Here is an 835,406-nt window from a genome sequence, read left to right on the forward strand (position 1 = left end):
CAGCCACCCTCGACTTGCCAAGCCTACCAGCAAGCTCTTTAGTCTCCCCCTGTAACTCAGACAGTTTGATACAGCTTGAATTCAGCTTTCTTCCCCACAGCTGACATGAAACATGTAACATCTTTTCACAAAGTATTGCCAGTCTTTGCAGCGGATGAAGTCTCTCCCCAGATGACCATTTTTCATACAGGCAATTTGCTTTTTATACGACCAGATCACACTGATGGTTTGGGGTCACACTGTGAGTGACTAACACAGGCAACTCCTTCTCTTTGTCTGTCATTTACAGTCCATAATAAAAATGCTTTTTATAAATGTCTAAGTGCATGACCTTATCTTTTCCATTATTGAATTTCGTCTCATTTCTGTTATTCCAGTTCTCAAGATTATGTAGTCATCTCTGTAAGATGTTCTGAACCTCCTTTGTATTGACAGTCCTGCCCAGCTCTTTGTGACCAGAGCGCACCAGCTTTCACGCTGACGAAAATACATGCACATGTAAAGTATGGGTCCCAGAACAAACTTTAAGAAACAGCAGGAATAACTTCTCCCACTTTACATGTTCCCTTCCAGGGCAGTCATTTGCAGCGAGTTCCCAACTGAATTTGCAGCGTCGTTTGGGTTCCCTAGCTCTTTCAGCTTAACTAGGCAATCCCTATGTGGCATCACATGAAAGCTTTTAGCAAGTCCAGATAGATTGTAAGTAAATCTAATGGGGTTTGGGGTTGCTTTTATTTTTTTTTTTTTTTTTTCCTGGCTCCTGGAATAAAAGACATGCTTTTTTTTTTTTTTTTTGCTTTTTTTTTTTTTTTTTTTTTTTAAGCTAGGAAAGACATGTCTGAGTGTCTGAGTTGTGCTATCTGTCTGGAGGCACCTCTAGCTAGTCTTAAGTGAGTGCTACAGTCATGCTTGATTGGCAAATTCACACTGTGCCAGCTGGGTACTCATCCTGTTCTCTGGTATATATTAAAAAAAAAAAAAGGTTAAAAAAAAAAAAAAAAAGAAACACTTTCCTGCCAGCCAAAGAAGCAAAAGAACTCTAGAAGAGTTTGAACAAGCTGCTCCCGCAATACAAATTGTTACAGGCTGAGGCAATGCCACACTGAAGAAATGACAGATCTGAGATCTATCTCTTTGAGATCATGCTAAATCCTGTCACATTTGGTACCTTCCATCTTTGGCAAGTGAATATGACTTTATTGCAATTATACAGTAATTTCACTTCTGCTCACCTCCAACTGTGAAAGTAGGAAGCTCCACAGATTGTCTAAAATTGTAATCCTCTGCAAGCTCTTGAACACAAACAGCAGTTTTTCAGCCTGCTGCTGGTGCACATACCATTTCTGTTCTCCCTTATTTTTCTCCAGTAATTGTAAGAAGGAAGATGCGCAACCAAAGGGAACCAGGGAATATGCAAGAGCAGGGAGAAGCTGCCAGACTGGCAAGGGAGATTTCATTTGCCAGAGATCTGGAAAAAAAATATATATATATATATATATATATTTGTGAAAGCACTGTTTTATTTCATCTTAGATTACAAAATGGAGAACGGAGATCTCTAATTTAGTGAAATCATTAAACGGTTGTCTGGAGCCCCATGTACCCGCATGCACGAGGCATTAGGATCATGCCCTTACCATTATATATATATATCTTTTTTTTTTTTTCTAGATAATTGTACTTGTAAATCTCAACTTTAATTCTTAACAAAAATAAATAAATTCCAATTCCTGTGCTTATGAAGAAGACATCAAAAATGTTAGCAGAGTGCAAACTGGAACAGTGTTCACAGACTCGCAGCACAGCTGAGGCTGGCAGGGCCCTCTGGAGGCCGCCTGGTCCCAGCCCTGCTCCAGCAGGGACACCCAGAGCAGGGTGCCCAGGGCCACATCCTGGGCAGGCTTCTGGAGATCTCCAAGGAGGAGACCCCACAGCCTCTCTGGGCAGCCTGTGCCAGTGCTCAGTCACCAACACTGTGAAAAAGTGTCTCCTGATGTTCAGAGGGCACCTCCTGTGTTTTGGTTTGTGTTCCTCGCCTCCGGTCCTGAACCAAAGACCTTGCTGTCTAACCAAATCTAGAGTCAGCCTCAACAAAAGCCTCAGGATCTCTCCTACAAACTATTTAATTTTTGTTCTTTTCATCAAAAATACTCTGTTTGTCCAACAGTTGAACTCATTTCTCTGTCCCCATTTTTTTCTGCTTCTCCTCACTGCCCCAAATCTCATCTGACACCCACCGAAATCTGCCACCTTCATCATTTACAACTTGAAAAATACAAATAAGGATCTTCAGAATACGATCCCGCTGCATTTTGTTAATATAAAATGAGTGCACAATCAAAACAGTCAGTAAAGGACCAGGTGGTAATGGTTATGTCATTTAGTTCCATATGTAGTTAATTAGCTATTAAATTTCGTATTTAATTGATTCACATTAAAATTATTTTTCAGCACCACAGAATTTCTTCTGTGTTATTCCCGCACACTTCAGCTCCCCAGTGCGTGGCCCAGGACTTAGGGCACGTCCAACTCTCGGTGCAGAAGCTTGGTGAAGCGATTCAACACCTCACAAAGCCACCCCCCATAAACTGATCACGGCTCTGGGACAAGCAACACTGGCAGTGGGACAGCAGCCATTTTGTGGCTTCCCCAGCACCCTAATGTCCTTTCCCAACTCTCAAAGCCGCCCCAATGACCCACCAGTTTTGGAGGCAGCAACATCTCCAGGGCGGTTTTTCAAACATTTACCTACATCTTCTTTCTTTCCTAATTTTCTGCTTTTCACTTTTTCCATTCGCTACGGTGCCGGATCTGTTTCTCTTCTTGCAGTTGTTTTGCCTTTCCTTTTCCAGAATATCTTTCTTCAGCTGAAGGACTTGACCAAAAACCCATTTGACTCAACAAGATGATTTTTAAGAACCAGGATAGAGATACATTTATTCTTATGTCTTAACAATCTTAGCTCATCTCTCCACTAATATAATAAATCCTTGTCCCCACGCTAGCCTGCTGGACCATACATGTTCTTGAATTTGGTGTCACAACATCTACAGGAATCAAGAAATATCACTGAGCCCATTTTGGAGCTGAGAAAATTGAGGCATGAAGTGATTGCTGTTCTTTTAGGGGTGATGTGCTTTTTTTGTTTGTTTGTTTGTTGTTTTGTTTTGTTTCAGTGATAGCCATGGGTCACAAATGGTTCTTTCTGTAGCCATTTCAGAGCAAAACACTTGTCTTTTAAAACGCAGTTCCAAATGCATGTTTCTTCCTTGCTATTCAATTCTGCTTCCTCCCAGCACTAAAACCTGTCTTGGCTTTTATTCTTAGTGGTGGCAGGAACAGTGGTAGAATCTGCATAAAAATTTCATGGCACAAATATGCTTACCTGTTAGGTGTGCCCATCTTGCATTGCCATTGCATATGTATTCTTGGATCTTACTAATCTATCCCAAACATTTTTTCTCCTTCTTTGGTTTGTATAATAAAGTATGACCTGTCATTTAGTGACTTTACATATTCAGGTCTTTTAATCTTTCCTCCTTAACCAATTCTTCAGCACATTAATCATTTTGTTACCATTTTCTCAGTTTCTTCTCATTTGTTGACATCTTTCTCTTACTAAGAAATACTGCCAGCCTCTAACGACTGATCAGTAAAAAGGATTTCCAGATGTTGATAAATGTTTTTGTCTCTTATTAATTGAACTGTTTCAATTCTTAGTTAACGTGGACACCAGTGAATCATATCTAGACTGCAGCTAATTCACAACATAGTAACCTGTGTGCTCCAAGGGATACCAGGAAGGTCACACGTTATTCAATTCTGCAGTTCTTTCACTATCTCCATAAAATAAAGCAGATTTGAAATTCTTCTTTTAGCTTTTGGCATCCTCAAAGGCAAAAATATAGTATATTTCACTGAACCTGAGCTGTACTGCCCCAACAGATTTCTGTCTTCTGAATCAGATGGGTATTTAGTTTAAGTATAATCTTCAGTTAATGACTACTAGGGATCTTGCCAATTATGCCCCTTGCTTTGAGAATACCCTTCACGTTGCTATCTGCAATTCTTAATCAAAACATAAAAGCAGATTAAAGAATGACATGCTTTATGCTGCATTTAATTGTCCCCAATGACTGGTTTTAGTAGTACATTATATAGTAAAATATTCTCGAACATTTTTGTCAAGGGGCTCTGTAATTTCAATTTTATTTTGTTTTAATTTTTGTAACAGAAGCACACAAGTGAATGCAGCATACTACTTGTCAGCCCACTAAAGACATACAGAAAGGGAATATTACCTCCCTGTGCTGTGACAGTGTGTAATTCAGAATTGCATAAGCTTTTCTTTATTGCTATATTGCATTGCATTTCCCAGCCTAATTTTCTCCGGCCTTCTGCTCTTTTTGCACTCTAGTTTTGCATAACTTTTTAAAGTTTATTAACTATTTCCGTGATGCTGCAAGTTGATTTCTATCATTATACAGCTAGCTAGCCTTCTCAAGCATAGCCAGATGCGTTCGTATCAATGGCTATATTTCTTATGCTTGTATTATCACCAAACTGTCCAACCTTCATTTTCCTAGCTATTTTAATGATGTTTTACACAAAAGAGGCAGATTACATTTTTCTTGCTCCACATTATACGTAATGCTTATATTCACAAAAAGCAATTACATTATCTTTATGTTAATATGAAACTATACACTTAGAAAAAAAAAACTGCCAAAGACAATGAGAAACAGAAAAGTTGTGTATTTTTTTAACATGCCCAGCGATTGCAGCATATAAAATAAGAATTAGGCAAGTTGCCAACTCTAACTTCATGCATTTTCAGGTTAATGAGAGATTAGGGTCTGGAATAATGACATTCTTAAATGATAACATACTCTTATCTTGTTTCTCCACAAAAATTCAGAAAGAATTTCCAAATCTCGTGGAAGCCCAGTGTGTGTCCATTAACATAGTAATATGCTTTTTCCAGTGGAGCACATCACTAAGTATTTGCAAGCCATGACTTATAAATGGAGGTTTATTGGATTTCCAGAACCTCGTGAAATCTCCTTTGGTGGATAATAAAGGCAAATGAATAAATTTCCATAGGAACTTGTCTAATATTATTACATTTGTATCCAGAAATATGAGATTATTAAGGACTTAAGCTGGCCAGAGCATTGTTTCTCCTGCTCCATGCATTTCTTTCTGTCTGCTGGAAGTTTTCAAGATAAGAACAAGGCCCGTGGTGGGAACCATCGTGCCATCTGACGAGAGGCAGCTGATGCACCTTGGTGAGGGCACACCTGGAAATATGGCGCTTTTGGCAGAATCCTAATTGAGGTGTTGTAGTGAATTAGGAAGATTTAACAATGGCTTGCCTGTTCAAAATATATATATATATATATAATAATAATAAAAGCTAGCTGAACGAAGCATTTCCTACCATTCGGTTATGCAATAGTAATAGCGGTCTGAATCCAGCTTCAATCTTTTTGACAAAGTGATTTAATAAGTAGTCCCTTAATATCAATGGTGAAATTTCTACTTGCCAAGATAGGAGATGAATATAGCTTTTTGCAGGTAGCACCGATCTCTTGATTTGCTGCAGTCACATGATTTGATTGCCTGTAATCATGCCTCCTGCCCCAGTTCCCCCTCGAGAAATTTTACTTCTTTTCCGCTAGAAAGATATATTGCCCAAATTTCCTCAAAGACCACCTGCTTCTGACAGATTAAAAGTACTTTCTGTCTGAGATCCTTTTGCAGGATATTCCCTGGGCAGCGGGGCTGGGGTTTGGTGGTGGGGCTCTGCAAACCAGGCTTCCCTGGCCACCAGCAGGCTGCAGGGTTCTTCTCCTCCTTCTGCCTGCTCTGCCACCCTGTGTGGGCACAGGCTTGGAGTCTTGGAGGTCCCCGTTGCCTCCTAACATTTCACAATATCTCAAAGACTTGCCTGGAGTGGGGGGGCCCACCTCCTCCTTTTCAGAGGCACATGGCTGGTGGAAACACATTAAACCTGCAGCATTTGCGTATGCTCTTGAAGCAGCACCCTCTATATTTAATGGTCGGCGTTCCTTTGTAGATAATACAGGCAGCAGTAGGATGCAGATTCAGTAGGTTTTGGAGGATAGTATCAATTACAGGCTATTTTCCCATCTGGAACTTTCGCCTGTATCACAAATGCTTCTAAAGTTGCAAGGTTCAAAGTACTTCTCCCTGCCCTGGGATATGGGTTTTGTGTAGGGAAGTGGCACTAATTGCTTTTAAGTGGAGAACAGGCTAAATTGGCTGATACATATCAATCAATATAAAAGCACTGACTAAAACTGTTAAGTGAGATGCACTGCATCTCACATAGAGGGAAATGCAGATACTATATGATTATTGTGCAGTCCTAAGAGATGCAATTAAATGTTATTTTAATTGTATTATTTCTCCTGTCCCTGAGAGACCTGATTTTGTGGATACCGACATATGTCATAGTTAAATTTCAGAGTATCATTAATCCCTTTGTTCTTCATCAGGTCATGCATCCTATTGATGCTTGTGAGCATGAAATGGGTATTTCTTCACAAGACCCTGAACTTACTGTGCTCCTTGCTTTTACAAAGAGAGAAATGGATTTGCATCAGAGTCTCAAAAACTGCAGACTGTGCTAAAACCACATATTCTACCAAAGCGCTTTCTATGCCTAGCTAGTAGCATAATATGTAGTGGACTTATTGTTGACACAGCTCTGGATATTTATATTCCTTCTGGAATAGCACAACATGATTTTGAATGTCATGTGGAGATTGACAATGGGATTGCTACTGAAGGAAAGAGAACTCGTTCTGGACTGTGTTCTGAATTTCAATTCTGCACAAAATGAACTTTCATGTGAAGACTGAGGGAAAGCAAGAAAATCATTGCTTTTATTAAGTTAAATTTTATGGAGCATTTTTAATCTCTCATTGATTAGTGACCAGTATCATTGAGATAACTAATTTTTAAAAGAACATTTGTATGACTCTGCAGGAATGATGATAAGATGTAACCCACTTTCAAGGCTCTATTATTGGGATGAGAAATGTTTTTGTTTATTCAGCATTATGCTTTAAATTGAGCTAGAGGTTATATCACACTTTTTAAATTCTATTTTTATCTCTCTCGTGGTGTTTGAAATGTGCAACATCTGTATTACTTACATACATTACTTTGAAATAAATTTTAGTGTGCAGGAAAATATGTTTTTCAGATAGATGTATTGGTTCCAGTACCCCAGATATGCATCTGGCTTGCACCAGCTGTGGGTAAGAAAGCTAATGCTTGAAAGTTTCCGCAGAAGTGCCTTCATCTTCCTGTACATACAGATTTTTTTTAGCAAAAGTCAGTTCCTGGGTACAAGTGGTGGAAGGGCTGTCCAAGTCTCTTTGTGCTGTTCCTCTAGCATAGCTGCCATTGGGATGAGCTCAGGGCCAAGTACAGTCAGTGTAATTGAGGAGAAAACGTTTAAGCTGTTCTTACACTAAGAAACAAGGTGCTTTTAATTTGACCTCCAGTGTGCATATGCACTCATTTATAGCCTCCTCATACATGAGGCACCCACCCCACCAGGATGTCCTCCCTTTTTTTCATCCCAGTCTGCACATCCTCTTCCAGGATAAGACCCATATGTTGAGGTCGTGCTGCTCCACACGCTTGCAAATGTGAAGAGGATAGGCTTGCTACCCAGAGAACCAAAAAGAACAAATCAACGGATGTGTCTCAGAGGTGGATTTGGTGTTCCTCTCCTCTCACTGTGCACCACCAGGTGGGATGAAAACCCAACTTCTATTTGCCTTCTGGGAACCTGCAGTACTCAGAGCTGTCAAAGCCGGATCTTCCATCGCCTTTCTTAAAACCCCCTCTGCAAGGCAGATGGTGGACTAGGAAGGAAGAGGAAACTTCATCTGCCACACAGGCCTTCGTTTTTGGCATCGGGCAGAGTTAGAAAGCTCCTCAATGCGTGGCTTGACAGACCTCCCCGCTTTGTTGAGATGCCGGCCACAGCAAGGCTGGCACAGCAAGAAGCACCACAGCTGGCACTTGCCGGAGCCTCCGGTTCTGACAAGTCAGGAGGCAAATGGATTTGTCACGTCCCTGATTTATTTCAGTTTAAGACTGAAATGAAAGACACTGAACTGTGAGGAACTTTGTAGTCATAGTGATGATGAAAAGCACAAGTGCATGTGAGCATGTATTGCTGTATACTTTAGTCATTTGCTGACTGATTCCTGTTGGTGATAACCACTCTTGTAAAATATCGCTGTCTTGCTGGCAGGTCTTTTCTGCATTATTTTATTTTTCTACATTATTTCGATTTTCAGAATCTGACCCTGACAAACAGTAATGTGGACTTAGCATTATGTTTCTCAAAAAGATGATACAACTACCCACTTGAAAAAATCTCTATTTCCCTTAAGTATTTAGAAGCTGAGTTGAAAAGCAGCTTACAGATACCCGAGATACATAACTAACAGTCTTATCTAATTCTATCATATGCACTTGGACACCTGAGAAGAAAACAATGCAGTTGATTTGCTTCCATTGTTCTAAAGATTACTGGGAGAGAAATAGAAAAAGGCTTTCACTGATTTGCGCTATCTGGAAGGAATGATGTGTGAGACGTCTTCACAAGAAAAGATTAGAACTGAGATAAATTATTAATAAATTAATTTTTAATTTTGGTTCCAAAAGTTCATATTTTTATGACTAGACAAATGTACATAAATTACTAACGTTGGAAAGGCATTTTTCCATTAGGGGAGAGAAATAAAATACAGCACTACAATAGCACAATGTTGCTATTTCTAATGTCTTATTAACAATTTGAGCTACCTGACTAATGAGATACAGAGAGAGCATTGTTAGGGAATAGATAATCTTTTTTATATTACAAAAATGTAATTAGACAAAGGAAATTTAATATGAAATTAAGTGAAGGGTAATATGAAGATATAAAAATAGATACTTGTTATTTGTAGACTCTAAGATGTATTTAAAAATTTGTTAACTTGTAAGATGCAAAAGGCCAGTATTATCTAGAAAATAAACTGATGCATTTAGAGATACCATGCTACCCCCATCAATATCGTAGCTAGATCCAAACCAGAGAGGGTTTTAAGAAAGGCAGTGGCAGATCTGCCTTTGACAGCTCTGGGTACTAACTACTGCCTGCATAGGCAACCACTCTATACATTGTGCATACTAATACACAGACTGCTTCAGAAAAGCTGATCATAGAAGAGTAGGCACAAGAAAATGTAGAAGAGAATGACATCTGGGAGTTTAGTTAAGTCCTCAGGCTAGAACTATGTTTGGCAATATTTTATTAACGCTTCCAAAGGCTCAGAAACCCAGTGGACCTTCATGCTCCAAAGAGCCTGGTGCCCTGAAGTTTCCAGATCTGGGCTCGGTGGAAAACCTGTCCAGCTATTTTGATGTCTAAACGTTGATGGCTTGCTGAACTCTTCTGAAAAATCCAGTGCTTAGAGTCTGCTTCATTTATCATCTATTTAAAATAAAAGTTGTGACATAGACCGTTCTAACTAGAAGAGAATTGCAACTTCTATTACAGCATCTTCCCACCACCTTTCAATTGTTCCTAACTCTGGTATATTAATTTATTCTGGGTAGTAATGTTCCAATTATGCTTTCAGCACAGCAGCATTTCTTTTGAAGTGAATCAGCAAGCTCTGTTGTATTATTTTTAAACTCTGCATGGTAAGGGAAGAAGTGGTGAGACCTGTATTTAAGATAACCAGAATTTTCCATTATAAAATGTCTTGCAGCAGTTTTTTAAAGAACTGTTATTTCTCCATGATTTACAGTCTGGTGCCAGAGCTGGCCTTGAAACAAAAAGCCAGGTTCCTTTTTTTGGACTTTATAAAAATCAGAAAAGGGCAAGTTACTAACATCCAGGCCCTGGCATTTTCCGTGTATTTGTTTTGTCCAACCTGAAACACTGGCAAAAACCCTTAAAATGCCCCAAAAAAGCCCTACCCTTATGCAGCTTCAAAAGGAATCAAATTCCAGTGTTCAGGGACCCCTCTGTAATGTGAATGGTCATTAAGGATGACTGGGAAAAGCACTCTGGGACTGCACTCCCAATTCAGACTGAAGTAATAACGTAGATGCACTCAAAACAGCAAACAGCCGTGTTTTCTGTGTCTGAAAGGCATTCTTTCTCTCCAGGGAGCTTTGCTGTGCTTTCCTCCACAGGGAGCTGTTCTTCCAGGAGGAAGATGATGAAAATGCAATGCTGGGTAAAGAACTAAGGCAGAGTATTGCTGCTATTCCCTAGTTGAACCAAAGAGCCCAGGAGCTGTGGAGGAAAAGAAGAGAACTGGAGAGAAGAGCTACTGGTGCTTACAAGGCAATGTTACATCACCGAGGATACCAATCTGAACATTTGCTTTATTTATTGAACATTTATTAGTAACACAGTGCATGAACCCACAGGAAGCAAATGGCATTGCTGCTGAGCTTTGCTCCGTTTTTGAGGAAATAATAGGAAAGGGACGGAACGCTGCTACGAGTTTACAAAGCACTGTTAAGCCACACACCCTTATTAACCATCTTATAATTTAGAATTGAGTAGCATAATCTTATTGATTTATCGTCTAAAAAGATGTTCTATTAGGCCTGATCATCGTGTTTCTGTTAAAATCAAAGCCCAGTTGATGGAAGTGTCCAGTAGTTGGCAGCAGTAGCCAAATCTTTCTTTGAATTTGAACCAACTATTCCATCTCTGAGCCTGAGCTCTGGCCTAAAAGAAGTCATGCAGACTCAATCCTGACAGAAAGTGAATGATTTTTTCTGCTAATTATGAAAATGCCTATGTGTTTTACTTACAAGTAGATTACAGAAACATTAGTAGATACATTCTCAAAAGATTTGCTTGTACAGGGTCTTGATGACAGCAAAACATCCACACACACTCTATATAAAAATATATTTTTCCATTTGCCTGCATAATATCTTCTTGGATTACAGGTGCCTCTCTCTGCATTTTAACTTTTTCAGTTGCCCTTGTTGGGCTCAGATGCTAGCATCTATCCTTTATTTACCTTATCATGATACTTTGCAAAAGGAGGGAGACAGAGAACCACCATCTTTCATTTCAGCACTTGAAAAATGATGGAAAAATATTTCAGGCAGAAACTGACGGCTTTTTTTTTTTTTTTTTTTTTACCACTTTTGGGGTGTTTTGCCCTTTCAGGGTTTCTGAAGAACTTTGCCTGCAATAGCCATTATAGTGTAGCAGCTCTCCCTTCATGGTGGCAGTATCATATTTGAGCCAGGTTTTTCTCTGCCTAATTTTTCAGGTAGTACAGTACCACACAGACACAAAAAAAAAATCTATTCTCAGTTTTGACAAAACACCTGTAGGATGACAAAGCCCTGCTGATGTATGGAGTGATCCATCTTTTTCCCCACATATTGACTATTTTTTCAAACATGTGTAAAGCTATTACATAAATGTAAACATTTCTCTTCTACCAGCTTCTCCCAAAGCTTTTAAGGTTTGACTTTTCTGTGCAGTTCTAAATTGAACTAGAATTGTATATAGGTATTGTATATGTTATTTAACACCTATTTAAAGATAACTTATCTTGAATTTTGCTTATCAGCTTCAGATAACTTTGAAGTTTGCTTATCAATCATTGGATACCTGAGCTATAATTGCCAAGTAAAAATACAGCATGACCAAAGCATTTGAAACTCCAGTGTGTGGGTGCAGGTGCCTGCAGGATGTGGGGCTGCTCCATGAGGTGAGGCCGGGGCTGCCCCATGCTGGCGCCATCTGGCTCCAGCCAGCCCCTGTGGCCCCACCACTGGGCATGGGTAGGCTGCATATCCAAGATGGCAGTGCCACATGGAAAGAGTGGGGAAAAAACAGCAAAACGTTGCCTGGCAGCCATTAAAAAAGGTGAGAAATAGCACTGCAGGACACCAAGCTGAGAGAAGAAAGAGGAAAGGAAGTGCTGCAGGCACCAGAACAGAGATTCCCTTGTAGCTGCTGTAGGACACCATGGTGGAGCAGATATCCACGCTGCAGCCCATGGAGGGCCCCATGACAGTGCAGGTAGTTATTTCCCCAAGGAACTGGAGCCCATGGAGAGCCCATGCTGGAGCAGGTCTATCCTGGTGGACTGTGGCCCTGGCCCACACTGGAGGGAGGGAAAAGTATGAGGAGCAAGGAGAAGCCGAGAAGACCCATTACGGGCTGACCACAGCCCTCATTCCCCACCATCCCTGCACTACTCATGGGGAGGGAGCTAGGGGAGCTGGCAAAGAAGGACAGAAGCTGAGCCTGGAATGAAGGGAGCAGTAAGGGGAAGGTGTTTCATCTTTTGTCTTTGTTTCTCACCATCCACATTTATTTTAATTGTCAATAAATTAATCCCCCCCAAGTTGCCCATGGCAGTAATTGGTACATGATCTCCCTGTCTTTGTCTCTACACAAACTATTTTCAACCTGTTTTCTCAGGACAGAGCTGCTGTTTGGGTGTCTGGCAGCTGTGGGCGCTACAACCAGAGAGCATCCCTGTCTTACTAGAAGAGGGTAACCAGAAAATTTGAACTGAATCACATGCTATCTTGCAGTCTGATGACTTCAATGAGTTGGAGTTGGATGCTGCCTTGAGCATCCAACTTGATGCCTTGACCATTGACTGGAAATAAAGGCACTCTATAATCCAAGATCTGATAGCTGCAGAGCACCTGATGTATTTCATTGTGAAATAAATAATATTTTGTAGTTTACCAACTGAGGCTCAATCAAATGGTTTAGTGTTTGCTATTGATGACAGTATTAACAAAGGCTAAATAAACATTTTTAAAAATCTTAGAAAACCTAGGGGAATAAAAGCTTGCCAAAGCTTTTGGTGGGATCAGTCACTTTCCAGACAAAATGAACTTTAGGCAGGCTATTTCCATTCATCTATGACACGAGAGCTCAATTGTGGTTGACGAGCTGTTTGTGACTTTGTGAAAAATTCAAGAGCAATTCCTATGCCAGGACTGCATGGACGTGACTGGCAGCTGGCTGAGCTGGAGCAGGGGTTGCTCACTAAATGCTCAACAGCATGAGGAAGCAAGTTGACAAGCACCAGGCACCTCCAACATCCAGCTGCACACCCAGCCAACCCCTATCTCTCAACAGATCAGTAGGACCCCAGGGAAGCCACTGGTTGTCTTCTCTTTGTGAACTACATGTGGCTTTTCCGCATCTCACGGTTCCCCAAGTAAGAAGCATGCAGCCTTCAATTGCTGCCCTGGTTCCAATGCCTCATAAGACTCAGACTCTGATTTTGTTTACCACGTGCACAAAATGTGTTTGCATTTGTTTGCTTACTCCGTACTTGACAGTGTTGCAGCTATGCTGGAAATCCAACTTTTATGTTGGTTGGATACTTCTGAATCTTCAATGCTGAGTGTGAAAAATTACAGTGCTTATGCATGAGTCATCATCAGTTTTACCACTTTAGATCAAAGAAAGCAAAACCATCTGGATTTTGTGTCTTATGTGACTTTCAAAATTATAATAAATCTGCAGTCAGTTCATGCATATACTTTAAGAAAGTTATATAGGCTTCTGAGGGCTTTAGGTCATATAAGGTAAGATTTTCTATAGCTATTTCCATCCTCATCTTTCAGAAACTGATATTTGCGTATAATTCTACTTAGATTGGTATGCCTTTTTCACTATATATGGAATGTCAATCATCTCTGCTTTCAGTGCAGGTAAACAGTTATGAATTTTTCTGTGGACTGACACATAATACATTGTACAAACAATCTCTTTCTTGTCTTGTCTAAAACAAGCCATTTATTCTGAGAGTATGGATATATATAGTGCTTTCTGCGAACTGAGACATAACACTGCAAAAGTATTCTATATTCAGGAAGATAATAAAGTAGTCATAGCCACATGCATGCAGTACATTATTGTGCAGCTACTGCTTGCAGACTAAGATGCCGTCCATCTTACTAAACAGGAATGCAATCCAAAACCAGCAAAAGGTATGAAACGATTATTGATATCTGAGGCTAAATTTTGTTTGTAGCCAGTTGCTCAACAGTAACAGGGGCCATTTCACATACTTCCTAAATGAAATCCTGTTAAGCAGGCAAGATCTAATGAAGAATATGAAAAATTTCCAGTTTCTATTGTTGATATATAAGTGATCAGCATCAATAGTTGGTGCCAGAATATAATGCTAGCAAGAATTGTTCTCTAATGGATTTCACTCTTAAGAGAAGTTTCATAAACATTTTTGGATTTTTTTCTTTATAGTTATGAAATTCAGAATTTAAATGCAGGATATTTTATCACATAGGTGCACAAGTTGTTACTGACTGCCATTTCAGCTGCATATGTCAAAAATCTAGTTTCTCAAAGCTCAGATGGTAATTAGTACCAGAGTTACATTTAGTGTACAGCTACACTGGTAATTTGGATCGATCTTGCAAACTGTTTCACACGCTGTTAAGCTATTTCTTTTCCATGTCACTCCTTAGTGGTAATCCACATCATTCTTCTGGCTGTTGGACCAGAAAATTGTTTTCATTTCTGCGAATTGCTCTAGTTTCTCCTTTCAACCCCATCCCTGGTAATCGTCAAAAGAGAGGAAGTGGGGTGCTAAGATCAAGTATGGTACCTGATTTTACCACTCATGTGATGCGTGATAATTTGGTTTGACAACAAAGCAAGCTGTGTGCACACATAAAGAAATCTTATCCTGGTAACTGCCCAGGGATACATTCCTACCCCACAGTAAATGTGATACACTTTCACTAAGAGATAAACCACCTCCTGTTTTCTGTGAGGTAATAGTGTGACCAAGTGTCATTGTCATGGAGCAGTTGTTGCCTGATAGTTTCTTATTGTTGCCTGATAATTTCTTACTGTTGTCTGATAATTTCTTGTCCTTCAGTAAGTCATTTCTGAGTTTGTAATCTCCCTTCCTAAGTGCTGTAGCCTGTGTAGCAATTGCATCCATCCTGCCTCCAGCACTTCTGCATGAGTCAGTGGGGCAGAAGGCTTGAGAGATGAAGAAGACAGGGTTGGCGGTATATGGGAGGAAGGTGGAAATGATAAAGAAATGGGAGTTTGGGGTTGGTGGGATAGGACAGAGGGTGTGGAAAATGGAAGAGGAGGCTAAGAAGGCAGGGGTATGCAGTAGAGAGGGATAAACATGTACTTGAGGATTGGAAATGTTGAAGTGGTTGCATACAGTTGGAAAATAGGTTATGGAGGTTGGACAGCTGAGGGGTGAGGACTGGACTGGCTTCCAACAGCCAGAGGGATTGGAAAGAGATATGAGAGGCTCAGAGTTGGGATCAGAGCAGATGGTGTTGTCAAACACCTATGTAGGGGACTAAACAGCTGGACATAACAGTAACTCAAAATTAGTCTAGTGATCTCCACACACATTGCTTTCAGAAAACAGATCCCACAACTCCAGACAAAAATGGAGCAAGGCGGATCTGTCATGGTAGCTGGACTTGCTATCCTATGCAGTGTAGCTGTGCCTCCCTGCTGTGAACTGCTCTGGGATGGGACTTTCTTGCTCCCATGTATCTGTCCTTCTTGCTGTTTAACTTTGCATAGAACAGTCAGATGTCTACCGGGCATAAGAGATTGTTCTCTTTGTGGAGAAATAACGTACATGCTGTCAGCTAGAGCAGGGAACGTGACTCTGGCCTTCCAGCTCTCTTCTGCATACTAGAAAATTTATGGTGTCCTCTGAGGTTTTGAATAAAAGAGGATGAACAGCACCTTCCTTTTACAGCACTTTGAAGTAAAAGGGTATTCTACACCTTTGTTGGGGGGATTTTTTGTTGTTACTGATTTGGTTTGTGTTTTATTTGTTTGTTTTTATGTATATAGAAGGAGCTTAGGCACTTTAAAAAAGGTTAAAATATTTCAGGCCAATGGATAAAACCCTACAGTCCAGAGTTAAGTGGCTAAATGCTACGGATGGTGATATTTAAGAGAACTCTGTGTTTCGTATTAGCTGGAGGAAGTGACTCTGTAAGAGTGCAGGTTTTTGAGCATCCTGGTCTTGCATACCCGTATCTCTTGAAGGAAAGAAAATACTATATGTGGAAGTGAGGATCTTAGAAATTTTTATACCTGGGACTGAGGTATTTTTCTGTCTGGGACTGAATTACCTAATGAACATCAGCTAGTGCAATGAGTGGATGCTTAAGTTTTAAACTGATAGCCTATGGAGGATACATCCTTATGTTAGACACTGAGTTCTGACCTCAGGTGTCTTCCAGAATGGACTGCCTCTTCTGCAGGCGATATTCCTTTCAGCCTCCTTAACTGCAGTTGTATGAAAAATAACACCAATATTTCAGATTTATGGATATGGTGATGGCAAATAGGAAATATCAGATCTTTTTCTTTAGTAATGAAAAAGAATACTGTTTTATTTATTTTGCTTCATTTTTTGTTTGTTTGTTTGTTTTACCTTAACTTACATGCAAATCCATGGTCTTCTGTAGTAATGTAGGCTTCAGTCTGCGATCTAACACCAAATGTCTCATTTAGGATACGAAAAAAAAATGAATCTAATTTCTAAGAAGATGTCAATTAAACAGCACATTTATTTCTATGACTTTATGACTTGTAGCCCTTCTTTGAGCTTCCTTTTGTCTTTAAAAGTAAGGCCAGACCTTGGTATATTTCCTCCCCAAGGATATTGTATATGAAGATTTAAAAGTGCCTTGTCTTGCACTTCATTTCAGTTAATATGACAATAAATGTAATAATCTTTTCTGGAGGCAACGGGATGGGATGGTGCTTGTCTGTACAGTGGTGAGAAAATTCTGAGAGCATTGCTGAGCTCTCATTTGCCAGTAGTTTCACACAACTCTAATTTCTCTGAGACTTAAGTGCACAGTGTAGCAGTAGAATAAATCTAACGTAGGCAAGCAAGAAAACACAATGTTTTTTTCTCTAATGACACTATTAATCATTACGCGGTCTTTGTTACATTGACAACTGCAGCATAAAACTCATTTCTTGAAGAAACTTTTCAGCATTCCAGCTATCTCTTAGCACAAGCTAACATGTTCTTAGAGATTTTTTCTTGATTAGTCTGGTGTTCTTGCAGGCTGCATGTTTTAAATTGGGGCCAAAGATTATCTTTGGCTCAAATGACACAGCATGCTTTGTCTCCAGATGACTCTTCCCTCTCCTCCCCAGCCCCCAAAATAGAGTGGCTTTGTCTGCACCATCTTAGGAGGAATGTCCCCTTGTACTTCTGTCCCTCAGTGTCCAGGCATTACCTGGAGGAGAGCTGGTTGGCAGAGACCAAAAATATGCAAGCAGCACATGAGAAACAGTACAGATAATCTCAGGCCAGTGCTCAAGCCTCTACTCTGGCATTCGTTAGCTAGTGTAGATGTGGCTGTAGTGATTACTGAGAGGAAAGTCCTTCCAAATCTTGAATATTAGCATATATTTATGTCTTTTCACCTAATTTTTGAATAAATTTCTATTGAAGTGAAAGAACTTGGATCAGACTATGATGAAATTGTGTATTTTCTTGTTTCTTTTGGTAGTGTAGTCATCCTGAGTCAGACTTGCCTGGTACTGCAAGGTATCATGTGTTATACAGCAAAGAACCTGGGTTGAACACACATGGCCCTCTTCATCTGCAGTCCATTCATACTCCGAAAATGTCAGCAGCGAGAAATCATGTAGGAGCTTGAACTTTTCCATTACACTGCATATTGGCCAATACTTGAGCCTGGGCCCAAGTATGTTTTCTAAGATCTGGACAGCAGTGAAGTAGGGACTTAAATGCTGGCTACGTCTCAGGTTTAAGTATGTCCTTACAAAGATACGTGAGGACACTGAAGAAGAATTCATTTGAATGTGCTCATAGATTGCGAGAATTGTTTGGTTCATAGGTCCTTCGGTAGTAGCTAAGGTTTAACTGCTTTTTACTCTCTCAGTAGTAACACAGGGTTGTGTCCAAGTCTGGGTAAACCCAAACTGGTGTTTCCACAGCATGTGGCATTTTGGTTATCATTGGGCTGCTACAACAACTTTTGGGAGGTTTTTGCAACCAAGCATTAATTAGACAAGCTATTAGGGGCAAGAGTAGCATAAGCCATTCCCTTATGTCTGCACTAACTGATCCCAAGCATCCTGAAGTCACTGAAAATCTTTTTATTGATTTTCAGTGAACTTTGTATTAGACCTTGGGTATTGCTCAGTTACAGCAGACAGTAAGGACGTTACATTCTTGTGACGTTGTAGTATTATTCATGAAGTATTGTAGACATGGTGAATTAGTAATGGATACTGTTCTACACCTTCCTCCCGACCAAATGACGTATATGACAAACATTGAATGTGATTCATCCTGCTTTTCTTCATTTCTGTAATATTTCTATTTCATAATAACAAAAATGTAATTCCCATTCAAAACCTGCTGGACTTTCTGACTCAATGACATTTATCAGTAACAGTGTTTGTGTTGGCTGCAATATATCCTTTATCAATTTTAAATATTCTACTTTCACATTTTGCATTCTGTTATTTTCTTAGTGTTTACCAAGTCTGCTTACTTTACAATAATCAATATATAGACCTTGCATGATTTTCCTTTTTTTTTTTTTAAAAAAAAAAGCAAACTCTTCTTATTATATACAAATTCTCTCCTCTCCCACATATAGCCTTTTGATTTTCATCACTGCTGTCAAACTTGTCAAGAAGAATAATCAAATATGAACCAAGGATTCAGGCTGCAGATATGCTGTAGCAGTAAAGCAAATCATGCTTTACATACATTTTTGTAGGTAGAGTCATGCCCACTGTTTACCCTGTAATGCCAAAGGGATTTTGATCTGCTTATCAGGCTTGACATTACATATGTACCACATGGTTGTGGCAGAGCACTGCTATATGCTGCTGCCGTAGTAAGGGAGAACAAAGATTACTGTTGAAAAAGTAGGTATGCTATGACCCCAAATATTCTGATGCTTAGTTTGCTCACCAGCTCCACTAAAGGATGTTCGGGAGATGCTTCCTTTCCACTACCTCAGCTGGGAAGACCTCAGATTCTCTCTTTCCTATGCTGCTGCTCTCAGTGGAAGAGAGAAAAAAAATGCAATTGACTTTTCCTGTTGCCTCTGCTGTTGCTCTTAGAGGGAAATGTCTGTGCAAAGTGATGCAAGAGAAAGTGTGTAGGAAAGAAGACAGAATGTGTGTAAGGTTTAAGATGAGTTCATCTTTGGCTTAAACCTTTAACATCTTCTCCACTTCTGTTCTTTGAAAACAAGTTGCAGATGACTCCATGAAGAGTCCATTCCTGCACTGAACTTCTCCATCACTTTCTGTTCAGCGCCTCAGTGTGTGTTATATCCTTGAAGAAAAGAGGGCTAAAATGGGCAGATGTAGAAGACTGGATGCTGGGCATGTGAGTGATGGGAGAGAAGCAGATGGACAAAGGAGAGAGAAGACTAAAATACAACCACTGTTTCCTGTAATCATTGCCAAAAGCTCCAGAAGCAGTGGAGGAAGACTGCCTGGTTGTGAAACATGGAAGTGACAAGAAATTAATTTGCAAAAGGAAATCATCTGTTTCAAAACTTCATGAATATACAATTCATAGTTACTCAATGATGCACTAAATCCTTCCAGAATCTCAAATGCATCTATGTTCCAACTTCTGATAACAGAAAATGTGAGGTAGGAAACAACATACCCAACACAACCGTCTCCTAACCCTGTGAACAATGCCAGAACAAGTCAAAAGCAGGAACTGTCCTTTTTGCTTTTCTGTTAAACAGGGTGTGAGGAACGGAACATGTTGTGTCCCAGCTTTCCTTCAGCTCCGGCACAGCTGAGGTGCCACTTACAACTCACAGGCTCAGACACTGACTGTACTTGACTGTACTCAGACACCGAGGCTGCTCCCAATAAATCAAACTGTATTTCTAGAAGTTACCACTGTTAATATCTTCTTTAAAAAGTTTATTAAAACATCACCCTCATTAATCTCTTAGTGAACTCCCCTGGACATTTTCTAATAGAACATATATCTTCTTCTTTGGGAACTTATCTCTGACCCAGTGTACAGCGAGGGGCAGTTACTATACCTCAGTTTTCTTCTGCCCTAAAAATATTATGCTCCACTTTACTTGAACTTTACTTTTCTTACTTGCTTCATTCTGATACATTTTGATTTATTTTTAAATGTATATTTTCAAAGAATAGAAATAACAGTTATATAATTCAGATATTTTCAAGCTACATTTGTTTATTCCTCTTTCAGAGTCCACCTATTATTTCAGCAAGTCTGTGAATAAAAACTATATTCCTCAAATTCCATTATAGCTATTGTATTGCATAAAATATTACAGAATAGTAGGCTCATTTCTGTAAAATGACTTAATTCAAGTTTGTTTTTTTTTTTTTTTTTTTTACAAAGCTGTGTTTGGAGGGTACAATTAAATACATAAATTTCCCTTTCTGTGCTACAAGATTATTCAATTTTTGCTCAACTACTTGAAATGCAAAACTCTCTTCAGTGAATACTCAGGAATTAGCTGGCACTTTTGTTGCACCCTCTCTGCATCTGCCATTCCTCACTTCAGATAATCTGTCAGAACAGACGGGGTAAAATCAGCTGTTCTTCAGCAACACCATTTTTTCCTGCTTAGAAACAGAGAATGTGGGTATCTTGAAAGAATATAATGAACATGCAACTATTTTTTTCTCAGTAATTGTGGGCCATGTATTTAAGCCAAATCCTTACCCATTATAACAGCAGCCCATTGACAGGTGCTAACGGGCAGTATATTATCTTATGCAGGGATAATTGTGTTTAACAATATTAATGGCTAAGCGATAATTAATTTGAAGATTGGCATAAGGTATACATTTTTAGCAATGCCAATCTTTAGTCTGTCAGGAAAAAGAAAGAAAAAGTTGAACTATAGCACTGGACTGTTGCCCTGATGAAGCCATAAATTACTCCAGAAGGGAAATCAAGGAGACTTGGCTTCCATTGGCTCATGGAAAGAAATCAAACCACTTCACCCAGAGAAAGAAACACCATGTTCTGCAGCATATTTCTTCCATGGAGACAGAGAGGATAGAGATCAGCTGCAAATGATCCCTGGTCAAGCTTCCAGGTGTGTTGGGAAAGCTTTCTGCTTAACCATGGCCATGAGTCAGTCTGTCTTAAGCTGACAGGTTTATTAGGCTCATAACTAGAGAAAATAAAAATGCTCATGTACAAAGATAGTGAATATTTGTTTCAGATTTATGATTTTTTTTTTCAGTAAAGGAGAAAAAAATACAATATTCTTATCTGAAAAGACACTTGTCAATTCTCAGAAGTAAAATGGGCTTGTTCACTTGTGCATTGTGGATTATTTAACTGCTGTTTTGTTCTACATGAGCATGTATATATATTATACATAAACGTCTGTGCTATTTATATGGGCGGCATTCCAGGTGTAGCTAAAGAAGTTTTCTACAGAGCAAAAAAGGGAACAAAGATTAGTCTGAGATTTCTTTGAAATAAAAGAAAGAAGCACATTGGACACTGAATATTCCAAATGGTTGGGTAAAAGTGTTATTTTTGTAGCAACTTTCCAAACATCTTATTAATGATATATGCTAGGAGTTGTTTTAAATATTACTATTACTTAAATTTTTCAATGTCCTACTTTTTCAGACATATCACAACTGTGTGTGATATGACCTACCAGTAGTAACTACTGTTGTGATTGCTTTTCAAGCAATGTTTTTGAAACTATGGTTGCATTTCTGCCATTTTAGCTTCCAAATTTTTGTTATATCAGTTCCAGAAAGCTTATATGCTTTTTATGGATATTTATGTACTGAACACCCAACCTTATGCTAAATTGTCAGTGATTTGGTGAATAAACGCGATTAACACATTAAAATTTTCAAATAAAGTGATGGTGACTTGTGAATTTATGCTTAAATTTATTGTACTTTGTTCATCAGTCACTGATATAAGACAAGAACAAATTTAATACAGTCCTTGCAGAAAATTCACTTTTAGTCAAGGAATATAGTGGATTATATTAAATAGAATTTAGAAAAAAAAATGGAGATTTTAAAGAAAACCTGTTAATGTTAAGGTACTCTACAGTAAATAGTGAAAAATAAGTGGGAACATTAAAAATATTCAGTGGTATAGTCACAGAGAAAAAGAGAAAAAGAGAGATTATAATGTGTTTTTAATACAACTTTATATAGATATTTCCAATACCTGGCCAAATGACCGGTATAGCTAAGATGCAGGACACTAAAAACAAAACAAAACAAACAAAACCACAATTTCTACTTTCATTTAACACCTCTCTTAGCCCAGATAAATACTTGAAGCTTTTAGACACATCATTTTAGGTTGTAACTGGACAATAATATGAAATATGTCATTTAGTTTGTATTTCATTTGGTCATGAACTTCATCTGTAAAATAATAATGATTTTGACTATTGCTAATCAGGAATAGTGTAATAATGCTTTGCTTCTTTCTCAAGTATTTCAGCAAAAAGCTTTACTTTTAAAGGTATGGAATTACAAATGTTGAACTTATGGCTGAATCCAGTCTATTTGATGAGTTTATATGACCCATTTTACTTTTTCATGTCCTGAAAAATGTGGTGTTTTAGAACAAAGTGATCCACATTGCAATGAAAAAGAAATGCATACCTCAGAAATGTATTATTATTGAACAGCATCTGCTATCAGGACGATACAATGCATTTATAAATAATGCATGAAATCACCTCATTTGAACAATTTCCAGATCTCTCGTGGTGTCAGAGTCCAACAGTCTCTGGCCAAGTTCCTTTAGATATTCTACACAAGGAGAGTTTAATGCTTTTGATTTAAAAGAGTGAGACAGCAAGATGCTGAAATCACAAGACAAGCATAATACAGTAATTGCAATACTCAGTTAAACCACATTTCAGATGGCTTGCCCATTGCCAGCCTCTGTGTGCTCTGCTGTCATGATGTTGGGAAGGAAATAACATGGCCAGCAGCCAGGTCAAGCCTCTTGCTCTCTTCACAGCTCACTTAGTTGGCTGCTCGCTTTTGATCCTCTGCCTTGGGCTAAGCCATGCAGACATTACTCCTGTGCTGGTCTGGCTGGCTCAGGAAGACATTTGCTCCTTTTTGATCATCTCAGGGATGGCCATTTACACAAGCAAATGATCCACCCAACCGCTACAACTGTGTCTCTAAATTTGTTTCAGAGGCCAACCTCTGTTCCCCCTTGTGTTCAGAGAAGTGCAATTTTCTTTACAACATCTGTGGCCACTTGCTACATTCTTCCCTGAGCTTCACGAGCACATCATCTGGGCCCATCTCCTCTGAGCCTTTGTCCACTGAGGGGGTATGTTGACTGGTCAATTAATTCAATATTTCATTCATTTGCATGGTTCAGCCACACGTGGGCAGTGTCTGTTCTTCATGATCATTGCACATTTGATCAGTAGCTATCATCTTCCTAAATTTGCCTATCTTGGCTGACAGACATCAGATTGTATAAATATTAATATAATCCTGCTGCAATATATTAAATCATGGCATGGTGTATTTTCTATAAAGATCTTATAAGGAAGTCACTCCCTACAAAATTATCCCTGCATTTTGCTTATTAACTACTAGTTATTTAAAATAATGAATGATTCTGATCAGTTTTCATCATCCAAAAGTAGTTGTTTTGTGCCTATTAGCTGATCTAAAGCTAAATTACAGTACTACTAGCTAGTCTGCAATGGACTAAAATATCAGGAGTTCAACCCTAAACAGTCACTAAAAAATGCAGGCAAAATGGTACCACATAACAGAAGGTATAATGTTTTTAGTTTTTTTTTTTTTTTCTAACAATGAACCTCCTGTCAAAACCAAGTCTGCTGTAAGATAAAGCACGTGAGATTTATTGACACAGGTTTGGAGATGCATCCCTTTTTGCTGTTCTCAGAGCTCTGTGAGGGTAGCAAAAACCTGAAGCCTGTGTTGAGTTTGGGTTAGTGAGTTCACTGCTCACATATTCTTTCCTGGCTTTGGGTACCTAGGTTTGTGCTTTAATTGTAAATTCTATAACCAAAAGCCTTCTAGAATTTGCTTAGATCCTTAAATTAGAACCCCCCAATTCCCAAGCAGCTCCCCCAAAATCTCATCCAAGATATAAGACCTCAAGGTGATATGTTATTTAATTATGAGACAGTATTAAATTTAGCACATGATATACCAAAGATCTTAAACATGACTTTGAAATAACCATTGTTCTTAAAAGATAAACCACAAGAAAGTAGAGCTCATTTTCAATGCCATACATATCTCGAGCATTATCTAGACTCATACTTTGAGCTTGACTGGCGATTTCTGTGTTCCAGGAGGATGAGATTCTCCTGCTATCTTATCAAACTCTCTGCTGCTTCCCTTGCTTTGAGCTAGTAAAAATAGTCCCCTAAATAAAGCACCTCTAATCCTTTGAAGTGTTCAATGGCCTTTGTCATGAGACCTCTTGACCTTTCCTTACAGGTCGTGGTAAACATTCTTCTTAAGCTATGACTCGGAACTCTACTATAGATGAAACACTTTGACCATAATACAGTATCTGAGACATATGAAATTGGTAGGATATTTTTTTCAGAGATGGTTTCTGTTTTTGTTTTGTTTTGTTTTGTTTTTTTTTTAAGCTCAGAGTCTCTTTGTCTTATACAAGGGGCTCTGTGCAACTTGTAGCTTAGAGAGGAGTAGCATGAAGAGCAGAAAGCAAGCAATAAACTGAAGACATTTAGGTGGAAGGCACAGGGCACAGAACATCCTAGAAGTGATTGGTAAAGTTATTCTTTGGAGTTTTGGTTATAAGAAGTACTTGCTAACATAGAAGATTATATGAAATTGTTAGAAGTACTAGACTAAATGTATAAAACCAAAAAGCGTTGAAAGAATACTCATGAAGTTGAAATCAAGTAAAGCAAAACAGGGACAGATAATCAAATCCCAATAAAAGAATAGTAGCATTTGTAATAATAATAATAATAAAAAATCTCATTTCACTAGACAACACCATTCCATTCTCCAGGCATCAGGTGTGAAAAATCTATGCTAAAAAAAATCTATATCTAAGTATTCAAAGATCATGTGGAAAATCCTTTGTAATCAACTTGATATAAGTGTTAAAAGTCTCTGAAAATTGAAAGAAATGTGGTAAGAACAAATAAAGTAAAGTGTAGGAAAAAAAGCGCATTAGATTAACGACTTCAATGATTTTAACTGTGAGGCTTTGGGAGAGCACGTGGTCCCCAGTCATTAGCTTGAGGGCTCACCTGTGCCCTGCAAGCCTTAGAAAGCAATCCAACACGCCATACTGCGTCATTTCTACAGAGATGATAATTTATGTCAGATTTTCTGGGAAATTTCACTATAATTTCCATACAAACACCTGACCACATTAGTCTATATTTTTCTCTCCTCTGTCTCCTCAGTACCAGTGAGGAGACTCAGAAAATCAGACTCAGAAAAGAGAAAGATCCTGAACCTTTTTTTTCTTTTTTTTTCTGTCTTTAGCAGTTCCATGCAATGTCAATATAATCTTCCTTACTAAAATTTCTCAGAGTCCTGTACATTTCCATGAAACATTCTGGCTTTAATAATAACCCATTGCTGTAAATGTAGCATGGCTTTTCTTCACTAATTCCCTATCAGATACAAAGGTTTATAATGTTTTCATCTTTATTTTCAATTGAAATAATGGGTCAGTCCCCAGCTATATTAGTCACAGAAATGGCTGTACTCCTCTGCCACTATGGCATGTCACAAAGCCAAGATCAAAGCTGTGCAAGATCCAGAAACAGGGCAATAACTGTTCCATAAATAGTCCACTAAGGACTATTGATTCTGCACTGAAGATGTCTCCCATACTTAATGGCAGTACAGCCTCTAAGTGACAAAAAAAAAAAAAAAAAAAGATTTGTATCCTTGCAAAGCCAATGCTACAGGTGCTGTGACTGGGTTGATTCTTGTAAGTGGATACAGGACAGAAAAAAGGGGATCCCCCCAAAAGAGCTTTTTTAGGGTTCTCTGTAGCAGTTTATACATATCCCTCAACTTGAACCTACTTGTCTGGGGCAGGTTTCAAAGTTTGTTTGTATTCTTGTTGAATCTACATTATAGCAGGTATGGTACAAACACGAAGAAGCATGCCTGCTTCAAAGAGTTTACACTCTAGTCTTTAGAAAATTTAATAACCCTCATAAACTCAAAGGAAGTTTGAATCAAATAGACTGCTGTGAAAATAATGTAGGACATCACTCTTTCTAAATAACAGACAGAAATGCATCTCATCTTTGCCCTTAAAGCATTCTCCATGAGTGTATCTTGCTGGTTCCTATACTGATCACAGCAGGTGAAGGGCATTCTGCCTCAGCCCTTCTCTCTGACCTGGGATAATCTTGCCTGAAATGTTTAGTTAAAGAAAATTGATGCATGGGTATTTTCTTCAAATTAATATTATTAAAAAATTAATTGGAGATGTTAGTGCTGTTTTTTCCCTTTAATTAACAATGTATAATGCAACTTTAACTGCAAGTTAATTACATTATAAAGGCAGAAGGTATCTTCTGAAGGCTTTTGAAGTTTTTTTTCTCTCGCTCTTGGGGAATTAATCCCATTAGTATTAATAGATTATCTGCTTAAATTCCTCATATATTATTATGAGAACTGAGCTCAAAGTTTAGCTATTCTAAAAAATGTAATGCTTGTAAATTAAACATGTTCTACTAGATCTTAGAGCCATTGAAAAGAAAAGATGTATGGAATTTCAATGTGATTTTGGCTAAACACGTTAGAAAAACTGCTGCATTGATGAAGACGATCAAACTGAAAATAATTAGTGTGATATTCACAGGAAAGATTTTGACATTGACAGGGGACACCTCTTTTCTGCCCAAAAAGGAAGGTGTGAAAGCATTCCCATTCCCATTGCCATTCCTACACTTCTCAAGAGAAAAAGTTGACTCTTCTCCCCTTGGTTGCAACAAGAGACTTCTTTTCTCCTTAGCTCCTTGGTGTTTAGGTTAAGCTAGCCATCTGCACAGCATTCTCTTAAAGAACAGGCTTCAGAGAAGTGGCTTTTGGTTCTGGCAACTCATTGACATGAATGATGCAATCCAAATTCCAAAACAGCTGGTTCAGGCTATCATCCAGTTCCAGCAGATAAATTTCTTTGGTTATACATAGGCCATAGTTCTAATTAACCTATGAGTTAGCAATTCACCTTACAGAAAAGAAAAAAAGAAAAAAAGAAAAAAAGAAAAAAAAAAAAGAAAAAAAGAGAAAAGAAAAAAAGAAAAAAAGAGAAAAGAAAAAAAGAAAAGAAAGAGAAAAGAAAAAAAGAAAAAAAGAAAAAAAAGAAAAAAAGAAAAAAGAAAAAAGAAAAAAAGAAAAAAGAAAAAAAGAAAAAAAGAAAAAAGAAAAAAAAAAAGAAAAAAAGAGAAAAGAAAAAAAGAAAAAAAGAAAAAAAGAAAAAAAGAAAAAAAAAAGAAAAAGAAAAAAAGAAAAAAAAGAAAAAAAGAAAAAAGAGAGAAAGAGAGAAAGAGAGAAAAAGTCATCTCCCCAAATCTTCATATTCTTATGCATCCATCTAAATTTCAAAAACAGGTAAAGAACAACAGATCCCAAACTTCATTTTGTCCTAACCAGCAGAGGAAACCCAGACACCCATAACAGGCCACAAGCATGTCATAAGAAAATCCATTACACCCCCTCAGGGGGGAAATCTTAGAATGACCACCAGAGGCAAAAGACTGGCAACATATTGATCAGAGTTGCAAATGCCATGTTTCCTTTAAATGTACCATGTGCAACTGTCTCTTTTTAATGTGAATATTATGTGTATTTCGAATTGACAAGTTCAAGCACAAAGGTTGAGTTGCAGAAGCAGAGAAGTGGAGAAATAATACTTAAATTTTCTTGGACAAGCACTGTGAAGTAAGCCTACCTCAGATTCCCTAGCTGAGATAAGCTAATCTTAAGAGGAAACAGGTTGAGCTGAACACACTCTCACCTTGACTACTGGAACTAGAAGATCCTGATGCATTTTATTGAGGATAGCAATGCAAATGAGTGAGTTTCTACAAGAGTTTCTGAAAAGCACTTCCTATGTAAGAAGCTGAAAGAGCTCCGTTCTTTGTGTATGCAAAGGGAAAAATATTTTTACAGAGGCGTTTATCCAGATAAACAAGCTTTCCCTCAGTTTCTCTAGACACACTTGAAGAGCAGTTGCAACAAATATGAAATTGTATTTGATGGAACAGTAGGCTCTGAGAGAGGTTCAGAAATAAGGACAGATCTTTTTCCACCGAGTCAGGATTCCCTCTAAATTTCTGATTCCACTTCTGAGGAGCTTCTCTGAAAAATAATGCTGGAAGGTGAAGCAAGAGATCTGAGTAAACTCTGATGATGCCATGTCTACTGAGCACCTCAGTAAAACTGAATCACTATGGATTAGGTGGAAAGTATCCTCCATAGGAGAGGGAGGAGGCCAGCAAAGAGACGTGTGGACAACTATGACTTTCTATGTCCTTGTAGAGTTTCAGTCTCCTTATAAAATGGAAGTTCTTAAAAAGTTCTTAAAGTAATGATGTCAACCTTCCCCACAACTCTGGGTGGAGAAACCCATCCTAGGTGTTTTTCAACAGAATACTCAGACCAACCAACCCCTTGTGAATCTGCAACTATGACATGCAGACAGATTATGGTAATGTCAGGATTTCAATTGCTGTTGGACAGACAGCTCATTCAGAGTAGTCTGTGAGTTGTGTTTTCTGAGAGTCATTCTGAATAATGCTAGCTTCTGGATACCTAGGGTAGACCCTAAGTAGATTTTACCTTCCTCTCTATAATTTCTTTGAGACCTCTGGGGAGACTCCACAAGGCAGTTTACAATTTTTCCTGCTATGACTATTTTTTCCTATGACTGCTTTGGAAATGCTGCCGCACACATCTAGGCAGACTGCTGGCTAAAATGGCTTTGAACAACTCACAGTTTGGTGATGTGCATTTTGCTGAAAAATGTCTTAAGCTAATTCAACTTTGTCAGCTTTGAATGTTTCTAATTTAACACCTACATCACTATCCTATGAGCAATAAGATGAAAAATGCTATGTGGATGGAATTTATAAACTAAGGTATTACAGTAATTCCCATCAATAAATAGTGGAAAAAACTTTACTAGGTGTATTCAAAGCTATAGTGAAGGAAAAAGGCAAAGGATTAATTTCACAGGCATACAGAGTTGATCCATTTCCAATTTTTGTATAATTTGATTTATATATATTTCCTTGTTTTATCTTACATATTGTAAAAGATTTTTTATACTTATTATTCTGCATGTGTTTGTATGTAATCAAGGCCATAACTATCCACAAGGGGTCTCTAAATAATTAGGGTGAATAGTTAAAGCTTCAGTGAATCCAATACAACTGAAACCTAGAGTAACTGATCTGCAATTTGATTGCTTTAAAAACTATACAATGTGTATATAAATGAGGTAGTTTACCAGATGAATCAATTTCTTCTAAATTATGGTAGCATAAAATTAAAATCTTGACTCTAAACTTAATGCTGATGATTTATATATAGTTGTGATGAAAAGACAAAATAAGGAGCTAACTAAAATGTCAGCTGGGTACAGTAACAGTTACAGATGACACTACAATCATAGTAAATATGCAGAAATTTTATCTGGTGAGGGCAAAGACCAGAACAAAAGAAATTCTAGGAACATGAATGCAGTTTAAGATTATTGTCCTCATTTTAAATATCAGACATATATCATCTGAGATTCAAAGGGTAAAACATGGAAAAAACTATGATAGACTAAAAAAAGCGAAAGCAGAAACAGCAATGAAAACAATCAAGTGGACTTCATTTTAATTAAATACCAGCAGAAAAAATAATGAAGTTCCTGTTCATTTGTGAGTGACACATGCTCAGGTAATATTTCTGGATTCTATAATTATCTTGTTGAGCAAAATCCAGCCAAAAAAAAAAAAATAGAATAAATATATATGTGGACAAACTGTCAGTGGCAATGATGGATTCAAGTGATAAATGTGGAAACTGACTTATACACGTTACTGAGCTGCATGAAAGAATTACTAAATTAACACCAGTTTTTACTTGGATTTTCTGAATACTTCTTGGTATTTCTATTACAATAGCCCATTTATCACTTGCTTTCCCCACACTGCTTGTAAACTCTTATTTCTGCATTTATCTGTGTTCCCAAGCTACATTCCCATTTACTATTAAGGTTATTTGAAGATATCACTTCTACTCTTTAATCTTTGAAAAAAAACCTTCACCAGATCATCTGCATTCCTCAACAGGGATTCATAATCCCCTTGCCTTATTGAAATGAGATAAAGCGAAGGCAGACAATATTGATTTTCTAGATATTTGGATATTGAACGAAGTACAGAACCAGATTCACAGGAGAACTAATGCTTCAAATTTTTATTTAGAAGCTTTATTTCCTAAACAACCAAGGAGATGATGGTGTTAAACGAGAGGCAGGTACATAAACACCCATGAGCATTGAAGACTATAAAGAATGTAGGTTATGAAATCTGGGCCACCTCTTCAGATCTCCTACTTATACTGATTTTTCCCATTTAACACTGAAATGAATTACTTTTACTTTTGTCTTAAAAGTGTTTTGTGTACAATTAAGGTATGATTATGTCCTGTCTCTACTGCCACTTTACAAAAGCAATATGACTATGTAATCTGCTTCAGTGCCTATCTTTTCACCTTCCCAATCCAGGTTTAATGAAAGCAGCATGTTTCTAAACATTTAGCATTTTTGTACTGAAAAGCACTACTAAACTTTTTTCTTGTATTGACTAAAAGCATCCCTTGCCTTCACCCATTATTTAACAGAACCTCAAATACATGTGCAGTTTCCTTTCCAGTTTAACCTTTTGAGAATGTCGAAAGAGAGAATAATTTCTATTTCTCCTTGAGATATGTTTCAGAAACTAGCTTTTGAAAACAGTTCACTGAAGCAACTAGTTCTTATGTTTCAGAGAAAAATAACACATCTTTTTCTGTCATCTGGGAAGTTCAGACTTCAGTGCTCTGAGGGCTCCCTTGGTCTCTTATTTTTTTAGCTTCAGTCAAAGCTAAACAGAGACAGTCAATCAAATCCTGGCTTAAGTTTTACAATAAAGGCAAAAATAAAAGATGAAAGGTCCCGAGTACTTCAAGTTCTGGATCCTGAGGCAACAAAAATACTGGGAAAATGTCAACTGGATTTTGAATGTAGTGAATGAGATAAAGTTAAGCACATTATAGTGAACAATGAACATCAAGAGACATTTCCAAGTAACAAAATCTATTAAAATGTGTATTTTCTTCTGGGCAGAAAGGGAGTTTCAACACTGTAATTAAACCTTGACTAAAGTAGATAGAGTGATATCTGTAGATGCAGAAGGATAATGCCACTTCCTCATTCTCCTATGTGAATTAATTTCTGTACTTCAAGAATGTTTTAAAAATACAAATACATACAGCCTGCAAAACCCATACATGAAGAAGTGTGAGGAAAATAACATGAAGTTAGTTATGGGTTGATATTTTTCTGGCTGTTATTTCTATCAAAACTACTGCAAAGTCTGTGCTGATACACTAGTGGTAAAGATAAATTGATCATTATTTAAATAAAATTGCTAGAAATAAACTTAATTGTTGTAGTGTCTTACAAAATTAGTCAAGAAGATGAAGTGGGTAAAGAACAAGCTTTTAAAAAATTTCCAAGGAAATTCTGATTTTTGGATTTTAATATAGCTTTTAACAGTATCTATTGTATAACCATGAGAAAGATAATAAAAATTAAGAATTAATAGCAATGAAAGTTGCTCTCCTATACAAAAAAACAGCTCTGAATTTCTGGAGAAGCATGAACACATCACAGAATGGGATATCTGAAGACCTACCACTATCTCCCAAAGAGTTATGAACTGGTAAAAAGATGCCAGTAGTTGTTTCACCTAAGCTCGTAAATATTTTTGAAACTTTAAACCTAAAGAGGTAGGAAAAGGTTTTCAGGACTGGAAAGGTTTTCTGGACTTTCAGATGCACCTCGGTGTGTTATATGCATCACTCACATTGAAATCTACAAATTGTGTCCATAGTGCTCGAACACTTGAAAAATGATTTAGTGCACCTCTCTGAATCTTTCTGTGTCTAAATGTAACTGGCAATTTGTCCCTTATTAATTCCGCAGGCCAGAGCACATACTTACAAACGAGAATTATAATATTCAATTAAATAAAATTGAAACTGATTTGGTGACCTCAGATGGGACACTCCAGGGAAGAAAAATGTGTTAAACTTATCAGGCAATAAAGCAACAGTACAGAAGACAAAACAACCCAGATGAAGAAACATCACAAGATATGTCTTTTCAGATGTGCCACCATAAATAACAAATTAGTCAAAGAAAGGATTTCTCAGTGAGTGAATTTTTGGCCACAAGTTAATTTTTTTTATAATAGTCAACAGAAAACTATTCTAGCTCATTCATATTAGTTTCCAGGAATTTGTGTGTCTTCCTCAACACAATGAATCTACTTAAGTAAGGCTTTACACTAATTTAAATCTGCTTTGGTTTGAAAATAGTGTGTTCATTTAGATATGAATGGTATTCTAAGTATGCAGTACATATCATAAACAATATAATCTGAAACAAAAGTTTTTTTTTATCTGTTCATACTTCAGATAACTTCTTGTAATCATTTGCTATTCTTTAATGTACTAGCTACTTCTGGGACTCAAAACACTACACAAATGTAGCTTATGTTTCAAATTATCTTAGTCACGTTTTTAACACTCTTATCTTGCAGAACTACGTTTACTGCATTTATTGTGTTTATTTCTGTATTATATTATTTCACAGGTGTTGGATTGGTAACTAGCAGCTAGACATTTGATTGCTGTCTTATCACAGCCCTAGTACTAATGCTTTCTTCCCAAGTGTTCCAAGAATCACTGATTTAACATAAAATATATGTAAAGCAGAACATCCACTGTGAGGTAAAACACCACCACGAATGTTCAGAGGATTTGTTAGGTACAAAAGTGTTTTCCTGAGGAATGCCATGCCGTCCTCATGGCAGTTGTCTATGGGCATGCCGAAAACAGGTAGTGGGGTCTGCCTACAAGTCATCTCATCTCTTGTTGCAACTCTGGGCTGATGTATTCACATCAGTCACATTTACAGAACTCCCCTGCCTACTTCATGCCAGTGAGTTTCGGTTATTTCTCAGTGATCCTCTCCATTATATGGGTACGATATATAGCAGCTCTACAGCTTCTTGACACCTTCATGACAATTATGAAAATCAAATCCTGACATTCAGGAAATCCACTCTGTATTCAAGTTATTGTTATTGTGATTTTATTGACCAAAATCTTGTCATGCTATCAGACAGAAATTGCTCATTGTGATGCATGGACTGACTAGCGTATCTCAGATTTGTCTAAATGTCAAGATTGATTTATAACAGCCTGCTATCTCTTTAATCTTTTTTTTTTTCTTCTTCTTCTTCTTCTTTTTTTTTTTCCTCAGAACTTTTCCAGTCAGAAACTCTCTTATCAGTAGCATCTTGGTGTTAGAAGAATAAATATTAGTGTAACATACACTGGGAAATTTGAAGAGGTTTTTGATGACATTAGTTTAAGACAGGAGATTAAATTGTTTTTCAGTCTAATTGAGTTCCACAACAATTAGGTATTACAGAATCACAGAATCAGAGAATGATTTGGATTGGAAGGGATCTTAAAGCCATCCAGTTCCAGCTCCCCTGCCATGGGCAGGGACACCTCCCACCAGACCGGGTTGCCCAAAGCCCCATCCAGCCTGGCCTTGAGCACCTCCAGGGATGGGGCATCCACAGCTTCTCTGGGCAGCCTGTGCCAGTGCCTCACCACTCTCTGAGTGAAGATTTTCCTCCTAACATCTCATCTAAATCTGTCCTCTTTTAGTTTAAAACCATTACACCTTGTCATATCACTACACTCCCTGACAAATAAACCCTTGCCAGCTTTCCCGTAGGCCCCTTTTGGGTACAGGAAGGCAGCTATGCATTTGTGCTTGGGACTGACCGAGCCCAGATGCAGGACCTTGCACTTGACCTTGTTGAACTTCATGAGGTTCGCATGGACCCACCTCTCAAGCCTGTCCAGATCCTTCTGGATGGCATCCCTTCCCTCCAGTATGTCTACCGCACCACACAGCTGTTTTATTCACAGGTATAAAGAGGCTTTTTAAAGTCTCGTTTATGCATTACAAACCTTGTTTTAGTGGGCTAAACAAGCAATAATCTTTAAGAATGCATTCTTAGTATAACTTCATGGGTGGTTTGTGTATCCACCCTAGATGTCTTCACTTTCCAGCCTGTGCATATCCTTTGTGAAGAGCATTGTTTATTAATAGGGAGAGAAAAGGGTAGAGATCACAGTGAGGATAAGAAATAAGGTACAGAATGAATATGTTACTTGACCCATTCTTATTCTTTTTTAAACTTTTTAAAGAGGAGAAGAGGAAGATTCATTTTGCCCATGGTCCTTTCAGACCTTGAATTCTGTATAAAATGAAGACCCACGATACCTTCTTGATGTACACACAGTGCTATCAAGTATCAAGGGTTTGGGCAGGAAGTGAAAAACCTGAACAACGTATAATATACAGAGAAAATTATCATTCGTTTACAATTCTGCCAATGATGTAGATTTTCTTTATAATGGCAATAAAGGCACCTATCTAACCCAAAGACTCTTTTGCCAAGCTTCCGAAATGTGCAGCTAATCCTGAAGGAACTGGAGTTGCTGAAGATCTAACCATTTTCCTTATTTCAGAAAGCAGTAAAACTGGGTTAGAGGCTGCAATTCCTTCTGTCAGAATGCCTATATAGTAATGAAGTAATTATGCCAGACAATCACTTTCCAAAAGAAATATCCTTGAAAATTTTGAATATATGGTCCATTTGAATATATGGAAAAGTTACCAAAGATTTACAAGCCTTTGATTCACTTCCCGCCCCCAAAAAATCTTTTACAGACATAAAGTTCCCATTCACATCAGTTTACCAGAACATTTAATTTTAGCAAAATTTTCCACAGAAAATATTTCTCACAGCCAAAACAAAAAACTAACAACAACAACAACAAAGGATAGGTTTCAAATTAAACAGTAAATGGTGCCATGAGACACCAAAGCTGCAATTTATAAAAAAATATACAGAGAGAAAATGACAAAAGAATTTAGAATCACAGATTTGCCTCAACACACAATGCAAGACAGTAAAACTGTCTTGGTAGCAAACATCTCCCTTTTAGAGAACGAAGTCTGAAGTGTTATAAACATCCAACCTTCTAGATGGTGATGTCAAAAATTATATATTCACATGAGTACCAAAGGAAAGGATGTCTTTAGGAGAAAGAATTGTTTGCTGGTTTTTGTTTGTTTGTTTGTTTGTTTGTTTTTCTATGATAGTAGAGAAGAAACTTTCAGTTAAAATAACTATTTCGGATTTGTTTAAGAACACCACAGATCTTTTGGAAGATTTAAAGAAAACTGAATTTTAGACATTAATTCAGTAAAAGATACTAAGGTTTCTGCAAGAAAACTGTATTCAAAATATTAAGGTTTCACAGCAGCTTTTTTTCTTCTCTTTGGTAGGCAATAAGTAATTCTTTTCCTTATTTGGAAACATATCTTCAGGTCTGAAGAATTTAGTATCCTTTTTTGAATTTCCACTCAAATTTTGAATTACTGTTTTTGAAGTTTTAAAACAAAGCAACTTTTTAAAGCTGCTCTTCGGCTTTTGCCTTTGATTACTTTTTATGTGTTTTCAAGGAAGATGGTAGACTTGATAAACTCTCTGCTTCTCAGTTCATAATTATAAGCTTTTGCCTTGTTAAAATGCTTGTATACATGTTCTCATAAGCATTCACTTAATTCAAAATTATATTTTTTTTCCACAAAAAGCCTCTAAATATAAAAATATTGTGTCCAGAAACTCTAAAATTTAGTTTTTGAACATAATGTTCAAAACATTGTGTGGATAGACACAAGGAATATAGAGAGCTTAAAATATTGTATTCTAAAAAGAAAAAGACCTTGCCAATAATGAATACTAACAGTATATACTGAATGATATGACAATTTTGCAGCTGCATTCTCAGCTGCCCATAATTAGAATGAACAGTACATATACATATAGTACAATAATGATTGAGAATCTGTCCCAGAATTGTGCCTCAGCTTCAAATGAACAGCATCCTATGTGGACTTAGTTGTAGCGTATGCATCCAACCACAAAGTTATCATCATAGAAAAAGATGATTAAAGTGTGAGTTACCTCACGATTTGCAATGTTATTTACAGTAAAATTTGGGAAGCTAAGTTATTACCTAAATGGCACTATATTCTAAATTTGGTTTTCTGTATTCCATTGGCAACAGAGTTTTCCATCTCTTCCACTTGTAGCACTGTTGTATGTTACCTCACTTTAGTAAGTGCAGGAAAGACTGATGTCCACAGCTGCTGGTATGCAGGTAGGCAACCAAAGAACTGAGTTAACTGAGTAGCTACCATGGAGAAAAAAAGATGTACACCTATTTACAAAAGGCTTGATCAAAAGCCTGCTGGACAAAGCTGTGTAGAGCCCAGGGATGCTGTCAGACTTCAGTAGCCAGGTTAATATCAGTTTATCCACCTAATTCTTTTATGTGTGTTCAGAGTTAATGGTCTGATTCATCTCTATGGCTACTTTGCCAACATAGCATTAGTGCTACTTCACAAGCAACAAGCTGTTGGCTAGTTTTGTAAAATTGTTACAATCACCCTTCCCTACCACTCAATTTGATTCTTGGATAAGGCACAAGATGAATTTCAGTTGCTAGAAAGCACAAAATCAAACACTGGGGCTTCCATTATTTTGGTGCTACAACAGATTTCCAGTAACATCTACCCTGTGGTTAACCCCTCTCTTGCAGCTGGCAGTAAGATATGACCTGTAATCAAGAGGGTACATTCAACTTAAGTCATACCTTTACATCTTCAACAAATTATTCTAAGCATTTCAGGAACACATTTTATGCATATGTATGTTTATGTATGTATTTATGTAGGCTTATACTCACGTACATGTGCTTATACATTCCACTACGTAAGTTCAATTAGCTTCAGCCCCCAAACCTACTTAGCATACTTAGCATTATGTGAGATGGCTTGTCCACAGAGAAGAGTTTATCTTTGTGCAACGTTGCAGGCAGATGCAGGTTTTGCCTGGGCTCTTGGCGAACTGCGCTATACAGCACCAAATCCCCCCTAGTTGCTTTGAGAGACTGGATACATGAGCTCTGACTCGGTGACTTGCTAAGGGGGTCTCAGGCTTTTGGACGAGAGCAGGTTCATAAGCTGCTTCCTCAGAGTGCAAGAGAGCATGTCCATACCTGCCATCAGTGCAACACTGCAGCTGTGCTTTACAAAGCTACCTGTGCTTTACCACCTGTATTTACAAAGCTACCTGCAAAGTAATTAAGCATTACTAACATGCCTTTTGGTACCTCTCTTTTATCCTTCCCTTCTCTCCTGCCCAAAGGAAAGAAGGCAGTTGCATGTACGATGGAATATTTTGGGTATTTTTAAGTATGTAAAGCCTGTTCTTTCCTTTTCTCCTCCCAAATAGAAAAAATGGCAGTTGCATGTGCAAGGAATATTTTTGTTGTGTTCAGGCATGTTAACTGCATTAAAAAACTCAGATGAAGAAACGCCTTTCTTAAGGAGCAGAAAGTAGTTAGAAAAGAAGATCAGCATATGCAGGTCATCGGACAAAGTTATAAGAGAAGCATTTGCAGGAAATCATACAGCAACCATTACCTTAAATGCAGTATTAGATTTTTCTGCCCTTTATTTCTTTCTATAGGAGCCTCCTCTGGCTTAGGACTATAGCACTAGCAATTGTGGAGGTTTTATCACGAGCCCAGAAATACATGACAAAGTGTGAAATACAGTCCAGAAATACCCAGTGTTCAGCTTTTTGAGTTATTTGAAAAAGTCTATTTTGAGTTTCTGGGACCATGGTTGTAAAAGAAACTGAAAACAGACATGTATCTCTGACATCAGAAGATAACTTTTATTATTATTTTCTTCTTAAAAGAGTACAGACTTTCAGCCATACAGGCTTGCTTTCAGCATTTGGCTCATTGTTTTTAATACTTATGATTAGTGAATTAGTGATCCTTGGCCTTCTATTTTCTTTGCTCATTTCTGAAGTAACAAGGTGCATGTGGATCAAATTTTCTTTTTTCTTTTTTTTTTTTTCCTTTTTTTCCACTGCAACTGCAAGAGGTAGAAATGTATTTTAAAGACACAAACACTGAAATTCTCTTTCAAAGACATGATTAAATAAACTGTACTTTAGGGCTTTAAAATAACCTTTAGAAAGCAAAATTAAATATGGAGTCATGAATACACAACGGGTATTTATTAAGTCCCCTCTACCAAATACATTTCATGAAAATTCTTACATCTCTCCACTCTCCTCTTTATGATCTAATCTGAAACTGCTCAGGAGACAGAGCACAGAGAATACCTGAAGGCTTTTCTGAATCCACAAAATTTGAGTTAGTGGTGTGAGACACAAGATGATGAAAAAATACCTTTATCCTTTTCCCAACGCTATATTTTTAGTTAAAACACTATCCCTGGAGGACAGGACTTCTCTCACTTCAGTTTTCACAGGACTTCTCTCACTTCAGGTTTCACTTTTGTTCCATCCTTTCACCAACCTGCAATAATGAGTCAAAGTTAATCCTTGGGCACTGGGTCAATGGCTTCAAGTAAAACTTTAAGGATATATGCCAGTGGAAAGCCAGACTTACTAGAGCTTTGCTACACTGTGTTAGCACATTTTCCTCAAGTCAGGACACTTTCCTGCGGTTGGTTGGAGCAGATGGTTTAGGCAATGGTTTCGTCCACCTGTAGATCTCTGAGACTGGGGGACTGGAGGCGCCATCCTTTCTCAGGGCACCGCTTACAAAAGGAGCTGCTTATCAGCAAGAGGCTCAGAGACTACAACTGACTGGTGTAACCTCTACATCATTTTTTCTTCCCTGTTAAAAATATTCTGGTGACCCTCTGAGGAAAATAAACTCTTCTAAGTTTTGGAGGGTGGGGAAGAGATGTGGCGATCAGGTCAATGATCTTTGGATGGTTGGACCAGATGATCTTGGAGGTCTTTTCCAACCTTAGTGATTCTACGATTCTATGTAATGCTCATTTTCTGGATACTCTTGTGTAACCTGACTTACAGATATGCTGAGAACCTGTCATGGGACCATTAACCATAAGTGCAAGTTCTACTTTCTAACAAGCAATCAGAAAGCGTAGTCTGAAAATATATACATATATAAACAACAACAAAACACAAACTGGATGCCTAAACTTGACTATTACACATTTTATTTATTTATTTGTTTATTTTGATTGCTATCAGTGCAGCATCTCTGCAACATTTCTCAGTGTTGATTGTATTTTGTATTGTCAAGCAAAACCAGTGGAGCAATGCTGCACAGGAAAAAAAAAAAAGGAAAAAAAAAAAAAAGGGAAAATTTTGACCTGAAATACATATATAATAGGAGAGTTCTTTTGCTGTCACTCGTGCTCTACTTCCAGTTCTGTGTCTCTCTCTTACTTCCGTACAGACATCTTGACAGCATAAATGGTTGGGTAAATAGCATTTGTTATCCGTATGGAGAGATTAACTATTTTTTGGATGCAAAAGCATTAACATGTTCTTAGTAACTTTGTGCTGATTGACTCAGAATTGTGAGTAGCAACTTCCCATTTTACTGTAGCAACTGGGTTACTCTGGAATTTTGAAAAGTGTTTTGCTCTCTGGGTAAAGAAAGGAAGCCAGGTGATTGTCTTATAAGAAGAAAGTTCAAAACTGAGTAAGGTGAGGAATAAGAGAATTTCTACATAGTTTGAATCAGAAAATCCTCTGATGTCCACAACAGAAGAAAGCATTGAACTCGTCGTGATTGACACCAGAATGAGAAGTGAAAGACTGAACAGAATCCAGATGACTAAGCCCAGGAAAATGATGACATGTTAAGCAATTCACCAGCACTCATTTTCACGGGGTTAGAGAACAATCATTCAGTTTACTAAAGGACAGATTGCTGTTTCTTCTAGAAGGAACTGTTAAGAACTAAAACCGCAAGCGACAGCTGAAAGCAAAGAAAGAACTACAGAATTTGACAGTTATGACATTAAAAGTACCTGTGTACTTATGTGCCTGAGGCAAATCATATTGCACCTTAAAAGGTTAAGTCAGAAGAGCAAGTTTTAGCTATAGCTCTCAGGCCTTCAGATCACCTGAAACAAGTCAGAATGGAAAAAATCGGCGCAGCCCAGCATTTAGTGTGCTGTCAGTGCCCAATAGCAGATATGCTACCTACTGAGCTGTGGTTTTGTTGTCATTGTCTGGCAGCGAGAACATTTGTTTTAATGACCTTCTGCCATCATGTGAAAGCAATAGCTCTTTTGATTGGACATGCAGTAAAATTAAAGGCTAATTGGTATTCCACTGACAATAAACAGTAGGTACCTCATTGTGCTGCTGACAAGATCTGATTGATGCTGCTTCTAGAACATACAGGTTTAAAGGAAATTAATTTGATAGGAAAAAAATTGCAGTGCCAAATTTTCAAGTTATCTACTAGTGTTCCATTTCACAAGAGATATTATACAATCCAAATTTAATACATACCAGGCAGAAGAAACCACAATGACAATAATCCTAAACATTATTGTGGCATCTGTCATATGCTGTATGAGGTTATCACATCTTTGAAACAAGTGCACCTGAACACAGCAATAGTTTAACAAGAGTGAAGACTTCTGAGTGCCAATTTATCAAAACAGGCAAGTCTTGAGGCCAACAGCAGGTCTCCTACCCACATATCCCTTTTTCCTACTAGAAATGTTATAGGAGTTCCTGAATATTAGTGCTGGGCTGATAGACATCTAGAAACCCAGCATATGCCAAGTAGTTCTATGTTGTATTTGCAGTAGCGTAGTGTATCTGTAGTGTTAGAAGTGGTATACACAACTTAGAGTTCATCTAGTTAAGCACAATTAATATAACACATTTTGGACAGTCTATTCTGCTGAACACAAACAAGTAGTTGGGGCATGCCTCTAGACCTACCTCACACACGCACTCCTGTTTCATTCCAGAAAGCTCCAGAGAGAAACGTGGCAACTGTTTTAATGCACATAATACACGGTAAACGCTTGCTTCTGTGATCTAACCCTCGTGTCAGAACAAGTTTGCTTCAAGTATTAGTCATAAGAGCTTAATTCATTAAAATTTAAGCTTACATTATTCACTAAAGACAACATTTTAAAATGCAGAATTTGTCAAAGGGAAAGGTGGCCAGCCATAAATCCAATACTATCTTCGGCACAAATGGAAGAACCACAACAGAGGTCACCCTGGGGCAACATCCCTTTCACAGGACCCTGCACCTAAAACTGGAAAGAATATGCTACTATCATAAACTCCATTCTTCACCATGAATTTTCTCACTGTGGGTGAATCTTGTCTTATTAGCTCAGGTAAAGAAGTGAAGGCAATGGGTGTCATAAAACCCAACGCTATCCCAGCAAGATTTGCAGCCCCCATCCATGCCAACCGGGCCAGGCCATTTGAGATTCAGGTTTCTGTTTACACACTCAAGTGAGCAAAGTGTAGGAAAAAAACTTTTTTTTTTTTTTTTTCTAATTAACAAGAAGTTACTTGATGAAAGAATTGCTACCTCTGTGTGTTTTAGGCACATATAAAATGTACATGTTCCGTGATGCAGAATTTCTTTGGCAGCTTTCTGAAGTAAATAAAAGCTCTAGGCTCCAGATGATAAACAATACTCAGACACTTTAACTAGTATAGTCCTAAGGCACAAAGGAATAGACTCTCCATCCTGGAATACCTTGTAATTATGTTGTAGATTCCCCTGTGAAGATATATAATAACTTATGCTACTTAAAAGCATGACATACATGAATAAATGCTCTTATTCTCTTGCTTCAGCATCTTCCAGTCAATAGCATACAATAATTTTTAAAATTATTGCATATTATTGTATGCTATATAGTAAATCTTCATATATACATTATATATAAAAGTGAATATTCTACAGTTCTGAATAGGTCTTTCTGAAGTCTTTATTTTTCTCCTTATTCCTCTTCTCCATGTTCTTTTCTGATATACTTTTCTGGTGCTTATCCTCTTTTCCTTCTTGAAAAAACAGCCTCTCTTTCTAGATCTGCTACCACCAGAATGCCCAAACAACAATAATTACTGTGGTTTACTGAATCTTGTTGGCCAGTGGAGGTGAGGCTGCCACTTCCCTAGGTCCAGCGAGTAGCAAGGCTGAGCGTGTATTGTCAGTAGGTGCACAGTACACGTGGCTGGCCATGCAGATCAACCCAGACAGAAAACACAGCACTCACAATCACAAACAGCACCAACAGCCGCATCCTGTTTCCCTGTCAGGCTGATTAGGATGAAAGCCGGTTAGCAGGAACATATACATCTATACAACATAGATCCCTCCAGTAGCTTCTCCCAGGCACTCAGTCTATCCAGTAAGCTGGACTCTGGGTCCTCTGGTCCCTCCATTTGCTGGCACCTGGATGTGTAAGCCCCCAAGGCCACAGCCCCACACCAACTGCTGGTACTCAGACCCTCTATGCATGTTTGCACACAGGGGCACACACCCTGTGAATCTCTCTGGTAACTGGCCTTAGATGGGCTCTCTAGTACCTGCCTCCTGCATCCCCGGGTCTTCTAGTTGCCTCATACACAAACACACATGCAAACAAGCTCTCTTAGAGCCCTGATCCCATGGGTCATTCCATAAGATGCCTTGGACCTCCTGGTTCCTTCCATAGCCAACACTCAGTGTGCTCTGGTCTCTCCAGTATCTAGGCCAGGCTGATGTCTATTCCAGTAGTTGGCTCCCAAGCCTCACATCCTACTATCCTGCTAGTAGAGCTTGATGTCCATTAACAATTGCACACACCGACGTACACATCAACACAGTATTCATGCACTCCAGTCTCTCCAGTTGCTACCACTCCAGACACCTACAGCCCTTGTCCCTCTTTCCAGTTGCTGGCCTGTAAACCTCCACACCCTCCTGTCATTTCAGCTGTTGGCATCACAGAAGCATGGGCCCCTGTGACTCACGGTCCCCTCTTCAGCCACTGGGACTTAGATGCCCATGCACAAAGAACAGAGAGCCCCTCACCCAGGAAAATAGTTAGAAATGGAGTTTAGCAGGAAGAGAGGACAGGCTGCAGTGATCACATACAGGGCATGAAAAGTGCACTGAACAGCAGCCTTGCAACTGGCTCCTTTTGTTCCTTTTTCCCCATCTTTTCACATTTGTTACTCCTTAAATCACTTTGATCTTCCTTTTCCCCAGCTTTCCCCATCCTTACTCTAAACATTTCATAATAAACTTTGCATAATCCCAAGTTCCTTTACACCTGCATTCCATAATGATTCCGATGTCCCTGACAGGGTGAGCCAAAGCCCCACTAACTCATCTGCTGAGTTTCATACCTGGACAAGGGGTTGATCCTCCTCCTTTTATAGACCCAGGTCCAGGTGTTTTCCCTGACTTGGTGACTGGAGTTTCACCACCTGTCACTGCTCCTCTGTGTTCATGGAGATGAGCCTCTAATCACATAACTTGTCACATACACCTTACACTACAGTACTTTTTTGTTAGTGTCATATCATCAAGAAAAAATTAACAATTTAGAATTTACTCTCTCTCTCTGCCTGCTGGTGTGATTTTAGTACAGCAAATCATTTGCGTTTTTCCTGTGACTGACTCACACAAAAATTTGGGCTTTTCTGCTGTGAAATCCAGGAGTTTTCATCTGGATTCAATACTGATATTCTAGATACATCATAAGCATTAACGAACACAGAAGCAAAACTACTGAAAGCAAGAATTTCTCCAGACCCAAACTGTGAACTTCTTGGTTTATAAATACCTCGTGATGACATGCTCAAATCACTAGGAGCTTTTCCACTGACTTCAATAGCTGACGGATCAAGTTAAAGGTAAAAGATGTTCTGTGGGAAAAAATAGCATAACTTTAACATTTTATTTCCATTCTTAAATATTTTAATCATTTCAAGGCTTACTCTTTCAAAGTGATTTGTAAACAGGTCTAAAATGAAATGCAGCAACCGTAACCAAAGATTTGCAAGAAAATGATACAAGTCAAAGCCCTACCCTGGCAGTTAGTTCTTCCCCAGGCTTTTGTGCATCTATGCACAACACAAAATGATTTAATGCTCTTGCTGTCCAACTTCCACATAATTGTTTCTTTTGTTAAAACCTCTTTTCTTATGAGAGGAAAAAGGAAAAGAATTTGTTGAAATTAGAATGAGCCATTACAGAGAGACAGGAGCACAGCAGAAGGTCCTTGTAATTCTTACATACGGAAACCACTTGCATGCTGCTTGTTTCCATCTCTATTGAAGGACGTATGCTTATTTATGTTTTATTATTGCTGTGCACATATGTTAATAAAACCCACCAAAACTCAGCTTGCAGGTTGCTGAACATTTGCAGCCATATGGCAGCCATAACTAGTAATATCATTTTTTTTTCCAGATATAATTCTAAGTATTTTGAAAACCAAAACAGAACACACATGAATAAAACTAAGGATAATGCTATATTAAAAGGTATCCTTGGGACTTAAAATATAGTACCATCAAGTATGCAATTGCTAACTAGTTTTTTTGGACAGAGGAGCCTTTTGCAACAATAACAGAAGGAATTGTTTAGGGGATTTCTTTACAATTGTGAAATTCTATTAATAAAATAGAAGGATTACTGGAGATTTTTAAGAAATCAAATGGAGTTTTGTCTGGGGACAAACATACCCAGAAGTTGTGTGATAACAGGTCTGTAGTTTAAAACAAATATGTTTTGTAACTTTCAGAGTTTTCATTTATTTTATACATTTAATATTTCTATTTGCATAGCTGTTCTTGTTGAAAGATTAAGAGGCAAGGAAATATCAAACTTTCCAAATTTTAAGAAACTTTCAGAGGTAGAAGCTGTAAGATATTTTCTTAGAGAAACAGCATCATTCACAGGAGCACTTCCCTGCCCACTTACTTATCATCACTTCCATTAGGTGTGTAAAACTGGGCTCATACAACACATTTCTGATGAAATGTTGCAATAGCTAGAAATGGCAAGAAAGAAAGAGATGTGGCTGCCAGCCAGCTCACACAGAACTGGTCTTCAATGCTTAAATGCTATCTTTTTCTTTTTTATTATTATTATTTTAATTTGAGTAGTTAAAATATATCAGCTAGGAAAAAAAAGAAAAAAAAAAAAGGCCAGTAAATTTTAAAATCCTTTTAAAAAAAAAAAACTTATTTGCAGTAAAACTTGAGACCAGATCTGTTTTACCATACCTGAACTAATCTCAGTAAGTTTACCTCATGGCAAATTTAAAACTGCCGAGTTTTAAAGCATTTGCCCTGACACACACTCAGCAGAGCAATCAAGAAATTTGGGGGTGACATTAGTGCCAACAGTGCAGCAGGCGATATTATGTCATAAACCTATCTACTCTAAATTCAGACCGGCTGGGAAACCAGTTGCAATATTTGCTAGACTGGCTGGGAACAAAACTTGGGGGGGCAGTGCAGCTGGCTGAGGACTTAGGTCCCCTAATTCACTACCGGTCCATGGAACACTTTCTCCATTAGCACTTCCTTGGATCCATCTCACACATTCCTGCCCCCACTTAACACACACTGTTAGTACCTCTCACTACAACTAATTAGTTCGTTACACTGTCTGTGAGTCGATTAACATTTTTGCTCGTATTGACTTCTGAAACTCCCAACTGTGTGACATTAAACCTAAGTTAAGAGACTAAAGACCAGGTGAGGCCTGACAAGTCCCAAGGTCTAATATGGCCAGTGTGGTTTGTGTAACTCAAGGCCTGTTGTATAAAACCACCATACTCTATCTCAATTATAGGCAGTTAATGACTGTCCCGACTTTGTCCAGAACAGCATCTTAGGTCCATGACTACTACAGCTTAATTATAAAGGACATAATTATTCATGGAAGGTAAGTTTGCTTTAAGCCTGCTGTACTGTCAGTTAGCAGCCCTAGTGCTTGCAAGAGCAAATCATTGCTCCTTTCACGTGCTCCACAGCAATCACTGTACACATCCATCAGATCCCTCCTCATTCACCTCTTTTCCAAGCTGAAAAGGCCACCACCTCCTGAAAGCCTTATTGAACAGAGCAACAAACAAAAATCGCAGTGAGGATGGGCCCTGTAAGTGCCATTACACTGTCCTTGAAAGAGGCCTGGAGCTGCAGGCTGCGGTTAAGGCACAGTCACAAGATGGATCCAGACAGCAGCCGAGCCGCCTCCTGCCTTGCTCTCTGCTCTCTACATAACGCTGCCTGTTTGCCCATGCTTTGTATGGTCACTGAACTATCCACTAGGGACACGAGGACCCCTATTTTATGTGGTCACAGCTCTGATTTATAGAGCTATGTGTGGTCCGGACCTCACGGCTGAGCAGGTATTCAGAGCAAGGCACTGGGTAGCAGAGCAAAGACAACCGAAGCGCTTTAATTTTATCATGAGGCAAACTTACTTAGATTAGTTCAGGTATGGTAAAACAGGTCTGACCTCAAGTTTTACTGCAAAGAAGTTTTTTAAAAGGATTGTATTTACTAGCTTATTTATTTATTTATTTATTTATTTTTGGCCTAGCCGATGTGTATTCACTACTCAAATGAAAGGAATAATAAAAAAGAAAAAGATAGCATTTTAGCATTGAAGATCAGTTCTCTGTAACCTAAGCTCTGACACTTAAATCTGTAAATGACCTTGACAAGATGTGAGAGGAGAGGGCAGATTTGACACAATGAAACAGCAGGAGACAGCAGATACATTCAAGAGGCTAGAAAAACAGACTCTGCCATTTGCCATCTGTATTTGGAAGTAATAAAATTAAATATATATCTATATATCTATATATATATAACAATCAAATGCTTAACATTAGCAGCTTAGGCATAAATGTTGTGTTACTGAAACATAATAAAGGCATCTGGTCAACAGTATTCATGCAAAATGAATTAGCATTTAAGCACAGCCCTCCTGCATTTTACATCCTCATGCTCACCCTCTAGGGGAAAAGAAATGGATAAGGTTGAGGGACACAGCATTTTCTCAATATTTCAAAAGCTAGTACGTGGAATAAATCCGTAAGCGGCTATCTGTTGCTCTCTGTTTCCAGAACTGTTCAACCCCCTATCTCTGTCCTATCCTCCAGTCATCCAACTCCCTGAACAAACAGGTTTAATTCAGCTGGAGACTTGGTGTACAAAGAAGCTCCATGACCTCTGCATCATCTCTCTACAGGTACCTTGAAGGAGGCTGTAGCGAGGTGGGGGTTGGTCTATTCTCCCACGTGCCTAGTGACAGGACAAAGGGAAATGGGCTAAAGTTGTGCCAGGGGAGGTTTAGGTTGGGTATTAGGAAAAACTTCTTTACTGAAAGGGTTGTTAGGCATTGGAATAGGCCGCCCAGGGAAGTGGTTGAGTCACCATCCCTGGAGGTTTTTAAAAGACGTTTAGATGTAGAGCTTAGTGATATGGTTTAGTAGAGGACTTGTTAGTGCTAGGTCAGAGGTTGGACTAGGTGATCTTGGAGGTCTCTTCCAACCTAGATGATTCTGTGATCTCCTGGCAAGCAAGGTGGCTCTGCCTGTAGCAGCAGGCAACAGAAGGAGACCAAGGGTTGAGCACAGAGTGAACATTAGGTTCAAGCCGCTGGCAGCCAACAAGGAGCCATGGGGAAAGCCATATTCTAGGGCAGGTGCCTTCATGCTCCAGTGAGCCTTAAGACTTTGGCACGGGTCACAGGGGACAGGCCCAATTCCAGAGCCAGCGAGGGTGCATGAGCAGCATGGGGTGGCGGCGGCATTAAGTGACATGGCAGCAGCAGGCAAAATGTTGGGAGCTGTGAAAGGGGGAATAGGTAATACAACGGAGCCTGTGCTGGGGATGTAGAAACACACAGGGCTGGGGTCTGTGAAAGGACGAACACCACCACAAAGTTAAAAAAACCACTATATTTATTTAGTTTTCAGCAAGCTCTAAGCCCTTCCTTGGCCCTCTCTGCCCTTCCCTGCTTTCTCTCGGCTCTCCCGTGCCTCAGGCCCTCCACCACCCCTCGCCCCCCGCCCAAGCCGCGCCCTCGCAGCACCGCCCGCGGCCTCGCTTCCAGCGCCGGGCCCCCGCCGCTGCGCGAAATCCCGCCGCAGGGCCACGCCGCTGAGGGGCCGCGACTTTTCTCGCGCGGCACCTTCCGCCCCGCCGCGCTTCCCCATTGGCCGCCGCGCACCGGAAGGGGGGGGGGGGGGGGAGCGCTTGGAGCGCGTGCGTGCGCTGAGGGGAGGCAGGCGGCCGGGCTCGGCGGCGGAGCAGCGGCCGTAACGGATGCAACGGTCGGAACGGTTCCAGCGGTTTTAACGGCCCTAACGGCGGCCGCAGCAGCCTTCTTCTCCTCCTCTTCCTCCGGCGGCGGCCGGGCTGCCGGGTAGGCGCGTGCTCGCCTTGCGGCGGGGGCGACCGGGGCGCTGAGGTGGGGCCGAGGCGTGGCGTGGCTGGGTCTGGGTCTGTGCCGCCTGTGTGTGCGTGTGTGCGTGTTCCTTATGGAGGGTGTAGGGGGCCCCGCTGAATTTATAACAGTTAGTCCTTGGTGATACATGGTTGAAGACTGAAATTATAAGGCTTATTTCAAGCACGAGAAGAGCCTAACGTAGAACTCAAGTGGTGCAGTTGTGAGGATGCTATCATCATTTTATCTTGCGTTAGAAAACTGAGTCAGGCCAAGCAAAACAAAGGTAAGGCTACGCCTGGGCGAGAGCTTCAGGCCAGTGACTTTGCTATGGTATGCAGCTTCATCCTGTGTTGCCTGAGGCTGCACATCTGGGAAAAATGCTGTGTGTGTAAGAAATGTAATTGGCTTTTCTCATACTGTGTAGATAGCTTGAGCAGGGCATTTCAGCTAACTGTGGAAATACATTGCAGAGGAAGACATGATCACTGTTTGCACTGCATGAAAATAGTAAAACTTCTCTTTTTTCTTTCATTTTCCCAGAGTCTTTAACTCCTAATAGGAAACTGGAATGGAGAGCACAGTATCGGTCACATTCCTTGTGTTGTTTTCCATACTATTGTGTGAAAGTTATCATCATGGAGTGGAGACGGGCACAGTTGTGCAGACATTGGAGAGAACTTTTCCGGAAAAGGCAGCCAGCGTTAACGTTGACTTGGCAGGACTAATACAGAAACTCCACCTTCAAGAACTTTTTCGTCGTTATGGGGAAAATAACTCTCTGACGATTGAAGGATTTAGAAAACTGCTCCAGAACATAGGTATAGATAAGATGAAAAGGGTTAAAATAGACCATAGTCACGACCATGATCATCATCTTCATCATAACCACGTTTCACTGAGTAAAAACGCGGAGAAGACTGTTTGTCCAAACCACGAATCTGATGCTGGCAAAGACCCCCGGAACACTCATTCGAAAGAACCTCATAAAGCGGAGAATGTAGATCATCAGCAGAACTTGGTACGCAGCAAGAACACTGTTAATGAAATAGTGGTGTCTATCAACACTACCCCCACAGATGGCAATCCTGAGCTGCAGAGTCTGGATCCTGGAGAAGGCAAGTCGGTTGCTCGGTTAGGTCTGACTAGCTCTAACGCCATTAACATCACAGATGGCAGCAATACCAGTTGGCTTGCTAACAGCAAAGCAAATGAATCTCTTGCTTCTCCGAAGGAATCAGAAAGAGGAAGTTACCTGTATTCTAAACTTAAAAACCAAAATACCCAAGAGGTGAGATTGACTCTTTTGTGTTCTGGGAATCCAGGTCCACTGGCGGTATTGTTACGGCTTTATTTGCTGGGTGCTTTACGCTTAGCTTGGTCCAAGCTTTGTTGTTTAACGAAGCAAAATGCATGCAAGCAGCTTTCCTCGAATCTTAACCCTTTGCTTTGAAGGAATGTTACGGTCATGCGCTCAGGAAAATATGCTATCCAGTTAATATAATTTTCTTTTCTTAAAAGGCAATATATATTTATATTAACAATATTGACGTGTTTTTAAATATATACTAAAAATGAAGAACACAAAACTCAGGCAAGTATAAAAAGTTTGCATACTCCACGGAAAAACTCTTCATGTAAAAACTGCAAGGAAGGATCAGGTATTCAAGGTACTTTGAAATGAATGGTACTTCTTTTTTTCCAAAATGAATTTCTTGCTTTGTAAGTGCAGCCAAACAGCCATGCAAGTATATGGCGGTTGTTGAGCTTGTTTTTAGAGCTTGTATTTTTCTGCTTGTGGGCAGGAAATGAGTAATATGCTCCCCCGAGTTAGAAATAACTGAGGGCTGATGGAATTTTAGACTAACTATATTACCTATTTGCTTCTCATTTCAGATATATGTAAATCAACGTTAAATTCTTAGTAAAATGTAGCGAATGGAAGGGTAAATTCTTTTAAATCTTACTGACTTCTTTTTGGTTCAGCTTGTTTTTTCTGCCGTAAAGTCAGAATCTGTATCGTTTTCCAAGTAACGTGGTGAAAGAGGAAAAGAAAATACGGCTAAAATAGTGTTATTCTTATGAGAGCTGCCTCACAGGCATAAGATAATCAGGTAGGCAGGGCAGAATTATAGGGAGTTGACAGGTACACGCATTCTCTTTTTTTCCACTTATATCTTCACATTTTTCTTTTAAGATTGTGTCTGAGGACCAACTGTAAAATCATAAGAAGAAAAAATATTGCTGCAAAATGATATCTATTACTTTAAGATAGTAAAAATGAGTGCTGATAAAGCCTATAATTTTGCTGTAGACAGTTCTGTTACACAATCGTACCTTTCTCCATGAAAGGTTTTTAAAACTAAGTGTCTCTCTGGAGTCTTAATGGATGCAGTCGTCCTAGATAACTCCGGGCGGGTATCTGCAGCATTCGATTTGTGGGTGCTGGTTACGAGGTACTCTGCTTTCTGCACAATCAGACCAGGAGTGCTATGATGGGGGGACTCGGGGGGGGGGGGGCGCTACTGAACGCTGTGTGACTGTAGGTCGTGTAGTGGAGGAAATGTGGGGTAGAATATGCTCTGTCTGAGACTTCCCATAGTAATGACCCATACAAAAAGGTCTTCAACCATGTTGCTGCTTCCTTGCGTGGCCTCCAAAACAGCCTCAAAAGTGTTAGGCTTTTTTCTAACCTCAGAACAAAGCATCTGGCACCCACCTTTGAGCTGAGAACGTGTACTGATTGCACGTCATCTATCAGTGCTACCCAGCCAGCCTCTGGGCCCGAAGAGGGGATGAAGGTATGGTTCTTCCAGAATGGGCTCATTACCAGTTTTTAATTACTGCTGTTACACCGGTTTTCATGCAGGGTTACTGTATTCACTTCAATTAAAATGAGATGTGCCGTCGTTTCAATATATGGTATTTTGGCTCTGCTTCACCTTTAACAAATGTCTTTCCACAGTGCTCCAGTGCATCCAAGCTGATGCAGTCCCACGGAATAGGCACTCAGGCTCTGTTGACTGCTACGGAATTTAGCTATCTTTGTCCAGCTCTTATTAATCAGATTGATGGCAAGTGCTGCATAGTCCATGCAAGTACTGAAAAAACTGAAACTCCTCCAAAAGGTTACTCTTTGCAAATAGGTAGGTTCCCTTTTTTAATATGGAATAAGAGCCTATTGGAAACTCGTTTATGTTATACGTTTCAGAAACATATTTCAGAGTTGAAAGAAGCTTATGATTTTCTTCTGGCACTTCTCCTTACCATGTGTAGAGAGAAATCTTTGTGGCCTACCATTTGTTAGCATCTAATTAATCAGATGATCAGGAGTATTTGACAACAGGAATGTTAAGCAAACAATCTCACACAGCAGTTGTTTATTCTAATTGCTTTTTCTCTTTTTTTTGTTTACCAGCTTGGATTGGTGGCTTCATATCCATCTCTGTCATCAGTTTTCTTTCCTTATTGGGTGTTATATTGGTACCTCTGATGAATCGTGTATTTTTCAAATTTCTTCTAAGTTTCCTTGTGGCATTGGCTGTGGGGACTTTAAGTGGAGATGCCTTCTTACATCTCCTTCCGCATGTAAGTATTAATTACCATTTTGTTAATTATCTCAAAACAGAAACACTGACAGCTGCCAGTACCTATTAGTGGTAGTTTAGATATGTATTAATACCTACATGGTGGATAATTTCTCAACCTTGTAGGGTAGATTATTTGATAGAAATAATTTTGCTTCTACTAATAAGCACCTATCTGGAGCTGTATGTACTATTCCTCAGTCTTTATCGTGTAAGAACTTCACACCATGTTCCCTCAATCTATTTCCTGTTTTCAGTCATGAGTGCTGCCAAATCACTCATAGTTCCTTGCACCAAGAACTTTGGGTAAATATTTTTTTAGTCTCTTATTGCAGTGCCATGTCTAATCCTAAAGCCAAAACACAGCACCATACAAGGAAGAAGATTAACTACCCCAGCCAAAACCATGACAAAGGTGGAATAGAAAATCTTGTATTTTCTATTACCAGTCACTTGTGTCGATTGCTTATCCATTGTAATGTTTTTGTCAGAATCTAGCATTTCTGAAGTCCTAGGAAAATATTACTCGATAGGCTTTGAAATGAACTGCTACTGTTATGTAATCTGGACAAAGAGATGGGAATATGATTGAAAAACTTCTGAATTTCTTGAAACTCTTAAAAATATTTATGGATCCAGCATTCAGGTAAGATGCACTAAACCACAGATCCTGTGCTGGTTTCAAAGCCTTGGCCTTAGGGTTCTTCCTTTTCCTTTTCAGTTAATCTTGAACTTGTCATGTGAGGTCACTGCAAATCTAAATGTGTGTGTGAACGTATGTGCATCTGTGGATTATACCCAAAAGATTTTTCAAGAATGCCAGATTTGCTTGAAAGAGGGAAATTACTGTTAAGTGCTTTGTAGAAAAAGGTGTTTGATGTCAGGTAGCTGTTTTAGGTGGGAAAATAATTGTTGTTCTGTCTTTGATTACTACTTAAAATGTGGTTTCCGTGTCTTGTATTCAGCAGAATGCAATTAATTTTGGTGAGGGAAGGAATACCAGTCCTGCTCTCAGTGTTTTCCTATCAACAATTTGTCCTTGTAATTGTTTGAGTTTGTATCCAGAGCATTTATCCCATTACAAGCGCTAAGTCTGGACTCCAGAGTTGAGGAAAAGAATGTGAAGAAAGCTTTGTGTGTTTCTCTTGTTATCAGTTCATGTTATGTATATAATGATTTTGCCTGTTTGGTTCTCCCCTTAGTCTCATGGAAACCACCACCATCACCACGAAAAGCCTCCCCTTGAACAAAACAAAGGTCCTCTGTTCAAACATCTTGTTTTTCAAAGTACAGAGGAGAGTGCTTACCTGGATTCTACGTGGAAGGGACTTACAGCACTTGGCGGCTTGTATTTCATGTTTCTAGTGGAGCATTTGATCACTTTAATAAAGCAGTTCAAAGACAAGAAGAAAAAGGTATAACTACTATTTTGAAGCTGTGTTATATTGCATGAGGATTTTTGAATACGCTTCTGTGAAAACATAAGTATCATGTATATTATGCTGATAGGATTTGCTAGCAGTTGCTGACTTGGTTAGTGCTTTAATTTATATTAGCAACATCTACACTTACAAACTAGGCGGTAACGTTTTTTGTGGTCATCTTCAGGAAGACCTCTGAGTTATTTCCTTAACGAGACAAGTAGCACAGGGTTAACATGGTGAATTTTTTTTAATAAGCAAACACCTGATTACAGCCTTTGTTTTAAGTTATTTAAGGGCATTGCTTATTAGTGACTTCTTTCTGACCTCTCAAGGAGATTATGCAACTGATTTTCTTATTGTTGTTTTAAATCTCCTACTGGCTGAAGTAAGATGACCTCTTGCAGTTATTGCACTACTGCTGAGGGGGCACTTCCCCAAAACGGGTGAGGGTGACAGTCACTCCTTAGACAAATAAGCATCTGACTATGCTGTAGAAGGTGACCTTGTTAGATAGTATTCAGTTTGAAAATATCAGCTGCCAAGTTCCTCTTCTTTCCCTTCTCTCTCTGCAAAGAGGAGAGCAATACAGCCTTTGTGTTACAATGCTGTGTTTTATGTGGAAGGTGTAAATAATTGATTTGGGTGGGTTGTAAACATTGGTTCAGCAGACTTGGTGCTGTGTGCTCTTTGAATTGGGTCACAGCAGGTTGTGTTGGTGTGGTTGGTGCTGGAGTAAGCTAAATTAACTGTGAGTGACAGGATCACTTTCCCAATCTATTATTAAGTGTATTCATCAAGAGATGACTTGAGTTCCAAGCAAAGCAATTATTTTCTGTGTCCTTATCTCTTAGCTGCGGAGAATGGATTTTCTGTTAGGCTAATTGTGCCTTTCTAGATACTGAGTCACTGATCATAATTTTTTGTGATGCCGACACTAGTGAGCGATGATTTTATTTGGCTTTCTTTCAATACATTAGGAAAAAGCATCACACTGACATTATACTGGAAGAGAACTAGTGGAGTAGCTCTTGTTCAGCATTTGCTGCACTTTACTTACTGAATGACCCCCTCTGTTTAGTCCTTTCACAGAAGTACATGGTATTTATGCAAGTTCATTTTTTCCCCCCCTTTTGGAGCCTGAGGAACTTCAGTCTCTTTATTGTACTTAGAGGTTTCTAATGTTCCTCTTCTGCATTCTTTATATGGCTTCCATGTTGTCCTCTTTCTGTGCAGGCTGCGTAAATGTTGTGAATATTATGTTGCTCATGTATATCCTGAAAAATAAGTAAAATATTCATAACTACAGTATTTTCTTTTGGAATAAGAAAAAAAATGAAGATGATGGAGAAAGTAAGAAGTTTTCAGCGAATGAAGAAAAGTTAGATACAGATGATCGTAAGTCTCAGTAATATTATTGAACAGTTGTTGTTGTGCAAAAGCACAGCAGCACAGTTTAAAAAACCAAACAACTGATTGATGGCAGCTCATAGATTTGATTCTTACTGTAGGTTGGATCACTGCCTACTTAAATTCTCTCTGAAACAAACCTGAATGTGCACTGATCTGTAGAGCAGTAGCTTTGTTTGCTACTTCCATTTAAAAAGGATTGATAGGTTGGAAGTAGTGGATTCAGTTTAGAAACAAATGTGTTAATTCTGGATTGACCAGTGGAAGTAATTTTGAGAAGCTCTTCTGGCTATGCCTGTTGCATATGTAGCCATACCTAATGGCTTCTACACTTCTTGTATTAGACTGTTGGATGCCATTTACAAAAATCTAAATAATAGACCATGCGTATCTGAAATCCAGACTTGAGTACTTAATTATTTTTAAGGTTGATAATCTAAAATCCAAGGTGCTGAAGTATTTGGACTGCAAATAATCAGGTGTCCTCAATGCTGTGTTGTGAGCAAAGCCACACCTAACTAGATACTTGTTAGCTCTTGTAGCTAAGGGAGGCTTCCAGTTTTTTCAGAAAGTAGTTGTCAGCCATGCAGGATAAAAACACGCATTTTTTTTCATTCAACAGAAGGGAAAGAACTTAAGAAGTTTGGGGTTTGTCAGTTAAAATCACTAACATTATTGTGCTCTTAATGTTTCTGTGAGGGCACTTCAGTCTGTTGAAATTTTTGAGTATATTTTTCAGGTGTTCAAGCTTAAGAACTTGTATATAATCAATTACTTCCATATGAAATACAGGAAGTTTGCCAAGATTATCTGTAATGTAGTCCTGCTCTTTTGCATTCCTACTCTGTAGCCCTAAGATGAATAAATGGCATATGCATGTCAGGCTTTTCCCTTCAGAAGCAGTTCAACTAACAGCCTTTGTGCTGTGAAATTGAGATGCAGAGCCTTATGCTCTTGTACTTAAATTGCACTGGGTCTTAGATGAAAAGCTTTATTTTTTTATTTTTTTTTTAAGAAGGCATTTGTGGCCATATTGTATGGGGCTGCTTTAGTGTTAGGGGACAAAATAAAATGTATTTATTGTTTTGGAATAACAGGAATTTTCCCAGAAATCTGATTGAATGATAAATAGCTCGTGGAGGCACTTGGTACAAGGAGCTGGGTTATCAGCCTCAACTTTCAGACTTGCTAGTTGTTTCTTTACTGTATCATTTATTCAGCTTGTTTATTGTATCTTTGCTTCCTGAGTGACTCTAAAAATGTATAATATTATACTCTGGGTTTTTGTAACAGGGTCTGAGGGCTATCTAGGGACAGACTCACAAGATCCATCGCCCTTCATTTCTCAGCAGCCAGCCATGCAAGAAGAAGAAGAAGTCATGATAGCTCATTCTCATCACGAGGAGGTTGACAATGAATATGTGTCCAGGGGCTGTAGAAACAAATGTCATTCTCACTTACACGATACTCTGGGACAGACGGATCATCTCAGCCACCACCACCATGATTACCACCACATTCTGCATCATCATCATCATCAGAACCATCATCCACACAGTCACAGCCAGCGCTACTCGCGTGAGGAGCTGAAGGATGCTGGAATAGCAACTCTGGCCTGGATGGTGATCATGGGAGACGGACTGCACAACTTCAGCGACGGCCTAGCAATTGGTAAGTGTTAGTATGAATGCTGCAGCTTTGTCGTGTGTGATTATAGCAAGGTCTTGCTGTCACTTATCTTTTTGTTAGGAGTATAACTAATTAGTTTTTCAAAAACCCATACTGCTAAACTTTTATCTTACAGCAGCTCTCAATGAATGATAAAATTCTCCAGTTTAACAACCTGCAGACCAGTGACAAGTAAAGCAGAAATTTTGTGCTTACAGGTGCATTTCTTTAGGAAATCTGTAATTTTTGCTCTAATTCCCACTCTTAGGATAAAAGTAGGACAAAAAGAACAGATTGAAGGTTTGTGTTTTGGGCTTCTGGATTTGAGGTCAGATCTGGGGGTCACCTTCTTTCTAGAAGGAAAGCTAGATGGTGAAAGTAAGTTATAAAGCGAAGTGAAATCAGTAATCCGTAGTCCTTCTGCTAGTCTTTCGTGATCTTGACTTCAGTAATAAAGACTAATCTCTGGTTTTATCGCTATTGGCTTCATTTCCAGCTTGTTATAGCATACTGGGGGCAGTTCAGCAGTAACAGTCTGTAAATTTTCTTGTATAAACAAGTTCATTCTTGTTTGAGGAGGAAGCCCCATAGTTACTATCTTCTCACAGCAGTATTTGCAGTTGTTCAGGTTCAGTCAATTCAAAGAATAATGTGAAAAGAGACCGTCTGATTTAATCTCTTTTTTATGAAAGTAGAAGCGTGGAATGTAAATTTCCTAGCAGATCAGTACTGAAAATGTGGTAGAAGGAGGATTTGCATACAAATTACATGCAGAATCAATTATCTGTTAGCATTAGGGAGATTTGGGAAGGAGCTGTGATTTGATAGTTATGAAAGGAAAAATATGAGAGGTTAATAAAAGCTTATTGAACAAGTGAGAGTAATAGCTTTTAGAAGTCCTGCTGTGTGGCTTGTTCAGACTAATGGAAATGTGGCTTTCCGTCAGTTCTGGGTATGCTTGAAAATATTATGGAAAACACTGATGCTCTGGAAATGCCAATACTACTTGTATAATATTTATACATATTTAAATGAAGGCGTGAATGTTTCTGTGAAGATAGGTGTAGCCAAGAATAACCCTTCACTTAAGTTTGTTTATTTCTTGAGATTGCTATTGATAACTTCTATCAGTTTTTCTCCTCAAAGCTGTTGTGGTAAGTATGTAGGAATTAGGTTTAAGTGCTTATATTTCTGTTAAAGCATGCAACAGTTGCATCTGACTAACTTGTTTAAAATGATCTGTGATCTGAACTCTGTGTAGGTTCAACTAAATAACTAAAATGCAGAAAACTGTTTATTTCCATACTAATCTATATTTTTTTTCTTTATTGGGGGGAAAAGTGATGTCTTAAGTATATTTTAAAATGCCATAGCACTATTAATTCAGTTTCTTGAGAGGGCATGCTATCAATCGGGTAGGTTAATGTTGTCTTCAGTTTGAGTATTAATGTTTTAAGAGCTATTTTTAGCAGTGAAAAATAAAAACAGATATTCCTGTTCATATTTAAGGTCCTGCTTTAGTGAATCTGGACAGTATTCAGCCATATCAGCCACCTAGGAACTTTGTAACACTGTCAGATTTTGTTCGGCTTGCCTTCGTGGTCCCCAACTCAGACTTACTTTCTGTGATTTAGCTGGATTCTTGTATTTTCCCTTTTATTCTAATAAGCTCTAAGACTGGGAAAACATTGTATAAAGGCAATAATTTAGAAGAACTGGTAGATTATTGAGGATGCAGACGTGGGAGAAGGTAATTACCTTCCGCCTTCCTTTCCTTATCTAGTCTCTTCAGGATCTGAAGCCCAGTTAATGCTGTTGAGTTCTTCTGTCTTAGGAGATAACTGCAGCTGTTCTCTCTCAAAAATCTGACTCAAAAACTATAAAGCAATGTTTGGAAGAAAACAGACTGCCTAGGAAAGATTGATAGTGTTCACTAATACTAGCTCTTGCTAGTCAAGTAGCATTAACTCGTCACTTACATATTAATTGCTGTGTGGACTGCTATGACAAAGTGTGCTGGAGTGCAGTGTGAAATACTCCTGTTGAGGTCTTAAATCAAAATAACTTTAGTCTTGCACACTGCACCTCCCTGAATTGGACTTCATAACTAGAACCATAAAAATGGATGTTTCCTAGAGGTTATCTGGTCAAACCTTCTGCACCCCAAAGTGGGTTCTCTTATCCTGGGAACAGCCTCCCCAGCATGAGGAGTATTATGTGAGGCCTTTTTTAAGGCCCTGGGGACTTGGATAGCTGTGACTTTCCATCAGCACCCTTGGGTGAATCTCATCCCGTGCATCTGAGTACTTTGTTTTTTTCTAAATAATCTCTAAATTATTGCTGCTTTGCTGTGGGCTGTCCATTTCTTCCTGGAATGGTGCTGATACCTGCTGGTAGATTCCAAGTCCTAATTTTACTGCTTCCCTTCCCAGCTTTCTTCTCTATCCTCAGCTCAGTTACCTTGTGCTCATTGGAGCACAATCTGACCGTTTTTGCTCTATTTTCCATCAGTTCTCATGTTCCTGGCGTTACTCTGATCTTGATTAAGAGACGATCAATAGGCACAAAGAACTGCATTCATACTTGGTTTTGTACTGGAGCTCTGTACAGCCAAGAAAACCCTTTCATGTAAACCTTTTCAGGCAAAAAAATAAAAAGAGGGGTAATGTTTGCATTCTGTCCTCAAGCAGCCTGTACCTGTTTGTGGCAGATCAGATGAGTTTTGGTGGATCTCCACACCACCACCAAGGTGGGTTCTGCGCAGTGGACATCCCTGGGCAATAGACCTTATCAGCAGGTCTGCCTCTGTCATCTGCCTTGTGTGTGAGGGAGTTGCCTAACACTAAAATTCTTTCTTTTTATGGTGCTGGCGCTAATCAGATCATCTGAAGTGGTGGGTGAATGTTCTGGGCTGGGCAGAACTCATTTCTCCTCTAACTGCTGCCAAGATCACAACCATGGTCTTTAGATCAGCTGCTGCATATGGAGGTGGGAGAGTTCCTCCTGTTGCAAGGCACTGCTGCTCTCCAGTTTTACTCATCTGGAAGTTCACGTTGGCTTGCTGGTCCCGTGCTCCTTTGGTCCTACCTTCCTCTTCACCCTGAGGAGCCTTGGGCTTTTGCTTCTCTAGAATCTCTTCTGAAGACCTTCTCGATCTCCTCCTCATTAAACCAGGTCCAGAGATGCCTGCATGTTTTTTTGCACCTCCTTCACTAGGTGCAACAGTGGCAGGTAAAGCTGTTGTCGCTGCTCCTGCAGGGGAGAGCGCTGATCACCTCCTGCGGCCAGGTACTTGGGTGGCAGTGTCCACCCCCAGGAGCTTTGTCTGGGTGGAGGTTGCTGGAGTACTGGTGGTGGCTGCCCTGGTGGAGAGAGAGGATGGTCTCCTGCGTTCACCACCATAGCTCTCCCTCTGAGCCGTGCTCCTGGGACCCCCGTGTGCTAGCTGGTGCAACGTGACCTCGTGCCTTTTTCGGCCCTTGGTGGCTGCACCCTGTTTGCTGCACACTTGGGGAATCAGCTGGAGAAGAAGCTGGATGTGGTTCTGCAGCACCCATTGGTGAGACTTGGGGAGAAAGGTGGCTGCTAGACTGATCTGAGGAGCTGTGTGCTTGTTTTTTCCCTATTTAAAGTAGGGTGGTTCACTGTACATACAAGCTGTCCAGAATTGCCTAATCTTTCACTGCTGGCTTCATGTGGCTGCGTGGCATCACGTGTCATTGAATGTGCCTTTTTCTAGTGCCTGACTCGGAGAGGCAGTTGAGATGAAATCTTCCCTTTATGTCTTTTGAAAACCAGTGTCCTTTCTAATGGTATCTGCATATGTTGTGGGTTTTTTTTGTGAGTTGTGTTGTTGAACAGTAGTGGGCTTAGTTCAGAAATTAGATGGTGAAACTTGGTTTGCTGTAGAGGATTAGAGGATTTCATCTCGCTTTGGATTGACTTTTCTGAATCTTAAACAAGAACTTTCAGTGACACTTTAAATGCTTGTGGAAGCATAACAAAATTCGAGTGAGACTAACCGTATGTCCTGACCGAATATGAGCATGTGCACCAATGCTTCTGCACTTGATGACTGAATGTGAAGTAACGCCTCTTGTTTTTTTCTTTTCATAGGAGCAGCCTTTACTGAAGGGTTATCAAGTGGTTTAAGCACTTCTGTGGCTGTATTTTGCCATGAATTACCTCATGAACTAGGTAAGACCCAAATAATTTGCTATGCTGCAGCTACCTAGGTACTTATAAGTGCCCTCTGGAGAATTAAAGGTTATTTTATTATGCAGCACAGTAAAATTTCTTGATTAGAAAGCCTCAGCCATATCAGACTGTCTATTCAATAATACCCTTTATGTATTTAAAAGAACGTTTTATTTATGAACTAATTTTCCTTTTAAAACCCCAAACACCCCTGCTGCTAATTCTAAAGCTCATTGTCTTTTGCAATTATTTACAACTTGTTCTGTGCGGTTCATCCCTAGTTCATATTCTTTATAACATAGATTCAGGAGAATACATGTCAGAATTTGTTTAGTCACATCTCTGCCTAATTTTATTGTTTGTGCTGTTGAAATGACTCCTTTGTGCATAGCATGTGCTACTTTTCCTGTTAAGTCTTACAAAGAAGCAGTAGCTATAAATTAAGCTTGGCACTATTCAGAAATCTTTCCTGGAAATACTTTGTCTCTTTGAAGCTCGAGTGATTTAAATTCATGACGGTAATTTTTTAAAGGAATGCATGTGTTGTAAGTTCGGTATTGTGCCCTTTTGCAGTGAAGCTCCTGAGAACAGGACTTGGCTGTTTGGTTGAACTCAGAATGATTTTCTTTCCAGTTGTTGAAGCATTTTGAACATGTAACTGGTATGTCTGTCTTAGCAGCCGTGGTCACATCTGGTATACAGAATGAGGAAAGAACAGTTTGCTTACACATTTTAAGGTTTAATCTTCTAGAAAGTGGACTGTTCAATTCCATTTAACAGAGCTTGTAAGCCAGCGTGTGTATGTATCAAACCATTTATTAAACAATTAGATGTACTTGGCTGTCGGTACAATCATGTTGTACAGAAATAAATTACTTTCTCTGGAGAATGTACCTGGTTTTACAGCACGAGGGGAATTGAGCCTTGTTCATCTTAATCTAAATTCCGTGGAAGTCGTGGAACTTGTATTAACTACGTGTACTAATGACATTCAGTACAAGTATACAAAATAAATTCATGTTACAAGTCTGACACTTTGGATTCAAATGTCCTGTTTACCTTCAAGCAAGAAAAGTATGAAACTTAAATCATGCTTTTTTTAACCAACACAGAAAACTTGATGCAAATACCTTCTTTAACAGAGAATGTGAAATGGCATAGGAATACTAAGACAAATTGGACTGGTTAAAGTTAACTAGGGAAGAAGTTGGATTGTTCTGTTGTTAGTGCTGAGCACCGTTGATAAGATTATACCAGTTCATCTTAATTGTAACCTCTTGTGGGATAAGCTGTTGTAACAAATTTCTCAACTCAGCTTTGAAAACTGCCTTTATTTAAACTGGAGAGAAGTTACATTTTCTACGTAGAATCAATTTCATTTCCAAATAATAAGCTTGTATTACTTTACTCTTTGTTTAAATACATTATACTGATCTTAAAACAGATTTCTGCTCTGAATGATGAAAAAAATCTGGTAATCTACCATTCTTTCAAATAAAATTAAGACATTATGGTTGCTTATGGAATTTAATTATGACTTTCTAAATTTAAGCAAGCTAGACTTAAAGTAAAAAGCAAAGTTACAGGATAATAAATGAATTCATCTTGGTACCATTGTTCTCTGCAGTTAAGTGGGAATACTTGGTTTTAGGAACTGACTTGAAGTGTTCATACATGTCAAGGACTGCAATGTGTTGGTTTAAATACGAGCTACACTAGAAGCTGCTGCTTCCAAAAATCAGGGAACTTTAAGGCTGTAAACTTACCACAGTAGTGTTGTTCTTCATGTGTGCTTTTTAACTTTTTGTCCCACTGTTTTCTAATTTTGTGAAGAAAAATGTAAGGCAGATAACAGCATAAAAACTTCCTATTAATCTTGTAAGAAAGAACAGAGATCGTGAATACTGCAGTAATTACCTGAGGGTGTAAACACCTGCTTTGTTTTACCCTGCTGTAGGAGATTTTGCTGTACTTCTGAAAGCTGGTATGACTGTCAAGCAAGCCGTGCTTTACAATGCGCTGTCAGCGATGTTGGCCTATCTTGGAATGGCAACGGGGATCCTGATCGGTCATTATGCCGACAACGTTTCCATGTGGATATTTGCACTTACTGCTGGCTTGTTCATGTACGTGGCTCTTGTGGATATGGTAAGTGGCTATGTTTTACATAACATAGTTTAAAAATGAATGCCAGTTGCATTTTGATCATAAATTCTTCACCTGTTCTCCCTTGATACGTTTTGGTACCTGAAGGTACAGAGGAGTGTTCAGTTAAATGTTCAGGTGCAAGATTACTTAAAGGTTACTGTTGGTGCAGAGATTACTTCTGCTGTTAAGCATCTGATTTAAAAACCAAGGCAGAAACAAAGTAAAACACTTGCTCTGACAGTAGCTACTGTAGCAGGTAGTGCACAACTTGCAGTCTTAGGGGCTGTCTGCAGCACCAAATGTGCTTCGGCTTTTGCAGCAAATCGTTAGTGCTTCTTGTGATGAAGCCCGAATTGTGTTAAAATCCACACTGTACCTCAAATGTACAACAAAGTACTTAATGGATGCTCGCGGAAGTTTAACCATCGTCTTAGAATAAAATTCTTGGTGTGGCTTGATTAAATCAATTGGTAAATAAGCCAGCTATTTACTCAGAGTATAATTAAGACATCAGCATAATTATCATGAAAACAGTAATTATACCATTACAGACTCTGTCTCTAGCTTATGTGAAAGTAGACTGATAATGTTATTTACCTTGAGTGACACCTAACTCAAGGAGTAGTGTGAATGCAGGCAACAGGAGAGTCTCAAGGAGTGAGGCCCAACCACTGCATGCTTTGTGGCTGAAGCACTGGGTTCTAAATAACTATTTATTTTGAAGGCGTTTAACCCTTTCTTTTTTGTTTAGGTGCCCGAAATGCTTCACAACGATGCTAGTGACCATGGATGTAGCCGCTGGGGATACTTCCTCTTACAGAATGCTGGGATTCTGCTGGGTTTTGGGATCATGTTGCTTATCTCTGTGTTTGAACATAAAATTGTATTCAGCATAAACCTGTAACCTTTGCTGCTGGGAACAGAGCTTGGCATTACGTTGAAAACAACAGGTAGCTGTTTTTTCTATTCCGTAACAGAGGGGTACGCATGATAGAAGCTAGATATTTTTATTGGTGTATGTATTGCGTCACTTTTCCCCCCACGCAGATCTTTTTCCCTCCTGTAGAAATGAAACTAAGTGTTTTTCACTCAGAATTTAGTTCTGCATATGGTACTGTGGGAAGGCATACTTAGGAAATCATCGTTAAAGTGCCAAACCTATGAACGCGTTATCACCCGTGGTGACGGTGGGGATCTAGTTTTTTTTTGTGAGTTTATTTACTGTAAGTAATTACGTGTAACATTGGTGTTTTTTTTACTTTGGTATTTGTTTTTACCACATTTATTTCTTTATACCAATAAAACATGTCAGTGGTTCTTATTTTAGCACAATCAAAACCAGTGAGTAGAAAGCACCATGAGCAGCGTAAAACAAAGGCAGGCAGTGTGTAGCGTGTGCTTATAGTGGTAGAAACTGGTCTCTTCTGCGTCCACCTGGTTTACATGGTGTGGCAGATGAGCCCACTCCATCCTTTTCGCAGTGGTTCTGCTTTTGGATTCTGTTTCCTATTCCAGCTGCTTTCTACTCCAAATGGTTTCATGTGAAATCCCGTTTCAGTTGTTTGCAACAAGTGTGTTTTACCTGCTTCATCCCTTCTGATGAGTGTTACTCTTCACTGATTACTCAAATCAGCAACAACGGTACAGCTATTATGTCGTAAAAGCATAGCTGTGTCTATAATACACTTGAATTCCATTAAAAAGACTTAAAGCAGTGCTTTATCACATTTATGCTGCCTGGAGCAGCGAAGTTGTATTACATAGTTTGATATCAAGGGGAGTAGTGTTACAGGCTGAGACAAACAGTCATTTACTGCGACAGCTTTCCAAATCTTGATTTATTTTGGGAAATGAACTAGTCAGCTCTCCCACTCAGCTCTAGTTCTGTGTGATTACACACAATAAACCTGTGCTTGCTCAACAGTTACATTCTTTGCAACAACTAAACCTGAAAGATCCAAAAAGCAAAAGTTCTTTGATAGCACGTATAGGGAAGCAGCATATTAAGAATAATAACCAGTGTAGGTATAAGTATGTAGTTTGAGCTTACTGTCTTATGGTCTTAATATTTTAACCACCCTGAAAGTAACCAGGAAGGAAAGAGACAACTGTCACAAAAAAAGAACAAGACACACCCCAGCAACCAGAATCCTGCATTTGTAGGAAATATGAACGTTAAATTGTCGTGTCTCAACTTTTATGTAAGAACAAGAAGATAGGCTATCTTAACTAGCTAGGTTAACGGAGGGGAAAAAAGCCCCATAAACATTAGAACTTTTTTCTGATTCAACTTTACTGCTCTTTCAAATCACCAGCTGAATAGAAAACTTGAACAGAGAGGACCTATTTGATCATACAAGTCCAAAAAATCTGGCATACGTTGCTCTGTCATAGAGTAGCATTGGCTTTCATTTTATCACATCAGAAATAGATGCTTGGAAGGAATCGAAAGATTTTTATTTTAACTAGTTGAGAAATGGGGCCTGCAGGAGTTTGTGCAGGCAGTGGACTATTATCTTTTCTTCCTCCTTAAGTCTTTACTCAGGTTAACAAGGCAAATTCATTTAAACTTCTTTCCACAGTGATGAAATACTGTTTTATCAGTGTTCTCTGAGCAAGCTGAAATAATCAGCATAAATCTGTTAAGGTTTTAATGCCAGTGTCAGAGCTCATATTAAGAATTTACATAAGAATAGATTTTTTTCTGAGTTTTCTCTGGTGAATTGTTACCTTTTTTTAATGTAGAATAAGCAATGTCTTGAACTTCATTTTTGTGCTTTCTTTAAAGGTCAAATGATATCAATCTCTCCATAATAGTAGAAAATTATGGAAGGGAAAAAAATAGTGTGCTCCAATAAAACATATATGGCATCTAAACTGTGAGCAAAAGAAAAAGGAGCAAATAAAGCTCACTTCTGTCCTGCAAGAGATTATGTCTTAAGGCTGGGAGACATCCGCTGGCAGCTCCCTTGTAACCTTTTCTCTTGGGAAGCAGTGTGTGTGGAGCAGGAGCCAGCAGAGCTCCCTGTCATTCTTTAGACTGCCTGATCCGCATCGGGGGACCTCAGCCTCAAAGGAAACTCTCACTCCTTGCATCCTCCTGTATTCAGTACTTGGCCAATGCATTTGAGACAGGATTTGTCTTGTTTTCTTTTGAGTCAGGAGGCAGAGAAAGGCAGCCTTCTTCAGCTTGTCCTCAAGCTGAGGCATCCTGAGGGGAGTGCTTAGGTGTGGTGGGGTCTTACCAGTTCCCCCAAATCTTCATGTGTATGAACCTGTTTTTGTTGTGTCTTTTTTTTGGTTTGGTCAGTAGTTGTTTGGAGAGAATAGACTTGTGTTTTAGAACTCTCCATTCCATCATTCCATCTCTGAGAAGAATACTAACAAAATACAGGTACATCCTTTCCTTTCATCAAGCACTCTGCATTTTGTTTTTCTTTTCTACTGTTTTCTATTCTACACTTTTGAGTTCTGGTTAGGCCTCTGTACTTTGCTCAGAAGCACACCTCTAAAGAAACAGCATATGCACTCTGCCAGGAGGAATGCTGCAGCTCGTGGTGCAGAGGAGTCATGCCACGGTACAATAGCCATCTGCTATGTCTTTGTAGCATCTCTTTGGTCTGCTGTTCTGTGCTACCTGTCTTTATAGCAGTCCTATTCCAGTGTTTCCAAGATTGTTACTCCTAATTCAGTCTAAATTCTAGAATTTGTCATAACTGAGCCCTAAAGGCCAGCTGCTGATCGTATTCTTTCCTTCACTACCCCTAGCGCTTCAATGCCATCAGCTCTGGCTTACGGAGAACTGGTCAGTTTCTGGCATGTGCACATTGCTGCTTTCTTCTTCAGAAAAACAAATGCATGAGTCTAAAACAATGCCCCTATGTACCTTCCCATGCCTAAACTGAAGCTTTTCATACCTTGACTAGTGTTTTCTCCTCTAATGCCCTTCCGTCTACGGTCCCAGTCATGGGACAGAGCTCTCAGAGCATGGCGGCTCTTTCTCCTCTGGAAGTCTTTCTGATGTTTATTGCAGTTGGACGCGTCCCCTCTAGAGCTGCTTCCCGGGAGTTCTTGGCTGGCTTGCAATGTAATAAATTGACATTAAAATACCTGCATATCAAACGTGCTGCTGATGTAGCAATGTGAAAAGTAAATCCCCCTGTGGAATGCGGGGGAAGAAGAACGAGGTAAACTGGCCACGGGCGTTTCAGACTGGCTCACTGCTCCGGTACTTTTGTCTTCGGTGGGACGTTGAGCAAACTGAGGGCTGAAACTTGCTGCAGGTTTGTGCCAGTGAGCTGACAAAAGTGGCTTACATTTCTGTTGCCAGCCTGTAGTGGAAGCAGATCTTCTGTGTCTTAACTGTAGTTGCACTGAAATTTCTCACAGTTTGGCAAATGAATGGGGCTGAGCCTCTAAGAGCATTTTGCTGTTACACATGTACGTTTCTGCAGCAGCTTGTGGTGATGTGCATGACAGCTGTGACTGATCAACAGCAGCACCTTTTTGTCTGTCTCCCTGTGTGCTAGCTATGGTACAGATCTTAATTTTATGTGCAGCTGGAGTGCCTGTGCTAGGCTGGTGTATACAGAATAGGCAAATAAGGATGGATTCCAAGTGATTTTCTTTGTAATGTATTTATTCTTCTCAGATTTTTGCCTGGGTTTGTATATAAAAACTGTCAGGTGAAGTTCCTGTGCACAGGGAGAGTTAAAATCAGCCCATGGCAATGCTCATCAAGTGCAAGGCCTGGGGGGCTCAGAGCGGGAGGGTGTCTCTCATGCCAAGAGCCACATCACAGGTCTTGCAAGGGTTACAAGGACTGGATTTATTTAAAATTCATTCAAGGCTAAAATGCGGGAGTGGCTCTTCTGCTGTGCCTGAAGGTAGGGTCACGTGTAGTTAAAACTTCTGTGAAAAGCTGGGTTGCTCTGCTTGCCACAGAGGGGCTGAAAAGCTGTTTTCGTGAAGTGTATTTTTACTTAAAGTACGGTTTTAGTGCATATGATAATCGTTACAGACTATTGTATTGCTGTGTGCTAAAACGAATAAACCACTGAACAAAATGCTCTTTTCTCAGTGTTTTCATGGAGAACAGCGTGGGTTGGAAGGGATCTTAAAGATGGTGTAGTTCCTACCGCCTGCGGTGGGCAGGGACACCTCCCACCAGTCTGGTTGCCCAAAGGCCCATCCAGCCTGGCCCTGAACACCCCGAGGGCTGGGGCACTCCCAGCCTCCCCGTGCAGCCCGTGCCCGCGCCTCTCCCCCTCACGGTGCGGGATTTCCCCCGCTCCGCTCCCGCCCTGCCCTGGTTTCGGGGCGGGGCCGCCCCCACGCCTGCGCCCGGCGGGCTGCGAGATGGCGGCGGGGCGGGCGGGCGGCGGCGGGGCGGCGCGGTACTTCACCCGCTGGTACAAGCCAGGTGCGGGGCGGCCGGGGAGGGAGGGATGCAGGGAAGGGGCCGGGGCGGCGGGCCCGCGGCCTCACCCGTGTTTGTGGCCTTTTGCAGACGTGAAGGGGCGGCCGTGCGAGGACTTCTGCGTGCTGCAGCACTCCAACAGGCGAGTGGCGGCGGGCCTGGGCTCCCCCTAAGCAGCAGCAGGCTGTGGGGGCCCGGCTTCCCCGGGGGCACCCCGCGTCCTGTCCTGCGCCTCTCCGGTCACTGCTCCCCAGGAGCACCGCGTGTGGGCGCCCTGCTCCGCCCGCCGTGCTCAGCCTCAGCGGCTGCGGCGCTGCCCTCCAGTCCCTGCAGCCTCCCCTGCTGCAAGGGCTCTCCTAAATGAGAGGCGGTTCAGAGCCTTCTCCACGGTGATATTTGGAAGCAGTCTGCTTCACTTGGATTCCAGGAAATCAGTTGGCTCAATTCAGATTCAGCCCTTTCTGTTTGGCACTACGCACTCGCTTTTAACTGTGCGTTCACAGAGAGGTAGGCAGCGAGCACGAGATAGGAACCAGAGATGTGTGCATTGCTTCTCCCTTGTGCAGTGGCATGGTCTGTATGCAACGTGCCCAGCTCCTTGTGTGTGCCAGGCGTCTGTGGTGTGGCTCAGTTGTTGCGGGATGAGCAGAACTTGCCTGCTGTCTGCTGCAGAAAAAGGCAGCCTTCATCTTCCCAGCTTCAAATTTCTCATCTTTTGAGGAGAGGTGAGGTGGAGACGCGTGTCTGTTGTTCCCAGTGGGTTGCCCACTGCTCTTACGAGCTCAAAATCAAGCAAGAGCTTGACACCAGCTAAACCATGATGCTGACGTTTCCTACAGTACCTCTGGCTGGGTGCTCAGTAAAATAACCTCTTTGCCCTTATAATGGGTGGGGCCGTGGCTTGGTTTGGTGCCATTTAGGATCACAAAAATCCTTTTTGAATTGCACTGCGAGGCCTCAGCTCTAATGGCTAGGTGGCAGCTCCCAGATCCTCCTGCTCTTCGCAGGAAGCCGGGGTCAAAGAGAAGCGGCTTTTCTGGTTCCTCTGAGCTGCTGCAAAGCTTCCCGGTAATGCCGGGGCATACAGCCCGTGTTCACCGGGATCCAGCTCCCTCTTGTGGGGAGCGGCTTGCCCAGACCCTGCAGAGCTTCGGCGCTGCAGTGGCATCAGGGTGCCGGCTGTGGGCTTTGTGCATTAAGTGCAGGTCTAAAATAGGGGTGAAGTTAGGTCTCAGCTCTACAGCTGGGTTTGTCTTGAGCACTCCGGTTTTGTGACAAGAAATTCTCCACCCTTAGAAAAAGATGGGATGCAAGCAGCAGGTTAGCTAAAACCCAATTCACAGGTAGACCACTGACAGCCCCCAGCTTCACCTTTGGCTAGTCCGAGAACTGTTGCCCTCTGCTGCAACATCGTCCTTCAAAAGCAAACCATGCTTTACTTCATCTTGAAGCAGCTACTTCAGCGGTCCCAACACAAGTAAATTAAATACGCGCATGTGGAGTGCAACACTGGATAAAAGCTCTGGTTCTGTGTAATTACCAAGTTTACTGTTTTTTGATGACAGCCTAGTGTCTCAAAATGAAGCGTCTTCTCTGTGGGTTGCTTTAGATCAGAGTTCAATTTCCATCCAGTTTGGTAGAGCTCACTTCAAGTAAGATGCCGTGAAGAAAGTGAGTCCAGTTTCATCCAGTAGCTGACATTTGTCTAAGTAGGAAGCTAAATTTCTGTCTCATCCACAGGCAATAATCACCGTAATTTCTTCATCATTAGCTCAGGTAAATAGCTTTCTGCGTTACCCTGCTCAACCCCCGTGCTGCCTCTGGGCCTGCTGAGTGACCCAGCTGCAATAAGCTGAACTGTCAGCTGAACTTTCCTGCTAAACTGTAGAGGGACTAAACTTCCACTGTATACTATGGAAGATCAAGTATCCGATGGAGAAAGTCTTGCTAGCATTTCAAACTAGAAGCCCAAGTGAAGTCCCAGTCTCAGTTTTAAATCCCACCAGTACTGGCAGAGAAGGTGGTGGAGCTTGCTTAGGGTACGTAAAGGCATGGCTTTTCACAACTACAGCATAATAATTATAACTCTTGTTGCAGAATCTGCGTCATCACCTTGGCAGAAGCCCACCCTCTTCTTCAAAATGGAAAAACAATTAAAAGTATTAATTACCAAATCAGCCCCAACTGTAGCAGACTTCAGAATAAGGTCTCTGGGAAGTCAAAAAGGGTATGTCTTTGATTTGGTTAGCTTTCACTGTAGTCTCTCAAACTGCCTGAAACTTTCTGTCCTTTCTAGAATTGAAACTTAGCAAGTTACCTTTGTGTTTTATTTTAAGCCGCTCCCTAGTTAAATAATTATGACTCGAGAGAGAGAGAGAGAGAGCATCCCAACCAGGGTGTTACAGGGATCGTACAGCTCTGGTGGTTTCCAGTGTTGCTCAAACCAATGTTAATAGTCTCATAAGTCATTTTGTTGTGGTATACAGAGGGACTTAAACATCCCGTAATAGATTAAAAAAAAAAAACAAAAAACTGTTTTCACCAAAATGCCAAGGATTTGGAAACTACTGTTTTTGTCAAATAGACCTAGACAGCAGATGGCCTAGTTCAGTTTTTCCTGGTGGGTTTTCAAACGTGTAGTTAAAACTGCTTATGCTAAAGTTAACTAAGCTATGTTTTTCTCCTCCTTTTGCTTATTCTAATTTCATTAAACTACAAATCTGTTATTCCACAACAACCAGTTATAAGTAAATTTATAAGCTTTTACAAGCTTCTGTTTGTGCACACAGTTGTCATCTCTTCAGTAGAAGAGCATAAATACATAACTTGCAATGACCTGTAACTATCCCACTTCCTTGCTTTGTTCTGCAGCTTACAAACTTATATTGCTGATGATATCTTAGAAGACCTGTGCAATTAAAAGTGTGTGTGTGTGTGTGTGTGTATATATATATGTGTTATTTTTTTCAAATGCAGGGAGCTCAGTTTTTAACAGAACTTGCCCCACTGTGCAGGATATCCTCAACAGATGGAGAAGAGTACACTATTTATAGGTAAGGATATTTTCCTCCTTTTGCCCCCTACAGCCTGACATACCGTGCACGTTTACTGAATCTAACTACTTTCACAGTTGTATACGAGGGCGACTGATAGAAGTGAATGAAAACATTCTTAGCAATCCAGCTATTTTGCAAGAAAAGGTGAGAAACTTTCTTGCTTTTTATTTTCTAACCTTTATTTTACTACTAACTTCAGTCTTGCTTTTTAGCCATCAACTGAGGGATACATTGCAGTGGTTCTACCCAAATTTGAAGAGAGCAAGAGTATAACTCAGGGACTTCTGACGCAGGAGGAATACGAGGAGGTTTTGTTGAAACGTCATAATAATTCTGCATGAAGTTAATTATACAGGCATCATCTGTATTTGATATTTAATAAGTTTCTTGGACACTGTAACTTTCATAGGATTGAAAGGCCTGTGTGTCTGTTTTTAAACGTGGAACTTAAAACGCTGGTTTCGCGCAAGAATAAAACAGTCCATTTTGTATATGAAAATCTGCTTTCTTTTTTTTTTCCTCAATTCTAGTGCCACAACAAGCTTTTAAATAAGCACAGATTGATATTTTGGAGAATATTTGTGTTCCACAGGCTTCTTTGCTTCTGCTTAGTGCAAGCATAATACAGAAGAATCACATAATTTAGTTGTCATGTAATTTAGCTAAACTAATACAACATGGAGTTTGACAAATGCAAATTAAAAATAAAATGCAACATGAGCCTGTATACAAAGAGCAGATAAACTTGAAAAAGAGTATTTCACACCAGGCTACGTTTTCCTAGCATCCTGAAGTCAAATAATGCCCTTTCTACGGAAGTTTGTCATAATCAGTATCTATTTACTTCAATTTGAAATGCTATAAAGTCTACATAATACTTCAGTGGTTCCACATGCAATTCAGATTCTGCTCAATAAGTTTTAATCAGAAAGGAAGCAACAACAGCTATCTACAAATAAAGATAGTAAAAGAAAAGGGTATTGAGACAGGAGTACTAATGAGATAGAAGTATAATTTGGGAAGAATGAATCATGCCAACAAAATTAAGATTCTTTGTTCAGCTATTGCAGGAGTGTTTTTTCCTAGGACTATACTTCATTGCAGGTATAACTCAAAACTAAGGTAACATTTCAGTGCTTTAGGCCACAGCCTTTCAGACTATATTCCTGATTGGGCTTTATAAATTCATAGACTGAAGCAGGCCAGAGATGAGTTTACAGACTTCAGCAGTAGTGTTACATATCGCATATTGAGCACAAGGTTCTTTACGTGAAACGTCTATTAGCAGCATCTTTGGGTTGGAACATCCATTAAGACATTCAGAAGCATTAACTACAAAACCAGTATCGATAGCGAGCGTAGGAAATTCATTCACATTATAAAAATATATAACGATTACACTAGTTGGTGCTGTAATTGTTAAGTAATGGGACATCTATTAGATGTGACAAAGGTCAAGGGTTTTAATTCAAATTAACCTGGTTTGACTTTCCACAAATGAAAGCAAAATTGAAACTTCAGCAAGTGTTATTCTCTGGTGGAGTTCCTGCATTTCTAAGTGCTATAGTTACTTGCTCTCTAAAAACGTCATGTTTGTTACATGATTTTCCAAAGACTTGATGCCAAATGTCTCAGCTCTCCTTTCTGGGGCGTGTGCATTTGTGCCGGTTCGTATTCTGTCTTCTCTCCATGGTGGAGCAGGTTTAAGATAGCCATTTCCTGCTTTATTCTGTATAAAATGAAGATTTATTAAAAAAAATAAGCAAACTAACAAAAAGCAAACAAGAAAAAACTAAAATACTGCAGATGAATCAAGTACCTTTCTCATTAATTTGCTGCAAAGTGGAAGAAGTTGACATAACAGAGTCATCACGTTCTTTGTTTTCTGAATGCATGCATCAACCTAAACAAGATAAGTACAGTAGAGTAAGATCGCTGATTAGTTTTGTCAGGCAACTATTTAGTACATGAGATGATAATCTATTTTGAGCTCGAATGGATAACATTTGTCCTTCGTAAATATCTCATCTAATCAGAAAGTTTTACCTAGCTGTTTTGAATTTCTCTAGTGTTCATAAAACAACAGCATCCCTTCTGTTAAAGGGAGACTTGGGCTGGGAAACAGAAGAGAACAATACACAGCTCAGGAGAAGGAACTAAAATAATATAGTATTAGAGAGTAATATTATGTTTCACTATTTTTCTTCCTTTTTTTTTTTTTCTTTTGTCAATGTCCTGTCAGCAAGATTTAGAAAGCAGTGTGACATATAAGCCTTACCTTGATATGAGTTACACTAAAGGTTAACTAAATCTTGAAGCATTTGAATTTAAGCTGTATGTATAACACTCAGCAGAGGTCACAAGTTCGGGCTGTTCAGAAACATCGTTTTGATAGCCTTTCAGCACTACCTAACTATAAAAGAGACTGGAGTTCCCATTTAGTTTAGCTAGCGAGTGTAAAACAAACCAAGCAGTAGCTCTCAGGTGCTGACTTTGGTTTTGATTAGCTTGGATGGTTTAGCCCCTTTCAGAACTCAGCTGTCCCTCCCACGAAACTGAAACATCTCCCACATAGCTAATTGGAAACAAACACCCAACTGCACAGAAAAACAGATCCTACTACTGCTCCTTAACAAGCCTGACCTCCATTCACCACTCAGGTTTGTAGACCTACTTATGGTAACAATGCAGAAACATTTATGGCAGCTATGTATAAGTTTACATATAACGAAATGAGCAATAGCAGAATAAAGTAGGCGGTGTAGGGTAGACTTTTTACTTTCTGAGAAGCAAGCATGTACTTCACGAATAGAGTCTTTGGGGTTTGGAATTTATGTTTAGGTAAAGTATCAATAACAAGAGAATAACAATAATTATTACAGTGGTGGTAATACAAATTGCCTTAGTTAATGCTTTGAGCACTTCTTAGCGAGCTACACTTAACTATGGTTCATATAAATAAAGTTCTGTGGCTTACAGTAAGATAAATACCATCTCATATTATTCAGCTGAGAATTCTCAGTTTCACCATGATAAAATTCCAGTACCTCTGTTTATGTAGTGGGTAAAAGTTGAGGGAGATGTTGACAAGTTCCTTGAAAAATGTTCTCAGCAGTAAAAAGCAATGTAGTGGAAGTCTGTGAACAACTTTCCTTTTTTTTTTTTTTTTTTGGACAACATCGTTGTCTTGGGAAACTCTTTACTAGCAGTGAAATCCAAAAGCCAAATGGTAATTTCACTATTTTTAACAATAATAAGGAAAAAAATGTCTTATTTGTTGTACACTCTATAAGTTGATAAGTTACTGGTAAGGAAACTGTTCAGTAAAACATTAATATTAATGATAAATCTGGGCCAGTTAGACAAAATTTGGATATCCATGCTCCTTTAAGAAAATAGTCATATAAGCCTGGGAGTAGTAATGTTCAAACTATCCACCTGCAGGCTTCCATATATGCAGGGTGCCAGTGTATCGTATTTTGCCTCCTTTCAAACTCTCAGCATGAATGAAGGGGTCAGGATAAACTTCACTGAAGCCCTGCTCTGCTACTGGGGGAAAACAAAAGTCCAGAAAAAGTTGCACCTGTGCTGAAGAACATCCTTTCCTAACACAGGATACTGCAGTAAATGGCTTCGGCTACAGTGACCAGTGAGACAGTAGACGAAACATTTTCATCAAGAGGAACAGTTCTTACTGTTCTTCCTCTATACTTTGCACATCAGCTTCTCAAACCATGTTAAGTGCAAAATAGTTTACTTCAAGTTGAAGTAAATTCCTCTTCTACATAAGGAACGGCAACAACGATATATTGCATAGCAGAAAAATGCTTTTGCAACATAAGATTTTGTACTTGTTACTTTTTATGGACCTCTGTCAGTCGAAGAAATTCAGCTGTTATTAACTGTTTCATGTTTTATCAGGAGCATAAATTAGTAAAATACCATATTTTAAAACAAGTTAGGTTTTATTTTCAGGGATGTATATAATTTTTTACTTTACCTTTGTAAATATGGCACTTTTACCCTGAACAGAAGCTTTTGCTGTTACTTGGAGCTGCTTGCACATAGGGATCAGTTTTTCAGCTTCCAGCAGAAGCAAAGGTTTGTCGTCATCGTGTATCTGCAGTATGTTTTAAGAAGACAAAACCACTCTGTGTTAGACTCCAATATTAAGTTAATGGAGAAGACAAAACAACCAGCCTTTACGTAGTATCATTAAAATCATAAGCTGAATGGCTTTTCAGTTGTCATACGTCACCTGATCAGAAAAGGCTTGAAAAGCCGAAGCAAGCTTCATGCCCTCTGTTGCAAAAATCTGAAAGTGGAAAAAAACACGTTAAAAAAAAAAAAAAAAAAAAGGTGAAGCAAATGAACCGCCACTCCTTGTACCTTTTGTTTTAATACATAGTGTACTCTAAAAGGGTAACAGGAAATATTTGCGCAAGTTGCATACATTTATAATTAACAAGTTTGCAGTGACTTCTGAAGTAAAAACCTACACTAACGCATTGCCATTCTCCCACATAAGCAAAGTTTTAAAAGTTTTTCCCTTTACATGTGAAAAAACATGTTTTGAATTGGAGCAGCTTACAAAAATTTTGTGGTTAGATGATACCCTGCCATGTTTGCTTACTGTCTTAATGCAGGTAAGCAGTCTCCTGTTAAACATACATACCGTAGAAATGTCACATTATAGTCCCTCATTTGGTCCCTTGTCTTTTGTCTGTATTATTCATATTTTTGCATCTTCTTCCTTTCCTAATAGAATACTGCTGCTCAGATTAGGATAAGTATCTGTAAACACCATCAGGGACTAAACTAAGTGACTCAATGAAGAATACTATTGCACTGAAGGCCACTATTTCCCATTCCTAACTGGAATCTCAGTTTAAGTAATGTCTTAAATAAGGTCCCACCAGAGCCCTGGAATGTTAGCTTTCAGAAAGTACCAGAGTTATGCTGTTTAAGAACTACAGTTGCCAGTCAATTTCTGATACTCTGTACTCATGTATAAGGAATCAAAGAGTTAAAGTTGCATTTTGTTCTTCATTCAGAATCCCTAACTCCCAGTTCATTATAAATGTATTACCTCTGCTTGATGAAATAAATCTTGAGTAGTTTTCAGAAGTCCTTCTCCTCTGTGGAAACAATGAAAACGGAATATATGCCATGTATAGACCGCAGAATATTTTGCTGGCTGCCTGTACAATTTATTTTCTCTGTCTCTCACACAAACATACCAGGTGTGGGGGAAATGGGGACACATCTATAATACCAAAAGGCAGGATGTGATCCCTACATCCTTGTCGGATGGTTTGTACTATTACCTATCTTCTTGATACATCTCTTAATGCCTACTCTCTTAACATGCTCCATGTAACTATTATAAATAAATAAATACTTGGCATCATAAATGTAACAAAGCATCTCTGCCTAGGTATTTAAAAAGCAACAGTCAGAGCTCTTTCATTAACACAAACCTGCATGCTGCAGTAGCAACACGTTTTCAGTAGCTAGCATTCTAACGGTTTCCTCCCATTCTATTTGAAAAGAAGGGTACACTGATATACTCTTTGAAGTGTAGGCTCTAGAAAGGAGTCTTATTTCATTTATCGACTAGAAAAGAGGTTGTGTGCTCCCCTCCCCCTGTGCCAGTAACTAAGCCTCTGTTCTTTTCTAGAGTGAAGTATTTCTGCAAAACACAGAAGGACCTGAAAATTACAAGAATGAAAAAGGGCATGCTAAAATCTTATCAAACGCAGAATATATTTAGCTATTTAAAGTAGAAAATCTACCAGTAAAGACAGTGAAGTACTAATACTTAGTGTCTCATAGCTAAGAAAAGGGACTAAGTTGTATTTGAATGGTGACAGCATGATGCTTAAAAACGAACACACGAGGGCGCAGAATGAATAGTGGACCACAGAGAATTAAGCTATAAAGCTAGATAACACCGAAAGAGCTTTTGCAAAGAAAAAAAAAAATCAGTTACTGCTTAAAATGTTTTACCTATCTATTAAAGCACTCTATCCCAGAAAGTCTTAGGTGTTCCACTTATGTAAGCATTAACACCACTGAACTGTAAAATTCCACTCTTTTGGAAGATGTTTCACAGAACTTATTACAGAAGCCCCATTTCACAGTATTACATAAATACTTCAGTGACTAGAGCACTGCTGGGAAATTAGACAGAAGTTGCTCAGTCCTCATCAGCTGAGCAAGGACAGAAATCTGGGTCTCTGGCATACTGAATAATACTGGAATACTAGGTGAGATTAATCTCTAATTTTTCAGCAAAAAATCCTAAATTATTCAAAGAGGCTGGCATTGTGCAGACAAATTTCAGAACACCCTTCAGTACAGCAAAGATCAGTAACTCTGATCTGCAGTAATATAACTGTGCATTATTTCCCTTAGTTTTGAAAATATTTAGGACCATCCATCTTAAAATATTTCCCTACACGACAGATATTTAATTAGTTGTTATGCAACAAAACAGATGTTTAGCACTTAAAAAACAAAACAAAACACTAGTTTATTACTAAACAGTTTAGAAATTACAATTTATAAAATACAAGGATAGAAATTGAAGCTGCTTTCTGACTGTCCCCCAATACTTATACTCTGAAAATAAATTTGCCTTATTTCTTATAAATGCTTCGAATTCTATTCTCCCCATTGAAACATACTGCATACAGCATAATTACCTGGTAAATAAATACATGGAATAAGCCATACTTGACATGCCTTGCCCATGTTGCACAATCTCATTCTCCTGATCCTCCCATTTCTCTGTCTCAGAGTCCACATCAGATGTGAGCAGGTGCAGTTCTAATCCAAGTTTTGCAATTTTTGCCTGTTCCTATAAATGGTGACAATATTCATAACACATGAAAATACGTTATTCAGACATGAGGATTTTTTTATATTTTTTAAAAATGATGGTGTCTTACCTCAGTATCTAGTTTGACTGGCTTTAATGCTTTCAGATTTGCATTATGCTTCTGTTTCAAACAAAAAAATAACATTTATTAAATAAAAAGAACTGGTAATATTTTTTACAAACAAATTAAAAAGAGATGGCTGTATACTCAGACTGTGCAGGAAAGTTCCAGCATTTTGGACAAACTTCTCAATAGAAGCTAAGAATTTGTTCCGATTTGACTGTTCTTCTGAAATGGCAAGTGCAGACAGGGTCTGTGCCTGCAGACACAGTAAAGTTTCAAGGAGAAGACCTCTTCCATAGTTCTCATGCTCATGTCTCTTCTCTACTTCCTCACACTGTACCATCTTTTCCCCTTATCTTCAAAATCCTGATTAACAGGTATTGCTAAATAGTCATAATCAAGTACAACTGTGCTGATTTTCCCTACAAATATGACACTGCTGTGACAGTGACTTGGTACTAGCTGAACCAACTTCCAAGCTGATCTAGGGTACAACCCACGTAAATGCTGGCGTGACAACATAGCTGATCATTCTGTCATTCTGTGTCAGTTCGCTGAAGTAGATGGAAACAAATATTGAAATTCTGAAGTTTTTTTTCTTTCCATCTCCTATTTAAGCCACAAACTATCTAAAATATGTTTGACTGCAAGCCAAATATTGTCTCAGATTAAACAATTAGTGGTACCGATGTGAGTGGAATACTTGATAAGACAGAGCTTGCAAACTGCATAACGGATGTACACAGTAATACATGATTTGTTGTAAATTAATTTGCATGTAGAGAGCAGCAGTTTCAGGCTTTAGCTTCATGTGCTAATGCTGTCACTGTGAAAAGACAGCAGAAACTAATAAATATGGGAGCCAGAGTCCACACTGAGAAACTGCACTGGAGTGCAGGGAAATGAAAAGAGCAAAGCTAGTGTTGTAGCTTGGAGAGGTAAGTGTCAGCCACTAGAGGAGGTTGGATGACAAAGAGTGCAGGATTGAGAACCTTGCCTGAGAATCTAAAAAGAGCTGCTATTAATTAGTAGGAATACTCAGGCAAATTAAGCTAAGGAATCCCTGCCAGAGAGTGAAGAGGGGGAGCACTACTCATTATGAATAGCATCATAAATAAGCCCCAGGTGTGGTCTCCATCTCTGACTTGAGGAATCTGAGCAAAAATAAAACAGTACTGTTAACTTCCTACTGCAATTTGCTGCTCTGAGTTTAGCTGTCATGTCATTTCTCTTTCCCATCCCCAAATTTTTAAACATTCTGGATCTTAATGTCTACCCAGACTACATGCTGTAATTCTGCCTACGTATTACAGATAGGACAAGCTGATCTCATAGCAAAAGATTTAGAAAAAAAAAGTATGAATTGATGCTCCTACTTGTCATTTAAGTTTGACTACACTGTATATATCGCTGTTCAAGAAATATTAGTTTTAAGGCAGAGTCTTAAAAGAAGAAACAAATACAAAGCCAAACTAGATTCCTATTTACATACAAACTTTGGGCTACAAGATACGGCAAAAATTTAAGCTGCTGAGTGAAGGGTATTCAAGAAAACCAGCACATATTTCTTTACAGTATCACAGATTTCTAGGTTGGAAGAGACCTCAAGATCATCGAGTCCAACCTCCGACCTAACACTAAGTACTCCACTAAACCATATCACTAAGCTCTACATCTAAACGTCTTTTAAAGACCTCCAGGGATGGTGACTCCACCACCTCCCTGGGCAGCCCGTTCCAATGCTTAATAACCCTTTTGGTAAAGAAGTACTTCCTAACATCCAACCTAAACCTCCCCTGGCGCAACTTTCGCCCATTCCCCCTCGTCCTGTCACCAGGCACGTGGGAGAACAGACCAACCCCCACCTCTTTACAGCCTCCTTTAAGGTAACTGTAGAGAGCGATAAGGTCGCCCCTGAGCCTCCTCTTCTCCAGGCTGAACAAGCCCAGCTCCCTCAGCCACTCCCCGTAAGACTTGTTCTCCAGACCCCTCACCAGCTTGGTCACCCTTCTCTGGACTCGCTCGAGCACCTCCATGTCCTTCCTGTAGCGAGGGGCCCAAAACTGAACACAGTACTCGAGGTGCAGCCTCGAGTGGCCTTTATCCACAAATAACTAAAGAAACCTCAAAGTGTTTGTCAACTTCGTAGTTTTCTCCATTCTAGTGTTCACTCACACTATTTGAATAGGAAAATTGGTAAAAAAATAAATAAATAAAAAGCACATGAGCAGTTACCACTCAGCTTTTAAAACATGATTTGACATCTAATACTACAGAGGAAAATAAAGCTGTGCATTAAGCGCACGTGAATCATCACCATTGCTCTGTGCTCAACTAGGAAACCATGGTCTAGCATGCCATTCACACCAACAAGCAGCACTGTTGCAATTAAAGGTGGAACAAAAAGGTAAACTAATTAGATCTCCAGGAACAGTGTGGCTTTGTGGAGGGACAGCTTTGGCATTAGCCACGGACAGCAGACCAGCTCCCCCAAACCTATGCATCTTGCAAAATTCAAAAGACAAAATTCCAGAAAAGAGCAAAGTAGAACTATTTAAATCTTGGGAAGAAAAAAAAAAAAAAGTATTTTTAAAAGGCATACAAACCACTATGTGGGAATATCACTTAAAATGTTTCTTCAAATGTTGGCTGAAGCTCAGAAGCTATGTAGCTTAGTCAAACCGGAACAATCTGACAGGGACAAAAACCCTACCAGGTCACCAAAGCAGTCTGTTTTCCAGTGCCAGTATTTTGTGCCACAGCTGTGAAATTCACCTGTGGCAGGTGGGCTCTGCTCCTGTTCTTGGCATAAGTCTTGCTGAGGCTTGTGAGCCACAACAGGCCTCAATGCGATCGCTCCTTGAACTGGGCAGCAACAGGGCCCCAGGCAGAGCTCATTCCCATGAAATCTCTTGTGGGCAAGTAATGAAGGAACCTGAGTTTGACTACAAATCAATCACTTTATCTAATAAATACTGAGCCTCATCTCTTTCTTCTCCATAACCAAAGGAGAAGTCATCCTGACACAATCCGTCTTATCTATGGAGCGTGGTGAAGCCTGACTTTTGCCTCACTCCTTTAAGGCCTGTTGTTTATACGACACAGGCCTCGGATGGTCGGGGCTCCCCTCCGATCGCATCGGGGCCCTGTGGTGTGACTAACTGACAGGGGCACAACTAAGTGTTAAGGGGAGGGGGGCTGTACAACCTGATTCCTATCCAATTTGGCCGATCTGAATTCTGGAAAATTACTGACCAAATGACAGTGGCCTCGCAATCCTACAAACAGTGATCCCAAACAAGAACTCTTAGAGGTCTCCAGGGTCCACAGCAGGCTGCACCCTCAGTTTTCCCCAGTGCTGACATGCCTCTCAGGGTACCCTGAGGAGAAGAGCGCCTCAGGGCTGACTCCTCAAGGAACAAACTCATCCGCAGACAAATGCCAGCAAGGGAGAAGGGTGAGTAATTCACTCTAGGGAGGTATTTCGGAAGCACGCAACTGGATTTAGAAACACTGCTTCCCCCCCAGTACCCTGCAAGTAAGTCTCAAGAGAACCTTGCCATTCAGAAATCTTCAACTAAGTCACTGTTCCTATTGTAGCAAATTTCTTTAGATCATTGTGTTAATTAACTAATACTTAGATACTGAACAAGTGCTGATAAAATCACATAATCTAACTTTATCTGCTCTAAAGGTATATAATAAATCCTTAACTGTTGCTACATTACAGTTGTGTAAATCTAATTCCACAACATCACCCATGCTCACCCAGCCTACAATTATATTCTATTTAAATCTGCAGGTTGGATTTATAACGGATGACCTTTTCTCTTACCCGTTTCTCATTAAGGGTCAGAAGTATAATATTGTGTTTCAAGTCAAAGAATTGCACAACAGAAGACATGGAGATAGGTGATTATTTCACACCCAAATTCCTCAACACTACTGGTTAAAGAGAGAAAGCAAGGAGAGAAAGAAACAACCCAGAGCTTACTGTAACTTCTGAGATCATTCTTCCCCTTCCTCCTCCCAGTGAAGGGATTCAGTACGTATCAAGGAAGTTAAATGACTGATTACAAGGTTTAGGGTGTTTCCTAACGTAGAAACACTCTCAGAAAAAGTAATGTCAATTATTCAGGTAAGGGTATTAATTACCTCACAACCAAACCTGGACATTTGGTGTTGCTTTTTTTTTTTTTTTCCTGCATTATAAACCTTTAAGGTCAAATAAGGAAATGAGAACCCATTACTTGAAGAACCTATGATATGTTTAACCATGTCCATTTCTTCAAAATAGGTTAATTCAGAGAACAATACCAAAACGAAAAGTCAGGAGTACCAAGACTTATTTTACAGTATGTTGAGTTTATTCTTAGTATTTTAATAGTGACCAGGCATTTATTATTACACAGCATAGGAGTCAAGTATGTGGTACAAAATGTCACATTAAAAAACAGAAATTAAAGGTCACCTACAAATTTAGTTATTAAAACATATTACATGACTAGTTACCCTAGTTTTGAGTATGTTTATTATTCAGTTAATACATGTACAAAGTTTGGTATTTTACTGACAGTCATCCAGTCAAGATGCATGTTAGAGCTTAGTGATATGGTTTAGTGGAGGACTTGTTAGTGTTAGGTCAGAGGTTGGACTAGGTGATCTTGGAGACCTCTTCCAACCTAGATGATTCTGTGATTCTGTATTACTAAGATATTGCTATATCCTCATTAAATGCAATATGGAAAGAAGTCAGTCAGTTAACAGAGTGTATAATGTATATAAAACAGTCCCAAGAGCAACTTACCCCTGGTCTGGGCAGTGACAGGTAGACACGCTTCTCTCCTAGGAAGAACACACATTTACACCAAAATTTGTATGCAGATTTTAATCATCAGACCACATGCCTTACTTCGTCCTTCCTCAAGTTGCAGTACTACATATAAAAGTGAATTACTTACCTGTAATTTGAATATTGCAGAGGAATAGCACTCTATCTTGTGTTTTCAGAGAGAGACAAGCTAAGAACTTCTGTTTAGATTTTAGCTCTCAGTAACTGGCACCTAAGTATCTGAACAGCTTTACTCCTTAAGATTTCTAGTCCCCAGCGTGCAGTCACACATAAGAAACTCTCTCCGGTGACTAGTAGCTATCCACTACATGCACTCATGTTATTGTTGCCAAATACAGAACATACTGTTGTAGTTACATGTATGGCTTTTCTTGGCCTTGGATGGTATAAAATTTGGAGTAGGCAAAGTCAATAGTGAGAGAGATATAAGAAAGCTATGGAGTTTTTTTTTTTTTTAAAGTAACAACAATAAAACACCTATGTTGTACTGTACTATATGTATCCCATGTGCTCTGTATTTTATGAAGAAAAGAAGTTCTGTACCATTTTACACATTTACTAAATTATTTCTTATATCCCCAGGACTCTCAGTTATTCCAAGTCCAAGCAAAACAAGTTGGAAAAAAAAAAAAAAAAATTTTACAGGTATTAACTGAAAGTGGATAAGAAGAATTTATTGGCAGGTAGAAACAAAGACAGGGCTAATAGCCTACTATTAGAGCTCCAGTTACCAGACAATGTAAATATCAATAAAGACTTACATTTATTACAACAGATTCAGGAGAGGAAAGTCTGCTAAATAAAAATAAGTAAATAAATAAAATCCTCAGAGTTAGTGAAAAATAGGTGTGTCCTGAAGAAACGAAGGACTGAGATAACGGATATCGGTAACATATTTGCATGGAGATAATGCACCTGGACAACCAATAAGCAAGCAACAAAAAAACCCTATCATTGTTATTTCCTCCTCTTGTATCAGCTCCTAAAGAAATTCCACTTTGAGTGCTCAGAGGACAACTCTGTTATACACTTAGGATTTTTTGAAAGGATGCTCTTTATCTCCTGGCACCACAGAAAGATCATGAGCTCCATGTTTAGGCAACGGACTTTTAAAAAACAAATTTCAGCAAATTGACAAGTATCCCACAACCCACTTGATAAGTATGGGAAATTGAATTCTTCTTTTCTGCGATCACCTCTGTCTTCTCTAGCCAGTTTTACAAAAGGGTAAACTATCAGGGCATAAGTGGCCTAACTATTTTTCTAAGAATGCAGAGTTATTTAGATATTAGTTGCCTACACATGCATCCAAGCACACCAGATTTCTAAATAAAGACTGACAAAAATTATGCGAACCACTTTACCACGTCCCCTGTATCAAAACATCAGCTAAACGGGATGCAAGAAATCATGTAAGAAGTACCAAGAACAAAAGCTAAATGCTGTAACGTAAAAAAATCTCCTTAACCTTATGTAAAAACATGTTGCACCCTGTTAAAATGAAAAAGAGTTCAAAAGCCCAGAAAGGTTTGACATAGATGGAAAAGAAATACGTATTGAGAAGACATAAACGCAAAAGAGGTGAGCGTTCAGAATTATGCCAACTGAATTGAAAGTAGTACTAAACAGATATAATAATTAAAAAAATACTTTTGCTCATCTACCAATTCCCATTATTTGCCTTTGGAAGGTTGAATTACCATATTCAGAAAGAGGAAGGATCTGCCTATTTCTTGGAATGTTAATTAAAACCCACCCCCACTCTGAGTGGACCCACAGGCATCATTCCTTTCAGAAGCACAGATAACTCAAGCCAGAGATAATCCTCCTTCATCAGAAAATACATCTACAACAGTATAAGCACAGAATTTATATTTGATTTCATTAACAGAATACTTTTTTTTTTCAGGTATTTAATTTTCATATTTTGGAAGTCAGATCTAGGCTAAAATACTAAATGGCTTTCTGCTATATTATGATCTTCCTTTCACTTATGCCAGTCTGTCTTTGTTTTCCCTAATGGGCTTTCTGTAATGTAGTTTTCCTTATTTTTTTTTTAAATAATTTTATTTCAACCTCCTTACCTTGCAATCTTCCACTTTCTAGTGTTCTTGTGTTTCTAGTAGTTCTAGCCCATGTTTTTCCTTCCAAATTTTTGAAATTTTAACTTCTAAATCTTGCTTTTGACCTCATGTCTTACCTGTGAATAGAATAGCTACGTCCCTACTTCACCTGTCTATTCTTAGAACTCTAATTTCTAAATTCTAAAATTAGGATCTGTATCCCCTATTCATCAGCTATGGCCTTCCTGAATCCTAACGGTCATCACTCCTCTCAAATCAAGTGAGCAAAACGAAAGGAGGGCAGAAAAGGAAGTTATCTCATAAATCATTCTCACACTTAATGGCCAGGTTACAAGGAAACAATCAGGGGATTGTTTGTATTCATTTTCAACACGTTGAAACCAAAATTTATAAGGGGGAAAAACTGACTGGAACACTGGCTGACACCCAACAGATTGGATGCTTTCTTTAGGTGATTCACCTCAAAGAGCAAGAACCTGAGATTTAAGTATAGCCTGAACTAGGTATTGCCAGCTTTCTGCATAGTCATTGGAGAGAAAACGATCACCTCCACTGGCTGAGCCAAATCACCCATTTTTTGTGATCCTCCCTGTAGAGGTGCCCATCACACAGGCTGCCCTTAGCTCAGACTAGGTAACGCTAACACTACGCAGAACAGGTCTCCTCACCATTGGATTATATGAGGTTTTAGGATTAACAAAGAAGGTCCAGCTCTACCTTACTTGACAGTTCTACACAGCATAGAGAGATTTGCAAAATGTACTTGAAAGTGCAGCGCTCCCCCCTTCGTACCCCCCAAATGTGCCCACTTCTATTTAGGCATTTTTGGTGCGATTCCATTTCAACTGAATAAAAACTAGACTTCATTTCCAACCTAAATTTTGCTCTCTATCCATACGAATTTTGAACCTCGTTATCAGAAATACCTAGTGTGCTGGTATGATGAAAGAAACACCGGATAAAGAGTTATGCAATTGCTTGTTAAAAAAAAACAAAAGTTTAAACAATGAGAATCTCCCATAATCATAAAAATGCTTATTTTATTAGATGTGTCCAGCACATTTAGTCACCATTCAGTTTCTTGCCTCTTATACTGTACTCTGTACTCTCTTACAAAGCCAAACATTTACATTAGTGGTACAAAAATACAAGTTTTTAAACGAAGGAGAAAAAATATATATATACACCTTCTTACTGTAATGCTATCTTTTGTTAACACACAATCACAATTCTACTAGGAATAAAGCACTTGTTACATTGTAGTGTAAAATGAAGGTACTTTTTACCAACCTCAACATTAAGACAAGTAGCATGAGTTACAAGAAGAGTAAGTAAAATCTTATAAAATATTGTGAAACTCCATTGTGTTTGGAGCAAGAATGGCATTCACATACTTTTATAATCTCTTAGCAAACAAATATTTTAGTCTAATTTATTAACTGGGTTATCTGCAATGTTTTCTAGAAGAAAAAATGTTGAAAGTGGTGAGGTAACTTTAGGGTATTTTTTGAAAGCAAAGAGGTGAGGGTAATTTGGGTGGGACTTTTCTTCTTTCAAGAGTCGCCCTGAAGTCCAACAACAGAAAACAAGCAAAGAAAAAAAAATTGTCACAACACAGAGGAAAACTGTAGAAAACCAGTGGATATAGGAGAACAAAATTAATTCCAAGGAGATAACTGACAGTTAATATGAAACCATCCAGATTCACTGAGAGAAATCCCTTACTACAGAGAAATCCCTTACTAGGCTGGGCCATGGAACAAGCAAAATGGAGACAAGATTTCTTCAGCATCTTTTAAGACCTTTTAAGACCCAATGCACCTAAGGAAATACAAAGTATACAAGGTATGCTCATTATCTTACCAGAGGTGGTATCAGAGCACTTAATGCTGAAGACCGGGGAAACAAGAAATACTAACTGACACAGACTCATCTACCTACGCCAACCAGGAAAAACAGTCTTCACTGCACTCAGGCCCCCATACCCTATACACTTTGCCATGCTCAGCAACAGCTACCCATCTTCTTCTGTCTCCTACAAGCAACAAAGTTGGAGAAGCTTTGTGAAACGATGCTTTAACGAAATTGGAAAACATGCATTTATGGAAAACGTCTGTTATCTGCTGACAACATCCACAAGAGGAGAGAAAGTTACTGACTAAAGGAGGTGCTGGGAATATGCCATAACACTTCAAGAACTATTTGTTTTGAGAGCCAAGTGTATGCTTTACTGTGGCTGCATGGTTCTTGTCCTAATATCTTTAATTACATTAATATTTGTACGTATAGACACACACACACACACAGATATAGAAGGGTTATCACTCAACTCTGCTAGACCATTGCATGAATATGAAAAAAATCAACTGCATAATCAGCCCTGCAAATTTCAAATTTATTGCTATTAGAGCAATACTGTGTTTTTAATTGTATTATATAAAATTTAATGCTATGTTTAGGGAAAGTTAATACGTCCTTGGCTCTCAAAACTAAAGAAAAAAGACACTGAAAGTTAAAAGGCCCATAAATAGGATCTCTGATCTAATAGATTGCTACACATCTTCATATAGCATTCCAGACTAAGGTGGAAGAACAAATAAGATAACAATCACATATTTCTCACATTCCTAATAAAGTGTGCTACCCACAATTATTGCAAACCCATTCAGAATTTCACTACGTTTTCCTTTCACAAGTCTTCAGGCCAATACACACATCCATCTAGCAACCAGCAGCAACAATTTAAGATATCACTGCCCTGTGGTTGCTTACTTACTGTCCTCACAACAAATTGGCAGAAAAGAAGTATTTGCATGAAAACGCAATCAAATATAGAAAATTAAACTTCCAAATTAAACTCTAATAATGAAAAAAAAGTCTCATGTTAATAGCAAGATGAAGTACTGTATCATTGATAAAGTGTCATCTAACCTGAATAAGGAGTTACTTTTTTCTGTATCTTAGGTACAAAAAATCGAAGTCCCTGTATTTAACTAAATCTGAACTTTTTAACCTGAGCAATATTCTTAGAAATACAAGACATTCAGTATTATTATATATTACATTCTATGTGTATGCAATTATACTTTAAAGACTGAAACAAACACACAGCCACAAGAAGTATAACATCAGGCTACAATAAACACATAATCTGAAAAAAAATTACGTTAAATAAAAATGAAAAATAAAAGGTTTTTTTTTTTTTTTAAGATAACCTATGCTAAAAGTAAACACAGATCTGTCTCGTCGTTCTCTTCTACATGTTGTACAAATACCAATAAACTTACCAACCAAAGAAAATATCCCAAGATTGTGCAGAGTCATCAGAGATTCCATCCAGGAGAAAGGACAGCAGTTTAAAAATCAAATAACTACATTCACTACATTATGAAGTAAATACAATGCAAGAATGCAAGCTGACAGTACAGAATATATTTGTATATATGTTATCCAGAAATATAGGAAATGAATTAAACATGCCACACAATTAAGTTATACCTTGATTGTCATGAATTAACATGTCCTATTCAAATCAAAAGGCAGGATGAAAGCCTTAATTCACTAACATTTGGGCACCACTGGCAAAGAGTGGTGTCAAATACTTTTGAGTACTTTGAAAAGTTCCATTCAATTTTGCTGAAAGTAATCACCATGCAGGAAGTTAAACATTCTTAATTTTACACAAATGAGGCCTTTAAATTTCTGGCTATGTTTTTCCTTGAAAAACATACCCTAATTCGACATCTCTACAAAGTGAAGAAGATATTTGTATATTACCGCCCAGATTTGACATTGCTGTATGGGATATGGGACAGTGTATTTTGCTCTTGTCTTAAGAAAGCAATGTTTCTTAAATCACAGCTAAAATTCTTAGCCTTCATTTGTTTTGGGAACTTAATTTTTCTATTTGTACATAGCATTCTTACCTCTTCTTCCTTCAAACACATCATTGATTTCTCTCAACAGCATAGACATGTCACTCAGCTGAGACTCCCAGGCCTCACAGAACACCTCCAGATTTTCTTTTGCAATCTTGCTAGATGGATGTAATGCCAATGTTTCTACAGCAGAAATTATCTGGACAGAGAACAAAATATTTGCTATTGGAAGACATCCTGATAAACAGTGTTGCACATGAATTCACAAATGCCTCCACAGGCAAACCACAAAATTTAAACCGTTACTATTTTATGTTTATAGTGTATTCATCTGACACTTGCAGGTTTGATGATCTTCCTTGCGCATTATTTTAGCCAACACCCAACACTGAATTGTAACTCTTTCTCAGAGCTGCTTTGAACAGTTTAACGTGACATCTCCAAAGAATTCATGCAAGTAATTTTTATTTACGTCCAGTTGAAGTGGCTAGATAAAAGCTAAGCATACCTGTGGGCCAGTGACCTGAAAAGTATCTTCTGCATGTATGCATGTAATCTCAAGGGGCTCTGTTCCAGAAACATGCCTCAACAGGCGACACATCTAAATATATATATATTTTAAAGAGAAAAAAATGGTAAAAATATGGTTTCATTAGTAATGAGAAAAGGCACACACACACAAAATTACTGACAGTCCTGTCAGAAACTTACTGGGGACTGTACAACTTGGTGTTTCTCAGGGAGCATTTACAATAAAGAAAAAAAATCCTGGCTTGAAAGGTGCAGAAGAGTCACCAGGAGAAAGAAAATTCTTTAAAAAAATCATTCCAACAACAATTTCACTCATAAATATACCTATGACTTAATAAATCTGAAAGTAATCAGACATCTACAGAACCTGGAAACATTTTGTAGCATAAATGACATCAGCAAAACAGGCTTATTCAGCAATCATCAACTATGTGGAAAATTTAGGCTTTTATCATCCAGAGGACTGAATTTGAGCAAAACAGTGCCATATTCACGTAGGGAAGAAATATTGTTTACTTCCACAGTAGGCAAAAGGTAGCCACCTATCTTTTTGTAGTAAGATTAAGAGTGAACTTTGGGCTGAGGATGAACACTGAAGATTTCAGATCAAAAGAAGAATTTATAAGACAGATATAGCACATACTAAACTAACTGCACCTTGTCCATTACCAGAAATGCTCTAAGGCCTAGCTACAAATACTATTTTACCTCGCAATAATGCCTGGAAAAAATCAGCATCTCACTAAAAGAGGAACACTAATTAGTCACAGAAGAAGGGGACATTAAAGCTGAAATCAAAAATGACCAGAGTTGATTTGTTAGTCCCTGAAGTTCAAGCATGTTGCTTCTGCATAGTCACTATACTGGGATGAATTCTCAAGCCCCATATTGAATCAGAAATTTTTAGAAATTGAGTACTAGGTGTCACATAAGTATAGCTACCAGCGTCGCCACGTTCCAGATCAAAATAATACATATCTTTTTGTATCTCCTGCTGGTGCAGTTACTTCTGCTCCACCTTAAGACCATAGCATGTGACAGAATTTGTAAAAGTGAAGCAAAACCACGTATGCACACTCTTATTTTATTTTTAAATAGTTGGAATTATTCAAAAGGTTTTCTAGCTTACTATGGAGAAAGATAAGGGAATTAGGAAGTTCAATTTAAATAGATACTACAATCTGTCCTCTGACAAATTCAACACACTAAAAAGTGCATAAATGCTAAAATTCCAGAAACAGTCCTAAATATTCCTGGCACAGGAAGCTCAAGTCTCCCTCAGTCTATCTCAGTGCTCCAACACTATCTTAGCAAGCCTTGCTTTCAAACCACTTGCTTCTTCATGCAACTCAATACATCTACTTAACACCACACATCACAAATGTGGCAGGCAGAAAGGCAATCTTCATCACCTTAGAAAGGAACAACAACAACAAAAATAGGCCTTACTCTGTTGTTCACATGTATGAGTACTGACATACAAAACTGTGGATGCAATAGAACCTGCAGTATATAAACATTGCTTTTCACAAAGAAGACAAGATTTTCTGTGATCCTCTGACTGACAAAAAAAAAAATCTTCAGAACAGTGAAGTTCATTGGACTGAGGAACTTAATCTTAGGTTCTCAGCATTCTTAAAATAAATCTTTGGGTTCAGCTCTTGCTGGATAGCCGCTGCTTGAAGAAAAGGCTATAATCTCTACTTGGATCTAGAATCCTACTTTTTTATGAATACTTTAGCCCCAAAAGATACATACAGATACGAACAAGTCAAACAATGAATTTAACCGCAGACCTGACCCAGGAGGAGAATTGGTAAGACTGTAAAATGTACGCTCCCCTTCTAAACAGCCATATTCCACAATTATACACCTGGCTCAGACCATACCAAGAACACCATAAAATTCAACAGTATGCTAGGAAAAAAAATAGTAATAATAATAAACAAAAAAACAAACCATAGCCTTCCTAAAAAATAGATTAAGACAAATCCAGCCACTCATTTGCTATGTGTCTTATAAAATCAAAGCAACCGTGAACTCACCTCGACAAGTTGTTCTTTCTGCTCTGATAGCTTGCAAGTATATTCTGCTACAGCTTCTAGATTTCCTTCTACTCCTGTTATTTTTAATGCTTTGAGAACCATATGATCTGTATGGTATTTTAGAAGATCTGCTGCCAAAGATGTTGCTGCACCGTGGACCTTGAATAGCATTAAAAAAAGGAGAGATAAACCTTGGAAGGAAAGAAATGCACCCAGTATCAAACTGAATCAACTTAAAGATCAAGTGATTTTTTCAAGAAGCAAAAAAATTTACTGCTATGAAAGCTCATAGACAGCCTGGGGCTTTAATTCTTCAATTATTATTCAAAGTACAAAGATATATAATCCACTGCACTCAAAAACAACCCAACCAAACATGAAGAGAAACAAAAGAGCAGCTGGGTAGAATCAGGACATGAGATTATCACACAGCTGCTTTCTGATGATGTTACAGCTGGAAAAAAACAGGTGCCTGAACTCGTGGGGCACCAAGTTCAGCATAAGCATGGCACAGTGACCACTCCTCATGAAGAACACGTATTAACAGAACCAGAACACAGCTACAGCAACTGAATTTATAATACATTAGAAATTAAGTTTCCATCAATAAATTGCCAGTGATGAGAAAAAAAAAAAAAGGCTTGAAAATAATCCATTGGCTTGTGACACAGCTTTAGAAAAGTAAAAAGCTCCTTTTCTGCAAGGAGCTCCTCCTTGAAATGCATCCTTAAATCCAGACACTTTCAGACCCACGGATCTGCTCAAATTGTGTTGTTGAGGACTCTGCTTGACAAGAGCTATCAGCAACAGCTGCTGCAAGTTCTAGTGCCTAGTCATACTGGCTTTACCTATGCCCTGTAACCAGCCCCATTTTAAAAACGTGAGTAGAACAAACACAGCATCCTGTTTTAGAAATAGCAGAGCATTCTTTTGACTGCTGAGTCTTGTAATATTCACTTTACTGGATTGCATTGAATATACAACACACTTGGCTGTTCCAGAAGGTTATTTTTCAAGTTCTTATGAATACAAAGACCTTGATAATGTGATGGTGGTGAGCCTTGGCTGTGGATAGAACAGAATGTTTTCTTGAATTATATGTATTTTTTTTCTCCTTTGGACTCTACCTGTTTTCCTCCCTTCCCCTACGTAGTACTATGCAGCATCATAGAGTCATTTAGTTTGGAAAAGACCTCTAAGATCATGTAGTCCAATACTCAACATAGCACTGCCAAGTTCACCATTAAACCATGTCCTTAAGCTCTACATCTACAAGGTTTTTGAAGATCTCCAGGGACGGTGACTCAACTTCTTCTCTGGGCAGTCCATTCCAATACTTTACAACCCTTCCAGTGAAGAAATTTCTCCTAATGTCCAACCTAAACCTCCCCTGGCACGACTTAAGGCCATTTCCTCTTGTCTTACCACTTGGTGCTTGAGAGAAGAGACCAGTCCCCACCTCACTATAGCCTCCTTTAAGGTAACTGTAGAGTGCGATAAGGGCTCCCCTGAGTACTTCCTATGCAGTCCAAAATTAAGAGGTTATGTTTGATTCTCTCTTTTTTTTTTTCTTTTTCTTTTTAATTTAATTCAAGAAACCTGAATTGCTTCCTTAAAACCTTCTACTACTTTTGAACAGAAAGAAATAATGCTATGACAACGTATTATGAACTTTTTATATGGTATTGCTTCCATGCCATTAAAAATTATCATAAACTACTAATCTCAGAAATGAAGTCAGCTCTGAAGAAAGGATATCTGCAATTTATAACGTTGAAGTAGGAGCTGGCAATTCTCATTTATATATAGACTACACTGTGATTACCTTTTCATTAGAGATTCTTTTCATCATGATCTAAAAAAGAAATTTACTTATATTAATGCTGTCTCAGAGCATTGAGCAGGAAAATGGTCTCAGGGAAGGAATGTACCTCTAGTTTCTTTCATAAAGTGACAAGAGATGGGAAAATGCTATTATAACAAGGTTGTATTGTGTTCTCAGCAACCCAGGCTGTTAGAACATTCTAATTAGTGTCACAGTATTTAATTTCATCAACAGAGAGCCTGTTTACTGACTGATACGCTGTGGCACCAGAAGTCAAAGACTGGCAGGACAGTCCTCAACCAAACACTCTGGCTACTCTGGGATAAGATACAAATCCAATCACTGCATAGGGAACAAGATAAATGACATACTACTCTAAATTTGTTTCTACTGATTATCATTAATCTTGCACATTTTAACTAAGAAAGCTCTTGTACTTTACAGGTCACAAAATCAAGGCATACAAAACTAAGGGTTGTTAGTTTAAAAATTCAAACTCACTCAGATTGTTCCAGAATTTCTAGAATAGCTTCATACACTTTCACTTGCATAATATGGGACTAAATCACAGGGCATAGGTAACCCACTATTTTATATTTTATGCCACCTCTGTTAGCCAGCTTACAGAGGGTAATTTTCTTTTATTGTCACCTGAAAAAGTTCTTTAACATAAGTGTAATGAGTATGTAGTATTTGTCGCATGACGTTTTCACAAATAGAAGTCTGTGGGCAGGATAGTATGGTAAGATCTACATTTATGGAGCTAAAAAAAATCCACAATATTTGTAATTTTTTCTACATACTACATGACAACTCCGTTAGCTTTATGGTCTCTGTAATTACATAGTTTCATATTATTTTTACTGGGAATCCTTCCTTCTCATTCAGTACACAGGAATGATGTCACCCAAAAAGGACACTCTTACAGGGGAATGTCACTCTGAAAAGCTCTGCTACTGATTTACTACATAACAATGACCAAAGCAAGAAATATTAGTCAAAGAGCACAGATTACGTGCTCTCTGTTTCCTGGGGGCCTGACACACTGCCTAGCAGCAGAAGTGCAAAGAGCTTAACAGTACCTGAAATAGATTTGAAACACAGTTCAAATCTTCAGGGCAGCTGTAGGAATTATTATAATCCACAGGTTCAAATTTCTCATTTTGCCTCTATTAAAAAATGTACAGCATGATCTTTGAGCACAGAAAGTTAGTATGTGACAGGTAACAAAACTAGATGAAAGTGGTTTGTTAGCCAAGTATTTTCATTTAAAGCAGCTCGGAACACAGTCTGAGCAAGTTAACTGAGTCTCTCTAACATCTTTGTACTGTTCTGTAGGCTTGTATAGAAACCATCACTGTCCTTAACGTTCGTTTTGCAATCTGTTTAATGGAATAATAATAGGGAGGACTTTAAAAGATATTTGAATGCTTTTTAAACATTTCAGAAGCTGCCAGCTGCCGGTAATTCTTTATTTGGCTCACGTCTGTGGAACAGATAAGGCACCAATGCTATCCATAAAGTGAAAGGGAGGTGGGGGGGGAAGGTAGGGCCCTGATCAATAAGCACAATCCATCCCAGGTGCTAAATGAGGCAGCTATCTCATATTGTATGTAAGGATGGGTGACATTTGGCATGCTTGCATTTAGGAAAAGAATGATTACAACGAGCACATACACAGCTGCCAACTATCCAGAAAAATACCTCAGTATAATGCATAGTCATAACACATTTCTGCTTTAGAATTCAATAGAGGAGGTCACATACAAATGAACAACTAATGAACAACTAACTTATTCATTTAAGCATATACTAACAAGAAAAAGCATTAAAAACACAGTTGCATGCATACGCAAGCAGAATTTAGCTGGTACATTCAAAGTAACAATTACATACATGGTACTTTCTACCAAACACATTTTTATTTGATTCTTGTCAGAGTCAGCAAACCAACAGATTTCTAATCAGTGATAAGAAATGAAACAGAAGGTGATTGCATACTAGCTTGCTTATGTAATTCTGATTTGGCTACTCTTATCTATAAATAGATACTAGTGTTTTCAGGTCCAGGATCCTATTTTACAACTTTGTATCTGAAAAGTAAAAAATGCAAGGTTTTCTTCAGTTTTTTCAGTTTTTTTTTTGTTTAAACTGGACTTACCTCTCTTTTAAGTTCATTCATGCACTGGCATGTTTTTAAAATGGCTACTTCCAAGTCTTCCATAAGATCCTTGGTCTTCTGGTTTTGCTACAAGCCGAAGAAAGAAAGCAGACAATAAATTACATGCACACACACACAAAAAAACCCACACAGCAAATCCCACCTTCACACATTACTTCAAGTTTCCTTAGAAGACAGTTATTTAGTTCTAGATGTAATGTTTTCATTTGCATATCCCGTGTACATTTTACTTGAAGAATTCCTTTACAGAGTTATTTATCACTAAATCAAATCTAAAATTAATCGTGATGAAAGCTAATTGACTGTTTTAGTTCAACAGAAATTTATTTCTGAATCTTACTGATCTCTTTTCAGCAAAAGCGTTTCATTAAGATTTAGAGCTTCCAAAAATCTACTTTAGAATGTTTAGACAGAAAAGTAACCTTTTTTTTCCCTATTTAATATCAACAAACATCTTTTGCAAATAAAGTATGACCTAAAAAAATATATTAAATGTTTTATATTGAATTAAAAAAAGGCAGCATCCTTTTAAGACTTTAGCTCATTGTCTAATTTAAACAACTATGGTAGCTACTTTTTGTTGAGTTAGCTTCAAGACAGAGCTCCAACTTCTGCAAAAAAATACCCATCTGTGGAACAAAACAAATGTCAAAACACATACAGAGGGAAAAGAGTCAAGTAGCAGTGAGTTTGCATCCACATCCATAAGATATTGGAAACAATTATCCAAGGTGGGACCTTTAACAAGGGCACAGCTGCAAAGCCACTAGCCCCTCAGAGTATAATTTACATAAACATAAACACAAAATGTATGTAGATAAAGACATACACACTCTCACTTATTTTAAAGGAAAAAAAATATCCCCCCAAGCTACTATCATCATTTCTTCAGGTATTCTTATCTGTTCCAAGTCTCAAAGCTACCTGCCCCTTAAATATAATGCAATGTTACCAAAATTACTTAAAGAAAAGTAACATCACAAAATCATTTTTTTAACACAAGGATCATAATATTTTATATTCACTATAGTGTCCTTTTTTATTCTTTTATGTATTTATTTAATGCGCACAATTTATCTCCTTTTATGTGCAACTTTTTTTTTTTTTTTCTTTTCAATAAACACAACTGAAAGAATTTTCCAGTCCAAATAAGCTTACAGGAAAACCTAAGCCAGGACACTATCTTCCAATTTTACAAGCTCAAACATATACAGCAAGGATTTCAGAAACATTTAACATTCAATCAATAGCATTAGATTCTCTGGTACGTTTCAGCCAGTTTGCATTCACACAGAAGAACACAAACAAGCAGGCCAGTGATGCCAGTCTATAATTTAAAATTGATCTACATTACAAGACACTTCTGCTTTAAAATCCACTCTTCACTGAAGACTCACGGTTACTCTGCCTACTGAAAGGAAGTACAATGAGTGAAAATGGAGATAATTGGGCACTCTAAGAGCTCTACATATCACTCAGTTCATGTATCCCAAGGCATGAAAGTATTTTGATTGTCAACAATTCCATGTGAATTCCATTAAGCCCCTCAGAAAATATTCCCCCTCTGACAAAGCTGCTGAGCTAAAACTGAAAGGCCGCTTCAGTGAGCTGATACTGTTTTAACTGCGGAGTCCTCATTCATAGCTAGACCAGATTATTTATTAATGTAAATATTTAATGCATAAGCACACATGTGCACACTCAAACATTTTCACGGACCATATATATATGCATAGTTTTGTACTAGGTTCTCATTTCTATCACCTGAATTGTAGCATGTAAATGATCTAGAGGTGATGAGTTTCCACCAGTAACACAGCTTAGAACTACCCAAGCTAAACAGTTTTAGTTTCTTATAGTTATTGTATTCTATGCAATAAGCATTCTAGATATGTCTTCTTTTTAATAACAACACTCTGTATTATCAAAAAGATTTATATGCTCTTCAAACTGCACTACTGCATTAAGAACAGCTGATTCAAAGAGGAGAAAAGGAAGAAAAATGCCTTCTCAGAAGTAGAAGAATTTAATACATTCAGTATTAAATGTATCCTATGCTAGTACACATCTGCCATATTTCAGACTGTTAAGATTTTGTGCTATACATTTCCTTAGGAACAAGATTGAAAGGAAGTCAGTACTAGGAACAGAAACTGCATTTTCCATCTCCGTTTTTCCTCACCCTTTTGCATGTATATTCTACTATCTTCAAGGAACAACGTATGACAAATGACAGAGAGAAGCCTAATGTGCTGCTTCTCTAAAAAGCAAAATTACCATCATTGAACCTTTTTGAAAAGGATGAACAAAAATACCATGTAGTCATAGCATCTTTTCTCTCTCTTCACTCCTTCTCTCCACAAGGAAAAGAAAAAAAAAGTCAAGTTTTAGAATATTTCACTTTTCAATAGTTTAAGTATTTCCAATATTCTGTTGAAGAACAGAAATACAAATGGTGGTCATTGTCATGGGATTAAGACAATTGAAGTCTCTGAAGAACCTCATCAAAAGACCTAGTTGTTTAAGACTGTGCATTGACATTTCTATTAGCCTTCTTGTTTCCACTTACAGCTTCATGAAAATTAGGCGATCATCAGGGTAGCCTAATTTAGGTGTTAATGAATCAGTAAAGCAATATCACTGGGGCAGAGGGAAGACAGTATTGAACTTGCAGAAGCATAGAACAAACTCTGACTTCCTTGATTAGCTAACTTACTCTGAAGGATGCAATCAATTCTCTCTTCCTAAACCAGAGGAAGCATGGCATTAAAAAGTTCTTTCAAAAGTAGAGGTGAAAAGATTTACTTTGCTAAAAAGCTCTTACAGCTTGCATCCATACTGAAACCAGCTGCTCTAGTTCCATTTTAGCCTGCTTAGACAGCTCCAAAATGTGTTCTCTGTGCTCATGACTGGTATAGGCAGAATCCGTGAAGTCCTCTGTATGTTCCAGGATAACCTCCAGCATTGTTGAAAGGTTCTCTTTTGAGAGAAAATACAGATTCTCACGAAGACCCTCCACCTTATTCTGAAAAAAAAAAAATCCTTGAGAATTTGTGTGGTTATACTGTTGTGATGGAAATACAGAAAGCAGATGCATCAATTTACATTTTATTTTTCTTCTCAGTGCTTTTTAGTATTCACATATTTTCAAAATAATCCAATAACTTTCTTTTATCAGACGTCCAGTTTAGGGTGGTGGGTATTTTGTTTGTTTGTTTGTTTTTAAACAAAATTCCTGACCACTCATCAGATCTAACAGCACTGTTGTCCTGCAGTCAATAAGATGCTTTTCAGTTCAGCAAGTTTCAGAAACGAGTTGTGTATTCAGTTTGTTTGATCTTTACAAGATTTTCCACACCCATATCATCAATTTTAAGTATTTTTCTAAATATTTACATATAGTATATTGAATACTTTGAGAGTACGTCTCAAAAATTCCAACCAAATTCTAAAGAGGGGAGGGAAAAAAATAAACAAAGTACTTTATAGACTCTGAAGAAATACGACACAGTTGTTCATTAACTCTTCTTAGCTGAATATGAAATTTAGATGAGCCTTTATCAGGAAAAATACACTGAGCTACAAGATACAATTTCAATTCATAACATTTCCTTTGAATGACAGTATGCTCTTCCAAATATTTGGATGAGTATCTGAGTATCTGTGGGCATAGTTTTCAAAATGTTACCAATTATGAAGAAAAGATTCTTCAACAATTTTAACAACAATTTTAAACAACATTTTTAATGAAGTTCTGATATCCTGATACTTATGTTTATTCAACATTAAAAGCATCACCTCAAAAAAAAAAAAAAACCACCAAAAACATTAGAGTTTTGAATGTATTCTGACCCAGGAGGAAATGGCAAATATCAAAAGGTATATTTTGGCCACATCAGTGAACTTATCATCACCTTTTGTCAGGTTCTCTTACATTTTGAGACACTTATTTAAATTACATTGCTAAAAAGATGTAACTCCACCATTTATAACTAAAAACAAAATGAAATAAAGAAAAAATCAAGATTCTGGTTTTGGCGTAATTTTTTAAGCTATATAAAACAATACTCTTTCTATTCTTACCTTGAATTCTTTGATGCCAGAATATATACTGATGGGTGCCATTTCATTTTCTCCATTTGGTCTAGAGTCAGTTACAATTTCTATTACCTGTTCCAAAGCTAGTCTCATCCGATGAAAAACACCATCTTTGTTTATACGAGCAGATTCGCAGTCTGGATGCCTAAGACAAGTCTTTTAAAGAAAACAAAGTTATATGAAAGAGTAGCAAAATGAATGCTTCCTGCTAAGACAAATCTAAAGAATGTGTTAGAATACAACAATTTCTTTCTGTTAAAGTGCTATCGTGTTAAGCAGAATTCATAGAATTATCAGAATATAAAGATATTCCTCTACATGTTTTTTACTCTTATACCTTTGAGTATGAAATTTAAAGTAAGCCTGAGAAAGAACAGTCAGCTCTCCTGCCAGGTGCCATACACAGTGATTTATCTAAGTTGTGTAAGACTGTGAATACTCACTCACCTTTGAAGCAGTTAGGAGCATCATGGTGCACTTCTCAAGAACAGCTCTAGAGGCTGCCATTCTAGCCTTTTTCTTCTCATCCTTCAAATCCTAAACACCAAAAGAAAAATGATTTGAATATTGCATATTTTGTTTACCACTTATGAGACCGGAAAAAAGAGACTCTCTTGAAGATGGACGGGTTGTGAAGAAGCTTCTTTATGACGTCTGACAACAGCTATTTTGAGCCTAGCTCATGATCTAGAACTTGCCTTTTAGACGGATTTTAATTTATGCATTTATTCTGGGCTCATTTCAATTCAGATTTCAAAGAAGGAAGATCTCAGAGATACAGAGCATACTACATAAACTGTCACTAATTTCTCTATCCTTATCTTAGAGCATTATTTATAAAACAGGAAAGGAAGCAATAAAAAAGACTAAAAATATTGTCTGAAATGGCAGGGAGGGAAAGACAGAGAAAAACAGATTTTTGTTATAATGAGAGAAGGAAATAGAAAATGTATCTTTTATCTGCTTAAATATTATATTTACCATAAACCAACTAATAAAAAATGTTTTAACAGGCTTAAAAAACAATTCCTGTATAGAAAGTACTGAGCAAAGGAACTTTCCAAGAACTCTCCGGCAAAGATAGCCAACTGCTTTTTGAGTGCTAATAAATGGACATCTGAATGCGACTTCCAATGAAACCATGCCTAGTTCTTTCGTACGCCAGCTACACGTGTCATACGATAGTTTTCATAAGCCGATTAAGTTTTTTCTTAAAACTAGCAACTTTTTAGATCTTGTTGCTACTAGAACGTCTAAGCTCCTCATCACAGCAAAGTTTAGAAAACTTAATTCCTAACCTAAGTGCATGCATTTGCTGTCTATAATTCTGTTTCTACAAAAATAGTGACGTGCATTTTGCATCAAGACTCTTATTATTCATCTCAAAATACATACTGTAGAATGGACAAAGTTGTTAACGGCTGAAAAGGGAACAGTCTACAGGATGGAATTAATCCTAGATTTACTCTAGATCAACAAAAAATAAAGTGTTTTGTTTTGTTTTTAAAAAAGCTTATTTCAGAAATTCTTGCATTACGTGATGATAAATCTGACCAGACTCAAGAATTTCAGGCATACTTACTACAATTATATTAAAGAAAAACACCTAAAACTAACAGCACCACACAGCAGCCTACACACTGCAAAGTGAGCATATCAAGCATGTCCTGACAGCATTTAAAAAAAAAATACTAATGAAATACTATTTCCAAAAGAGTCAAGTAGAAAAGAAAGCGAGAGCCAAAGCCAAGATAATATTGAAAAACAAAAATAGATGAAAAGAGTATCATTACTAGCAATGCATCCTTCTCTTTCCGAGGAACATGAATATTTGAACAAAAAATTTAAAAACAGCTCATTTCCAAGCAGGGATTTCCTTTAATTACATGTAACATTTCCAGACCACATTATTTGATACTGAGCATGTTCTTCACAGGTTCAGGACACAAGAAGTGTGATATGGTTTTAGCAAACTACTCCAATGTTTATATGAAGGATGCTGTGCCATGTCACAGAAAACTACTTCCATATGCATGAGGATGGCCAATTTGTTCATACAAATTTAATTTGAATTTTGCTGTGTATTAGGGAATGTGTATATCTATATCAGACCCTGGTCCAGTTCTGAATGGGGGATTTGATTGCCAAGGGGAAGCAAGTAGAGCTCCAAGCAGAGTTCTAAAGCTTCAGCAAATTTTATTAACATGGAAAGTATCAGTAAACAGAAAGGACCATTTCCCTGATGAACTGAACAACATAGATGAGTAGAGTCCCTCTGTAAATGATGAAAAAAGGCTTTGACCTAAACCTAGAAAGGTATTTCAGAATAATGAAAAAATACAAGCAGGTTTAATTAGCTTTAATTAGATGTAAAGATTTCAAGTTTTGAGTTTCCTAAATTAATTCTTCTGTTTTCAAAGCCTTTTATTATGTGCAAACATCAATTGTTTCTGTCAAGTAACAGCAAACAAATTCTCTACCACAGTAACAAGCCAGAAATGCTAGAGCCAAGGATAACAAATGAAGCTAAAGCGCATATCAGATGACATGCATCTAGGCTTCTGGAAGATACACACAGCAAACACCCCAGGCTAAGCTTTAAAACCAAAGGAGGTACTTCGGGTGGAGCAAGGAGAAAAATTTGGGTTTCAGAGACAGAACACCAACATTGTTTTGCTTTTTAATAGTTAATAATCACAGAAGAACACAAATCTTCAAGTGAATCAGGTGAAAAGTGATACTTATAACATTTCTCATAGCTTTTTATTAATACTTACATTCTGCCGGTCTCCAGTTAAATGGGCAAACTCAACCATTTCATTTCCAAACTGGCTGAATATTTGTACAAACTCTTGGAAGCTACTGACTTTTTCTAGCTGTTCCATTGTTGCAAGAACCTGAAAGAGAAGGGAAAAATACTGTGGATTATCAAGATACTAAATAAAAACCATTACTACTAAATTAGGAATTTTATTATTTATCTCTAAATCATGTTACTTAAAACGTACATATTTTGTTACAATTGAAGTATTAATAACCCAAAAGCTGGAAATCAAAGCCTAAATTAATAATCATGCTTCAGTCAAATGAGTCACTTATTCTGAACCCTCAAAAACATTTTCTTCACTCTTCCCAATATCAAGAGAAATATTATTACGGGATTCAGTTTCCATATTTAGGAAAAATGTTATTGTCATATTAAATTTATAAACACAAGTACTTAAAAATAGTATACTGTTAATATCATGTGTGGAATTCTCAATTTCAAAGTTCAATATCAGATGCATAATTTTCAAAGTCTAAAGCTGCAGCTGAACAGTCAGTCCAACAGGTGTTTGGTGACTGGCAGTGTGAATAAGAAATTAATTCACAAAAGAAAATTTTAAAAAGTTAGAAATGCGTTAATATAATTTTATGCTTCCTATAACAACTTATTCTAACTCTGAAGATAAAAATGGATTTGAAATATTTTTTATTATTTCTATATGAAGCAAAGTACTAAATGAACCCAAGCTATATCAAGCTCTTAGTCAAGATACATAAGAACACATGAAATCAGCATTTTGTAAAAATTCAGTAAAAACTATCACATAGCTTATAAATTACTGAAGCTATACTGCTGAGTGCAGTGAAGTATGGTTTCCACCAGAGGTTAACATTAGGGTTTTTCAGGTTAGATGTACAGTATCACCTAAGTGATTTTTCAAATCCACTTTCAGAAGGGAAGACAGCTAAAGCAGATCTTTGATGTGTTTCAGACTGGAGAACTAACAAACTGTACTTAAAAGAGAGAAACTTCAACTCAGTTTTTCTTTACTGTGCCAAAAAAAAACATTTCTCTCAAGTAAAAAAGCAGCCTGCATAACTGATTATGATAATTTCCCCCTCCCTGCAACCTAGGAAAGCACTCATAGAAGCAGCCATTCTTTGTAAAAGGGTAACTCTTCAGTCTCATAGTTACAATCTTAGAGGTTTGACTAGGTTGATCTTAGAGGTCTTTTCCAACCTGAATGATTCTATGATTCTACAGCAAGCATTCCACTAAATCCTGAGCAATGTGAAACTGAATGCCTTGCTGTGCAATACTAGACCACAGTATCAGTCTGTTTTGTTATGTAGCCACTTCCACAAATGCTGCAGAAACAAGAACTTTAGTGATTCAGGTGTTTAATCCCTGTCTGAGCCTGGCTGGGGCATAAAGGACTTGAAAGGAAATCGTACAACAATGAAGATAGGAAAACAGCGGTGTATGTGTGTAAGAAGCAAAGAACCACAGGACTGGGAAAGTGAGGATGTAGAAAACAATGTAGGGAAAGGAGAAAACATACAAGACCCAACTTTCTTTTCCAATGATGAAAAAAAAGTAGAGTAAATATGCTTAATCATTTTTGGTTTAAGCAAGTAGAGTACTTCATGTGTATGGTCTCGATTGCAAGAAACCTCTGTTACAGTTACCCTAGAGCAAGTGTTCCTGTCATGACAAATGTCATCAAGTAAAAATTTCAGTGAGAGCACACACATTTCTATTACAGCTAGTGATTCTAGATGTTCCAGCCTAACTGACATTCTAAGGAACTACTTACAGAAACAGTATAGCCAACCCTAAATCATCTAAAGCTTATTCAATAAGCTTCTAAAATGCAAAGTATCTGTGGTGTCTCTTTTTTTTTTTTTTTTTAATTTTAAGCTTTCAACGTGAAACATAAACACTAATTAAAATGTACATTTTTAAAATTCAAGGTTAAAATATATATAGAAAAGACTAAGTTTCTATTAATACCTTATTTAGAACTTACTATTACACAGCTACTGCTGCACTATGAATGCCACTTTTCAGACTGCAGTCTTAGGCTGGCATCACTTCAGGGCGTGTCCATATTTTGATTCATTCTGCACAGGATAGCAATACCCCAGCTATCTGTCACTTCTCTATTCATTGTTCTGGTGCTCCTAACCTGATTGATGACAGTAAGCGGAGCAAGATGTAAACCTACTAGGTATGATGGAGAATGAAACAAATTTTGAAAGGTAGGAAAGATGTGGGCATGGACTTAAGATGTACAAAATCTAAAAACACAGAGGTGCTGAGGATACAGAGGCAGGAACAGAATCATTAGGATCATCAAGCAGAGATTGCTTTTCTGCAGTAGATCACCATTCCAGAAGATCTCAATCACTTCATCAGTCTATGAAGTTGAATGTCTTACCATTATGGCATTTTTCTATCCTTCACCCTTGGTTGACTTAACTACTCTTGATTCGTATGTGGAAGATGATCATGACAATGAAAATGAAACTATTCATAAAGAGGCTGCAAGAAAATTGGCACTAAGAGTTTGACATTGGGCATTCAGTCTCTAAGATGAAAATACAGGTGAGATGTTCTGGAAAAGTAACACGATCCATAAAGTCAGCATCTGTTACAGTTGACATAAATGATGATCTCACTTCTGCCTTTCCATCCTCTATGCCATACTATACTACACTGTCCCTGAGTATTTGTATGCACTGCTCAAGTCCCTGCCTACATCATCCCTCTATCACAGTATTTCTCAAAGGAAGAACTGCTTTGCCATCCATCATACCACTACCTGACACACTTTTCAGTGTACTCTCGCAGAGTGTGCCTGTATAAGACACCATCATTTGTTTGACTTGGTCCTAGATACGTGAATTGCTCTACTGATTCCATAAACAGAAGCAGACATTCTCAAACACATGTAATACATGTGGAAAGGAGACTGAAGTGAAACTCAAAAGACCACAAAGACTAAGTGACTACAGCAATCACAGTGAGACACACTTACTTTGGAATATAAGACTTCATTTTATATATTGTAATACTTTCCAAATTAAAACTAATTTCTGCACCTATGATTATTGTACTCATAGCACCATAACACTCAGACATTAGTTGTCTGAATGGCTGCAGACAAAAAAGAAAAGCTCAAGAAAGGCAGCAGAAGTTATCAAATGTGCCACTCTGGTTTCTGCTACAAGAAAAGACCAAATTGCAAGTAACAACAGGAAATTAATATGATGAAACTGATGCTACCTTCCCCAACCACTGGGAGAAGAAAAGACCACTAAAACAGCAAATCAGTGTCGCTAAGCCTCTGAGCCAGATTGAAGCAGGTAATACATGCAACATGGTTTCTAAATCTTGACGCTCAGTTAAGTGCCTTGAATCTCAAAGCTGCTTAATAAAGAACAGCCTGTCTAGAAAGCAAACTGGGAGAAAATAAGAGAGATATGAAGCATGAGGAGTCAAAAGAAGAAAGAAAGGCTCTGGATTATGAGTTGAAAGTTAATGGGGGAAAAAAAAAAAGAGAGAGAAGCCTTCTGAAGCTCTCATTTTTCAAAGTTTTTTTTCTATTTTTATCTTAGAACACTTTTTTGTGGGGGGGAGGGAGATATTCTGCAGTCAAGACAGTGCAGTACTTGAAATAGATTACACTCGAAGTTAAATGGCCTTCATGCACTATTTAAATCAACTAAGTTTCAAGCCATAAGCTAAACTGCACAAAAATCTTTTAATCTGTAAGGCTCACTGCACTAGCACATACTTTCATCAGCATTCCTCACAGCTTTTTGCCTTAGATACATGCTGAATGGTCTCCTTGTCTTGTTCCTGACAGTAGAAAGATCCTGTCTTTTAGTAGCTTTTATTGGCCTTTTTACTGACAGACACTCTTCCCATCTCACAGAAAACTTACACATTTCTTCTCCAGCATGCTAAGTCAATAGTGCAATATGGATCACACAAAACATAACAAGTCATTGAAAATTTTATTCCTCTTGACTTTATAGTCATCCCATTTCAGATATTTGGTAGGTGGACATAATATAAGGCATTCATTTTTACCTCTTTATTTTGCACTTCCCCTAGAGATACAATGAAAATACCCCTTCATGTAGCACCATTCTTTTGCATTGACTGCAGATAGCAGTTAAAAACTAAAAAGAAGTTAAAACAAAAAATAAGCTCCAAATACCTTGTTTCTGGAAGTTATTATTTGCTTAATAACAATTCTGTCTGCTAACACCAGCACCTTTGTGACTGAAGAAAGCAACAGCCTTGCAGCTTTTACCACTCCCGTTTTGTCTGTAAAGATTGTTATGTGGCTATCAGATTCCGGATGATCCAAGCTTGCTACATCCGTAAGTTGTGCAATTGTTTCACCTATAAGGAAAAATGTAAACAGTTACCATTTCATACTAAGAAAAAAGACACTGGGGTATTCTTAACTTTCACTTTTGAGATATTTCAGAGCAATCCACAACTACTCTTTCCTTCATTTCACTTCCTCTGGCTGACTGTTGGTGGCACCCTCTCCAAATTTAAATTTAGATGACTCAGTACTGCCTCGTACAACCATCTGTAAGCAACACTAATTTTCTTACAGGAGTATACTGATATTTAAGTGGAAGGTCTTTCTCCAATTTTAATAGCAAAAATCAAATAAATATCAACTCTTGCAGCACCATCACACTGAAGGAGTAGGATGCAGCAAGTAAATAAATACAAATTCCCCTCCATCTTCCAAATTCCAGTTAGTATTCCCATAATTTATGGATTTCATATTCCCGTGGATGTTTTCTGGCATGAAGTATAAAGAGATTCCAAAAAATAACATCCTAATTTATAGGACTGAAGCACGACTGTGAGGCTATTGCACTTTTTATATAAAACACCATCAAACACTACATTGTCAGAAACACAAGAGAAAAACAACAGCGAAGCACTGATTTTTGGTTCATGAACATCTTTTAGTCAACTAGCATTTAATATAGCAACAGTTAAATAGGGCTATTTGACAACTTTTATTTTTAATGTGGTTAGAAAGTTCACGGTCCAATGCAGTCAATGAATCTTCTCCTTGTTTGAGAAAATCACAGGACCCTGCCCTGTTAAATAACAGATAGTCCTAAATAATAGTCCAATACAGGAAAGGCACAGAGCAGTTTCCTTACTCCACAACTGCAGAAGGACTGCTGAGAGACCAAACACAAGCAAGCTCTGAAATAAGGCATACTTTTTATTAGCACCCAAGGCAAGATGACCAAACCACAGCTAACCTGCAGATCATCCTTGAAGATAGTGTCTAGGACATTTGATTGAGTGGATTCATGTCCAAGGATTCATGTCCAAAACCACGACTAAGATAATTCACCTAAGCATCCAAGATAATCACTTCAAAAATCTGGTAAAGCCAGGGCTCTCATATGAAGAACCTGGGCCTGCATTATTAATCTGGAAATGACACATACAAACTCTATGGAAAAAGGAAGGCCTGACAGTCCTTCAAAAGACAGCTCCACACTTCATACTATTTACACATAATTTTTCTCCTCTGATAATTATAATCCCTTGAGCTCTCAAGTTGCCTGAACATATATTTCACTACGGTAAGAGACTTGCAGTCCTTTGCCAGGACCACATCAGGTCATAAAAGTAATGCCAGAAATAATCAGAAGGTTTCTCTGTTAGAAGTATGCAAATGTGATAATGTTGTGGTTTAACCCGGCTGGCAGCTAAACACCACACAGCCGTTCGCTCACCCTCCCCCCTCCCTCTCTGGGATGGGGGAGAGAAACGGGAAAGTGAAGCCTGTGAGTTGAGATAAAGACAGTTTATTAAGACAGGAATATAATAATAACAATAATAATAATAGTGATAATGATAATAGTATTAATAATAATAATGTGTAAGAAACAAGTGATGCACAACGCAATTGCTCACCACCCGCTGACCGATGCCCAGCCTATTCCCGAGCAGCCGGCCCCCCACCCCGGCCAGCCACCCCGATATATTGTTTAGCATGACGTCAGATGGTATGGAATACCCCTTTGGCCAGTTTGGGTCAGCTGTCCTGGGTCTGTCCCCTCCCAGCTCCTGCTGCACCCCCAGCCTGCTCGCTGGCAGGACAGAGCGAGAAGCCGAAAAGTCCTTGGCCTGGTGTAAGCACTGCTCTGCAACAATTAAAACATCAGCATGTTATCAGCGCTCTTCTCATCCTAATCCAAAACATAGCACCCTACCAGCTACTAGGAGGGAAAATTAACTCTGTCCTAACTGGAACCAGGACAGATAAACAGAGTACACTCTGAGAAGGTTGACAAAATGAATTCCACAGCTGAAAGGCCTGTTTTGGCCTCCCAGTACAAGAAAAACATTGACATTCTGAAGCATGTGACAGTCGAGTTTGAAGGAAGCAGGTTTGTTCTCCCTCAAGAAGAGAAGGCTAATGGCAAAGCTTACTGCTGTCTATGACCATCTAGTGGGCAGGGATAGAGACAAGAGGGACGGACTGCCCCCAGTGGTGATAGGACAAGGAACAATGGACAGGATATAAAAGGCTTTTATGAATATAAGAGTTGTCAAACACTGCAAGAGGTATACAAGTGAAATTGTAGTGTCTCCATTCTTGAAGATAAACGTCCTTACCAACCTTAGTTATCTTGCGATTCTACGTATCCATTTTAAATTGCTGCTTGTCAGACTTTTTAGTTTATTCCTTCTCTGTACTAAAAGACAAGACAAAAGTAGGAGAGAGCTGTCACTCCCATTTTACTCCATGTCTTCCTTTAGGGCTATGTAGTCAACTGGCAGAGAATACTGAAAATGTTATGACACTAACCCATTCTTGACATGTGTTTTTTCTTTTAAATTAACCAGTCTTTCCTTAGTTTTGGGAAAAAAATATCACAGATGGGCATCTAAACATGTGATTCTTTGAGTTACATTCCACTACTATACTGTCACTGTAAACACTGACACAGTGCAAGAATAGTGTTAGGCAAAATCTGCTACATGACCCTCTGCAGTGTTTGATGATTCTTTTCCGAGTCAATCAAATTACAAGGCTTATTGCAAGGAAATAGTCATAACAAGTCTGAAACACTTCAGATCACTGATTATACCCTTCACAAGAGTCAGATACTACATCTGTCATCCTTCAAAGCCTCTGCAGGATGTGAAATTGATCTGAAGACTCGCTACTTTTCTCAGCAATTCAGACCCTTAACGTTCTAAATCTTTTAGGCTTGAGATCTATTTTCTATGGCTAACAAATCTTCCCTTTAATTTTTGGAGCCTCATCTAATTTATTGGCTTAAAAGGAAGTTTAAACAGCTCCACAACATCCTGTCCTAATCACCGAGGACTTTCTGCTGCCCATGCCATCAGAACATGGGACCTCAAAGTTTCAAAATCCAGCACACAGACATGAAAAACATATGCTTTAGCTGCATGCAAATCTGCATTACAGAAATTTTGTTTCCGTTAGAGTAAAAATGTTCAAAAGTGAAGAGCTAAGCTATTACTACTTCACATGTGATATCACAAACTTCACTCTACTGCTACTCCTTAACACTTCATTAATGTACATATAATTTTACAACATAGAACATTTTCTTAAGTGACAGAAAGCTCATTCAGGTCAATTTCTAAATTTTTTGCTTCCTTAATATGCATGTGCAATTAGAAACAAAGGAAACTTGGTGACAAGAATGATCTCAGTCAACAAGAAGCAGTTACGACTTACACTGAGGATATCTTAAAGGCTTCTTCTCCCACTTTTCCCTTCATTTTACCTTTGCAGAGATAAAAACAAAGGAAGTTCACACCTTCCTCACAGAACTCAGTAACTGAGGCAAACTACAGCTTCCCATAAGAAGAGTCGATGCATGGTTGGCTGAATTTGTTGTGGGAACTCCACTCCATATAAAGCTTTATGCTTGTCATGCGTACTGTAATGCATAAATCCAGTATTTAATGTTGCCATCTCCAGTATTGAAGAGTGGTTGATACAAAAGCAGAACAATGAGCTGGCAGTTTGGGCTTTTCAAACTAGTCACATTAGCTGACATCTATCAGTGACAAACAATGTTTACATGCTGATTCTTTTATGGTCAATATTCTTAGATATAATTTGCCAGGAGATTTTATTGGCTTGCTTAGAAACACCAGAGCTGTTCAAAATGGCACTTGGGCTACTGTGTTCTGAGACTGAATTCAGAAGACAGCTATCCTTAAAAATGTCTCTGCACAAAGGGCTCTCTTGCCTTGTCCAACACTTAGCAGTCCACAGAGGTAACATGAACGCAAAAACAAACTACAACACAAAAATGGGAACAAACACATATGATATACTGAATTTTCCATGCAGGTCTTCAGTTAGATCTGAAATACGTAGGTCTGAAAAAATAACTGACCTGTGCCATGGTAAATTTAAGTCTTGAAAGAAAAATAAACAACCCATATCCTCCCTCCTCTATATTGAGGAAATAAAACTTAGAACGTAGAGGAAGTATAACCATTTGGTGAGATAAAATAGGGCAGCCAGACTATTTTTAGATTCTCAGCTCCTCCTGGAGACACTGATGGAGAGCGGGGGGAGAAGCACTTGGCCACAAAACAACTGCCAAGTCAAGAAACAGAGATTCACACTACACTGGTCTTTTAGCAGCTGAGATTATCAATGGGAGTTTTTGGCTTGTCAGCATTTTACTTGGATCTCTGGAGAGAAAAGACATGCCTTACATAACAAATGGAATGTTTTCAAATTAGGACATTTCTGTTTGCAGCCAAGCTTAGTGAAGCAGCCATGAATCTTCAGCCTCAAGTTTATCTAGAAGAGTTTTTCAAGTAACAAAAACAGTCCTTTACCACCAGTGTGTTTTGTTGCTACTCATTGATGAGGAATTTTCAGAGGATTTCTTACATTACCGTGCCTAATCCGTAAGCTTTTTTTTTTTTTTTTTTAAAGCACAAAACCAGTATTAACTGCACATGCTGAATGTACTAAACATGCATCCCCAAAGTTTGAGGCCAGCAAGGGAATTTAGCAACAAATACACCAGTTAGGACACCAATAGGCAAGTTCCTCAAGGCTTCTGCAGCTACTAAAAGGGTAACAAACAAACTAATAAATAAACAAAAATAAATCACACAAACACCCACGAGTCCACTGTTTATCTTAACAGATCAATTATAGTAATTCATGTCTTAGAGTGGAGAATGGCTCCTTCCTGCAGACAAGACATCAGTGTTGAAGGAAGGGTCATTTATTTGCCATCACATCTGGAAACTTAAGACAGACTTAATGCTTCCTGTGGCTTCAGGGAGACAATCTGTCATGCCAGGAGGTACTTCTGCCTGCTTAAAAAGGAAGAACTTCAAGCAGAACTTCCCATTATCTAAAAGTATTTGAAAGAAAACTAACAAACCCCACACCCAACCACCACAAACAACAAAAGGAGCATTATTCTAGCTCTGATCTTTTTGAAGGCTGCACTGCAGTTGTAAGAATATTCATCTATGAATAGTCACTAAAACATCATTCAAGGGACATATCCGGGAAGATGGTTTCTAACATGACACTGACATTCTCTTACAGTATCAGAGAATGTAACCTACTGTTTGCCTAGAGAGGGCCTTCTGAAGGGAGAAGGGTGACAAAGGCAACTCAATCAATTTTACATACTTCAAATTCAAACCATACACCCAGTAAGTCTGCAACAAAAACTGAATCCAGCAAAAAGACAATCATGGTATGATTTTCATTTTACTGAGGGAAGTCATAAGATGACTGATGTGAGTCATCTTATTGACTCTTGATGAAATATGGGTTGACACTGACCTTCATTCACACATTCAGATTTAGAACGATCTCATATTACTTTATACACTCCACTGTTTTAGCTTGAGAGCAACTCTAAGCTTATTTTCTCAACATTCTGCTCTCTGTCTCTAGTTACATCTTACTATAAACATCAGGTAATTCCTTGTGGCAAAAGATCAAAGCCAACATACAACTCCATCCACCTCTCATAAAATGACAGCAGTTTAAGCAAGCGACAAAAATGAGTGACAGATCAGGCCTTGAATGAACCAGCAGAGGTTTAAACAATTACATAACACATTAAAGTTCTTGCATTATTCCTGACACTAAAAATGCTGTGCCAAAACTGGCACATGCACAAAAGGTTACAAATTTTGTGAGTAACTACATACCTGCTCTCCTTGCCTCGATGCAAGCAACACTCATTTCTTCTTTCAGTTCATGGTTTTCGTTGGCTATAGCTTCACCTACTGTAACAAATCTTCCAACTGCCAGGTTAACTGCTTGGCCCACTCGCTGGATTGCTTGCAGAGTCTTGTCTGAACGCTTTGGTTTATCTTTATGATTAATAAGAGTAGTTATCTGTGAACAAGTAAGAGTTAATTTTTAGAACTGTGTACAAGATGAGTTTTTAATATTATAGACAAGTTTTGAGCTGTTACTGAACTCAGTAACAGATTTTAGGATACTAATAAAGTAAGCGTGGGGTCATGAGTTATTTAACTTCTTAGAGAAGGAAAAAAAATGGAGCATAAGTTTGCTCATCTGCTGTGATCTCAGCTTATCTCAGATCTGAAATGAATTGATTTTTTTTCCTCCTACTTGCAATATTAAAATAAACTGCCCTAGGTCTCAACAGGCTTTCACATTAAGGACAGACTAGAAGTTGAGGAGTCCAGCTGTAGGCATATCAACACTGTTTGGGGTTTGCCAGCATTAGAAATCCTATAAAGTATTTGTGCTGCCAGGTAACTAAACTCTCTCATCTACTAGGATTTAGGATCTTTGGCTCCTTTAACTGAAATAAGCCATTCTAAAAGATGTTTGATCCAATTGAATAAGGCAGGCTTTAAGAAAGAACAAGCAGTAACACAGTCTTTACACAAAAAGAAAGACCATTTACCTTTTAGAAACCACCTGAAGCATCCTATTCTGGCCTATCCAAAAATCCTAAACCAGCATAAAAGCCATTAATATTGCCAAAAAAGTTAGTCCTGCTTATCCTTGCCTCCCCTCCCCCCTCCCCCCCATTTTTGCAATGAATTTATCTGATGTGGGCTAAAATTGAGCTGTGGAGAAGGTGATGTTTATTAGTTTAGTTTTATTCATAATCAGTTGCCCATAATCAGTTTTTGGCAGCAAAAGAGAAAATGTACAGACTAGAAAGATGGCAGAGGTGCTTCTTTCAGTAGCAGTGCGGTTTAAAATGCATTGCAGTACTAGCCACATCCTTAGGAGTTCAAAGAAGTCTACTAAAAGAATCACAGAATTACATGAATCAAGTGCTTAAACACCTCGGCTGTATCAGCTATCAAGCTGATAGATGTCTGTCTGTTCCTCAAAAAAACATGAATCACCATTCATTCATACATTCTCCTAGAAGCTGTATCCGTAATGCTCACATCACATCCAAGGAAAGAGCCGGAAGCAGTGTAAGAACTGTTCTGCTTCGTAATTTGATCAATGCCGAAGATTTTTGTGTTATTCTTTCTCCACCTTTTTCCCAAACCAGAAGTTCCAAAGGAATGCCACTTTCTACAGTTCATACAACAAATTTGTCCCTATAAGAGGCCCACACCACAGTTCACCAACCTCCATTCCCAAAGCCCAAAAACCCTTGATGTCTCTCCAGCAAAAAGACCAGTTTAGGATGAAAACAGTCCTATTAAAGAGTAATCCAAGCATATATGTCAACACTTCCAAGTTCATTCTAGAGATGGAATGATATTCCCAAAATGGATACCCCTCCCAATTACCATCACTTCTGTGGAAATTCAGCTTATGTTAAAAGCAGATGTTAAAAACGCCTGCAATGTGCAGCTCTCCAAATTCCAGCATTGTGGACGCTTTGGGTACACCAAACCACCAAATACCTGCAGCTAACCTAACAAGCCCAGCTGGCTAACTCCTGACTAGCCATGGACAGTAAGCGTAATAAGAGCATCAGCCCAAATGCTGCAGAAAACCAATTTGACAGAGGGGCACAACTTTCTTTCCTCAACTTACATTCAAGCAAACAGGAACCCAATGTTATGCAAACAAAGGACTAATATAAACCCGTTGAGTTACTGACTTTTCAAAATTATATAGAATAACAAATAGAATACAAGTTGGATGCACGTCCTGGCTGCAAGTTTGCCTCCCACAGCATTTTATAATAGCAGAAGTTTAAACATGTTCAGCGTAACCCTGAAAAAATGCATACAGAACTAACACTGCAGAATGAAAGGAATCCCACGGTCTGTTACAAATCATCGAGGGCATTTTAATCCCATATGTTACTGTAAAGGTACACAAATGACAAAAATCACTAAGATGTCAGTTATGTCAGTTTAAGTTGCTTTAATAAAAGTGCTACAAAACGTTTTTAGAAACACTTTCATTTGAGATATGGGAGAACTTCACGATTCTACCACTTTAGCACTCTCTTTATAGGGGTCATAGGTATTGCACGATTTCAGAAATAGCCACCTCTTATTCTCTGCCACGTAAGGTGAAGCAAGAAGCAGCAACTGTTTTGGCAGGTACCACCACCAGTGTCATCTAGTCTGTAACACCCACTGAAGGAGTTTCTAAATGCAGATTAAGTTTAGTATGGACACCTATGTTTACACATGGCAGACGATGCTTTTCAGATATTTCCTGGAATAATGAAGTCCTAGCTGGGTAATATAATTTCTTTGGGACTAGCTGCTTTAAGGCCACTAGAGGAACTCTCTCAACGTTAGAAAGGAAGGAAACTAGTTCCAACAGAAGCTGGTCAAGAAGTTTGAAACGTACCAAGACATAAACAGCTTCACGCCTATTCAAGTGTGATCAACATTATAACATTAGATGTGACACGTGCAGCCTGTGCTGATACAGTAAATTTTGTGTAGGATGCTTATTAAAAAAAAAAAAAAAAGGTAAAGTAGCAAGCAGCCCTGAAATAGGAGTAGGTAGTTCCTAATAAAAGAATGAGGTAGACAAATGTGTGAAATATAGATCAACTAAAGGAATAAAGGCTCTTTGGTTCTAGAACCATGAGTTAGATATTCCAAACAAAAAAAGCTTAATGATGTCAAAGAAATGACAGTTCAAAAGTCTTCAGATATAGATGGGCTGCTCATAACCTGTCACCTGCAGAAAGCATTGCTGTGCAAGCAAGAAGAATGTGTAATTCTGAGAAATACCTCTTTCTTTCATGAAATGTTAAATGCGACAGGATATACTCAGATATATCCTCTGTTTAAATTTATGAAAAAGCAGAGGCACAGATCTATTGGAGGAAATTAATTTTAATACTGTATTTCAAGCCAATAGCCACTGCAGTTTCAGACTTTTTCGGTGAAGAATTAATCAAGCTTAAAACAAACAATCAAGGGCTACTGAGATGGTGAAGGGCCTAGAGGGGAAGACGTACAAGGAGCAGCTGAGGTCACTTGGCCTGTTCAGCTTGGAAAAGAGGAGGCTGAGGGGAGACCTCATCGCGGCCTACAGCTTCTTCATGAAGGGAGTGGAGGGGCAGACGCTGATCTATTCTCTTTAGTGACCAGCGATAGGACCCATGGGAATGGTGTCAGGCTGAGGCAGGGGAGGTTCAGGCTGGATATCAGGAAGAGGTTCTTCACCGAGAGGATTGTTGCGCACTGGAACAGGCTCCCCAGGGCCGTAGTCACAGCACCAAGCCTGTCAGAGTTTAAAAGTGTTTGGACTGTGCTCTCAGTCATATGGTCTGAATTTTTGGGTAGACCCCTGTGGTGCCAGGAGTTGGACTCGATGATCTTCATGGGTCCTTTCCAACTCAGGATATTCTATGATTCTATGAATCTAGTGTTTAAGGATGTTTTTAGATTATAAAAAATTACTTTTTCCCTCTATACGGCTGTGACTCACAGCCCATCCCGTGGCAATCAGGCCAGAACTGTTACTGCTGTGTTTCTTTCTTGTTTTTTATTTTTGAATAAAATCCCCTATGACTCCAAGAACATTATCTAAGCTCTGCTTTAAACTTAAGACCTCCCAGATATTTAATTTGCTGTATACTGATCACGCATCACCCAGTCACTAACATTTGTGGTATTTGGGCAGGAGTTTAGAACTGAAGAGATTACCTGCAAGCCTCTTTGAACAAGAGCATTATACTACATGCTGTTTACTTAAGAATTTACCAGTCAGGTGCTAGAAAGGAAGCAGTCCTTTTGATAATACTTATATTCTGTTGAATAAGGACTCATACTTTTTCCATGGAAAGCTTGGATGAGACTGAGATGATCAGCTGAAGGATTGTGCTTTCTCAAAAAATTGCCAGTTACAACCTTCAGTCACTTGCTATGAGCAGCCCCCAGAAAGCTGTCTTTTCCCACAACTTTACTGAAACTAACACACAGTCATAATAGATCAAGATGTACTTGATATTTAAGGAAACAAGTTCAACCGTGGCACTTTTCAAGCAGCTGTTTTCAAAGCTTTTGGAGAGCCTTCAGATAGCGATATTTAAGTTGTTATATGCTTCATGAACAGGAAGCATCATGACAGCATGCTTAGCTAAAAATATTCTAATGTCTATTTATTATCGGTGTAATTAAGTCTTGCATGACAGAATAAAGTGATATTTAAGAGATTGGGTTTCAGGAAGTATTTATAGACTACTATATATAACACCAGCGGAAACGTAGCTATTTCACAGCCACTCCCACAAACAGAAGTTAAATTGGGAAATCAAGTTGGAAGGTACCCTACACACCTCCTTACACACAGTGTACGTAGGATGATTTATACTTGCATGAGTAATATTTGTTATTGCCTCACACTAATCAGTTTTCCTACTAGAGCAAATATTTAAGGTATTTTCTCTATGCAGTGAGGATTAGCTATTGCCCTGTAGCATCATTAGTGTAACAGCTCCTCTTACATTCTGTGTATTTTCACATTTGTATCTTCCATTAAGTTCATGTAGGTTAGAAATCCATTTTTGAGGGAAGTATAATAGCAGCAATCGAAAGCCTTTGCTAAGAAAATGCAATAGTACTACATGCTAGGCAAGAAGTTATAAACCCCTACAACATAAGTGTACTGTAAAGCAAATTTAGTTGCAGTTGATGGGACATGTAAAAATCTTGATCATGACAGACTTTCCAGCATGGTTCATGCTTTTGTTAGCTCGTATCAAGTTGGGGGAGGGCAGGGAATGACTTCTAATACTACTTTTAGGTACGGCATCTCATTCGGTCTTGTGTAACTACCCAAGGACAAACAGACAGGTCTTCTGACTCATTTAGCAGGTCAGCCACACACATTGCTCTAACATCCACATCTGCTACAGAATGCAACCTCACTTGAGAGCGCGCAGAAGCAGCAGCTGGCATTCGACATCCAGCGCATCCAGACTACCAGCAGAACTGCCAGGGAGGCTTCCCATCACACAGGACAAGCCTCAGGGAACTTGAGAAGTTGACAAGGACTACCTGCTTACTCACCCTAGAAATCAGAAGTGTTAAAATTAAATGCACATCTAGGCATTACTGAAAGTCTTACTAACCATTTTCTATAATTTTAAGCACTTATATGTGTGTGTATATATATATTTTAGAAGTCTGGCTAACATGCAGATCTTTTATTATTTATTTAAGATTTGGAAGGCCTTATCTTTCTACTCAGTTTTTCTTTGTAAGAATTCATCTTTGAAAGATTTTTTTTTTCAAATGCTGGAAAAGATCAACCAAAAAGAAATTTTATATGCAATTAGAAAGTATGCAAAGGAGGGCTATAAAGATGATGAGGGGTCTGGAGGACAAGGCATGTGAGGAGCAACTGACGGTCCCTGGGTTTGTTCATCCCAGAGCAGAGCAGGCTGAGGGGAGGCCTCATGGCGGCCTGCAGCTCCCTCACGAGGGGAGCGGAGGGGCAGGCGCTGAGCTCTGCTCTCTGGGGACAGCGACAGGACCCGAGGGAACGGCATGGAGCTGGGACAGGGGAGGGTCAGGCTGGGTGTTAGGGAAAGGTTCTGCACCCAGAGGTGGTCAGGCACTGGGACAGGCTCCCCAGGGCAGTGGTCACAGCACCGAGCTGCCGGAGTTCAAGAAATGTTTGGACAACGCTCTCAGACATAGGGTTTAGTTTTTGGGTGGTCCTGTGTGGAGCCAGGATCCAGATTCAGTGATCCTTGTAGGTCCCTTCTCACTCAGGATATTCTAAGATCCTACGAAATGCAAGTGCATTAACTGCTAGTGCACTAATTAACTGTATACACCCATATTCTATTTATCCTGAAAACAGTATTTGAGACCACTGCCTCTGCTTTATGAACACTTGAAACAGAAGTTTCTTCCACACATTACTGAGCGGTAACCAACCCTTCCTTGCAGAAGTTGCACAGACCTCAACACATCATTCAGGACCTCACGTCACGGCTTCTGTAAAAGAACAGCTTCCAAGTGGTATGATCCCATTACCCATATTTATGTATTTTCCTCATACTGCCTGCAGGAAGTATGCAAAGGACAGTACAAATATGCTGCATGTCCAAGACTACTGAGTTCTGTTAGACTTATAGTATTGGGACTGTTGTAGTCACATCTTTACCTGAAGGCTTTCCAAAAGCATCTTCTCACTGCTTCGGTACACGCCTTTCATTAAAGTCTTCAGGGAAGCTAATGAAATAAACCACTTTAACAACCTAAGTTGGTTCACTTATCTGCAGGGAAATGCTTGGAGGAGCCTCTGGCAATCTTTCACACCTAGTGCCTAACAAGCTGATAAGCTACCTCTGGAGAGGAAGAAGAAAAAACAAAGGGCAGGCAGTGACAAGCAGAAGCTGACAAGCAACAAAAGAGCCCTACCAACTCAGATTATTGATCTGCCTAACCGATTACCTCCAACAAGGGCTAAGCAAGGGTGTCTAGGAGGGAAAAAAAAGAAAAAGAGGTAAATGAGGTACTAGCTAATTACACTTGTATCCAGAGTTTTGGTTAACTGCAAATCATACTTTTAATTAAAAATATTTGTGTACTTCTCATGCATAACAGCTTCAACACACAACATCATCTGGAAGGGGTCGGAACAGCCCTCTTCAGCTCTTTCAGATCTAGGCTTCAAAATGTACTTCAGACCTCTCTTTGTAAAGTTTGCCAAGAAAGGCAAGGGTACACAACTTCTAATTTGAATACACACCTCGGATTATTAGCATCATTACTATTCACTTGTTACACATTCTTGGAATTGTTTAGAGAACAAAAGAAAGGACTGAATTCATAGCATGGCCGTACTATAGTAGTGAATGCCCTTTCTTTGTGCCGAATGCATTCTTAGAAATCCAAGGGTCCTTTAAACTTCAAGATACAAACCAAACGCCAACAAAATGATTATCTAAAAAGTGAAGATACAGATGACCTTGTTCAATTGACTTTTATGACACTAATTTATTTCCTCCAGCCTGTTTGGTTTGTTCCCACCCCCCACCACCACCCCCCCCCGGAAGGGTGTGAGGGGTATTTGGATTTTCCCTCCCCCCTAGAGTAATGAAAACTCAATATTTTTTTTTTTTGCAGTGTGATTAAGTTATTTTGAACTTTTTTTTTTTGGAAGTTGCAGGAGCTCTAGAGAAGCAAGAGAAAGAATAAACACAACTCACACTAGTATAAGACATTATGTAGAATTTATAAATACTTTAATAGTACTACTAAAATGACACTGTTGTAAAGGAGAAATACACTTGCTTTTTTAACATTCACTTTTCAGACTCCTTTAAAACCAGGGAACACCAGTGATCCACAGATACAAGGCAGAAAAGTAAGTGAAAACTGATGTGCACTCCTGCCATTCCCCCCCCGCACCTCCCCCCAGAACAGCAGCAGAAAAGAATCCCTGAAGAATGTTCAGCAATGCTTGACCACTGATCAAACAAAGCTAACTTTTTTTTTACTCTTACATGCCTTACAAGTCAGAGGACTGCCTTATCTTCCCCCAACAAAAGGTGTCTTCAGAATTTCTATAGAAATGAGTGACAGTGGCAAAGATCTTCATTTTCAAACAATCCAAGTTCCAGTTTCCTTCTCTTTTCAAAAAGATGTGTGGAAGTTTACAGACTGAAATTTGCACTTTTGAGCAACTTGACACTTATAAGTTAGCAAAAAAAAAATTTGAAAATCCAATTTAACCTCTTCAGATTTTATATGTGCATCAAGTACACTGATCACAGAATGAGTTTACCTGTCCTGAAACACATCCAAGGATAAAACAGCCTTTCATGCCCTTTTCTTTGTAAATTGGCCTTCTAACAACCACCATCTTGAAGTTTTGCTGAAGTGCACGACTGCCTCACTAGAAAAGTGAGCTTGAGCTAACAAACAACTGGTCTTAAGGGTGTGCGAGCCTGCAAAAGTGCATTTTCCTCCCCTCCTGTTGTTCAATATCTTCTAACGTAAATGGGTGGATTTCATAAACAAAGCTATTACCTTTTTTTCATTTTGCACCTAGAAATCCTGGGCATGAGCACATCTAAGAAAACAAAACCCACTCAGACGGGAGCTCATTGTTTAAAGTGTACTTTCAGACGTGGTCAAAACAAATGCAGACACGTTTTCAGCACCAGAGAGATGCAAGTCTCAAAAATAACTCAATTTACTAATACCATCAGGTAAACCTAAAACCAGAGACCCAATGTCAAATAATTATTTAATTATTGTGGCTTTCCTGTCAAACTTTAACTTGCCTTTGTTAGCATACTTAAACCTCTATTGCTTGTGCAAACAATGCCCGAGACAACTCTGAACTTCTCGTTTAGAAAAAGTCACTGTTGTGGAACTAAAAATTCAGATATTGTAATGTTGGACGTAGCAGGAACAACACTGATACTGCCTGCAGTTGAGAACTCTTTCATTTCAAGTCGGGACTGGCTCCTGTAGATGTGCAAAAAGTTGTTAGCCCCATAGGCAGCTTCACTGGTATGAATACCAGCCATTCACTGCGGGCTGCAGACAGGATGGTTCTTCGGGCCTTTTTTAGAGAAAGCTTCCTTAGCAGCTTTTGGCATACCACTTCAATTCAGAGAAACACCTGGCATTTCATCTTGAAAAGCACATACTTGCCTAGGGATTAACAGAGAAGTATACTGTACACTGGAAAATGCTTTGCATGTGCAACTATTATCCATTTAGATGAGTGTAAAAAAAACCAACAACAAAACAAAAACTTGCATATAATTCAGGAACCATTACATGAAGGGCAACAAAAATTCATTCAGTTGTGAAATTTAAGGAAATTTAAATGCAACACCAAAATTCAATAACAAACTCTGATAATAAAAAGGAACATCCATACACCGGTTTAACTCCTACATTTAATTATGTGTAACTTTGGACAATATTTCCTTTCTAAACAATTTTGACACCTGTGTATTTTTTTTTGAATAACCCCCCACACACACACTTACAACATTAAGTTTCTAGAACTCGTTTTCAACTTCATTCTTATTTGAAAAAAATATAATAATTTATGTGTTTATAAGTGGTTATATTGATTCTGCTTAATACAAAAAGTCAATATGAAAGTCATCTTCTAGGACAAAGGCAACTGCATAATACTTTATTTTTCTGTATACCTCTGAAAGTACTGTAGTATTTGCTCATAAATGGTGTTTGATTATTCATTTTATGTATAAAACAAAGAAATCATCCCATTCGTTGTTTAGAGCAAATTAACAGTTACAGTTGGGTCCAGACTCTGTATTACTACTCAGTTACCCCACTAGCTTTAAGCAAGGCTATTGATGGAATAGAGTACAATTCAGTGAGTAGAAATGATTGTTTAAGGCTCTGGCTAGTAAGGGTTATGTTTTGCCAATGAATTCATAAACAGAAAATAATCCATGCTAAAAGCAATAGGCTCATGTTACCATACAGCAATTTTATTAAACTATAATCAGAGTTGTTTGCAATCATTAATTCATAATTCATCCTTTGGGGATTTCCGTACCTAATCTGTCTAAAACCATCTGTTCACAATGCTGAATAGCAAGAAAGCCGCTCTCATTCTTTTTGTGCTGTATCGTTGTGTGGCAGTTTTGATTTAAAATTCATTCTGCTGGAGAACTCAAAAAAAAATGTTTAATCTACAAGAAAGCCGTTAATCTGATCTCCTAAATGTAAAAGATAAGCTTCCACTGAAAAACAGTTGATTTTCAACTATGTCTGTACAAAGAACCTTACTTCAGCTACTTAACATGCTACTCTTACTCAATTGTATCAAAGCCTAAGGTACTGAACATCATACCAGAGGTGTGAAGCTTAACTCAAAGCCAATTTCACCATTCAAGGGTTCATGGAATGGAACGAAAACCACAGGTTTTTCCATGCCTGTGTTGTTGCTGATGTTGTAAGTTTTCAAATGTAATTTTTCTTGTGAAGTAGATTATCATTAGTGATACCAATTATCATCAGTAATTAGCATAACAAAAAAAGAATATTCTGGACGGGTAAACAAAGTATAAGGTATTCCTGCAGTCCCCAGCATACCTTAAAAACCACAACCGTAACTGACCAGCTATGTCCCTTTCACTGTTTCCTAACAACCTAGCTTCAAATCACTAAACAGCTGCCAATTAAAACTAGCCTCTGTAAAGAGAAACCTGCAACTACATCAGCCCAGAGACCCAACTGCGGGTGTTCTGCGACTGAAGGAATCACGGGATCTACAGTCAGGTGACAAACTCGTATGGTTAACTTTCCTGCAGAAATCCCAGACAAAGAAGCAGGCTCCTTAAGGGGCATAGGGTACCTCGTGTACACTGAGTAACAGCAGAACTGCTGCAAGCTTTGTTGTTTGCATAGGGTAGAAGAGTAGTAATACAGAATACACACAAAACTTAATCCACAACACCTGTGGAGCCAAAGGGAGGAGAAGAGTCAATGAGCTAGTCGCTAATTGAAACTAATGAGGTACAACCCTGTAAACAAGCAGCATACCACATGCTTCCGACTCAGCAGCAGAGTTAACACATATGACTGTTTCCACGGTAGTTTCTCTACAGCACTAAAACAGGAGGTTTTCTTCACTCAGTACAAGTAACAATGCAAGCCTCTACACAACAATTCATAATTTCATTAGACTTGGCACTACTGTTAAGTAAAGTCTCTACCAAATTAATTCACACAGAAGAAAATCCTGGAAAAGGGGAGAAGCAGCTGCTTGTGAGTTAGTGGAATTTTTAAAGTACTGAAGGAGAAAGACTAGTACCCAAGAAGCATTTAAAGAGAGGAGCACTCTGTTTTCTTTCCTCAGATACACTGAAGAAAGCAGTAGGTTTAAGACAAATATGGATTACCCTACTTTTTCCAAAAAGGAAGTTTCCTAAGAGTACCATGAGGAACAAATCCCAAGCCTTGGCACCATCTTGGAACAAGAACAGCCCGCAACATAAAAAACCTTTAGAACACTGCAGGTGGCCTAGAGGTACCAAAAATGCCTAGTGAAACAAGACAGGCACAGGACTTGCTGGGACAAATCTCTCCGTGTGTCTGCTACATGGGAAATGCAAATACGTTGAAATGGGTAAGAGCTTGGACTGAATGCTGAAGTTCAGGAATGAGAGTACACTTATTCTTAAAATTAAGAATATTGTCCAGAGAATGTATGAGAAATGTTTTGACAGTCTCTAAATGAAGAAGAGAGAATTATTTGATTTGCAAAAAGCTCAAAAGTATGTATGTAACTGAGCCTGTAGTTCAACACAATGGTACAGCTACAGACGTTCAAACACCAGGACATACACAAGACTAACACATGATGCAGATGAAAAGCAAGAAAACTTTTCCAGTTTTTGCAGGCTTCCAAGAATAAAAAACTAGTGATAGCAAGTTGAAAGTCTGAGTGCTCTTAAGATACCACTCCGTGTTTTAAAGTTGTTAGTGAAAGTCCATTAAGGCAAATCCATGACTGAATGATCTCCAAGATGACTAGTTTTGCAACTGTTAAGTTTAGAAGAAACAAACACTTATAGGAAGATATTATATGTATCTTTTCACCTATGTGATGCAACAATCTTTCATAGATGTTTTGGCCAGTGTCGGCACCATACATGCATACGTTCCCAGAAAGCTCTCATGAAGCTCCTTAGCTAAATCCAGAAAAAAAAAAAAGTCCCTCATTAAAGACACGTACTAGCCTCCATATCCACAAGCGTTGTGGATCTACCTGAAGGTGAACTGCTGTTCCCAGTTTTGCTGCTACTGGGTACATCAGGAGCAACCTAGCAGTTTCCAGGCACCTGAGGACTTTTTAAGCCAATGAGACCACAAAACAGCTTTCCCAAACACAGTGTTAGCCCACAGATAGCATTCAAAGACCAGTGTCACGGAACAGTGGCATACTGAACTCAGTGTCTACAGTTTAACATAGCTCTGTTAAAAGTCTTCAATAGACTGTGTTTGTTTAGTTGCATGAAGAGTAACAGCAGTTCCACTACAAGTAACTTACCGGCTCTTACCTTCCATTTCTTCAGGAGGCTAAGTCTGATATACTTGGTTACATCCTCAACACAGCTTTGCCTCAACCCTTTGACAGAAGATGAGAACAGAGCAGAGCAGCTACTCATACTTGTGCTCAGCTATGACAGAAAGTGAGGAAATCCCTACACCAGAAGGCATCTTTGTGATCTGCTCAGAGAATCTCTGTGGAATCAAAGTGACGGTAGAAGCGGCCATGAAAATGTTAGATACAATGAACTGGTACAACTTGCCAACGTTAGATGTCATTCACTAATATTTCAAGGAACTCAAAGATGCCACAGATGATACCAACTTTCTCACGCCACTTAAAACTAGATTGATAGTTGAGGTATGGATGTCGCCTGACACATTGACACAGAAAATGAGGAAGAACAGAAGTAGCGGACACCTGAATAAATATGATGTGCTGGGAAAAACTCATGGTGTTTGTTAAGGGAAATCCTGCCTCACAAAACAACCAGAGCTCTCTGTAGAGATCAGGGATTACATGGATAAGGATAGACTCTGCTGAAAGAGAACTAGGAATCAAAGTTCATACCAAAAGTTTCAAAGAAAACCAAGCGATTCTGAACAAAAAAAAAGATCCTCTGCACAAATATTTAACTAATTAAGAGACGGAACGAGAAGAAGGAAGATGGAGTAGGAAGGCAGAAAGTAAATGATTGCTTATTGTAATAGAGGGAGATCACCAATGGAGTTTCACAGAAACCTGTGCTGGGACATGGATTATTCTGTGTTATCACAGGGAGGGGAGATAAGCTGGTAATAAAACAATTCACAGTTCACACACCCTTGCTGAACAAGCTAGCCCATCATCGCAACTTTCAGATCATCAGTAAAAACATTAAAGCTTAAGAACAAAACAAAAATGTTAAGTTGGGCCCTGTAACAGTCCGTGTTGGACGCCACTGGTAACAGAATGCCAGCTGGGGTTTGTACTAGTGATCACCACCCTTTGAGCCTGACACTACAACCAAGTTTGACCTACTCTATCACAACACCTTTTCAGTATATATTGCATTGAATTATTTGCAAGGGTACTAGGATGATGAGGATACTACTGACATCAGATATACACTCAGCAGCTGTTCTTACGAATTATTAGGAAAGAAACAGAGACCACTATGCTTCTGTTTATTGACTTCATCCACATCGTAATACTGTATGAGTTCTAGTTCCTGCTCTCCACCTTGACCACAGAAAACAAACAAACAAAAGATACAGCAGAAACTTCAAAAAAGGCCAAAGAAGGATGATTAAGTATTAAACAAATGTAAGTAACAGTTTACATAAGGAATATCTCCAAGTAACCTTAGACTAACCCTTAAAAATGTGATTGAAAGTGGGATGACAGAAGTTTAGGAAAATTTTATACCACTGAAGAAAATTGATAAAGATCAAGTGGGCAACGTCTCTTCCAATGATGTATCAGAGAGCAAGTAATATAGGTGGTAGGAGCAAGATTCAAAAGCAGAAGAAAAAGCATCTGATAAGGACAACAAGACAGAGAAAAGATCGCTGATTCTGTGCCGATCTGTAGCTTGATCCAGTGTGGTCATTCTAAAGTCATGCCTTCAATCTGAAAACTACATCAGTGAGCTTTTCACATACATGGGAAAGCTTCATTTGTTGGCTCTTCCTGGGGCTCTAACACAACTCCAGACAATTCTGGAAAAAACAGGACACTGGCAGAACACTACATACATTATATAATTATATAATATTTACTGAAATGGGAATTATTTTAGCTTGCTTCAGAGAAACAATGCCATAATAAAGAACAGACTTGTTTTTTAGCTTCTCAAGGCACATACCATTGTAATTTATTCAGAATCCAAGACTGACGGGAACAAAAGTCAGCAACATTGGTATCATGGACTTCCCCCCCCCCCCTTTTTTTTTTTTTTTTTTTTAAGTTATTTAGGCTTTGAATGTGTTGGCCAAACAAGTTCCAAAACCTCTAGTGGTATCTTCCATAACAAGGAAGTTGGAAAAACATGTTCAGTAACATGGGGGCACACAATCTTTTTCCAAAGTGCCTGTGACAAATGGGCTTTGTGAATATTGAGTAGCTAGCTGTGATCCCACAGGCCTACACACAGGCAGACAGGTTACCTTCAACTTTGAAAAGTGACTTTCTTCTTTCATGAATGCAGGCAAAGCTCAAAGTTTCATCTCTGAACTTTTTCAAGTGCCTTAGCGCGAAGACTTACAGAAAGCTATTCTGCCATTTCTCAGAACACTTCCCTGGAACAGATCCACCCAGACAGGCTCCTCTCCAGCTGTGAAGGTACCCAATTACTACTAGGCTAGCGAGCAGGTACATAATGGCAGCTGAGGAAGTCACTGGTGGAGCCACATCCTGGAAAGTGCTTTTCCCCTCGTCTTTGCCTTTCCTCAACTGTTTAAATGACTTGTTATTAAGTGAGTCAGCACAGACCACGTTAAACACCCTTCCTGACTTGTGTTGCCAAAAACTTTCCATAAAAAAAAAAACTTAACATAATTAAACTGGAAACGGTAGCAGCAGTGAAGGGCTAAGGAGACGTGAATGGTACAGTGTTCAAGTGAAACACAGAACTAAAGGCACCTACCCAGAAAAAGAGAATTATTTTTTTTCCCAAACAAAGTGGGTTTTGACCCATAAAACCATGTTTTCTGAACTGCATGCCAAATAGTTTGCACAATACTGTAGAATAATTCTCTCCACAGTACAGATAAGTGGATAGCTAAAAAGAAGTGTTAGCAAATACACTTAATACTGTGGCTTAAGTCTGCAGTTTTCTTTTGTCAGTTGTGGCACAATCAAAAAAGGGAAGCATGAAGCTATGAATAGATCTACATAAAATGAAGATCTGGTTCAATTCTGTGATTTTTTTTTTTTTTAAATTAAAGTTAACTAATAAGCATATCCAGTACTGACTCTAAGGGTAGTTTCTCCTACCAGGAAAACAAGAATCTCTTATCGCTGCTGGTAGTAAATATACTCCGATAGCATATAGTCTGTAAGTAAAGCAAGCAAGAAAGTGCAATTTTATTTATTTTTTTTAATTGCTAAGTAAAAACAAGTGGTCAAATATGCATTTGCAGTATTGCATGAATTAAAAATAAGAATTAATGCAGTTTTTTGTTGTTGTTTGCTTAAAAAAGGAAAAGATTTAGCTAAACAAGGGGGATTGAAAGCAAATTTCTCAGGGCAGCCTGTAATTTCTTCTTTGCTTAAAAGCAGTAGTGAAAAGCAGTAGCAACATTCTGACTACTTTTTTTCAGTGGTAAACAAGTATCACATGGCACTTCCCAGCTTTTTACCAAATGGTCAGCTATGAAGTTAACTTCACAACAAGAACAAAAGTTCCCTTTGCAACTGTACTTCGTACAAGCACAGGCAAAAGTCCTGCAGTTACTGTGGATACACAGCTTATGCAGAACACATTTCAGGAGATCGAGTAACCTACAAACATCATTTCTGCAAAAATACTCAAAGAAAGCAAGCTAGTGAGATCCCTACTTAAAAAATCTCCATGAAACAGTAAAGGAGGAGCAGGTAAACCTGTACAGTAAGTAGGGCATGCTACCTGGCAAGTTTAGCGAACTGCTGCTGACACCATCAGCAAACAGAGCTCAGCACTCACGCTTCGAGGGAACAAGCTTGTTTGAAGTTTGGAGCACTTTAGCAGGAAAACAGTAAGCTTGAAGTATTCAGAAATGCTCAGACACTTTATATGGCATGTAGTGGAAGTGAAAGATGCACTTCTAGAAAATGTAGTCATGGGTTTTGTGGTCATTAACAAAATCATACATGGCATATTACACGTGCAGGGAATCTACAGAGGAACAAGACAGCCTCTCTCAAGCAGTATTGCTGGAAAATAAGGATGCAGAAGTCTGCTTATGTTAAATTCTTACTGTTAACAATTAAGTCTGTCAAGCCTTTGCAATTGGAAAGGTTTTTGTTTGCTCCTAAGCTTCCTGAAAGGGGTCACCTTATTTTACCTCTCTCCATTGTTTCAGGGGCAGAAAGCTGATTGAACTCTATCATTAATTTCACTTTGCCTTGGAACAAATGATTGAACCCCTGAGATGGGGTTCTCTGAACTGACTGGGATTTCTTTGGAGGAAGACGAATTGCCATTGGGTAAGTGCAGAACCCCAAAAGCCCATCACGAGCCTCTCCTGCAGCCTGCCTGCACGAACGCAGGACGAGGCTTACGACAGTTTGCTTCCAGACAGCCAGGACAGTACGAAGACAACTCGGTATCACCAGGACGAATGCTTTTTGTGTCGCTGTTACACATCCTTTAAGCGTTCTGTGCAGATATGGAGACAGGTTTCGACTTACTTTTATGATCAGTTTTCAAAAACGCTACAGAGTAAACACTGCATGTTATTTTCACTCATTGTTTTTCAAGACGGAGCGGTTGTACCGGGTACTTCAAACTCCAGTTTTATAAGCAAGAGACCAAGGAGAACTAACAAACAAACAGACCCCAGAGTGGCTTCCACACAACTACCCAGCAGACCGCCAAAAAGCCAAACTTTTCCCTTTTTAACCTCGCTCAGGGCGGCGTGGGACCTGCTGAGAGGCCCCTAAGGCTGCTTTTGCGTATTATTTAACTTTTAAAATTCACCTATTTCCTTGGGAGGGGGGGGAGCCCCCCTCACCTCAGAGCCCCCCGCACCCCACAGCCCCATCCCGGGGCTCCAACCGCCCCCCGGCGGCCGTTACGCAACGGCCCCGCGACCTTGCGGGGAACTTCGGCTCCCCCGAGGTTTTTTTTGTTTGTTTGTTTGTTTGCTTTTTAATTTTTAATTCTATTTTTTTCCCCTCTCGGGTTGCAGAAGCATCCCCTCGGACAGACGGGCAGACACACGGACGGACCGCAGCGAGCGGATTGCTACCTGCGACACCAACGGCACCAGCGTCTGCTCCACGGAGCGCGTGCGGATCTCCAGCCCCGCGTCCGCCCCCAGCCCCGACGAGGACGACGAGGAGACGCCGCTGCTGCTGCACGGGGACGTGGCCATGGCGAGCAGCCCGCCGAGACGACCCCTGCCACCGCCTTCCTCCTCCTCCTCCTCCTCCTCGCCCCTCCAACTCCGCTGCCGCCCCGCCCCCCGCTGCCTTGCGCGGGCTCAGCCCTCAGCTCCCCCCCTCCCGCCCCTCGGGACGGGATTTAAAGCGGCAGCGCCGCTCCTCATTCCCCGATCCCCATCCCCTCGCACCGCCCCTGGACCCGGCTCGCCCCGACCCGGCTCAGGGTTCCCGGCCCGGGGGTCCCGGCCCGGCTGTGGAGACCTCCGGGGGAACGGGAGCCGGCCTGCCGTGGGTCTCTGGTTGGGCCCGGCCTTGGTGCCGGGGCACGTCGTCTGTGGCTGAATAAATAAAAAGTACTCGAAGAGGAATAAAAGTTGTTATCCATTTATTTATTTCGTGTTCTGGTTTTGGAATGGGCTGAACGTGCTCCCCAGCATCAGCTTGTAAGCTGTATTTGAGCTTGCTCCCTAACGCATCGTCCCGTGAAGGCTTCCCATTCCAATTCAGCTCCGTTTGGTCCCACCAAGGCACGTCCACACCAACCTGTGGTATCAGGACCAAGCTCCTGGGGCTGTGGGCCACTGAGGTGCAAAGCAGTTCCCATCCAGAAATGAGAGAACCTAGCTCAGCACCATATGCATGCCCACATGCACTGCCCAGCGTCGAGGCGAGCAAACCACACTACCACCACACACCATAGCTCCCCAGCCAGGGCCCAGGACCTGTGTCTGGTTTCTCAGTGTTCAAACACTGCAGCCCTAAAGACGTGTATCTGGCTCTCTTATGTTGTATCATTCTGTGTCTTCGGAAATATTTCTGACCTGTTCTGCACAAAACATCCTTCGCACGGTTTTGAAACCTAGATATAAGATGAAGGACAGCGTTTGTTGTCCCACGGAGTTATCTATATTTATTGAAAAAAGAAAATTGCCAGGATTGCAAGTATAACCCTAGATAAAGATATGACCCTACTCCTAGCTCTTCAGGAAATTGGTTTCCAGCACCGTCTCATATTTTCTAAAATGACATCTTATATAACATCGAGTGCTACATGAGAGAGAGGAAGATGTAAATCTACCATGGTACAAGAACATCTAAACGATGGCATAGACTTGAAATAAATGCTAGTCGTGTTTGATCAAAGTGGTTTAGAGCACAATCGAGATTTCTTGTTTTTTTCTCCTAAATTTTATGCATTTTCTTACAATCTATTTTGTTCTTTTCCAGGTCATTTGATTTCCCTTTACGTCTTTCTCAATACCTAGATTCTAAGCCTTTGGAAACAATTGTTATTTTCTGATATGTTTTGGTAGAGTGCTTAGGACAGCTGTGGCTGCAGCCTCCCCAAACCTGCACACTGACCGGTACAGGAGACTGCTGGATCATATGAGTAAAGACATACACTACACAAAGTGTCAGTAACAAAAGAGAAAAGTACCTTCCTTTGTCCTCTTCCCTCCCTACGCCCTTCTATTTCGTCCTTCAGAATTGTTAATTCCCATTCATTGACTGTTTTCTAAATATTATCATAATATAAATCACATTGACATGTACAGATATGAATCTGTGATTCATATTAGAAATGAACCAGAAGCACACGCACACTTGGATGTATAATTTGGTGTGGTCAGCTAAGTTCGTGTCACTTAATTTCAAAGACTGCCATCTGTCTTCTTCAATACAGTAAAGAGATCGGACATCAAGGGTCTGATAAACATTTTTTTATTCAAAGCCGAGTTATTAGCAGAGGTTAACAGTGAATTTTACAAATTTTGACTTCACGTTGAAAAGGAAAACAAGTTGGGTATGAAAAATATGGTAGCAAAATAGCAGTTCAAAAATCATTTTCTACCCAGTTTGGATGAATGATAGAAACATTACAATGACTTTCTGCAGACAGAAGTCCTGTTCCCAATCTGCCACTCTCTATTTCTGCTTTCAAGTTGCTTTCACTAGAGAAGCAACATTAGTGGGCCATGCTAGTGACAAGAAGGTTTCATTCTCCCACTTCTCTTCATGTGCTTTCAGTACAGACATGGAAACCACACGCTCTGCTTCTGGGTCCTGTGTTGGGCAAGCAGAATGCATGCTGTGATGGTTTAATTTAATACATTTGAAAAGCTCTAGCATGCTGCAGACTAACATGTTTGAAGACTTCTTGAGGAGATCTTCAAAAATGATAGCCTGGAGCCTAATTGTGTTTTTTTTAATTATGTTGAGACAGTTTGAATAAGCCAGTGTGATAGATTACAACCACACCTTTGGCATGCCAACACATACTTCTGAGGGAGCACTCTGAATTTGCAATGCACAACACCGGAATGCTTTGCATATGAATATTTTCATGTGATGGATCCAGGAAAGCAGCAGTCCCTCACCCCAAAAAGAATGCCCCTCACTCCTGCAATGCAGGAGGTGTACTATCGGCCAGTTTCTGGACAGCTACTACCATTTAGCTCTGCTTTTCATATGAAAGGCTTTTGAAGTACAAGGATAGAGGACAAAAGTAACACCTACTAGACTATACTTCTAACTTCATAAATTTGTCAGTGATCAAAGGGAAGGAAGTGATTCATACCTTCATAGCATTATGATCGTGGCAATCTGTTCCTCCTCATTCTGTTTCCAGGCTTCACTCAGGGATGTGACACCTTCTGCTCCTCTATCCATGATCTCCCACAAGCTTGGGTTCCCACACAACAGGTAAAATAGCTTTCTCTAATCTAGCTCTTCACCTTTTTTTTTTTTTTTCCTATCTGAAGCAAGTTTTTTTAAGAGGAAAGATTAATATCCAATACAGTGTTGAGCCAAAACACTATCTTTTCTCTGAATTAATATCCCCCACACCTTGACAGTGACAACACTCTTGAGAAGGAAGGCTGTTTTGAGCTTTTGTTCATAGTTAGGCTTCTGACCATGAATGTTGGTGTCTTAGCTTTGGTGGGACTGATATGAAATGTACTAATGAGCAGGCTTTTGTTCTGTCTGCACCGTGGTTTGTCTACAGAGGCTGTCAGCCAGCCTCACTTTGGTGATCTAGCACCTGCTTTTACCTTCCAGCTAAGAGATGTGTGTTCCCTGGTCTGTTTAAAGCAAAATGAGATGTATAACACTGAAAGTGTTTTTGCTAATGTGGCCATTTTGACTGGCATAAGGTCAGTGGCCAGGGTTGAAACCTTTTCCACTGGGAGAAACCTTGTGTCTAACCCTTAGGAAACAGATTGTTATACTTGTGACACGCGTGCTGTCAAGGCAGAGGCAGTAATACAGATGCCATTGAACCAGTCAAGACAGGTTTGAACTTGTGTTTTGTGAAGAGGAGCCTAAAAGTTTCTGGCCACAGAGAGCAGTTGGTCTAGGAAACACAAACTGCAGGGAAAACAAGGAAATACTGGTAAAGACCAGCTGATGGGATCAAAGGGCTTCTCAGTAAGTTTTGATAATGAGCATTTTTCCATGCATACTTATAAGTAATCAGATAAGATGTATAAATTATCTAAATTAGTAACACTTTGAGGGTGAATTCCAAAAGCAGGTAATTGTTCTTTATCCTCCCATGGAGAACATCCCAAATATCCAGGGGTGAGAGGAAGTAGTGCCACCGTTGCTTCCTTATCTCACAGCTGCAGTCTGGAAAGCAGAGCTGCGTGGGCTGTGTCAGATTGCTCACCTTCAGCTCCTTTTCTCTTTCCTCCAGGTGAGAATAAAGCAAGAGGAGTGTGGGAGGGGAAAGCACTTCAATCATCTTTCCAGATGAAATTTAGAAATCGACTCTAAAATTAAACTTTTCCCATGATTACCTCCAGTTGCCTCTATCACTTGACAAAGTAATATTTCTTTTTTGTTTCGGTGTGGATGCTTTAGAGTGAACTCATGAAATCAGTCATTTTAAAGATGACTAAAACTTTTAGGCTTTTCAGAAATGTCAAAAGATGGGAGACAAACATTGCTTGAAATGTCTAATCCTGATTATTAATGGTTATTAACTCCAAAGTACATTACTTTTCTTTATAAAGCCAAAAACTCTCTTATGTTTACTTCTTACCCTGTAGTAAAATACTTCACTTCACAAAAAAATAGCATTTTAAAAAATGGAGAGTATTTTATGTGACTATGTATTTACTATATATGTTTGTCATTTTCTGAATTACTAGTTTTGCTACATGACTGTAACATTTATTACAGGGACTATTAAGAAGAAAGGGATGTAAAAATAATGCATAGAAATATTCCAAGGACTACAGCTAGTGTCAATTTTTACTCTGAACGTTTATTCAGGATGCCTGTGTGCCTATACAGCCAGAGGATGGTTTCAGACCGTGTCTCTGAGTTTACAAGGTTGTAACTGCCAAAATCTTCAGCAAGCAGCAGCTATTTGGCCGTGCTACCAAATGTAGTACCCCTCCGGAACACTTCTGTTTGCTATGGCTATCAGAAATAAAATAAGGAACCTTGTTTGAATGGTCGGATATTGATAACCCATCATGGATTGACTACCTCTTTTACAGAGCACCCAAGAATACAGTTCCCCCTGATAGTTCTTAGAGAAGTCTAGGGACTCAACGTGGTTCATAACTCCTAACACCATCAAAAGACTTCTGCAATCAGTAGCTCATTTTTGAGAATTGGTATACAGTGTAAATTACCTGTCACTTGCTGACTGTGAAGAGCGCAGAAGTTTCAGTTAACTGACCAGAATTATAGAAAAATAGTTAAAATCAGGGTCTGGAGAATAAATCCCACCTTCTCACTGAAGTTTCTTATCCAAAGTACTTAAAGTCATAGCAGAAGTATGTCTGAGGTAAAAAAGAGCAAAGGAAAAATTTTCAATCCTACAACATGTTTTTTGTTTAATGTTACTATGAGACTTTATTGGCAAGGAAAGGTCGACACAAGTGAAGACTGCTAAAGTTGCCCAAGACTTTCTCCTGTAAAACCCATGCTTTCGGTTTTATATGAATACACTAAAATTCAAACCTTCGGTGTGGTTATCTGACAGGTGTTTGTCTCAAAAATTATTTGTTCATTTAATTTTCAGAAGAAATTACATAGGTTGTTTTTGTTTTTGTTTTTGTTTTTAAGTGAGGTTAGCGAAAAAAATGCATTTGCCAAAACTGAATGATTCTTACCCTTGTTTTGTGGAGGAGATCCAGGCTGATTCAAGAAGGTAAAATTTAGTGACATGGATGTAAACAGGATGAAACAGTCAGAGAAATGCCTTTTGTCATCTCTTAATGAACAATTTGCCTAGATTTAGATGAAAAATAGTTTTCTGAAAACTCTTTTTTTGGAGACATTTTTGAGAATTTGCTTAGAGGTTAACAACTAAATTTTCTGAAACCTCCACGTAGTTTAAGCAAGACTATTTTTTTGAGAGCTTAATAAACAAGACAAATATGATGAGTTGGAATAAATGAAAAAAATGACAAGCTGAAGGAGGGCACAGCAAATGATGTGAGAACAAGGGCCAGAGTATGAAGGGACTTTGTAAGAGGAAGTAACTGTGCTGGATTTCAACATTCTCCAGCTGCAGGAATTACCTTCAAAAGACTCCTCTGTGAGACAACCAGGGACTTCTGTCTCTTCCACAGGTACGAGATACTGCAGAAGAAGTTGAAACTGTTCTGTAATCAAATATGGTATTTTTTTTTTCCTTTATTTTTAGTTTCCCTGCATTGTCCTTTAAAAGTATTACTGGTATAGGGACATGAGTCTAGCATTCACTGAGAGTGGTGTGACAGCTTTTAGAGGTGAAACGCCTCTTTAGTTTAGTGTCACCTGTGAATTTGGCCTTTATTCAAAAGGACGTCTGAAAAGTACATTTTCATCTTGAAATGTGAGTAGGAATTACAGTGCATTTTTATAAAATCATATCCTAGGAATGGTGGAGTACGAGACCTTTTTGAGACTAACACTATATAGATTTAGCAATGAGTTAATGTACTTTTCAAAACTCTCAATGCTGCTGTAACATATCAGGCAAAATCAGTTCTTGGATGGTCTGTTCCTGGATGATAAGCAATAATTTAGGCTTGTTTTCTTTGCAGTCTATGAAATTCTTCTTTCATACATTTTTATTTTTCACAGGACTGCGGCTGTGGCTTGTTACTTCTAGGATCCTGTTCTAAACAATAGCTGAGAAACTAGTTTTAGGAAAAGGTATGAGCAGCCTCACAATGCAGGATGATCATCCCTTTGGAAAGTCTTAAACAGGCCTGTAGTTAGGGATTAGATTAATCTTTGATGCAAAATGTTTTCTTTCTTTCAAATCTTTTATTATCCTAGTACTGAGCATTTTATTTTAACCATTCCTGTAGGCTATAAAATATATATGGAGGATTAAAGGTTTGAAGAAATCTCTAGCCTGCAAAATCTCTAAGAGCATTTGCCACCTAGCAACAGCCAGGACCATGTGTGTGCTTAGAACAATCAGGAATTGGGTGATTCACAAGAAACCTCCACGCTGCTTTTAAGCACGACTGTAACTTCTGGAGGAAGGAAAAACATAGCAAAAGATTTGGGTTACATCACTGACAAAGGGATTTCATTACCATAAGAAGTCCCTAACAGGGTGACAAATAATCAAGATGAAAAAGAATGTGTGAGAGCAGCAGAAAGGGAAACAATGACGTTCCTATTACAGCAGTGGCCTTTACAATAAATGATATGTCAGCTTTTTCATTTTGAATTGTGCTGAATAAGTTGGTCATTTCAATTCATCAGCAAATGAATACTTAGATTAGAAGCTATTTTCTTTTCAAATTTGCATTTACTAGCTTAGTCATGCAATAAATACCACATTCCTTGAGAAACTGGAATTATCTGCATATTATTTTTAAATGTGCTGTTTGCAAATGTTAACGATTCAAAAATACAGGTACTCTGTTAGTTTGCATGGGGATATGCAGGGAAAGTATGGGAATATTATGAGAGGGAGTGTAATTGCAACATGCATGAGCTGGCTATCCAAATCCCATTGGTCTGCATTTTGTGATGCTAATGAATACGTAGGAAAAATTACACAGCTGCTAAGGCACAAGAATTCTTCTTAGCCTACTCTTCTGCATAAGCTTTTGCAACATCTATGAATGTGTTTCATTGTATATCAGTTATCCCATTTGCTCTGTTTTCCTGCTTTTTTTTTTTTTTTTTTCTTTCTTTCTTTCTTAGAGGAAAGAAACAAGGGATATCCAAGGACACTGTGTCTTTCATGCCTCCCAGACCTCTGAACTGTTGATACTTGTTAAGGAATTTTACCCATGTGACATTGTTAAATTAACCTGGATCTGTTGTGAAAAAAAATAAATAAAATAGAAAAAAATAAAAATAAAGGCAGCTTCTAGACTTGTGATCGTATTATTTAAACTTCCCTATTAGCAGGGTACTAAAAAATACTTTATTTCAATACATGGTATTTTTAGAACACAGGCTATAGTGTCTCAGTTAACAAACCAACGCCAACCCAACAAATACATGATTAATATGCATTGCTAACAAACTACTTTTAATGCTTGAAGATGGTGCATTGTTCCTAAATTAGACTACTTTACTGTTTGGAGAAATCATTAGCCTAGCCCCTTACAGGCAGCTGGTAGGATTCAGTTCTCTTTCTGGCAGCAGGAGAGTACACGCTGGAGTATCAGAATTGGAGCAGAAAATTGTAAGTGCAGCTGAAATGGAAAGGGAAGCAGCAAGCTATTGCCAAGGGAACACAGGGATTTTTGTAATAAGTGCGTACGCTGAGTTTATAACAAATATAAAAAGCTCTGGAAAAGATCATGTAAATAATGGAAAATTTAGTACTAAAAGTGTTTCATAAAGCTTGACATTCGCACTGAATTGCCAGTGCTGCATGAAACGTCGTAATATAGGCAGGCCCTAATAGGCAAAAGTTTTCAAAGCTGAACAAGGTGTTTAAGTGTAAAGAGCATGTTGACAGATTGTTTTTGTGTTGTACTCACTAGCAGTAGCCCCTACTCGGCAACATGCCTACTGATGTAGGTTGGTGCATTGCCAGACAAGGACTGCATGTTCAGATATGCTCAGGACGCTGTAGATGTTCCTCCGAAAAGAGCAAGTTTGCAAAACACAGAAGGAAGTCGCTTCAGAGTCCAAGCTTTCCTGCTTCACTGTTAGTCTCTTCCAGCAATTAATCAGGATGTGAAGTCTAGTTGTGTTTTGGTTAAGAAGAAAATAATTTTATAGTCATACGTTTCTTTGATTCTGTTTATTAATGAGGAGTGGTAAAAGTCCTGCTTCTCTGAAGACAACAGAAACCAAGCAATAGGAAACGGTTTGTGCTTTCAGAACTTCAGGTTTCTTATCAGCTGCTATTTAGCCCACAAGTGGCTTCGGGACCTCATCCAGTGTTTTAACCTAAATGTGTATCCATTTTGATTTCTTATAATACCTAGTGTCATAGTAGAGCAGCATAATTAGAAAAATATTCTTAAAATGGCACATTTTTGGAAATGTAAAATATTACAGGGCAATATATACTGATGGTTACATGGTGATGGATTGACCTCTGTCATGCTCAAGTACTGATCTGCATTCAAGCAGGGAATCTCAGCCCTTTCAGCAGGAACTGTGCAACAGCTGTGTTTTATCTGCTTCTCTGGCCTTCTCAAAAGTGAGGATTGAGGGAATACAGCAAACAAGATAATGTTTCTATTAGCTCTAGCAGAGCTTGTCCTTGATGTTGAAAGAGAACGGGTTAGGATTCATATTTTTTAAAGAAACGGGCAAAGCAGAGACAAGAAGGAAAGTGAAAGAAATTCACATTGACCAGTGTAGTCTTATGTCCGGGTCACATACGTAGCTCATCCAGTTTCAGATCAGACTCTTGAAAACAGACTCTCTCTTCCCATGTGAGTGCTCAGCTGTGGATGTTTCAGGGTGGTGGCCTTTTTTCAAAGAAGTCTGAGACAGGTTTTGACTCCATCCTGGTACAAGACACAGCTTTGTTCCCTTACAAATCTTACCTAACCCTAGAAAAAATAATAGATGCAATAACAAATTGAATAATAATAATAATAGACAATAATAAAATTTCAGTATTGACATTTTACCAGTATACTTATGATTTATGCTCTTTTCACTTGAAAATAGAACTGGAATTAAAACATGTGATGTGGAACAGTTCATAATATGTTGAGCAATATTTCATCCTAAATAAATGGTGCTACATTCCACATAAGGATTTAAGCATAAATGCTTATTTTTTTCATTCCTAATATTCTCTTCAATGTCTGAAGATACTTTAAGATACCTCTTCCCCTTTAAACACCTTCTTAGTGAAAATTGAATGTATACTCTTGACTTCTAAATCATACAACATTTTGATTCCTTCCCTTAAAACTTTCCCCCAGGTAAGTCATATTTGAAATACGAGTTTCAGAAAAACTTCAGCATTCCAAGAGTACCTTAAAAAAGGCATGAGCACTGTTCTTCTGCCAGGGATTTTGTGTATCTGGGCAGATTACAATGGACTTAATGTGCATGATGAAATTGTATTATAGCCATGCAGTTTGCATTATATTGTTACTTATATATCTCCCATCACTTCTTCATCCCAGTTAACATTCTCCTCATTTACACCTCGAGACTGTTATCCCTCAGGAGATTATTTTCCCGTTTTTACAGAGCAACATGTTCAAATGATTAGAATCACCAGTTTTTCATACTCTTCATTTTTAATAGAGAAACCCTAGAGTTGGTTCTGTTATACTTGGCTGCAACCCTCTAGCAAAAAAAAGAGTAAAAACCAATTAACTCTTTCAGTACCTTACACCTACCCCATTAGGATTCCACTGAATGAAAGTCTTTGGCAAGAGCTAAAGACTTGGAAGTCAGCTCTCACTTCCTCGGTGCTCTGGGAACAGGCATAGGCCAACAAAAGGCACTTTTGTTAATCCCTGAATCCTATCACCCATCTTCTTGTAATCTCAAACTCTCCTGCAGAGACTTGGCTGTATTCTGGCTTCCTACCATCCGATAACTTTTCGTGTGTATCAAGGTATTCTCTGTTTAGCACTATTGAGGCTCTTGTTTTTTTGGCAGCTTAGTGTGAAGGAATTGTTAGAAGGAATTAGGTGCAGGGAACCTTCTGAACCTTACAATATGTACAGTCGTTGTGACTCTACTTTTGTCCTGTGCTACTACTGTTGATAATGAGAGACATTTCATTCCTACTTACTCAGCTTTCTTACATTTATTTCCTTTGTCATGAGAGGGATGCACACTGGGGGTTGTGGGGCAGGGGAGGTGAGGGATCCTTTCCCTGTTATCTGCTGGCTGTGCGCTGCAGCTGCTCACCCTGGGTAGGGCTGAGCACCCAGTACCCCAGGGATGGACTTCACCTCCTAATGATGAGTACCACTGATGGAGTTGCTTTGCAGAGGCACAGACTCTTCAAGTCAAACATCAGTAGCAACCTCGCAGAGAGGGGAAGTAGATTTGTTTCCAGTAAGGAGACAACTTCTTCTTCTTGTCCTGTCTTGGGAGTTTTGCTTCAGAAGAATTGGTTGCAGATTTTCTGGGAAGGGTTTTGGTTTTTGTTTTGTTTTGATTTGGTTTGGTTGGTTTGGTTTAAAGAGTGTTTTCCTTGTTCCTAAAACTGTACTGATAGATCATCCAACCAAAGTTAGCGTTTCCTTCTGTGGATCATTTATGTGAGGCTACTGGGAGAATTGATGTTAAAAGCTGGAATTAAATTCTCTGGCTTTTACTTTCTGTAGATCCCACCCTTAGAGAGCATCCTAGGACAGAATAGGTCACACATAACCCTATACTATTCCAAGAAAGAAAGGAAATGCATGATTCAGATGAGTAAGTGCTTTAATGATTTCTGGTTGAGACATGCTGTTGTGCATAGTTTTTTCATCTTCCAAGGGATAATAAACAAGTTTTTGAAACTGGCAATTGAAGGGAAACTTAGAAGAGCTTTTAGCTGAGAAGGTAAGACTGCATTAAGTTCAGCCTTGGTAGAAGACAATACAGGGAACTATGATCAAGTATAGAAAAGCTAAATTTAGCCCATTCCCTTCAAATTTTTATCTGAGATCAAGGTCTTATTGTTAATCGTTGCCTTTCTTTGTGCTAAGTCTTGCAGTTTAGGTTATGTTCTTCCATTTAGAAAGAAGGAATGGAAGAAGAAAGATGGAAATGTTCAGTGCTTTTACAAACACGTATAAAATATAAGCAAAGAGAGATAGTTGAGTCTCTGTTCCACAGCACTAAAGCAAAGAGAACATACAATACAGGCATCCTGAGCAGGTTTTTAGCACACAAATCTTTCTTTTTAGAAAGATTTCTCTAAGATGTTTTGTTAAGTTATTGATTGAATATATATGGAGCTTGTTGCTCCAGTATAACACATAGAAAGGAAATTTCAGCTATCACCACTTCTGGCCTAGGAGGTAAATACTTGTAGAGGGCTGTGAATCACTACATTTGATTCCAACAGGAATCCTATGACAAGCTGCGTTCCCATATAGTACATGAATATGGATCTTAATGTTTATATGTATGCAATGCCTTAGTTCAACATAATAAAGAGATATTGGGTTAAGTTTCTGTATCTAGTACTAAGTTACAAAGGTCCTAAAGTTGCCTAAAATGCCTCTGCATCCAAAAGTCTCAGGAACTATGTAAAAGTTGTGACAAGGAAAACCTGAACTAACCTGTTACATAAAAAGAGAAGTGCCTTTGTGCAGCTGCATCTACTTATGTACCAGTAACACGGCAGAGAAACCTGTGAAAATTTAGGGAAGACTATGAAGAACGTTAGTTTTGTTTGCTGACAAGGTGTCAACGGATACAATGACTATCACTTCTTTCTTTCTTTCTTTCTTTTTTTTTAAATTAATTAATTAATTACTTTTTATTTTTTATTTTTTCCCAGTGTAGCCTTTACTGGAAAATGTTAAAAAAGGCTTCCTTGAATTCCTCGTCCTCTGCTATTTGGAAGCTCAGAATTAACCTGACTTCGCTGCTTATAGATTCCCTGCTCATCCCTTTTCCTTGGTTGAACGTAGAGCTTTTATCACATTACTACAGAGAATATTTTCCAAAGTCAATTCAGGGTTGCTTTCAACAAATATTTAATTGTGTCACTGAAATTCATTTTATGCAAACATCACAGATGGTGCTATTCAAATGAATAGGTATAGAATGTAATGTAAAAACTGATGTATTAAATTAACTTAAATTTAAATATCTATGGGGAAAAATGTATTATCCATCCAATGCTCTTTTCTACAGATTTTGTATTCTCTCATAAAAATTAGCAAATCCCACCAACTTTTATGACAAGGGATTGGAGTGATTTTGTTAAAGAAATATGTCTTTACATCACTAAGTATAGACCCGCAACTCCTAAGCTTTCCTTCTCTATTAATTTCTCCCACAAATATTTTTGAAAGCTCATAACCTGTGTTTCTTCTCTGTAATTATTTTCTGTACGTGGAAACTTCATTGCAGGGCAATATGAATGATTCAGATATGTAGACTCTATTTTGTTATAATTTTAATGCCATTAATTTGATATTTTCTGTATTACTTTCAATACAGCTATACGGATCCAGATATTCAATAATGCAGTCTGAAATCACTGAAAGCTTGCTGAAGTTAGGGAACTGGAAGAAACTTACCTGTAAAGGGCTACTGCACACGCATCACATCAAACTGATCCCAGTGCTCACGCTCTTCCAGGCATGGCTTTCAACTTCCATGTCTGTTTTTAATAAAAGCTTTGCTCAAGTTCTACACACTTCCAGCTGATGTAAATTGTAACTGTTTAAGAACAGGTTTATGTTCTTATGTTTATTTATTATTGTTGCCAAGTTGCAATAGATGCTTGTTTATTTACTGTAAGAAAATTGAGATGGCTTTTGTATATTTTAAGTAGGTAAAGGTCATGAGTGTTTGTAAATGATACACCATCCTGTACTTTTCAGCCAAACACCACTCGATAACATTTCAGTCTTTACACAATTCAACTTTTCATTTACCTTTCATGTCCTGATTCTGCCAAAGTAATGCCTTTTTTTTAATTCGCATGTGAGAAAAATGCATAACTTTCAGTTTTAGCCAGATTTTTTTTTTAACCAAAATAACACAGTCTGCCATTCCTTCCAAATGAATTTCTCAGGCTGCAAGGTGATCTGCAGAGTTAAAATGTGGAAATAAAACAGTCTTATAAATTCATGTACAAGATGTTCCAAGAATGTAGTCAGAGCTCAGAAGAGAAGGAGACAAAGAGGACTGGTGAAGGATAAAAAACTGTGCAGACTCATTTGCAGTTCTACAGTGAACGCCACGCCTTTATATGCCTGGTGCCTTTCCACTCCTTCTCAAAAGTGTAAGACTTCCAGGAGAGAGTGAACTTGAAATTATTTTTGGCTTTTCTTACAAGGAGAAAGTTACTAGTAGCTACAGCAAAAAGAACTAGTGATTTAAAACTAATTTCAAAATACTCGCTTTTCCTTTAACTCCTTAAAAGCAAGACTTTTGTTTTACAAATAACTAGATATTTATTTTTGTCTCTGGTTTACAGACTGGATTACAGGAACATAAAGAATTCAATTTGCTAAGACTTCCACAACAAATCTGTAGCCAAGGCAGAAACAGAAGCCTGGGTTCTTCAGGCCACTGCTCTAACAATTAGATTTGCTGTGTGTTTTTGCTGATATATATGTGATAGCTCATGGTTTTTGAACAGATAACATTCTGGATAGTTAGAAAGCAGCCCAAGTAGAAGCTTAGTCATTGCTAGGTTATATTTTTAACTGATGTCATCATCTCACCATTCACTCTACCCAGCGTCAGTTTGGCTGTACATTTCTCTTGTAGGCCATCCATTTTCTTCTACTCTATTATTGTCAGAGAGGATTTCTAAGCTGGTCCGCAGTATCCTTCTCTACTGAATGCAAATCTCTCGTGATATTCTAACACACCACTTAGGAGAAACTGGCAACCTAAGAGCAACATAAGAGGCAGTTAGAAATCATTTACAACTAAAATACAATTCTGACTGTAGAGGCAAAATATTCCAAAGATAATATATGTACAGTAGATGGCTCCTTGGCTCCTTAATAGGCATGTTGATAGTACGGTCCAAAGATGCTTCAGGCTTACTTTCATGCTGACTGTTATTACCATTAATGCAGTGGGAAACTATACCTGCCATAAAAAGGGGATGTTACCAGTTCCAAAACATTTAATGAAGTTTCATAATGAAAGAATACAAGGATCACAACAAAGACAGATAATGCCAGTGAAAGCAGAGAGACTGAACAGAATGGCAGGGTTTTCTAGTTGTCGAGCATGTATGAATGTTGACTAATATAACTGTATGTTGCAGCACAGTGCTAAATGGAAAAACACCCTTCAGACACAGGTGTTGAATCTCATAGGGGACCACTCCAATCCTTGCATAATGAAATGAAGAAACTTTACTGCACTAAACCAAGAACAGATACTTTTAGCAAAATGATTTAATGTTTTTTTTTAAAAAAAACAAACAAACAAAGAAACAAACAAACAAAAAAAACCAACAACCAACCAAGAAACCAACCAACCAACCAAACCAAACAAAAACAGCCAGAACACTGTCTTTTCGCCAAGCAATTCAACATACAAAAAGGGGAATTGTAGCTACACCGCCCTAGGAACTCTGACTCACAGTGTCACACGTCCTCCTTGTTCCAGAGGGGAAACAGTTTGCACCACCCTTTTTCCTGGCACAGCTTGCTTCCTCCTCTCCAGCTCTGAATGCAGCCCAGCCCACTGACCCATGAGACCACAGCTCTCTAGTTTCTTTGCCCACTTCAGGAAGAGGATGGATCCATCCACCAACATCCCCTTGCTGTCTCATACAGAACAGCAGGTAGTCCTTGCTCTTCTGTGCAGGCATTCAAAAGGGCTCACAAAAGGATTTCACATATTTGTGCAAATGTTGACATTCTGGATGATGTTTTAGCTTCTTAAAATAAATCAAAATGTTACTGATTCGACCAGTTCTTTAGTGAGTTTACTGTTACCTCTTGACACATTTTCAGCAATTTCAACACAGTGAAAACTTCTGTTGTTCATCTTATCTCAAAAATACTGTTAAGGTTGCCAGAAAAGGTGTACTTACCACTTAAATGCATCAAGTATGGTGGATGACTCTGAATGTACAGACAAGGCTTTATGCTAGCCCTCCCAAAGCTAACCATCAGTTCTGATTTACTGGTTTCTTCTCCTGTCCATTCATGGAATGGATTAAATTGAAGGGTGCACTCTTAGTAGTTATGCTGTAATTAATTTTTAAGGTCTAGTAAAGCATCAGGAGTTCAGCTACTGATGTGGTACTGGTCCTTTGTGACACTAAATATCACTGGATCTTGGTTACCTATGATGTTATTAAATGCACCCCAATCATGTAAGTAGCCCCATAGTTTCAATGACACCACTTCCATGAAGAGGCAATACTAAAAAACATTGGTTAATTCCTTCCTGAAATAACACAGTACTAATTGTTTATATAGATACCTCCTTCTATATAGGATACTGCTAATTTGCTCATGGATCTGGGAAAGAACGAAAACAGGACTGTTATGAGGCAGACTTGTTTCCTGAGACATTCAAGACACCTACTCTGAATGACAGGCCCCTGCATATTCTGCCTCCTCAGATTACTTTTAATTCACTTCTCTCTTTTGTGCAGTGCTTATAAGAACACTGTTTTTAATGCACAGATAACTAAATATTCTGTTGTGGCTGGATGTAGGAGGGACAAGGGTAACATCTTCTTCTGCTATTGAAGCAGTTACATGAGATGCAAGACAAAGATGTGACATGTTGAAGAAAAAAAATTACTTCAGACTGGTGGACTGCAAGGGGAACTAATAAAGACTTGGGTATAGACTAAGATGTAATGTTGTTTTGGTTAGGAATACACACAGCAGAAGAGTTAGCACAGCATGTGTATCCATCACCTGAAATAGCTTGTGGGATAAAAGAGAACATCACAAAGAAAGTTAGAAGATGCTGTCGTCACTAACACTAAGACAGAGGAACGTGTATCATGGTAATTTGACTAGTAGTTTTACTGTTCCTGTTACCATCTTAAGAAAACTTGCAAGTGGCTAAATAGCAGAGCCTTCTTGAGATCCTGAAGAATTCTGTATCTGTGAAGTGTGAGCTAGATGCTTTTGGGGAAAAAAATGCAGGAAGTAAACTTGGCAGGCAAACATGCTTTAAGAGTGGAAAGAAGCTGTGATTGAGAAGGGATAGGTTCTCTGTATGTGACAAGAGAGCAACTTGTTTCTCCAAAGAGGCAACTGAATTTGTTGGAGGAAGTAATGTTCAGGGGAAAAAAAAAAAAAAGTAAAAAAAAAAAAAGTAAAAAAAAAAAAAAAGTAAAGTAAACGGGCTACTTATATATGCAAACCCAGGAAAAAAACATATTCTGGATCTTGACAATGTTACTTGGAAATTTCCCTTTCCGTTGTGGTTGGGGCACCATAGTGCCCCCTTCACTTCTATCTAGTCACCTAACAGAGTACGACCCAGGTCTGCAACAGATTTCTTCATCTGGTCCCTAATTCTGTAAGTTGGACCTCAACCTCTACAAGTTTTATCAGTCTCTTCTTGTTCTCCTCATACTCAAAGCACTGGAAAAAGTACTGCAATTCGAGCCAGATCCCATGCTTCTGGAATGGCACTCTCTGTCCAAAACTAGTTTCAAACAGCATCCTCCACTTTCTTGGAGGAAAGAATCCACTCCACTGCCTTTTTCTCCTACCCCACTCCTTCATGAGTCCTCCTGAGATCTCTCTTCCCTCCTCCAATCTGCTGGTTTATGTAGTGAGTCAAACTGGGGACAGATCAGATGCATATGGTGCTCCCCTTCAGCAAATATACACACATTGCCTCTGTACCTCAGAGCTAGACTGCTGCAACAACGCAGTTGTAACTGTTTCCAGTCCACTCGGAGGCTGAGGTTGTTACAAGATGTACCACTTCATTGAGCAGGATATTTTACTGTGAGTGAGAGAGCTAGTACTCTCTGTTCTGCAAAAGCTGGTTGAGGATTATAGCTGGAGATTCAGAAGTATTGCTTTAAATACATGAATCTCTAGCTCGCCCATGACTAATTTTCATGAGGCTGTTTTCTCCTGTGTTGTGTGACCTTGCAGCTGTCAACTTCAAGTCAGAGACTTTTAGCTGAAAGACTTTGATACATCATGAAGTATCAAAAGAGACAACGAAAAAAAAAAATGAATTAATTCACAGAATGGTTTGGGTTGGAAGGGACCTTAAAGCCCACCCAGTTCCACCCCCCCTGCCATGGGCAGGGACACCTCCCACCAGACCAGGTTGCCCAAGCCCCATCCAGCCTGGCCTTGAGCACCTCCAGGGATGGGGCATCCACAGCTTCTCTGGGCAGCCTGTGCCAGTGCCTCACCACTCCCTTAGTGAAGAATGTCTTCCTTATATTTAATCTAAACCTACCCTCTTTTTGTTTAAAAGTGCTACCTCTTGTTCTGTCAAACCATTCTCATTTGCCCGCTTGATGCTCATGGTGTGCTTTACTTATGAAGTACTAAAGCTATCACATAGCACAACTGCAATCCAAAAGTTTAAAAAACACATGGTTTATCCTGATACATATTTATCCATATATATAATTCCTTTATCAATGTAATATTAAAGGGGACTTATCAGAGTGAAATATTTGCATGTTTCAGAGCCCTGCTAAGGGCTTTCACTGAGACAGCTTCATGAAGTCGATAAAGTTGAAAGTATTTAATGGGATGACTAACTTTTGACATTCACTTCTATTACTCTTTTATATCCTAACCTTATCAGTTTCAACCCCCCACCCCACCCCCCAAGAGACTTTCTGCATGATTTGGGTGGGTGAAGAGTCAAGTACTACAGCCATATATGTTTAGCACGTACTTCATTAAGTTCTTTACCATATCCAGGTGTGTTAACTTTAATATTCATTTAATATTCATTTTACACATAATGAAGCAAAAGGTTTCACTCCGAGCGTGGTGGCCTTCAAGATTCTGTTCTGCTACTGAAACAGGGCCACCCTGGCACTGCAAGACTTTCTCCTTTGGCAGCCTCTCATACCAAGCTTGCAGATCCCCACCCACAAAGTTTGTTTAAGAGATAAGGAGGAGCACGCTGCTCAGCTCCCCTTTGCCCAAGGCCGGTGCTTATCAGTGACACCAAGCCTGCCTATTCTCCACAAGCAATATTCCATTGCTGTTATCTTTGCAGGGAGTTGATATCAATGACGCTCTCCAAATCTCAGAATCTTATTTCTGTTGTTTCCTCGGAAGGGGAAAAGCTCCTAAATTTTTTAAAAACCTTTTCCTTCCAGCTTATATATCCTGTTGGATGATCACTAAAATATACCATGGGTATGGCAATGACTTCACAGTCACTGCTTCCCAGGTTAAACAGTAAAATTTTTGACATGCTCCATAAAAATGTCTTGTAAGTTTTTCTTGTACTGCTTATTTTCATAATAAATTGCTTTGTAATTTCGTCATGAACATAAAAGGAAAAATCAAAGGAAAAACTGTGCACAATATAAGCTGTACTTGGCAGCTGCACTGGGTAATATACATGACAGAAAAATGGAAACAGAAAAATGAATAGGCAGTGGATATGAACATGAACTATGTCAGAGTTGTTCTAAATCAGTAACATTCGACAAAAGATTTCTTCTTCTCTTTAACTTTCAAATTATTGGGTATCCATCATGATAGTATAAATTATTATTCTTTTGCATATCTTTTTGAAAGAGAATGTAGAGATTAAGGGAAAATTATCAGATTTTACTTATTCACAGACCAAATTACTTCCCAGTTAAGCTCCAATAGTAAAACACATCTAGAAAAACATTTCTTTCTCAATGTAGGTCAGGCTAGCCCAAAAATTCACTTGATTTATTTTATTAATAAAAATTATCTAGGCAAAAAGAAAAAAAAATCATTAGGAGATTTAACATGTGGTTGACTTGAATTGAGACAGCTTGTCTTGAAATGTTTTTATTTCTTAGTTCAAATTAGTCTCAGTTAGGCAGTCTCCCTTCTCATTAAGCTGATATAATGCACTGCAGGAGCCATGGGCAACTGCAAAGGCAATCTGAGTGGGGAGCTCAGGCTGTTGAGAAGAACAGGAATACCACTCGCACCTCAGGTACCAAAGTAAGGCCAAGGGACAAGTTAATTTCAAGCCAAGACAGATTTATGTGTTTTTACATTTCTAAACCAAAAATGTCTAATTGAAAATGAATAAATCAGTATTTTGGCTTTGGGGTATTCAAGATGAAATCATCCATTTTTCAAGAGTGGAATTCCCAGAACCTACAAATTCTCATTTATAATATACTATAAACTAAAATATGCAGTGGACCTCTTAAATACCTTTTACAGGAACAGTTAACTAAGAACAATGTCTCATTTAGACTTCAGCTCTACAGGTCACAGGGGCACAAACGTAATAGGTTTACAAATTAATCAAATGCTAGTGCTGATTCAGAGGATTTATTTCAGATCTGTGAAAGTTCTGGGTCATGAGCAGCTGGGCTGTCATACCAGTACTCTGTCAGTACTGTGGAGATCGGGGTGACATGAGTGCGTGGGCTGAGATAAAACAACAGGTCATGGTGTAAAGCAGTGGAGTAGGACACAGGGAGCCTGGATTCCAGTTTTGCCTTCCTAGGCTTGGCTGTTTGCTGGATTCTTCAGCTCATATTTCATTTATAGAAAGAGAAATTTCATATCCAAGACGGTGACAGTCAGCATGCCTTGTTTGTCGGAAGAAGCTAGCAGTACTCCATGTACAGCAGATTGCAGGGGGTCCCAGAGTATTTAGGAACAGTGCATCAGCAAAGAATTTCTCTCATTGCTACAGACAAAAGAATCCCATCAAAATAATTTTCATGGTTTAGAGTATATTCCTTCAGAATTTAGCCCTACAGGTTGCTTCACTTTCTCCAACGAGAGAGGAGAGGAGAGGAGAGGAGAGGAGAGGAGAGGAGAGGAGAGGAGAGGAGAGGAGAGGAGAGGAGAGGAGAGGAGAGGAGAGGAGAGGAGAGGAGAGGAGAGGAGAGGAGAGGAGAGGAGAGGAGAGGAGAGGAGAGGAGAGGAGAGGAGAGGAGAGGAGAGGAGAGGAGAGGAGAGGAGAGGAGAGGAGAGGAGAGGATTTTTTTGCATTTTCGCAGCAGTCCCCGTGGGCAGTTTCCCCCAGCTCCACTGACTTAGGGCAGCACTACAGGCCCAAGCTGCAAGGTATGGCAGCTCACCTGAAAAGATGCTGGAGCTGATCCAAGAGCAGCAGGACTGCTGAGGCTCTCACATTCCCCAGTGTGATACAGGGGATACCAGCACCACGAGGGAGGAGGAGGATGGATCAGCACTCTTGGCTGGGGAATGTCTTGCCCCCAAGCACAGGAATGTGAATTTGTGGATTAGTGTGATAATGAGGTAGTGAATTAGTTAGGCTAGTCCATTAAAAGCAGATTTGTCCTCGTTTGAATTTCACCTAATGAGCACATGAACTCAAATTTGATTCATGGAGTACGTTTTTCTGGCAATGTGAGAGGTCCAAACTGTGCCATTAGGAACTGGCACAGTGTGGTGGAAGGAGACAGGCTGCCTTTGTTTTCTTGTTGGGGGATGTTCTCATTGGTTGACTGGTTTGACTTTGCATTCACTGTTCTTGCCATTTTTATGTTTTTGTTTGTTTGTTTGTTTTTCCTAGTGTCCAGCAGCATTTTTGCTAGGTATTTTGGACTTTGTCACTTCACTACATTAAGTTTATCGGTGTTTTATATGAACATAATTTACTACTGGCAGGTCATTCTGCACAAGCCTAGTGAACAAATTCCACGCATTCCCCATGCTCTCATTCTCCTTTACTCACACCATGTAATTGTTTTTATGGATTTAAATGGGACTTCTTCAGAAAAAGGGAGAACACAGCATGGGAAGATGTAATAGGAAATAATGTGACCTTACAGTGATTGGGGTACTGTGTTATTTTTTTTTTTTTCAAATATATTTCTTGTTGCTGTATTTCTGGGGTTCTGGATATGATACCAGATACTTCAAATTTCCAGGGAATGATTACTGTAGAGTACATACTTATTTTTGACATTTCTGAAATTAACTTTGCCTAGTCAGAGGACTAAGGCTTTTGTAAAGGGTCCTGACATTTTACTTTGATGAATACTTTAACCAGTGCTGTATTCTCATTTACATTAAAACACAAACATCTTGAACTATTTATACCTCAGAGATTAAAGAGTAAATAAACTACCGAAAGATAAGATACTTAACATTGCTCTGACAGAGAAAGGAAACAAACACAGGTCTCTGGGCTCTTTGGGGATAAGGCACTGGGACACTGAGGAGAGGCATGAGTACTTTCCAAGCACCCACTAATTTATGCATCCAGATAATTATCCCTATTTTTTTTTTCATATTAAGTCTCAAACTGTCATTCCTTCGTATTCTTGTCCCCCTCTGAAAATCCTTACAGTAGGGTAAATCTTCTAAATAGCATTTTGGGGCAAGGCTTGTCTCATCAATGATGATTTTTAAGATTGTTTAATGTATTTTGATATGATTCCAACATACTTCCTCCTACCATTTAATAATTAATCTTAAACCTAAGTTAAAGATAAATGACATCTCAGACAATAAGTGGCAATTTTAAAGCAGCATTTGAGTGTCTGTTTTAACAGTACTGTTCCAGTCTAAGTGCTGTTCTTTAGAATCCCAGATTTTTTCCTTAAAGGCCTTTCTGCTAATTTCCTGTTGTGTCATATTGTCATCTTTCTTGTTCTACAGAAATAAATCATCTTCATATAACTGGCTTCTGACAGGACACTGACAATATTTAAGAAGGATCTCCAGGTCGGAGCATTACTATTTATCATTGTCTCTTGCCTTGATGACTGATACAGCTGATTAGTTGAATGGATGGCATAACTATTCAAAGCACCAGGAATAGTAAATGCGAAATCACTCATCACCCAGGAGACATGCAGAGACTGATCTTCTTTCAAACTGATACAGCCAAGATATGTGAAGTTAGGATTTCTGCAGGTGGTGCCCAGCTAAGACAGTTTCAGTAGTCCTCTACTCTGCTTTAGTTGCTGCTGAATGGTATTTAGATGTTTCCCAGTCTGCTAGAGATAATTGCCCCTAAATCCTGCCTATTTAACTTTTGTTTTCATGGCTCCTGAACCTGGATGAAGGGTGGTTTTTTTTCTGTGTGGTTTTTTTTTTTTTTTTCATCTTGCATAACTCATTAGAGGAGAACAAAGTGAGCAGCTACAGTGACTAAACCAGGCCAGTAACAGAGCAGCTCTGCAGACAGAGTGGAGCAGCTAGAGGCAGCAACCTCTTGATGTGAATACTCAGCAGCAGTGACAGTCTGCTTATGCCTGTGGGGCCATCCTGCTACTCTACCATTAACGGTTTCTAACAACTCCTGTTGCTTGCATAAAAGAAACTGTTTGCTAGGAGATAACTTACAATTCTTGTTGTGTGGTCAGACTGAGGTCATTACAGTGAAGTATAAGAGAGTAGGAAAAGATGTAGCTCTTGGATCCTGGAGTCCAGACTCTGACCTAAACTCGAGTTGTCTGAAGGCATGCTATCCGTCAGAATATGAAAAGTGCAATGTTTATGTCACAGCTGAGCAGTTTTAGCTGCACTTATTTTTCTTGTACTTCAAGCGCATAATAATGCAAGCACAACTGAGGACAAGTCAGACACAAGCTTTATGATCATGGTGAGAGCACATGTGGACAGCATCTCCCCCTCTGCTTCCCGTCACTGCCCAGTGAAGGCAGAGCCCTGACCCATACACTGTTTTGGAAAAAAAGAAAGTGGTGAGGAAAACCAACCATCCCAATGTTAACAAGGCCAGGTACCCATCCCTGGCAGGGGAGGACTCCTGCAGTGGCTTGCTAAGTGCCACAGCTCTGGGAAGACACCGAGCAGTGGCTACACAGCAGCGTGGGGAGATGGCTTGCTGCCACTCGTGGCAGTGGCACACCCTGTGTTAGCTCAGACGTGGTGAGTGGTAGCAGTCATGGACTGCTAGCTTTTGGTTGAAAGAGATTTTAGTTTGGATAAACTTCTCAGCCAGGCCTCCCAAAGCTTAAATATTGCTAATTTTATTACCACAGCCTCTTGTCCTCGCTGACCTGGGTTATACAGCAGCAGTTTTGCTGAACTTCAAGCACTGCTCTCTCAGTGGCAAATTCCAGGTGATTTTAGAGAGCCTTCTCAGGGTTTAGGAGGTTGTGGGTTAAATGCCCCAGAAGCTGGTGCTGTTCTCTTCTGAAATTGGAATTAAAAATGAAATTGCCATTTTCTCATAGGGTAAAACAGCTTCTCTTGAAGATGTTGGAAATCTGCCACAAGGTCTATGCAGCAGCTGTTGTGAAGTAGGGGAAAATGGTAGAGAGATGGAAATTGAGACCAACAGCTGCATAATTATTTTTTTTTTACAGCTGTCTCATGCCTTTTTTCTTTGATACACATCTTTTTTTTTTTTTTTATTTTTGTGATATTTATGAACTCCTTCTCATGACAATGCGTCACTTCTGGGTCTGGGGCATGGGGTGAGCACTCATGAGTGACAAGAAGATTGCCTGCTCTTTTGTGATGAGCTGCCTGGTGAGCAGTTCCACTGGGTTGAAAGAGAACAGTGACTTTGCTTTGGAAAACGAGTGCAAGAAATAGTAATTGCACTTTTGGAAGACCCCTGGTAGTTGATACTACTGCAGAAGACTCAGGAGGGTGCAAAGGGAGGGAGGACTGAGCCAGGCTCCTTTCAGTGGTGCCCAGTGCCAGGACAAGAGGCAGTGGCCACAAACTGGGACACAGGAGGTGCTGTCTGAACACCAGTCAGCCCTCCTGTGCTGTGCGGGTGACAGAGCACTGGCACAGGCTGCCCAGAGAGGCTGTGGGGTCTCCTCCTTGGAGATCTCCAAAATCTGCCTGGACGTGGCCCTGGGCGACCTGCTCTGGGTGTCCCTGGTGGAGCAGGGCTGGGACCAGGCGGCCTCCAGAGGGCCCTGCCAGCCTCAGCTGTGCTGTGATCCTGTGATTCTGTGACTTCCCAGTGAGAAATGAAGTGCAGCCACCCCCTATCCTACATCTGAAAAGGTACACCATTCGATGAGATCCTAATGAAAAGCTACTAACTCCTGAACTCGAAAGTAAAGTTCTCATCCTCACCTCCCAAGTATCACTCGATTAAAGTAACCCTCATGCCATGACAGAAGTATTCAGATCACTCCGATCTCCAAGTATTGAAGCCCATATGTCTTTTCTATGTGTAACCTCTCTCTCTCCTCCCATGTTGGTAGAATTGTCAGGCAAGATTAAAGAAGACTGGTCTTTGTAAGAGCAATTGGAATGCCGTGATCACCTCTGGAAGGGAGGAAAGAGGATAACTATGCAAAAAATGTCAGAAAATGTTTTAAGCTGGAACTCTGTAAGCTTTAGGTGTATGTTCACAGTTCCCTCAGATTTATAATCCTCTACTGAATCTTTCAGTGTGTATTATTTTTATACATATTATTATAAAACAAAGCAATGCCAGCCTTCTGTCACTCTTCAGCCCTTCAATCATACTTATGGCATGCTGAAAATTGATATTTTTTCCACAGGAGGTGGCTGGAAATTCGTTTACTGATACCGACTTGTGAAGTCAGGTCTCTGAGAGCTGAGGTGTGTTATTGAATTAATCCCTTCTCACACCTTGTGCTTTGTTCTGATGTGTTTTCAGATAAGAGTTACCATTATGACAAAAGAATCTGTCATCAGTTCTTTGCCATAACACCATCTGCAGAGAACGCGTCACTTCAGAAACCTCGGCATGTAAAATGAAGCTGCTCAAGGGTTACACAATAATAAAAAAAGATTTTAACACGCTGTAAAAGAAATAAAAGTCGTGTTCAGTTACCAATGGCAGTTTGCCATCATCCATACCTTCATCATCTTTAAACAATTCAAAGGTTGCATTTGAGAAATCCTCACCTAACATAGAGAAGAAAGTTATAGAAACTGGAAAACAGGTAGAAGTTGGAAAAGCTTTCAGATTCTTTTCAATGGCATGGCACAAAGACAAACTTTTTTGGTGAATAAGACTCAGAATATTTGTGTATTCTGCTGACAAGGTGATACATATCCTGAAATTCCTGAACTTTTTGGTCTCTGAGAGATTTTTATGTAACTTTCAAATCAAGAGTTATCAGTAACATTCTTTGTTGTATCACACAGCATATAATCTGAGCAGGCAGATGGGAGCAAGTATGTTTCAATTTATTCACACTGATACTAGAATATTCCCCTTGTTAACCTATATTAAACATGACTATAATAACTACGTTCATTCCAATTATCTAAAGTATCAAAGGCCACTGAGAAAAGCATGTCCTTTTCATCGAAGTCTTTAATTATTTTCTCCTTTTATTCAAAGATTCAAAGATCCTAAGATTCAAAGCCTGCACACATCTCACACCCTCCAAGTTATAGGTAAAAGAGTCACCCACTTCAGATTGAATACTCCACTGCCATAATATTGCCTTCTTTGGTTGGCATACTTTGATTGCTTCTGTAGCAGTCACTTCTGCCTTTGCTCTTTCTTACCAACAAAATAAGCTGTTTATCAGTAGAAATGTTGGGACAGATTTTATGATTTTCTCTTTTAACTTGCTATCTGATGTCTGACAATCCAGCATGAAAAATTTGAAAACTCTTGTCTTTTTTGATCTATGTAGAATTATTCTACAGTGAAAAGGTGTCTTTTATTTTGCTAATGAGAAGTCTCAATCATTTTTAAAGTCATGGCCATCATGAATAGAGGCATATAGTTTATCAAAACATAAATATATGAGTGATGCAGCCAACCCTAACTCATCTCTTTGGTGCCTGTATATCTGTCCATTAAATAGGTAGGTGTCACATATAGCTGTATATGAGATTTTAAACAGGTAGCATAGCATACTCTTTATAGGGAGTGATTTTAGCTTTACATACTGAGAGTAGAGCTTTTTCTGGATGACACATAATGCATCTTAAATTTCAGCAGCAGGTGAAATCCTTTCCATGTGAAGTTTACAAACTTATGAAATCTGGGGTTCAGGATTTAGTTCAATTACAAGTCTCTGTAGGAGTGAACATTTATCATATACCTCTCAGCTACTCCTAGTCTTTGGAAAAGAGGAGCGATTTCCATTTCAGGGTTTTTGGAAGATGTGTTGTCTCTGGATCTCACATGTGGCCTATACTGGGCTCAGAGGGATCCCAGATCTCTTTCCAATTCCCTCAAAAGACCATAGCTCTTCTTTGTGCAGTGTGTGCGGCAGAATATATCAATGCCAAAGCAAACCCCTCAGTGATTGAAGTTCTCCTTTATTTATAGGATGCTGAACCTGTTATGAAACTTCCATAAAGCTTTGGTAAAGTCATAACTTAAATTATAGAAACCAGAGGGGATGGTTTGTTTCTGCCTTCCCCACAGTATTCACTGCACATTAGCAATAAAACATATAAGACTTCAAATAACATAAGTATTTTCCTTTCATGTAGCCTGCATGAAGCGTTTGAAAGATTTCTTTCTTGCATGCCATTTCCCTCACTGGGTTACAGATGCAGAAATAAAAGTGTGGGAGAGCATCTGTCTTTAATTGGCAATGGCTCAGATTGATACACCACCACAACCATCACCTTATATTTCAAGTCTGCAGTTCAGGATAGCCACAGGAAAAAAAAAATAGAAAAGGTTATTTTTTTCCTAGGCTTTGTCTTCAGATATTTTTACAAGATTTCATTCCCTCAGGCTAAACTCCAGCCTGAAACAAGGTTTAGTCAGCAATTAGATTGGCTGGTATTTTTTTGGCAAAGCTCATCCCAGTAGCATTTGACTGAGTGTTTCATTTTTTTTCCATGGCCTTCTGACAAGTAAATGAAAAAACAAAAATAAAAACAAAAACAAAAGCAGAAAAGAGATGTACCTTAAAATTAAGGATAGAGTGTACCCACGGTGAAAAAGTTCTTCTGCCAGGAGGGAGTGATGACACTTGTAGGTCTCATCGGCCTTTACAAATTTGAGTGCATCAGTTTGCCCTTTTTTTGACATTGTCCTTTAAACCTACCTCTGCTTTCCTAAGCCCAGACAGGTGCAGTGTCACTCCAAATGTGTTGTCATTAGTGCTATAATCCAGATCAGAACTATGCTTTTGAGGTGATTCTCCTGATTGGGTCCACTTACTTCACTTTGGTCTGCATCACAGACATGACTTGGAGTACATGAACTAGGTCTTCCTAAGGTTCTTGAAACTTCCTTTTGGATGAAATTAAACCAAACATGTGCTTTAGGACCACATTAAATGTGCTCTAGCCACTTCTCATTCCAGATTCCCAGGCAGAGCAAATTTTATAATTGAGGAGGGAATGTGATGGGACACAGGTATTTAGCAAAAAACAGTGCAGCATCCTTTTGTCCCCACTGGTGTTGAGGTCATCTCTGGTAAAACAAAGTGACAGCTGGATATGTGCATCAGATATTTTTGGCTTCTGGATCTCTCTGCTTGGAGAGTTCGCAGAGCCCGCAACGAGAGCTGGGACCTCCAGCCAAGCCACGGTTTCTCACTGCAATCCCTTCCCAGAACTGGTGATAAGGAGGAGATTGAACTTGCAGTTTGATCCTACCTCTGGCTCCTAGAGGCTTTGCAAGGGAGTCTGAAGATGATCACTTATAAGAGCTGGGAAATTGAAGCTAGCTTCACCTCTTTCAAAATACGGAGTCACTGCTCTGGTTATGGGGGATGTGAGACCAGCCTGGTTACAGGAAAAGAGGGATGATAAGAGCTCACTTGGACTTAATCCAGTCCAGCAACAGAGAGATGATGAAATCGAGCATTTCAAAACAAAATTATGCACAAGACAGCAAGCTGCGCCAAATGAACAAATTCTGCACCAAAATTTCAAACTCTGCTTGATTATGTGCATGCAGGAACAATTCTACATCAAAACAAATTTTTTTTATTTTTTTTTTTGGTGACTGAGTCAGAAGGCAATAGGATTTTCTCTGCAGAGATCTGTACTGCTTTTTTCTTCTCTAAAGAGAGAGGCAAGGTCTCACAAAGATGGCATTTAGTGGAAATCAGGAGAGCTGCTGGATCAAGAGATGCAAGAAGTGGGATTTCTTGCCCAGATAAGCCCGAATGTGTTAAAACCTATCATGAGGCTGTAGCAGAGCAGTGGGCTAAAAAGCAAATTACCCTTTACAGCTTTTACAGGGCTACATCAGGTAGTTCCTACACTGATGCAGTGAAATGAAACAGCAAGTTTCAGCCCCCAGTGCCACAGACAGGTTTTGTGGTACAGGGCTGCATTTCTCAAAACCTCATTTGTTCCCTTTGAATGCATGAGGCTGGCACCTCCAGGCTATTAAGAGCTGAGGACTGTGTCTCAAATTTAATATGACTTCAAGGAGTTTGAGAAATCTCTATCTGCCCATTCCTTGAGCAGGCATATCCACTACTCCGTCTAGGTGCTTAATAAGTAACAGCCTCCTTATCGGGCTTACTTTCCTGAAACAAATTTTTGAAGGCAGACTCGTCTCTTCTGCTAATCTGCGCTGCCCTGTTCACAGGCCTGGAGGGTTACCAACCCTCTCTGATCATATGTTAATGAGTCATTAGTAGTGACTGTCTGTTAACGTGAATAAATCACCCCTTCTTAGTCACTCTCTGTCCAAATAAAGAAATCTGCTCTGATAACAAAAACGTTACAACTAGCCAAGAACCAACGTGATAAAATTAGAACAGTTCTTTCTCAGGCCTGCCACAAAAACAACGCTTAGCTTGTTCTGACTGATCTTCCCTACAGCCTTTTTGTTTTTTTTCTCCTTGTTTCATTTAAGTATACCTATTCAATTCCCAACACTTTATGTCTAAGACTGCATAATTGCATTTCGGTAAGGTTTTAATGTACGTGGATGGCTAGGAACAAAAGGTCGACACTTGTTAGCTGCGTAGCTTTACAGTACTGTGACTTTCCACCAGAAAACTGGCACACGTTGTTTTAAATTTATTTTATTTATTTATTTATTTATTTTTACAGTTTCATTAGCAAGGGGGAATTACCTCCACTTCTGGGCAAGGTTAAATAGCTGACAACAGCTACAGGTTAAATATTAAGCTGTTGGTCCTTCATTTCAAGTAAGAAATTGTCGTTGTTTTCAAAACCACTTGAAACTTCAGGCAGCATCTTGGCACCAGTGCAAGGAAAGACCACTTTTAATCAGCACGGGGGACCGTACATGTCTTGAGCCAGACCCTACTTTCTTGCACCTTCACATAACCTTGCAAGAGTAGGAAAGGCAGCTTTCTGCCTGCCATATATTGTGGTCTGAAAACTCAGCATAATTTTTTACCAGTGTTTGTGTGTGTTACATTCAGCAGGACTAACAATGCAACCACATGAGATGACTGAGCTGACTTCACAGTCTGTTATTGCTAAAAAAATAGGTCTTTTTCTTTTTTGTAAGTTAATTTCTGTCATTTCCATACATTCAGCTATCTCTTTAAAGGTCATATATTGCCACGTTTGCTCAGGGAAGATATTGGGACCATTGGGGTGAGATGGAGGGCATCAGTGACAAAAAAAGAGGAGGAGGAGAGGAAGAAGTACTGCTCCTTTCATTATCCTTGAGCTGTGGGATCAGCATAGTCTGTATGATCAGCCTGGACCCTTGGTGCTCTCCACTTGATTGACAACAGACCAAAGTATCCATAGCTAAGACATTTAGACCCAGACTTACAAAACATGTGAGCTCCTGTTATTTTATTAAACTTTTAACTTCCTGCTGATTTAATTGCTTTTTGGAGTTTGGTAATGGTTAGGATCTACACCTTATTGATTGCTGTTATGGTGGTAACCTTGACGATATGAACCAAGTTTATGTCACCCATTTGCTTCCAGCTTGCAATAATAGATACCATAGGGGGGTAAAAAAGTCATCTGCATTTCAAACAGGAACTATGCACTTCTGGAGTGCATGATTTTGACTTATTTATTTATTTATTTATTTATTCTAAGATAATACTGAACTCAGTATTTGTACCCTAAAACCCACCAGTTTGTTGCATTTGGCCACCAGCCATTTCTCACCCCTTTGTGTATCCAGGACGTGCTTGCAGCTGAGTTTCCCTTCCTGGTTTTCCTCACATGGCATTTCGGGCTGCCTGAATTACAGCACATGACTCCTGAACTGCTAAACCTTTACCTGAGTGAAAGCACGTGCCCTAATTGACTGCCCAGCCACACCACCAGCCCTGGACTGTAGCTCGCTCTGGCTTAGCTCTTGAAATGCCCTTGGGGATACGGTCCAGAGCAGAGGCAAGAGACGCAGCCAGCATTTCTACAGGTGGCCACGAACCACATTCTGCATGCTGCGTGGCTGGAATGAGCAAGTCATGCAAGCATGGAGGCTACAAAGCCGTGGTCAGTAGCTGTGAAGAGTGAGGGGATTTTTTTTTTTTTTTTAACTGCACTGAACTCATGAAAGCTCCTAATTCACATCAGCTCAAAGTTGCATACATTACCTTACTACAGTTGTGTTCAATTTTACCTTCTAAAGGACTGGAAAAGTTTAAGTGGCCTGGGGAGGCCAAGAGGAAATTTAAGAAGACGAAACGCCTCAGCTCATTTACACGGCCTCCCAAAACAAATGTGATATGGACAGTGTAAGTCCTTCTAGTGTCTTTTAGCTCGAACTGAAAAAGATGCTTTCCACACACGCGCTTCAAACTTGTGCTGAGAAGAAGAGAGAACTTCCAAGAGATGTGGTGACTGTGCAAAGACAGTTCGCAAGCTTTCCCCACTGGCACATCCCATGTTAGTGGTGTTGGCTGAGGAGTACCTGCCTGCACGTTGATGTGGCTGGAGCATTGTGGTGAGGCAGCACATGGGGAGAAGCTCTGGTCCAGACCTGTCCAGTGCTGCTGCAGACTTCGTGTAGTGGGGAAAAAAACACTGAAAATTCATTCTTGTAATGTTTTATAAAAAACATCCACCGTAGCTTTGATTTTGGTAGCAGGTCCTTGGATATTAATGTTAAATTCCTATTGAGGCCTCCCTTATACTGTGTTTTATAGACTCCAGCGCAAGTCTGATGAACCATGAGAGATGAGGATGCACTTCTTTCCAAACTGTGAGGTACCTGTAACGTTTGCCAGCTGCATCAGCCTAGGTTCTGGGGTGGCGATCACAGCTATGTGGCTGCTTTTTACTAAGTAATACTCTAATTCATTTAATAATGCAAATGCAGTCCCAGCAGTGCAGCTTTATTGCATAATGACTAATCTCTGCTACAGCAGGGTGCCGAGAATGAGTTTCTCTGGGAAGCTGTGGGTATGCATAATGAGCAGCTATCCCCAGTAAAGTCTTTTTTAATCAGGAGTCCTTCTCAGATCAATTCAGTTAAATGAGTTTGCACTTTGTAAACACAACGGTTCAAGTCTTTGACTTGGGTAAAACACCACGTATACTCTCAAGTCAGTCAACATTGAAACAAGATGACATCCTGGCCCTAAGAGTTAACTTTTCTCCTCATATGCTTGACAAGGAAGCCCGTATAAATCTAAAGTGCCCCCTGTTAATGTACTTAGAATATGTGGTATTGCTTCATGTCTGTTTCATTTTCCCTATAGCAACTTCTGAACACAAGTCACAGCCACGGTCAACATATCTGTATGGATATTTCAACCAAATTTGAAAAAGCAAAAAGACAAATGTTTCAGAGAGGTGTGTTTCCTACAGGTTTGAAGAAATCAGGTGAGAAAGGAGAGAGGCTGTATATACGGAGAGCATTCTGAGCGCACTTTTGAAGAAAATTTCCCAGTTGCCCGCTCTTGCTGTGTGCCATTTCATGTCATGGAGTGGTCTCTGTGTACGAACAGGATTCCTCTCAGATGCAACTCAACTGGGAGATGCTCTCCAGAATGGTTTTTAATGCACTTCAGTCTCATATGGGCATATAGTCTGTGGGACTAGGCAAGCCATGCTCAAAGCTCCCTGAAATGTTGATAGCAGAGACTGTGATATCCTGTTGCTCTCTACAGACCCAGCACTATTTGTCTGCAGTTCCTTGCTAATACAGACATGGTCATCAGTGCCCCCACCTTATTAGATGCTGGGGAATCTAGCCTGCTGCCAGTGTGTCTTTGAAAACTGCACCTCAGCGGGGAGATCAGATGGCTCCCAGTGCAAATTCAGGCAAAAACATTGGTCAGACCAACAACTGTTCACAGGACTATGTGTTTAATAGAAACAGATCCGCTTCCAATGTTGTATTTATATAAGTACTACTGCTAGAACACTCTGGCCTAGGAGAATGGACTTTTGCAGTTGTTCTTATGCATTAAAAGTCAATTCAGCAATATATTTTTGTGTTTGGGAGCCTATATTCCCTCAGGGATTTGCAATTGATTGTTGTAGCATTATAATTAGACATGTAAATCAGTAAGTAAAAATGACAAATTTGCCTTTGAAGGCCATCCTGAATGTCAAGACCCATCCCATAACCTTTTAGAAATACAGGTTTAATTCAGGTATAATAGACTAATCTTTTATTCATAAGATCCAAGGAAATAAATTTATGTATCCTAATATGGCCCACTGACTTGACAAGATTTTGCAGGCTTATCCTGCATGTAGGTGTATCTTTTTCTTATTTTTCTTGTTAAGGACAAGGTAAGTTTCCAGCAAGAATAATCATCTAAATTCCGAGTACAGACAGACATGGGAGAGTAAGGTATTTTTTTCCTTGACTGTTTCTATGTAGGTTATAGAGGTCAGAGCAGCCAGTCACAAAAATTTGGATACTATTGTGGTTAAAGTCACTTTGTAAAAGAGGCTGGTGGCATCTTCTCACATTTTTTACCTTTTTTTTTTAAAAAAAACCTGCATATTTAATGAAGTAAAAAAGATAAACTATTTTTATGCCAAAGATGCAAAGTAGATAAGCAGAATCTGCTAATAATTTCTGCCTACTTCTAGCACCATTTGCAAATACTGTCTCCCTAGAATTTCATACCAAACAGGTTTTGTAAAAATCTAAGTCTCTAAATCTCATCTCTTCATTTTTTTATCAAATGCTATGTGTCTGGGAGAGGGAAACCCCACAGTGGAATATCACACAGGTTGTGCAGTTCTACTGTACATGCACAGATCCCACTTTGGTGTGGAAACATTCCAATCTTGTCATGAAAATCAAGCATAGAAAATTTAATTATTCTGTTAAAAGCATTTTTTTTTTGCCTTTATGTTATGGCTATAACGATGTTATTCATTTTTTCTCACATACCAGTCCAGTTAAAATTTTAATTATCATAAAACCATATCTGGGTCCCCTGGCCCTGGAGTTCCATAGAGCAAGTCACCACTAGGATGGGAAAAATAAGATGGTCTGTTGAAGAGGTAATAAAAAGTTGCCTAAATTTTGTAACACACAAATTCATAAAAGAAAAACAAAGGGAACCCTCCTGGTTTACCTTCTGGATTTCTTCTTCTGATGCTTGGTGGCAAACAGAAACCTGGGGACTGTTTCAGAAGGCCAGACCTTTTTGCCTGAAGTTTTGACCAAGCCATCTGGAACTAGACTTCCTTCCTGTCATGTTAAATGAGAATGTATATGAGAACCACAGTGATGCGTCACTAAATATAATGTGGTGTCAGTGGGCAGCAAGAAAATCTGTGAGGGACTACAGGATAATACTAAGAGAAGAATTAACCATAGATTATAAACCCTTTTTTTTTTTTGGCTTACTATAAAATCAAACGTGGTATATTCACGATAGGGAAAATTAGCTCATGAATAGCATTAGTTTTTGTATCTAAGAAAAACTGTTATCCATTTATTTAAATGTGGAAAAAAATATGAGAGAGAGATAAAGGGAAATTATTTCTAGTTTCCTCATTCAATCTTTCCGCCTACCTAATCTGAGAGACCTTCAAGGGAAAATAGACTTAAAATTGCTATTCTGTGAATGTGATAATTGATAAACTGGTCTCAATTTAATAACCATTCTTAGCTATCTGAAAATGAAATAGGGTGTAAGGGATATTTCTCATAAAGAGATCACATGAATTTTGCCACTGGAGTTAAGAGAGCTAAATTAATTTGTTTGGAAAAGTGTCAGCCAGTGCAGAATCATTTGTAAGTTGCTATTTTTCTGTTCACAAACCTATACAAACCTACCATCCATGTAGCTTAAATCGTCACTGCAGCATAAATCAAAGGCATTAGTATATTTCTGCTGAGGGTAGTGTATATGTCAAATGTCTCTGCTCAAGCACATTTGGGCTTTTTCATCTTCCAGGGCCTATCTCTTCTGCAGGTTCTCTAAAATAATCTCTTTTACGTAATTTGTTCTCTAAAGTGATCTGAAAACCATTGGCCAAAGGCTGTATAAAGAAGACAGCACAAGCACAGTAGTCCTGCACATCGATTAGTAAAATGAGAAAAGAGACCTACATTGTTAAAGCGTTCACATTATTTTAAAAATTGTCCCCAAAGTACATTAATCTCAAGAATTATAACATGGCTGTTCCATTTAACCCTAAACTACCATGAAGTAGTACCATACCCGACCCACCTGTATCACGTGTCTCTCCATTATGGACACAGAAATGTGAATATTTTCAAATTGCCACACCCCAACAAAGTGAACACAGTCTGTCTTAACTTTTATCAAATCCCAGGAATAGCATGTGTTTGCTGCATGCAATAGAGTCCTAGGTTTTAAATTAAATGTACCCACTATGTGACAGAACGCATAACAACGGGCAATAGTTCTAGGTGGGAAATGGTGTTTGCCTTTGAAATACTCCAGACTTGGTATAGCTTTTTCAAATTCTATCACGAAAGCAAATAAATGTTAGCACTCTAAAATAGCTTCACTGTTTTACTGCCATAACTCATTCTTACCGTATTCTTTTTTGTTGGATACGAATTGTATGTTTTATATAGAAAGCCATGCTCCTCAGGAGAGGAAGCAATTTCCAATTACATATTTCTCATAAGGAAAACATTAGAGTGATAATGGTTCCTGTGTTTAAACTGTCAAGTAATTTTCACTGTGAGATTAAAAAAAAAAAAATGAAACTGTCTGTAAAACTGGGGGGATGCTAATACTTGACACTGACCTCAGGCTGGGATGTGTAAGACTTCGCTTAAGAAGAAGGGCTAGTGATGAACTTGAATATGTGTGCTCTTTGTTTCCAGTTCTCTCCATGTTGTAGAGGATTGAGTGTTTGGAGTGGCACTCTCCCTTTTTTATACAGTTGCACCCAAAACGTTCTGCAAAGTCTGCAAAGCTTAACACTTTGAAAACTCAGTTCATCTCACATGTCGTGGGCAGTGAGTGAGTTACATGCTACAGGCTCAACTACAACCACACACTCCTGTGTCTCTATAGAGCTGATTTGGCCACTCTGTTCCTCATCAGGGAAGGACTTGGCAAGAGCATTGTACTGTTTCTTACAAATGGGAAACCAGACAAATCTTACAAAAATAATGGGAGATTTATTTCAGGTAATAATATTAGGAATGGATAAAGATAAAGCGTTTGAAGTTCTTCTGGTTTTCCACGTGTTTATAGTAGCAGATGGTGTAAATCAATTTGCCATTAATTTACTTTCATGTCAAACACTCAACATAATTAAGCAAAGTGTCATCTAAACTCTGATTACTTACTTTCAAATTAAAATTATGTGTAAAACAGACTCCTAATTATCATGCTAATACCTGTGAAATTCTGTTTTCGGTTTCAAAGCTTCACAGCCTTTATAGTATCAGACTTCAAAGGCTCCTGACAGGAATTATGGGTAGGAAGGTTAGGACTTAAATCTAGATTTGTTTAATATTATTCCTCATGTGGGAGCACTTGTTTCAGTTGTTAATGCCCTTTTCTAAATTTCACGTGTGCAATGAAGCATGACTATCAATGTTATACCCAAGGGTACCATTTGTTCCACCTGCACCCATAAATAAAAAGTGGTATTCTCCCTAACACTAAAAGAAATTGTCCAGATGAATCATTGACATGATTTAAAACCTCAGTCCAGTATACATCTTTGGTTTTATTCTGAAACAAAACAAAGCAACAACACCACAAACCAAAAAATCCAACACCTATTTGTGTTAGTATTAATTACAGGCAAATTAGAACAGAAGAACAAATCTGACTGAGGAAAACACAATGCATGCCACTTGCTTTGTAACTGTGCCCACACCTAATTGCCCTTCCATAGGTGTGAGACATCAGAAAGGACTTTCAAGCCATTTTGTTTATTACCTGCATTGCCACAACATTCTTCCTCTATAAGCTATTGCATCCAACCTTGTTTTCAACATTTCAAGCCACTGGTAAGCTTTTGTTGTTGTTGTTGTTATTTTTGTTTTCCTGGAGAAAATGTTGTTTAATCTTTTACAGATGTTGTGGTTTTACCCAGCTGGGCAGCTGAGCTCCACCACAACCGCTCTCTCACTCCCCTGCCTCAAAGGGAACTGGGGGGGAGGAAAATACGATGGAAAGGGCTCAAGGGTTGAAATGAAGACAGGAAGATCACTCAACAATTATTGTCCCAGGCTCAGCATAGGGAGATTAATGTAATTTATTACCTATTACTAACAAGCTAGAGCAATGAGAAACTAAAAGCAAACTAAAAGCACCTGCCTCCCTTCCACCCTCATCCGCCTCCTCCCCCTGAGCATTGCAGGGGAACAGGGAATGGGGGCTGTGGTCAGTCTCTAGCGCTTCGTCTCCACCGCTCCTTCACAGTCACTCCCTGCCCCTGCTCCACGTGGGGTCCCTCCCACAGGATGCCGTCTGTCCCAAACTGATCCGGCATGGGCTTCCCACAGGCAGCAGCTCTTCAAGGACTGCTCCCACATGGCTCTGTACCACAGGTTCCATCCCCCAGGAGCAAACTGCTCCAGCACGGGTCCCCCATGGGCAGCAGCTCCCCCCAGACCCCTGCTCCTGCGTGGGCTCCTCTCCACGGGCTGCAGCTCCGGCCCGGGGCCTGCTCCTGCGGGGGCTCTCCATGGGCCGCAGCCTCCTCCAGGCCACATCCACCTGCTCCACCGGGGGCTCCTCCACGGGCTGCAGCGTGGAGATCTGCTCCGTGTGGGACCCGTGGGCTGCAGGGGGACAGCCTGCTCCACCAGGGGCCTCTCTCCACAGGCCGCAGGGGAACTGCTGCTGCGTGCCTGGAGCACCTCCTGCCCTCCTGCTGCACTGACCTGGGGGGCTGCAGGGCTGTTCTCACTCCCCTCTCCCAGCTGCTGTTGTGCAGCAGTTTTGTTTGTTTGTTTGTTTGTTTTGTTTTTCCCCTTTCTTAAATCAGCTCTCACAGAGGCATAAACGGCATTGCTTATTGCCTTGGCTCTGGCCAGCAGCAGGTCCCTTTTGGAGCCGGCTGGAGCTGGCTCTGATCTGACATGGGGCAGCTGCTGGGCGCTGCTCACAGAGGCCACCCCTGCAGCCTCCTGCTACCTAAACCTTGCCGTGTAAACCCAATACAACAGACTGACCAAGAAAAGGTTTCCTGATACACGCACAGCCTTTTAAATCTGAGTCATCCAACCACTCCTGTTTCTGCTGCTGGACTTCAAAGTACTGACCTCAGAGTCTCATTTGTGGCTTACTGACTGCAAGCTGGACATAGGATTAGTCATTTTAGCTTGATCCCACCTGATAAACTGGGAAAAAACAGCAGTATGAGAAGATAAGATTTTCCAGGTAATATTGTTTCCATGTAAGTAATGTCTCTTTAGAAATACTGGTGCCTCAAATAACAGGAGAAAATGGTAACAACCACTGTGAGTGGGAGGGAGGATAAGCCATGCAAAAATTCTTTCTCATTAAATTTTTTTTCAAACGATTTGAAAATCCTTGCCTCAGCTGAAGACTAAGGAAGAAAATCAAGGAGTAGTGCAAAGAACAGCAAGGCTATCATACTTCATTAGCAGAAAATGTGTGCCTTTGTAGCACAGCAAAAAGCAACCACCAGGCTCAGCTTAAGGCTCATCACCAGGCTCATCACCACCAGAAGCTCATCTTAATGGGAATAAATAAGGAGATCCACATGCCAAATTTTAAGAAAATTGCCCACATAGGGTTTTGACCAGCCTGTCAGTGGGAGGCCAAAGACAGCCTGTGTAGACCGTACAGAAGAAGCTCTGGAAAGTTTCTAGAATGTGTCATAGAGAGTTGGGTGATCTGCATTTTATGTAGCTGACAACACTGAGGACTGGCTCTGCAATTCCTGAAACCCCAACTTTTAAACAAGTGAAAGGATTTAGGTTCTACTTTGGAGACTAAATGCAGTTAAGCTTTGCCATTAGCAAAGTTACAACCTCAGTATACTACCATGCTGAAGGCTACGCAACTAGTGCCATACACACAAGGTATATAGTGTAGCTTACACAGTGGCCATACCCCCAGATGTAGGGCTCAATGTATAACACATTCAGATATCTTTATTGCCTCCTTCCAGGCCTGTATAAATGATGCTCAGCTAAACAAACCAAATGTATTTTAAACCAAACTACATATATAAAACCTGCACTTCTTAGGTGCTACCAATACGATTTGTATCATTGACAGTGTTTTTTATTAGAGATGCAAATGTTAAATGTAAAAATATTTGCTGGACCCTGGAATGGGACCAAAATACTTTCATGTCGGAGCAGTAGGTGTCCAGGTAATGCAGATCAGAACTGTATCTTTCACTTGCATTTTTGTAGGAGGGCAGTTGCTCAAACAGATCAAACATCTCAGTACTTAAAATAGAGGAGAACATTGGTGTCACAGTTATTACCTAAATGACGCAGAATGACAGAAATCAACCACTGCTTGAAAACAAGTGATGTTGAAAGGATGGAGCTACTTTTGAGAGTTAGGCATGCTGGTGCAAATGTGTGTTACGTGTGAGAAGCTACATAGACTCTGAGACACAGGGGCCCTGCAGTACCATTCTGTGAGTAGTACTCAAATACCTGGACCACTGAATGCAAACCAGACCAAAAATACATTATATCTTCTTCACTTCCAACAATGAAAACAAATGTATGATGTTGTGCTTTAATGGAAAACATAACTACATCTTGCCTCAGAGGAACTCTGTTACTTACGTCTTGCTTACTAGATGTAGGAATAGCACAATAATTCATGATAAAAGATGCCAGTTCTGAAACTCTGGATCTTATTATGAGGCTGCTGAAGAAGAAAACAATACAAAACATAACAACATTTCTGACAGATAAGAAGCTTCCTCATTTAAGAATCTTGTGGCTTGGCCTGATTCTTATATTAGCTTTTGGGGCTTAGGGGATTGATCAAAAAAATCAGGCAAAACTTTCTGCAGCAATTTAAGAAATAACAAAATGTACCAACCCGCTGTACAGCTACAGGCAACAGTTCTCACATGCAGAGCTGACAGGGAAGAAATGTTTGCTCAGAAATTTGGTGCAAAGCCTGCCATCTTAAGCTGCATTTAAGTTATAAGACTTCAGGTCACTTTCAGACTCATGGGTTAGTGTGCATATCCCTGACTACACATCAGGACAGCCTTGTAGAAGTGGGCGAGGCAGAAGGCAGAAATGTATTATCTTCCATTGTGATCCCAGTGCTACAGAAAGGAAATTTGTATGTGCAAGTAATACGGCAGGGATGGGGCATCTACAGCTTCTCTGGGCAACCTCTTCCAGTGCCTCAGCATCCTCATAGGAAAGAATTTCTTCCTTGTATCTAATCTAAATCTGTCCTCTTTTATTTTAAAAAAGGAACATTAAGACCTTTTAAGGGTTAAAAATGTTGGTTTCTCAGAAAAACAAAATGGAGAACCCCAGTTTCACTGGTAAGAGCTGGAGGCTATCCGAAGAAGGTAGATCTGATTAATGCTGCCACCATGAGATGCTGGGGTGTTAAGCAGCACACAGTTCGGTGGAGTATTCCTTGCTTTCAAAATACTTTAGAGTGAGCTTTTGTTTTCTTGCTAACTACAAGATGTAGTTTAGGTTAAGAATGCTGATGGTCACCAACTTGTCACTGACACCATAAGAGAAGGACTGCAAATGACCAAACTCAATCAGATTTACAGGATGGAGAGCATTTGTCATGGATTGACACAGGCAAGTGCTTAATCAAGTATTTGCTTAGACAAAAAAGTATGATAGTCTGGAATAAATAATTGTCTGTAAAGAAGTCAAAATGGAAAATCTTTTTATAGAAAGAGAATAATGTAAATCTCTACATAGGATATGTGAGGGGGAAATAAATAATACACCATGGAAAAAAAATTGAGATTATGGGAGGACAGACTATGAAGTCATGGTTATGTTTTACTATGGTCATGGTTATATTTTACTTGCTGGCTTGACTTTTAAAATTCTGCATGGAATTTAAAATGATATATAAGGATACCGAGAGTTTTGCTGAAAGATTTTAAGGAGAAGAGAGGTTTGGGGTCAAAAATTGAGGGAAGAGAATCCAGTGAGAGAATGGATGAGCAGAGAAGACATGCCACACGTAATACAGAGCAAAGAGAACAAGACATGAGGATTTTTGTGGGACAGCGTGATGAAGAAATTGTCCTGAAGAGCACAAGGCTCCAACACCTGAGTAGAAACATCTTATGTCCACACAGGCTAGGAGTTAGCACCTTTACAAGGGAGGTCACCTCTGTTTTATGGGGATTAACTTGGATTTGGAGCCCAGCTTCACCCTCCAAAGATGCAAAAACTTAAATGTCTTTAACCTGCCTGTCCTATACCTCAAAAAGACAGTTTATCTTCAGACAGAGACCTTCTTGTCAAGAGAAACATAAACCAACAACCAACAACCGAGCAATGCACAAAGTGTAAATCCTAAAACAGATTAACTCAGACTTGAAGATCCAAGAGGACTGTTGAGTTAAAATGTGATTCTCCTTTTATGACTAAATGATTGCCATATTACTCAATTATGTAGGTTAATATATTTTGTAACGGTGCATATGATTTGGTTTGCCACTAGATGTTATTTAGAATTCAGTCATACTCAGAATGAAGCAGATTGTCAGTAAAGCAAAATGCACATTAACATATTTAATCCCCTTAGACACAAAAGTAATTTATAAAGTTTTGAAATGCCAAAGTATACACAAGCTAAAAGCAAAGGATATTCATGTACTGAAAAATAAAATATTCACATGAAAAAGTGCTTATAAGAATCAAGGTAGGACATAAAATAGCTAGAAAGAAACTACTATATAAGAAAATATGGACAAAAACACAAATATTAACCCTACTCTGCTTATTTGAACAAGCCAATAGGCTGTTCGTACAAATAACTTCCATAATATTTTCACTTGGAAGATAACAGTGATATGAAATAATGGTAAAAGCCCTGTTAGTCATCTTTTATTTACTAAAGCTTCTTCCAACATATTGTCAAATTGTATCTGATAATCCCTCTTGAAATAAAGAAGAATGTTCTGGACAAAAGCAAATAGCAGTATCTAGAATAATATTGATGCAGAAAGCAGGAAAAAAACAAGTATTTTACACAGATACATGAAGATGAGATATTTTAAGTATTTAGAAAGATTTGGATGCAATTATTTGTCACAAAATAGGTAAGGCAGATCCTGTTTTTATGTCTTAAAAAAATATGATTAAAAAACCCAAACCAAAAAAAGCACACACACACACATTAAAAAAATTAAAAAATCAGCCAGTAATAGAAAGGAAAAACACAGCCCACGAGGCCTCTGATCCATTTTTCCTACTTCATGAACACCCACCTAAAATATATGTCAATATGCCAATTGTTTTTAAACTGCAGCACTGAAAATGGTAGCTCATACTCCCAGAACTCATTAGATGTTTTTATAATATAATCTGGCTACAGAAAGATATCAAAACTGGATGATGTCATATTTTACCAGGAATACCGAACACTTACTAAAACTAAGAATACAATGCCATTTTCTTTTCATGGTTCTAGAGGCAAGCCCTCAGAAGATGTATGCAATTAAAGATTTGCTCCAATGGAAGTATAACAATTTATATCAACTCTTATATGCCTTGCATGTCTAGAGAGAGATTAGGTTTATTTTAGGAATTCTCTGAGTCATGAATTGATTGAATAAGGGAAAATAACATTTTCCCATATGTGATGGAAACAGCGAGAAAGAAAACATATTCTCTTCACAGATCTCAGAAAAAAAAAATATTTAAAACATTCTTTGGCATTTTCTAGAACATCTCTCGTATGGTACGAGAAAATCTGTTTGCTTCCTATCAGAAGTTACGTATTTAAAAGGGAATCAGCAAGCACTGTTTAGATACAATGTTTGATATAGGAACTGGCAAACATAAAAAACAGAGATCACAATGACTCTTATCTATGCTAATCACCACCTCACACCATAATTTTTTATTCACACTGATGCCTTTTATCAGGAAAACTTGGGGCAGGTTATGATAACCATTCCATTGGTATAAATGTGGACAAAAAAAACTAAGCATGACAGAATGATGACAGATTATGTCATTCAAACACAATGAGAATCTGGCTCTATGGTTTTATAAATTACCTGCTAGTATTTTAGTTGTTTTTATACCATATTACAAAGTAAGTTTGTTGTATTTTTTTATAATTATATTAGTCATTCCTTTTACTAAAAGCTCGATAAAGATGACTAATCTTTGATGCAGTTGAATGCAAGCTGTAATAAAGTCCAAGTAAATAACACAAAATGTTTTTTGGCTCCAGTAAGAATGTGCCTGTTCCTTTTTCACTTTCCCTTGAGGCTAAAGTTTTATCCTTTATTGCTCTCCTTGGTATTATGCCCCGGTGTTCACAAGGCAGAATTGTGCTACAGGTGACAAGACAGTCTATTAAGCCCACAGTGTGTGCAGACTGTTACAGACTACCCAAGGGGCTGTGCTTTTCCTTTTTCCCAATATGCTGCCATACCTCGGTGACCTTGGGTTCCCCTCAGTCCTGCAGAGCATTCCTTTGCTGAAGAGCTGTGGTTAAATAAATAAATAAATAAAATCCTCATTAAGAATAAGGTTTTACCATCTGTTGCAAGTCTTGTGGAAACAGCTGAACTAAAATGCCTTGGCTTCCTGGGGTTCTGAATGCTTCCAATACAAGTCAGGTAATGACTAATGACAGGCAAAAAATTAGGCAAAAGGCCTTTGGAAGCAGAAGAATGTAAAGCCATTCTCACAAAGTGCAAAAAAAAGAAGCAGAAAAGAGGGCGGATAAAAGTAATCTCAGCAGCTCCCTTTTGTTTCTTGCTTTATATATGCTTTGGGGTGACTTGACATCATTTATCAAGCACATGTACTACTCCTAGTCTGGGAAAAATATACAGCTCCCCAGCTCAGTATAGCTGATATTTGTGTGAAGAACCCATGCAACTTGTCAGCTCAGATCTCCCAACTTCTGTAAGTTTTTTTTTTTTTTCTCCCTCCAGTATAAATACTACTAATTCACAGCATTTTGGGAAGATGGTACTATCTGAGAAATGTAAATGCAACGAATGCTTCTTGAAGTGGGTCATGGGCTCTTTCAGCCCATGGTTCGTAGGTCAATTCCATGCTGGGTCATGAGCAGCTTTACAGTCTGCACTAGCTCTTTGGGCTGTGGCATGGAGCCTGAACTAAGTATGTGTAAATGTGGAGGGCTGAGAAGGCAGGGCTGAGGAATCTGTCATTTGGGATGAGGAAAACAGAGGAGGCTGTTCTGCACCAGGATAGAAGAGATAGATGTAGATGAAGAGGGATGGAGAAGGGCTTTTCCTGAATGTCTGTGAGAAAGGCCCAACAATAAACGGATTAATAAAAAAGCTGTTTTAGGAAAATAGAGTAAGAAGAAGCATATAGACTGTGAGTAAATCTTCTGGGGAGAACCCCTTATTCATGCAGCAACAGATAGAGCCTGGATGGATTTACCCACTGCAAGCTGTTCAGATCCCATCCATGGAGAAATCCTCCTTTTTGGTCATTTGAACTATTATGTGTTGTTCTTACAACACAAAAGCTCTGTTCATCATTTCTAACATCAGACAGAAAGGACGTGCATGTGGGAACTCCTTGCTATGTTGTCAGATAAAGGCAAGGCCACGCAGGTGGCATCACCACCAACACTGCATGGGAGCTGCCTGCAGGCTCCCCTGTTAGGAGAGCTGGCTGAGGTGGTTCTGTGGTCCTGGGGCTTGGACCTGCAGCACTGCACAGACCTGTGCCAGCACAGCTTAACCATGATATGGTCACTGCATCCTCAATGTGCAACAACCTCCCGGTCAGTATCCACCCCTGCATTCACACAGTTTATCTATCTCAAAATTACTATAAGTTACTCATTATATTGGTTGGCTGTTCAGCTACCAGAAAGTTTCCTGGCAGGTTGGGAGGTTATCTCGGTGTTAACACCCACTGGCACAGCTCCAGCAGCGTGGGGCAGCAGGTTCCCATACAGCAGCTCTCATGCCTGAATGCAGGCTGCAGAATATAGGCTGCTCAAGCCCCAAGTACGAGGCCCAGTGGAGCAGACATGCTCAAGATCACTAGATCCTTGTATAGGCCATCTTCTGTGAGGCTCCCAGTACAGAGGCAATGGGGAAGGAAACGAATGTGAGAAGGAAAAAATGACTGTAGAAGGTAAAGACAGACTAGAACTAGTAAGATATAACCACAGGGAGAAGGTGGCAGAGAAGAGATGAATAGACTTAGGATTTAATGGCTGTAGAAAATACAATTGGCTGATAAGACAGCTATGAGAAGCATACAATGGCTTAGGCTGGATGGGATCTTTGGGGGTCACCTGATTCAACTGCTGCTATTACAAGAGGGCCTACTGGAAGAGAGGATAAATTATACAGTCAGGAAAACACTGTATGAAGGAGGTGACAGAAGCATCAAAGAGATGCAGCAGTTTGTGCAGAAGGGGCCAGCAATTCTGAACAGCACCCATCTCCTCAGCTATGGTGGTGGTGCACAGAACAAGGTTCCCAGCAGACACTGGAACAATTTCCCTGTAATGTCAGAGGCCTTGACCCAGACAGAGCTGTAGGAGGATGCAGCTGTCCATGTCTTGGGATGCAGGGAAAGCCTAGGGCCTGCTGAGGAGGCTGGTGCAACAGAAGACGGTCTTCTAGCCTACTGAAGATGTGTGCTCATGTTACCAAGTCAAGGGACTGCAGAAGATCAGCAGGTGTTCAGTATCAGAGGTGATGAGAAAAAGATAGACTGGATGTTCTCTGATATCCTGCAGCTTCAAGTCAACTCACATCTATACCAAAGGAGGAACAGACAGAGTCTACCTATCAGATCACCAAGTGGAGACTTGAAGACTCCCCTCGTGGTGAAGGCCAGAAGCTGTTGATTTCTGGCACCATGAGGGAGACTCCCTCTCCATCTGAAGATCTGTAGCTGCAGAGTAGTTTCATTGCCATCATAGCTGATGAGGAGCTATGTCTGCTGAAGCATCTGTGCTGGCTTGGTCTGAGCCACATTACAAGTTAGTGACAAGTGTTAGCAGTGGGAGACTCCTTGCTGTGGGTGATGGAGGCACCTGTTTGCTGACCTGACCTCTTGTCCAAGTCGGTGGACCCAGGACTTTGACAGACTGCTGAAGCTTGCCCCTTAGGCTGTTATCCCCTGCTGTGCTTCTCCACGGGCACCAGCAATACTTGCAGGGGAGCCCTGGAGCATATCAATCATGACTACAGGGTTCTGGGGGTGATAGTCAAGGACATGGGGCCAGGTGGTCTTCTCTTTTATCCTCCCAGTGAGGGGGAAGAGCTTGAAGAGAACTGAGAAGGTCCTGTGGGTCAATAATTGTTTGTACAGCTGTTGTTGGCAGGGTTTTGTTTTCTATGACCCTGCATCCCTCTTTGAAGATGAAGAATTGCTTGGAAGAGATGGGACTCAACTGGTAAGTTGAACACAAGAGTATTTGTTATTAGGCTGGCCAAACTGGCAAGAAGATCTTTAAATTAGGGATGATGAGAGAGAGTGAGGATAACAATCAAGTGAAAAAGTAGAGGACTCGGTTGGCAGATAAAGGTTTGTAGGGTGATTTGATCAGAAAGGGCTGAAGTGGGTTCACCCCAAGCACGTGCTTATAAATGAGGAACTGTCTAAGGACAGCATTATGGGGAATGCTCTCATATCCATTATGAGAAACCAGTACAGCAGGATGCACAATGGGACGGCAGGTGACCACAGAAAAATACAGGCACGTTGTCCAAGTATGCAGAGGTAAGGTTAGGAAAGTCAAAGATCACCTACAGTTGAATCTGGAGAGGGATATGAGGGGCGATAAGAAGGACTCCTACAGGTCCATCAGCAGCAAAAGGAGGGGAAGTGTGGGCCTGCAGCTGAATGGGGCAGGGGGCTGGCACTGTTTTGGCATCTTCTCTTTCTCCAAAGCCAACCTGGCCAAAAAACTGGGTTAATAATACTCTTCTGGTGAGCTGAATTGACTGTCATGTTGAGATTAATCCAAAGCTGGTCCAAGTAAGAAGCTGGAGCAGAGGTGGTGGATGCAGGTTTCCACATCCAGAGAAGGTGGTCTGAAGCAAAAGAAAAGTTTTGCTGTTGCTGTTTGCAGGGGAGATGGACTTTTTGGATGGAGGAACCGAGGAAAGATCTATGAAGAATGCTGCAATCCAATTTGCCAGTATTACTCTGTGAAATGACAATTTTTCATGTACTCAAAATGAGGTAAAAATTCACTCTAGCCTTGCCTAAGTTTGGTTATGTTGCAGCATGAAAGGTAAATATCTACTCCTTATGTACTATTACTGCTGACTGTGCAAAATTTTACCTCACATTGCTTCTCGTGAGTGAATTTCAGTGTGCGCTGCAGGCTGTATTTGGCATATGCTGCTTCTGCTTGGTTCTTTAATAAAAAGCTACTTGCAAAATGCCTGGTAAGGTTTGCTAGTGCAGAGATTGCTTTTGTCCTCATTTTCTAGACACTCCTGCTTCACTGTTCTATTTCTTTGTATTTGCCACTGAAAATGTAAAGAAATATGAAACAAAATAATTTGCTTCAAAATGCATTAGCATATGAGAGTTAAAGCTCTCATACCTGGAAATGCCAGCCTGAGTTATGTTGTAGGAAATTGTCTAAATGATTAACCTGCTACTTCTTTCACTGTTTCTATAAAATGTTTTTTCACAGTTTCTCCATTTCATGGTGTTTTCCTGATGCAAACTCACTTTTTTTTCCCCTGTTTCATCTGGTAATTCAAAATAACTATGTCACTTGCAGATTAAGCTAAACAAGGCAGGCATGGATCCTCAGAAGCATTTAGGAAATTGAATAGAAATTAGGTTCCTAACTTAGTTTGGTGATTTGGAACTTGGTCACAACAGTTCTCTTCACATCTTCAGCAGTTACTTGGACAAATCAGGCAGCTTTCATCTCTTGGTGGAAACAGAATGAGATGCCTAGTTTGTGGCTTTCTCCATTTAGGAGGTGGAAAACAATAATAAAATAATGAAACGTCTTTGTTCAATAATTATGTCTGATTTGCAGTGTACTGTCTGGCTGCTTGTTGTTTAAAGTTATTTTACCTGTATATTTTCACATGTGAAAAATACCTGCATTTTCATAGACAAAGTAGTCTTATATAAAGAAAGGAAGAACATAGATTTGAAATTTATTGATTGATGTCTTATTATTTTAACTATTAAAACATTTAATCAGTGTTCAAAGGCTATGTTTTTTAGAACTTTTAAGCCTAAGAGGGAGGCTAAATTCCAGCTTTGGGTGCAAAGCAGAACTTACTACCTTAAATCTGAACATATATCAAGAACTTCTATTCAGTACACTGAAGTTTCCTGTATCTGGAGTAGTTTGATTTACAGTTGGGATTTTTTTTCCTCATGTTCAGTCGATATTTGTCATTTCTAAATTTTTTTCTCAACAACTATTACTATTCGGTCTCAAGTTTTTGTAAGAAATAATGCTTTTCTTGTTAGTGTTTTCTACAAACTGGTGTGGCATGAAGTCTGCTTTTGAGCTGCTTATTTAATCTGGGCCGTATTAAATGGAAAACACTTCCCAGCTCTGCTTCAAAACGTAATTCCTGAACCCAGGAACCATTTCATAGCCACCATTTATACCCAGTTTCTCAACCTCCTCCTGGCACTGAGCTGCCTAGCATTGAATGAAGTGCAGTCTCAGTTTATCGGTATATAAAAAAGGAGTCATTATGTCGCTGTTCAGTAACACAGTGTCTCTGAGTGAAGCCCCCGGCCTCTTTGTGCCAACAGATTGCATTACAGATGTTGCCAAGTCCAGACCACTTGGCTGCAGGCAGGCTATGCCAGGAACTGCTGCGGCCGGTCTTTTGGATAATAGCGTGGATGGTACTGCCAGCTAGGAGGGGGGAATGTAGCCTAGATAGATGCAACGTGATGACAGGGAGGAAATAAGACCAGGTACCTGCAATTCATGCTCTTACTTTAATGGTTATGGTCATTTTGTGACCTCTGTGCGGGACAGACTCGGACACTCCTTACAACCTCACTTATAATAGGTGGTAAATCAGTCCAAGAAATTCTACAAATAAACTACTGCCTACTACAGAGACATTGTATGTTAATATTCCAATGGCAAAAGAAAAAAAGTCATTTTTAAAAAGAAAACTGTATTTTGACAGAAAATGGGGAATTTCTCCATTACCTTTTTTGGGAAATGAAGATTTACCTAACAAAGGCAGGCTGTTCTGTGACAGGTCAATATCCTGTACAGTATTCTTCTTTCCCCTGTAGCTCTGGGGTTCATTAAACATTTGTCTTTCTGCACTTAGCACAGGCAACTGGGCTTTTCTAATACAACTCCATCATGCTGTTTGCATTTCCCCCTAACTAAAATCTGTGAAAGATCCAGACTTGCAGGCTGGAAGTGTACTACTTTCCATACCTGTATTTACTAAGTTACTGTAAAACAGCAACAAGTAGCAAGGAAATTTGAAATTATACAGATACATTAGGCTGCCAGCATCTAATGTCAGTAAGCGGGTGCCCGACTTACAGCTTGATCAAATAATGGACATCTCTTTGACCATTGAAGGCTTTGGATCAGGCTCATTCTTCTGGAGTTTATTATATATCACATAATTTGCGCAATGATCCTACTTGATCAAAGCCATCATAAATACACATAGAGTGGATGTGGTTGCATGCATGCGTGTGTACAGATAAAACCCCCGTATTAACAGGGTTTTTTGATGCCTTTTTTTTTTTTTCTTTCTTTTTAATGAGCATGAAGGGATGTGTCAGGAAAATATTATATATATATATATTTGCAAGATGTCCTTTTATAGAGTGGAACAATAACCTATCCAAGTCATACAAAAACTGCTGCTAATACAGAATTTAAGTGTAAAATAGGATTTTAGCTACTAAAGATTGCCTGATTTTTTTTTTATTTTTTTTTTTTACATGCCCTCTGGAATGCATGCTTATTATCACATCTTCTTTTAGACCTTCTGCTTCAAAAACATAATGTATAATCAGTTTGATTGTGTGACAAGCTGTTTCATCCTTTTTTCTGTTTTTCTTTCTTTCTTTCTTTTTTTTTTTTTCTTTCCCAAGTAATTTTCTAGGTCATGTTTGCATCACATCTTCCTTTAAAAAAAAAAAAAATCTGAGATATTTTCTGTGGAATTTCTTTCCGCAAGCAATTACATTCATTGTTAGGAGAGCTAATTTTCATGATATTTCTAAATAATTAGTTTCCTTTTTCCTCAGAAAATCAGAAATACATTTAAGCAGTCGGAATGTGAGGCATTCATAGAATATTTAAAATACATTCTGAAAAAAAAATGGAAATAGCTATAGTTAACATTTGTTCAGTTCAACATTTTTCACCAGCATCATTAAACTTACAGTCTTCAATAAGATGAATTAAAGGAGAAATTGGGTCTAAAACTTATTCTAAACATTTTTCATGAACTCTATTCAAGCAATAATATCTGCTTTTTTTTTTTTTTTTTAATCTTGAGACATGAATTTGAAAAGGATGCCACAGGCTTATATTATGCTCAAGATACTGCAGCATTCTTAACTTTTATTGAATGTAGGACCAACAACTCCAGAATCAACCAATGGCAGTTAAAAATCAGTCTTAGAAAAATGAAATCTGACACTGAATTTTAATGGACCCAGACAGCAATGTTGCGAATTACGTTTGTCCTTGATCATCTCTTCTGGCAGTGAATCTGGTAGCTGTAGGTTCAAGGGAAAGAAATTCCTTCAGAAGCACATCACGTAGCTGGAAAAAAGGGAAAGGCTGAGACATCTATGGCAGTGGAGTTGTTATCATAGAATCATTAAGGTTGGAAAAGACCTCCAAGATCATCTGGTCCAACTGTCCCCCTACAACCAATGTCACCCACTAAAGCACGTCCCTAAGCACCACGTCCAACCTTTCCTTGAACACCCCCAGGGAAAGTGACTCCACCACCTTCCTGGGCAACCTGTTCCAATGTCTGACTACTTTTTCCAAGAAGAAATGTCTCCTAATTTCCAACCTAAACCTCCCCTGGCACAACAAGAGGTTATTCCCTCTTGTTATTTGCTGTTGTATAGGTATCCTATGTGAAGATGCCAAATAATTTAAATTCATCTTTATGTTTTTGGTCACTGCTGTTTCTCATTTATTTTCGCAGCCCTTCCAGCGCTGATCCCTCAGGTGAAATCCTGGCCCTGCAGAAGCCATGAAAAGTGTGCCAGCTGTGGGATCTGTTTTCCAAGTTTTGAACACTTGCAATCACAGCCAAAGCTGAGGGGTGCTGGGTTCCCCTAACCTTTCTGTGAAAACCATTCTGTGTCTTCCACATTGGGCACTCATCACTGAGTAACTATTGGGCTTTTGTTAGTAATTCTAGTCCTAGGAAGAAATTGTAGCTCAGAAAAGGAATATAATAATACCCCTTTGCCTAACAGTTATATTATATAGAAAAATATAGTTCACACAGTTTTTCTGAGACATTCAGGCTCTGCAGTAGCAGAAATCACACAAATAATAATAATAATAAAAGTCTATGAGGGAAAGGATAATTCTTTTTTGTCTACAAATGATGTATAGAAAATTAGGCCTAGGGCCACAATATAATTAATGAGGAGAAATTGAAATATTGAATAGCTGCCTCATTCGCCAGGCACTATTCATCCAGGTTGCTATTGGAGGCAAGCAAACTACAGTAAAAATAGCAGGCAGTAATTTGAGTACGAGGTAACTTCATTAATGATTACTTCATAAGGCATGTATACCATGAAGACAGGTTAACACAGGTTAAACACAGACAGGTTAAGTTCAACAGCTACAGGAACAACTAGGCTGCTAACTTTAAAGTACTTGGCTTTGCTAGTGTAACAACATTTGAACATTTTTTTTTCTATAGAAGTAGACTGGATATAATTAAACTTTAAACCTAACATACAATTGTTGCTTTTCACAGTATCATGCAGAATGATCTGTTAATACATAAGCCTTTGCACCAACAAAACTCCACACGATAAAAGCACAGAACTTTGATTTAATCTACTGAAGATCAGATTTCTTCTCAACACACATTCAATTAACAATGCGTATAATATATACCCAACACTGTTTTCCTCATAAGACACGAAAATAAAGATGAGGCTAAATATGCTGTTTAATAGGTTGGAATGAATTCTGCAGGAAGTGAAAACATATTTAGACAGAAAAATGTTTATATTCACGCTATTCCTCAGTTTTTGATGAATTGTATTTTCTTGATCTCTGTATAAAAGCTAAAAACAAGTTAATCTAGTGTAACTGGTGAATTTGTTTTAAGCTAAAAAAAATCCTCTTTTTTTTTTTTTTTTTGGTGTAAGCAGTAACTCCCTTGTTGGGATTTGTCACTATAACCCCTGTAACCCCATTGGCAGAACTAAACCAGGACATGTAAAACATGTAAAGAAGGCTATAGAGTGACTTCTAAAGTCTGCTTAGGCATCACAACCTTTTCTGATATTTGGTGAATCAAATTCTTCCTGTACCAGAAAATTTACACCAAAGAGGGAAAAAAAAAGAAAAAATATTTTTACATATACTTCTGAAAAATGAAGAAGTTATTTTCTAGGAAGGAAAATAGCAAGGACCAATTTGGATTCAGTAGGGACACTAGATATGAATGAAGATCGGCAGTTGGTGACTAGCCCGTAATATGACCTCTTCCACCGTTGTACTGACCACCAGCAGTACTTTCTTACAATGCATATGTTCTTAAAAAGTGTATTGGCTCTGCTGTAGTTATCTGTTCTTCTAAATTTCTCATATACTATTCCATAGAGTAAAGTTCATATGTCACAGAGGAGCCCCCAGCCCAAATCTGTCTTGAAGAACATCATGCTTATGCCCACTGTTGCACTCAGATCCAGATTCATTCCCACAACAACAAACAAAACTCCGACAACGTGCCCCAGCTCTTTGGCAGCACCAGGCCTCCTCCTGCTGGAGCCCTGACTCTGGCCTTGGCAGGGCACGCTGAGAAGGGATGCTGCAGCACAGCCATCCTCTGGACAGCATTTGTCAACTACAGCACTTCGATGACTGTGTCCATGCATTTTTGTTCAAGGAGCCATTTCTTCTCTTAGCAGCTAACGTTTCCAGCCGTAGATTGTATGTGATCAGGCACAGATTCCTTCCTCTTGCACCCACTGGCAAAAGCTGTGCCCAGCTGCAACAGTGTTCTGTCAGGTTACAGCTGACAGCCAGTATTCATGAACATGCAGGCACACGGGGAGGTAAAAGCCACGCAGGGGTGGTTTAGGGTCCAAAGTATTCAGTGTGCAAAGCAGAGGCTGCCTCCCCTGCATGCCTGCTTCTTTGCCTTCTGCTGCTTCTCTTCCCACCCATCCCTGTTCTCTGCACAGCCATGGAGAGCTGTCTTTTCCCTCTGCCATGGGCTTTCCAGCTTTTCCAGTTCAGAGCAGCTTCACTTATTTCAGGATGTGGCAGGTACTCTTTGGGGACAGAGGCCAAGAACACCTTTAGGCAGTCGCATCTGTATTTCATATCCCTTTTCTCACTTTCTGTCTCAGTGTAGTTCATTTATACTCTGCTCCAATGATTCCATTTTTTTAAGCCAAACACTGTACAAAGAAAACTATAATACTAAGGCAGTATATATATATATATATATATATAAAATATGTATATACATATTTTGGATGTCACTTGATTAGGTTTCAATGTCTTGGGCAGGGAGGGCAATAAATGTAAATAAATCAAGAAATAAAAATGTAATGGATGGAATTCTCTAATCTACTATGATCTCATCTTTTTTCTTGAAAAATAGGTGTACTCGGACATATTCAGATCACTCTGTTGTACGTCTGCTGTTGCTTAGTTGCAACTTCCTGTGATTTCTATGGCAGTTATTCCAGGACATCATAATAAACTGCAATATTAAACACGGTCTGTACCCAGTGACTTAATTTGGTAATCCTTTCTTGGAGGGATGCTTCACAAGTGACAGGTTTGATCTGTAATGTGTTAATGTACATCTGCAAGGACAAACAGGCCTGGAACACTTTAGAAGCAGGAAATCACAGAATCACAGAATGGTTTGGATTGGAAGGGACCTTAAAGCCCACCCAGTTCCAACCCCACTGCCATGGGCAGGGACACCTCCCACCAGACCAAGTTGCTCAAAGCCCCATCCAGCCTGGCCTTGAGCACCTCCAGGGATGGGGCATCCACAGCTTCTCTGGGCAGTCTGTGCCAGTGCCTCACCACCCTCTGAGTAAAGAATTTCTTCCTAATATCTCATTTAAACCTACCCTCTTTTAGTTTAAAGCCATTACCCTTTGTCCTATCCTTACACTCCCTAACAAAGAGTCCCTCCCCAGCTTTCCTGTAGGCCCCCTTTAGATACTGGAAGGCCGCTATAAGGTGTCCCTTGAGCCTTCTCTTCTCCAGGCTGAACAAACCCAACTCCCTCAGCCTGTCTTCATAGGAGAGGTGCTCCAGCCCCTTGATTGTATTTGTGGCCCATGATTTCCAGTGTCCAAAATATGAAATACTGGGAAAAGGATACTTCACCAAAATATCTGAAATAGTTCTGAGAAGGAAAATGAGAAAAAGAGATGGTAAGCTATTAAGCAGTCTGCCAACTGAAAAAAAAAAAGAAAAGAAAAAAAAAAGGATAATAACCACAGGAATATGATTTCAGATATTCAATTTAGGTCTTTCCTAGCACACATGGCATTAATTTATATGCACAAGATATCCAGTTAATCTGGCCCACTGCTGGCACTTTGTATACCACTCGTGGATCTGGTAGTCTGGTAGACTCCAACTTCTGCCCCTCTTGCACCCATTTCTTCTTCAATTGATGTAATTTATTTCTGTTGGCATAAAAAATGACTTTACAGAATGAAAACTTTCAATCCTAGTCAATCCTTTGTACCTATTTATGTACCCATTTTGGCCATCTGATGGTGTGCAGGCAGCCACAGTGATACCGAACCAAAAGGACATACAGTTCCCCCCTTTTTGATAGAGCAAAATTTGAAATGCTTTATGAGCAGATAGATCTAACCTTTGCTATGTTTAGTTAGACAGAAGGAAGTTTAGAAACTTTCTATTACCTTGCCAGCTTTGTCTGTAAGAAAATACAGACTTGTATCTCTAAGTGAGAGCAAGAGGACCCAGCCCTGGAGGATGTGTCATGCTGTGCATATGTCCTTGGATGTGTAACCAGCTAAGCTCAGTATGCATGCCTAAGTAGAAACAATAAGACAAGAAAGAATGAGATGGCTTGAGCATGCACAAGAACTGGGTTCAACCAGCGAACACAGTGTGGAAGACTATCGATGGCCACCAGAAGACCCCCAAAGACCACCAGTAGAAACAAATGCACATGCCCCAGGGACATTTGCATATTTTAATGAGTTATGGGAAACAATATGAATATGTCAATTATTCCTTGGAAATCTAACGAGTATGTATGTTTTGATTGCATATAACCTTTGCAGTTGAGCAACTCATTACGTACACTAGGTGGAGTGATCCCCTGTGCATCTGGCACTGCAGTTAACTAATGCCTTCTTTATAATACTCCAAACTGAGTCTTGGAGAGTTTCTTTGACCAACTTTTATGGTATGAACAGCTCCCGGCCGTGACGTTAGGCGAGGAGCCAGGCAGTTATTTGAAACAAACGAATGAACACACAGAAACAAACCCAGAAAAGTTTTAACCTTTCACAACTCCGCAGTAACGCGCGGGCTTTTAATGAAAAGCGTAATAAAGGCTACAAGAAAGAGCAATAGTTTTTATTTTCAAGCGGTGCCCGGCTGAGGGGAGGGGGGAGAGCGGAGGCCACCACAACATGGCGGCCCCCTGGCGGCGCGGGGTCGTTGCTATGGGAACTGCGTGCGGCCGCGCACGTGGCCGGCGGGGCAAGATGGCGGCGCCCGTGTCGGTGTGCCATGTCGCCTGCTGCGCCAACCGGGCGGGCGGCGGGGCCGTCTCCTGGGGGCGGCGGGGGCTGCTCGCCTTCGGCAGCTGCCGAGACGTCGTCCTCTACCAGCCGGCGGTGAGCGGCCGGGGCCGGGGGGAGGCGGTGTGTGGTCGGGCGGGTGGTAACAACAACACCGACAACGGCACCGGCGCTATGGCGAGCTGATGCTCGGTGCTTTCTTCCCCCCCGCAGGCGAGGCGGACGGTCGCCGCCCTCCGCGGGCACACCGGCAGGGTGAACTGCGTGCGCTGGGTCCGCCGGCGGGACGGAGGTGAGTGGCCCAGGGTCTCCGGGAGCGGCTGCTTTGAGCTTCCTGTTGCCTGAAAATAATACCTCTGCTCTTGAGGTGTCGTGTATAACGCAACTCGTATTGGTCACGCTTTATTTTAATGGAAACTTTGTTTACAATTCATGGGTGTGATGCTGTGCAAGCGGTAACCGATGTCACTGGTATGTGGTGTTGGCTTCTGTTACAAAGTTCACAAAACTAACACGGATGCATATTTCTAGCAACTGAAACGGAGTTGGTTTCTGGTGGATCTGATAAACAGCTCATTCTTTGGGAATGGAGTGGGACAGGAGTGTGGAATGATCAGGTAAGTAGAGATAGCATCCTTTTAAAACTTTTTTCCCCCGTCTTGTTTCTCATGTACCAAAAACTATCTGTGAAATGAAAGTATTTATTTTATCTGTACTTCCTATTCGTGCCTCTCATTGTACCATGACTGTTGAGTCCAATGTGTATTTACTCCAGATTGTTGTCTTGCCATGTTTTAATCTAAAATGTTTTTTATTCTTGTGTAGTTTATCTTTTAAAATCAGACTTCAGTAAGATACTAACTAACCAGTCATCATCTGATTTGTCTACCATGTCTAAAGGAACCTCTTTTGAGTCTTCAACTTTCTGATCTCATGTAACACTTTTCTTTAAATGGCCTTGAAATCCTGATACTATGAAGTTCATTTTTGGTATATATTTCCTTAGTTCTTCCTCATTTCTTTATATACATGTCTAGTGATTTCTGGTCAATCTACATAACAGTATAGTGTTTACATATAGGCAGTCTACAGGGATGGAATACAAGTTGGAGTAGGTATTTAAAAGTACATGTGCAACAGTTGAGTTCTGTCAGAAAAATTGAGACAAGCGACTTACCTAACTTATTACTCATACTGTAGAAATAAATAAAAGGGAAAAGATGCCGTATGGCATAAGAATCTTCAGAATAAACTGAAATTTAGAAAGAAAAAGATGCTTTATATAATTATCTAGTTTTTAAAATATTGATTATTAGGTATTAGCTTGTGAATGGCTGTGTAGGTAATCCATTTTACAGGCTATCTCAAACTAGCGTAGACTGAGTTTTCAAATGTGCAAGAGCAGAAATGTACTAGGGAAAAGCGCACATACCATAATCATCAGGCTTGTTTGATGAAGGAATGTTCTTTGAAACAAAAAGTTCCTGTCCTGTTTTAAATCTTTGCATACTTATTTAAAATTACTTACGTATTTCTTTTTTAATTTTTTCCACTAACATGGTACACAGCCTCATAGCAGTCTTTGAAAAAGGATGTGACTAAACGTTTATACTTTAATGACGCTTCTATACTAGCTTATATACTTAAACAGGCTAAGTTCTGCATTGGACCAATTGGAAAATGGCAGTGGGGCTTACGAGGGCTTTGTTTTGTTTTCTTTTTTGAAAGAGATGTCAAGTGCATTTAGGACAAAATCTGGATAAATGCTAGGCATCTTTTAGCCAGAGAATTAAGATCTTGTTTTGTTGTTTGTATTTATGACAAACAGATTACAAAGTGAATCACCTGTATTCATTCACTGAGAAACTTAAGTTTAAGTTTAGAGGTTTTAGGTTTTGTGTCAGTATTTTAAAAGACAAAAAGGTGTTCTTGCAAATTAAAATATACTAAACAGAGCTGCTATAGTTGCCATTTATTCCATTGTGTTCTGCTCAATCTCCTTCACTAAGGTTCTCCAAACTTTTATGAGATGTTCCTTAGGGTTAGGGGCAAGAGAAGGAGAGAAAGGAAGGAAAACTACTCTTCCTAACCTCAGTACTGTTTCCAGCTTTCCTCAAGGAATTTGTATAGTGTACACAGGAGCATTTAATTCTGTTCAGCTTTGATTCAGTCCTGTCAAGTTAATGCTTACTACTGCTGTACCCCTTCTCTGCACTTTCTGGAATGTGCTTTAGATTAAGCGTAGTTTGACAGAAGCACCACTACCACAAACATACAACTTGTTTTCAGTACTAAGTGTTTTTTTCCCCTTTCCTTAAAATGTCTTTAAACTCCATTAACTTTTCTGAGAGAATTTTCAATTTTGTTAGTTTTTATGACTTTGTAAAACTTTCTGATGTGTTCAGCTTGTGAAAAGCATTACTCTCGAAGGTCATACTGAAGCTGTTTGTGCAGTGGATGCTGTCTACCAGTCAGATGAACCTGATTTAGATGTGTTAATAGCTTCTGCAGCGTCTGACTCTACTGTGAGAATCTGGTCTCGGCATGGTTCAGAAGGTAATTTTTTTTTGAATGTAGCAACAACATACTGGCTTAATAAAAATGATATATTTAATAGCTTTGGGTCAGATTTGTTCCTCAGAATATTTTATCTTTATTTCTTGTCAGTGATATGTTGGCTGAAATTACCAGTTTCTTTTTAATGTGTTCAGAATCTGGTACTCTGAACCACTGTTTGTCCTTGGTAACTGGGAAGAAACTAGTTCTGGGTCTGCTTGTGTAAAGTGTGGGATAATAGATCTTGACCTTCTGTTGAGCTAGTCCCTTGTATGGACACATCGGAGAATTGCTCTTTGAAATACATAAGAAATAATTAGGACAGATAATCTAGGTTTAAAGTGTTATTCTAGTAGTTGATAGTTGAGTTGTACTGACTACATCTCTCATGCTACTTTTTGTTATCTGTTGTACTTGAGGATTTCCCCTTGCCCTACCTAAGTGAGATTAATAGATGTGAGTTGTCAGTCTTCACCTCCATGTTCTAGAAGGCATTTCTTATGCTCCCAGAGAAGTTGTCCTTTCCTTTCCATTTTTTTGTTTTAATTCTACTTCTGTAGGAAGGTTGTTCAGCCATCTTGCTTGTTACTCTGATCTTGATGTGTCACCAGTTTAATTACTTCTAGGGTCTCAAGGGTGTTAAGAGGAGGTCTGTTTTTTGCTTCTATCTCTGTCTGCTCTTGTAGCCAGTCCAGTTTTAGCTTTCTGTGTAGTGAATGCTGTTTGCCACAGGATGTAATTTGCAATACTCATTACTTCACCAGAGTGAAACTGTACAACTTTAATATTCAGTGAAGAATAGTGACTTATCTTGTAACTCAGCTAACTGTGGATGGATTGCCATGACCCCTTAAAAGATAACACTATTATTGAGGGTTATTTTCTCTCTAAAAATCAATGGATTCTGAAAAAATGTAGAAGTTTTGCAGCTTCTTAAAATAAAATTGAACGGGGAATTCTAACTGGATGATGTAGAAGGAGATGACAATGTAACAGTAATATGATGAACAAGTTCAACACTGTCTGTTCTCATTTTCAGCTAAATGCATTGAAATTCTGCAATTTGGAAATGGATTTGTTATGGATGTCTCCTTATCCTTCTTGCCTGGCAGCAGTGGTAAGTACAGCTGCATATCTTGAATATCAATGCAGGAAAAATAAAATCTAAGAAATCTTCCAACTGTGTAACAGGATTTTCATTTAACCAACTCCAGACCCTTGTGTCATATGTTTTGTTTTTTAGGGAATTAGCCTAAGTTGGTGCCTGTATTTAAATATTTCACGTGAACGTTTCATAGGAATTAGAAAACTACTGGCTGATTGTAGCATTTTGAAAATGCTGATCAAAGTTCTTTAGTTGAACTATAAGACAGCACAAAAACGGGGTAACAGAGATAGAAGTGAATGGGATAGGCTGATACAGATGGTTTCACTCATTGCTTGTGGTGCTGCACCTTACATTTTTTGTTGTTTGGGTTGAAGGGCAAGATACGTAAAAAGAATCTGTAGGGCTGCATTAGAAATTACATGTTAATGAGCAGTGTTAAGCATGTATCCAGTCTTAAACATGAAAAAACGGTGCTGGACAAGTTTAACCTGACTTTTCAGTATGGCTTACAGAGTTTTCTGCTAATGTAAATGTTCAGAACTGAATCTCTTTTTTTTTTTTTTCTCCTGATAGTGAAGCTGCGTTCATGTCCTACCAGAGACATATTCTTCTGTTGGAAATCTGTAGAAGTCTTTTTTTTTTTTTTTAAACTAAGTGTATCCTCTAGCAAAATGCAAGCCAAATATTTATGTTCAGTTAGGTTTGTGTTTAAATGTCATTAGAGCCCCTCATTTGGATGGAGGAGCGAAAGGCTCCTAAGAGGAAAGACATTGAAACTTCTTACAGTTTCTGGAGTTCCATCTACTTGCTGCATGTGTTCCACACTGATGTGTTTTCAGATTGCATGCCTCCAAGGCAGTTACAGAAGCTTATTTTATTCTTTGGCTTGAGATAATTCTGGGAGATACGAAAGCTGTTTCATGATGTGTTGTCCCATTTGGAAATACTTATCAGGCATGCTCTGGAAGCAGATATATCAAAAACAGTGTCTACACTGGTGGTGTCTACACTTCAAACCTCTCTCTCTTATTTTTCTTGTAAATATGCTAGTAAGTGTTTGCTGAGATGATGTTAAAAGGCTTAGGTTAAATCATACTAACTCTAGTGTGAATTTTCCTTAGAAGTGAGGTGTCTGTGGTACCAGTTTAATGAGGATAAAATTCATACTGTGAAGTATTAGATTATTTCTTCACTTACTGTACTGAATCTTCTTGAAATGGTGGAATAGCAAACACTTTGCTTCACTGTGGAAAATCTACTGGAGTCCCCAAAGCCCAGTTTTGCCTAAAGTTGCGTTCAAAGCAGGGCAATCCTTTATTATGGCCTCTTTCCCATCCTGACTTAAATTAGTTATCCAAATAGCACAATGCTCATAACCTGAAAAAGAGTACTTTACTTTTCTGAAGAGATGGAACTAGTTTTAAATCACAAACTCTTAACTTACTTTCTATAAGGAAAATTAACAAAACATTAAACAAAACAAAAAGCCTCTGTATTTCTTTTGAATACCAGTTTCAGTACAAATGATTTGCGTTGCTAAGATTGTCCAGAAACAGTTTAAATTTTGAACTGTAAATATATATTTAGAAATATTTCCCCAGAAAAGAAACTTAATAGAGCATAATCGTATTCTGTACTTTACCGCCTCCCCCAAAAAGTCTGTGCAATTGAACTGGTTCAAAGGATTGTTATGTATGATTATGTATGAAATTAAATAAAATAGCTTAAAACATTAAAAATCTAATTGCTGATCATTTAGTCAAACATTAATATATAGTGGCAATTCAGAAGTTTAATGAGTTTCAGGAAAAAATGATGTATGATAACTTTTGGAGTTGCTCTGAAATCTTTATGAAAGCTATGCTGACACCTGTATTAAGATTTAGAGAAGCTTTCATGTTGAGGGCAACCTGCAGCTCTGAAGTCACGAATTAAACAAAGAATTAATTTTCTGAAAGTCAGAGGCTACACTCCTGATCTAGAAGCGTTTACAGGAAACTGATTTCACCAATCAAAGAAATTTAAAGCTCACATTGAAAATTGATTCATATGTAATGGATGCTTTAACTTTCAGAAGACATTGAAGTTCATGATGCCTAGTATTTTAACTGACTGTTGCTGAAATATATTTAAAAAAAAATGTTGAGAACCATTCATCTCTTCAGAATTGAATTGTAACCGGTGAAAAAGAGAGCAAACTTGAAAAAGCATTGCAAATCGTCTTGTCTCCACTACAATTGGACCTCAGTTTCCAACTATTATTTTTTCATTTTCTTTTGCAGGACTTCATTTCATTCAATGCAAATTACATTACTGTAGAGCATTTTTGCGAAAAATGTATAATAGGCCATTTTTGCCAGTTATATACTTCTTGATAAGTCTTGATAGAACTTTCTGAACGAGTACATTTGCATTTGTCTGATACAGCGACTAGATCACAATTCTCGTTTTTTTTTACTCAAACTTTTATTCAGTAAGTATGTAATTACTTTAATGGCCAATAAAATGTATTCCTCAGGAAAGCAGGATACAGGCTTCAAGAACATGTATTGTGTTATGTGGAAAGAAAACTCACTGTTGCTGAATTTCTGTGGACCTGAAACCAGGTCTTCTTTCAGAACAGTTTATTACCTCTAGTTCAATGTTTTCAACCTTGTGTAAAGGCAAGGGCTCCATAGCCTTTGTGTGAACAGGGAGCTGTGTTTACTTATATGCCAAAATAACTTTTGAGTTTTGTGTTCCTGAAATACTAGTTTATTTTAAAAAATATAAGGTGTGTGTCTGAGAAAACAGTTTTTAAAAAGTGATATCATTCCTTCCTATAAATTTATATTATTGTATTTGTTTTTTATCTATGTAGTTTTTCATATCCTAGAACATCAGATTTTGTAACTTCAGTAATGGACTTTTTTTTTTCCATTTCAGTACCAATACTGGCTTGTGGTGGTGATGACTGCAAAATACATTTGTTTATACAGCAGAATAGTCAGGTAATCGCAGCTTTCGTGTCTTGCTCAGAACGTTACACAGTTCTGCTTCTTTTCTTTTCGTATGTGCTGCTGATTTTTTTGAAGTTCTTTAATAGCTACTGTCTCCAGATAATCATCGCACCATACCCCTGTTCAAATAGTTCATTCATTTCCTTGATAATGCTGAAATGCTTGTACAGAATGCTGAAGTGTATTCTGTTCGTAAAAGTGTTATTTTTCCTTATTTTTTCCCTACTTGAAGATACCCTGTGTTTCTATCCCCACTGACATGAAATAACTATGACTCTGTCTTTATTCAGTATCCATGCACTGAGTGTTTCACATGGAAATGTTATTTTCAGTCTATAAATTGTTACAGAAAAACTGGTATGATTTTTATTTATTGAACTGTATTTTTGTTAACTACGCCGTTTGTGCTGAATGCTTCTGAATGTCCAAACAAATACTTGAAATAGTATCTGATCTTCTATAGCCATACACATTTTTCATGTATTATTTGGAAGCTGACAATCTTTAGTTTTTCATACAGTTAAATGTTCCTGTGGTGCACTACAAAGAAGTTCTGCTCTCTCTTGCAGCTGTTCTTTTGTTAGACTCTAAGGAAGGTGTTGCATGACTTGTCTTCCAAAACAGAAGTCAATGTCTCTTATCAGTCCCTTTAAAAAACAAACGAACAGGGATTCCACCCTTCCCCTCAACAATGCACAAATGAGCTTACCAACCAAAAACCCCTACTGAACTAACATGTGTAGGAACCAATTATTTTTCTGAGTTTTCTGAGATTTTGAAAAATAGGTGTTCCTTTTTGCTTGTTGAGACAAATGAATGCCTCTTACAGATTATTTTGCTTGTTCAGGCTGTCATGTACATAATAAGACGTTTTTTGTTGATTAAAAAAAATGCCTCATCCTATTATCTCCTATGTCAGCGATATCTCGACCGCTAAGCAGAAAGGGAGGGTTGGTTTCTTAGCTTTATTTTTTCCTATGAAGGAAAAAAGGAAGCTCATGAGTTAAATCATTTTAATGACATTCTCTAAGAGCTAGCAGTGGCAGAATCCCTCTCATGATTCGTAGTGTGCAGTGGTGCTGAAGAAAGACTTCTATCTCTGCCAATGTGCAGCTGATTTTCCAGATTCAAAATCTGGAACTTGTTTACTTCTGTGGTCCAGACCAAACTTTCAGTTTGGTTCTCCTGTTTAGTCAGGTTCTATCAGATCTGTTGACACCTTTTGTGGCTTCTGTAGCTCTACTTTTAGAGGTATTTGAAGAAATTAACATTGTCCTGCCACTTCTCAGTAAAACATGATGTAGGAGAGTGACTAGAACCAGAACTTTTGCCTTCTTCCCTCTGTGGTAAGGTTCCATAGCTCTGTCCTGTTAACTCTTGGAAATCTCTTCCTTTAGTTCATGATCAAAGACTGTAGGAATGCAAAGGTACAATGTGAGTTTGTGGGAAATACAATGCTGTCTGAATTTCATTAGTTATACTTAGAGGAAGGATGAGGTATTTTCGGGTTTCTTTCACTAACTGATTCAGGCTGCCTTTTGGGTAATCTCATGAATCTTACAGATGAAATATATTTATTCATAAAAATGGTTTTGAAATTCAGAGGGCAAACTTCACATCCGTAAAGATAATTTATTTGAAGATCCCTTAAAGCATTTAGTAGAGAGAAAAATTGTTTCTCTCTTTACTTTTCTGCATTCTTGAAAGAGGGTATTGATTTATAAAAGCACTCCGGGAAAAATCTTCAAAAACCATTCCGTCTTCCTGCTAGAGATATTATGGCCCTGTGAAAGGGAAGCAAAGCAAACCAGACTGTCAAAATATAGCTTTAAAACAACATCTGTATGTTGAGCTTGGCTTATGTAAGAAGATTTTGCTGCGTATGTTTGAGTATGTCTTCCCTGAAATAATTCAGTCTAGTTGAAAAGTGAAGTAAGAGAGTCAGGAAAATTTGGGCTTTTTCTGATTCCACAAAGATTGTTAGCTGTATGGAGGAGGGAGCTCACATCTAGTGCCTGGCAGAGAAAAGCAGTAAGACTTGGACCTCTGCTACCTATTGTCCTGTCACTGGACACCACTGAAAAGAGCCTCTCTCCATCCTCTCTGCACCCTCCTTTCAGATACTTGTATATATTGATGAAATTCCCACAAGTTTCCTTTTTGACTGAACAGATGTCTCAGACTTTCTTCATAGGAGAGGTGCTCCAGTCCCTTTGTCATTTTTGTGACCATTGGACTCTCCAGTAGCTCCATGTCTCTGTTGTACTGAGGAGCCCAGAACTGGTCACAGTACTCTACATGTGGCCTTACCAGCTCTGAGTAGAAGGGATGGATCACTTCCTTCAACCTGCTGGCTATACTTTTTGCCTAATACAGCCCAGAATGCCGTTAGCCTTCTTAGCAGCAAGGGCAAACCGAATCACATTCAACTTGGCATCCACCAGGGCCCCCATCTCCTTCTTTCAAGCTGGGTGGCCCTGAGCTTGTGCTGATACCTGGAGTTGTTCCTCCCCAGGTGCGAGACTTTACACTTCCCCTTGTTGAACTTCATGAGGTACATGTCAGCCCTGTTTTCCAGTCTGTAAAATGGTAGTATTACAAATGTTACAAATGAAAACATACTACTAATGAAATTTCTCAAAAGAGAACCTGGACTGTGTGTGTTCCTGTGTTCATACAGAGGTTTCCATCTGCAGATACAGTTCTTCATGTATAACACCCTTTGAAACTTAGTAATAAATTTAAGAAGCACAGGGAATATTTCTAGTCTCATAAGTTGTAATTCTTAACAGCATCATATTAAAAAATAATTATGGAAATAAATTAAGGTACATCTAGCCTTTTATGCTTGATTTTTACCTGTATTCATTCTTCACATCTACAGTAGCATCTGCTTTGTCTAATACAAATTATTTACCGTGTTGTATTTGAATTATGTTATTCTTTGCATACCACTGTCAGCATGAAAAAGCTAAAATAAAATACATTCAGCTCCTTAAATTCTTATGCTTTCCTGCTCATATGTAGGAAGTGCCATAACGTAACATGTTTACACAATCGTGACAAAACCAGAAAGGCCTATTTAGAACCTATCATTACATTACAATCTTTTGTAACAGGTTATTTTTCCAATTTCAAATAATAAAAGCTGTAAATATAGAAGACCTCAAAATCCAAAGCTAATTGACCCTATGTGCATGGTAACTAAGTCTATTTCTATGATCTAACAGGAAGTTTTATTCAGTTTCAGAAAACATTAATCCTCCCTGGCCATGAAGATTGGATAAGAGGCATTGAATGGGCAGTGTGTGGTCAGTATGAAAGATAAATAAAGTGGAATACTGGTTTAACAACATTACTGATATTTTACCACTCCAGCAGATGTTTTTGATGCACTGTAGCTTCTAAGCTCTTGTGATTGAGCATTTATTTTTTTTTGAGTTGGTGATATAAATATTAAAAATCAAGGTAGAACTTTGTGACTTCTTAAAAACAGGAATTGTTGAACCTATACTGCAACCATTTTTCAGTTCTCAAAATTACCACTACAGTAAGATTGAAACAGAAACACTCGTGTTTGCATTCCTCATTTTATTTTGCTTGCTTCAAATGTATTTACATAACTGCTGCCTAATGCAAACAAATAGGATTTTTAGCAACTTGTCTTTCTCAGTATGGCACGTGTCTATATCTGAATGAGGAATACTTTGCTGCTTCTTCAAAGGGGTAAAAATAGAGTGAAAGTATTTTTCTTCTTCCCCCCCATGCATGTTTTTTTTTTTGTAGGAATAGGAGATTAAGAAGAGAACCTATTCAGACATTAACTAATCAAATATTTATTGCAATGGCAAAAATAAAATAGAGAGCATTAGAGGATGTTACAGTCCCAAAGAAAGAAATGGATTAAAGTTCTTATCAGTATTAGGTTACTCGTTGTGGATGTTGGAATTGGGAGAGCGAAGGCCATAAGTAACAGGGAAGCTCATGTATAGTGTTACCATGAGACATCTTTCTATCTAATAGGCAGAGAAATGTCTATAGTCAGTATATTCTAAACAAGTGTAGAGTTTGAAATGGTAGAATAAGTTGATGTTGAAATAAAATAGAAGTATTTATAATATGTGTAAAATGGGGAAAATGAGGATAATGCTGTAGTGAAAGTTTGGAAAGATAGTAGTTTAGTCATGGCATTGGTTGCAATGAAAATACGGGTCTTTAATTATTATCATGTTTTTAACCAAATAGATGAAGACCTATTCTTAGCAAGCTGTGCTCAGGATTGTTTGATAAGAATTTGGAAAGTGTGTATGAAATCGAAGGAATCTTCAGAAACTGAAGATTATTCCATAAGACTAAAAGAGAATGTTTTTACTGTTAAAGGTAGGTATCAGCTGTAAAATTCTCATATATGGCTTCTTGTGTATCTGTTAGTGGTTTCAGGGGGGCTTTCAAGCTGGTTACCATCTAATTTGTTTTGTTTCTTGTTTTAAAAGAATCAGAGACCAGTTTGACTGTATTATTTTGTTCAGCTGTTAGAAAAAATAGAGTTACTGTTGTAAAGCAATGATTGTGTAAAGTTAACAATGTGTTACAAAAATGGTAAAGCAGTGAGAGAGCTTAATATCAACCTGTACTGTTACACATATTCCAAATGCAGTACGTAGCCAGGAGATATATTTTTCTATGGGAGGTATGCTGTTAGGCAGCTCTCCTCCAGTTTAATAACATACTTCTTGCTTTCTTTTAAATTCAACGCATTAAGAGGTACCACTGTTACTTAAACCTTTGGAAAGGATTGGAGGCAACAGATAAGTATGTGCAGACTTACTTTGTGGTTATTTAACATACTATATGAGCACTGTAATGTTAGGGCGTCGCAATTTTGACATAGTGAGGTAAGTTACTAGACAACTTAGGTAATATAATGAGATTTGTATGATGCGTGTAATAAGTGCTCATGTTACTTTCTCCAAATTCTAATGGATCATTGTTTTTACAGTTGTTTGGAGATGTAAATATGTCTAAGAATATGGGCAGAGATGATGTCAGAGAGTTTACTTCAAAATTCCTTGAGAGCTCTACAGGAGTTCTGTGATACCACTTTGAGGCAATAGGTGACCTGTTGGTGTCAACATGGTATGCAGGGCTTGCAGCAAAGTACGTTTTCAAGGACCTGTTCAATGTCAATAGGCTATTGAAATACTGATAGATGATGAAAGTAGTTGCTTTCATCACTGAAGATATCAGAAATGGTCTGTTTTTTCTTGGCTTTTAGAAAGAAATGTGCTTTTCTCTGATTTCTGGTAGATACTGGTACAACATATGCAGTTACTTTGGAGTCTGTGTTGGCTGGTCACGAAAACTGGGTGTATGCAGTCCACTGGCAACCTTCCTTTTCCAAAGGTAAACCGATGCTAACCACCGTAGCAGTTATATTAAACATTGTACGCATGACTAAAGTCATGTGTCTTTTCCTTGCGTTTGCATGTTCACTTGTCACTGTGGACTATGAAAATGTTTAAATTCTGCAAATAACATTTTATAAGAAAGTGGATTATTTTGGCTGAACGTGCCAGTAGCACATCTGCTGTTCATGCTGCACAGGCTCAGTCTGTTGCAAGGTGCTGTATTCTGCTTGCTTCATTGTAATTGATTTATTACAGGATAAAAAAAATAAATCAATTTATAACTATGAATTAATAGCTGCAATATGTTCTCGTGATATATGTATTTGAAATGTATGCTTTTTGGAAGGTCATTATTAACTCAAGAGCACTCCTTTTTCTTGGACTACAAAGGAACAAATAGCAACATTCGGAAGATTAATCTCCAGTCTTCCATGCATTAATTTAACATGCCAGGAATTCCTTGAGTATCAGTTTTCTCTAGCTAGCGTGTAGCTTTAAGGCATTAACACAGAATCTTATTGAAAAATTATTTAGTTACTTTAATTTTGCATCTTGATCTAGTCTTTATTTTTCTTTTTAAATCCTTAAATTCTGACAGCCTTGTTTGCAGTACTGATTTGCTGGTGCATGTCTGCCTGGTGTGAAAGGGATTGAAATTCTTGACTTGATACGCTTGCATCATCAAAAGGCCCCTGTGTATTGTTATTGGCAAAGCTGCCTCTTTTTTTTTTTTTTTTGAGATGTCTTAGTTGCTGGTGGCAGGTGGCTTAACCAGTACAAAGCACAGCTTTGACAGTATGTATACAGCACTTGAACAGTAGAGTGCAGTTAGGATGGTTAAATATCTGTAGTGAAAGACATGGCACTTGCTTTAGAAATGCTGCCTTAGTCTGTTTTCCCTACCCCACCTTTTTTTTTTTTTTTTTTGTGGGAGGGGACAGCGGGGACACCAGTCAATACAATACAATATCAGTCAAGACAATACAAGGTTTTGCCTCGTAAGTCAAGGTTTAGGCAAAATACAGGCGTGCAAATCTTGCATTGCAATCCAAAAACCTTTGTCATTTTAGGTGATGAAGCTTTCCAGGTATCTTACACTGCACTTGTATGTACATACAGCTGCTTGTGTTCTGTGGTCCTACCCAACCTTGCATTCCCCAAAATAGATTTTCTTGTTCAATAGAGGCAGGCTGAGTGGAGAGACAGATCCAGGGCATTGCTTACGACTTCTCAATGCAGCAGCTAGGAGATCTGGTGCTGACAATAGATACTGCCTCAGGAGATGCCCACCAACGTCTCTGTTCTGAAGGGCTCCTCAACAGTTGTCCTAGGTGTTTCCCCAATGCATGGTGAACCACCTAGCTCCCTGGGGAGCTTCACTGACTTCTGGGAGCTGTCCTTACTGCTGTATTTATTGCAAGGTGCTATAGTCAACTGAAATCCGTTAGTGAATCTAACACTGAATTTGAAAAAAACAGTGAATATTGGCATAGAGATTGTTTTAAACTGGAAATCTCCTGGTAAGAACTTATGTGAAGAAAAGAACCGAGGACTTCTATGTGGTCTCTCTGTGAAGCTCTAGCTTTTCTTCTGAATAAGTTTTTTCAATATCTGTTGATGATGGAGTGAATAAACAGTAGAATATGGTTGTTCTCATGTATGTATTTTACACTTCATTTGGGAGATTATGGTTTTAAAAAATGCAATACCTTCTAATGAAGGCCTATAAAGAGTGGCATTTAAGTGCTGCATTGCACGTCCCCACTACTGAACTAATTTCTTAGCTTGTTTGCATTTCAGTATGAGCAAATTCTTTTAGAAAGCATTCTCATGGTGTAGGGTAATCTTTTTCCTTGTACTGTAGGTGGCAGCATACAACAACCAATGAGGATATTGTCTGCTTCAATGGACAAAACTGTGATCCTTTGGGAACCTGATAAGGAATCTGGAGTTTGGCTAGAACAGGCAAGTGCCAGTCTTCCTCACAATATATAGTGTATTAAAAGTGGCTTTTCAGCGTTGTATGTATACAGGAAGAAACATAAACTCTGTACAGTGCTGGGAGAGAAGGCAACAACTTTTTTTTTGAGGAATACTCATTCTGACACTGTGTTGCAAGTAAAACTATGTTTATCAAAAATGATGTGGTGCAGTATAATTTTTATCACTTGCTTATTACAACAGTGGGGAGTTTCTGACAACAGTTTGCGCTCAACTGTCATTCACAGAATAGGAAGTCAGGTGCTATATGGTAACGCACACTGTGTACTCAGACAGAAGAGGAAGAAATCACCCTGAAATATTTATAGGTAATCCTTGTGGGAACATGCATGGAAGCAGTTTCTCCAGAGCAGCTGACACAGAATTCACAATCCGTGTTTTATTCACAGTAACTTGTTCATGGGTTGTGACATGAGGTTTTTCTTCCATTTGAGCTGGGTGCTCGTGTTTCACTGTATTATTTTGAATGCTGTTCTAATGTGGATCATCTTAAATAAACAAGTAGTACAACCAGATTGATTTAATGCTTTGGTAGATGCCTTTGGAAAAGCAGATTAACTAAAAACATATAGCAGTGTTTCAGCTGAGTTTGTTTGTGTTGGATTATGCCAACCATTGTTTATGACTTCCGGTCACAAAGAAAGTTTTAATACTCTCTCGAGGGAAAGAAGAGAATTAGAGGAGTGGATGTATTTTTTCCCCTGTTCCATTGAAAAGTCCATGTGCCTTTCTACTTGAAGTATAAGTTAGTTCATAATAGAGTGATTATACAGAGACTCTATTTGTTGTCTGTGTTTGTGCCTAAATTTACAAGCTTCTAAAAAGCAGTTGTGCTGTAAAGCTTGTGAGTCGTTACTTTCTTTTTAGATTCCATTTGCATTGATTAGACCTCAGACTGAGCAAGATCCCCCTCCTGAGATGTTTATGAAGGGAGACCGCGTGCAGCAGTGGCATGCAGCTTTAATTCCCATGATATTTTAGTGCTCAACTTTACAGTTACACAAAATACGCTTGAAGAATATTGTATAATGTAAACTCTTGCCTATAACTAAATTTGCATCTCAAGAGATTAGGATGAGTTTATATGAACAGAAGGCAATTTTCATGGATATCTCACTTCTGTTCATTAATTCAGGTGCGGGTAGGTGAAGTGGGGGGCAATACCCTTGGATTTTTTGACTGCCAGTTTAGTCCAGATGGTTCAATGATCATTGCTCATGCTTTTCATGGAGCATTTCACCTTTGGAAACAGTCTTCAGTTAATAAGGTACGTTATTTATTTATTATTATGAATGCTTAAAAAATTACATTTGTCACTTCAGTTGAGTTGTATTGTTAACAGAAAATATCAAATGTAACAGTGCAGCTTAAAATTAACAATAGAAAAGTGCACCCTCTGAATACAGCATTCTGCAGGAGCCTCACTCCTGCATAGAAGGGAAGTCGGAATTACCCAAACTGTAAATCTTATGCCTTCTTGCAGCAACCACTAAGTTGGTGGAGTAAACTGAGTACATCCGTAGTTTTGCTTTGCTAATAGCATCTAAACCAATAACACTAATTTATTCTAAATTGGAGCAATGAATCGGCATATGTGTCCTTGTAGGCACTCTGAGTTCTATTACAACTGTTTGCTGTTTTCATTCGTCCTGTTTATTTCTTTCCCAATAAGGTCTTTGTTACTTCTTTTGGTTAGAATATGCTAATCAGTCAACTGAAAACTTTTTGCTTCTTTGGTGACTCTAATTTTTATAGAAAGAATGGACTCCAGATGTTGTGATTTCAGGACATTTTAACAGTGCAGAGGATGTAAAGTGGGATCCAGAAGGAGAATTTATCATCAGTGTTGGATCTGATCAAACTACTAGACTATTTGCTCCATGGAGGAGAGAACATGAGACAGAGGTATGGTCTTCAAAGACTTCATGGGGTTGTTATAGAAGTCTTGCCTGTCCTGAGTTTGGAGCAAGTATAACTCTTACCTCAAATTTCCCTAAACCTTCTCTTCAAAACTGCTTGTGTAAATGTTTGGTTTGGTCATTCAGTATGTGTTTTCACTTTAAAAATACTAGTGACAAGTTTTAGTTTCAAATGACTTGACTGCTGTTTAATTCTGAGTTCACCTCTGGGTTACCTTCAGTTAGTGTTCTTGTAGGCTCTTAAAAACCAGCCTCTGCGATAAGGCAGGAGGAGGAATACCTGCCTGATTCTAGTAACCATTTATTGCCCTCACTTAACATTTGGTTTAGCACTGTGGCAGGGAATTATAAAGATACTTCTTTTTTCTCCCCCTACCCACATGCTTAATCTAACCAAACCTCTCACTGTATTTTTTTTACAGTATTTTGTTTATGAATGTGACTGTTTTATCAGAATTATTACCTGCCACTGAACTGCATTTGGCACTTATGTATGCAACTTTTCAGGAACAGCTATTCCTAAACAACTTTGTTACAAAAGAAGTCTGAAGTTTGATGTGGGAAACCCTGTCTGGGAATGCAGAACTTTCTGTTTCTGGTTGGTCATGCATTTTGGTAGTCTACAAGTATGTTTTTTTTTTTTTTTTTTTTCTGGCAAGATTGTACTAATGTTCCATTTAGGCAACTGCCAGAAACTAGAGTGGTTGAAGTCACTGTGCAAGCTGTGCTATTAGCTGGGGAAGGTAAAGGGTAGCTGTTAAAACTGTCTTAGCAAAGCTTCTGTAGTGTAGACCAGCACAGGGTGTCTTATGTTTCAGGGAAGAGTGAATTTGGCACCAGTTCCTTGATTTACTTCCAGACCACACATAAGTGGTAGCAATCCCAGCTCAAGTTCTAAGCTTTGCATTGTGTTTGTAGGAAGGGCATCTTAATTTCCTTCCCTGCCTCTTCCCCTAATCTCCAAGCTGGAGGGTGCAACACCTCTGTGGAAAAGATAGTATGTTGGATTTGACATACGGAAGCCAAGTCCAGGGCTAGCACGTTATGTAAGTTGGCAGCGTTCAAAAGAGTTACTGATAGCACATCCTCTGTGACCTACTAAAGTACCACTTTTCATTATGTGTACTGTTTGATAAATTTTTATCGGGAAGATCTGAGGTTTATATGATTTACTTGTGCAGCTGTTCCTGCTGTCCCTGATTTTTTAAAATTAATCAACTAATGTAGCAGAGTGATGGTAGTCTTCATACCTAAGTGGTCTGAATTATTTTACTTCCCCTTCCTGTTCTGACAAAGAGCAGCCTTCTGGCTGGATGAACCACATGAAAAGCCAGGTAGTGCCAACACTTTGTGTCATAGGGTCTGGGAAAAAAACTGTAGTATCTTGTAGGTGGAGTGAGGTGAAGGGTTGAGGTAGAAATGGGTCATTTGAAGGGGAATGGAGTTGACGTAAGCTTTTAAAATGCCTGCCTTTCTTTACCATACAGAGTTTAGCATTTGAAAAATTGCAATAGGTAACACCTGATGTTTGTCTTAAGATACAATGGTTCAGATATCTATGAGAAGTTAGTAATAAAGCTCAGTATTCAGGATTTTTTTTTTTTTAAGAGTGCTTAGAGTTAAATGAGAATTATCCCTTCTTAAAATTCCAGTTCTGATACTGTACTGGGTTCACATACCAGAAATAAGGCATAACAGCTAGCTTCAATTTGTCATGAAAACTTGTACCAGGGTTTTTCTGGATGAAGTTTATTGTACAACTTAGGCAACCCTCCCTTAGTTTTGGTGTCTTTTTTCTTTTTTTTTTCCTGTTTGTTTCATTCCTATTGTGTTCTGTGTTCTAAAGTATGTGAAGATGCATGTAATGAAGGGGAAGAAGGGTTATTGTACTCTTATTTTTTTTAATCAAATGAAAAAATCTTGTGAAAAATGAGGTTTTTGTAGGTTTTCTCAAATACTACATTCATGTGGCATGGAAGTTTAAAAATGAAACTCAAATGAATTTTTAGTGTGGTATAGGCAGTTTACTGTAAACATAATGCCTTTTCTTATGTTTGTATATTTAGTATAACGTAAATTTATTGCATTGTATTTATTGCAGTTTTTCAAACTTTAATTCTGAAGTAATATAAAGTAATTCAATTTAAATAACTAGCAGAACTAGAATTAACTCAGAAATGCACACTGTATTGTTCCAACTGAAATACCGCATATAAGTAGCAGCAAGTAACACTTCCTAAAAATCTTTTCATGAAGAATCATTTTTTTCATGTGTAGAATAAACTATTTACATCATTTTTTTTCTAAAAATCTAATACTCTTGCTTGGTTTTCAGTAAGAAAGGTAAGCAAATGCCTTGGAGCACCTGGGCACGGACACCATTTACTAATTATAAGAATTGTTTAATGGAAGAATGAGATTTAACTGATGTATGTGTGCATACATCAGTAGAAGGTTGTTATTAACTTTACTTGCTGATTTTATCAACGTAAAGAGAAGTATTAGTACTTTTTGCAACTCAAAATCTTGCTGCTTCTCTGGTTAAAAATTGTACTTTAACTGCATTTTTGTTTGTTTAGGTAACCTGGCATGAAATTGCAAGGCCTCAAGTACATGGGTATGACATGCGTTGTCTGGCAATGATTGGCCGGTTCCAGTTCGTATCAGGAGCAGATGAAAAAGTGCTTCGAGTTTTTCGTGCTCCCAAGAATTTTATAGAAAATTTCAGTAATATCACTGGTATTCCAATGGAGAAGCTGTACTCCCAGGTAAGAGTTTTACAGCAATACAAAACGAAGGCAAGCCTCTTCCATGTAGATAAAAATCAATGCTTTAGAAAATATCAGATTGCACTAAATTCCATAAAAATGCTTTTAATGGTTCTGAAACTTAACTTTATTTCTCTTTTCCCTTCTATTGGCTTCCTTGTATGTTATTTCAAATGTATTTTTATGGTGCTGTCTTATAAAACAGGTTGTCTTTGAAACAAAGCAAGGCCTGATGTCTAAAGATTGTAAAGACCATTGGTAATTTAAAAAAAAAAAAAAATCAGCCCAAGTAGACTACTGTATGCAACTGGTGATTTGAAAACAAATAATAAAGCCTGGAAATGTACTTCTCCTTAATTTAAGGGTGTAGTAGACTTGTCTAGATGTAATTATTATTGTGTGGTTATGTGTTGTTGTTTTTTATTTCCAAGCATCTGATTAAAAAAAGCATAAAGCTTTCAGCACTGTTTTTTGTTGCTATATATATAAATATTTATAAATATGTACTTGTTCATGCTTTATTTCCTCTTGGCTGTGGAAATTTTCTTGTGAGTCCTTTAGATTTCAGTTCTTAGGCCTATAGCTGTTTGTAGATAAATATGCTTTTCTACTTTGTGGAAAGATAAGACTGCAGCATTGCCATCCTTTGTTTGCTACCCATTCACTTTAAGGTCTAATTTTGGTTTTCTCTGAGTTTTGTAGAGCAACCCTCATTCAGGGTAGCTACCCCTGTACAGTGCCTTGTGTGCTCTTTACAATTCTGTCTCAAAAGCAAATGTTTTCTGTGTAGCTGCTTGTTGGTGGATTAGCCCTTCCATTTCATTTAACAATTGAAATATCTGGGAAAGAAATCTCTTCATTTCTGATAGCAAGAAGTTACATAAGTAGCTATTTATTGCTTTAATTCCGTAAGTCTTTGTAAGCATTTGTGTTAATGACGTGCAAATAACGTTGTTCTATTATAATGCTGGCAGCTGTCATTATTTTGCTTCTATGTAGACTTTCCTTATCAGCTCTTCCTCTGACTGCTATTTTTTGATCCATGATATCACAAAGTGTTTCACATGGACTTCGTTTAAAGAGGAAGGCTTCACGAGCTCTAATGATATAGATACTCTTAAATACAGGCACCAAGCCCGTCTGAATTTAAGAAGCGATTGGACTGTGCACTTAGTCACGTGGTCTAAACTTTTGGGCAGACCTGTGTGGTGCCAGGAGTTGGACTTGATGATCCTTATGGGTCCCTTCCAACTCGGGATATTCTATGATTCCATAGCTTTATTGAAATAATTTTATGTGAATGCTTTTTTTGTTAGTGCGTAAGCTTTTTCTTAATTTAGCTCATGTGCATTCTCCCCCCAAAATTTACTTAAAACCAAAAAAGCCAAGTTTATATTCAAAAGGAGATGAATAGGATTTTATTCAGCTTAAATCCATGGACTGGCATTATACCTTGGGTTGTTATGAAGAAGCACTTTTGTTTTAGAAGCCTCAAACTGGTATGTTTGTATCACACGTTGTCTCATCAAATTATGAACATTTAAATTAATAACATTGTTTTTCCTAATCTGACACTTAAATTATAAAAGCAGTTATGTAAAACAGTCTTTAAACTTTCCAGACTCTTGAACAAAGAGGGTTTATAGCTGTTAGATCAAACCCTTTTCCATCTCTACACAAAGGGCCTCAATCTTATTTACCCTTTCTGATTTTGGGCTTTTCTACCACATCTTTATGGAAATATTTTCTGATTATTTGTCTTTCCTATTGGCTCCTCTAAATGGGCACGTATTCCAGCCACATCTGTTATGTGCTGGATTGTGTTATTGTGTTTGAAGTTATGAGCAGAAACACTCACCCTCTGTGCACGTTTCCAAAATGCTTCCTTCTTATTTCACCTCAGAACAGACTGTGCCCAATCTTACTGCATTTAAAACTGCAGTGCTCTCAGTTGAGCGCTTATCATGTGCATTCTAGGATAAATTAAATTGTGGTAGAAAACCTTTAAGTAGGAATGAAGATGCATGCTTGATGGCAAAACTCTTGTGCTGATGCCTTAGAGAAATCTTTTTTTTTTTTTTTTGTGTGGAGTAGCATTCTTCATTTTGTCTGGGGTGTGCTCTGGATGAGTTGGGAGTGTTTCAAAGTGCCTCCCCTTTACTTCTCTTTAGAAAAGTCTGTTGTTATCACAGGGATTCATTAACCTGTGCCCTTTAAAACTTGATCCTACATGACAATCTGTGAAACCTCTCTCTTTTTTTTTTTTTATTCAGCAATCGTCTGACCTTCCAGAAGGTGCGACTGTGCCAGCTTTGGGTTTATCCAACAAAGCTGTTTTTGAAGGTATGGTTAATGAGAAATAATGGTGATGGTGCTTCATGTGTAAAGTTTTTTAAATAATTGCTTTAGTGTTTGTCTTTTTTGTTAGGTCTATCATTGTGGGCTTGACTGCAAGTTTAGAAGCTAGAAGTGAAGTTGTGCAATGTGCTTGTTTGTCTGGCTGCGCCTAAATCTGGTGCTTAACAAAAATAGCACAAGTGAGAATCCTTCCTTGAATCGTCCCTTTATCTACTTTTCGTTCCTCCCCTAAACATCCCATAATAAGCCTTGTGCAAACCCCAAATGTTCATTCCCTGCCTTCAGTACTAGGACCCATACCCTAGAGGAAGTAACCCCACTCAGTCTGTGCAGTGCTCCCAAGAGCTTCTCCTTGTCAATTGATCTGGATGGGTTTCATACCCAGGCGCTGGGGCTCGTTGCCTTCCTGAGATGGACTTGGAAGTGTCTGGGGCAGGCTATTATTTGTATTCCCCCATCTGCTGTTCTGTTTCTTTCCATGCTTCTCCGTATCCCCTAGATGAGAAGTGGCTTTGTTGTACGTGAAGTAATTCATAAAACGTAATTTGGCAAAACCTGTCTTTTTTTGCTCTTTCACCTCTTTCAATCCTTCCACTGACAGAAGGAAATAAGTTCCATCTTCTAGAGCATCTTCATGCATACAATAACTAATTGCAACTGATTTCATGTGGCACATCCAGCAGTAGCACTATAAATAGAAAAACTGTCAAATTTTCCCTTATTGTCTGTTATTGTCAACCAAATGCTGTCAGCATTGATGGCTTAGGTTAAAGTGCCTTATAACTTTGTTCCTGCTTACCCTGCAGAGGAATCTTAATGGTGAACGATGATCTCAAATTAGATAAATGCTGGTATATTATTTTTTTTCAAGTGGAGAAGGCAGGATGGATAAGGTGATCTCTCCTCTGCTGAATTCTCTGTACTTTATTTTTTTTTAAATGCTGTATTTAAAATGTGCTTTTGGCAAAAAGGCACTATTCCACGCCTTTGTATCTTTTTCTTAAATAATACCTTCAAAGTGAAGGATGGAGATGAATTTTAACATAACTGAGTAATTTCAGTTACTTTTAGTACTTTTGCCTAAAGCTAAAGGCTAAGCTCTTGGCAGTTTTGCTGAAGTTTGCACACTGTCGATAGACTTCTACAAGTATGGCTTTTCATGTAAGTGTCTACATCAAATCTGGAAGTTCTTCACTTGTGTCTGAGATTTTTGCTTAAAATTTTCCAGTGCAGAAGGAAAATGTTTTAACTTTGGGAAGCACAGTTTCAGAGCTCTAAGTGACTGATTCTTTCAGATATATCAAAATCTCTTCAGGAATCTCTAAAAGAGACTGTGCCAATGGAGAGGTCAGTACCATACTCGAATTGGTCCAAAGGGTGTTATTTTAACATAAATTTTTTTTTGTCTTAGTCTCATGTCCATTAAAATAACTAGATTCTAATATTTGTATTATTGTAGCTCTGGAAGTGGAGAAGCCTAATTTCAAATTTTAGAAACGTATTTAGATTTTAGAAATAATAGAGGGTTTTCACTTGTATAACATGTGCTCATGTTTTCCACTGTGCCAAGTATGTTCTCTATAGCTAATAAAGTCCTTGTTTTGAATAGGAGATATGCCTGTTCAACCAGCTGAGGATGAAGAAACTTTTAATACCATTTCTAATCAGTATCCTGAGATTTATTTTCAACCTTTGATCCTTACAGGTATGAGATTAATTTAGATTTTATGAAGTAGAGAATGAGATTCATTGGATATTAACTTTGAAGCATTATTTAGCTGATTTTAGATTATCTAGTACCAAATTTTGAACGTGTTGTACAAATGTCTTTTAGAACCTCCCCCAGAGGATCACTTGCTGCAGAATACTTTGTGGCCTGAAATTCAGAAGTTGTAAGTTTTCTTTCTTCTTTAATTTACTTTTTTTTTTTTTCTAGAAAACTATTGTAACATTGATTTGATTTGATCTGGTCTGATCTTACAACTCTGCCTGACTTACTACCTGATTTGACTTCATGCAGTGTACACCTTGTTAAATAAATACATGCATCAAAAAGTTAAGAAATTGAAGAAAATGGCAGTTAGGACTTGTGTGTCTTAAAACTGTGTTTCACTAGTTGTACACGTCAGTTTTTTCATGTTTTAGCACAAAGCTATTCTTCTGAATTTGTAATGATCAGACTTGTCCCTTTGGGTTTTTGTCTTTTGGAGGTCTGCGTAGGGCACAGATCCCTGTTTTTCCCTCCTTGTACCAAGAAAATAGTAACTTCTCTAGTCTGCTGTAGGGAGCTATTGCTCTGGAATATGATACGCTCTTTGCATGCTTTAACCTTGGTTTATGTCTGTCTGCTCAGTGCATCTACTTAAAACGTTGCCCATACTGAAGGTCTCACAGTGTAAGGAATTTTCTGCTTCTTTCTGCTTCATGGCAGACTTTGCAGATCAAGTCTGTCTTTCTGGTGTGGATGTAGTGCCACTGCTAAAGGTTGAAGTATCAAATAAGGAGCTTTCCCCTAAAGGCTAACAAAGTTATAAGATGCAATAGGTGGAAACAGAGCTGAAACAGGTTGTGGCTAGTGGTGGAGCAAAGTGATGAATGTTGAGTAAGATGTTTACAGACCCAGTTTGGGTGTTGAATGCTGACAGGGTAGGTTATGGATTGCAAAGATAATAGGTCCTGCCAATAATTGTTTTGAGGTGGCATGGTTTTACAATTCTTCTACAGTTTTTTGTTTCTTCTATTCTGAGATTCACCTTAAGTAGTGATTTCATAACAATTTGCAAATGAAGATTTGTAACCTGTTTGTTCATTCAGGGTCTCAGTAACATGAATTGCAGTCTTCAAAGTTCTCGTACTTGCAGGCCTCACCCAGAAGAGCTGGTCTTAGCTATGTGTTGCTGCCTCTAACCTTTGCCAGCTTAATCAAATTTTTTTTCTTGTCTGGCTCTTGCTCATATCAGTTCTTTGAACCTCTCAGTGCGGTTGCAAATGGCAGCGCTAGGGAGTTGAGAGGAACTGGAGGGGATAATGCAAAAAGGTTTTTCAACTGCAGCTTTTGCAAGACTGTTTTAAGAGAGTTTAGTTAGCAATGCTGCTCTGGAAGCAGAGACGTGAATAGGAAACTGAATATTTATATGTATTGGGCAGCATTCGTATTTCTGATCTTGATTCTACAGCACAAAAGCATGAATCATTTCAAGCTCTTACAGGTTTACTTATGCGAATCTCCTGAAACAGTGGTCCTGAGCAGAAACAAAAATGTTGAGCCTTTGCTGATAACTACATTTACCTTTGTGCATTTTTTTAAAAAAACTTCTAGCAGTTTTATGACTTTATTTGGAAGGGAAATAAAAAAAAAAGGGGGGGGGGGAACGGGATGAGAGCCTGCAAGTTGCTTTCATTTGACTGAATAGGAGGTTTTGTAGGAGGTCAGCTTTACCTTCAACTGGGCATTTAATCTTCTTTGAATACTTTTAAACACTTCTACTGCCAGGGAAGCTGGCCAAAATTAGACTGTATCTGTACATTTTGTAATTACCAATTGTTCTGTTAAATGTCTCTCCTGTGCATGCTGTGGCCGCTAATGTGGCCGCTTACATAAGTAGTGAAAAGGGGACAAGGCAAAAATTTTTCTTCATTTGCCTTTGACAGTTCTCAACATCTAATACGGTGTTAATCCTTGATACTCTGTTACAGGAATACTGGCTATCAACTCTTCTATTCTCCATTCAGTAAAATATCCTATATTTTATGATTGTCTTCAGGTGACTGATTTGAACAGTTTTTCCTCTGTTTTTAGAGAAACTGCTAATGATAGCAATTCCTTTGTGCAAAGGCAACAAGATGTAGAATGTCTATAGACTTTCAATTTTTTTTTCCTCAGGATAATCTTGAAAGAAGTAACACGAAATCACATAATGCAGATTTCAGGTTGCCATAGCAGCAGAAAAACAGCATGAGGAACTGACTTGCTAAAAATAGCTTGTTTGTTATTGACATTTGTGTATTCCCAGCTATAACTCAACACCAGATTTTGAAGGATTAGTGTTTGGTGTTGATAACTGGTTGAGTGGGTTTTAGTATGAAGAACTTGATGAATTTTTTACATAATCTGATAACTTTAAAATAAAAATATGATAAATCCTCTGAGAGTATGCTAATCTTTATCCGCTTGGAAAATTACCATAGAGTGTTTATATGCAGTATGTACCCCTCGTATAATACACTGGGAAGTCTTGAGAGATCCTTTTCAACAGTAGAAAATTACTGTAATCATTTGTCTGGAAACTTTGAATGTCCAGTCAACTTACCTGTGCATAAAAAACGTTATGAATTACACATTGCTAAGGCAAAATCGCTTGTGGCTGGAAATGTCACATCATTATTCATTCATGCAGTTGCTTCTCTCTCCATTCTGAAGCTTTTTTGTGCTGTGTTACATAAGGGAGAGATCAGATTGAATGTGTGGGGGCGGAGGATGGGGCTGTACTGGGGCTTCTGTACTTGCAATCTTCATCTTTAATGAAGTCACACTTCAGCGATCTCTCAAGTGAGCCCCTGCTTTTAGAGATGCATGTTATAGTTCAGTTTGTTATTTACGTATTTACTTGGGGGTGGGGGTTGTATCACCTTCAGCCTTCTAGGGATTGCGTGAAACTAAATGGCGCAAACTGTCACTTGTTCACAGCGTTGCTGTAAGCTTTGGGGATTGGTTTGGGGGAGTGAAGCTGTGGCTGATGGTGTCCAACCATCGTAGCAGTGGGAGGCTCCTTCCTCTCTTCTCTTCCTTTTCATCCCTTCCCCCGGTTTGCAGGGTTCTGCCCTCGAGGCTTAGGAGACAACTCTGTTCTGATTTAGCTCTACAGAGGTGGACAGTTCTCAGAATGACTTCCTTGGTCAGCAGCGTTGCAAAGACGTCGCTACATGGGATTGATGTTCATGGGATTTTACTTGCAGCCAAAACAGCCATCTGTTTAAATGACAAATTACTGTCTGTATCTGTTGAACGGAGTCCAGAAGAGTAGCTGCTGGATATATCCCACAGACAGACTCCCACACTCGTGTCTGAAGTTTGGGCATGCGCTGCCTTTTTATGAAGAGTAACCGTGCCCAGACTGTCTGGGGGGAGAGGGACGGGTGGCTGTGCTTAATTGGAATGTTAATTTGCTAATCTGATCGTGTCTTATAATGATGAAGTTACGTGCTTCTTCCTCTCGCCCTGCTACCAGTAGGAGTTTTATCATAATGCTTACCTTTAAGGCAGATTTCTGGAGGCTACTGTGTATTGAAAACGATTAAAAGTCTGGTTCCTTGAACAGAAAAAAAAACATTTCTTCCATGAAAAGTATACTTTCAATGAAATTCAGTGAAGGAAAAATAACCTGTGGAATAACTTGTGAAACAAGTCTTCAGTTGCTTTGCTTTTATCTCATGTAATGTAGTACTGCAGAGCATTTACCAGTAACATTTTGAGCTTCTGCACACCGCTTTGCTCTTGTTAAATAGAGGCATTAAAATCTAATCTTTCTCCTTAAAAGAAAATAAGACCTAAGATAACATCTTTTTGCAAAGTCACACGGTCAGGACTATCATAGGTCAGACCGAGAGCCTATATAGATCAGTGTTATCTCCAGTGAAGACAGTGGCAGTAGGAGATGCTGTTTGCAGGGGTGTAGGAGCACTATTTACGCTGCCTTCCGAAGAAGGAGAGGACAGCTGCACGTAAGCAGGCACCCAAACGAAAGTTGTTCTCTGGAGTGTTCTCCCAGCTTAGCTGTTTTCAGTCCAGGAGCTTCTCAAGCTGAATATGCATTTTTGTCTTGTTTCAACAACACTCACTTGTTTTCTCTTCCATACACTTTTGTAGGCCTGCTTGAATCAATGTAAAATTGCAACTCTCTTGATACCCTACCTCACAGAGGTCAGCAAGTGTGAAGAATCCTCCTAGCTATTTTTGGTAGTAGAAAAACCAACAAAAACTTGGTTTCCCATCCAACCCTTGTGTTTTTTGCAGATCAGCTTTGTTACCCCTGTCATATTCTCCAGGCAGAGGAAGTCTAGCCTACTTGATTGCTGCCTGTGCAGAAGTAACAATCTCTGAGTATAAGGCCATGAGGAGAAATAACCAGATTCTGGTGCCTCTGTACTTGATGACACTGAAAACAGTGTCCTTACGTCATCTTTGTTCAAGAAGGATGCTGGAAAAGCTAGAAAAGAGGGAGGAGACTCCATGTGAGACTGACCACGTACAAAGGTCATTTACCTCTTGTTAACAGGGATTTCTGTATTATTCCTTGCATATTTGTGTAGGCAAGTTGCATGGTCTAGATTTTATCCTATAATTGTTATACCTTTGCTCAGAACAGAAAGGGAAATGCTTCCATAGGTGCTAGAAAGCAAAACCTCTCTGCAGGAACTAGTATTTAGCTGATATTTTTCTACTGTTTCTAGATGTTCGTAATTTTATTCTGCTTCCAGCCTGTTTTGTGACTAATTGCAATTTTTGTTAGCCTGTGTTGTTTTTCTGTTTATTAGTTAAACCCCATTCTAAGAGAATTTGTGTAAAGATCTTTGTGAAGCTTTTTTTTTTTTTTAGTTTTCTTCTTCTGATGTGATTCTTGTCCTCTAACTCAGAAATCTTTCAGTATTTCACAGAGCAGGCATCCTTTAGCTGAGTGTTTGCGGTGTATTTATTTTGTGATCTTCAAATACGTGGCTTCTGATTTTTATCAGTAATGTTAAAATTGCTCTACAAGAAAATAAGAATGCATTAAATGCTGTCTTTGTCTGATTTGTTAATCACTGCAGTAGTGTCTGCATTGTTGGCGCTTTAGGACTGTGGAATAGGCTGGAGAGATTGTTCTGTAGACAGTTCCTAAGCATGAAAGAATTTATGCAGATGTTTAAATTGAATGCAGAGCATTATTAGGAATTATTTCGGATGCAGTACAGAAAGTGGTGGGATGCTCCTGGTTTGTACCTTTCTTTTTTGCAAAGGGATTGAAATTAACATAAAAGCCTTGATGCATATTACAAACATGACTGTGATGTGTTAAATATCTTTTCACATTTATTTCAGATATGGACATGGATATGAAATTTTCTGTGTTGCTTGCAATAATTCAAACACTCTAATTGCCTCAGCATGTAAGGTAAGAAAAGATTCTAGCACCATCTAGTGAAAAATGCTGTCATATTTCTCAGGCTGACAGAGCAGGTGTCAGAATTCAGTTTGAGCTGAATCTGCTCTGAATGTGAAAGATTTTGTATAAGTAACAGTTGCCTTGCAAAGGTGAGAGCGAATACAGAAATTGTATTATTCATAAATGATATGTAGTTCATTCGGAGATATTAGTAAGATGAATTCTAAAAAATACAGGTATAAAACATTTTATTGATACGTTGTCAACTCTGATAGAAAGTAGTGAAACAAAATTTTGCAGAGACAACATTCCAACTCCGTTGTAAGCCTTAAAGTAAGCCCCTTAATATTTTAGTATATTGAGACGTGTGATTCTTATATTTGCTTTCTTTAATTCTCACTGATATTTTTTCAAAGGCTTCTAAAAAAGAACATGCAGCAATTATTTTGTGGAGCACTACTTCTTGGAAGAAACTACAGAGTTTGTCATTTCACAATCTGACTGTTACTCAGCTGGCATTTTCTCCTAATGACCAATTTTTATTAGCAGTTTCCAGAGACAGGAATTGGTCACTGTGGAGGAAACAGGACTCAGAGTCAGGTAAGTTATGTGAAATGGATATATTCATTTGAGAATTCTAAGATTTGTTCAACATTTTTGGCTTAAAATATTTGAAAGAGACTTGGTTAAAAATAAATAAATAAATGGACGTTTTCCTTACAACTTTTAAGAATTAATAGTGGTATAAGTTCCTGTGGTTTTAGGAACAGCAATTAATGGTGTGTAGAAACGCTAGAAAAGGTAGAAAAGGATATAATCAGGCAGTAAATGACATTTAATTGATGGACATAATGAGGTCTGCTGCTTGTCCTCCAGCCTTCTGCTTGTGAGTGTGCACTTCTGAAATCATGTATACGTGCCAGAGCGTAATGTCTGAATTTCAAACTGGTATTCTGCCATGCAAAACCTTTGCCTTGGTGTTCTGTGCAGGCTAGGCTAGAAGGTTCATAATTATACTGGTGTCCCACATAGTACTGTCTTATCCCTTTTTGCAGGGCATGACTCTTTGACACTCTTGACAGGATTAATTTCTATCTTTGGTGTGGGTTTCTCATAATCCTACACAATTGATTAATTTGACTAGGGCTGGCTCTGTCTGTAAAATAGAGCAGACAGTAAAGATTCCATTTACTTTGTCATTAGGACTTTCAGCCTTGTAAAATCATGAGGAGGTTGCTATTGAACACTTCGATGGATTCCTTGAACAGATGCTTGTGCTTAAACGATTATCATTGCATTGTTGACTTAGTAGCGCATAAACACTACTGGGCTCTTATAAGGTTACTGAGCTCTGTAGATTTTTTCTAGACTTGGCAATGAGTTTTGGCCCCATCAGACTGTGTCTGGTTGTGTTCTGGCTTGAGATTTCTGTTCTATTCATGCTTCTATTCTAAAGCCTGGCATATTGTTCACAGTAGTTACACAATGTTTTGGGTTAAGTAGTACAAATTCATGTAAGAAGTAAGTAGAGGAAACCCTCTTTTCATCTGTTCATCGATAACTTTTCTGTCTACAAAGAACATTGTTATAAGTATAAAGCAAAACTGCTTCTATTGTCATCCCAACAAGTGGTTATTCAACGTCTGTGTTCCAAAATGACAGTACTTCCTGCTTAGGAAAAGCTTTCCTATTTAGTGATCTGCTAATCAGATTTATTGCCTGATTGTATGTATAGTGAAATGGCAGCCAGTCTCTTTGGGAGCAGATTAGGATTGGATCATTATGATTTGAGTTCTCGGGGTTTTACTGGTAAATAGTAACTGTAATGAGATTGTTGGTGTGTATGTGTACACACAGTAAAAGTTACTCTATACTAAGGCTTTTGAAGTCAGTGTTATTAAAATCGTCCAAAGAACCTCGATGTCTTATGCTTGGAATTAATTTCTTTTGAAATAGCTAAGTGTGTAAAAGATACTGTTCCCACTGTTTTCATGCTGTAAGGGCTGAGTGGTGTGGTCTTAAACCAGTAGTAATTATGGTTGTGTGATTAACGTATTCCCAATTACTTTAAAGATGAGTGGAATAATGTCCAGCTATTCCTTCAATTCTCACTATAATAAGTGAGGGTAACAGTTATTTGTAATAAGCAAAGTAGTTGAAGCAAGGGTTTTTTCCTCTCTGTGCTTTATTCCAGGCCCAGTTTTCAGTTGCTGTGCATACACAGACAAAAATACAGCTGTTCACAGTCGAATCATTTGGTCCTGTGATTGGACACCAGATAGCAAGTATTTTGTTACTGGCAGTCGAGACAAAAAGGTAATTAATATAAAAGAAATGTTAAAAGCCCAGAATTATTTATATATAAATATATATATAAATATATATATAAAAATATATTTTAGGTTAGCAAATACTATGTTCTCATGGGCCCATAATTTATAAAAACAAAAAGCTTGTAGTGTGTGTTACCACAAAGATCATGGAGATTTTCATATGCTAAATAAAGTGCTTGAATATGTATGTACAAAACAATGGGCTGTCAGTTGGACTTTCTCCCATCTGAACTTCACACAGTAAGATAAGCATATGTCACATAACTCTTATGGGACTCTACTTAAGGTTTTCTTTTTTTTGTAATAGAATGTTTGTTATTAGTATATTTAATACAATCAAGCAGACTTTCTAAAAGTTGAATTTTCGTAAACATAAATTTGTGACTGTTTTAGTAGTCATCCCCTTTTTTCTGTGCTCTGAGAGCATTTAACTACATAATTACTTAATTCCTTTGTGAATACATTTACAAAAAGAATGAGGTGAAACTTCCTAGATGATTCTCTTTCTAACAGGTCATTATCTGGGGCCAGTGCGATTTATCTATGACAGCTGAAGGGAATATGCTGGATTCAATCAAGCCTTGTTCAACAGTACTGGATGCCAGGGATTCTGTTACTGCCGTTAGTATCAGCCGTGTGCTAACTCCTGATGGAAGGTATTGCTGTTTTCTATAATGCCATTTTACATTTAACTTGAAATTAGTATTCATGTTTTTTTTCCCTTTAGTCAATTTTCTGTGACTAAACAGCTCCTAAAATTTAACTGTCAAATATTTTGACCATTCTTTTGGATTAATTAACTTTCCTTTCTTCTTTCCCAGCCTTTTCCAGGTACACAGTAATTTCTTCAAACAGTGTAACAAGAAAGGGAGGGGAGGGCAAGAGGGAAGGGCTAATGCATCTGAAACACATTCATTCTTCTACAATATTGACTGGTCTGATGCTGTAATGACCTCATTATGACTGTTGTTTTTTTTTTTATTATTCTAACCAAATATATTTTGCAGGTTTCTGCTTTGTTCATTTTTATGAAGAAGCTCTGATTTAAACTTTTTTTTTTTCATGAGAAACTATGTATTGAATTGAAGGGCAAGGTGCAACACACCATCTTTGAGTGCTAGGTCTTTCTGGCTTGCATTAGAGCAAGCTTTGCTGAACTGCCTACTATAGTCTCTTAGAAATAATGTGTTTGTTCTCTCGATAGGTATATTGTTGCAGTAGGCTTAGAGAATGGGAATATTATCTTGTACACATGGAAGCAGAGTGGGCAAGAACCAGCACTAGCTGATTGGACTAAATGCGCTGAGATGGATAACAGGTATGTCTTTTGAAGTAACTTAGCAGCAAGGAAGTGTTCCTATTGAGACTGGTAGTGCTGGAGTTCTGTTCTTATATCATAAAATGATATGAAACTGCTTTACTTTTATATCAGAATTTGTTATCCTTCTAGGAAAAGGCTGATCTCTGAAAGCCTACAGGTGTTTTTATCAAAACCCAGAAAAAAAAATAAACAAACATGAAACACACAAGGGGGGAGGTTAAACTCCAGAATACTTTGTGCTGTGTAAACGGTCTGAGAAATATTACCCCTTCATTGGCTTAAAGCTCCATTTAAAAAAAAAAAATGTTGTTAACCATAAAATAAGATGATAGAAAACACTGAAGGGGGAAGAAAGATTCACTGTCTATGTACGTCAGTAAAGCATTTTGGAGTGGATGACAGAAAGTTTTCTTTAGCAGTTTCTAGCAGAAACCAAAGGAATGTTAAGCTGTATGTGGTGCTGCTATGGTGACAGAGAAAATCTCTGCGGAGAGACTTTGAATATTTCATTTGGAGCATTTTCCTAGATTCTTTGTGGCATCTGGCATTGATAGTACCAGAAATGAAAGTTGATGGTGACTTTGGCCTGTGTGTACTTGAAGTGAATTCAAAAGAGACACCAAATGACAGGAAGTTGCAGACGAAAAGCCAGAAATCTGTCATATCTCAATAAATGAGATGCTAGACCTGCAGCTTAATGTGGTGAAACTTGAAATCAATAGCTGTTTAAATTATTGATGAGTGAGAGGATAAAATGTCACTGGTACTCGAGGCCCTACTTATTTTAAGAACTTAATACCTGCTGGTTGTCACAAGTCAGTTTTTTCTCAGTTGGTAGTGTTAAGAGTACTAATTATATAAATGTTGATGTTTACAGTCACATACCCAACTGTGCTTGACATTTTGCAGTTATGTATGGATTTCTTTTTGTTGCAGCCAAAGTCATGCTCTTGCTGTGAAACGTTTGTGTTGGAGACATCATGAGGGCAGAGCTGGACATAATGATCACAAAAACAGCGAATGGTTGCAGCTTGCAAGTTGTGGAGCTGATCACTGTGTTAAAATATTCAACGTCAACAGATTTGCTCTTTAGAAAAAACAGCAGGCCTGTCTGTGCAAAATGGGTTCACAACATTTTATTTCAACTTTGTTTAACCATATTGATTTTTGAATTCTGTTTTCTGCTGTGGAGAGTGAAACATCTGAAATGTAACTTATTAAAGCATTTTTCATGGTTGTTTAAAACGCCAAATATTTTTCTAATTTTGTAGTTCCAGGAACGTGAAGTATTTGATATAGTTTGGTTGGTAAATATCTTGGAACTCAGAGAGAGAAGGTGGGCTAGGGCACAGAAGAACAATAATGAGATGGCTTTGTTCACTGTGACTCTGGGGTTGATGGGAAGTTGCTAGTGCTTGGGTTCTTCTGTGCTTGAGGTTATAAGTGGAGTACTGAATTGTTCTGAGCACCTTATTCCTATTAAATGCACCTGTTGGTTGGCCTGCCAGTGCTGACACTGTGTGTTTAAACATCTGTAGTTAACTAGAGATAAGAGTTATGCAGCTTTCTTCAATGGCCTTCTTTTTCACTGTTTACTACAGTGCTGGTCCAACTCTTAGTCTAGCCTACTCCTACTTTAGAAGGAGTAGATTGTCTTTATGCTTGGAGTGGTCTGCTTGTTTGTTTTTCCTATCAAGTGGGGCTTAAAGCCTAACTTGCAGGCAACTTAAATCTTCTTCTATCTCCTCTGTGTACCTGTGAACCTTTCCCATGCAGACGGCTATAGAAGAGCCACCTCTTTCGTTGCTTCCTCTACAATTTGGGCTGGAAAAGCTTACAAATATTAGTAGGCAGGAGCTGAAAGGTGGCAACTGTTCCCTTATATTACCTTCTACTAACTCTTCCTGGCTCTTCTACTGACTCTTCCTGGCTTTTGAGAGTTCTGTTGAGAGGCTGAGCGGGTTAACTTAACAGCCTAATTGTACTGTAATTAGCATAGAATGATGGTAGATGGTGAGTACTTCAAAAAGGATGCCTTTGCCCTCAGCATGTCTGTCTCTGATTCCAAAGTCTAATTAGAAATTAGTTAAACTTTGGGGTTGAAATGATTTTTGTTCTAGAACCAATTGCTACCCAAACTGGTAGTGCAGAAATAAATTGGAATTGTGTTTTACTGTGTTGCATCCTTAGCTAAAGAATACAGTGTGGGCCAAACTCTTTTCAGAATAATTATAATTTATGTTTTAAAGGGGTTTTATATTTTATCTTTTTATTTTCAATTCTATTTTTCAGCATTTAACAAAAAAAGCAATTCTTTAAAATGTCTTAGGTGCATTAAAGCCCTACACCTTAATAAAGATGCTTTGCTATATTCATTTTATTTGTGGTACCCAGTGCTTACCTCACATGCGTATTTTAAACACTTTATTAAAGTATCTTGTCCAAGAATTCTTAAACCCAGACTGTATCCTGACAAAAGCAAGATATAACTTACTATTCATGAGGCTTCATAATGTTGCCAAAAATGGAACTTTATGTCACAATCGTAATTCAGTATCTTACACTTGGTACTTGAATTTGATGATAATACTAGATAATAATTTTCAATACTTGTTATGTCTTGCCATGAGGCTTCTCTTGCCTACAGGGAAAAGCGAATCATAATATAATTGTCCCTCACTTGTATTTTGTGCTGTCATTAAGCAAACTGTTTTTACCTATACCAATGTTGTTGTTAAACAAGCATCAGCTATTACATGATTTAGTAAACCATTCCATTATACCTGGGATTTTTGTGGCTCAGTCGTATGGAAGAGTATACCTCATTTTTCCAACTTTAAATATATCAGATCAGACTTCATCTCCACAGTTTAACTGTTTGTAACAGACACTTTTTATTTTCAGTTGTTAGAGGTTATCAGGAGAGTTGCACATGATATTTTTTTTAAAAGTACAGCTTTCTTTGTTTACATTATAACTTTCCTGTGCATTTAGTTGGCCTGACTTTTATGTATGCCTTTATCTTCTCAGCAAATCAACTGTAGTCTTCTTAAACCAGCATGTAAATCAGCACCTGGTTCAGATACTGATTTCATTATCTCAGCTCATATCAGAAAACTATTTGGATCAACATAAGCGTGATACAAAGGAAAAGTCAGTGTAATTTTAGAGGTCATTTTGGGGATAACATTGGGCTGCCTAATGAAGAATAGGGTTCTTTATGAAGAATAGGGTTCTTTAAACAGCAAAGTAGTACACTTTATAATAATGTCCCTAAAGAATTTCTGGTTTGCTTGGTTTCTTTATTTAAAAAAAAAAAAAGAGAACAGCAAGCATTTTCCAGACACTGACTGTAGTCACTCTATTTCATTATTCTTGTTTTATTGATTTTGTAAATACTGCTGGAATAAAGTGCCTTCTTGCTATATTTCCTTCTTGTTGCAAAAACTCAATTATTTTGGAAGAATCTACTGTTGGTTTTTGTCCACTTGAGTGGCTGTTGCTTTTATTTGCTATATTTTTCCATTTATATGTTTTTTCCTTTTTCTATTCTTGCTGAGAGACATTTTCATACGTTAAAATAGTACATACAGTCATGAATAATTTCATACACTTTAAAAAAAAAGTTATGGCTTTAGTCATATTTACCTTACTCACCTGATCATAGTCTCGTTTACCTACCAACATCTCCAACCAGTATATGTATCCATTTTTATTTCTGCATTTTCTTCACTGTTGCCCTGGTCACTGCTGTTCCTCTGTTGTGAGGTGCCATGCCTCTTTCCATTCCTACACATCCTTTTTTCTTAAAATTCATTTATGGCTCATGGCTTTCCTTAAATGAAAGCTCTTGTTGGTCTCAGGTGTTCTTTTGGAAGATGGAGTTAGCCTCTATACTTTTGCAAGTTGCTTGTATCTCTTTATAGCAGATAGTTTGATGTCATACAATAAAATAAGAAGTAAATTTGATCTTCTTTCTTTCAATTTACCTTCAAGACTGTCATATAGGCTCTGCCAATTCTAATCTTAGGAGGCTCCAACTTTTCATGACACAGCCTCCCTTATTTCATTTGTTTTCCCTTAACAATGTGACTGTGTGCAGTGGTCAGAGGTAAAAACTTGTTGTCTGGAATTCATGGTGCTCCCCATCTTTGCATTACTTGTTCCTGCCAGCACTTAAATAAGGCTTAGTGACACTGTTGCGGTGATGAAAAGCCAGAGGCAAATGGTACGTGACAAAATGCAGCCATCTATAGCAGCCTAATCCTCCATATGAATTTTCTAACTCTGGTTACAACTTCTGAGTTTCTGTTTTCATTTCTGTTATCAGACTGGACAAGGGCAGTGTGCTTATTTTAAATCCCAGTGGTCTAGCAGCATACAAAGCTAATGTGACATCCCTTATAAACTGAGGCTTTCCACAGTACTACTTATAATTTATTGTCTTTTTTTTTAACCAACCCTCGCATCTGAAATGTGCAGAACTGGGTCTGTGCAGGTTTAGAAAGCTAAGCTGCTTAGTGCCTCTGCAGTGTTGAAATGGTAACTTCCTGAAGTACTGTGGGCTGACTGATGTGTAGCTTACCATTAAATAATACATGTTTAATTAAATGTTGCCGTAAACACTAAGGCAGATGAGGCCTTGTTTCCCCCAGATTTGGGTTCTCAGCTAATTGTGAGTTTTCATTAGTTTTCTTATGATTAGTTACTTAGGACAGCTTTATGTGTGGATTTTCGCCTCCAGCATGACCTTAAGGTGCTGATTCTTGTCTAGACACTGAATTTGTTCTCTTCTGTCTCAAGCCTATAAAATTGGTGTATTTTTACCTTTAAACTTTACATGTTTAAGACAGACTGGGGTTGAATTGATCCAGTAGATTAAAACAACTTATAAGAATATATGCACATGTGTAAACCATGAAAAAAGATTGGTGTACTCTTAAAAGGCCAGGGTAATCTTAAACCCATCTACAAAAATGTAAATGCACTTCTGACAAAATGTCAACACTTGCCTCATTTTTGTCCCTTTGTAATTAATGCTTCTTTTCCTTTCCTTTTCCCTGTGGTATGGCTTGCATTGGACCAAGAAAGCAAACCAGCTTACTGGTTTGTTCATATGGGTGCTGTTGAAAAATACCTCAATAGCAGTATCAGCTTTTAGCCCAAAATCTCAATTCTGGGAAGCAAATTGCTTCCTGCATTGAAGTTGGTGGGTAAGTTTCCAAATATGTGGCTTTTTTCATTATTATTATTATTATTTATTTTAAAGTATGGGTTGTTGCATCTTTCTGCATCAACTAAAGCCATAAATATATTTCAAAAGTCTGTAATAGTCTGAATCTCTGTGGCATCTGCTTTCAAATGCTACGTACCCTAGTGCTTCTTATCCACTTATGCCACTCAAATTTGAGTTGCAAAGTTAGACTGCTGCGTTGTCTCCTACCTGATTCAAAGCCACAAGGAAATGTAGCTAAGATGGTGCCATTCACTTCTCCAAGGTATCCCATTAAGGAACACCTGGAAAACAAGTCATTAAAAATGAGAGCGGCATGTTTTGCAGTGGGAAATCTCGATTCTGCTGTCTTCATGTGGATGGAAAATAATTGTGTGTTTATCACAGAGCAATAATCTATGAAGTCTTTAAACTTATAAATTAAGAGTTAGTGTACAGGAAAGACAAAAGGAGAAAGCCATTTGTAGTTTCTTGAAGGCCTTTATTTTTGTGACCGTGTAATAGCCCTTACGTACATTATACAATATGCTCATTGTACAGTGCCATTGAGAATAGAGTTGTAAAAACTGATGGCATGAGCTAAAATTTATAGAGAATATTCTAATACCTTTTGATATACTTGAACTAAAGCCATCCCATTAATATTTTGGACGAACGCTGTCAAAAGAACTTTACTAGCTTCATGCTTGTTCTGAGGAGACTACAGGGCCAAGGATGTGAACAAGCTATTTTATGAAGTTAGAGTTAAAGAAGTAGGATTGTCTTAAGACAGTCATCTGTGGGGAAAAAAAAAAAAAAAAAGGCAAGAAAAAGTGTGGATCTTGTTTATAATCTGAGGTCTATAGACAACATCAAGTGGTTACTGAGAATATCCAAAGCCATCTTAAGTCTCTCAGTCCAAAATAAAGGCATCCTCTGGTCAGTTTTGAACTGAAAAGATGTGGTATCCCTGACTCATGGGGAGGGTGCTGCACCAAGACATGGAGAAAATGAGCTTGTGTAAAATGGAAAGACGAGAGGTGCTGATGTTCAACCTGAGGAGCACCTGCCTGGGCTCCCCATGGCAGGCTTGCTAAACAGTGTTGCCAATGGCGAGCTATCGATTGTGCCCATTTTTCAGTTATGAAGTGGGAAGGAAAGAACAGGTCTCACACTAAACTAAGCCTTTTTTTTCTTAAAAAAAAAAAAAAAAAAAAAGGAAAAATGTGTATATTCTTCTGTTGTCATTTGTCTTGTGGGCTGGAACTTCAGAAGCAACTAGAAACTGGTGAAAATTTCAAGGAAGTCACTTACTGAGCTCTCAGCTATTGAAAATATCACTTTGGCAACTGTGAGTAATCTCTGTTTTCCCAAATATTTAACGGGAAGAGATGAGGATGCTCGGAGGCTCGCTGCCGATTGCAGCTATTGCGGAGATGAGGGAAGAGGAGGAAACAGCTGTGTCCTCATTTAGACTCGAATCTCACTTTAAGGAAGAAGTGACTGTTGCAAATAAGAAAACTTCAAAATAACCGAGATGGGCAGCAAAAAAATATTGCTTGCTCTGTTTTGAGGAGCATCTGGAGCTGTACAAAGGATGAGACAAAATCTCTGACAGTACAAAAATCAGAAGTTGCCTTCAGTACACTAGGAAGCTGTTGGAGGTGGGAGCTGTTGAGCACAGTTTAGTGGTGCTCCACTACTGCTTTTTTACCAACAGCAATTTATTGGGATCTACAGCAGCTCTGAGCAGTAGTTTTGAGGTGGCTGGGGAGGGTGTTTACCCAATTGCTTTCACAGCCCTTGAGCCTCTGACCATTCCCACTTCTGCCCTGTGTACTGCTACGTCTTTGGATGATTGCAGGACCTTCAGCCGCTCTTCTTTACCCACTTTGATGCCTGTGCCAACCCCCAGCTTTCCCTTACCCTGCTTCTACCTTTTCTTACACATTTCACAACTCCATCCCCTTCAAAGATCACAGGATCAATGCTGTGCCACAGTCACCTGAGCTGCCTCCCTGCTGCTTGTCACCTGTGGTGAACTTGGCCCTGGGGAGAAGAGCAGAGCCAGGATGTCCCAGTAACACCTCCAGGTACTTGCACCACCCTATGGCTGGAGAACTCAAGACCTAGGCCGCAAATATCCCACTTGGATTGGAACTTTGCACCCTGCAGCACTACCTCCAGGAGAGTATCAGACCAAACCCTTGGAGACCAGCTTTCTTCCTGTAGTGGCCTATAGGCTGCCTTTGCAGTTCCCTGATATTCACAGGGAATACACGTTCCAGTACATCGTGCTCTCTCTCACCCTGTGTGATGAATTCTGGTGACTGCATTTGAACGGTTTGTGTTGAGTGGCGTTTTCAAACTTTGCCAGCACCGTCATTTTATTTTCTGCAGTAATTCATCAATGCTGTAATGCGGAGGTGAAACTAAAAATGGTCTCTCACTCTCCATGGAAGGAATTTAGAGTGGATCGTATGACAAAACACAATGCCTCAACATAGTGGCAGGGCTGGCCCCAGTACCCCAGGGTAGCTGTATACCAACTAGGCATGCCCTGGACTTGAAGTCCTCTAAGAAATCTGCTCCGTGTAATTGGTGCACGTGTGATTCAGCCAACTTTCATGCTGTACAGATGAGAAGAGAGAAGGTGTTATACCTGAGGCAATTGCCAAGTTACGATAGTGTCACCATTATACAGACTCCAGTTGATCCAAACTGAAATAACAAAGGACTCAGCAATCAATTTTCTCTGCAGAGGAGCTCTTTCCTTTTGAATCAATTGCTTGTGCAAACAAGGATTCCTGCTCTTGTGTTTTTTCCTAAACCTCTCCTCTCTTTACTCACCAACTCTTCTTTTAAGAAGGTGTTTTGCCTTCTCAGTCCCTTCTCCTTTCTTGCAGGCTCTAAATCCCCATACAATCCATCCTTCTTTTCTCTACATCCTCTTCTCTCTTTATTGTTCTTGTAAGATAATCCTCTGGTTTTTAATACAAAATCCTAAGGGAATGCGTATATATCAAGTATAACATTCTCTTGGTATTTTATCTTCTGCCTTCTATGCCTCTGTGTAAGATTCCTTCTCTGCTGGGTTTTTGGCTTTTGGTATTTACACAGGCTGTCCAGCCTCGTTACCTTCTTTTTCCCTGACAGCAAATTGGAAGCTGTGTATGTGCAAGCAGCATACCTTCCTCTCTTCCTAAAGCATAAGCTGTCTGCCTGCCACTGGGGGGAATTCTTCCCCTCAACAGAAGTGAATTGACTGCAGTCTCTCCAAGGGAAGCTCTCCTAGCACTTCTCAAGATAAAACAATTGTTATGTTTGCCTTTTCATTTCATAATCTTGGAGAGCCTCTATCCGAGGAGTTTTCATATAAAGATGTACATCTTTGAGAGAATATCAGTACTCTGCAGACACTCTTTTTGGAGCTTAGGAGCTTTCTACCAGTCAAACCCTTTGCTTTGACTTGGCAGGCAGACCTATATGGGCCTGTCACGTATCAATTCACTACCAGACGCTACTAGACTTCACTGCTGTCTGCAGAGGGCACTGAACTGTGGCACATATTTCTCTCTCTCTGTGCAGAAGAGGTTGAGCAGAGATGTTCCTTTCTGCAGGGAAGAGCCTGAGACTCCTGTGGGTTGATCCGTGTGGGTTTCAGGGTGAGGGTCTCAACTACGCAGGCCCTGAAGGTGTGATGTTCCTGCTGGTGGTAGAAACCTACCATGCATTGCTCAAGCTTCTGCTTCTTCGGTGTGCGCAGGTGGTGTCCCTCTATCTCAGATGTTGCTGTGCCTTCAGGAACAGTCCCAGTTCACCAAGCCCACTGGGATTGCCCGAGGCGGGAGCCCCTCTCCACCTGGTGAGTATTGATTCAGGCTGGCAGACTGCCACTATAGTTATAGCTACACAGTAAAATGGGAAATGAAATGTAATCTGGTAATTGTGTAAAGCCAATAAAAAGGTGTAAAAGCTGTTTTCAGTTGGCTGCTACTAGGAAAAGCACAACTTCAACTTTTTGTACCCATCAAAAAGAATTTGGCTGTGTTTTACAATGTAAGAATTATTTTCATAGCTCAAAACAGGTGTTAAATCTGGGACGTGCAATTCTGCAATTCCCATTGATTGCTAAAAAATACATTTCCATAAGTTGATAGTAATGAAAATTGTTAGCACAATGTTTTTATTAATAACTGAAATAAAATATGGACTGCACAGTTCTGTTATACTATTGCTGTAAGAACTACAATTTGGAAAGGAGCTCAGGTCGTCTCTAGTCCAAACTTGTGCTCCAAGTAGGGTCAGCTATGAGATCAGACCAGGCTGCCCAGGGCTTTACCCAGTATGGTCTTGAAAATCTCAAAAGATAGACACTGCACAGCCTCTCTGGACAATCTGTTTCATTGCTGACTGTCCTTGTGGAGAAGTAGTTTCTTCCTACATTGGCTCTGAACCTCTCTTGTTTCAGCTTACACCTGTTGGCTCATCTTCCCACAATGAAGATCTGGGCTCCCTCCATCTTCTTCATGGCCTCCTCCTGGGTATCAGGAGGCTGCTGTCAGGTGCTCCGAAAGCCCTCTCTTCCCCTATTGAGCCAGCCCTGTCCCTCTGTCTCCCTTCACAGGGTGACTGCTCCAGATCCCTCACCACCTTGGTGGCCCTCCATTGAACATGCTTCAGCTTAACAACATCTTTCCTGTATAGTGAGCCCAAAAACTGGACACAGCCTGCACACGATCTGTTACAAGAGACCTTTCTGGTCCTGTTGCTCAATTTCCACCCCCAAGAGGCCAGTCCTGTGAAGTCCAAGTCTATAATTCGTCTTTAATGCTCTCTTCACTGTGGCAATGCTGCTTCTGGGGACAAAAGACACCCCCCCCTCCATTCTATCTAAGTGTCCCTGTGCCATGTACCAAGTTCAGGAGCTGGACTTGATGATCCTTGTGGATCCCACTGCTCCAGCCCAGGAGGGGTCCAGGCCCCGTAGCAGAGCTGCAAGCCCCATTAACCATTTCCCTATAATCTGGGGTGTGCAGCGCAGTCGTTTATTGAGACAGCCAGGAGCGGACTGCGCTAAGACAGGAGATGGCACGCTAGTAGTGAAATCAAACAGCCCCTCACAAGTGCTATATTAAAAATACACTTGTCGTCTGTCTCAGAGGAAAATAAATGGATGCTATTTAAAATGTTTATACATGGCCATTTCACTGAAAAATTAGTGATTTATTACTTCAGTATGCCTAGGACCACCAGGGGGCAATATAAGAAAAAGGATAAATACACAGCTCCAGAACCTGCCATGTACACATGAAAAATCAGAATAAATTACAAATATATTCAGAGACAGGTATTTGGTCTGCTCTGCATTGTTTAAATGCAGTGTTTCAGTGATAATCATTTCTCATCATGAAATGCTGATTTGAAAACATTTTTTTTCCTGTTTTCGTCCTGTAGATGGGAAACCATCCATACAGCTTCAGAAAATAATGTGCAACTCCTAATCACAATGTCTTATCATCAATTATAGGTATTCTTTCTCACCCCAACATCTCCATTTGAAGAGGATATAAAAATTATATTTTTCTTACTTTGTTGAAATGCAAAAAAGGACTTTCCTGCCTTCGTTTTGCTGCCTCATCACAGAATCTGTTTTTTTTTTGTTGTTGTTTTTGTTTTTTTGTTTTTTTGGGTTTTTTTTGAAACATTGTCTAACCATGCTGATGTCCCAGAGAGGGCTTAGGCTTGTGAAGTCCTGTGCAACTCCTGAAAGCAGCTGTGATTTGTAAATGAGCAGTGACCAAATTGGACCATGTGGTGAAGCTCTCCCAAACTCCAGTGATTTATGGTTCAGACCTGTCTTAAACCATAGGAAGCATCTGTGTGCTTATTAGCTGTTAATGGATTTCTTCTTCCTCTCATGGGTTTTTCCATGGAGAAGAATTCCCCAGGTTAAGCCTGTGCCATATGAAGAAACAGCTCTTGGTTGTTTTGGACATTCAATGCCTGTTTGTTCTTGTATTAGAAAAGACAAAGCATTAGTTGTTTTCCACTGCCTCCATGTCATCCCTGGTTTTATAGACCCTCCCAACCCATGGATTTCTCTTCCAGACTGAAAAGACCTACTGTAGTTAAGAATCCCTCTTATGGTGGCTGTACTCTTCCTTTCAACAGCCTTACTGCTTCTTCCCCCACACTCCAATATTTCTACCAATAAAGAAGCATTTACTATTCTTTTTGAACCTTTCAATTTATAAATATTTGTCTGGAGGGGCCTAGTAAACCAAACTGCTTATTTAAAGTACTGGCAAATGTGTTTGTTATTTTGTTTTGAAACAAATCAAAACTTTATTTGAAGCAGTTAAGATGCATGATGTGAATGTAATTCTGTTTTTTGGGTATCTGTGGGACAGAGTGCAGCTGCTTCTTGCCTTCAGACTGCTTTTTTCTTTCCTCATCTAAGTCATAAATTGATTTTTCTAATATCATCCTGGACTGCAGCGGGAACTTGTCGGGGCCTCTGAATGATTGCATGGTGTGGAATAATTAGCCCTAGGTGTCAAAGGATAAACCTAGCACTAAAATAACAGGGTAACCTTGGATGGAGCTACTGGCAGTGCATGTCTGGGAGGTCTGCATGCCTGGTGTTGTGCCTCCGATGCCTTTGCAACTCTGTCAGAGAATCAGTCACAGCGGTGGGGATTTCCTTCGTTGGCCCAGCAGAAACAGAGGAGGCTGGCAAGTGACTTCTGTGGGTGGGTGGGTGAAAGCCTTGCCAGCCATGCCAGAAGAAAGGCTTTCTGGCTACCTGCAAGGCCTCCCAAAAGGCGTGGTGGACACCAGAAGCCATTTCCAGTTGACCTTGCCAATGAAAGTAGCGGAGAGGAAAAGCCTCCATAGGATTTTACAGATTTAAAAACAAAAACATCATTGATTTTGAAGTCCAGAGGAAAGTGCTGTAGCTGCTTAGTTTGTCCTTTTGCATAATATAGAAAGAAATTATTGTACCCTGCTGAGTTTGTGAGCAATGCAGTGACTATTTTTTTTTTCCCCATGGCATCACTGTTAACCAGGAAGATCTTTTAAAAGGCAAATGAAGTGCGAAACATCTCCTTGCTCCTCTGCAGCTTGCCCACTATAATGTGGCTGAAAGAGGTCCTCTGAAAGCAAGGAAGGGCTTGCAGGACTGCTGATTTTGGAGAGTTGTGCTATTGCAAAGTTGGGGTGGACTGGCCATCTGTAAGACATCAAAACATGGTCTAATTACTGTTTAGGGAAGTAATGTAAAAATGCAGTACCTACTTGTCTCCATGTGTCTCAGGGAAGCAAATGAATGTGTGGTTTTGATTTTTTTCTAAAAGGAAACAAACGTTGGGAAAACGTGGTTGACTGTTTGGCTAAGAGTAAGAACTAGTGTCTCAGGCACAGGTGAAGAGCCAGTCCAAACCAGACAGAAGTGCTGGATTTCAGCCCAAAAGTGTGTGGCAGAATCACATCAGATGAAGATACCATGGAGTTCAGAGATGGACTGGAGGTGGCTGCACAGCACCAGCCCTGCCTGGGAGCAGCCTGCACACTCTGCTGTTCCTGTGACAGGCACCTTGTGTTTCTGTGTAGGTGTGGGAGAAAGGTGAACATATGTTTTTGCAGAAGCTCTCGTGTCCCTGTTCTGTTCCAGCAGTGCCATATGCGCTCTCTGAGTCACTGGGAGGAGGGAAGCTCTCCCCTTGCAAAATCCTGTCGCATCCTGCATGAGGCTGCCCTTGCACAGGTAAAGATTTTCGTGCTTATATAAAATCCCGTCTGAGATGCTCTGGAGAATAATGTGTTTGCTTTTCTTTTAGGGGCTGCAGAGATAAGGCTGCTCCAGCAGGGAGGTGAGCCTATCTTCTTGATGTGGGCTTGGGGTCATTCTTCTGTGAGGTCTTTTCCTTGCAGACATCTCCCCATCCTGTACTGCAGGTGTGCATTCACATTTCTGACCAGGGGCAACCCTGACTTTAGGCAAGTGCAATCTTTTGTTATCCGTGTGGCACTTGAAACCAGCCAGAGTTATGACTTTGACTGTGACATCGTCCCCGTCCTTGGATCTAGAAGGAGTTTGTCGTGTCTTGTGGCAGTGAGTCTGCAGACAACCAAATCACCTCAGCTCCTGAAAGCACGCTATGTCCCAGCCAGACGTTCTCTTTTTTTTTTTTTTGTCATCAGCTGTTGGCCAATATAAACAACATTCACTTCCCAAGTGGCACAGATATGCAAATCAACCTTTCATAGGATAATGGCCATATGAAGCTTTGCTAGCAGGCATTCATGACATGTGGAGGCATGTTGATGCCAGATGCTTGCAGGGTTTTGGCTGTGCTCTTCTCATTTCCAGGAGGATAGTCAGTACCAGGGTATTTTGAGAGACCCACTGCAGGCCCAGATCAATGACTAGTGCTTCTTTCAAAGCAGCAGGCAGTGGCACTCTCCAGGTTGTGACAGGATCAGCTGGTCCCTGCGCAGTGTCACGCTGTTGCCTAAAGCTCCTGGCCTCTCTAGCTGCTCTAGTCTTCCTCAAACACTGAACCAATGTCGTGTTGTGACATCTCTGAGACGTGATGGTCTTCCACGACACAAACAGAATGATGTATTGCTCTCAGTGAAACCGTCTGGGGAATCACGTTGTGAAAGGATGAGCAAAGCTGTAGCAAAATCATTGGTTTCTTTGGTCTTTTCAAACTAGGGTAAAAACCCATGTCACTGTAAGTAGTGTTGTATAATGGGATGAAAGCAAGTCTTACTGGTACACATGGAGCTGCACAGTTTTTGCTTCCTTATTTGTCAGTCTAAAAGACTGCCTGATATACTGAGGTCTGTTGCCTTATCAGGTACAGGAAAACATCAATCTGCTTTCCCTTCTTCTCCTCTGAGGCTGAAAGTTCACCTAAGTTAGCTGAATCCACTTGTTGGCTTGGCTCACAACGGCTGCACAAATGAAATGGCTGTGGGATTGGTGACCAAGCCAAACTCAAAGTCCCTGCTTGCATTCAGGTCACTTCAAAAACTGGCAAGGTCTCGCCCTAAACCACGGGAATCCGGCACTCCCACTCCCACCCACCCACCGCACACTGCAGGGCAGTAGCTATGGCAGGATGAGCCAACTCACAGCCTTGGGAGCCCAGAAACCAGAATCAAATCCAAGTGCCCACTGCACAGAAGACCTTCCCGTAATGCCCTAGGAGGTAAAAATTGGAGCTATTGCAGTGCAGTGGGGTCTATGGACTCCCCTGGAGGGGGGTCACCTCCTCACATTTCTGACTTGCAGCAGGCTTACCATCAGGAGGACAGGTGTGGCCCTGCTCAGGAAGTGTTTTCCTGTTCCAGTGGCCAAAAATGAGTTGTCTGGGGTCCCACCTTGGCGTTGTGCTCTGAGCAAACTGGAATTTAAAGAGGCAACAGAGACAGCTGGAGAGATAAAATGCATCATGGACAGCACAGGAGCTTTCAGCATCCAAAGCTATCTGGATTCAGACTTTTCTTTATTCTGCTTACTGCAGAGCTAAGGCCTTTAGGCTAGAGCTGACTTTTTTTTTTTTTTTTTTTTTTTTTGGACTTAGAGATCTGTGCTACCTCACCCTCTTGCTGGAAAGAGTCCTGTCCTCACACCTCTGCCTGTAGAGCTGGAGGAACTGCCTTTTATGTGGGATTGCTATGGGCAAAGACCCTGGCTGGTCTTCCCCGGCTCTAATCCACCTGCACGCCCTGCTGTTGGGCAGCCAGCCTGCTGCGGTTTCTAAGTGGTCAAGGTCTTCACGAGTATGCTGCTAATCCCAGCTTTTATTTTGTGATTGATCTCGCCCATTTGTGCCTCACAGTGCTGCTTTTCACTAGAAAGCATTTACTCCACGGACTTCTATTTTAAATAGACAAGGGTTGACTTAAGGTAGCCAGGGCACTGGAAGGGCCTTTGCTGGCATTTCTGACAATGTGTGCAATTATTCCAACACCAGTATGGCTGTTTTGTTTGCCAAATGCTGATCTAATTTATATCTATATTAGACTGAAAAGTGGTTTAGCTAATGACAGTCAGCTCCAACATCTCTTCATGATTGCCTATTATTGTCCTGAACCAGATTCATTTTCTATTTTCTTTGTTCAAAAAATGTAGGAAGGGAAGAAGAGGTCATTTCAGCGATCAATATTAGATTGTTGAGAATAGCCAGAATTTGATCTGCCACCAGGAAGAGAGAGCTACAGTCTTGGGTTTGGGTAGTGACTCAGTACATAAATTAAGCAGGATGGTCCCCAAGGCTTAGACGTTTCATGCACTCTGCATCATGTTAGAAACATTAAAATATTAACAAACTTTGATCCCAGTGCAGCTGAATGCTCACTCATCTCTGTTTTCAAGCTAGAGTGCATTCAGTCTTTTGAGTCTGTAGTAAACTTCAGAAAACTTGACCTGAAAGCCGGAGCACCACCATTCAGCAGCATCTAAACTCCTTGTTCAATTATTTAAAAGCCATTCTGAGAGCCTCTTTGGCATCACGTTACTGATATTTGTTGGCTTTATGTTTTTGAATATTTTTGAGACAATACATCTCTCTGGCCCTCGCCGTTTCTTGTGAATGAGATCAGCATTGCTGCCATGCAGCAATCCCATTGCCTCTTTCTCTTTAGTACCTCGAAGCTGTCAATGTCCTACCCATATTTATGCCAGCAGGATGCAACCCTAAATATCTTAAATGGATTATGAGGTAGTGGGTGATCCTCACAGATCATGCTAGGATCGTCTTTCAGGAAATGAGAGAGAAGAGACGGATGTAGGAATACACCTTATTCTGTCCCTGGATATTTCAGCAGGAGCATTAGGCACTGGCCAGCTAACAAAAAACTCTCTCTTTCTCCCTCCCAGCCCTTCTTGCAGGGGCTCAGTGGTGGCTGCAGCAAAGTGCCTGTGTGAGGAAGACAAATTGAATCCCTGTCAGCCCTGCCCACTGCACCAGGCACTCGGGGTGCTGCAGTTTGCTTGCATGAGGCTGGAGAAAATCGCCTGCTTGCAATAACAGCCATCCCAGTGTCTCTGGGGTCTGGCAAGTGGGAAGGGAAAATCTAGGAAGCAAAGGGAGGGGTACTGACCTCTGTTCCTTTATTTATTTTTAATCCCCAACCCCCCCCCCCCCCCCCCCCAATCTCCCCACTCAGGGCTGATTTGGCTGTGCCTAAGGAAGTTTGGAGTGTTTCTGAAACTTCCTTCATTTTCAAAAGGTCTCCTGAAAAATTTCCACTAGTTATGGCTGTGTGAAGTCACACGTCAGAAAGAGCTCCAGTGCTGCAGAGTGACATGCCCATCATCGTTACATTTCTCTCCCTGAATATCTTCCAGCGTTCCTCCCTTCCACTGCAGCTACTCCCTCGCTCAGTTTTAATTGTTGCTTCTCATTGATCTTTGCACAGCAAATATTTTTCAGACAGTTTTACCGGAGGAACCCAAAATATCTGTTAAGGTTGACAGAGAAGAGGCTGGGGAATGAGGCACATCTGTGACAAGCACCTGAGAGGAAAGAGCTTCTGCTGGTGCTTGGGGGCCCTCAAATGACCAGGAGCTCTAGGCGTGTGCTTCCCACTGTGTGGCAGCTATCCTCATTCTCCGGTGTGGGTTTTCGGACTGCCAAGCAAATAGAAAGAAGCCCTTCTCACTATGGAATGGCTGTGAATTGCCTGGCAATGAAACCATAATTAAAAGAGGCAATTCGGAGCCTTTTGCTGTCACTGGCAATCAGGTTGCTAACGAGGGACTTGGGTGACCCCACTACTGAGAGCCACTGAGGCTGGCGAGGCAATTAGTGAATGAGGTGGATGGAGTGGGGCACGTATGCAGACCTCCAGTGGGCTGAGCTGAATACCGATTGTAACTTTGCTTTATTGGGCTTCTTTTCCATCCAAAATTTTTGGTGTGTCACTAAAAGTCTGTTCCTCAGTTTCCCCCGATAATATCACTGCTCCTCCATCCAGTTTCTGTTTCAGCGGGGAGACTAATTGATCACAGTTCCTAAATGCTTTACGCATTTATTTTCTAAGTGACTACAAAGTGCTTTATTTAAAAACTATGACTTCCTTGCTGTTGATCTTACAAGCAGCCTTGCTTTTAATTACAAAGCACACCTCCTACCCACAGAGTGATGAACAAGCAAGTTAAACTGCCTGAACAAATCAAGTAACATTAATTAAAATATAAAGCAGACCACAGCAATTAGACCTGAAAAAGCACCTGAAATAAGATATTTTTTTTCAGGTTAAGCAACTAGTCTCCATTCAATTCCCAGCTGTGTGAAGATTTTTTTTTTTTTCCCAGCCTAGTTTGATTTTATTAGTAACTACAGTCTAAGGGTGATCATAGAAACATATGCAACAGCATCATGTTCCTGCCATAGGCTGATTAATGTTAATGGCAGCAGATTAATGAAAACAAAGGGAGTGTAGTTCACCTGGCAGAACAGCTTGCTATAGACAGGACATCATTTGCTGACAAGGTTGCTTGAGGCATGGGTATCTCCAGAAGCAGACAGGTGCACGTGCCAAATGTATGTGCACTGTGTCAGATATTGAAATGCAGAATCAAACTGGTGGGGAAACGTGTAAATCACACAGTCTCAGAATCACAGCTTGGCTGAGGCCGGAAGAGACCTTTGGAGGTCATAGAATCATATCACAGAATGGTTTGGGCTGGAAGGGACCTTAACGACCAGCCAGTTCCAACCCCCTGCCATGGGCAGGGACGCCTCCCACCACACCAGGTTGCCCAAAACCCCATCCAGCCTGGCCTTGAGCACCTCCAGGGATGGGGCATCCACAGCTTCTCTGGGCAACCTGTGCCAGTGCCTCACCACTCTCAGAGTAGAGTTTCTTACTTTTATCTAATCTAAATCTATCATCTTCCAGTTTAAAAACATTACTCCTTGTCATATCATTACTCCATGAATAAAAAGTCACTCTACATCTGGTCACCTGCTCCAACCCCCTGCTCCAGCAGGGACACCCAGAGCAGGCCACCCAGGGCCACGTCCAGGTGGCTTTTGGTGATCTATCTCCAAGGAGGAGACCCCACAGCCTCTCTGGGCAGCCTGTGTCAGTGCTCTGTCACCCACACGGCACAGAAGTATTTCCTGATGTTCAGAGGGCACCTCCTGTGTCCCAGTTTGTGCCCATTGCCTCTGGTCCTGGGCACCACTGAGAAGAGCCTGGCTCTGTCTTCTTTGCACCCTCTACCCGGGTATTTATAGACATTGATGAGATCCCCTCTGAGTCAAAAAGCTTCAAAAGATGTGATGCAGAAGGTGCATAAGTGAAGTCATGGCCAAGGTGCTTGGGAGTTTCACTGCTGGGATGCCGGGCACCACTTGTCCACATTCCAGTCCTGGTATAAGACAAAATGCCTGCCTGCCATTGTACCTAAAAGAAGGAAACCCGAGGATGAGCCCAGTAGTGAGCTGAAGTCAGGCTGGCAGGTCTGATGATCCCTGGCTGTGGGAGAAGCAGACCCCAGAGGCTAGAGAGCAGATGTAACTACTGAGAAACCTATCACCTGGCTTCAGCATCTCACCCAGGCGCCGCTTCTCAGCGTGTTTTCCCCACAGGGCCTCTCTCTACAGCAGCGATGAGTTGCTTGTGCTCCCCGGGAGATGGCAAGCAGCGAGTTAATGGGTTGCACCTGCCACCAAAATGAAGCTGTAAATATCCTGCATTTTTATACAGAGCTGGGTTACCTGGTTGTGGGGTGGCTGTGGGGGTATTGCTGTCCTGGGGTGGGGGCTGCTGCTGCAGCAGGCTGTGAAAAACAAAATGCCTTTTTTGTGCACAGGGTACACAGCAGTTACACAGCTCGGTGTTTACTGGGGATACAGCACGGGTGCAGGGTACTCCTGCTAATGGCTTTCCATGCCAAAGTGTTGACTTGAAAGTCACTTGAGCCACTAAGAAACCTGACAGATACTTTGAAATGGGATTTTGCAAAGAATCATGGCAATGAATTTGGGCAGTTCAGTGATTTTGAGAATGACTTAAGGACTGACAGAACCAAGACACCTTGATGCTTTAGGATAATTGATGAATTAAAATAATTGCTTAGAGTCACTTTCTAATACAGGGGGACAGACAGCAAAGATAACAGGCATCAGTATCAGAGTGCATTAGCAAATAATTTGAAAACCAATATAGAGTACCTTTCCAAAGCATCTTTCATAAAAACAATGGCCTGAGTTGTTTTAAAAAAATCAATATAACCTCAAAATTAAGTGACAAGGGAAGTTTGCTGCTAGGAGAGCATCCTGCTTTTGCCCTAAAAGTTGCTGCTGCTGTGTAAATGTTTAAGTTGTCCTTCAGACACAGCAGATGAATGAGTGTCTCTGGAAACAATTTTAACTAACTGAGGAAAGAAGCTCGAAATTGAGGTTAGGAAGCAATTGATGTTGTAGGAAAGTACAAAAGTGTTTCCATTTGGAGGATTAAACAATGCTGTGTTTTACTGTTGGCTGATCCTGGGGACGACGGCAGCATCTCTCCGCTTCACTGCACATCCTATTGCCCTAGCACATGGCTAAGCAAAAGCCTGGATGCAACGTGGAGCTGCTGTGCTATTAGCAATTTCTCCCTGCTCAGCAGTGCTTCTTGGCAGTGAAATTGTCTTGCTCTGTGACAACAAAATCAATCAGCAGCCTCCTCTGGGGTCTCATCGCCACCTTGCTGCTTACACTACATAAACTAATTTAATATTCTTCCTTATTCTGTTTTGCTGCACTACTAGTAACAGTTCTGCGTAGTATTAAAAATGAAAAAGTGAGGAAGCGAGGTGTTTTTACAGACCAGCTAGACAGCTACAGTGTCACCTGTGAGCCTGCTCCCCCCCCCCCCCCCCCCCCCCCCCCGATCAGCTATGCCACAGTAAAAGCCCTTGATGATGTGTGAAATTGCATCAGGTTCATCACAAAGGCAGCAAACCTATGTCCATTTAGGCTGAAACAAGTGTTTTCCTGAAAGATTGTAGAAATGCAGGTTAGAATCCTTTATCTGAATCATTCTACAACACATTCTTTTTTTTTTTTTCTTTTTTTTCTTTTTTTTTTAATTTGTAGTCAGGGCTTGGAGCTGGCAATGGCTGTGCCTTTGCTGTGAGCGAGTGAGGGACGCACTAGTTACATTTTATTTGGGTCACTTGTAACATTTCATTTTCACAGCTAGTTTGGTTGGCAGAATATTTGATTATATATTTTTTGTATAATGAAGCAATGGAAATCCATAGCAGTTCTCCCTGATAACAGGCAGCAGGATGATGCATATTTAAAAAACCTGCATGGGCTTTCCTGTAAGCCTCAGGCTCAGGCAGGGAGCCTTCTTCTCCCATCCAAGGCTGAAGTGAAGCTTTTTCGAAACCATAACAGCCCTCTAAGGAAGAGAAGAAATTTAAGTTACATGACATGAGAGAGGTGGAAAAAATAAAGCAACAACCTTAAGATGTAAGTGTGTAAGGGCATGCGAGATCCAGTCCTCTGAAGCAGATACCAGGAAGAATCCACCCTCCTTTGCCGGGGGGACAAAAATGTCTTGAAATTCAATTTGTGTGCTCTTCCAGGATAGGAATCAGATCCAACCAAAGGCCTCTTCTGCACTACAGAGGAAGTCGCAGGTCTTTAAGTCCCATTGAGGTTTCACTGTTTGGTATTGCTGTGGTACTACCAGCCCGTAGTCCAGTCTGCCCCAGCTGTGCAGTGCTGGAGTGATGCAGGATCTGGCCCCCGGCCACCTCTGCAGCTTACAGGGCAGCTGAAAACTCTCTCGCTTGGCTGGCTGAGCCTTCGGGGATGGGGGAAGCCGAGAGCAAGCAGGTTGCATAAATTTACAACAAAAATGAGCATGCTGAAATTGCCACGCTTCTATTTCTTCCTCCTTAGTGTGGGCATGAGAGATACATTTCCAGTAGGCAGAGAGTGGGTGTGTGAGAGAGCTGAGTGTCTGCTCCCCGTTCCCACCATCTGGAGAAGGGTGGACATTTCGGGGGAAAGGATCCTGACAGCAGAGTTCATCTTAGATTAGCAAATCATAGAAAACCCACCCATTCTGTTACCTTATCTTCAGTGACTGCAGAAGAGATTAGGGAAAGAATACAAAATAATATTATTGGATCACCAGGACCAGGAGTTGGTGGCAGGGCTGATGTGAGGGTGCAGCTAGTAAAGGAAAGGTGTGAGTGGTAGAGAGTGGAGAGGAAGGCAGAGTGGGGGGCAGGCACAGAGCAGGAATAATCCAAGAAAAAAGAGCAGGGAAGGAATCTGGGGCAGGGAAAACTAGATGCGGGGAGGCAGCTGAGCTCTGGCTTTTTTTTTTTTCTTTGGTTTTTTTTTTTTTTCATAATTAAGAGAAGCTAAAAATGAAAGTGGGAAGTAAGAGCAGGGCTAAGAGGCACTCAAGAGATTCTGCTGAGGGCCATGTGCAGGTGACACACTGTAGGACATGGCCCCGTGCAGCCACTAAAGCAAGTGCCCTTGGCACAGCAGAGGCTTAATTCAAAGTGAGCTCCTGGGGGAGGATGATGGTTCCCAGGGGAAGGATGAGAGGCAATGAGCACAAACTGAAATACAGGAAATTCCATTTATACATCAGAAAAATCTTTTTGGTGAAAGTGGTCAAACACGAGAACAGGTTTCCCAGATAGGTTCTGGAGTCTCAGCCTTTGGAGATATTCAAAGCCATCTGAACATGGTCCTGGGCAACCTGCTCTAGGTGACCCTGACTGATGCAGGACATTGGATCAAGTGATCTCCAGAGACTCCTTCTGACCTCAGCCGTTCTGTGAAGAGAAAGATGGGACTATTATTTTGTTGCGGAGGAGCAATGGGAAGAAGAGACCAATGGCAAGGATAGGACCCTAATTTTTCTGCATCTGTCAAAGTCATTTTTAGGGAGTAGGACAGAGAAAGTATGGGCAGCAAGTAGTACGCTTGCTGTAGGCGTGAGCAAGTTTCACTGCAGTAAGGCCCATGGAGTTCTTTGCTTCACCATGTCTGCAGTTTAATGATGACTGAAGGAAGAGGTTGGGTTCCAGGGCTGTTTTAGTCAATGACAGACACTTGCCTGCCTGGAAGAAGAAGCTGCAGAAGAGTGGCTGTTTTAATCTTTGAGAACAACCTGCTTGCCTGGAAGAGGCTGCAGAAGGGTGTTTGCATTCAGTGTCTCTGTGGCTGTCAGTAAGCACTGAACCATCCATTGAAGGAGACAGCTGGGATCTCTGTCAGTGGCAGCCCAGCAAGAGAGAGCAACACAAGTAGCAGGGGAGAAAGATTTGTAGCACAAGTACTTAATAACAATAATACATAGGATCAAAGTAGGCCTAGCTAGTGATGGACAGACGGGTCAGCCATCAAGATTAGCAGCCTGGAGCATCAACTCTGATAAGGCTAGGTGGGAAAGGCAATATTTCCCACCTTACCTAGGTGGGAAATGTGATATTTCCTCTGGGACAACAGATTAATTTGTGCCTTATGTGGATTTCTTTGTGCTTAGGCATCGACGTGATGCAACCAGGAGATGGGCTGAAAGAGGACATGGTCAAGGGTCTCACTGCTGTCCTCTTAGATGTGAATATCGTACTTGGTAGGCTTGATTCACTTTTTCCATCTTGGCATGTTGTCTCCCCTGTTTTCCCTTTTTGATTATTTAAAGGCCATTTATATAATTCCACTTCTGCATTCAGCTTGTTCTTTAGCCCCCAGAAAATACAGTTAAACTTCCAGATTTCTAGGTGGAAGCTTTTAGTGACCTCTTAGAATTGAACCAGACCTATTTCTGCCAATCAGTACTCAATACAAGAGATTTAGTCTTTCTAAAAGTTATTAGTTGACTCTTCAAGCGCACTGTTTTTCTTGTGTGAATGTTCCTGTCAGTGAAATTGTGACTAACCCCATGTTCTGCATTACAAAATGAACCCGAGTTCATTTCTTGTTGCAAATTGAAGTACTCCAGAAGGCAGTTAAAGTTCTCAAATACCTTAAAGACCAACCTTCTCTTGAGTCATTTGGCGACAACTGCAGTTGCCTGAAGCATTAAGGCAGACATCTCACAGCTTAGCCAAAGCAGGCTGAGACACAGTATTTTCAACAGAAGAGGCCTTGACTTTAGAAATAACTTTTAAGCTCACCTTCCAGGGACTGTACCTGTGCATCTGAAGGTTTTGCTGCAAAATTTCCAAGGTGTGAAGAGTTGGATAGATCAAGAGTAAAATTTAGTGGGGTTTGTGAATGGCTGATCATGGTTGACGGTGGTGCATGTATTGATACTTTCTTGTTTCATATTTTCCCTGGGCAAAATACATTTTCTTCTAAGCCCGGAGGTTTGGATGATTTATTAAACACCTATCTTATCTGTAGATTAAACAGCAGATTACTTTGTCAGTTAACCATTTAACTAGAAACTTTCTTTAATTTCCTAGTTTGCCATTTGATGTCTTGTTAGGAAGCCTAAACTGAGAAGATAAGAGCTAGCTAGGACTGCCAACAACTTAGTATAAAGAGAACTTATTCCTTAAACTAGATAACTGTCAAGAGAGAGTACCTTGTCTCTTTCTTGAGGGGGAGACCTCTTGCCTTATGTTTTCAGTAATGGTTGTTGATTTTTAGATATCTGTTTTGCATGTTTGATTACAGACTACTCTTAGGGTCAAGTGTTTTTGAAAACTCAAATCCCTTAAATACTTTTCAAGCAGTCAACCCCTTCAACTGCTTTTCTCATATCTATTATCTTTTGTCTTGTGCTGAATAAGTCTCTCTAGGTACATGTCCCATCCTTTGTTGCTAATTCTGTCTAAATTTTTACTGGGAGATAGGGGAGTATTACTTTTTTTTTTTTTTTTTTTGGCCACAGGTTTGACAAAGAAGCCAAAATAAAGAAAAGCCCTTTTGATTTGCAAAAGCTAGCCTGCTACCTCCAGAAAACTGCCTTTCTAAAAAATCAAGAAAGCTCAAGAAATTTATTATACAGTCACCAATGAAACAACAGTGCAGGCACCTTCAAATAGTAGCGTTAGGAACTTCAAGGCCTGGTTGCCCATCCTTCTGCTTATGGAGCTTCTTGATTTGAGGATGCCTAGCACTACTAAAACAGCCTAGTTCATACATGCTTCAGCAGTGTTGCAGTTAAACTAAGAAAGTGTTGGCTGTGAAGTCATCACCTGAGCATCTCCTGATAGTCAATGCTTCTTGATTTGAAGGTGTGTTAGGCTGGGGAAAAATGTTCTGAAAAACAAAAATTATGAGCCACTTATTGCCCTTTGAATCCGTCTCCTTTTTGGTGTTCCCCCTTCATTAGTTTCACAGACTGTTCCTCATCGTCCCTAACAAATTAGCTGGAATCAGTACGCTCTTCACCAAGAACTGTTGAAGAAATTAGATGCATATGCTGTTACAGACGTAGTACAAGATCTTTTCAAATACAACTGGAGAAAACATCTGGGCTCATGTATCATGAATGGATGTTTAAGGAAAATCTACTTCAGTAATTCATTCAGCTTTCTCTGTGCAGTCAGCCTGTTTGGCGGGGTATGCCACCATGCAGAGCCCTCCCATCTAGCTTCTCCTGTGGTGTAGACTTCTGCTCTGTTCTGTCGATTTGGCCTCTCTAAATATCTGTAGTGACAGAACCTAAAATTGGTATTTTCGTGTAATTTAGAAGTCTTCCAGCTGTCTGACAGACTGTTACAGAGGTGAGGATATGTTATAGACCTATAAATAAATATACAGTACTCTTGTAAGAACAACAGAAAACCAATGTCAATTTTCTTCTCCCATTTGGCAATACTACAAGCATCTGCTGTCTAAGAAAATCAACTTTTTGTAGCAAATTATTACACTGAAACAGCGTAGGTCAACTTTTCTTATTCCCTTAGTGACTGGAAAAGAAAAAACAGAAAAATTTCTATCAGCCAATGAAAGATAATGAGAACTAGGAGGTCAGATTAATGTTTCTTATAACATGCCTCAGGCAGTAATACAGACAAGACATTAGATTTTATTAAAAACAACAACAACAATACCTGTTTTTCCCTCCCTTAAAGTAAGTGAAAACTGGGACAGGCAATGAACAGACTATCCATCCAGCATGTTGGGACCAGTTACTTTGCTGGATTATCCATTCTCACCAGAGAAATTTGTTGTACTTGGCAGGTTTTGAGACTAGAAAGGTCTTGTGCTTCAAGGAAGGACAGATTTAAAACTCTTTGGGCAGATCTAGCCATAGTCATCGTCTAATCACCTGGTCTCTGGTCCTGAGGTTACCTCTGCTTAATGCTGTCTCCCCAAATTTTTACTAATGCTGAAAACCAGGAGGGGATCAGTGTCTCACAGCTGAGATAAGGAGGAAAAGGAAAAGAAGAACATAATTTGTGTGAATTCTCCATGTGGTATCAGCTAAGTGGTAAGGACAAAGAGTACTGAACCGTGGCTAATTGTTTGAGTGGTGCCTTTTGGGGACAGCAGCTGAGGCCAGTGACCTAGGTGAACACCCAGCTTCAGAGAGCAGAGAGTAACCACAGACATAAGTCTTGTTGCTTCTACCTGGGCATGCAAGCAGCAGAATAAACTATCTGCTGGACTAACAGTTGGTCTCTCTGGGGACTCTGGCCTTCCAGTGGCAGCGAGATGCCCTGTTAACATTTCGTTCAGGAAATGTTTCCCTGTTCTGTGTGATAAGGATGAAAGTACATTAGTGGAAAACGTACATACATATACAATAAGGACCCTGCAGGAATCTGGTCTGAGACACACGGTCTGTCCACACACACACATGCGTAGTGGTCTCTTCAGTTGCTGGCATCACAGACACAGGCACTGTGAGTGATGGTCCCCCACCCCTGTTTCTGTCACTTGGACCTCCATGCACACAGATCAGAGAGACCCTCACCCAGGACAATAGCTAGAAGTGGAGCTGATTGAGAAGACAGGACAGGCTGCAACAATAAGGCACAGGGCATGGACAGAGATGTGTACTGAGCAGCCACCTGTTTACACACAATCAGTCACTTTTATCCTTTTTCCATTCCGCCCCCCCACCCCCATGCTTATTCCTCCCAAACCACCTTGATCCCTCACAGTCCCTGCCTGGTCCTCCATCTAAACATCCTGTAGTGAATCTTGCACAATCCCCAAATGCTCCTCCCTTGCACCCCAGGCTGAGTCATGCATCCCTTAAGGCAGTTACCCCCCTCAGGCTGCAAGGCAATCTGGAGAGCCTCTCCTGCAGAACCTCAACTCAAAGCCTTTCACACCAGTACAGTGGTCTGAGCATCCCCCAGTGATGGGCCTGGAAATAGCCAGGTAAGGGCGATTAATTCTGGGGGCTGCCTGTCAGATTTGCGTGTCAGGAGATGGACCTTCACTGAGCTCGTTGCTCTCTTGTGATGCCTGGGCAGCAGTGATGTCAGGGTGCTCTGTTTCTCTTGCTGGGTTGTTGGGATTTCCCTGCTTCTGGTAAATCAGCTGAAAAGATGAGTTTAGGTAACAAGCAACAAGCAAGAAAGAAAGCAAGATAACACAACTTGCAGAACTTTACTTTTGTAGGAAGGCTGAACATCCACAGCTGTCCTTGCAGTCAAGGGGAGGTGAAGCTAATTAAAATTGCTCAGGGTTATTGCCAGCAAAATTATACGGAAATACTGTATTCATTATTTAGTAAGCTTTGTACTCTAAACTTTACCACATAACCTCACTGTTATAAATCGCAGTACATTCAAAGAACAGCTAAAATAGCTTGGCTTTTGGCATACGCTCATTTCTCATTCATTTAATTCTTGACTCACAAAGCTATTTTTGTTTTACACTCTTAAATTAAAAATTAATTGGCCCAAGGATGTCAATTTGAACTTAATGGTTAAAAAAACAAACAAATGAAAAACCCCACCACCAACAACAAAACAACACAACAAAAGACAGAATAAAGAAAACGTATAAAGGCAGGGCAATGAAAGCTATTGACAAAGTTAGCTATAAATCTTAGCATGCTGTGTAGTAATAACAGAGAAAATCATAAATACTTGCTGGCATCATCCACCCCACATTTCTGCTCTACCAAAATAGTAAAAAATTATTAAAAAAAAAAAAAAAGAGCCCAGAACATTCTTTCAAAACTTCCTTAAAAATAAATCAACATAATATTTATGCAATATTTGTTATCTGCTCATGCATATAGGGTTGTATTAACCCTGCAAATAGGGCTCCAACATTCCTAATTTTGCAGCAAGGAGGTTTAATTCTTCGGTATAAAATTGTTGTGCTTGAACCTATGCAACTTGTCACTACATCCAGACAGCAACTTCTGATGTAGAGCTTTGGCTGGAAAAGAGTGAATCTTATTCTGTATTCCTTAATCATTTTCTGGAAGACTAACTGATTTTCTAAAACTGTGTTTAATATTTACAGCCATACATATGTTTTCCCCCTTCTCCAGACTCTGTTTTGTGTTGTAATATACCCCTGCCCCAGCTTTATGGTTTTCCATCTGGGAAAGCATATGAAATAACCATAGTTCAATATTGAACAATTTGCAACTAATATTTTCTGCCCAATGACTGGTTGTACCAGCATAAAAACTGAGGAGCAGGGGTGAAAAAATCATGGAAAAATTCACTGTAGCTACCTTTTTTTTTTTTTAATATAGTTTTGTTTTATTTTTACTGTTTTATTTTTACTGGTTTTGGGGAGTTGTTCAGGTGGATCTAAAAATTGAGTATAAAAATGTTTTCTCCCAAGGAGAAAGGGGAAAACATTCTTCTCCCTTCTTCATTTATTCCTTACTTCTCATTTATTTTCTTTGGTTTATAGATACGTGACTATGTTTAAAGTGTTGATTACAAAATGATCATAAGACAACAGTCTGTGCTGTCCCTTATAGAGTAAAACTTGTTTCATTAACGTAAAACTTAAATGATACAAAGTAGAAGATATATTAGGAATTATGGTGACTGTTGAGGCAGAAACAGGAAAATACATCTCACTGTTTTCAGCATTTTTTAATGAAGATTTCAGCAAGCATTGAATCACTCAGTTTATGAAACTGAGGATGTAGACTTGTTTGACGAGAGAATACTTTTCATCTCCCACTGTTGGTGAAGTCCATGCTGTATTGATCTCTGGTGCTGATGCTAGGGAATGGAGAAAAGCAACAGATGCACGTTTCTCAGGGGACTGATTGACCTGAGATAAATGAAATGTCGCTGGTTTTTTTGTTGCATCAGACCCCATGCAATTTTTGTGGGCCTAAATGAACAGTTTTTAAACAGGAAATTATCATTAATGCAATTAGTATATTAGCAGAATCAAAATACAAGAAAGGCATATGAATAATGCAGTTACCATGACACACATGTAGTCCAAGTTACTTAATTTTTGCTAATTCCTAGTCAGTTAAAACTGTCATGCACAGATTTTCTAGTTTCTGTCTCTTTCTTTGTGATGTTATGCTCACTTTTCTTGAGTCCCAATAGCAGAGTCATCATGCAGTTAATGCATATTACATAGCCCACCACTAGCAATAGCAACACTGCATTTACTGGTTTACATCTTCAATAGTTTTTGTTCTTGGGATTCGTGCCATTTCACCCAGCAAAGAAGAGCTCAGGCATTAGTCTAACAAACCATTAGGTGGCCAGATGCTCTTGGCAGTTGTGAGGAAGTTTTGGCCACTAAAGAAATAAAAAGAGATGAAAATGAATAGTCAGAGAAAAGCCTAGGAGAATTCTTAGGGTTTGAAGCTACATACTCTCAAAAACAAGACTGAAGAAAAAATAGGTGGGAACTAGGTAGGGCAAGAAAGAATATTGTAATTTATGGGTAGCCAAATGACTGCCTGACAGGTGCAAAAGCAAGTTAGCAGAGTGTGGGATGTTTTTATGCAGAAAGGTCTGTCTTCGGGGAAGAGCAGTTCTGCACACAGCGATGGAGCCTGGAGCTGTGCCACAGCCCAGGCATCTGATGTACAGAACTGTTATTGGCAAAGAGGGATCCACTGCACGCTAAGCATGTTAAATATAAAGTAAACTACAGTTCACAAAACAGTGTGTTGCATGATGTACCACAAAGATCCAAATAAATCTTTTCCAGTTGCACAAATACATCCCTGAAAGGCGTGTGATAGGCTACCCTCCTCAACTCATGGGATAATGTGACCTTTTTGGGACATAAAAGCAGACAGAAAGTTTCTCTGTTGTAGGCGCAGGACCAGATTTCTTGTCTTAGACCACCACTGTTTACACTGTGTAGCTTATAACATCCCTTTCAGTGGAGAAATCTGCAAGTAAATTCCAAAGAGTAGGGGAATGTCCACAATGAATAAGATCCCTTTGGCCAAGGGATTCATTCAGCAAGGGGACTCTGAAAGTTGCCACAACTGTAACATCTCACCTTGCCAGCTATACCAGGAAAGAAGAGAACAATCTCATCTTGTGTAGCAGAGAAACTTTGTGCCAGAATTCAAGTGAGACGGTGGAGTTGGAGGAAAGTACTTTTGAAATAATAAGGTGGTGACTGGGATTAGTAAAGCTAAAAGATGACCTAAAGCTTTGGGATGAGGATCACTGATGACTGTTTCGTGTGATGAACTACCCACCCCATGGAGAAGGTGATGCTTTCCAAAGGGCCAGTTCAAAACTAGGATGGACTTTTGGAGGAATTCATTATCTCCACAAATCACCTTCTCTTTGTTATGATGTTAAACATATATATGAACTTCCACTATAAACATGAATTTGTACTGTAAAAAGAAACACAAAAAAGCAAGTCCTTTCCTCACCCCAACTTAGTTTTAAGTTATATAATTGCAAAACTGTATACTGTAAACACTGTTCCCCTACAGGAATAGAAAAGGGAAGAATAAGATGAAGATGCATGATTAGCATCACTAGTGTAGTGCCAGTAATATAATGTTAATATAATGAAGTAAATATAACGTCTATAAAGGATAGATTATAAGAATGAATGAAAGGAAAGCCTTATTCTGAAAGAGAGAAATTAATGAGAAAAAATTTTCATTCATTTCGAATATACCTTATTGAAATACTCTGAGCAAGGTTGTCTAAATTCTGATATGTTTATAAATGTTTTTACACATGCCAAGCTGAACTAAGTCCTGATAAAGGAGAAGTGTCTTCCCGGGCATTTTCTGTATATGCAGCCAGAACAACAGAGTATTCATCAAAGCATAGACAAAGTACATAAGCATGGATATAATTCCTGAAGCTGCATCTGGCTACAAAACTTTCAGAACCATGTGGAGAAGGTCTTCTTTATGCAGACCGTCTTACTGTAGCTTCAGAATATTATGTACTAAATTAATTCAAGGAACTCATTATTGCTTGAAGCTTGCCTATGACAAGGGCTGGGACTGAGTTTTCTTTTTGGAGCATGGATTTTAATCTATGTTAATATTCACATCAGCAGGGTAAGTTAATGAGGCCCAAGCTCATTTTATTATCTTTTATCTGACTGCAGCTCTAAGCTCCTACCCGCGCAGCCCCGGATACGCACTCTGCATGCTGGATGAAGAGAAGCAGTTTGTACTCGAGCATTTGCACTGCACAGACGTGAGCACTCTGTGGTTGGTGTTCTCCATATGGGAAAGTTCATTTTGTTTCTGTCTTGCTTGAAAACAAACAAACAATAAATCAGCAACAAGGCCATAAAAAAAAAAAAAGAAAAAAAAAAAGCAGCAAATAAGGGGTATGAAAAAAAGATGCAAGCATGCCTGCTAGGTTTGAAGCAGAGCTGAGTGTGCACTTTTTTCTTTTTAGAAGACAATGAGTGGTTGCTGATTGCTGACGTAGCCTGGGAAAAAATAGAGACCTTATTTAGAGGAGGCAGTATTAAAATAGAAACTTTTTAATGCTTGAAGCTATTTTGGTCACATTTGGGTCTCCTGAAGGGAGTGTTTGCTCCTGATGATATCTCAAGTAAGGTATGACAGCCTTTTCAGAAGGATTTGAGCATATCTGATGTTCAAGCACTGGTAACAGCTACCCGAAGAACAATGGAAGTGGGACATGGAGTCAAGCTGGTAAAACAGCAGAAAAGGAAAAAAAAAAAATGGAATGCAAAACTGCAGCCTTTCTGCACATTTCATTGCAAGGTGATGCTGTTTGGAGAGGGTCTGTCTGGCTTCCAGTGTTCTGGCTGTTCCGCCTGCCTGCAAATGCACAGGGTGCGGTAATCTGGGCAAGTTCAGGAAGATGAAGGAGAAGTTTCACCTCAGAATATTTAAAATGACTCAGACAGGAGTATTCATTCAAGACAGGAAGCAGAGAGGAGGTAGTGAGTCTTGCCATCCTGGGATAACTTAGAATAATACATTGAGGAAATTTGTGCTGGGAGGAACCCATGAGCATTGCTGCCACTGTTCCCATCCAGCGACCCAGCAAATAATCTAACTTTAAACCAGAGTATTTGCCTTCATATTATCATAGAATCATAGAATCACAGAATCACCAAGGTTGGAAAAGACCTCCAAGATCATCTGGTCCAACCGTCCCCCTACTACCAATGTCATCCGCTAAACCATGTCCCTAAGCACCATGTCCAACCTTTCCTTGAACACCCCCAGGGATGGTGACTCCACCACTTCCCTGGGCAACCCCTTCCAATGCCTGACTGCTCTTTCTGAGAAGAAATGTCTCCTAATTTCTAACCTAAACCTCCCCTGGCACAACTTGAGGCCATTCCTTCTAGTCCTATCACTGGTTACCTGTGAGATGAGGACAACCCCCAGTTCCCCACACCTTCCTTTCAGGTAGTTGTAGGAGCAATAAGGTCTCCCCTGAGCCTCCTCTTCTCTAGACTAAACAACCCCAGGTCCCTCAGCCACCCCTCACAGAACTTGTGTTTCAGGCCCTTCACCAGCTTTGTAGCCCTTCTCCGGGCATGCTCCAGGGCCTTGATGTTCTTCTTGTAGTGAGGGGCCCAAAACTGAACGCAGGACTCGAGGTACGTCCTCACCAGAGCAGAGTGCAGGGGAACAATCACCTCCCTGGTCCTGCTGTCTACACTATTCCTGATATGAGCCAGGATGCCGTTGGCCTTCTTGGCCACCTGGTCACACTGCCGGCTCATGTTCAGGCGAGCATCGATTAACACCCCCAGATCCTTATTCATCAATTTACCATTCCTAATACTGGAATGCTTTGCCACAATGCAATTAAATGAATAGCTTTATATGTCTTTCCACCATTGTTACAATTTCAAGTTAATTTTACATCGAATGGCAGTATTGAATTCCACAGTTTGCCATTGAGAACTCATCAGGCAGATGTTGCAGAGATGCAGGCGGCAGTAATGCACAGCAAGTGAGGGGCCCTGGCGGGTGGAGCAGGGCTTGAACCAGCCTCTCATGGTAATGCAGCACTGGCTTTGCTCCACAGCTGTGCAGTCAATTAAGCCTGTGTTACAACAGTTTGAGTTTTTTTTTTTTTGTTTTTTTTTTTTTTTTTTTTAATTATTTTCATTTGTCTTGGTAAAATACCTGTGGGAGTTTTGTAGCAAGTACTATTCTTATTTGTACACATGGATTATGCTTGAACAACTCATGCATTTTTTCCACTTTGCTGGGCTTCGTTCTCATCATAAATAGCTTATTTAAGTCCAAATGTCAGTTAATTCTTATGTGAAGGAATTCTTGAGCTTCTAAACTAAAACAAAGCAGTAAGTATAGAATATTAGCTGGCGGGGATGGAGAAGTCTGAAAAGCCCTCAAAGAATGAGAGCACATATTACAGAACAAGGACACATATTTTGTTGCTATTCCTCATATGGCAGCATTTCAGCTGTACACTTTCAGCTTGAAGTTGGAGCATATATAATCTCAAAGAGAAATTCTGTTAAGACCTCTGAAAACAGTAAAATATCTATATGTAGGGAGAATAATGAAATATGCCCTCTCCCCACATCCTGGCAGTCCAGTTATAAAAACAGGTTTTTATGTGTGCAGAACCCATTTCTGTCAGATTTTCATAAGGATTGGTAATTTGCAAACTTCACGCCCCTCCAGCCACCCAGTAATACCGAAAGCCTGGAAATAGCCTAGGCTATTCAAGTATTGCATTGAATTTCAAACTTTGAGCCTACTAGAAGATGAGGTCAAAATTTGGAGGAAGGTCACTCCCATTTTAGTTACTAGCAACACCAATGCAGTTAGTGATGGCATTGGCTTTGGTTCTGACAATTTTAGCAGCTTCCTGTGTACAGCTAACTTTGTGGGATGACAGTGACTATCTTCTGCTAGTGGTGCCTGTGTCTGGTGCTGACATTGATATTCCTTCCTCAGAAGTGACTGCAGCTGAGCACCTTGTTCATTTGCATCTTTATGACTGTCAAGCCATATTCTTGTATTTTGTTTGTTTGTTTGTTTGTTTTTCCCCCCCTTTTTCCCCCATGAACTCTGTTACTTTGTTGGAATAGTTTCTTCCAGAGACCTAAGTATGGGCCAAGCCAAGACCATGAGGATTTATTTCCAACGTTGAGAGTCAGGAGTGTTAGGGCCTAAAGCCTTTAGCCCCAAGGACTATGCTATTCCTCAGAGTGTTTTGGTAGCTTTTCCAAACTAGTAAGGTCAATCAACACATGCTTTGATCTTTCCTTAATAACCTTTGCATGTTTTTCTTTTCTGCCCTCCTTCCTGCTCAATGAGAATTCTTCCTCAAGCTGTTTTACTAAAATGGCCCTGTCCCTGCCTCTGCACCACAGCCAAGCATGTGGCTCTGGTGTGCAGGGACATTACAGGAAGCCTTTGTTTGGCTCTTCGGTGAGTGGCTCCATGCTTTGCTCTCTGGGTGCCCTCAGTTTTACCTTCATCTCATCACCCTCTCCCCGCAACTCTGGTGTGAATCTGCTGTCCTTGCCCCTCCTGCTCTGGTTCTTTCCTTGCTGCTCTGCTGCCCTCCCTCCACTCATCACAGGGAGAGTCAATGTCTTTGGAAATGTGAAGGCCTTTAGGATAATCTAGTAAGACTTCACTTCCTTTTACCTTTCTTGAGGAGAAGCTGATCTATAGTCAGCAATTTGCCCTTCTACAGCAGGTCTTTCAGTGGCGCCTACATCTTCAGGTGCCCCTCAGAGCATGATGGGCCGGTAGTCCTAGCACTGCTGCCTCCCTCTGCTTTACCTCCCGAGCCAGCCAAGAGTTAACTTTCATCATTGCTTTTTTTTTTTTTTTTTCCTTTGGCTCTTTTCTGCAGAGGCATCAGCTGTTGGACACAGCTTTGCTGTGGATAAACTGAAGGGTTTCACAGGATGGACAAACAGCATTGTACTCTGGAGATGCAAGAGCCATAGTGGTGCTGTCGTACAGCTGTGTCCAAAGCAGTAGGAACACAAGGTTTCCTGAAGAGAGATGTCCACACACAGGAGAGGAACACTGGCTTATTACAAGGACTGTGCTGGTTTGCATCACCAGTTGATAGACTACTTAATAATATGAACTAGCTATTACATCAGCTAGCTTATTTGGTGACTTTCCTCCCTCCTTTAGAACAGGTTTGTCCATCCCCCTGTCCACTGCGATGGTTCCCTGGTGTTTGGAAGTACTGGAGTGCCCACAAATAGAGGAGAGTAGGAGCCACTTGGGGTAGGAGCAGGTCAGCAGAGCACTTTATGAGTACAAAGGCATGTACGTATTTCATGCCAGCTCTTTTTCACAGTCTTTAGTTTCTGCTTCATGTTCCTTTTTCTGTAGTCCTGGACAAACAGAGGATGCTGAGTTGTGCAGGCTTGTGTTTTTGCACTGTATGTCAGAGTGGGCCAGAGCCAAGGAGAGGAGTTACTGAGCTGGGAATGGTTAGCGTGCCTGTGTCCTTAGGATGGGTTTTGCGTTTTTGTTTTTGGCAAAATCCTAAAATGATAGGTAGCATGGATGTGTCATGCAGGGTCTCATAGTGTTTTCCAGGCCACTAACACTGGGCTGCTTTCATTTGCACAGTGTCTCACCAGCACTCTGCTGCAATGCACACGCTATTTCCCAGTCAAAATGACTTGCCAGAATGGGTTACTTCAAACCTGTGGGGTGGTTTGCTGACAGTGGCAGCTCCCCTGCTGAAGCAGGCCTCCCACATTGCTGACTGCAACAGTCGGTGGGTGGGTGATGTGGTCTCTGAAGTGGTTAGAACTGTAGGTTGTAAATTTATTCGCTCCTTTTCTTGGCTTAAATTGCACCCTTTGCAGGTGGGTACAGGGCTGCTGCTGCTGCATAGAGATAAAGAAATCCTCTGTACTAGTGTTCTGTGTTTGCCAGCTCATGAAGGTGTCTGTCCTTTCTTCTGAAGCTCAAGGTCCTCTGAGCCTCTTTCTGCTATGTTTTTTTCTATTGAGCCAAGCCAGAGGCTGCTTGCTGCCTGGTACCTACAACTTGCACTCCCACCTCCTGCTCCTGTCCTCACATCCATTGTAACTTGACTACATTTAGCCTCTACAATCCAGTAATTTGTTTAAATGCTTGTGCTATGCGTGGCTCTGATGGAGTCAGTGGTGACCACCTTCTTGGGGGTGGTGAAAGACATGCTCAGAGATAGAAGATGACCTTCTCTCCTTTCTCCACTTGCCTACCCATCACTCTTTCCCTTTATTTAGCCCATTTCAGCACCTCATCACCAGGAGAGGGGGTCTAAAGAAGTTGCAATTTGCCAAGCTGTTGGTTTAAAATGCCTGAAGGCAAGGGAGGTCAGTGGCAGCACTGATGTAGCGGTACTGGCACCCCAAGTTGCCTTTGCCAGCTACCAAACAAATAGGGCTGCTTGAAATGCAGCCCTAGACCTGCAACGTCCCTTAGTGAGCGCAGACCAGTGCTAAGTATAGCCGTGTACCAGCAGGATCCTGATGGGCTCAAGAGGCAGACTGCTCTTGGAAGTGCACTTGAGAATAATATTCATGTATATTAAAGTAATGGACATAAGTGCCATTCACCATCTCGACAGATGGAAAAGGCAGTCAGTAAATATGAGAACTGAACTCAAATAAAAATCACGATGTTTAAAGCACTGTAATAAACCTGTCAGTCTCCTCGGGCAGTGAGAAGCAAATCCCGATTAAACAAGCCAGTGGCAGCGAGAGTCAGCCCACCAAGGGGCAGACTGGCTCATCCTTCGGGCTGTGATCTGAGCGCATTGCAGACCCCTGCCGATAGCAGCAGGGTGCTGTGGAAGGAAAGGACAGGTCCTCCTGGGCTGCCTTCCAGAACCTAGGCAAGGCTGAGCAGAAAGAGCCAGAAGCACTAATCCAGCCTCGGGGAGAACAGGCACGCTGTATCAGGATTTGTGATGAACAAGCATGTCTGAAAAGAACAGAGAAGATTTGATTATAAAACTTCAAGAAAAGGTATTATACGTTTCAAAAGAAAGAGAAGACTGAAAAAGTGCATTTCTTGCTCTTCCCTTACCATCCTTAATGTTATTAATTATTTGAAAGAGGTTCTGCAGAATTGCTCATCTTCCACGGATTCAATGGTGCTTTTGTGATTTTATGGAAAGTGTAGTTGCTGTGACTATAGAAACTCAGCTGTTTGAGTAAACTTACTCCCCTGACATCTCCCTCTTACTTTCCTTGACCTCTCAGAGCAATGGTTTTTTTTGTTCTTGTTTCCTATCATTCTTGAGCAACTCTAAGTCGCTCACAGCCTCCCACAATTTCTGGCTGAATATAGGCTTCACAATAGAGTTGTTCTAGACATTTTTTTCTTTCTTTCTTTCTTGAATGAGCTTTGATGTATCTGCGTGAGTGTCTCCTGCCATCTGGTATTCTGTATCGAGATCCACGATCCATGCTGCTGGCTCCTCACTCATATTTTCTCCTTAGCATGTGTTCTGCGCGACTCTTAAGTTGCATCAGAAATCTACATGAAACACATTTGCCATGGCTCTCATGGATTTTATGTCATTTTATGCTGGCTTGAGGTTTTTTGTGTTGAAAAACAAGCGACTAAAAGTGCTCTTTCCTCCACCTCACTCAATATACTCCCACCCTCCTCATGTGCTGCCAAGCAGAAGAGACTTGTTTAGAAGACAAAACCTGTGCAAAACTGCATGGGTAGGTTTAATGTTTTCCTTCATGAAACAATTCGTGATCATTCTCATAGATTTTATTCTCTGAAGCAGAGGTCTGTGTATATGGCTAGAAGATTGCCTTGCCTTTAGTAACTTATGTGAAATGTTCAGATCTTCCTCTTTCTCCTGAACTCACAGTTGCTATGGTGCAAGAGAGAATAGTGTATGCATTTAGTTAGGTTTGGATGTAAATATTTAGAATATGTTTGATATATGTTATTTTCCCATTTAAAAAAGGTCTGAGTTTCACTTAGAAACACTACAACAATTGTATTACAGGACAGAAACTCATTTGTCTTTTTTCTTTATATGTGAACCCTTGAACAACTTGGATTTGTATTTTGACTTTTTATTACACTGTGGTGTTATAATAGGATTTCTCCTTCTCCAGGGAAGACTTTTATGTATAGATGTGTATTACACATAAAGAATGGTTTTGTTGTAGGGGAAGAGGACACTGAATCCAAAAAGCTAGATTTTCTATATTTTATTCATAAAAACAGATTTGCAACAATTTATTAAAAATTGATCTCATGCAGTATAAGGTTATACAAGAAATTCTTCATTTACATTTTATTCTGGCAGTTCCAGTCTAGTTTAAAGCATTTGTGCACTAACATCATTGGAAAATGCCATTGGGGCACAGCCTCTTCATAAATTTACAGTACATTTTTGCTGCAGTATAAAAGAACAGAAACATTAAATAGCTATATTCACTTGGTTGGTCTTGTTATCCGCAGTAAAGTAAAAAAAAAAAAAAAGTTATGGGAGAAACTACAGTATCATTGAGACAAAGAATGTACTGCATGGTTTAAACCTAATAAACGTCACACAGTCAGTATTCACGAAGTTACAGACACACACACACACTCACCTCCAATGGTCCGATACTTCTGATTTTTTTTTTCCTGCTAAATTGGAATAATATTTCTACAGAGATCTTTGTGTATACATTATATACAATATTGTAATTTTTCTCTTTTTTAAAAATTAACATTCCTTTTAAAATAAACCAGGCCCTGATGATATTAATAAAGCAAGAGAATACTGTCAACACACATTGAGTGACAACGTCAGTGTTTAGTGCTTAAACAGAGTAATGAGTTCTATTTTACCTGTGTTTATACTTACATGTTTTTGTTCTAAAAGCTACAGATATTTCCATAACCTCTCTTACTGTATGTGCCAAGTGAAATATTTTGTGATGCTCCTGATTGTAAGATTCAGATATATATTCATGTTGGTTTTGGCCACTATGAGGTGTGTTTTATTTTTTAATGGAGATTTATGCTAGCTTGTCAAAGCCGCAGTTAAGTCCCTCAGCTAATGAACCTCTTCAGCTGTGCTTCAGTCATTGCTAATTTGTAAACCTTTGTAGAAACGTCGTTCCCAGGTCTGAGCTGAGGTGCACAGGCATTGGTCAAAGAAGACTGAGAGCCCAGTGGGTGCTTCATGTATTTTTTTTTCCCTGCTCCCAGTAAACAGCCTTGGCAGGGAGATGCCACATTTCCAGTCCCTTGGAAAAAGAAGCTGCATGTGTATCTCACCTGTGCCGGAGGGTTTGGCTCCAGAGCTGGTCCAGATGGTGTGCCACTATCATTCCTCCTAATTACTTCTGCTCAGGGGAGGGAGCTAAAGTGTAAAACCCATTGTTATTGTTGTTGTTTCACAGTCCTTTTAGGATTAAAATAAAATATTCTGTTGGTAAATTTGATCTGTCCTGTCTATTGTCCGCTACAACTGTCACACACGCAGGTACAAAGCAAACATAGTGTATATTAACATCTATGTGCTCTGCAGGCAAAGCCTGCAGCCGCAAAGTGCTGTGCCCTAACCCCTTCCCACCCCCCCGAGTCCGCTAAATTAATTTTATTGTAATTATGTGTGACAAAATTCAAACAAACTATGAAAAACAATCCACCCTGTGACATTAAGACTTTACTACCCAGTTGTCCCCAGCTTCTTGAGTTATCAGCCCTAGGACTTTTCCAGACAGTGTAGTACGTTACGCTTGGTGGTGTTTACTCTGAAATAGATGCCAAAACTTTGCTAAAATGAAGCTGCAGGTGGTCAGCACTCACTACCACCATCCCTGGAGAAGGGTAAAGTGCTCTGACCCCAACCAGCAGCTCTCCAGCTGGTAGCGATGTGGAGCTGTAGCTTCAGCCTCTGCTTGGGCTTCGCGTACCGTCGCTAGTTAGAGGTGACCCTGCTCGCAGCGCTGCGGAGTCTCAATGACACCCGAGGAACCATTTCTCACAATCCATCTTTCCTACCGAACATCATCCCTGAAATGAAAACAAGCAAGACTAACCAGTGCAGAATGTTTCCAGCAATTTAACACAACTCTTGTAAAAATGAGTGTATCTATTTCAATAAATATGTTATAGCTCAACCGCTGTATTTTTCCGTACATGGATACAGTATAGGATTGCATGTTCTCAGCAGCCACGTAAAGCTCAGTGACATTTGAGTGGTTTTTTTTTTTTTGTTTTGTTTTGTTTTTTTCCTAGTGTCTTTTTTGCAAGATCCGTATTTCCCAGCCTCCTTGTTGCTTGTAGAAATTTGGGAAGAAATGTTTCCAGTGACTTCTTTGTGAAGAAATAAAAACTCCATGAATAAGGCTACAGATCAAGCTCCTTGCGTCCTTCTCCTTTGCCTTCCCACATGAGCTACCCTGGCACTCCTGTGGCGGTGGCCTCAGCAGTAGTTCCTCTGTGGTCAGAGCCAATGTTATGTGTTTGTAGCTGAGTTCTATGTCAGATGTTTAGTCCAGTCATCGAGTACTTAAAAGCAGTTCAGGAAGCACTGATCTCCCTTTCCTACAGCCCAGAAACCATCACTCGAAAGGACGGCGGCACGTGTCTGTGCCGGGGGCTGGCGCTGGGGCTTACGCAGGGACTGGCACAGCTAGCGTCGACTCCTCCTATGGACGGCAAGTAGGCGTGATGAAGGATGGGCAGCTGCAAAGACAGCCGACGCTGTATGCTAGGAGGGAGACAGAGAGAGAGAAGCATTAGCCAAGAGGAAAATGTCATACATTACATGCTTGGTATGTCTGCAGGTTGCTGTGAGGAGATTTCCAGTGCCTGCTGCTGTGATGGAGAGAGTTAATGCCAAGAGCATCACACTTGCTGCTGTTGAGCTCTGCCACCTCGGTGTTATTTCCCTTTGGGAAATTTTTCTGACAGGCTAGACATGACAAAAGAATCTAATGGTGCATTCTCAGCATCTCACAACCTCCTGAAATTCCCGGGCACTTTCAGATTAATTGTTACACTGCTGATACTCAAAAAAAGGAAAGCCTTACGTTTGCAAGGAGGGCATGTGGGCATAGAGCAATCCTCCGCTCCTTGCAAAGTGATCTACTGCATGCAGAGCAGTGGCTAACTGTATGGACATTCATGAGGTCACCGACTCAGTTTTAAGCCATGCATCACTTAGCACAAGGATCCTGGAATTAAGGATGGCATTTTTGCAACTCCAGCTGAGGCGCATACAGGTGCACGGAGAGAGGGAATTCAGACTGCTGACATTTCCAAGTAGTTCATCTTTGCAGTTTAGGTCTGCGCTTTTAAGGTGCTGACTGCTCTCTGGTTCCCACACTCAGCACCATGGGACCGCGAAGTCGGCACTCGAAAAGCAGTCTGTCCTCCCACCCACACCAAAATTCAGCGTTTAGGAACCCAGCATCCTCCATCCAATTTCCATAGAAGATTGACATCATCATCAATGAAAGGGCTTTGTTTTGATTGTTTTTAAAAGGGATGCTAAGCCATGATCACAGCTAGCCCACTCTCCTCTCCATGGAGAGGACAGTGCCACAAGACAGTGCTCTGCTCCCCCCATGCTCTGGATATACTAGCACTTTCCACAAAAGCCAAATCCAGTTGAGGTTTGTTAGTGCACGAGATGGTTTTGGTGATTAGGATGGTATCATACTAGGATTGTGCCTGCATTTGGACACATTTGCTCTTGAAACAAGGAGAGATTTTCTTTAAGAGGGGACACATGTTAAAGTGACAGAGCTGAAATGAAGGCCAGGTCTTTAATTACAGGAGAAAAATATCCATATGTGACATTGGATCAGTTCAATGGAGTTTTCAATTTATATTTCCCTGCCATGTTCACTGTATACAGACCCTTATAAAAAGTGTATGTTTGGAAGTTTCCCTTTTGACTGCCTTTCTGATTCAAACATTTCATTTCTTTTTGCTTTGTGTTAGCAAGTGGAGACAGCTAGAAATGCATCTGTTGCACTGCTCAGGGACCAAACAGCATAGCTATCAAATTAAAACAGAAAGAAATGAAATGATATTTCTCTTTAGCTTCTCCACTATGGCACTAAGGCTTGTTATATACAGGGATGGGGTGGAAAATGGTTGCAGCCTGCCTAGCCAGGAAGCTCTTCCTCATTCTTTTTCCATCACAAACCCTCTCTAAAAGTTTAGAGCGATATTAATCCACAGTATTTATGATCGTACTGCTGGCCATGTGTCTTTGGGAGAAAAGCAAATCCACTCATTTTGCCACTGTTTCTGACTCTTTTTGGTGGTATCAATGAACTCGTTCCTGGTTCCCAAGGAGTGCAGAGGTGGCATGGTTTGCTGCCTCCATGCGCTGCATCCTTATTAGCCTGACACTGCAGATTGTAATTCTGCCTCTCATTGCAGGGTCAGACACAGAACTGCCTGTGCTTATTTTCCCACCGGTGGAAATGCTTACTTTGTTCAACTGTTACAGACTTCTCATTAAAGAGGGCTTTGGAAGCTATTTCAAGGGAATCCAGTTGCATAATCAAGTGAATGGTGTTGTGTTTTTTTTTTTTTTCACCCATTTAAATGTTAGCCATACCATGGACAAAGAATGTTTATTTGGCTATGCACATGGTGGCTGCAGTGGGTGGCAAATTTTGCTTTAACTGTACTTAAAGTTTACTTTCACTTGAAAACTTGGTTCCTGGAATCGAGGGAGAGGAAGATAGCCTGGAGACTAGTCCACAATTAAGAACTTAGGCAACACTCATAGGGAGGAAAAACAAAATAAAAAAAGTAACAAAATCCAAACAAAAGTGCCATTTTCTCCTCAAGTGAAAGTAGATCTTTAACCTTGCTTCACTCTTCATGTTCTGTTTTTTCTTTTTTCTTTTTTCTTTTTTCTTTTTCTTTTTCTTTTTCTTTTTCTTTTTCTTTTTTCTTCCCTTCCCTTCCCTTCCCTTCCCTTCCCTTCCCTTCCCTTCCCTTCCCTTCCCTTCCCTTTCCCTTCCCTTTCCCTTCCCTTTCCCTTCCCTTTCCCTTCCCTTTCCCTTCCCTTTCCCTTCCCTTTCCCTTCCCTTTCCCTTTTCTTCTTTTCTTTTCTCCAACATCAGTGCTTCACCCCCTCCTCCACCCTGCCACATTTTGTCAATGCTTTTCAGGCTGGTGGCAGGCATTTTTTTTCAAGTTGGCCGTACGATATAGATATGTCAGAGCGTATGGTCAAGTAGGTGGGGGTGGGAAGTGGCTTTCAAGAACTGCTCCAGGAGACTGAAAGGAAAGGTGGTGCCACGCACAGAGCATTCACTCATCAGGGTGTTAGGATAGGGTGTATATGCTCAGCTCTACAGAAATGTAATTTATTAGGAATAAATAGATTCAAGTAAAAGCTTGACTTCCAGTGCCATTGCACATAGGAGCACAGTGCGATGCAGATGGGAACTGTGTGCATGATGCTTCAAAGAGGGCAGAGGCATCTGAAAAATATTTTGCTTCCGCTATACAAAAACACTGATGAGATCCATTTGGTAAGTGTGGGGAGTGAAACAACTGCGGCTGCAGTCAAACCTCTTAAGATCTGTGGGAGTGTGTAAACTGTGCCTAAGTGCTCAGAGATCATTTCAATCGATTCTTCAGCCCATTAATGTTGATTTTTAGCAGCTGCTGGGAAGCTAGGGAAGTTCTAAAAGGCTACAGTAAAGCAAGATATTGTACTAGCAAGTAAACTAACCATTCTCAGTGCACCTTATTTTAACAACAGCCTTGAGTAGGATAGGCAAATATGAAGCACCATCAGTAGATAAAGGAGGTATTTCATGCCAAGGCATATGGCTGCACTGCAATAATCCAGTCATAACTGACTTTTTGGATAAGAATTTTCAGTTACTAAAATTGACATAACTAGCCCCAACAGGGTATTTGACTGTCTTTTAAATGCTGATAAAAGCAGAGCTTTAGCTCAAAAAATATCAAGGTGGTTTCTACTATACGAGTTACACAGTGACTAGCTTCTTTGGAGGTTACAAAAATGAGCACATATAGGAAACAGTCTACAGAAGTACCAGCTTTTAGTGGAGTCTGGCAGAAATCTAACATTATTTTTACTCAAAGATCTGCAAGGCTGCTACATGCTTTTGGCACTGTTAAAATGAGCACTGTGTAAATTTTAACAGTGCCGAAAACTAATTCACTGAATTCACCACTGGTGAGATGGGACAACATGCGGGAATGAAGGTGCACAGAAAAATATCTTTAGAGGTTACAGACAATATCCCATTGAATTTATGTGTGTGGCCACAGTGCAGATAAGCTGACTGATGTGATCTTTAGATAAGCAAGCACTGTCAGGCTGGAATACAAATAATATCCTGATTAATATCGCAGCATGCTGTACTGATAATATAGGTACCAAAGTGCCACGTGCAGCTCAGGTACACCAATCTTCCCCAGCAGATCACACACCCAGGGAAAATGAAAAAATCAAAGAAACAGCAAATTTTACATGGCACTATGAATGACCTACCAGGTCCTGCCCAGCAGGAAAGGGAGTAAGAGGCAAAGGAAATTGTTAATTGCCTACTGTCACGTGCTAAGGCTTCACTACAATCATGTAGACAGAATTTTCTATAGGTGCATGGATCAAAGTCTTAGCTATGTGCAAAACAAATGTTTTTCATAATATGATTGAGATGATATAAACTACATCCTGCAAGCAAGTACGAAACAACCTCTGGCATTACTGGGCTTGAAAAGTATGGCTGTGCCTGCACTATGGACATAGCTGTATGGTAAGGAATCACAGTCACATTATTCAAATGTAGCACTAATAGTGAGAAAGAATGAAAAAAAAACTCCGAAACCAAATCTTTTCTTCTCTCTACAAGAACTTTTATACTGATGTGCATGAATGAGTAAGGGTACTCTTGCAGAGCACAAAGTTTGGCAAGAGATAATCTCTTGTTGAAGAGAGAGAATCATAAAACCCTAGTCCCAAAGACTGCTATGCTTCTTTCTGGAGGATCCATTGGGCCTGGGCTGTGCAGCTCTGGTAGCCAAACGGTATCCTTAGGGAAGACACTGACCCATGGCACATGCACAGCTGTGCAAGGGCTGAACGATGCTGTTCTGATTTAGCAGGACTGTATTGATTGCTTTCCAGAAATGTCAGTGGCTGTTCAGATTTGTGCTGACCTGACTCTTAAGACCTTTAGGAAATCTCAGTCTTCTCATCAGTCACTGCTAGCCCAGAGGAACTTCTGTCTTCACCAGAAGTTTTTTATTTTCTTGACCAAACATTTTTTTTTGTAATAATCTGTATCAAGAGAAGACTTGATGATCCTTGTTGGTCCCTTCTAACTCAGATATTCTATGATTCTATGATCTGCGTTTTTCTTAGTATCTCTCTTACGTCAAGGGGACCACATGTAGATGAGCGCATTTATCTGTTCATACTACATTATGTCTCACAAATGGTGCTGGAAAAAGATGCACATCTAATAGCTATGCATTAAAGCACTCTGCTGACCTCATCAAGTCACAAGAGCTTGCTCAGTGAGGGCCCTGTTTTTGTGAAATAATCAAGAGATTTCAACTAATAAGGGCTTTCTTTGTGTGTGCATGTGCATTAAGGTTAGCTCCTGCACAAGTTTGTTTTTTTTTTTTTTTTTTTTTTTCCAGTGAGGACAGAGATAGAACTCCTTGTATTTTCCTGCACCATGTAATACAAGGCAGTTAACTGCTATCTGAAATCAGGTTTGCTGTCACTGATGTAACATGTGACTGAGTCTGGTAATTTATTTAATTTATTCTGTTTAATAAGCTTTTAAGTTGCCCAAGTACCAAACAGGAGTCTGACAGCTATTAGTTCAGATGTTCATAAAGTGGTGCCAATGTAATTAGGCTACCTTAGGGACATGACTTATTCTAGGGACAAATAAGCACGATGCTTCCCTGAGCTTTGGGCCACAGCAAGCCCTGCTGAGCTGTTAGAGGGTATTATGTGAATTTATTATATAGGTTCCTGGAAAGCAAGGCTGATACCATAAGTTCCTATCTTCTCCATGAATCTAACCAGTGCTTTGTGCCATCAATCACGGAATTCTGTGATTCTGTGATCCTCTCCTTGAGGACGCAGCATTGTTTCTAAGGAAATGCTTTTCTATGTCCCACTCAGCTCCAGCTGCTATGGTAACATTGAGCCCTAAAACTGCTTTTATTTTTCTAGCTTAAGACCAAAATGGAGTAAAATGACTATGCACACCATGAACCCCTCTGGCTTTTGTGTAGAAAGACCTGGACTGTTGATAATGGTCATAAAGTGTGTGTGTTCCCATGTACATCCTCATCGCTCCTTTATGTTGGCGGCTGAGCACAACTTGTCCTGTAACTCTCTATAGAAACTTTAGACATCACACTATGGGTATTTCTGTCAAGAGAAAAAAAAAAAACGTTTGTTTTGGGGCACTTTAGGGTCCAGTGGGCCTAATACCCTCTAAATTTGGTGATGATGGTGAGCTATGGGCAGGGAGGCATCGTGGGTGCTTCAGGAGTTGCCACTCACATCTTCTCTTGCTGATGTTCCAGCTGTCCCTTATGTTTTACACAGTAGAAAGTGTGAGCACACAAGCACATGCATACATAAGAGAGCAGGGTGTGCCTTTCTCTACCAGTATATAATGGTATACTACTTACTGTTCTGGAGAGTTGATGTCTTCTATAGGATCTTTGCTTGTTCTGGAAGGGTCTGATGTGCCCCACTGTGCTGGTGGATTTTGATCAAGATGATTTTTCAAAATTGCTTTCTCGCCATCTAGATGGACAACACAGTCAATTTTATTTTACTGTTATCAAGTGATCTTTCTAAAATTCTTTCATTGTAAAAGTTTATACAGGTATACATGGTGCCACAAAATAAACTCTTTCTGCCCATATTGCAATACAAGCTCAGGTTTCCCCATGCGTCTTTGGTACTCGTACATTTTTGGTGATGTGGTCCTTCGTGAGAACTACCAGGAAGAAACAGAAAAGTGAAAAAAAACTCTGTTGTCCTTTTTTTTTGTTTTCTCCCTCCCTGCCTCCCTCTCCCTCTCTCTTAAATATTTTCTTTCATGCCTTTATATGCCTTATCATACACCTTTCCCTAGTCTTGAGCTGTGTAAAAAAATATAGTATCATCATATTGTCTTGAACTCAAACATTACTTTTCTATATGAAAAAAAAAAACCAACAAAACCTGTTTAAATATTTTCCCAGAAAAATTATGATCTCATTGATTTATGAAACCTTGGTACTCTTTATCTCACATAAGCAGTTGAGTGCTATCATTCAACCAACTATCTGCTATGATTTAGCACAGAAATATCATTCATATCAGATGCACTGGCCCACAGGTTGTCTACAGAAAGGGCAGCTAATGATTTCATAAAGCTTTCTTCTGCAGTTCTCTCTTCTGTGTAATGATAACATATTTTCTCTGCAGGTAGCATCACTTAATTCCCACGGGAGACGCAGGAGTCAGGGGCTAGCTGTGCTGAGGTCTGTGGCATGCATCAGTCCCCCTACAAAAAGCAGAATGCAGCCATTTAAAGAAGGCTGTCTTAACTGGAGAATCTTTCTGTCCCTGCCTGCTTTTCCAAAGTTTCCTGCTGTGTTAAGCCAAGCAAAGTCACATGGAAAACATCTGAGTAATGAGGACAGTGCAGAGTTTTCATAAATAATTACAGAGCAGCTCCAAATCCATCACAGGCAGTTGTTTGCTACACACGCAGAAACAGTGACTGCTGCAGGCACTAAGGCAACATGGAGGAGGACTCAAAGGTAGAAGCTGGAAAAGGATCTTGCAGGATTAGAATGCAAAAGTGGGCAGGAGTGAGACAAGCAGGAGAACATCTGAGAGAAATGAAAATAGCCTGAAAAATCCAGCACACATTGAAGGCTTAAGATGCTTTTCTCTACCACTAACAGCTAGGAGCCCCAAAGGACATTCAGGTCCTAGCATGCTAGGAGCATCCATGCTACCAATGAACATGGTAAAGTGCTCCTATACGTATGTCTACCCTCCCATTGTGGCCATAACTGGCCCTAATTTGTAGGATTTGCTTTCCTCTGTGCAGGTCTAACAAGCAACTTGGAAAAGAATTGCTATGGCTCAGAAGAGCAAGAAAGATTCTTCACTTATGTTGCATGGAAGACAAAGGGCTGGGTGAGAAAGGAGGCAACCGGAACACACGAAGCTGCTGCTGTTGAGGCAACACAATGTCAGTAAAAGAAAGCTAAGGGATCCAGCTGTAGGAAGAGAGAGGTGCTTTAAAGGGAGGGGACACAATAGGATTCGGTGATGGCTTAGATGTGAAGCAAGGACAGTAAGGAGTCAAATCTGACAGTGGCTAAGATAAGGAGCAGTGAAACCTATCATCTCAGGGCAGTCTGAAGTTTGCTCTTGTGGCACTTGCTGTCACAAGAGTTCAGTTTTTATTTTCCATATATCACATTTCTATGTATATCGAGCTTGACATTTGCATAAGAGCCGTGTGATGTCTATAAACAGACACATAGAAAAAAACCTCTTTATTTCCATGATTAAAAACAATGTCAATGCTGAGCTGATCTAAGCTGACAATGAAAAATGCTGACTTTATGACACAGACCAAAGTTAAAATTCATTTCATCCTTGTAATTAGGGATAGAAAAGACCTATTATTTAACTGCTCTAGGGCCCCAAATCCTTTGGCAAAGATAAGCAATTTGCAAAACCACTGAAAATACAATTCTACACCAAATGACTGGAATATGCAACTGCCAGACTTTGGGACTGCATGATTTCAGAGAATAATCTGTGTTGTATGCCCTGGAGAGATTTTTTGTGCTTTTAGTTTTGCTCTGGGGAGGGAGGAGAGGAAGGAGGTGGTCCCTGTCAAAAAGGTGGGGGATCTAGTTTAAAGTAGAGCACAAATCATATATTCTGTGCCTACTCATTCCTTAACACCAACTGCCCATATATCACTCTGGGTGTTATTCTTAATAGACCCTCTTCTACCACTCTTGCAGATGACTCTCTCTTAATACACTGCATGTATTTCTGTATACAAGGTGACTGAACATGAGTTTTAATATCCCAGGTTAAAAAAGTGCAGACAGAAGCCACATAGGACTGCCAGAACATCGAGACTTTTTTTCCCCCGTTTCTCTCTCTGTCTCTCTTAAAAAATAGAAAACAGTTGGGTAATTCTTATTTGTTGCCTAGGGCTTTAAACTTTTTGGGAGAGGAGTTTTTAGATTTTTATTCTGCAGCTATGGAAACTAGAATCTTTTCACCTTCCCTTCCCTTCCCTTCCCTTCCCTTTCCCTTTCCCTTTCACGTAAATAATGAAGATCAAGATTCTCACTTAGTCATACACTTTCAAGAGCTGGAGCTTAAAGAAGAAACTCTATCACCATATGCACTTAAACAACTTAAGGATGGAGGAAATTGATTTTGTATAGGTGAACAGCTGAAAGAAAATGAATTAAAGCTAACGGTAAACTTTTCCTGATTTCTCTGAAGTTTAGGACTGGCTTTAGTATTTCCCTATCTTTTCTTCCTCTGTCCATTAAGTATGCCACCTGAAAAAATGTCCTTCATTCTCAGAGTACTGTCTGCCACTGCAGATGCTACTGAATAAGTTGCACTGGAATGGTCTGACTGCCTTCAAAATTGAATTTACATTAGCCAGAAGCAGTTTCTAAGTAATTTTCACCTCCTTAGACCTCAAACAGGAACTCAGAAGTCTGAATAAGTGTTGCCTGAGCACTTTCCATTCAGAAAACCACGGAGAAAAAAAAGACAAATAGATCTCAAGTGCCTCGCACAGCCCTCACTGATTGGTTTATTAGAAAACAAAAGCAGCTACCCGGTTGTCGGTGAGAGCCAGGAGGGGTTAGCTCAGGACCTTTGCCCACCTGCAGCAGAGAAATGACTTCCAATTACAGAGCTCTAAGCTGCAGGAGGACATTCAGTTGCTGCTGCAGAGAGGCTCAGTGAGGAGGTCACTGCTGCCAGCTGCTTGCCTTTCTCTCTGCCAGAGGTGACTCCTTCCTCACACCTCCCATACCTGTAACCACTTCACAACCTGCCTCCCTCAAAATTACCTGGATAGGCTTAAAAGATTCATACATTTTAGCAAACGTTGTTCAGCTGCAGGCAGAAAGTACCACATGACTGCCACTGCTGCCTTTTTTTTTTTTTTTCAGGATTCTAGAAACTGTGTTTTTTCACCTAGGAGTTTGTTGGCACTTGCACACCATAGCTTTATTGAGTATCTTCATCATTACGCTTTAGTGGCAATATTCCTCCAATTTCTTACAACTTGGTGTCAGGACTGCTGTTCACCCTGCATTTTTCAAGTCCGCTCTTGTCTCCTCTTTGTTAGAAAACATATTTTATGCTCCACAAAGAAGTAAATGTGGTTTAATAATGACTTACAAGAGCTGGCAGAGATACTCTAGTCAATTTACTGAAGAGCTCTGAAAACTTTAAACGTAAGGGTAGATCTTAAAAATCTACTGCTATTTTCCACACTTCTGTTGTTGGGACTGTGAAACAAGACTAGTCACTTTCGGCTTTGTATGTGAGCAGGGTGGAAAGAAAATAAAACCAAAAAGCAAATTAAAATGATCACATCAACTGCTGGTTATACGTGAAAAAGTTCTCCTGAACAAAGTTCACAGCACCAGGAAGTCTAAGTCATGCCTTCTCATAGTTACATTTGGAGAGGAAGACTTTTTTTTTTTTTTTTTTTAAAAAAAGAAAGCTAGTAAGATTCTCTTTTGATTTATACTACTGTGAATCAGAAGAAAGTCCCTTTACTACAGATTGATTTCCATGCAAGCAAAAGCAAGAACTGAACCTCTGGCAGATTGGTCTCTCTGCAGAAATAGAAACAAGCTCCAGTTTCAAGATTGGAATACATTTGCTAGGCTTCACAGAAACTAGAATCTCTCTCTCTCAGGATATAATGAACTATATCTTTTCTTTAAACCAACATTCCTTAAAGCCTTGTACACCTGTTTTTGAAAACCTTTCCTTTGAATCTGTGGTTTTAATCTCAAGCTTAATGCTTGAATAAAACCAACTTCATAGAAGTAATGTTTTCCCCTCTGTCGCAGATGAACTCTGTTTTGCTTTGCATTTACTAGCAACATGCCTTTGAAATCTGTTTTTTTTTTTTTTTCTTTTTCTTTTTCTTTGTGCTGCTTTTACATGGGGAAAAACTAACACTAGGAAACATTGGAGTGGGGTGACAACTGACAGAATGTGGGCATATCTCACATGCAAATGAATGCTCCCAGTCCATTTACAGCAATGAGTAAAGACTGTTTTCTGGCTCAAAACAGAAAAGACTTTCCGAGCAAGCTGGGGTGCCTGCAGAGAGAGAACTTGCTAATGTGACTAGGAAAAAGAGATTGCTCATAAGTGGGGACTATTGATTCTGTGGCTGTCGTTCATTATTTTTTTTCTAATACGCTACCTTGAAATGTACAGGCAAAGGTAGCAATAAATGAAGATATTACTGTATGTTTTTTTTTTCAGCTTGGCTTTAGGTGAAACTCTCACTATCTATCAATCATTCATGTAGAAATAATTTCATTAAAAAATGTCAGAAGTCAAATAGAATAAGACTGTAGGATTCTAAGCATAACGAAATTAGCCAATCCAAAAAAAAACCCACAGTGTATTACTGATGCATTTTTCTTGCAGAACCAAGTTCAGTCCTGATATGCATGCTCTTTTCACTTACCTATAGCTGTCAGAGAACAGAATTTGTCCCTTGAAGAACAGAAAGGGAGAAGAGTTCAGGAACTGATGAAAATGGGTAGTAAAAGCTAAAAAGAAACCTTTTTATAGCAGTTTCTTCCATTAGTTTATTGACAATGCCTGCTATAAATGTTGTGGAAAAGTTAATCTTAAAACTGCAGCCTTCTGTTATTGCGTGCATGGGCTCCTCTGGAATTATGGTGGTGGTTGATAGATACCCTGTGCTGCAGCTCCTGCAGGGACAACCCCAGGTGACACAGCCCAGGTTGTGCTGCCTCTGAAGTGGCTCCAGGTATAAATCCAAATAACACCAAGAGTGTTCTAGTCTATGGCAGCTTCTAGGGATGTGTGGTAAAAGCCTCAGTAACTTTTATCTTTGCAGTCACTTGCGTGGTAGAAATAAATTCTGCCTTCACAAGGTCTTCCCTTCTTCTGATGCACTGGTGGCAGGGGTGCAGGGAGCCCATTTGGGAAGCTCTGGTTGGTGTCCGTGCTGGGGTATTTCTTCCCTAGAATTGTGCAGCACAACCTCACTCTTAACATAGCACCACAGCTATAAGCAGGTGTCCTCCTTTTTCCAAACATCAGCCTGGAAAACTCATCCACATCTCCAAGCCTCAATCTTGGCCTTTGCTGAGTGTCACCACCAGTTACAAGAACTGCCCGAGCCAAAAACAGTACTGACCTACAGCCATATCCCTATCTTACACCCAGGCTGTGATGCAGCTCTGCTGCTCAGGCAAGGTGACCAGATCCAGCAAAGAGCAAGCTGGGAGAGAAGCTCATGTTGTGCTGTGCACAGAGCTGAGGTAGCTAGCAGACACCGTGATTCAAAATGATCTGAGGAAGGTATCAAGTGAAGTTAAGGGGATGTCCTGTATGTATATTTTATATCGAACTGGGGAAGCCATCTGAGGTCCCAGAGCCACAGTCCGTGGAGCACATGGAGAACTGCCTGATCAGACAAAGCTAGCTAGCAGTGCAGAAAAAAACCTGTCTTAAAAAAAAAAAAAAAATCTATATATATATATGTATATATAGATATATATAAATTAAACCATAAACTACAAACCACATTTTCCTTATTGCTTTTCTTACATGGCCAATTGCTGTAGATGTCTCAGGGATGATATGGGTTTCTGAACAAAAGATGAGCATCTTGGATAATATCTCTCCTTAAAGGAGACCTACTGAATTAAAATGTGCTATAAAGAAGGAGTCGCCATGCCAGCAAAGAGTGGGCTATGCTAGGAGCTGTTCCTGTTAATAACTAACCATGAACTCCCAAAGCTATGAGGCTTTGCTCAAGATCAGGCAGTTATAGGAGTGCTCAGCTGTGTCTGTCTTTTCTGTCTAAATAGGCTTTAGACACCTAAATTTAATGTTTGGCTCCTAAATCCATGTTTGAGGTAAATGGCAGGGGTGGAGAGGGATGGGAAAAATCAGATAACATCTTTTGGCACTCAGCTATAGGCTGGGTGTTTTGACTCTGAACAATTTTTACAGATCATAAATCTACTGAAGTGTGCTATGACATTAAAGTTTCATTAGGCCTTGTTTGAGATGCATTGCATAAATCCCGTGTTATTATCTGTCCTCTGAAGTGCAGAGCTCTGGAGTTGTGCAAGCGATAGCAACAGGGACGCAGTACATCACGTGCACTACATCATCTATGTGAACTCTTGCAGAACAGCATGATGTTTTGCAAAGAATATTGACACAGGATTCAGCCATGTCCACAAGAGCGGTGGCAAATGATCAGCTACGATTTTTAGCTCCAAGTCAGCTGTTTATTTTAGCATTTCTCTTCACTGTATTACTCCCTCTCTCTCAGCTCACAGTTTTTACAAGGTCCAAGCTAGGCAAAAGCCTTGTCGTTAACTGAAAAGCAACATTGGACTGGCTTTCCCAGTTGCAGGGTGGAGATGATACACATGGCCACTTCTAGGTCATGCTAATAAAATATTTACATCTTCTGAAGCTTGGCTGAAGTACCATCAGAGATGCATAATTTCAAGGTTCTGTATTTTAATTTACAGAAAACAATATGAAATGCATAGCTACAGAAAGCATAGTTATGTCAGTCAGAGTTAGCTTTCCTGTGGCTGTAAGGGCCAGAATTTTTTTAAGTACCATTTAAGTGATGTCTGTTTGTATCTGTACAGAAGCAGCAGTGACTCAGCAGCATGAATTCTCCAAAGCCTTATTATTTTTATTGGAATGACAAATTTAAATTAAGCACATAGGTTGACTGTTGGGATGTGATGCAGTGAGAGAAATACAGATGAGATTCAGACATCAAGCTAAGGGGAGGGAAACAGGGAAAGAGAGAAAACAAGGAGCAGAAGACAGAAATGGAGGGACAAAAAAAGGCTGTCAAGGGTTGTTTAACAAGGTGTCTCAAAGCCTGGAGGTATGAATATCTGATGTCACTTGAGACAGGATCAAGATACTCTGTCATACTCATATTTGGGGCGTTCATCTTCAAGTGTGTGACCAAGCTTTGAGCACCTGATGGAAATTGATATCCAGGTCCTCCTTACTCCCAGGTCAATGCTCTAACCTATTTAATATAAACAAGGCCAGGAAAAAAAACATCCTTCCTTCTCTTCTCTTCCTTGAGCTATAGATGGTTGGTCTATTCAGAAAACTGTGTCCAGAAACTGCAGTATGCAGAAGAATATTTATCCTGTATGTTTAAATAGTACATAATTCAAAGCTTCTCAGTACATTAAGGCTCAGTGCATAAAGATGGTTTTAAATATGTACCCAGCAGCAGAAATGTAGAAGTTAAGGTACCATACTGGGCTAAACTTGGGAATGCAGAGAATCTTGGATGCTGGTGTTTAAAACAGCAGTAAAGCATCGATGTCTTCTGTAGATATAGCCACAAGTAAGTGAAGAAAGGTTGTATTTTCTCCTTGATTTCTTTGCCAGCATCCTACTGCTAATGGAGTGCAACCTGCTGTGGGAAGCATCCAGTCCTAAATTTATACCCAACGTATCTCTTGAGAATCATTTTTGTTTCTCATACCCAAACTCAGATGGCCATTTGGCACAATGTAATGTATCTTTTTCTGCTTGAAATATTATTCATGATTTATCATTTTTCCTGGAGCATCTGACATGAGTGGAACATTCTATGTGTTCCTTTCAAACACTTGGTAAAACTGCTTCATCCCACTCACTGATGTTAGTTCTTGTTGCTGATCTCAGCCCAATAATCACACGCCTCCAGCAGCTATTTACGTTTTCCTTTTCCTCCTTTCCCCCCTTCTGTTTTTTAATTTTAAAAAGGACACTGGGAACGCTATGGAGCTCTTCCTTTTTTTTTTTTTTTGGCCAAAAGTTACACAACCAAGTGTTTACCCAGGCTAAAACAAAGAACCCCATGAGAAAGTAACCTTATCCAACCAAGATTACAATTATTACAATATGCTTCAAAAGCATATATGAACAATTGCTATTATTTTAAAATAATTCTTCAACAATTACATTTTTTACTCTGCCACACACAGCAATAGGAAACCTGAGCCTAGCATTGCAACAAACATGCACCTCTACAACTTCCCAATACATGGCAATTAGTTTTTTTTTAGTTTTTACTTAAGGTAATAATATTCAGCTGTATGAAGTCACTGACCAAAATTCACAAAGTAGATCTATTCTAGAGTCAGAAATGTAAGCTGGGTGTCCTGGCTTCCACTTTATTGCACTATGCAATATTGCTTCCCAAAAGTGAAATTCTTTTGCATATATTTCTTTGGAGAGCTGTGCAAGAAACATTGTAGGAACAACTTAGGAATATTACAGTAGTCATGAAATCCCTTTCTATCCGTTCCTAGGGAAGAATTTTCATATATAAGTGCCTTCAATTCTACATTTAGAGTCCAAATCAGCACTGAAATATTTACATGTTTCTCTTCTATGTGCTTGATACCAGTGTCCAAAAGCAGGATTTAAGTATTCTATTCAGAACAGCACATATGAAACTGGGCTTCCTACTGTTGAAGGCTGGCACAATTAACTCTCACAACTGAAGCATTCTATGACTTCTCTCCCTCCATACAGTACAGAAAACTTGGCTTCTGAACACAAATTAGTTTTTAAAAGTTTCCTACTTTACCATGTCTATTACACACGTAAGGCATACAGTAAAAGAAGAGATATACAGAGAAATAACTACTTAGTGGGTACTGTATAAGCTTATGATGCGACTTGACATGCTTTCCGTAACGTAACCAAAACATGTAAAGCTCTATCTTACCAAGATCTGAGTGCTCTGGAACTAGACCAATAGGACTTGTATTCTGGTGTTCAAAACCTTGGTGGGTTACACTGCTTATAGATTTCACTAACTCTCACCTTTGCTGTCTGTGAAGTTCCGTATACTGAGAATGTCATTAAGATCCTGATAGTGGTTCTGCTTAATGTATGTTGTTTTCTCAGGAGTGTCCTGAAGCTGCATTGTGACCTCTTCTAGGTCTTTGTCCAGCTGCAAAACAGAAAGGGCATGAATTGCTAAAAGTTCAAGGATCATTGCTTCAGGTATCTGCAGTAACTACATAGCTATCTATAATGAGACCAGGAGGCAGGTGGTCATGCAATGGCCACACAGCACCAAATACAGTGTTCTTATGGCACTACTACAATGACACTAAAAATCATGCTACAGATAGCAAATAGCATTCAACTGTGATATAGCATATAGAAGAATAAGCTTCAGTATTTAAGGGTTAAATAATTCCAGATGCACTGCCGAATAAGAAAGAAATGGGCATAAGAATGCCCGGTCTGAAAACCTTTCAACTAATTATTATTTATGCAGACCAATATGCTTCAAGTGTCCTGAAACTACCTTTTTGAACCCACAGGGTCTGGGTATTTAATTTAATTTGTTGAAGCAAAGTCTAAAAATCGTATCAGGGCCCTGTGTGCACTAACACAGCACAACTGCCCTGACCAGCCTTACCTGTGTCATTGTCATGAGCCTTGCAAGGCACAGACTGAGATCTTGTGAGTTAGGAGGCTTCATAGGAAATATACATCAGGATATAGAAACGAAAATAGTGAATAGCCAGCAGAGCCTTTATCAAAAATTGCAAGGCTGTCACACAAAAGGTACCTGGCCAAGCTGAAGAACTACATTTCTTTAAAAAGGCAGGGATAACTTTTGCTTTTGAAGTCATCGGTTGTCTGAGTAAACACCTTTCTGTTACCTAGGCAATTGTCATTACTTAAGATCTAGACAAAGAAGTAATGGTTTAAATAAAATACCCTTCTTCAAGGTATAACAATAGTTCACAATATAGGCAAGAAAATAATAATTTTTATAAGATTATGGATATTTTGTCTCACAAAATGGGCAGTCTTCAGAGTTGATTGGCCATTGTTTGAAGCCTGTCTCCTGAGCAAGGATGGACATAATGGAAAATACCCATGTTATAGCTCGGATAGGATTCATGTATTTTATGTGCTTAGTCCTCCTCAGTACAGACTAAAAAAACTTCATGGCCTTTGTTCTGTAAAAGGTCAGCTTACACAATCATAAAGGTCCTTTCTACTTTACGAAATATGTAATACTGTTTCATAGGCAGATGGAAGACCTGTCTAGCAAATTTTTGAGTGAATTCTCAGAGAGGTCAAGAAATAACAGCAACAGAAGTCTCTGAACTCAACCACAAACAGAAACAAAGACAGCTCTTAACTGCCCTTGGGGTTGCAGGTCTCTGTTACACTTGCATGGAAAAGTTGCCCTTCTACAGCTATTGCTGTATGGTGCTCAGCATGGCCATGTGAAGCAGCAGGGTGATTTGCCTGATACAAAGGAATAGAGGAAGTTTCACTTTAATTTGCTAAGGCACAATCTAAATTCATCACATCTGCTAAGTATTCACTGTATTAATTAGCTATTCATATAAATCATCTGTTTCCTATTATTTCAATATTTTGCTAAGGGCCTACACCAATTTTTTCCTCTAAAAAGTAGTCAACATTTAAGCAGACTTCAGAATTGCATACACAATTGAAAATAAATTGCTTAGGCAGTACGGATAAAATAAACAATACCTCTGTAATTTTCATTCTCAAGCGGTGGTTCTCTGACTGCAATCCTTCTAGCCGAGATGTGCTGGCCTGATTGACGCTGGTGACTGATGTTGATGTTTTTGAGTCTTCTTTCTTTTGGTTTTGAGTAAACTGAAATCTTCTGTTCTGTGTGGCTGCATCTGGATTTGTTCTCAGTGTGATGAGCTGAAAGGTTTAAAAGCTTTAAGAAATCCTGTAGATGGTTTTATTTTTGCAGTTCTTCCTTTTGTATCCCCAAATATTCAAAGGTAAACCAACAGTTCCTTTCTGACTTTCAAGTACAAAATTCTGGAAAGTGAGCTTTGCTTGCCATATGTAGTACTTAAGGCAATTTCTGAATAACTTTACAGAATAGTTTGGATCAAAATGTTTTTGCAAAAGGAACTGTTCCAAAAATTAGGAAAAACCCATTTAAAATATATTAAATTGGATTTTAATTACATTAAAGATATATTTTAATATTTCATCAAACATCTATTTCTCTTTCATCGACATCTTTATACTTTCAAAGGATATATTCTTTCTTCAAGGAAAAAAAAACCAACGCAACCCACCAAGCCCTTCACTCCCCAAACACAATGTCACATGAAATTTCTTCTTTCCTACTGTTACAAGTAACACTCAAGCAGAGAAAGGCATGAAGTAGGAGTATTAACAGAAAGAACCCTTGGGAGGTTGCACTCTGGAGATAACAGAAACTTAATTAGGTTTTAGGGACCCAAAATAAAACAAATCTGTTCAAATATGTTAAGCCACTTAAAAAAAAAAAAAAAAGGTTAAACTTTCTTATATTTGTTTAAATTAAATATGTTTAAGATTTAACACTCAGTGACAATGTGAAAATATCGCCTTGACATGAGGAGAAAAAACTACTAGCTGTTTGGCAAGGGGGAGAGAGATTCTTGGAGTACTCTGGAGAGCACAGAATTTGCGATTACTTGTCAAGCGTCATACATATATATTTGTATACTGACGCAGCTGAAGGAGCTCCCTGTCCTGAGAACATAGTTATGGTATCATAAATCCGAAGCTGTTGAGTCGCTTGAAAAGACAGAAGGGGGGAGTTATTTTGTAAGCACAGTGCCGTCAGACTTTGTGGCATAGCTGTATTTTGTAACTGGTTCACCTTGACCTTCTCTAAGCGTGGCTGTTCTGCAGCTGTGGTGGCACGAGGTAAAGACCTAGCTTCTGACAGAGAGAGACATGACATTTTGGGCCCCTTGCTACAAGAAGGACATCGAGGTGCTTGAGCAAGTCCAGAGAAGGGCAACGAAGCTGGTGAGGGGTCTGGAGAATAAGTCTTACAAGGAGTGGCTGAGGGAGCTGGGATTGTTCAGTCTGGAAAAGAGGAGGCTCAGGGGCGACCTTATTGCACTCTATAGGTACATTAAAGGAGGCTGTAGCGAGGTGGGGGTTGGTCTGTTCTCCCATGTGCCTGGTGACAGGACAAGGGGGAATGGGCTAAAGTTGCGCCAGGGGAGGTTTAGGTTGGATATTAGGAAGAACTTCTTTACTGAAAGGGTTGTTAGGCACTGGAATAGGCTGCCCGGGGAAGTGGTGGAGTCACCATCCCTGGAGGTCTTTAAAAGACATTTAGATGTAGAGCTTAGTGATATGGTTTAGTGGAGGACTTGTTAGTGTTAGGTCAGAGGTTGGACTCGGTGATCCTGGAGGTCTCTTCCAACCTAGATGATTCTGTGATTCTATGACTGACCAGGCACCAAAGTACTTCTTCCCTGACATGGATTTACAGACAAACCTGCAGATTGGGATGGTGAACTGTGTTTGAAGACAATAAATTGCATTTCTTTAGGTGATAAAGGACATGGAGAAGGCTCAGGTACTCAGTACCTGCTTCACCTCAGCCTTTACTGATAATACTTGCTTTCAGGAATCCCAAACACCTGAGATCCCCCAGCTAACTGAACATAAATTCATGCAGCCTGACAAGGTGCATTCTCAAGGACTGACAGTGCTGATGTTGCCATGAGGCCACTCTCAATTATCTTTGGAAGGTGATGCTGACCAGGAGAGGTTCCTGAGCACTGGGAGAAAGGAAATATCCCACCTGTGTTCAAGAAAGTTGAGAAGGAAGATTTGGGGAACTACTGGCCAGTCACCTTTACCTCAGTCTATGAAAGGTGGTGTAGCGCATCGCCCTGGGATCCTTTTCCAAACATATTAAGAACAAAAATGTGATTGGAAGCAGTCATCTGATTTATGAAGGGGAAATCCTGCCTGATCAATCTGATAGCTTTCTTAAGTGAGATGACAGGGCTGGTAGATAAGGGGAGAGAGATATGTTTCTTGACGTATGCAAGGGTTTCCAAACCATCTCCCATAACATCCTCACAGACAAACTGTTGAAGTAGGGACTAGGTATGTGGACTGTGAGGTGCACTGAAAATTTGTTAACCTTCCAGGCTCAAAGGATCGTGAAAGCCAGTCACTATTGCTGTACCCCAGGGTTCATACTAGGATGCCTACCACATAACACATTATTAATGACCTAGATGATGGGACAGAGCACACCCTTGGCAAGTTTGCAGATGATCAGCAAAGGAATAGTAGATACCGCATATGGTTACACTGTCATTCGGTGGTACGTCAAGAGGCTGGAGAACAGGGCTGACAGGGATCTCCTGAAACTGAGCACAGGGAAATGCTAAGTCCTACACCTGGAGAGGAAGAAACTCCACTCCTATTCCTGAAGCCTGGGGGCACACCAGCTGGAAAGCAGCTTTGCAAAAAAGGCTCTGAGGATTATGGTGGACACCAAGTGGAACATGAGCCACCAGTGTGCTCTTGTGGCAAAGGTGGCCAGCAGTACCCTGGGACAATGGAGGTGATCCTTTCTCTGTACTCTGGTGAGAGCACACCTACAGCACAGCGTCCAAATCTGGGCTCCCCAGTACAAGAGGGGTACAGGCATGGTGAATAAAGCCCAGTGAAGAGCCACAAAGATGCTGAAGGGATTGGAGTCTCTATGATACAAGCAGAGGGTTGTTTAGCCTTGAGATGGCAAGGCTCAAGGGAGATTTTATTAATGTGTGTAACGCACAATAACAAAGAGTAAATGAAAGGACAGAAACCACTAACTGAAAAACAGGTTATTTCACTTAAACATCAGAAGAAACTTTACTGTGAGGGTGGTCAAACAATGGAATAGGTGCTCAGAGAGGTTGGGGAGTATCCTTCTCTGGAGTTATTCAAGACCCAACTGGTCAAGGCCTTGAGCAACTTGCTCTGTCTGAATTTTCCTAGAGCTCCCAGTCTCTCCCTTCCCCCAGTTCTATGATTCTAATTAGGCTGGTTATAATGACTGGTGTATCTAACTCCCAGCCCAAAAACTCTATTAAATTGAAGTTAAAGGTGAAGAACAGTAATTACAAGGCTTCTTAAATTATTAGGCAAAAGAGTGTTACAAGATAAAAGCTCTGCAATTTGATGTGGTCTAAGTTCAAACTGAATATAAGACAGAAGTATAACTTTCCATTAGTTGACTCAGCTTTATTTTGGAGTTTATAGCTAAAGAAGGGATGTTTTGCCACAAGGATGTATGCTGTAATGAATTCATTCACATAATGTAGATTTGATGGAGAAGTCCGTGGGTGATATTGTTTCACAGTGTACAAGGCATGAAGTTAGATGAGCATTTGTTTTTTTCTGACCAGAAAATCAGTGGAACTTGTGAGGTTTTTTTTTGCCTTGCATCTATGTGGTTCCAATTTCTACAAAGAGTCAAAGCTTGATATCTACAAAGAGTCAATACCAAATAGACAAAAAATGTTATCAATACACAAAAATAGTGTTTTATTCCTGATCCCTGGAACTGATTTTGCCTTGCTGCTCTACTGGAAACTGGATGTGAATTAACATGTTATGCCATTGCAGTGGAGGATGGTATGCACTCAGTGGATGACTACAAGTGAACATAATGTTCTATTTCAAAAAGGATGGAGCAGAAAAAATATGAGGACAAGGAAGTTTAATAGATATGGATAAACATGGGAAAATTACTTCATGAAGAGAAAATACGTTTTAGGATTGCTTCTCTTAAAGAAGCTTGTGGTTGTGTTGTGTTGGGGTTGTGTAGTTGTGTTGAAAAATATTACATCCCTCTTCTCCATTAAAAAGATAATTAGGCATAATAGTTAATTTCCAATAGGAAAAATATACATAATATTTTCTGGAATTTTACAGATTGTTTCTACAAGATATTATTGTACCCAGAAATATATAGTATTTTTAAAAATGATTGAATTATTATTATTTTTTTTTATTTGATAACAAGAACATCCATGGTTATTGTAAGTAGGGTGCAGTATAAATGGATATCAACATTTGTATTTAAGGACACCTTTAAATGGAGAGAGGAATGAACAATTTTTCCCTGATCTAATTCTACTATGAGATTTTCCTCACGTTTTTCTTAGGTACCTGGTGCTTAACAAAATGGCAGAGGAAGAGGTGGGCCTTTAACTGGAGCAGTACTGTAATTGCCACAGTATACGTAAATAGGACTAATAGAACTGACAGGTAGTAATGGAAAAATGTCATGTTTCTTTCTCTAGTTTGCCTACATAATTGAGTATTTGCCTGTTCAGATCCATAAAGAGATTGTGGAGAAAAAAAAAAAAAAGAATTCTATCACTGTAGGACCTAGAGACAGCTGAGGATTAGTTAAAAAGAATGTGTTTTACTTTGTATTGGAGAGAAACAGAAGTACTCACGTGGCCCAAAAGCATAGTTTATTGTTTGCATTTGTCTGACCATGGTTATTTAAATAAAAAAGTGCAAGCTTCCAAGTCTTCAGTATCTTCTCCTGTTCTTGATGAGCCACAGGCTTTAGAATTTAATCAACAGTCTTCCTATGTCACCAAAACTGTACTAATTGATTACAACTATTAATTATAATTACAATTGATTACAGTTAGGGGAGAGATTTGGTGCCTGTCTCACACTGAATTCTTACCTAAATGTACCACCTGGTTGTTCCTGGATCTAATATTCCGTGGGGTCCAGGCAGGCAATCATGAAATCTAAGCTGGAGAAGGTTGCAGGAGAGAGTGCTTGCCAGCTGTCCTGCTGCAACTGTGGCAAAGCACAGCAAGAAGAAATGTAGGGCAAAATATATACTTGTGAGAAGAAAAACTGTCCAGCTGTGGAAGTACTCATATGGACATGGGAGGTGCTGCATTCCGGCTCCTACTTTGACCTTTTTTTATGTACCTTACCCAACGACCATTTATGATGCAAAATAGCTAAGCATTTGGAAACCTGAGAATACATGGAGTGGGATAAAATACTTTTTGCTAGGAGGCTAGGGTTCATGTTTGCATTTTGAGTAGAGAGAACTGAGAGGAAAAATGAAGGCAGGGTAGTTGCGGGTTAAAAGAAGAGCAAATGAAGGGGTTAAAAGAGGAAACAGAAAAGTCATTTCAGAGCCTGCAGCAGCAGAATAGAAGGATGGGCAAAGGAGCATGAAAGCAAAGGGTCAGAAGAGCATGTCACAGCATTAATAATATTTTCTCTTTGAAGAGACTTCTGAAATTCTATGGATGTAGAGCTTTAATATGGCAGCAGAGCTTTAATATGCATTTTCATACAGCTCACACATTTAAATCTTGCAGTATTTTATATACCATTCTTGCTGTGTTTGTGAATTTTCCTTAATTTAGGAAGAAGTTGTGATTTTTAGAAAGTTTTTTAGAAAAGATTTTAGAAAGATTTTTTTTAGAAAGATTTTAGAAGTTGTGATTTTTCCTTAGGATCCAGAAGAAGAATATGACTATTTATGTCTGTGCAGCTTTTAATTTTTAAGAAGTGAATTGCAAAACTTATAAAAACATCCGGGTTGTAAAAACAGTCCTAGAGAATGAATTGCTCTGCTTTGCTGCATATCGGAAGTCAGCTTCTGTTGCTTGTCTGTGTCCCTTATTTCTCTCAGAGGGAACACATTGAGATAAATTCTCCCTCCTAGAACCATCACTAGGGATGCCAGTTAACACCAACACGTGCTCACTATAATTTGCTCAATTCATTCACAAATATTTTATCACTACTCAACTGAAAAGCTTAAAAACTGAGATTCTAGAGGTACATGGACCTGCATTGTGCATCTTGCCTTGCAAATGTTCCAGACGTCCAACTGCATATACATCTGATTTGGGGTGATATGCTAGGTTTATGCAAGTCATTTAAAATGACCACAATTATATATTTTTCCACAAAATATCACATGCATTCTCAAGAACTTTTGTTTTAGCTAAGGCAATCTTATGTAGAAATCAGCTTTCTCTTCATTCAAGGTCTCTTATACTTGTGTCTAAAGCTTAATTCTGAAGTAAAATGACCAAGTTCCAGCACTCTGTGGGTATCTTAGTTCTTCTAACAACATGTAATACACATATCCTCGGAGCCAAAAGGAGCAAAAAGAGATGAGAATATATGCCTTAAAGTTCATGCCTCACTTAGTCCTCTAAAATATTGGTTATTAAAAATATCTTTAGTGTTGGCATCTGCAATGTATGTACAGATGGTTTTTTTGTTAGTTTGTTTGTTTTTCTGAAGTGCTGATAAATCATATTTTACTACCTTACTTGTATACCCTTAGAGGTTTCAGCATAGTTAACCTTACAACATGCCATTAACTCCAAAGGTCTTACTGTTTTGTAAGAATTGAAGAAAATGTCCAGATTAACTTGCTTAGGGCACATAAGAAACATGTGGCAGAATAGACAACTGGACCTGTCCCTCCTGAATCTCCACAAAGCAACCTCTCCAAAAAGTTTCTATTCCACTGAAACTACAGAAAGCAACCTTTGTTTTCCCAGTCACACATTCGGGAAAGGTGTAGCCATTTGAAATGCATGTCTTCATATTGCTGTAACTTTTTATTTTCCACTTTCTCTAAAATCTCACGAAGCTTTGTTCTTCATCTCAGAATACAGAGATAAGAGATTATAGACAGGCTTGGCTTAGAATTCACACATCCTGTGTGCTGGAAAAGGTAACGAACTTTTACATATTAAATCACAATTATAAAACAGAAGAAAAAAAAATCCAGACCCATGCTAAACAAATTCACCTACCTTAGGTACAAACACAAGGCAGAGAGTAATGGTGCTGCAGAATATTATGACTAAAGCAACGATACAGAACTGCACGTTGGGTTGGTCCCGAGTAAGGAATGAAACAGCAGCACCAATTATGCACATTATGCCCACGTTGTATACACTCATTCCGATGTATTTGCTATCGTTCAAAGCAGGAATGCTGACATTTCGTGTCTCCCAGGCTAAGAAACAGCCGAATAACTGAAATGGTAGAGGAAAAAAAAAAAGATGACAATTATAAGAAGAATTGGTTAACATCCAGGAAAAAAAAATAATTTAACTGATATGTTTTCTAACTTGATAAATATAGGCAATATTACAGTACAGAGATATACACCTACCTTTTATATGATATCTAATTACCTTTTTGATTTATTTTGCTCAGCAGGACAGATTCCTGCTTTCACAAGAAAAATGTGAAACTTGGAAGTAGTGGTAGTAGTAGTAGTGATGGGAACAAATTTCTCTAAATGTTATGGACATTTTCATTTTATACTTTTTGTTATTTTTGAAGATAGTTCTTCCTGTTTATTTTCAAGGATTCCAGTAAAGATCTAAGACATGTTATTCTTTTAGCTATTGTTAGCAGCTGTTTTCAGTATACTCTTATCAATCCAGTTATTCATTGTATATCACCTACATTAATAAGCAGCAGTGCCAAGATGTGTCCCACAACAGATGAATATCCAATATATAAAGTGTCACCGTAGTTGCTCAGACTGCAAATATAATGTCTTTTATTGTAGTGGGATTGGTAATGGCCTTTCAATTGAAGTTGTCTGAAGATTTCTGGCATAAAGCATTCTGGTGGCAATTTTTTATTTGCTTATTTCTTTGGCATATTTTAAAGTTCTAGCCCCATTTTTATTTGCAATATGCCTTTGAAAATAAGCAGGGTAAAGTCTTTAGTATAAGGAGATCTTCTCCATCTCTTGAAAGTTAATTGTATTTTTCTACAACATGAATGACTGCAAAAGATTATTTTCTTTCAGTTGTGTTTCTCAGGGAAATTCTGGCAACACAGGAAAGTCATAAATGAAGTCAAGGCATTGTAAATAGGTAGCCCAGCCTACAGCCTATGCAAAGCCCAGTAAATGTGTATGGTGCCCTGGGAAGAACAGTAAAGAGCAGATGGTGTCAGAAGGAAGGGAAGGACAGAGAGAGGAACCATCACCAAGACCCAAGACATGGTGCCTCTATTATTTAGCTTTTTCTGACAACAGTGAATAGACAAACAGGAAGGGAAAAGTAAAAAAGATGCACTCCCACTGATTTTGCTACACTTCTAGACCACCACATTTATCCACTGCTATTTCACAGGGATAATCTTTTATCTTAAACAACTGCAACCCATGTGGTAATCCAGAAAAGTAGAGGTCTGTGATGATGCCTCTTGGGGATTAATTACAGTTGCCTAGTAAAAACTTAACATCTGCTTTTTACCTGTGGGGGAAAAAAAAAAAAAAAACAAAAAAACAACAACCTTTTAAAATTTCAAAGGCAAATAACCTGGACTAGAAGAACATTGTCTGATTGGAAAGACAAGCACAGGAGAGTTAGGAATTGACAGATTTATGTTTGCTTTGCAAACTCAGTTTTGCCCTTACATGTTTCAACTCTGGTAATGACCAGACATTAATAATTGCACGTTTCCTTCATAATATGCTTTTTTTTTTTTTTTTAAACTCGGCTAACAACAGTAACAAACCCAACTGTTTGTGACTCATCTGCTTTGCACTCCCACAGAAAGTAGCAGGCTGCAGCCACCTACCTCCTTACCCAGACTCTTCAATCCTGGACTTACTGCTGAACTGCCACCCTTGTCCTCCCATCACTGAGGTTTACTGATAGTTTATTTAACTCTCTTGCCTACAGCACATGTCACCATGCCACATATTCCTGAGAAGACCTGGCTGAAATGCTCTGGCAGATTATGCATCTAGTCTCAGCCTATAGAGTGTGGCAGGCTGGAAGTACTGCCTTTATAGTGCAGGCAAGCCTCTTGCTCATCCACTTTCCACTGCTACTGTCACTGCCACAACCTGAGTCAACACTTGTAGAAAGAGGTGGCCCTCCAGCAGCAACAGCAGCAGCAGTTGCCTTTGAAATCCTTATTGAAACCTTCTTTGGCACCATTCCCACCTTTCCCTCCCCTCATGCTCCTGCAGAATATGGTATTCTCCGAGTCCTTGGCTCCTTGCCATAGGACTACCTCTTTTGTTTTACCCATCTCCTCTTGTAGGACCAAAGTCCACACCTGCTCTTGAGGGGTCAAGGTAAATATAGATGGCACCTGGAGGATAGAGGTGTCTCAGAGTCCTTTTGTTAGGACTTAGGCGGGGAAGCTGTGTATTGAGCTGGGTAGCCTTGAGCAGCAGCTCATCCCCTAATGGATTTTCTAGATCCCATCAGGTAACCAAAGTGAAGCTTCTAATAAGGAAGGATGTAGGCACTATTTCTCCAAATTTTGAGTCTGGCACTGTGCACAAATGGAGCAGAAAACCTACAGACTTCTCTACAGGCTTTTGTTTTACAAAAGCAAATTGTCAACTGTATTGACCTGGTTGCACTGGGGACCAACACTGGCAATGCCTTTTTCTCAGGCTACAAACGTATCCCTCCCAGAGATTCCACCAAATCAGCAGACGACTATTCTGCATTCCCTGCACTCTTGCTGCTGTGCAGCTCAGCTGTGTTGCAGATTTATGCTTCGTCAGTGTCTGAATTGACAAACAGGCTGGACTGGGCTGAGCTTTTTGAGGGATAGGAACGACATTGGTCTGTGTGTGTCTATAATATGTTTAAAAGGGATGAAACCCTGAGTAACTATTTTAGTTCTAACCCAGACGCCTCTAACCATAGTGACAATGTTTATGGGCCAGTGTATACTTGGCAGAATTTCTGTTTTCTGCTACAATCATTAATGAGATTTTTAGGGTTGTGGGTCATCCCTTGCTCTCCCCCCACTTCTTCCAGTATGAACAGACTCTTTTCCAAAAGCATTATTCTGGGAACACAGCCAACATACTTAAATGAGGCCAGCACTTATTACAAATAATGGGCATGAATTTATAGCTAAGGCAGTTAGAAAGCTATCTAAAATATCAATTATAATGGAAAAAGATCATTTGAACAGTGTTGTGGGTGTTAAGGTTTGACCCATTCTCATTTATAATTAAAAACAGCATGGAAAATGGTTAAGTATCTTCCAGCTGAAAGGAAGATTTTTATTTACTTGATAACTAAAGAAAGAAAGAGGCTCTTGCAGCAAGTGGGTTTCCTCTGAATGATGCACTATAAATTTGAGAGCATTGTTTTTAATTTTTATTGGCATTTTGGATAAAATATTTGCCTCAGGAACAGAACTGTGCTTTTCTAAAAGTCACAGCTCATCTTTGAGACTCATACATGGATAAAAACAGAGATTTTTCCACAGCCTGCTGCCAGGACAGTGGTGATCACAAAGATGCTCCTTGTTTGCCTGTTAGGAGTTTGAAGGGCTCCACAGAGCTGATGAGATTCCTCCTCTGAGACAGAGCCTTCCAGAGAGAACATGACACTTCATTTTCCCTCCATTTGCCCTTCTCATGTTCTCCCTTCGTGAGGCTCAATCAATCTGCAGAAAGATTCACTTTTTTGACTTCAAAAAGCCTGAAACTCCCTAAAATGTCTTTGTTAAGGAATGGGATGCACATTGTCAGTGAAAGGTCCAGATTTCTATAGTTCTCCGATATAGTTTTGAATATGAAATGTATGAGCTCCAGTTAAAAACACAGCCTCTCAGCAGCCCAGTTCAGCTGCTCTCTGCTCCTGGTATCTAAACTTTAAACATTAATCTTCCCCAGCTATATAAATCAACCTCCTCATTATGCTTGGGGGCACCTAAGTCTTGAGATTGCTGAGGAATTTAAGGACTATTTGATATTTAAAGCCTGCTGGGATTAGCAAAGCAGCTGCTTCTTCTCCTATTGCTCCTGGAGGGCTCAAGCTGGTAAGGCTTCTCAGAGCACATCTGCCAGCTTGGCCTCCGCACAAAACGCAGCATCAGCCATCTTCGCTCAAGACAATGATGCTGGTGATGATCAGTACATTGCTTGGACACCACGGCACCGTTCTTAATTTTGGCTGAAATGTGCTCCCTAACCCCAGATTAGAGGTTGTTTTCAGAAGGAGCTCTCAAACTTTTTTTTTCTTTTTTTTTTTTTTTTTTTTCAGAGTTGTCAGATTTTATGTAATGAGAGACTGGCTGTCTTAATTACTTGGGCACTTGCGTGGGATGTTAGCTCTAATCTCTGCTGAGGATTTTGATTAAACTGTCTTTAGAGAAGGCGTGCATAAACACACCGGGATGAAGGGAGGCAGCTGTTAGTAGTGCTAATGTGCAAGATTCACAGAGGGACAGGACACATCTGTCCCCACTGTTTTATACCAGCTAGCTTAGGCAGCTCCTGGCTGACAGTTAAAAATCCCTTCCTGAGGCTCCTGATGGATCCTGTGCATCACAGAAGGAGTTTGAACAACTCAGGGCAATGGATTCTCCTATAGAAAGCAGTTATCTAAAGGTTAAGCAGCACAATAGTCTACTATTGAGCCTAATTGTCTAATTTAAGTCCCTTTGGGTATCTCAACCAAAGATACGTTGAGAATGCAACTAGAAAGGCTTACTGCATCGTTAGAGTCATTAACTTTTAAAAAATGCCTTTTCCCATTTTGGTCTACTAAATACACATCTCGTTGATGTAGAAAATGTCATAAAATGTTGTTCTGAGCTTTTTCTGAAGGTATGGGCCGTACAGGAAAGATTCGTTTGTTTGTGGGTACGCAGCTTCGATTTGGCACCACATTGATTGAGATCATTACCTTTGCAGCAGTCGACATGGTGGTTTTTAGGCTGTGTTGTCAGTGTACCTAAAAAGGCAGTGAGAGGACTGTTGTATAAATTTGGGGAAAACAGTGTCCAAAGAAAATGGAATTATACCACTGTAAATAATGATGGAATTTCGGTCACTTCATATACTGAAGTCTTAAAGGAATAACAGGACTATGGAGACTATGGTAGTTGTGTTCATAGATTTTAACAGGCAAACTTTAATTTTTAATTATCTTTTACCAACTAAATAGTGATAGCAGGGAATAGAGTAAAAGTGTTTGTAGCTGAAGTATGGGAAAACATTTAGCACTGTTTTAAGAACCTGACTAGCTAGTTCATGTTAAATCTTGTTCAAGAGAATTACTGCTAAACACATTGATGATTGCTTACTGATCCACAGCATACATTAATACAATCAAAAGTCTAATTTGCTATTGGACTACATAGACTGGCAGATGACAGGCAGGAGATTACTTCTCTTCCTGTCTTCCTTCTTGCCCTGTACTTACCATAAACCAGTTTGCCTATATGTTTCATTTCAAAGTCATGTTTGCTTATACTCTGAACAAGGGTGAAGATGAAGAAGGAAAATTATAGCAAGGATATCAGATAAAAGCAGAGAAATAACAGAGAAAATCAGAGAAAATCACAATCATGCTTGCCAATAACTAGAGGTTATGGTTTTGGAAAGATAATATATTGGATTAGTCTGCAGCTTTGCAGCTAATTACTGTATCGTAGTAGCACTTACTGAGCTCAGTTGCGGATCATAGCTCTGCTGTGCCACATAAAAGCAAGCTTTTACTTCAAAGATCTTACAGCTATTTTTATATCCAGCTAGGGTGCTGGGAGATTTCCCCTCCCGCTGCCCCTTGAAATAAAGGCAGTTCTGGACTCTGGACATCTCTCAGTCTGAAGTAATCGTAAAGTTGGAGTTGTGGGTTTCCAGATTCATGTTCATTCAATTTACATCATCACAGACATAAGCATTTCAGTGAAATGGCTGCATATTTTTCCAATGAGAATTTTCAAAACTGAAAAAAAAGCATTTTAAGTTTTTTACTGGAGAATCAGGCAATGAAGAATACAGAGCAGTTTTCAGGAAAATTTATAGAAGAGTGATCTATCTTTTTTTCCTATTTGCCAGCACACCAAGTCAAGTTGGCAAACTGAACAACAAACTACACCCTTACAGGTCTCCTACCTACACAGCACAATCTGACTTTAAAACACCATGCACTCCCCTGATCAGGTAGGAGTCAGCATTTATTTTATTTTTTTTTTACAAATTCGTTTTCACAGAGCTGCTCTAGATAGAAAGTACTAAAGGGAAGCTTAATATTTCTACTGAGCATTAAGACAACAGCTAAACACTTTTTGAATTGCAAGAGGAGATATTCAGCTATTCAGCTGAAGAGCTTTTTCCTTAAAGGTCACGGTAAAGTCCCTCAAGCTGCAGGTCATTTAGTAGGGTCCTGCACAGACCAAGGTGGAACAGCAGCTGCACAAAGCTGTGGACGCTAACATGCATCCAGATAAAAATTTTCATTTTATGTTCCAACCTTTCAAATAAACAGGTTAATAACATCTTCTGCCTTCTTTCTGTTCTGGTGTTATTTGATTTTCCTCCATGTAAACTCTACTTAGTCATGAAACACATTATAGTAACAGTTATTAGCAAATATCCATTTGGAATAGCTTTATATGGTCTCTGGCAAAAGATCACCACAATCACACTTTTAAATGATCAAACATCTCTGATAAAAACAAGGGTGTGTTACAATTTAAATCTATTTCTGTTCTATAAAAGTGATGCAAAGAGACACATAAGGGAATATGCAATATCTGCAGTATTTCAAAAACAAATTTGAAATTTCTTTATGGTCACAGTAGGGAAAAATTATCCTATGAAACCATATGGTAACTTATGTTTAGGACACTAAAATACTGTCAATGTTTAATTAAAGATATATAAAAATCTCTGGTACCACTATAAACTACCTTCCTCCACCGTAAAACTTAACTACCTTCCTCTCTAATGCTTATAAGATGGGACAGATGTGTTGATGTTAAACATGCCATAAATGAGTTGAAACCATGCAGTTTAACTGAGGAAGCAGTCCCTTCTCCTGAGTACTCTTTTTGATCATGAAGAGAATTAATAAAGAATGCAAGCAAATGTGTTAAAAGTTACAGATGTTTTGAGATATAATTAGGAATTTTCACAGAGTTTTGAGACTATTCATTTATATATTTTTTTTCTCCACAGAACATGTATTAATTTGATGAGGAGATTAATTAAGAATATACAAATTATTCATATAGAACCGTAAGACTGGGAGGGACTTCAGGAAATAGAATCACAGAATCACAGAATGGTCTGGGTTGGAAGGGACCTTAAAGACCACCCAGTTCCAACCCCTGCCATGGGCAGGGACGTCACCTACCAGACGAGGTTGCCCAAAGCCCCATCCAACCTGGCTTTAAGTCATCAAGTGCAACTTTCTGCTCAAAAAGCAGGCTCAGCTAGGAGACCAGACCAGGCTGACCATGACATTATCCAGCCTGGTGATAAAAATAGTAAAGGGTGGAGACTGATCAACCTCTCTGTGTAACCTGCTCCACTGCTTGATTTTCCTCATAGAGAAAATAAATAAATAAATATATCTTTATATCCAATCTATACTGAGTGAATACAGAAAAAAAAAAGAGTAAAAACAGAAAAAATGAGCAGTGCAGATTGCAAATCACAGCTGCAGTGTTCATAGGCTAGATGTACAGTGAGGGTTTAAAGCACCTGATGCGACAGTGAGATGCTCCATCCCCCCAGTGCAGGAGCACGAGGTGCTGACTGTGCAACTGGACACTGCAGCCTAAACTCTAAAACATGATATTAATGACTTCTTGCAAATCTACTCCCAAATGTGTGGAACCATTAGAAAAATAATATGAATAGATTGCTCTATTAACTATCAAAGTGAAGGAAGGGTAGCTGAGAAAGAGGGGGAACAGGGGAAGTGAGCGGAATGTTTACAAACAGCAACAGAAAGATGCTTGGGTATGTGCTGTAAACTGCCTGCCCTAAACTTCATAAATGTAAAAAAGCTTTCCTCAGCTTAAAAAATGTTTTGGTTGTTGTGGAATTTGGAACAAACAAGCAATAAAATTGGCAGAAGAATAGACAGAATGTATCAAAACTTAAAAAGAGGAAATTCATCCTAGCGATTATGAATTAAGGTTCTAAAATGGAAATAGTGTATTTTTATACACTACAAAAGTGTATACAAAGTTAAATTCATAATAGAAGATGAATGGCTAACAGCATTAAGAGTATTAATTAACATTTCTTTAACAGGTGTGAGAAAAAAAAGATTCCTGACTGATTCATTCCTTGGAAGTTGACAAATTCAATAGTAAAGATGCATGATAAGATATTCTTCATTAATATTTTTGTCCTATATTTATAAAGAGATGGAACAATGCATCCATGTCTTGCCAAAACAGTGAAACCCAGTATATTGCAGCAGTTAGAGAGCTCTTGAACACACTGTCAAGACTAGCTGTTGTCATCAGAGATACCTGGTAGTTTGCAGGCAGTAGCTTTAGGAATTGATTTAGAAACTCTCTGGACTGCTGGACTTAATTGTTGATATTTATTGGAATTCTGGCAAAGCTCCACTTAAGATATAAAGGGGTTGTATGGGAAAAGAGAAAATGGAACAACTTCAGCGATTACAGAGCCATTGCTGTAATTTATATCTTAAACAAATTAATGAAATGGCTGATACCTGAACTCAGGCAATAAATTGAAAAAAAAAAAAGCCTTATAATTCAACATGCTACTAGTTTTTCAGTGAGATTGTAAGACTTAACAAAGATAGTCAGATTTATGCAGCTTGCTTGGATTTATCAGTAGTGTTTGTTTTAATATAGTATGGTGATTTTAAAATAATATGTAAAAAAATCCATATAACAAATTTAAACTGATTGAAATCTAAGTGATAGATCTAGACATGTATGAATGAGAAGGCAATGAAAATGGATAGGTTTACAAAAACTCCTAACCTAATGCTATCCCACATTTACTTCTGACTTGAAGTAGACTATAACAGAATTGCTAAGAATGATACAGAGGAAGCAAAGGTGGAGAAGGGTAAACAATTAATAGATGTCATTTTCATAACACAGTAAGATTTTTAGAAAAGTCACAGAAATTTGGCCACACTCAGGGTAGTTTGTTTAGCAATAAACATATCAGGTTATTTTATAGAAAGAGGGATAATAGATAAGCAGGACCCACCAAGATTTGTTTAGCCAGAGCTAGACAAAATTCTGCCTATTGATTAGAGATCCTCAGGAAGTACAGGGATTCTTTCAAACTTGAAATTAAGATTGAATATTTATCACAAAGATATATTTTAGTTGAATTAATAGTTTTTTTAGCATCATAAATCAATTACAGAGTCATGCTGTGCAACGTGTCAACCATAGTGACCAAAACAGAACACTGGAATGTGAATCACGAGAAGGAATTTGACTTCTTGTTCTTATCAGTCCTCTTAGTGACCTCTACCAAGTCCCATCATGTATATGCATCAGTTTTTCATTTCTCCACCATGATATTTTTGTCCTTAGCAAGGTAAACTAAGGACCATACATTAAAAACTGTGTATCAGAAGTGGTCAGTAATAATAGTTACAGCTCTAAAAAATATGTTAATGTTTACATGGCAAAAGTAGGATTTGATATGCACAGCAATGGCCAAGTTGAAAATATACCTTGACCTTGAGATTGTGTTTCTCAGTAATATGTGATATTACATCAGCAAAAAATTAAACTTCCAACATATGAACACCTTAAATCTAATGATAATTAAATGCATTAGCAGAAAGAGGGGAATCAAACTGTAGACAAATCCAGTGTCTATGATTAATATACAAAGTACCCTAGAGGAGTCTAATCCATCCATAATCTGGTATTGTTCTTTCTGAGATTGGAAAATAAATTCATACTGCCCAGAACAATGCGAGTAATGCAGCACTGGCAAGATCGAGATGATGTGATTTCTATCATCCTTTGGAATATGCAAAATAAAGGTAGTTTTCAACTGTGTCTACACCATCAGAAATTAAAATTAGACATGCTGCAACTGATGGTCGCCATGTAATCACAGAGGGGCCTTGAGCCTGCACGTAGCCTTTTAGGAGCTGAACCTGAGATGTGAAAAAACTGCATCCAGTACAGGATGGGGGTTGGCCAAGGTCACTAAAAAGACTAATGCAATGACAAAGGCAAGATTCAGGGTTGTCATCTTTCTATTATCCTCTGGTCACCCGTCCTGAAGAATTTGAAGCCAAAAACTGAGAGGCTTTCATGCAGTTAGTAAGCATGACTTTAAAGGAAATTGAAGAACTATGAATCTGATTTCTAATGCTTGCTTACTTTCATACAGAAGAAACTTGTTCCTCCTGGCAACTAATGGCTTCCTTTGTCTTCCCTTGCCCTGCCTCCCCTGCCCTATCCTGCCCTTCTCTGCTCTGCCCTATCCTGAATGATTTATTTACTGTATTAGTGCATTTAGGTCACAAGCATGAACAGTGTTTGTCTATATGTTCAAACCATAGTGGAAAAGTACTTTTCTAGGTTAACTTAATTTCTGTTTTCTCAATTTGAGACAAGAATTCACCATACATAATTTTGGCCCAAGGAAATCAATAAGTCATTTTACCTTAAATATTGCACTGTGCTGTAGTTGCCAATACTAGCTCTTACTATAAAGTATGTGAATAAATAAATAAATAAATATCTTATTATTACAAACTGCTGAGATTCATATTAGATAAAGCATTATAAAATAATACAGTAATGTGAGAAGTTCTGTTATTTGTTTGTTTTGGTTTTGATTTTGTTTTGTTTTGCTTTGTTTTGTTTTGTTTTACTATTCCAAAAGGAAGCTATATCTGGTGTAAAAAAGTCTGAAACATGGTGATGAGATTAAAAGTATCAATCCTGTTCTCCTGATATAACACAGTTGTATGCATTACAGAAGAGTGGGACACCATAGCAATTATTTGATCAATTCATTACAGTGCCTTTCTTTTTCATATATAGAGATTTATGTGATAAATGGCATTGGAATAATAAAAGTATATATTTCACTGGTGGTTATGAAACACTGTGTGCCTGAAATAATTATAATGACTAATACCAAATGGCATTTGCAAACTTAAACAAACTGAGTCACATATCTTGTAGAATACAGTAAAATGACATGACGACAAACCAATCTAGTGCAATGATCCAGTGAGAACCAGTGCAGTTTAACTACTGTCCAGAACAAACTTAATACAAATAAACATTTCAAAGAAAATTACCTCTTTTTAATTTTTTAAAAATATTTAACATTATTTTTCCTGTCTCTACTAACAAATGGCATTTTTCATTGAAAATATTACTAAAGTTATTTTTACAAAAAAAAAAAATTAAATAACCCTGCAGTGTTTTATTTAATGGATTTTAATTTCATTTGTTCATTTACACTGCCCTATACAAAACAAACTTATTTACATGTTGCTTTTTGAACAGAACAGCAGGGAAAAAATGTCTTTAGCCATTGTATAGGGAACACTGACAACTTCTACCTGGGAAAATGTGAAATGAACTGTTTGAAATTTCTGTACAAAGAGGTTGGAAAGCAGTAAAAGTATGGAAAACCAGTTATTCTTTTTAACATATTACCTAAAAAACTCTTGCAAAATTAAGTATTTAAAGGGAAAAATACTCTAAGAGGAGAAATTTACTGACAAATACATCCAAATAGTAATCAAGGAATATGCTAGAAAAGAGACGATAAGGTTAAATACCTTGTCAGCAATTGGGTACTAAAGCTGACATCTTAGTTAGCTATCTTACTGTCAAACTGTGGCCTCAGTGCTGGTCAGTGTCACCGCTCCTAACTTCTGGCAGTCTTGCCCTCAAACCAAAGGTCTCTTGATGCCGTCCTGCATGCTGTGGTTGCCATGAATCCAGAGCTACATTCAGCTACCCAGTAAGAAATGCTGAGATGTGGAATGTCTCCTAAATCCTGATCCCTGTGGGGTGATCATGTATGTCCTATAACTCTTGGTTTCACAGCCTGCTTGGACACCCTCCTAAAAATAGGCGTCTACAGCTAGTCATATTTTTGTATTTAATTTTTAAATGGGAAGGTAGGAAGGCTTTCTTCTGGTGAGTAGCTCCAGGATCAGAGCCGAGGAAGTGGAGGGGCTCAGTGCAACCCCCTTCTCTGCCTGAAGATACCCCCCAGCAGACCAGCATGACCACAAAGCAACTGAGTGTTTGGAATAAATAGAAAAAGCTCTCGTCCCTTCCTGTGAACTTTGTGTTGCGTATTTAAAGATCTTTCAGCCTGCAAAAAGCAGTGTGAAAACAAGCAGGACCCTGCAGCCTGGTAGAGCAGCCATTTGCTGTAGAGCAGTGAGATGTGCTTTCCAGGCACTAGCATCTTGCTCTCCCTGGCTTCCCAAAGGCAGCAGCACCAGCAGTGCTGAGTGGCAGCAGCTGACCCAGTCTTGCATGGGTGTCCCAGTGAGCAGGCATGCTACAAATGCACAGAACAGATTGAACCCTTCAGGCAGTGTAAGCAAATGTTTATCTAGTCTTAGGATCCAGATGGGGCTTAGCTCAAGGTAGGTGTTCAGCTGGTCAGTGCTGTCAAAAATCAGATATTTTAAAAGCCTTCAGGCTTAGGTTCTCAGGAGCTTTTAATCATGAATGGTCACTTTTACTTTTTTTTTTTTTTTAAAATCTATCAAGGTTTGAGATTGCTGGTTCTTGAATTTCATTTTTATTAACAAAACTTTTGTTTTTTTTTTTTTTTTTTTTTTTTTTTCTTAGAGATGGGTCTCAGTGAAAACAGGGCTATTTTGACTCTGACTTCAAATTCATCTCACATATCCTGTGACAATTCCTGAAGGACATTTCCAACTCAGAGGCAAACTTTTAGAATAAGCTAGCCCCACCCTTTTGGAGAACGTAAAGGAATTCAGATGATCAGCCTGCTGAGTTTACTAAGTCGTCTCATTCATAGACCCATCTTTTCACTATTTAATTTCTTGGTTTGTGGTGTATTTATAGCATTCAGTTTTAAAGCTATTAGTGTTCTATTAGTTTTATGTATTCTTATATCCACATATTACCACTTAATAAACTTCAGAGGAGGCCCAATTACGAAAGATGCATTCAAGAAAGTTTTAACTCACTCTCAGCCATCAGGAAAGCAAATATAATTCCATTCATGCCTACCAGTAAATAGCAGCTTGAAAGCAGAATTATGCAGAACAAACTATGCTTACCATCAGCAGCCCTTTATATGCATAGACAATCCCAAGCCAAATTGTCATGTGCGTGTTCTCGCAGTGCTCCAGGATCGGTCGGATGGAGATGTCTCTGCCCGCAGGGTCCGGCTATAAAAATAAAGGTTGAAATATTTGAATTCAGATTTCATCTCTATTCACAGATTCAAAGGTAGTTAAGTCTATTCTCAGTAGACTGAGGATGTGTAGGATACGCATTAACAACTTAAAAGAAACCTGTGATGGCTGCAGTCCCAAGAACCTGCAAAGGAATGTAGTAAAAAGCAAAGATCAGAGGAAACAACTGCATGATAGTTACCAGTGGATGAGGTCACCTTTATTGCAAAACAGAAAGAAAATGTCTGAAATCACTCTCTTTAACAGTGTCAGTCACATTTATCAGCTTTAGGATTTTTTATTTTTTTTACAAGGCAGAAAGCTTGAATATACAGCCATGAAAATAAATGTACTTGAAGTCATCCTTCCTTTCACCTGCAGTTCTTGTGTCACTGGCAAATGGCTGATAAACAATGTATGAAACACTGCTGTGTTTTAGATGTTTTCTCAATGATAACTATGAGCTAAATCAAAGACCATTTACTATGGAAACTGCAGCAGTAGCTTAGAAGGGAGTATAAATCATCAAAAAACTGGAGCAAACCTGTGCAAAATTTAATATGGCTGGAAGTTTTGTAGCATTGTTGAAAGCAGAGTGTATAAAAGCACAGAATCAAAAGGACTTGCAGACTCCCACGACTGTTTGAATGAGGGAGAAGTTATAGTTAATGCTCAGAGAAACCTGCAAGAACCTCTCATTTTTTAAATCAAAAACAAAAAACAAACACCCCCAAACAAACAAACAAATAATAAAATAATAATAGTAAATCAAACGGCACAAAGAGCAAACAGGTACTAGATACTATGCTGCCTACAATTAGGGTATGGACTAGGTTATGGTGAAACTGCTTTTTAATGGTGTACATCATTTAAGAACACAAGGTGCTTCTTATATGTGTTTCTAAGAGATGCTGTTTTTGTTAGGTACCAGAGAATGTTCCTTTTGGCTATTCAGAGCTGTGTGTGCTGTTATTCAGTGTTGCTTTACAGAATACTCTGAAATCCTGAAAGCTATTTTTGCTTTCTGCTTTGAAACACTGGATCTGATCTTCAGCTAAAGTGAGATCAACCCAAACATAGAATCATAGAATCATAGAATATCCTGAGTTGGAAGGGACCCTTAAGGATCATCAAGTCCAACTCTTGATACCGCACAGGTCTACCCAACATAACTTTCTGTACCTGGTTGTCCCTGTAGGCTCTGCAATTTCCCTTTGTGACAAAAAACGTGAGTAAAATGTCTCATGCAGGAGAATAATGATTATTACATAAGCTAAGGAAAAAATCACATTTCCACCAACTGAAACACAGAATTGTAGGTGAAGGACTTTAGAGAGGTCTAAGTAATTTGCTAGAGCTTATGCTTGCTGCTTTTGATGCTAGTGTGAATTTTGCTATAGATTTTAGTGGTAACAATATTAATGCTCAGTTGTTTCCTCCATCAAACTTTTTGGATGTGAGGCATTGTTCCTGGACTCATATAGTGTAAAAATAAATAAATAAAAATGTAACAAATAAAGAGATAGACATGGGGATAAAAGAAGAACAAACAGCCTTGTGCTGTGCACTGCACAGTCCCAGGATTTGTAACTTTCCTTGCAAATCCTGCAGTAGGCAACACAATAACATTTAAAACCAATTCTTATTCTGGACTTCTGTAGAAACCCTGAACACAAGAATAAAGATCTTTGTAAAAAATATCTCCTAAAATAAAATAGAAATCAGGAAGGCAATATTTACTGTCCCTGAGAGCTCCACCCTGACAGCTGCTGATGGAAAGCAGATAATCATTGACCACAGAACTCAAATGAGTGACAACATGAAGTAGCAGTACAACATTTTGGATGCTACAAATGTTGGTCTAGGGATCAGTACAGCTACCCAATTCTCCTTGATCAATGATAAAAGTCCAGTCCTAAAATTTCTGTTACAACCTCCTATGTTCAACATCATTTTTGACTACTATGAAAAGAAGTCTGCGTGATAAGTTGATCAAATATAGCTCTAAATATGTAATTTACATGTGAACAGGACTGCATTACAGACACATTTTTTTCTGAAATTCTAAATTATGCCTGAGATTAATATAAAGTTTTAGTTTTTTTGTTGTTGTTGTTTTTAATCTTTATGTTACAGTATGCCAATCCTCATGGTCTGGAATTATGGAAATTACATAAAATTTAAGGTGAATCATGGTCATCAGAATGACTTTTTCTTCACACTGCGGAGTTGCCACAGGACTGTCCCTTCAGTTCCCCAGCTCTGCATTCTTTCTATCGCGTATTTCCAGTTTCATACTTTTATGAAGAGGTTTACAAACAATGTAAGCTTCCACTGGGTGCAGTGCTTTGTTTCCCTTGTTCTTGGATTGAAACCTCCCCTCATGCTTTGACTGAAGCATCCCACCACTTTTAACCAAGTACAAGTAATTGGAATTATTCCTTATTTTGAAAAGTATTACTGAAATGTTGAACTCCTGTTTGGTCAGTTGCAGATAACCTTTTTATTTCTACTATGTAGTTATTCTCTAATGCAAATTTGCTTCAAAATTGTAAAGCATATGTCCATTCATTACTCAAAACTGAAAAACTCAGGCAGAAAAATGATGAACTGGAAAACACAACTTGTTTTGAAATCCTATTAGAGAGAACGGATTCACATCATTTCCCTAATAGGAAGATAGCCAGATTTTACAAGGCCATGATAACTTAAAAAATGTTGATTAAATAATGCAGTGTATCCACATCTTCCATGTGAGATAAGAAAGTCTTGTGAAGTGCTCCAGAGGGAGCAGGAAAACGGAGAATACTGTCTGCAGCATCAGCAGTTTTGTGCACAGGACAGCACTTCTTTCCAGATCTGCAAGGTGGTAGCATATTAAACAAATTTTGTTGAGCATTTGTGCATTTGGAGTTAAGTGTTGGAAGGTAGCAGTAATTCTAGAGTGAACTTATTTTGCTGATTACTTATCACTAGTGCAAAATGACATTCCTGGTTTACTGCTTTTAATTTGCCATTCTGTTTCTTTACTGATTTTACATGAATTAACTAATCATAGCAAAAAGCTGAGTTAAAAAAACATGATATTTTCTGATGTCAAAAGAATTTTTAAAAACTCCACAATTACAGCTGAATGGAGCACTTCACTGACCTCTCTAATCATCCGCCATTTGTGCACTTTTTTACTGCTTTAGAGAGGATGACAACATAAATGCTACCAGTGATTATATATGTACTGGAAATTTGCCCTTTCCTTTTATAGAAAACAATCTAAATGCCCTTCAGATGTCATTCTCAAAAGCCTGAAGACCTCCTATCTTATGATTAGACTGAAGCTTTCCTACCTCCTCTGAAACCTAATAAGGTTTCTGACATTGACATCAATTTCTGGAATGTTTTCAGCAGTTGAACATAAACAGTTTAATCCGTTCACTTCATACAGGAGTTGTGTATCATTTCCAGTAAAATGCTTGTTTTACATTGGATCTGCTAGGTCTAGGGAGCAACTCAAGCCAGTGAACAGATAAACCTACAAAACGATTATAAAGGCTTTCCATGCATGTTCAAATTGTTACTTGTCACCTCTGTAGTTTGGTTGCCTTTTTATTTTCTTTGCTCTTCAGTCTGTTGGTGGTCTGGCAGATCTTCTTCATGATAGGTGAGAAAGGACTTAAGTGGTTACTGCCAGATGGAGGAGTAAAGATTAAAACCATCTGGAAACAGCAGGAAAATTTGCAAGAGACCAGGGCAGGGGCAATGACAGAAACTGCTGAGTGCCTCGCATATTTCCATACCACATCAAAATCAATCAATCAGTCAATCAAACAAACAAACGAAAAAAAACAGTCACAATGAGAATCAAGTGAAAGTGCAGTTTCAATGGCAGAAACGTCAGTGGTGTGGTGGCCAGCTCTCCTTGTCTTGGGTTGAGGTGTGGAAAGAAAGGGCAAACCACCCTGAGGCACCTGTACCACCTAGGCATGATGTTAGTTGATCTATATAAAGACTGTCTATGTCTCCCTTTTTCATCTAGAACTACTATTTATTTTTCACTGTAGGGGCTATTGTACTAGCCAAAATCCATTTGGAACAGAACCTGCAAAATGGGAAGATATTTGTATGACGACAAATATATTATTGACAGATTTTGAATCTTTAATGCCAGTTTTTCTCTATAGGACTTAAGGGAGTCTCATAAGACTTAAAAGGAGAAAGGGTCTGTACTCCTTGAGGCATTTCATCCAGTGAAAAGGTTTCCTTTCACACTGTGCCACCACACAGTACCCAAAAATTCTTGACCTTCTGAGGGCACTTCTAGGCGGACATATCGCCAGATCATGTTGCAAGGATAGCAGATAAACCTTATTTACACAGTTCTGGTGCTGCAGCATAGCACAACTCATGGGGTGGAGGATCTCACCAAGCTTTCTAAGAAAATACGTTGCAGATTTCCAGTATATTTTTTCTTTTCTACAGCTGTAGTTTCATCAGTAAGAAAATTAGAACATTGGGCCTCAGCCTTTCTGAAGATGGATATGAAACATAAGGTAAATAGTTCCAGCTTCTGTTTACTAGGTTTAAAATAAACTGTGCAGTTCCCATCATATAGGAAAATACGGGATCATACTCTTTTGTCACACCGTCAAAATGGTCTTCATACGCCATCCCACAGTCTGTTTTATCTTCCCTTTAAATGGTCTCCATCTAACTGGCATAATGACTGTATACTATGTGTATATTGTTCTGCACCATGAATTAGACATCTCTGGCATTTTAAATTTGGCACTCGTATCAGTCATATGGAGACCAAATGTGATTCCTTATCTAAAAATCCAGACTCTGCTAAATTAGAAGATTGCCCTTACTTCTTTTTTAAATTCACATTTTTGCAAGGATAATTATAGTTAGTTTTTACTATAAATGCTGTAAAAAATTACATTTACTTGCACATTGTAACAGACCTTCCTCTCTGCTAAACTGCATATCCATATGGAAAGGTGTTTCAGAAAAGAATTTAAGCAGGTTTTATATGCAGTATATTTTATCCAGGCTCTCAATTACTGATGAAAAGAGAAAAAGAAGAAACAGAGACTGTCTACTTTTCAATTACTTAATTATTTGAGGATATTTTTAGGCCAAAACAACTTGGATATGAAAAAGAGATTGGCCAGGAAATTGATCTTCTTTGTTTTCTATATTTTTTTACTTGGTGAAGTCATAGCTTCCATGAATGCAAAATAGCAAATGCAATACTATGCTAGGGTAGCTCACCTAGACTCTTCCAACTAAAAATTTGGTAATCAACCTAACACAAAAGCATACTTTTCTTTGTCTGTAGCTGACTGTATTCAGATACACTGTTAAACACTTTATATGTTACCTAGTAGCTCAGCTGACTAAAAATCTGTTACTGGATTCTTGCAGTTCAGTGACCAATTTCATTTCTCCTCAAGATTAATTGAGAATGTCAGTCATTTCTGTAACTGTCTACTGATCCAAAACACTGATTTAAAGACTTTTTCTTCATGTATTTTTATTTATTTTAGAGTCTTGGGACAACTAGGGATACTAAAATAGAAAATCAGAGAATGATGGAATCACCAAGGTTGGAAGAGACCTTCAAGATCATCTGGTCCAACCATCACCCTATCACCACTGTTACCCACTAAACCATGTCCCTAAGCACCACGTCCAACCTTTCCTTGAACACCCCCAAGGACAGTGACTCCACCACTTCCCTGGGCAACCCGTTCCAATGTCTAACTACTCTTTCTGAGAAGAAACGTCTCCTAATTTCCAACCTAAATCTCCCCTGGAGCAACTTGAGGTCATTCCCTCTAGTCCTGTCATTGGTTATCTGTGAGAAGAGGCCGACCCCCAGTTCCCGACACCTTCCTTTCAGGTAGTTGTAGGGAGCAATAAGGTCTCCCCTGAGACTCCTCTTCTCCAGAGAAGGGGGGCCCCGAGCAAAGGTGGGGCAGTGGTGGCCACTGTGACCTCAGCAATCCTCTGTGATGCCCAGTGTGAGTGGCCCATGCGTGGCCCAAGGCAGCTGTGTTGGAAGCTGCCTAGAAGATGCCCTCCTGTGGAAGAAGGAGGAGGGTCAGGACAGCTGAGGGCCCCTTTTCTGGGGCTGGCTCCCCAAAGCCTTTTGGCTTGCCAGAGAGAAAGACTGCCCCTTGGCCACAGGGACTGCCCTCCACCTCCCATCCTGTGCCCTGGGTTTATTTTTAACACTGCTTTTGAGGTAATTTCAATCTATTCTTTATGGAAAAGAACAGAAGCAAGATGCATCTTCAGCCCTAATTCCCATGTACGCTTTGCACACGTGCTTTCTGGTGTAAGCAGGTAGGTGCACACAGAAGTTACCACGTACCAAAATGGCTGTTTTGCAATATAAATAATAATAATAAAGAATAGGATGGTACCTACCACACAGTGCTACTTGTAATAACAGAAAATTACTCAGATACAGCAACTCAGTCCTAATATAAGCAATTAGCCATCTGTAATCGTTTACACACTACTATTTTGAATCATCATAGAATCATAGAATCGTTAAGGTTGGAAGAAACCTTCAAGATCATCTGGTCCAACCATCACTCTACTACCAATGTCACCCACTAAAACATGTCCCTAAGCGCCAGGTCTGACCTTTCCTTGGACACCCCCAGGGATGGTGACGCCACCACTTCCCTGGGCAACCCCTTCCTATACCTGACTGCCCTTTCTGAGAAGAAATGTCTCCTAATTTCTAACCTAAACCTCCCCTGGCACAACCATTCCATCTAGCCCTATCACTGGTTGTCTATGAGAAGAGGCCAACCCCCAGCTCCCCACAACTTCCTTTCAGGTAGTTGTAGAGAGCAACAAGGTCTCCCCTGAGCCTCCTCTTCTCCAGACTAAACAGCCCCAGTTTCCTCAGCCAATCCTGATAGGACTTGTGTTCCAGGCCCTGCACCAGCTTTGTAGCCCTTCTCTGGACATGTTCCAAGGCCAATGTCCTCCTTGTAGTGAGGGGCCTAAAGCTGAATACTGTACTTGGGGTGCGGCCTCACCAGAGCAGAGTACAGGGGGACAATCACCTCCCTGGTCCTGCTGGCTGCACTGTTCCTGATACGAGCCAGGATGCTGTTGGCCTTCTTGGCCACCTGGGCACTAATGTTCGGGCGAGTATCAATCAGCACCCCCAGATCCTTTTCCTCTGCACAGCTTTTGAGCCGCTCTTCCCCAAGCCTGTAGCGTTGCATGGGGTTGTTGTGGCCAAAGTTCAGGATCCAGCACTTAGCCATGTTGAACCTCATCCCATTGGCCTCTGCCCATCGATCCAACCTGTCCAGGTCCCTCTGCAGGGCCTTCCTACTCTCCGACATATCAACACTTTCCCCCCAGCATGGGGTTGTCTGCAAACCTACATAGCGTGTACCGTACTCAATTCCCTCATGCAAGTCGTCAATAAAGATTTTAGAGTATGGGCCCCAACACCAACCCCTGGGGAACACCACTGGTGACCAGTCGCCAACTGGATTTTACTCCGTTTACCACCACTCTCTGGGCCCAGCCGTCCAGCCAGTTTTTAACCCAGTAAAGAGTGTACCTGTCCAAGCCATGGGCTGCCAGCTTCTCCAGGATAATACTGTTGGAGACCGTGTCAAAGGCCTTGCTGAAGTCTAGGTAGACTACGTCAACAGGCTTTCCCTCATCCACCAGGTGGATCACCCAGTCATAGAGGGAGATGAAGTTGGTCAGGCAGGACTTGCCTTTTATGAAGCCATGCTGACTGGGCCTGATCCCCCGGTGGTCCTACATACATTGCATGATTGCACTCAAGATGACCTGTTCCATCACCTTTCCTGGCACCGAGGTCAGTCTGACAGGCCTGTAGTTCCCTGGCTCGTCCTTACGACCTTTCTTATAGATGGCCGTCACACTGGCAAGTCTCCAGTCATCTGGAACCTCTCTGGATGACCATGACCACCGATAGATGATGGAAAGCAGATTGGCAATCACCTCCGCCAGCTCCTTCAGTACCCTTGGGTGGATCCCATTTGGCCCCACGGACTTGTGAGTCCAGGTGGAGCAGCAGGTCTCTCCTGGGGGGGGGGTGCTTCCACTCCTCATCCTAGACTTCTAGATTGGCAGGATGAGTACCCTGAGGATAAGTGGTCTGGCTAGTGAAGACAGGTGCAAAGAAGGCATTAAGAACCTCAGACTTTTTTTTATCCTCTGTAGTCATATTCCACCCTGCATCCAGTAAAGAATGGAGATTCTCTTTGGCCCTCCTCTTTCCATTAATATATTTATAAAAACATTTTTTGTTATCCTTGACCATAGCGGCCAGGTTGAGCTCGTGCTGGGCTTTGGCCTTCCTGATTTTTTCTCTTCATATCCTGGCAACTTCCTTGTAATCTCCCCGAGTTGCCTGCCCCTTCTCCCTCCGGTCATAAACTCTCTCATTCTCTCGAATACACAGCGAAAGTTCCCCGTTCAGCCATGCCGATCTTCTTCCCAGACGGCTCGTCTTATGGCATGCAGGGACAGCCTGCTCCTGAGCCTTTAAGACTTCCTTCTTGAGGAGTGTCCAGCCTTCCTGGACACCTCTGCCCTTCAGGACTGACTCCCAAGGGACCCTCCCTAGCAGTGTCCTGAACAGTTCAAAGTCTGCCCTCTGGAAGTCCAAGGTAGCAGTTTTACTGACAACCCTTCTGACTTCACCAAGAATAGAGAACGCTACCATGCCATGGTCACTCTGCCCAAGACAGCTTCCTGCCACAACATCTCCCACCAGTCCTTCTCTGATCGTGAACAGCAAACAGGTCCAGCAGACAAGCAAACAACTCTTTGATGTAGTAAGATTGTTTTCCAGTATAGGAATACAGTTTTCTATCCATAAAATCACTCTCTAGACTAAATAACTGTCCTTATGCCTAGAGACTCCATGACTCATGTGTGAGAAATGTGAAACATAAAGAATCTGACCTCAGGAGAAGGTGAGGACAAGGTTCTGAACAACCACAATGGACACTGCATCCGATGTGCATACTAGATGCTCACTCATGCAGGCCCCAAGGAGAAACTGCTTTTAGACTTGGATTTGTATTTGTTTTTCTTTTTCATAGTGTTTAAATTTTATAAGCTTACTATCAGGTAGTTCTTTATATTTGTCTAAAAATGTTTACAGCTGATGATTATGAATACAGCTTCAACAAGACAGCATGCATTATCAGTCCCCACCTGAATAGAAAACCTCATAAGGATCAAAAATTTAGGAACGCTGCTTCTGAAGTGAACAATAATAATAATAGAAAAAAAAATCATGAAATAGTTACAACTACTCTAGCTGCCAATCTGTGAATTTACTCACTTTGTACCAGAACAATGAAGTACTGCTCAGGGCACTATCAGAAAGGGAGATGTTACCTCATTTCTGTAGCAGAAGACAGAGAGTGATATGAAGGTTAAGCAAATTGCCTAGGAAAGCTGAGAAGAACACAGCTTATTGTGTCTTACTTCTTTAAGTTAAAGAAAACATCTTTCTATCAGTTTTCTGAAACTTGAAAAAGGTGTACCATAAAAACCAAGGAAAAAAGTCCTAACACATTTTGTGGTTTAAAGGATATTAATGTAGTTATTTTACACCACTCAACTTGCCACAAATACAGAACTCAGGTCTGACTTTACAAGTGGATGGGGATGAAGAAAGAAAGGCAGACAGACAGAAAATAATAAAAAGCATGTTAGGGATATCCACTGTAATTACTACTACCACAAAACAATAAGGTCTGGTATTGCAGTTGCAATGATAGCCACGCTGTACTATCTTTAAAACAAATCTACTTTCTAGTTCCCCATCTGCCTCTTGTACAAATAATTCCTTAAAACAGCAATCATATATTCTCTATGTTAGTGTGATTGAAAGTTAATAACATACCAGAAAAGCTATTTAAAAGCTCTTCCATTGTGAATGTGTCTGTGCATTTACTTGTAAAGAAAAATCTCCCAGCAGCATTTTTTTATAACATCACTTTACTTAATGATTTTTATTTTAGTGTTGCGGTATTTCATTTTTTTATAAAGAAAACTGATTGGATTAGGGGATGATATTAATAAAAATACCAAGAAACATCCGGGAACCTCTGGGCTCTCAAAAAGCAATTTCATTTGTATTAAGGTAAAATACAAAATAATAAAGTGGACCTAGTAAAGAACCACCACCACCAACACCACCGATAACCCACTACAATACCTGCAAACAAATACAGACTGACAATGAAAGGGAAAAGACAAAATTCTCTTGTATTATGGAATGTTTCAAAGAACTATGACTAAGACTTCCTACTCTGCACTCAGAGATCTACTCAATATAAATTTTACATCGTATTATTTCCTCAGAGAATGTTGCCCCAATTATATATCTAGGGACTGGATAATGAAGTGTGTCGGAGTATGTACAGTGGGATGTGCTAGAAAGACTTCATAAAACATTCTCAGCAGTAGAACATGTGTTTTTCTTTGAAGGGAGGGCAAAAGGCCAAGGTTTGGAAAAGAAGTAGTTTAGAGGAATGAAGACCTTTGCTACTACCTAGACCCTCCTGAGCTGCACAGACTCCTCCAGAGATATGCACTTTGTGGTATCAGCTTCGCAAACTAAGGAAGAATATTATTCCCTCCCTTTCTGTGAAGCTGTCCAGCACTGTGGGTGGCAAGCTGAATTTGCATGTTCTTTTAAGAATTTTCCATTCCTAACTAGATTTCCTGCTCTGCTGATACCATGCCAGCCACCCTTTGTGGCGGCTGGAGTCATTCATTACCTCCTTGCTTACAGTAACGGAAACAGATAGCGTTAATGTGAAAGTATGGAAAATGCAGAAAGAAGAACAGGAAAACAAATATGCAGAGGACAGCCAAACTGTTACGGTGGTCCTAAAAACAACCAAGGCACAGTCTCTTTTTTTTTGCTGAGGATTTGCTAGCAGGAAGGCTTTCAGCTGTATGTGGGGATGTGGCTTACAGTTTTATTGTGACACTTAGAGAAATAGGGCTTAGCACTTTTCCTGTAAATAAGCTGGATAAGCACCCAGAAGCTAAGAATCTATCAGCAGGGTGTTCCTCCCAGCAAGAACAATTCTGAGGTTCTCGAATGTGACCAGCTATTTAGGCCAAGGAGGACAACAATAGTGCCTCTATAATCATATTACATTTTCTTTTTAGTGCTTTATTTCTTTGATTTATATATTTTGCTAATATTTATTACCATGCTTATTTGCATTGCAGTGCCAATGACAACAAATGGATGTTGTCTCATGCAGGAAGTGAAAATCCCTTTCTTAAGAGCATTTAAAACATACATAGAAGGTGTGGGAGAAGAGATAATCATAAAGTAAAGTCGTATGACATTTTCAGAAGCAAATATCAGTTGACACCACTGTCACTCTATGCAAGCACTGATAAATATTTATTTTCTGGGCTGTGGCAAATACAAGGGATTATTTCTCACCAGGAAAGAAGTTTGAATTTCTTCACCTGTTCTTTTATACTCTCCAAAACAGTTAGATGACAGCCCATCAACCCACTACTGGAGGATTTTGCTGCAATTCTTATGACTGTACTAAGTAATAATTCAGAAACTGTTGTATTAAGTGGAGGCTTTTCCTTTGTTTTACAATACACAAGCACACGAAGTGTACCTTGATTTTAAGGGGAGGCCTGTTTCTGCTGTGAATGACATGGCCCAGAGCAAGGTGAAATTACTCTTGGAATCTTACTTAAACAGATGCTTTTCCTGCCTTAAAAAGGGAATCTGAAGGGAGTCTTACAGAATTCCATGCTTATATCAGCATTGCAGTTAAATGAGATCATTTTGATAACTGTCTCATCTTCAACAAAACACTGGATGTAGATTTCCCTTGCATTAACTTCTGTTTGAAGTAAAACACCTCTGAAAGACAAAACCAACCAACCAATGAAACAAAAACATGAACATTTAGTGGTGGCAAACCCACCCTTTCTATGTTGTCCTAATGTCAATTCTTTTGACTGCAAAAAAATTGGCCATCATTTTGCCCCTGACTTCTAAAATGAATTTAGTGTCAGGTTCTCTGAGTTCTTACTATATTTTGTCTACTAAATTGAAGTGGTATGTAAAACATATTATTCCTACATAGGTATTTACAAATTTTGGCCTAGTAAACTATTAATGTAGTCCTTGATAAGCCAAATATTGAGGTCCTACTTTTTTTTTTTTTTTTTTACTTTTTTTTTTTTTCCCCCACTACAGACATATTCTACCATTCCTTGACAAGTCTTATGTCTCTTCTTTGGACCACCTCCAATTTGCCACTATGCTTCCTTAATTCTGAAGAGTGGGACTGAGCACACTGTGCTGGTCGTGCTTGCCCTGGTGCCTTATCCATATGGTGGATACCACCATAACCTCCAAGGTCAAGTTTACACTGCTTAAGCATTCAGACATCACATTAGCTCTACTTACAACAGCTTCAAACCAGGAAATAATTTTTGGCAAGTTAGACAAAACTATATATATGAAACCAAAAATGCCATAAAATTTATCTTTTCACCTATGTAAAGTTATTAAACAAATAGAGAGAAGTTAAGGTAATTTAAAACATATGAGAAAGATAACAGACAATCCCCAAATCTTATTTACCAAGTATTTCTCCTGATTTGATAGGAGTAGTTGACATGCGTAAGAACCATCAATAGTTACACTAAACTAGCTTGAAAGTTACATGCTCCCAAAACACAAAAAGAATAGCAGTTATGGAGATTTTTGATTTTTCCATTACGTCTTTCTTCTACGAATAGCTATTTCAGTGTTGCCACTTCTGTTGACGTTATCCAGAGCAAAGCAGGTAGTCCTGGGAATTTTTCCTTTCTCTTTCTCTCAGTAAAACATTTATGCAACATTTTTCTTAAATAATTTATCTTCTTTCAGCAGCTGTCAAACCAGATTTCATATAACACAAGTCTACCAAGCACTCTAAATGTTGCAGGTCCTTTGCTCTGGTATACGACAGAAGAATTTCAGTTGGTAAGGAAGCAAGACAATCTGGAACAAAACCCAGAAACCATAAAATCAATTTTATATTTCCATAGAATTGTTTTTTACATTGTTAGGATCTATATCATGTGGTTGATTTTCCTTAGCTTTTGAAGCATGTTTGATATATATCTAGTACAAGCAGATAACTCAGAACTTATTCTACCGTTATGTAGTGCAATTCCTATATCTTCTTGACAAAAGTAGTTCATCTGCTTATTCATAAGATTATGCTTCATTGACTCCTTGTATTAGAAGATCCAGTCAAGACAAAATGGCTTATTTTCAGTTCTCTGATGTGTTTTTAGACATTTTTTCTATAGCTAAATGTACAGTGTATATCTCTAGCTATACATTTTGCCTCTTGTCATGCGAACTCTAAGTTGTCTTGGTAGATCCAGATTATCTTACCTAAAAGCACCTTCCTACTACAGATGTGCCAAAAGCCAGTTTAAAAGACTGTTTCAGGATCCAGTATTGGCGGCAAAGCCTGCAATCTTGACAAGTCTTGAAGAATTCATTGAGGTGATTATTTCTGAGATAAAGTGCTCCCACCATCCTCTGTCCATACTTTTTTAATAAGCTGTATTTAGAAAATTTATCATTTCTCCATTAATGTTTTAGGAATGCCTATTACATTTTAGCAGATGAACAAGTATAATTCTTCTGGAACCCTTCTAGAGCTGACATCAAAGCACTCAAAAAATTTTGCACAGCACAGCCTCTGACAGCTTACATTTGCACCTAAGTTTCCATTTTTGAGACCAAGGCACTGAAAAGAAACAGTGAGTGGATCAGTGTCTTTGTTCTTCCATACAGTTTCTTACTGCTCATTGAAAGACAGGCAAAGGACTAGATAAGCACAGACAGATAGGCAATATCAGCACTAGGGCAGAAATGCTTCCGTTCAGAAAAAGCCGCAGATTTCTAAAGGGTGACAGCTGGTGTCAGCTAGGTTTATCTGAGTAGCATTCACCTCTTTTGCAGTTTCCACCTAGTGCCAGTAGCCTGTCACACATTTCAGGACAAACCTCTTCTATTTGAGCTACCTGAGCCATTATTATGCTGTCACTGCATCGCCTCTAAGGTAACAAGAATTTAGGAAAGGCAGGATTTGCAACTTTTTGGTACTTTGTACTGGCCTGCAGTGCTAGAGGGCTTCCTTGGAGCAGAACCAGCCTGACTAGCTTGGTAAGATTAAACAGGACCTGCATGGCCTTGGGAAATCTCAGTTTTACCGATGTGCATCAAGAAGCTAAGGAAAATGCCGAATGGTCCACTACAGGGCTCTTAGCTGATCTTCCCCAGACTAAGCCTATACTGGGGATATATGGAGCAGCCCCAGCAAAAACCAAATGATCACACTTGGCAAAGTGAGACATTTTAGCTGTTCTCCTAGAAGATGCTTTCATTACCAAACAGAAACTGAAGCTTGAGCTTGCATTCACAACTTATCTGAGGCTTGAAGTGTCAGTTATGAGAATTCTTGATCACTTGATCCTCTGTTCAGTGAAACAAACACTCTGTAAATTGGTCAGAAGATGAAAGAGGAGCCATCAAAGATGGAAATAAACCTTGGGAGAAATGCTGAGATCTCACAGAGCATCAGGATGTAATTAAATTTTTCAATTTCTAAAAAATTTTAAACCTCAAGGACTGAAACATCAGAGTACTTTCATTCAGGAAGAGAGTGGAGAAGGGAAATGGTGGTGAGAATATTCCCTCTTGCCTTTCATAACTAAGCAGAAAGAGAGGAGGGGATAAAGCAGAAAGAGGCCAGCTTCACATGCCACATGCTCCTTCTAAATAGCATCTCCTTCTGCCACTGTCTGCAGCAACTAGTGGGGTATGAAATGACTATGCAACAATCCTATACATGGTCCCCCAGTTTACATTTATAATCGAAAAATAGAGAATAATTATTTCTGTCACCCAATCACTATTTTTCTATCTGACAGAACAGGATTTTACTCTAACTGTATTAACAAATGCATTTTGTCTTTTGAAGAATGTTTTTAAAGTGATTTTTCTTTCTGAGATGTGTTTGTGTAGGTAAATGTGTACTTCCATGGCAACAAGCCCTGATGTTCCCATAATCACCTTGACATTATTTTATGAACACATCAGGCATTCAATATAACACATTAAACAATAGCAATTGCTGGTTTGAAATGAAAAAAAAAAAAAGAAAAAAACAAAAACACACAAAACACATTCTTAGAAGATGGTTGATGGCTACAAAATTCACCTCTACAAGAATCAGAAACCATATCACTCTTTTAGAAACAGGAAATCCTATCTAGGCAAAATATATTGTCTTGATGTTGACTTAAGAAAAACACCATCAGCTGAAAATAAATAAATAAATCCAACAGCTTGAAAAAAAAAACCTATCCAGTGTTCCTATCCAGGGAAGAATGACAGCTATGCATAGACTTATCTTCCACTGAGCAGGGCTGGGATATCACTGGGATGAACAAATGTTAAAAAAAAAAAAAAAAAAGTAGATTTTGATTTAGCTAACATGTTAAAACTCCAAGAATTACATATTGCATAGAGTGAAAACCTGGCATAGTTTGTTTGCATACAATTGCACTTTATTTTTTTCCATGAATTCTTATTTTATATTTCTGGAATATTATATGTTTTCATGTTTTTACCAGGACTGGTTAGAGTTAAAAGTTACATGAACACATTCCTTACATACAGCTTATGTGATAACCTTCCTCAGTTAAATAGGACCCTATTCCACAAATAATTCTCACTGTAGTAATTAGGGCAACATGTGGAAAAAAGTGTGACCAAAAATTAATGTGGATATCTGAATCTAGTGTTTCAAAAGCAGATAGTCTGCATTACCTGATTTGCATGTTAAATAGTACCTTAGTGCTATATGAACAAACTGTCACAATCTGGCCCCGTGTATTTAAATGTTTATGCAGGCATATTAACTTCTTATTGTTCTTTAAATACTTCTTTTTCCCAAAAGAATAAAGTCTGTGGCATTTTGATTATTCTGTCTTCTAATTATGACTAAATCAAAGGTTTTCATTTACAATGTAGTATAAATATACACTGCTTTCATGTACAGTACCACATATAATAGTCACAGTATGCAATTTGGATTGAATCACGTATCTGTGAATCTAAACATTCAGACAGGAATTGTTCACACGTGAATCAAATCAAACCTGAAGACCACAGCCTCTTGTGATAAGCAATAAGAGATGCCTCCAATACACTCTCATCCATATTGACTGTGCAAATATGTTCTTTTTAATTAAAAAAAAATATATTCTCATAATGCAGATGCTATAGTTTAATTTCTATTCCCAACACATTTTCACAAATGTGATTTCTGATTCTCTCTTTAATAGGGTCTATGTTTGCCAAAACAGTCTCAAAAGAATCTAGTAATGTTTAGTTCTATAGTTAAAATCATTTGCCAATGCCATGGGTTCATGAAGATATAGCATGTAGCGTATAGACAGAAATCAAATCCACCAAGAACCATTTGTTTCTTCTGGGTTTCTTGCCAGAATACTTTACATGGTGAAGAATGAATATAAATATATACGTGAAATTCTCTGATCAAACTTGTCTATATAGACATAGCAGCGTCTTTCTACAAGTAGAAATAATAAATGCACAGATGAAGGGCATGACAATACACTTTTCTATATATATCATCAGCATATCACTTATCAACAGATGATAAGGACACATCTGTACAACATAGTGTTTAAAAATGGCTTTAAAGGACAGGCAGGTGCAGGCTGTGTTAGCAGATAAATTACTTTTGTGCGTATGGACAACCACAAACAAGCAGGCTATGATGTTATTAAAGCTATGCATTAATGCGACTGTCCAGCGGGGTTAATGGTCTTTACTAGAGGGTGAAAAGGGGTGTCTTTTTCTAGCTCCACAGATAAGTACAATTCAGAGTACATTATGACTTTGGAGCCAGTGGCAGTATCTAAAAATCGATTGCTGTAGTTCATTCCTGTCATCCAGCTGCCAAGGCAGGGAGAGTACCTACTCAGGGTATAATATGCCTTCACCAAAGTGGATGGGAATATTATTCTTCACTTTAGGGGAGTCAGGATTATACCTCTGATCTTTCATGTTTTCAAGCTTGATAGCATTCCTACAAGTGCAACTTCTTTGAATTAACACCTATATCACATTCTGGTTTGGGTATAGCTATTGAAATGAAGTCCTGTGGGCTGAGCACCCATTAGTGGATGGAACACATTGGGTGCAGTTTTGAAACACATCTTCCAAATCAGTTTCACTGAAAGTGAGACAACCTCTTGTCTTCATCTCTGAGAACCATTCCACAAGAGCATTCCCAAACTAAAACTCTGATGCAGACAGACACAAAGTTCCCTGGGGAGGGAAGCCAGTTCCTACGATAAGTCAGAAACTAGATTAAACCAAATAGGTTGCATTATTACATGTACATGTGTGTATGTGTGGCTTTGGCATTTTTTTTAAGAGGAAATTAACATTTCACAAGCTTCAGGTTGAAAATTCAAAGTTTCTCTTTTAATTTGCATTACAATGCTGAGCTTTAATTTAACAACAAGATCAAAACAGAAAACCTAACCACCCAAAAAAAGCTGTCTTTCAAGCAGGTAGAGAATCAAAATGTTTCTGTAAATCGCAGTCTTCAGACTGGTTAGACATTTGCCATGGTAGCACCACCACAGACAGAAACCTGGAAGATTTTTTTAACTATACCATTAGGCTAGATCTTAATTATTAAATTTATGTTAACTAATGGCAGCATAGGATCTTGTATGGTAAGCCTGATTTGTGACCGCAGCTCCTACGTACCTATGTCCTGTAATACAAAACACCAGTCATTCTTTGTAGTTCCTTGGAGCTGTTGCATACAACCACTTACTTATGATACTGTAGTATGTAAAGGTACGTCTGTACATGTGCAACAAGTCCAGGTCTTACTGAAGATGATCAGTAGAGAAGCCACAGTGCTGCATCTTCTCCTTCAAATGCTACACCTTACACAGCTACCACCAACAAGAAAATCCTAATACTTTCCTTTACTAACACCCAGTAAAAATCATGGGCCCACGAAATTTATTGTTACATCCAAAAGAATGTCTCTTAATGTAACTGGCAATTTTTGGAGTAATATGCAAAGCGCAACTTTATATCTACATCTTCTGAAGGACACCCGTAGCTCAGTCGAAAGACTGTTGGAAGGGCAACATGACATTCCTATCAGGAATTCAGGACATTCCCACCCAAAGATAGCCCATCATCAGAGAGTCATGGAATAGATGAGGTTGAAGGGTACCTCTGGGAGTCATTTTGTCCCCTCTGCTCCACATAGGTTCAACTAGGGTCAACCGCATACCAATATTTTCTGTAGTGGTATGCAGGGTCTTTCTAGAGGGGACTCCACAGTCAGATTGTTGACCAAGCTGCTTCTTTGCTCTATCTTCTTCAAGGGAAGATAAAATAGTTGGTGGTACAAGTAGCTCATGCCCAAGTCTCTGGCTTGTCCTGAAGTTTACATAAAAATACTTTGGTCTTCAAGTGTGGGCTTTGGTCTGCATTCAAAATGAATTTTAGATATGCCAGTGAAATATTCCATGCACAGGTTTGCACTAAAAATGCCATGTCTTGTCTTCTGCTTAGTGTTCATGTATATGGCTTTTCCCCTAACATATGTCCCCAACTCCCCAAGTGCTGGGTATATTGAAAATTTATGCATGCTTTACATTTAATTTAAGCATTTCCATAGCAACTGCTAGATTTCAGGATGTTTTACTTTTCTCCCAAGATACAGAATATATTCTAGTCAGAACAATTTCCCAGGTTGTGTTTAGCCACATTCATATGACTTTCTATAATTCAATTTTCAATGAAAATTACCATATCATCTTCCAGAAGTAAGAGTTTTAACAAACAGATTGACTTTTATGATTTATTTCATCTCACTGTGTTTAAAGAAGCAATTCTGCACCAAATGGAGCTAATGGAGCCTGATTGCTTAGAATCAGTGGTTTTGATTGATAGATGCAGGGGTTTAATAAGGTCCAAGTCCCAGCTGTTCTTCAGTATTCTTCACTGTTCCAATGTTCTTCATTTTTTTAATAGATCAGATATGTGTCTCCCTCTCTTATGTCTCTTCCCCTCTTTTTCCCTCTCTTTTACACAGATGCTCTACTGTTGGGAAAGCCTAAAGGATGAATATGGTTACAGGAAGAAGCCTAATATCCAACCAGTGTTCATAATGACATGAAGATAGGTAAAACAGACATAAGACTGCCTGTATGCTGAAGGCTAAAACAAAATTAAAGGGACTAGAGTTGATGCATGGTACACCTAGTAGTTATGAATTGATGACCCATAATTCTGTTACACCAGAAAGATGGGCATCTTTGGAAAACTTTTAAAAAACAAGAGATTCAAGTAGGATTTAAAACTGCAGGATGGGTAAAAAAGGAAACATATACACAAATAAAGATGATGATCTTCCTTGCAGATTTTCACTCCTTTCTCACCTGCATTTTGCCTTTCTAAATGTCACTCCTGAAACGGACACCACAATTGCAAGCTATTTTTCCTGCCCTATGCAGTCACAACAGCAAACTTTGTCTGCTAACCTGTTGTCTGCTTCCTGTTCCAGGAGCACAGCTGGTACAGCATGCACCTTTTATACTGGTATACCTCTATGAACAGACAGCATAAAACACAAATTTAAGGGAGAATAGGTGAATGAAAAATTCAAATTTACCATCAGCTTACGCACATATTACCTTCATTTTGTGGAAGCCGTAATGCCTAAGCCAGGTGGTGAACAATCAGGCTTCCTATCCTGTCAGGCAGCAACCTGACGCTTTACTTGCCTGATATGTCACACAAACCTGAGCTGCTATGTAAACAGCAATAAATAACAGAGAAGTGGGTGGCAGCACATTTGCATTTGCAACTTGCACATTTCTTTCAGTCCCATCGCTTTCATCCCAGGAAGCAAGCAACGCAGTAGAGAGGTACTCCCAGGATCCTGGCAGGTTCCAGGATATAACCATCAAATAAATCAATTAACTTAACCCTAATGTAATTATGTGCTTTAGATGAAGGGTGATTTTAGCTTGCTGAATTTGTTTATAAGATCAAATAGTTATACTAATAAGTTTATACTGTTTTCAAGATGATACTGTTCTCAGCAGCCCTGATACAACTCCGGTGGCTTGAGTGGAGCTACTACACACTTACATAAATGAGAGCAGCTTTCAGTCAGGCAACAAAAATTTGATTTCCAATTAAAAAATAAGTCTTCAAAAATAAATTCTATAATTACAATTAAACTCTTGTGGGACCTTCAGTGAGTATGTACCTGTAGCATTGAAAGTATGCTCAATTTATGGAGAGAAATTTCAATAACAGATTTAAAATCAAAGCCATTTCCTCTGTTTTCCATGCTCAATCTGTCATAAATTGCAATGTCCTTGGGAGGAGGGACTATGGGTGATGTTCACAGAAAGGACCTCGTATGTTAATTATTAGAACCTAAAGATCTGATGCTTATTTTGTCTATGAACAGTGCAGTGAAGGAGAACACTGCCAGGTAAGATTCATAAAAACTGAGCACTTGGTTAAAGAGAATTCCATGATGTGGTATTTTCAGCTCCTGTTCATACAAGCAGAAAGGCCAGGGTATTCTTGCAAGAAATGAGATATAAGGCAGAAGAAAAATTTATAATTGTGTATCTTATATTCCCACAGAATATTATAGTAAGGAGACTACCACTGTTGTTATCTCTGTTTTGAGTCGTCTGATTCAGACAATGCGATCCAAGAGTGAAAACAGAAGATGAAGGAGTGCCGCTTAGGTTGTGAACCCTGGCAGAGGTGGAGAAGCTCATAGCTTATGCTGTTCACCACTAGAAATGGCAGTTGGGCACCTGGAAAGTGTAACAACTAGGATTTCAGAAGTTCTGCAAGGAGAAGTGGAAACTATACCGGAGGTTGTGAGAATGTTAATTTGCACTTAGGTGCCTATGAGGCATCTAAGCAGTTAAAAATTCAGATTATTTTGTGTTCTCGCAGTGTTTTGGTTATTGCTGGCCTTCCATGAACAGAACTGCCATGCAACAAATACTGCTAACTCACAACCAATGCCTCTGTTGCCGCTATCTCCTCTCCTGGTACCCTGGCCACTCTCCATCTTCTGTCCAAAGGAGCTTGTTCCAAAGTAGATACTTGTTCCTAAGTGGCTGATTAATTTAGTTCCTTGCATCCTTGGAATTTGCCTCCCTGGTACTGGTAGGAACATTCCCTGTTTATGATTTTCTTACTCTCTGTTTGTGGAGGTGAGAACTGAACAGCCAGGTTGCGACAATGCTGAGAAAACCTGAGTGCTAGAGAGGCAGTATCACCTGTGCACTGTGGGAGGCTGAGCAACAGGCAATACTTTACTTGTGGTGTGTGGGAAAGGTAAATAAATGTCTGAGAGAAGACTGCAATAGTAAGACTACAGAAAACTGGTAATAATTGCTTACAAGCACCCAGGGCTCCCCAAGCCAAACAAGCTAAGACTGTTTAACTTCACAACTCCCTAAACTATGTGTGCGTTCAACCCATCTGAAACACAGCTTGGCAGGGTATAATGATGGACTTCAAATCATAAAAAGACAACTGAACGTATAATACCGAAGGGGATAAATGTTAACTGAAGCTAATAAACTGTTAGTAATGTACTATTTCAGCCATCCACCCGTAAACTGGTCAAATGTCATATGGGGACAAAGTTTAAGGAAGAAAGTTCTTTACAAATTAAAATGACTGCCTCAAGCAAGAGCTAGATTTTAGTACTGAGAAGAAGGCATGAATCCCAGCTAAAAACTGACTTTCGCTAAAAAGAATTTGGACATTATTATTCTGAAGCTATAAAGGCTGCACAGATTAACGGTAAAATAATCAAAGGTAGTAATTGTTTTAATTATTTCAGTTCATGTTTATTTGCAGCTCAGTTCTCAGTCCTAAAGCTAGAAGCAGAAGTTCATTTTAGCAGTAACTGGGGTTGAACCTTAAATAATAATTAAAGGCAATTTCCTTGGAGGAGAATAGATAAGAATACAAAGCAAATCCTATTTATATCTATCATGAAAATTCAAACCCATCTCAAACACAGCCATTAGAAAATGAAGAGGAAATGGGTATATAGACATGGGAATAAATAGCAGGCAATTCTTTTAAATGTGTTAGATAGAGGACATTTTATGAGACTATGCTCACCAGGACCAAAGACAACAAAATGGAACAATTAAGGCAGAGAAAACTCACAAAGATGCCCAAGGCTGCAATTACAAAGGGGACAGGAGTGCCGGGTTTCAGGGATGCATGTCCATCATTTTGGTATCACTGGTATCTGTTTCTAGACATCAGATCCCTGTGAAACATCAGTTTCCTCCTGCAAAAATTTCCAGTACACACCACTACTTCTGCAGCTACTTCGCATGGCATCTCAGGACACTCATTTATGTGTAATCTGTCTTATGATCAGCCTTATCATAAAATGGATCCCAGTTGGCTCATTTGTTAGGCCTGATCTGGTAAAGTTGCTTAGGCAGCACCTGTCCCTCTGTAAAACACGTCTTAGGGATAGGAAAGGGAGGAGTCCTTTTCGTCTTCCCTCCTCCCATCTTACCTATCAAGGTGTTGCAGAGATGAGTTCCAAACTCTCTTCCACCTCATCAAACTTGAACCATCTTCCACCTGAGTACCCTAAACTGCTGGAGCACAGCAGTGTTCAAAACTTTTTTACCTAACGTGGTAAAAGAGTGCATGACAGAAACTGCCACCTCCTTCCGTACCCTACAACTTGATGCGTAGCTGTAAACTGGAAGAGAAGAGACGGAAAAATAAGGAACTTCAACACCTGTTTTGGACCTGTAAATTCTATTGAACTGCATGTGCACTTAAAAATGGACCTATTCCTCCGTGTGGCTGACCACTGGTGAATGAAATGGGAGGAAGAAAGAAGACTAATCAATGGTGGGGAATGCAGATCGGTAAGGAAGGTGAGAAATTTTGAGATGGTGTACTGGAATACAGAATGGCTGGCCATTAACTGCTTCACTCCTCTTCTACTTTTGGTCTAGCATTTTCATTACATGTGGCATAGAAATCAATCCTGCCAGCTGTTTCGCTGGCTTTAGGGAAAAGAAAAACAAGTTCAAAGTGTGGTAGAATTCAATCCTCATGTGACTGAAATAACCAAGAAACAATAAAATAAAGAGGCAGCACAGTCATCAACACTGTGAACTACAGTCAACAGATCTCTTCATTCTTTTTAAATAATCTCCAGTGCCTGCTTGTGCACTGTAAGCAAATAATTTAATCTAAATAGGAGTAGTGCTGTCATACATTCATAGGCTAGTCAGTTTCTGAAAAGATGGTGAGAGGAAGATGTATGTGTATTATCTATGCTGACTTTTTGACATCTTTATTTCAACCAACAGTTGCTGTCTTTGTTTCCTGAGGATGAAGACAGCTTCTACAGCTAATCCTGACTTGAAATGCTAAATATTATAATCCTTCCCAAGTATGGACAATGCTTGATCAGAGGCAAGCTGCATTTTATAGTATCAGGAATTGCTCTATTATCTGTATCATCATTCAGTTGACTGACAAAACAAATAAATAAAATTAAATTAAAAGGACAAAATCCTGCACTTTTGATAGGAGTTTTATAAATATGAAAAGAATTATCACAAGACATTTTAGTGTTCATCTTGTTAAAAACTAGTGAAAATAATACCTTTTAACACCTCCCCTGCCCCCAGAGAATGCAGAAATGTTTTATCTACTTTAGGATATCATCTATCTATACATATATAAAATATATCTTTTATTGAAACTTTCTCACTCCCAAGCCAAATAGAGTACCTCCAATGTATATTGACTAAAGCATGATTGTTGCATTTAGGGGGTGCTGAACTGAGAAAGTGAAAGATTAAATGGATTGTCCAAATTTTCAGATCATTATGCCAATCTTGGTATTAATAGTTTTAATTGCTCTTTGTACTAATAAACATAAAATCCCATTGGTAACTTGCTCCAAAAACTTTTTCATGGTATAAATAGCAATTATTCAATTATCAAAGACAAACCTGTTAGGAAGTAAATTTTCAACCTTATGCATTGATATCTAAAGTGCTTCTGAGATCTGGAGGAAAAAAGGTATGACCTACCCATACAAGCAGCATAAACTTCTGCTATGGTAGATGAGTTGCTTCATTTATGAAAAGAATTGATTTATTGTTGCTAGTAAAGAGCATTTCATTTCATTTAAGTGGACTTTAAATAGAACACTACAGAAAGTCAGGTCTTCTGTATTGCTATTGCTCTTTCGAAGTAGTGCTCAGCTTTCACAATGACAGGTGTGAATCTGCACTCAAAGACATAATTTCTGTTAAAGTTTTTTTTTTTTTTTTTTTGGGACTAATTAATATATCACCATTGTACCACAGCAAGGACAAAGGAACTGTCACTGTAGATAAAGCCAATAGCCCAGTTAGCTGGAATCTTGCTTCCAGAGGCACTTAGCAAAGCGTATGAGAGCTTGCTGGCCAACCCTATTCCAGGAAAAAAAAAAAAAAAATCCTTCCCTCAAGCAGCTGAAAATTTTGTTTCTCTCAGAAGGAGTGGGAAAATCTTTATTATTTGTATAAAGGTTAGACTCTTTATTATTTATTACTACTGCACTTTTTTCTTCAGTATTTCTTACAGAAGTGAGTTCAACAGGTTAATTATGCACAGTCTGCAAAGTACACCCTTTTATCTTTTGAAAATGTGTTGCTAAAATTAAGGCTTCTGCTGTCAGTTTGCTTATGTCACATAAAAAAAGAATAAATACTCACAGTGGTTGGCCTTTCTGGCCATTAATTATTTTATATACTGCTGTCATATTACCTCTTATGATTTCTTTTTGTTTTGTTTTCTGAGCTTTTAGAAAGCATCTGAACTAAACTCTAATGATTTTTGTTGTCCTATTATTTTAAATTTCTCTTTCATCTCTCTGTGGGTTGTTGCCTTCCTATATTTTCCACTTTCATCACTGCATGCCACAAACATCTACCATTGCTATTGGTTATAAAATTGCACTTCAAAATGAAAACACTTAAACTGTGCTTCTCTTTTCTGCCCTTTCTTCAGTCCTTTTATATTTTCTCACAACTCTTCTATATTTAACTGGAATGATTAGCTAGTGGTCAGTTGTGTATTTTTTGCCTGAATAGTCAGAACTACTTTTATGTAAACTTGCTGAGTAACTGTGATCCTCATACTGATTTTGAGACAGTTTATTATTAGATTAAATCGGTATTTTTTTTTCTATTTATTTTTAACCAGTACGTGAATGAAGGCAGCCTCTTCTGAACTATTAGCTACCCTTTGAACTAAAGTAGCAAAACAAAAGCAGCATCCTCTGACTTTCATTAATAAAATGCAATTCAATAATTCCATAATACATCTTTGGTAACAGAGCAATGGTTAACTGGATCACTGCTTTTTATAACACATATAAGTTCTATTCTACTTGTGATATACTTACTACTTTGTGACTTGTGGCTAGAGACAGATACTGTAACAAAATCTTTTGAAAATATAGGTAATTGCTCAAGTCTGTATATATTCAAGTTTTGCTGCTATTCACATTTTTTTTCAGGCATTCTTGAAATGAGAGTATTTAAGTGTAATGTACGTATGCACAAAGTGCTTTAGAGAAAATATAAGGGATAGTAACACTTTGGTTTTGTGATGCCTTAAAGGAAAAGTAATCTCTTACTCTTTCAAGACACCTAAAACGTATTCAAAGGCAGGCCATTTTGCCTTCTGCTGTACTTGAAAAGTGAAACTCCGGAGGTATCCTCATGGAGTACCAGACATTTTATTAGAATTGCATTTCTCTCTAGGCTTCATATTTGAAAGTGGGAGGTTTGTCCTACAAAAATGTTTGAAAGTTTCTACCTCTTCATGTATGCCTATTAGAGCATGTAGGATATATTTAGTTTCTGTTTTTCACAACTGGATGTAATGACTCACACTTTGTGGTTGTTCCCTACATTTTCAAAGTAATTGTTGTCAGCTAACTATTTCTTATATGCCTGAAGAGAACTTCTACCTTTGTAGAAACCCTTCACTTGACAATTTGCTGGAATCTATGCTAGTGTTATATTTCATTTAATATTTCAACATGAATTTTGATCATTTTTGCTCATAGATGTTAAATTAATGACATGATAAATCCAGAACTAAATTCATCCTTGACAGAAGCACAGATTTAATACCTTAAAGCACATCTCTGTTTATTCACAAGAATAATGTGAAGAACAAGAGGAAACCTTCAGGGAGCACTTTGTTAAAATGAACTTCTCTGTACTGAGTAGTTAAAGTATACAGAAATGGGAATTTTAGAGCTTGTTTTGCAGTCATCACAAATAACCTGTATTTTAAATATGAATTCAATAGTAAATGAAATCTGTAAACATGTCTCGTGTAGGATTTTATCTTGCTGTCTGTGGAAGAAGTGAAAACTGACAGCCACAGCAAGTTGCCTTGGAGAACACTTTCAGACTGAGCGCAAACAGCTACTCGTAACAAGAATCTTACATCTAAATAACATGTAAATAACTCCATAAAAAGTACGGAAATCTTACAAAAACACACTATGAACCTTAAAAAAGAATCAGCAAGTTTATTACTACAGGCTTTAAACAGAAGGGTGGAATCAGAAACAATACATTGAATGTAGTTTGCGTTCCACAAGGATGAGATGCTTCACATTTCCTCATGTTAGATCTTTCTGGGACTGTAATACTTCCCTCCCCGTGTCAACATTTTTGTAGATATTTCCATACTTATGACAAGGAAAGGAAAGAAACTTTTCCTGCTGCTTTAGGGAATGTTAGTTGGTAAAGCTCCTTTATCAGAACAAATCCAGTTTAGCATGACATTGTTGGAATACTCTTGAGATGAATTAAACCTTAAAGATTTTCTCATGTAGCTCTTATTGTGTCAATATTAGGTCTAAGTGTATTTCTGAATATTTTGACGCATAGCTGTTAGACAGCTTTCCTTTAAACCACACATCATGGGTTCACAGGAAAATTCTGGTTGAAAAGAACCTCAGGAGGTTTAACCCGTTGTTCAAAATGGGGTCAGCTATGAAATGAGGTGAGGCTATTCAGACAATCTGATCTTAAGATAGACAGAGACTGCATAACCTAACTGGGCAACCTGTTTCAGTGCAGGACTGTTGTTATAATGAAAAACTTTATCTTAATATGTAGTCTGAACCACTCATTTCCATTTGAGCCCATTGCTTCTCATCCTCCCACTGCATACCACTCTTTGTAGGCATTGAAAGGCGATATCAAGTCACCCAGAAGTTTCCTCTTGAGGTTGAACAAGCCCTGTTCCCTCTGCCTCTCTCAGGGCAAGTGCTCCAGCCACCAACCATGCTGCTGGCCCTCTGCCAAACTTGCTTCAGTAACAAGCTAGTTGATAGTGCTTTGCTTTGTTTCCTGCACTAGTACAATTCACTGTAAGTTAAAAAAAAAAAAAAAGACTCCAAATAAAACCGCAATTTTTTTTTGAATCTCTAGTGATGTGGGAGGTGTGCCAACTGACACTGTAATCGTGCACACTCTAGACATACTTATTAACAGCAGGAATTTTAGGACCACAAACTGGCTTTGTCCTATTTTTTTTTTTTGCTTCAGCAGACTTAAGATCACGTGACCTAGCTCTAAAAAGAATGTTAATTTTGCAATCTCCATTTAATATGAGTTATCGTTTTGACAGATGGATGTGTATGTTTGTAAAATCAGCAAATTACATGAATGCTCACAGCAAGTAGCTGATTCTGTAAGACAGAGCTGCTACAGAAGGCTTTTACATGCAACAAACCAGGTGAAAAGTGCAAACTAGTTAAAGTTTATTCTGAAGCATCTACTATGGTTTATACTTTATCTGAGATCAAGATTTTAAAAGTGATTTCCAACATGAGAAATGATCTATTTTATGTTAGTAAAACATGTGTTTTGTTGTTGTTGTTGTTTTCAATTTAACTCAGAAATTCAGTTGAGAAGTACAATGAAAACAGTTAACGACAAGGTTACTTAACCATTCTCCAAAGGGCGTGGTGAATTTTCTACCAGTTTCTTTTTTCCTGTGACGAGCTTTCTGAAAGACATTGTTGACAAAAGCTCACATAGTAAGTAGAACTACACTACAGTCCCTGTTATTCTGACACAGATTAAAAATTCCTCTGACATAAAGCACAATAATCTGAGAATGCATAAAAAAAAAAAAAAAAAAAAGAGGACAAAAACTACAAAAGAATTGTGTTAAATGTATTTTAAAACAGGAGGAATTTGAAGAGGGTGGAAGTTAACTCTGGACTGATTTTTGTTCTAAAAGAGGCATGCTTAGCCCATCCTACTAAGTCTCTGTGCATCCTACCAGGACCATAGCCTACAGCCCACAGCCTACCCCTACCTGCTCCTGAGACCAATGAAGAAATGGACTCCAGGCAGAAAATGTATATTAGCTCTTTATGGTGAATAACAAGTAATTTTAGGCCAGCTGGATGTGTGCAATACAGCTGATCTGAGGATATGCAGTCACCTGACTCTTCAGAAAAGCAGTGGGTATATTATGCAAGTCCAGACTGAGTTTAATGCAATTGTACAGTAAAGAAGGGGATGACATGGGAGAGGATGTAGTGAATGGATGTAGTGTATAGGATGTAGTCTCCCTGGCACTGCAAGAAAGGTGGGATGCCCTGCAGAATGATCAGAATAAGAGGTTCTTCAACCTCTCTTCCAAGAAAACAGCTACAATAACTAGCACGCTCAATCCTCTCATAACAGTTCTGCACTGTTCAGTTCATTAATCGTATACAGGTAATTCAAGACAACAACAACAAAAAAAATCAAAAAAAAACCAAAAAAAAACCCAAAAAAAACAGAATAGCTATACTTATCATTGCTCCTTGCAAAGAGATAAAACTTTGCAGATATTTCTTAGGCTAAAGCGTGCTCAGAATTCTCATAGAAGCTTCTGTTTGTTTTCAAGACTTCATAGCTCACTGCCTGAATTTCCAACATTGTTTCTTTAAACTCTAAAGCAAAGTATATGTGGAGAACTTTCTGAACACTTTTTGAAATGTCAGTAGGAATATGAATACTTAATAAATTATCCCTCGCTTGGAGTTAAAGCTGTAAGATTTTTATTTTACTTTTTTTTAATCTTAGCTGATCCAAACAAAATTTGCATCAAACATCCAAATCTGATCTGGATCAAATAGATTTTTCCCACTTTTTCTCCTACCATGACTAATAAAAGTTATTTTATGTTAAATAAAACATTTCATTTGCCCTTAGAAAATAAACATTGTTTCAGAAACTTGTTAAAAATCAGTTCTAAAGAAAGCCTGGGCTCCCCAAGCCAAGAAGAAAGGATGGGTTCATTCAGCCATTCAGGGAACCAATGCCTCTGGAGCCCCAGGCTCAGCTGTCCTCTTTGCTTGAGTGGATCTGAATTCCCAGTTCCTACCTCCACAGAAAGTGTCTTACCTTACTACCATAATGGGCAATGTGCTTTGCACTGCACCTATAGATACTCTTTCACTGTATCGTTGCATACTAAGAACAGATACTAACACATATGAGCTCTCAGGCATGAGCTGCCTACCCAGCCAATGTCCCAGCCACAAGACAGGAGAGTCAGGTTCAGACTCTACTCTCTTTTTTAGTAACTTTCAGTATTTGATATATAGCAAAACCACCTCAACAGGGAAGACTGAGGAAGCCTTTGTTTAAGATGTTGTATAATCTGAATATCGGTACCTCCTCCTCAACCTACATAAACATTTTAATGTTGCAAAGGGTGGGTTTTAACAGAACTGAGTCAAGTCCCTTCCAGTCTACCAGAGCTCTAACTTATGAGGCAGCAGTCAGAGAGATACCAATTTCCCTTCTCTAGCTCATGTATACATCTGGCTGATCATTCTTTGCATTGATCATTTTGGTGAATTGTGGCTACATCTGTAAGATATTTCAGAGCAAGTGAAATTGCACTTCAGAGTGATTCCCTTTTCTTACTAAAACTGTTTGTCCATCTCTTTCATAACAATGGGCCTCGTCAGTGAATACTGTTTAGTAAAGAATAACTGCAATTGCATGCCTAGAAAACTAAACACAAAAACAAAACAAAGCAAAAACAGTAAAAAATTAGGAGGCAATGAAAATTTTGCAAACAGAACTCCTAAGAATAATAACAAAAACGACTCTTTAGGATTCTGCACATGAACATAGCAAAGCACTGCTGTTGACACCCACCAGATGGCTCTCCATGCTGGAACATAGCAGACTGTAAAAGTCCCTTTTCAGAAGAGAATGTGGCTTGTGCATATCCAAAATTATTCAGATTTTCTTTTGAATCTAAATATCCACCTCAGCTGCTGAACAGATGCTCAGCCTAGGAGAGAGTGTGAAAGCTTCACGCTCAATTCTTGTGTTTATTTTGAGGCTGTTATTTTTGAATTATTGTTCTGGATCTGGAAGAACTGTAACCCCATGTTTACCCAACTCTGTTTCCCTCAGTATCTGGGAACTGGATGTATGTCTGAGTTTGCTGTATGCTTGCCTACCATAAGAAATACTACAGCTAAGGTCTTGTGTACGACTAATATTCCAATTAAAGGATCATGTGATCTAACCTTTAAGCTGTGTTTGTTTACTGGCTGGAACTTGTATTTCTTCTAAAATCTTTTCTCCCCCTCCCCATGACTGCTTAACCTATTTCCATGATTGCTCTGAAATGAAGCTCCCAGTCCTTAATCACGGAATACATTGTCACTTGATTGTGGTGGCAGGCATTTGTAAGATGTTGTTTTCTTCCCCACCTCTCCATACCTGAGATAACAATGATTATCGAAGTCATCATGCTAAAGCGAGATGTTATTGCTGGGTTAGAGTCTGAAAAGGGTGCAGCAGAGAAAATTATCATTATGTAGGCCCAAATCCTGCTTTAATCGAAGCGCAGAGCAGGATGTCTCACATATCGTCAACTTTAAATTATCATGGTTTCTTTCACTATTTTGGAGGAAGACAGAATTTTAAACTCTGAGTGCTTCAATGTTTTCCTGCCTCAGAGCATTACTTCACCTCTGCCTCTTTAACAAGACTTTATCATTGGGAAACAAACTTCATCTGAGAGCAACAGCAGTAAAGACACCTTTAAGTTTGTTTTCTTTCTCATCTTAATTTTTCTTTTTGTATTGATTCTTCTTAATGCTGGCACCTGGACAAAGAAAGAGCACTTCACAGCCTGGCATTGACTCTTTGTGAGATTATCACATTTTCCTCATTTCAATCTTTACAGAATAACTGTTCATGATATAAAATTTTATCACCAAAGCAAGCTAACAAAAAGAGATTAATTTACTGAGAAATCAAAGCTATTTTTACAAAAATAGGAATATTTACTGAGTTTGTGAGGTTGCTCTGAAATAAACTGAAGTGGTGAGTATATGAGGAGATAATACAAGAACCAACTTACAGGTGCTACTGCTTTCTCTCAAAATTGGAACCCAAATTTCATAATCCAGGGAAACCTGAATCAAAAGTAACCTACCCCCTATATATAAGGTATTATATAATAACTATGTATATATGGAGTAATAACTATGTATATATGGAATATGTATACATACAATACAATCATACATACAATACAATCATACATACAATACAATATGGAGTATGTATACACACAATACATCTCTTTGTTTTATTTATTTATTTATTTAAGTAAGAAGGCTTCCAAATTCAATGTTTAAATGAGGAGTACAAACTGGCTGCAGCTGAAGACCAGGTTGTGGTTTGCTGGGTTCTATCGCTAAAGACTTATTAACTTGCTGTGTTATACCAGGTGCCTCACCAAGAACCATGATGCTGGCATGCTGATATTGCACACAAGGAAGTGGAAAGCACACAGACAATCTCCTGGGGAAGCAACATGATAGCACTCTTCTCCACTCAAGGATGCTCTGAGAGACAATGTGGCCATAGCAACAGCAAAGGGATGGGGCCTGCCTCCTAGGAAATACAGAGAAATCCCTTTGCCAAATAGCACATATGTCGCAGATGGTGGTAGCATGGGCGACCCAAGAATGCTTTCTGCCAGCAGCAAGTGTGTTTCCACACATACACTCGGGCCCACTCCATGGAGTTACAGTTGACAGGATTTTAAAGAAATAGAAGACTTCTCTCCCAATACTGCCTTGGAGTACATGGGCCAAAGAAAAAGTAGTAGTTAAAAACTTCATTTATGACCTTAGTTCATCTCTACTTTAAACTTATGTATCTGTAAAATATATACGGTATTGACTTCACATGTGCTTAAATAAATGTTTATTTAATTTATTTATTTATTTTGAGACAGAAGGTTACATAAGTCCTAAGGTGACAATGAACAATGCAGCAGTCCCACATTTTTTAAAATATGAAATAAAGAACAGACTGTGTAATGTCAGGAATGAGTTCACTTCTAATTTCAAAGAAGTATGGCCACGACCGATATGTAAATCATGAGAGGTATCCTGTTGAAATTAATAAGACAAATAAACCAGTTTAAAAAAAAAACAATCAGGAGTGGCAATAAGACAGCCAAGAAAACCATGACAAGCATGAAGCTCATGATAATATCATGAAAACTGCAAAGCAGTAAGCTGATTTTTCTTATTTTCTATGACAAATATCCAGTTGGACTTACAGATACCTACCTGCCAATTTATATATTACTTATCATTATTTCTGATGACAGAGTATTATTTCCTCATTTTGGGCTTTGTTTGGGTTTTGTGCTTTTAATTTTTGATATGGATGCACTAACATAGCTTTTGCACTTTTTTTTTTTTTTCTTGTAGCTTTGCATTGCCATGAGGAAAAACAGGATAAGAAAAAACTTTCTGCAATTCTAATGGTTACCAACTCAACAGCCCATGGGACTGTTTCTCACAAAAACTCTGGATGTGGGTCAAGTTCAGACTTGTCTTTTTTTGCCTTGAGGCATTTCTCTGCAAGGCTAATTCTATAGGGCAGAGACACATAATAGTACAGTGAGATAGACAGAATTTTTGTGTGGTTAAAGACAGATTTATTTATTTTTAAAAATGAAAGCTTATAATTTGCATAATAATTGTGCTATGAAGCAAATATTACATAGATACGTTGATTTTGCTGAAATGGCATCTTTTTCATGACTGCACTTGTCTTCTGTCCTTGACAGTGACAGCATATTTATTTATTTTTGCAGAGATTCTGGAGGGTCTGCAGCACAGCCCCTGTTTTATTCACATAAAACAATTCCAGCAGCAGCCTGATTCTTTTCACAATCAGGTCAAACACAAAGAATGCAATATTTTAATAGTGGGAAAGGACAATCCTGTAGGAAGCACTGTTTTGTAATGTAAGCAGTATAAGGCAGCAAACATTATAGCAAATTACCACAAAAAATGAACAATGCTGGGTTTTGAGCACTGATCAAATGTCTCCTTCCAATCCCTTCCATTCATTATATCTCCGCGAGATGCTCTTACAACAACAACAAATAATAATAATAAAGGGAGAGAGAGATGGAGAATTTCACATCTCCAGCCAATAGAGGAATATCAGAGGCTGATATCTGTCAATAAAACTGATATTTACAGCAGAAGCAAACATGATAAAAACAGGGTTACAGATGTGTGCAAATTACCCTTTGTATCCCAAAGAAGGCAAGAGAAAGCAGAACCCTCCTAACAGACAAGATTTGCCGGCTGATCCAGGAAGATAAGCATTTGAAAAGAGGCCATCGAAAGCCTCTCATGAGCAGTCCTTTCTTCCAAAGCAATTTTCCTTGAGGATACAGGAAATCAAGTGTTCATTGATAATGTTTACTTTGTAAAAGAGTCATGTGGGCCAGATTATCAGATCCGCTTCACTTACTTTTCACAATTCAGCCAGTAGCAAGGATTTAAAAACTAGACACATTTTGCCAGCTAGGGATTCTTTTGGTGCAAGACAGTTCATTATCATCACAAATACAGTGGTATCCCACTATTCCTAGCAAAGGAGGTATGCTAGCTGTAGTTTTCCTGCATTTTGCTTAGCTTGGCAAACAAATCCTTTACGCAGTTGCTAATTAGCAGTCTTCAGAATAGCACTAAATTCTGCTAATGCTATAACTGATGCAGAGCCAGCCCGAGAACCAGGAACCAGGCTGTCTGAGCCATGATCATAATGAATGTGAAAACAGGATTGTTCCAAAAAGTCATTAAAACTAGATATTTTAATTTTTATGAAAATGCAGAACAAATACAAATGTTAAAATATCTTAATTTTATTCAAGACAGTTTTTTCCCCACAGCTTCAACAGACAGCCACAGCAGTGCCTTGCTTAATAAAGCTGTTTAATTCTTACTCTTAAATAACAAAGGTGTTTTTTTGTTGTTGTTGTTTATAACTTATTGATTATGCACAGACACAGAATTTTGGAGGGTGCCTTATCTGTACCTTACTTAATTATCGATTTAAAACAAATTATATTGAGAATATGGATTTGTCCCCTCCACGTGTCTGACATTGTGTAGCAGTTTTGGTCATAATAAATGGCAGACTGGTAATCATTCATATTTTCAATGCTATTGAAAGTCATTGTCAGACACCTCTGAACACACTCTTGAAAAAATTATGCTGTCACCCAGAACAATTATGAGTGATTGTTAGTTTTTCCTGTCATTCAGACTATATTCACCATTTCCCTTTAGTTTTCTCTCCTTGCTGGATGGAAGGATGAAAATTACTCATACTCTCAATTAATACTCTTACTGTGCAAATGAAGCTTCCTGAAAATTGTTCCCTTAAAAATGCATTAATTACTTCTGCAACTACAATCTGTCTGCACCCAGATCATCTCGTCTTCACTCTCTCCCACAAATATCTACTAGACACAGATGGATCCACTTAGCTGTTATCCCCAGATATGGTGTTAGGATGATCATGCTGACATGGGTTAGTTCACGCTAAGTGGGTATATTGTTGGAAGTCTGATCCCTATCACAAAGTAGGAACATGCTTTTTGGAAAATAATGTTAGGCTGTGTGGAGCCCCACCAGCATTCAGGAGATACTAAAAAGTTGTTGTCTGCTTGTTTCTGAGACATAAAACAGTAAGTGACACATGATTAGCAATATCATTGAGCTGAATAGAGTCTAAACTTTGTGGGTATATCATCTCTGTGCTCTATCCTAAAACGTATATTTTGCACTTTCCTACAAAAGATTGGAAATTGCCTGAGACACAATATAAATACAACACTTAAAAGGTAGTGTCCTTCACAAAAATTTTGAATAATGGCTCAAGTTGCTACTCTGAACATTAGCAATATCTAATGTTGGTAATCCTTCTACATACTGCCTAGGATATTTCAAAATGAAGGAATCTTTTCACACGCAAGAAACTTTCCAAAATGAAGAAAAGAGTAACGCAGAAAAGAAAGAAAAATCATCCCAAATATTTTAATTTCCCTTCTAGAACAATATCCAAACACCTACCCAGCCAAAAACATTGCCACCAGTCTATGACAGTCTGATTTTGATTTGAAAAATTAGAATGACAGAACGGATGAGGATGGAAAGGACCTCGAGATCCTATTGGCCAAACCCTCTTCTAAAAGCAGAGTCAACTACAGCAGGCTACTCAGGGACTTTTCAAGGCACATTCCAAATATCTCTGAGGATGGAGACTTCACAGTTTCTCCAGGCAACACAGAATCATAGAATCATTAAGGTTGGAAAAGACCTCCAATATCATCTGGTCCAACCATCACCCTACCACCAATGTTACCCACTAAACCATCTCCCTAAGCACCACGTCAATCTTTTCCTTAAACACCCCCAGGGACATTGATGCCACCACCTCCCTGGCAAACTGTTACAATGTCTGACTACTCTTTCTGAGAAGAAATGTCTCCTAATTTCCAAACTAAACCTCCCCTCTCGCAACCATTCCCTCTAGTCCTATCACTAGTTATCTGTGAGAAGAGGCTGCCCACACTTCTATACAAAACACACAGCTCCCCACAACTTCCTTTCAGGAATGTTTCTATGTTTCTATGTTTGACAACTATGTTTGACAACCCTTGCCATAAGAAAGATTCTTCTAATGTTTGAATGGAATTTCCTGTATTTCAGTTTGCACCCATTCTTTCTAATTTGTTGCCATCTCCTAGGCATCACTGAGAAGACTATCTCCACATTCTTTACGCTCTCCCATCATGTTTTGTACATAAGGATAAGATCTGTCCTGAGCCTTCCAATCTCAAGGCAAAATGATGACTGCTCCACTTCTCTATCAGCCTCTCTTCATATGTCTGAGGCTTCTTCAGAGTTTTTGCTGACTTTTTCCACTATGTCCATGTCTCTCTTGTACTGGGCATAGCACTCCAGATGTGCTTTCTGGGCCAAGTAGAGTAGAAAAATCACCTCCCTCGACCTAGTAGCAACACCCCTCCTAATGCAGCCCAGGTGCTGATGCAGCTTTGTTGAGGGAGGTATGGAGGGTGGAACCCTTCTCACTTTCCTGGCCTGTCCTTCTTGAAGTGCCTGTATCAATCCAGTGCAGCACTCAACCTGTGGGATCCTTCACACTACATCTCCCTGATCCCTATCAGGCTGTAACCCTGCAGCTGCACACACAGTTATGATTCCTACTGGTTTTGTCCTATGCTGCATGCATCCATTAGTGTAAAGGCATTTCTGAGAGGTGCTCCAGAGTGCTGACTTTCCAGAAGGTATGAGAGCTTCCCTCAAAACACTTGATGTGGGCCATCTTCACCCCATTTTGTCATTCTCAGGCTCAGTCTTGTCCGCCATATCCTTCTTGCTAACAAAGACCACCACTTCCTCAACGGACAGTGGGTCATCATATCCCTTCCACACCTCATTCTTAGTTTAAGTCTCCCCAGCTTTGCCACCAGTCTGTTGGCAGAGATTCTTTTTCCTGAATCCATCCAAGAACTATTTTCTAGAAACTGTCTAAGTAATAATTTCAAACATTTTCATTACTAAGTAGAAATCACACAAAGCTAGACTGAAAGAAACCTCTGGGACAGGATGAAGTGCACCAAGCTCACTGTTGATTGCATATTCATCTAACGCGTCCTTAGAAATCTCCAGTGAAGGAGAATGCACAATTAGTATGTTCCAGTGCAATCTGTCTCTACACTTTTTCCTAGCATCTAACTTAACAACTCTCTCTTGAGTAAATTCAGCAAACTACCTTTGTCCTATCCTCAGTGGGTAGGAGGAAATTCTGATTTCTCATCGTTACAATAATCTTTTCATATTTCACTGTTCTTTTTTAAGACAATCTTTCTCATTTGCTTAGTTTAGAACAAAGAAGGCACAACAAATTAGCAAATCCTCAAACCTTCCTTACAAGCCATTTTCTAAATTTTTATACCTCTTCTAACTTTCACCTGGACTGTAGGCAATTTGTTTTGCTTTTCCTGAAATCCAAGCATCAGACACACTGCTCTAGTTAAATTGTCATGTGTAAAATAAAATACCTCCTATCTCCCATTCTCTAGATACAAGCATTCCAATTCCTCTGCTCCATTTTTTTTTTTTAGTATTAAACTGTAGAATCATGTTTTGCACCACAGTCTCCTGCCTCTTTGTACAGTATTATCATACTTATTATGAATTTTCTGTTTCAGCATTTTATTCTTCTTTGTAATTGCAACACTTCTTTCATCTTTATTGAATGTTATTTTATTGATTTCAAACCACTTCTTCAAACAACCATGACTTCTGAATTTAAATCCTGTCCTTCAAAATATTCCCTTCTTATCTGTAGGAAAAAAAAAAATCACAACATGTTGAAGAGTGTTTTCTGGTTATTAATGAAACTAGACCTAAGCAGAGGAAAAGTATTCAAGGCATGTTATATAAAAGATTTTCGCAATCTGACAGTGAACTACCCACAGCTAATTTTTAGTACACTGCAACAAGTGGGTGCACCCACCAGGTGGCAATTTCATACAGAACATTTCCCTAAGTTGCTCATGAGAATATATCTGATACTATGCCAAAAGCCTTATTAAAGTCCAACTATAACACATTCACAGCTTCCTTTGTATCCACTAGGCCAGTTATGCTGTTAAAAAGGAAAACAGATTTGATTTGATTTGTTCTTGACAAATTGATGTTGGTTGTTCATATGATTTTATTTTATTATCTATGTGCTTACAAACTGATTATTTAACAATTTGTTTCAGTTAACATTTTGCAACTGAAGGCAAGGGTGACTGTTCTACAATTTAGAGAGTGGCAGCATTTTACAAAATAATGATGATGTTGATGATTTCTATTGTAGTCAAAGCATTCTTGAATGCCTAAGTTGGAAGTCAGCAATTTGTAATATAATTGTAAATAATATATACTCTTTTAACTAAATTACAAATTTTGCATATTCTAACAAGAACTTGTGTTCCCTGACCCTGCTCTTGTGATTGGGTTTTGTCTTTTGTTACTTTTGCTATTACAATTGTGCTCCAAGCCTTGTCTGTCTTTACTCTGTAGGAGTACAGAGAACTCTTGAGGACTGCAGAGAGGCATTTCTTATTTCCTCTGAATTAGGCCACAAATTCTTTTTCTTATCCTCCTCCAAAGATTTCCTCAGGAAGGTCTTTCTTCATGATCCTTAAGCAGAATTAGCCAAACAAAAGTAGTTTGCTATGGGCTTGTCTGCACACAACAATTAGCAAAACAAAAACTCTGATTGTATGTTTTAGCATTCATTTGCCAATTCTTTTCACATCACAAGTGTTTAGGAATTCAAACCCTCTCACTGTTTGGACACTGTGGCCTGACATGACTGAACAAGAAATCCAGTGGGCTCTAGCTATAGCAATCTCAGTTACAGATCTACTATTACTTCAAAACTTTTTTTTTTTCATTTCATGTTCAGCCTGACTAAATAAAAGCAGAACAAGGAATCTATAACTTCTGAAAGACAACAGTTTTAATTAGCTCATAGTACAATGCAGTGCAGCAAAGGATTTTGAGAAATAATAAGCTAGATAGTGCTTCAGCCTCGAGACAATATTGTTTACAAGTGTCATTCTCAAAAAACAAAACAAAACAAAAACTTCAGGAACAAAATACTTTAAGGTTGCTATAAAAAGTCTTGGTGCTTTGAATGTATAATGTCGTATAGTGTCTGGTCTTAACCATTATTCAGAATGGTGTGCCTTTATTATATGACTCCCTGTACTGCTCTGGATGGATGACGGAAGGCAAGATGTTTCCTGTGGTACACGGTCCTACCACTTCATCATGGAATCACAGAATCATTTAGGTTGGAAAAGACCTTCACCAAGCCCAACCATCAATTTGACCTACCAAGTCCCATCACTAAAACGCATCCCTTAGTGCCATGTACCACACAGCTCTTACCTCCAGGGATGGGGACTCCACCACTTCCCTGGGCAGCCCATTCCAATGCTCGTCCAACTTCTCTATGAAGAACTTTTTTCTAATATACGATCTAAACCTCCCCTAGTACAACTGGAGGCCATTTCTTTGTGTCCTATTGCTTGTCACCTGAGAAAACAGACCAACACCGTCCTCACTGCAACCTCCTTTCACGTAGTTGTAGTGAGCAATGAGGTATCACCTCAGATTCTTCTACTCTAGAATAAACAACCCCAATTTCCTCAGTTTTTGTCTCAATTTTCTTTTCTTGCCCCTTCACAAGCTTTGTGGACCTTCTCTGTACATGCTTGAGCAACTCGCTATCCTTCATGTAGTGAGGGGCCTAAAATGAACACAATATTTAAGGTGTGGTCTCACTGGTGTTGCATACAAGGGCACAATCACTTCCCTAGTCCTGCTGTCTGCACTACTTCGCATGCAGACCAGAATGCTATTGGCCTTCTTGGCCATGTGGGCACACTGCTGGCTTGTGTTCAGCTGGCTGTCAACCAGTACACCCAGGCCCTTTTTGGCCAGGCAACTTTCTGGCCACTCTTCCCAAGCCTATATCACTGCATGGGGTTGTTATGACCCAAGTGCAGGACCTGGCACTTGCCCTTATTGAACATCACGAAAATGATATGCATCATGTTCGAAGCTTCTGCACTAGTAGAATATTCATCCAATATCTGTTCCATATCTAAGTTCTTAGCACTTAAGTGCTACACGGTTAGCCAAATCAGAGAAAATGTCACTCCAATTTATATCAGCCACTTATTTTAAAAAGAAGTAACTTCTCCTTATAACGCAAAGCCTTCGTTCCGTTGGTCAGGCTGCTTCCACACTCTAACACAAAGACCAATCCGCTCTCCCTGTGCTACTTCTACACTTCCTTCCACTACAGGATTTGCCAAAATAAGATTGCTGCAACACACTTTCCAGAAAGACCCTGACTTTGATGTCCGAGATACTGAAATCTGGTTAAATGGAAGGATGGGTAGGAGTTAAGCCCATTATGCTAGTACACTCAGCACTGAACTGGACTCCAGTGAGCTTCTGGGTGGAAGTTAAAGGGGTAACTTAAACCTATAAAACCCTAAATAGTCATACAAGGATCTAAATAACAGCAGCAAATTCCATGACCAAATCATTATTCCTTGCTGCAGTCTCTGAGGGTATAAGAGAATTATAGTCTCTACAGAAGATGTGACAGGCTGCTAGCTTTTTGCCCCAAGAGATCTTCAGTTTTACTCTCTTCATCCATGACATTTGCTAACTTTTAGCATGCTGTGACAACCAGTATTCTTCTTGTATTTCAGAGGAAAAGGCAAGCTCAAAGTTCAAGAAAGTGGGGAAATATTTTTGTAAGTATTCAACAGAGCACAGAATTATGCTTTACAGCTTATACAATCAGAGCTCAGGCATATGTGGGCACCTACAACTGTTGTATCAAATCGATGTGTTCACAATTTCTCAATATCCATGAAAACTATCTATCTAAATTTACAGATAACAATGTGCCAAATTTAACCAAAATGCATTCAAACAAGTTAAATCACATTAACGACAGCTGACAAGCATTTCCTCAGTCATGTTTCTTTGGCTTCAGATCTCAGACAAGTGATACGAAAACAAGACAGTTGATCAAAGTAAAATTTAACTGCCTGTGGCTGAGATTAGGTGGAAAAAAAAGAGTAATAATTGCCAGATGAGAAAAGGCAATTCCCTGTTAACAGACATACAAAAAATTTAGGTCTGTATTTGAAATACTGTGGACTTCACAAGTTGGGAGAAGGCTCACCTTAAATTAACTGTGTGCTGCTTGGCAGAAGAAGGGGACAGAAAAGCAGCAACAATTAAGTGTTCAAATTTTTTTTTTTTTTTTTCATTTTTTGTCCCACAGCAAGGAGAAAGTTGGGGCTGGAGGGTGTGGAAGAAGAATAGGAGGCTTGGCCCATGAAAACTGATGAAAGAGAGAGCTGAAAATTATTCTTTGAATGTTAGTTGAATGTTTGTAGAAGAAAATATTATTTAATTTCCTTTTCTACTACTTCTAGATGAACAAGCGAGGGCTGGGCCAATATAAAGTCGTGACAGTAATGTCAGTGTTTCTGAATGGAGGGGGAACAGCCTCTTATCTCCTCAGGATTATACTGTTGCTCTTCAGACTGAACATTGGTGAAGGAGAATTTACAACTAATTAAGGCAAGTGAGATGCCTGAATTAGGAGCATAGGGCTCAGATACTCCCTTAACAGCTCATAAGAACTCTTCAGGTATGGAAACTCAGATGGTGGCTTTTGTTCTTTTCAGACTTGCAGGTGTGAGGTTCACTGTGAATTAACACAAACTCAGGACATAATCCTAAATCCCTTGCTATTTATACCATGGTTCTTTGTTCATTTGATGATTAACAATGGATTTCCATGCAACTTGTACTTTTCTTGAGTGTTTTGTTACAATTAAGATTGCATTCTTTTTTTAAAAAACAAGAATTCTGTTAGCTTAAAATTGAAGAATTCAACTTGTTAAAAGAGAATAATATTTTGGAGGATTGATATTACCATTGTACATAATACAGATTTGGCAGGTAGATTTCTTCCCAGGGCTTGAGATCTTTATTTATTTATTTATTTAGATTATTATTTCACACTGACTTGTTAACTTGAAACTAATCAGACTATCAGTTCTGCTTACTGATCACTATAAATTTAACATTTACAGGCATTTTTTTCTGCAGCTGGGCAATGCAATGCATCAATCTGAAACCCATGTTATATCAAGTCTTTTGGTATTTCCCTATCTTCTAAACAGAAGCCACAAAAATAAATTGAAATATTAGGATCTCGGGAATGATTTTAATGGTGTGGTAGGTTACTTAAAGCAGCATTCACAAACGCATGCAGCTTGTCTAGTATATCTTCCCTTTACAGGGATCTGATAAGATAGGAAGTTTAATGATGTATGGAGCTCTGAAATGAAACAGTCATTCCACTTCTGGAGCACATATTTTTAACCTGATTTACCTCTGCAAAAATTAACTGCATTTTCTTTTATTAATTCTCTGAGGTGTGTTCTTTCATGTGGAAACTGTACTATATAGCAGTTCTATTGTCTGCATGTGTAAACACACACACAACACATGTAAGAAAATATATGCCTGTGTATATATATAAACCAAAGCATAGATGAAGTGTATTGCATGACAATACGTTAGAACACAAGTACACTGATAATCACTAAAGCCAATAAAGTTCAGTTAGAATGATAATATCAATGAAGAAAAGATCTGCAGCCTCATCTGTAGATGGTATATTGTGCCAAACACTACTCAGAACCTGTCCATCAATGCTCTGCTGAACCACTGGATGGCATCAACCTATAATGCAATCAGTTGCTGCTGCTTTTATCTTTTTACGTTTATACTGATTATTCTGCCATGTGCAACTGCTTTATACAGTCTGTGAACTCTTCATCTAAAACTCCAGTCCTGTGAGTCTATCCCTCTGGGGAAAAGTTAATTATCCTAATAGAGATACTAACTCTGACCTTATCACCATTTCAATAACTGTTTTTAATTATACCACAATATACAACACCAGCTGCACAAAACTGGAATAGATTCTTTTTTTGTTCTCATCTACACAGATCATTGAATATAACACGTTTTTAAAGACTCACAATCCTTTATGCTCAACAGACTTTTAAGTAAAAATATAGCTTTAGAGTATGAAAGCATGTACTGTCACAGAAATATCTTGTTTTATATCTGGCAGTATCTGTTGGTAAACTTGAAGAACAACATATCCATATATATTTAACATAGAAGAAATACTTTTTTTTTTCTTTTAATTTATGAAATTCAAATGTGAGAGCTTTTACTGAACACTCATTTTTAATAGCTGAGAAAAGCCATGCAACTTGAGTTCAAAAAACTTTCCTCTCATCAAAGGTATTGATTTTGCAAAACCGTACATCTGGCTATAAATTTAATCCTGTCAATGGGAATCTTTGTAGGATGATTTATTTACATGCACATCACATTTTGCAGGAATGGGGCCTTTATGGACTCAATTCTGCCTTCAAGTATATCTGAACAACTCCATTTTAAGCCAATGCAAATTAGAAAGCAGGACTGAGTGCTGTTTGTATAGTTTGGCATCACTGATAGTCTTCTTCTAAGAAGAGGAAAAGTGCTTGACTGGAATGCCCAGATTGTTATAGATAAATGTTGAAATTCATTGGCTTAGCTGTAATGCAATACTGTCAAATCTGTACATACCATTCCAGCTATGCTGTGTACACCTGGCATGTGGTATTTACATGGATGGCCATTGCAAAAAAAAGTCCTAAATAGAGCTGACAGCATGTCCTACCTACCCCCTGTAGAAATTACAAGCTTTTTCACTGCCCATACAAAGTCTAGTAACCATGACCTATTGGTAGAAGCCTCATAGTTCCATTTCATGTTATAATATGTAGTTTCATGCCCATCAATATTTATGCCCTCATGCTGTTTCTGCTTCACTTGAGGGCAAGAGTCAGCTTCATTTATCTCTGAAATACACAACAATGAGCATCCAGTAACAGTCCCTATAATTCATTTTGGTCTGTCTTAATTAAAATGAGATTTATTAGAGAAAAAGAATCAAATTAAACTTTAAGCAGAGTAGAAACATAGTCAGATTAATGTCATGATAAATTTAACTCTCTAGGCCAGACTCTTTCTCTTTTCTAAGGTTGCTATTTATTAGATAGATAAGTAGGAATTTAAAAACAAAAACAAAAACAAAAAAAACCACCTGCATTTCATAAAGTTAATTTGCCTAACAGCAATGCACTCTCAAGGCTAGATCTAATAAACGATGATCCCAAAAGTCAGGGCTGGGCTGGGATATCTGGCTTCACAGGTTTGGTGCCTAGATCAGATATGTGGGTATTGATAGACATCCTCAAATGGGAACCAAACTAATTAGTATCATGAGGGGAAAGCTGCCTAGAATTTGACAATAGGACAGTAGGATTTTTAAATCTCGCCTCTCAGGCACATCATATAGATTCTTCTGTTTCTCTTCATCCCCCCACCCCTGCCCCCAACCTGAAATCCACTCCTGAAATACACCTCTGAGTTTTTCTTTTTAAAACAAAGCTAAAGAAACGGCCTTCTGTTTTCATGTAAAAATTGGTATCTTAGAGCACTACTCAGGGAGAGAAAGGAACTGCCTCCTTATTCATTGAATAAAATGCAAAAAATAACCTTGAGATCAGTGATCAATCACCTACAAAGACAGTTAGTTTGTGTCTCCAATCCAATAATGCAAAGTGACATAATTTTCCAGGAGACAGAGAAATGTTCATACAAAGAAGAGTCAATGCCTGGTGATTAGGGCATTGATCTATGAATTGGGACTTTAAATGCTGAGGAGGGAATCGAAGCTGGTGTCCCAGTTCTTGGGCAAACAGACTCACCATCATCTTGTGCTATATGAATGGTTATGTTTTACAAGAAGGGGGCAGCTGTCACAAAGATTTTTTTGGAAGTCTAAATTTGCCAGAGTCAGTTAAACTTACTGATGTCTGGACTAAGCTGCTCACGTTTAATAAGACAAGTGACACTTTCCTTCCAAGTCCTGCGGTAAAACAAGGTATAAGTTTGCACCATTCTGTCAAGAGCAGAGGCAATTCATCATGTGTGTTATCATTCTCAAGGATTTTAAAGCAACAAATGAAGTACTACTGGCTTAGATGACAGCTGCATGGGAGTCTTCAGCAGTGTAGGATTTAATTACATAATTCTGCTCAAGTCCCAGTTAAGGTGCTTGAACTTTTTTCTTTAATTTCGGTTTTTAATTGGTCTGTTGACCTTCTAGCCTTTTTTCTTCATATTGCAGATCAGCTGAGAACTGCAAAACAGAGCACTAAAGAAGGCAATCAGTAATGTTATTCGGTAGGCCCAAATTTCTCCCACAGAGCCTCAAGTCTTAAAAGAAAACTTACTCAGCGCTAATATAACTCAGTTTCTATCTATGAATTCAGTTGGGCTAATATTTATGCACAAGAATCCAAGATATTTACACTCAGCATCAGAGCTGCTTAGCTTGTTTAGTACTGTTTGATGCAGACATTGGAAGAAAGAGGCAGTCTTTCTGTCCCCAGAGATTGCTGATGTGGAGGGACAGAATCTCAGCTTCAGTTTCCTATTACTTTATCCCAAAAGGTCCCTTTTTCCTTCAAAAGTCAGGATAATGTTTTTCTCCACACAGTAAGGAACTCCTCTCTTCCAGTTCTCCTCACTAGGATAGAGGATGAGCAACAGTTTTAGAAAGTGGCCTCAGAATCTGAGCATTCAATTTTTAGGCTGGATTTGAGACCATTAAGGAATTATGGCCTTGTATTTTCATCTCAGCTATACAATCTTTCTCCTATATTATTTATATTGGGTAAGGGAACACAGATTAAAAACAGATTTATACAGAATAGACAGAGACCAGATTAAAATAGCCTTTCTGAATATTTTATCTAGTCTGACTCTCTGGAAGGCTCATCTAGATTGGTTTAGTTATATTGAATAAAAAATTACTTTTCTAAGAAAGCACTTTCTGCTTTTCCCCCTTTGACCCCTTCAATCTCTCATGCTGTCAGTTACTTCTGTATTAAATCCACTTTACTCCTCAAATCCCAGTCCAGTAAGTCTGTGTCATTTGCTTGTAAAAAACTGACAGAATTCATCATCCTATCAGAGAAACTGATTGTAACTCTATCACCACTTCAGTGATACAATGTCTGATCGGGTGCTCCAGCTGAAGTGAAGAATATCCATCCTGGTAGATTAGCCACGTCTCTCATTTCTGATGACATACACATCTAGCTCTACTTATACTTCCCAGTCCCATCAAAATTTAATATTTCAAGTGCACCTGTCATACGATTGCTATGTTACTTAGCGAAACAGGTCAAGGTGTACGGATCTTGGATGACATTTCAATTATTCTTGCCTGAAGACAAATCACACATTTTGTCTCTGTACCTTAAAAAAGGGGGGGGGCATAACTCCTAGATTTCTGCCAGTTATGTACTCTTCTCTTTATTAAATATGAATTATTTATAAACTTCATATGTTTTAATCTGTCACAGTGTTAAGCAGTTTAATGTAAAATATTCCATTCCAACATTGGCTGAACAAATCCAGATAAACGCTAGAACCACACACACACACACAAAACAATAACAACAACAAAAAAGCACCACCACCACCACCAAAAAAACAAACACAAAAAAAACAACCTGAGAATAAATAGTAAGACACCTATCAAAACAACAAAGAATTAGTGTTTTCTGATTTATCATCTATCACATGAGTATTGTCTCAATTTTCTGTATGGACAATTAGTACTTTTCAAAAAGGAGAATAAATCGTGAACAATCACTGTGTTGAAGAAACAAACAAACAACAACAACATTTTTTTTTCCATGAATACATATTAATTTCCCATACAGTTCACAATGCTTTTAGATTTGAGAATAATTTTCCTAGGTATTTAAATCTAAACCCAGAAAAAAAAAGAGGGCCTGACAATTCATAGAAATGTATTTATCTTGTCAGAGAAGGATTTGCTAACTAATACAATAGCTAACCTGTTATACTCATTATAAGAACGTTAACAGTATAAAAGTCTCTCTAGCAGTGGTATAGATTAAAAGGAGAGACACCAAAATTTGTAAAGAGAATATTCAGATTTGTACACATACTGACTCTAGAAGAGGGAGGGGACTTAAAAAAGAAATTAAGTAGTCCAGATTATTTCTATATAACCCCTCCTCCAACAAAGCAATGCAGCTGACATATTAATCTGTTCACTGAATTTGCTATAACCAATTTTCTGAAGTATTTGTCTCTATGCATTCCTCATACAGAACTCTGGCTGGTGAGTACATCCAAGGACTTCAAATGTCTCATCTTAGACATTATTAGAAGCTTTTATTTCATCTATCACTCTAAGTCACCCTAGAAGCACAGTGAGGTGATGGTGCAGACAGAAAGAAAAATAGATAATAGGGTCCACCTGGACAAAACATTTGAATAACTGTCATTACTTTAAAGTAAATAAGCTTGGACTCATGTAATAAATGTGTTTTTTTGTTTTTTTGTTTTTTTTTTTTTATAAGGATGCCAAAGGGCACCTCACAGAGGGCCTGCATTGTGGCCTCTTACGGCACAGAACGATACATTTTCCACTCATTACTCATGCTCCTTCTTTTACTGTCTTGATTAACCTTTCACACTACCTAGCAGCATGGGGATTGTTGACTGTTTAAAATAACCTGGTGGGTGGTTGTTTACACCTGGTAACTGCTTTGCTGTGCAAGTTATTCCTGTTGAATTTATAAGACTGAAAACTGCTCCCTTACACAGTGAATATGACCCATCTAACAAGCACAGTGCAGCTTGTCAGGATGTGAAGTGTGGCATCTTTTTTAGGAAAAGGAAATCATTGCAGACAAATTGGATCATCTGAGTTTCAATACATTTCCAGGAAGAGTGGACTACGGAGGGTCCATATGCCTTCTGCTTGCATGTGCTGAGGCATCTGTTAAGACCATACATTTGAAGGGAAGGAAATACAACACTGAGACTGTGTATGTTCAGCATCACTGTGTGAAGACAGTGCTACAGAAGTGATACTATAAGTGCCCATATGGTGCTTCGGACTGGCAGCCAGCTCTGAAATAGCCTCAGGTGAAATCTTGCAACTGAAGCTATGTGGGGTAATTATAATAATCACACTGTGATACAAGGATTTATAATGACCACATTGATGACAGTGACCTGAAACCTTCCTGAAACTGGTCAGGATCCCAGGGTTGCTCCTATGGAACCAAGAACTGAACTGAACTGAAGAGCTGCAGAGAAGTCCTGAGATCCTAATGAGCATGAGCAAGGCTGATGTCACCAACCTGAACTGATGGGGAACTAACAGAGCTGGACTGGTTATATCCTCCCATTTTCTCTTGGATGTTCAGTAGGAAGCAATACAGCTAGCAACAGAAAGTTCCGCAGCTCTGAGATCAAAGTGAGATATGGCATTTCCTTAAGAGGAATTGGTATACAAAACCTATTTGCAAATCATTTCAGATGCTGGAGAAGGAGAAATGGCAACTGCAAAATGTGGGAAGCAAGAGGTAGGGTTCTTATTAACCTGGCTAAACATGCTGCTTTTTTCTTATGAAGAGATGAGATGTCTTGTATTTTGCCTAGTTTGCAGGATGCTCTTTTGTTAGGACAGCCATTATTGGTTTGTATCAAAATAGGTTTCTTTTATCTGTTCCCTTAACCAAAGTACAGGCTTGAAATCTATCAAAGAATAGATGGTTAGCTTTCACAAAGAGTTGTGAACATTTCAGTGGGATCTTCTGTCATTAACTGCAATGCCTTCAAGAACTTCTGTGTATGAACCATGATACCTTACACCACGATCACAGACCCAGAAAGATGCATGCACAAGTCTGTAAATATTTTTTCCCATTATTTTCAAAAAGATTTCTTTAAAATGTAGGGGGAGTCAGTGTGACTGAGCAATGTCAGAATAAAGCACTGAGGTACAAGGACAGAGACATTAAACACAGGAAAGCACTCCATAATGAAAGTAATGTGAAAAAAAACAATCCTGAGTCTAGAGAGATGTGAACAATAGAACTGATAGTAAATATCAACATTTTCAATGCTTAATCCATTTTCTTTCTCTACTTGTCTGATCTGTAAGGTGTTTTCCATGAAAAACATCTCTGTTTAATCAAAGTAGGATTCTTGTAAGTCAGAAAAAAAAAAATAAAATCCTACCCTACAGTTGGCATTATCCTTCTACACAGTCTGGGTACAGTGAGACGTAGAAAGAGGGGAGTCCTGATAACTGAATTGCTATATTGAAGGCAATTTTAATGGTAAATCAGAATATGTCTTTCACAGAGATTGAACTCTCTGAGGAGGAAGTTACAGAGCAATTAGAGACGCAATTACAGTAAGTCATCACGACCAGATGGCATTTCATTCAAGGACTGAAAGGAATAGAGTGAAAGAATGTACTGAAGAGGATATTTATTCTGCAGCTTACAAAGAGTCAGGCTTCACTCTCTTAGCAGAGTGAACAGCGTGCTGAATAGTCACTGACAGTTGTCCACTGAGTCTCTGGTGACAGAATCAAAAGCTCTGGTCTATGGGTCCTTGCTACTCCATGAGAAAAGAAATGAATCTTATGTTGTAACTTTGAAAATCATCACATTTGAACTCCGGAGAAAATTTGACTTTCACAGTCAGTGATTACTACTGAGAAGAGAGGTCTCAAGAGGTCAAGATGAAACTCACCAAGGTTACCACAACCTCAGATAGCAGAATTAGAAGAAATGCAGAAGGTATTAAATTTGTTCCTTCTTGAAATAGATAAGCCATCTGGCTCAAGCTGGATTGGTTGTATCTATGAAGTAAATATAAAACTCTGGCAAGACTGGCAAAGGGCCAAACTGTGGCCAATGTATAAAGTGAAAACAGGTGCAATGCAACTCTTATGTCAAGGGTATGGCATGGTGTTATTACACAAAGGAATACTGGAGTAAGGTAATTCTTCTGAGATAAAACTACTTCTTCCCTGTGAAAAGTTCCTGAATCTCCCTTTGATTCTTTTAAGTGTCACATGTTTTATGGCTGTTGACCATAAAGAATTTTGCCTCATACGATCTGGAAGTTGGTCTATTTTTGTGCATTTCTTTTTTTAGCTGCCCAAAATTTAGCATAAGCCTCTTGTCTGCAATGGTGAAGCAGAAAACTTCAGCTGAACATAAAGGAAATATAAATAAATGCATAAATGTATAAAGATATTATAAATGTTTTAATTTATAGCAGTATGCCACTATGACACAATATTCTGGTATTCAATACTCAAATGCTCAAAAAGTTCACTGGATAGAAGATAGAATAAATGAGATTGATATTAATATCTGATGTTCAGACCTTCAAGATTGGTAACAAATATTTCAGTAGGTAGAATAATAGGATTTTACATGGAGTGTGCATTTATTTCAACGATGCTAGGCTGGCTAATAACAACTAGTAAAATATTGAAGATGAAAACACCCCCTAACATTTAAGAGGTAGAAAGCACATTTTCTTTCTTCTTTTCTGGGCACTTCTGCATGTAACAAGCTCTACCATATATCCAGAAAACACTTTGCATAATCCAATGCAATTAAACCTACTGTTTATGCAAGTTATTCTTAAAAACAGAAACTGTTTCTAAAGATAGCAGAGCTGCTCTGAAAAAGGCAATCTTAGAATCACAGCCAGGGAAACTGTCTGTGAATCTAGTTGATAAGTTAGTAAAACACTGATAGATACAATTTGAGATGATTAAATTTAGCATGATCTATCAAACAAAACCACAAAACCCACAAGCTTCAGCTCATTTTGTCATTCATCAAGGGTGCCAGTACCTAGGAGTTTTGTCTTGTGTGCAAATTCTCTGCAGTAATTCCCAGCAGTCTCTACCAGAAAAGCAAATCCCATTCCTGGGTGTACAAAGTATGGCTGATAAATCAGTAGTGTGGCAATGAGTCTAGCTTTATACTGGGCTAGAACACCCAGTAGCACAAAACTCTGCCATTTTCACACCATTCAGCAGGGCGAGAGGTTCAAAACATTACAGCTTTCAGAATTAATACAAGCTATACTTACATTATATGTTCATATAAAGAAAGAACCGTAGAGTACATTTCTAAAGTTTGCTGATTGTACTAAATATTTCAGGCATTAAAATACTACAAAGGACTTAAACTGTAGAAGGATTTACACAAATTGGGGGGATTGGACTATCTTATACCAGATGTTACAGAAATGAGCGCTTTGCCTTCTGAAAGCACTATGCCAACATTAACTAAATCTCTGGAAAAACTTATTTTGGCTTGGGCTGTGCAGGACTATGAATAAATAACTTTTATGACACAGGTGGGAAAACTGAGACAAAAGCTTATGCCAGCTAATAGTATGCCAGCTTTTTGATTCCAGTAGTTTCAGGGCATCCATCTGTAGCCCTCAAGAGCTCTGTCTATATACAGACAGTTATAATTCTAAATAAACAGTTAAAAGTAAAAGATGGAGCTGTAAGGTGCACATAATTTCTATAAACATTTCTAAATTTTATTAATGTGACCAAAATCTGTCGCCTGTTAAAAGAGAAATAAAACTTTGAAGTGTTTTGGGCAATACATAGTTCACCAGCCATTTAAATTATGAAGTCAAATTAAAAATTGTACACTATTTTTATTCTATTGAAAATCCTTCCCAGCCCCTCAGAAAAAAATGCTAAATATAGTTGGACAATTTTCAGAGCATATAGGATGGAGATGCTATTTAAAAATTAGTATATGTAACCCTTTTTCATTTAACAATTTACCTATACTTACCTATATGATTTTAGACTCACTGTTAGGGCTTCAGAGAAAAGCAGCTAGGATACAAGTGCTTTGATGGTTAATTGGGATGAATGTTTTTCTTTTTCCAATATGTGGATAGCAGACACTGGCTCTGCCACTCTTTTTTCCAGGCCTGTGACATACATAGCGGTTTCAAATTGCATCTGATGGAGCCTGAGTGTGGTTAGTACATCTGTTCTCTGGCTTAGTCCTCCTCTATCTTTGTTCAGCTCTCCCATTTTTTTTTTTTTTTTGGGGGGGGGGGTGTGGCTAGTGGGATGGCCTTCAGTTCTTTAGGAGAGCTGGTTTATGGATAGTTTGCTATGCTCTAACCTTATTTCAGGTAAAATTACTGTCTCCACTGGTTTGAAACTATGGTTCTTCAGTTGCCATCCACACTGTTTGTTCAGCTCACTCACCAGATAAATGAAATATCACCAGTAGTTGGATTAGACAAAGTTATTTGGAAGAGTTTTTCCTGAGACAAGAGACAATTCCACAGAAAATACTGCAGGGAAAAGGCCATGAAATGACCATCCCAGGAAACATTTTCTGCAATATTAGTACATCTAAAGGAAAGATTATAATCTTACCACAGAGTATTGTTGCTGAAATGGAGATTTTATATTGTTGACTCACAGTGAGGATTAGCGTAGGATGTTTGAAGCTGTTATATGCCTATGCCAAAAAATGGTTGAATCACATGTGAAACAATTCCTAAACTCCTGCCTAACAGCCTAACTAAGCCTAACAGTGACTGCAATTTTTTCCATCTTCTAGATTGCAAACTTCACATGAGGTTCAGCCACCCCTGCTTTGGAAGAGGCAACAGCTGGGGCTAGAGGTGGGAAAACAGATGAAGGGAGCAAGCACTTCTATCACATCCGTTAATTCAACCTGTGTTAACTCAACTGGACTAAAACAGCAGTGGAGAAAGGTAATCAGTGTACCAACCTGGATGAGTAGCTACACATGGTTTCTCCATAGCGTGAATTTGAATGCTTCAGGCTAGTTCATCACACTATGAGTTGGTAGAAGCACATCATGTACATCCAGGTTTTGCCAGCTCTCTACTCTCTTGCACAACAGAGTGTAGCTTGTGATCTTCTAGTGCAGTCAGCACTGAAACAGGTCCATAAGGTGTTTTTCTTTTTAACTGAAAACTAATACCATGTAAAGATGATCAGCAGCATCTTGTTTTAACAGACAGTAATGTAAATCTTCTGTTTGTAACTTACTAACAAAAACTGATAATACCTTTCTGTCCTACCCCAAAGCACAAAAAACACTGAAAACTTAACAGTTCTAAAAACCTTGCATCCAGGGGTGCTGTGGTTTGGCAGAGGATGATGCTAGTCAGTGTGAAGCTATTTAATCTAGTCCTCATATTAAGTTTCAGGGCCACACTCAACACAGGTGCAGAAATATAGCATCATAGAAGTCATTGTAGTAATGAGAGTAAATTTTTAGCCACAATAACATTAAAATGGCTACTGTAAAGTAAGCTGTGAGTAACTTCCAGATTTTGGATTTTCATGTGTGCCTCTGGCTTAAAAAGAAACAATATTATTGCTTATCTTCCAGGGTTACTGGGAAACAAATAAAATGATTGTAATTCTTCTTGATTTTTTTTCCATAAGTCAAAAGTTAATTACTTCACAGATGGCAGAATGGCAAATGGAATGAATGCAGTCAGCTTGCCTAGAAAACTGGATCCGAGAACATATGCAGTGAAATGAGACAGAAAAAAGGGGCTGACAAACAATAAATATCTATTTCCTGTTTGCTTTAAATAGACCAACAGGTCAAGAGAAATATAGGACTGATATTTATCCAAGTAAATAACAATTACATTACTAGGTATATTGGTCCACAAGCAATTGCAAAAAGAGGGATGAGCATGAAATTGGCTAGTAAAAAAATAGCCCTCCAATGTAGGTTATCTCTTTCATATTCTTTAATCAGAATAGATTGAGATAAGTAGTTCTAAGGTTCACTGAAATTCTGCCTTATTGCTAACTGAGATAGAGATGAAGTTTCTATTACATGTTTAAGGGATATAAAAAAATATTTTCATGTTTTTTACGTATACTTATGTAGGAACATTATAGACTGTAATTTGCTGCAATTATGGTCTGCACATGTGAAATATTTAGTACCCATGTTGAAAGATTCTTTTGTATCCCTGTGTGGTGAAGTTTATCTACCTCAATAAATAGTGATTTAACATTGATGCTGTAATAGTAAGCTACACTAATAAAAAGAATGGCTAGAGCATCCCAGAATGAGCTAGGCTAAAATATTAGAAAGCTAATTAATGAGACAAGACTAGACCTACAAAAGCAATGTGTCAGTTTCGCCTAAATTCATCAGACATGTCTACATGACTGCACTGAAAACAATGGATGCAAGCGAGTGCTGGATTTTTCTTAGAGCTTAATTAATTTTGCTAGGCTTAATTATTTAAAATATTATTATTTTATATTGTATGAGTTTGTGCCATGGCTATCAGAGCCTTCCCACAGAGGCCAATCCCCTCCCTCACACTTTGCCTGAGGTTAGGGAGAGAGTGTATTTAAAATCAGCTGTGTTCAAATAGCCAGTACACAGTTGGTGTGCAAGATGAATGAAACATGCATTTACTACCTGAATTACAATTCAACCTCAATTATTTGTTTTAACTTTGTTCATGACTGTGTTAGAATTCTTCAATAAGCACTGGTAACGAGTCTTAGTTCTGAACCACTATTGTATGAATTTGGATAGGCCAAGTCTTCCAATAAAATTTTGCAATGAGATTTTGTTAGTCAATATAAGTGAAATATTTTTCACATTCATTTTTCAAAAGTGACAGCAATTAAATAGCTAGTCATGGATCCCTTAGAGTTATAATGGAATAGTATGATTGACTATAAAGGATTTTTATTTTTATGTGATATTTTGACATCTGATATTATGTGATTTGCACTCATTTCTAAGAGTAAATTTTTCATATATGATAAAACTTCCATTGGACTCCAAAGTGTTTTCTGTGATTCTGTTGAATTCAACAGATCATCAGGATGAAATAAGCTGTTGATGCAGTAATTGAAACCTACACACGATTCATTGAGTATGACACACTTCTCCCTTGCTGAACTCCCAGGTACTTTCAGCATCTGTGAAAATCTAATGTCAGGAGGTGACATGGTGAACAGTACAGAGATAAAAACAGTGTATTCCTGAAGGGATTCTGGGTGCTCAGCTTAGAATTCATGCTCTACAATCAGCCACTCTTCAGGAAACACCTTTTTAAAAGGCAAATAACAGTTTAAGTCATAGTCACCCTCAGTACAATAATTTATACCCTAATATGAAGCCTTTGTCCTGCTGGAATTTCACTGTGTAGGTAAGATTTGAAGAGTCTGAGATATTTAAGTGTCTGATTTCCTTAACTACTAACTGGTTCATGTCAGTGGTTAATTTCCTCCGCATCCCTTAAATACAGTAGTATGGGGGAGAAAAGAGTCTGTTTTGGAAACAAATGTACTTACAAAGCAGTTATAAAAATGCAGCCCTATTTAAGCACAACCACAGTTATGCCTGTATTTTTAAAAACTCTAGGGCTTGATTTTGGCAATTTTAGGCCAATAAATCTCACATCTAAACCTGGCAAATGGGTTGAAATGATAAATTAAGCAGAATAAAAAGAGACCTGAGAGACCAGGCCTGCTGGCATGATCTAATTGGCAAGGATTCTGCAAAGGAATTATCTTTGACTGTAAATAAAATAGCAGCTATGGGAGAGTAAGTTAATATATTTCATTTAAAAATTTCTACAGCCAATGTTACTGCAGAACCATGAAGTGATGGGCAAAATACATGTAAAACCTATGAACTGAATAAATATAACACTAATATGTACATGACACAAGGGGCTGATTCCAAACATCTGCCTTAGAATGCCACTGTAGGTGTGGTCCATTTGTTGTTTATTATTATTATTATTATTTTAGTTATTTCAAAGACAGAGTGAGTTGAAGTACCTAAGTATCAAAGTAGCTAAGTTAGACATCAAAATTCCCAGTGCAGTCAGTGAGGGATTTACAATTTCTCTGCAGTCTCTGGGAATTCATGCAGAGATGATTTAAGAGGTCACCAATCCCAGCTGCTTACCTCTGGCACAGGTTATTGCCACTGGAGCAGACATGGCAGAATGGATGATATACTTGCTGCAATTCAATGCTCACACCTTAACTTAAAATCACTGCTGACTTTCTTTTACAGGAATAACTTCAGTGGTACACTGTGGCAGCCAAAATGTCATTCTGTCACTTCTGTCAGAGAACTGGAGAGCCCCAGTAGATAAAATGGGCTTGGACATTTGGTGGCAGCAAATTGCCCGGGGACCTGCTGCTAGAGCTCATCTGAAGCCAACCAAGGTGCTTCCAAAGGGCATTTCAATGTTTTACCACAGGGGAAACTATCCTGTAAGAAATGCTAGCTGTGCCTGATTCCTCCCAGGTGCTTCAGCTGGTGAACAAGGGCTGCCTGGTAGGCACTTTGGTCTGCTCAGATCCAGAACTAAGAATCCTCTTCTGCAGCTATATGCCACTCTTTTCCAACAGGAGAAAGACTGCATGTATAGTAGGCAACGGGAGTGAGTAACAGCAAACTCACCAGAAAAGATGAATTCCTAGTATTCTTCCTGCTGATGTGGACCTGTCTTCATATAAATGCCAAAGACAGTAAAATGCCACTGATTTGCTAAATTCCAAGAGGGAGAGAGCACAGCTGGATTTTGACCCTGTGCACAGGGATATCTCTGCTTTTTATCACAAAAACGGCCAATATAAAATCTAAAAAAAAAATCTGATTTCATTAATGCATTATGCCAAATAGATTATCTTGGCTAACATTATCTCAATCATCTGCTACAATTACATATATAGAACACGTATGAAAGCAGCAAACAGTAATACTTCTGAATTTAGGTCCCTCAAAGTTAGTGACTCAAGTGAACATAGAAAATCCCAGTGCTATGTTCAGACCTGAACTGAAATTGTTTGCAGAGCTATACAAAGTTTCACATCTGAAATAGAGGATAGGACACTATCTTCTTTAATATCTAAGCAACAAAACTTTGGTTACTATACCAAAACCTAACATTACGCTGTTGGTCTTCATAGAATTCAAATAGATAAGCTGTGTAAAGCATTAGTGCAACTATTCATCCAGCTTTACAGTTACATAGTGAATACTACTTTGTTTGTGGTTGTATAGGATCAGCTTTTCCTCTAAACTCATATACATATATAGAAAGGAATCCTGCAAAGTATAGCTTCAGGGGACATAGGCAGAAAATGTGGAAACACATCAAGTGTCCTGCTCTTCCACACATTGGAATAACAGCAGTTTTGTTATATTCAAAGTCTTCCAGTATGGTTTGAGATCCAAATCTGGAAAAAAAAACAACTCTTAACCATACGCTTCTTTTTAAGCATGAGTCACCTGTTGACTTCAGTGTATTACCCATATGCTGAAGGTGCATAATATTTTTACTTTTTTTTTTTTTGAACCAAAGTTAGAAACAAGATATATCCTTCTTCTAGAGACATGAAATTGACTGAAGTTCACAATGTGAAAAATTTACTGATTTTATCAAGATAAATGAAAAAGAGAAAAGAATTATCAGCATAATTGGGATATATTCTGTTTTAACTAGAAGAAGGATATTAATTCATGGTAATATAAAATTGGATCATGATGTCTTTTGTGGTTTGAATGCTACAAAGCACTTTAATTTCAAATTCCTTACCTTTTGCCCTTATTAAATAATTCTCTGAGACTGAAGACTCACCACAATGAATGGTTTTGGCTGACGAACATGGAAATTCAAGGTTATAATGGTATCCCTCAGTGTTAATCCCTGATGAGTACCCAAACTGCCCAACCCCAAACCCCAGGCCAATCCCTTCAAGCTAAATTAGTAGTACATAGTTTGGAAAGTGAAGAAGCACAAGTTAAGACATATCACATAATTTCTGGAGTACTACTTCAGCTCTTTCACACTGGTCATTTGGGATGAAGAGTCTTTTAGGGGAAATATAACTGAATCACAGTGCAAGCTCGTAGCAGTAATGAATTACAGTGGTGAGGGTTTAAAGGTAGAAGCTTTCATTCCCAATTTATTCTAAGATTGGGGAGACATATCAGATTAACTTTATTATTGTGAACTCTTATTAGCAATGAAGTAGTTCACAAAATCAGTAGATATGAAAAGTATTCTATGTAAGGCATTATGAGATAATATACAAAATGATTTTAGTAACTAACATGCAATATAGTATTAGGTCAATTACTGGAATATCAGTTGTGTTTTATGAGGAAGACCAGAGTAAAACACTTAGAGTTGCTTAACTAAGATTAGTATTTTACAACATTTAGTTTTACAAAGAACTGTCAAATTCTTGTTTTTCTAGAAATCATATCCACATAGGCATTCATCTTCAGCGTTAGTTACATAAATTTTCAACTGTCTCATCATAATAATGAACATACCAGGCAAATTCTGTGTAAAAATCAGCACTTCTCATAAGTAAACTCTGTTATTGGGTTGATGAATGCTATGTTGATGCTCAAAGAACAGAAGCCATGGGTTATCAGTCCAAAAGACATATTTAGAGTTAAATAATCTCTCCTGCTGTATCAGTGAAAGATCTTTTATCCATTAATACCTTCACAGAAAGCTTTTTCTCCAATGCCAATGAAAATTATCTGCCCTAGAGTACATTTTGGAGAAAGCTATCTAGTTTTGAATTGAGGATTCCAAAGAGAGAGAGGAATTTGCCACATGAGCAGGATGGTCTAATGGCTAATTACTGCCATATTAAAAATGTTCGTTTTTCCTTCTTAATGTGGACAGTGCTAATTTTGATTTTCACTCAGTAAATCATATTCTTGCTGTTTGCCAGATCAAAAAGCTAGCTAACTTTTATCTTTCCATTGTGTATAGGTACTTCTGAATTTGCCTTCACAAATGCAACGTGTGTTTGAAAAAAAGCAACCCAGATTGCAATAACTGGCACAGAAGTTAGATAAGGCTCTGAAAAGCTCAAAAACAGTTGGCAATGCAAGACAGCAGTATTATGAATTCTATGTATTCGGACATTTGAAAATTGTACTTGATACCTTTTCCAAAAGCTATTTATAGCTCAGGGGAATATTCACTGAGCTGTGCAGTCCCAGCTCTCCCACTTACTTATGCTAATATTTCTGAACATTCATATTCCTTAGCACCAGTTAAAGCCTCTTAGTGTTTCTGTTCAGGAGTAAGAACATACCACGTATTTTACTCATGAGGTTATTTAAGGATATTTTAGCCAGAGCTGAACATAAACCACAAGTCTTTAATGAAACAACTACAGATATTTTCCCTTGCAACACTGCACTGCAGAACAAATTTTCTAAAAGATATGTAATATTAGTGTTCTAGCCCTATAAAAAAGCAGGTTTCCTAGGAGGAGGTGATATGTTTTGTTAGATTAACTGAAAAAAGCAGATATACCTATGGATTTATGAGCTCTTCATCAGGTGTGAAAAGGAAGCAAAAATTTCAAAGCAGCAAGAGAAAAAATGTTCTGAGTTAAACTTAATTATTTTATGTACTTAGTACAACTTGAGACAAATGGATAGTTAGCACTCATGGCTAACAAAAATGTTTTCGTTGCTTGCCTGTTGCTGGATTGAGGAAGACAAATCAGGCATCAAATATCTAATTTACAGTCTCAGTATTGTTGATGATTGTACATCTTTCTAGGAGCTGTGCTATGGTTCTTCTTGCAGCACATAAGGAAGATATTCTTTTTGAAGATCAGAGAGATCCAAAAGAGGAACAAACTATTATGACTCTGGACATTAGACACACAAATGCAATATTGACCTAAGCCCCTGGTGGAGCAGGTGGATGTGGCCTGGAGGAGGCTGCGGCCCATGGAGAGCCCCCGCAGGAGCAGGCCCCGGGCCGGAGCTGCAGCCCGTGGAGAGGAGCCCACGCAGGAGCAGGGGGTCTGGGGGGAGCTGCCGCCCACCCGTGGGGGACCCGTGCTGGAGCAGTTTGCTCCTGGGGGATGGACCCCGTGGTACGGAGCCATGTGGGAGCAGTTCCTGAAGAGCTGCTGCCTGTGGGCAGCCCCCACAGGATCAGATTGGGAGGGACCCCAAGTGGAGCACGGGCAGAGAGTGATCATGAAGGAGTGGCAGAGATGAAGCAACAGGGACTGAACACAGCCCCCATTCCCTGGTCCCCAGTGCCACTCGGGGGGGAGGAGGTGGAAGAGGGTGGATGGGGGGGAAGGTGTTTTTAGTTTTTTTTTGTAGTTGTTTCTTATTGCTCTAGCTTGTTCTTAATTTTATTAATCTCCCTACTGTGAGTCTGTTTTGCCTTGATGATAATTTTTGAGTGATCTCCCTGTCATTATCTCAACACTTGAGCCCTTTTCATCGTATTTTCTACCCCTTTTCCTTTCAGTGGTTTTGACAGAGCTTGGCTGCCCAGCTGGGTAAAACCTGCACACTGGCAGATTCAGCTTCCCTGTCCATCAGCGTGGTCTGCACACTTACTGGAAAACCAAAGCTGCAGAGATCATTGTGATTCGAATGCCTGTTACCTACAGAAGTTGTTCCTTCTCCCTCCTAGCATTAGTTTGCCAGCAGACACAGTGGGATAGATATTTGCCTTAACCCCAATCTGTAGATATAAAGCTTCATACACCCAAACTACCAAGTACTTTTTCATCAGTACTAAAACGATATGAAAGAAGGTAATCTTCAGAGAATTCTGCATATTTTAAAAATATATGTAAATATATGCAATTTATATATGTAATACGTATATAAATATATGTAATGTATGTAAAAGAGTTCCTGGTTAATGCATAATGCTGGTCACAATCATGGATAATAGGAAGAGCTGCTTTCATCACCTTAGGGTTCTGCACTATAAAGAACCTCATACTTCCCCACCTATACTTTCAGAGCACCTCTGTGCTACTCCATCACATATCTGGAAAATATCCAAATCTCTGAAGAACTCAAGTTTCTTGCCTTCCTCTCTGGTTTCCCCACTAAACTAGATTATTCAATGTGGTTATATTGGCTGCATAAACTTGACTGCCTTTCTCTCCTCAGTGCAGGAAGTAACCACAATGAAGATATAAAATCAGCCTATTATGAAATACTCCTCTCCTCTCCTCTCCTCTCCTCTCCTCTCCTCTCCTCTCCTCTCCTCTCCTCTCCTCTCCTCTCCTCTCCTCTCCTCTCCTCTCCTCTCCTCTCCTCTCCTCTCCTCTCCTCTCCTCTCCTCTCCTCTCCTCTCCTCTCCTCTCCTCTCCTCTCCTCTCCTCTCCTCTCCTCTCCTCTCCTCTCCTCTCCTCTCCTCTCCTCTCCTCTCCTCTCCCCTCCCCTCCTCTCCCCTCCTCTCCTCTCCCTTTCCTCTCCTCTCCCTTTCCTCTCCCTTTCCTCTCCCTTTCCTCTCTCTCCTCTCCTCTCCTCTCCTCTCCTCTCCTCTCCTCTCCTCTCCTCTCCTCTCCTCTCCTCTCCTCTCCTCTCCTCTCCTCTCCTCTCCTCTCCTCTCCTCTCCTCTCCTCTCCTCTCCTCTCCTCTCCTCTCCTCTCCCCTCCCCTCCCCTCCCCTCCCCTCCCCTCCCCTCCCCTCCCCTCCCCTCCCCTCCCCTCCCCTCCCCTCCCCTCCCCTCCCCTCCCCTCCCCTCCCCTCCCCTCCCCTCCCCTCCCTCTCCCCTCCCCTCCCCTCCTCTCCTCTCCTCTCCTCTCCTCTCCTCTCCTCTCCTCTCCTCTCCTCTCCTCTCCTCTCCTCTCCTCTCCTCTCCTCTCCTCTCCTCTCCTGTTGTTCCCTATTACCCAACGACAACTTGTTCACTCTCAGGAATGATGAACTTACTTATATCCAGGCTTACTCAGAAACTGCTGTAAGTATGTTTGGTGAAGTAGAACTTCTCCTTTATTGGAAACAGCCCCGATGATTTCTTTACATCCATACTGCTCTAACAGACATTCTAAACTTTCGAAAGCTATAGACCTCAAAAAAGCAGTTTTGAGAAGACTAATTAACTAGTCCTATGATTTAAAGTTTGTGTTTTCTTAGTATATAATCAATTTTAATTAACCATGAAATGGAATGCTAATTACTGTTGTCATTTCATTTTAGACACTCAAATCAGTTTCAGAATGGACTTCAGTGGATGTTATTGAAAAAACATTTCAGAATCAAACATGTGACAAATTAAGGTGTTTTAAATAAGCAAGCATTCAAATTCTAGTCTGCAAGTAGGTGGGAAAATAATTTTGGTCTGCAGCCTAGACCCTGGATGTCATGTCACTGTAATAAAAAACCTCTGTGGCAAGGAAATTAACATGCACAGTGCTTTAATTTTCCACTTAACCAGAATTTTTGCAGTAGACAAGGGCTGCAGAGACACAGACTGGAAAAGCAAGAAGAGGGGCATTTCTAGACAGAAAGCCTCCCTCAAGAATTTTGAAATATTTTCTTGTACTAGCACATGCATTTTCTTATCTGCACTTTGCAGCCATCTAGTAGACACTAATGAGAGATTTCATGTTCATACCAATTACTTGAAATATTTAACATCCTTCTTAAGGTGCATTTACACATCAAAGAAATGACTCAGTCCAGGCATTCCACAATGCTGCAGAGGAAAAAAACATGCCCCTGCTTTGTACTGTAATAGAAATGCCTTTGAATTCTGCTGTAGCTAAGGCTATGTCATCAGGTTTCTTTTAGACCTTCATTTTTGGGGGCTGATAACCCAGTGCAAAGCACTGTACCCAGATGATTCTGGATATTTAGTATACCAGGTTAATACCAAAGCCTTACCCTCCTTAGCCAGTTAGAGACATTTTTAAGTGGACAGCAGGCAGGATACCCTCAAAATTTGACAAAACAGTGAAAGTTGTAGTATGTACTTTCTGGATTTCCTGGATCCAACTGGATTTCCAGAGCAAAATAACCCACCCTATGTTAAGGAACTAGGGCGCTGGATATTAATTTTTAAGGTCTGGGGCAAATCATTAAACTTCTCTGCCTGTAAATACATCCTTCTGGAAATAATAAATCACCTTTTTCCATCAGTTTTGTCAGAACTCAAGAGATAGCATTCATAAAACATTTCTGTGAAGAGCACTGTCTGGGTGTTAATTAACCTTTGAGTATTTAAGAAAAAAAAATTCTGAAACAACAGGTTTCAATAGGTGAGACATCTATAAAGCATGTAGCTTAGGTTGTTAGTTACATGTTGCAGTGACAGCGGCTGATAACTTTGGTAGCGAGTCTCAAATTTTTGCTGTTTTTTTGTAAACCTGCTACAAAGTATATCCGGTCATCTCTACAATAACCTACATGAAACCAAAGAAAGCTGGGTGTGTTAAGTAAAAGGATCTGCTTAATTGCAAAACAATCTCATTTTACATACTGCCTTATCCATTAATATTATTATTCAAAAATTCTGATGGTGCAGCTCAGAGTGGCTGGTTACATGTCACCATTGCCTACATGTACATTAGCCTGCTCCTGCCAAAGACTGTCGACAACTACAGTATTGCTAGTTGGTGAGAAGAGATGTGATCCATACAGAAGGCAGCAGATTAACTGGATGGTAGGTGGTGAGCCCAGAAGCATCTGTGTGAAGCACCCTTCACTGCACCATGAGGCTATCACTGTTTTGCCAATTTCCATCTGAAGAAATTGCTGTTATTGTCATAGATAGTTGCTTGCAAAGACATCTTACCCTCAGTACATAAACATTATCTGAATTTAGTCTTGTGTCCTTTAAAGTCTTATTAGATCTGCTTCTAGTGTGGAAACTTCTTTAGCTGTTAAGTCAAATAACATTTTCCTAGCTTACATATTTCAATGTCTGAGTTTGATTCACATTCTGTTGCTTCAGTCTAATATACTTCAGCCTTAAAAAATAAACAAAAACAAAAACAAAAAAACAAACAAAAAAACAATTCAGCATTGGAAATAATGCAATAATATTAATCCTTAAAATTCCTGGAATCGTAATTATTTTTGTTTAGACAACTAATAACAATCAGATATGAAGTGTATTTCCCATATGAACAGAATGCATATAAATAATATTAAGATTTTAAAATCTCTAATCGTTTCACCATTTTAATCATTTTGAAGAGAATTTAAAATCTTAAACCTATTGAAATTAAAAATGAAGGTGTTAGTCTTTGAAACACAATATAGTTCGAAGTATAACAAAAAATGGCTGCATTTGTTTTGACTGGAAACAGTTAATATTCAAAATATCCTATGTTTATCTGCTTTACACTAAAACTGACAATTCTTGCTGTAGTAAAATTCATACTTGTCATTCCATTTGAAAGCATTAGTTGCTGAATTTGGAAGAAGAAACTGTTATACAGGTAGGCAGTCTTTGTGTGATCTGTAGATCAGATACAAAAAATGGTCCATTTGAATTTTCTTCAGGTTGTACCTGAAACCATTACTTTTTGTGGCTTCTCATTTATAGAAAAAATGGCTATTGGTATTTAATCTCCTTTTAAATGGCCTTTATTTACTTTCTTGTGGTGAAATACAGCTGAAATGATTCAGCGGTGTGCTTTAACTTTTGTTACTGTGTGCTCAGTAGAATTCCAGGCACAGAATAAAGAACTTCAGTAAACTTCCCAGAAAATACTTGTGGTGTCTTCATTTAGAACCCAGATATTACATTTTCAAAATGACATTAATTTTTTTTTTTTTTCAGAAAAGTGCAGCTGCAGATGGAAACTATATAATGATGTTTACAATTTCACAAACAGTTTGGGGGCTAGAGGAGGAAAAAAATCTACAAATGTACCAAAGGAGGATTCTGAAATGACAAAATCATGGTATTTTGAAGGATCTCACAGAATCAGGAACACAACTGTCACTGGTTTTCAATAAGGCCTGAGAATTAAATACTTTCAGGCATTCCCTTTGCAAGTTCAGCTACGATGGACACGGGACATATTACAGGACATGATACAACCATAAATCAGCCACAGACCGCTGTGGCAAATAAATGATCTTTCTGTAAAAGCATACTAAAACATGATTTTTTTGTGTGTGTGTACAAAACTTTTACACCACCATGAGGCATGAGGCATTGCCCGTAACAGAAAACTATAATGGATCACTTTACTAATGTATTTCTTAATAGTATTACAGGAAAATATATGTAATATATAAAATTATATTTTATGTATTTCACATAAAATATTTATATATATCTAATGTATACAAGATTGTGAAGTGTTGTTATACCCACCAAAGGACAGAGAAAGCAGACTTAAGGCACTTGCAGAGGGTGATCAGGGGCATAAAATACAAGGGGATAAAAAGGTAAAACTACCCTCAGGATTACTATAACATTGATACCAACAAAAAGTCTGCAGGCCAACAGCCCATAGTATTAAGAGAGAAACTGTGGAGAGAGCAAGTGGATAAAGTTTTTAGTGAAATCTAGAAAAATCTGTATCCCTTAATTTGGTTGTAATGGGGACAACACAGCTTTCTAAAAGGGCCGGGAAGAGATCATCAGCATATAGTTCTCCCTGTCCACAAACAGAGCAGCTGATAAAAGTAGCATAATAAAAAGAGAAATGATAATAAGATTGACAGCACTTCAGTATTTAATTTAAAAATAAATATAATTAGCATAGTTATATGATGAACCAGTGTGTCCTGGATGCCTAAAGTTTAGTCCCTTATTAGCAAATTGCTGGCTTTACTGTCATTTTGAACCAGATAATTGTGCTGCTGGTTTCCATTTTTTACTCTACCTTTCCTATTTATCCCTAAAACTGGTGGTCTGATGTCTGCTACCATATCCTGAACCTGTAACTTGATAGGGTTGCCTTTAGCTGCTACACACTGAAATGGACAGAATGAAGATATTTAGTGTGAAGAGCACTCCTGTCATACACAATAGATGAAAGAGATGACTCAAGGATGGTCTTTCAGTGTTTGGTTTCTGTCTGTCTCAGATTAAAAATGTAAAGGTGAGTTATGCAAAAGGACGCAGACACAGTGTGAGATCCGGCATCACAGTGCCTAACTTTGAAGTGGTTGGCTTCTGCTTCTGAAGTGCAACCCACAGCTGCCTAAACTCTCTCCAGAGCTCTTCTGAATGAGGTTCAAAGCAGTAGCACACTGAGCAGTGAGCCACAAACACTGCTCCTAGGAAAAGCTAACAAGAGAGGTGTGTCTTAAACCCCAGCCTCTTTCAGTTTTGGGCTCCCTGAAGAGGATTAGCTGTGCTAGGAAGTCACACACTGGAGCCTTTCCTGGTAGAGTTTACCATCTGCCTGTCTTCATACAAAATCCGCGGAGATTTTACTACAACCTTTTTTGGACTGGGACACCCAGACAGTGCAGCTGTACTAATCACCACTCGTATAATACACCTCTTATTGAGGACACCAGGAGCTGTAGCTGTTCCTTCCTCTACGCGAAACGTTTCAAACTCTGACCTCCTGTGTTTTAGAAAAGAATCTGAACCACCAGAACAATTCTAGTCCCATCAACAAAAATTGCTGTCGTTCTTAGCAAAAACCATCCCGGACACATTGAGCTACAAAGAGAAAGAAAAAGGTAGAAGAGAAAAGGTAGACTGATGGGACCCGCTTGATCTTGGTTAGGGCACATGAACCAAGAACAGTTTCTGTACTTTTATAAACAAAAGCATCTGACACTGATGTATTTTCGGTGCACTTTATTCTACAGTAGATTGAATACTTAAAGAGACATTTGTAGAAAAAGGCCTGAGGTACAACATGGGTGGTGAACTTCCACTAAGTGTACATGCAGATGCAGAATTTAAGGCATGAAGGGACTAACTGGTTAAATTTAGTTGTCTGAAAACAAAGGGAAAGGGATTTCTAAGTGAAGCACAAATACTGCTGAAAGTCCTGAGAATGAGTCCAAGTCTTTTTGCCCTTTTAGAAGCTGAAACTGAAAAATGAGAAAGAACAGAACTGAAGGAAATGCCCAAAAGAAAAAGATTTTTTTTTTTTTTTAATAGCAGAGGTACAAGCTATGGAGCAACTTACATATGAAGTGATGAAGTGTGAATTATTCAGACATATTAGCTGCACTGACTAAATGACTACATATAGGTCACCAGAACCTGATCTCAAAGGCTGCAAAGCAAATAAAATAACTTCAAACAGAGCAAGACATAACGGGAAAAGAAGTGATTGCAAACCCATAAAATAAAGTAATGGAAAAAGATTACCACTATTTTAGTTATGATAGCACGTTAGAAGTTGATACAGGATCATATGTCACCATGAAGAGTGCTGCACACGTGGACAGAATATTTTCTTGCATTCTAACAGTTTATAAGCCTATCAAGAACCCTAAGTCATAAACTAATACATACTAATTTTTCTAAATGTAAGAATTTCTGAGTTATAGATCTCATTCTTTCACATTTGCTAGTTATCAAAGCCAAGCATTCCTGCATTTCATTGTTTCTGTTCTTCCTAATTCTTACTTGCATGCTCCTGACTGCTTTTCTTCTTGTGCGAAGAGAAAAACAGTTGTGCACCAACACCCAGGAAGACACTGTCCTTCTCATAGTATTCCAGAGTCTTAACAACACAATAAAAATAAAAAGCTCAGAAAAAGAATTCATTTTATGGGCAAAATGACAAAGGGAATGATTGGCAGATTCTACTTTAGGGCATGCTTACAATGCTACATACTCCTTATGTACAAAAAATCCCTTGCATTATAAAAGGTCAGTAAAGTTGCGAAGTAGTGTTTAAGGATAGGACCTTTATCTTTGTGAAAGATTACAGTGTGATTTGTACAGCTTGAATATTGTAGCAAATCTTTCTAGTTTCGGTAATGCTGGGCTGAGTTGAAAAGTCATGACTCAAAAACGTAAACCCGAGCATTACTCACAACTCCACTACAGAAATCAGGTGGATGCTTGATAATTAATGGGTTCATACAACCAAGACATTTGCGGGCAGAAGGGACTAAACAAATGCACTAGAAGAATGAAAGAGAGGACTACTAACAAACCCAGTGACATCTGCAACTACTGGTGACAGGTACCTTCCCTAACCAGTTAGACTACAAGGTCAGCAATTGTCACTGTCTTTGGCTAGAGACTTTTTGCCTTAGGCTACCAAATAATGTGGACAAATTCTGACCTTGCCTCTGACTAATTCTGGTCATTAACTGTGTTCACCACCAGCACTTTCGCTTTAAGCTACTTTCTCTGACCCATTTCTTCCTGGCTTCTTACTCTGACTTGGCTCAGGATTCCTCTTTGCCAGGATGAAGCTTCAGTGTCAAGTTTTCCCAAACGTGTTTTTCGTTCAATCTATGACCTGACCTGCATGGCTAACGGGAACAGGCTCAGCAGTCTGTCAGGTCTGACAGTTCCCCCAAGCTGGAGAAGCAGACATGGTTCTTTCAAAACATATTAGAGTGCCAAAAAGACTATTAAGAAAGGAAAAATAAGAACCAAAATCAGCCCACTGGGTCCTACTTTCTGAGCATGCTGTGTAGGATAAAATGATTTGTGTCCTAAGTTTGGGAGACCAAACAGAAAAGCAAGCTCTCTATGGGAAAATAGAAATGTAGGTTTTCTTGCATTCATAGTTACAGAGCCATTATCCAGGTAGTTCAGCTTTTTACAATATACTTTTTATTTAACCAAATTATCTGTGTGTTTCTCAAGTCATTTATTTGATTATTAGGTGCAGTTGTGCAAAATTTCATACTGAAGAGAGTGAATGTGAAATTTGAATGTGATTTGATCAGGTTGGTAGATGCATGGTAGATGCATGGAAAATATGCAGGGGTCGGGGAGGAAACCTAAATAAAGGGAAAAAGATAAATGCCATAAAATATCATACCTTAAAAATATGGCTGTTTCAGAAATTTCACTATAGTTAGGATGAGCTGATAACAGCGAGCAGCAGAAATTTTATATTTCACGGAAGGATAAATAGGCTTATGGTTATTTTTCCCTAAGTGTCAGTCAGCCATTTGGACTCTAATAATAAGTATGCATAGGTTAATGGAAAGGATATAGCCAAAACTGTTAAAGATGGCTGGCTCTTCAAGTTATATATAATCTGTGTGTCACCTCCAGGACCAGGATACTTCTTGGAGCACGAACTAGTCTTCCGCGCCTCTCTGGAGAGGCTTGCCAATAAAGAGTCTTAAGTGAATTATGATGTTCTTCCATTCAGCAATGAGGACGAAATCAATACCCCATTGTTCACTGTTAATAATAATCTTTATATAACAGCAATTCAAAAAAAATGACAAGAATATTTATGAAAAAAATCTGATTTATAGCACATTGAGAATATGCTTTGCCTGCAGCAGCCATCTGTCTATGCACTTCACAGCTCTGTTTTCTGTAGGAGACAGGCTGTCATATGAAACATTTCTTTCTGCTGTTTATTTTGGGGGTCTCAGTTTGAAGGAGATCAAGTATTTTGTACATTTTTTTTCCAGCACCAGAAGACATATTGGAAGGCTGACACATAAATCAAAGATCTAGGGAAAGTGTTAAGCTTGTATAAAAGTTTAAGTGGAAGTGAAGATTGGGTCAGATGACTGTCAGTAGCTGGAAAAGCTTTCACACAAAGTACCTTACAGAAGGCTAATACTAGTGGTTGAATCTGAATGAACCAGTGTACTGAGCAGAACAGTTTGGGAAAATAAGTACATTGTTTACTCCAAAAACAATAAAACTCTCTTAACTTCTAACAGTGCAGTTATGGCAAAAGGGTACTTCTTGTAACTCCATTCAAACAAGCATTGTTTGTATGTATGAAAATTTATGGAGATTAAGAATGCCTCTTGTTAATTGTATATAGCTGAATTCCTTTATTTAGCTTTTTATTTCTATTTATTTTACTGTTAAGATTCTGTATTTTTATGGAACACTGTCTTCCCAGCTGTAGGCGCACATCTGTATGCTTCATTGTTAGCTATATCTACATACATATGAGAAGCGAACCTCTGGGAAAAAAGAAAAAAAAAAAGAAAGAAAAAAAAATATGGTTTCAGAGGTTGATAAAGACCTGATCACTGGATTTGGATGTTTAAGGGAGAAAAATAGGGGTGCACTTTCCAGCTGTTTTTCCAGTAACGTGGTCAACTTCAAACTTGTAGCAACAACAACAAAACAACAACAAAAAACAATACCAGAACAGTATGATGTCAGCTGCTGAAAAATGCTGATTGTAGCAGTGACCCTAACATATAATTTTTTTTTTTTTCATGTAGAAGCACACTATGGAACAGTCAGCTGGGCAAAATCCATGCATCCTCTTTAGATACAGAGGTAAGGTACAGAAGAGGAAGTATCCTACTTAATCAAACACAGATATGTTCTCAACAGAGAAGAGAAAGACAAACATTTGTCCTTGAATGAGGAGTAAATGCAAGCTCTCAATGGCAAAAGGTAAGATAAGAGATGTAGTAGGTTAAAAGTGAATGAATAAAGAGGAAGAGAGTAATCAGGAAAAGAGGTAACTGAAAGAATGATAGAGAAAATGCAAAATATATAATTTTAATAACGTCTCTGAAAGAGACAGAGAGAAGAGGAAAACAAGGAATGAGTGGGAGGAGGCAAGAAGAGCATTTCAATACATATATAGATGAGTCCAAACCCACTAATTTAAGTAATACCTTTTCACTAATTTCAACAGGAATTGACTCAGGGTAACAACTTGAATTTATTTTCCTATTAGATATACAATTGTGTGCAGCAAATGGAATAAAATTTGCAGGATCTGGTTGTTTTAAGATAAACAGGAATGTTGGGCTGACAAGTCCAGGGGAAAATAATCCAGCCCAAATAAGCAACAAAAGAGCTCAGAGCTTATTCTTGGTTCATGTCTGTTTCACATAGGTTCAGCCGGAAAGACTGTATGTGCTGATGCGGTGAATACACACCTCACCACTCCTCTGGTGGTTGTGTTTTTTTTTGGAATAGAAGTCCATTTAGGACAAGTTGTACTTGGGAGGGATGCAAAAAATAGAAGACATTTCTGGTACAACGAATGTCAAATATTTGCAACATCAAAGGAGCACATTTATGCTGAGATGCAAATGCATGCTACAAGTGTTATAAAATGAAGAAGAGCTTGGAAACAAACTTTTCATCAGGCCTTAGATACATAAAATCCTTATTTTTTTCAGGTTAGCAACCTCTATATATACATATACATACATACATATATATATATATATTCTGCTCGAAGGCAGAAACAAATTCTAAGCATCCTGAGGTCAGGCAAGAAAGTCTCTGATTCCACCTTCCTGCAAATCAGATAATCAACCAGAGGTCCAAATACCTTTTTCTTAGAAGTGAGGAGACTCATTCAGTTGGTTCACCAAAGGCCACAACTTCAGAGAACATAATTGGGGAGCTGATGTAGCTTACAGTGAGAGTGACAGAGTCAAACTTCATAACAGTCAGCAGGGCGCTTCTCCCCATGTTCCACTATCCATAAAATGGATCCCACCTCTCTGCTCCTTCCTCCTATCCTCTTTCTATCTGTGCAACAAGCCTGGGGATAAGGTGTCTATGAGGAAAGCAGGGAAAAGAGATGGCAGTCTTCACAGGAGACATCTGATCTGGAGGTTGCCAGGGTGTATAATTAATTGCTGGACTGGTAACTCAAAGAAAGAGTGTGGGAAGAGCACAAGCAAGCTAGAATCAGCAATCTATTTTGGCTTTGGGGGAGCTACAGAACATGGCCTAGCAACTGCTGGAAAAAGCTTTGACCAGACTGAGCTCCTGCACTGAATGCTGCTGTATTTTCTCTACATTAAGGAAACAATTCAGCAGATATACCTGCAATCAGAGAAATTCTGAAGAAGTCATGTTGTCCAAACACCCATTATATTTTACAGCTAGGTAATATGCGGTAGCTACTTTAAGTTAGCAAGTCCTTACATATCAATCATCTTAGTACCCCAACCAGGACACCAACAGGTATTGCCATAATGATAAATCAAAAGGAAAAATATGTAATTTTTCATGCCAAAAGATAAATACGTGTCAAATACTTTTCAGAATTTTAAAAAGTCAAAATAAATAGAAATGTATTTTCGTGTTTTAAGTATTGCTGGATATTGGGAAGAAGTCCTGGTAATAGACATCTGCTACATTAAAATTACGAGCAAGAAAATAAAAAAAGATGGATTTGTAGTTTGCCTAAACAAAACTCTCTGTTCACTTCTACTGCTCACAGCTCATTCTCTTAGCAAGTAACATCACTTGTTGCCATAGCCCTTATTCCATCAGAATTACCCCTGAGGCAAATACTGAAGCCTATAGATAGCCTGATAAATGGTGATCTCGGCACATTGAACACTTTTATTTTGCAGAACTAACAAGGAAGGTGATCAATCAGAGCATCTGCAGCTGTTCATCTGTAACAGCCTAAACTGAAAAATAGGTCATGTGAGGAGCTACCACTCTTCAGTAGCTTGAAGGCCTTGTAGATTTTGTCTTGCATTAATCCACTCTCACTAGTGGAATGAAGTGAACTCTATTCACTCAAATTTCATATAGGTCTGTAATGAATCAACAGAAGACTGTTTTTTTTGTTTGTTTGTTTTTTCATGGTCTATAATCTGTATTTGATGATCTATGTAATTTCCCGTGACTGTGGTTCTTAGTGTTTTCTGAGTTCCTGACATTTTTGATTATTAGAAATTAGTTAGAAAAAATGAATAAGTAATAGAAAATAATTCAGACTTCTTGAACAATTCCTTACGCATTTCCTTGTAACACATTACAATTGTTGGTAAATAGCCTTTCACTGGTGTTCTCCTGGTAGTTATTGACTACAACATCCCACTCGTCATGTTTTTGCTTTCCTTAGCTGTACTTCTTCCTTGGAACCCTAAAGCAGTACTCACTCACCTTGACTGTCTCATGTGAATATTTATTTTCTTTGCAGAAGAGCAATACAAGTAATTAAAACAAAACAAAACAAAACAAACAAAACACTTTCCCTGAGTCATCTTAAATTTCTTAACAGAATCTACTGTAAAAGGAATGCTGCAGGAAGCCATGTGTTTATAAAAGCCACAGTTCAGCTGCTGAGCACATGCTGGTGGCTGTGCAGAATAGCTTGCAGAGTCAGGGCTTGAATCAGCAGTATAATTGGGAAGAAAAAAAGACTGAAACCAAAATCCTACAGCATATGTTCTGAGGAGCTGCCTTATGAGACACAAACCACAAAATGCCTTTCTGTACTCTGGGTGTTAAGAAAAGGAATTTCTATCAGTAGTTGTCATACACATTTTTATCTTTTTTCAAATACTGAATATTATGTACAATAAACTTCACAGTTTGCTCTGGCCACAATACTTTATTTAGTTTTATAATGTTCTTCTTCCTAGTCTTCAGGAAAAAGTACTTTTGAACCACAAATGCTTTCTGGTTAAAACATAAGCAAAAAATGACAGTGAAGTTCAGTGACATATAGGAGAGCCATCTAAGCCTAAGTATGCTCTTAAAGCAAATTCTAAGTTGTGGATAGTTTCATAGGTCTTATTTATATCCTCTGTGCACACAACTGATTTCAGAAAACATTAAGCTGTGTTATTGTGTAAAAATGATACCAGTAATAAATCTAAGATAATAGAGAGAGATTACAGGTATTCAGAAACAATGTAAAATATTAATCCAGAGTGTTTTGCATTTAAATACATGCTTTTGTTATTTTCCCAAGTCTTCAGAGAAGTGAGCAATAGTTTTTATTTATTATCAATTTACCCTATTCAGTTCCTCATTCCCTTGAGAAACTTCTTGTAGGCTTCATTACTTGATTTCTTCTGCTCCTCTGCCTTTGGCTCCATAGCAACCAAGGTAAAATTAGTAGCAGAGAGGAAATCCCAAGCAGCCCTGAGTCAAAATCTTAAGAAAGTCACCTTTTTGTTTAAAAAGGAGGATGGTAAATCAACTGTGTAATTTGATGAGATAACTAGTTCTGCATTAGGGTTTATGTGGAGTTAAAATTGCTAGTATACCTGTATATAACAGACACTCCTTAAATACCACAGTGCTTGGAGGCCCACTGAAACTAGTGGAGTATCATACAGCTTCGGGCCAGTAATAGCTGAAAGCACTTGGACAGCACTCACTTGAAGAACAGCAACAAAAAAAAAACTAAACTAAAGAAGCAAGGCTGGAAGGAATAGAATTGTCACCATTTAAACAGGTTAATATGGAAAATACATTTTAATCCAAAAATATCTCGAAGTAGTTAAGTCTGTTTGAACTTCTGTCTGGCACATGAAGCCACAGTGAAAAGCTTTGTTGTTGTCACAATAGTCACTGCCATAAGACAAAACAAGATAAATACTTTTAAACATGCAATTGCAGGGAACAGTTTGAAATTTCTGTCCTTTTCATTTATCAGGCCATAAGCTAATTAGTTGGAATAAGTAAGAAAACTTCCCTCATGGCATATTAATTCACAATGCATATTCATGGGGGCTCCTAGTCATCCTCTCAAGCATCCCAGACCGTCTACTGAGAGGCAGCACGGTTTGCCCTCCAGTAGTGCCCTGCAGAAAAGTGGGTATAACACCACTTACTGTGTTTTGAAGTCTAATTAGCTGTTTGCAAAGAGAATTGAGGCTGGCAGATGAAAAGTGCTTCAGAAATGCAAAATATTATTATTACTATTAATAATAATAAAGAACATGTACCAATTAATTAACATAGCAAAACAGACTGACAGTTTCATAAGATTCATGAACTGTATGAAATGCGTGTTAAAGAGAAGTTAGGAAAATACCTTCATTTCCTTCAACAAAACCACTTAGATATCATCATTCTTGGATTTTAATAAATTCTGTTAATACAACTGGCATTAAATGATATGCATAAGTTAGGTGACTTCTCTAAATATAGAAAATAATATGACAAATGTTATCAAAACAAGTCCATATTAGATTAAAAAATACTGAATGCTAATCAGGAGGTTTTCCATATTTGCAAGCACTGAATTGGCTGGTCTCTGGAAAAACATGACCTATTTTTAAACACTGATCTTCAAAATGCTCTACTTACAGTCTTATGTTCAAAGTATTAGGCTGAAAGGTTTGGAACAATCTAAATAATTGATGATCTCCTAATCAAAAGGGACATACATCAAAGAGAAAAAGTTACAATTCTGTTCATTGAAAGACTTAAGCAAACACAGAAAAAAAGAAAAAGGGGAGTAGTGACCAAAAAATGTGGGCAAAAGCAGAATTAAATCATTATTGAACATTTTTTTACAGACCACTCCTATTGTAAATCCCACAAATTGTTTATGATGAATAATTCAGTTGACAATACCAACAAGAAAAAAATTCCAAAGCAAAGTAGATTTTCACTTGATATTCTTAAGCCATACTTTCTATCCCTTTGTACACAGACCAATAATAGCCCCATATCCAAGTCTTCAAATATCTAATATTTCCAGACAGAGAGCTGGACAAGAGACATGATTCTAATCGTTCAACTTATTTCACCTAGAATGAATGTGCCTTCGTGACAGGCAACTTGCTAGTTTTGAAATTCTTGACTTCCTTACATAAAAAACACCAATGAACTAATTTAAATCAGTTACACATATTCCAGTTAAACTGGTGAAAAAAAAATGCAGAATTAGAAAGAGTGCACTGGCAAGAGTTCTGATGTGAATTAAATGGCTATGAATCAGGTCAAAATCAACACAGAGATGTCATAAAATATGTCCACTTTAGAATATACCTTTACTTAACCTGTCAAAACATCATATGTAAATCACTTCTAAGGATACAGAGACATCTTAAATCTTTCAGTACCGATGGAAGTAAATTTTCATGGATTCTAAATTTAGAATGTAGGTGAAGAGGATTCCTGATATAGTCCAGGAAAATATTCACATCAGTTCACCTTGAAGTTTTCTGGATAGATCTTTTAAGGCAAGAGTCTTTCTTTTTTTTTTTTTTTTTTTTAACTAATGCTTGCTAACTGTGCTAAAACAGCCTAAGTTCCAAAACACACTCCAGAAACTGTAATTTTAATGGCTTAACCTCATTAACCTTTTAAAAAGAAAACGTTCCATTACTACTTTCCAATTTATGTATAAAAGAATAAAAGAATTATCTTGGTATTTTTTTATAGCTGTATTTTAGGTATGTCCAGCACAGTCATTTTCACTGGTAGCCATGTGTGTTTGCTTTGTTTTCTTTGCTGACATCTGAGACTCTGATCTAAAAGAGGAACAGTCTTCTGCTCCTCTTATCTTTTTTTATTAAGTCATTTTTACCTCCCCTCCCTTTTCTCATGTTTTTGCTTGAGTAACATCAACTGAGAACTTCTCATATTTTCTCATATCTGTAATGTATATAGGCAGCCTTATCATTCAGAAAAGTTTTAAAGATCATGAGACATCCTCACATTAAATTATTTTAAAAGATTAATATCTAGTTTTTAATCAGTGTTATGGTTTAGCTCTACCCTTATAATGATTTTTTTTGCTGTTGTTCTTTCTGGAGCTTTTCTGCAGAGCTTGAATAAGCCTGTGTTCTCAGTGAACTAAACATTGTTCAAAAATATGATGGAGAGTGTATGACATGGGATGCAGGACTTCAACCAAACAAGTTTGTTTTGTATGAACTAGGCACCTGGTGAGGTACATCCAGGCCAGAGAAAACGGAGGCTTACTAGCACAATTGCTACACCCTAAGGCAACCTTAATTAGTAATATGACAAGTTGGAAAACAAATTTATTTTGAGGAAAAATAAGATGAAATTTTATTTTGTTCATTATAGGATACACATAATTTCTCCTACTATCTACAGGTAAAATTTCCTGCAAGTCTTCTGCAACTTCCACAAAAAATAAAATAAAATAAAATTGTCTTCTAAGTAGATATTTTTACAGGATGAAAAAAAAAAATCAGCACTTACACTTGTCACTTTCAGTGATACACACATATATGTTTTTTTCCTTTATTCCTCTAAGTCACCCTCAGGATCTGAATAACACCAAAATGGGCACTTCCTTTAGCTGCCACCCCTTTCAAAACTGGAAAATAAAGGAAGATAGCACAAAAATGACTAACGAGTTGCTAAGCTATTTTAGAATACGGGCTGAGTGTCAGATCTAAGATCAGTTTTTATTCTCAGGCTTAAAAAAGTAAAGGTCCTAGAAATAGTTACAGAGCAGACAGCCTAATAGATGGGTATTTTGCGCCCAAAGACTGAAATTAAAAGCTCTGCCTGGAAAAGAACAAGAGTGTAAAGATCTACAGATTTTCCTTTTATTAAATTCTCAAACCTTCAAAATAATTTATTGAAGGAAAAGTCAGAGCTGGTCTACATTTAGAAAAGGCAAACAACTTTGACTCTTCTCAAGATAAATGATAATTGGATGTCTTAAATGACTTATTGGAGTTCTGTTGGCCTCCAAAGCCAAATACAGAGGGGCCTCCTTAAACTGTAAAAATTTCTTTCACTTCAGGGTGTCAGCATGACACTGAAGTTAACAGTGAGGACAGCTGGAAATGCAGAAATGCAAGATTTAAGCGGAGGATGTTCACTTACAACTCAGTCTCTTGGCTTGAAGCTCAGTCCATATCCCATTAGATCTCAAGGTAGGCAATATGTCTCTTTTCTTCACTACCTGCTCCAAAACATGGAAGATAATTGCTTTGTAACAAAAGCAATTAGCTTAAAAATGATGCCATTTTCTAAAAATTTGACAGTCATAAGAAGTTGTAGCAATATTTGTTGGTCAACATTGGATTCATTCAACAATGTACTTACTAGTTTGCTTCAAACACAATTGCTAAGGAGAAACTAAAAATGTTTTCCTTCAGCCCCTTCTCATGATTCATGGATGAAGTTTCTGATGCAAATTAGAGTACTCTGCTCTGTTAAAGGGTGGCAGTTTCTTGCGGAAGGACTGTTTGTCACTATTAAACACTTCGGTCACACAGTTGGAAGTCATATAATTCTAAGTTTAGATGAACATGCCCCTCTTTCATCAAAGGTTAAACGAAACTTGGAGAACAGTTTGTTGCAAGCATTGACACAAGTCTGACATATTTTAAGCCATATATTTTTGTAATTTGCCTTGTCTAGCTTTTCCTATTAGTTTCAACAACTTGATAGATTCAAAGCCCTTACAGTAACTCACAGAGCCTTCCTATATAAAATGAAAATAATTATTTTAATTAGTTGAAATATATTTGCACACATATATAAAGAGGTTTTGAGGTTTCCAGATGTGAATTAGTCTGTGCTGGGCTACAGAAAAATAGCTGTGATCTGAAAGAGACTTTATTTTACCATGCTTTTATTTCTTTGTATTTTGTACAGCCTTTTGCTTTCCTAGTCAGCAGCATGCCACCTGCTCTTTCATTTCCTCAAAGTAGGTCAGCAGTCAGCCATCAATCTTTCATCTTCATTACAGCTAAATCCTAAAGCCTGAGGCAAATGAACCATTTTAACGGAGATGCAGTGATAGCTGTAGTATTCTCTCTCTTGTGTTAGCCATTTATGGCTGAAAAACATCACAAAATCCAGATGAAGGTAGCCAGGCTTTAACTGGAAAATAGTAGGAATGCAAACAGTTTTCACAAGTTCTTCATACTAATCTAGTGCTCAGTTCATAAACATAGAAACATGGGTCTAGTCTCCACATCAGACAGTCTTCTTCACATACTTATTAAATTCTGAATTTCAAATGTGCAGGGTCCCATTATTACCCCATACAAGAAGACAATTCTAGATCCTCAAATAATCTAGTGTCTTCCAGCTTCCAATTACTCAGGATAAATTCTTAACTATTTTTGCATGTGTCAGCTCAGACAAACAGTTTGAATACTTCTTCCCCCTTCCTGGTTTTTATTATCCCATGACATGTAGAGATAGTAATCATATTACCTCCTAGCATTCATTCCACAAATTTAAGTAAAATGTACATTTTTTTAGACATCTTTAATAGGAGAGGTTTTCCATTTTTCTGATTAATCCAATATTGCTTGCATGTACCCATTCTTTTATGAGTTCTTTTCTGATCTGAGGTGACCAGATTTAAATAGAATATCATTACTCAAAATTTCTGAACAAAGTTTGTGGAAATTAGATTTTTTTTTTTTTGTCTAATAATTCTACATATTTATCCTGAACCTTGAAAGTCTTCTGAAACAATGGTTCTGTTTCTGTAAATCAATGAAGTGCATTGAATATAAACACTGGACAGTTTTCAGAAATATAGGAATCTGACAACTTTAACCAGTACAGGCAATAAATCACCTCACTTTTATTCTTGAACAGCAAAAGACTAGGCAGGGTGAGGTAAGCAAGAAAGAGCTAGAAAAAACAAACAAACAAACAAACAAACAAACAAACAAAATGCAATGGAAGGAAGCCCATATAAAGAGTACATATGCAAATGCCTGGTCCAACAGGAATCTCCTGAAGTTGAGCAAAGGGAAATGCAAAGTCCTGCCCTTGGCGAAGAAGAAAACTCAGGCACCCAGAGGTGTACAGGCTGGGGGGTGTTTGGCTGGAAAGCAGCTTTTCAGGAAAGGCCCTGAGGGTCCTGACATAAACCAAGTGGAATATGAGCCAGCAATGTACCCTTGCATGAGGAAGAATGTTACCAGCAGATTGAAGGAGGCTCTTCTTCTCTACTCAGCCCTAGTAAGACCGTGTTTGGAGTACTATGTCCAGGTCTGGCCTTCCTAGTACAAGGGATACGTGGAAAACTGTATTGCATCCAGAAAGGGGACAATAGGATGCTAAGGGCATTGGAGCATCTGACACATGAGAAGTTGAGAGCAAGGATTTTACCTTAAGATAAGAAGGCTTGGGAGAATGTTATTCATGTGAATAAATACATAATGGGAGGAAATAAAGAAGATGAGATGAGACTTTTGTGTGTTATATCCATTGAAAGAACAAAAGGCACAAACTGAAATACAGAAAATGTCATTTAAACATCAGAAAAAAAGCGCTTTTTTTTTTTTTTTTCATTATGAGAGTGATCGAGCACTGGGACATGTTACTGAGAGAGATTGCGGAGAATTCATCTTTGAAAATATTCAAAACACAACTGGACTTGGTCCTGAACAACCTATTCTAAGTAATTCTGCTTTGAGCAGGGGTCTTGAATTAGAAAATCTTCAAATCTTCCAGCCTCAATACACCTATAATTTTATATTTCAATTCTTGACTCTGAGTTGTCTTTAACTAAACTAAAATGAGTAAACAGTGGAGGCTTCTTCCTCCTTAAGACAGATTAGATGAATGTGGTTTCCCACTGAAGCACAACTACCAACTACTATAAAAATACAATATCATGATATACTAGGAAAACAATGCAAGTCACGTGTTGCTGAGAATTACTTTCTAAACATTCTTCCATCAGTGTTCAGAAGTGCTATCTGTAGTTTGTCAAAACACATCACTCTATTCTATGAAAACATTATAATGAATAGAAATAAAGCTAAAAGCAAAGAGAATCAAAAAATGACAGGTGCATTCTCCCTCCACATAGCTGATTAGTGTAATAACTGTTGTACTTGCTGACAAAGGTCTTTCTAGCCCAGTATCTGTCTCAGACAGGTGAGTGACTTATGGAAGTAGCTTGTCAATTTTCATCATTTTAACAACGTAAATAACTACTATGATAATTTCTGACATGATTCTATCATTTTGGATTAATTAAATTTTTATGAATTTAAACAAACAAGCAAACACACTGGTAAAATTGGAAAAATACCCGAACTATCATACTTCTACCCAAACTATCACACTTCTTCAAACGATCACACCCCCAGCGATCATTTCCATCTTGCTCCAGTCTAATTCCTTTGTAATGCCATTTCCTATAATGCTGTTTGATGATCTGCCATCAAATATACATTTCTATCCTGAATGTGTCTCCACAGTGCTTTAACCGGCTGTTCTTTCTTCTATATTAGTATATGCAAATTAAGAATATGAAAAATAATACTTTGCTTTAAAACTTTGCTCACAGCATTATTGTAAGATTAGACCCCAATGAAAACATTAAAGATATGTGCCTTCAACCTATATAACAAGAGCTGAAGAAACAGAAAATTCCATAGTAAATTGCTTTCTATAATTAGCTCTATAAATTTTTGATGTAGGTGTTCTGTTCCACTTTTATTTTCTGTTCCCCCAAATGAAAAGGGAATAATCAAAGCTGTTAGACAAAAGTTCTTTTCTACCGAGAAGTAACCAGCACACAGAAATATATAACAGGGGGGATATCCAGGAATATAATCACAATCATAACCACAGTTTGTTTCAATTACATTTGGGTCCTATATGATTCCATAAGAGATTCTTGAAATCCACATGAGCTAGGAGCTCACATGTTCAAGATTGCCAGAAAGCAAGGGAGACTCCTCACTCCGTAGCTGTTGGAAAAATACATGTATTTCAAATTTTAGAAAAAGTCAAAAATAAAAATAAAAATAATTCTTTAATTGGACATTTAGCCATGTCTGCTATCCCTGACCAGGGATATCAATGGCCAAAATTTTAAACATATGTGTATATATGTATATATAAAAACACCCACACATGCATACATATATATATTATACATATACATCTATATTCTATATGCAACATATTGAAACTAAATGTTTAGAGAAGTTTTTTTTTGTTTTGTTTTTGTTTTTTTTTCCACAAATATGCGCCTTCTGGCATATCTAATTCCGTAGCAAACATCAGAAGAGATTCTCCCAAACTGCTAAGTATTACGCAATATTTTATTTGTTAATGAGGAATTATGCCAAAGGCTGGCATAATGGTTTTAAAATGTAAGAAGGGTATTCCGTAGGATGAGGATGAGCCTTATAAACCCTAATCTGATATAATAATAAAGGAACTCTCAACTGCTTTAGAAAGATTCTCCAGTCTCTAAAATTCTAACTTGGGTTACAGATACTTCATGAGGAAGCATAAAAATATCTCAGAATGAATGGAAGCTCTTGAATAAAAAGGCAATACTAAAGACACCAGCACACCAAGAAACTTAAAACCAAAATGTTATTTGGGATAACCAGAGATCCCTTATAATATCCTCATAATACAGAAGTTAATACAAAATATGTATATATTTGAGAAGTAATGATATGAGAACAAGTTAGGATGGCTAATACAGGTTTTCAGAAGCAAGTAGCTGAAAGAGAACACTGAGTTACTTTAATGCACCTGAAAATCAAGCAACCGGGTTCACAACATTGCTGGAGTTAAGAAATGAATATGACAGAAGAATGAAGACTCAGCATTTTCTGGTGAGGAGAATATTGACAAAATTCCAAAAATCAGGTGTGTTCTTTTCAAGTAACAGAAATTAAACAATCCACAGAGATTCAGAAGATTTGGAATAAAGTGATATATTAAGTACTATGTATGCTAAGGGGTAGTACTGCTTCTTAATTGATTCTGTCCACAGGCACATCAACACCAGCACAGTGGAACCTAAATCAGGGCCACCTGCACAAAAGCATTACTGGAAAGTGGAGGAGCATTTAAAAAACTCATGCACTTTTCAGGGCACAGATGCAGTTCTGGAGGCATAAGAACAAAGGCAGCTTTCAAAATAGACTTTAGGGTGACTCATACCATTGTAAAGCAAAAAGTACCCAGTTTTAAAGCTTTTTTTCTTTACCATGATTGTGGTCAAGCACTGGAACAGGCTTCCTAGAAAGGTGATTGATGGCCCATGCCTGTCAGTGTTCAACAGGCCCTTTTTTCATTTTTGGATAATGCCCATAGTAATGTGCTTTAACTTTTGATTAGTGCTGAAGTGGTCAGGCACTTGGATTTGATGATGTTTGAAGGTCCCTTGCAACTGAACTATTCTAATATATGTCACTGTAGCATTGCTAATGCTTATTGATCCCAATAACAATATGGTAACAGCTATTGTGTGTTCTCTTTTCTCCAGGGAGAGAATTTACATCAGGATGTTCTGAAATACTAAGCCATATTTGTAAACACATTTTGTCAGATAGTTATGCTGGAGAAGACTAATAGAGAAACAAACCTTGCTTTTGAAAGAGTGAGTAGATTTGTAATAATCTGCAGCTTTTGTAGAAGAGCTCATTCTAGTGTTTGGCAGATCCCACAAAAAAAGCTTTTACTTACTTACATACATAAAATGTATCTGATTTTTTTAGAGTATGCTATTCAGAGAAGAAACAAATGTCCCTTCTGAAACTGTAAACAATTTTTACATACACAAGATATAGGCAGCCAAAGGCCTTGACTTAATACTATATGAGAAATCCATGCAGAGAAGGCCTAAGGCACTTGCAGTAAATATTCTGTGCTTCTACTGTTTTATTTATTTTTTATAGTTTTCAAAATATCTGTATTTTCATAGACATTCTATTGGTGTTTTGTATATTATAAGGTATAAATAACTAATACTGCTTCGCTTTCCAGGGTGAGACTAGGTCTTCAAGGTTTGGATACCAATACGGCATAGTATTACTGTACACGGGTGCTGCTCTGTAAGAGTGCCCAGCAAAGTCAGTTATCCCGGAGAACTAAACGCAGAAGTGAAATGACCTATAAAGCATAGACAGAGATGGCTTAGTTCTTGGAAGTTTTTCTTCAGGGCCTCTCCCAGCCAGCACAAAGTCTCTTTTCCATAGGCTAAGTTTCCAGCACTCTGTGCCATCTGCTTATTGCCTGTGCGTGTGCCCATGCCATCTAGCTAGCTCACCAAGTGTCTCCCTGAGTATGCTAGAAATAGAAGTGCTCCACGTGGCACTTCGCCTCCATAGTAAAACTGCATCACTACCTATCAGGTTCGAGAAGCACTGAGGTGGTTTTAGTGCAAAGCCAGGGCATCTCTTTTAGATGAAAGAGCATTACTTCAAGCGCTGCATAAAGACCTGTGACTAGATGGCTTACCTCTCCCTACTGATGGCATCACTTACCCATCACTGACATAAATGTGTTTCAGTATAATGTGTTGTTCAGGATATTCTGAGTGAAAGACACTGACTATAATCAGATATGCTGGAGGCTGGCCTTGTCCATAAGCTTGCTCAGTGAATAAAGGTATGGTTTTAAAGGAGTACCAGAATACCCACAGTGTGTCTTTCAGTGTCAGCCTATTAAACACTTGAAAGAACACAGGAATATTCATCCCACAAAGAAGCATTAATTACATTAGACAATTTATCTTAAATAGCTATTTTAGAATGGACCTTTATGTCTTCAGAGAAGTCTGGTAGAAGGATTTTATTGGTCTCTATTGCATCCTCAGCAAATTCTTGGAATAATTCACTATGCTTCGTTTAATCTGTGTCAGCATATGTTTCCTGACATAAGCACTAAAATCTGTGCTTCTCTATACAGTGGTGCATGTTTACAGAAAAAAGAAAAAAAAAAAGGAGAGGAGAGGAGAACAAAAACAAAGAGATGTTATAGGGCTAGAAAGGGCTGAACACTGAATGTACAGGATGGAATGCCAAAAGGAAGATTAATCAGTTCCTTGATTCTGTTTTCTGGGAGTTTTTCTTAATCAGGCTTTGGAGTTGGAGGGAGGAAGAGTTTTCCTGTCCGTTTTGCTTCTGATATTAAGAACAACTCAAATAACTGACAAAACAGCAAAACATGTTCCTGTCTGGATTATAATGTCTCTAAATCTTGACACTTAATATGCAGTTCAAATAAAATTATGTCCAGAGATTCCTGAGAGATTTATCTCTGAAGGAACAAGGAAAGCATGTGACGAGACAAGCTTCTAAGCCCTTGCAAGTGTGGCATTGCTCAATGAATGCTGAAATATCCTAAAGCTGGGCTGCTGCTATTTGGTAGTCTAGAGATGACTACCAAAAAGCATCAGTGTGGTCCTTTAGTAAATCTGTAGTAGTTTGCAGCTTTCTTAAGGGAGCATAAAGGCAATATTATGTTTGGCTCTGGGTTCAGACTTCAGAAGAATAAATCTGAATGAATGTATCCTATGTATTCTATGTTTAAAGTGAAGAAATGCCACCAGGTCTACCATATACTACCATATACTCAGTGAATGAACAAAACTATCACAGTGCCTTCTGCATGAACCAGTCAGGTATCACTGATACATGATATGTTTCATGCTCTTCATGCTGAATAGGTTAGGAATCATTTACTGACAGTCTAACACTATACATAGCAATTTCAGTAGTGCTGCGACCAAAAGCAGTAAATGACTGCTTTTAATCCATATTTACTTAATGACTGTACTAGGGTTAGATAGTTGCCATCTGATTTCCTTTCCTCAGATAGTCTTTTCTCTTAGGATTGAACACTATACCTTTAAATCCCAAGAGAGGAACAATAGTTTGGACTGCCAAATACAGTGGAAAGGATGGGTCCTATTGGGTACCTTTGGTAGTTGAATTCTGATAACAAGAGGAGCTAGAGCAAAGTGTTCCTGAAGCAGAAGAGATATACCAGAAGTGTGACTGCGTAACAACAACACAAGTAACAATTGTACACAAATGAACCCAGTGTCATGCTTCCACATTCCAGAGTAACATTTCCATTCTATGAACCATAATTTTATACTAAAATCAGATTACTCAACAGCACAAGCAGGAAAATATGCAGACAAACCTTGAGGTTAATTGAGTGTAAAGATTTATGAGGAAAGTAGCTAAGGTGAGTGGGAAATATGATGACAAATATAATTCAATTTCAGTAACTGTAAAGCCATTTTCACTTAAAAACAATGGAACAACTTATTCATTTTCTAGGGGTCTTAATTAATGTATGGAAATGATCTAGGAATCATTTTGACAGTAAAACCCCAACTTCTGTTTAATAATGTATGACAGTGAAAAAGAATATATAAAACATAAGGAACAGGATGAATAATAGAGAAAACTATTATTACACAGATCTTCTGAAATATGCAATATTAGTCATTTTAGCCAAAAAGGATGCTTTAGACTTTCTATGTCATAGGAAAAAAAGCTTAATAAAAGTAGAACTGTCTACCAAAGAAAGAAGAGAAAAATAAGGACGTGTAGTGAACACACATGAAATAATGAAGGGTACTGCAAAAATAGATGAGGATGATACAATTTTTTTTTGCCTAGAAGAAAAATAAGGCATATTCAGTAGACTTAAAAGCAACATTTTCAAAACTGAAAAAGGAAGTTTTTTACACAGCACATAATTAGCAATTGCAATGAATTGCAAAAAGTTAGCAAGAGTTAAAAAAAAATGGAAATTTATAGGATTAGCAAAAGCATTCAAATAGTGAGTGTGTACAGCATTGTTGTGAGATATATACAACCGCACATTTGAAGCCCCAACTTATTAGGAACCATGGGAAAAAGTTTAAGCAGGACAGATAAACTCTCATTTGTGCACTGTGCATTTCTAGCAACCACCTTTGAAAGTATTTGTGCCAGCCACTGCTGCAAACAAACCACTGAACCAGCTGGATTACAAATCTGGTCCATGATAGTGGATCCTATGTCCCTAAGGTTGGAAAGTAGCATTTATTGGGAAGTGAATAATGGAGCCAGAACTACAACTGGAATTGCTTACTATAGAGGAATAAACACCAGCAAGCCTCACTTTATTAAGTAGCTGAAGCAGCAGCCATTCATCCTGTCATTTTGGAACTGACCCTGCCCTATTTCTTTATTTTTGCCAATTTGATATCTGTTTCCATGGAAACAGAAGTAGAACTAGCCACCAGCTGAGTCAATCTCAGCTGCTGGCTCCCAGTCCTCACGTTTTGTTCCGTTTCCTTGGAAACTGATGTCAAATCAGAAAGACAAGTAAAACAGCTTTTGCTCTTTAATATTTACTCTTTCTTTGGACCTGCTCTAGATCCTCTGGGCCAGCGGAAGGTTTACAGCTGACTTCCATGGCCATTCATTTTTGTCCTCTCTGGTATGGCTGCCAGCCACCAGTGGGCCCCAGCAGATGCAAGTAAGAGTTCTCAGTTTCAGCTACTGCTGGCGGGCCGCCTGCTGTGAGCTACAATGGTAGGGTTTGAAAGCAGGCTACAGATTTAGGAGACATTTGGCTCCCACTGTCTGTAATATTTCAAATTGGAAGGGAAGAAATTAAATTTATTTAAAAAATAGTAGGGGAAACAGATGGGCGTAATGATATTTAGAGAACAAATTGACTAACGAGCTCTGACCTGCATTAGGCTGAACACCCCCAGAACCTACTTCAGCCAATTATATACTTCATTTCATAATGTACATTTGACAAAGTTCTCCCTAATCCAGCTGTTAGCTGACTGAATAGCCCAATAGCACAATGTAAACAACACCCCTAAACACATCTGTTTATGAATATGTACATATGTGGAAAGAGAAAAGACCATGATCTGATTGTCTCAAATCAGTGAAGAATCTGCATAATTCTACTTGACTACACAAATTAGAACCAGATATCTTTACCAATACTCCCACGTTTTCCTCTTGTGTATACAGACACACACATGCTCTCCTCTGTATATACTTTCAGGGCAGAGTATTTTCCAGTTCTTTCAGTAGCAGTGCTCATGACTAAAGACAATTATTAAAAGGAAAAAAAGAGATCATAAAGAAATGCAAAAATAATTAAAAAAATAATATTAAAGGATATGAAAAAAATAGAAAAGCATTCAGGTTACTAATCTAGACTTAAGTACAACTTTGTATGGAAATGGTATTTGATATACATCTGTGTAGTTGAATCCCAATTTTCACATATATATTTTTTTGTTTGTTTAGAAGCACACAAGCAAATTAATTCCACAGGACAAAAGACTGTCCTAAAGAAAGTTTTTACATTTGGTGGTCTCTGCTCTTAGTTAACTGGTCTATTAGCATACATCGTCATGCTCTCCTTAAACATGCTTTTACCCTTTCTTTCCTTTCACACCTAGTGTAGGAACTCCTTTTTGAGTTTCCTTTACATCACATCTTAGTTACGTCCACACAACTCTCACTGAGAAGCAGCCTAGCATTACTGCCTTGAATAACTTCTAGAATCGTATGTTTAGTTGAATTCACCTACAGTTCAAATAATATTTTTGGAATTTTCATTTCTTCAGGTACTATACTTGGAGAAATCTCACAGAAAAGACTACAACACTCAGGCACATTTATTCCTCCAGTCTAGTTGCACTTGTATCCATCTATCAAGAAAATATTCAACAACATCTTTGTGCACCTGCAGAACTGTCAGTCAGCTAACATTGTGATTTTGTTCTGGATTAGTTATTTGAAAGAAAACTGCAGGCAATATTAGTTGTTTTAAGTCAAGCTTATTCTGTCTGAGTCAGAAATGTAGAATGAACTGAATTTACCTAATCTGTGTGTTTCCTCTATCTGAACTTTAAATCAAAATCTAAAATGCCATCTTCCACTATATCAGTAAGACTTTGCATAGCAAATGAGATAATAATCTCTAGGTTTGCTGCTGAAGTTATAATCAGAAAAGGCTATTTTGCCTTATGAGCTTAACTCTCAGAAGCACAGGTTTGGGCAGTGGTAACTTATCCAATGAAGCATCAGCCATGCTACTTCATGTCAAAAGCACATATGGCACTTGCTGCAACTGATGGATAAGTCCTGACAAACCAATGCTAACTGGTTTAAGGGCATGAAAAGGTTCTTCAAAAAGACATACTAGGTGTGGTGGATTGACACCAGCTAGCAACCAAGCACCCATGCATCCACTCCCAATCCTAGTGGGACAGGAGAGAAAACGGGAAGAGCAAAAGCAAGACAACACATGAATAAAAATCGAGGCAGTTTAGTAAATGAAGGAAAGAAGGAAAACAAACAAACAAGAAAAATAGTGATACAAAGGCAATCTCCCAACTCCTCCCACAAGAAGACTAATGCATAGCTAGTCTCTGAGCAATGACTCTTTGGAATACAACCCCTGCACCCCTTCTTCCTCTACCCCAGCTTCCATTGCTGAGCATGAGTTACTGCTGAGCATGAGTTGCTTGGACTACTGTTGAGCATATGGTGAGGAACATCTCTTTGGCCAATTTGAGTCAGCTGTGCAGGCTGTCCCTTCTCAATCTCTTGCCCAGCCCCCAGCCTACTCACTGTGTGTGCAGAGTGGTAAAAAGAAAACTTTGGGGCTGTAAAAGCACTGCCCAGTATTACCCCGAATATTGGTGTGTTATCACCACTATTAGCCACAAGTCCAAAACACAGCACTTCTATGAAGAATGTTAACTTCATCCCAGACAGACCCAGCACACAAGATCACACAGAAAATATTTTCTCTGCTGTGTTCTATGACTCTTTCCAAATACTCCCTAGCATGTCCTAGCACTCTATGTTTTGATTGCTACTCTGCATATTTTCATGGAATTTTATAACACCAGTGCCTTGTTCCCACATATCACTGAAGAACTCAGAATGTAACATTTTTTATCCAAACTCAGGACTATTTTACTTCATATGCATCACCTAAAGGCTCACTACATATATTTTTTTCTCCTGTTTTAATATTCAAAACCAAAGTTTTGCAATGCCCCTCCAGAATTCTTCACAATCAGCCCACATTTTTACTATCTGGAATACTTTACTATTACCACTAACATTTTGTCAGCTCATCATTCGCTTTCTCTTCCACTGGAGAACACAAGTCCCAGCACAGATCCCTGAAGAACTCTACCAGCTATGTCACTTCTTTCTCAAATATAACTTTTAGTAATTCCTTAGCTCTGTTTCCTTGTTGGAATGGATAAAGTTTTATATCCGTTTGAGGGCTTCTATTTTTCCATGGCTAGTTAATGGCTCTCCATGAAAGCCTTTGGTGAAAGAAATTGTCAAGTCCTTTTTGGAGACCTAGCAGGTTGTCATTTTCTGTTCACATGCTTGCTGTATTCTTCAAAAGACTTCACTGAGGTTTTGAATCATATGTTTCTCCACAAGTGCCATGTCAACTCTTCTTCAGTGTAGCATATTTATCTCTAATTCCACTCTTGATTACAATTTTTATCAATTGGCCTGCTACGGGCATTAGCTTAAAACTTTGAGGTTTCTACTCTGCCTTGAAAACATCACAGGACACTTGCAAATTTTCTTTCAGATATCAAAGCAGTTCTGAGCTAATAATTATGTATGTTTCACTACTGCTTCCTTGAATTGCTTTAAAAAGCTTGGGAGAATATAATCTGGTTCTAGTGATTTATTTGTGAATAGTTTGTCTATTCCTACCAGAAACTCCAGTCCCTCTTCAGTGAGTTCATCACAAGGGTTCTAGCATAGGAATCTCCACAAGCTCTTCAACAAATACTTTTGCTGAAAAAAGCAGCAAAACAGTCATTTAATCATTCTATATGGCCTGTTTTCTGCAAGTAATGCTATTATATTCTGATCAAATATTATCCCTAAAGATTCTCTGGCAAGCTTACTGCTCCCAATATGTACAGAAAGATTTATTATTCATTTTTGTGCCTTTTGCAGGTTGGTTTTAGCCTGCTTTATTGTGTTCTACATTTAACCTACCAGAATTTATGATCCTTTCTATTTTCCTCATTTGGATACAACTTTGTTTTTTTGAAGGATGCCTTCCTGCTGTTTAGTCATGCTGAGTTTCTTCTTTTTCAAGTCTTACTTGATGTGTGGCATGCATTTACTCTGTATCTCCAGTATGATATTCTTAATAATGTCTAGGCCACCTGCAAAGATTTAACTCTCTAGGGTGTCCTCTTTAGTGTCTCTTTAAGAGGCTTCATCAGTTTTACGTTGTTCCCCTTTCTGAAGTTGAGTACCACTCTGCTGATTTTTTTTTGGCTGTTGTTGCTTCTTCAAAGCTATTGAAGCTAAGCAGGCTTTATTTGTAGCTACAGAATAGCCCTTCAAATATCAACACTTCGCAACAGATTCTGTATGCTATTCAGAATGAAATCAAGGGTTAATTCTCTCTTCATGGGTACTCCAATTTGTTGAAGTGTGAAGCAGTCGCTGCTCCTAAATAAGTTAGTCTGAGTAGCACATTCTGATGTGACACTTGTCCAGTTTACATATGCATTTTTTTGCTCTTGCAATATTTTTGATTCCGTCGGTATATCAATCAAAGCTGATCTTCTGACTTAGTGGTTAGCAGCATGTGGTTGATAACATAGTTAAACATTTGAAAGGTATAGGAATTCCACCTCACTCGCTAATTGATTAACCTGTTAATCTGATTTTACTCCAAGTTTTATTTAACAGACAACACTACTCTGCCACTGCCATGGCCTACTCAATCTTTCCTGCTTATTGATATCTTTATTATAGTAATGTCCTTATATAAAGTTAGACATTCTCAGATGGACATTCTTAGTTTCCACATTTAATCTCTATATCAATGCTAGAAGCCCATACTGAATGTGTCTCATTGATCTGGTTTTCTCGTCTGTATCTTCTAAAAGGGCACTTTTTTTTTTCTTTTTTTTTTTTTTCTCTGTTGCTTGTTTATTACCATAACAGGACAATTCAGTGTGAAACCTTAAATACTTGAAACATTACAGAAGATATCAGAATGAATTTTTAAATATTTTAAATATAAAAAATATATAAAAATATAAAAACATAAATATTGTTATATTTGTAAATATTGACAATGTTACCACATGGTTGCATAAGAGGAAATATCTCATGATAACTATACAATTAGTACTAAGCTATCAAGGAATGCAAATGTTGCTATAAACAGATAAACAGACTTTAAAATTTTGCAAGAAATGTTGTCATCTTTTCTTGAGTCTAACACTAAAACCTTTTTACCCTTGGGAACTATAAAATCTTATCTATCTCCCCTAGTACACAAGTTTGTGTTTGTGAAACGTTATTAGTGGTTACCTTCTAAGGCCACAGTCATTCAGTTTGTGCCAGTGTTACAGATATTTGTGCTGGGAGAAGACAGGCCAGTTGCAAAAGCTCAAGCTAAACTGTAGAATTACTATAGCATTATGTTATAAGAGAGAAGTGTGTGTGATTGCATGTCTACACAAAGACTTACTGAACTGTATTAAGCATATAATTGGATTATGACATGGCTGTTGCACAGGGAGAAGTGATTCTGCTTTGTAAAAGATTTTGTGATTTCAGACTTGTGGTTTCATTCCACAGCAGGTGTATCCACGAGCAACTGAAATGAGAGTGAACTGGTTTCCTACGTATTTTCAACTTTTGACTATATTCTCCAAGTCTAATTAACTATGAAGAGCCTCTGCAGCAAGGTATTTATGATGTTTGTCTTTGGAAAGAGGAGTAAACTCTCACTGAAACCCTCCTCTTAATGGAGATGCTACCAGAACCTCTCCTCCATACAGTTGACTGTTTTCATGAAATCTGTAGCAATGCTAAGGCCTTAAGAGCTGTACCAGCTCTGTCAAATTTATCTGAAATTGGTTGCTTCAAAATGTAATAGGTAATAGGAATAAACAGGTACACACAGAGTACCCTTGCATATAGACATTGCTTTCTTAAGAAACCCGGAAAAATCCAAGATGCTTTGAAGAAGGAAGTAAACCCCTGCCAGTGGGGCAAAACTCTTCCACAGCCAGCCGCATACATAGAAGAACTGGAATTCCTGGTGGCTTTCAAGCCCAAGAACGTGGCAGGTGAGACAAGGAAGAAAGCCTTCTAGCTCATAATCCTGGAGTGAGCTGGTCTGACAGAAACATTCAAAATCTGATCTTAACTTTGGAAGCAATTCCAAATTCCAAATTCAGCCTAGGAAGAAACTAATGAGAAAAATGGCTGTTGATCTCTTCAGTGGTCTGTAACATCAGCAAAAGAAAAGTTATTACAGAGGATGCAACAAGAAGTCTTACGAGGAGTGGCTGAGGGAGCTGGGGTTGTTCAGCCTGGAGAAGAGAAGGCTCAGGGGCAACCTTATCGCTCTCTATAGGTACCTTAAAGGAAGCTGTAGCAAGGTGGGGGTTGGTCTATTCTCCCATGTGCCCAGTGATAGGACAAGGGGGAATGGGCTAAAGTTGCGCCAGGGGAGGTTTAGGTTGGATATTAGGAAGAACTTCTTTACTGAAAGGGTTGTTAGGCATTGGAACGGGCTGCCCAGGGAAGTGGTTGAGTCACCATCCCTGGAAGTCTTTAAAAGACGTTTAGATGTAGAGCTTAGCGATATGGTTTAGTGGAGGACTTAGTGTTAGGTCAGAGGCTGGACTAGGTGATCTTGGAGGTCTCTTCCAACCTAGATGATTCTGTGTGTGTGATTCTGTGTGAAGAAAAACAGATGAATAGAAGTAGCATTATAATTTTTCTCAGTGCTGTTTGAAAATGAGAAGCATTTTGTGTCAGAAAATGCTTTCGCAATATGTGAGAATCAAGCCTACAGTACTCTATACAAAGAGTATGTAGGAGGAACCTTACAGTTCTTTTGTAGGAGATTGGAGTACAGCTACAGAACTTTTAAACCTGTCTCTGCCTTTATCCATAGCCTGTTTGTTTTTATACAACAATTTTGTTGTCTATATATCAGTTACTGAATAACTGTCCTACTAATGGTTGGAGGGACTGGATGCTTAGGATTCAGTAACTGTTAACTTGGTCTAGCTTTTGGTCCAGCTTTTGTAGATGTGCATTTCACAAGGAAAACTGATGTTCAGGGTCAGGATTGCAGAGACCAATCTGAAAGATGACAGACCAAACATCCCAGTTGTTTTCTTGCCTCTATCAGGGGCATAGAGCCTTCATTTCAACAGAAGTCCTTTCACTTTCTTTTGTATTTTTAGATATAGACTGCCTATCCTCAGCTTTAAGACCAGGATAGATTGACTTTACAAATTAACCATTTTGTGAGTAGTTCCAAACAACAAATGATACAGTTTTTAGGTTCCTCATTTTGGTTATTTTGACTGACATGTTTATGAAGACATAATTAATAGAAGACCACCTGAAAGTCAAATTTTCACAGGCCAAATGCATAACTTTCTCACAGGGAGCCGATGAGTATTCATAGTTAAAACCTCTCTCAAAGTACATGGATGCACAGAAATGGGTGATAACTAAAATAAGTGATAGCATTCAGATCTTTGGAGCCTACGTTTTGTTTAGTGTCTATCACTTGGATCTACTCTAACTGAGAAAAAGTGCTCAATTAAAATTAAAATTATTTCTTAGAAGCATGTGGGACAAGAAATATATGTGACATATTTTCATTCCAGAAGTAAAACAGGAATACTACTAGAATAGTGTGTACTCTGTGATAGGTATTTTCCAAACACAAAACCCAATACCTGCTGAGGTAAGCTCAACTAAAGAATTCACCATTGCAGAATCCATTAAAAAAAAAAAAAAAAAAAAAAAGTGAATACAATTGTCTTTTTTTTTTTGTATTAAGGAGTTTCTGGGATCTGAAAAGGCCAGCTTCAGGAAAGCAAATTGCAGTTCAGCTAATTGCTTATATAAGATAAAAACATATGTACAATATTATAATTTGCTTCGTAATATTTTTATTTTCTTACCTCCCCAAGTCCATTACCTTAAGAAAACATTCTGACTAATTTACATAGCAAACAACTCTAACACTAAGTTTTGGTCAATTCCATGCTGAGTATTCAAAATATTGTATGTTTTTATGTATGCATTCAGTGAATGTGAGTTTTTAAAATTTTGAATGGGCTTACACAGTTCCCAGGGAGTTCCAGTTCTAATAAAAAGTTCAGGCAACTAGTGTGCAGCCCTGTGGTCTAGACAGCACCAAACGTGGAGAAAACACACCATATTTTTAGCACTATACAATTCACATTCAGATGTAAACTGTAATCTTTGAAACTGCAATTAACATTATTTTTCAAATATATTGTATTTATGGTTTGATAACTTCACAGTTGCTGGAGCTGTCTACGAAAATTTCAATCTAGTGATTCTGCTAAGGTCAGATATCAAGTCCATCAGTTTTGTCTTCTCTCTGTTCAGAGGAAAAAAGAGTTCTAACCCACCAACACACTGAAATGAGCATTATTTCAGTTGGATTTTGTGATTACTCGTAATACTATGTTTAGTTTTATATGGGCAGTGAAACAGTTAACAACACTGACAATTGAAATTTCATCAATTGCAATGCAGTTGGAGGTAATGAAGTAAACAGGGTTATTGGCAGAGCTTGAAACAAGCTCTGCAAATGTAGGGCAGAAGTGTCTGCACAAGACAAATTTCAGTTACGTTTTCCATTTTTATTGACAATCAGAATGACTGGGGAGTCTTCAAAAACAAGTTCAAACTCTAGGGAATGATTGTGAGAGCTCTTTTCAGACTATAAAATGATTTCTTGAAAGGCTTCCCTTGCAGTTTAAGAGACATCATTTCAAAAGTTATATTCCAATAAAAAGTAAAATCTTCTCCTAATAAAATTCCAGAACTACACTGCGAAGTAGGAACAAAGGAAAACCAGTGGAACAAAGTATCATACTTCCAAACATTAACATCACAAGAGAAAAAAATATATATTTTTTTCCCACTGCTGTCAAGTATTGGAGAATAGAATATCACTCCTAGATTATCCTCATATAATCTACTTTTCAGATGTCGCCAGTTTCCATGTTGGAGGTTATAAACTCTCAAACTCTGCCAATCTGCATAGAGACAGAATGCATTTTTATTTCTTTTTTTCTGGTTCTGTATTGTTACTGCCATGTTTCTTGCTGAGAAATCCTCCATGTCCAGAAATTCAATTATTTTCTATTCTATTCTATCCTATCCTATCCTATTCTGTTCTGTTCTGTTCCGTCCTGTTCTGTTCTGTTCCATTCTGTTCCATTCCAAACCTTTACTAGAAACTTACCAGAATGCTGGAAAATGTGTACAGGTGGCATTAAGCTATTTACTCCTTCCTAACAAAATCTCTAGCATGACCTTTCTGGGAATGACATTAAAATAGGAACAATCAGTATGTGTGTTTGCACATGCTATTACTGAAAATAAATATAGCAGTAGGAAACATAAATCCTGAGCATCTCCACAAAGAATGCCATCTAAGCAGTGACCTCTCCTTCACTTATCTTGTATGAGCTCTTACTGAAATCTGCTAATGGGTTCTGATAATCTATTATTTATTGCAACAGACTCTAATAGAGAGTCTTAGCAGAGAAGTCTCCTGTGCTTACAACACTTTCATATAAAATCTCTCAGAAGTGCAGAGAAATGTGGCACCTTCAACTACAGATAGGATTTCTTTTGGTTTGCATTTGTTCCATTTCTATGTACTTTTAAAAATTGAACCTTTCTTCCCCTCAAAGATGCAACTTGACCTGCTTTCATATAAACTAATGTATATAGCCAGGTCCTATAGAAAGCTGTAGATACGCAACCATGAGTATTAGTTGGGCATGAGGACATACCTCCATGTTATACTTTTCCACTGTCCTTCTCAAAGGATCCACAACCTGCCAGCAAATCAGGATGCAAAGATCAATCAGTAGCATCCCTCCAACTATCACCAGTAGCTTCTGGTCTTTAATGATCTGGAGAGACAAAAAAAAAAAAAAAAAAAAAAAAAAAGGAGAAAAAAAAAAAGGAAATTCCCATGAGCCATAGATAGATCCCTGTACAGCTTTACTCCTATATAGGGAGAAAAACACAAGTTGCTAACAAAAAAGTATTTTAACAATGAATGCAGAAAAGTTTCAGAAATATCAAAAGATGAAAGCAAGAAGACACAATTATTTTAGTTTGTTTCATGGCTGTTAGAAATATCAAAAGTACATTCAGACTTCTAAAGAGAAACTAAAGTTTTCTTAAATATCAATATTGAAGTCCAGGGTTAATATTAACTCTTAGAAAAAAAAAAAAGTATATTTTAGAGATCTACTATTATGTTTATTTATGCAAATGTGGAAAAATATTTGTAACATCTCTCAGAACACCAGGAGTTGAGCAAGAACTTAGTCTTCACAAAGATTTATAGTGTTCACTTTTTCATAGCCTTCTTCGATCTGGAAAACATGTTTGCAAGATATTTAAAGTTAAGTTGGTTTTGGAGGTGAGGGTTTTCCTGTATGTATATAACTCTTTCCTCTTTTATCTAGGGAATGGAAAAGGATGATGTATTTTTTCTATACTACAATAGTGAGAGGCTTTTATGCAGATACTACTTAAAACATGTTTTTAATTTTGCATGAATTTTAGATTCAATAAGAAAAAAAATGCTAATAAGAACAAGCCAAACTATATGTTGCAGTCTTGTATAGCTGTATGCAATCCCTATGTTATTTCTACTCTTCCACAAATAGCAACAGAGATAAAATACACTATAAGTGCATTATTTCATTTGCAAAGTTGTAAGCATGTTCAAAATACCAGGCTTAAATGAACTTTATGTCAGTCTTCTTGTGCTTATGTTTCTGTTTTTTAAATGAACGTGTACTTCCGTTCCTAATGAACACTCATCCAATATTCAAAAGATATTACCAAATTGTTTTAACATGAACAAATCCACATACTTTTCCGTACTTTTCTTAGAAAGAGTTGGTTTAATCTGAATGAAATATTCAAAAATATTAAGTCTGAGAGGCTTAAAAAAATGTGATTATTTCAGTTCAATTTGATAAACTTGTTAAGATTTTGAAAATGCTTTACAAAGCCAGAAGTGTCAGCTAATCTTAATATAGGCAAGGCTGCTATTCCTGCCTAGCATAAAACTGTATTTGCATTGAACTCCTATCAAGCTTAAGGAAAGAATAAAAATAAATATAATTTGAAATAATGTAAGAGGAACTTTAAAAGTTTGTTTTTCATATTATATAGTGAGATGCATTCTTGATTTTGAAAGAAGTTTCTGCAGTACTGTACACCACTCTATTGAACTGCTAGTTTATTTTGTAAAACATTTGGAGTAAATCAAGTGTAAAAATAATGCAAAAAAAAAAAAAAGCAATCAGAATGATTTAAAGGACTTGAGGCATTATTTTCATTTTGTGAGACCAGGTATTTAAATCCATGTAGCCAACATCATCAGAAAGGACCAGAAAACAATACTTTTCAATATGTTTGCACAGGTAATGAAGCAGCATGTCCATCATGCTGCCCTCATCAGAGAGGGAGGGTGAAGGAAAAAGATTCAGCTTTCATTGTGTTTTTTCTCACTGCTGAACAGTTTGGTAAAGAGAACTTTGCAAGGAAAAGGTGTCTTGGTGGAGAGGTGGCTAGGAGGTTGTTGCAATGTATTTTCTCATTAAACTAAAAGGAAAGCAGGTATTAAAACAAGATTCTCTGTATCTGGTCTTCTTTGGGAAACCACAATTATGCCTAACCTTTAAGTTGTTTACAAAGTTACAATCAAAGCTGAAAAAAGGCTGATAATCACTGAGATTACCCTCTGCAAAAAATTCCCATTCATTGTTCATCTTTTATCCGATGCCTCTAAACAGGACTTAGGTGAAATATACCTAAGTGCTGCTCCTGGTAAGAGCAGAGACATAAGTTAGAAAACCACGGGAAGTCATTTCCTAATAGAATTTGGATTTAGATGAGATTTGGACACTTCTGTCCATATCTGTGATCCTGAAAACAGCTTTCTAATAAAGTTAGAAGTGTTTTTTACCAGACAAGCTGTCCAGTAGAAAGTACTATAGAAGACCTATGAGCAGGAGAAGCCAGTCCTCCCTCAGCCACTACTCCATCAGGGTCCCTTTGGGAGTGTGCTCTCTGTCCCCAGTCCCTTCCCAGTCATCTCTGGAACCTTCGGTGCTTTTGTTGGGACACAATACTTTGCTGGATTCAAAGGAGTGCTGGAGATGGTCCTTCCTATGTTCTTGCCCAGAAATCAGGGTAAGTGTTAACTCTCAGGCTATGATTTGCAAAGGAACCCATATTATAGACAGAGAGAGAGGCAGCCCATTGTCCTCCACTGGATAGATTTTAAGAGACAACCACTTTGAAAGCAAGAATGTGCCATTCACAGGAGGAGTCATTCATTGCATCTAAAGCCTTTCCCTCCACCTGCCCTAAGATCCAGTGGACTGTACAATTCCAGAATTACCCCTCACAGTCTCACTGTTTGCTAACTCACCAAGCCAAGTGCATCGAATCTTACGTACTCTTGTGAACAACATGAAAGGATTATAAAATCATAATCTCTTTTCAAATTGCACTCAGAGGGTCATATTATACCAACTAGAAGTTAACTAACGTAGCAGCTACCCTTGATTCATACTGAATCCATGCATAATTCACCCATTTTACAGTATTTTATATTTTTCCTAGGATCTTGGTCTCATTGAGGATCTGTTCAGAAAATATACATGCAACTATATTTATGTGTATATGCGTGTATGGAAGATTTTCACATTTATCAGAAACATTATTCTTTAAGAATTAACATTTTAATTAAGGTATTTCTTACTTTCAGGTAATGCTATTTTTCCATTATAATGAATAGATAGACTCTAAAGAACTTTCATTACCTGTTTCTGAAACATCTGAAAAAAATCACATGGGAATTCTTGTTCTACAAACTTTCCAATGTACCAGATTTTAAAATTGCTTTTCCTCACTCTTAAATGGCTAGCTAATTAATTTTATTGGCATATATTGGTAGGTCTTTCTTTGTAATTGATGGTATCTATTTTATTGAAGTTGGCTGTTTAACCATTAGGTGTCTGGCCTTGTCTTCCAAAGGAGAATCCAGCCCACCTACCTCAGGTACAATTTCAGATCAGAGAAATGAGTGCTCTGAAATGTGTCCCTTCCTTTCTACTCATCCCTTGCCATAAGTGTGTGAAGACCATTAACTTCAGCTAAAGATATACATTTGAGAAACTTAAGCTATTTGGAAAGAATTCCCTCTGCTCTACTGACCCAGAGAAGTCCCTTGTAAAACAAACAAAGAAACAAAACCAAACCAAACCAAAACAAAAAAACATAAGCAACATAAGCAAAACCCAAATCAGTAAGGACACCTTATATTTCCAATTAAAATAGTAAACGTTTCTATTAGGAGAACTAGAACAGGTAAAATAAGAGGTATCTAACCCACTGCCTTCCCAATTTATACTGACTATATTGATATTGAAACTAGTGTTGCATCAGATGCAGATTTACCAAGACCTAACAATGTTAATCAAAGTAGTACATCAATATCAGAAGCAAAAGAGTGAAAGGAGACTATTAAAATCAGCAATACTGATAAACCACTGATAAGCATGGTCAAAAGGAATTGCTATATCTGACATTATCACTTCCTATTCAGGATCATATTGCTAAGCGCCCTTTCTTGATCATGCTCATCTTTTATTTGCATCTGACCTCACACTACTGCAGATCTGATAATTCTTAGCCTTCATTTTTTCTCTCTTTTTCTTTTCTTTTCTTTTTTTTTTTTTCTTCCAGATAATATTTCCTTGTTAGAGAAAATAGAAGCAGTAATACAGCAAACAAAAGAGCTTTTTCTTGGACATCTCTTGGAGCATTTTTTTTCCCGCATTTCATTGTGAATGGCCATTTTCTATACAGAAGGGGAAAGGTACATAACAGCAGCTGTCCAAAGCACCAGGTGTTATTCATCCTTTACTTGTGCCAGACAGCAAACTGCCAGGATGAAGGCAAGGAAAAGAAAGTCTATAAGACAACCTGAGCAAGTGATCTGTAATGAGTGCTGTAAAACACTGCACTGCCAATGCTGCATTCAGGGTAAACGGGCTGAAAGCAGGCCTCCTGAAGCCACCTCACACACACAGTCTGATCCAGCTTTGTACTTTGCAAAACTGTTGCGGTAATGCAGCTCTTGAGCAGAACTCTTCACCAAAACACTACATTTTCAGAATCAGACATTGAGCTTCAATTATTTTTTAAATTGGAGGCCAAATCAATGGGTGTTGAGAGCACTGAATTCTAACAGTGTTACCTTTACTGGGAGAAAAGGGGTAACCCAATTTGTCTCTCACGTTATGTTAGGATTGCCCAATATATATATATATATATATATATATTGTCTTTTCATGCTTAACATCTACGTCAGTGAAATTATTTTAGACTGCAGGAAGGAAAAAAAAATCTTAATATCTTTGTATGTGAACACTGTTGGGGAGAAAACATAAATGCTAACCTATGTTGGAGCTTCTTTTTCCCCCAGCTATTTAAAGAGCTTTACTTCTGCAGATGATTAGCAATTTTATCCTCACATACATTTACTCTGCCATTGCCACTGGCATATCACTAGCAGCAATTCCAAATGGTCTGCTGATCCCCCCACTTGACCTGCAGGAAGCCCAGCTTTCCTTAGCTCTAGCCATTACTCACACCCACTAGTGCTCCTTAAGTTCAGTACATTCACTCCTTGCGAAACACCAGATGTACTGAAGGAGTCTTGACTCAGATCTTGTGAATCCAACAGAATTTCTATTGACTGACAAAAGAAAGTCATGAGCAACTGAGGTTCCTTACCATCAGATATATCATCCTTCTTTCAGAGGAACATTCTGATTTTTTTCCCCCTTTTCACCCTCCTCCTAGCATACAGAAATTCAGTCTTGGGAAAAATGCATAGTAGCTAAAAAAATCCATTTTTAGGAGAGCTCCTGACTCCTTGCTGAAGCCAAGCTCTCATACAGCAGCATCCGTGAATAATATTTTCTACCATCTGTGATTGGATAGGTGAATCTGTCTCATCCTGGCAGATCTGCCCACTGTTGTAAATGCCATTGCTACCAGTCTGGACTATACATCTGGATATAAAGCTATCTGTCTTCAAAATAAATTCACTCAGAACAGAAACTGGTAGGCCATTTTCTCTTCAGCAATATTACTATATGAGCAAATGAAACTCTTCTTCTTTTCTGAAAACTGCTGGCTTAGTGACCATGAAGGCAAGTTCAAGATCAAAGTCCTTATCTGCCCTGGACTCAGTGGTCTGATCACAGAAGATGTGAAATCTGTCTAAGGCTCTGGGATGAAGTTTCTGCTCATGAAACTCAGGGATTTTCTCGAAATATCACAGGATGTACTACCTGCCACGGCAACTTTAAATGCCGATTTTTTTTTTTCCACAGAACCTATGTTGTTTTTGTTGTTGCTGTGTTGTTGTTTGTTTTCTAAAGCACATCCATTGTGCTTTGCAGGACCCTATCCTCAACCAGTGTATGGAATCAACAGGTAATTTGGCAAACAACGACAAGAAATAATTAGACTTGCTTTTTGTGGTTAAGGCTAAGGCAAACTTTATTTTGTTATTTCTTAACTCATTAGAAACTGACTTCATATGTAAATGTAGTCTTTTCATTTATGACATGGACATTAAAGCCAAAATATGTTCAAAACCAAGAACAAAGATATGTGAAGAAGACTTCTCCAGAATGCAACGTAAGGTTTGTAACCTCTGAGTTTCACAAATAGCTTTCCAACGTGGATTCAATACTTCATTTCCTCCTGGGTGTTTTGTTGTTGTTGTTGTTTGTTTGTTTGTTTTTATTAGAGTTACTTTGTTACCAGGAACTTCACCTCCTTTTTATCAGAATAAAGTATCTTTGAATTTAAAGGAAGATCTATGAGCTCTTTATTATTTATTTATTTGTTGAATTCATAGAAACATAGTTTCTATGGGAATATTTTTGTATCTATTTACAGGCTATAACATAAATATTTTTTTTCTTTTTCCTTAAAGAAATTGATTTTTGCCTGCTTAGAAGGTATTTCTGCTTTCTTTCATGCTTTTTATTCACCCTTTCTAGTTTAGCTGATAGATCTGTCCCTTGTCTTCTGGAACTTAGTTGGATGAACACTTAATGCAATTCAGTAACTTTTTTTTAGCTGTCCCCTCCCTAAACTCCTGGGAAGGAATATGGAGGGAAAACATGTTTAAAAGATCCCTCTGTGAAGCTTGCTAGACTTTATTCAATGAAATGAATAGCAATTAATGAAGTTCTTGCAAATCTGAAACCCAATGTTCCTCTCCCTGGTACATTCAGACTGAGCAGAAATCATGCCAGTAAGATCCCTACCTCTGAACTGGAGAGAGAAAAAATAACAGAGTTTGTGGGAAAAAAAAATAAAGCCTACAAGGCTGGAAAAAAATGGACCTTTGCCTTTAGGATATTCTGTCACATAAATTACCCTTTAATTTCTCCCAGTATGATTAACAGACACCTTAGGGTGGCTCCCTTCATTCAGTGGGTCAGCACAGATGGAATGGTGCCACAAAAATTATGATGGAGAGTCAATGGTAGGTGAGCTTTGTTATATACGGGCAAAGGGCCATCTATCTTTCAGTTATTACAGCCATTAATATTTTAAAGAACTAGTCTGTAATACATTCTTAATTTCTATTGTGTAATGGAATGAGGAAAAGAGGACTATTGAAAACACATCATGCACTTGTTCCTAATAACTCCACAACACTTTTTCAACAGCTATTAACATATTTCCTATTATAGGTTCTATGATTAGTATTGGGAACACTTTTCACATTGCAATTATAGTTTTAATGAGTGAATGCTAACATTTTAAAGAACATACTTTATACCAGCAAGCTTTTTTGACCAACAAGTCACTGGTAATAAAAGTGGAGCTTAAGAAATTTTACTCTCTTAGAGGTACCTCAATTAATTTAATGAAAATTTTGCATATCTACTTTTAAAAAATACATATATATATATTTGTTTTCTGTGATGATATATTTTGACCCCTTCAGTTTGAGAACTTTGAGTTTTACTGCTTTCCAGGGTAATGGAGTGCCTGGTACTACTGATAGTAATGGACAATTGGATACGACCAAAAAGCTTGCTATTCAGAATTTAGTACCTGCAGCCACCATCCTGTTAAAGCACACATTTCTAGAACATTTCTTCTTTCCTGTGTTGTGCTCAGAATAATTTCAAAGCATCTTTGAGCAGTTTCACCTTCTCAGTCAATGCACTGCAAATATATTACGTTTTGACCCCACGCATTGCTGCCAAGTGAAAGTATCCAGTTAGATGATGCCTTATTGCTTTTCTATCATACAAAAGATAACAGGAACAAGCATGGGGAGCAGAAGATACAAATTTTATGGAAGGTAGAGAAGGAGAGGGATTCAATGCCAACTTTAAAAAGTTGAATCTTTGAACCTCAATTATTGCCACAATGCACTGGAGAATCCAAGAGATGATTATTATACTAACATTGCTAATTTAATCATAGAGGGCACACAGTGATATAATATAGCTACTTTCATAAAACTCTCTTTGAAAGATAAAAATGAAAAACACTGTAGTATTAAAAAAAAAAAGTGCTAAAGAAATCCAATTTGACACTATTAGAATCAAACCACTCTTGCTATATAATCTTTCAGAGAAGAGCCTTAGAAATGGACATTATCATTGTGGTTACTTCTGTATGCTGCCATAAGTAGGGCTAGACAGGCGGCTTTCTTGAGAAAGCTCCACATCCTGTCCATATAGCAGATTAAATTTACCTTTGAGAGAAATGCATCTGCTGAGCTGAAGATTGCATGGGCCCTTAGTATGGAGGAATTTCTACCAGGGATGTGAATCCTCATTAGTGCTAAAAGGGATTCCAATCTTTAGGAAAAAAGTACACAAAGGATTTGAATGGTCTAGAAGAAATGTTCTGATTTTGTTTGAGATAACATTAAAATATCTAGACTTTAATATTTTCCTTAATGAACAATTCTGTGGGAAAGCATACTACATCGTTACCAAATAGCTGGGGACATCAATGCACTTGATTACATTTACAATCCAATTTCAAGCTATTCAGGAATAAATTACCTCAGACTGTATAGCGACATGTTCTTTACTTCTCTGTCATCCATTAGTCTCATAATACATAGAAATTATAGTTGTAGCACCATTTATGAGCACTTATGTTTCATACAGAGTTTTCATTGTTTTCATTGCTACTGAGGTTTAGCCTTATCAAATTGTACCATGCAGAAATTTACATACATAAATTATTTCAAAAGCAGATTTTTCTTCTAGATGTATAGTTCATTAGCTCAACTTTTTATTTTTTTTTCTGTGACAGGAGCTTGAGATTTAGCTCCCCAGTCCAGATTTATATGAATGTAAATTTTAGAAATGTGATTCCTATTGTTCCCTGGCTGACATTTCGGCTGATCAGTTCCTACAAAAATAAGGATGTTTATTTTACATCTAAATATGGGTTCTAGGATTTGGAATCTTTGGACTTAAAATTTATTGTTATTGCTATGGGGGGAGTAATAAAATAATTTAGTTTCCACTTGTATCGCTTTATAAAGCACTATATCTGTATATGAATAACTCAGGAAGCTATACTTAAATAATTTACATGGCACTGTAAGTATCATGGATAATTTGGTCCAGTGGCAAGTATTTACAATGGAAAAACAAACAAACAAAAAACCACAAACATAAGCAGATTTCAAACTGCTGTCTCCTTTCTTACTCTCAAAGAATGACCGATAACATTGAACTTTTCTTTAGGTACCCATATGCTGTTTCATTTTCAGCAGATGGCCTGTAATAGATTGTTGTACTGTTGGTATGGTTACACAAAGCAACTTACTGAATCCTGACACATTTCCTTTTCAGACTTATGATCTCTCATATATACCTACTGAAATACATCTATCTATCCTAAGGGAAACCCAACACATAGCTTTTTGTTATACACACAAAAAGCTCTAGCTAGATTAAAAAAAAAAAAAAAGCTTTAGGAAAGTATAAATATTTAAAGTCTGAAAATTGACCTGGAGGAATATTTTATAGTAGTAGTTACAAAAAGAACTGATTAGGTAATATGGTCTACACTCACACTAGTAAGAAAGAGTCACGTTTACAAATGCATTAAATAAGATGTAGCCTGTGAGGTTCTTACCTAAACAATATAATCTGGAAAGTCTGCTTTTTCTATTTTTAAGTGACCAAGATAATGAGTGTTGTTAAAAACCTTTAGGGGCCTTTGTGAGAAAGACTATAGGTTGCAATAAATTATAAATTCCACAGATGGCTTGAAAAAACTATAGAAAAGTTTATAACTAGAGATTACACTTATCCTATAAACTTTTTTTTTTTCCAAAGGTTTTCAAGTGAGAGATGGGGATAGTAATAAACGGAGACAAGTTGTGAGGAGAAGGTAGCAGCAAATCCTCTTGTAAGCATGTGGTTTCCAGCTGCTCTCTTCTCTCTGTTTTCTCCCGCAGGGATGCTATGTGCAGCTGCAGCTCCTGACAGTTTCAGTGTAGCTGGTACCATGGGGTGACAGCACACAGCCAGCTGCTGCCCACTCTGGCTGGAGGAGATGCTCAGAACAACCCATGTGGTCTGTTCTTCACAGAGGACGTGGATGGTCTCTTGCCCCTTCTATTCTACCATGCTTCTTCATTTATGGACAATTAAGGATATGAATTGGGGAAGAGGGGTGGCTAAATTTGGGTTAAAAACAGAGTGGGAAGGCAATGACCTAAAAAATTTGAGAAACACCGCTCTGCTCAACTCAAATAATGAATTTACCTCTGAAAAACAAGGAATCCTACAAGTGCTATCTTCCTCTGAAAACTTCCTCTGAAATGCTAAAGCATAACAAATCATTCTGGTAAAAACAGAAATTAATCTTTTTCACCAAGTTAGCACATAACTGTTGTATACGTGAGACCAGCTTTCTCAGAACTCCTTTTCATTATGTATTTTTTTCTATTCTAAGTGAAAAAGACTTCAGCAGAAAGCTCTCTCTTTCATTATACATGTGCATGCCCAGAGCAGGCTCACTGTGTACGCTCAGTAACACTGGCATCCTGCAGAAAACTAAGGCTGCACTTATGTCCTATAATGCACATGGGAGAACAAATGTACACTGTAGAGATCTCAGTATTAGCAAGCTGTAGGTTTTCAATGATTGACTTTTTAGCCACAGTATCAGCCTTTTGACATTTTCATGAGTCCATTCTTTTTAAAGAAATTGAAGAGAAAGAGAATTCAATTATATGTAGAACTGCATGCATCAGCAAAATGAACTTTTAGAACTTTGCACACCTCATCAGCTTGAGCAAAAAGAGTAACTAGCAGCTATCACAAGCTATACAACAGCATAGCAGGAAGACAAGGCACATATTTTGCCTGTAGGTTTTATGGATACATAATAATAGATAAAAAGAAGGGTGAAACTCTAAAACGTTGTTCAGTCTTTATGCTCTGAGAAGAAGCCTACAATTCTGTGCAACCATTGGAGTTAGTCCTATTTTTTTTTTTCCTTCTTATTCCTTTCTAAATCCTATGATCCTTTTCCCTTCTGGTCTTCAAAATGCACCTAATCTTCAGATCTGCCATCCTGCCTCTAAATTTCAATGTTAATTTGTTTCCAAACCAGGTCTGGTCCCTTCGCTAGAGTTTGCTGCCTGATTCCCAAACTCAAGCTCCATGGTCCACCATACTCAGCTTTCTTGACCACCTCTTAGAGTGTCACCCACCCACACCACATTCAACTCTTTGCTATCTCTCAATCGTTCTTTAACTCTTGGGGAATTCTTATCCAAATTCAGTATCCTTCATTTGCCCATCAACTCCTTTTCCCAGCCAATAATCCCAAGCTTTTCTTTATTCTTTTTATCTGGACAAGATCTGGTTCTTTCTGAAGCCCTTAGTAGAAAACCTAATTTCTCATTCTCAGCCCCTTCCCTGCGCCATATCTCGCAGCCCTGCAGTTCTCCTGCACTGCCAGGCTCACTTCTCCAAGCTGCCATCAACAGAATAGTCTGTACAAGCTCCTATCCATCTTTGCAATGCATGAACACCACAACCCTCTTCAGAGGTCTTTTAAGGACCTAGTAGGTTGAATGTAAGATTTTAAGTTTGCCACAGCCTAGCTGCAGACTGACAGGCATAGGTAAGTCAAGCCGGACCTGTAAGCTATTTTTCTCTCCTGCAGTTGTTTGTAGCTTTCTAACACTGAGAGAGTGCCCATATCTTGTTCTCCATGCTTGTTATTCTTTTAACCCTTTCTCATCTGCGAGAAATGTAAAAAGAGAGTAAATATAAGAATAGAGAAAAACTTACAAGATATCATCAAAGAGCAGGATTATGTTGGCTAAATTGTAGCAGCAGAAGTCTTAGAAAAGATGCTGTTATACATCTCCTCGTGCAATTATATTCTGCATTTACCTTGTAACAACATTGTCAATATAAAGACATATGTCACCAGAATTCTACAGGGGTATTAACAACTGAGCACATTTACAGTATTTTGAGTGGAAATTAAACAGAAAATATCCCTCCCTTGATGTCACATTTAAAGGATTGAGTACAAATAGACAAAGCTACAATGTACTGTTATAGGGAAGACAAGCTTACCATAGCAACATCAACAGAGAAGTATTGTGCTTTCAAATACAAAATGCACCAAGCAACATTGTGGCCCAGATCATAATGCTTTATTGTATTCACCTACAAATGGAAAATACTTGTCTTTGTAGGCAAAGAAGATATAAAACTTATGGAGCCTTTAAAAAACACTGGCTTGAATTTGTTACTGTTCTGATATTTTCCAGAAGTGAATGGTCTTTATTTGGCATGCTGGAGCTGTGCCATGCAGACACTATGCAGGACTGCTTTAAAGAGCCCTGAGACCTGCCATTCTAGGGACTGTGCAGCTCCCATCAAAAAAGATAACTTCAGAACTTTCTAAATTTCACCAGAAGGGCTGGCTTCTTCAGATGGCTCAGATGGCTTCACCAGAACACCACGAGCACTCCCACCACTGATAATCTCCACACTCTCAGCCACAGCCAGTCCTCCTCTGCTGGTGAGCATAAGAGCAATCCCCACCTCCCAATGAGCAGTAGATATTCTGCTGTCAAAACCAACAAAAAACGGATTTACAGAAAACAGAATTGTATCTCCTTTATGAATGTTACAGTTATTTTTAATTCATTCTACTTTCCATTATCTCTACTAAGCTGTTTAAAAATAAAACTAATTTATTTTCCCCTACTGCTTTTCTTATTTTCATTTAACAAAAAATTTGATTCCCTTGCACCCCTCTGTTTCAGATCAAATTAATAAAAGCTAAAATTAATACATTTTTAATTTGCTTCCTTTGAGCCCTAGCAAGATCATAGATGGTAACAGTACATTGGGAATCTTGAAAAATTTGTCAGTTAGCAGCCTGATAGAAGAAGGAGTGTATTCTGAATTTTATTTTATTTTTTTGATAACATACAAGTAGATTTATAAACGGGTGAAAATAAAAGAAATTCTGAGAGATAAATACAGAGAAGTTAATAAATATCTTCACCTAATTCAAGACATCGTAAATCATTTAGTTTCGCTCTCCACTGCACTAAAATGGTGCAATAGTATTAAAACGGTGTAACAGTGGAATTATTTAACATTTATTATTTAACAGGTCCAACCTTTCCTTGAATGCCCACAGGGATGCTGATGCCACCACTTCCCTGGGCAACCTGTTCCAATGCCTGACTACTCTTTCTGAGAAGAAATGTCTCCTATATTCTTCTTTGCCTTACTTAATACCCAGTTCCATGAAATGAATGAATATTTTCAAGTGTAACAATGAGATACTTCCCCACTATTAAAAAAAGAAAAAAAAATCAGTTTGCAAATTTTCCTGATGAAAATATACAGGACAACAGGCAAAAGTGGTATACCTAAGTGTAGGATTTTACTAACATACTTGTAGGTGGAAACTGAACTGACCACAAATGAATAGGAGCCACAGTGTTTAAATAATTTTGGAACTTTGTACTCCTTGTATTGAAATGCCAGTCTGCTCTGACATGGCACAGCTAATTCAAAAAGCATTAATGTGGTGTTTGTTTTTTCCCCACACAGAACTACCATTGTGTTTTTTTTTTTTTTGTCAGTTTAGATACTGTTTGTGAAAATTTATATTGTCTATGCTTCAATAGATACAAAATGCTTTGTCTGTAAACTACGTCTACTGAAAATAGAAATGTCCCTGCTGTAATATATAAGAAAAGAATGCCATGGGTTTGAATCAGCTCTTAAATACACTTTTATCTATCCTGGGAAATCAAAACCAGAAAATGTATCATTAGTAAGCATTTATTGGGGATAGCTAATTTGTTTTGATTTTTCTTTCAAGAAAGCTGTTTTGTAAGATTCATGCCTGTGTTCTAGAACAATATATAAAAAATTGCAAACCAAGATTATTCTGTGGAACAGCCATTCTTCATAATTTACAGAACCAAGTGCATTATTTACTTAATCTCAGTATATTTAATAACACATTCTAACACCCTTGTTTTATTTGAGTTTTTTTACTTTGAGTTTGACCAACTCATTGCTCAGCACCCTGACTGGAAATTTATCATTCTTACACTGTCTAGCGTCGTTTTGACTGATCATGAACCCTTTTTAACTTACAGCTGTGAAAAAAATATTTGCAGTTTGCAATTGCTGATGGGCTTGTTGAGGAACAGGCACTATATAGAATTTGAGGATGATGTTTAATTAACAGACAATGAGTATTAATATTGAGTAGCAACGTGAAGCTCTAAAATGAAAAGTTTTCTTAAAAAAAAATAAAGCAAATACTTAGTGACAGTCAATTGAAGTAACTGTTCATTCCTTTTTGGAAGAGCATGTATTGTAGAAGTGATAAAATTCTCAAGATAATAAAGGTTATTAAGTAAATGCTTTGATGTTACATTGGCAGTATTTTGTGTAACCACTGATTTACAAGGATTTGTACCGATATAGCTAAAGGCATCTTTACAATATAATATATTGTAAATATATATACAATATATATTTCAATTTACAATATAAATTTTCATTTTTCAAGAATGGCCTGGGTGAAAAGTCTTTAATACAGGAAGTCTAAGATTGTTAATATATGTATATATATATAGGACCGTGGTAGCTTAAACTGGTATATTATAGTGGGCTCTTTGCACAGGTGCACAAAGGGCAATCTCCGCTTTCATCCATCCAGGGTATCCTCATTTTGGTACAGACATTACTTATAATTTTAATTAATTTTAAGATATTAGTTATTTATCCTTCTTTATTTTATACATTGATGTATATTTAGTATTTAATTAACAAATATTTAAATAGACCTGATCTAAGATAACAGTAGGGGGAAGGACCTGGTGGTTGTATGTTAATGTGCCATGGCACTTACTTCCTTAATAACCTGAGGCATAATAAATCGTCTCAGAAACCGAGATAACTCTCTCTCTATTTACCTCAGGCCAAAATCTTTTTAGGTCAAAAGGTGTATCCCATAGAGACAGTGACCCAACATGTATCAGCTATAGAAACATTATCATAGGCAATAACAACATACAGTTCTTCCGTCACCACACATTGAGCAGAGAAATCTGAATAACTTTTGGAATATTATTTTACTTAGTTTTGGTATAAATGCCTCTTTACTACTTATTAGAGAAAATATATTCAGCTGCATATAGGAACTGTGTTTGGCACTATTTTTTACTCTACAGTAATATTTATGTTATTCTCTCTCTCTCTTTTTTTTTTTTTACACATTAATGTGATTTCTATTCATCAGTTTTCACATTTCTAGAAGAAACTATGTGATCAAAAGTGCTTCACATGCAAAAAGAAGCTCCATGGGAAAAATATAAAATGAACACTATAGAACCGTTGTACTATAGGTAAGCCTGGCTTAGCTGTTCACAGAAAATACTATGTATCAAAAATGCCTTAGATAACTTCTGTGTTTTATTTTTTATCAATTTGAGAGAAAGCTTATGCAATTTCAGTCAAAATTAGAAATAGAGACCTACATAAGCCTCACTTTCTCTTGCCTCCTCCTACCAACCCATGAGAAACTTGTGTGTAATACCTATATCCTAAAGAGACGTATACAAAAAGCTTTTCGTAACTGCTATGAATGTAGCAGAAACAGAATTCTGGATGTTGAAACCACATAGTAAATAAGAATGAGGACAGAATGCAATTCAAAAGGTTAGAACTGCCTCCACTGTCCACCTCTTTATATGGAATGAAAGGCTGTGGCTTGATTCCAACTCTCAGACTAAAAAAGACCAAGAAAGCCCCAATACCAAACTATTCAGGATATTTGGATGTGACACATGAACAGAGTCAGCACAAGTATTGCAATCCTGGAAACACAGCAAAACTGTTAGAAAATGGTATTAACAGATCAATGAAAAAAGAGTTTACTTCCCCTCACCTTTTTCTTCATTTTTACATTTTTGAAAATTGCGTGAACTCTCCACGTTTTTGCAAACATTGCTCCAAAGGCAGTTGTATATCCCACTGTAAGAATCCATGTTCGGACCTAAAAAAATACATATATAAAAAAAGACAAAGCCATTTTATTTTCAGTAGGTAATGTGGATATCATCGTTTGAGCCAATTTCTTCTTGACAGTTGAAAAATACTCAAAGAACTTAATAAAAATGTTGACATTTCAAAATTGTCTCATTTATTGCTTTCTCTCTTTTCTTCTTCCTCCATCCCCTTTCCAAGTGTAACAAATCTAGATGCTGAATTCACAATCTCTTCCATATATAACAACACAACTCAGTTACAATATCGTCCTTTTTTTTTTTTTCCCACTTTTATTGTGTTCTGTGCAGGCAGAGGAAGGAACCAGTGGAGGAAAACAAGAGACAGAGACTATAAAAACTACCCGGGGAGCTAATATTAGCAGCAACATTTTGAACAGAATGGAACAGAGAAGTAAAGATGTCATTCAGACTAAATAAGAGGAAATTGTACTATGTGTGGTATGTAACACTGAAAGCAGATCCCTAGCATACGGGAAAGATATGAAAAACTGACCTTAAAGTTATTCTGTCGGTAAAAGAGGAAAGACAAAGCAACAAAGCCTAGGTGGGCAAGCCTCAGGGGCAGGACCTGAATCAAAGACAATATATGCAATATGGGTCTAAGAAAAAGGAGATGTTGAGCTCACATAGAATGATAAATTGACGGGACCCTAAGGTCATTACAGGTTTGAGATAGACCTATCTAGTTATTTTCCTTACAGTGAGTTTCCCAAGGAAATCCAGAAGATCAAAAAAAAAAAAAAAAAACTATCAAAAAAACCCACTAACTTTCAGAGTTGTAGCAAGCTCTGCAAAGCCTACTCTAGTTCCTTGGAAGTTTCTATTTTCATTGCCCTGGAGGTCTGGCTGTTTAAAAGTTTTTCTGCCCTGAACAGACCTCTTTTCCTTCCCAAAGAAGGACCAGAGACTACACAGTGTAGCAGGTGGAAGATCACGCAAGAGGCACAGCAACAAGCTGAAAACGTACAACTGAATCTGGGTGCCTGAAAAATTACCGGAAGAATAATCTCCTCCTTCCTCTGGAGACTGCACCTGGGACAGCTGTCATGATGGAGCACTGCACAAATGTGAATCAAGGAGTAAGAGTAAAATGTACTGTACAATGCAAATGGAAAAACTGTGGGAGAGACAATGGCTAAAGAGAGGGAATGCAAACCTAAAAAAGGGGAAAGCAAGCCTTGTTTTGGCCATGTTAACCATGCATCCTTGGCCATCTGAGCTGGTTTTTTTGATTTAAAAAATCTGATTTGTTGAAAAAAGGACAGTCATAAATATATATATATATGACTGATATATATATATATTTATATATATATAAATATTTGGGTGAATTAGAGGCAAATTTTTAATTGGAAACCAACTTAATTTTACATCTGAGTTCTGAAGAATTTGAGATTTTCAATTTGCAACTTCAGGACCTGCTTGTTGATGACAAACTATGTGCTGCAGGAAGATCCAGAACTTGGGATCTAAGATAAATATTAAGAATAATGTAAATGTTTAACTTCTAAGTACATATCATCTATTTTTGCCTTTCCAGAGATCATCAGCATTTCCATTCTTGTATTAAAAACTGTTTCTTTTGTCCCCCAAATTTTCTGTGGAATAGAAATTCTGATTTCTAGTAAGCATTGGTGATTGGATATCAAGACAGAAAAGATAGAAAAGACATGGACCCACTCAAAAATTTTGATAGAGCAATAAGAGTCATAAAATAACTACAGTTCCTTAAAATAAATAAATAAATACATTCAATTAATTACATATGGTCAGCAATAGTGAATTAGGGAGAGGAAAGTACACGTAAAACAAGTGTCTTGGATTTTGGCAAAGAGGTATATATGTGTGTGGACACCCAAAACTGAGAAGGCATATACCACCAAGCTGATTACACAAAAGAGCACGTCAACCATTGGTGGGATTAAACAGTCATGAAGGAATTACCAACGAAGTTTGGAAACAAAGGAGGAGTCATACACATTTATAACAGTGGGAAGAAAGAGGATAGTACCAAAGCAGCAGTCCTGAGAGACCCAGGGCCAGAAGATGCCTGCATCCAGCAGAAGTGAATGTGTGGAGTGCGCTGCACAGGGACAGACATCTCTGATATGCAGATGTGAATTCAAGGCGTGCTTCCTCACTGCCATGTGCACTAGCAGGTTGTAGATATGCACACAAAGATAGAGAGCTCACATCTCCTACAGGATGCATCTGCATGTGGGAAACTGCATTCCCAGAAGAAAGGGTGCGCTGCTAAACCATATGTCCTGTGCGCTGTCTGCATGTTACTCAGAGGGTATGCGTCCTGGTTGTGGCTGGGGTAGTGACAATTTTCTTCATAGTAGCTGGTAAAGTGCCATGTTTATTAGAAAATGTTGGGATACTTGTAGAAGACTGTTTAGGCATTTGTATGTATATATTAAAATTTTATAGGCAACTGATGTTGTGGTTTATCTGTTACATTGCTGATATTGACTCTGACCATACAGTGATTGCTGGTTAATCATGCCATTACTAAAATCAGTAAACGAACACCAATCAAACCCAAGCCACATGAGTTTTCCCACCTAATGACATTCTTCACTGCAGTACTGTAAAAGAATTTCAAAACAAACAAACAAAAAAATGGGAACAGATATTTAGGTTGGCAACATATTATTTTTAATTTAAATATTTTTTCAAGTCTTTGCTCATTATCCGTCATCATACATTATGCTAATAACTTCAGCAAAGCCACAATCAGACCAACTTTGAGTGATTTAAAAAACACATTTCTTATCAACATGTTCTTATTAGCCAGTTATGTCTTTTTTTAACTTCACATCAACTGAGCTGTGATAACCATACTTAGCATTCAATCTTTTTGCTGCTATTAATAAGTATTCAGCTCTTTTGTGTACAGTTTAGTGATATATTTGGCAAACAGATACATGGTATTTTCATGTCTCTAATAAGATCTGTTTTGTTCTCCCCGAAAGAGTAATTGCCTCTTGGGAATAGTAATAAATTCAATTATGCTCATAATATGTTTCTAACTGGATATTCAGAAAAAAAAAAGCGTTAAAGTGTTATTTTTATCATGTTCAGTTCAAAAGTTTTATGTATTCCTGATCTGGATTATGCAAATTAGGATAATATAACTATTGGTTACATTAGAAATGTTCTGACTTAAAGATATCAGGAAATTTTATCAAAGTGAGATCACTGTTGCTAAGAATGAGACAATAAGTTTCAGATGAAAATAGATTTTTAATTTTGAAGAAAATGACCTTGAATTTGTCTGCTATAATTCATTTATACAGACAGAAAAATGAAAAATTTGGAAAATATCAAAAGCCACTGAAATATATATATTGGCCCTAATGTTTTTCTGAATTTAAAATAAACTAGTACACTATGCACATAAGAATCACATTATATATATATATGTATAATACATTTCAGAATATATATATATATTATATTATGTATGTCTCTCTCTATATATATATATTCTGAAATGTAATACTTCCAATTGCCACTCACCTGAAAGGACACAATAAAACTGACACCAATAATTGGATAATACCACTTGAGCCTACACTGAATGCCATCACTGTGATGTTATAGAATTGATCAGTAACTCTGTCATGCTGGAACTTCTTAATTACGTATTTGAACAGAAGAGAGAGAAAGATCACGCTCTCCCCAGCAACTCATAAATAAGCAGGAATTGTAATTTGTGCTTTTTATACATTGCTTAATAGGAGCTCTTATAAGCACATTCCTAGTGATAGCTGGAAAAGCTAAAAATCTTTTACTTGGTGGACAACCCATCTGAACACCACCAAACACTGACAGTGTCTCCACAAGGAAACAGACCATTCTTGTTCATTTTCCAGTCTGTGGCTAAGAAAAAACCAACATGATGTTTGCTTAAAGCAACAAAAAATCCATCTCTGTCAAATATTAATGTTTAAACAAAATTTGTAAGGTTTAATTAAAGTCACTGCATTTATGAACAAGCGGTCTGTGTTTTGTAAAAGCGTGAGCTATAGCAATTCTTTTCAATTTTCCTTTGCAACAAAAAGTTTCCATCCAAGCTTTCCCATAAGAGGTGTTAAAAGACCTTTTATTTATTTTTTTTAAGTGTAAGTATTCTTCCACAATGTAATAAGCCTTGATAGCTTAACACCCTAATATAAAGTTACTTCCATGTAAATTGTATTTCCTCTCAACCTTGAGCTTTCACTGGGTAGCCTATGTTTTGAATGCTACAATTCGATATCTTCACAGAAATCAATGTATCCATGTAAAAACTCCACAAACTTATTTGATGTCGTAACTTGTTACCTTGGAAAATGGATTGAATTGATGAAATGTATAAAGTGTCACTATTAAAGAAGTTCTATTATTTTCCCATATTTGACCACCACTGCACATGTATTCAGAAAATCTCACAGTTGTGAACTGAAGAATGCCCATGAAGCTGTTGAGCTTATTAAAGCAATAACAAGAATTTCAAATGCAGCTTATTAAGAAAGTGATGTATTTTATTCCTCTATTAAGTTGAAAGTAAAAAAAATAAATATTGAAACTGAATGAAATATAGCAACCCATTGAACTGCCTATACCATATCTTTCTTTTTGTGCTGCAGCTTCAGATTTGCTATATTAATCCAGTTTGCCAATATCATGCAACCAAGAAGATAGGAGCAGAGAAACAGAATGAATAATTTAAATAAACATCAGGAAGAAGAATTTCAATATGTGTTGCATAAAAAGCTAAAAACACCACCACTTCAGAGATACTTGATTTAAAAAAAAAAAAAAAAGTATTTGAATAGCGAACCAGCTTGGTTCTTTAAACAATTTCTTCAGTTAGCAAAATGTTTAGCTTTTGTTCCCGCAGAGGAATCACTCAGCTTTAAGATTCTTGAAAGCATCATTTATACTACCTGAAGACCATTATTTTAATGGTTTCATTTAAATAGAAACATTCATGCATTTCTTTCATAGGACTAGACACTCCCAATACCTTCTAATTTAGTTTATGAAATTCAGTCTGATTCATTTGGGCAATATCAGTAATTAGCAGTTTTACACATGCATAGGGTTGGAAGTTGCAGCACCAACTGGGTCAGGCTTTAGCTGAACATTAGTGCTGAGCTGCTTGGTGGCATCTTGGTACTAGATTTAGGCACTTAAAAGTGACAAACAGGAGAATAAACCATACTGTGGGTTTAGCCCTGAAGAGCACAATTATCTTTAAGTAGGCAATTCTGTTGATTTTTGTGGACTATTCATGGGCTTAAAATTAAGCACCTTCTATTATTCTTTGCAGACTGGGGACATAAAGGATAATTATGATGAACAGAAGTGTGCCATCTCAACACGTTTTCCCTGAGGGCTTGATCCTGCTTCTATTAGCAATGGCAAAATTCCCAGTGTGAGCATAGGCAGGCCCAAAGAATGAGTTCATCCATTTGAACTATACTTTTCTCATTTATCTCAAACATTTTATGACACATGTTTAGGTCTTTTAACTCACGCTTTAGAATTTGTGTGGCACCAGCACAATTCTTACTAAAAGTATGTGGCAATAACATTACAGAATTGAATCCTGCTGTTTTCACATAAATTAAGTACAGTGGCTCTTTACATGCTGTGAAATCTCCTGTAGTGATTTCTTAATATATTTCAGACCATTTTTGAGAGTCAATCCAAGGGTAGTGTAAAAGATATTATAATTGCCCACAATTCTATAAGGGGGCTTTAAAATCTAGCTATTGTCCTACTCAAAGAGAGGTAAAATGTTTTAAAAATGCTACCTAAATAAATTGCTGGCAAAGTTGTGGTGTATTTGCTTCAGCATATGAACGATTCTGTTTCAGGGATCTATTCAGCTTTGTAAATTTTCCCTCTATATTTTTTTCCCCAAAAAAATGTCATTTACTAAAATAGAAGCTGATCAGGCTCATGTTAAACTCAGTAACAGAATTGCCTTTGAATGTAATAGGAGTGAGATCAGTCTCGGACTGAACGATGGTTAAGACAATTATGGAATTGATTATACAGAAAAGGGAGATTAAAATTAACAGCTAGACAATCAAGAAGGAAATAAACTAATGAACACACACAAAATGAAAAAGGCCAGACTAAAAATACAAACAAAGGCTATGGTTTTCAAAGACAAAGAAATAGATTAGGGGTCCAAATTGCTTTGCCGTTCAGTATGAGCTGAGCTGAGTGTCTGTTTTTGTTTTTTTTTTTTTAATTCCTAGCCAAGAATAAACGATTTGAATAAAAGAATTAGTCAAGTATACAGTCCAAAGGGAGGGGTGCGAGGAAATGGGGGGAACCCAAAACCTATGGCAATGTCTGAAAAGTATAAAGGAAGGCAATGGGGAATACATCATCAACTACTTAACAAACAGCAAAGCTAGATGTCAGTTAGTAGCCCAGGGTCAAGTGCAAGTGGCTCTTGCCCATAGTACACCAAGACAGCCATAAATTTGGGGGGCCCTGCCCAACATTTTTAATTTTTGTCAGTTGCCTCCAAAAATTGGTAAACAGAGAAACCTCAAAGTGCTGAGGGAAGACAAAGCAGAAATAAAGAGACAAAAGGTTGATACATCCGCTTCTTCTCCCTGCTTTATCCTTAAAGACCAGCCCCTGCTTCCAGAGCTGCTGTCAGGCAACTCTATGACTTTCAGAGTTTTACAGAATTTCTCAGCATACCCTTCATGCTGCAGTCTACCCTCTTCCCTAGGAAACCATTCTACAACCCCTCACACCTGACTTCCTCCATGCTCCTTGCTGTAATCTCTGAGTCTGTGTTTGATGAGCATGTTTTAGGATGTCTCTCCACTTTCATACCACCTTATAATCCTGACCTTGCACAGACACAGGATTTCCCAAGAAAAAGTGGAACCAATATGGACCACGGAGTTCCACCTCACCTAGCTACTTTCTCAGTGGAACATAGATATGACTATGGAAAATCAGTGAAAAAGCATAAAAGCTTGCCTTTCACTTTGCTACATGATACAGAGTCAGATTTCAAATATTCATCACCCATAATTAAGAACAAAATTAGTAGACAAACCCTAAGTGCTTCTGAAGATCTGGATACATTTAAAGGTAAATAGTCAAATTTTAAGTACATCTTTGAGAAGATAAGGTTTCTAACATCTACTGTTATCATGAATGCACCTGTTCTCAGGTTGTCTGAATGAGAACAACACAAAGTCCAGACAGTCTCACTCTGCAGTGGGTAGCTGTATTTTACCAGCAGATATCTCCATTTCTTCCTTCTCTCTCTCTGTCTCTCCACCTCACCCCACCTCATTGCTTGGCTCTCTTTCTATGCAGAGTCTGTTTTCAAATGCCTGCATCACAGCTGAGAGCACCTGACTGAAATCTGAAAGCCTGAGAACAACCTGCGACAGATGAAAGCACCGTTGAACACCACATGCATACAAAAACCTTAATGCACTCTGTTTACTTTGCTTTTTGTTAAGGCAAAACACTGACAAGACCCAGTGAGATCACCAGGAATCACAGGATATCTGCCTGGTTTTGGCAATTCATATAAATTATGCTAATTAATGAGTACAAAACAAAGCATGCTTAATTTTAGTGACAGTGTAATCTGCAACATTTCCGTCCTTTTACCTTTGATGGAACACCTTTGCAGAACTCCAGAGTGCAAACGAGACTGAAAGACAATCAGTGTCTCCAGAACAGATATCTCCTGGAACGGTATGAATTCTATCGTGACCTGTTCCAAATAGATCACTTGCTCCTTCCCTATCAGTCCAGTCACCCATGGAGTATATACTCTCTTGGACAAAGTGCTGATACACATTGGGACCACCAGGATTGAGAATAAGCTGAAATGTTCAGTTTACTACTACCTAGTACACAACACCTTTCCAGGTAGAGACTATCGGCATTTACAGCTACCTGAGGTGCTCAAAAAAAAAAACTTTCATTCAGCCACATCCTAATCAGTTTTATAATAAATAAATAAATAAAATAAATAACATCTGTTTTAATCTGTTTTAGCTATCTAGTTGAGGGAGACACATAACAAAGGAGACTATGGTTCTCCTGAGGCTCACAGACTCGCAGCACAGCTGAGGCTGGTAGGGCCCCTTGGAGGCCACCTGGTCCCAGCCCTGCTCCAGCAGGGACACCCAGAGCAGGCTGCCTAGGGCCACGTCCAGGCGGCTTTTGGAGATCTCCAGGGAGGAGACCCCACAGCTTCTCTGGGCAGCCTGTGCCCATGCTCCGTCACCCGCACGGCACAGAAGTGCTGCCTGGTGTTTACACGGAACCTCTTGTGCTCCATTTTGTGACCATCGCCTCTTATTAGCCTTTCATCCCACAGCGGATCCAACTTGCAGAGACATCACTAGTCTTAAATGTAAAGTGTGAAATCCTCAGTAGAATATATTACAGAAGTCTAAACATTATGATCATATTTAATATTCTCTCTATTTTAAGTATGCCTGTTTAGTATGTCAGCTTAAAATCTATTCATAAGGTATGTCACTGGCATTGCTAATTTCGAGTCTCTCTCTTCCATATAATGAATGCTTTCAATTATTTTTCCACTTGCTTGCATTTTTCCAGTTGGCATCACATCTTGTTTCACACCTTTACTTCTAACTTCTCTTTTTCTATGGTACCATGGTAATTCTGAGATTGAAAACAAAGATAGATCAGATCATCCTCATTCTCTCTCCCTCCCGCATACCTGAAGCAGTTTCTAGTTTTGAATATATATACATGTAATGAACTACTGTATTACTTTTTCTGTACAACCAACGTAGTTGCAATTGACAGTTGTAAGACATCTAACTGTCCCATACTGCACTGACCACTTTCTGAGAATTCACTGCTTCAGATAGTTTTAATTTCATGCAGCTGGAGTTTTACAATATGACACCTACTCTCTAATTCAGATATGGAATGAAATAATACTATGTTTGGTATTAGGAATCCCTACCATAAGTAATAAATTACTATTTAAATATATTTGATTTTTTTCCGTAGAAAATGGGCATACCAAGATAAAAATGAGTTATTTTGAAACCAATTACCTACTCTAGCACACAGTCAACAATACAGAAGTTCAAAAACATAATATCCCTGTTTATCAAATTATTTGCCCATATGTTTAAAGTACTTTGCTGACTCTCAAATACATTTAACGGTTGGTTCTGTATTTCAACAGATTGATTTATATACCACATCCTCCTACAGTCAGTGCCTTGCAGAGTTGAGAATGGTGGTACAATTTAACAAAGAAATTCTTTCAAATTTTTTATCGTGGTTCAGTGTCCTTGGAATATTACAGAATAAAACATATGCCATAGGTAGATGCACATTGTAGAAAAGTCAGAAAAGACCAGAGATTCTAAGCACTTCACCCTTCAAACAATGCTATAAACACTGTGCCATGGAGAAAGTGCACACAATAGATTTGGGATGTAATACTTAAAATTTGGAAACCATTTTTCCTGAATTTAGTTGGTAGATTCAGGTGTATTTAAGGACCTTCCACGAGTCTTAGCAGAAAGTTATCAGAAAATTACACTAAGACAGAATAATCACAGTAACCACATATATCTTGTATCTAGTTTTAAAAAACTTGCTATTATGTGTACACTGCTACTCTCATGAGGTCTAATCATTTTTTAAATATGGAAGACAAAGAGGGTGATTACTTGGCTTAGAGAGGGGATAGCACTAATAACAGCCTTTCAGTTTTGCATGTGCTTATAAAAGCTGAATTAAAATTTTAACTTCCCTACCAAAAAAACAAAACAAAACAAAAAACAAAACAAAACAAAAAAAAACACCACAAAACAAAACAAAAAAACCCTCTGCCTCCATCATTGATGTGGTTCTTCTCTGTGCCTAAAATGTAGTTATTCCAGCTGTACCCACATATTTTTGGTTCAATGGCTTTTTATGATCACCCTCTATTGTAGCTTGTTCTTTTAAAGAGTAACAATCTCTCATAAAATGGGAATTTTAAACTAATTTCTAATATGTTTAGAATGTATAATCCAAATCATGCATTACCAGGGAAACGAATGATAAGAGAGATTTGTGCCAGCCTGATCCTATAAGAACCGGTATCTGTAAGTAGGCCTTATGAAACCAATAAGCTTGCTGCCCATATGGAGAGATGGATGTTCGTTACATGGTGCCAAACGTACACTCTGTACCCAGCACTTAGTGGGAGTTTTGGGGTGGAACGGAGGAGAGACAGAAGAGTTACTGAACAGAAAAGTGGGTTTGTCTCCCATATTTATGAACTCAACATTAATTTAGTGTTTCCTAGATACAGAGAAAGTGCTTAGGCAGGGTGGATGGTGGCTATGGAAAGATGATTTTTTTTAAAAAAAGAAAGGAAGAGAATTGTTCATTGAAAGCTATCAGCTATTCCACAAGAAAAATAATAACCGGAGGAGGGAAATTTTAAAAGAATTGTTTAATGAGCTGAAGGTTGGAAAAAAAAAAAAAAACTCCTGATAGGTTGCTTCTGGAGGTTTTCTTGCATCTATGCTGCTAACACTAACCACTGACAGAGCTGGGATTCATAAGATAAATCAGCAGTCATGTACAGGAAATCACAATCAGAAATGCTTCCATACTGGACTGAAAACCAGGAAAGCCAAGCCTGGTGTGAAATCTCACAGTCTCTGCTCTGTTGATGTAAAATCTCTGTTTAAAGCCTGTGGCAATATTTCTTAATCAAAATTTGGCACTGAGAACACAACATTCTCCCCTACCCCTTTCTCTTGCAGTTCAGTTAGGTAAAGCAGTTATCTTATTCAAGTGCCTGTACAGACCTTTCCCTCTATGACAGACCTCATGTTGGTAAGTGCCTCTGCTTCTCATTTTCTTTCATTCTATTCTGCAAAGCATGGCTGCTTCAAGAGGAGGGTTGTAGGCAGCCTAGTCATACAGTGTCCTACAGCCTGGCAATAAGATCAGAAGATTTGAATGTAAGCCCTTCATGGTTGAGTAGACATCAGGATGTATAATTTGCACTTTCTGCCACAAGCTTTTTCTGCAAAGGATGGTGAAAAAAGAATGGGGATTGATATCAATAACTAGCTTCTTAATGTCACTTCTGGTCCATTGGAAACTGGTTCACACACACAAAAAAGAAAGCATATTTGCTGGATAATGAATGCTAGTCCCTATGCATTCAGAGTTATATACTTAGCTTGGGAGAGGTGAACAGGATTTTCCTTTTGAAGTCTTTGAGGAACATCTTTCTGCTAGTTATATAGAGAATTTTTGTTCTAGTTCTAGAAAAATTGAATATTCTGTCCCTCTTCTTCCTTTGCCTGCTGAGGTGTAGGTGTCTAAAACACAGATGTGTCCTAAGGAAGCTAGGATTTTGCACAACAAATCCTGCATGTTCACATGTACTATTATATCTTGTAGTATGTCTTAACATGTACTGACGATAACTCCAGTGTTCTGAAATGATATCACTGAACAAGTCACGATATTTCATTTCTATAACAGTTTTAGTCAGTATGGGAATTTCAACTGAAATATTGGGATTTAACTAAATTGTCTAGCTTTAGGCATGCAACTTTCAGACTTTGAATTTTTCTCTGTAAATAAAAACTTTCTTGCTAACTTCCAATACACAATTTGATTTCAGAATTGTTTATTTTGATTTAACTAGGATATATGCTACATGGATTTAGGCTTGTTTGAGTTTCAAGTCTAGCTTAAAAATAGCAGTAGAAGCCTTTCAAGATTCAGTAAAAAATACTAAGTAGAAACGTCTGGGAAAGCAGCAGTCATGAAGTATAAAATAATATGGAATCTATAAAGAAAATGTAGCTTCAAATATATTACTAGGTGTAATTCCACAAACATTGCATTTAATACATCTTCATATGTGTAATTTCAAAACAAGAAGATACATCAACAGTTTCAGTCTGAGGCAAATTCCTAATACACCTGAAGGTTTCACCAATAATAATAAAGCTTTATGCATGTTTCAGAATTTGGTCCCAGAAAATACCCCAGAAAAGAAGTAAATCAGTTATTAAAAGGAAGGAGACATCCAACTAGTGAACATTGTTCACTGTTTGTACATCTTGCAGAGCTTTCTGCAAGACATTCTTAAACCAGAATATGTGGAATTACTTACTGTGCAAAGTGTCTCAAATGTCTTTTCAGAGACAAAGGATCCATCAAGACCAAAAAGAAAAATAGATGCATAAGAAAGCATCCCTCCAAGGATAATAAGGTTGTTCATGTAGGGACTGGACATCTTTATTAGTCTATGGACAAAAGGTGATAGAGCATTAAAGAAGAGAGATTACTGAGCAATAGAGCAAATGAGAAGAGTTTTTTTGTAACCAGGCAAACTTATAAACCTTCTGTAGAACTCCATAAAATATATAAGCATACACACTGTTTTATAAAGTCTACTATTGTGTTAGGTTTTTGTATGTTTAGTAAAAAGGTCTCCTATTTTACTGATGGATTAATTAGTGAAGACTAATGTCAATAGCACACAGTCAAACATTAAATTAAAAAAGAAAAAATCATACTTTCCAAACAGTATAAAAGAACTCATCCTAACAGACAGTTTGTTTCATTTTGTATATATAATACAGTAATTCTATCTGAATAGTTCTAAAATATCATCTTTCCACAGTTTAAATATTTTCTTTACATAAATATTAATAATACACTCTACGAAGCTGGCATTTAAATGGAAAACAGATTGAAATAGAAGTAACATGTATGTCTTACTTCTGATTTCTGTTTTTGATATTAAAAAAGAGGAAAGCACTGGCCATTATCATTCCTAAGATGGTGAGGGCTGAAAGGATGCTGTAGAGAGGCAGAGAGATCTTGCGTAGCTCCTCTTGTATAATTGTTTTGTCCTTTGGAGGCTCAAGTCCTAGAATAACAAGAAAAAAAAAAAGGCTAAAGTCCAGCCAAATGTAGAATTTGTGTAAGAAAATATGCCTCTCCTTACTACTATACCTAGATTTAGCAACTGTAAACCACATGTGTAGCTGATGAAATTATTGACTTTGATAGACATATTTTGGTCACATTGATTGACAAGAAGGTTTGCATTTCTGGAGCAGATGAAAAAAAAAAATCTCAACAAAATCCAAATGCAGAACCCCGTAAAATGTACGCTATCTTCATTTTAAAATGTAAATAACACCAAAATGACTGTAAAGTTTACCAAAAGGTTATGCTTTTCTGAAACAAATGACAGAAACATGAGTAGAAAACAGAGGACATCATTTCTCAGCATATTTTCATTATCATCAGGGCAAACACAAATGGCCTACCTCACCTGCAACTAACTGAGAGAAAGCTAAGACTGACACAGAGCTGTGGGGATCTGGAGCCTGGCCCTTCTGCAGCCTCATTGGGGCAGAGGTTGACGGCCCCAGGGATTGACATGGGGGCCGGGGCCATGGGCAGGGTGGGAGAGCCCTGGGGGTGGGCAGGGCTGTTAGTGCCCTCAGAGCCCTACAGAAGGGAGCAGTGTGGGAGAAAGAAAAGCCAGGATTTTATAGGGACAGACTCACTCTTCAGTTCTCTGCAGGCATGGATTTGAATGTCTGAACTTAAAAAAAAAACAAACAAGTTTAAAGCCATATACCAGATTGACCGTCAGCTCCTGCTAATTAAAGGTTTCTTGGTATAATGAGAATAATTACTTCCTGACAGCTAAAATGAAGCTCTTCATTCCCTACTTCACACACTCTACTTGCTTACTAAAATATCCGAATACATGTAGAGAGAAATTTATCCACAGCAGTTATGCTGAAACAATTCTGACATGGGAAGATCCTTATGCTTTGGTCTTTATTTTCAACGTTTCCAAATAAAAAATTCCTTTCACATGGTGATCACACTAAAGTGATCGGTCAAGGGACCATTTGCTGAATTGAAATTAGAAAAAAGTACCTCAGGTTTTCCCTTTTTGCTCTTCCTACCTGAGAGCATGCATTTACAGGTTATTTATTTGCATAACCCTTCAAGAAATTAAGCAACAAATAACAAACCAAAAATATAATAAAGCATGTGCCCAAATGAAAGGAACTGATATTAAAGAAAAAAATTCACCCTGCTGCATCTAAAATAGAGTATATTGATGATGCGTTAAACAACCAGTGATTCCATAAAATATATTTTCTTATTTGTAGGATGACCACTCAATTTTGTTGCTTTTAATATTGTGAATAACTGTTCTCCTGTGTGTAATTTTATGCAATGGTTTAAACAGTTATATTTACTACTCTTCATCTGAAATGCCTCAAGTTACTGTTTTTCATACTGCTTGACAGATGCAGCAGTTTTGTCCTCCACACCGTATACATGACTACCTCCACAAAAAGCCAAGGTGAGTACAATGGGAGGGTTCACTGCCACTTGGGTCACACATCTTAAGACAGACATAAGGCAGACCATGGGTGAAAGGAATGCCAGATGCAGCCAGGCCAAGAAGTAGGAGTCTGGTCCTGCGAAAAGCCTGAACAGTTTTTCGCATCCTTTATTGTCCAAAAAGGCATGGAGATATATGGAATGATAACTGTCTCCTGTTACTTGATTCATCCTGCATATATTTTCTGGAAATTAATAGTATTGAATCAATATTCAACTGCATCATCGGTTCTGTTTTCCATCAAAAATAAGCAGCTGGGTCCCAAACTTTGGCAACTGGGACAGATTTTGCACTCTTGATTTTCAAAGCCTCGTTCTTCTGATATATGTGAGCTGGGCATGGAGCTGTGTTCTATTGAGTCCATTGAAGGATACCAGAAGGAAATGTAGAAAGCTCCAGCAAATGGACAAACAGTCATGCGTTAGGTCACTGCAGTGAAATTCCAGTCATGTCCATGTACACAGGCTACATGCCTGCTGTGGACCTTGGAAGCACTGCTGGACTGAACGCTCTCTAGCCTTGTTTCTCAAATGATGTTTTAAACAAAGCTAGCCCTGTTATTTTGAAATCATATTTTCCAACTACCTAACAGACACCTCCTAAAGAAAAACAATAATTTCCTTCTCATCTGCAAACACAGCACACGAGCAACCTTCAGGTGGGTGGGAAATGGAGAAGAAATTAGAATATTATTGGTTGGTGGAGATGAAATAGAAGACATCTGTAGCTTGTTGAAATAAGAAAGAACATTGTGTACACATGTCAATATAAATTTATCTCAGTTATTGGAATGAAAAACAATCATACAATATCAAAATGTTATAAATTTCTGGTCAGAATTCTCGTAATTTTCTTTTTAAGAAGAGCTCAGTTCCATTTCTCTTTATACAATTTCCCACCTTTCTGATATTAAAAATCCTAACACAGGTCTCTAAACAGCATGCAGTGTTACAAACTACATACAGCTACCCATGTAATGCCTGTACCGCTTTCCAGTTTCCCATCCTACCTTGGAACCTGATGCTGTTGTTGATTATTTCCAGTGTGTCAGCTACAGCATTATACTCTCCCACCTTCACTTCCTTTCTTTCTGCGGAGAAACAAACAAGAGTGATTGTTTATGGCAGTCCACATGTTCTCAATTATTTAACTGATTTTCCCTTCTTTTTGACAGTGTGTCAAAAGGAAAAGAAATATGCTTGAAGTGCATGGATTATTAAAGCAGAATGCCAGACAGCTAACATCATTGAAAGAAATATTTCTGATTTTTTAAAGAAATGCCAAAGATTTTTAAGAACTCATTTACATAATCAGGAAATTGTTGTTACTGGGCACAGACATCTCCAGCTTGAAGATCACACACTTACTTACTGGCTCATACTGAGTAAGACACTTTGTTGGGAGAACAGACATGGCTAAATCATGTGTTCCACTCCCATTTAAACAACTAAGACATCTTGCTTTAGTGAAATATTTGCCAGGGGAGTCACAGTTGCAGGCTCCAGCCTGTATGGAGTAGACTGGCTAGTTAATAGATATGCTGGGAATCTAATCTCTTACTCTGACTAGGAATTAGCAACTCATCAGTGTACTGACTGCAAAACATGTTGTGTTATATAATTAAAGCTAACTTACACTTGAGCTAAAATATTTACTGGTACTCTCATCTGCAGTTTTGGGATTAGCATCACCTATATGACCTTCTTGTACCTAACATAGATACAGAAACTTAGTATGTTCAGCTACTGCCTTGGACACAGTAGCTGGAACTCCGGCACGTATTAGTCCCAGCCTCCTGATGACATCTGGCACCAATTAATTTCTGCCCCTTTTTTTTTTTTTTTTGGTATTACTTAGAAGTGCGGGAACTTACTAAATTATAATTTATATAGTAAAACTTATAACTTTTGATCAGAGACAAAAAAGAAAAAATCAGCGACAACACAGACACATTGGCTACAGTGTTCTTTGATGAGCTGGCTCAGCAGAGCCAAAAAATTTCATTTCAGGCCTCCATTTCTGGGAATGCACAACCCAATTTGCATGTAAATTCTGAGCTCATGACCCTATTTGTGACACTGATTCGGGGAGCTGATGATCTTGAACTAGATGCCCAATTTGAAAAGACTGTATTTTACCCAACAGCTCCACATTAACCTTTCCTCCTTTCTCACTCAAAGCAATTGTGCACTGTTCAGCTCTGCTGAATGGAGCAGCTAGCTCCATTTTAGTAAATTCTGCAGGCTGATTAATACTAATCTGAGAGCTTACAGCAGGCAAAAGTTTTCCTTACATAAACTACACTACCTTTTGTTAAAATTGTTTATGCAGAATTGTACACTGTGCTGCAAATCTGGCAGAGAAACCTAGGCATTTGCTATATCTAGATCAAAAGCTAGAGTTTGCAGTTCTATAAACTGATTCACTTTTTACTTGAATATCATCTATTATGAGGTCCTAAGACAAGTTTGACATAAAAGTGTAATATACTGGTTTCCAGCAGCAGTTTCACCAGGCCCGTCCACTAAAACAAACAAACAAACAAACAAACAAACAAAAAAAACCTCTTCTTTTGCAATCAGCATTACATACTCTTAGGGAGTAAACAAAAGTTGGTGCTTCCTGGCACCAGGCATTTGCTATACCCAGATCAAAAGCTAGAGTCCCAACAATAATATCTGCACAGTCATCAGCTAAATGCTAAAATGATCATTGGGAAACACTGAACCATTTCACTGTCTTCTTTATTGGAAGCATGAGAATTTTAATCTGTAGATTTAAAACACACCAAAAAAAAAAAACCACAAAACAAAACTAGAGAGAAGAGAGACAAACCCCAGAATGTGTATCTATATGCAATTTGAACATCTGATGCCATATAGCCCACAGCTTCTACTTATACCAAATGGGAAGGAGATGATGGGGAGGAGATGCACACAATGACATTCCTTTTCAATGTTTACAAATTCTTACACAGCTTCCTTCACAGATGAAAGCAACACTGAGGACATGCCTACAATGGTAATTGTAACACAGTGTAACACACTTGAAATAGGCTCAAATTATCTAGTTCAGGTAGTAGGAGCTAGCCCTCATAGGAATGGGGCTCGGTAGAAGTATTTATTTGGAGAAGTGATGGTGGACTGAGCCTTTCAAGATTTAGAAGCCCAAGATGGTGGAAAATGTGCAACATGTTTAGTACCTGTGAAGCACATTAGCAGTGCCTGGTCCCTTACAAATGGAAAAGGACAGTTCATAGAGACCCTGACAGGTTTTACTGAAGTTAAGAAATGCCATGAAGATATTTGATATCTTAAAGTACTTGCATTTGTGAAAAGTAGTCTATGAGGGAAATAAACCATATTATATTAGCAGGAAGGATATAGTATCAATATCAGAATATAATTACATCAGTGCTGAGGGGGAAGACACGGTCTTTGTGCTCTTTTGTATCCCAAAAGACAACAGCTGTTGAGTTATCCTTCCTCAAGCACAAGTGCTGACCAGTGACAAAGCCACCTCCAAATAGCAATTAAAGGAAGCAGGGAGGCAGCAGGATGGCTCTCTGTTCTCTTGCATAGGCCAACATAGCCAAGGGTGGATATGCAAGCTCTCCTTTTCTATATGCCTCTTTCTCATGTTCCCTTTAGAAATTCTGAATTATTCAAGTCAATATACTGATTGTTTAATGCAGTGCATATCTGTCAAAATCTCTGTGTTCCACAACAACTGGCCAGGAGGAAGTGAAATTCTTTCAAATAAATACACCAGCTATTGTTGCTTCTACAACAATAGTCAAAAAACAATGTTGTCTTATTTCTTTAGTACTTTGATTATTTTTAACTTGATCTTTCCATACTCACAATAGAGAGATTGTATTGAACACTCCACCCCCTGCCCCAGATTAAAATGAAAAGAAAAATATGAAGGAAAATATCTGTGTTTTGTGAGATAATACTTGTCAATACTGTAACAGTAGTGGTGTGATATTACAATTTGAATCTGCAGCTGTTCTTTCACACAAGAACAGAAAACAAACAACTAACCAACCCAAAGAAAACTGGCCCAGAAATAAGTCACTGAAAATTATGCTTAAAAGAATTATTAGCCACTAATCCTTGTTATTAAATACCTGTCAAAAATAGATTAATTTTATTACCAACATGAAAGTCTTCTGACAACAAAGAACTGAACTGCTCTTAAAGGTGGATTAAGATGTTTTCCTTGGTATGTTTTATTATGGAATTTTATATCCCATTTTAGGTAACTGTGGACAAATCGACACACTACTAAATTAATTGGGCCACATTTCATAAAGATAATACAACAGATATTCAACTGTGTATCAGGTAATTAAATGTTTTTGTTGAATAAAAGCAAATATAATTCTGCAATGGACATCAACTGAGTAACATAAACTTATCAAAACACACGACAGTATCATGATTGCTGGTATGACTGATATTCACTTACATTGAAAATTTCTAGATGGGACCATGTTTACTTTCAGTTCCTTCCACTTCATGTCATAATGTATATCTAAAGCATGTTGCAAGTATGTCAGTCTGACTGATATGCTGCAAATAACTCTAGCGGTGATGCAGTTAAATCAATATGAAAATGCTTGCATCATTATAATCACCAGTATAATTTATGTCGATGACAATAAGGGCACTCTGAAATAAAGGGGGAGTTAAAAGGATGTGTATATTGCTATGTGAATGAATTAATAAACTCCTACATGTCTAGTTGATTATACCAAAGTAAAAACTTTGCTTAGCCCACCAGAAGAAAGATGGATTAACCAGCCCTAACATTACTGTGGTTCCCAAACTGCATGTCTGTAAAAGAAGATTAAGGACCTCAAAGTCTACCATCAGCTGACATTGCCTGTGTTTTCCTCTGTCATTGCAGCATGTTATACAGTTAGAACCCCATGCAAACTGCAAAGGCAAACACGTACAAGTGATGAGTATTCACTTTCCAAAAAATAAAAATTACATTTTAAAGTTAATTTAATAAAGTTACTATGGAAACTTCTCCAGATAAGCTAAGGGTAACTGAAGGTTCTCCTTTAAAGGCCACTTAAGCTGTTCTCAACTTAGAAAAGGCAGAAAAAAATACTACTTATGTCTGAAAGAGTACAAAATTCTAGGTCTTGGTTTGTCCTCTATCCCTTGATAAAGGGATCTTTATAAGGTGATGCCTCTATGTCTCCTCCTATAGAAGTTTTTCCAATTATTTTTTATATAGTTCCTTCTGCTTCTCCACTCAGGAAATGATTACTGTACCCCCATGAAAACCTTCTTCTGACATCATTTTGTTTAGCAGTCCCTTCTCCAATTCTTGCTCAGAAGAATTTTGGAAAATGCCCAAGCGACAGCCAACAGGCAAAACTGAGCATGGATCATACATATCTGAAATGCTTAAAGATAGTTAGGGAGAGAATGATACTTGTGTACTCTTAACATTTGGAAAGATTTTCATTTCAAGTTTCAAATCGATTTTCTACATATGAATTGAAAATCATACAACTATACAAATACCAAGAAGTACTCACACTTCTGCCTTACTTTTATCTCAGTCATTTTGAAAACTCTAACGAAATAACCATCTACGACAAAAGCTGGGCATGATGTTTTAAATGCCTTTACATTAGTGAGTTAAACCAAGCGCTATGAAAGCTAATTTGCTTTAGAAGAAATACAGAAATATGTCGTGTTGAGGATCCTGTAGAAACTATTAGCAAATTAATGTAATCTTAACTTTCATAATATATCCTTGTCAAACAAGATCAGGAAGTTTTTTAGTTATCCTTATCACATATATCCATATCATTTATCAGCAATAATAAATACACATTGAAAGTTTCTAGTTTAAAAAAAACACAAGGGAAGCTTATAAATAATGAATGAGTAAAGCCTTTTCCTTGAATTTCTATCCACTTGTAGGCAACTATTTCTTTGTTTGAAGACAGAGGTTCTGAGATTAAGAATCACAGTTCAAATAAGGAGGAAAATGTCAGGTCAGATAAAAGATTGTTCTCCAGCAGAAGTCATTTCAAAAGAAAGAATAAAGGAAAAAAATATATGTTACTTTTGCAAGGATTTAAATTACCCCAGTTTTTACATTTGTAATTGGAGGTAAAAATTGTCTTTGCTAAAGAAAATATTGCCTTCATCATTTACTGCTGCATAACTATTTCCTACAATTCCTGTCTTTGTTTTGTTTTGTTTGTTTTTGTTCTGTAATCCTGGATACCAGTTCGTACAACATACAGGAAATCTTGAGTTATGAAAAGGGTATAGTATGTGCTAATAACTATTCATTGCTACTTCTGAAGTCCTACCTTGCATTCATCCATAAAGCAAAACAGACAAAAAAGGTTAAACTGGTCAAAGGCCAAAGTGTCAAAGGCCTTAGAGTCAGGACAAAAGCTAAGAAGTCTTAACCTTGGACTTACTTCACTACATTAGCAATGGTATTTAACCAACAGAAAACAGTAAGTATGTAAGCAAGCAAGCTCATAAAGTGACATTAAGTACCCTGAACTCAACAAAAATTGAGCCCAGTTTTATAGCCCATGAAGATTTTTCCATAAAAAGTTCAACCATCTGCACTTTTAAAAGCTTATTAAAATTAAATTTACTGATTCTTTTTAAACATTGTTTTTACCTTCCAGATTTTACGTCTCCAATTTTCTTGTTAGACTGACTTCTAGCTTTGCTCAGAAATTTAGTAATACAGTTCATGTGTATTTAAATTTATCTTAGGTATTTAAATATTATGAGCTACATAATGAAATAAAGAAAGTAATGACTTCGAGTTTAAAACAATTACTTCTTAAAACCTGAATTACTAACACCATAATCATAACTTTCATTCAGGACACTAGAAAAGTAAACAAATACACAGTAGTGAAGGCAGACTGTTGATGAAGTAGAATGACTTCTTAATTGTGAATCATATTCTTTTAACAACTGAAACATACGTCAGTAATTTAAGCTACCTTTAACTCCATTAAGGAAGTTAACAAACACAAACCTATATTCAAAGAATAGGTATGGTACGATTCTATTTTAGGAAACATGTATGTAATAACTGCAACCCCTCAATCTAGCTAAGGATTTTTCTCCTCTCATGTACATTCTCTTTTATGATTAGATTAACTTTTCATAGTCTGTATAACTTTATCATTGTGAGGGTTTATTTACCAAAATGAATGATCTTTGAAGTCATACAGTAACCTAAAGGTTTTTACTAAAGGTAATATGATTTTAAAATAGGAATTTGTCCCTATCAATATATTTATTTCATTTACAATTGGAATCAACTTCTTCCTAGCAAAGTCCAACATCAGCATGCTTTTCCCAACTCAGAATTTACGGTGGGAAACGTGTAAAACTACAGGCTTGTAGTAGAACTACCAGCAGCCAGTCCTAGCACCATGAGAAGGAAATTTTCTCAAGTATTAAATTATAACACAACTTTATTAATTGTTGTGTGCCTTTAAGCACCTTTGCTCACACACGCTGGTCCATTGTCTACAGCGGGTGTGCCATGCAATCGAACTGTTGGCACATGCAGGCTGGGGCTGGCTTCCCACCACATCTCCCAGGAGGTTCCAGGGTTTGAAGGCCCATCCAGGCAGTGACAGGTCTGGATGCGGATACCACTGATCTGAAGAGAAGTCCCCGCTGGCAGCAGCCCAGGCCAGCAGTAGCTCCATCTGTCAGAGTCTCTCCAGGAGAGGGACACTGAAGCCAGGACTGCGCGGGAGGCTGGAGGTGCCAGCGAGAGAGGCTGTGCCCACATTTTGTTGCCTCTTCAGCTCCGTTTCGGGGTGCTGAAGCATCAGACATTGTGAGGCTCAGTTCAAGATATAATGTGAAACTGCACTAATTCAAAGATAAGAGACGGCAAACCACAGCAAGGCAGCGTATCCATTTTGGCAATCAATGAGACTTCCAAAGAGACCCAAGATGATGAAGCAGCAGTGTTTCTGGATCTCTAAATAATAGGGAATAAACACAATTATGCTCCCTTTGGTGCCCTGGAAAATGAGTCTGAGTATGCACAGCACGTGTGATCAGGAAAGTGTAGAAAAATCAAGATTTGAATCATTATCAAATGACCAGAGAATGTTTTTATAGCTTTTTTTATCTAAACCAAAAGTCACTCATGAATTCATGTCAAATTCACCAGGCAGTGATGTTTATCTAGGGAAGAAAAGACTGGGAATAGAGCTGCTGTCAGTCTCTTCTGTCCCAGCAGATCACAGTTTGCCTGCAACTCAGAAATGCAAGCCATCCAAGAGAGTAGCCTAATCCAGGTTTCCATCATTTGTATCTGCTGGCTCAGCATTTAAACCTTTCATAACAACTGACAGAGGAAGTGACTGGCCACCACCAGAGGATGGCCTGACAGGAAAGGTAGCCCCGAGGACCTGGAAAACCTTGACTCCAGCCTAGATACTCACTCTGGCTAAAGCAGAGAGATCAGGGAGAACTTTTCCTTCTCCTGTACATTTAATACTCTAGCATTTCATTAGATTTTTGTCATGGATGCCCAAAAGAAGGGTTTCATCTCATTTACCTAAACATATTTCTTGTCAAACTGAAATTTTAATATCAATTCTATAGGAAGTATTGCTTATTTCTTGCGGTTGAGAAGATGAATTAATAATAATAAGTACTCATTTCTTAGAAAGTCTTGGATGGTTGTCTCTTTCCCCAGAGATGCTTTTCTCATCAGTCCAGTGATGCACAACACGACCGGTGACAGTAGCCCCAGCCTGCACAGATTCAGCTGTCGTGAACAACACAGCGAAATCTCTGCCACTGTGTTTTCGATGGCTGCTCAAGCATACAGAAAAGTCCTCGTTTTGAGGGTTTGGTGTCCCTTCCTGATTTAGAGAATAACCAAACACACAAGCATAACATGACCCAAACAAAAATGTCCCCTACTATGGAAATGATGTGTGCTTAGCCAGAGGATGGGGCAGAGCAGCGTGTCAGCTCTCCCACACATGCAGTGAAGTGACCGAGTGCCTCATAACAAGGTTGCTTTCCCTTCACTTAGCAAAGCATGCCTGCTTTCTGGTAATCTCAGACAAAGAAGGGAGGAAACAAAGGCTCTGTTATCTCGCATCACACATTTGGATGCATACCTCTGATTGTATGATTAGGGCATTCCCTCACCATCTGCCACTGTTGTGCTTCCCCTCCCATAGGAGGGGAGGGCTCAGCACATGCTGAGCAACTTCACAGTAAGCTGTGTGTGATCTACTCCAGCTGAGAGGTCAGAACATGAGGTGCTCTGGCTTCTTTCCTACGCAATGCATTTTTAAAACTTTTTTATTTCAGAGTAAAGAGCACATTATTTAGAGGTTGGAGTTGCACAGTTATCATGCCTGAGATGGGAGGAGAGCAGCAGCTGGTGTGAATATTACGACTGTTGGATCTCAGCAGCTCTCTATGTCCTTGTATATCTACTTGCCCTTAGTCCAGGTGGCCTGTGAAAATGCTATAGCACATAAAGAGTTTTCTTAATGTCTTCTTTGACATTCAGGGTCAAACTGAAAGGCAGGATTCCACTACCCATGTCCAAAGATTCAAAATAAGATAGCTGAGGCAGTGTTGAACGCATTTATACAAAACTGTGAAATCTATGCTATTTTCTGTCTTGTAATTTGTATGGTAGCTGCCAGTTTTCTATTTGTTTGTTTTTTTTCCCCTGTATGGGAAAGGCAGTTTTGACGCAGCAAGGCTGGTTTATTCCAGATACTTTATTCAGAAAGAGCAGGGGAAGCTTTTCAGAAAAAAAAATATATATATATATATATATATAAAAGCAACCAAGATCCCACTTGTGTAATAACTTGCATCTCCAAGTGACCCCTTGCCAAGATATAGGGAAGACTATAAAGGCACACAAACAGGGATACGCCTTGAGAGTACTCCTTCAGCTTCCAGTGATTAAATGAATGAAAGCCATCAGCAAAAGACCCATCAAATTCCATAAACACCAAGCCTTTCAACCTCTAGCTCTCCCATGACAATCAGCTCCCCATGTAGAAGCCTGCCTCTGGGCTTAGAGCCAAATGGAGTCACAAGTTGTATTTCCCCTTCCTTAGGGAGCAATGCTCTCCTTAAGGGATAGGCTACATTTACACTGCTACACTTAGGGGTAGCTCACTAGGAAGTGAAGAAAATGTTACACAAACCCAGGACACCCATCAAACCCAAGAATCGCATGAATCATAGGGTGAGAAAAGTGTGTTCAGGAGTGCTACTTTGAATGCTTTTACAAGCAGATGTGGCTGCTGGGAAAATCCCCGTTAAGTTCTGTGTTTCATACCTGTCTTTTTGGTCCTTAAGATGCTAAATGAGATGTTTTGAGAAGTCTGAGGCATCCACCACGTACAGAGTTGTGAGAACATATGGACACATGTAAAGAACCTCAAGCCTGGAACACTGGTCTGAGGAATTAAGGTAATGGGGTTGTGCAGCCTCATGCACCAAGGCACTAGAAGACATGAAATCTCCATGTGAAATATTGGCAGCTAGAAAAAATGACCATGCTCTACTCAGTTCTCATAAGCTTTAAGAGATGAATCCAGGAACTGGATCCAGTCACAGGAGACAGGTGATCTACAAAAGAAATGGTGGGTTTGAAAAAACAGCATTTGAAATGTTCTGTGTACAGCCCAGTGCAATAGTCCCCTACAGTGATATTTCTCACTTTATGAATTTCCATTTGACACCCTTTTTTGGATGTAAGCATGTGTGATTTTTATGTCAAGATGAGGCCAAAACAGTTTTGAAAAATAAGATGTTAGCAACAGCCAAATTAGAATTAACTCACTCAGATACACTTTTTTCCATGTTGTTAGAGCTGTTTGGCTTCCTCCAGTTACAACTTAGCAACTGAAGGAAGTAACTTAGTAACTTAGCTATCCATTTTAGTAGGATGCATTTTAGTCTTGAACTTCAAAATTTATCACTGTTACTATTTTTATTTTTATTTTTAAATTCTAATGGTGCTAAAACTTACGTGAGGAAAGAGGATAGTATTTGCAAAAGACAGCTCATTCAGGAAATGATATTGTTTTGGCTACACATATATATATACATATATATATATATTTTTAATGTATAAGATGATTTTGTATTCAAGAGGGGTGAAACACACTCCAGCAGGAAGTTGTTAAAAGTCAGAGTTTCAGAGGAAGTAACTCAATTTTCCTTCTGTTTCAGTGTACCTCCACTTGCTTTAACCTCTGTTTCCAGCAATCTCTTTTTATTACTAATCCACTGAACAAAACAGAAAGGAGGAAAATGAGCCAACAGTAATCTCCTCTCAGTACTAATTTGGAACAATATATATATTTTACTAAGAACAGAAGGAAGTGGTTTAGAAGAGTGATTAGGTTATAAAGAAGAGTTTTGAAGTGATAGCCCCTGATTTTATCTTTAATGATTGCTTCAACATTTTCCTAAAATGGCAAGCCTCATTTCTATGCTGTTTAATTTCAAATTCTGACTTATTTTTCCTTTTACTTCTTCTGGAGTTTGAATAACTACAGAAAATAGGCCTGTATTAAGAGAAAATTCTCCCATGGAAAACTACAGATATTAAATTATAATTACTCTAAATAATAAAGGATTAAATAATTAATATAGAGCAGTTACATAATGCACCTGACAGCTCTGGAATAAAGTTGCTTGGCAAAGCACAGAGAGATCACATGGGCATTTATACATAAGCATAACTTTAATTTTGTGCATAAAATTAAATATACTCATGGAAGAGTTTCAAGAATCAGGGTTGATATTATAGGTACTGAGTAAAAACAATTTGACAAAACATGCATAGTTTGAAAGAATCTATTCTGCCCAGAAAATTGATAGCATAAAGCAACGATGATTTTATTTTGAACATTAGCTTGTTACAAGAGGACAGGATTTATGCCTGTAGGAATGACATATAATATAAGGCAAAAATCCTTGAAAAGCTGATTAAAACTAGAAAAGCAGAAGTAGGCATTTTTCTCACTTATCACTGTATTGCAGTATGACAGTGAAGAACAGCAGAGACTTTGCAATCACATGGGCATAAAAGACTACATTAAATAACCCCTGTAGATGCACAAAACTGAGTCAAACATAAAACTAGTATACAAAAGTAATGTTATCAGTCTTTCATTACAACTACAATCAAAACCTGAAAATTTCTAATATTTCAAAAGTGAGGTATATACATGTCCCTGTTTTATCACATAATCTTTTGCCCTTTTTTGAAGATAATATTAAAAATGCAGATGTATGATGGCTAAAGAAAGCTGAGTTTTGTTTAGAGTATGAGAGCAAGACAAATTTTGGAAACAGAAAATAGTTCCAAGAAAAATGTATTTCAAAAGCTCCCTGAAACTGTTGACGTAATCTAAGCTGGCTACCGAAGTCCTGAAAACATAGTTGTGACAAGCTTTGAAATCAAACCCAAACCATTAAATTATGAGAGTGGGGTTTAAATCTTACTTGAAGATATATCTCAGTGCATGTGTATCTTTCAATTAGGTAGGTAGAAATTTCAACCTTGCTAGTTACAGTATTCAACAGAAAATTAAATTACGGAATGTTTCAGGAATGGAAAAAAAAAAAAAAAAAAAAGACTGAACCGAGGGGAACCGTAATCTATGCCACTTGTTTTATATATTTATCAAAATTTAGAAAAGCAAGTACTTTACCTATTTGACCACAAATCTTTGACCCTCAAATTTTAAGTGCAAAAAATTATTAAATTCACATACGGATTTTCTCTCTGTGCCTTTTTCTAAACAATTGCTTCTTATGCAGTAGCCTTTACAAATTAGTGAGAGCTAGCAATACAAGTCATATGCTCTTATTAACTGCATTTCTATGTAAGATATAAAACTGCTGTTTTGTTTTACTGTGTTTTGGATGGGTACAGAAAAATCTAGCATGAATCACATGCTTCTGTAACTTTGACTTAAACAAGAACAATGGGCTGTAATGTAAAGAAATCAGCCAGAAACATATGAAAGATAGCCCAGGAAAGCAGTCACTGTCCTTCTGTGACTACTGTGCTTGGACCCATACTCCCATATTTGGAAACCAAGGGCCCCCTTGATTCCAGATGTAGTCCTTTCCTCAATACTCACACCCTCCTCACCTCCACAGAGCTACTTGCTCTGCATCTAGCACCTCCTCACTTCCCTGCAGGACCAGGAAATAGAAGGGACAACAAAGGCACCGGGATTTAAACCACCTGTAGCATGGTAAGACATGGAATGCCTGTGCCAAAAGCCCACCACACTGAAATCACTTTCTTAGTCAACTAAACCACATTTCTCCTCACTGCATCATCAGCACGTGCAAACATTGGGCAAAACAACACTGGTGTGGCATCTTCCTCTGCTCTGCCTGTGCTGCAGGAGGAGTTGATGGCTCCTTTTCAACCATGTCACGCATTGGAGAGCACTGCTGCTGGGCAGCACCACTGTTTCACATGTACAGCGCCAACACTGAACTTCAGCTTGCTTTGCCTTGCTCTGCTGAACAGCTTCTGGCACACAGCAGCCAATACATTCCTAGAAATGCAGGTTTATTACTTACACGGAAAATATTCTATAACTTAAATGGCTTAATCCAGGAGACAGACTGTTTCTGCAGATGTTTTCATACCTGAGCTGTAGAGGATACCAGTGCTGCAATTCATACAACTGTGGTGAAAGTGATTTCCACTTGTGCAACTGGTATAGAGGTGATGTCAACCTGCTGCATGAGGCAGACCAGGTCAGGGGCCAGTCAGGGGCTATTTCTTCCGTGTGTAGCATGCCCCCAGTCATTCTGGCAGATTCTGTAGCTGTTGTTTTATTCAAGGATAGCATATCAGGGGATTTCTGATGTTTTTTGTCTGTGTGTATGGAAGGTCAACGGAGAGTCCATGAACGTTTTATGGACTTTTCTGGACTAGCCATTAACAACATAGTTCAGTTCATGCTCCCATCCTCGAAATATTGAATCCCTTCGCTGTTTTGACTGCCCTCCCTTCCCCCAGTTATACGAAACCTATCCTGTTTATATGACAATATACCTCAACTGTCACTAATAAACCAAGGAAAAACCTTCATTTGTGCCAAAATTTCAGTTTTTGTTTTTAAATTTCAGCAGGCTATAGGGCTGAAAAATATTTTGTGAGACCAGGAGGACTGAGATAGAGATGAGGGGAGCAGATACCAAATGTACAGCTGCAGAACAGAGCTCACTGGTCAGGTAGGGGAGCAGTGTTAAGCACAGCGACCAGAAGGCACTGGGAATTGCAGAGGGGTGGTGGAAAGACAAGGACAATGCCTCACCATGCTTTGTTACCGAAAGTTACACCAGCTAACCCTGGAGAGACTAAAGCCCTCGAAAACTGCCATTTAGATCCATAATCCATCAAAAAGAAATATAATTTAGAGGACTTTTTACCTATCATTAAATCCTTAATCTTTTCATCTTTGGAGAATTTATGTTCCTCAAAATTACTCAACAGTTTGGGGCATATCACTACCATTTTGGAGTTTTCCGTAAAAGGTCCAAAGAATTACAGGCCTTATTTGTCTGGGTCCCTTTCCAATACAGCTATTCACCAACCAGAACTCATTTTGTGATTTTGTCTATAAATCTGTCCTATTGAGTTGTCTAATTTTGCGTTAAATAGATGGAAAATATAAATTGATACTCTAATTTTTATTTATTTATTTATTTATTTAAACTCAGAGCACGGTGTTCTCAGATTTATGATTTCCATTTCCTTCAATGGGTCTTTCCAGACATTATAAGCTTTTACAGAAAATGCTGTAAAACCTATAATACTGAAAGATAGCTGCATTCAAATGAAAGCAAACAAACAAATAAAACCCTAAACTAAACTGAATACATTTTGTGATCTAGTTTGTACATTCTATGCTACCTTCGGTACTTTATCCTGGTTTTGTGAAAGCTTGCCCACTGATTTTGGTAAGAGAAATTGTGTAAGTCTGTTTTGAAGATATCCAATTTCCAGCTTCTCTTTTCTTAATAGAAGCTTCCTTCTATACACCCCACCCAATCCTTTCATTGATTTTAAATACAAAATTACCTGCTATCTGAAACTCAATAATATGCTTAATTATCTAATTCCCATTCACTTCAAACAAATGATAATCATTTATTCTATACCTTGACCTAGAACACAGTGTAATTTAATAATCAAGAGAGCACTATACACATAATTTGGTGAAAAATCCATTTGAAGAATCTTGAATTTCTCTGCTTCTTGCATGAGACATTTTCTTAGAGGAATCTGTGTATGACTAATTTAGTTCTACATAGGAAAGAAAACAAACCTCTTGAAGATTATATCACACAGAGTTATCACAACTAATCTTTGCTAAGGGCATGTCAGGTTAGATGATATTTTTCTGAAGTGATATTACTACAACTTGCATAGCAATCACAAATAAGAGAAAGAGGTTTAAATCCAGGTTTAAAAGGACTATTTCCAAATCAAGTTATAGTTTTCTCAAAATATTTGGCTTTGGGTGAAAATAATACATGAATTAATGAAATCAACTTACAGTTCTAATTACTGTATAATTTTTTTTTCTTTTCTTGTTAAAAATAAATTAATCTTGCAACCTTATTTGATTTCCAAGTAAAAGCAAAAAGTGCAAAATAACTTACATGTTTAGACCTCTTTCTCAGGTATTAGACAGTATTATGACATTTAGTAAAATTTAGTAATTTTTTACAAAAGTATTAGAAAAGAAAAATTATACTGCAGAAGATTTAAAATTATATATTCACAGACAGAGTGTAGTATTTTTCACTGTAGAGTTGTGATTGACAGAATACTCTGTATTGGTTACAAATTCGATGAGAATGCTCTAAAATGAACTAAATCTTAATTTAATCTTAATTGTCCTTAGTAGAAAAATGTATCTTGGGTTTTCTCAGCAAGGATGCTTGGTTTTCATATTTACAGATTTCATTTTTTTTGACTTCAGCAGTAGCAAAGTATTTCTATGAGATCTAAAGCCAATGCATAATACATGGCTGAAATTGGTGATTTAAACTTTATTATATGAGAAATCACCATAGTTTTCAAACATACAGAACAACAAACTGAACTGTATTTTATATAGCTCGTTAATTTTATTGTAATTAATTCTTCCCTTTCATAGCTACTACACTGTTTCTTAGTTAGAAGACTTGATGGGATTCAACTCTTTAATCTTACATGAGTACACTGCAGATTTCCATCTCTCAGCTAAATTGTCCAAGCTCGTTTTCAAGATATTGGAGAAAACAAGGACTTTTAGAGCATAATTTGTGTTGAATACTGTAGACACATAGTAAAGTAGAATAAATAGTAGAATTCATAGTAGAAATTTATGAATAGTGAATTTCATTCTGTAAGTGTCTGTATCTCTCTTTACGGTGGACCAAGGCAACTTGCTCAGACGTAAATATCTGATCTTGGACAAATGAATCCCACATGCTGTGACAAAATGCATTTCAAGAAGTTTTTAAATGTTTCTGGAAAAGGTGGGGAACCTTTAATCTTATTTTTAATAAAACGGTTAACTTTCATCCCTAAAAGATGACTGATTTTTTTCTCTATTGGTTATATTTTGGATTTGACTTTTTATGGGTGTCAGGAGTGAGTGATTTCATCTTCTTTTCTTTCAAAAGAAAGATGAATGAAAATAAACATAGATCTCATAAATTATTCCCTTCTTACACAGAGATTTACCATTCATAGTAGCAGAGTTTTGAAAAGACTTAAAGAACAAATGTTTGGAACAAATATTTGTAAAAAGGCCACAAAAGAAAGCAATAACTGCTTAAAAAATAATAAAAATAGTAATAATAAAACAGTACTGTCAGTTACACCTATACTAATAGATCTGAGCACACAAACAACAGAAACGATGTTTAGCCAAAGATGACTGCTTTTGCATAGAAATTTTTGGTCTTATTTCTTAAAATTTCCTAACACTTTTGCTAGCTTATTGGTTCTCTTTTCCTGGTAATGGAGCACTTAAAAGGCCAAAACTTGAAATACAAGTTAGGGAATTTCCACTTCTGTTTCCAGTTCTGTTGACCAGGAAATATAATGATGCGTTTTATCAAAAACCTAGGCACAAAGGTCAGACACAAATATGGGCAATTAACAGTGAAAATATATCCTAGAGCTAACCTAGTACTTTTCTGTGACAAGTAAGAGGAATTCTTGCTAACCCCATTCAGCCCCCTAGCTCAGTCACAGGAGCACTCTGACATACAGCAAAAAAGAGTTTAAATTCCTCCAGAACAATGAGGGATCAAAATTAATCTCTCCCACACTGCAGATGAATGCCCCAGCTCCTGGACTGTCATTTTGTGCTTTCTTTGTGGTAAATTAATTACTTAGCTATTTATAAATAGAAAAAGAAAAAAAGAAAAAAAAAAAAAAAGAAAAGCTCCAGGATGAAAGACTTAAAGAGATTTGCCCCAGAACTATCAGGAGCAGTTCAGTAACTTCAGAATAAAGAAAGACCTTGATGCCAATCCCTGCTCCACATGAAGTAGAAGATGGAACCAAATCTGAATTATGCACCATCCATATAGGTGCTCTGCCTGCACACGTCTTGAACAAAGCCTCGCCTTACCAGACACCTCCTTGGAGCTGAAGCCACCCAGGAATGTGAGAAATCACCTAATCTGTCCTGAGGTACTAGGTCTTAGTGTGCCCTATTGTAGCTGAGTCGGGAGCTGCACATCTAGCAGACAAACACTGCTGTAAATATGGGCACACTGGGAATTTAGGATCAGGCAAGCATCTGAGGAACAGCCCTAAGGTTCTACTTTCTAAAACCAATATAACAGGTAAAACAATTAAAATCTTTTCAGTGGACTCCGTAATATTGAGTTACTGAATAAAACAAATTTATTGTCCAAACTCAGAATATAATTTTCACCTGGCAAGCACAGACAGTTTGGGCACGTGTCAAAACAAACAGATGAACAAAACATTCAAAATGAGATATGATTTACTGTACAGGCCCTTCTGTAAACACTAAACTCTATACATACATATCTTTTTCATTTGTACCTCTGTGAGCAGGCATTGCAGCAGACTTTCATATGCTTGATGTATCTGCATTTCTTCAAGGAAATTAGGATTTGTATTTCATATGCCTTAAGAGCATATTTTCTGTAATTGGGTACTTATTATTAAAAATAGTTCAAGGTTTTGATTGTATACAACGAGATCAAAGCAGGTTGCAAAACAATATCTTAAAAGTTAAAAATAGCTATAGCCTCAGATGAATATTTAAGTCGTGCAAAATTAGGTCTCTCATGTTGTCTGTCAGTATAGGGCTGATTGTACGAGGTGCTAGAAGTCGTGAATGCCTAATCAATTTAGTATTCCAGGATCTACTCAGAAGTTTGCTGGATCAGGCTCAGAGTTTACAACAGTACAACTAGACCGTCTTCATAAAACACTGCTTAATTAAAGTATTTGTATATACAGCAGTAATTCATCACACCATAAGCTACGGCTGATTAAAACCAGTAAGCTGGTTTTACATTGTGCTCTCATTAAAATCAACAGTAGGGCAGGGTTCCTAAAGGCTTGACCCACTTCCAATGCAATTTGACCCAATTCTATGTAATGCAGTTCCATTTATAGTTTATCTGTTTGGGTTTTGTCCATCTAACAGATCAGCTATTGATTTCTACACAACAGCACAATTTACAGAATCATTCCAGATGAAAAGGGGAAACATCTATTGTTCATCTTTGTTTGTCCTTGGCCACCCCAACAGGATTAATTGTCTGACATCATCTTTAGTAGATAAAAGGCTAGTTTGCTCTGAAAAAAAATGCGATGTGGATGGAATAACCTTCTTGGCAGGTTGTTCTACTGCCTGACTATCATGTAGAGTTACCCAATGATTTTGTTGACATTTAATCTAAATATTCCCATACATCTTTATCTAAACTCATAATTATGGACTAGAGGGAAAAATCCTATCCTTGAGAATGGCAGCTAAATTGTAGTATGGGAAGAGAAACCTACTGTGTGTACAGAGCAGGAAGCTCTCCTCATGTTTTAAGCCTCTAAGGGGCACCCACATCTTTTTGTTTAGGTAATCAGTGGTAATTTCTTGAATAGCAATACACAAATCTCAGATGTGGCAATTCTCAGAAAACTTTTAACATCTGAGAAAACGTAATACATGGGAAAATATTCTGGTCAAAGCAGAAAGGAGTTTACCAATATTTCAGGGACTCTGATTACTACTGGCCTTCTACAGAGACTGGAAAATGCAATTTGCATAATGGCAACAGAAGGCATGCTGTATGTTGTTGATGCTGGGTCTGTGACAAGTGTATATGTACATCACTATTTTAAATACAAATTTAACCAATTGCAAAGTTAATATTAGATTAAATTAGCATTAACTAATGCTAATTAATAGAAAGAATGTAACCTATTTTTCAAGGTGTTTCTTTTTGTTGTTTTTTTGCAGTCCCACAGAGCTCTATTCTGGGAGGATACCAACAAAGATAAATACGAAAGAATTGATGGAGAGAAAACTCAGAGGAATCTGTAGTTTGTGTTTCCTCTCTTCCCATTCTGTGCAGCCTTCCTGTTTCCATACTAATCAAGAAACTATTTATAAATGCTAAGTGGCAAACCATTTGAATGAATTAGAGTAACATTACGAAACATTTCAGCTCTGTGTTTCTGTCTCCATTCTGAGCAATGTGGCTCAGGAACAGAAGTTCACTTCCTTAATACAAAGTGACTAAAAGCCACTCTCATGACCTAATCTTTCACCTAGTCAAAATTGGGTCTGTCAGCATAGAGTATTCCAGTCTTTTTATCTGGATCCTGAATAAGCTTACTTCAGCTACTTGTAACTTTAAACTGCTAGAGATTTTCAACATTAGTCATTCTATAATTTTAAGAATAGAAGGGAAAATTATTTCTGAGATTTAACCTTTAATCCTGTAATTGTTGACTTCTAAGTGCTTGGTGTACGGCATGCAAACGTCACTTTTCTCTCTTTTGCTCTCCTCCTTTTTTTTTCTTCTTTTTTTTTCCTTTTTTTTTTCCTTTTTTTTTTTCCTTTTTTTTTTCTTGTTTTTAATACTGCTTGCAAAGCCAAGAAGATGAAAGGAAAGCAAGCGAATGGAATATACCTACTCTTAAATAAAGAATTTCATAATATTTCACCCTAAATTCATTCCAAATGATGAGAATATAAATGCCATCTGGAATGAATACTGCTTGAATGAGGGTAAATTACAGACAGTCATGAAATTAATTATACAGCAATAAAGGATGCTGCTGAGCCACTTTGACACCTGTTCTTTTAGTCTCCACATTAGTGAGCTGGTGAAAGTGAGAAGCAACAAGTACTGCTAAGGCTTAGAAATCAGCTTTTCTCTTAACATTCTTTACATCAGTAATTTGCAGTTATCTGGGGCTCAGGAAAAGCACTGCAAATTCAGGGGCTAAAATAAGCATAATTTTAATGCATGCCAAGAGTGCATGGATGGCAGAATCTGCTGGAAAGGTGCAGCACACATTTCTTCTGGTGTTTGCTGCCCAGCACAAGGAAGTATGCATGTAGATTGTGAAAGCTGAAGTTATCCTTCCAATAATTCTGCCTGTGCTCATATGGGATATGAAGTCATGCCAGGGATACTAGCTGAACTGCAAAAACTTTTTTTCTTCCTATTTCTCTGTCCATGCAGGAGCAGCCAAGATTTTGCTAAATGGGAGAGCCTGAGGCCAATAACCACAAATAAATTGAACCTGGCAGATCATTTAACATAAACTTTTATTCCTTTTAGGATCTCACACTAAGAAAGTCTCAACACAAAATTCCATTAGGCAGAGGTGGGGAACTTTGCAATGCTCCTACCTAGACAATTTTTCTTTTTTAATTCAGTAAAAGAGAAAAATAAAAAAATAAAAAAAAATACCATTATTCTGGCAAGAAGATCTCCTTTGTCAGTCACAGCAAATTAAGGGGAGAACAACTTGGAAAACCGCTTAGATGTTCAAGTTTTCAGTTACAAAGCTGAGGGAGACACTTTTTCTCCTGGCAATTCATCTTACAAATAATTAGGGTTAGGATTTGCTCCATCTGGGGAGAATCCACTTTGGGTAGCATTTTCAAAATGCTGAACTGATTTAGAAATATGTGTCTTATGACTTACTTGGCTTTCCCCTTCAAATGTTATCTTGGATATTTCTTACATTTAGTCAGGCTCTTCCTTAAATGTAGCTAGATCTGAGACATCTAAAAAACCACCCTAGAACTCTGGTTAAAAAATTACTAAAATATAAATCAATAAGGGAAAACAAGAGCATAAGTCCAATTTGAGCCGAGAGGAGGGATGGAATATTTACCTGCTGATCCAGGGCATCAGCAGGGCACTCTGTGTCCATAGGGTACATGTACATGTTTTTGTTACATACAAGCTCGGATTCCTTCCCAGACCACGTGCTTCTATAAGCACTACTGATTTCAGAGCCGGCCCAGAGTTGGAGTTACCTGCACCAGTAATTTTAACCATCACAGTACATCATCAATTGGCCTAAAGCTGCAAGAGTCTTGGGAGGTTTTCAGTGATTAAAACAGGCCCACAGTGCTGAAAAATGAACCTGTAACACACAGGCAACAATCTAGCATCTGGCTGCAGGTTATCACTTGGAATGTCAGCTGAATTTATCAAACCTGGGATATGAGCAGTTAAACAGCTTCTGGTGATCTATAGCTTCTGTATATAATTGCAAACTTAAATCCAACTTAACATTTTCCAGGTGTGAAAATTCATGAATGATTTTTCAAAAATTTCGCTCTCTTCTCTAAATTCAAAAAGCCCTTCATGTATTTACTGACCTTTGTGATTCATACTTTAGGGGCCTTTCACAGTCTTTCTCTTTTGAGTGGGAAGCATAGACTAAATATGTGAACAACTTCCTCCTTTTTATCAGGCCCCATGCCATTTACTAATACAGCACAACATTTGCCTGCTGTCACATCATACTGCCACAACCATGCTCCAAATGTCACATTAGCAAAGTCAGGTTAAAATCACTTTGTGTTATAACATTTTCCGCACTGACCTTTTGAAGGGCCAGAGTGAGAGGAAGGCTTAGCTCCTATTGCTCTGAGTGGGAAGCCTCTGCTTCTTTTCTCTTCTAAATGCAAGAACCACATGCTTTGTATTCAAGAACCTGTTGTAATTGTCACATCCTCACAATCCACCCAACTTTCTGGGTGGATTCTTCAAGCACTCTTGTAAAAAAAAAAAAAAAAAGTGAAATTGATTGCTCAAGGATTTGGGTCCTTTTGTACATAAGACATCTTGTTCTTTCCAATATGCGGGTCAAAGAGCACAAATGGAAACAGCTCAGAAATCTGCTTCTCCTGATGCTGTCAGCTTTCCATTTTAACACAGCTCAGGATAGAATGTGGAGCTATTTGCCTCATAAGGCTTACAAATTACCTGACCTTTTTAGATGAGAGCAGGGGATCTGTATTACTAATTTGGGAACTATAGCATACTTTTAAATGAGGCAAGGATCCACCATGACTTTATGATAGGTAGGAATATATGTTTCCTTGTCCATAGGGACAAGCTATCCAGCCTGTTCAGTGTAAAATATGTTGTGCAGCTGTGCAGGATCATTTTAGGGGACACCCTTTCAGAAAGGTATTTCTTATTTCTTTCTTCTTCAAACTAGCCCTTATTCATAGCCCTAAGATGTTCCAGCCATGGACAGGGAGGCTGTGACAGAGTCTTCCATGTCAAGGGGGGTTCTGAGCCCCCCTACTGAGACCAGACAAGTGCCATATCTAGTACAATACAAGGAAAATGTTTATTATACATATACATTCCTACACAAGGGATTAACCATCAAAGATTGCATATGGTCTTTCAAAGTGAAACATGGCCTGAATTCGATGTGCAGAAAGCAGCTTAAGGAGGAAACCTGTGTCCACTGCATGGACATTAAAGAAAGCAGAGAGGACTATGCTGGTGAGATAGTGAGGTAACAAACAGCTTTGTGTCAGTAGTCAAGGATCATATAAAGTAGCATTTAGCTCTAAATCACAGTTCCCTATTCCTGCCTGACACTGTTTCTTACGTACATGGTATTAATTTGATACATTTTTCATTCTGGCAGTAGTTTAACAAACTGACTGTTAAATTTTCTGTGGTGAAATCAGTTTTTTAAAGGTTGATGTGCTAGATATATCTAATGAATTAGTTTACTTACGAAAAGCTCATCTCCTGCCCGCCATAGTCATTTAAGGGAAAATAATACATGTACTCCAGCTGAAGATAAAAAATACCAAGATGGCTGGAATTGTAAGAAAATATTTTTCTTAACAACCCACACTCACGTTCTCCTTTTGGTTTCAGTTTTTGAATCAATAACTCAAGAGTAAGATAACTATGACTCAGCCCCTTCCTCTCTGGGGACAAGGGGAAGTTTGAGTCCACGGTAGGATTTTTTTAGGGTTTTTCCTAAATCCTAAATGTCTATGTTTTTTTGACTCCCAGAGTCTGCAAGGGGGAATTTTGAAAAATGAGCTTACTCTGTGAGCTTACAGTGATTACAAAGGGTCTATACTGCCACTGGGAATAAAGAAATTGAAAGCTACTATTTCCTGAACTGGCATCCCACTTAGTTTCTTTTGAAAGGGTGTATGTGTAATAAATTTCTGTTCAAACAAGCCAGCAAAATTCACTGAATAAAGAGATGCTTATCAGGGAAGTAAAACAAATTTAATATAACAATTTTAAGTAATGTGATTCAAGTTAGAAAATGACACCTATCCCATTGCAGAGTATTATTTGAGGTTGGACATTTAGAAACAAAAGGGTAGAGAAGCTTGTCTCCTCCTAAATCTATTGATTACATATGCTCATTTTCTAGTACCATGTTTACAGAATCAGTCTTTAATTCCTCTACTAGATTCCAGTGATGATGTACGCAAACAGATTGTTTTTAAAGAAACTAGAAAATGTCAGCTTAGAGAACAAGGGGCCGATACAATGACTGCATGACCAGCTATACTTGGAACTGAATTAGTACATACAATGACAGAACAAAAATGAAGAATGATGAGTTTGCAGAAAGGGGGACTAGTAAATTTAAAATGGAATTTAGTCTTTTCACGCCCTTTATACAAAGCTAATGTCTGGATTAATAGTGTTCCTGTGCTGTCAGTGTTTTAGTATCAATGACTTTATGACTTCTGTATGATTCACAACTGTTTTTGATCACCTACACAGAGAACAAACCAATCTTCACTGTTTTTTAAAGTGTTTCTTGTTCGTCTTGTTTATCTGTAATAGGTTTAACTCTCACAGTGATCTTTGTTTTCTCCTAGCACTATGATAATATTGCCTACAATCCCAGAACTAGCTCTCCAAAATAAATTTTTGTCAAAAATTCTCTGTTATAGAGTTCCGTTAACTCGGAGAACCTGTCAGATGTTATAAACTTATCTCAGTATGTCTAGCCTACAACTGCACAAACCTTTACATGCTGGGGTGATATATTATTAAATAATGTTTTGCTTTTGTTTGTTCAGATGCTGTAATGTCAAATAATAAATCTATGCACTTTTAGTGACCCAGATAAATTTTATTTTCTTCTCTTCTATTCATTAATTATTAAAGTTGTTCTATCTCATGGGTTAGTATCTGTTGGGGGAATATTTGAACTACAGGTATGGTGTCATTGATGGTGTCATTGCAACAGACCACATTCTCTATTAATTATATCAAATGAAAGATTTTCCCGCATTATATACCAGGGTCTGATGGATTTCTCAGAAATCTTCTGGTGTTTTTTATCCCCTGTAGAAATTTTATTACAACTGTTTCCAGAAAAAGTGCATCTCTCCAAGATGCCAACAGGAGAGAGGTTAGGAGTCTGAATACTGATTGGAATAAAAAAAAAAAAGTTACAATACAATTAGGAGAGCTCTGAAAGAGACATTTGACAATTCTTTCAGGTCTTTTTCATCTGCTGTTTCTTTACAGTTTGATAATTTCTGGTCACTTTTTGGAGCTGGATATGTTAAACTTTTATAGAGATCAGTTACTGTAAAATTCTTTCCTGTTGCTTTCCAGCCTTTTTTTTTCTTTGCTGATGAAGGTTTTGAAATGTAGTCCTTTTCATTGTTATTTAAGAAAGTGCCCGAGACACTTTTGTAGAAAATAGGGAGAGAGACTCATCAGTCCCTATGAAACAGTTTGTGCCTCAGACTATACCAGATGAATCGACGTGGAATCCTATGAAAACTACAGCTATTTCTATAATGCCTGTACTTGTCACAATAATAATTACTTGCACAGTCCAAGTCATCTCTCAGGGGATGAACTGCTCCATAAAATCTTGTACAGGCACACACACACACAGATAAATAGGTCTCCCCTGCTTCTCACACAGGCCTTCCTCTCTTGCCTGGGGGCAAAAAATTAAACCAATTCTTTCCAACTACTCTGTGCTGGTTACTACAACTTTGGGTTCAGAAGCACCCAGCTACTGTTAAACTTGCTCACACAAATGCTGATAGCTGCAAAGCTGTGGTCCCCCAGAGCTCTGTTCCCAAATGAAACGTTAGCTGCCAAATTGCTTGTTTTGCTCCTTGGTATATCTCTAGCTCATAGCCGTGTTGTTGCTGCACTGATAGCAGCACCCAAGCTTCCTAGCTTAAAAACTAGCTCAGGTAAAACCAAATAAGCTGCTGTGACAACCAGTGGCTGCAGTATTGGCATATCCTTTCTGTATATCCTCTCTGGCCCTGGAATTTGTATCCACGCAATATGATTTGTTTCAAATGAGGCAACTCTGGCAACTCCACACACTTAATCCCTTTAATCTTTCTTTATGCCCTAAGACCCCAAACAATTTCTGTAGCTCTTATCTGTCTTTTCTCCAGTTTGACAGTTCTCCTGCAGAATTTGGATACATGAATCTCAATATAATATTCCATGTTTACATATAAAAATTAAAATAAGTAAACAAATAAATAAATAAAAGTAAATTATTCCAAAAGAATAGGTTACAAGAGGAACAACTAGAACAAGGGAAAAACATTTCTGATAGTATTTAGGGAAGAAAAAGATAAAATAGGAAATGTGTCCAAAAAACCATAGGTCTGATAAAAAACAGCTAGAAACAATCTCTTTTATGTTGTCATAGAGTCAAGAGAGGAGTGGTACAAAGGTGAGGCAGTCCTGATAATAAAATTACAGATGAAGTTCAGTGCTAGTAAGATACAGAGTAACATATAAGAGAAAAGTAATGGCAGGTATATATACAAAGTGGTTGATACTGATAAGTAACGAATGAATAGCACCCGGGATGAGACCTTAGGCTTACTGTAGCTGGTACTTTGAAAACATCACTGCTGTGCTCACTGGTGGCCAAAGAGGCAAGGAGAGGTTGAATGTGGCAGAACAGAATATTGGGAAAATAGTTAAAAATAACATGGAAAGGTCATTCTGTGGTTTGATGTATGGTGATGGATATTTCAATGTTATATGTGGCTTTCATTATGCGATCACAAAAACGGTATAAGAGTATCAAAAGAGGTATGGGATTATTAGAATTATAGAGCAGCTTTTTTGTAAGGAAAAAACTAAGTGAGTAACAAGAGCTTTCCTTTCTAAATGAGAGTTATTGATGAGAAGGATCTGTAAGACATGAATGGTATGGAAAAAGTGAATAATGCACAATTATTCACCACTTCTCACACAACGAGACCAGGGTATGCCCAATGAATCATGAGATAGATGGTCTGAAACAAACAAACAAACAAAGAAACAGATGGAAGAGCTTTAATCATTCCATGCATAATTATTTTTGTGAAGCTCATTGCAACTGGTTGTGTTGAAGGCCAAATTTATAAACATATTCATGAAAGATAAGACAAATTGGTAGAGGATAAATCCACGAGGAACCATTAAACTAGATATTCAAAAGACACCCTCCAATTCAAAAAGTCATGAAGATGCTGGCCTTTGGAAACTGGGAGGATATAAATGACAAAAAATTATTCTATATATGCTTGTTTTTATGCATATGCCCATAACTGAATACACAATATCCTTCACTCCTGGGCACTGTCAAGTGGATACTGACCTAGACAGAGCTTGTCATCTGACCCAATACTGCAATGCTTCATGAACCAGACATACGATTAATTTTCCAAACAGAGAATCAAGTACTACAGCATTAGGCAATCGAAACACCAAAATATCTGCACTTCAAATTCCACACCTACAGACATGGGAAGAGTTGCATTTTCTATTGGGGGTTGTCAGAGGGTAAATGGTCTCTTATGATAGATTACTTAATTATCAGTGTCTTTTTTTTTTTTTTTAAAGTATGTGCTTGTGGGGGAAACACCTTTCAAGAACTTACTGAAAGTCACTTCTTTAAATGCTTCAACAGAAGAGGAGACACAACACTTCCCTTTCCTAGTAGCTATTTAAATAAATGGTTAGAAGAGACATCATGCTTGGGAAATCCCATGTTTAATTCATGTTCTGCATGAGTGGACTGAAATGTTTACCTCTTTCTATTCATGTCTGGGTTATCCATTTGTCTAGGTATTGACTCTCACTTTTTGTTCTGCTAAAAATATTGCAGCAAAAAGTTCACGACTGATGGACCAGAAAACAAAGGGACAGAAGGCCTAACACTACATTAATGATTATATTTATGATCCTCACTTGGATGAGGGATCCTCACCTCTTCTCCAGCCCTGGCCCCAAAGATTACTTGAGAATTTTACATTCAAATAATACATCGGATCCAAACAAAACAAAACATAAAACAGATGCTAGAAGAGGAACAAAATCTGTTTTCTCCTCACAAATCACCTAAACAGTCTACAGTTTCATGCTTATCCTGTCTTTTACTAGAAACTATTCAAAGAAATACAACAACTGGTATTAGTAGTAGACAGGTATTTGTAAATAGATGGGTATTTGTAAATTGAATGCCAGAATCACATAGCATACACTGCAATAGCTCAAAATTAAATACAGTAGTTCTAGCAGGGGACTCAAGATGTATAAAAAGTCAGTTGATTGTCACCAGGCACAATGAAAACACCTATGACACTTTAGAGGTCTGTTCGATTTGTTCTTCAAAGGTTTCAATGGTAGTGGTATTATGATCCCTTCAGAGTTTAAATATCCTTTTCATTAGAGTCTTTCCTAATTTGTGGCTTAAATATCCACTGATACTATTTAAATCCCTTGCTTCTCAGCCAGACGATGATGGTAGGACAAGGCAATTTTTTCTGTTTTTAGCAGAACTGTCATATGTTTTGACCATCGTGTCTCCTCTTCTCTATGCAACCTAGATATTTTGCTTTTTCTGATGAGGTATGTTTTTAATCCTGTCATCTTTATACATTTTCTTTAAATCAGTCCTGGACACAGTAGGTAGCTGTAGACTTTTGGCACTGGCTAGAGTAAAAGTACACCATTATTTATACATCCCAGTACAAGATTTTTCTTTTTATTTATTTATTTTTTTTCTACATGGTTTTGCTTATTCATATTCAGCCTGTGGCCCACTGTAACCCCTGGCTCCTCTTACATATAACTATGGCCTGATGAGCGTTCCCCATTTTTTATTTACCCAGCAGATTATTCCCAATGTAGCACCAGGCATTTGACCTAAATAAACAGAATTCTGTTTTTTCCTGATTATTTCTTCAATTTGTTAACAAGTTTTTGAATGCTTGTCTAGTCCCCCTGGAGCTTGCTGGCTCGCCCAGGGACCATTGTACATTTGATAACTACACATTGTAGTTCATCTTCCTAATCAGTAAAGACAATATTCAGTGACTACAGATTTAAGGCACATCCTTTCAGGACTCTCCTTGCTATATCTCTCCATTTCAGGAAGCTATTCTTTTCAGGAAAATGAGACTCAGTTTTGTGGACACCCTCTAGCTTCACATAGACTGTACTCTCCTAAATTGCTTAAGAAAGTGTCACTGGTAGCAAAAGAGGGAAGTTGTACTGCACAGAGGCAGTGTGACTGAAGCACGATACCTAAAATTTTTGAATCATCCTGCTAAATGACCAGATTTAAGACGAGAGCACCAACATGGTTTTGTATACCACAGTTCTACCAGGATGAACTGGTATTGAAACATTTGACAGTACGTTGAAAACTATTTTTAAGGAGGATTTCAATTGGAAGGGACCTATTAAAAGTTTCCACGTTGTCACAACTAATAGCCTTGGAGCTGAAAAAAGTTACTGTCTATGCATTTGCATGTGGTGTTCTAGAAAATTGCTACTACTCATGCTGTTACTGTTTATTAGTCTTCAACAGGATGTACTGATCACTAATATAAAAAATTAGTAGTCAGGAAAACACGAATGGCCACAATCTAACTACACTGCTTCTGATATGCAGATACATTGGAGTTGATACTCCATTTCTTAGGTACACCTAAGATTTAGTTCACCAAACTAAGTTTTTTGATTGCAAGTAAAGCACTCCAGTAAGGATGTCAGAAGCAAATTTTCCCAAATCCTTAATTTATTCCCTTTTTGCATGCAAAATGATTCTTTAAGGATAGAATTATCTTTTCCATAAGAATCCAGCTATATTTACTACCCAGGATAAACAAAACTCAATTTGTTTTACGTCCTTATTGTTACATGAAACTAGTGAGTCTTTATATTTCACTATCCACATTCTGCTCAGCAAGCAAAATTCTGTATTCCTTTATTTACTTTTCCCCAAAGTTCATATCTGACTATTCAAAGGTGATCCTTAATCTTGGGGGGGGAGTGGGGGGGGAGGGGGGGAGGGAGTGGGGCACAGCCATTGTTAAGGATTTTATTCTCATTTTGTACGTATGCTGCTGAGGTAGAAAAATCTGAATCCACTGATTCTGGATGTTTACCACCACAGACTCTGGATATTTGACATGATACATTTCAAACTTGATTTTTCAGAGTTTTAACTGAATATTTTGTGTCTGTTGGATTATACTCTTTCAACGTTATTCACAGAAAGAAAATCACAAACTGGTTCTGCAGGATATATATTGGACAGTATACCATAAATATAAGAAATATTGAAAGGCAGTTAGTCTCATTATTTATATGAATCCTTACGAGAGCAGGAACCCAAAGTAGTTTGACTCTGATGAACTGTATTTAAAATAATAGAAGAAAACTTTTCCAGGGTTGAATAGATGCCCCTGGAGAACAAGATGTTGTATCTGTAGGTGATTCTGGAGAATTGCTAATGTCTCCTTCATTGAAATGGTTGTGGACACCAGACAAGTCAGAACTGAGTAGATGAACACAGATCACATGAAAGCAATCCTGGAATCTCGTGTACCTTGTTCTTGACCACAAAATAGACATTTGTTTATTTGTATCTGTTGAATAAGGAATACCTAGGGCTTTTACTGTAGAAAATCAGTAACGGCTTTTCTAAGAAAACCAATGGTCTTAAAAACATAGCCTACTTCCTAGCCAACTGCCTGGGTTTTGAGTTGAAACTCTTGAATTCTTTGACCTTTTCTTCCCAAAAGGACACAGCAGGTAACCATCCCTCTGTCTTCAAGTTTTCCCAATATGAAGTACCACAAACTTTTCCTCCTACCTACAAGAAGCATGATTTATGTACATTTCAATGCTGTTTGTTTACAGTTCAGCTTTACTTTTCCTTTCCAATCTATTCTAGCACCAAAGTCTTTTAGGTTTTCTCTAATGCCTGACAGAAATAGGAAAATGTCTGAAAGCAAGGTGCTTTTTAGGCTCCAGTCAGAAGAATCAGCAATGATCTACCACAGTGAAGCACCCTGAAGAATGGATATGTATCTGTCCTTGCAGCTTCCTGTATCACTGCAATTTTCAGTCCCAGTTTTGCAGCTTCCTTCCCTGTTTCCTGACATGCACACAACAGTTGCCAGGATCCTCTCTCAGCTTACAGTTGCCAGGATCCTCTTTCAGCTTCCACTAGCCAAAAGATTTTGGCCCATCTATTCCAACTACACGTTTGACAATGACAATAGTCCTTTAATGGCACCAGTGGAAAAATTGCTTCATTCAGAAAGATGCCAACTTTCAAAAATTACATGGATATTTGAGCTAGACAGGCAGACTGATCTTTATTTGTCTGTAAGGTAGGAGAACAAAATGCTGTTACATGTGCTTTGTGTTCTCTGCTGAATACTAAATCATTCCTGAGTGATATTCACAATCTATACATCAGTAAGTAGTTTGGTCACAGCTATCCCTGGCACCATCTGTTTGACCACTTGCAAAACTAAAAGAAGCTGAAAAAAGGGAAATGACTAGCATGAGTTTGGGAAAAATTACATCTACCTCCAAAATTAAGGCAGCTATTCAAAATCTCATCACAGTGTACTGCAGTTACCCTCTGAACCCTCATGGGCTGTTTTCCCATGCCTCTGGCAGATGTCATTGTCTACTTTTCCAAAGCCAAAATGTTTGCAGATAATCTCATTAACACAAAGGTTTCCAGCAAAGATTTTGTGTTAAGGACACCTGGACAACTTTCTCTTTTCAACAGTTTGTCAAGCAGTTTGCAACATGGAGGCTTTCTTTTTCCAGGGAAACATCAAATTGTTTGAGTTTGAGCACTGCCCTTTGAACGTGGGAAAAATGTCTTGCTCACTGCCTGCCTTCTCAGTTTTGTACCATTCTGCCTTTTAAGCTCTTGCTAGAGTTGTTAGGCACAGTCTGTCCAATACTGCAGGAAACAGAAATTGAAGCTCCTGAGTCCACCATAGACTGCGTTGTTTTTCTGCTCAGGCAAATGAGAAATAGAGTTTCTGGCCAAGAAATCCTACTTCTCATATATGATTACCTACTTGTTTTATTTTTCTGCATTGATTTGCTGGTGATAATTGTGTGTTTTCATTCAAGCTATTAATAAAACTATAAACCATTGCAGACGAAGAAATGACTGTGGAAGTGCAGAACACTGATACTGATGATTCCCAGTTACATTTGGATAATAAGCTACTAATGCGTTTAATATATGTTATACACTGTTAACTCTAATCTCATTTAAAAAAAATAATAAAAAGACATCTTTGATGTTGTCTTTTCTTTTCCTAGAAATCATGATGATTTGTATCATAGTTCATAAAAAAATGTTAATGAATTAGATATATATCTATCTCAAGCCTGATAGCACCTAACAGCTATAATTGCAAAGGAAAAGCCCATTTATTAAGTACTGGATTTAATTAGCTTCTTTCCATTATTTGGATCTGCTCCAATAGTCCAAGATTTATTAAAAGTTAATGTGAATGTTTTGGAAAGCTTTCCAACCAATGTTTTAAAGATTCTTTTTTTAAAAATTAACATTTTCTACAGGTTTTTTCTACAACTATGCCACAGGTATAAAAGCCATGTATTAAAACAGTAACAATGAAAGAGGAAAAGAAAAAGTAATCTGTTAATAGCTGGAATAGCATTTCTAGTTAAAAAAAAAAAAAGTGTTGTTTTTCCCTATTGTTTGTTTCTTATTGTGAATATCATTTCTTATTTCAATTTCTTATATTTTTTGTACATTGTTTTCATTTCCCAAGTTAGTGACAACAAAATTTAAAACAGAATTCAGATGTGTTGATGGACTGTTGCTTGTGTGAGAGATAATCCAGCCCTTCTTCTGCATTTCTCCATAGGATGCATGGGTTACAATGAAAACAAGTAGGCTTTTTTTCCTGTAGGTTGATGGGAAACATTTGGTTGATTATCAAAATCATGGGTATGGGCCTGAAGCAGTTCTGAAACAGCCATTATGAAATGGCAAGGAATTAACAAATGGGCAGCTGTTGCCTCTGTTCTTATTGACCCAACAGTACTTCAACTGATAGTAAAGCCATTGGTGTTAAATAGCATCTGTTGCAAAACTGGAGGACATTATAAAGAAACTCAAATTTCAAAGGTTGGCAATAGAAGTTTGTCTAAAATTAGCTATCCAGGTCTTCAGCTGCTCCTCTAGATTAGTTCAGAAGATGCATGTCTCACCTCCCCATGATCCCCTATCACATCATTAATACACAGAGGGAATGTGCCAAACTTCCTCCTCACTTGGATGCTCTAGCAGGGTGCAGTTGCCTTGGGCAGAATGCACAGGGCCTCCTTCAGACTTCTGAGGAATAAACACCTTTTGTAAAATCCACTTGTAATATTTACTGATGATTCTTTCATGTTGCTGTAAATGTTGCTACTATGAAAAAATGGGAGGAAGGAGAGAAGCAGAGGAAGCAATAAATATTTATCATTAGTGTTGAGCAATAATTTCTAAATTATATTATGAGATGGCGTCTGCAAAATTTTAGTGGGTAGAAATGCTTCAGGGAACATCAGTTAATAGCATCAGTTGTAGATGTGAAGACAAGAACAATCCTTAAGATTGCTTTTGTAAATTAGAATGAGTAACAAATCCCCTCAAGTGCATTGCTGTTCATTAATAATAATGCCCGTACAGCAGACAATTTCTGCTCAAAGGATGAGCCTGTGAAACTTGGTCAGCAAGATTATGTTTAAAGTGATCCCCTAAAGAGAAAGAGTGAAAGCCTCTTTCTTGTGCACTGCCCGAGAAGGATTTGCCATCTCCATTTCTCACAACTGCTCTCACAAGACCACACAAATGTAATTATTTCCAGCTTTATCTCAGTCTCAGACTAGGAATAAAAACATTATTTGTGTTCTATGAGCTTAGAAACAACTGTGACGCGTCTTCTGTGAATTACCATTTCAGCAGAAAACTTTATCAATAAACACCTTGTCCCGGCTGCAAACAACCCTTGACAAATCCTAGTGTCTGCAAGGAGGGGCTCCATCTGTGGTCTCCTCTGCTGCTGAGACCATTCCCTTCAGAAGAAGCTCAGGCTGAGGGGATGCAGCAGTCTTGGTGAGTCACATTGCAGGAGACTGTTGCCTCTAAGGGATGGGGTTGGCAGTTTGTGTTCTTTACATGCTGAGGGTCTGCCTCCAGAAGCAACTTTTGGCAACCAGTTACTAAACATCAAAAGCCTTCAGAGAGCACAAATGCTAACTTGAAAGAGCTTAAGAGAAAAAAAAAAAACAAAAAAAAAAAACACACAAAAAAAAACACAAAACACACACACAAACAAAAAATAATAATAATAAAAAACACCTCTCCAAGACACTCTTCAGATTCAATTTCCAGAAATGACTGTACTAAGGACTGGGTACTAAGTGGATCGGTGCAGTTTTTCCGACAGCTGTTGACTGCTGCTATAGATCTATAGTTTCTATGTTTATGTGGATTTTCTTCTAGGAAAATACTTGGAAATATTTCAGAACACTATGTGTACAAAACACAGTACAAAAAACAGGTAATAAAACTCATATTTTTTTCTAAGTACCTTGCTGCATCTTCCAAGCACTTTCTTTTAAAAGTAACTGCACATATTTAAAACATTATGAAACAAATACAACCGATACATAAGTTTGAAACTGCATACATAATTGTAATGAAAATAAAATCGTTTGTAACCTACCTTGGAACTGCGTAAACTTGATGGTTCCCATCCTCTCTCCATTTCTGAAAACAACTTGACCCTAAATAAAATAAATAAATAACTTTTAAAAGTTTTATAAATCTCTCCTAATATAGTTTCATTAGAACTGCAGTTATTTTTCATTCATTATTAAAATACCCAAGTAAAGTTTAAACACTGAAGATAGTAGATTCAGCCAAGATTGAAATAACTCAGTTAACATCTCCTTAAAGATTTCTTCCACATACTTCAAATGGCCTTAGAAAGTCGATCAGTGTCATCACCCACAGTTCGAGTGTGAAAATGGAGGTACAATAAAGCCAACAACTTGCTGAATCCCAGATGACTGTTTTTATCTAGGATATGAAAGTTATTAAAAGTCATGCAAGAAATGGTTCTACATTTCATTCATCATATGGTTCTCCAAATGGCTCTTTAATCTACTTATATCAATGAGTAAGGATACCAGAAGCTTTTATGGTGTGTTTTTGTACTATATCAGCATCTATTTCCAGGCGTTATTTTTTAAATGTGATCCCTGTAAGACAGGGCTACCCTTTGTTATGTTACATGTTGTTACACTTTAAAATAAGGTCACCTCATCACCTATCCCTGAGGCTGAATCTCCTCACATATCCCTAGCAAATTACTCCCATCTTTCATCCCATCTTTCTGAGTTAAATTAAGAATACATCTTTTTAATTTTCTCCTTACTTCAGCTATTTTATGATGGAGTGTGAAAGAACAGGTTTTCATTCATTTATGCTAAGTAGTATTTTTAATATTTTGAACTTACAGTGGAATGCTGAATGCTGTCAATATAGATGGCTGTTTTACTCCACCCCCAGTTTGGATAATTATTATCATCCATCCCCATTAATCTTTGTTTTAGCAGATATTAGGATAAGAGAAAACAAAAAAGCATGTAAGGCTACATACATTTCTTTGTGTGTAAGTCCCATTATGGATAACCTTTCTGGTCACAAAGGATGCAAAACACAGTCATATTCCGTTTACAGAACAATGCAAGAAAAAAAACTTAACTTTTACACTTGCTATAAAATCTAATCTTGTATAAATTGATTATACTATTGTACTGATATGCTGTCAATCGGAATTTTAAGAGCAGAAAGAGGCTGACTCACTGAAATCAGCTGGAACCATACCAAGGGTGTGCAGTGCTCTTGGGCCTACAAAACACTCACCCCATGTTTCCTGCAAAGCTACAGAATACCATTCCCCTTTGGTAAATACAAGAAGACACATTTCAACAAGTGTAAGCTACCATGTGATAAGGATTAGAAACCAAAAAGTCCAATTTGTGACAAAAAAGAGAGCAAGAGAAATGAACAGTGGTAATAACACAGATTCTCTCGACAGCTACAGAAGTGCACAGGAACTGCTCCTGTCGAAGCCCAGCTGGAAATAAATCTAATTCAGTGGCTACTACCAGAGCTCAGGGAGACAACATAAAACATTAGCAGGCAGATTTATTCGTGCGCCTTAGCAACTTTCATCTAGATCTCCCTTAGTTTGGAGTAGTATTTAATATCCCTTAATTTGTTTGAACATAATCATAAAACAATTGCCTACTTCATTTAAATAAAAAAATGTAGAAAACATTAAAGAAAAGACTTGTGAAAGGTGCTGTGCAAGTATCACTTAATGCAGATATATAGCAGCACAAGGTCAATGCAGTCATAAATTTTGGCAAAATTCTCGGTTCTGTGGCCTGTGACAAAGAATTCTATAGTTAAATTTTTAACAGTGTGGATAAATTACTTTTTGATTTGCTTTTAAATTTCTTGCCTTTTACTTTAACTCTGTCTCCTCTTATTCTTTCATTACAAGATAATAGTATTGCAAGTTGTAGTTTACTGGAGTGCTGGAGATAAGCATACAGCAAGAATCATTGCTATCATCTATGATGGCAGTCATCTATGACTACCATCTATTATTGACAGTATAATATACCAACTCATGAATTTTTCTGGATTCCCAGTGCAATTGGTTTGCAATATTATCATTGCCTCTTGTAATATCACCGTACGTTTTCATCATTCAATAGGACAGACATATACCATATGCATCTGCTGACTAGAGATAAATATATACAAACTCATTGACATGTTATGAAACTATCAATTGAACGTAGATGAGATCTGAATGTTCTGAATAAATGTAAAAAAAATGGATAAATACATATGAGGAAAAATATTATCTATATTTGTATATAAATTGAGTTACAGAAATATTTGTTTTTAACAACTCTTTGCTAAGATTTATTGCTTAGGCTCATCTAACCAGTAGAAAAATAAAGATATGGATGATGATGAGGAAAGAATTATAGAATAACTCATGTGAAAATGTCCTTGTTATCTACAAAATTATTCAATCACAGTATTTTACCTTCAAAAAAGCTTACTGAATAATGTTAAAAAGTAAAATGGGTTATTAAAAGGAATAAAAAATTTCTGAATACAATTTGATGAGTCCTGACATTGTCTTGGGTATTTCTGACAAACTACAGCCGTTATTTTATAAAACACAAGACTATTACATTTGGGGTAAAAAGGCTAAACAAACATACAATATTTTTTTAATATTCTACTTTGTAAACTGATATTATGGCTATTAAGACTGCTGTTATGGCTATTAACCAGTCAGTCTTTCAGAAATCTGTTTTGTAGAAACAATGGGCTTATGGATAGAAACCATGGATTTATGGCATGAGAAGTGAGTTAAAATCTGATGGTGTTCTATGGCCCATATCAAGTCATTTGTTTGTTATCAATATATCATACCATAAGATTTAGCTAGAGAGTTATTTTCTTTATAGTTGAGATCCATAAATTATTATAACTATGTCCTGGTTCCAGTTAGGACAGAGTTAAGTAGCTCATAGTAGCTGGTAGGGTGCTATGTTTTGGATTAGGATGAGAAGAGCGCTGATAACATGCTGATGTTTTAATCGTTGCAGAGCAGTGCTTACACCAGGCCAAGGACTTTTCGGCTTCTCGCTCTGTCCTGCCAGCGAGCAGGCTGGGGGTGCAGCAGGAGCTGGGAGGGGACAGACCCAGGACAGCTGACCCAAACTGGCCAAAGGGGTATTCCATACCATCTGACGTCATGCTAAACAATATATCGGGGTGGCTGGCCGGGGTAGGGGGCCGGCTGCTTGGGGATAGGCTGGGCATCGGTCAGCGGGTGGTGAGCAATTGCATTGTGCATCACTTGTTTTCTTACACATTATTATTGTTAATACTATTACCATTATCACTATTATTATTATTATTGTTATTATTATTTTCCTGTCTTAATAAACTGTCTTTATCTCAACTCACCGGCTTCACTTTCCCGTTTCTCTCCCCCATCCCAGAGAGGGAGGGGGGAGGGTGAGTGAACGGCTGTGTGGTGTTTAGCTGCCAGCCGGGTTAAACCACAACAAACTATTTTTTTTTTCTTTATTTAAATAGTGTCCAGCACATGTGCGAGGACAGACTGGAGTTTATGGTGTGACCCACGGTAAGGACAAGATCTGATGAAATCCATGTGGATATAACAACAGGCAAAATCCTCACTGTGTTTTGGTGACAATAGGCATAGTTAGATACTGATTAGCAAAGGGAACAGTGATTATACAGACGAGAAGTACTTTTCAAAAGAAAAGTAATAGAAGTAATGTCAATACTGACTTCAGAACATGATTCTTGGATTCAAACAGTATTTCCCAGTCATGTAATTATTTTACTTCAAGAGATGCAAAATATGGTCTCTTCCCTTAACAAACATTTCAATCACCTAGAAAGTGAATTAAGTTCACTTAGATCAAACCACATATTTTATTATACATTAAAAAAGTTAATCAGAAAGAGATTTCTTCTTAACACACATCATCCCAATGGATACCAATAGAAATCACACAGAAATCATAGCGCCTCTTTTATTTGCTTCGATCTACAATCTACAGACTTTTTTTTCTTTCTTTTAAAGTCATTTTCTTCACCTGTTGCAAAAGTGATGCTACAGTAAATACCAATTCTACAACAGATCTGCCCAACTCTGCGCTGTGGACAAGCACCTTTGCACTGGCAATTATTCTTGAAAAGTTGGTGGGAAGAAAATAGTAAATGTGTGACTTGGAGACTGATACACAGCAATGTGAACAGAAGGTGAAAGAGAAGCTGAATAAGCTCAGTCTGGCACAGAGTTCTTGAAATATATTTCATTATTGCTAAAAGCTGTAGAAGTTCATGTTGTGGGTTTTTTTCTTTTGCTTATTTGTTTTGTTTTGATTTAGTGATATCTCCAAGTCCAGCTACTTTTCTTGTAATTGTTTGGCCTTTTTTTTTTTTTTTTTTTTCCTAAAAAACCACAGTTTTTTAACGTGTATTTAAAATGATGAAAACCAGAACTGGACTAAACATTTCAATGTTAGTCTCACAACTGCCACATACAAGAACATGACCTCCATGTTTCTTCTGCACACTGCCTTCTTCTATGTGCTCCATTTTTTATAAACCTAGCATTGTTTTTGTCCTACTTGCAGACACTTGGTTATACAGCATAACTGCATTTCATCTCATTACTAAAAAGACAGTTTCCCCTTGGAAATGTACAATCTCCCTAGATGTACAATCTTCATCTTCTTTTCTTGAATTTATGTCATTTTAAGTCATCCGTCCTTTATTTGTGGTGAGAGTAAGAAGTTCACAACAATCATCCATTCATACTCATAAAATATTAGCCAACATTAGTTTTAGTTTAGACACACAGGACTTCCCCTGTCATCATAGCATTGTTAGTCATTTGTCTACCCGTGGAAGCAGCTGTTTCGTATATTTTATTTTTTTCTTGGTTGATATTAAGTAGTTAACTTTGCTCTATTATGAACATATTAAGTTCTTTTCTAGCTATGGAGCTATCGAGCACTAGTATTTATTAGAATTTTCTTTGCATTATCACTGACAGTTTTATTATTCTGCTCTGGACATAGGCCCATGCCAATATTAAAATTCTTTCATTTCTCATACACTGAAATGCACAGCCAACACATTTTTTCATTCATGTCTTTCACTTCCTTCATCACTCTATAAAAGGCGAGTTCAGAGCATTTCTAACTGCTCTGTCAGGGACAGGTCTACACTTCAACTATCACTTCATTTACTTTATTTCTGCAGTGTCTCAAGTATGTTAATCAGATAAATAAACAGCATTTATTTCATGATTTTCCATACCATGCCTACAAAAAAAGTCTGCTTTAGTCCATGCATTTTCCAATGTGCCAATACTTTTCAAGGGTTCCTCCTGAGTTCCACTCCACTGGCCAGCAATCTGCGATACTGTGCCCTACGGGCAGGTCATCTCCCCATATAACAGTGCTTATCCCTGGTGGGTTTCCCTGAAATGCCCACAGCCTTCATAGTCACACTAGTTCCAAAAATGACTGTCAGTAGTTTTTCCAAAAATAAACTATCTCGGTCACTTTGGGGGTTCTTCAGTTATATATGCGAGATAACGTAAACCATTTAAATAAAGGGCTGCAGAAATACCTGAAAAAGAGTGGGATCACTAAGGCAGTTGAAGTTGTGTTTTTATTGATAGAACAGTTGTCTTATTGCGAAAGAATATAAAGTATTGGCAGACCTGTAATTAAACCATCCCTTTAAGCTTCATAATATCTGCTGAAATGAAGATGTTCTTCTGATCCTTTAGTGTCCAGTCCAATAAACATAGGAGACAAGGAGGGTGAAGCATCAGAGGACAGCAAACCTGAGAGCTTGCCAACACCCAAAAGGCAGGTACTGCTCTGCCATGTGGCTCCCAGCTGCACAGCCCTACACCTTCCTCCTGGCAGCTCAACACTCATTGGGCCCCTAAGTGGGCTACTTCAGCCTGTTAAACCAGCAAGATGTATTCAGCTATTTTTGGTTTGGTTTGCCGGGGCCGGGGGGGGGGGGGGGGGGGGAGGGGGAGGTGGAATGTTGTTTCTGAATTACTTTTCAGTGCCAGACCCCAAACTAGCACAAAGGAGCAGCTAGCAGGAAGAAGCATGGCACCCTTTGTTAGTCCCAGAAGCCTTTTGGTGTTATCAGGCAATCTGCACAGCCTGCTACACGTCATACACACTGACATAGATTTACTCATGCAGGACTCTTTATCTATAGCCATGCCTTCCTGGCCATGCACAGAGCAAGCTGGATCTTGGCTCCACAATGCCTAGATGATGAAGAGCTACAGGCTGTGAACCATAACCTCTTCCACCCTCCAAACATAACCTTTAAGACAACAGTAACCCAACAATTTTTCATCAGTGTAAGTCTAATCTCACTTTTGAAACAAATAGCAAACTTTCAGCCTGCACAGAACTCTTCTGGTTTCGACCTAGTTATGTCACTCGACTAGCTGGAGACAAAGTAGTCCTTGAGCATAGGTGGAGAGAGGATATGAGACAGGCAGCAATAACATTGTCACCCCCCTAAGGACAAAGAAGTAGTCATCACCTCTGGAACAGGGCGAGGTGAACAAATGCAGGGGGTGAGGAAAATTATAACGGTTTGTAAAACCAACAATGCTCCTGAATCCTGAGAATTTTATATCTGTGAATAAAACGTTTTTAGAACATGTGATTAAAGCAGATCCAGATACTGCAGTTTTTCAAGACTCAAGACTATTTTCAGTAAAGATGTTTCCGTCAAAATTTTCAAAACGGAACATTTAAATTTGAAATGTTTTATGATCCAACAGGATTTTTTTTCCCTGCCTGTTTTCTCTCACATGACTTTTTCTAAGAGAAAGGGGTAACTGAACACTGGTGTCTGGAGAGCAGCAGAAGCAGAGCAGCTTAAAGAACAGGTGTGAAGAATCTGGTCTTGGTTAACATCTTCTAAATGAAGCATTACCATTGTTCTCAACTAAATATGTACTTGTGTTCTAGCTATGACAGAGTAGGCTTTAGAAAAAAAAAAAAAAGGAAAAAATGAACATACTTACTTCTAAGTATTAAATATTTTCCTGCTCCACAGGAATAATGCTTGAAAAAAAATATTTGCAAATGAGTAAGTTTCCCAAACATGAATACATGGGTTTTGGAGAAAGAAGGTGGGAAAGAAAGATTAATTGACAGAATAGATGAAATACACAGATGTTGCTACAGAGGTAGAGTGTGCAGAAAAATAAAAATAAATAAATAAATAAATAAATAAATAAATAAAAACAACAGGTAATTATGATGGTGATGGAAAAGGAAAATGGAGAACTGGTGATCATCAAATCCTGTAATATTATAACCAGGAGATGTTCATCAAAATTATTAGGACATTGGTCTATAACACAAAAAATCAGTAGCATTTTTCATTTTGTTTCTTTGCACAGCAGGCAGCAAACTTATGAAACTTGCATTGAGTGTGGATTGCATGTTTATTTTGTTTAGAAACGGGTCTGGGAGGTGGACCGCTCTACTGACCTCATGGGACATTTCATACGTTCCTATGTAGCTGCTTCTGTGATCTCTTTGTAGACAGAAGAGTAAATGGGAAAACAGCTTTATCTCAGCATTCAGGAAACATTCATAACCTTTTAAATAGGTTACAGAAAATGCTTCAACATGAGTGACGTACAGGATAAGCAGATGTACAGGTTCGCATCAGAGGCCATTTGGAAATATTTGGAAATGAACACGAGAGAGACATACAAAAGTGTCACTTTTTTTTTACTTTTTTTTTTCTTTTTTTTTTTTTTTTTCCCCAGAGCCAAACTGTTTCGGAAAAAAATATCCAGCAACTTTCATTTTAAAATACGGGCTTGGTGCCTTATATTTGACAAGAGAACATCTCTGTTAACAACAGCTTGTATAAGTAAACTGCAGCACTGGCCATTTGTGCTCTGTGCTTCGGCATACATCTCCCTTAACAGCCTATAAGCCTATAGAATAAATGACAGTCTCTAGAAACTGAAGTTATATATATATATATATATATATACTCACATATATACATATTCAGTAGGACCTATTTTTTATCTGTGATAATACCAGAGAATGGCATAATGCAGTAAGAGAGATTGCATAGTTCCTTTAGTATGAACCATCTTGAATTACATGTCCTTCCCAAAAAACAAGATTCCTCAAAAAATACTACACTTTACATCCCCTAATATCTCTCCAAAACATGACAGGAATGACAGAGAGCCCAGCTTCCACAGCCGGGGTGGAAGAAATGGTAACTGAGGACCAGCACCTCGTCTCAAATTTAAGGTTTGAAACCTTAAGGTTTCCTTAGGGATAAAACAATCAATTCTAACAACTTTGTGTGTCTATCATGCCATACATAAGTGCAAATATACAGTACTATAAGCCTTACCATGCTTATCAAGCTTCCACTAAGCTCTTTCTAAAATGAAGGGTTCCAGTCTCTTCAACCTCTCCTTTATAGAAGAGGGGATTTTTTTTCCCTAACTCCAGCCTTTACACCCCTTTTTCAATTTTCTTATTCATTTCCTGAGGAAGGCTATCTATAACTGAAACACAGGATATCTTTTGAGAGGATGGTCTTGCTGTGTACAAGGGTGCCTCTATTTCTACCTAATATTTTGCTACCTGAACTTTACCACATTTGGGGCAGACATGCATCTCCATTTCCAGGGAAGTGCAGGAATCAGACAAGGAATGGACAGAATTTCTTTGGATGGAGTTTCTTCTCAGCTCAGGGGAGAAGATGATGTCCTCAGTCATCAGTTGTCCTTGCATAAAAGTGTGCTGTGGCCAGCACATTGTCATGAGATAAACCCAGACTAAGCTGTTCCATTAGATTAGCATTTAGATGTATACATACAATTTTACACAGCTATGCTGAAGTGAGACAGCAGAATCATAGCTTTTTTGTTTAGCACAGCAAGCTGAAGTAGTGAACATCTGAGCACTCTGTTTTACACACAGAGGCAAGTCTAAGGGAATGTTGTTCCTGACAAGACAGCAGCAATTCTTAAGCGGGTGGAGATACGGAAAAAAAGAGTATATTAACCAGAAAATCATGCAGAAAATCAAACAGTATCACACATACTGGCCAGTGCAGATGAAGTAAGAATAAATCTAGTACCTTTATGCTTTGTCACTCATACTAGAATGTGCTTGTACACATTCAGCTAGGTTTATGACTTTTTTCACAAGTATTTCTGAATACTGTGGGAACAAACTAACAGACACTGAAGTTGTTTGCAACAAGTACTTCCATGTCTGGTGGTATAACTGACTACTAACATTTAGCCAGTTTCCTGATCTGTTGCTTGTGAAGCACAAGCCAAAAAATGCCTTCACTCTTGATGCAATCCCTTTGAGATGTGTGTACAAACATTGAATGTAAATAACCTGTCTTTCAGGGTGGCAAGAGAAGAGGAGGAAGAAATAGTCTGTAGCACTGGGACTAGAAATTCAAACCCTTTTCAGTGTGTATTAAAAAAAGTAAATTTGAACTGCAGAGGTGATGTTGAGAATTGTTCTTTTGAGGTTGAGTCCCTGATGATTTCAGTTTCTTGCTCTGTGTGTCTGTAGAAACAGCATAACAGCATATTATATTCCACCACCAATGTGTGTGTGGTTGGTTTTTTTTACTGTTTTTGTAAGAATGAATCAGAAGAGATGGTATAAAGCCTTTTAAGGACACCGTACTAAGCAGCAGTGTTATCTGTTCAACAGTGCAATTTCATATGATGTTCTGAAGTAATTTCTTCCATTCTCTTCAAACTCCATTAATCCCAGTGGAGAGAACAGCACAGGCTGCATTTCATTTGTTCTGATGATGACCCAAAAGACAGTAGGAGCCACTACCTACCCTCTGCATACTTCTTCCTGCCCCATCTCTGTCACATCTGCTGAACACAGTACATTGCTTTGTTTACCACACTTTATCCACTAAAAAGCCAGCCTATGTTATTAACAAGGTCTTTGCATCCAAAGCAGAGCACACTGGTATTATTCACGTGCATGTGATCTCACCACAGAGATCTTTTGACTATTATTGTTCTAAGTGACCAAACTTTTATTCAAAATTGCCTTAATGAGGAAGAAAAAGAAAAAAAGGCATGCAGACCAACCAGTTTTACAAATTAGTATTTCAAGTATGAATACCTGCTAGCCTTGGATGATTCTTACTACTGGCTATAGAAAAGACTACGATAGGAGACTCATTTTCAGTCTTTCATGGCTACTCTACATCTGAAAACTCCCCTGCAGGCAGAAATGTGAGCTGACACCTATCAGGAAAGACATTTGGAAATAGATAGAAGTCTGTTGTTTTAGTGCACCCATGTCTAGAACAAAAACACTGAGCTTCCCTCCTTACCCAACACTAGCTCTCACACAGGAACTCAAATATTTCTATTCAATATGCTTGAAATGTCTCTAGTGACTGAAGGATTTTAAACCTTTCTATGGCAAATCAATTAAGGCAATTCAAAGCATAGGAACTATCCAGGTCATTAATTTTCTAATATATAGTTCACGGTGGCAGTCACTAAAAGGCTGATTTTCCATTTCATAATGGAACAAAGATAATATCTCATCTAAACTTAGAGCAAGTTTCTAACAGCTGTTTATTTTAACCCAGTTGTAGTTTTGGCTTTTCTTGACAACTTTCAGAATTATTATAGCAATTAAGATGGCTTTTTCTATAAAGCTAAAGAGCCCAGACTAAACTATTTCTAATCTTAGGGCCTTTAGAATCACCTTTCTTTAAAATTTCAGATTTTGTTTATATTGCTTTCCATATCAGCAAGCGCTCTTGAAGACAGCTATGTTTGATGATAATGAAGTAGATGTTTCATCGTCTTCTGCTTCCTTAGTGCTACATCCCTTCAGGTGATACTTTCATGAGCATCAAATTCTGACCAAAAGCTGCAGAGAATAGTATTAGTGGCACTGGGCAGGGACATTTTAACAGACTTGCCGGTGGCAGGAATGAGGTTTAGCCAACAGATTTTTTTATAAAATCAAATTAAGCCCTTTTTGTTGTCCATTTTAATCCTTCAGGGTGTTCTAACCTGTGCCAACAGCCTGCAGAGTATCAATGAGATATAATTGGAATATTTTTGAAACTTTATAGATTCTCAGTTTATATCCCTGCAGCAGTTTCAGTGAGAAAAGACTTCTTTTTCCATGTTCTTCAGAAAACAGTCAGATCCAGAGACCCTGGAAGATGCTCAGTTCAGCCCCTGCGTTGTGAGAGATCAGCATCACATGTCATTAGATCCTACACAGTGTAAGAGCTTTCCAGGTGGTATATATCAGAGCTCTCAAAGGTGTAGCTCTCTTCAGATGCCATAAAGTGATGCTTAGAGTAATGGGACTACTTTGGGTTCACTTTTCCCACATTTTCAGAACACTGCTGTGAAGGCTTACTGATATTTAAACATCTTTCTACTGTGATGGATTCATTATTTTTTTTTTAAGAAATACTTTATTGATTCAAATACATCCTTGCCTAAAATTAATTTTAAGTCAATGTTACACTAAAAAATTGAAACATATATAGAATGCACACTCATTTAAAAGAAAAAATGTATTAAAAAAAAAAAAAGATATTTGTAAACCCTTCATGATTCCTATAGACATGATGATGGGGATAAAAACAGGGCAACATATTGTATTTCATTGTCAACCCTTAAGTAAAACTAGATAATTTGCAGAAATAAGGAAAAATTCCAGTTATTGGTAAATTGAGTCCACTTTTTGCATTTTTTCTAACTCAAGGTCTTGTGTAAAGTCCAGTTAATCACATGGAATAGCTAAGGGCTGGACATCTCTTTATTTTTTTTTTTTCCCTCCAATGTTCTTGTAGCCAAGATGGTATCTACACTGTGTCATGCAGACTAATTCAGATGCACCCAAGCAAGTGAACTGGTAAATCTACATAGGAAAACATGATCAGTTTGAGTCTGAAAGTACACTCAGATTCCCAGGGTGCCAAGCTTGGTCTAGTGAATCTCTTTTCTCAGCTCTGACATAATTAAAACAGCTTCTGGACACAAAGTGATATGCACAGATCTTTAAAGTACTGCTCTCAGTTCTAACTTCAAGAGGAGCACAGGCAGAAGGAGAATCAGTAAATTTGTACCAGGATAGAGTTACTACCCATCCATGCATTTGCAGGGGGCTGTTTTCACGTCTAAGCCCTTGGAATTATAGAACTCCGCATGGTGAGTTTTTAGCTTCCATCGTTCCCATCCGGAGACCGTGTATGAACCTTGACATTTTAAGTTTTCTTCCACATGCTTTTTTCTTTTTTAAGTCTTACAGTACAATTTGAAATAAACAGCTCTTTCCCCTATGTTTGTCAGCTGATATTTACATAGAGAACAAGTAGTTCTCCTCTTGGTATACCAGGTATTCTCTCAGCCATCACAGGCTAAGTTAAAAACAGCTGAGTTATCTTTCCACTGGAAAAAAAAAAAGAAAAAAGAAAAAAAAGATATTATATAGGAGATCGGCTTTAACCTACCCTGTCCAAAATAGCTCTCTTGCATATAAGACACTATGTTCCAGAACAGCAGCAGGGTTTTAATGTCAGCATACTGATGGTGAGACTGGGGAAGAACCCTCCAAACTACTGCTGCCTGAATCTTGGACAACTACATTATGTTTAAATGGTTCTGGTGTGTCTAAAGCAGCCAGCTGCCTCACTGCATACCCTTGCATTTTTCACTCCTGAATCTCCTCCAGTCTCTCTTACCGTAATCCTTCAGGTCCTTCAGTTCTGCCCATGTGATATTTTAGTTGTTCTCTATCTTAAGAGTGCCTTTCAACTCCATGTTATCAACAAGTTGCATCAATAACTCTTCCTTTTATTGCTAAGCATAAATTAAAATATCTGGTAACATGAGTTCGAGAGCTGACGTTGGCATTTTGGGGAAACTCTGCTAGGAAAGTTCCTAGCCCTTTCAGTCCAGCCTGGGACCACCTCTACCAACACAGCTATATTCCAGCTGCCTTTATTAGTCATTTTTTCTTGTGGCAGTACATCAAACAATCACATTAAACCCAGACAGATTCCCTCTGTTCCATTTGCCATGCAGTCAGAGAGGTCAGCAGCTCATGAGGTAGAGCTGACAAATGTATTGGGCATAGTCCAAAGAATGGACAACCTGAGCTTAAAGTCCTGGCTTTGGTTTGGTACATTCTACTAACATGTAGTGTAAATGATGTCCGCATGTGGGCATTACTAATTAAGCTGTGCAGTGCAAGTTTGTGTCTTGTCACCTGTTCATCAAGTGATGAAAGCTGACCTCTGGCAATTTGGCATATAACACACACCTGCTATTTAATAATTAAGAGACTGTTTGATACTGGCTATGCCCCTTGCTTTTACTTACTGGCATAAAAAAAAATGGAAAAGGAATACATTTTAAAAGAAATACAATAAGAAAATCCCGGAAAACAAAAGAAACCTAAAATTTTATCACATGGAATAAGGGCTTAAAATCTATTTTCAGATTTTTGAATATTTCATTTGAAAGGGAATGTTGAAAGTTTTCTTTTGAAAATGTAAAAACAATTATCTATACATTTTTGAGAATATTTCAAAAGATATTTAAATATCTGAAAGAAAAAAGTATTTGTGTATCTGATTTGTGTGAATCAGAAGACTGATTCATGGTGGCACTATCTGGAGAATTTCACTCAAAAGCACAAATATTTTTGATTGACTCATAATTGCACTTCTTAGAGAATAAAATATACAGTTGTAAAATTGCCCATCCATTTCCCTAACTTTTCAGAAAGGTCTGTACTTACTTGAATACAAGGATAGGTTTTCTGTTCCCCCAAATTAATATCCTAACAGCAGTGCCCCTGCCCTACACCCCTGAATCATACTAAGCTGGACTGAATTACTGTAAGAGCCCCAGCAGTGTGCTCCAGCAATCAAGAAAGGTGATGCCAATACAAACCTGCTGGGCCCAGTGCTGGCAGCACTTCAGCTCTTGCTGAAGCAAGTCCTTGAAGCTCTTTTCTGCTGAGGATGCTAAGCTGAATCATTCAGGGCAAGATCTTTGAAGGCAAGTTCAGTGGCACTGCCCTTACTAAGCCCATTTTCCTCTTCTCAAGGAAAGAGGAGGGTGCATTATACTCAAGATCCTTCTGGGTCGATGTCAGTATAGAAACCTCATATCTTAGCAATTTGGCTTCTTTCTTCAGCCTTGCTTGAAAGATAGAATCATAAAATCATTCAGGTTGGAAAAGACTTCTTAGATCATCTAGTCTACCTTAGATCAGACCTTCAAGGTCTGAAAAGCATTTTACTTTGAATAGAACTCCATGGAAACAAATAAAACTTTTAAAAAATAATAAAAAAATCTTTAAAAAAAAATTTAAACATGCAGCATTCTTGATCTTTCCAGAAAACATCCAACACTACAAGTTCTAAATAAGTACAATGAGTTGAAGTTCAATCTGACAACTTTCTAATTACAGCACTCCTGCATGATGCTTCTGGCTTCCCAGGGAGGGCTACATGGAGAAAGACAGCAATAATATCTAGACAGCTTGAAGGAAGACAAATGACAGATTCCATTATTTTCTCCAGCTATCTCCTGTATCGTGACCTTTTCCTTATCTCGGTCAACACACTCACACTGAATAAAATGGAACTAAATTTCTTTTTAATATTTTGACAAACTGCACTGCTCTGAACAATGGCAGCAAACCTAGTATTCAAAGCTGTCCCTAAAAATCAGTGACTTTTATTTTTTGATACTTGTCATCAATCATATATGGTAATTGACCAAGTGTAAGGCATTCCTAGAGTGTATTAAGTTTTCCAAAGTAACTAACGAGAAGCCTTTTATTTCATCTGTCTCAAGTGAAAGTGTTATTAGAATAAAAAAGTATTTCCTTCTCTGCCACTGGCAATGAAATGAATATTTATGATGTTTTTGCACTATATTGCAGTGATCTGACAATGCTGAATTCCAGCTAGAACGAGGATACAGCACTTAAAAGGAGATCCTTCTCTCTTCCTTTCCATCACTCATAAAAGGAATTAATAATTGCAAAACAGCTAACCCAAACAATTGCTTCTCAAATTAGATCATATTTTATCTTCATATTCTAAGCTGGAAAAGGAGCCTCTTAATTTGCAGCAAAACCGTCTTTAAAACACTAATAATATGAACCCATCTATTAAATATTTGTAAAGCTATTTTATGCACAGTACTAATGCTGAATAATCAAAGTGTACATAATTAATGGACTCAAGAAAGAATCATTGCAATAATGGAAATCCTATTAGCATATAAATTATCTTGTATTTAAGGACTTAGAACAACTGTATACAGAGGATACTCCTTGTATCACATTGTTTTTCTGAAGCCATTAGACCAAGTCAACTTCCTTGGAAGCCCATATTACTATGTCTCCTGCTAACAGAAGAAAAAAATATCCCTTGACAGGAACTCATAGGAAGTGGTTAGGAATCTTCAGTTCAGATCTGGGTACCAGGTGGTACTGTTGGGCTATGTTACTGTCCAACTAGATAGAGGAATTTAAGCAGCACTATTTTTCAATCTTATTTCTCTCTCTTCTATTACTACCCATCAGATAATGTGCATTGGTAACCCCTGGAGACAGAGAGGGCTTTATTTCTCAGGCTTTTCTTTTTTTTTTTCTTTTTTTTTTTTTTTCTTCAAAATCTTCCCTCTGCAATGTGGCAGGGTGACCATACAGCAATATAAGAGGTGAGACATTTGCTGATGAGGATGTGACTTTTTTGACTCAATGTATTCAGGAGAAGGAATTTTACTTACTAAATCCTGACAATAATTTCTGTGGCTTGAAGCCAGGAACAATTTCCAGTGCTCTCTGATTTGTCTTCCAGGGTGGATACAGTCTGTACTACAGATGAAGACATAATGTTTGTAGTCTTGCCAGGGTTACATTTTGAAGATAGAACTTTATTTTGGTCCCTGTACAGTGGTGCTTACATAGCAAGTAGTGGATCTGGTGATGGAGTTGCTCCTCGTTGCAAACCTTTTTATATATAACCCCCAAGAGATTATCACAATCCTACTTAAAGGGGAAAAAGGGGAAAACTTTCATGTTTCCAGCCATTCTAATTTGTACTTGAACAACAGTAGGACAGAAAATATCTGAAGCCTTTTTTATACAAATTTCTGTTCTAGGACAGCATTAATTTTTTTTTTTTTTTTTCCTCTCAAAATGAATCCAAATAATGACTATTTTTACCTTTGGTCTTATTAGCAAAGAATATGAGTTGAAGGGTTTCTGAGCCTCTGAACCTCTGTAAGATTCATTCCTAGAGGAAGCTGAACCATTACTCACTCCACCAAGATTTTACTCCTGGAAGTATTCTCATGGAAAATAACGTTTGAAATATTCTAGATCACACCTAAGCAAGAGAAACTTTCTGATTATCTTCTCTCAGTGAGAAGAATGAGCCTTTATATTTTGTATGTGGACTGCCACAGGCCATTGTAACCTCTTTGTCCAAACAAAATGCATTTTACTGAAGTTATAGCAGAAGTCAGTTACTGTCCTTATTCAACAGCGAGTGAAAATGATGGTCAGGTGTATATAAAATCTTCCCATTTTAAAAATGTAGAAGATGTGAAAGTGTATATAAAAATTAATGTCACACATTACAAAGATACTGAGTATTACATACAGGAGATGAATAGGGGAAATGGTGCACAAAGTATTTCCCATTTTCATTGCTTCTATTTAATGAAATTATTGTAAAATCTGTGTTAAGATAGTCTATCAGTCCAGCACATAAAAAAAAAAAATCTAGCAACTAGTATGCTATTTTAGTATTTCAGAGTTTTCACTAAAATCTTCCTTTGATCAGAAACAGTTTCTTAAAAAAGTACCTCCACTTATAGCTTGAGATGAGGCATCTTTAATTCCAAATTTATTCACATTCTATGGTAGGGAAAGCAAGTCAGCTTCAAATGCATGACCTTCTATTGGAGCTTTATTTTAAATTTTACTGTACATGAAATGCTAAAACCACTTGCCAATAGATAATAGTTATAATACAATTATACATTTTGTTTCTATGTGTATTAAGACAAATCAAGATTATCTGATCACTGTATACAGTCATCAAATTTGGTGTATCTCAGAGGGGTGCTAATCAGGGAGATATGCTCTCCGTCCACAACTTTAGCCCATCCTGTAATGAACTAAATGTACTGTTGTAGTACACTCTTCATGATTCTTTGGGCATTTTGCTTCTTTCCTATTACTCAACTCTTTTACCCAGTGATGTAAAAAGAAAATCAACCAAACAAAACAAAAAAGATTGTAGCTCAACAACTGAAAAAGCAGCATATTTTCTGCAAACAAGATACATTCAGCAGAGAGAGTGTCTTGGGTTCGTTCTCTACTCCTTTCCCATCTCACCCACAACCACTGCAGAACTTCAACAAGCATCAGATCCAGCAAGATGTTTGAAGTTTTCCTAAATCTGGCTGCTCATTTGAATGTGCCACAAATGCAAGAAAAGTTTTTCATGCTAACACACTGCACAAAAAAAAAATAATGCATTAAACCAGAAAGATCACACAGACAGTTGTTATAAGGGTATGTATTAAAATTTAAGTTTTGTCGGCTGCTGGTTACATTTCTAACATACTCTACAGTACTAGGGGCTGATTCGTGCATCTGGCCTCAGAAACCAAATGACCTCAGCATTCAACAGGTAAATTAACAGGTAAATCCCCTCAGGTAGGGCTGGAAATGGTACCTAAGTTGGAGCAGGCTCGACACAAGCACTGCCTACACAGGGACCCAGTACTGTGATTCACATTTGCCAGTCTAAGGTTTATTATAACCCAGCTCCTCAGTTATTTTACTTGCACTCTGAGCAACAACCCCTCAAGGAAGCACTTTTTTTCATACTCGGTTTACTGTCCAGCATGGGGGGTTTGCTGATATCACAAGAGTCAAAAAGAACGAGTAAGACAAAATGGAGGGAGAGAGGAAGAGCAAGCCTGAAACAGGAGCACAAGACACTTTTCTTTAAGATAAATGATTGTTTTTGTTTCATATCCCAGATCACTAATCTGAAGAGAACTGTGGCCTCTTCCATTCAAGAAAACAGTGCCATCTGGTTTCTAAGAAGTTTTTTTTTTTTTAATTTTCACCTTTTTAGTAGGCCATATGGGGACTAATGCCCTTTGAAAAACTGATGGTTTGAAAGTTAAATCATCTTTAAACTTATACTTAATCATTGTTTAAAAGAGAAATCAGGTCAGATCAGGTTTTTGTTTTTTTTTTTTTTTTTTTTTTTTTTTGTCAAGTAGGGAGACTTTAAAAACAGTATTCCCCAACAACTTCCCCAAGTAGCATACAATATAGAGTTTTCCTACAGAAGCAATAGGAAAAAGCCTCTGTGTTAGACTCGTTGTGTTGTGTTAACTCTTCATAACATATTTTGAGGTTTGGAGGTTTTTATTTTTTATTTGTGTGTGTGTGTGTGTTTTTTATTTCTTCTTTTTGTTTTTTTCCCCACTTACACAGACTCCAAATAAGGATACCTTACAGTTTGTTTTGTTTTTTCAGACAAAAGTAGAGCATAAAAATAGCATTGTCAGTGATTTTGGGGTGAATTTTGTCACATCCAAGATTTGAAGAAATAGTTAATATTTTTTAATGTTAAACATCTGCAGTTAGTGAGTACAAACACATGCTACTTACTGCACATTTTAAATGTACTACATAGCAAATATCGTTGCCAAAAATACCTTGCCTTGCCTTTGTCAACCTTAAGAGATTTACTGAACAAACTCTATCAGTAATGGCATCACAGACATTGTAACCTTGTCTGCCAGGAGACTGCACAAAGGGATGCAGGGGAGGGTGCCAGATCTTCCTGCCTAGATCATTTCTACCCTCCTGCAGTTAATTATAAGATCAAACTAACAAAACATCCAGGCTTCAGGAATCTGGACAGGAGAAGCAATCAGTGTTTACAATAAAATATGGTAGATCTAAACAAACTGATGTACAGTCTAGAGGCAACAAGATAAAATGTTGAAGAGTGGATGTGAAAGTGCCTGTGTCTGTTTGGAATAACCTTTGAGATATCTTACATTGAGAAAGCTCCGATCACTCACAAACACTGCCATTCCAGAAAGATATGAATTAATGAATGGAAATTCAGGAAGCCACAGCACAAAAGCAGCTTTTGCCAACATAATGCACGTCAAGTACTATTCTTCTCTCTCAGATCACACATTTAAATCAACGGTCTGCTCACTGCCACTTCTTAACATATGCATTGGTAGAAGAATTTAAATCATATTAAAGTAATAGTGATTAATTTCCTGGGGAGGATTAAGATCTTTCCATCTATACAGAATGGCTGAATAGCAAATAAAAACATATCTCACCACAAATAATTGAAGGAGGCAATCAGCAAAGAAAAATGTTGCAAAGATAGTCAAAGGAGAACTACAGCAGAAGGAGCAGATTAGATCTACAGTGCAAAGAAGGCTAGGAGAGAGAAATATGTCTTTAATATAGACGTCAAGCTTTGGTCGTGACCAGCAGGAGTCTGTTGCAAGTACAGAGAAACGAGCAAAAGAAAGTGCCAACACGGAGCGGAAGAGAGATGGTGGTAAAGAAAAAAACACAGGTACAGGACTTCAAGAATGTGTACCACTGTCTGCAAAGCAAACCAAACACATTTGATTAACTAAAACCAGTGTTTAAGTCAAACAGATAGTGTACTCTGACTTATGAATGTAATCTGTGCCTTATATTGGCTGCCAATTATCAAAGGTTAAAGGGACATGAACTTAAATTTGTATTTACCTAAAAGTTTCTAGTTACTACAAGGAACTTTTCTCATTACTAGAACTGAAAGACAATTGAAACAACAATAACAGAACCTTGTGAATGTAACAGACAATAAATATTTTATTCTTATGATTTTTTTTTTTGTATGGATGAATTTTAGTACTTTAGAAAAAGTACTGTGGCAGAAAAAAATAGCTATCCCTTTTTTTCCCATCATAAAATCTCATTAACGCATGAAAGAATTGCTGTGTTTCTGATTTTTTTCACTTGTTCCCCTTTCTATATGCAACCCACTGCTGAATGAGATTACACTGGTGACTCACAGGGCATTGGACCAGATTCTTTCCTGGCTACTATCTCCTGTGTAGTGCCAGGCATGACTGAATGCTGTGGAAGGCAGTCTGAGATGTAGCTAGATGTAGCTGGAAAGATGCAAGAGAAAATAATGTTGTTATATTGTATTGGGATTGCATCACATGCAGTTGCATTTTTACTGACGTATTTTTCCATGACGTATACATCTTAAAAAGCATTCGGAGAACTCAAAGAATAAAGCTAACCTAACACTCAAGTTATTATTTTAATTTTATTATCTCTATTTGATACTTTTATAACAGTAAGATCACAAAATACATGCAGTCTGCAAAAGCATAACACACAATATCTCTGCTAACATTGTAGTTTGGGCTGTAGCGCTGCATCACATGTCGCTCAGAGAAGTGAAAAGCATGTCACAAACTAGATTTTCAGCTCTGACAAACCCCTTGGGCTGTGGCATGCCTTTACTGAAAAGCCCAAATCTGACATGCCTTTAATTTCACTGAGATGCACATTAAAAATTGTATAATACATTTTGTATAACAAGTTTATTCTCTCTTAGTGTTAGCATTCGTGATATTGTAAAACAGTTCCACATAGAGAGGTTACTAAACATTAAGTCTCTATAGGAAATGTTTCTTTTACTTGGACACAGCCTATCTTGAAAAACAAAGAACTTACTCTTTTAAGACTTGATTCAATACAGCCCTTTACCAGCCCGTTTGGAATACACACGCTTAATATTCAGTGTGCTCTTAGGCACTTCACTTAATCACAGCCTAAGAGAAAGAGCAGTATAAACAGTCTGAAAGCATTGGGGAAAATATTTTACAGAAGTAAAATATGAAATTCAACGATTCTGCCCCCAAGATTTTAAAGTATCTATATTAAGAAGTAGAGAAAGAATATACTACATTTTTTTAACATTTGGCTACATATCCCATGTTCACTTGATTTACAATGGAGAAATAATGCTGTTTTACATTTGAAAATAGGCAACAGGTAGGATCTTCCACATTTATTTTAATGTTTATATGGAATTCTTTCTAATATCACCCCTTTTTAGAACTCATCACTGGGCAAGCCTTTGACCTATTTATCAGTTTGTCATAATGCTTATTTAAAATACCCTGAATGTATAGAGCAGATGATTTGATAATCAGGATATACATCAAATGCATCCTATCCCCTTTCCTCTCTATATATTTATTTCAATTAGAAATCCAGTACAGTATGCATATGTTTAAATACATACTGGATGATAGGTTTTCCAAGAAAATCAATATTCTAGATGCTTAGCTGCATCTTTACTTGCCTGAACATTTTTAACAGCTGACATTTACTCACTGATGCACCATACAAATATAGCAATCGAAATCACCCAGATCTTTAAAGCCCCAAATGCCCAAATATAAAAAAAAACAGATCTGAAAAGAAATAATTAGAGAGGTGGTTATAATGTTTTCCTTCTTTTCTTCCTTCCTTCCATGTACATTCTATCTGCAGTAACAGCTACAGAAATTTGAGCCCAGTGACTCAGATGCCACTAGCTAGGTTTTAGAAGAAAGTGTGCTTAATGTTCATGATCCACAACACTTACTTATCCAGTTGTTTTCTGAACCACATCTACTGGGCCTTTTACCCACTCTGCTCCAGCTTTTCCAGTAGCCCAGGAGCAGCTCGGATTCACGTAAGAAGTACTGTGGACCAGGCTGCATCGCCTCCCTTGCAGCTATGGGTCGACTCTAAGTGGGGAAACGGCTGCTGCTGTGTCCCTTGGGACTTAACAGCTGTGTTATGGGAAATACACCTTAAGCAGAGGAGAAGCTTAATTTGGTCTACTGCAGTGACTACCTCAGAGAGTACAAGGTCCTCACAGAAGCTGTGTGATGCTGCTGAGGTCTATGTTTAGCTCACAGCTATCAGTACATTACCAGTACATTACATTTAATACTGAGTTAGTTGGTTTTGCACTCATCTGAAGGGACCAGCGAACAATCCCTAGCTGTACATACTTAGCTGTACATACAGCTTTACTGGTTTACTCCTAGATGCAATTTACCCAATGTATTCTCCGAGTTACCCGAGATAACTTTTTGGTGTCACAATGTCATAACTGGATTGGTTTTTTTTTGTTTTTGTTTTTGTTTTTTGTTTTTGTTTTTTTTTTTCATTGCTGCTATGTCAATGAAACTGGTACAATGGAGAGGAAATTGTGTAACAAGCCACCAGGAAAAGGTTCACATAAAAAGAAGAAGAAAAAAAAAAAAAAGAAATAATTAACTGGCAAGACATTTCAGGTTTCAAACATCAAGTTTCAGGGTCATTCATAATAAAAGCACCAGTATCAAAATTTCTGAGATGTGCTTGTGATCTTACAAAACTCAATGTTAAGAAAATCTAACACTTCCAGTTAGGAAATATCATTGCGGCCTCTTTTGGAGAAGCTCACATACTACTCTGGTATGCAGCAAACACCTGAATTCAGCTGAATAAGAGCCTCCAGGCTACAGAAGTTTACCTCCATCTCACAGAACTCACATTCAGCCGGAACATGCACTTTTGATCAATGTAACTGCACTCCTTTGTAACTCCTGAGGAACTTTTTAACCGAAGTAACTCAGTGTGAGCATGCTGAGGCTGTAGCCTCACAGTCACCAGGCAGATGCAGCAGCACCACAGCACTGCATCAGAAAGCAATTTGAGCACTAGCACTGCCACACAAGACTAGAAAGCTGGGTGAGGTGAGGCCTTGGCCTTTCAAGCCATGCCAGAGAAAGCTGTAAGAAATCTGGTGTCCAGATGCAAATGGAGCCCTAGCACCCAGCATTGCAGTCCTTTGTCTTGGCAAGGAGAGCTTGAGGGAAGCTGAGAGCTGAACTTCAGTTCCTGAGCCCCCACCAAAGACTCACCAAGCTGTTTCCTCCTAGAGGCTCTCCATGGAGCAGGATCCTGCTGGCATCCTGGGCTGCATCAACAGAGTGGCCAGCAGGTCAAAGGATGTGATTGTTCCCTTCTGTTCTGCCCTTGTGAGGCCCCACTTGGAGTGCTGCGTGCAGGTCGGAGGTCCCAGAACAAGAAGTATGTGGGGCTGTTAGAGTGGGTCCAGAAGAGGGACATGAAGATGGTCAGAGGGCTGGAGCACCTCTCCTATGAAGAAAGGCTGAGAGAGCTGGCGATGTACAGCCTGAAGAAGAGAAGGCTTCAGGGAGACCTCATTGCAGCTTTTCAGTGCTTAAGTGGGGCTTATAAAAAAGATGGAGAACAACGTGTTGCTTGTGCAGATACTGATAGGATAAGGGGGAATGGTTTTAAACTAAAAGAGAGGAGATTTAGATTAGAGGTTAGGAGGAAAATCTTCACTCAGAGGATGGTGAGGCACTGGAACAGGTTGCCCAGAGAAGCTGTGGATGCCCCATGCCTGGAGGTGTTCAAGGCCAGGCTGGATGGGACTTTGGCAACCCACTCTAGTGGGAGATGTCCCTGCCCATGGCAGGGGGGTTAGAACTGGGTGGCTTTAAGGTCCCTTCCAATCTAAACCATTCTGTGATTCTCTGATAAGGCTTGGCTCTTATACATCTGATTTACATCTACTGATAATAAATTTGACATGAAACATATGTCAATCTATCATAGATGGAAAAATATTGCATTTTTTGTTGATTTTGAAATGCAGTATATGGCCAACTCTTTCCTCAAATCGTTCTCTATAATCTCTTGATTTGTGTTGATTTACTCTGGAAAATTCTTCGGTTTGTCAGTATTATGGTGGCACTCAGAGTTTTACATGGCACCCTGCAGTGAGCAGACCGTTCTCTTCTCCGTAGTGAAGAGGAAACATCAACTGTGGCCAGCTTTATTTACATAATTCACAATATTGTTTAACCATAAATTCACTCTTTGGGTTTGAGTTATGCTGTTTTAGTTGGAGTTGGGTTGTTTTCATCTATGTGATCTGTTACTACACTGATACCACATGAGTGGAATAACACAGAAACTGTGCAGGTTATGCACAGGGTCATTCAGTCAAAAAGTCTTGATTACACATAAACAATACCATAGACTTTACTGAAGTGAAAGTTCTACTGTGCATTGTGAAATCTTAAAATAGAATACTCTTAACGCCACTTTAGCAGGTGCTAGATAATTCAAAAATTCTCCTCATCACCAGCAAGGCTTGAGACAACAAACTGCCAAAAGACAATGGTGGGGAGAAGAAGGTAACAAATACAGAAGTCTTAAAAACTAATACGAAAAATACTGGAAAAGTGTTTGAAGATGTACTATGTACATATCCAGAATAAATGTCATTATAATACTTTAATTTTCTTGTATTTCAACTAAAATGCTTGCAGGCTCCAAGAATCCTATTTACAACTAGAGGACCTCTCAACAGAGGAAAACTAGTTCATTGTAGAAACCATGACTGCCAGAAAAGAGGAGCAGTGGCGTATGAAAATATAATCTATTGAACATCAAACCTGACAACTGCAGAGCCTCTCCTGACTAAGTCAGCTAATAACACCATTTTTAATATTACAGGTAGTTTCATAATACTCAGCAAAATTCTATATTCAAGGAATATTTTTGCCTTGAGCTGTCATAAAGATTAACAACAGCAGAGAGTATGTTAATTGGTGAAGCCAAAATCTCAGAAGTACTGTAGTATGAACACAGAATTAAAATACAGTTTTAAATGTTTAATTTTTTTGCTGGCCAGAAAGTAAAAATTTCACACTGCAAAAAATTACCCAAGGGAAAATTTTGCTCTTAGGTGCACAAAAAAAATCCTATCAGGCTAAATTCCAGTTCTTCACACATCAGTGTGGGTCTCTTTCAATAAAGCCAGAAAAAGATTACTTTTTATAAAGTTTTTACATTGCCCATTGATAGAGTAACCTAGATCAAAACAAAATATAAATTAAAAAGACAGTCATGCAACTATTCAGCAACAGAGAGAAATAGTCCAATTAATATAAATCAACCAATCATTGTATATATAACACAAAAATTATCATAAGCATTAATTTTATTTCTTTTCCCAGAGCATCCAAAGCAGTAATGTAAAGCACAAAAAAGAATGGAAGTTAGAACTACTTTTATATGTTGTCATTTCTTTTCTTTAAGAAAGATGTTTTAAGATTTGGACATATTTAGAAATATATTTCTCATTTACATGTTTTAATCATTCTTTACACTCTCAATACTTATAACAAAGCCAAACTGATGTTGAGATTTTAAAGTAGTATGATAACAGCTCTACGAACAGTAAAAAAAAAACTTATTCTGAAGATTTTCACAAACTGGTATATGAATAGTCTTCCTATTGCTTCAACCTTCATGATACTCTCTATATGCTCTGAGGTTTCTTATTTTCCATATTACTATTTCAGATACTCAAATATCTGATACACAGTTAAGAATTACAGTGTTGTGCCAAAAGAATATATATAATGAGTGCAATTGATCACTAAAATATTCAGCATTTTTATGATTTACAAAATCCACACAAGAAGTTGCAGCCTTTTATAGGCATCTGTAGATGTTACTTTGTAAATTGCTATACTCCACCACATTATTTCCATCGCTCATAGTTATTTGACATCTGAGTTATGTAATTCCACATAGCACACTATCTAGAGGCATTCTCCAAGTGTGCTTTAACAAGCTCTTGTGTCTAATCATTCATTACTAACTTACAGCACTACAACAGATCAGCACTCTTAAAATGTATTCATTAATTCTAGAAAGCATTTCAGAAGCATTTTAAAACAAATTCTGTAAGTGAAAAGGATTTTAGAATAATATTTTGAGTTATGTTCACAAGTTAGTTATTTAAGCAGTTTGCTAGGTAAGGACCTCCTCCTGCTCACAATGAAGTTAAAAGAGATTTGCCACTGACTGCAACAGGAACAGGATAAAACCAGTAAAATCTTACTATATTTTGCCTTTACATGGAAATAATAATAAAATATGATGTCTAATAAAAGAAGTGAGAGCAATAATACTAAAATACTATTTTGCATCTTTATAGCATTATCCCAAAAGAGTCCTGGTATAAAGCTAGTAAATAATAACTTCCTTATCCACCTGAAATCTCAGCGAGAGTTTTAGGTACACAGAATGGAATTACCAGAGCTGGAACAATCCCAAGGCAGCAGGGCTAACATCTGTTCCAGTGGAAAACACAACAAGAATTGCAACCTCCTCAAGCACTCAGGAATTCAGTTTTATACCACTTCTAAAATATGTTCTTTCTACAATCATAGTGGTTTTTAACTGAGATGGTTTTTAACCATCATAGTGGTTTTTAACTGAGCAAATTCAGGTACGTATGCAATGATCTTTTCTAGGAGGGGGCAAGATAAACCAGAGGCAGGTAAAGGAGTTTGCAGACTGAGGCCAATGCAGGATAACTAAAACTAATATTGCTGTTTCAGCCATTAAGCATACCGACAGAATAAGTTGCAACTGAAGGCTGCACAATGTTTGGTGAATTTCATCCCCAAACCACTGGGCAGCTGAGGGCTTGAGAAAATCTATGGAAGATGTCATTGTTTGTCATTTTAAATGAAACTGCAGCAGACAGAAGCAGTAGCATTCCTAAATTCACCATGTATCTTTATTTCTTCTCTTAGCAACACTAAATGCAGGAATACCTATACCACTGGATACCACTGTTACCCTGGAAGGTCGTTAATTCATAGATCTCTGCCTAAATGTCATTGCATCATCTGCAAAAATCTCACCTGGAAACACAGTTCAGCTGTGCCTGCGCCAGCCCAGACCTGTTTGATTCATACACCATCTGCCAGCTAACCATAAAAGAGCTTTGTTGGCTCTTCAGGACCATCAAGCTCCATCTAATAAACACTTACATGGCCCATCTAGTAAACACACAGCCCATACAGATATGTCTATATCTGGACATATTTCCTTGGAACGAATGTACTCCGTTAATGATTTGCTCTCAACAAGGACAGTAAAATCATCTTCAAGAGAAGCACAGTCAGGTGAGATGATGCTCATTAAACTCTATGCGCTATTAAACAAAGCAGAACAAGGTACACTAGAGAATGGAAACTCAGAACTGCTCAGTGATGCAGATTATATAAAAGCCTTCCAGGAAATTTCTTCCTTTCCCATTATATTATCCCCAATACACCTTCTCCTGTAGTCTTCTATTCCAGACTTGTTAAAATTTAAAAAAAAAAAAAAATAGAGAAAAAAAAAGAAAAGGTGTGTATGTGAGAGGAGGTGGGGGGACATAGCTATGGATCTAATCTGTAGCTACCCTCTCTCAGGGTCTCCCCATCCAGGTCGCACTCGCTCCATTCCCTCTGCACTCAAGATGTACATCTCTTGGGGAAGGCACAGTATTCCTCCCCTCCCGGGCCCAAGGTACAGCAACCTGGCTCTGCTTCTCCTTGCTCCCAAGGTTCACAACTCCACCTTCACACAGACTGCAGTATCCAGTATTTCTAAAGCCATACACACCACCTTTGGTGTATTTCATCCCATGATGAACAATTCTTCCATGTGTGGCAGGAGGTTGCAGCTTCTTCATCAGGGTCAGTATTGCCTTTGCAGGCAATACTTGAAAGGGGCTTGACATAATTTTTACTTGGCATATTATGTGCTACCACAGATACCAAGAACTGCATCAGGTCCCTGGGCAATTAAAGCATCTGGGACTTTCTCTTTTCCATCAACCCTCACCTTCCTTCTGCACCTCCCTTAACAGCAGTGTCCTAGTGCATTCTCGAGAGCTTACAGACACAGTTTCACTTAAAGAAATGGCTATATTTCACAACCTCTGGTTGTTAGAAACTGTCAACATTGTCAAAATTTTACACCATATTTTCCATTTGGGATTATAATTGCAGCAGAGACTTTCAGAGACCAAAACAGTTCTTACAGCATATATTGCAAACCATTAACTCTTTTCTGCTCTCTTGGACATGGACCACAGAGAGATGCTGTGTATATTCTTTTGCTGATATGAGATCAGCTCCAGAGATGCACACTGACTTGTCAGCTGACTTTGATCATAAGTTACTGGCAAGGTTTGAAGTCACAGTATAGGTAGACAGAGCTACTCAGGGTTTTGTATTAATTTTCAGAGATGATATTTCATTGATACACTTACTGCAAGAGGGTCACTTCTCCGTAAGTGTTTATTATTATTAATTTTTTTTAAATCCTGTCACCCTTTTTTAAAAGGTACCTGAACAGTATTTACTATTTCTTCTAACGACCTGTGTAGGACACAGAAGCTGTGTAACATTTTTCCTTTGTTTTCCACCATATGCTGGAGGGGGTGGCAAAAGAACACCTTACTTATTTAGTACTTCTGTCTAAATGGAGTGCAAGAGGTCATTTAACTATCAGGAAAAACAATCTCCTACTTATGCAAGTAATACCAGAACTCATAGTTCCTATGTTGGTTGTGCAGGATGTATATCTTTCCACTCTTTCTATATATATATATATTATAAGTATATTATAAATATATTATATATATTATATCATAAATATATAGATTATATATATACAATATATTATAAACATATGTATATATATTATATATATTATATCATATATATATATATAGATTATATATATACAATATATTATAAATATATGTATATATTTAATGGTCCTCTATACCAACCTCAGATAAAACCAACTGGAAGACATTATTTTGAAAACTGTTTTTAAAAGTGCTGACACCTTCTCACACCTTAACTGCTGACCTGGAGAGCTTCCAAATTTCATAAATTTAATCTTTTCTTCAATCTCTCATCATTCAACTTTAAACAATATAGAACAGAAAAACAGTAAAAAAAAAATAAAAGAAAAATCAAGGTGGATTGCAAGCAGGCAGGTACAAATCAAAGCACACTTCAGTAAAAACAGTGTGTTGAAAGTACTGAAATGTACTTTATTTTTTTTTCAGAAGCCTGAAGAAGCACAAACACAATTACTTTCACTAGGGCGTTTTTTCTTTATTATTATTTGTAGGGATTTCTGTTAGTTGCATCCATAGTAGCAACAAAACAGGTTTCAGGGCATATTTTGTGTTATGTTAAACACTGTCTAGATTAAGACAAAACTAAATATAGGAGAAAGGAAGCTAAGATCCATCTTAGAAAACGTTTTACTAGCTTTTCTGTAAATGTATGTTGTTCATTTATTTTCATCAAATATCCACCTATTAGAGTGACAGATGCAGTAATAAGTGTTCTACAACTTCAGAATAAAGCTTTTTTTATTTGCCATCTACTATACCTATTAAATCATCAACTGCTTGTTAGCTTGAGGGCTAATCTTGAAATGTCACAGTTAATCTCAGTTTTCACTTTAGAAGTTTGGATTTCCTTCTGTATGCAGTTTTACATTGTTGACAGATGAAAACATTTGCACTGAATTTTCCTAATGAGCCAGCATTATTTATGACCCCATGCAAGCTTGCTGATGGCTTACTTTAGCAGCTCTCTATTTGGAGGAGTCTCCTATAAACAAATTGGCTGTATCGAGAGTAAATTATTCCCTCAACCTTTTATAGCACTCTCAGTTGTTCATCTGAGTTGGATAATGCAGTGGAAGTCAGGAGGGAGTAAGGAAGAAGGAGATTCACCACATTTATCTCCACTGCACTGAGGGAAGCTCAGATTTAAGGTTCAGGAAAGCCACAAAGAGATATAGGAGGTCTTTTATGCAGCCAGACCCCATGTATTTTTCTTTCTTGTGCTACACAAGAAAGCTTGTCACAGAAGGCAAGTTCTGAAAAATCAAAAGGAAACACAAGGCATTAAGTTCAGAGTGGTTCACGCTTATAACCCATGGTGTCAGGTGTGAACAAAACTGAGATCTGCCAATAGTTGGAAAGGGTTATAAGCATATGCAAGTGTATGTATACGAGTATATATGCACCTATAGTTGCCAAATCACATTTTGTTATCTTATTTAAGTCCCTCAAATCACCCAGTTATGGATAATGGCCAAATGTAAATTTTCAAGTGCTGAAAATTAAGACAAAGTCAAATTTGAAGGAACATGAAAAAGAATGCTATGAGAAACATGAACACTGAGAGCTATTTCTATAGACTTAGGTATTACATTGCACACTAGACCCTCTCCTCCCGCCTTTTATGAAATTATATGTACTTTGAAAGCAGAATCCTAGGGTAACAAGGAGCTAGCTCCTCATCCAACTTTTTTACTATCTGCCTTGCCTTAGCCATGTCAAAGAAAGAAGGAAGGAAGGCAGGAAGGCAGGAAGGCAGGAAGGCAGGAGGGCAGGAGGGCAGGAGGGAAGGGAGGAAATTTAGACTCCAGGTATAAAAGGTATAAATAATTATAAAGGCTTGATACTGAACTATTCAAGCAAAATTAATTACAGTGATCAATGTCACTACAGAAATGTTTGTTAGACTCCCCTATTAAGCATAAGCTCACTTGGCTAAAGTCCTAATTGATTTCATCTGATTCTCTGCCATGGATCCAGGCATTTCTCAATTTCATAGGCCTAGGGAACGTTGTTTTTTCCAGGATGCCATGAAATAAATACATTCTCACTGTTGCTATTCTGATGCTAATACCTCCTATATTTCTGAGATGTCTGGACAACACAATAGCTGCTGAAGCCTGGAAAGTGGAGGCGGACTGCTAAAATCAATCTTCAGAAATAATCAGCATCAAAACACGAAATGAACTTCATATCAATAAACATTTCCAGTTCTGAATCATGACTGGATCCATCTGAATGCGGGATGCCAGAGACAGGCATGAAAGCTATTTCATGGCAGTGGTTTCAATTGTTCAGCAGCTACTGTGATGGAATTTTATCCTACTGTGCTACAGAGACTCTGGCTGATGTAAAAGGAAATACAACACTGTATTTAATTTTCTCTCTCCTCCACTGTAATTCTTTTTCCATTACACACAAATAATAGAAGGCCACAAGGATGAGAAATAAATTAATAATTCTGAAGCCTGATTTATAATCACAGATAGCAGCAATAAACTCAAGCAGCAGAATACCCTACCACAACGACTACAGGGAACAAATGCCAAAGGTGAAGTGATTATACAAGTAAAAAAAAAAAAAATAAATCTTTAAAAGGCATTTTTTAAGAATAATTCACCACCTGGCTACCCCACAGAACCCCTACAAACATTTACCATTCTGAAAACAAAATGGTATTTAATCTTTCCAAGAATAAAAAACATTTTTTTCCAAACAAATATCATCATTTCTGTAGTTCTAAGGTTACTGTGTAAACGTCCATAGCCTTTAAAAAGGGGAAAAAGAAAAAAAAAAAAAGACTGAAATAAATCCTTCCACCTTCTAGATGGATTTTGATTCAGTATGCACTAAATATGACTCAGTATCCACAAAAGCCCTCATGAAAGACAGCTCAAATTCTTCACTAATTATCATGCTTCCAAGTTACAGTATGTAAATATCACACAGAATAAAGTTAGTCTTGATAGACTTTTTTTTTTTTAATTCTTTAGAAAAAGGATGTCGCTTTAGAACTATTCTAGCTCCATGGAAAATACTTTTTATTTTTCACACGTTTGATGGGCATGTTATTGGAAGTATGCTATTAACCGCTGTATGATTGGTATATAAATATATAGATATCACAGATAAAAATTTTGTTTCTTATCACTTTGTCTTTCTGCACTGCTTCAAACCAGTAACATTTCAACAGAGACCTCAGCAAATTCTCCAGCTCTAAATAACCTCTAGTGGATCTACTAATTATAGAAGGCTGTTCCTCAGACATCTACAATGGGTCAAAATAAATTGTGTGAATACTTTTTTTCTCTCATTTTCTGTCACTTAGGTTACCAGAAAGAATGTGTATTATTTGAGAAGAGGATAGGGATAAATTTAGCAAGCTAACAGACATCCGGTGGTTTATAAATCATGCAGGTGGCAGGGTTGCATTCAGCTTACATAGTTTTATCTTGACTAAGAAAAGTAGGGAAAAAATATCCAAAATCCTTTCAGAGGATTCTTTTTGTTATAATAACTCTCCAAAGTAAGTGTTCTGGTAGGTAAGGAATTAGAAAAAATTAAACCTAGTGCTGTATCAAAAGGACACCTATCCTGGAAGTTGGTAGTTGCAGTTGGACCGCTCTAACCCCACAATGCCTTACGCAGTTTGAAAAGGCCTGACCTCAGTGGATCTGTGTGCAGAATTAGGATATACAGACTAACAGTATTATAGGAACATCCTCTGCAGGTCTTTTGTTTGTTCATATTGCATTTCTCATCACAAAGTTCTTTTGTACCTTTACAATAGTATCCAACTTAGCCTTTAAAAAAATAGCAGCAGATAACTATAGTACTGTTTCCTGATAAAACACCAAATAATACTTGTTTCCTTGGTCTATATTCCAAATACACTACAACATTGTATGGTAATGTCTTTAACTACAAGTTAGATAATCACAGTGGAAAAATAAGAAAAGGAACCATTTTTCTAAGAGAAAAGAAAAACAAATGTGGAGAATGAGCAGAATTTTCATCGATGTTTAAGGAATACCTATAATTTTCTTTCCCACCAAGATTTCTAATAGTAAAACAGCACAAGTAACATCTAGGTACGGAACTTCTGGTGCTCAAAAGAAGGATTAGTTCTGTCAAGCCTTTGGGCAGTAACCTAAACTGTTTTCTAAATCCTGTCTCCATGAAAAAAAACAAAAATAAAAAAAAAAGATTAGATAAAAGAACAGAAAACTGGGGGAAAAAAAAAAAAAAAAAGACATTCTCTATAATCAGGAACTTACACGCTTCACTCCTAACAAAAATTTTCAAAATTGTTATCAAAATAAATCAAAAATAAACAATCAACAACAACACCACAAAACCCACTACTCAACAATGATTATATTTATTGTGTTTTACTGTATATAATTTCAAAGAAAATTAATATTGGATGAAAGGATTTATTTTTTATGATGTGACTGTTTCTGATATATGGACAGAAAAGATAATGAAAGTTGAATCTTTTTATTAAGACTTTGCATTTTTAGATTCTTGTCTACAGCTTCTTTACCTTCTTTTCTTACTTAATCATTAACAACATATTTTACTGTATCATTGGATGAGGTGTTAAAGATTGATCATATTTAGCCCCTCCTCCTACTTCTTCTTTCAGAAACTCATTTTATATTTGGCATAGATGATTCTCTAGAACAAATGAATATTCTTTTCCTGTTTAGGATAAGTTATTAAAAACAAATTGTAAAAATTTCACTCAAAAATATTTTTCTGGAAAAATATTAAAATGCAGTTTGGCACTCCCAGACCTAAAGATTCCGTTCCCATGAAGTTTTAAAGTAGGTCAAAAATGACAGCAATTTATTAGACTGAGTAATATAAAGTCTAAAAATATTTCTGGTAGGATTCAATCTGTTCCTTCAACTTTCTGAACATTGCAATGCAGAACTGTAAGGTCTGCTATGAAACTCTTTTTCACACGTTCTAGAAAAGCCTTAAGTATTGTTTGATCTAATTAAAACCCAAGAAAGTGTAGCTGGTATAGATTTTATTCTCTCCTTAACTTTTTGATTAATATGTTTTTTTTTTAGAACGTGTTATAGGGACAAGAAGTATGACCCTTTACAGATTAGAAAACAGAAAGTGAATTTAATATTGCTCAAAAAAAAACCACAAATATAATCTATGTTTATCAATATCAATATCACTGATATATATTTAGTCTGTGCATTGTCACAGTGACTTGGTGAACCAATCTTTAAAATAAACATTTTATTAAGTTCCTCAGACAAGTACTAATCACACTGAATAATCCTGCAGTAACTGCTTTAGAAAACATTATACCTGAAGAAATAAAGTTTATCAATGTGATTGAATGTGTTTGGCAAAACTTTGATTCATTCCCTCTGTAAAAAGAGACAGTTCATATTTGTTTTTTTGCTGGTGTCTCTAAAAGTAATAAAAAAGACCCATCTACATCTTAGAGGTGTTTTGTGTGGGTTTGTGTGCATGTGTGTTTTACTGGGGTTGTTGTTTGTTTTTTCCCCTCTGGGGTGGAAAGAGGCTGGGCGAAGGGTAGGGGTTTAGTCATAAGATGGTAATTAAGCAGTGCTAATGAGATTTATCACTTTACCATAATGGGCTGTCAGGACAAAAACAACAGGCAAAAAGGTTACAAGGGGAAAAAAAAAAAAAAAAGCTAAAGGAGCTACATGGCCGCTCTACAGTTTGACAGATACTGTGCCTGGAGTAAGTCAGGACTCACGTTTGAGTCCCTGTATTGTCTGGTTTACAGCTGCCACTGACTGACAGAATTATCAAAGATCCGGTCCTGCTATGGATGCAACAGGATACCCCAGAACTGCACAATTCTTTTACTGAAGCCTTCAGCCAAACGCAGTGTAAAAAAAAAGAAAAAAAAAAAAAAAAAAAGTATATTGTACAGGCAACTAGATTCTAGTATTGCCTTGCCATATGATTGTTTGTTATTTACATATCTTAAATTAGTTTCAGTCACATTGTGATACATAGCAGCATAGCAGTCATCTTTAGCAATTAATACAGACACCAAAAAGTTGAGCCTGCTTCATTGTTCATAACTATACTTTGACATTTCCTCCTTGAAACCATTTGTGACATGTATGACAACCTTAGTTCTGCCGCTTCAACATGTTTTGAGGTTTACTGATATCCAAGACAATTTAAATTAACTCAGGGACAGAATGTGACAAGCTACTGCACAGTGGCAGAAATGATGCCAATTCTCTGCATGCTCTTGCTGCAGAGACGTTCCTAAAAGCATTACTTGCATGCACCACTGAGTTACACTTTTCTTCGAAACTCCTTATTTCCTTATCTAACTATGTAGCAGGCCATGAATGTGGCATAACAAAATGGGTTCTAGGAGCTTCTCTCATTTACTATTTACTACATATATTACGTTATTGGAAAGCGTGAAGACCTTTCTCCCTGAAATGAAGTCTGCTCAGCTCTCTTGGTGATGGAGTACGGCTCTGCAGACTCTCTTCAACATGTTTGTTCCTTTAACTTCTGACTGATGTCTCAAATACATTTAAGCAATTAAGAAGTTTTAGGGCTACACTCCTTATTGCCTCTTATACTCTGCTAAAAAAAATAGAAGCAATGCAAAAAAAAAAAAAACAAAAAATAACCTTACTATGAATTTGCAATGGTGCAATTGAAAACAGAATGAGATTATTACTACATGTGACCAACTTTTCAGTCATAGTCATGCTTTGTACTTGACTGTGAAAGAATACAAATTTTAAATACAGGCAAATGGTTACTGAAATTTGTTGGAGGATTTTTTAGGATTTACAGCACTGGAGTTGGAGACATTAGTGTACTATTACTGAAACCTATTACTGAAAATAAAAGATGGGGGAAATAGGTATTTTCAGAACACACCCCAGCTACTCCTCAGCTGTGAAAACAGTCACCTAAAAATGTTACTGCAGCTTGCAATACTAGTGGTTTCCTTAAGACAGATCTGCGTTGTTAATTCAGATCACATCCATGCTTAAAAATCTGATAACTGAGTAATGGAACAGTGTCATCTCTCGGCACCACAAGGTGGTAATGAACAAGAGTCTTAAGGCATCCACATTAATTGTGAAGATAAAGTAGAACTGAGGAATCTCTGAAGATAAAGGAAATACAGAGCTATCTTTTTTTTTTTTTTTTTTGAGTATTTAAAATGTAATGTTTGCTTCAGCTACTGACTTAAAGCCACAAGTTCCTTCCACCACATAAATACCTATAAATACCTGTTTTGGACTTACCGTTACTCCAAAGAAGTTGGTTTCATTCATAGCATCCAGAAAAATTTTGCCAAGTTTGTGATTTGTATAGTTAAAATCTTCAATTTTTTGGTGTTTGTTAGTGGCATTGAGATACTTCATTGCCCGCTGCAGAGTCTTGGCAATCACCCATATTCCGTCATAGGCGTAACCATGAAATTTGCTGGATTGCCCATCACCTCGTTTAGCATTGTATTCCCTTTCATATTGCTGTGGAGTCTGCAGAGGAGAAAAATTTCAGTCTTACTTCAAAACATATCATTTTACAGATTTGGGTCCAAATCTACACCATGAACTGCATGCTCCAATTTAGATGTTTGCATGACTAATATAGAAAAGGCAACCAAAGAAAGAAGCAAAAAAATCCAAAAATATGTGCTGCTTGAGTTACAGACTGATGGTGGGACCAGAAGGGTTGATATAGGATACAAAAAGACTGAAATGCAGTTGTTCTGCTTCTCTGTATGAAGAACAACTTTGTTTGTTTTGCTTTCATACAGAAAGTTTTAGTTCAACCAAAGCTGTCAGCCTAGGGTGCACATTGGTGAGCCATAATACCAGAACATACTAAGTCTGTATCCCTGCAAATTATTGCTCTGATTACATTCTATAGGGTAATGCAAATCAATTAATTTTTACTTAAGCAACTATTTGCTTAATATGCAATTATTTAAGCGGCAATTTGTGTACATTTTACACTTTTACTATGCTCTTTATGGTGTGCTCTGTTATGATGAGTTGCCTTTTTGTAAAGATCCCTTTCGTGCTCAGTCAGCAAGGCATGAAAGACAACAGATGAAAAAAGATGAAAAGCAGCAAAATCAGGCATGTTTATTCATTGGCTAGAGTTTGCATGCATTTGTTCTATGATAAAATATTATGTACTTTATGGAAATGCCACATATTTACATGCTTAAAGCAAGCCCCACCCCTAGCCCCCCGTTCTGAGTTACATATCACCAATGAAATTAGATATTTGCAGGATTAGGGACAAACATAAGAGTTTTCTATTTCTGTGCTCAGTTATATTAATTTGCCACGATACAGCATGTAATATTGCAGACTCTAATTCAAGCTTTATTGTATACTTAGCTGTAAGATGCATAGAGGGGATGCATAAGATGCATTGGAATTGACTTCTAAATATTTTGAAATTGCAAATCAATGGAAAGAAGAGAATAACTATGATGAACACCAACTCTGCAGAAGCACCTTGTAACTTGACCTTTTTCCTCCATGCTTTATTGTGCCATGATGTTGTGAGACTACTGACTGTATAAAAATATAGCTAGAGGAAAAAAACTAACCCTTCCTGATATGGTCTTTATCATTTTTGAACTGAGAGGCTCAAAATCCACTCCAATATAACCTTCCATGGCTGCAAGAAGATTTTTGCTGAGACACTGTGAGGAATTAATCCAGGATTCCCACCAAAGGTTTTCATACCACCCTGGAATAATCCACTGATATTTGCTGCCATACATTTCTTCGTCATAAGCCTACAATGAAAGAAAAATAGAAAAGTTAATAGATATTTTAATAGACATATTAAACATAAAGAATATTGTTTATTGTGTTTTTCATCATTAATGAAGTAATGGCCTGACTTTACAGCAGTAGAAGGAGGAAACTATGGGAATGCAAAGAGGAAATATTAGTCACTCAGAGCATAACTGTTTTGAAAAGTATCCCAAAGATCTTCCCCAAAGCCTATCAGATATATAAAGATGAATAGCAAGAAATACAACATAGGAAAACCTCCTAAATACATTAATACTAAAATTAAAAGTGGGCTTGAAATCTGTTATAATGGTGCCAACTCAGTTCAGAAATGCATTATGCACAAAGCAATTTTGTTTGGCCCCTGGTTGCAAGAGCTGATGTTCAGCCAAAATCAAATTTCATGCATTTGTATACAGTGCTGCTCGAAAGTGCTCCTGGTCTGAAACCCAGTGTTTGCCATCTCATATGTTATTATACAATCCACATAAATTACTTGTCTTTCTCTCTCTCTTTAATTCTATCCTTCCAGAAATACATCTGTTTTTGTTTTCCTGCCCATCTCCGCTCTTTCTACTGATACAGTGACACTGCATCCCATGTCCAGCTTTGAGGAAAATAGCAATTCCATCCTGCAATACGTTTTGATGTCCAAACAAGTTTCTGCTACACAATGAGGTGATTCAAGGCCTTTCAGTGATATAGTGTCTTTTATTTGTCAGTTTTCAAATCACCGAGGACACAAATTAACACTGAATGGTACTTTTAGAGAAGGGCAAGATTTGACAGCTTCCTCTGCTCTATACAGATTGAAGTATCAAACCATATGTTGCAGGGCATTATTAGCTATGAAGTATCCTGAACCTGGAGCTATTGGAATTATTCTGTTTGCATGAGCACTTGAGTCTGTCTTCTAAATAATCTGTAAATGTCCTGGGATATTGTGTAAAAATTAAGTTTCCAAATGGCCAGAAATTCTGTCCTGGAAAATGAGGGATCATGCCCAACAAGGCTGCAGTGAAACTTTTTCTGGCAGCTATTCCTTTGAGATCTGGTGGAATGACAGAGTTGGAAGAGTGATCTGAGGAAGCCAAAAGGAAGAGGAACAAAATTAATTCCCTTAAAGCTGAGCACCGTGTCACTTTTCCAGTGATAGCACAACTAGTGCTTAGGCTTAAAGAAGACTTATATTTCAACACATCGGTTGGTTGGTTGGTTGGTTGGTTGGTTGGTTGGCTGATTGGTTTGTTTGTTTTGGTTGTTTTCCCCACAGTTTCCTCCCTGCTGATTCTGCTGCATGGAGATGATTCTGATGCTTAGGAGATGCACTTCCTTGACATAAAACATACGGATCTTTCTTGAGCTGTTTGAATGCATACAGATCACCTCTTACAGGTTTTAGATTCTATAAGGAAGATTAATTGGCACACAACAGCAGGGTAAAGAAGGTTTACAAATGCTATCAGAACAGTGTAAAGTAGTTACAGTGTCTTCCCCAATCCTTCCTGTATGCCCTATGCAGGCTACAGAACCCTGATTACAGCCAAGCATCTAGGGAAATATCCTCAGTATTTTCTGCCCTTGTGAGACTGAATTTGGTATCCTTTTTAAAAACTTTAAATTCTTGTTTGAATCCATAAAGAGATACTTATTTAGAACAAAAAAAATATTTTGGAATTGCAAAATGCTTGGTGAGGTAGAAGCTCTCGCTCAGCACTTTACACACCTATTTTGTCACTGTCCCTTCTCTCAAAAACTCACATTAACAAACAGAGCTGCTGCCCAGAAATTAGCCAAAGATGAGATGATCAATTAAACATTTTTTTTGCTCTTATAAATGGCCATACTTAAAGGTTAGCTGACTATTTAAATGAGTTTTAAAATGTAAGCTTAACTGAGCCTTATAGGAATTAGATACAAACAGGTTTTAATAATATGCCAAAATTAAATCTAATTTCTAAAGTGTATTATGCTGGAGATTTTGATTAATTATGACTATAGAGCAAGTTTGAAGAAATTGTTTTATTCTATTAAGGGCATAAAGAAATCAGGACAAAAGACAAGCAGGCACCATGCACTTGTTAAAGAGACCCTTGCTATTAATTAGTTTTAGAATAAGCTAATTAACAGAATTACTTATAAGTTATGAAATGATTAATTTATTAATCAGACTGTAAGGGATGTAAGGTTGGAGAGGATATACTATATTATTTGTGCATGGCAGAGAACTTTATTTTTAACTGCGAAGTGTTTCTCAGTGTGTCAGCAGGGATGTTGATTCTTCCCTTTGATTGTTTTGTACAATGGGCTTGCATTACTCAAAACAGGAGCAACACATTCATAAAAAGCTACAAGTTATCTTTGCTGGTGCTGAATCTGCATTCATATGCAAATGAAAGTCTGCTCCAGTTGTTTAAAAGAAAACAGCAGCAACAACAAAACACACTTAATTCTGTAAGGAACCATTTTTACATCCTTCAAAAACAAGACTTCGCTCTTAGTGAGCTTTTGCCTTTGCTAATGGAACCATTACACTGAATATCATTAGGATTTTATCTGCAAGCTATTTTATGGATGCTGCCTTATTTCAAATTTCATGATATCTAAAACAGAGCATAACACATTTGGTGTTCATTTAAAATACACATCTTCAACACATATATGGAATGCTATTAGAGACAGACTGGTAGGAAATATGTAATAAGGAAGCCTCAAAAATTTTGTGAGATATAACAATGCCTCTTAGTAGTCAGAGAAAGCCAGTTTTGCTTTCAACATAGCAGATCTGAGATCTGGAATCAAGTGTAAATCAAAAAGCTGAATCACCTCAGCCTCTGTAAAAAAGCTTTCTGCGTGTAGGAAACAAATACTGGTATACTGTGCAAAAGTGGCTGCAAAACCTCACCCCCATTGTCTTTCCATCCTGTTTCCGTCATGTCAGCATGGACACATCTTACATCCCACCTCTACAAAATGCCTGTAGACTTCTGCATTGCCATGAACCTCCATCTGTTTCTCATTAAAAATCAATGGTGCCTTTAATTCCAAAGCCGAGACTCAGCAGTAAAATTCTATGAGCTCAAGGAGAGTAGAATCCAGTCCTTCTGTATCAACAGGGCTGATTAAACCTTGCTTTAGTTATTATTAAATGTTTACTATAAGAGACACGCAAAGCTCATGCAGTGACATATGTGTAATATTCACCTTCTTTAACTGTCTTCAGACAGATAATTGTATCAGCTAGGCTGACTTGATGTGCATCCCTATGGCTTAAAGATATGTGGAAAAATTTCCACTAACTTTTTTAGACAAATTTTCTGCAGAATTTGAAGTTTTCTTTGGGAAGATAGTGCAGTTGCATGTCAATCCAATTTCAAATGAAAAACAAAACAAAAGAAAACTTCACAACAGTCCAACATAGCTGAACAGTTTGGCTGTTGAATCGTTAGGTTTTGAGCAAAATACCCTTATTTCTATCCCATGAAAAAATATCACAGTCATCCCACTGAGGTGAAAACAATGGAAAGCTAGGATTTCCCACAGAACTACAATTGCTAACTGCTTTTGACACTCATGTTAAATGAATAGCTAAGATTATGTAAACCATCATAGGAAACACCTGCTAACATTCACTTAGGCTTGATTTAGTCCTGTCATGTTTTTAAAGTTTCCCACTGGATTAGGCTACCTTTTAGTCCATTTATCATTGAGTTATGTGCAATGCTTCCTTTGTGTGTATATGCATGTGTGTGCAAAGAATATCCAGGTAAAATGAAAACGAGCATATAAACTCTAATGGAGGTCCTGAGGAAACTTCACAGTGTATGACTGTTGACTCCAGACAGAAAACCAAGGTATACTTTAAAGACTTTCCCACCTACATAAATCATTAACAAATAGTATTCCTGTTATAACCATTATCAGAAATGCATATATATATTTTCCACCGGTACAACAGCACCTCTCTCTAACAAACCCAAAGCTCTGTTATATTCTTCAAAATATAACAGGGAATCACAAACACAACCTGTCTGAAGTTACACCTGAGGAAGGGGGTTAAAAAACTTGACATAACTAAGTTATTGTGCTCTTAGATACATAGCTGTAGGAGTGCATGAGTCAACAATATATTTTATGACTAATAACAAGCTTACTGACACATTGTAGTGTATTAATATATAAATGACCTACTTTGAACTGCCCTCTCCTGCATTCAGTCTCCTGCTGAAACTCTCATATTAATATATTTATTAAAGCATAAATACATAATCTCCTCGTTTTCTCCAGGCTCCAGAAAAAAAAAAATCCACCTTATTATTTTTGACACTAATGTACTTTAGAAGAAGCCGTCACTCTTGAAACTTGAATTACGCATGCTTTCTGTGTTAGTACCAAACTGTTCCAGTAGAAAGCTGCACCAAGTTTTTGTGTTCAAGAGACAGTCCCTGCCATAAGTCCTTCAGACTCTTCAATCCTCAGTATGGACAAGAAGACACCTTGCCCATGAGGATTTCTAGGATTTCTTCAGCGTCCTCATGGATACACAAACATGGAACAGAACTGTAGAGGAAAGCAACAACATACTAAGGGAAGTGGCCTTAGTAAGGTCAAAAACTTGCCAAGTACTGGGTTGGCAGACAGCTGTGATTAGGACACCTCGGCTGGGCAAATGAAGCCCAGTCACCAGAGATCTGTAGAGGATGTGAGCCATGGAAAGAACCTTCTTTCTTGCAGGAATGGAAAAATTGAAGATTATCTTTGTCAATCCAATTTAAATTCTGGAACAAAAAGATCTATATATAAAGACCAATCGGAGCTGAGAAGAATGAAGAACCAAATAATGCTTTCCATTTCCTTTTAGATGCAAACAGATTTTGCTCCTTCCAAACATATTCTGCAATAGCTCCTTTCCAAATTTTGCCAGCAACTAGGACAGATGCTGAATAAGAGCCAACATATGTCTGAGGCACATGTAGCACTCAGATTTTGAACATTTGCCTTTCCTTTCTTTGCTTGGATAGGCAACTTTGTTTCTCTAAGTGAACATCGAAAGACACCCTCTGAAGTTTAAGTGCCATCATTATTGCTTTTCCACTATATTCTTTGTATTATTGGCTCATACTGGATTAATCTGGTTATTTAGACTAATAATTCAATACTAGTACAAAACAAGGCCCACTAAAATCTGCCTATTTGGGGTTCATTTATTTATTGATCAGATACAAAAAAAAATCCACATTTTACTCCTGCTTCTTTCAATGGCAATTAGACTGTTTGCAGCACATTCAAATACATACAAACAAATGGTGAAGATACATTCAGTGAAATTATATATGCTGGTCTTACTACATTTCTTTTAATTCAAATTCCGTATACTTTTACAAAGTAATATTTTCTTTCAGTAAGAATATGTCAAAGGTACAGTAAGTGGGAAGTGAATGGTGACTATACAATTAATAACATTTTGGGTAGCAGAAATAATTAGAGTTGTTTGGTTAACCTCTAGAGGAACCGTTTGAATTTTTTAATTCTTCCAGAGCAAAACATGCAAAAATACGTACATGCAGACCTAATGACCAGAGCACAGCTCTTTGACATGATGCAAATCTGCCAGTTCTCTGCATCTGTAGCTACATATACAACTACATAAACAAGTGTTTCCTATGACCTGACATGAAGTTCAATCTGGCATTTAATTCCAAAACAGGAAAGCAGAAATAAAATCTAACCATGAAGGCTGTGCCTAAATTCCACTAAAATCAAGTGCAAAGTATTTTACTGAAACAGAAATGGAGCAAAGCATATGTAACTGTTTATAGTCAAATATATTTTTATTCAAATGTACCACATCTTTATTCAGATATGCAATTACATATATTTACTTACACAGCAGAAAACTTTCACAGCCATTTCCTCATCAAACTGGCCAAGGATTATCCGAACGTCATTACCCTGTAGATTAAATAAGATGCAAGGAAGTTAAATACAGTCACAGCCTTTCCAGAATCAACTTCAGCTGGCCGTTCAAATCATGTGGAGAGTTGGAACAGATTACAGCTGCAGACAGCAAAATTCATTCAGAACTATTCCACGTTGTACAAGTTCAAGATCTTGAAACAATGCAAGAGGGGGCAGCTGAAGTGTGAAAAAAATGGTTACGCAATTGCACTTATGAGAAAAAAAAAAAAATGTAATGTTTATCTTGTGAAATATTATTACTCAAAAACACTAAATTACCAAATATTCATTTGATGACTTGCAAGATTTTTTCTTTTAATATTAATTTTGTATATTAAAACATGAAAATGTTTTGAAAACATGTACTTTTTGCTGTTTATACAAACTAATCACGTGAAGATGAGACAATGAAGATTTGTGAGATAAAATGTGTTCATATTATGCCCTTTTTGGTAATTTTAAAAGGTCTTATTCATACAACATCTCCTCTGCAGTCACTATAACACATTTTCAATCCCTCTTTCCTTCCCACATCCAAACAGAAAAAAAAAAAAAAAAAAAGAATCATACTGAGAATGTATGACTGACTTAAAAAGAAATCATTTTACTTTCATACTTAGAAGTATATTAACAAAATATCCCTAAATATTCCTAAATTCAGGAGCACATACAGTTAAGTATTCCTTGCGAAACTGGTCTGGCATTCTTTCATGCGAAAAATTATGGTTAACTTCTATAAAACAAAAAACAGACAGTTTTTTATAACTTAATATTACCTTTTATTTCACACAAAAGCTGGGTTCTCAGTAATAGGTTGAGCAAATATGATTTTTCATTTCTTTTATAAAAGACTGGATTAGAATTACTAATAGCTCTTTCCCTCTCCAAGGAAAAAAGAAACAGATGATTCAGTGTGAATTTCAGTGGTGAAAAACATTCCGGTTTTAATTAAATCAATTTATCAAAGATTTTCAGTTTAGGTAATTTCTATGTTTATTTCCTGTTCAGTATAAAATACCATTATGGACAGTGAAGAAAAATACTATAATGCCTCTGCAGTTCAATGCATGAAATTTATCTTCGCATGGTCAAAATGGTAAAATACATAATATGCTTTGCTCATTCTGAACCTGTGCATTTTCAATAAGCCTACTTATCTTTATTTTTATAGTTAGCCACAGGTTGATAAAGCAATATAAATCTTATTGAAACAGATTAGATTCTTTTTAAACAAATCTAGCAAGGTCATGTGAAACTAAACAAACATATTATGCTCACTGTCAGCAATAGTATTACATTCTTTGTAAGGACAAAAAGTAGATTTAGGAATTAAGTGGCAAAAAAGCTCATCCATGTTTTCTAGTTTTCACGTTTTAGCAATCATTTTGGTCACTCTTGGAACTCCAAATTGCTTGACTTCTCTGAACATAAAAACACATATTTAATATTTGAAAAATAGTAGGTTGGTTGAAAAAAAACAAGTGACACAGCACTGAATTATTAAACTTAAAATTGAATAAATTCCTTTTCATTTTATAACATGATGAGAACCAATAATAATAATAATAATAAAAATAACACCACCACCACCAAAGAAACAAAAAAAAAACACAGGACATGTGCTGTCTCATAGATTAGGAGTGCCAGAGGCTGTAGGCAAGATGTACAGGGTAAGAATGCATGTGCAGCATCACTGCTCACTGGCTGTAGACAACTTTCATACTGAAGGTATAGTAGCGCCTGTGGTACCATGCCCTAAGACATTACTTCCAACTGATTATCACATAAGCCACAACACATTTCCCACAGTAAATATGCTTTTATAGTAAAGCACTATGAAAAGTGTACGGTCCAACCTATTTTTTTTTCCCCAGAAATATCTTTTCAATATTCTTACTGGCTGCTGGGATTGTCTTGTACTAACATCATTGTGCAACCAGTTTGGCAATAGCACTCAGACCCAAATCTTGGACATCCAGACACACAGAATCATAGAATCATAGAGTATCCTGAGTTGGAAGTGACCCACAAGGATCACTGAGCCCAACTCCTGGCTCCACACAGGACCACCCAAAAAAGAAATCCTATGTCTGAAAGTGCTGTCCAAATATTTCATCCAGCAGGCTCGGTGCTATGACCCTGGGGAGCCTATCCCAGTGCCTGACCACCCTCTGGGAGCAGAACCTTTCCCTAACCCCCAGCCTGACCCTCCCCTGTCCCAGCCCCATGCCGTTCCCTCGGGTCCTGTCGCTGTCCCCAGAGAGCAGAGCTCAGCGCCTGCCCCTCCGCTCCCCTCATCAGGGAGCTGAAGGCCACCATGAGGCCTCCCCTCAGCCTGCTCTGCTCTGGGATGAACAAACCAAGGGAGCTCAGCTGCTCCTCAAACATCTTGTCCTCTAGACCCTTCACTACCTTTGTAGCCCTCCTTTGGACACTCTCTAATAGTCTTAGGTCCTTCTTATACTGTGGTACCCAAAACTGCACACCAGTGCAGAGCAGAGCAAGACAATCCCTTCCCTCGACTGGCTTGCAATACTGTGCTTGATGCACCCCATGACACGGTGTAGTGAGTTTACGTGGAAAGGTTTTGGTAGCAGGGGGCCATAGGTGTGGCTTCTGTGAGAAGGATCTAGAAGCTGCCCCATGTTTGGTAAGGGCCCCACTGCTGACCAGAGCTGAGCCAGTAAGTGATGTTGTTTTGCGCCTCTGTGAGACCATATTTAAGACAGGAAAAAAAAAACGGCCTGTGGTGAGGACCATGGTGAAGCAGGCTGTCCCCCTGCAGCCCATGGAGTACCACGGTGGAGCAGGGTTCCATGCTGCAGCCCGTGGAGGAGACCACGGTGGAGCAGGTGGACCTGCACTGACGGAGGCTGCGGCCTGTGGAAGACCCCTGCCAGAGCAGATTCCGGGCCGGACCTGTAGCCCGTGGAGAGGAGACCACGCAGGAGCAGCTGACCTGGTAGGAGCTGCTGCCCGTGGGGGATCCAGGTTGGAGCAGTTTGCTCCTGAGGGATGGACCCCGTGGTACAGACCCATATCTGGAGCAGTTCTTGAAGAGCTGCTGCCTGTGGGAAGCCCACGCCGGATCAGTTCAGCAAGGACTGCATCCCCTGGGAGGGACACCACAGCACAGGGGACAAGAGTGACCGAGAAGGAGCGGCAGAGAAGAAGCACTATAGACTGACCATAACCCCCATTCCCCTGTTCCCCTGCGCCGCTCGGGGGGAGGAGGTGGAAGAGGGTGGATGGGGGGGAAGGTGCTTTTGGTTTCTTTCCTTTGTTTCTCAGTTCTCTAGCTTGTTAGTAATAGGTAATAAACCTTACTATCTCCCTACGCTGAGTCTGTTTTGCCCGTCACGATAATTACTGTGAGATCTCCTCATCCTTATCTCAACCCTTGAGCCCTTTTCATCGTATTTTCTCCCCGTTCCTCTTTGAGGAGGGGAAGTAAGAGGGCGGTTGTGGTGGAGCTCGGCCACCCACCCGAGTAAAACCATCACACACGGTTGGCCCTTTTGGCTACCAGGGCACAACGCTGACTCGTGTTTAACTTGCCATTGACCAGAATGCCCAGGTCACTTTCCACAGGGTTGCTCTCCAGCCTCCCATTCCCAGTCTGTACATACATCCAGGATTTCTCCATGCTGGGTGCAGAATCTGGCACTTGCTCTTGTTGACAAATAGTTCTTGGAACAGTTAGGGCAACCGCAATCTCAGAAAGCAAGCTTTTCTCAGAAGAAAATGGAAGAACAATCTAGGCAAAGGTGCTCTGAGGGAGACAAATCAGAGAAGCAGAATGTCGCTCTGGGTAAGAAAGGTACTTTGGGATGAATACTCAGAATGAGTCAAGGATGTTGCTAGGTTAAATGGAGGGTATGGGATTGCAGGGTCAAGCTGCCAGTGAATATCTGGCTAACTATCTTTTTCTTTGTCCAGTTTCATATTCTATTATTTTAGTTGATTAGCTTTGGAAGGGAAATGACAAGAGATTCCTCCTGTTTATAAACTATGCAGATATCAATACAATGCCATAAAATGCAGTGTAGGGGGGTTTATGGATTACAGTTTAAAAAGAGTGAATAATAATTTAGTATGCAAACATTTAACTAAGAATTGTATGTCAGAACTTACGTAGAAGGAAGTCATTCAGGTAAGTCTGTACAATAGCTCTTCATCTTCCTTGCATAACATCTTTCTCTGTGCAATGACATGCTCCTCAGCAAGCCTGTTTCTCTCCAACTCTGCTTTTTGCATTTCCATTCACATTTTTCCCAGATTTGTCTCTAAAGAATTGCATTCAGTATGGTAAACAAGCCTAGTTCCATTTGAAGCCAGAACTGGGACTGTTGACTGTCCTGTAAAACAGACCCTGAAGCTACAAATTCATGTGTCTGGGCATAATTCAAATCCCATGCATAGACTTTATCTGCTCTGCAGTTTACCTGAACTGGGTTCATTTCACTGCTCATGTACTAGGACATATGTCCACGTTATAGTCTTATGCAAAGAAATATATCAGACACTTTCTGGCACATATTTTTTTCCCTCCTTAGGTCACACTGGTAAATCAACCAGTATGATTTCCTGGCATAAATACACTATTCTCCCACACCAACTCTCATAGGATTGATGCAAATTAACACAGCACAACTCTCTTATAGGATTCAAAGAGGCCATCCACTGGATCCTAGCAAGTGCTAAGTATTCTTTCTTTTTCATAGAGTTGTACATTGGTTGTATGGAACTGAAGCATATTTGACAGAACAAGTTTTAATTCATGGAACTAGGCAGGTATCTATGAGAAGATTAAAAACATCCCATGGGGAAGGCAACTCACTAAACTATACTTACAAAAAAAAAAAAAAAAAAAAAAAAGACCAGAGTTTAGACCATTTGCCTGTGAGCTGTCATAGTTACACTTCTCAGAGATTAGAGCAGCAATATCAGCATTTAAGCTTTGCCCCTCAGTAAGCAATACATATGTTCTTACCCTTTGAACTAAAGTTCAGACAAGAAAACTACGAACAGTTACATTTCATTTACCCACAGTTATGTTTGACTTTCCATAAAAACATGTTTTATAAGTGAAGACTACCACACAACCTTAAAAGTGAATGACTCTCCTGTTCCCTTCTTTCTTTCTTATAGGAGAGGATATTATTCATTCACTAAATATAAAGTGTATTTGGCGTTGGGTAGTACACTGTATTGGCAGCTGGGTAGTATAAACCCTGAAGCCAATGAAGGTCAAAACATCTAAGATGCTCTAAGGAGAAAGGAAGAACTTGTCTTCCACTGCCATTTCTGGTATCCCGGATATGAGGCACTCTTTAGCCTCTTCAGTTTCTAAGCACTGTACATTATGCTGGAATAGGCAGCTATTATTTTTTTTTTCAGCCTGCAGAGCTGTGATCAGATTTTAATCTGTCTCATTTCTAATGAATAACAGCACAATGTTGTATTACACAGCTTTCCAGAGAAGGATTGCTGCAATATCTCATCTGCCAGGAAGAGTCAATGTCTTGGCAGGCTCTTTATGAAATATCTAAATTGAACTGCTCAGATACTCTGTCATATTCTCTACCATGTATCTGACAGTCAAGATGTTATCAATAAATCTACTCGTAGCTGGGTAGCTTTGTCAATACAGGTATCCACATGTCCTGCCTCCAAAATGCCTGGATGTCCATTTGCAGGGCTACAGGTGAGCGTCTAACCTAAGCTATGGAATTACTGGTGGAGAAGGTGAACTAGAGGATTTCAGCTCCCACCTCCACCACCATGTTATCTATGTTAGCACGTATGTCACTTGCTTAAATTGAGGCCACATCCAAACCTGTCCTTGGCCCCCAAATTTTAAAATTTAATTAACTTGACTGTTAGAATGAGATCATGTTCAGTCAGCAATCTAAACATCTATTGTATTTGGGACATCAGATGGAAACTGTTTCGTTCAATTGGAATTCATATATTGCATTTTTTTTTTGTCCTACATGCAAGATACAAGGTGGTTGAAAGCAGAAGTGTTATTACTCATGCAGTTTGTGCATGCTTAGAATTTTTAAGCATATTTAAGTTGATGTACAAATGCATATCCTCCAACATCCCTTTCTTTGAGCTACAATTTAAAAACGAGATTTAAAGATATCCTTAACCCTAAATTTACTTTCCAATTGTGATTCAAAGAGGCTGGAGTCAATATGTAGTAAAACTTAAGGTATTGCCAGGGAAAATATAGAACATATATTTCTGCAAATCATACTAGATATTTCTATTTTGCATTGCAAAATTCTATATTGCATTGAAATTAATTTAATTAATTTAAATTGTGTTTACTAAAATAAAAGGTATTTTTTGTCTATTTTCATCACAATTACAGTAAACAGACACCAGTTTACCAATCTTATGTTTACATCTCCTTGACAAGAATGAACATTTTCAGAATTGAACAGGTAAGTTATGTACCTAACGACAAGTGACCATATATTTCTATAAAGAATAAGTGATTGTCTAGATATATGTTTATTTGTTGCTGTAGTAATTCATTTTGCAGAGGAAATCAAGAGATAACTTTAAAATATTGTTTCATAGACTCGTCTGGTCTTTCCTATAAAACAAACAATATGTTGTTGACATATGGGAAGGCTGGAATCTCACTGCTTTTTCTAACCTCCTGCCTAAACACACTTGCTTATATGCATCTGTTCTTGTTCTAACATCATTTATGGGTTTAAAAATCTGGCTTCAGAGTTCTTAGTTTTCTGATACCATGGGTTAAACACCTGGCCAAAAATGTGGAATTCACCGATAACATATACTGGAGTCTTTTCAACCACAGACGGAAAATACAAACTGGCTTAAACTGGACACATATATGGTTCCATATATACATGATCTTATACTTTAAGTGTTCAAGCTTGCATCTGTAGTATGTAGGAATAATGCACACCTATTTTACCATGCTTCAGACCTTTTCCAGTTAGTTTCTGTAGTGGCCTAAACTTATATAGGTTGACATCCTTGTTTAAATTTCAGTATTTCAATAGTGTTCAGTCTATTATTATTTTTTTCCTGTTTTACACATATTTAAGCATTTGCAGGATTGTGGCTTTGATTATGTATTTGATGTATTTGATGCCATCAGCACCATTTAAAAAAGCTTCCTGTTGCTGCTCAATCATTTTTTCATGTTCATATGCAATATAAGATTCATAACTCCTATGTCTAGTTTATTGTTGGTTGCACTTCATAGTATTGCTAAAATATAGTTTTAATTTTAGCAGATGCCAAGAACCAAAAAAATCATTATAATAAGAGAGATATGTTAAATTATTCTGTCAAATTTCTATTTTTTTCTACTATTCATACGAAATAATGCAAATCATTATAAGCAAATAATTCAATCTAGAATGTTATGAAGCTAATGGAAGGATGCTCAGTGTTTCACTACATGATAATCTACCTTAAAAGGGCTCTGAGTCCAAAACTCAAGAGTTTTTTCATATATATGACTAAGACTGATGCTTTAGGCATGAATATTAAGCCAGCAACAACTTGCTTTGCTTTATGTCCTTATCAGTAACTATAAAAACTTTATGATATGCATGGGCATATGAGGGTCTACAGGAAACCTGGGGAGGGACATTTTATCAGGGAGTGTAGCTATAGGATAAGGAGTAATGGCTTTAAACTAAAAGAGGGTAAATTTAGATTAGATACAAGGAATAAATTCTTCACTCTTAGGGTGGCAAGGCAACGGACCAAGTTGCCCAGAGAAGCTGTGGATGCCCCATCTCTTGAAATGTTCAAGGCCAGGTTGGATGGAGCTTTGAGCAACCTGGTCTGGTGGGAGGTGACCCTGCCCATATCAGAGGGGTTGGAACTAGTTGATCTTTAAGGTCCCTTCCAACCCAACCCATTCTTTGATTCTATGATGACATTCATTGACTTAAGCAGGACTAGGTCCTCAAAATGCCATTTGTTAACCTTATTATGCAGTGGCATGCTGTAGCCACTTATACTGTAGTCATTCTTATGCAAATTTTATTAGCCTTCTTCAGAGGAAAAAAAAATCAAATATCACAACATAGTCACCACCTTCTCTTTATTCCACAAAGAGTATCACATACCTTAAGCTTCTTTACACTTGTGCACGGATCATTGGAGAAACTCTCAGTGTCTGAAATTTCAATATCTTCACCATACAGGACACCAGTCAGATCATTCCTCACCTGTCAAAAGTTGAGAAAAAGGCAAACTAGTGAACTGAGACTCAGTGAGGCAGAAGAAAATGGTCTATGTTTATCCCTGCAATGACAAGCAATGGTCTCAACGGTGGTAATATGCACCCACATTTTTTTTCCATTTCATCTAAAAATTGATCAAGGCAAATTCTTTTACCACCATAACCTACTATCAACCGATCTACCATGTCAAGAGCATTTATTACATGTGATGAAAAGTTCATAGTGGACTCCCACTTTGCAACGCTAGACTGGACGATTCTTGTGAATTTCTAGTGCTTCTAAGACCAAAAACTTTCTTGTAGCCAAAGCAATGTTTGAGACCATATAAAGGTGAAAGACTTGTCGGAAAATTCTCTAAGATTGTGAATTCCAGCAACTGACTTGAAATCACTATCAGCCCTAGCATGAATCAGCAGAGCTTAGCTTATGTCACTTAGGGTTGATAAAGCTTAATGAACTGCTCTGTGCCTCCCCCTTTCCTATGGCATGCATCTTTTCATGGGGCAGCAAGTGTTTAAGCAAGATTTGCTTAAAGGTGACACAAGTAGCCATGTTATCAACAGATTTTCTCATCTGAATTTATGGCAAGCTAGTTGAGCTGCCTAAGAGCACAAAGGTGCCAGATAACATACAAAACAATCTGGTGGACAGTTGTAGGGTGTTTGCTCTTGTTCGTTTGTTTTCCTTTTTCCATATAACTACTTCAAGGTTTTCTGTCTTAATCACTGCTGTTTTTCCTCCAGTCATATGACTGCAAAAACAGAGCTTCACATTACTGTTTCTAATACACGAGCAAAAATAATTTTAGATGGAGATAACATGGTTACAGATTGAAGTGAAGAGAAAGGCACTCTGATTTTAATTTAATAAAACTATGATCACACTCATTTCACTGATTACCTTTTTTGTTTGTAACAATATCAGAAACAGGAGAAACAAATCACAGTGTAAAAGAAATAAAAACAGACATTGCATACAAACACAGGAAATACAATGCATATGTGACATTATATACAAAAATTTAGAAATACGTAAATCATTTGCAGATACTTTCCAATGACCCTCTTAATGGGTCAGTGGAATTACAGATTTTAAATCTCCCTCCTAACTGTCCTTTTCCTTAACCTCCTTAGCACAGTCCATTCTAAACAATTAGAAAATATTTGCTATACAGTGACATGGCCAAGAAAAGAACAGGAAGTGTTATCAGTCCTTCAACAGTGAAACTTCTTCATTTGAATTTAGGTAACTGTAAAATTTATTTTATGAGAAGACAATTTAGCCATCCAAAGACCTAGGTATTGATATATTTCCTCTGCTGAAAGCCTGTCACACTCATGCCTAAAAATGCAGTAAAAGCTAGAGGGTGCAATGGGACATGAAATGTCACAGGTGAGACATCTCAGTTCAACTGGCAGCTTTACAGATAAACTCATCTCTCCAAAATCCTTCTGCCTTTCTTTAATTTATGTTTGTGAGTGTCTCCTAGATCTACGCATGTAAGTGGTTCTGTTGGGTGTATTTCATGTTTTTATGTTATTGACAAAATACTATGCAACTATTTTTGGTATGCTGCTTAACTGTTAGATAAAGACGTGTTTGGGGGTAAAAAATAAGGACGTCTTTGTACTTTGATTTTAGCTGGAATAGAGTTAATTTTCTTTGTAGAGGCTTGTATGATGCTACATTTGGGATTTTTGATGAAAATAGTGTGGATAACACACTGATGGTTTTGGTTGTCGCAGAGCAGTGCTTACACAGAGCCAAGGACTTTCGGCTTCTTGTCCTGCCCTGCGAGCGAGGAGGCTGGGGGAGCACCAGGAGCTGGGAGGGGACACAGAATGACAGCTGGCCCAGGCTGGCCAAAGAGATATTCCATGCCACTTGGCAACACGCTCAGTAATAAAAGCTGGGGAAATAAGGAGAAAAGGGAAGATGTTCAGAGTGATGGTGTTTGTCTTTGCAAGAAACCATTACATGTGATGAGCCCTGCTTTCCTGGAAGTGGCTGACCACCTGCCTGATGATTTGAAGTAGTGAATTAATTCCTTGTTTTGCTTGACTTGTGTGCACAGCTTTTGCTTTAACTTGTAAATTGTCTTTATCTCAACCCATGATTTCTCACACTTTTACATTTCTGATTTTCTCCCCCAACCTACCTGGGGAGAGTGAGTGAGAGGTTGTGTGGTGCTGAGCTATCTACTGGGCTTACACTAGAACCGTCCTTTTTGCAAATTTCCCTTTAAGCTGGTTATGCCATGTTTCTTGGTTTCTTGCCATGTTGACCAACGAAGTACTTCCTGAAGATCATTATTACACTGATTGTCTTTATTGCTTCTTTCATGGCCTCTGCTTCATCCTAACACTTTTAGTCATACTCTCAAATTACTGAGCCATATTGTTACATTATTATTAGGCCTTTTACAAGGCTTAAAACAAGTGGACACATAGACAATTATTTTATTAAAAAATAATCAGTTTTACAGAAGTAACAATCAGAATGTGCCCACCAAGATTTGGGTTATATCCTTCATTCTTTTGTGATGTTATAGTTACTTTTTAAGGACATTCTATGAAAGTGTATTCACAGACACAAAAAAAAAAAAAAAAGCCAACAAAACAGTAAATAGTTGTTTTTCTCCAAGTATACTTGAGAAGTGGAGGACTGATATTTTAGCCCCAGCAATCCCATTAGCTGCTCCTTATGATACAGGTCTTTCATGATACAAAGTAAAATTCCCTTTCTGAAATAGACCATCAGTAATATCAAAAGAAAATAGACCTCTCTTGATCATAGTTTAGCTAATGTTCAAAATCCTTCTCCTTAGTATTAAAGTTCACTAAAACTATCATATGATGCTTAGAAAAAGCAAATTTTCTCTTAGCTAACAGAACTGTACTTTCCAAAGTTGTCATATGTTTCTAAACCATAGTGTCCTACCTTCTTCTATAAAACAAAACTTTTTTTTTTTTCCCCCCAGGTTTGCATTTCTGATATTTTCTTCAGTTTTTCTTTTCCTGGAACAGTTTTAGTAGTTTCTGCAATCTCAGGAAGACTAGATCAACATAACTCAGCTGATGTGAGCAGAGAACAGCTGATTCACGCCAGGTACCTTCTTGTCAAATTAGACCATGGGAAAATGATAAAAATTAAATACTCAAAATAGACTAGCCTCAGTGCTAGCTAAAATAGGACTCAGTGGAGTGCACTTGATTAGAATTATCCATTCAGACCAGCTACTGCCTTGCTGTGCTTAGAACTTGTTCATAAACTTTGCATTTGAGGTGTTCCTTTCTCTTAAGAAACAGGCTTAAGAACCATAATGAATCTTTTTCTGAACAACACATTTAAATTCAGCCACTGAGAAATCTCTTTTCATTCCACCCCACCTGCTAGAAGCCCAATACTCTGAAGTTTTCATAGCTCTTGGACTTTCCATTGAACTATTTCTTAATCTCCCCAAAGTCACATTTTATTTGATTTGGTGCCAGAGAAGTTGAAAACCTTTCTCTGCACTGCCACAATCAGATTTTGGCTGTTTTGCAGATGCATCTGTTGTGGAGATTTTGCCAAAAGGAAGGTGTTTCTATTTCTATTATCACAACTAGATATTAGAAACTTTATCAGAATTTACAGCATCACCATTGTTGTTTTTTTTTTTTTCCCCAATCAAATCAAGTAAAATTTTTCCCCAATTTGTCAGACAACTCATCTGACAAATCTTATCTTAGCCTTGGTCTTGGGGTATTTTCACGACATTTTTCCATCTTTGCTTTCTATTTGCATAATATTGGCGCCCTGCTCAGGTTCTTTTCTTTCTAAATATTCTAAATATCTGTTGACACAGTATTGAGACTTGTGTTTCTCTGTCTTCTTACAGAAGTCCTTCACTTTTTCAAATAATTTAACTATGGATTCCTCTGATTTGGATTTGGGTCTGACATTAGAATTTGCAAAGCTTGGCCTCCAGTTTCTACAGCAGCCAATTCTTGAAAATATTGCAATTTTGGACTGCATTTGTGAAACTCAGAATACAAAATGCTGCACATTTTGCTTAAGCAGGTACTGGAATGTGTACCACCAGCAGTACAAGCAGTTTGAGAGCTCAGCAGTAATTGCTTTATTCCACCAACTCTGAGTAAAGAAAATTGTAAAAAAAACAACCAACCAACCAAACAAACAATCAAATAAACAAAACCCACTACACTTCTGCTCATTGTGTAGCATGGGATAACTTCAAGTGGAGGAAACAGATGTACAAAGTCGTAATAAAACTGCATTAAGCTCTGGTGGTGATCTGAAGTTTCTAAGTAAATTTTGCATTGATTTATAAAACAGAGGTATTATAATTCCATGTGATATAGTCCATTGTTAAAAAATTAATGAAGCTTGTAGGTATATGCCTGTTTACAATTTTATACATTTTAAAGAAACTAATATTTCATTTTCCCCAAACCAGGATTATCAGACTTGATCATCAATAAAGCTGCTGACAGACCCTCGTCCTTCACTCACAGCAAAAAAAGAGTGCTTTACACAGCTCTTCATACAAAGCTGGATGAAACTGGGATTTCACCTTACTACATATTTAATAGATCTATATATAGTCATCTTCAAAAATTACTAGAGGACAAATATGCTTACCTAGCAACAAGCTAAAAAAAAAAAGAGGGTTTTATATCATATGTAAGGAACCCAGTTAAAGGAAGAAAAGGATGGCCCTTATGCTTGAGGCAATGGATGGAACACAAGGGAACTGTTTTTTATTCCACATCCTACCAGAGCTGCTCTGTGATATAGCTCATATGACCTAAATAAGATTTTAAAGTTTGCTACCAATTCTGTCTGCATCTCTTTTTCTGTGATGTGGATGGTAGCAATACTTGCCTACCTCATAGCTGCTGTATCAAATTCAGTGGTGTTTGAGAGCCAAACAACAAAGTCCCTGACCCTGCACCTGTGAAGGAAGAAATACACGGATTTTGAGGAGCCAAGAACTCACATTGAAAAGAAAGAAATGAGTTTCTTTAATCTCTAACAAACTGAGAGAATAGAGAGAATGACTAAATGAGCTGGGAAAAAAAAAAAAAAAGTCTAGATGAGACCAAACTACAGCATTCCTGTGGTCTGTATCAGGAAATATAGGTTTAACAAAAGTAAATGAATGTTGGGAAACTATGGGCAGGCTGCTCCTTAAGGAATAGGGAAGTGAGTGCAATTACACATTAACTGGACAAGGGCCCTTCCCTGCTAGATCTCCATCTCACACTGCCCCAGTGAGGGGATCAGGACAGGTCTGGATATTACCAGTTTCAGCCATGAGTCTAGATCATCAGCCAAATTCACAGTGATAAGGTCCAAGGTAAAGAAGGCTACAAGTCAATCCCTGAGTCAGGGAAAGGGTCAGATCCAGTGAGAGGAATTAGTGTCATGCACACTTGGTGACTGCAGGGCACCGACATGACAGGTCTGAGGACAAGCTGGGAGATAAGGTCTGTGGGTCCGAACCAACTAGATCCATGCCATGCACAGCTGTGATGGAGATAGGGACCAGCACTCCTACAGCATCATTTGGGCAGGGACTGACGGCCCTGGGCCGAGCTGAAATGGGGTCCTATGTGGTGGGCAAAGTTTGGGGAGCCCTGGGGTGCTGGTCAGGGGCAGAGAGGGCTACTGGTGTTCTCGAGGCCCTGACACTGAATTTCCATTGTTGGCATGTTGTTGACTTCCTGTATCTGACATATGATGACTTCCTGACATCTCCATATTATGATTCTATCTGCACAAAGTACAAATGACACCCTACTTCACAATGATACAAAAGTGACATGTGTATTGATTTTATTTCAGGTGAACAGATATTACTAACTTCAGTGGGACTATTCACATAAGCATCTTCTCACCAAGAGTAAATTACCAGTATCCATTTTATCTCAGTACTTCGTTTTTATTTTATTCCCTTTTTTCCCAAAAAATAGTAAAGAAAGGAGATGTTCCTGATGAATTGTCAATCTAGGTAGGGATGGTGGTTTGGATTCAATCGTCTCCACTATTTAATATTTCAAACTCTGTTTCAGATGATACATTTAAAGGCATAGTTTGCTCATTTAATCCTAACTCTGCTGGTTACAAAATACATTTAATAATTTTTAGATTAATCATACTACTTTGCTTTTAACAGATATTTCCAATGATATTTTGGTTCACTAAAGCTGCATGTAAGTACTGCAAGCTAAATCCTTGTTGTTAAGGGCAGTCTAATCCTACCAGATGTTGATCATAAGAGACTCCTAATGAATGAGAACCGGTCAGACCAGAGAGATTACAGTCAGATATTTTACTAAGATTTCCTGCTAATCTAAGATTTATACTGTGTACTTTAAAATGTATTGTCAGAGTTTCAGTATAGATATATAAATATATGAGTACAAAATAAATACATAAATTAAAAGAAAAAAAAGACATTTCCTCATTGCATGGACCAAACATAAATTGTTAGTAATTGCAATGGATAGATTATGGTTTCTGGGGTTAGTAGAGATAGAAGCATCTCACCATATATGATGTGTTACAAGCAAGCATAATTATCCCTATTTTCATTCCTCACATTTAGAGGCTTAAGAGCACTAAGTGAAATTTACTTACAAGAAATAATGTATCTGGAGAAGAGAGATTTGGAAATGCTAATACTTGTCATTTGCCTTAAATATAGGAGAAAACTGAGGTACACTTATATAGATACACACAACATTTGGGATTATAAAAATGAAAGAGCAGGTAGGACCTTATTTTGAACAAAAAGACAACACCAAACAAAAGCATGGATGAACCAAAAGGAAACAGTAAAATATAATCTCAGGTATTAAAAATAGAATACCACTTCCTAATAAATAAATAAATAAATTAATTAATTAATTAAAAATACTTTTTGTGTGTGTGTAAAGGAGAAAGAAAAACAGAGATGTGCTGGACTTCCATTTTTTCTGGTAAATGTGGTTTCACGTAAAGCTTACACATGCATGATTACCTCACAGCTCATGCTTATTCAAGCATAAGTTTTTATAAAGTTAGGATAAAATGCTCTAACTTTCCCCCAAATTCTCCAAAGCAGATTTTTCTTTTTCTTATGCTTTTTGGTCATAGAAACTAACAGTAATCATGAACTCTCATGTTATTCCTAACAGCTGTGGGTAAAAAGAATTAATCGGAATTTAGGGTTGTTGTAGAGGGATGTCTATATTTATTTATTTATTTATTTATTTATTTAAAGTTGGCTTACAGTTAGAAGTTGATTTCTCTGTAACAAAAAAAGAAAATCAATCTCATCATGAGGTCACTTGCTACCAAATGCCAGGATACTACAGTGACATTAAAATTTAACAAGGAAAAAGAATCGGATCCACACAATGAGATACATAAAAAGCTTATATTCTGCTTACTCTACAAGTATATAAGGATCTACACAATAGGTTAAGCAGGGCTTTGAAGAGTTCAGTGAAACAAACTCTCCTCAATAAAGACTGTCTGTTAAGAAAGCACACAACTCTGCAGTAGAGGACGGAGGGAAAAGGCATGGTGCATTCCTTTTAGGAAAAAAATGTGTAAGGCATTGCAAAACCAGAAAGGATCCCAAAGATGGTGTAGATCAGCTATAACAGCAGTTCCCATGCAGATTTCAGGAACACTGATGAACAGACGTGAAGAAACAAATATACACAAAACATACTTCTGGTTCCTTGAATGTGATGTATTTTCTAGAACACTGAGGGCCACATGGTTTGGATGGCTTCTAGATATTTTGCCTTCTGTATTTTTCTACAAGTTTATCAGACTTAATATGCTTCGTTGGGTTAGAAACTGGCTGGGTAGCCAGGCCCAAAGAGTCGTGGTGAATGGAGTTAAATCCTGTTGGAGGCTGGTCACTAGTGGAGTCCCCCAGGGCTCAGTACTGGGGCCAGTTCTCTTTAATATCTTTATCGATGATCTGGATGAGGGGATTGAGTGCACCCTCAGTAAGTTTGCAGATGACACCAAGTCAGGTGCGTGTGTCGATCTGCTCGAGGGTAGGAAGGCTCTGCAGGAGGATCTGAATAGGCTGGACCGATGGGCTGAGGCCATCTGTATGAGGTTCAACAAGGCCAAGTGCCGGGTCCTGCATCTGGGGCATAACAACCCCAAGCAGCGCTACAGGCTGGGAGAGGAGTGGTTGGAAAGCTGCCTGGCAGAGAAGGACCTGGGAGTACTGGTTGATAGTCGGCTGAATATGAGCCAGTAGTGTGCTCAGGTGGCCAAGAAGGCCAACAGCATCCTGGCTTGTATAACAAACAGTGTGGCCAGCAGGGCTAGGGAGATGATTGTCCCCCTGTACTCGGCTCTGGTGAGGCCGCACCTCGAGTACTGTGTTCAGTTTTGGGCCCCTTGCTACAAGAAGGACATGGAGGTGCTCGAGAGAGTCCAGAGAAGGGCAGCGAAGCTGGTGAGGGGTCTGGAGAACAAGGCTTATGAGGAGCGGCTGAGGGAGCTGGGATTGTTCAGCCTGGAGAAGAGGAGGCTCAGGGGTGACCTTATCGCTCTCTATAGGTACCTTAAAGGAGGCTGTAGAGAGGTGGGGGTTGGTCTATTCTCTCACGTGCCTGGTGACAGGACGAGGGGGAATGAGCTTAAGCTGCGCCAGGGGAGGTTTAGGTTGGATATTAGGAAGAACTTCTTTACTGAAAGAGTTGTTAGGCATTGGAATAGGCTGCCCTGGGAAGTGGTTGAGTCACCATCCCTGGAGGTCTTTAAAAGACATTTAGATTTAGAGCTTAGTGATATGGTTTAGTGGAGGACTTGTTAGTGTTAGGTCAGAGGTTGGACTAGGTTTATCTTGGAGGTTTCTTCCAACCTAGATGATTCTGTGATTCTGTGAATTCCTACAGATAGCAGAATAAAAGCAAAGGGTCTGAAGTGTGTAGCATTATATAACAATAAGTTTCATGCCAAGTACTATAAATGTAAGTAGTGGCCATACTAAGAATAGATTATTTAATAATTTGAAAATCAATGCCAGAACTAATTAATCAAGAAATCAGAAATGTTTATTAAAGCAAATTAATGTAATAGGAGTACTGAAAGTTGGTGCAAGCAGTCACATAAGGAGGAGTGTTAAAATCCTTGGAGGTAATACAGAGGTAGACAAATAAAGGTACTCTATAATATTATCTGTGGCAAGTAATTAACAACATACAATGAAAAATATACAATATGTCTTCTGACAAAAAAAAAATCACAAGCTTTAGGGTATGTGCTTTGATAACAAGAGCTACTTAAAAAAAAAAACTTTTAAAAATATTTAGAATGCATATTAAATCTGCTTTACATTGGAGAATTTGATCAAGATTAGGAAATATGGATGGAATAAGATGTAAAGTATGAAATAAATAAAAAAATCATAGTTTAGAAAAGTACCATGTATTTCGTTTGAAGCATAAGCTATTATATCACCCTCAAAAAGACTTCTATAGTATTTTTCTCATGGCACAGGAAATGTGTGAATAATGAACTAAAAGTTAGGGACTCTCAACACCAAATTACATTACTACAGGTGGACAATATATAGAATTTATTAGTAACTCTTATGTACACACATTTCAGACTACTTAGAAAGAGCCCATTTACTAAAACAATTCTAAACAGAATTCATTAGGGGTGGATAATTCAAACAGAGCAACTTGAACAATAATTATTAAGAAAAGGTTATCAGTATCAGAAGGGATATTATTACAATTATAAGGAATTATAATTACAAAAAAAAAGTGTTTTTATGTAAAATCCTTCTTGATGAAGCAGAATGAAAGCAAGAATAACATTTATGCATTCACAGTCTCTCCATCTGTGATAGATGAAATATTGTTTATTCCAACACTAAGAAAGGCATTACACAGAAATTGCTGAAGTTAAGATAAATGGGCATTTCTAAGGAATGACTCATCTCATTCATAAATTGATATCTGAAATAGGTGAGATTAATTGCACCCTGGAAGCACCTCCCTCTTTTTTCCATTAACTATAAATGGAGCTTAGATGACTCTCCCAGGCACAGAAACAGCTGAACTGCAGGTGAATCCCAGGTCTCAAAACCTAACCCTGTCTAAAAATGTTGTTCCACTACCAGTAATATTCACTGAAACTTAGAAACCCCGGAGATCCCTTACCTTCACATTTCTTCTTTAGGAAAAGGTCAGAGGAGAGGATTGTTTTCTTGCATCCTTTCTCAGTCTGACCAATCAACTGCTGAGGGAGAACACACAAGTTGTTCATCTCCTTGGCTTGTAGAGGAGATTTGTAAAAATTAAAGTTTTTCTGAAAAAAATTGGAAGTTTTATCAACCTGGGATTTTATTTTTTTTTCCCTCCAGAAAACCTAGGCTGAGTTCAAATACTATGCATTCAGTTGCTGTAGTTATTTGCTGTATTGGGTTTACGCAGCAAGGGTTTGGTAGCAAGGGTCTACCTTGCAAGGGTAGCCTCTGTGAGAAGAGCTGCCTCACGTTAGATAAGGGCCAGTTTCAGCTGGCTCCAAAGGGACCGAACGCTGGCCAGAGCCAAGGCAATAAGCAATATTTGTGCCTCTGGGAGAGGAGATTTAAGAAAGGAGAAAACTCTTTTCCTACAGCAGCTGAGAGAGGAGTGAGAACCAGCCCTGCGGGCACCAAGGTCAGTGCAGCAGGAGGGCAGGAGGTGCTCCAGGCACGCAGCAGCAGTTCCCCTGCGGCCTGTGCAGAGGCCCCTGGTGGAGCAGGCTGTCCCCCTGCAGCCCACGGGTCCCACACGGAGCAGATCTCCACGCTGCAGCCCGTGGAGGAGCCCCCGGTGGAGCAGGTGGATGTGGCCTGGAGGAGGCTGCGGCCCATGGAGAGCCCCCGCAGGAGCAGGCCCCGGGCCGGAGCTGCAGCCCGTGGAGAGGAGCCCACGCAGGAGCAGGGGGTCTGGGGGGAGCTGCCGCCCGTGGGGGACCCGTGCTGGAGCAGTTTGCTCCTGGGGGATGGACCCCATGGTACAGAGCCATGTGGGAGCAGTTCTTGAGGAGCTGCTGCCTGTGGGCAGCCCCCACAGGCTCAGAGGGACCCCACGTGGAGTAGAGGCAGAGAGGGACCATGAGGGAGCAGCGGAGACGAAGCGTCAGGGACTGACCACAGCCCCTGTGCCATGGTCCCCTGTGCTGCTCCGGGGGAGGAGGTGGAAGAGGATGGATGTGGGGGAAGGTGTTTTTTTGGTTTGCTTTTGGTTTCTCACTGCTTTAGTCTGTTACCAATAGGCAATAAATTATATTAATCTTCCTTATACTTAGTCAGTTTTGTCCATGACAGTAATGGGTGAGTGATTCCCTTGCCCTTATCTCAACACATGAGTTTTTTTCATAATATTTTCACACCCCTGTCATTTTGAAGAGGGGGAATTAGAGAGCTATGTGGTGGTGTAGCTACCTACCAGTGTGAAACCACCACATTTGCTTAATTACATCAAAATCAGGGGACTGTCAATATTTATGAAAACCTCTGTATCCAGGAATAAGCATTGTATTAACTGAAAACTATGAGTAGAACCTTCAGTGGGAAATTAAAAAAAAAAGAAATGTTTACCTAACACAAAAAGCAGATGTCATTTTGATGAAAGGGGGATTACAGAAATCATACCTGTGAGAATACAGACAATAGGAAATTATAACTATTTCAATAATCCTTCAAAATAGCAAACCACATTCCTCAGTCTTCCTAAATGTAGAAAGGTCAACAATATCACACTAAGCTTTAATTCTATATTCTGTCTGAACTATGGGAGTATTTGTCCTCCTCGCAATACACCGGGGTATTTGGGCTTTAGGCTTTTCAGGAGCGGAGGGGCAGACTTGGCTGAGTTATCAAAATAAAAAATTTCAGTAACTTACTTTGCACTTGGCAATATACTGCTCCATACAGGTTTGTTTAGATCAACTTTGTAAAAAGATCTGTTTAAACTTCATAAGTCTGTCTATAATTTTCTCCCAGGTGAAAAGGCGAATACAGATGCTACTTCGGGGATGTAAGATTTTCACAGGACAATGTTGAATCAAATGATAATGCTAATATAAATAATCATGAAAATTTTACCATATGAATGGTACTCCCACCCCATGTTCCTTCCAGCTAGGAAACAGTGAGAAGTTTGCTTCTCTCTTCTGAGCCAGAAAATTTCTGCTACATTCAAGAACTAAATTAGATGCTGACTGGAGTGATGTTACTTAGCAAAGAGAAGCAATCAGGAGGTTCAAATAATAGTTTCCTCTTTTCCTCCATTGTGTGTTATTTACATACAAAGAATTTTTCTCACTTGCACCTGTCTCTTAAATAGTGCCATTTTTTTTTCTTTTCATAAGATTGAATTTTCGTAGTGGGTGTTACTTAAGACTAAAACTTTAATCCACTTGGAAACAAAGTTAGAAGAAATCAAACTGAAGATGTATGACATGAAAGTAGGGGTGCATTTCTTGCACTGGTATTTACTGAAGCTTCATATTAATGTTTAACTATCAAAAATAATTTACAAACCTTCTGGAATCTTTAAAGGAAGAAGCATAACATACTGATTAACTTTATTTTGTCACTGGGACACTGACCCTCTGAGGGAACAACTAATTTACAGATCTAAATGTCCCCTTTCTGGACTTGTAAGCACTGCTGATATGATCATTCTGTCAAAACCTTTCACCATACACTCTCTGTGACAGATACCTTCACTATATTGCTATTTATAATGCAGGGAAACAAGCTAATTTCACAAATATTTCTGAAGCACAATCTCTTTTTGGATCCTCTCTATTTGTGAGACCATGCAAATCAACTGCAGCTCAGATCTTCCAAAGAAGGAATGTGAATCTGGCTATAAGTACTGTAATCAAGAGTTTGCACTCATTCATCTATACAGCAGAAACCAAGGAGTTATGAGACCATAAGGAACTGAGACACTATCAATGCTGCAAGACAATCTCTTTCCTTCTCGCTTTCAAGTCCACAATTCAGAAGAAGGTTAAAAAACCAAATTTTCAGTAGTGACAGTCTTCAAAATAGGGACCAAATTCCTCCCTCTGGGTCTCCTCAGACTATTCTATATTCTAATTAATACAAATAATATCTTCCAAGCTAGCTGCATAGATACATAACCTGGGGAATGTGGGAAGATCTTCCCCAGACACCCTATCATGGTTTCATATACAAAAAAATACTTCTGTAAATACTATCTTTAAAATCCCAAATAGTACTTGCTAGAGAAAACAAAAAATAATTTGTATTACGTCTGTAGCTGCACTTAGCTTTTACTACATCCTGATCTATATATTTTACATTGTGCAATGTGCTGTAAAATTTCTGGTAAGAATACTTGATAAGTTAAATTTTATTGTCATTTGACACTATAAAAAGGTACAAATAAACAAATACAACTAGTATTTTTTCTATTTGAGAAATTCATTACTCAGTGCAGTAACCTGTGACTCCTGAGTATAGTGTCATGAATGTCCACAGAAACTCCTGCAGTATTAATTCATGTAAAATTTTGAAAAGACCCTGCATTAAAAGCTTAATTCTACAGTAAGCAATTAAAACCTTTGTGTAATACAGTTAGTCCAGTTTTAATTGTATGAAAAATAAATCCCCTAAGAAGTATTTTCATCAATGGTGGAACAGACAACATTGAGAAGACACACTGCATTAAAAAATAAAAAATAAAAAAATTGGGTTCTTGATAAATTGACCCTACCAAACAATGCACATGATGGAGTACACAGTGCCACTTGAGACTACCATACTTCCTTGAAGATGGTTCTTAGATAACGACACAGATTTGTTAAGAAATTAGAGCTGCCAACCAGGTCATGATACTTATCAAACTTCTGACACTTATCAAACAGCTGATATTAAACTACAGAACACTAAGAACGAATTTGAGAAAGGGGAGAAATTAATTTATCATGAAGAGCCACATTATATTTTGTACTTGTCAGTAGAAATGCCTATCACCTGCATCACCTTTTGAGGAAGCTTTACAAGGAATGCAACTTTTAGATTAAATAGGGTAAGGCACTTTAATTCTCTATGAATGTTGAGTCTGTCCTCTAAAAGTGTACTGTTAGAGAGTGCTTAAGAGTAATTCTGTGTAAGAGTACATGCATTACCTAAAGAGAAGTTTCACTAGCTTCTAAATCATAGACACTGCATAGACATTTCACTCGAGTCACTTTTTTTCCTAATAAAGCAAATCCCAAATGTGTATTTTCATCCTGTTTCTCAGAACGCAGACTAATCCATTAGACATTGTGTGGAAATAGCATGCACTGATTCCACAAGACTACCAAAGGGCCATTACAGCCTAAATATGTAATTCCAGAGAAAACAGAAACTTAACAATCTTTTGATATCTAGGTCAAGACTCTACTGGCCAAAGATGAAGATCCTGTGGTGGTGGTATAATTCAAGTAGAATGTGGGATGCCACCTGTGGTATACTATTGATGTACAAGGTACTTTCTATAACAATTCAAAGGGCGTTTTTAGAACCACTTCAGAAACACAGGCCTGAAATGTAGTTTCATAAGGGCTATAGCACATGTCAATGACTCACTGGTATGTTCAGGTGGAAAATATCCACATTATAAAATAATGCACAAGATTCCTTTTTTTTTAAAATCAAGAAATAGATTATGCATTGCTATTTTGTAGCATAAGAATATGCAGGCAGATAACAGTCAAACCAAAGTTATTCCTAATGTAGAAACATACAGGACTACAGATTTTCAAACACTTTCAACAGCTCCAAACTCTTCTGTTTCTTAAGGCAGCATAGTCATATGAAGGTTTTTTTTATGCCAGACCAAGCAGGCTGGGGAAAAAAAAAAAAAAAAAAAAGAGTCCTGGAAACAAAAGTAGTAATCTCAGTGCACTTCATATAGGCTTAAAGCATGCTACAACATAAGATTTGCCCTAAGCAAGAGCTAAAGGTCCAGATACCAAGATGATCTAGATAAAGTAAAAGTAACTAGCACAACTCATATCATGCTGTCGTTCTTTTTTGGGCCTTATGTGTACACAACAATATCAACAAAGGTTTTAAATAAATTAGCAGTGTATCTTCAACACAATTTTCCCTTCATCTCATCCATGAATCAAAATCCAGAGATTGCTGAATTGCTCACCTCTTTGAGGATGAGACATTAACCTTAAAAAGACTGAAGCACTGATTTCTGTGAAAGTCATTCCAGCAGAAGGAAGCAGCAGCCATGTAAGAGCTGTATGGGGGCTATGCACCCACCTTCAACTGCTGCCACCAGATAAGGTGAGCAGTGGCTGTGATCATTCTACAGGGAATCATTCCTGCTAGGAAACCTCACCTCAGTATGCCTATCACTGAATGCTTCCTGAAGAAATGTTTTGATGTTACTGTTCTGTTTCCAAACCCGAAGAAGGAAAGGCAGTCCTAGGAAATGTCAGAAAGGCACATGAAGTGGAATAGGATTACATGTGCAAAATTAATGACATCTAACATTTAATTAGCATGATAATGCCACCCATTGCCTGAGGAAAAAGGATAAAATTAAAAATAAAGATGAGAAATTCAAGACTAATAAAAGACATCCAGGCATATAATATCAACTCTTTACTACTAAAATGTATTTTCAAAAGGTGTCATGCACTTGAGACAAAGTCAAATTATGCTTTTCAGGGAAGCCCCAAAAGTTCTCCCCATCTGTCATGTGTCAGAGTTGAAGTTCAAGGCTGCTTAAAGGAATGAGAGAAAGTCGCTATAAATCTGTAACAGAAAAAAATACTTAATGTTTAAAATAATTCAGTTAATATATGCTATGCTAACTTTAAACAACATCAATTTTTCAATCCAAGTTAAAGTAAAGCAAGACAAAGTAGTGGCTCTACTAGACCATTTTCATCTTTCTTTATAGGACTACTACATGATTAAATGTTGTTTCATAGTTTGGGGATTGTCCCTTGCTCCTCCAACTTTAAAGAGACCACTGAAGCTATATTAACAGTCTTTTGAATATCGAAGAAAAACTTGCAACAACATTTTCTGCAATGGCGTATGGCTGCTATTTCACACTTTATTTACTTCAGAATCCTCAGAAGGATGCCATATGGTGGTGATAATTTACTGTACTTGAGCTTCTCAGTTTGGTTCACGTAATTCCTCCACTGAGATTTCAATTGTCAGCTAAAGCTGGACTCCAGTTACCTGTGAAAAGTCCTTCTAGACAAGAAAATTCCCCCTGGCTCTTGTATGCATCTTTTTTGAACACTTTAATGCTTTCATTAATTGCACTTGCTTTTTCTCTGCTCTGACAGACTTCTACATTCTGAAATTTCTTCCTTCTAGTACTTTTCCTTAAGCTCTTTAAATCACAGCAATTCTTGGCATATCTGATAATCAACTCCTTTACAAATAAATTCTGCACATCATTTTATATTACTTTGAATGGGATACTGAACAGGCGTTATCCTGCATCTTAGCATATTGTCCTAAGTTTGGTCTCTTTTACAGCAATGTAGTTAAAAATACCATGGTGGCATCTTTTCATTTCATTGGCTTTATGGTCTCTTTTCTTACAGAAGAATCCTCCAGGGTTACATTAATACAACTATTTGGTTTAAGAAAGTAAAGTCAATTTTATCCATGACTTTAAAGGAAGAAGTTTTCTTTCCTTGTTTAACAAGGAATAAGTTAAAGGGAAAATGATACAAAAATACAAGTAGTTTATCAGGACTATCTGAGATAAAATCCCTAATTCAGTATGGAAGCCAGAAGACAAAATCTTCTAGGCTGCCTGAGAATTACTTGATGTGTTTTATGCTATAAAGAAGCAGGAAGTTTCATTCGTAGTCTTTGGGCAACTCGTTGGCAACCTTGCATGGTGAAAATTAAGTCTGTCTGTTATGAACTGGCAGTCATCTCCTTGACCATGTGTGCTAATACTTTCTACTGTCACTGTCCTTTCCATTTCAGCATTACAGTTTGTGCTTGGAATTCACAGATCACCTGGAATCAGACTTCACCCTTCTGTATCCCCACAAGCACTAACAACAATCTGGCATAAAAAAAATGTTCTGTACCTTCATAGGCATATGTAATGCTTTATTTTAGCTCTCTGAAAACAGGGAGGAGAAAATACACATGGCATCATTAAAGGTTATGCATTTAATTTCACCAGAATTGAACAATCCCCTTTAAAATATATTTTTTGAGTTTTAGATAAATTCCAGACCATTTATTACATGTTCTTAGTTCATCTGAAGGATAATTTCCACTTAGTATTTTTTAAATATCTGTAGTTTCTATTCTAAAGTTAATTGCCAGCCCAACTCACTAACGTAGAAGATTCAGAAAAACTTCAAAGCATACTAGATTGGATTTAGGGAAAAATCTGATTCTTTTGAAATCATCCAGCACTTGCACCTAAGCAGCACAATAATTATAACAAAAGCATCCACTACTTCTTCTGGATCACCACTTTTCCTCATATACCAAGAAAATTTCAAGTTTTAGAAAAATTCATCCTGACAATGACTAAAATAAGTTTAATTAAAAAGATAATGACATAACCATCTTCCCTGTTAGCTGCATGCAAACTGACCATTATGAATATCTGAAAATGGCCATATACAACATTGTCAAATATCTATCCAATTGTATAACACCTTCAATTTTCCAGTGTATATTCTGGTTCCTCCACAGTCCACATACTGCACTGAACTCAGTAAGCACATCACTCCTTTACACATGAATGGGACCTTTACAGATGAATCAGAAGGACAGGGAAGAGAAACCCAGTAGCCCATACAAGCAGAGTCCTGTCAAGAAGCAGCTATATTGGACTAGGATTTAGGAGAAAGGCATTTGTTTTATATTGATGATCTTTTTTTTCCCTAAACAGAAGATTCCTGTTAAAGCTGTGCAGACATTTAAATTTAGAATGTTTCAACCTGCAATCTGAAGAATTCTGTAAGGTTTCATCTATTTGTTAATTCCAGAGCTCAGAGAATTTGGTGGATAATTTCTGGAGAAGCTTGTTTCCATAAAACTGGTGGCACTCCAAAATGCCAGAAGTATAGATGGTATGATAGCTCTTCAGAAATCGTAATGATATCTCTACAGAAGACATTTCACCATTTTTTCATTAGTGACCATTTGTCACTAATTTGCATGAATATCAATGCATTGACGTGGGATCAGATTCTCCTCCACATTATATGAACACACCAAATTAAGGGGAACAGAAACGTTATCACTGACACCTGGATCTAAAAAGGTGTAATGGGGAAAGAAAAGGAGAGGAATTCCCCCCCACACACACTCCTTTAGAAATTCTCTAGATCACCAGCTATTTTCCTCCTCAGTTTCTCCTAAAGGAGAAGAGAAATGAAAAAAAGTGAGAGTATCTTACAATACTGTGCTTCTCCTAGTTTCCTATCCTTTATCTAGACTGTTATATAATAGAGGTTAATAGATTAATTTTCAGCTTTACAAGGGAAAGTGACATCTAAGTGTCTTCATACAGCGTCTATGTCATGGTGTGAAATGAGCCTACGGGAACTGAATGGAGCTATTTACTAAGGTTATTCATCTTTGACAGAACTGCAATATCCAGAAGCAGAGCAACTATCCCTACAGAAGCTATGCTGGATTGAACGGGTATTTGGATTGTGTAAAGGGTGGAGCCCTTCCCATTAAACTCTGTAAACTTCATGATGCATAAACATAGTTGCTCATGCCAGAGCTCTGACAAAAAAAAAAAAGGGGGTTAATTCATCTTCTTGGTTTTATTAATAGTGGTCATTGAATAAAAGTAAAGTGGCAGCAGTAACCTTATATATTTATAAGATAGACAAAAAGCACTGTGCTAGAGTTTCTGGACTACTGCAGGAATTTCCAAGGTATTTTTCAGCCAACTACACATGAGCTTTGCCTATTCTTTTAGGCAACCAGCAGGAACTTAAACATATGTAACTACAGTGAGATGCAGTGAAGAATTAAACTGCGATAAACTGCAATACATTGCAACATATTGAAAGCATATGAATTAATTGAGGGTACCACTGTCAACTCCTCCACATTGTGGAGTACCCACTCTTCCCTACAGGCACTTTGTGAACTGTATGTGACCATCTAACGTAAGGACCGAGTAAGGACGCCAGCGTCAATCCATGTATTAAATATTAGCAAAGCTTAACTTCTTCCTTATATTTTTTAAGATTAACAAAAAAATAAAAATAAAAAAAAGAACAACAAACACTTGGACACAACTGCTCAATGGCATCCTTAGCTCTGCTCACAGCTAGTTGGGCATAGTTCAGAGTTTGCTAGCATCTATCTGGATTGCAATGTGGATTGAAGGCAATTTGTGCCTACTTGCAAAAAGACATACTCTTCAAGACATACACTTATAAAAAAAGACATATGCTTAAAGTACCTAGAGTCCCTATACACTCCTCTCCCAAGACTGGAGATAGCCAATTCTATCCAGTTTTTCCACTAAAAGTAATGCCAAGAAAAAGTGAAAATTTAGAAGAAAACCATAAGATTGATTTGCAATTTGGAAATAGACTTTACAATAAGAGACTAAATGAGCTCCAAGATGGATTAAGACAGAACTGAATCATGATGATACAGTCTGCACATGATAAACTACCTACTTAAGGAGAATTTCTAACTCTGGTCTCTTTAATCTAGCAGAAAAAAGTACATAAAATACAGTGACTGGAAGCTACAGATGAAATAAGTTGCATTTTTTAAAGTATATCACTAGCCACCTTCTGATGCTCTTGAGCATGAGTATATGACAAACAACAAAAATATACATATATGAGTTAGACCTTGCAGCATTTTTCTTAAAAAAAAAAAAAAAAAGCATCTGGTTTTGATTGTGGAACAATGATTTCGTGTCAGAGCTATAACCAAGTCTTCATATTCTGAATTTCTTACTGACATTATGTCTGACCATCATCCAAAAAAACAAGACACCCTACATTGATTTGTACCTCAGCATCTACATTGCCAAAATGAGAATAAACACCTCTAGATAACAAAAATATCAAGTTCCTTTTAACTATTAAAGATCTACAAATGAAAAATATTCATGACATCTGTTTCACTGATAGGAACCTAAGCACAAAGCAGAAATGCAATTTACTGGGTCTGGCTGAGATGAAGCTATGAAGTTAACTTATTTCATAGCAGCCTGTGTCATGCTGTGCTTTGCATTTGTGACTTAAACAGTGATGATAATACACCAGTGCTTTGGATGTTGCTGACCAGTGCTTGCACAGTGTTAGAGCTTTCTCCCTCCTCCCAGCCCCTGAAAGTCGGTAGGCTGGGGATGAGCAAGACATTGGCAGGGGACATAGGTAAGACAGTTGACCCAAACAAATCAAAGGGATATTCCAGACTATATGATGTATTCAGCAATAAAATCTCAGTGAAATATGTTTACATTATGCTGCACACAACATTCTATTAATATAGACTGGTATGTAACACACTTTCTTGGAGAAGAACTCCAAGATCTAAATGGCGGAAGGAAATATATCTGTTGTTCAGTCTGAGCTCCTGCAAAATAGAGGGCATAATACTTTATTCGGAAACTACTGCTTCAAAATCATGTACAGGAAGGATGACAGAACCTAAGCCCTAATAAATAAATTCCTTTTGGAAAGTCCTTTCTATCCTGGAGACAGGTGAGAACTTTTACTTTTTAATAGAGACATATTCTTAGAATTACACTTGCAATCTCAGGTCCCACAGAGTTTGTTTATCAAGTAATTTCATTTAGCTTTAAAAGTCTGCAGAGAGGACTGACTACAGCTGAGAATGTTTCTCCTTGCATTGCTGACCAAAATGCAAGCATCCATACTGTGTACATCTGAAAATATTTTTTTTCCTTGCCTTTCATTCATCCTTACATTAAATGTTATAAGGACAAGGTCTACCATACTGAAAAGGTACGTGTATTCAGTACTAGTCAACATTTTGATTTTAAAACGACATAAAATTCCTACTGTTGTATCAAAGGATCTGGGAGCTTTGTTTAATGTCACTTGGACTTCTAGTAAATGTAAATCACTTTGTTATGAATTATCACAGACTGGTAAACAGTCATTTAGCAGAACTGATACTTCTACACAAGAAATAAAAAATATAAATATATATAAACTCATTTAATTGTATTTAACACATTTCTTCCTATGAAAATATATAGAGCCAGTATTCAAATTCAAGCATGTTCCATATTTATGTCAGAACTGTCTGATTTGATGATTATTGTCCCTAAACTCACATTAGGTTTACATGGCAAGGTAGCAGGGATGCTGCAGGGGTGGCCTCTGTGAGCAGAGTCCAGCAGCTGCCCCATGTCAGATCAGAGCCAGCTCCAGACGGCTCCAAAAGGGACCTGCTGCTGGCCAGAGCTGAGACAGGGAGCGACAGTGGTTGGGCCTCTGGGAGAGCAGATTTAAGAAAGGGAAATTGTGCAGAAGCAGCTGGAAGAGAGAAATGAGAAAATGTAGGGAGGAACAATTTTTTAGACACCAAGGTTAGTGAAGAAGGTGGGTTCTGGAGCAGCAGTTCCCCTGCGGGCTGTGGAGAGGCCCCTGGTGGAGCAGGCTGTCCCCCTGCAGCCCATGGGTCCCACACGGAGCAGATCTCCACGCTGCAGCCCGTGGAGGAGCCCCCGGTGGAGCAGGTGGATGTGGCCTGGAGGAGGCTGCGGCCCATGGAGAGCCCCCGCAGGAGCAGGCCCCGGGCCGGAGCTGCAGCCCGTGGAGAGGAGCCCACGCAGGAGCAGGGGGCCTGCGGGGAGCTGCCGCCCATGGTACAGACCCATACTGGCACAGTTCTTGAAGAAGAATGAATGGAAAAAAGTCTGTTTTACCAAACTTACCCAGAATCAATTTTAACTGAGTTTTGCAGTTAAAAATGTAAAGGTATTAGTCCACAATATACAGGAATTCTGCCTGGGAAAGAAAGGCTCAATCGGAAGTAAATTTAATAAATTGATGGGAAGTATTTTCTATGAAAAAAAAAAGGGCAAAAAAAAAGCAAAGTATGTAAAATATTTAAAGAACATGGCTTAAGCTAAATAAGGCAGTCAAGGCTGCATGGATTTCTTTAGTTTTGTATTTGTAGGGCTGCACAAATTAAAAAAATAATTCCAAAGAGAACAGAAAAGTTGAAAACAACTAGTTACCAGCTGAAAGGGTATTGATTGATAAGTTGTTTTTTGGTCTTTGACAAGCATTTGTCTCAAAGTGTCTACTATTCATATAAACAAAAGCAATCATGAAACCATGGGTGATGGAATCCATCACAGAAACCTACAGAGCAAATACCATTGCTTTCCATTTCAGCAAACTGGACAAGCAAAACAAAGCTAGTCTGAGGACAGGCCTTAAGACTGATTGCAGAAGACTGACAAGGGTAACACAGAGCACTTGTCTGTTCCACCAGTTCAAGAGCAAACACTTTTGCAATCATTAGACCTGACAGAGGCAAAAAAAAAAAAAAAAAAAGAAAAGACATTTTACTAAGCTGTAGGCAAATTAGCTTGCTAGTACATCAGAACATCACAAGCTGAAATTAAACAAATAAAGCTAAAGTGAGGAAAACGACTGGAAAGCAAAAGAGCTGAGGGCTACATACTATACTGCAGCATATCATAATCAAAAGATAATTCATATATTCCTTTCCTCTCCATCTTCAGGGCATACCATTTCAATGGGGTGTAGAGAGCCCTGCAGTCTCTGGAACTACAAGGAGTACAATTTTTCAGTATAGCCAAAGAACCAAAGAACGATAACAGAGCTGGGAACTGTGCAAGAAACACACTGCATGAGCATGGCAGTTTGGATCTGTGCTAGCCTAGGGGTCTCTGAACTCTTAAGAATTTTTACTGTGATTGTCAGGACTAAATGCAAAACCTTGGAACTGTGGAGAAGAAGGAGGTTTGTCTTACAGAGGAAACCTTGCTTCTATAGGAAGCCATGGTTCCAGCAACCATCATGCAAAGCGCCCCTCCTGATAACTGCAAAGCCATAGCCTCACCCTTCCCACACACATACTTTGAGCAATGTATTTTTCTACATACTCTTTATTTATGTATTTATTAGGAATGGGGACTGCATCTTAGAGATATGCATCTGAGATGGTACAACAGCTTCCCCCAGTCCTTGATACCAGTTTGTTCTTTCTGGCAAGTTGTACTTGATCACACACAATTGTTAAGGGAGCTTTGCCCTGCCCATTAGTACCTACTAATGCCGTACATCATCTTGACTCTCTTGGTGCTGCTTCAGTTTGTCTTGGCAACACCTATTTAAGAATGGGAATGCAAACTGCGTGAGAAAAGCCTCCACTATGTCTGTATGCTATAAACAAAGTCACAGTAAAGACGCTCCTGCACATGCCATGTTACTAACTGTGCATATCTGAAGAATGACTAGAGAAAGACCAACATCTGCTCATTTCATATCATGCAAACAACTGCCAGCTCAATGTCCATATATGGGCTGAACCTGAAAAAGTTTTGTAAGTGAAATGTTCTCTATAATGCTACCTAATTCTGTTCTGTAATCCTCCTCCCTCTAGTACATGTGTAATTTGCAGAATGAAGTACGGGAATTCACCACCCACCTTCCTCCCTCAGAGTAGTGCAGAGCAAATACAAGCATTTCTTGTTACACATCTGTTTAAGAGTATCTGGACAGATTCCTTGTTTTCCACCACCTACACCATACCCTTCTGGAATGGGCTGCACTCCCATTTATTACTGTTGTGAAAGTACTTGGAGTTACTGCCAGAAAAAATGCAGATGTCTGCTGTTCTACTGATTAGGGCTCAGTCCTGGTGGTGGGCTGATGTGAGTATGATTTCCTTTTGAAGGATTCAAGGAGAAGGGAACAGAAAACAGAATTTCCACTTCCTTGGTGAGTTCTTGAAAGAGCAGCTAAGGTGAAGATATCATCATCTGCAGAAGCAGTGTTCTGGGAGAAAGAACTGGCCTCCGTTATCTATGGACTGCAGCACTCTGTGGTCCAGAAAACGATTCAGGGATGTGAATCTTGCACATTCAGAAGCACATCTCTATAGCCTTAGAGGAATGTTTTAGACTCTGTCGAAAGGACCAGTATCTAAAATACACAGGAAACATAGTGTTGTCTCTTGGATACCTTTGCTAGTTCTTGGCCTGCATTTCTGTCGTTTCTGAATCTGACTTTGGGAATGCATCCAAAAAAGATGTATCCACTACTCCATCAGTCACATAAGGAAGAACAATCAAACTCCACAGCTCTTGGATCTAGGGGCAAGGAGCCTAAACGCATTTACAGATCTAGCTTTATGAGCCTACCTAAAGGATCCTCTAGTGTCAAAGCAATTACAAAGAGCTCTGGAAACTAAGCCGAGAGACACTGCAATAACATTTCTAATGAATTTAACTCCTATTTACAGCTTCCCTCTATTAGTTTCAACAAGTATACAATTTAGCTTTTGACATTTACAGAAAGAGTTGTCTCAAGTCCTCTTTAACTGTATTGATTGTGGCAGAAGTTTAGAAACATGTGTGCTAGATGTACTGATGCATCCATTTCAGCCAGGAAATACTAATACAATCTCCAAGTAGCTTGTCTGATCTGGACTAAGAAACTAAGCTAAAACACAAGCCAGAAATCTGGCAAAAATGGTATCTAATGAACTTTTAACATCTTGAAGTGAATAATGATAGCATGATTATGACGATATTTTCCAACAAAAATAAATACATGCTCATATGAAATAATTTCTCTACAAGTCATGGAACATTACTCTGCTTACAGAAATTGAAAATCCCACTTGCAGAAGTGGTTCAAGGTTAAAAATCAATTTGATTAGATCTAGGAAAGGAGGGAAAGGAGATTCTTGTTAAGAATGTGTGTATATGAAAACCACAAGAACTTAAAACTGAGAGGTCTCTTCAAATAATGTAGGCCATACAGCGCTTTACAAAAGCAAAACTTCAGTCTGTAATAAAACATTAAAAGCTACAGTTATAATGTTTCAAAGGAAGGATCTGTAGAGGGAAGAAAATTTGAAAGCATGACCCATATCTAGGTTCCTGCAATAGCTGGGATCTGTGAAAGTCCTGGAAAATCTAGGCACCATGTGTTCTGTTCTACACTTCTTTTTCTGACTCCGATTAACAAGATCATACAGATTTTCCTTTTTGGTGATGTTTCTTCATGTTATTGCTATTTCTCCATTCCATGTGTCATCTACAAATTTCACAAGTTCATACTTTGTTCTCCCCCAAGTTATGAGTTGATACACTGAAAACAATTGGTTGAAAGGCTATGCCCCTGCTTCCTCCCCCCCTACTTTAAATATGCCATTATGAATTTCTTTATGCTGAGAAGTGTTCTTATAATACTATTTGCAGCAGTTTTGCCTCTAGCTGAGCTCCTGCCTGCCTTAGAATTTCCTGCACTCATTCTAACATCTCCATTCCACTCCGCTCCTACAGGGCACTGTACCAACCAATTTAGATTTAAGTTAAGCATTTAAATCCACTCTAATAGTTATATAAAAACAAAAACAAACCACCAACAACAATTATCTTACCATCTCCAACATGATCTTCTGCCGATAAAACTGTATTGTGATTTATCATCTGCCTCCCTGTTTATTCTTTCCTTCAAAGCTTTCCTATTCCTGCATCCTATTCAAATACATCAGTCTCTGGGATCTGCTTTGGGAGCTTGAGAGGCCAAGGCCCAGCATCACCAGGGAACTCCTGAGAACCCTCTGAGAAACTTGAGGGTGCCGGTTACTGCCAGGTAAAGATGAAGTAAGGAGAGCCATGAGGATGCATGTATGAAGAAGCTCTTGTAACTTCTGATGAGTCTGATCAGCTGCCTTAGTCCAAGGTGACTGAAGCCTTTGTTATAGCTTCCCCCTAATTAGGGCCTGTCAAGCACTCTTTTAGCCAGGGAGATCCCTATATAAGACAGGGCTAGAGCAGAGTTCCGAGGGTGCAACCAACAAACACAGCAGTTTATGCAGAGGGGGTGCAAAGAAGAAGGTATAGTTTATGTGTTCAAACCAGCATAAATAGTCTCAGGTAAGACAGTGCAGAGCAGTGCCCCAGCAGATTTTAAATGAAGTCGATCCTGCAAAGCAGAGGCTTCAACCCAGATGGAGCTTTGGGTGGTGGGTACAGGCCTCCGCATCCTAGGCTGCTGGAAGTGGCTTCTCTCTCTCAAGAGGAGAGAGGAAGGAATGGATGGAAATACTTACCAACAGCTGTAGGAGGGACAAGTGAACAGGGCTGATGAGCAAAGGGCCTGGAATGACGTGACAGAAAGGTATCACAGAATTAGCAAAACAGAGCTTATGCAGTGTCACTTTAAGCATTTGCACATAAGCAAGAAAGTGCCTACAAGGCACCATTATGGGTCAATCCCCAAAACCCTTTCTGGGAAACCAGCATGCTGCAGAGCCTCTCTATAGTCCCTATACGCTAATGCATTCACACAGTGTGGGAAATAAGCCTAAATTGGAGATTTGTTTGCTGTCTGTGATGTGAGATTACAGAGATGTGGTGGAACAGCTCATCTGACTGCAGTGCTCAAATGGGGGGATACAGGGTTTTTAGGAAGGGTGCACCAGGAAGATGAGGATGTGCAGTTCTCCTTTATGTGAAAACAGCTGGAGCACATGGAGCTCTGCTTAGGAATGGATGTTGAGCCAGCTGAGAGCTTATGGGTGAGGACTGAAGAGCAGACCAATATGGGTGATATTTAGTAGGTGTCTGCTATAGCCTACCTGATCAGGAAGAACAAGTATATGAGGCCTGCTACAAACAGGTTGATTTTATCAGCCACAATTTGGAACCCTTTTCCAAGCTATGAAAGAGATTAGAAATTAATTTTCATGCAAACCATTAGTTTAGTGCCAGTCACTGGGAACAAAAAAGCTCAGAATATGACTGTGTCAAATAAAAATCCTTAAGAAAAAAAGTGGGAATGAAGAATGCCATTAAATTTACTAAGTCACGTCACTCAAAGACATGTTCTCATTGAGATAAGATATTCAATTTAACAATGCAGGATACTTCTCACCTACAAATGCCCGTACTTTTTAGTTGAGCATGCACAGACTGTTTTCTATAAATGGGGACAAACCTAGGATAAGGTCCCCTCTCAGATTTCTCACTGATATGTTATAATTATGTAACTTTCCCATAATCTCATGGTTTTTGAATATTTACCAGAATCCTGAAGAAACACAACAAATCTAGTACTTTAGTAGTGTTCAAAATTTCTAGAAGTCACAATGTAACTTTGACTTAAGGAATGACCCCAGGCTGACACATGCTTAACTTCAAACAGTTTAACAGATTTTACATTCTTGACTCAAGTGCTTGGAGATTACCCTTCAAAGACAATGGATTCAGGGAGGGGGCGGGGAGATGATGATTGCTAGGTAAATTCCTGTTTAAAATTGTATTTCATCTTTGTATTCTCATTTTGAAAAAAAAAATAAAACAAAACAAAACCAAAAACAAATAAATAAACAAACAAAAACCATCACCACCAATGAAAACACCAAAACACAGCAAAACCTAAAAAAGAACTAGGACAATGCAGCAGTATAAGCAATACTCAATTTCAATATGTCATAACAAGCATTGTCTTGGAACATGTTTTCAACCAAATCTAAATGGATTTATTTTGTTTAAGTCTAGATTAGTCTTGGTTTCAGATAGAGTGATGATTTTTATATATTTTTATATATTTTTATATGCATTGGGAAACATCTATATGGAATTTCTCAACCATGAGCTATTAGAGGTGTTCAAGCTCAGGTGAAGGTACTGATCATTCCATTGCTTCATGTGATATTGCAAATACCAGCCTGTCACATATGCACAAGATAAAGTTTAAACATGAAGGAGTGGTGAGCAGTTCTCTAAAAAAAAATATCGTAAGTTTGATTTGTTTTTATTCAAGACACCCGATGTTTGATAAGGACATGTTCGTGGGAATCCTGTGGCCTCTTATGCTGATAGTTGACTGTGAATCTTCAATTCAAGATATAACACAACTATAATGATTTTTTTCCTTTACCATTTTTTTGATGATTTTTTTTTCTTTTATCATTGCATAGCTGCAATTCTTTGTCAGGTGATGTTCTATCCTCTTGGTTTTTTGCTTGTTTTTGGAAGTTAACAAAAATAAGTAATGGGAAACAGAAGAAAAGGTGAAAATCATTGGATAAAATGCTAGTGCCAAAAAAAAAAAAAAAAGAAGTTTCTTAGCATGGATGACATTTGCACAAAAGGCCAAAAATATCAGAAAATTCCAGCAAGTGACAACTTGTATTTTATATGCCTAAATGTCTTCCTTTCAGATTCTGAACTTTCTTACTGAAATGAATGTCTTGGTCTCTCTATATTTCTTCATCATTTTAAATTCCTGCAACAACTCCTACCAATTAGAAACAAATAAGCAAAGATGCACTTTCACATTTATATGGATGGTGTCCTATGATATTAGAAGCCACTTTTATAGGCTGCCTGTGAAGATCTTAATGTATCAAATTGAATTATAGGAAAGCGTAATTACAAGACAGAACAGGGAAATTCATTCTTCTTTACAAGCTGAAGAGAACTTGAAGTAAGTTGTTCCTGAGATTTTGCCCTAGCAATCAGGCAAGAATCTGGAACAGAATGATGTAAAAGAATGTCTCAGGAACATTTGTGCCTGTACCTCTGCCTAGCAGAACAATTTAGAAACCATAGAGGACAGAATCTCCATATTTTTATTTATCATACTCACTGGCACTATTTGGGGGAAAAGAAGATTTTGGCTTTTGGGATCAGGAACCTGAAGTATTTTGCAAAGGAAAAAAAAGCAAACATACAAAGTGAATAAAGGCAGATTAAATACAGACCTTGTTTCACTAGCATTTTTACAGCAATAATTCACAGTTTTCAAGGCATACATCCCAGTTTGGTGAAAATTTGCTTTTGTTTTCCTTTTAAACCAGTGATAGAAAAGTCAAAAAAAAAAATTTGATAAAATATATATTTCAACAAATGTTTGAAGAATACTTAAAGCATGTCAAGCACCCTTCAAACACAGAAAGAATAGACTATGTCAACAACTGTCCAATAACAATGAGGAAAATAACAACTTTTGCCTAAAATACTTTACAATAAAGAAACTCTATAATAAAGGTCAACACTTATTTTATTTCCAGTTGGCTTTATAAATAGTACTGAACACTGGGCAGAAGTTATTTGTTTATTTTGTCCCAACTGTAGCAATCTGCGTTGAGTAAATTAATCCTTCCCTGAAGACAGCTGAACACATGGAGATGGGAGAAATTCCTGGATGGCACCAGGAAAGGAACACAACAGGCTGAGATCTTTTAGTTTTCCTTAGGAGTGAAAATATGAACCAGTAAAAGGAATCTGAAAGACTTTGTGGAAAGAATGAAAGAATGAAATGAAGCAGAAAACAAAGAGATGGGTAGAATATATAAGGAAGACATGGCAGGTTAAAAAAAAAAAAAGTAATATTAGGAAGAGATAGTTTGAAAAAGTTCTACAGTTAAACAGTAACATTTGTAATGTCTCAGTTGGCCTGCTCTCACTCTTTTCCCTCCATTTCATTTCCGATATTTTTCTTTGACTGTCTTCTGTCTCACATCTCTTGAATTCTGTCTGTCTTTTCTAGTTTTCTACCCTCAAAGGTGAAAGTACAGTGTTCTTCCAAGAATTAAATCAATGGGTACTGTTTGGAGATTCCAGATTCAACATCGCTGGTAACTGGTAAATTTAATGCTTCCAAGCTCATTCTTGTAGAAAAAGTAATATTTTTCTTGCTATCCTAACACCTCTTGGTACCTGAGATAGAGACTGGATGAATGTCTCTGCTCTTCTGTCTTTCCAAAGAAGCCAAACCCAACAAGTCAGACAATACAATCAAACCTTGAACTCTGCACAGTTTTTAACTACAGACACCACAAACTGATGTTTAGGTTTCTTTTCTGGCTCAAGTTTGAAAGGTGCCCGGATATCTCATTTCTTTTCCCTGCCTAATCCATTTCAGCCCCTCAGTAACTGTCACTGTATGTAACTCCTTGTATCTACTTATCCAATCAACTTTTACTAATTCAGATCTTAGTTTGCAGACTCCACTGTGAGAGAGCAATACTGCAGTAAATATACTTCTAGATTAACAAGACCTCTGTCCTGTTTTCTCTACAGAAATAGACATATACTACTTTGAGAAAGATTTTTTACTAGCAGTTTTTTTTTTAGACAGTTTTCTTTCCCACAGTATTACATATTCTGGAATGAGAATTTGTATTTATAGGTGTTAAAAGATTTCAATTTAGGTAAAATGGACTCTGATAAACCACTAATTTTTGAAGTATATGTCACCATACGAAATACAGAACAACAGGAAATCCTAAGAATGTTAATCATGTCAGCCAAAGAAAGTAGCATTGTCCACTTAAAATGGAAGTCTGGTTTTAGTATTTGTAGGTCATTAAACTCAATGAAGATGGTGATAGAATCATGAGGCAATCTTTTATTTTTCATATTGTTAATCTGTTTCATTAGCTTACAGCACACTTCTCATTTCTTCTGTCTTTTTGAAATGCCACCTACACTGATAGAATTACATTAGGAGTTCTCAATATTTCCAGGAAGAAGCAGAGAAATCACACAAAGAGATGACTATTAAGAAGTACAGAAAAACAGAGTCGCTTGAGACGATCAAAATTTAACTTGTTTTAAAAACAATCCCAGACATGATACTCGGTGGGAGGGAAATATATATTTAAAAGAATCTAGAAATATCATGAACATGCTACCAAAAGAAAAGCTAAAATGCAATTTCACTTAATTTTAACGTGACAGAGGAGCAAAAAGAAACAGACAGCTTAGAATAAGTGTCCTTCTCAATTCCAGAGTCCCTTTTAGTGTATCAGTCCAAGTGACAACTTTCAGTTTGAAACATTCTATGAACCTAAACATGAATAAACAAAATGGTCAATGTGTAGGAAGGAACAGTAAAATACTAAGGCACACTAGAATTACTTATTAGCAAATACAGCTTTACCTGAAAATCAATACATCATTACACACTTTTCTGTTTCACAGTCATATTCTGAAGCCTTTATATTTTCTCAATACTGGTGGCTCCCAACAGTTGTGGGTTATTGATAGCTAAATATGACTTCATTCTCATGACTCTTCACACCAAACCATGAAACGGAGCAAGCACAAACCACAGGAATATCGCTTGGTTTGTCTAATTCAAAATACAATCCCAAACAGGTAGTTCCAAACAGCAGCAGAATTAGAGGCACCAGTTCCTGCAGAATCTCCAGTCAGCCAAAAGCTCACCTCGGAACTGGAAACTGGACATAGTCAGGACTTTTCTGAGAACTGTGTTTGCAACAGCCATAATTCTTCAGTGGTGATAAACATTAAAGCTAGCTTTGCTTTGAGCAAGAGATTGGACCAGGCAACCTCCTGAGGTCTCTTTGAACCTGAATTATCCCATGATACTGTGCCATAGCAAACACTTAAAGCTGAAAACCCTGAAAAAATATTTTATAACCTCATTTATAAACCTTTGCCATAGAATTATTAACTTTTGAAATAGAATCTTCTCCCAAAGGATGAGAACAGGGCTGCAATCCAAAAAATCTAGGACATATGCACAATGGGTATGAACTTGCCCTAGTTAAAAAACAGGAACTGATGAAGTTAGTATATCACCCTTGTACCATGAGGACTTACACAACTGAAACATTAATCCAATGGAAGAGACCTTTCTGGTTGTACAACTAGATGTAAAGAACTTACAGAGGATACTACTAGTGAGCTGTGCTATTGGGAACCACAGAATTCAGGTCACATTAAAAATCATGATCCTTAGGTTCTGAGCAGTGTCAAAAAATGGAGCCTCAAGTCACACTACCAGTATCAGATATACAGATATTGCCTATGTATATGCTTCAAGAATTCTCTGTTCTACCTACTTCTGATTGATCTATGATACCTAGAGATAAAGGAAGATGTAATGTTTGTTTACAAGAGGAGTTTTTCTACCAAGAAAGAGGAAGTGGGTGATAATGTATAGTGTCTGCAGGAAGTGTTCCAAGGGAAACAAGTGAAAATTACAGTCCTCTGTAATTTTGGCTTCCAGAGATATATTGAGTAAGATTGATACTCTAAGCAATTTAGACAACTGCTTCATTACAAGACAAGGTAAACCAACAAACAGTTTTATGACTTTCAGGGCAGCTAACAATGTGGAGAAGTTAAGTAAACTTTTTTTCATCAGGATATAAGATTGCAGTACAAATTGCAAAGACAGGAGACAGTGATCCAACTAAAGAAAAGAGTCAACAACCACAAAAACTGAAATTAGATGGCTGTGATTGAGAGGCAGACAGATTTCCTGTTGTCTAAACTAAAAGGATACAAAGCCTTTCCTGTGTAACATGAACAAGAAAGCAATTTGTATCCCCATATAGGGGTTGGAGGAACAACTGGAGGAAATTCAGACATATGCTTATTATTCTATATAAATTATTCTAGAAAAGGAAAATTTTCAAACAGGTACAGACTTTCTGGGAGATGGAAAAAATGGGAGAGAGCAGGAGATTACATGCAGAACAAATTGCTCTAAAGCCACCTGAGTTACTACACAGGCTCCCTCAAAGACCCCATTAATTTTTGCTTATTTTATTTTATATGAGAGTAAACAGAAATGACATTCAGCTACTTTCTGCCTAGTGGCATACAATATCTTTTTAGCATAGAAAAGAAGAACCACATCCCGAAGTTACTGGGATTTTACAACAAAGATATGTTTAAGATACTACTCCACAATTTTTTCATTTTCAATAAAACATTAGGAAAGTTAATAATTTAAGCATTACTTAGAATGATAGTTTTGGCTGATGTTCCTTTAGAGGAAAGATTATGGTTTCAGAGTGGATGTATAGACTTGTATCAGCAACCAGAAGTCACCCTTAAAGGTCTTTCACCAGGGGTCTCCACTCACATCGACCCCAGAGGTCCCATTTAGGCTTAGTCCTGTGCCTTCAACCTCTGCCATAGATCTTCTCAGGAATCACTAAACCTAACCTGACCTACAGATAGGTTTCCCAGCTGTGCCTCAGACCTGACTCATTGCCATGGACTTGCCTGATGATCTGTGTCCTTGGCTGAACCTGGCCCCATCCTCTGGGCCTGCTCTGTTCCATTGCAGTGGAGCAGGGTGCCCAGCCACTGGGTGCTATCCCCCTCTGCTGCCCACGGATCCTATTCCTCACTGCTCCTGGTCAGTTATTTCCAGCAATTTTTCCTGTGCTTTCACTATCTACAGAAGAATACAGAGGGAGTAGAGAAACTGCATGGAGCTGAAAAAGAAAAGATGCAGCCCTAATTATTTCAGGAGCCTCAGGACTCACTATGGTCTATGAAGTCACTTGAATTGAAGGAAGTGTTAACCGGATCTTTCATTACCTGAACGCTTTAATGAATCACACTAAATTGAGTTTGCAGTCTGACACAGAAGGGTGTCACCTTTCTAGAGGAATGGAAAGACCTTGAACTCAAGTTTAACACTCTAGCAAACCCTAGAAAGCAGCAGTTTTGAACATTTTTAAATGATCAGGACAGACATGAAGTCCATTCCTCTAGCCCAATGGAAGACCAAGAATACCCACGTTGTGTTTGCCTAGTCTTATCTTAACAAACCCTCTACAACAGAGGTTCAATAACCTACCAACTCTATTTCACTGTTTCCCACTTTTAATCTTTCTTGGAACACATGTTTCTAGACTTCTTAACTTTTTAAGAGACCTCTCTGATCTGTTTCCCTTTGAAGATGGTCCTTTAGACCTGATGTTCTAACTTCCATCTAATTAGCGCTAAGTAGTGTTGAAGCTTACTCTGTGTGTCTTAAATCTCAATAATGCATTACATTGGGATTGTTGAAATGGAAGCTGTTTGCTACTTCTCTACTTTTTACAGTTTACTTTTTACTTTTGATTTTACTCAGTTGGTAATTCTTGTAGTGCTTCCCCTATCTTTCTGTGGAGATCTGCTGTCTAGATAGCCATTCTTCATTAAAATAGTTGATTAGTGTAGTCTAGTATTTTGTACTTTTTCACTTACATTATATTTATTTTAAACCTTTCTCTACTTGTCAAGATTACTCTGAAACCTAATCCTGTCCCCTGCAAAAGTGCTTGGAGATCTTCCCAAGTAGGTATCAACTGCATATTTAATAAACATTCTCTCTATCTAGAAAACCACTTGACAGAATCCCATCCTTCTTGTTTGACAGTGAGCCACTGATAACTACTCTTTGAAATCATAATTCCAAGCCAGTGAAGGATAAAGCATACATACTTTTCGACAACTTTTCTTCAGCACTCATTTTAAAAACAGTCAGCTGATCTGATGTCGATTAACCTTGTGGTGGCAAGAATATTTGTCAGAGACTGCTTGCTCTTACAGTATCTTCCTCATGATCAAGTTTCCCTAGTTTTCTTTAGGAATAGCTTTAACATTTTTATAAGCCATAAAACGTCACATTTATCATTTACTCCATCTTCTTGAGACCTGTTATCTTGTCATAGAAGGAAATTAGCTTGCTTTACATGATTTATTCTAGACAAACCCACTTTGGCCATTGTTTAGCACTTTTTTTTTTTTTTCCCCTTCTGGGTAATTCTAAACAGATTATCTGTTCAAGTATCTTTCCAGGAATTTATTTTAGGCTGAGTGGTTTATAATTCCCTGGGTCTTTGTGTGCTTTTTGGAAAGACAAGCACACTGATCTCTCCCTCCCCCTGCAATACTCTTACTTGTTATCTTTGAATTCTCAAAGATCATAAGGGAAGACTCTAAGATTTATTAAGTACTCCATTGTGACAGAGAATTTGAAAATATCTGACTCATCCAAGCAGACGCTAACCTGTTCTTACCCCTCTTCACTGGTTTTAATTATATTAGTCTTCAGATCACAGTCAGCCTTTTTTAATGAATGATGAGGAAGGTAAAAACAACCATGAAACTGGCATCCATCTATTAGTTTTGCCTGTCAGTTAATTGGCCAACTCATTCCCTTGTCTTGCTCTAATGAATTACTTATAGGATGTTTTCTTTTAACTGTTCTGTTGTTAATGCCATGCTTAAGGCAATTGTCCCATACTTTCTTTCAATTTCTATGAGCAAAATGTTGCTCAGGGTGAAACTCAGAGGATTTAGAGAGTGCATAATACTTGATCTTATCAGTTCTGGGGGCTGCGGTCATTTCTGTCACGGTAAGCTCCTACAACTCTTTCAACCATACGTTTAGCAGATTTTGCCCCTCAGTATTTCACACTGACACTTGCAGTAAATCAGAGCGTGAGAAGAAAAGCAAGATGAAATTAGATTTAGTCTCTCTTTTAACTCAACCAATGTCAAGATACAAACCTCCTTCAAAATCACACACTTAGGCAAGTCAAAGCATATACAGAATCCTTCACTACAAAACAAATATTATTTTTTGCATTTGGGTGCAATGATCTTGGTGTAAAAAAAGTCAAGGGAAAGCATGAGTAGTTTTTAACCATAGCTAGTCAAAAAAGCCCCAGAAGGGAAGTAAGTTTATTTGGTACAGCAAATACAGCCTAGTAAGACAAAACCAAACAAGACTGAAACAGTTCATCTGTTTCTTTTTATTTAATTGCTATTAATGGAGGAATTAGCTCCTTGGAAGTCTGATATTAATAGTTCTCTTTGTGGAAGTCTGATATTAATAGTTCTCTTTGTGCACTGGAAATTATGCAAATCTTACCTCAGAGAACCTTTGTACGTCCTGGGTCAAAGTTCCTACTCTCTTCCACTGATAATACTTGAGTAACTTCAAAATTGCTGGATTTACTGCATTATCAGATGGCACTGTCCGGAAGAAATAAGGATATTTTTTCTTATCAGCCAACTCTGGGGTTGTTGCTGCAAATGAAAGCTGAAAAACAGAACAAAACAAAACAAAAATGACAACAAAGAAATGAAAGTCACCATGAGTCATCTAGCAGCCAGAAGAAAAATTTTGCTCTACTCAGTGCAATAAGACAGAATCCTCTAGAAGCACCCCTTTCTATCATCAGGTAATAAAACAGCCCCAGGTACCAGAAACAAAGGGAATAATTATGACAGCCAAGACTGCAGCACAGAAGTTTGCCTGGCTCCCATTTTCCTTCAGTGAAGAAGCCTCCTGTGACCTGAGTAATCAAAAGGGGCCCAGTGGCTAATTCTATGTATCTGAAAACACCAGGATTGGAATGTAGTTGGAGAATGTTCATACTAAAAGAAAAGAGGAAACCTGTCAACACACATACACACAAAAAAATAAAAATAAAACAACAACAACAACAACAAAAAAAAATACTTCAGTGAATTCCCAATTGTTTTGGACACTGAATGCCCCAGTTAAAGGTAGCATTTATATATATATATATATTTTTTTTTTTTTGTGAATGATTTTCAGGCAGTGATGGAATACCTGAATATTCACTTTCTGAAAATGCTCTAATTCCAAAGATACTTATGGTTATTTCCTCCAATGTTTTTAAAGCTACTAGAATTGTGTTTCTCAAGCTTTTTTTCAGTCATGCATAACAGTTGAGGGTTTTTTAAAGTACCAATTTAACGCAAATTGGTTTGACTGCAGAAAAATATGATCCCTAATACAGTTATGTTAAATCTTTCAAACTCAATAAAGAGTAAAAAGTGGAGGTGAATTTAAGCCTATGTAAGTACATCCAACCACAGTATTAAGTTTATACATTCTTCAGTCAAGATTTTGGTATATTTGTGCTAGAAACCCTCTTCTGAAATTCAGAATAGGCAGATTTGCTTTGAAATAACAGAGCTGTTTCTTCATGTTTGTAAAATCTGGATTTTGGCTGGAAGGGGAGGAGTCTATTCTCTGATTTTACACTGACAAAGAACTTGTTGCATTGCTATAAGCTCTTAAGCCTGAATATAATTTATTTTCCTAATTACAAACCCTGAAATCCAAACAAGTTAAAGTGTGCATAACTTTAAAGTTCACACTCTACTCACAAAGACCAGATGCTTTCTCTTCAACTGTCAGCAGCTAGAGGAGACTTTTAAGACCTTCTACTGCCATGCAAGTCTAATGTAAAATACGTTTAATGTAGCAATTGCTCTTTTGTTAGATTTCATGAAGAAAGTACACTATGAGGTATTGTCATATTGTGGTCTTGATTTTTCAAACCTGTACTGGTTGGCTCACTCAGCACTTCATAACATCTAGTAATCAGCAACGAGTTTGCAAAGAGCTAATTTCAAGTGAAAAAGAATGAAGGTCTGCTAGGTGGAACCAGCCAGCTTTTGTGTCTAGCCTTGTAGTGCTGAACATCATGTAGACACTGCATAATGAAAGTGGAAAAAGGGAAAACTGTGACTTAAAAAGAGATAAATAAAAGAGAAAATTTGACTAGAAATCCAGCATGAAGAGGAATGCTTCTCAGCAGCCTGGCTGCTTTCAACCCGGTGACTGCAAAGGACTTGCTTTTCAAGTTATTGTGGTTTTGGATTGAATGTAATTTGATTGATCTTTAAGGAAAAGAAGTAGAAAACAAGGCTGAAATCACAGTAGTGACAAGCAACATAGGCAAGGTTCACAGATGGAACAGTAAATTTTCTGATCAAAAGTACAGAAAGCCTTAGTAATGAGGAGTATCTCCATAGCTGTGAGCTGGCTTTAGGGGAAAGATCTGTGAAACAGGCAAGCAAAATCAGAACCATCCTTTTACATTCTAGTGACTCAAATAAAATGCCTAAATTACAATCCTAATTGTCCAAATTACCTTAGGAAACAATTAAGTGAAACATTACCTCTTGTCATTGACTAAAGAAAGATGAAGATTCAAAACTTAGATTTCTCAGCTTTGTAAAGCTATGTGAGGTGAATCCAGGTTTATGTGTAATACTACTGACATTTAAATTACAAGAAATTCACCTTTTCATTTTCTTTTTGATGACAGGTTTTATTAAAATGTAAAATAGGAAAATTTCATGCTTAAATAAGTCTTGGAACATTGGATATGTTCAGAGGCCTTTCTTTCACGCATCCCATATGCTATGGTTGGTCACATTCTGCATCACTTTGCCATTTTAATAAGACATCTATTAGAGATGGACAAATAACCTGAAACAGTTATGTCAGTCCATATTTTTTCCCTTTCTCACAGAAAGTAAGTCAGTGAAAATATTTAACTTCTCACAAAATCATCCCTCTGAGAGTTTGGGAACATGCAGTGAACTTAACCCAGCAGTCTCCAGAACTTAATGGTCTGCATTGAAAAGGACAAAGAAGGAAAAAGAAGAAACAAAATCACTGTATGTTTTTAAAAGTTGTAATGAAAAGCTCATGTTTATAAATAAATTGACACAAAACAGACTTACTGGAAAAGCATGTGATATAGTGTAGCTATATAGAAATATTGACAAAAAATTAAATCTATGTGATATAACACAAATAAGACCACAACACAGTCCATCCATATGCATTGTGATGGCACAAGCCTTGCTTACTGAACATAAATCCTCTGTATTTTAGGGTTAAATTTGTTTATTCATGAGTGATTAAAAATTGAACCTATTGAAAGGCAACCTTTTCAGTTTCTTTACTTCTTCATTCTACAGGACAGAAAGCCATACAAATCTAATTCTGTTTTTTGTTACTGGAATTTCTTTTTACAACCTTTAGTTATTTACCCAAAAGTCTGGGTAAATAGCAATCCTTCTGCTCGTATAACTTTTTGCAAATCACAAAGGTACTATTTTTCACATTCCTGTATTTTCAGAGTACACAAAAAAAAATGTTACAGATGTTACGTAGCTGCTCCTCTACATAGAAGAAAAGTGGGAATCAAAAAACTTATATGCAGGATTATAACGCAGCAATAAATATCTGTGGGGTGTATGATGTCTGATTTCACAGAGGATTGTTTTATATAAGCTGCTAAAGATGTTGGCCAAAAGGCAAATTTCAAGAAGGGGTGAAAGGCTGAAGAAAACTTTTTTTTTTTTTTTCAAATTTCAAATGCAGGACACACTATATATACCAGGTGATATATCAAAACTGAGTGTATGTGAATATGCAAAGAGGCTCTTTGCATATGTAGATATATAGAAAAAAACTATAATGTAAGTACTTAATATATATCAGTTTGAATATTATTAGAAAAACTGAAGCTACTTTTCAGTCATCTATGGGAAACCTTTCTTTACAAAATCTGCTTACAGTTTGAAACAAGTTTGCAAGCAACTGCTTGAGAATATAAAATGAAGGGAAATGAAGTGTATGAAGGGAAACATATACCCTATGACTCAGAGTGAGATTTCAGAGATGAAACAGTTTAAAACTTTTAAATGGAAAAAATGATAACATTTACCATTCAACTAAGGATATTAACTATAGTTCAAACTGAGAAGCAAATAGACCAAGATATTGAAAAATAAATGTTTATTTCTTTATAAAAAAAACCAACATAATTTAGTAAAAGTTTTGCTGCCTTAATTTAGTCTACGTAAATTCTCAAATGAAGGACTTTATTAACATCTGCAATGCACTATTTCTGACTCTTTTAAATGATTCATACTGCTTGTGGATTCACTATATGAGCAGATTATAGTTAGCAGAACTTCCTCAGAATGCATTTTGACTGTAAATGTTAAAACATAAACATAGAAACAAACAAAAAAAAATGTTAATACCCTAGAAATCATTCAAATTGGGAATAAGTATGAAAGGAATCAGCACAAAATGACTTTCAAGTCTGTCATCTGAAGTTGATGTACTAGTACAATGCTTTGCTTTCTGTGGTATTCTCCCTGTAATGTACCACACGGACGACAGGGGAGCAAAAGACCAGCTAACTAGAGAGGTACATACGGGGTGACTGCAAATCAGTATTTCAGATGAAGTCTCAATCTCACTGAAGTCAGTGCCAAAACTTTCACCAAATTCCTTTAAATCCAATTTTCAGGTCTCTGAATACCTGAAAATCAGGTTTACTTAGTGTGATTTAGCAATACTGATGTAATTGTAACTTTTTGATTTATTGATCCTGTCATATTACAGTTGCCTACACTCAGATCTGAGGCAATGCAGATTCTTCTGTTTGAAAAATAAATACACAGCTGGCCCAAGAGTGAGCTGAGCAGTTGTGCTTCATTACTAACAGTGGAGAAACAGAGCAGAAAGACAGGCTAATAGCTTTATCTCACTCAGTTAATAGAAAGGAAGCAGTGAATAACAGTTCTGGAATGAGTTCAAAGCAAAAGAATTCAGGAATCAGTGTGAAATAGAAAAGGAACAAAACATTAAAGGTGACGCAGAAAGGACCCGTTAGCACTGTGTGAGCATCTTACAATAATGAGTTTTGAGGCCATAAAATGTAGGATTCTTTTATATTTAAAAAAAAAAATCTTGGAAATCATCCAAAATTGAAAAACCCCATAAGACAAACTCTGCTTTCACAGAATATATATATATATATATATAATTAATATAATTATTCCACAGAATTCAAGGGAATTTCTTTGGCTTCTTGCTGCAGGTGAAAGTAGGATTTGATAATGGCGACAATAGGAGAGGATACAATGTGGTACCAAATTATGAGAAAAGCTTCAGCCTAATATGACAGATGGCTAGGTTAAGGAATTTGATCTGGGGGACTTTGCTGAAAAACTGAAAATTATATCAAGTATTTTATTAAGAAGGTGCTGGGATCAGGCATATGTTTTGGTAAATTAATTTTTCTCCAGAAAGATGGTACTTTCTGGAACAGGAAATATTATTTTATTTGAAAATCCATACAGTTTCACGGAAGAGTTTTGGCCAACGGTAGATACAGTGAGATGGGGAAAAAAAGTTAAAACTAAGTGTAGAAAGGAACAATTCTGCACTAGAGGAGTACAAGCTAGCTTTGTAACCCTTTATCCATCTGAAATGAAGCATGGTGGATTAAGTCAAGAACATCAATCTAAAGCACTATCAAGTTAAAGCAAGCATGTTCCTATTCTGGGGAAGAAGGTATTCCCTTAAGGAAAGTCAACACGCAAGCAGGAATGTTAAGAGGATAAGCTCTAGAATTCATTTAAGAAAATGGGATGCAACACTAATGAAGTCAATGGGAAATACCGGGAGTTATGTAAGACAGGAGGGATATTAAAGAGCTGAAACAAAATTAGAAAAGAAAACAGCACTATATACAGAGTGTATATATTATTTATAGAAGTCTGGACACTGGAAACTGGAAGACTGAAGCAACCCTGCAGTCCCAAGAATTCTAGAGGGAAAGGAAGATGCCAGATAAGGGAAGCTATTTTCTGATGTTTGGCTGCTTTACAATCTCAGGGAAGCATTTATGCTAAAATTTTGTCACTATACTAGTGTATAGATGTCTGGGAAAAATAAGAGTGCAAAACTAGCCCACGCTCTGCACTTTTAGGGTTAACAGTCACTCTAACCTAAGGCAAAAGGTCCGTTAAGTAACAAATTTATTTACAAGGGCTGTATTACCTAAAGGAAATCAATAGCAAAAACCCTTAGCAAAGATATTGTTTGTACATAAAGGCAGAACACAAAACTTCACTCTCTTAAAGCAAAGAGGGGCCAGCAGAGCAGAGTGGCTAAACAAACAGCAGCACCTCCCATCACAAATTCCCCAGCTGCTCGATGGAGACCCCTGCCTTCTGGCAAGGCTTGCCAGAAAGTCTGGTTTTGACAATCCTAAACTGAGAACAAGGTGTCACTCTGACCACTTACCTCTCCAAAGGAGAAGGCTCTGAAACATCTGAAACATAACTACATATTGAATGCATGGAGTACAGTATACTAGAAAAAAAAATGCCCTAGGTAACAGGGCGATCTCCCGTTAATAAAACATCATCTGCTAAGACAACTGATTCATACTTACATTTAGAAAATTGGGTTATTGAGCACCAGAGAGATTAGCTTAATTTTGCTAGGATTCTGCACTGTGGCTTATACAAGTGTTTTATTAATGATCCCTAGAAATTTAAATTTGCCCCTGTTGCTGCAAAACAAGTCTTGATGGAGAGTTTTATATATGCACATACATATACAAACATTTAAGTGGCAGATACTGCCTGTATTATGCTGATAAATCAACATTGCCAAACAGGATAAGTACTGTTGATTCAATCGGTCAGTGATAGCATTTATTATCACCATAACTAAAGATTGCATGTCATATTTGCCTAGTTAAGAAGCAATATTCTCTGTGAATGTGGAAAACAAATATTTCCAAAAAGAAGACAGAATGTTAGAAAGCTCCACAGAAAATATTAATGCAATGGTATAGGCTTGCACATACAGCATCTTGTCATAAGAAAGTAATGTGGTCAAAACTTAGGAAGGCAATAATTTGCAGCAATGCCTAATTGTGACACCATATACCACTGTGTGCCTTGCCAGGAGCTCTAAAGCTGTGACAAACCTGTGCCAGCAATAATAGTACTTGAGTGTGGGCATGTGATGACTTGATGGTCCCAGGAGCTAGAAGGACCTGAATGGAAGTTAATGAAGAATTAAAAGATTTGCCTGCTGCAACTCTTGAGACAGTATTAGGTGATGTCACATCAAGAATGAAACAATATGCTCTTAACTCAGAACCAGAGAATGGATTGAAGCCTAACCATTAAAACGCATTTTTATTGAACAGTAACTGGTGAGTTAGTTATGTTTTGCAATAACTACTGAAAGACACAGAATATAAAGATCTAGGTTAAAAGTTAATTTAGTATTTAGAGATTAACAGTAAGCCTACTATATAAGCCACCTTGCTCAGAAGTGCAGTCTCACTACTACCAAACGATCTTACTACTAGTCAAGTTACGTATAAAGTTTTAATACAACAACAGTACTTGGAATAAGAAAACAGAGATATATAATCAAAAGATAATCCTAAAAGTTACATGATACCATGCAGAAAATGCACCAGCTAATCAATTTTGATGAATGATTTGGAAGAAAGATATGTAGAAATAACACTGCAAAGTCACAGACATATTTGGAGAATATTCCAACATAGGCTAAGTGCAGTGACTTCATTGACTGAGGCATTGCACAAATCTTCAAAGCTGATGAAAGCAACACACAGTAACAAAGATGAAGAAACAACGATAATGTGTCTTGGCAATTTGCCTGCACAGCCACTGGTGATGGGTGTCTACGTACAGAGAGTAAAGGAGCTGGTTCTTAACTGAACCTAAGAATCAAAGTGACAATCTTCCCTACTAGCTATACTGAAATCCTGATCCCCAATAGCACAGGTGATGCACTAACATAAGCAAAAAGAAGAAAGAAGGAAAATAAAATATATATATAATAAGAAGTGGTGCTTTATAGCAGCTACAATTTTATCTGTTTTAAGTACTCTTAAGTTTTTACCAGAATGAAGCTCTTGAGTCTCCATTGTACTTACATCCAGAAGGTTTCATGAGATTGTCATGAGACAAACTTCAGTGCTATAATGAATGCAACTAATGAACATTAAAAAATGTTCTGTTAACTCTGTAAAGGCTTTCATTATGACCTTTGCAAAAGCAAACTAGAAGCCTAAGAGAACCTCTATGATGGATCACTAGCTGGTAAATGAGAAGGATGCCCCATCTAAATGGGAACATAAAATCACACATGGTATTAAACGCACTGGACAAGAATGGATCTTGTGGATGAACATCTTTTCATCATCCATAACATATTACCCATCTGATTAGCGCTCCTGTTCCTTTTAAAGTCAGATGTTTTGCCAAACACTCCTGCCCAGTATCATCCGCTGTTACCTTCATTAATTCTGTGGCTGAAATTGCTTCCACTGACTGCCTCCTGGCACCTGGGAGTCTCCAGAAAAAGAAGCTCCAGCTGGTCTCAAGGTTGGAAGGCACCCGCCTGCATGCTGGTGACATTCCAGTGAACTAATCCAATCACAGTAAAATTGACATTCAGCTGCATGCTGCTCTGGAGATGTTTCAGGAAGCAATTCTGGCTACTGAATGAATCAATATTTTTGAGGATAGAAACTGGTTTAGATAAAATATATATATATGCAAAATCCATGTGACAAGTAGTTCAAATGAAATACATGTACTCATAGGTTTATGGGAAAGAACCATTCAGTCATGTTTACTTCCAGCTTGTGTAGCCCGACATACTCCCGGAATGACATGGTAGGAGCTGATAACGTCTGAATGCAGAAAATCAGACCAGACAAAGAAGTTTTGTCTTTTGGTATTAAGATTTGCTACTCCCATAAGTTTATAGATTATATTAAAGTACAGCGATACAACTGAACCTCAAGTGAGGTGTGTTTTTTTTTTCGTTGTTTGTTTGTTTGCTTCTTTTTTTTTCTTTGCTTATTTTTAGTGGTCTTCAAGTAATGGAGAGGCTGAACAAAAGCTGAAAACTGTAGCAGATCTGCCCCCTCCCCTCCCAGAAAAGAATGAAGAAAACGGTCTAGACATTAACATTGGTGCTTCACCTGCTTCTTAGATTGGAATATTAAAATTTCCCCCACCTGTTCACACCAGCCAGTGCCTACATTTAAAAACTTCATAGAAGAACTAAGTTAAAGGAATTCCATGAACAACATTTCAGATGAACAGAAAGTAATAGAGCTATTCAAAGAAGAATAAAGTTACAGATCAAAGCCAAGTCCAAGTAATGGGATCCATTTTAAGTTCCAATAAATGCTACTTAATAAACCTAATAAATTCACTTCTGAGACACTTGCTTCTGAGACATGCCAAGAAAGTACCTCATGGAGTTATGGAGAGTGTCCTTCAATTCAATGGTTAACAGTGCAACCAGTCAAGTTGAAAGCGACTTTGTCATTTAAACACTGTTTCAGTAGGTAGCTAGCTGAACACGAAGCAGAATAATCATCTCAAACAGATTACCACATCCAGCATTAGCCTAACTTGATTCTTTCACTATTAATGGAAAATAAACAACTTTTACACCTTTCATTGCACATTTCTTCTGACCATTCACTTGAAATAATCTAGCACAGTTTGAAGCAGATCTCAGAAAAAGGAATAAATCTGGCAATTATGGATTGCTTTTTCTCTGGAGAATATTTTCAGATCTACAGTAGGCACAAATCATTTACAGATAACACAGATGTTTTGTGTACTGCTGGAGGTTGATCAGAGCATTGAAATCAAATGTCAGATCTACAGAGATTGCTGCAAAAATTCTTTAATTTCCAAACAGAATAAGAGACAAAATCTTTTAAGCATTTTCATAAATGGAACTGCATTGTGAGACAGGGTTGTATCTTTGTCTGTCACACTCAGTTGCTTAGCATTTGGCTGCTGGCCTGGATTATACCAGAATTCCGCTTCAAATCCCTGCTCTGCTTCAATCACAGAATTATTATTTATCCCAAATCATGCAAAGTCTCCTACACTCATACTCTATCTACCCAGCTTTCTTGTCTCCTATCTACAAGTCATTATCCTCAAAATTTAGTGCAGAACAACAACTTTGTAAGATATGTCACCTTTGACTAAACAGGCTATGCTGCAATAATACATTAAAAATAAAAATAAAACAAATGAACAAGCAAGCACACACACACACAAAAAGATCCAGACCTATTCACAACAGTTTGTTCCTGGATGGCTGCCCAAAACTATTATCATTCTATTAGTATTGTTTGTTTGGCAGACTTCATCCAGCTAACACATGTTAAAACTACATCTGTTCTGTCTACATTTGGACTTCAGATAAGATATTTGTTTTATAATTTTCCTCCTCTAAATGACGAAAAGTAGGGAAAAGCTTCCCCAGTTCAAAGATATCTTAATTGTGCAGTATGGGATGTCTGGATGTCTTTTCATGTAAACAAATGAACACTGCATTCTGTTAGAATCAGGGAGATGGACCATTGGTGAGATTTAAGACGAGAACTCCTAATTTCTTCTGGGGGTCAGACACCTTAACACACTCCCAGTTCTGTTTTTTTCTATTTTTTACTTCTGTTGCTGCAAATATGGCATCTGAAGAAATCTGAAGAACTTGAAGAAATGTGAATCTGAAGAACACAATATTAATTCATGATTTACTGAAATCCCTACAAATATCCTTTTTGCATAGCCCTAAGTCATGAATTAGCAATTTGTTTATTCCTTCATTCTCTTGCTTCAAATCTAAGCAAAATATCCCAGACTTTTCAAGCCAAAACAGGCAACATCCTCACTGTACAAAGTAGAGATAAATATGCTGTTTACTCTGTGTGGAGCAGCACAGCTCAGAGATACCTTATCAGGTCCTGGAAGCAATACCATAACAGTAATTCTGCACTCTGCTTGGACTAATTTGCCTTTTTTTTCAGGTCTTTAACTTTTCTGATGTCTCAGCACTGCATGGTGCAGTCACAATCCACTAGAAATGCTCAGAGAAAAGTCCCACATTGTTTGCTTGGAAATGTACCTTCTCTAATTACGGATGAAGAGGGGTTAACTCAAAGAGTTTGCTGGAGGTGTTGAAGCATAGACTGGTAAAAAATGAGGGAACTTTATTTGCCAACAGCCATTGCCAGCAAAATTAGTACTGTTGCCAAGGAAAACGTTTCTTCCATGCCCAGCAGCAAGGTCATCCTGGCTTACATTGTCAGTATAAACCTTCAGCAGAAATGCCAATCACAATTATGATTATACTATATTTTGCATAAAAATGCCAAATGTACATTTGATCCCATTCTAAGTAATAACTAAGATTACACACTTGGTAATTTTTTTTATTTGCAGTGAATAGAGATTTTATCAAGATGTTTTAGACAGAAAACTACACATACGACGCTTTCTAGTAACGTATGCAGAAAGGAAAAGTTCATGCAGATCTTTTCAGACAATCTAAATTACAAAACTATTTGTCAACTCAAAGCTATATTCTGCGGTTTCTAATCTTGAAGTAAGAATGGCTATAAAAATTTTTATGAGGCATTATATTCTATTTCTAAAAAAAAAAAAAGGCAAACTGGCAAACTGTCTTGGTCTAAGTATGGTCACAAAACAAAAATTCCTTCTGAATGTCACTGGCAACAGTGGAACAAAGCAAATGCATTTCCTCCCTGTACCACTGCCTCCAGGACATCAGCTAATTGTTGCCTGAGTAACCCTCAATGTGTTTCTCTCAATACCTATGCCTTGCAGGTCACTTCAGCGGTTACTATTAATTTAATAAGTGTTTCTTTATGTCTGCATTTGATTTTAAGTACAGTACTTGCCCCTGGTCTTAGAATGCATTCTGGGTACAAAGCATTAACATTATCTACACCATTTAAGATCATGTATACTTCAATTAGATCTCTCAACCATTTTTCCTTAGATCTTGCCATCATCCTCATTTCTGCTGACCAACAACTGAATGTTTTCTCTAGACCTTTTTACCTTCTTTTGCCACTTACTCCATAAAACTGTTCACTACAATCCCATCTGTTCCTGAAAATAGCCCTTATCGATCTGCTCTTTTTACGGTATTTGCCATAACTTTGATCCATCCATCCATCCATGTTAGATAAAAACTGAACTGGATCACTCCACAATCATATGTAATACTAAACCTAATGTAGCCTAAATTTTTTCACTCATAAGGAATATCTTTGTGCTTGATCTTGGCATGGAGTCAGGAAAGTGCTTAAGGATATCACTTAATTTTAAATATTTCAAGAGTTATATTGATTTGAGAGAAGGCACTCACATATGAAAACTCACTATGTGCATTAGAGTTTGGTAGTGCTTATTAGTTTTGGAAGGCTGGTTTACATATCATCTTTCCTAATTCAATCTCATGTATTTCATTATTTATTACTCACTTCTCATGTGTGGTGATTAAGTAGTAATTTTCAAAGTCAATTGCCTCTTCTCATTATTTTTTTAGTGATGTAGTTTTCTAAATTACCTTTTATTTTTATACATTTTTACTAAATTGTCGTTTTATCTTGTGTCTTTTTTTTTATTTTAAACTATATATCTTATATATATCATGGCTTTGTCTACTTGGTCTTGACAGTTTATGGACTTTGACTTCTGTTATTTTGGCTACCGCTGAGTTCTCTTCGACTTTTTACAAATGCCACTCTTGGACATATTCCTGCCAAGTGTGAGCGTCTACTGTTTTTACTGTCTGTACACAAGACAAACATGATGGGGCAAACACTTTGTGGTAAAAACAAGAGGGCAAATGGAAAACATCTTTGACAAAGGTTATCATTACGATTCCAGATCAGAAAATATAAATCATGAATATTCAGCTAAAGATTTCAGAAATTAAATGGGTGATCTGGATTTTTTTTTTCCTAAAGAATTAGACTTTACTACATGCTAACATACATCCACTATTAATTTTGAAGTATGCCCCTCAGGTAAAAATGCTGTCAGCTTTATCAATAATATATATCAAGGGATGCACTAACAACGTGTACTAATGTATTGTGCATCTGGGTGAAAAATGAAATATTATTAACTATATTCATTACCTTTTCTACAAACAGATTATTCTGAAATCCTCTGACTTTGTATAGTTAAGTCTGTTAACTGAAGAACAACAGTTTCCTACTAAAGAAAACCATGTCTTTGAGATTTGAGACTCCTGGTGTATTTGATCATTAGCTAATAACAAAAGAGAGGGCAAATCTTTGCAGCAAGTTCACAGAAAGACCTAGAAATTAATATGGCTTTTTTTTTTCTTTCTTTTTTTTTTTTTCTCCCTTCTTTTCCTTAATTTGGTTATCAGTTTCATCCACTCCGTTATCTATAAGATACCGGAATTTCCAGACTACATTTCTACTGTACTAATAGTTTATTCATTTTCCAGCTTCCTGGAGTCCTGATTTTCCTCTTGTAGAGAGATTCTGATTAGTTTGAGCCATAAAGCACCTCCTAGAGCACAGATAAGGAGTTCTCAGTTGGCAGCCAGCTTGAATACTGCCTCCTGACCCATTCCAAAACAGGGCTATGAAGATAAGAAGAAGCAGGGAGGAAATTCAGGCAGGAAATAAGTAACAGCACAAGAACAGGATAAGAGATTGTGAGATAGATGGACAAATGACAAGAGAGAACCAAGGAGGCACTATTCAGAGCACATGACAAGACACGCTGTAGGAAGGAAAAAAAAAAAAAAAAAGAGATGAACAGAGAAAAACAAAACACAGGTGCAGTGGACAGATGCAGTGAACGTGCTAATAGTTATGTTTCCAGAAGGAATCTTGACCTCATTTGTATTATGCTGAAAGCTGGGCTTTGTGAATACTTGAGCTGATATATGTAAAGAGAGGCATCTAGCCAGCTGCATGGTTACACATCCCTGTGTTCAATTAAGGAACTTCAGAGGTCTGCAGCCACTGAAAAACCTGGCTCACCTGCACCACAGGTAGCAGTAAGTAGAGGACAGCATGTGCTTTCTAAGACTTTCCTTAAGTCTACACAAGGAATTTTACCTCCCAGTACATTTACAGCAGAGTAAAGCTTCAAGTTTGATGTGATTTATATTGGTTCATCATACCTTGTATTGACTTGCCTCGGATAAACTTTAAGGTGAAATGAATCACTCCCTAGAAGCATCTACTTCTCACCACTGTAGGCACTGATGGGAGACAACAGTGACTATATCAGATGCAGCCCCCTACACTACACTTGGTCAAATGAATCCTGTACAAATTATCAGATCTATATAGATATTTAAGCATGTGATTTAAGCAGTGAGGCACCCAGAAGGCACTTTGGCCTCCTAGACCCTCAGGATTTTCAGGTAATTGATCTCTTTAACTAAATGGTTAGTAAAATTGATGATGCCTAAATTCTTCAAAAATCATATTAAAAATAAATGCAGATGTTACAAAATGTTCAAGTGGATTTATATCTTCACTGTCCAGAAAAATTCTTACTATAAGTGCTAAAGTTTAAGGTAACTGAATTTTCACTGTAATTTATCTCAATCTTAAAATTGTTGAAGATTCAGGTTGGGTGTCTCAAAACAGTCTTAACCCTGTCCTTGTCACATCTTTCATAACAGCATAATACTTTCACTTCTACATAGACAACTCAGAGCTATTCGTGATGCAATGGTTTACTTTGTTGAATATGGCTTGCCATTTCAACCAGTGATTTTTGCAGTGTCTTTGAGCATGGTCTCACCTCCATATAGTATCCCTCTATGACCAGCAAGCTCATTTACTTTAAATCTCAAGCAACAGCCAAACAAATAAATGCCCATACACTTGCATCTGCTCCTTTTAAGCTGTTTTACTTAAGTTCATGTGGCTAAGGCCACAGACAGACCTGTGGTACACACAAGCCCAGCTGAAGTCTGCTGCTGAACTTCCGCTGAAATCACCTGTCTTGTGATTATGCCACATGGGATCCTTGGCACATGCATGGGGTCCCACTTCCAATACCATCCAACTGCTGCATGATACTTCAGCTATTGTAAACTGCCTTGGAGTTGAGTACACAGTCTTGCCGTCAGTTTTCTGCAGTCTCTGCTTTACCAAAATACAAGTGCAACACAGCTGAAATATGACATGAAATGTATTTTAAAGGACTAAATTGAAGACTAGGGACTACAATTTTAACCCACACTTTTCTCCACTAACCTGCTTTGCTTTGCAGCAAAAGTGTGGTATAATTGCAGGGAAGAGAATACTGGACAAATACTACAGCCAAACCCAATCCATTTCTGATTTGGGGAGCCAGACACAATTAACCCCTATGACATCCAACTAAAGATGAAAGAGAGGCAGATGGGTCAAGGATTTTTCACTGTTCTTAGCAGAAAATGGTGCATTACAGGCATAAAGTTTCCCTGGAGATAATAGGAGACACAAACAAAAGGCAAAACACAGTAAAACCTCAAAAACACAGAGTCTGGAAATGTTTTGAACTAGTGGATAAAGAAAAAAAAAAAAAAGGAAAAATATTTGGAAATATTACACTCTCCTTCCCTGCTTTTGCTGCAATACAAGTTGATGGGTCTGGACATCATTCAAATCATACTTGTTTCAAGTCATTTTGTGTTAAAGTGATGCCTACTTCCAAGTTAGTGATCAAATGAAAATGGAATGACCCCATTGCTGATGAAAAGTGTTTTTTCTGTATTCACTCAAAGTAGTAATTCTGAAATTTGAACACCACTACTTATTGATGTTATTGAGAACTCATAAGCTATACATAATGGTTAATACACATAATTTCTTGCATTGACAGCCTGTATGTCTCACTGCCAGCAGAACCGATCATCCATTCAAGTTGTGAGCCTGCAAGACTCAATCCAGTGCTGTGACCTGAGGAGAGTTGGTCAGGAGGTGAAAGAGGAGAATGACTCCAAAATGAATATTACTATTTCTGTGTTCTTGTTTTGGGAAGGTACAGGACTGTTTTGTAACAGCTGTCAAAGAGTGAGAGGCCATTGCAATTTTTGGAGGGTGATGTTGGGAATAGATATGCATGTGCTCCTCACCCATACGTCTTCCTACCTCTCTCTTTTCTCCTGCCAGGCCATTAGCCTTCTTGAGACCCACAATACAAATGCACACTCCTGTCCCCCAAACAGCCATCCTTCTATCCCTGGTATAACCTCAACTCACCTCCTCTTAAACTGCTTAGAAGAGACAAGAACTGGGAGCTGTTCTCCGAAGAGGTGGAATAGAAAGCTGAGGCTTGAACAAGCAGCCAAGCAACTCTAAAGGTTGGAGGTAAACCAGAACAATCCCTCTCCCTATCTTCCATCCCACTGGCTGGGTAAGAAGCAGATAACAGGACAGCCTACCCCTGCATCGTGACACAGAGAAGAGTTGGTCAGCCACCTACAGCAACACTGCTCTTTGCTGGTTACATCCAAACTCAGCACTAATGGCACACGAAGGCTGCTGCTGTTGAAAAAGACTGGGATGTATTAAATAACAGCTAGTATTAACTAGCCTGTTAACTAGCCTGCTGCAAGTGGCTTCATATAGCCGATTCCTATTTTTGAATCATAGAAAAAAAATGTTGTTTATAATGCCAATTATTGCCTTTATTCTTATAAAATGGAATTAGAAGGAAATCCCTAAAGATTTTATACATTTTAAGACATATGTACATATTTATACACGAGATCTCCTGAGTCTTCTAATTTAGCCAATGTTCTCAGCTCTCTCAGGTTCTCTTCATATGACAGATGCCCCGATCCCTTCCCCAGCACAGTGACCCTTTGATAGACCTCCCCCAGTGTTCCAGTGTCTGGGAAAGTCTATCGAAGGGCCACTGTCCTGGGGAGCTGAGACCACGACAAAGTACTCCAGGTGTGCTCTTGCCAGGGTCACGCAGAGAAGAATCACCCTCAACCTGCTGGTGAAGCTTTTCGTAATGCAGCACAGATGCTGCTGGCCACCTTTGCATCAAGGGCACATTGCTGGTTCATTTTCCATTTCCTGTCCACCAGGAATCCTGGAGCCTTTTCTGCAAAGCTGCTTTCCAGCCAAACACTCCCCAGCCTGTATGGGTGAGTGCCCAAGGTTTCTTCCTCCCCAAGTGCAGGACTTGGCATTTCTCTTTGCTCAGCTTCAGGAGAAACCAGATCCCCAGCCTCTCAACATCCCACTGAATGGCAGTGCAACCACTCAGTATATCAACCACCGTCCTATTTTTGTATCATCTGCAAATCTGCTGAGGATGTGCTTCATCCCATCCATCATTCAGACCATTAATGAAGATGTTAAGTAGTATTGGCCCCAGTATCGACCTCTGTAGTCTAAATATTAAATAATATCTTCTTTTTACTGCCTGTATGTGTACTTAAATTCTGCACTTGTCATCTTCTCAGAATGTTTTCAATAAAAAATAAATTAAAACAGAAGAATAAAGCCAGCAAAATAAAACAGTCATAAAGATGACTTCTAAAAATCATTAAGGTGCAGTTCAGAGTTAAAGCTCTAAAGCAGGATAATAGGTATGGTGTATTCCTCTATTTCACCATTTGCCAACAAATTGATCATAGAGCAAATACATTACTCCGTAAGAATGATGCCCCCTAGCCCTACTATTCATATGCAGTTTTACAGAAAATATCTTCACTAAATCTAACCTGACAGCATTCAACCTCAATCCCTTGTATTGTTTCTGTATATGCAGTTACTGTACAGTACTGTTTCAGGCTCAGGCATCCAGCTTAGTGTCTCATTATTTAGATGGCTGCCATTGAAAAAACACCATTATTTGAGTCACATAATTCCAATACATGATTTCATGAATGCAAAAGCACAAATCCCACAAATGCAGTTAACTCATTACTTCTGAACTCAGAAACTACCATCCATCTAATAACTACAGATAAGACTAACTTTAGGTGTTACCTAAAACACACAACCATGGATTTATTATCACTTCACTCATCTTCATGAAGCCTGAAAGCTAGCAGTCTGAGGAGGTGAATGGGAAAAATCCACACAACTTTCAATGTTATTCCATCAGATTTTTCACAAAAGCAGACAAATGCCTGTGCTATGGTCCACTGTGCCTGAGCTACATGCTTTGATTCAAAGAAAATTTAAGAACTTATCAGAGGCCATACAAGGTCAAAGCAAAAATCTGCACAGATGTTTTCTTCACCTAAGTACCTGCTCTTAGCCATTGTTAGAGACATTTCCAAAGAAAATTCTCATTCTACAGAAATTTGGGGCACAATGATTTGCTTGTATCTTTCTAACCTCTTTGCGTTTACTATCTCTCATGCTTTTTTTTTTTCTTTTTTTCTTTTTCTTCCATGAGTTTATCTAATTCAGTTGCTTTCTGAAGTTGTAGTTTTTGGCATACGCTATAACTCACAGCAAAGAGATCTGTAACTTAACCATACATTAAACGAGGAACTATCTTTTCTACTTTGTCCTGAGCTTGTTTCTTCTTCATGTGCCATAGTTCTTGTTTAGAGAAGAGAGTAAACAAACATCAATCTGGAACATAATTCAGTGAAGACAGAGCAGAAAAAAAAATACACTTATATCCCTTCTAAGAATCTGTGATTATGATCTTCATACAGTGATTGGTAAATAAATTTAACCCCATCTGTTTTTACTAAACATTGTAATTCTCTTATAGAAATACAGGTAGGAGAACCATCTACTTCAGCAATACAGTGTGCTTATTATCATACTAAACAATATGTATATTTATTGCAAAGGATGGGAATACAAAATCTGAGTACAGTTGCTTGGCAGTCCAAAAACTGATAAACGTGATTGTAGCAGAGACAGTGGAAATATTTTTTATTACTAAAGAAGTAGATGTTCATGAGAAAATACTATTATAATCATAGATTAATCGGTAATTTTGTTTATCCCATTGGTAACGTTAACAATGTTAGTATTATTTGCATGACTTAAAACTTAATGCCTTTATAGCAACATCACGTGTTAAGTATTGTAGGACAACTGGCCTACCGATGTTTTTGAAGGTTTATGTTTTATTACTAGCTCTTCCAATACTCACTGCAGTTCCCCATATAGACAACAAGCAGAGGGTGAGAGCTGCTGGCACAATGCTGCAATTCTGGCAATTCTTAGTTGGAAACTAAATCTCTAATCCTCAGTCTGCTTTCAATTACACTGAGATAGGAAATAGCATGGAACTGCTCCCAGGATAAGAATTTTATAAGTGGCTCTGTAAAAACGTATCCTCACCCCCTAGCAATGAATAGAAAGTAAAGTCACACTGAGAATCCAGCCCCCTTCTTGAAATTGCAAGGGCAGCTGCAAGTTGTAAAAACAAATGTAATATTTTCATGGAATTAAATTTATCAGCTGGATTAACAGCAAAAATAATTCCACAGACTTTCTAAAATTCCTCAGGTTTTACCTTGGCAATTAGATTTCACTAGAGCTAAGTGAAGATGGACAAAAGCGAAGATGTTGTGAATTGTGTGTGTCAGGGCTTGTAGCTGTTACACGCATTGCTTGAAAGTCAGCACTGCTTGCAGCCATCAGAAGCCCCATGGTTCAGCGTTCAAGGGTGGTACACGGCCTGTCAGGCAGCCGGCAATGCTTCGAGCTGACATTAATCACCTGCTTTGGGGTTCACAGCTGTTGCAAGCAGCTTCAGCAAGTTGGCGGTGCTACTACCAATTTATTTCACTTAGCAACAAACACTGGCATACGGGTGTTGCTTATCATTTCTAAGGAGCTTTTTGCCAATGCTTTTAGCTTTCACAGTCAGCTGGGGCTACAGTAAGGGGAGATTTAAGATGTTTTAAGAACATTTCTAATGGTGATGCCTAACAACAAAGAGTACCTTTGGCTATAGAAACTGCATACAAACATTGCTAATATGCTGGCAACTTCCCTAATAATAACCAAATGCCTGATACTACCTACAGCTGTGGAAGCATTAGTCACTGCTTCAAAACACTGCTGCTATGTCAACAACATGTATAGAGTTTAACGAGTAATTCTTATAATATCAGGAGATACTCTGCCAGGACTCCGTGCAGCAGCTAAGTCCCTCAGCAGGGTATATTAGCTCAGGCTCAGCACTGTGCTAATAAAGTCACACAGATTTTGAGCAACGTGAAAATATTGAAAGCTACACTGCTGGGAACACAGACAGAGGCTCTGCTTCTGAATACTGAAAAAAGGCCTTTAACACAGATGAGAGATGGTCAGAAAAAAATAATTCAGACATCACTGCCATTACTCATGAATATGTCAGACTTTTTTTATTATGATTTTAAATCTCAGTTGAAAACAAAAAATGGAAATGCTCAGTGCCTGATAAACGAGATGGAACAATCCCACACCACATCTCGAAAAAGAGATGGTCAAGGAAATGTTAAAGTGAAATTATTCTCAAAATCAACATAATATGAAAGTTATATTGCAATTCAACCTCTGAATCCTGTAACATAGAAGCATGTTTTAACATCATTCTACAAAAGAGCAGGAAAAAAACTGCCAAATCCTCGATTAACCTCAAGTTTTATCATGTCTGCAAAGTCGACAGGAGAGCTTTAGAAAATTTTTCTTGTTTTTATTGGCAGGAGACAAACTTGAACAATGGTAAATGAGAGAAATGGTCTTGAAAAAATAGGATGAAATTTAGTAAGAAGAAATGAAAAACCTCTATAAGCTTTAGGAACAATTAAATTCACACACCCCCTCACAAAAAAAAAAAAAAAAATAAAAAGCACTACAAGTACCAGAGGAGGAGAAGCCAAACATTTCTTTCATATTTCTTTCCAGAAGTTATTCATAAAACCAACCCAGAAGCTCCAAGTGATGAACAATGCAACTACTGACTTGAAAAGCAATAGTTATCAGCTGGTAGCATATAGTCATTATGATCTGCCTACTGCAATATAAAACTAGATCTTGGTTTTTTAATCCAGTTTCAGCAATTGTAGTAAGAGTCTAGACAGCATGTGCTACGGTAACCCCAAACCACAAAATATTCCCTACATGCTTTATTAAACTTAAAACTTGCAATAAGAAACAAAGGGGTCCAGGCTCCTCAGGCACAGGTACACACATGCAAAGGGTTTCTCAGCCAATCTCCTGGCCTCACGGTCTCTCCCATCACTGGTTTTGGCTTTCTGGTCCCTCCAGGAGCCAGCCCTTAGACCTTCTGGGCTCTCTGCCAACCATTCCAGACTTCTGGCTGCTGCAATAGCTCCTCACCAGCAAGCCAAGCCTGACGTTCCTCGTGACCACACACAGACATACGTAATCACACTAGCTTATGTTTGTGGCACCCCAGACACATGGGCCCTGTGAGTCACAGTCCCCACTCCAGCTGCTGGCACTCAAACCTCCATACACACAATTTTGCACAGAAAAATAGTTAGAAATGGAGTTTAATGAGAAGAAAGGACAAATGATGCTGGGCAGGTGGAGATGCACAGCCTCTTCACACACAACCAACCTCTTTTATTCCCTTTCCCATGTTAGTTCCTCCCCAAATCACCTTGATTCCTCATTTTTCCTGCCTCTGGATCTTCCCTAAACAACCCTTAACAGGTCTTACACAATCCCAAGACACTCTTCCCCTGCCCATAATTCTCACATCCATGACTTTGTGTTATGAATCCTTTTTTATCACTTCTGTTGCTCCTTTTAAAGGGGCATGTCTTTCCTTTGGAATTAAGCAAGAAAGCTCTCTTCAGTAATGGCAAAATCTCCCAATTTTGTATCACCTGCAAATTTTACATGAACATATTGACTTAATTCTCCTAGGTCACAAAAAATATACCAAAAAAAAAAAAAAAAGAGCATTGCCAAAATCCCCTATGCAGATTGAATTAACTCTGGACAAAAGAAGGGAAAGTATAATGGTAAGGACAATCTATCTTGTAGTGTGCATTAGAGGAAGAAGATTCAAGTTTCAGTCTTCAAGACTGTATTTTATTCCATACTGCACAGTCAGTGGAAACAATAAGTATTAGTTTTTTGTTTGTTTTTTTTCAGCAGGTTATCAGCCTGAAATCCAAGGCAACTCACAACCCTTTCCCAGTACAGATGCTAGTATATGTAGCTGGTGAGCCAAAATATTTTTTATTTCTTTTCCAGTGTGATGAGTCCTTAATGTCAGCTTTGACAAGAGGATATGTAACTTCCCTCAAAGTCTTAAACAGCCAGCACCCTGGTGGTTTGGGGGTCTTTCTGAGAAGGTGATACATATGGGTTTGAAATCCTTCAGATGAAGGACAGTGATTTTACTTTTTTTTTTTTTAATTGTTGGATTTGTTTTTAATCTTTTTGATTTATTTTACTTTCAAAGTCTTTCTAACTTGAGTGTTAATAATTTCCTGCAGCAATATAATCATCAGCAGTAGTCAGTGAAGACAACAGAAGGTACAACAGAGACAAAGATGCATTATTTTTGATATTAATTACAAATGACCAGTTATAGGATCCATTGATTTAATTTTGTGGAACCAAATCAAATGGTCCATGTGTAAAACTGGAAGAGTGTTTCTTGCATGGGCATGAATAAAGCCATGCCTCAGGGTATAATTTGTTAGCTTCGCACATACATGGCCTGGTGAGGATAAAGAGAATTCTGTCTAGAATTCAATGGCAAGATCTATCCCAAATTTGCCTAATTGTTTCATAAGTCCTATTGAGACAGGAAATGTAGCTGCTACTGCAGTTGTAAAATGAAAGGAAAATGGTTATTGATTCTATTTTTAAGTATGAAAAATGCGCTTGTGTAGTACAATGATACAGATATTCAGACATACCAGAAAGGGAATAGGAATAGTATAGTAAAAGAGCAGGCTTGTATTACATTGTAAGATAATGACAACTGCCCTAGACCTACGCAATATAAAAACACAATGGCTGAATAGCTTGCAAGGTTTTAAGGTTAGTAGAAGTATCCTGCCAATAATGTGCAAAATAAGCTTCTGAGAATTTTATGTTACATTACTGTTTAAGAACCAGAGGACTACTGTCCCGTGAGTTCACATAACTTAAAGGCTGTCAGTAGTTGCCTGAGGTCCCTTTGGCTGGAGCAACATAACTTACTCTATGGATAGCAATCCTTCTAAAAAAAAGTGTGCATGTGATTTTTATTTTAGGTCCTGTTTTAGTGATGGGGGGGGGGGAGGGTGGAATAAAAGAAACAAAAACAAAACCACAACTCCTTCAAGAGCCAGGTAGCTTCAGAAGGGACAACATACCTTTTTTCATTACTCACAAAGGAGAAAAATCACTGTAACCTACACCAGGCTGTGGCAAAAGAGTTGCACATCAGAAGTCGTGAAACACCCAGCTACAACAACAGAAGTGACCGATGAACTTCATCACAGAGCTGTGCCCTTCCTGAATGAACAGGACATGGCACTGACACAGCATAATGGCACTGAAGCCTTTCCAAACACAGTTCAGAGGAACTTTTAAACAAAGAGAAGCTGTCTACTGAAAACAGAGCACGATCTCCACAAGGCTGTAGCAAAATGCTTCTGAGTGTTTTATCTGGAATGAATCTTCAGTGTAAGACACTGAAGAAACAGGTATTTATTATTAACAGAAGTGTTATCTAAAATAATCCATTTTAGCAGTTAGCCTATTACAACTTGTCTACCCCTGTTGATGGAGACAGATTAACAAAACAAACCCTCAGCACTTTTTACAGTACTACCAAAATCAAGTATTTAAAACAAACAAACAAACAAACACACACACTTGTTGACTTCCTCAAGTAAAGTAAAATTAAAAAGAAACCACGGTGACCTTCTCATATTTTCCCTCCATTCATTCTAAAAGGTTCATATTTCAAGCCTAGTCACTTGGGAAAAGGAAGTAGAGAGTATAGAGATCCTTGCATAAAAACAGCAAGTCAGGAACTGAGGTCTTAAAAAACACTGAATATCACACGTGCTGCAGTTGAATCTTGAGGCCTGACAGCTCTGTTCAGTCCATACAGCCAGTGGCAGCTGACAAGCAGGGGCTGAAAATGAGGGAGTTTGTGTACAAATGATATGTACCCACTGACTAGCTGGTGGGTGATGACTCAACTAAGGTTGTTAATCACTTACTAAGAATAAGGCCCTAATTAACAAGTTAGTGTAAATGTGGGTTTATGGCTTTGGAGCAGTCACCAAATTACAAACTTTATGTCTGAATAAAAAACTCCTTAAAAATAATAAAAAATAAATAAAATAAAAGTTTTTCCCCCTTTTTTTCCCTAAATAATGAAATTCCACTGCAAGTTAGCCCTTATATTCCTAAATTACTTAACTAGATTTTAAAGAGGTATCTTAAAATTAGAACACCCCCATTAGTGGATGGTTATCTTATTTGTGAGATCACCAAACCAACAGGTTCAACCCTGCAGGACTGGCAAGTGAAGAGTCTGCTTTCTTCATACCTCCCCCAGATCTTGGACCTGTCAATAGCTCTTGCAGATTCAACCACAAAGTTGAATCATTTCAAAGTGATTCTATCAGTCCTCAAGGCTCTGCTGTGGTAGTTAGAAATCACAACGAAGTGGAAGACCTTCAGAACCCATTCACTGCTTCTCCTCATTTGCAGTGTCATCAGGAGAGTTGGCTTCCCTGGCACAACTTGAGGTCATTCCCTCTAGTCCTATCACTAGTTACCTGTGAGAAGGGGCTGACCCCCAGTTCCCCACACCTTCCTTTCAGGTAGCTGTAGACAGCAATAAGGTCTCCCCTGAGCCTCCTCTTCTCCAGACTCTTGTTACACCTTAGAGGAAATTGTGGTAACCACTGAGTTTCATGAGAGACCTGACCACACAGCACACTTTCACAGCATGACTTTTGGTCACTGCTGTCAGAAGATTTATGAAAAAATTAGGCATAAGCAAGAATCAGGTGTTACACCACTCAGATTACAGAAGTTCAGCCGCATGTACGAGTAGAGGTGTTGGTGCTGGCAGAGTATTAAGTTACACTAGGACATGCCGACTAACTGTAGGCAGAGATTTTGTGAAAATTTGGCTTCTACAGCTTTTGTGTTAGGTGGTCAAAGCATTCCTACATCTGACAACAGATGGGTGAACTACCTCGTATTTGAACAATCCCGTAAAGTTTTTATAACAACTTGTTTCATATCATAAATGGGTTTCTCTTGCTTTGGGGGAGTTGATCAGTTGACTAGCTACACTGAGAGCAGACTGAGGTTTGGCCATTTACCAGATAACATCACCTGAAAAATATGTCTAGCGAGAAGCACACAATTTCCACCTATTGGAGGAAGAATATGTACTAAGTGACACACAGGAGGAAGCAATTAAATGTTAACCCAAGAACCAGGATAGTACAAGGAGAATATAAGGTATTTTTATAAATGCCATAAAAGGGTATAGATGGAGTAAAGACCCTCTTGTTCTGAAAATATAAATTTATTTGTAGTCTCCAGCTGTGAATGGGAATTTGAAGCACAGAAAACAGAAATGGTTTAGGAAATAGAAAAATGACTTTCTGAAAAACATTAGTCAGTGGTTGCAAGCTTTCTGTTAAATAAGGCTAGAAGTTTAAAAAGTATTTTTCCATGATGAAGAAAAATAATCATTAAGTAGCTACATATACAGAAGAAAAGAAGCTGAGGAAAAGCCTTTAAACATGCAAGAATGACCCTGGGTATGAAGTCAGGTATGAGAGGGTGGCATAACAGAAGTCAAGTCAGACAATCCCACAGTGGGCTGGAAAAGGCTTTAACCGTTTTGGCAGACAGAGTACCCCATTTGCCTAAATGATGTGACAAACACATATTAAAAGTAGAAAGTTGTTTCTGAAATCTGAGCTGAATCTTTCACAGTACAGTGAAGGAAAGGTCCTGCCTCTGTCCTCTTCCTTCTTGCAGTCACCTCCTTCATGCTTTAAACTTGTTATCATTCTTTCTTCCCATCCTTCCTGCATAACTTCAATTCCTTTGGTCTTTTTCTTTGGAAGTCAAGTTTTCTGGACTAATAATTGTTCTCATTGCTCACCTCTGAGCACACAACCTTCAAGTGTCATGCTCAGAGATAGCTTATCCTTTCCCTGTTTCATATTTCCCCTTGTACTTCTGCTGGTCAGAGAGCTGAACAAATTCTTTGGGCTTTATTATGTTGTTTCCCTTAGGAAAGTAATGGCGGGGTCAAGAGTCAGACAGCCCTTGATGGCTGGAGTTGTACTAACTACCTGAACACACAACAACAGAGCCAAAAAGCTCATGAACTTGCTAGTTTCTTGGCTCCTCAAGGACATTCTTCCACAGTTCTTCAAAAGTCAGGGTGTTTCTTGCTGTTTTTTGGCATTTTTGTTGCTGTTTTTAAATGCGTCAAATTCCTGAATTGCCCTTTTTGTCAGTGAAACCAATAAAACACAGAAAACTTTCCAGAAGCTGCTCATCAATATGCAAACTTAGGGGCTACATTGTACTTCTGAGAACAGCTACAAGATATCAGGAGATGGTGATTCTTCCCGAGATTTCTGTTTCTTTTTATGCCACTACTGTGTTTTGTCTTTTTACTCCACCACCATGTTTGTCTGAGTATGGGAATGTTTCTTTAGCTACTGAATAGCCTTCAAACACATAACATACTAAGTCAGCACACAGCATAAGTTAAAGATGGGATGTGAGCAAATCAAAGGTCAAAATTAGAACAACAAAAAATCTTGATAATTTGAAGAAATAACTTGAAAATAAATAATGAATTTGATAGAAATATCAGCAAGCTATTACATTTGCAGGCAGAAATAACCACCTACACAAACATAAAATGGGAAACAAGTGTTTTTGTTTTTTTCAGAAAAGACCACTGGCCTGGTTTAGGGAAACATACTTCAAGTAGGCTGTGAAGCAAAAAGAGTGTGTTCAGAGATAAGCATAAGCAATGACCAGAAAATACCACCTTTAGGGGAAAATTAGGGTTATCCTTGCTGAAAGACACAGTGGACATAATACGAGTGTTCAAGCATAGAAACAGCTTCTTTCAAAAAGACAATGAGAATAATCTTTTTCAAAAAGAAAGAAATTATGAGTTTATATTGCAGCAAGAAAGATTCAAGTTAGATTTTATGAAAAAGTCTTTCTGCTAGCCAAGAACTGGAGAAGGTAGCTTGCACAGATGCTATTGTGAAAAGCTTTAAAAACAGTAAAAGAACTTTGTTATAAGTTAGAACTTGTTTAAGTTAGAACTTTTTTAATTATACAGATTTCATTCTTTAACTTGAAGTTCTTTACAATGATGATTGCCATGGTGATAAGGTAACAATTTCTGATTTATTTTCTCTATTGTAATTATAAGGTTAAAGTTGGTAATAATATTAAATTTTATGAAGTATTCAATCTTCCAGTTCAAATAAAGTGACAGTATCTTGCCAAATGAATCAGAAACTCTAGACCCTAAACTCCAGAAATATTTTTTTTTCTTTTTTGTGTGTGTGACCAAGTTAATAGTGACCTGCTGTGTCTTTCAGGCTGATGCCTAAAAGTTCAGGGTGATCCAGTCTGATTTTTTTTTTAATCTGTATATCCTACCTAACGTCCCATACAGACTCCCATCACCCTAGTCTTTTATCTGGGAACAAACTTTGTGTTCTCTTTAGAAATTAAGATATAAAATAAAATAAAATAAAATAAAATAAATAAAATAAAATAAAATTAGAAACTGTTAAATGAATAGAAACAAACATTCTAAATATGAATAGAAAGCTGAATAAGAATTCATTTCAACTGATTCCACTCTACACCTGATGTTTTATGAAAGACTACCTAAAACCCCTCAATTTCCCACTTTTCTGCTTTCATATGTTGTTTAACCTATATTTTTTGCAATTTTTCTTGTTATATAAGTTGTATGCAGAGAACCAGTCAAATATGTCAAATATTACATCTTAAAATTTAAATGACAGATGCATGAAAATGTATATTTTTATCACTCCTACTTATAAGAATAATCATTTTGACAGAATATGAATCAAGATTTTTAAACCTAGTGTGTTTCTATGAAAAAACATAACATTTCCTCCAACACTGGAAGCCTACACTGAACACACAACTTACAATATCTGGACAAGTTCTGGTTTTAATTATCTACACCTTTTTTCAACTTTTGCCAGCATTCAGCAATTTTTCTATTTTCTTTCTGTATAGCTGGATAAGTCAAACTACTCCTAAAAGAACTGAACACTCATACTCAAAAAATATACAAAAGAAGCATGTAATATGAACACCACCACAAAAATCTGGTGGTTTTTTTGTTTGTTTTTGTTGTAGAAGATCCAAAACAATGGGAACAGAGGACTGCAGTTACAGAAATATAAAAGTCACTTCTGCGTCTCAGCAAAGCAAAGGCACATTCTCCTTGGTCAGAAGAAGAACAGCAGGTTTTGTGTTTTTGTTTATTTGTTTTGTGTGTGTGTGCGTATTTTTTCATGTACTGGAAAAGTCAGTCTATCCCAAATGAAACATGACACAAGAAGAACAATGCTAAGAAGAGATGCTAACTTTCCCATTTTACAGTACCTAGTGAGGAATAAGTAGTTACTCTCTAACTGAACATATATGACAGATTAAAGAAAAAAGAACATCAAATATTTGTTAACTTCCAGTTTTTCACAACTCAATTTCTTTTTAAGCAACAAAAAGAATAAAGAAGATTGCTACCAACATGGTTTTAATATGTTCGGTAGTTACAGCAGACAGACTCAACAAAATATCCTAATTGCTGCATATATGTTCAAACACATTACCCAATGTAATTGGTCTTACAGAACATATTTATCTAACTGTGTAAAAAGACATATTTTCTTTAATATGTCTTTATCTCATGGTGCAAGAGAAGTTATTCTTTTAAACGGTTTGGAATTAACATGCATGTTTTACTTTCCCATCTGCCTGCAGGCATGAGTTGGCATTTGCTCTACTGTAGTGTCTGTGGTAGCCTACTGAGCTGCCATCAGGACTGCATAGGATGTAATGTCATGTCAGGCCAACAGTAAATGCAACCAGATTTTTAATTAAAAAATAAGAAAACCAAAGATGATACTTGCATAACTGTATATACAATGAATAAATACATACACAGAGAAACAAGTGATTCTAGTACAATCCGTTCTTTTTAGTGTTTATGTGAGGGCAGAATAGGCCTTATCATTTTCCCTATCCACCTTCTCATTTTTGTTTGCTTTTTAAATAAATTCTTACTAAAACTACTGGACAAAAGTAATATTGTCTGCCAACTAAGACTGAGGCATTGTCCATAAACCCCAAGCTCCATTTTTCTTAGGGGCAGAGCCTTCTGTGATTTTATTTCTTTAATGCCTACAGTGTACTTATGTACTTGATGTTTTTAACAAGTATCAGTATATCAAAATATGTTAATTCACAACATGCCACATTTCCTCATATTCTTTAACATAAAACTCTCTAACAGGCACAGCACATTTAACTTTCAGGCGTCTTATGATCTGGGAAAATTTTCTGCCAAAAAATTACAGCCAAAGCCATGCTAAAGCCTTGGCTTTAGCCTGGAAGTTTGATGCATAGTGAGCACATGCTGCTTTTGATATTTATCATAAACAGATCCTTATGTATTTTGTCATTATCTACTGCTGAAGAAATACATATATATGTGTGTGTGTATTACAGACAGAGGGTGTTTTGCAAACACATTGTAAACACCTATCCATGGTCATTAAAGTGCATCAACACTAAGCACTGAGCATCCCCTTATGCCTTACAGTTTGTGCTGCATCATGGCTGAAACTCAGTGCAGTGATGGATCCATCCCTGTGACACCCATCCTTGAAAAGACTACGGGGAATAAATAAATAAATAAATAAATAAATAAATAAATAAATAAATAAATAAATAAATAAAGTGTGCTTGTATTCCTGTAAATCACCAGTCATATTGTGCATCTGTAACAATGTCAGCAAGGGCATTACCAATGGCTTAGAGAACTAAATGGACAAAATGTGGTCTTGTAAACTTGATTTCATAGTAAAATAATTAAATATTCCCTTACGTCTACAGGTTTAAAGTACTAATGGATATCTATCAATACTACATTTACAAAAAATCAGTCATTATAGACAAGCAACTTCACTTGAGACTGCAGAATTTAAATACTTAATGTTTGCATTTAGGCAGAGTATCTGTCTCTGGGAGTCTTTCAGCCTTTTAGCTGCAATGAGTTTCAAGATAATTTCAGAAAGACTGAGGGATCTTGACTGAAGACTGAAGATAAGTCACAACTAACAGAGCAACTTTTTCTGCTCGCTTCTGTTTCCATGGGAAGAACGCAGCAGAATAGTAGTAAACCTTTAAGATGTGAGTTCCTAAAGGACTGCATCCTCATAACTATATATTGACAACTTTGATAAAGGAAGAAACAATCCATACATGGAAGCCGGTCTCATCCTCCCCAGCCAAGGCAGGAGCTGCTGGATGTGACATCTGGAGAACAGCTCTTCCCCCAGGCAGCACAAGCAGACCACAGGCCTCCAACCAAAGTGTTAGTGTTGGTGTGATAGTCATTGCTGTCTTAACATCTTTACCTGAGCAAAACTATGGTTGTGGGTATTGTCTTCCCCATTTTCTGTGAGAATGCATGCCAATCAACCTCTTTAAAATACATCAATTTTTTATGCACATTCTAATATTCAAACTATTTTCATTGTTTAATAGGAGTGTTATATATATATATTTTTTTTTCTTTAACATTCTCCTTATATCCCTTTTATATAGGATTTATATATACCTGTAAAGGTTAATGCTCAGGGCTGCAATGCATTTTATTAACATACAGAACTAGTCAGATTATAGTCGCTTGCACATATGAATTGATGTACTAGTGTGGATGCCCTCTGTATATCTATGTCTGACAAGGTGAAAATTATGAACCAGCTCTTTTCGTTCTAAGCAAAAGAGAGCAGCAGACAAGCTAAGCACTTTTGGGTGCCCAGACTACAAGGAAATCAAGAACCCATGTCAGTAAGTAACTAACAGTGGCATTAGGCAGGCTTCTGGTGCAAACTTCATCCCTCCTTATGCACATTCTAGCATACATGTCTTTTCAGTATCTTCAAACTATACATTAAAATGTCATTAAGAGCTGTGAAATTTAAAGTTGTTGAAACAATCAACAACAAAAAAGCTTTGGGGGATACAAGAATTGCTTCTCCTCCTCTTCTGATTTTTAGTTTTTATTTAAGATTTTCTTACCTCGATATTTATATTTTCTGTTTTTCCAGAAGCCTTTTGAATACCAATTCATTATGCAATGATTTTAACTCATTTTTAATCACAAGTAAAGGATATCTCTCATCCTTATAGTATAGATCTCAATCAGAGTCCGCTTTTGCAATTTGCATCACAGGAACAGTGTTTTGTACCCATAACATTTTTTCTTAAAATGAGTGATCTCTCTTGTGGGCATAAGGTTTTCACTGAGCAGTAGGATTAATCATGCCTTCAAATTGTAGCAGTAGCTGATAGACTAAAAAATATCTGGAAGCTAATAAATAGACATTGGAAGAGGTCCTAATGCTTGTCATTTAATGACAACCTGTTTGTCACTTGTGGTAAAGAGCTGGTTTGAAAGATTTTATTTTCCCCTTTTCCTTCTCCCACCGAAGCTGTTTCTATACAATACCCCCTCTTCATTTTCCAAGGCCATCCATAATCAGGTTTTGCACACTGCAACAGATTTTGATATGTCAACAGAAAAACGATGAGGGCACTGCTATATATTGTTGCTGTACAAGTGCTATTTTTTAAATGCCCAAACTTACCACAATACAGACTTTAGAAGTCACTGCTCCTAAGCCAATCTTAGTGCTTAATTCAGAATATTTATTTTAATGCAACCAAAACTGTATAGTTACAAAATAAATATTGAACATATTCACTTATCTAAAATTCCTTCTGTGCTGATATTATATTTCAGCAGATACTGTCAACTGGATATGCACTCAAACTATTTTACTATTATATCATCATAAATGCTTCCTATAAACTAAACCTAGTAGTACAACTTGTAACCTTTCCATCTTGGAGGCATCTGTACTTCTGTCTCAGTAAAAAAGATCTGATTTTTTAGGAATAAGTAACTAAAGATTTCAAACCAGCTATGCACTTCCCTGTTTATTAATGATGAACATAATATGAATCATCAATGTGAACTTGCAGGAAAGAAGACTATCAGTATCCTCAGCTGCATTAGGCAACAAATTGCCAGCAGGTCAGAGATGGTGATCCTACCCCTCTACTCAGCACTGGTGACACCACATGTGGAGTACTGTGTCCACTTCTGGGCTCTCCAGTACAAGAGAGATGTGGAGCTACTGGACGGAGTCCAAAGAAAGGCCACAAAGAAGATGAAGGGATTAGAGTGCCTCTCCTAAGGACAGAGCTATTTTCATTGGTGCCTAATGACAGGACAAGAGGCAATGGGCACACACTGGGACACAGGAGGTTCCATCTGAACACCAGGCAGCACTTCTGTACTGTGCAGGTGACCAATGACTGGCACAGGTTGCCCAGAGATGCTGTGGAGTCTGTCCTCAGAGATCTTCAAAAGCCACCTGAAAGTGGTCCTGCAGGTGTCCCTGCCTGAGCAGTGGGGTTGGACCAGATGACCTCCAGAGGTCTCTTCCAACTTCAAGTATTCTGTGATTCTATAAGTTTTCTAACAGTTATATATTTTAATAATGTTGAAGTAAATACAGTTTAATAATGTTGAACTAAATCATGAGATCTATTGTTAAAAAAAAAAAAAAAGCTTTTCAAGTAACTGTTTCAATTAGTGCTCATACACCTTCAAGAAAAACATTATTTTTGTTTATTAAACTCAAACTGTGTTTTTACCTTTTTGTCTGCTGCATCAACAAGAAGCATAGTTAATTCATATTAGTATCTGAACAGTCTTACAGATTCACTAAATTGTACCTTGTTCACTTTCAGATTTTTTAACACCTTTTCTCCACCTGCTAATGTATTTGTCAATTTTTCAGTTATGAAGACTTCCAAGTAAAATAAGAACCTGGAAGAAAAGAGGACTGTGTAGTAGACTATCTTCAGTTTCTGCATAATTGATTCTTTCTCTTTTATGACTACACTTTTGTAAAATAAAGCAGTGTACATCACATTTTAAACTGGTTGGTAGACTACTGGAATTTCAAAGAAAAAGAATGATATGAACTTGTCAGATCATCTGTATAACATCTGACTTCACCCAATTCCTAGTGAACTGGAGAAGTCCTGATTAAATATTCCAAGTGACACTGAGTTTAAATCATCGCTCTACTCCAGTGCCTAATTATGGTTTCTGTTAAGCATTTGTATATGATTCTTAATTTGCTAATTTTACTTTCTAGACACTGAGTACATGACAGTGTAAAGGGCCCTACTTTCTTTGTAGGTACTTATAAGGCCACAGATGAGTCATCTCTTAATAGGCATATTGATTAAGCAAATATTATGCTGTACTTTACACTACTATACTCATACCTAAGATCACAGGAACAAAGACATGACATGCTTGGTCATAATGATACCAAACAGCACACCAGATGAACTCTTCAGCTTCAGAAATCAAATTATTTTCAGTTTCAGTTGAATTGTTTTTCTAAACGAGCTTAAAAAATTGTAATACTTCATTCAGCACACAATTTCTTACTTCACATTCTCTTTTTCTGAAGAATTGCAAATCATAAAAGTATACTGTGCTAAGAACAAAATCAAGAAACTACCCCAGCAAGTAACTTTGGACAAGATTAATAAGGATAAGCTTTAAACTGATATCTGCCATACTATCCTGACTTTAAAAGCTATTTTACTGGCTTTTTCAGGGAAAAAAATACTGTGCATGTGCTGTAAAAAGAACAGTTCTGGTGAATTCTGGAGATCACAAGGACTTAGTGTGGTTACCACTGAATGCAATGGCAAAGGCTTTCTGAAAAAAAAAAAAAAAAAACTCAAAAAATTTCTAAAAATGACCTCAGGAAATTGTGAGCTTCAAGGAACATATCTTCATTATACCATGTCGTGTACCTTCTTCAGGGCAAATGGCATGTGATAACACAGAAGAGCATTTGAGTTTCAAAGCAAGACAAGCTAAGACACAATCATTACTTGCTTTTCCTTTACTTCAATGAGAATGTTATTTATAAGAAGCAACTCATCTGAGAAGCTAGGCAAATTCTTTTTTGGAAGATTCTGGACGGTGAGGGGAGGGAGGGGAACAATTATATTCACTAGTGATATTCACTGTTTCTGGTCTGTGTAGAGATAATTTCTACCAGAATAAGAGGAAAGGCAAAATACTGCATTAGCTAACTTTATGCAACTGAAAGAACTCATATTTGTCCATTATTTGTTTTGCAGTCCTATATTTATGACCATATATATATGGCATGATAGGATCATCAGATATAAAGATATAAGTACTAAAAAGGCACATAAGTGTCTTATTTATCTGTTGCATTTCAGGTACTCAAAATCCCCTAAAGCTGATATTGCAAAGGTTTCCAAATCCTTCTAAAGAGACTACTTTTAAGCTTATATTAAAAATCTAGTTTCTGTGAAAATCCTGCTCCACTGTTAGAGCAATTAAGAGATATCACTAAACAGACTGCAAAAAATATAAAAGCTTTGCTTCGATTTTTGCACTGTAGTATTGTTTCAGCAACATTGAAACATAGGTATATTTCAATTTTAAGGAAGAAACCAGTATGAAATTGCTTTGACGCCAGATGAAATATTAACAATTAAATGATAATGGGAAAAAAAAAAAAAAGAAAAAAAAAAAAGACTGGATTAAAATAAATAAATAAATAGACCAAAGCAAGAAGGCAGATTTCTAATGTACGCCACAGAACATAGATTGTTAACTTAGATTTACGTGTTTCATTCATAGATTTATATTTGCAAGATTTAGATTTGCTTCAGAACGGTCTGTGCATGTTTGTGTAGAAAATAGCCACACTCAGATGCACAACAACAGGAGGCATAGGGTAATAAGGTTAAGTGTGGGCAACAAGCCTAACAGGCCAGAACTAACTATGAACTAATTTTAAACATACAGAGTGTAGTGCCAAGCAGCACTTCTAGCTCAGTCCAGAACACACCAAACCATCCCAGAGTGACACAGAGCTAATGTAGCCTGCCTCTCAGTAGGAAATATTTTGTGGGGAAAGCTGTATGCTGACATTCAAAGTCACCAAGTTGCTTTGCCACTGCTTGCTCCAGAATTACCTTAGTCACAGCATTCCTAGGATGTCTAGACTGTATTTTTATTTTTTATGTCCAAGATGGAGAGACCAGAGAGTATCTTTTAAAAAATGAAGGAATTAAGAAAGATGCGGGGGGAAGAAGCCACACTAAGTTTTGTACCTTGTCCGTGTCCTGAATCAAGAAAAGGAAGGATAAGGACAGTCAAGCTTGCAGGACAAAAAGAAAAATAGCAGGGACTGCAGCTCATTTGAATCAGTGGATAAGGAAGTCCTGTTGGCTAGAAAGATGAGCTGCCAGGACACGGCTGGTGTGCAGAGAGGATAGGGCTGGAAGCAAAGGGGGCGGGCAGGTCTTCAGGGGAACGTCAACAGGGAACTTTATGCAACACGGAGTCACAGTCTTCTAGGCGGACTGTCTCTCAGGGGACAAAAACAGCAGTCATAAAACTGTCATCGACTCTACCAGTGAATTTAATGTAACACCTTTTCTTTTTTCCTTCATTATTTTTACTTCTGTCTTTAATACTTCCTTAAGGCCTTAAGGTTTGGTTTTTTTTGTTGTTTTTGTTTGTTTGTTTGTTTGTTTTTTTCTCTTTAGCTATCTCTACTCAAGAGTAGCTGATGGCAAAAGCACTACTCTGATCCCTTCCTCAGGTTGTAGTCATGCTGCGACTACCCGTGCCTTTGTTTCCCTAACGATAAATCATATTTTTGTAAAATATAGAGTTATTGAAACTGGGTATTGATGCAAAATGAGGTTGCTTAATTATTAAGAGGAGAATTTCAAACAACTCAGCACCTAATATCAATATTACAACATTTTGAGTCCTTTAGCTTTTAATAATGCATTAGAGTTCCGTAGGGGTTTGAGATAGCAAATGTCAAGGAGTTTAAGACCTTTCCATGCGACAACCGTTCCAGACATAGTATACATGTTGCAGGAATGCTCGAAAAATTGTCTTTTTCTGGGAAGATAATTTTGTTGAAGATTCACTTTTCATTTGGGTAGATTTCCAACTCCAAGCCTGGAGTTTTTCTCGAAGAACCAGACTGAAGGTGTTGGAGTGGAAGACTGTAGGTCTTGCAGCAGTTACAGTATTTGTCATGAGCTTGTAGAACCAGAAGAGATTACTTTGCTCCTGATTCTTGAGCTAAAATGGTGTCTGAAACCTGTTTCTACTTTACTTTTCATCACTGTTCACAGTATCATCCTGTTGGCAGCTGATCAGAATAAATCACTCTATAGGACACTGTCACCGAGGTGTGACAGTAATAAATAAAGAAAAATAAAAAATAAAAAAAAGGCAAATGCCAGAATGCCAGACATATTACTAAAACAACAGCCTAACTTTACTAACTGAAATAAGGAAATAAGAAATTGACAATAACAAACTAGTGTTTAAAGAGAAGATTTTTCAAATTTTTCCATACTGATAAGAAGAAATTCACTGGGAACTGTACTTCAAAAGTACACCTGTTACATCTGTCCTGAAGGTCAAAATTAAGACATTTAATTTCTAAATTGAGATATGGCACATGATATAAAAATAATAAATCTTCATCACTACTCTGTGTTCCAAAACTAACCCTCAAATAATAACATTTCTGTATTCAATATGCTAGATTTTATTCAATATTCTACATGAGAACAAGACATAAATTTCCTAAATATGATTTTTCTGTCAGTATTGACTTTATATTCATCAGCTAGAACTCTAGATAAAATAAAAAGTAAAAAAGGGAAAAAGAAAATACAAGAAATGAAATGTAGTCTGCTGCCTGAAAATAGCCAGTATCAAATGGTTACAAGACAAAGCAAGAAATTCAAAGATAGGCAAGATAAGCTTATTTTTATTGTTGTTGTTTGTTTGTTTGTTTGTTTTTTCTATTCATACCAAATAGCGACATATTATGGTCTGAAATTTGGGGTTTTGCATGACATTTTTAGGGTTTACTTTTACTATTCCCTGAAGCATGTGAAATTGTAGTAATGTTTCAAATAAAGAAAATTACTACTTTTTAATTCTATGAAATGATAGCTTTTAATTATATTTTGAATCAATATGTTTTATTGATTTTTAAACACAAAATAAAACCTTGGAAATGAAAGAGAGTGCCTTAGACTCAGAAAGCAATACCCAACTGTGTAATATAAATAAGCAACAATATTGCGAACAAGAAGTGGGGAGTTTTTGGTGCTGCTGGTTGGGGCTATGGGTGCTGTTTTTTAGGTCACAGTTTAAAGCGTGGGAAGAATTCAGACAGCAGTTCTTTAGGTAAAGGAAGCTGGTATTCTCTGACAGATTAAAGCACCGCTGCCTAGTTTTATATAGGACTGCGTTGTTTTCTTTTGGCTGACATTAATTGGGTGAAGATGTCAAATTTATTTGTTTATGACAAATAAAAGACACATTTGAGTTTCAAGTCTGGTTGGTTGACATGAAGTATAATTGACGTATCACAATTTTAAAACCAGTACTCTTCCATTTTACTTGATGTGCATTTGCAGAATCAGAGAAAAGAGAATCCAACTTCATGCATCAGTCAGCATCAAAGTACAACTAGTACAGATTCTAGTATTGTGTTTGTAATAAAGAAATGGTGATCTGAAAGAAGATTCATTAGAATATACCATTTAAACGTCAAAGAAAATAGTGAAAAAATGGGTGAAGAAACTGGGTTGCAAGATATGGACTTTGTGGAATGAGTCCAGCCAGCAAAGAGGCAGCCAAGACAATTAAGGGACTGGAGCATCTCTCCTATGAGGATAGACTCTGAAAGCTGGAACTGTTCATTCTGGAGAAGAGGAGACTCTGGGGGATCTTATCAATGTGTATAAACACCTCAATGAAGGGTGCAAAGGGATGGATACAGGCTCTTTTTCAGTGTTGTGCAGTAATAGAAGCAATGGGCACAAACTGAAATAGAAGAGGTTCTGTCTGAACACCAAGGAGCACTTCCATACTGTGCAGGTGACAGAGCACTGGCACAGGTTGCCAGAGAGGCTGTGGAGTCTCCCTCCTTGGGGATCTTCAAAAGCTGACTGGACATGGTCCTGGACAACCTGCTCCAAGATGACCTTGTTTTGAGCAGGTGCATTGCACCAGACAATCACTGGAGGTGTCTTCCAGCCACAATGGGTCTGACCATGTCACTCCCTATCACTTGGCTCTAATAAGGAAGGTGCTGCAGCCCCACAGGGACCATTTGCAAGGAAAAGTATGATAAAGAAGGTAGAGGCATTTTCCCCAGGCTGACTGGAGAACTGGCCTGAGACTGGATAAGAGGCTGAACAGTATGGTAAGCACCAACAAGAGTGCATAGGGACATTGTTAGAAACATGGTGGGAAATCTTCTTCTGCTCCATTCTCCAGGACAACACATTTCCTGTGACTACCACTTCTCAGGGAGCATAACAGAATCATACACATCTGACAGGCCAAACGAATCAAAATGAAGACAAAAATGAAGACATCACCCAAACTACCAGCTTTGGTGACCTACATCTGGAAAAGTTAAGCTTTGATAATCATGAAATGTGCCTTGTTGGCCAGAATGTGGGAGGACTTTACAGTTGCTACTTCAGTTGCAGTGATTTAAATTCTCATTTAATGGACTTGGTTCCACAGTGCTACTTTTATCTTCTAATTGAACGTGGCAAAATATTCAGTCTACACCTCGCAACTGCACAGGTGATAGTATAATAACATGCAATAATTACATTTTACTGTCTCAGTTGTTATTAACACTTGCATTCAAAGGTACACATAGTTTTCGGCTGCCACTTCCAGAATTCAGATTGCAATAAAGAACATCTGTGCTAGTAACTGCCTTTTAACTGCAGAGATTTTCTATACCTTTTCTTTTTTGCTACCTTATTTGCTAACAAATAAATTAAATATCCACTAAAAATGCTTTCATGTCCACATGTCATTGTTTTCTGATCTCTCTAGAAATTGTGAAAATAATAATCCCTTCATATTTTTCTGTCCATACAAGACATTAAATTGTGCCAAAACATTTTTTTGTTCCACAGGCAGATGAGCAAGCGGAAGATGGACATGTACTATGTTAACAGTTGGATTTGATGATCTTAGAGGTCTTTTTCAACCTAAATGGTTCCATAATTCTATGACAAATTGCAGTATACCTGCAGATTGATGGTATTTGTACACAGGATGCAATATTCATGTAGTAAAACCATACAAAACCCAAAACTCTATTTAAGTATATACAAATCTGTGCTCTTACACTGTAAGCACAAAGGGTGTCAAGAATAATTAAAACCATGTAATGATTCCTACAGTGTGAAACTAAAGAAAACAAAGAGGGACACAACTGAGTCTGCAAAGGGGCTAGGAAAACATAAATGTTATCAGAAAAGACAGAAAGAAATTAAGTGGGGGGAGGAGGGAAGGTAAAGTGAGAAAAGGACAATAGTTCTCCAGATTCAGCAGTGCAATTAAGGTGAACCCTTTCAGTATACATTTAGACTCCTAATCCTTCAAATGTGCAAATTTTATTAAATATTACAAAAATAAAAAATAAAAAAAAGGCCAAACAAAACCCTGTTTCTTATTCTTCTCCCATGCTCTTGTACTCCCATAAAAAAATAAAAAAATAAAAAAGATAAATCATACAATACAATCCAGTATCAAATAGCTGAAGTAGAAACTTGGCAAGATGTAGTGCATTCCACTGCACCACTTTTTTATTTTTTTATTTTTCCAGGTAATTTTCCCGGTTTTCTAAGTATTTTTAAATTACCTTGAAGGAGGTTGTAGCAAGTTGTGGATTGGGCTCTTCTGCCAAGCAGCAAGTGATTAGACAAGGGGAAGGATAGGTTTAGATTGGATATTAGGAGAAATTTCTTTAGTGAAAGAGTTGTGCAGCATTAGAAGAAGCCACCCAGGAAAGCGGTTGAGTCCCTGGAGGTCTTCAAGAAACATGTAGATGTAGAGCTTATGCTTACCATGTAAGCATGGTTTAGTGGTGGACTTGTCAGTGCTAGGTTAAAGGTTAGACTAGATGATCTTAGAGGTCTTTTCCAAAACGAATGATTCTATAGTTTTATGATTTTTTTAATACATCTTTATATAGCATAACCATTCATAATAAATAAAAAAATAAATAATAAAAATAATGGTATTATAATTGTGAAACAGTTCTTCAACAAAGAGCAAAGAAAACGAGAGAGAGAAGTTTCCAGAAGACAGCAGTGCTCTTAACTTTCAGACGCAATGTTGTATTTACCTACGCTCATTTCAGAAGCAAGCACTTTATACCAGGGGCCTCCCACTCCCACTACCAGTTCATGTGTAGCAACCTAATCAAAAATCCTGGTGGAGTCATAACTATATCAGATCATATGTGACTACTGTCACTTATTTCAGCCTTTCTGTAGGAGATAAGTTGTTGCATTAATGTTTTACAGAATTTTAAATGAAGGGCAACTTCTCATCAAATAAAAATGGAGTAAACAAAGCACCCTTCACAGAACAATTTGTTTCCTCTTCTATGAAAGACACTCTCGTACCATTCAAATTGAGGTTTTCCATTGGAGTTTGTTCATCTCTTCTCTTTTAGTTCTATAAAAAGAAAAATCACTGCAGCTGCCTGTTCTTCAAGAGCAAAAACCTGCAATCTAATCTAAATTCTGTATTTCTTGCTATATAAGCATTTCCATTTTTTGACTTGCATTTAAAATTCATTTAGCACTAAATATAGATTTAAAAAAGCAACCCAACATGTTCAGTTTTCCACACAGTCATGAAAGTGGCTTAACAATGGAGTAAGACAAAATAATGCTGATATCTAAAAGCTAACTGACATCAAACTAAACTTTACATATGGTCACACTCTTAAATAATTTGGAAGCTATCTAACTGTTGCTGTCTTTATCGATTTATTTTTATCCGTCAACATTAAGGCAGTCCCCACTGAAACATCCTAGAGCAATTTTATTTTTTTTAAGACATGTAATTCATGCACGGATTCACTAATGCATTAATATGTAAATACATTAACTCACTAATACCCCAGTGGTGCAGCTTACTTTATTTCTAAAGCTCCTGTAATGCAGAAAAGTCAAAATCTCTCTTAACAAGAATAATTGTATATATATAAATATATAAATGATATAAATGAGATATTTTTTTTCTTCAGCTGCTCAGCATGATTCAAGTGAGGAAAGATAACAGATTCCTTGCTCCTGGAGCAAACTCTTTTCTTTTTAGCCATTTTTTTTCTTCTTCTACTTCTTGAATAAAGCTGCATGTATTACCATAGTCTGTTTTTGTTGTCATTGTTGTTCTGCCTTTGTTAAAGTTCTGCAGAAACATTTGTGCACACCAACAGATCTACTTGCAGCAACAATTTTTCTTCTGATTGACATTTTTCTCAACTTTTAGCTCAGTAGCTCTTATACAGCACACATCTTGAAGCATTAAGTGCTTATCACTAGTTACAAACACAAATTCATTTTCTTTTAATTGAAGGTCATGTAATGAGCTGGAGACAGTTTTTGTTCTCCTTGTGGTTCTTGGGCCAGTTCTTGTTCCCTACAGTGTTAATGCTATCATGCATTATCTTATTTTTCCTCTAAGTTGAATAAAACAAGTTCTTTCAATTGGGTATGGTTTTGGCTAATAATATTTCTTCTCTCTCCTAGGAGACTAATTTTAATATTGTTGTTCTGTAGGTATGTATCTATTATTGTAGGATGATTGATTCCATTCAGCACAAAAATTTAATTGTGAAGTTACTCCTTTAAGATACGAGTGCAAACACTACCAAAAGGTTTAAAGCCCAAAGACTGTAAAATTAGGGTCCATGACTTATGCATTTAAAAGAGCTAATGATCTGCATCAACTATGAATGCATCAAATTGCTGAAATCAAAAAGCTCTATTTCTATTTATATCACAAAGTCATTGACAGAATAAAGAGACTAAAAGTAGTGAAACATTCATGAATGATTTAGTAAGAGAAGATGCCGATTGCATCAAGATTCAGATGTTAGTATTCGTCAGCCAAATGGGACAGAAAGCTTCTTATAAATGAACCCTCAAAAACAGATGAAATAGAAAATGGAAGTGCTGTCAATATTTTTTATCTATTACCTATAGATAACACAAATGTCTGGCATATTTTTCTTGTATTTCATAATATATTTTCTTCTGTTTACTATATCCTGTCTTGTAAGACATAAAAAGGATACCTCTGACATGAAAGGAATAACCTTCATCTCACCAAATGTATAGCCTAAACTTCCCCTACCTCCCCATCCCTATTCACTATAAAATGAAATCATTGAAAAATTAAGCACAAAAGATATACTATACTCCTTTTCTGTAGGTCTGATAGTGAAACAGCTCTCTGCCATGTACTTCAATAAAAGTGACTGAACCATACAGAAGGTTACTATTTTGTAGCCCCTTTCAAATTTTTTTATTTTTTATTTTTTTAAGTTTTACATGGTGGATTTCTAAAATCTGTCTTTAGATTCTGTAACCTGGCTCACATAACCTTAAGTAGGTCTTTTAGATTTTGAGGGGGCAATTTTTGTTCTGTTTGTATTTATTTCAAAAGTGGACATTAGAATTACAAATTATATTATAAAAGAAATTGTAAAATTAATTACTTGGAACTGTAAATGTCAAAACTAAACTGCTGATGCAAGTATCATGTATGGCAGTACGTACTAACTGAAATTATTTTTATCACATCTGGCTCAATTATGTTCCACTGAGGTACTCTGTCAAAAAAAGAAGTTGAAGTGATCTGGATATAGAAAAATAATTTGGAACTAAAAATACACTAAAATGCAACAAAATCAGTTGCAGAAAGATCTGCAAGTGGAAAAAGGTCAGCATAAACAACCAAGCAAAAGCAGATCAAATTGTAGTATCAATGATACTAGGATAAAGTGAATGCCATGCCCAGAGAAATAGAAAGGCAAATGTCTGAAAATTATTGAAGAAATGGGGAATTTCAACAAATTCCTAAGAAAATAAAGCAGCACAATGCATAATGGGTAACTTCAGGAACTGGAGACATTGATTTATATGAAAACAGACCCTAAAAATGGATAATAAAAACAATAATGCATGTCTATATTTTCTCTAGGGACAAGTTAAAACCAGACAAAAAGATTCCTTTATATCACCAAGAAATTCAGCAATAAAAGTAGATTTTCTAAGTAATACAATCCACGTCAAGATTTTAGAGATCAAAATGGGATGACTTGAAAAGGTTCGTCAGACTTAAGAGAGTTGTTTTGTAAGGAAACACAAAAAAGTACCTGAAAACATGCAACACAGTATTCTGTAGATCCTTTAGAAAAGTAACCGTAAGATGGAGAAACATGCAGATGCTTTTAAATATGCCTAAATGAAATATCAATTTTTGTCTAATTAAGGTCCTGCAGCTAATACTGGGCAACAACCTTCAGCTTCAGTGAGTGTTACAAATTACTTGAATCTAACAAGACCTGTCCGTAGATTCATAAAGTACAGAGGGACTAATAGTTCTATCTTACCATGACAGTTCCCAGTTGTGAGTTACCTCCCAATATAAAAGAACTAGCCAAAGAGAATCACCCATTACTCAATATGCCTTACTGAATCAACAGTTTGAAGATAAAATTCCTTCACTTTCATGAGCTGCAGGTTTTAAAATAGAATCAATTTTGGTCATTGGAGTCATTAAGATTAAGCGCCCAGTGGGTGACCAAAGTGATATTCCTTGTCAGTCTGACTGCGTTGTAACTAGCACCTAGACATAGAGTCCATGTTTTTTATCCATATTCATTTGTGTTGCATGCTAATTACATGTAGACAGAAATAGAGCACTTCAAAATAGAACAATTCCATTTGCATCTTTCAGCCGAAAAGGTACTAATTTCCAACCTTCCAATTCTTTCCAGAGTGTCTGAGGTAGCATCCTCTTACCCCCTCCCAAGAAACATGACAGGTCTCCACTTAATACCAGTGGGAACAGTCAGCTGAAAGAACACAATAACTATATGGAGTAACGGAACACAGAGGAAGGATTAAAAAAGATAAGCTTGTTCTGGATCACTGCAAAGTAAGAAAATGTGTAATTCTGTACAAAGTCTTATTTTGAGCTAGCTGAAAAGTCTTATTTTAATTTCCACTTTTTTTTCCTTTGCTATACAACAAAAGAATGAAAACAAAAATAGTTTCAAAATGACAGTGAAATTTCTTTTGTTTATAAAATATTGAAACTACTAATTTTAGTTCATCCATTTTGGTCTCCCTGACATGATTTTGCCAGTTTTTCTAAAAATAAAAATAATAACAACAATATCAACAACAAACTCAAGCAAAAACTCTTGTAACATTCCTCCAGTTTCATAAGTCATTTAATTTCAACACAACTGCTTGTTCCAATTTTATAAGTTTCTCTTGTATGCTCTCCAAAAACTGATGTCCAGTTCGGAATTTCTAAGTGATTCATTCAATGATATTTGGAAGTACCTAGTCAGGAAACAACCCACTTTTATTAATGTGAAATCAGCTACACCATAGAGCCCCTGAGTTTTGGTAAGCAACTAAGTAATGCAGATAAATCACATGAATGTGGATTAACTGGAAATGGAATTTATTTATGACAGAATTGAATCTGAACACAGCAGTTACTTTTGGAAATGAACTTGACTTGACAGGAGGTCCATAGGTAGAATGCAGCATGCAAGAGAATAAAACAGGCTACAAATGTAAGGAAACAAAACATACCAACCTAGACAAAATAAGTGGCAATTCTGCAAAACCACACTTTCAACTAGAAATCCCAACCTTTTCACAAGTACAAACTAAAACCAAAGATTAAAAAACAAACAAACAAAAAAAAACCACCTCATGCTCACAATACAGAACCGACATCTTGGTTTCTTCAATGCAAAAGTATGAAATTAGTATGTTTTTAAAGAGTAGTCTCTGATATGGTAAATAAACAGAGCAGCAGATATCATAGCTCACTCAGTTCAATAACAGGAAACTTTTAGTATGATTTTATGGTACAAAGAATAAAACTATGTAGCTTGTACTTAAAAGACATACCATTCCAATGGAATTAACAGAACAGAAAGTACCATGTTTGATCCAAAACTAAGACTTGTAATACAGATATATATTTCAAAACAAGTGAAAACAAGTGTGTGAAATCTATCTAGCTGTATTGAGAATAAGTCATACATAGAATACTGTAGAAAATTCAGGTTTTGGGTGCATGTGATGCCTGATCTTTATCAATACTGAATATGGGTCTACAAAGTAGGTGTTCTGCCTGTATACGAAACAGCTTTCATTTGACTGGCACTTTCAAGTGCTATTTTAAAATAAATATTACCAACTGGATGCACAAGCTATAGAGAATGCCCAGCTCCTTGCAAACCCATTTTAAAATGAACAACATGCAATAAGAGGTTATGTAGTGTTTTATTGCCTCCCATGCAAATAATCTCCACATTTTCCTCAGATACAAAATCTGAAACAATTTTCAGTGACATTCCCATATTAATTGCGACACTCACGGAGAAGATATTTTGACTAGAAGCTGAAAAGCTAAAAAATAAGTCTTGAAAAGGTTGTGCAGATGGAAGGTGAATTTATATCACAGAAAAATCTCCAACATGTTGATATAATTAAGCATTCCTAATGAGTTAGAAATCCAGGCTAGTTGCACATGCTATTTTAGTTTCTCTAGCCTTCTTCTGTGGTTGATGGAGAGACTCTTCTTGAAGGCAATGCCTGACTCAGGAGCTGATCTTGTTCTCTAGAGGGCAGTCTCTTGCTCTTTCTGCACTGACTACAGCCAGAAATCAGGAAGATTAATAACTAGCAGTGTCCCTGCTAGTGTCCCCTGTGGTAATAACCACATTCCACTTTAAACTGTGTAAAGATTGGCAAGAGCTATTACTTTGAAGAATTAAATATAGTCCCAAGTATGAAGCTTTACTGAAATGTTTCAAGTTTAACAAAGAACCCAATATATCAGTTAATGCAACATCACCTGGTTGGAAGGCTTCTGTCCAGCTCATTAACCAGTGACATGTTTTGTTAAGCAATGACTAAAGCACAGTGAAACTATTTTCTCACTTTATGTCTGACAAATATTTATCATTTGAATTTTAATGAAGGCATAACAAACTAACCATTGGAAATCACTTCACAGGAATTCTAGCACAAATGTCTATTCAAACTTTATAAAGGGATGCAAATTTGCAAAGTATTCCTAAGTATGAAATAGTATGCCAATAAGAAACTACTGTTCCAGACATCCCTCAATGACACCTTTTGAAAATGAAATTAAGAAGGTGTTGGAAAATAAATTTTAAATGATTTGCACACCATTCTTTTTGTTTGTTTTATATATATAGCATCTCTGAAAAATTCCAATGGAAACACTTTTTCAGAACCACTTATTCTGAAATTTATGCAGATTAAAGTGAGAGAGGATGCATTTATGTCAACACCTAACTAGCTTCTTGACCCAAAACGGAATTAAACCTCAAGGAGATTAGTTACAAACTGGCCTGAGCAAATGAGAGGCAACACCAGACATCAAATAAAGTGTCTGGCAACTCTCCAAAACACCAGCCTGTGCTGAGGCTGTATATCCTCACCATCTCTGAACTTTTGTCTTGCTGGGCAAGGAAAGGACATCTAAGTAAAACACACACAATAAACTGAATTTGCAGGTTTGGGGGCCTGCTGTAGGCAGTACATCTTGCAAACAAACCACTTGTGCTATCTCCTTCACTGAGGGAAAGATTAGAAGATGGGGAAAGGTGAGAATAAGTTATAGAGAATAGCGTCAAATTTAGAAATTCATCTCAGAAGTTCAAGACCTTATCTCTATTCTGAGGATGAGGAAAGATGTAAAGAGCACATCATATTCAGAAACCTCTGGAAGACTAGTTTATGCGCATGTCCTGGCTAGCGCTGAAAATTTATTCATCACTGGGTGGGGGAAGGAGGGGAACTGAAATCAAGTTATCAACATGCCATCTGATAAAGGTGGTGGCATTGACCTCTGATCTGTGACAGTGGGACTGATGTCTGAAACACACACTGCTTAGATCCTGGTCCTGTTAGCATTTTTTCTGAGAAGCAGAGGCATATCTGTACATATATGTATATATGTATATATATATGTACTTCACCAGTACTTCAGTAATAACTTTGTCTTAGAGCTTTAAAAACCAAAACAAAATAAAACCAACCAAAACACATAAAGCATAAGCAGTACAGCTGCAAACAATTCACAAATATATGAAGCTTGATCAGGAAGGCCAGAAGGAAGAATAGAGTATATTCTTGGCCAGAAAAATCACCTTCTTTCTGTATCAGTCACATTGAGTGAACCACAGAACAGTCATTTTAATGATTTTTTTTTTAACCTAAGACCTCTGATCTCTTGTCTGAGAAGAGCAAATATTCCACTGAGAGAAAATCAGTCTTATCATCATATCCTTTTGTGCACTTTACGTCTTTCTCTACAAGCTGTTGCACAAAAAATTCCACTGTGTTCTCATCAAAGTATTCCCTGCAATTCCCATTTGGAAGATGTCCATGATAGCTGTCTACAAACATACGAGCACTGTGACTCTGTTCTCTCTCCAATGCTGCGGAGAGAGAGGGCAATGTAGGAGCAAGCATGTAACTTCTTGATCTGTGGGAAGCTAGCTGTAGGTATGGACGGAGTAGTGAACATCCACAAACTGGATCAGCAGGGCTAGCTACTGGGTTTAGCTCCCAGCAAAACTTAGGTAGTTACCAATATTTGTTCACACCCCAAATCTAAAAGGTTGAATGTGTGAAATTCTCTCATTTCTTCTCTTTAATTTTATCTGAGCAAACAGCAAATGTCCTTACCCTCTAAAGGCAGAAAAGAGAGACATCATCACCAGCATAGACATTATGGACCCAATTATATGTTGCACTGCTATGCCTGGCAGAACCTGGGAGCTGTTTGATGTTCTTTTGTCTTCCTCAGCTGGCAGAGAATAAAAGTCTGAGACGTGAATTATTCTACTCTCAGTTAATCTAATTGGGTTGTTCACTCATTTTAAGTGCTGGCATTAACTGTTCAATGATACATTTTTGGAAAGGAGTTGCAAGAGGAAGTGGAGCCTAAGCAAAGGAGGATCAGCTGGGAGTTCTCAAAAACAATGAAACACAGAAGAAAAAAGTAAATGAGAAACAGGATGATCTGGAAAGAAAATTCTAGGAATGCCAGGAAGAAAATAAAAAGCCAAAAAACAGTGGTTCTAAAATTGACTGGTTTTCCAGCTCTTCGAGACATTTGAACTCACAAAGAGGTTTCCTATATATACCAGTAGTATATTTAGATATTATTATTAATTTCATACACTTAAGAAGGGAAGAGGAGGTGGACAGTTCAGGGTAGAAGTTGGCCTCCTCATGAGATATATTCAGTCCTAAGGTCTAATGCAGAAGGGCATTTTAATTTTAGTTAAATGCAAAATAAGTTATTAATATGTCTACAGTGCTCTGGGCATCAAATCAAGTGGCACGTTCTTTTCTGAACAAAAATACCTTCTTGCCTGGAGCCTGCAAGAGCAGAGAAGATGTAAAATGCACTTGGCCTTCCTGGAAAAGTTATAATAAGTGTGCAATAAAGAATATTCAATAATCCATGATGAGATGGCATACAGGAGAAAGTAGAAAACTTATTACAATTTATATGTTATTATTAGTATTACATTATTATCATTATTATTAGTAGTAGTAGCATTAAAAGGGGAGGGGTGGATTTGTAGCATCTGTTGCAAAATCTTGCATACCGGACCATGTGATTTGTACAACAATAATAGGATTTTACAATGTTTGCTGGTGAATTCATTTTTAGCAGGGCTGATAGCACTAGTCAGAGAACAATCAACACTGCCTAATAACACAGACAAGAGTTCATTAAGCAATAAGAAGAAACTGAGAAAGTATTTTAAGGTGACGGAGTAGCAGGCATCTTTCAGATGTATTAAATTATCCTTGAGGAAAGCTGTGGAGTTGCAGACAGTGTTCAGTTCTAACACACTGAGGTACTAAATGATAGACACATAAAAAGATATTTTTTTTAATGACTGAAATTAAACATGTTTCAGCAAGAAAACCCTAAGTATTACTGAGAAACAAGGACAAATGAAACTTCCTTCACTTCACATTCAGTTAAAAATATTCTTTACTTCAAAGTTTTGTTGATTATTAAAATGAATGACAGCAAATGCAGGGCTCATCTTGTTTGTAAAGAATGAAGTGGTGACTGTCAAAGGAATATCTTTTGGTACCTTTGATATCAGAAGTGGAAACCTTCCACTGCACGTATTAAAATATGTCACTGCAAACAAATCGCGCATGTGAATTATAGTGACATAACCTATCACCTGAAAGGACAGCTGAGTAAAAATGACAAATGTACATTATTAAGGTAAAAAATGGATTACCGTTAGAAACAGAGAAAACCCATGATTGATGTTAGCATTTTCATACACAGAAAATGGTTAAAATCTTTCTAAATTTTTAGGGTTAGACAAAAGCCATTAGAACTAACTGATTATAAAACACCTTTATAGTAATGTCAATCAATACAGTCAAATTGAAATAACTTTATTAACACTTTTTCTCTCTCCCAAAAAGGAGCATACATTAAACTGGGTGTGTAGAGAGTAGGGTGTAATTTTTCTGAGAACTGTTTAAATATTCTTATAGTAAGAGCCATAGTGCATGTATCAGATTTTTCCTTCTGGAGCCAGAAAAATGGAAACTATTCAAAAACTCTTACACATACACATGAATAAATATACTCTTCTTTACTAGGATCTTACCCTAATTTGTCCCTTAAATTTCAAAGAGTCACCCAGCTAAATCCCTAATTACAAACTGTGAGAATATTTCTGGTAAAATAACTGAAAATAGAACATATTCCTGTAAGCCAATATTAAAGCAGCAAAGTGGGAAAAAAAAGACCACATGCAGTCTTCCTTGTCACTTTCTCAGAGAAGATTCAAGTGTCATAATGTGTAAATTGCTTCTCCAGTCAGAACAGACACATATTAATAATCCACGTGCCTCCTTTAGCCTAGTCTGCAAAAAAAATCAATGAAGCAAAAAAGCAAAAACACCTTATTTAAACAAATGCTGCCCTTCTCTCAAAAAAAATAAATTAAAATGTGAAAAACAAAATCAACTCAAGAAAGATAAAGTTGTTTGCTTTAAATGTGCAAGAAGCTGACAAAGCTTGTTTATCAGAAACTGATTCTACAAAATAGATTTATAACTATCTACAGTGTCAAAACAAATTTGGTAAATTTGTGTTTGTTTTTAAGCATATATTTATTATTTATAAGGGCACTAGATTCTGCATGGGGGAAACAATATTCTAAATTCATTTAATTGAGTAAATATTAGTTTAGAAACTTAGTGGAAAGAAATTATATCACTTTCTGTAGATTTTCTGTCAGTATTAAAACTATTTTTCTGGTTATATTAAATATATCACTAAAGAAAATAAAAGTAATCTATATCATTGATCTGCTTGAGTACCCAAGCAGTCAGTAGGAAGCTAATATTACTTTTCAGACTTGATTTTATTTGCAGTAAAGGTATATATCAAAACACAACTTACAAAAACACACTTGAAAGCCTTTGAAAGTAAATCCATTATCTTTTCTAGTGCTTCCCTAGTGAATTACTTTTCCCCTTTTAGACTTTTTGCTTGCTGACAAAGCCTGTAGTATATCTTCACTGTAAAAACAGCCATAATACCTGACTAACCCTCCTGTCATAGATATTACACTGTTGTTTTAACAGTAGATGTTGAAAACTGACAGAAAAAAATGAGACATTTTTAAATCTTCCTCCTATAGAGTAAATAATTCACTGTTTGTGAAGTCTCCCTCTGTATGTTACTTAACAGTTTAGATAGCTTTCTTCTTGATTATAACCATTAGAAAGTAATGCAGAGAATAATCATTGTAACTTGGGTTTTAAAAGCCTCTAGGTATGTCAACAGAGATCCCAAGCAGCAATGCAACCTCTTTGTAGTCACAAGAGTTGTGAAAGAAAAGGATTGGGAACAGACAAGCAAACAGAAAAATGCCTTTGTTATTTCAGACTTTCACCTCTATCTGTTAGCTGCATGGTGGCAAACATTCCCTACACGCTTAACAAGGAGGATGAGTATGGTGTGAGGCTCAGAGGACCACTGAAAGTCCCCATACGCAGCTCCTCATTTAAGGTAGGCAAGAGTAAGTTGTTTAACACTTTCCACAACAACTTCCAACAACTTGTGCTTTATCTAGAATATACCATGTGGAAGACTTACAGTAAGAGCACAGTTCCCACAACACTTAGGAGACTGCAGTTACCATTCACAAAGAAAGATGATGTTTCCCCACACACACATTTGAATTTTTCTAGTTGAACATTGAATTCTATCACATTTAGTATGCTAAGTCAGAAAGGTCAGTAAGATTATTGATCAACTCCCTGTGTAAAAGTAAAGTTCTCTAAATCTTTATTTGATCTCAGAGAAACTAGACAGAAAAAAGAACAAAAATAAAACAAACAAACAAAAAAAACCTTTGTCCAAAACCTTCCCAGATAGTTATAGTACCATTTTCATAAATTTAAATATTAAGGTCTTCTAATGAATATAGTATTCCAGTCCTCAAACCATTCTTCCTATAGTTTGTGAAACATAAGTACAACAAATAATCCAGTAATTCCACTTATGCTGGAGAAGTAAATCATATCATTTTTTCCTATATTTTCTTGCATTTACTTTATTAAAAACACAGAACCATGTGTTCAGTTCATCTACCAAGACCACTCAAACAACTTCAAATTCACAGTGCTGAATCTTAACAAGTCTTTATGCTTGATATAAAAAATGTATATAAAGTTAGAATTGGTTTTATCAAATTTACTCTGAAGTGGAAAACTTCCTACTCAATTTATTTTGTGTCAGGAAAATACCCTCTGCCTCATGTTAAAGAAGAACTTCTAGACCCCATATATTTGGTGAATTTCAAGGGAGATCACACTTGGAAAACCTACCGTAATCTGAATGGAAAAGGCTTGAAAAGATTTGAACAGATAAAAATGAGGAAGAACAAAAGCATAAAATTGTCAAGAATGTACTATTAACATGGTCTTCAGTAGGAAAAGGGTACTTTTTCTTAAAAAAATAAATTTAAAAAAAAATCACAAGCATTTCCTTTCACAATTCATCTTCTTCATAGAACGATACACCAGAATTTCTTCTTCCATTAAAAATGACATCCCAGAACACTGGACTATAGCTCAGCAGGTACCTAATTCCTCTCCTTCTCATAATCACACACTAAAATCAAGAGGCAATAAGGAAGCTAAATAACAATGAAGAGGCTAAATTTGTAGTGTAAATTGATGTGGATATTCTGCATATATTTGCTGAAACAACAGCTCTGAATGGTGTCTTTTCTCTTCTTGCCTCTCTCAATTTTTATTATATTGACTTATTAATTTCTAATTTCACTATTTGGCCAGAACATAGGCTGGGCAGAACCTCCTGAGTCAGGATCCAGTCCCTTGTTATTACAAGTCTAGCTCCTTTTACAAAGAGAAACCTGTTGAGAAACCTCAGTTTAAACTTAAACGTACCAAAAAGCTGCATAAGCTAAAAGATAAGGTTTTATCTTCCTGATCCATGTAAAGAAAGCAATCAGCCATTCCTGTTCACAGCTGAGTCTTACTCTGAAGATTTATCCATTGAGTACTTCTCATTAGATTACAATGAATGGTTCAAAAGATGGGATCAAACACTAGTGCTAGATTTTCAGGGAGAACTGGAAGACCTGGGAACAGGGGACAGTAACTTCAGCTACACAACCTAGACTATCAGTTCCACAGAGATTCTTACAGTGCACTTTGCACCGTAGACCTGAAGCAACATTATCACCAAAGCAGTAGTACAGACTTGCGGAAATTATGGAGAAAAACTGCTGTAATAGGCTTCAAGCTTATTCTCTTCTCCAGCACACTGGAAAAAGCAAGTTCAGACAGAGGTTCTGTGATGATACTAGTCAAAGCCTAAGATATGTGGCCATACTGCTTAGAGAGCTCGTAAAAGTAATTGTTGAAAATATTAATCCAACGTAAAATTTGTTGATTATTTTCAGCTGAGTCATAGTTCGTGTCTTTGCAAGGGGCAGAAGTGAAGAAAAAGAAGCATACTCCTCAGCAATAAAATAAATTGATATTTCCATGGAATTTAATGGCTGCTACTGCAAAATACAGACATCACTGTCAGAGAATTTGATGCCATTGTGCTGCAGAACACAAATGAATTCAGGTACATTTCAAACAATTTGTATGAAAAACTTCAATTCATGATCTGCTTAAAAGACATTCAAACCACATGTGCACTGTGATCAATTTATTTATGAGAAAACATCATCATTCAAAACAAAATATTTCCTAGTCTAAGAGCTGAATCATCATTTCATGTAAAAACAAAACAGAGCACACACACACACACTAATACACACATGCAGAACTGTGTACAATCAGCATGCATTCTCCAGCTTCAATTTTTGTGATATTCCAAGTGGATTCAAACCAAAAGAAGAGGGAACTGGTCCCTATAACTGGTCGCTATTATCATATAGAAAACAGAAATTGATAAGCACTGCAATTTTTGAGATATTCTTTATTTTGAACTACTACTACTACCAAAATAAAAATAAAAATAAAAAAATAATCTGAAACAGCGCTTTCAAAATAAAAGAAACAAAAATAGTGTTTTGTTCTCACACAGAAACAATCAAGCACTATGTAAAAGAAATACGTTAATGGTGGCACTGATAATGTAAAAGGGACAAAGATGATAAATGAAAATACTAACAGTTTTAGTAACAGGAATTTGAGGAAGAATACGGGAGAAACAGAGGAAGAGAAAAGAGATGGGAGTTTAGCAATAATTAATTGAAACGATTCACAACTGAATATAGAGAGTACAAAGGAAGAGGAGAAAGGGGTCATGGAATTAGAACAGTTGAATTGTGTGGTGTTTTTAGTAACCATATTTGATCAAATATACTGCCTATCTGACCACTGCTATTACCTAACGAGTTGAAAATTTTGCTGGAAATAAGTTCTCTATAGGTCCATAACAACTGAAATATATGACCATGCTAAAAGAAACAATCAAACCAAACAAACAATCCACCAAGCATATTATCAGTATAACTGAAATGCAGTTATGTCCCTAACAATGACTCTCTGTATTCAATAATTTTGAATTAAAATCTGCATGTACTTATTGAATACTACTGGGATCACTTAACGTGCCTAAAAGTTAAGCATGTCGTTAATTTCTTTGCTGAATCAAGACCTTATGTAACAAGTTTATTTTTATCAGATGTATATCAAAGATGATAATATTAGAGATGTTCTTGAGTTTGAAAAATGCACACGTGACTTTACTGACAGCCTGGCTTCCCCGATTTAAAAATTTCCAGACTTCATGGTTTATTTATGGAAAAAATCACAAAGACTGGCATATCCTTTGTTTGATTAAAAGGAATGAATTAGGTAATAGAATAATACTTGTTTAAATTTTGTGACACAATACACTGTGCTAGAATAAGAGATTCATTTTTCTTTTAACTATTAATCTGTATTGCCTGAACATTGGCTTATCTGAGAGAGGCAATATTTTGTAATGGCTAGAGAAACGGGAGACAAACTGCAAGTGAATAGAAATGAGTTCTATTTCCCGATCTTTAGTGTCTTTCTGTATAATTTTCAATAAATGCAAACACCATGCCAATAAAATTACTCATTACCAACAAACAAGCAAAGAAAAAAAAACCACTGGAATAAATTTTAGGCATCACCATTTACCAAAATGTGAGTGTCTGGCAAATGATCGTGTTATGAAATTGAGATTTAGTAACCAGCAATACAGCATAAGTAGTTCAAATCCTAGACCTATTTATAATCTTTTTTTTTCTTTTTTTTTTTTTAATGTCAACAAAGCTACCAATTTAGACTACCAGCTCAATAGTGCACTGTTTCACATGCAGCATGTGCTTAGGTGACATGCTTAAACACAGACCTGGTGTCTGGTTTGGGCCTACTGGGCTAGGGAAATGAAGATTAGCTGTTCAGGCCATTTTTTTGCAGTGGTGTTCTCTGAATCTAAAAGACAGGAACTTCTAACAAACTCCAAGGCAAGTGCTCAGCCAGGCCGAGCAGGGAGCCCTCCGTGAAAGAAAGGCTGAATCACTCATGTAACCCCACTTGTAGTATTCACAGAATTAAAGAAAAATTCAGGGTGGAAGGGACCTCTGCAGATCAACTAAGTTCAACTCCCTGCTCTAAGCGGAGCCTTCTATTTCAGGTAGCTCAGGGCCATGGACAGTCAAATTTGAACATCATCAGGGTCAGAGATTCTAAAACCTCTCTGGGAACCTGTTCCAGTGTCTGATCAGTCTGATATTAAACTAATAATTAATATATATATATTTATATTTAATTGGAATTTCTCATGTTGCAACACCTCAGGCTGAAGAGCCTGGCTCCACCTTTTCTACAATTCCCATTAGGTACTTGCTTTTCTAATGCTATCATTTGTGTGTGTGTGTGCCTTTACCTAGTAGTAGCTACAATAAGAACAACTTTCTGAGACACAACTGTTTAAAAAATAAAACAAACTCTGTTGCATATATTTGAAAATGATGTTATCTGAGAGGTAACAAAAAGGAACGCTATTGCAGGCTTTCTTCATTTGAACTCCTGGCCCTGGCCTGGTGAGGAAAAAAAAAAAAAATAAAAAAAATAAAGCTCTTTCTACCCCTTCCTGCAAGCTCAGTATAACTATACTATATATAAAGAAAGAAAAAGGTACCTCGCCTTTCCTTTCTATTTCCCTAAAATTGGAAAGTGTTGAAAACTGTTGTTTTAAATTCTGATTTCTTTTTATTTTCAAAGTATTTTGAAAATACATGTAGATTTTACTGAACTGAAAAGAAAAGCGTCAGTTTGTAAGTACCTCTGTATTAAAAGATTTTTCAGTGGCAAGCAGCTCCATGACAGACAAAGGCACAAAGATGAATGACTGGTGATTGAAGCTAAGCAAAGTCTGACTGAAAATATTTTAAGACTGAGTGCAATTAATCAGTAGAACACCTCACTTAAGGGTATGCTGGATTCTCCAAAGAACATTTTAAATCAAAATTAGATGTCTTTTATAAAGATATGATCTAGCATAAACATAAATTACTAGGCTGTACAAAGATGCATACTAGATTAAAAAAATAATTACAATAAAAAAATGACCTGTGTATTAATTGGATGTCAAACTAAATGTCATAGTTGTTTCTTCTGGACTGAAGATCTTGAACTGTGTAAATAAATTATTTTCAACCTCTACAAAACAGTAGTTTCAGTAAAAGCTTGTAAGGTCCAGAGTAAGAATGTAAAAGGCATCAGTTGGAACAAGCTCTATGTGGTAATTCCACCCATATTATATCACGTTCCAACACTGTGAATATTAGGGTCTCTGACTGCAAGATGGCTCTTTGGGCTTCCATGGGTGCAGAAGCAAAAAACAGAGAAACCCAACAACTGTTCAAAAGCAATATTTACCAGGCACAGATGTCAGCAGAAGACATCATCTTTCCTTCTCAGTAGTTTGCTGCTCCTGGATCAGTAGATCCTGGGACAGGGATCTACTGCACGCTTGCAGTTCTGACAGGGTGTGTGAACATCAGTGAGAAGTGCAGAGAAAGAAGAGACAATTTGCCAAGCAAAAGCGTTGGTGCTTAGGACCCCGTGTCCGCAACACCATATAGATTAGCTCTATATCTGTGGATGAGCACCAATTTCTGGTGGAGGAAAAGTTAGTTGTGTTCCTGGAGCACACATTCCTCTCAATTCTTCTGTGAGGCATCTAGGTCATACACTCCAAAACCTCTCCTCGGTAAGAACCAAAGCATGGTAAGTCAGGACAATAGGAGGATTTATTTCAAAATGGCACTCCAGATCAGAACTGCCATGTAGTTATTCCCTGATAGTCCTAGCCAACTTGGCCCAGATGTAGATGAAAAGCACAAGGACAATTTTTCTGATAGGGTACTTCCATGTCTCCATAGCTGCAAAAGTGCCCGTTATGTCTCTGTGATATCTTGGGGCACAATACAAAGGATAGAAAGTTACAATAACGGAAACAGAACCTAATTTTTTTTTAAAATGTGATTTGAGAAACTGATGTTCAAACATTTAATGACATTATTTCTATTTTAACTTAAGAGTAAAGTAAAGAATAAATGGATATAATTCCTTCTTCTCTTTGTCAACTACTGTGATCTGGAACACTATTTTCTCCCTATTTTCCCCCAGAAAACAAATTCACATGAACATGTTTTCCAGTTGAAAACTAAAAATATTCTCTTACCTCAAAGGGCTAACTATTGTCTCTTTACTGAAAGAAATTTATGTGCCTCTAGTCTGTCCTCAAAATAAGGACAGTGTTTCAATATTTTCATTATGGATTTTTGTCCAAAAAAAAATCACTAAATTACTAAAAGATCTGAGCAAATAACTTAGTCAATCATGCTTGTTCCTTTTTTTTTCTTTTTTTTTGTTTGCAATTACTTTATCCAGTGTACTGTTAATATCCACTAATATTTTGCTTCATGTAATTTCCAGATGAATAATTTCCTTCTAATACTTTTTTCCTCAATTTAAGACAATAAGTAGCTTTCTCTGTTATCTAGGGAAGACTTTCTGATATTTTTTAAAAGGTCATTTTCCATGCTTTCCATACTATAAATGATAATACTTAATTTTCCTGTAAAAACGTGTTCAGCTGACCTGAAGATAAGGTTGAACCAAATAATTTTGAGGATCTAGGGTGACCTCATAAGCCAAATAACTGCCCCAAATTGCATATTCTTTGACCTAAGGCATAGCTTTAGAAAAAACACTTACTCTTGGCTTACTAGTAAGGTAGGATTCAATGCAAGCCTCAATAAATTGTTCTAATTATTAAATATCTTAAAACATGTAACCTATTTCTAGACTTATTTTGTCTAGCTTCTACTTTGAATTATTCAGTCTTATTATTTTGCTTTGCAGTCTGAAGCTGTTATCAAAAGTTTTTATATAGTTGAAGTGACAAAATGTCACCATCATCTGCCTGAGGGGCTGAGCATAATTCTTGAAATCTTTCCATATAAAAAGATTGTTTTACTGCATTTTAGCCATTTGCATGGATCTTCTCTGAAAGCTTTGGAATTTATGACTATCTTCTGAAATTATTGGCGACAGAATAGGGCACAGAATTTCTTCTACAATTCCCCTATTTTTTTGTCTACCCATATAGGAATCCTGTTTTGTCGAGTACAGCATTATACTGTGGTGACAGGCTAATTATCTACCAAGATTACAGACCCTTTGGAGACACTGCTTTCCAGAAGAATATGATCCAGAAGAGAGGAGTATGATATCTATTAAGACATGCTGTTCTCTCACTAATCAGGATCACTCTGTGTTAGTGACGTGTTTTTGTTATTTGTGATTCGCTAACTCTTGCAAGATAAGTGCCTTAGGAGATTACTTAGAAACGAACTCAAATTATTGAAAAAATAATTTATTTTTTTTCAACAGATATTATAATTTCCTCAAAGCAAGACCAGTTTGGCAGGAGATAATTTTCATTAATGCACATGAGTTAGTTTTCTCTTTCTTCTGTCAACTCATCATTAGTCAATACCTGCATTATGTGTTTTATTCTGTAGGTCCCATTTCAGCCTATAACAACTTGGACTATCCTTTCTAGTGTTTTAAGATACTGGAGCAGTATTAGCTTCCTTTCTGTTCCTTTAATGCTCTCCAGTGGTCCAAGACACTAAAATTCATATCATTATATACAAAATTATTTATAACAACCTGTTCTAAAATACCTAACCATCTATCAGCCTTGTAGGTTGATAGATTCCAAGATGCAGTAAAGCATTACTGCAGAAAAGCTTTCAGCATTTGTTTTTGTCATCTGTTCCCCCAAAACAGACACAGAAATTACATAAATATTAAATCAAAACCTACTGTTTATCCATTACTGACAATACTATTTCTTCCTAACAATGAACTAGTATTACTGCTAGATTTCCTTTGGTCCTGATAAACTTAAATGTGTCTTATTGCTACCCTATTCCTTTCTCTTACCATCCTAGAATGGCAGAATAATTTAGGTGGGGAGGAACCTCCAGAAGTTGCTTAGACCAAATCCCTGCTGAGAACAACTTCAGTCATATGAGATTGCTCAGAGCCTCGCTAGGCTCCAAATCATCTTAACTTCTGCTTTCTAACAGCTGTTATCACGTTCTCCTTTACTCTGTTTTCAGCAAATGGCAGACAGAAAACCAGTTAGATTTTTGTTTTAGTTTGGTTTTAATCAGGGCAGCCTGTAGATTTCTGGTTATGCAATAATATTAATAAATTATTCCTGATTACAAATTTTGGAAATTTAAGCATCTGTATGTTCAAAAGTACTTTTGTTGTTGTTGTTGCTGTTTAAGTTGAAATTTCTAAAATTTAGAGGTTAAGAATGTTCTTGTATTGAATGTCCTTCTTCTTGTTGAGGCAGGACCTCAACATATTTCATCCAGACTGAAGTCCTCTACTGTACATTTTCATTTACCTGTGTATATATCACAACTACAACTTGAGTTCATCATCTTGTTTCTAGTGTGATTTGATGGTCTTCTGCAAACATCAGGAAATAACTTTATACTGATTACTTGCTTCGTATCTCTCTAACCTGACAGTAATTCCTTAAATATTCATTTTCTTTCAAGAGGTCACTGACAGAAAAACAATAGAAATGCTATTTTTGAGAGTGCTCCCTCTTGAATTTTGCCCACTTGATCTTTCTTAAGAAGGCTGCAATGGTTGAATTTAGCGCTCTAGTCATGCCAATCTTTCCAACAGGATTCGGTAATATATAAGGTTGAATTTATGTTTATAGATGAGCAATTATAGTTCTTTTCATGTAAAACTCAAGTACAACCAAGGGAAAAAAGTCTTGACCGACTGTGCAAAACATAGTGATTTTGCATTAAATAGGTGGACTTTCTCCTTTATATTCTTTCATACTTTCAGTGCAGTGATTTTCCCACCATCCTATTCAATCTGTCTTCCTGAGTTTCTCTTTATTTTAGTAAAGAGCAAGCCATACATTTTTTTCAGTCTGCTCCACATAGAAGGCAGACATCATTGCATTACATTATTTATGAACATTTCTGCCTGTTCTCTTCTTTGACTTTTGGGCCTGATAAGATTTTTTAGATGATCTTTTAAATGTTACTGCCTGTTGAATTTTTTGATTGTTAGGACTATTTGGTAATGAACAAAGAGGTCCAATTAGTACAAGAGCTTTAACACTTTAGCAACCATCAGATGTCATTATGGCAAGAGATGTTGTAAGTTCCAGTTATCTGAACATAAATGCTATTATTGCAGTTTTTGGAAAAGTGCTTATTATCAGCTGGGAAGCAGTATGTTTTCAGCACTGTTCACAGTCTCAGGAAAGCAATTTTTCCTTTTTTGAGAATAATTTTAAGCCTACATAAGCACACATCACATGTTGCACACCTTTTAATATTAATATCTACCTGCCACAGGGAGTTCTCTGAAATCCATTTACTTTCAGAACTTTTCAATCCTCTTGTCGGTATACTCAGCAAGAAGTTACACCTTCTACATCCAGCCACATAAGGCCACACCACATTTGGATCCAGAAATGATCACATACAACTGAGGCAAACAGCTACTTTCCATATGCCCCAAACGCAGGTTGTAAAATAAGCAATTCTAAATGCCTATTCTAATTTCACACTTCTTTGTAGTGTAAGTCATTAGTTTGAATACTTGATAAGTAAAGCACTGTCATTTCCACAGTTCAAGGAAAGTACTAAAAGTGACTTTACAACTGATACTTTGCTTTCTTGAAAGCTGTTGCTATTGCAGGATTTCTCTGATGGAACTACTTTAGGACTTATCTAGAAAATGGCATTAGATGAGAGGTTTCATGAATGTGAATGGCAGCTCAATGCAAAAGTAATATATAATCTATTACAAAAAAATAAAATTTGTCTATTACAAAAAATAAAATACAGAAAACCTCCATATAAGGACTCACTTTACACCTAGTTTAGAGATTACTCCCATCTCCCCAATATGATCATTATAAAAATCACTACCTCCTCTGCAGAAATATAAATATATATAACCTGTAGAACTGTAATAAAATGAATCAGTTATTTGTTAGTGAAAAGCAAGCAAATGGATCACCTTGCAGACTCTGCTGTCATTTAGTAATACTTGAACACAGAATTAAATGTTTCAGTTACCAGTAATGCCAACACTTTCAGAATTCTAATGTGTGAAAGATAAAACCGTCTTTAGTGTTTTAAATGTAACAAGAACCGCCAAAGCTCAGCAATTTCAGAATCACAGGATCACAGAACAACAGGAAGCTCAGGAGATCATATAGTCCAGCCTCTTCCTCAAAGGTGGATCAAACCAATGTTATTTGTATTATTAAACTCTTTGTTTTTCTGAAATATTTATTTGCACATGGAGTCATACTCAGTTCAACTCGGAGGTTATAGCTCTCTGCTTCATTGTTATTGCTTTCAAAGCCTGAAGAAGTATTTGGAATAAAACAGTAACAATAAATGCATACTGAATTAAACAGGATTAAAATAAAGTCTGCTCATCATTTTGGTTGATAAGGGAATCTGTAGTGAATTCAGCCAATCAGTATAATTTTGCTGCTATTACTTCAACTTTCTACAGAAAAAAGAAAAAAAAAAGAAAAATAAAATTAAAAAAAGGCTATAACGGTGGGCTACGTTTGGAGAATGACAGAACATCTGAGGTAGCAAGGCGCTTCTGGAGACTGTCAAGCTTAACCTCCCTGCTCAAAGCAGGGGCAATTCAAGGAGGTTGCTCTGGGCCCTGTCCAGTAACGTTTGTGAATTTTTCCCAGGATGGAGTTTACACAGTCTCTCTAGGTTTGGTCACCCCAAAATGGAATTTCCTGCATTTCAGTTTGTCCCTGTTGCCTCTAGTCCTGTCCCTGGCACCACTTAGAAGAGCCTGGCTCTGTCTTCTTTACTCACTTCCTGCAGGTATTCATACTAATTGATTCAATCCCCTTGAGCCTTCTCTTCTCCAGGCTAAACATTCCCAGTTTTCTCATTGTCTCCTCACTATACAGATGTCCTGATCCCTTCATCATCTTACTGGCCACACCAGTATGTCTGTGTATCTCTTGTACCAGGGAGCCTGGACCTGGAGACATCAGTTTGCATGCGTTCTCACTGGGGTTGAGAAGAGGGGAAGGATCACCTTCCTCAATGTGCTGGTGGTAGTGTGCCTAATGCTGCCAGACTCCAGGCATGGAGACTCCATAAAGCCTTTGGGCAATGTGTTTCAATAATTCACCGCTCCCACGATAAAGAAAATTCTTCTACTTATCTACTCAGAATTTCCTTTGTTCCCTCTTTAAAGTGCCCTGTCTAAGATATATATTTATGCTAAAACCAGACAATACATTTAAAACAGGATCTCAATCATGCATTGTGATTGTAGTTCCCATTTTTCATGGCTCCAGATATTCGAAGTATATTTCTAAAGAAACAGCTAAACTTAGGGTCAGATGGACATATCAGAATTTACAGTTTGTAACCTCCAACAAGAATCATAAGGTATTTGTCCCTGAAGGAAGAATACTTTTAAACTTTTATGCAGAATCAAGAATCTATATCCTCATCCAAGAGAAAGCTATAAAAACTAACAAAAACAAACCACAGGATTAGAAATACTGCCAAACATCAGTTTTTAATTTTGCTTGATTTCATCTAATTATACCTATTTTTATAAATACTTCAATATTCTTAGCTCTGATCTGCATGTTGTGTCATACTTTTACAGTGCTGAATTTTATGTTCAAAGAAAATATATGGAAAAATATATAAATATTTTTTCACCATGGAAAAATAAATAAATAAAAATCTGGGGGTTCATAAGTGTTTGTTCATACATAATCAAAGCAGAGCATGGTGTCAAGGAATTAGCACCGAGAGGTAAGTATCTTCAAAATATGGATATACTTAGTTTCTAAATTTACCTGAAGAAAGCTTAGAAAATAGTAACATTATTTTTATTCATGTCTGGGTTCTAAAATATTAGAGCTTATATTCCTAGATTGTGTATGGAACCATAAGAGCTAGAAGATTTTTTGGTACATATTTTGTACCAAGATTTTGGTACATGTGGAATACTTCCAAATATGATGCCACAACTCCCTTAGCTTCACCTTTTGGTAAAATAATGAACATTGTGATTGTTATGTTAAGGTGGTGAAGTATCACTGTATTAATTCTCAAAAATGTTTGCTCTGAAGTTCTGAAAATTAACTGTAATCAATACCTAAATTTTATAATGTTCTTCTCCTTTGAATATTTTTTGAAACTTATCCACTAGTTTATGAATAAACTGAAGTGTTTTTTGTTGTTGTTTATATATAAAAACATTCTCCAGTCACTTGTTCCTTATAAACAGATAATTTGACTGCCCTGTCCTAAATTGATTCCAAAGAATCCACAATCTTCATCTTCTACATGGATATAAATTCAGACATACCAAATGTCACATCATACACTGAATAAAACTTAAATCTGGCATCAGTCACATGCTCTTTAAATTATATCTTTGGGAGAACAAAACACATTTTATTCCTTTATATATTACCTAGAATCTTTAAAATGAGCCGTAAGCTATAATCAATAAACCAGGTATTTCATGGTTTTATCCTTACCATGTGTTTATATTGTACAAGGTAACTTGAAGGGGCATGGGGAATACAAACTCATTTCTAGACCACATTAAGTTTCCTAGTATCTAAATGTTAAATACTGCAAGAGCAACTTGTGGAAGCCAGGTCCCAGAAGAGAACTCTGGACTCTTGCATGCACTTAGCTTCTTTATACAATGAACTGGAAATGACAGTGGTGTAAAACACATAACAACAACAACAACAACAACAACAAAAAAAAAAAGAAACAGGGCATATCTATGCCCCACTGCAAAACAAGGCTTCTAAAAGGTTTGCATGTCCAGAAAAACAGCATGTGAGGGACAGTGATTCCATAGCCTACTTGTTATGGCACCAAAATATGATTTTGATTCTCTTATGGAAGAAACTATGTAAAACTTCAAGTTCCTGGGCAAGTGCTCTGACTGCATTATTGCAATAGTCATAAATACCAGTACCTCCTTGCCGCTTTATCTGCTGGAAATATCTTACAAAAATACAATGCATTTTATTAAGGCCTATTTCTGTTACTAAGTAATAGCAGCCTGTATCAGCTAGAGCCGGTCTAGATAGCATGCACAAAAAGCAGATTCATAAATGTCCAGCACCTGGAGACAACTAAGACAAAAAGGGAGCTGACTTGTACATTTATGCATTCCTAAAAGCAGGCTAAAATTCCATGAAGGGGATTTTTTTTCAATCAGTGTTTTGGTCTTCCATGTATAATACTAGCTTAAATCCTCAGTAGAAGCATACGACTTACTCTGTACTGAGCCCATAAAGCTGTTATAACAACTTTGAAGAGATTTCTCCAGATGACTATTAGATTGCGGAGCAGGAAAAAGGATTTGGCTAATAACTTTTCATTTTGTTCATTACAGCCACTTCCACAGCAGCCGATTGTGAGGGTAAAATTAGAACTGCAATTTTATGTATGGTGATTAAGCAGAACAAGCAGTTGCAGTATGATGAAAGAAAGACATGGTTTCAGAAATACCTGGCAAATACTCATATTCTGAGAACATCAATGTTTTTTTCAGAGATATGGAAAACGAAGTTAGGCACTTAAGCTCACTGTACAGCACACAGGGAGAGTTAAGTGCCTTAGGATGGGATTCAAACACATCTGGCATACTGGGGTTGGAGGTGGTTAGAGCTGGAGCAATGAGCCATTACAAACTGAGGAGTGCATCTGAAATCCCACCCTCCTCAGGGCTTAGGCAACAGACATTATAACTCTATGCTCTCAGGGACCACAGCATGCTCTGAGAATGTCTACACTTCACTGTATTTCACTCTTTTCAGGTAAACCTGGAACGTGGCTATGTGGCTGTGCTTATTTCTCCATATATAGAATCATAGAATGGTTTAGGTTGGAAGGGACCTTAAAGATCATCTAATTTCAAGGCCCCTGCCATGGGCAGGAATGACACGCCCTAGATCAGATTGGCCAAAGCCCCATCCAGCCTGGCCTTCCGCACCTCCAGGGATGGGGCATCCACAGCTTCTCTGGCTGGTCCAGTGCCTTGCTACCCTCAGAGTAAAGAATTTCTTCCTAATATCTAATCTAAATTTACGCTCTTTTAGTTTAAAACCATTTCTCCTTGTCCTATCCCTACGCTCCCTGACAAAGTGTCCCTCCCCAGCTTTCCTGTAGGCCTCCTTTAGGTCTCCCCATGTCCTTCTTGTGCTGGGGACCCCTGAGCTGAATGCAGCACTCCAGGTCAGGTCCCATAGAAGCAGAGTAGAGGAAGATAATCACCTCCCTTGCCCTGCTGGCCACACTTCTTTTGATGCAGCCCAGGATATGGTTGTCTTTCTGGGCTGCAAATGCAAAAAGCAACAAATTGGGCAACAAATTCAGGCAGGATTTATACAGTCTCTTGGACATACAACTAAGAATTCCAAAGTAACACTCACAATCCACATATTCTCAGTAGACATGAATCATCAAATATACTGCATAGTGCCCTCTCCCCTTTACAGCTACGCTAAGGATGTCCTATACTGTGTGAATTCATTTGGGGTTGGAGATGCAAGCTGTCTTTGCAAGGCAATTACAAGACCATCTGCAAAGCAGTAGAATGTTGGGCAACAACATTTAAAGTTTCATTTTCCCAGTTCACATAACCAGTTGAGCCATTGAACTAACTACGAAATTATGCCCTGTTGGTTCATCTGCAGGAACAAACATGAACTTTTAGACATAAAAATAAATGCTTACTGTTCAAAGGAACAGACTGCAAGCCATGACTAATTGGCAACTTGTTTCCTTTAAGTCTTCCTAGCACTGCTTGTGGCAATGGAAAACTAAAAAGTTAAGAATGAGCTGAAAAGAAAGAACAAACCACAGAATTATTGTGACAAAGATTATTACAGAATTTGTCTGTCTTGTTTTAATGGTTTAAATGAAAAAACAAACAAACAAAACTTTTAAGACAACGTAAGTAGCAAATTCATAAATCTCTTATTGTGGTCTAACCATTAGACAAATGAATAGGAGAATAGAAGACATGTCAAATTAGCGCAAGGACATTTGTTAGGAGGGGAGACCTTTTTTTATAACTGGATATATGCCTCATGCAACCTTGAGTGCAATCTATGCATAAGGTGACTCTATGATAATTATAGTTCCAAAATTGTAGCTTGAGGTCTTGATCAATAAAGGTGGATGTTTCAGGAAGTGAAACTTAGGGCCTCATAGCTGCACCTTTCTGCCATTTCCTCTAAAAAAATAATAAATAAATAAATAAATAAAATCTGCATTTTCTCTTTTCTTCCCAAGCTAGAAACAACATAAAGAGAGGATTTTATCACATTATCAGGAAGACTTCCAAAAGTAAGGACACAATTGCATTGGTCACGAGATTTTTTACATTATCTACTCGAAGAATTCATTATCAATGTTAATGTTATGTTGAAGCAATATCAGTTTTGGCAACTGCCACATTATTGAATTTCATTAGCTAAGACAAAGGTATCAGAAAAGATTTCATGAAGGTCACTGATGAAAAATCAAATTTGCTTGAAGATACATTTCTTCTGGAGTGGTCTGATCACAGGAAATTTCTTATCACCATTATCAGTATACACAAATAACATACAGGCTCCTTATACAACAGTAAGCTATTGGTTCCCCTGATCTATCCTTCTCTTTCTGATTTGCAGATCAGAATTTTTTTTAATCTTTTAACTTCTCATAAGCAAGCAGAATGATGTAGGTGAAGGGCCAAAACAGCTGGAGAGCAGGAAGTCAAAGGAAAAAAAAGAAAAAGTCAAACAAAGCTGCATACATAGCACCCACCTAGGCATGTCAGCCACATTCCTGAGTGAAAATTAATTCTGATACAATGCAAGAAAATGCAACCACATTTACCTGAAATGTAACGCTGCCCCATCAGCAGTAAACTGAGCCATCAGAAGGAGTGAAGACAGTTTTAGATAATTCTAAATATGTCTGTCTATATATGTAAATATATATAAACCTGTAAGAATCAGCACCAACCTTAGTCTTCACATCTTTATTATTTGCTTTTCATTTTATTAACAAGACCTAAACATAATACTGATCGCTATTGCTTGCTCAATCACTCTGCTTTTCTCAGTAGGATTTAGTGTCTTCAAAAAATAATCAATAAAAATCTGCTTACTTAAACAAGTCTTTGGATTGATGTTTTAAATTAAACAATAGACATTAGGAAAATAATCTCTTTAGCATGATTATGTCTTTATAGAAAACAATACAAAAAAAAAAAGAAACAAAATCATTATGAATGATGCAAGTCTACCCCACTTTCCCAGAACTGACCTTTTCCTTGCAAATACAGAATTCTTAAACAGAATAGTGGATCTAGTTTGGGAGTTTGTTTACAAATGCAAAACCCAGCATACAACTTTTGATTTCTAATTGTAGACTGTTTCAAATTGAGACTGTCATAGCTCTTTTACAAACTCTTATTTTCCAAATGGTTATGACGAAGAACTTTCTTGCTCTGTTTTAAAGAACTAATTAAATCTTTCTTCGTGTCAACATGGCAATGTTTAATAATGAATACAGCTCTAAAGTACTTCATGCAATAATTTAGACTGCCTGGTTGGAGATCTTTCACTCCCCCAGCCATATATTTTCTTGTTTCATCATCTGAATATTGAAGGATTTGAATGAATCTTTCAGAAGCTGTGCCACTAATCTTTTTACTTTTGGGAAGAAAACTGACATAATGAATCCACCTCCTGATACATATTGTGCCCTCACAGTAGCTTAATTATAAGTAGCCAGAGAACTTTCCTAGCTTAGTGTAGTATCATAAAGCAAACAAAGCTCTTAGTGGTTATACTGTCAATCCTTCTGTAGCTTATTAATCAGCCTGTGATATGCTGTACATCGGATAACATATAGTCTAATGGACTTCAGCAAAACACAGAAAGATGAGGACTGAACTTCAGTGGGGAAATGTTTTCCTTTTTCTTTGAGAATTAAGAACAGAATGTGACATAATTTAACACAGAGTTCAGAAATCTCAACCTATTCATTTCATAAAAAATGAACAAAACCAAGGCAAGAGAAGAAATCAAATTAAATCTGGATTTGTAACTCCAGTTAGGAATTATAACACAGAGAGCCACGAAGAGCTTCTCAAAGAGTTAAGAAAGGTACTATTCTGGATTTATTTTTCAAGGAAAAGTTTAGAGTCAGTTACTTAACTTTCTATAGTTATGAGCCTCGAATGTGATAAGAAGGCAAAGAAAATGCCTTAGTACAAGTCTGAGCTGAAGAGCTGTGTAATGTGTTCCTGTTCTCAGTGTAATCTTAGGACCAAACCTTCTTACTCCAAATACGGATTATTTCAGCAGCAATTTTGTATGCATGTGTTAGTGCTTTTCCAACAAAGCTTTAGGGCTTTTAAGCTGCAATGATCGTAACTATTTTCCCTGACTGTGAAATTCTGGTTCTGATATCTGTGATAACTAAGGCTAAAGGAAATGTGTCTCCAAATCACGTTAACTTCAATTAAAACACAAGTATACCTTGTTTATCCCTTATTTTTCTCAAGATGGGTTAAAACTTAGCTGATGCCAGGGGAAAGCATGCAGCAAGAAGTACTGCTCTAGAATGGTACCCCAGGAATCGTTCTAGAGTTATGGAGCACTGAGGATACCGAAAATTAAGACAAATACCATACTGGTCATAATGCAGATGAATCATATACCAAGAGCACTACAGTGCACTAGAGAATCAAGCCCTTTGAACAGCCTCTATTATAAGAGGATTTGTACTTCAGATCTTACTTTTCTGTAAATATATGAGCAATTTATTACTTCTTCAATGGAACACAATTAAGATTTCTCTAGTTTTAAAGGCCAGAAATATTTTATTTAAATTTCAAAATTATGTAAAGATCATGTTTTTTGCAACTGCTTAGTTTATGCATTTGTTCTCTGATCTATGCCCAGCAGCTGCTATTGCTCAATTTTGTATGAATTATTCTATCCCTCCAAATAAGTAATTAAGTCACTGCTGCCACAAAAACATTTGAGAGAACGCAGGTTAACTCACCACATGAGGAAGCTTTCCTTGTCTTATAATGGGATAGTAACAAGAAATAAAATATAGAAGTAAAAGAGAATGAAACAAAGAAATGTATTTAAGATTTTGGAAGTAATAGTATGAAGCAATAAATTTTTTCATACCATGCCTTGAGTTAGTTGGTGAAAGGAACTGGAAGCAGTCCCAGGGTTTTCCAACGTAGCTACTAAGAAACAAGTCAACAACCTAGTCTTATAGAACATACCCAAGCTACCTTTCAGAAAAATAAATAAATAAATAAATAAAGCAGTTACTCCAGCATACCTTGTACCAAAATTACCAGTTCCAGCTTTACAGAAATTCTAGGTATGGGCCATATTTGGGGGATCAGTGGTGAAAGAAGATGGAAACTAAATTTTTGGATTTTAAATGTTGCAATAATTACAGAAATAAATAGTACAATCTTAAGATTTTGGAGTAAATTAATATTGATGGCCAAGACACAACTAAAAAGTGACAAAATTATTGTATTTTTAGGGAAGAAAGGTAGTTTTTGATCATTATAAACTGCAAAGCAGAAGAATCATATGCAGATGGACAACCAATTAGCATCTGATTTCCCTAAACTAACTTTCAAATAACAGACATAAAAACAAGATTTGTGTGAAGACAGACACAGAGAAAAATGCAAAGGTGATCTCAAAATGCAGTAGTGCAATTGCTGAGAAACTATAATATTGCTTCCACTCAACAATAGGAGACTTGAAGCCACGTCTGTGGGTCACAAAGTAAAAAAAAAAAAAAAAAAAAAAAGCAATAGGATTAAAGAATCAAAATGCAACAGGGTTGACAGAACTGAGAACAGAATCCAAGCAGAATCCAAGATTATCGTTAATGGGATTTTAGTGTCACACAGGTATATCTCCACAAATCATGCGTCCTTTCCCAGAGATAGTCAAGAGGAGACACACTGACCATCTATGGGTTAGATAGAAATTTAGTAGCACTACTGTCCAGTATCTTGGGCCATATAGAAAACAGATATAAGACAGATATAAGGTACTAGAAAAAGCACAATGAAAAAAAAAAATATCTCAGACCTGGAAAACAAATCAGCATATATCACAGTCTGCCTCATCTGGCATAGCAAAGATGCCAAAACACAAGCTGATTTTCCAACAAAGAAAACCTTAGGTCTGTCTATCATATCAGGACAGGGAGCAGGAGAGAAGGAAGTGATATGATCAAAGCCAAGCATCTCCGCAGAAGCACCTCCAGAAAAAGCAGCGGCTAGCGGTAATAAACCAGCCTAGGGGGACGTGACAGAATACCTCTTGTAGCAGTGAAAGAAGCTGCAGCAATGGCTGCAAGGGGCAATACTGAAACATTTTGGTAACTGAACAAGATTCTATTTGGCAGGTCCACACTAGGTGAGGGGCTGTGGAAACCGCACAAGAAAAGACTTCAATGGTCTTTTACAGAAACTACCCAATAGAAAGAAACAAAACCAAAACAAAGATAAGCAATAAGACACAAGACTTTGATAAAAATTAAACAGGTAAAAAAATCCAAACAGACATTGTTTACTCTGATAATATATTAAACTGGATGCTGTAAACACTTTACCTCACCAATTAATTGAGCTAGCATTAAAACAAGATCTTATGTTTGGAAAAACATCAATGTTCATATGTTATGTTTTTTGTTTGTTTGTTTTTCCTCTTTCTTTTTATTCAAGAGACCATGTAGATTGAAGGAAGGAATATATGGAGGAGAAGGAGTATCTGATGTGTTCAAAATTAAATGTGTTTTCCCAAATGCAGAGGATACTTCGTAGCAAAGTTATACCCCTGCTTTTCCAGTACCATCAATGGGCATCCTGGAACCAGAGAGGCTCTCTCATGAGAGCAGCCATGAGCCAGAGACCCAGACACTCCCAGATCACCCTGCTTTGGTCTCATGTTGCTTCCTCTGATTTTTCAGAAATTTTCTAATTAGCTCTATTATAAAGAACATAATAGAAAAGAACTCTGAAAGTGTTTGAACTGGGAGAGGTAAATATTCCCCTGCTGCTAGCAGCTGGCAGAAGTGATTTTGTGGCCAACCTGCAATGCAGATGAAGCATTTCCAGATCTGTGGAGAAACACATAACAAGTATTTTGCTGCTGCGGCAATTCTAAGCACAGGTTGTCAAAGGGTTAGGCATTTCAGCTGATGTCTTGTAACTGTCAGTGACTTCAGAATCTGCTGCCCTTAGGCAGGGAATCTTGGAAAAAGGCAAATATTATCATCTCTCATTTCTGAATCTCCAAAATTTTCTCAACTTCATTGTACCACAGTTTTTTTTAAGCATTTGCTGTGGAACATGTGAATAACAGTAGAGCTGTCCTGAAATTTTTGTTAAAGCAGTATTTAAGACAGACAATTCTTTTCCTCATTTTTTTCTATTTTGTCCCAATTAAATTCAAAATTGAACAAAATAAAATAAATAAAATAGTAATATGAGATCCATGCTCAATGGACCACACGTATTTTACGTTATTTAGAACTTACACGTGATTCAGGCTTCACCATATAAGCTGAATGTGAATAAATCAATAAACATCTTCATATAAAGCAAAAGGCAATGGCATTGTTTTTGTTGTTCCAGAAACAAAATTCTCAGCAGGTGTACTTTGCTGACACCTTTTTCATTCAGACCCGGGAATAGGAAAATAGGTAAATTTTCTATACTGAATGAAAATGTAATATGTGACTAGCTCAAAATTTAAATCCTATATTTCTATCTTCTAACAGGATTTCAGTGAAATAAAAATTAAAAAGGAAGAGGTATTTATTCAACAATATGCTTCATAACAAGTTTTAATTTTTTCTGTTTGCTCTTTAGACCATTACTTATTCACTCTCCATTACTGATCCAACACTGAACAAAAGTGAATGAATAGATACGGAAAAACAGCTAAGAAGAAAAAAAGGAATAAAAGGATATTTTTCCCCTCAGAACATGCAGATCAGAGCTAGAATATAGATAGAGGTTCAGTATGATAGCTTTGATATCAGTATGTTATCAGTTTGATAGCTTTGACCTAACTCTAGAACTTTAAATACTTTCATTCACATTTTATGTAACTAACTGAACTTGCTGACTTTACATCAAACGCAAAAACAGTGTACACTGTCATTTGCTGTTTTCTCCAACAGTAGGAATACAAGACAAACGAGATGAAAAAGAACAGCTAATCATATTTAAATTAAGTGAATAGTGGACAGAAGCCAATTTCAAACTGAGAGAAAGCCAGATTAAGCCAACTCATCTCACTGTAAATCAGTCTCATACATTTAAGCAGAAGACAGAAAGAAGGGGAAGGATGGTCCTGCTACATCTTGTAGTGCATCTGCTATAGAAGATGCACTTTTTACCATACCTCAGTCTGGAAATTTTCTGAAATTTTCAATTTAAACTTTGTAGACCAAATTTCTGTGATTAACAGTGACTAATGTTTCCACTGAGGTACAACTGAAATAATGCACCAGGAATCAGCATCGGAAAGAAAGAACTTCCACTACTAAGTTAATTCTTCTGCTCTGGGCTTGTCCCCACAGGTGTATGGCAACATTCATTTCTCTGTGTTTAAGGATGAATATACAACTAACTTCCCAAGCCTTAATCCATCCCACCTTGCACATGTACACATCTGTGCTACCCACGGAGACACAGTCTAATTAGGAGGCATGATACTGCTGAACTAACTCCCCATGCATTTTCTTCCCCAGCAGCAACCACACAGCTTCAGGAGGGCTGTGTCAATAACAGCAGAGCTCCTGCTGGCAGCTTGTATCAAGGCGAGGATTTGTAGAACTAAAAGGTCTCTCTCCCTCCAAATTCAACAGAGCCTCTCTCAAATGAGGAGAATCTTCACATGAAATTCTACCTGAAGGTCAGTCCTGCTGTGTTTTCTTCCTGTTCAGGAGCTCCCAGGCATTCCTATGATGAAGAAAGCAAAACTTCCTTATGTGCACAACTAACTCCCGAAAGCAGGACCAGAATGTCATCAGGTTTGCACCTTACATAATAAGTCCTCAAGAGGTGTTTTCCCTAGCACACTTTGCCTGTTAAAATTACAACACCAGCACAGAAAGTCTACAAAATCCCTCCAATCCCAGGATATAAAACAGGAAAGCAAAGGAAAAAAAAAAAAAAAAAAGCTGATGATCGTGAATTGAGGGCTGAGAAGCCAAAGATTCTAGTTTTGTGGAGTGCTGGGTCATACTCCAATGGGAGACTGGCCTGTTCACATGGGACCGCCTGCATCTCATAGATAGAAGTAGCTAATCTTCTTAGCCAAAGACTAGTTTAAATGCCCTTTTCATTGCTCAGAGTAATAATACATGGAAATTGTGCAGTGAAGGCAAAAGTAGCACAAACTTACTGTGCTGGAACAAACGTGACAAGGAACGTGATAATTTTTTTTTCCAAAATATTTATGTGCCTGTGCCAGAGCTCCAAGTAACAAGCATGAGGATTTAGAAAATCCAGGCATTAACAAGAAGAAATACGATTCAGTGGGCAGTATAGAAGCCTCTGTGATGATTTGTGTTATGGAGGTTTTAAAAAACACTGGTTATAGGCTGTATTAACATGTGTTTTAATGAGTAACAGAGCCAACAAATAAAGTTTGTTTTTGTATAGTGTGTCCTACACTTTTACACACAAAAACACCTTAAATCCTGCTTCATAATCCTCTGTGCTTTACCCCTCGTCCACGTTTTCTCCACCTTTTTTTTTCCACTGCTATTTAATTTCTCAATGCAATCAGTCACATTCACATAATCAGCAGCTGGACAAGAAGCAGCACATACCATGGCAGGCTCCCAGTTACCTCCATGCTCTTGTCACAGCCTCACCTTCGTTTGGATCCCTCTCCCCAGCAGTTCCTTTATGCACAAATGTGTAGAGGTTAATAATCTTTAGGAAGTTCTTTGTTAAAATCTGGTTTCAGTTGGACAGTGGTCAGAAATTATCAGGAGGAACTGACAATGAAATCACATCAGCCTTGTTTCAGAAGGAAACCAAAGGCTAGAAGCATCAGTGATTTTCTTTAATATCAGCAGTCTTTCTGGCAATTCAGATATTGGATCTTGAATGCCTATGGACTTCTGTGATAATACAACAAATCTCAGGGTAGGCTCTTTAATACTCCATGACATCAAGCTAGAGAAGTAAAGGAGTTTTCCTTTCTAACATGTGAAGCTGCCCCATGTTAATACAGGAGACTTCTTTTTTTTTTTTTTCCCAGAAGTCCAGCCCACAAAGTGAGTAATACATCATGATTAGAGTACCTACAGTTTTCTCAGAAAATGTTCCAACATGAGACTCTGAATCCAAAACAAGGTTTCTGTGTTGTGAATGTCATTATGATCTAATCACTGGACCTGTAGCAGTTACCTGTCTAGAAGCCAGCAGTTATGACTAGATTACATTAAATATGTGGAGGGAGGATATTTCAACGAAGAAGTAATATTTATACTGATTCTGGAAGAGGCTTATTCCAGAGTTGGCAGAAAATATAAATGAAGCAGACTGTAAGAGAAAGTAAACATCACAATAAAGGAAAGAAAAATCTCCAAAATGGAGAAGTAGTTCAACAAATTGTGAGAGATGACCAGTTTGGTCAAAACCCTCATCCCATTTAAATGCTTATGTTAAGATGGCAATTGGGAAATAAAAAGTGACAGATGACAATGGAAAATAGGTGAAACAACAGTCTAAACAAACCAGGCACTTTTGACAGTATAAGAAATTCACATGGAAGGATAAACAGTTGATGAATAGCCTGAAACAGAAGAGAAAGACTGAATTATGAACAATCTCCTCCACTTTGGACAACCTGGATTCTATCAGGAATGTATTGGTGTATAAAATACATAACTGGTCATTTTCAGTATAGTGCAGATACTGCCAATAATTCTTCTTCACACTGCTTAAAATACTTCACACTGCCTCAAATGCTCATTGAAAGGGAACGGAGACAAGATGAATCCTGAAGAATTTGATACTTAAGTATTTCCCTGACAGCAAAGAAAATGCCCCATGTTACACCTCTGTACCTTTATGACCCATTGCCAGATACAGAGAATACTATTAGCACTTTATAAGCAAAATGCCAAAGATTCAAACCGATTGCATGCCACAGATGGGAGATCAAAGCCACAAGCAGCAGTTCCCAGCCTGTGTTCAGGCTGTCACTCAGCAAAGTAATGACTGCTGGCATACAGGAATGGCTCACAGGGAAGCTCTCAATTTTCCAGGTTTGAGAAGCTAAGGAATGGGTATATGTGCCTCTCCTTCTAAGAATGTGTGTTCAGAAACAGGTTGTGACACCTAGCATACCTCAGTGAAAGTCATTAAGGATGAAATAAGTATTCGCTGTCTAAAACAACTTGCTTTTTCCACAAATACAAAGAGCACCATTAAAAAATCATTACTTTTGTTACAGTAAGAGATAATTGAATCAGCCAGCAGCTGAAGGCAGCTGGTTGAGAACAAAATCTCCCATTCTGTTGCTGATCATAAGTAAACCAAAATTTGTCAAGATGGGAGAAGAAAAGTACCTTCTGTTTAGACACAGTATGAAAACAAGACAGAACAAGGCACCTTCAGACTGAGACTCTTAAGCTCTGATAGTCTCCCCTATTTCACACTGTTGTAGGACACCAGTGAACTCAATTTATCAGTGAAGCAAAAGTCACTGTACTTCACACAGTGAAGTAAAGACACTGTCTTTATCAACAGAACACAGTAAGGAGTGTAGAGACCACAGCTCTCTTGCAGAAAATTATCTCCCTTTCCTTCCTCTCATCACTATTATAGCATTGTTTGAGTAACAAAGGCAATGTAATAATTTCCAGCACATTTGTACTTTTTGCCTTTTATTTGATTTCTTGTTTTTGGAGACTTTTTACTGGAGACAACAGGGAAGAAGAGGCAGAAATGAAGAAAAAAAAAAAAGAAGAAAAAGAAAAAGAAAAAAAAAAGTCTCCCAAGTGGAAGAAAAACAGTTAGACAGAAACTTGGAATTCAGGGCTAAAAGGCTTCTAGAAGTTTTCCAGGCATTCAGCCTTGTATCAGATTTGCTAAGGTAAACATTCTGTTGTCCTTCTTTTCTTCCCTATTCTCCCCAGTACTCTCAGTATCCTGCATTTCTCTTGCAGGGAAGACAGTCATCACTTTGCACAGTCACAGGACACCTGCATAAATCAGATCAAATCAAATGTTCCTGCTAGGGTTAAGAGCTTTGTGTTCATGACCGCCTGCACCGGAGAAAAACAATGGAGTCAGACATCCAAATGCAAATCCTCTACTCAGCAGTACGATGTCACCTTAGGTTTTGTCTATATACACTGTTTTCCTTCTTCTAGATTGCAACACAAAATGACTTTAGCATGATCACAAATTTACATAACTATTTATGGGAGTTTGCTCTGATTCTCTGAGGTGAATTTTCAAGCTTTAAGGGAGAGAGGACAGTCCTGTATTTTTTCAGGCTGAACATTATTTCTCCACTACCGAGAACTACAGATTTCTGTCTATTCCATCTATTCAAGTTACATATTTAATCAAAGATGTTCAAGACAGAGGATCCTGAGGAGTGGAAGGATTTATACTCCGTTATACATGATCTTATACATGATATTTTTGCTGATTTGCAGATACAAATATTGCTGTTTCTGTATGACACAACACTTCCACAAACTGTTTCCATTCTTGCCGTACCATCCACTAAGCTTCACCACACTCCCCAGCCACACTATCATTTGTGTTCTTTCGTCATTCAATCAATATATAAAAACCTGCCACAAAGTGGAATTATGCCATGTGAGGACTGATCTAGTGCCTGCAGGACACTGAGCCCAAGCAACAGAGAATCCCTTGATATACTGGTATCATTAATAACGTTTAGGATTTTGTCACAGTTGTAGTTGTTAAATACAGAGAAATAGATTCTGTCTGGTAGCAATGCTTCATATCATTATATAAGTTAACACATATATTGACAAACTCAGCCATTTAAAAGCAACTAGAAGCTTTCTAATTGTGTTCACTTATTGACTGAGCAACTGCATTAAAAAAAAAAAAGAAAAAAAGATTTTCAGACTCTAGCAGGCAGGACGTGAGCATAAAATAAAAGGATTTAGCACAATGAAATCCCATTCCTTAAAACAAGCTACATCATCTGGAAGTTCCATGTGACAAATTCCAAAATAACAGGGCTCCAGCCACACATTTCATTATAGCCCATGTACTAGGCCATTTCTAAAAGAGTAGTAAATAATAGTTTCAAGCTTTCCCTTCCTTTCCCAGCTCTCCCCAGAGATATTCTATTATTTTGTTTCCATAGTAGAACTGATGTTTTTCACATCAGGAAAAAAAAAATCCTGAAGCATAAAAAAAAGTCTGATATGACAAGCACTGCAAACACAGTTAACAAGCTACTTTAATTATCCTCCTAAGAATTTCCCATTTGTACTCTGATCATCATCTTCTTCACAAACTTAATTATGCTTCATTTGTTCATTCTGCACTCTGCTCAGTGAGTATTCCAGGTGGAAAAGAGGGATCTGTTTGTAAGTGAAACCTCAGGTGATTACTATATATTATTATTTTATCACTCTGCTATACTATATAAACATATATATTAATAAAGTAAGATACAAATTATATCTTCGGGCAATACAAATATTGAGTAGGACGCCGAGGTTTTTCCACAGCTGAAAAACAAAACCTGCTGCCTGCATTGCCTGAACAGCCATCAGTCTCAAGATCGTTACTGGGCAGATGACTGAAGAAATGAAGAAAATCATACTGCTATCATCCACATTTTAAAGATTAATATTAATAAATTCTGATTCCTCAGCAGAAGAAACCTTTCCACAAACCTGACCTTTAAGAAAGTCAGAAAGAACAGCTGGGAATAAATGTGCTCTGTGAGTCAAATACTGAAACTCTTGCACAGTTACTACTTACAGTTTATGTACTCCTAACACTTTTAAAGTCAATAGGAATTATTGCATTATGATTGAGTAGAGACTGAGTAAAGACCCCAGTGTACCATAGTTTAAGGACTGACAAGTTGTTTCCTCTACCTTGTTTAGGGCTGAGATTTGCTCACCTAGCATACTGAACTTTTAGGTTGCTTTTTGAGATACATCAAATTAATTTTATTTAATTAATCTACTGAGATGCACAACTGTTGTCCTACGCTCACATATTTTGAGCACAATGCCATGCCTTGGAATCTAGTACCATATAAAAGAGACTGTCCTTATTTACATGTAACTGCACTGACCTTCAGAATGGTGGTATACTAATTACACAAAATGTTAAGCTTAAAAAGCATCAAACGCTAAGGTTCTAAATTTAAAAAGATATATGTACAAAATATTCAGCATTTGAATATAATTCATGTCTTACCTGAACCAAATTCCATCCCTTTAGAGATTCAGCAATGATAGAAGTAACTGTTGCACATACGCCACCAAAAACCATCAGATGATTAGGTCCATATTTTATTGCATCATAGAAGGCTTTGAGTCCTTTTGCATTGTCACACTGGGGAAAAGAAAAAAAAAAAAGAGAAAGAGAAAATATTCACCATCACAAATAATTTAATGAACTAAGAAATAAACAACTGGATAGGGAGAAATTTGAGGGGTTGCACTGTATAAATTGTACAACATATAATATCTTACGGCCCAGACATGAATAACTTGAGCACTCTGCCTTGGACCCCTAACACGCTACAGTAAAACAGGAAACTCCCTCCTTACACCATTAAAACCCCTTATGTCTTCCTTCCAAAGCACAGCTGGGATATCTGAATTTTGATACTATCTTTTGACAAAGAATAAAAAAAAAAAAAATCAACAAAATATGACTGACTGAAAACTTACTCTGCATTCAGAGTTACCATTTCCCAAAGCAAAATTTGGAATGTGACACTAGATGTCAGCAGAACTTTCATAGCTGAAGGAAAGTTTGACATTACCCATTGTGTCTCTTTGTAAAGCAAGTTCTGTCTCTAAAAAGGCTCCTAAGAAACTTCTCCTTAAAGTCCATGCTCAGCACTCTGTGCAAAATATATGTATATACACGTGCATATGTGTGTGTGTGTGTATATATACATATATATACTAGAGAGCCTGTCATTTAGAAGGACAACACAAAGCCTCCAAAAAATATCAAAAGAATATTCTAGGAGTATTCCTAGAATATACTAGGAATTAATTTGTCTGCTCTAATAGCTTGCCCTGCTTTGAACAGAAGACTGGACTAAATGACCTTCTGAGGACCCATTCAACGTGACTTGTTCTGGGATTTTCTGATAATTAGTTTGGTAATTATCCAATTGCATTAATAATTACACAATTTATTTTTTTCAATTTTAAAGATCTATACCATAAATTGTGACCAGGACTGACAATAGAAATAAAGAGTAATAGTCAGTATTGCAAAATATTTGAACATCAGTCATTGTCTGGAGTAGTATTGATCATTCATAATAATTTATGTAGTCCCATCTTAATTCCTGAGCTTGCAGCAGAGTGTTAATAAAACATGCACCTGAAGTTCAGAATTTGATTCCAAACTGTACTGGAAGTCAGCCTGCCAAAAGGCTCTAATGGTAGCTACCACTTCTCCAGTAGCAGCCACTTCTTTATCTCCCATTTTGAAACAATATCCTCTGCCCTTTTTTCCCTCCTCTACAAATTCTTCCTCATAATCTTTACATGAACTATTGTACACCAACCTCCTGTTTCATTGTAACTATTCAATAAAACAGTTCATTTACTATCAGTGTCCAAGTAGTAATTGTTTTGTGTTCTGTTGAAAGAATAAAGATTTTGCCTAAGAAGTTTTCAAGCTTATATTAATCTTCTTACAGAATTAATATGCTAAAAAAAAAATATTCTATTTGCATGCTACTTGCAAGAATAGAATTATTCCTCTTACTTATTCAGAAGGATACAGATATTGTTGAAGAGTTTAAAATTGCATAATATAGAACAACTTTTTCTTTCTTATTACAAGAAAAAAAAATCAGTATGGCAGAGGCTCCCTTGTCAGTTTGATGGATCGTTGGCAAGATCATAATGTGTAGGAATCAAGACTGTGATCAGGCAGAGTCCTCCATCCTTACTCCTCCACCCCCTACTTAAAGATCAGGTTTTTATTCCAAGTGCAGCTAAATATTCTACTATTTCTTTACTTCTATAAGCAACCAAGGACTCTAGACATTCAAATATAATATATAGAAACAGAACTTAAGTGACATTCAGCCATGTCTTTGCCCTCATCCACCCCACCACTTCAACCTGCAGCAAAAGAGATTATTGACTTGATTTTCATACCAACTTAAAACCAGAGAATATAATCATATTTTTTTTCATTATGTCATATGTTTTCAGTGTTTCACTGAATAACGGTTTAAAAAGAATACATATATGAAATAAGAAGGATGTTGATAGTAAAATAGCAGTTGGAAGCTGTAGCCAATGAAGTGGGTATACATATAAGAAGTTATGGAGAAGTAAAATTCTGTGTTTTAAATGATAAAGATGTACAATCTGTTATTTGAAGTATACTTCATACTAAAATTTACCTTCACATTACAAAACTTTTATACCTCCTTTAAGAACTATTTGCCTACAATTTTTTTTCTCACTGTAGTAAAGTCACTATATGCAGTTGTAAGGATCACAGTGGGTAAATTTGCCAGGAAGTTCAGAATTGCTATTATAATCAAGGTTCCTCTTTCTTATTTATTTAATCTCTGCATGTTTATAAAGACACTTCCATGAAAACAACACTCTTCCATTCACTCATCATTTCTCTTTGGAAGACATGCTGAAAGCTTTATTTGTCTCTCCTAAAGTGTAAAGGTTTGCACTGCAGAGATATATTACTGATCAGTCCAAAGTATGTGTGGGGTTTTATTGAATGAGATTCAGTTACAAGCCTACCGTGTTGTCTTTTAAGCCACCACAATTAATTAGAAGAGTCAGTCTGCTCCTTGAACAAAACTGTCAAAATGGTCCAAAATATTTCCCAGAAATGAAGAAAAAGGATTTAATATGTGGATGGACAGAAAGCTAGACAGAAACAAAAGGAAAAACGATAGAGATGGAAGAAAGCAGACTTTCACGTTTGTTTAAGGTCACATTTCACAACATATACTGTATATAACATTCTTTCCTGCAAGCAACAGAGCAGTCCGTCACAAGTATTAAAAAATAAGCATTCAGATAAAGATAACAGATCTACTGAGCCAGAGGGACAAGCAGTTACAAAAGGTTTCTTCCTGCCTTTAGTATGGGAAATTCATCTTAGTGAGTTCCTAAAGCCCTTTTATAACATCACTTTTTCAGAGATCCTAGAAGACCCTATTGCTGCTCATCATCATCTATTGCCAAACCCTAATATATCCCTAAATGTGGGCAAGGTTGTTGAAGAACAAAAAGATCAAGCACCACAGAAGTACCCACCCTATAACGAAATGAGTTCTTGAGTTGTTCTCACCAAGTGACGGTAAATAGGTCCATGAGCAATGCTACAAAGCAATCTAATTACAATACAACAAAAGCTTGCATAAGAACTAAAATCCTTAGAAAAAAGCAGAGGCTACAGAGTAGGCCACATGTAGATGACAAGAAACTGACTTGGTTATTAATTGGAGCATGACTAACAGCAATGAAGGGGAAATAATCCCTCATAAAAAGTCAAACAATTAAACAATTAAAAATACTACTCAAAGGAGCCAACGTGGCTTTTGCTAGATAGTTTTGTTCTTTTACTTAAACTGTCATTAACATCTCTATTTTGCTGAGCTGAACTGCAGCCAGCTCACTTTTGACTCACATATAAAAAGAGACAGATATGCCGTGTGGTTGATCTTGACTGCATGTTGAGACACTGAGGATTCCTGCAACGCATTTTGTCAGAGAAATCTAGTACCATAACTATAACTTCAAATACATGTGATTTAGTGCATGATACAATTTTCTTTGGAGGAAGGGGCTGAGAGCTACTCATCCCAAACATATCGATTGTTGTGCTTAGCCTCAGTCAGGAGTCAGTAATAATCCATGTACAAATAGCAAACAAACCTTTTAATGGATAATTACATTAAATGCATCTCTTAACACGCTGGCTTGGTAGAGATCGTATGGACAAGTCACACCAGGAATTCACCAAGCAGAAATGTGTGAGGAGTTCTACTTCTCATTGAGACAAAGACTTATTAATATCACAGATGATGCCTCTCAAAGTCATAGTTTCCATTTCGAAGGAAGCAGGACTACTTATTTTAATTATGAAAAATAGCCAGACGAACTGCTGCATAGGAGAGGAGTTGAATGAGTTTAGGGATTGAAGTGCTGACCTTTCTGAACCCTCTTTGAAGGAGAGGCTGGAAAATAAAGACTATCATCATCTATCAAGAAAGGAATCAGGACAAACAGGGAGAAAGTACTGCCTGAAGGGTAACAGATGCACAGGGATAAGAAACCTCTCTGGAGAGGACAGCACAGCAGCTGAAAACACAAGTGAGACCTTCTAGTTTACCCAAACTGTAGCAGGTCATCCTTCCTCTCCGCTGCACAGGGCCTTATGAAGAGCACAACACTGAAATCAGAAGAAGCTGAACCAACCTCTGAGGGTTGCTGGCTGTCAGGAGGGCTGTCTGGCAGATAGTGAGATGCCTGGGTGTACTCTCAAACCCCCAGGGCCACAGGAGTGACACAGAGTTAATCCTCAATGCAGAGAATGAGAATTTGCGTGGAATTGATACCTGAAGTTTGCTGACTCCTATGGCATTGACAGGTCTGAGTAATTACAGGACTAGCAAGAGAGCTGGTACCTGTAATTTGATGGATCTAGTTAAACCTGCAGTTTTACAAATAGCAATGAGAACTGTTATGAATTGATGCACTGTTCAGATGCATAATTATATTTAGATTTCTAGATAGTGGATAGCTATGCCCAGCTGTTTCTCAGTTAGCTACATTCTGGCACAACTCTAGTTGTCTGAGCAAAATGAAACCCAAGGAACTGTTTTGGTATCTACTGAGATGCTGAACACTTAGGTTAGATATCCATTATGGTGAGAAGGAATAACCCACAGCTGTCATCTGCGTATTGAAATATCAAACTTTTTCAAGCAATATCAGAGCTTTCAGCAGCACTTTGTGCTAATATCATCAGAGAAAGAAGGAAATGCTCATAAATACCTGATAAGACCTCCTTGAACGGAGAGAACAGAGTTACAAAGCAGTTTTCCTACACTTTACAAAGTCTTGCTCAGAAACTAACTCTGCATTAGCCTATCAGTGTGGAAGGAGCTAAGGAATGAGAACAACAAAATGATTTTCATTTGGTTTTCTTTCAATTTTAAGGTCATTAAGCAATACTGACAATTCAGTGAAGAACTTATGGAAACTGATCTGAGCTATACCAAAGATCAATCAGACTAACATTCTGTGCCTGGACTTATGGGCAGGGCATACTTTTCCTAAGGTATCCTCTTGGTTTTCAGGTATCTACAACTTTGGAACTTTCAGAGTCAGAAGTTCTGTTTTTGCATTTAATCACTCTAGCTGGATTTTCCTTCCATAAATTTGTTCAATGGCTCTTGAAACCACCACTTTGATATCAACAACATCCTGTGACAATGTAATTAACCACCAAAGGAAAAACAGCTTCCTTTTATTTGTTCTAAATTTCTTCATGCCATGATAAGTAGGAGTGAAACATCTTGCCATCAGGTGTTATGAATATTTGAAGTTCACAAATACATTAAAAGAAATTGGATTAGTTCACAGGTTAAAAAAAAAAAAAAGTAAAAAACTTCTTATATAGAGTCAATGATTTTCTTAGAAAACTCTTGAATCACAAACCATTGGTGGCTAGTATATTATTCTGGGAATGTACAATTAAATGCTTGCCCTGTCCTTACATGCTCTGCTGATCATCTTTTCCAGTACAATGGAGAATACCAATACCACTTCTTGGACTGATTGCCATTCAGTGGTCTAATAGCCATTCATGTGTTCTGTATTTGAAACAAAAATACCACCCCCCAACTACACCAGACTTCTCTACCTCAAAACTGTAGCCAATTCATCCCAAACTGCAGGCTTTTCTATATATGATTTCTCTATCATCTTTTAATTTTAACTACTAGCAGTTAGATTTCATTTTGGTATAGAAGAAGTGGCTACAGCAGAGGAGGACTTAATTCAATGAAATATTTCCCACTGAATTAACCCTCTCAGCTTGACACCTTTTTGTTAGCCACACTTTGGGACTTTCCCTAGCACCTTCTTTATCTGACCCTGCCTGCTATACAGGGACTAATTTTCAGAGTGTCACCACTAAGCTACTGGTGTTTAGCATCCCATTTCACATCTTGTATTCCACCTCTGGTACTGCCTGTCCCTTCGTAAATCACTGATTTCACAGCAATGGTGACAACTAACTCTTCTGTTGCCAATTTTTCTAGGGACCGTCTAAACACCTTGTGATGGTTTGGCTTCTTGCTCAATATTATTTCCTTTTTCTTAGTTCACTACTATTTGAGAGCTGAGTCCATCCAGCAAGACAAAAACTTCCCATCTGTTCTTATACAAGGAGTATATGCATTTTCTCTTTTTTCCCTGTTTATCTTTTTTTTATTATTATTATTTTTAATATGGCTTATATTTTCTCTCTTTTTAGTAGTTCCTCTAGTATATAACATTTACACTGGATGAACCCAATTTAAGTACTCCCATATAAAATGGAGTTGAAGTGTAAAAATCCTGTGTAACCAAAGCTGACTCTGCCTAAGTTTCCACCATGGTTAAGCACGCAGTAAGAGCAGAGATCAAGTTGGCTTCCTCTTTTCACACAAAATTTGTGTTCAGCTTGGAAGTTGAAGTCTCTCCTCAAAGAAAGTTGAAGCCTCCCCTTGATCTGTAACTGTTGCACAGACAGCAGTTCAGAAGATGTTCAAGAAACATTTTGCATGATATGAAGATCATGTCTTTTCAATAAAGTGACTGTGTATTGGGTTTACATGACAGAGTTTTAGTAGCAGGGGGCTCCACGAGTACACTCTGTGAGAAGAGACCAGGAGCTGCTCCAGGTTGCACAAGGGCAGATGCAGCCAGCTCCAAAAGGAATCCACAGCCAGCCAAAGCTGAGCCAATGAGTGACATTGGTTGTAAGAGCTTATTTAAGAACAGGTGAAAAATGCTGGGCAGACAGAAACAGTCAACAGATTGCAGGATATCTATCACTCCTTCACAACCTTGTTCATCTTGTAGGACCCCTTCATGCTCTTAAGGCAACGTCATCAACAACAACAGTAAGGAGAAACAGCCGATGACAGTTCCTTCTTCAGCTGCTCAAGCAGCGTTAGTAAACAAAAATGGTTCACTGAACCCAAGGAATTCAGTTTCAACCTTCACTCTGCTTCTCCTCTCCATGTATAATTTTACACAGGGCCCACTGTATTCTTTTCTCTGGCTGTAACACTGATCAAATGCAGTTGTTCTAAGGCTGTGCCATGACAAAATTTGTAATTCAGGTAACACTGGCCAGGACTTCTCATCCTGAATCTCTCATTAACATCTCATTCTGAATTGCTAATGGCAAGCTAACACTTGGGCCAAAGCCTTAGAGAGATCCTATTGTGCAATATGCACAATTAGTCAGATCCCTCAGTATAACTTATTGAGTTCTCCTGGATTATTCTGCAGCTGGGCCCATCATCTAACAAGAATCAAATTGGTGTTGATTCAAATATTCCTGGGACAGAAGGGTTTTTATAAAATCCACACTTTATTTGATCATAGATAACATATAGTCCATTCTATTTAACTCATTCACTTCTGCATCAATTAAATAATTTTACAAAACACAGTTTTACAGATGTGTAGCAGCATGTAGACATCTGTTTTCACACATATATAGCGTGAATACATAAAAAGCAAACCTAATTCTTAGTATTGTCTTGTTTTCTGACATACCAGTGCTAAAGCACTTATCAGATATTTTGGTATAGTTCGGTATATAGATATAAACACATAGATATATAGACAAATATCTTACTCATTTTTGCTTCTTCTTCCTTCCTATGTAATCTATACTGCTGTTCCTATGTTTTATGGAAATTAGTGGAATTATGGAAAAGCATGTAAGCCTGGAGGAACAGTGTAGGAAAAAACAAGATATAGAGGGATGTTTAAAAAACAAATAACATATCCTGTTAAAAAACAAATAACATATCCTGTTGTTGAGAATACTGTGGCTCAATTTTCTCCAGCTTTTCTAATTTTTACCAAAGAAGTTCAATATTACAATGATTTCTAACAAAACAGAAAATTAATTTTAATTATTCATCAAGACGAAAATGTCTCAGTTCTTTATTTGCAGCATGAGGCTTTTAAAATTCCCCTAGGAAATCAGTTGTGTTTTGGCATTTAAGTAACCTCAAAAGGTGCTAATTGTTTCAAACACTTGAACCCCAAGATCATTATCACTTAAATTTATTGATGCAAGCTACTTACTGTTTTGTTGCCTCATATTTTTGAGACAAAGACTTATGCAGTAGTAGATTTGCCAGTTGTAGATCGAGTACAAAATGAAGTGCTAAGGAAGATAATTTTGGCAAGCTCAACACACAGTCACTAATATCAACTGTTCAATTTGGTACTCATCTTGCTTGATGCTTTCTTGTTTCTTTTCCTTTCCCCATAATTCACTGTCATTTATTTTTACACATAGAAATTTATACACTTATAGAAATTTATTTTTACACTTATAGAAATAACCTATATTTTCATAGACCATTCCAGATCTAGTCACAATCTGTTGGAATATTTCGGTTAGATTTCCTTTCATTCCATTACTGGTGTCATCCTAGAATACAAGAAAAAAGGTCACAGAAGTAAAAAGGTGTGTGTGATAACATTTAAATATATAGAGGTTTTTTCCACAGCTAATGTATGTATGAGCACTGTAAAAAATACTACTCAGCATGAACAATCAAAGACAACAAATAAAAACAATACAGAAGTACTTCATTCTATGTTTAGTAAAATCAATTTTCTGAAAATGCCTTAAAGTTTAATTTTACCAACATTTTTCTTTCCTTATGCCTACTGCCAACAAAGTAATGTTCCTTTCTGCATAGTTCTGTGAACTACCTGAATGTCACTAAACTCAATAAGATATTTACTAGGGATTAAATCATGCCTTGATGACTTCACACATATTATACATTGCACATTTGGATACATCCATGTTCTTTATATATACCTTTTAAAAAAGTATTAATACTCAATTTAAATAGGAGAATTATTTTTGTCAGGTTATTTTGGAGGAAAAATTACTTAATGCACGGAAGGTCATCATCCTCTGAACTGTTGATACTCATCTCTTTAGTATACTGAAAATTGATGTGTACTGGCAAAACTCCTTTTAATTGCAGCTATGCTCTTTGCAGCAAGTACAAAGAAACAGAATATGAAAGAATATAGAAGGAGGAAGTCCAAATTTATAAATAACAATCAGGAAGCTCTTGTAGATGGAAGAAAATGGAAATGTACTAATGCAAAACACTGGAAGTAACAACAACATACATCACAGTATGTCTGACATCCCACTCTTCAGTAATAAGCTACAACCAAAACTGCAGCTGAAGTGCAATGATATTTTGCAAAATCTCTTGGCTCTCAGCAATCAGCAAGAATCAGTTGTGAGGGAAGTTTGTTATATGTATTTTTCCTATCCCACAACCTACTCCCTCCTGAAAGATACTCCAATTTCATCAAAAAATAAAAAATAAAAAAAAATACAAAAACCTCCCTCTTGATAATTTTATGACATGAAATTAAAATAAAACTTTATTCTGAGTGTGCAAAGATGAGATAAAAGAGATACAGATGACTACAAGGGCCTTCAGAATTGTTCTTAGAGCTTCGGAAAGTTGGTTACCTAGGAAATGTGAGAAGATCTCTTCAAATACCACAAGAATATCTGTGACATTCTATATTTGAATTCCAATAAAAGTCCAGAAAGCATCAGGTATTTTTGAAAAATAATATCAAACTTTTTCTTTAGAGGGGAACCTTGTTTATGAAGAGCGTTACATGGCACAAAGTAGATAACTCCCAGCATGGCTTTTTCTGATGCCATATTGTTTGTTTGTTTTTTTCCTCCAGTAAGGATTTTGAAAACAGAGACATAGGGCAGAAAAAACCATATAACTGACAAAGTAAGAGTTTAAAAAGGGCTTAATGAATTAAGAATGGCAAAAATGTATTTCTTGGCCCAGAGGTCAAGAAAATCTGGCATGATATTCTTCATCACTTCTATGTTTTTTAATTAAAATCACTTAGTGATGTAAAATAGCTGAACTTTGTCTACAGTGAATAAAACTCTACTAAGCTAATTTATTTAAGGAGGAATAATGTATGATCATTTGGATAAGCTATCACTTCATTTAGCCCATAAAAGTCAAATGAAATTCATGATATGCCTTAATTTGGATTAAATGGTAATATAGCACCAGACTACAATAACTCCCCATTTTACAGAAGTCATAGACTTTTTAAACAATGGGTTAGAAATGGTATCCAGACCCATGGTCAGACAGGGACAACCTGCAGCAAATGGATCTCTAGTATCAGAGAGACTAAATGTGCTCTTGGTTCAAAACTACTGTGACAAATACCACCATTGTGCTATATTGGTGTATTGTCCATTTCCCCCCCGCCCACACGTACTTCCAGAGTGCAGAATGGGGCAGGAAAGCAGATAGCAATAGACTTTCCAAAGGGAACCAGCAGATTAACACAAACCTGAGGTGTCATGGACTTGGCTGCAACAAACAAGCAACCCTAGAAGGGCAGGGAGATATATAGAATTCCAACTTTATGGGCACTATGGACAGGGTTATTGCAGGTGTGTTATTAGCCTTTTATTTAATAACTTGTGCAATGTTTTTGAGATTTCCCTACTTAGAGACTCACCTTGACCTAGTTTGGTTTTATACTCCAGGAAATTAATTAGTAGAAATTAGGAACTACCTCAAAAACACGGAACGGTGGACCTGTCTTACTTGAGATCCTGTTGCATTCACAAATGGACACCAAATTTCTCTGGCTTTGAAGCTATGCAAGCAAGATATTGCCTCTGTGCAACCTGGTTAACAAAGAGCTATTCCTCTGCAAGATCAAAACAAGCTAGCAGACTGCCAAATAAATCCCTAACACTCACATTTTACAGCATGATATGTGATTTCTGCAAGTAGAATTACCAATACTTTTCCCCTTTGGAGTACCTAAGGAGAATCTTAATTAAGCTTGCCAAGAGCACAGCATTACTCACCTTGATGTATCAACTGTTGGGGGTTCCCACCTTATGTTCCATTAAAAATAGTACATGTGGACCAGAAGTGAAATATAGGTGGGCTGTATGCAGGTGAAATACCCACAGAGGACATAGATTAAACCTGCATTTGTCCCCAAATCAACCAAATACACTTAGTGCAAGTCCGGAAAGTGTAAACAACCTATACGAGAAGCTAAGACCTGCAAGCTTGGCCAGCTCAGCTTTATAAGGTCAGCCTAAGTCTCCTCATTAGTTAACTAGTTTGGTTAGCTAGTTAAATATGTTATATGATTGTGACACACCCACAACAAACTGATTTGTTCTCATGGCCTGCTTGCCATGCAGGATGAACTCTAAGAGCTGTAAACCCCAAAAGAGACTATTTTGTCTCTATATGTACTATTCTTTATAATAAAATCCCAGACTCCCTCTGGTCTGAATACTGATTTAGTAGATCCTACTGATTTTTTTAAACCCAGCTCTATGGAAAATTTCATTGACACCCATCACAAAGTAGTTCCAAATGACCAAATCCTGTCATTTGTCCAATTACCTTCAGACTGTGGTTACGTTTGGCACCTCACAGATTGCTGCTATTAGTTTGGCACATAATGCTCTGTTAGGCACTGCTACACTTGAGGCAAATGCATGATTAGCATTTGTGGCTATGTTAGTTGACTTTTTTCACTAGTCTAAACTCTACTAAAAGTGGCTCAGCTAAACTCTGCAAAGCTTTAAATTGCCAAACTTTTCTAAATTTTTGTAGTGGAAAATTGTCAGACCAGTTCAGTACCTGGATAGACAAACAGATCAGTTTATCCATCTATCAAATCTCTATGATTTTGCCAGACTCTCTCAGTCCTAACTTTCCAAGAGATTGAAAAAAAAATCATCCAAATAACAAGCTACTTGAGGACAGCCTGCTTTCTGTTACACTATGTATTCTAACAGAGCTAAATTGCTTTAAGATTGCACGGGGAACTGAGCAGATTCTTGACATCTCTTTGCCAAGTACGTACTGACTGTCACCCAGAATCCTAACAGGTTGAAATGGTATCAAATGCTAATAGGATGATTTTAATCATTTTGTCAAGTGCAGCTGACACCACATTGTCAAGTATAAAAAAAAAAAAAAAAAAAAGGTACTTTATAAAGCTCTAGATCAATTTTATTTCTTACTATGGCATCTTAAAAGGAAGAGAAAAAGTGTGAATGAATCAATTTTTGCTTGGTATTTTTTTAGGCAACAAACTGAAAGTGATATATTAAATTGACAATGACTGTGCCCAAGGTAACCTATCTTAAAATGAACCAGTGCTCTGAATAACTTAATAGCTTTCAAGTGCCTTGCTTAAATATGATACTCCAAGCGCTCCAAGGCAGATAAGAGGTTACTGTCATTACATCTCCTTACAAAGAGGCCATGCAATAAAAGAGACTTAAACAGGTTTTCTGTTCATTACATGAAACTCCATGCTACTTGTCTATAAATGTGTGAAAAGTTTATGTAAGTGGTTTCCACTTTGGACAAAGTGAGTTTGACTAGTTGCAGCTGATATCGATAGTTGTTCAAATATGTCAGCTGACCTCACAGACAGGCAGATAAGAAGAGTTTGTATCATCCTTTCTATTTCGGCAAATCACAGGTATGAATGCATGTGTGTGTTGGTGCATGCATGCAGGGGTAGTAGGACAACAGCATTGCTGGTTGCCACAGATCTTCCTGCTGCACTACTTTGACTGCTATGCTTTTAAGGTGAAAGAAAACACAGCAATTAAAAGGAGATGCTTTTTCCAACACCTCATACCTGAGCTTCAAGAACATGACAGTTTGCTGGCAGACTTCTACATATTCAATTTTTAAAAAGAAACCCACAAGCGAACCAAAAAGCCCACCCCACTGATACCTCCAGCAAATGGTGCTCGAAGCACAACTTGCTGAGTTATGAAGAAAGTGCTGATAAATAGAATCATAGAATCAAAGAATCATTAAGGCTGGAAAAGACCTCCAAGATCATCTGGTCCAACCATCACCCCTACTACCAATGTCACCCACTAAACTGTAACCCTAAGCACCAGGTCCAACTTTTCCTTGAACACCCCCCAATGACAGTGACGCCACCACCTCCCGGGCAACCCGTTCCAATGCCTGACTGCTCTTTCTGAGAAGACATGTCTCCTCATTTCCAACCTGAACCTCCCCTGGTGCAACTTAAGGCCATTCCCTCTAGTCCTATCATTAATAACATCACAGGTGCTGGTTTATGAGAACATGAAACAGCCCCTTCCTCATTCACAGTGGAGATTGTATTCCCTGACAACAGCAAAGCCAGTAAAACACACAGGGACCGATTCTCCCACTGCCTACTACTTATACTGCTAGATGCAAACCAAAGGGAGACAGAGCAAGTACAGGCTTCCAGTGTGCTCAAAATTTACTTTCAGCTACTATACGAGTTAGAAGATAGGAGACTCACACCCACACTGAACAAGAAAAGAGACAGGCAAAGATATGTATTAATCATAAAATGCACAATATTAACATGGATTTGGGTGGCATATGGTGCGTTAGCATGCAAACATGTGCCTGAGTTGGGGGGGGGGGAAGTGTCATATGTCACCCCTAACCACACAAGCTTATTCACTCTTTTAAGCTCAGCTTACCAGAATTTTTTCAACAGATATCAGTTAGAAGTAGATATGACAAAACAACTACACCTCCAGATTTCAGAACTTCTCATGCTTTAAATTCACTGTGATAACAAAACTCTATTGAGGCAAGGAAAAATAGAAAGATTTGTCCACTGCTTTCTTCATGGTGTTGTAATCACTTCTGTGAATGTACTTTAGTTCATAAATTATGCACAACGTGTCTCCCATCATAAACATTAGAAATAAATAAGAACAAAATTTATAAATAATGAGATCACACCAGAAAAATGAGACTACGAGAGTTATTTATGGTATTACTCTACCCCTCTGACAAACTATTTCAAAAGTTTGTATTTTAACATTCAATAAACTTACAAAAGGCTTTTCAGTACTTAAGATTTGGTACACAGAATACCAATAATTTACTTTTTAGTATTTCTTCTCTATATCACAATATATGGAAAACAGAGGCGAGCTTACAGCTAACAAAGTGCTAATTCTTCTTTTGACTATCTCCTGACTATTTAAAAAAGACTCTTAGGAGTCTTTTTGGTCTTAAGAGTCTTTTAAGAGTTGGTGGTTTTTGCTTTTTGTTTTAAACTTGTTTGTGCATTATATCCATCAGATGTATTATGAGCAACTTCATGCTAGCCACCTCCCCAAGCCTCACTGAGTAGAAGTAATTTGCATTCTAATGCAATTCTTTATCACTTTGAATTTTTTCACATCTTGAAATGTCATTTAACAGTCTGCTTTGGTCATTTCAAAAAACACTTAGCAGCATTATTTTCTGTATTTTCCCATCTTCAGTAAATGTTTGATAAGTCCTTGATTACAAATTTTTAGCGTCCAACAAATTGGATACTATGATTTAACAAAAGCATACAAAAACAATGTAAGAAAACCTTATCAAAGACCAAAGTACATTAATTTGATGTGAAATATAAGTTCAGTATAGAGACAATCCTATTTGCAAGAAATCACATTTTATAAGGTATCTGTGTTAAAAGTAATACACAGCTTGAGCTGGATTGTGCGAAAGAATGCAGTTGGCACTGATTTCTATTTAGAAATAATAAAACAGAAGTGATATTGGCAGAGCTTTATTCTGTTATAAATAATTTAATTGCCTGCCATTTGCAAATAAGCCCCATTTTAAGACCTCAGAGTTTCTGTAAGCACTCAATAATACTACTCACTCTGGGACTTCAAACTTTAAGAAAATATTTTTGATTGAGTAATGTTTTCAAAAAGATATTTCTTCTGCCTAATGAAAAATGGTAATTTCAGGTGGGATGATTTTGTTTCCTTTTAATATAAAATATAAAATCAGGGATCAAGGACCTGAGAAGAAGATAATCTTTCTTTGATTTGCATGTCTAGAAAGAGTAAAGTTTCTTCTAACAAAAAAAAAATAAATCAGGACATATTCAGCAGAAAAGCATACCTTGGTTCTGGAGGTTAAACAACTTCTGAGAGGCAAGCCTGAATTACCTCAAGCTGAGAAGAGACACAAACGTCAGCTCAAAATATCAGTTAATGCTCTAAACACAAAGGTCAAAGTCAGTTAACCCTCCTCTTATGCCGAGTCCAACCCCTGCCAGTGGATGCTTGTCAGATTAACTCTTTTTTAGATTTAAATCTAAATGCAGTAATTCCTTGATGCCATTGATCCCTGAGGGAAAAAAAATAGTTTTGTGATATACAAACATAAAATTCTATTTTGATGTAATTGATTAATACCCTCAGAAGCTAGCAAAGTATAGAATATGAGCTTGGAATTCAGTAAGTTATGGGAATGACTCAAGAACTCGATACATTCAAAAAGGCAAAAACTGAATGAACTAAAGGAAACATCAAGGCAATCCTATAAAATGTGGAGCCAAGTGAAAAAGGACAGAGGCCAAAACTGCAGGCTGCCAGATCTCTGAAAGACACAGCTCTCTCCTTCAGGGAAGCTGTTGGAACAGCAAACTGAAGTGCTCTGCTCGTAACTCATTCACCTGAGCTCAGCCAAGTCAAATTGTTATGTTGATATACAGGAGAGCTGGGCTGCCATTCAGCTCACCTTAACAAGCTGAAGGTGTTCGTTGTTGACAGGATCCTCACGAATATCGTCAAGGCAAATCCAAGGATTTGCACGCAGGAATAAATAGCCCCACACAACGGTACAGGGTAGGAACTAACTGGCTAAGTAGCACACTTGGAGAAAAAGAAAGTGGGAAGGAAAGTGGTGAATTGGAAGTTTAGGGTGAGTCAGCAGTGTTCCTATGCCACAGTGAGGAGTAACTGCAGACTGGACTCTGCTAGCAAAAGCATAGCCACTGTTTTGAGGAAAGTCACTGTTACCTTCTGGTCATTGTTGATAAAGCTACATTTCAAGTTCTGTGTTCAATCTTGAACCTTCAGGTACAAAATAATTACTGCTGAACAGGAGAGAATCCAAGAAGTGCCACTGAGAAGGTCACGGGGCGCACAAGGAACAGCTGAGGGAGCTGGGCCTCCTGTTGCCTCAGGAAAAGAGAGCTAATGTGGCCTCTAGGGGCTTTCTTCCAGTGCCTAAATCCCAGGAGGGGGAATGCGGATGGAGCCAGATTCTTCTTGTAGGTGACCAATGAAAGAACAACAGGACACAGTGCTGCTGCAGCAATAAAAATTCTGGTCAGACTGAAGAAGAAAAAGGGCACACTGAGTGATCAAGCACTGGAACAGGTTATCCAGAGAGCCTGGGGAACACAGATCCATGGAGATTTTCAACAGGTCAAGGTCCTGAGCAACCTAGTGTATCTCCAGGATTGGCGCTACTTTGAGTAGGATGTTGGACCGGATGACCCCCAGAGGTCCCATTCATTCAAAATTATATTTAAGTAGCCACAAGAACTGAAACAAAGAAAACAAGGCAAAAATCATCTTCACAACACCATGTCCAGTCACTGCAGTATCCAATGCAGCACTAATTCTAGCTAATCCAGCAGTAACTTCAGCATGGATGCAACAAAATCTGCACAATTTTGAGCAGCACCCATGAGATCTGAAAAAATAGCATTTTTATCCTATTATTTTTGTCATGAAGCTGTGCAGCTCACAACTGCAAAGGTTCTAGGCTAAAGAGTTGTATCACATCTTTCTGCCACCGGGAAGAATCAATCTTAATTGGGAAAGCTGAAGACAACTTCGGTTAGCATTTATTTAAGACAGCAATAAAAATACATATGAAATGCTTCTTTCAAATGGCATTGTTAACTTTCACATAACAACTCTGATCTCTGGCTCTCATGAGATTTTGTTTGAAATCTTGTTTTTTGTTTTGATTTTTTAAATTGCATTTCTATCATGATTTTCTCTCTGCTAGCATAAAGAGCATTGTTTACGAATTGTTATGGATAGTTGGGCAATTGGTATCATCTGTCGTTTTCTTTGTACTAACATCAGACTGTTTTACTGCAATTTTTCTAACTAGAAAAATTTCAATTTGTCTAGTTAAAAACTTTTTCTCTATTTTCAATATTATTTAGTTGAGCAAGTGATGGCCATATTTCTTCATTTTTATGCACTTGTCTCATGCTCATCCAGCAGCTCCAAAGAGGTAAGGAAAAATACAATATGACAATAATTAGTCCAAAACATGGGATGTGCCACCTCTTGCTGAGGTCCCAGGATAATTCCTTACAAGTCAGTTTGCAAAAGCTCAGTAGAAAATAATTACAGTCATTTTCCTTGCAATCATTTAAATGAAATATTGAAATACTATAATCTTTTAAGGTATTTATAACAATGTAATTACAACATCCCCTAGAAAGCACCAGATTGTCTAAGCTACATTCCTAGAAAGAAGGCATCTGCTTATCTTGGTAAACAGAGCAGAAAAGCGGGATCTGCTTGAGATTATACATTCTTAATATCCATTCATTGCTTTTCTCAGGACCAATCCTTGAACTGGGAGCAGCCACAGAAGTTGCCAACATATGCTACTCTCTGGGAACCAAATCCCTGCTCCCAGTCAAGTCATTTCTCAACCATAAGTGCACAGTAGAGTTGCTGTAGGTTATATGACATACAGAAACCTGCAGCTACAAGAGAACAAGACTTAAATGCAATTCATATGTTTTGGCATCAGGATCTTGTCTTTCAGGTGAGAACGTGGAAATATAGATGCAGGAGGTGGGAAAATAGAATTGGGTAGATTTAGTTTGGGTAGGAAAAGGGGTGGAAACAGGGAGATGGCGAAGACAGAAAAGGTAAAAGGACCTGAAACAGTCCTGACAGACAGGAATGGAACCTAGTGAGTCTGTGCTAAAATACCCTTCATCTAAATATTGATTGTGACTGCTTGTCCTTTAAGACAACTCTCATTTGAATGACATCCTTTAAGTAATAAAATGAAAAATAATTTTGTGCTTCTACCATCTGATCAAAAGAGGCAGGGGAATAGCAGATGGCAGTTCTGTGCACATGGATGTACTGTTATGTAGAGTTCCCATTTCTTCCCTCAGTATTCCATAGCCCTTGCACCACTTCTGTCCTGAGACATCCTAATTATTTTAACTCCAATCCCTCTTTTTCACACTCTGTTGAAAATCTGTCCCCATTCATGCCTTCTGCATTCTCTTACCCCAGGGCCAAGGTTACTTACAGAACGCAATTAAAAATAAATGTAATCATAATCCTTTCTTCTAGAGAGTTAGAGAAATAAGTATCTGCCGTAGCCATATTTCACAGGTCCACTAATACTTGATCCTGAGCTCTGACCTGTGTCTAACCCAACACTTCTCCCACAACATCAGTACTTCTGTCCTGCAGTCCCACTGACTACTGGCATCTGTCTTCACTGGGTACAACCTGAGATGTCCACATAAATGAGATGGAGGAGTAAGGGACATGTAAAAGAAAGAGAAAAAAAGGATATATTAAGATGTAAATTATATTAAAATTTATACTAATTTAAATACAAGGAATACACTTAGCCCAAAAAAGATTCTTAAAGTACAACAGGCTGGGCATATTACTGCAGCAGATGTAAATACAGCAAATATCCTCTGAGAAACCATTTCTGTGCTGGACTTCTGAGAACCAATTAAATACTTTTATAAGATAGCCTTGCCATAGTTCTAGCTTGGATTTCTACCAGACATCCAAAATTTTTTACTGAGCATTCAGTATCATTTTCACTTGAGAGAACACCATGTATGTTACCCCACTATTGAATACTCTGTTATTCAGTGTATTTTATGCAAGGCATTTTCAGATCTAGCATTCTCAAATGTTGGCATTCAAATAGGAAGGAAATGATCCAACACATTGCAGTATCAGTGTAGAAAATGTATTTTTAAGGAAATTTGCATTTGAAATTTTCTTAGTATAAGGAGATGGAAAACAGCACATGTTATCGTTATGCTTTATATAGCACTATCAACATGATCTTATCCTTTTTTCTATTTTCCAATAAACTTGAACAAGATGTCAGTGACAAATATTCATGACCTTAACATACTCCCTTCAATGTAACATACCTGTTCTGATTTGACTGTTAGATTATCCATGGGAGGTAATTTAGGAGCTTCAGGAGAAGCATCTCACACTACATGCTTCCCCTTGTTTCTTCCTCATCTTTTCCTAGCCCACTAGCAATGAAAAGAGAGGGATACAAACCCTTGCATCAGCAGACTAAAACAAAGCAACTACATTTCTACAGCTATCAGGCCATCGCCTCAGCAGAGAAGAGCAGCAAGCAGCAGCCATAACAGCTTCTGTACAATACTTCCCCACCCCCAATAGTGTTCAGCAAACTATAAGACCAGAGAGAGAGGATAACTGGCACTTTCTGGTATGTCAGGAATAGCCAGCTTCCTATGATCCACCTTGTGTAGGCAGGGCAAGTTAAAAACTTATGATCTACAAAAATATAAATTAACTAATTAAAGTACAAGCCAGGATGGAGTACAGCCAGTCTGCAGCTGAGCAGCATAAGAATTCAGTAAGCCCAACATTACAGCTGAGCCTGTTAGAGTGCATTGTATAAATTTCTTTGCAAGAGGGGAGGAGATAGTGTTGCATCCCTGAGTCTCTTATTGACCTGTAGTTTGCCATTAGGCCATGCTTTTTATTTCTTCCTCCACTGCAAACGGTTCTTTCCTGTAATGCAGGACCAGACTTTAGAAGCAATATTCTTTGGCATAGCCAAAGCACCATACAAGAGATGACCTAATTCCACTTTAATCTTTAACCCTTCCCACACTCTTGTTGGTCTGCAATGTCTGCTCCAGCCCCTGCCTCCTTAGCTACTCTCAGACTGAAGGTTGCTGGTAAAAAGCAAGCAAGATTAGTAAAGGTTATTCAGCAGCCCTATGCTGTCCATATGGCAATGGATTCCATCAGGAAAAATAATCTGTGGAAAACTTTAAAGCAAAACAATAGTCTGCAAGCCAGGTAAAATCCAACCTTTGGTTGCTAATACAGTGTATTAAAGTCCCATAAGTTATGTATAGGATCTTAGTTCATTTCTAGACTCAACACTGCCATCAGCAAATATTAGAACAAACATTCTTCTTAACCCAGAATAGAAGACAGAGTTCTGCAATTCCTAGCATTTTTAGTTAAGGGTAGTGGTTAATCACTAACAAAGTTAATCCCTGTTCACACCCATAAGGAAATAGTTTACTTCTGCTACCATTTATTCTTTTCATTCAGGAGATACAGATTTTTACTGTGAATTTTCTCTTTTCTAACCTTGATGCTGTCTATCACCAGAAGCCTGCACACCGAATTGTTCAAGGTAACAAAAATCCATTTAAGCCTATTGTACAACAACGTTTTATGAACAGTCAACAAGTACTGGGAAGATTAGATGTATCCAACTCAGTAAATCTACTGATTTTATTCAAAGCCTATGCTAAAATCTTTCTTGGTCATTAAAAAGGGAGAATACAAGAGGAAATTACACACAAACTGATGTCTGAAGTCTAAGTGATGAGCAGAGTAATGAGTGGGGTGAACTACTGCCCCCCATCACTCCCCATTTAGCCATCTTTAAGAAAGATACTGTGGGGATAGATTGAGCTGTCCAAGGAACCTGACAGACTCAAAAAATTGAATTTCACATTCAGAGCTATCACCCTGCCATCTCCGTACATGTTGGAGGTGCACAATGAATGGGCTGAGGCTGCAACAGCCTGAGCAGACTAGGCAAGAACCAGACAGCATTACCATGAGAAAAGTCATACTGCTGCTTTCACTGCTTTTGAACAGTACATGGAGTTCATGAACACCTGGGAAGTGGCAGGTAGAGTTCCTGCTCTGCTGTGTCTGTCTCCTTCTGTCACTTCAGCGTCTTGTGTCTAGTTACATTCCCCTCACAACCACAAGACCTTTAATAAAGCCACAGTGAGCCTGTCCTCAAAAGGGCAAAGTAAAAGCAGTTTGTGGGTCACTAAAATTTCCTCTAAGGGCAGTCTAACTCTCATCCTTACCAGTGAGGAGAAATATGCTTTTTTTTAGGGTGAAATTCATCCAATAGGAAGGTAGATGCTTTGCTGCCTTTTTTTTTTTTTTTTTGAGCTGTTATTTAAAAGCCTTGGCACTTACTGAAAAATAAGAATTTACAGCAAGCAGAACAAGCCTAAAAGCCAAGGTGTTACAAGAACCTGCGTGCATTTCTTCCACTCATGCCCTTGATGCAGCTGAGGGCACGGATTATCAAAATGACCGCAGCTGAACTAACAGCTTGCTGCTGACAAGAGCAAGAGGGCCCGGCCTTCTGCTCCTGCCATCCTCTCATACATCTGACATGGTGAGTAGGCTAGAACTACAAAACAGCAGAAAAGTAAAGAGCTGATTTTTGCCCGTGCCGATCAGTGGGATAAATCAGCTGAAACTGGGGGAAGGAGAACAGAGGGGAGGTTCAAGATAAGGAAGCACCATGGGGAGGGAAAAGGTGAAAGCACAAGAATTTTCCCTTTCTGCAGCATCAAGCTGGTAGCTTGGGCTGGCCGCACCACGAGTGCGCTCTTGATGATAATTACAAAGCTGCCTCCCCAGTGAGTTTTATAACAAAGGGCATGTCTTTGCATCTATTCAGGCCACACTCACACCTCTTCTCTTGTTCACTTGCTGATTTTCCATTCTTTCTCTGCCACATTTTTGCTTTGAGTGCTTACACACATGCACAGCCTTTCAATATATTCCTTCATCTTATGACTGCAATCAGATCAAAAATATAAATTCCTTTTCAAAACACAGTCTTCTGGCTTTACTAGGCATCCAGCTAACATCCTATCACTTGTAGGTATCACTGTGAAGTAGGACATTTGACTCCACTTCCATTTAGCTTTACTAAAATAGGATTAAAATACATAGCTTCAGACAGACCCATGATTGCATAGATCAAATGCGCAATCAGTGGTAGCCATTACATGGCCAAAGGCAATAGGGATTTCTCTTTCTGGCAGCATTTCTAAAAATTTGGCCTTGTGGACTTATTTTTAAGTTATGGTTTTCAATAGTTCCTTGCAAAGGCAGTTTCATAAAGAATTCTTTTAATATTGCACAGACTCGCCTGATCTTCTTCCTTACAGGAGCTATTTGCTACAATAATTTCCCTATCTTCAGAGGACTTAGTTCTAACTACATTAATTTAAGTAAATTCAAAAGTAGGCCATGGAAAAAAATTGAAGGATGAGCAAAGTGCAAAAACTCTTCAATAGTCTCATTTAATTTGACATATAAAATAAATATGGATTTTATTCTGGGGTGTATTGTCATCTTCAAAAGATTGCTAATCCTAGAAGTCATTTTATTGAGTCTTTGGTTGGTGAGTTTTAAGCAATAATTTATTTCAATTAAATGACAGCATCTTTTAATCTCAACGAAGTGACTTGGCAGACAAGCAATTCTGTCTTTGGAGCTTTCATACATTTATTCATCTGCCCAAATTTCCTAAGACTTTGGAGTTCAGTTGAGTTTCATCTTGAATTAATGATTTAGAGAAAGCAATCTGTTTCATTACGACACAGAAGGAATGAAACAAGATGAATGTTAGAGGGAACAAGAGTAATGCGATAACTTCAAATCTGAAAAAAGCAGATGCAAGCCCACTGTAATCGCTGGCAAATGCATCTCCATGTGCCAGAGTTAAAATTAGCCCCCAATGGCTATGATTTTTGTGTCACTACAACCATAGCTACCCCTGAAAACAATGTCATATATCATGAAATGTTAGAGTATTTAAGCAAATGAAGGTGTTAAACACTGCTGATACACTTAGGAAGTATCTCTGTGCCTGGTAGATAATGTTTAATGCCATTTAGTTGTAAAATTGGGCAAAATAATTAAACCCACCAGTAGGCATCAGACCTTGACTTCTGTAGGGATTCAACCATTTCTAACAGGGCTTGAGAACACATGAAGCTCTGTTCACTTACACCACCATTCTGTAGCGAACAGCTATACCGTGCTACATTCCTCCATCTTTGAAGTCTTTTTGCTGCATATCACTGGAAAAACAACAACAACGCCTGAAGCTTTCTGATAATATATATTTTTTTTTTCCAGATGTATTTTTCAATTTGGAAAGAGCCCTAATAGCTCCATGTTCTATAAATGGATGTTTTCATTTGGCAGAGGAGCAGCCCTTAGACACCAGGGCACTCTTTTTTGTTGTTGTTGTTGTTCTGACAAAAATTGTTCAGCTGGAGTGCATCAGGAGCTGTTGAAATCTCCTTACAGAATTTATCATATTTGCCTTGTTCAGCCAGCAAAGAAAATAAGTTATAAGTTAGAAAGCTAAGCCACCTACTCAGAAGGGAGTTTCACATTATTAGACCACATTGTTGTAATTATTAAAAAGCCATACACACACACAAAATATTCCTGACCATATTAAAATATTCTTTTAATATGTTACACCTACAGATTATTGATCCAAACTACACTGTTTGTTGGTACATTACCCCACTATCTCCTGAAGTATAAATAAATGGATTTCAAAATGTGCAACATTAATATCCATGGAATTGTTTAGTGTGCCATAAGATAAACAGAATTTAACAAGGCTCTTTGGCCACATCTCTTGCTCTCAGTCCACAAATATACCTCCACACTACTTAGCCTAGCAGTGCAGTTTCTATTCTGATTCACATATCTGTCACAAAAAAATAAAAATAAAAAATAAAAAAAAGAATTAAGCCAATATACCATGAATTCTTCCTCTCCCTGAATCTGGGATTTATCTCCAAAGTTTGTGCAAAGCCAAGCACTGTACAACACTGAAATCCTGTAAAGTGTCAGGTTCATTGCATTAAAAAAAATAATAATAAAAAAAATAGGTATTTACATTGCCTGATAGCTTGATGTTATGGTTTACAAATGAGCTATTTTAATCATGGAGGGAACCTGTTCCCATATTTTATGGGAGCCTTGCTATACCTAAATAAGCAGTGGGTAATGATCTAGGGGAAAATTCTATTTCTAAACTCAAGGTCTAGCCAGTAGACAGTCCTATGACATTTTACATTAGAAGAGAGGTCATGGTGGCATGAGGCAAAGAAAATAGGACAGTCATCACCTTGAAAAAGTGCTATGGAGTCTGAAACTTAGACAGATCTACAGTGTTTTGCTAGCAACAAGAAGAAGCTGCAGTGTAAAAAAAGGTGCTAAACATCCTGCAACCAGGCTGAAATAGAGTTAAACCAACCACTGAGATTCTCACATTGGTGCATGCATATTGAGCTGAATGAGAAACTGCAGTACTGACTAATGAAATTAAACATTTATATGGCTTTAACAGTCTTAGTAAAATAACTGTGCTTATTCAGTGTGTTTGTAAAACCCAGGAGCTTTAACCTCTAGAGTAATTGTACTCTCTGAGTTCAGCTTGTAGCGTAGGTCAAAAAATTAATTCTGTACAACCCCAAACATTCTTGTGATTCTCTGATGCTCCACAACCCTTCTCTGCCATGGCAAGTGGAGTATCTGGAAATTTCCACAGTCATTGAGCAAAGAGAACTTTTAAAGGGTGTTTACCAGCACTGCCACCTGAATAGCACTAAAATAAATTGGGCCATTCAAAGTTCGAAACTCCTTTCTCAGCAAATGCTTAGGTACATCTTATGATTATATATAGCTGGTTTGTATTGTAAAGGTTAACTTATTTGGAAGAGGGAACAGACAACAGTTGATAGAGACTGTGTCCATACTTGTTCCCCTTACTGTTTCAATTGCCTACCGACATGCTTTATTTTGGGGAGAAAAACATCTAAAACACTTATAAGTAAAATGTTTTTAGTATTGTAAGCATTCGATCTACACCTTTCTGTGCATTCCAGCATCATGTGATGAAAATACTAATATTTGTTTACAAGTAGATCCATTCCTAAGTGCAGCATAAGACTGGCAATATTACAGCTTGCTTGGCTTCCTGGCAATTACATACTATCAATGGCCATGATATACAATATTATCTGAATACATAAATACACATAAATAATTGCAAACTCTACAAATGATGAGGTTACATTTACTCATGTAACATTACTCATGACATTTAAAAATTCTTATGCACCCTAATTACTTTTCCTTCCGTACAATATTTAAGCATCTCCAGAGATTTCACTACAATGATTTCCATGTATATCAGATCACATTTAACAAAACTCAGTAAAAGAAAAATTATCACCATCTCTGTGAATAGCTCCAAGTTCATGATTTCAAACTTACTCAAACTATAGTGAAAGCATGTTTTGTCCTGATTCTTTCCCAACTACAAATTACATTTGTTTTTACTCTTTTTTAGCTTAATACAAAATATGGATGACATCTTAATGAATAATTTCTTCAAGAGCACTCTGTCTCTCACTTCTGTCACTGTGTAAGTCAATTTTCCTCCCAAAGAGAATCAAGTAATCACTTGGCTTCTCATCTGCCATTGCATAGCACCCATGAGACCATCACAGAAAAGGCTTATTTGTGCTTTAGAAGAATATTAGATTATTTCATCTGTTTGGATCAGACATTTAAAATAGGGGCATTCTTTTTTCTTTTTTTTTTTTTCTTTATCTTTCCTTGCTGCTTAGTTTCCTTCAGTTGAAGAAAAGCGGCAAATCAAAACCACAGCACTATTCCATACAAAGCCCATGGGTGGCATATGTTCCAAAACACAGGTGCTGTTGCTTACACAAAGCATATAAGCAAAACATCGGTACAAAAAGAATTCACTGGAATTAGGTCTGTAGGGACTGATCTTCAATCGCTATCAATTCCCTGATATCCCAGCAAAGTACGCTAACACTAATAGCTTGGTCTACCATTTAGCCAGCATAAACACCATTAATTCAGTGAAAGATCATGCTTCATAACTGGCACTACTACCGCACTGTCTGTTATCTTCTTTTATATCAATATTTCTCAGCCTATTCTATAGCTAGATCATAACTGCTCGTGAAATACATTTCAATATTGGGGCTACATATATATATATATATATATAAAAAATCACTTACTTCTCTTGATACAGTAAGAAAAATATCTACTTCTTGAGTACCTCAGGAAATGAATAGATTTTTCTTGACCAATAATTTCTCCTTAGAATTTAAGCTTTAAAAAAGGCCATTACATTTATAACTTCAGGTGAAAATAATGAGAATATGGCATACTTTACATTAAAACTTCAGTATATAGTACCCATTAAAAACTGTTTACATTTTTGTGTTTCAAAAATGCAATTGACTGCTTTCATGGCACTACAGTACATACATTGCTACAGCAGCAGATAGAGACTTTCTCTTTAGAAGGCAAGAGAACTGTGCAATAGCAGAAACTCTCTCATGACACAATTGCATGCCACACTGGCTGTTGCTAATTAAACAAGGAAGTAAAGAACTGCTCCTTCTAATACTAATCCACAATAAATATTTGGCCTTTTTAGCCATATTTGTGTGTCAAATTTTAAAGAGCATAGCTATTTGCACTCTATCAATGTGGGAAATTTCTTCAAGTAAAATGTGGCCCTTTACTGCTGTCAAAAAATATATTTTAAAAAATCACAATATTTGTCACAATCCTATAAATGTAATTCATTAAGTCATTTAGCTTATGGTAGATGTTGTACAAAATGAAGATGCAGTATTACAATATGCTGAAGTTGCTGGTCAGCATTGTGCAAAATGTTGTACTGATTAAAATGCCATACATTAATTATACATTAATATTTTGAGCAGGCCTACACATCAATTCCTTAATCCTTAAAATCAAGGACAGAAACAATGCAGTGTTTAAGACTGTGTGCACTCCTCACTGTTAACAGCATGGAGTCCTTCCCAGACTCTGTTCTCTGAACTGTGCTGGGAAACACAGGACATTTTTGCTCAGCCCCACAATTATCTGTCCCAAAAGGCTGTCCCAAACACATTTGTCACAGTTGTATTTTGGCCTTTCAAAGTCAAATAGAGGACAAGATAAAGTTTGTTGTCTTCCAAAGGCCTCTTAGCTCCTTTTCCTATTGCCATGCTGACCTCTCCACCCAGCCACTCACCCTTCCACCCTCATGGTGCCTCAAAATCACCATGGGGCTCTTCAATATACAGCTCAGACACCTGGCTCTGTAGCTATCAAGCATGTGCAACACAGCTAAAATAGGTTAATGATATCAGATGCAGGAGGCAAATTATAATCTCAACTAGATTTCAGCGAAAGGGATTGATGATCTCCACTGTTTCTCATCACAACAGTGCTCTGAACTTACCTTAACACTGAACAGATGCACTGACCTCCGGGTGCCCATTAAGTATGACCTGAAGGAAGCCACATAAATACAACCCTGAACGAAAGCTCTAGTCTCTTCACATACATGAGATAACCCTCTTTCTAATAAAAGGAAAAGATACTTTGTCACTGAAATTGATATCTTTATATGAGCCATAACTACATTGCCATTATTTACGTTTACCTGAACAAGTTATTTCTATTTTTAAACAGCAACATGAACCTCAGTTCCTCAAAGATAGGTGGAGATAGACCACTGCAAAGGTTAGAAAAACTGGGTAAAAAATGAACAAAAATCTCTTTTGTTCATGCTCTATTTTGCAGTTTGTTGTAATTGTCTCGTCTCCTTGAATTTAGAGCAATGCTTATGTCTATGCTTAAGCCTAGAGGCCTACAGAAAAGCTGGGGAGGGTCTCTTTGTTAGGTCAGTGCCTACTACTTCTTATTTTTGTTTCTCTGCCTTTTCTTTGTTTTATATCTTTTTTGTATCCTCTGTATTTATTGTCCCACTGCAATCCTCAGTTCACACTGCTCCATTCCTATACACTCATCCCTGTTCTAATTACCCAACAGAAGTTATCTTGACCTCAGTAACGCATACCAACATCCCTTTTTTCACTTAAAAATGCGCAAAACCTCTCCTCACCAAACTATCAAATTTTATTTTATGTATGGACTAAAGGATGATTCAGTTTGGTTTTGAAAGTGTTGGGGTAGAAGCCTGCTTTTGGTTTTGCCATGCAGTTTACATGCTAAAAAAAATGAGCATACACTTCTGACGTTGGTCATCTAACAGCATAAATCTCTCCTGTAACTTCAAATTAATATTCCTCCCTGAAAAACAAGAATAGACACAGAATCTAGGTAATGAAACAGCCGACTGAAGGCTATATCTAGTTACCAGAAGAAATTTCTTAAAGATGAATCACAGTGTCTTCAGAAAGAGATGCAAAGAAATTTTCTCCCACTGTTGTGGTTTGTCACAAAAAAAAAAAAAAAATCACTTATAACAGTAAAGATTAGAGTTTTATTTAACAAAAAATTCATTTTGTTAATTTTCACCTTGTATTTTCATCTTGTACCGTATTATTATACAAGATAACACAATTAAACAGCTTTATTATAGTCCAGATGCAATTTATTTTTTTCAACGTCTTCCTAATAAGATTAGGATCACCTCATTACTCATTTGGATTAAAACATCTTGATTTAAAAAACTGAAAAAAGTCTTCATTTTCCTCATAGAAAAAAATTCTGAGGTTATGCTATAACAAAAGATCACAGCCATGCCAATGAATTGGCTTTAGGCAACAAGATGGAAAAAGGATAGAGTTCTTTTCTACATTAAAACTAGCGGCCAGTTGAAAACTGACAAATGTACAAAAGGACAAGATAATTAACACCTATTAGTTCTCTTTTTGGTCTCTTAATTACAACCTTCTTCCTCATGCTGGCACACTATTAAGAGTCATTTTGTTCCTGCAATAAGTTAGAAATCTGATGCAGTATTCCTTACTAGTGTCATTTATAACAACTGGAAACACTACTGATGTGAAAAAGACTCAGGCCAGTCACTCACAGAGTTAATATGTAAGACTACACATTCACAGCAGAAAAAGCCTTTGCAATCTAAAAAATATACTGAAATGAGTAATCAATCTAAGGATTTTCACATGGTAGAAACGAGGAATTCATAGTGAGACTTCAAATCTTAATCACAAATCTTCAGAAGGAATTTGAGATATTTGTTACCTCTTAATCTCTAGATAGGGCTGTATGAGAGCATCTTGACCTTCAGTAAACTAGGGGCCTATATGTTATGAAAAAAATATGTCACAATCTGTGAATATATACCAAAATACCAGAAACTAAAACTAGCAGTAATTTTTAGGAATGCGAACTTAACATTTCTAAATCACACTCCTTTCCCTGTTCCTACAGTCAGCATCTGCAATCTGCATGTCTTTGGTTCCACACGAAACACACTCAGTATCTATCTTTCTGTCTCCATCTGCCTCTTGTTCTAGTTTCCTAGCTCCTCTATCTATCTAGTTTATGTTCTGAGTAATGGGAATTCTAGTTTCTTGAAGACATGCTAGCAAGGTATACAGTACCAGTACAGGTACTTTATGAGGTAGACGCCAAGAGTGTTAAACAGATTAAATATCAGATACAGGACACATAAATATTAAGCTTTCATAGAATTATCATTTAGGTCAGAAAAGACCTTCAAGGTCATCACATCAACCTGTCTTACTCAGTCCCATCACTAAAACACATCTCTTAGTGCTACATTTATAGGGCACTTAAATACCTCCACAGATGGGGACTCCACCACTTCCCTGTTCCAATGCTTGACCACCTTCTCCATGAAGAAATTCTTCCACATATACAATCTAAACTTCTCTTGACACAACCTGAGACCTCCCCACCTCCTGTCACCTGACAAAAGAGACCAACACCCTCTTTGCTGCAACTTCCTTTTGAGTAGTTGTAGCGAACAATGAGGTCTCTCCCCTCAGACTCCTTTTCTCCAGTTAGCTAGTCATCCATCAGTCACTCCTCATAAGCCTTGTTTTCTGGTCCCATCAACCTGTTTTTTGGTCTTCTCTGCACATGCTCAAGCAACTCAATATCCTACACATTGTGAGGGGCCAAAACTAAACACGTTATTTGAGATGCAGTATCACCAGTGCCATGTACAAAGGGACAATCACTTTCCTAGTCCTGCTGGCCACACTATTTCTAATCCACTTTCCAGCTACTCTTCCCAAGCTCATATCTCTGCAAGTACCCATGACCCAAGTGTAGGACCTGGAACATAGCTTTGTTGAATGTCAAGCAATAGGCTAAATTGGTGGGCCGAGTCCAATTTGCATCCTTCTGCAAAGCCTTCTGACACACAAGCAGATCAACAGTCCATCTAACTTGGTACCATCTGCAAATTTACTGAGTGTACTCAATCCCCTCATCCAGATCATTGATAAAAATATTAGACAAAACTGGACTCAATTCTGAGCCCTGGGGAATGCCACTGATAACTGGCTGCCAACCAGCTTGAATTCCATTTACTGTGACTGAATCCAGCCATCCAGCCAGTTCTTCACCCAGTGAACTGTACACCTGACTAGATATTAGGACTAGACATTCTGCTGGTTATAGCTGCACTGACGGATCTATATTTGTCCCTATTAGTAAGTTAAGTTATATCACAGAGTTTAAAGCTGACCTTAGAACTTTGACTTTTGTAAATAATTATTTCTATTGGCATATACTACCATTCTTCTTGTACAACTGTAAGAAATCTGGTATTTCCATCTCCCCTCTACCTACTAGATGAGTGCAACAAAGCCAAAATTGCATAGGAAATATCCTAAGAGGGAAATTTGATACTCCTATTACTTTGAAAAAGGAAGTGGGCCAAGGGGGCAGATTATCCAGGCAAGTAACTCTTTTGGGACTGATGGTCAGGATTCTCCCGCTTTGAAGGCAAACACATGCCTTGCAGCAAAGTGCTGCACTGCATACGAGCAAACTAGTTTTAATCCATTTAGGTTTGGACAATAACAGTCTGTCTTGCACAGCCTTGCCTTCGTGCTGCAATTGTGCATAGTGGCTCAGTAGTTCATTCTTTTTACTCCAGAGCTTTGCTTACACCCAGGCTAACTATATAAATGTGCTCAGACTAGGCTTAATGGGATGAAAACACACTTCTGACTACAGCAGACACAATAACCACATTATGATCTAACCTAAAGCTAATAATTGGACTGTATAACATAGTTACATATATTACATATGTGGGTGAACAGCAATTTTCTCAATCTGCAGAATTGATGAAGAAACACAATAGCAAAGACATGGGATATTATCTCTATTTAGGCACCAACATCCACATAACACTTTTTTGTAGGTGACTTCAGGGTCTCCTTTTGTGCCTTGAAGCTTAAGACTATCCAATTTGCTGTATGTCATGCACGAAGAGATAAACATTGCTTGTTTGTTTTGCAAGTGGTTTCTAAAGGTGTGAGAAAAGGTTTTACGTATCAGTTAGATTTTCTTCCATGGGGTTACAATATGGTTAACAGGCCCACTTTGCAGAAGGAGATACAGAGTACTTTCAGAAATTACAATAATTCTTTGCCTTTGTCACAATATATTTAGCCACATTTCTCCAGCTTCGGGTTTCCTTAAGCATGAAGGAACACAGTGAGAGAGGATGAAAGTGAGTTAGGGTTGCGTTGGGTTTGACTTTTCCTCTTTTACCGTCTTGCAGTGGACACTGGTGAGGCTCCTGCTAGTACTCCACAATGCAGATCAGCACCAGCCTTGTACTAGACAAAAGAAAGGAGCAAAAGCAGGGCTTCATCCTGCTTACCCTGGTGCTATATATGTCAGAAGCTTGCACTGATTAGAGGAGAGTAGAGATGAACTTTCTTTTTGTGCTACTATCCCACTGACTCTCATATATTTCATCTTCCAGGATTTGTTGCCTGATCTTCCTTGCCCACTTTGAGAGGGGTGGCTGACTTGGGCAAATACGTCAGTGAAAGTTATATATCACTGTGCTGTGATTAATTAGCTTGGGGCAATTTCAAAACATGAATTAAGAGTCTGAGTGAAAGAGCAGCTGTTAATAATTTTTTGCAGTGTTACCTGTGCTATGTATGTGTTGGTACAGTTACTGTGCATATCTGAGGTTGTTTTCACACCATTTTTGGGCTAAGTTTGAGGTGTAAAGGTAACAAACTCTTATTTCAGAAAATTTAAAAATCCATTTTTCTTGCCACTCAGCATAGCTTGTTTTGGCAGAAGCCAGGGAAGTAATTCCTGGTTTTGCAAACTACATTCATTCTTTTCCTGAGATGACGTACAGATCTTTATCTATTCTACATATAGAAATTAGGTTGCGTGGTCACATATTTCTTGTTGATTTTCTACCACACCATGTACTATAAAGTACATGAAAGTTTCCTTAAAAATGAACAGCCTTATTTTACTTATTGCAGTGGTCTATGTCCTCTCTAGCATATTACAACTTTAAGGACTAAAATAATAAAACACTAAAATTTAATAGAGCTTGTTCATACACCTACAGTGTGTATGTGTACAAACAAGAAAAGAGAAATATAAAATGATATTTGGAGCTCACAGTCAGGAAACAGAGGGAAAAAATATTTTAATTGAACAACTAATCACATTTAGGTATGAAAACATTAAATACAGTTTTAAAACTTATTGAAGTGCTTCCAAGCATAGATGGTAACCCAAGCAATACTATGTGCATCTTGAATCGCCACATTCAGGAATATTTACTTCCTAGTACAATAGATGCAGAGAAAGGCTTCTAAAATAATAATGGGAATGGATAGCTTATCTTAGGGGAAGGTTATATGAGCTTGACTTACTTATCCCATGTGATAAAAAAGTAGAAAATGTTGTCCACACAATGACGTAATTCAATAATAGGAATGTAAAATCCTGTTAATTTTTATTTCTACGTTATGTTTAGAACATTCTGAATATCCCACCTTTGAACTGAATATGTTTAGGCTACTTTGTAACCCCAAAGATGGGAAAGCACCTCTCCTTTTAAACAGCCATTCAGATTTTGAACATCCTGAAATAGCTTTCAGAGTATATACATTTATCAGTCAGATCAGACCTAGCCCGTGTGAAGAGTGTGATGCTTTCCAACATGGTGACAAAAATCCTGAGTCATATCAAGCTGAAACTTGAAGTCAAGGACATTTTAGATAGATTAATATGCCTGACATGAGAAAGCATGAAATGGAAGACTTTGAGACAGAGAAGACAACACTAGAATTTAATTTTGTATATTTACAGCACTAAAATGCTATATAAAAGCTAAAATTTAAACTATTTAATTTTACAGCATCACATATTGGAACAATGTGTCTATTACCTGGAAAAGCAATTTATATATTTAAGTACTTGTGTGAGTCAAACACAGAGATTTAAACACAATTCTTTCTTCCCAAAGAGAATAAGCACAATGTACAGTAAATGAGAAAACCACTCAATGCTCTCAGCCCTTCCTTCAGTAACAAGTGTCAGTATTACTAATTGAGAACTTTTAATGTATGTTTTCCATTTGAAGATCATATAGATGAATTACATAGGTATAGTATAAACATGTATTTTATTTTACACTTATTAGAGCTGCCATAGAAATGTTTCCATGAGATGTGTTCTTATGGACTCTGTGCAATTGCCTTGAGGGAGGGAGTATTTTTCTTATCTTGTCTTCTGGTAATAGCCTACTTCTAGAAACATCTCATTTATAAAAGCAGTTATAATCACAGAGGACTGGTTGGCTGAACAGACATGCTGTGGTTATGTAGTAAACATTACTCCTACAAAGTGAGCTAATATTTATGAATGATTTCAGGATTTGTAAAAACAGGGAGCCTTTCCCTAAGCGTTTGTCCTAGGAAATAATATATGTGAGTTCTCTATCACAAAGCAGCTTCACAGAAGCATTTGTTAATGAAGTATCGACACTGTAGTTCTTGCAGAAGCAAACTCACATTCTGTTTTACCTGATCCACATCTGATATCAGCTCCTTATGCATACAATAAAAAAATTAAAAAAAAACACACAAAATATTTCATGATCATATCAGAATATAGCTGCAGTTAGAGTCACAGAAACAGTTCCTCTCACTGGAAAATTCATTAAAAAAATCTCTGCAGTTGTCATAGCTTATGGTTTAATGAATTGGTTCTTTTCTTCTTGTTTTCTTTAATTTAAATTCCAGCATGAGATACATAATAAAATGGAGACAGTTATATATTCTACTGCTACGTTAAGGTTAAGAAATAAATATGCAAATACAGAATTTCAAATTGCTTTAGAGACCACGCAGGCAGGCAAAATTTATAAATATGAAAGGAAGTCAGCCCTGGTGAAAACTCATGCAGTTCCACTGACATTCTTAATAAATGTGTATTTTTAGAACTGCATCTATACCACTTCTGTTAACACTTTGGGATCCATACAGTAGTTCTGCCCTATCAACCGTTTTAAGTGGTTTTCCTTTTCAGGAAGTACCCTGAGCTGTTAGTTGTGACACTTCCTCTTGCTTTACTGAGAGAATAACTTAAAATTTACCGCTACTTCAATACAATTGATTTTCATTTTAGTGTTGTTTCCCCCTCCTCCACATTGCTTCCGTTGCTGTTCACAAAATTTTATGCTGACAACTGAAAATTGAAACAAGCAGAATTAAGGAGAAATCAATGTGATCTCAGAATCAGCAAGGTCAGAATCCTGCCCTAAGGAGCAGTCCCTAACAGAGGTGTTAGCACAGATTCTCCCCTAGACCAAAGGAATTACGTGTGGGGAGGATTTGTCTTACCTATAGCAATAAGCCACAATGAGGACAAGTTTATTTTTTATACTCAGACACTGAATTCTAAAGCTGAAAAAAAGACATCTTGCTCTTCCCTTATTTCTTGAGTGACTTCCTAACTGTATTAGTCGTTTTCAGCCCACCCATAGAAATTCACCCTCTCCCAATCCATCATCCCCTTTCACAACCCTCCACCTTTCTGAAGTCCCAGAAGCTTACTTCAAGTTTGATGAAAGCTAATGACCAAATACCAGGAATATCCAGATTAGAGCTTTTGATTTTGTCAGGTGAGACTGTACCATGAGTTCAGTTATCCACCAAACAGTCGGCACACAGATGCTGACTAGCCATGTGCAAGCCCCACATTAGACATATCTGCCTCTTTCCAAGGTGTTAGGGAATATGAGGTAGCTGGCAGTGCTATAAGTGCTGAGAAGGGAGAAAAATCAGAGTGATAACAAAGAAAGCTTGAAATTATATTTATCACTGTGTATGCAGAGATCAGGCAGAGGGACCCAAATCTCTAGGACACCAGGCTTTTAATACTCGTTTCACAGAACAACTAATTTCTAATTGGATTCTGCCCATTTAATAAAAATTACACTATGGTTATTCTTTTTCTCCACAATTATATTTTTGGTTACTGAACACCAAGGGGGTGGGGGAGTAGTCCAATGAAATGTAAGTTGTCTTTGAGTACTCACTGAGCTTTTTCTATTATCTGCACTACAACTAACTTATTAACATCAAAATCTCACATTGTCCTATCTGACTTTATAAAATAAAACAGTAGAATAAGAGATTTTCCACTTCTGAGCAGACACTGTCTTGCAAGTGAGAAAGGTGAAATCAACTTCTCTCTTAACTGGTTCTATGGAATTTCTTAAAACAGAAATAAGTATAAGGAGGAAAATAATCATGGTGAGAGGTAAAGAAGTTCCCATGAATTAGTGCAAGGTAAGAATCTACGAAGCCAAAGTCCTATCAAAAACAAACAAAACAAAACAAAGCAAAGCAAAACAAACATGCTAGACTATCAGCTATGTACTATGTGGATGGAAGGGACCTATGGAGGTAATCTGCTCAAGCAGAGCCACCTATAGCAAGTTGCAAAGGACCACGTCCAGACAGCTTTTGGAGATCTCCAAGGAGGAGACCCTCTGGGTCTCTCCTCACCTCTCTAGGCAGCCCGTGCCAGTGCTCCATCACCTGAACAGTACAGAAGTAGTGCCTGGTGTTCAAATGCAACCTCTTATATTTAAATTCGTGCCCACTGCCTCTGCTCCCAGCACTGAACAATACTGAGAAGAGGCTGGCTCCATCTTCATTGTACACTCCCTTCATTTAAACATTGATACAATCCTTCCGAGCCTCCTTTTCTCCAGGACAAACAGTGCCAGGCTCCAGCCTTTCCTCATAGGAGCAATGCTCCAGTCCTTTGATCGTCTTGGTTCATTGATACATTGGACTCTTTCTAGTATGTCCACGTGTCTCTTGTGCTGGACATCACAGAACTGGACACAGTACTCAGGTGAAGCCTCACCAACGGTGAATAGAGTAGAATCCATTGGACTTCAGAAATGGCATGCAAATTTACTGTATTCGTAAAGAAAGCTGGATGGGATGTCAAAGTATTTCCTCTCCCCTTCTTCCTCCTACTCTTGCTCCAAAATCCTGATCTCCTAGAAAACATGCATAACAACTGAGATTCAGCAACAAGTAATTGGGACCATTCAGTGATGGATTAAACTTCTCAGCATCACAGTAAAAATATGCAAGATAAACACAAACTCTCAGCTGCGCCTGAGGTCTACTGTTTACAGATACCAGCCAGTATATTTACTCCAGAGCATAGCTTCTATGCTTTTTTCCTTGTGAACTCTATAGTGGTGACCATACAAGGGCTGGAAGCTGCACACATGGATTTGCTATTCACTTACTAGGAAAGAACTGCCTGGCAACAGGGTAATCAGCAGTAGCACCAGCTGTAGTGACCCTGACACAGAGTTCAGCATCCTGTGGGGAAGAGAAGAAGCTAAGTACAAACTCCAGACTTCACGAGAGCAGATTTTAGCTTGATCAGGAAGCTTGTACGTGGAATCTCATGGTAGGCAAGTTTGAAAAGCAAAGGAGCTCAGGACAGCTGGCAAGTCTTTAAGGACAGCATCCTCCAGGCACAAGAATGATTCATCCCAATACTCAGGCATACTAGCAGATGTATCAGGGACTGGCTTGGCTAAGCACAGAATTCATTATGGAGGTCCAGTACAAACAAGCATTGGAGCCCCATACAGCAACAACCAACAGAGGAATTCAAAAACATTGCCCCAGCATGCAGGATAGCGTCAGAAAAGTCGAAGCTCAAATGGATTTGAGACGTAGAAAGAGATGCTAAGGGCAGAAAAAAGTTTCTACTGCTATGCTGGTAATAAAAGGCTGAACAGGGAAAATGTGTGCCCTCTTGCTGAACGGGATTGAACAGTTGATGACAACAGACATACCTGAGACATGTCTGAGAATACCTGAGATTTCTTTGCCTCCGCCTTCACCAAGAAGGGTTCCCAGGCTTTATGCACCATCTTCAAAGACAACCAAGAGAAATTACCCAGAAAAAAATTACAAGGCAATCAGTTTTCCTTTGATCCTAGGGAAAGTCGTGAAGCGAGCCTTCTTTGAACACACTTCTGGCACAGGAAGAAGAAAAACGTCATTGGGAACAGTCAGCAGGGGTTTACCAAGAGTAAATCCTGCTAGACCAACTTGATTGTCTTCTGTGGTAAGACTAGATTTGTGGATGAGAAGAGAGAAACGGATGTCATTTACCTCAAATTTAGCAGAGTTTTTGACATTGTCTCACACAAAATTCTTGTTTCCAAGTTAAGACATGATGTGGATGAGTGGATAACCAGCTGAACAGAGGACTGCTTGGATGACTGTGCTCATGGTTAATGAGTTTTACTCTGCCTGGAGTCGAGCAACAAGTGGAGTACTGCAGAGATCTATCCTGGGACTTGTCCCTTTGATCTTTATCAATGCAGTGCTTGCTCATCAGCTTTGTATATGCACCAAACCAGGCTCAATCAATGAAGTTGTGAGCATGGCTACCATCCAGAGAGACTCAGGCAGGCTAGAGGGATGAGTTGATGGGAACTTTGTGCGATTCAGGAAGGACAAATGCCAAGTCCTGCACCTGGGAAGGAAGAATCTCATGCAACAAAAAGGCTAGGGACAGAATGGTGGTGGAGTGGTTCTATAGAAAAGATCCTGGAGCTCCTGGCTGACCACATCATTCATTAGACATGAGGCAGCAACATGCCCTGCTAGCAGAAGCCCACAGTATTACCAGCTGTAATGACAGGCGTGAAGGCATCAGGAGGAAGGAAGTGATTATCTTCCTTGTTTCAGTGCTTGTTAGACTCTATGTAGAATAGTGCATCTGATTTTTGGCACATTAATATGAGAAAACTATTGATTAACTGGAATGAGTCCATGGAAGGATCATGGGCACAGTCAGAGACTGGAGCACTTGCCACATGAGGAAAAGCTGAGAGAACTGGATCTGCTTCAGACTATGGAAGAGAGGACTTTGAGGGCACCTATTAACAGCCTTCCCACACCTATGAGGAGGTCAACAACGCAGAGCCAGGCTGTGCACTGTGGTGCATAGTGAGAGGATGAGAGGCAGCAGGTACAAGTTGAAACAAGAAAGGATCAGAGTAAGTAGTGAGGTAATATATAAGACAGTGTTCAATCCTGAAGAGAAGAATTCAGGGGAAAAGAAAAAAAGTCTGAAACACTGAAATCTTAACATAGAGACTATAAAAATCTATCTAAAAAGAAGCATCCCAAAACATAAAACACAAAACTGTTCTACCTAGTTAACCCACGCAAAGAGAACACAAGGAAGACATGTCTTAGTAAGTGTAATAATGCTGAGAGTTGAGGGCTTTTTAACTTTGAAGAAAAGATATGTTCTAACCACTGAAGGATGAACATAGTCTAGAAGAAGATATGCTTTGTTAAAAAAAAGAAGTGGGAGAGCTAATAACTATGCCATAAAAAAAATAAACTGAAATTTTACAAAAGCCTCCAGACCATTAAAAATCAAGTTTGGATATCTTTCAAAAAAAAAAAAAAGAATTAGTTCTATGCAATTCAGAATATATTCATTTAACATAATTAGTGAATGAATTTCCATGGGTTGTGATACAGATGCAAGTCAAGAGAGTTGTAATGAAAGTCTCAAAAGCACCGGGTCCTTATAGAATCTATAGCTAAGACCCTCTTGGAATGCTTTCTAGCAAGCTTTTTTAAAAAAAAAAAAATCAAAAAAACAACAAAAACTCTTCAGGTCAAGTGTATGAATTTATCCTGTCTCACAGAGAGAAAGTGTCTTTGGTAACATCCTTCATTTTTCTTGGCAAGCATTTCAGGTTTTAGTGGTATATAGAAATACCATTTACACAGCTCTCACTAACAGTTCAGAGACCTTGCTTTCCTCACTGCTAGGTGGTACTTATGTCAAGGAATGCCCCCATGCTCTCAACTTGTCTCCAGCTGCAAACCAACCAGATACACACTGATAGGCAGGAAAGTGACTGCTACTTTTTTTTTGGGGGGGGGGCGGGTTAGGCACCTTTGGGTGACTTCAGTGCTTTCATTTGCAATTACAGAGCATTAGGTGTTGGGATCCTGCATGAAAACAGTCTCATCCATTTGGAAATATTGCATTGTGTCCAAATGTGGACCCAAGAGCAATGCTTTGTAGCAGTTTCCTCTTTCATTTCTGAAAAGTGTTTCTGTACACATCTTTTCTTCCTGCCCTACTGATTAGTAAGGTACTTAAACATCTTTTCAATATCAGCAACCTTGTAGTGAAAGCCAGAATTTCCAAATTCACTCTCTTTATGGGTGGCCTTTATGGGTGAGGGTGTTGCAGACAGACTTGTTCCAGTCCTGTACCTGAGAGAAGACCATGGAATTTGGCATAGTATGTGCAACTGTGTAGCATAACACCCTTTGACCACAGACAGGTCTTTAATGGTCAATCAAAAAGAAAAAAAAAAAAGAACAGTTGAACTAAATACCAAGAACTAACCAAAAGACCGGGCCTGAAGCTGGACAAAACTGGTGTTAGAGGGTAACAAAAGAAACATCTAACACATGAAGAAGTCATCACATACAGAAAATTTGAATGTAGTCTGGAATTGCAGACCAATGAAAAAGGTGGAAATATATTCTAGCAAACAAAAAAAAAATCACCCTAAGCAGATTCTACAGCAAGGAAGAAGAATACATCAAGATGAACATTGCATCCCTCCCAGCAAAGAGGTACAGATGCTGACAACCCACCATAAGACCCTGCCCCACATGGGCAACACCAGTGTGAAACCACCAACCTCAGGATCCAGAGGAGCAGTGTAGACAGGCAAGCCTTAAGCTGAGAAAGGGGCAGAAACTAAGATGTGCATGTAACAATTTTATCAGCATTGTTATTCTCTTTTTCTGCAGCTAATAATAATTAAACTCTTATGATTTCAATTATACTAACTATAAATGCTTAGCTTTATATTTATGTAAATAGTCATATGCTTCCTCTTTGCCCATAAACAAAATTTTCAGCATAATACAAGGTCAAAGTGTTTCAGACCCTGTCAACAGAATCAATGGGGCCTATGGTACTCTAATTTGAGTTGCTGGACTAAGATTCTCACATCCACCTTTATATGCCTTAGGTCTGTAGGAAGCACAAATGGAACATTTCCCAGGAGTTTCCTTGAGGCAAAAAATTTGCAAAAATATCTGTACAAAATCTGTTTCACACAGCACATGTGTCTTGCTGATGCAGATGATAAACATGCACTGCATATTTGCATATAATATAAATTTATGTTTAAAAAAAAGTCTTTCACATACTCATGAAATATTCTTCTAGGCTCTCAGCTGAATAGGCATACCTTGTGCCCAGGAGCTGGGCCACCTGAGCTGGCACCTGCAAGGGGAAGGTGTGGGCAGAGACAGAGCTGAAGTCAAAAGAACAAATTGAAAATTTGATGGAATAAGGTATGACTATACAGAACCTGATGGCCAAGCCCCCACCACTCCTTCATCTAACTACAATAAGAGAGAGACAAACGAATGCAATTCTGGTGAGGAATTGGGGGATTCAGGACACATGGAGATTAACTACAGCCCATTTCGGGTCCCAAGGTGAAAACCCCCCAGTTTGATCTGTGCTGGTGGAACCTGTGGGCTCCATTATTACAGAATATTTTATCAGCATGAGAAAGGGGTGGATATCTTCTGAGCCTACTTCATTTTAGACAAACACAAAGGCTACTGAAATGCAGGTGTTTCAGGGTCACCCGGTTTCAGAATACACATGGACTACACCCAAAACCAGAACAGATGGAGTGTGCAGATTGGCCTTTTATTCAGGTATCACAAGGCTCTGAATAAGTTCACCCAATGTGAAGCGGTCACTTCTTACACACAGCTGTCTGAATAGCTGACAGTGCTATCAATAGAGCCACTGCCATCATCAGACTGAACAAGTGCAAGCACAGGTGCCGTTCTTCAAAATACACTTATCCACTTGCTGTTTGAGAAATTCTTTTGCTGACAAGAATATGCTGGTTTATGTATTTCATGACTCCAAGCATTCTCCTCCTCCTGCCTGTTACCCAGGGAGACTATATGCTGGCATGGTCACCATGGGAACAGTGGACAAACTTAAGATGTTTTCACTGTCATAGACAAGCCATCTGCATGATTTTTCCATTTCCATCCCTCATACCACCGGTGCAGGCTCCCAGGCCAAAGCACAGCCACCAGGACACCACACAGAGCTCCCAGGCTGGGACCCTGCTGCTGTGCTCCTACAGCTGCTGGGGGGATGCAGGGTAAGCCCCTCGCTGGTCACAGACATGCTTTTCTGTCCCAAACATCTTCTACACATCAGGGACAGATCTTACTTAAACACACCCAATCCTCAATCAAATACTTTTAATAGTTATTTCAAAGAAAAAGTTCTCCTTATAATGAGGAAACTCTGGACTCCTACCTTGATATAATCTAGGGTGCGATGTGTCTGTTCTGTTCTTACTAATACAGTATGGATTTCCTAGACCCAACCTTGAAAATTCACCGGAATAATTTCAGTTCTATTTTTATTTCTGAATTAGGAGTCAGCAGCCACCATGAAAGGTCTTGTTTGTGGCTATTTGTCAATATTGATGCCATACCCATGCTTATTCAGGTGATCTTAAATTCATAAACAATTACTTTCCCAATACATGGGGTGGAAATTCAGTGAGCTTTCTTGAAGCTGTGCCACTTCTATCTGGCTAGTAAATAATCCCCTCACATACATGCCCTGTAGGCCAAGCTGACAGAATACAACCAGAAAGATATACTAATTCGCAGATTAAGTTTCTGCAGATTTTCCAGACGAGACTGACTGGATGTCCTGTACATACTTGCTGGAAGTAGAGCATGGGGTTGCTCTTCTTTCAGGCTTTTTGCTCCTTACCAGAAGCAGAACTTTAGGATGTTTCTGTTTTCCTAATCATTAAGCCAAAATTTTGACATTGTTGCATGAACATACTCTTTCCTTGTATTCAAAAAATGACATCATTGTAAAGAGCCAATTTCTTCACAATAGTACTTCAATTATGAAGACAGACGTCTCAGAGAATGCTTCTTAATTTCAGGAATCACTTGTAACTCTGTTTTTATCTCTCAGTGGGTGGAAATGTACTGTTTGATGCTACATACTTATGTGCTTACGCTGTCTGTAGCCTATAAATCCTTCTGATTCCTAATGAAAGAAAATTATTTCAATTACTGTTATATTTTGTTAAAGTTAAGAGATTCCTACTAAGCTGATGCCTGCTGCAAATTAGAGACAGCCCAAGGAGGGTCAGGTGGTGGTCTTGATAGCAGGAGTTTCTTACCTGCCTGCTTACAGCCACATTTCTATCCCACACAACAATCTTCAGCATGATCCTGCCACAGGCTATAGTCAGGTTACTTCTTAAGCATCCATTTAATAAACTACTTCCCCCCCCCCCCATGATTATTTTTCCAAATACCACCTTTTTTCATCACCTTGATATTCTCAAATGCTTACAAATCACAATTGTTCAGCCATTAAGTGATCCCCAAATCCATCGAGTTGTTACTTTCATTATCTCTGTACCCAATTTTTGTACTCTTCTCCAAATATGTTTCTTTATAAATCTCTTCATTACATATAAGCAGCCAAGACCCTTTGCTCCTTGATCTTTATTTTTAAAGAAACATAAGGTCAAACACAATATTCAAAATGAACCCAGGATCATACAACTGATTTAATGCTCTATAACTGGCTTACACAAGACTTGTCTCATTTGAAAATTTAACCAGTAATAATTTCATTTTCTTATCATCAGTGGCAGCTTTGACTGCCACAAAAAGCACAACCTGCTTTTCCTCAAAAAATAAGAAATGTCTGCCTTTTTTGTATTTGGATGGACTACTTTATTTTTATGAGAGACTGGAGTCCTAAGTCATCATTTACTTATCTACAAATTTTATAAAACCTCCCTTAAATCAGTTATTGTACCCTATACCATTTTCTGTAGATATGAAGAACATCTTTCATTACCTCCTTAACTTCACCTACCAAATTTCTTACAATTCACGTATCTTTTCTTAATAAACATGCTTTATTACTTCATTCCTTCTATTTTATCAACTTCTTGACTAAAAAGTCTTTCAAAGGTATTATCTATAAGGAGCATCTCCTGAAGAGTATCCATGAAACTAGTTTTTCCTTTAAATGTTTCAAGATGTCAATTTTATCTTTTTAAAGAAGTGCTTTAGTATATTTACCTACTTATTTCAGTCTTCACAAACAGGCTTTTTTAAACACTCAATAAACCTACTGCCATTTTAAACCAGTTGTTTGCACATAAATACATTTATTGTGATCCCTTGATCCTAGTGAATTATTTTTTCTATTGGTTATCTGCTCTCTAAACCACACTCATAAAACTTACTTTAGAATTTGAGTTAAGTTATTAAACCTAGGTTTGGAAGTGTTAGGTCCGCCCCTTTTAATATAGGGTAAAACCTAACACAGTGGACAAATGGCTGCTGTACATCCTGAGTGTCTCCAGCACCAAGCAAGATGTTCCTGGAGAACTAGCTGGGCAACAGCCACGAAAATATGTTATTGATGGAGCAATTTTTTTTTTTATTTTTTCCCAATTTTGGAAGAGTGAGCTGAAAACATTATGATTCTGTAGTTATTTTTCCTATATCTCGTGCCACAAATCAGACTAGAGAAAAAGATAGGCATCTCTTTCTGTGTATCTGAGGTCTTCACACAAAGCTCTTTTATGAACATCTAGTAAGATGTTCAAGGGAACAGATTCAGTAATTCGGTCATAAGAATCATCCACAATGCAGTAACAAATAATTTCAGAAAGAGTACATCCACCATGAGTATTACTATGAATTTGCACCACCAGCAGGCTGGAAGACTTGTAATGATATATAACATGATCATTACCTTTGCTTAGAACATGTCTCAAGACAGGGACGCATTAGTTTATGTAAAGGAAGCTATTTATTCACACTGATATTGTACACACAGCATAAGTACAATTAGCTATGGTAGATCAACATCCTGAATTAAGAACATAATTAAGTTCCTCTTAGTTGATTTCAGATCCCAACTTCAAAACAGAATTGATTATTAAACTTGAAATTTATTAGACTTCCAAATCAGTGAGACAGATAGAACTATCTATCTTCAAGAAAAAGATACTGGGGGGGGGGGGGGGGGGGATGGTTTGAAAAGCTTCTGCCAAAACTTGCTAGTTCCATTTCTTTTTGTTTATACAAATGGTCACAATCAAAAATGAGAGCTCTCTTATCACAGTGGCATTTCCATTCACATATAGGATCAGTGGCAAACACAGGGCAATAGGTGTTTTGTGCTTCTTTAGCACTTCAGCAGCCTCAGAAGAATGCAACACTCATGACAGGTAGTTGTGAGAAAACAGTGATAAGACGTTAGCAGATTTTGGTCTGTGTGAGACCTGAGTCTCCGTAGGCTCCTGAAAAAATAATGTCTTTTTCTTAAGCACACTGAAATCAAAAAGAAGGCAAGAGTCTCCATAAGAGGGTATAGTTTTCCTCCAGAGAGGATTCATTTGAGAGCATTGCAGTTTAAGGTCTCTGGAGTCAGAAGCGAAGAGCACAGATTTTTTTTTCCTCCCCCATCCAAGTTTAAATCTTGCACTTCTCAAACAGAAACTATCCATAACATCAGCCCTCCCATGATGATATCTATCCCACTTCACACATCTGTACTCTCCTCCCTGCCTTGAAATCTGTAGCAGTTGGAAGCACCAACATTTACCGTGATTTTTGTGAGCAGTAAACTGTAATTATGCCCATCCTCAGTAATCTAACCTATAAACTAGGTAAGCAAATGCAGCTTATAAAAGTGGTTATGTTTTAGAAGTTTGAAGACCTCTTCCCATTTCTCAAAGGTGAAATCAAGATTCATTTTGTCACTTTTTTTTTTCTTAAGTCTGTGGGAAATAAAACATTTGTAGAGAGACAACCTACCAGCCAGAGAACAGATTTAATGAAATTCAAGTGTCTACATATCACATAGAATTAAAAAGAGTACAAAAATTCTTAAAGCAACATTAAGAAGTACTTACCCAAATCACTTAGGGATGACATTTTTCCAGCATCTTATATAGTTGATTTCCTAAGAAATACAGCCTAGTTCTACCAGAATTCATGGGGATGGATGAATGACCACTGGGTGAAGTTCCAGACGGAAAAGAACATGTAATTTGAGGCTAACAGCTCCTCACTTGGGTCTGCTCTAAGACAGCCCTATACACAACCCCTGAAGCATCCCTCATGCCATATAGATTCTGGGGAAATCCCCATCTGCTTTCTCAATTCTGCTATAAGATCTACATGATCAGGCATCATAATTGATTAATTTCAATTATGATGCTTAATGTACATCTATGTACATTATATATAAGCTGTTGTCCATTCTTTTGCATTATGCTGAGCTTTATTCACTTCCTTTTCATCTGTTTTTTTGGCTCACTGCTCTGTGTGGGTATGAAATAATGTGAAGCTTTTCTGCTTTCCCTTGTGCACTGTATGGGAATGTAGCGGAAAACACACAGGCTTATGACTCCCTCACTGCAGTAGAAGTGATATGAAGATTTGAAATCAAATCATTCACAGTGGGATTCCATCTGTGATTTCAAATTCTACCTGTAGTTTGAAGTACAAAGATTTCTCACTCAGTAAAATTCTCTAGCACTGCAGAGAGCAGAAACGATACGTTTCATATTATTCTTCTGGATATAGATTAAACCAATGCAGCTAAATGCTTTTCTCTCCAAATTTGTTTTCATTGTAAATCAAAACTATGTCTGGAGGGAGCATTGTGGAGAAGTGGTACATGGGAGGACTGATGCCACATTTTGGGACACTGACAAGGAGCAGAGCAGATGGGATAGGCACAGAGACCAGAGAAAGGAGGCAACAGACAGCCATTAGGAGGAAGAAATATTTGATGAAATACCTTGAAGAAAGGAGAGGTACACTGGACAACTGTAAAAGCTGTAAAAGTTGAGGTCATTAAATGCAAGCAAGTCCAGTTAAAGAGACATTTAAGGAAAGCAAGGTACGCTACACTGGAAGGCCTTGCAGCAGGGTGCTAGAGAATAGCTGTTGCCAATGCAGTCACTGGAAAAATACTTTCCTTTAACAGATCAACATTTCATTGTGCAACTAAATACATTTTTGGACATCCATCAATATCACAACTAATTATGGGAAGTCCAAGGGCAAGGAAGAGAAAGAATAGTTCAGTAATATTGTATAAATATTAAAACGACTTCGTTGCTTAAGTACACAGGCTAAGCAGCTCTGAAAGAAATACATCAAGTTATATTTGAATGTTTTTTTTTTCACCTTATACATAACAGCTATGTTTGATCTCACCTTATTTTGATAGCAAAAATGAGTGGTGTTAGCTAAACCGTTTTTGCCGTCTTTTTATCAGTGCATTTATAGTGGTATTTTAGACTAAGCCCCAAACCCATGGACCTAAGCAAAGCTAAGACCCAGGGAACAGCACGAAGCTGGGACAGGGGAGGGTCAGGCTGGGTGTTAGGGAAAGGTTCTGCTCCCAGAGGTGGTTGGGCACTGGGACAGGCTCCCCAGGGCAGTGGTCACAGCACCGAGACTGCCGGAGCTCAAGAAGCATTTGGACAATGCTCTCAGACATACAGCTTGGTTTTTGGGTGGTCCTGTGTGGAGCCAGGAGTTGGGCTCGATGATCCTTGTGGGTCCCTTCCTACTTGGGATAGTCTATGATCCTTATATACACTCTCTCCTATTCGTCCCAAAGAGTTTATAAGCTTTGTTTATCTGCTACTTTACCCAAGAGCAGCATCCATTCAAACAGTTGCATCAGTCTGGTAAACAAATACTAAAATAAATGGCATTTTAATTACACTGTAAATCCCCAAAACAGCACTCCCAGAGCTGCCCATGCCTCTGTAGACATCCTGATCCTCAGGAGGATCTTTACTTCAATTGAGTTTACAAGCATTCCTTCAGAAGTCTTCTAGGACAGATAGATAGCTCTATGCATGTGGAAATACAGTGCCATTTTTTCCAGTGATAATGCAGACCTGTGACTTCAAAGGATTAAAGGCTTGCCTGTCCTTTTAAGTTACAGGATGAAAGAGGACTGAAGCAATATTTTCAGAAATGTCAAAGTGATTTACATGTCTAATTCTCTTCTGAAATTCGAGAATACAGGCTTTAAAGTTGCTTAGCTTATTTTAAAAGACCTAAATCTCTAAATAACATGTGCACCAATTATGTGAAAATGAAGTCAATCACGGAATGGTTTGGGTCAGAAGGGACCTTCAAGACCACTCAGTCCCAACCCCCTGCCATGGGCAGAGACACCTCCCACCAGACCAGGTTGCCCAAAGCCACCTCCGGCCTGGCCTTGAACACCTCAAAGGATGGGCAACCACAGCTTCTCTGGGCAGCCTGCTCCAGTGCCTCACAATGCACTGACTCTTACTTGCCAGCTAGATCACGTAAATGAGATCAAAAAAATGACACGCATTTAAAAAAAACAAAAACACACAAGTAAGGGAGCGTGCTCTGTACTGATTGTTAGAAGTATTTGGATTAAAGAAACCATAAGACAAAGAACTGCATTCTGATTTGTTGAAAAGTTGTAACATTTTTCCAAAACCTCAGTACAGCACAGCATGTGCATTTCAATAACTGGATCTCACAAGCCTAATAGAAATGCAAGTTGTTTAGAAGCAAAGGGGTTTTTGTGTGTATATATAGACAAGTGTAGAAAAATTATGATGCTACAGTTAAGGCCAAGTCAGCCCATTGCTGGATACTAAATAAACAAAAAACAAGAGATGTGTTTGAATTACTATATATAATCCTATTTCCCAGCTGAATCACTTGAGTCTCAGTTAAGATTACAATTTGTGAGCTTCCTTTATACAACCCTCCTTCTCAGTAACCTCCTAAAGGGGGGATAACAAGAGAACAACAACAACAGACACCTCTCACTGTAACTGCTGGGGCTCGAGCACAGGTCCAAGCATGGTATTGAATGGCAGAGAGCCTTTGTCACCTGCAGTCACTGGAGGACAGTGAAAACCACATGTGCCAAAATGTTTGTTCTCTGTCTCCCACAGGAAACTAATCAAGAGATAATTAGGTAAATCACCATTATTCCCACTTTGTGTCAAATAACAAAACAAAAAAATTTGCTCAAACCCCCCAAAATTCTTAAACTTCTGTTCATGAGAAAATATTGATTTTTTATAAAATGAACTGAATATTAAAATTTATTATCAATAGAAATGTTTAAATAGATTTAAAAATAACACACAGAACTAACATCCTAGAAAAATACCTAATCTATTTTAGAATTACAGTTGTAAAGGACCTCATGAGATTATCTTTTTAATCCCCAGTAAGTATATATTCTCAATTTAGGGTGTTACACAAATACAGCAATCTTAGAGACCTACAAGAAGCCCTGCTTCATATGTACCTGACTGAACACAAGGAGAGGTTATGTTAGCTTGTTTTGCCTCCCCCCCCCCATCGTTCTCCACAGCATAATTCAAAGAATTTTGTCCAAGTTATTTTTACATGTTTCACTTCATTGCTTCCACTTACTTCCATTAAGCAAAATTTTTCTTTACTCTGTTTAATCCAATTATGAAGCAAACGTTAAATTACAAGGTTTGTTGGGGGATTAGCATGGCAGAAAAAAGACTATTCAACATTTTAAGTTTCCTGTCTAAATTTCCATTGATATCATATTTCTATCTATAAGCATCTCCAATTGCACTTGCTAGGTCTAAGGAAAGAATTCTGCTTTTTAGGACAGACAGATATGCATCATTCCTGATGTTCACCATACTTCATTTCAAAGGCTACTCCACTTTCTTGGAAGAAACATCTATGTTTATAGGACACAGTCAGCTGCTCTAGTTGACACTCCATGAATTTATGGGGTGATACTGAACTCTTTCCTGGACCATGCCCTGAATACATGCAACCTAGGAGCAAGATTTCACCCACATCCTACATACAGCTGAGACAGAGGAGCAGGGTGAGAGGTTAGAAGCTGCAGCAGGGAGGGAGCACAGTTTTGCTTGTCAGTTTAATCCAATTGTTAGGCAGCAAGGCACGCCAAGACTAGAGGGCTGGAAAGGCAGTAACCTGTCTCTGAAACAAGAAAGTCACCACTAGAAATGAGAGTAAATCATGCTTTCTTATGGACATTTTAGAGAAGTGTACAGCTCCATTCTAACCATGAGCTTATTGCATAGGCTTAATTTAGCCTATTATAAATTACCATCTGCAAGATGCCCCTAATTTATTTATTTTTTTTTGTCTTTGTAGCTTTCCACATATAGTTCATTCTGGGCAATACACTATGCAGCTATGCAAACGTTTTTCCATCACATTTATTAGCTGGTATTGTTTCAGAATCAGTGCTAGTTTGTTTTCTAAGTACATCGTTGCATCACAACATGATTTAAGACCTAAATTGTCGTTCTTGAGAAACCAAGATTTTAAATCCTAGCTCTGCTCCTGATTAACTGGATTATTTTACACAAATTACTCAACTGCCAGCACATCTACTTACCCACCTTAAGTCAAGGCTGGGCTCTCTCCTTAAGGGTATGAGATACACAGATAACTTATATAGAGGGCATCTAAAAACTTTGCAGACTCATGTAGTTTTCTACTTGAAGTTTTTACATGGGTTGACTAAGGCAGGTTAGGTGAGGAAAGTTCAGAGCAGTGGCCAGGCTGCTCCCATTCCCAGCTAAGTGCTTCATATATTTTGTTTCAGACACCCTTTCTCTGTCTCAGGGTGTCAGAAAACTTCTTACTTGCTAGGTAAGTCAAGGACATAGCTGATAAGAAAATGCCTGCTTCATTGTTCCAATACAAACAGTTAAAAGAATGATTTTATTTTTTTTTTCTAGAAGAGGTGGAAGTCTGGCAGGAAGGAGATCTTCAAAGAAAAAGCACTGATAAAGCAATTTATTTGCTAAGAACAAGAAGTTGTTAGTGCTGCAAAGATAAACATAAGTGTAGAGCATAATTGTTTCTCTGCATAAGAAGTAATTAGTTACCCGGGAACACTAGGGATTCTTATAGGTTGTTCTATGAGCAACCTAAAAACCTCACATAGCGTATCAGTAATCATCACCAGTAACACCATTAAAGACAGCCATAGACAAAATCTTATTTTTCTGTCTTCCTTTGCTCATGTGGTGGCTTAACAGGATTAAAGATGTTATTATAGTAAATGGGAGCTAATACCTGGTCTTAGTTCATCTTCTAGACAAAAACAATCCAAACTTGTGATAAATCTGAAATGTTATTTTAGATAGCGCCACCCTACATGTATGGAGGCACATTCTATAAAAGAGATCTATTAGAAGTGAAGTAAAAGACATTATTTTGAATGATAGGTTATCAAACTGTTTTCTGAAGTATTCCATATATTGCTAGTCTGAACTACAGATATTTGTTGCTAACATCTCTGTGCTGACAGCCTAAAGTCAAGATTTGCAGGTGACCTCTTTTTTGAGTGCCATAACCCAAAGGCCCCTCAGCTGTGAAACTGACAGTATGCAAGGACTTTGAGGCAGGGCTTTGTTAGCAAGTTTCAAAACTAAAAGCCACAGAAGACTTAGTCTCAAGGAGTATGACAAAGATTACTTCTGGGCAGAAGTAAGCCTGTAGCTAACATATATGCATCATTTTATATAGCAGATGAACAGAAAATGTCTTCTTCATATGAAGGACAGGAAAAGCCAGGAAGAAGTGAGTGGTCTAATCCCTACTTTATTACCATAAATACATCAAAAAATGTGTACTTCCTACACATACAGGTCTGAGTGCCACTTGTTTCAGCAGGAAGTCTCTGCTGTCAGATGGCTTCATAGGTCCTCACCCAAATTACAGACTCCAGTTATGTATATTCCAAGTTGATCTGACATTTCATCTCTAATAGGTTAGAGACAACATACATGTCTAGCACAACCAACATCCAACTGATTGAAGAGCAGCACTCTTTTCTCCCCATTTGTTTTTAAGTAGGGAAAAAAAGGCTTCTACACTGAACAACTTCATTTGTCTAACCTTCTAGGGGTTCCCATTACAAGCATGGACCTCCATTTGAATTAAGTGCAAATAGAAACTTTACATTTTCAGTTCCATAGCTGTAGGACTATGCCAAGGAAAACAGGGGCAGGTGCTGACCTCTTTCTAGCCGAAGATCTACTGTACCACACCAAATTAAGAAAAAGCAAACACCACACAACATATAAGAAAGAGTATTGTCCATAGGACAACTGAAGCAGTCCTTTTGCTCTGTGGAGCACTGGTAAGGTCTTTATCAGCATATCCAGCCTGAATGCTAAAACTGAAGAAATACTCAGATTCTGCACAGTTGGCTCTTGAGTGAGCCATGCAGAAGTCTGTAAAGAAGAGGTTAAAGGGTTTATGACAGTTCATTCTGGAAAGTGAAAACTGGTAATCATTCATCAGTCTTCAAGTTCATAAGTAGTAAATTAAAGGGGTATGGCGTACCATTTTCTCCTCCACTTCTGCTGGTAGTAAAGTATTGGCTTACATCACAGATTTAAGACAGAAACGTTCCCCATGCCCAATGCTGAAAGCTAGGATATATGACGATAAGAGGATTTAGAACCTCTCTATCACAAGAGGTTTTTAAGAATAGGTTAGACAAACACTTGTGAGAACTTACAGTTGCAAACAATCCATTTATATTTGGACAGGTACATGGAAAACACAGCCTCTTCGAGTCCTTTCCACCTCTCTTCTCTCCAATTTTCCTGTCAAGGATTCGCAGAGTTTACTTCACCAGCATAACTTGAACATATCACACTTTTGCCATACTACAGCCAGTTTAATGCCAAAGGATAAACAACTTTCAAGAAACTACTACAGATTGGGATAAGAGACAGTGAATAGCAGAACTAATTTTCACCAAAGGAGCAGGCTGCAGCATTGCACTGCATGTGTTTTACCATCCACAGTTCATAGCCCAGAACAAATAAGCTTATGAAGCCAACAGTAAAAAAAAGGTGAAGGAAAACATTTTAATTACATCTTTGCAGATGTAAAGGTTCCTTTTTCACTGAATCCCAGCTGCCTGCCAACAGCACTGAGAGGCAAAAGTACAGAAACACTGATACAACATTGTAGGACCCCAGAAAGTGCTTTCAGCACAGGCCAGGATTAGAAACTAGCAAGAAATTTAAGTTTCAGTTTACCAGTTATTGACCTGCAAAACTTGACAAATTTGGCCAGTGTGAAAGTCCCTCAGGTAGGCACATCAACAGAAAGCAGAAGCAGCAGAAATAAGAGCAGCCAGAAGTAAAGGTATTCTGAAGTAAGAGGTGCAACAAGGATTCTTTATGTTAAAAAAGCTAGCACGGAAGAACACCACATGCTGACATAACGTTACACACACTTCTGAGCAACACGGTACGTGACAATATTTTTGTTAATCATTGTACATAGTTTCATAACCACATCCATTATGGCTACCAAGCAGCTGTGTAGCTCCTGATCAGATCAAGGCAGATAAACCTCAATGTTAATTTGAATTGGGTCAAACCAGATGAATTGATAGTGACTTATTTCAGAGACCATAGCTTAGAAAAATAATAACAAAACCTAGCAAAATTTTATTCTCCCATCTGAGGTAGTATTATTACTAGGAGTTGCAAAGTTTCCTACGCTTGTGCCTCGCTGAAAGCATGCAATCTTGTGACCATGCTGTCCCAGTTTTCAGGTACTGTTATCCTGCTGCATAGGGCAATGCTTGGAATCATTTCAAAGCTGAAATTCAGGGACACAAAATCCAGCCTTTGAAAAACTTCATGGGAGGAACACTCAGAACAGTTATCCAGGGCTTACAGTGGCTTCTGCAGAAATCTGCTGAAGAATACAGTTTCCTGCTGACAAGGAACTGCCAGCAGAAATGGGCAAGAAGGTAGGCAAAAGCTTTAGAAGTCATTTGAGCCTGACACTTGGCTTGCTCTGCCCTAGCTTGTTCTGCCCTAGCTGAACCTTAGTAAAGAGCTGAGAGAATAAGACATGAGCTTGCACTTCACTTCCTCCTGTTCAGTCCGGCTTCTTTACCAGAAACCTGCTTAATGTGGGTTAAAAAAGTGGAGGGGATGAACCACAAACACTTGCCTCATTCTTCTAACTGTAATGAAGATGGTAATTTCCAACAGCTAGGGGAAATCTTAAATGAGCACAAGCAGATCCACCAAAACTCACCTTTCAAGTCATAAACTAATTCTAATGCAAAACCACAATAAAATCCTAAGCATAATCAGAAACAGGCCAACTGCAACTAGATATGTGGATATGAACCAGACTTAGCTACAATATTTCTTACGTCAGTCACAGCTATGCAGTGAAGAAAGTACAGAAGAAAGTACAAAACTTTAAGGATTCCTTATGCTTTGCCAGGTCACCTTTTCCCTCTAACATTTTAACAAATAACAGAAACCCAGCAGTTCAGCACATGGTTGGTTTCTCCTCCTATCTCAGGAGATAGCTTGATTAGATTGCCACATTAATATTTTTGAACCTTTGATGCATTCCTGTCCCTACATCCTCCTGCTAGGAAAGGAAAAACATCAGTCACCACAAAAGCTAGGGATAACTATATTTACTTACTCTTATTTATGAGCTACCACCAAAATCTGAAACTAAAGCTTTGACTGTAGGGTCCACCTGGCACTACAGCAGGTCCCTTGCCAGAGGGCTAACTGCTTACAGTTGTGCATTTACAGACCACAGGAACATGGGATCTCTCCTTGCACTGGGGCAAAGGACTCCATTCCTCCAAGATTTTTTTTTGTTTTCATTTGCATCAAGATAAGGTGTTACTAATTCACATAGAGGGAGTTACACAGAATGAAGAGACTGTACCTAACCTTACTTTTTTTTAAGTATGCATTTGAATTATTTCACGCTACTAGGAGAACATGACAGAAGAAACTGAAAACAGCAGTATTTCTTTTTTTCTATCCCACTTGATTCAGCTCTACTACATTTTATTGCCTCAAATTCTCTTTTTGTGAGCTCAGTATGAGTTCATATTAAAAGCCGTTAATTTCCTCCACAATTTCTCTAAGTTCAATATTATAGCACCTGGATATTTTATGGCATTCTAAAACATCATTTTCACAACATACCTGAAATAATAACAAACAGCACAATGTTTAATATTAAAACAAGTCCTGAAGAAATTGAGATTTTAAAAAATAAAACAACTTACAATTAATTCTGCGCGCTCATCCTGAAAATGCTGAAAAGTACTTTTTCAGGATACTTGCTACATGGTGCTCCTCCCCTCCTCAAAGCCCAGCTACTATTAACTTCAGCTGCAGCTGTAACTACTCAGTACTTCTGAAAAATCAAACACTTAGGTCTCAAGTCATCAACCCAGAAAATGAGAGCCACCTGTGAAAAGCTGTATTTCTCTGCCGTGACTGGTGCTGTATTAGCAGAAATGATTTTTCACAGCTGTTTAGCTGTGACTAAGGCTAGGCAAGATAGCTGTTTGTTTTGTGGAATTGCTTTTCTTTATATATATATATATTTTTTTTTTTTTTCTAAAGAAAATTGTAAACTATTTATAAGCTCAGGTTGATTTCAGTTAACGTAGAGCTTAGCAAGCAGGAAGGCTCTACAGAAGGTCTTCATCTGAAGCAGCCCTGGCTGTGGAGACATGCCTGGAGCAGCCAGCCCTGATACAGCTGCGTGGCTGTGAATGTTCCAGAGACTTTGGCTGGTCCTCTGTGAGGAGGAAAAAGTAGGGTACAAAGAGTTTGCTCAGACCATGGAAGTAAACAGTATTTCCTGCATGTGAACAACTTCCTATCTCGCTACAGCGAAGTACAGGCCTGAGCTGGAGCAGGCCTGGGTTGGCAGGAGTCTGTAGAGCCCTGATGGCTCCTTGCCTACAGCAGCTAGGATCCACCATACCAAGCAGGAGCTGTGCTAGCTCACAGGAAAGTGACTTTGCTTCAGTTCAAAAATTGCTCTTGGACAGCCTTAAAGTTGTGAGTTTAAAGAATGCAAGAGCCACAAGAGCTTGTGTTCAAGATGTAACTGTGGCAAGCTAGTCGTTCCTGCTTAGCTCTTCACAGGGGGAAGTCCTGTACTGATTCTCTCCCTACAAGGAGAAAAATGGGATATTAGGTGGGTTTAAAGTATACGGAGGTTTTAGACCACTTTACAATTCACCCATTATCTTATTCTAGGTGATGTTCTTCTTTTCATGTTTGCCTTCAAGATGCTCTCTCATGCTTTGATTTTTCTGGCCTCACTTTTGCCAAAGCTCAAATCTTCCAGTAAGTAAGCTTTCCTCATAACCAAGCTGTAGGAATAATTCAAACTGCACCCTAAGGGCCACAGCTTAATATTTATTCTTTCAGAATTATGGTTGTAGAAGTACATGACTTGCACTTCCAGCATATATAACCTTGCTGCTACTCAGAGTATTTATGTCTCTGCTATAAATCTCTTGTCTGTCATTAAGTACTGGGCAGTGCCTCTGGCCACCCACAACAAGGAATTACAATAGTAAAATCTGACTTCTACTGGCAGTATGCTGAAAGTAAAAATTTTTAGAGGAATTCTGTTCAGCTAAAGTAGCTGATTAAAGTTTATAAAACTAAATGATGCTGTGTACTCTTTACATCTTCTGTTGCTAATCACTCTATTAATTCCCTTTTTGTTCATATTTAGATATAATAATTCTATAAATAAGTTGCATAAAACATTCAGACTAATGAACAGGAAAGCATTATTTTGTGCTGGAAGACCACTGTCCTTTACATTAATTGTTTATATAATTGTTTTTATAAATGACATATTATCCTTCACCATGCTTCTACAATAAATTTTCTTCAGTTATAAACAAAAGGTTTACAATTTGCTTATTGAGCACTTTACTTTTTCTTTTTTGGCATGTTGTCTGGAATGCTTTTCTTGCATTTCCTTAGTCACCCATATTGCTAAGTAGCTGCTGAACTAGTCACTTGTACATTTGAATCTGTCACATCTCTGTTGTCAAAAAAACAGGCTTGTACATATTTTGTCTTTTGCCCTTCACGTCTGACCTCTGCTTTAAATGCTAGTTGCATTCTTGGTCAGCCAGAATACCGAAAGTTCCAGGAGACTGGCCATCTCTGTGTAGTAATACTAGATTTGCTACCACTGGCTTAGTGCTTACAGTCACATTTTCAGCTACTGCTGGCTTCAAAAGTTCATTTGCTGTAAACAAGATAGTCTGTGTATGGTGTGACATGAGCTGTACTGGAATGCTGCCTTTGCCTTCTGGTGGTGTTTTTCTCTAGTGTACTGATTCTTTCTACAGGCTTTGTTATTCTGATATGCTCCCACTTACCTCTCTCTCTCCATCTGTAGGGAAAAAAAAAAAAAAAAACAGGGTTTTGGCAGTCCTGACATTTTTTTTTATTGCCTTGTCATTGTGGAAGCTGTGCTGCAAAAAGGATTAGATACGTTCAAGCTCCTGACAAGAAAACTGAGGCCCATTAACTGTAATAACACTTGATGCGCTCTGTTGTTCACTACGCTATCAGGTTACAATCAAGAATTTCCTCAGCCAAACATTCTAGTGTCGTCTGTGTTTGTATCTAACACCCTTGAGGCCTTATAGAGCTAAACTAATGTCACTAGCACTGCTATGGCAATAGGAAAAAATGCAAATGTCCTTCATAGCTTTGTGGATCAGCTGAAAGGCAACCAGAAGATCAAAAAAAATAATTTTCTTTGCAAACTGTTAATAGAAAGCATTCTAAATGGAAGCATCTAACACCAAATCCCTTACGTTTATGATTGCTAGCTTGTTAAGAATTTTCAGTTAGGAATAATTTAATAGGGAGTTAAAAATCAGTCAGTCAATAGCTATGAATGCACCTCTGTTTCTATAAGAGTTGTTGATTCCATCTGATGATTGTTCTTAGGACTTCCACTTCCCCCCAAGCTATCAACTTGTTTTGGTTTCTTGTTCCAAAGACACTTGTAATATTTCTGCAGGATTGATCTCCTAATATTAATTTAAAGATAATTGCTTCAAGCTTTTGCCTAATTTATCCAGCTGATTTTGTTTTTTATAAAAAAGCCTGCATTACAGCATAAGGACATATATATTTCTATATACTGCAGATGTTTGTCATTGTAAAGGCGTAGGCTTGGATATGCCTCTAGTACTGATATCAAGCTATTACCCAATTCATTCTTCTCTATCCACATGTTCTGGCAGATTTTTATTTCTTAATTCTGAAATTGATGTCCAGATCTTCATTTATGCAATTTTTCTTCTTTGTTTCACAGCTGCAGCCCAAGAAGTAAGAAGCTCATGTAAGCTGAATTCATTTCCCATGTAACATACGCTTCATCTTTGCTTCTACTTGGAAATCATTGTTTAATCCAGATGTTGTACAAGAAGTTACAAAAATGTCATGCAGTGGCCAGTCTTCTGAACTATAGGGTTACCAGCAAGCAAGTAGTTTTCATGTTGCATTTGCACAAATTGGCTGCATTGCATAGAGCAAATAGCCCACTAAGTATCAAAAGGCATCTAAAACATTAAAAGCAAACGTTATTTAAAATAGTTGAATGGCTTTCTTGACAGTTATTCCTTCCAGAAATTAGTTATTTTTGTCAAGCTAAAGAGACATGCTGATAAGACCATTTTAAATGGCCATAACTTGACATCAGATTTTGCATCTGCAGTAGTGCAAATACTATTATTTATTGATTTGCAAACTCTAATTTGCATGCTGCATATGTTCATGCACTTTCAACAAGATGCAGAAATGATAAGGAGGAAAACAACAGGCAGTGTAGTACCGTTTTGCACTCCTAAAAGATAAACATCATATCTTAGAAGATAAATATTTATAAATAAACACCTGCTTTGATTTTTGATGGGGGAGGTGGGGGAGTGAACACGACTGCATTGGTAGACTAGGTTCCCTTGTCTCTCTGTCCAGCAGCTTGATACGAACTGACCACTGGATCAGCCCAAAGACCCCCACAGATCAGTAACCTCTGTTAGGCAGCAACCAGAGTATTTTGCAAGGAAAACAGAGCTTAAGATTCACTTTGGTACATTTCCAGCTGGAAGCAGACAATATACTAAGAGTTCCCAAAAAACAGTCAGATCTTATTAGACTGCACTTAGATTTTTAGGCATAATTTTTTCCTCCCTTCCCCTTTCAGTCTTGTAAATGAAGAAATTTTTGCTGGCCAAACTCAGGGTGAGTGCACATGGGTATGAAAATACTTTTCTCTGAAGAAACACTGAAAGAGCAGTAAATGACTCTGTAAAATTCATCCATTACTGTCCAACCCAAGTCATCCTGTGGAAGGATGAGGCTAGGGTGCATTGTCCTCTAGGTCCTCTTGTATTTTGGTTTCTGGGGGTAGGAGTTTTGAGGCTGTGTACTTTACCAGACTGCCACATCTGCACAGTTGAGGTGCCAGCACTTTAGAGCATGAAGCAAACACAGGCTTCAGCTAACACGCAGCCTGTGAGCGTAGTGCTGTACTGGCAGTGTTTGCTAGAAGATGTGAGTAGTCTCTTAATTGAAACACTGTGTTACATTCACTTACTGCATTACAAATTCTATGGGAACGTTTGAGGAGGTGGAAAAAGCGTTGGTATTGTGCCTTATCTTGAAAAGAGTCGTGAAACTGGTATTGTGACTATTAATTTAAAAGGATTTCCCATCTCAGTCTTCCCATGAAGATTCTGTTTCTTTCAATGAATGGAAAAAAAAATCTGAAAAAATTATTTGAAGACTGGTTTCAGTCTTCTTTTTCGTCGCTTGTTTCCACCAGCAGCTGTAGATAGAAATCAGCACTTTTAGCAGCTAAAAAACAGTCAACCAAAAAGTAGAAGGTTTTTTGTCAAATAGAGATTTTTCAATGAACAAATTGAGAAAGCAGAATTAAAAAATATATATATATCCTGGAAAAAAAAAGGGTTTGAATATCAGTAGTAGCTATTGCATCAAAACCATTAGTACTTTGAATCTGAAGCTATTTTTTTTATAAAAAATTGTTTGGCTAGTGTACTAAAATTCATCTAACTGGTTTGAATTAAGTTTTTATTTTGGAGCCAGGGAATGGAAAGATTATCATGAAAGCAATGGGCACTGTTACATCCCAGGCAGAATTCATATCAAGCATTCAAAAATCTAGTTTACTTACTTTATACAGCAGACAAAGTAATTGTAGACACAATTTTTTGAGTACATATTAATATGATTTTATTTTCATAACTAGCACTGAAAGTGTTAATACAATGTGTTGATTGTTCTGGAAAGAAATAGCCTGGCACAGATGCCCTAAACCATTTGAAATCATCAAGATAGACCCATAAGTTGTCTTTCTCAACTATTTCAAATTTCTTTTTTTATTTTTTTTTTTGATGAAAGATGTAGGCAGGTCCATGCTTCACAGCTTGGTCTTAGCCAGCTCAGTGAATTAGTTGCAGCAAAGTGTCTAGTCCCCTCTGTCTCTAGGATATTTTTTTTCAGTCACTGGTGCTCTGGTCCCTGCTCTTCCCCACAGCCGCCTGGATGCTTTTGTTGCCCTGTGCCCCTCCTGCTGGGCAGACCTCTGTCCAGCTTGCCCAGCAAGAGCAGCCTCCCATCCCCACAGAGGGCTTGCCCAAACAAATTGTCCCAGTTAGAGAAATAAAAGAAGAGATAATAAAGCAAAAACAAAAACCTAAAATAAACAAAAACCACTCTAAATGAAATATAACATTGGTGATGTCTCCCAGCCATGTTTTATTCCATCCCCTTCTCATATTTTTTTCAATCTGTCAGTAAAACTGAGATAGTTGTCTTTCTTTGCAGATCCCTCCACACAATTCAGAAATTCAGCCTTAACTTAACCCTTCCCTTCTTCATTCTCTTATCTCCTCATCTTTTCCTCCTCCTACAGCTCGTTCTACTCAATATGGATCTGTGTTCTGACATCTCTTCTTAAACCAGCTCTTGATTCTGCTTGCCTACTCGGTTACTTCTTTCCATCTGTAAATTTTATGTCATGCTGAATTTTGCAGGATGTGAGACTGGCAATACAATGAAAGACTCCAGTCAGAAAAATAAAAAATAAAAAACAAAATTAAAAAAAGTACAGTTAAGGAAGTCCGTTTTTGTCTTTCAGAAAATTTTTTCTGTGTGAATTGGAGGGGAAGGGAGAGACTTTTTCTTTGTAAAAACTGTAATGTTTTTGTATAGTTACTTCTTTATTATTATGGCTAGCTTCTGTTATCACTGCTATTCACGTTACCGTATTCACCGTTTAACATACTGTTTTTCTACTTTATTGCCCTTACAGTTTGTAACTCCCAAATAATTCCATATACAGTTAATTCATCAAGTCTTGTCTCCTCTCCATCAAAAGAAGCTTTTTATGCATGTTAGTCATCTTCCCTACAAAAATCTTCATACTTCCATGCACTCTGTTACAGAAAAAGATCTATGCACAAAAATCTATCAGACGCTTCCTTTAAGTCTGCCCCAACAAGGCACTTGTAAGTCTTTCTGCACCTGTCAATGTTTTAACCTTTTTTTTTTTTATACTAATAGCTTATTATGTTTTTCTCTCACTTTGGCTTTATGCCACTGTTATCATTGATTTTGTACCAAGACAGGATTTCTGGCCTAGGAGTATCTTTTTGGTTACTCAAGATACATCCCATGAAACAGTACTCTTTTTGAGTCCCTATTTGTTGTCACAGCATAAAGAACTTTAGGTGTTTTGGTCACCAAGCCTTAAACTGTTTTGTGACTACAGACAAATTTGTCACTGCCTCTTTATGCCAAGTAGTACTTCATTTAAACCCCATTTCTGATCTGGTTGCTCACAGAGAATACAGTTCTAGAGGAAGCAAATATCCTTCTAAGTTGAGTTGAAAGAAAAAGCAAGCAGAACAGTAAATAAGTATCCACTTTTTTATTAAATTGAGAGCTGTTCTAAGTGTAGAACTGGAAAAAGGGCTACAAAGAAAGTCAAGAGTTTAAAATTAGTTACAGAAGAAAGTGAAATTCTGCTGGTTTACAATTTATACATAGAACCTTACATGACTTACAGAAGGAGTTTGCAATAGGAGGCATCTACTTTCTTAATATCCTTAAAAATTAATAATATATACTGTATGGAATTAGGATGGGTTCTCCAGTTACTTTTTTGAGTAATTAGTCATCTCTGCTTTAAAAAAAAAAAAACAACACATTTTTAACAATACTGCCATTAAATTAAACAACTAAAAAGGTATTTTAAAAGTAGTAATGAAGCAAATCTCATATATTGACCTCAACGCCTTTGTGGAGACCAGCTACGTCTCCTTGCCTGAAGGGCAATCTGTGCACACAGAGATGGCACAGATCTCTCCTCTGCTGTCATCCCTGTCACCAGCACTGAATGTGACGTGTGCTGCTGATACTCATCTAAATCCACAAACATGAAATAAAAGATGAAGCTAGGCCACAATTGCCTTCCTTCTGTACCTTCCTTCTGTTACTTCATCAACTGTGAACTTCAGATGAAGTTCCATTTTTGTGGAACTTGTAAGAACAGATCTTTTAGAAAATATCTTACAGTATTTGTCAAGCATTTCTCAAACACAAGGATGATGTAGTTAGACTGTAATGTAAATAGATGTGATTAGGCTGGAAGAGGGATGATATTGTTCCCTTCTATTTGATACTGTGTCTGGAACACTCTCCAGAAAAAGTCTAGGTACCAGGACAGTCAGTCCAACAGGGAGAGGCTGAGGAAGCTGTGTCATAATATAGAAGCTACCTAACAGTACTTGAAAAGGTAACAGTCCTGAACACCTCTTGTAGAGGCATATGATGCAGTGACGGGCAATGGCTACATATTGCAGCCTGGGAGATCTCTCTGGGCATTAGGAGTAATGTTTTCACTGGAACAGTACTGTGGCAGGTGGCCTGGGGAGGCTGCTGAGTCTCTGTTCTGGATGTTTTTGAGGTTTGGCTAACCAGAGCCAGGGCTGTCCTGCTGTAGCGTTGGCAAGGGCAACTACTTGGAGCAAGAAGTTAGACTAGATGACCTCCAGACGTGCCTTCAAACCAGTGTTTCAGGGATTCTAATGAGGTACGCACAAAGCTGGACAGAGCCCATACTAGCATATTTGAAAGCAGACTCACAGCTAAAAGTTACACGTACTACAAATACCTATTGACAGACATCCACATATGTTACAAACCCATTAAGAATACTGATCAAAATGTTTCCTAACATATTTTTGCTTTAAAGAATTTTAGTATTTTCTGTACACTTCTGTCTAACATTTCTGCTGTAGTCGGTTCAGTTCTTGTTTGAAATCTTCATGTAATAGCACAAGTAAGGAGGGACAGGAAAGAATAATATTTAAATCCATAAAAGTGCTATAGAGCTTGAATGGTAGTTACACCTGAAATATAAATGTACCCTATCTTTGACCAACCCTAAAGACGTACTTTGAGATATGAGCACTATCCTACTTTAATAACTGCTTTAAATTAAAATGGAATAAAACTGTTCTGAACTGGAGTTACACACCTCCTCACATTATCCTTATTCAAAAAGAACTAAAACATATTCATGGCTTTCAATGGTAGTACTTTCTCTGAAGACTGATTCAGAGGTTTACAAAAGTGGGCTTGCTCACTTACTTGAAGCCAGTTCTCATTTGTGTTGTCTACCCTCAACTGCTTTAACTCTCATTCTTCTTCTTAGAGCTGTGCATGCAGAGAAGACAGGAGAGACATTCCATTCAACTCACAAAGTGGCTTTGCCATCTATATGCTATTCAGATTTTCTAAAATAAAATAAACCCACTAACTTAAAACCAAACAATATACATTTTCTACTGATAAAGTAAACTAGGAAAAATGAGAAGCATGTGCACTGTCCCTAGAGACACAGGGAAGAGGTCCATCATTTTCACATATATAACACCCGTGCTACCTCCAAAACAAAACAAAGCATATGTGCACGATGAAAAGCTTCTTTCCAGCAGTACTAAAGGTCGAAGAAAGCATATTTTAGAACCCTTTCTGGTTAACATCTACCAACTTCCCTCCACTATTCTTGAACCACTTCTCCTTGTCCAGATCTCCTAGCCTTTATATGAATTGAAAGTCTGGGCTATTCAGGGATTTTCATGTCATAGTACATCCAAAGGAGCCTTGGTAAAATGCGTGAAAATGGTCTTTTGAGAAGGAAAAGATCTGCTCATCTTGCAAGATCCATAAAAGTCACCACTTCATCAAAGGATCTGAAGGAAACCAAACCTACACTTGATGGGCAACTTTTTTAACTTTCTGTGTGTTTGTAATTTTTTTTGCTTGTTTGTTTGTTTTTCTTTCCAACACCATGACATTTGAGATTCAGAAAAGAAATCTTGAGGGAGCTAGCTGTTGAGGAAGAAGTAAGGGTCAAACTGTGCAAAAAGCAGTGCTAGGAGAGGGAGCTGATCCTGTCTGTATAAGGCAACTTAGAACTGGGTAGGTTGTTGTGAGCTGTCATTAATGACAATGTAATGGAGGCTTCTTGCCTTACAGAGCATCATTACCATGGATACAGAAAATATCTCAATTCAAGTTTTTTGGCTTTTTTCTTTTTTCTTTTTTCTTAATTTGGCCAGCAAAGTGCTTGCTGTGCTACACAGATGAAATCACAAAGTTCTAAAACTATGTTGCACTGCAGCTGCCAAACATAATAATGGAGTCTGATGCACAGTGGTTCAGCTGGAAACGGCCAAGGGACAAACAAGAAAAAAAAATCAGTGCTACATTTGCAGATACTCACACAATTGCAGGATGCATGCAAATAGCTCCTTTGCTATACATTTTAATATATCTGTTTTTCAAATAAATTATTTCAATGACAATCTTGACATTCTCTTTCTTCTCAGGAACCAACACCTTTCAATACTTTCTGGTAGCATGTTAAGTATACATATCTTAGCAAAACCTGCAATGTGAACACTTTTTTACTGTGCATATAGCTTCAGAAATACGAAATCAGATATCCACTCGGGTGACGCAGGAGCCGGAGTACAATCCACTTAATGCTACATTTTATCATGCTGCATTTTTTTTCCCAAATTAATCTGTAGGGCAATTCTAGTACAGAATGGGAATGCAGTAAATTATCCCACCTCCATCTTACAGATAACAGAGCAAATCATTACCCACTGTAACTGAGTTTTAATTTGTTACAGCAGGAGAAGACAATTATAGGTCAACCTGTCAAAGGAGTAATGTGAACAACTATAACTAGTTGACCTTTCTGGTATGCTATTGCAGGACTAAAATCGCCCCCCCTGCTAAGCAGTAGCAGATGGCCAGGGCTGCGCAGTTCTGCTTCTCAGTGAAAAGTAATTTGTTTTTTGGGATTGTTAGGTATGTAAAGAAAGAAGATACAGGCAAGCCCTTACTTAAGAATCACTGCACGTCAGAAAAAGCACGTGCCTGTGATACAGCACAAGAATGTGAAGGGTAGAAAGGAACATTATGATTGGAAATATGAAAGCAGAAAAACACAAAGAGAAAAAAAGCATGAAGTAGAGAAGTTGAGAACATTACAGAACAAAGAAAAATTCATTTTGTAACGGTGATGAAAAATAAAATTTTAAAACAAAACCTAAGGTCACGGAAGAAGGAAAATAATATTTTAAGCCTGATTAAATAGTTTTCTTTTTTTTTTTTTTAATTCAAATTAGAAATCTGGAAGACAATCTTACAGAAAGAGTGTTACTAGTCAATTACCAAAACCCAGAAAACAAACAAAAAAAATTATCTGTGTCCTCATATATTAAAATAGGGGATCTGATTCACCCCTTTATTATTCTGGTCTGTTCAAAGGTCTATTTTTGCCAGCATGAGACAGGAATAACACTGGTAAATTAGAGGAAACTTACTGAGTGACACTTACACTATCTCAAAGAACTGAGTTTTTTCCCCTGTTCTTCTTAAACCATGTGGTATTCAATATCAGAAAATGATTTTGCTGACCACCTTACATATGAATTTTCTGGCTTTTTTATGTAGCACATAATACAGAATGGCAGTGCATGATATTATGCATGATATATCTTAGGTTGCCCCGAAAGTAAATTATGCTAAGAAAAGAATCATTTTTGGAGGTAGCTTTTCAGCAGTCCATAGTTACTAATAATTTAGATTTTTTTTTCTTTAAATGTGCTGCAATTTTATTATGAGACTAAGTTATGCCACTATTTGGGCAAATACATTAATACATTTGTTGAATATTTTTTTAAGTCAAGTAGAGCAGGTTCCCTAAAATAACTTGTTTAAAAAGGATTTGTATTCAACATTGCTCATAAATAAACAGTGTTTAAAAAAATCTACTCATTAGTGGTGAGTGGGAAGCAACTAATTCCCTGTTGTAGGTCCTAAGCCAACAATTCCAGCTAGTTTTAGGCTTTCATTTTTAAAGCTATTAAGATTAATCCTTTCAAACCAAATAAAGCATTTCAAATGAACGTATGAAAACTGAAAGAGCAAGTTCTTGATTCTGCAGAGTGCTTATGCGCTACTCACAGTTTCACCAAGAAATGATCAATTTTGTTGTTATTCACTTGAAGATATCCAAAGGAAAAAACTACCAATACTCCTAATGTTCCTCAGAATGCACCTGATTTGAGTATAATATGAGATTAGGAAAGGTGGAAAGAAAGGTCTTTCATTTGAACCTCTTAGCTCCAATGCATGACCTACAGGGTAGCATTAGTCCCTTGTTTACATTTATCCATCCATGTAAGAGGCTAATCTGGCTATGTGCGCATTTGGCAAACTCTTCCTAGACAGATGAATGAATTTTTCCAGAAGGAGCTGTTAACCAAACATTTGTGATCTTCAGGCAATACTTACTGGGTCAAAAGTCCAAAAAGTTTTGCTTGCTGGAACGATGCATCAGCTTAAAGTTATGCTAAAAATCTTACTACCGTTGACCTTATAAGGTATTGTGACCCAAATTATTGCTGTATGTTGAATCTCCTGCACAGTGCTCACAGGCACTAATCTCACTAATTCCTTCTGTGCATGCATAAGACTTTACGTAGTATAGCTCAAAAAAGCCTATTTGTATTAAATTAAATTTGTAAAGCACATGTCCAGGATAAAATGATCAAGCGTAATATACATTACATCTGGTCTTACTAATAAAAGACAGAAATGGGCTATAATATAAACTTAACCCATTCTGTGGTTAGTAAATGTGGTCTTTGGGAAAAAAATATTGTCAAACATGTGGGAATTTTGTAATCATGTTTATGTATACACCTACACATACACACACAGATGAAGTTTACATTAAAAAAACAGTTATGCAAGAATTATGTAGGCAGTTTGTGTTGTAAATGCTTTAATTAAAAAGTTTTGCCATACAGGTAGCAACTGGAAGAGTCTGTAAGAAAATTCAGAAATATTGCAGTTGAGGAGTATTAAGGAATTACATACAGTCTTTGTTTTTTAACTCAGATTTCTTTGTACATATGAACCATCTGGTTGGAGAAAAAATGGGAAAATATCATCTCTAATAAACATACAATGCCTGTGGAAAATTAAGATTGTATTTGACAATCCTACAAAAGTACAGAGGAAGCAAGTTGGTTAATGCTGATTATCTTCCAGATCTTTAATAGATTTTCAACACCCATTAAAATATTCATCTTCAAAGAACTCGTCAGGGGAAAAGTAAAATGTGGTTCTGTGGAACAAATTTCTTCACACAAATATTCTTCTTACATGGTTTCCTATCCTGGATCTTCAGTGTTTCAGCAAGAGGAGGAGAATGTTTTAGATCAGCACATTTCATATTGAACATGAAATGATTATTGTTTAATTTTGTGATAGTTTTTTTCTTATTTGACCAACATTACATGTCAGTTTGCATTTCCTATTGCCTGAAGACACTAAGTTGTGTATTTTAAATCATCCATCTTGATAGCAAAAGGTATACGGACTTTAACAGACTGTGCAAATACAAAGCTATGCCTGAATCTGGTAATATATAATGAAATTATTATTAAAGTGTCAATTAAAAAAAATTGGTGCAAGGATTGTTATTGTTGTTAAATAATGCATGCCTTGAGAACACAGCATAGGACATAATGAATCTGCAAGGTTTCATTATGTTACAATGTCTGCCAAAACCACTTTTCCGTCTTCTACCAAAACCTTTGATTCAAGTAATAATTATAACTTCCACTTCATAAAAGAATTTGTCTTTCCTATACTTTCATGAAAATTAGGGTTGTATTAAACCAAAATAGCAGGATGAGAAAAATGCTGAAAACCAGCTCCACATTGTCTGTGTGTTTGGACTTAGATCTCTGAGATCCAGCAAGCAGCCAGCGAACAGCTACTAAACAGCAGTCTGTGTGTGGAAAGGACAACTTCTGCCCACGGTACACACTGCTTGCACTGAAATTGCTCCCAAAACGGCAGAGAGCAACTGGGGAAAAGATTTCCCTTTGGCAAAGAGCTTGACTGAAAACACTTCAATTTTAAAATCATACCAAACCACTGAGAAAATATGCTCAGATGAAAATCAAAACCTAGATTCTTGAAAAAGAAATCCTGGACATTCCTAAAATAGAAAGATAATGGACCAGTCTTCTATTGCTGGCAGATGAATTGGTGCAGGAGCCTAGCACTGCAACCTGCTGATGTAATTGCTCTTCTAGCAACTCAGTGAGCTTTTACTTCTGATGCCAAAAGATCTAGGTTCAGTTTCCAAAAAAGACCTGAAAGAAGCTGTGCAACTGCAAAGGAGAACCCTACCACCCCCAAGGGTAGGAGCAGGCTTACACTGTTCCTGGAAAGATGAACCTTTTTTTTTTTAAGAGAGGGGTCACAATAATGAAAACGCTTTGGCTGCCACTACACTGTCAGAGTTTCCTTCTGTTTTTGGTCTGTGCAATAGGTCCTTTCTGATCTATCTGAAACAATTGATTATCCATGTCCTTCCTATTCTCTTCTAACATCAACTCACCTCCAAGCGAGTGGGAAAGGAGGAGTTTCCCCTCAGTGGTAAATAACTCCTATTTTGTCTAGCTCTATTTTTGTGTCTGTCTTTAAAATTGCAGCATTTGAGAGACAATACCTACTTCAAAATACAACATCACAACAGTGTACAAAAGGAAACCTAAGTCAGGTCAAAAACAGAATCATAACCACCTCTGAGCCATCTTTCTGAGCCATCAGCACCGAGCACAACAAAATGCTCTAAACCAGTTCCTTAAAGAGGCCTGAAGGTCTGAAGCCATCTCTGACACTATTATTTTATATTACTATTATTTTATTTTAGAATGAGTAGTATAGTACACTATACATGGTATAAAGCATACTATTATATTCTCCGACAGTAGAGAAGACAATACACCAATGAGTGTTCTATAAATTATGGGAGGGAGGAAACTTGACAATGAGAGCAATGTAGCAAATGCCTCTGAGAAAACCTCTGGCTGCTATATCTCCTCTCTGCCCATTACTTTACTCTCACGGTGAAGTAACACTGGGACCTTCTGACCAGCTATCTGGCAACCCTCAGTATTTTTCATTTGCATAACACTTTCTGTGATAAAAGCCATTTCTGTGGAGGTGTAGGACTCTAAAAGGTCATGTTAAGTCAGTCCCCGAGGAAGAGAAGTGTCTTATGTTGTACTAATCTGTATATAAAAATCCATACAGTTTAGGCCAATCTATGCAGATCAGTTTATAAAAAAAAAAAATAATTTTCGTAGCTGTTTCGTAGGAAAAAAAAAAAAAAAACACTTTGGTCTTGGTCTCGGGCCCTAGTTCCTCCATCGTCTACCAGCATAACATATGCATCACACTCACATCATGCATCAGTCTACATAAAATATAAGCCTTTAGCAGGAATTAATTTGCCTTTCTCTCTCTGAAATGCATAGAGTATCTTGTTTCTCTTCCTTGCCAGTTAACATATATAATTCCTCTTTCCCTCATACTTATATTTCCACAATTCTGGCTTTTCCTAGCTCTTATTAGTTTACCCTATCTTCATGGGAAACAGCATTTACATGATGGTTAATTTGTCCATACACACTTGCATCAAAACTAAATCAGTGTAGCCATATCTTTGAGCAGGAAAACCTCTATCTACTACATTCCCCATGAGACAGGAGACACTCAAAGCTGTTTTTAGTGGCAGTCTCATACCTCAGTAAGAGTGACAACACCCTGCAGTGTAAATGCATTTCCAAACACTACTGTCAGCAGCAACACTCTGGTTTTCCAGCTAGGAAAGGGAATGAAAACTCATTCCCTTGTGCCCAGCACTCACATACTGCTGTACAAATGCCTTCCTAAGCACCTTCGTCAGGTCTATCTTCATTTGTCTCAGCTGGGAAATTCTTAACTGCCACTGTGTATTTTTTGCCTCATATCTTTTAATGAGGCAAGAGGCAACGCATAGAGGATTTCTTTCTGGTTTCAGCATTTTTTTGTTTTGCTGTGTTCTAACAAAGCAATGTTTCTCATTGTCCATTCCTCTAAACAACGCAAGGACACATGCTACCCACAGTCCAAGACTCTGTTATATACTGTTCAGGAGTAATGACACAAAACAACCCCCTGCATTAGGTTCATTTCTAACAGAGTATTAATGAGCTACATAGATAGAGAAGGAAGGTCTCCCATTCCTCCTATTCTTCTAGGAATTTGGGGCTGAGAAGTTCAGGGGAGGAGGCCATGACCTGACGTGTGTTTATATTATCCATACATCTGTTCCCACTGTGATAAAGTCATCCAAAGTCCGCTTTCCATAAGGAGACTGTGAAAACACGTGCAAGTGAAAACAGCTTATTTCTCTCTTTCTCAGAAATAAATGGCTTCTAAGGATAAAACGGGACAGCTTTCAAAGGATATTGAACTTCCAGGCCTGGGGTCCCAGAATTTGCACACAATTAAGTAAGATGTATGATGTACAAATGACATTTGTGGAGCATCATAAAATAGACTAACAAATGGGAACAGGTACAGGTATGAAAAAATATGCAATAGTAAAACAATAACTAGAAACATACTCTAGGTCCTAACTTGGGACCATCACTCCTCTCTACTTCCCCCACCCCTGCTAGCTCACAGCTTGGACTTCTCTGGATGGAAACAGAGCCTTTGCCTTTTGGCTTGAGGAGCTGGGAGTTCGCTACTTGCAGCTGGGAAGCAAGAATTGTGATTTTCAAATATGCAGTCAGATCATATTTCTATCTGAATATGTTTTTTTCCTGTTCTCCACAGAAAACAAGGAAAAACCAATCTAGTAGGACTTTTCCATATCACAAAGGGTTTTACCCATGGTTCAGAAAAAGATCTAACACCTCCTTAAAGGGATGAATGAGCCCAAGAGGCACTGCATGAAAGACGTATAGAGTGTGTAGATATCAGGTAGCAGCAAAGATGTACAGGATACATGCATATATCTATTCAGAACTTGGGAACAGAGCTGCATGCCATATAAATCAGGGTAGATGCAGAGAATCTCAGAATAAATTAAGTGGGAAGAGAAAGAGAGTAGAGATAAAAGCATTTATATGTATTTACATAGATTAAGCTGGGCAAATTGACAACACGCCAATATACACTTATGGAAGTGGCTGACAGCAACTGATTACAGGAAAAGGAGGGGAGGAAAAATCAGAGATTTGCAAGTGCTTCTAGGATATATGCAGCCATGTAACAAGATGGAACAGCTGAAGAGAAGAAAATGATTTTCCAGAGCCACAAAAAAATCTGCTTAGGAGAACATTACTTGTTTGGCCCCAGGGAAAACAGAAGTTGGATGACTCGTGCACGCTCTATCTTATGAAATGGGAGAATATAGCACTACAGAAATGGAAAACTGACTTCAGCTCTGTAGACCATATAAGCCATTTTTCACTGTTACTTTTTCACACATAAATCTAAGACTTTTGTTTTCGGTCCTCATTACTGTTAAATAAACCTTATTTAAGGCCTGCTTTGCATGGAGACGTTGCCTACTCTTCTGAGGTGCAGTGCTTAGGCTTACAAAGCAAGGTGGTTTAAAACCCTTTGTTGAATCTGCCAAGCGGACACAGTCAGAAAGGTACCATCCCAACACACTTCAAGAGGCACAGCTGGGCAGTACTGTAAGATTAGAAACAGGCGACATAAAGACCAGGATGATTTATTCCCTATTATCCTGAGACTGGCATGCTCATTTTTCTGTCCGTGTTCTGTCTTCTGTTGTGACAATCTGACTGTGCTGTGACTTGGCCATTCAGGCGGCCAAGTCTGACACCATCTGACACCGTTGTTCTCAACCTGCTTCAGAAACCTAGGAATAAATAATATCTCTACACAGACCCATCTGCTCTACTTCTAAATACAACATTGGAACCCTTCTGTAGACTCTCTCAAAATCATAATGCTCATGACTGTTATACTTAATCAGACACATATCCTGGAAAATTCTGAAGAAAAACTGATTTTACACATCCCCTATTCTGGCTAACATTTTCAGACCTACCCAGGAGTGTCTCAGAGATCCCTGTTCTTGCACAGCAGCCCCTAACAGCACTCCAGATCTTCATCTTTCTTATGGGAAACCACCAAAGTCATGACGACCATCTGTAATCAAGCTTTTGCCTCAACCTTTTGCTTCCCTGTTGTTTGCCTCTCCCCCACCCGCTTTTTAACGCCCAAGAACTGTGTTCATCTCCAGAGACAGCAGTCCAGACTATTATTAACCTGTGTCAGCCACTGCAAGGGTTACTTGTTTATTTATTTAGTGTGTTTATTTCTCAGAAACAACTATATGAAGAAACCAAACCAAACCAAACCAAACCAAAGGTATAGATGTCTAGGATACAACACTGGAAAAGAAAGTTGTGACTAATTTGCTGGTCCAAATGTCATCTTTCCTTTACCCCTCACTTGGACATACTCACAATTTAAAAATGTGTTGTTTATTATGAAGTCTTTTATCCTGGTGTCTTGTTACATCTATGAAGATAAACAAATATATTCATTAACGTATGTAGATTTCACTGATGCATAGATTTTGTTCCCTAAAATGCTAACACCTGGGTGGAGTGCTGCAGCTTTGATGGTGCTGACATCACACTGGCAATTTCTCTTCCCAGTTTCTCAGTTCTAGCAGGAATCTCTCATTTGACCTTGGGCAAAGCATTTAAATTCTCCGTGCCTGTGTTTTCTCATCTGTAAAATTAAGGCTATAATGCCTACCTACTTCACAAGAGAGACAATGTTAAATTTAATGTATTAATGTTTTAAAGTGTTTTCAGACAGCTGGATCAAAACCACTACAGAATGTAAGTTATTACTAAATTATGCTTCACTGAGTCAATGCTGTTGCATTACTGTATCTGATTAAATAAGGAAAAATATTCAAGTGATGCCTCCTAGATTATTATCTTTATCAGAGGACAGAAACGATGCTCTTTCACCAGCCTAAAGATGGATTTGAAAGCTTTTTCTGAAGAAAGAAGGCGAGGAAGCGTAGCAGTCCACAGAAGTGAAAGAAGCCTGTGGAGTGGATGATTGCAAGGGCATTTAAAGTGAGGTAGAGCAGTTGGCAGCCGCACCTTGTGCCCCACCGTGACACATCAGCCTCTGGTAGCAGTGCAGTCTCTGTTCACCTTGGTGCCGGTGGGACGGGAGCACCCCTCGGTACCGTAGCTGCTGCATTTGGCCTCCGCTGGGAGCAGTGAAGCACGAGGGGCACGGCCTGGAGTCGCCTTCCTGGTGGAGCCAGCCAGCTCTCTGGCAGAGTTCAGATAAACTCTGAGTCTGTTCAGTCACGGCAGCTAATCCGTTTATGGTGAACGTGGCACGTTAAAACGTCAGTTAAGTTATAAAAAGGGGGGGATTTATTGCAGGAGGATGGTTCATACCTGATGCCTCTCCTATATCTCCTCTTGACCTGATGCGCAGATGCCTGGTCTTGTCCTGGGATCTCACATCAGGATCTTGTTGTGTGGGGGGAAGGGGAAGGAGTGTTTGGAGCAAGAGCTGCAGGAAGATGAGAAGGGTTTTTGACAGCATGTTGAGGTGGATGTTGTACTGGTGTTGATGCCGCTGGTCCCAATGCCATCAAGGCATTTCTTGTGGATGACAAGGAATCTAGGAAAGTAGTGATTAACATGCATATCAGTGTGATTGACAAGCTATGTTGCCTGCTTTGTGCTAATGTATTGCATGGAAAACACCTATTCTAAGCATATCAGAATCAGCATATAGATTTAGAGTACAGACTTAAATCAGAAATACTTAACGTCCTTCCCAATAAATAAAGAAAAACAGCTTGATGGATCTTTCTGCTCAATAAACCATGGAGATCAGATTCTGTCTTGTGAGGGAATGTTTTCGACTGGCAGGGTACAAAGGGACAATAGGCAACATGCTTTCAGATTGCAGAAAAGACCAATGCACTTGCTTTACCCCTTCTTCCATCCCCAATGTATGACTCCAAAGGCAAGAAAAAAAAAACTGCACTAGATTTGATAACCTTTTGATAATAGTGAGCTATTAAATATACACAAACCAGGGAGATTGAAAAAATTATAATCAGCGATTATATTGTCTACCTTCCAAATCTGCCAAGATGACTGAAATGGAGGTTAAAAGTCTAGGATTGCATATATTTTTTATGTATTTTCTGACAACATGCTGCATACATCAATGTATCCATTCCCTGCTGTTTTTATTTTTCCTTTTATCAGATCAGCACAGAGGCCAGACTACATGTTTTATTACAGTACCCTTCAAAGATCACACAGCTTTCTAAACAATTAAGCTACTTCAACTTACCACAAAAGCAGTGATGCCACATTTGTTTGCTTGAATCCCTGAAGAACTGGTACTGTGTAAAATGTGTGCAGTAACTCCTAGGATTAACTCCGTGTGTTAACTCTACCTTCTGCTGGTATCACACACAAATGCTCCTTCTCAAATTTCCTCTTTGCACCAAGTCATAAGTAAACCTTAGCAATAAATTTTCTTTTTTTTCTCTACCTTGTTTTTTATGAAATCTAAGTCAAGAGCCTGAAGATGATTTCTTAATGACATCTGTTTTATTTATTTGTTTATTTGTCTGACTGGTAATTTTTAAGTCTCTGGTACATCATCCAGAATCAACCTCCTGCTGCCAAAAATTATGTGTCCTTTGACTGAAAGATCAGCCACTTCCTTTGGCATTTTTATGCCAAATGTTAATCCAGGATCCTCTATCAGCAGCAAAAAGGTAACATTTTGCAGTCTGTTCCACGTGGAATAATACATGCAACTTCTATCAGATGATTAACAGTAAGGACCTGAATAAACATATTCCTGAGTGCTGAGCACGGAAATGTATTGTTAGATTATCCTCAACTAGAAGATCACTAACAGTGCAACAAAACAGTTTTTTTCCACCTCTAATTTCAGTGACACCATGTCTTCTAATATTTACAACTTCACCTTACAATAACCAGTTTATGCCTCCCAGCTAGGCTGGCTGGAGGAACAACCGCATGATTTATGTGTGAAAGCCATTTGCCCAGAATAAACTACAGTAAAATAAAGTATGCTCAAAAGTATAATTTAAGACTGCCATTGTCGTGCGAAGATAAAGCACATAAATTTGTATTTCATTTAGGAATAGTGCAGCAATCAATGCTTCCAGTAATATCTGGCATAACGGATTCAGTGGGCTGTTGCAGGGCAATGGGGCTGTTTAAGCAGCAAGCTAATTTCCTGATACTATTTTTATGCACAGTATATTAAACCTTATAGATAATCATTTGGCTAATTATGAAAGCAAGTAGAAATGGCAGCGTATGTGTGAAGGAAAAATTGTAAAGAAGGAAAGCAAGAGCTAGATGACAGAACAATTTAAAAGATACAGTGAAAAGTAAGAACATCAAGTCATGAATAGAAGAAGAACACAGGGGATAGCTGCAAGAGGTGAAAGGAATGGTGGGCAAAGGGAAATTAGAGGGCTGCAGAAAAGGTGATCTCCTTTTTAAAAGGTAAGAGACAATCCCCCTAATACAGATCCTTTGTTGGTGATTGAGAAAGGCACAAACTGATTGAGACGTTTCCATGTTATACTACCACTGGCACAATAAAAACCAGCATATTCAGTAATTTACGTTCCACAAGTTGAAATATCTGTTCCATAGTTTATAATCTTCTTCCAAGCTGTTCTACAATGAAAAGGAGAGGTTATGGTGGTTGTTTGTTCTATATGATGCAGCAAGTGCATTTATAACCCTGGCATTTCCCTTCCATCGGCAGCTCCACTCAGTATGCATCACTTACGGAGAGCACAGAAGCAGTAGGACAGACCACCACAGTCATCACAAACCTCCTCAGTCTCTGAGGTGGAGACAACATCTCCAACACCAAACCTAAGAAACAACTGCAATGACATCTGGTAGAATTTGTCAGATGTTAATATGTGAATTCATGTGTGGTAAGACAGGAAGAAATGCAGATTTTCAGTGAAGGAGATGCCCAACATAGAAGAACTGAGAAAAAGCTGCAGAAATGAGTAGCAAAAGAGATAAGCAAAGGAAAAAAAAATAGTAGATCCTACTTCAAATAACTATTTCTCAAGCATACTTTAGATCATAAGCGAATTTTGTTATATGTCCTTGTTCTTGTCATGACTTCTCATAAGATTTTGATGTACTTAAGAGATCTTGACTATATTCACACATAGTACAATAAATAAAAATATATATCAATGAAGATTTAGCAATTCTCTTGGTATAGAAATATAGTACCAAACCATCACTAATCATGTTTTTTTGTCAAAAGATATGTCCCCTTGTTGGTAATGGACAAACATATCTTTAACTCTTTATTTAAAACTGAGGAAAACTTCCAAATTCAGTAACATGCCTCAAAGATCTAAAGACAAGTAAGGGAAATATTTAATATCTTCTTTGTCTATTGCTAAGGCTGGAACTTGCGCATGTCAATATTCAATTGTATCTGATTTTTTTTCCAGACTGTTTCTTCAGTTCATAAATCATAGAATCATAGAATATCCCAAGTTGGAAGGAACCCATAAGGATCATCAAGTCCAACTCCTGGCACCGCACAGGTCTGCCCAAAAGTTTAGACCATGTGACTAAGTGCACAGTCCAATCTCTTCTTAAATTCAGACAGGCTTGGTACAGTGACTACTTCACTGGGGAGCCTGTTCCAGTGTGCTACCACCCTCTCGGTGAAGAACCTCTTCCTGACGTCCAGCCTAAACTTCCCCTGCCTCAGCTTAACACCGTTCCCGCGGGTCCTGTCACTGGTGATAATGGAGAATAGGTCACCTGCCTCTCCACTCACCCTCGCGAGGAAGTTGTAGACTGCGATGAGGTCCCCCCTCAGCATCCTCTTCTCCAGGCTGAACAGGCCAAGTGACCTCAGCTGCTCCTCATATGTCTTCCCCTCTAGGCCCTTCACCATCTTCGTCGCCCTCCTCTGGACACTCTCCAACAGTTTAATGTCTTTTTTGTACTGTGGTGCCCAGAACTGCACACAGTACTCGAGGTGAGGCCGCACCAGCGCAGAGTAGAGCAGGACAATCACTTCCCTTGACCGACTAGCAATGACGTGCTTGATGCACCCCAGGATACGGTTGGCCCTCCTGGCTGCCAGGGCACACTGCTGGCTCATATTCAACTTGCTGTCAACCACAACCCCCAGATCCCTCTCTGCGGGGCTGCTCTCCAGCGTCTCGTCACCTGGTCTGTACGTATAGCCAGGGTTGCCCCATCCCAGGTGCAGGACCCGGCACTTGCTTTTGTTAAACTTCATGTGGTTGGTGATCGCCCAGCTCTCCAATCTGTCCAGATCTCTCTGCAAGGCCTTTCCACCCTCATCCGAGTCCACAACTCCTCCAAGTTTGGTGTCGTCAGCAAATTTGCTCAAAACACCTTCTAGTCCTACATCCAAATCATTTATAAAAACATTGAAGAGGACTGGCCCTAAAATGGAGCCTTGAGGGACCTCACTAGTGACCATCCGCCAGCCAGATGTGGCCCCATTTACCACAACCCTTTGAGCCCTGCCCGTCAGCCAATTGCTCACCCATCGCATGATGTTTTTGTTTAGTTGTATGCCGGACATTTTGTCCAGTAGGATCCTATGGGAAACCATGTCAAAAGCTTTGCTGAAGTCCAAACAGATCACATCAGCTGGTTTCCCTTGATTGACTAGATGGGTGATCTTATCATAAAAGGAAATCAAATTTGTTAGGCAGGACCTACCCCTCACGAACCCATGTTGGCTGGGACCAATGACTGCATTGTCCCCTAGGTGCACTTCAATAACTTCAAGGATCATCCTCTCCATAATTTTACCAGGCACTGACATGAGACTGACAGGCTTGTAATTGCTAGGGTCTTCTTTCTTACCCTTCTTGAAAACTGGCACAACATTCGCCAGCTTCCAGTCCAATGGGACCTCTCCAGATTCCCAAGATCATTGAAAAATAATTGAGAGAGGTCCCGCGATGACGTCAGCCAGCTCTTTAAGCACCCTGGATGAATCCCATCCGGACCCATGGACTTGTATGGATCCAGGTGGAGCAGCAAATTCCTCACACGGATTGGGAGTTTGTCTTTCCCACCATCATGGTCCTCCTGCTCAGGGCACCCTGGGTCCCGAAGCCCATCATCAGTGTTGAAGACAGAGGAGAAGAAGGCGCTAAACTTAGGCGTTAAAGATCCCATTAAATTTTAATCTCCCCCACCAGCTAACATCAGGAATAAATAAATAAATAAATAAATAAATAAATAAATAAATAAATAAAAACAGAAATCTACAGATCATGTCCAGTAAAAATGTACACAGGTTACGGCCCTGAGTTTACTGGCTTCTGACTCTCAGAAGGCTTTCAAATGTATTATCTAAAACTACTCAGTTCCCTTCAGTAGCTATGGAAGTCCTACCGCAAAAACAGCTTAAAGCTACAGACTGCCACAGGAAGTCATCTGACTGAAATGGTCCCCAATTTTAGAGTCATCAATTTATACTGCATTAGAAATATTCATTCTGTTTAATCAGACCTATTACTTACAGAGTTTTCAATAAACAAACCAAGGAGGTGCTGTTCCCACCAATTCTTTGTTTTAGAAAGGCATTTCTGGTGGTTTTATCGTGCTGGGCAACCAAACTCCACCACAACCGCTCTCTCACTCCCTCGACAAAGAGAAAGGGAAAGAAAATACAATGGAAAGAGCTCAAGGGTTGAGATAAGGACATGGACATTGCTCACCAATTATCGTCACGGGCAAAGGAGGCTTAGCATAGGGAGATTAATGTAATTTATTGCCTATCGCTAGCCGACTAGAACAGTGAGAATTAAAAGCAAACTAAAAACACCTTCCCCTCATCCACCGTCTTCTACGTTCTCTCCCCAAAGAGCACAGGGGAATGGGAAATGGGGGCTGCAGTCAGACCCTGATGCTTCGTCTCTGCCGCTCCTTCACAGTCACTCTCTGCCCCTGCTCCTGCGTGGGCTCCTCTCCACGGGCTGCAGCTCCGGCCCGGGGCCTGCTCCTGCGGGGGCTCTCCATGGGCCGCAGCCTCCTCCAGGCCACATCCACCTGCTCCACCGGGGGCTCCTCCACGGGCTGCAGCGTGGAGATCTGCTCCGTGTGGGACCCATGGGCTGCAGGGGGACAGCCTGCTCCACCAGGGGCCTCTCCACAGGCCGCAGGGGAACTGCTGCTGCCTGCCTGGAGCACCTCCTGCCCTCCTGCTGCACTGACCTTGGGGGCTGCAGGGCCGGTTCTCACTTCTTTCTCCCAGCTGCTGTGGTGCAGCAGGTTTTTTTCCCTTCCTTAAATCTGCTCTCCCAGAGGTGCAAACAACATCATTTATTGGTTCAGCTCTGGCCAGCAGTGGGTCCCTTTCGGAGCCAACTGGAGCTGGCTCTGACCTGAACTGGACAGCTGCTGGGCTCTGCTCACAGAGGCCAACCCTTACAGTCCCCCTGCTACCAGAACCTTCATGTCAACCCAACACAGCATTCACTGGACAGGATAGTATTTCAGGCTCTGGCCACACTGGAAGAATCTCTTTAAAATAATTTTTATGTTTGTCTTGTGTCTCATTGATACACCCCTGTTTCATTCTCAGAGCACTGTCCACACAGTCTCCTACCAGGCTTGCATGCACCCCTTAGTAAATTCTCACCTTGCAGTGCCCCACACAAGAAGCATCAGGTCACACCTTGGATTATACCAGATAGCTACACTGTCAGCACCATGTCAGAGTATCATAAAACTGTAGAACTGGTGGCCTCTGCGAAAACCCGTGAGAGTATTCACCCAAGGCATTGCTTGCAAACAGCCGAGTGACAGTGTTGTGGGCTCCCTGATACAGAGGAACTGATCAGAAATCATCTGATGATTCAGGATGACGGGGAATTTGACAGCTGCTTCTCTCCAAGACCACGTGTTGTGTGAGAATATGTCGCTGCTGCTACAACTACTACTACTGCTGCTGCTGCTACTGCTATTGCTGCCAACAACAGTAAATTTGTAATAATGCTCTCCCTTTATATTGAAATGCTTTTCTTTCAGATTTGAAATAATCATGGCTACCAAACAGGGAACACTTTCATAAGAACCAGAAAAGCTCTTTGTTTTTTTTTTCTGTATAAAAAATATCTTGTTTTCAAATAATAAAGATTTTTCTACATGTTTTTCCTGAAGTATTTTAAAAATTCTACCCAAAAATCCCTAAAAACACTTTCAGCCTCATGATGAGTGACTATGATTCTACTGCTGTTAATCTTACATATAGATTGACATTTGAGTCACTTTCAATACAACAGATGAACTCAACTGCAGAGTGGTTCCCATTATCTTAAAATGTTCAGTGACTTATCAGAGTTACAAAAAAATGTACTTCTCTTCCAGGATGAAGAATTAACAGCATCCTGAAACACAGAACTCTTTTCTCAGGCTGTTTGCTTTATTGGGGAGATGTTTTCATTCGCCTGTTCATTATTAAGAGAATTTGTTTATCTGCCAAATGACTGTTGAAATGCAGAGTGCAGGAGTAGTGAACAATTTACTCATTTACTTCACTATGCTTTTGCAAAGCACTAATAACAAAATGCAGGTTTGCTCAAACATTAATTAGTATCAATCCATTTACATTTCTATTATTACCACAGAATTTAAGATATATACGGATTATGAGAGTGTAATGTCCCTCCTTGCATTTGTTTCACTATGCACTTTTCTCTCTTGCTTTGCTGTTTGTTTAGGATATTTTTTTAAGATGCACCACTTCGTGTTACTAAGACTTTCCCTTGACCCTTCTTTTCTCCAGGCCAAACCAGCTCCCTCAGCCTCTCCTCATATGAGAGATGTTCCAGACCATTGAGCATCTTTGTGACACCTGGCTGGACTCGCTCCATAGGTCCATGTCTGTCTTGTACGAGGGTGCCCAGAACTGACACTCCAGAAGTAGCCTCACCAATGCTACGTAAAGGTGAAGGATCATTTCCCTTGACCTGCTGGCAATGCTCTTCATAACGCAGCCCAGAAGGCTGTTAACCTTTTTTACCACAGTGGCATATTGCTGGCTCATAGTCAGCTTTTTGTCCACCAGGACCCCCAAGGGCCTTTTCTGAAAAAGCTACTTTCTAGCTGCTCAGAGGAAGTGTGTACAGCTGCCTGGTGTTACTGCTCCTCGGGGGCAGGACTTTGCATTTTCTTTTGCTGAACTTCGTAAGGTTCCTGTCTGCCCAGTATGACAATGCTTCTCTGAAAACTAGCACACCCATCTGGTATATCAGCCACTTCCCCACTTTTGTATCATCTGCAGCCTTGCTAAGGGCACACTCTTCCCTGTAATCCAGATCATTAATGAAGGGATTAAGTGATACTGGCCCCAGTATTGATGCCTGGGTTTAGACAGCTTTCAGTCTACCTTACTGTCCATTTCTGTAGCCCATACTTCATCGCTTCGTGAGCTCCTTGATCACTTCTGTTAGGAATTTATCATCAATGCCCTTCAGAAACCTTCAGGACTGCTTGTGCTCTGCTTTGTTTTCCCTCCAGCACCTATAAGAGCGATATAAGTACTCCATGAGATGAAGAGAGATGATAGCTCAACACAGTAGTTCCACTTTCCCTTCCTACTAGTGATTCACCAGATATCATTATTTCACCTTCCCTTACAAACAGTATTTCAAAATAAATTTTTAACTAAATTTTGCATATTGTGTCCTCCAAATGTTTTAACCATCTTGGTAACCCTCTGCAGGACTCACACCACTTTGTCAATGTCTCTTACTCAATAGCCCCAAATTGGTTCCTCTTAACATAATCTTGTTGAGTTCTCTTTGCACAGATCCCTACACCCAGTCATCAACCACTCCTACAGCCTGGTGTCAGCTATAAACTTGCTAAGGGTGCACTCCAACCCATCCTCCAGGTCAATAATATAGGCATTAAACAAAATTATCTCCACTGTTGCTGGACCTCTAAAGGACACCAGTGGCAAATGCACAGTCTGTCTTCTCAGTCTTTAGGAGGTATATATTTGGTTAGAGGGATAAGTTTTAAATGACAGCTTTTAGAACTGAAAAAGAGTATTTAGAATTTGTTTGTCTATTTAAGGATCTGTCTTTACTTATTTACTGATCCATAAAATCCATTCAATATAGCAAAGCTTAAATGTAAAATATCATTACACTACATTTCTGTTTTCAGAAATTTTGAAGACTCTTATCTAATCAAGTTCATTTTCTTTATTTATGAATTATTTACTGTATCACACATGCTATTTCAACTCATATTTCTGCTTTATTACTATTGGACCTATATGTGAATTGCACGCTGTTACCATAGGCAAATGCAAAAGGCTCATAAGAAATATATTCTCAATCTCTTATCATTACAAAGAAGAAACCCAAAAGAAAGGTTCAGATAGATGAAATATATTCATTAAGATAAGTCTGAATTTGTTAGCAAGGTATATTTCTTCAAATTCAAATGGAATAATACAGAGAATAGTACAGAGAAAAATAATACTGTAAAGAAAATGTCTACTTTGCACAGGTAAAAAAGGCAGGAAGTGCCACTGCAAAAGGGCTGGCAGGTACTATGCTCCTCATTTTCTGCTACACATTACAAAGCTCTTTCATATTTTTCTAGTATCGTCCATCCCAGATATTCAAAAATCATGAGTCAGGCTCCAAAATATCATGAAACTGAATCTAATCATGATAAATTTTTATTGCCTATTTGCCTTTTGATTTCTGAATGCATCCTATTACCTTTTCAAGTTCTACCCTGCAACCACACAAGAGACTTCTATTTTTAAATAGGAGCATTAGAGTGGCTTCCTGACTGATAATTCATCACACCACCTTCTTCGCTCTTTCCAGCACTCACTTCAGAGAGCTCTTCTGCTTGTTCCTTTTTTTTTGTTGAGTGCTATGGAAAGTCTCCAAGACAGTTAACTTCACTTAGAGGACCTAGAGTTCTCCCACATTTCCGTATGCCTGAAAAAAAGCCCTTTTGGGGCAATCCCAAGTCAAAAGAAGGAAAGGTCGATTGGGGGAAACAATGGAAGCAGCAATTTTATATATCAGCTCAAATTAATGAAAGGAAGTGCTGTGCATTATGCGGTAGACAATACAAAAAGTGAATCAACTGATAGTCAAATAAGATAGGCAATACTAAGAGACCATGTGGATAGTCTAGTGCAGGCAGAAATCACAACCATAGGGTCCTACTTGTGATGTCTGGGCCACTGAATATTTAATTAACCCTATTAAAATACAACAGTGAAAAAAAAGTTTTGGGGGGTTGGGTTTCTTCTTGTTGTTGTGTTGATTTATTTTGTTTTGTTTTATTTTAGGGAAATGCAGTTGAGTAAATCTCCTGGAATGCGGGATACTTGGGATTGACCTCCTCTTGCAAATCAGGCAGCATGGGGATTTGATCAAGTGGCTGGAAACAGTGCTTAAGTATTTACAAGATAGGCAAATACCGTTTGAAATTAAACATTCCCAGTTGTGTATGTTTCTCTTCCAACTGAAGCAGTGTTGTCATTCATCTCTGAACACCTTCTATTACTCCTGTATTCATATTTATGATGGAGTAGAGCACAGCTCGTGTATAGATATGTATCACTGATTTATCTAATATCTGTTTATAATACTGTATCCACTATTTTCCATTTCATTTGTTATGCATTGCACTTTTATTTTAATGTATTTCTTTTCCTGATGCATCTGCCCAGTGAAAATGAATTTTAATTGAAAACTAAACTTGAACTCACTTAGAATACTTGAAATTTAGCATATCATTTTATACTATCTCACCAATTAATTACATATGATTACATATGTGTGACAGGATGGTCTGAACTGTAGCTGAAGTACCACAGGGATGATAAACAACTAATTGCTAAGTTTTGCAAAGGTGATTATAATTAGACTGTCAAAGGATCAGTGTCAGAATGGTCCTGCTTAACATTTTAATTTTTACATGGAAGGAATAAACAACTGGTTAATTTGCTGGAAATTTGCAGATGTTATTAAACTGGGTGCTAGTGAGAATACTAACGAAGACAAGAAAATAACAGCAATAACAACAATAACAGCAAGGAACTTAATTTAGAAATATGTTTAGAAAATAACAAAAGAGATTAAATTTTGGATGCTGCAAAATCATTAATTATCAAAGCATCCTGCAAAATGAAGATATTCAATAACAAAAACAAATCTGAATGCAGTGCTAAAAGAAGGACTAGAAGCAGAAAATTAGACATGAAGTACACAGAGAAGGCAAAGAAAAAAGTGTCAGCTAACATAAGCAGATGCTGGGAGGTAACAGTCCTTCGAGTGCAGAGATATACTTCCATTAATGGGTTTAATTCTCAGACATAAAATAACTGGTTTGTTATGTAAAAACATAGGTGGTACCCAGGTACCACATGTAGACATGAAGGTATTCCCTGGGTTAGAGAAGATTAGTTCATGAATATGAACAAGAAAGAAAATTATGAATACACAGTTTTGCAAAGCAACTGGCCAACAAGCTAATTATCTTCATGTATCTGAACAACACAAACAACAAATCCCCATCTATATGACCAGATACATCAATTTGACCAAACTTAGACATTTAAGGTAAATATTCTGTTAGTTCTACAGACAGTGGAAGAAAACAGCGTCTTCTAGGACAGGATTCATCTCATCCTGAAGGCATATAAATGTATATCCACCTTGACTGTAAAAGCCAACTAGCTTAGACATACATTTCTAAAAAGAAGTGTGATGAATCAGACAATATGTCACCTTAGTACCTATCGTCACATAGTTCAATTCAGCTTTGTTGGGTGCTACACATACATATGGATCTTGGCTGTGGATCTGGTCTTAAGAAGGGCCTTTTTTTTTTTTTTTTTTTTTTTTTAAGGAACCTTAGAAGTCTAAGCTAGCAGTATTTAGATAAAAGAATGAAATAATTTTGGAGACTATCAAGGCAGAAAGCCCTACAAGCTAAATGTATTAGAAAGTAATTGTTTAAAAAGAAAGTAATGGGAGCATTAGAAAGACCAACATCTCAAACTAGAAAATTTTATTGGAAGTGATTACCTTCCAGAAATTCAAGTAAAAGTATATGAAACATAAGAGGTCTCACAGGAGAAATGAAACCCAAAACAAGAAACTAGCCTTTTGGACCCAAAACCAACCACAGTCCCACACATTTTCCTATAGTACTACAGAGGAACACACATTTACATATGCAGATAAGTTTAAAGCCAAAGTATACAACACATCTATCATATAATTTCCACTGAAAGAACTGCAAATTTATATATGCAGTATTCAGTAAATAAAGATTAGCAATCTTTCACTGATACGTGAAACATTTTAAAATCTTAAAATATCTTCAGTTTCTCATGCTAATGATTTTTTTTGTAATCAGGGAGATGGGTTTCTAATTTCTCTCGAGCAGAAAAGGTCATACTGTGGTTCTGTCTATCAAGAAGTCCAAAGTGAAACAATTACAGTTTAAATTCCTTATACTTCATGAACACCGCCTGACTCTCATCATTATTCCAAGAAGGAAGAGTAAGTACTCTCTATATGCTGATAACTCAAGGACATGTGAAAGTTTCTAGAGATACTTTTACCTTCACATACAATTTAGAAATAAATAGAGCTCTCGTCCTATATCAGATTTGTATCCCCACTGTTCTTTGGACCTCAGCACATCAGTAGGAATAAGAGAGGCAATTGCTATGGGAACCATGCTTCTACTGTGTGAGGGTGAAGTAGGAGTCAAGCAGGCGAACAGAGAATGGTGACACTCTTCTGCTCTCTCTCCAGAAAGCTCATTCAGTGAATGATGTAACTCCTGGAGATTCTGCCTTGCAGCAGGAAAACAAACATGCTTCATCTGTTTATCACAGCCAATAGAAAGGGGTGAGATGAACATGATCCACAATCAGCTGTGCAGAGATGACAGTATGATCTCAAATCTAACAGATATGGCATTATATATTACAACAACTGAAAAACGGCAGAAGCAAAGTTTAACAAGAAATAACATGTGAAAGGACCCACTGGTGCAACTTTGCAAGAGATGCAGTAAATTCTTCACCCTTGGAAGATTCTGAATAAAAATTGCATATCTTTCAAAAAGAGATACTACGGTTCTGAGGGAGAAAAATTCAGAAATTTTGCCATTCTAGCCTCCAATCTATGAAATATAGCAGAAATACTGGATCCGCTCAGCAACAAGCCCATTCCAGATTAAAATGTGAATAGGAATACATTTCTCTGCTATTCCTCCTGTTGCTAAATGCCTCCAGAATTAACATCCCTCACTATATCTTCAAACCTCACTTCTTCACATACAGCACTCTATGAACAACGTTTGAGTCTTTGCATCCCTTGTCTTTTAGATGGTAGCAAGTCATGCACTCCTAAAGGAGTCCTGTGCTGGGAAATTGCTCATAAGCTGTTAGGGAGGTACTTTTTCCTGATACTTTTCTTAAGAAGAAAATCCTGTGAAACACCTACTTCTTCTTCACGACATCAACAGACATCCTGCTGATGACTCCTCTCTGTTGGACCCCTGCCTCTCCTGCTGACTGTGGGCAGATGAGAAAACACAGGGTGCTCAGAGTCAGAGGTCACGGGCAGCAGAAAGGAGCTCTGGAGCAGTAATGGTGTGAACCAAGATAATGTATATGCTAACAACAAGGAAGAAGATCCCTGAAGCGGGAATCAAGGATAAGAGCTGTGGAATGGGTGCAGCAGGACTCAGGAATTTGCTATGATGCACATATAAGTTTTGGAAAATAATCAGAACTGGGTATGAACAACCTCAGAGAACAGTGCTTCATTCCTTTTTTATTCCAAAGCCCTTCTATATATTTAAAATATTTACTGCTGCTCTGTGTTAAACAAGCAAATGCTTCTAATGAGATGGTATCAGCTGGTATCAGAAATAGACAGCATCTGAAAGTGCAAGACACTTTTATTTTAGAAGATTGTCTATGCCAAAGAAAGATAAATAATTATTATTTTTTATGCAATTTAATTATTGCATTTAATTATGCAAAACTATTTTTTCACTTTCAATCAAGCAGTTTGACCACCTCAACCTATTTTGAAAGAAATCCTAATTTATTTCTTCGGATACCTTATTAGTCAACTAGTAGTCCACCATTCTCAGAGGAGTTTGTGAGGCTGCCATACTTTAGCCTAACTGCAATAGATCCAGAACTTAATGAATTTTTATTTTAAGGTGACTTGCCTTCAAAAGTAAAACAGGTCCCTGCATGGTTTTCTCACTGCTTTACAGTGAAAGCTAAGAAAATTGCAGGCTATGCCTGCAAATGACAGCAGAATGAAGACATCACTGGTCATATTTCTTGTAGAGGCTGACAATTCTGCACAAGTCACAAATCAAAATCATGTAAATTGCTCCAAGAGCAATAGTATTCACCAGAGACTTGGATTCATTCAGACAGAACACACCAGCATAACAAGATCTGCTAAAGTTTCCCTGAATGGAAGTGTAGTATATGCAGTAATCTTTCCAGAATCTCTTTTTTCTGCCAGATCTCCATTTTCATGTTAGAATCTGAAAAGAGGCATTTTGTGAAACTTTACAAGAAAGATTATAAAATATACATCTGTGTAGAATACTGCACCAGCAAGTCATCTATAAGGAGACATGAGTGGAGAGGTGCAGAACAGGAGCAAGTGATTTTGTGAAAAATTTTGAGGGGGGTGGTTCATGTTAGTACGAACAGAAAATCTCAAACATTTAATTTTTCCATGAAAGAGAATTCTGGAAAAGGAAAGTACACTTTGTGCTGACAGAAATTTTAATCTCCACATGGCTAGATGTTTTTATTTTGACTTTTAGCTTTGACTTTAATGTTTAATACACTTTAAAACTCCCTAACATCTCAATTGAAATTCATCTTGAAAGCAAAATATAAGCACATCTAATTTCAAAAATTATGTCAAAACTGTCTGAGCTATCCTTCCTTTTGGCTTTTTAAACTAAGGCTTGGTAACAGCAATATGAACTCACAATTCATGTGATTTTGAATGAAATTGCGCTCTGCATGAACAATTTTCTCTTTATACAAGAGTTAAACACAAGGCCAGAGAGCAGCTTAGGTGAGGGGTGGCCTGAGTGCCCATGGAGGAGCTCCCCATGCTCCACTCCTGGGTTCCCAGCACACTATGGCCTCGCTGGCCTGGTTTCCAGGTTTTCTGGCTAGACATGAGAGACCAAAGAAGGAATTTTTGAAACCGATAAAGATGAAGTGGGGGTGGTGGGAACTGAGTTCTCAGGACCGTCTGCTGAAATCCCACTGAAACCTGGAGGTGATGGAAACACATTGTTACTACAGCTTTTTACATTAAAATTCCCACAGACTTGTAGGGTAGGCTTTAGCTGATGCAACACAAATCTCTACATAGAAGACATCTACATCTATACTAGCCATCTGAGCCTCCCTTTATACTTTGCAGAGAGAGATAAGCTTTCTCTAGGACACAATTCTTTTTATCTTAAAATAGCCACCTAAAATAGGTCAGATGAATTTTTCCACATAGAAGTGCCAACTCCTTGACGACACAGGGAACTCCGCCTCACTAGCTGAAGGGAGATACCCACAGCACAAACCTCTAAAGCCAGATCAGATGAACCACAGCCCTAGCAGAGCCTTTCTGCTCTCTCACACCCAGAAACACCGCCAGATTCATAATGCCAAACCTCTCTTCAGGGCTGTCAGCCCTCATTGAATCCGCCAGCTAGCTCCTCCACTCAAATTCCTTATGGCTAGGAAGTAGGAAGGGGAATACAACAAATGCAAAGCCCAAATCATTTTTCTCACACCAGATGCCTGCATATACACCATTGATATATTCAGGTGCGTTATAAAGATCCACTTCAAATGCCTGAAATAAACAAAAGGTGACACTAAGGAATCGCGGAGATGAGAATAGCAGACTGAGTAGTTTAGGGTAAAAACATAGCAAAAGCTACGTCTCCTTTTTCTGTATGAGAACTAGTTAGAATAGCATTTAGAAAGGGTTAGTGTAAGGCAACTGTTGTATATCCTTTGTACATCTCTGAACCTTGGCTGCACTGAAAAATAAAATATTAGCATGAAACTGAAACTGGATACCTTCCATGGCAGTTCACAAGAGTAGCTTACAAGGAATTTAGTCAGACTTGTATACTTACACTTTGTCTTAAATATATGATTTAGAAAACAAAGAGCTACTGCCAAGAATCATAATTAAGTCCTTTTTTGGGGGAAAAAATAGATAACAGAACACCCTTTCTTCTTGTTTTCAGTTAGACAATTTTAATAATAGAGATAGTGATACAGCAGTTTAGGAAAGCTAAAATTAGCATTTGACAAGTACTTTATGGTTCACAATTTTCATGCCTGTGATAAGATATTGAGAAATTGTACTTTCTAAGAGGTAAAACAGAGTACCTTGCTCATATGAATGTTAAATGTCAAGAATTGACTTACTAAACATGCCATCTTTTAGTAAGTTTCACAGAACACCAATTTACAAAAGTTTTCAAAATTTCTTGTCAAATAATTTTGTCACTGAGCAAGCCAATAATAACCCACCTACCTGAATGTATCACCAAACATGGACTTTTTGAATAATAAGACACTTTTTTTACTATGTTTGCCCTGGAAGATAGTTTCATAGAGAATTGCAGAGGACATGCATGTGTACAAGATGGAGTTACAGATCGTATGCTATGAGCTGCACATAAGAAAAACAATAGCTATTTATTCTTGTTTAGGAAACAATACTCTAACTACCAAGTGATAATTGTGGGTTAAAGCCATTGTGAAAAATCTATTTTTAGTTGTTTTCAAACAGAAATACCTGTACATGTACAATCATAGAATCATGTAGGTTGGAAAAGACCTGATCAAGATCAAGTCCCACCATCAACCTGACCTACTCAGTCCCATCACTAACCCATGTCCCTAAGTGCCACATCCATACCTCTCTTTAATACCTCCAGGACTCCTACCTACAATCCAACAGGCTAAGTGCAATGGTTTTGTTTGCTGCATCTTAAGTCTGAAGTAGAAGTTGTTTTCTTATTTAGGTAGGATAAGAAAATTAGCACGTATTGCTATTTTCAGTGTAGAAATAATTTGCTTATCAATGTCACTTTCTGTGACTCTTCTATTGTTGTTGTGTCTCTTTTTTTTTTTTTTTTAATAAGCATAAAAGCTGTGCCTTAAAGAAGCTGACACACAGCTATCATGTTATTGTGTCATTCTATTGCAAAGGAACCAGTTTATTACCATAGGAAAGACAACCAACCTTTAAGTCAGACCAGAACATGTATCATCTTTGTCAGAGAAGATACGCATTGGATAGACTTAGTCAAGTGCCAAAAAGCAATTAGAGTGCAAATCAGCACTCCTCAGGAAAAAAAAAAAAAAAAAAAAACAGTGGTAGAGTTAAGTCTGGCTATATGCTTAAGCCATGTCCCTGTCACAGAATGTGAATGCTTCCCGTCAACTTCAGTGCTGGTCAAAGCACTGACATCACAGTCCTTCTACTGGCTACTAGCTCTCAGAAATCTGGGTAAGAACAGAAGAATAACTTTGAAGGTCTGAAACATTGTTCTTTTTCCACCATTAAAACTATTTTTAGATTTGCCTAAGCCTGTAAGAATCTGCCAACCCGGTCACCCTGAAGATAAAGATGGAGAACCTCCAGATGTCAGTCACACAGTGAAAGACAGAAATAAAGTGATACACAGACAGCTCAATTACACCTGGCCGCCCACCCCTACAGTTAAAAACCTCAAGGGAACAGTTTCCCTTACAATACTAAAAAGCTGCTCCGTGGTTGGATTCACAAATCTGCAGATGCAGCTTTTCTGCCTTCCCACACCTCCTGTCCAACAGCACGAGGATCTGGGCTCTCTGCAGAACCCAAGTTCAGCCTCGCTTCAGTTACAGGTGGGAAACACATCCCAGTGAGTGCTTAAGCATTTTCATTATTATTATTATTTTACACATGGAGTGCTTCATCATGAGTGTCCAAGGCTTTTTCACTTTCAACGAATTTCAATGCTGTAATTGGAAGTGCATGTTAAATTATAGGAGCCAAAAGAAATCGGTCAAAGAAAGCATTCAGTTCTCAGCTTAGTGCCTAAGCCACCAAGCTATAAGAGCTCTGCTGAAGAAAGTTTTCTGAAAGACCCCTGTTAAAATAGCTTCACTTGATATAAAGAATTCAGATAGTTCTTGCAAGAGTCCTTCTTTCACCTCATAGCTACCATTCACATGCCAGAGCGAAGGCCTAATTAGCTGAAATAAAACAGCAGCAAAACAAAAGACCGAGAACTCTCCCCAAAACACCCTACTGTGCAGTAGGGCAGTGCTCTCTCGTGGGAAACAGAAAGTGTGGATTCAAAGCCACAGGACAGAGAGGAGCTCCACTCCCCTGTACTCATGAAAGAAGCTACAATGCTCTTCAAGCCCTATGCAATGTTATGTGTTAGATGATGTGATTTTTTTTTATTTTTACTTTTCAACAAAATACAAATATTTCTAGATGCATTTTTTTTCTCTTCCTAGTTAACTATGCCAAAAAGTCAATTATCTGTCACAGTCCTGAAAGATCTCACATCCAAAGAGCCAAGCACCTCTTTTTTATACTAAAAAGAAAGTTAATCGGACGGTTGTATAGGGTCACTTATGGCAGATCTGGGTTCACAACATTAATAAACAGAATCAGCTCTCTCACAGCCATACTGCTCCTGAGAGACGATTAAATCCAAGGACCTCTGCAGCTTGTCTGTAATCAGTACTTAAAACTCCACACTCTCAGAACCAAGAAGAAAAATCAGAAATCTTCATGCCCCACATTTTGTTAAACTCTCACAAGCCATCATGACATGTCTTTTTTTCCATGGGCTGATTCAAAACTATAATTACAAGTTTCTTGGATATTTCAGTTTGAATTGTAGAGGCCAGTGCAACATAGCTGAAGCTTTGCAATACGAATCTATTGAAGGCTTATGTGGTGAAAAATATTTTGGAGTTACTCCTAGAATTAGAAACCAAGGAAATAAAATAAACAAACAAACATCCCCCTACATCTCCCCAGTCCCAGTGAAACAGAATTAAAAGCACTGTATATAAGCAAATACCAGTAGGTTTTAATTGCTGCCCACCTACACTCATATCCACACTTTCCAGTTACTTAAGCTGAATTGTTACTGTTCATCTTTGTAGTTTTACATGGGAAACTAAGATGTACGTATTTTTCAGGACTGCATATCTATAATTACATTTCCCGTAAGGTCTTATAAACAAATAAAACAGTGAGTTGTATTAAATGTAATTTACAAAACAGAAAAAAATCATAATGAGTATATATAGTTGATGCATTTGTGTTACATTATTAAACATGGAAGCTATCTTCAAGTGACTTTATAGCATATGGGATCATATTTGTTGTATGTTGAAGCACTTCAAAAATTACACAAAGTGCTTATGAACGAAATGCACAATTAAAATTACATTAGAATTTCTCCCTTGGATAATTTTCTAGAGTCTCACAAAAAGACATATAGTGCCTTCTTCCCATTATATAGTGCGGTGCAATTGTTATTGGTGTAATAATGTCTAATTTTAATAACTTAATCGTAACAGCATAGTTCATGTTTAAAGGATTATAGATAAGCAAATATTTTTGATGCACTGTTTAGTAACTTCAAAATATCAAGCAATTTGCTACTGTATATGGAGAATGTATACATATATACATGTATAGATCATGTGTGTGCGTGTCTGAGGACATCTGCTCCAAAGCACACCTTGGATGTGGAGAGGGAAGCTCAGGTCAGTGCTGTCCTTAAGAACAGGCTGGCAGTCCCATATCACACTGCTATGGGAGTCCTTCCTCTTAATTTTGTCAGAGGTGTTTTGGCCAGCTGAATAGGCACACCTTAAGAATTTATTTTCCATGTTTAATTTCTGCACAGAAGATCGAAGAAAATGTCCTAGAAGAAAAGGTCCTAGAAGAAAAGGTAAAAAAGAAAAAAAGGCACATCTTTTCTCAGATGTGAGAGTATCGCAACAGATATCACCTCAACACCATTTATACCTAGCTCCACGGAAACTCTATATCTTCCACGTCCTTAGTGTTTTGCCAAAGCAGAAAGCAGGGCTGTGACCAGGGCAGCTCTCTCCCCTGCTACCACAGCAGTGGGAAGAGAAGAAGGTGACCTACAGAGCCGTCATTAGGGAGGGCAGGAGGAACAAGGCACCGCAGGCAGTGCAGAAGAGCGGAATAACTCAGCAAGCCATGGGTTTGGGGAACGCTTTCCTGGTACCTCTAATCCCTGGAGAGCCACATGTTTGCCATCCCACCCCATCTGTACGTTCTTCACTCCTGCTCCTAGCAGTTCCTAGGGTTGTAAACTCCCCGTCACGGCCAGGCATCCATCTATCTGCCCAGACTTTTCCAGGCCATAGCATACTGTGTTTCAGCAGAGGAGGATTGGCCAGGATGGGAGTCAGCTACACACCTGCACACTTTTACCTGCGTATCGTGGAAGGTAACCTGGAGCTCGTAGTTCCTCAGCATCCAGGAATGCCTGTGTAAGTGCTGCAGGGCCAGGCGGACAGCAGGCAGGATGCCTGCCGTCAGGTTTCTGCGGTCAATCAGGCAGCTGGTGGGTGAGAGCCCAAGAAGGGAGAGGCGAGTGCGATTCAGTCCTTCAGAGCACCTGGCCACCAGTAACACCAACAGCACCAGAACATCTACTTTCCAGTTCCAGAGAACCATCTTTCTGGTTTTCTTCTTCTTTTTTCCCTCCTTCCCCTGCAGTCCGCATCCCTGAGGAGCCGGCGGGCCTCAGACTCTCTGGTCGCCTGACATTCTGCAGCTTTCCTCTGCTTCAGTCAGCTGTGGCCCTCTAAGAAAGGAGCTAATTGTTATTAAAGGATAAAGACCTCTCTACGGCTGGCTTTTCCAGTTTGGACAGTAATCCTGCTCACAGCAGTGCTGTGAATCAATACTTCACAAGAATAATCTCTAGGCAAATTGCTCTGCCAAGTCTAATTTTAAACACGTGTCATTTTAAACATTTCTGTAGCAGAAATACTCATCCATAGGTGACAAATCAATAAACAAACCAGTATGATTCCTTTGAAAATGGGTATTCGAGGGACTGATCAGCATGGTTGTGCACTGAACTCCTATTTTCAGCATTCTGTACGCAGCTGGGCAGGAAGATTGCTTCCGCTTGTTTCATCTTGCACATATCAAATTTTCAATCAGCTTCATACAGACCGAACAGAGAATACAGAGTGCTGTGTATTGATGATACTTCATATGTCTCCAGTGCAAGAGCTGTGTTAGCTCAAAGCAATATATCCCGTGCCTGGTTCTGCTTTTCTCAAAAACACCTTTTTTTCATTAAGATCAGTGAAAGTTTTGAGCGTGCACAGAATTCAGGTCTGTCTCTCCCATGCACATTCGCCTAGCTTTGGACAGGCATTTCACATACCGTCTTAGCTAGCTAAGTACTTTCATCACTCTATTTGCAGCTTTCCAGGTAATAATGTAGGCCATGGAATGGAGCATGTGCTGTGTACGCAGGAATGCGAAGAGAGCAATGCTGCCAGAGAAAATCTTTGCTGCAGGATTACCTAAACTCACGGCAGGAGAAGGAAACAGATACACGACCACCACACCACAGGAGATCCAACAGTCACAGATAGCAGCCACATCTTCCCATCCCACCCATGCCCAGAAAGACCCCACACTTACTGGAATACTGATACTGGAAAGGCGGGGAATGCAAGCACCAAGCCCACAGATGGGGAGGGGAGGAACATCTGGCCTGGGAGATGCTTGTTTACCCAAGGAGAAAAAAGCTCCGATTTTCTGGGCAGTCTCATTATACACACAGCTGAATAGCAAATTGTTTTGCCATCTTGTGGAAATGCAAGATTTCAAAAGAAATGCCCTGTGCCAAGCTGGGATGGAAACCCAAAACCTCAAAGGTTTTCATGACTCAATAATCTGAAAGAAAAACAAATGGAAGGGCTCATAGGCAGAAGTTTGATTTGATACAAATCAAATTTGAAATAATATGTTCAGAGCCTGGCAATTTATTTCATGAATAGTTGACATTTCAAAACAAAGTACTAGTTTGATGCAGAAAGTAAGGTTTTTTTTATTTTAAATTTTCAAAACACAGTGTTTCAAAACATTTTCAGGTCAATAAATTCTTTTGAAACTGACATACAACCAAAAAGCTTCAAGAGAAAAACTCCCAGTGAAGTCTAATTATAAGCATTCTAATTTATAATTACAATCTATAAACTGTGTGACATAAGGGCAGGGAAAAACACAGATAAATAAAAGCAAAAAAAGCAAAATAATACTGAATAAAGAGGCAATAAATGTCTGCCTTGGGCCCAGGGACTAGCCCCAAGCAGGAGATACGCTCAATTTATTGCTAACTGTCCACAGTGTCTCTTCTGCCAGCTCACTCGTGCAACTGGGTGGGCAAGAAAAGAGCCCAACCAATTATTATTATTGCTCTCCGTGAATTCTCAGGCACAAACACGAGGTGACATAGCAGTACCCGATGTACATCCCTCGCTTGTCTTCATCACCACTGCCTATAGCCACAAGGCTGTACTAAGCCCTTCGTGTGGGGAAGGAAATACAGCTTTTCTTCCTGTGCAAGGCAATGTCCAAATCAAATGCAGCAGGGTCAGAATTCATTAAGGGAATCCCCTAGACAGAAATTTAGCACATTAGCTGGGCACAAGACTAAGTAGGAGGCACACTCTGGAAGCGCAGTCCTACGTAGCAACAATTTAATGCCATGGCTTGATAGGTATTTTCTATTCCTTATTCTTATGATTCCATAACATGATTATTGAAAATATATCTTTTAAGCATTTTTTTAAACTCAGGATGAAATTCTTTCCTGAGCAGAGGGCCAGTGTAGGCCAAGATGTTGCTTAAATCCCATTTAATACCTTTCTTAGAGGCTTAAATAGGATTTTGTTGGTGAATAGTCTTTGGGCCAGCCTTCCTTACCAGCATTATTTCAATATTGACTACACCAGGGGAGAAGAAGGGAGGAAAGCAGAACACTTATGCTGCCAAACCTCAACAACTAAGGTGATCTGAACTGCTCTCCTCCTATGCCTAAAAGATTTTCACCAACTCAACAGGGAACATGGGGCTGCATGAGGTCTCAGCTTTGGCTCATATTTAGGCAACAAAAAAATGTGGTTTGAATATCATCCGCTGTGTTCAAAACGTGAATCTGCTGCCACACCTTGTTCAGCCCCTGTTGCCCCTGCTGATGGATTTAAATTCATGAGAGAGAAATGGTGTATCAGAGGCTATGAAACCATTTTCGGCAACATATGAATGGACATAAATTTTAAGAGCATGGATTTTAGGGGACATCACCTTGCTTTATAGGTATGTAAGTGGCTTCAATCTAGAGGAGTGTTATTTGTTTTGCTTTGTTTTTTCTCCTTGTGCTATGTTTGGGCCTCCTTAGCAATGCTGCCTTTAACCCATAACTGGCAAAGGAACCAACAAGATAATGGACAAGTGCAGCCTCATGTTACTTGCTTCCTTATAGTTTGCTTCCTGAGAGAAGCACTTAGCTCTCTAACCAGATGAGCATTTCTTATACAGTATTCTTATTGCTAATTAATCCCATGATATTTGCCGAAACATGTCCATATGTTTTCATTTTGATGAAATAACTAACCATATTTGCCATATATATGATTGATCATACAGATATCATTTTCAGTCTCAGAATAACATCTCCCAAGGTTTAATACCTATAAAAGCACATTTTAATGTCCTTGTCACACCTTTGAGAAAATTCAATTAAGAAACTATCTTCAACACCCTCAGAATCTACTACGAAATGCAGAGATTGTGAAATGCTGACCTGTTAAATCAAGTAACTGCATCTTGCATGCAGTGCTCAAATTTGAAGCTGAATTTTTACAATTATTTGAAATGCTAATCATTTTAAAATTTGATTTCAGTGTCAGAAAATTTCATTTTACGCCTTGCCTTCCCTGCTATTTTGGGGGAATTTACCAAAGGTAGATACTTGTTCTTCAGCGCAGTAAGGACCACTCTAGGTTTTGCAAGAGCTAGCTTAAAGCCTTTAGGACACAACTGGTGACTAGATGACTCACTGTTGGCATCTCCATTGTGACATCTGCACAGACAAGCTGAGTAATTTTCAGAGAGGGAAACTGTAGGAGGAAACCATGCCCCCTTGTAGGAGCACAGTCCCTGAGAACTTAAAAAAAATAAAAAAATAAAAATTAAAAAAATAGCAAAAATGTCTTGCCTATAGCCAATGTATTTCAAAGGTAAAAGGGGAAATCTTTTTTGTGTTGCCTTTTTTACCACATTAACCTCTGTCTTTATAGCATTTTAAACTGAGTTCTCAATCTCCTGATCAGTATTTCTGAACCATAAATCACTTTAGGAATTATTGGTTCATGTAAAAGGTTGACTATACACTACGTTAACTGCGTTAAAGGCTGGCTATATATTCAAGCTATATGTAACCTCATTCCTCCCACACAAAACTTCATCCCCCTTGAGTAACACCCATTAACATTTATAGGATATTCTAATCCCAGTCTCAAATGTTAGTTTCTTCAAAGTAGGTTATCATTCACCCCTCTTGTCCCCTGTGTCTCCCATCTTGCTGCTTAATCGCTCAGTGTAATTAGAGTATGGAGCATTCACATATCCTGAGAAACCTCAGTAATGCATTGGAATCCATTACGATTTATTTTGGATGGCAGTTCCTGTTCTCACATCAAGACCAAGCCTCCACCTGTGCCAAGAGCAGCTCCAATATCGAGGCACCATTATCTGCTCTAGCGTGTCTCAGCTTTTCAAGTAGCCAGCTGTTTAGCTAGAGCTATTTACCTCCCATAGCATTACCCAAATGATCAGGGTATCTGCTTTCTGCTGCCCAACCAGGACTGACCAAATTTGCTTGTAGCTAGCCAGATTTCCTCTAAAGAAGGCAAATGAAAATTGTTTGTGCTGCAAACCGTAGCGTCTCGCTTCTCCTGTGTAGCCTGAAAATCTCAGCTCAGCTCCTTTCCCCCTTCCCCAGCATTGCGGCACACAGATCAGATTCATTTCCTTCGTGCTCAACAGCAGGCTTGAAGAAAAGAGATAATATTACTAGTATATACCGCATCAGTGAGATTATTCCTCAAGTAATCCATCGAATTCTAGTGGTAGCACTTCAAGAATGAAGATGACAAACTGCAAAAGATTCAGAAGAAAGCCACAGGAGCACACAAAAGGCTGAAAAAAAAACGAGGCAGCTCGGTCTATCTAGTTTAATGCTCAGGGGGGCCTTAATCTGTAACTTGCTCTATAATAACCTAGAATGGAAAAATGATTTCTAGTAATACCAAAGTTTTGAACTCACCGGTCAAGGAAAACATGTTCTCTACCCTTCAGTTAACTATCCCCTTTAAATGAGATAACCTTTGCCAAGGTCAAGCATGCTATTTCCATAGGCAGTAAAAATCTGGTGGATATGTGTCAGTTAACAAAATGGCTGGTTTTTTTTAAATGTCTGATTTTTTAAAGTACCTGTACCTTGCATTTTCTTTACAATCTTTGAGATGCAATAATCTAATCCTGAAGGATATTTAATTCCAATAATATTGACATCAATCCTGAAAGGAGCTGTATCCCAACGGCTGAACAAAACTAGCATTTTATTTCACCAGGCAATCTGAAAATTTAAAGCCAGTAATTATGAATGCCTTTGTTCTTAATTGAATGTGGCAATTCTAGCTCTCTTTCTCATAGAAGCACATTGCATTTTCATAGGTGGGCTGGCGTGCTAAAGTGCTGAGCATCCCACTGATGTTGACAGGAACTGAAAATCACTCTGTGCTTTTGGAAAGCAAATCTTCAGTTCAGGAACCTAACTTGAAACTTAAAAAGAGAAGAAAAAAAAAATGATCTGGAGCTGATACCATCAGCATTCGCTACAAGAAGAAATGATGAGAGGAGGGAAGCCTGTCTAAGTTTAAAGATCTGGAATGTAAAATGTCTTTATATTGCTTTCGTTATGTAGTGGTAGCTATTACTATTTAATTTATTTTACTATATCACATAAAGTCGTCCTGCCACCAGTACATCCCTCCAGACTAGATTCTCACCAACATCATGGAATTCAGTCCTGCCTACAATTTTTAGAAAGGGAGAAAGTGGAAGAGAAAAAAGAAGAAGCAGGCTCTCTCTCAGTCAACTTCCAGTAAATTATTAATACTCAGAGCTCTCCAAATTCACAGAGGTGAGGGGAAAGCAAAACTCAAGGTGCTTTTACAGAACTTTCAAGTGATGTGAAAGACCCCAGAGAAAGACAGAGCTTAATGTTTTTATACTGTACATGTATATTGAAATATTTCTATATGATGCAGTTGAGATACACAGGAGTGAATGTCTGAAAATCACAATGCTTGAAAAACATTACAGGCTATATTATTTACCATACTAAGTGTTAATCTGTCAAAAGCTGTCACTTTATATTGAATAACAATTGTAAAGAAAGATATGTGTTCTTTGCCAGAAAAACATTAAATTCCCCATGAAAACAGAAGCAGTAAACAGTGGAAAGGAAGTTAATTAGCAACCCAAAAGAGGCCTCTTACTACTTTTCCCTGGAGGTTTTGGATGTAAAATGGTTACTTGGACAGCTATTGTGTGTCTGTATCTTCGTGTAATTCTGGAGGTCATTGAAGCTGCAGCAGAGACTGAGGCCAGTCTCAGATAAGGGGTATCAAAATCAAAATGCATAGCTGCTTGAAGGAAACAGATCGAACAAATATCTTCTTTCAAAGATATGTGCTAGTGACTCTTTAATCAAAAGAAAGAAAAGAAAAAAAATAAATAAAAAGGTTCTGAAAATAACCTAGATAACATCATCAGGTCCTCCAGTGGCAATTGTGGCAAAATGGGCTTTACATCCACAGAAAGGAAGAGGATCAGCAGAGCGTAAGCTGGAAATAGCAATGCACCTTTAAGGGGATTTCATGCAAATCACAGAGAAGAATTTTTCAGGGAGGAGGATTTGGGGGATCCTGAAGACACGTTTAGAAGGCTTGCTCAGTCACTCATTGATTGAGGAACAGGCAGAGATCCCCAAGTGAAATATACGGCCTATATTGTAATTGCTGGCTAATCCTAATGGTCCTCTGATCTTAGAACACGTTAATTATTTAAGAGAAGTACCATGGCCATAGCAGGAAACCTAAGTTTTCTAATCCTATCCCTCCCTTTGCTCACTTTCAAGCAATTAGTCCATTATCTGGGCCTTCATCTCTCAGGAGCCTCAGTAAAACAATTTGGACAGCCCTGCTGAATTAGCCCTTATATTCTAAGATCTTTGTGACTTATTTTCTGATGGATATTTACCTTTAATCTGTTAGCTTTCATTTTCACACTCGGGAATACTTATTTGGAAAATGCTATGGATAAAATTGTCAGAGCTGAAGTCTTATGATAATGAAAAGCTAACGACATGGAAATTGGACATCAATCACTGACTTGGCGATGAGATTACACGGTTATTCCAACAGAAGAAAAAAAAAAAAATCTGAAAGAACAGTTTGGTGTTTGCTGTTCCCATGCAGCAGGCAGCATAAAACAGCCCCCAAATCCAGCAGATGTTACCCATAGCAAAATCCTCCGCAAAGAGAAGCACCCCTGGCTAGCAAAAAAGGCTCTGTCATCCCTCAAGCATAAGCAGGATGGCACGGGGAAACACCATATGACTGGAGATATATTTCAGCTATTCTTAGGGGCACTTTGTTTAAGTCAGAATGATGTTGTGGCTGAACCAGTTTGCTTCAGGAGTCAGGCTACTGGTATATAAACACCAGAACCAGGGGACAAGGAAAGAACTAAAAATATCATTTCTAGCTCAGGTAGACCCACAAATCAGACAACAGTGTGACTGCCTCCTCAAAGACTTCAGGCTTAGTTCCAGGATCCCTAGCACAAAAACAATTTAAAAAAAAAAAAAAAGTGATGTATCTGTACTGCACCCTTCTCCGTTTGGAATCTCACTGCTTGAAATGGAGCACTGGCAATGTATGGGGCTGCCGGATACCAACACACATCTCCGCAGGACTGAGTCACATCAGTGCTGACTGACCTCAGTGTACTTTTCCGCTTGCCCCAGCTGCTCCCAAAAGTTAGCTGAGCCACAATGGATCACGGTTTTTTTCCTCTCTTAACTTCCACCATTCATCACCTGAGCCAGAATTCTGTATGCAGTGGTTCAGACCTTCCTAAGAAAAATTCTTCTTTTCTGTGGTGGCAATGGCCTCCGCTTGAGTGTCATGCAAGAATTGTTTGGTTCCCAGCTTCTGCAGTTTCCTCAAATGCATTGCTGTTCTGCTATATGCCATGAAAATTTCCATAAAGCAAAGAAATTCAAAGCAAAGAATAAGGCTCAAGACACAAAATGCATACATTGCTGTGCTTACATCAATAATGTGAGATGCTGATCTGATGCCTGATCGGAGATGCCTTGACATGTGATGCTATTTGTTGTCTTCCCAAATAGTTGCATGTGTTCAATTAAAACAATGCATATATTACACCGACAACTTTTGGTGTGAATGCCATCATTAAATGTCTGTCTTCTAGTTCCTTCCTCTCCCTTTTCCTACCACAAATATTTTCTTCACAGTTATCGCCAAGACATTACACCCCATCTTTTCCACAAACCTGAGTAATTTGCTTCAGCTGGTAACCATTTCAGAGGATAGGGTCTTCCCCCTCTTTCTGCAAATGTAAAAGGAAACTCCTTCCTGGATTTACTAAAAAATAACTTTTCCATGCTGACAGAGTGTGTTTGGCATTTGAATCAAAAGATCCCATAACACTGTGTTTTGCAGTGTCTATAGGATAACTTATAGATGAAATTGCAAGACATATGCCAGAAAAAATGATACATTGGCTTTAATCTCTTTGCAGAGATATTTAGAGGATATACATTCTGCAGGTCTGAGATCCACACCCAGAGGAGTGGGTGCCGTGAATACATGATTTCTCTCCTCTCCCCACCCACATCTTAGCATCAGTGGAAAAGCCAGCATAGAATTAACATAAGCGCTTAACTTTTAGATGATTCCCTCCAAGTTTATAAAACTCCAAAGCAAAAAGAGATTATATGCCTCAAGTGGAGCCATATTGCATGGAAGTCAGAGGGGGTGCTGTCTGTTTTATAATATACGTTCATTCCAGGCAGAATGCATGTGACAACACAAGTGTGTCGTCAGCTTAATGTCTAAACTCTCTGCATATATCAGAAAGCATTAAGTACTTAGTGATATTTAGAGGTAAGAAATTACCCCTCTACTTCAACATATACCAGGCACAAGCTCATCTGATGATACAGGAACAAGTATCCTGGCTTAGCTCTGATGTACCACGCTTCCCTGCACAAATCCAGTGGCTGTCTCCAACCTGTGCCTCCTGAGACAGAGAGCCTAGCTAGCACACCGTGCGCATTTCTCTCAGGGGACCTGCTTTTCCTCCATTCTCTTGGGGCAGAGCTGGTCAGGTGGCAGCCAGGAGCTGCTTGTCCTCCTCTGAGGACCAGCCCCTGAACTCTGTTCCATGCTCCTGGGAGGATCCTTTATTTTGCACCACTGACACAAACCATCCCTCCTGTTCCTAGAATATCTTCACTGTCCTTAATAAGTTACTGACTGTAGTTTGCAGAAACAAGACATGAGTAGACTTTGCCGACACCAGTCATGACTGGACTTTTTGCAAAAAAAAACCACCTTTATTTGGAGGCCAAAGGCCCGTTTTAATGTAGAATAGCGGGTAGGAGTAACCCAGACCGGTGTATAGACATACAACTCTCTTATACCTCAAGGGACTGGGGGAGGGGTTGCTGAAAAACACTGAGATTTTCTTAGTAAAAGAGGAAAATAAAGAGAAAGACTATTTATAACATACCTAGATTGCTACTTCTTGTCAGGTAAATTGGGCAAGACACTTTCTATTTAATCGCAGAATAGAAGAGGGCAAATATGTATTAAATGTCAAGAAGTTCACATTTTCCTTATAAGATTTTGTGGAGTCCTGTGTATGTTTCCGAGCCCACCCTTCTATACCAGCTTGCTCTTTAAAGGTATTAGAGTATGTTATTATTATATAAAGATGAGATTACATCAGGATTACTACAAGTTATTTGTAGTTATTAGAGAAAATGAAATAATCTCACCACCATAGTATGAGTTTTCTTCTTTCTTTGTGGTAATATACCCCACTTAGTTCTGGAAGATTTTTTTTTCAGCTTGTCAAGACTCCCCTTGATCTTCCCAAACAAATGACAGACTCCTAACCTGCATTCACAGCTATACATGTTTAGATTCAAAACAAATTCAGTCTCTCTGTGCAACATTTGCAGCATCAATCCTAAAAGAAACCAGGAAATATATTCCATATTCAAGGGAAGATGTCCAGATGCGGAAGGGCAGATATCCAACTTCCATTAAAGCCCTTGTCTTCTTCCACTATGCCTCTTCCTCTGCTTTCTGCATGGTCAGTTTTTGCCTGATGCAAATTAAATACTGTTGAAATTCATAACATTCTCTATTAGACTGCTTAGCTCTTTATTTTAGGGTTATTGTGCTTTTTTTCCTCCAACAGATGTGTGCCAGGATGCTTAAGTAATTATCATCTTTCCTGATTTACATGAAGTTGAGAACTGCATCAAGCATGTATAGAGCTTATTTCACTGCTCTACAATGGATTTATTTGCATTTTCAGCAAACTGATGTTACAATCACAGGGACAGGAAAAAGAAGAAATATTATATCACAGTTACTGATCTAACATCATAAACTACCAAGTGCCCTTAACTTCTAGGACCTGGTCCAAAGGCCATTGGGATCAGTGAATTATTGCCATTACTTTCAATGGGCTTTGGATAAGACTCCTTACAGATGATCATGCTTGTTTCTAAAATAACCTAATTATGGCACCGTGTCTAAGAGTCTCACCTCGAGTTTGCTCCTGTTCTCATTGAAATGAACAGGACTACCTTAAGTCACTAACCTAGACTGGCCTTTGCAAACACCTATACCCGAGCTGTATTTTATTCACCGAACCTAGGCAGGAAGGTCCAGACAAATAAAGATGCGCCCATGGGGTGCAAATGGGGTTTGCTGAACTGGATCAGGGTCACACTCCAGACACATTTAACCGTCAACAACAGCACTCAAGCCAGCAGCCTCTGCATTTGCATGTACTTGCTGTGACCTGTGGTTAGATTTTGTGTCAAAGGTACAAATCAGAATCACAGCTGGTTGAGACATGGATAAAGGACTGTAGGGAACTATGTGCTTAATTCAGCTTAAACATGTTGATAAACACCAGGGCTGCTGCTCGTGTGCTCAAAGGGTAGCGAGTTCACGTATCGAGAAACAACAGCCCAACTTAGAAAGCCCTCTGCAATTCTTCAGATGGTTGGTCAGAAAGTAAGGGCATTCTTATGCTCCACGGCACAAGTCAGAGATATCAAGCAAACAACATTCAGTTCAACTTCACCAGAAAACTACCTAAATAATAATAAAAAAGATCCATTTTTTTCATTTTCATAATATTTCTACAATTATTTTTCATGCTCTTTTTATTAAAGCATTACGTAAAGCTGCCACACAAACATTGGTTCGTAGCAGTGGGTGATTTTGGAACTCTGTGAGGGAGTTTCTGAATCACTGCCATACATTTCCGAAGCACTACAGAAATATTACAATTATTTTCTCGAGCCGTTCAAAAACCCCGGGTGCTCAAGGTTTCACACTCTCTTTTCAAGAGCTGACAATGTCACGAGCATCTGCAAAGTCCTGAAAGGGAGAACGTCTCCCCGGTCTGTGATTATGTAAGGACAAGGATCCAGGCCCGTCAGGCGTATCTATTTATTGGCAACCTCAGGAAAGAGGCTGAGCACCAAGCGGGCACAAGGAGCAATCTACCCTTCTGCTTCCCGTAAGTGCCCAGAAGAAATAAGATAATGTCTGAATGGAGTGAAAAAGTTTGCACTGCCACTACATATTTAATGGCTATTCCAGCCATTAGCCTGCTCCGTTTTGGTGCAGTCAATCTAGCGCTCCTTAGGAACGCTAAGTTATTTACTTGTCACTGTTAAGCATGCAATAATGATCTAACTGCTCTCCAAATACATACATTCACCCAACTTAGCATTCCATAACCATCCATTTATTAATTGCTTTAAAAGCATTCAAGGCTACCCAGCAAGCTGGCAACATGATCCTGATTCTTTATGTCCCTAGAGTACAAAACAGTAAAAAAATGCGATTTTTTAAGAAACTGATACTCATTCCAGAACAAATAGGGCATGTTTTTTTTTGTTTGTTTGTTTTGTTTGTTTGTTTGTTTTTCTGAATATTTTAATGCCAAGTACCTTCTTTGGAACCCAAAATCTGTATTAACAACTTCAAAATGTTTGGACTGCAATAAAGCGCGGCACCTTATTGATTACGGCGTTTCTGGATGAAGAGGGAAGATGTTGCCGAGGAAGATCTGCTTCCCCTGCATGTGTTATTTCTGTAACAATTCCATCCAAGGGATGAAGCTAAATAGAATAATGTAATGAAAACAGGATTAGGAGAACTGATTTTTTTTTTTTTCCCCAGCCAGTGCCTCAGTTTATGAAACAGGTAATGTCATTCAGAAAATCCCCCATAATTCTTTTCATTATGATTGCAGAGTTCCCCAGGATTCATTTTTTAAGGACACAAACGACTCCTCGGGGCTGATCCTGCCTGTATTCCCGCTGGGTACAACGAAACACGGTGGCACCACGCTTCCTCCTGAACGACATCTCCAGCGATGCCGCCCTCTGCGCCTCTCTGCCCCAAGGTACCTGAACCGTACCCCGACAAAACCAATCGCTGCCACCCCAAAACGAGAGATTTGCCTGAGGTTTTGGGGGACGGGGACCCTGCCACGGCGCAGCGCATCCCGATAGAGCCGCGCTCCCCTCGGCTTCCCAGAGTCGGGGAGGAGAAGAGATGGGGGCTGCCTTAAATGTCACCCGGGAGGGTTTGGGGTTTTTTTTCAGCATCCCCTCGCTCTGCCGGGGGTTGTGCTGGAGAAGGAGCTGCGGCGATCCACGCGAGGCGAGTGCCATCTTCAGGAGGGGCCCGAGCCTCTCTCTGCCAGCGCACGGCTCCCGAAGTTGTGACCCGAACCCATCGCGGCTGCCTCGGGGTTGGGGGGGGGGGGGGAGGGCCGCCGCCGGGACCCAACTTCGCCGAGCATCCTCGGGGGAAGGGGGGAGAGGCTCGGGGCCGAGCCGAGCCGGGCCGGACCGGGCCGGGGGCAGCGCTCCGGGGCCGGGCAGAGGCACCGCAGATTTAACTCTTTCCTCCGAGTTCCTCCACCCGGCCCCGGGGGGCTCCCGGGCCGGAGCAATGGGGACACCCCCCCCTTTCGGGAGCCCTGCCTCCTGCCCCGGCTGCAGGGACGAATCCAGTCCGTTTTTCCCCCCAAAAATAAACCCGGCAAGGGAAGCGGCCGGCGTGCATCTGTTGCTGGGGGGCTGGCAGGCGGGTGCCCGGGCACCTCGGGGGGGTGTCAGGGGAGCCGCTCCGGATAGGGCCCGCCGGCCGGCCGGGCATCCCTCTCCCCCCAGCCCCGGCCCCCCCGTGTCCGCGCTGCCCTTGCGCCCGCAGCGCCCCGGCCCTGGGCGTCGGTCCCTACCTCCGTGTCGTAGAGGCGCAGGTCCAAGAAATAGGGGTTGAGCAGGGACTCGTTGCGGATCTGATCCATGGCCAGCTGCACGGCGGGCAGCACCCCCCGGCCGATCTTGCTCTTCTGGTCCTCCTCGGACTGGCTGAGGGGCATCAAGCCCATGATGGAGATCGGCGTGGTGGCGTTGGGGGGCAGCCCGGCAGCCCCCCGGGAGGTGCCCCGCGGCCAGCCCCAGCCCGGCGGAGCCCAGCCCAGGCACAGGAGCAGCAGGAGCATGGCAGGGTTGGAGGTGGCAGCGGCCGGTCTCCGCGGAGAGGGATGCATGCTGCTGGATGGGGGGGAGGAGGAGGAGGAGGAGAAGGAGGAGGAGGAGGAGGAGGATGAGGAGGAGGGCTGAGCGTCGGGAGGGAGCCGAGCCCCTCTCAGCCCGGGCGCATCCCCCGGCGGCAGGAGCCGAGGCGGGAGGAAAAGAAACGCCTCTCTGCTTCCCCGGGAGCCTCGGGGTCTCCTCTCTTCACCCCCCCCCCCCCCCCTCCCCTGGCAATAATCCTTCTGGCAATGGCGCCTACTCCTTCCCAGGTCTGCCAGCTGCAGCCACCAGGAGCGAGAAATAAATAAATAACCCCCCCAAACACACGCACACACGCACTCCCCACCGCCCTGTTCCTCCTCTCCCCGGCGGCAGAAGCAGGGGAGCGAGACCTGCCTCTGCCTCCCGGCTGCTCTTTCTCACCCCCCCCCCAAAAAAAAAAAAAAAAAATAGCCGCCTTCTCCGCTCCGGGAGGAGTAATGGCACCTCTCAGGCGCGGGGGGGGGGGGGGGGGGGTGTCACTGCACACCTCCCTCCTCCCCAAGGAGAAAATAAATAAAAAAAAAAAAGATGAGGATGCTCCGGCAGAAAACACCAAAGGGGAAAAAGCCCCCCCCCCCCCAAAACGCCAGAGGAGGAGGAGGAAGGAGGGGAGCGGTGCCGAGCCGGGGCGGGGGGGTTAATGCCGCATTCCCGGGGGGCAGAGGGACGGGATGCGGGGCCGGACCCCCCCGCCCCAAACACGGGGAAAACGGGGTGCGGGGGCAGAGCAAAGCGCCCCCGGGGCGGGGACCTGGCCGCGGTCGCGAGTGGGAACGGGGAGGGGGCTCCGCGGCCGCTGCCCACCCGCGGGGGTGCGGGGTGAGGGCGCAGCCCCCGGGCCCCCCCCCAGCTTTCCCCGCCGCAGCCCCCCCAGCACACAAACGCGCTCCCACCCCGGCTTGGCACCTCCGCTGGCACACGCACGCACACACACACACACACACACAGAGCCCGGGCCATGGCAACTCTGCAGCACGCTGGGGAGCTGGGCGTTTTGAAAAAAAAAAAAAAAATCGGATTTTTTTTTAATTGTTATTATTATTTTTTATATTACTGTTTTTTTTTCTCCCCGCAGAATTCACCGTTTCCCAGAGCCTGGCTCCGTCTGTGTCTGTTTTCCTGCACCTGCAGCTTGCGGCTGCCAGCAACGCACAGAAGAAACGTGAGGTTCCCGAGGGGATAGAGGGCTGCCACAGCCCCGCGTGGGGGTCAGGAGCCCCCTGCACCCAACGAGCCCCTCCACGCACCGCCTCCAAGGCCTGCGGGGCACTCCCATGCCGCCCACCCCTGCCCGTGTCCTGCCAGGGCCCTCAGCGGCCCTGCTCTGGTTTGCAGCCTGCTGAGAAGACCGTGGGCCTAAATCCTGTGCTTGTAACCCTGTAACGTGCCCGGCCCTGTGGCCCTTCCCTCGGGATGCTGCCCAACGGCAGTAACTGAAAGGCATTGGTCCTAAAGGGTCTGCCACCTCTCCCAATACGTTATTTCAGTCATTAACACGCACACCAGATTCATTAATAACCTTATTCCAGGTTCCAAGCACCGGCTCTCATCGTGCCCGTATCAAATCAAGGGGACATAGCATCACTGATCGTCCCTCACACCCATAAGCTAAGCTTAATAACTGCACCTCACTTTTTTACTGAATTTCACCTCAGGAATTGCCCTTGGAAGCACTTCCAAAGCACCTCTGCCTTTTCTGCTCCACGTAGGCACAGCTGCCTGCACTGGGCCACCCGTGGCAGCCTCGACCCTGTGGGAAGCAGCCCCCAGAGGCAGGAGAGCCAAGCTGTCCTCCGGGGCTGCCTCCCTCTGGAGCCATCCACGGCCCATTGCTGAACCCTTTCTGCCAAAAAGCACACGCTACTCTTTTGCTCCCATGTGGCTGACCTGGCGTTGCGATAAAGCCAAATGTGCACTCGTTATTTGTACATGTGGCCTGCCCCCAATTTGTCACCTGCAAACTTACAGTAAGCTGCCTCCTTCTAGAAAACCGGTTATCACAACACCAACAGCTCTTCCGAGGATCCCAACAGGAGCAGAGGCCATATTGATTTTGCATAATATTATTTTTAGTCAGAATTTCATATGCTAAACAACATTTCGCCATTCTCAGCCGTATCTGCAATAGGTCCTGAGTTTGTTCATCAAAACCCATTTCACGTAAAACCATTCCTCACTGCTTGTATCCCCGCATCATTCTGTGATTTTCTCTAGTTCTTGGCCACGAGGGCTACAGCTACTTGGATCACTTTGGTTATCATTCTGCAATATTGGCACTCTGTTAACACACGCGCTCGCACTGTGTCTGGAACGCCATCAGCTTTCTGAGTTTTATTTCAAAATCAATCTCCTAGTTATAGGGAACTCAGCCTTTTTGTAAGAGAGCTCGAGTCCAAGCTATATGGTACAACAGAATTAATACCTTGGATATTAGCAGCAGCTGCTCAACATCCGTCTGGGTTACTGATGCAGCAGCAAAGGACTCTTTATTATTTTGGGAATCGGATGCATCTCCTAGCTTCTCTCCATCCACAGGCCACAAACAGCACAGAGTGTGGCAGCCTGAGCCCAGCTGCTGGTGGTGCCCATGTGGGCATGGGGAAACCAGATGCTGGGGACGCAGGTCAAAGAAACGCACCTGGGAAGTGCTGCCTTGCTCAGTTAATGCATACCATGGAGCACGAAACCAGCTCTAAAAGCAGGCCTGGAAAGCCAGGACTTACCTGTTTGTTGGGAAACTCAAGGCAAACCTTTCAGGGGCACTCTCCGATGATGCCTTCCCCCTTTCCGGACACTCAGCAGGAGATCCTGCCCCACCCTGGGATGACCACCTGCACACACATTTCTGTTTTGTACACCACCACCTTTGGTCAAACAAGTCCTAGCTCCTGCACCTGAACTGCATAAGTCTGGGTATTGCTGGGTGTCATTTGTACCAACCAAAGCTAAGCATCAAGTTAGAGCATCAAATAAGGTGGTACTTCTGACATTGATGTCTTTGTTGCTGTCTTCTGTCAGTAAAACAGGGATGCTCATGCTTCATGGCATGAAGATAGAGTAATAAATGTTCAGGAAGCACTAAGACACTGCAACATTCAAGTTTCATGTTGAAAAATGCTGAGAAAATAACCTTTATTTTTCAGGCAGGGGACTTAATATAGAGAAGTAAATAAAGCCATACATTGAACAATGAGGATTAAGCCAAATAAGCCTCTTCAAATCCTTCCTGTATACTCAGCGAGGCATTGAAAAGACAGTTTCTTGTATTAAAAAAAAAAAAAGGAAACAATGCAAGAAACAGTTTATGATCATGTAATTAGAGACAATACTGTAACGTAGATGCAGTTAAGCTATGTTTAGCTTAACAAAGAACTTCATTTCTGACACTTTCGAAGACTGCATTTGCAATCCCATCATCATTTTTCATATAATACGCATATAAGTTTAAATATGATATATATAGAGAGAGTTATCTTTTGTAAATCCTCATCTTTCCTGCTATCAGCACTCAGAATTTTGTCCTTTCATACTATCCTTTGCTTATGCATAACAGACAACCAGGTAGTACCTCATTTTAACTAAAAGGCCCAAAGGAGAATTGCACCAAACCTATTTTTAAAAATTATGTCAGACATATCCTCCTGCCCAGCTATCTATTTTTTTTTCCCCTAGACATCCCCAGAATGTTTTGCTACAATAAAATCGGTGAAGTGCATTCCCTAGGATGGAATCCTCTAAAGCAGCACAAGTTGTTTATATGCAATGCAAAAATGCTTTCTATTTTTATTTGGTGGTCTACACCACACACCCTCTGTATCTGCTTATTCCTTTTTGGCTAAAATATCAGGTTGTAAGAACTGTAAACCTGTCTCTCTTTGCCTGAAAAACAAATGCAATTTTCTTCTTTGGCATGTTACCCAGTCACTTCAGCATTTTGGTCATGTGAGCCCTTCAACTACATGCCAGTAAACAACAGTTCTGTCAAATACCTTCATGCTAATGATAATTTCCATTTTTTTTCCAGTCATTACCAAGCCTTCTCACGGAGTATGCAGAGTTAACAGTTTTTGTTCTTTATGTATTCCCTAGATCTGCTCATCACACAGCACCCAATTCACGCATTTCAGGTCCAAATATCTGCACTGCTATTACTCCCTCGATCGCTTTCTTTTCAGCTGCATATTAAATCCCTTCAGAGGATGCATAAGTTCAAGAAACCCAGAAGACTTTTTCCCTTGCCACCAAGAAATTGCCTCTGCTGCAAGTCCTCCCCCACGCCAGGAGATGGCCCAACGCTGCAGACAACACGTCTCACCACCCATCAGACCACTGACTCACTCCCCGTGTCTTACATCTTCTTTCCTCTTGCTTGTGGAGTTAGGAAAAAAACACAGAGAAGGTCCTGAACTGGTTTAGTCTCCAGCCCCCTTTGGAAATCCTGGAAGCCTTTACAAGTCTGTCGCCTACAGCCACGTCAGTCCTGCCAGCGCTGACGAGGATTGGTGTAACCAGGCTTTGCCTCTTCATATAAATGTCAGTGAGTAATGGATTGGAAAAATAGCCTGAAAACTGTTGATCTAGGCATAGCAATTTTAGTACCACATGCACATACGCAATTGTTTTCCTATGTAAATGAGAAGTGGAAGAATACTGCAATGCTCTAATTCAAACTCCAGTGGTTGGAGCCAAGCACTAGCAACCTGGCAGAACCACGGGAGCTCCGCTGTCCATCTCTTCTCCCTCCCAAGGGCTTCTCCACTTACATCTGCTAACTTGCTAGCACAGTCATGAGTTTGCCTTCCTTGTGAGCTTCTATAGTGTTCTCACACACTGCCGAAAAATCCTACAGTTTTAACTGTATACAGACAGCCGTGCGATCCTAACCCTACCATCTCTCTAGACATCTTGATTGCTGTCATTCCGTCAAGGTATCAGAACAAAGCTCAACTTCAAATTAATCTGCCAAGACAGCCAAATGAAATTAGAACATCAGATTTTGAATTGCCAGCAGTATCGCTGCGTATCTGCTAGTGTTTCCAGACGTAGGAAACACGAGCACGATTCCATCAGTGTTACCAACAGGAATTTCTCCGTCAAATAGATCTTTTCACTTCCTATAAATATAGCAAAAATTGAACACAGTTCTAAGTCTTTGTTTCAGCAGAGCTAGCAAGAAATACTGCTCCCAATCCATGTTGACCTATGTGCATACAATGACAACTGCTGTTCCAGAGTGATTGTGCAAGCTGCAACAATCCTCCATCATAAAGGTTCAGCCAATACTGTGCATACAGAGGTTTTAGTGGTTTATTTTATTTCTTAGAAAGAAGGTTTATGTCCTGTCTTTTCTTGAAGGAAAAAATCCATTAAGGTCTTGGCCATGTCAAAGACCCTCAATACTTAAATGAAGGGAGAACTACAGAAGAATAAAAGAAAAAAAAATAAAAATTCAAAACAAACAAACAAAATACCAGCAAAAATACTTGCCTGAAGAGTTCAAAGACGTATAATAAAGAATTGGGTATCAGAGTGCATTTTTTTTTTTTAATTTGATACAGGAATACAAAGACATAAGTTTTTTTTTTTTTTTTTTTTTTTTAAAGACAATACCTAAATTCCCCCAAAACAGCCAGTTCAATCAGCAGTTACTACCCCAAATTCTCATCTTGAGGATAATATCGCCAGGTATTTTGTTCTAAGTATTAAAAAAATCTTTGCATATTTATATTCCTCTCACAAGGTGTATCTAGAACAGAATATTGGGAAAGTATTTTGCACAGTTCGGTTTTGTGAAATACTTCTGGTTTAATCTTTTGTGCCTCCACTGTGCCAAATATGACCCATCTCTAGGGATGTTCAAGGAACACCAGAAAAAAAAGTAAGGGAAGAAACCTGGGAGAACACAACATCAAGCTGATCCCTTATATCCAAAAAATGGCAGTAAACTTCAGAGAGGTTGTATTTACCGCTAGACAATGAAGGAGTTAAAATCCATTTGGAAGACAGATTTCTGTGTATCAATCTTCAAATCGTATACAGCAAACCGTGTGCTGGGATGATACATTCTTGGCATACCATTGTTAGCCCATCTCTATTTTTCATTTAAAAAAAAAAATTTTTGAACAACCTAATAGCACAAAATGAAAGAATAACCCTTGAGATTTCCCTGCTTGCAGTGCCAGTATCACATTATTTTAATATAAGTTTATCAATAAGCTTGACTTGCATGATTTGCTTTTATGGATGCTTCACAATGTTAGTGGCAAAGAGGAAAAAAAAAAAGTGTGTCTTAAAACATAAAAGATGAGTACTAAGAAATGGGGGAAGTACTGGTTGATGTTTTGGACAATGTGGAAACTCCTCATCTCTCTTTTTCAAAAAAGAGTCCTAGGAGGCCAGAACCAGATGGAGTGTGAATTTGTGACTAAGTCCTCCAATTTTTCTGGTTCTCTGAGGCATCCAGCCCCTTCTTTACTGAGAAGCCCAAAGTCTACAGTGCGTTCCTCAGCAGATGGCCACAACCTCCTGCAGGAGGAAGTTTGAAAATGTGCATTGTGAATCAGACACTTGATCGATTCCTTCATCATCCAAACCTGAAGCCAGACATTAATACAATTCCTTTAAGTTGACAAGAAGGAAAGTATGAAGGAAAAAAGTGTGAAGTAGGTGGACTAAAGGCCCAATGACATACATGGAACAAGCTGGTGATATTACTACATTCAGTGACTGCTTTTGAACTAAACATAAGCATGTTTGTCTAGCAAATATTCAACCCAGGCTAGTGGGTTTGCTGGTGCAGGAGAAAACAGCTCAATTGTATATAACTAGAAGCCCAGAACATCAGTACTTCCCTCCAAAAAAAAAAAAATGCAGAGCAGCAAGATGTACAGAAAACAATTTCCAATTACTAAATTTCATTTGCATATGAACACCTGCTGATAAAATCTGGAAGTCTCAAAACTAAGAAAACCTCATTGACCTTGAAGGTCAATGAGAGTTTTGTCTACAAGTGTAATTGCTGGGCTTTCATTAACTTATTAATGTAATGCAATCAACAGTCACGAAGGCAAAACAGAAATGAACAGAAAAACCTTGCTGTGTTGGTGGAGTTCTAACAGCCCTCTCATGCAGACACCCAGCTTTGATTTGTGGCTCCACAAACTGAACACAGTTGCTGCTAGCAGGTGAACAAAAGCATTAATGAGTTCAGTAATGGGAACTTGAGAGAGCATAAAATAAAGCTGTCTTCTACCAAGTGCTGCAGGGATCAGACCCTAAGAGATCAGAGAGAGGGTTAAAAGAAAACCACTGACCATATGAAAAAAAAATAGTTGTAAAGACAGTTGCCACTCTACAGAGTAACAAAATATTTTATTAGTTCTAACATCAATTTCATCAGTCCAACCCACAGAGATCTTTGAAGGTCTTCAAAAAACATTCCAGCTACAGGGTTTTAGACAGATCTTGGAAGAACCTCCACAGGCATCCTCTACAGGCAGAAACCCTCCCCCCACACCCTAATCATATAAATAGATATGCCAAAATGACATGAGCTTATGAAAATTCAAAGAAAGGTCTGTACATTTCATATAGAAAACAAGAACAAAGACCAATAATGGAAGAAATCTAAAACTAACCAGAACAGATGCCAAGACTTCTGGGGGAAAAAAGGTTGTAATCTTCATGCTTCTATGCATAAAACATACCTCCAGCTGACATAAGGACACCTTCCTCATGAGCTGAAACTCTTTTAATCAACACTTTAATGATAATAGTCAATGACCAAACATATAGCTATACTTACTCCTTGTCTGAATGGGTAAAGCAGACCCCACACACCACAGCTGAAAACATCTTGCACTGGTACAGAGTAAACCCTGTGTTTTCAATAAGACTGTGTGTGTTACCATAAACATGTTAACAGAAAAGGAGTTCCCAGACAAAATGCAAGATATATATGAAAGACTTTTTTTTTAATTAATAGCAGCTGCATATCCTATCAATTAGTTGTAAACCATTTTTCTGTATTTATCCATTCATTTTAAAGAGCCATTTAAACAATTACAATTTAATTAAAGATATTAATTTCTCAGATTTTTCTGTAATTTTAAGTTTGAAACAACCCCTTCATGTCAAAAGAATTATTGCTAGGTCTGATCTTGCAGGTTGTATGCATGCTGTATGTATGCAATCCACGTAATGTTAAAGTCAGTTGTGCAGTCTAGCTGCACAGCTAGATCCATTTATATCTAAACAGAGCATCACCTTTAAATGTTGTTGCCTTAATTAATAAAGATGAGAAAATCCCCATTTTACTCCAAAATCAGACTTAAGCATGATCAGAATCTAATCAAGTGCCATGAGCAACTGAAATTGTCACAACATTTAATGTATAGTATTGTCAAGCATGTGCAATATGTATGCATCTAAACTGTTATTTGTGCAAAGATATGCAGACCTTCTCAGCCTTCATGTGCAAACCCACAGTCTTCAGTGAGGGGTCTGTTGTAGCCACTCAGGGGCGGAATCTGGCCTACCTTTACCCTCTTGGTATTAAAAAGACAAGGAGAATTATTAACCAGCATCTGTTAAAAGGCACAACTGCAGAATGCTTTAGTAGAAAAATAAACATTTTAGTTACTGGCAGATAACATTAGTGCAATTATTTTGACTGCCTTACTTTCACACAGTAGATTAAAAAATATATTGTCACTTGTGAAAAATAATCTAAGACACTTCAAAAACAGTTATGTAGCTGCCAAATACAGGGAACCAAAGAGGAGCAGATTCTGTGGCATGATACAGCCACAGTACTTACTTCACGTAGCTCTCAATGTTTAGTGCCTTTTAATGCTCCACAAAACAAAATTCAATGCTTGTAAACTAATTACAGTTCTTTTCATACAAAAATATATCACTTATGTAATTTTCAAAAGGCTGACTATCTGCTGACTAGAAAGAGAACATTTTCATATTCAGCTATATACTAGATGACATCTGGATCAACTTCTTTCTTTGAAGAACCATTTTTGGTATTCTGAATCGGTACACGGTCGTAATACTGGTGCTGGATTACCATTGTAAGAGTTCGACTCTGCTTGTAAGCACTTCTGGGTTTGTACATGAAACAAAGTACCATCCTGCAAAAGAGAGAAATAATTTTTGCTTTTTGGGTCTTAAAAATTACAAACACATCATTGTATTTTAAAAGTAACAGAAAGCACTCATAATAAACATCACACATATCCTTCTCATGAGCTACGCAGTGAATCCAAAATGCCTAACTTGAGAACGTCTAAAACTTTATCAAAAGACCCCACTTTTAAACTTTATTTCTGTCTCGACATTTAAGTTTGTAAAGGATAAGCTTGCTCAGCTCCCTTTCATTCTCTTTTGTTACTGCATCAGAGTATAGGTGGAGAAAATCAAAGACAAAGAAATGCGTTACCTAAATTCACCAACTTACTGCACACTTTGCAAGTAAAATTCAAATGTCAGTTAGTTGTATATGCTGGATATATTTTTGGCAAAAAGAAAATTGCCCTTTCTTTAGAGGGTATATTTCTGGTGGAAAAGGCAAAAATTTCAAAGCGTACCTCTTCCCTGCTAATCTCTGTGCAGTCAGCTTGCTTTGCTTGAGGGGAGCACATCTGCCTCACTAGGTGTAAGGTCTGATTGGCCTCTACAGTCAGGTTCCCCAAAGAACGTTATTTAAGCCCTCAGGCCCTCCTATTATGGCGCTCTCTGAAAACATTTTATCTCCAGTTCATATAGCTCGCTCCTATCCGGGAGCACTGTCAACTAAGAGAGTCGCAAGAAGGCGGTGTACCCAACTTTGGAGAACAGCCGTTCTCTGAGGGCCTTTCTTGGCCCAGGTGACATCCCCACACCTATTTCCAAAGCCTCTGACAGCTTTGAAAGAAAAATGCCAACACCCTGCTTAGGAGTATAAGCCTGACTCCTCTGAAACGCTGCTGTTCAGGCAACAGGAATGTTGCACAAACGGCACCTTGCACCGCAGCCTCTGACGTCCAGTGGTGCGCGCTTGCTCACAGGTTTGCTCACAGGCTTAGCTGCTGAATGACTTTCCTGTTTCCATCTGTGATTAACTCAAATTTTTGAGTGGACTAATCTATATCTGCCTCACTCACTTTTGACTTGGTGCCAGGAAGAACTTAATTCTGGACAGGCAGCTGGGAAGGCTGTTCAAATCTTTGATTATGCTACATCTCTGTTACTTTTGTAAGGACAGCTTTGCTAGTGCCTGATGCTTCTCTACACAACACAAGAGAAATACAGTGCTGATGATACCTGGCCCTCTACTTGCCTTGAAACATGGGGAACAGTGATTTTGATCAAACGCAACAGAAGAACAGAAACCAGTGCAGAGAAGTAGATTCAAATCACACCCAAGAACAAAGTGGTCATGAGAAAAGATGATTTAGCATATGAAACTTAAGGAATTATTTTAAAAGTTAATGGCTAGGAATGCAGTGAAAACAGATGTATTCCAAGATTGTGTTTTCTTAGTCATTCCCTGACATGACTGAAGTTCACTCAAAATATGTCATCTCAGGGATTAACACATATGACCTTGAAAAACTTTATGAAGTCAGCATTAAAAATGAAACATCATTTCTCAAGCCAGCCTTTTAAATATTTTGGTTTACTCAGTCGTATCACTGTGAGCTGCAGCATAGACTAGATTCAGTGGACAGACAGTAGTTTTCACATTTTTCTTTAGAATTTACTCTGCCACCTATCACTGGTGGTATTATCTGGGCATGAATTTGTCAGCTGTGGACCCTGTAGAATTTAGATGCGTTATGTAGATACATTATGTAAATATACCATTTTGATATATTATTTGACCTTTTTCCTTAGCCGAATAATAACACCCCAGAAGCTGTCCAAGGCCATCATTTTTCATGCAATTTATTTTCTCTGAGGCATTCAGGAACTCCTTCAGAGATTAAAACCTACTAAACACGAGGTTTTCTAAGATCACATGTTATGTTTATTAATATACTCTGTACTTCTCAGTATTTCTCCTCTTTGGGAGTTGGCATTAAGATGGAAGAAAAGAAGTATAGATTTGCTGAGCCCCCACAGCCAGTAAAATGTGTTCTGTGTACAGACAGAAGGTTATCTTTCGATGGAGCATCAAGTTATACAACTTGCATCACATCACTCTGAGAAGCTCAAAGACTGGTGTTTGTGGGGAGGGTTCAAGACAGACTGTTTGCAGAAGAGAAGCAGCAGCTTCTCCAAAGCAGGGAAGTTTAAAGCAATGGTGATGTGAAGTATCAGGGATATATGGCAGTGAAAATACTGGAAAATAAAAGACGTCAATGAAAGGAGAGCAAAACTAGGCCATCCACGAGACTGGCTGGGGAAGGGGTACAGAAGCACTTCAGTTCTCAGGGAAAGGCAGTAGGAGGGGGATGTGAGAAAGAACCGAGCAGTCCGCTGAAAGCACTGGGAAGTACTGAAAGCACAGGACAAAGATATATGTCTCAACTTTCTTGATTCCTCTGGGGTTAAGGAAGGGTGCTTTCTTTCCTCATCCTTCTGCTCTTTTATGACTGGGATATTCTTTATCTGCATTCTGCTGCTACCCTGTTCTAAGTTTAGATATTAAAAGCCAAGACAGTCATAAATCTCTAGGAACAATACTCTATCTAAATACAAACCCACTCCAGACACAGCAGTATTTGTGGCCTGCATAATTTGTAGGCAGTAAAATAAAAAGAAAACAAACCAACCAACAAAACAAACAACAATTTTTATCCCATCCCCTCCCCCCAAAAATCAACAATTTTTCTTTCACTCCCTCCTCCCAGAAAACAAACCTAAAACCAAATGGGCACACTTACCTCTCTGAAAATAAACTTCTGGTTTTCAGGAATATCAGGAGTATTTTCTTGACACAAGTTCATTGTCAAATAGTCAGTCCCTGTGTCAACTGCTGCACAGGCTTCTGGCTGTCGGGTGTTGTAGCGTATTTCATTACGGGATGTGTACTCAAAAAACTACAAATGCAAGAGAAGAAACGGGGGTCAACAGTAATTTCGTATGTACGCAAGCGTTTATAAGGAGGACATACTAAGATACTATAATTAAGTTCACATATTAAAGGTGCTATTGTGGAGAGAAATTCTGCCAAAAATATTCAAGGAGCCTTCACTGCTGTTCTTTGCTTACTATTTTATAGAAAATCAATCTCACCACAGCACTGATTTACTCTGGTAGCACTTAAAACACAAGAAATGTTGAATAAATGCACCGGAAAACAGACACTCCAACTTTAAGTAACAACTTACAAACTTTGAGTGTAGTATTTTACTTTCACATTCTCACCCACCTTAAAAGTAGGACAGGAACCAGTTTATACCCTGACATTATACCTTCTTAATTCATCTGTCTCAAAAATAATGTTACTTTTAATTAAGGAGCTGCTCACTGGACAGTTCAAGTGCAGTTTGGTCAAGGTTCATTTCTGGTTACAAAGAACTCAGGATGCATGGTGATGAGCATTTTATTATATGACATTTTAAGATATTTGGAGCAAATCAGCTACAGATGCCTTTAAACACGAGAAGAACTTTAATAAAGCCAATTTATGGCCTTTGCTTATTGTACAATATTCTACAGAGATTTTCTGAACATGCCCTAAAACACTGGCTTCTGCAGCAATTATGGTTGAAACATTCTTTAAAATTTTTATATTTATCATGGACATTTGCCAAATTTTTGACTTCATTAAAGGGGATAGCAGAGTATGAGAGTTGTTTGTATTTAGCATGCTTGTAAATAATTCAGATGACTATAGTGCACGGATGTGTGTTTAGAACTGATTTAGATTATACTCAGTAGGCTAGACAAGAGGTTTATGCACATCAGAAAATTGCTTGTTACCAATAGTATAGCTGCATTAGTGGAAAGCAATAAAAGGATGAGGGGGAGAAGGGATCCTCTTTTGTTTTGCTTATCCCCTGGAGAAAGAGATTGTAAGGTGGTGTGAAGGGACTATATCAATTTAGAAACATATATACTTGAACTTATCACAGAACCATCCTTAATAACCAGAAGCTAATTAGCCTTTAAAGAGAAACTGGAAAGGCACTTTTCATGTAAATAGGACTATATGATTACCAAGTCTGCAAACATCCAGTTCCAGGTGCCAGAGCTCCGATGTAGACTAAACTGGTGGTATCCATTTCCAAGAAATCTCCTATGGAGGAATTTCTCTGCTGAGATGGCAGTTGCAGCTGTATGCAGGCAAATGCTGCCCACTGCTTGCAGAGCTTCGTGGCTGTCTTGCGGGGGTAGTAATGGAAGAGATCCCCCTGTGCTAACATTTTCACCATCATTCATTTGTAGCAAGCCACAAATAAAAATGTTTTGAAAAACAACTTCAAGCTTGAAATCTACCACCTGGCATTGCATCCAATGACTTCCCCTTGAAAAATATTATTCGGACCTACAGCCTAATGTAGGCTGCTTTATATTTGTTTTATGCCAAAAATGTGTCATCATTATCAAAAGTCAAATGTGGTAACATTGACCTGATGTTTTATTTTCTACCCCAAAAAGCATGGTTGCTCCCTATACTTTAAGCACTAGTTCACAAGTTTGGTATCTGATTAGCACATGAAGATCCTGATTCGTCAGGCACGACAATGAGCAACTGGCATTGAATATTAGTGAAAGCCTGCAAGCTGCTGATTATACCAGATACACCAAGAGTAGATAAAGCAGCTACTAGGGCAGAGCACTTCTTACTATTAACATCTTTCCTGAGTAACATCTCAAGGTCTTGCATCAGATTTTGGAAGAGAAAAGCTAATAAAATGGTTAATTTCTGGATAACATTAAGGATTAGGGTTATATTATTAACAACCAAGTACATGTGTCTCCCTGCCTAATGATTATACAGTTCTTTACCCTACCTATACTGCTTCAAACGGAATAAATTCTTCTGGCTTCAGGCTTTTTCAAGTTCCAGTAATACATCAGGTAAATCTCTTCCTCCTCAAAAGGAGAAGGACTTTTTTTAGTGCTCTTTCCTTGCTCAGTGGGTTCTATGAACAGAAAAGAAACATTTTCAAATTGATCTGTGGCCCAGTAACTAGTGGCCTTACTGCATCTCTTTCCTTCAGAGAGCTGGTAGACTCCTTAAGTGCCATAGGGAAACTTATTAATTATAGAATTAATTATAGAATGGTTTGGGCTGGAAGGGACCTTAAAGACCATCCAGTTTCACCATCCCCACCGTAGGCAGGGATGCCACCCACTAGGCCAGGTTGCTTAAAGCCCCATCCAACCTGGCCTTGAATACTTTGGGGTATCCATAGGCCTTCTAGGCAACCTGTTGCAGGGCCTTACCATCCTCATAGTGAAGAATTTCTTCCTTGTATCTAATCTAAACCTAACCTTTTTTAGTTTAAAGTTGTTACACCTTGTTCTGAGGCCTTACTTGATGAGGTCTTGAGGCCTTCTGCCCAGTGCCTGCCACTACTGGGAAATCTGCAGGACATGCCACAGCTGCATCTGGGCACGCTGGTACAAGGGATGGTGGCTACCTCACCAGATTCTGAAACCAAACTCTCAGCCCTCTGTCTGGCTACCTGCTGCTCTTCTGCACACTGGTAGATGCTTGCACTTAACAGGTACTTTCTGGGTGAAAGAACCAGCAGTGATCTTACCAGGTCTGATCCCCCTTTCATGGAAACCCAGGGGCTTTTCTAAGCTCTTTGTCTCTCCCTGTTTGCCTCAAATGGGACTAGCCTGGGGGTATCGTCAGACACAGCTCAGTAATTACCAATCCTCTTACATCAGGAAGGCTTCCTGCCAGCACACATTGGTCCCTCTGTCCAGCCTCCTAGCCATACCAAGAAGGGCAATGGACTTTCCTGGTCTTGAATTTCAAAGCCCCTTACTCTTCTCTACCTGGGCAGACACTTCCACCACACAATAGCCTGGGGTGCAAGCACTCAGTAGCCAAAGTATTGCACTTTTTCTGCCTCTCTTCCATGTGCACTTAGTTTCTATCACCTCAGTCATATCTTCACGTTCTTGCTATAAAGAATACACAAATTTTAAACCACCCCCAGTTAGTTTCCTAACTGCTTACACAAAAGCAATTCAAAAGGACTGAAGGGAACCCTATCCCCTAGGTCATGGCACTGCTCAGTTGGATTCAAGGCAAAACAGCAACAAATTACCAAGGACCTCAGACAGTTTTCTGAGAGTAGTTTTACTTACTGAGAGATAAAATGAGTAGGAACTGGACTTCATAAATAATCAAGAGCACAGAGCTCTCTCCTCTCGCCACAGTGCACACAGATATTCAGAGGTCACCTTATGTGGAGAACTGCTTTCAGTGAAAACAGCTTTTGCAGTTGTCCCCTACATAAACAGCCACCTGCCACTGGCATATCATGCCAGAGGATGGGCGCGCTGGGGTGTAAGATACATATGGCTGGCCAAGTTAACATTCACTCATGTTAAATTCTACCACAATGTTTTTGGAGAATAACTTTCCTGAGCTGTACGCTGGAGAATAAAGTTCACTCCCTGCACACCACAAGATAGTGTGAATGTGCAGCAGTGATGATCACTGTCTGGGGAAAAAAGTGGTGAATGGTGGAACAAACATGGCAAGTGGAGGAAGGGATCAGAAGAAAGAAAATAGAGGAGAAAAAAATGGGAGCTAGGTGGGAAAAGGAAATACATGACAAGGTGTAAAACATGACCTAGTGTGGGGAACTAACTGGTAGAAGGAATATCTGAGGAGAGAGACACAGCAAGGAAGTTAGAGAAAGATTGTGAGCCAGCCAGTGTGGAACGGGAAGTGGTAAAGAACTATGCAGGGAAACAGGAGCTGAGACACGTGGCATAGAGGAGGGCACTGAGTTGAAACTTGCTTGCGAGGGTTTGCTGCTAAAGCCCTACAAGTGGAGTGACGAGCAGAGTGGAGGAGAACAAGCAGAAGAGCTCAGGATCAGGACGGAAGATCCCCCTCCAAAGATGATACAGAAGATACGGGCTACCTGTTGTTAGTAAATACCTGCGAAACTCTGTGGTGAAGCCCCCTGCTCTCAGCATTGATACAACCAGAATATAACCTTGCTACCACCAGTTCCATTTGCTTAAAGTGGTGGATGTACATGTGGGAGATTTGAGATGAACTAAGGAACTCACAAGATTGAGAATAGCCTGTCATTGTTAAGAATGACTGTCTACAGGCCATGGGGAAGGGAAGGAAATTGAGAGAAGTGTTCTGTGAGCCAGAAAAAGGAACTGGAACTTCAGAAGTCCCGACTCCTATTTCCCATCTCACCTGTGTTTCCACATCTCATCTTAGTTTAGCCTCCTTCTATTCCCACACTCACAGTTCTTCCTGCTGTCCGCTTTTTGTCATAGAACTACTACTTTCAACCTTACGCATGGCCTCATTTGCCAACTGCTCTCTCTGATTCCAAGTCAAGTCCTCCCACCCCCTTCCACCAAATCAGTCTCCAGTTATCCTGCTTCTTTCACTTTAACTGTGCAGAGCTCCTAACTATTTCTTCCTCTGCTGCACATGCCCTGACTCATACCTGCTGTCCTACCTCTGTCTGATATTTCTTCTGCCCTCTGTTACCTTGCCCCCCCCCCCTTAACCTGTCTCCCATCAGCCTGTCCACGCCTCTTTCCAAATTTCACTAATATTGTTTTGCCCATTTTCTGTGTATAGCCTTCCCTATGCAGGCTTTGCAATTCTCTTCTGTCATTTCATATTTGCTTTTGTGGGTTTACATTGCTGTCAGGTTATCTTCTCCATTCCTCCTCCTTCCTGCTCCCTGGATGCCAGCAGAGGGAGCAGTAATTGCACAGCTCAGAGAGCACCACTGCTGTCAGGCCGGTGCTTGCTCTATCACAGGTACTTGGAAGTATCACACCGTAAGCAGAGACATGAGAGCATCAAAATCCAGTGATGTGGTATCTTCACAGTGGACTCGGTAGATTTTTTAGTGCTCAATAAGCAAAGTATAACTATAAAAAATGTAATCTTGTAAGAACTCTTTTCTTATGAATTGTACTTTTTTTCTTTAGCCTTCTACCTCATAATACAAGAAAAAACAAATCTGTAAATGCCTTTTGGGTGTGAGCAAGTAACCCTGTAAATGAGACACTTCTCAGCCTATGAATGTAATCAACTTTGTGATAAGGAACTGGCTTAACTATGTTATCTTGTTATTAATTCATCTTCTGTATAGGTGTAGAGACACATGCTCAGCTTGGGCAGGAAGCTGAGCTGAGGGAGTGAAATGGGTTGGTGTGGCTTAGCGTGCTTGACATACATCTGTCAGTATCGATACACTTTGGCTTTTATAATGCACGATTCGCTTCCTCCCTCTCTCTTCATCTTTACGTCCAGGACAGAAACTTTAGGCAAGTTAAGACAAACTACACAAACTAATAAATAATGCCAAACAATAGTTCTACCGCTTAAGGCAATAAACTTGCTGGCAGAAACAAATCTACTTCTGTTAAGATTTGAAACAGAGCGCTCAGACTGTTGTTTTTATTTCCTAACTTATAAAGCAATTTATATTTAGAAGCTTCCTCCTCAATACAGACTTGTTTTCAGTCCTCAAGCTTTTTCATTTTTTAAAACAGGACTCAGAAAGACAGCTGATAAACTGCTTATGTGCCACAGATCTCTGGTCCTTTTCCAAACCTGTTTTTCCTTTCTGAAACAAATGTTTGGATTAATTTCATAAAAACACAGTTAAGCCACTGAAACTATCACACAGTTATGTAGGGTCTTGTTCAAAGTACGTATGTCTCTACCCCTCCCCACTAGGAGCATGCCAGACAGTCTAATCTGAGTCTGAAGCCAAAAACCAAGTATGTTATACACCACATGTCAAACTCCAAATACTAATTTTAGAAGGTGGTTATTAAAAGCCATGCAAAACAGCCATTGTAGATTGGCATTTGGTGCCCCATGGCATTTTTATCGTGGCGTTATGTGGATGGCTTTATGGCTATCATATCTAACCACTTGCACAGAGTTTCAATGTGCACGGAGAAAGATACTAGCAAGCATTTTCAGCTTTATTACTTAAAAAGCAAGAAAGCAAAAAAAACATTAGAACGGATCCATATTCTCAAGGATTGTATTGTCTCAGCCCAGGAGGATGTTTCTGCAGATGAGAGTAGAGGAGAAGATGCTTTTCCGAACCTCTTGTGCAGTTAGACAAGTACCAAGAAGAAAAGGCCAGTGACAGACACAGGCAGAATTAGGTGAGGTTTGCAGTGTTATTAAGGGCTTTGGTGATATGGACAGGCCAAACGTCACAGATGTGCCAGTCTGTCCAAAGACCAGATGGAGATGAGGGAACACTGGCTTGTAAGCCTGATAACTGCACTGTTGTGCTATTAACCCCTGTTAATGAGCTCTGTGGAAAGGCATGACTAAGGTATTCATGAATTCCCTGGTCTGGAGAGATACATCTTTAGAACTATGAATATCTGACCTCAGGATACATTGAAATTAAAAGCATCCAGTGGGAGAATCAAAATTAGATCTAAGATCATCTCACTGGCAATACATTCTCTTAGCCCTATTGCAATGCCTTTTACCATAGTTTTCACATTAAAACCATAGTATTAGCCAAAATGAACATTAAAAAAAATGAATCTTACCTGATTTTGTCCCATCCCATGACATGGATACAGTATGACCCTGTGTCCAGTTACTTCATGTTCATTTGAAGGGTTATAATCAAAACAGAAGTTGACCATTCCTTTATTTTTCAGCTAACCAAAACAAAAGAATATATTAAAGTAAGGAAAACACACTGCAGTCACTTTACAACCATGCTGCTAGACTGTGAGGTTTATATCCCAGAGCTGGTTCAAATTATTTAGAACGAACCAAATGGATCTGGTAGCAACACTTCTCTCAGACTAAAGCAAAATAAAACTGTTGGGACTGTCTTGACTTTGGGCATTGAGTCAGCCAGCCACGATGGCTTCCCTTAGGAATGACACCATGTCAAATGAAGTGGGCAGGAATCACCTACCATTAAATTATACTGAAACCCAGCTCCCTACTTTCAAATTATGTTGAAATCCAGCAAGCCTGCAACGCATACAGAACGAAAGAGTTTGCTGCGTCTTGAATTTCCACCACCCAGGATCTACTTCTTCAATTTGCTTATGAAAAGAAGACTACACCCTTTTCTCAGCTTTTCAAATAAGAGATGTAAAACAGAAAGTACACCAGTACCCTCTTGAGGTTGAACAGACAGTCAGATTTTAAAACCTGAAACCATGAAAACAGGTAAGATTTATCATTTGGAAGAGACACTGGATATGGCATTAGATGTTCTTTACTACTAGTGCTGATCTCTGACAAAATAAGTACTTACATTTTACATAAATTTTAAAATATTAAGCTACATCATTTCAAAAAAATCAGGCTAATTAACAAGGATTCGCATTTAAGTATTCAGGAGCCAAAGGTAACTGAAATTAAGTGGAACAATGCCATAACAATTACAGAATCCTAGTATTAACCAATTAACCAAATTTTAAAAAAAATAAAAAAGAACAAAACAAGTTTTGTAAACACACGTTCAACCTGAATGCCCCCATTACTGGGTGTAATTACATCACAGACAAAAAGAACAAGCAGAGCAAATCTCAGAAGTTACTTCAGCAGCGTGCAATTTCACTTCTCTTCACTGGTAGCCGTAATAATTATATCCTCTGTTTTTAGCGCAGAGAAAAAGCAAGACACAAAGGAATAGCCGAAGGCTAAATCCAACCAACTGAACCTCACAAGACCCAAGCACACCGCAGAACAAACCACAGAAGTAAGAAATTTAAACACTTGTGTTCTACATATATTTTTACTTTCCCAACATCGAATTTTATTACTACCTGATGTCTTCTTTCTACTGCTTTGTACCCACTCCCACTGACAAGCAGCCAGCTCCCAGCACTCGGTGTGCTTTGGCTGTGAGCCCAAGCCAGGAGGAACGAACATACTTAGGGCCAGGGAGAAAAACCATGGTGCTTTGGTCCTGCGGAGACGAGCTAGAGGCTCTTCCTCCTCCTCTCACCCCTGCAGAAAGAGGCCTATGGGAAGGATTTCCACAACTGCCCATGAAGCTGCCATGTTATAGGACAGAGAGAAAGCAGCAGAAGGGTAGAGCAGGGACAGACAGTTCTCCTGCACTGAGCAGTCTTCACCTCCTTTCCCCCTGCACGTCCTTCCCCCAGTCTTCCACCTCTTTTGGCAAACCTACTAATGTGTTAATGTATAAATTCGGCTAATGTATAAATGTAGAACTGCAGGCTGTGCCTTTTAATTCCTTTCTGAACATGTTATCGCTATATATTTGGTGCAATTTTTCATTAAAGTTGTTGTTTCATCAAACATCCGATTTTGGCATATTATAAAAAATCATTCTAATTTTTAGCATCCAAGTATACCAGAAGTGAAATAAATCCTCTGGTCATTCTTTCTACAGGCAACACTGCTTGGTTTGATGGGAATACGATATACTATTGCACCTCAATTCTGAGCTGTCAAAAGAAGACACTTTTTTTTTTTTTTTTTTTTTACCTTCGTAACACTAGGCAAGAACTATATTTACCAAAACAATCAAACAAAACAGGAAAGAAAACTCTTTTACAGATGATTTTTTAAACACATACCATAGGACAGACAAAACAATAAGCTTCTGACATTTCTACATTCTATGTAAAAAAAATTCAACTTAAAGCCATACCCACTTAAAAATGATAATCATCTCTCTGAAAACATAAATCAGTTTCTGTTGTTGTCGGTGGCTGTCCTCCAGATCAGATGGTCTCTCATTAGTATTTTTTAGCAATGTATGACTTTGCTTGACAGTCTACTGACTCCAGGAGGAAGATGATCGTAGCAAAGGACTTATCCTTGGTGCCTTTCCAGACAACCTGAAGCCTTTGCTATCATTCCAAGTGTGTGCCCTTCACTGTCATTACCTGGCATTTGCTCTAGCATGTGCCTTTTGTGGCCTGTAATTTTAAATAACTTATTTTAAAATGCCATGCACCACCAGAACTAGCACAAATTGGGCACAAGAATGCTCTCCCATGCATGTTACACGATGCCCAACTACAAAAAAAAAAAAAGAAAAAGAAAAAAAAGCTGTATAAAAGACTACTAGCTTAAGCTCCACTTCAGATGGTTTAAAACTCATTCTGTACTCATATGATCCTACTCTCATTTGCTCTCTCATTTTCTTCTTTGAGGCATAAATACTTGTGATATATGCAGACATATTCCTAAACATACATGGTCCATGTTTCTACCTGGTTCTTTTAGCTTGTTTTATCGAACATTGGTAGATGTTCTTTCATACCCACACTTTATCAGGAAACCAAATAGATGTTTTAGAACTTACGTGTGGGGATAGCAGATGACCTGATAAATAGATAAATGACCTGACCTGAGATGGCAAAGATTTGAAAGTAATCAGATTTTCAAATCTGATTGCAGCACCATTTACGCTGAAAAATCAGCGGTCTCTTCCTGGCAGAAAAAAAGTCTAGGAGAACTTGTGAAAATAGTGTTTCCCTTGTTAAATGAGAATAGACAGTTTAAGTTCTTTTTACATACAGTAGTTCTATCAAAATAGTAATCGTCCATTCATTGCTGAAGCTATCTTTGTTCCAATATCCACTGTAAACAAGTCATGCAATAAGAACAAAATTTTCTCCATGACTTACCTCAATTCTTTTGCAGAATGCTGCATTAGAGAAACAGAAGCAAGAAAAATGTTGATCACCTTGCCATTAAAACACAGAGTTCAGTTTTAAAAAGTTCTGCCCATGCTGTATTACCGGCTGTGCCTTTTCTCCACCTTTGTCTAGTGGTGAAACATTGCAGGTCTACTTTACAACGCCAATTAGCTACTGTTCTGTTTGGAGGCTGGGACAGGTAATGAATAGCAACCACTGAGATAATCAGCTCAGACCTTTACCTTTTACTACTTGGAGAAACGTAGTCTGTTTTTTCCTAATTTCTGGACACTTGCATATAGCTATAGAGATACAGATGACATTCTGTAAACAATTCTTTGCATTTTTTTCAAGATAAAATCAATTTCATATGATTGTAAGCACTGAATGAACAACGGATTTTTAACATTAAAACTTCATGATACTATTTGATAAACACAGCCAGCCTTCCTTTTCATCCACAGAATAGAAGAGAATCCTCTTTATTCCTCCACTGTGACACTGGTATTGATGCATTATTGGCATGGGCAGATAATATCCTGTTACACAATAAGACATGAAATTGTAGCAAGCCAACAACTTCATGGTACTGACCAAGCGTAAACTTTTACCTCAAAGGTAATTCCAGCAGTCACAGGGAGCAATTTTATTGAGTGCATGCTATTTTCATATCACCTTTTTGGGGAAAAAAAAACCAGTGTAATATCCTCAGATTTCTGTTAACTCCTGAACTGCGTGTACAACGTTGATGACTAAGATTGAATGAATTGATGATATGACACTGTTGTTGCAATTCAGCTGCTCACCTCAACAAGTGTAGATCTCTCTACGAAGCTCAAGAATATACAAGCACATCTCAAGCTATGTTTTGTTCACTTGAAATTAGTATCAAACACTTGAATTTCTCTCACTTCCTTAAAAAAGTCTGTCTCAAGCTTTAAGAGACTGCACAGCTAATGAAGTGGTGGAAAAGCCCCTGGACCATGCAAAATCCTGCATACTTGCCTATGTTGGGTATCAAATCTCAAGATCTAGTCAGTGGTAATATCTTAGGTACCAATTCAATCTCGAGTGGCAAATTCTACAAATTTTATTATAATGATGTTTTAGAGGTATAACCCACAGGAGGCTGTTCTGGAGTCTGATACCTCTGAGAACTTGTAACACTGGACATGCAATACTTTTTTTGCTCGTACATCTTGAGCTACATAGCTCAGATCCCTTCTTCTGAAAGCCTGTCCATATATACCACATTATTTAGGTAATTCATAACACGATCTCTAATTTCTTAGCAGAACAAAATTCTTCCTAGTTTTAAAGGCTGATGCTGTCTTCCTTCCTGATCTTTTTTAAGGTCATGTCTGGTCTGAATTAAAAGAAAATTATAACTAAGCATTTGGAAATTTATTGAACATCAGATGCTCTTGGGGAAGAATGTGGAAGTAAGCTATTAATAGAAAAAAATCAAGTTTTTGATCTCTCAGTTGACTCTGTTGGCCACAGATGTCTTTAAGGATAGGTGGTGAAGAGTCATGGACTAGATAGTTAGAATAGATATCGATCGGCTTAGTTGCTTCACATTCAGCCTGTATATTCCCTTGCTTCGTAGCTGTGAGCTTCCACTCACCACTAACAGGAAAAGGTCACAGCACTGCCCAGTCCCCCTATCTTCACATAACTGCACAATGCAGCAATGTCACAGTGCTGATATTAGACCCGAGATGGCTCAGAGCCCTTCCTAGAGGTGCCCACACCAGCCACTGCAAGCTGCAAAAACAAACAAACCACCAACAACAGAATCAAAGTCAAAAGGTTTAATTTCTGTCCTATGCAGAGCTCCAAAACTGCACATGCACTCCCATGGACTAACTTGTATACCTGTCCAAGGCTTTAAAATGGCTTAAAAAAGGCAGGTGGCTTGAGCCAAGGAAGGAGATGGACCATGACTATGCTCATAACCTGGCAGCTGAGGTGTCCCAAGAAGAAACACCCTGCACTCTCAGTGAGAGCTCTCGAAGTTTCTAGTGCGGTTTGCTTCACCATGCCACTGTGATAAACACTGCTAAGAGCTCGGATGGGAAGCCGGATTGACTTCTCCAAATTTTCCTTACTCTTCAGTGAAAATAGTGAATAAGGACTTACAAGGTGCTCCTGCACAGATGCTATGCAAGAAAAGGTTTTGATCAAATGGAGTTTTGGTAAGATACTTTTAGGGAATCTGTCCTTATGGTTATTTTCTATCTAATGTTGGTATCTCATACAGCAATTTAAACTTTTTCCAAAATTTATTCTCATAAGGACCTCTTTATCCTTAATGTTTGAGATAATATAAAAGGGGAAATTTTAAGTTTTGAACTTCACTGTTCTAGCTCTGGAACTTTAAAGAAAAATCTGACTTATATCAAAAAAAAAAATCACAAACAAGAACACAAGTAATATTCATAGTACCCCTTCTCAAAGTATGATTCTGTTCAGAGTACCTAGTGAAATTGTGACATTCCAGATTCATTGTTGCTAAATGGTTTTGGCATGAAGCATAGTAATTTTATTATTAAGACACCTTTCCCTATTTCTAGGCCTCAGGGAGTTCATAAGAAGGTAATCGTGACTTGAGCAAAAAATATTCAAAAATTTGTATGTTTAAATAAAGTTGTAGGCAGCAAGCATTTTCAGACAACCAATCCTGGTAGAGGTAGTAAAACTTTGTCAAGGTATCAAGAGAAAAACATTAGCACAAGTGTCTAACTGCCAGTGCAGGACACTGAGTTCCACTCAACAATTCTTGCATTTCTTTCATTACTTTGTGGCTGACCTATGGGTAATCTTAGAAAGATTTTCAATTTCAGTGTAAAGATTTTCAAGGGAGGGAGAAATCCCCATATCCCTGTTCAAAGAAATTGTCATATTAAATAACCTCACGCTAAGCAGAGATGTTAACAAAGCCAACATTTTTAAACACCGTGTTTTTGTGAACCAAAAAAGCACTACACAACTAACACAGGAGTAAAGAACACGATCAATGATTCATTGAAGTTAGCAGATGGGACTCAGTATCCACAAATCAGTTGAATCAGTAGGTGTCATTTTTGTACTGTCACTTTTTTAGAGTATAACTGTACTTTAATCACATTTTAAATTCTTCCTGCCAGAAAATGGTGTATTCTCATTATGCTCACAACTAGATGACAGCATTTACGAATTGTTTTTATAGAAATATATAGAGCACAGCTAAATTACCCCGTTGATACCTCCAGGAGCTCTGAACAAGAATTATTTTTTCAAGGTATTGTCCTAGACACCTTTCTTGGGGATGACACACACAGTTAATCATGAAAAGAACTGCACAAATCTCTTCCCTTCCCAAGAAGGGAGAAATGCTATCACCACCACGAGTCTAGGCTTTCTTTTGGCAGGTGAAGGATGGAGTCAGATGGGAGGTGCTGGGTAACAGAGGATACTACCCTTCCTACCACTGATCACATAGTTTTGCCAATTCACGTGCAAGCTCAGAGACAAGCAGAGCAGGGTGGCTGCTCTTTTAGAGGCTCCTTGTGGCTTTGCTGCATTGCTGCTGACCGATGCTCACCCAGAGGGAAATGTAGCTCCCTGGGGAAAACTGTGCCATTTCCCTATTAGAATCTTTTTCATTCAACAGGTAACAAAGCTATTAGGAACCACATCTCCCCGCAGCCTTCTCTATCTGTTTCGTATGCACACAGTGATCAGTCTTCTTCCCTTCTCCAAAGAAGACCCAGCAGAAACTGAGTAACTGGAGTGCAGACAACAGCAAGCCAGGGCTGTTGTGATACTGTCTGGATGCAATGAAGCAGTGTTGGAATGCAGCTTAGCTAGATTTGCAGAGTGACTGAGATACGACAAAAGTACCTAAAAGTCAATGTGGCATGTGTAATCAGGAAGGTATGTTATACATCCTTGCCAGGCAGAAAGGTGCAGCCTCATCTTCCTGGTATGACAATGCAGCAGGTATATGATGATTTCTTAGAGGTATTTGCTTCATTATCTGTCTTCATCCCTTCCAATTGAGATTACAGTAACATTATATATATATATATATATATATATATATACACACATGAAGCTACAGTTTATAGTTATTTGTAAGTTCCAATTAGCATAGAAACTTGTTGTCTCTTAAAAAGGAGAAGATTCTCATACTGAGCCAATGAAAATTGCTTATGAACCAATGCTTGTCAAAAGTGACCTCCAGATTAAAAATTGACACATTGGTTTTGATATAGAGTTCTGTATGATTGGTCATTAATCTTAATCAGATAAAATGTACAAATAATGTGTCAAAGCACACTGTTTCCATTTTCTAATTGAAAAATTGAACAAAATACTTCAGTGCTTTTTTTTGGTTGTTGTTGTTATGCAACATTTCAAGAAATTAAAAAGTCATCCTTTGCTTGGTTTAACACTCAAGATGTCATTTTGAAGGTGTAGCTCATGGCAACGTTACCAGTTCTGCCACCCTTTCACAGAACTCCTTTATAAATAGTATCCCCTCACATAAAGATTCTGATAGAAACCACATTTTGAAGTCTACCAATTCTAACTAAATTCTATCAAAATTCCAATCTGGTTTTGGCATAAAAATACCTTTGTAGTGAGTTAGCAGGAGAGCTCAGGGAACTGCGAGGAAGCCCGTTCCCAGCCACCACATACCATGCCGAAGAAGCCTGGTCTGTCCTCAGGTACGTGAAGCTCTGGGTACACGTTCTCCAAGAACCATTTGAAGTCCTTGCATTTCAGCTTCTCTCGAAGGAGTCTCCTCTCCGTCACATCTCCATATGGTTCCTGAAAGAAAAAAAAAATTAAAAAACCAGAACAGATGCTCCCTTTTAAATTATCTGTATACATTATTAGGAACCGTATGCTAAAGTGATAAGTAGGACTTTTAACCAGGAAACATCCCCATGTTTGGGTGCTGCACTTGATTTCATTATCCTTTCATTTGTAAAATGTTGACAAAAAAAGGAATTGGAATGGTGCACACAGAATTTTAAAACGTTCTAGAAGACAGTCAGTCTGAGAAAACTCCAGAATATCCGCAAGTGAGGAAGTCCTTGAATACAGATTGCTGAAACTGAGAAAGTGTAGTGAAAAATACACTTCTTTTAGCTGGATAACTGAAAATCTCAAAAACAGTGAATGAATTTTGAGAATTTTAAATTATTCCATCATCCATTTGTAAATTACCTATAAAAACGTTTTTCCACTTAACTGATGAAATTTGTAAAAACTGCCAAGGTTTCCTTCGAAATTCATGTGGGTATTTTTTGGGTGGGGAAGTGTGAAATCTTAAATCTTCAGAGAAAAGCCTTCAATGTAGACTTTCTCCTGTCTATGGATGGGAGCACAGTTCACATCTTTTCATGCCTATCTTCCAAATCTATCTTCATATTGACTAGGGACTTCAGACACTCAGGCATGATTTACTGTTTGCAGTCTCCAGATTCTTGCAGGTCACTTGACACACTCTTTTATCACACCAAAAATATATTTGCTTTTCTCAAAACTGTGGAAATATCACTGAAAACACAAAGCAGATGTAAAACAGAGGCAGAGATGCCTGCTTGAATAAACAAACAGCATGACATATTAGCTCCAAGGTCTGAACATTAATCTTAAAGCAAAACTTTACAGAACCAAATTCCGCAGCCTTAGCATCAATCATTTTTCCATTTTACCGTGGAACTGCATGTTTGGGTTAGATGAAGTAAAAGTTTCTGAATTCAGCTATTGAAGCCTATGGTGCACAGAATATTATGGAAACCACAACGCATTGGTGGCAGCTTTGCTACATGAAAAAAAATGCAAGAGTCTCAGCTTACAGCCACCATGTTACAAGCAAGCCAATATGCAAAGCTTATGTTACTAGCACGCAAATAACCTTTAAAGTTCTGTCATGACAGGAATCAGCCGCCCAGAACTTAACAAGAAAAACTGCCAGCATGTATTGCTGTTTCCTCTTTGCATATGACACACGCAGAATCAGGCTAGTGCTGCCTGTGAACTCCCAAAGTCTTTGGATACACAAAAAACATACTTCTCTCAAAGTCAGACTCCAAGGATAAAACCTAAATGCAGTTTATGATGTTAAATTAAAACAATTATTACTAATACATGGACTATAATAACCTAATTGCCCAGTTTAATCTTAAGGAACATGAGGTGGAAGCTAAACAAATTCTGCTTCCCCAGTTTCCTCCAGCACTTCTTTTAAAAACGCGGTGATTTGAAGAATATTCTTGTCACAGGCATTTCTACTGGGATATGGGACACTCGCACATGTTAGGAACTCACTGTCTCATCTCTCAGTTCTGGTCAGGTGTAGTCAGAGGTGGGTGTCCAGCAGCCTGTGCTGCACAGCTTGGTTCTGCCTTCCAGTCTACAGGCCCATCCTTATAAATACAAGCGAGCTACCGATTTGCACACTCCTTTACTGTTCTCACCTGCTCAGATTTCACACTATTTATCTTCTGAAATATCTTGCTAACCAATTAACATATTTTCTTCTTCACTGACAATAAAAATATTAACTTTAAAAAAAAAAACTAACAGAACAGACAGTACAAACACTCCAATAAAATTATTTTCATCTGAGTTCCCAGAATTGATTTTCATCAATTTAATGTTTTCAATATTGATTTTCTTTTATTTTTGTTTGTTTATTTAAATTGAACATTGTGCAACAGTAAATCAAACTTGGGAAAATCCATTTTGTTTTACATAAACACAAAGTTTCACCATTAACACAAGACCAGTGATCTTACTAAATATTATTACCGAGCTGGTCACTTAAAGATCTACTGTCCATTGAACTGTGTTGACTAACATGCATTAATTGTTTCTGTTCTGTAATTTTATTATTATTATTATTATTTTTTATTCGATATAATCCTGGATCACCAGATCACCTGTTTAACAGAAGCACACATTTCAAGATAAGCAATTGACCCAAGAAAGGAGGAACTGTTTAACTTTATTCTTTCATTTATTTATTCATTCACCCATTATTGTCACAAGCTTAGCTGCCTTCCCAACTTACCAAATTTCTAATTTTCCCAAGAAATTAAAAATTTACTATATATACACACTTATTAACTGTTTGGGAAAATGTTTCAGAAGAAATAAAATAATATTAAAAAGCCCTTCACATTAAACATTAGTTAAATTATCAGTTATTTCATTGAAAAGAAATTCAACTCTAATTCCAAGAACAATGGACTTCAACTCACCAGGCGAGCATGTGGGTTTCGATGGTAATAAAGCTCTTTATATTCATCCATCCACACTTCAGCTGCACGTACGCTGTTTGCCAAAGCCTTAGACCGTGAGTAGGGAGCTTGTTTGGGGAAAACGTGGCCTACGTGTGAGCATGGGTGGATCTCAAGACTTCCTCCACACTGCCATATCTGAACAAAGAATATAGATTGTGCACCATTAATTTGAGTCTTCGCAAGCACAAGGATATAGGGACAACAAACCCTTGCAAGGATAATACTTTCCTCAAGAATATCACAGCGTATTATAAGCAATGCATGCAATAATTTTGTGTCTCATCTAGAGAATAAGGTGGATTAAGTTACTCCCTCATGAACTCAGAGCAAAGCGCAGGGAGTAACAAGGTGATAACCCCATTTCTGGTTTTATTAGGTGTGCAATTATCCCTTTCTTAGTTTTATTTTCTCTGAATGCACAATAAGAAACGGTCCACAATATTTCTACAGGCCTAAATGTGGTCTACTATTCAAGTTATACAAGCATTATTAACAAAAGAGCTGTATTTCTAGTCCCAATTAATCATATGAATAGCCTCCTCAGAAAGAAACTGATGACAGTTACCAGAAACCTAACCTTTCTTTGCCTGTATTCTACTGGCAAGCTGACTTGTCAAAACCTGTAAGCTTGTCATGCTGGAATATGATTACTTGTGCTCCCATTTGGATATTCACCATATGAGAATAGAGGTATGGGTGCCTAGTCATAAAATGTAACTAACCTTTTTAATAGGAAAACTGGAACAGGAACCCAAGACACGACACATAAACAAACACATTCTGTAACTGACCCACAGTGGGCCAACCAGTATCAGTGGAGAAACGCTCTCCCCCGTCTAAGTAAACCAGTATTTCTACTTATTGTTGAGGAAAGTACATGAGGCTTAATGGGGAACTGGCAGAACTCAGGGCTCTGGCTCCCTGGGCCAGGACATGTACACCTCAGGAGGCAGAGCCAAGTGCCAAGCATGGACATGAGCCTCAGCACTCTGTACAAATTTCCATAATTATACTCCCTGCCCTTGAAAACTGTGGCCAACATTTCTTAACAGACCTTTTGCAGTCCAACCCCATGGCCACATCCCTCCCCACCATCGGTTCGGATGTCCAGCTTGAGGTAACATAAAGAAAAACACTGCCAGGTGCCAGCTATATAATGCTGCGCATCAGCACAACGTAGCAGGCTACCGGTTTCTGAAGGGTGCCTGAAACATGGTTCCTGAGATTTAGTCAGGTGGGAGGAAAGGGAAGACACGTTGCTGCACTTGGACAACCTTCAGGCTATCACCAATGGCTACCACAGACTTTCTTTAGAAGCTTTTTGCAAGCTGGCACTCCAGTGAGCTAATTCTCCTCGCTTATTCAACCACGTGTGGGTGGCAACTCATCTTTCCCAAGTAAATGGAGGACAAGGGAAATTGGCTAAGAATTGTTTAAGGGGTAGAGAGGCTTGCTGCCTGATGACCCCTTTGTATGACACATACATATTTAATTACCTTTTATGGAAATGAACACAGCAGGCGGGAAAACCATGAAGCAGAAAATGAAACCTTGGTTCTTAACAATCTTGACAGATCAGTGGTAGGCCTTCCCCCAGCTCCCTCCCAGAACTTTTAGTGATCCAGAAGTCACTACAGATGAAGGCCTCCAGCACACACAAGACAGATGTTGCCTTCAGACGGTAATTTCTTTCTTAAGTTACTTGTGATTTCTCTCAAATATCTTAATTTAGAGATCAATGAATGTTGTCTCAGTTCCGCTGGTTTGGTTTTGGATAATGATGTTAGACTGACAAACACTTCTATGAGTAGCAAAATACTGTGCTTACTGACAAAATTTAAGCCCTCTAATACATATGTTTACTTTTAACACAACTTAAAGGATTTCTTAAAGGTAGAGGTAATTCATTGCACAACTGTGCAGAGCACTGGACAATCTTCACTTCCTGGATTTAAACTGATTTCTTGGCTTTCACAGGAGGTTTCTCTGTTGTTTTTTTTTTCCTCATATGGGGAAGAGGTACAGTCTTCTTTTGAACAGAAAAATGATTAAAGGAGTTACACAGCAAACTTACAGTTCCATACTGATCTCTTAAACAACTTGCATTTTTACAAATATAAGTTACTGCTATTTCAAAAGCCACTGGAAAACCAGCCAACCACTTTCACTTTAGGACCTCCCTTGTTGAGATTTCTGTTTCAAATCAACAGCTATCTTACATTATAATTTTTACATCCAAGATTACAGTTTTTTTTAAACTGAAATTTATCAGACAAAAATTTTGTCAGCAAATATTAAGGTCCATTAAATTTATTAAAGTCTATCAATTTCCATATTCGTTTTATTCCATATAAGTATTTTTTCATTGATGATTTGTGTTTTGATCAGTCTGTTTTCAACAAGAACATGTGAGCAATGGACCATAAAGTCTACTGAAGCAAAAGTGTGGAGTTATAAAAAGATGCACTTTCTTCAACTCTTCCATGAGAAAGTCTGATTTAAATGGAGTAAAGCAGCCCCACTCTATTTATTAAATTGCTGCCAAAATGAGAATTCCACAACATCTGAATTTTCAGTAATTAAAATTCTGAATTTCCCTAAGAAAATAACTGTAGGTTGCTAAGCAGTGCTCATTAAATTCTTCTTCCTTCATTAAAAAGGTTTAAAAGTTCTTGTCTCCCTATTACAAAAAAATGAGATATATTTCAGCTGATTCTTCAAAAGATTTATTTATTTTAAAAGAAAGCATATTTTGACTTCTATCTAGAATCAGGTACAAATGGAGAGCAGAAAGTAAATCAAGGAATTCAACAGAGACACCAAATTTGATCACTAAAAGCTAAATAAGTGACTCTGTGGAAGCTTCTCCCCTGAAACTATTTCCACGTCCTGTAATAGAGAGGCACATTAGATTTCATTTATACTTTGCCTGCTCATGTGCATGCAAATATGTTTCTCTACTAGGTCTGTCTGGCTAGCAGCTCTGATTATAAAAGCATACCTTTTTTTTCCCTGACTACAAGAAAAAAACAAGGTGACAATGGTTTTACTTTCACTTTCATCTTGATGTACACAGGCTATAAACATCTTTTCTTTTCTTTACAGGGATGAATGCTTGCATTAGGGAAGAATAACAATAACACTACAGCTCTCACGTTGGGATCCCTGTCCCTGCCAAGCTCTTTGGAGAAGTGACCCAATTGCTGGGTCAACAAATGCTAAATAAGAAAAGCAAGTTGGTGTCAAGAAAGTAGTTTGCCCTATGAGCTACATTCTCTGTGGTAGCATTTTAGGACTCTCCAGAAAGAAAGAAAGAAAAAAAGAAAAAAAGAAAGATGGTACATTCTGAACAAAGACGGGGGGATGCAGCCTGTCCCCCACGCAAGCTACTGCTATTGCAGAAGAAATTTCCACACTGTGAAACAATACAAAAAGATTAGAGAAGAGCCCAGTCAATTGGAGTTGCAGCAGGACCAACAGACAAGGAAATTATAAAAAAAAAAAAAAAAAAAAAAAAAGGATTTAGCAGTAAGTAATATTGCCTTTTTGAATACATGCATTTTTCCTTTGTGCTGTGATGGTGGGTGAAAGGACAGATCACAGACATACCAGCCTTCCCCAGAAGAAAACTTCCCTGCTAGTGGTGCCGCAGTGTAAAAAAAAAAAATAAAGAAATAAAAAATCTGCAACCAGATCAATTGGCAAAGGAGATGAGAGGGCATTGCTTTGCATCCCTTTGGAAGAGGAGCTTCAGTGCCCATTATGCCCATGAAGTAAAATTTTATCTAGCCAAATAGATTAATGCTATCCCAAATCAAGGCGCATTGACTCAATTCTGCATTCAGCACACAGCCTCAATCTCTCTTAGTCATAAGCTTTCAACCAAAGCTTTGTCCTTATTGCACCTCTCAAAACCACAAAGAACTTCTTCAGCTTAGAATAAATGAAGTAAGAGAAAGAGGAGGCTTGAGAACAAGTCCCTTCTTGTCCCCAGGAGGGGGTAGTGTCTTCAGAGACAAGAAGAAGAATGAATTAGTTTACAGTGAGTTTCAGTATCCCTGCTCCTCATTTTCAGGTCCGGTAGGTCCAGAAACCACACAGATGAGGATTAGCACTGATTTATCCCTCTTGACCTTCTTCAGCACTGTGAGCAGCAAGAAGAGCACACACAGAACATTTTCCTAGTGCTCTGCTCCCTTCCACAAAAAGCCTCACTGCAGGAGGCATGCACAGGGGGGCTTGAAATCAAACAGAGGAAAGCTTTCGCCTGCGGTTTGGTTCCAAATGCCTACGTCTTTCTGGCAATCTGCACTGGTGAAATCAATGTGCCCAGGTGTATTTGCTGGCCCTTGGAGCAGCTGCCATGGCACGGTCCACCATGCCAAACGTCTGTCCCCGGTTTGACAGCCACTCAGTCCATCTGCAGCCTGCAGGGAGCTGGACCAGCCCCTGAGAAGAAAACCTTCCCCTGGGTCAAAGAGGCAAAGCCACTGCTCAGTCACACTTTTGCGTCACATAGGGTCAAATGCCTGTTTTGGGGAAGTAGCAACATAAAAACAGAGACCCCTGCAAGAGCCCAGCAGAGGTCAATGGCAATAGCTTGGACTGACAGCAGCAGACAGACCAGGGACAGTCCCTGTAATATAGGGCAGGGGCTGGGCCTGTCCTCCTGTCTGCAAGCCTCAGTTTCCTAAAAAGTGAGGTGTGAAGAGCAGAGAGTGAAGAACTGCATGCAGAGGGCCATCTTCCAGGCTTTCTACAAGGAGCTGGTGCTGGCCTGCAAGCCCCACAGCCCCAAAACCCAACTCAGAGAAGAAAATCACTGTCATCTGGGGCAGTGCTACCCCTAGTTCCTACTGGTCAGAAGGCAACCATTTCAGGGCCACCAAATCTGTGGCAGTCAGGATCCCAGCAGACATTTCACCACCACGAAGCAGATCCTGTAACGCCCATTTCTGCCAACTGTGGTTGTTGCTCCCAAGCTTGTTGCTTTGGGAGAGGTGCAAATTTCCGCTGAGAGGCAGTAGATACCATACTGTTTTCAAAACCAGCATCCTCTCCACCTCACCGGTGCTTGGTCTGGTTGTGCATGTACTAGGAGACACAAACATTGCCTCCAAGAGCCAGTCTTGCTCAAGAGATGTGCACACCTACTGTGATTGCTACTGTGATGCTGCATGTTTGCAGGAGACGGTGTCTTGCTCTCTGAGGCAGCTGGCTGCTAAGTCTCCAATCTCTCCTTAGTTGTCTGCTGCAACGCTGTCACAGCTGAACAAGGAAGAGACGCACCACCAGGCATGTACATTGCCCTAGGAGAGCAAGCATCTCTCCCCAGAAATGCACGACTACCTCATCGCCATCACCCCTTCCTCGTCCCTCATAAGCAAGAAAAACAATTCTCACTCACCAAAGAGAGCTGGGGTTGGCATCCACAAGCAGGCTGCTTTCCAGCTTAACCTACCTTGGGTTGTGAGTGATGGAGCCCCCTCCTACACCACATGAAATGTCTTACCCTAGCTAAGACTGCCTTTTCACAGTGACAAGCACCATCAGTTCTTTGGGGCCACAAATATGAACCCAATCCATTGCTGCTTGCGGCTTCCTGAGAAGCCTTGCAAAAGGAGGCACAAAAAACATTTCATCAAGAGCTATTTTGTAGCTCCTGACCCTGTGACTGAGTGATTATCCCAAAGAGAAGTGCCTTCCTGTGGAAAGAAGAGACTACTGTTATGCACACATCAATGCAGGTTGCACCAGAACTGCAGCCAGCTGGGAGATGCCTGCTTCAGAAACTCACAGACCTCACGGAGGTGGGTAAGCTGCTCTGAGCCTCAGGCTGAGGCCCCCTGAATTTGCTAAGACCAGTGAGCTGTGAGGTTGGACTTTGGTGCCGGAGAAACTTATCTCTACGTGAAATTGGAGGCAGTCAGGACTTCAGATCAAACAGTGATCCCAACTGAGAATTCCTCCTGCAGAAAGAAACCATGTCATTTCTGGGTCAGTGCTTATTGTCCTCCTTAGCCCTTTTCTTCCCTAATTTTTGTGCCCTCTTTGCTCAGATTTCTGCAGTACAGGAGACAGGCACAGCAGCCACAAAGACGGCACATTTCTTCTATTAACAGGCAGACATCTAAAGCAAGGTATTCTGCTGATGCTTCCTTCCTCGTGAGAGTGTTTTTTAACATAACATAAAAATACTATTTATCCCTGAAAGCTGCTCTTACCTAGTAAAAACAAAACCAAACCACCGATCCCCACCCCCTGCAATCCAGCGACAGACAAAAATGCAAATATGACCATAACATGTATCTAATGAGGAACAGAAAAAAACAAAAAGGGAAGGCATGGATGGTAGATTGTGAACTCCCTGCAAGTCAAAAATGGAACTGTGGGGTACATTTTAAAGCACCACTGTATTACTTCAACAAACTAAGGGTGATGTGGGACAAACCAGGAGCAGGCAGCGCTCAGTGGGAATCCGCAGTAGTAACATGTAACAGCAAAGCTGACGAGGACACGACTGCTTTACTCCTCAGCCTGGTCTGGCTCAGACCTCTCTCTTCCTCTGCCCTAAGTCCTTTCCACTCCAGCACAGCTATCTGTCTGCTTCCTGCCTGAGCCCAGGTCCACCCTCTGGTGGGGTACCTCACTACAGTTCCTGGAGATTTTCCCCTTGCCTTTCGTAACCTTTATACAAACTTTTCCTGACATGAAACAGAATAAAGCCTTTAAGAAACACAGGCTAGCGCATCCTGTCCCACTGATAACATCCATCAGCTGCTGTCTGTTCTCTCTATCAACTGCTACAGAGCACTCCAGAGTCAATTACAAACATGTCTTTCCAGCTATCCGCTTCAAGCCACAGAATGTAAACTTCATATTCTAATATCATACCGCTGCTTATATTTTCTTATATTTTCTGCTTTTATATTTATGACATTCAGAACATCTCTTTGAGTAAAAGGATGTGAAGAAACAAGTAAGAAACGTATTTTTATGCTTATGAAAAAAACCATTCAATAGAACCACCTACCCTAAATGAGAACTCAAGGTTTTCTCCTCCCCAGACTTCCATTCCTGTGTCATATGAACCAAGATAATCAAAATACTTCTTGCTCACAGAAAACAATCCTCCTGCCATGGTTGGAGACCTATAAAAGAGAACAGTAACTCTGGATTGAATTAAAAGAAAAAAATATAAATTAAAGAACCAATGCAATGGATTATAAATACATTTTTACTTTCCATTTTCTCAGTCTTCTGAATACAAAGTAACAGTCAGCCATTAATCAGTTAGGTACTACACTGTTAGGCCATTTGAATTTAACTTTTTACTAATAAAACTGTATCATAAATGAGCTCCAGAATGTATTAAAATAAAAATAACAATGAAATGATAGAAGATAAAAATTATGTTAAGTTTTTGCACTTACAGCATCTTTGAAACTGCCCATAAATGACTAGCCTCTTACTTTCAAAAAACAGAACATAAGCAGAACTATTTCAGTCAGTTCTGAAATTCCAAGTGCAATATATGTCTGTATGTTCCTTAATTGGAAAGCAAACACAGATCTGTGCTTTAACAATTAATAACAACATTCCATTAATATCAAGCGGGAAAGCTCTTAGACATCAGCAGAGCAGAATTAAATAAACATAGCCTCTGGAGAGATTTTTTCTTTCTAAGACCTACCCACCTGTATTTTTTGTTTGTTTGTTTGTTTACTATGTTTGACAAAAAATCAGGGGCCAAGACTGGAACCACACTGATGGGGCACGCTAAAAGGCCACAAGGCCCTGAGCCACAGCACAGTTAAGGGACGTTCTTTCAATAGGGTAGTGTGTGCTTGTAATAAAATTGAGTATGTTCAATATTGCTCCTAATTGTTTACAGTCTAAGCAAATGACCCTCTTTAAAGTGCCAACCAAATAATGCAGGTTGGAAATAAATTCAGCTGACGCTTATGAAATTTACTAAATTGCTATTGATATACAAATTAACGAATGCTAGGTGTAGCGATCAATTATTCTTAATATGTCAAAACTAATTTTACCAGTCATCTTTTTGAAGCAACAGTCTTATACTGTCATACGTTGTTTCAAAGAACGGAAAGAGATGAGGTGAGACAGAAGGGAAAAAAATCTCTATAAACATTCAAGCTCTTCTGTCTCACTCCAAATCTAGTCTTTCCAAACATAACTGTCAGTGATATCAGCCTCTCAGCACTGCTGCTTTCTCCAGATAACTGTACCACTTGCAGAGGTCGGTCCTCAGTCTACCTTGAAGCTTTATCCCTCATCATTTTCCCCTTGGCGTTCCAGAAACAATTCCGTCTTGTGGAGAAGAAAAGCATCATGTTTAAGCTAGCAGCTTTAAAAGTTTTGACTCTATTTTGAAACTTTTTTTTGGAGTATGTGAACTAATATATGCTGAGAAGGGCTAATTTACTGCCTCACTTTTCCCATTAAGAAAAAAAAAAAAGCAAGCTTCTTTTCTCTCCGCTGAGGATAAATTCATTAATATTTGTGAAGTACTGGGTATTATTATCATGATAAGCGACCTAGAAAAGACGGAAAAGAATGAATCATTCTGTATTTGTTGTAGGCTATAAGATGACAGATTATAAATAAAAGCAAGGACTAACAAAATCGTGACGTTAAAAGTGCAGAACAGCTGCTTCATTTCTCACAATGCACTGCTGAAACACAGCAACTTCCAAGCGGAGTGCAGCATGCTCTCAGCTCTCAGGATTCTGTCTACAGTGCCCATCTTCCAGATGCATCCTTTGCAGACTTACCCTACCTCTCCTAAAATACAGTATGTATGTACAGTAACACCTACAGATAGCAACTCTTGCAAACATAATGAAAAGCCTCTACATGAAGACATTCACATGAACTCCTATGAGTTAGTCCCTCAGAAACTATGGTGGGTAGACTACACCATTTCAACCGAAACGAGGAACTTGCAAACAGGTTCACCTTTGAAAATAGACCAAGGAACCACCACTATTGCTACAGCACAGATAGTCTTCTGAATGACTTCTGCCCTCTTGTTGCTTCATGTTTTTTTTTCCCCTTTTTCACTGTTGACCATGATACACTTTTTACAACATGAATCTCTTCATTTTTCATAGAGGACATCCTTCATTATTAATTAAGAAGTTACAACTTTTCCTTGCGCTGGTAAGTGTCTGGCAGTTTGTCTGAAGAAGTGACTACTTGTGCAATAAGGATTCCACACAAAAGATTACATGGGAATTTGATTTTTTAGAGCAGTAGTTTTTCCAGCAGCATGGTGCTTTTTCTGGAGCTATTTCAGAAAATAGGGAACCAAACAAAATATGTAATGTAACTATAAGTGGTAAGCACTCATTTATTACATATTTTGTCAGCACCTGACATTTCCAACTCAAGTCAAAAGCACTCACAACATTGACATTTCAAGAACAGGATGCATAAAAATTAACCTGATCACATCGATCTTGGACTTTCTTCGTTTCTGTTCTCTTTCAGGGGTACTATGCCAAGTGAAGACCAGCCTCCAGTCAAATCCACCGATCTGTGGCTCACCAGCATTTCCCAAGTACTCAAATGTATTCCAGTCAATAACATCAATAACAGGGCAGACGACAGCCGATTCTTCTTCCGCAATCCTAAGATGTTTTTAAAATAAGAGAAAGGTGACTTCTATTAGAAACTTCTCTCAAAAACAGAACTGTCAAGAAAAGAAAACAATGGTGAATACCAAACACAAAATTTTGCCCTGTTTCAACTCATGCTGCAATACAAGCAAAAAGCAGCTACAAGAATAATCACCAATTTTTTGTTGAGGATGCATCAGGAGGATGCACCAGGATGGACTCAGCTGCAGGCATCTGGCAAGCAGCGTTCTTCCTGGACATTGGAAGTGAGAGATACGCCAGCTGGCTTGAGATAACAGGTTCTGCATCTGGCTCAGCTGTCATATCTAGCATCACATTCTCAACAAAAAGCATCTATTTTGTTTTGTACAGGTAGCTGCTTCTGAAATATTAAGAGAGAAGAGGATCTAAGTGGGACTCCTGGATTTTCTCAGAGGCAAAACTGTGTCATCTTTCAGCATGGCCATTATCATTCTCCAGGGACAAATAAGGTGTCTAGGGTCTATGACCCTCAAAGTCACAATTGTTCTTATAAATGTGATCATCTTCAAAAGGTTACACGAAACACTACTACAGTAATTCAAAAAGATGCCATGAGCTTAAAACAAAAAAAACACGTGATGTTTCCATGTGGGAATTAGATCATCAAGGAGGCCTCAAGAAACCCTACCACCACAGGAAATTAAAAGGACAAACAAGATAGTCCTGCAGATAACATCACTATCAGTAAGTGTGATCTAAAGATAGTTAAGATCTTTATCAGTACTAAGAACACATCAGAGCTGAGGACATCCCTTGCAAGCCTACTTCTGCAAGGAGATAAACTTCCTCCCATGTCTCAATGCCATGCAGGGTTTTCTGGATTCCTTTACAAAAGCATTTGCCCTCACAAAAGACAGTGGGACCCTTTGCCTTAATTTCTTGAAAGGCCTCTCCTAATACCACAGGAGATCAACTTCAGGCATACAAGCTGAAGCTAAGGCTTTTCTCCTAAATCCCTCTTCAGCAGTCTTTTCCATGCTAGTCTTAGACATCTCCGGTTAGTTCAATGAAAAAGTAGCTTGCTTGACTTTGGGACTTGCTTAGCCCTGCATCTTCTGATATGCATGTTCTTCTTGTTCTTCTGTCTTTCTTCTTTGGGAGAAGAAAAAAAAAAAAGAACATGCTCTATGGCCATACAAGATCTGATGTATCTATCACTCAAGGAGAGTTGGTTCCTCATGGGATTATAAGGCTTAAAACCCCCAGGCTGAACAAGGGGCTCTGTCCCCGTTGCACTCAACTCTCTGAAATTAGAGCGTCTTGTGATGGTTAAATACAGAAGAGAACAGAAGTGGCTCCAAAAAAGTATTGTCTGGGCTGAGAAAGACTGCCTTAAACATGAAACGGTGCCTTCTTGTTGCCACGCGGGAAACGCAACACAGCTGTTTTCTTCTCTAAAATCCTACACTGAAGTCCTATTTGGCAGAGTGCACAAAAAGGCTTATACAAATATTGCTGTCTCCTGTCTCACTTGCATAAAGGTTATGCACAAAGCAAGGAGAAGGTTACAAACACAGAGAGAAAAAAAAATCCCTATCAAATGGAAAAAAGCCTTGTTGTTCTTGAAAAGGAGTAAAAAATAAATATTTGGCACATGATTGCAGTCATCAGGTAAGTGAAAAACTATCACTTTTTCTGTAAATTAAGATTTAACTAGCTGGTACAATGCACAAGCAGTTTACAAATACAGCAGTGGCTGCATGGCAAAATGCTAACACTGTCATATTGCTTCCATACATTTGCGCCAATGCCATACAAACAATCCCCTAGAGTTGGATATCTGCATCTAGAGCAAAAAGGGCACCGATTCCAAGCCACATCCAAAGATAACTTTTTACAGAAGGCAATTTTTCACACATTGGAATTACCCAAACTCTTTCTCAAGACTGCCATCTAGTGGTTTGCTAAAAAAAGTGAAGTCTGCCCTCTGTTTCTTCACACTTATTTTTAATCCTTTTTCTTTCTTCACACTATCTGTACTGTTCATAGTTAACCTACAATTATCTGGAATATATCCAGCATGAAATTTAGAAGAAAAAAAAAAAGACACTTCTAAGAAGAAAACAGTTATTCCAGATACAATCTCAAATGTACAATGGGGCGTTTGTTCCTCTTGGAAATCTCTCTCCAGTTTGCACAGCCCTTCTCTGACATCTGCAATACCTGAGATGGGACCTTTACAGAAGGCAAATCAAGCCGCTGATCTTGCAGAAAGGATTTATTTATTTATTTTCAAAACGTTTTAAATAGAGATGTTTTTCTATATGCAGTATCTAGGAGGTCTGATTCAGGTACTCTAATTGTCTGCTAATGATGTCAAAGGGGGCAGAGATCTAAGGGTTCAGCAAAAGGGGCAAAAGCAATACAACTTCATGTATGCAGTGATGGGATGGTGGGGTGCTGCAGCAAGGTATACCAGTGGCTGAACCCACAGTAGGAAAAGTGCTCTTTGAGCAGCTCTGTGGCTGCTGACTGAGTGAGGCCTATCATAAATATTTGTACCAGACATCTAGTATTCTGGTTTCTTTTTAACATAATATTAAATATTAATATTATTTTAATAAGTTTTCTAAACTGCACAGCAGACCTGTAATATAGAGAAACTACACAGCTTTAAATTACAGTATCCTAGGACAGATGGTGTTCCAAGGAATAGTCACTGCTGACATAACATTAATTCCTCCCTGTCCTACCTGCCCCATGATGCTTTGTATCACAACCAGTTTGGATTAGCTCAGGACTAGGAAGATGGAGTTTACTGACTTCCCTTCCAACCTCCTTATGTGTATGCTGTCCTGAAAAAGAGGGTGTCTCAGGGTCCATATCTTTTGAGATGATCATCTTACTGACCCAGGCTGATAACCACGTTACGTAAGGTAGTTTCACAGCTGGGGGTGGATTCTCCTCCTGAAAACAAAGTTTTCACTTCTCGGAAGAAAAAGAGCAGCCTGGCTCTCAACAAAAATAAATAAATAAATAAACAAATAAATAAATAAATAAATAGTCTACCTCCTCATCTTCCAGACTTCTACTTTCTATCCCTCTGCCAGGAGAAAAATACTTGCATTGCTTGGGGGATCAGACTGCGGTAACCTTTGGAAAAGGTCTGTGAAGAGCAATTTTTCCCCTGTAGAGCGCAGGAATGTGCCAAACTGACTCTTTTCCTTCTGCCTCAGGACAAAGTCAGGACAGAGCGTAACTCTACCTTTCCAGAAGTGGTTCCAGCCAGCCCTCATGGCACTCACAGTGGCAGTCCAGGAAGGTCAGGATGTCCCCTTTGGCTATAGAAGCCCCCAGCAGTCGGGCTCGAACCAGCCCTTCCCTCTTGTTTGCACGGATAAGACGCACCTTGCGTAAGCCAGCCACGTAGTTTTCCAAACGCTCCTTTAAATGCTCTGTAACAACAGAAAGAAAATAATATAGTTCTCTATTTATTCATTTATGGCACGCTACAGAATGATCTTTTTCCAGAAGCATAAAACTTACAGTAGTGCTTTGAAGATGCTTGGACTTAGAGCTCTGATTCTGCTATCCTGTCTATGTAAGGAAAGGGTAAGGATGGACAAAAGTCTGTTCTTTTAAGAAACAGAATGCTTCATATTTGCCTCTGCAATTCATTTCCAAATTGTTAGGTGTATCTCAAATGTAAAGGCTTTACCATGCAGAAGTTTTGTTCTTAACACAATTCATGTGTGGTAGAAAATGTCAGCATTGGCTTGTGTCCCATAATTCACATAAAAACAGACAAACTCTTTACTTATTACTATAAATGACAGCAGCACAACCTTGGAGCAACCAAAACATGCTCAAATTAGCAAACGTGAAATGCTCTGACCAGACTGCAGTTATGCATGTATGCAGGCACTCGCACTACAGCAAAGCAAACATGCTGCCCCATTCAAAACTAAATTTCATCCAGAACTTGAAATTTTCACTGCCATGAAAGAGACAAAATGTTTCCAGTTAGATTCCCATTTTGTACAATTTCATGGTATGTTATCAGAAGAGCAGATCTTTTCCTCCTGTGGACTGGCTGACAAAAAAAACAAAACCAAAAACCACACAAAACAGATCCAACATTATTTAGAATTATTCTTCCTACCTTTGTCACTGTAATCATCCACAAGGATAACTTCTTCTAAAAGTATATCTGGAGATGTCTCGAGAACACTATGAACAGTCCGCAGAAGTGTTGACCAAGCCTCATTATAGAAAGCTATCACAACTGATGTTTTCGGCAGGCTATAGTAGTCATACTTCTTCTCTTTGCATCTGTAAGCAAGGGGACTACATTTAGTCAAAGTGCAAAAGAATTTGTTAATTTTCAGGAGAATACTCTCAAATGAAGAGTCCATATGCTACTTACTAACTGTAAAAAAGACTATCTAAAGGATCTTAGAAGAACCCTGTGTATATGGAGTAGTCATGCAAACACTTTTAGAAAGCTGGTCTTCCAGAAGTCCTATTTCTACAGCAACATTATGACTAAAATTCTGCAGCCCCAAAAAATATCTAAACAGAAAAATAAGAGGAGGGCTGGTGTATGTGCAGTAGCTGCCTTTTCACAAAATTACTACAAGTATAGGAGCAAGCAGTGGTTAAAATACGACTCACAGATTACGGAAAGAAAAAAAAAAGGAGAAATAAAAAACTGAAGTGATGTAAAAAAATATAAATTACTGTACACTTGTATTTTGGAAAATAAAACAAGTGCTAGACAATCAAAATATAACTGTGAAGAAACAGCAATATATAAAGAGAAAAAAAAGCAGTAACAGAACTAAGAAGTATGTACACTAAAGCATAATTCAGGAAGACCACATAGCTGCCAAGATATAATAGTGAAATCCACAAAAACACATAATTTAAAAAATGCATGGTTTTCACTCCGTGGAGAGCCAACAGGTTTGCAAACCTTTGAATTAAGCTCCAGAATGTATTTCCTATAAAAATATATATGAACTTCCCTAAATGAACATAAGGATGCCAAGAAACTTCCAGATGAGCCAAAAGTATAAATTAAATATTTCCCTCATCTGAAAGAATTTTAAAATAACGCCAGTACTTATCACCACTTTTCCCCATTTCTTCAAGCCCTCTGTATTGGCAAGTTTGCTACCCACCAAAATAAATGGTTTTGAGATTTGAGAGGCTTTCTGTGCTTCCTGCTTACTGCCTGGAAGACACCAGGGTTTGTTGGGAGCACAGGGACACACTTCAGGTTCTGTAAATTGCTGAGGACCAGAAGGTACTGCAGCACGTAAGATGTCTCTCCCATCAAGACCAGAAATCCCCTAAAACCCACACAACTTAGGGCTGAATGGGTAAACCAAAGCAGAAACAGAAAAAAAAAAGAAAAGAAGCAAATATGGCAGCAACATACAGTAGTCCCCCCTCAAAACACCCAGAGAATGGCATGGAAACTGCTTACCTAGAACTAGAGCACACTGAGACCACATTTACTGCTATGCAATGCTGCTGTGCTAGCAATAAAGAGACTTCTTATAGTTTTGTTTAAAGAGTAGGCAATATTTGGTAGGATCTGTGGTATAACAAGTGAAACAAAGTTTGTATCTGAGAAAACACTCCTAAAATTAAAATTTTTATGAGTGGAAAAAAAAAAAAGGTATGTAGAGTACTTTTGTAATAAATACCTGAAAATGAGGAAGCAATGAGGAGAAACGATACTTGGGCAGAGTAGGAACACAGACATGTGCTTCTCAAACATGACAAGAATGCTGTGTAACACCATTCATTTAATATATGTATACACGCATCTACTCACACACAGACACACACACGCACTTACACAGTGAAGTACAAAATTGCTCATCCCTCCAGGCTGTAATCTTTGCTAAGACGCTGCATACAGAGATCTACCTCACACCAGTGGCTGGTGACAGAAATAATTTACTTTGCCAAATGTTCATGTATTAACACATGAAAAGGAGTAACATTTTAATTAACTTTTTTCTCTAAGAACATCACAGAAAACCAACCATATGAATCCAATTTTAGAAATGCATATTTACTTTAGCCTATTGAAAAGCAATTATGTTCATTACTGCCAGGAAAAAATCTTGTTATATATCACAATCACTTCTAACAGGTAATTTCAGTTCATTTCTTGATGGAAACAGGATCGTTACCTACCCATTTTAGAAAACTTAAGAAAAGAGAAAATAAATAGGAGAAATCCTCCAGGAAAGCTTTCTCTGGAAAATGTCTCAAGAAGATTCATGGAATTATAAAGTTGCATTCCCTTATTTAAAAAGGGAAAGGAAATCCAAAAGGTCTAAAGAAGCTTATAAACCTAATTATAGATTAAAGACTTCAATGGATTTGCTTGAAAATTACATGCTGGAGACAGGAAACATAATTTGGCGGAGAATATGGCAGTCCCCAGACTGCTCCTGATTCATCGTGCATTTCTGCCTCCTCCATCGAGCATTACCAAGGCTGTGGAGAAAAGTCTCTTACAGGACAGAGCAGAGCCCATGTTTCTTAGGTTTGTGAAGTCAAGAAAGAGGCTAAAACTGAAAAAAAAAAACCAACTCTTATCAAGCACAGTGACCTATTAGCATGGCAAGGAGGAGAGCTGGCTCCCTGTGGCTGCTGCCTGTGCCTGCCCTCAGCCCTCAGTCCCCTGCAGCCAGCTCCCACCTAGCAGGAAAACCTCACTCACCTGACATACCAAAACACCCAGAGCACTACCAAAAGCTCAGTTTCTTATTCCATTGCATTTATTTGGGGGGGGGGGGGACAATCAGCATGCATGTACCAGCTAACATTTTGAAAACTTTTAACTTAAAAAAAAAAATAAAAATAAAAATTGTCATTTAGCTTCTATGCAAGTTTGCATGTTTAACTCGGAAGTTATTTCCAAGAAACATATCCATTCCTAGATTATTGCTAAATGGCTGCCAGTCTCAAATATTGTCACTAAAACGCAGCATACTTTTCTTTATCTTTCTATATTGAAGGAAATTTCAGATAGTTTTGCTCAGTCTTAAAAAATAATGTCATTGTAGAGATCACAAAGCTAAAGCGCTTAAACCCTACAAAAATAATGATGCAAGAAAATCATGAAAAACAATGATTTTCTGAAATAAAAATGTTTAGAAGTGTCATTGCTTAACAATTAAGGATATATATCGACACTAAACATTAACACTTAAAAAGAAAAACAAGCTTTAAAAAAAAAAAAACACACTACAGATACGAAACCTGACTTCAAGACTAGTGGTCTCCTCCATTTCCCAGAGTCTACTTACAGCAACCATCTTCACATCACATCTTCTGTATCCACCCTTGCAAACTTCCAGATACATTTCCATTCCCCACGTGTCACTCAAGTATCCAAGCCCCTACTTTCTATGTGAATCAATTCACTTCTACTTTGGGTTACTGAGAACAACAAACGCATATCAGTTACAATATGTCATTAAAATGACAGGGAGGATATAAACTCGTGACAGGAGTCCAAAAACACGTTTTTGCAGATAGAGAATGTGTATTTATATTGCCTATATTGCAAGCTGCTTTCCGCTCCTAAGGCATGCTTCAGCGCCACCCCTAAGCATCCAACACTGTCCTCGCCTAGGCCGGGGGCCCACGGTCAGACAGCATTACCTGCACCTCACGGCAACTATCTGAAAGCCAGGTGCCGTCCCTGAGCTGGTTGTCTGGGTTCTGCGTGTCCATGAAGACACAGACAGAAGGTGATCCCCCTCACATTCCCTGGGATACTTATCCAGGATGGACAAACAGGCCTCTGTAGGCCCTCACCTCTCCTTTGTCAACAGAGGTTTCACAGTAGAGTAGATGCTTTGCTTTCCGTGGCTGAAGTTAAGTGAGAGGAAACTACCCATGGCCCCTACTAGCGACTGATACACCACCTTGAACCTCAATATCATAACCACCAAACAGTTCAAAGAAGCACCATGTGGTCATAAGGAAAGGAGTTGCTTGTAAACGTGACATTTCTAAGCATGGGAAATAAACACAACAGCTCTGTCATCTGCATTCCAGCAAATTCCACCACTCTTCTCATTGCCTCATTCTACCACAGGGATTTGTTTTTATTTGCTTGTATTTATACAGATAAGCATTAGACAAAGCAAAGCTTTTGTTTATCAACTTATATTCTAATTCAACTTTAATTCTAATTGTGTTCAGCCACAAATCTTTAAATTCCTAGACAGGAAGAGAGAGAGAATAACCCTGGTACGTGCATTCCCTTCAGGGAGCACAAACTTAAAAACACATTCACTGTCTACCATCTTTTCTTGATCCTTCTCTACAGCATCTACTCAAACATTTACCTTCACCAAATGAAAACGTATCACTATACAGCAACAGTCTTGTGGGGTTTTCATTTTATTTCTTTACACTGCCTTTGCCAATTCCATTCTAACTGAGGCTGTGAGGCTGACAAGTTTAATAATTTAACTGTGGAATCTACTATACTACAAAACGTTGTTAGCAAGCATTGCAATTAGGTTATCTATTAGAAACTAAGGAGACATCAGTCAGGAGAAGCCTAAACAAAATTAAGTGGGCTGTTTTGGGGAGTTTTTGTGTCAATTAGCGTAATCACTCAATTTATTTCATTTTAAAGAGCTGTCTCTCTCAGAGATGCGTATCTATACGCAGGGAGAGAGAGCATGGACGTGTGTAGACTGGGCACGCTGCCATGAGTTCATAAAGAATGGCTGCTGACGTACTTCTGTGCAAGACTTCCACCACAGCTCTAACAGCAATGTGGCAGGAGAAAATACATTTTTAATATCCAAATTTTATGTTCTACATGCCCAGCTACTCGTATTTTAAGAAAAAAAAATAAAAATATCAAACTGAGTTTTCAGAGGTTTGTTAAGAACACAATCTGCTCACAAATAATTTAGTATTTTGTAAAGATATACCTCTCTTTCAGAAGTAACAGACTACAACATTTTAATGAAAAAGTCTGTAGTGAAAATCAATAGGTTTCAGTTATTCTCAGTAATCTATCACAATACAACTGTTTTAGACTGCTAACATTTTTTAAGTTTGTTTTTTAAATTTTCACTACATAGTCCAAAACCATAGGCAAGCTCAAGATTCAAAGGAAGTTCAAAAGAGTACATGCCATTGCCATATCTGATTTAACGTTATTTATGCGACTGTGGTACGTCACATGCCACATGTGCATTGTCACAGTGTCACCCAGCCAGGCGAGCTACACATTTCTTTGGGCTGGGTTTGACCCAGTAGGTCAGGGACCAGGCTTGCTGGGTTTGTGAGGGCAGGCAGTGGCACACTGGCTCACCACACAAGTGCCTTTTCTCTTCCTAATTTGAACACAGTGGGCATCTGAATCCAATTTCACCTCCTCCACCCCATAAACCACAGAGGTATCAGTGTGAGGGACTACCCAGAGAACACACCTCCTTGTCCCACCCTCCCAAAGCTGTGCTTCCCCTGAGCCTTCCTCTTAGCCAGCCATGAGCATCTCAAGCTCAGAAGCATGACACAGGTTGCAGCCTTGCTTTCTGAGCCAACCTGCAGTTATCGTGGCTGTACTACCTGCTCCAGGATGAATTTGTGTTTGAAAAGCCTTCCTTGCTCCTCCCTGTGAGAGCAATCTATGCATAATGCCCATTGTTTGCACCAAAAGCCACGCAGCTCTACTGCATCAAAATCCAAACCAAGGTAAGTGCAACATTTTCAACGCAGTTGAAGGATATGATAAATAGGGTTATTCTTATCTCCTCCAAACACCACCCAACTTTTCATTCTTATATATTTTCTCAGCTGAGAGTACCTTGAAATAAGCATCAGTTCTGCTTAAAAATTAAAAGCCTTAAAGCCTTATCCAAGCAAGGAATGCAAAGACTGCGCCTGGTTCTGCACACCTCCGTGCTGCACAGCACTCAGATATTGCAGAAAAAGGTGTTGAAGTTTACGGAAGGTGTGCCTTGCTCTGCTTAGCAAAGCAGATTAGCAGCAAGCTCCCAATAACTGCCAGGATGGCCAAATTATCAGGGTGAAGGCGTCAGCAGGGCGAGTTGGAGAGACACTGGCTGTACCTCTTGCCACCCACTCTCCTCTATCCCGGCAGGAAGCCACAGTCCGGATCCACGCTATCAAACATGTATCTGGGGGAATAAATCATGATAGGAAAGACTCCCTCTCCAGGACACAGCACAGTCTATGAGACTGTAATGTGATCAAGTCTTTGAAAAGTGAGGCTAGCTAGATTATGGAGCAGTTTTCCAGACTATTTTAAAGTCTTATTTTACCAGTGGCAATAAGGTCTTGAAAAGATAAGACTTCCAAACACCAATTTGGGATTTCAGGTCATAAAGGGCTGCTATAAAAACACCATAAGATGCAAGGAAGAAAGTTAGTAAGTCTTCTGATATAGAAGTAAATATTAGTAAAGAAGTTTGAAGAAAAATACAAACCTCTTTAAACCAGATTAAAAATGTATTAAGAAAAAAAATCATCTATAAATCCATATCCTAATATTCACTTTTTTTTTTTGATCTATGGATCCTCCTAATTCTGTAATATTATAAAAAGACTATAGATGTTCCTACCTAGCCCAGCTTCTGGAAATCATTTCGCCACATATCCATTGGGAAAAAATATGTTTTTATTTATTTATTTATTTATTTTGCAGATTTAAAGCAGTGTTGTCATTTGGTCAAATGGCTACCCGCATTTGCAATCTTCTTCCAAATCAGTGAGACACTTAACATTTGTACCAAGCTATACAATTTCCTACACCTACATCCAAAAATTTACTTTCAAGTGAGTAATTTGATTCAGGACAAGAAAAAAAAAATTGCAAAGTAATACAGTAACTGAAAGTTATTGCAACCATCAGTAACGGCAGGGTGCAGATGCACCTGGTCCTTAGAGACATCCGTGTATAGTGAAAGCACTGTTTGGGGAAAAAAAAAAAAAAAAAAGCACTTTGTGCTTTACTGTCACTGATCTGGGAACTATGTCACATTAAAATGAAACCAACTGAAACCAAGCAGTCATCTAGAGGTCAGAGGAAGCTGAGGATCTCCGCAAAGAACTGTAAAGAAAAGTGTTCACGAAATAACACTGCAAGCTCTACTAGATGTTGGAGGGTGACCACTGAACAGAAGCATAATGGCAAAGACAACCGACACATTTTTTACAGAAGATAGGAAACAGCATCTCAAAAATAGTAAGATATCCCAAAGTACCAAAGCACATGTGGAAGCACTGTTGTATTTGTACCGCTACAAAATGAAAGCCTACTTATTAAAAAAATAAATAAAAAATAGTATTAATGCTGCAGATGTATTACTCCTCCACTTAACTGCAGGAGGAAGGAATGAGAAGGCCCAGTTACACTCTGCTTTGTGGGTCTAAAGCCTATATTTACGCAAGTGAACAACTCCGCAAACTAATAAAGTAATGACTACAAGGTATCATGGCTAATGTAGTTGCTGATAACCAATCATCCTTTCCAGAAAAGCTCAGAAAAACAAAAACAAGCAAACAAAAAACCTCAACCACAGTGTTATGAAGCTACTGAAAGTGTATACAACTGCAAGTGTTTTACGCAAAATGTTTGCTCTTGAGTAGGGAAGTGTGGTCTGGTTTGGACTCTGCTCAGCTATAAAGCAAGGGCATAGCTAATAAACCCAGGTGCAGGCAATGCCTGCATTGCAAAGAGGCACATGGGCAAGTTCAAACTTCTGCAGATAAGCACAGCACTTATGGTGAAAGTGGACTCCTTGGCGTTAAGAAGTCACTACTGTTTTTTATCTGCTATCTGAAAATGAAATGAGAAGCTCACAGCGAAGCCAGGGCACTGGAGAGGAAACCCTCGGCTGTGGCGCCATTTCCTGCAGCACGGCAGCAGGTGAAACTCCTGGTGGGAGCCGCCTGCCCATCGAAACGAGGTGCTGTCATTTTTAGCGTGGAGCAAAACCAGTCTTGAAGGTTGCTCGGGGAATTTGCTAGTGAGATAATGCCAGATGAGCAGACTACGTAATTTGGTATTTACAATCCAGCAAACTAAACAAAACACTGTACCAAGAGGAACGGTAAGTGACTCGCACTCAAATCCGGGAATAGGTGGAAAAAGCAGTTTTGAAAGTCAGGACAATCTTAGCAGAAGTCTGCTGCTCTGAACTCAAGGACAACATCCCCCAAAAGAAATAATACTACAGGCATAAATAGCGATGGTGAGGAACTAAGGAGGAACTAAGCTCTGTGTGTGCATGTATTTAAGCACATGTATATTTAAAGACATATCTACATATATTTAAACAAGCCCTCTCTCCAAACCACAGAAAATTTTCTACAATTAAAGAACGAACCTCTAAGACTTTTTACAGCTGTTAATGATTAAGCAGACCAGATTCAGTGTTTGGAGGGGGGGTTCTGTGGTGACCCAAAATCACTTGCCAGGTAAGGAATGACAGAAAAGACTTGCAACTCCGTTTGCTTTTCAGCATGAGTGAAATGAAGCCCAAAGGGCTGATTCGGGCTTCCACCATGAAAAAGACAGCATGAAATGCCGAGTATGTGAAAAATACTGAGTCAGCACGAAAGCGCCTCTCCCTGCCTTGCTCCTCCTATAACTAGAGCCAGCCAAAAGGAAACCATCCCTGAATAAATGGGTAACGCACACGTACTGTGAAGAATATACCTCCCTTCCACACCCCCCTCCAAAAAAAAAAAAAGAGGTAGAATGTCTAAAATCAGGAAAAACTCTTGGGCACAGTCCTTAACTGAAAAGACCTCAGGTAGAAAAACTAGAAATGTCTTTCTCACACATTGTACAAGACTGTCCAAGAGATCCCGGGGCTGTGCAGTCCCACAGACCAGAAGACCAGCTCATCAGGAGAAACCCTACAAGAGGGGACGGGCCATGCTGCCGGGGAGGGAATGCTGAGCAGCACGCACCAGCAGCCAAAATGCACAGGTCTGAGCCCACTGTGTGGCACTTGCAGGGCGTCAGCCCCAGCAGGACCCTCAGAAAGTCAGCGGTTGACAGGATGCTTGCTTGTTGTTGCACACGTGTATAAATGGGAAAAACGAAGGACAGACTTTGGGAAGAAAATCTGGCCCATCTAGGTAACATGATGATTGGGAAAAAATTCACAGTGGCCCTGAAAGAGGTACCCAGAGAAGCTGCTGAGTACCCATCCTTTGAGACTTTCTGAATTTGATCAGACAAGGAAAGCCTGCAGCAATAACCCCGAAGTTGCCCTGCTTTGAGGATACTGGACCAGAAACCCCTGAGATTTAATCCAACCTCAGTCACTCTATGATCCTCTGACATATTTCACGCCCAGCCTTTCACATATTGTATCACCGTTTGGTAATCTCCTGGTAAATCATACATTCTTATCTATATTTTATACAAAATATGATTATGGTTTAATTATTTATGTATATAATATGTATGTGCACACAGCTCTAGCCCAAATAAGACCAAAAAGTCTCTGTGTGATGAAGCACAGTATTATCAGTTGCTGACTTCAAGTTAAGACAGTTAGGAAGCAGCAACCGTCTAAAGGAAACTATAGAAGTTGTCAAACACTCTAAGTCTGTAAATCTAGAGAAACATGATCAGTTCCCAGAATAACACGTTATGGTGGTCTGTGAGAACAAGGAATAAAGGTCCTCTGAACATTTGCATCTGCAGGAATCTATTAGTAGGAGAAATATCTAATGTCGATCAAACTTTGTAATACAGTGCATAACATCTGCATAGAATTCGTAGTCAAACACTACATTATTTTGAGGGCTAAAATCAGACCGTCATCCTTCTCTTCCTGCCCATTACAGCCAGACAACACTGGACACCTCCACAACTACCTTTTATTAGTAAATAATTATTGCTACATGTCCGGTCTGACAGCAAGCCCAGGATGTGCAATACACATCAAGAGGAAAAAATTTATGTCACTAGTTTCTGATAAAGCAGCACTTTATATCCATAATTTTGCAGATCAGGTTTAAAGGTTTAATAGTTCAGATATTCTCCTTCTTATTATAAGATTATATTCAAAAATTATAGTTGGTATCACCCAGAGAGTAGGTCACTAATGAACATGAGAGGACATTAAGACTAAAAGGAGCAGTGGAGCATTCAGGTAGTGGGGACGTTGCCAATATTTATTTCCCTTTCTTTTCATCTTCCCATTTTCCTTCAACCTAAATTTCCAGACTCACCTCTAAACATACGAGAATATATTGAAACAGACCAAAAGCACATAGCCCAGAATGTCTCCAAGCCCAATATCTGTTAATATCTGATGAATCCTTGATTTGAATTTCACAGTGGATGGACTTCCTTATACTTTACAGCAAACGGACTCTTGGAGCAAGGAGGTGGCTTGATTTGCTTCACCCACTTCATGCACCAACCTCGCACTGCAGGGGCTCAGCAACAGGCACCCCTCAGTAGCTTGTCTTCCAGGCTGAAGAGCTGCACATTAGTCATTTCATTATAGGAGCCTTCCCATAAGCTGAACAGCACTGGGTCCCGCAAGATTTCTGTGGAACTTTACCAGCAGCCTTCCTTCACTACAAAAAAAAAAAGTAAGTGACTGCTTCCCAGCTTTTATCCAGTTATGGATAATTAAGGAATTTCCACCTTATTTCACACCTGTTTAAGGAACTCATCAAAAGGCTCCGAGAATACCAACTCATTATGCCTTCTTATCCATACAGTTGTTTTGTTCAAAGCACTCCAATAGGTTTGAGACATGTCATGCCTGACAAAAGCCAGGGCAACTCCTTCTCAATAGACCACACCTATCTACATGCAACTAATTCTATTCCTTACCACAGTTTCTAAATAACAAACTTGGAAGAGGTCCAAGCTTTACCAGTACACAGTTCTCTTCCTCTCCTCCAGAGCGCCACTTAAAAAAAAAAAAGTGGTATATCTGTCACTTTCCCGTCATTAGGTACCAGAATAGTTCCATTGATCACATCTAAAAATGTAGCTTTTGCATCATTTTTAGGGACGGATGAAGTCTACCATTACTTCTTATTTCCTGCCATCAGCCTCTCCTAACGCCCCAACGTGCATTAAAGATCATGAAATGCTGAACTGAACTGGCTGGTCAAGCATTACCAACCTGAAAACAAAGTAAACCAGATATTTCCTAGACTTGACATATCCATACAGCCTCTAATGTTACACTGAAGTGCAATGAATTTTTGGTCAGTACAGGCTTGTTGATACCTTTTTTAGTACTTTTTTTTTTTTTTTCACTTATCTCTTACACAGTCTTCCCTCTTAAGAAAGGTAATAACAACCTTATTGCAAAATTGTCTTTGGGGATTTCTTTTTTACATTTGCTGTGTGAGTTGGATACATGTTCTGTGATATTCCTGCCATAATTTAGATTTAACTGTGCAGAAAGGCACGAAGAACTTCAGTGTACCAGCAGATACTAAAGCAGTACAATACAGCCCTATCTTCAGAAGACAATTATCTCCAAGATTACATCACTGACGCTTTGCAATCCTTTAGTTTGGATCTATTTTGTCATTTCAACATCGAAGTATTAAAATCAAAACGGATGCTTAATTGTAGCAAGATTTATCTGTCTACTTACACTACTTTCATTTCAGGAATCTCCCCCCTTTATTTACAATGTCCCCGCTCAACAACTGTGATCTTCCATTTCCTCCAACATCCTGTCTGAGAGAAATGGCAGGAGTCCAAAGCAATTTGTTAAAATGATTTAAATTCTTCCTGTAGGAACGCGATTAAAGTGGTCCTTTCTAGCCTATGATCTAAAGACTGCTTCTAAAGGGAGGGTAAAACCTAACTAAGAAAAACAAGCCTACCACCAGGGTTAAGTTTATGATAAAAATGCCTTGCATTCGCACTGTGATTTTTTAAGAGCTACCATAAGATTCATGTTTTAGATTTAGCACTTGTAACTAGAATCGGGTGAGCTACCAGCCAGGACACACTGACACGAAGAGAAGGTACGGTGGAGGCAGAGCCCTGCTCTTTCCACAGCTCCTCGCGACCACACAAGCCCATTGCAACGAAATAAACTGGTGGAAGCCAAGGCCTGGAGGAACAGAGGAAAGGACTTGGAGGGGCTGGTAGCAACCATGGCTTTGCCCTCTTTGGCTGAAGGCACATACCCACAACTGGTCAATGTATAGTTTAAGACCATTCTTCTCCCCAGCTGGCTGCCCACTGGCGGTGCCCACTGAACCAAGGAACAGAGTACCTCTGAACGACCGAGCAAAGCATTTGCATCAGGCCAGAACCAGCCATATAGCCCAACTTGCTGTGCAGCAGCAGCTTCATGACCGCACCGAACTGTTGCCTGCCAACTAGGACCACTGATTAGTATCTAACCCTTATTTTTAAAGCGCTGATACCATTATCTCTGGTAAATTGTCCCAACAACTGACCATTGAGGAACATGGAAAGCACCAGTTTAGAAGAGCATTATGTATCTCAGGGGGCATTTCTACACGACACAACAGCATGTGATCCTGCTAAGTCTGTGTCTGAGCCTGCTTGGTGATAAAACAGACTGCTTCATCCTGCACGGCATCAGCCCCTCGAGTGCCGTGCAAGGCTGAATTCTGGAAAGTACAATGTTTGCAGAGCTGGGAGTGGTTGGAAAAAAGCGTGCTGGCTGCGGTGACCTGCCCAAGGGACAGCAGCAGGAGAAGCCCTGCGCTCCCGGGCTGGCACCAGGCTGCTGGGGGTAGCGGAGGGACTTGGCTTCTCCCGAGTCACACACGCACCTGCACCGGGCGCCTTTTTATGCCTTTCAGAAGAGAGCAGAAGGAAAAGCGTCGACGGCTTCAAGCCTGCTAGTGAGGGCTGCGGTGTTAAAGCTGTTTAGCGGGTTGGGAAGAGCGACGGGGTGCGAGGGGCGGCGGAGAGGCCCCGCCGCTGCCCCCCGGGTACTCACAGCGGGTGCCAGCGCTCGGGCAGGCGGCGGTGCAGCGAGATGCGGTCGCTCAGGTAGATGTTGATCTGGTGCCGCCGGATGCTCTCCTCCTGGCGCCGCTTCTCGGCCGGGCTCAGCTCCAGCCGCACCGCCCGGCCCAGCTCGCCCAGCGCCCCCGGCTCCGGGCCGGGCTTGGCGTACACGGGCTTCCGCAGCGAGGCTTCGTCGGCGGGCGGCGGAGGCGAGGGGTCGCCGCGGCGGGGCGGGGGGCCGCGCCGCCAGGCGAAGAAGCCGAGGGCGGCCAGCAGCCCCAGCGCCAGCAGCGCGCCCCCGCCGCGGGACCCCCGGCCCCGCTTGCCCCGGCACACGCCGCGGCCGAGGCGGCCGGCCATGCCGAGCGGGCTTGCGGGCGGGAGGAGCCGCCTCTCCCGGACACAGAGGCGGACACGGGCACGCCTCGCCCCGGGGGAGCTCGGCAATAAGTTCTCGCCAACCTGCACCGGCCACGCAGCGCAGCCGGCGCCTGCTCTGCCCCCCTCGGCTTCGCCAGGAAACCCGCCCGGCTCCTCCGCCGCGGCTCCTCCCTCCTTCCCGCCCCGCCGCCGGCCAGCCCGCGGGGCACGGCTCGGCTCGGCTCGGCTCGGCTCGGTACCGAGACCCTTCACCGGGCGGGACCTAGCGGCCCCAGGGTGGGCGCAGCCCGCGGCTGGCTCCGGGATGTCCCGGTGGCGGAGCTCCCGCTGGCCCCGGGGGCTGTGAGGGGCAGGGAGGGAGCGGTGGGGATAGGCCCTGTGCTGCTGGTCCAGGCACTGCGGGTGTAGAGTGAACCTTTCTTACCTGTGGTGGGGGGATGCGGTCACCCCAGAGCGTGAGGGAGCTGTGTGGTGGACACGTGTATGTACCCCCAGTGAGGGAAAGTTAGGATGGCACAGGGCTACCACGGCCACAGCGAGCAGCTTTACCTCATGGGGATCACCAGGTTGGCCCCAAGGCATCCAGGAGGGTGACAAGGGACATTTCGTGCCGTGGAGGGACTAAGAAGAGCTTTGGGGTGGAAGGAAAGAATCCTGTAGGAAACCAGGCTTCATCAGCTCCGCTGCCTCCAGGACAGCACGTGGTTTGACAAAAATGAACGGAAAATGGGCCAAGAAGCTGTGGGAGTTAATGACAAGCTCTTTTTTTCACTGGAGAAAGTGGTCCTCTTTGTTGAAAAAAGTCTTTAACGTGACCTCATAGATAGAAATCCGTAAGACAAGTGAAATCCCAAACTCACTATCCAGATAACGGGCAGCCCATTCCATGACTTGACAGAACTATGGAAAAAAGCAACCATGGCACTTAGTCTGAACTTTCTGTTTGACTTTTTCATTTTACCCCTTAATAGTATTTAGCCTTCTTTGTTTAAACTTAAGATCCTGAGGCCATGCGATCACATGAGAATTTGTGGGTTTGCTGTTGAAAACAAATTAGGCATAATACAGCTGATGCAGTTTATCTCTCAAGAGCAGCAGGGAGCTGAAACACTGTTTTTGAAGTGTTACGTGCACTGTGGCTTTTACAAAGAGGTGTTTGTCCTCTGATTTTGGAGGCCTATCAAGCTCAACCCAGCCGAGGACTCTGGCCATGCCCAGGGGGACGCAGCAGAATTAGGTGTGCTCACCAGCACTGCTGAGGAGTGAACGAAAACATTTCTGATGCTAAGCAAGAGGAAAAACCTGGTCACTACCAGACAGGGTCATAGCATGCAGTTATGAGCTATTTCCGATTTTAGATGCTAACAAATAGTAGATGGGACAACAAACGCAGAGGCAGTCAACTACTCTGGAGGCCTTGCTCTGGACAGAAGGTTGCTGAATAATAATGAGTCACCCTGATGCTGGAAAACTACCATAAATCAAGGAGTTTTGGTGGATTTGATGATGAGTATGTGTGTGTATAGATGTAACTTAATAATTTCTTATCCAGCAATACAGTTGTCTATTATAGATAACTATATATACGTAAAACCTAGTTTCAAATTACGTTTACATGTTGCAATAAAACTTAAGCTTAATAGTAGCAATGTATATATGTGTAAAGATGCTTTGCAGCCAACTTTTAAATACCAACATGATGGACATTAGAATATACATTGTATGTAAAGGAAGCTAAAACCCTAAAAATGCAGGTGACATTTCTGGTGCATGCTGTGGGCTTAGGTTTGGTTGTTTGGAATAAATAGTCTTGATTTCTCCCTTTGTGGGAGGCTGCAAATTACTTAGAAGATGGTAACAAATATTAAGCATGAGGAACCAAACAAGGCTTTCTTGGAATTAATCAAAGGAGAAGGAGTTCTTCCCAAAAGGAATTATTGGGGAAAATTCAGAACACATAAAGAGCAAAATTCAGGGCTGAGATTTAACTAAGAAAAGTGGGAAAGAAAACAGGAGTATTCTGCTGCAGGGGTTAATTTTACGTATTAGAACAATACAGAGGGTGCACAAGAATATGATTACATCGCTAAAACAAGTTTGGGGTGAAAAAATGGGAAACTGAAGACATGAAAATACTGCAAGAGACATCCTGTAACCAGGATGCGGTCAGACAACATTGTTGAAGAAGACAACCGGCATAGGAAGAACGGACTTGAAACAAAAATAGGAGAGCATCAGCTTTCTTTCATGGTGTCATAGAATCATTTAGATTGGAAAGGACCTCTAAGATCCTCAAGTCCAACCGTTAACCTAATCCTAGTGTTAACCTATCTTTCGCAGCAGTAGGAAAGGTTACAGCAGGTAGTACACTAGAAGTGTGCTACTCTGCCTGATAGTTGGCTCTCAGTAGTAATAATGCCATTAAGCCATGTAACTGGGAAGGCTTTCCATGATCATCATTGCAGCGAGGATTGGAAGTAATGCTAATAAAAGGCAGTTCCCCAAGGGATGATATCCAAGCACATAAATCTAAGGAAACTCAGCAAGAGAAAGTACAATAACTATGCTAATGCAAAAAAAATAAATAAATAAAAATTTAAAAAAAAAATCAGTTGCATTCACAAATACATCTGGACAAGATACAAAAAACGTGAATTCAAAGACACTTTTTCTCAACCTTTTTTAGAGTTTGTACAGTTTAATTAAAATGGGGAGACTGACATGTCTGAGCTAAAATACCGAACGTATAAAGACTTAGGGAAAACCTCTGCTCTGAGTGTAAAAATAAGCCCCAGAAATAAAAAAAAAAAAAAAAAAGAAAAAAAAAAGAACCTTTAATAAGGTTAATGAGTTTCCTACTATCCACAAAGCTTACAACAGCATTTTAATGGAAAAGTTACTTTTCAGAAATTCTATTGGCTTTTTCAGGTTTAATAACAAAACAATTGGTTTTGAGATTTTTGTTTTTTCAAGATTAGTAAGAATATTTAGTGAGATGTAAATTCGGTTACTTTAGGATTTTCAGTTATAAGTAAGTAGAGTAACCAGGCAAGTAATATAAAATCTATAATTGCTTATCAGGAAGATCTAATATGCCCTCAATTGCCAAAACAGAAGGTCAGTGGAATAATACATTTGAAGAGTTTATTTTTTAAAAGTGTAATAGTATTTTTTCACAAAAAAAAAAAAGGAGGAAACAAAATATTGCCTAAACCTTTCAGAAAGCAATCAGACATAAAACTAAGAAACGGTAAGAGAAAACTACAGTATGTAGTTATCCGTAAGAATTTATATTATAGTAAATATAATACCTGAAAGTAAGAGTATATCTCATGCTCACTTGAACATTCATTTAAATTGCAGACAATATTTGGTTTATCTAAAATACATGGGCTTGTTGAAGGAATTGGTCTACAGACAACGAAAACTTAAAGCAGTAAGATGAATTATTTTACAAGTGTATTAGTAGTAGTAGTTATTCTTCCTTTATAGTGATGATGTGCAGTACAGAAAAAAATAGAGGTATTAAATATTGCAAATGCTTTAAAATTTTCCTGATCCAAAGTTTTCTTTTTACAAGATTTTATTTGTTAGATCTGTACTTTTAGTCAAAATAAAGCAAAATTACAGAGGGGAAGTGGGGTTTGGAGATGTATGAGCAGATAGAGACTGCATTTTGAATAAACTCAAAGTTCAAATGGCTTCCTAAATTCACACTTTCTGGGGAAAAGAAAGTACCATATCGCGCTTCAGGATAATACTCCTAGTTTTAGTAACAACCAACATTGAGGTGTTCTCAAAAAAAAGGAAAAAATTATCAGAGGAACATGGTGTACAGATACACTGCAGAGAGATAGGAAATTTGTTCAGGGAGAAGATTCAGTTGAGTTATGAAACGTACATTGGCAAGAGCTGTGGACCAGTGATGGGTCATTGTTCACAGTCGCTTTAACTGGGCACAACACAGCATTACCCTGCAAAAAAACTGCTCCCCCCGACTCCCACCTTGGCAGCTTATTCCCTCCTTTGCCAGCACAAGTGTGCTTGTCTTTTTTTAAGCGTTATTTCATCCCATTTTTTGACCAGTGCCAAGCATTTTTTTTTATATTATTATTAAAATCTTTGTCTTGAAAGTGTCATTATTTGGTGTAGTTGCATAATGCAGGCAAAACATGGGATGGGATGGGTGCTGCTTTCCCAGCTGCAGGTATGTGTGAATTTGGGGTGGGTGCTGAGGTCCTTTGTGCTGCAGTGGGGACCCCAATTTTACAGGATAGCCCCTGTGGCAGGAGACAGCCTGACTGCGTAACGAGTAGGCAGAGGCAGAGCATGTCAGGAATTTAAATGGGAGGAAGAACAGAGGGTATGGAGGCCTAAAAATAAAATAGGTTAAAAACACAGACTTGATGAGTGAGATAGAAACCATCAACTATTTCAGGCATCTCATACCAGTCTGAAGAATGAATGCTGTATAATTCTGATACTGACAAGCCAATAAAAACAGACTGATTTGGTGGATGCTGCTTGTACAAGACCTCACCTGTACTGGTTTGCAGAACACTGTATGTGTGTATGTACATATCTATGTAGACATATATATGTATACGTACACATACACACACATATACAAAATACCTTGTTCAAATGACCATGTGCAAGCCAGGATAGCTTAAAGATAATAAGGATGTGCATGCCAAAGGCATCATTCGGTATATTGTTTGCTATGGGTATGTGTTGTTCATTCATAAATTTCCTTTTTCAAATAGAAAGCGTGAACTGTAGACGCTAGAAAAGATCCTAAACATAAAGGAAGTCTTGGCTTGTAAGCTTGAGTATCAAAAACTATTGAAACAAAACTGCAGTTCTGCGCACAGAATACGGTATGACAGGACATGTTACCGAAGGGACTGTTTGAGGTCTATTGCATTTGAATTTTTCTTTGAAATTTGTATGAATTGATTTTTCATAAATTCTTGTGGGGCATAGTAAATTGAAATACTAGATTCCAAACAATTGTTGAAAGTTTGGTGAAAAATGTGGCATATTCAGAAACATGTAAGTGAAGTAATTACAAAGTTACAGCAGCTGGTTATAGAAGACAACGTGGAGACTTGTTACATATATGCCATGATTAAAATTCTGATCCAAGGACTCAAGGAGAAATTGAGTGGTGGAATTAGCCGTAGTCATCCCCTACTGTAGGCACTTACCATTTTTTTAGTCATTTTTTTAAGGTTGTTTCTGCTTCTGTGTCTGAAAGGACCAAAGTTAACATTTATGAGTGTCATGATACTGGAGAGGTATCTTCTTTTCTCTGATGACATTTCTAATATAGGTCAACCTTTTTCAGTAAGAGATAGACAAGTATCTTCACACAAAACAGATGCTAAAACTTTCAGTTTTCTTTTTCGCAGAAGTATGACTTTCTTGTGATTCACAGCAGTAAGGTCTTTCAATAGAAAATAAGCCTTTTATTCCTTGAATTGCCATAAAAATAATGCCATCATATTTGGGGATTTGAGGTGCCATCATCCCCAGCCTCTCAGAATGAAGATTATGACTGAGTCAGCTATCTGCAGCTTTCTGGATTTTTTTTGGAACAGATTTCTTGACTACTTGCATTTGTCCTTTCTGAGATATTTTTTATGATGATAGTAATTCTGCAGTCTTCCATATTCTGTGACCCTGAATGATACACGAGGTAGAAATTTGCTCAGGTATCATGGTGTGAGGACATGCCCATTTGTATTATACCCTACTACTACTGTAAAAGCAACCACATTTTCTGTCATGTTATCTGGGCAATTTGTAGTTCTACATCACTGCACGCTTGCCATATTATAGTTATTTTACTAGCTCCACTGGTGCATTACATGCCCTAATGGCTTCCCGTGTTTTGTTTTGCAAATGAGGAGCTCCATCTCTTGCAGAGCAATGGCTCTAAGTTTATTTCCTTTATGTTACATTGTATTGTAAGTAGCTTTAATAAAGCTTATATTGGCCCATTTATCTCCCTGCTGGTGTTTAGATATCACTCGCAGTGGGGACTTCTGTTGGAAAAGGTTCACAAGTGTTGGCCTCACATGTCTGTTCTTGACTCATCTGTTCTGCTTCCTTGGTGTGCCTGCTCTTGTCCTTGCACTTTTCTCATCTTTTTGCCCTCGTTGCAATCCAACACCAACTTATCCAAATGAGCACACTGGTGGCACAAAGGAATTCCATGTGAAAAGCAATGTGTTTTTCAGTGACTGGACAAACCAGATGCAGATGCCTTCCAAATGATCAATGCACCATGTGCACTTGAAAGCCTTGGTTTTGTCTTCTCCTATATTCTCTTGCAGCCTAAGCCTTCTCCATTCTCTTACCCTAATGACCAGTTTGAAAGACTTTGGCTGTTCTTCCATTGCTGAAGAAACTAAGTTGTGCATTTCCCAGAGGACTTGGTAATGCATCACCATAAGAATATCCAATAGCACTTTATTCATTTCAGAAGAGATATGATTGTTACCTGATTCCTATCAGTGGCAGAAATCCCTGTGTGATCACATCTCTATAAATGCCTAGAAAGCTGACTGAAGATAGCCATGATCATCAGATAACAACAGCAGAATTTAGCACAAATAATTTCCTCTTTCATTTTGTAAACCCCAACAAATATCTCCTGTTGCTTATGAGTTTCTTCAAAGAAGAGTTGCATCTTTTGCTGCTAAGTTTCTAATTATATTTGTGATATGTTTGTCTGGAGTTTCAAACCATTAGTAGAATTTGATAGCATGATCATCAGCTACATAACATAAACTTGTATGATCAACACATTCAGCAGCTTATCTCAAAAGGTAAACTGGAGAGATCCTGTCACTAATTTGACTTTATCCAAGCATGCACTTTGATATGGTAAGTATGACCCAGTTTTCTTGAATCCTGAATAATGTATTGCATTAATCACTCTTGTCATTCCATTCTTCCAAGCTCTGAAATCTTGCTTGAAATTAATTACACCGTCCAGTTTTATTCATCACAGTGAGTTCCTCACACTTCTGTACTGTTGAGAGTGGTTTTATTGGCTAGACCAAAAGTTTGCCTAGCCATGTATCTTGCTTCTGATGATGGCCAGCATAAACATCTTTGTGCTTAAGGATTTTTTTTAACAAAAGTACCCATGTTAAATGTTTACATGTTTTACATTATTTAATGTATGATATCTATAATGGAGGAAGCATCACTGAATACTTACCCTGTCTAGGAATTTGTCCTATTGTTTCTGTGAGGGTAAATTTGCAAAAGTGTAAGTCATTTTTAACCTGCTGTGAGCGGTACTCTCCCAGAGGATGGGTTTAAGCGGCCTTACACAGTCAGTACTTTTTTGATGGAGTCTTTCCTGAAGTGCAGCTTGTTAGGCCCTTTGCCATGATGGTCCTGTGATCTGGATTTGCCAGTGGATCAGAGGAAGAAAGCCATATAACATGGAAAGTATGGGTGTCTCTGAATAAAACCTGTGGATGGCTTCATATTAGTGACACCAGGCAGTTTCAACTACACTCTGTGCAACGTCTCCTAATTCTCTCTGCCCCAAACCTCCACCATTGTAACAAGTGCCGTGTTCTGCCCTTGAAGTCACAAGTTTTGATAGAGAGCAACCTGCTGGAAGTTATAGAAGCTATAGGGGCATGATAACATATTCTTAAGTTAACCGGTCAACTGTGGTTCGGGAGTTATTTCACCAGAGCTTCATCATTTTTTCAGTTTAGGTGTTGTAAGTCAATTTAAGTTGGAAAAGGTTCCAGGCTACCTAGGAGGCTGAAGGTAGAGAGAAGAGACTTAGAAACAAAAATCAGAGTTTTATGCTCGGAGACCAGCCGCTGGGCACTACTGGGGTGCAAAGCGATGTTTGGTGGGTAATGACTGGTTTCTGTAGCGCAGAATTGTATCGAAGGAGCCTGAGGGAGGGAAGGAGGAGGCAGGAAGGTGCCGCTGCCAGCCCAAGGGGCCTGCGGCACCCGCGATGGCCGGGGCCGCCTCTTTGTGTGGAACCAGCGCGAAGATGGCGCGGGGGCCGGCGGCAGCGCCGCCGTGAGGGGACGACGCAGGCCCTCGGCCGGCCTCCTCCCGCCGGCCTCCTCCCCTCCTCCCCGCCGCCTTCCCAGCGGCCGCCGAGGGCCGGGGGCGGCCGGGCCGGCCGGGGCTCGGCGCCGCCGCCGCCGATGGGGGAGTGCGGGGTGCCCCCCCAGGTGCAGCTCTTCCTCCGCGCCTGCGAGCAGGGCGACTGCGAGACCGCCCGGCGCCTCCTCGGGCTGCCCGGCAGCAGCGCCGAGCCGGCGGCCGCCTCCGCCTGCGGCAGCGAGGAGCCGGCGGAGCCCCGCGGAGAGGCGGCGGCGGTCGTCGCCACCCCGGTCCCGGTCCCGGCAGCCGCCGCCGTCCCCGTGGACTGCACCGACGAGGCCGGCAACACAGGGCTGCAGTTCGCGGCGGCGGGCGGCCACGAGCAGCTGGTGCGGTTCCTGCTGCGGAAGGGGGCCTCGGTGCAGAGCAGGAACCACTACGGCTGGAGCCCGCTGATGCAGGCGGCCAGGTAGGGGCGCACGCTTCACCCCCACCCGGGGGGGTCTCCGCCCGCAGCCGCTGCCGCCGGTCCCCAGCCTCGGGTCGCGCCCGCAGGCACCGGCCTGCTCGGAGGACGGGCTCGGCCCCTGCGCCCCGGTCCCTGCCGGGGAGGGCGCCCGGGAGCGGCCCGAGGAGCCGGGCGCCCACCTGCCGCCCTCCCCGCGGCTCCCCGGGGGGCAGGAGGGGTGGCGGGGGCTGGTGCGGAGAGGCATCCATCCCAGGCATCCATCCCAGGCATCCAGGTATTGGAGCTGGGCACCCCTTGATAATGCCAGGGTGAAGAAAGCACCCCAGAGCTGCAAGGGGTCACCCGAACCCCAAAACGCTGCATGCTCATCCTCCCTTCCTTGGCAGGGAGATACGTGCAAAACCCCTGACCAGTTTCAGTCCTTCTTCTCTTAACCCTACCTGTTGGAAAATCACCTCCAATTTAAAACGGATTGAACTAAGTATAAACAATTCATTTTGCTTGCCTTTTCCTTATTTTCCTAAAGGGCTCGCTGGAGGATATGCAGAATCATTATTTTGGGTATTAGTGGCAGAGCTGGGTTGTTTTCAGTATTGTAGCATTCTCGTATCACTCACCGCAGAGCTGCGGATGGTTCCAGTGTTGCTAATGCTTGAGTTTCTGCTTATCTCAATGTATACAAATACCCGCTGGGTTTACATATTTTGCAAGGTTGGGGGGCCGTGTTCTACTTTGATAAATCAATGCTTAATTGAGAGATTTTTTTTTTCTTTTATAACTGATTAAAATACTTGGAAGAAAAAAAAATCTGTTTGAAAGTCAACATTCTCTTTTCAATTAAAGCCCACAGAAAGTTCCCAAAGAATGAGTCACACAGCTGGTTTTCCAGTAAGAACAAGGAAGACAAGGTTCAGCAGTTCTGTTATTTTATGAAGGTTAAAAAAAAAAAAAGCCCCAAAAACATTCTTAGATTTTTTCCTTAATGAAAACCTCACCCTCGTTCTCTAAAAACAATAAACTAAATCACCATAGTCTTCTAATTGTTTTAAAGAAATGACTTGCTACTATTTGAAACGTATGATAAATATTGAAGCCTGGGGAGGAAGCTTAAAATGGAAGAACATGTTTGTTTGTTTTTTTAATGGATAACCGAAAAGAAAATATAATGACTGTGCAAGCATAGGTCTCAAACTATGTACATGTTGAATTTTCTGGCTGTGTTTAGTCCCGTTGAAATTGGTGAGATAGCATATATGTATAAAAGTAATCACGTTTGCAGAGATTGCGGGATCTACTGAAGTGGCACAGTGAAGGCTACAAGCACAGACTCCTCGCAACTTGACAGTCCCTGGAAACTTTCTTCTGCAACTTAATGTTTTCTGGAAAGAAGCTAGGGAGTTTGTGTCTCGTGTCTCATGTCTCTGTTAGTGGTCAGTAGTGTTCCTGGGGATTTCCTCAAGTACCGTTTGTTCTGTTTCAGAGTGCAAAAGCAGCTTTCAGGAACAAAGCTTGGTTGTGTTAAACACTGCACAAGCATATAGTAACTTATGATAGCTACAACAAGCAGTGCAAAAGTACACATCTTATAAATGTATTATGTTTATTAAAGTGTGGGATTTTACCTCTCCCCAGTTGAGGAGCAAGGTTTCCATTTTCTCACTGTGAGCAAGCTGGTTTGAGGTATGGTGTTGGTATGAGGTATGGTAGCGGGGGGCTGCAGGGGTGCCCTCTGTGAGCAGAGCCCAGCAGCTGCCCCATGTCAGATCAGAGCCAGCTCCAGACGGCTCCAAAAGGGACCTGCTGCTGGCCAGAGCCGAGCCAGTGAGAAACACTGGTTGGGCCTCTGGGAGAGCAGATTTAAGGAAGGGGGAAAAAAACCTGCTGCAGCACAACAGCTGGGAGAGTGAGGAGTGAGAAGCAGCCCTGCAGCCCCCAAGGTCAGTGCAGGAGCAGGGCAGGAGGTGCTCCAGGCACGCAGCAGCAGTTCCCCTGCGGCCTGTGGAGAGGCCCCTGGTGGAGCAGGCTGTCCCCCTGCAGCCCACGGGTCCCACACGGAGCAGATCTCCACGCTGCAGCCCGTGGAGGAGCCCCCGGTGGAGCAGGTGGAGGTGGCCTGGAGGAGGCTGCGGCCCATGGAGAGCCCCCGCAGGAGCAGGCCCCGGGCCGGAGCTGCAGCCCGTGGAGAGGAGCCCACGCAGGAGCAGGGGGCCTGGGGGGAGCTGCCGCCCGTGGGGGACCCGTGCTGGAGCAGTTTGCTCCTGGGGGATGGATGGACCCCGTGGTAAGGACCCATATCTGGAGCAGTCCTGAAGAGCTGCTGCCTGTGGGAAGCCCATGCCGGATCAGTTTGGGAAGGACGGCATCTTGTGGGAGGGACCCCACGTGGAGCAGGGGCAGGGAGTGACCATGAAGGAGCAGCTTTAAGGACTGACTGCAGCCCCCGTTCCCCTGCTCCACTTGGGGGGAGGAGGTAGAAAAAGGTGGAAGGGTTGGGAGAAGGTGTTTTTAGTTTGAGTTTCTCAAATATTTAAGTATATATTTATATAGGTAATAAATGTTACTAATTTCCCTATGCTGAGTCTATGATCGTTATTTTGCCTGTGATGATAATTGAATGATCTCCCCGTCCTTTATCTCAACCCTTGAACCCTTTGCATCATATTTTCTCCCCCTTTTCCTTTGAGGAGGGGGAGTGATAGAGCGGTTGTGGTGGAGCCCAGCTGAGTAAAACCACCACGTATGGCTTTCATGATTGTCTTTTGCTTAATGGCAAATTACCAGAGCCTCTCACAGTCAACATCTATCAGAGCGGTGCTGCTGGTGAAACCAGTGTCAGAGTCCAGTTTCCCTGAGGTGTTCTACATGAGGAGAGCTCATCTGGTCCCCCTGGTGCTAAGTTCAGCTTCCTTTATGAAAGCAATGGCCACCCGCTATATTCTTTTTTGAGCTTCATGAGCGCATCACAGTTGCCTGTCTTCACTGAGCCACCTTCTGTTCTGGGAGTTTGTTGATTTTTTTTTTCCCAACCGCAAAGCAAGGGGTGATGCAAATGTCTTTTTTATGGATATGGTCACTTGGTGCATGTGAAACAATTTAGGAAGGTGCAGTCCACCAGTAAGGTGACCATGGTCACGTTCAGTGATGTGTGTGTGATCTCACATAGCAAGTATCTCAGTCATTTCCATTAGTTGATACGCTGAATTGGTAACAAATTTTTCTGTGTTCAGAGTCTGACTGTTTTCAGAGTATGTCGGAAGCCTCTGCCGTCCAAGGTGTTAATTCTCTTCTTCCCCTTTCCTCTTTATTTCTCTCAAGGTTTGGACATCTAAGCGTGGCTCACATCTTGCTGGAAAATGGTGCTGATCTCAACGCACAGAATAAGTTGGGAGCCAACGTCCTCACAATGGCCTCTAGAGGCGGCCATGTCAGCATGGTGAAATTGTTGCTGGAATCTGGAGCTTTTGTAGACAATTACGACCATTTTAGCACAAATGTGCTTAACAGCAGCAGAGACGACCTTCCTGATATCACTCCACTGATGGCAGCCGCTCAACATGGACATGAGGCAGTGGTACATCTGTTATTAGACTGGGGAGCTGATTGCAATTACACTGTGAAGACTATGGGCTGGAGTCCTTTAATGCTGGCAGCTGTTAGTGGAAAGGTGAGCTTGGCACAGCAGCTCATGGAGAAGGGTGCCAATCCCGATCACCTGAATGTACTACATAAAACACCTTTTGAAATCTCTGTTGGCTTCAAACATAAAGACATGAAGGACTACCTGGAATCTCTCACAACAATTAGACCCCAGGCAGGTATGGAGCATTAGATTTTTGTTTTGTCTTCTTGGAGTTTTGATTGCGTATTTGGAAACTGAAGGTGTTATGTTGTGTGTACACCACGTTCTTTAAAATTTGTAACTAGACTGAAAATGTTGGAGTAGGTATACCTACCTTGGGTGATGCAGGAATACTCAACTTCAGCAGATGTCTTCCAGGTTAACATGGTAGAATTCCTGTTCTGCAGTAAAAATTTTTAAAACATTTAAAATATTGTAATGTTTTGGGTTTTTTAACCTTTAAAACACATGATACAGGCACTCATTTAGAAAGAAAATTTAAAAAGGCTTACTTGATAGGGGTCTAAAGAAGAGATACTAGAGAGAAGAATAAGGACATCAAAGAAAGGATATCACGAACTTGGAGAAAACTTTTAAAAGATAGAAAATCTTGAAAACCTGCCTTGTAGTGAGAGACTAAAGATGTTCTGTCTGCCTAGTTTCATGAGGTGATTAAGAGAAGTGATTAATAAAGCTTCCACGTTAAGGACAGGACATCCAGTACTTGAGGGTCTTTTTGTACAGCAGCCAAAGAAAAAAACCTGCAAGTTTAAAGTCAGAATTTGAATGGGAAATAAGACAGCAATCTTTGCAGTGAAGTTTAGACCTGGAATGACTTAGAAAAGGTGTAGAAACCCTGACATGTGCAATCAAGGTTGAATGCTTTTCTAAAACTTATCATCAGATTGTCTTTGCTATGTGTCACGTACAAGGTCTGTGGTACGCAGAAAAACAGATTAGCTTAACCTGATAGTTTCTTCTGGCCTTCAGCTCTCTGAGGGTATGAACCCTTCTCAAAGCCCTTTGATAGTAGACTGTGTAGTATAAGAAAATGAAGTATTAATGTGGATGAATAACAAGTTATCATGTGCTCCACTTTTCTGATCCTTGAAGGAGAGGGGAATACTTAATTTCAGAACTTCATAAAACTTGTACCAACCTTCTCCACTCAAGCATCATGTGCCTGCAGTGTGCGTGCTCATACATGTACACATATACACACACGCTGTGCTAATTTATGTACAAAATTAGATCAGAAGTACATCATCTTGATGCAAATCTCAAGTAAGATGAACTGCAGAAATGCTGCTTTTATGGTGGTTTTAGTTCTGCACAGTAATACATGAATTATGTGCGTTGAATGAGATAAGGGAAGAGAAACAGTCTGACTGTGCAGTTAATGAGTGTGTAGTGGTGTAGCTTTAACCAGGAGAGCTTAAGGATGTAAAAAATCCAGGTTTTTGTAGAGAGGTCATACCTTGTGTTGATGATCGAATGGTTTTGAAAGATGTGAGCTAACTTTGACTACAACTTTATCAAGTCTCAAACAATATGTCCAGTGCCACATAATCAACCAAAAGGACATAATAGTATGTTGTATGTTGTTACTAGTTATTTTCTTTCTGAATTACGAAGCAAATTTGTATTCTGTTGACAGCTATCTGTATGCATGCTTGTAGGATTTTCATTTTTATTGAAGATAAAGGTTAAGCCTATCTGTTGTCACCTGTTTGTTTGAAATACTAATGATTTTTATTTTTTTTAATGTACTTATTGTTAGATATCTCTGATTTCCTTCCAAATTAACTTAGCTTTTCTTGATAGGTGGTTCTATAGAATAATGTTATGATTGGCTTATGCTGGTTTTGTTGTGAATTTGCTTCCTTTTCCTTCTCCAGAATTTGTTTATTTAATACAGAAATGTATTAAATCTGTTCATGAAGTCAGGCAGTTTGGTCTGGACATTGTGTTGGACGTTTGAACATCAGTAAGTCATTTCAGAGGTTGAGACCTTATTCTGTATGTGGCTGACTGGGGACTCTTTTCGAGGTGCTTGTGCCTCATAATGCAGACTGATGCTGGGAGACATTTAACTAGAGGGTGTGGAAAAGCAGCGAGGCAGGATAGGCATCTAGTTTTCCGGCTCTAGAATTTTCAATAAGGGTAGGAGTGACCCTAAAGAACATCTTTTCCAGGTGCTACCACCCATTCAGCCACGGTGGCAGAAAGCCTGCAGGCTATGTTAGTCTGCTCTAAGCTCTCTGCCACGTGTGATACCCAAAGAAGCTTATTTAAATCTTAGCTAATTATTTTTCTGTTACACTGCAGCGTAGACATACCCACAATCCCAGTCTCCTACTTAAAGCTTGTTAATTTTTATTTAAATTGGGTCTTATTCCTGCAGGTCAAGCTTCCCTTGTACTTTAAGACTCAGGACCAAAATCTGACATTTCCTTCTGCCCCAGAGAAAGTTTGAACTCACTCAGATGTTGACTCATAGGTTAAGTTGGAGCAAGGGCTTTCATACAGTCAAGCTACCAGGCAGAACTGTCTGACTGCAGACGTTTGCTCATGATGAGCCTCTGACAGAGACCTTGGTTGCTTAACAGTGTGCAGAATCAGACGTCTGGGGGATTTGCTAGTGCAGTGCTTTATATCTTGCCTGTGCATTTGCATGTAATCTCTGTGCATGCAGAGTTGGCCTGATGCTGCTGGAAAGTCTTCTATAATCGTCCAACTTAAAGCATTGAAGTCTGTTTAAACTAGAGTGGATTTGCATTAAAGCAGGTGAGCGTGCCTGCCACCTCTGCTGAGGGCAAGTTTCCATCAGCAATAAGGTAGTAACTGGGGTGGAGAAGAGGTTAACAACGTTAGGCTTCCACATAAATTTCTGCATCAATGTTTGGCCATGGCTTTAGCCTCCTCTAGCACTGGAATCAGTATATCCTGGGGGAAACAAACAAACAAACAGATCCTTTCTCTCCTGTGGAAGGCAGCAGAAAATGAAATTGTCTTCTGAACCATTAACCGTGACCCTATATAGGTAAGGTGAATTGCATCTCGAATGAAAGCACCTCTCTTCTATGAGCTGTTTTCAGTAACAAAATCAGAACTGCCCCTGACAGCCTGGGTGTTGCCTGTGTCTTCTGGCACCTCTTCGTGGTCTCCTGCTCCCCGAGGCAGCGTCTCTTCCAGGCTTTGCACATGCCAAGTGCAGAGTCCCATCCTTTCCTCAATTAGTCTTTTGAGATCTGTTTTCCATCAGTGAGTTCATACACAGTTCCTTCTATAGAGCAGTTTCTTAATCAGGAGAAAACTTAGGACCCACGGCTCCAGTTCCCAGTCGTAAATTAAGAGTTTCTCATGTTGTGGGGGGCTTTTCAGCAACTGTTTTTTGTTCAGCATTTTCAAATGACTTCCTCTGAAGTCAAGCCACGAACATGAACCTTTTCTGTTTTACCATAAAATGGCAGAATCGGACCTGAGAGACCTCTCAATGTCACTTGTTTTCCTACAAATCTTCTTGCCCCATTGGCTCTGTAGTGACAGTAATGTTTTGGAAGACAGAGAAGGATATATTTTTTTGGTTTGAGTGGAAGGTGCAAAATATGTCACTATTTTTTCCTCTTTGTATATATTGCCAACCATTTCAAAGCACTGGGAAGGCACGTAGAACGAAAGATCCTTCACTCAAAGTCTTACAATTGTAATAATTACGGTTCTTTTTAAGATGATGATGATCTGGGAGCTGAAGGATCTCTATTAATGCACAAACTGTGTATTTGAATCATCACTATTATTTTTGTGACCTTCAAAAATTAGCTTGTCAATATTCAAGAGGAAGTAAAAAGGGAGCATCTTATAAAACTCCTTTTGAATCCCTTTCCAAAATAGTCCTGTGTTACTTGAGTGTTTGCTGTTGTACAGAGAATTACACCAGACCACAGAACTGTACTGTGGTTCTTTCATTGATATTTAAGTCTTCCAGGCAGGAAACAGAAGTTTCCAAATAAAATTTCCTGATACAGAATGGAAGTTGAAAGGCAGAGCCAGTACTGGTATATTACAGTGTGTAGCCTTACCTCTGCACACAGAACCATACAGGTGAGTCGTTGTTCCCACAGGGAATAAAAATCTGTGCTCTCTTCATTCTTACTAAATGCATGTACAAACATCTTTTATGGTATATTTATGTATATATTTTTTCTATATATTGTGTATTTTTTCTATAAAATTTTATTAGATTTTTTTTGCCTTTCAAATGACTCTTAATAGAAATATGTGTTTTTCAGATACAGAAAAGAGGCAACCTGATGTCTTCCATGCTTTGAAACTGGGTAAGTACTGACAGGGTTTTTCCATCATGTCTGGTTCTTGCAACTACAGAGTATGCTTGTTTGCTAACATGGGAAACTGAATTGTGTTCTGTTTTAACCCGCAACTACTTTTTTCCCCTCTTTTTCATTTAAAAAATACATTTATTTCTGTAATTTTTATTTATTTTTTTTCACATTCCAATATGAAAAAGTCCTTATGAGCTCCTTGTTGTGCCCTTCATGCCACAATGGTGTGATTTAGTAGTTTCCAAGACCATGCTACCTTTAACATGATTTTTTTTCCTTCCTGGTAGTCTTGAAGTATGAAAATAAAACTGCAAAAAATACACTGGTCTCTACTCCATATGGACGTTTTCATTGCTGTTTAAAGTTGCTTCAGGAAAAGGGCAATTGTCTCGAATCCTGCACATTCTTTCATGACTGGGAGCGACTTTTCATGAGCACAAAATTGATAAATCTGTTTTGTCACAAAGAGAAAAAGACAATGCCATCCTGTTGATTTAAATTCGATTCAAGCTGTGATGGGTTGCACTCCTGGTGAATGGCTAACTGCTTGCTGGTTACCTATTTTCCTGGATCTTCTAGCATAGGAATATGTGCTGAAATTATGGGTTTGGCCTGAGTATTGCCATCTGATGGCGTTGGCTTGGGAAACAGGACTATTCGCTTTCTGCTGAGGTTGCTGATAATGCCAGAGATCAGAAACTCTACCCTGTTGGCAATCTGTTTGACAGCTTAGAGAGGCTCAGTCTTTGAGCCTTCTCTGATTCCTGCTTTTATAATTGGTGTTTTGCTTTTTAAACATGTTCTGAGCTATACAATAGCACCTGTAGCCTACTGTCAGCGGTCCTAGCTATGTGGACAGGAAAAAAAAAAGTCACTGAGCAGTAAAAGTAAAGGACTTGATGGATTTATTTAATATCACTTCAAATAAGGAAAGAAGTCATTCTCATGTGAGATTAAATCTTGCATCCAGTGAACTAATGAGAGGTGTCCCATGAGACCTATGAGAGTCTCACAAGGGTCTTTCCCCAGTCAGCCTTCCCTTACTGGGGGCCAAGATGTCCCAGGCAGTGAGGTGCCGTTGGTAATACAGCCTCGTGGATGCAGTGGATGTAGTAATACTGTGCTGTGTAACAAAGCTGTGCTTTCTGTGTCTCTCGCAAAGAAAACCTGATCCATGGAAAGCTGGCTGTACCCCTCCAGACTGTGATGTGTGCACGTAGTGAACTTCAGGGTTGGTGTGATGTGTGCGTGTAGAATAAGTGAACTTCAGGGTTGAGCACAGCTACCTCTCCTTCCAGCTTTTTGTCCATTTACCTGCTTCTGCCTGTAACGTAATCATGAATGCTCTGATGAGGTTTGTCTTCTTGCTTTCAGTGGGGAGCTGCAACCCGAAGGAGAATTCTGAGTTAGTACCTTTTTGATGAGTTTTTGCATCTTTTTTTATTTGTATGCGAATGATATTGTGAAGGAAAATACCACTGTTTCTCAACATCTGTCCAAATGGATTTCAGCAAAACACCTTTAAATCAACAGTTATCTTCTAAATTTTATTCTTACTGCATTCATTCCTATTGAAAATCCAGAGTTGTATTTTCAAATGGTCAAGTCTGACCTTAGCATCGAGATCTAATCCAGGGTTTGGTACTGCAGCTAAACAGTTGCTTTTTAACTAACCATTGTAAGTCACCATCTCAGAAACTTTATGGCTTTTGGGGCTAACAGAACTGGAAATGGGCAGACATAATTGTGAGGAAGAAAGAGATGATAGGTAGCAGTAGTGGGAGGTCTGTCATACGTGTCAATTCTTCACATGTAAGCTGCCAAAACTTATTCTGGAAAGCCTCGTGTCAGCTACATTTTAGAAAGCTCAGCCGTCCTTCTCATACCTGTGTAACTTTTGGTATGAGATTTAAAAACATTAAAGCTGGCTAGAAAGGAGTCAAATCAATATTGGTCAGTGTGCTGCATTTGTTTTTCTCTAGAATACACAGCTGTGGATGGCAGCTGGCAGCATTGTTTAAGAGGACTTTGCTAGGTTAAGAAGTGTCCAGGACAGAGTTCGAAGTCAATTCTGGAGTCTCTGTAGGTTCCAGGGTTTCTGTTTAACAAAATTTTTGATGCAGTTCTGTGTTAAAAAAGCCACTTGGTGTCTTTTACTAAATTGGGACATGGAAAATGAGGTCTGTGCTTTTCTTTCCCCTTCCAAGAAATTAGATGATGAGTGGGGGTGGATGTTAGTTTCAGTGCATGCATTCAAGTGCCTGCAGGGTTTATCTGGAATTCTGACTGTCTTTCCAAGGAAAATACTGACACCAGTGACTGAGCTGAAGGCAGTCCATGCCATAAAGCAGTTTACTGTTTGAAGTGGTTTTTTTTTGGTTTTGTTTTGTTTTTTAAAGTGTAAGAATTTTTCCATTTGCATGGCAGTTGACAGTCTGCTTCTTTTTGCCTCTGTTCCTGCAATGGTACATATTCAGTCTGAGATCTTTCTTTCCTCTCAGCTTCTTCTGTGCTTTTGTCAACCATATGTCATCAAAAAAGTAAGGGAGGTGGGCAAATTTAAGCCCTCTGCTTAGGATGACCCTGACTACCTCAGACATTTTTTTAAATTGCTTGTTCCTACCTTTATTAAGATTTAGGAAAAAAAAAAAAAAGAAACACAACCTAGCTAACGTATGTTCCGTAGCAGATTTTGCACTGCTTTTTGTAATCTAGACAAGAACTCAGTGACTGCCAGCCTCTTTTATCTGGAAACTTGACTGTTAGGTTTACTTCTAAAAAAGGATGACAGGAATTACTCTTGAGGAAGGAGTAGGGAAGTTTTGCGTTGGAAATTAAATATCAGAAGTAGAATTAAAAAAAAAAATACATTCTGAATATAAGAAGTTTGAGCACTGGTATAGACTAATTCACTGGGAGGTTGTGGAATTGTATCAGTCGTGGTTTTTAGAAGCAGCAAACAACCTTTGTAGGAGGAATTACTGGTCGATATGACCTAGGGCGTTGTTCTACTTGCTCGGGGCAAGAATGACCTTTGTCACCTTCAGAGTGCCTTTGTACCCATCTTCTTTGGTTCTAGAATTGTGGTTTTCTGTGATATCTGTCTAAGGAAATGCAATGGGGGATCTTAGTCCTGCTGAATGGCAAAGCAGTTGTCTCCGCATCGTTACTTTTCCTTCTGCATCATCTTCAGACAATTTTATGGAAAAGTTTCATACACGTGTCTTCACATGAGACACACTGCAGTTTATACAGCTTTAATGGCTTAGTCATTATTTGAGAAAATTATTCTTGTAACAGAATTGTACTGTAAGTGCACAGGTATGTAAAAATATGAGGGAAAATAGTGCCTCCAGCTTATATCACAACTTCCCGTAGCCAGTGAAAATGTATCGACGAAGAAACAGAGATTGGTACAAACACTTACTTTTAATGTTTGAAGCTGTAGTATTGCAATTCTGTAGTACTGACAGTTCTATATGTCTGTTGTTATTGATACTGCTTTATTGTTTAATGTGCAAAATGTTTTAAAGGACTATATACATTGAAGTGATACATACCGTATTTCTTCTGTTTTAATTCCACTAAACGTAGACCAGTGTCAGCAAATCAAAGTACATATTAATTCAGTGGCTAAGCAGTTCTATGTTGCTGATGTAGATTTTTTTTTTTATATCACTGTTTTGCAGGCAACTTTCAGCTGGTTAAAGAGATAGTTGATGAAGACCCAAGTCAGGTCAATATTACCAATGTTGATGGTGCATCTCCGTTAATGATTGCAGCTGTAACTGGGCAGCTGCCCCTCGTCCAGCTCCTTGTTGAGAAAAATGCTGAGATTGACAAACAGGATAATGTTCATGGCTGGACAGCACTAATGCAGGCCACATACCATGGGTAAGTTGTATGCTGTCTGGGTCGAACAGAAAAGAAGTTTCATTCTTCTTACATCCAGATAGAAAAGATCTTTTTGATATTGACTTTGGAAGCAGAGAGCTCTTGACAAGAATTGTGGAGGCTTGTGACCTCAATTTTCTAAAACACGTAGGATGCCCTCAGCTTTTCTGAACAGACCCAAACAAGTTTGGATTTCAGAAATGAGTGGCATATATGGAAACGCGAGTCTTGCTCTGTAAGCACTGGGAACATTGTGCTCCAGGCAGGCGCTAGGAGCTTTGATGCAGATTTTGACTTCCAGCCTTTGATGGCTTTCAGTCCTTTGTAATATATTATCACCCCAGATCAGGGTTGTAAGCCTACACCAAGTTACGAAACTCAATGTAATCACCTTTCTGTGTGCCACGTTTGCCAGTCTTAAAACCGTTCTTACAATTCCTCTCTTCAGAAGTTTTCATTTAACTTTTCTGGAGTGTGTCCACTGGAGAACTGACTTTTTTTTTTAATCAAAAGCTATTTTATAAATTGAATTTCACGTGTAATCTCTGTCATAAAGTTGGCAATGTCAAAATACATGACACTCATGTCTGAATTCAGACACTCCTCTTGTCTGTGATAACAAGGACTGGAAATCCTTATACTCAGAAGAATCTCAGCTTACCCCTTCTTAGGAACAACAGTAGTTGGGGGCAGTTTCTAGTTAGAAGGAAGGAGCAAGCAAAGTCTGTGTGAGTCAGGGGCAGTGGAGGATTGAGTCACTCTGTACACCCTGAAGGTGCAGGACTGGAAAGGAGGTTGGGACACATTTTTAAGGAAACGAAGAAGTAATGGGAAATGTGCAGAGGAGCTACATTGGGGATAAAACAGAGTTTTTGTTAGAAGAGAGAGAGAACGTTCATTCTTCATTTTAGGTTGACTTTATTTGGAGTATGTTCAGGTAGAAGGAATGCTCTGAAGTGATCTTCAGAGATCTGTTTGAGATCTGTTTGTCAGCTTCAGAGTTAGAGCTGGCAGTCAACTATTGCTACTTAAGCACATTGTTCTTCAGTATGGCTTATGCGTGTCAGAGTTTGTTTTTATACAAGTTTAGTCTCAGTGTAAGAGGAATTTTATATTAAAAATATTTTCCACAGCTTTGTTGTCATTGCTTATTTTGTATTGTTTTTAATTTGCAAGGCTAGTCCTGCTATTTATTCAGGTATATGAGAAAGGAGAGGGGTTAATGGGAATGGGATGATGATTCCTTTTATGCAACTTGCTTTTATGAGCTTTTATTAGGAGGTGTTTGTATTATCACTTACTGCTGATTTGTTTTTGCATTTAAGATACATCAAGGAAATTTGTGTCTCTAATCAAGTGATTTGCTGTTTGGAGTTCATAAATTATCTTTAGTCAGTAGGGGTTTTATTAAATGGATTTTTTTTTATCTGTTCTGAATAGGAAGCTGTGTTTAAGTATTAGCAGTGTTGTGTGATGACTTCTGGACTGACCTTTGTATTTTCACCTGCTGTTTTGCCCCAGGCGATAATGGCCTTTCAAAGGGAAACTGGCAACAAATACCATGATCATTTCCAAAGGGTCAGATGAAGAATCTGACTATTCAAATTATGTTTTTTTAAGGCTGACTGTTTGCATGCCAATTATTGTGATTTATAGTGAGTAAACAGTGACTGACAAAAGAGTCATGGGAGCTCCTGAATAAATTGTGGAGACGGTGTGGACTTGGTTAGCTATTGAAGAGGTAAAACTATGATCATTAATCGAGGAGCGATGATATAAAAGGATGGAAATGATGGATTGGGGTACTCTGTCTCTCTCTTTAACATAAGCAATGCTTTTTTTTTTTTTTCTCCCTTGAAGAAACAAAGAAGTGGTAAAGTATTTGTTAAATCAAGGAGCTGACGTCAATCTTCGTGCGAAAAATGGATACACAGCTTTTGACCTGATAATGCTCCTGAATGATCCAGGTATGTTGTTTCAGAGAACACTGAGGAAATGTTTGTAATTGCAATATAACCAGATAAACATCTCTTTTGACGTAGAAATTGCATCAAATTTGCTTCAAGATACTGACTGTGGTCTATGCTAGACTGGACCAAGAATGGATACTGCCTGAAAATGTTTTTTTTTAATTAGTTGTTTAGATGTGTATATACTTTTATGGGCTAATAGATTTTGTGTGGTCCTTTTGTCTTTATTTCTGAAGGTGCTCCAAAACGTTGTTTGTGTCATCACAGCCAGTTCAATAGCATTTACTTGTGGTGGCTCAGGTAGTGTCATTAGCTCTGAGCTAGGAACTGGAGCTAGAAGTTTCCACTTGGCAGCAGTTAAGGGACAGGACGAAGAAAGTGCAATCAGCACAAGACTAGTGAACTGGCTGGAGCTCCCACTAGGTCTCTAAAGGCTGAGATTAAATCACACTTCAGCATTCAAGTTTTTAGTCATGGGAGTGCTTTAGAAAAAGACAGCATGCTTTGGGGAGACTTGGATGAAACACATTTAGATTTTGTTGTAGTTTGTTTAGCCTACCTAATTTGGGACTTTATTATTAAACTTGCCTGGTAGCTAGATTGCGTTCTCTGAAGGTGAAAAACAGTAGTGCTAATGGAAAGAATGTTTATGTTCTCTGTATTTACTCACAGTGTTGTTTTTGATCACTAGCATGTATCTTTGCTTTGCCAAAAGTTGATAACTAATAGTATAAAGTTTTAGAAAATAAATAATGGTGAATGTGTTTTTCTTGTAACTAGCTCCCTGTAGGACAGAATAGTTCACCTTGTCACCTGTTCAGCAACGGGGATATAGGTTGGTTCTGTCTGCCCTTCTGAAAATCTTTCCTTATTTCTGTATAAAATACAGTTTTACAGAATACTTCTTGCTTTCCTGTCCTCATCTTATTCTTTTTTTTTCTCCTCTTCCTTCCTTTTTTTTTCTTACCTTTTTTCCTCTATATTTTTCTTACCATGTCTTTTCAATCCCTTCATTGTCCAGGCTGAACATCTTCTTTCTCTTTGGGATTTAATTTCAAGCTTCTTTTCTGCAACCTGCGCTTGAAGAAAGAATATTCCTTTTTCTCTGCTTTCTTCTATGTCAGGTGAGAAAAGGGACCATCCCAGTGCTGTTCTTAACTTCTACAAAGTGTGCAAGCAGGCAGTTCATTTGGTCACACATGACTGAATGGCATGATTATTTATACTGATAAATGTTTAGAGAGGCGTTGATAAGACTGCAGCCCACTGTGTGGGGAGACGGGGTGGGAAACAGGCCAAGAAACAAAGTTTTGGGTATTCATCTGCTTTGTTTGAGAGGTGTTTCAGTATATCGGTCATGATTTGGCAAAGTGAAACAGACTAAAAAGTATCTGAATTTGTTTTCTTTTAGACACAGAACTTGTACGGTTACTTGCGTCAGCATGCATGCAAGTAGACAAAGACAAGAATAAACTCAACAACAGATCATCTTTGCCTTGTTCCAGAAGCAGGCAATCCTTAAATGTCCCAATGCTGCCAGATGACAAAGGAGGTTTAAAGGTAAATATATTCAGTCACTCTTACTGAATGAAGCAGAGAAGGTCATTGCTAAGAAGTACTTTGGATCTAATATGTAACTAGTTGTGGGGATCTTTCCCCTTCTGAATTCCTAGTTGTTTCCTGGTTTTATGATACATATCATATGTTCAGCTTTCTTTCTCTTCAAGTAACAAGGCAAAGGGAAGACTTCTAAAGAAGAGTCAGCATCAAAGCACATTTCAGTGCCTAGAAATAGATGTCATAATTAAATAGTAGAATGTATTACATTCATGAGTTTGGAAATGAATTTCCTTTATTATCTTAATGTTATCATCCAATTGTACTCCGTTTTTAGTAGACTTTTCCTTTACTCATAGCTGATCTTTTTTCTTTGAAATTGAAGTGAATGTGTTTGGGATCTCTGAAAAAAAAGTGAGAAGCTGCCTGTTTATGTGTTTGCTTTGTGTAGGATTTCCAGCAGTTGTTCTTTATAATTTTCTTTTATGGTATTTAGTGGACCCTAGAAGAAGAAAAGCATGATGTAGGAAGTAAACTGAAGTTCAGGTAGTGTACTTGAAAATACTGTGACTATGTGCAGGACAGCCCAGACTGAGGCTTCATCATAGTGCTGTAAGGAGTATAAAAGGGATGAGTTTAGATTCATCATGAAGCAGCAGACTTCTACGAGAGAGGGTAGACTTTATTTCAACCATGAATGGAGGTCGGCACTGAAAATTAAGGGCATAGCAGAGGTTTTAATACGAAAAATGGAAGAGAGTGCAATTCATGCTTACCCGTCCTCTGGAGAGTCGTTGGAATGCTGTATGCTTATCTAGAAATTGGCAATAATCCAGTAGGAGACAAGTGTGTGCCATTTGAACAAGGACATTGTGACTTATGTTGTCTGTGTTCAAAAAAAGAAGGAAAAAAGTATTAGCTTATTTTGTTGTTGTTGCTGATTTTATTTGTTTAGGTGAAAATTTGTGTATGGTCTTATACCTCAGAATTTCCTTGATTCTGTAATCTCGCATTTTTAGCATAAATGTTATCAGAGTCTTGGAAACACACATGCTAATTTCCAGGCTATTTCTGACATGAATTTTAAAGACCATTTATAGTTCTACTTTACCTCAAATCCATTTTGCAATTTTAACAATGAAGTGACAAGTGATATTTTCATATGATTGTTCTATTATTTGATATGATACAACTTGAGTATCAGTTTAGATGGGCCTATTTAGGAATTTTGTTACCTAGCTTGGGGATTTCAGAACAGTCTTTGGCATTATAGAAAGCAGATCAACAGCAGGTCAGATTGCAACTCTTGCAGAGTTCAAGCAAAGGCTTGAACTGGGGTCATAGAAGATTTTGAGGTGAAATTAGAAAAAAACAATTTTGTAGGATTTGTCGATAAAGATTTAAATATGAGTACTGACATTTAATATTTTGATGTGTTGGAACTTGGTTGCAAAACATCAAAACTTTACAGTATTTACAAGTTAAGCCTTAAGCACTTTTTCAGCAGAAATATTCTATATAATTCTCAATTCTCCTGTATATATGTGCATGTGTAAATACACGTATATAAAGCCAATATAACCCTCCTCTTCCAACATTGCTTAGTGCTTTATTAACCCTTCTGTCTGATCACGAGTGTGTTACATATCTTATTCTCCATACAGAGAATAAAGAGATGAAAAATGATATTTTCAGAGTGACTGGGGAGGTCATCAAACACATCTTGCTTTAGACCAGTGTGTGAGGAGAATGCACAAGTGAGGGATTTGTCCTTGGCTTTGTAGCAGTGATGATTCCATGTGGACAACTTCTCTGTGCTGAGCCAGGACTGTAAAACAAATTGCCCGGAAGGTTTCAGTGAGATATTTATAGTGACTCAGACAGTACATAAATTTTCTGTCTAGGTCAGTGCAGATGGCAAAACGTGGAATCATAGAAATGGAAGAATGAGAGGGAACTCGATGAGCCCGCCTGTCTTTACGTAAGGAGACAGAATGAATATGCCAAGAACATCCTTGACAAAGTTTCTGTTCTCTCTTCTTTCACTGTGATGAAAAAGGTCCATAGTGTAATTTTGCAGCTGGTTCCACTGCTTGTCTGTTCCTACAGTCAGATTTTTTTCCCTTGGTATAAGCTAAATCTCTCTTGCTGCGTATTAAGTTAATTGTTTTTCAGTTATCAGTGTCCACCTTCACCTTTATAGGAACTATATACGTACTTAGAAAAGATGGAAATTCTCTTAAATCTTTTATTTTCTATAATAATAATAAAATGTATTCAAATTTCCTTGTTTGCAGACTGTTTCCTAAACTTCTTGCTATTTGTAGTTTGTCTGTATTAGTCTTAAAGTGAGGTATCCAAAACAAGTCATGAGATTCTAACTAAAGTCTCAATATTACATAGCAGGGTACAAAAGCTACTTGTACAGTTGTGTATTTCATGGGGTGGTCAGTGAAATTTGCCATTTTTTTGCAGCAGTAAGACACTGTGGACCTATTCTTAGAGGACCTATGATTAGTTGGTGCTTTGCTAGAACTCTGATTTTCTTTCTTCAGTACAACTGCTTTGCTTATTATTCCTTTTTCTGTATTTATACACTTGATTTCTTCTGCTTACATATGACCTTGACCCCCCCCCCACTGAATTCAATTCATCAGTGAACTGAAGTCAATTCATCAGTGTAATGACCTACTGAAGTCAATTCATCAGTGTAATTTAGAGTATCTAAGGTGCTCACAAAACTGTCCAGATAGATGTCTTACATGGACTGTGCAAAATGAATTCTGTTTCATCACTGATGTTGTTAACGAATATTTCCAAGCTCATGTTTCACACCACTGAATATGCCCTCCCCATTCTAGAGTAAATTGCTGGTAATTTGTCTGTTAATGTGTCTTTTGGTTATCATGCTTTTCCTCTATTAATTTTACTAGAAGCATATTTTCGTCATTTGTTCAGAGAATGGTACATGGAATATTGATAAAAGCTTTATTAAAGTTAAGCTATGTTACAGCTTCTCCTCCCTTCTTCCACTTCACCAGTTAGTCTGTCAGAGAGATTGATTTGGTGTGATTTATTCCTGACAAACCTATGCCAGCTGTCTCTTACAAGCTGTGATTACATACAAAGTTCTTTCAGTGATGTCCTTTCCAGTTAGAGAACAAATCTTACGAGGGGTGGTTGAGAGAAGTGGGGTTATTTAGCCTGAAGGAAAGGAGGCTCAGGGGAGACCTTATCTCTTGCTACACCTTAAAGGAGGTTGTAGAGAGGTGGGATCAGTCTCTTCTCCCAAGCAACAAATGACAGGACAAGAAGAAATGGCATCAAGTTGTGCCAGGGGAGCTTTAGGTTGGATATTAGGAAAAAGCTCATCACAGAAAGGGTTGTGAGGTGTTGGAACAGGCTGCCCAGGGAAGTGGTTGAGTCACCATCCCTGGAGGTCTTCAAAATACGTGTAGATGAGGCGCTTAGGGACATGGTTTAGTGATAGACGCAGTTACCTGGCAAGGTAACTTTGCTAGGTTAATGGTTGGACTTGATGATCTTGGAGGTTTTCTCCAACCTAAGCGATTGTGTCATTCTGTGATTCTAAATTAAGCTGATTGGTCAGTAAATTTTTAGATTTTCTTCTTTGGGGTAGGTGTGGTAATGTATTTGCCTTTTGCTTCTGTAATTTCTTCCATCCTCTCCAGTTACCTTGAAGATAATATTGGTTCAGAGTTTGTGTTGTCTATAATTACTCCGGGTAATCAGTTCTTTTTGTTTTAATCTGTGCAAGCTCATTTCAATAGTCCATTAACCAAAGGCACATCACTAAGGGTGGATTGTGCCTGACAAATCTGCTGGTCTCCTACCATGGGATCACAGCATTGGTGGATAGGGGAAGAGCAACTGATGTCATCTACCCGGACTTGTGCAAGGCATTTGACACTTTCCCCTATGATATCCTTGTCTGTAAATTGGAGAGACATGGATTTGACAGATGGACCACTGAGTGGGTAGGGAATTAGCTGGATGGTCACGCTCCAAGAGTCGAGGTCAACAGCTCAATGTCCAGGTGGAGATCAGTGATGAGTGGTGTTCCTCAGGGGTCAGTATTGGGACCAGCACTATTTAACATCTTTGTCGGTGACATGGACAGTGGGATCGAGTGCACGCTCAGCAAGTTTGCCAATGGCACCAAGCTGTGTGGTGCGGTCAACATGCTGGAGGGAAGGGATGGCATCCAGAGGGACCTGGACAGGCTTAAGAGGTGGGCCTGTGTGAACCTCATGAGGTTCAGCAAGGCCAAGTGCACGGTCCTGTGCCTGGGCTGGGGCAATCCCAAGCTGAAATACAGGCTAGGTGGAGAATGGATTGAGAGCAGGCCCTGAAGAGAAAGACCTGGGGGTGTTGGTTGATGAGAAGCTCAACATGAACTGGCAATGTGTGCGCTTAAAACCCAGAAAGCCAACCATATCCTAGGCTGCATCAAAAGAAGCGTGGCCAGCAGGTCGAGGGAGGTGATTCTCCTCCTCTACTCTGCTCTCGTGAGATCCCAACTTGGAGTATTGCGTTCAGCTCTGGGGGTCCATCACAAGAAGAACATGGAAGTATTAGAACAAGTCCACATGATGGCCACAAGTATGATCATAGAGCTGGAGCACCTCTCCTACAAAGACAGGCCGAGGGAGTTGGGGTTGTCCAGCCTGGAGAAGAGAAGGCTCCAAGGTGACCTTATAGCAGCCTTCCAGCACCTAAAGGGGGCCTACAGGAAAGCTGGGGAGGGACTCTGTGTCAGGGAGTGTAGGGATAGGACAATGGGTAATAGCGTTAAACTAAAAGAGGGGTCAGTTTAGATTAGATATTAGGAAGAAATTCTTTACCCAGAGGGTGGTGACGCACTGGCACAGGTTGCCCAGAGAAGCTGTGGATGCCCCATCCCTGGAGGTGCTCAAGGCCAGGCTGGATGGGGCTTTGGGCAACCTGGTTCGGTTGGAGGTGTCCCTGCCCATGGCAGGGGGGGCGTGGAATTAGATGGTCTTTAAGGTCCCTTCCAGCCCAAACCATTCTGTGATTCTATGTGGTCGATGACTGTTTTCTCATCCTTTACCCCTTTTACTTAGAGGTTCACTTATGAACTAATAAGTACTTTGTTTCCCACCATTTTCTGGACTTGGAAACAAAGTTGTGTCCTTGGTATATGCAAAGATCTTATTTCCTCTTTTCTTGTTGCCCGTGCTTTTTCAGCAAACAATACCCTCAATGTCAGTAGCAGAGCAATGTAAGTTATCACATTCAGTTTCTTTTTTAGGATAAAGTTGTTTATAAAGTTGTTTGAAGACAGAGATTTCCAGTGCTTCCCCTAATTCTTTCTTTTGTAATATTGTTAAAAGTATATAAGATATTTCTCAAGTGGCAACACCTCTTTTTTGTTTTTTTTTTTTTGATGCTATTGCATTTTCCCACCGCTACTAGAGCATAGCCTTTTGACAGACGCTATTTTAACCACTGATGCATTTTTATTTGGCTTTTTCAATCTAGCTTAAAAACCTTTGTTCTAGCTTCTATATGTCTCTCATGTGCAAGGTATATGGATAGACCACAACTTTCTGCAGCAACACGCTGGACGCTCCGCAGCTCAGACAACCCTACTCTGAACACCAGAAGCCAAGATGAGCTTCTCTACTAGCTTTCCTTCCATGCCAGAGAGTAGTAGAGTACTTTGTATGGTAGTGTAGTGGCTACACTTACTCCATTTTAGGTGACTTTGTGGTGAGAGCCTATGTTAGCAGATCAGAAGCCTATAAAGAGTAGCAAAGATGAGAGGAACTGAGAAGTGATCTTTTTGCCCAGAGAAGCTAGCTTGTTCCCGTAACAAGCAAGCCACGTTGTACAAACAGTCTCTTTTGTAAGGTCACTGTTCTCCATATTAAAACTAAATGGATTTTTGCCCTTTCAGTTCCTTTTGGAAGGTGAATAAATGCTGAACTGTGTGGTTTTTACTGCTTTCTCGGAACTATTTGTCTCTCTTTTTCCACCAGGTCTTTGTTGATGAAAGTAATGTATATCTTTATTAGTTATGACTCCAAAGAGATACAGAGGTCTGAGGACTCTGTCCATTAGTAATGCTCTGTGCAGATTTAAAATCTTTTTAATGATCATCTGCTAGAAGGATTGATTTATGGGGAGTAAGTTTACCATTTATATTACTTAGTTCTGCTCCGTGACAGTTAGGAAGAGATATATCAGAAAGCAGTTCAGAAATGTTAAATGTCAGGGAGAGAGGGGAATATATATGGTGAGAAGGAATGGCGAAGAATAAAGAGTAAACAAGGAAAGTACAGGTCTGGGTTGGATATCTTATAAAACAGCCTTGATGAAATATCATCATTTTAAAGTATCTTATTTCTTTTAAGGTGTTCCAGAAAGCGAAGTAGCTTTACTAAGAAATAATCAGGACATATTTAGAATTTTGACTTATTAACCTGCAAGCCACATGATGTTTAATGGACTGCATGGGTTTTCTTAATATTGACTTATAAGTCTTGTATAGTCTGGAGAAACGTAACAGGAAAAAATGTAATCATCCTGAATAGTTGAAGCATTTTATATCATCTGCCTACAAAAATATAGAAATCTGTAATCTATTTGCATAAATTCTTGAGCAAAGCTCAGACAATCGCCACATATACAATACCTGTATGGGCGGAAGCTATAGGTGCAGTAGTCCTTAGGCTTGTGCTGTTTTCACAGCTGGTCTTTCTTGCCTGTCAGTCTACAGTCTCTCCAGTCTGACAGGGTTTAAGTTAACTGTATAGCAGCACCATATGTATTGCGAATCTTGATTCTGATAGGAGTGCTATTAGAACTCTTTCAGTTTGCCACCGGTTTTTAAAATCTTAAGGAGAGTCTTTCGTGCGGATCCGATAAACTTCGTGCATGCCTCTAAAAAGAAGAAAACATGTATGCCAGTTCATTGATGTCAGAGAGTGCTGGAATGGATGGTGAAGTTGGAAGTTTATTGTAAGATTAAGAAATTGCCATGTAGCTGCAAAAAAATTCCCACTCAAATTGTCCTAATGCTTTTATCTAACTTGTCTTTCTAGATACAGTAGAAAAATATTGTAAGCTATTTGCCAAATGAAACATAAGGAGAAAGGTAAATCTTACCTATACAAATCATGGGGAAGGATTCTGTTGATGACTGCAAACCATTTTAACATTGCTTTTGTAGTTTCTCTGTAAAATTCCTTTATCACTGCAGTAAAGAGTACTTAACTGTACTTTTCTTTTCCTCTTTTAGTTGGAACTAATTTGTTCTTTTTCCTTCTCAATCTAGTCTTGGTGGAGCAGGATGTCCAATCGATTCCGCAAGCTGAAGCTGACTCAGACGTTGCGCCACGGGTTTTCTTCCAATCAGTTTGGGCCTTTTCCTGATGAGCCCGGATCTTCATTAAATTCCACCATAAAAGCAGTTTCACAGAGTGATACAGACACCTCCGGAACCCCTGATGCTCCTACAGCTTGGGTCACAAATAACAAAGGTAGTGGTAAACCCAGAGTTGTCTGATGGGAAGTGAACTCTCATGGGGATAGTCAAGGTGATACTATTTCTAATTTATTGATTTAGTGTTTATTTTGTTTAATATAGCTGAAAAATCACGTAATGTATTTGTGCTGAACACCTGCAACATCATTTCAGCAGGAAAATGCTAATGTAGCAATGTTACTGTTCTGTAGCAAGCACCGTTAAATTTGACAGGAGAGGCAGCTCAATCAAAAGTTGTTAGTATCCTTGATGAACTGATTTTTATAGTGACAACCGATTTATGTTAAAAAATAAACCTGAGACAAAAGGTCAGAAAAACCCAAATTGTAAAGCACATCTAGTGAAGTTATGCTCTCTGTGCAAAACCCCTTCAGTTTGTGATGTGAAATAAGATTATCAGCTTAACTTTAATTTAAGTAACTAAGAGTCTCAGCGGAAAATTTGCTTGTGTGTGCTTACAGAGGATACAGCTGTTGAATGTTTGAAAACAAAAGCTACCCTTGAGAATAAGTAGCAGGGGCATGCAGATAATAACACTTCATTTATTTTTTTTTTCAGGTGTAAACACTGCAAAAGGAGGGAAGAATGATGAATTATTGACAACCATGGTATGTTGCAGTGCTCTTGGCATCTTCAGTCCAATTCAGAAGATCATGCAGCTACATGTTTCTTGTTTGTTTTTGGTTTTTAACCTGCTATCCAAGTCACCATTAAAAAGAGAGCTATCAGTTGTTGATAATCACTAAACAGGAACTGACAAGCTATGGTACATCTGTAGTTCTGTAGACTAGTAAGTACTACAAATAGTACAGTATGGCAGCTCTTAATAGATACTTTTTTCACTTCAAGTTTTCAAGAACTTTTTTAAACAGCTGTCTGTACCTTTGTATGAACAGCAATGAATTAGTGAAGTAGACTGAACAGCTGACAAGAAGTATGCTATGAGGGAAACATGGAGCACAGTGCAATGTGAAACTGAGAAATAATGGAGGAAACCATGAAATACTTAGTTTGGGAGGTGTGCTTATATTACTCTTTTTCTATTTTTGTTACGCTGGAGCGTTAAGTTCCCCCACAGTTTACTCCCTGGAGATGTCATTAAGTTTGGCTGTTGATTTTTTTTTTTATGTGTTCTTTTAAGAAGATTGAGCAAATTTTGATATGACTGACTGGCAGAACTTCAGGGACCCAGTGTCATTTTTGTGGTTCTCTTCTTTTTCTGGAGAATACACTTAGCGGGGGAACAAATATTTGTTCCCTATTTCTAGGTGTCTTATCTAGGAGTTCAGAGAAGAGAACCTTACCAAGCATCCTGTTTGTTATTTCTTTGGAAACTACTTGTTAACGTTCCTGCTGAAATGAATGAAGAAAGAAACAGCTTCTATGATTTAATGAACTGTATTCATTGTATTGAATGAACGAGCTTGCTTACTGGTGCCAGTATGAACATTGGATTGTGTCTGTTATATGTTGTACATCTTCACAAATACTACTGTTATATCTCATTTCCATTTAATTTTGTTTAAAAATGCATTTGTCTCCATCTTTTTATTTAACTTTGAAACTACATCATTAACTCCCAGATATCTTTCTAAGAAGAGTCTCTTTTCTTTTTCCCTTTCTTTTCCTCTCTCAGTTGAGAAGTAGTGCTCCATTTACCAGGCTGCCCAGCGATAAACTGAAAGCAGTGATACCCCCTTTCTTACCACCCTCGAGTTTTGAGCTTTGGAATTCTGACCGAACACGAATCAACAAAGATGGCAAAGCTGAACAGATGAGAACTGCCTGGCCACAGAGAGTGATCAAGCACGATTTTAACAGCAGTGGGAACTCTGATGTGGTAAGTGAATGAAATATGTGAAAAAATATCATGTCCAGGGTGTGTTGGCTGGCGAACCATGTTCGTTTTGTGTTTAGAAATGATTTTGAATCCATTGTCTCTAGTAATGGCTTGTCCTTTTAAGATCTCCTGTTTAAGAAGAATATATGTCTCTGTCGAAGGAACATCAATAGAATGAAAGGTCTCTATATAATAGAACTACTTGTTCGCTGTAAACCAGAATAATGTCTAGCCATAATGAATTTGTTGCAAACTGCTAAAGTGACAACGGGTTACACCCATACATTTTAGTTGCCAAACTAGGCACAGTCGTTCTAGTGTGGCAGAAACTGCTCTGGTTTTGAAGACAGCATGGGGGAGAAGAAAAGAATAGAAGCTTCTCAATTTTTAGGGCCTGAAGGGAAGAGAAGAAATACTGGTGAGATACAATGTATATGAAAATATAATGACATAATATGCTGAAAGGGTTGGTATGTGATAAAACTAGCAATTAGTGGTCACATTGGCTTGAAGATGTACAGACTAAGTACAAATAGTGTAAAAGGGGGAAAAGTCTGAATAAAGTCTAATTTTTATAGAAGGGAGCTTGCCTGATTTCACTTTTTTTAGTAGTGAAAACACAAAACAAAAGGAAAATGCCTTGTTTGCAGGAAGCAAAACAACCTTGACAACCTTTGCTTTCATAGGAAAAAAGAGAAGATCTTGCTTCCTTGATTTAGGACTCTAATATCGAAGGTTAAAGAAAAGTTTATTTTACTAGCCTGGAATTCTATTTCTTGTCAGTTCTAGAAATGGGACAATAAAGACATTTTAGTAGACATTTAGACATTTTTTGTATTCCTATTTTAGTTGAAAATTAGCTTAATACCAGTAGAGGAAATCTAGGTGGAGTGTGGTGGAGAAGGCAAGTGGTAGATCCCAGGAAGGTAAAGTTTGGTTCATCATCCTGGAAAGGATGGCTGTAGTAAATGATTATAGTAAGATGTTTGTAAGTGGATAGTTGGGTCCCGTGAGGAGCACATGAGGAGCAGGGCAAGTAGAGGAGAACTAGCCATGATTCCCTCTGGAGGGAAAGAAATGTGTTGATCAGGGTGTAGGGGAGAGAAATGTAGTAAGTCTGTTCTGTAAGATAGGAGAAACAAACAAAAAAAGGATTCTGCATGAAAGAAGTTTTACGTGTGATTTTTTTTGCCACTGTTCATAATATTTTCTATATTGTTTCTCAAGTGCATCACACATATGCACATTTTATGTTGGCCAAAGGTTAAGGAGAATTAATGCCTTTATTATATCATGTTATTCATTGAAGATATATATTCAATATATTACATGCATTTATATAACTACATATATTCAATACATTATGTATGTTTTTTATAAATGTATTTGTAAACGTAAGATAAGAGTATTTTACAGAGAAAGTTTCTGAACTTACAATAAATAAAATAGTAGTTGAAGTTTTTTTGTTGTTGTTTTGCTCAAATAAGAAAGATAAAAAATTATTCTTATTTTCCAGATGTCTGTTAGCAAAGGTACAAGGCCAGTCAAATTACCAGCATTTGCAAGAAGACCTGCATCTCCTTCAAATTCCAACAACTTCAACCATTCTCCCCATTCTTCTGGCGGATCCAATAACATTGCAGGAATTAACAGGCACGGAGGAGAACTGCATAACAGATCAGGTACCACGCTTCTCTTGTTTTTAATACAAAAGTCATTTGAATGTGGTTCACCAAAAAAAAAGTATTTCTCATGATTGTAGAAGAAATTAAATGTCTTCTGAGGGCTTGTAGTGATGCATGTTTGAAAATTCTATAAGCTGTTGGAACAGGACTGAACTTTGGATACCTATGTAAGGGAACAAAACCTCACATCTCACTTGTTAACCCCTGTCTCAGAGAAACCTTATTGATTTTACTGAGTCCACCCATGGTGGGTTAGGCATATACTTGTTCATTGCTACGTGTATTTCATGGAGCTTACATGTGTTGCTTGCTTTTTGTTTAAATTAAAAATATTTTTTAATTAAAAAGGAGTAAACATTGTATCTGCCATTGTATTGTTTCTATAAAGAAGTATGGTGAAGCAACTCATGAAATACATCCAAGAGTATGAAAGTAAACTATGTGTGTGTGTGTATAGGCAAGGCTGGCTCCTGGTTAATTTTTGTCTCCTTTGCTGAAAGTTGCTGAATAGACCTGAACCTTACAGTTCTGTCTCTTACTTAATGCAGTCAGTTTTGAAGAGGGAGTGAATGGTGGAGAAAAGTAAACTGAGAATTAACAGACTTTTAAAAATGATGGTCTCCTTGACTCTGTGTTTGGTTTCTTTTTCTTCTTAGGTGGCAGTGCAGATAATGTTTTGTCTCAAATCGCAGCCCAGAGAAGAAAAGCAGCAGGCTTACCTGAACAGAAGCCCAGCCAACAGAATAGTCCAGTCCAGCCAACTCCTTCATCCACCCTGTCTGATTTGCAGTGTGCTCAAACTGTTGGCAATGGCCATGTAGTAAAGGTACAGATGAATGCTATTTTTTCTGCTTCTAAATTGATTTATTTTAATAGGTCATGCCTCAGTCATGGGTGATTCATAAATAAAACTGCATGACATTGCACAGCCTAAAATGAATGAATAAGCTGCTACAGTAGTGGAAACTTTTCAGCTCTACAAACCTTCATTCTCTTTACAAATTCTCAGAAGGTCAGACATAATAAAATATGATTTTGGTTTATTATTATTTTCACTCTCTTTTAAAAACAATAAATGTAATACTTGATCTTAGGGTTAATGTGTACTATTATTTTGGTTTCTTATGACTTCTTCCTATGGCCCTGACTGAGTCCAGCATTATACATGTTAGTTATTCCTGAGCTTTCCTCTGAAATGGTATAGCCAGTTTCCCTCCAAAGGCACAACCTGAGTGAAGAACATGAGATTGTGCGTACCGGGATCTGTCCACTCCAACAGTATGCATGTACTCATCCACGAGGTTTTATTTTCAAACAGTATGAGCATTAAGTTGTCATTACCAAAGCCAGGTTTTGCTCACGAATGCAGGCTATATTATCTGTGCTGAATTTCCTGTGAATTTCCTGAAATAGCTTTGCCCTCATGACCTACCCATTTTTTTTTTTTGTGTACTTTGAAGCTAACAGCTGTATAGTGCAAAATTTGTAAGGGTAAAGATCAAAAATCTTTCCTCTTCACAGAGACAAGTTAGAGAGTAGCATTGTAACAGAAGATGTGATCGTAACAGACTTCTGTTGTTTCACATGGGGAAAGTTTAAATTTCAGAGAGCAAGAGAAAGAAAGCACATGACTCCGGGTTTTAGTTCTAAAGTCTGGTATTCTGCAAATGGTAGTATACATGACCAAGAGCAAAATTTCTCAGTTTTTTTGCTTGTGGAATCTCCAAACAATTCTTTATTTTGTTTTGTGTTCTTTGCATTTGTTCGTGAGATTCTTCTTAGAGTTGTGCCTCAAGAAACAAAAATGGCCATAATACAAGATTACTACCTTTGCTACCTCATTCTGTGATGTCTTATATGGCAACAATAAGCAAAGTATATATTTAATAAGTTAAATTTGATGACAAATGAAGTTACAAAATAGTTTAGTGATTTAATAAGTGAAATTTCTGGCAAACAATGGTCAGAAAAAGAAAAGTGTGCAACTGCCAGTGTCAGAACGGTTTCCATGAACAGTTACTTCGTCTCTGATCTGTCAGCCCTGATTCTAAAGAGACTACAAGTCACTTTTCAAAGATGGGATTGGGAGCTAAAATCTACAACTCTGCTGGACCCCAGAAGCTATGGACTCATAATCTTTTCTCCCTTCTACCCACATAACTGCTCCCCAGGTTATAAATGATCTGTCTCTTTCTTTCCTGTAGACAAAGCCACTTCATTATCCTTTTCACTCCGTAAAGTCTCCTTTACTGAACAGGTACCATGTGCTTTTCCTTTCAGATGTGGTCTGACCAATATATTTCTAATTAAACTCCCAGCAGTTGCTCTCAGCTCATCTTAGCTTGGAAATAATTTCAGAAAGTTTGTATGCCCAAAAAATATTACTACATTTTTTTTCCCCAATTATATTAGTTAGCCTATTAAGAGATAATACCTGTGCCTATAACTTTTGAGCTGCAGATCTTAGGGCCTGTTATTACAGCAATGCTGCCAGTAAGATGTTTAATTGCTATTCCCACTCACAGTGAAAGACGTTAGACGTTAGGGGATAGAGAAGTAGAGAGTAGTGATGCCCTGTAAATCATATTCTGGGAAGGTAGTTCATCATACTGTTGAAAAATTTTTTAAATAGAATTGATGCCTGTGTGTTGGAAAGGCAACAACTCTTTCAGTGCTCTTTGCTCAGATATCTAATGAAGTTCACTCTACTCATTGATTTAAAAAAAAAAAAAAAAAAAAGTAATGAACGTGGATCTCAGTATAGATGTCCAGAAAATCATCTCAGACATGATACACGAACAAGAGTTTTCTGTTGGCAGTATGCAATTGCATAGGGATCCACACTGGCTGCAAGAGCTTAAGCAAGCTACTTTGTGGTTGTAATAAACAGCTTAAGTGGTGAAAATTTACCACCCATATCCATCGTGGAAATGCTTGTGCCCTCCCATTAAGATCATGCTGTCTAAACTTGGAAATAACTGATCTAAAAAGTGCTGTGATGTTACATTGCTCCATTTGCAAAAGCTGTCTGTGAGGGTAGAGATTGTACAAGCCTTAAAGAAAAGAAGCAAAAGGCTGGGTAGCAATTTACAGAGTGATGTAATTTACATAAACACAGACAATGCACTGAAGAAGGAGGAACATTTTAAAGCACAAATGTAAAATAGTAGACTACAGAGAGAAATTTGGGAATGTATCAAGGGACAAAACATAGAAATGAGCTCAGAGTGCTCTGCAGAAACCTCTCAAATCTGTATCATGCTTCTAGTCAAATGCAGGGCTGCGGGCGTAGTGCATTCTGGTGTAGGACAGAGTAATGGAAGAATGCTACCAACTTAAGTTAGTTTTATCTTTTTAATCTGCATCTTGTTGATTAACTACAAATGCTCCCTTTATGCCACAGCACAGTAACAAAACTTAGAGAGCCAGGAGTCACAGACTCTCTCTCCTTCTTGCCTTGTTACCTACCTCAGTGTTTTTCTTATGTCTTGTAGCATCCTGACTGACAAAAGTGTTTTAAGTTAAACTCTGAGTTCAGGAATCCAGGAGAATGTCACGTAGGCTTCTCTTTAGGTCATATAGTGCAAACATCAAAATGTTTGAAGTGGTAGGTAGATCTAGGAATTTAGGATGTGAGTTACATTAACGATTTTTTGAAAAGACTGATATACCTACATATGTTTGGTGTGTTGGTTTTTTTTTTTGTTGTTTTTTTTTTTACTTATTTATAATTCACTAATTTTCCCATTTCCATGCCTCCACATTAATTAATTATCTGTAAAATATTAATAAATTTGGAATCATTTAACTGATGTTAGATAATATCAAGTTTAAGGATTGACTGGAAACTTTAATTCCAGTGAAGCAAGGTGTTTAAGTGCACCTAAAACTTGGTTTGTGCTTGCTACTTATTTCTGTTAATCTAGCATGAAGTGTTACTTTAAAATATCATCTGATGTACTTTGAGAAGCTTTAATTGAGGCTTTGTTTATTTGATTAAATTTCTCAGTGAAAAAGACCTCTGTTCTGTTGACCTGAGTCAAAATAACTTCAGCTTTTATACAAAGTAGTTATAAGGCTTATATGTAGAACTGCTTTATGAAAAATAATTTTCTTATTCCAAAATAGGATCCTTAATAAATGTGTTTTCCTTAATGAGTTTGAGGGACTGACTCTCACCTGGGATATGCCAGTATTACTCCAAGTATTTCAGTATGAATCAAGCAGATACTTCCAGTTGTGAATATGTGCTCTGCAGAAATAATATAAAGCTATGAATCATAAATAATATTGAAGCATCATATATAGGTAAACACCTTTTTTCTATTTTTCATTCATGAAATGATTATATCGTTAACTATAGCAAAAACTGGAGATGAACAAAAGACCTCCATCTGGGACTTCATCTACATCTAAAAGCACATCACCAACTCTCACGCCTTCCCCATCACCCTCCCCGTCTCCTAAGGTTCACAACGCGGAGTCCTCTCTCTCTTCTTCTCACAGACAGGCCAAGAGCAACGGTTCCAGCAGTGGTACTATTACAGAAGATGGTGAGTAGGTCTCTGTAATTACAGGAGATTGATGTATCAAGAGCACATAGTGTTTAAAACTGTAATTGTACTGGAGTATTGTTTACCAGCATGAGAGTGAGAGTTGTTTTCTTTCTAGAAAAAATACCTTAGAGTTTTCTTATTTGGGACTGACATTCCAGCAGTAGCTATGTCTGTTTAGCTTCCAAAAGCTGTAATCTCTTCCATTTAGAGGGAGATAATTACCATCTCAAAGCTAGCATAGAGCATGTAGGTAGGCCAGTCTTACAGCACATCCTTTCTCTCCCCTCTCCTTCTTTGTGGCTTAAATACTGATTTTCCGCTCTTTACTAAGGTTAGAAAATGTACATTCTCCAAATTTGAAGTGAAAATGTATTTTTAATAAATTCAGTGAAGATTACATTCATTACATTTCATATTTCGTTACAGAAATACAATTTTGTTTCATAACAATTCATAGGTACATGGATCTGCTTTTAAGAGCTGTTTTTTTTTTTTAATTGCAAAAAGTAACCTTATTTTGACCCTATTTTTAATTTTAGGTTACTGCTTTTCCAGTGACATTACTGCCTTTTAATTTGAAATTTTAGATCTAAATTACGTTTATTTTAAAAAGTTCTCTTACCATATTGGAAACAGGATATCAATTACTTCATATTTTTGCCCCTGTAAACATTTCAAAAAAGTGAGAAAAATAACGTGACTCAGAATCTTTTAAATAAGAGATGTGGGTACCTTTTATCTAGTTTCTTCAAGAAGCACGTTTCCTATTTTTGGTGGGTTTTGTTTCTTTTTGCAAGTGTCAGGATTGATTTTTGTTTTCGTTTATTTTAACTTTGTACTGGCACTGTACTTCCCTGTAGTTGACACTAAAAGGAGGTGGTATTTGACCCACTTTCTGTCCTCTTGTCATGGCTTAGCTGTAACATATTGTACTGACTGCTGGAGAAAATCCTTTCACATTTTAGTGCCATTTTATAATGATGGCTTGATAACGTAAGAGTTGTCAGTTTAGAAATATATAAAGGAAAGAGAACTGGTTCTTGGATAAGAAGGGGAATTCTCCAAGCTATCAGCTGTTACACTCTTCCCTTGAGAAGCAGGGCTTTATGACTACACCGCTAGTGCCATGATACAGTGAGTTTCCTCTGTAGCAGAAGTGTAGGTTGTGAGAAGCCTAAGTAGTTTGGGGTTCATTGTGCTTGTGAGCTTTCATACTTGAGTGGTCCTTTAATTCAAGGGCTTCTCTTACTGTGAGTTTACTCAGCAGCAGCAAGTCCGAGGCTCAGCAGTAATCAGAAGAGTAAGTTATGCAATGTTAAATTTTTTCTTTTTATTTCAAGAAAATTTAAATTAATTTTCTAATTCATTTTCTCTGATTATCACTGTGAAGGACCAGTAGGCAGCGTGGTTCAGAAGTGCGCATGGTTTCTTTTTAGGCAATCAGTTGGTGGACCATCAACAGTTTTTCCCTATTCTGAGAACCAGTGATGTAGAAAATCATGAAAGAAGAAACCATGTGAGAGTAAAAGGAGGCTGTGAAAACTTGGAGAAAGGTAATTTTACCCTACTCCTATAGAATAGTACTAATAGTTGTTAAATAGGAGTAATGTGTCAAAGCTCCCAGAACCTTTATAAAGATGTAGGTAAGGAGACTAGGTATGGGTATAGGATAAGTAAAACAAAGATTTCGTGAAAAAGCAAAAGTGAAACATTATGCAGTGCAGGATATAAAAAAAAAAGAGAGGATTCTGAGGTTGTTCAAACTTCGTGTATAATACAGGAAGAGGGAAAGAGGAAAAGAAATCCTGAAAGGCCTACAGTTGAAAACGTTGTCTAAGTTTGTGGAAAGTATTAGAATTACAGTTGTTTATCAAAGAGTCGTAGAGTTGTTTGGGTTGGAAGGGACCTTAAGGATTAGCTATTTCCAACCCCCTAGTTCCAAGAGTTGGCCTTCCAGACTGCAAGCACTTACAGCTGGCTCATGTCAAGCTTTTCATCCACCAGAACTCCCAAGTCCTTCTCTGCAGGGCTGCTCTCAATGAGTTCTCTCAGTCTGTGCTCACATCTGGGATTGCCCCAACCCAGGTGCAGCACCTTGCACTTAGACTTGTTGAACCTCATTAGGTTCATGTGGACTGACTTCTGAAATTTGTGCAAGTCCCTTTGGATGACACCCCTGCCTTCTGTTGTATCGATTGCACCACACAGCTTGGTGTCATCTGCAAACCTGCTGAGGGTGTACTCGATCCCACTGTCTGTTGTTCATAAAGATATTAAACAATACTAGTCCCAGGACAGACCTTCTGAGGGACACCACTTGTCACCGGCCTCCACTTGGACATAGAGTTGACCATCACTCTCTGGGTGCGACCTTCAAGCCAATTGCTTATCTACTAAATGGTCCCTGCAATTGAGGGCAGCTCTTCTGCTCCTCTTGAGGTCTGTTTGGGTGTAAGCATCTGCCTGGGGAGGTTGTGGTCCCTCCATCAGGATTTCAGCCTCAGCCCAGCAGTTGTGGTGGATGGTCACCATTGTTGTTTCACAGAATCATAGAATATCCCGAGTTGGAAGGGACCCATAAGGATCATCAAGTCCAACTCCTGGCACCGCACAGGTCTACCCAAAAGTTTAGACCATGTGACTAAGTGCACAGTCCAATCGCTTCTTAAATTCAGACAGGCTTGGTGCAGTGACTACTTCACTGGGGAGCCTGTTCCAGTGTGCAACCACCCTCTCGGTGAAGAACCTCTTCCTGACGTCCAGCCTAAACTTCCCCTGCCTCAGCTTAACACCATTCCCGTGGGTCCTGTCACTGGTGATAACGGAGAATAGGTCACCTGCCCCTCCACTCCCCCTCGCGAGGAAGTTGTAGACTGCGATGAGGTCCCCCCTCAGCCTCCTCTTCTCCAGGCTGAACAGACCAAGCGGCCTCAGCTGCTCCTCATACATCTTCCCCTCTAGGCCCTTCACCATCTTCATCACCCTCCTCTGGACACTCTCCAACACTTTAATGTCCTCTTTGTACTGTGGTGCCCAGAACTGCACACGGTACTTGAGGTGAGGCTGCAGCAGCGCAGAGTAGAGCAGGACAATCACTTCCCTCGACCGACTAGCAATGCCGTGCTTGATGCACCCCAGTTTCAGCAGAAGGCTTCTTCCAGTTGCTCCCAGAATAGAAGAAAGTGACTGGCCACTCTATGACATTATTTATGACAGCAAGTCTCTAGGTTTTGAAGATCCTGGAAGTTTCTTCCAGTATTCTTCCAGCCTAAAATTTAAGCACACCAGTGTGCTGAAAAATGAGAAGGGTAGCCAACCTAAGAAGAAAATAGTTAATATATCTGAGGGGTTCTAATGTAACTTTTATTTTATTTCTTTAAGATGGTATTTTTCATCAAGCTGTGTGAAGTTCTCTCACTGCGTTTTTACCGCTGGCTATCTTTTCCCATGGACTAACCTCAGTTAGGGTGCTAAAGCTTTTAGCCTGAAACCATGTCAACCCTTACAAATCATGTTAAGCATACCAAACAAATTGGCCTTGAGGTAAAAAGCCAAACTCTAACAAAAATAAGACACAGCTAGAGTTATCACTTCAGTTTTCTGTGGGCTTTTCTGTGTGAACAAGGAGGCTTCCAGAATGCTGAACAGAAAAATGTGTTCATCTCAAGATACCTGATGTCTTTTGAGAAGCTTAGAGAGTTGAAATTCTCTTTCATGTTTCTACTGGTGGTGAAAGAAATAGGACAGTCAAAGAAGTGAAATAAACAAAAGCAAAATTGGGAGTGGAATGGTGATTATCTTTACAATAAATGTGAGTTTATATAGAGTATATTTAATATTGTTTTGTGCTGTAATGTTTTCATTCGTGTTCTTCATTTTGACTTTGATTCTCTTCTTCAGTTGATCACTGGTGATACTGTTGAGGGTGAGGGGGAAAACATGAGTCATTTGTGACAGCAAAGTGATAAAAATAAACAGGATCCTGAATTGAGAGAGGTACTGTGTAATTAAGAGAGTTAATAGTGGGTTGTTCTAAAACTGCAGTTGTCTTTTAACTGGCTAATGACGTTTTAAATGTGTGTTAAGAATTGCTATCAGGTTCTCCATCTTCTAATTTCCTTGCTCTTTGAGAGGAAACCCAATATCCAGTGCCGTTATCCTGGGAAAGTAAGCTTATGGAACTTAAATTCTGCCCAAGCTTCATCTTAGATGGACTAAAGCTATCTGTGTTTAAGACTGGATGCCAGGTACTTGAGGAGAAGAGTTTCAGATATACCCTTGTTATATCAGGGTTTTGAATGAGTGACTGGGTAGTTGCTTGCATTACATCTTGCCTTCCTGGATCATGATACAGAACTACCTCATTCAGTTCAGTGTCTGCTTGAGGAGTTTTGCTTTATAGACTGCATGATCTGGATCAGCCATCTGGGGCCAAGCACCTGCGTTTTAGACATGGAAGTGCATAAGTTGCCCTCAGAGGTACATTTATTTAAGATCCTTTTTATGAGGAAGAAAGAAGGATGCAAAAAACGCATTTTATCCTAGCAAGGTACAATTAGATAGAATTACAGTATATTGAATTAGGTGAGAACACAACAATATTTTTATTTCTGATGCAGAGTAAATGTGATTGGGTTTTTGCTATCATATGTCATTGTGTGAAATATATCGTTTAATAATATATCTTTAGCAGTTAGTGATCTCCTTAGAGATCACTAAAATTGATCTTTTGTGACCCTTGTTTTGTTTTATTTTTGCAGATGAGCTGACTGGCATCCTTAAAAAATTGTCACTTGAGAAATATCAACCTATTTTTGAGGAACAAGAGGTAATTAAAAAAAAATACTGTTTTAGAAAAGTATGGTGCAACACACATAGCATTAGAATTGTGATCCAAATTATCAACTTTGAAGTTGTACAATTTTTGGCTGAAGGACCTTGAAACATGGACCAAGTGGTATTTCTGGAGTTCTCCAGGAAACTGCAAGTATCAGTGTTTTTTACAGTGAATCTACAATTTTGTTATAGATAGATGCTTCAGATTTTTTTTCCCCTTCTGTTTTTAAATCCTGATTTCTCTCTTTCTGTCTGTATCCAATGGGCATAAAGAGTTTATAGGACACACTGTATCATTCCTGGAATCACAGCTGGAATCTCCCTTGCAGATGGAGAGCAGCAGGGTGCGAGTCGCTGAGATGGCTGTTTTCTCTTATCTGCTGTGAATAAGTAGGAGATTTTTGGGAAACCTAAACATTATTGTAGATGAGACCCGTGACAGTGACTTGCCTGAAGGATGGAATTAAGACACATTACTGAAAATAAGCAAAAATAATTCATTACAGTGTTTAAGACATTATCAGATGTGAGTAATACCTGTGTGTTCAGTTGTTTGAAGGCAGAGGGCAGTGAATAGACATGTAATAGATTGCCACTGCTGCGGAGTTCAGGATTCAGCACCACACACAAATTCTTTAGCTGCATCACAGTGCACTGGGCTTATTATCCTTCCCTTGAGTTTTAGAGAAGGAAGCATTTTGTAGAAACCCTTTGTGTGTGAAGTTTGTATCAATATGAAGTTTCAGATGTTTGTTTTTATCACAGCTTTATGGATGTTTCTATATAGTATAAACTGATATATGAACAAACCCTAAGTTTTCCTCAGGAGACACTGGAAAAGTACACATAAGATTCTGAAAATCAAAAAATGCTTTTAAAAAGGAGAGAGAAAAACTGTTGTCTTATCCAACTAATTGTTACAGTAAGGAGAGGATTTTTTTTTTTTTTGAGACTATATTTTGTATTGACTGTGCTTTTCTAAAGACAATAAAATCTAGGAATATTTAAAATGTGTTACCGTATTATCATAATTAGCTGAATTATTAACAGCAGATTTAAAACCTAAGAGCACAGTGGAAAAGTGGGTACCATTTGGTGCTGTTAATTCATTAAATGTTTTTGTTTCACCAATATTTCCAGTGAGTTTATAGAACTAAAAAAAAAAATTCTCCATCAATAATGAATCTACACTTAGGTAAATACTACTTTTTGCTTCTTCATATGCAGGTGGATATGGAAGCCTTCCTTACTCTTACTGATGGCGATCTGAAAGAGTTGGGTATTAAAACTGATGGATCAAGGCAGCAAATTCTGGCAGCTATTTCTGAACTGAATGCAGGAAAGGTATGTTTTGAAGTACTGTGCTTAGTAAACTAATTCAAGGTTTGTTTGTACTGTTAATTCAACATATATTTGAAAATTCAGTTGGAGATGTTAGATGGAAAAGCTAAACAAATGTTTTCCAAACAAAACATTTAACGTATTTGGTTAGTTAAAAGTACATTGCTTGGTAGTATTCCCACTTCTTTCATTAACTGTTTCCTAGTTCAGTAACTATACAGCTCTTTTACAGAGTATTGACAATCATATGAGAAGCTAACACTAACGTGAACATTGGTCCTGTTACAGTTAGTGAATGTTGATTTCAGTGACACTAAAAAGAATATAATGAAAAAGGTCTCCCTTTTGATTTTTTTTTTTGTTACTAGATAAATAGCACTTCTCTCATTCCTTACATTTTTGATGCCATTTAATTTTATATTCACAGTTACTAGTTCAAGGAATGGTGTAGAGTAAGCAATATTTGTATCAGAGAGAGATTATGGACTGGAGCATCTCTTTAATTACACCTGCTGACACTGCTCAACTGCTTTTTAAGTTTCAATATTCATTTTCTCTCTGTGATACTGGAAGCTCAGCTAAACAAAATACAAAGATAATTCCCCCAAGTTAAAATCAAAAGCAGCAGGTGATAAGACTAAAAAAAAAAACTTGGGGAGGTGGGTAATGTTCCATTGTATATAGCCATGGAGAATATCCTGAAAATGCTTCTACTGCTGTCTGGCAGTTTCAGGAAAAGATGACCACAAGGCTTTCTATGTATCTGGGAGGTAAGGATTTGTCATTATTCCTAGCAGTGCACTGTGACTCTCTGGGCATAGAAATGCATGTTTTCATATCTTTTTATGAACTCATGATAAATTAATTTGTAAAACAGAAATACTTCATTTTAATTTTTTTCTTTCACAGGGACGAGAGAGACAGATTTTACAAGAAACTATACACAACTTCCACTCTTCTTTTGAGAGTAGTGTTAGTAACACACGACCTCCTGGTCATTCCCAAAGTAAGTAGCACCTGGCATTAATTGAACAATATATGAGTACTTCTAATTAATAACAGCGAGAGGACAGAATGTGACAAACAAGCTAGGGAACCACTTTCTGGGTTAATGATCGATGCATGTCTGTGTCTTTTGCTGAGACTGTAGAGAAGATTTCAAGATAAAGAGAGGTATCTTGAAGATTTTATGGACACCTCAGCATTATCTAAAAGGATAACAAGATTTTTGTTACACATTTATTACTACTGAACACAGGAAATGGATATAAGTGTAGCAAACTATAGTATATGATGAAGGGCAGCAGTGGGAGGTGAGTTTCTGTATGATACATAGTTTGCTTTTGCATACTGTTCATATAAGACAATTTTCCTTGGTGTGATCAGGTAGATTCAATATAATTGAGGTTTGCAATTTAGTATATTGGCTTAAACAGCTATTTTAATTATGTATTCATGTGTGTATGCATTTATTTTTTATATGTAATATGTTTATATGATTGCCTGTAGTTGCTTTATTTGGAATACATCTATTCCAATTATCAGTGTTAATTGCTAGCCATTTTTGGATAAAACCCTGCATTTTAAAATGTAGTATCTATAATAAAAATGTAGATCTATTAAAATGTATAGAAAGACATTCCTGACCCACAACAAATGAATACATTTACTACCGTCACACCTAGATATAAAGGTTTAAACCTCTGCCCTGCTAACCACCTGAGCCAAAGGCAGGTATACATCTGTTACTCAAGATCAAGAAATAGGGCAAAACCTATTCCTACCAGCATTTCTGGATCTGTGTTTTGGGAGGAACAAGAAAGCCATTGAATGGCCTTGAGAAATTTACCTTCTTAGGTACTTCTTACTCTCCTTCAGCTGCTTATTTTGCTGTTTGCATCCACTCACAAAATTGTTCCACTCGTTTAGTGGTTATGCTAAATAACATTTGAGCTATTGTATGCTTTAGCAGGCCTAAATAGTGAGTGTGAGTCCCAGTTGTTCCAATCTCAATCAGCTGAATGTCACTAGATCTGTGAAAGCAGGTGCAAACTGTAGGTCTCACTGCTGTCTTGGGAAAACTGGGCATTGCTGGGGTAGTTAGGCTACTTTCTGAGTTCTGTGTGGTCTGCTTGGTTGAAAAGCCACTGTCAGGTGTCACTGTACGCGTAGTGCAGCTTACTTCCCATTCTCAGAGCTGTCATCATAGTGTGGGAACTTCTGGATGTCTCTTGATAACATCCCAGACTTGAAGAGCCTCTTCTGTAGGTACTGCTGGGTGAGCAGAAGCTGATATTTGGGATTTGGTGACGTGCTGCAGTGAACTGGAATTACTCAAGAGCTGAAGAAACATACAGATGTAAAGTGTCTCCAAGCAACTTGTTGGTGTCTTGAAGACAGCAGAAAACAGTAATGGTGGCACAGAGTTGGTTAGAACATCCTTTTGTATGAATTGAGG

At 38.5% G+C, this 835,406-nt stretch overlaps 7 protein-coding genes and 5 long non-coding RNA genes across 22 annotated transcripts in view; 6 read left to right on the plus strand and 6 right to left on the minus strand.

The window, feature by feature from the left end:
* The first annotated feature begins 48,620 nt into the window (after positions 1-48,620).
* SLC39A6 (solute carrier family 39 member 6) lies at positions 48,621-68,323 on the plus strand. Of its 3 annotated transcripts, none has more exons than XM_083824846.1 (10): positions 48,621-48,805; positions 49,370-50,117; positions 51,792-51,972; positions 52,245-52,414; positions 53,616-53,828; positions 55,163-55,232; positions 56,538-56,915; positions 61,029-61,109; positions 63,067-63,257; positions 64,009-68,323. In XM_083824846.1, exons 2-10 carry the CDS (start codon positions 49,398-49,400, stop codon positions 64,159-64,161), a joined length of 2,157 nt encoding a protein of 718 aa, XP_083680972.1. In that variant the 5' UTR covers positions 48,621-48,805; positions 49,370-49,397; the 3' UTR covers positions 64,162-68,323. The 3 variants fall into 3 exon arrangements, with proteins under 3 accessions (XP_083680972.1, XP_083680973.1, XP_083680974.1); XM_083824847.1 differs by having other exon boundaries at positions 48,627-48,850; XM_083824848.1 differs by lacking the exon at positions 48,621-48,805 and having other exon boundaries at positions 49,771-49,944.
* A 243-nt stretch (positions 68,324-68,566) lies between these two features.
* On the plus strand, positions 68,567-72,231 carry ABITRAM (actin binding transcription modulator). The gene is made up of 6 exons (XM_083824849.1): positions 68,567-68,679; positions 68,767-68,818; positions 70,774-70,903; positions 71,653-71,729; positions 71,807-71,876; positions 71,945-72,231. Exons 1-6 carry the CDS (start codon positions 68,616-68,618, stop codon positions 72,071-72,073), a joined length of 522 nt encoding a protein of 173 aa, XP_083680975.1. The 5' UTR covers positions 68,567-68,615; the 3' UTR covers positions 72,074-72,231.
* CTNNAL1 (catenin alpha like 1) lies at positions 71,886-130,627 on the minus strand. The gene is made up of 19 exons (XM_083824845.1): positions 130,404-130,627; positions 113,193-113,382; positions 107,170-107,357; positions 102,952-103,071; positions 100,622-100,711; positions 100,160-100,330; positions 98,901-99,101; positions 96,056-96,142; positions 92,070-92,228; positions 90,002-90,094; positions 89,542-89,692; positions 83,487-83,524; positions 78,686-78,736; positions 78,440-78,594; positions 76,822-76,870; positions 75,991-76,047; positions 75,733-75,852; positions 73,552-73,635; positions 71,886-73,461 (listed from the first exon to the last, which is right to left on the minus strand). Exons 1-19 carry the CDS (start codon positions 130,527-130,529, stop codon positions 73,300-73,302), a joined length of 2,292 nt encoding a protein of 763 aa, XP_083680971.1. The 5' UTR covers positions 130,530-130,627; the 3' UTR covers positions 71,886-73,299.
* On the minus strand, positions 79,905-83,480 carry LOC310894588. The gene is made up of 2 exons (XR_014580023.1): positions 80,778-83,480; positions 79,905-80,246 (listed from the first exon to the last, which is right to left on the minus strand). It is a non-coding gene; the product is annotated as an uncharacterized lncRNA (long non-coding RNA).
* Positions 122,095-130,571, plus strand: LOC310894589. The gene is made up of 2 exons (XR_014580024.1): positions 122,095-129,831; positions 130,344-130,571. It is a non-coding gene; the product is annotated as an uncharacterized lncRNA (long non-coding RNA).
* Positions 130,628-162,343: 31,716 nt separating the features above from the next.
* LOC310894180 lies at positions 162,344-169,173 on the minus strand. Its single transcript, XR_014579649.1, has 3 exons — positions 166,946-169,173; positions 164,141-164,256; positions 162,344-162,662 (listed from the first exon to the last, which is right to left on the minus strand). It is a non-coding gene; the product is annotated as an uncharacterized lncRNA (long non-coding RNA).
* A 16,845-nt stretch (positions 169,174-186,018) lies between these two features.
* ELP2 (elongator acetyltransferase complex subunit 2) lies at positions 186,019-221,491 on the plus strand. The gene is made up of 22 exons (XM_083824023.1): positions 186,019-186,240; positions 186,358-186,436; positions 186,676-186,761; positions 188,550-188,700; positions 189,740-189,817; positions 192,734-192,798; positions 196,052-196,118; positions 197,053-197,187; positions 198,115-198,210; positions 200,080-200,180; positions 201,352-201,483; positions 201,972-202,121; positions 204,715-204,903; positions 207,177-207,246; positions 208,871-208,966; positions 209,096-209,153; positions 214,340-214,412; positions 214,820-215,003; positions 216,598-216,719; positions 217,250-217,392; positions 217,941-218,054; positions 218,994-221,491. Exons 1-22 carry the CDS (start codon positions 186,034-186,036, stop codon positions 219,148-219,150), a joined length of 2,553 nt encoding a protein of 850 aa, XP_083680149.1. The 5' UTR covers positions 186,019-186,033; the 3' UTR covers positions 219,151-221,491.
* Positions 221,492-238,195: 16,704 nt separating this feature from the next.
* LOC310894186 lies at positions 238,196-256,969 on the plus strand. 2 transcript variants are annotated; one of them, XR_014579659.1, is made up of 3 exons: positions 238,196-244,610; positions 248,778-248,869; positions 256,843-256,969. It is a non-coding gene; the product is annotated as an uncharacterized lncRNA (long non-coding RNA). The 2 variants fall into 2 exon arrangements; XR_014579660.1 differs by having other exon boundaries at positions 248,778-248,883; positions 256,843-256,948.
* On the minus strand, positions 256,092-731,447 carry GABBR2 (gamma-aminobutyric acid type B receptor subunit 2). Of its 6 annotated transcripts, XM_083824028.1 has the most exons (24): positions 730,748-730,872; positions 718,721-729,617; positions 705,319-717,863; positions 697,278-697,506; positions 696,312-696,366; positions 676,014-676,101; positions 623,886-624,023; positions 545,051-545,221; positions 509,006-509,107; positions 500,802-500,867; positions 494,723-494,914; positions 493,398-493,634; positions 457,448-457,508; positions 423,818-423,898; positions 421,149-421,299; positions 420,538-420,670; positions 408,239-408,346; positions 392,464-392,586; positions 295,840-295,950; positions 282,592-282,816; positions 275,480-275,662; positions 273,776-273,905; positions 264,310-264,427; positions 256,092-258,352 (listed from the first exon to the last, which is right to left on the minus strand). In XM_083824028.1, the coding sequence occupies exons 4-24, from the start codon at positions 697,426-697,428 to the stop codon at positions 258,187-258,189; spliced, it is 2,790 nt and encodes a 929-aa protein (XP_083680154.1). In that variant the 5' UTR covers positions 697,429-697,506; positions 705,319-717,863; positions 718,721-729,617; positions 730,748-730,872; the 3' UTR covers positions 256,092-258,186. The 6 variants fall into 6 exon arrangements, with proteins under 6 accessions (XP_083680154.1, XP_083680155.1, XP_083680153.1 ...); XM_083824029.1 differs by lacking the exon at positions 705,319-717,863 and having other exon boundaries at positions 729,513-729,617; XM_083824027.1 differs by lacking the exons at positions 705,319-717,863; positions 718,721-729,617 and having other exon boundaries at positions 730,748-730,885.
* On the minus strand, positions 475,718-493,391 carry LOC310894187. The gene is made up of 2 exons (XR_014579661.1): positions 485,222-493,391; positions 475,718-484,904 (listed from the first exon to the last, which is right to left on the minus strand). It is a non-coding gene; the product is annotated as an uncharacterized lncRNA (long non-coding RNA).
* Positions 731,448-734,359: 2,912 nt separating the features above from the next.
* On the minus strand, positions 734,360-787,389 carry GALNT12 (polypeptide N-acetylgalactosaminyltransferase 12). Its single transcript, XM_083824032.1, has 10 exons — positions 786,816-787,389; positions 773,975-774,144; positions 773,078-773,267; positions 769,657-769,842; positions 767,220-767,337; positions 760,145-760,321; positions 757,569-757,700; positions 749,790-749,903; positions 742,967-743,122; positions 734,360-740,230 (listed from the first exon to the last, which is right to left on the minus strand). The coding sequence occupies exons 1-10, from the start codon at positions 787,184-787,186 to the stop codon at positions 740,093-740,095; spliced, it is 1,752 nt and encodes a 583-aa protein (XP_083680158.1). The 5' UTR covers positions 787,187-787,389; the 3' UTR covers positions 734,360-740,092.
* A 7,045-nt stretch (positions 787,390-794,434) lies between these two features.
* The window catches only part of ANKS6 (ankyrin repeat and sterile alpha motif domain containing 6), a 47,301-nt gene continuing 6,329 nt past the window's right edge, over positions 794,435-835,406 (plus strand). The window contains exons 1-16 of one of the 3 annotated variants that reach the window (XR_014579650.1): positions 794,435-795,776; positions 799,092-799,591; positions 803,688-803,732; positions 807,428-807,632; positions 809,493-809,599; positions 811,014-811,162; positions 818,481-818,685; positions 819,249-819,298; positions 820,327-820,530; positions 822,047-822,212; positions 822,872-823,041; positions 826,579-826,768; positions 828,208-828,324; positions 830,672-830,767; positions 831,532-831,599; positions 832,835-832,904. Coding sequence is in view for 2 of the 3 variants with exons in the window: in XM_083824024.1 (XP_083680150.1) it covers positions 795,049-795,776; positions 799,092-799,591; positions 803,688-803,732; positions 807,428-807,632; positions 809,493-809,599; positions 811,014-811,162; positions 818,481-818,685; positions 819,249-819,298; positions 820,327-820,530; positions 822,047-822,212; positions 822,872-823,041; positions 826,579-826,768; positions 828,208-828,324; positions 831,532-831,599; positions 832,835-832,951; positions 833,858-833,954 (3,118 nt within the window). In the remaining variant the exon portion in view is untranslated. Of the gene's footprint in view, positions 795,777-799,091; positions 799,592-803,687; positions 803,733-807,427; positions 807,633-809,492; positions 809,600-811,013; positions 811,163-818,480; positions 818,686-819,248; positions 819,299-820,326; positions 820,531-822,046; positions 822,213-822,871; positions 823,042-826,578; positions 826,769-828,207; positions 828,325-830,671; positions 830,768-831,531; positions 831,600-832,834; positions 832,952-833,857; positions 833,955-835,406 lie in introns of those variants that run through there. The other 2 variants (XM_083824024.1, XM_083824025.1) reach the window with 2 other exon arrangements.

The sequence above is a fragment of the Anser anser genome (genome assembly GCF_964211835.1).
Source record: "Anser anser genome assembly, chromosome: 2".
Classification (NCBI taxonomy): domain Eukaryota; kingdom Metazoa; phylum Chordata; class Aves; order Anseriformes; family Anatidae; genus Anser; species Anser anser.

Bases quoted from the DNA above. Each gene is read 5' to 3' on its own strand.
- SLC39A6 (XM_083824846.1), top strand. From the start codon at position 49,398: ATGGAGAGCACAGTATCGGTCACATTCCTTGTGTTGTTTTCCATACTA. The intron at 50,118-51,791 runs GTGAGATTGACT...GTCTTTCCACAG, and splicing joins AAAACCAAAATACCCAAGAG to TGCTCCAGTGCATCCAAGCT. The intron at 51,973-52,244 runs GTAGGTTCCCTT...TTTGTTTACCAG, and splicing joins AGGTTACTCTTTGCAAATAG to CTTGGATTGGTGGCTTCATA.
- ABITRAM (XM_083824849.1), top strand. From the start codon at position 68,616: ATGGCGGCGGGGCGGGCGGGCGGCGGCGGGGCGGCGCGGTACTTCACC. The intron at 68,819-70,773 runs GCGAGTGGCGGC...CTCTTGTTGCAG, and splicing joins GTGCTGCAGCACTCCAACAG to AATCTGCGTCATCACCTTGG. The intron at 70,904-71,652 runs GTATGTCTTTGA...TTTCAAATGCAG, and splicing joins TCTCTGGGAAGTCAAAAAGG to GGAGCTCAGTTTTTAACAGA.
- CTNNAL1 (XM_083824845.1), bottom strand. From the start codon at position 130,529: ATGGCCACGTCCCCGTGCAGCAGCAGCGGCGTCTCCTCGTCGTCCTCG. The intron at 100,712-102,951 runs GTAAGTATTAAT...TTTGGTGTTTAG, and splicing joins TAACTGGAGACCGGCAGAAT to GATTTGAAGGATGAGAAGAA. The intron at 78,737-83,486 runs GTAAGTTGCTCT...TGTTTGAAACAG, and splicing joins TGTCACTGCCCAGACCAGGG to AAGCATAATGCAAATCTGAA.
- ELP2 (XM_083824023.1), top strand. From the start codon at position 186,034: ATGGCGGCCCCCTGGCGGCGCGGGGTCGTTGCTATGGGAACTGCGTGC. The intron at 186,762-188,549 runs GTAAGTAGAGAT...TGATGTGTTCAG, and splicing joins CAGGAGTGTGGAATGATCAG to CTTGTGAAAAGCATTACTCT. The intron at 196,119-197,052 runs GTCAGTATGAAA...TTAACCAAATAG, and splicing joins CATTGAATGGGCAGTGTGTG to ATGAAGACCTATTCTTAGCA.
- GABBR2 (XM_083824026.1), bottom strand. From the start codon at position 731,062: ATGCATCCCTCTCCGCGGAGACCGGCCGCTGCCACCTCCAACCCTGCC. The intron at 624,024-730,747 runs GTAGGGACCGAC...TCTTTTCCCCAG, and splicing joins TGCGCCTCTACGACACGGAG to TGTGACAATGCAAAAGGACT. The intron at 421,300-423,817 runs GTAGGATGGGAA...TTGTTATTCTAG, and splicing joins CAACAGCATCAGGTTCCAAG to GACTTGAGCCTCCAAAGGAC.
- GALNT12 (XM_083824032.1), bottom strand. From the start codon at position 787,186: ATGGCCGGCCGCCTCGGCCGCGGCGTGTGCCGGGGCAAGCGGGGCCGG. The intron at 773,268-773,974 runs GTAGGAAGAATA...CTGTTGTTACAG, and splicing joins GGATGATTACAGTGACAAAG to AGCATTTAAAGGAGCGTTTG. The intron at 743,123-749,789 runs GTAAGATTCATT...TTGCATTTGTAG, and splicing joins ATGGGATGGGACAAAATCAG to TTTTTTGAGTACACATCCCG.